At 41.2% G+C, this 894,503-nt stretch overlaps 2 protein-coding genes and 2 long non-coding RNA genes across 5 annotated transcripts; 2 read left to right on the top strand and 2 right to left on the bottom strand.

Moving 5' to 3' along the window:
* Positions 1-24,347: 24,347 nt before the first annotated feature.
* On the bottom strand, positions 24,348-744,071 carry card11 (caspase recruitment domain family member 11). Its single transcript, XM_031893621.1, has 24 exons — positions 743,922-744,071; positions 739,256-739,471; positions 735,677-735,814; positions 700,214-700,539; positions 661,743-661,922; positions 638,103-638,255; positions 627,014-627,139; positions 575,299-575,496; positions 574,981-575,199; positions 529,541-529,589; positions 485,556-485,671; positions 450,353-450,456; positions 450,211-450,248; positions 417,392-417,524; positions 379,531-379,732; positions 308,382-308,508; positions 296,905-297,145; positions 251,775-251,871; positions 240,380-240,475; positions 219,084-219,201; positions 188,700-188,879; positions 145,443-145,567; positions 76,142-76,257; positions 24,348-24,694 (listed from the first exon to the last, which is right to left on the bottom strand). Exons 2-24 carry the CDS (start codon positions 739,455-739,457, stop codon positions 24,484-24,486), a joined length of 3,495 nt encoding a protein of 1,164 aa, XP_031749481.1. The 5' UTR covers positions 739,458-739,471; positions 743,922-744,071; the 3' UTR covers positions 24,348-24,483.
* Positions 602,461-605,561, top strand: LOC101732361. Its single transcript, XR_209026.4, has 3 exons — positions 602,461-604,689; positions 604,877-604,938; positions 605,403-605,561. It is a non-coding gene; the product is annotated as an uncharacterized LOC101732361 (long non-coding RNA).
* Positions 623,489-624,402, bottom strand: LOC101732264. Its single transcript, XR_004220526.1, has 2 exons — positions 623,895-624,402; positions 623,489-623,801 (listed from the first exon to the last, which is right to left on the bottom strand). It is a non-coding gene; the product is annotated as an uncharacterized LOC101732264 (long non-coding RNA).
* Positions 744,072-874,839: 130,768 nt separating the features above from the next.
* LOC100491360 lies at positions 874,840-882,201 on the top strand. Of its 2 annotated transcripts, none has more exons than XR_004220475.1 (2): positions 874,840-881,854; positions 882,069-882,201. XR_004220475.1 is itself a non-coding variant. In XM_031893424.1 (2 exons), the coding sequence occupies exon 2, from the start codon at positions 875,687-875,689 to the stop codon at positions 881,534-881,536; it is 5,850 nt and encodes a 1,949-aa protein (XP_031749284.1). In that variant the 5' UTR covers positions 874,840-875,045; positions 875,260-875,686; the 3' UTR covers positions 881,537-882,201. The 2 variants fall into 2 exon arrangements, 1 of the variants encoding a protein (XP_031749284.1); XM_031893424.1 differs by having other exon boundaries at positions 874,840-875,045; positions 875,260-882,201.
* Positions 882,202-894,503: the final 12,302 nt, after the last annotated feature.

Raw genomic sequence — 894,503 nt, 5'->3', positions numbered from 1 at the left:
ACTTATATGTAAATCTAAAATATCCCCTCATGTTTGGTATCTTTAGAAACTACAGACCTTCAGGTTTCTAGGTGCAATGTAGTTTTCACTCAAAAGCCAAATACCTTTTGTCAGTGCATTGTGAAATTTGGAACTTTTTATGACATTTTTTTTTTTTTCTAAAACGTAAACTTGGACGCATGATCAAATGTGGATTTGACAAAAAAAAATCTCATAAAAATTTTCTAACAAAGGCATATTTGAAAGACAAACTCCTCCTGAATAAAATGATGCCCCATATGTATGGGAGCACATAAAGACATGGGCACCAAACACTCCAAAGCAGGGGCAATGCACAAGGGCAATTACAGCTAAAAATGTGGGGGCTGCGCTCTATGTGCACTTCCTGCAGTTTTTCAGTGTTAACCCCCCCTACCTGTGAAATAACCCCCACAAACTATATATTTCTGAAAAGTGCACACCTTCAGCTATTCAGAGACACCACTCTTCTCTTTCTACATGGAAAATTGTGGCCGCAGTCCCTTGCAGAAGTAAGCGCTTTGGTCAGAAATCAAGGAAAAACCAGATAAAAAACCTAGATTTCTCCCCAAAATCTCCATGGCAACTACCAAAAACTTACTAAACATCGATCTGCAAGTTCCCCTGAATAAAACGATACCCCATATGTATGGGTGCACATAAAGACGTGGCCACCAAATGCCCCAAAACAGGGGCAATGCATAAGGGCAATTTCAGTTGAAATTTTGGGGGCTGCGCTCTATGTGCACTACCTGCAGTTTTTCATTGATAACCCCCCCTACCTGTGAGAAAACCCCCACAATCTATATATTTCCTAAAAGTGCACACCTTCAGCTATTCAGAGACACCACTCTTCTCTTTCTACATGGAAAATTGTGGCCGCAGTCCCTTGCAGAAGTTAGCGCTTTGGTCAGAAATCAAGGAAAAACTAGATACAAACCTAGATTTCTCCCCAAAATCTCCATGGCAACTACCAAAAACTTACTAACCATCAATCTGCAAGTTCCCCTGAATAAAACGATACCCTATATGTATGGGTGCACATAAAGACGTGGCCACCAAATGCCCCAAAACAGGGGCAATGCATAAGGGCAATTTCAGTTGAAATTTTGGAGGCTGCGCTCTATGTGCACTACCTGCAGTTTTTCAGTGATAACCCCCCCTACCTGTGAGATAACCCCCACAATCTATATATTTACGAAAAGTGCACACCTTCAGCTATTCAGAGACACCATTCTTCTCTTTCTACATGGAAAATTGTGGCCGCAGTCCCTTGCAGAAGTCAGCGCTTTGGTCAGAAATCAAGGAAAAACCAGATACAACCCTAGATTTTGGTCAGAAATCAAGGAAAAACCAGATAAAAACCTAGGATTTCTCCCCAAAATCTCCATGGCAACTACCAAAAACTTACTAAACATCAATCTGCAAGTTCCCCTGAATAAAACGATACCCCATATGTATGGGTGCACATAAAGACGTAGCCACCAAATGCCCCAAAACAGGGGCAATGCATAAGGGCAATTTCAGTTGAAATTTTGGAGGCTGCGCTCTATGTGCACTACCTGCAGTTTTTCAGTGATAACCCCCCTACCTGTGAGATAACCCCCACAATCTATATATTTACGAAAAGTGCACACCTTCAGCTATTCAGAGACACCATTCTTCTCTTTCTACATGGAAAATTGTGGCCGCAGTCCCTTGCAGAAGTCAGCGCTTTGGTCAGAAATCAAGGAAAAACCAGATACAACCCTAGATTTTGGTCAGAAATCAAGGAAAAACCAGATAAAAACCTAGATTTCTCCCCAAAATCTCCATGGCAACTACCAAAAACTTACTAAACATCAATCTGCAAGTTCCCCTGAATAAAACGATACCCCATATGTATGGGTGCACATAAAGACGTGGCCACCAAATGCCCCAAAACAGGGGCAATGCATAAGGGCAATTTCAGTTGAAATTTTGGGGGCTGCGCTCTATGTGCACTACCTGCAGTTTTTCAGTGTTAACCCCCCCTACCTGTGAGATAACCCCCACAATCTATATATTTACGAAAAGTGCACACCTTCAGCTATTCAGAGACACCATTCTTCTCTTTCTACATGGAAAATTGTGGCCGCAGTCCCTTGCAGAAGTCAGCGCTTTGGTCAGAAATCAAGGAAAAACCAGATAAAAACCTAGATTTCTCCCCAAAATCTCCATGGCAACTACCAAAAACTTACTAAACCTCAATCTGCAAGTTCCCCTGAATAAAACGATACCCCATATGTATGGGTACACATAAAGACGTGGCCACCAAATGCCCCCAAACAGGGGCAATGCATAAGGGGGGGCTGTGCTCTATCTGCAGTTATTTAGTCTAAACACCCCCATACCTGTGAAATAACCCCCGCAAACTATATATTTCTGAAAAGTGCACACCTTCAGCTATTCAGAGACGCCACTCTCCTCTTTCTACATGGAAAATTGTGGCCGCAGTGCCTTGCAGAAGTCAGCACTTTGGTTAGAAATCAAGGAAAAACCAGATACAACCCTAGATTTTGGTCAGAAATCAAGGAAAAACCAGATAAAAACCTAGATTTCTCCCCAAAATCTCCATGGCAACTACCAAAAACTTACTAAACCTCAATCTGCAAGTTCCCCTGAATAAAACGATACCCCATATGTATGGGTACACATAAAGACGTGGCCACCAAATGCCCCCAAACAGGGGCAATGCATAAGGGGGGGCCTGTGCTCTACCTGCAGTTATTTAGTCTAAACACCCCCATACCTGTGAAATAACCCCCGCAAACTATATATTTCTGAAAAGTGCACACCTTCAGCTATTCAGAGACGCCACTCTCCTCTTTCTACATGGAAAATTGTGGCCGCAGTGCCTTGCAGAAGTCAGCGCTTTGGTCAGAAATCAAGGAAAAACCAGATACAACCCTAGATTTTGGTCAGAAATCAAGGAAAAACCAGATAAAAACCTAGATTTCTCCCCAAAATCTCCATGGCAACTACCAAAAACTTACTAAACCTCAATCTGCAAGTTCCCCTGAATAAAATGATACCCCATATGTATGGGTACACATAAAGACGTGGCCACCAAATGCCCCCAAACAGGGGCAATGCATAAGGGGGGGCCTGTGCTCTACCTGCAGTTATTTAGTCTAAACACCCCCATACCTGTGAAATAACCCCCGCAAACTATATATTTCTGAAAAGTGCACACCTTCAGCTATTCAGAGACGCCACTCTCCTCTTTCTACATGGAAAATTGTGGCCGCAGTGCCTTGCAGAAGTCAGCACTTTGGTCAGAAATCAAGGAAAAACCAGATAAAAAACCTAGATTTCTCCCCAAAATCTCCATGGCAACTACCAAAAACTTACTAAACCTCAATTTGCAAGTTCCCCTGAATAAAACGATACCCCATATGTATGGGTGCACGTAAAGACGTGGCCACCAAATGCCCCAAAACAGGGGCAATGCATAAGGGCAATTTCAGTTGAAATTTTGGGGGCTGCGCTCTATGTGCACTACCTGCAGTTTTTCAGTGTTAACCACCCCTACCTGTGAGATAACCCCCACAATCTATATATTTACGAAAAGTGCACACCTTCAGCTATTCAGAGACACCATTCTTCTCTTTCTACATGGAAAATTGTGGCCGCAGTCCCTTGCAGAAGTCAGCGCTTTGGTCAGAAATCAAGGAAAAACCAGATACAAACCTAGATTTCTCCCCAAAATCTCCATGGCAACTACCAAAAACTTACTAAACCTCAATCTGCAAGTTCCCCTGAATAAAACGATACCCCATATGTATGGGTACACATAAAGACGTGGCCACCAAATGCCCCCAAACCGGGGCAATGCATAAGGGGGGGCTGTGCTCTATCTGCAGTTATTTAGTCTAAACACCCCCATACCTGTGAAATAACCCCCGCAAACTATATATTTCTGAAAAGTGCACACCTTCAGCTATTCAGAGACACCACTCTCCTCTTTCTACATGAAAAATTGTGGCCCCAGTCCCTTGCAGAAGTCAGCGCTTTGGTCAGAAATCAAGGAAAAACCAGATAAAAAACCTAGATTTCTCCCCAAAATCTCCATGGCAACTACCAAAAACTTACTAAACCTCAATTTGCAAGTTCCCCTGAATAAAACGATACCCCATATGTATGGGTGCACGTAAAGACGTGGCCACCAAATGCCCCAAAACAGGGGCAATGCATAAGGGCAATTTCAGTTGAAATTTTGGGGGCTGCGCTCTATGTGCACTACCTGCAGTTTTTCAGTGTTAACCCCCCCTACCTGTGAGATAACCCCCACAATCTATATATTTACGAAAAGTGCACACCTTCAGCTATTCAGAGACACCATTCTTCTCTTTCTACATGGAAAATTGTGGCCGCAGTCCCTTGCAGAAGTCAGCGCTTTGGTCAGAAATCAAGGAAAAACCAGATACAACCCTAGATTTTGGTCAGAAATCAAGGAAAAACCAGATAAAAAAACCTAGATTTCTCCCCAAAATCTCCATGGCAACTACCAAAAACTTACTAACCATCAATCTGCAAGTTCCCCTGAATAAAACGATACCTATGTCTGGTTGCGCATAAGTACATGGCCACCAAACCTGAAAATGCATAATATTGGGGCTGCACTCTATGCACCCCTTTTTTTTGCCTGCACCCGAATGAATGGAATACGCTCGGGTGCAGGCACATGTAGCCGATATACGCATGAAAACGCGTGAGAATGCAAAGTCTCGCGTTTTCATGCGTATATCGGCTACATGTGCCTGCACCCGAGCGTATCCCATTCATTCGGGTGCAGGCACAAGTAGCAAGCGTAGGGCTGAATTTTCGGCAAGCGTTTTTCCACTTGCTGAAAAAATCAGCCCTACGCCATGTGTGGCATCAGCCTAACCCTTGGCAATAGAAACTACCAGAACAATCTTAGCACCTCTGGACCTTTCTAGAACAACTGAAATCAAATGAAGTTAAAATGGAATAAAACCACTAAAAGCAATCAAAGAACAATAGTTGCAATGAAATCGGTAAGAGCCCTGGATCCACCAATGTCACTGCAAAAGCAACCTTTTTGGGGGCACTAAACACACAAAGAACAATGCAAAGATAAAACACCATAAAATCAGTAAAATCCAATAAAACCACCTAAACCAACAGAAGAACAATAATTGCAATGAAATTGGTGGTCAGAGCCCTGGATCCACCAACGTCACTGCAAATTCAGCACCCAATAGCAATAAAAAAGTTACAGTGCAATAGAATAATTCAAAAACAGAAATCAATTATGAAAATGCCAAAAAAACACTAAAATGCAACCAAATAAATCACATAATTATAGAGCAAGATCAGAAATAAAGTTTTAGTAAAAAAAAAGACTGCCAGAGAAAGCAAAGAAAGAAAGAAAAGAAAAGAAAGAAAAAAAAAAAAAAAAAGTGTAAGTGTAAGTGTGTGTGTAAGTGTCTGTGTGTGCTTGGGAAAGTTGTAAATAAGTGTGTATGTGTACAAAAGTGTAATAATGACAAAGATAGAAGAAAAAATTGAAAAAAAAAAAAATTTTTAGACAGTTGAGATAGAAATAAGCAAAATAAACAGTGGTAGAGAGTTGTAGTTCAGCTTACCCAAGGCAGGCAGGCGATCAGAGGCGATCAGGGGCGATCAATCCAGCAGGAAGGCAGCAGGGGAGCTCCATCTTGTCCAACGTGCGCAGCAGGAGTGAGGGAGCCGACAGTAGGCGGCGCTATTTAAAGGGACAGCAGTGGACACGTCATCAACGCGTGCCCACTGCTGTCATTGGCTGGAGCGACCGATCGGTGCGGCTGGGGGACCGGATCGGTGAGTATGTCTTACTCTGCTCGTTGCCTAGGGGGATCTAAGGGGTTTACAAGCGCTGCGCTGCTTTAAAAGCGAGCGCAGCGCTTGTAAACCCGACAGTGCCATTGGACGTAGATTCTACGTCCCATGGCACTTTGGTCCCTTGGTACCTGGGACGTAGAATCTACGTCCCTTGGCACTTAAAGGGTTAATGGAAGAAACAAAGCAGATCAAAAGCAGAACAAAAATAAAAGTCAAGATACAGGCCTGTGATGAGGCAAAGATAAACAGTCCGTAAACAGGCAAGTTGGTCAGGGCTGGCAGAAGACTGGCAAGGTCAGAAAGGCAGGCTAAGGTCAGTGGCAGGCAGTAGGCAAACCCTGGAAATATGGCTAGCTCCATGTGAAATTTCAAAATTAAATATTAAAAAATCTGTTTGTGTTTTTGAAAAACAGATTCCAATGCAGGATACTGCTGGAGAAGTTCTATTAACTGATGTGTTTTGAAAAAGGTTGAGTAAACAGGCTGGAGGTCAAACCAGGGGATCCACAGAAGACGGGTACTAGGTGGGGACAGAAGTACGGGAGCAAGGAACTCCGGATAATAGGCTTAGGAACAACGATGATCGAACAACTGTCTGTTGTAAGGAGCCAGCTTATAAAGCCCCTTAATTGCTTGACCAACAACACTTGTGATTAACAAGATGGGTGGAGACAAAAGAGAAACAGGCAGAGATGCTGGATGCACATCAGGGCAACTGACCAAGCCCTGCTCAGTAGGTTAATGCACACACCGCTCCGCATAAAGTCCAGAGTTAGATTACCCACAGACCCTGACAGTTCCCACTGAGCTTTCATTTTTTATTTTCAACAGGTTGGTGAATAGGTAAAGCAGCTATAACAAAAACAAAAAAGGATAATTATCATTTATCAACTGTTGTTTAAAATAAGATGTGTTTATTTAAATTTAATGGTTTAACCCCCAAAGTGCCAGCACAATTTTCTGCTGTAATGGGTATTGGGGTTTCATGTTCAATTTAAAAAGGACTTTTATTATTCAGCTTTTGATGTCTGTGACAGGTCCCTTTAAATACAAAAAAAGAAAACTTTTTATTTCCCATGATATAGGGATCTGTATCAGAAAAATATGTTTGTTATGCACAAAAATCCAACTGATTTCGAAAGCTTAATTTGAATGCTCCAATACCAGATATGATATCTATAGATCAAAAACTTACAGCAGTGCATACTGAATTTTTAAAGCAATATATACACATTCTGCCAAATCTAAAATGGATAACTATGTCTCTCTATTCCTCATTACCAAACAAAACAGTGTTGCAGGAATCATGTCTTCTCAAGGTTTTTTAAAGGGGAAATGAAAATTTAATATAAGCATCATACCAAACTGAGAAATTTGGAACCCGCGTTGTAGGGGTATGCTATAGACCCCCTAATGTAAGCGAAGAGGAGGAGGCCCAGCTCCTGTTGCAAATAGAAAAGGCTGCTAGTTTGGGGCAAGTGATAATAATGGGGGATTTTAATTACCCTGATATTGACTGGGGCAATAGTACTGCCAGGACAGTAAATGGGAACAAGTTTATAAACTTGCTGCATGACAACTTTATGTCACAAGTTGTTGAGGAGCCAACCAGGAACCATGCTATACTAGATCTAGTGTTCTCTAATGACCCAGAACGTATAGCAAATGTGCAAGTGGTTGAACCCCTGGGCAATAGTGACCATAATGTTATTTCATTTGATGTTTGGTGCAGGAAACAAATTTACACGGGGGCAACAAAGACAATGAATTTTAGGAAGGCAAATTTTAGCTCCTTAAGGGCAGCGCTTCAGGGCATAGATTGGGGCATTATGTTTTCTGATAAAAACACAGAGCAGAAATGGTTGTCATTTAAAATGATATTAAATCATTACTGTTCTCAATTTATTCCATTAATAAGGAAAAATAGTAGTAGTGTTAAGAATCAACCTATGTGGCTTAACTCTGAGGTAAAGAAGTTAATAGGGAAAAAAAGGAAAGCTTTTAAGAAATATAAGTCAGAGGGGACAGTAGTGGCGTTTATTGATTATAAGCACTATAACAAGTGTTGTAAAACAGCAATCCGGAAGGCAAAGATAGAAAATGAGGAGCGCATCGCGGCCGAGGCCAAGACTAACCCCAAAAAGTTTTTTAAGTATATTAATAGTAAAAAGATGCAGGTTGAGGGTGTGGCCCCATTGAGTTATAATAACAATATGGTTACAGCAGATACAGAAAAGGCAGATGTGCTTAACCAGTTCTTTTCTTCTGTGTATACAGTAGAGGAGCCAGTGGGCCAAGTCCCACCCAATAGCTGCACTGTTGCCTCAGCTCCAACTACACAGTGGTTGGCACAGGATATGGTGCTTAAAGGGTTACACACGATAAATGTAAACAAGGCACCTGGGCCAGATGGAATACACCCTCGGGTACTGAGAGAGCTAGGGGCAGAATTGCAGTGGCCCTTGTTTCTGATATTCTCAGACTCTCTTTCATCAGGTATGGTACCTAGGGATTGGAAGAAGGCGAATGTCATTCCCATATTTAAAAAGGGAGTAAGATCTCAGCCTGGCAATTATAGGCCTGTAAGTTTGACATCCGTGGTGGGCAAGTTATTTGAAGGCTTGTTAAGGGATCACATTCAATGCCATTATGAGCAGTAATCAGCATGCCTATATGAAGGACAGGTCATGTCAGACCAATTTAATTGCTTTTTATGATGAGGTAAGTAAGAAGCTGGACAGTGGGGATGCAGTAGATATAATCTATTTGGATTTTGCCAAAGCATTTGATACCGTTCCCCACAAACGACTGCTTTCTAAGCTAAGGACTATTGGTCTTAGTGAAGTCGTTTGCACATGGATAGAAAACTGGCTACAGGATCGGGTACAGAGGGTGGTTGTTAATGGTACATTCTCTACTTGGAGTAAGGTTCTCAGTGGGGTCCCTCAGGGTTCTGTACTGGGTCCACTTTTGTTTAATTTGTTCATAAATGACTTAGGGGAGGGTATTATGAGTAATGTATCAGTGTTTGCAGATGACACAAAACTCTGCAGACCAGTCAATTCTATCCAGGATGTGACATCCCTGCAGCAGGATCTTGACCAACTGGCAATCTGGGCAGCTAAGTGGCAGATGAGATTTAATGTGGATAAATGTAAGGTCATGCACCTGGGATGTAAAAATATGCAAGCCCCGTATACCCTTAATGAGTCCTTGTAGATAATAAACTTGGCTGTAGCAAGCAATGCCAGGCAGCAGCTGCAAGGGCAAACAAGGTTTTGAGCTGTATTAAAAGGGGTATAGATTCACGGGAGGAGGGGGTTATTCTTCCCCTTTACAGAGCGCTGGTAAGGCCCCATCTAGAATATGCTGTTCAGTTTTGGTCTCCAGTGCTCAAACGGGACATTATTGAGTTAGAGAGGGTCCAGAGAAGGGCAACTAAGCTGGTAAAGTCTCAGTTATGAAGAAAGACTGGCCAAGTTGGGTCTGTTTACACTGGAGAAGAGGCGCTTAAGAGGTGACATGATAACTATGTATAAATATATAAAGGGATCATATAATAACCTTTCTAATGTTTTATTTACCATTAGGTCCTTCCAACGGACACGAGGGCACCCACTTCGTTTAGAAGAAGGGAGGTTCCATTTAAACATTCGGAAAGGATTTTTTACAGTGAGAGCTGTGAAGTTCTGGAATTCCCTCCCCGAATCAGTCGTGCTGGCTGATACATTACATAGTAACATAGTAAGATAGTAAGTTGGGTTGAATAAAGACATACGTCCATCACGTTCAACCATAATGCCTATATATAACCTGCCTAACTACAAGTTGATCCAGAGGAAGGCAAAAAACCCCATCTGAAGCCTCTCTAATTTGCCGCAGAGGGGAAAAAATTCCTTCCTGACATTATATAACTTTAAGAAGGGGCTGGATGGTTTCTTAGCAAGTGAGGGAATACAGGGTTATGGGAGATAGCTCTTAGTACTAGTTGATCCAGGGACTGGTCCGATTGCCATCTTGGAGTCAGGAAGGAATTTTTTCCCCTCTGCGGCAAATTAGAGAGGCTTCAGATGGGGTTTTTTGCCTTCCTCTGGATCAACTAGTAGTTAGGCAGGTTATATATAGGCATTATGGTTGAACTTGATGGACGTATGTCTTTTTTCAACCCAACTTACTATGTTACTATGTTACAGCTGCCTGATTTTCATTTTTTATTCTCCCTGTAGATTTAGTTGATAAAAAATGCTGTCTACTGAATGCATTTTACATTTAAATGGTTAAATATATCTCGCCCGTATGCTGTTTTAGCTGCCAATAATTAATTTAGTTTATTGCATGTTTCTGTTATTTGCGTAATTATCTACTAGAACAGAGACCAGGAGCTCCTCTCACACAGTGCTGTGCCTGCTGCAGCCTGATTGGACACTGCAGAACTTTGAAGTTTGAACCACTGCACTCCCTGTCCAAACGTCCTGCAGCACAGCCCTGTGAGAGAAGATCCTGGTCCCCATCTACTAGATAAGATAATATATATTTAACCCTTTTTAAAAAGCATTCTGTGGACAACGTTTTTTTAACTGGATCGGCTTGAAGACTGTATGTGTCGGATGAATGGGAGAGGAAAGCATGGGGGCAAAACAAAGGAGGTACGTGGAAAACACAAAAAAGGAGTAGAATAAATTATGAGGGAACATATGGGGCTGAATAAGGAATTGGATGTATGATTTAACAGAACGATTTAGAGGGGGGAAGGAGAGCAGGAGAAAAATTGCTAAGAGGAAAGTAACAAAAGAAAAGCACAGCATGCACAGAAAAGGATAGATTAAAGTGGATAGATTTTAGGTGTAAAATTGGTGTGGAGGCACCATCTCTGTGCTGAGTTCTGAGCTTTCAGAAGGAGCCAGCACTACACATTCAGGTAACCTATTATTTCTGCTACTCCCATGTAACTGGAGCAGTCCAAAGTCACACTTGGATTTCTTACTATTGAGTGCTATTCTGATATCTAATGGAAGCTGCTATCTTGCTACCTTCCCATTGTTCTGGTGAGCACCTGCCGGGTGGGAAAGAGAGGGGTGATATCACAACTTGCAGCACAGCAGTAAAGTGTGATGTTTAACAGAGCAGAGGTCATATGGTTGGCACCCTGGAAATAAAGAATATGGCTAGCCCCATGTGAAATTTCAAAATTAAAGGGGACCCGTCACCTTAAGAAATAATTCCAAATTGTTTTCTACTGTGTTTGTCAAGCAAAATAAACTTTACTTACACTATATAACAGGGCTGTGGAGTCGGTAGATAAATTCTCAGACTCCAACTTCTCAGTTTCTGATACTTCCGACTCCACGACTCCGACTCCTCTGTTTTTAATATGCTAATGTATTTTATACATCCAGGAAGGGGCAGGGGCACTTAAAACACAACTGAACTGTAAATAAACTGATAGACAATTGTATCTATACTCCTACTCCTAATGATTTCCCTAGAATCCCATAGTCATGTTTAAAGTTTAAGCTAACATTACAGCTGAATTACAGCAGTTTTTCAAATGTTTTAAAGCTTCACTCTTAAACTATTGACTATCCATTCCCTTCACGTATACAAGTATTTCTAGTCCTGCAATTTTTTTTTACTTAATTAGTTATCAGTGAGAGTTAGGCTAGGTTCACAGTGGGCATTGTGTTCCCTGTAACAGAGGAACACGACGCAGTGGAGCTGCCGCACCTTAACTGTGCGTTATGTCCCATTTAGTGAAGCATACAGTCAATGAAAAGCATGCTTCATGGTCACTCAACGTGTTCGTTTATGCACTGCGTGCATTGGGCTTTATTCTTATAGCAGAGAAGTAATTAATTATGACTGTTTGTGAATTGGGACATTTAAACTTGCTTTTTTTTTTTTATTCCCATTTAAATTTAGTAGGAGTCTGAGTCGGTTCATTTTTTGCCGACTCCGACTCCAGGTACCCAAAATTGCCTCCGACTCCTCAACTCCAACTCCACAGCCCTGCTATATAATTTATTTGAATCTTATTTTCTTCAGCCTTGGAATTCACAATTGCAGCAAGCAGGCAGGTGCCATTTTGTGGACACTGTTATCAAAGCAGGCATTGCATCCTGCCAAAATCTTGTTTCTGTGCCAGTATGGGGGGACCTGATACAAATGCCAATGCACTGGTTACAAAATGACATGGTGAGGAGGGAGGGGGAATTTGAGGAGTGCAGCAACATCTAAGAAGTTCTAAATTGAAAGTGAAAGTAACTGTCTGCCCCACCTTTATGCCTAAGGCATAGAGGCGGGGCAGGCAATATATTATTGACATTATTAAATGCTTTTATAATAGGTATGGATGTGGTAATGAAAAAATGATTTTGAGTTTGATGTTTAATTTGAATTTTATTATACAGCTTTTTATGTCTGGGTGACATGTCCACTTTAAATATTAAAAAATCTGTGTTTTTAAAAAAAAAAAATTTCAGTGCTGGAGAAGCTCTATTAACTGATGTGTTTTGAAAAAAAACATGTTTTCCCATTACAGTATTTCTTTAAGGCTTATGCAAGATGGGCTAATCCACAAGACAGGTTGAGAATCAGCTCCTTGTGGCTGGCACAGGGAAAGGCTCCGGAGCCATTGTGTCAGGCCAGGTGCACGAAGCAGATTTTGGCACCAAAACACACGACTTCATTTTAGCAGAGAAATTGGCTGAAGTTTGACGCAATGGCTCCTGGTGAAGGCACAGAACAAGGCCGATTCCAGCGTAGGAGCCGATTCCCTGCCTGTTTTTATCCACAGGCTAACAATCAGCCATATGTGATATTAATGGGGAGGGAACATATAGAAACAGAAACATGAGTTACAAAGGAAATTGTAGCAGAAAAACAGAACAGAGCGCAGAAGAGAAATAAAAAGAAAAGAGCATTGAGAAACAGAAAATAAAGAAAGGAAAGAATGGAACATACATAGAAAGAAAAGAAAATCAGAACCAAGCGATAGCACTTGTGCAATTTAGCATATACATAGTTACATAGGGTTGAAAAAAGACAAGAGTCCATCAAGTTCAACCCAGCATACAAACTTTTACTGACCTATCTATAAACTCACATACTTAAACTATATATACCAACATCAATACTAACTGTAGATTTTAGTATCACAATAGCCTTGGATATTATGTTTGTTCAAAAACTCATCCTAACCCCCTCTCATAGGCAGTAACAGAATCTGCCATTACAATATCTCTAGGAAGGGCATTCCACAAGCTCACTGCCCTCACCATGAAAAACCACTTACACTGCTTTAAATGAAAGTTCCATTCTTCTAATCTAACGGAGTGGCGTCTGGTGTGCTGGTTGTTTTTATGGGAAAAAAGAACATCACCTATCTGCCAATAAACCTCTCTAATGTACTTGTACAGAGTAATCATGTCCCCTCACAAGTACCTTTTCCAGAGAAAACAACCCCAACCTTGGCAAGTCTAACCTCATAATTTAAATTCTCCATCCCCTTTACAGGTTTAGTTGCACATTTCTGCACTCTCATTACATAGTAACATAGTAAGTTAGGTTGAAAAAAGACGTACGTCCATCACGTTCAACCATAATGCCTATATATAACTAGCCTAACTGCTAGTTAATCCAGAGGAAGGCAAAGGACCCAATCTGAAACCTCTCTAATTTGCTGCAGAGGTGAAAAAAATCCTTCCTGACTCCAAGATGGCAATCGGACCAGTCCCTAGATCAACTAAGAGCTATCTCCCATATCCCTGTAGGTTCCTTATTTGCTAAAAAGCCATCCAGCCCCTTCTTATAGCTATATATTATTATATTAATAGCCTTCTTAAGGACTGGGGCCCAAAACTGCACTGCACACTCAAGGTGAGGCCTTACCAGAGACCTATAAAGAGGCAAAATTATGTTTTCATCTCTTGAGTCAAAGCCCTTTTTTTATATAAGACAGCACTTTATTTGCTTTAGTAGCCACAGATTGACACTACCTGGAATTAGAACTTGTTATCTACAAAAATTCCCAGATCCTTCTCAATTAAGGATACCCCCAACACACTACCATTTAGTGTATAACTTGCATTTATATTATTTCTACCAAATTGCATAACTTTGCACTTGTCAACATTGAACCTCATTTTCTATTTTGCTGCCCAGTTTTCCAATTTTATCAAATCACTCTGCAGCATCCTGCATGGAACTTATAGTTTTGCACAATTTAGTTTTGTCAGCAAAAATAGAAACAATACTTTCTATGCCCACCTCCAGGTAATTAATAAACAAGTTAAAGGAGACATATCCTATAAAAATTATGAATGTACCAGTGAATTATACTCCTCTAGATATAGAAGGATTGTGCTTTAAAAAGGTGTGTTTCTGACTGATTTATTGAGAAATTCCACAAAAACCCCACTAGTCCCACCCATCTGTCCCACTTCCTGCTGGCTGAATTCTCTGGATGAGCTGGGGAGCCGGCGGCCCGCCGTATACTGCACTGTAGGATAGGAACCAATCGGCAGCTAGGCTGACCTGATAGGGAACTGAAGCCTGTCTGTGCTTGTGTGACTGCAGGGCTGTGATTGGCTCTCCCCCTCCTACTGTGCTTCTGGCAGGGACCGTTAGGACACGCCCACTCTTCATTTCACACTGGACGGAGAAGTGATAGGATCTATAGGGATCTCCAATAAAGGGGCCATTTTTACAGAGAGGATTCATTTTTAGCACAAAGTGAAACCAGCACTATTATTCATAATTGCCTACAAAATAAGTGTTTTTCCCCATTTATCCAATATGTCTCCTTTAAAAAGCAAAGGACCAAGGTCTGACCCCTGCATTAACTTTCTGTGATGTACAGTATCAAAAGCTTTAGCAAAATCTAAGTAGATGACCAGGGTCAGACTGGGGGGTGCAGGGCCCACCGGGGCTTCTATCTCAGAGGGGCCCCTGTACCCCCCCACAGAGGCCCCCAACACCCTCCGATCGTGGCTGGGGCCTACCAGGTTTTTTCCCGGTACCCCGGGGGCCCAGTCCAACGATGTAGATGACATCTACTCCCATTCCAGCATTGAGGTTCCTGCTCACCTCCTCATAAAAGCAGCTCTTTAATAAATTACCCCTGATGAAAAAAGAAAAAGAGCATTAGAGGATAAGTAGGCTGCAGCCATTTTATCTGTAATATGGGCCTGTGACATGGTTGTGGTGCATCAGTGGTGGGCTGGTTAAACAATACACTATTGAATAATCTGACAAAGCTGTGTAGTCTAACTAGCAGGAGGAAGTTTGACCGCAGTTTAAATCTCCCACCATGTGCAGTCCTCCCTCCTGCCAGTTAGAAAGCAGCAGTACTTTAGCTCCAGATACCTTGTTTCTTGGGAAGGGGGCAGGGATTTCACAGGGTATGAATGCTCACTGTCTTTCTTAGCCAATAATGATTTGAGATGCAAGTACCCATAGTTATCAGTATATATAATCTGCTTGGTGTTTCAGTACCCACCAAACATCACTGTATATAATTTGCTAGTGTGCCAGTAAACACACCTACCTTCCAGTTTATTAAAGGAGACATATTGGATAAATGGGAAAAACCCTAATTTTGTAGGCAATTATGAATAATATACGGTTCTGGTTTCCCTTTGGGCTAAACATTAATCCTATCTGTAACAATGGCCCCTTTATTGGAGCTCCCTATAGATCATTTCACTTCTCTCTCCAAGTTGAAATGAAGAGTGGGTGTGTCCTAACGGTCCCTGCCAGAAGCACAGTAGGAGGGGGTGAGCCAATCACAGCCCTGCAGTCACACAAGCACAGACAGGCTTCAGTTCCCTATCAGGTCAGGCTAGCTGCTGGTTCCTATCCTACAGTGCAGTGTATTGAGGCCCTCCAGCTCCCCAGCTCATCCAGAGAATTCAACCAGCAGGAAATGAAACAGATGGGCGGGGCTAGTGGGGTTTTGGGGCGAATATCTCAATAAATTAGTCCAAAACACAACTTTTTTAGCACAATCCTTCTATATCTAGAGGAGTATAATTCCCTGGGACATTGTTAATTTTTATAGAATATGTCTCCTTTAAATGTGATGGGGGCTCACTGGGGCTTATTTATTAAAACTGAGCAAATTAACACCTGTGCATTATCTCAAGATTATCTCAAGACAACCACATTGTTGCTGTTATTTTCTGCAGGTCTCTGAACAAATGCTAATCACTAACTGGTTGCTATGGAATACTGCACAGGTGCAACTTTGCTCAGTTTTGATAAATAAGCCCCAGTGAGCCTCAATCACATTTTTTAACCCTTTGAACGCCAAGACCGTAGCTCCTACGTGCTGGCAAAAAAAAGTCGCTAAGTGCCCAGCACGTAGGAGCTACGTTTTACATTAAGCCAGCGCGTTCTCTGCACTCGCCGATCAATGCGAGTGCAGAGACGTGCTGCCAGCCCCACAACCCCCTAGGCAACGAGCTCACCGGCCCTGGACGTCCTCTGCCGCCTCCGATCGCCCCCAGACTGACCCCAAGTCGCAGCGACATCATCAAGACGTGCCTGCTGCGTGGGGTATTTAAATCCCCCCTGGCGCCGCCCCCTTCACTCTTGGAGCCTCGTGGACCTGCCTGCAGCCCCCTGCGACCCTCCAGCACAGAGATCTGCCTGCCTGCCTTTGAGATCTGCCCCCAGGTACAATTTTTGCACCATTTACACACATTATACCATTTACACTAATTGTAATTTTTTTTGCTGATTTAAATTTTTTTGCAGTTTCCACTTTTTTTTTTTTTTTACTTTTTTTTTACACTTACATACACTTACACACACATTTACACACCTATACACACACTTCTTTTGCACGTGTGCACACATACATATTTTTTACTTTGCCTTTATTTTATTTTCCATTTTTAGCCTTTACACACTATCACTGTTTCATCAGTTGCGTTGTACTTTTGATTAGTTATATTACTTGTGTTACCTTGATTTTGCAGTGTGACAAGTGATCAGGTACCCTGAATGCAAGTCACACGGCATAATCTCATTTTTCTTGGATTTTCTAGTGATTTTCTGAGTTTCCAGTTCTGCATTGTACTTTTGATTAGTTATATTACTTGTGTTACCTTGATTTTGCATTTCTTTTATTGCATTTGTCAGTGGTTTCATTGCAATTTTAGATTTGTGTTGCTGTTCATTTACTGTTCTTGCTTATTGATTGTTCTTGGTTGTATTTACAGAACTTTGCTTGTGTTACTTTTATTTCAATAGTAATTAGGTCATAATCACTTTTTTGTATATTCAGTGATTTTAATTGCATTTTTATTTGTGTTGCTGTTGGTCTACTTGGCTTTTGCTTTTTTTTTGCTTGTTCCTGATTGTTCTTGCTCTTCATTGTCCTTGGTTGTATTTTTTTTAGGGAGGTCTAGAGTTCAAGGGAGGGGTGGGGGTTTCTTTGCCAGATTTGTTTTTTTTTTTTCTACTCTCTGCCTTGCCTGTGTTGCTGTAGTTTGTCTTTGCATAGCTGTTAGATTTTTCTGGCTTTCTGATCATATTGGGATTTACTTTTTGTGTGACTGATTGGGGGCTTTTGGACTAGGGTGTTATTAGTTTTGAAAATATTTTGTTGGCAACATGACCAGAAAGTTGTTCTCAATTGAAGAGGCTGCTGCACTGTGCATGGCCTCTAGCTCGGCGGAGTTCAGTGACTCTGATTCTGAGTATGTGCCCCCTGGTTCAGACAGTGACTCCTCTACTGAGGAGTCATGGTGTAGTAGTAGCATGGTTAGTGCTCTTGAGGAGCCCATGGAGGTGGAGGTAGAGGAGAGTGTTCCAAATGAGGGAGAGGGTAATAGGTACTGATGCTGCAGCTGGAGGAGAGCCTGCATGGAGGCCTCCTTGTAATTTTCCCCCTGAGATTCCCCCATTTACTGCAGTCGCTGGTGTTAAGGTGGACACCAGGAATTTGAACCAGTTGATTTTTTTCAATTATATATTACTGAGGCCATCCTACAGGATATGGTCCTCTACAGAAATTTATACGCCGAGCAATACCTTGCCCATAATCCCCTACCTAGGTATGCTCGAGCGCAGGCATGGCATCCCACTGACATTGCCGAAATGAAAAAGTTCTTGGGACTCACTTTAGCTATGGGTCTCATAAAAGCAAATTCTTTGGAGTCCTACTGGGATACCACTACTGTGTTGTCTATCCCTGTTTTTTCTGCCACCATGCCGAGAAACCGGTATCAGCTACTGCTCCGGTTTCTGCATTTCAATAACAATGCAAGCGTGCCCGCTATGGGATCAGATTTTATAAACTGTGCGAAATCATTTTGGGGTACACCAGCTATTTCATGATTTATGAAGGCAAGGACTCCCAATTAGACCCCCCTGGTTGTCCCGATGATTTGACTGTCAGTGGCAAAATTGTATGGGAGCTCATCTCTCCACTTTTGGGCCAAGGTTACCACTTATATGTGGATAACTTTTACTCTAGTATCCCCTTGTTCACTGCCCTATATTGTTTAGATACCCCAGCCTGTGGCACTATAAATCGTACCCGAAACAAAACCTCTCTGTAGCAGGGAATACAGCAGGTACATAGGTGGCGTTGACAGAACTGATCAACTCCAACATTACTACAACGCCACTCGAAAAACTAAGGCCTGGTACAAAAAAGTTGGTATATACTTAATTCAAATGGCCCTTCGAAATTCATACGTTGTATATAAGGCAGCAGTACCAGGCCCCAAATTATCCTATTATAAATACCAGCTGCAGATAATCCCTGCCCTGTTGTTTAGTGGTGTAGAGGAGACAGTGCCTGAGATGCCCCCTAGTGACAATGTGGCCCGATTGATTGGGAAGCACTTTATAGGAGAAGGAAATCTCAAAATGCAGGCTTACCTTCAGTTGTCTCAATAGTGCCCTTAAGTCTCCCCATATTTCTCCAGTTCAGATGATCAGAAGCCAAACAGGAAAAAAAAACGCTGAGCTGGGTAGAAAAGATTCCCATAATGCATCGCTCCTTATCAGACTTGGTGACTTGGACTTTGTAGGCGGCGTATGCGCACAAGCAGTCGCGCTCCCCCTAGCGTCTGGTTATTAGAAGCTATTAGCTATTAGAAGCGGATGCAGCAGCAGCTGGGGCCATTACAAGAGGACGCAACCGGCAGGTGCTGGGGCGGAGAGGCAAGCAAGGAGAGGAGCGGGGACGAGAGGACGCAGGTGCCGGGAGGGGGAGAGGAGCGCTGAGGAACGGTGTGGAACGGTGATGGCTGACAGGTGCTGGGGCGGAGAGGCAATCGAGGAGAGGAGCGGGGATGAGAGGACGCAGGTGCTGGGAGGGGGAGAGGTGAGCAGGGAGGGGAGTGGTGAGGAACGGTGTGGAACGGTGACGGCTGACAGGTGCTGGGGCGGAGAGGCAAGCGAGGAGAGGAGCGGGGACGAGAGGACGCAGGTGCTGGGAGGGGGAGAGGTGAGCAGGGAGGGGAGCGTTCAGGAACGGTGTGGAACGTGACGGCTGACAGGTGCTGGGGCGGAGAGGCAAGCGAGGAGAGGAGCGGGGACGAGAGGACGCAGGTGCTGGGAGGGGGAGAGGTGAGCAGGGAGGGGAGCGGTGTGGAACGGTGACGGCTGACAAGTGCTGGGGCGGAGAGGCAAGCGAGGAGAGGAGCGGGGATGAGAGGACGCAGGTGCTGGGAGAGGGAGAGGTGAGCAGGGAGGGGAGCGGTGAGGAACGGTGTGGAACGGTGATGGCTGACAGGTGCTGGGGCGGAAAGGCAAGCGAGGAGAGGAGCGGGGATGAGAGGACGCAGGTGCTGGGAGGGGGAGAGGTGAGCAGGGAGGGGAGAGGAGCGGTGTGGAACGGGGACGGCTGAGAGGTGCTGGGGGGGAGAGGCAAGCGGGGAGGCGAGTGGAGCGTATCGGAAGGAATAAATTAAGCGCCTGCGCTTTTAGTTTAGTTAGGGTCTTTGTTTGCAGTAGTGAAAAGAAAGTTATAGTTTGTTGTTAGATGGGAGTTAACATTTCAACACTTATGCTAATTGTAGTCTTTCTCCTTATTATGAGTAATAGTATTGTTCTGATGGCATAGCTCTTTTGGTTGGAGAGAAACTGGTGAATTCACAACTCATTAGCTCAGCTTTAAATGCAGATATTGAGGCCTTTATTTTGGGCAATATATATTTTGTTCTTGGTGCAGGCATTCAGCTTTTTTCAGAATTGTGGTGCTATGCAACTTATGCAATAATTCATTATTTCACGTCACCTCTTTAGCCATACCCACCAACTGCCCGCTTTTTATAGCGCATCCTGCTGTCCCAAGTTCAATGAATGTCCCGCATTTCCGTAATAGATTACGGCATTGAGTATGGGGGGCACTGTGTATGGGGGCAATTGGGGGCACTGTGTATTGGGGCAATTGGGGGCACTGTGTATGGGGGGCACTGTGTATGGGGGCAATTGAGGCCACTGTGTATGGGGGCAATTGGGGGCACTGTGTATGGGGGGTACTGTCTTTGGGGGCAATTGGGGACACTGTGTATGGGGGTATTGTCTATGGGGGCAATGTGTATGGGGGGGTACTGTCTATGGGTGCACTTTCTATGGGTGCATTGTGTATGGGGGGGGGGCAAAACTGGTACATAGTTATAACTGACTGCCTTCTCTCTATATTTTTATTAGGTAGTACAGTATGAGGGTATAGCACATTTGCGTCTGATCCCGCCATTTCACCTATATATAAGGAGTATTTTTATTTTTTTTTTAATGGGGTGTGGTAATTGGGGCCACAAAAGTGGGCATGTACAAAAAAATTGCCGCGCTACGCGCACCAAATCTTTTTGTCCCTCTTTTCATTTTTCAAATGTTGAGAGGTATGCTTTAGCTAATGCCAGGGCCCGGAACTAGGGGTAGGCAGAAGAGGCACCTGCCTAGGGTGCAACAATTAGGGGGTGCCAGGCAGAAACCTCTCCTGCCTAACCCTAGCCCGCGCTGCCTTCTCTTGCCCCCGCCGGTTGTCATTACTCGGTGGGGGCAATGACTCCCTTTCACCACCTCCCCGCATCACCCGAAGATTTGCAGGAATACAGATGAAGCTATACAGTCAAAATATGTTCAACTAAACAGATAAAGGTAAATAGAATATATTTTGGGGCTAAATTGGGCAGGTTTGCGAGTTCGGGAAGAATTTTTTGTTGTTATGGCAATTTCAGGGAGAAATCTAACTTTGGATCTTTTTTTTTCTTTATTTCAGGCCAAACCGCAAACTTCTACAGAGAACTGCGTCCACAATTCTGCATGCAGGAAAGCAAGAATGGCGCTGCTGAATAGCTACAGGTGTGCGCTTTCAGAAAACATATAGTTTGTGGGGGTATTTCATAGATAAAGGGGTGTTTAGATGGAAAAACTGTGTGGTGTGCACTTAGAGCGCAGCTCCAAACTTTTGGCTGAAATTGCCCCTGTTTTGGGCTGTTTGGAGGCCGTGTTTTTAGGTGCACCCATGCATGTGGGGTATCATTTTGTTCAGGACAAGTTGCAGATTGATATTTTAGTGGGGGTTTTTTGTTGTTATGGCAATTTCAGGGAGAAATCTAACTTTGGATCTTTTTTTTTCATTATTTCAGGCCAAACCGCAAACTTCTACGGAGAACTGGGTCCACAATTCTGCATGCAGGAAAGCAAGAATGGCGCTGCTGAATAGCTACAGGTGTGCACTTTCAGAAAACATAGTTTGTGTGGGGTATTTCATAGATAAAGGGGTGTTTAGACTGAAAAACCGCATGTTGTGCACTTAGAGCGCAGCTCCAAACTTTCGGCTGAAATTGCTCTTATGTATTGCCCCTGTTTTGGGCTGTTTGGAGGCCGTGTCTTTAAGTGCACCCATGCATGTGGGGTATCGTTTTGTTCAGGACAAGTTGCAGATTGATATTTTAGTGGTTTTATTTCGTTGTTATGGCAATTTCAGGGAGAAATCTAACTTTGGATCTTTTTTTTTCTTTATTTCAGGCCAAACTGCAAATTCTACGGAGAACTGCGACCACAACTCTGCATATAGGAGAGCAAGAATGGCGCTGCTGAATAGCTATAGATGTACACTTTCAGAAAACATATAGTTTGTGGGGGTATTTCACAAGTAAGGGGGTGTTTAGACTGAAAAACTGCAAGGTGAGTGAAATTGCTCTTATGCATTGCCCCTGTTTTGGGCTGTTTGGAGGCCGTGTCTTTAGGTGCACCCATGCATGTGGGGTATCGTTTTACTAGGGATAACTTGTGCTTTTATAACCTGCCTTCATTTGAAAATTTTCATTGGTGTTTTATTCTCAAATTTACTTTGGACTTCGTGACTGTGATAGTGTTTCAGAAAAAAAAAAAAAAATTAAAAATATGGTATATGTTTTTAAGCTATCTGTATGACAGGAGCTACATTTAGAGCAAAAACTACACCACAACTAAAAATATAGAGGTGTGCAGTTTCTAAAAATGTGTGACTTATGGGGGTATTCCATTTCTGTCATAAGATATGCCATGTTAAAATAGAGATGGCCTTTTCACTTTTTTTCAATGTAAAATTGCACAAAATGCTGTTTTATTATTGTGGTGTCTTCTGGACAAGAAAAGTGGGTTACCAATACATATTTGGTAAACAGTAAAATTTTTGTAAGTTAATGTAATCGTTCTTGGAAAAAAAACACAAAATAAAAATACTTTTTTTCTTTATTTCACTTTTTTTTAACATATTTCATTCAAAAAATGTGTTAAATCTCCAGAAAAAGTACAAAATTTTATTACAATGTTCAAGCCCAATTCCTTCCGGAAAAAACAATATATAACATGCTTTATTTCATGTAGGTTTTCTTGTCAAGAAACCGAAGCAAATGTAATGAGTGCAAAATGTCTAAAAACGGCTTGGCAGTAGATGTTCACTTTTGGGACAAATCGGCTGGCAGTGAAAGGGTTAAAGTGAAATATAGTTGTGTTTACTAGCACACTAGCAAATTATATTCAGTGATGTTTGGTGGGTACCAGTTGGTAAATGAGCCCTGGTTGAATGTTACTGTGTAATGTGTTTGAGTATTACTGCCCACTTCCTCTTAACTGTATATAATTTGCTTAGGTTGTAAGTACCCACTCACTATCACTGTATTTAAAATGCTTGAGGAGTCAGTATTCACTAGGTTTCTCTGTTTAATGTGCTTCGGGTGCTAGAATATCACTGTATAATGTAATATTTTCCTTTTGATTTCATTGTATAATATGATGCTGATGCCTTTACCAGTTTTGGCAGAATGTGCTGGAGATGATACTGTACATACTGTACTACCTGTCTGCTTGACAGTAAATGCTACCAGAACAAACTACATAAAAAAGTTGGTCCTAACACACATGGATTTAGTATGTGCTTATGCAGCACTTCCTACTTGCCATGTGTCCACTCCACCATACAGCATAGAAAAGTTATACTAAAGTCACAGAATTCAAAGACCAGACTATGATATGAAAAAAGTAACAAAAACTTTTTTTTACCAAGGACTTGGCGGTGGTTGATTTACAGCAGTCGTCCCCAACCAGTGGCTCGGGAGCATGTTGCTCACCAACAACCCTTGGATGTTGCTCTCAGTGGCCTTAAAGCAGGTACAGGAGCTTTCTGGATAATGGGTTTCCGGATAAGGGATCCCATACCTGTACTTACAGTATTTTTTAATTCCTGGCTTGGGGGCAAGTTTCAGTTGCATAAAAACCATGTGAACTGCCAAATAAAATCTCCTGCAATCTGCCAGTCCATGTAGGGGCTACCAAATAGCCAATCACAGTCCTTTTTCATGGGGAGCAACACAAGTATTTTTCATGCTTGTGTTGCTCCCCAACTCTTTTTTACATTTGAATGTGGCTCACAGGTAAAAAAAAGGTTGTGGATCCCTGATCTACAGCTTAAGACAGTATATCTGGGGATGTCGTAGTTGATGCAGTATTTTTTTCTGGTCTGATAAACCATACCATCCATTTATCTATTGCACTTTGAATAATCTTAATATCTTGTTTCTTACTAAATTTGGAGCAAAATTTGGTCTGCTAGAATATTTATCTTAAAACTTGTGAAGACATGCTTCAATATTGGTGGGTTTTTAATAGAAGTGTACATAAATATTGGTGTGTCACTTAAAAGTGGGCATGGCTTAATCTTGCAGCGGCTGCATAACTCCCTACCATTGCCCCCCTCAAGGAAAAGCATCTCCTGCTGCCTATGACCCAACACCTGCATTAAGAAAGAATGAATAGAAACATGCTGAGAGAGGGATAGTGAAGATAAACTTGATTACTTCAAAAATTGTACCACATTTTTAACTGATTATGTTATAGGAATAGTTCCCTTAAAGTAAACAATGATTTTAAGATATACATGTTTTCATATTCATTACAAGGTTTTTTTTATTTGTACTCTTTATAATTGTATGTTTTCATAAACAAGACATTCAGTCTTTTTTTAAAAAGTTAGTTTATTCGTGTTAGTGAAAAACACAAAACTTACAAAAATATGAAGTTTAATAAATCTGACCCATAGTTTTTGGGTGGAAGATCTTTTTAAGCCACCAAGTAAAAAATTTTTTTCCCAAATTATATTTGTAAATAAGCTTCTTCTATCCATATTGTTTTTCTCTGTTCCTCTGAGATTTTCTCTTTTATTATTCTTATTAGATCATCATTGCTGCTCCAAGTATCTGCCTCTATTGTTGTGTATAGACAAGGCAGACTTTCAATTTCCTTCTCATTTTGGCGAATTCTACGCAGAATTTCTTCTTCATTTTCCTGCCTTGGCAGCATTCTCCTGGAAATTAAAACAATGCAACATTTATCTCGGCAAACAACAATTTAATAGTAAGGGCAAGTAATTTAGATGTAGCCAGAATAGAAAACTACAAAACTCTAACAAATGAGAATGCTAAGGGGCCAATTTTTTTTTTTTTTTTAACATCAACATTGTTGCATATTTCTTGGACAAAGGCAATTAAAAGTTGGGATAAGGGGCATCAACATTGTTGCATATTTGCAAAGTTGGGATAAGGGGCATCAACATTGTTGCATATTTCTTGGACAAATGCAATTAAAAGTTGGGATAAGGGGCAGCATTGTCGAGTACCTTCACCCTAGCCTTAAAGCCCACCAATAGCTTGTTGTTAACACTGACCTGTGTGATTGTAGTTTTATACAATAATTTAACCCAACAATTAAGTACTTTAAACGATGATATAACCCAAGCAATGAAATTAGGCCCAAAGCCAAAAGTATAGCCCACAGAACCATTCTATAATATCAAATGCTTTGGCTGAATCCAATGAAACAATAAAACTTTGGCTTACGTTATTATGCTGAGTGTGCAGCTGTACTCCACTAACAATACTGGCCCAAATACAAAACGTTCCATTTACCACCACTCTTTGCAATCTATCCTTCAGCCAGTTTTCTATCCAAGTACAAATATTATGTTCTAGGCCAATATTCCTCAATTTTATCATGAACTTTCTGTAAGGTATTGTATCCAACGCTTTAGCAAAATCTAAGCAGATGAAATCCACTGCCATTCCAGCATCAAGGTTCCTGCTCACCTCCTCATAAAAGGCAATTAAATTGGTCTGCCAAGATCTGTTAAGGATAAAACCATGCTGGCACAAACCTATAGTATTGTGATTTGCAATGTATTCAAGTACCCTAACCATTAATACCCCTTCGAAAAGCTTTCCTACCACTAATGTCAGACTAACAGGCCTATAGTTTTTAGGCTGAGAACAGGATCCCTTTTTAAATAACGACACCACATTAGCAATTTGTCTGTCTCTTGGCACCATGTCAGACCTCAATGAATCCTGAAAAATTAAGTAGAGAGGTTTGGCAATCACAGATGGTTGTTTAATACCCTGGGATGAATACCATCTGGTCCTGGGCCTTTGTTTACCTTTTGAATTCAATTTGAGTAATCCATGCACCAGTAGTTATATTACTAGAATTGAGTCTATTAAAAGGGAAGCCTTGATTAGCTGGCTCCTCAGTTGTATAGGCAGATGAAAAATACGAATGACGCCCCCCCCCCCCCCGTGAGAATAAGGTTCCCACCCCTTCTTCTTACTTCATTTTTTTAATATTTACATATTTAAAAAATCATTTTGGATTCCTTTTACTCCTAGCTGCAATACCATTTCCAGCTGCAATTCCATCTCTATTTAAGCTTGCCAAATAGCTTTTTTTGCATGCTTTATTTGCTTCCTTGTACCTGCTGAAAGTTTCTACTGTCTAACTTGCTAACTTGAATGCTTTAACCCTTTAAGTGCCACAGGACGTAGCATCATGTATAAAAGTACCTAAGTGCCACAGGACGCAGATTCTATGTCCTGCTGCACTTCCGGGTTTGGGAGCGGAAAAGTCACTCCTTCGCTCCTCACTCGTTCCACACCCAGCCCCTAGGCAACGAGCACAAGATGGGAACAAGTGGCCCCTGGGGCGCGATCGCCCAAGGGCCCCATATGAAAAGCCAGGCAATGCAGGTGGCTTTCACTGCACTGCCTCTCCTTTCCTCCGTTCCCCCCTCTACTTACCCCCCCTTCCTGCACCGCCCAATCACGGATTGACTGCAGCTGCCTCTCCTGCAGATCTCCAGCTTCTTCTGCCCAGGTATGTAATTTTGTATTTTTTTCTATCACATTGTTTTTATTCTTGCCTGAAAAAAATGTTTTATTGCCATTGCAGATAGCATATTCCCTAACCGCACTGTGCAATACCTTTTCTGTATTATTTTGGTGTTTTTACTACATTTTCTGTGATTTTGGTGCATTTTTAGGTATTTTATTGCATTTTTAGCCATTTTATTGCATTTTCAGTTATGCATAGTTGTTGTTCGCTTGACTTTGTCTGTAAAACTTATTTGTCCAAACCAAAATACTCAAACTGTTATTCTGACCGCAGATATTACTATCTTTAAAACCATTGATTTTAGCGATTTATTTTTATTTTTAGCAATTTTATTGCATTTCACATTGTTCTTTGTTACTTGTCTTTGCACATGGACATTTTTTCTGCTGTATTTCAATTTGGCTTCCTCTGTACCCCACACACAGTTTGGTAAATCTATGCATATTGGGCATCAAACTGTTTAGTAGACCCCTGGTGTTCATATTTAGAAAGTTTTATGTTGGTATGTTACTATATGTGGGGTACATAATGGGGCAACATGCAAGCTTTGTGACGATTTTCACAAAAACCATTCTGTTTAGCATAGCTTTGTAGTTTGGTAGTTTGCAGTAGAAAGATGTATTTACCCATTTTTGTTTTGTCAGAATGTGTACTTTCGGAAAACATATGGTTTTCTAGGGTCTTACTGTCAGGGGGTCTTATGCCACATAATACACATACCGGGTGCCAAATTTGCATGAGCTGGAGCATCTTATGTGAAAATTCATATGCACTATTTTTATTTGGGTGCCCCTGTACGGCACGTAGTTTAGCCAATATATGCATATTGCATCAAACTGTTCAGTAGAGCCCTGGCGTTCATATTTAGAAAGTTTTATGTTGATACGTTACAAAATGTGGGGGTATATAATGAGGTAAAATGCAAGCTTTGTGAAGATTTTCAGAAATGTCATAAAAACCGTTCTGTTTAGCATAACTTTGTAGTTTGGTAGTTTGCAGTAGAAAGTTGTATTTACCCATTTTGTAAGAAGGTGTACTTTCCGAAAATATATGGTTTTCTAGGGTCTCCGTACTGTTAGGGGGTCTTAAGGCACATAATGCACATGTCGGTAGTTTATATTGCAGCGTATACACTTTGTATGCACTAACTTCCTTTTGGGGTGCACAGTGGGCATCAAACTGTTCAGTGGACCCTTGGCTTTCATATTTAGGATGTGTTTTCTTTGTACCTACTTGAAAATGGAAGATTTGATGTGATTTTCAGGTATTTCATCAAAACCAGCAATTTTGGGAAAGCATTGCGACTCTGTCATTGCGACTGTCTGTAACAGTGGAATCTTCTTAGCTGGTAAACTGTATGCCGCCTTCACTCCTCCCCTAGGACCCCTTGCTAATTCCACTGCACCCTCTACACTAGCTTTCCCATAAAACTCTCTCCCGCAATCCATCACGGCTATTATAGATTGTGCCCCAAAGAAAAGTCAGCCCAGTGCTCTAGGAACTCAAAATTTTCCTTCCTGCACCAAGACTTTAGCCACGCATTTAGCTCACTAAGCTCCCTCTGTCTCCCTAAACTTGCACATGGTAACGGCAAAACTTCCAAACAATGACATTTCCTTAATCTTAAAGCCTAGATCCTGAACTCACTCTTTAAGGTCCTCAACCTACTATTAATTTTTGTCATTAGTACCAATATGTATCAAGTTGGATCATGCTCAGCCCCACCCAATAATTTGTCAACCCGATTAACCACATGCTGACCCTGGCACCAGGAAGACAGCAAACTATTTGGTTGTAGCAATCAGGATGACAGATTACACTGTCCATTTTCCTAATACTTGAATCCCCTATAACCAATCTGTTTAGGCCTACCTCTGCTCTCCTTCCCACCAATACTAAAGAAACTGGTCTCCCGGCTGTTAGAGAGATCAGCCTCATCTAGAACCGCCAGTCCAGAGTTCATGCTCCCATCTTCTTCACACAATTTGTGGAGCAGCCTCCCTTTTCCCCCACACTAGATTTTCTAACTGTCGCCCAGCTTACTTGCCTCATCATCCTTCGGCTGTTCTCTTCCCCCAAACTATCTGACCCAGCTAGCTCCTGCTTAGTGAGCAATAGACTTCTGTCAAGATTGTCAGTCGTGTGTAGTGTTACAACTTGTTCCTCTAGGGCTCCAACGCGAGCCTCTAAAGTGGCAATTTGCTCACATCCACAACAGAGGTAAGTACTTTGGAACTGTTCCAAAAGTGTATACAAGTCTCCCAGTTACACATACAAGCAAAACTAGGGGGAAAGAAGACTTGGAATAAATAACAACTTTGCACCTTGTTTTAAACTCCTTTAGTTTGTAACTCCTGTGGTTTATTACTTTACTTACCGGGCCCCCACTTCAAAAGCAATAACTTAAAGGAGACATTTTATATAAAGAGTAGAGCAGGAATGGACTGCCTGTGACATCGCAAATCCCTGCCCACCCTATGCATATTCACTGCACTTTAAATAGCTCTGCTGTGTCAGTGAAGTCTATCAGGGCCAGCGGCTCACAGCCACATACTGAAGAGTCTAAACCGGAAGCTTGCAAAAGGTCTGGGTAGAGCACAGTTTTCAAGCAGTTATGGACATTTTTGAACCCAAAAGTATTAGAATAAAAGCACTTACTTCTATTTTACATGGTTTAGTGCATTGTAAAAATGTATGGTATATATCCCCTTTAAAGAGCCGCACCCACCAGAGCAAGTTCCACTGATGTCCCAGTCGTTCTATTAATGCAGTATGTTCAGGTGCAACTAATCAAACCCCACCAACCTCAAATTGAGGCTAACTACAAAATAATGCAACTTGTGGCAAACCTGCTCTAAGCCTTGTAGTTCACCAAACTTTGTAATTAAGCACCAAAAACTTAAAAAAATGTAAACACCAACAGTTACATAAACACTAGTTACTTTAAAAGGGTTACTGTAATAAATGATACTTATCCTTTTTTTTGTTGAGTTAGAAAATGAGTTGCCAGTATTTTGGCCACAGCAGTTGATATCTATTACATTTCTCCCACCTGCTACCTTTATGTCTGTTAATTAATGCTTAATTAGATTTATCTTGCTCATCAAATCTAGTGCTATTGAAGACCCTAGACAGAGAAAGTAAAGGTATGTTTATTAAAAAAAAACAAGGCCTGAATACATTTTTATGTAATTTGTATATTTAAATTATATAATGCTACTTGGTATATGCAGTGCAGCATAGAGAGGGGGGAAATAACAGTGCTTATAAATGAATAAATAAGTCTGTGTGCAAATTATATCCACAAATAGGAGAGTAATAAGATTACTTTTCTATATGCAGACCAGGGCCAGTAAAAAAAAAAAAGAAATGTTTGGATTTTAATAAGAGTATAACTGGAAACTAGCAGTAATGATCTTGATAGTATTTGCTGAGCTCTACTAAAAGTAGTGTGGGGGGGTATCTGTCATGAAAAGATGGTACTACACTGTGCGAAAATAAAGCATGGTCAACATCTGTAAGGATTGAAGACAAAGGAAAAAGACACATATATAAATCTGGCACACCTATAGGACCATAAAATCAAATCTTTATTATGTTTTAATTAAAAAGAGTTTAAAATAAAAGAAAAAGCAAGAAAAAGAGTATTAAAATCGATACCCTATGCCTAAAGGTAAGGTTGCACTGACAAATCTTTGAATCGTATCACGTTTATTACTTTTCAAGGTTTAACAATACCCTGACTCAATGTAACAAGTAAGTAACAAATGTGCTGGGAATCAGCAGTTTCTCTAATTGTGATGAGTAAAAATTCTACCCTGTTGCAATAAATGTATCACATTCGAGAAGACCCAGTGGGAAGGTAAGTATATTAACCTATTTGTTTCTTTTACAGAATTCTGTTACTCAAATCTGCGCCACTCCTTGTTCTTTATACAATGAACTCAGCAACTTTTATTTGTTTCGCTTCACTTTTACTGTATAATAAAGATAAAATATCTTGTGTGTGATTTATTGTTTGGTGGTTATTATTTGTAGAAACTGGAGATCGACAACATGGCACAGAGAGATAAGTGCTCTTTAAACATGAATCCTTGTCTGCCGGCTGATTTATCAATATTCAGCGAACAATGTGTAGAATAATAAGAGGAGCAGTTCTGTGCCTTAGATCGTTATATGAAGAGCATATGTATCTATGTCCCAACCTCGGCTCCACCGTTACCACTTATCTCTAGACAGCGATTATGCCAGAATCATTTAGTGAGCTTACAATCAAAACGAAATGGCGTATTTACGGACCTTATAACTGTGAGAGTCAGTGAGCAGTTTCAAAAGGTTTACTTAGATGTGGACACACAGTTATAAAAGACATACAACCCTTGGGGGACGCTTATCATATCCAATATTGGGCAGTTATCGGCACTAACAATGGCTATTTACCGCTGTTCATAAAACACAAATGTGTGAATCTTACAGAATCCGAAAAAAACGATCGGTGCTGACAGCGACTATTTCACGCTGTTCAGCTCCTTTGGCTTAGTAAAATACACTTGATATGCACAATACTAGGCAGACAGTTTGCTGCCCTGATCATACAGGGGTAGACAATCAGTATGGTACTTTTAGATCGAAAAACCCCAAATCTCCCCTTGGCTTATCGTCTTTAGGTCAAACAAGGCAATTTGGCGATTTGGATATAGACCACTCAATCGGCGCTGATAACGGCTAGTTACCGCTTGTTCAGCTTACTACAGACAACACATTCATCTTGTAGAGTCCCGGGTAAGCGGTCAGTATTAACGGTGATTATTTCACGCTGTTCGACTCCTTACACTTAGTTAAATACATTTATGTATACAAGACTTGGCTAACTTGTACCACTGGAAGCGGGTTACTTTTACCGCTATTCGTCTCACTTCGCTACCCTCAAACACGCAGGGGTGACCGGTCAGTATGGCGCTATTGGTTTACAACCCCGAATCTCCCCTGAATTGCCTGTCTCTAGGTTAAACAGTTTTTTCGGTAGTTGAATCAAGCGCATATTCCTGTCAATTTCCCCTCATCACTGTATGATCACGCGGAGCTCAAACAGCTCTCAATCAATATTCAATGCGCCCATGAGTTGCATTTCCGTGCCTACAACCCACTATTCAACCTCAGCATCGGGATCGCATCCAAACAACCAAATTGTGTTCTACAGCAACACAAGTGTGAACAACTAATTTAAGTGATTAATCAGGGTAATACGATCCCTGTGCCTACAACTCATGCAGTTTACCTCGGTACAGGGACAATTTAACACAAACGGAGATTACAACAATCCATCCCCGTTATTAAAGTCAGTACGAACCTTGTGCCTACCACTCTGTATTTTTTACCTCGGCACAAGGAACATTGGCATAGAGTATACACGCTGACGCGCGTTTTGCTTAAAAGCTTTATCAAGGCAAATCTTGCTCCTTTCTCTGATGGGTTCTTTTTAAACCCTCACTAGCCAATCATGAGATTTTCTCCTTAAGGCCAATAAAATTTTCTCCATACAGCCAATTAAAGCAAAAACCAGTAATGGATGTCTGTTTTGATTTGTAGGCCTCCTTATATGATAACTGTGTGTCCACATCTAAGTAAACCTTTTGAAACTGCTCACCGACTCTCAGTTATAAGGTCCGTAAATACGCCATTTCGTTTTGATTGTAAGCTCACTAAATGATTCCGACATAGTTGCTGTCTAGAGATATGTGGTAACGGTGGAGCCGAGGTTGGGACATAGATACATACGCTCTTCATATAACGATCTAAGGCACAGAACTGCTCCTCTTATTATTCTACACATTGTTCGCTGAATATTGATAAATCAGCCGGCAGACAAGGATTCATGTTTAAAGAGCACTTATCTCTCTGTGCCATGTTGTCGATCTCCAGTTTCTACAAATAATAACCACCAAACAATAAATCACACACAAGATATTTTATCTTTATTATACAGTAAAAGTGAAGCGAAACAAATAAAAGTTGCTGAGTTCATTGTATAAAGAACAAGGAGTGGCGCAGATTCGAGTAACAGAATTCTGTAAAAGAAACAAATAGGTTAATATACTTACCTTCTTACGGGGTCTTCTCGAATGTGATACCATTTATTGCAACAGGGTAGAATTTTTACTCATCACAATTAGAGAAACTGCTGATTCCCAGCACATTTGTTACTTACTTGTTACATTGAGTCAGGGTATTGTTAAACCTTGAAAAGTAATAAACGTGATACGATTCACAGATTTGTCAGTGCAACCTTACCTTTAGGCATAGGGTATCGATTTTAATACTCTTTTTCTTGCTTTTTCTTTTATTTTAAACTCTTTTTAATTAAAACATAATAAAGATTTGATTTTATGGTCCTATAGGTGTGCCAGATTTATATATGTGTCTTTTTCCTTTGTCTTCAATTTCCATTAAACATTGAGCACCCTATACCTGAGTCGTAGTGCGGGGTTCCCCCCCAGTATATACAAACATCTGTAAGGATGTCAAAGCGGCATTGTATGTAGGTGACAAGCGGTGTCTCAGACCCCCTCCTCTGTTCAGGGATGGTTTTTTCCAGGCTGGCATAAATGGCCTCTTTCACACCTCTTTCAAACCATCTGTCCTCTCGGTCCAAGATATGCACGTTACTGTCCTCAAAAGAATGACTTTTTTCTTTGAGGTGTAGATAGACTGCTGAGTCTTGTCCTGAGGAGTTCGCCCACCTATGTTGGGCCATTCTCCTACAGAGAACAGAGGAGGGGGTCTGAGACACCACTTGTCACCTACATACAATGCCGCTTTGACATCCTTACCCCGGCGGTTTCACAACAGTTCACACTTCCAGTCATGTACTTTGAAGGATTAACACCTTCATCAATAATCATCATGGTACCATTGTGATTGTATCATACCTTCTAACACCTGTCAGTTTCAGCTAACACGTAACAATGGGACCATTGTGATTGGATGTCTGTGACTGTACTACCATTAAGAGTTTAAATACCGGGGAATTCCCTACCAGTCATTTGAACTGAAGAAGCCACTCGGATGAGTGGTGAAACTTTTTCAAGAAAAACTCAGAAAAGTCCAGTTGTTTTAGACTTAATTCTTCTAGATACTGTTTATTGTTGATCTTCCACCTTCTCAAGGTTTTAACACTATTTTTGTTGTAGTAGATCGGCTTTCCAAGGTGGCTCATTTTATTCCACTACCTGGAACTCTGTCCGCTTCTTCAACTGCCAAAGTATTTATCAGAGAAGTAATTTGTCTCCACGGAGTTCCTGATAAGATTATTTCCGATCAGGAAGTGCAGTTTACTTCCAGATTTTGGAGAGCTCTTTGTAAGTCATTGAAAATCAAATTGGCCTTCTCTACCGCTTTTCACCCTGAGTCGAATGGACAGACAGAAAGAACAAATCAAACATTGGAACAATATCTCCGTTGTTTTTCGTCTTTTTTACAAGACAATTGGAGTAAGCCGTTACCTTTAGCTGAATTTTCTTATAATAATGCTTATCATTCTTCCACCAAACAAACTCCATTTTTTGCCAATTATGGATTTCATCCTCATATTCTCCCCAATCTTCCTAAAAAAATTCAAGAACCAGCTGCACAGGATCGTCTTTTATTTATCTCTAAGAATACTCAAGCTATTCAGCAAGCTATAGCTCAAGCTCAGAAAAATTGTAAGATGTTCACTGATCTGAGGTGAAGGAAAGATCCGGAATTTCATGTTGGGGACTTTTAACCCATCATATTAAACTTCTGTGTCCTTCAAAGAAATTAGGACAGAAGTTTTTGGGTCCATTTCCTGTTATTCAACAGATAAATGAGGTCGCCTTTAAACTCAAGTTACCAACCTCCTCCTTCTGAACACCTCAGAATTCATTCAGCTGCTTCTGTCCTGTGTCACATCATCAATAAACACTAGTGTCCCAGTGCCACTGGCAGCCATGCACGCCCAAGCCATCACACAGCCTCCATCGTGTTTTATACATGATGTGGTATGCTTTGGATAATGAGCTGTTCCACGCCTTGTCCATACTTTTTTGTTGCCATCATTCTGGTATAGGTTGATCTTGGTTTCATCTGTTCAAAGAATGTTTTTTCAGAACTGTGCTGGCTTTTTTAGATGTTCTTTAGCAAAGTCCAATCTAGCCTTTTTATTATTAATGCTTATGAGAGCCTTGCACCTTGCAGTCTTCTCTTTATGGTAGACTTGGATATCGATATACCTACCCCCTGGAGAGTGTTGTTCACTTGGTTGGCTGTTGTGAAGTGGTTTCTCTTCACCATGGAAATTATTCTACGATCATCCACCACTGTTGTTTTCTGTGGACGTCCAGGTCTTTTTGCGTTGCTGAGTTCACCAGTGCTAACTTTTTTTCTCAGGATGTACAAAACTGTAGATTTTGCCACTCCTAATATTGTAGCAATTTCTCGGATGGGTTTTTTCTGTTTTCACAGCTTAAAGGACAATAAAAGGTTAATGTAAATTAAAAGTAAGTCTAAAGGCATTCTTTTTAAGTACTTACTGCATATCTAAATTCCCAAATCCCTGTTTGCTTTTCTGAGATATGTTGCTGGCAGCCTACAGCAGTGTGAAGACTCCAGTGACATCACTGAAATCTCTCTGTCCTTCCTGTAGGCTGCCAGCGGCAGCCTTCCTATTCTCTGAGCATGTGTGTAACTTGATCCTGTCTTCTGTTCTGAGCTACACATGCCCACCAGCCAATCAGAAGCGGATCTGTCAGAGGGGAGGAGGATGAGGGAATGAAACACAAGTGCAGTATGAAGCAAGGAGGGAAAGGAAGGGAGAATACCTTTTTAGAGATAGCTGCCTGTTCTAGAAAATATGACGTAAGTGTGACTGAGTAAATATTTGATTAGGTGAGCCAAAAGTGTGGCGTTTTTACTAAACAATAGGAGGACTATTGGGCAGTATGCTTTTTAAATTTTTACTTGCATTCTCCTTTAAGGATGGCTTCTTTCACCTGCATGGAGAGCTCCTTTGACCGCATGTTGTCTGTTGACATAATGATGGATTTGCCAACACCTGCCTATGAAATAGCCTTTAAATCAATTGTCCAATTACTTTTGAGCCTGATTGTGTTAAAAGAAAATGCTTTAGTGGCCTCACATTTTGATGCAATCGTTTTGTTAATCCCACTGAATTAAACATGAAAGTTTTCACTTCAACTGCATCTGAATTGTTTCATTTAAAATTCATTGTGGTAATGTACAGAACCAAAATTAGAAAAAAGTTGTCTCTGTTCAAATATTTATGGACCGAACTGTATATCCCTGGGGACCAAGGGCACACCAAACACTATGGACCCTCAAACTAATTTCTTCTTGGTGAGAAAAAAATAGTATACCCATGTTAAAATATGCATTGTACAAAGGTCATTTCTTAATATAATCAAGGAGACATGGCTAGTCCATTTCACTAAAATCAATAGGAAAATAGGAAATATTTTATACATAACATAGTGATAAAGAATAAATTCTGTGTGTGCAGATTCACCCACAGTCCCCCTGACTCGGATGGATTCTGTTCTCAAGCTAGCCAACTATACGACAACTATAGCCTTGAAGACAGAATCACCTATTTGGCAAAGAAGTTTTCTGTGCTGTTAACGGATATTTTTCTGTGTGTACACTGGTAAACTGGTAACGCCTATGCTCATACATTTCTTATGACATATGTTACTGTCATGTAAAGAGGCAGAAAGCAGCCATGCATGGTAAATCTTGACTCTTATTTCCTCCCCTGGTTCTTCACAGTATGGCTTGTCCCTGTTAGCAGCCTAATTCCACGGCAAGTTGTTTCAGGTATCTATGTTTTGTTCAAACCACATGAGCCTCCTGTCAGGAGTAAGACTTAAGTTGGACTAGAGGCTTCTGCCCCTCAGTGGAGCCAGGTTAGATTCCTTTCGACACTGGGAAAATGGGAAATCGTTAAAAAGCAGACCAAAGTACTTATAAGGAAAATAAATAGATGTGCTGGATTTCAGACATTGTGAATTATGGTTTATAGTTTTGATAATGACCACAGAGTGATACTGTATGTGAATAGTACAATAGAAAATGTTTTGTTATTTGTACTAGAAACTGTGGCAGATTTAGAGACAGGCATTGTAAGTGAATGCAATGCAGACTGGGTCACGAATTGCTAGAACAGTGCTGTCCAACTTCTGTGGTGTCGACGGCCAGAATTTCTCTAGCATACGTAGTGGAGGGCCGCTAATGGAAGCCAGTTTTGACCACTCCCCTTTTTAAAACCACACCACTTCAAACCATACCCATGTTATCACAAGACCATGCCCACATTAATAGTGGTAGCACAGCAAAAACCCAAAAGCTTGGTGCTCACTGTGGGGATATCAACCAGCATTCATATTATTCACATTAATATGCCCAGTTCTAGTAATTTAGCTACTGATGCATGGATCATCCAGGAGGAAATTCAAGAGAGACTTGAACATGTAAACAAAGGTCCAGGACCGGATGGGATTCATCCCAGGGTATTAAATGAGCTGAATGCTGTGATTGCCAAGCCTCTTAACATAATTTTTCAGGATTCGTTGAGGTCTGGCATGGTGCCGAGAGACTGGCGAATTGCTAATGTGTATGTATGTATAACTTTATTTATAAAGCCCTACTTATGTACGCAGCGCTGTACAGTAGAATACATTAATATAAACAGGGGTATTAAAATAGATAAATACAATGTATTACAATAAGCACAAATAAATACAATATACAGTTGCAATAAGTTAAGGGTCAAATACACAAGAGGATGGAGGTCCCTGGCCTGTAGAGCTTACAATCTATATGTGGTGCAGTTATTTAAAAAGGGATCCCGTTCTCGGCCTGTTAGTCTGACATCAGTAGTGGGAAAGCTTTTGGAAGGGGTAGGGTACTTGAATACATTGCAGTTCACAATACTATAAGTTTGTGCCAGCATGGTTTTATGCGTAACAGATCTTGTCAGACTAATTTAGTCGCCTTTTATGAGGAGGTGAGCAGGAACCTTGATGCTGGAATGGCAGTTGATGTCATCTACTTGGACTTTGTTAAAGCATTTGAAACTGTACCTCACAGAAGGTTAATGAACAAATTGAGGAATATTGGTCTAGAACATAATATTTGTAATTGGATAGAGAACTGGCTGAAGGATAGATTACAAAGAGTGGTGATAAATGGAACATTTTCTAATTGGACCAGTGGGGTTAGTGGAGTACCGCAGGGGTCAGTCCTTGGTCCTTTGCTTTTTAACTTGTTAATTAATGATATGGAGGTGGGCATAGAGAGTACTGTTTCTATTTTTGCTAATGATACTAAATTGTGCAAAACTATAAGTTCCATGCAGGATGCAGCCACTTTGCAGAGCGATTTGACAAAATTGGAAAACTGGGCAGCAAACTGGAAAATGAGGTTCAATGTTGACACGTGCAAAGTTATGCCAGGCAGTGTCATTCTGTGGCTACTAAAGCAAATAAAGTGCTTGTATAAACAAGGGCATTGTATAAACAAGGGCATTGACTCAAGGGATGAAAACATAATTTTGCCTCTTTATGGATCCCTGGTAAGGCCTCACCTTGAGTATGCAGTGCAGTTTTGGGCTCCAGTCCTTAAGGATATTAATGAGCTGGAGAGAGTGCAGAGACATGCAACTAAACTGGTAAAGGGGATGGAAGATTTAAGCTATGAGGTTAGACTGTTGAGGTTGGGGTTGTTTTCTCTGGAAAAGAGGCGCTTGTGAGGGGACATGATTACTCTGTACAAGTACATTAGAGGGGATTATCGGCAGATAGGGGGTGTTTATTTTTCCCATAAAAAAGATCAAAGCACCAGAGGCCACCCCTTTAGATTAGAGGAACGGAGCTTCCATTTGAAGCAGCGTAGGTGGTTTTTCACGGTGAGGGCAGTGAGGCTGTGGAATGCCCTTCCTAGAGATGTGGTAATGGCAGATTATGTTAATGCCTTTAAGAGGGGCCTGGATAAGTTTTTGAACAAGCAGAATATCAAAGGCTATTGTGATACTAATATCTACAGTTAGTATTAGTGGTTGAATATATAGTTTATATATGTGAATGTATAGATTGGTAAGTATAGGTGTGTGTGCTGGGTTTACTTGGATGGGTTGAACTTGATGGACTATGGTCTTTTTTCAACCCTATGTAACTATATGTGCAAGAGTTATGTCATATTAAGGCACACCCTTAAATTTATATGCCTCCTCCTCCTCTCATGCCGATAGCACAGCAACCCCCAGTACATAATTACACACCTTAGGGACCATTTAATGGCTATTTCCAACTGCTAACTAACTCCCAAAACAAACCCTTCCAGGTTCACCTACCACAGGCAGCATAGGACACTCAGAGTATGGCACACACAGGCAGTACTCTGCCTGCCCTATGCTGCCTGTGTGTGTGCCATACTCTACCTGCCCTATGCTGCCCCTGTGTGCCATAATCTACCTGCCCTACCCTGCTGTGTGTGCCATACTCTGCCTGCCCTATGCTGCTTGCGTGTGCCATACTCTGCCTGCCCTATGCTGCCTGTGTGTGTCATATGCTGCCTGCCCTATGCTGCCTGTGTGTGCCATACTCTGCCTGCCTGTGTGTGCCATACACAGTGCATACAATGACACAATGCTGGCACCGCTCCTACAGTCTGAGGTGTGAACAGGGGAACAATGTTGGTGATTGCAGTCTGAGCCTGAGGTGTGAACACTGCAGGGGGTGCAGAGATTAAAAGGTGTGAACAGTTATGCCAAACCAGGTAGCTAGTTAGGTTATATCTACGTAAACCCCATGTATATACAAGTGTTTTAAAGTGTGCTACAACGATATAACTTACAGTGGCTTTCAAAAGTATCCAGCCCCCTTGAACTTTTCCACATTTTGTCACATTACAGCCACAAACATGAATCAATTTTATTGGAATTCCACGTCAAAGACCAATACAAAGTGGTGTACACATGAGAAGTGGAACGAAAATCATACATGATTCCAAACATTTTTTACAAATAAATAACTGCAAAGTGGGGTGTGCGTAATTATTCAGCCCCCTGAGTCAATACTTTGTAGAACCACCTTTTGCTGCAATTCTAGCTGCCAGTCTTTTAGGGTATGTCTCTACCAGCTTTGCACATCTAGAGACTGAAATCCTTGCCCATTCTTCTTTGCAAAACAGCTCTAGCTCAGTCAGATTAGATGGACAGCGTTTGTGAACAGCAGTTTTCAGATCTTGCCACAGATTCTCGATTGGATTTAGATCTGGACTTTGACTGGGCCATTCTAACACATGGATATGTGTTTAATTAATGTCGAAGGTGCTATTCTGTAACATGGAGTCAAGATAGCACTTGTGCCACTGCCCGCACCCAACTATGTTATTCAAGCTGCCCTGCCTCCGCACCCTCCAGTGGTGTGCCCCACCTATTTACAAGCCCTACCCCTTGTGGATATTGAGGTGGTAACTAAGGGCGTGGTAGACAGATTGTTGTTTGCCCTTTGTAACAAAAGTTGTATCCATCCGTAAAAAAGGCTGCCAGTTCATTCATAGTCTCCAACAGGAACGGGTCTCCACATCCCTATGGTACCCATGTATGGTATCAAGGCAATCAGTCTGGCTACATCAGGCTACTGCAGGAGTTTGTAGCGCTGTTCTACAGCAATACCTTTGACAGACAATGCTTTGTCTACATTCCAGTTCTATTAGTCATTTAACAGTAAATGTTATAAAGTTTGCTACTGTCTCTATATTTGCCTCAGATGTGCACTGTAATAGAGATATTGCCATTGTGTCACAGCGACTGCCATTTACTGCTGCAGCCCTAAAACAACCTTGGCAGACTCGCTTACTTATGGCAAATAAAAAACTATTTTTTTAGCCTTGTTCCATAAAGTTCAAGGCTTTGTTTCAAGACCTTTCTGTTAATTAATGAAGCTACATTATTAAATGCAAACTTTACTTATTGTTTAGCCAAGAATACTCTATGTGCCTGTTTATTTGCCATCAGTCAGACTGTTGATGTATGCACTGATTTTTTTGGTTTGATAGATTGTATGATTTAATAACTATCTATCTTCTGACCTCATTACACTAAGGGAATGCACCATGGTAATGGCTATAACGTTCGTTGTGAAAGGAGCTGCTATACCTGTTCATCTAGAGCTGTTTTATCAGCCCTTTGGGACCAGGTTGTGCCTGAAGTGAAGGAACCATAACTTAAAGGAAAAGTAACACTAAAACTTTTTAACTAAAAAATCTATTCTACCCTCCCCCAATAATTGCCCTATCCTGAAAACCATTTGTTATTTTGAATGCTTTAGAAGAAAACTCGGCTTCCTGTCATTTGAACAAAGGTGATACGGCGATGCCGGGGAAAGTATCAGGAGATGCATCAACTATGCGGCGATCGATTGATCGAGCCTGACTCCTTCCTATACAGAAGGAAGGCTAGGCTCGATCAATCGATCGCCACATAGTTGATGCATCTCCTGATACGGCGATGCCGGGGAAAGTATCAGGAGATGCATCAACTATGTGGCGATCGATTGATCGAGCCTAGCCTTCCTTCTGTATAGGAAGGAGTCAGGCTAGGCTCGATCAATCGATCGCCGCATAGTTGATGCATCTCCTGATACTTTCCCCGGCATCGCCGTATCGCCTTTGTTCAAATAACAGGAATGTTTTCTGTTTCATTGTTTGCAGGAACCTCTTGCAACCTCTGCCTTTATTTTTTAGAATTGCAAGCAAGAGAGGTGTAGCTGCACCCTCACCTTCCATTACCCATTCTGGGTAAGAGAGTTCAGTTTATCCCATATTCTACTGGTACTAGTCTGATAAGCCAGTTATTAAGCCGAAAAGAGAGGATTTATACTTAAGGTAAATCCCTTTTCCCTTTAGTCCCAAAGGCAGCACTTACTTTGAGAGACTTCCCTTTAGTCCCAAAGGCAGCACTTACTTTGAGAGACTCCTCCCACTCGGTAGGAAAACACCACCCTTAAACTTTAACCACAAAAAGATGAAGTCATCAGTGATTTTCCAAACAATAATAACCAAATAATATATAGGAAGGGAGAATTGTGCTGCCTTTGGGACTAAAGGGAAAAGAGATTTACGGTAAGTATAAATCCTTTCTTTCCCTTACGTCCCAAAGCGTACTTTTACTTTAGTAAAAGTAAATATGGGTGAGCAAGTAGAACAGCAATGTAACCATCCTATGTTTACCATAATAGTGTCATGCTGCAGTGAAAGCCAAGTTAGAACAGTAGGTCGTAATCACACTGCTGCAAAAGAAGTGAGAATTAAATCATATACTCAAGATTGACCACAATAACAATATAGATATGCTGTAATCACACTAGTCAGTGACAGAGGTTATATTGCCATAAAACTACAGTGATAAATAATCAAACCTAATGGTCAATAGCTTCAAGCAGAAACAAGTACAACATATTTGAACCCCGCTATAGTGTAACACTAAATATGTACTGACAATGGCAATGACAACTAAGGTCACCCTGCCCTATGAAGCCTTTTAAGATACTCTGCTGCCACAGTAACAGCTACATGCACCAGATCACAGAATACTACACTGCAATATTACCCCCCCCCTTTTCTTTTTAAAAGGTTATGACATTAACACTCTTAGGATCTAGCATTTAAACACTAGAAAACTACACTGTCACATACAACTAATCTATGGGCAGGAACACTTTTAACCCAAGATAGCGACAGTAAGAAGAGTGGAGTAACAAATATCCTTGCTTAAAGGACAATGAAAGGTTAATATAAATTAAAAGTAAGTCTAAAGGCATTCTTATTAAGTACCTACTGCATATCTAAATTCCCAGATCCCTGCTTGCTTCTCTGAGATATGGTGCTGGCACCCTACAACAGTGTGAAGACTACAGTGACATCACTGAAATCTCTCTTCCCTTCCTGTAGGCTGCCAGCGGCAGCCTTCCTATTCTCTGAGCATGTGTGTAACTTGATCCTGTCTCCTGTTCTGAGCTACACATGCCCACCAGCCAATCAGAAGCGGATCTGGCAGAGGGGAGGGGGGGAGGGAATGAAACACATGTGCAGTATGAAGCAAGGAGGGAAAGGAAGGGAGAATACCTTTTTAGAGATGGCTGCCTGTTCTAGAAAATGTGAAGTAAGTGTGACTGAGTAAATATTTCATTAAGTGAGCCAAAAGTGTGGTGTTTTTACTAAACAATAGGAGGACTATTGGGCAGTATGCTTTTTAAATTTTGACTTGCATTCTCCTTTAAAGGAGAAGGAAAGGCAAAATCTATTAAGCACACTATTAAAAAGTACTACTATTGCTGTGTAAAAACGCTATATTCCTGGCTTGCCTAATGAAACATTTACAGAGATACACATACTAGAACTTACATGCTTGTTTCAGTGAACGGTGCCGCCATCTTATCCAGCGTGTCTCTATGGGCTGAAAAGCACAAGCCGGCTCCCTGCTCCTGTTACAAAGTTTCTGCAGCTCCACAAACCCCCCTGCTCCTCCCCGCTCCTGCCACAAACCCCCACAAGCTCCACAAAACCCCGCTCCTGCCACAAACAATTGCCGCTCACAGCACCAGCTCGCCATCCCCCTTCCCCCTCCTGCTTGTCAGAGAACTCGGCGACGCTGGGTCGCCATGGCAACCAGACGCTTCTGCCCTCTGCGCATGCGCCGCCTGCAGTAACGAGTCTATAAGTCTTGGGGGAGCGATGTATTATGGGAAATCTTCTCTACCCAGCTCAGCGTTTTTTTTCTTTGTTTGGCTTCTGATCTTCTGAACGGCTGAAGTATGGGGAGACTTAGGGGCACTATTGAGAGAACTGAAGGTATGCCTGCAGCTTGGGATTAACTCTTTATTAGCCTTTCCTTCTCCTTTAAACAGTTGCAATTACAATTCTTGCATTATCGTCTTAAGTAGCAAGATTCTTTAATAATCACAGTTTAAATGATAAGGTATGCCTGCAGCTTGGGATTAACTCTTTATTAGCCTTTCCTTCTCCTTTAAACAGTTGCAATTACAATTCTTGCATTATCGTCTTAAGTAGCAAGATTCTTTAATAATCACAGTTTAAATGATAAGGACACAACTGTAACACTACATATACTAGAAAATGTAACATAATTAGTGTGTAAAGTAAGGTAGACAACTGAAGAAAAAAAAAAAAAGATCTGCTGCAATACTTTTTAATGGTAACAACAACCAAAAGAGCAGAATACACAGGATAATCTGCTGAATGTACTATAATGGGAAAAGAAGCAATACATAGAGCCCTGCTCGGTTCCTGGGGGTTTCAATAAGAGCTAGAATTGGCTACTTAATAGCCCCCCCTGTGGACTGGCAGCCCATAGAAGGCCCCCGTTTGGCATTCCACTTGACTTTTATGCAACCAAAAGTTGCCTCCTTACCAAAAACTCAAAAATAAGCACCTGCTTTGAGGTCACTGGAGCAACATCCAAGGGGTTGGTGAGCAACATGTTGTTCTTGAGTCACTGGTTGGGGAACAACTCTGTGTTTAACAGAGTATTAAACACATTAAATCTAGCTTACTATGCTAAACAGTATAAAGACATTATAGTGGTGATCTACAGTGTTATACCCAATATATAAAGTAGAAAAGTAGCACATGATGATGATAAAGTAACTAGTGCCATTGTCATTATGGACTTAGGGAAAACATCCATAAATAATATATATATATAAACCATCCTAAATAGAATGATATGATGCCTGAATAACCTATGCCATTTTGATCTGTTAAATGACAGCAAGATAACACCGTACATTAATGTATATCATAAGGCTAATGTCAGACGAGGCGTATATTTTCAGCAAGATAAAAATCGCTTGCCAAAAGTAGCGCCATCCACCTCCTACCTATGCCTGCACCCAAATGAATGAGATACACTCGGGTGCAGGCACATGTAGCCGATATCCGCATAAAAACGTGGGACTTTGCATTCTCAAATGCCAAACGGGGCCTTCTAAGGGCTGCCAGTCCACACCCAAGTGTATCTCGTCTGACATTATCCTAAACATCTGTAAATAAATAATACAAGGTAACTAACAGACCCACTTAGTACCATACACTAGAGCAGAGGTCCCCAAGCTCTCATCACAAACGTTTATGGAGGTGCCAAGTAAGGGCTAAGACTGGCTATTAGGTAGCCTCTTTGAACACTATCAGCTTACAGGAGGCTTTATTTGGTAGAAAATCTTTTTTTTTTTTTATTCAACCAAAACTCAGAAATTCAAAAAAACAACTACCTGTCTTGGGCACTGACAGCAACCTCCAAGGCCAACGTAGTTGGCCAGCTTGAAGTATATTGCAATGTACGGACAAACAATCCCTCTTTTTGGGGTGGGGAGGGAAGGCATTTCTTAGTAGCTGAATGCACAGAAATGTCCTAATGTCCTATTTCTACATATTGATAATGGGTGAGTGCAGAGGATTTTTTGCGGTTGTTTATATGTATTTTGTGGTCACAGCCTCATTGCACCCCCGCCTAATGGTTTACAATTTAGTGGTTGAGCACAACTTTCCCTTTTTCTTGTGTAGCAACCTCCAAGGGTTTTGGTGATAAACATGTCGGCCCTGAGCCACTGGTTGAGGATCACTGTACTAGACAGTGCTAAACCCCACATACTGCAGAATAAACTGAAGAAGCGACCTTTAGCTTCAATGCATTAGTATAATGTGCTACAGGAATACTTAGTATTAGCATGCTGATGGCCAGCAAAAAGAAAAGTCGTCATAGTATAGTTAAAGAAATGCACCCAATACAGTACATATTAAATAGTAGCCAAACACATTATTAGTGAAAACAAAAAACTGTAGTACCGTGTGAGCCAGTGACGAAGAGGCCTTAGAGCTCCGAAAGCTTGCAATGTATTTTTTATTGTTAGCCAATATAGGTATCATTTCTACAATACTCTTGTATTTGTGTTTTTTTTTTATTAGTGAAGACAAAAATTGAAGAATATGTACCATAATAGTTAAATGATTTTTAGCTGCAGTAACATACAAACCGGATTCCAAAAAAGTTGGGACACTAAACAAATTGTGAATAAAAACTGAACGCAATGATGTGGAGGTGCCAACTTCTAATATTTTATTCAGAATAGAACATAAATCACGGAACAAAAGTTTAAACTGAGAAAATGTACCATTTTAAGGGAAAAATATGTTGATTCAGAATTTCATGGTGTAAACAAATCCCAAAAAAGTTGGGACAAGTAGCAATAAGAGGCTGGAAAAAGTAAATTTGAGCATAACGAAGAGCTGGAAGACCAAATAACACTAATTAGGTCAATTGGCAACATGATTGGGTATAAAAAGAGCTTCTCAGAGTGGCAGTGTCTCTCAGAAGCCAAGATGGGTAGAGGATCACCAATTCCCACAATGTTGCGCAGAAAGATAGTGGAGCAATATCAGAAAGGTGTTACCCAGCGAAAAATTGCAAAGATTTTGCATCTATCATCATCAACTGTGCATAACATCATCCGAAGATTCAGAGAATCTGGAACAATCTCTGTGCGTAAGGGTCAAGGCCATAAAACCATACTGGATGCCCATGATCTCCGGGCCCTTAAACGACACTGCACCACAAACAGGAATGCTACTGTAAAGGAAATCACAGAATGGGCTCAGGAATACTTCCAGAAACCATTGTCAGTGAACACAATCCACCGTGCCATCCGCCGTTGCCAGCTGAAATTACAGTGCAAAGAAGCAGCCATTTCTAAGCAAGATCCACAAGCTCAGGGGTTTTCACTGGGCCAGGGATCATTTAAAATGGAGTGTGGCAAAATGGAAGACTGTTCTGTGGTCAGACGAGTCACGATTCAAAGTTCTTTTTGGAAATCTGGGACGCCATGTCATCCGGACCAAAGAGGACTAGGACAACCCAAGTTGTTATCAACGCTCAGTTCAGAAGCCTGCATCTCTGATGGTATGGGGTTGCATGAGTGCGTGTGGCATGGGCAGCTTGCATGTCTGGAAAGGCAGCATCAATGCAGAAAAATATATTCAGGTTCTAGAACAACATATGCTCCCATCCAGACGTCATCTCTTTCAGGGAAGACCCTGTATTTTTCAACAAGATAATGCCAGACCACATTCTGCATCAATCACAACATCATGGCTGCGTAGGAGAAGGATCCGGGTACTGAAATGGCCAGTCTGCAGTCCAGATCTTTCACCTATAGAGAACATTTGGCGCATCATAAAGAGGAAGGTGCGACAAAGAAGGCCCAAGACGATTGAACAGTTAGAAGCCTGTATTAGACAAGAATGGGAGAGCATTCCTATTCCTAAACTTGAGAAACTGGTCTCCTCGGTCCCCAGACGTCTGTTGAGTGTTGTAAGAAGAAGGGGAGATGCCACACAGTGGTGAAAATGGCCTTGTCCCAACTTTTTTGGGATTTGTTGACACCATGAAATTCTGAATCAACATATTTTTCCCTTAAAATGGTACATTTTCTCAGTTTAAACTTTTGTTCCGTGATTTATGTTCTATTCTGAATAAAATATTAGAAGTTGGCACCTCCACATCATTGCATTCAGTTTTTATTCACAATTTGTTTAGTGTCCCAACTTTTTTGGAATCCGGTTTGTACAAATGTAGTACAATGATGTTTTAAGAATCACAATATTGCTGTACTAAATGTAATACGTTAAAAGGCAATACCCTAGAATAAATGTTCTCTCTAAGTTATATACTCCTGTGATATAGCAATTTACTCATATAGTGTGATCACGCATCTTGCATGAGAGCAGCTGATTTCCCATTCTGAACTATTCGTGTGTTATGTGTAGTGTTTCAGCACTCCCATGAATCAAATGACCCAGGTGCTACCCACTCGGCATACTCACACAAAATCCCACATAGGCAAGTGCACACCGGGAACGTTTACCTTTCAAGGTCTTGAAAAAGGTCTTAGAAGGAGACCGAAACTTCGACCTAGTTTTATGGAACAATAAAAGTAATTTTTTTTTAAACGTTCCCGGCATGCACCTGCCTATGTGGGATTTTATATATATATATATATATATATATATATATATATATATATATATATATATATATATATATATATATATATATATGTATATATATACAGGTATAGGACCCGTTATCCAGAATGCAGAAGGGGTCTTTCCGTAAGACCTACTAAAAAATCAATTAAATATTAAACTCAATAGGATTGTTTTGCATCCAATAAGGATTGTTTATATCTTAGTTGGGATCAATTACAAGGTACTGTTTTATAATTACAGAGAAAAAGATAATCAGTTTTAAAATTTAGAATTATTTGATTAAAATGGAGTCTATGGGAAACGGGCTTTCTGTAATTCGGAGCTTTCTGAATAACGGGTTCCCTGATAAAGGATTCCATACCTGTATATGTATGTATATATATATATATATAATAAACAAAAAATGAATCGCATCAGGACTTATCTGGTTTCCCACCACACAGGGTATTTAAGTTTAGATGTATTGTTCATTGGCAACTTTGAGATGAGAAAGGCTGCTGTGGTGGCCGAAACGTCAGTTCTTTTGTTCTACACCCAATAAATTACAAATTTTGCTATAAGTCCTGAATGATTCGATCCATTTTTTGGTTATTATCTACACTGAAGAGGACTGCACCCAGGTGCTCATTATTTGCCCGTATCGTGAGTGCTGATCATCTTGAACTTAACTTGAATATAAATGAAGAACAGAGTGCCGCACACACAGGGACTTTAAAAAGAACAAAAATTCTTTATTAATCCAACGTTTCGAACACTTAGGGGCACATTTACTAACCCACGAACGGGCTGAATGCGTCCGATTGCGTTTTTTTCGTAATGATCGGTATTTTGCGATTTTTCGGAAAATTGTCGCGACTTTTTCGTAGCCATTCCGAAAGTTGCGCAAAATCTGGCGATTTTTTCGTAGCGTTAAAACTTGCGCGAAAAGTCGCGCCTTTTTCGTAGCCATTCCGAAAGTTGCGCAAAATGTTGCGATTTTTTCGTAGCGTTAAAAAGTCGCAACTTTTTCGCAGCTTTTGCGCCAAGTACGAAATATTCGGATTCATTCAAGCTTCAGTATGGTGACTTTTCTTGGGCCAGGTTGGAGCTGCAGGGTGCCATTGAGTCCTATGGGAGGCTTCCAAAATCATGCTAAGTCTGAAAGTTTCGCCCGCCGCTTACGAGCGCTCAATACAAACAAGTCGCGACAAGATACGAGCAAATCGTAATGGCTACGAAAAACTTGTGTTTTTTTGCGCAAATCGTATTGGTAACGAAAAAGTCGCGACAATTTCCGAGAAGTTGTAAAGGCGCCGAAAAAATCGCCAAAAATATGAAAAAGTCGCAAAATGTTCGTTTTCCAAACGGAATTTTTCCAATTCGGATTCATGGGTTAGTAAATGTGCCCCTAAATGTGTTCTTCAGGGACAAACCCTGAAGAAGAACACATTTAGTGTTTGAAACGTTGGATTAATAAAGATTTTTTGTTCTTTTTTAAAGTCCTCACAACAGCACCTCACTCCAAAATGCTAATAAATAGCCACCCATGTGCATGGAATACAAAATAAAACACAGCCAACACCAAGGGGCTGATTTACTAATCCACGAATCCGAATCCCGAATGGGAAAAAAATCGGATTGGAAACGAACATTTTGCGGCTTTTTCGTATTTTTTGCGACTTTTTCGTCACTGTCGCGACGAAAGTAGCCGTTACGACTTGCGCGAATTGTCGCGACTTTTTCATAGCCATTATGACTTTTGTGAATTGTCGCGACTTTTTCGTATTGAGCTCGAAAAATTCACAACAATTCTCGAAAAAGTCGCAAAATACTGATCATTATGAAAAAAACACTTTCGGACGTTCGTGGATTAGTAAATGTGCCCCCAAAGGGTCTTATAGTTCAAAACAATCTCAATTGTATTGCATGTATATATATTTTATATATATACTGCTCAAAAAAATAAAGGGAACACTTAAATAACACAACTCCAAGTCAATCACACTACTGTGAAATCAAACTGTCCACTTAGGTAGCAACACGGATTGGCAATCAATTTCACATGCTGTTGTGCAAATGGAATAGACAACAGGTGGAAATTATAGGTAATTAGCAAGACGTCCCCAATAAAGGAGTGGTTCTGCAGGTGGTGACCACAGACCACTTCTCTGTTCCTATGCTTTCTGGCTGATGTTTTGGTCACTTTTGAATGCTGGCGGTGCTTTCACTCTAGTGGTAGACGGAGTCTACAACCCACACAAATGGCTCAGGTAGTGCAGCTCATCCAGGATTGCACATCAATGCGAGCTGTGGCAAGAAGGTTTGGTGTGTCTGTCAGAGTAGTGTCCTAAGCATGGAGGCGCTACCAGAAGACCAGGCCAGTACATCAGGAGACGTGGAGGAGGCTATAGGAGGGCAACAACCCAGCAGCAGGACTGCTACCTCTGCCTTTGTGCAAGGAGGAACAGGAGGAGCACTGCCAGAGCCCTGCAAAATGACCTCCAGCGGGCCACAAATGTGCATGTGTCTGCTCAAATGGTCAGAAACAGACTACATGAGGATGGTATGAGGGCCTGACGTCCACAGGTGGGGGTTGTGCTTACAGCCCAACACCGTGCAGGATGTTTGGCATTTGCCAGAGAACACCAGAGGCTTGCCAGAGGTAGCCTGACTGCTATTAGGTAACGAGATGAGATCCTCAGACCTCTTGTGAGACCATATGCTAGTGCGGTTGGCCCTGGGTTCCTCCTAATGCAAGACAATGCTAGACCTCATGTGGCTGGAGTGTGTCAGCAGTTCCTGCAAGATGAAGGCATTGATGCTATGGACTGGCCCGCCCGTTCCCCAGAGCTAAATCCAATTGAGCACATCTGGGACATCATGTCTCGCTCCATCCACCAACACCACATTGCACCACAGACTGTCCAGGAGTTGGTGGATGCTTTAGTCCAGGTCCTGAGGAGATCCCTCAGGAGACCATCCGCCACCTCATCAGGAGCATGCCCAGGCGTTGTAGGGAGGTCATACAGGCACGTGGAGGCCACACACACTACTGAGCCTCATTTTGACTTATTTTAAGGACATTCATTATTTTAAGGACATCAACGTTGGATCAGCCTGCAGTGTTTTTTTACACTTTAATTTTGAGTGTGACTACAAATCCAGACCTCCATGGGTTGATAAATTTGATTTCCATTGATAATTTTTGTGTAATTGTGTTGTCAGCACATTCAACTAAGTAAAGAACAAAGTATTTCATAACAATATTTAATTCATTCAGATCTAGGATGTCTTATTTTTGTGTTCCCTTTATTTTTTTGAGCAGTGTAATTAATTATCACTTGCTATTAATATACTGTGCCCTGCTGCTGTGTTTCTGTGTCGCAATGACTTTGTATTTTAATCATATATATAGCTGTCATTATATATATATATATATATATATATATATATATATATATATATACAGGAACAAACAGAGCACACCCAACAAATGTTCAAACGCCCAGGGTGCTGGCAAAAAAAAAAACAATTATAAAGACAGTGAGCCGCACACACAGGGACTTTGTAAAAAATAGGAATAAGAAGTTTATTAGGAGAAAAGGACCTTTTTTCCTTATAAACATATTACTATTTTTTACAAAGTCCCTGTGTGTGCCGCTCACTGTCTTTATAATTGTTTTTTTTTGCCAGCACCCTGGGCGTTTGAACATTTGTTGGGTGTGCTCTGTTTGTTCCTGTATATATATATATATATATATATAAATAGAGTAGCTGTAGAGAGAGTCCGCACTCACAGGTCTTAAGAAAATATAGAAGTTTTATTCAAATCAACATCTACATTAGATGTTGATTTGAATAAAACTTCTATATTTTCTTAAGACCTGTGAGTGCGGACTCTCTCTACAGCTACTCCATCTATTATTTTGGGACTGCACCCAGGCTCCCTTGGACATACTATAAATATATATATATATATATATATATATATATATATATATATATATATATATATATATATATATATATATATATATATATAGAATGACAGCTATATTTATGATTAAAAAAAAAAAAAACAAATATATATATATATATACCGTATATACTCGAGTATAAGCCGATCCGAATATAAGCCGAGGTACCTAATTTTACCTAAGAAAACTGGAAAAACTTATTGACTCGAGTATAAGCCGAGGGTGGGAAATGCAGCAGCTACTGCTAAGTTTCAATAATCAAATAAATAACAGATAAATAAATAGATAACTTTAGGGAAAGAAAAATGCTACAGCAACAGACATAAGCAAGTTTGGGAACGCTAAGGAAGCTACCATACTAATTATTAAGTACTTGGACCCCAGTGTACAAGTCCCACCACAGTAACACGCGCCCCCCCCCCCCCTTGGACGGTGGTCCATTCTGGGGTGCTACCCCAACTGTAGCATATAGCAGTCTTATTGAGCACCCCCATATCAAACACAGCTGAACACTGCCCCCTTAAAGAGACACTCAGTGAAGCACAAAGAAGTTAAATCCAGGGCATTCTCTCTCCCTTGTTCCATAGATCAGGCCTGAGCATCACAACTGCTGCCTTACCAACCCTATAAAACGTTACTGTCAGGTAATGCCTACTCTGCAGCCCTCCAGCTGTTTTACTGCAATCCCCACTATCAGGGGCTTCTGGGAGCTGTAGTCCAACTCCAACTGGGCAAACCCTGTTGCTGTATCACACTGCTCGGCTACCTCCCTACTCACTTCTCTATCTCCAGGGCCGCCACCTTGTGCTTCTCATACATCTGGTCATGAAGGGCACGCACGATGTTGGGGGTGAGGGGGGGACAGGTCCCGTTCCGCGTTCATCTTTACTGCTCTCCGCTCTCCCTGTCACTATCTGCACCGGGTTTGTGTCAATGAGCGGCATCCACAGTGAGGCCAAGTCAAATGTCTGTGTAATCCGCCCGCTGTCACATGACTCGCAGTCTCGCAGACCCTGCTCTGGGACGAGCTTTCCCGGCATTTTCTATTTATGCACCTGTTCTCCCCATGTGTTATTGGGCGCTTTTGTACTGGGGAGTTCCAGCGGGAGAGTGCATAGGAGCGCGCACGAACGAGCACATAGGAGCACGAACCCACGTCCGTCCATGGGGGGAGGGGGTGCGAGCGACCTACATCGCCAGATCGCGACCCGGCACAAGTGGAAGGAGGTAGGTTGGAGGAAGTGTACTCGAGTATAAGCCGAGGGTTACTTTTTGAGCACATTTTTTGTGCTCAAAAACTCGGCTTATACTCGAGTATATACGGTATATACATATATATATATATATATATATATGATAGAATGATAGCTACAGTTTAAAACTTGTAGGAGTGTACATCATTTGTATAATGAGAAGCTGCAGCATAACAATCCAGGAAGAAAGAAAAATTTAGAGATGAACAGAACATGATCCTACTGAGAAGCACTAAAGTACACACAGTATTAAAATAAGTCGCTGCAACACAGAAACACAGCAGCAGGGCACAGTATATTAATAGCAAGTGCAATACAGTAGCAATGATTAAAAACAATGCACATGATATTAATATACTACATCTGTCTTTACCCTAATAACCTTGATAGACTTCCGAGGTGCATCAAGTACTACACTTTTTTTTAGAGTGCAACATAATTACTGCAGAGGTGTACCTATAATGGTTAGTGTAGCTTCAACCTGGCAGCACCCAGGATAATACTAAGAAACAATAATGACTGCAGAAATGAACACAGTATCACTATACTGAGCAGATGCAATGCAATGAACTATGGACCTGCACAGAATATTGCTGGGTGGCTCTGACATGGCAGTAAGTATAAACCGCATTTCCTGGCCTGGAAACAGTTTTCAAGTATCTACTAATGATGAACTGCAACTATGTTCAGTTTTACTACTGATTACAACACAGTTAAAATGCTTATAGGATAAAATGCATGTAATAAAGATCAACTGCAAAGGTGTGCAGGATCTTACCAAGTAGCTGTAATAAAGAAATTATAGCAGCCCAGCCAGTATTAATATGCTGAGTCACTGCATGCTTTTGGACTGCATAGACATTTACTGAAAACAGTAAATTCAGTTCCTTTGTAGTGGGTATGAAGTTCCAAAAACAGTAAAGCAGAAACAGAAAGCATAACATGCCATAACCTTCCTTCTCTGCATAATACTGCACAAGGCACAAACAGCTAAAGTGTCAGCCAGAAAAAAACCTGCAAGCTGCAGGTGAATTCAATAAGTTTTCAGCAAGCTGTTAATTAGGCTGCACAAGCTGCTTGTTCATTACATGAGTGATCCAACCAAATGGTTTGTTAAGTTTAAACTCTCTGTAAAGCATGTATACACAGCTGACAACCACATTTTGCACAATGTGTGTTTGCATATAGTATATCCCAACTTCATCCTGAAGGGCATCCGGAAGGAGCAAATGCCTACAGCAGTTAAAAGGCTTAATCTGAAGGTGGATTGTGAAATAACCACTACTTTTTGTATTCAGGGGCCACACTCATCTGAATGGCGCCCTGTTGTAGCCACAGCAGTTCATAAGACACTGCATTTACATTTCATATTCAGGGGGCACAATCATCTGAATGGCGCCCTCTTGTGACAACGACAATTAATAAGCATGAAGATGGATTATAAAATAAGCCACTGCATTAAACATTTCATATGCAGGGCCACAGTCATCTGGGGTCTTTGGGAACTTCTCATCACCTGATGTTGGGGTTCTATTCCCTGCATGCCTTCTTCCATTTGCATTTCCTTGAGTTGTGAATCAAGCTCAGGAGCTTGTGCTCTGTGGGCAGTTGCCCTTATCACTGTTTCATTTGCTACACATGCTGATGCACAAGTGATCACAATTATGCATTTCATGCACATGGCTGTTTTCAACATACCAAACAACGCACATCAGGACTTACTGGCGATTTGATTAATCCACACAAGTAAGAGGCTTTCCTTAAAGGAGAAGGAAAGGCAAAGTCACTTGGGGTGCCAAAATGTTAGGCACCCCCAAGTGACTGAAATCACCTACCTTGTACCCCGGGCTGGTGCCCCTGTTCGGAGAGAACTGCACCAGCCCGGGGTAGCTGCAGCACCTTCCTGATTCACTTTCAGGCGCATGTGCAGTAGAGTGAAAAGCCGAAATTTAACAGAGAAGTCGGCTTTTCACTCTACTAGGCATGTGCCGACCGCTGGCATTTTCCGAAAAAGGAAGCAGGAAGCGCTCACTACTCACTAGCTCACCCCGGGCTGGTGCTGTTTTCTCCTAACAGGGGCATCAGCATATTTGGCACCCCCAAGTGACTTTGCCTTTCCTTCTCCTTTAAAGATGCATAGACCACCTAGTCAACCAAACAAGTACCACAGATTGGTTTCCGCAACTATATTTAGCCCTGGCCAAGGATCCAGATACCAACTATTAACTTCTCAATAATCCTGTATTGATAAGGGCTTCTGGAAACATGCGGCAAGTGGAAGGGAACCACCATACTGAGCGTGCGAACATGGCAGTCAGTTTCTTATAGCACAGGAGGCACAATCATGCGATTGGCGACCCGGCTTCCTTCATATGCGTATTTTAAAAATGCAGGTTCCACCAATACAAGGGGCATGGACATCTGTCAGGCACCCTGGTCTAAGCATATCTGGGGCCACAGTCATCTGAGAGGCGCCCAGGTAATCCATAAATGCTACCCTAATCAGGCAGCCTAATAACAAGCGATGTGATCCTAACCTGTTAGGTAGGAAAAAAACACTGGTGAATTCCTTGTGGAGGAGGGCTTTATAGGGTGTGGTTGAAGTTTAAGGGCAGTGTATTCCTACCGAGTGGGAGGAGTATCTCAAAGTAAGTGCTGCCTTGGGACATAAGGGAAAAGAAGTTACACAAGGTAGCCATTTATATCCAGCTGCCTAAATGTCATGCTTATGAATATGTACTTGCTTGTGTTGGTTAATTTTCTGGTTGGCCAGAAACATGTCGAGTGGTTAAGGTTTCAGTAGCAACAACAGCTAAAAGATCTATTTTAAAGCAGGTATGGACTGCCTGACCTTTTGTTCTCAGATTAAGGTAATGTAATTCATCTGCAAAGACACTGTATATGTGAAATCTTTATATGCCATACCACCCACCCCCCCCAAGTTAAATGGACAATAAAGTGAGTGCAGAGACAATACTTGTTTGGCCTAATGCTGTTGTCATGAGACACTCTGCAAAGGAAAACTATGCTCTAACCATCAGATACCACTTTAGAGATCCACACTTACAGTATAACCAAGTATTTCCACCTGCTGATCTGCTGTGCATAAACTATGGACTGTGGAAGTCTGCCTCAACATTTAATTTGGTCACACAAAGAACTAATCAAACTGCATTCTTGAGTTTATTCTTCATTGCCAAATTCAGCAGATATTCCAGGAACTCATGCTTTTGCTACAGATGACTGAGCCCTCATCACATGGCACAATGCCAAGGCCCTCTAACTGTGTTAGGAAGGACTGCATCAAGTCTTGTGATTCACGTAGACTTGCAGTGAAAAGTCAAGGGAGGCCTGATGGGATTCCACCACACTGCACCGCACTGCAAAAAAACTCATTTCATACGTATTTTATAAGTGTGGGGTAAGTGTGGACTTAATAGAGCCCCTTTCCATGCACTACCTAAGTCCTAGGGACCTCAGATTCCAGTGCTAAAGCAGTAGGTCCCTGAAGACTACCAGTATCATCATGTCTACTTGGGCTATGTTAATAGACCCTATATCAAATAAATGATTATAGACTTGTCACATCTTCATCAACATACTTGATGTGTCTCTCTCTGATTTATTTTAGTAACCAAGTAAAACGGCACCATCTATAGCATCCACAATTCATGGCACTATTACTCCAGCTATAGCTGAGAAAATACATTTATATGCTAACTTAGCCAAGCCAACTGATAATGCTTGTTACTATGCATATTTTGGCAGTCCTAGATTACTTTTCTAATTGTTGGAACAACAATGTAATTTCCTTTAATTACCTGCATGCTGCATTACATTGCAGAATCTCTCACTCTAGAGCAGGGATCCCCACCCTTTTTTACCCGTGAGCCACACTGAAATGTAAAAAGAGTTGGGGAGCAACACAAACATGAAAAATCTGGGGATGCCAAATAAAGGCTGTGATTGGCTATTTGGTAGCCCCTATGTGGACTGGCAGCCTAAATGAGGCTCTGTTTGGCAGTACAACTGGTTTTTATGAAACCAAAACTTCCCTACAAGCCAGAAATTCAAAAATAAACACCTGCTTTGAGGCCATTGGTTCAACATCCAAGGGGTTGGGGACCACTGCTCTAGAGGAAATAGTGAACAATTAAGCCAGAATAACACAACTCTAGTTTCTTTTGGATATAGCAGGCACCAGTAAACTTGAATTGCCACCCCTAATTAGTCTAGTAAAGAGTGGCATCTCTGTCCATATAGCATTTGTTTAATATTTCACATTTTGCTGAGAAAAAAAAAAGAGTGGGGAAATTGAATTGTTCTGCTGCCCCTTTTATTTTTATAGGCTCCAATACCCAAGAGAGATAACAAGGTAGGTGAATGATTCTGAGATCACTCCCTGCTACCTAGCAGATGAAAGCAACATAACTCCAACTCTCTCATGTCCCTACCCATCTCCTAATTAGATGGGATGCCTTGCACTTAGTCTCTGCTTGACATCTTATGAGTTAACAGATGTTGTATTAAGAAGGCCTTTAGCCTTGTGCCTGATCTTTCACCGTTGCTTGACATCACTTGTAAGTATAATGATATATTTAAGTCAGCCATGAACTTCAGCAGTTACAGAAAGAAGTTATGCACATGGATAGAAAACTGGCTACAGGATCGGGTACAGAGGATGGTTGTTAATGGTGCATTCTCTACTTGGAGTAAGGTTCTCAGTGGGGTCCCTCAGGGTTTTGTACTGGGTACACTTTTGTTTAACATGGTATAAGTAATGTATCAGTGTTTGCAGATGACACAAAACTCTGCAGCCCCGTCAGTTCTATCCAGGATGTGGCATCCTTGCAGCAAGATATTGACAAACTGGCAATCTGGCAGCTAAGTGGCAGATGAGATTTAATGTGGATAAATGTAAGGTCATGCATCTGGGATGTAAAAATATGTAAGCCACTTATACCCTTAATGGGACTGCACTAGGCAAATCCATTATGGAGAATGACATTGGAGTCCTTGTAGATAATGAACTTGGCTGTAGCAAGCAATGCCAGGTTTTGAGCTGTATTAAAAGGGCATAGATTCACGGGAGGAGGGTGTTATTCTTCCCTTTTACAGAGCGCAAGAATACGCTGTTCATCTTCAGAGCTTAAACGGGACATTATTGAATTAGAGAGGATCCCGAGAAGGGCAACTAAGCTGGTAAAGGGTATGGAATGTCTCAGTTATGAAGAAAGACTGTCCAAGTTGGGTTTGTTTACACTGGAGAAGAAGCGCTTAAGAGTTGACATGATAACTATATATATATATATATATATATATATATATATCATATAATAACCTCTCTAATGCTCCGTTTAAAAGAGGGGAGGTTCCGTTTAAATATTCGGAAAGGATTTTTTATTGTGCGAACTGTGAAGTTGTGGAATTCCCTCCTCGAATCAGTCGTACTGGCTGATACATTATATAGCTTTAGGAAGGGGCTGGATGGGGTGTGGCCTGCATGAGGACCGAGTAGGGTACACGCACTAGCTGAGCTCCGTTTGGGGGCACATAATACTTCGGGAATACATCAAAATACCTGCCTCTGTTTGGCCATCTGGCGACCCACACATCACCTGCACAGCCCCGCAACCTTAAATGGTGAAAAATAGCCAACGCAGGCACGGCAAAGGGGAATCAGTCCGACCACGCGACATGCATTCCCAAAATGGCACCGAAGCCAACTCGGAGTGCGCGGACTCCCCAGAAACAAGAGAAGCGGCTGTAAAAAAATGAACGCAATACACAAGGGAACCCCTGCCACAACGACCTAGCAGAGGTATGTCTCCCACATCTCACCTAGCTCATAAACAACTAGCTACAGAAGGGTCTGGGGCCTCACCACCAGTAGTAGCATCAACAGCATCTTCTAATGAACCAACACTAACTGAGGTCCTCAATGCTATCACAACAAATCATACTACCCTAGTGGGGAAAATAGATGAAATGAAAACAGACTTTGCAATATTAAAACATGATGTAGAAAAACTCAGAGAAAGAACTGGGGAAACTGAAAGGACAATTAGTGACCTGGAAGACTCCACGGCGCCTCTCACTGGCAAACTCACTACAACAGAGAAACAAATAGCCATATTAGAATCTAAAGCTGATGACCTAGAAAATAGGTTACGCCGAAATATCATCTGCATACTGGGACTACCAGAAAGAGCCGATGGCAATGCAGAAGAGAAATGTATAGAGCAATGGCTAATAAGGATGTTTGGGCAGGCAACCTTCTTACCTACCTTTATAGTAGAGAGAGCGCACAGAGTTCCGGGCAGACCACCTCCACCAGGTGCCCCTCCAAGACCTCTGATAGCAGAGAGACGGAGATGTCGCATTAGCGGAAGCAAGGAAAGCTGGAGAACTCATGTATGAAAACCAAAGGATATCAATACATCCCGACTTCTCATCTGAAGTACGAAAACAAAGAGCCAAATATACAGAAGCAAAGAAACAACTGAAGCTGAAACAAATCCCATATGCCATGCTATTCCCTGCACACCTAAGAGTTACAGACAACGGCAAAGTGCACTTTTTTACCTCTCCAGAAGAAATAATAAGACAATAAGATGGCTAGAGGAAAGACCACATAACTCACCACGACGGAAGTAACCAATCTTCAACTCACCTGTACCTTTAAAGGATTACAAAAGACTTGTACAGCACAATGGACCCGAGAACACAACCAAGATGCCTGGACTTAAAGACCACATAACTCACCACGATGGGAATAACCAATTCTCAACTCATCTGTTTCCTTAAATTACTACAAAAGACTTGCACAGCACTATGGATCCAAAAACAAAACCAAGACGCCTGGACTCAAAAACCACATAACTCATCATGACGGGAATAATCAATCTTCAACTCACCTGTTCCTTTAAAGGATTACAAAAGACTTGCACAGCATTATGGACCCAAAAACACAACCAAGATGCCTGGCACTTAAAGACCACATAACCCATCATGATGGGAATAACCAATCTTCAACTCACCTGTTTGAAAGGACTACAAAAAGACTTGCACAACACTATGGACCCAAAAACACAACCATGATGCCTGGACTCAAAAACTCATGATGGGAACAACCAATCTTTAACTCAGGAAAAGATAAGACCTCCCGGTAAATTACCAGATCACTCACAGCAGAGTGCAGTAAGGTAACTACATATCCCACCCCCCCCCCCGGATATCGGAGGAACCAGGCGGAGCACGCAGCGGGTAGTCCACAACCGAACTCAATTTCATCACTAACCCAACAACAAGTTTATTGAGTTCTTAAGTTATGGGAGTAAACTCACTCTATTGTTGTTTACAGGGTGGGTGGGGAGGGTAAGGGAAGGGACTGTGTTATGTTTATATATTTTAAGTTTTGATGGTGAATATCCTATTACTACTACACACAAGGTAAAAAGAGAGGACAGCAGAACCCCCCCATAAAGAACATAACCAAAAAAAATCGATATGGCTACAATTAAAGTAATGTTGTGGAATGTAAGGGGTTTAGGGAATGCAATCAAAAGAAGACTGGTTCTAGACTTTATTCGTAGAAACAAGCCACAAATTATAATGCTACAGGAAACACATCTCGTGGGCAGTAAAATGTTAGCGTTAAAAAGGCCCTGGATAGCATCAATGTGCCACTCTCTGTACTCAAGCTACTTTAGAGGGGTATCTATCCTAATCTGTAAAACTTGCCCTTTGGTAGTAGGTCAATTATCTGTGATAGAAATGGTAAATATGTTTTAATACATAGTACACTACAAGGGAAAAAACTTACCCTAGTAAATATATATATTCCACCCCCATTTGCAGAGGAACCCTTGAGAGAAGTCATGAATAAAATTCTGACCCTTCCAATGGCACCCCTACTGTTAATGGGCGACTTTAACCCTGTCATTGATGCAACACTAGATAAACGGAATCCTCCCAGAGTCAATACCCCAGCATTCAATAGATGGATCTCTGGGTTTCAATTAACAGACCTCTGGAGAGTATGTAATCCAGGAGTCAAGCAATACACCTGCTACTCATCTGGCTCCAATAACATGTCCAGAATAGATCTAGCCTTAGGTTGTGAGGAAATGAACAAAAGAAATAAAAAGAATACATTCCCCCAATATAACCACTATATTCACTTCCCCAACTAGCAGACAGGATCTGGAGACTCAGCTTCTACTGGGCAACCACACACAATTAAATGAGAATATTCACAATAGCATAGAAACATTCATAGAAACAAATAAAGAAGAGGTACCCCCAGATATTACTTGGGAGGCATTTAACCCTTCTACTGCCAGCCGTTTTGGTCAAAGCGGAACTTGTATTGCCAGACAGTTTTTGAACATTTTGCACTGTTTCACTTTAGGGGCCTTTCCTCGGGGGGACTTTTAGTTTACCCAGGAAAACAATATATCATTTTTTTCAGAACAACCTAAGCTTTCAAATATGGTAGAATTTTTGTGTAATTCCAATTCTGTAACAAGATATAGGCTTCTAAAGGTCTAAAAATGCAAAAAAAAAATCTAATTTTCCATAATATAAACACACATACTAGAAACAAAAAATATTTTATGCACGAATATACAACTGATTTGAAAAGTCCCATGTCTCCTGAACGTGCCAATACCAAATATATATAGTTTTATGGAGATTTCTCACTTGTATAGGTCAAAAACTCCCAGCAGTACACTACCAAATCTCCAAAGCACTGCTTCAGAAAGCTGCATACTTTAGATTTCAAGGACAAAAATTCCACTAACAGAAGATTTATCCCAGAAAATTGTACATTTTTGGAAAGAACCGATTCTGGGGAATACAGAATAGGCACAACTGTCTGTCTACTCCAAACTATCAAGTTGCAATGCTTTCCTAAAGTTATTGGTTTTTATCAAAATTTGTGATTTTTTTAAAAAATCGCTTCAAAGCTTCCAGTCTATAGTATCTTATCTCCTACAGGGCATAAAGTAACCAAATAAAACACCCTAAATATGAACGCCAGGGGTCCACTGAATAGTTTGATGCCCAATATGTATAGGTTTACCTAAGTATGTGGCATGTAGGGGCCCCAATGTGAACATACCCCCATATGATTAATCATTTCTGTTATTTCAGCTCAAGCAAAATCAACACATTTACATCATTTATGTGGGATAAAGCTAGTAAAAAGTATGCTCACCCCAGAAAGTCATATATTTTTGGAAAGTACACATTCCCCCGAATCTAAAATGGGTACCCATATCTTTCTACTCCAAAGTACCAAGCCACACAGCTTTTCTAAAGTTAGCAATTTTGATGACATTTCCAAAAATCCCCTCAAAGCTTCCACTTTGCAGCATCTTATCTCCCACATAGTGCTAGGTACCAAGATAAAACACCCTAAATTTGAACACCAGGGGTCCACTGAACAATTTGATGCCCAATATGTATAGGTTTACCTAAGTATGTGGCATGTAGGGGCCCCAATGGGAACATACCCCCATATGATCTATCATTTCAGCTCCTGCAAAATCAACACATTTACATCCTTTATGTGGGATAATGCTACAAAAAAAGTACACTCACCCCAGAAAGCCATATATTTTTGGAAAGTACACATCCCCCCGAATCTATAATGGGTAAACATTTCTTTTTGCTCCAAAGTACCAAGCTGTAAAGCCTTCCTAAGTTTGCAGATTTATATGACATTTAGAAAATCGCATAAAAATGTTGCAATTTGCCGCATTTCTTGATAAAGATCAGATAAAGGCAAATCACCCCAAATAGGAACACCTAAGGTCTACTGAACAGTTTGATGCCCAATATGCATAGATATACCAAAGTCTGCGGTATGTACTGAACCCAAAATGAAAATAGCGCATAAGGATTTCTCGCCTGCCAGCTCAGCTTTTGCACACAGAGCCCCCTGTCAGTGTATTATGTGCCAAAACTTCCCCTAACTATACAGAGACCCCCACAAAACCATATATCTTTGGAAAGTACACATTCTGACAAATCCAACATGGGTAAAAAGTCCTTTCTACACCAAAGTACCAATCTGCAGAGCTTTCCTAAATTTATTGGTTTTTATGACATTTCAGAAAATCGCCTAAAAATGTTGCAATTTGCCGTATTTATCTCTCACAATTTCTTGATAAAGATCAGATAAAGGCAAATCACCCCAAATAGGAACACCTAAGGTCTACTGAACAGTTTGATGCCCAATATGCATAGATATACCAAAGTCTGCGGTATGTACTGACCCCAAAATGAAAATAGCGCATATGGATTTCTTGCCTGCCAACTCAGCTTTTGCACAGAGCCCCCTGACAGCGTATTATGTGCAGTAACCCCCCCCCTAACTATACAGAGACCCCCAGAAAACCATATATTTTTGGAAAGTACACATTCTGATGAATTCAAAATAGGTAAAGTTATTTTTGTACACCAAAGTTACACCTGGCAAAGCTACGCTAAGAACAGATTAGGAACACTTATACAGGGATAAAATGCGATAAAACCACAAAAATTGTGCAAATCAGTGAAAAACAAAATAAGTCACATGACAGTGTAATTAGTGGTCAGAATATCTGATCCAATAGTCACGCTGTCAAAATAAACAGTTTTTAGGTAAAAGAAACTAAAAACAAAGTGGTAAAATGAAAAACAAAGTGTTTGTGTATACATGTGTGTACATGTGTAAACGTTGTGTGACAGTGTGTAAGTGTGTATATGAGTGTAAATAAGTGTATAAAAGTGTGAAAAATGAAAAAAAAAAACCCCAGAAAAAAACTGCTAAATTGTGTGCTGTAAGTGTTTGTAAATGTATGTAACTGTGTATAAATTTATGTAAGTGTGTCTGTAAGTGTGTAAGTGCAAAAAAAAAAGCGATGCGATCGCGTCTGCTGCTTCCAGGAGGGTCCTGCGACGATCGCGTCGCAGGACCCTCGTGACAGCCCCCCTGGTCTTTGCCCACATGCCGCCGCTGCAGAGAGAAGACTTTAAATGCCAACGACATATGGGACATGTCGTTGGCATTTAAACCCTTTTACTGCCACGACGTATCCTATACGTCGTTGGCAGTAAAAAGGTTAAAGCCTATATCAGAGGTATCTTTATCAGTAACATTAAGGCACTAGAAACTAACCTTTGAGCTGAAATCTTATTGAAATCCCAAAGGGTGCAGGAATCCGAAGCAGCCTACATTGCACACCCAAACATGCAGACCCAGCAGGAATGCCAAGAAAATCAGAGAGCTCTTACCCTAGCCCAAACTGAAGTCACAAAAAACAGGTTATATGAAAAAGCAGGGGTCTTTGAGCAAGGAGACAAAAATGGGAAACTATTAGCACTCCTCTCCAGGGACAACTCTACTACCTTTCTTATCCCAGCAGTAAAACTACCCAATGAGGCAATAATCTCCTCCCCAGAAGAAATAAACAATAGATTTGCTGAATTTTACACAGACTTATACACCTCCAAATTGCAAGTATCACCCACTGTGAGATACAGGACTACCTAAGAAACATTAATAATCCTAAGCTAGACACACAGACCTCTCACTACTTAGCTACTGACTGAAGTAGAAACAGCCATTGGAGCTTCCCGAAGTGGAAAAACTCCAGGTACAGACAGTATACCAATGGAATGGTACAAACAGCACACTAAACTAATTGCACCGCTACTAGTGAAATTATTACAGTGGAGTAAAGGAGGGAAAATTTCTACCCAATTCAATGAAAAAGACCCTCATTGTCCTGATCCTAAAACCAGACAAGGACCCCCTTGACTGCTCATCCTATTGGCCAATTTCACTTATCAATGCAGACGCAAAAATCTTAGCAAAGATACTAGCAACTAGAATAGCACTACACTATCTAAAATAATTTCCCCTGACCAAACAGGCTTTATGCCTGGGCGCACAACCGACTCAGTATAAGGAAGCTCTTTACAAAAATATCAATCACATGATAACCCAGGCACTTGGCTGGTAGCCTCACTAGATAACATGAAGGCCTTTGATTCATTGAAGTGGGAATAATTGTGGGCTACCATGAAATGGGTGGGAATACACCCCACATACATCAACTGGGTTAAAGCGTTATACCACCTCCCAATAGCCAAAGTAAGGATTAACACTAAACTGTCTACACCCCTTACCATAAGCAGGGGCACTAGACCGGGGTGCCCCCTTTCCCCACTCCTATTCACACTAGCCATGGAGACCGTGGCCTGTCGTATAAAAGCCCAAAATGGCATAGAGGGGTCCCAACAAAGAAATTATTTCAATGGATGCAGACAACACCCTAATTTATCTGCCCAACCCAGACCAAGCACTGGCATTAGTATTACAAGTAATTAACACTCACACAAATTATTCTGGCCATAAAATTAATTGGGACAAGTTGGTACTTTTTCCAATTGACCCTCATCCACCAAAATGCCCCTAACCAGACTAAAGGTCTACAATGGGTGGAGTCCTTTAAATACTTGGAAATCTGGGTGCATGCCAATTTAAATAAATTTGGGGAGCTTAACATACACCCAATCCTTAAGCTGGTGGAGGACAAAACAGAACTATGGACAAATCTCCCCTTATCACTCATAGGACGCATAAACCTATTTAAAATGAAACTCCGATTCATAAATATATCTTTGCTAAACTTAAATCTCTAGTGACTACTCTGTACTGGAATCGCTCCCCCTGAGAATAGCCCTAACTACTTTACAACTTCCAACAAAACAAGGAGGGCTGGCGGCTCCCAACCTAGTTTTATACTATCTGGCTGCACAACTCACAGTAGCAAGAAACTTGACTGTTCACACACTAACTAACGCAGCAACCATCCTGGAAGCGCAGGTGGTGGGCTCACTAGAGGAGCTAAAAAATTTATTGTACAGAGGCACTAAATACAGAAAAAAGGGCTCCCTACTAATGAAGGTGACACTAAGAGCTTGGCAAACAGTTGTTAGATTCTACCCCAAACCCCAAGTAGTGTTCCATTTGTCATGATATCCGCCAGGTACTTAATGTTTTATTTTGCCTTTACCCAGTACTTAAACAAAAATATATACTCTCTAATAGGATGTTCTTTAGGTACTTACAACTAAGGCATGCTGCAGAAACCCAATTTGGGCACTTACCAATCAAAACAACCTTACCAATCAAAACAACCAAAAGCACATAGAAACGGTCATACACAATGAAACCCTAAAAAAACCTCTTTCAAATTTCTATGCACAACTAATAGAAATTATCCTGAGCAAATTGTATACAAAATGGCAGATGGATATCCCCCAGCTCACTACAGAGCATTGGGAAGATATCTCAGCCTCTGAAGGGATCATTAGCAGTAAGGATAAGATGACTCAACTGAATTATCTACATAGAACCTACCTTACCCCACAGCGATTACATGAATCCCAATATCTCAAAACTGCCCAAGATGTCGCCATTCCCTTGTAAACTTTATGCGTATGGTATGTGAATGCCCCACAATTAAACCCTTTTGGGGAGAAGTCATACAGCAAATAAAAGACAAAACTGATATAGTACTCTCCCAATGAACCCTAAAATTATACTACTTAATCAAGTTGGGGAAATAACACCAAGAAGTACAAAGTACATTATTTTCCACTCTTTCTATGTATTGAAAAAAAAGCAATCGCAATTCACTGGAAACCCAGAGGTGGCCTGTCAATACACTCATAGGAACAATTGATAGAGAAGGCTATTCCACTCTACAAACTCACTTACATGTGAAGAGGTTGCCCGGATAAATTCTATAAAGTTTGGGAACTCTGGATAGATCTAGACCCAACTGTTGACTAGACTTTTACACGACTTTTATAGACTCGGTTGATATATCTACTGTATTTCTGAAATTCCTCCCAATCAGAATAAACATAAATCAATGGAGCGACAAAACTCAGAAATAGAACGAAATATGACACCATCACTGTTAACTTGGTTTGTATAATTTTTTATTATTTCTTTTTTTTTCTTTATTTCAATGTAAAAAACATTGCAATCATTTTGCTATATATGTAAATAATATCCGGTAATGCTCAATAAAAAAAGAAGGGGCTGGATGGCTTTTTAGCAATTGAGGGAATATGGGGTTATGGGAGATAGCTCAAGTTGATCCAGGGACTGATCCGATTGCCATCTTGAAACCACTGATGGTGCTGTCGTACGCTATGAGGAACCACTTATGTTAGGGTTCATTGAGCAGTACCAAGCACACTATTACACCATGTGTGCTGTTAACGTGCAATATCAGGCATCGATAATAAAGACCTTATAAGAAAGTGTCTAGTGTAATTCTTATCACGTTCTGGTCACGGATGGTGCAATCGTACGCTTAGAGGAACCTCACATATTGTGGGTCCTATTTGCAGTACTTAGCACACTATTACACTGTATTTGTATATAGGATTTTGGCCATTCCATAGATCGAGCAAGGTATAATGGTCTGTCACTGTCACCATAGGGGACATGACTCACAATATTGAAAAGGATGGGAAACATGGTGCAGGTGATGCATGCCATGTGGGGATAAGGAGAAAGACAAGGGAGGAAAGAGTGAGAACATAGTACGGGCAGAAGGTAGGTAAAGGAGTTAGACGCCTAGAGAAGCGTGTATGGTATAAAGTGATCTAGGGAAGCGTGCTTCTTATGACAGACTTACACATAAGAGTTGCCTACAATATAAGACACCGGGCAAAAGGTGGTACATGAGGACAAGAAATAGGGAATGTCAAACATTAAACAATAGGGAATGTCAAACATTAAAAAAAGGGGGGAAAAGGGCAATGCCCAATGTAGCGGTATGTGTTGCAATGTATGTTGCAAAACAGCCGTCAGTTGCAATACAGACGTAAGTTGATCTATCTGAGGACCGTAGTGACAAGGAATATATACTACAGTGGCTTGCAAAAGTATTCGGCCCCCTTGAACTTTTCCACATTTTGTCACATTACAGCCACAAACATGAATCAATTTTATTGGAATTCCACGTGAAAGACCAATACAAATTGGTGTACACGTGAGAAGTGAAACAAAAATCATACATGATTCCAAACATTTTTTACAAATAAATAACTGCAAAGTGGGGTGTGCGTAATTATTCAGCCCCCTTTGGTCTGAGTGCAGTCAGTTGCCCATAGACATTGCCCGATGAGTGCTAATGACTAAATAGAGTGCACCTGTGTGTAATCTAATGTCAGTACAAATACAGCTGCTCTGTGATGGCCTCAGAGGCCATCAATTTTGAATCAATTTTATTGGAATTCCACGTGAAAGACCAATACAAAGTGGTGTACACGTGAGAAGTGAAACGAAAATCATACATGATTCCAAACATTTTTTACAAATAATTAACTGCAAAGTGGGGTGTGCGTAATTATTCAGCCCCATGAGTCAATACTTTGTAGAACCACCTTTTGCTGCAATTACAGCTGCCAGTCTTTTAGGGTATGTCTCTACCAGCTTTTCACATCTACAGACTGAAATCCTTGCCCATTCTTCTTTGCAAAACAGCTCCAGCTCAGTCAGATTAGATGGACAGCGTTTGTGAACAGCAGTTTTCAGATCTTGCCACAGATTCTCCATTGGATTTAGATCTGGACTTTGACTGGACCATTCTAACACATGGATATGTTTTGTTTTAAACCATTCCATTGTTGCCCTGGCTTTATGTTTAGGGTCATTGTCCTGCTGGAAGGTGAACCTCCGCCCCAGTCTCAAGTCTTTTGCATACTCCAAGAGTCTGGAATCATGTATGATTTTCGTTTCACTTCTCACGTGTACACCAATTTGTATTGGTCTTTCACGTGGAATTCCAATAAAATTGATTCATGTTTGTGGCTGTAATGTGACAAAATGTGGAAAAGTTCAAGGGGGCCGAATACTTTTGCAAGCCACTGTAAATCAGCTACCAACAACAATACGTTTTACAGCCCATCTAGACGAAGGTCCGACTGCGTTCCTTGATCTCAACCTCACAGTATAGGATGCACGCATAACCACCTCCACTTACAGAAAACCCACAGACCGTAACACTTTATTGCATCACGCATCCTGTCATCCTCCACATGTGTTGAAGAGCATCCCTTACTCACAGATGATGAGAATGGTGAGCAATAACTCCGATCCAAATACATTACTTCAACAGACTGATGACCTGAAATCTCGCTTCCTCCAACGGGGATATCCACATGGTGAATTGGAACGCAGTAGGGAGAGAGCCCTCTCCCACACACAATCACAAGTCCTTCACACCAATCAATCACGCACCCCCTCTAAACAGGATGATCGTCTTACATTCATTACTACTTTTACCCCAGATAAGAAACCTCTGATCAATGCCTTGCTGTATCATTGGTCAGTCCTCGAGAAAGACCGGACACTTCCTCCCATCTTCAGGTCCCCACCCCGTATTGCATACAGACGCGGCCGCAGTCTCAGGGATTTACTGGTAAAAACTGACCCTACACACTGTTACCAGACATCTAACCTAGTTTCCTGGCTGCCATCCACCAAACTGGGCTGCTATAGATGCCCTAATTGCATCACCTGTAACTCCATGATGACAGGCCCTACCTTCAACCACCCACACTCCGGGCGGATCATCCCTATCCAACATAAGGTCACCTGCACCTCAGAGTTTATGATCTACTTTATCAAATGCCCCTGTGGGCTTTTTTATGTGGGCAAAACCATAACTACATTTCGTGATCGCATGGCTAATCACCGGTCTGCAATTCGTGCTGCACTTACTACTGACAAGGCTGACACCCCAGTTGCAGCACATTCTCTTGCCAGCATGAGATGCATGATCATTGATTTCATTCCCCCTCCAGTCCGCGGTGGCAACCGTGAAAAACTGTTACTACAAAAAGAACTAAAATGGATGCACAGACTGAACACTGTGAATCCCTATGACCTCAATGAACTTGTTTCATATGCTTCCTATTACCTGAAATGATTTTGTGCTATTGCTACATTCTCACTATTCTTTGACTATTGTTACATAGAATTCCTTGTCACTACGGTCCTCAGATAGATCAACTTACGTCTGTATTGCAACTGACGGCTGTTTTGCAACATACATTGCAACACATACCGCTACATTGGGCATTGCCCTTTTTCCCCCTTTTTTTAATGTTTGACATTCCCTATTGTTTAATGTTTGACATTCCCTATTTCTTGTCCTCATGTACCACCTTTTGCCCGGTGTCTTATATTGTAGGCAACTCTTATGTGTAAGTCTGTCATAAGAAGCACGCTTCCCTAGATCACTTTATACCATGCACTCTTCTCTAGGCGTCTAACTCCTTTACCTACCTTCTGCCCGTACTATGCACCATGTTTCCCATCCTTTTCAATACTGTGAGTCATGTCCCCTATGGTGAAAGTGACAGACCATTATACCTTGCTCGATCTATGGAACGGCCAAAATCCTATATACAAATACAGTGTAATAGTGTGCTAAGTACTGCAAATAGGACCCACAATATGTGAGGTTCCTCTAAGTGTACGATTGCACCATCCGTGACCAGAACGTGATAAGAATTACACTAGACACTTTCTTATAAGGTCTTTATTATCGATGCCTGATATTGCACGTTAACAACACACACGGTGTAATAGTGTGGTTGTACTGCTCAATGGACCCTAACATAAGTGGTTCCTCATAGCGTACAACAGCACCATCTGTGGTTTCATCGTTGGCTACTTTAGCTGCCATTTAACATCCGTATTCTACCTTTATGTTGTAGATACCCACCCCTGATTTCAGGCTATCTGTCTGTACCCACCACATCACTATATATCCACCAGCTGTTATTCCTTATGGGGTTAATGCCCTGAGCTGAACTGCCAGACAGTGAGCGGTCTGATGCCCGGCTGACAGCCGCTTCCATTTGACGAGCTTTCTACACTTCTACTGGTACTGTTATCTATATATTATGCAGCGCAGTCCACAACCCTCCAGTCACATCAGCATATTTCTTCCTTTTGTTTCCTCCTTCCCCTTTGCCCTGCTTCTCTGTTTATGGCTCGGTTACCCCCCCCCCCCCATACGCAGGGCCAAGTGGCGGTCATAACTCACTCTTTACTCTAAGGCTTTCACGTCCACAGCTTATACCTTGTTTATATTTTCCTTTGATACTTTGACACATCTCCAGTGTCTCACTTCCGAGCGTTAGTTCAAGCGCGTGTGAGTTGTATTTCAGCACTAGACACCTATACGGGTATTGTTCTATATGTTTTTTGCATATTCACCACCATCCAGTCAGTGTCTTTATGTTTATGTTTTAGATTATTTACTTATTCTTTTGCTGTTTGTTTTACGTCTACCCGTTTGTTATTTATTTCATATGCTAATGTCCTGTATTTACACCTAATGACATCACTATTTTGGCGCCAAATTCAGTTTATCAGTGCACCAGTGTTTGTTTCACATTGTCTTTGAGAAAGGCTGCGGATGCAGCCGAAACGTTAGATGTTGATTTGAATAAACACCTCTACACTTTTGATAAAACCTGCGAGTGCGGACTCTCTCTATAGCTATCCTTTTCAACCTTATAAATATATATATATATATAAAACAAAAATACAAGGTTCCGCACTCACAGGTCTTAAGAGAAATAAAGGAAAAATTTATTAGCAAAAATGCATCTGACGTTTCGGCTGCCACAGCAGCCTTTTTCAAAGACAATGTGAAACAAACACTGGTGCACTGATAAACTCGTCTTTGAAAAAGGCTGCTGTGGCAGCCGAAACGTCAGATGCATTTTTGCTAATAAATTTTTCCTTTATTTCTCTTAAGACCTGTGAGTGCGGAACCTTGTAATTTTGTTACATTACTTTAAACCATTGTACTGCACCCAGGCATTTTTTTCAGATCTCTTAAGTGAGTGCCTGTTGAGACTTTGACTACAGGTATATATATATGTTTTTATGGTTATGGTTATGAACAAGAGGAAGAAGTGATAAAAAATAAATTCCGTGTGTGCAGATTCACACACAGCCCCCCTCCTTGGAAAGATTCTGTTCTCATGCTAGCCTTAGCTATGTCAACTATAGCCTTGAAGACAGAATCACCTATTTGGCAAAGATCTTATTTTCTGTGCTGTGTACACTGGTAAACTGGTAACGCCTATGCTCATATGTTTCTTATCGAGTAATCATATTACCTTGCAAGCATCTTTTTCCAGGGAAAACAGCCCCAACCTGAACAGTTTAACCTCATTAGTTTAAATCATCCATCCCTTTTACCGGTTTAATATCATGACTCTGCACTACTACAAATATTCAAGATAACTGGTGGTATTCTCTTTTGCCATTGGCTGAATTTGCCTATAATAACTCTTTGCATTCCACTACTAAGCAGACTCCTTTTTTCTCTAATTTCGGGATTCATCCTAACCTACTCCCAGATATTCCTAAGGAAATTTCTGTCCCTGCTGTTCTGGATCATGTAAACTTCCTGGCTAGTTCTAAGACTCTTCATCACACCATCTTTTAGGCTCAAAGTAAAGAAGATTATGAAGATTATGAGGATTGTAGAAGAGGTAAAGATCCTGAGTTCTAAATTAGTAACTTAGTTTAGTTATCTACTAAATACCAATACCAAAGCTTGGTCCAGGATTTCTGGGTCCCTTCTCAATTACTGAACAGATGAATCCTGTTACTTACAAACTCAAATTGCCGGCCTCTATAAAGGTGCACTCCGTATTCCACACTGCCCTCCTTAAACCTGTGGTACCAACAGGTTTCCAGGTTGGTATCCTCCTCCCTTACCAAAAAAAAACACTCAAGGTACTGAAGAATTTGAGGCTCTGATACTCTGCATTTTGCAAAGTGATCGTTTGTTCACCACTGTGACACTGAGCCTGCATTTCCTGTTGCTTACCTGTTTTTCTGGATACTTCTGATTGTCTTTTCTGGCTTTGACTTAGGCTTGTGACCTGACTCTGCTTTGAGCTGCCTGCCCCTGATTCGGCCTGTAATCTGACACTGTCTTGTCCTGATCTGCATAGATGTTTCAAAAAGTAGCTTTGAGATGATATTCACAAATTTTATTAAAACGGCTTACTTCAGAAAAGCTCTATGGTTTAGTAGTTTGGAGTAGAAAGACATAATTTACCATTTTTGGATTCAGGAGAATGTGTACTTTCCAAAAATATGTGGCCTTCTGGGGTAAATTTACATTTTTTTTTGCAGCTTTGCTCCACATACAATGCAGTAAATGTGTTGATTTTGCAGTAGCTGAAAAGACAATAATGATAGAGCATATGGGGTTTTTTCATTTTGGGACCCCTACATGCCACATACTTAGGTAAAACTATTGCCATCAAACTGTAGAACTCTGGATTTCCCATTTAGGATGATTTATCTTGGTTCCTAATTTTTTTCATAAAACCAATAATTTTAGTAAATAATTACAGTTTGGTAGTTTGGTAAACCTACTGTTAGTGGAAGTTTTGACTTTGAAATCTAAAGTATACTGATTTCTGAAGTGATGCTTTGGAAATTTGGTAGTGTACTGTTGTTTCTGACCTATTCAGAAATCTTTAGAAACCTATACATATTTGGTACTGGCACATTTGGGAGGCATGGTACTTTACAAATCAGTTGAATTTTCAAGCATTAAATAAATAGTGTTTCTGATATATTTCTGTTTATTATTATTATTAATTTTTTTTAATTTTTTAGACATTTAGAAGCCAATATCTTGTTACAAAAGTGGAATTACACAAAAAATCTAGCATACTTTGAAAGCTTAGATTGTCCTGAAAAAAATATAGTATATATAGATGATAGATAGCGTAATGCATGTTTGGCTATGAAATAGTCAATACCCAGGCTAGTAGCAGAGCAAGGGATACATGCGACTCTGATGCAACAGGATGGGCCCCCACTATGTGGGAGAAACTACTGGAAGATGTTGTGGTACTACACATCTCACTGCTACTGTATAATGCAAATGTTAGAATTGACACCAGGAGCTCTTGCAAAACAAAGTAACTGTTTATTTGTCCAAGACAAGGGTGGTAATGCAGGGCAAATCAATACTCACTCTAGATGAGGTAGACAGGCATGCAGCGATACAATTGATGTTATAGCAGAATAAGCAGTTGAACTATGGTGTCTTCCGGTTTATCCCTTCTCATAAAGAGGTTGGGCAGGGTAAGACAACCAACAGAGTGACAGGAGGCAAGCTCACCGGTTTATCCCTTCTCTTGGTAGAGGTAGGGCAGGGTTAATTGCTGGCCCACTGTATGTCCCTGGCACTTCTGTGTCCCTAATCTAAGGCAAGTAAGCCTGTAGGAGACTCCTCTCCTGGATGTAGCAAATGAGCTGCTCTTTTTAGATAAGTTCTGCTTTCCTCACTTTCCTATACAGTGCTATGATGTTATTTAACCTGTTCTAGCTTTATCTCATTTACGGGACCTGTCCCCAACTTCACTTAGGGTACTTGTCCCCTTAGGACCTAACACTTCTGGGCCGGTGTGGATCCCAGGCTTCAAGGAGCATCCACACAGAACAGTTGCTGTAACCCAAGAAGGAAGATCCACCCCTTTCCTATCACTATATTAAAGTGTGGTAGGGTGTGGTCTAGCTTTTAACCAATACCGTATATGTAAATACCAACTAGATACATTCATCCTGCCTAGTGACAAGGAAGAAAAAGGAAAAGTAGGGTTTAACACCATAGGGCTCAATAACCCTATGGGTCCCTACAATAGATAGATAGAAAAATAGATAGATAGATAGTGTAGTGGCGCCGCCCCCCCCACAACAAAGAATCTTTAGAGGGGCCTGGCGCACACTGCAAACCACGCACCAGGATACACTGGTGCATTTGGAGAGGCAAGCTATCTGGGGCTAAAAAAAACCCCTAACAGTACAGGTATGGGATCCCTTAACCCGGAGACCCGTTATCCAGAAAGCTCCAAATTACGGAAAGTCTGTCTCCCATAGACTCCATTTTAATCAAATAAGTCAGAATTTTAAAACTAATTTCCTTTTTCTCCGTAGTAATAAAACCGTACCTTGTAATTGATCCCAACTAAGATAAAAATAATCCTAATTGGATGCAAAACAATCCTATTGGGTTTAATTAATGTTTTATTGATTTTTTACTAGACTTAAGGTATGGAGATCCAAATTACTGAAAGACCCCTCCCTTATCCGGAATACCCTTGGTCCCGAGCATTCTGGATAACGGGTCCTATACCTGTAAAAGCAACAACACTTTTTAAGATACATGAAGAAAATTCAAATCTGTTGAAATTATGCAAAAATATCGAAAGAGGAATGGGAAAAAAGCAGGAAACCCCTGGTGACTCACTGCCATGCCCTGACCATTAACCACTTCCAGTTAGGACCCCCAAGCAGAAAGAAAATCTCAAGATAAAATTAATGTGTTGACCATAACCCACACAAATCCACCCACAAATACAAACCTGATCAATGCACAATCTTTCCCTTGACACTAAGATATTTAGGTCTGCTTGACCTCAATAATTTCCTGTTTATGCCATAGTACTGTGTGTACAGTTCTTGCAACAAGTCTACATTAAGGAAGTTTGAGAACAAACTTCATGTTGGGTTGAAAGTTACTAAATGAAATATGATCTGTTGTTGGCTCTGCCCCCTTTTTTTAACCTTGGACCACAGTTATATAGTAATAACCACTGTGCAAAGTTTGGGGACCCTAGTTTTAATAGTGTCTGAACGACAGCAATTTAAATTTCCCCACTGAAAGTCAATTGGTAAAATCTGATTGGCTGTTGGTGGCTCTGCCCACTTTTTCTAACCTTGAACCGCAGTTACCTGGTACCTAACTCTGCAAAGTTTGGGGACCCTGGTGTTATTACTGTGAGAATGGCAGCAGTCTGGGCATCCACGTATGGGTATCCAACAATCATATTTTCATTCCGGCTGACCCCATGACTATGTGATTCAAGTTTGGGGGGTGTTGTTTCAAAGCTGTAAGAGTGGCAGCAGTTTGAAAATCTTTCCTGTCAAAGTCAATGAAAAAATTGGTGTTCGGAGTGGTGCCACAAATAGACGGGGGCGAGATTGCTTAGAAAAGCACAAGAAACCTGCTCCACTATAGGGCGAAGAAGTGTGGAAAGTTTAGGTGTTGTACCCCTAAAACTGTAGGAGAAGTAGCATTTAGAAAATGGGGGGGCACTAAGAATAATAATAATAATAAGAAGAAAAAGGAACTAAAATAACATTACCTGATCTTTTTGATGTTCTTCTCAGAAATTTTAATAAAAATGATGATGGGGAAGAGCCTTGTTTTGATTAGGTCCTTTGAGGAACACAGCTCAACATCCAGTAAACAATGTTTATTCTGAAACAAGAAAATATAGAGAGATTGTCTCAAGCTGTGCAGCCATTTTATTTTACATCATATTTACATTCATTACATATTAAAGCAAAGTAGCAGGTTCTCTTGCATAAACAAATGTTCCTGAGGTGCCAGGGTGAAGGTAACTATGCCTTAACCCGTGCCAGCAGAATTTCACATTTTGGTTCCCCTCAGTGCTGGACATTTTGTAAACATTCTGTGCTCTCTCATTTAAGGGACATTTACTGGGGGGCGTGGGGGGGTTAGTTTAGGTAGGAAAACTACCTGTGGTGTATATCATTTTTTATTCAGGAGATCCTGAGCTTTCCAAATGTGTTTTTGTGCATTTCCACCTCTGGAACAAGATTCAGAGCTCTAAATTAAAAAAAAAACAAAAATTTATATTTTTCATGATATAGGGATTTATATCCAGTGTCGGACTGGCCCACCAGGATACCAGGAAAACTCCTGGTGGGCACAAGTGTCCCCTTTTTTTCTAACTATTTGGCCACTTGCATGGCCATTCCCTATTTCTGTATGGGAAAAAGAGATGAAAGGATAGAGAAAAGAAACTTGGATAATAAAGAGGTTGAGGGAGGAGAGAAGGAATAATAGTTTAGAAGGTGGGCCTATGGTCCAAGGTTTCTGGTGGGTCCCTGGCATCTCAGTCCGACACTGTTTATACCAAAAACATATTTTATTTTATGGACACCAATTCAACTGATTCGGAAAGCCTCATGTCTCCTGAACTTGCCAATACTTGATATGTATAGTTTTAAGAAGATTCCGGCTTCTATTGATCAAAAACTCCCAGCAGTAAATTACCAAATTTTGAAAGCATTACAGCAGAATACAGCATACATTAGATTCCAAAGACAAAAATCCTGGAACATTAGTTTTACCCCAAACCATATATTTTTGAAAAGTACACATTCTACCGAATGAGAAATGGGTAACCATGTCTTTGAATCCTAAGTACCAAACAGCAATTCTTTTCTGAAGTTAGCAGTTTCTATAAAAAAAATATGAAAATTCTAAAAAATCGCCTCAAAGCTTCCAATTTCAAGCATCATATCTCTCACATTACATCAGGTACCAAGACAAAACATCCTAAATATGAAAGCCAAGGGTCCACTAAACAGGATAACCAAAGTATCTGGCATTTAGAGACCCCAAAATAAAGTAAGTACATGCAAATTGCCCTGGAGGTCTTTATAGCTACTGAAATTTCAACACATTTACTGCATTTTTTCTGGAAATGCAGTAAAAAAAGTACACATTCTAGTGAATTCAAAATGGGCACCCAAGTCTTTCTACTTCAAACTACAAAGTAGCAATGATTTCCAGAAATTGTCAGTTTTGATGAAATAACTGAAAATCTCATTAAAGCTTCCAATTTCAAGCACCTTATCTCCCACCTAACATTAGGTACCAAGAAACAAAATCCTAAATATGAAAGTCAAGGGTCCACTGAACAGTGTGATGCCCATTGTGCGTAGGATCACCAAAGTATCTGGCATTTAGACACCCCAAAATGAAATTACTGCATACATATTTCATTGCATACAAATCGGGCAGTGTATTTTTTTTGGTAGTAGTAATGAGTGTGACCCCTGAAAACCACATATTTTCAGAAAATACATATTCTGCTGAATGTATAATGGGTAAATATGTCTTTGTACATAAAACATTTTAAATATGAATAACACGGGCCTAGTGAACAGTTTGATGCCCAATATGCATAGATTTACCAAACTATGTGGCATACAGAGGCACCCAAATGAAAAGTGCATTTGAATTTTCAGGTCTAACGTTCTGGCTGGTGTAATTTTACCACCTGGTATGTGTATTATGTGTCATAAGACCCCCTAACAGTATGGAGACCCTAGAAAACCATATATTTTCCAAAAGTACACATTCTGGCAAAAAAAAAAAAATGGGTAAATATATCTTTCTACTGTAAACTACCAAACTACAATGCTATGCTAAACATAACAGATTTTTTTTAAAATTTCTTAAAATTGTCACAAAGCTTGCTTTTTACCTGATTATATACACCACATTTTGTAACGTATCAACATAAAACATTCTAAATATGAACATCAGGGGTATACTGAACCGTTTGATGCCCAATATGCATAGATTTACTAAACTATGTGGTGTATAGAGGCACCCAAATCGATATATAGCAGATAAAATTTCCATGGGCAAAGACAAGTAACAAAGAACAATGCATAGTAACATAGTAACATACTGTAGTATCATTGTAAGATGGGTTGAAAAAAGACATACGTCCATCACGTTCAACCATAATGCCTATATATAACCTGCCTAACTACTAGTTGATCCAGAGGAAGGCATAAAACCCCATCTGAAGCCTCTCTAATTTGCCGCAGAGGGGAGATAATTCCTTCCTGACTCCAAGATGGCAATCGGAACAGTCCCTGGATCAACTTGTACTAAGAGCTATCTCCCATAACCCTGTATTCCCTCACTTGCTAACAATCCATCCAGCCCCTTCTTAAAGTTATATAATGTATCAGCCAGCACAACTGATTCGGGGAGGGAATTTCACAGCTCTCACAGTAAAAAATCCTTTCCGAATATTTAAATGGAACCTCCCTTCTTCTAAACGGAGTGGGTGCCCTTGTGTCCGTTGGAAGGACCTACTGGTAAATAAAACATTAGAAAGGTTATATGATCCCCTTATATATTTATACATAGTTATCATGTCACCTCTTAAGTGCCTCTTCTCCAGTTTAAACAGACCCAACTTGGCCAGTCTTTCTTCATAACTGAGACTTTCCATACCTTTACCGACTTAGTTGCCCTTCTCTGGACCCTCTCTAACTCAATCATGTCCCGTTTGAGCACTGGAGACCAGAACTGGACAGCATATTCTAGATGGGGCCTTACCAGTGCTCTGTAAAGGGGAAGAATAACCCCCTCCTCTCGTGAAGCTATACCCCTTTTAATACAGCTCAAAACCTTGTTTGCCCTTGCAGCTGCTGCCTGGCATTGCTTGCTACAGCCAAGTTTATTATCTACAAGGACTCCAAGGTCCTTCTCCATTAGGGATTTGCCTAGTGCAGTCCCATTAAGGGTATAACTGGCTTGCATATTTTTACATCCCAGGTGCATGACCTTACATTTATCCACATTAAATCTCATCTGCCACTTAGCCGCCCAGATTGCCAGTTGGTCAAGATCCTGTTGCAAGGATGCCACATCCTGGATAGAATTGACTGGTCTGCAGAGTTTTGTGTCACCTGCAAACACTGATACATTGCTTATAATACCCATCCCTAAGTCATTTATGAACAAATTAAACAAAAGTGGACCCAGTACCAAGTACCCAGGGACCCCACTGAGAACCTTATTCCAAGTAGAGAATGTACCATTAACAACCACCCTCTGTACCCGATCCAGTAGCCAGTTTTCTATCCATGTGCAAACAACTTCACTAAGACCAATAGACCTTAGTTTAGAGGAAGCAGTAATTTGTGGGGAACGGTATCAAATGCTTTGGCAAAATCCAAATAGATTATATCTACTGCATCCCCACTGTCCAGCTTCTTACTTACCTCATCATAAAAAGCAATTAAAAATTGGTCTGACATGACCTGTCCTTCATAAAGCCATGCTGATTACTGCTCAATGGCATTCTCCAGTACATAATTTTGTATGTGATCCCTTAACAAGCTTTCAAATAACTTGCCCACCACGGATGTCAAACTTACAGGCCTATAATTGCCAGGCTGAGATCTTACTCCCTTTTTAAATATAGGAATGACATTCGCTTTCTTCCAATCCCTAGGTACCATACCTGATGAAAGCGAGTCTGAGAATAAAACAGCAATCCGGAAGGCAAAGATAGAAAATGAGGAGCGCATCGTGGCCGAGGCCAAGACTAACCCCAAAAAGTTTTTTAAGTATATTAATAGTAAAAAGATGCAGGTTGAGGGTGTGGCCCCATTGAGTTATAATAACAATATGGTTACAGCGGATACAGAAAAGGCAGATGTGCTTAACCAGTTCTTTTCTTCTGTGTATACAGTAGAGGAGCCAGTGGGCCAAGTCCCACCCAATAGCTGCACTGTTGCCTCAGCTCCAACTACACAGTGGTTGGCACAGGATATGGTGCTTAAAGGGTTACACACGATAAATGTAAACAAGGCACCTGGGCCAGATGGAATACACCCTCGGGTACTGAGAGAGCTAGGGGCAGAATTACAGTGGCCCTTGTTTCTGATATTCTCAGACTCTCTTTCATCAGGTATGGTACCTAGGGATTGGAAGAAGGCGAATGTCATTCCCATATTTAAAAAGGGAGTAAGATCTCAGCCTGGCAATTATAGGCCTGCAAGTTTGACATCCGTGGTGGGCAAGTTATTTGAAGGCTTGTTAAGGGATCACATTCAAAATTATGTAGTGGAGAATGCCATTATGAGCAGTAATCAGCATGGCTTTATGAAGGACAGGTCATGTCAGACCAATTTAATTGCTTTTTATGATGAGGCAAGTAAGAAGCTGGACAGTGGGGATGCAGTAGATTTAATCTATTTGGATTTTGCCAAAGCATTTGATACCGTTCCCCACAAACGACTGCTTTCTAAGCTAAGGTCTATTGGTCTTAGTGAAGTCGTTTGCACATGGATAGAAAACTGGCTACAGGATCGGGTACAGAGGGTGGTTGTTAATGGTACATTCTCTACTTGGAGTAAGGTTCTCAGTGGGGTCCCTCAGGGTTCTGTACTGGGTCCACTTTTGTTTAATTTGTTCATAAATGACTTAGGGGTGGGTATTATGAGTAATGTATCAGTGTTTGCAGATGACACAAAACTCTGCAGACCAGTCAATTCTATCCAGGATGTGACATCCCTGCAGCAGGATCGTGACCAACTGGCAATCTGGGCAGCTAAGTGGCAGATGAGATTTAATGTGGATAAATGTAAGGTCATGCACCTGGGATGTAAAAATATGCAAGCCCCGTATACCCTTAATGGGACTGCACTAGGCAAATCCCTAATGGAGAAGGACCTTGGAGTCCTTGTAGATAATAAACTTGGCTGTAGCAAGCAATGCCAGGCAGCAGCTGCAAGGGCAAACAAGGTTTTGAGCTGTATTAAAAGGGGTATAGATTCACGGGAGGAGGGGGTTATTCTTCCCCTTTACAGAGCGCTGGTAAGGCCCCATCTAGAATATGCTGTTCAGTTTTGGTCTCCAGTGCTCAAACGGGACATTATTGAGTTAGAGAGGGTCCAGAGAAGGGCAACTAAGCTGGTAAAGGGTATGGAAAGTCTCAGTTATGAAGAAAGACTGGCCAAGTTGGGTCTGTTTACACTGGAGAAGAGGCACTTAAGAGGTGACATGATAACTATGTATAAATATATAAAGGGATCATATAATAACCTTTCTAATGTTTTATTTACCAGTAGGTCCTTCCAACGGACACGAGGGCACCCACTTCGTTTAGAAGAAGGGAGGTTCCATTTAAACATTCGGAAAGGATTTTTTACAGTGAGAGCTGTGAAGTTCTGGAATTCCCTCCCCGAATCAGTCGTGCTGGCTGATACATTATATAACTTTAAGAAGGGGCTGGATGGATTCTTAGCAAGTGAGGGAATACAGGGTTATGGGAGATAGCTCTTAGTACTAGTTGATCCAGGGACTGGTCCGATTGCCATCTTGGAGTCAGGAAGGAAGGCAGGTTATATATAGGCATTATGGTTGAACTTGATGGACGTATGTCTTTTTTCAACCCAACTTACTATGTTACTATGTTACTAATATCAGAAACATGGGCCACTGTAATTCTGACCCTATCTCTCTCAGTACCCAAGGGTGTATTCCATCTGGCCCAGGTGCCTTGTTTACATTTATCTTGTGTAACCCTTTAAGCACCATATCCTGTGTCAACCACTGTGTAGTTTGAGCTGAGGCAACAGTGCAGCTATTGGGTGGGACTTGGCACTCTGGCTCCTCTACTGTATACACAGAAGAAAAGAACTGGTTAAGCACATCTGCCTTTTCTATATCCGCTATAACCATTTTGTTACTATAACTCAATGGGGCCACACCCTCAACCTGCATCTTTTTACTATTAATATACTTAAAAAAACTTTTTGGGGTTAGTCTTGGCCTCTGCTGCGATGCGCTCCTCATTTTCTATCTTTGCCTTCCGGATTGCTGTTTTACAACACTTGTTATAGTGTTTATATTCATTAAACACAGCTCCTGTCCCCTCTGACTTATATTTCTTAAAAGCTTTCCTTTTTTTACCTGTTAACTTCTTTACCTCAGTGTTAAGCCACATAGGGTGATTCTTAACACTTCTACTTTTTCTTATTAATGGAATAAATTGAGAACAGTAATGATTTAATATCATTTTAAATGACAACCATTTCTGTTCTCTGTTTTTTCCAGGAAACATAATGCCCCAATCTATGCACTGAAGCGCTGCCCTTAAGGAGCTAAAAATTTGCCTTCCTAAAATTCATTGTCTTTGTTGCCCCCGTGTAAATTTGTTTCCTGCACCAAACATCAAATGAAATAACATTATGATCACTATTACCCAGGGGTTCAACCACTTGCACATTTGCTATATGTTCTGGGTCATTAGAGAACACTAGATCCAATATAGCATGGTTCCTGGTTGGCTCCTCAACAACCTGTGACATAAAGTTGTCATGCAGCAAGTTTATAAACTTGTTCCCATTTACTGTCCTGGCAGTACTATGGCTCCAGTCAATATCTGGATAATTAAAATCCCCCATTATTATCACTTACCCCAAACTAGCAGCCTTTTCTATTTGCAACAGGAGCTGAGCCTCCTCCTCCTCACCCCTACAATTATTTTGGTAGATTCTTTACTATCTGTGAGAAGCTCAACCCATAAGGATTCAGCTCCCTCTGTTTTCCCCATCACTTTCTCTTTAATATTTGCTTTTAATTCTTGCTTAACAAACAGACACACTCCTCCTCCTTTTCTATTGCCCCTGTCCCTCCGAAACAATGTATAACCCCCAATATTAACTGCCCAGTCATGAGACTCATTCAACCAAGTTTCAGCAACACCAATCACATCATATTTCCGCTCCAATGCCAGTACCTCCAGCTCTCCCATTTTACCAGTCAGACTCCTTGCATTGGTAAACATACATTTAATACTGGTACCGGCGTGAGAATGACGTGTAAACAACTTATGGGCCTCCCTGCCATTATCAGTATCCCGAAGCAAGTCTCCTCCCCCATTTTTCCTTACTATGCCCACTACCTCATCAATCCTGTCTACCACAGAATTTCCTGCTGCACCCCCCCCCCACTCCTAGTTTAAAATCTCCTCCAACCCTCTAGCCATCTTTTCCCCCAAAGCAGCTGCCCCATCATCATTGAGGTGCAGCCCATCCCTGGCAAAGAGCCTGTAGCCAATTGAGAAATCAGCCCAGTTCTCGAGAAACCCAAAGCCCTCCTCCCTGCACCAATCTCTCAGCCACGCATTTATCTCCCTAATTTATCTCTCTTAACGTTGCTCTTGGCACAGGTAATATCTCTGAGAAAATTACCTTGGAAGTCCTGGCCCTCAACTTCTCGCCTAGCTTTTTAAAATCGTTCTTGAGGACTCCCCCCCCCCTAACTTTGTCATTGGTACCTATGTGTCTTCCCCAGCCCCTCCCAACAATTTGTCCACTCGTTCCACCACATGCCTAACCCTAGCACCAGGCAAGCAACACACAGTTCGGCATGTAGGGTCTTCGCAACAAATTACCCTATCCACCTTTCTAATAATTGAATCCCCTACAACTATAGCCTGCCTTCCCTTCCTAGCACTACTCCCCCCACCTGTATTAGAGGTGCCGGCTCCCAGGGTGCTCTGAGAGTCAGCCTGCTCCATACATGCTAGCTCAGAGCTGTCTTCCCCAGCATCTTCACCTAAAACAGCAAATCTGCTGGTTTGTACAAGCTGTGAACCAGCCCCCCTACCCTTGTGTCCCCTACTTCCCCTCTTAACTGCTACAAACCTGTCTCCCTCATTAACCTCCACTGTCCCTTCTCCACCCCCCACTACACCGGCCCCTGCCAGTGGTTGCTCAGTAAGCCTCCTGTTCTCCCCCATGTTTGCAGCTGCCCTCAGTGCTGCCAGTTCCCCCTTTAGATTCTGTACCTCAGATTCCAAGAGGAAAACCCACCTGCATCTCTCACAAGTAAATGCTGCATGGAACTGCTGCTCCAGGACCACATACATGCGACAAGATGCACACTGAGTAACACCAGCAATCATACTGCAGCTCATTCTGCCACTGGGTACTTACAGTCTCCAGAGTGCAATCCCTTTATAGTGCCTTTTTAGTTTCAAACGCCTTTTTGTTTTGAACACCTGCTAAACACCTAATTCACATGCAACACTTAGATAATGCGAAATGCAATAAAAAAACTAAAATCCAAAAAAAACACTAAAATCAATAGGGTTTTTTTTGCCTAGTGTAATCTGCAGTCAGAATCATTTTGAGTATTTTGGCTTGGGCAAATTGGTTTTACAGACAAAATCAAGCGAACAACACCTATGCAGAACTGGTCTCCTGCCTCCCCCACAGCACAACGTAGAATCTACATTCTGTTGCACTTCAATACTTTTATCTACAGAACATAGATTTGATGTTGGTTGGCACTTAAAGGGTTAAAGGAATACTGTCACAGGAAAACAAGTTTTTTTTTTCAAAAACATCAGTTACTAGCACTTTTCCAGCAGAATCTGTTTTTAAAAGAGCAAACAGATTTTTTAATACTCCGTTTTGGAATCTGATATGGGGCCAGCCATTTCCTTACTTTTCCAGGTGTGCACAGCCATATGACTTGTTCTCTGATAAACTCAGTACTGCTGTACTGAAATTGGTGCACAAGCACACCGCTGCAAATTAAACTCCAAAACCTCTCTGAGCATCACATCTGTTTTAGATAGATAGATAGATAGATAGATAGATAATGTGGTTTATACCTGTAAAAGAGCACAGTTAGTGCTTGAAACGTTGGATCAATAAACACTTTTTGCCTTTTTTTGAAGTCCCTGTGTGTGCGGCATTCTGTTCTTTTTTTACAATTCTAGCCAGCACGAAAGGCAGTTGTTTGTAGGGTGTGCTCCTTTTTCTCTTTTACATATAGATAAGTATATATGTAAAGTGGGGCCCGATAATTTAGAGAAGTCTATAATAGGAGAATTAATTACAGAGCTAATGTAGTCAACCCAGTTTTGAGATTAATCTGATTTTAACAATCCACATGATTTAGCTGAGGCAGGCTCACTTCAACTGTTCAATCTCCCTATGGGCCATCAGCTTAAAACTAAGAGTAAATTCATGCCACATGCCCACATGCTCCCCTATGTGGGAGATGAGATGCTTGAAATTTGAAGCAAATTTTAGGTATTTCATCAAAACTGCCTATTTTGGAAACACATTGTAACTCCATAAGTTTGGAATAGAAAGACAAGGGTGCCAATTTTTGATTCGCCTGAATCTGTACTTCTGTTACAGTTATATCTTACATTTCTTACATTTCAACTATCATAGGATTAACTTGAGTGCACATTAAAAAAAGCACACAGCTCATCAATGTTTATTGTGCCTACATCTCTACTGCAGCATACAAGGCTGAATGAGGTTACAGATCCTCTGCCGGAAGGGAGCTCCTGTGCCGTTATGTTCTGTACTCTGTACAGCTGTGTCCTGGGTAGGAGAAAGTCCCAGTAGAGCTGCACAAGGATTGGATGGGTGAAGTTTGAACTTCCCCTCAAGCTCATCCAATCCCTGTGCGGCTCTATCGGGACTTTTCCCTACACAGTACAGAAAGCTGTGTAGATTACAGAACATGCCTACACCTGATCTCCCCCTCTCTCATCAGATCTGCAGCCCACTGACAGCAAGGGAAACCTGGCCCCCCTAACCAGGTCTGAGACTGCCCCCTCTCCATGGCAGCCCAACATTGGGATAACAACTCAACATTTAAGAGAAAACATGCGAGTACCATTAAAAATGCAAATAAATATCTGAAATCTAACAAAATACTAACCACAATGGCAAATAATTTTTTAAAGTTCCATTATGGAAATTCAAAGGAACTTAAATTTAAGAGGGGTTAAAATAGCCATATTAGGTATACGAGGGGGGTAAGATAAATGAGGGCTTTTGAAGAGATAAAGCAGATGAATCTTCCTCCTAAATTCGTTATCCCCTAGTGGTATGAATGAGAACATCGACTATTGAATGTTCTTGAGATCCTGAAGGCAAGCTTAGTAAGGAATTAGTTTACCTGGGAAGATGTTTAATTTTCCAATTTACATCTCCAGGAAACTGTTTTCCTTCCTTGTCTGGCCACTCATCCTAATGAGCACAAGATAAGATTTGTTTTTTTATTATAAAGGTGCATAATACCAAACAAAACAAACCCCCCCCCCAAAAATACTTTTTATGACTTATTAGTTATAGTGACTGTCACATTTTGCTTCGCCGAAAAATTTGCAACCTGTGAGACAATCCACGAAATGCTAAAAAAATTAGTGAAACGCAACTTTTTTGATGCGTGAAACATTTTTTCGATGCACGCAACATTTTTTTTAATGCGGCCTATGTAAATAGTAAGTTAGGTTGAAAAAAGGCGTACGTCTTCTAAACAGAATGGTGTCAGTTGGAAGGACCTACTGGTAAATAAAGCATTAGAGAGGTTATTATATGATCCCCTTATATATTTATACATACAACTGTAGTTATCATGTCACCTCTTAAGTGCCTCTTCTCCAGGGTAAACAAACCTAACTTGGACAGTCTTTCTTCATAACTGAAACATTTTATACCCTTTTCCAGCTTAGTTGCCCTTCTCTGGACCCTCTCTAATTCAATAATGTCCTGTTTGAGCACTGGAGACCAAAACTGAACAGCATATTCTAGATGGGGCCTTACCAGCACTCTGCAAATGGAAAGAATAACACCCTCCTCCCGTGAATCTATGCCCCTTTTAATACAGCTCAAAACCTTGTTTGCCCTTGCAGCTGCTGCCTGGCATTGCTTGCAACAGCCAAGTTTATTATCTACAAGGACTGCATCTGTCATTCTCCATAATGGATTTGCCTAGTGCAGTCCCATTAAGTGACTTGCATATTTTTACATCCCAGATGCATGACCTTACATTTATAAACATTAAATCTCATCTGCCACTTAGCTGCACAGATTGCCAATTTGTCAAGATCTTGCTGCAAGGATGCCACATCCTGGATAGAACTGACTGGGCTGCAGAGTTTTGTGTCATCTGCAAACACTGATCCATTACTTATAATACCCTCCCTTAAGTCATTTATAAACAAGTTAAACAAAAGTGGACCCAGTACAGAACCCAGAGGGACCCCAAGTAGAGAATGCACCATTAACAACCACCCTCTGTACCCGATCCTGTAGCCATTTTTCTATCCATGTGCAAATGACTTCACTAAGACTAACAGACTTTAGTTTAGAAAGCAGTCATTTGTGGGGAACGGTATCACATTCTTTGGCAAAATCCAAATACATCACATCTACTGAACCCCACTATCCATCTACTTACTAACCTCATCATAAAAAGCAATTAAATTGGTCTGACATGACCTGTCCTTTATGAAGCCATGCTGATTACTGCTCACAATGTCATTCTCCAGTACTTAATGTATGTGATCCCTTAACAAGCCTTCAAATAATTTGCCCACCAAGGATGTCAAACTTACTGGACTATAATTGTCAGGTTGAGATCTTACTCCCTTAAAAAATATAGGAATGACATTAGCCTTCTTCCAATCCATAGCAGATGAAAGTGATTCTGAGAATATCAGAAACAGAGGCCACTGTAAAACTGACCCTAGCTCTCTCAGTACCTGATGGTGTATTCCATCTGACCCTGGTGCCTTGTTCACATTAATTTTATGTAAACCTTTAAAGCACCATATCCTGGGTCAATCACTGACTAGTTCAAGCTGAGGCAACAGTGCAGCTATTGGGTGGGACTTGGCACTCTGACTCCTCATCTCTATACAAGAAAAGAACTGGTTAAGCACACCTGCCTTTTCTGTATCCGCTGTAACCATATTATAACAGGTATGGGACCCATTATCCAGAATGCTCGGGACCTGGGGTTTTCCGAATAAGGGCTCTTTCTGTAATTCTGATCTCCTACCTTAAGTCTACTAAGTAGGAAACAGCAGGAACTAGGAGGCGAAACCGAAGTTGGGCACTGAAAATAACCACAGGCACCTTTAAATATTTGAATTTTGTGCCAGCGCGATGACGTATGCTAAAAAACCTCCTCCAGCATCTCAGGGAGCAAGAGACTAAACAAGATCAAATTGTCCAATGTCTCCAGGGCTTGGCTGTTAGGTTGGATGCTCTCCAACAGCAACCTGCTGCTGATGACCCAGCTCCTGCTCCGCTCTCTGTGGGAATTCCCCTTGTAGAGCCTAAGATACCTTTCCCCCGAGAAGTTCTCTGGGGATCGGAGTAAATTTTTTGCTTTCAAGGAAGCATGCAAACTTTATCTTAGTTTTTTGCCTCGCTCTTTTCCCACTTTTCCGTGCCCTCAAACAAGGCAGGCAAGTCGCCTGCCTTGTTTGAGGGCACGGATGGCCGAATCGGCAGAGGCCGCCCAATCGGGGTGATCATAAATAATAGCCATGGCTTTAAAAAAGGCCTCAAGAGAGTATTGAGCTGGGTCAGTACTCGTTGAGGAGTATTGTACAGAGTTTCATCGCTGGGCAGTAGAAACGGGTTGGAATGATTCGGCTCTTCGTAGTCAGTTCCAAGCTGGTCTGTCTGATGCTATTAAAGACAGTCTCATTAATTACCCTGCTCCTTCATCCCTTAATGCGTTAATGTCCCTCTCCATTCAAATAGATAGGAGACTTAGAGAGAGGCGTCAGGAAAGATCAGCCTCCTCTACAACCCACTCTCTATCTCTGGTATCTGAACCCATACAAAACATTGCTACTCCTTTGTCTGTGGAGGAACTTATGCAGTTGGGTTCTACTCGTTTGTCTTTGGAAGAAAGACTCCGTAGATACTAATGGGTTATGCATGTACTGTGGCGAGGGAGGGCATTTCCGTAAAGATTGTCCAAAGAGGCCGGGAAACTGCAAAGCCTAAGCAAGTCTGGGGAGTCTTGTTTGGGTAATGCAGTTTCTACTCCCCAATGTGTTTCCTCTAAAATCTTCATTTCTGTGCTCCTCGGTACGGTATGGTAATGTTAAGATTCCGGCCTTTTTGGATTCTGGAGCGGCTGAGAATTTTTTAGCTGTTAATTTTGTCCAAAAGCTGGGTATTCCTTGTACCACTGTAATCCCTCCAGTCAGGTTACTGGCTATTGATGAGAGTCCGCTTGGGTGTGGGTTTGTATCTTCCAGATCTCAGGATTTAGTCATGTCCATTGAGGGTTCTCACAGAGAACAGCTATTTTTCTTTTTGATCAATTGTCCTGATACTCCTGTGACCCTAGGTCTTCCATGGTTACAAAAACACAACCCGCAGATTGATTGGGTCTCTAGTAAGATTCTTCGTTGGGGAGTACACTGTGAGGGGTCATGTTCTAAAGGGTCTGTTTTCATTGCTACAACCTCTCTAAAGGGTCTTCCAACCCAATATACAGCTTTTGCTGATGTTTTTTCAAAAAAAGAGGCTGAATCATTACCTGCACATAGACCCTATGACTGTACAATTGAATTGGTTTGTGGGGCTGTTTCTCCCAAGGGTAGAACCTATCCACTTTCTCTTCCTGAGACTCAAGCAATGGAAGAGTACATTAAGGAAAATTTGGAAAGGGGGTTATATAGTTATATAGTTATATAGTTACATAGGGTTGAAAAAAGACCAGTGTCCATCAAGTTCAACCCATCCAAGTAAACCCAGCACACCTAACCCACACCTACCAATCTATACACTCACATACATAAACTATAAATACAACCACTAGTACTAACTGTAGATATTAGTATCACAATAGCCTTGGATATTCTGATTGATCAAGAACTCATCCAGGCCCCTCTTAAAGGCATTAACAGAGTCTGCCATTACCACATCACTAGGAAGGGCATTCCACAACCTCACTGCCCTCACTGTGAAAAACCACCTACGCTGCTTCAAATGGAAGCTCCGTTCCTCTAATCTAAAGGGGTGACCTCTGGTGCGTTGATTGTTTTTATGGGAAAAAAACATCCCCCAACTGCCTATAATCCCCTCGACAGTCTCACCTCATAGTAGCGCTTTATAAATAAAGATATACATACATAGTTTAAATCTTCCATCCCCTTAACCAGTTTAGTTGCACGTCTCTGCACATTCTCCAGCTCATTAATATCCTTCTTAAGGACTGGAGCCCAAAACTGCACTGCATACTCAAGGTGAGGCCTTACCAGGGACCTATAAAGGGGCAAAATTATGTTCTCATCCCTTGAGTCAATGCCCTTTTTTATACAAGACAGCACTTTATTTGCTTTAGTAGCCACAGAATGACACTGCCTGGAATTAGACAACTTGTGATCTACAAAAACCCCTAGATCCTTCTCCATTAAGGAAACCCCCAACACACTACCATTCAGTAGATAGTTTGCGTTTATATTATTTCTACCAAAGTGCATAACTTTGCACTTATCAACATTGAACCTCATTTTCCAGTTTGCTGCCCAGTTATCTAATTTTGTCAAATCGCTCTGCAAAGTGGCAGCATCCTGCATGGAACTTATAGTTTTGCACAATTTTGTGTCATCAGCAAAAATAGAAACAGAACTGTCTATGCCCACCTCCAGGTCATTAATAAACAAGTTAAAAAGCAAAGGCCCAAGGACTGACCCCTGCGGTACTCCACTAACCACACTGGTCCAATTAGAAAATGTTCCATTTACAACCACTCTTTGTAATCTATCCTTCAGGCAGTTCTCTATCCAATTACAAATATTATGTTCTAGGCCAATATTCCTTAATTTGATCATTAACCTTCTGTGAGGTACTGTATCAAACGCTTTAGCAAAGTCCAAGTAGATGACATCAACTGCCATTCCAGCATCAAGGTTCCTGCTCACCTCCTCATAAAAGGCGACTAAATTAGTCTGGCAAGATCTGTTACGCATAAAACCATGCTGGCACAAACTAATAGTATTGTGAACTGCAATGTATTCAAGTACCCTATCCCTTATTACCCCTTCCAAAAGTTTTCCTACTACTGATGTCAGACTAACAGGCCTATAGTTTTCAGGCTGAGAACGGGATCCCTTTTTAAATAACGGCACCACATTAGCAATCCGCCAGTCTCTCGGCACCATTCCAGACCTCAATGAATCCTGAAAAATTAAGTGAAGAGGTTTGGCAATCACAGCGCTCAGCTCATTTAATACCCTGGGATGAATCCCATCCGGCCCTGGACCTTTGTTTACCTTTACATGTTCAAGTCTCTTTTGAATTTCCTCCTGAGTGACCCATGCGTCAGTAGCTAAATTACTAGAACTGGGCATATTACAAGGGAAGCCTTCATTATCTGGCTCCTCAGATGTATAGACGGGTTCATTAGACCATCCTCTTCCCCTGCAGGGGCAGGTTTTTTCTTTGTAAGTAAAAAGGATGGTGGTCTTAGGCCCTGTATCGATTATAGAAGTCTGAATTTTACTGTTAAAAATCGCTACCCCCTTCCCTTGATCTCAGAACTCTTTGACAGAGTCAAACTCAGACTCGATCTGAGGGGTGCTTATAATCTAATCCGGATTAAGGAAGGGGATGAGTGGAAAACAGCCTTTAATACTCGTGATGGGCATTATGAATATTTGGTAATGCCTTTTGGGTTATGTAACGCCCCTGCAGTTTTCCAAGAATTTGTAAATGATATTTTTCGTGATCTTCTTGGACGCTATGTGGTAGTATACCTAGATGACATTCTGATCTACTCCTCTAGTTTAGAAGATCATCACTGCCATGTTCAGGAAGTACTGCAGAGACTTAGGGGCTGATTTACTAAGACATGAATTCGAATTGGAAAAATTCCAATTGGAAAATGAACATTTTGCGACTTTTTCGTATTTTTTGCGATTTTTTTCGGCGCCTTTACGACTTTTCGGAAATTGTTGCGACTTTTTCGTTACCAATACGATTTTCACGAAAAAACGCAAGTTTTTCGTAGCCATTACGATTCGCTCGTATCTTGTCGCGACTTTTTCGTATTGAGCGCTCATAAGCGGCGGGCAAAACTTTCAGACTTAGCATGATTTTGGAAGCCTCCCATAGGACTCAATGGCACCCTGCAGCTCCAACCTGGCCCAAGAAAAGTCACCATACTGAAGCTTGAATGAATCCGAACGCTACGAAAAAATCGCAACATTTTGCGCAACTTTCGGAATGGCTACGAAAAAGGCACGACTTTTCGCGCAAGTTTTAATGCTACGAAAAAAATCGCCAGATTTTGCGCAACATTCGGAAGGGCAACTAAAAAGTCGCGAAATTTTCCGAAAAATCGCCAAATACCGATCATTACGAAAAAAACGCAATCGGACGCATTCGGCCCGTTCGTGGGTAAGTAAATGTGCCCCTTAGACAGCATCAATTATATGCTAAACTTGAAAAATGTATTTTTGAAGTTCCTTCTGTTCATTTTTGGGGCACATCATTTCTCAACATGGTTTAGAAATGGAACCAACCAAGGTAGAGGGAATTTTGAATTGGGCTCAACCCCATTCGTTACGTGCCATTCAAAGATTTCTGGGTTTTGCCAATTATTATAGACAATTTATTAAGGGGTTTTCTTCCCTGGTGGCCCCAATCACGGCCCTTACTAAAAAGGGGGTTGACCCTAGTATTTGGTCCCCTGAAGCAATAAAAGCTTTTCAGCTCCTTAAAGAAGCTTTTATCTCCCCTCCAGTTCTGCGTCACCCAGACTCTACCTTACCGTTTCTTGTTGAACTTGACGCTTCTGAGGTTGGAGCTGGGGCGGTATTGTCACAACATCACCCTGTTACCTGTAAGGTACATCCTTTTGCCTTCTTTTCAAGGAAATTCTCCCCTATAGAGGCAAACTATGATATTGGGAACAGGGAACTGCTGGCAGTTAAATGGGCCTTTGAGGAATGAAGACATTTGTTGGAAGGTGCTAAACATCCTGTTACTGTCTTCACTGATCATAAGAATTTACTGTATATTGAATCTGCTAAATGTTTGAACCCTAGGCAGGCAAGATGGGCTTTGTTTTTTAGTCGTTTCAATTTTATTTTAACCTATAGACCAGGGTCCAAGAATTTAAAAGCCGATACCCTCTCAAGAAGTTTCGTCTCTTGTCCTAAAGAGACCCTTGAACCTGACACTATCCTCCCTAAGGAAGTAATTGTGGTTGCCCTGAGTCCTGACCTTTTGGCCTCTCTCTCTGAGGCTCAAATTAACTTGCCTGGTAATGTACCATCTGGGAGGCTTTTTGTTCTGGAAAATTTATGCGAGGCTGTTTTATCTGAAACTCATGACTCTAGAGTAGCAGGGCATCCTGGTCAGAGTAAGACCTGTTCACTGTTATCTCGTTCCCTTTGGTGGTCTACTATGAGACAAGATGTTGGCAATTATATTAATTCTTGTGCAGTTTGCCAACGATCCAAACCATCTAGGTCTCTACCTCAGGGCTTATTACTATCACTCCCTATTCCTGAGAGGCCGTGGACTCATATTGTTATGGACTTTATTGTTGATCTGCCATCCTCTAATGGTAATACTGTTATTTGGGTGGTAGTAGATCGCTTTAGTAAGATGTGTCATTTCATTCCCCTTCCGCCCTCCCCTCTGCCAAAACTTTGGCTGAGCTTTTGGGGCCCCATTGAATATTGTTTCTGATAGGGAGGTTCAGTTTGTCTCTAGATTCTGGAGGGCATTTTGCTCTCTTTTAGGTACTGTTCTGTCCTTTTCCTCAGCCTATCATCCCCAGACTAATGGTCAAACCGAAAGGACAAACCAATCATTGGAACAGTATCTTAGGTGTTATGTATCCAATAATCAGTCTCAATGGGCAGAGTTCCTTCAATGGGCTGAGTTTGCCTTTAATAATGCCACTCATACCTCTACCGGAGAATCTCCCTTTTTTATTGTTTATGGTCTTCATCCTAGGGGTTTTTTTTTCTGAACACTTTTCTGCTGCCAATTCTATGGTGGAACATTTTTCACAGATTTGGCAGAGAATTCAAAATTCTCTGTCTTCAGCCGTGAGTACTCAAAAGAGAGCTGCCGATAAACATCGGAAGGAGTCACCTGAATATCAGGCTGGTGATAGGGTGTGGGTTAGACAGCTAACCCCAAACTGCCACAGGAGCACAACCTGCTTATCAAACAAGCTTATAAACCTCCACCCTGCCAAACACTATCTGGCTACAAGGGAACATATACTCTACCCAACAGAGACTTTAAATAAACCACAGCAAACCTAACGGCATACTTTTCCCCGCAAGCACAAACTGACCCACAACTACAAGCGGACGCTATCTTAAAACTGCATGGCGAAACACAAGAGAAACTTACAGCATCAGCTCATGAGCTATCACCAACAGAGGACATCAAACGGATAATGCTAGACCTAAAACACACGCTACAAGCGGACATTAAACAGCTTTCTCAAGACATAAGGAAAGAGGTACAAGAGCTGGGAAAACGAACTGCACATATAGAAATGAAAATGGGCGAATACGCTCAAGCACACAATGAGCTGGCGGACACCCAGGCCCACATGGAATCTGAACTAGAATGCCTAAGTAACAAAGTTGCTGACCTAGAGGACCGATCTCGAAGGAACAACCTAAAACTAAGAGGGGTCCCAGAGTCGGTTCAACCCCAGGTCTTAGAGGCCTATCTAAGAGACCTAATGCAAGCTATATTCCCAGATGCAACAGAAACTGAACTTACCATAGACTGAATCCACCAGGTCCCAAAACCTAGAACAGCACCAGAAATGGCCCCAAGAGTTGTATTAGCAAAAATCCACTTTTTCAGAATCAAGGAGAAGATGCTACAAACAGCTCGCAAGAAGGAAAACTGGCCGCAAAAATACTCGGACCTACAAATCTATAAAGATCTTTCCCAAGCCACACTTGCCAAAAGGAGAACATTTGCAGAAATAACAACCAAACTAAGGGAAAAGAAAATCCCATACAGATGGGGATTCCCGGTCAAACTAATTGTGATAAAAAATGGAGCACCAATAGTCCTCAACACACCAGAGGAAGCCGAAAAATCCCTGCACAAATGGAGCCTAGAACTCAACAGAATGTCACCAAGACGTACCTCCCCTAACGCCTCATCCCCACTAAAAATCACCAGAGAATGGCAAACAACATGAACCATAAACCATCCACGGTAACTCCTTCTCAACATCCACCCAAAAACAAATGAAATAATCAAAAACTAGCTTAAAGCTAGTAATTTTCCTTGCTAACGTAACAAAAATCCTAACCCCCCCCCCCCGAGTCCTACTGCAATTTCGCAATTGGACACCCCCAAAGGCACAGAAAGCCCAAACCTGACCCTGCGCCACAAGACGGTAGCTATATAACCTCTTGATATACTGTCTTGCTGATCTATAATTGATCTACTGTTATTATGGTTAATTTTCTTACTCAATTAACAAATAATGTTTTCAGTTTATATGTTATACATATATGGTTTATCTCTACACACCAGGTTAATGTCTATAACAAATCAAATCTAATGAATAAGCCACCATCCAAGGAGAAGCAAACAACTAAATGCTAGGGGTCTAAACACCCCACAAAAAAAAGACCTAGCGCTACATGAGGCCTTCAAAGCTAAAGCTGATATCCTATTCTATCAAGAGACACATTGTAAAAGATCTAATCACCCAAACTTCATGAATAAAAGATAACCCACACAACTTTCATGCCTATTCCAAAACTAAATCTAAAGGTGTCTCAATACTAATAAATGCCAAAACAATATTCCAAAAGCATCAGTTGTTTGCAGATCCCTTGGGTAGATACTGATGTTAATATGCTCACTAGAAAATCAGTACTACACTGTAATAAATGTATATGCTCCGAACGATAACCAACTGCAATTTCTAACTAAAACTTTGACAAACCTGCTGGAGCATAAAAAAGGGAGATGTATCGTGGCAGGAGATTTCAATAGCATTATGGACCCACAACTTGATGTACATAGAGCAATCAAAATAAACACTAATAAACAGCAAATGAAAAATGCAAAAAGAATAAGAGACCTGTTCCACAACTTAGACCTAATAGACACATTGGAGAGCTAGACACCCACAGACAAGAGAATACACTTTTTACTCGCCTAGACTGCCAAACTATGACATTACTACAAAAATCATGGATCGGAATACAGACCTGGTCAGACCATAGAACTAGCCCCAACGAGATCTACACAACACTCAACACCCTGGAGACTAACAAAGACCAGACATTCAAGCTCAACTCAAAACAGCTATAACAGAATATTTTCAACAAAACAAAAACACAACACCAGACCCCCAGATGATATGGCTAGCACACAAAGCAACTCTACGAGGACAAATAATAGCCATAGCAAAACGAATCCAAAATCAAAGAGATAAGAGGCAAAACAGCCTAGAACAAAACATACAACAAGCAGAACACAATTATCAGAATAAACCCAGAAAACAACTTGAGCAGCAGATAAAAAAAGACAAAAAAGAACTAACACAAATAATGTTAGCCAAAACTGAATATAGACTATAATTACTAAAACAATTCTACTACATCCAAAATAATAAAGCAAACAAGATCCTAGCATCTAAACTAAGGGCTGAAACTAGAATACCACACTTAAAACACAACAATACCAAAATCCCAGACCCAGTTCAAATAACGAACGAATTTGCAACCTCACTTTATAATCTAAAAAACCAAGATAAAGAACCCAACCCCACTAAAGTACAAATAGAATAATACCTCAATACACTACAACTACCCCACCCTAGTAACTCACAAAGAGAACTTCTTAACACACCAATAACCCAAGAAGAAGTAGAACAAGCAATAAAGCTACTTAAAATAGGAAAAGCACCAGGCCCAGATGGTTTCACAAACATGTACTATAAAACACTACTCATACCACAACTTCAAGAAATATTTCAAAACATAATGGAAAATGAAAATCAACTCAGAATTCCTCCAAGCCCATACTACAACCATACCCAAACCAGGCAAAACTCCAGACAGTTGCCAAAACTTCAGACCGATAGTCCTCTTAAATACAGACCTCAAATTATATTCCAAAATATTAGCACAAAGACTAAACAGAGTCTTGCCTTCACTAATCAACAATGACCAAGTTGGCTTCATCACACAACGCCAAGCACCCGACAACACAAGAAAACTTCACAATCTCTTACATATTATCAAAAATACCCATCCCTTCTCCTATCATTGGACGCAGAGAAGGCATTCGACAGGGTCCACTGGGAATATATGGAACAAACACTAATGAAATTCCAGTTAGGAAAGACTTATATCAAAGCAATACTAGCATTATACTCATCTCCTACTGCAAGGGTAAACGCTTCAGGGATCCTGTCGAGTGCCTTTAACATCATAAATGGAACAAGACAGGGCTGCCCACTCTCTCCACTCATATTTGCACTAATGGTAGAACCATTAGCTAGTAAAATTAGACAGAACAAACATAAAAGGCATCCCAACTATTCACTGACAATATAGTACTCTACCTCAATAAACCTCAAACCTCACTAACTTAACTAAAGAACTAACAGATTTCTACCAAGTCTCATGGTATAAAATTAGTTCCAGCAAAACCCAAGCTTAACCGATTAACATACCACAAAGGGACCTACAAACATTACAACAAGAATACACATACGACTGGAGAGAAACCCACTGGAGGTGTCCTTAGGAATCAAACTGACAAAAAACTCGGAAAACCTATACAAAGTGAACTATCTCCCACAAAAGAAACTCCAATCAGACTATCAAAAATGGAAATCACAAAACATATCCTGGATAGGCAGAATAGTGGCAGCTAAAATGAATGCACTACCGAGAATATTATACTTATTCCGAACAGGGCAGATACAGCTCCCGCCACGATACATCAAACTATTACAAATGCAAATGAACAACTTTATATGGAAAGATATGAAACCTCGGATAGCTTTCAAGGTCTTACAACAACCTAAACTAAAAGGGGGCTTGGGAATTCCCAACATACAGCTCTACTATAAAGCCTCCCTACTAGAAACGACCATCAGGATGCATTACCCTCCAAACCACAAAAAAGGGCTCCTAACAGAAACAAGCCTTATACAAAACATGACTTTACCTCAACTCCTTTGGCTACCACCTAAAAATAGACCCAAGTACTTACCATTGCTGCCCACAATTAAACTGATCCTCACAACCTGGTACAAATTAAACACAAAAGGGGACTTGAGCAAATTCCGCTTACCACTAACCCCTATCACCAATTTACATTATCTTATCAAAGACCTCTCATTACAAAGCTGGATAGAAAGAGGTATCAACACCATTTCAGACCTGTACTTTATCACAACCTACCGCAGCTTCCACCAACTTCAAGAAAAATTCCAACTCCACAGTAAGGAACAATATGCATACCTAAGAGTTACCCATTTTCTAAACAAAAATACACCAAACCACAAAACTAAAAGACAACCAACAAGAATAGAACACCTCTGCAGTAAAATCGGAAAAGGAATAAGGGGCATTCTTTCGGACTGTTAACAATTTTAATTAGAACTTCCACCAGACTACAAAAACCCATTTATGCAAAAATGGGAACTGGACCTACAATGGGTAGGATCTTTTCTATAACAATTGGAGCAACCAGATGCACAAACCACCTAGAGTCAGCCAAAAAACTCTTATGGCATTTAACCCCAGAACGACTACACCATATCTCAGCAACATACCCCACCACGTGCTGGATAGGCTGTGACCATCAAGGGACTTTGATACACATGTGGTGGCATTGGCCAAGAGTAAGCAACATATGGCAGCAAGTCTTTACAATAATAACAACGGACTTACAAATTAACTTACCAAAAACACCAGAAGCAGCATTGATAATGCATTTCCCTGAAACCATCCCTAACCCCAAAGAAAACTCCTATTGCACATTTTAAATGTGACCACCACACTCATAGCAAAAGGGTGGAAAACAGGAGGCCCCTTTGAAATTAAACAAATACTACAAAACATGGATGTAAGAGCCTCAATGAAACAAATGGCAGCCTGGAATGACATTAACAAAAAAGAGCAATACAATAAAATATGGGCACAATGGAACACATACCGCGAAACCACACTACCTACCTCACAAGATAGCCAACAACAATAACCAACAAAAAAAGGCAAAATGGCTTATACACAATGGACGTACCTGGTGTTTTCTCTCTACCCCAATTTATTCCCTCAGTTACTAATCCCTTCTTCCCTACCTAATTAAAACCTACCTATCAATAAAGACAAACCATACCCATACCTCTAACCCATCCCTATATATCCCTCTTTACCAATAACAAATGAATCAAAGACAGCAATATTACATGTTTTTCTTCTCACTGAAACTATGTAAACCGACATTACTTGATATGTTCAATAAAAAGAAGTTACAAAAAAAAAATGGAGTCTATGGGAGAGGGGCTTTCCATAATTTGGAGCATTCTGGATAACGAGTTTCTTGATAAGGGGTCTGATACCTGTACTTGAAAAACCTTTGGGGGTTAGTTTGGCCTCTGCCGCAATGTGCTCCGCATTTTCTATCTTTGCCTTCCGGATTGAAGTTTTACAATACTTGATATAGTGTTTATATTCATTAAACACAGCTTCTTTTCCTTCTGACTTATATTTCTTAAAAGCTTTCCTTTTTTTCCCCTATTAACTTCTTTACCTCAAAATTAAGCCACATAGGGTGATTCTTAACACTTCTACATTTTCTTATTAATTGAATAAATTGAGAACAGTAATGATTTAATATCATTTTAAATGACAACCATTTCTGCTTTGTGTTTTTAGCAGAAAACATAATGCCTCAATCTATGCTCTGAAGCACTGCCCTTAAGGAGCTAAAATTTGCTTTTCTAAAAATTCAGGGTCTTTGTTGTCCCAGCGTATATTTGTTTCCTGCACCAGACATCGAATGAAATAATATTATGGTCACTATTACCCAGGGGTTCAACCACTTGCACATTTTTCTATACGTTCTGGGTCATTAGAGATCACTACATCCAATATAGCATGGCTCCTGGTTGGCTCTTCAACAACATGTGACATTAAGTTGTCATGCAACAAGTTTATAAACTTGTTCCCATTTACTGTCCTGGCAGTGCTGTTGCTCCAGTCATTATCAGGATACTTAAAATCCCCCATTATTATCACTTGCCCTAAACTAGCAGTCTTTTCTGTTTGCAAAAGGAGCTGATCCTGTTCCTCTTCGCTTACATTAGGAGGTCTATAGCATACCCCTACCATTAATTTGGTGGATTCTTTACTATCTGTTAGAAGCTCAACCCATAAGGCTTCAGCTCCCTCTGTTACCACCATCACTTCCTCCTTAATACTTGCTTTTTATGTCTGCTTAACGAACAGAAACCCCCTCCTCCTTTTCTATTGCCCCTGTCCCTCCGAAACAATGTATAACCTCCAGTCATGCGACTCATTCAACCAAGTTTCTGCAATGCCAATCATATCATATTTCCACTCCAACACTAGTACCTCCAGCTCTCCCATTTTTTCCAGTCAGACTCTTTGCATTAGTAAACATACAGTACGTTTAATACTGGTACCAGCGTGAGAATGTTGCATAAACAACTTATGTTCCTCCCTGCCATTATCAGTATCCCGAAGCAAGTCTCCTCCTTACTATGCCCACTACCTCATCTATCCTGTCTACCACAGAATTACTCGCTGCACCAGGTCCGGACGGACTACCATCCAACTGGTATAAGGCACTATCTGAATATATTCCCACTAAATTATTAGAAACTTTACAATATGCTTATGATAACCAAGCACTACCTGCCTCCTTTGCTGAGTCGCTAATAGTGGTCATTCCGAAGCCAGGTAAGGATCCTTCCTCATACCGCCCCATTTCTCTAATTAACACAGATGCCAAAATTTGGCCAAAATTCTGGTGGTGAGGCTTCAACGGGTGGTCCCTGACCTTGTACACCCTGATCAATCAGGCTTTATGCCCAGGAGATCCACTGACATTAATTTAAGAAGACTCTTTACCAATTTATAAATCCCTCACTTAGAGATGGGCACCAGGGTTGTGGCCTCCCTAGACTCCGCCAAAGCCTTTGATTCAATTGAATGGGGATATCTATGGGAGGTCTTGTCCGGCTTCGGCCAATCATTTTTAAAGTGGATCAAGCTGCTATACCAACATCCCACAGCAAGAGTCCGAGTAAATGGAATTACATCTCCCCCATTTTCTCTGGAAAGAGGGACTCACCAAGGCTGTCCACTCTCACCAATATTATTTGCCCTAGCAATAGAGCCCCTAGCCATACTGATCAGGAACTCCCCGGGTCTTAAGGGCCTTACATATGGTAATATCAAAGAAAAAGTATCATTATATGCAGATGACCTACTAATATATCTCGCAGTTCCCAGGGATTCGCTGACCTCTGTTGGAACAAGTTTACAACTTTGGACATTATTCCGGTCTGCGAATCAACTGGGATAAATAAATCCTTTGTCCTATAGATCCTCTCCAACCACAACCCGTAGTACCCAATATACCTCTAAAGTGGGCCAACCAATTTAAATACTTAGGAGTCTGGATAACTGTAGATCCTACTAAATACATGTCACTTAAGCTAGACCCCTTACTTTCAGATCTTAAAACCCAACTGGCCCAATGGTCCAGGTTACCACTCTCACTTTGGGGCCGCATAAATATAATAAAAATGATATATCTTCCCAAATTTCTATATATACTGCATAATGCCCCAATCTTTATGCCCAAAACCTTCTTTAAGAAGCTTAATCAGATTATCCTACCATTTGTCTGGAATAATCGGCCCCCTAGAATGGCCTGGACGAAGCTTTGCGCTCCCCTAACCGAAGGAGGCCTAGCCCCCCCTCACTTTTACCACTACTTCTTAGCCTCGCAGATACACTACTTACACTGGTGCTTTGTTCACGACCCTTATAACCCGAATATGCAGCTCCAGGCAACAATACTCGGCTCACTGGAAGGGCTAAGCAATTTTCCATATCGACACCTTAAACACTAAACACACAGGCCCACTGCCAACAACTCTTAACTAACCCGCATAAAGCTTGGACCATAGCACTCACACTACTCAAACACCCGCCACCCCTACTCACGTCTAGGCTTCCTCTCTGGGGTAACCAATACTTACCACAATTTAGGTCACTATACAACTTCATATATTGGCCTCGCCACACTATTAAATATCTGGGAGATCTTACGGAACACTCCGCCTTCCCAACATATGCACAGATCAGAGAGAAAGCTCAACAACCTACTCTTCCCTTTTACAAATATTTGCAGCTGCGATCAGTGTTCAGGGACCAATTTAACACTCTCACCCCTCAGCTCATTTCCTTAACATGTTCAAGGATTTCCAAAGCCTTGAACATCCCACGGAGCACTGTTCAAGCGATCATTCAGAAATGGAAGGAGTATGGCACAAATGTAAACCTACCAAGACAAGGCCGTCCACCTAAACTCACAGGCCGAACAAGGAGAGCGCTGATCAGAAATGCAGCCAAGAGGCCCATGGTGACTCTGGACGAGCTGCAGAGATCTACAGCTCAGGTGGGGGAATCTGTCCATAGGACAACTATTAGTCGTGCACTGCACAAAGTTGGCCTTTATGGAAGAGTGGCAAGAAGAAAGCCATTGTTAACAGAAAACCATAAGAAGTCCCATTTGCAGTTTGCCACAAGCCATGTGGGGCACACAAACATGTGGAAGAAGGTGCTCTGGTCAGATAAGACCAAAATGGAACTTTTTGGCCAAAATGTAAAACGCTATGTGTGGCGGAAAACTAACACTGCACATCACTCTGAACACACCATCCCCACTGTCAAATATGGTGGTGGCAGCATCATGCTCTGGGGGTGCTTCTCTTCAGCAGGGACAGTGAAGCTGGTCAGAGTTGATGGGAAGATGGATGGAGCCAAATACAGGGCAATCTTGGAAGAAAACCTCTTGGAGTTTGCAAAAGACTTGAGACTGGGGCGGAGGTTCACCTTCCAGCAGGACAACGACCCTAAACATAAAGCCAGGGCAACAATGGAATGGTTTAAAACAAAACATATCCATGTGTTAGAATGGCCCAGTGAAAGTCCAGATCTAAATCCAATCGAGAATCTGTGGCAAGATCTGAAAACTGCTGTTCACAAACGCTGTCCATCTAATCTGACTGAGCTGGAGCTGTTTTGCAAAGAAGAATGGGCAAGGATTTCAGTCTCTAGATGTGCACAGCTGGTAGAGACATACCCTAAAAAACTGGCAGCTCTAATTGCAGCAAAAGGTGGTTTTACAAAGTATTGACTCTGGGGGCTGAATAATTATGCACACCCCACTTTGCAGTTATTTATTTGTAAAAAAATGTTTGGAATCATGTATGATTTTCGTTCCACTTCTCACGTGTACACCACTTTGTATTGTTCTTTCACATGGAATTCCAATAAAATTGATTTTTGATGTTTGTGGCTGTAATGTGACAAAATGTGGAAAAGTTCAAGGGGGCCGAATACTTTTGCAAGCCACTTTAGGAATCCAACAAAGCTTACCTCAAATGTATACCAAAACTTACTCTCAGCAGGACCCAAACCCTTTAACTCCACACAAAGGGTGGACCTCCCAAATACCAGAACTCACCCAAGATGACTGGGAAGAGGCAACAGACTCCATGTATAACTATCTCATATCAACTAGAGACAGATTAATACAGTACAAAACCTTTCATCACCTGTATATTACACCATTAAGATTGCACCAGATGGGCCGTACCGCAACAGATCAGTGTCCGAGATGTGCAGCAAGCCCTGCTAACTTTTTTCATATGATCTGGTCATGCCCCCATATCGCTATGTTCTGGTCAGCAGTCACTTAATACTTATCGAATAACTTAGCCTTCCCTACTGTGACTGCTCCTGAAACCTGCTTGCTAGGAGTCCTAGACAGCATAATTGCTGAAATAGCTCCCGGATACGCTACAGAATACTGTTGTTCTATGCAAAAAAAACAGTTGCAATGCATTGGATGGGCCCTACCCTGCCCACCATTACAGCCTGGAAGAATCTAGTGAATGCGGTTGCTCCTCTGTATAAACTCACATACGAGACTAGGGGCGCACCTGACAAATTTGACAAAGTTTGGGGCCCTTGGTGTGACCTAGAAGGGAAACTGAACGATCCCGCTCCCAGTTACATAGTAAGCCCCCCGGCATCTTCCCACCGTTTTCTGCCACACCCTGAACGTTCAGTAGGGTGACGGACCCAATATGCTGGAACTGCTGCCAGACACACATACACACTCTGTAATGTCACACCTATCCCTTTAATGTTTGTAACAAATTTCAGAGACAGACCTGGAAAAGAAAGACCAATGCGTTTTCCTCATTGCATTGTTAAATGTGTTATTTTATGTTTTTGTTTGTATGAAAAAAAAAAAAAAATATCAGAAACCCAAAATCCTCCTTCCTGCACTAATCTCTCAGCCACTCATTAATCTCCCTAAGCTCCCGCTGCCTTCTTAACAATGCTCGTGGCACAGGTAATATCTCTGAGAAAATTACCTTGGAAGTCCTCGCCCTCAACTTATCACCTAGTTTTTTTAAAATCGTTCTTGAGGACCTCCCCCCCCATCCTCTAACTTTATCATTGTGTACCAAGACCGCCGGGTCTTCCCCAGACCCTCCCAATAATTTTTCAACTCGTTCACATGCCGAACCCTAGCACAAGGCAAGCAACACACAGTTCTGCAGGTCTATGTAGGTTCCTTGTGACAAATTACCCTATCCCCCTTTCTAATAAACTGAATCCCCTACAACTATAGCCTGCCTTCCCTTCCTAGCACTGCTCCCCCCACAGCTCAGAGCTGTATTCCCCATCATCTTCACCTAAAACAGCAAATCTGTTGGTTTGTATAAGCTGTGGACCAGCCCCCCTACCCTGCCATCCCCCACTTCCCCTCTTGACTGTCACAAACTTTTCTCCCTCATTAACCTCCACTGTCCCTTTTCCACCCCCCACTACACCAGTCCCTGCCAGTGGTTGCTCAGTGAGCCTCCTTTTCTCCCCCATGTTTGCAGCTGCACTCAGTGCTGCCAGTTCTCCCCTTAGAGTCTGCACTTCAGATCCCAAGAGGAAAACCCACCTGCATCTCTCACAAGCAAATGCTGCATGGAACTGCTGCTCCAGGATTACACACATGTGACAAGATTTACTCAGAGTGACACCGGCAATCACACTGGAACTCACATTGCCACTGGATACTTACAGTCTCCCACGTGCAATCCCTCGTATAGTGCCTTTTTAGTTGTAAATGCCTTTTTTTTTTTTTTTTAACTCCTGCCAAACACAATTCACATGCAACATTCGCTGTGCAGTCTGTAACTTATTGAGGTTCAAACCAAACAGCCCAACACCTGGTGAGAATTTACTAGATTTACTCCTCTCCCTTAATTAGTAGGCTCCAGGTAGCTCTTAGAAATCACACAGCATTCAATTAATTGCACTTATTTCCTCCTTTCACCCAGCACTCCCAGCATGCACAGTAAACCCCAACCTTTTTGTTTTTAATGCCTGCCAAACACTTAACTTACATGCAACACTTGGATCACATGCAACACTCGCTTAGCAGCTCCCACACTCGCTGTGCAGTTTGTAACTTATTGAGGTTCAAAACTTTGACTTGTTTTATGAAAAAAAGACAATTGCAAAACCCAGAAATTTGCCACGAATCCACGAAGAGGCATTTGTTTTTAAACATGTTGGAATAAAGTTCGAGTTTTAACAGATCCCTCTGAGTCCGGAATGCTTGTCGTCCTTTTTCAAAATGCCACGAATCCATGTCTGGCAAAAAATTGGCTCATCACTATTACTTACACCAGTGCTGTCCAACTTCTGCAAGGCCGAGGGCCAGAATTTCTCTAGCATACATGGCGGAGGGCCAGCTAATGGAAGCCAGTTTTGACCACTCCCCCTTTTAACCACACCCACTTCAAACCACACCCATTTTATCACAATGGTGGTAGTACAGCAAAAACCCAAATGCTTGGTCCTCACTGCGGGGATATCAACCATTTGGTATTTCAGCAGCTATCTGGTTGCTAGGGTCTTATTTACCAGGTAGCGGTTTAAACAAGAGATGGGAATATGAATAGTTAAGGGGCCTGCATGGAAAAATAAAACTGTAGCCTCACAGAGCAATACTTTTTGGTCAGTGACCCTCATTTGAAAGCTGGAAAGAGGCAGAAGCAAAAGGCAAATTATTCAAAAACTATAAAAAATTAACTAGGAAGACCAATTGCAAAGTTGCTAGGAATAGGCCATTCTATAACATACTACAAGTTAACTTAAAAGTGAACCTCCCCTTTAGATGTGTTTAAGTTAGCTTTATAGAGAGAGAGGCAGCAGGTACTGACATCCCAGGCACGTTATATACAGTGAGACGCAGTCTTTATATACAAAACCAGCACATTATATGCCATGAGGAGCAGTGGGTACTGATGGCAGATATTCAGGCCCTGGCACTATAACACTGGCACTGATACACAACTAGAAATGAACAAAACAATGACAAAAGTTAAAAAGAAAAATAGAAAGTGCAAAACACCATAACAAATATATAAAAGCACAATGAGCTTTGTCAGAGGGAAAAGTTAACTTACCCTCCATCTGTTAGGGTAGGGCATAGGGATATTATAGATGTCAGGTGACAAAAAACAATTTAACTTCAGCTAGTGGGTCAATCTTTAGAACATATACAGTATAGTACCCGTGGGGTGAAAACTGCAGCAAAAGTTCAAAGTTGGTTCTTGGGTAAAGTTTACCGCCTGCAGATTCTTCATTTTTTAGTCTTCAATTCTGCACTGCCTCCAGTTTGCAAAATCTGCGCCTTGATTGGTCAATTTTACTGCCTGTCAAGAAAGCTGTGCTCTGATTGAATCCACAAGAAGAAAGATCCAATCAGAGCACAGCTGATTTCTGCAGAACCTGGAGAAGATTTGCAGGACAGTGCAGAAACGGAGCCAGGTTTTTTTTTTTGTTTTTTAAGGTGCCAAAGCAGGTTTGGGGAGGTTTAGCCTCCCCTAGCCTTATTGAAAATCTGCCTATGTTAGGGACCATTTAATGGCTATTTCCAACTGCTAACAAACTCCCAGAACAAACCCCTGCCAGGTTTGCCTCCCGCAGGCAGCATAGGGCAGGCAGAGTATGGCACACACAGGCAGCACTCTGCCTGCCCTATGCTGCCTGTGTGTGCCATACTCTGCCTGCCCTATGCTGCCTGTGTGTGCCATACTCTGCCTGCCCTATGCTGCCTGTATGTGCCATACTCTGCCTGCCCTTAGCTGCCTGTGTGTGCCATACCCTCCCTGCCCTTAGCTGCCTAATTAGTACATACAATGTCTGCGGTGTGAACAGGTGAACAATGTGAGTGATTACAGCCTGAGCCTGAGGTGTGAACACTACAGGGGGTGAACAATGCAGAAACTAAAAGGTGTGAACAGTACAGGGGATTACATTTTTAAACAATACAGGGGGATTACAGCCTGAATCTGAGGTGAGAACCATGCAGGGAGCCAGTTAATCTCAGTACTGATACCATTTAAAGCTTACTTTATCATCAAAGCAGCCAGACATGTGTGGGGCCACACAGAGGGGGGCCGCCAGTTGGACAGCGCCGGTTGATTTACACCATTTCTAAACACTAGATAACATAATTTCTCCTTACTGACACAGTGGTTCACAAGGGCCGCACGCCATAGACAACTTGGTTGGCCACCACTGCCCCAGCAACCTCCCTCCCGCCCCGTGTGTGCAATGACAATGGAGGGGAGAGGTACCTGCCTGCCGCCCCCTAATTGGTGCGCCCTAGGTACCTCTTCTGCCTACCCCTAGTTCTGGCCCTGTTTGTTCATATCAACAGAATAACTCTTTATTATGGAATTTTTAAGAGTAAACAGGATTGGCTAAAAAAATGTTAAATAACCCTCTGTTGAAACAGTATCTTGATCGCCTTGATAAAGCAAATACAAAACAGCTGTCAGTGTTTTCAACTCTAGTATGCCAAGTAATTATATTGTGCCAAGGTAAGGGTTTTTCAGAAGTAGGTTTTTCAAAAGTAGGCACAATATGAGTAGGCAGAAATATGAGTTGTGATAGGTGCTGCTAAACAGTGAACGTATAGTAATGTGCCGAAGTAAAAGTCTCAGAGGTAGTGATGAGTGAATTTTTTTTGCCAGGCATGGATTCACTGTGAAATTCCTCTTTTCGCCATTGGATAATTTTATCATGAAACTGTTGAGTGAGGAAAAAGCCGATATCACGTCAAATACATTGCGATTGTGTCAAATACATTGCGGTAGTGTCAAAGATGTTGCAGTTGCGTCAAAAAAGTTGAGCGCATCAAAACAGTAATGCAGAAGCCGCATTGCAAAAAATTTTCAGCACAGCGAAATGGAAAAGATTCGCTCATCACTACTAAGAGGTTAGTAGGCCTAATAGGGAGAAAGTCTTACAGGTTATGAGCTCCAAACTGCTGAGCATTAATTAAGTACAATACAGTTTTCTGTTGTGCTAAGGTAATAAATATTGTAAAGGGTATTTACAATACAGGCAGGAAAGATATACCGCAAGGTGATAATATAGATCCCTTTGAGTAAATAATCATAGAACAAGTGCTGCTTAGCAGCTTGGCCCATATGCGCCTAACAGGTTACCTTAAGGAATAGTGTAGCGGTGCCTCCGGTAGTAAGTGTCACACCGTTCAGTGGAGTCATGTAAAAGTGGCGGGTCTCACAGGCACATGTTAGTTTTAATAGGGGTGTAGTAATTATATTAAGGAATCCAGGGAAATTATGCATCATGTGCATCTTTTCAAGACTCATACACACATGTATATATTGACATTTAACGCGAAAATACTCAATTTTCTGTTACCTTTTTTTAATTATAATATAAAATCTATGGTAGGTCAAAAAAATGCACATAGGCACCCTATATTTATTTCCACTGTTTTGGACACCTAATATGGACCTTTATAATTGTGAACTTTTGTTTATATATCTAGCAACATGCTTGTATATTTATATATATATATATATATATATATATTTATATATATATATATATATATATATATAGGCAGGTAAGAATGTCGGCACTCTTAGGATTTCTGCGATACAACAATAAAGATTTTTCAAGCTTTTCAGGATGCACAACGGTGAGATTTATTAACAATAAATCTCACTGTTGTGCATCCTGAAAAGCTTGAAAAATCTTTATTGTTGTATCGCAGAAATCCTAAGAGTGCCGACATTCTTACCTGCCTGTAAAATTCTTTAGCTCTGGCACCAAGGTTCAAGACTGTTGTATGGTGTGCTCCCTACTCTGGACTCTTTATATATATATATATATATATATATATATATATATATATATATATATATATGTTTTTGTTGCACATAACATACAGAAGTCATAATGTCCAGCTATTATGTCCATTTTTCATTGGTAAGGGTTTCCCCTATGCGTCCTTCCCATTTGTTTTGATAAGATTCAGCGGTTTTGTTGTGCCACACTAAAAAGTACATTTCTGAAACTAGTGCTTTCTGCAAAGATAAATTGTTATAGATTGATTTAAATCTTGTACATTTAGCTTTCATCATGGATGGGAATGTAGATTTGATAATAATGGGTTACTATGGGGGGCCATTTGTCCAAAGTACATTTTGTCTACAAAAATACATTCTGTATACAAAGGACAATACCTAGTACACAGAATGAATGTGTGGCCATATACACTGATAACAAATATACAAAAGACATATTTCTGTGAAAATATTAACCTTTTTAGTGCCACAGGACGTAGAATCTACGTCCACAGGACGTAGAATCTACGTCCTGGGTACTAAAGGACCTAAGTGCCACAGAACGTAGATTCTACGTCCTGGGGCACTTCCGGGTTTGGGAGCGGAGAAGCGGCTTTTCAAGCCGCTCCTTCGCTCCCTGCTCGTTCCCCAGCCTCCAGACAACAGTCAGAGGTGGGGAACGAGTGGCCCCTGGGGCGCGATCGCCCAGGGGCCACATAAGAAAAGGCAGGCACGTGAAATCCATTCCTGGATTTCACGATCGCCTTCTGCCTTTCTCTGCTCCCCCCCCTGCTGGCCCCCCTCCTTCCTGCTGCTGATACTCACTCCGGAACGGCTGCGTGTGTGTCTCCCTGCAGATCCACGATCTCCTACACAGGTAAGTGGCAAAAACACACAAAAACACACATACACACACATAATACACTAATAATACACTAATACACACTTATACTCACATTTACACACAAACACATACATTTTAGGGGAGTTGGGAGATTTCAAACATTCACAACACTTACACTTACACACACTTACTTGCATACATGCACACAAAACACATTTTACCTAATGTACACACACACTTACACACTTATGTAATTTTGTAATTTTTTTTTTTTTTCTAATCGCATCGTTTTTATTCCTGCCTGAAAAAAATGTTTTATTGCCATTGCGGATAGTGTATTCGCTAACCGCACTGCGCAATATCTTTTGTGTATTATTTTGGTGTTTCTACTACATTTTCTGTGATTTTGGTGGATTTTGGGGTATTTTACTGCATGTTTAGCCATTTTATAGCATTTTCAGTTATGCATAGTTCTTGTTCGCTTGATTTTCAGAAATGTCACAAAAACCGTTCTGTTTAGCATAGCTTTGTAGTTTGTAGTAGAAAGTTTTATTTACCCATTTTTGTTTTGTCAGGATGTGTACTTTCGGAAAATATATGGTTTTCTAGGGTCTCCTTACTGTTAGGTGGTCGTATGGCACATAATACACATACCGGGTGCAAAAACTGCATGAGCCGAAGCATCTTATGTGAAAATTCATATGCACTATTTTTACTTGGGTGCCCCTGTACCCCACATAGTTTGGCAAATCTATGCATATAGGGCATCAAACTGTTCAGTAGACCCCTGGCGTTCATATTTAGAATGTTTTATGTTGATACGGTACAAAATGTGGAGGTACATAATGGGGTAAAATGCAAGCTTTGTGACAATTTTCAGAAATGTCATAAAAACCGTTCTGTTTAGCATAGCTTTGTAGTTTGGTAGTTTGTAGTAGAAAGATGTATTTACCCATTTTTGTTTTGTCAGAATGTGTGCTTTCGGAAAATATATGGTTTTCTAGGGTCTCCTTACTGTTAGGTGGTCGTATGGCACATAATACACATACCGGGTGCAAAAACTGCATGAGCCGAAGCATCTTATGTGAAAATTCATATGCACTATTTTTACTTGGGTGCCCCTGTACCCCATATAGTTTGGTAAATCTATGCATATAGGGCATCAAACTGTTCAGTAGACCCCTGGCGTTCATATTTAGAATGTTTTATGTTGATACGGTACAAAATGTGGGGGTACATAATGGGGTAAAATGCAAGCTTTGTGACAATTTTCAGAAATGTCATAAAAACCGTTCTGTTTAGCATAGCTTTGTAGTTTGGTAGTTTGTAGTAGAAAGATGTATGTACCCATTTTTGTTTTGTCAGAATGTGTACTTTCGGAAAATATATGGTTTTCTAGGGTCTCCTTACTGTTAGGTGGTCGTATGGCACATAATACACATACCGGGTGCAAAAACTGCATGAGCCGAAGCATCTTATGTGAAAATTCATATGCACTATTTTTACTTGGGTGCCCCTGTACCCCACATAGTTTGGCAAATCTATGCATATAGGGCATCAAACTGTTCAGTAGACCCCTAGCGTTCATATTTAGAATGTTTTATGTTGATACGGTACATAATGTGGGGGTACATAATGGGGTAAAATGCAAGCTTTGTGACAATTTTCAGAAATGTCATAAAAACCGTTCTGTTTAGCATAGCTTTGTAGTTTGTTAGTTTGTAGTAGAAAGATGTATTTACCCATTTTTGTTTTGTCAGAATGTGTACTTTCGGAAAATATATGGTTTTCTAGGGTCTCCTTACTGTTAGGTGGTCGTATGGCACATAATACACATACCGGGTGCAAAAACTGCATGAGCCGAAGCATCTTATGTGAAAATTTATATGCACTATTTTTACTTGGGTGCCCCTGTACCCCACATAGTTTGGCAAATCTATGCATATAGGGCATCAAACTGTTCAGTAGACCCCTGGCGTTCATATTTAGAATGTTTTATGTTGATACGGTACATAATGTGGGGGTACATAATGGGGTAAAATGCAAGCTTTGTGACAATTTTCAGAAATGTCATAAAAACCGTTCTGTTTAGCATAGCTTTGTAGTTTGGTAGTTTGTAGTAGAAAGATGTATGTACCCATTTTTGTTTTGTCAGATTGTGTACTTTTGGAAAATATATGGTTTTCTAGGGTCTCCTTACTGTTAGGTGGTCGTATAGCACATAATACACATACCGGGTGCAAAAACTGCATGAGCCGAAGCATCTTATGTGAAAATTCATATGCACTATTTTTACTTGGGTGCCCCTGTACCCCACATAGTTTGGCAAATCTATGCATATAGGGCATCAAACTGTTCAGTAGACCCCTGGCGTTTATATTTAGAATGTTTTATGTTGATACGGTACAAAATGCGGGGGTACATAATGGGGTAAAATGCAAGCTTTGTGACAATTTTCAGAAATGTCATAAAAACCGTTCTGTTTAGCATAGCTTTGTAGTTTGGTAGTTTGTAGTAGAAAGATGTATGTACCCATTTTTGTTTTGTCAGAATGTGTACTTTCGGAAAATATATGGTTTTCTAGGGTCTCCTTACTGTTAGGGGGTCTTATGCCGCATAATGCACATGCCGGTAGCTTATATTGCAGTGTATACACTTTGTATGCATTAACTTCCTTTTGGGGTCTCTAAATGCCAGATACATTGGTGATCCTATGCACAATGGGCATCAAACTGTTCAGCGGACCCTTGGCTTTCATATTTAGGGTCTGTTCTTTTGGTACCTAATGTTATGTGGGAGATAAGGTGCTTGAAAGTGGAAGATTTGATGTGTTTTTCAGGTATTTCACCAAAACTAGCAATTTTGGGAAAGCACTGCGACTCTGTAGTTTGGAGTAGAAAGACATGGGTACCAATTTTGAATTCGCCCGAATGTGTACTTTCCAAAAATATATGGTTTTGGGGGGTCAATGTATTTTTTTGTGTTTTTACCCCACAGAAAATGCAGTAAACGTGTTGAATTTTCAGTAGCTAAAGAGACCTCTGGGGCAATCTCTATGCACTGACGTCCTTATGGGGTCTCTAAATGCCAGATACAGTGCTGATCCTATGCACAATGGGCATCAAACTGTTCAGCGGACCCTTGGCTTTCATATTTCGGGTGTGTTTTCTTGGTACCTAATGTTATGTGGGAGATAAGGTGCTTGAAAGTGGAAGATTTGATGTGTTTTTCAGGTATTTCACCAAAACTAGCAATTTTGGGAAAGCACTGCGACTCTGTAGTTTGGAGTAGAAAGACATGGGTACCAATTTTGAATTCGCCCGAATGTGTATTTTCCAAAAATATATGGTTTTGGGGGGTCAATGTATTTTTTTGTGTTTTTACCCCACAGAAAATGCAGTAAATGTGTTGAATTTTCAGTAGCTAAAGAGATCTCCTGGGTAATTTGTATGCACTAACTTCCTTATGGGGTCTCTAAATGCCAGATACATTGGTGATCCTATGCACAATGGGCATGAAACTGTTCAGCGGACCCTTGGCTTTCATATTTAGGGTGTGTTCTTTTGGTACCTAATGTTATGTGGGAGATAAGGTGCTTGAAAGTCGAAGATTTGATGTGTTTTTCAGGTATTTCACCAAAACTTGCAATTTTGGGAAAGCACTGCGACTCTGTAGTTTGGAGTAGAAAGACATGGGTACCAATTTTGAATTCGCCCGAATGTGTACTTTCCAAAAATATATGGTTTTGGGGGGTCAATGTATTTTTTTGGGTTTTTACCCCACAGAAAATGCAGTAAACGTGTTGAATTTTCAGTAGCTAAAGAGACCTCTGGGGCAATCTCTATGCACTGACGTCCTTATGGGGTCTCTAAATGCCAGATACAGTGCTGATCCTATGCACAATGGGCATCAAACTGTTCAGCGGACCCTTGGCTTTCATATTTTGGGTGTGTTTTCTTGGTACCTAATGTTATGTGGGAGATATGGTGCTTGAAAGTGGAAGATTTGATGTGATTTTCAGGTATTTCACCAAAACTAGCAATTTTGGGAAAGCACTGCGACACTGTAGTTTGGAGTAGAAACACATGGGTACCAATTTTGAATTCGCCCGAATGTGTACTTTCCAAAAATATATGGTTTTGGGGGGTCAATGTATTTTTTGGGTTTTTACCCCACAGAAAATGCAGTAAACGTGTTGAATTTTCAGTAGCTATAGAGACCTCTGGGGCAATCTCTATGCACTAACTTCCTTATGGGGTCTCTAAATGCCAGATACAGTGCTGATCCTATGCACAATGGGCATCAAACTGTTCAGCGGACCCTTGGCTTTCATATTGAGGGTGTGTTTTCTTGGTACCTAATGTTATGTGGGAGATAAGGTGCTTGAAAGTGAAAGATTTGAGGTGATTTTCAGGTATTTCACCAAAACTAGCAATTTTGGGAAAGCACTGCGACTCTGTAGTTTGGAGTAGAAAGACATGGGTACCAATTTTGAATTCGCCCGAATGTGTACTTTGCAAAAATATATGGTTTTGGGGGGTCAATGTATTTTTTTGTGTTTTTACCCCACAGAAAATGCAGTAAATGTGTTGAATTTTCAGTAGCTAAAGAGATCTCCTGGGTAATTTGTATGCACTAACTTCCTTATGGGGTCTCTAAATGCCAGATACATTGGTGATCCTATGCACAATGGGCATGAAACTGTTCAGCGGACCCTTGGCTTTCATATTTAGGGTGTGTTCTTTTGGTACCTAATGTTATGTGGGAGATAAGGTGCTTGAAAGTCGAAGATTTGATGTGTTTTTCAGGTATTTCACCAAAACTTGCAATTTTGGGAAAGCACTGCGACTCTGTAGTTTGGAGTAGAAAGACATGGGTACCAATTTTGAATTCGCCCGAATGTGTACTTTCCAAAAATATATGGTTTTGGGGGGTCAATGTATTTTTTTGGGTTTTTACCCCACAGAAAATGCAGTAAACGTGTTGAATTTTCAGTAGCTAAAGAGACCTCTGGGGCAATCTCTATGCACTGACGTCCTTATGGGGTCTCTAAATGCCAGATATAGTGCTGATCCTATGCACAATGGGCATCAAACTGTTCAGCGGACCCTTGGCTTTCATATTTCTGGTGTGTTTTCTTTGTACCTAATGTTATGTGGGAGATAAGGTGCTTGAAAGTGTAAGATTTGATGTGTTTTTCAGGTATTTCACCAAAACTAGCAATTTTGGGAAAGCACTGCGACTCTGTAGTTTGGAGTAGAAAGACATGGGTACCAATTTTGAATTCGCCCGAATGTGTACTTTCCAAGAATATATGGTTTTGGGGGGTCAATGTATTTTTTTGTGTTTTTACCCCACAGAAAATGCAGTAAATGTGTTGAATTTTCAGTAGCTAAAGAGATCTCCTGGGCAATTTGTATGCACTAACTTCCTTATGGGGTCTCTAAATGCCAGATACATTGGTGATCCTATGCACAATGGGCATCAAACTGTTCAGCGGACCCTTGGCTTTCATATTTCGGGTGTGTTTTCTTGGTACCTAATGTTATGTGGGAGATAAGGTGCTTGAAAGTGGAAGATTTGATGTGATTTTTAGGTATTTCATCAAAACTGGCAATTTTGGGAAAGAATTGCGGCTCAGTAGTTTGGAGTAGAAAGACATGGGTACCAATTTTGAATTCGTCCGAATGTGTACTTTCCAAAAATATATGATTTTGGGGGGGTCAATGTATTTTTTTGTGTTTTTACCCCACAGAAAATGCAGTAAATGTGTTGAATTTTCAGTAGCTAAAGAGATCTCCTGGGCAATTTGTATGTACTAACTTCCTTTTGGGGTCTCTAAATTCCAGATACATTGGTGATCCTATGCACAATGGGCATCAAACTGTTCAGTGGACCCCTGGCTTTCATATTTAGGGTGTGTTTTCTTCGTACCTAATGTTATGTGGGAGATAAGGTGCTTGAAAATGGAAGATTTGAGGTGATTTTTTAGAATTTTCATAATTTTTTATAGAAAATGCTAAATTCAGTAAAGCATTGCCGTTTGGTACTTAGGAGTTTGAAGACATAGTTACCCATTTCGGATTCGTCAGAATGTGTAGTTTTCAAAAATGTATGGTTTCCTGGGGTAAACCTAATATTCCAGGATTTTTGGCTTTGGAATGTAAAGTATGCCGTATTCTGCTGTAATGCTTTGAAAATTTAGTAATTTACTGCTGGGAGTTTTTGATCTATAGAAGTCAGAAATCTCAATAAAACTATACATATCAGGTATTGGCACGTTCGGGAGACATGAGGCTTTCCAAATCAGTTGAATTTTTGTCCATAAAATAAAATGTGTTTCTGGTATAAATCCTTATATCATGAAAAATAGCATTTTTTCTTTTTTTTTTTGTATTTCAAGCTCTAAATCTTGTTCCAGAAGTGGAAATACACAAAAACTCAGGTAGATTTGGAAAGCTCAGGTTCTCCTGAAAAAAACAATATATAGTTTGCCTACCTAAACTTAACCCTGCCCCCAGTAAAAGCCCCTACATTGAGAGAGCACAGAATGTTTACAAAACGTCTGGCACTGGGGGGAACTGAAATGACGAATTCGGCTGGCACTTAAAGGGTTAAATTTTATGCACAAAAGGGTATTATTATATTACAAACTCCATTCTGTAAATTTTAACAAGCATTCTGTCTCACAAATGTATAACATTCATACAGCGGAACAATTTTTTTACAGAATGAATTATGTAAAACAAAACTTTGCACAAAATAAATAAAGGTGTAACTGACTAGCATATTCCAAGCTAGATTTTCATGACAACATAGATGTTTGTGGCAAAAAGGAAGATTCTATAGCACAGAATTCATTCTACAGGTATAGGACCTGTTATCCAGAATACTCGGGACCAAGGGTATTCCGGATAAGGGGTCTTTCCGTAATTTGGATCTTCATACCTTAAGTCTACAAAGAAATCAATAAAACATTGATTAAACCCAATAGGATTATTTTACATCCGGTAAGGATTAATTATATCTTAGTTTGGATTAAATACAAAGCACTGTTTTATTTTTACAGAGAAAAAGGAAATCAATTTTCAAAATCTGAATTATTTGATTAAAATGGAGTATATGGGAGACAGGCTTTCTGTAATTCGGGGCTTTCTCGATATCAGGTTTCCGGATAAGGGATCCCATACCTGTATCAACAAAATGAATACTCAGTTCCACAAAACTGATCAAATATCCATTCTGTGAAACAACACTGTCAGTCAAATTACTGAACCAATAAGAAGCAAATATATTCATTATCCTATAACATGCAAGTTTTAACCGAAGTCCATTTACTGGTCTTTCTTCGCGTGTCGCGGGTGACTAATCTTCCCGAAATGTCATCCCGCCGGTGGGATGGCATACATGAAGATTAGTCGCCTGCGACAAGAGAGATTTGTCGACTAGTCTCCCCGTGTGCCAGAGCCCTAAAGTGTTGACCCTGCCCCCCCCCCCCCACACACACACAAAGGAGGATTTGTTTGTAGGATTTATTTAACAAGGTAAAATAACTGCCAGCTCTGCCCCACATGGCTGAACCATCCCCAGAGCATAAATGATGTGTTGCTTGATATAGAGGGTGCCCTCTAATGTCTGCTGTGCTGCATAGCAATAACCATTAACAAAGAACAAACACTCTTAAAAGGGCAGCTGTTAAAAACTACAGGTTCTTAAATGAAATGTCTTACAGATGGATGAGAACTATAATGCTGTACTGATTCTGTTGTACAAAAGATCTAATTATGTTTCTCTGGATTGTGCAGCTAAAATGAATTTTAAATTACGTTTAAAATATAAACATGATACCTTGAGGTAAGTCATCTATCCCCATCATTATAATAGACTTGATATCCCCTCTTTATGATTGCCCCCCCCCTTTTTTTAAAGAAAGATTATTGCTCAAGCTAAGGGAGTGAGAGTAGGACCCTGAGGGGCAAATTGGTGACATGAAGGTGGAGACAACAATGTAGGGGCAGGAGGGGTGATGCAGAAGGAGTTGGACCAGTAATATAGGAAGGCAGGCTGGAGGCCGAGCAACAGAAACCCTGTGTGTATGGGCAATAACAACCTGGCTTGATTAGGAATTTTGGGCAGGTTGAGGGTAGGCCAGAGATAGAATGACAGGTAGACTGGTAAATTCCCAGTACTGGCCCCGGCCTTGCCTGGTATTTTAATAACTAGACTGGCAAAATACTGGCCAGGTAGCAACCCTACCCCTGACAAGTCAATAAAACACAAGATATTAATAGCATTATTTTAAAAGAACTCTAACATTAGCAGAATAAGCACTCCTGTGGGGGCCCTTCGGTAATGTACAATATACAAACAGATATTTATAATAGCAATGTAACTCAGTATATGTGAGACACTTATAAATACACTACTATAAATATCTGGTGTATTATACCGTATATATTCGAGTATAAGCCGACCCGAATATAAGCCGAGGTACCTAATTTTACCTAAGAAAACTGGAAAAACTTATTGACTCGAGTATAAGCCTAGGGTGGGAAATGCAACAGCTACTGCTAAGTTTCAATAATCAAATAATTAATAAAATATGTGAACTCAATAACATATATATATATATATATATATATATATATATATATATATATATATAATGTTGGCAGCTGCAGATTAAGAGCAATAATATGTATTATAGTCAATTAATATACAGTGGTGTGAAAAACTATTTGCCCCCTTCCTGACCCTTATTCTTTTGCATGTTTGTCACACAAAATGTTTCTGATCATCAAACACATTTAACTATTAGTCAAAGATAACATAAGTAAACACAAAATGCAGTTTTTAAATGAGGGTTGTTATTATTTAGGGAGAAAAAAAATCCAAACCCTGTGTGAAAAAGTAATTGCCCCCTGAACCTAATAACTGGTTGGGCCACCCTTAGCAGCAATAACTGCAATCAAGCGCTTGCGATAACTTGCAACAAGTCTTTTACAGCGCTCTGGAGGAATTTTGTTGTAATTCAGCTTTATTTGAGGGTTTTCTAGCATGAACCGCCTTTTTAAGGTCATGCCACAACATCTCAATAGGATTCAGGTCAGGACTTTGACTAGGCCACTCCAAAGTCTTCATTTTGTTTTTCTTCAGCCATTCAGAGGTGGATTTGCTGGTGTGTTTTGGGTCATTGTCCTGCTGCAGCACCCAAGATCACTTCAGCTTGAGTTGACGAACAGATGGCCGGACATTCTCCTTTAGGATTTTTTGGTAGACAGTAGAATTCATGGTTCCATCTATCACAGCAAGCCTTCCAGGTCCTGAAGCAGCAAAACAACCCCAGACCATCACACTACCGCCACCATATTTTACTGTTGGTATGATGTTCTTTTTCTGAAATGCTGTGTTACTTTTACGCCAGATGTAACGGGACACGCACCTTCCAAAAAGTTCAACTTTTGTCTCGTCGGTCCACAAGGTATTTTCCCAAAAGTCTTGGCAATCATTGAGATGTTTTTAAGCAAAATTGAGACGAGCCTTAATGTTCTTTTTGCTTAAAAGTGGTTTGCGCCTTGGAAATCTGCCATGCAGGCCGTTTTTGCCCAGTCTCTTTCTTATGGTGGAGTCGTGAACACTGACCTTAATTGAGGCAAGTGAGGCCTGCAGTTCTTTAGATGTTGTCCTGGGGTCTTTTGTGGCCTCTCGGATGAGTTGTCTCTGCGCTCTTGGGGTAATTTTGGTCGGCCGGCCACTTCTGGGAAGGTTCACCATTTGTGGATAATGGCTCTCACTGTGGTTCGCTGGAGTCCCAAAGCTTTAGAAATGGCTTTATAACCTTTACCAGACTGATAGATCTCAATTACTTTTGTTCTCATTTGTTCCTGAATTTCTTTGGATCTTGGCATGATGTCTAGCTTTTGAGGTGCTTTTGGTCTACTTCTCTGTGTCAGGTAGCTCCTATTTAAGTGATTTCTTGATTGAAACAGGTGTGGCAATAATCAGGCCTGGGGGTGACTAGAGAAATTGAACTCAGGTGTGATAAACCACAGTTAAGTTATTTTTTAACAAGGGGGGCAATCACTTTTTCACACAGGGCCATGTAGATTTGGTGCTTTTTTGCTCCCTTAATAACGTAAACCTTCATTTAAAAACTGCATTTTGTGTTCAATTATGTTATCTTTGACTAATAGTTAACGGTTTTTGATGAGCAGAAACATTTAAGTGTGACAAACATGCAAAAGAATAAGAAATCAGGAAGGGGGCAAATAGTTTTTCACACCACTGTATCTCCAGAACACGTTTTTTTTCCGACAGCAGATGTAGTCAAAACAATCATATACCATTAGCCTTAAAACAGCACTTCATTCACTCTTCTCAAGTAAAAAGAGTAAACTGTAAAAATGGAAAGCAGTAACTGTACATTAATCTCTATATGTTAGCTAGCAATGCGATTATTGGCAGTTTATAATTAAACGTGGAGTGCCTACTTTTGAGAGGTAACGGGTGCACAACGGTCAGTTTTTGTAAAGGCATATAATTAAAAAAAATTAAAAATGACCAACAGAAAAGTTTTAACAATAGGCCACTAGGCCAGTGATGACTGGTGAATTGTGACTCTTTATAATAATCCTTATTTAATGCATTTAAATATTTAGTCGCCATAATATGCAGTACTGTAGCGGTAAATATTTAGTCGCACAAATACATTACTAGGTATATTTTGGTGACTTATATGTCGCAACTTTGCAATCTCGCGACTTGCGGACATTTTGTAGCGACTTTGTAATCTCGTGACATGTGCGACTTGCGGCCATTTTGTGTCATTGAGCCTGCAGTCACACTACAGAGAGCATCATGCCTGGGGTTTCTGATCTGCTACCAGGGGAGAGGCGCTATATTGCAACCTTTTTCCTGCGCTCAGGATATGACAGCCTGTCGCTGGGGCCCTTAGGGGTCCACGAGAGGAAGAGGGCAATCCTGCGTGACCTCCAAGATGGGTTGCACGACAGGTTTGCCCTTGATGTGGACCTCCGCCTGTTCCAGCACATATGGTCGGACCTGAAGCGCAGGAATTCAGATCTGGTCGCTGAAATTGCGGAAGGTAATTATGGCTCCAGCAGCCCCAGAGGCCCCAGCACCCGGTGAGGCCCCAGCGCCACAAGAGGCCCCAGAGGCCCCGGAAACACCCCAGGCCCCGGACACTCCCCCCTTCATTTCTCCCCCAGTTTCCCCCCAGGCCCTTGAGTTCTCCCCCCAGGCCCCGGACTCACCCCAGGCCAAGCGCTGGGCACCAGGTTCTCCTGCAGACAAGGGACCATCACGCCGGACCGGAGATGTGGGGACCCAAACAACACCTGGGTGGACTGACCCCACTCTTCGGTCAATACAATAGGACCTGGACACTATCAAGGCTGAGTTGGCCCAGCTCCGGGGGGACATGGCCGAGCTGCGGAGGGACATGCGGGAACTCAAAGGCAGCAAGCCCTAAGTTTTATTTTTTCAATTTTTTTCTATTTAAAAAGTTTTTATTGTTAAAATAAAAGTTTTTATTTTTCTACTTTTTAACTGGTTAATGTCTAATTATTTTGCCTTCCTTGATATGGTATTCTATACTTTCATGTAGTTTCTCCTACACTCTTACATTTATCAGTAACAGCATCAATATGCTATATGGGTTAAATTTTTGCAAATATTCTGCCAACAATTTTGTCTTTAGCCAATTTTGCTGAATAGTAAAACTTGCGTTAATTAGTACGTAGCGTATTTTCTGGCAAGTGTGATAACTGCCAATCAAATGTTTTGTTGCCAGAATAATTGCAATATTATATTTGTTCCCGTTTAATAAAGTGCCCATAACATAGCAAGTGAGGGAATACAGGGTTATGGGAGATAGCTCTTAGTACTAGTTGATCCAGGGACTGGTCCGATTGCCATCTTGGAGTCAGGAAGGAATTTTTTCCCCTCTGCGGCAAATTAGAGAGGCTTCAGATGGGGTTTTTTGCCTTCCTCTGGATCAACTAGTAGTTAGGCAGGTTATATATAGGCATTATGGTTGAACTTGATGGACGTATGTCTTTTTTCAACCCAACTTACTATGTACTACTATGTTATTTGCCATTTATTCTGTGTCTAAAATCTCCCACTTAATTTAAGCCACTTTAGCAAACGGACCCCTAAGTATTTGGCTAAATATTCTTAAATGCCCCCCCCCCCTATTTTATTATCTCTAGCACTTCTTTTTTTTCTTACTTATATTTTTATTGTTTTTTTGTTTTTTTTTTACAAATAAACATTTATACAGCACCTCTCTAGCACTTCTGTGCTCTCCCAGGGCAAAATGTCGCCAGTTTTATGCTGCCGATTGCTGCGAGCGATAATCCGCATATCGCATGCGTTATATAGTGCATTATTGAATGAAAAGAATACTAACGATTCACAAAGGCACATGAAGAGTTAAACATGCTAATTAGCGAGCTAATCTGTGCGTATATTAACACCTAATTGGGGGAGGCGTTAGTCAGAGCACATTGCGATTTTGGAGTGTTTGTGAAGGCAAGATGGAGTTTGCAATGGGATTTTTGTTGGATTTGGAGGAGGATCAGCAAGTCCGTGAATGTTCTAGAGCAATGCATCCTCGGCTTTTCAGGAAAAGGTCCACTCTAGAGGGCTTAACTGAGGATGAAGTAGTCAGGCGCTACAGGCTAAATAGAGCTGCAATCTACAGCCTGTATGAGGTACTGGAGCTTTATCTGCAGCCACTTACCGCAGAAGCCACGCTGTTCCTGGCATGGTTAAACTTCTGTGCTCCCTGCATTTTTTGACCACTGGAAACTTCCAGAGGGTTGGAGGGGTCTACAGGGGGTGTCACAGCCTACTTTTTCACAGTGTCTTGGTGTCTCTGAATTTCTTCTAATTTCCCCAAAATCGAAACAACTGGAACACTGTGAACAGGCAGTTTTATTGCGTGATTGGCATCCCTAATGTGTTAGGTGCAATTGATTGCACCCATGTGGTGTTAAACCCCCCCAAGACAGGGAGCATATTTTCCGCAACAGGAAGAGCTACCACTCCCTGAATGTACAAAGTGGTGTGTGATGCACACATGAACATTCTCAGCATCGTCTGGCTTCACTGGCTCTTCTCACGATGCTTTATAGCGAAAAGAGAAATGTCTATTTACAAAACACATAGGACTAATGTTTATTAATATTATTTTTTAATACAACATTTGCCACTTAAACCAAAAAAACAAACATGACTTACAAATTTCAAACATGCACATTTTTTTTTTTTTATGTAGCTGTCTACTGGGAGCTGCAGATGTGATTGCTGAAGTATCAGCACTCTCTCTAGTAGTAGAGTGTGTTGGGCATTGCTCTACTTGTTTGGACAACACTTAGTAAATTTGTGTTCATTTCCTTTTGGCCATGTGTCATGCTCTCTATCAAGGAATTTTGTTTTTCTACCAGGGAATTTTGAGTTTCCAACAATGCCACTTTTTGTTGCTGGACTTTCAAGTGCTCCTGATGCAGGGTTAACATAGATGCCTCGTACGAGATTGTCAGTATAGGCTTTTGTGGCAACACACAAGTCCAGATGTACAGTGTACATTTTTTTCATTAAGGACTTGTTGTGCCGTATGAGTGATCTGTGGAACCGATCTTTCTCTGTTTGGGGGGGCGGCACATGAGATGTGGTGGGTTTGGCCTTGTGTGTGACTTGGTGTTGTGGATTTATCCTCTGAAAATAATGCAACGTCACTGCCACATTCCCCAGACTATCTGTCACTAGCATCCCCACTGAATGTTGCTTCTTCCATTTCAGGATTGTGTTGTTGTGGCGAGTGGAGCTGACTATCCAGCGTGTCTTTGGCCACCTTTTGGGAAAAAAAAAATGTTTTGAATTATGTTCATGATGCCCTGGAAAACTTCATGGACAATAATGTTTATCAATGAAAAACAACATGACAAAGTTTATTTTTCAAAAACTATTTGTGGACATTGATTCATTCCAAATGAGCAAAAAAGGTCAAATGTTTTGCCATACAGAGTGCAATGGCAAAATCAAGTTGAAAAGATTGACTGTCCAAAAGTACAAGATGAACTGACTGCACCTAACCCAGCAAGACACACTTGTCCAATAACACACCTATCTTATTAGCAATACACTGCACTTCTGTAATTGAAACACCTGCAATTTACACGGACACAATTCACTCTCATGCCATTGCACAAGCCTAACACAAAATACATGTCCTACAAAATTAGGTAACAAAAATACCTGGGATAGGAGCAAATGATGATTGTCGGCCTTTGCTTCTGCCAGGTGGTGGTAAGGATGAATCTGTTTTACAAAACATTGTATTACATTAATATTAAGCTTCTCTGCAAGAGCAAATACATTTGTATTAATGTCATTACACCGACCTTTGCCGACATTCCTGTCTGAATCAAAGATGCCGGCGACACCAGTCACGCTCTCTCCATGTTTATAAGGCATGAGCTGCTTCTCATATCTTGTATAAAAAACTTTTTTGGAAGGGCCACCTCCAGTTCAATTCCTAAATAAAATATATGAATGCTTTTATTGTGTTGCCTACAATAAGCAAGCCATAACAACACACTCACTTTTTGTTCCTCTTAGTTGCCCCAATCAATTCCCTTTTTTTTCAAGTGTAACAATATTAAGACATGCTCTGACACAAATCCTACTTAAATGCTGCAAGTTGCTGCTAAGTGGCCTCGCTAACTCCCACGGCTCTCCCTTATATTCTGTATTAAATAATGATTCCACAATAATCCTCCTTCATAAAGGACAGTACAGGGCATTAAGAATTTTTGGAAATATTTTTTCAATTACACCCCCTATTTACTGTCCTAATTTGTTGTTCTACTCCACAGCTTTTAAGACATAAGTTGCGCACATAATAATAGGTGTGCGATACATACATTGCATACAAGTAAAGAAAGCAGGAAAGAAGCCAAAAAGGAAGGAAAGACAGTAAGCCAAAAGGAAAAGCAGATTGAGGAGAAAAGCAGATGAGCAAGTGTTAAATAGAAAGATGAATGTAAGATATTTACCTGTATCTGGAGTCTTTCACCAGTTTTTTCTTCAGGATCCTCTTTTTGTCTTGATTGTACACTCCTCAGACACACCCCAATACTATTCACATGGTCCGCGATGTCCTTCCATGCCCTGGTTTTTACAGCTGTCGGGGTTTTGCCAGCATATTTCCTGATGATTTGGTCAAACACAAGCACGATTTTTTCAATCAGAACCTCATTCTCAAATTCCAAAAATTTGCGATTTTGGAGCCTGCTCTCCTGCTTTTTTTTCTTGCTCCTTTTTGGTGAAGAGGGGTGGGGGAAGTTCCTCACATTCCTCTCCACTGGCTTCCTCTGGCTGATATTCTTTATCTGTGCCATGTGACAGGGCAGAAGTCGAAATACTTGCAGGTGTTGGATTGGCAAGTGTCCCTTCCTCTGCAGCTTTGGTGGTGTGGGTTCTCATGTAGAATCTGCTTGGTTCATGTAGGCTTTTCCTTTTTGGCCTCTGCGTAAATTATCACGCGCTGTGTAAAATACCGAACGAAAATGCTCATTGCGAGTTAAATAACGCAAATAGCATCGCTTCTTAACCCTTTTACTGCCAGCCATTTTGGTCAAAGCGGAACTTGTATTGCCAGACAGTTTTTGAACATTTTGCACGGTTTCACTTTAGGGGCCGTTCCTCGGGGGGAATTTTAGTTTACCCAGGAAAACAATATATATCGTTTTTTTCAGAACAACCTAAGCTTTCAAAATATGGTAGAATTTTTGTGTAATTCCAATTCTGTAACAAGATATAGGCTTCTAAATGTCTAAAAATGCAAAAAATATAACATTTTCCATAACATAATCACACATACTAGAAACAAAAATTATTTTATGCACGAATATACAACTGATTTGGAAAGTCCCATGTCTCCTAAACGTGCCAATACCAAATATATATCGTTTTATGGAGATTTCTCACTTGTATAGGTAAAAAACTCCCAGCAGTACACTACCAAATTTCCAAAGCACTGCTCCAGAAAGCTGCATACTTTAGATTTCAAGGCCAAAAATTCCACTAACAGAAGGTTTATCCCAGAAAATTGTACATTTTTGGAAAGAACAGATTCTGGGGAATACAGAATAGGCACAACTGTCTGTCTACTCCAAACTATCAAGTCGCAATGCTTTCCTAAAGTTATTGGTTTTTATGAAAATTTGTGATTTTTTTTTTAAATTTTTTTTAAAAAGTCTATAGTATCTTATGTCCTACAGGTCATAAAGTAACCAAATAAAACACCCTGAATTTGAACACCAGGGGTCCACTGAACAGTTTGATGCCCAATATGTATAGGTTTACCTAAGTATGTGGCATGTAGGGGCCCCAATGTGAACATACCCCCATATGTCATTTCTGTCATTTCAGCTCCTGCAAAATCAACACATTTACATCATTATATGTGGGATAAAGCTAGTAAAAAGTACGCTCACCCCAGAAAGTCATATATTTTTGGAATGTACACATTCCCCCAAATCTAAAATGGGTACCCATGTCTTTCTAATCCAAAGTACCAAGCCGCACAGCTTTTCTAAAGTTAGCAATTTTGATGACATTTCCAAAAATACCCTCAAAGCTTCCACTTTGCAGCATCTTATCTCCCACATAACATTAGGTACCAAGATAAAACACCCTGAATTTGAACACCAGGGGTCCACTGAACAGTTTGATGCCCAATATGTATAGGTTTACCTAAGTATGTGGCATGTAGGGGCCCCAATGTGAACATACCCCCATATGTACTGTCATTTCTGTCATTTCAGCTCCTGCTAAATCAACACATTTACATCATTATATGTGGGATAAAGCTAGTAAAAAGTACGCTCACCCCAGAAAGTCATATATTTTTGGAAAGTACACATTCCCCCAAATCTAAAATGGGTACCCATGTCTTTCTACTCCAAAGTACCAAGCCGCACAGCTTTTCTAAAGTTAGCAATTTTGATGACATTTCCAAAAATCCCCTCAAAGCTTCCACTTTGCAGCATCTTATCTCCCACATAGCATTAGGTACCAAGATAAAACACCCTAAATATGAACGCCAGGGGTCCACTGAACAGTTTGATGCCCAATATGTATAGGTTTACCTAAGTATGTGGCATGTAGGGGCCCCAATCGGAACATACCCTCATATGATCTATCATTTCAGCTCCTGCAAAATCAACACATTTACATCTTTTATGTGGGATAATGCTACAAAAAAGTATGCTCACCCCAGAAAGCAATATATTTTTGGGAAGTACACATCCCCCCGAATCTATAATGGGTAAACATTTCTTTTTGCTCCAAAGTACCAAGCTGTAAAGCTTTCCTAAGTTTGCAGATTTATATGACATTTAGAAAATCGCATAAAAATGTTGCAATTTGCCGCATTTATCTCTCACAATTTCTTGATAAAGATCAGATAAAGGCAAATCACTCCAAATAGGAACACCTATGGTCTACTGAACAGTTTGATGCCCAATATGCATAGATATACCAAAGTCTGCGGTATGTACTGAACCCAAAATGAAAATAGCGCATAAGGATTTCTCGCCTGCCAGCTCAGCTTTTGCACACAGAGCCCCCTGACAGCGTATTATGTGCTAAAACTTCCCCTAACTATACAGTGACCCCCACAAAACCATATATTTTTGGAAAGTACACATTCTGACAAATCCAACAAGGGTAAAGAGTCCTTTCTACACCAAAGTACCAATCTGCAGAGCTTTCCTAAAGTTCTTGGTTTGTATGACATTTCAGAAAATCTCCTAAAAATGTTGCAATTTGCCACATTTATCTCACACAATTTCTTGCGTACAAAGGCAAGTCACCCCAATTAGGAACACCAGAGGTCTACTGAACAGTTTGATGCCCAATATGCATAGATATACCAAAGTCTGTGGTATGTACTGACCCCAAAATGAAAATAGAGCATAAGGATTTCTCGCCTGCCAGCTCAGCTTTTGCACACAGAGCCCCCTGTCAGTGTATTATGTGCCAAAACTTCCCCTAACTATACAGTGACCCCCACAAAACCATATATTTTTGGAAAGTACACATTCTGACAAATACAACAATGGTAAAGAGTCCTTTCTACACCAAAGTACCAATCTGCAAAGCTTTCCTAAAGTTATTGGTTTTTATGACATTTCAGAAAACCGCCTAAAAATGTTGCAATTTGCCGCATTTATCTCACACAATTTCTTGCGTACAAAGGCAAGTCACCCCAAATAGGAACACCAGAGGTCTACTGAACAGTTTGATGCCCAATATGCATAGATATACCAAAGTCTGTGGTATGTACTGACCCCAAAATGAAAATAGCGCATAAGGATTTCTCGCCTGCCAGCGCAGCTTTTGCACACAGAGCCCCCTGTCAGTGTATTATGTGCAGTAACCCTCCCTAACTATACAGAGACCCCCACAAAATCATATATTTTTGGAAAGTACACATTCTGACAAATCCAACAAGGGTAAAGAGTCCTTTCTACACCAAAATACCAATCTGCAGAGCTTTCCTTAATTATTGGTTTTTATGACATTTTAGAAAATCGCCTAAAAATGTTGCAATTTGCCGCATTTATCTCACACAATTTCTTGCGTACAAAGGCAAGTCACCCCAATTAGGAACACCAGAGGTCTACTGAACAGTTTGATGCCCAATATGCATAGATATACCAAAGTCTGCGGTATGTACTGACCCCAAAACGAAAATAGCGCATATGGATTTCTCGCCTGCCAACTCAGCTTTTGCACACAGAGCCCCCTGTCAGCGTATTATGTGCAGTAACCCCCCCTAACTATACACAGACCCCCAGAAAACCATATATTTTTGGAAAGTACACATTCTGATGAATTCAAAATAGGTAAAGTTATTTTTGTGCACCAAAGTTACACCTGGCAAAGCTACGCTAAAAACAGATTAGGAACACATATACAGGGATAAAAATGCAATAAAACCACAAAAATTGTGCAAATCAGTGAAACAACAAAATAAGTCACATGACAGTGTAATTAGTGGTCAGAATATCTGATCCAATAGTCACGCTGTCAAAATAAACAGTTTTTAGGTAAAAGAAACTAAAAACAAAGTGGTAAAATGAAAAAAAAAAAGTGTTTGTGTATACATGTGTGTACATGTGTAAAAGTTGTGTGACAGTGTGTAAGTGTGTATATGAGTGTAAATAAGTGTAAAAGTGTGTAAAAGTGTGAAAAATGAAAAAAAAAACCCCAAAAAAACCAAACAAACAAAAAAAACAAATGCTAAAATGTGTGCTGTAAGTGTGTGTAAATGTATGTAAGTGTGTATAAATGTATGTAAGTGTGTGTGTAAGTGTAAAAAAAAAAAAAAAAACTCCTTACCTGTCCTGAAGACCCGATCGCCTCCTCTTCAGTGGGCCGGCGCTCCTCGGCGAGATATGAAGCAGGAAGCAGCAGACGCAATGTGATCACGTCTGCTGCTTCCTGGAGGGTCCTGCGACACATCGGTTCGCAGGACCCTGATGACAGCCTCCCTGGCATGTTGCCCAGGGGGGCTGTCATCGATAGAAACTCTCCGCCGCTGCAGAGAGAAGACCTTAAATGCCAACGACGTATGGGACACGTCGTTGGCGTTTAAGGCCTTTTACTGCCAGCACGTATGCCATACGTGCTTGGCAGTAAAAGAGTTAATTATGACGCGTGTCCTTTTAGTGAATAAAGTGTTAAATCGCAAAAAATAAGAAGCAATGAAATTTTTAATGCATGCTATAAATATCGCTCGTTTTATCAACCTTTAGTGAATCAGCCCCTATATTTCTCAATCATTTGGAAGACTGGTTAAAAACCTACAACACAGCAGCCATTAGAGGGCGCGCTCTATAGCAGGCCAGACAGTATCCTCAGCACTAAGGATAATGTAGCCTTGTGGGGCAGAGCTGGCAGCTTTTCATATTGTTAACAAATCCAACAAACAAATCCTTGTGTGTATGAACAACACTTTATAAACAAATTAAACAGTGGGAAGACCAGTAAACTGACTCCAGTTAAAACCTGCATATTATGGGATAATGAATATGCTTGTGTCTTATTGGTTCAGGAATTTGATTGACAGTGTTGTTTCACAGAATGGATAATTTATCAGTTTTGTGGAACCGTGTATTCATTTTGTTGATAGAATGAATTCTGTGCTATAGAATCTTGCTTTCTGTCACATGCATTTATTTTGTCATGAAAATGTAGCTTGAACTATGCTAGTCAGTTACACCATTATACAGTATATGATTTTTATTAATTTGGGTAACAGTAGAAAGGGGGTGTGAGGCATGGGGAATTTTTTCACAAAGAAAATTCTTGTATTGATATAAAAAAATCAGAGGTTTATTTTATTTTACAAGACCTCTATCAAAAAAACAAATAAGCAAGGCTCTTATTTACACATATAGTAGAGACTTGCAAAGCAAAGCAGATTTTGTTACACCATTAGCAGCTTTTCTGAGAAACAGCATTTAGCATTTACAATGACTCCCAGCTTGCAGAGTCCTCCAGCCTTTTATAGGAGTCAGAGCTCCCACAATGCACTGCAATATTCCCTTTAAATTCCAGGAAGTGCTGCTGGCCTGCCTCTTAGAGGTGCAAGCCACCACACCCAGTTGGATCAGAGGTATGGTAATACTTTTAAGTTTAAAGCTGCACTTGTAATTACTGTAAGTATTTTACATGCTTTGATAGCAATACATCTAACAAATGCATTACTTTTCCATACATACATATCTTGCACATTTAAATATAACACAAAATACATTTCAGGTTTTTAACACAAACTAGCTAGTTAAATGCATGGTTCACAGGTACTAACAGATTCAGAGTAGAGACAGAAAAGTGCATTAGGTGGCCAGCCTAATGGAGAGAAGGAAAAATAGTAGATAGGAAATTTACATTCACTCGAGATCTCTCAGTCCATGTGAACACTTGCATTAAAACCAATGTAGCAGACTTTAGCGGCGCTCCCCCTGCCCGACCGCTCCTGCCCCAACGTGTTAAATTTACACACTCGGGGAAGGACGTCGGGTGGGGGGCCCTGCGAGGAGGGTTAAGGGGGCCCCTCTGGGGGGGGAGGCTATGGGCGAGGCCATATGGGCGCGGGCCCCCGGTGGGCCCCCCAGTCCGACCCTGGGTTGCGCTGTAGGTGCTGTAGTTTTCCGGAGATGAAAGAGAGAGTTCTTTGAATTTATGTATTTCTTTGATTTTCTTGTACCAGTCTTGCAGTGTTAGAGTAGTAGTTTGTTTCCATCTTTGCTGTATTAATATTTTAGCTACATTTAGTAAGTGCAGTTCAAGTGTGTTTTTGAAAGTAGACAATGGTTTTTCCATGTGGAATAGTAGGACATATTCAGGAGCATTAGGTACTTCAGTGTTCATGATATGGTATATTGCTTTTCTGATGCTTTCCCAAAAAGGTTGAATAAGTGGACATGTCCAAAATATGTGTAGCAGGTGAGTCTTTTTCTTTGTTACATCTCCAGCAGATGTCACTAGTATGCTTAGAAATTAGTTTCAATTTGGAGGGGGTATAGTACCATCTTGTAGCAATTTTATAATTTGTTTCTGCGATTCAACTGCATCCAGAGCTTTTAAGTAATTTGTTAAGTTGCTAAACTGTGCCTCTTGGAACTGTATGCCCGTGTCTCTGGACCAGGATTCCAGGAACGCAGGGTTTGTGAATGTATGTGATTGAGGTTTTTTTTATAGTTGGGAAATGGTATGTGTGGGTGGTAGTGACATAGTAATTAGGGCTTCAAAGGAGGACAAAGGTCTACCCAGTGAGGATGTACCTCCCAGGCTTTGGTAATAGTGTTTTATCTGGGCATATTTCAGGTGGCCTATGTTTAAGAATGGTTTAATTGCTTGGAATTTCTGTTTGTCTACAAATTCTCCTTTGTCGATAAAGTGGATTAGTTGTAGGTTGTCTTCTATTAGCCAATGTGAGAAATAGTTTGGTTGTTGTCTTTCAGGGAAGGCTGGGTTATTGATAAGTGGCAGGACGGGAGATGGGAATTGTGTAAGTTTATATTTTAGGCGACATTTGTCCCAGATCGCAAGGGTATTTATTAGTAGCGGCTGGTCTGTACAGTATATCTGATTCTTCTGTATTTTTTATCCAGCCATGGAAGGTGTACTAAATAGCTATAGGTTGATTGTTGTTCTATTGTAATCCATAGCTTGGTGTCAGCATGGTGGGACCAATCAATGATACACCCAAGTACGGAGGCTAAGTAGTATAATCTGCAATCAGGTAGCGTTACACCTTCTTGTGTTTTATCTTTTATTAATGTTTTGTAGCGGAGTCTAAGTTTTTTACCCTGCAATATGACTGTAGTAATAGTGTCTTGGATTGAGTCTAGTATGGATTCTGGGATGTGTAGGGGAAGGGTTTGGAATATGTACAGAATCCTGGGTATTATGTTCATTTTAATGACGTTTATTCATCTGAACCATGAAAGGGGTTTGTTTAGCCAGTTATCTAAATCTTTTTAAATAGATGATAGAAGATTTTTTAGGTTAAGTGTCCAGTTTTCGTAATCTTTATAGCACTTGTATCCATCTTATTAATTTGGGGCCTAGTCCAATGTGTTGTAGATATGCAAACATGTAAGACCAATTTAGCCCGTCAAAGGCCTTTTCTGCATCTGTTGATAGCAACATTTATAATATGGGGTGATGTATCCATCTGGTCCTGGTGCTTTGCCTGTGGGGGTTGTTTTCAAGGCTGTTTCTCCTAGGGTTATGTTAGAATCTAGTGTTTATTGTCTAGAGTCTATTGTTTGTATGTGTTTCATATGGGATGATAAGAGGAATTCAGAGACGTTTCTTGTAGTCAGACTGGGTGTTTATGGATTCATCTGGTAACTGGTATAAGTCACTATAGAATGTTTCAAAGGTTTTAGTGATTTGTTCTGTAATATGGGCAGTTGTTCCCTTTCTGTGTATATATGCATTTGTTGGCCTCCCAGCAGGTTAGTGGGGTTGGTGTCTGGGTTGGAGTTTTCTTTAATGGGGACCTGTCACCCTAAGAAATAATTCCGAATTTCTTTTCTCAAGCAAAATAAACTTCACTTACACTATATAAATAATATAAATCTTGTTTCCTTCAGTCCTGGAATTACACAATTACTGCAAGTAGGCCGGTGCCATTTTGTGGACACTGTTATATAGGCAAGCTTTGTAGCACCCCAAAATCTTGTGTATGTGCCAGAATGGGGGACCTGATACCCATGCCCATACACTGGCTACACAATTAGATGGTTAGGAGGGAGGGGGAAAGTGAGAGCTGAATTGAAAGTTAAAGTCCTTGTCTGGCATAGAGGCGGGGCAGGCAATATATGATTTACAGCTGGGATTTTTAAATGCCTTTATAAAGGGTTTGGATGTGTTAATATAGAAATGAATTTGGGTTTCTTGTTAAATTTGAAAAGTACTTTTATTATACAGCTTTTTATGTCTGGGTGACAGGTCCACTTTAAAGTAGTTTATTTGGTTTGTTATATCTGCCTGATGTCTTCCTCTTTGAGGAGGGTCTCCTTGAGGCACCAAGTGCTGTGTTTTGTATTGGGGAGAGGGGTTTGTAACACAAGGGCAATCATTAAGTGGTCCGACCATGTTCTGGTTAATATTTCACTGTTTATCACTTCATGTAAAAAATTGAGATATAAGGATGTAATCAATCCTCGAGTATAAATTGTGTCTATGTAAGTAAAATGAATAGTCTTTCTCTCTGGGACAGAGTATGCGCCAAGGATCTATTAATTGGATGGAGTGGAGAAGTTGTTTACAACGGGCTAGTTGTTTGGATGGGATGCTAGAGTGGCCAGTACAGCAGTCTAGCCTTGGATCTAGAGGTAGATTAAAGTCCCCTCCTGCCACTAATGTGCCTTCTGCAAATGTCTGTAAGGTGTCGATTATGTTGGTGAGTTCCAGATTTTTTTCAGTGTTAGGTAGGTAAATGTTAGCAAAAGTGTATGTGTGCCCCATGTAAGTGCCTTTTATAAAAATGTAGCGCCCGAGTGTCACTCTTTTTGTCTAATAGTGTGAATCCAAAGTTCTGGGAGAGAGCAATAGCTACTCCGTGTACTTTGGTAGGTTGTGGTTTACTTGTGTGAATTTCTGGGAAGTGTCTGTTGTTCCATCTGGGGGTTGATCCTTCCTTGAAATGTGTTTCATGGTTTTGCTTAAGTTAAGGCCATTTACGTTAATGCACACACTCGAACGCGTCCACTTTATTCTTGGGCTTTGCAGGCTGCGGCATTGTGATTATTCCAGTGGGTAGGTATGGGTGGCCGGACTAGAGGGAGCTAAACGAGGTAGGAGGGGGTATTTTAGGGGAGAGCTAGGTGGATGGGTAGGGGTGAGTTAGAGGAGGAGTGGGGGGTACAGTTACATCACTACTTAGGGGCTGATTTACTAATCCACGAATCTGAATGGGAAAAAATCGAATTGGAAACGTATTTTGCGAATTTTTCGTATTTTTTGCGATTTTTTCATCACCGTCGCGACTTTTTCATAGCCGTTACGACTTGCGCGAATTGTCACGACTTTTTCATATAGAGCGCTAGTAAACAGCGGGTAAACCTTTCCGATTTTTTCGCGATGGCTACGAAAAAGTCACAACAATTTGCGCAAGTCGTAACGGTTCCGAAAAAGTTGCGGCAATTTACGAAAAAGTCGCAACGGCGACGAAAAAATTGCAAAATACCGATCATTACGAAAAAAACGCATTCGGACGCTTTCGATCCGTTCGTGGATTAGTTAATCGGCCCCTTAGTGTAGGCCACTGGCACTATACTTGTAGAACCTGCTGACGTTCTTGTATGGTGTTCGGTCCAAGGTTTCAGGTGCTCCAGGGGGCTCCCGCTCCTGGGAGCTTTGGGTGTTTAGTCAGAAGTATTCTTTGGGTGGTGGGTCGTGGTATATGCATGGCCAACAGTTATAATGCTGGCAGGAGAGGTCATATTGTTAGGGTTTGGGTTGTGTCATAATTTTAAGGGTGGATGAAACCTTGTACCGCTGACCAGTGCCAAACATAATACAGTCAAAAACAGTTTAACATATTTACATATAGTCATATTATTTTGAAAGGTTATTAGACTAGCTGTCCAACCATCGTTTCCTCATGGACAGTGGTGATAGTAATGAAAAAAGAAAGAGAAAAAAAAGGGGGGGAGGGGGAGATACATAGGGGGGATAAGTGAAATTGTATCAATATTGAGTATTCAGGTTTATAGAAAATAATTGAAATCAATTATACCATTATATTTGTAAGCCTTTTGGTTACATAGGGTGTCTCATCCCCATTTATGCTTATAAGGTTTATGGAGGTGTGCTTTCCCTCCCTCCTCCTTGTTCCTTTGACCAGTAGCATACATTAAAGCAATGCAGGTAACATTCAATGAACTTACTTAAAATATTAGTATCAGGTCTGGCTATATTTGTACCTTTATACCTTTTGGTTACATAGAATGTCTCATCCCCATTAATGCTTGTGGGGTTTATGGAGGTATGCTTTCCTACCCTCTCCTTGTTCCCTTGACCAGTAGCATATATTGAAGCAATGCAGGTGACATTCAATGGACTGGTGATGTTTGTACCTTTGGGCAAGGTTGGTATAGCGTTCCTCTAGGTTGACCTTTTTTTGCGCTTAGCATTTGCATTTCTTTTTTGATTACCTGGGTTTCCTGCTGCTGGCTCTGTTAGTAGTTTTGCCAGATCTGCCTTCTGTGGCAAAGCGGTGTAGGGGACCAGAGAACCCTGTCCCCTGTTTCTCAGTCTGTGACATCATTCAGCCTAGCTACAGACTGGGGAAGAACCCGATAGGCTGGATGCCCCAGTGCATGTCTGGGAGAGGTGTGCTTAAGGTTTGGAGGCAAAAATCTAGGGGCGGGCCCAGCAGTTTATAAAGGGAGCCCCTGTTGTTTTTGCCCATGTTGAAAGAGAGATCCAGAGTGAGCAGCCAGTACAAACTGTTGTGAGTTCAGACTGCGAAGAGAGAAGTCTGCTGGGCTGTCAGTGCTTACAAAGGCCTCTGTGGAATCTCTGTGTGTGTCCCCTGGGGAGAACAGGTAATGTTCATTTGCCTGCTACGTGGGAGCAGCCACCTTTCCACAGGGGAAGGTACTCTGGGGCAGGTAGCGCTACCTGGGGGACTTAAGAGCTCTTGGGGAAGGGACTGAACTGAATAAAAGGGTTGTGGTCTATCCGGATCCAAGTTGGGACTGGGCAGCTTTGGAGACTCTGTGCCAGCAGTGGATAGACTGCACTGGTTCCTCAGAGCAGGATAATCAGTTATCAATAAAGTTGTTTATTTCCATTTTCAACCGTTATATAAAGTGATATTTCTGTAAAACTGTGTGATTATTCCTAGTGGAAGTCCCTTGAGGTGTGTTCCTCAGTGTCCACTAGGTGGAGGCACTGCGCTGTTTCCCAGTTCCCAGTATCTAAAATTCAAGAGAACAAAGAAATCTCCTGTTTCTAAGTCTATATACAGCCCAAATTAAGTGAGTGTGCCAAGAAAGGGTTACAGCGGTAATCAAGTTCAGGTCGGCGTTGCATATGGAAATCATGGTGGGAGCTGGAACATCCAGCCGAGGGAGTGTTTGTCATAGTTTTGTTTTACATTATTCATTCTGTAAGTAACTTTACACATAACTGTTTTTTTTGTATTGATGTTATACATTTGTGAGACAGAATGCTTGTTAAAATTTACAGAATGAAGGTTATAATATAATATCCTTTTGCACATAAAATTGATTTTGTTCTCATTCTTCATTAGAAATGTAGATTTTTTTATTAGTGTTTATATCCACACTTTAATTCTGTCTACTGGAGATTGCTTTTTTGTATATAGAATGTATTTTTATAGACAAAATGTACTTTGGACAAACGGCACCCCATAGGTTACCTGTCGGCATTGAAACTGGTCTTGTTCTGACATATCCTATTTATTTTTAAAGGTTTCCCATGTGATTAGCTTGTCCTGATAAATAAATTGATGCAATTACTATATACCTTTGGTTGCCCAATGCATATATCCTAGGGTCAACAAGCCAGGCTGAAATTCTGGATTAAAAATTGTGAGTGAAAAGCGGAGCACTGATATGCTTCTTATTAAAAACATATGTTTATTTCCATATTTAAAAGCATAACAAAACGTCCTCACCACACAGCTTAACGCGTTTCATGGCTATATGCCACTTCTTCAGAAACTGAATCTGTGATCCATACCTCAAAAGTTTAAATAGGCACAATAGTCCACACCCACTTAATCACTTGATGATCAAAAAAAAAATCTTTTAACCCCATAAGTGAAAAAGTAATAGGTAAAAGCAAGAAAATCATATAACACAAACCCCATATCAATATATACCCCCACTATTATAGCCAGAATAGTAGTTAAGTCACAAATATGTCCATTGTAAAAACTCAAAATTGAACAATAAAACGTATCATGTAACATACAAATCTAAACAATTCTAGGGTTATAGTATAGAGATGCCTGGAATGTGAATATCCACCCACATATCAGACAGAAAATGATTGACATGTCACTGGTGTTATGATTATTTACAACACAAATCAAAAGTGCATTCATTAAACCATTCATTAATTGTTATTAGCAGTAACATGATAGCTCCCACTCTCTATTAAGGCCCCCATAATGCTCAGTGGTTTGGCATCTTGGGTGTCCAAAAGTTTGTACTCCATGGATACTAAGGAGCAAACAGCGGTTTGGTTGCGCCACAAGGGCACCTATAGGTGTGGCAGGAAAAGGTGCAAGGCTTGTGGTGCAATCAATGAGTCCAAAGTCTTTGTTGGGACTCACACGGGACATACTTTCAATATTCCTCAGTATTTAAATTGTTTATCGAAGGGTGTCATATACCTTGCCACCTGTGAGTGTGGGGCCCAATATGTGGGCAAAACAATCCGGAAAGCTGGGACCAGATTTCTTGAGCATTTGTCAGCTGTGGAAAGGATCACAGATTCAGCTTCTGAGGAAGTGGCATATAGCCATGAAACGCGTTAAGCTGTGTGGTGAGGACGTTTTGTTATGCTTTTAAATATGGAAATAAACATATGTTTTTAATAAGAAGCATACCAGTGCTCCGCTTTTCACTCACGATTTTTGGTTGACATATTGGCCCTATCGGGGGCGGCTGGAAGCGTGGTAGCACGGTTGAGCTTCACAGTTTGCTATCCTGGTGAGTGCTCCCCTTTTGTACTACTTTTCGTGAAATTCTGGATTACTATGTATGTGTCCCTCTAAGATTACATTTTAGCTGGCAGTAATCCCAGATCTGTATGTATGCATTGGATAACTTGTTGGTCATGCTCTGTGTTTTTTAGACAACCAGGGAGGTGTCGCACTACTAAGGGTTGTGCTAAAGTATGCTCAATGTCTACCCACCTATGAGTTTGTACTTTTGAGTGCCATTGTATCATTTGTGCTAATTGTGCTCCAAAGAAGCTTTTAATATTGGATAGACTCCAGCCCCCTTTTTATTTGAATATTGCCAATATGTTTTTAGATATTCTGAGGTTTTTGTTATGCCAAACAAAAGAGGAGAACTGAAAGTGTTTGCTTCAGAAAGACTACTATAGTATATATAAAAAAAGAGCTGTTGTGTAGCCTTGGGTGCATCCATTTAAACTGAAAAAAGGAGAAAGGGCACAGGTTACATAGCAGATAACAGGTAAAACACCACTGTGTTCTACAGAATTTATCTGTTATCTGCTATGTAACCTGTGCCTTTTCTCATTTTGAATGGCTGCCCCCATGGCTACACAGCAGCTTTATTTATGTAAACTAATAGTAGTCTTTTTAAAGCAAACGCGCAACTTTTACCAGTGCAGGGCCTAGGGCGGCAGAAATTTAGGGGCAGCATGCTGCCCTACCGCACATGAAAATTCTCCCCGTTGGCGTATACCGAGCAACAGGGAGAGGACGTGCAGAAACTTTAGCGCGTCCTCTCCCCAATGCTCCATCTAAAGTTAAGTGACACGCATGCACGCGGGGGGGTGGGAGGTTTAGTGGTGGTGTGCGCATGCGTGGTCAAGGTGGACGGGTGGCCTTTGTGGCGCCCCAATCAGAAATCCGGCCCTGACCATGCCCATTTTTGTGACCACACCCCCTAAATAACCACTCCCATTTTACTATATTTGGCAGTTTATTAAAAATTTGAACACATTTCTGGAGGTTTGGGGTCTGGTTTTGGGTGTTATTACAATTTTACTAATGAACTGCAAGTCTCAGTTCCCCCAACAGACATGTTTGTCTTATTAGTTACAATTGAATCTAAGTGTAGCTTGTTTAGTTTTCTGGGCTCTCTGCCAAAAGCTACTTTTTAAATTAAGTTTGAGAAACATTGTATCTTTTTTAGCGGTCAGTACAGAAGATTAAAGGATGAGGACTTTTCAGTAAGAATCCCAGACTGGGCTGAGCTGTTAAAATTGGGACCACAGTTGGGAGGTATGATAGTGTATCTGCTATGTTTGTCGTAGAATTTCTGTATTGGAAATCTAAGGGCCCTTTCCGTTTGTTCGTATAGTAGTATATTAAAGGAATACTGTCATGGGAAAACATGTGTTTTTTTTTTTTTTTTAAAACACATCAGTTAATAGAGCTTCTCCAGAAGAATCCTGCATTGAAATCTGTTTTTCAAAAACATAAACTGTTTTTGATATTTAATTTTGAAATTTCACATAGGGCTAGCCATATTCTTCATTTCCCAGGGTGCCACAGCCATGTGACCTGTACTCTAATAAACTTCAGTCACCCCTCCACCCAGCAGCCGATCATCAGAACAATGGGAAGGGAGCAAGATAGCAGTTTCCTGTAGATATCAGAATAGCACTCAATAGTAAGAAATCAAAGTCTGGCTTGTGACTTCTCCAGTTACATGCGAGTAAGAGAAACAATAGGTTACCTGAAAACAGTTCTAATGTGTAGCGCTGGCTCATTCTGAAAGCTCAGAATCAGGCACAATGCACTGAGATGGCTGCCTATAGACCAATATTACAACACCGATTGTACTAACTTTAAAAGATATGAAACATCTGGACTTTTAGGATTCGCTCTCAAAGGAGCAGGTATAGTTGTTTTCCCGTTACCTGGGCGTGCAGTGTAGTTTGGGTGTAGACCTACAGCAGGTGGTGATATTCTTTTTTTTTTTTTGTTTGCTGGTCCTTCTTCTAAAGCTTGTATGCTGAGCGCTGATAGAAGCCTGGCTTGATCTGCCATGGATGTATTAGAGAGTGTTCTTCTTTTGAGGTTTACAAGCAGTTTAATGGGGAACCCCCATCTGTAGTATATATTTTGTTGGTGAAGCATTTCGGTTATTGGTTTAAAGTCTCTCTTTTGCTTTAAATTAATGAATGATAAATCTGCATAGAAATGTATGACCATGTCATCTTCTAGTTTGGTAGTCACATTATAAGTTTTAGGGAGTATGAGTTCCTTAGTTTTATAATAATGGCTTGACCACAACTCTTGGGGGTTCACCCTTTTTAGGTTTGTTTCTGAGAGTTCTGTATATGTCAGAAGCTGGGCTGGTGCAATATCAGGTAACAAAATCAAGTTCTAGATCTATGTAGCTTTCAGGCAGGCTTTTAAATCTTCCTTCTGCTCATGGAGTGCACTTAGCTGCCTTTTTATATCAGAGATGTTCACCCCTGCTTGGGCACAATGACCCTGAATGATCTCAATGGCTTCTTCATTCTCTCGCCACGTGCTCTCCTCACGCTGCTAGCTCTGTGCCAATTTCTTTGTTGTTGTGAGGCAGTAATTATTTTCTCTATGTTTTGAAATTTAGTTTTAAAGTCTTGTTTGCTGACCTGCTCTGTGGAGTTGGTTGCTTGTTCTGACCCTGGCTGATTGCGCTGTTTGAAAAAGTCCACATATTGGAGCTTGGTTTCCCTTTGGGTCCCATATTCTTTGTTTCAGGTTGTTTAGGTCCCTGTTGAGTTAGGGAGGATTAGCTCACCTGCAGAGTCTTATATGTGGTTAGGGTTGCCACCTGTCTGGTTTTGACCTGGACAGCCTGGTTCTCAGTAGGGTTGTCCAGGTCATTGGGATTCTTGAAGATCAGGGTCGGACTGGGGGTGCAGGGCCCACCAGAGCTACCATCCCGTCAGGGGAAGCAGCAATAGGGTCGGGTCCCTAGGGCCTGGGCCCACTGGGTATTTTCTAGTCTGACCATGTCAAAGATTGCCCTGCCCCTGTGACTGGCTGACCCACCCCTGTGATGTCATGACCCGCCTCCCTGCCTGGAGTTACAAGGCAGGAAAGGTGGCAACCCTATTTGCGGTAGTTTAGGTGGTGGTGGAATGGAACTTACGCATCATGCTGCCATTCTGGTGCTTGGCTTGGCCACACCCCCCAAAAGGTTTATTTTATTAATGTAAATAGTTAAGCTATATGCAGGTTTAGTCAGCAGGTGGTACTAGTTCCACCTGTGAGCCTATCTTTTGGCCTGAGAACATCAGAGGCAGCAGCTAGACCGTGTGGCCAGACCTACTGGGGAGGTTGGTACTTAGACTAGCTAATGATAGCAGAGGTCAGCCTATTGTCCCGACAAGAGAGGAGTAGAGTCCCTGAGGCGAAGTGTGCACGAGATAGGGAACTGAGTGTATAGGTGTAGGTTAATAGGAGAGCCGATGGGTGAAGCTGTACATGTGGTCACTGCAGACGAAGTGGGTATGGATTTGCGGCAAATTTCCATGTTTCTGTGTTTCGCCATTGCCGGATTTTTTTGTGAAACGGGGCAACAAAATTAGCCACAGAAAAAAAATTGTTGCACAATTTTGCACATGTTGTTTTTATACAGGTATTGTGATGTAATATCTTGAAAACCAACCTTTACAAGGATTCAAAGTATAGGTACATGTTTTTTAAACAGATCATTTATATTGAAAGATTTACTTGTTTTCTGGTATAATCAGTTGATGGTAATGGGACAGAATATAAAAAACCTTTACTCAGAATGAGCAAAATTAATGATGCGTGCAACAATTTGTTTTTGACAAGTAACATTTTCACCGTCTCGGGAATTTTTCACCATTTCAAAAATATTTTTTTTTGGTGAAGCAAAACAGGACAGATTCACTCATCACTAGTTAGATTAAAATATTAGGCAGAATACATTTTACCACAAGTCCTATTTATTTTGCTCATTCTGAGTAAAGGTTTTTTATATGCTGTCCCATTACCATCAACTGATTATACCAGAAAACAAGGAAATCTTTGAATACAAATGTGGAATTTTGCTGTGAAGCCCTGCCTGCAGAAAAAATTCGCTCATTACTATTCAAAATAAAGTTTACACAATTAATACATTTTAGGGAAAAAAAATTTCCCCCTAACATTTAACCCTTCCGAATGATAATTCGCATATGCTAATTTATGCTATTTAGATTCACATTTGGTTCGACCAGGACCATGGATTCGTCCGAAACCGAACCCTGCCAAAAAAGGCAGAATCCTGGCCAAATACCGAATCCAGTGCATCCCTAATACATAGTAAAGGTATGAAGCTCTCTACCTTAAATATGCAGTGCAGTTTTGGGCTCCAGTCTTTAACAAGGAGAGAGTGCAGAGATGTGCAACTAAACTAGTAAAAGGGATAGAGGATTTAAACTATGATGACTGGGTTTGATTTCTCTGGAAAAAAGATGCTTGTGAGGGGACATGCTTACATTATAGGGTATTTTAGACAGATACCGGGGAATATTTTTTCTTATAAAAACAATTAACACACCAGAGGCCACCCCTTTATATTAGAGCAGTGATCCCCAACCAGTGGCTCATGAGCAACATGTTGCTGACCAACCCCTTCTATGTGGCTCCCAGTGGCCTCAAAGCAGGTGCTTATTTTTAGATTGCTGGCTTGGAGGCAAATTTTGGTTGCATAAAACCCAGGTGTACTGCCAGGCCACATAGAGGCTACCAAATAGCCAACTGTAGCCCTTATTTGGCACCACCAGGATTATTTTTCATGTATGTGTTTCTCCCCAACTCTCTTTACATTTGAATATGGCTCATGGGTCAAAAAGGTTGGGGATTAGAGGAACAGAACTTTCATTTGAAGCAGTGTAGGTGGTTATTCACAGTATGGGCGAAAAGTTGAATGTCCTGTTGGGTGATGTTGAGATGGCAAATTCTATTAATGCCTTAAAGAGTGACTTGGATGATTCAGACAAAATACACCACATAATATTACAAAGTTTTCACCCATTGTTGAACAATATTTTGAATATCCTGGTGAAAAACAATAATTTGAAATTAAGTTATATTGTGATATTTTGAATTTAGAGGGATGTCAATTTTTACAAAACATTGTTTTTTGGTGGCATATTTTGGAATTTGTATTATGTTCTGGCCTTGCAGACTAAAGCTTATTTTTGGTGGAGTGCTTTAAATATACTATTTTGTACTCACATGGGTTATGAATTATGACACTAAAATGTATTTATTTGGCATTGTGGTACAGGAAAGTGTGGAAACACAACTGATTTTGAAAATAAGTGAAGGGGCCTTGACATGGTATGTGAGCTTACAAGGTGTGGTACTAACACCTCATATATATAGTTTATATTACTAAGAGTTTGCTGTGTATCAGGCTGAATTATTACCAAAGTAAAGGCTTAAATGAGTTTTGATAGTGTCTTGGACTCAGGGGTGTCTACCTATGCTACATGTTCTGAAGCAAACACCACCCAATATTGTTCTAAGGCTTTGATCTCTGGCTTTGCAGTGTTAGGATATGACTACTGTCTATTGTCGGTATGAATGTCCACTTTGTGGCCCAAGAGGTACGTGGAGAACTTTACCGAGACACCCCAACCATGGTCAGCAGTTCTCATTTGACAGAGCAAAGTTCTTTTCTGAGGGCAGCAAACTAAGACTTGTATAAGCTGAGCCAGCACCGTCCTGACCCCTGAAAATCTGTTTCTATACAGTTCAGTTGGGATTGAGTAGTCCTCATGAGGACTGAAGCTGTGGACATTGTTTGCTTTTTGTGGCAAGTCCCATGGCAAGATTAGTACAGCTTAAGCTGGCCATACACGTGGCGATCTGACGATGTTTCGTGCGACCATCGGTCGATTCAGCCCTGACGGCAGATTTTGGTCAGGCGCCTTCTATGGCGCCCGATCAAAATTTTCTAACCTGGCGATCGGCGAGTCGTCCGATATCAGCAGCTTCCTGCGATATCGGTCGACTCGCCGACATGCCATACACGCACTGAATATCGTACGAAACGAGGTTTCGTACAATAGTATCGGTGCGTGTATGGCCAGCTTAAGCCATAGCCCTGATTTGATCTGACAATGACTGATAACACTTGGACAAGCACCAGCCCTCCATAGCCTTTGCTCACTTTTAGGTTCAGGAATCTAGACAATGCACTCTAAACAGGGGCAACTGTGTGCCATGACATCAAATTCTGCAAGAAACCTATGCCTAGAAACCTAGAAGTAAAAAATAAATATATTAGCATAAAATATAGCTAATTTGCTGGGGGAAATAGTGCTTTTAAGCAGGATCATGTCTGCTTTCATTATTATTGACTGAAAAAGTGGTATGTAATTAGCATAAATGTTTCTACAATACCTTTGAAGCAACTGACTCAATAACAGTTGGTGTAATACATTCAAATGTATTTTGATTCCTTTCTCTGAAATGAATAATAGCTTCTGATCTCTTCTTCTTCTGAAGTACTTCTTTTGTTACTACATCTATAAAAATAAAAGCAGTTGGTGCTTGTAAATTACAAACTATATATGCATTCCACCTCGAAGGGAACATCCGTTAGACAATCATTTTATTGTCATTTATTTATCATTTATATTTAAGTATAACCTCAAAGACACGTCTTCCCCACTGTACATACTCTTGCTCTATCTTTTGCATTTACCCCTTGACATTACAAATTAATTCTTACTTTGTAAACATCCATTCATTCACTGAACTTGTATCTGGTACCTGAAATTTCTTATTTTCAATCCCATACCCAGCAATAAAACTAATTTAGAAAGACCAGAGACTGACACCTACCTAGTGCTAGGATTGATCTGAGGCTCTGTGCATCCTTCACAAGTAAATTATTGGGTAAATGATCGCATAAAGTAAATTTCTTATTTTCTATTCCATACCCAGCTATAAAATCTAATCTAGAAACACCTAATATTGACACCCATAAAGGGCTTAGTCTGATGATAGTCTCCGTGCAACTTTCACATAAAGTAAATTACTGGAATTGACTAACAGTGTAGCATATAAAAGGGAACTAGGTCACTTCAAATCAATGAATCGGTATAAACATTCTTAAAGAATATAACATTCATTGCGTTGCATTAAAAAATACCTATAAGGAGGAGCAAATGGCAGTAAAAAAACATCCTGCAGAAAGCAGTAGTTTACCTTTGAATTAATTTGTAGCATGATGCAGACAGATATTCTGATACAAATTGCAATTGATCTTTATTTTTTATGCATTTTTAATGATTTAGCTTTTGCTCAGCAACATTCCGGTTTGGCATCTGGCTGCTAGGATCTTATTTTCCATAGCAATCTGCCAAAGGTATGAATGAGAGACTGAAATATAAATAAGAGAGTGACTAGGTAGATAAGCACGAAGAGGTATCAGTAACAATAAAATTGTAGCATCACAGAGTGTTTGGCTGCGTGGCTCAGTGGCTCCCACTTGAAAGCTGGAAGGAGGCAGAAGAGCAAGGCAAATATATAGTTACATAGGGTTGAAAAAAGACCAGAGTCCATCAAGTTCAACCCATCCACGTAAACCCAGCACACACAACCTATACTTACCAATCTATACACTCACATACATAAACTATATATACAACCACTAATACTAACTGTAGATATTAGTATCACAATAACCTTGGATATTCTGCTTGTTCAAAAACTTATCCAGGCCCTTCTTAAAAGCATTAACAGAATCTGCCATTACCACATCTCTAGGAAGGGCATTCCACAACCTCACTGCCCTCACCGTGAAAAACCACCTACGCTGCTTCAAATGGAAGCTCCGTTCCTCTAATCTAAAGGGGTGACCTCTGGTGCGTTGATTGTTTTTATGGGAAAAAAGAACATTCCCTATCTGCCTATTTTCCCCTCTAATGTACTTGTACAGAGTAATCATGTCCCCTCACAAGCGCCTCTTTTCCAGAGAAAACAACCCCAACCTCAACAGTCTAACCTCATAGCTTGAATCTTCAACCCCCTTTACCAGTTTATTTGCATGTTTCTGCCCTCTCTCCACTGATTAATACCCTTCTTAAGAACTGGAGCCCAAAACTGCACCGCATACTTAAGGTGAGGCCTTACCAGGGACCTATAAAGAGGCAAAATTATGTTTTCATCCCTTGAGTCAATGCCCTTTTTTATACAAGACAGCACATTATTTGCTTTAGTAGCCACAGAATGACAGTGCCTGGAATTAGACAACTTGTTATATATAAAAACCCCTACATTATTCTCCATTAAGGATACCCCCAACAAACTACCATAACTTTGCACTTCTCAACACTGAACCTAATTTTTCAGTTTGCTGCCCAGTTTTCCAATTTTGTCAAATCGCTCTGCAAAGTGGCAGCATCCTGAATGGAACTTATGATTTTGCACAATTTAGTGTCATCAGCAAAAATAGAAATAGTACTCTCTATGCCCACCTCCAGGTCATTAATAAACAAATTAAAAAGCAAAGGACCAAGGACCTGCGGTACTCCACTAACCACACTGTCAGGACCTGCCTGTACTGGAACTCTGGACTCTATTTTAGGCAGGTTCTGCATTACCTCACTGAGCCACTGGAGACCTTGGGCATCCAGCCCTAAACATTCTGTTAACCCCTCTTCGCTTCTGTGTTTATGTTGACCTTCTCCTCCCTTAATTAGCCCAGGTGGTTGCAATCAGACAATAAACAGGCTTTATAAGCCTGTTACAAGCAACCCCTGGTTGCTTAATCATTAAGCCCTTTTGCGATCCAGTGTCCTTACCTGCTTGTTTCCAGCGTGTTCCTGCTCTGTTCCTGCCTGACTCCTGCCCGCGTACCTGCCTGATTCCGTTCTCCTTACCCTGTTCTACAACTCCTGTTCCTGACCTGTTGGATCTCCCGGTATTGACCTCGGCCTGATTATTGGACTTTCCCTGTCTTCAGCCTGCCCCTGACCACTGCCTGTTATTCCGGACCCTCCTTGTTTGCTGCCAGTCCAAACCCTGCTTTACGGATTTGTTTCGTCTTCTGCCTGCCTCTGACCACTGGCCTGTTGTAAGGACATCCATATTTATTATTGCTCATTCTCATTGCTTACTTAATAAATCAGGTTTCAGCAACTTGTTTCCTGCCTATCAACAAGTGCAGTACCCCCTTTATCCATATTACACGGCATATAAGCTCCTACCTGCCAGCCACCCACCTATGGCTGCTCCTGACACACACTGGTCCAATTAGAAAATGTTCCATTTACCACCACTCTTTGTAATCTATCCTTCAGCCAGTTCTCTATCCAATTACAAATATTATGTTCTAGGCCAATATTCCTCAATTTGATCATTAACCTTTTGTGAGGTACTGTATCAAACGCTTTAGCAAAGTCCAAGTAGATGACATCAACTGCCATTCCAGCATCGAGGTTCCTGCTCACCTCCTCATAAAAGGCGACTAAATTAGTCTGGCAAGATCTGTTACGCATAAAACCATGCTGGCACAAACTTATAGTATTGTGAACTGCAATGTATTCAAGTACCCTATGCCTTATTACCCCTTCCAAAAGCTTTCCTAATACTGATGTCAGACTAACAGGCCTATAGTTTTCAGGCTGAGAACTGGATCCCTTTTTTAAATAACAGCACCACATTAGCAATTCGCCAGTCTCTCGGCACCATGCCAGACCTCAACGAATCCTGAAAAATTAAGTGAAGAGGCTTGGCAATCACAGTGCTCAGCTCATTTAATACCCTGGGGTGAATCCCATCCGGTCCTGAACCTTTGTTTACCTTTACATGTTCAAGTCTCTTTTGAATTCCCTCCCGAGTGACGAATGTGTCCGTAGCTAAATTACTAGAACTGGGCATATTAAAAGGGAAGCCTTCATTAGGTGGCTCCTCAGATGTATAGACAGATGAAAAATAAGAGTTAAAAATTCCTGCTTTTTCCCCATTCTCATCAACCAACTTACCCCCCCCCCCCTTCTTGCTTCATTTTTTACTATTCACATAATTAAAAAATAATTTTGGATTCTTTTTACTCCTAGCTGCAATATCCCTTTCCCCTTACTCTATTTTAGCTTGCCTGATACCTTTTGTGCATGCTTTACTTGCTTCCTTGTACCTGATGAAAGTTTCTGCTGTCCCAGCTAACTTGAATGCTTTAAAAGCATGTTTTTCTTACCAACCTCGACACTAACTTTTATTCAGCCATAAAGGTTTTGCTTTACGATGCCTCTCCTTGCTTACAAGGGGAATATACTGTTGTGTATACCTGCAAAGCAAATGTTCCATTTTCCATCTGTGTCTAACCCTATGAAAACCTTTTCCCAGTTGACACATTGCAGAGATGCCCTTATACTGCACGTCTAAAATCAAGCGTTTCAGTTAATCCCTTATAGAGCTGTCTCATGTATGTATATCTTTATTTTTAAAGCGCTACTTATGTACGCAGCACTGTACAGTAGAATACATTAAACGGGGATTATTAAGATTATAATATATAAATACAAAGTATAACAATAAATACAGATAGATACAAGATAAATACAGTTGCAATAAGTTAAGAGTTAAAGGCACAAGAGGATGGAGGTCCCTGCCCCATAAAGCTTACAATCTATATGGGAAGGGTAACTTACAGACACAAATAGGCAAATGCAGTATAAGTGCTGTAGGTCACAGTGGGTGACACTACAATATAAGTGCTGATTCCCAGTCTCTGCAGCATTATCTCAAAGGAGACCATGTTGTGATCACTGTTCCCCAAATGCTCACCCACACAAATGTTAGAGATTAGTTCAGTATTATAAGATATTACCAGGTACAAAATAGTCATTCCTAGTAGGTTCTTGAACCGCCTGAAATAAGTTGTCATTTAGCATATTTACAAACCTACTAGCTTTTTCTGACTTAGCCACCCCATTACTCCAGTCAATGTCCGGATAATTAAAGTCCCCCATAATAACAACTTGACCCAGTTTTGAAGCCTCCTCCATTTGCAACAGTAGCTGGGTCTCACCCCCCTTATCTATACGGGGTGGTTTATAGCATACATCAATGATCATTTTCTTTGTGACCTTCAGCCCTACTGAAATTTCTACCCAAATAGATTTAACGTTTTCATTGGTAATGTCTATTACATGGCTTTAAATCTGACTTTACATAAAGACAAACCCCTCCACCCTTTTTGACATCCTTCCTACTCTCTCATACCACATGGCACTTACTCCCTGTGTATTTATACTTATTGTTTTTATTATAACACTTGTCCTCCCTGTGTGTAATTTTGTATATTGTAAGATTGTACAGCACTGCGTACCCTTGTGGGGCTTTATAAATAGTTATACATACATATATACAACTCAAGCCACCCCAAGTATCCTTTCAACAGAGGAAGTTATGGCTGTTATCAAGGAGAAGCTTAAACCATCAAAATATTACAAGACATTTCAGAAAGACCTAGCCCCACAAATGACAAAAATGTACAACGCATTTCCAACAGATTACACCTATCCCCTCGGAAATGTTAACATTCCAGATAATACTAATCCATAAGGAAGGTAAAGACCCTAAACTCTGCTGAAGCTACTGCCCCATTTCACTAATAAATACTGACATCGAAATGTTTGCCAAAATACTGGCAGAGCTTCTCAACTTACTACCTCCGAAACTGATACACCCTGACGAGGTCGGGTTTATAAGAGGAAGAGATGCATCAGATAACATAAGAAGGACTGTTAATATAATAGACCTAGTAAATACAAAAAAATGGAAGACTATTCTACTTTCATTAGATGCTGAAAAACTGGTTGATCACGTAGATTGGCGGAACTTAAACACAACCCTAGAAGCATTCGGAATCAAGAGCCCATTTCTAATCATGATCAAAAGTCTTTCAACTAACTCAAAGGCTGAAGTTAAAAGAGAGCCCCAAAGATCAACCCCCTTTGAAATCAGAAGCGGAACAGACAAGGGTGCTCACTGTCACCCCTCCTATTTGCACTATGCATTGAACCACTGGCACAGACAATACGACTAAACACAGACATTACAGTTATCGCAGCAGGAGGGGAAACCTATAAACTGAGTCTATTTGCAGACAATATTCTGTTAATGCTAGTCAACCCTCAAATATCTCTCCCCAACCTATATAAAGAATTAGATAACTCTGGCAGAATCTCGGTCTACAAGAAAACTTAACTAAATGTGAAGCATTGAACCTACATATACCCCAGACACAGCAGCGATATTAGCCCAATCTTTCCACTTTAAGTGGAGACCAACTGAAAAGATCACTGCAAAGAGTTATGGATCAATTTATCTAAGAAGGGAAAAAGGCTACAATCAATAAGAAAACATTACAGAAAAGCAAATATAAGGGAGGTCTTGGGGTTCCAGCATTATTTTCATACTATAAAGCAGCCCAATTTGCAGAAATCCAAGCTTGGCATATAATGGTAGAACGACCACGATGAGTCACACTAGAGCAAGCTCTACACCTGGCTACGAAATTATAAGCTCATAAATATAAAGACAAAAATGTAAGCCACAACCCAAGCTTCAGAGGATGTAGAGATATAAGTACATATATGCACATGTGGTGGGAATGCCCACAAGTAAAGAGAGTGTGGGAGATGACTTTCCAGGAAATGTAACAATCTGATTGACCCCAGAACCACAAATCGCCCTACTCGACCTATTTCCCCTCAGATGTAGCCTACAGCAAATGGACTAAATTAATGATAATCAAAATATGTTCAGCAGCTAGAATGATTATAGCCAGACACTGGAAAGGTACAATTTCACAATCTTGGACTGCTGTGGAGGCTAAACTGGGAGAAATAATAGTATGGAAAAAATCAGTGTCTGTGAACAATAAGGTTAACAAATTCAGAGAAATCTGGCAACCCTACATAGACAGACACCCAATTAGGAGAGGTAGAGACAAAGACTGTTGGTGGTAATTGCCAAAATGCCATTGTCATAGCAATTCCACTAGGTACTTTTGACTATGACATTATGTAAAAAAAATTCTTAACAGCAGATATAAAAAGGAGATATTGGTACCAATTATAAAAGAAGTAAGAGAACTAAACAGGAAGAGCCTTTTACACATTAAATTAAGTAATAAGTCATTAAATAATAATGCCCATTCTAGAGCAAGAGCCACAATACGAGCATCTTTAAATATCCCCTTTTTTTCTGCTATACCAGAGGTATTTCCAGAGGAAATATACTGTGCCCCTCATTTATTCTAAATGTCCATGCAGCCTAGCACATAATGGACAAGCTAATAGAGCAGTAAAAGAACATATTAAAGGGCATAGGAACAACAAGAAACTTCAAAGCAGACACTTTCACTAACACATCTGTTTCCAGACACTTCCATAACCAGGGGCATAATTCAAATCAACTATGAGGGCAAGGGCATATGGGACATATATCCAATTTTTTCAGCCCTGCCAAGCTGAATGAAGGGGATTCACTTGCCTTCATTGCACTATGTTCCTACACTAAAAACTACAGTAACTGGCTGAGTGCGGGCACAGAGTGGAGTGGATCGGAGGTCAGCTTGAAAAACATGACAGCAGATGTGTTTTTAGGCTGACTTCCAATCCAATCCGCTCCACTGTGTGTGCCTGCACTCAGGTGGTCACTGTAGCTTTTAGTGTAGGCAAGCAGATACGCTGAGAGAAGTGGATACTATTGAAAAAGGGGGGTTCTGGCCATAGGTGGTCATATAAAAAGATTTTAGCACAAAGGGAAACGTATTTGATCAAAATAATGAATATGTTGAACTCTGAGTATGACTCCCTTTCTATGATACATAATTCACCTATATAATTTCCTCCACAGATATTGTGATATAGTTTACTAGTTTACTACCCTAAAATAGAACATACCATGAATATATCTAGTATAAATAAATCTAAAGCAACTGGATTTGTTAAGTTATCATTGAAGACTTTTCACTACTGACTGGTATGGGAAGTTCTCAGTATATGTACTCTTCCACTTATCCAGTCACAATGGCACTTAACACCACATACTTCAAATACAAGGACCAATTTTACAGGCAAAAACATGGCTGTGCAATGGGTTCACCAGTTTCTCCCATTGTAGCAAACTTGTATATAGAGGAAGTGGAAAGGAAGGCCCTACTTGCATTCAATGGAACTACACAAAGTCATTGGTTCAGGTATGGTAATTCTCGCGCAGAAATAATACTAACGCATGATTCACAAACACTTAGACGCGCTAATTATTGCATTAGTCTATGCGAAAATTAACACCTACTTGAGGCAGGCGGTAATTATAGAAAAGTACAGTTCATGAGCTTTTGGCAACACAATATGGACTTTGCAGTGTGATTTATTCAAGTATGTGTTGGCCCTAGAGTGATGTATCCTCCAGTTTGCAGGGAAATGGTAATTTTCAAAAAAAGTAGTTTTACGAACGTAACGCTGCATCAATTAGCGCGCGTTGTGTTGGATACCACACAAAAATAGTCTTCGCGACTTAACGCAAACAGCATCGCGTCTAAATTAACGCAAATATCCTTTTAGTGAATCGTGCGTTTAGACGCGATAAAATTAACACATGCTATAAATAGCGCTCGTTTTAACACACTTTATCAACCCTATTAACTCAGTGGACAATAACAACAAGTTCACAAGGGAGGATGTCCATGAGAACAAACTTGCTTTTTTGGACTGTTTGATATCCATCCAAGAGGGGGGTAACTTGAAAACAGAAGTATACAGGAAACCCACTCATACGGATCAATATCTGTTGTTCGATTCCCACAATCAGCTGGAACACAAACTGGGTGTCATTAGAACTCTACACCACAGGGCGGAAAATGTTCCAACCGATACAGAGTCTAAGAACAAGGAACGCAAACATCTCAGAGGAGCACTGAAAGCTTGTGGCTACCCTGACTGGGCCTTTGTCAAAACAGCAACTAAGCCCAACAGGAACACCAAAATTAATAACCGTCCTGAGACAGAGTAGGCCCAATATAGTCATCCCATATGTAGCAGGAGCGTCGGAGAAACTCAGGAAAATTTTCAACAAACACCACATCCCTGTGTTTTTCAAACCTAGCACCACACTGAGACAAAAACTTGTACACCCAAATGATCCAACACCAAAGGAAAAACAAAGCAATGTTGTATACGCAGTCTAGTGTAGTGAGGGGTGCACAGACCTTTACATTGGTGAGACAAAGCAACTGCTCTCCAAGCGAATGGCTCAACATAGGAGAGCGAACTCTGCTGTATTTCTACACCTAAAAGACAAGGGACACTCCTTTGAAAATAGCAACGTCCAAATTTTGGACAAAGAAGACCACTAGTTTGAAAGAGGTGTAAAAGAGGCCATTCATGTTGAAGTGGAGAAACCATCCCTAAACAGAGGACTTCAACACCATCTGTCTGCTACATACAATGCTGTTCTAACATCTGTACTCCGGCAGTTTCTGAACTCTTCACACATCCATTCATGCAACTCTAACAAGTAACACCTGTTTTGAAGAGTTGAATGCTACTTTGGTAATCCTTTCAAAGTAACTCCACAGCATTCACACCTCTGTGAGTTTCAGATGTCACCTTTCTGAAGAGTTACAAAGTGCCATTGTGATTGGATTAGTGGAAAAGTACATATGCTGAGGACTTCCCATAGTTCATAAATGACTTGGGGGAGGGTATTATAAGTAATGTATCAGTGTTTGCAGATGACACAACTCTGCAGACCAGTCAATTCTATCCAGGATCTGGCATCCTTGCAGCAGGATCTTGACCAACTGGCAATCTGGGCGGCTAAGTGGCCGATGAGATTTAATGTGGATAAATGTAAGGTCATGCACCTGGGATGTAAAAATATGCAAGCCAGTTATACCCTTAATGGGACTGCACTAGGCAAATCCATAATGGAGAAGGACCTTGGAGTCCTTATAGATAATAAACTTGGCTGTAGCAAGCAATGCCAGGCAGCAGCTGCAAGGGCAAACAAGGTTTTGAGCTGTATTAAAAGGGGTATAGATTCACGGGAGGAGGGGGTTATTCTTCCCCTTTACAGAGCACTGGTAAGGCCTCATCTAGAATATGATGTCCAGTTCTGGTCTCCAGTGCTCAAACGGGACATGATTGAGTTAGAGAGGGTCCAGAGAAGGGCAACTAAGTTGGTAAAGGGTATGGAAAGTCTCAGTTATGAAGAATGACTGGCCAAGTCATTTTTTCGGAAATTTTGCCGGTGCCACGTGCAAGTTTAGGGAGACAGCGGGAGCTTAGGGAGCTAAATGCGTGGCTAAAGTCTTGGTGTAGGAAGGAAGGGTTTGGGTTCCTAGAGCACTGGGCTGACTTTTCTTTGGGGTACAATCTATACAGCCATGACGGATTGCACCTCAATGGAAGGGGGTCTGCTGTGCTAGGGGAGAGAATGGTTAAGAGGTTGGAGGGGTGTTTAAACTAGGGGGGGGGGGTGAGCTAGAGTTCTATGGGAAAATTAGTGTAGACAGGGCAGGGGGACTAGCAAAGGGTTGTGGGGGAGGAGTGAGGGGGGCATATAGTTTATCAGATAAGGAGCTTCCGTTACAAGGAAAACAGTCTCATATTTGCCTTAGCTCTAACTCTGTTAGCTAATGTAAACAGAGGGAGAAGTAGTAATCTCCGCTGCATGCTGGCTAATGCACGTAGCTTGTCGGGTAAATTAGGGGAGCTGCAAGCTATTGCATGTATTGAAAATTATGATTTAATAGGTATCACTGAGACCTGGTGGGATGATAAATGCGACTGGGCTGTGAATTTAAATGGTTATACACTTTTTAGGAGGGACAGAGAGATTAAAAAGGGTGGAGGGGTTTGTCTTTACGTAAAGTCAGATTTAAAGCCATGTAATAAAGACATTACCAATGAAAACGTCGAATCTCTTTGGGTAGAAATTTCAATAGGGCTGAAGGTCACAAAGAAAATGGTCATTGGTGTATGCTATAAACCACCCCGTATAGATGAGGGGGATGAGGCCCAGCTATTATTGCAAATGGAGGAGGCTTCAAAACTGGGTCAAGTTGTTATTATGGGGGACTTTAATTATCTGGACATTGACTGGAGTAATGGGGTGGCTAAGTCAGAAAAAGCGAGTAGGTTTGTAAATATGCTAAATGACAACTTTTTATTTCAGGCAGTTCTAGGTTTTCTACTAGGAATGACTCTATTTTGGACCTGGTGATTTCTAATAATAATAATGAACTCATCTCTAACATTTGTGTGGGTGAGCATTTGGGCAACAGTGATCACAACATGGTCTCCTTTGAGATAATGCTGCAGAGACAGCTCTATAAGGGAGTAACTAAAACGCTCAATTTTAGAGGTGCAGACTTTGCCAGTATAAGGGCATCTCTGCAATGTGTCAGCTGGGGAAGGCTTCTCATGGGGTTAGACACAGAAGGAAAATGGAACATCTTTAAAACATTGCTTTGCAGGTATACACAACAGTATATCCCCCTTGTAAGCAAGGAGAGGCATCGCAAAGCAAAACCTTTATGGCTGAATAAAGGTGTTAGTGTCGAGGTTGGTAAGAAAAGACGTGCTTTTAGGGCATTCAAGTTAGCTGGGACAGCAGAAACTTTCATCAGGTACAAGGAAGCAAATAAAGCATGCAAAAAAGCTATCAAGCAAGCTAAAATAGAAATGGAAAGGGATATTGCAGCTAGGAGTAAAAAGATCCAAAATTATTTTTTAATTATGTGAATAGTAAAAAAATGAAGCAAGAAGGGGGGGGGGGGGGGGGTAAGTTGGTTGATGAGAACGGGGAAAAAGCTGAAATTTTGAACTTATTTTTCATCTGTCTATACATCTGAGGAGCCAGATAATGAAGGCTTCCCTTTTAATATGCCCAGTTCTAGTAATTTAGCTACTGACGCATGGGTCACTCGGGAGGAAATTCAAAAGAGACTTGAACATGTAAAGGTAAACAAAGGTCTAGGGCCGGATGGGATTCATCCCAGGGTATTAAATGAGCTGAGTGCTGTGATTGCCAAACCTCTTCACTTAATTTTTCAGGATTCATTGAGGTCTGGCATGGTGCCGAGAGACTGGCGGATTGCTAATGTGGTACCGTTATTTAAAAAGGGATCCCGTTCTCAGCCTGAAAACTATAGGCCTGTTAGTCTGACATCAGTAGTAGGAAACATTTTGGAAGGGGTAATAAGGGATAGGGTACTTGAATACATTGCAGTTCACAATACTATTAGTTTGTGCCAGCATGGTTTTATGCGTAACAGATCTTGCCAGACTAATTTAGTCGCCTTTTATGAGGAGGTGAGTAGGAACCTTGATGCTGGAATGGCAGTTGATGTCATCTACTTGGACTTTGCTAAAGTGTTTGATACAGTACCTCACAGAAGATTAATGATCAAATTAAGGAATATTGGCCTAGAACATATTTGTAATTGGATAGAGAACTGGCTGAAGGATAGAGTACAAAGAGTGGTGGTAAATGGAACATTTTCTAATTGGACCAGTGTGGTTAGTGGAGTACCGCAGGGCTCAGTCCTTGGTCCTTTGCTTTTTAACTTGTTTATTAATGACTTGGAGAAGGGCATAGAGAGTACTGTTTCTATTTTTGCTGATGACACAAAATTGTGCAAAACTATAAGTTCCATGCAGGATGCTGCCGCTTTGCAGAGCGATTTGACAAAATTAGAAAACTGGGCAGCAGACTGGAAAATGAGGTTCAATGTTGATAAGTGCAAAGTTATGCATTTTGGTAGGAATAATATAAATGCGAACTATCTACTGAATGGTAGTGTGTTGGGGGTATACTTAATGGAGAAGGATCTAGGGGTTTTTGTTGATAACCAGTTGTCTAATTCCAGGCAGTGTCATTCTGTGGCTACTAAAGCAAATAAAGTGCTGTCTTGTATAAAAAAGGGCATTGACTCAAGGGATGAGAACATAATTTTGCCCCTTTATAGGTCCCTGGTAAGGCCTCTCCTTGAGTATGCGGTGCAGTTTTAGGCTCCAGTCCTTAAGATATTAATGAGCTGGAGAGAGTGCAGAGATGTGCAACTAAACTGGTTAAGGGGATGGAAGATTAAACTATGAGGTGAGACTGTCGAGGTTAAGGTTGTTTTCTCTGGAAAAGAGGCGCTTGCGAGGGGACATGATTACTCTGTACAAGTACATTAGAGGGGATTATAGGCAGATGGGGGATGTTCTCTTTTCCCATAAAAACAATCAACGCACCAGAGGTCACCCCTTTAGATTAGAGGAACGGAGCTTCCATTTGAAGCAGCGTAGGTGGTTTTTCACGGTGAGGGCAGTGAGGTTGTGGAATGCCCTTCCTAGAGATGTGGTAATGGCAGATTCTGTTAATGCCTTTAAGAGGGGCCTAGATGAGTTCTTGAACAATCAAAATATCCAAGGCTATTGTGATACTAATATCTACAGTTAGTACTAGTGGTTGTATTTATAGTTTATGTAGGTGAGTGTATAGATTGGTAGGTGTGGGTTAGGTGTGCTGGGTTTACTTGGATGGGTTGAACTTGATGGACACTGGTCTTTTTTCAACCCTATGTAACTATCTAACTATGAAACTATGTAAGTTGGGTCTGTTTACAATGGAGAAGAGGCGCTTAAGAGGTGACATGATAACTATGTATAAATATATAAGGGGATCATATAATAACCTTTCTAATGTTTTACCTTCCAATGGACAAGAGGGCACCCACTCCATTTAGAAGAAGGGAGGTTCCGTTTAAATAATCGGAAAGGATTTTTTACTGTGAGCTGTGAAGTTGTGGAATTCCCTCCCCGAGATAGCTCTTAGTACAAGTTGATCCAGGGACTGGTCCGATTGCCATCTTGGAGTCAGGAAGGAATTTTTTCCCCCTCTGCGGCAAATTAGAGAGGCTTCAGATGGGGTTTTTTGCCTTCCTCTGGATCAACTAGTAGTTAGGCAGGTTATATATAGGCATTATGGTTGAACGTGATGGACGTATGTCTTTTTTTCAACCCAACTTACTATGTTACTATGTTACCAGTCAGTTGAACTGAAGAAGCTGCTCGGATGAGTAGTGGAACGTCTTCAATGATTACTTAAAAAGTCCAGTTGCTTTAGATTTATTTATACTAGTGTAGCCCACTTTTGCGGATTCTGTGGCACTACCTATTGGAGCACTATACTTTGGCGCTACAGGAGTCCTGAGCCCCCGCTTACTATGGGGGTTTACAGGGATTTCTCCCTTTAATGGCGTGCCTCCACCCGGAGATGGTCTTGTGAAACTGTAATCCACCCCCTGGGAACTATTCAGATTGTTATGCCCCTCTGGGGATCCACGTACTCCTGGTGTAATATACTCCCTCTTGGAGTTATTCCTTACCAGCGTAGTAGTGGTCCTCTGGGCTGATAGATCTCACAACACGGCAGTATGAATAAAGCAGATGAAATGGTTTATTGGACGGCACCTCTCCAGGAGCAGCATATCATTTATAAACAGTGCAGGATATATCTCCATACTTCTCATTGAGAACCTTCTCCTGTTGGCCTACCCAGCAGTACTCACGCTCATGTGCTCCCCTCTAGGTGCTCTCCCCGGTACTCTCGGCAGAGACACTCTCTCATAGAGTTCTCCCCGGTACTCGCGCTAGGACGTTACACAAAAGGGACCCACACCGGTACTCTCACTGGGCACCCTCAGATCCGGCCTCCTGGACTAGCGGTGACCTGTTCCACCTACCTAGCCACTTAGTTCCCTGCACTCCAGCCGATGTAATGCTGGGAGGTCTTAACCTCGCTACCACTCCTGGAGGGGCCATATCCGCCCATTCTAAACTATGGTGTCCTACATATCACTCCTAGAGCGATCTATTATATAACTTCTATCTGTGAACTATGCCCGGGGCACTCACTCCACTACTGGAGCAGTCCCTGGACTGACTAACTTAACAGCACATGGCTGCTTCCCTTATAAGGGCCTATGCACCACCCTGTGGCCATAACCCGAACTACAGGTATACTCCCTGTTAACTATTTAGAACCCAGTCATCCCTGTGGTCTGTCCTAGGGGTTTCTATCCTAAGGGCCCATTTTTGGTAAACCCCTACACTAGATATACCATGACCTAGATGAATGAAAATCTTCATAGTCATACCATGAATATAGCTGCGGGCGACGAAACAATAGCCGCGTGACAAAATAATAGCCGCGAGCGACAATTTTTTTGTCGCACAACATTTTCACCGTTTCGCGGATCTTTTGAAAGATTTGCGAATTTTTCGGCGAAACGGAACAGATTCGCTCATCACTAATATGGATATACTTGCATTAGGGTGTCCTCTAAGTAGATACTTAGAATGAGCAGTTCCTATGCGCAGGTGAATAAATGGATTTATAAACATGTTGGTTTAGAATTTTTGTGATGCTTTATTGCTAGTTATGGACTATGCACACACACACACATAAGCACATCTGATGGACTTTGAATGGACCACACACAGTGTATGCTGCACAAATTCATACAGCAACAGGCACTTTTGGACTCATTTAATCCTTAATGCTGTAAGGCTTTTTTTCAATGTATTTCACTTGCACTAATTGATGGGACCTCCTTTGTTCTTTAAGGCTGATGCCACAGGTGGCGTAGGGCTGATTTTTTCGGCAAGCGGAAAACTGCCTGTGGAAACTACAGCATTATAACAGCATCAGCTGTTTTGTGTTACTCTGAGATTTAATACAATGGCAACAAGATGACCAGAAACTACTTCAAGTAAGTTGGCATGTTCTGTAGGGAGAAAGAGGATAAATGTTTGTGTGCATCAGGTTTTAAAAGTATCAGACCTGAGTAGCTTAATCCAGGGCAATCCATTTAGACCAGATTTTTTTCAAACTTGTCTGGAAAGTTTCTGGAAATGAAAATGGCTTAGATCCATTATTATTGACAAGTTGTTGCCAGTTTTTAAAAGGGTGGTTTTAGCATGTTATAGAATAGCCAAATGCAATCAGCTTTTCAATTGATCTTTATTCGTTATTATTAGGTTTTTTTTTATACAGTTTTTGAAGTATTTGCCCTCCTCTTCTGACTCTTTCCAGCTTAAAAATGGGGGTCACTGACCCCAGCAGCCAAAAAACTATTGCACGGCGAGGCTACAATTTACTGTTATTGTTACTTTTTATTACTTATTTTTCTATTCAGGTCCTCTGCTATAAATATATCAGTCTTTCTTTTAAACCACTCTATAGTTGCTAAGGTAATTTGAAGCCTAGCAACCAGATAATTGCAGAAATTCCAAATTGGAGAGTTGCTGAACAAAACGTGAAATAATTAGCCACTAACAATAAAAAATGTGTTTTGGCCAGAAATAGCAGTTGGAGAAGCCTGTCATGGGTTTTGAGCAAGAGGCCCTCTGCAATGCCTAGGAGACTTAACATTGGAGTATCTAGGTGTAGAAAGGTGTTGTGCATGCAAACAGTTCTATAAGTCAGTCCAATATTTTTTAATGGCTGTATGTTGCCAGAACATGTGGCTTTTATCAGTGCAACCTCTGCAACAAGTATCTGTGAGATTAGGATAGATGTTTGCTAATCTCTCTGGTATGTAGTAAATGCAACTGATGAGTTTTATCTGTATGAGTCTGTTTTTAGCTGGGATGGAGGTTTCCTTTATTTGGCTGAGTATATCTCTCCATTTATACTGGTCCAGGTTTGTGATAGCTTGGTCCCATTGGGAATTAGCATCAGCAAGTCAGAAGTCATAGGCCATGTATTTTAGAAACTTTTTTAACAGGGGCTCCTTAACACTGGGTTGGGAATTGAGATGAGAAGGCATGCCTCAGTTGAAGATAGCAAAACAAAAAATAGTTAGGGAGATTAAATTCTATCTTAGAATAGTCAAATGATTTGAGCTTGATGTCACATAGGATATATATGAGTTCTGTTATGCCCTTATTGTTCCAGATTGAGGTGTCTGGAATTTGGGCATTGTCGGTGACCACTGGTTAGGGTCTATTTAGGCCCGCATTTGTAGGTGGAGTGGATAAGGGGAGGAAGGTGATTGTCAGGCTGGGGGCAAGCGTATGGCATTTTCTGTAGCAGGACATGAGACATTATCCAACAATAAACCATTTATATTAATATATAATGAAGCACTAACAAGAACATACAACAATTTTAGCAAACACTACATTTTGATTAAGTTTACTCAATAGAAATAGTTAGAGAAGACCAGGTTGGGGGGCATGGCCTGACTGCTCATGGAGTAAGACGTGCCTTGGGAGAGCTCCGTGTACCCTTCAATAATCCTGGCTAAGTACTGTGCTGGATGAAACCGTGACTGGTTGTTGAAGGGGTAATAAACCCCCTAATAACTATGAAAGGTAAAAATCAACACAATAAGTGAAAATCAGAGGCACCTACTCGCATGGAACAGTTTGTACGACAGGCCGCACAAGCCACTGAACCTTCCAATATGGTGCCCGAGCTTGTGCCACCTGATCCAAGTGTGCAGACTGAGGCACCCCAGCCACAACCAATGCTGCATGACCTGCTAAAGGCTGTACAACAATGCCAACAAACTTGCCAAGCCACCATTATGACCAAAATGGACGAACTAAAAGCCGAGCTGTCGCTGATCAAACATGATATGCAATTCATAAGGGAACACACTACTGCGGCGGCCCAAATGTCAGCTCTAGAAGACACGAGTCATCCTCTACAACAAACCACCCATGACCTCCAACAACAGGTGGAAATGTGGCGGAAAAAAGTGGATGACCTCGAAAACAGAGAGAAGGAACAATATTCGACTTACAGGCCTTTCCGAACGCAATCAAGGAGACCACCCTGAGACCTTCATGGAAAGACTCCTCAAGACATGGGCTGGCCCCGACAACCTAATGACTGCATTTTCAGTGGAACAGGCTCATAGAATACAATCAAGGCCCCCAATCCCGGGTGCTCCACCGGGGCCGCTGATTGCGCACATCCACAACTGCAAGGACAGAGATAAGCTTCTTACGATAGCACGCAAGAACGGGCAAATAAAGCACAGCAATGCAAACCTCTCCCTCTACCTCGACTACTCAGCGGAGCTCCAGAGACAACGAGCACACTTTCTTGAAATAAAAAAAACGCCTACGGCAGAAAGAGATCCCCCTACTCCATGATCTACCCGCCGAAACTCCAGGTGCAAACTACGACGGGCATCTCCGATGGACGCCTGCAACTGGCTGGTCTCACTGGGACGGTAATGTATAAACGCACCTACACCACAACAGCCATAGAAGCCCACCAGGAAAGCGAGTATTACCCTACCACTCTTAATTTAACAGCAAGCAATACTGGACACATAGACTTACTACAAACACCTGCACCTCCACTCAGACCTGAGACAAGGGAGAAACCTACATGGCGGACTGTAACACTACTGGACTGGTTATCGGCATCAAGATGGGCGCCAGCTACCTACACATGTGAAGGCCATAGACTGCTCACACCACCTCCAATGCCAAATCGGAAGGGTAACACGGACCAGGAGCTAACACCCACTACCCCCAAGTATCTTGGATGGACACTCTGGTTAAGGGTTAGTTCTACCCTGATACAAGTTATGGTTTCGGGAAAAGTAGCCTCTAAAGTTTTGAAATGGGGGCACGGGGAGTGAAGGGAAGCTGGGTTTATTATAAGTTCTGACAAGTTTTACCTACATTTATGCATACGGTTATATGGTTAAAGTACACAAGAGAAAATGACAAGGGCAACAGACACAACAAAACTAAGGGAAAGAGGGATTATGCTCGGATCTCTCTCCTCTTTAACAATGGCAGGTAACCTAAAACTTATATCCTGGAATGCAAGGGGACTCAACGACCCCATCAAGAGACACACTGCCTTAACCTATGCCAAAAGGCAAAACCCGACATCCTGCTTATCCAGGAAACACACCTCACTGGCTCTGCAATACTGGCTCTTAAAAAGCCTTGGGTGGGCTGGAGCTACCACTCCACATATTCAGTTTATGCAGGAGGTGTCCCTACACTGATAAATAAGAGGGTAATATTTACGCTACTAAACCTAAAAACAGACCATAAGGGCAGATATGTCTTTATTCATTGTAAAATTTTCTCTAGAGAATGTATATTGGCTAATGTATACATCGCCCCACCATTTTCGGAAGAGGTGCTGATCGAAATAGCTAAATTTACTCTCCAATACCCTAATGCTACCATCCTAACAGCAGGAGACTTTATTATCACACCTAACCCCATCAAAAATAGATGGAAACGTAATGGTACAAGTGGAACGGGGGATAACCCTAAATTCAACACTTGGCTCCAATCCTTAGACCTCATAGATACATGGAGAATATTTCACCCCTCCGCTCAACAATACTCCTGCTATTCCAAAAACCATTTGAGTCTATCCCGAATAGACCTGATCCTTACCTCCAAAACACTACTGCCAACAATCCAGAGCATAGAATACCTGCCCAGAGGCATCTGGTGTGGGGATGGGGGAGTGCACCAAGCACGAGTGGCTGGTGCCTTAATCCAACTTGGATAACTATAGTGGGGAAAAAGGATGACATAGAACCCACACTACAGGAATACTTTGTAACTAATGCCTCACCTCAAGAGGCACCTCTTAGCTGGGACGCCTTTAAAGCGTATTTGAGGGGTGTGTATATATATATATATATATATATATATATATATATATATATATATATATATATATAGAAAATGGATAGATAGAAAGCACTCACGGCATATAGAGATAAAACAAAAGTTTTTGTTTTATTAGCTCATCGCATCTCATCGCATATATATATATACAAAAAAATTATACACGGAGGTTGGTGATGTCATCACATTTGAATTTGTTACGTGTGTTCACTTACTGATTGCAGTTTTCCCGCCATACACAATTTATAAGGTGTGTGTATACGTCTCAATGTAACTTTGACAAAGGCTGGTGATTCAGCCGAAACGTCAGTTGTCGTGACTACCTCAATAAAGTTCTTTATGGATGATTAAGACCTGTGAGAGCGGTGCCTTTCTGCATTTTTTTGTATATTCCATATTCCGGTACTGCACCCAGGCATGAGTTTTTTGACTTAAACGTGAGTGCCAGCTCCTTAGATGTATTTTATATATATATATATATATATATATATATATATAAATAAAATACATCTAAGGAGCTGGCACTCACGTTTAAGTCAAAAAACTCATGCCTGGGTGCAGTACCGGAATATGGAATATACAAAAAAATGCAGAAAGGCACCGCTCTCACAGGTCTTAATCATCCATAAAGAACTTTATTGAGGTATATATATATATATATATATATACATATATATATATATACACCATTGAAACCGGCACTCTCGTGTAAAACCAATTTATATGCCTGGGTGCAGTCCAAAAAAGCTATACGAATTCCTGAAAAAAGGTACCACTCACTCAGGACTTAAGAATCCATTTTAGAAATTTTATTATAAAGGCACGACAACTGACATTTCGGCTGCAACACCAGCCTTTGTCAAAGTTACATACAGAATTGTGCATAGACCTTATATACAGTGTTTGGCGGGAAACCAACGGACAGTAACGTATATGTGAGAAACACCCCCACACCAAAACATGACATCAAACCACTCTGTGTAAATGTACCCACCCATTACCCTCACTTGAAAATTCCAAATGAAAATTGCAAATAAAAATAAAAATAAAATTAAACATAAAAAATAATGAAACAGAATAAAGATAAACAATACAATATTGCACGTTACGGAGGAACATGGGCAAATTTAGTGAGTAAATTGTGTAAACGAACTTATAGCATGATACAACAGAAAAAAAAAAGAAAAATGAGAAAATAAAGGAAAAAAAGGGAAAAAAACTAAGTGCAAAGATAAAACTCCGAAGGGATAATTTATTTCTTAATACAACATGGTATTGCCTCATATTCAATCATAGGGTTATTGAATTGTATTAAGAACTAACACAAAATAAAATCAACAAAGACCATCAAAAAACTATCCGGAAACAGAAAACAGAAGACAGGCGAAGTTTAAGTACGAACGGTCTTATGGGGATCATTGTTAAAGCTAAATTTGTGCAATTATATCATAAAGCTGTTTGTACCAGTAACGGTAACTGTTACCAAGTAATATCAAGCCGCACTTCACCCAAGCAAAGGAGAGATCAATCAGTCTCTAGGGAATTGTATTTGATACAAAAATAGCAACTGCGCTAACCAGCAAGTTTTAAAGACCCAGTGCTACAAGGCTGCAACATAATGTCAAGAACAGTGACTACTCACGCTGAGTATATTAAGTTGTTTCTTGTAGTTGTGGGGTAAGCATATCGAGAAACATAAATAGCGTGTGAATTGGGATTACGGGTGCAGTACATTGGTGGACCTTAGGACCGTCACAAAGTAAGAGAATTAAGCGAAGAACTACAGTCACCAACATATTAGTATAAAATAATGTGTGGTAATAAAATCAGCAGTGTGGACAAGTAGCGCAAAAGTACGTGCCTGAAATCAGAGTGTCATCTCAGTGTTAATAATCATATGGTCCGAAATTTAATGCGTGGTACTTGCAAAAATGGATTATAAATGTACTAGTGGGTCTCACCTGAACCTGAAGGGGAAACATGTACCATAATTTAATCGAACTGTCAGATGGCGGAATCAAGAACAGAGCTTCCCGTAGATTGTTCTGTCCTTGGCAGGTGTCACCGCACAGAGGACAGGTGTCAATATATGAACTCACAGTCTAATAAGTTAATGGACAGCCAATAATGGCACGGTAAGCAAGGTACGGTAGGTACGGTAGGAAAAATGTAAGTACGATACGGTAAGTAAGGAAATAGAAGTGCTGACAGCAGAACAAAAAGAAGAAAGAAGTGGTAAAACGATTTTCAAGAATAAGTGTGTGATCTGTCCAGTGAGAGCCGGAAGAGAGCCAACGAGCAGTAAGTGGTAAGTAAAGGTAAGTGTGAGAACGACAAGTACCACGTACAGGAAGAGTGCCAAAAATTCCTACAAGCTAAAACCAAAAAACAGCACCTATTTCTCAAATACAACATATCTGAACAGGGCGCCAGGATGGGGAAAATGCTTGCACACCTTGCCAAAACCTCCCCTCCAATAATCACATCTATTAGGAACACCTCGGGCCAAACTATAGAGGAATAGTGATGGGCGAAATGTTTCGCCAGGCATGGATTCGCGGCAAATTTCCACGTTTCGCCATTGGCGGATTCTTTCACGAAACGGATGAAAAAATTTGCAGCGGAAAAAAACACCCCACGTTCAAAAATTGTTGCTGGCGTCAAAAAAGAATAGTCACGGGCGTCAAAAGAATAGCTGTGCGACAAAATAGCCGCAGGCGACAAAAGATTAGCTGTGCGACAAAGTAATAGCCGTGGGCGACAAAAGAATAGCCGTGCGACAAAATAATAGCCGCGGGCGACAAAATAATAGCCGCGCAACAAAATAATAGCCGCGGGCGACAATTTTTTTGCTGCACAACATTTTCGCCGTTTCGCGGATCTTCTGAAAGAAAAGCCATCAGCAAGGTATTTGGGACCTTCTACAAACAGCTATATCAAACACAACTAAACACTCAAGAACACCAGCTAAATCACTACCTAGACCAAATCCAACTACCTACATTAAAAATGGAACAGAAAGGTATGCTAGAGGCAGATATCACAGTATGCCATTACAACACTCTCCAGAGGAAAGTCACCAGGGAAAGATGGCCTACCCATAGAGATATACAAAACATTCGCAGACACACTTGCCCCACAGCTGCTACAAGGTCTACACAACGGCCTTAACCAGAGGGGAATTACCCCCCTCAGTGAGGGAAGCCTCAATAATAGTCCTACCGGCAAAAGACCTGCTGGAGTGCGGATCTTATAGACCAATATCGCTCCTAAACTGTGATGTCAAAATACTGGCGAAGATGCTAGCTAGACGCCTCCAGCAAGTCATAGACCACCGCATAGCCCCAGATCAAACAGGCTTCATGCCCCACAAGAGTACAGCAATAAACCTGAGGAGACTGTACACCAACCTTGCCATAGACCATAGACAAAGAGCCTTGATAGTGTAGAATGGCTCTTTTTATGGCGAGTAATAGAGATGTAGCGAACTGTTCGCCGGCTAACTAATTCGCGCGAACTTTGGGTTCGCCGCGTTTTTTTTTGGCGTCGCGTTTTTTCGCATTGGTTTTGGGGCTCCCTTTATAAGCTGCTGGGCCTCCCCTGATTTTTGGCTCCAAACCTAGGCACAACTTCTCCCAACAGTGCACTGGGGCATACAGCCAATCAGGTTCCTCTCCAGTCTCTGTAGCCGGGCTGGATGATGTCACAGACTGAGAAACAGGGGAAAGAGTTCTCTAATCCCCTACACTTTTATGGCAAAATTATAAATACTGTAAATACTTGAGTATAAGCCTAGTTTTTCAGCACCCAAAATGTGCTGAAAAAGTCACCCTCCGCTTATACTCGAGTCGGGTGCCATGGGTCCCTCCAGACTAGCACCCTCTGTTTTTTGTGTGCAAATTAGGCCACACGCAACCAGACCCTCCAGTACCCCGGCCTGCTCCCAGTCACAATACTTATTTCCCCTTACGTGTCCTCCGGGACTGGGTCTGCTGCCTTTGCGCTAGACACAGAGGTGCTGGCGCGTAAGGGAGGGAGGGAGTGGCTGCCTGCCTTCCTTACTTCTAGTATTCCCTTCTACATCATTGCTTGCTGCAGGCAGTGCAGGGCCTTCTAAACTGAAGTCTGCTGGTGGATCTTCTAGACCAGTCCAGAGAAGTGGATCTTCTTGCTGCTGCTTTAGCTAACCTAATGTGCTGCAGCAAACTTTGGGGGTGGGGGTTCAGTATTCCATAATGCCCATGGCCCACGACCACCTTCTTTACCAGGGAGCTTCTTTAATTTTATTTTCAACCCCAAAAGTCTGTTTGCCCCTTTAGTTTGCTGTCCTACATTTCTTTTAATCTTTATGACCGAACTTTCACTTTCTCTCTATGCTCTACCCACAGGCATCCTTCTATACCTCCAGTTGCTTCATCTACCATCCTCACCTCCAGTTGCTTCATCTACCATCCTCACCCTATCCCATTCTGCACTAGACATTGCCCTTTATAGTTTTGAAGGATTTCAACTCCTTGTGTTTTAGCTTGGTTGCTGATTGAGCTAAGGGGTAGAGTACTCTTAACCCTTTTAGTGCCATAGGACGTAGATTCTACGTCCTGGGTAGCAAAGTACCTAAGTGCCACAGGACGTAGAATCTACGTCCTACAGCACTATAGGGTTTACAAGCTTTTAAAGCAGCGCAGCGCTTGTAAACCCTTCACAACCCCCTAGGCAACGAGCACAAGCGGTCATACTCACCGATCCGGTGCACCGATTGCGACGCCAGCCAATGACAGCAGTGGGCACGTGGTGATGACGTGTCCACTGCTGTCCCTTGAAATGTCGCACCTACTGTTGGCTCCTCACTCCTGCTGCGCACTTTGGACCTGCTGGAGCTCCCCTGCTGCCTTCCTGCCAGATTGGTCGCCCCTGATCGCCTGCCTGCCTTGTGTAAGCTGAACTACAACTCTCTACCACTGTTTATTTTGCTTATTTCTATCTCAACTGTCTAAAAAAAATTTTTTTCCATTTTTTCTTATCTTTGTCATTATTACACTTTTGCACACATACACTTATTTACAACTTTCCCAAGCACACACATACACTTACACACACTTACACTTTTTTTTTTTTCTAAATTTTATTGTATTGTAACTTTTTTTATTGCTATTGGGTGCTGAATCTGCAGTGACGTTGGTGGATCCAGGGCTCTGGCCACTGATTTCATTGCAATAATTGTTCTTCTGTTGGTTTGAGTGGTTTTATTGGATTTTACTGAATTTATTGTGTTTTATCTTTGCATTGTTCTTTATTGTGTGTTTAGTGCCCCAAAAAAGGTTGCTTTTGCAGTGACATTGGTGGATCCAGGGCTCTGACCACCGATTTCATTGCAATTATTGTTCTTTGATTGCTTTTAGTGGTTTTATTCCATTTTAACTTCATTTGATTTCAGTTGTTCTAGAAAGGTCCAGAGGTGCTAAGTTCAGATTGTTCTGGTAGTTTCTATTGCGAGTTATCGTGGTCATCTCTTGCTGGCTTGAGTTTATCAAAAGGTTACAGTGATTTTTTTTAAAAGTGTTCCAAGTGTTGTCTTGCTTGCTTTTTTTTTTTTTTGGCTTGCTTGTTTTGACTTTACCTGCTGATTGCTAGATTTGCAGTTGTCAGTATATTTCTGGCACAATGGCCAAACGGTTTTACAGATACATGACAGATACATAACGGTTTTTTGTGCTTGTAGTACAAATTGAATATCTACTGTATGTTCTGGTTAGGTTACACAAGTTGCAGTGGCTCTCTAAATATAAAAACTTTGTGTAATACTGGTGTGCCACTGGTGACTGCTGCACGGCACGTAATGGTGCACATAATTTTATCTCTGATGCTAATGCCCCAAGCTTTATTGTTGGCACATTAATTCCTAACCTTTAGTGCAACTTCTAAGGGCTCTGACACACGGGGAGATTAGTCGCCCGCGACAAATCTCCCTGTTCGCGGGCGACTAATCTCCCCGAGTTGCCTTCACCTGCCATCCCACCGGCGACAATGTAAGTCGCTGGTGGGATGGCACACGCAGCGGCGCGATTTCGGGAAATCGCCGAAAAAGACTCGCGAGGCGTTTTTGCCGATTTGCACAAAATCGCGAAAAAAAAAGGGGTGCATAGAGTGCAGCCCCAATATTATATTTTCAGGTTTGGCGGCCATGTACTTATGTGCAACCAGACATATGGGGTGTAACTTTATTCAGGGTAACTTGCTAATTGATATTGAGCAAGTTTTTGATAGTTGCCATTGAGATTTTGTGGAGAAATCTAACTTTATATTTTTTTTCAGACTAAAGTCCAGCTTGTATAGGGAACTGCATCCACAATTTTGCCTGTAGAAAACCAAGAATGGTGTCTCTAAATAGCTGAAGTTGTCTATTTTTAATCAATGTATAGGTTATATGGGTTTTTTCAGAGGTAAGGGGCAATTTTGTCTGAAAAACTTTGAGATGTGCACATAAATTGCAGCCCCATTATTATGCATTGCCCCTGTTTTGGGGCATTTGGTGGCTGCATCTTTATGTGCACCCATACATATGGCATATCGTTTTATTCAGGGGAACTTGCAGATTGATGTTTAGTAAGTTTTTGGTAGTTGCCATGGAGATTTTGGGGAGAAATCTAGGTTTGTATCTGTTTTTTCCTTGATTTCTGACCAAAGTGCTGACTTCTGCAAGGGACTGCGGCCACAATTTTCCATGTAGAAAGAGAAGAGTGGTGTCTCTGAATAGCTGAAGGTGTGCACTCTTCAGAAATATATAGTTTGTGGGGGTTATTTCACAGATAGGGGGGTTAACACTGAAAAACTGCAGGTAGTGCACATAGAGCGCAGCACCCACATTTTTAGCTGTAATTGCCCTTATGCATTGCCCCTGCTTTGGAGTGTTTGGTGCCCATGTCTTTATGTGCACCCATACATATGGGGTATCATTTTATTCAGGAGAATTTTTTTTGTCAAATCCACATTTGATCATGCGTCCAAGTTTAAGTTTTAGAAAAAAAAAATGTCAAAAAAAGCTCCAAATTTCACAATGCACTGACAAAAGGTATTTGGCTTTTGAGTGAAAACTACATTGCACCTAGAAACCTGAAGGTCTGTAGTTTCTAAAGATACCAAACATGAGGGGATATTTTAGATTTACATATAAGTTATGCTGCATCAACTGTTACAAGCGCTTTTCCGCTTTCTTCTGGTGTGATATTGTACAAAGTATTGCTTTAGTTTGGGGGTTACTTCTGGACAGGAACTGTGGGGTACCACCACATATTTGGTATCGTTGGACTTGGGAGTATCAGGGCTTTTACAAACAACAAAAAAAGTGTAAAATTAACTTTTCTAAGGAAAAAAAACTCAAAATATACAGAAATTTTTCATAATTTTTTTTTTTTACATATTTCACCCAAAATACACATCATACCTCCAGAAAAGTTATAAAATTTGGTATATATGTCGAAGCCCAATTAGTGACGAAAAAAACGATATATAATTTCCCTAGTTTCATTGAGGTTTTCCTACCAAAAAACCTTGTTAAAGTGAATGAGTACAAAATGCTTAAAAAAATGTCTGGCACTGGGGGGAACTGAAATGACGAATTCGGCTGGCACTTAAAGGGTTAAGGTATCATTGTTGATACCATATTGTTGTTGTTGATCCTCTTCTCCATGTACAAAGCTAGTTTACTATTTTTCTTTGAAATAAATATTTAAAATCATATACCCCACTGATGCCTCAATTAATATAATTTTATTGGTATTTATTTTGATTATTCAACCTTAGCAGAAGCTGCTGCATTTATCACCCTAGGCTTATACTCAAGTCAATAAGTTTTTGCAGTTTTCTTAGGTACCTTCGGCTTATATTTGTGTATATATGGTAGTTTGCAAAGAAAATGTTATGATCGATGTAAAAAAAGTGCCAAGTGTCGGATAATTTCTTGAACAAGCAATAATAATATGCTACTGTGATATTAAATGTACAATTAATATCGATTTTGGTATATATATTTTATGCATGTGTATGCACTAATGCATAAGTGTATAGATAGGTTGGTACGGGTCTATATGTGTGCTGGGCTCACTTGGAAGTGTTGGACTTGATGGATTTTGGTCTTTTTTCAACCCAACTTACTATGTAACTATGTAAAGTGTTAGAAAGGTTAAGTATAAAATACGGCAACCAGGTAGAAGGAAGCCTGAATACCATGTAAACCTACTAAAACTATGGAAAGACAGGAAGGTGTTAATGGAATTCACATTTTTCAAATTCTCAAAATAAAATGAAGGAAACACCAGAGGTTAATACAGCAGGCACGCTGTCGAGGTCAAAGAATTTGTTAACCATAACAAGGATGTGTTCTCAGCTAGGCCAGGGCGAACTAAAATAATTTATCATGACATTATTACACAAACGGGTAAAAGGGTACATCTCAAACCATACAGTCACTGAGATATTCGGCCTGATTCACTAAAGTGCGATAAAAATTATCGCACGCTTTTTTGCGTTAAATAAGTGGCGATAATTAGCGCGCGATTAACCATAGTAGTATCGCGTGCGATAAGTCGCCATGTTTTCATGCGGTATTTTTCGCGCTAGTTTTAGCGCATGCGTTAATTTCCGCGCTGAAAAGAATACGATCGCATGATTCACTATAACTTTGGCGCGCTAAATATCGCATTCGGCTATGTGAAAATTAACACCTACTACAGCAGGGGTGGGCAAACTACGGCCCGCGGGCCACATCCGGCCCGTTTACCTTTTTAATCCGGCCCGCCGACTCCTGATTGGTTGCGCCCCGTGCGTGCGCGTGACGTCAGAACGCACGGGGCGCAACCTTCTAAAACTTCAGATGCAGCGGGAGCCGGGGGACTGACACAGCCGGAGGAGGCAGCATGGAGCTTGGAGCATGGAGCCAAAGGAAGCTGTAGGTCGCTGGGGGGGGAGCTGGTGGGAGGATGTTCAGGAGGATGATGGGAAGAACGCTGGGGGGAGCTGCAGGATGCTGAGTAGGATGCTGAGGGGGGAGCTGAAGGATGCTGGGGGGAACTGCAGGATGCTGGGGAGTGGAGCTGGAGGATGCTGGGTGGGATGCTGAGGGAGGAGCTGGAGGATGCTGGGGGTGAGCTGAAGGATGCTGGGGTGGGGAGCTGCAGGATGCTGGGTGGGAGCTGAAAGGCCCTGGCTGAAATGGCGGCCCTGGGCATAACGCTGGTCCGGCCCGGCCCGGCCCGGGCCGTCTAAGTCAATGTGGCCCCTGAGCCAAAAAGTTTGCCCACCCCTGTACTACAGGCAGGCGAAAAATTATAGAAAAGTACAGTAAATGAGTTTTTGGCAATAAAATATGGACTTACAGTGTTCAAGTATGTGTCTTTTTACTCAATTTTACTAAAGTTTTGGCATGTATGGAATTTCGCTACTAATATACAGTACTATAGCGGTGAATATGTTGTCGCCAAAATATACAGTACTATAGCGGTGAATATTTTGTCGCGATAATGTACTGTACTGTAGCGGTGAATATTTTGTCGCGCAAAATACATTACTGTGTATATTTTGGCAATTTTTTTTATCGCGATTTTGTAATCTCGCGACTTGCGGACATTTTGTGGCGATTTTGTAATCTCGTGACATGTGCCATTTTGTGTCATTGAGCCTGCAGCCACCAAACTGAGGACCATGCCTGGGGTTTCTGATCTGCTACCAGGGGAGAGGCGCTACATTATCAGCGTGCTCCTGCGTTCAGGATATGATGACCCGCCGCTGGGGGACTTAGGTGTCCACGAGAGGAAGAGGGCAATCCTGGGCGAGCTAAGAGAGGGTTTGCTTGCCGGGTTTGCCCTTGATGTGGACCAGCGTCTGTGGTCCGACCTGAAGCGCAGGAGTCCAGAACTGGTCGCTGAAATTGCAGAAGGTAATTATTGTACTTTATAATGCTGTTACAGTATACATTCAGTAAAAGATTTAGCAAGTAATTTGAACTAACAAATGTAAGAAATGTCAGGGATGATGAAAGTAACATAGTAACATAGTAAGTTGGGTTGAAAAAAGACATACGTCCATCACGTTCAACCATAATGCCAGTGAGGAACTGAAACGTTGGTCACAATAAACCTCTGAATATTATTTCACATCTTTGTGACTCCTTGTGAAAATCCTGTGTGTGCTGTCACCCCATGCCTGTCTAGATTTTGTTTTACCACAGCCACCCAGGTATTATTGTTCCTTATGGTGTGCAGCTTCCCAGCACTTTGTATTGTGTGTGTGTGTGTGTGTGTGTGTGTATATATATATATATATATATATATATATATATATATATATATATATATATATATATATATATATCTAGCACTACAAAGTGCTGGGAAGATGTTATTTTGTGTAATATATATATATATATATATATATATATTACACAAAATAACATCTTGCAATACTATTTCACAGAACTTCAGCTAGCGCCTCCTCCCCAGGCCCTCCAAGCTCCTGTGGCCCAGCAGGCTCCACCGGCCCCCAAGGCCGACCTCAAGTGGCCCCACCACCGGCCCCAGGACCCAGCCAGGCCCCTTACCAGGGACCTATAAAGGGGCAAAATTATGTTCTCATCCCTTGAGTCAATGCCCTTTTTTATACAAGACAGCACTTTATTTGCTTTAGTAGCCACAGAATGACACTGCCTGGCATTAGACAACTTGTTATCAACAAAAACCCCTAGATCCTTCTCCATTAAGGATACCCCCAACACACTACCATTCAGTAGATAGTTTGCGTTTATATTATTTCTACCAAAGTGCATAACTTTGCACTTATCAACATTGGACCTCATTTTCCAGTTTGCTGCCCAGTTATCTAATTTTGTCAAATCGCTCTGCAAAGCGGCAGCATCCTGCATGGAACTTATAGTTTTGCACAATTTAGTGTCATCAGCAAAAATAGAAACAGTACTGTCTATGCCCACCTCCAGGTCATTAATAAACAAGTTAAACAGCAAAGGCCCAAGGACTGACCCCTGCGGTACTCCACTAACCACACTGGTCCAATTAGAAAATGTTCCATTTACAACCACTCTTTGTACTCTATCCTTCAGCCAGTTCTCTATCCAATTACAAATATTATGTTCTAGGCCAATATTCCTTAATTTGATCATTAACCTGTGAGGTACTGTATCAAACGCTTTAGCAAAGTCCAAGTAGATGACATCAACTGCCATTCCAGCATCAAGGTTCCTACTCACCTCCTCATAAAAGGCAACTAAATTAGTCTGGCAAGATCTGTTACGCATAAAACCATGCTGGCACAAACTAATAGTATTGTGAACTGCAATGTATTCAAGTACCCTATCCCTTATTACCCCTTCCAAAAGTTTTCCTACTACTGATGTCAGACTAACAGGCCTATAGTTTTCAGGCTGAGAACGGGATCCCTTTTTAAATAACGGCACCACATTAGCAATTAACATCCACTCCACATCTTTTTCCGATTTACATGCTTAAAAAACTATTTGGAGTTAGTCTTAGTGGCAGAATCAAACCTTAGGCTGCTTATTAAACATTACCTGCACTAATCTCATGAGCCACTGGGGGCTCATGGGGTTGGTGCCAGTCAGTTCTTCTAATGTCCAACCTTTGCCTCCCTGCTGTTCTCTAATCTTTGCCTACCTTGTTATTCTCATGTTGCTTCAATCTACAATTAAGCCCCTATATAAACCTACTTCCTGCAACCCATGTTTGCTTGATCATTAAAGCCTTACAGCCTGATCTAGTGTGCATTATCCGTAGTTTCTGTGATTCCGTTGCCTGGTCTCTGCCTGTGTTCTCTGTTCTCTATTCCAGGGGACGTTGTGAGAATTGTCTGTGTAAGGATACTACAACTGATCCTCAGCCTGAACCTTCTATGGTATGGTTTAAGGATTTATCACAGCAGACTTTTATGGAATTCAAGCAATCCATCTTGAAGGAAACTCCTAGACCGGTTGCTGAGGATACCCCCTCCTCTGTTGAAGAAGGTGAGTTTTTTGTAATTGATGAAGTGGTTTCTTCTTCTTCTGATGAGATAGTAGATACCTCCCTTTTCCAGCCGGATAATATTTCTAAACTTATTAAAGCTGTGAGAGGAGCTATTTAGGCTCAGGAGTGGAAGGGGGCTGATACTGAGAGATCTCAGAATGCCGCTAAAAGAATTAAAACTTTTCCTTTTCACCCTGTGATAAAATATTTAATGGAATTTGATTGAAAAAATACCAATAAAGCACCAGTTATTAAGAGATTTAAGTAATTGTTTCCTATAGATGAGGAAGCCAAAACCTGGGAATCCCCTCCAGTGGTAGACATAGCAGTGGCTCGTCTCCCTAAGTGCACTACCACCCCAGTGGAGGATGGGGGTCTTAAAGACCCAATGGACCACAGAGTGGAGTGTTCCCAGGGATGCATTTATATTCTGCCTCAGCCTAGTGTAAGCTGCTGGTTGCAGCCTCTGCGTTCTCTAGAGGATATTGAAGCTAAAGTCCCTAGAGACCAGCTGTTGAAATCCCTTAAAGGGGTAAGACTGGCATCTGAGTTTTTATGTGATGCGTCTATTGAATCACTGAACTTGGCCCTTTCCACCACAGCCAGGAGAGCTATCTGGCTCAGACCGTGGTCTGCTGATACCACATCTATAAATAATCTTTGTAATATGCCCTTTGAGCCAGGTCATTTTTTTGGCTGTAAATTAGATACTCTTATGGATAAGGTGTTTAATGATAAGGGTAAAACCCTGCCTCAAGATAGACAGAGGATGAATCGGAGGAGTAACTTTTTTCGTCGGCAAAAGAGGTCACCAGGCAGATTCAGACAACAGAGGTACGGCGAAAAGGATAAGGATAGGTCCCAGCCTTCCAGATCACAAGGATCATCCAGGGTACAAAGAGGCAGGGGCAAGTCCTTGTCACCAGGCTGTAAGTGGGAGTTTTGAGGACAGAAGTCTTACGGTGGGAGGAAGACTAGCTTTTTTCTTAGACCATTGGATGGTTTCAGACCTGTGGGTTCTACAATTAGTAGAAGAGGGGTACAGAATCGAGTTTTTTGTTTTTCCCCCTCCACGGGTTCTTCCCACCATGAGAAACTCTTCTCCACAAAAGCCTTGGAAGAGGCTATGTTTATCTTCTGCAAAAAGAGTGTATTGGAAAGAGTTCCAATTCTGGAAGAAGGCTGCAGCACTTATTCTACAGTCTTCCTAATCCTAAAGCTGCATGGTTCTTTTCGTACCATCATAGACCTCAGATTTGTAAATCGTTTCATTTGAAGAAACGTTTCAGGATGGAGACAATAAAATTAACCTTGCAGATGATAGAACAGGGGTGTCAAACTCAATCACATAAGGGGGCCGAAATCTAAAACAAAGACTAAGTTGCGGGGCGAATTTTTTATTAATATACTTAGTAAGATACTAGGGGTATATTTATCACAATGTGTAAAAAGTGGAGTAAGACATTACTGGTGATGTTGCTCATAGCAGCCAATAGATGCTTTGCTACTGTTAAAATCTGATTACTGATTGGATGCCTTGGGCAACATTACTGGTAATGCTTCACTCCACTTTTTACACAGCATGATAAATATACACCTTAGTCTTAGTTACTATGTGAGGAAAATGGAAATTGATCAGGCTGGATGGTCAGACACACTCACCAAGGGCCACATAAAATAGCCAGGTGGGCCGGATTTGGCCCCCGGGCCTTGTGTTTGACATATATGTGATAGAACAAGGGAACTACCTCGCAACCTTAGATCTAAAGATCTAAAGTTTGTTCCCACCCTAATAAACTTTTTGTGTGCTATGGAAGTACTTTTTTTATAACACAAGTTATGTGAGGGGGCGGGGGTATTATAATGTGTTTAATTGTTCACTCGTCCTAACAGGAGGGAGACTTAACCCCATATGTGCTGCTGGATGGACTTGAAGGAAAAAGAAATTACGGTAAGTAAAATTTCCTCTATACTATTCTTTGACTTTAGCTTATTCTTTCGCTCCTTTTTTTTCCTTATTTTTAGTGCCCCCCATTTTCTAAACACACCTTCTCCTACAGCTCCTATAGTGGTGCAGGTTACTAGTGCTTTTCTAAGCCATTCCGTCTTTTTTGTGTGCTGGTCCGAACACCTCAATTTTTCCATTGATTTTGACAGGGAAGATTTTCAAACTGCTGCCACTCTTACAGCTCTGAAGCTACACTCCCCAAACCTGATTAACTTAATCATGGGGTCACCCCAAATGAAACAGCAACATTTGTTAAATGACCCAAAGTGGAACGAGCCAACAATTTCACCTATTGACTTTAATGGGGAAATTTAAACTGCTGCCACTCTTACAGCTTTGAGGCTCCTCTCACCATACTTGAATCACATAGTCATGGGATCACCCTGAATGAAAATATGATATTTGTTGGATGCCCAAAAGTGGGCAGAGCCACCAACAGCCATTCAAATTTTACCTATTGACTTTCAATGGGGAAATTCAACCTGCTGCCATTCTCACCAGGGTCCCCAAACTCTTCACAGTTAGTCACTAGGGGTCTGCAGTTTTAGGTTTGAAAAAGGGAGTGGCGCCACCTACAGCCAATCAGATTTCATCTATTTAATTTTATTGGTTTGATGCCAGGGTTCCAAAACTTTGCACACTGGGTGACTACATATTGAAGGTTAAAAAATGTGGGTGGGGCTGCCAAAAACCAATCACATTTATTTAATTGTTTTCAGTGGGGAAAAATTAACTGCTGCCATTCTCACATGTTTAATGTCAGCCCCAAACTTTGCACTGGGTGACTACGTTCCAAGTTAAGAAAAGTGGGTGGGGCCAAAAACAGCCTATCAGATTTTTACCTATAGACTTTCATTGGTTTAAATTTAAACTGCTGCCATTTCTTTAAGTTAATACTAAGGTCCCAAAACTTTGCAGCGTTAGTCACCAGGTAACTGTGGTTCAGAGTTAGAAAAAGTGGGTGGAGCCACCAACAGCCAATTAGATTTTACCTATTGACTTTTAATGGGGATATTCAACTTGCTGCCATTCTCACAGTATTGACACTGGGTTCCCAAAACACTTCACAATTGGTGACTAGGGAACTGCATTTTCAGGTTTAAAAAAGTGGGTTGAGACACCAACAGCCAATCAGATTTCAGGGAAAGGCTTTATGTGCCAATGACGTATGGCGTACGTCTTTTGGCACATAAAGATTCTCTCTGCAGAAGCGGCATGCGCCGCTTCGGCAGAGAGTTTTTACTGATGGCAGCCCCCTGGGCAACAAGCCAGGGGGGCTGTCATGTCAGCCCTGCGACTCGATTGGCGCAGGCCCCCCCCCAAGCAGCAGATGCGATCGCATACTTTTTTGTAGCATTATCCCACATAAAGGATGTAAATGTGTTGATTTTTTTAAATGACATATCATATGGGGTTATGTTCCCATTGGGGCCCCTACATGCCACATATTTAGGTAAACCTATACATATTGGGCATCAAACTGTTTAGTGGACCCCTGGAGTTCAAATTTAGGGTGTTTTATCTTGGTACCTAATGCTATGTGGGAGATAAGGTGCTGGAAACTGGAAGCTTTGAAGGGATTTTTGGAAATTTCATCAAAATTGCCAGCTTTAGGAAAGCTTTGCAGCTTGATACTTTGGAGTAGATAGACATGGGTACCCATTTTGAATTCAGGGGAATGTGTACTTTCCAAAGTGAACATACTTTTTACTAGCTTTATCCCACATATAATGATGTAAATGTGTTGATTTTGCAGGAACTGAAATGACAGAAATGATTGATCATATGGGGGTATGTTCACATTGGGGCCCCTACATGCCACATACTTAGGTAAACCTATACATATTGGACATCAAACTGTTCAGTGGACCCCTGGCGTTCATATTTAGGGAGTTTTATCTTGGTACCTAATGCTCTGTAGGAGATAAGATGCTGCAAAGTGGAAGTTTTGAGGGGATTTTTGGAAATTTCATCAAAATTGCCAGTTTTAGGAAAGCTTTGTGGCTTGGTACTTTGGAGCAGAAAAACATAAGTACCCATTTTAGATGCGGGGGGATGTGTACTTTCCAAAAATATGAGGTGAACATACTTTTTACTAGCTTTATCCCACATGTAAATGTGTTGATTTTGCAGGAACTGAAATGACAGAAATGATTGATCATATGGGGTTATGTTCCCATTGGGGCCCCTACATGCCACATACTTAGGTAAACCTATACATATTGGACATCAAACTGTTCAGTGGACCCCTGGAGTTCAAATTTAGGGTGTTTTATTTGGTTACTTTATGACCTGTAGGAGATAAGATACTATAGACTGGAAGCTTTGAAGCGATTTTTTAAAAACTTCACAAACTTTGATAAAAACCTATAATTTTAGGAAAGCATTGCGACTTGATAGTGTGGAGTAGACAGACAGTTCTACCCCCGAATCTGTTCTTTCCAGAAACATGTAATTTTCTGGGATAAACCTTCTGTTAGTGGAAGTTTTGGCCTTGAAATCTAAAGTATGCAGCTTTCTGGAGCAGTGCTTTGGAAATTTGGTAGTGTACTGCTGACCTATACAAGTGAGAAATCTCCATAAAACTATATATATTTGGTATTGGCACGTTCAGGAGACATGGGACTTTCCAAATCAGTTGTATTTTTGTGCATAAAATAATTTTTGTTTCTGGTATGTGTGTTTATATTATGAAAAATATGATTTTTTAAAAACTTTTTACACATTTAGAGGCCTATATCTTGTTACAGAATTGGAATTACACCAAAATTCTACCATATTTTGAAAGCTTAGTTTGTCCTGAAAAAAACAATATATTGTTTTCCTGGGTAAACTAAAAGTCCCCCCCGAGGAAAGGCCCCTAAAGTGAAACAGTGCAAAATGTTCAAAAACTGTCTGGCAGTAGTTACATAGTTACATAGGGTTGAAAAAAGACCATTGTCTATCAAGTTCAACCCATCCGAGTAAACCCAGCACACAACCTATACTAACCAATCTATACACTCGCATACATAAACTATATATATACAACCAGTAATACTAACTGTAGATATTAGTATCACAATAGCCTTGGATATTCTGCTTGTTCAAAAACTCATCCAGGCCCCTCTTAAAGGCATTAACAGAGTCTGCCATTACCACATCACTAGGAAGGGCATTCCACAGCCTCACTGCCCTCACCGTAAAAAACCACCTACGCTGCTTCAAATGGAAGCTCCGTTCCTCTAATCTATAGGGGTGACCTCTGGTGCGCTGATTGTTTTTATGGGAAAAAAGAACATCCCCCATCTGCCTATAATCCCCTCTAATGTACTTGTAAAGAGTAATCATGTCCCCTCGCAAGCGCCTCTTTTCCAGAGAAAACAACCCCAACCTCGACAGTCTAACCTCATAGCTTAAATCTTCCATCCCCTTTACCAGTTTAGTTGCACGTCTCTGTACTCTCTCCAGCTCATTGATATCCTTCTTAAGGACTGGAGCCCAAAACTGCACTGCATACTCAAGGTGAGGCCTTACCAGGGACCTATAAAGAGGCAAAAATATGTTCTCATCCCTTGAGTCAAAGTTCCACTTTGGTCCAAAACAGCTGGCAGTGAAAGGGTTAAAATGTTGCTATTCTTTTACTATTTAAGCCAGGGTCCCCAAACTTTGCAGAGTTAGTCACTGGGTGACAATAATTCAAAGTCTGAAAAAAGTGGGTGGATTCACAGACAACCAATCAGATATATTTAATTGATTTTAATGGGGAAATTTAAAGTGCTGCCATTCTCACATGTTTAGCCCAGTGTCCCCAAACTTTTTACAGTTGGCCACTGGAGGACTAAAGGTTAGAAGGTTAAAGGTTAGAAAAAGTAGGCAGAGCCACGAACAGCCAGATTTCACCAATTGAATTTCATTGGCCTTTCTCACACTAATTATGCCAGGGTTTCCCAAATTTGCACATTGAGTCACCGGGTGACTGCATATTCAAGGTTAAAAAAAAAAGTGGAGCCGCCAACAGCCAATCAAATTTCTTTAACTGATTTCAGTGGGGAAATTTTAACTGCTGCCATTCTCGCACATTTAATACCTGTGTCCCCAAACTTTCCACAGTTGGTCACTGGGGGAACTAAGGTCAAAGGTTAGGAAAAGTGGGCCAACAGCCAATCCATTTCCACCCGTTAAATTTCATTGGTTTATATTTAAACTGATGTCATTGCTTAACCTTTCTGAGATAAAGTACTATAGACTGGAAGCTTTAAAGCGATTTAAAAAAAAAAATCACAAATTTTGATTTTTAGGAAAGCATTGCAACTTGGTAGTTTGGAGTAGACAGCAGACAGTAGTTCTACCTATTCTAGCTCTATCTATTCTCGATTCCCTAGAATCTGTTCTTTCCAAAAATGTCTAATTTTCTGGGATAAACTTTTCTGTTACTTGCTGGGAGTTTTTGACCTATATAAGTGAGAATTCTCCATAAAACGATATTTTTTAGGAATTGGCACGTTCATAAGACATGGTACTTTTCAAATCAGTTGTATTTTTGTGCACATATTGTGTTTATCATGGAAAATTATTTTTTAGACATTTAGAAGCCTATATCTTGATACAAAATTGGATTTACATAAAAATTCTACCATATTTTGAAAGCTTAGGTTGTCCTAAAAAAAACAATATATTGTTTTCCTGGGTAAACTAAAAAGTCCCCCCAAGGAAAGGCCCCTAAATTGAAACATGTTCAAAAACTGGCAATACAAAATCGGCTTTGACCAGAACAGCTGGCAGTAAAAGGGTTAAGTATTAATTCTAGTTTTGTTAAACTTTCCCAAGTTAGTCACCGGGTATTGAGGTTCAAAGTTAGAAAAAGTGGGCAGAGCCACCAACAGCCAATCACATTTCACCTATTTACTTTCAATGGTGAAATGTAAAATGCTGTCAGTCCCACAATTTTTACGCCTGAGTCCCCAAATTTTGCAGAGTTAGTCACTGGGGGACTGCAGGTCAAAAATAGGAAAAGTAGGTTGGGCCACTAACAACCAATCAGATTTCATCCATTGAATTTTATTGACTTAAATATAAAATTCTGTAATTCTCACACTATTTATGCCAGGGTGCACAAATTTGCACAGTTTGTCACTGGGTGACTGGACTCAAGGTTAAAAAAAAGGGCACAACCACTAACAATTCACCTATTGACTTTTATTTGTTTAAATTTAACCTGCTGCCATTCTTTAACTATTAATCCTATGGCCCCTAAACATTGCAGTTAGTCACTGGGTAACTGCACTTCCATGTTAGAGCCACAATCAGATGTTACTTGTTGACTTGCAGTGGGATATTTGCTGCCATTCAGACACTATTAAAACCAGGGTCCAACAACAGCCAATCAGATTTCATTCAGTGACTTCACATTTTTCAAACCAACATGAAGTTTGCTCTCAAACTTCCCTTTCTAGTGTCATTATTAATTTTTATTACCGTATATACTCGAGTATAAGCCGATCCGAATATAAGCCGAGGTACCTAAGAAAGCTGGAAAAACTTATTGACTCGAGTATAAGCCTAGGGTGGGAAATGCAGCAGCAGTTAATATCCTTCAAAACTATAAATAGTTTATATAGAATATAAAGTGCAATGTCTAGTACAGAATGGGACAGGTGAGGATGGTAGATGAAGATGAATTTTGGAGTGGGCCAGGGCACTGGAGGGTCTAGTTGCGGGTGGCCTAATTTGCACACAAAGGACAGAGGGTGCTAGTCTGGAGGGACCCATGGCACCCGACTCGAGTATAAGCCGAGGGTGACTTCTTCAGCACATTTTGGGTGCTGAAAAACTAGGCTTATACTAGAGTATATACAGTACTTATTTTTCTGATCAGATCCTCTCCTATTCATATACCAGTCTCTCATTTGAACCACTCCCTGGTTGCTAAGGTAATTTGAACCCTAGCCACCAGATAACTGCTGAAATTCCGAAATGGAGAGTTGTTTAATAAAAAGTGAAATAATTAAAAAAAAAAAATACAAAAAATAGACCAATTGCAGATTGTCATAGAATATTACTCCTACATTAGGGGTCCCCAAACTTTTTAACCCGTGAGCAATATTTAAATATTGTTCACGGGTTAAAAAGGTTAAAAAGTTTACAAAAGGTATACAAAACGTTGGGGAGCAACAGAAGCATGAAAAAAAGTTCATGGGGGTGACCAAAAAAGGTTATAATTGGTTATTTTGTAGCCCCTATGTGGAATGACAGACTACAGGAGGCTCTGTTTTGTAATACCCATGGTCTTTATGCCTCCAAAACTTGCCTCCAAGTTAGAAATTTAAGAATGAAGACCCGCTTTGAGGCAGGTTGCTCATGTAACATGTTGCTCATGAGCCACTGGTTGGGGATCACTGCTCTACATCATACTAAAGACTAATGCCATGCATTTTTTGGCTTGGCGAGAATACGCCCCCACGTTTCAAAAAACTTTCAAATGTTTTTTTTGTGCATTTTGTTTCACTTAAGAAAAAAAAAAAGCTGTAAAAACTGCAGACGCTATCATTATGTTCTGGCACTCATTTAGCATAATCTCATCCAATTATGGTGTAGGTAGAGCTCTCAGCTTACAATTTTCAGTGCTAAAGTCAAGGGTTCATTTCACACTAAGGCTGCTTTTTACTTTTGCATGTATGTTAATAAAAACAGTTTGATTTTTATATACTTTATTTTGTGGTACTTTTGTATCTTTGGTCTAGATCAGCTTTATTTTGTATATTCAGTTAATATGGGCCATTTGGTTAAAGGGGATGTAAAGGCAAAAAATAAAATCCCTTTTTCTGATTAAAAAATCTGTACCGGTTTTATAAATAAATTATAAAAATTGTTTGCAGTTCTAGTCCCCCTAGCTTAACCTGTTATGACTACTGCGGACTTAAATCTTTAGACGGTCTTGTCTGCTCGGCAGGGAAACAATCGAGCTTTCAAATAGCAGGTGTCACGCTCGGTATCCCAAACCCAGAACAAAAGCCAAGATCCCGGTCAGAGCTCACTCTTCTGCCTATAACAGCCACCTTTCGCTTCGGGTGGAGCCCTCCGCTACTCGGGTGCCGCCAGGACTTGTGAGAGGATCAGGGCAAATGTTCTGGGCAGGCAAGGGAACCTTGCGTTTAACGTAAAGTTTAGGGAGCTGAGATGAAGTGGAACAGTCCGAGGTCAAAACCGAACAGGCAGCGAGGTACAAAATCAAATTCTGGAAAACGTAGTCAGAAACAGGCAAAGGGTCAGTACAGGCGGCAAACAGGCAAGGTCAAGGTCAGGCAAAGGGTCAAAACACGAATCAGAATAGCAAAAACAGTAATCAGGAGGCAAACCGAAGTTGGGCGATGAAAATATGCGCAGGCGCCTTTAAATATTTGAAATTCGCGCCTTGCGCGATGACGTCACACGTCGCGCCAGCTCAAGAGGGAGCATCACCGCTTGCCAGAAGAGCCGGACGCGCTTCGGCGCGCATGGAGAGGCGGGCGTCCCCGCCACCCAGGTATCCTTACATTACCCCCCCTCTAGAGGGGGCCACTGGACCCCTTGGTTTCTCAGGAAATTTAGCATAAAATTTTCTGATAAGGCGGTCAGCCTTAACATCAGTGGCAGAAACCCATGATCTTTCTTCAGGACCATATCCCTTCCAGTGAATAAGAAACTGTAACCCTCCCCTGGATAAGTGTGAATCGATAATCCTTTGTATTTCATATTCAGATTGACCATCTACCAAAACTGGAGGAGGAGGAGAACGCTGGCGAACCACCCTGACAGGCTTTAAAAGAGAGACATGAAAAGTATTCGAAATTTTAAGTTCGGGGGGAAGTACTAGGCGAACAGAGGAAGGATTAATGATCTCAGAAATGACAAAAGGACCAATAAATTTGGGACCCAATTTGGCAGAGGGAACCTTAAGTGAAATATTTTTTGAAGATAACCACACCTTATCACCAACCTGATATTCTGGTGACTCCTTCCGATGCCTATCAGCAGCTCTTTTTTGGGTGCTCACGGCCGAGGACAGAGAATCTTGAATTCTCTGCCAAACTTTTGAAAAATGCTCCACTATAGAATTAGCTGCAGGAACAGCAGAAAAATGTTCTGAAAAAGAAAAACCTCTTGGATGGAAACCATAAACAATATAAAAAGGAGACTCCCTGGTGGAAGCATTATTAAAGGCAAACTCAGCCCACGGAAGAAACTCTGTCCACTGAGACTGATTATTGGACACATAACACCTCAAATATTGTTCCAGAGACTAGTTAGTTCTTTCAGTTTGACCATTAGTTTGAGGATGATAGGCCGAAGAAAAGGACAAATCAGTACCCAAAAGAGAGCAGAATGCCCTCTAGAACCTAGAGACAAACTGAACCCCCCTATCAGAAACAATATTCAATGGAGCTCCATGGTATTTAAATATATTAGCAATAAAAAGACCAGCCAAAGTTTTGGCAGAGGGGAGGGCGGGAAGGGGAATGAAATGACACATCTTGCTAAAGCGATCTACTACCACCCAAATAACAGTATTACCATTAGAGGACGGCAGATCAACAATAAAGTCCATGGAAATATGACTCCACGGCCTCTCAGGAATAGGGAGTGGTTGTAATAAGCCCTGAGGCAGAGACCTAGATGGTTTGGAGCGTTGGCAAACTGCACAAGAGTTAATATACTTGCCAACATCTTGTCTCATAGTAGGCCACCAAAGGGAATGAGATAACAGCGAACAAGTCTTACTTTGGCCAGGATGCCCTGCTACCCTAGAGTCATGAGTCTCAGACAAAACAGCCTCGCGTAAATTTTCTGGAACAAAAAACCTACCAGATGGTACGTTTCTAGGCAAGTTAATTTGAGCTTCAGAGAGAGAGGCCAAAAGGTCAGGACTCAGGGCAGCCACAATCACTTCCTTAGGAAGAATAGGGTCAGGTTCAAGGTGTTCTTTATGACAAGAGACAAAACTCCTGGAAAGGGCATCGGCTTTTAAATTCTTGGTCAGTGGAACAGGCCGAGGTCAAAACCGAACAGGCAGCGAGGTACAAAATCAAATTCCGGAAAACGTAGTCAGAAACAGGCAAAGGGTCAGTACAGGCGGCAAACAGGCAAGGTCAGGTAGAGGGTCAAAACACGAATCAGAATAGCAAAAACAGTAATCAGGAAGCAAAACCGAAGTTGGGCGACGAAAATATGCGCAGGCGCCTTTAAATATTTGAAATTTGCGCCTTGCGCGATGACGGCTCAAGAGGGAGCGCGAGCATCACCACTCGCCAGAAGAGCTGGACGCGCACATCGGCGCGCATGGAGAGGCGGGCGTCCGCCTCTGGATCCTTACAGCAGGGTTGTTTTATGTTTTATTTGTCAAACCTGGCTAACCTTATTGTAAAGCAACCCTCGCACCCTCCTTCCCAGCCGTGAACAGCACTGGACATTTCCTTGCAGAGCAGTCAGCGACCATGTAGAGATTTGTTTCTATAGCAGTAATAGCAGGTAAAGTGAAGGGGGAGTAGAACTGCATACAAATTTTATAAATTTATTAAAAATTTTCTTATAAAAAGAGTAAAACTTTTTTAAATGGAACTGTCTTAAAGGTAGGTTTCTTTATAAGTAGGGAACTAGAAAAAGGGATTTTAATTTTTGCTTTTACATCCCCTTTAAGTAAGGTCCAGCCAAGATCATCAGCCTTTGATGACTGCCTTTACTACTAGTATACTGTGTTTACTTCCCAAATTCTTAATTAATAAAGGCAGTTCAATAAAATAATGTCCTAAAATGAACTACATAAAACACAAACTTTTCCATAACATAGAAATTTGTCCATAATGGAATTAAGTATGATGTGGGAGAGAAACAATAGAAAAAAAACATAAGTTTTTTACATTTTGACAATGATAAAGAATTATTTTATTATAACCAAGTATGTTCTTACCTGGCTTGCAAGTTAGAAACTCCAAAGCACCTCCAGAATTCAGCAATTTTTGCACTATAACTTTTGCTAGCACAGAAGGAGCAAAGAGAACAGGACGTTTTTTCTCTGTGTGAAAAGGATGCACCAAGCTGTAAGGTATAAGACTGATGTTCTTTTTGATGTCACTGTCAGAATCCATGTCTAAAAAACAAAGTGCTTCAAATTATTAAACAATTAACAATAATAACATAGCATAATAACTGAACAATCCTTTATATCTTTTATGTGATGTGTGCCATTACCCTTACACACTAAAAAGTAAACTTAAATTCCATCTATCTAGTCCTTTTGGCCTAAGGTCATTATTGTTTTATATCTTTTGGAGTCGGTATATATCACCTAAACACCTGTTTTAAAACTTGTAGAATGGCTGGGGGTGGTTTCATTTCCACCAAATATGGAGTAGAGTTCCCAATTTCTGATTATATTTACACTACAAGGATAAGCAGTTAGGGGACATACAATTAATTTCCCAGGTTACACCTATGCTGTCTAGAAACTTTTGTTTCATGATTTAACATGCCCTCTGCTATAATTTGACATGCCCCCCTACACAAAGTTTAGGAAATGTTCTTTTCTTTCTTTTTCAAATATTTTTATTTTTCAAAATGAACACGCAAAATTCAATGCAGACAAATAAAATGCAGCATATCAAAATAGAAAATACAAGTTGACAATGAGAAATATTTGTCAATGCCAAACAGTACAAAATTTCAATTTCTACAATTAACAATAATAAACTCCTAAAAGACTGAAATACACTAGCCATTCATTTTGGCATATCATGGAATGCAAATGAGGGTAAAATAAGTGATCAGATTCACAGGGAAGAATTCTTTCAATATGTATAATTTCCCATAAACGTATATATTAGCTAGATATTTTTAGGAGATGTCAACCCTAATTTTAATTTCACTTCTAATGGATAGGGCGCCTTACCCCCACTTAAACCGCATAAGTGCCGCTCCCTCAATCTCCTCCTACAGCCTGTAGCAATATGTGTTAGATTTAGCCACTAGAGGTCTCACTCCTTTTAGACCTGGGTACAAGTTAGCTAACAGAGACTTGTTGGTAGCTGCAGAGAGTGTGTTCAGCAGTAATGGCTTCTGTTACAATCATCTAAAAAAGTTTGATCCTGAGACTCTCACCTTGATTTGGCAACCTATCATAACATGGTGGCAGCAGGGAACAGAACCTTGGAGTGAAAAACTGACTGGAATCACTTGAAGTGAAAGTAAAAAATAAAGCAGCACCAGCTGTGACTGGAGGTACAACTATAACTGTGAGTAACAATCACTGCTAATATTCACATAATATGGAGAGCGGACTAAAACCCCCTGAGACTAAATGTAACGTCTCCCAACCTGTCACAAGCTTGGAAACACTGGAAAGAGGAGTTTGGCCTGTATGTGGAACTCACAGTAGCACCCAGTGATGAGAACCGCAAAATAAAGCTCTTTCATTATTTGATTGGGGAAAAGGGCAGAGAAATCTCAGACTTTAAGCATAACAAGTGGCAGAGATGATAATCCCACTTTAAGAGACATAATCCAGGCATTTGATAAATACTGTGATCCAAAAAAGAATGAAACTGTGGAAAGATATACATTCTTTTCAAGGAATCAGGAACCTGGGGAAAATATTAAGACATATGTCGCAGAACTAAAAATACTAGCATCCACTTGTGAATTTGGGGATATACGAGATTCCCTCATAAGAGACAGAATAGTATGTGGAATCAGAGACACACACCTGAGAGAGACTGCTTAGGGAAGAGAATTTGGCCCTGGAAAAATGTCTCCAGATCTGCAGAGCCTTTGAGCTGACAAAAGATAGTCTGAAAATGATTGAGGGCCCATCTGAGAGTATGGTACATGCAGTAACTGGCAAAGGCAAAATAAGATACAAAATCCAGGGAGTATCAATACTGTGTAAATACTGTGGTAAAAGGCATGAAAGAGACAAAGCGAAATGCCCTGCTTATGGTCAGACATGCAGGCTCTGTGGCAAAAGAAATCATTTCTCAGCCCAGTGCAGGCAGAGCAGCAAGTCACAGCACAGAGCTGTAAACACAGTCACACAGACTGACAGCACAGAGGACATAATGTGGCTGCAACTACAATCAGCAGCAGAGAGTGTAAATGTGGTAAAACCACCAATGCTTAATGACTCAAATCAACTTTTTGCCATTTTTCTTCTAGATAAAAAGCCCATTAGGTTTCAGCTGGACTGTGGGGCAAGCTGCAATGTTATTCCTTGTGATATGCTTAAAAAAGAAGTTAAACTAGAGCACACTGACCAAGTACTTATGATGTACAACAAAAGTATTCTGAAACCTATGGGTAAATGCAGACTAAAACTTCATAACCCGTGTAATAAAAAGAGTTACAGGCTGGAGTTTACTGTTGTAAAAAATAGAGATCATATGCCACTGCTGGGAGTAAAAGCTGTGCAGGCTATGGACTTAATAAAAGTGCAGTTTCACAACATAATGGCTCTACAGGGCTCTGCAAGTCTCCAAAGTTCTCCAGAAAAGCTGGACTATGATTTAGATTTACAGATAATACAAGCAAACTATGCTGACATATTTAAAGGGGATGGATGCCTAGAAGGCAAATATAAACTGGAGGTCAATACTGCCATAGAACCATCCAGGCTACCCACAAGGAGAGTACCTGTAGCTTTGATGCAACCACTAAAAGAAGAACTTCAGAGTTTACACAGCAGGCACATTATAGAACCAGTACAGAAGAGCACTGACTGGATAAGTAGCTTGGTAATAGTAAAGAAACCATCAGGGAAACTAAGGATATGTATAGATCCTAAACCACTTAACAAAGCCCTAAAAAGGAATCATTACCCAATGCCTACAATAGAAGATATTCTGCCAGATTTATCAGAAGCCCGGATATTTTCAGTATGTGATGTTAAAAACTGATTCTGGCATGTGGAACTAGATGAGAAATCAAGTTACTTGACAACTTTTTCCATCCCATTTGGGAGATATAGATGGCTCAGAATGCCAATGGGAATAAGTCCAGCTCCAGAAGTATTTCAGCAAAGGCTAAATCAAGCTCTAGAGGGACTTGCAGGTGTTAAAACAATAGCTGATGACATACTTATTGTTGGTGAAGGTGACAGCCTAGAATCTGCCACCCGGGATCATGATCTGAAAATGATCAAGCTTCTAGAAAGATGTAGACAAAAAGGCATTAAACTCAACCTGGAAAAATTTAAGCTTAAAATGACTGACGTGCCATATATAGGGCATCTTTTGACATCAAGTGGCTTAAAAGTGGATCCAGAAAAAGTCAGGGCAATTCAGGAAATGCCTGCCCCAACAGATGTACGGGGAGTTCAGCGCTTCCTAGGCATGGTTAATTATCTCTCCAAATTCTGTGGCCATTTGTCAGATGTGTGAACCACTGAGACACATAAAGATTCACTCTGGGAGTGGACAGAAGTACAGCAGACAGCTTTTGACTCTGTAAAACAGGGTATTGCAGATGCAGCCACTCTCAAATACTATAACCCTTTGCAAGCAGTGGTAATACAATGTGATGCCTCAGAAAATGGCCTGGGAGCCACACTGATGCAGGAAAAAGAACCTGTAGCATTTGCAAGCAGAGCTCTAACAACTACAGAACGTGGTTATGCTCAGATTGAGAAAGAACTCTTAGCTGTTGATTTTGGTATGGAGAAGTTCCATCAGTAGACATATGGAAGACACATAACAGTGCATTCAGATCATAAGCCTCTGGAGACCATTACAAAGAAGCCTCTAATAAATGCTCCAAAAAGACTGCAGCGCATGCTTCTTAGATTGCAAAAGTATGATTGTGACATTTCCTACTGTCCAGGAAAAGATTTACTAATTGCAGATGCATTGAGCAGGGCCTACCTTCCTAACTCACATGGAGGTGACGATTATATTGAAACCATCAATATGTGTGAATATTTGCCAATGAGTAAAGATAGGCTTAAAGAGATACAAACATGCACAGAACATGATTCCACAATGCAAATTCTAAAGACTAAATTTTACAAGGTTGGCCAAAATATAAACAATATACACCTGTTGAAATTTCTCCCTTTTTTCACATCAGAGATGAACTGTCAATACATCAGGGTATCATATTCAAGGGAGAAAGAGTTGTCATACCAGGGAGTCTCAGAAGAGACATTATGGAAAGATTATACTCCTCACATATAGGTATAGAAGGGTGTCTACGCCGTGCACGGGAATGTGTGTATTGGCCTGGTATGAATGATCAAATTAAAAAGTTCATAACGCAATGTGAAATATGTGCATCTTGTGGAGACGAGCAGCCGAAGGAAACACTGCAACCCCACGAAATCCCTGACAGACCATGGTCAAAAGTTGGTACTGATTTGTTCACTTGGAATGAAAAAGACTTTCTGATAACAGTTGATTACTATTCCAATTTCTGGGAAGTAGACTACCTCCAAGACACCAGATCAAAAACAGTAATAAAAAAGCTAAAAGCCCACTTTTCAAGACATGGCATTCCAGATATACTGTTTTCTGATAATGCTGCCCAGTTTACGTCAGAGGAGTTCAAACAATTTACTAAGAAGTGGGAATTTGAGCACAATACCTCCTCTCCAGGATACCCTCAGAGCAACGGCAAAGCTGAATCTGCAGTGAAAATGGCCAAGAAACTGATGCAAAAAGCAAAACAAGCAGGTACAGATATCTATCTTATGTTATTGGAGTTAAGAAATACACCCACACAAGGCTTGGGCAGTAGTCCAGTTCAGAGACTAATGAGCAGACGCACAAAGACTCTCTTACCAATAACTAAACAACTTCTGAACCCAGAACTTGCGGTTAACCTAAAATCCAAACTGAAACTCACTCAAAATCACCAGGCACAGTACTACAACAAATCAGCAAGAGATCTACCAACTCTTCAGATAAACGATAATGTTTGGGTTCAACCACTTGATAAATATAGCAAGCACTGGCAGAAAGCAAAAGTCATAAAAACCCTAGGACATCGGTCGTACCTAGTCAGAACAGAGGAAGGAAAGGTATTGAGAAGAAATCGTAGACATTTAAAGAAGACCGGAGAACCTGATGACTGGAAGCCACACAGACCATTTGATGATGATCAAAATTGGCCTTCATCAAAAACTCCAACAGCAGATCTTCAAGGCCAGACAAGGCAGGAAGCAACTGAAATATGTGGGGAGCAAGAAAATGGACAGCCCACAACAAACAATGATTTGCATGTCTCCGAAGTGCCACATTCGTCTAAAGAAATACCGTATGTGTCAAGAGCTAGGAGAATGTGCAGAAAGCCAGCCCACCTCAAGGATTATATATAACTGGCCACAACATAATGTTATATGTTAAGCACTGTTGTTATGAACAATGTTTGCAGTTATAAATGTTTGTCTTCTTTAAAAGAGAAAGGATGTAGCAATATGTGTTAGATTTAGCCACTAGAGGTCTCACTCCTTTTAGACCTGGGTACAAGTTAGCTAACAGAGACTTGTTGGTAGCTGCAGAGAGTGTGTTCAGCAGTAATGGCTTCTGTTACAATCATCTAAAAAAGTTTGATCCTGAGACTGTCTCACCTTGATTTGGCAACCTATCATAACACAGCCTGCACCACCGCATTCTTTTCTGCTCCGTTTTGCGTGTCACCCTTCACCTGGTGAAAAGGTTAAACTTTCCTGCCGGCAGTCGGAAGAACGTGTTCCAAGAGAAGGAGCAGAGAGCTCTTGTTTACAAAGGCAGAGTTAGTATAGCAACTGCCTATGCGATCGGCTCATTGGAGGATTGACTGTGGGTGTGGTTAAGGAGTTCATTCGTCTGCTATGTAGAGAAGAGATTCATCTCAAGTTAGCATGCTCATTAAAACTGCTTGGAACTGGGCATGTGCACCATGCCAGGCAGACAAGGAGATTCTGAAGGGAGGGGGGAGAGGGAGTTACCCAGCTCTGTAGTGAGAGAAACTCCAAGGGATCGTTGCAGCTTCAGTGTTTGCTTCTGAGGGACAGGAGTGGCAGGTATTTAAACAGTGCTGTGAGGCTTTTCTCTGCTAAAAATTTTGGTTGGGGGGTTGACATGTCCTTTAAGCATAAAATTGCATCTGATTTTATAAGATCCAGATCTGTATCTATTAGCTTCCTGTAAGCAAAGATTAAATAAGTGAAGCAAAATATCTTATGATGGAACCTTGTCCTGAATTCAAAATTGGAAAAGTGATTTTTGAGCAGATGCCATAACCAAAATATGTAGATATTTGTGAATAAGACTTAAAAAAGATTTGGGAAATCATTCTAATAGTAAACATAGCTGGGACATCAATTGTATGATGGACTTATATATAAAATGGTTATTAAAGGCTAAATAGTGTTTATAGTGTATATTTATCTAGCCAATAAGTAAGATGATAAAAGTTCATTTTGTCTGCATCATTAAGGTTAAAACTTGGTTTGATATGATCCCAATTAAGCTGTTCTCAATCATCTGGATCAACAATTAGTCTTATCTGTGCAATGCCCATCCTTTTCTGAGAGAGTAAAATTGAAGATCTTTTAGATTTGTGCTAAGTTGAATGGGTAGAGGAATGGAAAGATCTTGTGATTTAGTTTATTGACAAATGATTTTTCAAGTAGTGATAGTATCCCTATAAATTGGATTTTGCTTTATATCTATATGTTGGTTATGGAGAAAGAAGAGAACAGATTCTTAGAAACCCAGAGTAAGCTCTATGTCTAGATTTGTACATTTTTCTCTTCGGTTAACCATTCAACCAGGTATCTTGCAATAAGAGGGTTAAATTGAGACTTGAGTAAGATAGTTCTGGGCATATCAACACCTTAAAAAAGACAACTTGACCCATTAAGTTGCGATGACAATTCAACCATGTATTGCAGGTTGTTTCGATAGAATTTAAAATGTAAAGTTGTGATAAGCCTGAGAGGATGAATGTACCCAAATATTTTAGTTTCCCTGAAGAGGGCTTAATTTTTGAAGTAATAAACACTGTAAATACCCAATAAGCACTATCAAATGTAAGGATACTTACCGATTGGCTCCTTCGGCACACTCCCGCCATGCTGCTGCAACGTCAGTTCCCGTCCAGCACTCCCCAGTGCGCAGGCATGTGCATTGACGCAGCGATGTCCACCTGTGTACTGAAGGCGATGTAATTATGCCATGGCGCAGTGCATGTTTAGGCGGTGCGTCACGACGTCGTGCGTCACATCGCAGGTGAATTGGTGCCAAAAGAAGGACTATTTAAAGCTGTTTGCGGGTTTGATCAGTGCCTGGTTATTGCGGTTATCCTGAGTCTAGCTGTGTATTGTAGTGTTCCCTGTTGCTGATTTCTGCCTGTTAACTATGAATCCCTGCTGACCATCCCAACCGCTGCCTGACTCCAAATCCGAATCTACGCCGCCTGCCCTTGTTTGACTACACTCGTCTTCTTCTTTGGTACTTCGCTCGGTTTGCCGCAAAGGCTTCCACTCCACTCACTTCCTCCTGTTCTAACCATGTCTTCGTGCTGCCTTGGTCTTTTGCTGGAGTGTCCCAGTAAGCCTGACGGTCAAATGCTTTTTCAGTGTCGAGTGGGGATATTGGGGTTCATTCACTAAAGGGCGATAAAACGAGCACTGCATAGCCTGCATTAAAAATTTTATCGCTTCTTATTTTTTGCAACTTAACCCTTGATTCACTAAAAGGACACTCATCATAATTAAGAAGCGATGCTGTGTGCGTTATTTAACTCGCGATGAGCGTTTTCGTGAGGTATTTTACGCAGTGCGCGGTAATTTATGCATGCATCATATACCACATGACTAATGCCATTTTGTGCAGTTGCGCTGTGAGTGTACAGATGGAGAGTGCGGAAGGTGCAGGTGCGCAATTGCCCAAGCAACACAAGGCGACCCAAGAGATGGAGAGTGGTGTGGAAGCCAGCAGTGGCAATGGGGAAAAAGGTGGCAACACACAGGGAACACCAAGGTAGGCTGGGGCCACAGGAGTCTGAGAGGAAGCAAAGACCACACTGAGCAACACCAACAGAGGCCAAAAAGGAAAAGCTTACATGAACCAAGCAGGTTCTATGTGTGAACCCACATCACCAAAGCTGCAGAGGAAGGGACACTTGCCAAAACTGCAAGTATTCCGTTATGGCTTGCTTATTGTAGGCAACACAAGTATTCATATATTTTATTTAGGTCTGGAACTGGAGGTGGCCCCTCCAAAAAAAATGTTTACACTAGGTATGAGGAGCAGCTCTTAATTTTGTAGGACACGTGTTTTGTGTAAGGCTTTTGTGCAATGGCATGAGAGTGAATTGTGTCCGTGTGTATTAGAGGTGTTTCAATTACAGAAGTGCAGTGTATTTCTAATAAGATAGGTGTGTTATTGGACAAGTGTGTCTTGCTGGGTTAGGTGCAGTCAGTTCATCTTGTACGTTTGGATAGTCAATCTTTTCAACTTGATTTTGCCCTTGCACTCTGTATGGCAGAACATTTTACCTTTTTTGCTCATTTGGAATGAATCAATGTCCGCAAATAGTTTTTGCAAAATAAACTTTTACATGTTGTAAAATAAATGATAAACTTTATTTGCCATGAAGTTTGCCTGGCATCATAACCGTAATTCAAAACCTTTAAATTTTTTTTTCTTTTTTCAAAAAGGTGGCCAAAGACGCGCTGGACACTCCTCAAGTCAACTCCACTCACCGCAACACCAAGTGGATCCTGAAATGGAAGAAGCCACATTTAGTGGAGAGGAGAGTTTAAGACAGTCTGGGGAAAGTTGCAGTGATGTGCCACTTTTTTCAGAGGATGAGCCCTCTGAAAGTCACCAACAACACCAAGCCAAACCCACCACATTTCATGTGCTCCCCCAAACAGTGGAACCTGAGAAAGATTGGTTCCACAAATCACTCATACGGCACCACAAGTCCTTAATGAAAAAAATGCACACTGTGTGTATCTTGCCACAAAAGCCTATACTGACAGTCAGGCACGCCAAGCCTCGTACAAGGCAGCTATGTTAACCCTGCATCAGGAGCACTTGAAGGTCTAGCAACAAAAAGGGGCATTGTTGGAAACTCAAAATTCACTTTTACTAAAAACAAAATTCCCTGGTAGAAAAACAAAATTCCCTGATAGAGAGCATGACACATGGCCAAAAGGAAATGAACACAAATTTACTAAGTGTTGTCCAAACAAGTAGAGCAATGCTAACACGCTCTACTACTAGAGTGAGTGCTGATACTTCAGCAAGCACTTCTGCAGCTCCCAGTAGACAGCTACGTAAAAAAAAAAAAAATGTGCATGTTTGAAATTTGTAAGTCATCTTTGTTTTTTTGGTAAAATTAGCAAATGTTGTATTAAGAAATAATATTAATACACACTAGTCCCATGTGCTTTGTAAATAGATTTTCTCTTTTTGCTATTTGTGTTGGGGGTGGGGGAATCACCTGCTCAAATCCACATCAGCCTTAGTTACCACTCACTACTGCTGTGAGAAATAAAAGAAAGGAGCATTTCTTTTGTAAGTGGGCAACTAATTTCACTGTAATGAGAATTTTTTTTTGGAGAAGTTGTTTGGTGTTTCTTGTTTATGGGATTAAAGATTGTATGGCACTTACAGGAAAAGTAATTGTTAACGATTTCTGCCCGGACTTGATTCCCCCTGGCATCCGCACCTTGGACAGGATCCTGGGGATGTATGGGGTCATCCAGGTCCTCAGCCACATTGCCAGTTCCAGACGGTTTGAAAAGCATCATAAAGCTCGGACTGCCTTAAGATATAAGCATCGTGAGAGAAGCCAGGGAAGCCAGACATGATGCTCAGAATATTCATGTGTGCATCACACACCTGTACATTCAGGGTGTGGTAGCTCTTCCTGTTGCGGAAAATATGCTCCCTGTCTTGGGGGGCTTTAACGCCACATGGGTGCAATCAATTGCACCTAACACATTGGGCATGCCACTTATGCCATAAAACTGCCTTTTCACAGTGTTCCTGTCATTTCGACTTTGGGGAAATGAGATGAAATTCCCAGACACTGAGCGGATAGCATCCAGGACCTGGCCAAGGCACCGTGAAAAAGTAGGCTGTGACACCCCCCGTAGACACCTCCAACCCTCTGGAAACTTCTTGTGGCCAAAAAATGCAGGGAGCGCAGGAGTTTAACCATGCCAGGAACAGCGTGGCTTCTGCGTTTCAGTGGCTGCAGGTAAGGCTCCAGTACCTCATACAGGCTGTAGATTGCAGCTCTATTTGAGCCTGTAGCGCCTGACTACTTCATCCTCAGTTAAGCCCTCTAGAGGACGCATCACTCTAGGATGTTCACGGACTTGCTGATTCTCCTCCAAATCCAACAAAAATCCCATTGCAAACTCCATCTTGCCTTCACAAACACTCCAAAATTGCAATGTGCTCTGACTAATGCCTCCCCCAATTAGGTGTTAATATTTGCACAGATTATCGCGTTATTTAGCGCGTTTAACGCTTCATGTGCTTTTGTGAATCATGCATTAGTATTCTTTCCAATCGCTAAATAATGCAATGCGTTAAAAATAACCTATCCTGACCTATCTCTACACTCACATACTGTGCATAAACTATATATACCAACATCAATATTAATTGTACATTTTAGTATCCCAGTAGCCTTGAATATTATGCTTGTTTAAGAAATCATCCAAATCACTCTAACAAAATCTGCCATCACAACATCCACAACCTCACTGCCTCCACTGCGAAAAAACACCCCTATCTATCTATAATTCCCTCTAATGTGAGTGAGCACGTCCCCTCACAAGCACCTTTTTTTCACAGAGAGAACAACCCCAACATTGATAGTCTAACATCAGTTTAAATCTTCCATCCCCTTTACCAGTTTAGTTGCACATCTCTGCAGCTCATTAATATCCTTCTTAAGCACTGGAGCTCAACACAGCACTGCATACTCAAGGTGAGGGACCAGGGACCCATAAAGAGGCAAAATTATTTTTTCATCCCTTGAGTTAATGCCCTTTTTATGCAAAACAGCACTTTATTTGCTTTAGTAGCCACTGAATTACATTGCCTGGAATTAAACAATGTGTTATCTACAAAAAACCCCAGATCCTTTCAATTAAGGATACCTCCAACACATCACCATTTAGTGTGTAATTTGCATTTAAATTTATTCTACCAAAGTGCATGCACTTAACATTGAGCCCTATGCCAACCATAGTGGTCATGCCAGACAAATTTGATCAGCATTGATCAAATTAGTCTGGCATGATCTGTTACACATAAAACCATGCTGGCCCATGGGGTATTTACCCCTTCCAAAAGTTTTCCTCCCACTGATGTCAGATTGACAGGCCTATAGTTTTCAGGCTGAGACCGGGATCCCTTTTTCAATAATGGCATCACATTAGCAATTCGCCAGTCTCTCAGCACCATGCCAGAGCTCAATAAATCCTGAAAAATTAAGTGAAGAGGTTTGGCAATAACAGAGCTAAGCTTGTTTAATATCCTGTGATGAATACTATCTGGTCCTGGACCTTTGTTTACCATTACATGTTCAAGTCTCTTTTCAATTTCCTCCTGAGTGACCCATTCATCAGTATATTACTAGAAAAGTGTGTTTTTAAAATGAAGCTTTTATTAACTGGTTCCTCAGCTGTGTAGCAGTGCTGCAATAACCCTTTCCATCTCTATTTTAGCTTGCCTGATAGCATATTTGCATGCTTTATTGGCTTCTGTGTAGCTGAAGAAAGTTCAATCTGTCCCAGAATGCTTTAAAATCATGGTTTTTCTTAACAACCTCAACACTAACACTTGTACCAAACCATAAAGGTTTTGCTTGCTTGCTTACAAGGAGAATATACTGACATAAATACATGTTAAGCAACATTTTAAAGATATTAAATTTCCCTTCTGTGTTTAATCCTATGAAAAGCCTTTCACAGTTGATAGATTGTAGAAATGCCCTTATTCTGACAAAGTCTGCACATCTAAAATGTAGTATTTTAGTTACTCCCTTATAGAGCTGTCTCTGCAACATTTTCTCAAAGGAGACCATGTTATGATCACTATTGCCTAAATGCTCACCCACACAAATGTTAGAAACGAACTGCCTGAAATAAAAAGTTGTCATTTAGCATTTTTACAAACCTACTAGCTTTTTCTGACTTGGCCACCCCATTACTCCAGTCAGTGTCTGGATAATTAAAGCCCCCCATGATACTTGACCTAGTTGTGAAGCATCTTCCATTTGTAATCGTTGCTGGGTTTTATTCTCCACACTTATATGGGGTACTTTGTAGCATACACCAATGATAATTTTCTTAATAGCCTGTAGCCCTGCTGAAATATCTACCCAAAGGGATTCCAGACCTTCCCCATTGTGGTCTTTATTTAGCACATGGCTTTACATCTGGCTTTACATAAAGACACACTTTTCCACCCTATAAAAGTCCTCTGTCCTTCCTAAAAAGGGTGAAACCATTTAAATTAACTTCAGAAAAAAATGACATTGTTGGACCTTTCCTTAATCTTAGAGCATAGATCCCTTAACTCACTCTTTAAGCCCAGTCCCAATGACCACAATCTGTTTCAACATAGCTCTGCTTTCCACCCCACCACTACTAGAGAAACTGGTCTCAATAATGGCAGGGAGGACAACAAGTTGTATATGCAAAATGTACAAGCTGGTGCTAGTATTAAATGTATGTTTACAAATGTGAGACTGGTAAAATGGGAGAGCTGGAGGTACTGGTGCTGAAGGAGAAATATGATAAAACTGACATAAACATGGCTGAATGAGTCACACAACTGTGCAGTAAATATAGGAGGCTATTGTTTCGGAGGGACAGGGGAATTATATAAGGAAGAAGTGATGATGGAAAATGAGGGAGCTGAATCCTTATGGGTGGAGCTTTTCACAGATAGCAAAGAGTCCACCAAATTAATGGTAGGGGTATGCTATAGACCCCCTAATATAAGTGAAGCGGAAGGTCAGCTTCTGTTGCAAATAGCAAAGACTGCTATTTTGGGGCAAGTGATGATAATAGGGATTTTAATTATCCAGATATAGACTGAAGCAACTGTACTGCCAGGATAGTTAATGAAAACAGCCTTTAATACTCGTGATGGGCATTATGAATATTTGGTAATGCCTTTTGGGTTATGTAACGCTCCTGCAGTCTTCCAAGAATTTGTTAATGATATTTTTCGTGACCTGCTTGGACGCTATGTTGTAGTATACCTAGATGATATTCTGATCTATTCTTCTAATTTAGAAGATCGTTGTCATGTTCAGGAATTACTATTGAGACTTAGACAGCATCATTTATATGCTAAGCTTGAAAAATGTATTTTTGAGGTTCCTTCTGATCATTTTCTGGGGTACATCATTTCTCAACATGGTTTAGAAATGGAACCAACCAAGGTAGAGGGTATTTTAAATTGGGCTCAACCGCTTTCCTTACGTGCCATTCAAATATTTCTAGGTTTTGCCAATTATTATAGACAATTCATTAAGGGGTTTTCTTCCCTGGTGGCCCCAATCACGGCCCTTACAAAAAAGGGGGTTGACCCTAGTATTTGGTCCATTAAAGCGATTAAAGCTTTTAAGCTTCTTAAAGAAGCTTTTATTTCTGCTCCAGTGCTGCGTCACCCAGATTCCACCTGACCATTCCTCGTGGAAGTTGACGCTTCTGAGGTGGGAGCCGGGGCGGTATTGTTCCAGCGTCATCCTGTTACCTGTAAGGTACATCCTTGTGCCTTCTTTTCAAGAAAATTCTCCCCTACTGAGGCTAACTATGATATCGGTAACAGAGAATTGTTGGCAGTTAAATGGGCCTTTGAGGAATGGCGACATCTGCTAGAGGGCGCTAAACATCCTGTTACCGTCTTCACTGATCATAAGAATTTACTGTATATTGAATCTGCTAAACGTTTGAACCCTAGGCAGGCAAGATGGGCTTTGTTCTTTACCCGTTTCAATTTTATCCTAACATATAGACCTGGGTCCAAGAATGTAAAAGCCGATGCCCTTCCCAGGAGTTTTGTCTCTTGTCCTAAAGAACACCTTGAACCTGACACTATTCTTCCTAAGGAAGTGATTGTGGCTGCCCTGAGTCCTGACCTTTTGGCTTCTCTCTCTGAAGCTCAAATTAACTTGCCTAGAAATGTACCATCTGGTAGGCTTTTTGTCCCAGAAAATTTACACGAGGCCGTTTTGTCTGAGACTCATGATTCTAGGGTAGCAGGGCATCCTGGCCAAAGTAAGACTTGTTCACTGTTATCTCGTTCCCTTTGGTGGCCTACTAAGAGACAAGATGTTGGAAAGTATATTAATTCTTGTGCTGTTTGCCAACGTTCCAAACCATCTAGGTCTCTACCTCAGGGCTTATTACAACCACTCCCTATTCCTGAGAGGCTGTGGACTCATATTTCCATGGACTTTATTGTAATACTGTTATTTGGGTGGTAGTAGATTGCTTTAGTAAGATGTGTCATTTCATTCCCCTTCCCGCCCTCCCCTCTGCCAAAACTTTGGCTGGTCTTTTCATTGCTAATATATTTATTATATATTGTTTCTGATAGGGGAGTTCAGTTTGTCTCTAGGTTCTGGAGGGCATTTTGCTCTCTTTTGGGTACTGATTTGTCCTTTTCTTCGGCCTATCATCCTCAAACTAATGGTCAAACTGAAAGAACTAACCAGTCTCTGGAACAGTATTTGAGGTGTTGTGTCCAATAATCAGTCTCAGTGGACAGAGTTTCTTCCGTGGGCTGAGTTTGCCTTTAATAATGCCACTCCTACTTCCACCAGGGAGTCTCCTTTTTTTATTGTTTATGGTCTCCACCCAAGAGGTTTTTCTTTTTCTGAACAAGTTTCTGCCGTTCCTGCTGCCAATTCTATGGTGGAACATTTTTTACAAGTTTGGCAGAAAATTCAAGATTCTCTTTCTTCGGCCGTGAGTACCCAAAAAAAAGTGTCTGATCGGAAGGAGTCACCAGAATATCAAGTTGGTGATAAGGTGTGGTTATCTTCAAAGAATATTTCACTTAAGGTTCGTCATATCTGAGATCATTAACCCTTCCTCTGTTCGCCTAGCACTTCCTCCTGAACTTAAAATTTCGAATACTTTTCATGTGTCTCTTTTAAAGCCTGCCAGGGTGGTTCGCCAGCATTCTCCTCCTCCTCCAGTTGTGGTAGATGGTCAACCCGAATATGAGATACAAAGAATTATTGATTCACGTTTTTCCAGGGGAGGGTTACAGTTTCTTATTCACTGGAGCCTGCTCAGAACATTTGCCCTGGTCCTCTCACAATAAGTCCTGGCGGCACCCGAGTATATGGAGGGCTCCTCCCGAAGTCAAATGTGGTTGTTATAGGCAGAAGAGTGAGCTCAGACTGGGACCTTGGCTGTTGTTCTGAGTTTTGGGATACCATGCGTGACACCTTTTCCACAAATGTAAACATCATTTTCTCCGCCTTAATGTCATAAAGTGCATCACTCCAGGTTATACGGCGAACCCTTGAAAATTGATTTTAGCCAGTCAATAACCCAGGGGGATGAAAACTTTTTGATTGTACAAAATTATTTTGTTCTGTAGGTTTTTTATATACAGTAGTTACAAATTAATTGTTCTTATAAGTTATGTCAACATCGAGAAAATGCAATGTAGCGGGATGAAACTCCAGAGTAAACTTTATAGTAGTATGTACACTATTGAGGTGCTCAAGAAATTAATGTAATTTACTGACTGTACCTGTCCAGATCAAAAATGTATCGTCCACATATCTTACATAGGTATGAATATACTGGGAGTATTGACCCACCAAGATATGTGCATTTGCAATGAAATCCATGAAGATATTGGCATAGATGGGTGCCATGTTAGCACCCATAGCGCAACCTTGCCGCTGTAAATAAAATTCATAACCAAACTGAAAATAGTTTTTAACCAATACCATCTCCAATAATTCACAAATTAAATTAATTTTATGATTAGGTAAGTTAGTTCTGGACAGGTACATACGTGAGCACTCAATACCCTCATTATGTGGAATAGATGTAAAAAGGTCCTTGACGTCAAGAGAACAGAGCAAAAATTTGTCACTAGGGGGCACAATCTTCCCAATTAAATTTAAAAATTGTGTAGTATGCCAGTAGGTTAGGAATGGTATTACTTCCTGTAGGGCCATATCTACATAACATGCCAGTGGTTGAAAGTGGTTATCCTCAGATAAAATAAATAACCCTTTGCATTATGAACAGTTACATGCTGACCCCACAGTTAAGTTTAAAACAGAGATAAATATTTTTTTGGATGCTGCGGTGATGGAGGGAATAATCTCTGAGGATTTGTATAACTTGTTATTGGTGGATTATCCTAATATTCCTTACATATACTTCCTTCCAAAAATTTACCAAAGTGTTTCAAATGCCCCAGGGAAACCCATAGTGTCTAATATAGGGTCACTCTTTCAACCACTGGCATGTTATGCGGATATGGCCCTACAGGAAGTAATACCATTCCTAACATACTGTTTATGGCAGCGCTGTCCAACTGGCAGCCCGCAACCCCCCTCTGTGTGGCCCCCCCACCTGTCTGGCTGCTGATGGCTTACCTTTGTGTAAGCTTTCAATAGTATCAGTACTGAGATTAACTGCCCCCCTGCATTGTTCACACCTCAGATTCAGGCTGTAATTCCCCTGTATTGTTTAAACATCTAAATCCCTGTGTTTTTCACACCTTTTAATCTTTGCATTGTTCACCCCCTGCAGTGTTCACGCCTCTTCAGACCTCATTGTGTCACTGTATGTACTGTGTATGGCACACACAGGCAGCATAGATCAAGCAGAGTATAGCATACACAGGTGGGGTAGGACAGGCAGAGTATGGCACACACAGGCAGCATAGGGCAGGCAGAATATGGCCCACACAGCAAGGAAGGACAGGTATATTATGGCACAGTGGGGCAGCATAGGACAGGCAGAGTATGGCACACATACCTTACACATATCTTGGTGCGTGAATCCTCCCAGTATATTCATACCTATGTAAGATATGTGGACGATACATTTTTGATCTGGATACAGGTAAATTACATGAATTTCTTGAGCACCTCAATAGTGTACACACTACTATACAGTTTACTGTGGAGTTTCATCCCACTACATTGCATTTTCTCGATGTTGACATACAGTAACTTATAAGAATAATGAATTTGTAACTACTGTTTATAAAAAACCTACAGACCGAAATAATTTTGTACAATCAAAACGTTTTCATCCCCCTGGGTTATTGACTGGCTTACCTGAAAGTCAATTTTCAAGGGTTCGCCATATAACCTCGAGTGATGCACTTTATGACATTGAGGCGGAAAAAATTGTTTAAATTCGTGGAAAAGGGTTATGATTTAACATCCCTTAAGGTAATTAAAGAGCAAGTGAAATCTTTATCTAGGGAGGAGTTAGCAAAAAGAGAAAAAAGTAATGGGAAAAAGTAATAAAAAATGTCAACAACCTGTGTTTGTAACTACTTATGATAATAATGCTGGATTAATTAAAAATCAGTGTTAAAATACTGGGGTGTCTTAAAGGCAGACCCCAAGTTGGGTAAATTGTTTAACATTCCCCTGATGTTCTCATACAGTAAAGGAAAAACAGTGGGTGAATTGGTAAAATCAAGAGTAAGTAATAGGAAGACTGATAGAGAAGAAAGGGAAAAGGGAGGTACATATCTGTGTGTTAACTGCAGCCACTGTAATGGTATTATACATGGGGAGAATGTAATACATCTGCATAATGGCTCTAAAATGCCTATCAAAGGGACCTTTGATTGTAATAGCAAAATTGTGGTGTATTACATTAAATGCCCCTGTGGATTAGGCTATATAGGCCAGACTAGCCGTACAGTACGTGTGCGACTGAATGAACATAAATCTATGATTCAGAATTATAAATTCTATTCTATTCTAACAAATTAGAAGAAGGAAGGGAGGGTCAAGACACTAAGAAAATTTTATTACAAAAAGAATGTTATTGGATTTGGGCTTTAAAAACTAAACACGCTAGGGGTCTAAATGAAGAGTGTATTATATCATGCTTTTTATGATCGCATGGTGGGATCATGATAATGGTTAATTATGTATATATTTTTTTTCTACAGATATACAATATGACTGATGACTTATGCAGTGCTTCAGGGACAGGTAACTTTCCTGTGTCAGGGTTAATTATCTTCAGTTTTAGGGTTAGTTTATTTGGTAACATGTGTTGCCTTGAAACTTTAGTGACTACTACAAACCGGATTCCAAAAAAGTTGGGACACTAAACAAATTGTGAATAAAAACTGAACGCAATGATGTGGAGGTGACAACTTCTAATATTTTATTCAGAATAGAACATAAATCACGGAACAAAAGTTTAAACTGGAAAAATGTACCATTTTAAGGGAAAAATATGTTGATTCAGAATTTCATGGTGTCAACAAATCCCAAAAAAGTTGGGACAAGTAGCAATAAGAGGCTGGAAAAAGTAAATTTGAGCATAACGAAGAGCTGGAAGACCAAATAACACTAATTAGCAACATGATTGGGTATAAAAAGAGCTTCTCAGAGTGGCAGTGTCTCTCAGAAGCCAAGATGGGTAGAGGATCACCAATTCCCACAATGTTGCGCAGAAAGATAGTGGAGCAATATCAGAAAGGTGTTACCCAGAGAAAAATTGCAAAGATTTTGCATCTATCATCATCAACTGTGCATAACATCATCCGAAGATTCAGAGAATCTGGAACAATCTCCGTGCGTAAGGGTCAAGGCCGTAAAACCATACTGGATGCCCGTGATCTCCGGGCCCTTAAACGACACTGCACCACAAACAGGAATGCTACTGTAAAGGAAATCACAGAATGGGCTCAGGAATACTTCCAGAAACCATTGTCCGTGAACACAATCCACCGTGCCATCCGCCGTTGCCAGCTGAAACTCTACAGTGCAAAGAAGAAGCCATTTCTAAGCAAGATCCACAAGCTCAGGCGTTTTCACTGGGCCAGGGATCATTTAAAATGGAGTGTGGCAAAATGGAAGACTGTTCTGTGGTCAGACGAGTCATGATTCGAAGTTCTTTTTGGAAATCTGGGACGCCATGTCATCCGGACCAAAGAGGACAAGGACAACCCAAGTTGTTATCAACGCTCAGTTCAGAAGCCTGCATCTCTGATGGTATGGGGTTGCATGAGTGCGTGTGGCATGGGCAGCTTGCATGTCTGGAAAGGCAGCATCAATGCAGAAAAATATACAGTATTCAGGTTCTAGAACAACATATGCTCCCAGACAGACGTCATCTCTTTCAGGGAAGACCCTGCATTTTTCAACAAGATAATGCCAGACCACATTCTGCATCAATCACAACATCATGGCTGCGTAGGAGAAGGATCCGGGTACTGAAATGGCCAGTCTGCAGTCCAGATCTTTCACCTATAGAGAACATTTGGCGCATCATAAAGAGGAAGGTGCGACAAAGAAGGCCCAAGACGATTGAACAGTTAGAGGCCTGTATTAGACAAGAATGGGAGAGCATTCCTATTCCTAAACTTGAGAAACTGGTCTCCTCGGTCCCCAGACGTCTGTTGAGTGTTGTAAGAAGAAGGGGAGATGCCACACAGTGGTGAAAATGGCCTTGTCCCAACTTTTTTGGGATTTGTTGACACCATGAAATTCTGAATCAACATATTTTTCCCTTAAAATGGTACATTTTCTCAGTTTAAACTTTTGTTCCGTGATTTATGTTCTATTCTGAATAAAATATTAGAAGTTGTCACCTCCACATCATTGCGTTCAGTTTTTATTCACAATTTGTTTAGTGTCCCAACTTTTTTGGAATCCGGGTTGTATTATTGCCAATATTGAATAGTAACTAAGTGACAATAATAGGTGTCAAATGCACAGATAATTTTTGGGTGGGATAATGTTTGTGTAACTGATGTACATAAGGACTTATTTTTTAAATTTTTTTACAGATTAATATTATTGGAATTATGTCTTTTTTCATGAAAGTTTCACTTATGGACATTGCTCTGATTTATTGTGAAGTGTTATTATGAATTATGCATTTGTACACATTGAAATGGCTTTTACAGATTGTTTAAAGGTTAAATATGCTAATTGCACAAATTGTATGCAAATGAAGCGTGAGACTATTTAATCATGTTCACTGCACTGGTTTGTATGCCTGACGAAGGGGTACGCCCCCAAAACGTTGCTGCTATTTTTTTAATAAACACGCAGGGATTAGTTCTGAGGTCCACTGAAGACCAATAACCCTCATATAGGACAACCGTGGGTCTAGGACCCAGGGATTTAGTTCTGAGGTCCACTGAAGACCATTAACCCTCACATAGGACAACCGTGGTTCTAGGACCCACGGATTGACACGTTCAATTTCTATTAGAATTAACTATCCTTTTTCCCTTGTTTTTTCCTCTGACTATCTATGCAAACCCTAGACCCATACCCATGGTATAAAAAGCTTCCTGGTCCACACATAGATCATGGCTGAAATACGCGTTACTTCTCTAAATTGCAGGCACTGAACATGCCTGAAAAGTGATTCCAAATTCTATACGAAACGCATTAGGCAAAGACAGGTATTCTTCTACACATTTCAGAGAAGGGCACAGACCAAACATCACAAATAAGTACTAGCCAACCTGGTTCTACTGATAACCCAGAGGTCAAATCGAAAGGTAAGGCCATTCACAAACGGTGTCATTTCACTTTTAATAATGTCCAAAAAGATGATAAAGGTCATATCCATGATAGAGGCTCAAAAAACGAAACTTACTATTGTTTCATGCTATGCCTCAAACCTAGCACAAACCCAGGTCCTTGAGCAGCTTTTTAACTTCCTAGAGGATTTCACTGAAGGATTTGTAATGCTAGAAGGAGACCTTAACCTCCACCCCCACAGGACATACCACTCATCTCACTAACAAAATTGAAGACATTTTTAAACAATATTATACTAACCTCTATAATCGTAAATCAGACCCCATATTCAACACCCAAGAGACCCTACAAGACTATATTAAAGACACTTCTCTCCCTAAAATCACAGATTCATCAGTTAAAAAGGCTCTTAACCAACCCTTCTCACAAAAAGGTTACTAGCACTACCCAAAAAGGGAACTTACCCTTTATACAGATATGTACTTCTAGAGGGCTACTTCCACTAGACAACATTTTACAGGCACCAGTATATAGTTTCTCACACAAATTTGCATACCACCAGCTGACACACTGGCTCCAAACCCACCCAAAGAAAGAACAGCTCCTCAAGGATACGACCCCCTTTGATGACTTGTGCCCAGCCAAGGCCACTCCATCTCATACCGTCTCCCAAATCTACTTTATTTTACTAGACCTAAAGGGCAAACACCCTGCCCACTTTACTAGTTATAAGATCATCTTAAGATGGTACAAGTGCCCAACTACCCTACATATCATGTTCCCCATGGTATCAGACAACTGCTGGGGCTGTAACACCCAGAAAGGTTATATGAAACATATATGGTGGGAGTGCTCCAACTTACAACCCTTTTGGTCTCTAGTATTTCAAACCATTTCCAAAGTGGTATGTCTCGATCTCCAATTGGAAACATTTTTTTACACCAGCACACCCTTACCTCCTCCAGAGAATTACTACTTGGTGCACAGCCTAGAGAGTCGGCACTCTCCATACAGTCCAGTCAAAATATTTCAGCCAGCACAAGTAAAGTGCAAGCAGGGCTTAGCCCCTGCGTGTTTATTCAAAAAGCAACGTTTCGGGGGTGTACCCCTTCGTCAGGCATACAGACACACCAGTGCACATGATTAAATAGTCACAACATTAACATATGTGATTGTTTGGTTGATATATTAACCATTAAAACACTCTAAAAAACTTTATCCAAATTGTGCAATACATGATTCACAAAAACTTTGATGAATTATATTATACAAAATTAACCATCCTTCCCAGTATTCAGTGTCCATAAGTGAAACCTCCATAAGCAAGGCATAATTCAAACAATGGGTATAGATCTGCAAAAATTAATACATAAAAATCCATAAAAACATACTCCATCAGCCTTATTTAAAAACATTATCCCCTTAAACAGTTTCCTATGTCCTTAACATTCATTATTGTTATAGTCTCAATTTAACCTTATAACCTTTTAACAATGTAACCAATCCTATAAAACCTAAATTTTGTTTCCAAAACTAACGAAAGGTTACAAGATCAAAATTCAGACTCACCCTGAAGCAAGAAAGGATTCCCTGTCATTGTAGTTCTGCATGCTTCCTCAAATGTATAATAAATTATCTGCAGGGAGAAATATTTATATATATATAATTCACTAAACATACTACCAACAGAGTCTATAAGAAGCAGGACATAATGCACTCCTCATTTAACCCTCTAGGGTATTTCATTTTTAAAGCCCAGATCCAGTAACACTCCCTTTGTAATAAACATCTTTTTATATCATGATCTTCCCTTCCTTTCACCTGTTCCAGTATTTGCCACCTCAGTTGCGAAACTTGGCCACATTCAAAAAAATGTTTAGCTAATGTAGTTTCTCTTTTTTCTTTTCCCAATTTTTTAACCGGTTCATTTTCTTTTCCTTTTTCCAACACCATGGAGACAGGGGGTTTATAGTTACGTATAGTGGATTTATGTTCATTCAATTGTACCCGTACTGCACGACTGGTCTGGCCTACATAGCCTAGTCCACAGGGGCATTTTATATAATAAACCACATTTTTACTGGTATAATCAAAGGTTCCTTTGATAGGCATTTTTGAGCCGTTATGTGGGTGTATTACATTGGCCCCACGTATAATGCCATTACAATGGCTACAATTAACACATGGGTAAGTACCTCCCTTCTCTATTCACTATTCATCTTCCTGCAAGTTACTCTTGATTTTACCAAAATTAATAGAGAAGGGAGGTACTTACCCATGTGTTAATTGTAGCCATTGTAATGGCATTATACGTGGGGCCAATGTAATACACCCACATAACGGCTCAAAAATGCCTATCAAAGGAACCTTTGATTGTACCAGTAACATGTGGTTTATTATATAAAATGCCCCTGTGGACTAGGCTATGTAGGCCAGACCAGTCGTGCAGTACGGGTACGATTGAATTAACATAAATCCACTATATGTAACTATAAACCCCCTGTCTCCATGGTGTTGGAAAAAGGAAAAGAAAATGAACCGGTTAAAAAATTGGGAAAAGAAAAAAGAGAAACTACATTAGCTAAACATTTTTTTGAATGTGGCCACCAAGTTTCGCAACTGAGGTGGCAAATACTGGAACAGGTGAAAGGAAGGGAAGATCATGATATAAAAAGACGTTTATTACAAAGGGAGTGTTACTGGATCTGGGCTTTAAAAACAAAATACCCTAGAGGGTTAAATGAGGAGTGCATTATGTCCTGCTTCTTATAGACTCTGTTGGTAGTATGTTTAGTGAATTATATATATAAATTTTTCTCCCTGCAGATAATTTATTATACATTTGAGGAAGCATGCAGAACTACAATGACAGGGAATCCTTTCTTGCTTCAAGGTGAGTCTGAGTTTTGATCTTGTAACCTTTCGTTAGTTTTGGAAACAAAATTTAGGTTTTATAGGATTGGTTACATTGTTAAAAGATTATAAGGTTAAATTGAGACTATGTAACAATAATGAATGTTAAGGACATAGGAAACTGTTTAAGGGGATAATGTTTTTAAATAAGGCTGATGGAGTATGTTTTTATGGATTTTTATGTATTAATTTTTGCAGATCTATACCCATTGTTTGAATTATGCCTTGTTTATGGAGGTTTCACTTATGGACACTGAATACTGGGAAGGATGGTTAATTTTTGTATAATATAATTCATCAAAGTTTTTGTGAATCATGTATTGCACAATTTGGATAAAGTTTTTTAGAGTGTTTTAATGGTTAATATAACAACCAAACAATCACATATGTTAATGTTATGTGCACTGGTGTGTCTGTATGCCTGACGAAGGGGTACGCCCCCAAAACATTGCTTTTTGAATAAACACGCAGGGGCTAAGCCCTGCTTGCACTTTACTTGTTGTGTTGGCTAAAATATTTTGACCGGAATGTCTCGATCTCCACCCAGACCCGGCTTTGGCACTACTATCTATACCCCCAGCAAACATGCAAATAATTATTAAACAGAAGGGTTTCCTTACTTTTGCAGCTACTAGAACAGTAATACCTAGACACTGGAATATTACCAGGGCTCCAACAATTGGAGACTGGGCAATTGAGCTAAACCATATAATGCAAATGGAGGAAATGCTTGCGCATTCCACCAAACTATGTGAAAAAAGTCTGGACAAACCGGATCCTTTATAAAGATACCCCAGATTATAACAACATCCTGTCAACTAGCAACCCCATTCAGTCCCAGCCATAATCCACAAATGCTCCTGGGTCCTTTGCTTAACCACACAGGTTGTTAGTCCTATATAAAACTTCCCACAAGGACATTTAATAATTGTGATGTTTTGGGGGACACAGTGGGGTTTCAGCACAAATGCAGGCCACTCCAAACTTCCATAAACCAGTTCATTTATTGTTAACACAGAGAGGCAGCAAAAAGGGCAATGAAAAATAGCTTTTGTTCAGCATCAAAAATACAACAGAGCAGGTATCATTTAGCAACAAAAAGTGTCCCAAAACAATAAAGAAGGCTTTAGCTGCCAAGGGAACAGCTCAAACTGCAGTTTTTCTCAGGAAGGTCAGATGCATTTCAAAACAGCTTCCACGTGTGTCTCTACTTTCACACACACTCCTCCTAACTGCATTTCCTTTCCTTAAAACCCCCTTGGCTGTCCAGTCCATGCCCTCTTCCAGGTTGACCCTATCTTGGGTCTCTTAAAGGGGTGGTTGTTAAAGGGCTCAGAACCTAAAAAAATGGGGAGTTAGAGCAACAGTTGGAAGTCAGCAGTCCCAGACTGGGGTACCTGGGCCCACCAGAGAACCTCACCCCAGAGGCCCTCTCAAGGCAACTTCGGCAAATCGAGGCGCCGCATATGCCATCCAACCGGCGACTTACATTCCAGCAGGTGGGATGGCATTGCGGGGAGATTAGTCGCCGTAACAACTGAGATTTGTTGCGGTGTGGCTAATCTCTCCGTGTACCCCTGCCCTAAAGGAGAGGATCAAATGAAGATTGACTGTGCAGCTGATAAGATTTAAAGTCTTTGTTGTGAATTTCTAATCCAGATTCTAACTCCAAGTCTAATTTAAAGCCTCATACATTAACAAATTAACATATTCATTTGGGTTGTAAGAAGGCACAGGCCCATTAAGTTCAACCTTTAAAGGGGACCTGTCACCCTAAGAAATAATTCAAAATTCTTTTCTATTGTGTTTGTTAAGCAAAATAACCTTCACTTACACTATGGGGCACATTTACTAAGACACGAATCTGAACCGAATTGGAAAAATTCCGATTTGAAAACGAACATTTTGCGACTTTTTCGTATTTTTTGCGATTTTTTCGGCGTCTTTACGACTTTGGGTTAGTAAATGTGCCCCTATATATGTAACATAAATCTTGTTTCTTTCATGCCTGGAATTACACAACCACAGCAAATAGGCAGGTGCCATTTTGTGGACACGATTATTAAGGCAAGCTTTGTATCACCCCAAAATCTTGTGTATGTGCAAGAATGGGGGCCTGATGCCCAGGCCCATGCACTGGCTACACAATTAGATGGTCAGGAGGGAGGGGGAAAGTAAGAGCTGAATTAGAAGTGAAAGTACTTGTCTGCCCCACCTCTATGCCTAAGGCATAGAGGCGGGGCAGGCAATTTATGATTGACAGGTGGGATTTTGCAAATTCCTTTATAATGGGTTTGGATGTGTTGATATAGAAGTGAATTTGGGTTTCTTTTTTAACTTGAAAAGTACTTTTATTATACAGCTTTTTATGTCTGGGTGACAGGTCCACTTTAATGTCCATGTAAACCCTGCCTAACTGCTAGCTGATATAAGGGAAGGCAAATAATTCCTTCTAAAGCCTCTCCAATTTGCCTAAGAGAGGGAAAAAAGCCTTCCTGACTCCAAGAAGCAATCGGACCGGTCCTTGGATCAACTTGTACAAAGAGCTATTTATGAATAACCCTATATTTAATCTTTCCATTATACTGCTAAAAAACACCTACTGAATACCTGACACTGGACTCTTGAATATTAAGTAGAAAATGTTTATCTCATCCTTCGGGGCCCTGCATTCTTCTGCTCCTCCTTATATCTGCTCTTATATCTCCCTCTCCCAAAGCTCAGCTCAGGGCCATCTACTGACCTTACAATCTGGCAAAGTGAACTGAGTTGCATATGAAACCTTTGTAAAGATTAGTATATGCACCTTAAGGCAGTTAAACCTTTTGTTTAAGACATTGTTTAAATACCTAGGCATAATTATCCACATGAACCTTGATAGCTACAAACAGTTTAATCTAAACCGTGTAGTGCAGGCACTAAGTAACACAGTCTCTGTAATGACTAGTTAACAAGGATCCCTGGGAGACAGCTGCTATAGCCTACTCTTTGGTGAAACAGAAAACCCCTGTTAACCCCAGTCTTAACCGACACCCTTTTGGGGCCCCAGAACTGGAAACAGGGAACCTGAACAGATACATGCAGTAAAGACAAGGAGGAGGCAAAATCATAGTCAGGGCCAGGTAGATGTCAGGACGGGCAGTTAGTATCAAGGTCAGGAAACAGGCAAGAGTCAAAAATCAGATCAGAAAATAAAACACTGGCTTAAGCAGGGACTGATTACACAGAAGCCAGCTTGGGCAAGGAACAGTGGTAAAGATCAATATTAAAGGACAAAGAACCAAACAGAAAAGGGCTAGCAATGTTTGCCAAGAAGGGGAACCAGTGATTCACAAAACACCCCCATTGTTTATAAACAAAGTGTGCTGGACGTCCTCATGTTCGTTGTGACATCGTGACGCATGCCGCAACTTCACAACATGAACGATGGAGCTTGCAAGTGCACTGGAGACCCCTTCCCTGTGCCCTCCAGTCAGCACGGCCAGAGGTATGGAGATGCAACTGACTGGCGGGAGGGTTACAGTATCACATAAGTAAAATCTACCACTTTCCCTCCCTGGCAGGATTATTGGATTATATTGTTTCTGTGGTGAGTGCAAAAGTACTATACAACAAGAGATTCACCCACCTCCAGAGATGCTATTTTGGTATCTACAGCTGTGACAGTTCTTCTCTGTACAATTTCCCACAAGGCCCATAAGCTAAGCTGAAACAACACTAGAAAGCTACATACACAGACAAGACCTGACTAAACCACTGTTTTGGCTATACATTATATTGTCTACATCAGTCCCCTCTCCCCTAGACAAAATCAGGATTAAATGGCAAAGAGTTATTCCCGAGCTAAGAGCTGTGGAACAACGCTCTCAAGCTTGTCCCAGAGCTGTCCGTCGTTATAAAGGATAGATGTATACAAATAGTTTTTAAGCAATTTATGACAATGTCCTAAAAGCAGGGTCTAAATAGGTTTTCTGTTGAAAAGCTCACTCTTCCAAATATCCGTTTCCCAGAGCTCGGTTTGTTACGTTTAACAGGGGCCCTACAGCTTTTGTCCTACTTCAGGAACTGCTATTTGAAGTTGCTATGCTATTCCAAAAATGCAATTTTAATGCATAGGAAATTATTTGACCCCTGCCCCCCCCACCCATACAATTTTGGCAAAAACTAGTGAATGCCTCCCTCCCAAGCTAAAAACTAGCAAGAGGTTGCCAGAATAATTTACAGAATGACTGACTGTATTTGAATTGTATGCAGGCAAAGTAGAGGTATGGGATCCATTATCCAGAAAGCAGAATTGCCATAGATTTTTTTTTTATTTTAATCAAATAATTACAATTTTAAAAAATAATTTCCTTTTTCTCTGTAACAAAAAAACAGTACCATGTATTTGATCCAACCCAAGATATATTATTTAAAAACATTTTGTTTCACTGTTAAACTATTTGTTTAACTTTTTTTTTAAAACTATGTCTTATGCTCTCCTACCCTTTCAAACAAAAGCTCATTTAGCTTATTGGGGGGAATGGTACATAAAATCTTACATGGACCATTTCCCTACCTCCCTTAGGCTAACAGAAGCATGGAACAAGATAAAGTATAGGTTGAATGACTGCCAGCCTAAGGGGAATTGTGAAATGGTGTGTGTGCTAACTTGATTCATGAAATGTGTGCAAGTTCCAGAAGACATGATAAGAATGGAGATGGCATCGCTTGCAGATTGCCAGTGTGGGCTGTGTTAATAATACAATAAAATTAGTTATTAAAAATGCAATACAATTAGAGTATGATATGACTGGTTCAACTCAGTGCCAGTTATTGATGCAACCAGATAGCCTTGAATCCACCAGAAAATGCCTTTAGCGATAAGCGAAGATCTTTCAGTCTCTGAAAGATTTGTGAAACAGCAAACAATTCACGAAACAGGGAATGTTGCGCATCAAAAAAACCCCGAATATGTTTGATGTGCAACAATTCTTTTGATAAGAGAGACAAATCTTTTTGGTGCGAGACAATTCTTTTTGACGCGAGAGACAATTCTTTTTGACGTAAGAGACAATTCTTTTGATCAGAGACAATTCTTTTTGATGCGCAACAATGCGTTTGACATGCTACAATTCTTTTGACGAGCACAATTCTTTTTTTGATGCGTGACAATTCATTTGACGCTCGCAAAAATTTTTTGGACGAGCAGCAAATTTTGCAGAGAATCCATGCCTGCCAAATTTTTTTGTCCATCACTAGGTTGCCTTTTGAAAGTTTTATTTTTACAGGTCATTCTTAAGGACCCTGTCCCCCCACCAGGCATATCCCATTGTTGCTGGGACTGGCTCTGTTTTTGACCTTTAGTAATTTTAATGGACCATCTTAACCTTGTGGTGTAATGTTCTAGATCATATTTTACACTCACTAATATTTGTTTTTAGCAAATTAAAAATTAATAGGATAACTAGTTGTTTTGGCTAGTCTAAATGTAGTTAACCCATTCACCTCGATCCCTCATATTAAGGGTTAAAAACTGATTAACAGATTACATTTTTGATGGGCCTTTCAATATGTATTCTCTAAAATAACTATTTCAGATTTAATGAAAATATTTCCTGTTAAAGGGACGGCCAGGAGATCCAATTTCACCTGATCATATGCAAATGCCTTTATGTGTTTATTTGAGGAGGAGTCTATTCTGATGTTGCATTTACTGACCTCTGTTTAGCCTGGTGGTGCTACATGTGTTTGTTCTCCAGCAGAACAATATGGAGTCTTTACAGAATTTTTTGGATTATACATATACATATGTATCAATCAGGTCTTGTTCCCTGATGTCGCAGTCACATGAATGGGAGATCACTTAGGCACATATCTTTTTTAAAGCAGACTGAATGTAATAACCTTCTGCTTTATCACGGTTTCCAACCCAGTTTTCAAATTCAAAAGCATTAAACGCATTGTTCAGAATCAACATAAGTGTAATTTGCGAGTTTTAGGACAGGGACTTAATTCTACTAGATCCTATAATTCAGGACATGGGTTATCCTTCCGCTCTCCTAAAATGTAAAAAATGGGTACACCGTTTTCCAGAGACTAATGGACACTCAATCCTAGATATTGAGTGTCTGCAATGCTATGTAATTAATAAGTCTGAATAGGTAATGCTACTTCCTGGGTTCAAATTCCTTAACTGAGATGTTTCTATTTGTTTTTGATAGACATCCTAAAGTTTTCTCCCATTATTGTTATCTCTAAACTCCCTGACCCTGAACATTCTGACCAGGGTATGGTGAATAAATATGTTTGCAATTCACTAAGATCATGAGAAGGCCCCGATGCACAGCCCCTGATTCACAGCCCCATGTCCCCGAATCAACAATGTATGTATGAGCAGGCACTCAATGAGCAGGCCATCAAGGCAGGAAAGTAACATCGATGTTTCATATTATCCTAACACTCAGTATCCTGTGTCAAAAACACATACCTGCCTTGCTGGTCGGTACTAATATTTCTACATCGATTTTACTTTCCTGCCTGCTCATTAAGGGCCTGCTTATACATACACAGTTAACATGGCTAGTACATAGCAAAGACTACACTACATAGCAAAGACTACATTTGTCTATTACATTTGCTGGTGCCACAGCAAAGACTTGGAACCACTTTACAGTAAAAAAAGTTATCAGTTAAGTGATCATTTTCATACCTTCCTGCTTATCTAATAAAAGCTTCATTGATTCAAGGGAAGTGGAAGTAGATGAGGTCATCCGCACTCTTTCATTGCTGTTCATCCTTTTGTATTTGTTCTCAGATCGGTTAACAAACTAAAAATACATAGAAAAAAAAGGAAATGTTAACCTTGTAAATTATATAAGTTGACAATATTATATTAAGATTCTGTTGGAAAGTAATTTTAAAACTGTTTTTACAAGAGATAACATTGAGAGAGAAAATAAGTTATCTGAGAGATATCTGAAGATATCCCCTTATTACATCTCCTGTTACTAAATAGAGATCACCTTGAAATAACATGTTAAAGGACAAGGAAAGTCTGATTTACAGAGTTTAGGTAACTCTTCTGTGAATCCAATATCAAAGTTTTATTTCCAGGCAATAAAAATAATACAAAAATGCACCAGGTCATGTAAAAATTACAATAAAATAATACATGAGGTTAAAAACAGTCCATCAAATTCAACCTTTTGCCTATCTACTAGATGTTTTAGAGTAATGCAAAAAATAAAAACCTCTGCAGCCACTCCACTTTGTGTACAATTTTACACAATGTTTAGGCTTTTATTTTGTTGTATCCATGAAACGCATTACAGACCTTAGTTGATAAAGCAAATGTAAGCATTCCATATCTACAACCCCAAACCCCATTCACATCATGATAAAAAGTTATTAAATTTGTCTAACATGATTTACCATTCATAAAACCATGATGACTATTCATCATCATCATTCTCCACGGGCCTGTAAATACCAGGCTGAGATAATAATCCTTTTTCAAATATTAGAATATCAGATGTTCTTCAATCCATAGGCACCATACATGGAGAAAATGAGTCTAAGAAAATGAGACCTGGCTAAAGTAAGTTCTCTAAGTATCTTAGGGTGTATTCCATCAGGCCCAGGGCCCTTTTGTTCATATTAACTTTACTTTAACATTTTAGTATCATAACCAAGTGGCTCAAAAGGATAGTACAACAGCTTATGACCACACAGATCAGGGTTCAAACCTGGACAAGTACTAACACACTGGACCTCACATTATGTCCCCTTTTAACTGTTACAAATCAGTCTCTCATTTTTTTGTTCATATCCACCTCCCAAATCAGTGTCCCCTGCCAGTGCCTGCCCAATGGGTAGTCTATCCTCATGATTGCATGCCCTCAAGTGGCCTTGCTTAAGCTAGACGGTGGTACGCAGGAAAAAATGCTCATCATTACAAGCCCTAACAGACAAGTAAGATAAAACTTAAATACAGGCTTACAATCAGTGTTAGACAAGATATAGAAATTATAGCCCAAACTGAACAAGTTATAGTCAATTATCCAGAAGTTGTGTGTAGCCCACCCTCTGTGAATTCATCAAAGGACAAAGAAGACATTAGACATGGAACTCAAAGAAACATTGCAATGAATCTGTTGATTTCACTTACTCTCACCTAGCACTGTTAACTTTAATCCTTTATTTAAATGCCTGCTTAACAGTGAACTTAGATCACATGCAGAACTTGCTTAACAGCTTTCACACACCATTTACAGCCTTTGACTTATTTTTAGAGTGCTACACTGCTGGAGTTGCGACCACTCAAGTTTGCAGCAATCATTGCTTACTGACAGGCTGGTGGCTGTTTGAAAAAACGTTTTCAAATCAAATCAACAAAAAAGGATAAGTATCTTTATTTAACTCTTTTTAAAGTAGTGGTTTTATTTATATATGTGAAGTTTTGCCTGTGCCACATGCAAGTTTAGGAAGACAGTGGGAGCTTGGGAAGCAAAATGCATAGCTAAAGTCTTTCTGTAGAACATAGTAACAAGTTGGGTTGAAAAAAGACATATGTCCATCAAGTTCAACCATAATGCCTATATATAACCTGCCTAACTACTAGTTGATCCAGAGGAAGGCAAAAAAAACCCCATCTGAAGCCTCTCTAATTTGCCGCAGAGGGGAAAAAATTCCTTCCTGACTCCAAGATGGCAATCGGACCAGTCCCTGGATCAACTAGTACTAAGAGCTATCTCCCATAACCCTGTATTCCCTCACTTGTACTGAGAGCTATCTCCCATACCCCTGTATTCCCTCACTTGCTAAGAATCCATCCAGCCCCTTCTTAAAGTTATATAATGTATCAGCCAGCACGACTGATTCGGGGAGGGAATTCCACAACTTCACAGCTCTCACAGTAAAAAAACCTTTCCGAATATTTAAATGGAACCTCCCTTCTTCTAAACGAAGTGGGTGCCCTCGTGTCCGTTGGAAGGACCTACTGGTAAATAAAACATTAGAGAGGTTATTATATGATCCCTTTATATATTTATACATAGTTATCATGTCACCTCTTAAGCGTCTCTTCTCCAGTGTAAACAGACCCAACTTGGCCAGCCTTTCTTCATAACTGAGACTTTCCATACCCTTTACCAGCTTAGTTGCCCTTCTCTGGACCCTCTCTAATTCAATAATGTCCCGTTTGAGCACTGGAGACCAAAACTGAACAGCATATTCTAGATGGGGCCTTACCAGCGCTCTGTAAAGGGGAAGAATAACCCCCTCCTCCCGTGAATCTATACCCCTTTTAATACAGCTCAAAACCTTGTTTGCCCTTGCAGCTGCTGCCTGGCATTGCTTGCTACAGCCAAGTTTATTATCTACAAGGACTCCAAGGTCCTTCTCCATTATGGATTTGCCTAGTGCAGTCCCATTAAGGTTATACGGGGCTTGCATATTTTTACATCCCAGGTGCATGACCTTACATTTATCCACATTAAATCTCATCTGCCACTTAGCTGCCCAGATTGCCAGTTGGTCAAGATCCTGCTGCAGGGATGTCACATCCTGGATAGAATTGACTGGTCTGCAGAGTTTTGTGTCATCTGCAAACACTGATACATTACTCATAATACCCTCCCCTAAGTCATTTATGAACAAATTAAACAAAAGTGGACCCAGTACAGAACCCTGAGGGACCCCACTGAGGACCTTACTCCAAGTAGAGAATGTACCATTAACAACCACCCTCTGTACCCGATCCTGTAGCCAGTTTTCTATCCATGTGCAAATGACTTCACTAAGACCAATAGACCTTAGCTTAAAAAAGCAGTCATTTGTGGGGAACGGTATCAAATGCTTTGGCAAAATCCAAATAGATTATATCTACTGCATCCCCACTATCCAGTTTCTTACTTACCTCATCATAAAAAGCAATTAAATTGGTCTGACATGACCTGTCCTTCATAAAGCCATGCTGATTACTGCTCATAATGGCATTCTCCACTACATAATTTTGAATGTGATCCCTTAACAAGCCTTCAAATAACTTGCCCACCACGGATGTCAAACTTACAGGCCTATAATTGCCAGGCTGAGATCTTACTCCCTTTTTAAATATGGGAATGACATTCGCCTTCTTCCAATCCCTAGGTACCATACCTGATGAAAGAGAGTCTGAGAATATCAGAAACAAGGGCCACTGCAATTCTGCCCCTAGCTCTCTCAGTACCCCGAGGGTGTATTCCATCTGGCCCAGGTGCCTCGTTTACATTTATCGTGTGTAACCCTTTAAGCATCATATCCTGTGCCAACCACTGTGTAGTTGGAGCTGAGGCAACAGTGCAGCTATTGGGTGGGACTTGGCCCACTGGCTCCTCTACTGTATACACAGAAGAAAAGAACTGGTTAAGCACATCTGCCTTTTCTGTATCCGCTGTAACCATATTGTTATTATAACTCAATGGGGCCACACCCTCAACCTGCATCTTTTTACTATTAATATACTTAAAAAACTTTTTGGGGTTAGTCTTGGCCTCGGCCGCGATGCGCTCCTCATTTTCTATCTTTGCGTTCCGGATTGCTGTTTTACAACACTTGTTATAGTGTTTATATTCATTGAATGCAGCTACTGTCCCCTCTGACTTATATTTCGTAAAAGTTTTCCTTTTTTTCCCTATTATCTTCTTTACCTCAGAGTTAAGCCACATAGGGTGATTCTTAACACTTCTACTTTTTCTTATTAATGGAATGAATTGAGAACAGTAATGATTTAATATCATTTTAAATGACAACCATGGAGGAGTGTTTAAACTAGGCAAGGGGGGGGTGGTGAGCTATAATATTATAGGAAAGCTAGTGTAGACCTGGCAGTGGTGTTAATAAGGGGTCATGGGGAAGGGGTGAGAGGAACATACAGTTAACCTGGCAGTGGTGTTAATAAGGGATCATGGGGAAGGGGTGAAAGGAACATACAGTTAACCAGCTAAGGAAATCCTTCTGTTACAAAGAAAACAACCTAATAGTAAATAAATTATTTTTGGCAGATCAATAACCTACTAGGAATGATTCTCTTTTGGACATGGTAATAACTAATAATGCTGATCTCATCTGTAGCATTTGCGTGAGTGAGCATTTAAGGAATAGTGATAATCCTTTGAGATTATGTTGCAAAGAAAACTCTGTAAGGGAGTAACTAAAATACAAAATTATAAGTATTATAAGGGCATCTCTGCAATATATTAACTGGGAAAGGCTTTTTATAGGGTTAACCACAGAAGGAATGGAATATCTTTAAAATGTTGCTTAACATGTATACAGTACAAGTCAGTATATTCTTCTTGTAAGTAAGGAAAGACATTGAAAAACAAATTTTTTTTCTTTATGGTTTGATAGAAGTGTTAGTGTTGAGGTTGGAAAAACATGCTTTTAAAACATTCAAGTTAGCTGGGACAGCTGAAACTTTCTTCAGTTACAAAGAAGTCAATAAAGCATGCAAAAAGCTATCAGACAAGCTAAAATTTGACAAGGGTATTCCAGCAAAGCGTAAAAGGAATACAAAAATATTTTTAAATATGTATATGTATGTATGTATATATGTATAACTTAATTTATAAAGCGCCACAAGGGTACGCAGCGTTGTACAATCTTACAATATACAAAATAACACACAGGGAGGACAAGTGTTATAATAAATACAATAAATAAGTATAAATACACAGGTAATAAGTGCCATGTGGTATGAGACACAGTAGGAAGGAGGTCCCTGCCCCATAGAGTTTACAATCTAAGTAAATAGTAAAAAAATGAAGCAAGAAGGGATGGGACCCTTATTATCTGAGGGGGGTCGGTTGGTTGATGAGAACAGGGAAAAAGCAGAAATTCTGAACTCTTGTTTTTTCATCTGTCTACAAAACTGCAGAGCCAGCTAATAAAGGTTTTCTTTTTAATAGCTCCAGTTCTAGTAATATAACTACTGATGCATGGGTAGAAGAAATTCAAAAGAGACTTGAACATGTAACGGTAAACAAAGGTCCAGGACTGGGTGGTATTCATCCCAGGGTACTAAACGAGCTTAGTTCTGTGATTGCCAAACCTATACACGTAATTTTTCAGGATTCACTGAGGTCTGGCATGGTGCCAAGAGACTGCCGAATTGCTAATGTGGTTCTGTTATTCAAAAAGGGATCCTGTTTTCAGCCTGAAAACTATAGGCTTGTTAGTCTGACATCAATGGTAGGAAAGTTTTTAAAAGGGGCAATAAGGCATAGGATACTTGATTACATTACAAATCTGTTATGTACCAGTAGAGGGAGCTCATGCCTAATTGTTAGCTCAGCTACAATGTATTATCAAGCTTGACTTTCTGCATGTTCTCTATGGTTAGATATACTTCCTACTTGCAAATGCCTGTATATAGTTTGCCATGTTGGAGCTCTAATAAATAAGTTGTTAAGCATTACCATTGAGTCCTGCACAACTCCACTGTCAACCCAACAAAATCACAATACTGTGCCAGCATGGTTTTATGCGCAACAGATCTTGCCAGACTAGGTTAATTGCCTTTCATAAGGAGGTGAGCAGGAACATTGACTCTGGGATGGCAGTTAATTTCATCTACTTGGACTTTGCTAAAGTATTTGATACAGTAACGCACTAAAAGTTAATGATAAAATTGAGAGATATTGGCCTGGAACATAATATTTCTACTTGGGTATAGAATTGCTAGAAGGATAGATTACAGAGAGTGTTAATAAATGGAACATTTTCTAATTGGACCAGTGTTTTTAGTGGAGTACCACATGGGTTAGTCCTTGGCTCTTTTTTGTATTAAATGAGCTGGTGGTGGGCATTGAAAGTACTGTTTTAAAATGGAAAATGAGGTTTAATGTTGAAGAGTGTCTTATGCACTGGTAGACATAATATAAATGTGAGTTGCACACTTAATGGTAGTGTGTTGGGGGTATCCTTAATTGAGAAGGATTTTTGTAGATAACAAACTCCTGTCAGTGTCATTCTGTGGCTACTAAAGCAAAAAAAGTGCTGTCTTATATAAAAAAGGCATTAACTCAAGGGATGAAAGCATAATTTTGCCTCTTTATAGGTCTTTGGCAAGGCCTTATCTAGAGTATGCAGTGCAGTTTTGGGCTCTAGTCCAATACAAAGATGTTCAACTAAATTAGTAAAGGGGATTGTGAGGGACATAGGGCACTTGTGAGGGGACATAATTACTCTGTACAAGTACATAAGAGGGGATTATAGACAGATGTTCTTTTTTTCCCATTAAAATGATCAGTGCGCCCTTTTAGATTAGAGGAATGGAAATTTCATTTGAAGCAGTGTAGGTGTTTTTTTTTTTTACAGTGAGGGCAGTGAGCTTGTGGAATTCCCTTCCAAGTTATGTTGTGATGGCAGATTTTGTTAATGCCTTTAAGAATGCTTTGGATGATTTCTTGAACAAGCATTATAACCAAGGCTATTTTGATACAGGTATAGGACCTGTTATCCAGAATGCTCTGGACCAGGGGTATTCCGGATAAGGGGTCTTTCCGTAATTTAGATCTTCATACCTTAAGTCTACTAAGAAATCAATAAAGCATTAATTAAACCCAATAGGATTATTTTACATCCAGTAAGGATTAATTAGATCTTAGTTGGGATCAAATACAAAGTTTTATTTTTACAGAGAAAAAGGAAATCAATTTTAAAAATCTGAATTATTTGATTAAAATGTGGTCTATGTGAGACAGGCTTTCTGTAATTCGGAGCTTTCTGGATATCGGGTTTCCGGATAAGGGATCCCATACCTGTACTAAAATCTAGTATTAGTATTGATGTTGGTATATATATTTTATGTATGCAAGTGTATAGATAGGTCGGTATGGGTCTGTGTGTGTGTGCTGGGGTTTGCTTGGAAGGGTTGAACATAATGGTTTTTTTTTTCAACCCACTTCATTATGTAATTATGTAAATATATACCATTCATTAACCCTTTACCTGGCAAGCGCGTATGGCACACGTTGTTAGGCAGATAACTGTTTTTCTCAACAGAGTCCAGACATGCAGGAGCAGAGTCAGGAGGAATGACATCCCCCTGGGCAATGAGCCAGGGGGGCTGTCATTATTGGTCCTGTGATGCGTTTTTTGCAGGACCGACCTTCAAGCAGCAGAAAAGATTGCATCGTGTCTGCTGCTTGTCCTGCTCCTTTCTCCCCCCAGCACCGCCCACTCTCTTCCTGTTTAGACACTCATACACACACACAACTTTTAGATGTGTACACACATTTATACTCAAACACTCAGAAACACTTTTTTTTACTTATTCATTTTACCCCTTTGTCTTTTGTTTTTTCCCTAAAAACTGTATTTTGACTACTAATTAAGCTGTTTTATGACTTATTTTGTTATTTCATTGATGTGCATAATTTTTGTGGTTTTATTGCATTTTTATCACTGTATTAGTGTTCCTGATCTGTTTTTTAGCATAGCTTTGCCATGTGGTACTTTGGTGTAGAAAGATATCTTTACCTATTTTGAATTTACCAGAATGTGTACTTTCCAAAAATATATTGATTCTTGCGGGGCTCTGTACAGTTATGGCACATAATACTCTGTCAGGGGGCTTTGTATGCAAAAGAGTTGGCAGGTGAGAAATCCATATGCACTATTTTCATAAACCTACTATTTGATAAACCTATGTACAGTGGACATCAAACTGTTCAACATATCTCTTGGGTTAATATTTAGGGTGTTTTATATAATTACCTAATGACCTGTAGAAAATAAGATGCTGCATATGGAAGTTTTGAGGTGATTTTTGGAAATGTTATAAAAAATTGGCATATTTAGGGAAGCTTGGTTCTTTGGAGTAGTGTACCCATTTTTAAATCAAGGGAATGTGTACTTTCCAAAAATATATGGCTTTCTGAGGGGAGCGTACTTTTTTTTGTAGCTTTATGTATCCGACATAAAATGATGTAAATGTGTTAATTTTGCAGGAGCTAAAATGACAGAAATGATAGATCATATGGGGTATGTTCACCTTGGGGCTCCTACATGCTACATACTTTGGTAAACATATACATATTGGATATCAAACTGTTTAGTGAACCCTGGCATTCAAATGTGGGAGATAAGATGCTGCAAAGTGGAGGCTTTGAAGTAATTTTTGGAATTGTCATAAAAATCACCAACTTTAGGAAAGCTTGTGCGGCTTGGTACTTTGGAGTAAAAAGACCCATTTTAGAGTTGGGGGTAATTTGTACTTTGCAAAAATATATGGCTTTCTGAGGTGAGCTTATTTTTTTGTATCTTTAATCTACATAAAATGATGTAAATGTTTTGAATTTGCAGCAGCTGAAATGACAGAAATAGGGGTAATTTAATTAATTTTACATTCCACATACTTAGGTAAACCTATGCATATTGGGCATCACACTGTTTAGTCAACCCCTGGCATTCATATTCATATGGTAACTTTCCATAGCACTGCTCCAAAAAGCTGCATACTATAGATTTCAAGGCCAAATATTCCACTTAGAGCAGGTTTACCCTATAAAGCTATTTATAAAGCATTTTTAGAAAGGCACAACTGTCTTTCTACTCCAAATTATCAAGTTGCAATGCTTTCCTTAATGTACCAGTTTTTATGAATATTTGTGAAATTTTTTAAAAATCATTTCAAAGCTTCCAATCTACAGCTTCTTATCTCCCACATATCATTAGGTACCAAAATAAAACACCCTAAAATATAAATGCCAGGGGTCCATAGGTAACAGTTTGATAACAAATATGCACTGGGTCTACCTAAGTATGTGGCATGTAGGGGCCCCAAAATGAAAATACGCCCATATGCTTTATCATTTCTGTTGTTTCAGTTACTGCAAAATCAACACATTTACTGCATTTTATTATAGTGGGTAAAGCCACAAAAATGAAGTGAAACCATATATTTTTGGAAAGTACACATTCCTCTGAAACTAAAATGTGTACCTGTGTCTTTCTTCTCCAAAGTAGCAAGCCGCAAAGCTTTTCTAAATTTGGGACAAAATTTCCAAAAATCTCCTCAAATCTTTCACTTTCCAGCATCTTTTCTCCTAAATACTATTAGGTACCAAGATAAAACATCCTAATTATGTACCCCAGGAGTCCAATGAACAGTTTGATGCCAAGCGTGCATAGTATGTGGCATGTAGAGGCCCCAAAGTGAAGATATACCATATGCTTTATCACTTCTGTTGTTTCACTTACTGCAAAACCAACACATTTACTGCATTTTATGGGGGGTAAAGCTAGAAAAAAGTACATTCACCCAAGAAAACCATAGATTTTTGGAAAGTACACATTCCCCCAAATCTTAAATGGGTACCCCATGTCTTTCTACTCCAAAGTACCCGATCGTAATGCTTTCCTAAAATTGGCAATTTTGATGAGATTTCTGAAAATCACCTCACAGCTTTTACTTTGCAACATCCTACCTCCCACATACTATTATGTACCAAGATAAAACATCATAATTATGTACCCCAGGGGTATACTGAACAGTTTGATTCCCAATGTGCATAGGTTTACCGAAGTATGTGGCATGTAGGTAAAGATAAAAGTAAAGATACCCCATACAATCTATCATTTCTGTCATCTTGGCTATTGCAACACAAACACATTTACTGCATTTTATGGGGGGTAAAGCTAGAAAAAAAGTACATTCACCCCAAAAAAACATGTATTTTTGAAAAGTACACAATCTAAAGTATAAAGCTGTAAAGCTTTTCTAAAACTGGCTGTGAGGTTTGATATAACATCTTATATTCTCATATTGATATAATCATATATTCAAATATGCGTCTACTTTGGTAACTTTGATATACTTCGTTGCTTAGTATATCAGGTTCCATTTTAGAAATGTATCTCCATTTTGTAACTGCAAACAGCAAGGCTTGAACGTCTCATAATAGTTGATTTTCTCAAATACCCGTACAATTACATGGCTTGCACCTTGCGAAATATACGGTTTGATAAACAACTTAATCTTATCTCTGCACTGACGCATCTTTTTGTCCTCCTTAAATTCCTGTCCTGCACCTGCCATCCTTGAAGCTAATGAGATCCTATTCTATTTTTTATAATAAATTCCTTTGTGTCTGCACATACACCAAAGTTATAAAAGCTATGAGCACGTAAGAATAAACTGAACAAGTTTGAACTTCCATTGTGGTTGCGTCCTTCTTGTTCCCGTAATTACGTCTTTGTCCTGGCAGGAGAGCTCCCTTATGTCCCTACAATTACAGTCAGCGGTCAGGAATCCTAACAGTTTTATGGTACCAGGAGTGGGGTGTTGTCAGCTAGACGGGTAAGTATAACTCTACTGATTTTGAGTCTTACTCTGTCCTGCTATGACACCGCCGTGTGTCTGTGCTCAGGCATCATTTCATTGAAGTTTGCATACAGAGGTTAATTTATAGTGTGCTTTGGTAGCATGAGGTTGGCCGCTTAAGTTTGTTATACATTCCACAGGGAGCCTCCTTAAGGGATCTTCTTACATTCTCTATCTGCCAATATTGTTGCTAATTTTGTACAGTGTGTTAACTGAGTTTTATGCAATATGGGGAATTCTCTAGGTAAGGAGAAATCACCCAGGAATGACAGTTAAGCTGTAAATATTCGCTTTAGAGAAACCAAAGATGTTCCCGCATCTGCAGCCAATAAGACTGCCTTACAACAGCAATCTGATCCCAGACCGAAACCTGGTGAAACTCCCAGTCTGTTGAGCATGTTGCAGGGATGTATTATACTGATAATATAGAAGAAACCTCGCACTACAGTAAATTTTTGGGTGCACAGTATTTCAGAATTCTCAAATGTGAAGTGTAGTGTTATAGACACAATAACAAGTCGGAAACTGGCACACCTAATTAAGTTTAAAATATAACTTTTACTTTTAAATAGCTAAGATCCTGCTAAAATAAATAGAAAAGACAAGAAAAGAGAAAATTAAAAATTCTAACTCACACCCTGATCGAGTACAAAATATAATAGGAGTGTAACTATTATATTTTGTACTCGATCAGGGTGTGAGTTAGAATTTTTAATTTTCTCTTTTCTTGTCTTTTCTATTTATTTTAGCAGGATCTTAGCTATTTAAAAGTAAAAGTTATATTTTAAACTTAATTAGGTGTGCCAGTTTCCGACTTGTTATTGTGTCTATAACACTACACTTCACATTTGGGATGTATTATACTGACCCTTTCATTGACAATTTAGCAGGGTGGACGGAGGGAATGATAAGCACTGATTCGTTATTCAGAGAGGGTTCTCTCTCTGATCTTTGGGTACGTACTCCGCAAATCTCGAAAGGGCTGGAGATCGCAGTCAGGGTCAACTCTCCTGCAATATGTTGATGATTTATTGTTGTGTAGTCCAGACCGAGAAAGTTGTGAAAAAAACACTATTTCATTGTTAAATTACCTGTGTGAGGAGGGGCACAAGGTATCGGTCAAAAAGGTGCAGTATTGTAAGTCATCTGTGCAGTATTTGGGTTTCTTGTTATCACAGGAGCAGATACTAATTAACCCACAGAGAGTCCAGGCAATCTCAGGCATGGTTGGTTTTTGCAGGCAATGGATACCAGACTGAAACTGGCACACATGCATGTAAGGCTTTACAGGAGGCATTGGTATCTGTACCTGCACTCAGTCTGCCTAACTACAATTTGCCTTTTGTGTTGTACTGCAGGAAAAATTGTAAGGCCATGGCTGCAGTCCATCCCAGATTCACTGAAACAGTTATAAACACATAGCATACTTCTTTAAGGTGCTACCGTCCACCGTGCAAGGTATGCCTGCCTGCAGGCGCTAGCAGCTTGCATGGTAGCTGTTGAGTCTTATATTGCTATTACCTTATTCTATCCTACAACTCTCTATACTACTCATCATGTTCTGCATGTACTAAAAAACCTTACCACTCAACACATAACTGCCCAAAGACTGTCTGGGTAAGAGGTCATATTAACATCTACAGCTAACCTCAGCGTTAAATGTGCTTCAGCCACTTCCATTCCCATACCCATTTTACATGCCCTACTGTGTCTCCCCATGAGCAAGAGCCCCGGCCCCATTGATAAACACTCATGTCTCGACATAATACACCAAGAGACCACCCCTCACTGGGACCTCCAAAGTACCCCTTTAGAAGAAGGTCTCGAGATTTTTGTAGACGGTTCTTGTTCATGGCCCAATGATCACACATATCTAGCGGGTTATACAATTGTTTAATTACCTGATATTGTGCATGAAGCAGCTGCTATTGCAGTCTCCTCCGCTCAAGTAGCAGAACTGGTAGATCTTACTAGAGCCTGCCAGCTGTTCCAAGGACAAGATTTAACCATTTATACAGACAGCAGGTATTCTTTTGGGGTTGTGCATGATTTTGTCCTTATTTGGATATGCAGGGGTTTCACAAGGGCGGATGGTAAACCTATCACACATGCTACGCATATAGAAGATTTGCTGCAAGCCTTTATGCTTCCTCGCACCTTAGCGGTAGTTACCGCTGGCGACCATGTAGCTAATGTCAATGCTTTAGCTGACGCTGTGGCGTGATGGGTGGCTGCAGTTAATGAGCTGCAGTTAAATGCCACCTCTGCAGATTTAACATACTGGCAGGATAATATGTTGACCATCGACGACAATGGTCAAAAGGAGGGATTATAGGTCTTCTGAAACATGCAGCGCCACTGTTCATTATGCAGTTTCATAGTGTAGGTCATGTAAACAGGAAAGTCATAGCAAGTGAAATACTGAAACGTTTTTGTGTTTTAGACCTAAAACAGATGGTCAACGAGCAACAAGTTTACTCACATGCCCAAGACAACTGGAGGATATCAATACCTCCTTGTCATAGTGGACAGGTTCAGTAGGTAAATGGGAGCAGTACTTACCTGCATGACTCCGCATGCTAGCACCAAAAAAAATCCATTTGAAATTTTAATGGGTAGGCCTTTTCCCACTCCGTGGACAAGGACTCCCTTGGTCATTTTACCGGGTGATTTGGATCAGATACGGGAACAATATGTAACTGAATTGATAAAGGTTTTGAATGGTCATTACGGTGATGTTTCGCTTTTTTTCTATTCCTCCACAGAAACCTAGACACCCGTATCAACCACAAGACATCATGCTCATGCGGAGACTCCATTCAAAGAAAGGTGAAACAACCCCATACGGAGACCCCACCACTGTGATCACCAGAACAGCCGTCTTGACGTCTGACAGTAACCAATGGATACATGCAGTGCGCCTCAAGAGGGCCCCTGTGCGGATTACTCCACAGGATATTCCATCCTCGGACGATGGCCCTACCCTGTCCTCGCCCCCGGAAATGGCTGTCAAGTCTGTCAAACTCTTGTTTTAGCAGGAATGTCTACCTCATCATTTTCTTCAGCACCATGTGCATATATCACCTGGGGGAAGTGCCCTGGTTGTGTGGACAGTTTTCAGACCACCCTAAAGGGAACATGACGGTAGATAAGAGCATTAGACATACGAGATGATAATTTGTGGGAATATATGGCAAGAGTTATTCTGAACACTAGTTACATGTGCCTAAAGGATGTCACTGCAACTGAACGGACTGGGACTTGTTTCGTAGCTGTTGCCACCGCCACAAAAGTACTAACTGATATTTTTCACATTAAAAACAATGACTCTGAAGTACAAGATTTTGATACAGAAACACGTGACCCCGTATATGCTTATTTTGCTGAGTGACGGCCCACACCCAGTGTGCAATGGGCTGCCCTCGCAATGTGCTAACATCACTACAAACATGTCATGTAATTATACTATTCTATCACCTAGTCTAGATAAACATGTGTCGATGCCTAGAGGCTGGTTCTCCTCTTGTGGCAACACCTAATTTAATTATATGCCAGCTAATATTTCCAGTGGACCATGTGCCCTAACTAGACCCAGTTTAGCTATTCCTACCACCCACCCTGCGCGGTCCACTCAGGCCCAGCGCCCTAAAAGGGGTACGGATTATGAACACTTTCCCGAAGACTGCGAATCAGACTTACACCTAATGTCTAAGTCTGAGATCATAGAGCTAAGGCTCTCACTGGTAGGAGTACCAGGATTGACTATATACCAGGGTAAACAAATAAATAAGATTGCTTGCATCATAGTTAATGCTATTAACGCATTAACGCTACCGTGCTGGTATAGCAAACTTACTGCCTAACTTAGGAGACGTTAGAAAGGCTGTACTACAAAATCGTGCAGCGATCGATTATTTGCTTTTCAAGCATTATCATGGTTGTGAATATTTTGAAGGCTTATTCTGCTTTAATCCTTCTGATCATACACACGCAATTAACCAACAGTTTGACATACTTCATGGTTTAGCTGACAACATTACCCAACACAAGGATCAAGGTTGGTGGGACTGGCTTACTAGCTGGCTTCCAGACATTAGCGGTTGGGTCAAGACTGTTGTCTTTATTATTATGAAGTTGTCTTTATTATTATCATTTGCCTAATTATCATTCAGTGTGTGCATTCATTAATCTGCATGTGTTGTTCATGTAATTATGATTAAACTTTAGGTGTTATCACTTTGTGATAAAAGGGAGGATACCTAAAATTTCCCCCTCCGTTGATTTCATCTTGAATATGTTATCACTTCGTGATAAAAGGAGGGATTGTGAGGTTTGATATATATAATATATATTGATATAATCATATATTCATATATGCGTCTACTTTGGTAACTTTGATATACTTCGACGCTTAGTATATCAGGTTCCATTTTAGAAAAGTATCTCCATTTTGTAACTGTAAACAGCAAGGCTTGAATGTCCCATAATAGTTATTTTCCCCAAATAGTACCCTTGCACGGCTTGCACCATGCGAAATATACGGTTTGAAAAACAACTTAATCTTATCTGTGCACTGACACATCTTTTTGTCCTCCTTAAATTCCTGTCCTGCACCTGCCATCCTTGAAGCTAATGAGATCCTATTCTATTTTTTATAACAAATTCCTTTGTGTCTGCACGTACACCAAAGGTATAAAAGCTATAAGCACGTAAGAAAAACTGAACAAGTTTGAACTTCCATTGTGGTTGCGTCCTTCTTGTTCCCGTAATTACGTCTTTGTCCTGGCAGGAGAGCTCCCATATGTCCCTACACTTACAGTCTGCGGTCAGGAACCCGAACACTGGCGATTTTGACAAAACTTCCAAAAATCACCTCAAAACTGCACCATCTTTTCTTTTACAGGTCATTAGGTAACCATATAAAAACCCTATATATGAACACCAGGGGTCTACCGAACAGTTTAATGTCCAATATACATAGGTTTATCAAAGTACATGGCACTTACAGACCCTGAAAATCTCCTAAAAAACATTGCAATTTGCAGCATTTATCTCACAAATTTTTTTACATACAATGTCAAATCACCCTAAATGTAAACACCAGAGGTCTCCTGAACAGTTTGATGCCAAGTATGCATAGATGTACCAACGTATGGGGTATATACAGATCCCAAAGAAAAGTGTGAATTTTTTCACCTGCCAACTCAGCTTCTGCAAACAAAGCCACCAACTGCATATTATGAGTCGTAAGTTCCCCTAACTGTACAGAGCCCCCAAGAAAACCATATATTTTTGGAAAGTATGGTACACATTCTGACAAATCAAACATGGCTAGGACATATCTCCCTACACCAAACTACCAAAGAACAAAGCTTTCCTAAACTTAGCGGTTTTTATTACATTTCTGAAAATCAGCTAAAAATATTACAATTTGCCAATTTTATCTCACACAGTTTTTTAGATACAATAACAAATCATCCTAAATATGATCGCCAGAGGTCTACTGAACAGTTTGATGGCCAATATGCATAGTATGTGGTTATGTACGAACCCCAAAATAAAAGCAGTGCATATGAATTTTTTCACCTGCCAACTCAGCTTCTGCAAACAGAGCCCCCGACTGCATATTATGTGTTGTAAGACCCCTTAACTGTACAGAGACCCCCAGAAAACCATATCTTTTTGTAAAGTACATATTCGGACAAATCAAACATGGGTAAGGACATCTTTCTACACCAAACTACCAAACAGCAAAGCTACACTAAAAGAAATGCAACAAACAACAATACAATTGTAAAACTGCAATAAAACCACAAAAATGAAATACACTTAAGCAAATCAATGAAATAACAATAACAACGTGGTCATAATACCTGATCCAATGGTCACACTGTGAAATAAATAGGTTTTAGGGTAAAACAAAATGATAAAATAAGGTGTTAAAAAAGGTGTGTTTGTGTGTAAAATAGTTTTTAGGGTAAAACAAAATACAAAATGATAAAATAAGGTGTTAAAAAAGGTGTGTTTGTGTGTAAAATAGTTTTTAGGGTAAAACAAAATACAAAATGATAAAATTAGGTGTTAAAAAAGGTGTGTTTGTGTGTAAAATAGTTTTTAGGGTAAAACAAAATACAAAATGATAAAATAAGGTGTTAAAAAAGGCGTGTTTGTGTGAATGTATGTGTTTGTGTAAATGTGTGTATATAGGTAAAAAAAAAAAGGCCACTTACCTTTTTTTGTGAGAAGGAAGGTCCCTTGGCTGCAGAGAGGGTCCTGGATCGTCACAGTCACTGAAGCAGGAAGTGAGTGGGTGGGCTCAGAGGGGCTGCACCAGGAAGCTCTTAACAGCAGACAAATGTGATCCATGTCTGCTGTTAAGAAGTCGGTCCTGCCACAATTGCATTGCAGGACCGACTTACCAGCCCCCTTGGCTCATGGCCGAGGGGGTTGGGGGCTCATCTAACTCTCTGCACCGGCAGCAAAAGCCACTGGTGCTGAGAGAATCCCTTTTCTACCAAGAACGTAAGTACTACATTGTTGACAGATAAAAGCTTTTTTTTTTAAAACAATGTAATACCTACGTTGTTGGCATGGAAAGGGTTAATGTGTAAACATATTTGTGTATTATTTATTCACAGTGTGATTGTCCTTAAATTGCGAATATTTATGAGCACACTCCAAATTACACCTTAACTTTGGTATAAAAAAAGAAATATTCATTAAACGGATTTTGCAAATTAAAAATTTATATTTGCAAAGTGAAAATTGGCTATATTTGTGCACAACACTCATGCACAGTGACCATGCTCATGCAAACCTCAACCTCATTTGTGAGCCATTTGCAAATTTTTATGTGAAATACGCATTTCACAGCAATTCACACAAAAAAAGGGCACAGCAGTGCAAAATGTAGTTGTTTATGGGAAAACATGCACAAAACAACCATATGCAAATAAAATATGCGCTGCACAGACTTTATAAATGACCCCCAGGGAGTAACAAGAAAAAAAACAACATGGAAGCTGTGGAATTAAAGAAGTTACAGGGAGATACATAAAAAAAATGGCAACTGTTGTTGTGCGATTGAAGAATTTGATACTCATGTGCAGAGACACTATGCTGGTAGTGGGGAGAGGCAAGGGGGACACAAGCGGCGGTGCTGGTAGGGGGGAGAGGCAAAGGGGACACAAGCGGCTGTGCTGGTAGGGGGGAGAGGCAAGGGGGATGCAGCTCCAGACAGTTGCTGAGGAGAGAGAGGCACAGTGAACGTAGAAGCCGGCGGCCATGTTAAAGATTCATGAAACAGTGAAACAAGTATGTAGAATGTAGCAGTGTATCTCTGTAAATCTTTCATTAGGCAAGCTAGAAATATAGCGTTTTTACTCAGCAATAGTAGTACTATTTAATAGTGTGGTTAATAGATTTTGACTTTCCTTCTCCTTTAAGTTTAGGTGGGTTGGGGCTGTTTGGGGTTTGATTGCATGAGTTAGCAAGAAACTGTGTAGTTGATGTGTTAACCCTTACAGCCGCCCGCCTGGTCACGTACATCTGTGGTGGTGTTCATGACTGGGATGAAAGATTTAAACCATGAGGTTAGACTGTCAAGGTTGGGACTGTTTTGCCTGAAAAAAAAGTGCTTGCGAGGGTACCAGAGGCTACCCCTTTAGGTTAGATGAAGCGAACTATTATATGAAACAGCGTAGGTGGTTTTTCACAGTAAGGGCAGTGAGGCTGTTGAATGCTCTTCTGAGTGAAGTTATGAGGGCAGTACTATTAATGCCTTTAAGAAGGCCTGATTTCCTGAGCAAGCATAGTATCCAAGGCTATTGTGATACTAAAATCTACAGTTAGTATAGATGTGTATATATGGTTTATGTATGTGAGTGTAAACATAGGTCAGAATAAAGGGCACGAAAGGGGTCCAAAACATGTTGTGTATGGCATAAAAATAAAAGCACTTTTTTGCAGAAATTTTGCATTTTGTCTCGTGCTCCCCCCTAAATATATTTTTTCAACTGGACATTGGCTGAGAGTGCGGCTCTATTGCTGGGGGTTTTGATGCATGAGGTCAGGAAGGCTGGGCGCAGAGGACCTATCTAGTCGAGTATAGGTCAGAATGGGTTTGTGTGTGCTGGATTCACTTGGAAGGGCTGAACTTGAGGGACTCTTTTTTCAACCCCATGTAACTATGTAATCTTAATCAGCGGGAACCAACTGGGTACACCTTGGAGTGTCTTACAGCAATATGATGGCTTTTAAAATGTGAGTGCCATGGTTAAATGGTAATGATCTATATCAGTGCTGTCCAACTTCTGTGGCACCGAGGGCCTCCGTGGTGGAGGGCCGATAATGGAAGCTAGTGTTGACCACTCCCCTTTTTAAAAGCACACCCACGTTATCGCATGCCCATAGCCATATTAATGGTGGTAGTACAGCAAAAACCTGCCATACTCTGCCTTCCCTACCCTGCCTGTGTTTGCCATACTCTGCCTTCCCTACCCTGCTTGTGTTTGCCATACTCTGCCTTCCCTACCCTGCCTGTGTGCGCCATAGTTTGCCTGCCCCACCCTGCCTGTGTGTGCCATACTCTGCCTTCCCTACCCTGCCTGTGTTTGCCATACTCTGCCTTCCCTACCCTGCCTGTGTTTGCCATACTCTGCCTTCCCTACCCTGCCTGTGTGCGCCATAGTCTGCCTGCCCCACCCTGCCTGTGTGTGCCATACTCTGCCTTCCCTACCCTGCCTGTGTTTGCCATACTCTGCCTTCCCTACCCTGCCTGTGTTTGCCATACTCTGCCTTCCCTACCCTGCCTGTGTGCGCCATAGTCTGCCTGCCCCACCCTGCCTGTGTGTGCCATACTTTGCCTTCCCTACCCTGCCTGTGTGTGCCATACTCTGCCTTCCCTACCCTGCCTGTGTGTGCTATACTCTGTCTGTCCTATGCTGCCTGTGTGTGCCATACTCTGTCTGCCCTATGCTGCCTGTGTGTGCCATACTTTGCCTTCCCTACCCTGCCTGTGTGCGCCATACTCTGCCTGCCCCACCCTGCCTGTGTGTGCCATACTCTGTCTGTCCTATGCTGCCTGTGTGTGCCATATTTTGACTGTGTGTGCCATACTTTGACTGTGTGTCCCATACTCTGCCTTCCCTACCCTGCCTGTGTGTATGGCACACACAGGCAGCATAGGGCAGGCAGAGTATGGCGCACACACACATGCAGCCTACAGTGACACAATGCTGCCACTGCTCCTACAGTCTGCACAATAACTATATATTAAAAAATGTTTTAATTGCAGTACCACCATGAACAATGTAGGGATTAAAAGGTGTGAACAACACAGGGAATTAAATTTTTAAACAATACAGAGGGTTTACAGCCTGAATCTGAGGTGTAAACCATGCAGGGGGGCAGTACTGATACCATTTAAAGCTTACACAAAGGTAAGTTATCAAAGCATCCAGACAGGTGGGGGGCCACACAGAGGGGGGTCGCCAGTTGCACAGCACTGATGTATATATTAAAAGAAGTGTTACATTATTTGAGCACTCATTTTATAGTGGTTTAATACTGCTGTCTGAGAATATAGATTAAAGAATTGACTTAAGGCATAAAACGTTCTCTACAGTCTGTGAGAACCCACCTTGACCATGAAGTCTGCAATGAATTAGGAAGCTAATTTTTTTTATCACATTTTCTATCTGAGAAATTAAAGGCAGTGAGAAACCTTTTCATTGCTTGAGAAAGGGTGTTACATTCTAAAAAAAAAGTGTTACATCATATTTATTTCCCCCCTGTGCTGTAAGCACTGGCTTTGTTTGAATATATTGGTTTTCTGAGCATTATATCTTAAAGAGAACAGAGATAAGAAGCTGGCAGTGATATACCAGAGACCTAGGACATCTGATATTTTTTAAATCTTTTCTTATAACCTGCCATATAGATAATATATAATATATATATAATAGAGTGACCATGCAGATCGCTGATATAGTTATACAATACATGTATAAAATATATATTTTATACAAGTATAAGGAAGAAGTTGCCTAAAGTCACAGACAAGTTGCTGAATATACTATTAGTATAGCTAATATATGGAATCATAATATATTGAACAATGGTGCCAGCATGTGCATACATACACTATGCTCCTGGGACAGACAGTATTTGACAGTCAGTGGGCCCCAAGGTGCTGTTTCCTTTCACATGCATCAACGATTCGTGTAAATGTGTCTGGGAATGGGAAACTTCAGAAGTGGGTGGGAGCGTGTTCTTACTGAGATCCCTTGATTTGCGTACCTCTCATCTCCCACCTAATTATGTTATTAATGCTTGCTTTGCATTTTCCTGGTCAATTATTCAGAAACGTTTTCTGTACATTTTAGTGTAAAAAGATGTTTGTGTTGTAAAATGTCTAAATGTTGTTGTATAACAATTTGAAAAACTCTAATTAAAATTATAATGCTGGACAGAATTTAAAAAATATAAATGGCATGACCACATAAAATTCAGAAAACATAAACTGGGGTTTGAAATAAAGAAATTAGGCAATTATAAATATCAGAAGAAACAGTCATACTATAGCTCAAAAATAAATTGGAAAAGTTAAATGTTAAAACTGTTTCATGTTGAGTCACCTGCAAAACTTGTCCAAAAAGAAAACTTGCTCTTGAAAGTCTTGAAGTACTCTTGGTGTCGAATTGGGCAACTATGTCATCTGGCTTTTGAGTGTTCTAGAAGATGCAGATAAAACAATGTCACCACTAAAAACTCTATGCAGAATTTCTCCTGTTTTTAAGAACCTGAAAAATCTATGTATTTGCAAGATCCCTCCATGATACAGTTGAAACCGACCACCATAACAAAATTGCAAAACATTGTATAATCAAAGTAAGCAATATTAAAAAGTTTATATTATGTGTAAACAAATAAATGTATCAGTTAACATACAGACATTAGTAAATAGTGATGTTTAGGGTTGGACTGTTGTACCAGAGTACCAGAGAATTTACTGGTGGTTTTCAGCCCTAGTGGCCTGCAGCCAAGGACAATTACTATAAGTACAATATGGTTAATATGAGACCAACTGTACATATAGTACTATAAGGGATAATGAACCCTTCACTGTGGAGTTATGTAACCGTAGGACCTGGGACCTAAGGTGCCCAGGAATGGGTTGATAAAAATTGCTTATTGGGCCTTGTATGTGTTTTCTCTTCCTTCTTTCTTCTGAACTCCGGTGGATATTCTGATTGTTCAAGATTGTTAATGCCCTCTTAAAGGCATTAACAGAATCTGCCATTACCACAGCTCTAGGAAGGGCATTCCACAACCTCACTGCCCTCACCTACGCTGCTTCAAATGGAAGCTCCTTCTATTGACAAAGATTTTTTTTAAAAAGGTGAACAGTCTTTTAATTACCATATCAGGATTGTATAAAAAATGTTATAAAGAAATGTCAGTTGCCAAATCAAAAAAGCAATCTATTTCACTGGAGTATATGACCATATGTTAATCTGTTTAAGTTCATTTAACCAGTGCAGTCTTAGTCTCCTAGCAGAGGAATAAATATTTCAGTGTTGTGGTAAAGCTATAAAACCCATCACAAGTGACTACAGGTTGGAAGTCTTTTACTGCAGGAGCACATTAACCCATAACCCATACAACAGACAAGTGATACACAGAATTCACCAACTCACATATAGACAGCTGCATATCACTTGTCTGTTGTATGGGTTATGGGTTAATGTGCTCCTGCAGTAAAAGACTTCCAACCTGTAGTCACTTGTGATGGGTTTTATAGCTTTACCACAACACTGAAATATTTATTCCTCTGCTAGGAGACTAAGACTGCACTGGTTAAATGAACTTAAACAGATTAACATATGGTCATATACTCCAGTGAAATAGATTGCTTTTTTGATTTGGCAACTGACATTTCTTTATAACATTTTTTATACAATCCTGATATGGTAATTAAAAGACTGTTCACCTTTTTAAAAAAAATCTTTGTCAATAGAAGGAGCTTCCATTTGAAGCAGCGTAGGTGAGGGCAGTGAGGTTGTGGAATGCCCTTCCTAGAGCTGTGGTAATGGCAGATTCTGTTAATGCCTTTAAGAGGGCATTAACAATCTTGAACAATCAGAATATCCACCGGAGTTCAGAAGAAAGAAGGAAGAGAAAACACTTGCTGCAGCTACCCCAGGCTGGTGCAGTTTTCTCCTAACAGGAGCACCAGCCTGGGGTAAAAGGTAAGTGATTGAAATCACTAGGGGCTGCCTAACATTTGGCACCTCCCTGTGATTTTTACCTTTCCTTCTCCATTAAGAATAGTTGTAGCCTTAAATATCCAATGGACAGAAAAGCAGAAGCAGCCCTAATGAGATCAGTATGGGCAGGAACAGTCAAGAACTCCGTAGACAGATAATCAGTATGTAGAAACCACTCAGGATCTTTGAAACCAATACCTACAATCTAGAATCCGGGTCACCTGTATTCCTATATTTACATTTGGTGTCATGGTGACGGCATCGCGGACAATGGTGTAACTATGTGGGAGGGATACATGAAAAAAATTTGGTATTTAACATCTCAGGAAGAAGACTGGCAGCAGCAGGATTCATTATTTTACAGATACAGAAAGGACCCAGTTCATTTGGATAATAATTTGATAAGGGTGAATGTCTCTTTGTCATTACTATTGTGGAGATGGTTTAAGTCTTCATAGTTACATAGTTACATAGGATTGAAAAAAGACCAGAGGCCATCAAGTTCAACCCATCTAAGTATACCCAGCACACACAACTCACACCTACCAATCTATACACTCACATACATAAACTATATATACAACCACTAATACTAACTGTAGATATTAGTATCACAATTGACCCTCAGCATCTCTAATACCCATTTATAAACCATTCAAAACTCAAAAAATCACCAGAGCTGTATGAAGTCACAATGTTTTCTGTCTTAAAAAAATGACTCCTTTATACTCCATTCAGTTCTGTAAACTGCTGAAATCTATTGCACTCATTTACTTACATTTGTTTACTCAGCTTCAGCACCTCTCCGCTGCCCATCCTGCTTTTCCCTATGCACTCTCCCCCTCAGCTTTTTGACAACCCCCCTGAGCTCAATGCTCCGTCTGGGTCCTGCCATTCATTTTTAGTGTTTATGCCCCCTCCCTCCACTTTCAACGGTGTAAATCTTTCTTCAAGCACCCTCATACACCCTTTTCTCGGCCTTATTAACCCCTACATCCTCCTCCCTTAGTTCTCCCAAATGCTCCATTCAAGATAAGAAATCTGCAGTGCTTGATGAAAGATTTTAGGCATAAATACTTAAAAGCAATAGCTGTAGCAGGAAAACTGAGCCCAGGGCTGCCATCAGAAATCATGGGGCCCCTCACAACAAAATTTTCTGGGCCCCCCTCCTATGCCCTGTCCCCAATGGCCCCTCCCCCAGTGGCCCCTCCTATCAGTACAAAGGTCACACAGACATTGGTAGCCAGGGCCCCCCTAAAACATTGGTAACCAGGTGTTACGTTTTGCATTGGTGCCAGGGCAGGGACCCCCTAAAACACTGCTAGCCAGCCCAGGGCCCCCTAAAACATTGCTGGTCCCCCAGTGTCCCCATACTGTGGGCCGCTCCCCACTGCAGCATTCTCCAGCTCCCCCCAGCATCCTCCCCAACGTCCTCCAGCTCCCTCCCAGTGTCCTCCAGCTCCCCCTTAGCATCCTCCAGCTCCAACAGCATCCTCCCCAGCATCCTCAAGCTCCCTCCAGCATCCTCCCCAACATCTTCCAACTCCCTCCCATTGTCCTCCCCAGCATCCCCCAGCTCCCCCTTAGCATCCTCCAGCTCAATCCCAGCATCCTCCCCAGCATCCTTTAGCTCCCCCCTAGCATCCTCCAGCTGCCTCCCAGTGTCCTCTAGCTCGATGCTGCAGTTTTGCAAAGCATAATTTAAGTTTGGTGGCAGCATGAATGCATACTGCCAGGGCCTAGTATAAATTAAGCATATTTAGTTTGGCTGCAGTTTTAATACAGACATATATGAAAGTTTAGAATCTCTACAGAACAGTAAATCATTCAGTTTGGCTGCCTTTTTAAGGCATGCTACATGGCCCCACATGCAAAAGTAAGACATATTGCTGCATTTAAAATGTGTACGCTATTATATGACTGCAATAAAGGTGAAGGGGACCTTGGAAATTAATTCTTTAAAGTAAAATAGCTCCACACCCTGTATCAGAACTTTTAAGGTAAATAAACGAGATGTATCTGGGTGAATCAAAACTGGAGTTGAAGCAAAAGCTGACTTTAGAGATTCAAAAGCCTTTTGGGCCTCAAGGGACCAGAGAGACTAGAGTCTTTATGAGTCAGACCGAAGGATTTGAGGAATGTGTTCAGATAAGGAGGAAGAAAAACCAGGATATCATCCAGGTATACTACAATACACGACTGCAACATATGAAAAATAGGCCATGACTCTTAGGGGCTGATTTACTAAGACACAAATTCGAATCCGAATTGGAAAAAATTCCGATTGGAAAACGAAAATTTTGCGACTTTTTCGTATTTTTTGCGATTTTTCGTCGCCGTTACGACTTTTTGTAAATTGTCGCGACTTTTTCGTAACCATTACGACTTGCGCGACTTTTTCATATTGAGCGCTCGTAAACTGCGGGCAAAACTTTCAGACTTAGCATGATTTTGGAAGCCTCCCATAGGACTCAATGGCACTCTGCAGCTCCAACCTGGCCCAAGAAAAGTCACCATACTGAAGCTTGAATGAATCCGAATCTTTCGTACTCGGTGCGAAGCTGCGAAAAAGTCGCGACTTTTCGCGCAAGTCGTAACGCTACGAAAAAGTCGCAACATTTTGCGAAACAGTCGTAACGGCTACGAAAAAGTCGCAAAATTTTCCGAAAAATCTCAAAATACCAATTATTATGAAAAAAACGCATTCGGACACATTCGGACAGTTCGTGCATTAGTAAATGTGCCCCTTAGTGTGTATTAAACACAGTTTTCCACTCATTCCCTTGACGGATGCGGATCAGGTTATAAGCACTTCAGAGATCTAGTTAGGAGAAAACCTTGGCTCCTTTTAACCTTTTTAACTTCTGGAATTAGGGGGAGTGGATAGTGATTCTTTACTGTGATTCTATTGAACATAGAAGAACCCAGCACCAACAGGAGAGCGGGATTTTTTAATGAATCCTCTGAAAATATTCTCTTAAATGTACTCTTTCATAGCTTGGGTCTCTGGAACTGACAACGGATAAGTTCCCCTTCTCCCATGTACCCCATGGGAGAACAGGCCCGGATTGGTGGCGAGGCCACAAAGGCCCGGGCCTAGGGTGGCAGAAATTTAGGGGCGGCATGCCGCCCCGCCACAACAAAATTGTGACATTTTGCTCCCATATGGAGCAATGGGGACTTATCCCCACTGCTCCGTATGGGAGTTTAAATGCCCGCGCATGCGCGATTGCGTTGGCGCGGCACGGGGGAGGTGGGTTTGTTTGGGCATGCGCGGGGGGGCGGGGGTGCGAATGGGGGGCGGCCTAGGGGCGCCCATGTTTGAAATCCGGCCCTGTGGGAGAATAGTGCCAGGGATAAATTTAATAGGACAGTCATAAGGACTATGTGGAGGACAAGTCTTCAACAAGTCTATGTGGAGGACAAATCTTCAACATTAGAGACTTCAACATAGCATTTTGGTAACAAAGGGGGCATGTGCACCCAGGCCCCACATATATATTGGTGAGCTCATCTACTTTGTAACGTTGAATATACACCACAAAAAATGTTTTTCCCCATTTTTGTTAAATAATATATGCAACCTTGGACTGATTCAGGAACCCATGACATACCTCAGGATCTCCTGCATAACAAACAGGAGCTGGAATCTTGGGCTCCTTCAATTTTACCACAACGCAAGGAGCAACCAGGACAGGGAACTGAGGGCGTGGAGCAGAAGCCCCTTGAACACCTTGGAAGGTATCCAGTCGAGAGGCAAAAGCTGAAGGGACTGTGAGAGGTAAGCCTGTTGAGTCTCCTGGATCTATAGATGCTTGAGGAGCACTTTCCAGGAGAATTCCAAGGAGCCAGCAGCAGCAGTGTGAGAGGGCTCCATGTTGGCCCAAACTAATCTTTTATTGACTGTAGTGAAGGGAAGCCTGAAAACTACCAGAACTAACTTCTTAGGTGTAGCAAGAGAGTCTTGCCAACCCTGGTCTTCACCAACGCCTTTGTGGGGCCCCAGAACTTTCTTTGGCAGAGTTGACAGAGATCCTACATAAACACAGCCAAGGTTAATCCAAGAATGCCGTACAAAAAAATCAGGCAAGACAAAGTCAGGCAGAAGGTCAAAAGGCAGGCAGCAAGAATTCAGTCATCATCAGGAGGCACGCAAAAAGTGAAAACCAGGTAGAGCAATCAGAACTAGAAAGGGAAGTTTGAGAACAAACTTCATGTTGGGTTGAAAAGCGTGAAGTCACTGAATGAAATCTGATCTGTTGTTGTCTCCGCCCACTTTTTCTAACCTTGGACCACAGTTATATAGTAAAACCACTGAGAAAAGTTTGGGGACCCTGGTTTTAATAGTGCCTGAATGGCAGCAATTTAAATTTCCCCACTGAAAGTCAATGAGTGACATCTAACTGGTGGCTCCACCCCCTTTTTCTAACTTGGAACTGCAGTTACCCAGTGACTAACTCTGCAAAGTTTAGGGACTCTAGGATTAATAGTTACAGAATTGCAGCAGTTTAAATTTAAACAAATAAAAGTCAATAGGTAAATTGTGATTGGTGGTTGGTGAGTGTGCCCACTTTTTCTAACCTTGAGTGGAAGTCACCCAGTGACAAACAGTGGGCACCCTGGCATAAATAGTGTGAGAATCGCAGCATTTTAAATTTAAATGAATAAAATTCAATGGATGGAACTGATTGGCTGTTAGTGGCCCAACCCATTTTTCCTATTTTTGAACTGCAGTCCCCCAGTGACCAACTGTTCAAAGTTTGGGGGCATTAAAATTGTGAGACTGACAGCATTTTACACTTCACCATTGAAGTAAATAGGTGAAATGTGACTGGCTGTTGGTGTCTCCGCCCACTTTTTTCTAACTTTGAACGGCAAATAACCAGTGAGTAACTCTGGAAAGTTTAACTCTGGAATTAATACTTAAATAATGGCATCAGTTAAATATAAACCAATTAAATTTAATGGGTGGAAATGGGTTGGCTGTTGGTGGCTCTGCCCACTTTTTCCAACTCTGAACAGCAGTTACCTGGTGACTAGCTCTGCAAAGTTTGGGGACCTTAGTATTAATATTTAAAGAATGGCAGCAGTTTAAATTTAAACATATGAAGTCTATAGATCAAATCTAATTGGCTGTTGTTGGCCCTGCCCACTTTTCCAAACTTGGAACATAGTCACCCAGTGACTGACTGTGCAAAGTTTGGGGACCCTGAAATTAAACATGTGAGAATGGCAACAGTTAAAATTTCCCAACTGAAAACAATGAAAGAAATGTGATTGGCTTTTGGCGGCCCCACCCACTTTTTCTAACTTTGAGTATGTAGTCACCCAGTGTCTGAATGTGCAAAGTTTGGGAACCCTGACATCAAACCAATAAAATTCTGATTGGCTGTTGGTGGCTCTGCCCACATTTTCAAAACTAAAACTGCAGTCCTTTAGTGACCAACTGTGAAAAGTTTGGGGACCCGGGTGTTAATTCTGTGAGAATGGCAGCAGGTTGAATTTTCCCATTAAAAGTCAATAGGTAAAATCTGATTGGCTGTTGGTGGCTCCACCCACTTAAAAAATACAAAAAAACCTTAAATGCGTAGTCACCCAGTGACTGACTATGCAAAGTTTGGGAACCCTGGCAACAAACCAATAAAAATCAATAGGTGAAATCTGATTGGCTGTTGGTGGCTCTGCCCACTTTTCAAAAGTAAAACTGCAGTCCCCTAGTGACCAACTGTGAAAAGTTTGGGGACCCTGGTGTTAATACTGTGAGAATGGCAGCAGGTTGAATTTCCCCATTGAAAGTCAATAGGTAAACTCTAATTGGCTGTTGGTGGCTCCACCCATCTTTTCTTACCTTGAACCACAGTTACCTGGTGCCTAACCCTGCAAAGTTTGGGGACCCTGGGGTTATTACTGTGAGAATGGCAGCAGGTTGGATTTCCACCAAATCATAGGTAAAATCTGATAGGCTGTTCACAGCTCCGCCCACTTTTGGGCATCCAACAATCATCATAATTTTATTTAGGCTGAGCCCATGACTATGTGATTCAAGTTTGGGGAGTGTAGCCTCAAAGCTTTAAGATTGGCAGCAGTTTCAATTTCCCCATAAAAGTCAATGGGTGAAATTTGATTGGCTGTTGTCGGCCCCTCCCACTTTGCTTTTTTTTTTTTTAAAAAACTTGAATGCGTAGTCACCCAGTGACTGACTGTGCAAAGTTTTGGAACTCTGGCATCAAACCAATAAAAACCAATGAGTGAAATTTGATTGGCTGTTGGTGGCTCCGCCCACTTTTCAAAAGTAAAACTGCAGTCCCCTAGTGACCAAGTGTAAAAAGTTTGGGGACCCTGTTGTTATTACTGTGAGAATGGCAGCAGGTTGAATTTCCGCTAAATCAATAGGTAAAATCTGATTGGCTGTTCACAGCTCCGCCCACTTTTGGGCATCCAGCAATCATCATATTTTCATTCAGGCTGACCCCATGACTATGTGATTCAAGTTTGGGGAGTGTTGCCTCAAAGCTGTAAGATTGGCAGCAGTTTCAATTTCCCCATTAAAGTCAATGGGTGAAATTTGATTGGCTGTTGTTGTCCCCTCCCACTTTGGGGTTATCCAACAAATGCCGCTGTTTCATTCAGGGTGACCCCATTATTATGTTATCCAAGTTTGGGGGGTGTAGCTTCAAAGCTGTAAGTGTGGCAGCAGTTTGAAAATCTTCCCTGTCAAAGTCAATGGAAAAATTGGGGGGTTCGGAGCGGCGCCACAAAAAGACAGGGGGCCGAATCGCTTAGAAAAGCACAAGCAACATGCTCCGCTATAGGGCGAAGAAGTGTGGAGAGTTTGGGTGTTGTACCTCTAAAACTGTAGGAGGAGTAGCGTTTAGAAAATAGGAGGCGCTAAGAATAAGAAGAAGAAGAAGAAGCGGAAGAATAAGCCAAAGTCGAAGAACAGTATGTTGGGGTTTTCAACCCAACATAATTAAGGCTTTAGCAAGATCAGGGAACTACTGAACCAGCTTGGGCACTAAAACAAAGAAGTAGGCGCTATTTCTTTTGAATCTTGCATCAAAACGACAGACCACGATGTGTCACGTGGCACGCCGGAACACGCCATAGCAGAAGAGTTCAGGGACCGGCATGCCTAGAGGTAGGAAAATGCACTGGTCTCCCGGTGCCCCTTACATTCTTATTGAAAAGCATTTAGATTAGCCCCTGTGTTTAGCCATGGACATAGCCTGCCTGACCTCAGAAACAGCACAATGTTTAAAGAACATTGGCTTGGTAGCTGATATCCAAAATGATGCTGGAGTACAGCGCCTATTAAGCATGCACAGTGCTTGGTTCTCAGACATTGCTGTACCATAAAAACTCTATTATATCCTGAAACACTATCCTGAGTTATACATTAAATGGACGTGTGTGGGGGGTATCCTTAACTGAGAAAAATTTGGGGGTTTTGTGTATAACAAGCTGTGCAAATTTAGGCAGTGTCATACAATGACTACTAAAGCAAATAATGTGATGTCTTGCATGAAAAGGGCATTAACTCAAGGGATGAAAAAATAATTTTGCCTCTTTATAGGTCCATGGTGAGACCTTACCTGGTTTGGGCTCCACTACTTAACAAGAATAAGAACTGGACTGAAATGGAAGAAGTGAAATATGAGGAAAGACTGTCAAGGTTGGGGTTGTTTTTGAGAAAGAAAAGGTGCTTGCAGGGGAACTCTTTACAAGTACCTCTAGTACCTCAATAGAGGACATTATAGACATATAGAGGGGGATCTTTTCAGGAAGGACAAAAAACCCTTTTAGACTTTAGGTTCATCACAGTGAGGGAATGAGGTTGTGGAATGCCCTCCTGAGTGATGTTGTGATGGTAGATTCTATTAATGTGTTTAAGACTGGCTTGGATGACTTCTTGAACAAGCATAATAATATTGACGGCTATAGTTATCTTTGGTTCTACAGATAGTTCAGTATAAGTATTGGTATATACAGTTTATATAGGTGACTGTAGAGATAAGTCTGTTTATGTGTGTGATACAAGTGCACTGGGGTTAATTTGGAGGAGTTGAACTTGATGGAGCTTTGTCATTTTTAAACTCAAATTAACTTTGTAACTATCCAAAACTATATAACTATGTAGCAAATTCAACCAGTCACTGTTTCAATCCAAACCTAAGTTTAGAACCATTCCAATGTCCAGTGAACTATATTCAATTCAGCTACAAAGTAACCCATATGCTAAAATTACTATGTGAGCAAACTACAGACATTGAAATTTTGGAGCCTACACAGAAAAACTCCAAACAGTCTTCATAAAAATGACTTTTGCGTAAACAGAAAAAAAGTTCTTTGAGCTTCATACTGCATAACTCATATAGAAAGTGGATGAAGAATACCACCCTTCTTGTATCTTATTCTGAATGACTATAGCTGTGTGCAGATGCATTTAGGCAGCGAAACATAATAAGTTTGTATATGCACTTAAAGGCATTTTATTAGTCTCTGTATAACAAACTTAGGAACCCTTTGTGAGGCAGGCTCTGAACCCCCAATGGCTGCTTTCACCTCACCTGCCCATCCATAAAAATATAAAGGATAAAGCATTGTTACTAGATATTCACATACTGGGATGGTACATGTATAGGGAGGACAGCAATTGCTACTGGAGGCTTCAGTGCAGGTCAGAAAAAAATATGAATAGAGTACAAGCATAGGATACAAGAACACTATTGTCTCACCTTATCTAGCTTGATATCAAAGAAAAACTCAATATTAGGTAATATGCAGTATAAGAGGGTCCATTCATTATAAGAAACAGTCCCAAATTGCCTTCAGGTACTTCCCCAGGGTTAAAAAAAAATTGGTTCCAATGGAAAAACAAAAAGACATCAGAGTGGGGCGGGTATGACTTACATAGTTACATAGGGTTGCAAAAAGACCAGAGTCTATCAAGTTCAACCCATCCAAGTAAACCCAGCACACACAACCCACACCTACCAATCTATACACTCACATACATAATCTACAGTATATATACAACCACTAATACTAACTATATCTGCCATCAAACACTCCCACTGAGACAACCATTTTTGTCACAAGGCATACAGGGGAGTTAAAAACTTAAACTCAAGGATCACCATCTTTATCTTTTCCAAGACTTTTCTGCCAGGGTTACATCAAACCCCAATTTCCAGACACTTATGTGAAACAGGACCTTAATTCACTGTCCTATACCCAGCCAAACCCAGACTGTTAGACAATGGATAGACACTCCTTTTCGAAGATCCCCTAAAAGCGATTAATAATTTATGATATCTACAAATGGAGATGTTGAACATTGTACTCCAGCCTCCTCTCCATAACAACCTAACAAGGCCACCAGTGGACCTCTACTACAGGCCCTTCTATCATCACCTTTCAAGCCCTTCCAACCAAACTAGGTTACGCAAAGCATCTAACCCTGTAGCCATTCCCTCATTCCCCTCCGTTACCCTTGCCAAAAGCTCTTTAAGGATGCATGACATTCTATGCTCACCTACAATAAGCCTGTAAAGTGTAATGAACCGTGAATATGATAGAAGACAACATTTAGCACAAGTATGGTCCTTTCTCTGCTCTTCAAAAATTTCCAACCTTAATGCTTCTGGTCAATGGGGGAGGGGTAGCTATGGCAGTAGATGGCAATGTAGTTTGGGTCTTTAAATGATCAGGTTACTTTTTTTTATGCAATTTCACTTCATGTAATTACACAACAAATACTTGCCTTTATAGCTGACAATGTACTACTTGAATTTTCTGCTTCATCCCTGTTGCCCCTGTACAAATTTTTTTTAAGCTTGACCAAAAATATTTGCTGAGCCCTGTGAAAAGAAAAAGAACAACAAAAAAGAATGACATGAATATAGAGATATAAATGTGTATTCAAGGCACATGTAGGACTATTATCTAAGCAAATATCCAGTAATTTGGTATGATCTAATTCAGTATCCATTGTAACATAATGAGATAGTTTAAACTGTAATTTGTTAATACATCCAGGATGAAAAATATATTCGCTGCACAACTTATAACTTAATTTAAAAATTAACTGGACAAGGCCAGACAATGATGCTTTGGCTGCTAAAGCTTGTTGGGTTCTGAAAAAAAGGAAGAGAAACATGTAAAAGATAAAATAGCATACTTTAAAAGGGTGCAAAAAGACCCAAATTATACAGTAGAGATAACATAATATGAATTGTAACAGGAAATACTGTCAAGAGAAAACATTTTTAAAAAATGCATCAGTTAATAAAGCTCCTCTAGCAGAATGCTGTACTGAAAATCATTTTTCAAAAAAGCAAACAGATTTTTTTAATTTTGACATTTGTCATGGGGCTGGACATATTCGTTGTTTCTCAGGTGCCCCTTAACCATGTAACTAAAGTCCAGTCCCTTTTTACTGCTGAGCTGCAAACTAGAGTGATATCGCCCCCTCTCTTTCCACCCAGCAGCCTATCAGCAAAACAATGGGGTTACAAGATAAAAGCTCTCCCTGACACATAGTAAAATAATAATTTAAAGGACATGTAAACCCCACACACAAAAATTCAATCAGTGAACAACCTCTTTGAAATCTTCCAATACCTGCCACTCTTGTTGTCCAGAGGTTAATAGTAAGGCTGCAGCATCCCCTTAATCACTTAAGATTTCCTTGTTCCCTCTTAAGCGCCTCTTCTCCAGCATAGACAGCCCCAACTTGGCAAGTTTTTCTTTATAACGGAGACATTCTATACCTTTTCTCTGGACACTCTCTAACTCAATAATATTCAGTTTGAGCACTGGAGACCAAAACTACATGGCATATTCTAAATGGGCCTTACCAGCACTCGGTGAAGTGGAAGAATAACCCCCTCCTTCCGCAAATCAATGCCCCTTTAAATACAGCTCAAAACCTTGTTAACCCTTGCAGCTACTGCCTGGCATTGCTTGCTACAGCAAAATTTATTATCAACAAGAACTCTAAGGTCCTTTTACACAATGGAATTGCCTCGTGCAGTCCCATTAAGGGTATAAGTGGCTTGCATATTTTTGACATTTAAATGAACAAAGATAAAGAAAAAAATATGACCTAAAATGTAGCACCTCCCCTCTTATGCCACATAGGAATGAATGCAATAACACAATTAAGACTTAACATTTTTTGGAATCTACACATAATATAAAATAAAAGTGTTGCTCCCCACCTTTTGTAATATTGTCTGTATTCTTACATTTGTAACCCTTTCTTGGCGCATTCACTTAATTTTGGGCTGTTTATAGGCTTAGAACAGAAGTTTTTGGGTTCCCTTTGCAGATGAAAGGTAGTGGGACTGGGATTTTAGTGTAGTGCCTCCACCTAGTGGACACTGAGGAGCACACCTCAAGGGGATTTCCACTAGGAAATAATCACACAGTTTGCAGCAAATATCAACTTTATATAATTAAGTGAAAATGAAGTAGCATTAACATGCAAACAGTAGTAGCCATGCTTTGGAAACCTGTGGGTTTTCGTCAGTACTGGTTCAGTCTCTTCTAGAACACAGTCACACACTCCAGTCCTGGAGGAAATACCCTTTCCCAGTTCAATCCTGGCAAAGTCCCTTCCCCAGAGCTCTTTCAGTTTCCCCAGGTAGCGCTACCTTTCCCAAAGTACCTCTCCCTTTGTATTGGCAGTTGCTCCCACGTAGCAGGCACACGAAAAACACCTGTCCTCACCATGGGACACACACAGGAGACTGTCAATACCTTTCCTCAGGTGGATCAATCAATCACTTTGAGATACCAGGGTTTAGGCATCTAACCGCAGTGCAGCAGATCTCTCCTTAAAGCTGGAACAGCCGTTACAGCCACTGCTCACTCAATTTCAGTCTCAACTGCTTGCAAACAGGGGATTCCTTTTCCCCAACTTCAATGGGCCTGGGCCCCTGCCCTGGGCTCCCCGCACACATCCACCCTGTTCATAAGATGGAAGCAAACAGGAAGGTGCCACTCCTTTCCCAGCACTATACCAAAGTCAGGCAGGAAGTGGTCACCATACCTTATAACCAATAGCACACAGAGACAAACTTTAAACTGATACATGGGTCTTTGCCCAGTAACAGCACAAACCAATGAAACTTGCAGGGTTTGAAGCCATAGGGACATGTTAACCCTATGGGTCCCTACACATTTATCAACATTAAATCTTATCTGACACTTAGCTGCCAAGATTGCCAGTTTGTCACTATCCTGCTGCAAGGATACCTCATCCTGGATGGAATTAATTGGGCTACAGAGTTTTGTATCTTCTACAAACACTGATACATTACTAATAATACTGTCCCCAAAGTCGTTAATGAACAAATTAAAAAAGTGTACCCAATACAGAACCCTGAGGGACCCTACTAAGAACCTTAATCCAAGTAGAGAATGTACCATTAACTTCCACCCTCTTTACCTGATCCTGTAGCCAGTTTCTTATCCATGTCCAAATGACTTCACTAAGACCAAAATACTAAACTAAGGTTTAGAAACTAAACTAAACTAAACTAAGGTTTAGAAGCAGTTGTTTGTGGGGCATTGTATTAAATTCTTTGGCAAAATTCAAAAAGATCACATCTACTGCAATCCCACTATCCAGCTTCATACTATCTTCATCATAAAATTCAATAAAAAGCTTTTTAAAAATCATAAAAAGCAATACAATTTTTCTTACATGACCTAGCCCTCATAAAGCCATGCTGATTACTGCTCACAATGCCATTCTCCAGAACATAATTTTGAATAAGATCCCTAAATAAGACTTCATAGTTTACCACTAGAGATGTAGCGAACTGTTCGCCAGTGAACTAATTTGCGCGAACATCGGGTGTTAGCAAGTTCGTGAACTTTTAGCGATGTTCGCAATTTGGGTTCGCCTTAGCTGGCACCAAATTTTGACCTCTCACCCCAGAGCCAGCAGATACATGGCAGCCAATCAGGCAGCTCTCCCCCCTGGACCACTCCCTTCCATATATAAACCGAAGCCCAGCAGCCATTTTACATTCTGCCTGTGTGTGCTTCAAGAGTTAGCATAGGGAGAGAGCTGTGCAGGGATTTGAGGGACAGTTTAGGTAGCTTTGCTGACTAGTAATCTACTTTCTACTGCTCTGTATTAGCATAGGGAGACAGCTGTGCAGGGATTTGAGGGACAGTTTAGGTAGCTTTGCTGACTAGTAATCTACTTTCTACTGCTCTGTATGTAGCTGCTGTGGGCAGCTGTCCTGCTGATCTCGTCATCTGCTGTAACCCAATAGTCCTTGTAAGGACTGCTTTTATTTTCTGATTACTGTTACTCTAGTCTTCTTTTCATTGTGTACTGCAGCTCCGTCTGTGTGTGCTGGAGACAGGTGTGCTGCTCATAGTAGTTCACTAAGCACCAACCACACATTCATATCATTTTTTTTTATTTGTGGTTTTTTACTTTGCTACTGTAATTTATAGTGCCCTGTGCTATTAGTCTAGCTGTGTTGGGGACTGGTGTGCTGCTCCTAGTAGTTCACCACCAGCACCAACCAGAGATCACTTTTGTTTAATTATTATTATTTTTTTATTTATCTTATTATTTAGATATTTAGATATTAGATACGTTTTCCACCAGCAATAATATATCCACTACTGTATACGTTGCCATTGCAGGCCTTGTTGCCAGTGTCTTCTTCAACCAAGTGCCACCTAGCTGTGTGAGCTTTTTCACATTCTGTCTAAATAACAAAAATAATTCCGTGTCCAGAAACATCACCCAAGTTGTTGTTTTGTAAAAATAAAAAAAATGCCAGGCAAAGGCAGGCCGCCATGCAGAGGCACTAGGGGCCGTGCTGCTATGATATCCTGTGGCCCTAGGAAATCGACCAGTGTTTTCCGAAGGCACTTACCCTGAACTCCAAAAATGAGGTAGTTGACTGGCTTACACAGCACACCCCATCCTCTACCATTTCTTACTTTGCCACAACATCCTCATCCTCCTCTGCTATGGGCACCCCACGTACCACTTCCTCCACCACCACCGCCCCTCCTTCACTGGATGAGTCAGAGGAGTTATTTTCACATGAGTTTGTTGAACTGAGTGATGCGCAACCATTATTGCCTGAAGGAGATGAGGGCGTTACACCAGATATCATAATTCAGGCAGGCAACACAACAGAGATGGACATAAGGTGTGATGAGGTCCCCGCTGCTGCTGCCTTCTGTGAGCTGTCAGAAGAAATTGATGCATCTGAGGAGAATGATGATGAGGAGATTGATGTTTTGTGGGTGCCCAGAAGAAGAGAGCAAGAGGAGGATAGTTCAGATGGAGAGACGGAGAGTCAGAGAGGCAGGAGGAGAATAAGACTTAGAAGAAGCAGGGACAGCTCGCAGGGAACAGTAGGGCAACAACATGTATCGGCACCTGTGGTCAGCCAGCCAACGCACCCGCCAACTTCTACTGTTACTGCCAGAATGCCAGCATCAAAAGGCTCAGCAGTGTGGCATTTTTTTAATGTGTGTGCCTCTGACAAAAGCGCTGTAATTTGCAATGAGTGCAGTCAGAAACTGAGTCTTGGGAAGCCCAACACCCACATAGGTACAACTGCTATGCGAAGGCACATGAACGCCAAACACAAAGCACTATGGGAGCAACACCTAAAAGGCAGCAGCCAAACTCAAAGCCACCCTCCTTCTGGTCCACCATCTTACTGCTCTACCTCTGCTGTCCTTGACCCGTCTCAACCACCCTCCACTCCGCCTTCCACCTTGACCACCAGTTCCTGCTCATCTGCCCCCAGCCAAGTTTCTGTGAGGGCCATGTTTGAGCGTAAGAAACCAATATCTCTGAGTCACCCCCTTGCCCGGCGTCTGACAGCTGGCTTGTCTGCACTCTTAGCCCGCCAGCTTTTACAATACCAGCTGGTGGACTCTGAGGCTTTCCACCAATTTGTAGCAATTGGGACACCGCAGTGGAAGGTACCCAGCCGCAATTTTTTTCCCCAGAAGGGAATACCACACCTGTACCAGCATGTGCAGAGCCAAGTCAACGCATCTCTGTCATTTAGTGTTGGGGCAAAGGTCCATATGACTACTGACACATGGTCCTCCAAGAATGGTCAGGGCAGGTATGTCACCTACACTGCCCACTGGGTGAACCTGGTGATGGCTGGGAAGCAGGGAATGCGTGGCTCAACAACAGTGGAGTTGGTGTCACCGCCACGGGTTGCATGCGGGTCTGCCACCACCTCTACTCCTCCTTCGCTCTCTACCTCGGCTTCTTCCTCCTCTGCTGCTGTGTCCTCCTCCACACCTGTGCACCCCCAGCTCCCCATAGGCTATTCGACGTGCCAGGTATGCCGTTGACATGCTGTCTTGGGGATGACGTGCCTGGAAAGCAGAAACCATACTGGATCTGCACTCCTGTCATCTCTGCACTCACAGGCCGATCGGTGGCTGACCCCACACCAACTGAAGATCGGAAAAGTGGTGTGTGACAATGGAAGCAATCTGTTGGCAGCACTGAGACTGGGCAATTTAACAAATGTGCCCTGCATGGCACATGTTCTAAATTTGATAGTCCAATGGTTTGTCTCGAAGTACCCAGGATTGCAGGACATTCTCAGGCAGTCCAGGAAGGTGTCTGGCCATTTCAGACGTTCCTACACAGCCATGGCACGCCTTGCTGATATTCAGCGGCGGCACAACTTGCCAGTCAGGCATTTAATTTGCGACAGCCAGACTCGCTGGAATTCAACGCTAATGATATTTGAACGTCTGCTGCAACAACAAAGAGCCGTCAGTGAATACCTGTTTGAACTGGGTGGTAGGACTGGATCTGCAGAGCTGGGGATTTTTTTCCTCCGTTACTGGGTGCTTATGCGCGATGCCTGCAGGCTCATGCACCCTTTTGACGAGGTCACAAACATGGTTAGTCGCACCGAAGGCACCATCAGCGACCTAATACCCTTTGTTTTCTTCCTGGAGCGTGCGGTGCGACGAGTGACAGATGATGCCGTAGACCAGCGTGACCAGGAGCAGGAAGAGCACAATTTCTGGGCGGAATCACCAGAATGAGCCCAGGCACCTGCTGCAACGCAGGGAGAGGTGTCAGAAGTGGAGTCAGAGGAAGAAGGTGGCTTTGGGGAGGAGGAAGACCAACAGGAGCAGGCTTCCCAGGGGGCTTGTGGTCACCTTTTGGGGACGCCTGGTCTTGGAGGAGACCGTGGTGGATGACGTAGTCCTTGATAACGAGGAAGGGGAGATGGATACCTCTGCATCCAACCTTGGGAGAATGGGGTCTTTCATGCTGTCATGCCCGTTGAAGGACCCCCGTATCAAGAGGCTTAAGGAGAAGGACCTGGGTCGCAACGCTACTAGACCCTCGCTACAAGCTTAAAGTGGCAGAAATGTTACCAACGTACCACAAGTCCGAAAGGATGCTGCATTTCCAAACCAGCCTGCAAAACATGTTGTACAATGCTTTTAAGGGTGATGTCACTTTAGGAACTCAACATTCCAGGGGCAGAGGTGCCAGTAATCCTCCCACGAGCACACCTGCAAGGACAATGCACTTTGGCCACTCTGTAACATCAGACATGCAAAGTTTTTTCAGGCAGCACCAGAACCCTTCTGGATCCACCCTCAGAGAACGCCTCGACCGGCAGATAGCGGACTACCTGGCATTAACTGCAGATATCGACACTCTGAGGAGCGATGAACCCCTGGACTACTGGGTGCGCAGGCTTGATCTGTGGCCAGAGCTGTCACAATTTGCCATCAACCTCTTGTCTTGCCCTGCCTCAAGTGTCCTCAGAAAGGACCTTCAGTGCAGCAGGAGGGATTGTAACTGAGAAGAGAACTCGCCTAGGTCACAAAAGTGTGTATTACCTGACCTTTATTAAAATGAATGAGGCATGGATCTTGGAGGGTTACTGCATGCCGGAAGACTTGTTCTGACTCCCCATGCAGCTGTCCTTCTCTGCACGCCGCATGACTCCACACACAGCTGTCCTTTAGCGTCCTCCTCCGCCACCGTACAAACTAGGGTGTAAATCCTACTGGTTTAATTTTAAGCCAAACTTTTTGGACAGGTAAATCCTAAGTTTTTCTGACCTCTGTGCTTCACTGGCTGCGACAACAAAAAAACGAATATTTTCAACATTTATATAACATATTTTTTCTGTCCTCTGTGCTTCAGTGGCTGCGACAACAAAAAAAACGAATATTTTCAACATTTATATAACATATTTTTTCTGGCCTCTGTGCTTCAGTGGCTGCGACAACAAAAAAAGAATATTTTCAGCATTTATATGCCATATTTTTTCTGGCCTCTGTGCTTCAGTGGCTGTGACAACAAAAAAACGAATATTTTCATCATTTATATGCCATATTTTTTCTGGCCTCTGTGCTTCAGTGGCTGCGACAAAAAAAACATAATTTTTCAGGAATGTACACATTCCTGATTTTTCAGGGTTCTACAACAGTGGCAAAATCGTATCTTTTATGGTCACCGCAGGTGATCAATAAAGTAGGCCAAAACTGGGCCCACACTGGGCTGTAACCTTTACACAACTTGATTGGCATGTAGACTCCGGACGTTTTAAAGCAGTTTATTACACAAGTTTAGAAATGTAGTGTGATTTGTGCCCTTTACAGCACAAAACGCAACGCTGTGTCAACAACGTATTTTTCAGATAAATTTTTGCCCTTGATCTCCCTCCAGCATGCCACTGTCCAGGTTGTGGCACCCTTTAAACAACTTTAAAATCAGTTTTCTGGCTTTTCTAGGTTTTAAAGTTCGCCTTCCCATTGAAGTCTATGGGGTTTGCAAAGTTCGCGAACGTTCGCACTTTTTGGCGGAAGTTCGCGACCGGGTTTGCGAACTTTTTTGTGAGGTTCGTTACATCACTATTTACCACAGATGTTCTTTATGGCCTATAATTGCCTCCATGTTTCTCTACTGTTGCCCTGCTCTGCTTCAACCTAAAAACATTGCAATATGGGCAAAATTGCCCATAATGTCTCCCATTACCGGTGCATGTCCTAACCTTCAGGCTCACTGGTCCCTGGTCTCCTCTGGTACAGCACACTCCTGTGCACACCCCTCTTCGTCGCGCTCCAGCTTGCACTGGCAAGCACATGCATGTGCATGCGCAATAGGGTTGGCACCTCTTGGCACTGCACAATGATGTTAGCGGACACGCTGATGTCACGTTTGGCGCAAAATTCAAACCTTAAAAGTGCTACCTTGCTTGTTTTCCATGCCCAAGCTGGTCAAGACTTTCTGGTTCATAGCTAAGCTCCTGTTGTGTCTGATTTACTGGTTTTGGCTTTTTGCCTGACTTCTGGTTTACGATCCTTTGCTGTCTGCCATTGATCTTTGCCTGACCTCGACTTTGATTCCGCCTGATCCCTTCTGTACCACGTTTTTGGCAGATAACCTTGGCCATGAGTAGGATCCCTGCCTATCCCGCCACAGAAAGCCCAGGGCCCGAAAAAGGGCATTGGTGAACACCGGGTTGGCAGGGCTCTCCTGCTTTACCTAAGGGGTTATTCTGGGCTCCTAAGCATACAGTCCGTAAACAGTTAGCTTGGGCCAAAATGGAGCCCTCTCACACTGCCCGCTAATGATTCCTGGAAGCGCTCCTCAAGCACCTGGAGTTTCAAGACGCTTAACAGGCTCATCTCTCCCAGTCCCATCAGCTCTTCGCCACCTGTCTGGATTCCCTCCAAGGGGCGCAAGGTGCTGCTCCTCAGGTTTTTGTCCCGGTTGCTCCTCCTGCTGTTCTACAGTATTTTGAGCCTAAGATTCCTGCTCTTATGTGCTACGCAGGGGATCCTGAGGTTTGCCGTGGTTTTCTAAACCAGTGCCTCATCCAATTCAAACTGTCTCCTCTCAAGTTCCCTTCTGAGAAGTCTAAGGTGGCATACATTATCGCATTGCTCCATGGTAACACTTTGGCCTGGGCGTCAACCACTCTGGGAGTGAGATGATCCCTTAGTTCACAACGCTGCGACTTTTATTTTCATAGTAACATAGTAAGTTGGGTTGAAAAAAGACATACGTCCATCAAGTTCAACCATAATGCCTATATATAACCTGCCTAACTATTAGTTGATCCAGAGGAAGGCAAAAAACCCCATCTGAAGCCTCTCTAATTTGCCACAGAGGGGAAAAAATTTCTTCTTGACTCCAAGATGGCAATCGGACCAGTCCCTGGATCAACTTGTACTAAGAGCTATCTCCCATAACCCTGTATTCCCTCACTTGCTAAGAATCCATCCAACCCCTTCTTAAAGCTATATAATGTATCAGCCAGTACGATTTGGGGAGGGAATTCCACAACTTCACAGCTCTCACAGTAAAAAATCCTTTCCGAATATTTAAACGGAACCTCCCTTCTTCTAAATGGAGTGGGTGCCCTCGTGTCTGTTGGAAGGACCTACTCGTAAATAAAACATTAGAAAGGTTATTATATGATCCCCTTATATATTTATACATAGTTATCATGTCACCTCTTAAGCGCCTCTTCTCCAGTGTAAACAGACCTAACTTGGCCAGTCTTTCTTCATAACTGAGACTTTCCATACCCTTTAACAGCTTAGTTGCCCTTCTCTGGACCCTCTCTAACTCAATCATGTCCCGTTTGAGCACTGGAGACCAGAACTGGACAGCATATTCTAGATATTCACCTTCCATGGGATCTTTGATGTCCCTTGCCGAAAGATCAATGCCTCTGCTCACCTTTTAAAGATAACTCAGGGCACCATGTCTGCTGCAGAATATGCCATTGATTTCTGTACCTTGGCAACTGAAGTTTCCTGGAACAATGAAGCCCTGGTCACAGCCTTCTGGCAAGGTCTGAATGAGGGTATCAAGGATGAACTGGTCGCAAGGGATTTGCCTACTCAGTTTGAGCAGTTAGTGTCCCTGGTTATCCATATTGACACCAGAATTAAGGAGAGACTGGCCCAAAAATCGTGAAACCCATAGGCCGCCTGCTCCCTTGGTGTTGCTTCCTGAATCCTGTTCAGTCCCTGGTGTCCAAGCTGATGAGCCCATGCAGCTAGGGGTCACTTGTCTGTCTCCAGAGGAGAGGACCTGAACAAGGTCTGCAGGTCTCTGTTTTTATTGTGGTCAGAGTGGTCATCTACTTAAGGCCTCCCCATAAAGTCTCAATGTCAGGGAAACGCTCCCGCCTAGGTTCTAGTGGGGAGTCTCTCCTAGGCAGAATTGTTTCACTCCCAGACTCTCAAGCTTCTAGAGTTTTAATCCCTGCTTCTCTGTCCTATGGCAATAAGTCGTTTCCCTGTCAAGTGTTCCTGGACTCTGGGGAAGCAGAAACTTCATCGATTCTTCCTTCGTCAAGAAGTGTGGCTTCCCCACTAAGTTGTCCGGTATCTCCAGGGTTATTAACATTCTCCACTGAGCTGCTGCAACTACGGGTAGGGTGGTTACACTCGGAAGAGATTTTATTCCTAGTTATTGAGTGTCTGGCTATCCCACTTATCTCCCGTGGCTCAGACTACACAATCCAATCATCGATTGGACCACTGGTGACCTCACTGCTTGGGTTGTACCATGTTAGTCAACCAAAAAGTTACACTGTCATTCCTTACTTTTAATATTTTGCATGTTTTTAATGTTTATTTATTGGATTTTGAAATTTAACAAAACATTGGTAGGTAAAAAAAAAATTTAAAGAGAAAAACAGGAGAAGAAAAGGAAGAAAAGTGGAAAGTACGAAAGAAGAGAAGGAGGTAGGGGATTATAAGTTCAGCAAATCAATTGCCTGTCCATTTGACGTTACAGCAGTGAGTTAAACATTTTTATACAACGTGTGCAATTTAGAACCCATATTAGCTTTGTAGTTTGGCTGTGCTAAGTGATGCAACTCTGTTCCTCCTAAGAATAATTTGTTTCTTAGCATAATACATAAGGCATGCAGCAAAGTCCTACTCTCTTTGGAGGATACTAGGTCACCTGTAAGGCCCAGAAGAGCCACGGCCGGGTACCATCACTTTAGCTATAAATGCAAATACTTGAGTTCAGTACCTACTGAGTTTGGGGCATGTCCATAAAAGTAAAACCATGTACCTGGGTGTCCACAGCCTCAAGTGCATTTAATGTCATTTATTTGGTTAATACAATGTAGTCGCTGGGGAGTCATGTAACAGCATATTCCCCTTTGTGGTTTAAGGTTTAATTTGAGATTCTGCAGTTGGGGGAACCTATATAGAGGCGCTCTGACTCCCTAAAGCGATCCTGGAATTTCTCAATATCAACGTGGCAGAGTGTGATCTCAGTTTTTATCTCCATCTTAAGATCATCCATTTTAGAGGACAGTTATGTCTGGGACTTGCGTATGGCCTCTAGGAGCATATTCGATTCATTTTGAAGTAGTGTCAGGGTCCAGAGTATCACATCAGCAAGAGCCACTTCCTTTGGCAAGATGGCATCACTTCCTGGCTCATGTTGGTGCTTAAAGGACATGTAAAGTTTATTTCACTGAAGGGTGCCAAAATGTTAGACACCCCCCAGTGAAATGGATTGCCAAGTTTTTGGCTGGTACTCCTGTTAGGAGAGAACTGCACCAATCTGTGGAAAAACTGTGCCGCGCAGTCATTACCTTTCTACCGTAGTCCCAGGCATCCCCTGTGCAAATTAGTGATCGCACATGAGCAGTAGAGTATACCTGTCGAGATTTCTCTATTGTACATGCACAGAATGCCAAGCATAAAGAAATAAAAAAGTAATGTAAGGAGAGGTCAGCCCAATGCTCAGACACAGGGCCAGAACTAGGCAGAAGAGGCACCTACCTAGGGTGCAACAATTGGGGGGCATCAGGTAGGAACCTCCCCTGCCTACCACTAGCCCATGCTCCCTTCTCATTGCCCCCACCGGTTGTCGTTACATGGTAGGGGCAATGACTCCCACACCCCCTGCTTTACCAAAATGTGTGCACATGTGAGGGGTCGGGGGAAGGTTCAGGGGCGAGGTGGCTGACCGGGTTGTCTAGGGTGCCCAGTGGGCTTGGCCCGCACCTGCTCAGACAGGATAGTGATGTTCTCTCCTAAAAGGAGCACCAGCCTGGGGAAAACGTAGCAATCTTTTTCACTGGGTGTGGCAGTGGTGAGTAGGACATGTTTGGTTGAAGAGGTGACCTCTTCATTTGATGGCAATCCATAAAAAGGATAATACAATATTCTAGCAGATTTGAGCAGGAAACATGTAATTCCTGCGGAATGAGCTCTAGATCAAGGGTTTTCTGGAAGATTAGAAAATGGTGGGGCATCCATCTATAGATCTGATGGCAACCGGGAGAAATGGCAAGGTACAGAGGTTTTGTTCCCTCAATACATATGACCAGCAGGATACTATAGCTCCCATGTCATTCAGCTACATTTTCCCCCTATACATATAATCTAAGGTTCCAAGGTTCTCCTGAAAATCAGGGCAAAAGAAGTACAGAAACTCATAGTGACTTCCTTCTGGCCCAAGAGGAGTTGTTTTTTCTTCTTATAAGAATTCCAAGAAGCAATACTGGATCCAGCCACAGATTCCAACTCTTTTAACCCAGGGGCCCATACTATATCAACACATCTCAAAATTCTTATCCAGTCTAGAAAAAAGTTCATTATATCTCATGGTGCTGCTGAAGGGACTAAGGGAAAAGCAAATAATAGTAGGTATACATTTGCTTTATTTACCCCATATGTTTTTGGAATATGCACAGGTGAATTAAAAATGGGTAACAATGTGTTTCTATTCAAAATTGCAGAGTCACAAAGCTTAACAAAAATTAGTGGTTTTGATTAAACACCTTAAAATTGCCTCAAAACTTCCACTTTCTAGAATCTTATCTCCCACATATCATTAGGTTTCAAAGATTAAACATCCTAAATATAGTTACATAGCTACATACATAGTTACAAAGAGTTGAAAAAAGACCAGAGTCCATCAGGTTCAACCCTTCCAAGTAAACCCAGAACACACAAACCTATACTGACCTGTTCATACACTCATAAATAAACTATATATACAAACATCAATACTAACTGTAGATTTTAGTATCACAATATGCTTGTTCAGGAATTCATCCAAGCTCCTCTTAAAGACATTAACAGAATCTGCCATTACAACATCACTAGGAAGGGTATTCCACAACCTCACCGTGAAAAACCACCTATGCTGCTGCAAATAAAAGTTGCGTTCCTCTAATCTAAAGGGGTGGCCTCTGGTGCGCTGATCATTTTTATGGGAAAAAAGAACATCCCCTATCTGCCTATAATCCCCACTAACTTTTTTGTACAGAGTAATCATGTCCCCATGCATGCACCTTTTTTTGAGAGAAAACAACCCCAACCTTGACAGTCTAACCTCATAGTTGAAATCTTCCTTCCCCTTTAACATTTTAGTTGCACATCTCTGCATTCTCTCCAGCTCATTAATATCCTTCTTAAGGACTGGAGCCCAAAACTGCACTGCATACCAGAGACCTATAAAGAGGCAAAAATATGTTTACATCCTTTGAGTCAATGCCTTGCTAAGTGTATGCAAGGATCTCCAGATCCATTGGCTAAGGCGCAGGCATTACTGTATGTGACCAGGGAAATTCAGGAAAAGTGCATGTCTAAATCAAAAGGGAAAAGTGCATTGGTGTTTGCTGCCTGCTGGATAGCAGAACAGTATAAAACTTTAACTGTGCAAAAAGAGAATCTGGAGGAAAAGATTGTTAATTGGAATGATGTTGTGGATTCTCTAACGTTTTCTATTGAAAATGCTGCTGCTATGGCCATTAGCAACCAGAAAATATGGCAGAAAACAAGAAGATATGCAAGGAGAATGAGCAGCTCAAACAGAGGCTGAGGGATACAGGACCATTAAAAGTGTGGTTGCAACCTCCTGCAAAGTAGGGGCTGATTCAAAATGTATAATAGAAGTTAAAGAGTTAAGGGCTCAGTTAGGAGCAAGAAGTCCTGTTGTATCAGCACTTAATGAGCAGAATAATACTTGTAAGAGTAGACATCTGTCTGCTAATGGTATGTAGCCCACTTTTGCGGATTCAGTGCTGCTACCTGCTAATCAGCAAGTAATCACTTGTTACCTGCTTACTATGGGGGACAGGTGTCAATGCTGTTTGGCGTGCCTCCACCCAGGGATGATCTTGTGGAGTTCCACACCCTGGGAACGTAATAGTAATAGTATACGGTAACCCCACAAAGGGATCCACTTACTCCTGGCTGATTTGCCCCTCCCTGGGGTAATTCCTTACCAACTTGTAGGTGATCCTGGGTTAGGAAAGATCCAGACATAGTTGATATATGTGGTGAAACAAATGAATTGGTTTATTGTGAGTAGAACCTCTCCAGGAGTGGCATACATTCATTCAACAGCAGGGCATATACTCCTTAACTTCTCATTAAAAACCTTTTCCTGTTGGGTAACCTACGGTACTCTCGCCAAGTGCCCCCTTCTAAGTGATCCCCCCGGTACTCTAGCCAGGAGACACTCTCTCTTAGAGTTCTCCCCGGTACGCACGCTAGGCAGACTCACGCCTCTGGTGCGTTGATTGTTTTTATGGGAAAAAAGAACATCCCCTATCGGCCTATAATCCCCTCTAATGTACCTCGCAAGTGCCTCTTGCGAGGTACAACCTCGAAAACAACCCCAACCTCGACAGTCTAACCTCATAGTTTAAATCTTTCATCCCCTTAACCAGTTTAGATGCACGTCTCTGCACTTTCTCCAGCTCATAAATATCCTTCTTAAGGACTGGAGCCCAGAACTGCACTGCATACTCAAGGTGAGGCCTTACCAGGGACCTATAAAGAGGCAAAATTATGTTCTCATCACTTGAGTCAATGCCCTTTTTTATACAAGACAGCACTTAATTTGCTTTAGTAGCCACAGAATGACACTGCCTGGAATTAGACAACTTGTTATCTACAAAAAACCCTAGATCCTTCTCCATTAAGGAAACCCCCAACACACTACCATTCAGTAGATAGTTCGCGTTTATATTATTTCTACCAAAGTGCATAACTTTGCACTTGTCAACATTGAACCTCATTTTCCAGTTTGCTGCCCAGTTTTCCAATTTTGTCAAATCGCTCTGCAAAGCGGCAGCATCCTGCATGGAACTTATAGTTTTGCACAATTTTGTGTCATCAGCAAAAATAGAAACAGTACTGTCTATGCCCACCTCCAGGTCATTAATAAACAAGTTAAAAAGCAAAGAACCAAGGACTGAGCCCTGCGGTACTCCACTAACCACACTGGTCCAATTAGAAAATGTTCCATTTACCACCACTCTTTGTAATCTATCTTTCAGCCAGTTCTCTATCCAATTACAAATATTATGTTCTAGGCCAATATTCCTTAATTTGATTATTAACCTTCTGTGAGGTACTGTATCAAACGCTTTAGCAAAGTCCAAGTAGATGACATCAACTGCCATTCCAGGTTCCTACTCACCTCCTCATAAAAGGCGACTAAATTAGTCTGGCAAGATCTGTTACGCATAAAACCATGCTGGCACAAACTTATAGTATTGTGAACTGCAATGTATTCAAGTACCCTATCCCTTATTACCCCTTCCAAAAGTTTTCCTACTACTGATGTCAGACTAACAGGCCTATAGTTTTCAGGCGGAGAACGGGATCCCTTTTTAAATAACGGCACCACATTAGCAATCCGCCAGTCTCTCGGCACCATGCCAGACCTCAACGAATCCTGAAAAATTAAGTGAAGAGGCTTTGCAATCACAGCGCTCAGCTCATTTAATACCCTTGGATGAATCCCATCCGGTCCTGGACCTTTGTTTACCTTTACATGTTCAAGTCTCTTTTGTATTTCATCCCGAGTGACCCATGCGTCAGTAGCTAAATTACTAGAACTGGGCATATTAAAAGGGAAGCCTTCATTAGCTGGCTCCTCAGATGTATAGACAGATGAAAAATAAGAGTTCAAAATTTCTGCTTTTTCCCTGTTCTCATCAACCAACTTACCCCCCCCCCTCCCGTGATAATAAGGTTCCCACCCCTTCTTGCTTCATTTTTTTACTATTCACATAATTAAAAAATAATTTTGGATTCTTTTTACTGCTAGCTGCAATATCCATTTCCATCTCTATTTTAGCTTGCCTGATAGCTTTTTTGCATGCTTTATTTGCTTCCTTGTACCTGATGAAAGTTTCTGCTGTCCCAGCTAACTTGAATTCTTTAAAAGCAGCGAAGATTACTACTTCTCCCTCTGATGTTTACATTAGCTAACGGAGAGTTAGAACTAAGGCAAATATTAGACTGTTTTCCTTGTAACGGAAGCTCCTTATCTGATAAACTATATGCCCCCCTCACTCCTCCCCCACAACCCTTTGCTAGTCCCCCTGCCCTGTCTACACTAGCTTTCCTATAGAACTCTAGCTCACCCACCCCCCCCTTGTCTAGTTTAAACACTCCTCCAACCTCTTAACCATTCTCTCCCCTAGCACAGCAGACCCCCTTCCATTGAGGTGCAATCCATCATGGCTGTATAGATTGTACCCCAAAGAAAAGTCAGCCAAGTGCTCTAGGAACCCAAACCTTTCCTTCTTACACCAAGACTTTAGCCACGCATTTAGCTCCCTAAGATCCCACTGTCTCCCTAAACTTGCACGTGGCACCGGAAAAATTTCAGAAAAAATTACATTTAAGGACCTTTGCTTAATCTTAGAGCCTAGATCCCTGAACTCACTCTTTAAGGTCCCCCACCTACCATTCATTTTGTCGTTAGTACCGATTTGTACCAAGACAGCCGGGTCATGCCCAGCCCCTCCCAATAATGTATCAACCCGATCAACCACATGCCAATCCCTTTTCCTTTTCCCCACACTAGATTTTCTTACTGTCACCCAGCTTACTGCCCTATCATCCTTTCGTTGCTCCCCTCCCCCCATACTATCTGACCCCGCTAGCTCTTATTCAGTAAGCAAGAGACTTCTCTCAAGATTGTCGATTGAACGCGGTGTTGCAACTTGTTCCTCTAGTGCTCTAACGCGAGCCTCTAAAGTGGCAATTCGCTCACATCCACAACAGAGGTATGCACTTTGGAACTGTTGTTCTACAACTGCATACATGTGGCAGGCTGTGCACTGTGTCAGACCTTCAATGTTGCTGCCACTCATTCTCCCAGTTACAAGAACAGTTAAACAAAAATAGGTGAAAGGACTTGAAGTAAATACAAACTTAATACCTTGTTTTTAACTCCCTTAGTGTTTAACTCCTGAGTTTATAACTCCACGTACAAAGCACCCACTTAAAGAGCAATCACTTACAGAGCACCTACCACCAGAGCAAGCTCCACTGGAGTGCCAGTGGTTCTATTTATACAGTCTGTTAAGGTCAACTAATCAAACCCCACCCACCTCAAACTGAGGGTAATTACAAAGGAATGTAACTTCTGGCAAACCTGCTGTAAGCCTTATAGTTCACCCAAACTTTGTAAATTAGCACCAAAAACAACAATTACTTTTGAAAAAAAAATTAAACCCAACAACAAAAACACAATGATTTTGATAAAAGTTAATAAAGAATACTTATCCCTTTTTTGTTGAATTGACATAAAAAGTTGTTAGGCGCCAAGCACATAGGAGCTCCGTTTTCTTTATCTTGCACTCGTTCTCTGCACTTGATGCTTAATCTGAGTGCAGAGAACAAGCGCAGGATAAAGAACCCCCTAGAGACACACTTATACTTACACGTACACACATACACTTACATTTTGGAGGGGGGGATTCACACATTCACAGCACTTACACTTACTTGCACAGGCGCACAACACACATTTTGCCTAGTGTACACACACACTTACACACATGCAATTTTGTGGATTTTTTTTTATCGCATCTTTTTTTCTTGCCTGAAAAAAAAAATGTTTTATTGCCATTGTGGATAGTGTATTCGCTAACCGCACTGCACAATACCCTTTGTATATTATTTTTGGTGTTTTTACTACATTTTCTGTGATTTTGGTGCATTTTAAGTCATTTTATTGCATTTTTAGCCATTTTATTGCATTTTCAGTTATGCATAGTTGTTGTTCACTTGACTTTTTCTGTAAAGCTAATTTGCCCAAGCCAAACTACTCAAACTGTGATTCTGACTGCAGATATCACTAGGAAAAAAAACCACATTGATTTTAGTGATTTTTTTTTGGATTTTAGCAGTTTTATTGCATTTCACATTGTTCTTTGTTACTTGTCTTTGCACATGGACATATTGTCTGCTGTATTTCAATTTGGCTTCCTCTGTACACCATATAGCTTGGTAAATCTATGCATAGTGGGCATCAAACGGTTCAGTAGACCCCTGGCGTTCATATTTAGATTGTTTTATGTTGGTACGTTAAGAAATGTGGGGTACATAATTGGAGCAAAATTCAAGCTTTGTGACGATTTCAGAAATGTTATAAAAAACGTTCTGTTTAGCATAGCTTTGTAGTTTGCAATAGAAAGATGTATTTACCCATTTTTGTTTTGTCAGAATGTGTATTTTCGGAAAATATCTGGTTTTCTAGGGTCTCCGTACAGTTCCAAACTGTTTAGTAGACCCCTGGCCTTCATTTTTAGAGTGTTTTATGTTGATACGTTACGTATTGTGGGGGTACATAATGAGGTAAAATGCAAGCTTTGTGACGATTTTCCGAAGTGTCATAAAAATCGTTATAGTTAGCACTATTTTTATTTGGTTGCCCCTGTACGCCACATAGTTTGGTACATCTATGCATATAGGGCATCAAACTGTTCAGTAGACCTCTGGTGTTCCTATTTAGGGTGATTTGCATTTGTATGCAAGAAATTGCAAAATTTTTAGGCAATTTTCTGAAATGTCATAAAAACCACTAATTTTAGGAAAGCTTTGCTGATTGGTACTTTGATGTTGAAAGGACACATTACCCATGTCGGATTTGTCAGAATGTGTACTTTCCAAAAATATATGGTTTTCTAGGGGTCTCTGTATAGTTAGGGGGTCTTACAGCACATAATACGCTGTCAGGGGGCTCTGTATGCAAATGCTGAGTTGGCAGGCAAGGAATCCATATGCGCTATTTTCATTTTGAGGTCAGTACACACCACAGACTTTGGTATATCTTCGCATATTGGGCATCAAACTGTTCAGTAGACCTCTGGTGTTCCTATTTGGGGTGATTTGTCTTTGCATGTAAGAAATTGTGTGAGATAAATGCAGTAAATTGCAACATTTTAGGCACCACTAGAAACCACTAACTTTAGAAAAGCTTCGCAGATTGGTACCTTGGTGTAGAAAGGACTCTTTACCCATGTTGGATTTATCAGAATTTGTACTTTCCAAAAATATATGGTTTTCAGGGGTCGCCCTACATTTCTGCAGCTTCTATGCCACATAAAACTGCCATTGTGTTTATGAATTAGGTAAAGATAAGCCATGAAATTAGTGTGCACAAGGTATATTTTGGGGTCTCTAAGTGCCATGTGCTTTGATAAACCTATGTACAGTGGGCATCAAACTGTTCAGTAGACCTCTGGGGTTCATATTTAGGGTGTTTATATAGCTACCTAATGACCTGTAGAAAATAAGATGCTGCATATTGGAAGTTTTGAGGTGATTTTTGGAAATGTCATAAAAATAGGCAAACTTAGGAAACCTTTGCGGCTTGGTACTTTGGAGAAGTAAGACATGGGTACCCATTTTAGATTTTGAGGAATGTGTACTTTCCAAAAATATATGACTTTCTGGGTGAGTGTACTTTTTAATAGCTTTATCCCACATAAAATGATGTAAATGTGTTGATTTTGCAGAAGTTGAAGTGATATGATATGATAATGATAGATCATATAGGGGTATGTTCACATTGGGGCCCCTACATGCCACATACTTAGGTAAACCTATATTGGGCATCAAACTGTTCAGTGGGCCCCTGTCTTTCAAATTCAGGGTGTTTTATCTTGGTAGATAATCATATGTGGGAGATAGGATGCTGCAAACTGGAAGCTTTGAGAGGATTTTTGGAAATGTTATCAAAATTGTCAACTTTAGGAAAGCTTTGCAGCTTGGTACTTTGGAGTAGTAAGACATGGGTCAGGGGAATGTGTTCTTTCCAAAAATATATGGCTTCCTGGGGTGAGCATAATTTTTGTAGCTTTATACTACATAAAATGATGTAAATGTTTTGATTTTGCAGAAGCTGGAATGACAGAAATGATAGGTTATATGGGGGTGTGTTCACATACTTAGGTAAACCTATGCATATTGGGCATCAAACTGTTCAGTGGACCCTTGGCATTCATATTTAGGGTGTTTTATCTGGTTACTTTATGACCTTTAGGGTATAAGATACTATAGACTGGAAGCTTTGAAGTGATTTTTAAAAAAAAAATCACAAATTTTGATAAAAACCAATAACTTTAGGAAAGCATTGCAACTTGGTAGTTTGGAGTAGACAGGCAGTTCTACCTATATTCTGGATTCCCCAGAATCTGTTCTTTCTAAAAATGTATAATTTTCTGGGATAAACCTTCTGTTAGTGGAATTTTTGGCCTTGAAATCTAAAGTATTGTTCTGGAGCAGTGCTTTGGAAATTTAGTAGTGTACTGCTGGGGGTTTTTGACCTATACAAGTGAGAAATCTCCATAAAACTATATTTAGTATTGGAACGTTCAGGAGACATGGGACTTGAAATCAGTTGTATTTTCATGCATAAGATAATTTTTGTTTCTGGTGTATGTGTTTATATTATGGAAAATATTTGTTTTCATTTTTTAGACATTTAGAAGCATACCCCTGTATATCTTGTTACAGAATTGGAATTACACAAAAATTCTACCATGTTTTGAAAGCTTAGGTTGTCCTGAAAAAAACCATATATTGTTTTCCTGGGTAAACTAAAAGTACCCCCGAGGAAAGGCCACTAAAGTGAAACAGTGCAAAATGTTCAAAAACTGTCTGGCAGAAGTTCCGCTTTGACCAAAACAGCTGGCAGTGAAAGGGTTAATAGAAGAGTAAAAATCAGGCAGTGTTTTGAGTTTTAACTTTTTTTTGCATATTTTGCTTATTGTTATATTTTTTTTTTTTTTTACTCTTTGCAATAGCTGCAACGTCTGTGACATTTTTACACAGACAGCATCCTGCTTGATTACCGCAATAAATGTTGTGTTTTTGTATCATTCAGTCTATAGTTTTTTTCAAAGTTTGTTTGTATGTGGAGTTTGATGTGTGTAAAGTTCTCAGGGTGGGAGTGTTAAAACACTTAACACTACTAGTCTGCTTCATAGAGTTACCAATCCAGTATGCATTTCTAGGTATAGCAAATGCACCAATGTTGTTTTACTTTTCGTCATTCTTGTGATGAAACATTTTGTTTATGTTTATGGTCTGTCACCTGTCCAAAACAACAAACCAGCTAGGCCTAACAATGATACTCCTTACATCTATGCTGCTCTATTTTAGATGATCAGGCTTGAAACTGAGGTGGAAATACTGAGACAATGATGACAAACAACTTACTAATGATTTGGCTAAGATAGTGCTGCACAGTTTAGTATATCTTTTAAATTCCCTGAAGCCAGTGTTGGTTTTGTTCACACCTATCCCTTAACTGAGATGCTAATCCCAACTATGCTAATTAAAACAATGTGCCACTAAGGGGCTGATTTACTAAGACACGATTTCGAATCCAAATTGGAAAAATCCGATTGGAAAACGAACATTTTCCGACTTTTTCGTATTTTTTGCAATTTTTTCGGCGCCTTTACGACTTTTCGGAAATTGTCGCGACTTTTTCGTTACCAATACGATTTGCGTGAAAAAACGCGAGTTTTTCGTAGCCGTTACGATGCGCTCGTATCTTGTCGCGCCTTTTTCGTATTGAGCGCTCGTAAGTGGCAGGCGAAACTTTCAGACTTAGCATGATTTTGGAAGCCTCCCATAGGATTCAATGGCACTCTGCAGCTCCAACCTGGCGCCTGATTCACTAAAGTGCGTTAAAAATTATCGCACGCTTTTGCGCGGTAAATTTGCGCGCGATTCACCATAGTATTATCGCGTGCGAAAAATCGCCATTTTCGCATGGGTTATTTCTCGCGCTAGTTTTACCGTTATGTGTTAATTTCCGTGCTGAAAAGAATACGGATTCACTATAACTTTTGCGCGCTAAATATCGCACTCGGCTATGCGAAAATTAACACCTACTACAGGCAGGCGAAAAATTATAGAAAAGTGCAGTAAATTAGTTTTTTGCAATAAAATATGGACTTACAGTGTTATTTATTCAAGTATGTGTTTCCCCCAGAGTAACGCAGCCGCCAGTTTGCAGGGAAATGGTCATTTTTAATACAGTAATTTTCTGCAAGTATTGGCGTGTATGGCTAACATGGCGTGCGTTCATTTGCGCGACTATTTATATTTGGCTACAAGTGATGAAATGTTTCGCCAGGCATGGATTTGCAGCGAATTTTTGCACGTGCGTTGAATTTTTTCGCGGCGGATTTTTTCATGAGTTTTGCAAAATGGCAAAAGCCAATGGCAAAACGCATGAAAAAATTCGCAACGCAAAAATTCACCGCACGTCAAAAAATAATAGGCACAATAAGAATAGCGCACGTTTTATCGCACTTTAGTGAATCAGGCCCAGGGCCTGATTCACTAAAGTGCGATAAAACGTGCGCTATTTATAACGTGCGGTAAAATTTTTACCGCGTCTTAATTTTGGCGATTTTTCGCACGATTCACTATAAGCATACTCTCGCTTTTTTACGCGCGGTATTTCATGCAATAATTGTCGCAACAAACCTATTACATGAAAAACGCGACAATCGGCAGCATAAAAATGGCGACATTTTGCCCTGGGAGAGCACAGAGTGCTAAAGAGGTGCTGTATAAAAGTTTATTTGCAAAAAAACCCCCAAAAATTATAAAAATCTAAGTAAGAAAAAAAAAGAAGTGCTAGAGATAATAAAATGGGCGGGGGGGGGGCATTTAAGAATATTTAGCCAAATACTTAGGGGTCCGTTTGCTAAAGTGGCTTAAATTAAGTTAGAGATTTTAGACACAGAATAAATGGCAAATATGTTATGGGCACTTTATTAAACGGGGACAAATATAATATTGCAATTATTCTGGCAACAAAACATTGGATTGGCAGTTATCACACTCGCCAGAAAATACGCTACTTATTAACGCAAGTTTTACTATTCAGCAAAATGGGCTCAAGACAAAATTGTTGCCAGAATATTTGCAAACATTTAACCCATATAGCATATTGATGTGTTACTGATAAATGTAAGGGTGTAGGAGAAACTACATGAAAGTATAGAATACCATATCAATGAAGGATAAATAATGAGACATTACTCAGTTCAAAAGTATAAAACTAAAAACTTTTACTTATAAAATAAAAAAAGGGGGGGGGGGGGAAACTTAGGGCTTGCTGCCTTTGAGTTCGGTGACTTCCCTCCTCAGTTCAGCAACTTCCCCCCGGAGCTGGGCCACCTCAGCCCTCATATTGTCCAGGTCCTCCTGCATGGACATCTTCCCTAGTCAGCAGGAGAACCTGGTGGCTGGCATCCGGGGGGCTGGGAGGGGAACTCAAGGGCCGGGGAAACTGGGGACAAACTGGGAGAGGAGTAAAGGGGGGGGGGGTGTCCGGGGCCTCCATGGCCTCCTCGGCCTCGGCGGCCTCCTCCGCCTCATCTGAGTCTGGGGCCTGGCTGTGTCCTGGGGCCTCTGGGGCCTGGCTGTGTCCTGGGGCCTCTGGGGCCTGGCTGGGTCCTGGGGCCTCTGGGGCCTGGCTGGGTCCTGGGGCCTCTGGGGCCTGGCTGGGTCCTGGGGCCTCTGGGGCCTGGCTGGGTCCTGGGGCCTCTGGGGCCTGGCTGGGTCCTGGGGCCTCTGGGGCCTGGCTGGGTCCTGGGGCCTCTGGGGCCTGGCTGGGTCCTGGGGCCTCTGGGGCCTGGCTGGGTCCTGGGGCCTCTGGGGCCTGGCTGGGTCCTGGGGCCTCTGGGGCCTGGCTGGGTCCTGGGGCCTGGCTGGGTCCTGGCTGGGTCCTGGGGCCTGGCTGGGGCCTCTGGGGCCTGGCTGGGTCCTGGGGCCTCTGGTCGGGCCTCTGGGGCCAATAGTTGGGCCTTGGGGGCCGGTGGATGGGCCTCGGGGGCCGCAGGTCGGGCCGCTGGGGCCGGTAGAGGCTGGAGGGCCTGGGGTTGGGCCTGGGGAGGAGGCGCCAGCTGAAGTTCTGTGAAATAGTATTGCAAGATGTTATTTTGTGTCATATATTATATATATATATACATTCATACACCATCATAAATAACGGGGCCCCTCACAACAACATTTTTTGGGCCCCCCTCCTCCCACGCCCCCAATGGCCCCTCCCCCTGTGAACCCTCACATCAATACAAAGGACACACAAACATTGTTAGCCAGGGCCCCCAAAAACATTCGTGGCCCTTCCCCCAAATGACTCACACTATGGGCCGCTCCCTGCTGCTTCCCCCCTGCTTTAAACTCATTTATACATATGTATTTGACAATAGATGTGTATATATATATATATATATATATAAATATACAATAGGAAGTGCTGGGAAACTGCACACCTTAAGGAACAATAATACCTGGGTGCCTGTGGCAAAACAAAATCTAGACAGGCATGGGGTGACAGCACACACAGGATTTTGACAAGGAGTCACAAATATGTGAAATAATATTCAGAGGTTTATTGTGACCAACGTTTCAGTTCCTCACTGGCATTATGGTTGAACGTGATGGACGTATGTCTTTTTTCAACCCAACTCACTATGTTACTATGTTACTTTCATCATCCCTGACATTTCTTACATTTGTACCTTTAGTTCAAATTACTTGCTAAATCTTTTACTGAACGTATACTGTAACAGCATAATAAAGTACAATAATTACCTTCTCTAATTTCAGCGACCAGTTCTGGGCTCCTGCGCTTAAGGTCGGACCACAGCCGCCGGAGCTTGTGGGGGCCCACATCAAGGGCAAACCTGGCGAGCCCTATGTCCTCCGGCGGTGGCTGGTCATATCCTGCACGCAGGAGCACGCTGATAATATAGTGCCTCTCCCCTGGTAGCAAGTCTGAAACCCCAGGCATCCTCTCAGTTTGCTGCCTCCAGGCTGAATGACACAAAATGGCCCCAAGTCGCACATGTCACGAGATTACAAAATCACCACAAAATGTCCGCAATTCGCGAGATTACAAAATCGCGGAAAAAAAAAATCCCCAAAATATACATAGTAATGTATTTTGCGCGAAAAAAATATTCGCCGCTACAGTACTGTATATTTTGGCGACAACATATTCACCGCTATAGTACTGTATATTAGTAGCGAAATTCCATACATGCCAAGACTTTAGTAAAATTGAGTAAAAAGACACATACTTGAATAAATAACACTGTAAGTCCATATTTTATTGCCAAAAACTCATTTACTGTACTTTTCTATAATTTTTCGCCTGCCTGTAGTAGGAGTTAATTTTCGCATAGCCGAATGCGATATTTAGTGCGCAAAAGTTAGAGTGAATCATGCGATCGTATTCTTTTCAGTGCGGAAATTAACGCATGCGCTAAAACTTGCGCGAGAAATAACCCATGCGAAAATTGCGATTTTTCGCACGCGATAATACTATGGTGAATCGCGCGCAAATTATTTTGCGTTTTTTAATTTTTATCGCACTTTAGTGAATCAGGTCCTTAGCATGATTTTGGAAGCCTCCCATAGGACTCAATGGCACCCTGCAGCTCCAACCTGGCCCAAGAAAAGTCACCATACTGAAGCTTGAATGAATCTGAATCTTTCGTACTCGACTTTTCGCGCAAGTATTAACGCTACGAAAAAATCGGTAGATTTTGCGCAACTTTCGGAATGGCTACGAAAAACTCGCGTTTTTACGTGCAAATCGTATTGGTAACGAAAAAGTCGCAATAATTTTCTGAAAAAATCGCAAAATACGTATCATTACGAAAAAAACGCAATCGGACGCATTCGGCCAGTTCGTGGCTTAGTAAATGTGCCCCTAAGTTTCTCACCCTACCCCACAACAATAAAGTGTTTTCCCTGTGTGGTCTCTTTCATATGGTAACGGTGGTAAAATGTAGTGATGTAGCGAACATCGCCGAAAATGTTCGCGAACCCGTTCACGGACTTTCGCCAAAACTCGCGAATATTCGCGAACTTTGCAAACCCCATAGACTTCAATGGGAAGGCGAACTTTAAAACCTAGAAAAGCCATTTCTGCCCAGAAAACTGATTTTAAAGTTGTTTAAAGGGTGCCACCACCTGGACAGGGGCATGCAGGAGGGGGATCAAGGGTAAACATTTCTCTGAAAAATACTTTGTAAAAAAAAGCCAAAAAAAAAACGCCAAAAAAAAAAACGCAAGCTATTCCTATGTATACACAATGGCGAAAAACCGAAGCGAAAAAACGCGGCGGAAAAAACCGAGGCAAAAAAATGCGGCGCAAAAAAAACCGCGTCGAACCCAAATTGGCGAACATCGGCAAAAGTCAGCGAATTTACACGAACACCCGATGTTCGCGCGAATTAGTTCGCCGGCGAACAGTTCGCTACATCTCTAGTAAAATGTCTTGGGTGTTGCAAACACCAAAGTGGGTTACTGCAGAAGCGGGTTACTGCAGAAGCCTGAGATGGGTGAGCTGGATGGATGAGATCCAGCCCAGACATGGGTGGAGCAGAAAAAGGTGGGTAAGTGGTGTGTAGTGATGGGCGAAAATTTTCGCCAGGCATGGATTCGCGGATGAAAAATTTCGCCGCGGAAAAATTCGCCGCACGTCCAAAAATTGTCGCCGGCGTCAAAAAAGAATAGTCGCGGGCGACAAAATAATATCCGCGGGCGACGAAACAATAGCGCGCGACAAAATAATAGCCGCGGGCGACGAAACAAGAGCCGCGCGACGAAACAAGAGCCGCGCAACGAAACAAGAGCCGCGGGCGATGAAACAAGAGCCGCGCACGACGAAACAATAGCCGTGCGACAAAATAATAGCTGCGGGCGACGAAATAATAGCCGCGCGACAAAACAATAGCCGCGGGCGACGAAACAAGAGCCGCGCGACGAAACAAGAGCCGCGCGCGACAAAACAATAGCCGCGCGACAAAACAATAGCCGCGGGCGACGAAACAGGAGCCGCGCGACGAAACAAGAGCCGCGCGACGAAACAAGAGCCGCGGGCGACGAAATAATAGCCGCGCGACGAAACAATAGCCGCGGGAGACGAAACAATAGCCGCGGGAGACGAAACAATAGCCGCGGGCGACAATTTTTTTTGTCGCACAACATTTTCGCCTTTTCGCGAATTTTTCGCCGTTTCGCGGATCTTTTCAAAGATTCGCGAATTTTTCGGCGAAGCGAAACGGAACAGATTCGCTCATCACTAGTGGTGTGTACAGTGCACAGACAATGCAGAAAAGTAAGCTGGATACTAAACCTCTAATAGTGGTGTGTGTGATTTTTTTTATAATTGGCAGAAGGAGTAAGCTGGATACTAAACCTCTAATAGTGGTGTGTGTGATTTTTTTTATAATTGGCAGGAGCTTAGGGAGCTAAATGCGTGGCTAAAGTCTTGGTGTAGGAAGGAAGGGTTTGGGTTCCTGGAGCACTGGGCTGACTTTTCTTTGGGGTACAATCTATACAGCCCTGACGGATTGCACCTCAATGGAAGGGGGTCTACTGTGCTAGGGGAGAGAATGGTTAAGAGGCTGGAGGAGTGTTTAAACTAGACAAGGGGGGGGTTGGTAAGCTAGATTCTTATGGGAGAGCTAGTGTAGATGGGGCAGTGGGACCAGTAAAGGGTTGTGGGGGAGAAGTGAGGGGGGCATATAGTTTATCAGATAAGGAGCTTCCATTGTTACAAGGGAAACAGACTAATTTTCACCTTAGCTCTAACTGTCCTTTAGCTAATGTAAGCATCAGAGGAAGAAGTAGTAATCTCCGCTGCATGCTGGCTAATGCGCGTAGCTTGTCGGGTAAATTAGGGGAGCTGCAGGCTATTGCATGTATTGAAAATTATGATTTAATTGGTATCACTGAGACCTGGTGGGATGAAAAATGCGACTGGGCTGTGAATTTAAATGGGTATACGCTTTTTAGGAGGGACAGAGGGATTAAAAAGGGTGGAGGGGTTTGTTCTTATGTAAAGTCAGATTTAAAGCCATGTAATAAAGACATTACCAATGAAAACGTTGAATCTCTTTGGGTAGAAATTTCAGTAGGGCTGAAGGTCACAAAGAAAATGATCATTGGTGTATGCTATAAACCCCGCATAGATGAGGGAGATGAGTCCCAGCTACTTTTGCAAATGGAGGAGGCTTCAAAATTGGGTCAAGTTGTTATTATGGGGGACTTTAATTATCCTGACATTGACTGGAGTAATGGGGTGGCTAAGTCAGAAAAAGCTAGTAGGTTTGTAAATATGCTAAATGACAACTTTTTATTTCAGGTGGTTCAAGAACCTACTCGGAATGATTCTATTTTGGACCTGGTAATATCTAATAATACTGAACTTATCTCTAACATTTGTGTGGGTGAGCATTTGGGGAACAGTGATCACAACGTGGTCTCCTTTGAGATAATGCTACAGAGACAGCTCTATAAGGGAGTAACTAAAACGCTCAATTTTAGACGTGCAGACTTTGCCAGTTTAAGGGCATCTCTGCAATGTGTCAACTGGGAAAGGCTTTTCATGGGGTTAGACACAGAAGGAAAATGGAACATCTTTAAAACATTGCTTTGCAGGTATACACAACAGGAGCAAGGAGAGGCATCGCAAAGCAAAACCTTTATGGCTGAATAAAAGAGTTAGGGTCGAGAGGCATCGCAAAGCAAAACCTTTATGGCTGAATAAAAGAGTTAGGGTCGAGGTTGGTAATAAAAAACGTGCTTTTAAAGCATTCAAGTTAGCTGGGACAGCGGAAACTTTCATCAGGTACAAGGAAGCAAATAAAGCATGCAAAAAAGCTATCAGGCAAGCTAAAATAGAGATGGAAAGGGATATTGCAGCTAGGAGTAAAAAGAATCCAAAATTATTTTTTAATTATGTGAATAGTAAAAAAATGAAGCAAGAAGGGGTGGGAACTTTATTATCACGGGGGGGTACGTTGGTTGGTGAGAACGGGGAAAAAGCAGAAATTTTGAACTCTTATTTTTCATTTGTCTATACATCTGAGGAGCCAGATAATGAAGGCTTCCCTTTTAATATACCCAGTGCTAGTAATTTAGCTACTGACGCGTGGGTCACTCAGGAGGAAATTCAAAAGAGACTTGAACATGTAAAGGTAAACAAAGGTCCAGGACCGGATGGGATTCATCCCAGGGTATTAAATGAGCTGAGCGCTGTGATTGCCAAGCCTCTTCACATAATTTTTCAGGATTCGTTGAGGTTTGGCATGGTGCCGAGAGACTGGCGGATTGTTAATGTGGTGCCATTATTTAAAAAGGGATCTCGTTCTCAGCCTGAAAACTATAGGCCTGTTAGTCTGACATCAGTAGTAGGAAAGCTTCTGGAAGGGGTAATAAGGGATAGGATAGTTGAATACATTGCAGTTCACAATACTATTAGTTTGTGCCAGCATGGTTTTATGCGTAACAGATCTTGCCAGACTAATTTAGTTGCCTTTTATGAGGAGGTGAGCAGGAACCTTGATGCTGGAATGGCAGTTGATGTCATCTACTTAGATTTTTTGATACAGTACCTCACAGAAGGTTAATGATCAAATTGAGGAATATTGGCCTAGAACATAATATTTGTAATTGGATAGAGAACTGGCTGAAGGATAGAGTACAAAGAGTGGTGGTAAATGGAACATTTTCTAATTGGGCCAGTGTGGTTAGTGGAGTACCACAGGGGTCAGTCCTTGGTCCTTTGCTTTTTAACTTGTTTATTAATGACCTGGAGGTGGGCATAGAGAGTACTGTTTCTATTTTTGCTGATGACACTAAATTGTGCAAAACTATAAGTTCCATGCAGGATGCTGCCACTTTGCAGAGCGATTTGACAAAATTGGAAAACTGGGCAGCAAACTGGAAAATGAGGTTCATTTTCATGTTGATAAGTGCAAAGTTATGCACTTTGGTAGAAATAATATAAACGCAAACTATCTACTGAATGGTAGTGTGTTGGGGGCATCCTTAATGGAGAAGGATCTAGGGGTTTTTGTAGATCACAAGTTGTCCAATTCCAGGCAGTGTCATTCTGTGGCTACTACAGCAAATAAAGTGCTGTCTTGTATAAAAAAGGGCATTGACTCAAGGGATGAGAACATATTTTTGCCTCTTTATAGGTCCCTGGTAAGGCCTCACCTTGAGTATGCAGTGCAGTTTTGGGCTCCAGTCCTTAAGAAGGATATTAATGAGCTGGAGAGAGTGCAGAGACGTGCAACTAAACTGGTAAAGGGGATGGAAGATTTAAGCTATGAGGTTAGACTGTCGAGGTTGGGGTTGTTTTCCCTTGAAAAGAGGTGCTTGCGAGGGGACATGATTACTCTGTACAAGTACAGGCAGTTGGCAGTTGGGGGATGTTCTTTTTTTCCCATAAAAACAATCAGCGCACCAGAGGTCACCCCTATAGATTAGAGGAACAGAGCTTCCATTTGAAGCAGCGTAGGTGGTTTTTCACGGTGAGGGCAGTGAGGCTGTGGAATGCCCTTCCTAGTGATGTGGTTATGGCAGACTCTGTTAATGCCTTTAAGAGGGGCCTGGATGAGTTTTTGAACAAGCAGAATATCCAAGGCTATTGTGATACTAATATCTACAGTTAGTATTACTGGTTGTATATACTGTATATAGTTTATGTATGTGAGTGTATAGATTGGTTAGTATAGGTTGTGTGCTGGGTTTACTCGGATGGGTTGAACTTGATGGACAATGGTCTTTTTTCAACCCTATGTAACTATGTAACTATGTAAGAAGGGTTACAAAGTATGAACAACTGTGAGGTGATCTAATTTAAATCTAATTATAAAAACACTCACAGTACCCCAAAACTTATGCATGTGTGAGTGTTAGATAATTTGGGTTTCAGTAATCCTCTCATATACATATTATACATCAATGGATGTCCCTGAATGTTTTTTTTGTGTACTTCGGTGATCTTTCATTGTAAAGTCTTTCACCCTCTAGGTGGGGATTTGTAAGAAATTGCTGATCTTGGGTTCCATTATTTTTGTTTTTTTCTGGCAGTTGGGCAGTATGTTCGCCACAGGAGCCATAAAAACTCATTACTGTATGTGAGAAACCTTCTCAACAGTGGAATGGGTTTTTTTCAGCCCCATCTGATCAGTTGGTATGTGGGGCTAGTGGCTGAAAAGGTGTATAAAATGTGGACTGGACAATAGTCAAGGAGGAGCATCTGGAGAGCATCTGGGAACAGCATCTGGAGTGACCAGGGGCAGCATGTGAGGGCTGCAGACCCTTTGGTAGCCATGATTAACTGGCTAGAGAAAAGGCTGGCTAGAGAAAAGGAACCAGACCACCATTTTCTGTGTTTATTGGTAGCTATAATAATATAGACTTTATTATTAATCTGTAAACTGTAAATATTGTAAATATATTATAATCACTTAATTGTAACAACCAATTGATTTGTTATTCAATATATTCCCTTTTATATACTTATTGGTGTGATTTTTTTCTCAAAAGAACCATGACCCTAGTAAGAGGGGTGAATAATATAATACATAATATTATTATTAATAATTATAATATCAAATCTTACACCATGTTATAATCACTGTTACTCAAATGCTCATCCACACAAATGTTAGAGATGAGTTCAGTATTATTAGATATCACCAGGTCCAAAAGAGAATCATTCCTAGTAGGTTTTTAAACTGCCTGAAATAAAAAGTTTTCATTTAGCATATTTACAAACCTTTTAGCTTTTTCTGACTTAGCCATCCCACTACTCCAGTCAATGTCTGAATAATTAAAGTCTCCCATAAAACTTGACCTAGCTCCATTTGCAATAGTAGCTGGGCCTCATCCTCCTCACTTATATGAGGTGGTTTATAGCATACACCAGTGCTGTCCAACTGCCGGCCTGTGGGCCAACGCCCCACTGTGTGGACCCCCATCTGTCTGGCTGCTTTGATGGCTTACCTTTGTGTAAACTGATGGTATCAGTACTGAGATTAACTGGCCCCCTGCATGGTTCACACCTCAGATTCAGGATGTAATCCCCCTGTATAGTTTTAACATGTAATCCCTGTACTGTTCACACCTTTTAATCTCTGCATTGTTCATCCACTGCATTGTTCACACCTCACACCTCAGACTGTAAGTACCGACATTGTTCACCTCTTCACACCTCAGCACTGGGTCACTGCCAGCCCTATAGTGTCTGTGTGTATGGCACACAGGCAACTAAGGGCAGGCAGAGTATGGCACACACAGGTGGGGTAGGACAGGCAGAGTATGGCACACACAGGCAGTACTCTGCCTGACCTATGCTGCTTGTGTGTGCCATACTCAGCCTGCTCTATGCTGCCTTTGTGCCATACTCTTCCTGCCCCATGCTGCCTGTGGGACGTGAACCTGGCAGGTGTTTGTTCTGGGAGTTTTTTGTAGTTGGAAATCGCCATTAATGGTCCCTAAGGTGTGTAATTATGTGCTTGGGGTTGCTGTGCTATCCACAGGGGAGGAGGCGGCATATGTATTTAAGGGTGTGTCTTAACAGGTCAAAACTATTGAAACTAGACTGCCCCTCAATGTTGTGCATTCAATTATCCATACTGTCCATACACTCCTCACTAGTGCCTTTAGAATAGATATTCTTGTGTGTACTGTAAGTCCAGAGAAGTGTCCAGAAATTTAGTAACAGGGAGTACAACCTATATACTTAAGTAAGTAAATCTGCATGGCAGTGAAGGATCCATTCTAGGTTGCTCATGCCGCTTCTGCAGAGAGTTTTTAGTGATGACAGCCCCCTGGGCAACGAGCACTGTCACACAACTTTACACATACACTTTTTTTTTTTACCATTTTTTGTTTTTAGTTTCTTTTCCCTAAAAACTGTATATTTTGACAGTGTAACTATTGGATCACTATTGGATCAGATATTCTGATATTTCTGGGGTGAGTCTATTTTGTTGTACCAATATCCCACATGAAGGATGTAAATATGTTGATTTTGCAGGAGCTGAAATGTCAGATCATATGGGGGTATGTTCCCATTGGGGCCCTACATGCCACATATTTGGGTAAACTGATACATATTGGGTATCAAACTGTTCAGTGGACCCCTGGCGTTCAAATTTAGGGTGTTTTATCTTGGTACCTAATGCTATGTGGGAGATAAGATGCTGCAAAGTGGATGCTTTGAGGGGATATTTTGAATTGTCATCAAAATTGCTACATTTAGAAAAGCTTTGCGGCTTGGTACTTTGGAGTAGAAAGACATGAGTACCCATTTTTGATTTGGGGGGAATGTGTACTTTTCAAAAATATATGACTTTCTGGGGTGAGCGTACTTTTTACTAGCTTTATCCCACATATAATGATGTAAATGTGTTGATTTTGCTGGAGCTGAAATGACAGAAATGATAGATCATATGGGGATATGTTCACTTTGGGGCCCCTACATGCCACATACTTGGGTAAACCTATACATATTGGGCATTAAACTATTTAGTGGACCCCTGGCGTTCAAATTTAGGGTGTTTTATCTTGGTACCTAATGCTATGTGGGAGATAAGATGCTGCAAAATGGAAGCTTTGAGGGGATTTTTGGAAATGTCATAAAAATTGCTACATTTAGAAAAGCTTTTGCGGCTTGGTACTTTGGAGTAGAAAGACATGGGTACGCATTTTAGATTCGGGAGAATGTGTACTTTCTAAAAATATATATGGATTTCTGGGGTGAGCATACTTTATACTAGCTTTATTCCACATATAATGATGAAAATGTGTTGATTTTGCAGGAGCTGAAATGACAGAAATTACAGATCATATGGGGGTATGTTCACATTGGGGCCACTACATGCTACATCTAAGTATGTAGCATGTAGTGGCCCCAATGTGAACATACCCCCATATGATCTGTAATTTCTGTCATTTCAGCTCCTGCAAAATCAACTGTATTGTGTTATTTCTGCTTGCTCATACCCCTGGATCTGCGGAAGTAAGTGGACTGTTTGGGCAAAGGGCTTGAAGACCAGGGCAAAAAACAGAAGGGGGAAGGAGGGCAGCCCTGCCTTGTGCATCATGAGATCCACAATGGATTTGTTTGCATTAATATCATATGACATTGTCAAGTTGAGGTAGAGCCTTTTGGTGTTTAGGATGGTTGTTTTGGTAGGTATAAAGCCTATTTGATTGGGACTAATTAGTTATAAATTAGCCAATCTCCATGCCAGCATCTTGGCATATTTTGACATAGTAACATAGTAAGTTAGTTTGAAAAGACGTACGTCCATCACGTTCACCCATGCCTATATATAACCTGCCTAACTGCTAGTTGATCCAGAGGAAGGCAAATAAAGACGTAGGGGCCAATTCACTAAAGTGCGATAAAACGTGTGCTATTTATAGCGTGTGGTAAAAATTTTATTGTGTCTAAAATTTTGCGACTTATCACACGATTCACTATTAGCACACTTGCGCTATTTTACGTGCGATACTGCATGTTTTTGTCGCGGTAAATAATGTGCGCGGTATTTTTCGCATGCACGCTAATTATGGCGACATTACGCACGCAGCAATCGACAGCATAAAACTGGCGACATTTTGCCCTGGGAGAGCACAGAAGTGCTAGAGAGGTGCTGTATAAATGTTTATTTGCAAAAAAAAACCCCAAAAAACAATAAAAAAAAGTGCTAGAGATAATAAAATAGGGGGGGGGGGCATTTAAGAATATTTAGCCAAATACTTAAGGGTCCGTTTGCTAAAGTGGCTTAAATTAAGTGGGAGATTTTAGACACAGAATAAATGGCAAATATGTTATGGGCACTTTAATAAATGGGAACAAATATAATATTGCAATTATTCTGGCAACAAAACATTTGATTGGCAGTTATCACACTTGCCAGAAAATACGCTACGTACTAATTAACGCAAGTTTTACTATTCAGCAAAATCGGCTAAAGACAAAATTGTTGGCAGAATATTTGCAAAAATGTAACCGATATAGCATATTGATGCTGTTACTGATAAATGTAAGAGTGTAGGAGAAACTACATGAAAGTATAGAATACCATATCAAGGAAGGAAAAATAATTAGACATTAAAATTAAAATTTTAAAAGATAAAAAACTGGGAAAGATAAAACTTAGGGCTTGCTGCCCTTGAGTTCTCTAATGTCCCTCCTCATCTCGGCCATTTCCCCCCGGAGCTGGGCCAGCTCGGCCTTGATGTTAGCCAGGTCCTCCTGCATTGACCGGCATGATGGTCCCTCGTCGGCAGGAGAACCTGGTGCCTCGGGGCCTCTTCCGCCTCTGGGGCCTCTGGTGGTGCTGGGGCCTAGGCGGGTGCTGGTGCCTGGGTGGGTGCTGGGGTCTCGGGGGCCTCTGGAGCCTGGTGGGCCTCGGGGGCCACAGGAGCCTGGTGTGCCTGGGGTTGGGCCTGGGGATGAGGCGCCAGCTGAAGTTCTGTGAGATAGTATTGCAAGATGTTTTGTGTAATATATTATACATATATATATATATACATTCATACACCATCATAAATAACGGGGCCCCTCACAACAACATTTTTTGGGCCCCCCTCCTCCCACGCCCCCAATGGCCCCTCCCCCTGTGAACCCTCACATCAATACAAAGGACACACAGACATTGCTAGCCAGGGCCCCCTAAAACATTCGTGGCCCTTCCCCAAATGACTCACACTATGGGCCGCTCCCTGCTGCTTCCCCCCTGCTTTAAACTTATTTATGCATATGTATTTGAAAATAGATGTATATATATATATATATATATACAATACGAAGTGCTGGGAAGCTGCACACCATAAGGAACAATAATACCTTGGTGCCTGTGGCAAAACAAAATCTAGACAGGCATGGGGTGATGGCACACACAGGATTTTCACAAGGAGTCACGAAGATGTGAAATAATATTCAGAGGTTTATTGTGACCAACGTTTCAGTTCCTCACTGGCATTATGGTTGAACGTGATGGACGTATGTCTTTTTTTAACCCAACTTACTATGTTACTATGTTACTTTCGTCATCCCTGACATTTCTTATATTTGTACTTTTAGTTCAAATTACTTGCTAAATCTTTTACTGAACGTATACTGTAAAGGCATAATAAAGTACAATAATTACCTTCCACAATTTCAGCCACCAGATCTGAATTCCTGCGCTTCAGGTCCGAGCATATGCGCTGGAGCAGGCGGAGGTCCACATCAAGGGCAAACCCGGCGAGCAAACCATCTCTGAGCTCGCGCAGGATCGCCCTCTTCCTCTCGTGGACCCCTAAGGGCCCCAGCGGCAGGTTGTCATATCCTGAGCGCAGGAAAAAGGTGACAATATAGCGCCTCTCCCCTGGCAGCAGATCAGAAACCCCAGGCATGATGCTCCTCTCAGTGTGACTGCAGGCTTAATGACACAAAATGGCCGCAAGTCGCACATGTCTCGATATTACAAAATCGCAACAAAATGTCTGCAAATCGCGAGATTACAAAGTCGCGACAAAGAAATCGCCAAAATATACCTAGTAATGTATTTTATGCGACTAAATATTTACCGCTACAGTACTGCATATTATGACGACTAAATATTTACAGCTATAGTACTGCATATTATGGCGAATAAATATTTACCGCTATAGTACTGCATATTATGGCGACTAAATATTTACCACTATAGTAGCGAAATTCCATACATGCCAAGACTTTAGTAAAATTTCGTAAAAAAACACATTTACTGTACTTTTCTATAATTTATCGCCTGCCTGAAGTAGGTGTTAATTTTCGCATAGACCAATGCAATATTTAGTGCGCCCAAGTGTTTGTGAATGATGCGATCGTATTCTTTTCAGCGCAAAAATTAACACATGCGTTAAAACTAGCGCATGCTAGCAGTGTTATTTATTCAAGTATGTGTTTTTTTTCGAAATGCATTTCCCATCTTTTAGTGTGGGAATGGGGGGGGGAGGTAATGCGCCTTAGCCAGTCCCAGAAGGGGAGGATATGGTTTGAGCTCCGGTAAAGGGATAAAAATTCACTTATATGGGTTTCTACTGTTTTTAAAATTATCAAGAATATTCAAACAAACTGGGTTTATAGAGGGTCAGGAGCTTTTTATTTTGTAGGGGAGTTGCAATTGCAATTGGGGCATAATCCGATATCGCTCTTGGTAGATAGGTGACCTTCCTTATGTATGGAATCGTGGTCATCGTTCAAGATCAATTGTGGTGCATGTTGGGGTTAGCTGTTCTCCAGGGGTCGATAAGTACCAGAGAAGACACCAGTCTGGCGAGGTGGGTGGTTTTAGGAGGTGTCTTAGATGGTTGCTTCCATACTCTATGTTTGAGGAGATGGCCTCATTAAAATCACCAGCAACAAATACCAATACATGGGATAATTAGACATTCTATCGGACAGTATGTGTAACACCTCAGCATTAAAGGGGGCTGGTATGCTAAGAGGGTTTCATATGAATAAAAGTAGCAGTGCAAAAATAAATACATGTATCTGCCTTTTGGGTCTTCCCAATCAAATAGACCGATTTCCTAATTAGGGAAGTGGGAGGAATATGAAGTTTGGAAGGACCAACCAACCCAGGACCAAGGGCTTATATTTTACAGCCAGTGAGATGAGTTTCCTGCAAAAAAACTATAGAAGTGTTGTGGAAGTCGAGGACCAATCTGTGCTTAATTGGGCAGTTGAGTCTTCTGACATTTGAGTTGGTCAGATAGATCATGATTTGCCACTGGGTTAGGTAGTTCCCCACGCTTAGTTCAGTACAAGGCCCTTGCAAATTTTCCATTGAGCATTAAACAATAACAGTATTAAAGAAAGGTGACTGTATCTTAACCACAGTTTTGTAAACACTTTCAACTTTTGCCCCGTTGCAAGCCAGGTAGAGTCACAATGGAGTGTGTGTTCATCAACAGAGTCATTATGGTGTATTATCAGGCAGGCGCCCAGGTGTATGCCGAGCTAAGTTGAAATTTTATGGGCCTTTGAGTGCTGGGCCCACAGCTCCTGTTGTGTGGTGAAGACATATGACTTCCATCCGCCTGTACTCTTAGGTGAGCTGGGTACAGCACTGCATAAACCAGCCCTGCTGTGCAATTATTACCACTCTGGAAGCCAGCCTGTTGCCTTTGTACTTCTGTTGAGTAAGTCAGCATAGATGGATATATTTACAGCCTGCTACTGCAGCTGCCCTTGTGTTCCGGCAAGTTATAAAATTTTTTTTTGGTCTCAGGAATTTAGCTATTAATGGTCTGGGTGGAGCACCTGGAGAAGCTTGACTAGTAAGGACTTTCAATGGCAAATGATAGATGAGGTGAGCCGCACCAAAGTTTCTTTCAGTCATGTTTTAATAAAAGGTTCATGGGCATTGCCCTCTGACAGTTCAGGGAACCCGGAAAACGTCAGATTTTGATTTCCTGTTTTATTGTTGATTAGTGATATGCAGAGGTTGTTGGCTGATCATATCTCTGCTAACACATCAGGAAGAGTTGGTTCGACAGTGGCAGAAGGCTCTTCCGGCAGCTTGGTTGCCATTGCGGATGTGGTCTTTTGCGCTTGTAGTTTTGCCATTTTGGTTTGTCTCGCAGGCAAATTTCTCTAGGTGAGCTGAAGCCTCCAAGGCTCTTTTCTGTGCTCTGTGTTGCCCCATCAGTTCCCTCTGTGGAAGGGGTGCCCAATTAAGTTCTGTTGGGTGTAGGCAGGTATGTCCTTGGTGGAGCTCTAGAAAGTATGCGTGCTCACATCGCCCCAGTGTCCATTGCTTTTATTAGCATTACCTTCTTGTTAATTTTTTTTTTTTAACTGACAATTTTTATTGGTTTTGTTTGTCATGTTACATTACAACTTTGGCAGACTGCTTAATGCAGTGATCTGCGTCATCAAGACTGATATTGAGTGAAATAAAGAGTGGTGATACAAATATGAAAAGAAAAAAGAGAAAAAAGAAAAAGGGAAATAAGGGAAATAAAATATAGTAACCAATAACAACGAGAAACAGTATTGTAGTGGCAGGGACCTATTATTTTGGTAGAGTGGAGGCATATATTTCTTTTGCTTTTTGCCAGTTTCTGTGGTTGGGGGTATGTTACAGTGTTTAGGCCCGTATAGCCATGAATAATTGGGGGTCGTTTTCGTAGAGTAGCCAGATTTTATCATAGGCTTCCATATCATTCCGTAGCGTATATGAGCTATGCTGATTATTTTTGCTTTTATAGTGTTTAATGGAAGTCCTATTTTTTTCCAGTTGTTAGCGACAATCAATCTGGCAGCCATTAATATGTGTTGGCTCAACCTGTGAGCCCAGTTTGTATACCTGGGGAGTTTCTTCCCTACTAGCAGTGTTAGGGGGTCTTTGGGGAATTTTGTAAAAAATCCACAACTGAGTAACTGAGTCCCAAAATTCCAAAAAGACACTACAGTTCCACCATATGTGTAACATGGTTCCCATTTCCGGGCATCCTCTATAGCAGTGCTGTCCAACTTCTGTTGTACCGAGCGCCGGAATTTTTCCGACCTACGTGGTGGAGGGCCGATAATGGAAGCCAGTTTTGACCACTCCCCTTTTTGAAACCGCACCCACTTGAAACCACACCCATGTTATCACATGACCATACCCATATTAATGGTTGTAGTACAGCAAAAACCTGCCATACTCTGCCTGCCCTACCCTGCCTTTGTGTGTGCCATACTCTGCCTGCCCTACCCTGCCTGTGTGTGCCATACTCTGCCTGCCCTACCCTGCCTGCGTGCCATACTTTCACTGTGTGTGCCATTCTTGGCTGGTTTGTGCCATACTTGGCCTGTGTGTGCCATACTCTGCCTGCCCTACCCTGCCTGTGTGTGCCATACTCTGCCTTCCTTACCCTGCCTGCGTGTGCCATACTTTCACTGTGTGTGCCATTCTTGGCTGGTTTGTGCCAAACTTGGCCTGTGTGCGCCATACTCTGCCTGCCCTACTCTGCCTGTGTGTGCCATACTCTGCCTTCCCTACCCTGCCATACTCTGCTTGCCCTATGCTGCCTGTGTGTATGGCACACACAGGCAGCCTACAGTGACACAATGCTGGCACTGCTCCTACAGACTGCACAATAACTATATATTAAAAAACGTTTTAATTGCAGTACCACCTCAGTATATGTTCTTTTTGTAGTATGCAGGGATTATTTGTGGGTTTCTACTGCTCCTGAGGTGTGAACAGGGGAACAATGGGGGTGATTACAGCCTGAGCCTGAGGTGTGAACTCTGCAGGGGGTGAACAATGCAGAGAGTAAAAGGTGTGAACAGTACAAGGGATTACATATTTAAACAATACAGCCTGATTACAGCCTGAATCTGAGGTGTGAACCATGCAGGGGGCAGTTAATCACAGTACTGATACAATTTAAAGCTTTCACAAGAGTAAGCCATCAAAGCAGCCAGACAGGTGGGGGGCCACACAGAGGGGGGTCACGGGCTGCATGCGGCCCGCGGGCCGCCAGTTGGACAGCACTGCTCTATAGCATTGTGGGTTACATGCTGGATAAAATATATTCAGTCTATATGGTACCAGATAGGTTCTGTGGAGAATTTTGATAGCGGTTTCTCTCACTGCTACACAGGTGCTTTCTTTATTGGCCATTTCACTACAGTGAAGTTATTAATCCTGTTTTGAAGTTTATGCAGGTCTTGGGTAGGTATTCTTATTTGTAAAGTTCTGAATAAATAGAGAAGCACGGTGCATTCTCCCAATCCAGGAAATGTTATGCTTATCCCACTCTAGCAGATTTTGTGCTAAAAGTTTGATCGGGGGGGGGGAGAAATTAGCCTTATATAATGTTGTTAGATTTGGAGTAATTTTGACTCCTAGATATTGCAGGGAATCTGTTTGCATTGTAAAGCCAAAATTTAGTTCTATGAGTTTCACCATATATTTAGGTACATTACAGGGCAGCATTTCATATTTTTCTGGATTAATTGTCAGACCAGAGACTTTTGCAAAATTTGCTAATGTGTTCATCAGGTTGGGTAATGAGGTTAGGGGTTTCGTTACATGTAGCAAAAGATCATCAGCAAATAGGGATACTTTGTATTCTTTGTTTTTGTATATCCATATTTTCCCTAATAGCTCTAGCAAGTGGTTCCATTGCTAGTGCAAACAAAGCAGGGGATAAGGGGCATCCCTGTCTAGTTCCTCTGTGGATATCCATATATCCCAGGGGGCTAGTGGTTGGTAAGTTGAGCTAAGTTCTAAGGGGCACAATAGTACGTTTGTAATGTTTTAATAGAGATGGAGCCAAGACCTATAGTTTCTAGAAGGCAAAAAAAAATACTTCCAGTTCAGTGTATCGAAAGCTTTTTCGATATCTAGGGTGAGCAGGCACATTGGGGTATATGTCTTGTTTGCATGTGTGATTAGGTTTAAGATTTTGCGTATATTGTCAGGGGCTTGTCTAGATGGGATGAATCCTATTTGATCCTTGTGGATTGTAGCTGTTAGGATTCTATTCATTCGGAAGGCTAGTATGGTTGCTAATATTTTTTTATCTACATTGAGGAGTGAGATTGGCCTCTAGTTTTTGGGAGGCAGAATCCTTGTTTGGTTTTGGGATTATTGTTATTCTAGCTTCATTCATTTCTGGTGGGAGTGAGTGGCCTGTGGTGATGTGCTGGAAGAGTTTGTGTAAATGTTGGATTAGTTGGCCTTGGAATTTTTTATAGCATAGGGATGAGAAGTCATCTGGGTCTGTGGCTTTGTTTAGCTTTAATTTTTTAATTGTCTGCTGTATCTCTTCGTGTGTAAGGTCTCCTTCTATTGTTTGTTTAATTTCTAGTGTTAATGGGGTTGGGGCAAATTTTTTGAGAAATTAGTTTATATCTGGAGTATGTGCCTCGTTGGTGGTTTTATAGAGTCGCCGGTAATAGGTCATGAATGTTGAAGCTATGGTATTAGGATTAGTAGCAATATGACCATCTGGTTGTCTGATTTTGTATATAGTGTTGCCTTTGTTATGGGCTTTTAGTTGATTGGCCAGCATCCTATCTGGTTTAAATTTCTGCTTAATTTCTTCTATAGGTTTTCTTTGCGGTACAATCTATATAGCCATGACGGATTGCACCTCAATGGAAGGGAGTCCACTTAGCTAGGGGAAAGAATGGTTAAGAGGCTGAAGGAGTGTTTAAACTAAGTCGGGGGGAGTGAGTTAGAGTTTTATGTGAAAGTTTTATGTGCTAAAGGTTACTAAGAAAATAATCATTGGTGTATGCTATAATCCTCCTATATAAGTCAGGAGGATGAGGCCCAGCTACTATTGCAAATGGAGAAGGCTTCACAGTAAGGTCAAGTTGTTATTATGGGGGACGTTTAATTATCAAGACATTGAATGGAGTAATGGGGTGACCAAGTCAGAAAAAGCTAGTAGGTTTGTAAACATACTAAATAACTTTTTATTTCAGGCAGTTCAAGAAACTACTAGTGATAATTCTCTTTTGAGCCAGGTGATATCTAATAATACTGAAACTCATCTCTAATATTTGTGTGGGTGAGCATTTAGGGAACAGTGATTATAACATGGTCTCCTTTGAGACAATGCTACAGAGATAGCTCTATAAGGAAGTAATTAAAACCCTACATTTTAGACATGCAGACATTGCCAGTATAAGGGCATCTCTGCAATGTATCCACTGGAAAAGGCTTTTCACAGGGTTAAACACAGAAGGCAAATGGAATATCTTTAAAATATTGATTAGCAAGCATACAGGTCAGTGTATTTCCCTTGTAAGCAAGGAAAGACATTGCAAAAAATAACCTTTATATTTGAATAAAAGTGTTAGTGTCGAGGTTGGTAAGAAAAAATGTACTTTTAAAGGGGAAGGAAAGGCTAAGTCACTTGGGGGGTGCTAAAATGTTAAGCACCCCCAAGTGACTTGAATCACTTACCTCGTACCCCGGGCTGGTGCCCCTATTAGGAGAAAACCGCACCAGCCCGGGGCACCTGGGGCGGTGCGCTTCCTCCTTCCGCCTTCCTTTCGCTGCGACTCCAAGTCCGGCGCATGCACAGTAGAGTGAAAAAGCCGACTTCTCTGTTAAAGTTCGGCTTTTCACTCTACTGCGCATGCGCCCGCAGCAAAGGAGGAAGCGATCGCTGCTACCCCAGGCTGGTGCTGTTTTCTCCATACAGGGGCACCAGCCCGAGGTAGAAGGTAAGCGATTCAAGTCACTTGGGGTTGCCTAACATTTTGGCACCCCCAAGTGACTTAGCTTTTCCTTCTCCTTTAAAGCATACAAGTTAGCTGGAACAGCAGTAACTTTCATCAGGTACAAATATGCAAATAAAGCATGCAACTGAGAGCCCAGCTAATCAAGGGTTCCCTTTTAATAGACTCAATTCTAGTATTATAACTACTGATGAAGGGGTCACTCAGGAGGAAATTCAAAAGAGATTTGAACATATAAAGGAAAACAAAAGATCCAAGACCAGATGGTATTCATCCTAGGGTATTAAACAAACTTAGCACTGTGATTGCCAAACCTCTTCACTTAATTTTCCAGGATTCACTGAGGTCTGGCATGGGGCAGAGAGACTGGCAAATTGCTAATGCGGTGCTGTTATTTAAAAAGAGTTCCCGTTCTTAGCCTGAAAACTATAGGCCTGTTAGTCTGATATCAGTGGTAGGAAAGCTTTTGGAAGGGGTAATAAGGGATACTTGAATACATTGCAAATCACAATGCAGAATATGTTGGTGCTTTATAAATAAATGTATACTATAGGATTGTGCCAGGATTGTGCATAACAGATCTTTTCAGACTAATTTAGTCGCCTTTTATAAGGAGGTAAGCTGGAGCCTTGATGCTGGAATTGCAGTGGATGTCATTTACTTGGACTTTGTTAAAGCATTTGATACAGTACCGAACAGAAAGTTAATGATAAAATTGAGTGACATTGGCCTAGAACATAATATTTGTAATTGGATAGAGAACTGGCTGAAGGATAGATTACAAAGAGTGGTGGTAAATGGAACATTTTCTAATTGGGCCAGTGTTGATAGTGGAGTACTGCAGGGGTCAGTCCTTGGTCTTTTGCTTTTTAACTTGTCTATTAATGACCTGGAGGTGGGCATACAAAGTACTGTTTCTATTTTTGCTGGCGATACTAAATTGTGCAAAACTATAAGTTCGATGCAGAGTGATTTGACAAAACTGGGCATCAAAATGGAAAATGAAGTTCAATGTTGAAAAGTGCAAAGTAACGGTAGAAATAATATAAACACAAGGTATACACTAAATCGTAGTGTGTTGGGGGTATCCTTAATTGAGAAGGATCTGGGGATTTTTGTAGATAACAAGTTGTCTAATTGAAGGCAATGTCATTCAGTGACTACTAAAGACTACTAGAGACCATGTTATGATCTGGTAAGGCCTCAATTTGAGTATACAGCGCAGTTTTGGAAACTGCCACAGGGACATCAGAAAATGATTTACTCGTATCAATTCTTTATGCTCATGTATGCCTTCTTGGTAATATCTTTTATATATACTGTTAGTATACACTGTTAGTTTTTGTAATTTAAAATTTCATATGTTTTTTCCTTGTTGCTCTACAGAGAATCCTTAGCCCAAAAAATTGATCAGATTCCCAGTTAAAGTATAACAGCTCATCACATTGTTTTCTGCTATTTTCAAGAATAAGATTGTATCATATAAAAACATACGCTAATGAACACATACCTGCTATAGCTAGGAATAGTGCCTGCTTCCAAATTCCGGTCAGTAAATGGATCAACTTTTGCACATAGCCATTCACACTTTCCTTGGTACATAGTGTCAAGGACATGAACAACCTCATCACAGTAAACAGACAGTGTGCAACTGTCCCACTGATTTGAGATGTTTAGATTTAAACGTATGTAGAATGAGTCTCCAGAAATAATTTTTCCTTCTTCTAAATCTGTGATTAATTTTCTGTATCCTATAATTAAAAAATGGCAGCAAATGTAAATGAATGTTAAATTATACACTGAAACAAAATTTATGTTGCTGAACAAGTCTAGAATATAACAGGGTAAAGATCTATACATATCACATAGGTCAGATTCAATTATTTCATTAACACAAGAAAACTTATATAAAAATATATTCCTATGGCAGATTGAATTAGGGAACACAATTAGGAGATGAGACTTTTTCACTGAACCATTTTAAAAAGTCACATTTTAAGAAAACCAGGTTCTGCAGGTAAAATAATTGTTAACCCCATTACACAATTAAAATCCAGTCCTCTATTTGTGGTGTTTCAAACTGTGCAGTAGGGTCTACTTGACCTTGCTTTTTTCCTATGTGAAAAAGAATCCCCCCCACAGACAGCTTAACTCCACTGGACTGACACAATTATGCAGATCTTGACAAGTTTATTCATAAAACTGTGAAAAATCTTCCATAAATAGACCAATTCAGTCAGTCAGAGAATATTAATCAACCAGGGTCAAGAGAGGCATACAAATGGCTGCTAACTGAAAACAGGAAAAACTGTTGAAGAAGGCAGGGGGTTAAAGGTCACAGCAGCTTCTGGAAACTACAGGGAGAGGTGAAGGACAAAATATATAGATATAATACACAATAAAAACTAAGTATAGAAACTGAGTTTGTGTGTAACATAACTCACTATTTCAAGTTTCAAGTTTCAAGTTTTATTGTCATATACAAATAACAATAAAGCATCATTACTGTAATGATATTTTTTGACCCGTGTTCCTCCCAACTTTACATAGACAAAAAAAAAATACAAATAATAAATATAATAAAAATGAGCAATAAAGGTACAAGTATTTACAATTAAAAAAAAATGCAATTAAATATTTGAAATTGTGCAGTGAGGATTTAAAGTGGCTTGCTTAAAGTGACACTGTGAAGAGTCCAGTAGTTTTGGGGAGTGTGTGTTAGGCAGAATGTCAGCAGTTCAGAAACCTGATGGCTTGTGGGTATTAACTGTCTCTCTATCTGCTGGTGCGGGTCTGGATGCTCCAGTACCGCCTGCCTGATGGTAGGAGTGTGAAAAGTCTGGGGCTGGGGTCAGAGAGGATCCGCTGCATCTTCCTCCTACAGCGCTGTCTGTACAGGTCCTGCATGGCTGGCAGTTCAGTTCTGGTGATGCGCTGTGCTGATCTCACCACCCTCTGCAGAGCTTTGCGCTCCAAAGCATTACAGCTGCCATACCAGGTGGTGATACAGCCGGACAGAATACTCTCAATGGTGCATTGATAGAAGTTTGTGAGTATTCTGGAGTCCATGCCGAACCTCCTCAGGAGCCGCTGAAAGATGAGCCACTGTCTTGCAGCTTTTGTGATCACACCACTGTGGTAAGACCAACTCAGATCCTCACTGATATTGATGCCCAGGAATCTGAAGCAGCTGACTCTCTCCACCTCTGCTCCCTCAATGTGAATGGGGGTATGGCCTCCTCCCTGCAGTCTCCTGTAATCCACAATGAGCTCCTTAGTTTTGCTGACGTTGAGCAGCAGATTGTTGTCCCGGCACCATGATGTCAGAGCTCTCACCTCTGCCTTGTAGGCCAACTCATCTCCATTAGATATGCAGCCGATGATGGTGGTGTCGTCTGCAAATTTGATGATAGTATTGGAGCTGTGTGTTGCTGTACAGTCGTGGGTGAACAGGGTGTACAGCAGGGGGCTGAGTACACATCCCTGGGGGGCACCCATGCTAAGTGTCAGTGTGGATGAGGTGATGTTGCCGATCCGAACCACCTGAGGTCTGTTTGTCAGGAAGTCCAGGATCCAGCTGCACAGGGAGGAACCAATGTTCAGGTCACAGAGTTTCATGACAAGTCTGGATGGTACGATGGTGTTGAAAGCGGAGCTGTAGTCAATGAACAGCATCCGCACGTACAGTATGTGTTTCTCTGGTCCAGGTGGGAGAGGGCAGTGTGAAGTGCAATTGCTATTGCATCATCTGTAGATCTATTTGACCTGTAGGCAAACTGGAGTGGATCAAGTGAAGCAGGGAGTAAAGATGTGATGTGAGCCTTCACTATACGCTCAAAGCACTTCATGGCAATGGAGGTGAATGCTACTGGGCGATAGTCATTTAGGCAGCTCACATTCATTTTCTTAGGGACAGGGATGATGGTGGTCCTCTCAAAACATGTTGGGACAGCAGACTGGAGCAGGGAAAGGTTAAAAATGTCTGTGAAGACATCTGCTAGCTCATGGGCGCAGGCTTTGAAAACACGACCTGGGATGTTATCTGGTCCAGGAGCTTTCCGTGTGTTTAACTTTCTGAAGTGTATCTGCCTGAGATATCTGAAGAGGGCGACCGTCCCCTTCCAACAAAAGCTCCTGAGATAGGTGTTTATCAAAGCGTGCATAGAAGGTGTTCAGCTCATTAGGTAGAGAAGCAGTTACCTCCCCCACTCTGCAGCTCTTTCCTTTGTAGTCTGTGATGGTCTTCAGTCCACTCCACATGTTCCTGATGTTAGAGTTGCTATAGCAGGACTCCACCTTTTTTCTGTACTGTCCCTTAGCTGTTTTTATTGCTTTCCTGAGTGCATACCGGAATGATTTGTACTCACTTGGGTCTCCGGATTTAATGGCTGCAGTCCGCACTCTGAGCGCTGCGCAGACCTCTCTATTAACCCATGGCTTCTGGTTGGGGTAAGTCCGTACATTAATCCACGGTACAATGTCATTGATGCATTTAAAGTCCGTTACGTACTCAGCGTTGTTGTTGATGTTGTTGTCAGCGGCAGTCCGGAAGACTTCCCAGTCCGTGATTTTGAAGCAGTGAGGCTTGTCTGACTGGTCAGTCCAGCGCTGAACCGAACACATCATAGGCTGCTCTCGTTTCAGCTTCTGCCTATAGGCTGGCAGCAGCAGGACCAAGGAGTGATCTGATTTGCCGAAGGCTGGTCGAGGGCGGGCTTTATAGGCATGTGCATACGGAGTGTAAACATGGTCCAGGCTGTTCTCACCACACGTTGGAAAGTTTACATGCTGGTAAAACTTTGGCAGAACTTTCTTCATGTTGGCTTTATTAAAATCGCCAGCCACGATAAAAGCAGCCTCCAGGTGTAATGTTTCCGATAGCATCAAACAGTTCATCCAGTGCCCAAGTGGTGTCGGCGTGGGGGGGAATATAAACAGTGGTACAAAATATTGCTGTAAACTCCCTGGGCAGATAAAAAGGTCTGCATCTGATCATAAGATGTTCAAGATCAGGAGAGCACCCAGACGAAACTGTCTGTACATCAGTACACCACCATTTGTTGGTCAGTACACACACACCACCCCCCTGGCATTTACCTGAGTCTATTGTTCTGTCCCTGCGGTGAATGGAGAGTCCCTCAGGAACATTGGCCGAGTGAGGGATGGAAGGGTCCAGCCATGTCTCTGTAAAAACAAAGACGTTGCAGTTCTTAATGTCCCTATGAAAAGTTATCCTGGCTCTTAGTTCATCCAGCTTGTTTTCCAAAGACTGAACGTTCGTTAGAAGAATGCTGGGAAGTGGGGCACGGTGTTGTCTGTTCCTCCCAGCTCTTTTCCCCCTTTTCCTCTGGTGTTTCTTCTGCCCAGGTAGCCAAGGTAAGTCACCTCTGTTCACAAAAAAGTCAGTCTGTGAAGGTCCGGATTGTGAATTTTGTTGAATGTCCAGGAGAGTCCAGGAAGCATCAACTTTTGTCAACTATCTGGAAAAAAAGGAAGTCACCAAAACTTCTCTTGATGGAAAAATAGACAATACAACTAAAATCCACTCTACGCAAATATGATAAACCACGCCATTCTAATATTTCCGAAGAGCTGAAGCCTACTACACTACAAACTCACTCCAATTCCAGATCAAGATCAAGGTCACCTCATCCTCCCAGGGGAATTAACCCCTCACATATCAGTGAAGATGAAATGTTATTTGAAACAAGATCAGCCATGCTTAATTGTGCCTGACCCACAAGGGGATGCTTTTCTCCCTGATAACTCTTCTCTTAGAGAGAGTATTCAGACATTTATCCTTTAGGAAAAAAGGAAGTTAAATATGATTAGATTGTATTGTTTAAAATTGTTATGCCTTTGTAGCTTATTATTTTATCTACCTAATATTGTTATGCTATTCGCATTAATTGTTAATATTGTTGAATATTTTTGCCCAGTGGATGTTATTACAAGTATGTTAGAGTATCAAATTCTGCTCTTGCTCATCTTTTCTGATATAATTCCAACATAAGTCTTTACCATTGAACATAGTTTCCTGGAATGCCAATGGATTAAATCATCATATAAAAAGGAAAAGTATTCCACAAAAATTAAAACGTTTTAAATGTGATGTAGCTATTTTTTACAAGAAACCCACCTGAATGAATCAGATAATGAAAAGTCAAAAAAGGGTCGGGTAGGAGAAGTTGTTTTTTCTCCAGCAGGTAATAAAAAATGTGGTGTAGCTATCCTGTTTCACCACAAACTTAATGTAGCTATACTACAATCAGTCAAAGATGAGCAAGGCCGATATATTTACGTAGAGGTACTTATTAATGATACTCCATGGCACTTAAGTTCTGCTTATGCTCCAAATAATGGCAAAAATGAATACTTTTCTTCACTTCCCCATACTAATCTAATTTTAGCAGGTGACTTAAATGAATCTTATTTATGGTCCCTTGACATAACTGACTGGAAATTTAAAGATCATTTAAAAAAATCTAAACTTTTACATGAATTCTTTAAAGACACTGGCCTAAATGATACTTGGAGAATTTTCCATCCAACAGAGAAAGACTTTACTTTTTCTCCTCTCCCCACAATATAGGAACTAGAATAGATTATATTTTGACGTCAAATAATTTACTAAGTAAAATTATAAGAGCTGATATAGGTAACATTGATATATCTGACCATGCACCAGTTTCTATCCAGTTCTCCAATTCAACAACATCTTAAAGTTTTGTTTCTTGGTCCTTCCCTAGTTCTTTGAAAGATAACCCTGACCCTGTTTCAAGATAGATGGGATATGTTTTTAATTGATAATAAAGACCATTTAGATAATGTCCCATTGTTTTGGGAAACTTTGAAAGCTGTGATTAGGGGAGAGATTTTATCTTTTAGGTCTCATTATTATCGTAAGGTACCAAAAAACTTTCTAAACTTAAGTAAACGGCAAAAAGATTTATATCTTCGCCTTAAACAATTTCCCTCTTTGGAGAATGCTTTAAAATACAAAAAAGTTACTGAAGACCTCAAGGCCTGGATTGACTTTAGAAACACCTTTTTTGCTTCATATTTACATGCTTAATATAGTAATTTAAATAACAAAGCTAATTATATGCTTTTCAATCTAACAAAATTACATGATAGACATACTAAACTAATTAGAATTAAAGATAAAAACTATGTATTAAACTAATGATCCCAATAAAATAGTTGATATATTCAAAAATTACTATGAAAAGCTATACTCACATAACAACTCTGAGACAAAGACATTGTTTCTTTCTAACTGCAAGATCCCCCAAATTTCTTTGGAACAATTAAAAGATCTTAATGGACCAATTTTAATTGAAGAAGTTACTTATGCCATTGACAATTTAAAATCTAGAAAAGTGGGTGGTCCTGATGGCCTCCCCCCACTTTTTATAAACTTCTGAAGGACTAAATGTCTCCTTTCCTAACTAATCTTTTTAATGATATTCTTCTATCCGGTAAAAAACTTCCTTCTAGTGAACTTTCTAGCCTTAAAGTTATACCGAAAAAAGATAAAGATCTTTCTCTTCCCTCATCTTATAGGCCAATATCTCTATTAAATCAAGATATAAAGTTATTATCAAAAATTTTGGCTGATAGATTGTCCCTGATCCTTCCTTCTGTTATCTCCGGAGCTCAAAACGGTTTTATTAAAAATAGATCAGGGGTTAAGAACATAAGAGCTTTACTTAATATAATATTTTATACCAAGAAACATAAGACTCCTTGCTGCATAATTAATATTGATGCTGAGAAAGCTTTCGATAATTTGATTTGGGACCATCTTTTCAGTTGTTTGGATTTATTTGGTATTAATGGTCCATTTTATCATTACATTCAATATCTTTACTCTAATCCCAATATTCAAGTCATTTTAGGAGGTGCCCAATCCAAACCTTTAAAATTTTTTAAGGGGACTAGACAAGGCTGCCCCTTATCTCCCTTGCTATTTAATATAGCTTTAGAACCATTGATTAGAGCTTTCAATTATTCTAAGGCTTTCCAAGGTATTACTATTAACAAGCAGCAACTTAAGGTACTAGCATTTGCAGATGACTTGCTGCTAATCATAAAAAATCTCAATAACTCTCTTAAAGCCATTTTTGATATGCTTGTGAATTTTCAGTCCTTTTCAGGATATAAATAAATGTTGACAAGACTTAGATAATGAATCCATTTGGCTCTATATCTAAATCCCTTTTAAAGAAGCTGCAATTAAGACCCCCAAAAACACAACTCAAATATTTGGGCTTAACTATTCCCATAGATTTAAATAAATTGTATTCCTTGAACATCACTCCTGCCATTAATAATATCATCTCAATGTGTAAAAAATGGATGCATTCCCCATTAAATTTAAAAGGCAGGGTGATCTTTAACTAAAACTTGAATCTTTCCTAAACTGATTTATTCTTTAATCAACTTACCTTTATTTATTAGACATTCAGATATTAGAAAGCTAGATTCTGCACTTGTGAAATTTATTTGGAATGAAAAAAAATCGAAAATAGCTTTGTCCAAATTAAGGGGACCTGCTAAACTTGGTGGACTAAAAATACAAAATTTTAGAACATTTAACCTGTCTGCTCTAACAAGATACCTTACTGAATGGATCTTTCAAAGAAACAAATACACCAACCCAGAAATAGAATTACTCCATGAACCTTATTCTGATATATTTTCTGGAGTAATTTACCAAGAGATATTAAAAGGAATCCTCTATATCGGGACACTATTTTTGTATGGAAATATCTATTCTCCAGACATGGCTTCAGTTACTCTCAAACTCCCTTCATGCCAGTTAAACTTCTATTGAAAACCTCTGACCCATTAAGGTCTTCTTCCTTTTTACTAACATCTGAGAAAAAAAAACATCATATTTATAAAAGACCTACTAGATCCAAACAATTATTCTTTAATTCCCTGGCCATTGTTTAAAGAAAAATTCAAGTTACTTGAAATTGATAAATACTTTTACTTAGCCTGCTAATGTGGTTTATCAGTGACTCACAATAAAGACAATTTCCTGGTCACTCCATATCAGCATTAAAATTGGGAGGCTCCTCCCACCCCCGCCTACAGCCCAGACTGTCCCTCCCTCTCAAAACCTTTAAGTACACCCATAGGTACCCATCTACCTCGTCTTTTTTCTTTCTGTCCTTGTCTACAGTTCCTTTAGGGTCTCTATCAGTTTGGATATATTCCTTAAGGTGCAATTGATGTTCCTTGGGTGAATTGGCAGAGAACTTCCGTTTTCCCTCCCCTTCTGGTAAAGTTTGGGAGACAGCGTGGTACGTTCCTGTAACTTGTCCTTGGATAAACCTTGTGGCTGTGCAGGTCATCAGATTTCAGAGGTAGTGGCATGGGGGTGACTTGGAAGTTGCTCGTGTCACAGGGGAATCCCTTTCTCTTTTGGCGCCAGTCTTTTTGCTGTAGCTGGTGTCCTTCTGCAGCTTCTATTCGGTTTGCATTCCAAAGACCAGAAATGAGGCACAATATGCGTTCCAAAGACCGGAAGTGCGTTCCAATTTGCGTTCCAAAGGGCGGAAGTGAGTTTGTGATGCCTTTTTCCTGCCGGGGGGTTTAAATTCTTGATGTTTTTAGTGCAAGTGTGTTCCCTGCTTTCCTGCCTGGTGGATTTTCCAGCTCCTGTTGCTTTTTCTGCCTCAACTCTCCTGCTCGGTAGGTGTTTTGCCAAAGAGTGTGTTTTTGTCTTATTACATTCTTTGGCTCATTTTTTCTTTGGTTTCTCTTAGTTTTTGGGGTACTTTCTGTCTTCCTTCATGGATTCCTCAGCCTCAAATGCCTCTGCCCTCCAAGCTCGGTAGGTCCCTCCTTCTTTTTTCATCTCCTTCTATTTCCCTTTTTTCCCTTCCTCATTACTGTTTTTCTCTTTCTTTCTTCAGCTTGCCACAAGATGGTCTTTCTAAAAAGCGCAAAGTCCAAGCTAAGACTCCATCTTCACCTGAGTGTGTGGGCTGTTTCAACACTCCGCTTATGGGGAGGAAGTTTTGTAGCTCCTGTTGGAAGGATTTTTGTAAGGCTTCTATTTCTCCTTCTGTGGAACCTGAGGCTTCCTATACATCTCGGGCTCAGGGAGATGCCTGGGCTTCGGAGGATTCTTCAAATGATGAATGTCTGTCAGCCTCTATGCCTTCAGAGGACTTTCTAGAGTCGGAAGAGGAATCTGAGGGAGCTCAGGATTCGTTTGATCTTTCTCTAATCTCTCCATTGATCAAAGCAGTCAAATTGACCTTAGGAGTGGAGCAGGAGTCGGATAGTTCAAAGACTCTCGAGGTTCTGCCTACTCCATCCAGGAGCCGCCAGACCTTTCCTCTCTTCCAGGAAGTATCGGATCTCATCAAAGCCGAGTGGCAGAAAGCCTCTAAAAAGGGTTCTTTTGTCTCTCAAGGGACAAGGTTTCCTAAATGTTATCCTTTTAAGGAATCCTAAGTGCAGGAGTGGATCATGGTCCCTTCTGTTGACCCAGCTGTCATCCATTTAGCTAAAAAGACTACCCTTCCCATAGATGACTGTTCCGCTCTTAAAGAGCCCATGGACAGACGTGTGGAGTCTGATTTGAGAAATAATTTTTTGGTTGCGGGGGCAGCTTGTAAGCCTGCTGTAGCCTTGATCTCAGTGGCCAAAGTTATGTCTTTCTGGATTGATGGTATTGACAGAGCCTTAGCGGAGGGTGCTGATGTCAAAGAGATCTCTTCAAGCCTGGCAGAACTTAAGCTGGTGGCAGGTTTTGTCTCAGAGGGTGCAGTGGATCTCACTAGGCTGGCAGCACATTTTATGGCCATCTCAGTCTCGGCTCGTCGGGCTCTCTGGCTAAGATTCTGGGCAGCCGACATGTCTTCCAAAATGAGCCTCTGCACTCTTCCCTTCGAGGGCCTTCGGTTATTTGGTCCAAAGCTGGATGATGTTATCTCTAAAGCATCAGGGGGTAAAATCCTCTTCTTACCCCAAGAAAAGAAGAAACAAAAAACCTTTCCTTTCAGGTCCTCCAGTTCCCGCGGTCCAGGGAAGGGCAGGCCATCTTATTCTTCTAGTTCAGCAGGAGAAAGTTTCAAGCCTTTTACCTGGAAAAGGGGTCTTGCCACCTTTCCTAAAGGAGACAAGTCAAGGCCTTCTCAGTCATCCAAAAAGTCTTCCTGACTAGCTGTCCGTAATCTGTGAGTTAGGGGCCAAGACCTAAGACGTCCAGAGGCCGTCCTCGGGAGGGGGGTAATGTTAGGATTGCAGGGTGAGTTGTTGGCTGACTGGTGAGGAATGAGTTAACATGCACTGGCCACGAAGCCTATCAGAGTCAGGCATAGGTTTCTTAAACCCCCTGCGTGCCCTTTGCCAGTTCAATCAAATCTCTCACACAGCTAGTACCTTTGCAAACTTTCAGCATTACCTGGGAGCTGAGCTGTGAGTAGTCACAATAGTTTCAAAACGTTTGCCTAGCAGCTTTTGTGCTGCCAACGAGTTACAGACTTGTTACTCTGTAAGCCAGCAGCTCTGCACCCAGGAGCTGAGCTATGAGTGTTGTTACAATTGTTTCCAAATCAGTCTAGCAGCTATCCTGCTGACAAGGAGTCAGACTTGCTACTTTGTTTCGGGTCTCAAGCAAGGGGATCCAGTAATAGTGTAACTTTTGCCTTATAACATAGTTTCTTGTAAGTCTGAAAACTTATTTTTGTATTTAGCTTTGTAAGGGATTGGGGCACAAGGCCCTTGTCCTGGGTTAGTAAGGGAAAAAGATCTGTGTTAGAGCCAGACAGGCTTAGGATTTGTTGTTTTCTTTATTTTTTATTTTGTTTTCCCTCTCCTTGGAAAAGCCTCAAATAAACTGGCCAAAGACCAGTTACTGTATATACTCAAGTATAAGCCGAGTTTTTCAGCATCCAAATTGTGCTGAAAAATTAACCCTCAGCTTATACTCGAGTCTCTCCAGCTAGCTACCTGATTCCCTGTACACTCTTCTCCGAGCCGCTCTTTCCTGACTCCTTGCTCCGCACACAGCGTGACGTCACACGCTCCCTGCTTTCAGCTCCGTTGTCTATGTGTCCAACCCACAACAGCACACTTTCAAATCCCCCGCAACTCCCCCCCGCTCCACACAGTGCTCGCCTGGCTCGATCTGTGTCCTCTGAGTAGGGGAGGGAAGCGCGCCTACTTCTCTCACTGAGATGAAATGAAATGCAATGCGCATGCGCCGCCTACAGTGTCCCGGTCCCATAGTCAGTGCAGGAGCGATGCATTATGGGAATCCTCTTTACCCAGCTCAGCGGTTTTTCTCCCTGTTTGGCTTCAGATCTTCTGAACAGGTGAAATATGGGGAGACTTAAGGGCACTATTGAGACAACCGAAGGTATGCCTGCATTTTGAGATTAACTCTTTACTAGCCTTTCCTACTCCTTTAAGCAAACAGAGGAAGTTTCTAGGGCTGTTTACTTTGGTATAGTAAAGCTTTCTGCAGAATAAATATAGTTCTAGATGGCACTAATGTGGCTAATCTATTGTCAGTAAAATGCCAAAATGCTTTCCTTCTCCTTTAATACAAAATTTAGCATCCAGGCTACTTACCCACAAAAACCGCCAAAACCACATAACACCAAATCTATGCTTCCTACACTGGCTTTCTGTCAAGTGGAGGATTAAGTTCAAAATTGACCTTCTTGACTTTAAATCTCCAAATAATCAAGGCCCTGTTTATCTGGAAGAGCTTCTGATTTCCCTCCTATTCCTTTGTTCTTCAGACTCAAGGTTCCCAGAGTAGCACTAAAATCCTTTGGATATTTTGCTTTCACATATTTTCTGGTTGTTTTTAAAAGGAGATTTAAGACATACCTGTTCACCCAGGCTTTTTGAATACAATAAGAAGCATCTCTTTAATCTGTAATGTATTAAGCCTTTTGAGTCCCACGGGAGAAAAGCGCTATAAAAATGTTATTATATCTGTTAAAGAATTACCTTCTTTGTTTAATCTGTAATGTATAGTAATCAGTCCATTACATCTTTGTATTGTCCAGTGAGCTTCTTCTTTAGTACAGGAATCAAATGGAATACACTGTTTTTTGCCTTTGATGTATCCATCTAACTGCAGGGCAAAAAGAAAAACAAGAATGATCAGTTTAGGTTATTTATTACATTGGTATATATTCTATAGTAAATGTTTATAATCATATTTTATATATACAGGTATGGGATCCGTTATCCGAAAACCCATTATCCAGAACTATCCAAATTACAGAAAGCCTTTTTCCCATATACTCCATTTTAATGAAATAATTCAGAATTTTAATATTGATTTCCCTTTTCTCTGTAATAAAACACAAGCTTGTATTTGATCCCAACTAATATATAATTAATCCTTATTGGATGCAAAATAACCCTATTGTGTTTAATGTTTTATTGATTTTTTTAGTAGATATGGAGATCCAAATTACGGAAAGACCCCTTATCCAGAAAACCCTTGGTCCAGAGCATTCTGGATAAAGTGTCCTATACCTGTAAATATATTTACTTTGAAACTGTGGTTTGGTGAACATATTTCTACTGTTATCAGAATAATCAGAAATAAATGTCATAGGGAGGCCAATTTATCAATTTCATGTTAAACAGTAAAAAAGCATTTACAAAAAAAGAAACTTTCATTTGCCCACTTTTTCATGCAGCAGCAGTTTTTTTTTCATTAATAAACAGCAACTATTGAAGGTTTTGGAATTATATTCTTGCATATAATCATGCTTTTCACAAATAAAGAAAAAATGCAAGCTGAAATTTTTGCCCATTGTGTAACACAGATTTTTGGAAAAGTTAGAAGAGTGGAAGAGTTAGGTTCTGTTTTTACACTTTTCTGATTCTTCACCCTTTTCCTCATTCATCGGCTTTCTTTTAACACACCATTTTATTTTTCTTCACTTACCCCTTAAATGCTCTGTACTTTTCTTGCCAACTTTTGTTCCTGTTGTATTTTCTAATTTAACAATTCTTTCTCAATTCCTCTTCTATAGGATAAACTCAGCTAAGCCAATTTATCAAAAATCACATTTTAAGTTTTCTAATTCAAAAAACCTAAAAATCTCAAATCTGCTCTTAATGTGAAAAAACTCAAGCGCAGTAAAATCACATTCAGTCACCATTTAGTGAAAACTGGCTACGAGTCTGACAAATTTTGATGTAAAAAACTCCCATTGACATGAACTCTCTTGCTTTAAGATGACACATTTTTAATCATAAAATGTTTTTATTTACTTTGCACAACAAGAAAACCATAAGAATGTTTCATATCATGGGGTGGGGAGGAAAGGAGGGTAGTGATAACAGAAGGAACTTCAGTGTTTTCTTCTGTACAGTAGAACTTATGACACATACCAAGCTAGACACTGTTGTGGTACTTGTCTTTGTTTATGGAGGAATGCAGTAGTTTACAGCACAATTATGTAAGTTGTATTTGTCCCCATGCCCTCTAGAGTGTTGTGTTACTATTATTTATGTAGAATATCTAAATGATTCTCTGATGTCATGTTAAATTCAGTTTCCTTGAAAACAGGGAAAGTAGGAGGTGTAGATAAGTTTCACATTCTGACAACTAGTGTTTTAACTGCAAAGAATATGTGATGTAATATATGTTTTCCATTACACTGTAACATAGGAAGGTAAGTTGAAAAAAGACATCATAAAATTCAACCTTAATGCCTATATATAACCTGCCTAACTGCTAGTTGATGCAGAGTAGGGCAAAAAAAAAAACCCCATCTAAAGCCTCTCTAATTTGCTGCAGAGGGGGGAAAAATCCTGCCTGTCTCCAAGATGGCAATAAGACCAGACCCTGGCTCAACTTGTACTAAGAGCTATCTCCCTAAACATAGAGTGGCTGAGGTAATATTAGAATTTAAAGACAAACCACATAATATAAAAATCAACATACTTTCTGGTACATTCTGGGATGTTTTTACCCAAGATAATCATCCCTTAGAGAATGTGTCTGCTAAGTGGTCTGTTTATCTACAACACTCTATATCCCCTTCGCAATTGGTTAAGTCTATGCATGAATTCAACAATCTGATTTTTGCTGAAAGCTGGAGGATTCAGCAATTCAATCTTGTCCATTTAGGATATGGAAAACTTTTTGTTCGTAATAAGTGCTTTAAAACAAACTCTTATTGCCCCAAATGTAACGAAACTGGTGTTAATTTATTCCACTACCTATGGTCTTGTCCGAAGATTGGTAACTTCTGGAACATGGTGGAAAGATTCTTGAACCACAGGTTGAATTTAAATATAAAGTTATCTCCTAGTTTCGCTCTATTACACATTAAAAAAGAGGAGGTGTTATCAAGCATTTTATCAGTCTCCTTAGCACAAAAAATTGATCAATTATTATTTTTGTTTATGGCTGCCTCTAAAAAAGCATTATTTTATTATTGGTTAAAAGAGGAAACCCCTCCTATAACATAAATTATTTCTTATCTTAATCAGCTTAGCTGGCAAGAGGCCATCAAAGCAAAAACAAGTGAACCTAAATCCAGGATTCCTTTTAAAAATACATGGCCATTTTTCTTTAATGCTATAGATATAAGTAATAAGGATCAGATAAGGATGAAGATTTATTTCAATAATTCACGAACATATAAGCAAAATTATCCTTGATTTTGCTCTCTAGGAAACTTTTCTTTCCTTTTCTTTTTATAATTTATCCACTGAGCAAAGTTAGTTAATTTATTTTTGTTTTGTTTTTCTCTATTTAAATTACTTATTTTGTTTCTCTGTAAGTATTCTATTTTCTTAATTTCTTATCTTTTTGAAGGAAAAACTGTCGAATATGACTATTGATGTACAGCCTGTGTTTAAATAATTTCGTCATTATTCATCTTACATGTTTATTTCAAAACTTCAATAAAATGTTTTAAAAGCAAAAAAAAAAAAAAAAAAAAGAGCTATCTCCCATAACCCTATATTCCCTCACTTGCTAAAAAGCCATCCAACCCCTTCTTGAAGCTAACTATCTTGAAGCTAACTAATCAGCCAGTAGGACTGATTCAGGGAAAAAATTCCACAGCTTCACAGCTCTTTCCGAATATTTAGACAGACCCTCCCTTCTTCTAATTGGAATGGGTGCCCTTGTGTCAGTAAATAATGCATTAGAGAGATTATCATATGATCCCCCTATATATTTATACAGTTTTCCCCCCTTAAGCACCTCCACTCCAGTGTAAACAACCCCAACTTGGCCAGTCTTTCTTCATAACTAAGACTTTCCATACCCTTTTCCAGCTTATCTGACCTTCTCTGTACCCTCTCTAACTCAATAATATCCTGTTTGAGCACTGGAGACCAAAACTACACAGCATAATCTGATACCATTGTAATGTTTGTACCTACAGTTCTACCTTCTTTTGATCATCATCATTAAACAAGTTCAAACCTTATACAGTGTGGTGATTGAAGGGTGAGTAAACTGCCTGTTGATTCACTACTCAAAACCTTGTTTGGCCTTTCAGCTGCTGACTGGCATTGCTTGCCAAACCAAGTTTATTATCTACAAGGACTCTAATATCCTTCTCCATTATGAATTTGCCAAGTACAGTCCCATCAAGTGTATAAGTAGCTTGCCTGTTGATTCACTTCTCACAGTGATGGGAACAGGACAGTACAACAACGCTGGACATAGGCTGCGCTTGGTCTGGGCACCACACCACCATCGAGCAACGCGGTGCAGCCACAGATTTCACCACAACGTGACTGAAGCTACTAACACACTTAGTTACTCACCTAGCAATACAAAGATGTCTGAATGTTCATTTAAGACCAGATCTAGGGTGTCATGTTCATCCAGACACTCATATTGACCCCACACTTCTGAGACAGCAGCACTTGCAAGAGCTGAAGCAGAGGCCATCAGAGCACAAATAGCCTTTGCTGAACAAGAAGCGATAAAGAAAGAAAGAAAAGGCATTTGAAAAGGAGTTTGAAAAAGTCAGTAGCAGCAGCAGCTGCAAAAGCAAAAGTGTTAGAGGCTGCAATACAGGCTGACTATGACATCAGTGATGAACCTGACATCCAGTTTGACGTAAAGCCTGAAACTGTTATACAGAATACTCAATACTATGTACATGAATATTCCCAGATGCTCAGCTGACCTGATCCAGTCCCAGAGGCAGAAGAAATGCGTTCGCACAGTGATGCAGGCCTGCCACTTCAGAGAAGTCCCCAGCAGCAGAACACCGCTTACCAACACTCTCCTTTCACTGCAGATACACCCCCGGATGCCTCTCTGATTAGAAATCACAGTGACTATAAACTGGCACAGTTGCCTACCAGCTTGGGAAATCCTGCGACCATCAACAAGCGACATGACACTCCACACTACCAAGTGGATTCTACAGACTACCACAGTTATTCCCTGTCTCCACAAAAACAAGGGACACCTGCCCACCAGACACCAGAATGATACCACCAGCTAGTCACTACCCAGATTTACCAGCTCACAACCAAGACATGTCAGATCTGGTAAGATTCATGGCCTGGCGAGTTTCATTCAGAAACGCTTTAACAGATCTAAATCTTTCATATAAAGGAGAAATAGATCTTCTGGTGAGATGGCTGGGCTCCAAGTCCGGTAAACAAGTAAAACGCATACACGCTGTGTACGTGAATGACTCTAGGAAGGGTCTGCAGATGGTGTGGCAGAGACTTGACGAGTGCTACGGGCCTCCCGAGATCATAGAGGAGTCACTGTAGCTTTGGGAAAATCACTGTGGCTTTGGGAAAATCTCCAACAAAGATCATCAGAGGCTCAGAGAGTTAGGAGACCTGCTGATGGAACTCCAAGCTGCAAAGGAGGAAGGTGACTTTCCAGGCTTAGCTGTTCTTGATACAGCTCGAGGTATAAACAGCATTGTGCAAAATCTACCATTTTTTCTGCAAGAGAGATGGATGCATCATGTGCATTTCCCACTATTCTCTTTCTTTGTGAACTTTGTCACCCAACAAGCAAAGAGGCGCAATGACCAAGGGTTTATTCTGGCTCCTCAAAGCTGCGATGGCTTCACAAGACCTTCACAAGAATGCCACTCACAGGACTCCTGTTTTAGTGTGCAAGACTGTCATCCCTTCAGCTACACAATCACAGAAGGAGTCCACCAATCCCAAGACGACAGATCTTACCCAAGGTTGTCCCATACATCACAAGCCCCACTCTCTGCTTAAATGACGTGGTCATTGTTGTGCATCTACTTCACATGTGGCAAAGGACTGTGGTAAGATTCAGCTGTGCAGAATGCAACAGCGATAAACATGTATCCGCCCTGCATCCTGGTCCCACCCCATGGTCTGTGAAAGCTCCAACTGAGGGAGAGCATGGCAGGGAGGTACAGGAGCAGCAGCAACAGTAATGGCTGTGTGTACTGAGGTTTGTGGAGGAAACCATAAGGGTCAGTCATGCTCAAAAATCTGCTTAGTCAATGTCTTTCCTACAGGACATAGGGAAAGAGCGATTAAACTGTATGCAAACTTAGATGATCAAAGTAACAGATTGTTAGCCAGATCAGAGTTTTTTTTAGCTTTTTGGGTCAAAGGGCCACCAATTTTCCCTATTTTCTCAGAACCTGTGCAGGAGTGATTAACACAACTGGGAGGAGGGCGCATGGCTTTCACTACACCATTTGAGACCGTTAGCAAGTCAGATACCCAAGCTTGATCCTAATGCTCCCATTCTGATTTTGTTAGGCAGGGACATCATTAGGATCCACAAAGTAAGAGACCAGATCAATGGGCCACATGACTCTCCTTACGCCCAAAGACTACTGTAGACTTGGGGTGGGTAATAGTAGGCAATGTATGTCTTGGTGGTGTCCACAAGCCAGACCTGGTGCATAACCACTACACCAACAACTTAGATGATGGCAGGAAATCCCTTTTTGCACCATGCACAAACTACTTCACTGTGAAGGAAAGCTTGAATGTGAATACACCCTCGACCCTACAGGCCTCATCTGTCAGGAACTCCTCTTGCATGGAAGACTCACTAGGACACAGAGCCTTTGAAAGAACTAAAGAGGATGGCAAGATGGCTCCATCCTTCAGCGAGCTCGCCTTCATGGAAATAATGAGGGGAGGCTTCTACAGGGATAATGACAACAGCTGGGTTGCCCCACTGTCTTTTAAACCACAAAGACAGCGCCTGCCAAATAACAAGACCCAGGTTTTACATTGTTTTAGGTCTTTACAAAGGTCCTTTAGGCTGAAGCCTGATATGAAAGAACATTTCTTTGCATTCATGGAGAAAGTGATCCAGAATGGCCATGCAGAAGTAGCGCCACCCCTGAGTACAGAGGAAAAGCGCTGGTATCTGCCCCTCTTCGGAGTATATCACCCAAAAAAACCTCTGAAGATTATGGTGGTCTTCGATTCAAGTGCTCAGTACTGCAGGACATCTCTTAAGGATGTCTTCCTAAAAGACCCAGACCAGGCCCTAAACAACAATCTCATTGGGGTGTTGCTCCGCTTTCGGAAAGACACTATTGCCTTTGTGGCCGACATTGCTCAAATGTTTCACTGTTTTGTAGTCAGACCTGAAAACAGAAACTTTATTTTCTGGTAAAAGGATAATTACCAGGCACAGGATATCATTGATTGGCAGATGAAAGTGCATATTTTTGGCAACAGCCCTTCACCAGCAATAGCTATATTTGGCCTCAAATGTGCTGCATGTGAAGAAGAAAAAGAGTTTGATGCAGAGGATTTGCTGAAGAAGACTTTTACGTTGACGATGGACTAAAGTCCGTACCCACTACAACACAGGCCATTGACCTCTTGAAAAGGACAAGAGAGATGCTTGCATGCTCCAACCTTCATCTACATAGGATAGCATGTAGTAGTGAAGTCATGATGGCCTTCCCATCTGAAGAATTCAACAGCAAAGACCTCTACAAATGCAAATGAAGGCAAGTTCAGAGCCTGGCCAAGGTCTTTTGGGACAGATGGTATAAACAATATCTGTCTACTCTGCAGGTATGACAGAAGTGGCAGTCAGACAGGCCTAATACCCAGCCAGGTACCATTGTACTTCTGAAAAATCACCAATCCAGGCAGACTGAGTGGCCCATGGGTTGAGGGACTAAGACTTTCCCTGATGAAGACAGTAGGGTCCATAAGGTAGAGGTAAAACACAGTCTTACTTTTACCTCCTTACGAGTGACCTTTAAGGTTAAGGTTAAATTGTGGTATCTCTTAAAGATACCAGGCGGGGAGGGTGCTGCCACTTCAGTAGTTCTGCTCATATTTTAGGTATAAAAATTCTTTAAGTGTTGCAAGTTTCTTCGTATTTTTACATCCCAGGTGCATGACCTTACATTTATCCACATTAAATCTCATCCGCCACTTAGTGACCTATTAAAGAATCTCACCAAACTGGAATATATATATATATATATCAGTATATATAGTGATGGGCTGTGTGGTCCCTCAGAGATCACATGACCAGATATAATTCAGTTCTAACTGTAACAGGAAGAAGTGTGGAAGCAAATAGCAGAACTCTGTCCATTAATCATACCTACCCGATATTTATGGCACTTCCCGCTGTCCCGGATTCACTGTTAGATGTCCCGCTTTTCAGCTTTGCCATTTAACTGATTGCTGTGCCTGCTCTGCTCTGGGGAATAAAGCCCCGCCCCCTTAACTCTTCAATCTCCCCTGCTACACTCAAGCTCACAGCCTTACCTTGATGTTTAATTGTCCTGGGAGGAGCATTTGTGACAGGCAAGGGTTAACTATTGGCATTGGCTGCATTCCTCTCCTGCTCAGTGGGTCAGGGGCTGAGGGTGCCTCTGTCTTTTATCAGGCAGAAGAGGCTGCTGCTTTTATTTGTGTGCTGGGCAGTTTCACCTTTCCACCCCTAACATATATCTCTCACTCCTGGGAATCTCTGGCAGAGCACAGCATGCAGGGGAAGAGGTATCGCTCATTCATAAAATAAAGCAGACACATACACCACTTTTCGGGGGACAGTCCCGCTTTTCATGGCGCATCTCGCTGTCCCGGATAGTTCCATGAATGTCCCGCATTGCGGGATGCGCTGGCTGGAGCCGGACGTTCAGACTTCCCCAGCGGCTTTAATCGTTATGTGGCTCCTTTTACAGCGCGACAGGCCCTTTTATAAGGTTGCGCCTGTGGGTACGTGTGATGTCATTACGCACGGGCGCAACCATATAAAAGGGCCTGTCGCCGCCGCACAAGGAGCCGCATTAGGAGAGGAGCTGCAGACGAAGGAGGAGCTACTGTGGGGGGTAATGTGAATGGGGGGTAATGTGTACGGGGGGCTACTGTGTATAGGGGGCACTGTGTATGGGGGGCTACTGTGTATAGGGGACACTGTGTGTGGCGGGCACTGTGTATGGGGGGCTACTGTGTATAGGGGACACTGTGTGTGGCGGGCACCTGTGTATGGGGGGCAAAACTGGTACATAGTTATAATTCACTTATAACTGACTGCCTTCTCTCTATATTTGTATTTTAATGTAGGAGTTGCTATATTGTTTGCCTTAGGTAGTACAGTATGAGGGTATAGCACATTTGCGTCTGATCCCGCCATTTCATCTATATAAAAGGAGTATTTTTTTTTTAAATGGGGTGTGGTAATTGGGGCGTGGCCAAAAAGTGGGCGTGGTCAAAAAATTATGCGCTGCGCGCGCCAAAACGTTTTGTCCCTCTTTTCATTTTTCAAATGTTGGGAGGTATGCATTTATTGGCTGATGTGACCTAGCATGTATGTGTGCCTTGCCTTGTTTCTGTGTACTGTTAATCCTTTGATCCCAGGAGGCAGCCCTTAATTCTTAAAATTATGATTTTTATAAAGCAGGGTTTTACATATGAGATTGTTTATGCAATATATTTTTTATAGAGACCCACATTGTTTGGGGGTATAGTTTTCCTTTAACCCTTTAAGTGCCAGACGAATTCGTCATTTCAGTTCCCCCCAGTGCCAGACATTTTGTAAACATTCTGTGCTCTCTCAATGTAGGGGCTTTTACTGGGGGCAGGGTTAAGTTTAGGTAGGCAAACTATATATTGTTTTTTTCAGGAGAACCTGAGCTTTCCAAAAATGCTATTTTTCATGATATAAGGATTTCTACCAGAAACATATTTTATTTTATGGACAAAAATTCAACTGATTTGGAAAGCCTCATGTCTCCCGAACGTGCCAATACCTGATATGTATAGTTTTATTGAGATTTCTGACTTCTATAGATCAAAAACTCCCAGCAGTAAATTACTAAATTTTCAAAGCATTACAGCAGAATACGGCATACTTTACATTCCAAAGCCAAAAATCCTGGAACATTAGGTTTACCCCAGGAAACCATACATTTTTGAAAACTACACATTCTGACGAATCCGAAATGGGTAACTATGTCTTCCAACTCCTAAGTACCAAACAGCAATGCTTTACTGAATTTAGCATTTTCTATAAAAAATTATGAAAATTCTAAAAAATCACCTCAAATCTTTCACTTTCAAGCACCTTATCTCCCACATAACATTAGGTACCAGGAAGACACACCCTAAATATGAAAGCCATGGGTCCGCTGAACAGTTTGATGCCCATTGTGCATAGGATCACCAATGTATCTGGCATTTAGAGACCCCATAAGGAAGTTAGTGCATACAAATTGCCCAGGAGATCTCTTCAGCTACTGAAAATTCAACACATTTACTGCATTTTCTGTGGGGTAAAAACACAAAAAAATACATTGACCTTCCAAAACCATATATTTTTGGAAAGTACTCATTCGGACGAATTCAAAATTAGTACCCATGTCTTTCTACTCCAAACTACAGAGTTGCAATGCTTTCCCAAAATTGCCAGTTTTGATGAAATACCTAAAAATCACATCAAATCTTCCACTTTCAAGCACCTTATCTCCCAGATAACATTAGGTACCAAAAGAACACACCCTAAATATGAAAGCCAAGGGTCCGCTGAACAGTTTGATGCCCATTGTGCATAGGATCACCAATGTATCTGGCATTTAGAGACCCCATAAGGAAGTTAGTGCATACAAATTGCCCAGGAGATCTCTTTAGCTACTGAAAATTCAACACATTTACTGCATTTTCTGTGGGGTAAAAACACAAAAAAATACATTGACCCCCCAAAACCATATATTTTTGGAAAGTACACATTCAGGCAAATTCAAAATTGGTACCCATGTCTTTCTACTCCAAACTACAGAGTCGCAGTGCTTTCCAAAAATTGCTAGTTTTGGTGAAATACCTGAAAATCACATCAAATCTTCCACTTTCAAGCACCTTATCTCCCACATAACATTAGGTACCAGGAAAACACACCCTAAATATGAAAGCCAAGGGTCCGCTGAACAGTTTGATGCCCATTGTGCATAGGATCACTGATGTATCTGGCATTTAGAGACCCCAAAAGTAAGTTAGTGCATATAAAGTGTATATACTGCAATATAAGCTACCGGCATGTGCATTATGCGGCATAAGACCCCCTAACAGTAAGGAGACCCTAGAAAACTATACATTTTCCGAAGTACACAATCTGACAAAACAAAAATGGGTAAATACATCTTTCTACTGCAAACTACCAAACTACAAAGCTATGCTAAACAGAAAGTTTTTTTTGACATTTCTGAAAATCCTCACAAAGCTTGCATTTTACCCCATTATGTACCCCCACATTTTGTACCGTATCAACATAAAACATTCTAAATATGAACACCAGGGGTCTACTGAACAGTTTGATGCCCTATATACATAGATTTACCAAACTATGTGGTGTACAGGGGCACCCAAGTAAAAATAGTGCATATGAATTTTCACATAAGACGCTCCGGCTCATGCAGTTTTTGCACCCGGTATGTGTATTATGCAGCATAAGACCCCCTAACAGTACAGAGACCCTAGAAAACCATATATTTTCCGAAAGAACACATTCTGACAAAACAAAAATGGGCAAATACAACTTTCTACTGCAAACTACCAAACTACAAAGCTATGCTAAACAGAACGGTTTTTATGACATTTCTGAAAATTGTCACAAAGCTTGCATTTTACCCCATTATGTATCCCCACATTTTGTACCGTATCAACATAAAACATTCTAAATATGAACGCCAGGGGTCTACTGAACAGTTTGATGCCCTATATGCATAGATTTACCAAACTATGTGGGGTACAGGGGCACCCAAGTAAAAATAGTGCATATGAATTTTCACATAAGATACTTCGGCTCATGCAGTTTTTGCACCCGGTATGTGTATATGTGCCATACAACCCCCTAAAAGTAAGGAGACTCTAGAAAACCATATATTTTCCGAAAGTACACATTCTGACAAAACAAAAATGGGTAAATACATCTTTCTACTGCAAACTACCAAACTACAAAGCTATGCTAAACAGAACGGTTTTTATGACATTTCTGAAAATTGTCACAAAGCTTGCATTTTACCCCATTATGTACCCCCACATTTTGTACCGTATCAACATAAAACATTCTAAATATGAACGCCAGGGGCCTACTGAACAGTTTGATGCCCTATATGCATAGATTTACCAAACTATGTGGGGTACAGGGGCACCCAAGTAAAAATAGTGCATATGAATTTTCACATAAGATGCTTCGGTTCATGCAGTTTTTGCACCAGGTATGTGTATTATGTGCCATACGACCCCCTAACAGTAAAGAGACCTTAGAAAACCATATAATTTCCGAAAGTACACATTCTGACAAAACAAAAATGGGTAAATAAAACTTTCTACTGCAAACTACCAAATTACAAAGCTATACTAAACAGAACTGTTTTTGTGACATTTCTGAAAATCATCACAAAGCTTGCATGTTGCCCCATTATGTACCCCACATTTAGTAACGTACCAACATAAAACATTCTAACTATGAACGCCAGGGGTCTACTGAACAGTTTGATGCCCAATATGAATAGATTTACCAAACTATGTGGGGTACACAGGATGCCAAATTGAAATACAGCAGACAAAATGTCCATGTGCAAAGACAAGTAACAAAGAACAATGAAAAAGCAATAAAATTGATAAAAATAAAAAAAAATCACTAAAATCATTTTTTTTTGCCTAATAATATCTGCAGGCAGAATAACAGTTTGAGTATTTTGGCTTGGGCAAATAAGTTTTACAGACAAAGTCAAGCGAACAACAACTATGCATAACTGAAAATGCTATAAAATGGCTAAACATGCAGTAAAATACCCAAAAATGCACCAAAATCACAGAAAATGTAGTAGAAACACCAACATAATACACAAAAGGTATTGCGCAGTGCGGTTAGCGAATACGCTATCCGCAAAGACAATAAAACATTTTTTTCAGGCAAGAATAAAAACGATGCGATAGAAAAAAAAAATACAAAATTACATAAGTGTGTAAGTGAGTGTGTACACATGGTAAAATGTGTTTTTTGTGCATGTGTGTGAGTGTGCAAGTAAGTATGTGTAAGTGTTCTGAATGTGTGAAACCCACCAACTACCCAAAATGTATGTGTTTGTGTGTAAGTGTGAGTATAAGTGTGTATTAGTGTATTATGTGTGTGTGTATGTGTGTTTTTTTACACTTACCTGGGACAAGCAGGCACAGACATCGTGTGAAGGTGGGAGGAAGGACCCTGGAGCCGCTGCAGCTTCTTCCTGCAACACCGATCCGGTGAGTATGAGAAGGGGGGCCAGGGGGGAGGGAAGGGAGAGCAGGAAATGTCAGGCACGCATAGACAGCACAGACATCCTGACATTTCCTATGGGGCCCCTGGGCGATCGCGACCCAGGGGCCACTCATTCCCCACCTCTGACTTGTGTCTGGAGGCTGGGGAACGAGCGGGGAGCGATGAAGCGGCTTGAAAAGCCGCTTCTCCGCTCCCAAACCCGGAAGTGCACCAGGACGTAGAATCTACGTTCTGTGGCACTTAGGTCCTTTAGTACCCAGGACGTAGATTCTACGTCCTGTGGCACTAAAAGGGTTAATTAACAAGTTAAATAAAAGTGGACCCAGTACAGAACCCTGAGGGACCCCACTAAGAACCTTAAGCCAAGTATAGAATGTACTATTAACAACCCCACTCTCTGTAAATTCCATCACTGGTTTCAAAGCTGCCATGTAATATGAATCTGAATATATATATATATCACATTATATTGTGATATTTATATATATATATATATATAGAAATGAGCAGTGTCGGCACTCACAGGGTTTCACGATAATATTCACGAAGAGACTCATAGATAGATGCAAACGGTGAGGTTTATTAATCCTACGTTTCGGTACCGTACTGGAACCTTCGTCAGTCCCTTCTCCATACACAGGAGGTATTACAAAAAACCAAGAAGGACATGACTCAGTCGACCCCACTAATCCTTACGACCACACACAACTTCACATTGCCACATTTGTCTAAAAGCATTCAGAGCAACTGGCCAATGATCAGTCAAGACGAGACTCTGTCCCTATACCAAACCAAGAAACAAATGTTGGGATATAAGAGAAATAGCAGCTTACGGAACCTTTTGGTCAAAACCGACTTCAAGGGTTATTCCACTCCCCCCACTAATTGGTTATCCTCACAAAGAAAACTGGGGTGCTTTAAATGCCCAGATTGCGTTACATGCAGATGCCTCCTTACGGGACCTACCTTTCCTCATCCGCACACGGGCAAACGTTTTAAGATCAACCACATGACTAACATGTACTTCGATCTATGTAATTTACATTATCTCCTGCCCCTGTGGCCTATATTATGTGGGCAAAACCATCAGGGACTGGTCCGATTGCCATCTTGGAGTCAGGAAGGAATTTTTTCCCCTCTGCTGCAAATTAGAGAGGCTTCAGATGGGGTTTTTTGCCTTCCTCTGGATCAACTAGTAGTTAGGCAGGTTATATATAGGCATTATGGTTGAACTTGATGGACGTATGTCTTTTTTCAACCCAACTTACTATGTTACTATGTTACTATGTATCACTACACTGCGTGAACGAATAGGAAATCATCGTTCCGCGGTAAGTAAGGCACTTAAGGAGGGAAAGGCTGATCAGCCGGTCGCTAGACACTTCCTCAGAATGAAGCACTCACTCCCTACATTTAGATGTATGGCAATTGACTTTCAACCCCCCTTGTCACGGGGGGGTAACAGAGACCAGGCCCTCCTACAAAGGGAATCTAGGTGGATCCACAAACTTGACTGTGTGGCCCCCAGGGGTCTTAATGAGACTCTTCCAATTGGCTGTTTTATTTAACACTACCAGCCGCAGTATTTGCAACCTCTCTTATCTGCTATATGATACCGTCTGATGTGTTTGGCGTTCACTGTTTTTGGCAACATGTATCCATATGCCTGCTAGTAATTTGATACTGTGCGACTCTGCACATTTATATATAGCTTTGATAACATGTATCCATATCCTTTTTTATCAACGTGCTATTGGGTACATTTGTAATTTTGTATATACTCCTTCTCTTTTTCAAACTCTCCTTGTCTTCTTGCCTTAAACCTCTCTGCTCTGTGTGTTCATTAGCCAAGAATACCCCCCCGAGTTGAACTCACCCCCTATGCGAATTGTAATATGGGTAGCAGGTGTACCCCAATTCGCCTTGTAGCATACGGGTAGCAGGTGTACCCCAAATCACCCCATGGTGCCGCTCGTGTGACAGTGAAAACTTATGCCTTTGTGACAGCCCCGCGGGGGGCGGATACGTACCCACTGTAACTATGCTCCAAGTGCGCCCCCAATGTGCAATCAAATACCCTTGTACAAACCCCTTTGTGGTAGCTTGGCGATCGGTTGACACCTCTGGCTAATGCCAGCAGTGTCTTACCGTCGCCAGCACCGACTCTCTTATGCTGCGCCAGCAACCCTTCGGGACTGTACCTGTATGCGCACTAACAAGGGCCCCCTTGCTCAGGGTTATATGCACTGGGATATACGCGCCGTTGCCAGGGAGCGTCCCTAGGGGGTTACGTGGGCGGCGCTTCGGTCTGACTGACAGGTCGGCTCCTACACTATACTTGCGCGCACGGGACTCGCTACGAACGGGGATCGCTACTTCTATTATGGGGAAAGTGGCTCAATAATGACACCAGGCACAGGTTTACTAATTCACTCTCTTTATTCTCTATTTCTGTCCCCTTTTTCACATTTGAATACGTTATTTATTTTTGTGGTTGCCTAGCAATGCGCTATTTGGCGCCAAGTACTGCATTTAAACACTGTTCTGTATACACATTTTCATCCCTGACGAAGGTTCCAGTAAAGAACCGAAACGTAGGACCAATAAACCTCACTTTATTTGCATTCAACCATGATGTACTGCCTGTGAATATTTTCGTGAGAATCCTGTGAGTGCCGACACTTTTTTTGTCTATATATATATATATATATATATATAAATTTTGACCTCTCACCCCAGAGCCAGCAGATACATGGCAGCCAATCAGGCAGTTCTCCCTCCTGGACCCCCCCCCCGGACCACTCCCTTCCACATATAAACCGAAGCCCAGCAGCCATTTTACATTCTGCCTGTGTGTGCTTGAAAAGTTAGCGTAGGGAGAGAGCTGTGCAGGGATTTGAGGGACAGTTTAGGTAGCTTTGCTGACTAGTAATCTACTTTCTACTGCTCTGTATTAGCATAGGGAGAGAGCTGAGCAGGGATTTGAGGGACAGTTTAGGTAGCTTTGCTGACTAGTAATCTACTTTCTACTGCTCTGTATGTAGCTGCTGTGGGCAGCTGTTCTGCTGATCTCTCGTCATCTGCTGTAACCCAATAGTCCTTGTAAGGACTGCTTTTATTTTCTGATTACTGTTACTCTAGTCTTCTTTTCATTGTGTACTGCAGCTCCGTCTGTGTGTGTTGGAGACACGTGTGCTGCTCATAGTAGTGCACTAAGCACCAACCACACACTCACATCATTTTTTTTTATTTGTGTTTTTTTACTTTGCTACTGTAATTTATAGTGCCCAGTGCTATTAGTCTAGCTGTGTTGGGGACTGGTGTGCTGCTCCTAGTAGTTCACCACCAGCACCAACCAGAGATCACTTTTGTTTTATTATTATTTTTTTTTATTTATCTTATTATTTAGATATTAGATATTAGATATATATATATATATACATTGACAGCATGCTAAAATTTCACCAGGATCTGAACTCCCTGGACAATCCTGTTAAATTAACTTTGAATTACCATGAAGATAATGTTGATTTCTTAGACTTAAATATCTACAAGTCGGGACCAGGATTGGGCACCAGACTCTTTCGTAAATCCACGGATCGCAACTCCATATTACACGCTACCAGCCACCATCCTCCAGCCACGATCAGGGGCATCCCCTATTCACAATTTCTACGGGTAATCAGGAACAACAGCTCACCAGATACGGCAAAGGTCCAGCTTGAGGATATGTACAACAGGTTCCTTGAACGGGGTTACACCAATGTCCAGTTGGACCAACAGATGCAAAGAGCACTCCTGCACACCCAGAATGACTTGATCCATATAAGAAAACCTGATGCGACCCAGACAACCCCCCTGATCTTCACCACTACCTATAGCTCCGCGTCATCATTTTTGTCTAAAAGTATTCAGAAAAACTGGCCAATGATTAACCAGGATGAGACCCTATCGCTGCATCTTTCCAATAAACCAATGCTTGGCTACAAGAGGAGCAATAGTTTAAGAGACTTACTAGTTAAAACTGACTTCAAAGGGCCACAAAAGACCCAGACAGACTGGCTTTCCACACAAAAGAAACTAGGCTGCTACAAATGTCCTGACTGTATCACATGCAGATGTTTACTTACAGGCCCAGACTTCCCCCATCCCTCCACTGGCAAGAGACTTAGGATCAACTACAGACTAGCATGCACTTCAACCTATGTCATCTATATTATCACCTGCCCGTGTGGCCTCTATTATGTAGGTAAAACTATTACTACCCTACGCGAGCGCATAGGGAACCACCGGTCCGCAGTGAGCAGGGCTCTGAAGGAAGGCAAGGCTGATCAGCCGGTAGCCAAACATTTCCTGAAAATGAGGCATTCTTTACCCACGTTTAAATGTATGGCCATAGACTTCCAACCCCCCCTGTCAAGAGGGGGCAATAGGGACCAGGCCTTACTACAAAGAGAATCCAGATGGATCCATAAGTTGGACTGCGTATCCCCAAAGGGCCTTAACGAAACACTACCACTGGGATGCTTTATTTGACTTTGCCACCCTCCCGTGCATTCGGACTATTGCCTGTATTATCCTATGCTAATCGCTCTGTTGTCCAGATTCTTTAGTAGCATCTATTACTAAGAGTCTGTGCCGTCTATTGTTCAGTTTACTTAAATTACATAACTTTATGTAAATGTGTTGCAACTCTGCTGCCTAAGGGAACATTGGTTACACTGTAACCCTGTCTTGCTGACTTTGTATCCTTTTGTTTCTTCCGTTCTGTCCTGGAACTGCAGCACCTATTGACTTCCTATTTTCCTTTTATTTGTTTCCGTGCTTTTTAATCTTTTTTCTCTCTCTTACTGTGTGTCACTGTCATTACTTCCGCCCTGATGAACGACCCCAGGGGGTAGCAGGTGTACCCCGTGATACCCGTACTTGGTACCTCATACGTATGAGGTTTATCATTGTGATATGGATCCTACTATGGACCTACCCCGCGGGGGGTAAACCTACTGAATGAGACTTGCATTACACGGACTTTGCCCCGCAGCGGGCAGTGCCAGACTAGGCACGCAATTGTAAAGATGTGATTGGCTCCGCAATGGGCAGCGCCAGGCTAGACAAAAATTCCTAAATAGGAGTCTGTCTCCACGGAACCTCCGCAGAAAAGGACAAGGGAACTGGCACAGTCACTCGGTTACCTCCGAGTGTGTGCACTCCCCTGGGTCCTCATTTGGAGCGGTGCAGACGCGCTGGCCCGAGTTGGAAAAACTCTACCTGTGCACGATACGGCGTTTCTAATAGCCGCTACTACCTAGCAACGCCCAGCCCCCGATTGCTGCCTATGACGTAGGCGCACGCAATGACCTCCTGCAAAGTAGGAATGGATCTCTACCTGATTAACACGCAACTACAGGCTGTAAGTCTCCCTTTTGCCATGAATCAGTTGGGGTAAGGGGCGGGTAAAATGATACCTGACACACACTTGACACACTCTTATTCTTTATACTTTATCTATGCGCACGGTTCTATTCTTTCTCCTTTCTTTGATCTCGTTTCTGTTTATGCTCTGTTGCTTAGCAACACTCTCTTGGCGCCAAATTGCTCCCTTTAAAAAGTGGGTTATTTGCTTTCTTGTATTCCCTGATGAAAGTCCTAGGTAAGGACTGAAACGTCGGAAATAAACTTCACCGCTTGCATTTGAAATAAGCCTTTATTGTTTTTGTGCTTTGATGATCAAATCCTATGAGTGCCGACACTTTTGCTTGGCTAGAAGATTTCCCTGCTCTGGCACCGAGGTTTAGTACTATCATGTGGTGTGCTCCCCATTTTGGATTCTATATATATATATATATATATATATATATATATATATATATATATATATATATATATATATATATATATATATATATATATATATATATTAGATATAGATATTTAGATATTTATTTAGACATTCTGTCTAAAAATAACAATAATAATTCCGTGTCCAGAAACATCACCTGAGTGACGTTTTTCCACCAGCAATAATATATCCACTACTGTATACGTTGCCATTGCAGGCCTTGTTGCCAGTGTCTTCTTCAGCCAAGTGCCACCTAGCTGTGTGAGCTTTTTCACATTCTGTCTAAATAACAATAATAATTCTGTGTCCAGAAACATCACCCAAGTTGTTGTTGTTGTTTTGTAAAAATAAAAAAAAGCCAGGCAAAGGCAGGCCGCCACGCCGAGGCACAAGGGGCCGTGCTGCTATGATATCCTGTGACCCTAGGAAATCGACCAGTGTTCCAAACGCACTTACCCAGAACACCAAAAATGCTGAATAGGTAGTTGACTGGCTTACACAGCACACCCCATCCTCTACCGTTTCTAACTTTGCCACAACATCCTCTTCCTCCTCTGCTATGGGCATCTTACTTACTGCTCTACCTCTGCTGTCCTTGACCCGTCTCAACCACCCTCCACTCCGCCTTCCACCTTGACCACCAGTTCCTGCTCATCTGCCCCCAGCCAAGTTTCTGTGAGGGCCATGTTTGAGCGTAAGAAACCAATGCCTCTGAGTCACCCCCTTGCCCGGCGTCTGACAGCTGGCTTGTCTGCACTCTTAGCCCGCCAGCTTTTACCATACCAGCTGGTGGACTCTGAGGCCTTCCACAAATTTGTAGCAATTGGGACACCGCAGTGGAAGGTACCCAGCCGCAATTTTTTTTCCCAGAAGGGAATACCACACCTGTACCAGCATGTGCAGATCCAAGTCACTGCATCTCTGTCATTTAGTGTTGGGGCAAAGGTCCATATGACTACTGACACATGGTCCTCCAAGCATGGTCAGGGCAGGTATGTCACCTACACTGCCCACTGGGTGAACCTGGTGATGGCTGGGAAGCAGGGAATGTGTGGCTCAACAACAGTGGAGTTGGTGTCACCACCACGGGTTGCATGCGGGTCTGCCGCCACCACCTCTACTCCTCCTTCGCTCTCTACCTCGGCTTCTTCCTCCTCTGCTGCTGTGTCCTCCTCCACACCTGTGCACCCCCAGCTCCCCATAGGCTATTCGACGTGCCAGGTACACCGGTGTCATGCTGTCTTGGGGATGACGTGCCTTGAAAGCATAAACCATGCACTCCTGTCATCTCTGCACTCACAGGCCGATCGGTGGCTGACCCCACACCAATTGAATATCGGAAAAGTGGTGTGTGACAACGGAAGCAATCTGTTGGCAGCACTGAGACTGGGCAATTTAACACATGTGCCTTGCATGGCACATGTTCTAAATTTGATAGTCCAATGGTTTGTCTCAAAGTACCCAGGATTGCAGGACATTCTCAGGCAGTCCAGGAAGGTGTCTGGCTATTTCAGACGTTCCTACATAGCCATGGCGCGCCTTGCTGACATTCAGCGGCGGCACAACTTGCCAGTCAGGCGTTTAATTTGTGACAGCCAGACTCGCTGGAAGTCAACGCTAATGATGTTTGAACGTCTGCTGCAACAACAACGAATACCTGTTTGAACTGGGTGGTAGGACTGGATCTGCAGAGCTGGGGATTTTTTTCCCCCGTTACTGGGTGCTTATGCGCGATGCCTGCAGGCTCATGCGCCCTTTTGACGAGGTCACAAACATGGTCAGTCGCACCGAAGGTACCATCAGCGACCTAATACCCTTTGTTTTCTTCCTGGAGAGTGCGGTGCGACGAGTGACAGATGAGGCCGTAGACCAGCATGACCAGGAGCAGGAAGAGCATTATTTCTGGGCGGAATCACTAGAACGAGCCCAGGCACCTGCTGCAACGCAGGGAGAGGTGTCAGAAGTGGAGTCAGAAGAGGAAGGTGGCTTTGTGGAGGAGGAAGACCAACAGGAGCAGGCTTCCCAGGGGGCTTGTGGTCACCTTTTGGGGACCCCTGGTCTTGTACGTGGCTGGGCGGAGGAGACCATGGTGGATGACGTAGTCATTGATAACGAGGAAGGGGAGATGGATACCTCTGCATCCAACCTTGGGAGAATGGGGTCTTTCATGCTGTCATGCCTGTTGAAGGACCCCTGTATCAAGAGGCTTAAGGAGAAGGACCTGTACTGGGTCGCAACGCTACTAGACCCTCACTACAAGCATAAAGTGGCAGAAATGTTACCAACGTACCACAAGTCCGAAAGGATGCTGCATTTCCAAACCAGCCTGCAAAACAATGCTTTTAAGGGTGATGTCACTCAACATTCCAGGGGCAGAGGTGCCAGTAATCCTCCCATGAGCACACCTGCAAGGACAATGCACTTTGGCCACTCTGTAACGTCAGACATGCAAAGTTTTTTCAGTCCAAGGCAGCGCCAGAACCCTTCTGGATCCACCCTCAGAGAACGCCTCGACCGGCAGGTAGCGGACTACCTGGCATTAGCTGCAGATATCGACACTCTGAGGAGCGATGAACCCCTGGACTACTGGGTGCGCAGGCTTGATCTGTGGCCAGAGCTGTCACAATTTGCCATCAATCTCTTGTCTTTCCCCGCCTCAAGTGTCCTCTCAGAAAGGACCTTCATTGCAGCAGTAACTGAGAAGAGAACTCGCCTAGGTCACAAAAGTGTGTATTACCTGACCTTTATTAAAATGAATGAGGCATGGATCTCGGAGGGTTACTGCATGCCGGAAGACTTGTTCTGACTCCCCATGCAGCTGTCCTTCTCTGCACGCCGCATGACTCCACACACAGCTGTCCTTTAGCGTCCTCCTCCGCCACCGTACAAACTAGGGTGCAAATCCTACTGGTTTAATTTTAAGCCAAACTTTTTGGACAGGTAAATCCTGAGTTTTTCTGGCTTCTGTGCTTCAGTGGCTGCGACAACAAAAAAACGAATATTTTCAACATTTATATAACATATTTTTCTGGCCTCTGTGCTTCAGTGGCTGCGACAACAAAAAAACGAATATTTTCAACATTTATATGACCATATTTTTCTGGCCTCTGTGCTTCAGTGGCTGCGACAACAAAAAAACAAATATTTTCAACATTTATATAACATATTTTTTCTGGCCTCTGTGCTTCAGTGGCTGCGACAACAAAAAAACGAATATTTTCAACATTTATATAACATATTTTTTCTGGCCTCTGTGCTTTAGTGGCTGCGACAACAAAAAACGAATATTTTCAACATTTATATGCCATATTTTTTCTGGCCTCTGTGCTACAGTGGCTGCGATAACAAAAAAAACGAATATTTTCAACATTTATATAACATATTTTTTCTGGCCTCTGTGCTTCAGTGGTTGCGACAACAAAAAAACAAATATTTTCAACATTTATATAACATATTTTTTCTGGCCTCTGTGCTTCAGTGGCTGCGACAAAAAAAACATAATTTTTCAGGAATGTACACATTCCTGATTTTTCAGGGTTCTGCAACAGCGGCAAAATCGTATCTTTTATGGTCACCGCAGGTGATCAATAAAGTAAGCCAAAACTGGGCCCACACTGCAGAATCAGTGTTTTTTGGTTCACTTCGCTGAACATTGAATTACCTCTGCCTGACCATGCACGTGCGCACAAGCACGGTGACTGCTAAACACACCACTACAGAAATATTCCCACCGACAGGACGAATGTCCTGGAGGTGACAAGCAACTAGTAAAAACTATTATTTGCTCACTTGACGGTATCATTAAAGCTTTTTGCGTTTTTTTTCGTTGCAGTAAACGTGGCGTTTTGTCTTTGCGTGTGAACTGGCTGTAACCTTTACACAACTTGATTGGCATGTAGACACCGGACGTTTTAAAGCAGTTTATTACACAAGTTTAGAAATGTAGTGTGATTTGTGCCCTTTACAGCACAAAACGCAACGCTGTGTCAACAACGTATTTTTCAGAGAAATTTTTGCCCTTGATCCCCCTCCTGCATGCCACTGTCCAGGTCGTGGCACCCTTTAAACAACTTTAAAATCAGTTTTCTGGCCAGAAATGGCTTTTCTAGGTTTTAAAGTTCGCCTTCCCATTGAAGTCTATGGGGTTCGCAAAGTTCGCGAACGTTCGCACTTTTTGGCGGAAGTTCGCGAACGGGTTAGCAAACTTTTTTGTGAGGTTCACTACATCCCTACACAGAGAATGTGAATCAGCAGAAAAGATAATTAGAAGCTACAAATCTTCACTGTTCAAGTGCTGTGGGCTGGTACAAAAACCCAAAACATGATGTATAACATTTCTAGCCCTTATTTAAGCTTTAGTTCTCCCTTAAGCATAATTTGTTTACCATAATGTTTACATAACATATCACTTTAACTCTATAAGTGCCACAGATCATAGATTCCAGATTCTGCAGCACTTCCGGGTTTGGGAGCGGAAGAGGGGCTTTTAAAGCCACGCCGTCGCTCATCACTTGTTCCCCAGCCCCTAGGCAACAAGCAGAGGTGGGGATCAGCTTGGACCTTGGAAAACTATGTATAGGCACTTTCTGCCCCACCTCCGGATTTCCAGCCTGCTTGTCCCCATTTCACACACATACATTTTGTTGGGGGGGGTTGGGGGGTTTCACAAATTCACAGCACTCATAAAACATAAAACGAGAAAGGAAGATCTATGAATTCAAATGTATGGAGTTATTCAACACATTAAGACAGGGCCTTAATTTGACATTAATTAAGACATTAAGACAGGGCCTTAATTTGGGGTCAGGTTTCATGTCACACTATCTGATCTGACTGAATCCAGACCCCTGGACTATTTACAACCCACCCCTAATAAACCTTAATTACTTTTACTATCTTCACAAGTTATCTCTATCTATCTGTAACTTCCTAATTTATTGCTTGTGAACACTTCTCTCTGATCTATCAGTATAAATGTTGTGCCATTTCAGTTCTCATTTGTATTTTGCCTGATGAAGGGGCCTTAGAGCTCCGAAAGCTTGCAATGTATTTTTATTGTTAGCCAATATAGGTATCATTTCTACAATACTCTTGTATTTGTGTTTTGTTGTTTTTTTTATTATTATTTACAGCACTCATACAAACTTGCTCACACATGCATTTTTCCAAGTGTATTGCATCAGTTTTCTTTTTTACTGAAAAATGTTTTATTTCCATTGTGTAAAGTATATTCACTAACAGCACTGCGCAATACCTTTTGTATGTTATTTCGGTGCTTATATTACAATTTCCGTGATTTTGGTGCATTTTTAGTAATTTTATTGCATTTTAGCCATTTTCAGTTCTGCATAGGCGTTGCATAGTGTTTTTTGGGGATTTTAGCAATTTTTTCACTTTTCGCATTTTTCTTTGTTACTTGTCTTTGCCCGTGGAAATTTTGTCTGCTATATATCGATTTAGGTGCCTCTGTACACCACATAGTTTGGTAAATCTATGCATGTTAGGCATTAAAGGGGACCTGTCACCCTAAGAAATAACTCCAAATTATTTTCTATATTCTTAGTTGAGTAAGTAAAATAAACTTTACTTACTCTATATAAATAATACTGTATAAATCTTGTTTCCTTCCGTCTTGGAATTACTCAATCACAGCACGCAGGCAGCTGCCATTTTGTGGACACTGTTATGAAGGCAAGCTTTGTATCATGACAAAATCTTGTTTCTATGCCATAATGGGGTATCAGATGTCCAGGCCCATGCTCTGGCTACACAATTAGATGATGAGGAGGGAGGAGAAAAGTGAGATGTGCAGTGACATCTACGTAGTGCTGAATGGAAAGCTAAAGAACTTGTCTGCCCCGCCTCTATGCCTAAGGCATAGAGGCAGAGCAAGCAATATATGATTGACAGCTGGGATTTTTAAATGCCTTTATAATGGGTTTGGATGTGTTAATATAAAAATGAATTTGGGTTTCACGTTTAATTTGAAAAGGACTTTTGTTATACAGCTTTTTATGTCTGGGTGACAGGTCCACTTTAAACTGTTCAGCAGACCCCTGACATTCATATTTAGAATATTTTATGTTGATACATTACGAAATGCTTACGAATGCTTTTAACCCTTTCCCTGCCAAGACCGAAGCTCATACGTGCTGTCATAAAAAGTCGCTATATGCCAAGCACGTAGGAGCTACGTTTCCCATTTAGAAAGCGCGTTCTCTGCACTCGCCGATCAATGCAAGTGCAGAGACACGCTGCCAGCCCCACAACCCCCTAGGCAACAAGCTTACCGGCGCTGCTGCTCCTCTGCCCCCTCCAATCGTTCCCAGACTGACCCCAAGTCGCAACGACATCATCAAGACGTGCCTGCTGCGTGGGTTATTTAAATCCTGCCCAACTTCCTGTTTGGCGCCGGTTAGGATGGAGGCTCAGGGATAAAAGCTTCTGTTTCCCATGGGTCAAAAATCTGCATTAAAAAGCTGCTGTATATAAAGTTTCTACACATACCTTACCGCTGAGGTGGAAGAGAAGCCGAGGTAAGTGACAGGCAGACTTTTAACAGTATCTGCGTCAAGTTTGCAACATTTGTTATAGGCTGTATCAAATGGCCTCTGCCTGACCCTTGTCCATCGAGTTTGTAACAGTCTGCTTACATAGTTTGAAAAGGCCCCTGCTTAAACCTTGTGTCTTGAGGTGGAATTGAAGCCTGACACAGTATCTAGAGATGTAGCGAACCTCACAAAAAAAGTTCGCGAACCCGTTTGCGAACTTCCGCCAAAAAGTGCGAACTTTTGCGAACTTTGCGAACCCCATAGACTTCAATGGGAAGGAGAACTTTAAAACCTAGAAAAGCCATTTCTGGCCAGAAACCTGATTTTAAAGTTGTTTAAAGGGTGCCACGACCTGGACAGGGGCATGCAGGAGGGGGATCAAGCAAAAATTTATCTGCAAAATACGTTGTTGACACAGCGTTGCGTTTGGTGCTGTAAAGGGCAGAAATCACACTACATTTCTAAACTTGTGTAATAAACTGCTTTAAAACGTCCGGCGTCTACATGCCAATCAAGTCGTGTAAAGGTTACAGCCGGTTCAATGTGTGGTTGGTGCTTAGTGCACTACTATGAGCAGCACACCTGTCTCCAACACACACAGACGGAGCTGCAGTACACAATGAAAAGAAGAGTAACAGTAATCAGAAAATAAAAGCAGTCCTTACAAGGACTATTGGGTTACAGCAGATGAGATCAGCAGGACAGCTGTCCCCAGCAGCTACATACAGAGCAGTAGAAAGTAGATTACTAGTCAGCAAAGCTACCTAAACTGTCCCTCAAACCCCTGCACAGCTCTCTCCCTATGCTAACTCATCAAGCACACACAGGCAGAATGTAAAATGGCTGCTGGGCTTCGGTTTATATATGGAAGGGAGTGGTCTGGGGGTGGTCCAGGAGGGAGAGCTGCCTGATTGGCTGCCATGTATCTGCTGGCTCTGGGGTGAGAGGTCAGAATTTGGCTCCAGCTAAGGCGAACCCAAAATTGCGAACTTCGCTAAAAGTTCGCGAACTTGCGAACTTGCGAACACCCGATTTTCGTGCGAATTAGTTCTCCGGCGAACAGTTCGCTACATCTCTAACAGTATCACGTGGATTTTTTTTTTTTACCATTCTCCTCATCGAGTAGCAACATTTATAACAGTCTGCTGACATCATCTCCAATGGCTGCTGCATAATGCACTTCTGAGGTACTGTTTTAGCTGCTTAGTCCTGTTCTGAACTTTGGAACCACAGTGCTTTTTGCTCATTATTCATGAAGCTACTCTTTCATATAATACTTGAATGTGATCCAAATATTACTCTATTGGTTTCTAAGTTAGTGAACTGTATATATATATATATATTTTTTTTTTATGGAAACACATTCTCATACATCATCTATGGCTTCTAAAACAAATGTTAAAACATATGAAAAAGGATACAGAAAAAATGGAAAGCAACAAGATTCAGATGCTTCCAACATTTCTTTACCTCACAAACCCACTTCTCTTAAAGGAGAAGGAAAGGCTAAGTCACTTGGGGGTGCCAAAATGTTAGGCACCCCCAAGTGACTTAGAACGCCTACCTTGTACCCCGGGCTGGTGCCCCTGTACGGAGGGAACAGCACCAGCCCGGGGTAGCTGCCGGCGCTTCCTCCTTCCTCCTCTCTTGCGCGCGCATGCACAGTAGAGTGAAAAGCCGAACTTAAACATTAAAGTCGGCTTTTCACTCTACTGCGCATGCGCCGGCCGGCGGATTTCGCCGGCAGCGCGCAAAGGAAGGAGGAAGCGGTGTCTACAGGTGCCCCGGGCTGGTGCTGTTCCCTCCGTACAGGGGCACCAGCCCGGGGTACAAGGTAGGCGCTCTAAGTCACTTGGGGGTGCCTAACATTTTGGCACCCCCAAGTGACTTAGCCTTTCCTTCTCCTTTAAAACCCCTCGGACTGAGGACTATTCTCTCATTGCAGTGGAAGTTGCCAGGCTCATCAATCCTGTCATTGAGGTTACTATTGAAAAGGCTATTGATAAATTACAAATAAACATTACCAACATCTTTGAACAACTCATCAACCACGAGAAACGTCTTGATGAATTTGATTTAACAGTTTATCAAATTCAGAATGATACACTGAACTTGCAGTCTAGGTTGGATCCTTTGGAAAAACAGGCACAAGAATTAAAACTGAAACTAGATGATCTGGAAAACAGATCAAGAAGAAACAATCTTAGATTTATCGGCATACTAGAGTCTTTCCAGAATGATTCTCTGTATAATCTTGTCTCCAAAACAATTCCTCATAAACTTCCTCCAGAATGTGGCAATTTCAAGATTGAAAGATTACACAGGATTGGTCCATTAAAACACATTCAAAACCCAAGACCAAGAGTTGTAATTGTCAAATACTCTATTCTGAGAAAAATCGATTGTTTCAAGCATACAAAAAAGTGAAAATGCTAGATTTAGAAGGAAAAAGAATCCTTATTTTTAAAGATTATTCACTCTTCCCTTCTCAAAAACGTAAAGAATTCTCAAAGGTCTGCCAAGCGCTGATAAACCTGCAACATCAACTTTTCTCTAATGTACCCTGCAAAACTCAAAATCTTCTTGCCTTCTGGTACAAGAATCTTTAATGATCCTTTTGAAGCATCCACTTTTGTCAACTATCTGGAAAGAAAGGAAGTAACCAAAACCTCTCTTGATGGAAAAATAGACAATACAACTAAAATCCACTCTAATAGCCAGAGAGCCCACAAATATGATAAACCATGCCATTCTAAGATTTCCGAAGAGCTGAAGTCTACTACACTACAAAATTACTCCAATTCCAGATCAAGATCAAGGTCACCTCATCCTCCCAGGGGAATTAACCCCTCACATATCAGCAAAGATGAAATGTTATTTGAAACATGAGCAGCCATGCTTAATTGTGCCTGACCCACAAGGGGATGCTTTTCTCCCTGATAACTCTTCTCAGACCTTTATCCTTTAGTAAAAAAGGAAGTTACATATGATTAGATTGTATTGTTTAAAATTGTTATGCCTTTGTAGCTTATTATTTTATCTACCTAATATTGTTATGCTATTCGCATTAATTGTTAATATTGTTGAATATTTTTGCCCAGTGGATGTTATTACAAGTATGTTAAAGTATCAAATTCTGCTCTTGCTCATCTTTTCTGATATAATTACAACATAAGTCTTTACCACTGAACATAGTTTCCTGGAATGTCAATGGATTAAATCATCATATAAAAAGGAAAAGTATTTCACAAAAATTAAAAAGCTTTAAATGTGATGTAGCTTTTTTACAAGAGACCCACCTGAATGAATCAGATAACGAAAAGTTAAAAAAGGGTTGGGTAGGAGAAGTTATTTTTTCTCCAGCAGTTAATAAAAAATGTGGTGTAGCTATCCTGTTTCACCACAAACTTAATGTAGCTATACTACAATCAGGCAAAGATGAGCAAGGCCAATATATTTACGTAGAGGTACTTATTAATGATACTCCATGGCACTTATGTTCTGCTTATGCTCCAAATAATGGCAAAAATGAATACTTCTCCTGGCTTAAACAACAAATTTCTTCGCTTCCCCATACTAATCTAATTTTAGCAGGTGACTTAAATGAATCTTATTTATGGTCCCTTGACAGAACTGACTGGAAATATAAAGATCATTTAAAAAAATCTAAACTTTTACATTAATTCTTTAAAGACACTGGCCTAAATGATACTTGGAGAATTTTCCATCCAACAGAGAAAGACTTTACCTTTTTCTCCTCTCCCCACCATAACTAGTATAGATTATATTTTGACGTCAAATAATTTACTAAGTAAAATTATAAGAGCTGATATAGGTAACACTGATATATCTGACCATGCACCAGTTTCTATCCAGTTCTGGCATCACACCTGGCCGCACATCAACAGCACACCCCCCCGTGACCGTTCCCGTTCGCGTGCGTGTGTACGTTAGTGCGTGTCCGCATGGCTCCCCTGTGCATCTTGAACTGGCGCTCTGTGGCCCGCTCAGCTGTACATTGGGGGGATGCAGACCAAAGCACGTCTCTACCTGGCGCTCTCTGTGTGGCCCGCTCTGCCGTACATTTGGGGGATGTCTGGCTGCAGGCATGGACCGGAGCATGTCTCTACCTGCACACGCACACTGTCCTTGCTGCATGTAAGAAAGCATTTTTTCACAATTAAGCCAGATTGCCTCAGTGTTTTACATATTTCTCTTTCATCGCCCTAAAGGCAATCGTGCTTCTTACATACTCCTACCTTAATTAGAAATAGTAATAATAATGATATAGTTTATTTATAGTTAATTAGTTATTAGAGTTATGTTTGATCAGCTCTGTGTTTGGCTCAATGGAAAATCATACATGCACAGAAAAAAATCCAGTTGCAAAAATTCATGCAGTGTAAGAGAGTAAATATATATATATACATTTGTTTTGATTTTGCATTTTGTTAATTTTTTTTACATGTAGAAACCTATATATTTTACATGGGAAATTTAAAATATGCAACAAAACCATACACAGGTACTGTCCATCCTATTGTAGAGCAGTCGGGTTTAAGCGCTGTTGAACTGGATATTCCCTAGTGTAACCCAGCCAGTCACCTTTTCCATTATCCACCATAAGTCTATATGACAACTGTAACATTTAGCACTGTCTACAGTACATCTTATTTTTATGAAAGTGGGCCCTCTGTGTCAGTTTCTCTGGTGGCCCATAAGAATCTACACGTAGTGTTGGCATTCAGGCATCAGTTCAGGCTGCAGATTTCTAAATAGGATTTCTAATAACAAAGTGCTATTCACTAGAGGAGTCCAAGCAGTGCATGCAGGCAGTACGTGGGAAATCTTTGAAGATGGCAGTGTGGTGTTTTGAGGGAAAACACCCTTGCTGTTCTGCAGATGATTCTACACCCATTGTCCAAGTTAAACATTATATTTCCTGGAGGGGTACCTAACTAATTGGTGCCCTTAAGGGAATAGCACTTTCCTTTATACATTTAATTATTTGATTATTGAAACTTAGCAGTAGCTGTTGCTTTTCCCACCCTAGGCTTATACTATATATAAGTCAATACGTTTTTCCAGTTTTCCTAGGTAAAATTAGGTACCTCGGCTTATATTCGGATCGGCTTATACTCGAGTATATAAGGTAATCTCCCATTGTTTTGGAAAACTTGGAAAGCTCTGATTAGGGGAGAGATTTTATCTTTTAGGTCTCATTATTATCGTAAGGGACAAAAAAACTTTCTAAACTTAAGTAAAAGGCAAAAAGATTTATATCTTCGCCTTAAACAATTTCCCTCTTTGGAAAATGCTTTAAAATACAAAAAAGTTACTGAAGACCTCAAGGCCTGGATTGACTTTAGAAACACCTTTTTTGCTTCATATTTACATGCTAAATATAGTAATTTAAATAACAAAGCTAATTATATGCTTTTCAATCTAACAAAATTACATGATAGACATACTAAACTAATTAGAATTAAAGATAAAAACAATGTATTAACTAATGATCCCAATAAAATAGCTGATATATTCAAAAATTACTATGAAAAGCTATACTCACATAACACTCATAACAACTCTGAGACAAAGACATTGGGCCCGATTCACGAAAGTGCGATAAAAATTATCGCATGCTTTTTTGCGTTAAATAAGTCACGACAATTAGCACGCGATTCACTACAGCATTACCACATGCGATAAGTCTCCATATCGCATGCGTAAATTTTCGTGCTACCGCATGCACTAGTTTACCGCTTGTGTTAATTTCCGCGCTGAAAAGAATACGATCGCATGATTCACTATAACTTAGGCGCGCTAAATATCGCATTCGGCTATGCGAAAATTAACACCTACTACAGGCAGGCGAAAAATTATAGAAAAGTACAGTAAATGAGTTTTTTCCAATAAAATATGGACTTACAGTGTTATTTATTCAAGTATGTGTCCTTTTACTCAATTTTACTAAAGTCTTGGCATGTATGGAATTTCGCCACTAATATACAGTAATATATAGCGGTAAATATTTAGTCGCGATAATATAGTACTGTATACTATCGCGACTAAATATTTACCTCTATATATAGAGGTAAATATTTAGTCGCGATAGTATACAGTACTATAACGAATATGTGCATATTTAAGCACCTGATTGGGGGGAGGTGTTTGGCAGAGCACATTTTTGTGTGTAAAAAATGGAGCACGCAGGGGACTATGTGGTTGGGTTTTTGGGGGATTTGGAGGAGGAGGAGGAGGCGGCGGCGCACCAACAACCCCAGCCACGTATTATGCGGCCACGTCACTTCAGAGACAGGGCCACCTTGGAGGGCTTGGGCGAGGATGAAGTGGTCAGGAGGTACAGGCTCAATAAGACAGCTATAAACACCCTATACGAGCTGCTTGAGCCTGCCCTTGAACCACGGACTCGCCGAAGCAGGGCTGTCCCGGGGATGGTCAAACTACTGTGCTACCTGCACTTCTTTGCCTCTGGCAGCTTTCAGAGGGTGGGGGGGGGTTTATGGGGGGCTGTCACAGCCCACCTTTTCACGGTGCCTTGGCCAGGTCCTGGACGCCATCCGCTCGTTGGCCAGGAATTTTATCTCATTCCCACAACATCGGAACGAGTGGGGCACCGTGAAGAGGGATTTCTATCGGGTAAGTGGCATCCCCAATGTGTTGGGTGCAATAGATTGCACCCATGTTGTGCTTAACCCCCCCCAAGACAGGGAGCACATATACAGGAACCGCAAGGGTTACCACTCCCTTAACGTACAAGTGGTATGTGATGCCAACATGAACATCTTGAGCATCGTGTCTGGATTCCCCGGCTCCTCTCGCGATGCATACATCCTAAGACAGTCCAGGCTTTACCAAGCATTTGAGACAGGACAAATGCCTCACGGGTGGCTGTTAGGTAAGTATTTGTATCACTTACACTTGCACAACTTGTCAACATTTGCTTTGTGTGTCCCATTGTAAAACCAGTCCCTGCCTGCCATAAGCTTGTAATGCAATGTGCTGGCTACCCATGCGGTCGGTGGCTAATAACACCAATTCACAGGCCGCACTCACAGCGGAGTGTGCCTTCAATCAAGCACACGTGAGAACGCGGTCTGTGATAGAGCGGACGTTTGGTGCCCTCAAGAGCTGGTTCCGCTGCCTCGACAGATCAGGAGGCAGCCTGCTGTACAGCCCCACCAAAGTGGCAAACATCATCGGTGCGTGTGCTGTACTGCACAATTTGGCGAACCGGCACGGCCTACCAGGTTTTCAATTTTTCAAGTTTTGTTGTCATATACAAATAACAATGAAGCACAGGGCCGCCGCTCCCTATAAGCAGAGTACTCAGTCTGCATAGGGCAACAACTCCCAGGGGGACACCATCCCAGCTGCTCCAAAAAAATAATTTGTATATATTCTAACATACCCCCCAACACTAGTTTTTATAGCGCATCCTGCTGTCCCGGATAGTTAAATCAATCTATGAGGGCTATTTTGGGCACTTACTATGGGGGCATTGTCTATGGGGGCAATTGGGGGCACTGTGTGTGGGGCCTCTATAGTAGGTGTTTTTTTTTTATTATTTTACTTCCGTAATATTTGGGGGAGGGGGCACAAAAGTAAATTTCAGCTTAGGGCACCCATTTGGCCAGCAGCGGCCCTGATGAAGCATCATTACTGTAATAATTTGTTTTTGACCCGTGTTCCTCACAACTTTACAGCTGAGGTGGCCGATGACCTTGAGGACCCCGTCCATCCACCGGATCCTGTCCAACGTGCGGATGCCCGAGGGAGTCCGGGGACAAATTGTTAATAATTACTTTGCCTGTAAGTACCTAAAATTTTTCATCCCACACACAACACATACCAAACAACTTGTCCCAAAAAAAAGATATTTATTTTTAGGGAACGTTTCACAAATATATATTTTTGAAGCAGGTTTAAGAAAAGTAAGAAAGCAAGAGAAAAAAAAACACAACAAAACAAACCAAACAAAAAAAAAAAAAGGCCAAATAAAAGCTACATTCCACAAGTCTGTAATCTCGAAATTTACTTTCGCTTGCAAAGCTGCCTGGTTGAACCTGCAGGAGGGGGAGCTGCGCTGGTAGAGCTGGTGGGCTCTGTTGGCTTTGGTGCAGCAATTTGTTGTTTCTCTTTAGCCAACAGAGCCAGTTTTTGTCTTTTCAGCTCTACCACCTCCTCCTGCAGGCTCAACATGGCAGCCTCATGTTGGGATTGGGCAAGATGTCTGGCCTGCATGAGGCTCTCCATCCTAGCCTCATGCTGCGATTGTGCTTCATGTCTGGCCTGATGGATTGTCACCAACTCTTGTTGAAGAGCAAGCATTGCCGACTCGTGTGCGGCTTTGCCTTGCCTGACCTGCATTGTAGGCATTAGTGGCCACACACGAGTCGACATGTTGTTGGTCCATTTTTCTCATATGGGCTTTATGGTGGCGATTTAGAGCCTTGTGGAATCGAGATTGAGTCTGTTCCCTAGGGGCCACATTCTCTCTGGTGGGCTGGGTTGGGGCCTGGGTTGGGAGCTGCTGCTGTTGTGGAATATTAGCCGGCTCCTCATCTGAGGAGAAGGCCACGCCGCTGCCACCGACGTGGGACCCTCTCTCACTTGCCTCCCCACTAAATCCTTCTCCTTCAATTTCAGGATCGCTGCATGGGGAGGGCAGCCCAGACAAGGAGCGACTACCTTTGAAAAGAAAGAAGAAAAAAACTTAGTTCATTTTGGATTATGTTCATGGACAATAATGAGTTTTGTGAAACGTTAATTTTGCCAAAAATATTTGTGGACATTGATTCATTCCAAATGAGGCAAAAAGGTAAAATCAAGTTGAAAAGATTGACTGTCCAAAAGTACAAGATGCACCTAACCCAGCAAGACACACTTGGCAAATAACACCCCTATCTTATTAGCAATAGACTGCACTTCTGGAATTGAAACAGCTGCAATATACACTGACACAATTCATTATTATGCCACTGCACAAGCCTAACACAAAACACACGTCAAACCAAATTTGTTAAGAATAATACCTGGAACGGGAGCAGATGCTGTTTGTCTGCGCCTGCTCGGCCCAGGTGGAGATGAATCTGATGATTGTTTAACCTTAAAGAGATCCAGACACCAGAAAGGAAATTATTTTTACATCTGTCATAACATTGTCTTTGCATGCTATTTATAATTTGCCCATAAAAGTATTTGGCCAAGCTTTTTACATTCCCTATCTGATCCCCCATGTTCCTCTATGAGGGGGCGGCCATATTTGTCCAGCAGGAGGCCGTTGGCATTAGAAGCTGTAACTGATAGGCTGAGAAGGGACAGTCAAGCTGGGAAAACAGTCAGGTTTTGGGATTTCAAGTAACAATTACTTACACAAAAGCAGCCCTATCAGTAAAAAATGATCAACACGACCTATAGGCAACTTTTTCATTCTATTTATATTTGAAAAAGTTATTTTTTTGTGTCAGTATAACTTTAATCTTAAGCTTCTCTGCAAGAGCAAATACACTTGGATTACTGTCATTACGCCTACCTTGGCCAACATTCCGGTCTGTATCAAAAGTGCCAGAGACACCTCGCACACTCTCCCGGTGTATAAGTGGCAGCAGCAGCTCCTCATAACGGGTGTAATGCACCCTTTTAGCGGGCCCTCCTCCAGTTCCTGATCTAAAGAAAATATACAAATGGTTTTATTGTGTTGTCTCCAATAAGCAAGCCATAACAACGCAGTCACTTTTTGTTACTCATTGTTGCCCCAATCAGTTGCCTTTACTTTCAAGTGTAACAATACTAAGGCTCTGACACCAAAACCATACTAAAATGCTGCAAGTTGCTGCTAAGTGGCCTTGCTAACTCCCAGGGCTCTCCCTTATACTCTCTCTGTGTTAACCAATGCTTAAAAAATAATCCTCCTTGTTAAAGGACAGTACAGGGCATTAAGGGGTCTGTTTACTAAAGTACGTTTAAATTGGCTAAGAGTATAGTCTATGAACAGTCGCTAACTTTAAAGTAGAATATTTGTTAGCAAGAATATTGGCAAAGTTTCTTTGGTCGCCATAATATTTGCCAATATAGAGGTGAATATTTAATCGCCATAATAATCACCACTATAGCGGTGAGTATTACAAAGTCGCGACAAATCGCGATACAATACTGATAATGATATTTTGGCGACAAATCGCGCGATTTCTCGCGACTTTGCAATCTCGTGTCACGCGCGACTTGCGGCCATTTTGTGGCGATTTGGTAATCTCGTGACATGTGCGACTTGCGGCCATTTTGTGTCATTGAGCCTGCTGTCACCATACTGAGAGCCACCATGCCTGGGGTTTCAGAGCTGCTAATGGAGGAGAGGCGCTATATTATCGAGTTCCTCCTGTGCTCAGGGTATGACAGGCTGCCGCTGGGGCCAATAGGGGTCCATGAGAGGAAGAGGGCAGGGGCTTTCGCCTCGAAATGGACCTCCGCCTGCTCCAGCGGATTTGGTCAGACCTGAAGCGCAGGAGCTTTCAGGAGATTGCTGAAATAGCTGAAGGTAATTATTATTATTTACACAATACGTTTTATTAAAAGATTTAGCAAGTAATTTGAACATTCTCTTTCTCTCTCTCTCTCTATATATATGTGTGTATATATGCATGTTTTTTATAAAATACACAATAAAGTTGACAATAAAGAGGGAATTTTAAATATGTTTGTGGCATTTTGAAAAACAAATACATATACACACACATATATGTATATATATATATATATATATATATATATATATATATATATATATATATATATACAGCCAGAATGCTCGGGACCAAGGGTATTCCGGATAAGGGGTCTTTCCGTTATTTGGATCTCCATCCCTTAAGTCTAATAAAAAATCAATAAAACATGAATTAAACCCAATACGATGGTTTTGCCTCCAATAATGGTTATTTACATCTTAGTTGGGATCAATTGCAAGGTGCTGTTTAATTACTGCAGAGAAAAAGGAAATGAGTTTTTAAATTATGAATTACTTGATTTAAATGGAGTCTATGGGAGACAGGCTTTCCGTAGTTTGGGGTTTTATGGATAACGGGTTTCCGGATAAGGGATCCCATACCTGTGCATATATATATATATACACACACACACACACACACATTTTCAAATACATATGCATAAATGAGTTTAAAGCAGGGAGAAGCAGCAGGGAGCGGCCTATTTGGGGGAAGGGCCACAAATGTTTTAGGGGGCCCTGGCTAACAATGTCTGTGTGTCCTTTGGCTTGATGTGAGGGTTCACAGGGGGAGGGGCCAGTGGGGGCGTGGGAGGAGTGGGGCCCAAAAAATGTTGTTGTGAGGGGCCCCGTTATTTAGGATGGTGGCCCTCTGTGAATAAATATATATATATGTATAATAGATTGAAATAACATCTTGCAATACTGTCTCACAGAACTCAACATCGACATTGCGCCTCTCCTCCCTCCGGAGGCACAACCCCAGGCAGACCAGGCTCCAGGACCTGCCCAGGCCCTCGAGGCCCCAGGAGCTGAACAGGCCCCAGGAGATGACCAGGCCCCAGGACCAAGCCAGGCCCCAGGACCCAGTAAGGCCCCAGGACCAAGCCAGGCCCCAGCAAGGCCCCAGGACCAAGCCAGGCCCCAGGACCCAGCAAGGCCCCTGAGGCCCCAGGACTGACCCAGGCCCCCGAGGCCCCAGAGGCTGAGGAGGCGGAGGAGGCCCCCGAGGCCGAGGAGGCCCCGGACACCCCCCCTTTACTCTTCCCCCAGTTTGCCCCCAGTTTCCCCGGCCCTTGATTTCCCCCCCCCAGCCCCCCGGATCACAGCCACCAGGTTCTCCTGCCGATGAAGGCCCAGCACATCGGTCCATGCAGGAGGACCTGGACAATATGAAGGCCGAGCTGGCCCAACTCCGGGGGGAATGGCACAATTGAGGAGGGACATCGAGGAACTCAAGGGCAGCAAGCCCTAAGTTTTTTTTTTCCTTCCCCCTTTTTTATTTTTATTTTAATATTTTATCAGTAAAGTAAAATTTAAGATTTTTCTACATTTGAACTGAGTAATGTCTCATTATTTTTCCTTCCTTGATATGGTATTCTATACTTTCATGTAGTTTCTCCTACACATTTATCAGTAACAGCATCAATATGCTATATGGGTTCAATTTTTGCAAATATTCTGCCAACAATTTTGTCTTTAGCCCATTTTGTTGCCAGAATAATTGCAATATTATATTTGTTCCCGTTTAATAAAGTGCCCACAACATATTTGCCATTTATTCTGTGTCTAAAATCTCCCACTTAATTTAAGTAACAGTAATAGTAAATGGACCCCTAAGTATTTGGCTAAAGATTTCTTAAATGCGCCCCCCCCCCCCCCCCCTATTTACTGGCCAAATTTGATGTTGTACTACACAGCTTTGAGGACATAAGTTACACACATAATAATAGGCATGCCATACATACAAGTAAAGTAAGCAGGAAAGAAGGCAAAAAGGAAGGAAAGACAGTAAGCCAAAAGGAAAAGCCAGTTGAGTAGAGAAGCAGATGAGCAAGTGTTTCAATAGAAAGATGAATGTAAGATATTTACCTGTATATGGACTCCTCTGCCAGCTTTTTCTTCAGGCACCTTTTAATGTCCTGGTACCTCTTTTTGCATTGGTGGACATTCCGGTCACATACACCCACACTATTGACATGCTCGGTTATGTCCTTCCAAGCTTTGTTTTTTTTTGATGTTGGTGTTTTAGTGGCATATTTGCCAATAAGACTGTGATATACTGGCGCTTCATTCTCGAATTCCGAAAATTTGAGGTGCCAAAGCCTCCCCTCCTGCTGTCTCTTCCCAGAGGTGGGGGGAAGCTCCTCACTCTCAGCACTCTCACTGGCCTCCTGGGGCTGGTACTTTGTACCCTCAGATGGTTCAGAGCTGCCTTGGTAAAGGGGCACCTCTTCTTCATCTGTGCCAGAGCTGGGTGACACCGCAGGTATATTCTCCCTCCTCTTGCCCAAGGTTTTTTTGGTAGCCATAGCAAATTGTAATTTATTTGAAAGATTTTTCTACCTTGCACTTCTGTGCTCTCCCAGGGCAAATGTGAAAAATGGCGCCAGTTTTATGCTGTCGCGTGTCAAGTCGCGTGCGCTAATTAGTGCGCTTGCATCACTAAATAGCGCGCATTAAAACGCACTTTAGTGAATCGGCCCCATTGTTTCTTACTAACTGCAAGATCCCCCAAATTTATTTGGAACAATTAAAAGATCTTAATGGACCAATTTCAATTGGAGAAGTTACTTATGCCATTGACAATTTAAAATCTAGAAAAGTGGGTGGTCCTGATGGCCTCCCCCCCACTTTTTATAAACTTCTGGAGGACAAAATGTCTCCTTTCCTAACTAATCTTTTTAATGATATTCTTCTATCCGGTAAAAAACTTCCTTCTAGTGAACTTTCTAGCCTTAAAGTTATACCGAAAAATGATAAAGATCTTTGTATCCCCTCACTCTATCTCTACTAAATCAAGATATTAAGTTATTATCAAAAAATTTGGCTGATAGATTGTCCCTGATCCTTCCTTCTGTTATCTCCGGAGCTCAAAACGGTTTTATTAAAAATAGATCAGGGGTTAAGAACATAAGAGCTTTACTTCATATAATATTTTATACCAAGAAAAGATTCCTTGCTGCATAATTAATATTGAAGCTGAGAAAGCTTTCGATAATTTGATTTGGGACCATCTTTTCAGTTGTTTGGATTTATTTGGTATTAATGGTCCATTTTATCATTACATTCAATATCTTTACTCTAATCCCAAAACTCAAGTCATTTTAGGAGGTGCCCAATCCAAACCTTTAAAAATTTTTAAGGGGACTAGACAAGGCTGTCCCTTATCTCCCTTGCTATTTAATATAGCTTTAGAACCATTGATTAGAGCTTTCAATTCTTCTAAGGCTTTCCAAGGTATTACTATTAACAAGCAGCAACTTAAGGTACTAGCATTTGCAGATGACTTGCTGCTAATTATAAAAAATCCCAATAACTCTCTTAAAGCCATTTTCGATATGCTTGTGAATTTTCAGTCCTTTTCAGGATATAAATAAATGTTGACAAGACTTAAATAATGAATCCATTTGGCTCTATATCTAAATCTCTTTTAAAGAAGCTGCAATTAAGACCCCCAAAAACACAACTCAAATATTTGGGCTTAACTATTCCCATAGATTTAAATAAGTTGTATTCCTTGAACATCACTCCTGCCATTATTAATATCATCTCAATGTGTAAAAAGTGGATGCATTCCCCATTAAATTTAAAAGGCAGGGTGATCTTTTTCAAAACTTGATCTTTATCTTTCCTAAACTGATTTATTCTTTAATCAACTAACTTTTACTTATTAGACATTCAGATATTAGAAAGCTAGATTCTGCACTTGTGAAATTTATTTGGAATGAAAAAAAATCAAAAACAGCTTTGTCCAAATTAAGGGGACCTGCTAAACTTGGTGGACTAAAAATACCGAATTTTAGAACATTAAACCTGTCTGCTCTAACAAGATACCTTATTGAATGGATCTTTCAAAGAAACAAATACACCAACCCAGAAATAGAATTACTCCATGAACCCTATTCTGATATATTTTCTGTATTACATAGTAAATGGAGTAATTTACCAAGATATATTAAAAGGAATCCTCTATATCGGGACACTATTTTTGTATGGAAATATCTATTCTCCAGACATGGCTTCAGTTACTCTCAAACTCCCTTCATGCCAGTTAAACTTCTATTGAAAAACTCTTACCCATTAAGGTCTTCTTCCTTTTTACTAACATCTGAGAAAAAAAAACATCATATTGATAAAAGACCTACTAGATCCAAACAATTATTCTTTAATTCCCTGGCCATTGTTTAAAGAAAAATTCAAGTTACTTGAAATTGATAAATACTTTTACTTAGCCTGCCAATGTGGTTTATCAGTGACTCACAATAAAGACAATTTTGTGGTCACTAAACATAGACTGGCTGAGGCAATATTAGAATTTAAAGACAAACCACATAATATAAAAATCAACATACTTTCTGGTACATTCTGGGATGTTTTTTTACCCAAGATAATCATCCCTCAGAGAATGTGTCTGCTAAGTGGTCTGTTTATCTACAACACTCTATATCCCCTTCGCAATTGGTTAAGTCTATGCATGAATTCAACAATCTGATTTTTGCTGAAAGCTGGAGGATTCAGCAATTCAATCTTGTCCATTTAGGATATGGAAAACTTTTTGTTCGTAATAAGTGCTTTAAAACAAACTCTTATTGCCCCAAATGTAACGAAACTGGTGTTAATTTATTCCACTACCTATGGTCTTGTCCGAAGATTGGTAACTTCTGGAACATGGTGGAAAGATTCTTGAACCACAGGTTGAATTTAAATAGATCTCCTAGTTTCGCTCTATTACACATTAAAAAAGAGGAGGTGTTATCAAGCATTTTACCAGTCTCCTTAGCACAAAAAATTGATCAATTATTATTTTTGTTTATGGCTGCCTCTAAAAAAGCATTATTTTATTATTGGTTAAAAGAGGAAACCCCTCCTATAACATAAATTATTTCTTATCTTAATCAGCTTAGCTGGCAAGAGGCCATCAAAGCAAAAACAAGTGAACCTAAATCCAGGATTCCTTTTAAAAATACATGGTCATTTTTCTTTAATGCTATAGATATAAGTAATAAGGATCAGATTTATAAAATGCTGCATATATAGATTTATTTCAATAATTCACGAACATATAAGCAAAATTATCCTTGATTTTGCTCTCTAGGAAACTTTTCTTTCCTTTTCTTTTTATAGTTTATCCACTGGGCAAAGTTAGTTAATTTGTTTTTGTTTTGTTTTTCTCTATTTAAATCACTTATTTTGTTTCTCTGTAAGTATTAAATTTTCTTAATTTCTTATCTTTTTGAAAGACAAACTGTCGAATGTGACTATTGTTGTACAACCTATGTTTAAATAATTTGTAATTATTCATCTTACATGTTTATTGCAAAACTTCAGTGAAATGTTTTAAAAGGTAAAAAAAAATAAATCCTGCCCCTGGCGCCGCCCCCTCACTCTTGGAACCTTGTGGAGCCTGCCTGCAGCCCCCTGCGACCCTCCAGCACCGAGATCTGCCTGCCTGCCTTGAGATCTGCCTTGCCTGCCCCCAGGTACCATTTTTGCACCATTTACACACATTACACCATTTATACTAATTGTAATTTTTTTTTGCTGATTTTAATTTTTTTGCAGTTTCCACTTTTTTTTTTTTACTTTTTTTTTGCACAGATATACACTTACACACACATATACACACCTATATACACACTCACACACATACACACACTTCTTTTGCAAGTGTGCACACATACATATTTTTTACTTTGCCTTTATTTTATTTTCCATTTTTAGCCTTTACACACTAATCACTGTTTGATCAGTTTTATTTTATATCATTGATTTCATTTGTTTGTTGCTTTTGTGTTTCATTGCTTTTTCAGTTCTGCATTGTGCTTTATTTTCTGTTCTGCTTGTTTTACTCTATTACTCTGATTTCTAAGTTCTGCGTTATACTTTTATTACTGTTATATTGCTTGTTACCTTGATTTTGCAGTGTGATTTTTCAGTGATTTTCTGAGTTTCCAGTTCTGCGTTGTACTTTTGATATTACTTGTGTTACCTTGATTCTTCAGTGTGACAAGTGATCAGGTAGCCTGAACACAAGTCACATGGCATAATCACATTTTTCTTGGATTTTTCAGTGATTTTCTGAGTTTCCAGTTCTGTGTTGTACTTTTGATTAGTTATATTACTTGTGTTACCTTGATTTTGCATTTCTTTTCTTGCATTTTATTGCATTTGTCAGTGGCTTCATTGCATTTTTAGATTTGTGTTGCTATTCATTTACTATTCTTGCTTATTGATTGTTCTTGGTTGTAGTTACAGAACTTTGCTTGTGTTACTTTTATTTCAATAGTAATTAGGTCATAATCACTTTTTTATTTATTCAGTGATTTTATTGCATTTTTATTTGTGTTGCTGTTCGTCTACTGGCTTTTGCTTTTTTTTTGCTTGTTCCGGATTGTTCCTGATTGTTGTTGCTCTTCATTGTTCTTGGTTGTATTTTTTTTAGGGAGGTCTAGAGTTCAAGGGAGGGGTGGGGTTTCTTTGCCAGATTTGTTTATCTTATCTGTTTATTTTCCAGTCTCTGCCTTGCCTGTGTTGCTGTAGTTTGTCTTTGCATAGCTGTTAGATTTTTCTGGCTTCTGATCATATTGTGATTTACTCGATTTTTTGTGTGACTCATTGGGAGCATTTGGACTAGGGTGTTATATTAGTTTTGAAAATATTTTGTCGGCAACATGGCCAGAAAGTTGTTCTCGGTTGAAGAGGCTGCTGCACTGTGCATGGCCTCTAGTTCGGAGGAGTTCAGTGACTCCGAGTATGTGCCCCCTGGTTCAGAGAGTGACTCCTCTACTGAAGAGTCATGGTGTAGTAGTAGCATGGTTAGTGCTCTTGAGGAGCCCATGGGGGTGGAGGTAGAGGAGAGTGTCCAAAATGAGGGAGAGGGTGATAGGGCTGATGCTGCAGCTGGAGGAGAGCCTGCATGGAGGCCTCCTTGTAATTTTCCCCCTGATATCCCCATATTTACTGCAGTCGCTGGTGTTAAGGTGGACACCAGGAATTTTGAGCCTATTGATTTTTCAATTATATATCACTGAGGCCATCCTACAGGATATGGTCCTCTATACAAATTTATACGCCGAGCAATACCTTGCCCATAATCCCCTACCTAGGTATGCTCGAGTGCAGGCATGGCATCCCACTGACATTGCTGAAATGAAAAAGTTCTTGGGACTCACTTTAGCTATGGGTCTCATAAAAGCAAATTCTTTGGAGTCCTACTGGGATACCACTACTGTGTTGTCTATCCCTGTTTTTTCTGCCACCATGCCGAGAAACCGGTATCAGCTACTTCTCCGGTTTCTGCATTTCAATAACAATGCAACGACTGAACCCCCTGATGAGCCCGGCCATGACAGGCTGCCTAATTTGAGCGGTGTGGAGAAATGTATACCCCTTCCCAAAACATTTGTATAGATGAGTCACTTCTCCTCTTCAAAGGGCGCATCGCATTTCGGCAGTACATCCCAAGCAAGCATGCCTTGCTATGGGATCAAATTTTAAAAACTGTGCGAAAGCATTTCGGGGTACACCAGATATTTCATGATTTATGAAGGCAAGGACTCCCAATTAGACCCCCCTGGTTGTCCCCTTGATTTGACTGTCAGTGGCAAAATTGTATGGAAGCTCATCTCTCCACTTTTGGGCCGAGGTTACCACTTATATGTGGATAACTTTTACTCTAGTATCCCCCTGTATAGAGCCCTATATTCTTTAGATACTCCAGCCTGTGGCACTATAAATCGTACCTGAAAAGTATTGCCTAGGGATCTGGTCTGCAAAAAACTGAATCGTGGAGAAGTTTATGCCCTAAGAAATGATGAGCTCCATGCCATAAATTATTATGACACAAAAAATGTATTCATGCTGACGACAATCCACAATGAGTCAGTAACTGTGGTACAGAGAGTTGGTAGGCCTCCTAAAACAAAACCTCTCTGTAGCAGGGAATACAGCAGGTACATGGGTGGCGTTGACAGAACTGATCAACTCCAAAAACTAAGGCCTGGTACAAAAAAGTTGGTATATACTTGATTCAAATGGCCCTTCGAAATTCATATGTTGTATATAAGGCAGCAGTACCAGGCCCCAAATTATCCTATTATAAATACCAGCTTCAGATAATCCCTGCCCTGTTGTTTAGTGGCGTAGAGGAGACAGTGCCTGAGATGCCCCCTAGTGACAATGTGGCCCGATTGATTGGGAAGCACTTTATTGATACACTTCCACCCACACCTGGAAAAGTGTTTGCCCAGAAAGCTTGCAGAGTGTGCCGCAAAAGGGGTATAAGACGAGATACACTGTACTACTGCCCTAAGTGCCCTCGCAACCCTGGGTTATGTTTCAAATCATGTTTTGAAATATACCATACTCGGCTGCACTGCATTGAAAGGGTAATAAATTGTTGTGCACTGATTGAATTTATAAGAATTATTGGCATCCCGCTTTGTGCAAAATTAATATAATAGCCTTATGGTTTATGTATTCAGGTCAGAATTTTATGTCATGCTTAGTTTGGGTGATTCCTTACCTAAAATGTTATGTTAGGTTATGTATAGCCAACTGAGGTGTTGAGGTACGGACTGGGCCCCTTAAAATTTGTGGTGCGTGATGATCTTGCCTGCAGATAATTTCATCTCCCCTGCTGATGCCACAAGGTTTTTTTTTTACTAACACCTCATAAGCTACCCTTTCAGGGCAGTTGCTATGGCTATATGTATTTCTGGGTGACATTTTAGGATTTACTAGTGTACAGGGCAGTACTAGTGTTTCAGGGAAGTTCCTAAAGCTATACTGTATATATTTCTGGGTGACATTTTAGGTTTTACTAGTGTACTGTATTAGGTCTCCCTGGAATATTTGTTTTTATTATTTTTGCACAGTTAGGGTCTTTGTTTGCAGTAGTGAAAAGAAAGTTATAGTTTGTTTGTAGATGGGAGTTTATATTTCAACACTTATGCTAATTGTAGTCTTTCTCCTTATTATGAGCAATAGTATTGTTCTGATGGCATAGCTCTTTTGGTTGGAGAGAAACTGGTGAATTCACAACTCATTAGCTCAGCTTTCAATGCAGATATTGAGGCCTTTATTTTGGGCAATATATATTTTGTTTTTGGTGCAGGCATTCAGCTTTTTTCAGAATTGTGGTGCTATGAACTTATGTAATAATTCATTATTTCACGTCACCTCTTTAGCCATACCCCCCAACTGTCCCGCTTTTTATAGTGCATCCCGCTGTCCCAGATAGTTCAATGAATGTCCCGCAGTTCTGTAATAGATTACGGCATTGTGTATGGGGGTACTGTGTATAGGGGGTACTGTGTATGGGGGCAATTGGGGGCACTGTGTATGAGGGCAAATGGGGGCACTGTGTATGGGGGGGTACTGTCTTTGGGGGCAATTGGGGGCACTGTGTATAGGGGTACTATTAGGGCAATGTGTATGGGGGGTACTGTCTATGGGTGCACTTTCTATGGGTGCACGTGTATGGGGGGGCAAAACTGGTACATAGTTATAACTCACTTATAACTGACTGCCTTCTCTCTATATTTGTATTTTATATGTAGGAGTTGCTATATTGTTTTCCTGAGGGTAACTTTGGATCTAACTTTGGATCTTTTTTTTCTTTATTTCAGGCCAAATTGCAAACTTCTACGGAGAACTGCATCCACAATTCTGCATGCAGGAAAGCAAGAATGGTGCTGCTGAATAGCTACAGGTGTACACTTTCAGAAAACATATAGTTTGTGGGGGTATTTCACAGGTAAGGGGGTGTTTAGACTGAAAAACTGTGTGGTGTGCACTTAGAGCGCAGCTCCAAATTTTCCAGCTGAAAGTGCCCTTATGCATTGCCCTTTTTTGGGCTGTTTGAAGGCTGTGTCTTTATGTGCACCCATTCATGTGGGGTATTGTTTTACTCGGGATAACTTGTTCTTTTATAACCTGCCTTCATTTGAAAATTTTCATTGGTGTTTTATTCTCAAATTTACTTTGGACTTTGTGACTGTGATAGTGTTTCAGAAAAAAAAAAAATATGGTATATGTTTTTACGGTATCTGTATGACAGGAGCTGCATTTAGAGAAAACACTACTCCACAACTAAAAATATAGAGGTGTGCAGTTTCTAAAAACGTGTGACTTATAGGGCTATTCCATTTCTGTCAGAAGATATGCCATGTTAAAATAGAGATGGCCTTTTCACTTTTGTTTCAATGTAAAATTGCACAAAATGCTTTTTTATTATTGGGGTGTCTTCTGGACAAGAAAAGTGGGTTACCAATACATAATTGGTATTTTTGGATTCAGCAGAATCGGGGCTTTTACAAACAGTACAATTTTTATAAGTTAATGTAATTGTTCTTGGGAAAAAAACGTGTTAAATGTGTTAAATCTCCAGAAAAAGTACAAAATTTTATTACATTGTTCAAGCCCAATTCGTTCCGGAAAAAACGATATATAACATGCTTTATTTCATGTAGGTTTTCTTATCAAGAAACCGAAGCTAATGTAATGAGTGCAAAATGTCTAAAAATGGCTTGGCAGTAGATGTTCACTTTTGGGAGAAATCGGCTGGCAGTGAAAAAAAAACAGGCAATGCAAAAAATCAGGCAAGCTAAAATAGAGATGGAAAGGGGTATTGCAGCTAGGAGTAAAAATAATCCAAAATTATTTTTTAATTATGTGAATAGTAAAAAAATGAAGCAAGAAGGGGTGGGAACCTTATTATCACGGGAGCGGGGTAAGTTGGTAGATGAGAATGAGATGCCCAGTTCTAGTAATATAGCTACTGACGCATGGGTCACTCAGGAGGGAATTTAAAAGAAACTTGAACGTGTAAAGGTAAACAAAGGTCTGGGACCGGATGGTATTCAGCCAAGGGTATTAAACGAGCTTAGCGCTGTGATTGCCAAGCCTCTTCACTTAATTTTTCAGGATTTGTTGAGGTCGGGCATGGTGCCGAGAGACTGGGGAATTGCTAATGTGGTGCCGTTATTTAAAAAGGGATCCCTTTCTCAGCCTGAAAACTATAGGCCTGTTAGTCTGACATCAGTTCACAATACTATAAGTTTGTGCCAGCATGGTTTTGTATGTATGTATGTATATCTTTATTTATAAAGTGCTACTTATGTACGCAGCGCTGTACAGTAGAATACATTAATACAAACAGGGGATTATTAAGATAATAATAGATAAATACAAAGTACAACAATAAATACAGATAGATACAAGATAAATACAGTTGCAATAAGTTAAGAGTCAAGAGGATGGAGGTCCCTGCCCCGTAGAGCTTAAAATCTATATATGCGTAACCTCAATCCTGGAATGGCAGTTGATGTCATCTACTTGGACTTTGCAAAAGCGTTTGATACAGTACCTCACAGAAAGTTAATGATCAAATTGAGGAATATTGGCCTAGAACATAATATTTGTAATTGGATAGAGAAATGGCTGAAGAATAGATTACAAAGAGTGGTGGTAAATGGAACATTTTCTAATTGGACCAGTGTTGTTAGTGGAATACAGCAGGGGTCAGTCCTTGGTCCTTTACTTTTTAACTTGTTTAATAATGACCTGGAGGTGGGCATAGAAAGTACTGTTTCTATTTTTGCTGACAACACTAAATTGTGCAAAACTATAAGTTCCATGCAGGATGCTGCCGCTTTACAGAGTGATTTGGCAAAACTGGAAAATTGGGCAGCAAACTGGAAAGTGAGTTTCAATATGGACAAGTGCAAAGTTATGCACTTTGGTAGAAATAATATAAATGCAAGCTATCTACTAAATGGTAGTTTGTTGGGATATCCTTAATGGAGAAGGATCTGGGGGTTTTTGTAGATAATATGTTGTCTATTTCCTGGCAATGTTATTCGGTGGCTACTAATGCAAATACAGTGCTGTGTTGTATAAAAAAGGGCATTGACTCAAGGGATGAAAACATAATTCTACCTCTTTATAGGTCTCTGGTAAGGCCTCACCTTGAGTATGCAGTGCAGTTTGGGGATATTAATGAGCGGGAGAGAGTGCAAAGACGTGCAACTAAACTGGTAAAGGGGATGGAAGATTTAAGCTATGAGGTTAGACTGTCAAGGTTGGAGTTGTTTTCTCTGGAAAAGAGGCGCTTGCGAGGGGACATGATTACTCTGTACAGATACATTAGAGGGGATTATAGGCAGATAAGGGGTGTTCTTTTTTCCCATAAAAACAATCAACGCACCACCTTTTAAGATTAGAGGAATGGAGCTTCCATTTGAAGCAGCGTAGGTGCTTTTTCATGGTGAGGGCAGTGAGGTTGTGGAATGCCCTTCCTAGTGATGTTGTAATGGCAGATTCTGTTAATGCCTTTAAGAGGGGCCTGGATGAGTTCTTGAACAAGCATATTATGTATGTGTTGGTATAGATTGTTAAGTATACTGTAGGTTGTGTGTGCTGGGTTTACATGGAAGGGTTGAACTTGATGGACTCTGGTCTTTTTTCAAACCTATGTAACTATGAAATGTGGAGTACATAATAGGGCAAAATGCAAGCGTTGTGATGATTTTTAGAAATTTCATAACAACCGTTATGTTTAGCATAGCTTTGTAGTTTGGTAGGTTGCAGTAGAAAGATTTATTTATCCATTTTTGTTTTCAATTAATAAAGAAAAAATCTGGATGGACTAATTTAATGGTATATTTAATCCTTAGTATAAGGGGTCAAGGTGCCAAGCCCCCAAACTCCTTCAGCTCCCAGGAAAACTCCAAACAAAACAAAAACACCTCTAAATTAACAAAAGAGGTTGACACTAGAAAAACTGGACTGAACTGAATCAGTCAGCAAGTGGTGCAGTTAAAACAAATTCATTTTTATTTAAAGAAAATGCATCTCTAAACAGCCTGACGTATTTCATGTTATTAGAGAATTGATTAACCAATATACAGTTAGTAAACTTTTACAAAAAAGTAGAAAAAGTAATAAAGCACAAAAAAGGAAGGGCTCAATCCCAATTTACATATAAAGGTAAATACTTCTTTGAAAACATTAAACGAGTGTAAAACAGTATACAGTAAAGTCAGGTTAAAGGAACAGAATACATATATTAGAGAAAACATGCCACATTATATTCAAAATTCATGCCCAAAGGTACTCTTGTACCTAGCAAAAAATCCAAAAAGTCTAATTTTTAAGTAGTTTATATAATGTATTCCCACCTCTAATACCTGTACTGACTCTTTCTATACCCGTCACTATGTATGTATATCTTTATTTATAAAGCGCTACTTATGTACGCAGCGCTGTACAGTAGAATACATTAATACAAACAGGGTGTTAATAAGATAATAATAGATACATACAAAGTATAACAATACAAGATAAATACAGCTGCAATAAATTAAGAGTCGAGGACACAAGAGGAAGGAGGTCCCTGCCCCGTAGAGCTTACAGTCTATATGGGAGGGTAACTAACAGACACAAATAGGCAAATATAAGTGCTGCATGTCACAGTGGGTGACACTACAATATAGTGCTAGTTCCCAGATCAGGTGCTGGGTAAGTGCTCCAAAAGGTAGCCTTTAACTTTAGTTTTAAAAAGACTGAGGGAGGATTCTCTCTGGAGGAAATCAGGGAGGGCATTCCAAATGTATGGGGCAGCAAGGCAGAAAGGTTTAAGGCGGGAAACCGCAGTAGTAGTGGGGGGCGCAACCAAACGATTGCTCTGCGAGGAACGAAGGAGTCGGCCAGGAACGTACGGAGACACAAGGGAAAAGATGTAGTGAGGAGCAGAGGAATGGAGGGCTTTGAAGGTTAGAAGAAGAAGTTTATAAGATATTCTTTGTTTAATAGGAAGCCACGATAAGGACTTTAGCAGGGGAAGGGCCTGAACTCTCCTGGATGGGAGGAGGAGGCAGCAGTATTTAATATAGACTGTAGGGGGCAAAGATGGGATTTAGGGTGACCGGTTAATAGCAGGTTGCAGTAGTCCAGTCGTGACAGGATGAGAGCATGCATGAGCAGCTTAGCTGTTGCAGAAGAAAGAAAGGGACGAATTTTGGCAATAAAGAAAAAGTGACAGGTTTTGACAGTGGTGTTAATGTGGTCAGAAAAGGAGAGACTGGAGTCAAAGATCACCCCCAAACAATGCGCCGAATCGACGGGGTTGATGAGGGTGCCAGGGTGCCATCAATAGAGATAGAAAAGGGGGGGGGGGTAGGACCAGGCTTAGGCGGAAAGATCATTAGTTCAGTTTTTGTTAGGTTCAGTTTGAGGTGGCGTTGGTTCATCCAGTTAGAGATAGCCAGGAGGCAGTTAGAGATTTGAGTCTCAGTTTCAACTGTTAACGAAGGGGTCGACAGATAAATTTGGATATCATCAGCATACAGATGGTATTTGAAGCCAAATGAACGGATAAGATCTCCCCAAGAGAGCGTGTAGAGGCAGAACAACAACGGCCCAAGTACAGAGCCTTGGGGTACCCCCACATTAAGAGGAACTGGAGATGAGGTTTTGTTAGCATAGGAGACAGTGAAAGAACGGTTAGAGATATAAGACGAGATCCAGGATGCAGCCTGACTACGGAGACCAATCGAATGCAGAATTTGCATCAGGAGGGAGTGGTCAACCGTATCAAACGCAGCCGATAGATCTAGGAAGATTAGTATGGAAAAGTGACCTTTGGCTTTGGCAACCTGAAGATCATTTGTAACTCTGCACAAGGCTTTTTCAGTAGAGTGCGCAGGCCGAAAACCAGATTGCAGAGGGTCTAATAAATTATGGGCGTTAAGAAAGTTAGTGATACGGGAGAAGACAATACGCTCTAAGATTTTGGAGGCAAGCGGTAGAAGTGAGACAGGGCGGTAGTTAGAGAGACAGGACTGGTCCAGCGTGGCCTTTTTTAGGATAGGTTTGACACAGGCCTGTTTGAAGGAAGAGGGGAAGCTTCCAGAGGTCAGAGAAGAGTTAAAGATGTAAGTAAGAGCCGGAGTAAGTTCAGGAATGCAGTGTTTAAGCAGAGAGGAAGGCATAGGGTCAGGAGAGCAAGTGGTGAGCGGAGCCGACAAAAGAAGGTGGGAGACTTCGGAGACAGTTACGGGACCAAAAGAGTTAAGACATGCAGAGGGGGGCTGAGGAAGGAGGAGCTGGTTTGTTTTAGTCGAGGGGGGAATCTGATTGTGGATGGACTCCACTTTGTTCATGAAGAAATCAGCAAAGTCCTGGGAAGAGTGCATAGAGTGAGGTAATGGAGTCTGTGAGGGACGCAGAAGGGTATTGAAAATAGAAAACAGGCGTCGCAGGTTGGATTTATTGTTGTTTATAAGGGTATTATAGTAATCCTGTTTAGCCTTCGACAGGGTAGAATTGAGGCAGGCTAATAGGAATTTATAATGGATAAAGTCTGCTTGCGTACGGGATTTCCTCCACATACGTTCCGCAGACCTCATACAGGATGTAAGAATTTGGTGCGCACATTCAGCCACGGGCGTGGGTTTTGAACCCGAGTATGCTTAGGCTGAAGGGGTGCAAATAAGTCAATGGTGGAGGCTAGTATACTGTTGTACTTGCTAACCAGGGTATCAGGGTCAGACATCTCATCAAAGGAGGAGAGACTGGACCTGAAAAAGCAAGCTAAGGCTGGGAGATCAACGTCACGTGTATTTCTAATTAATACAGTGGGGGAAGGAGCAGTGTGCTGCCACGCAGCTTTTACTGCCTAGCAGTTCTTATTAAATGTTATTGTTATAATGTTATTTGGTATCATCCATTCACCCCTGCTGTTTCTTGCTAGATAGTTGCTCCCACCCTCCATTTTGTTGTTGTAACTGCCCTTTTTGTTAAGTGTGTTATGAAGAGACTGCAGTGTATGTAAGCTGTGTATCTTCATTAGAAATTTACCTATGGAAAAGTCTCTATGTTTATACCCTTGCTACCTTGAAGCATAAAGAAGCATTGGAAACACCTCTGGAGTCTTTATTCATTGAGTAAGCTATCTGTTAAGGTGATCATTCAACCTGCTGCACTCATCCTCACAGACCGGGTCTACACAGGGCTTGTGGCAGGTACAACCGATGCTGAGACAGAACAGTAAATTTCTAGAAGAATCCATCGCATGGCTATACTCTGCAGCTTCACAACCGTGAGTAATCATTTGCCTGTGTGAAGAATAAACACCCTAAGACAGGAATCCATCTTCATACTGTGCACTGAGGCCTATCACTGCCTGTGTGTAACTGCTACACTTACCAGAAGCATTGCACTGCACTAGGAGCCAGCTACCTGCTGAATATTCCCCACAGTATAACCTACTGCTGGTCTGTGCTGTTGCTCAGCCATAAGCACATTCTGAACTGTGCAAGATTACTACCATAATGTCACAAAGATTCATTATTGTCAAGCTGTTTGGACTGTGAATTCAATATCTGCATTTATTATAAGAACTATATTCTTACCTTACACAAGGTGATTTTGAACTGTGTTTTTCTTTGCCAAGAATCCGGTTTGAGCTAGCTTGCAGCCCCAGCTCTAAGGCCCAGCCTGCTTACAAACAAAGTATCAATACTTACAGAGCTGAGCTTTGGCAGATTTTCAAGACACTAAACTGCAGCACTTGTCATGTCTGACAGAGATTCTACTGAGCCTGCATTTGCTCATGATAAAACAGACACCTTGCTTCATTCTGCACGTCCAGTTAGGGCCCCTCATCCATCCTTGAAAGCAAGGGAGGCTTATGAAGCAAATAAGAAAGAGATAGCTGATAACCTGATTGCATTATGGGAGAAAACCTTAAGTTGTATAACAGCCACTAATGAAACTAGCAACAACACTGAGCAACTGAACGCCGCCCTCTCAAGGGTTAAGAAGGCATTTGAGAATTATAAAAGACTTTCTGAAAGGTACTCTTCCCTTTTGTCACGTTCCAACATGGAGGAAGCTTCACTAGAATTAAAAGACTTTACTTCTACTGAGCAGCAGAGGCATAGCACATATCTTGAAGCAAAGGTACAGATAGAGGGTAGATTAGCAGAGCTTCATGAAACTACATCCTGTATATCTACTTCTTCCAGACACTCAGGAAAATCCTCTAGATCTGCCTGCTCACATCATAAATCCTCTTCTAAGTCATTGCGGTCCTGCTCTGTAAGGTCATCACTGAGCGACCAAATACTGAAAGCTCGCCAAAAGGCTGCAGTAGCCCAGGTTCAAGCCACCTGTTCTGAAAGAGAAGCAGCTTTCAAGGCAGAAGCTAAGCTCAAGGAAGCCGAAGCACAGGCAGAAGCTAAGCTTAAGGAGGCCGAAGCACAGGTAGAAGCTAAACGCATTCGAGCAAGAATACAAGCAGAAACAGAGGCCCATCTAGAAATCTTTCAAAAGAAAAGAGAAAAGGAAGTAGCCTTAGCGGAATTATTTGTCTTGGAACAAGCCCTATTGGAAGAAGAAGGAGCGTCTTGTCCTAGCTTGGTCGCCTGTCAAGACCCTGTTGAAAGGACACTACAATTTCTCTTGACCCAGAACCATAATAATATAGTGCCGCCTACGGTAGTAGATCCATCTCATAATCCTCTAGCAAGTCAGCATGCACCTCCAAACACAGACACTCCACTACTACCGCAAGCCACAAAATCAAGTGTACCAACCTATCCAGCTCATGTGCCACCACAACCCCTTGTGAGTAGAGATTACAAGGGCACATCAGAAGACTTCAGAGTGAACTCTATGCCTCCTGCAATACAGCTCTCTTCAATTTCAAATACACAAGGACCTTCAGACGCCAGACCCTTGCCTGGACTGAACCCACCTGCAATACCTTTCCCTCCACCTATTGGCCAGCATCGGATACCAACCTTGATCCAAGATGGTGCACCATCAGTACTTCCTGTGGGTGTAAAAACCGAAAGCACTGACATTGCAGAGTTCAGCAAGTATATGATTCGGTGAGAGTTGATTGCTACCGGACTGTCTAGATTTGATGACCACCCAGAGAACTATAGGAGTTGGAGATCTACGTTTAAGACAGTAATCAAGAACTTGGATTTTGAACCCCAAGCAGAACTTGACTTACTAATAAAGTGGTTGGGGCGACAATCTTCAGAACAAGTAAAGAGACTCAAATCTGTCTACATTCATAACTTTGAAGCAGGCCTCGATGCTGCCTGGGAACGTTTGGAACAAGACTATGGGAGCCCAGAAGTCATTGAATCTGCCTTATTCCAGAGACTAAAAGACTTTCCTAAGATCTCTATTAAGGACGATCATAAGCTTAGAGACTTAGGTGACCTTCTTCTTGAACTTGAAATTGCTAAGTCAGATCCTAGTTTGCCAGGTCTTAGCTATTTAGACACTGCTCAGGGCGTAAATCCTATTGTAGCAAAGCTGCCTAATTATCTCCAGGGGAAGTGGACTAGCGTAGGATCAAAGTATAAATATGAACACCATTTCTCTTTCCCACCCTTTTCTTACTTTGCAGAGTTTGTGAGGAAGATCGCAAGATCCATGAATGACCCAAGCTTCTTGTATCCAGATACAACCATCCTTCCTTCAACTACTTCAAAGGGTATTGCCACCAACAGTAAATTCAAGGACTTAAGACATCCTATTGCTGTGAGAAAGACTGCAATCACATCCAATGTTTTGGCTACAGACACTAAATTACAAGATACCAAGGGGAGCAATCTTGATCAACAGTGTCCCATTCATGATGCACCACATTCTCTCTCCATATGTCGTGCATTCAGGGGCAAGCCTATCGAAGAACGCATGACATACCTCAAGGAGCATAATATCTGTTTCAAGTGTTGCACATCCTCCGATCATTTAGCCAGAGACTGTAAGAACGCCGTCAGATGTTCCCTGTGTAACAGTGCCAGGCATGTGGACGCTCTTCATTCAGACTCATTCAAAGGGAAACCTTTGCCTGGTAGCAACCCCAAGACTACATCAGATGATGGCGGGGAGAGAACTGAGCAAAATGCCAATGTTGTAACCACAAGATGTACAGAGGTGTGTGGAGAAGGGCTTCATAGCAAGTCTTGCAGCAAAATATGTCTCGTTAGGGTTTTCCCTGAAGGATGCCCACAAAATGCCATAAAAATGTATGCTATACTCGACGATCAGAGCAATCGCTCATTAGCCAGTACAGAATTCTTTGACTTATTCAAGATTCATGGAGAGACCTGGTCCTACACCTTGCAGACATGTGCAGGACAAGTCAGCACTTCTGGAAGAAGAGCCCATGGCTTCATAGTGGCATCAGAATATGAGAACATAGAGTTTCCTCTACCAACGCTAATCGAATGTGATCAGCTACCGAATAACAGAGAAGAGATCCCCACACCTGAGGTTGCACGTCATCACCCTCATTTGAATTACATTGCTGATTACATTCCATCACTTAACAAGGACGCGAAGATCATGATTCTTCTAGGGAGAGACATTCCCAGAGTTCATAAAATAAGACAGTTATGTAATGGTCCAGATGATGCTCCTCATGCCCAGAAACTCGATCTTGGATGGGTGATAATAGGAGAAGCCTGTCTAGATCGATCGTACAAGCACTTGGATGTAGCTTCCTACAAAACCAATGTGGAAGGATCAGAACGTACCTATCGGTTGATGAAATGTCCATTGTTCATGTGAAGGAAAGACTTGATTTCAAATCTGAAGCTCCATGTCAAGCACTCCAAGGTATTACCTGCAAGTTCACTTCTCACATGGACCTTGGTGAGTCAGTGTACCAGACTACTTGTGACGACAACAAGATTGCCCCTTCAGTCGAAGACAGGGAATTCATCAAGATTATGAATGAAGAGTTTGTCAAGGACAACTCCAACAGTTGGGTAGCTCCATTACCCTTCCGGTTACCAAGGCTTACTCTCCCTAACAATCGAGAACAAGCTTTAGCCAGATTTGCTGCACTTAAGAGAACCCTCCGCAGCAAGCCTGAGATGCAAGGAGTCACCTAATACATTAGACTTGAGAAAGCTAGTTAGCATTTTACTACATGCAATGTAATAGTATGTAGGAAAAATATTGTGTAGTGGTATCTCACGATACCAGGCGGGGAGTGTGCTGCCACGCAGCTTTTACTGCCTAGCAGTTCTTATTAAATGTTATTGTTATAATGTTATTTGGTATCATCCATTCACCCCTGCTGTTTCTTGCTAGATAGTTGCTCCCACCCTCCATTTTGTTGTTGTAACTGCCCTTTTTGTTAAGTGTGTTATGAAGAGACTGCAGTGTATGTAAGCTGTGTATCTTCATTAGAAATTTACCTATGGAAAAGTCTCTATGTTTATACCCTTGCTACCTTGAAGCATAAAGAAGCATTGGAAACACCTCTGGAGTCTTTATTCATTGAGTAAGCTATTTGTTAAGGTGATCATTCAACCTGCTGCACTCATCCTCACAGACCGGGTCTACACAGGGCTTGTGGCAGGTACAACCGATGCTGAGACAGAACAAGCAGGTTGGGAAGGATAGTGAGAGACAAAAAATGTAACCAGGTGATGGTCAGAGAAGGGGAAGGGGACACTGTTAAAATCAGAAAGGGACAGATTTTTAGTAAAGACTAAATCCAGAAAGTGGCCATCCTTATGAGTCGGAGCGTTTGTCCACTGCTGGAGTTTAAAGGAGGAGGTTAGGCGGAGAAAACGTGAGGGCCAGGGTTGCGAGGGATCATCAATGTGGGAGTTGAAATCCCCAAGGATGATTGCAGGGCCGTCAGTAGAGAGGAAAAAGGAGAGCCAGGTTTCAAAATCAGAGAGGAAGGTAGCAGGGGAGGAGGCTGATGGGGGCCTGTAAATGACAGCCACCCGTACAGAGAGAGGATGGAAGATTTGAAGTGCATGCACCTCAAATGAGTTAAAAGAAAAAGCTGGTGGAATAGGAATAGGTGCAAACTGACAATGGGAGGATAGGAGAATTCCAACTCCCCCACCACGCCCAGTGGTCCGGGGGGTGTGGGAGAAGGACAGACCGCCATGAGAGAGCGCAAGGAGATGAAATAATTTAGAGCAGAACAGATCGTGGATTAGTGTAGTTTTGTTAGTTAAGGAACGGACATTAAGAAGGGCACAGGAAAATGGAAGGCAGGAGGAGGGAAGAGTGGGAACCTGAATAAGGTTAGAAACAGCAGAGCGACAGGTTTTAGGCATGGGGACAGAAGGACGAGGACGGATATAAGTAGGTATGGAGCAGGGCCCGGGGTTTGGAGAGACATCCCCTGCAGCCAGCAGTAGTAGGAAGAGGAGTGAGAAGATGTGAGCAGAGGATTTGAAATTATTGCGCCTCCACATACGGACAGTAACCAGGGGACAGAGGTGATGTAAGTAGTTATAGAGGGTAAAAGAGCTGGAGTATGTAGATGGGAGCAGGGAGGAGGATATGTGTATGGAGTATGGACAGACAACAGGGGGGTTAAAGGAAGAGACAACCTTAGGGAGCACCAAGCATACAATCAACAGGAATGAAGTGAGTTTTGTCATTTTCAGGCGAAGTCCCAGATGGAGTATGTTCACTGCTGTCCAACTCTGTCTAACTCATTATAGTTTAAGTATACTTAAATTTGCTATACTTTAAGTTGCTATACTGCCGAGCTGCAACCCCCAGCCGAGCTGCTCCCAGAGTGATCCCAAGGAAATAGTTCAAGAGAATCACATGGTTCTACAAATACACCAAATACAAATTCACACCTATTGCCTGTTATCAGATAACGATTTACCTTTACACAGAGCCAGGAAATGTGATTACACTAGGGGTATGATAATGGAAGTCACTGATCAAAGCCAAGCAGTAAAAACAGATATAGGAAACATACATTTAAAATGAAACAGCAGTGGATAGGGGATTCAAAATCACTGAGAAGAAATCTAAAGATCTAGTGTCAAGCTACAGTAGTTTCAGACCTAATATTCTTTATATTGAGTACAAGCTCTCTTATTCTTTCTTTCAGAGAACGGCTAGTTTGACCAACATATTGTTTAAGACATTTTTTACACATAAGTAAATAAATCACATTTCTCCAATTGCAATTAATATATTGTTTAATAGTATATATTTTACCTGAAACTGAAGAAGCAAATGTTTTTGTAACCGATGCATCTAGTTGAACCACAATTAAACATGCCTTTTACTGTCAACCATGTAGAAGATAAAGATTCCCAGTATGTTCCTAGTATTCCCATAGCTAGGTGAAAGAGTATCCCTAAGGGTCTGTTGAGACACTCACTTATGACGGGTAAGTTCTGCATAAAGGGACACATAAAATCCCCCAGTGTCCCCTATAAAGACAACCCAAGGCAGGTGAGGTAGGAGATAAAGGTATATAAATATACTATATATATATGCAAGGTATAAAGTAGAATATAAAAGTCAAATATACCATCTTATAAAATCACAAGGATTAGACATGATAGTGCTGACTAGCTAAGACCCTACATGCACTTTGCTATTTGCACAGCTGGAACCACAGAGCACACAGACAGTTGTAAAAGGGGTATCATATACTTTTGTCATCCTCTATAAAAGGCTAAGATTTTCAGGATTTTGAGGGATCTTCTTGACACATTTCAGTTGCTGTTCTGTGTTGCTGAAAGCTTCCACAAGACTCTGTCTTTGATTAATGAATAAAGCATCAGTTATCCTGAGAACCTTGTCTCAGGGTCTTGTTGTATAGTAAGGTTCTGGTCGGTTAAAATTACCAACAGGTCTTAGAAAGCCTACTTACAAAGGTACATTTGCTACCCAAAATTTTATTTAGAATAGGATCAGTACAAAGAATAGCTGTATTTTTTTTCCAATTTGCTTAATTTTATTAAACTGTGAACTAAAAGTCCTAATACAGGATACAATCCTAAGGTCTATCTGTCCTCTATTAGAGGACAAGGGGCTTTTAACAGAATTATCAAATTTATCACTGACACTATACAGTGGAGGAAATAATTATTTGACCCCTCACTGATTTTGTAAGTTTGTCCAATGACAAAGAAATGAAAAGTCTCAGAACAGTATCATTTCAATGGTAGGTTTATTTTAACAGTGGCAGATAGCACATCAAAAGGAAAATCGAAAAAATAACTTTAAATAAAAGATAGCAACTGATTTGCATTTCATTGAGTGAAATAAGTTTTTGAACCCCTACCAACCATTAAGAGTTCTGGCTCCCACAGAGTGGTTAGACACTTCTACTCAATTAGTCAACCTCATTAAGGACACCTGTCTTAACTAGTCACCTGTATAAAAGACACCTGTCCACAGAATCAATCAATCAAGCAGACTCCAAACTCTCCAACATGGGAAAGACCAAAGAGCTGTCCAAGGATGTCAGAGACAAAATTGTAGACCTGCACAAGGCTGGAATGGGCTACAAAACCATTAGCAAGAAGCTGGGAGAGAAGGTGACAACTGTTGGTGCGATTGTTCGAAAATGGAAGGAGCACAAAATGACCATCAATCGACCTCGCTCTGGGGCTCCACGCAAGATCTCACCTCGTGGGGTGTCAATGATTCTGAGAAAGGTGAAAAAGCATCCTAGAACTACACGGGAGGAGTTAGTTAATGACCTCAAATTAGCAGGGACCACAGTCACCAAGAAAACCATTGGAAACACATTACACCGCAATGGATTAAAATCCTGCAGGGCTCGCAAGGTCCCCCTGCTCAAGAAGGCACATGTGCAGGTCCGTCTGAAGTTTGCCAATGAACACCTGAATGATTCTGTGAGTGACTGGGAGAAGGTGCTGTGGTCTGATGAGACCAAAATAGAGCTCTTTGGCATTAACTCAACTCGCTGTGTTTGGAGGAAGAAAAATGCTGCCTATGACCCCCAAAACACCGTCCCCACCGTCAAGCATGGGGGTGGAAACATTTTGCTTTGGGGGTGTTTTTCTGCTAAGGGCACAGGACAACTTATTCGCATTAACGGGAAAATGGACGGAGCCATGTATCGTGAAATCCTGAACGACAACCTCCTTCCCTCTGCCAGGAAACTGAAAATGGGTCGTGGATGGGTGTTCCAGCACGACAATGACCCAAAACATACAGCAAAGGCAACAAAGGAGTGGCTCAAGAAGAAGCACATTAAGGTCATGGAGTGGCCTAGTCAGTCTCCGGACCTTAATCCAATAGAAAACCTATGGAGGGAGCTCAAGCTCAGAGTTGAACAAAGACAGCCTCGAAACCTTAGGGATTTAGAGATGATCTGCAAAGAGGAGTGCACCAACATTCCTCCTAAAATGTGCGCAAACTTGGTCATCAATTACAAGAAACGTTTGACCTCTGTGCTTGCAAACAAGGGTTTTTCCACTAAGTATTAAGTCTTTTTTTGTTAGAGGGTTCAAAAACGTATTTCACTCAATGAAATGCAAATCAGTTGCTATCTTTTATTGAAAGTTATTTTTTCGATTTTCCTTTTGATGTGCTATCTGCCACTGTTAAAATAAACCTACCATTGAAATGATACTGTTCTGAGACTTTTCATTTCTTTGTCATTGGACAAACTTACAAAATCAGTGAGGGGTCAAATAATTATTTCCTCCACTGTATTTCCTTAATAAACACTCTCTTCATGGGGGGCGCTAGTGCGCAACATCCAAAATGGCCGCTCCGTGAACGAGCTCCGCACCAGCCAGGCACCATAACAGCGGGAAGCCCCGGCTATCACTGGATTTAACTCACTAGAGGCAGCGCAATCGATCCCCCTGGACGGCCTGCATCGATCGGTGCCAAAAGATTGCGACTCTTGAGCAGTTTGCCCAGCGCGCGGTCTCCAAGCATCCAAGTACGCAGTTTGGTTTGATACACACCAGACGCGCGGGAACCCTGCAGAGACATCATTCTACCCTACAGTACAGGACACCTTGGGCACGTTATCAAAGGGGATATATCATAAATATAACTCATCTGATAAACAGGATCATATATAAAACAAAATATTAAGACAGGTGGGAGAATTTAATAACCAGAGACTTTTCTTTACAAGTTTACTTAAGCACAGCAGATAAACAGTAGAACTTGGCTGTACATAACAGTTACTGTTAAAATTTACATTACTAACGGTCCAATACACAGGACCATCCACTATCAACAGACCCTATAGGATTCTACTGCACTGCAAGCTTAATAAACCAAGGGCATTTCAGACCCTTATACTATAAGCTATTAAGCCTATATAACAGCATATTGGCAACAAACTAAATTGGCTCTGATTAACCAAAGACTTTATTTTACTATACTGGGGAATCATAACCTTATATACAACCTTGGCACTTGACCTACATCTCTACAGCACCACTTGAGAACCAAGTCCCTTTCCAGGACCTAACATTAACAACTCCCCAGCATAACACATGAACGACAAACTATCCTAAAGAAGTATCTCTACAAAGAAGTACTTTGACTTAATACACACCTATACTACAATATCAATCGAAAATCAAGATCCTACCTGAGATCTACCATCAACGATCCTCCATAATAACACACAAGCGGTAAATTACCTTACCCAGGACTAATAAATACTCTCATGCTCCCATTTTAAGGAACTCTAACTTTGGAATCTGACTTTACCTTTATAATACCGGGCCGAAAACCAGGCCTACATCTTGGACCCACCATCAGCAACTATATACTAATTAAATGGGTAAACTACCTAAAACTCAACGTGGACCATGCCAGAAAACTTTGAATCCAGGAAGCCAATTGGACTACTTCCTATCCAGGCCTAACCGACAACCACCAGAGGAAGTAGAGATGCCTTTAGACTCTGAACTTACACAACATCAGGAGGTGGGACTATCACAAGACCCCCCAACTCCATCAACACACAAAGACCCAGACCTGATACACTGATTCCATACTTTACTTCGCTCTGAACTGGAAAAAACCTCAGAGGAAATCATGAGACCATACCTAGAGAAATACAAGAATTGGGCCAGAGAACAGACACATTGGAAAATAAAATGGATGGTGCAATCACTGTCCTGGACTGACACAAAGCGGAGATCCATAAACTTACCACACAAGTGTCTGACCTTAAAGAAAAACTGGAAGACCTGGAAAATAGATCTCGGAGATCTAATCTGAGAATACGAGGCCTCCCAGAAACATATAAAAACCTGGATCAAGTTATTACGGAATTATTTCAATTTATCGCTCCTGATATTCCTCCCTCATGTCTGGAAATGGATAGAGTTCATAGATCATTAGGCAAACCACCCCAATCTGGACTCCCACGGGACATAATTGCAAAACTTTTTTCAAACAAAGGAACTATTACTATGATCTGCCAGGGAAGCAGGCCAGATCACATATCAAGATCATCCAATACAGATCTTCACTGACCTAGCCCCCCAAACCATACAAAAAAGATGAACCTTTAAGCCAGCTTTAACAATTTTACAACAAGCAAACATCCGTTACCATTGGGAGATCCCTTTCTGACTGTTATTTACCTATAAAGGCTGACAATACTCCCCAGCCTCCTACGAAGACACCTGGCACACCCTACAGAGGATACAACTTGTTCCACGGGACCAACCATCTCCAATTCCTAAACAAAGCTCGTCCGGATCACCTGCCCTTACTCCAATATGGTCACGCAAGAAGACCAAAAATAAATAACCTTCACCAGCTCAATTCCCGAAACCAGATGGATAGCTAAATGCTGTTACCATAATTGTTTTCTTATCCTGGATGGCCAAAAGCCTCCCCACACCGTTTCACATACCACTATTCAAGCAAACATAAGTTCCTGGCTGCATTTGAGCCACCCCCAACCTTGGTCTTTAAGTCAAGCGTTTTACACGATTGATTGACTAACTAAAATAAGACCAAACTTAAAAGCATTTACTTTATATAGGATGCTATGTTTTCTTGCACTAATTTTTTTTTTCTATATTTCAGATGTTAAAAGTTTAACAATTTTCTCTATGTCATTGACGGTTGACCCAAACAAGTGCCTACGAGAGGATTTTCCCATTCTGATTCTGCGTCTCTGGGAGTCTATAATGGTTCTACTGACAAATATGGTAGTGAGTATAATATGTAATCGAATTATATTTTTCTCTGCATGGCCACACATCTAAAGGTTGTCTCACAGGGTACAGGGTACAGGGTCCTAACTCGCCCCATAAGCTCACTAAGACATACTTTGCCTACAAGAGACACATTTCTCCCAATCATCAAGCCCCAAATACCTCTCCCGCCATTTTCCTACCTTTTATTCCTCTTCTGGTCCAGATAAAACTAAAGGAGTCCTTATAGCCTTACGAAAAAATCTACCCTTGACGATCTCTCCACAGATTTGAGACGATCAAGGCCGATATCTCATTCTAATAGGGGAAATATTTGATTCCCCAATCACCATAGCTACATATTATGCACCCAACACTCAGCAAAACAATTTTTTTGAGCATCTCCTTCAAAAAATAGCTAACTGCCATTCTGGCCCCATTATATTGGCTGGAGATATACAAACTGGGACAAATCACATCCTAACATCCCACACCCAAAATTGACAACAGATTCCCTAACCCGATTAAAGAAAATGTTGCTCCGTCTCAATCTAATCGACTCTTGGAGGGAACTCCACCCACATTCAAAGGAATATACATTCTATTCAAACCCACATAGCACTTATTAACGAATAGACCACATATTAGTATCCCAAATATTAATTCCCAACAATTATGCAATCAATGCCCATATTCTGACCACCCCGTGGTCGGACCATTCCCCTACTACTCTTACGCTTACTAGCCTATGGCAGAGACCAACCGATTTTGACTGGCGTTTGAATGACTCTTTACTGAAAATCAAATCTAACTTCACCTCAATAAAACAAGCAGTAGAAAATTATTTCATAGAAAACCAAGGATCAGTTTCTTCCCCTATCACACTTTGGGAAGCCCACAAAACTGTAATAAGAGGAGAAATTATAAAAATAGCTTCTATAAAGAAAAAACAAACTAAACAGAAAATTAAAGAATTAGAACATCAACTACAGGACATAACAAGACAAGATCAAACTACACCTTCCCCATCCCTAAAAGCTACCATACACCATCTACGCACAGACCTAGATCTCCTCCTAACCCAAGCAACCGAGAAACAATTACAATGGACCAATCGGAGATTTTATACCCAAGGTAATAAGATAGGAACAATGCTAGCACGAAAATTAAATCAACCAACCTATCAAATTCCACCACCAACCACAATCCGTATGAGAACAGGACACCTAACAAGCAATCTCCAAAAAATATTACAAGAATTCTCTGTTTATTATTCTACTATATATTCCAAAACCAAACTATTTCCCTCAACAACTGCCAACAAACTCCCTTCTACACTACAGCTTCCCACATTGACTACTATGCAATCAGAATCATTAGATGCCTACATCTCACATGAAGAAGTAGCAAAAGCAATTAAAGACCTAAAAGTAGCTAAATCCCCAGGACCTGAGGGATTCTCAGGCCTCTACTACAAAAAACTGATTACCCTTTTAACTCCACATCTAAGAAATATGTTTAATGCAATCAGACTAGGAGAGACATGCAATGAGGAATCATTAAAAGCGCAACTGTCCTTTATACCAAAACCTCGGAAGGACCACTGCATGTGCAAACTACAGACCAATATCGGTAATGAATATTGATATTAAACTATTAACCAAAATTCACCTCTGATAATATAAGAAGAACCCTACAACTTATACACAACTTCCACACTACAAAACAACAGGGAATGTTATTATCTATTGACATCCTCTATCTCATGGGATTACTTATAATTTATACTGGAAAAATGGGGTATTGGACCTCACTTTATCACAATCCTAAAATCCCTGTACCGCTTCCCCAAAGCCATTCTGAAATGGGGCCCTTACCGAGGGAACCCGATCACAATAGAAAGGGGAACTAGACAGGGATGCCCCTTATCTCCTATTCTGTTCATCCTAGCAATTGAACATTTAGCCGAACTTATTAGACAAGATAAGAATATTACAGGACCCAAAATTGGACAACTGATGCACAAACAATGCCTCTATGCAGATGACATACTAATGACCATAACAAAACCATTAACCTCACTACCTAACTTAATTCAATTACTAGACACATTTGGGAACATATCAGGACAAACTATAAACCATAGCAAATCAGAAGCCTTAAATATAACCTTACCACAACATACCATCCAATTATTGAAACTAAACTTTGACTTTAAATGGCAAGATTCAACTATACACTATTTAGGAGTTAACATCCCATCTCACATACCAACCCTATATCAACACAACTACCCACAACTTTGGAAAAAGGTGGGAGAAGACCTACAATCAAACCTACAACCGGACAGTTTGCTGTCTTCCTGGTGCCAGGGTTCGGCATGTGGTTGATCGGGTTGACACATTATTGGGAGGGGCTGGGCATGACCCGGCTGTCTTTGTACATATCGGTACTAACGACAAAATGAACGGTAGGTGGGGGACCTTAAAGAGTGAGTTCAGGGATCTAGGCTCTAAGATTAAGAAAAGGTCCTCCAATGTCATTTTTTCGGAAATTTTGCCGGTGCCACGTGCAAGTTTAGGGAGACAGCGGGAGCTTAGGGAGCTAAATGCGTGGCTAAAGTCTTGGTGTAGGAAGGAAGGGTTTGGGTTCCTAGAGCACTGGGCTGACTTTTCCTTGGGGTACAATCTATACAGCCGTGACGGATTGCACCTCAATGGAAGGGGGTCTGCTGTGCTAGGGGAGAGAATGGTTAAGAGGTTGGAGGAGTGTTTAAACTAGACAAGGGGGGGTGGGTGAGCTAGAGTTCTATTGGAAATTTAGTGTAGACGGGGCAGGGGGATTAGCAAAGGGTTGTAGGGGAGGAGTGAGGGGGGCATATAGTTTATCAGATAAGGAGCTTCCGTTACAAGGAAAGCAGTCTCATAATTGCCTTAGCTCTAACTCTCTGTTAGCTAATGTAAACATCAGAGGGAGAAATAGTAATCTCCGCTGCATGCTGGCTAATGCGCGTAGTTTGTCGGATAAATTAGGGGAGCTGCAAGCTATTGCATGTATTGAAAATTATGATTTAACAGGTATCACTGAGACCTGGTGGGATGATAAATGCACTGGGCTGTGAATTTAAATGGTTATACACTTTTTAGGAGGGGCAGAGAGATTAAAAAGGGTGGAGGGGTTTGTCTTTACGTAAAGTCAGATTTAAAGCCATGTATTAAAGACATTACCAATGAAAACGTCGAATCTCTTTGGGTAGAAATTTCAGTAGGGCTGAAGGTCACAAAGAAAATGATCATTGGTGTATGCTATAAACCACCCCGTATAGATAAGGGGGATGAGGCCCAGCTATTGTTGCAAATGGAGGAGGCTTCAAAACTGGGTCAAGTTGTTATTATGGGGGACTTTAATTATCCGGACATTGACTGGAGTAATGGGGTGGCTAAGTCAGAAAAAGCTAGTAGGTTTGTAAATATGCTAAATGACAACTTTTTATTTCAGGCGGTTCAAGAACCCACTAGGAATGACTCTATTTTGGACCTGGTGATTTCTAATAATAATGAACTCATCTGTAACATTTGCGTGGGTGAGCATTTGGGGAACAGTGATCACAACATGGTCTCCTTTGAGATAATGCTGCAGAGACAGCTCTATAAGGGAGTAACTAAAACGCTCAATTTTAGACGTGCAGACTTTGCCAGTATAAGGGCATCTCTGCAATGTGTCAACTGGGAAAGGCTTTTCATGGGATTATACACAGAAGGAAAATGGAACATCTTTAAAACATTGCTTTGCAGGTATACACAACAGTATATCCCCCTTGTAAGCAAGGAGAGGCATCGCAAAGCAAAACCTTTATGGCTGAATAAAGGTGTTAGTGTCGAGGTTGGTAAGAAAAGACGTGCTTTTAGGGCATTCAAGTTAGCTGGGACAGCAGAAACTTTCATCAGGTACAAGGAAGCAAATAAAGCATGCAAAAAAGCTATCAAGCAAGCTAAAATAGAAATGGAAAGGGATATTGCAGCTAGGAGTAAAAAGAATCCAAAATTATTTTTTAATTATGTGAATAGTAAAAAAATGAAGCAAGAAGGGGTGGGAACCTTATTATCAAGGGGGGGGGAAAGTTGGTTGATGAGAACGGGGAAAAAGCAGAAATTTTGAACTCTTATTTTTCATCTGTCTATACATCTGAGGAGCCAGATAATGAAGGCTTCCCTTTTAATATGCCCAGTTCTAGTAATTTAGCTACTGACGCATGGGTCACTCGGGAGGAAATTCAAAAGAGACTTGAACATGTAAAGGTAAACAAAGGTCGAGGGCCGGATGGGATTCATCCCAGGGTATTAAATGAGCTGAGAGCTGTGATTGCCAAACCTCTTCACTTAATTTTTCAGGATTCATTGAGGTCTGGCATGGTGCTGAGAGACTGGCGGATTGCTAATGTGGTGCCGTTATTTAAAAAGGGATCCCGTTCTCAGCCTGAAAACTATAGGCCTGTTAGTCTGACATCAGTAGTAGGAAAACTTTTGGAAGGGGTAATAACGGATAGGGTACTTGAATACATTGCAGTTCACAATACTATTAGTTTGTGCCAGCATGGTTTTATGCGTAACAGATCTTGCCAGACTAATTTAGTCGCCTTTTATGAGGAGGTGAGTAGGAACCTCGATGCTGGAATGGCAGTTGATGTCATCTACTTGGACTTTGCTAAAGTGTGGTTATAAAGAAAGACTGGCCAAGTTGGGTCTGTTTACACTGGAGAAGAGGCGCTTAAGAGGTGACATGATAACTATGTATAAATATATAAGGGGATCATATAATAACCTTTCTAATGCTTAATTTACCAGTAGGTCCTTCCAACGGACACGAGGGCACCCACTCCGTTTAGAAGAAGGGAGGTTCCATTTAAATATTCGGAAAGGATTTTTTACAGTGAGAGCTGTGAAGTTCTGGAATTCCCTCCCCGGATCAGTCGTGCTGGCTGATACATTATATAACTTTAAGAAGGGGCTGGATGGATTCTTAGCAAGTGAGGGAATACAGGGTTATGGGAGATAGCTCTTAGTACTAGTTGATCCAGGGACTGGTTCGATTGCCATCTTGGAGTCAGGAAGGAATTTTTTCCCCTCTGCGGCAAATTAGAGAGGCTTCAGATGGGGTTTTTTGCCTTCCTCTGGATCAACTAGTAGTTAGGCAGGTTATATATAGGCATTATGGTTGAACTTGATGGACGTATGTCTTTTTTCAACCCAACTTACTATGTATGTTTGATACAGTACCTCACAGAAGGTTAATGATCAAATTAAGGAATATTGGCCTAGAACGTAATATTTGTAATTGGATAGAGAACTGGCTGAAGGATAGAGTACAAAGAGTGGTGGTAAATGGAACATTTTCTAATTGGACCAGTGTGGTTAGTGGAGTACCGCAGGGGTCAGTCCTTGGTCCTTTGCTTTTTAACTTGTTTATTAATGACCTGGAGGAGGGCATAGAGAGTACTGTTTCTATTTTTGCTGATGACACAAAATTGTGCAAAACTATAAGTTCCATGCAGGATGCTGCCGCTTTGCAGAGCGATTTGACAAAATTAGAAAACTGGGCAGCAAACTGGAAAATGAGGTTCAATGTTGATAAGTGCAAAGTTATGCACTTTGGTAGAAATAATATAAATGCGAACTATCTACTGAATGGTAGTGTGTTGGGGGTATCCTTAATGGAGAAGGATCTAGGGGTTTTTGTTGATAACAAGTTGTCTAATTCCAGGCAGTATCATTCTGTGGCTACTAAAGCAAATAAAGTGCTGTCTTGTATAAAAAAGGGCATTGACTCAAGGGATGAGAACATAATTTTGCCTCTTTATAGGTCCCTGGTAAGGCCTCACCTTGAGTATGCAGTGCAGTTTTGGGCTCCAGTCCTTAAGAAGGATATTAATGAGCTGGAGAGAGTACAGAGACATGCAACTAAACTGGTTAAGGGGATGGAAGATTTAAACTATGAGGTGAGACTGTCGAGGTTGAGGTTGCTTTCTCTGGAAAAGAGGCGCTTGCGAGGGGACATGATTACTCTGTACAAGTACATTAGAGGGGATTATAGGCAGATGGGGGATGTTCTTTTTTCCCATAAAAACAATCAACGCACCAGAGGTCACCCCTTTAAATTAGAGGAACGGAGCTTCCATTTGAAGCAGCGTAGGTGGTTTTTCACGGTGAGGGCAGTGAGGTTGTGGAATGCCCTTCCTAGAGATGTGATAATGGCAGATTCTGTTAATGCCTTTAAGAGGGGCTTGGATGAGTTCTTGAACAATCAGAATATCCAAGGCTATTGTGATACTAATATCTACAGTTAGTATTAGTGGTTGTATTTATAGTTTATGTATGTGAGTGTATAGATTGGTAGGTGTGGGTTAGGTGTGCTGGGTTTACTTGGATGGGTTGAACTTGATGGACATTGGTCTTTTTTCAACCCTATGTAACTATGTAACTATAGTTTTGAAGGATTTTAACTCTTTGTGTTTTAGCTTGGTTGCTGGAGCTAATGGGGTAGTACTCTTAAGGTATCATTATGGATACCATATTGTTTTTGTTGACTCTCTTCTTCACTTACAGAGCTAGTTTACTGTTTTCCTTTTAAATATTTAAAAACATATATCCCACTGATGCTTTAATTAATGTAATTTTATTGGTATTTTTTATGATTATTGAAATTTAGCAGTAGCTGCTGCATTTCCCACGCTAGGCTTATACTCGAGTCCAGTTTTCTTAGGTAAAATTATGTAACTCAGCTTATATTCGGATCGGCTTATCCTTAAGCATATACTGTAGTTTTGCACAATTTAGTAACATCAGAAAAAATAGAAAGAGTACTTTCTATGCCCACCTCCAGGTCATTGATAAACAAGTTAAAAAGCAAAGGACCCATTCGTACTCAATTAGAAAATATTACATAGTTATATAGGGCTGAAAAAAGACCAGAGTCCATCAAGTTCAACCCATCCAAGTAAACCCAAGCATGCACAACCTATACTTACCAATCTATACACTCACATACATAAACTATATATACAACCACCAATACTAACTGTAGATATTAGTATAACAATAGCCTTGGATGTTCAAAAACTTATCCAGGCATTAACAGAATCTGCCATTACCACATCTCTAGGAATGGCATTCCACAATCTCACTGCCCTCACCGTGAAAAACCACCTACGCTGCTTTAAATGGAAGCTCTGTTCCTCTAATCTAAAAGGGTGACCTCTAGATCGTTTTTATGGGAAAAAAGAACATCCCCTATCTGCCTATAATCCCCTCTAATGTACTTGTACAGAGTAATCATGTCCCCTCGCAAGTGCCTCTTTTCCAGAGAAAACAACCCCAACCTCGACAGTCTAACCTCATAGCTTAAATCTTCCATCCCATTTACCAGTTTAGTGGGTCATCTCTGCACTCTTTCCAGCTCATTAATATCCTTCTTAAGAACTGGAGCCCGAAACTGCACCGCATACTCAAGGCGAGGCCTTACCAGGGACCTATAAAGAGGCAAAATTATGTTCTCATCCCTTGAGTCAATGCCCTTTTTTATACAAGACAGCACTTTATTTGCTTTAGTAGCCACAGAATGATACTGCCTGGAAGTAGACAACTCCTAGATCCTTCTCCATTAAGGATACCCCCAACACACTACCATTCAGTAGATAGTTCTCGTTTATATTATTTGCATAACTTTGCACTTGTCAACATTGAACCTCATTTTCCAGTTTGCTGCCCAGTTTTCCAATTTTGTCAAATCGCTCTGCAAAGCGGCAGTATCCTGCATGGAACTTATAGTTTTGCACAATTTAGTGTCATCAGCAAAAATAGATACAGTACTCTCTATGCCTACCTCCAGGTCATTAATAAATAAGTTAAAAAGCAAAGGACCAAGGACTAATCCCTGCGGTACTCCACTAACCACACTGGTCCAATTATAAAATGTTCCATTTACCACCACTCTTTGTAATCTATCCTTCAGCCAGTTCTCTATCCAATTACAAATATTATGTTCTAGGCCAATATTCCTCAATTTGATCATTAACCTTCTGTGAGGTACAGTATCAAATGCTTTAGCAAAGTCCAAGTAGATGACATCAACTGCCATTCCAGCATCAAGGTTCATTTATCACCACTCTTTGTAATCTATCCTTTAGCCAGTTTTCTATTCAAGTACAAATATTATTTTCTAGGCCAATATTTCTCAATTTTTTAGTGTGAATGTTTCAGTGCTTCAGATAAGTTCTTATAAAATTATTAGTGCACTTACCAACAATAGCTGGAAACCCTCTTTTAGGGAAGCTTTTTCTGCACAAGAACCGGGTTTAACTCTGCTGATAAAAATGCCTCTTTCATTTCCTCCGACAATTGAAATTTCAGACATAAGATTATCTCCATTTAATGTAACATTTTGTAGAGTAGTATTACTGTTTCTGACATGTCCTGTTGATGTAATGGATGGGCGGAATGGTCTGAAAAAAGATAAAGCAATTTCATTTGAGATGTAATTTCTTTTGAATGTAAAATTGGACACATAAATCATTGTAACATGGTTTTACAAGTCTATATGAATAGACGTTCATTAATAAATATGTAAATATAGCATATACACCAAAGAGGAATCAATTGCTGTAAACTTCCACACCAATAATAGCACACCCCTGTTTATAAACAATTGGTGTGAAGGCTATAAATTATATCTATATCTAGTCCAAGGCAAATTGAGAATTTTACTGACAATTATTGAGATTTCATAACTGGTACACAATGAAGTTATTTTTTAAAGGAGAAGGAAAGTCATTTTGGCAATTTACTGCCAATAGATTTGCCACAACAGTGCCACCTAGAATGCTATATTTATTCTCCAGAAAGCATTACCATACCTGAGTAAAGAGCCCTAGAAGCTTTCTCCATTTAATTAAGAGAGTAGCTTCCTGTTTGCAGTCTAGCTGTTACAGCTCAGCTTACACATTCCTAAGGCAGGGGGAGGGAGTTCTTACCATTCTTTTTTTACCGTTTTTTTTTTTTTTTTGCTTTTAAAACATTTTATTGAAGTTTTGCAATAAACATGTAAGATGAATAATGCCAAATTATTTAAATATAGGTTGTACAACAATAGTCACATTCGACAGTTTGTCCTTCAAAAAGATAAGAAATGAAGAAAATTGAATACTTACAGAGAAACAAAATAAGTGATTTATATAGAGAAAAACAAAACAAAAACAAATTAACTAACTTTGCCCAGTGGATAAACTATAAAAAGAAAAGGAAAGAAAAGTTTCCTAGAGAGCAAAATCAAGTATAATTTTGCTTATATGTTTGTGAATGATTGAAATAAATCTATATATGCAGCATTTTATAAATCTGATCCTTATTACTTATATCTATAGCATTAAAGAAAAATGACCATGTCTTTTTAAAAGGAACCCTGGATTTAGGTTCACTTGTTTTTGCTTTGATGGCCTCTTGCCAGCTAAGCTGATTAAGATAAGAAATAATTTTTGTTATTGGAGGGGTTTCCTCTTTTAACCAATAATAAAATAATGCTTATTTAGAGGCAGCCATAAACAAAAATAATAATTGATCAATTTTTTGTGCTAAGGAGACTGATAAAATGCTTGATAACACCTCCTCTTTTTTAATGTGTAATAGAGCAAAACTAGGAGATAACTTTATATTTAAATTCAACCTGTGGTTCAAGAATCTTTCCACCATGTTCCAGAAGTTACCAATCTTCGGACAAGACCATAGGTAGTGGAATAAATTAACACCAGTTTTGTTACATTTGGGGCAATAAGAGTTTGTTTTAAAGCACTTATTACGAACAAAAAGTTTTCCATATCCTAAATGGACAAGTTTGAATTGCTGAATCCTCCAGCTTTCAGCAAAAATCAGATTGTTGAATTCATGCATAGACTTAACCAATTGTGAAGGGGATATAGAGTGTTGTAGATAAACAGACCATTTACCAGACACATTCTCTGAGGGATGATTATCTTGGGTAAAAAACATCCCAGAATGTACCAGAAAGTATGTTGATTTTTATATTATGTAGTTTGTCTTTAAATTCTAATATTGCCTCAGCCAGTCTATGTTTAGCGACCACAAAATTGTCTTTATTGTGAGTCACTAATAAACCACATTGGCAGGCTAAGTAAAAGTATTTATCAATTTCAAGTAACTCGAATTTTTCTTTAAACAATGGCCAGGGAATTAAAGAATAATTGTTTGGATCTAGTAGGTTGTTTATCAATATGATGTTTTTTTTTCTCAGATGTTAGTAAAAAGGAAGAAGACCTTAATGGGTCAGAGGTTTTCAATAGAAGTTTAACTGGCATGAAGGGAGTTTGAGAGTAACTGAAGCCATGTCTGGAGAATAGATATTTCCATACAAAAATAGTGTCCCGATATAGAGGATTTTAGTCCACCAAGTTTAGCAGGTCCCATTAATTTGGACAAAGCTATTTTTGATTTTTTTTCATTCCAAATAAATTTCACAAGTGCAGAATCTAGCTTTCTAATATCTGAATGTCTAATAAGTAAAGGTAAGTTGATTAAAGAATAAATCAGTTTAGGAAAGATAAAGATAACGTTTTGAAAAAGATCACCCTGCCTTTTAAATTTAATGGGGAATGCGTCCATTTTTTACACATTGAGATGATATTATTAATGGCAGGAATGATGTTCAAGGAATACAACTTATTTAAATCTATGGGAATAGTTAAGCCCAAATATTTGAGCTGTGTTTTTGGGGGTCTGCTTCTTTAAAAGAGAGTTAGATATAGAGCAAAATGGATTCATTATCTCAGTCTTGTCAACATTTACTTTATATCCTGAAAAGGACTGAAAATTCACAAGCATATCAAAAATGGCTTTAAGAGAGTTATTGAGATTTTTTTTTTAGCAGCAAGTCATCTGCAAATGCTAGTACCTTAAGTTGCTGCTTGTTAATAGTAATACCTTGGAAAGCCTTAGAAGAATTGAAAGCTCTAATTAATCGTTCTAAAGCTATATTAAATAGCAAGGGAGATAAGGGGCAGCCTTGTCTAGTCCCCTTAAAAAATTTTAAAGGTTTAGATTGGGCACCTCCTAAAATGACTTGAGTTTTGGGATTAGAGTAAAGATATTGAATGTAATGATAAAATGGGCCATTAATACCAAATAAATCCAAACAACTGAAAAGATGGTCCCAAATCAAATTATCGAAAGGTTTCTCAGCATCAGTATTAATTATGGAGCAAGGAATCTTATGTTTCTTGGTATAAAATTTTATATTAAGTAAAGCTCTTATGTTCTTAACCCCTGATCTATTTTTAATAAAACCGTTTTGATCTCTCGAGATAACAGAAGGAAGGATCAGGGACAATCTATCAGCCAAAATTTTTGATAATAACTTAATATCTTGATTTAATAGAGATATTGGCCTATAAGATGAGGGGAGAGAAAGATCTTTATCTTTTTTCAGTATAACTTTAAGGCTAGAAAGTTCACTAGAAGGAAGTTTTTTACCAGATAGAAGATTATCATTAAAAAGATTAGTTAGGAAAGGAGACATTTTGTCCTTCAGAAGTTTATAAAAAGTGGGGGGGAGGCCATCAGGACCACCCACTTTACTAGATTTTAAATTGTCAATGGCATAAGTAACTTCTTCAATTAAAATTGGTCCATTAAGATCTTTTAATTGTTCCAAAGAAATTTGGGGGATCTTGCAGTTAGTAAGAAACAATAGGGCTCATTCACTAAAGTGCGAAATAACGTGCGCTAAAAAATTTTATCGCGTCTAAATTTTCGCAACTTTTCGAACGATTCACTATAAGCATACTTGCGCTATTTTACGCACGATATTGCATGCGTTATTTAACTCGCGAAGATTATTTTCGTGCGGTATTTGCCGGTACATGCGCTAAATAACGTTCGCGTATAGTCGCCGCATATAAATAGCATAGAAATAGTGCATAGAAATTGTCACCGCATATAAATAGTGCATATAAATAGTAGCCACATATGAATAGTAGCATATAAATAGTAGATGCTTATAAATAGTAGCAGCTAGTGATGAGCAAATGTGTTCTGGTTATCTTTGGTGAAAAATTCACAAATCTTTCGAAAGATCCACGAAACGGCAAAAATGTTGTGCGGCCAAAAAATTTGTTGACCGCGACTATTATTCTTTGACGCCTGTGTAAATTTTTGGAAGTGCGGTGAATTTTTGCGTGGCGAATTTTTTTCATACGTTTTGCCATTGGCAGATTGTTTTGCGAAACGCATGAAAAAATTTGCCGCGGAAAAATTTGCCACAGGTCCAAAAATTCGCTGCAAATCCATGCCTGGCGAGACATTTCATCACTTGTAGCCGCATATAAATAGTCATGTGAAAAAACACACGCCATGTTAGCCATACACGCCAATACTTGCGGAAAATTACTGTATTAGAAATGACCATTTTGCTGCAAACTGGAGGCTACATCACTCAAGGGGAAACACATACTTGAATAAATAACACTGCAAAGTCCATATTTTATTGCCAAAAGCTCATTTACTTTTTTTTTCTATAATTATCGCCTGCCTGAAGTAGGTGTTAATTTTCACATAGACCAATGCGATATTTAGCACGCCTAAGTGTTTGTGAATCATGCGATCGTATTCTTTTCAGCACGAAAATTAACGCATGCGTTAAAACTACTGCATGCGGTCGCGCGAAAAATAACGCATGCGATATGGCGACTTAACACATGCGATAATACTATAGTGAATCGCGCGCTAATTATCACGTCTACTTTAACACAAAAAAGCGTGCGATAAAATTTATCTCACTTTAGTGAATCAGCCCTAATGTCTTTGTCTCAGAGTTGTTATGAGTGTTATGTGACTATAGCTTTTCATTGTCATTTTTGAATATATCAGCTATTTATTTTATTGGGATCATTAGTTAATACATTGTTTTTATCTTTAATTCTAATTAGTTTAGTATGTCTATCATGTAATTTTGTTAGATTTAAAAGCATATAATTAGCTTTGTTATTTAAATTACTATATTTAGCATGTAAATATGAAGCAAAAAAGGTGTTTCTAAAGTCAATCCAGGCCTTGAGGTCTTCAGTAACTTTTTTGTATTTTAAAGCATTTTCCAAAGAGGGAAATTGTTTAAGGCAAATATATAAATCTTTTTGCCTTTTACTTAAGTTTAGAAAGTTTTTTTCTACCTTACGATAATAATGAGACCTAAAAGATAAATTCTCTCCCCTAATCACAAATTTCCAAGTTTCCCAAAACAATGGGAGATTATCTAAATGGTCTTTATTATTGAAGCATTTTGATGAAGTCAGGGTTATCTTTCAAAGGACTAGGGAAGGACCAAGAAACAAAACTTTTAGATGTTGTTGAATTGGAGAACTGGATAGAAACTGGTGCATGGTCAGATATATCAATGTTACCTATATCAGCTCTTATAATTTTACAAAATATAATCTATTCTAGTTCCTATATTGTGGGGAGAGGAGAAAAAGTAAAGTCTTTCTCTGTTGGATGGAAAATTCTCCAAGTATCATTTAGGCCAGTGTCTTTAAAGAATTCATGTAAAAGTTTAGATTTTTTTAAATGATCTTTAAATTTCCAGTCAGTTCTGTCAAGGGACCATAAATAAGATTCATTTAAGTCACCTGCTAAAATTAGATTAGTATGGGGAAGCGAAGAAATTTGTTGTTTAAGCCAGGAGAAGTATTCATTTTTGCCATTATTTGGAGCATAAGCAGAACATAAGTGCCATGGAGTATCATTAATAAGTACCTCTACGTAAATATATCGGCCTTGCTCATCTTTGACTGATTGTAGTATAGCTACATTAAGTTTGTGGTGAAACAGGATAGCTACACCACATTTTTTATTAACTGCTGGAGAAAAAACAACTTCTCTTACCCATCCCTTTTTTAACTTTTCGTTATCTGATTCATTCTGGTGGGTCTCTTGTAAAAAAGCTACATCACATTTAAAGCTTTTTAATTTTTGTGAAATACTTTTCCTTTTTATATGATGATTTAATCCATTGACATTCCAGGAAACTATGTTCAGTGGTAAAGACTTATGTTGTAATTATATCAGAAAAGATGAGCAAGAGCAGAATTTGATACTTTAACATACTTGTAATAACATCCACTAGGCAAAAATATTCAACAATATTAACAATTAATGCGAATAGCATAAAAATATTAGGTAGATAAAATAATAAGCTACAAAGGCATAACAATTTTAAACAATACAATCTAATCATACGTAACTTCCTTTTTTCCTAAAGGATAAAGGTCTGAATACTCTCTCTAAGAGAAGAGTTATCAGGGAGAAAAGCATCCCCTTGTGGGTCAGACACAATTAAGCATGGCTGCTCATGTTTCAAATAACATTTCATCTTTGCTGATATGTGAGGGGTTAATTCCCCTGGTAGGATGAGGTGACTTTGATCTTGATCTGGAATTGGAGTGAGTTTGTAGTGTAGTAGGCTTCAGCTCTTCGAAAATCTTAGAATGGCGTGGTTTATCATATTTGCGGGTTTTCTGGCTATTAGAGTGGATTTTAGTTGTATTGTCCAAGTTTTGGTTACTTCCTTTCTTTCCAGATAATTGACAAAAGTGGATGCTTCTAAAGGATCATTAAAGATCCTTGTACCAGAAGGCAAGAAGATTTTGAGTTTTGCAGGGTACATTAGAGAAAAGTTGATGTTGCGGTTTATCAGTGCTTGGCAGACCTTTGAGAATTCTTTACGTTTTTGAGAAAGGAAGAGAATAATCCTGAAAAATAAGGATTCTTTTTCCTTCTAAATCTAGCATTTTCACTTTTTTGTATGCTTGAAACAATCGATTCTTTGACAATTCTTTGACAATTACAACTCTTGGTCTTGAATGTCTTTTAATGGACCAATCCTGTGTAATCTTTCAATCTTGAAATTGCCACATTCTGGAGGAAGTTCAAGTTTATGAGGAATTGTTTTGGAGACAAGATTATACAGAGAATCATTCTGGAAAGACTCTGGTATGCCGATAAATCTAAGATTGTTTCTTCTTGATCTGTTTTCCAGATCGTCTAGTTTCAGTTTTAATTCTTGTGCCTGTTTTTCCAAGGGATCCAACCTAGACTGCAAGTTCAGTGTATCATTCTGAATTTGAGAAACTGTTAAATCAAATTCATCAAGACGTTTTTCATGGTTGATGAGTTGTTCAAAGATGTTGATCACAAAACAAAAACTGTAGTACTGTGTTAGCCAGTGTCAAAAATAATAATAAAAAATCAAGAAAACACAAATACAAGAGTATTGTAGAAATGATACCTATATTGGCTAACAATAAAAATACATTGCAAGCTTTCCAAGCTCTAAGGCCTGTTCATCAGGCAAAATGCAAATGAGAACTGAAATGGCACAACATTTATACTGTTAGATCAGAGAGAAGTGTTTACAAGCAATAAATTAGGAAGTTACAGATAGATAGAGATAACTTGTGAAGATAGTGAAAGTAATTAAGGTTTATTAGGGTGGGTTGTAAATAGTCCAGGGGTCTGGATTCAGTCAGATCAGATAGTGTGACATGAAACCTGACCCCAAATTAAGGCCCTGTCTTAATGTGTTGAATAACTCCATACATTTGAATTCGTAGATCTCCCTTTCTCGTTCAGATCCAAAGTTCCCTTTCAGAATTAACTCCTTCATGTCCTGAAGCCTGTGGTCCTGATTGCAGAAGTGTTGTCCCACTGGTGTATCACATGCTTTGGTCTTGATTTTATGTCTGTGATGGTTCATCCTTGTGCGCAGTTTTTGCCCTGTTTCTCCAATGTACATTCCTCCTGTAGGGCACTTAGTACATATGATCAAGTACACCACATTGGAGGAAGCACATGAATAGCAGTCCTGAATGGTGTAGACTTCAGAACTGTATGCTTCAGAACTGCAGAAAGGCTTCGAAATCACCTTATCAAAACATCCTACATTATGCTTCAGAACTGCAGAAAGGATTCGAAATTACCTTATCAAAACATCCTACAATAACAAGAAGAACATTCAAGATGAAATCATTCTATTGAATGGTAATCCATATGGACCGATTGCAGACAACATCAAACAGGCACTGCAACAATTTTACAAAAGTCTACAATATCATCTGATCCAAAACAAAAGAATGAAACTGGACAGACTGAGACTAAAGGCAGGCTTGACTCTGGACCCACCAAGGAAACAAAATACGCTGTCCAACACTGACTGCTCCGTGATTAACCTCTCCAAATATAAACCTAGTGCAGTGGAATTCAAAGTACTCTCAAAAGGACTGACATTCTGCCCTACAAAAAGCCTTGAGAAAACAGAGCTCTGCAGTGACATGGAGGAATTTTTCCGGAGATTACGACTCAAAGAATTCTTCCATGATAGACCAAATATAACACCAGAGGACAACCCAGAGAATCATTTAATCAAAACAAAAAAGAAGAGCAACTGGACCCCACAACCAGGACAAAACCCGAAACTGGACCAATACATTGATTGCTTCAGAAACAGAGTTAGATCTAATATTCTGGCCAAACAAAGGAATTTGACTTACAATATCAGTATCCAGGAGAAACGGGCTATACGGGCTTTGAAAACCAACAAAGACTTGATAATAAAACCAGCTGATAAAGGGGGTGCCGTGGTAATAATGGACACTACCAATTACATAAAAGAAGCCAATAGACAATTGTCTAACACCACATATTATGAAAGGCTGGAAGAGGATCCAACTCATAAATATACAAAGAAACTTCTTCTTTCTCCCCCCCACAGACACACTTAATGGATTTGATGCCAGTTAACCCCAGAATTGGTACTTTTTACATGTTACCCAAAATACATAAGGAAGGCAACCCAGGACGACCCATCATCTCTGGTATTGGAACATTAACCGAGGGCATATCTGGCTGGGTAGAAAACATTCTGAAGCCAATTGTCAAGAGAACACCCAGTTTATAAAGGACACTACTGACCTTTTAAACAAACTGGCTACCATAGGTCCACTTCCAGAGGGCACCATCCTAGCTACCATGGATGTGGAGTCTCTTTATACCAACATCCCACATGAAGATGGTATTGCAGCCTGCCAGTATTTCCTTGAAAAATCTCATATGTCCACAATGCCAACTCTACAACTAATCAGATTTATACTAACACACAACTACTTCTCATTGGGAGATGCCATATACCTCCAACTGATGGGAAGTGCTAATACATCCTGTGCAAAGATCAAATTGCAATACCGAATACACAAAAAGTCTACACCATTTAGGACTGCTATTCATGTGCATCCTCCAATGTGGTGTACTTGACTTGGACTACAGGAGGAATGTACATTGGAGAAACAGGGCAAAAACTGCGCACAAGGATGAACCATCACAGACATAAGATCAAGACCAAAGCGTGTGATACACCAGTGGGACAAAACTTCTGCAATCAGGACCACAGGCTTCAGGACATGAAGGTGTTAATTCTAAAAGGGAACTTTGGATCTGAACGAGAAAGGAAGATCTATGAATTTAAATGTATGGAGTTATTCAACACATTAAGACAGGGCCTTAATTTGGGGGTCAGGTTTCATGTCACACTATCTGATCTGACTGAATCCAGACCCCTGGACTATTTACAACCCACCCTAATAAACCTTAGTTACTTTCACTATCTTCACAAGTTATCTCTATCTATCTGTAACTTCCTAATTTATTGTATGTATGTATGTATGTATATTTTTATTTATAAAGCGCTGCTTATGTACGCAGCGCTGTACAGTAGAATACATTAATACAAACAGGGGGTTAATAAGATAATAGATAAATACAAAGTATAACAATAAATACAAATAAATACAAGATACAGTTACAGTTGCAATAAATTAAGAGTCAAAGACACAAGAGGATGGAGGTCCCTGCCCCGTAGAGCTTACAATCTATATTATTGCTTGTAAACACTTCTCTCTGATCTAACAGTATAAATGTTGTGCCATTTCAGTTCTCATTTGAATTTTGCCTGATGAAGGGGCCTTAGAACTCCGAAAGCTTGCGATGTATTTTTATTGTTAGCCAATATAGGTATCATTTCTACAATACTCTTGTATTTGTGTTTTGTTGTTCTTTTATTATTATCAAAGATGTTGGTAATGTTTATTTGTAATTTATCAATAGCTTTTTCAATAGTAACATTCTTACCATTCTAATGGGAGAGGGGAGAGAGGAGAGAACTACGCAGACTCTGTCCACATGAATTAAGAATTTTCTGAGAGAGGAAGTCAGATACCCACCCAGATAACAACATTATTTGGGGATGTTGACTCTCCACCACATATATAATTTTCCCAGTAGGGTAATAGCTTGGAGCCCCTCTGCATCTTTAGGTTATGCACTAGCACTCAGGCATCTGAAGGGGTAGGGGGAAACAAGTGAGTTTTTTACCTGTGTAAGATACTCCAACTAATACTCCTAAAACTCTTCCCCCCGGGGTTCTCAACACATTTAGCAGCATGACTGAATTCCTCACATACACCACTGACTAGCTATACAATTCAGTCCCTAGCTACACAACATTTAAGCCTTGATCATAAGAATCATTGAGAACAGTCATAGAAAAGTAGTTGATGAAAACCAGGGCAATAGTAGTAACCATCAATGGCCCCCGTGGCCACAAACTCTGGTGAAAAAAGAAGAAGTAGAGGAAGCCTAATTTTAGCGTAGCCATCTAGTTCTTTATGCAGGTTAAAGAAAAATGGTCTTGGTGGGGTAAGCATTTTGTCACCCAAAGTCAACCCATCCTTCTGAAAACCAGTTCTATAGAGGCAGCCCAGGGGTTTTAGATGTCTCACATCATGCCCCATCCAAATTTTATGCAGCAAACCTTTTACCTCCTGATACAGTGCCAGAGAAATATTTCTAGAATTGCTCTTCAACTAGGAGTGCAGTACTAGTAATCAATGGCATGACTGAAATCATAGTCATTATTATTTTAGTAATAATTCATCCCCAGAACAACTCCAAAATATTGTATCTCTTTTAAATGTATTTAGGACAGGCCTAATTGTTGTAAAATTCTGCTGCTTCTACTTGGATTCTAGTATAATGCATCTGAATTATTCCCTGCGAGGTGCACCACATCACCAGTGAAAAGAACATAAACTTCCACAATAATCACATTGGCAGGCAGGGGCTGGGGTTCATAATGCAGACCAGCATCCCAACATTCCCACCCCACAAACCGGGCCATCAACTAATCCCCATGCAATTTCACTGGTGTGCTGGAATCCACTAGTAGGGTGACACCATGACATGGTAACTGGGTACCTATTTTTATGATTATCACAAGTTTATGCCCACTAGGATAGCAGGATGCCTCCTGGGCCACTATTCTATAAACAATGAAGATATATATTGTGGGGCCTATCCAGTCAAACTCAGAGTCAGTTGTAAGGAGATGCCCATATCATCATGGACCCTCTACAAAGAAATGAATTATTGTCTGAATGGTACATTGATACAAATGTGCAAAAATCTATAACTGATATAAACAAACAGATCAATACAGGGCTAAATACTCCACTGAAACAGCAACTGGCTTCAAATGAGGCTGGCTTTAAAAATGCTACAAGCAGATACCATCTGCCTACACGAAACAAAAGACAAAGCTAAACAGCTAAAACAAAAATATATACCCATCCCCTATACTGAACAAATTCACATCAATTCCAAATGCAGAAGCTTTTTTTCCACCTTAGCTAAAGGGGGAAAATAAATAATTTTTCATATAGCAGAAAGCCATTATACGTATTACTGAAGCATACATAATAGCTATTTGAGAACAGATTTCCCCGTGGTTGATAAGCACACTCGCCAATGATTTTTAACCATTTCACTGCCAGCCATTTTGGTCAAAGCGGAAGTTGTATTGCCAGACAGTTTTTGAACATTTTGCACTGTTTCACTTTAGGGGCCTTTCCTCTGGAGGACTATTAGTTTACCCAGAAAAACAATATTTTGTTTTTTTCAGGACAACCTAAGCTTTCAAAATATGGTAGAATTTTTGTGTAATTCCAATTTTGTAACAAGATATAGGCTTCTAAATGTCTAAAAATGAATAAAAATAACAAATTTTCCGTAATATAAACACACATACTAGAAACAGAAATTATTTTATGCATGGATATACAACTGATTTGGAAAGTCCCATGTCTCCTGAACGTGCCAATACCAAATATATATGGGTTTTATGGAGATTTCTCACTTGTATAGGTCAAAAACTCCCAGCAGTACATTACTAAATTTCCAAAGTACTGCTTCAGAAAGCTGCATACTTTAGATTTCAAGGCCAAAAATTCCACTAACAGAAGGTTTATCCCAGAAAATTGTACATTTTTGGAAAGAATAGATTCTGGGGAATCCAGAATAGGCACAACTGTCTGTCTACTCCAAACTATCAAGTCGCAATGCTTTCTAAAATTATTGGTTTTTATCAAAATTTGTGACATTTTTAAAAAAATCACTTCAAAGCTTCCAGTCTATAGTATCTTATTTCGTACAGGTCATGAAGTAACCAAATAAAACACCCTAAATATGAATGCCAGGGGTCCACTCAACAGTTTGATGCCCAATATGTATAGGTTTACCTAAGTATGTGGCATGTAGGGGCCCCAATGTGAACATACCCCCATATGATCTATCATTTCTGTCATTTCAGCTCCTGCAAAATTAACACATTTACATCATTATATGTGGGATAAAGCTAGTAAAAAGTATGCTCACCCCAGAAAGTCATATATTTTTGGAAAGTAGACATTCCCCCAAATCTAAAATGGGTACCCGTGTCTTTCTACTCCAAAGTACCAAGCCGCAAGCTTTTCTAAAGTTGGCAATTTTGATGACATTTCCAAAAATCCCCTCAAAGCTTCCAATTTGCAGCATCTTATCTCCCACATAGCATTAGGTACCAAAATAAAACAACCTGAATTTGAATGCCAGGGGTCCACTGAACAGTTTGATGCCTAATATGTATAGGTTTAACTAAGTATGTGGCATGTAGGGATCCCAATGTGAACATACCCCCATATGATCTATCATTTCAGCTCCTGCAAAATCAACACATTTACATCCTTTATGTGGGATAATGCTACAAAAAAGTACACTCACCCCAGAAAGCCATATATTTTTGGAAAGTACACATTCCCCCGAATCTATAATGGGTACATATTTCTTTTTGCTCCAAAGTACCAAGCCGTAGAGCTTTCCTAAGTTTGCAGATTTGTATGACATTTCAGAAAATCGAATAAAAATGTTGCAATTTGCCGCATCTCTCACAATTTCTTGATAAAGATCAGATAAAGGCAAATCACCCCAAATCGGAACACCTAAGGTCTACTGAACAGTTTGATGCCCAATATGCATATACCAAAATCTGTGGTATGTACTGAACCCAAACTGAAAATAGCGCATATGGATTTCTCACCAAAAACTTAGCTTTTGCACACAGAGCCCCCTGTCAGCGTATTATGTGCCATAACACCCCCTAACTATACAGAGACCCCCAAAAAACCATATATTTTTGGAAAGTACACATTCTGATGTATTCAAAATAGGTAAAGTTATTTTTGTACACCAAAGTTACACACGACAAAGCTATGCTAAAAACAAATCAGGAACACTTATACAGGGATAAAAATGCAATAAAACCACAAAAATTGTGAAAATCAGTGAAACAACAAAATAAGTCACACAACAGTGTAATTAGCAGTCCAATAGTCACGCTGTCAAAATAAACAGTTTTCAGGGAAAAGAAACTAAAAACAAAGTGGTAAAATGAAAAAAAAAAGTGTTTGTGTATACATGTGTGTGAACATATGTAAAAGTTGTGTGACAGTGTGTATATGAGTGTATATGAGTGTATATAAGTGTGCAAAATGAAAAAAAAAATAAAAACTGCTAAACTATGTGTAGGTGTGTATAATTGTATGTAAGTGTGTGTGTAAGTGTGTAAGTGTGTAAGTGCAAAAATAAAAACACCTTACCTGTCCTGAAGCACCGATCGTAGTCTTGGTCCTTCTGCTGTGTCCTGGAGTCAGGGGGCCGGCACATGTATGGGAAGCAGGAAGTGGGGCAAAGCAGCAGATGCAATGTGATCGCATCTGCTGCTTATAGGTCAGTCCTGCGACCCACATGACAGCCCCCCTGGCTCGTTGCCCAGGGGGCTCTCATCGCTAGAAACTCTCACATGCTGCCGCTGCAGAGAGTAGCCATTATTTGCCAACGACGTATGAGACATGTCGTTGCCAGTTAAAGCCTTTTTCTGCCCCGACGTATCTCATATGTCGTTGGCAATAAAAAGGTTACAGGTCTGCTGGCTATCCTTGAAATCCAAAAGTTGATCAAACAATGAAAAATCTAACACTTACATAGGGATCCTTTGATGTGCTTATAAGGCTATAAGGAATACGCCATTCTGTAACATGCTAAAAGATAACTTGAAGCTAAGCCACCGCTTTAACCCTTTAACTGCCAGCCGATTTGGTCAAAGCGGAACTTGTATTCCCAGACTGTTTTTGAACATTTCACGCTCTTTCATTTAGGGGCATTTCCTAGAGGGTACTTTTCGTTTACCTGGGAAAACAATATATACTTTTCAAAACCTAAGCCTTTAAAATATGCTAGAATTTTTGTGTAATTCCACTTCTGTAACAAGATGTAGGCTTTTAAATGTCTAAAAATGAAGAAAAATAATATTTTCCATAATATAAACACATATATATAAAAACATGAATTATTTTGTGCATGAAAATACAACTGATTTGGAAAGTTCGATGTGTCATTTACCAACACATCGCAGCGCTGTAATAGTCGTAGAGGCAAAACTTTTGCCCTGCGCATAAGCATATTTAACAGTATAGCGCAAACACGGTCGCTTAAAGTTTCATGTGTAGTTTTGACGCAAACTGCTGTGCCATACAAACATGCACATATGATGTCGCAAAACTGCACATATGATGACGCAAAACTTGTCATAAATTATGTGCATAGATGGCGCAAGCTAATGCTCTAATAAGCCCGTACTAACTACATGCGTCCTAACTTAACAAGCTAGTCAGTTGGTGTTTAAATGGAAAAAAGATATGAAAGACTCCATCACATTAACAAGGGAAACTGCATTTATAGATTAGAACAAAGTTAAGAAAGGGTAAATGTTATTAAAACATTGTAAACAAATTAACAATTATATTTTTATAATAATGCTAATTAACATATCATAAATCTGAGAAACATTAACACGGTTTTATTAATGACATACCTAAATTAGTCTATTGTAGCGCAAATCTGCGAATATACTAACGCAAATGGTGAAGAACGCGCAGTCAGAACTATGCCACAAATGAACAGGTGTAAAGATTTCAATGCAGCCGTGCCTGAGCAAATCTGCCCCTATATACGCGCAAATAGAACATATATAGGTGCAAAAGGCGCACTCACGCAAAAATCGGGCACTTAAAACATGCCCCTAGCCACACCCCCAAAAAACACGTTGTTGCTTGCGACATTATTGCCCAGTATTTGCGACATGCGCATTAAAAGAACTGACGGAAAAATAAATGAACCAACGCAATGTAACGCATATGCATTGCGTGTGCGCACAAAATGGTGCATAATCATAATTGCGACGGTTTGTGTGCTGCGATGCATTGATAAATGAGCCCCAATGTCTCTTGAATGATCCAATACCAAATATGTACAGTTTTATAAAGATTTCTCATTTGTATAGGTCAAAAAGTCCCACCAGTACACTACTAACTTTCCAAAGCACTGCTCCGGATATCTGCGTACTTTAGATTTCAAGGCTAAATATTCCACTTAGAGTAGGTTTATCCTACTATACTATACATTTTTGGAAAGAATAGATTCTGATAAATCCATAATAGGCACAACTGCCTTTCTACTCCAAATTACCAAGTTGCAATGCTTTCTTAAATGTACCAGTTTATATAAATAATTTGTGATATTTTTGAAAAATCATTTCAAAGCTTCCACTCTACAACTCTCATATCTCCCACATACCATTAGGTACCAAGATGAAACACACTAAATATGAATACCAGGGGTCCATTAAACAGTTTGCTAGTGAATGTGCATAGGTTTACCCAAGTATGTGGCATGTAGGGGCCCTAAAATTAAAATGCCCCCTGTCACAGGAGGCACCGTGATCTAATCAATGACTGCTCACCAGCAACCATAATTGCAACAGAAATAACTTCTTTATTTAATCTAGAAAAAACTCCTGACTGAAATCTTCAACTGGCAAGTCCCCAGTCACCAGCTTCTTCTCTTGAGCTCCTCTGACTGGCCAGTGAATACAGTTGGCCTCCATTGGCTGTTGGAATTCACAGACCCCTTCACTCTGAGGATAGGCCCCATGACACAATGTCGGATCTATTTATAAATACCTTGTACTGACTGCAACCAAAGTAAAACTATATACATAAACAGTCAGTCCCCGCTACTGGCACAGGGGCACCTGTCGAATTGTTCCCCCTCCCTCAAAATTAGTGTTACCAAGCTTCCCCATTATTGGGTGAAGCCCTGGGACACCAGAATTGGGTAGACCTCATTCTTCCTGTCTAGACAAGCCATCGGCATTACCATGTTTTTTGCCACTGCGGTGCTGGATGGAGTATAAATACTGCTGCAGACTCGATGCAGCCAGCTGAGGTAGTTATGGTAAAGTCTCTGCCATACAAATACGGTTGTAGCTTTTTCAGGGCCCAGACTATAGCAAGGCATTCCTTCTGCACTATAGCATAGGCTAGCAACCACGGCAATAACTTTCGGCTCAAGTAGATAATCGGGTGTTCCTCCCCTTTATTGTCCACTTGAGATAAAACAGCTCCAGTCCCATAAGTTAGCAGGATCTGGATATAGTCGCCCTCCCCCCCCACATAATGTCCTAGATAAGGCACCTCCTCCATGGCAAACTGGCACATGTCTGGGTGTAGTGTAAGGCCAGCCTTCTGGATCCTCTCTAAAACTTGCTGTAAGTGGTGAAGATGTTCCTACAAAGTGTTACTGTAGACAGCGATGTCATCCAGGTAAGCCTGGGCAAAGTTATGATACTCACTAAAAAGGTAGTTCACCAGACGCTGAAAAGTTGCAGGTCCATTCGTCATGACAAATGGCATGACCTTGAAAAATAGGTACAACCCAAATGGGGTTATAAAGGCAGATTTAACTTGTGCCTCAGGGGCCAAAGGTATTTGCCAGTAACCCCGACTGAAATCTAATGTGGTTAGGTAGTGGGCCCCCCCAAGGCGATCCAGAAGCTCATCTGTCCTGGGCATTGGGTAGGTATCAGTAGTTGTGAAAGAATTGATTTTCCTGTAATCAAATACTCCCATCTTTTTTAGGCACCCACACTACAGGGGCAGCCCAGGGGCTGTGTGAGGGTACAATAACACCCATTTCCAGCATTGTATCTAGCTCTTTGCGTATGGTGACCCATACTGATTCAGGTATGCGATAGGCCTGGCAGCGGATTGTAAGGTGATCCCCAGTGAGGACTTGGTGTTCTGTTAACTTAGTGTAACCTGGGATAGACAAGACTAGGTATTTGTTCTGTTAACTTAGTGTAACCTGGGATAGATGAGACTAGGTATTTGTATCTTTGCAAGAGTTCTTGCAGTTGCGCCTGTTGGGAGGTGGATAGTTGTTTTCCCACTGTAACTTGCTGAAGAGATGGATTTTGTGGATCAGGAAGTAAATCAGGAATACTGGATCCTCAGAATGCTCTCAGGGTAGGCTGCATATGGCTGAAACCATTCCACCTCTATCATAATATGGTTTCATCATATTAATATGTACAGTTCTACATTGTTGGGGGGCATTGTGTGGGGCTACAACATAAGTGGTGTTGTGGAGCCGATGTATTACTACATAAGGACCATCTCAAGCAGCTTGCAGTTTGTCCTTACGGAATGGCAGTAGAAGGAGAACTTGATCACCTTCTAGAAATATTCTTTCACAGGCATTACGGTCATACCAAGTCTTCTGCCGTTGCTGAGCTGTGGAGAGATTTTGATGGGCCAGACGGGTCATCTGGTCTAGCTTTTCTCAGAATTTAAGTACATTTGTTATAACTGGCTCCCCATTTGCTTGGTTTTCCCCTTCCCAGTACTCTTTTAGCAGGTCTAGAGGACCACGGACTCATCGCCCATACAGCAGTTCAAAGGGTGGGAACCCAGTGGACCCAGTGGACCCAGTGGACTCTTTCCTATATGCAAACAAGAGGTGAGGCAAGTAACGTTCACAGTCTTTCTCGCCAGATTCCACAAAAGTCTTTAGTACAGTTTTCAAAGTCCCATTAAACCTTTCACACAGTCCGTTGGTTTGGGGATAATATGGAGTTAAATGGATTGCTTTTACCCCACACCTCTGCCATAGAAAAAATCTGGATGAGGGCTCACTAACAGGCTGGTGGCTGGTTAAATCAACTTGCTTTCATTTCAACAAAAAAGGGATAAGTATTCTTTAGTAACTTTATCAAAACCATTGTGTTTTATTTTTTTTTCAAAAGTAATTGTTGTTTTTGGTGCTAATTTACAAAGTTTGTGGGATCCATAGGCATACAGCAGGTTACATTCCTTTGTAATTACCCTCAGTTTGAGGGGGTGGGGTTTGATTAGTTGACCTTTACAGACTGTTTAAATAGAATCACTGGCACTCCAGTGGAGCTTGCTCTGGTGGTAGGTGCTCTGTAAGTGTTTGCTCTTTAAGTGGGGCTCTGTAAGTGGAGTTATAAAACAAGGTAAAACAAGGTATTTACTACAAGCCCTTTCACCTATTTTTGTTTAACTGTTCTTGTAACTGGGAGAGTGAGTGGTAGCAACATTGAAGGTCTGACACAGTGCACAGCCTGCCACATGTATGCAGTTGTGGAACAACAGTTCCAAAGTGCATACCTCTGTTGTGGATGTGAGCGAATTGCCACTTTAGAGGCTCGCGTTAGAGCACTAGAGGAACACGTTGCAACACTGCGTTCAATTAACAATCTTGAAAGAAGTCTCTTGCTAACTGAACAAGAGCTAGCGGGGTCAGGGGAGGGAGGTAGGGGAGGGGAGCAGCAAAAGGATGATAGGGCAGTAAGCTGGGTGACAGTTAGAAAATCTAGTGTGGGTAAAAGGAAAAGGGAGGCTGCTCCAGGGTTTGCGCATCCCAACAGATTTGCCAGATTGTGTGAAGAAGATGGGAGTGTGAACTCTGGACTGGCGGTTATTGATGAGGCTGATCTCTCTAACAGCCGGGAGACCAGTTTCTCTAGTAGTGGTGGGGAGGAGAGCAGAGCTAGGCCTAAACAGATGGTGGTTATAGGGGATTCAATCATTAGGAAAGTGGACAGGGTAATCTGTCAAGTGGATCGCTTCAACCGGACAGTTTGCTGTCTTCCTGGTGCCAGGGTTCGGCATGTGGTTGATCGGGTTGACACATTATTGGGAGGGGCTGGGCATGACCCGGCTGTCTTGGTACATATCGGTACTAACGACAAAATGAACGGTAGGAACGGAAGGTGGGGGACCTTAAAGAGTGAGTTCAGGGATCTAGGCTCTAAGATTAAGCAAAGGTCCTCCAATGTAATTTTTTCGGAAATTTTGCCGGTGCCACGTGCAAGTTTAGGGAGACAGCGTGAGCTTAGGGAGCTAAATGCGTGGCTAAAGTCTTGGTGTAGGAAGGAAGGGTTTGGGTTCCTAGAGCACTGGGCTGACTTTTCCTTGGGGTACAATCTATACAGCCGTGACGGATTGCACCTCAATGGAAGGGGGTCTGCTGTGCTAGGGGAGAGAATGGTTAAGAGGTTGGAGGAGTGTTTAAACTAGACAAGGGGGGGGGTGGGTGAGCTAGAGTTCTATGGGAAAATTAGTGTAGATGGGGCAGGGGGACTAGCAAAGGGTTGTGGGGGAGGAGTGAGGGGGCATATAGTTTATCAGATAAGGAGCTTCCGTTACAAGGAAAACAGTCTCATATTTGCCTTAGCTCTAACTCTCCGTTAGCTAATGTAAACATCAGAGGGAGAAGTAGTAATCTCCGCTGCATGCTGGCTAATGTGCGTAGCTTGTCGGGTAAATTAGGGGAGCTGCAGGCTATTGCATGTATTGAAAATTATGATTTAATAGGTATCACTGAGACCTGGTGGGATGATAAATGTGACTGGGCTGTGAATTTAAATGGTTATACACTTTTTAGGAGGGACAGAGAGATTAAAAAGGGTGGAGGGGTTTGTCTTTACGTAAAGTCAGATTTAAAGCCATGTAATAAAGACATTACCAATGAAAACGTCAAATCTCTTTGGGTAGAAATTTCAGTAGGGCTGAAGGTCACAAAGAAAATGGTCATTGGTGTATGCTATAAACCACCCCGTATAGATGAGGGGGATGAGGCCCAGCTATTGTTGCAAATGGAGGAGGCTTCAAAACTGGGTCAAGTTGTTATTATGGGGGACTTTAATTATCTGGACATTGACTGGAGTAATGGGATGGCTAAGTCAGAAAAAGCTAGTAGGTTTGTAAATATGCTAAATGACAACTTTTTATTTCAGGCGGTTCAAGAACCTACTAGGAATGACTCTATTTTGGACCTGGTGATTTCTAATAATAATGAACTCATCTCTAACATTTGTGTGGGTGAGCATCTGGGGAACAGTGATCACAACATGGTCTCCTTTGAGATAATGCTGCAGAGACAGCTCTATAAGGGAGTAACTAAAGCGCTCAATTTTAGACGTGCAGACTTTGGCAGTATAAGGGCATCTCTGCAATGTGTCAACTGGGAAAGGCTTTTCATGGGGTTAGACACAGAAGGAAAATGGAACATCTTTAAAACATTGCTTTGCAGGTATACACAACAGTATATCCCCCTTGTAAGCAAGGAGAGGCATCGCAAAGCAAAACCTTTAGTGTCGAGGTTGGTAAGAAAAAATGTGCTTTTAAAGCATTCAAGTTAGCTGGGACAGCAGAAACTTTCATCAGGTACAAGGAAGCAAATAAAGCATGCAAAAAAGCTATCAAGCAAGCTAAAATAGAAATGGAAAGGGATATTGCAGCTAGGAGTAAAAAGAATCCAAAATTATTTTTTAATTATGTGAATAGTAAAAAAATGAAGCAAGAAGGGGTGGGAACCTTATTATCACGGGGGGGTAAGTTGGTTGATGAGGAGCCAGATAATGAAGGCTTCCCTTTTAATATGCCCAATTCTAGTAATTTAGCTACTGACGCATGGGTCACTCGGGAGGAAATTCAAAAGAGACTTGAACATGTAAAGGTAAACAAAGGTCCAGGGCCGGATGGGATTTCATCCCAGGGTATTAAATGAGCTGAGCACTGTGATTGTCAAACCTCTTCACTTAATTTTTCAGTATTCATTGAGGTCTGGCATGGTGCCGAGAGACTGGCGGATTGCTAATGTGGTGCCGTTATTTAAAAAGGGATCCCGTTCTCAGCCTGAAAACTATAGGCCTGTTAGTCTGACATCAGTAGTAGGAAAAATTTTGGAAGGGGTAATAAGGGATAGGGTACTTGAATACATTGCAGTTCACAATACTATTAGTTTGTGCCAGTATGTTTTTATGCATAACAGATCTTGCCAGACTAATTTAGTCGCCTTTTATGAGGAGGTGAGTAGGAACCTCGATGCTGGAATGGCAGTTGATGTCATCTACTTGGACTTTGCTAAAGCGTTTGATACAGTACCTCACAGAAGGTTAATGATCAAATTAAGGAATATTGGCCTAGAACATAATATTTGTAATTTGATAGAGAACTGGCTGGAGGATAGAGTACAAAGTGTGGTGGTAAATGGAACATTTTCTAATTGGACCAGTGTGGTTAGTGGAGTACCGCAGGGGTCAGTCCTTGGTCCTTTGCTTTTTAACCTGTTTATTAATGACCTGGAGGTGGGCATAGAGAGTACTGTTTCTATTTTTGCTGATGACACAAAATTGTGCAAAACTATAAGTTACATGCAGGATGCTGCCGCTTTGCAGAGCGATTTGACAAAATTAGAAAACTGGGCAGCAAACTGTAAAATGAGGTTCAATGTTGATAAGTGCAAAGTTATGCATTTTGGTAGGAATAATATAAACGCAAACTATCTACTGAATGGTAGTGTGTTGGGGGTATCCTTAATGGAGAAGGATCTAGGGGTTTTTGTTGATAACAAGTTGTCTAATTCCAGGCAGTGTCATTCTGTGGCTACTAAAGCAAATAAAGTGCTGTCTTGTATAAAAAAGGGCATTGACTCAAGGGATGAAAACATCATTTTGCCTCTTTATAGGTCCCTGGTAAGGCCTCACCTTGAGTATGCAGTGCAGTTTTGGGCTCCAGTCCTTAAGAGGGATATTAATGAGCTGGAGAGAGTGCAGAGACGTGCAACTAAACTGGTTAAGGGGATGGAAGATTTAAACTATGAGGTGAGACTGTCGAGGTTGTTTTCTCTGGAAAAGAGGCGCTTGCGAGGGGACATGATTACTCTGTACAAGTACATTAGAGGGGATTATAGGCAGATGGGGGATGTTCTTTTTTCCCATAAAAACAATCAACGCACCAGAGGTCACCCCTTTAGATTAGAGGAACGGAGCTTCCATTTGAAGCAGCGTAGGTGGTTTTTACGGTGAGGGCAGTGAGGTTGTGGAATGCCCTTCCTACAGAGGTGGTAATGGCAGATTCTGTTAATGCCTTTAAGAGGGGCCTAGATGAGTTCTTGAACAATCAGAATATCCAAGGCTATTGTGATACTAATATCTACAGTTAGTATTAGTGGTTGTATTTATAGTTTATGTATGTGAGTGTATAGATTGGTAGGTGTGGGTTAGGTGTGCTGGGTTTACTTGGATGGGTTGAACTTGATGGACACTGGTCTTTTTTCAACCCTATGTAACTATGTAACTATGTAACTAACTATCAGCCACTGACAAAGCATCAGTTCGCTACAGTTAATATGTACTGTTTCCCCTGTTCGGGCTTTGCTAATGGTCCAATCAAATCTATAGCCACCCTCCAAAATGGCTCCTCTATGATAGGGAGGGGCTGCAAGGGTTGACGCTGCATTTCTCCAGCTCTCCCAAATCTTTGGCAACTATCACAGGAATGGCAAAGTATGCTACATCCTGAGAAATGCCAGGCCAATAGAAGTTTATTGTTAACCTGTGTCAGGTTCATTTCACTCCTTGGTGTCCAGATACAATAACTGCAGGTGATATGACTGGGGAATTACTAATTGTGAAGTGCCAGCCCATGGTCACCCCAGAGGTGCCTTGGTGACCCTATAATAATGGTCTTGCTCAAACACAGCAGTTACTGGGCGCACTACTGGGTTAATGGAGGTTCTGGGTGGTTTTGGACACTGTGCTATAAGCTGTGTATTAGAACCACAGCGGGAACAGTTCCTGTTTATTGCAGAAGGTTGTTGTGGTGTTGGTCAGACAGGGCATGGAGTTGAAGAATCTGCCTGTGGTTTTGTTCCAGGAGGGGCCCCAACAGATGGCAGAACTGTGGAAGGTATATTACCTCTGCAACGGCGAGTTTGAGCTTGTCCTTCTAAGCACTTGTCAGTCAGCCAAACTGCTTCCTCTAAAGTTTTTGAGGAACGATCCCATATCCATCCCCTGATTTCTGGCGAGCATTCCTCCATAAACTAGTAAGCACAATTGACGCATATCCTGTATTGTCTGAACTTGGCTTGTGTTAACCCATTGGTCGAAGGCTCTCCGCAATCGATTCCCAAAATCCCAGTATGTATCAGAGGCGAGTTTATTTAGTGTGGAGTGTGGAATGACTGCCAATATGTTTCTGGAGAGATATGGGATCTCTCTATAGATGTCACTTGCTTTCCTCCCCAGTTTACTAGCAAGTATCTTGGTCTATTCTGCCTTAGGGACAGCGTAATCCTCACACATAATCTCAAAGATGTGCAGGTATGTGTTGATTCCTTCCCGGTAGTTATCAAAAGAGGGAAAGGCTGCATAGGTAAGCTTGACAACAGGTTTGAAATGCTCTGTATTGGGATGCTGCAGTTCTGTGCTCATAGTGGGAAGTGGGACTCTCCTCATCTGCTCCTCCTGAATGGTCAATTCCAGCAGTTTAAGATGTTCTGAACCAGTGAGGTCCAATCCCAGAGCCATAAGCCTTGACTGATACTTCACCATACGACGTCATCCTCTCCCTGACACACTGCTGCTTCATGTATTGGCAGTTCAGTCTGAGCATCCATTTCATTTGCATATGTCATCTGGGTTGAGGACGGAACTGCCTGCTCCTCTTCCTGATCCACTAATAAACTTGCCATATCTGTCAGCCCTGGCTGAGTAGCCTTTGTGTGTTGGGTAATAAGAGCTGCCATCTGGGCTTTAGTTAGACCAGTAGTTTTGATTCCCCTATTCTTACACAGGCCCTTGAGAATGGGGACACGAAGTTCAGCCAATTCATGCTCCATTGTATGTGGTTCTGGGAACAGTCTCTGCATAAAAATGATCCCTTCACTTTCTGTCAAGTGGTTGAACCCCTGGGTAACAGTGACCATAATGCTATTTCATTTGATGTTTGGTGCAGGAAACAAAATTACACTGGGGCAACAAAGACACTTAATTTTAGAAAAGCAAATTTTAGATCTTTAAGGGCAGTGCTTCAGGGCATATAGATTTGGGGCATTATGTTTTCTGATAAAAACACAGAGCAGAAATGGTTGTCATTTAAAATGATATTAAATCATTACTGTTTTGAATTTATTCCATTAATAAGAAAAAGTAGAAGTATTAAGAATCACCCTATGTGACTTAACTCTGAGGTAAAGATGTTAATAGGGAAGAAAAGGAAAGCTTTTAAGAAATATAAGTCAGAGGGGACAGTAGCTGCGTTTAATGAATATAGACACTATAACAAGTGTTGTAAAACAGCATTACGCAAAGCTAAGATAGAAAATGAGGAGCGCATTGCGGCAGAGGCCAAAACTAACCCCAAAAAGTTTTTTATGTATATTAAAGGAACAGTAACACCAAAAAATGAAAGTGTTTTAAAGTAATTGAAATATAACTTATTGTGGCCCTGCACTGGTAAAACTGGGGTGTTTGCTTCAGGAACACTACTATAGTTTATATAATAACCTGCTGTGTAGCCATGGGGGCAGCCATTGAAGCTGGAAAAAAGGAGAAAAGGCACAGGTTACATAGTAGATAACAGATAAGACACCATTGTATTCTACAGGGTTTATCTGTTAGCTGCTGTATAACCTGTGCCTTTTCTTCTTTTGAATGGCTGCCCCCATGGCTACACACCAGGGTTTATATAAACTCTAGTAATGTTTCTGAAGCAAACACAAAACTTTTACCAGTGCAGGGCAGCAGTACATTATAGTTTAATTTCTTTAAAATATATACATTTTTTGGTGTTACTGTTCCTTTAATAGTAAAAAGATGCAGGTTCAGGGTGTGGCCCCAATGAGTTATAGTAACAATATGATTATAGCGGATACAGAAAAACATGTGAATTTTCTAGCCTGCCAACTCAGTTTCACAAACAGAACCCCCAGACTGTGTATAATGTGTCATAAGACCCCCTAACTGTACAGAGTAAAGTTACCATATAGCCCCATATAAACATATAGTGTCCCCATGAAGAGTCCCCGTTTGCCAGCATAAGTTCCATAATTTCCCCGCAGTAAACAAATCTACAAACACGGCCTCAGGTCTAGTGAACTACACTACCTAGCATTCTATAGGGCTGCTAGCATAGTGCCTGACCAATAGAGGCGCGTAATTTAAGGACCTGCCCTGTTCTTTCTGGAGGAAGCAGTCATGCTTAGCTGAGGTTGCAGACCTGTACTGACTACCCAGGTATTTGATCGCTCTATCCCCCTCCTGATGAATAATTTTATAGCTGGCCACTCGCTTGAGTTCTGTTAATACTGACAGGCAAAGCCGAACACTGGAATGCGTCTAAAGGTTTTCTGACACTCTCCGGTTGTTCCATCGTTGCAGACTATGTAGGCTTTCACATCAATCTTGTAGCCCCCCCAAGACTTCAGCAATGTATAACAAACATCAAAAGTATCTTATCAGTAGCCTAATGAGCCTGCTGAGTCTGCCCCGAACCAACAACAGCAGTTACATACCTCCCAACATTTTGAAAACAGAAAGCGGGACAAAAACAAATGGCGTGTGCAACGTGGCAATTTTTGTGACCACGCCCATTTTTGTGACCACACCCTCTAAAAACCACTTCCATTTGACTAAATTTGGCAGGTTATTTAAAGTTTGAACACATTTCTGTGGCTTTTGGGGTCCTGTTTTATGTGTTATTAGTTTTGCTGAAAAAGGTGAAATTACCCTTTAAGCTGCAAGTCTCAGTTCCCCCAAGAGACCTGTTTAGCTTATTAGTTACAATTGTATCACAGTGCAGGTTTTTTTTTACCTTAATTAAATGCGTACCTTTTTTAGCTTCAGTGCATAAGATCAAAGGGAAATGAGGGACTTTTCAGTAAGAATCTGGGACTGCGGGATGAGCGGTTAAAAGAGGGACTGTCCCACGAAAATCGTCACAGTTTGTAGAAAGGGGACACAAATGTAGAACACAGGATCTTGTAAGGAGCACATGAGTTTGCACAGACTCTGGTGGTACTATGCTCCCTTCACACACGGTTACTGCATAATTACATTATGTAACAGACGCAGATATGGCACAATCTTAACGGCATTTCCTTGCCAATATTAGACTTTCCTGTAGATCTTATACAGGGTCACACTCAACTTCTTGTAGAGAAATGGACAAAGCTCTGTATGGGGCACATGTGATTTATATGTAACAGCAACATTTTTTTGCTGCGTTTTCGTGAAAAAAATTGACAATGCCGAAGTCCACACTTTCGCTGCGAGTCCATGTGTGCTGAAAAATTCACGCATCCCTACACTATAAAAATAATTACAAAAAAGATTTTAACTGTAAAAACTCAAACTCTAGGCCACAAAAAGAATGGGTAAGCATGCAAAGACCCCAGTGATCTTCCCACATATTTAATATTTGGTTGATATAAAAGATGACACAGTGGGTCCTGCCACTCTTTACTGTTGGTACAAAGCACGGTAGGTTGGTGCAATGGTAAAGTAAATTTGAACCAATGCCAACATACATTACAAATTGCCTAGGGAGCCCGGATGGCTTGGCCCGCCCCTGAAGCTGGAAGAAGCAGTGTCCGAAGAAGACGAGAAAACCCGAAGAAAGCCGAGCACTGCGGGACAATTCTGTAAGTATCCGGGACAGTGGGACAGGGTGAAAAAAGCAGGACTGTCCCACGAAAAGCCGGACAGTTGGGAGGTATGCAGTTAGAGTGTGACTGTTCCTTCTGTATATACAGCACTGAAGCAGCACTGCCCGTTTAGGAAAATGGGTGCACCAGGAGAGCAAAAAAGAGGAAAAAGGCAAAGCACAATTCAAGTGAGAAAAGAAACAGAACAAATGGAAAGGAGAGGAGAAAAAAAGAGAATAGATTGGGTTGTGGGCCTGGGCCTGTTTTAGCTACTCTCAATTTTTCTACTGCACCTTAGCATTGGATCTTGTTTTCTATGGGAATAGTACATACAAGTTATATATTTATTAATTACTGAGGGTATAAGTTCTGGGGTATTATACATGGAATTGGCACTGTGTCACCCTGCTATTAGTTCTGGGGTATTAAACATGGAATTGCCTCTGTGTCATCTTGCTATGAGTTCTGGGGGGTATTATACATGGGATTGCGACCGTATTCATCCTTTTATGAGTTTTGTGGGCATTATAAATGAAATTTGCATGCATCATAACCCTTATGTTTCATTGGCTTTCACTGTTTTTGTAAAATATATTTTAAAATATCTGTAAAATGGGGTGTGGTTTATTGGGGGGTGTCTCCTAAAGTGGGCGTGGCTTTAAAATTTTGCCACATTGCCATTCTTTCCCCTGTCCCCGGATTTCACTATGAAAATCTGTTCACCTTAGTACAGAGGCCCCCAGGTTTGATGATATTTCTAAAAATCAACTAAAATGTTGCAATTTGCAGCATTTATCTCACACAATTTTTTACATACAATGGCAAATCCCCCCAAATATGAAACACCAGAGGTCTAACAAACAGTTTTATGGCCAATATGCATAGATATACCAAAGTATGTGGTTATGTACAGACCCCAAATAAAAGTAGTGCATATGAATTTTTTCACCTGCCAACTCTTCTTCTGCAAACAAAGCCTCTGACTGCATAATATGTGCCATAACCACCCCCTAACTGTACAGAGACCCCCAAAAACCATATATTTTTGGAAGGTACACATTCTGACAAATCAAACATGGGTATGGACATCTTTCTACACCAAACAACAAAGCTTTCCTAAACTTAGCGCTTGCAATTTAGACACATCCCCACTACCAACAACTCTAACTATCCCACATAAAGCTTGGACCATAGCACTCACACTACTTAAATACCCGCCACCATTACTCACGTCTAGGCGACGTGACATCGAGACATCTATCACAATTTAGGTCACTACACAACTCCATATATTGGCCTTGCAACAATATCAAATATCTGGGAGATCTTATGGAACACTCAGCCAATATATGCACAGATCCAAGAGAAAGCTCAACAACCTACTCTTCCTTTTTATAAATATTTGCAACTATGATCAGTGTTCAAGGACCAATTTACCACTCTCACCCCTCAGCTCATTTCTTTAACAGTGGAGGCAACTCTTCATTCTAGTAATCCAGCAAAGCTCACCTCAAATCTATATCAAAATTTACTCTCAACAGGCCACAAAGCCTTTTGCTCCGCGCAAATATGGTGGTCTTCTCAAATACCAGCACTCACCCAAGATGATTGGGAAGAGGCAACAGACACCATGTATAACTGGCTTATATCTACCAAAGACAGATTAATACAGTATAAAATCTTTCATCACCTGTATATCACACCATTAAGGTTGCATCAGATGGGCTGTACCTCAACAGATCATTGCCCGAGATATGCAGCAAGCCCTGCTAACTTTAGTTCTGGTCAGCAGTGACTAACTATCTATCGAATAACTTAGCCTTCCCTATTGTGACTGCTCCGGAAACCTGCTTGCTAGGAGTCCTAGACAGTATAATTGCTCAAAATAGTTCCCGGCTACGCTACAGAATACTGTTGTTCTATGCAAAAAAAAAAACAGTTGCAATGCGCTGGATGGGCCCTACCCTGCCCACCATTACAGCCTGGAAAAATCTAGTGAATACTATTGCTCCTCTGTATAAACTTACATATGAGACTAGGGGCGCACTTGACAGAGGGAAACTGAGGGATTCCACTCCAATATTACATTTTAAGACTTTTTTCTGCCACATCCTGAATACCTAGTTCAGTTGGCTGCCAGATTCACGTTTATACTCTGTAATGTTACACTTACCCCTTTAACATTTGTAACAAACTTTAGAGATGGACCTGGAAAAGAAAGACCAGCTTGTTTTCCTTATTGGATTGTAAAATGTGTTATTTTATGTTGTTGTTTTTATGATAATTAATAAAATGCACCTTTAAAAAGAAAAAAAAAGTTGCAATTTACCGCATTTATCTCACACAATTATCTACACACAATGGCAAATCATCCAAATATGAATGCCAGAAGTCTACTGAACAGTTTGATGCCCAATATGCATAGGTATACCAAAGTATGTGGCTATGTACAGATTCCAAATAAAAGTAATACATTTTTTCACCTGCCAACTCAACTTCTGCAAACAAAGCCCCCGACTACATATTATGTGCCGTAATACCCCCTAACTGTACAGAGACCCCCAGAACACCATATATTTTTGAAAAGTACACATTCTGACAAATGGGGTATAGACGTCTTTCTACACCAAACTATCAAAAGGTAAAGCTAAAAGAAATGTAACAAACAACAATGCAATAAAATCACAAAAATTAAACACAATTAGGCAAATCAATGAAATAACAAAATGAATTATTTTATAGCGTGGTTAGTGGCCAGAATAACTGATCCAATGGCCACACTGTGAAATAAGTAGTTTTTAGGGAGAAAACAAAAAACAAAATGATAGGGGAAAAATGATAAGGAACTAAAAAAAAAAAACCAAAAAAGTATGTGTGCGTCTGTGTATACTTGTGTGTAAACCTCTAAAAAGTGTGTGAATGTGTATGTAAGTGTATAAATATGTACAAAAGCAACAAAAAAGTCAGAAAAGCAAAAAACGGCAGAAAAGCAGAACAAAAGCAACATTTAGTAAAAGGTGAGTTGTGTGTGTAAATGCATGTATGTGTGTGTGAATGCTTGGCACTCAGAGCTTTTTCTGCAAAACACATATCACATACGTGCTTGGCAGTAAAAGCATTAAAGAGATGTTAGCAGCAACTATTGCAATTATACACAAACCTGGGAATCACTCAAATCTCTGTGCAAGTTATTGCCCTATTTCTCTTTTGAACAATAACCTAAAATATTTGCAAAAATCCTAGCCAAAAGACTACTGCCTATATTAGAAATCATCCACCTGGACTAAAACAGTATTTGCTAAAGAAGATATATATAGGCTAATTTATAATTTTTTTACAACCTGGAAGGGCATTCTACAACCTCACTGCCTCAAAAACCCCTAGGCTGCTTCAAATGAAAGTTCTGTTCTTCTAATCTAATGGGGTGGCCTCTGGTGCACTGATTGCTTTTTGGGGAAAAAAGAATATCTCCTATCTGTCTATAATCCCCTCTAATATACTTGTACAGTAAACATGTCACCTTGCAATGGCCTTTTTTCTCAGAGAGAATAACCCCAGCCTTGACATTCATTATTTAAATCTTTCATCGTCTTTACCAGTTTAGTTGCACATCTTTGCTCTCTCTCAAGCTAAATAATATCCTTCTAAAGGACTGGATCCCCAAACTGTGCTGCCTGCTCATCGTGACACCTTACCAGAGACCTATAAAGAGGCAAAATTATGTTTTCAACCATTGAGTTACTGCCCTTTTTTATGCAAGTCAGCACTTTACTTTAGTATCCACAGAATGACACTGTCTGAAATTAGACAGCTTGTTATCAACAAATATCCTGGATGCTTTCCAATTATGGATACCCCCAGCTTAAATTGCCTCATTTCCTACTATTATATTTCTTCAACCTAAATGTAATACGGTGTACGGCGTTGCAGGAAAAGGCATTTATCTGCCAACGACATGCGCCGTACGTCTTTTGGCAGATAAAGATTCTCTCTGGCCAAGTCCCACTCACCGGGACTTGGCCAGCCATGCGATCTGGATCTTCTGGACAGGTAAGTGTGTTTTTATTTATTGTATTTACACACTCATTTACACACATTTATACCTACATACAGCACATAATTTAGCACACTAATATAAACTTATATACACTCATATACACACTTACATACTGGTGCACTACTTTTACATATGTACACACGTGTATACACAAACTTTTTTTTTGTATTTTTTTTTGTATTTTACTGCTTGTTTTTAGTTTACTTTCCTTAAAAACTGTTTATTTTGACAGCGTGACTATTGGATCAGATATTCTGACCACTAATACAAAAATATATGGTTTTCTGGGGGTCTCTGTATAGTTAGGGGGTGTTACTGCACATAATACGCTGTCAGGGGGCTCTGTGTGCAAAAGCTGAGTTGGCAGGCGAGAAATCCTTATGTGCTATTTTCATTTTGGGGTCAGTACATACCACAGACTTTGGAGTGATTTGCCTTTGTACACAAGAAATTGTGTGAGATAAATGCGGCAAACTTCAACATTTTTAGGCGATTTTCTGAAATATCATAAAAATCAGCAAACTTAGGAAAGCTTTGCGGCTTTGTACTTTTGAGTAGAAAGACATGGGTACCCATTTTAGATTCGGAGGAAAGTGTACTTTCCAAAAATATATGGCTTTCTGGTGTGAGCATACTTTTTTGTAGCATTATCCCACATAAAGGATGTAAATGTGTTGATTTTTTGAAATGTCATCAAAATTGCTAACTTTTGAAATGCTTTGCGGCTTGGTACTTTGGAGTAGAAAGACATGGGTACCCATTTTAGATTCAGGGGAATGTGTACTTTCCAAAAATATATGACTTTCTGGGGTGAGCATACTTTTTACTAGCTTTATCCCACATATAATGATGTAAATGTGTTGATTTTGCAGGAGCTGAAATGACAGAAATGATAGATCATATGGGGGTATGTTCACATTGGGGCCCCTACATGCCACATACTTAGGTAAACCTATACATATTGGGCATCAAACTGTTCAGTGGACCCCTGGAGTTCAAATTTAGGGTGTTTTATCTTGGTACCTAATGCTATTTGGGAGATAAGGTGCTGGAAACTGAAAGCTTTGAAGGGATTTTTGGAAATTTCATCAAAATTGACAGCTTTAGGAAAGCTTTGGGGCTTGGTACTTTGGAGTAGATAGACATGGGTACCCATTTTGAATTCCAGGGAATGTGTACTTTCCAAAAATATATGACTTTCTGGGGTGAGTGTACTTTTTACTAGCTTTTTCCTACATATAATGATGTAAATGTGTTGATTTTGCAGGAGCTGAAATGACAGAAATGATTGATCATATCGGGGTATGTTCACATTGGGGCCCCTACATGCCACATACTTAGGTAAACCTATACATATTGGGCATCAAACTGTTCAGTGGACCCCTGGCTTTCAAATTTAGGGTGTTTTATCTTGGTACCTAATGCTATGTGGGAGATAAGATGCTGCAAAGTGGAAGTTTTGAGGGGATTTTTGGAAATGTCATCAAAATTGCCAGTCTATGAAGATTTTCATTCATCCAGGTCATGGTATATCTAGTATAAATAAATTTGAAGCAACTGGACTTGTTTAGTAATCATTGAAGACGTTTCACTACTCATCCGAGCAGCTATCGGAACCATCTACGCTTTAATCTCAGATGCAGACATCAGGGACTCACTCCTTGTAGCCTACGCCTGGGTTCCACTGTAAAAGGTCACAGAGCCAGCAATATCTTACAGAAGGCCCAAAAACATCTACTAAATGAACGGGTTAGACAGATCAACTTCACCATTGAGGCCCTTAAACAGAAAATTGAACAACTGAAACAGAGTCTGACAAAACAGCTACCTGATGTAACTCTGGAAAGGGTGGTTCAGTTCATTGAACATGCACAGATGGCCCAACACATTAAGAGTAAGGAGAGGCAAATAAGCAAGTTCACCAGCTTACTGTCACGTAGCAGCGGTTTGAGGACAGAAGAACTAACCTGGAGGCAGAAAGATGAGACATCCAAGAACACCAAAGATACATGGGTTAAGAACCTATCAGACAGGGTACTTACTCAGCCAGAAAAGGACGTGCTAGCCAAGGGGCTAAACTATGCAGTGACACCACAACACATCCCAGTGGTTGAGCTCATCACAGCCACAGAATCTGCCATCAATAACAACCATATAAAGGTGGAGGAAGCAGAACAACTCAGACTAAAAGTGTCAGCTGCATTGTCAAGTGCCAGAGCACCCCCCTCTAACCTTACTACACAAGAGAGGAGAGCTCTCACATCTCTCAGTAAGGACCCGAACATCACCATCTTGCCAGCAGATAAAGGGCGATGCACAGTTGTGCTAAACACAACTGACTATCACTGCAAAATGACCTCGCTACTCAGTGATAGCAATACATATGAACCTTTAAGGAGAGACCCAAGCAGCAGTTACAAGAAAAAGGTGATAGATTGCCTACAACAACTTGAAAAGGAGGAAGCCATTGATCGAGCTTTATACCACCGCCTGTACCCCAGAGAAGCTACACCATGCTTATATGGACTCCCCAAGATACATAAAGATGGAGCACCACTCAGGCCTATTGTCAGCAGCATCAATTCAGTGACTTACAGCATTGCAAAATACTTGGCCAACATCTTAGCCCCATTGGTAGGTAAAACAGTGCATCATATCCAAAATTTCAAAGAGTTTGTCACCAAGATTCAAGGAGTTAAACTAGAGGCAGAAGAAACTATGGTATCATATGATGTCACTTCACTGTTCACATGTATACCTACCGCAGAGGCTACTGAGACTGTAAGAAATCGACTGCAGAAAGATAACACCCTCAGCAGCAGAACGAAACTCAGTCCCAACCAAGTATGTTTATTGTTAGATTTGTGCCTGAACACCACATACTTCAAATACAAGGACCAATTTTACAGGCAAAAACATGGCTGTGCAATGGGTTCACCAGTTTCTCCCATTGTAGCAAACTTGTATATGGAAGAAGTGGAAAGGAAGGCCCTACTCACATTCAATGGAACTACACCAAGTCACTGGTTCAGGTATGTAGATGACACGTGGGTTAAAATCAGATCCAACGAAGTGGCGGCCTTTTCAGAACACATTAACTCAGTGGACAACAACATCAAGTTCACAAGGGAGGATGTCCATGAGAACAAACTTGCTTTTTTGGACTGTTTGATATCCATTCAAGAGGGGGGTATCTTGAAAACAGAAGTATACAGGAAACCCACTCACACGGATCAATATCTGTTGTTCGATTCCCACCATCCGCTGGAACACAAACTGGGTGTCATTAGAACTCTACACCACAGGGCGGAAAGTGTAACAACTGATACAGAGTCCAAGGACAAGGAATGTAAACATCTCAGAGGAGCACTGAAAGCTTGTGGCTACCCAGACTGGGCCTTTGTCAAAACAAGAGCAACTAAGCCCAACAGGAACACCAAAAGGAATAACCGTCCTGAGGCAGAGAGAAGGCGCAATATAGTCATCCCCTATGTAGCAGGAGTGTCGGAGAAACTCAGGAGAATTTTCAACAAACACCACATCCCTGTGTTTTTCAAACCTAGCAACACACTGAGACAAAAACTTGTACACCCAAAGGATCCAACACCAAAGGAAAAACAAAGCAATGTTGTATACGCAGTCCAGTGTAGCGAGGAGTGCACAGACCTTTACATTGGTGAGACAAAGCAACTGCTCTCTAAGCGAATGGCTCAGCATAGGAGGGCGAACACTACAGGCCAGGACTCTGCTGTCTTTCTACACCTAAAAGACAAGGGACACTCCTTTGAAAATAGCAATGTCCAAATTTTGGACAAAGAAGACCGCTGGTTTGAAAGAGGTGTAAAAGAGGCCATTCATGTCAAAGTGGAGAAACCATCCCTTAACAGAGGCGGGGGACTGCGACACCATCTGTCTGCTACATACAATGCTGTTCTAACATCTGTACCCCGGCAGTTTCAGAACTCTTCACACATCCATTCATGCAACTCTAACAAGTAACACCTGTTTGAAGAGTTGCATGATACTTTGGTAATCCTTTCAAAGTAACTCCACAGCATTCACACCTCTGTGAGTTTCAGATGTCACCTTTCTGAAGAGTTACATAGTGCCATTGTGATTGGATTAGTGGAGGAGTATATATGCTGAGGACTTCCCATACCAGTCAGTTGAACTGAAGAAGCTGCTCGGATGAGTAGTGAAACATCTTCAATGATTACTAAACAAGTCCAGTTGCTTCAAATTTATTTATACTAGATATCAAAATTGCCAGTTTTAGAAAGGCTTTGTGGCTTGGTACTTTGGAGTAGAAAAACATGGGTACCTATTTTAGATTTGGGGGGATGTGTACTTTCCAAAAATATATGACTTTCTGGGGTGAGCATACTTTTTACTAGCTTTATCCCACATATAAGGATGTAAATGTGTTGATTTTGCAGCAGCTGAAATGACAGAAATGATAGATCATATGGGGGTATGTTCCCATTGGGGACCCTACATGCCACATACGTTGTATTTTTGTGCATTAAAATAATTTTTGTTTCTGGTATATGTGTTTATATTATGAAAAATATGATATTTTTAGACATTTAGAAGCCTATATCTTGTTATAGAATTGGAATTACACCAAAGTTCTACTTTATTTTGAAAGCTTGGTTTGAAAAAAACAATATATTGTTTTCTTGGGTAAACTAAAAGTCCCCCCGAGGAAAGGCCCCTAAAGTGCAAAATGTTCAAAAACTGTCTGGCAGTAGAAGTTCCACTTTGGTCCAAAATGGCTGGCAGTGAAAGGGTTAAAGGCACACAAGGCTCTGACAATACTAGACACACTAATAGCCAGTACACAACAGACGTAGTGGCAAAAAGGGAGAATGAAACCCTCCTAAAAGAAAGAATGTTGAATTGCACCTTCCTGCTTGTAATGTGCTGTACAGCAATATCTCAAGTTATATCTAACTAAACTAAAAATTAAATTGTAATAATATTCTATATTAAAAGTTTGTTAAATCACACCCTGGTTAAAGGAGAAGGAAAGGCTAATAAAGCTGCAGGCATACCTTTAGTTGTCTCAATAGTGCCCTTAAAGGAGAAGGAAAGGCTAAGAAAGAGTTAATCCCAAGCTGCAGGCATAACTTCAGTTGTCTCAATAGTGCCCTTAAGTCTCCCCATACTTCACCCGTTAAGAAGATCAGAAACCAAACAGAAAAAAAAAACGCTGAACTGGGTAGAGAAGATTCCCATAATGCATCGCTCCTTCAAGACTTGGCGACTTGTTACTGCAGGCGGCGCATGCGCACAGGGCAGGAGCGTCCGGTTGCCATGGCGATGAGGCGTCGCCGAACTCTGTGACAAGCAGGTGGGGGAAGCGGGGGGGCAGGTGCTGCAAGCGGCGGAGGGTTTGTGGCAGGAGCGGGGGGGTTTGTGGAGCTTGGGGGGATTAGTGGCAGGAGCGGGGAGCTGCAGAATCTTTGTGACAGGAGCGGGGAGCTGGCTTGTGCTTTTCAGCCCATACAGACACGTTGGACAAGATGGCGGCGCCGTTCACTGAAACAAGCATGTAAGTTCTAGTATGTGTATCTCTGTAAATCTTTCATTAGGCAAGCCAGGAATATAGCGTTTTTACACAGCAATAGTAGTACTATTTAATAGTGTGCTTAATAGAGTTTGCCTTTCCTTCTCCTTTAATTCTTCTGTTCAGATGATCAGAAGCCAAACAGGAAGAAAAAACGCTGAGCTGTGTAAAGAAAGTTGCCTCACTCCTGCACCGAGACCAAGGGGCCCATTTACTTACTCACGAACGGGCCGAATGCGTCCGATTGCGTTTTTTTCATAATGATCGGTATTTTGCGATTTTTTCGGAAAATTATCGCGACTTTTTCGTTACCAATACGATTTTTGCGGAAAAAGTTGCGATTTTTTCGTAGTGTTAAAACTTGCGCAAAACGTTGCGCCTTTTAAGTTTTAACGCTACGAAAAAAGCGCAACTTTTCGCGCAAGTTTTAACTCTACGAAAAAAACGCAACTTTCGGAATGGCTACGAAAAACTCGCGTTTTTTTGCGCAAATCGTATTGGTAATGAAAAAGTCGCGATAATTTCCGAAAAGTCGTAAAGGCGCCGAAAAAATCGCAAAAAATACGAAAAAGTCACAAAATGTTCGTTTTCCAATCGGAATTTTTCCAATTCGGTCGGAATTCGTGTCTTAGTAAATCAGCCCCCAAGTGTACATGCTAAGTGTGTAAGACTATGGGGCAGATTCATGAAATCACGAGTTCAAATCCCGAATGGGATAAATTCGGATTGGATACGAAAATTTCTGAAGATCGCAAATATCACGAAAATATGAAAAAATAGTATTAGGCACCATAATATCGTATTGGCGATCCTGAAAGTCACAAAATTTTCATACCGATCGATTGTAAACAGCGGGAAAACCTTTCGTGTGGGCGTCGAAAAAAGTTGTGCAAGCGATGAAAAATTCGACGAAAATACGCTCAGAGCGTGTCTTAGTAAATCTGCCCCAATGAGTCAGCTTCCTGCTGATTGGCTCAGATCCACATTCCTAAGGGGGGGGAGTGAGTTATTAACATTCTTGAGGGAGGGGGGAGCAGGAGAGGGGAGAGAGCAGAAAGCTGCGTGTAATGGCTACTACGAACATAATATGTAGGATTACTTAATGCCCTGTTTTATTCTTTCATTTTTTTTTTTAAAATTCTTGCAAGTTCTGTTACAAACTGAGCTTCCTTTAGTATGTTTTGTTTTTATAGTACGTACCTTTCCAGAGAAAGTTTTCTGAAAATCGAACTAATTTGCTCAAGGTCAAAACTGTCCAAACTTTCTGACTGATGTGAAGAAGAAGAAGAATGAATTGATGGTGGACCGTATGAACATCTTTCTTGAATATCATCTTAAAAGGAGAAATAAAACACAAGTCAAAAAACAGTAGCTATAGCAGATGATATATGTATTTATAAAAAAATCATTACATTTTATTGAAAATATTACCATAGTTATAGTTACATAGTTACATAGGGTTGAAAAAAGACCAGAGTCCATCAAGTTCAACCCATCCAAGTAAACCCAGCACACACAACCCACACCTACCAATCTATACACTCACATACATAAACTATACATACAACCACTAGTACTAACTGTAGATATTAGTATCACAATAGCCTTGGATATTCTGATTGTTCAAGAACTTATCCAGGCCCCTCTTAAAGGCATTAACAGAATCTGCCATTACCACATCTCTAGGAAAGGCATTCTACAACCTCACTGCCCTCACTGTGAAAAACCACCTACGCTGCTTCAAATGGAAGCTCCGTTACTCTAATCTAAAGGGGTGACCTCTGGTGCGTTGATTGTTTTTATGGGAAAAAAGAACATCCCCCATCTGCCTATAATCCCCTCTAATGTACGTGTACAGAGTAATCATGTCACCTCGCAAGCGCCTCTTTTCCAGAGAAAACAACCCCAACCTCGACAGTCTAACCTCATAGTTTAAATCTTCCATCCCCTTAACCAGTTTAGTTGCACGTCTCTGCGCTCATTAATATCCTTCTTAAGGACTGGAGCCCAAAACTGAGGCAAAATTATGTTTTCATCCCTTGAGTCAATGCCCTTTTTTATACAAGACAGCACTTTATTTGCTTTAGTAGCTACAGAATGACACTGCCTGGAATTAGACAACTTGTTATCTACAAAAACCCCTAGATCCTTCTCCATTAAGGAAACCCCCAACAAACTACCATTCAGTAGATAGTTTGCGTTTATATTATTTCTACCAAAATGCGTAACTTTGCACTTATCAACATTGAACCTCATTTTCCAGTTTGCTGCCCAGTTTCCCAATTTTGTCAAATCGCTCTGCAAAGCGGCAGCATCCTACATGGAACTTATAGTTTTGCAAAATTTTGTGTCATCAGCAAAAATAAAAACAGTACTGTCTATGCCCACTTCCAGGTCATTAATAAACAAGTTAAAAAGCAAAGGACCAAGGACTGACCCCTGCGGTACCCACTAACCACACTGGTCCAATTAGAAAATGTTCCATTTACCACCACTCTTTGTAATCTATCCTTCAGCTGTGAAGGGCTGTGGAGTCGGTAGATAAATTCTCCGACTCCGACTCCTCAGTTTCTGATACTTCCGACTCCACGACTCCGACTCCTCTGTTTTGAATATGCTAATGTATTTTATACATCCAGGAAGGGGCAAGGGGGAAGGGATACTTAAAACACAATATGTATAGCTTTATAGCTTTATTTATAGCTTTTTTATATGTGGCATGTAGGGGCCCCAATGGGAACATACCCCCAAATGATCTATAATTTCAGCTCCTGCAAAATCAACATATTTACATCCTTTATGTGGGATAATGCTACAAAAATCACCCCAAATAGGAACACCTAAGGTCTACTGAACAGTTTGATGCCCAATATGCATAGATATACCTGTCTGTCCATGGTATGTACTGACTCCTAAATGAAAATAGCACATATGGATTTCTCGCCTGCCAGCTCAGCTTTTGCATACAGAGCCCCGTCAGCGTATTATGTGCAGTAACACCCCCTAAATATATAGTGACGCCCAGAAAACCATATAGTTTTGGACAGTACACATTCTGACAAATCCAACATGGGTAAAGAGTCCTTTCTACACCAAAGTACCAATCTGCAAAGCTTTCCTAAAGTTATTGGTTTTTATGACATTGCAGAAAATCGCCTAAAAATGTTGCCATTTGCCCTAAGAATATGTTTATACAAAGGAAGACAAGAAATCCTGTGTTTCTTTTGATGGAGGACTCAGTGCAGCTTTCTGTGAGTGATTATGGCTTTATTTACATAGACCTTTCTGATAAAGCTTACTTAATTTTTACCTTTCCTTCTCCTTTAAATTTCTAGATACATTGAAGCATCAGAAACAACATACCATATATACTTGAGTATAAGCCGATCTGAATATAAGCCGAGTTACCTAATTTAACCTAAGAAAACTGGAAAAACGTATTGACTCGAGTATAAGCCTAGGGTGGGAAATGTAGCCGCTACTGCTAAGTTTCAATAATCAAATTATTTAATAAAAGGACACTCACAAGTGCTTACATGACTAACATATTAATAAACACAAGGTGTGGGCTGGAAAATGAGGTGCCTTTTGTGCTGACTTTTAAGGTATTCTGTTTGACATTTCATACCAAATTCAAAATGTAGGTTTATTTGGTATTGATCAGGAGTGGCCTTTGGACTGTCACATTTGTGCAGCCATAAGACACCCATGTTGAAACAGGTCCCAAACTGACCATTTACCTTTTCTATACAGACTCAAAACACACATAATTTATTTCAGCTCACACGTTGGGACTGTGTGTACTGTTATAGTGTGTGATCTGAAAGAGAAGATGCAATCTGTGTACACAAGCACAATCAAATGTAATGCTTAACCTTGGCAATAATTCTAACTCTGGAGAGTTACTTTTAAAAGGTCTATTGAGGAGGAATTATGACTGGAAAAGGGTTCTGAGCCAATTACAATTTGAACAAAAGCAGTATCTTAATTAATGTGCCTGTCCTGAAACAAACATCATTACATATTATTACTAAAAACACATATTCAGGTAGATGCTTAAAAGTATGAGGAAGACAGTTATATAAAGTGGTTACAATGCAGGGTTGTAGAAAATGGACAAAGTAGAGTGGGCAGCTCTTCAACAATTCAAGGAAATGTAGAATGAAAAGCATATAAAAGCATGAGAACGTTGGTTCAATCAGGGGAGGCACTTTCCTGTTATTGTACATAAAAGGGAATCATTCTTGGAACTCACTTCATTTTTGTGTGACTCCCACCACCTGGTACACAAATCAGTTTTAACGGTTCCAGTTTAGACAAATCTTTATCTATAGGGGCTTGATGTACTAGTTTGAAATGTGTCTGAAGAAACACCAGTCGCGCCGCGCGCACCCCCCCCCCCCAACGTGCGCACAGTGCGACTGGAGTGCACAAGTATATACGCTATTATATTATATGTTATAATAATATAACATGTATTTTTGCTGAACTCAAATTTTAACATGCTTACTGTCCTATTTTTGCTTTATCTATTTAAAACATATAAATTTATATATATATATAGAGAGAGAGAGAGAGAGAGAGATCATAATGGTGCACACCACTAACAAAAAATACAACCTGGGTGCAAGAGCCATATACAAATGTATATAAAATTATATTTATTGCGAAAAAAGGAGCAAAATAAACATAGAAAGCCTCAACGTTTCAGTCCCCACTGGGACTTTCGTCAGGAGGCAAAAACTGAAGGCAGGTCCAACATGTGGTGCACTCAGTCCATGAAAAAAGCGTTATGGGTGCATAACAAAACTGTAACAATACCTGGTGGTCTAGTGGGGCGACGGGGACGCCCGCCGCCTCCTCCGGTGCGGGGACGCCCGCCGATGCCTTCTAGGCGCGCGCGCGCGCCTCGCTCTGCTTTTTATGCGCATGCGCGCTCCTGATGCACGCGCATGAGCACTAGCGTCTGTTGCCGGCGCGCGCATGACGTCATTTTGGCGCCAAAATTCAAATATTTAAGCGCTCACTGAATGGAAACTATTGCCCAACGTAGGTTTTACCTCTGGTTACTTCCTGGGTGCGATTATCCTGCTGTTCTGCTGTGTTCTTGACCTTGCCTGTTCCTGACCTCTCTTGCCTGCTGCCTGTATTGACCTTTTGCCTGTTTTTGACCCTCCTTGTCTGCTGCCTGAACCGACCTCTGCCTGTCTGACTATTCTCTTGGATTCTGATTCTGTACTGCGCTGCTTGATCGTTGCTGACTCCGGCCTCCCCTGACCACTCTGAAGTGTTCCCCATCTACCTGTCATACGATTGGTTCCCGTGCTTGCTCAGAACTCTCTCCTTGGGTCTCTCACAATAAGACCTGGCGGCATCCGAGTAGCGAAGGGCTCCTCCCGACGTGAAAGGCGGCGGTTAAAGGCAGAAGCGTGAGCCGAGACCGGACCCTTGGAGCCTGTTCTGAGTTTTGGGATACTGACCGTGACATTACGTTGGGCCCTTAAATGACATGGATGCTGAAGGGGCTGCTGCGTCACCTCCCTCCGCTGAGGCTATCCGGGCGAATCTCCTCCAGCGTCTAGGGGAACAAGAAGCCCAGCAAGATCAGATCATCCAATGGCTCCAGAGACTATCGGTAAGATTGGATGCGCTCCAACAGCCTGCCGCTCCTACTCCTGTTTCTCCTCCAGGAGGCAGTCACACTGCTCCGGGAATGTATGTAGTGGAACCCAAGGTTCCGTTCCCTGAAAAGTTTTCGGGAGAGCGCAGTAAATTTTTTGCTTTTCAGGAAGCTTGTAAATTGTATTTTAGTTTCCTCCCTCGTTCTTTTCCTACTGAGGACCTAAAGGTTAATTTTGTTATGACCCTTCTTCTAGGGGATCCTCAGTTGTGGGCATTTTCTTTACTTCCCTCTGACCCAGCCCGCTCATCCCTTGATTCCTTTTTTAGGGCTATGGCAATAATCTATGATGACCCTGATCGTTCTGCCTCTGCTGACTCTGCGATTCGTAACCTCAGACAAGGTAAACGACGGGTCGAGGATTATTGTACTGAATTCCGCCGTTGGGCGGTAGAAACAGGGTGGAATGATACTGCCCTACAAAGTCAGTTTAGAGTCGGGCTATCTGACGCTGTAAAAGACAGCCTGGTCAATTTTCCCACATCTCCCTCACTAGACTCCCTGATGCACCTTGCCATACAGATTGATAGAAGGCACAGAGAGAGACGCCAGGAGAGACTTCCTGCAGCGGCCCCACAAACCTTTTCTCCTGAGTATGTATTCAAACCTGAGCAGACTTCTGCTAGGCCCTCAGAGGAACCCATGCAGCTGGGTTCTACCCGCTTATCTGCTGAGGAAAAGGGTCGTAGACGGGCTAATGGCTTGTGTTTGTACTGTGGGGAAAGAGGTCATTTTCATAGCACTTGTCCCAAAAGGCCGGAAAACGACAGAGCCTAAGCAGATCTGGGGAGTTCTGCTTGGGTAATGTTATTCCTACTCCCCAACAAAGTTCTTCTAAAGTTATGATTCCGGTCCTTTTGGGGTGGGATACGAATACTGTGGAGAGCTTGGCTTTCATTGATTCTGGGGCGGAAGGGAACTTCTTAGATGTTAACTTTGCCCATAAGCATGCTATACCCACACTTCCTCTAGTCCCTTCTGTCAAGTTAATCGCTATAGATGGTACTTCCCTAGGTCGCGGGGTTATTTCTTTCAAGTCTGTAAGTTGCGCCCTGTCTATAAGTTCTCTCCATGTGGAACACATTTCTTTTTTTATCATTGATTGCCCGCATACTCCGGTGATCTTAGGTCTCCCTTGGCTGCGGAAGCACAGTCCCCAAATTGATTGGGTAAATAACAGGATACTTCACTGGGGAACTGACTGTCAGAGCTTATGCAAGAAACCTGTCCAAGTTGTGGCCGCCACCTCTTTACAGGGGCTACCATCTCCTTATTCCCCGTTTGCAGACGTCTTTTCTAAAAAGGCAGCTGAAGCACTTCCCCCACACAGACCTTACGACTGTGCCATAGAGTTAATCCCCGGTTCTTCTCCTCCTAGAGGTAGGACTTATCCCTTATCTCTCCCAGAGACCCAGGCTATGGAAGAATATATTAAGGAAAATCTGGAAAGAGGTTTTATTAGGCCCTCTACCTCTCCAGCGGGAGCTGGTTTCTTCTTTGTGGAGAAGAAAGATGGGGGTCTCCGGCCGTGTATTGACTACAGGGGTTTAAACAAAATCACGGTCAAAAACCGTTACCCCCTTCCCCTGATCTCCGAGCTCTTTGATAGAGTTAAGGGAGCTACTATTTTCTCCAAGCTAGACCTAAGAGGCGCGTATAATTTAATACGAATCCGGGAAGGGGATGAGTGGAAAACAGCCTTTAATACCCGCGATGGGCATTATGAATATCTGGTGATGCCCTTCGGGCTATGTAATGCTCCTGCTGTTTTCCAAGAGTTGGTAAATGATATATTTCGCGATCTTTTAGGTCGGTCTGTAGTAGTTTACCTTGACGATATTTTGATTTATTCTAATAGTCTGTCTGATCACCGTGTTCATGTTCAGGAGGTCTTACTTAGATTAAGGCAAAATCATTTGTATGCTAAACTGGAGAAGTGCATCTTTGAAGTCTCCTCGGTTCACTTCCTTGGGTTTATTATTTCCCATAAGGGTCTAGAAATGGACCCGGCCAAGGTTCAGGCTATCCTAAAGTGGGTACAACCCTTGTCTCTGCGGGCTATACAAAGGTTTTTGGGTTTCGCCAATTATTACAGACAATTTATTAATGGCTATTCTACGTTAGTGGCTCCAATTACTGCTCTCACTAAAAAGGGAGTTGACCCAAGTATTTGGTCAGTAGAGGCCCTTACTGCCTTCAAAAAGCTAAAAGAAGCTTTTATTTCTGCTTCTGTACTCTTGCACCCTGATTCGGCTCTCCCTTTTCTAGTGGAAGTAGATGCTTCTGAGGTTGGGGCTGGGGCGATCCTGTCCCAACGTCACCCTGTAACCAATAAGGTTCACCTGTGTGGTTTCTTTTCCAAAAAGTTTTCTCCCACCGAGATGAATTATGATATTGGTAACAGGGAATTACTGGCCATAAAACTAGCATTCACAGAGTGGAGACACCTTTTGGAAGGAGCAAAACATGTAGTTACAGTAATCACAGACCACAAGAACCTCTTATATATTGAATCCGCTAAGCGGTTAAATCCTAGACAAGCTAGGTGGGCATTATTCTTTTCTCGTTTTAATTTTATTATAACCTATAGACCTGGCGAAAAGAATGTTAAAGCTGATGCCTTGTCTAGAAGTTTTGATTCCAATCCACAGGAGAAGTGTCAACCTGATTCTATTGTTCCTAAAGAGTTAATTGTAGCAGCCCTAAGTCCAAATTTACTTTCTTCTTTGTCTAAGGTCCAGGACAACTCTCCTCCCAACCTACCCCCGGGGAAGTTGTTTGTTCCAGAAAACCTCCGTGAGGCGTTTTTTTTAGAAGCCCACGATTCTAAGTTGGCTGGGCATCCTGGGCGCTATAAAACTTGTTCTCTTTTGTCCCGCACCCTTTGGTGGCCAACTTTGAGAAAAGATGTTAATAATTATGTTGACACCTGTCCAATTTGTCAACGCTCTAAACCCTCCAGGTCTTTGCCCCAGGGTTTGCTACAATCTCTGCCAATTCCCGAAAGGCCAGGGACTCACATTTCCATGGATTTCATTGCCTCCTTCCAAAGGGAATTCTGTCATATGGGTGGTTGTGGACCGCTTTAGTAAAATGTCTCATTTTATTCCCCTCCCCGCCCTCCCATCTGCAAAATCTCTTGCAGAACGTTTTCTGACTGATATTTTTAGGCTCCATGGTGCCCCACAGAACATTGTCTCTGATAGAGGAGTTCAATTTGTTTCAAAATTTTGGCGGGCCTTCTGTTCTCTGATGGGTACAGATTTGTCCTTCTCTTCTGCTTATCATCCACAGACCAATGGACAGACGGAAAGGACAAATCAGTCTCTGGAGCAGTACCTCAGGTGTTATATCTCCAGTAACCAATCCCTTTGGGCTGAGTTTCTTCCTTGGGCGGTGTTCGCATTCAATAATTCTACTCACTCATCCACTGGAGAGTCTCCATTTTTTGTGGTCTTTGGGTATCATCCCAGAGTGTTCTCTTTCTCAACCACATCTTCTGATGTGCCTGCGGTGGATTCCTTGGTCAATCAGTTCTCCAGCATTTGGCAAAGAGTCCAAGAGTCATTATCCACCGCAGTAGCTATTCAAAAGAAAGCCTTCGATAAACATCATAAAGCATCGCCAGAATATCAGGTTGGTGATAAAGTTTGGCTTTCTTCCAGAAATGTCCCTCTGAAGGTTTCTTCTTCTAAATTTGCACCCAAATATATTGGTCCCTTTTCTGTATCTGAAGTTATTAACCCCAATACGGTCCGATTAGAGCTCCCTCCTGAACTCAAAATTTCTAATTCCTTCCATGGCTCTTTATTAAAACCTGCTAGAGTGGTTCGGCAGAGATCTCCTCCTCCTCCCGTTTCTGTTGAAGGACAGGCCGAGTATGCGATACAAAGGTTAGTGGACTCCCGCCTCTCTAGGGGTAAGCTACAATACCTGGTACATTCGAATGGTTATGGCCCCGAAGAGAGGTTGTGGGTTCCAGCCTCTGATGTTCGGGCAGATCGTCTTGTTCGACAATTCCACGTCAGGTTCCCTGATAAGCCTAGGGGTCCGGTGGCCCCCTCTGGAGGGGGGGGTAATGTAACAATACCTGGTGGTCTAGTGGGGCGACGGGGACGCCCGCCGCCTCCTCCGGTGCGGGGACGCCCGCCGATGCCTTCTAGGCGCGCGCGCGCCTCGCTCTGCTGTTTATGCGCATGCGCGCTCCTGATGCGCGCGCATGCGCACTAGCGTCTGTCGCCGGTGCGCGCATGACGTCATTTCGGCGCCAAAATTCAAATATTTAAGCGCTCACTGAATGGAAACTATTGCCCAACGTAGGTTTTACCTATGGTTACTTCCTGGGTGCGATTATCCTGCTGTTCTGCTGTGTTCTTGACCTTGCCTGTTCCTGACCTCTCTTGCCTGCTGCCTGTATTGACCTTTTGCCTGTTTTTGACCCTCCTTGTCTGCTGCCTGAACCGACCTCTGCCTGTCTGACTATTCTCTTGGATTCTGATTCTGTACTGCGCTGCTTGATCGTTGCTGACTCCGGCCTCCCCTGACCACTCTGAAGTGTTCCCCATCTACCTGTCATACGATTGGTTCCCGTGCTTGCTCAGAACTCTCTCCTTGGGTCTCTCACAATAAGACCTGGCGGCATCCGAGTAGCGAAGGGCTCCTCCCGACGTGAAAGGCGGCGGTTATAGGCAGAAGCGTGGGCCGAGACCGGACCCTTGGAGCCTGTTCTGAGTTTTGGGATACTGACCGTGACAAAAACTCAACTCACAGAGTGTCCATCTGTGCTGTAATACATCATCCGTTAGTTTTTATTAAAGCATCATTATAAATATGTACAAAAAGAGTTCAAAGCAATATAAAAAAGGAATACTTATTTAGTTTGCCACATTCATGCGATGTTTCGGGGATACAACACCCCTTTCTCAAGCATAAAACTGTGGCTATCTCACATCATGTAAATCACATACGTCTATAACTCCTTGTATAACCGAGAAACTGAAGTGACGTGACAGGTCACCATGGAGACGGGATACATTTACAGCATATCCCATGTACACAGAAGCCGGCACACCATCTTCGTGGTTAATGCATAGCATTAATGTTAGTCACTGTTGATAGCTATTGGGACCCAAAGTAACATTCTTTCACATATTGGAAATATCAGACTTAGCAAGCGTGTTTGTGAACAACTCAATACAGAGATCAATATTCAGTGCAATGGGATATTATATACAATATGTACACGTATTACAAAAAAAGCTGCAAATCAAAAATCACTGTTTAACCCTTTTGGGGCCAATGCATCTAAGCAATGAATCAAACACCGCTTGTTGTCCCACATTCCGTTTAGAGTGTTTATTAGTATCCTTATGTGTACATACTTTGGACAGACTTTCTTGGAGTACTTGTCTTGGGTAACCCCTGTTAATTAACTTATTTTCCATTCTGGCCAAATCCTCTGTAATAATATCAGGATCATAGGCTAGTAAGAATGGATTTTCTAACAGATGCAGGATGAAAGCTGTCAAATTTAAGCAACTGATTGGGTTTTGTATATATACGTGTGTTGAATTTATGTTCATTTCTAGTAACATCAACATCCAAAAATACTAATTGGATCTTTATGTATCTTAGGTAATACATATATCAAAGGTACAATTGGAAAGTCTGTCTGTATATACTGGGAGATAGATGTAGCAATGCGGCAACATTTTAAAGCCACCCCATTTTAGGAGACACACCCCCGATAAACCACACCCCATTTTACCAATATATTAAAAGATATTTTACAGCGGGGCGGAGCCAGCGCTCGTGGAAGATGGCCGCATGAGTAGCTAGCTCGTAAACGAGAAACTCTCCAAAGCTATCAGCAAGCTTCTAAAAGCCCTGAATGCCCTCCAAAAAGGGAGCTCAATCAAAGAAAACCCCCTGGGTATGGCCAAAATAAACAAGAAATCAGCAATCGCAACAGCACCCTTGCCATTTACGAAGATTACTCAGACCCCTATCAGCAAGCGCAGGCCCAAGACAAAATGGCCTCGCAGGCTGACCAGCCATGCACGAAACAAGATATCACAGAATTACGGGACTATCTAGCTTCTATGAAAAAAGACTTACAAGACAACTTACAACAAGGCCTAGCAGAGTTAGCGGCAGACATTACAGCAATAGGCAACCGCACGGAACGTCTAGAGCCACGACAGGAGGAACTGACGGACATCACAGCCAAAATGGAGACAACCATACAAGACCTGCAAAAAGAGGTTCGCACCCTACAAGACGCACATGAGGATCTGGAAAATAGAAGGCGGAGATCCAACATACGAGTGAAAGCAGTTTCAGAGGACATCGGGGACATCGAGGAGTACATGCAAAGATACTTTGCAACGCTGACCCCAGACCTACCTGCACAGGAGCTGCGTATGGAGCGCATACACCGAGCGCTGAGACAAAAACTAGGAACGGGAGAACGACCTAGAGGCATAGTGATAAAGATGAGATTCTACTCAGCCAAGGAAAAGATACTTCAGGCGGCCCAAAACAACTCTATCAACCTGGATGGATCGACACCGGAACTTTTCGTGGACCTGTCCCCCACTACCCTCGCCAAACGGAGGGACATGCGACATATCACAGATGTCCTAAGACAACACGGCATCCGATACAGATGGGGCTTCCCCTTTAAATTACTAATCACCCATAACGGAGTGACTACCTTCATTCTCTCACTGTCTCACAGAGGGCCCCCCGATGGTTACAGCGACTAGGCCTCGCAGCCCCACCCGCTATACAACGCCAGGCGGTCAACTAAAACTGTAAGTCAAAAACAACTTTACCCAATCATACTGTTCCCAGGGACAGCAATTGCCAATTACTCAGGACAATATGTACCCGGCCAACTCTCCCCCGACCTGACCCAAATACCCCCCACTATATACACCAAGGGTGCCATTACCTTGGTACCAGCTAAAAAGCACCCCCCAACCCCTATTACCGTTTTACCCGAACGTTTATTGGTTTTGTGTTTAAATAATGGTTGTTATAAGTTACTACGAAGTTATAGAATGTATATTAAGACGATGTGTGGAAAGTATAGGTCAATTCCATGGGTATAGCAACTTCAGCTTAGCAATATTGTGCAAATAACAATCATATACAATGGAAGTTAACATAATTACACACAATGCTAAGGGCCTAAATATACCCCAAAAGCGAAGACAAGCCCTTAGATACTACAAAGCATGCAAAGGGGACATAGTTATGGTACAAGAGACTCACTTAAAAACGGGTCAAACCCCCAAATGGTGGGACCCCGCATTCCCAAACTGGAAGGGCGATACCTCTTCCTAAAAGGCACCCTAAACACAAAAGAATGCCTACTAGGTAATATATACGCTCCAAGCCAAGCAGACGCTCAATTCTATAAAGGTATATCAACGATCCTCGATACAAACTGGAAACCCTTGGTAATAATTACAGGGGACTTTAATACCATATCTGACAAACATGGATAGATACCCCCCAGCCCAGGAAGGAGAATCCCACCCAAATAGAATCAGACTGCAGAGCCTTATGAAGGAGCATAACCTAGCCGACACCTGGAGACTAGCAAATCCCACAGGGAGAGATTATACATTTTACTCCCATCCCCATAAGACTTATACGAGGATAGACTATATACTACTGAATCAACCCCATACAGGCAAAATAGCGAAGTCCACCATAGGTGAAATATCCTGGTCAGACCACGCTATAGTCACTACCACATTAGTACATCTTTTAACAGAACGCCCTAACTATGCCTGGAGACTCAACGAAATGCTACTTCTCATCCCTGAGGTGATCACAAGTGTATCAGCAGACCTAGAAAATTACTTCTCAGAAAACGATACAGGGGATACCCCCACCCCTATGATGTGGCAAGCTCACAAAGCAGTAACAAGGGGTACCCTGATAAAAATAGCTGCACACCGTAAAAGAAAAAGACAAGAAAGGATAAATAAGCTAAAAGCTGAACTAAAAAACCTAGAAACGCAACACAAAACACATAGAGATAACAAAATATACCTAGAATTAGTAAAGATAAAAACAGAACTTAACCTAGCACTATCCGAAGATACATATAAAGCAATGCTGTGGACAAAACAAAAATTCTTTGAAAAAGCTAACAAACCATATACTTTATTAGCTAGGAGACTGAGAGGCCTCCGGAAAGCTCAAACAATACCTCTAATCAAATAAAAAACAGGCACAATAACTAGCAACCCAAAGCAGATAAATAGCGCCTTTGTAGAATTTTACTCTGAACTATACAATGGGGGAAAAAACGAGCAAACAGCAAATGTAACACAGAGTACTAACAAGTACCTGCAGTCATGTAATCTTCCAAAACTCAACCCAGCCCAGCTAACATTTTTAAACACCCCCATCACAATGGAGGAGATCATAGATATTATTAAAAAGAAACTCAAACCATCAAAAACCCTGGGCCTAGATGGCTTTCACAGGGAAATATTATAAGACATTCAAAGAAAACCTAGCCCCGCAGATGGTAAAACTGTATAATGCGTTCCTGACAGACACCCCAATCCCCCCAGAAATGCTAAGATCTCAAATAATAGTAATACATAAAGAAGGTAAGGACCCCAAACTCTGCTCAAGCTACTTGAGATACTGGCAGAACGCCTTAATCTATTACTACCAAATCTGATAGATTCAAATCAGGTTGGCTTTATAAGAGGGTGTGATGCAACAGATAACATAAGAAGAACGTTAAACATAATAGACCAAGTGCATATCAGCAAACAACAAACCATCCTATTATCATTAGATGCTGAAAAGATCACGTAGATTGGCGGTACCTAAACACTACTTTAGAAGCATTTGGTATAAAAGGCCCATTCCTTAATGCGATGAAACGCCTCTATACCAACCCGAAAGCTGAAGTTAAAAAGGGATCACTAAGGTCACCCCCCTTTGAAATCAGGAGCGGCACAACAAGACAAGGTTGCCCCCTGTCACCCCTCCTCTTTGCGCTATGCATTGAGCCACTAGCCCATACGGCTAAACCCGGATATCACAGGGGTAACAATTGAGGACACCTACAAATTAAGCCTATTTGCGGATGATATTTTAGTAACACTAGTTAACCCGCAGATAGCCCTCCCCAACCTATACAGAGAACTGGACAACTTTGGTAAAATATCGGGTTACAAAATAAACCTAACAAAATGTGAAGCTTTGAATCTACACATACCCCGACAAAGCAATGGCAATGGCCCAATCTTTCCATTTTAAATGGAAGCCAACCGCAATCAAATATCTAGGAGTAATGCTTACTAAGAACCCACACAACCTATCAAAGCATAACTACACTCCCCTGATAGAAAGGTTAAAAAAGGATATACAGCTATGGCAAGGGTATAGCATATCATGGCTGGGCTGCATATACTGCCTAAAAATGAACATACTAGCCAGAATCTTATACCTTTTCCGTACCCTTCCAATCAAATACCCAAGATCAGAGGGAAAATCATTATGGACAAATTCATTTGGGAAGGGAAAAAAGCTAGAATAAACAGAAAACTACTACAGAAAAGCAAATATAAAGGAGGCCTAGGGGTCCCAGAACTGTTTGGATACTATAAAGCAGCCCAATTCGCCCAAGTACAAGCATGGCACATGCTAGAAGGGCAACCACGATGGGTTACACCATCTAACAAGCACTGCTCCAAGACACAAAACTGTCTGAGATAATGTGGAAACCCACCCCCCAGCAATCTTAAAACACGCGCCACCATGTATAGCCCACTCATTACAACTATGGGCAATTTATAAATACAGAGACAAACTATGCAAACCACAATCCTTAATAACACCACTATTCCAAAACCCAGCCTTCCCACCAGGTACTATAACACCTGACTTCAGATGGTGGTCATAGAACGGAATCACAAAAATAGGCGATCTACTTACAGGGAGCAGAGTCAAACCATTCAACACCCTGAAAGAAAAATATGACATCCCCCCACGTGAACACTTTCAATACCTACAACTAACACACTGGATGAAAACCCTACTGAGGGGAGGATGCGACGGAAGCTACACTAAGTACGAATCTGAGTGCAAGAAAGGAATGAAAACTAGGTGTACTATATTCCAAATAAATATATTTGGTATATAGTACACCTAGTTTTCATTCCTTTTTTGCACTCAGACTCAGGTGTGGGTCGAGATTTTGGTAATATTTTCATATACCTCTTCCCATGCTTCTTCCTCCATGAGGTGGTTTAGATCTGTAGACCATTGCTCTTGAAATTTAGGGGGGTTGCTATCAGTTTCATGTATCATATGATAACCATATGATACATGAAACTGATAGCAACCCCCCTAAATTTCAAGAGCAATGTTGTAAATACATGGGGGTGGAGTGGGTGGGAGGGGGGCGCGGGTGGAGTGGGTGGGAGGGGGGCGCGGGTGGAGTGGGTGGGAGGGTGGCGCGGGTGGATTGGGTGGGAGGGTGGCGCGGGTGGATTGGGTGGGAGGGTGGCGCGGGTGGATTGGGTGGGAGGGTGGCGCGGGTGGATTGGGTGGGAGGGTGGCGCGGGTGGATTGGGTGGGAGGGTGGCGCGGGTGGATTGGGCAGCTTAGGTGAGAGAGAAAACAAGGTGGACCGGGCAGCTCAGGCGGGCAGGGAGAAGGGGCAGGCGGATCGGGCAGCTCGGGCGGAAGAGAGCCATGTGGATCAGGCAGATCTGGCAGGCGGGGAGAAGGGGCTGGTGGATGGGGCAGCTCGAGCGGAAGTGGGACATGTGGATCAGGCAGCTCTGGCGGCGGGAGGAAGGGACAAGTGGATCGGGCAGCTTGGGCGGGAGAAGGGCAGGCAGCAAGGGGGCTTCAGGGGCTCTCAGACGTGCGGTGGGCAAGCAACTTGGGTCCATTATGGGAAATGAAGGAGAACTGAAAAGAAGAAAGTAATAAAGAGAAGATAAAAGTGGAAAATGTCTAAAAGAAAGGAAATGTAGGGACAGAGGGGACTACAAGGAGAGAACAAATAAAAAAGAGCATAAGGGGAAAATGGGAAAGAAGAGTTTAAGTGTAGAGGAGAGGGACAGAGAAAAATCACTGTGTGATGGGAAAAAGAACAAAAATGGCTAAATAATGTAGCTAGGTTCAGAGGGAAATGTGGCAGAAACAGAACAAAAGGAAACGTAACCTTGAAAGAAGTGAAATAAAAAAAGTTTCACGTAGACCAAAAGGTTGGATGTGTATCTTTTTTCAACCTAAATTACAATGTTTATATATAATTACGGAACTTTAATGCTGATGCATTGGGATTGGAGGGAATGTACAACTGCCCCATTATTCCTGTCTAACCAAGCAGAAAAAGGACCAATGCAGTGAGAGATATTTGAATTTTCAACATTACCAATGCAGTCATTGCATGGCTTTCCCTCCACCAGGTTATACAGTGCTCCTGGCCTACAGCCCCACATACCTTTGGGCTATCAAGTTCAACCCTTCCAAGTAAACCCAGCACATACAACCTATACTTATCAATCTATACTATCACATACATAAACTATATATATACAACCACTAATACTAACTGTAAATATTAGTATCACAATAGCCTTTGATACTGTGCTTGTTCAAGAACTCATTCAGGCCCCTCTTAAAGGCATTAACAGAATCTGCCATCACAACATCACTAGGAAGGGCATTCCACAACCTCATTGCCCTCACTGTGAAAAACCACCTACGCTGCTTCAAATGGAAGCTCCGTTGCTCTTATCTAAAGGGGTGGCCTCTGGTGCGTTTATCGTTTTTATGGGAAAACACAACACCCCCTATCTGCCTATAATCCTCTCTAATGTACTTGTAAAGAGTAATCATGACCCCTACCAAGCGCATCTTTTCCAGAGAAAACAACCCCAGCCTCGACAGTCTAACCTCATAACTTAAATCTTCCATCCCCTTTACCAGTTTAGTTACACATCTCTGCACTCTATTTGCTTTAGTAGCCACAGAATGACACTACCTGGAATTAGAAAACTTGTTATCTACAAAAACCCCTAGATCCTTCTCCATTAAGGATACCCCCAACAAACTACCATTCAGTAGATAGTTCGCGTTTATATTATTTCTACCAAAGTGCATAACTTTGCACTTGTCCACACTGAATCTCAGTTTGCTGCCCTGTTTTCCAATTTTGTCAATTTCCTCTGCAAAGTGGCAGCATCCTGCACGGAACTTATAGTTTTGCACAATTTAGTGTCATCAGCAAAAATAGAAACAGTACTCTCTATGCCCACCTCCAGGTCATTAATAAACAAGTTAAAAAGCAAAGGACCTATTGAGAATGGGTAAAAGGCAGGATGATCTCTGCCCCCGATGCAACACCTCTGGGGCCAACTTCATACATATGATCTGGTCGTGGCCCCCCCATAAACAGATTTTGGAGGGAGGTAATGGGCACCCTGGCCCAGGAACTAGGCACCCCCCAAATAGTGAACCTAGTGGTCTGTCTACTAGGGGTCATTGACGATATCCTCTTCACTAACCAAAATATGGGGTGTCTGGTGCCAACGGGAGCCCATTGCCAACCTATTAGCTCACCCTTTAGACAAACAATCTGCCCTTAACCCTTAAACCATAATGCACAACCACTGTCTCATTGTAACCTAATGTATAGCAACATTCATGTGTTTACTTTTTCTTTTTCTTTTTTTTTTTATTTTACTTTTCTCTTCTGTTGATGGAAAATCAATAAAAATGTTACCTTTAAAAAGCAAAGAACCAAGGACTGCGGTACTCCACTAACAACACTGGTCCAATTAGAAAATGTTCCATTTACCACCACTCTTATTATGTCTGCACTCTTTTTGTCATTAGTACCGATATGTACCAAGACAGCTGGGTCATGCTCAACCCCTCCCAATAATTTGTCAACCCGATCAATCACATGCCAAAACTCTGGCACCAGGAAGACAGCAAACTGTTTGTTTGAGGCGATCCGCTCTACAGATTACCCTGTCCACTTTCCTAATAATCGAATCCCCTATAACCACCATCTGTTTAGGCCTAGCTCTGCTCTCCGTCCCACATCTACTAGAGAAACTGGTCTCCCGGCTGTTATCTCTAACATCTTATCATTCTTATTATTATTATTATTATTATTATTAACATGTTATCAGCCTCATCTAGAACTGCCAGTCCAGAGTTCACACGCCAATGTTCTTCACACAATCTGGCAAATCTGTTGGGATGTGCAAGCCCTGGCGCAGCCTCCCTCTTCCTTTTCCCCAAACTAGATTGTCTAACTGTCACCCAGCTTACTGCCTTATCATCCTTTCGCTGCTCTCCTCCCCCCAAACTATCTGACCCTGCTAGCTCCTGCTCAGTGAGCAAGAGACTCCTCTCAAGATTGTCAATAGAACGCAGTGTTGCAACTTGTTCCTCTAGGCCAGTGTTTTTCAACCTTTTTTGGGCAAAGGCACACTTGTTTCATGAAAAAAATCACGAGGCACACCACCATTAGAAAATGTTAAAAAATGTAACTCTGTGCCCAGCAGCAGTGCCCCCCTAGTACACTGGTGCCCAGCAGCAGTGCCCCCCTAGTACATTGGTGCCAAGAGCAGTGCCCCCCTAGTACATTGGTGCCCAGCAGCAGTGCCCCCCTAGTACATTGGTGCCAAGAGCAGTGCCCCCCTAGTACACTGGTGCCCAGCAGCAGTGCCCCCCTAGTACATTGGTGCCAAGAGCAGTGCCCCCCTAGTACATTGGTGCCCAGCAGCAGTGCCCCCCTAGTACATTGGTGCCAAGAGCAGTGCCCCCCTAGTACATTGGTGCCCAGCAGCAGTGCCCCCCAGTACATTGGTGCCAAGAGCCAGCCCCCCTAGTACATTGGTGCCCAGCAGCAGTGCCCCCATAAGTCAGTGTGCCCCGTGGCCCCCCCTAATACATTGGTGCCCAGCAGCATTTTACTCTTCGGCGGCTTCAGCAGCATTTTCCCCTCACGCGCGCCACCTCTGCACTTCTGCCTACACGCGACCGCACACAGGCCCTTTTATAACGTTGCGCCCCGTGCGTACTGACGTCACCCGTACACACAGGGCGCAACCAATGACAGGGCCCGGATTTTTTTTTGAAAGTAAAAATTGCGGCCCTGCCTATGGCACACCAGGCAACATCTCGCGGCACACTAGTGTGCCGCGGAACAGCGGTTGAAAAACGCTGCTCTAGGCATCTAACGCAAGCATCTAAAGTGGCAATTCGCTCACATCCACAACAGAGGTATGCACTTTGGAACTGTTGTTCCACAACTGCATACATGTGGCAGGCTGTGCACTGTGTCAGACCTTCAAAACAGTTAAACAAAAATAGGTGAAAAATTTGAAATAAATACAAATATGCTAGAATCTCAAATGTTATAATATGCTTGGAATGCCAGTGCTCACTGCTTCTTACTATATCATGTATTTTTTATGCCAATGCCCACTTTGTTTTATTGTATATTGTGCATGGTGTGCCAGTATTTACTGCCTGTTACTGCTTGTGGTGCCATTATCCATGTGTATGCACTTGGTATGCCAGTTCCCTTTGCTTATTACTCTACTCTCTGTATATTATGTCCTTGGGGTACATAGTTACATAATTACATAGGGTTGAAAGAGACCAGTCCATCAAGTTCAACCCATCCAAGTAAACCCAGCACACACAACCTATACTTACCAATCTATACATAAACTATACTATATATACAAACATTAATACTAACTGTAGATATTAGTATCACAATAGCCTTGGATACTATGCTTGCTCAAGAACTTATCCAGGCCCCTCTTAAAGGCATTAACAGAATCTGCAATCACATCATCACTAGGAAGGGCATTCCACAACCTTACTTTGAAAAACTACACTGCTTCAAATGGAAACTCCATTCCTCTAAATTAAAGGGGTGGCCTCTAGTGCGTTGATCATTTTTATGGGAAAAATAATCCCCTCTAATGTATTTGTACAGAGTAATCATGTCCCCTCGCAAGCGCCTCTTTTCCAGAGAAAACAACCCTAACCTTGACAGTCTAACCTCATAGCTTAAATCTTCCATCCCCTTTACCAGTTTAGTTGCACGTCTCTGCACTCTCTCCAGCTCATTAATATCCTTCTTAAGGACTGGAGCCCAAAACTGCACTGCATACTCAAGGTGAGGCCTTACCAGGGACCTATAAAGAGGCAAAATTATGTTTTCATCCCTTGAGTCAATGCTTTTTTTTTTATACAAGACAGTATTTATTTGCTTTAGTAGCCACCGCATGGCATTGCTAGGAATTATCTACAAACCCCCCCAGATCCTTCTCTATTAAGGATACCCCCCAACAAACTACAACTACAATTAGAAGATGTTTCATTTACCTCCACTCTTTGTAATCTATCCTTCAGCCAGTTCTCTATCCAATTACAAATATTATGTTCTAGGTCAATATTCCTCAATTTGATCATTAACCTTTTGTGAAGTTCTGTATCAAACATAGTTACATAGGGTTGAAAAAAGACCAGTGTCCATCAAGTTCAACCCATCCAAGTAAACCCAGCACACCTAACCCACACCTACCAATCTATACACTCACATACATAAACTATAAATACAACCACTAGTACTAACTGTAGATATTAGTATCACAATAGCCTTGGATATTCTGATTGTTCAAGAACTCATCCAGGCCCCTCTTAAAGGCATTAACAGAATCTGCCATTACCACATCTCTAGGAAGGGCATTCCACAACCTCACTGCCCTCACCGTAAAAAACCACCTACACTGCTTCAAATGGAAGCTCCGTTCCTCTAATCTAAAGGGGTGACCTCTGGTGCGTTGATTGTTTTTATGGGAAAAAAGAACATCCCCCATCTGCCTATAATCCCCTCTAATGTACTTGTACAGAGTAATCATGTCCCCTCGCAAGCGCCTCTTTTCCAGAGAAAACAACCTCAACCTCGACAGTCTCACCTCATAGTTTAAATCTTCCATCCCCTTAACCAGTTTAGTTGCACGTCTCTGCACTCTCTCCAGCTCATTAATATCCCTCTTAAGGACTGGAGCCCAAAACTGCACTGCATACTCAAGGTGAGGCCTTACCAGGGACCTATAAAGGGGCAAAATTATGTTCTCATCCCTTGATTCAATGCCCTTTTTTATACAAGACAGCACTTTATTTGCTTTAGTAGCCACAGAATGACACTGCCTGGAATTAGACAACTTGTTATCAACAAAAACCCCTAGATCCTTCTCCATTAAGGATACCCCCAACACACTACCATTCAGTAGATAGTTCGCGTTTATATTATTTCTACCAAAGTGCATAACTTTGCACTTATCAACATTGAACCTCATTTTCCAGTTTGCTGCCCAGTTTTCTAATTTTGTCAAATTGCTCTGCAAAGCGGCAGCATCCTGCATGGAACTTATAGTTTTGCACAATTTTGGTTTAGCAAAGTCCAAGTAGACGACATCAACTGCCATACCAGCATCGAGGTTACTGCTCACCTCCTCATAAAAGCGACTAAATTAGTCTGGCAAGAGGGGGCGTGGCCTGGACGTGGTGATGAGCACTGCCCCGAGCTACATCCAAATTAACACCTCCGCTACAAAAAAAACAATCTCACAGAGAACAAACCCCACGGAGTGGCCAGAGCACACCAACAAAGAAAAGACTTACCTTTATGTGAAATGAACCGGCTACCTATTGTCCACCACAGGATAAAAGGACCATCGCTAGTGAGAGAGGCCCTTTTCATATCCTTGAACAGCCCACAAAGGACTCAATAGTGCGGCTCTGTTGCAAATGCTAAATCTGTTAAACGTTTAACGAATTTGTTCTTATATCTTCGCATTTTACTTTACCACTTCTCAAAGGCAAGACCTGCTAGCTATTTCCAAGCCTATGCCCCCACATAGGCCATCCGAGACAAGGCAGGAATGCCTGACCAACACCTTAATGACATTAATTAAGGTCACAGTATGCTCCATAATTCACACCGCTAAATGGTTGAATAATTTTGTGATAACATTGTTCTTAATGTTAATGTTTCTTTTCTCTCCCTATCAGTCGCTCCTGCCCAAGTACACAACCAAACCGATACAACCATGATTGACCTAATGATCTGCTCTTACAATTTCCAGGGATTTAATTCTCCAATGAAAAGATCTTAAATTCTTACGGTCGGCATAAACAAAACTCTATGATTGTATTTTTGCAGGAAACTCACTTCAAGGTGGGTCACAGGCCACAGTTTAAAAATAGATACTATAAAGACTAGAACTTCAGTGACAACCCAGACAGTAAAAGTAAAGGGGTTGCTATTGCTCTACATAAACAGCTAAACTTTTCTTTTATAAGTGCCGTAATAGACCCCAACGGGAGATTTATTTTTATAAAAATTAATATATCAGGATGTGTATTAATGATAGTAAATTGCTATGTACCAACTCAATATCAAAATAAATTCCTAGAAATGGTAGTGACCCAGCTTGAAGGTTTCCAAGAAGGCCTAATAATTTTTGGGGGGGACCTAAACATCTCCTTAGAACCCAAACTAGATACCTCCTCTGGCAAATCTTATACACCTTATAACAAGCTATGCCATATCAAAACCCAATATCACAATAGCCAGTTAATGGACAGTTGGAGAACATTCCACCCTGGAGAGAGGGACTACTCTTACTTCTCCTCTGTACATTAAACATACAGTAGGATTGATTATTTATTCCTGAACTCACTCTTTAATGTCCTCCACCTACCATTCATTTTGTCATTAGTACCAATATGTACAAAGACAGCTGGGTCATGCCCAACCCCTCCCAATAATTTGTCAACCCGATTGACCACATGCCGAACCCTGGCACCAGGAAGGAAGCAAACTGTTCGGGTGTAGTGTTCCGATTGACAGATTACCCTGTCCACTTTCCTAATGATTGAATCCCCTATAATCACCATCTGTTTATGCCTAGCTCTTCTCTCCTCCCCACCACTACTAGATTAACTGTTCTGCCAACTGTTAGAGAGATCAGCCTAATCTAGAACTGCCAGTCCAGAGTTCATGCTCCCGTCTTCTTCAAACAATCTGGCAAATCTGTTGGGATGCACAAACCCTGGCGCAGCCTCCCTCTTCCTTTTACCCACTCTAGATTTTCTGTCACCCAGCTTACTGCCTTATCATCCTTTCGCTGCTCCCCTCCCCCCAAACTGACCCGGCTAGCTGCTGCTCAGTGAGCAAGAGACTCCTCTCAAGATTGTTAATCGAATTCAGTGTTGCAACTTCCTCTAGGGCTCTAACGTGAGCCTCTAAAGTGGAAATTCGCTCACATCCACCACAGAGGTAAGCACTTAGCAGTTGTGGAACAACAGTTCCATACATATAGCATAATGTGCACTGTGTCACCTTCAATGTTGCTGTCACTCATTCTCCCAGTTACAGACAAATAAAACTAGGAAAAGATTTGGAATAAATACAAACTTTGTACCTTGTCTGAAACTCCTTTTGTTTGTAACTCCTGTGGTTTATAACTCTACTTACAGAATCCCACTTCAAGAGCAATCAGTTAAAGAGCACCAACCACCAGAGCAAGCTCCACTCTCAGTATTAATTGTACTTGTGGTTTCAATAACCCCTGACAGCGCCTCTCACTAAATAATGTGCTTACAGTGCCAGTTTCTGCTGCTAACCATATATATGATGATATGCTGATGCTATTAACCATTTCTGTGTTGGTATAATGTGCTGGGGATAACAATTGTAATCTCTCCATGGCAGTGAGTGCTGCTAAAACATGCTACAAATCAACAGTGTCCTGATACACATGAATGTATTATGTCTTATGCAGCACCTGCCATATACTCCAAAATGCAACCCTTAAAGACTATTCTTACCCTCTTTGAACAAACACTAAACTCACAAAACTTTCTCTGTAACTTTATCAAAAGTTAAGAAACTTATTTACCTGGTGTATATAGCTTCCGTGTTCCACACTCAGCAAATGTTTGGTTTTCCTGAAAATTTGTTGTAAACACACATTAAAGTGGGTGAAGTCAAAGGGTGTAGTCACAAAACCGCAAACCCTTTATCTCCTGGCACCCCCAACCAAAAACATCTTCTACTGCCCCTGGAGAGGGGTGATATGACTCCAACTTGCAGCTCAGCATTAAAGTGTGACTGAAGTTTATCAGAGGACAGGTCACATGGCTGTGGCACCATGGGAAATTAAGAATATGGCTATCCCCTATCTCCATGTGAAATATCAAAATTCAATAGAAAAAAATCTGTTTGTGTTTTTGAAAAACAGATTTCAATGCAGGATTCTGCTGGGGAAGCTCTATTGAGTGATGCGTTTTAAGAAAAACATGTTTTCCCATGACAGCATTCTTTTAATGCCGCTTTTTGATTGACGCTCTGCACATGCACTCTGCAAATAAATACTTAGGCCTCTTTTCATTGCAAAGTGATTATCGTTACTTGTGACACTGATCCTGTTCCTGCTTGTTTACTTCTGTTCTCCAGAACTCAGTCTGACTTCTTGTCATTGAACCCATGCTGCCTGCATTAAACTACTGCCCATGTGACTTTGTCCCTTGCCTGTAGATTCTACTTTAACTGGATTTTACCTGGCACTTCTGCTACTCCTCCAATAGCTGCAGTCCTGTGCAGCTGGATCCTGGACTTCCTGACAAACAGACCTCAGGTGGTTCGGATCGGCAACATCACCTCATCCACACTGACACTTAGCACCGGTGCCCCCCAGGGATGTGTGCTCAGCCCCCTGCTATACACCTTGTTCACCCACGACTGTACAGCAACACACAGCTCCAATACTATCATCAAATTTGCAGACGACACCACCATCATCGGCTGCATTTCTAATGGAGATGAGTCAGCATATACAGGGCAGAGGTGAGAGCCCTGACATCATGGTGCTGTGACAACAACCTGCTGCTCAACGTCAGCAAAACTAAGGAGCTCATTGTGGATTACAGGAGACTGCAGGGAGGAGGCCATACCCCCATTCACATTGAGGGAGCAGAGGTGGAGAGAGTCAGCTGCTTCAGATTCCTGGGCATCAGTATCAGTGAGGATCTTAGTTGGTGAACGTTGATGTGATCACAAAAGTTGCAAGACAACGGCTCTTCTGCGGCGCCTCAGGAGGTTCGGCATGGACTCCACTCACAAACTTCTATCTTTGCACCATTGAGAGTATTCAGTCCGGCTGTATCACCACCTGGTATGGAAGCCGTAATGCTTTGGACCGCAAAGCTCTGCAGAGGGTGGTGAGATCAGCACAGCGCATCAAAAGGGCTGAACTGCCGGCCATGCAGGACCTCTACAGTCAGAGCTGCAGGAGGAAAATGCAGCGGATCCTCTCTGACGCCAGCCACAGTTTTTTCATGCTCCTACCATCAGAGACCATCAGAGACCATCTACCCACAAGCCATCAGGCTTCTGCTGACATTCTGCACACACCAACACACACTCCCCATAACTGCTGGACTTTTCCCATTGTCACTTTAGGCAAAGCCACTTTAAATCCTCACTGCACAATTCCAAATATTTCATTGCATTTTTTTATTGTAAATACTTTATTGCACTTTTATTATATTTAATATTTGTAATTTTTTTTTTTTTGTCTATGTAAAATTGGGAGGAACACGAGTCAAAAAAGTTTCATTACGGTAATGATGCTTCATTGTTATTTGTAAATGACAATAAAACTTAAAAATTTAAACTCCTGTTGTAACCCCCAGTTACTGTATACTCTGTGGTAGATTCTTATAAGGCAAAATTGTCCAGATCTTGTATCTATGAGATTCTGCTGTGTTATACATGACATAGCTTTCCGTTCATCTTTACAGGATGCTACATTTTCAAAAGAAAAACTAAGTTGGTCTCATGTATGGTACAAGTATGGAATCAAGTGTCATTCACCATGTTTGTACCAACAATTTAGAATTCAGTATTTTTACTCAGCAATCCAGTTTAATTGTGCTTCTGCAAAAATTGCGTGAGACACAACTAGTTCTTGACTTGGCATTTGTGCAGGATTAACTCATGCAAGTAGAAGTATTTCAACAAGTAGTAGTGCAAATGTACTACATGCAAGCAGTAGTGGTTTAACACACGACTGGTAGCCTGGAATTGCTAAGATTTCAAGGAAAGTCTAAAATACAGTGCCTCAGCTAGAGTGCACTGTGCCTTGCACCTTGTGTCATGTCCTGCAAGCAGGCACAAATGGCACATTGAATAGAATAATATCCATTATAGACTATATCCATTATAGAAGGAGACCTTCAGCCATAATTTGGGCCGCAATATGCTTCCAGGGATGTTGCTGATTGACTTGGCAAGGCTAACCCAATGATAACGTACCAGCAATTGTGGCAGGTGCATTGAACACTTCTAGGCTGCAATAATACTAGAAGTATAGGGGGAACTATGTATTGTGAGTAATGCGTGGCAGTTTGCGCTCTTTGCACACTGTACTTGCACTTAAGTAAGCCCTGTACTGTAGCTAAACCCACAGGAATTAAAAAGAAGTATGTACTCTATGGTAAACAGTCTATAGTGTTTAAAAGATACAGTCAAGTTTCTTAACATAAATAAATAATACAGTATCTGCCTGGAGCAGTGGCAGTGTAGACTTAGCCTGTATATTTTGGTCCCTCAGTAATATCTGTTACCAACAGGTATACAAACTCTTTGTCATTTAAGCAAGCACCTGGAAAGGCCTCCCCTTCTTATTTTATTCTTATTTACAAGGCTTATTGCAACTATTGGGCATCTGGATATTCTAGTTGATATGTGTCAAACTGGCAGGCCGCGGGCCACATCCGGCCCGGCTTGTAATTATATCCAGCCCACGGGGTTGGCACACGCATTCGCCGTCATTCAAGAGAGACAGAGAGAGCTGGCGGGAGAAACCAGAGAGCTGGCGGAGAAACCAGAGTTCCAGCGCTTACTTGATTTTTTGGCTGGCACAGGTACACGGGCAATATGGCTGCTGGCAAAGGTACATGGGGCAATTTGGCTGCTGGCACAGGTACATGGGGCAAAATGGCTGCTGGCACAGGTACACAAGGCAATATGGCTGCTGGCACAGGTACACGGGGCAATATGGCTGCTGGCACAGGTACACGGGGCAATATGGCTGCTGGCACAGGTACACGGGGCAATATGGCTGCTGGCACAGGTACATGGGGCAATATGGCTGCTGGCACAGGTACACGGGGCAATAATATGGCTGCTGGCACAGGTACACGGGGCAATAATATGACTGCTGGCACAGGTACATGGGGCAATAATATGGCTGCTGGCACTCCAGCTCTGATAAAATGATATAAAAGCAAAGACAACTGAATTTTAGTGTGTTCAATAAATGTTTATCCTGTTCGGCCCGCGACTTAAGTGTGTTTTGAATTTTGGCCCCCTGTGCAATTGAGTTTGACACCCCTGTTCTAGTTCAAGCTATATGTCAGAAGATGTGGTTCATAGAACAGTACATAGAACAGTACATAGAACAGAAGCTCTACCCTGAGATCTCCAGCGGTGAGTTGGCCATGCGGACCCCCAAGTTCGGTCATTTTGCTGCTAATTGCCCCCTAACAACAGATCCTATGGCGTGTAGCTGGGGAAGACAGAAGTCCCTGTATGCTCACCCTGCATGTCTTGCTTCTCCACAGGAAAAGACTGGTAAACCGTTTTGCCTGGTAGGCATAAAAGGACAGCAGTTATCAGCTCTCCTGGACTCAAGGAGTTTGGTAACATTAGTTCATGCCAGTTTGGTTGACACAACTGACTCTCTGAATTTGTTGGGGTTATGTGCATACATGGGGACACAAAGGACTACCCAACTGCTATGGTTATGATTGAAACCTAATGTGGAACTGTTAAGATATTTCCTCACCCCTAGAAGTGTTTGCTGGCCTGGAAGAGAAAGTACAGGAGGGTGATGTGGTACCTGACTTAGAGGTGTTCCAAGACAATTTTGGTACTGCCAAAATGAGGGACCCAGCTCTTTGCAAAGCCCGAGAGGGTGTAAAAGTAATAAATGGGGAACCCCAATTCCCTGGGGTAGAAACAGTGTTCCCACGCATGGTCCTGAACCAGGATCTGTTATATCAAGTGAGCAAGATAAGGGGTGAAATTATAGAGCAACTGGTGGTGCCTCAGCAATATAGGAGGGTGGTGTTAGATATTGCACACCAACATGTGCTTTGGGGACCCCTGGGAGTTGATAAAACTGCAGACAGAGTCCTCCAGAGGTTCTTTTGGCATAGCGGGGGGTGTTAACCGATACTGTAACTTCCCTAACTGTCAGGTAACTGCACCCAAGCCGCATACAGAGGTCCATTGGTTCCCCTTCCCATCATTGAGGTCCCATTTGAGAGGGTTGCCATGGATTTGGTAGGTCCTTTGCCAAAATCCACTAGAGCAGTGCTGTCCAACTGGTGGCCCGCGACCCCCCTCTATGTGGCCCCCCACCTGTCTGGCTGTTTTGATGGTTTTTACAAATATAAATAAGTGCAATATTCAGTGTATGCTCCTCACTTCAGATACCTTGTGTCCCAGGTCATATATAGTTTAATAAAATACTCCAAAGTGCCCTCTTCTGCTTTAGACTTAGCAATGAGGTCTTATGAGGAAAAGAAAAATAGAAAAAAAAAAAATATATATATATATATATAGTGTAATACTGTTATTGCTTCACAATGTGCACTGTGCAAAGGGAACATCTAAAAGGCTGGGAGGCAAACCTCTCCCTATGGCGGCACTACATAGATGATATCATTATTATTTGGAGAGGGACTGAAACGGATTTAAAAGAATTCCTTAATGAATTGAATTCCAACAATATGAATTTGGACTTTGATCTGAGTTACAGTAGAGGAGAAATAAACTTTTTAGATCTAGAACTATACGTGAAACAGTCAAAAATACAATCCAGAACATATTTCAAATCAGTAAATGTAAATAACTATGTATTGGCCTCAAGTAACCATAATTCAGCTTGGCTCCTTACGGTCAGTTTAGGAGTGTGAGGAAAAACTGCAGTGAAATAGGAGAGTTTGAAAAGCAAACAGAGGTGATAACAGAGAGGTTTCAAAAGAGAGGGTATAAACCTAAGGAAATAAAGAAAAAAACTAGGAAACTAGAGAGACAACAACTGCTGGTATATAAGGACCCTGAACAAATAGAGGGAAATGAGAGGATTGATTTTATAACACAACACAATCCTCAAAGTAAAGAAATAAAAAAAATAATCAAAAAACATTGGTAAGTCTTGAATTTAGATGCAGATTTATATCAACAATTACCAAGCGAACCGGGAATAATATTTAAAAGGGCAACCAACTTGAAACAAAGGGTGACAAGAAGCTGTATACCACCGGCAACAAAATCAAAGGATAAAAGCATAGTGGGGTATTATCCATGTGTCACCTGCAAAGCGTGTAAACAGGGCAAGAAAACAAAAAAAATTACATCAAAAGTAACAAATGAGGAGTTTCTAATTGATACAATAATAAGATGTACAACTAAGAATGTTATCTATATCATAGAATGCCCCTGGGGCCTACAGTACGTAGGAAAGACAAATCGAAGCATAAGAAAGAGATTAGGAGAACACTTTGGTAACATTAAGAAAGGTCTGGAGACACACAGTGTCTACTAACATTTCAAATTGTTACATAACCAAAATCCAAAGGGGCTAGTATGCTAAGGTATAGAGATAATTGAACCAAATTGGAGAGGTGGAGATATAGTGAAAAATACATTGCGTAGAGAAAGTTGCTGGATATATAAATTAAAAACACTAAGGGCCAGATTTACTAATCCCCGAATCCGAATCCCGAAAGGGAAAAAATCGTATTGGAAACGAAAATGTTGCGACTTTTATCGTATTTTGCGCGACTTTTCCGTATTTTGCACAACTTTTTCATTGCCTCCGCAGTAAACGGCGGAAAAACCAATCCGATTTTTTCGCAACAGCGACGAAAAAGTAGCGGAAAATATACAGAAAAGTCGCGACAGCAACGGAAAAATTGCGGGACATACGAAAAAAGTCGAACGGCGACGAAAAAGTCGCGAAAATACAGATCATTACGAAAAAACGCATTCGGACGCCTTTGGACCGTTCGTGGATTAGCAAATCTCCCCCTAAATTTTGGTAGGCATAAATATTGATTACAATCTGAGGGCATTTTTGTGATTCCTAATAAGTGTTTTTAAAAAAAAATTAAAAAAAAAAATTTTTAATGAATGGGTTAAAAAATGTTTTTACATGAATGGGTTAAAAAATAAATTTTGGGCTATTCTATGCTATTTTATGCTGATATAAAAATCTATTGTTTTTTTATGCTGTTTTAATACATATAAAGTTAGAATGGATTTAATTTTCTAAGCCCAAAGTGAACACATAGGGGCACATTTACTAAGCCACGAACGGGCCGAATGCGTCCGATTGCGTTTTCTTCGTAATGATCGGTATTTTGCGATTTTTTTGGAAAATTAACGCGACTTTTTCGTTACCAATACGATTTTTGCGAAAAACGCGAGTTTTTCGGAGCCATTCCGAAAGTTGCGATTTTTTCGTAGCGTTAAAACTTGCGCAAAAAGTTTCGATTTTTTCGTAGTGTTAAAACTTGCGCAAAACGCCACGCCTTTTAAGTTTTAACGCTACGAAAAAAGCTCAACTTTTCGCGCACGTTTTAAAGCTACGAAAAAATCGCAACTTTCGGAATGGCTACGAAAAACTCGAGTTTTTTCGCAAAAATCGTATTGGTAACGAAAAAGTCGCGATAATTTCCGAAAAGTCGTAAAGGTGCCGAAAAAAATCGCAAAAAGTCGCAAAATGTTCGTTTTCAAATCGGATTTTTCCAATTCGGACTCGGATTCGACCCATAGTATATGTGCCCCATAGACTTAGAGACATTGTGCAAACAAATGGTACAATAAAGTTTGGACATTTTGAACTGTGGGATATTTAAGCATAGCCAGGATGTAGTGAGGTCATCGCTCAGGAGGAAGCTGAAAGTGGCCAAACGCGTCAGCGGTGAGAGAGGATGCGGAAAGGAGCACTATACAGGGCAGGACTGCTGAACCCAGGAATGACACTGCAGGTCGTGAACAGGGAAAGAAAAGGAGCAGCCACCTGATCCATTTCAGTGACTCTTGATACGCGCATCCTATACTCTGTTTGTGAGTGTATTGGGAAGTTTTATTTATATTAAAGTATTTAAGTTTTTACACATATGGCGTATGCATTTATCCCACAGCAAGTGCTAAAGTTGGAAATTTACCTATGTGAAGTGGTTCCTAACACTGCTTGAAATTAAGAGGTGGGAAAGCAGAGAGTTGTGAGCTACAAGCGAACCAATTGGATGCCATATAAACCCAAGGGGGTCTGTAAGTAGATTGGCAATCAGAAAGGGATATCACAACTGGGCACAAAAGGGTGATATAAGTAAAAGTTATCACTGGTGTTAAAAAGCACGAGAGTGTACATTGTGAAGCAATAACAGTATTACACTATATTTTATTTTTTTTTATTTTTCTTTTCCTCATCGCTAAGTCTAAAGCAGAAGAGGGCACTTTGGAGTATTTTATTGAACTGTTTTGATGGTTAAACTTTAAATGGTATCAGTACTGAGATTAACTGGCCCCCTGCATGGTTGACACCTCACATTCATGTTGTAAACCCCCTGTATTGTTTAAACATGTAATCCCCTGTGTTGTTCACACCTTTTAATCCCTACATTGTTCACCCCCCTGCAGTGTTCACACCTCAGGCTCAGACTGTAATCATCCACATTGTTCACCTCCTCACACCTGTAGGAGCAGTAGTAACCCACAAATAAACCCTGCCCACTATAAAAAGAACATATTCTGAGGTGGTACTGCAATTAAAAAGTTTTTTAATATATAGTTATTGTGCAGACTGTAGGAGCAGTGCCAGCATTCTGTCACTGTATGCTGCCTCTGTGTGCCATACTCTGGCTGCCCTATGCTTCCTGTGTGTGCCATACTCTGGCTGCCCTATGCTGCCTGTGTGTGCCATACTCTGCCTGTCCTATGCTGCCTGTGTTTGCCATACTCTGCCTGCCCTACCCTGCCTGTATGTGCCATACTCTACCTGCCCTATCCTGCCTGTCTGTGCCATACCCTATCTGCCCTACCCTGCTTGTGTGTGCCATACTCTGTCTGCCCTACCCTGCCTTTGTGTGCCATACTCTGCCTGTCCTATGCTGCCCGTGTGTGTCATACTCTGCCTGCCCTATGTCGCCTGTGTGTGCCATACTCTGCCTGCCCTGTGTGGTGTGGTTTAAAAATGGGGAGTTGTCAAAAGTAGCTTCCATTATCGGCCCTCCACCATGTAGGCAGGAAAAATTCCGGCCCTCGGTACCACAGAAGTTGGACAGCACTGCTCTAGAGGGCACCAACCAGGCCCGAATTTGTGGCGAGCCCACAAAGGCCCGGGCTTAGGGCGGCGCAAACTAGGGACGGCATGCCACCATGCCACAGCGCGATTTTTAAATTTTACTCTCCCCACTGCTTTGTAAGGGACTTTTACTGTTCGTGAATGTGCATGCGCGCTCGGCTTGGTTTACATGGGGCCCCTGCAACGTTCCAAAGGTTAATGTCCTTAAGCCACACAGACCCTACACCTCAGCTTATTTAGATGATGTAGTCATCTTTAGCACCAATTGGGAGTCTCGCTTAGCAAAAGTGCAGGTGGTGCTAGACTCAATACAAGAAGCTGGACTTACTGCCAACCCTAAAAAGTGTGCAATAGGGATGAAAGAGGCCAAGTACTTAGGCTATGTGATTGGAAGAGGGGTAGTACAGCCTCAAATAAATAAGGAAGAGGCAAAACAAAAGTGACTAAGAAGCAAGTTTGTGCCTTCCTGGGGAGGCTAGTGCGTACTGACGTCATCCGTACACACGGGGCGCAACCAATGACAGGGCCCGGATTTTTTTTTTTAAAGTAAAAATTGCGGCCCTGCCTACGGCACACCAGGCAACATCTCAGCGGTTGAAAAACGCTGGTTTAATTAATGTTTTAGTTATCGTTTTAGTAGACTTAAGGTATAAAAATCCAAATAATGGAAAGACCCCTTATCCAGAAAACCGTAGGAGCATTCTGTAAAATGGGTCCAATACCTCTTATACCACAGGGAAAAGTGAACACTATTATTGCAGGAATTAGGGCAGTTCCAATGAAAATCTAACTGGATTGCCTAAGGTTGAGGTATTTATGGATGTGATTTATTACCGCTTATTAAGTTCAAAACTTACCATCTAGATCAAAACTTTCACTGTCTTCATCAGCAACACTGTTAAAACAGAAAAGTTATGAAAATCAATTTTAGTTTTCCTTTATCTATAAATACCTAAATACTATACTTTATGCTTCTAAAGTAAATGTAAAATGTATAACCTGGGTGTTAGACCATCTTCTTTATTGCGTCTTAATATGGAGTCACTTCCCGGAGGTTCTGGTGTTGTTGATATAACGCTGTGACGACTATTTTTATAGTGACTCTAAAACATAAACATGCAATAAAAAAATTCAAAAACATCAAATGAAAGTTCAGGTCCTTAATTCTAAAGAGGTTACCTTGTGTTCTTGTTCTAGTTTATGTTTACCCCGCTATGTGCCTATAATATTACTAATGTATGTGAAAAGAGCAAACATGTCCCCTGGTAAGTGCTGTTTTTCCAGAGACAACTCCAACCCTGATAGCCTTTTATTGTTAATTTTAATTCTATGCTACACTTGGTGCATTGCAAATAATTTATTATTCAGTTTAGAATTTTATTCTTGAATCACTAATTTTTAGTTTTAATAATGGTATGTAGGTAGCCATCTCACATCAATATGCATGATCCTGTGTTTTCAGAAACAGCCAACACAGCACAAGCAAGTTCTTTTTAGGCACCCATTCAATACCTATTGCCCAGCTGTAAGCGACTGATTTTACTCATATTTCTTTTGCTTGTGTGCCATTCTTATATCCACCACAAGGTGGAGAATAGAAGCAATGGCACACAGGGTAGTTTTGCCTATTTCCTTAATCACTCAAAAACAGGCCATTGCTATTAACCCAAAGTGGAAGCAGCATAGAAACATGGAGTTCCTATCAGTTTGGGCAGCTAACTGAAGCTTATTTGTGCACAAAGGCTGAATGGATTTGGGAAAGTAAGAAAATAGCTTGTCTCATGTTAGATTTCAGAAGTAAATGAAAAACAGTTTGCGCTTTTGAAAAATAGATTTCAGCACAGGATTCTGATGGAAGAGTGCTATTAAAAGAGAAGGAAAGGTACTTGTACAATAAAGATCCTATATGTTTAGTCTTCTATCTCACTATTACCTCTAAATATCTCTATTACTTTTTACAGTTGTGCTTTCTACACTGGAAGTGATGAATTTCCAGTTACATAGAGGCCTCCTCTGATGAAGCACCCCATGGTGCGAAACGCGTTAGGAGAGTGGGTACCATGAGGCACTGGGATGTACCTATCCATTTTTTGATATAGTATGTTTAATATGTTTTCTGAAGATCGCAAAAAATTGTATTAGTCACAATAATATTGTATTGGCGATCCAAAATTTTCATACCAAACCATTGTAAACATCGGGAAAACCTTTAATCCTTCTGTGCATGATTTTGGAAGCCTCCCATAGGAATCAATGGCACTCTGCAGCTCCAACCTGGCCCAAGGAAAGTCATGATAACGAAGCTTAAATGAATCCAAAACCTTTGTACTCTTGCCGACAATACGATTTTGTTGCACAAATTTTGGCGCAAGGTACGAAATTGCCGCACAAAATACACTTGGAGCGTTGGTGCATTAATAAATGTCCCCCTAAGTGTTGTAGACAGACAAAAAACTGGCTGCCTGTGCTAAGGGCACAACCCCTTCTTGATTCGTTTTTTACTATTTATATATTTAAAAAAACAAAATTACTCCTTGTTGCAATACCCTTTTTCCATCTCTATTGTGGCTTACTTTAGCCTTTTTGCATGCTTTACTGGCTTCTTTATACCTGATAACAGTTTCAGCTGTTCCACCTAACTTAATGCTTTAAGGCTGATGCCACACCAGGCGTAGGGCTGATTTTTTCGGCAAGCGGAAAAACGCTTGCCGAAAATTCAGCCCTACGCCTGCTACTTGTGCCTGCACCGGAATGAATGGGATACGCTCGGGTGCAGGCACATGTAGCCGATATACGCACGAAAACGCGTGAGAATGCAAAGTCTCGCGTTTTCATGCGTATATCGGCTACATGTGCCTGCACCCGAGCGTATCCCATTCATTCGGGTGCAGGCACAAGTAGCAGGCGTAGGGCTGAATTTTCGGCAAGCGTTTTTCCGCTTGCCGAAAAAATCAGCCCTACGCCTGGTGTGGCATCAGCCTAAAGGAAGCTTTTTCTTGCTGCAGTTGGCTCTGACATCAGTGTATACAGGTGTGGCAGCTGACTATGTTGACTTGGACAGTAGCTGGTTTGTCTGCCAGTGGTTTGTATGCATGGTAACTGGCTTGTTCCCTAATTAATTAAAGCATGGGGGCTAGCTAGTGCAAGCCAGGTAAAATATGCATTAGCTGGTTGGTGAGCTAGATGTTGCTTGCACGGTGGCTGGCCTGTGCATCAGTGGTTATATGCATGATAGCTGGTTGTCACCAGAGATTTGCAGGCTGGCTACCTGCATCAGCATTTTACATCGACGGTTTCTTATCTTGGCTGGTGCAGTAGTTTCTTGACAGCAGTAGATGTGTAGATGTAGCAGCAGTAGATGGTAGCCATGCATGCAATGTAGCAGGCTTGGTTTTCTAGGAGTGCTTGTGCTATAGTGGTCTTTGATTGTTGACTGTATTAGCAGCAGTTGGCTTATTTGCCTAGTACATGGCCTTAAGCCATTTTTTGCTAGTGCAGTAGCTGATCCTTGTGTGATGCTGTTAACGGTTTTCTGGTTTTCCAGTTGTTGGAGCTTCTGGGCTGTTCCAGCATGGGCTATACTGGTTCCAGTGTGATTCTAGTTCCTCATGTGCCAATTTCAGTAGTCAAGAGGTTGGATTTTGTAGCTTTAGTTGTTAGTCACTTACCTTGTCTTGGGGCATATCATTCCTCTACTTCATCTTTCTTTTTCAGGGGCTATAGATTATATCAGCTTCTCCGTTTCATGGCTGTGATGAAGACTTTGTTTGTAGCACATTTCCCTGCAACATAATCCCTTTAAGGTCCAGGACCGAAAACTGCACTTCACACTCAAGGTAAGGCCTTACCAGGGCAGGAGGCAAATTATGTTTTCATCCCTTGAGTGTTTTTTTTTATGCAAAATAGTACTGTTTTTGACTATAATAGCCACTGGGCAACTCTCACACTTTGCCTCTCAACACTATAATGAGGCATATGAATGAGTATTTACCAAGAGAAATTTCTTCAGGCTGGCGAACTGGCAGTAAAAATATAGAGCAGCTACTTTTGCATATTATTATCTACTTTATCTCCTCTATGCTAATTTCCCAGATATGTCTCTTCTTCATAGCAAAAATTCTCTAGAACAGTGCTGTCACAGTAACATAGTAGGTTAGGTTGAAAAAAGATGTATGTCCATCACGTTCAACCATAATGCCTATATATTACCTGCCTAACTTCTAGTTTATCCAGAGGAAGGCAAAAAAACCCATCTGAAGCCTCTCTAATTTGCCGCAGAGGGGAAAAATTCCTTCCTGATTCCAAAATGGCAATCGGACCAGCCCCTGGATCAACTTGTACTTAGAGCTATCTCCCATAACCCTGTGTTCCCTCACTTGCTAAGAAGCCATCCAGCCCCTTCCTAAAGCTATTTAATGTATCAGCCAGCACAACTGATTCGGCAAGGGAATTCCACAACTTCACAGCTCTCACAGTAAAAAATCCTTTCTGAATATTTAAACGGAACCTCCCTTGTTCTAAATGGAGTGGGTGTCCTTGTGTCTGTTGGAAGGACCTACTGGTAAATAAAGCATTAGAGAGGTTATAATATGTCCAACTTCTCTGGTATCAAGGACCGTAATTTTCCTGGCCTACGTTACATAGTTAGTTACATAGTTACATAGGGTTGAAAAAAGACCAGTGTCCATCAAGTTCAACCCATCCAAGTAAACCCAGCACACCTAACCCACACCTACCAATCTATACACTCACATACATAAACTATAAATACAACCACTAGTACTAACTGTAGATATTAGTATCACAATAGCCTTGGATATTCTGATTGATCAAGAACTCATCCAGGCCCCTCTTAAAGGCATTAACAGAATCTGCCATTACCACATCACTAGGAAGGGCATTCCATAACCTCACTGCCCTCACCGTGAAAAACCACCTACGCTGCTTCAAATGGAAGCTCCTTTCCTCTAATCTAAAGGGGTGACCTCTGGTGCGTTGATTGTTTTTATGGGAAAAAAGAACATCCCCCAACTGCCTATAATCCCCTCTAATGTACTTGTACATCAGAAGGGTTGATAATGGAAGTCAGTTCCCCTTTTCTTAAATCACACCCATGTTATTAAAAGAGCTTTTAAGACCATAATGGTGGTAGCACACCAAAAACAACAAATAATTGGTGCTCACTGCAGGGATATCACCCTTCTTTCATATGTGAAAGACGTTTATGTCATATCAAGTCAAACCCTTAAAACCATATGCCTCCGCCCCCCCCCCCTTCCCTGTGGGTAGAGCAACAACCCCCAGCACATAATAATTACCCCTAACAACTATATTTCCAAATGCTAACAAACTTTAATAACAAGCCCCCCCCTCCCCCCAGGCAGGAGTTTGGCCCACACAGCATAGAGCAGGGCAGGCAGAGTAGAAAAGGAGACAAGGAAACTTATTATGATTATGCAAAGTAACTGACCATTAACACTCCAAAATGAACAGTTTGTACTGTACTATCTAGTATAAATAAATTTGAAGCAACTGGACTTGTTTAGTAATCATTGAAGACGTTTCACTACTCATCCGAGCAGCTTCTTCAGTTCAACTGACTGGTATGGGAAGTCCTCAGCATATATACTCTTCCACTAATCCAATCACAATGGCACTATGTAACTCTTCAGAAAGGTGACATCTGAAACTCACAGAGGTGTGAATGCTGTGGAGTTACTTTGAAAGGATTACCAAAGTATCATGCAACTCTTCAAACGGGTGTTACTTGTTAGAGTTGCATGAATCGATGTGTGAAGAGCAAAAAAAACAAAGCAATGTTGTATACGCAGTCCAGTGTAGCGAGGAGTGCACCGACCTTTACATTGGTGAGACAAAGCAACTGCTCTCCAAGCGAATGGCTCAGCATAGGAGGGCAAACACTACAGGCCAGGACTCTGCTGTCTTTCTACACCTAAAAGACAAGGGACACACCTTTGAAAATAGCAATGTCCAAATTTTGGACAAAGAAGACCGCTGGTTTGAAAGAGGTGTAAAAGAGGCCATTCATGTCAAAGTGGAGAAACCATCCCTTAACAGAGGCGGGGGACTTCGACACCATCTGTCTGCTACATACAATGCTGTTCTAACATCTGTACCCCGGCAGTTTCAGAACTCTTCACACATCCATTCATGCAACTCTAACAAGTAACACCCGTTTGAAGAGTTGCATGATACTTTGGTAATCCTTTCAAAGTAACTCCACAGCATTCACACCTCTGTGAGTTTCAGATGTCACCTTTCTGAAGAGTTACATAGTGCCATTGTGATTGGATTAGTGGAAGAGTATATATGCTGAGGACTTCCCATACCAGTCAGTTGAACTGAAGAAGCTGCTCGGATGATTACTAAACAAGTCCAGTTGCTTCAAATTTATTTATACTAGATATACCATGACCTGGATGAATGAAAATCTTCATAGACATTTTGTACTGTACTACGTACAGTACACAATGCCGACACAGGTAGCAAAGTGGCACCTACAGTCTGAGGTATTACAGGTGTAAACAATGCTCCTACATAGGGCAAGCAAACTATGGCACACACAGGCAGCATAGGGCAGGCAGAGTATGACATACACAAGCAGCATAGAACAGGTAGAGTATGTCACACATAGACAGCATAGGGCAGGTAGAATATGGCACACACAGGCTGCATAGGACAGGCACAGTATGGCACATATACACAGCATAAGGCATGCTGAGTATGACACACACAGGCAGCTTAAGAAAGGCAGAATATGGCACACATAGGGAGCATAGGTCAGCCAAAGTATGGCACACACAAAGAACATACAGCAGGCAGAGTATGGTACACACAGGCAGCATAGAGCAGGGCAGGCAGAATGGGGAAGTAGACAGAGAACCTATCATGACTATGCAAGTAACTGACTATTACCGCTCCAAAATGAACAGTTTGTACTGTACTACATACAATGACACAATGCCAGCACTGCTCCTACAGCCTGTCTGAAGTGTGAAGAGGTAACAAAGTGGCACCTACAGTTTGAAGTCTTACAAGTGTGAACAATGCATGGAATTTACAGCCTTAATCTAAGGTGTGAACAATGCAGGGGCTACTACATAGTTACATAGGGTTGAAAAAAGACCATCAAGTTCAACCCTTCCAAGTAAACCCAGCACACACAACTGATACTTACCAATCTATACACTCACATACATAAACAACTACTAATACTAACTGTAAATATTGGTATCACAATAGCCTTGGATACTATGCTTGTTCAAGAACTCATCCAGGCCCCTCTTAAAGGCATTAACAGAATGTGCCATTACCACATGACTAGAAAAGGCATTCCATAACCTCAATGCCCTCACCGTGAAAAACCACCAACGTTACTTCAAATGTAAGCTCCGTTCCTCTAATCTAAAGGGGTGGCCTCTGGTGCGTTGATCGTTTTTGTGGGGAAAAAATAACACCCCCTATCTGCCTATAATCCCCTCTACAATTGAACTACACTGACAAATTTTCACAGAGAATTTATGCCAGGAGAAAATTAGGTACATTTCTCTCTCTTATTTTTAGTAAATGTAAGATGTATTGTGAAAACACACCTGACAAACTTAGTGAACTAAGTTAATTTGTGAGATGAAATTAGATAAGGAGAAAATTAACACATCAGTCATACCCCCCCCCCCCGCGCTTTCTGCGGGACTGTCCCCGTGCGTATTGACGTCACACGTACACACAGGGCGCAACCTTATAAAAGGGCCTGTCGATGCCGTTCAAGAAGCCGCATAAGGAGCATCTATGGGGCGCTGTGTATGGGGGCAATTGGGGGAGCTGTGTATGGGGGTACTGTCTATGGGGGCAATTGGGGGCTTTGTGTATGGGGCACTGTGTATGGGGGTACTGTGTATGGGGGCAATTGGGGGCACTGCGTAAAATGTAATTTCTTTAAAATGCTGCTTAACAAATATACCTGCCATTATATTCCCCTTGTAAGGAAGAAAAGACATCAATGCAAAACTATTATGATTTGATAGGTTAGAGTTGAGGTTACCCCCCGTACTGTCTATAGGGGCAATTGGGGGCATTGTGTATGGGGGGTACTTTCTATGGGGGCACTGTGTATGGGGCAATTGGGGGCACTTTCTATGGGGGGTACTGTCTATGGGGGGCATCTGATCCCACCATTTCAACTACATAAAAGGAGTCCAGTTTTCCAAAACTTTTTTTTTTTTTTTAGCTAACCTCAACTCTAACCTATCAAATCATAATAGTTTTGCATTTATGTCTTTTCTTCCTTACAAGGGGAATATAATGGCAGGTATATTTGTTAAGCAGCATTTTAAAGAAATTACATTTTCCTTCTGTGTTTAACTTTGTAAAATGTATTTTCTAGTTAATATATTGCAGAGATGCCCTTAAATTGCCAAAATTTGCACGTCTAAAATTTAGTGTCTTAGTTACTCCCTAACAGTTGGCTTTGCAACATAAACTTACAGGAGACCATGCTATAATCGCTTGTTCACTAAATGCTCACCCATGCATGCTGGAGATTAATTTGATATTGTTGGGCCACAAAAGAGCATCTTTCCTAACAGGTACCTGAACTATCTAAAACAAAAGTTGTTTACAAACCATTTTTTTCTGCTTTTTCTGACTTGTCTACCTCATTAGTCCAGTCCAGTTATGTGACAGACTGAACCATTTGACCCTGCCCCTGTACCACTGTTTTCAGATAATATTGGATGTAAAAAATATTATACCATAATTTGTATTGGTGAAATTTTGTGGGATGAAATATGCGACGGTGCACTGAATTTAGGTATTAAGACAGCTATTCTCTTTTTAAGGGGGACAGTAAGATCAAAATAATGATCTACAACATTAGTGAGGGAAAGCATTAATTTGCTGAGAACAAGTGTCTTAATCTTTGCATCAATGTAGAGCTGGAGGTACTGGCGTTGAAGCGGAAATATGATGTGATTGCCATTGCTGAAACTTGTTTGAATGAGTAGCATGACTGGGCAGTTAATATTGGGGGTTACACATTGTTTCGGAGGGGCAATAGAAAAGGAGGAGGAGTGTGTCTGTTCGTTAAGCAGGAATTAAAAGCAAATATTAATGAGGAAGTGATAGAAGTAATAGAGGGAGCTGAATCCTTATGGACCGAGCTTCTCACAGATAGTAAAGAATCTACCAAATTAATGGTAGGGGTATGCTATAGACCCACTAATGTAAGCAAAGAGATGGAGGCTCAGCTTCTGTTGCAAATAGAAAACCATTTTGTCTAACTGCTAATGTGTCACTATTCCTCTATATACACCGATATCAATAATTTTCCTAGCAATTTTTATCCCCCTGTGTCCTCCCAGCTTTTCTCAAGAGCCTGTTTTCATATAAAGGCAGGAATAGCAGTTTAAATTAGGTGGCTTGCCAGGCACCAGGAGGAGTATTTGGGTGAGATCGTAACAGGTTAAAATAACAGGTTAAAACAGAGGCTCCAATGAAGGATAGGAAGGGACCAGTGTCCTGGCAGCAACTCATTTAGATAGGGACCAAGTTGGAAGAGGGACTAGGCTAAGTAGGGCCTCAAATGCAATGCTGACCCCTGTGCTAAAAGTTTGTAAGAAGGTAACAGCTTCCCTAAAGAAAGGTACAGGGAAGCAGACATCAGGCTGGGGCCCAGTGGCCTGGGATACCTTAACCTGGTGATATTGTTTGCTGAGGGAATTTTTGTGACAACAGTTAATTGAGAAGCTGTATCAGTGACTGAAATAAAGTGTGCTTGAGTTTATTTGCAACATAGTGTGAACCTTCTGTTTATTCAATACTAAGGTGTGTTATAAGTTCCCTGGTGTAACAGTGGTGCAAATACTGATAAGCCAAGAAGTTATAAATCATCACGTTACAAGCAAGATAACTGTGTCAGTGTGCTTTTAAAAGTGTTTAGTGATAAGCATTACATGTTTGTTCTTCTCAGTAAAAATGGTAAAGTATAAAAATGCTGTTTGGGCACTTAGCGAACCATGTATTCTTTGTGTTTTTTGGACTTTTTTTTATGAATTGTAATTAGTGATTCCACGACTGCAACTTTTTTGACACAACTGCAACTTTTTTCCATGACCGCAACTTACTCAATTTTTTGTCTCAACAAATTTTCTCAGCAGTTTCACAAAAATAATTTGCCAATGGCGAAATGTGGAATTTTGCAGAGAATCCATGCCTGGCTAAATAATTTGCCCATCGCTAATTGTAATACTGCATTTTGCAATTACTGTGCACCTATTTTTCCTGGTTATAGTAAGTAACTCATGTGAACTGCCAATAGTTGGTATAAGGATACTTGGTTTACTAAAGCATGGCCAGTCAGGGATCCACACCAATTTTTTTATGTTCGTTATGGCATATTTGCCAAGATTAATATGATTTCTCATTTTTGGGACTGAACTAACTACTTTACTACTGAATTTTTCAATAAACTTGGTGTTTAGAAAGGCACCCCCCTCTCCTGCTCCGTGCTTATAAACTTTAGCATCAGAGCGGGTCCAGATGGTATTGTGCTCTCTGCACTAGCAGAGCTGAATTTTCATCTAAAATGAAAATTCGGCTCTTAAAGTTACCAGAGCTGGCTTTTTGCCTCCCCTGGTAACTGGCTGATCCCTGTCGCCTGAGGCAAGATTCTCACCTTGCCTCATGGCAGGAGTGGCCCTGCATTTCAAGATTGGTGTTGCATGAAGTTATCAATAAATATTTTTTTAAAGGAGAAAGAAAGGTAAAAACTAAGTAAGCTTTATCAGAAAGGTAAATGTAAATACAGCCATAAGCACTCACAGAAACGCTGCACTGACTTCTCTGTAAAAAGATTAGTTGTGTCTGTTTTCCTGTGCCATGCAGAAACATGCAGCTCTTTGCGTTCTGCTCTTTCCTGCTCCCCCCTCCCTCAAGAATGCTAAGAACTCACTCCCCCCCTTAGGAATGTGGATCTGAGCCAATCAGCAGGAAGCTGACTCATAGTCTTAATAACTGAGCATGTTTAGTTGGTCTGTATGTCTGTGCAGGAGTGCGGCATTATGCATACCTCCCAAACATTTGACCACACCCACTTTTGTGGCCATGCCCCAATTACCACACCCCATTTTTTGAAATGCCGGGATCAGACGCAAAATGTGCTATACCCTCATACTGTACTACCTAAGGAAAACAATATAGCAACTCCTACATATAAAATACAAATATAGAGAGGAGGCAGTCAGTTATAAGTGAGTTATAACTATGTACCAGTTTTGCCCCCCCATACACAGTACATACACAGTGCCCCCAATGGCCCAATAGACAGTACCCCCCATACACAGTGCCCCCATACACAGTACCCCCATATACAGTGCCTCCATAGACAGTACCCCTATTCACCGTGCCTCCATAGACAGTACCCCCATACACAGTGCCCCCATAGAAAGTGCCCAAAAGACAGTACCCCCCATAGAAAGTGCCCTCATAGACAGTACCCCCCATTGAAAGCACCCCAATTGACCCCATAGACAGTGCCCCAATTGACCCCATATACAGTGCCTCCATAGACAGTACCCCCATACACAGTGCCCCCACAGAAAGTGCCCCAAAGACAGTACCCCCCATAGACAGTACCCCCCCCATACACAATGCCCCCATAGACAGTACCCCCCATACACAGTGCCCTCATAGACAGTAGCCCCCTACAAAGTTCCCCCAGAGGCACTCCGGCTTCTTCTGCGGCTCTGCTCCTTATGCAGCGGCGACAGGCCCTTTTATAAGCCTGTGCCCCATGTGCACTGACGTCACACGTACACAGGGGGCACAACCTTATAAAAAGGCCTGTCGGCACCGTACAAGGAGCGGCATAAGAAGCAGAGCAGCAGAAGAAGCCGGAGCGCCCGGCTACAGCCAGAGCATCCTGGTGTGCTGGATAATTCAATGAATGTCCTGCATTTCCATAATCTATTACAATCTATGACAGTTAGGGGGTATGCATTATGGCCTTTTTTCTTCCTGTTTGGCTTCAGATCTTCTGAACAGGTGAAATATGGGGAGACTTAAGGGCACTATTGAGACAACTGAAGGTATGAGATTAACTCTTAACTAGCCTTATCTTCTCCTTAAATCCAACACAGATACTTATATCTACAGTTAGTATTTAAAAAAAAAAAGCAGTTTTCTGGCTCCAACCAGGGGAGATAGCTGGGAGTAAACTCCTTTATAGGCTCTGTTGCTTTATTGTAGGGACTGTAGTACTGGAAACAGTATCAGGCATAGTCTTCTCCCTGAACCAGGACACCTAAGGACCTTGTTACTACCCAGACCCATTTTGACTGCAGCAGTCAGTTTAGGAAAGAGATTGGGCAGTATGAGTTAAGATTTTCTGGGTTTTTAGTGGTGTAGGGAGAGGGATTGTAAATGCATTGCTAAAATGAGAAGGAATTTCTGTATTTTGGAGAATTGTGCTGAATAAGTTGTGCTCGATATGTGGGCTTAGAATTTTATAGTATTCGTTGCTATAACAATCAGGTCCCAGGGATTTGGCATTGGGGAAATTTTTAATTACATTGTTTACCTCCTATAGGGATACAGTATATGTGCATTTAACATGCCTGTTTGAGTTGTGGTCAGATTTGGTAGCTTGGCTTTATTAAAAATAGTTGTGGGATTCTTGGTTATATTGGGGGTGTTGGTGCAAAGTTTGGTGAAATATTTATGGAAAAGGTTCTGAATCTCAATAGGTTCTGTGGTTCATTGATGAGTATCTGGATTGATGATTGCCAAGATATGTTTTTGTGGACCTTTTTGATTAGCTAAGTGTGCCAAGAGTCTGCCTGCCTTGTTGGCCCATCAAAAGGATCAGTCTTTGTTATAGTCTCGTTTTCGGGCTACATGGGCTGTTATAAAAGTAGTAAAGGCCTCTTGCATTTCTTTATTTTTAGATTCCAATTCACTCATTGGGTAGAGTAGAAACTCAGAGTAGGTCATTTTGACTTGGTTGTCTAAGTAAGATCTAAAAAATTACATGTGTTTTGGCACATGTTAGAAATTATTTGCCCCGTATGACTGCTTTGGAAGCCCCCCAAAACAATCCAGGGTTGTTGTAGTGTTCCATGTTGTCATCCTTGTAATTCTCCCAGGAAGTGAAAAGAAATTGTAGATATATATGATGAATTCCCAAAGATGACAACTGGTAATTGGTTTGGCCAATTTATATTTTAGGTGGATGGGGCGTAATCTGAAATGGTAATTATCCCTATGTCAGCCAACAGCGAACGGAGAGCCATACCTTTTGATATCAAGATATAATCGATAAATGAATGTGTTTCATTAACAGGAGAGATATAAGTACAATCCTTTGTGGTGGAGTGAAGTAAACGGTATGGATCGACTAAAGGCCAGTGAGACATTAGGTGATTTATGCTTTCAATATAGAGTGCGGGAGGTTTGTCATGGGTGTGATCAGTCCAATGCTGGGTCTATAAACTCATTAAAATCTCGACCTAAAATTATATTGACCTTTGCATGGTCCAAAAGTATTTCTTCCATCTGGGCATAAAATAGCATACAATAGTAATAGTAGTACAATAGCAATAGTTTTTCCCATTTTTGGGGTGAATTTAGGCCTCCAGTGTTCCATGAGATTATATGGAGGTAGGATTTATTTATCAAGGTTATGAGTATTCTGCCTGGTTTGAGAAGTCATACCTACAGATACTATGTAGTAATTTAAGAATATTTCCTTTCTTAGGGAAGACCCCTGTCTCAATGAAATTTATGCCAATGAAAATTATCGCAAGACCTCTATTGCATATCATATTGAATTACTGTATTCTTTAATTCTTTAATAGGTTTAAAACTCTTTTCCTGGTCACTCCATGTCAACGCTTACTGGGATAGTCCCTCCCCTCTCTGCTCCCATCAAAAGGACCATCCAAAAAGCTTTAAAAGACCAACCCTACCCCCACTCCAAGTATTTTTTGTCCTTCTGTCTCACTTTTTGTTTTGTTGCCATTGGAAGTAAATTTTTCTTTTTAGCCTTGGGAAAGCATTAGGGCTTGCCTGAAAGCATCCTAATGAACTGGGGGGTTTTGGTCCCAGAGATCTTTTATCCCCCCCTCAGCATATTACCTCATTTGTTTGGACTCCTTGATTTCTGGGCTCTGGGATCAGGTAGGACATTGTAGTGCTTTGGCACTCCCAGGCTGGTGGCAGGTGCTTGTCTCCCCATCTGTGTGCCTTACTGGACTTGCTTACAAAGCATCCGGCGGCAGTGGTGTGTGTGGCCCCTACACTTCTCTTCATTTTTAAAGATGGGAGAGGGAGGTGGCAGTTAGCTAATCATCAGGATACGCAGACTGAGCCCTATGGCCTCCTTTTCTCATTTCCCCTATACTGGGGCATCATTTTTTTCTTTAAATGGAGGATTCTAGGTTTCAGAGCCAGCTGCCTTTCTCACAAGTCTTTTCCACTGTTTCCAAAAAAAAGAAAAAAGGGGCCTTTCAAGCCAGCCCATAGAGGTAATGTTCAGGATGCAAGCTTGATTTCCATAGTCTGTTAACGCTAAAGTAAATTGGTAAGTTTGTCTATTCTGTGAGCTGAACAAATGCAATACTTGTTGGAGCAGACGGCTGCGGGGGGGGGGTTGTCGCGCGTTCGTGCATGCGCACTGGGGGGGTCGCACGTTCGCACATGCGCACGGGTGGAGGGGGGGCAACTAACAAGGGCGGCCTCGGGGCGCCCAGAAGAGAAATCCGGCCCTGTGCCTCCCAATCGTCCTGCTTTTCTTGGAACAGTCCCAATTAGTGCAGCAAGTCCCGCTGTCCCAGATTACTGTACACATTTGCCACATTTCCCCTTGCTTGTTTTAAATTCTCCCTGCGCTTGGCCGCATGACATCACACTCTCATGCAGTACCTGCCACACAGCATTGCTCGGTAACTTTATACTTTCAATTTTGAGTCTTCCTTGCACTTTCCTCCACGCCCCCCTGTGGTGCTGCCGTCCCCAGTGTTTCTGCCTACTCCCATTACCTTCAATGTAAATGTTTCTCTTCAAGTGCAGCACGCTCATTCCTTATTGTAGATACTCTGATCGGGGAAAGCTACAGGAGCAGTATGCGGGTCGGGGGAGGGGGAAGAGCCAGGAGAGAAAGAAAGGAAATGTGCTTGAAGGTATATTCACAACGTTGAAGATAGAGGCATGAACACTGAAAAGGGATGGCAGCATCAGAATTGAGCATGGAGGTGGGGGTGCTGGAATGCATAGGGAATACATAATGCTGAAAGTTATTAGTGAATTAAGCAGAGCTGAAAATCTGTGACACAGATGGACAAAAATCGGTATTTTTTTACATGTAAAACTTCATAACTCCCTGAGGTGCTGGTGATGCTCTAAAATTTAAAAAGCCACCCTGGTGTACTGGTATGTGCTATGACCTTATCCCATCTCAGACCAGAAGATTAGGGCTAAAATGTAGCATGCGATGCTTGCGAAATACTGTGGCTGTCATAAAATGCTGTGGTTCTGTCACTTTTATGACATGTAGGTGCTATAGATGGAAGCCAGTGTGTTTGTTTTAAACCATTAGTCTACTTGCAACTAATGTCAACATTCCAACCATTTTTGGGGGGGTGACTACAAAGTAGGCGTGGTTAGAACTTTTGTCCCTCTTTTTATTTTCTCAATGTTGGGAGGTATGGTATGAGGTAAGGTTCTCTGTGTTACACTTATGTTCTGTTAGCCTCAAGCTGCTGTTACTTCCTTTCATACTGCTTTTTCTCATACAGAGTTGGGCTAGTCTTTTTAGGCAAGGGACCTTGTGTCTGCAATATATTTATGTAACCTAGTTCAGCCAGTGTGTACATTGGGATATGTGCTAGCCTGGAATGGGCAGGCATTATCTCTGTAGCAGAGTGTTCATGGGCCGGCTTATTGGAACAACTAAACTGAATGTACAGGTCATAACACTTCAGTGGTTCTCATGCTGGGTAATATACCATTTATACTGAATGTATTTGTTAAAACATTTCAGCGATTCTCATGCCGGTTATATACCATCTATACTGAATGTATATGTTAATACATCTCAGTGGTTCTCATGGGTAATACACCATCTATACTGAATGTATATGTTAATACATTTGAGTGGTTCTCATGCTGGGTAATATACCATTTAAACTGATTTGTATGTTAAAACACTTCAGTGGTTGTCTTGTGGGCTACGATAACTAACTATTTGAATGTATACGCTGGAGCACTTTAGCAGTTCTGTGTGTTGGAGGTTAAGGCAATGACCAAACTGTATTATGATTATTCAGTTTTGGGTCATATTTGCTTATGCAGCCTCCAGGTAAGTAATATATCACTCATAGTGACCCTGTATCATGTTTATATGCAACATTCAAATCTGTTAAAAGCATGGTTTTCTATTGAAACAGGCTGTTTGGGTATTGCTCACCTAGCAACTATGGCTTATGTAGAAGCAGCAGCCAGGCTGGATAATGTAGTATGCATGTAATGCAGTCTCTATGCTGTATTTTATTTGTATTAAGGGTACAACCAAGTAGAATTGAGGTTGTATATTTATTATATGTAACAGGTGTGTTGCATGCAGGTATTATATATTTGTATAAAGGTAAATCCTGAAGGTGGCAACAACAAAGTATTTTTCTCTTCTTTCAATACAGAGACCAATACAAACAGCCAGGCAGTGTATAGGTAGGATACATTGGTCTGAAAAAGCATCCATTTTGGCCTCATATGCACTGCTATACTGTGTAGATGCTAAGGGCAACACTCAAGGTGCAGACAGGTATTACACACTACATATGCACTGGCGTGCAACAGCTGTTATATGTGTATGTGTTTAATTTAAACTCAGAGCTGTAGCCTTACTGTTGACACAGCATTCAGTGATCTATTATCTTCCAGTTATGTTTATGGTTTTCAGACCTTATTTGTGCCGATGGTTCTCAAGACTGCTGTGCTTCTGGGGTAAGTGCTATGAATGTGTATTTATTACTTTTTTGCCAGGGCATATGATCTGGCAGATACCTTTCTCTAAGAACAAGGAGCAGCTCAGAGGAACGTGGCTCACAATGCCTGGTAGGTTGCCATGGTTATCCATATGGCACGGCATTATATTAGAAGCCTGAACAATAGGGTTCTGTATAGTCAATAATGATTAACATTCTCTGACTCAGGACACTGAGGCTCAGTTCACGATTTTCTTAGTCCAGTTTTTAAGTGGGTGCATTGGTTTAAAGAACTTGTTGTATGTGTGTCTACAAATATAGTATTCTGTATAGGCAACTATGGCCATTACTGCTGCATCATTTTCAGGCCTTGCTATTGGGACAGGCCTGTCTAGTATTCAAGGTCAGTTCCAATAGAGAGGCCAGTTAGGATGAGGCCACATATTAACGAATGTCACATTTAGAATTCTAGAAGGGTGCTTGGACCATCAGCAGGCAAGGCTATTATTATCTGTGTTTTCACTTCCTGTTGGTACCCTTATTTTAGAGCATGTAGATGCTAGTAATAAGGTTGGATGTCTATTCTCTGGCATGCAGATCCCATAGTACCAACCAAATTATATCTGGGCAGGATATCAGGAATGTAGGATAAGTTTCAGCCTTGTCTGAAGCTTGGTCTATGCTGCTTCTTCACTGAGGCAAGTACTGTTCACTTTCAGTGGTGGCATGAAGTCTCTGGGGGTTAATATCTGCAAACCATTTGTTAGTAAAGTTTGGTAGGTATCAAACCGACCACCTGGTAGACTTTTGTGTAGAGCACCATCTTAGAGCCTACAGGGCCGGCAAGGCTCTTGGCTGGTTGGACTTCCAGGTTATTCTCCCTGCGTCTATCTAGTTTTCTATATCTTTCTATAGCCATGCCCTGGTAGGTTCTTCATTTTGATCTCAGGCTAGGTTGCTTGGTTGTCCAATAGGGCTTTATATGGCTGCTCTTGAGCTTCCCTGTGGCATGCTTGTTCAAGACTCTGTACAGGGTTGTTGGGAGATTTTTGTACCAGAGGTATCATCCTTGCATGGTGCATGGGTTTGGGGTCTAGGATATGTACAGGCTCTTATGCACTCTGTAGACATTGGGGGGGAGTGACCTATTATCTACAAAATGCATATGTTTTGCAGTGGGAAACAAGATGGCTATCTGCAATAGCTTGTCCAGGTCTGGTACATGCAGAATATCATTGACTGTGTTTATGTCCCCTGCTAAGTCTTTTGCTCAGGTGTCCACTACTTTAGTTGTTTGCAGTAGTGATCACAGGGAGGGCACGTTATTACAGGCGTGCTAGTAAGTAGTGGGAGTGAGAAGACCTTATGGTTTGTTACTATCCTCTTCCCTATCGGTAAAGTAATTAGTCCTTTTTCCCCAGATGTGGGTTGCACACTCTGTATCATTACTTGGGTGTGGCCTTTATAGAGTTTTAGTCTTTACTCTGGCTATTCCCATGGCTCATTCCTCTTTTATTTCAGTCCAGATTCCTGAGCAGTTTTATACCAGGTATTACTTTCTAAACCCCACTGTGGGGTTTTCACTTGGTGTGGGATGTATCTGGAATAGATTTATATTTTGAGATCCAGACTTCCTTCCTTTGTGGAATTTTTACCCTCCCAGTTGGGAATATTAGCTTTGCTATGTCTTGGTAAGTGTTGACATGGAGTGGCCAGGAAAGTGGAAACTTGTATCATACTTAATGTGATTTTCCTTTCCTGGCCACTCCATGTCAAGGTTCCCACCCTTTTCTGTAGTTTCTAGAAGATTATTACTAGACACCGGAGCGGGGGTAGGGTTGGTCTATTAAAGCTTTGTGGAGAGGGCCCTTCTGATGGGAGCAGAGGGGGAGGGGTTTTCCGCTAAGTGTTGTCATGGAGTGCCCAGGAAAGGAAAATTCAAGTTACCTTTTAGTATGTTATGGAATGACCAATTCTACTATCAACTTTTCAATTGGTCTTCATTATTTATTTCTTATAGATTTTAAATTATTTGCTTTCTTCTGACTCTTTCCAACTTTTAAATGGGGGTCAATGACCCCAGCAGCCAAAAAACTTTTACTCTGTGAGTCTGCAATTTTATTGTTATTGTCACTATTTATAACTTGTTTTTCTATTCAAGTCCTCTCCTATTCATACACCAGCCTCCCATTCAAACCACTCCCTGGTTGCTAAAGTAATATGGACCTTAGCAACCAGATAGCTGCCAAAACTCCAAACTGAAAATCTGCTGAATAAAAAGTGCAATAACTAAAAAAACTAAAAATAAAAAAATGAAGGCCAATTGCAAATTGCAATTTTCTCTACGTCAAATTAAAAGTTAACTCAAAGGTGAGAAACCTCCTTTAACAAAAAAAGAAGACCTATTCATATGCCTTCCTTAACCTTTTTCTTTTTCCAACTGTAACTGTACCGAATGTTGTGTTCAACCGTATGTTTGCAAAGGGGTATGGGGTGGGTGGGGTGGTTACACTCAAGATTTTATTCCTGATCGTTGAATGTCTTACCACTCCAGTTATCATTTGTCTACAGTGGCTAAGGCAATCACTAGGTCACCGGTGACCTCACTGCCTGGAGTTCCTCCTGTCATTCCAATTGTATGCCAAATCCAATCATGCTGCTGCATTCAATTATATGAGATCCCCCTCTTTGGCCTAGATGCCATGTTGAATTCTCTGATGTCTTCAAGAAAAAGAATGCCGAGACACTTCCTCCACATAGGCCTTATGACTGCCCTAACTTATCCCTTGCCCTATTCCTCCAAGGGGTTGAACTCCCATGTCAGTTTCAGACAGGGCCGGTGTTACCAAGTGTGGGCCCCCTAGGTGGAGTTTTGCTATCCGGGTTTCAGGGCTGTTTAGGTGAAAACGCCTGTTTTTGCCTGGGAAAAACCTCTGTACGTGTGCTGCAAGTTTACCCATGCCCACTAGTGTAGGCCATGCCCTTAAACCCTTAACCAACCTAAAGTTTACTTTCACAAGGTTTTAAGGAGAACCACAGCAATAGTAGCAACATTTGCTGCAAGTCTTATAACGCAGAGCAACAGTATATTACGATTACTCTGCAGTAGACCAATAGTTGGCTGGTTTCTATATAAGGTTTATGCAGTGAGGAGAGGACAATGGAACCTCAAGCACATTTTATAGTGACAAGGCAGTATTGACACACTATGTACAGTATATACTGAGCTCAGTAAGAGGCAGTAGGTACTGGTACCCCAATCAGATTGGGGTGTCACCCCAAGTGCATTATATAGTGAAAAGCAGGGGACACCAGCATCTAAAGCACAATATACACAGAGAGAGGCAATTAGATACTGCCAATCAGTGCACATTTATACACAGCAAGAGGCAGTGAGGGCTGACATCTCAAGCACATTATATACAGTAGGCACAGTGGGTACTGGCACCCTTAAATAATATATACGGTTAATGAGAGTGGGTACCAGAACCCAAAGCACATTGCTTACAGTGAGTGGCAGTGGCCTCCGGCATCAACAGCCCATTATATAGGCAGTAGGTACTGGCCCCCAAACACTACCTAACTCTAGCTGAAGGCCTGAAGCACTGTCTAACCTGTAGGAGGTTAAGGGTAGAAGTGATTGCATTCATAAGATGGGAAATATATTTCTTCTGCAGGTTAGACAATATTGTTGGATTACAATTGTGTATAACAGCTATATAACAGTTATATCAGCTCTCCTGAGCTACACCAGTAACTGGAACACTGCTAGGCACACAATTAAATCAGTTATTATAAATACTGTATATATGTATGTAGCTCACCTTCTGTTATTTAATGGCCTCTGCTGCATTTTATTAATTTAACTTCTGGTCCTTTCTTCTAGTTTTGCTCTTTCCTTCTGTTTTTAACTTCACTTGAAAGAACTGTTCTTTTTAATTTCTTTTTTTTTACTTTTCATCTTATGCACCTGTTTTAACAGTTTCCCATTCATTTGCATTTTAGTTCTTTCTGCTATTATTTTTTGTCTCCCTCTTAAAAGAGGAGGAAAGGCAAAATTTATAAATGATACCATTCAATAGTGATACTATTGTTAAATAAAAACGCTATACTTTTGTCTCTATTATAGCAACAATAACTTAGTAAAACTTACTTTAAAGTTTCTGCTCGCTGTATTGAATGGTGCTGCCATCTTCAAAGTGGTATGCCCACTTCCTTTTCTTCAGCGCCTACACTGGGCATGCACAACAATCCTCCCCCCCCCCAGCTTTGGCACGCGTCCATTTGTGCGCATGCGCAACATTCCCTCCCCCCCGGAGCCAGCTCAGAGGGACTGATGCAAGGGAAGCACGCCTGCTTGTGCGCGTTCACTAAAGACAGACATGCGCATGTGCTGCCTGGTGTCTTTGCAGGAGTGATGCATTATGGGAATCCTCTATCCAGCTCAGCGTTTTTTTCTTCCTGTCTGGCTTTTGATCATCTGAACGAGCACAATATGGGGAGACTTAAAGTGATACTGACACTAAAAAAATGACCCTTGAAAATATGACTGTACATAAATCTTACCTATAGGTCATGTTTGATTGTTTCACTGATAGGGCTGCTTTTGTAAGTAATTGTCACTTGCAGTTCCTAAACCTGACTGTTTTGTCATCCTGCCTGTCCCTTCCCAACTTGTCAGTTTTAGCTTCTAATGCTATCGGACTCCTGCAGCACAAATATGGCAGCCCCCTCATAGAGGAACATAGGGGATCAGATAGGAAATGTAAAAGCATTGGACAAATACTTTTATGGCAAAATTATAAATCGCATGCAAAGCCAATGTTATGATGTAAAAAAGGTTTAATTTCTGGTGTCAGTATCTCTTTAAGGGCACTATCGACACAACTGAAGGTAAGCCTGCAGCTTAACTCTTTGGTAACCTTTCCTTCTCCTTTAACACCTTTCCTTTGATGCTAGTCTATCTTCTTTTACTTCCTTGATTTTTTTTATTTTAAAGCGGACCTGTCACCCTAAGAAATAAGTCTAAATTATTTTCTATATTGTTAGTTGAGCAAAATAAACTTCACTTAAGCTATATAAATAATAAAAAACTTGTTTCCTTCCGTCTTGGAATTACTCAGTCAAAGCAAGCAGGCAGGCACCATTTTGTGAGCACTGTTATTAAGGCAAGCTTTGCATCATCAAAATCTTGTTTATGTGCCAGAATGGGGGACCTGATGCCCATGCCCTTGAACTGGCTACACAGTTGTAGCCAGTAGTTGATGAGGAGGGAGGGGAAAAGTGAGATGTGCAGTGACATCTAGGAAGTGCTGAATGGAAAGCTAAAGTTATTGTCTGCCCCGCCTCTATGCCTAAGGCATAGAGGCGGGGCAAGCAATATATGATTGACAGCTGTGATTTTTAAATGCCTTTATAATGGGTTTGGATGTGTTCAAATTAAACATGAAACCCAAATTCATTTTTATATTAACAGGACTTTTATTATACAGATTTTCATGTCTGGGTGACAGGTCCACTTTAATTTATACCTCCTTCCTTTTTTTCTCCTATTTACACAACCTTTTCGATTTTTTTCCTGCTTCCTTCTCAAGAATCATTGTTTTTTGTTACTCTTATTTATTTCACCTTCCTACATTTCCTTTCTTCTGTTCACTACTTTTCACCCTCCCTGTTATTTCTTTGGTAATGGTACCCCACTTTCCTCTCCCATTTCTTACACTATTTATTATGTGCTTTTTCTACTTCCACCATCCCCTGTTTCCCCATGTTTTTCTTCCTTTCAATTTTCTTTCTGAACTGCCCACCCATGTTTTGCTCCCTTTTTCCTTTATGTAAACATACACCAATATGGAGGAAGCCCATTAAAAAGCATTTGTACGCCTTCTTCCCACCTATGCTCATAACTAAAAAATGTATTAGATAAAAATAAAACCCTATATGCCTGGATCCTAACCCCTCGCCAGCTTGACATTACAATTATCCCTCAGTCAGTGTTGCTGAGCACTTCTTTCAGTTATGCTGTGAGATTAAGCAGGTACTGTTTAGAATTTCCGAGGCAACTGAGAAGCACAGCACAGCCAATAAGCCAGCAATCTTATAGCATAACTAAGTGAAGCAAAGCTACGGTTCAGCAATACGAAAAAATGTAAATTCTCACTTACCCAAATACCTTTAATCTCTGCATTTGTAATTTTTCTTGTTTGCCCTTTTTCTTTATGCGCCTCCCTCTCTTCTCCTGCTCCCCCCTACTTTTTGTCCTGACACATTCCCTTCTCTCTTCTTTGCCCCACTTTGATTTGTGCCTCATTTACAGCCCAGCTTCAGTGCAGCATAGGTAGTTTCAGGGCAGACGGCAGTTTCTTCTGTCACCACAAAACAAAAACTGTAGTACCGTGTTAGCCAGTGTCAAAAATAATAATAAAAAAACAACAAAACACAAATACAAGAGTATTGTAGAAATGATACCTATATTGGCTAACAATAAAAATACATCGCAAGCTTTCGGAGCTCTAAGCTCTAAGGCATTTTGCCTGATGAAGGGGCCTTAGCGCTCCGAAAGCTTGCAATGTATTTTTATTGTAAGCCAATATAGGTATCATTTCTACAATACTCTTGTATTTGTGTTTCGTTGTTTTTTTATTATTATTTCTGTCACCACAGGCTGCTTCCTTCTCCTAGGTCACATGATCAGACTTGTGCTGTGTGACTGCCTGTGTGCCTCTTTCACAGCATAGCAGACATTGTGCAGCACAAGCCAAACTTAATACCCCATGATGGCCACTACGAGTACCTAGTCATTCCCTTTGGGCTGTCCAATGCCCCTGCAGTCTTCCAAGATTACATAAATAATATTTTTCGTGATATGTTATAATCATGTGTTGTAGTATACCTTGACAATATCCTGGTGTTTTGCTCCTCCTTATCTGAACACATTCCTCAAGTCAAGTCATTTCTACAATTTAGCATATTTATGCTAAATTGGAGAAATATGAGTTCCATAAGTCAAAGATTTCCTTCCTAGAGCACATTGTTTCTTCTTCTGGCTTTGAGATGGATCCTGCCAAAGTTTCCACAGTTACTGAGTGGCCTACACCTGTAGCTCTGAAGGCCATACAAAGTTTTCTTTGCTTTGCTAACTTTGCTAAACAGAAGATTCATTAAAGGATTTTCTCAAATCGTGGCTCCCACCACGGCTCTCATTCATAAGGACTCTTATGAATCTCTCAAGGCTTTTGAATATTTAAAATCAGCTTTTGTTTCCTCTCCAGTTCTGATCCACCCAGATATGTCTCATACATTTACTTTAGAAAATGACACATACGATACAGGGGTAAGCACTATTTTACCCCAATGAAAATATTTCCAAGGTCCCCTTCACCCCTGTGCCTTTTTCTCCAAAAAAAACTATCACCTGCAGAGAGAAATTATCATATTGGCAATTGGGAGTTATTGGCCATAAAATTGGTTTTCAAGGAATGGTGTCATCTACTAAAGGGAGCTCAGTGCAACCTGTCTGAAGTTCCTCCAGAGTATCCGTAAGGCTGGTAAGGCTTTGGTCCCTCAGGCTAAGGTGTCTCAGATCCTCTCGTGGGGTCATTCCAATAAAAATTGCAGGCCATCCAGATGTTAAGAAGTCACTCGATATCATTTCCAGATATTTCTAGTGTTGTTTACTTGTCCAAAATGTTACCAATTATGTTGCTGTTCCGTCTGTGCCCAACAAGATCCCTTGCTGTCTCCCCTGTGGTCTCCTCCATCCTCTGCCTTCTCCAAGTCAACCCTGGTCTGATATATCCATGGATTTTATTGTAAATCTACCAAAGTCTGCAGATTTTACTAGCTCCTGTGTGCGGCTCTTCTGGCAATTATCTTTATTAAATAGATTTTTCATCTCCACGGTTTTCCCTCTTCCATTGTATCTGACCAAGGGGTCCAATTTGTCTCCCGCTTTTAGCGTGCTTTTTGTAAATTGTTGTGAATTGGCCTAAAAACTTCAGCATATCATCCTCAAAGTAATAGCCAAACAGAGAGAACCAATCAAGTCCATTTAATTTGAACATTTAATTTGCTGTTTTCTCTCAGAACCATGGCAACTGGTCAGAACTTCTCCCCTCAGCTGAATTTGCTCATAATCACCTCTGGCACAAAGCTTTGAATTTTTCCCCACTTGTTTGGTCCGTCAAAAGAAAGCAGTGGACAGACGTTGTAGACTAGCTCCTTGCTTTGCAGTTGGAGGTTCCATATGGTCATCTGCAAAGAATTTCAAGTTTCGCATTCCACTGACCCTTTGCTCAACTCTGACCTTGCCCTTACCTGATCCCTTTGGTACCACGTTTTCCGGATTAACCTTAGTCGTGTGTAGGATCCTTCTCAACTAATGCTAATGCTGTTGAGTTATTCAAAAAGGGATCCCATTTTCAGCCTTAACTATAGGCCTGTTAGTCTGATATCAGTGGTAAGAAACTTTTGGAAGGGGTAATAAAGGATAGGATACTTTGCATTACATTGCAAATCATAATACTATAAGTTTATGCCAGCATGGTTTAATGCATAACAGATCTTGCCAATCTAATTGAATTGCTTTTTATGAGAAGGTGTGCCAGAACTTTAAAGCTGGAATGGCAGTGGATGTGATCTACTTGGACTTAAGAAGGATATTAATGAGCTGGAGAGAGTGCTGAGATGTGAAAATAGACTGGTAAAGGGGATGGAAGATTCAAACTATGAGATTAGACTGTCACGGTTGGGTTTATTTTCAAGGCCCTTGTGAGGGAGCATGATTACTCTGTACAAGTACTTAAAAGGGGATTACAGATGGATAGGGGCCACCTTTTTAGATTAGAGAAACTGAACTTTCATTTGAAGCAGCATAGGTTTTTCACAGTGAGGGTAGTGTGCTGTCAGGACAGATTTATGTCTTTTCATTTGATTATAGGTATGAGCAGTCCTCCAGCTCCATCTACTGGACACCTGTAGATATTTCCTGGTGTTAGTTATTTGTTTAATAAAGTTAGCTATTGACCCCTGATGTCATAACTCCAGGTCACAGGAAGTAGGTGTTTCCAGCCTGTGCAGTTTATCTCACGTGCTTTCAGCTTTCTCCATGCTAAACAGGCCCTATGCAGCATTGTTGGTGAGTGTATACAGCTTTACTTGCTTAATATACTCAGCTCCTGCATCTTAGAGAGGGAGGTTTGTTTCTGTTTGATAGCAGATTTATTACATCTGTGTAATGTATATGTATGCATATTGTTTCACCAGCAGAGACACTTATACCCTTTCATTTGTATGTATTTCAGTTTTACCCTTTCATCTTCAAATACTCATTAAACAAGTTAACAACTTACACAGTGTGGTGTTTTGAAGAAGGGTTATCTGCCTGCCAATCTTACTTCAGACAGTGAGCAGGACAGAACAGTAGACAACACCACGCATAGCTGATGCAATACAGCACAGTAAAACAACAGCTGGTATCAAGAGGCCCACACGCAGAGTGGATTAGCAAGTACCACAGAGATACAGTACAGCTTCAGTTAACATAGTACCACGTGCTAACTCTTATCAAGATTAGACGGCAAGATGTCTGAACGATCAATCAAAACCAGATCTAGGGTGTCACATTCATCCAGACTCTCAAACCGCCCCCAGGTGTCTGACGCTGCGCTTTTCTGCGCAGAAGCTGCCGCTGCACTAGCTCAACTCACATTTACTGGGAAGGAAACAGAGCTAAAATTAGAGAAGACACGCTTAGAAGCTTCAATAGAGATTCTTAACTTACATAAGACGGTGGCAATCGCAAATGCCAAAGCAGATGCATTAGATGCAGCTCTTGACACTACAGAACAAGCAAGTCAGAAATTCACTATGCAGCCTGATGTAAAACCAGAAACTGCTATGCAACGTACCAAAGAATACGTGCTGAAACATTCACAGGAGTACAGTCCATCAATGCCAAGCCTAGAAAAGCTTAGTGAGTACAGAGACAGTGATGTTATCCCATCATTTGAGCAAAATCATAGTATACCTCTCCAGAACATTCCCTTACAATGAGACTACATCTCACCACCAGATGGTGCTCTGTTACAAGAACAAAAGGATTTCAAACAATTGTATCCTGTTAATGTGAAAACTCCTGCAGCCCGAGACTATAATGACATTCAGTGGACTTCACCTGGTACTAATAAATACAGCTATCCTCCTGTTACACGACCAGGGGTTCCTGATAGAGACAGTCATTCTCCAGAGGGATCATACCAGCACACACCAGATGTGAAGCCAGCGCTTCCTATTAAGCCTGATTCAAACCAACTTACTGGCAATCAACAGATGTCAGACTTAGTGAGATTTATGGCACGCAGAGAAATGATAACATCAGGTCTTGTTCAGTTCGACGAGAAACCAGAAAACTACAGGGCTTGGAAGGCATCATTTAAAAATGCTATAGAAGACCTTCACCTTTCATACAAAGAAGAAACAGATCTCCTAGTGAAGTGGCTAGGTCCAGAGTCCAGCAGACAAGTGAAAGGCATTCGGGCAGTATATGTCAATGATTCTTGTAAAGGACTACAGATGTCATGGCAAAGGTTAAACGAAGATTATGGAGCTCCAGAGAAGATAGAAAAATCCCTGTGGGACAGGATTGACAACTTTGGGAATATCTTTGAAAGAGATTGCAGCAAGAAACTTAGAGAATTCAGTGATCTGGTAATAGAACTGTTGGCAGCAAAAAATGAAGGATGCTTTCTAGGACTAGATAATCTTGATTCTGCTAGAGGAATAGAAGACCTTGTAAAAAAGCTGCCAGATTCTCTAAAAAGGAAATGGGCATCACATGGGACCAAGTACAAGGAAATACATAATGTACTATTCCCGCCATTCTCTTATTTCGTGCAATTTATCTCTCAACAAGCAAAGATGTACAATGACCCAGGTTTTGCTCAGACGTTCCAGACCTTTGGTGACAACAAGCCAGAGAAATACCGCTACAAGAACACCCCTCAGAGAAGTTCCATCAGGGTGCACAAGACTGAAGTATCTCAAGCTACAGGAAACTCTTCTGTTTCCACTGATGCTAAGACCATAGACTTAACAAAAGGATGTCCGATTCATCACAAACCTCATCCTCTGTACAAATGCCAAGGCTTCAGAGGTAAGTCCCTTGATGAGAGAAAGACTTTCTTAAAACAAAACAATATTTGTTACCATTGCTGTGCCTCAAATGCACACCTTGCGAAAGACTGTGACAAACCAGTTAGCTGCACGGAGTGCAACAGTGACAGACACGTGTCTGCTCTTCATCCTGGTCCTGCACCATGGTCAGTCAGGCCACCAGAAGGGAGTGATCATGGCGGGGAGGGAAAAGACAACAGTGCAGAGGCTACAGTAACTACAACATGTACCGAAGTGTGTGGAGGAGATCTTCGAGACAGATCGTGCTCTAAAATCTGTTTGGTCAGTGTCTATCCTACAGGACAAAAGAACAGAGCGATCAAACTTTATGCTATTCTAGATGACCAAAGTAATAGGTCCCTGGTCAGGTCAGAGTTCTTTGAAATCTTCGGGTCAAAAGGCCAGCAGTTTCCATATTCTCTCAGAACCTGTGCAGGGGTGATTAACACTTCAGGAAGAAGAGCGCAAGGGTTTGAACTACAGTCTCTTGATGGCAAAACCACAATCTCATTACCCACACTCATTGAATGTAATGAGATACCGAACGACCGGACTGAGATCCCAACCCCTGAGGTGGCTCTTCATCACAAACATCTAAAGTCACTTGCTAGTGAGATACCCAAACTTGATCCATCAGCATCTATCCTTATGCTGTTAGGAAGAGACATAATTAGGGTCCATAAAGTGAGGCAACAGATCAACGGACCACATAACACTCCTTATGCAGACAGATTAGACACAGGATGGGTCATAGTGGGCAATGTATGCCTGAAAGGAGTCCATAGACCAGACTTAGTACACTGTCTTTACACCACAACCTCAGAAGAGAGCTGCAGATCCCTCTTTCCACCTTGTCCATACTTCTACAATGTGAGGAAAAACTATGACATGAATGTATGTGTAGCCATGCAATCCTCAGTGTCTGCGTACAAATCCTCTTGCAAAGAGTTTGAGGATCATGTAAGCCACAGTATCTTTCAGAGAACAACAGAAGATGAGACGGTTGCTCCTTCTCTGGAAGATCTTGCCTTTATGAAAACAATGAAGGAGGGTTTCTACAGAGCAGAAGACAGTAGTTGGGTAGCTCCTTTACCCTTCAAACCACAAAGAAAGTAGCTACCAAATAACAAAGAACAAGTCTTGCAATGTTTCAGGTCCTTACAGAGGTCTTTTAAAGTAAAACCTGAGATGAGACAGCATTTCTTTGCATTTATGGGAAAGGTAATCCAAAATGGCCACGCAGAGATAGCGCCACCTCTCAATCCAAGAGAAGAGTGTTGGTATCTGCCTCTCTTTGGAGTCTACCACCCCAAGAAACCCCAACAGATTAGAGTTGTCTTTGATTCAAGTGCACAGTGTTGTGGGGTATCCCTGAATGACATTCTGTTGAAAGGCCCAGACCTAAATAATAACCTCCTTGGTGTGTTGTTACGCTTTCGCAAGGACACCATTGCATTCATGGCTGATATCCAACAGATGTTCTACTGTTTTCTAGTTAGACCTGAAGACAGAAATTACTTAAGGTTCTTTTGGCACAAAGACAACGACCCTGCACAAGACATCATAGAATGGAGAATGAAAGTACATATCTTTGGTAACAGACCTTCTCCAGCAGTGGCCATATATGGTCTTAGACAAGCAGCTTGTCAGGAAGAAAAGGAGTTTGGTACAGACGCTAAAAGATTCGTGAAAAGAGACTTTTACGTGGATGATGGTCTGAAGTCAGTACCCACTGCAGCTGAAGCCATTGACCTCTTGAACAGAACCAGAAAAATGCTAGCATGTTCAAATCTCCGCTTACATAAGATAGCATCAAATAGCAGTGATGTAATGGCTGCTTTTTCTTCTGAAGATCATGCAACAGACTTAAAAGATCTCAATTTCAATGATGATGATTTACCCATGCAAAGAAGCTTAGGCATCTGCTGGGATCTTAAAAGCGATTCCCTGACCTTCCAGGTGTCATCAGAGAAAAGACCCTTCACACGAAGAGGAGTCCTCTCTACAATAAACAGTTTGTATGACCCTTTGGGGATAGCTGCACCAGTAACCATTCAAGGGAAAGCTCTTCTTCGTGATCTCACCTCGGAGACTCAAGATTGGGATGCACCCCTACCTGAAGGTAAGAGACTGTCATGGGAAGATTGGAAAGAGTCCCTTCACCAGTTGAAGCACATACAGGTAACTAGACCCTATGTATCCGTTTCTTGTTCAAATGCCAAATACAAAGAACTTTGTGTGTTTTCAGATGCCTCCATGCAAGCAATTGCAGCAGTGGCCTACTTAAAGGCGATAGATTCTGAAAGTCAGGTCCACATAGGTTTTGTGCTAGGAAAAGCTAAATTAGCTCCATGTCCGGAACTTACAGTCCCACGACTTGAACTCTGTGCAGCAGTCCTCGCAGTAGATATAGCTGAATTCATAACAAAATAAATCGACACAAATATAGACTCTGTCAGCTACTTCACAGACAGCAGAATAGTTTTAGGCTACATTTGCAACGAGAAAAGAAGATTTTATGTCTTTGTTAGCAACAGAGTTCAGCAAATAAGAAGATCCTCTCTCCCTGAACAATGGCACTATGTGTCAACAGAGAGCAATCCAGCTGATCTGGCCACAAGATCTGTATCAGCAGCACACCTGAAAGATACTATGTGGTGCACAGGTCCACCCTTCTTGAGTCATTCTCACCACTTGAAACTAGAGACTGAAACCTTTACATTAGTGGATCCAGCTCAAGATACAGAGATTCGTCCACAAGTTACAACTTTGAGTACAACATCCAAAGATAAAGAACTAGGGTCTGAACGTTTTTGCAGGTTCTCTAGCTGGAATACTTTGACTAGAGCATTAGCACGCCTCATTCATGTAGCTCATCTGTTCAAACAAAAAAGAGACAGCCAACTTGATCATTGTAAGGGCTGGCACCTTTGCAGAGAACTAAACTTGGTGCATGACTTTAAGAAAGCTAGATCAGTCATCATACAGAATGTTCAAAAAGAGACTTTTGCAAAAGAAATACAGAGCATTGTAGAAAAGGAAGGCATGCCAAATGATAGTCCTCTCAGAGCATTGGACCCTTTCATAGATGAAAATGGACTACTGAGAGTAGGTGGTCGCTTGAGAAATGCAGACCTAGGACCAGAAGAGAGAAATCCAATTATTGTGCCTGGTCATCACTACATAGCTACCCTCATTGCTCGTCACTATCACATCCAGTCACAACACCAAGGGCGCACATTACAGAAGGAGCCATCCATTCAGCAGGATATTGGATAACAGGAGGAAGGAGATGTGTGAGTAGTCTCATCTTTAAATGTGTCATATGCAAGAAGCTCAGAAGTACTTGTGAAACACAAAAAATGGCAGATTTGCCACCTGATAGACTGAGAACAGATCCACCCACATTGGTCTTGATGTGTTTGGGCCATGGACAGTCTGCTCAAGACGTACACGAGGCAGTTCTTTTTACTTGTCTAAATATCAGAGCCATTCATATTGAAGTGATAGAATCCATGGACACTTCAAGCTTTATAAATTCTTTCAGAAGGTTTTTTGCTATACGTGGTCAAGTCAAAACTATCAGATCTGATCGGGGTACCAATTTTGTTGGAGCATGCAGTGAACTTGGAATCTCTTCCAACCTTAACTATGAAGAGTTAGAAAGTTTCCTTTCCAAACAAGAGGTGTGTTGGATCTTTAATCCCCCTCATGCCTCCTACATGGGAGGTGTGTGGGAAAGAATGATAGGAGTTGCAAGAAGAATATTAGACTCCATGCTTCTACAGTTACCTTCAAAACTCTTGCATGAGGTTCTCATTACTTTAATGGCAGAAGTGACTGCAATAGTGAACTCAAGGCCTCTGACCCCAGTCTCAACAGATCCCGAGGACCCACAAATACTTACTCCAGCTACACTGTTGACTCAGAAGTTTGCATCTTATCCCGTACCTTCTGGGAACTTTGATGGTAAAGATCTCTATAAAAGACAATGGAGACAGGTTCAAAGCCTAGCCAAGGTCTTCTGGGACCGGTGGCGCAAACAGTATCTATCTACCCTGCAGGTAAGAAGGAAATGGCAATCAGATAGACCTAACATCAACACAGGAGATCTCGTCCTTCTGAAAGATCAACAAACCAAGAGGAATGAATGGCCTATGGGTCGTGTAACAAAGACTTTCCCTGATAAAGATGGCAAAGTTCGCAAAGTGGAAATAAAGATTGCCAGAGATGGGAGTTCTACATTATTCTTCAGACCAGTGACAGAGCTCATCCTTCTTCTTCAGTCTGAAGACCCTGCTCCCTGATTGGACTAGAATCATTGTGGTGATCTTACAGACACCAGGCGGGGAGTGTTACATAGTAGTTACATAGTTACATAGGGTTGAAAAAAGACCTGTGTCCATCAAGTTCAACCCATCCAAGTAAACCCAGCACACCTAACCCACACCTACCAATCTATACTCACATACATAAACTATAAATACAACCACTAGTACTAACTGTAGATATTAGTATCACAATAGCCTTGGATATTCTGATTGATCAAGAACTCATCCAGGCCCCTCTTAAAGGCATTAACAGAATCTGCCATTACCACATCACTAGGAAGGGCATTCCATAACCTCACTGCCCTCACCGTGAAAAACCACCTACGCTGCTTCAAATGGAAGCTCCGTTCCTCTAATCTAAAGGGGTGACCTCTGGTGCGTTGATTGTTTTTATGGGAAAAAAGAACATCCCCCAACTGCCTATAATCCCCTCTAATGTACTTGTACAGAGTAATCATGTCCCCTCGCAAGCGCCTCTTTTCCAGAGAAAACAACCCCAACCTCGACAGTCTAACCTCATAGTTTAAATCTTCCATCCCCTTAACCAGTTTAGTTGCACGTCTCTGCACTCTCTCCAGCTCATTAATATCCTTCTTAAGGACTGGAGCCCAAAACTGCACTGCATACTCAAGGTGAGGCCTTACCAGGGACCTATAAAGGGGCAAAATTATGTTCTCATCCCTTGAGTCAATGCCCTTTTTTATACAAGACAGCACTTTATTTGCTTTAGTAGCCACAGAATGACACTGCCTGGAATTAGACAACTTGTTATCAACAAAAACCCCTAGATCCTTCTCCATTAAGGAAACCCCCAACACACTACCATTCAGTAGATAGTTTGCGTTTATATTATTTCTACCAAAGTGCATAACTTTGCACTTATCAACATTGAACCTCATTTTCCAGTTTGCTGCCCAGTTATCTAATTTTGTCAAATCGCTCTGCAAAGCGGCAGCATCCTGCATGGAACTTATAGTTTTGCACAATTTAGTGTCATCAGCAAAAATAGAAACAATACTGTCTATGCCCACCTCCAGGTCATTAATAAACAAGTTAAACAGCAAAGGCCCAAGGACTGACCCCTGCGGTACTCCACTAACCACACTGGTCCAATTAGAAAATGTTCCATTTACAACCACTCTTTGTACTCTATCCTTCAGCCAGTTCTCTATCCAATTACAAATATTATGTTCTAGGCCAATATTCCTTAATTTGATCATTAACCTTCTGTGAGGTACTGTATCAAACGCTTTAGCAAAGTCCAAGTAGATGACATCAACTGCCATTCCAGCATCAAGGTTCCTACTCACCTCCTCATAAAAGGCAACTAAATTAGTCTGGCAAGAGTGTGCTGTCAGGACAGATATATGTCTTTTCATTTGATTATAGGTATGAGCAGTCCTCCAGCTCCATCTACTGGACACCTGTAGATATTTCCTGGTGTTAGTTATTTGTTTAATAAAGTTAGCTATTGACCCCTGATGTCATAACTCCAGGTCACAGGAAGTAGGTGTTTCCAGCCTGTGCAGTTTATCTCACGTGCTTTCAGTTTTCTCCATGCTAAACAGGCCCTATGCAGCATTGTTGGTGAGTGTATACAGCTTTACTTGCTTAATATACTCAGCTCCTGCATCTTAGAGAGGGAGGTTTGTTTCTGTTTGATAGCAGATTTATTACATCTGTGTAATGTATATGTATGCATATTGTTTCACCAGCAGAGACACTTATACCCTTTCATTTGTATGTATTTCAGTTTTACCCTTTCATCTTCAAATACTCATTAAACAAGTTAACAACTTACACAGTGTGGTGTTTTGAAGAAGGGTTATCTGCCTGTCAATCTTACTTTAGACAGTGAGCAGGACAGAGCAGGACCACGCATAGCTGATGCAATACAGCACAGGTAGTGAGGTTGTGGCATGCCCTTGCAAGTGATGTTGTGATGGCAGATTCTGTCAATGCTTTTAAGAGGGACTTGGATGATTTCTTGCTGTAGCAAGCAAAGCCAGACAGCAGTTGCAAAGGCAACAAGGTTTTGAGCTGTATTAAAAGGGGCATAGATTTGCTGGAGGAGAGGGTTACTCTTCCACTTTATAGAGCACTGGTAAGGCCCCATCTAGAATTTGCCATGCAGTTTTGGTCTCCAGTGCTCAAACGGGCCATTATTGAGTTAGAGAGGGTTCAGAGAAGGGCAACTAAGTTGGTAAAGGGCATGAAAAGTCAACTGGCCAAGTTGGGGTTGTATACACTGGAGAAGAGGTGCTTAAGGGGTGATATCATAACTATATATAAATATGTAAGGGTTTCATATTATAATCTCTCTAATGCTTTATTTACCAGTAGGTCCTTTCAACTAACACAAGGGCACCCATTCCAATTATAAGAAAGGAGGTTCTGTCTAAATATTTGGAAATAATTTTTTACTGTGAGAGCTGTGAGGTTGTGGGATTCTCTCCCTGAATCAGTCGTACTGGCCGATACATTAGATAGCTTTAAGAAGGGGTTGGATGGCTTTTTAAGCAAGTGTAGAAATACAGGGTTATGGGCGATAGCTCTTAGCAGGGTCAGACTGGGGGTGCAGGGCCCACTGGGGCTTCTGCTGTCAGCCAACATGGTATGGTCTGTTGCAGCAAGGGCAGTAGATCTAGGCTCTAAATCCATAGAATCTCTGGATTCTTGAGGTAATGGTGAGTCTAGTAAATGGTCTAACTTGGCTGACCTGTTTTTAGATTTCCCCATTTTTGAACTCACAGGTATAGATAAGTAATTTTCCATAGAAATCGTTTAAGACCCAGAGTTAGGCATATAGTAAATCTGTGTATATTGATTCCTGAACTAATCCAAGAGGTGTTTTTAGTCCAGAGCTCTAGGTTGTAGTGTCAGATGAGCCCTGCCTTGCTGGTTGATGTTTGCCCAGGGGGACTATGCTCGGCCAGCTGGGGTATCCTACCTTTTTACCTTGTGGGGCAGGTTTGGGCTGTGGCGTGATCTGTATATTTGAATACTGAGCAGTCACAAAGGCACAGTTGGAGTTGCTTTACCACGTTACCAAGGTAAGGGAATGCTTAAGTTGTTGCGCCTAAGTAGGAGTAATTGGCAGATTTTTCTGCAGTAGCAGTTATGTTCAATAATATATAAGAAGGTATGTATTCTGCAGCTTGGGGGTGTCTAATTCTCCCTCCTTAAGATGTGCCTTAAGTGTAAGTTTTCTGTGTGCACCATTTGAGTTGGTGACACCAGCCTAACAGTTCCCACACAGTAGAAATCGTGTGGCGATTTAACAGTACTGTTCCTCTTAGGTGTTCCACTTTGTTTGTTTGACTCACCATGGGTGACTGAGATAAGGCTGAGGTCTGGTGTGCACTTCTTGTGTGCTGGACTCTGGGTTTTCAGTGTAGGGAGCCATGTTGAAGTGTGCTGCTTGCCTGCAATCTTATCCCTGATAGATTTTGCCAATGCCAAACTTAAGTTTTTCAGCCAAAAGTCAGAGAGCTCTCTAAAATGGCTTTCATTCCAAGGGCCCGCCCACCAGAAGTCCCTTCTGACTTATTTATAATAATTTTTGCACTTTGTGTGCATGTGTAGATGCTTTTAAAGAACTAATGGTCTAGTGTAAATAACATTTATTGACTTACTGTGGTTTTTTGCAACATCCCATGTTTAGAGTCAAAATATGTATTTTTACACAATAATTATACATACTGTATTGGCACTGTCAGTGGCACTAATAGTGCCATTCAGCTGCTCCGTCAAACAGAAGATGGTGTCTGTACTAAAAAATTTTAAATCCATTCTGCCGTCATTGTATTCTCTGAAATCTAGAAAAATAAATGGAAATAATTATTTATATGAGTTTCCGATAACATAATATGGGCTAATCATAGCTATCTTTACATTTAACATGAAGATATTAAATAAAGTTAATTTGCTACTTGTGGCTCAGTAACACTGATTTCACATTCAGCATTTTAATATAAAGGCCATATAAACTCAAATAGAAAAGTTGCTACATTGCTCAGTTCTCTTATGAGAACTCCTTAAAGGGAAACTTAACCCATCAACATACATTTTAAACTGCTACTTTCATGGTACATCACCCCCACTGCCCACAGATAGACTGTGCCCTGTACAAGTCAGGTTCGGCCATGTAACTTTCGCTCCCAGGTTCTATGGCAGTGATTGGCTACTGTCAGCATACACACTGGAATGTGAACTGTGGCTTTGCCCAGTGGGCATGCTCCTGCATATTAACACTATCCTACAAAATTTTTAGATTACACTAATAAGTTTAAGTGCATATCATACATATTAATAATAATAATATCACTGACGTTCCACATGGTCTGTCAGACTTGCCAGCACCACCTTACCTTAACATAATAGGCGAGAACCTGTAAATCAGGTGAGCTAAACAGGCAGCTTAAGTTACATAGGGCTGCAAAAAGACCAGAATCCATCAAGTTTAACCCTTCCAAGTAACACATAACAGTAGTAGTACTAGGTGGTAGATTTGTATGTATGTATATCTTTACAGTGGCTTGCAAAAGTATTCGGCCCCCTTGAACTTTTCCACATTTTGTCACATTACAGCCACAAACATGAATCAATTTTATTGGAATTCCACGTGAAAGACCAATACAAAGTGGTGTACACCTGAGAAGTGGAACAAAAATCATACATGATTCCAAACATTTTTTTACAAATAAATAACTGCAAAATGGGGTGTGCGTAATTATTCAGCCCCCTTTGGTCTGAGTGCAGTCAGTTGCCCATAGACATTGCCTGATGAGTGCTAATGACTAAATAGAGTGCACCTGTGTGTAATCCAATGTCAGTACAAATACAGCTGCCCTGTTACGGCCTCAGAGGTTGTCTAAGAGAATATTGGGAGCAACAACACCATGAAGTCCAAAGAACACACCAGACAGGTCAGGGATAAAGTTATTGAGAAATTTAAAGCAGGCTTAGGCTACAAAAAGATTTCCAAAGCCTTGAACATCCCACGGAGCACTGTTCATCGATCATTCAGAAATGGAAGGAGTATGGCACAACTGTAAACCTACCAAGACAAGGCCGTCCACCTAAACTCACAGGCCGAACAAGGAGAGCGCTGATAAGAAATGCAGCTGAGATCTACAATTCAGGTGGGGGAATCTGTCGTGCACAGCACAAAGTTGGCCTTTATGGAAGAGTGGCAAGAAGAAAGCCATTGTTAACGGTAAACCATAAGAAGTCCCGTTTGCAGTTTGCCACAAGCCATGTGGGGGACACAGCAAACATGTGGAAGAAGGTGCTCTGGTCAGATGAGACCAAAATGGAACTTTTTGGCCAAAATGCTATGTGTGGCGGAAAACTAACACTGCACATCACTCTGAACACACCATCCCCACTGTCAAATATGGTGGTGGCAGCATCATGCTCTGGGGGTGCTTCTCTTCAGCAGGGACAGGGAAGCTGGTCAAAGTTGATGGGAAGAGGATGGAGCCAAATACAGGGCAATCTTGAAAGAAAGCCTCTTGGAGTCTGCAAAAGACTTGAGACTGGGGCAGAGGTTCACCTTCCAGCAGGAAAACGACCCTAAACATAAAGCCAGGGTAACAATGGAATGGTTTAAAACAAAACATATCCATGTGTTAGAATGGCCCAGTCAAAGTCCAGATCTAAATCCAATCGAGAATCTGTGGCAAGATCTGAAAACTGCTGTTCACAAACGCTGTCCCTCTAATCTGACTGAACTGGAGCTGTTTTGCAAAGAAGAATGGGCAAGGATTTCAGTCTGTAGATGTGGAAAGCTGGTAGAGACATACCCTAAAAGACTGGCAGCTGTAATTGCAGCAAAAGGTGGTTCTACAAAGTATTGACTCAGGGGGCTGAATAATTACGCACACCCCACTTTGCAGTTATTTATTTGTAAAAAATGTTTGGAATCATGTATGATTTTCGTTCCATTTCGCACATGTACACCACTTTGTATTGGTCTTTCTCGTGGAATTCCAATAAAATTGATTCATGCTTGTGACTGTAATGTGACAAAATGTGGAAAAGTTCAAGGGGGCCAAATACTTTTGCAAGCCACTGTATTTATAAAGTGCTATTTATGTATGCAGCGCTGTACAGTAGAATACATTAATACAAACGGGGTTATTAAGATAATAAAAGATAAATACAAAGTATAACAATAAATACAAATAAATACAAGGTAAATACAGTTGCAACAAGTTAAGAATCAAAGACATAAGAGGATGGAGGTCCCTGCCCTGTAGAGCTTACAATCTATATTGGAGGGTAACTTACAGACACAAATAGGCAAGTATAAGTGCTGTAGGTCACAGTGGGCGACACTACAATATAAGTGCTAGTTCCCAGATTTAAGTAGACTGCTCCATAGCATGAGCTGTTAAAGTGATTATTATCTTATTAACACCCTGTTTGTATTAATGTACTCTACTGTACAGCGCTTCGTACATAAGTAGCGCTTTATAAATAAAGATATACATACATACATAAAAGTGATGACAGAAGGAGCCACTTGAGGATGAGGGACATTTGGTGGAGAAGTATGGTCACCCTTTTGAGAAACTTGTAGGGCATCTTGTCAAGCCATTAAATGGGAGAGATGCAACTGTTGTGCCTCCTGATTCTCATGTTGTTTTACAAGAGCTGCCAGGAAGGTTTCCAGGTCAAGTCAACAGCCATTTCTTTTTCTTTTTTTTAGGGCTATATTGCACTTGGCTCTTTTAGAGTGTCCCTGCGCTGGTTTATTGGAACAACTAAACTGAATGTGGAGGTCATAATGCTTCAGTAGTTCCCATGCTGGCTAATATACCAACTAAACTGAATGTGTATGTTAAAACCTTTCAGTGGTTCTCATACTGGGTAATATACCTTCTATAATACATTTTAGCAGCTCTTTGTGTTGGAGGCTAAGGTAATATCCAATATATATTATTATTCAGGTATGGGTTATGCTAATACAGCCTCCAGGTAAGTATGGGTAACATATCACTGATAGAGCAACCCTGTTCCTTCCTTGACGGATCAGTGTAGTAATATGTTTGGGGACTATGCATACATACCGGCAAGTGATTAGTATCATTTAATTGTATGAATGTACATATGCACAAGATATATGTATAGATTTAAACAGTAAGGGCTCTGGCACATGGGGAGATTAGTCGCCCGCGACAAATCTCCCTGTTCGCGGGCGACTAATCTCCCCGAGTTGCCATCAGTTGCCATCCCACCGCCGACAATGTAAGTCGCCGGTGGGATGGCATACGCGGCGGCGCGATTTCGGCAAATCGGCGAAAATGCCTCGCGAGGCAACTTCAGCGATTTGCCAAAATCGCCTGCGCAGCGTGTGCCATCCCACCGACGACTTACATTGTCGCCGGTGGGATGCCAATTCGGGGAGATTAGTCGCCCGCAAACAGGGAGATTTGTCGCGGGCGACTAATCTCCCCGTGTGCCAGAGCCCTAAGGCAGTCAGATGTTAATTAAGTTGCTTAAGTTGGGAATGCTTTCTGGTAGTTACCTTGGAATTTATTATAGGGGGGTGATCAACACCAAGATATCACAGGAAGCCGTCTGGAGGGTCTTTTGCATTTCAAAGTGGAATTGTTTATACAGTTGTTATTGGTAAAGAAACATCTATAGTTGGTTCAACTAAAACAATGAGATCAAGATACACGCTTAAACTTGTTGTGAGCCAATCAGAACCATTCCCCATTTTGGTCAATGGGATAGAAACAGTATAACCAGGAAGCTGGATTGCTGATTTTGTATGAGTTAGGTTAGGGAGAAGTCCTGAAGGCTAATCCCTATAGAACAGATCCTGTGGGCATATTTAAAGGAACTCTGTATCATTTGCTGTCTCTGGGCTGGATAATCGAAATAAATTAGCTTCATCTCTGGAAAAGAACCGTGGTTGTTTCCTTTTACCTGGTTGTGGTAAATATTGGAATCTCCAGTATATTTGTAATAATATACTACATCTACACGTTCACAACATTTTGGTGCCGTGACCCGGATTGATTTAAAATCGCAACATTTTGGTGCCGTGACAAGTGACCAGAAGAAGCGTGGAAGATTTGTGACCCAAGAGTCTGCAGTGAAGCCCTGGAAGGAAGTATGGAACCCTAGGACTGTGGTCTGGAAATCTGTGACTGTGAACCTAAAAGGGTTGGTAAGAATATTGTTTTTTTTTTATATTTAATAAATATAATAATAGCACTAAGGGAGAAATGGTCAGCACCTGGTTGGTTAATTATATTAAAAATCATGGAGGACCATATGAAATCCCTCAAGAATGTAAAAATTCATGGGATTTAATGAAACATTTTATAGCTGACCGTGTTTTTGATAAGAAAACTAAGGAAGCAAAACATAAAGGACTTATCATACAGGGATTGGTCTCCTGCTGTTTAAAAATGGAAAAAATGATTAAACAAAAGGAGACTGATATCTCTTTGCTGAGAGTGTCAAATGAAAAGATCTCTGAGTTAAGGTTACATGCCATAACAACTGGGGAGGCATTGCTTGAGAAGGCCAATCTATGTGACCACTTAACCGGTGTAAATGACGAATTGTCAGTAAAAATACAGGATGTAGAAAAGGAGCTGGAGGATAATAAATATTGCTTTTGATAAGGTTGGGAATACTTCTGACCAATCTTGTGAGAACAATATTTCCAAATTTAACACAGAAATTAAAGGACATAAACAACTGTATCCTTGGAATGAATTAGATGTAGTTTCCCAGCAGCTCCTATTGTCACTACAACTGTATTAAACACTGACAATACTGGGGAGGTGCAGCTCATCTCAAAACAATTAAAGCCTCAAGAGATGGATGCAATAGTTAGAGAGATTGGGCAGGTACCAAGATATGATATCAACAGATTCATGAAGTGGTTCTGTGAGTTGCAAAGGGTCAGAGAGACGTATAACTTGAATCCTGAGGATGTAGATAGAGTGTTGCAGAGAGTTGTTGGAAATGGTTTATGAGTTAGGATTGTACAGAACTGTGGACAGCAGCGCAGGACAAGGGATGTGTTAAAGGAAATACTTAGAGCATTGTATGGTATCAAATCAAATGTGTCTTTGTCCGGTAAGCTAAAGCAAATGAAGCAGGAATGTCCGTATGAATTATGTGATAGGATAGCCACAGTAATGGAGCAAGTAGTAAATGGTAATCCAGGATTTGAACATGGTGGTTTAATTCATAGGGTTATGTTACTAGAAGCTTTGGACGAGGATGTCAGGAAAGGAATATTATCTATCACTCCTGACCCTGCTGATCTAAAAGACATTCCGTTGAGGGCAGATAATTTGTGGAAAAAAAGGAATAGAGAGGAAAATCTTGTAGTCGATACAGCTAGAATCTTTATGGTAGAGGGACAGCAGAGAAAGGAGCGTGTTGATTTTAAAGGGCCTCAGCGAGGGAAAATATTCTACAATTCAGACAGCCAGAAAGGAAAATATGAATCTAGATGGCAGAATAGACAAAACAATCAAAATGATTGCAAATCTAGAACTTGGATACCCTTCTCCCAACTAAAAAGTGAACATGAAAAACTTAAATTTGAATATGATAAGATCAGGGCTGAGAGGGATCTTTTAAAACAACAAGTTTGTGTACTGGAGGCAGAACTTTCCAAATTAAGGCGTGTCCCTCTTACACATTCTGGTGTTAAAGACCATGGGGGAGGAACTTTAATAGAATTCGAAACCCATACACGCCATTAAATGTTCAAATGCACTTTCCTTTCATTTATCTCGAGACAATGTAATTTATGTAGAATATATGAATTAATATTTTTCTCTAAGTTATATCTTCCAGGAAAAGATCTTCAAGCAGAAGGATTAATGTATCTGAATTTTTTTTTTTTTTTGGTCATGTTTTTTTCATCTCACACTTAAGCAGGAAATGAACTTGACCTTTTCAAACTTTTTTAATGATAGTAGAACATTGATGGATGAGACCTAAAGTTTCCAATTGGGGGTGTGAAGGAATTTGCATGACATAGAAAGAGAGGTGTTGGATGTTGACACCACAGAAGTTTTTTGACTGGAAGCAGTCAGTGCAAATGGGCTGGATACTGTTTGATGTCAAAATATATTCTTCAGGCTTCTTCTATAACTAATTTTCTCCCACAAATGTAATAGGTCAATGGGATTTTTAAAGAAAAAAAAAATGAATGAACTGTTCTGATGTTTGTCAGTGTCTAAATCAGTGCAAGAGTATTAAGTGGGAAGATGGAAATGCAATGAAAAGAACTCATTAACATACAAACAGGACATCATTTACAAAGTTTCAGGACTTGAACGTCTACTTTTAACTAAGTAACATCCACCTTATTATTATTCAGTGTTTTGTTTTATTCAGTGTCTTTCTGTATACATGTTTTTGCTTTTTAATGTAAAAAAAAAAAAATCCAGAGAATGGCCCAGAGAAAGTGCAAATATATTAATGTTGCTATACATATCTGTCTAGAGATGCTAAACAAAGGCTCATATTTAGCATATAGTCCATAGAGGGTGTTGGAAGCTAAATGTACAGACATGGGTGGTTTTATAAAGAACACATATACTCAGAATATTGATCTTTGGGCTGCATATTTGCAGGGTTATATAAATTCATTAATATTCTGACTAAATTAGGTTTGGGTGATATTATGTCCAAGGCTAGAGTTTGTGGCTAAATGTGGGTTTTCTGAAAAAAAAAAAAAAAAAAAGATCAGACTGTAAGAAGACCAAGAGCTGTGCTGTTGTCGGATTGAATTGTTACATGTTTGTTTGTGAATTTTTTTTTGCCCGTGAATTAGTGCATAATACACTGCCCTGAGTTCCAGGGCGTTGATGTGCAATTTCAGCTCTTTTTGGAACCATCTGCCCTGGCAGACTTCTGGTGGCCATGTGGCTCCCCAGCTGAGCCTGCTGGCATTGGTGGTGATTACTTTTTGCACGGGAAGATCCCAATTTCTGCCTTGCATCAGATTTAGTAGATGTGTCCACCAGAAAAGGCTTTGCCTTGTGTGTTGTTTCAGTTTATCTTTTTTTGTTCCAGCTGTGGAGGATTTTTTCCTGTAGGGGCCAAAAGTAGAATCTTGCGCAGGGTGAGGCTTCTATGCATGTCGCCATGAGTCCTAGGAGGCTGAGGAGTTTGAGTGCCGAAGCGTGAGGTGTTGTTATAATATGGCTGGTCACCTCTTGTATTGAAAGTGCTTTTTTGTGGGGCAACAGTAACTTCTTTTCCTTGGACATTTATTTGCATGCTTAAACTGAGTTTAAGTAGACTTTTTTTGTGGTTTATAAGCCAGCCGTGTTGTTTTAGTGTTAAGAGGTATTCTTGAGTGCTGTGTATGGCCTCTTCATCAGTCTCTGCTGTGACTAACAGATTGCCCAGATATGCCATCACATGACTCTCGGTGCTGAGGTCAGGCCAAAGGGAAGTGCTCTGAATTAAAAATGTTGGTGGCTAAAGGCAAATCTTAGGAAATGGTGGCGCGGTAGACGGATGGGAATGTGCAACCAGACATCCTGTATGTCTATATTGGACATGAAAACTCCTGGCCTTAAGCTCTTTATGACTCTCCATTTTGAATTTTTTGTATTTTCCTAATTTGTTTAGTGGGTGAAGGTTTAGAACTAGGCGAAATACTCTGTCTATTTTGAGGACAAGGAATAGATCTGAGTAAAAGCCACGATACTGGAAGTCCAGAGGAACTGGTGTGATAACTTCCTTGTCCAGGGGATCTTATGTAATGGTGATGAGTGCCTGTTTGGATGTGTCGGTGGGTATGGAGGGTGGAACAAATCTGTGTTCCAGTGGTTTTTTGGGAAAGGGAATGCTGTAGCTGTGTTGAATGATGTTTGGTACCCATGGGTCTGATGTGGAATTCTGCCAGTCCACAATAAAGTTGTTTAACTTTCCCCCTACTGGTTTTATAGTTTGTATGGGATAGGTCAAGAGTCCTGAATCTTGTTTGTAGGAGGACCAAGACTGAAGGTGGTAATTCCTTCTGTTCGTGTCTTTCCTGGGTTGTTTTCCTTGAGGTAAGAAGGCTCCTTTTTCTCCTGTCATGTCTGAGATTATTTGTTTTAGTTCTGAACCAGAAAATTGAGATTCACTGAATTGTTCTTCGACACTGTGTCACCTGACCTATGGAGTAGCCATAGTGCTCTACTATCTTAAAGTTTTAAGATATCTAAGGCTGCCTTGCCTAGAAATGGTAAAGCTGATTTGATTTTCTCTCTCTCTGATGTGAACTGTTCTGGTGAATCCGGTGGGTGTTTTAACAACTCCTAGCACCAGTATCTGGATGTTTTGGCATTCTGTGACAGAAGCTGTAGCTGGTCTCAGTATGGCTGCTGAATTCTGGAAGTCTATCTTTTTTTCCATAGGGTCGCTGAGACATCCTGTGTCCTCTGCTGGTAGTTTAGTGTTCTTTGAGAGTCTACTTTGGGGATATTATCCCAGTGTTTGTAGTTGTCGTGAATAGGATACATTTTTGTGGAATAATGGTCTTTTTCTGGTTGCTGCCATTCAGCATCTAAAATTTTGGCAATGTTTTTACAAACTGGGAAATAGCGGGATTTTTTTATTAGTATTGCCCAACACCTTATTAGCCTTAGATAAGGTTACTTGTTCCTCTTTAATCTCAAGGGTCGAGACATTGCTTAATTAAATCTTTACCTTGTCTGGATGCTTAGAAAAATCATCTGATTTTGTCTGAATGAGTATCTGAAGATGTGTTATATTCTGAATCAGAAGAGTGATATGCTTCTGTGGAGTGCAATAAGTGTGTATCTGAGTCTTCTAGTACTTGTGGAGATGGAGAACGCTTGCATTTCTATATTGTTTCTAAAGCTGTTTGAGCAGAGACTGCTTGCTGAACTGAAGACTGAATGGTGGATTGAATCCACAACCTAAGTTGTGTCAAATCAGTAGATCCTTGCAGTGGACCTTGAGTAGGCATGGGAAGTGTACTATGTGTAGCCATAGGGGGCTTTGTGACTTGTGGGTCTTGAGTAGCATGAACTATTGCTGTAGTGGTCATTACATTAGTGCTGGTGGAAGCTGCAGAGGTAACTTCCTGTAGTGAAAGTGGGCTTAGAAGCAAATGATTTAATCAGTTTTTTACTTTTACTTTTTACCTTGCGCGATTTGTCAGGCATATCATTCTCCTCTATCAGGGAGATTAGCTCATCATCTTGTGAGGTCATTATGAAAAGGCAAAGAAAACAGGTGAAGTTACCTGGTTAGATGAGTACTGAGTTCGTTAAGACTGCTTTGTATGAATGCTGTATGAGGGTTTGGCCGATTCAGCACTGCAACCTTTAGAGTAGCCTCTGTGAATAAGATGTGGTGCTGAGTAGGCACCTGTGTCTAGTGCTGTGGAGCACTTCTTGTTGCTGCAGTGCCACTGTCCGGAGCATGTGCGTATGAAGATGTGTCAGCGTGTAAGTGATGTCAATCAGGTGTGACATCCCCATGTGTGCTGATCAGGAATGTGCGGGTCTATTTAAACCGCATGGATCCGAGAAAATGGATCGCAAATGGGGCTCAACTTAGTTGATGACTGGAGCTCACCTTATCCCTCTATATAAGTAAATGGGCTCAACAAAGAGAGGAGCATGCAGTGGGGAATAGGTAATGGCTCTTCTGCAAGTCAGAGGCTCAACATACTGGAGCACACAGAAACTATTTACTTGAAAGTCATGGGCTCAACATGGTGGAGCACACAGGGGGGAGCAGACTCAAGGGCTCACTTGAATCAACAGCAAGGCTACTAGCCTGCTCTGCTGAAATGGGTCTTGAACCTAGGAGCTCACACGGGGGGGGGGGGCTCAACTAGGGAGCGCACCACTTTGTAGTTATCTATACTGTATATCCATGACACTTCCTTTAAAACTTCATCAGACTGTGTCCATTATATTATCTTTGTGGGGAGAGAAGTTGCTGCCTTCAAGGCAGGACAAACTGAAAAAACTAAGGAAGAGGTGGAGTTTTCACAAGGAAGGAGATTGTAGAAAGTTTCTTTTAGTTTGTCCAAAGATGAATAACTTATCCCTAGTCATCCTGCACTAACAGTTAAGGAAATAAACAATGCCAAACTAAGCCTGTGACTAAACATCATCCTGATAATATCTACTCCTTTTTCTATCTTGCCAATTTGCTCCCCAAACCTAGACCTCTCTGCTCCACCAAAAAACATCTGCACCTAAAAAGAAAAAAAAAAATACATGAAATAACCTTACCTGATAAGTGAAAGTTGTGAAAGTTGCCACAGAACTTACAGACAAGGATGACCATCCATGTCTACTACTAGGGACAAATAATGTATCGTGTTATAGACACAAGAGAGCGAAACTGGCACACCTATGTATTGGTTAAAAGTTAAATTTTATTAAACTTATTTAAAAAACTGGTTTAAAAAATCACATACAGGGAAAAAGGGAAGGAATTAAGATAAAAAATGACCCTATGCTTGTTAGATTAATAGTAACACTGCCGAGCCTATTTAGGCTTGAAACAGTTACAAATTCCACTGCCTGCAACAGGTTTACATTATTATCGGGACCGAGACAAAGTTTGAGAGACACGGCTTTGCTACTATACAGGCTACTCTAAACCCGGACTTACATATGTTTCGCCACTAGGGGTCAGGATCTATGCACTGAATCCCCTGTTGACAGCTGCAACTGATACGTACTGCCGGGAAGAGTCTTTCTAGTGGGAGCGCATGAAAATTGATCTCTCAAATTATTAATCAGGTACAGCTAATATCAATTAGTACAAATTTCTCCTACTAAATGTGCTGGAAGTGAGTCTTGCTGAGAGTGATAAACAGGTCTTCCAAATCGGATTAAATAAAGAATTGTATTAGCCACCGATCGTGTTGATTGCATTAGGGGCAGATCTTTAACCCTTCCTCCCATCAAAGAGGTTTGCTATAATGGAAACAGAACGTCCCTCCTGGTTACCTAGCTATCTATAATCAGCCAGTTACACTCACATCTATAACCCGCCGATTTATATGTGTAAACTTTCATACATGTGTATCGGTGCCAGGAGTCTCCGCTCCTAGAGAAACTATCTGCACATACCCTAACTGGGGTTGATTTGTGTCTCTACTTATAAAGAGTATTATACACATTCACCCTCGCTGGGGTTAATTCTTGACTAATACTGACAACCCCAGAAACGGCATGTTTGACTATTAGTCCACTGTGTACCGGAGATAAAATTCTCCCCTCAAAAAAACCTCTTTACAAGACAACTGTTTACAAAGGACGGCACCCGTGTCTCCTCACCTCACAACATATCCCCCCAAAGCAGAGACACTCGCATAAAGGGAAGGGAATCAGTTCAACTTTGTATCAACAATTACGAGGAAACCCTGTTCATTTAGCGGAGGCGGATTAAACTATCGATCTCCCCACAACTTTACAATCTCTAGGGTTAAATACAAATTCGCATTACAACTTAGCAGTGCCGATTGCTGTTACGCCACCTTCAAACCACCCGGGTGATGTAAGGCAGAGATCCAACGCGTGCCTGTTTGCGAGCTGACGTTCAACACTAGAGGGTTAGCCAAACGTTTGGTGCTCTATCTCGCCCTAGCAACCATAGGTTGGTGCTTTCAATATTGCGTGTCCCTGGCTATTCTCGTGCTTACAACCTCAACGATTTTACCTCAGCACGAAATTCTAACAGGTAAGCTGATAGCATTCGAAAGTTGGCCACGTAATGATGCCTTATCTGTCCCTAGCAACCAAAAATTGGTGCTTTCAACATTAAGTGTCCCTAACTTCTCTCGTGCCTACAACCTCATCAGTTATACCTCGGCACGAGATTCTAACAAGCACAAGGTCAAAACGCTGACGCGCGTTTCGCATGAAGCTTTCTCAAGGCGGATTTTTGGTCATTTCCGTGGAGGTAGTTTTAAACCCCTTCCAGCCAATCAAATTCCTAGTGTCGTTTTTACCCAATCAGTTTCTATTCGTACCTCCTCTTTTGATTCTTTCTATATTTTACCGATATTGCCTCTTCTTTATGCAAAAAAATTCTTTGTATTTCTTGTTATTGATGTTGCCGAAACCTATGACATCCAATAAACATTATTGGTTTTGTTATTAATCATTTTATTCATTTTTGTTCATTCTTATTCGTTTGTTGATTGATATTTATTTAGTATGTAAACACAGAATTTACTGTTGTTCTCCATAAAGCCAGAGTTATGGCAGCGTTATATTTATATATATATAATGCAGCCCAATAGAGGAGAGAGATCTAAAAGCAATTTTTTAGAAAAAAGCAATCGGCAAAACAGATCTCAAATAAGAAGAAACAGAGGAGGGCAAATGTTTTCGCCCACTCGAAATATAAAATCAGGAGGGGACAGAGAAAGATACGCACTGAGACCTCAAGAGAGACGGAACTATGGTTCCAGTCACAGGAGGTACCAGTGGAGGACATAGAAAATAAGGCATTACAAGTCATAAACCTTTCCAAACACTCTTTAAATGACAACCATCTATCTGTTTTAACTAAGGGCCTCTCTTTTTGTCCCACTCCTCGCCACGACCACTTTGAATTAGAGAAAGATTTGAATCTGTTTTGCCGAAAAATTCTACTTAAAAAACATTTTAATAAACGGGATGATGATTTACAATCAGATAAGGAAAATAAGACACTGTTAATCCTGAACAGTCTGCTTCAGGAAAATGAAACATCACAAGGTACCCACCCAGAGGAAGTAACAAAATTGAAGAAAAAATCAGATTTTACTCCCAATTATGGCATCAGTCAGCACGTCTTGGTGTTCAAGGATATGGTCTCTGAGGCCTTGGCAAGCTTGAAGCTAAAATACCACCCAGATAATCTCACTAAATTAGAGAGAGAAGCCCTAAGAGATATTAGATCCTGGGAGGATGTACAGATTAAGCCTTCAGACAAGGGAGGGAATATAGTTATCTGGGCAAATGAACTATATATCTTGGAAGCGAAAAGACAATTACACTCACAAACATATAGGAGATTATACTCTAACCCTAGTGATATCTATATGAATAAATATAATCGGATAATAGAAGAGGCCTATAAAGATCTGTTAATCTCAAATCAAGATAAAAACTTTTTAATGGTGAATTCGCCTAGAACCGCCACTTTTTACCTATTGCCTAAGATACATAAAAATAGCAAAAACCTCCCGGCCGACCCATAGTGTCAGGGAACGGTAATTTGACGGAGAACGCTAGCAAATTTATAGACCAACAGCTAAGGAAATTTGTAACTACTCTGCCGTCATATGTTAAAGACACCACAGAAGCTTTGGCCAAATTGGAAGGAATTAATGTAGTTAAAGATACATGGCTGGTAACCCTGGATGTGGAATCATTATACACCTCAATTAGACACCAGTACGGGATAGAGGCGGTAAAGTACTTTCTGGACACAGACAGTACAATAGATCAAGACAAGGTGCATTTCTTAATAAAATTGCTGAATTTCATCTTACAGCATAATTATTTCATTTTCAATAATAGTTTCTACCTACAGATACAGGGAACAGCGATAGGCACAGCCTGCGCCCCGACATGCGCCAACCTGTTCCTAGGTAAATGGGAACATGATCATGTTTTTTCTGATGATTTGAATTTCTTCACAAGTTATATTCCATTGTGGATTCGTTATATCGACGATATCTTCCTTTTGTGGGAAGGACCTTTAAATTTACTGGATGACTTCTTTGAGATTATTAATAAGAACTCTCTCAATATAAAATTAACAAAAACAGTGTCACAAAAGTCAGTTGCGTTTTTAGATCTCACCATAGCAATAGACGAACATTTGAATATTACTACAGATCTGTATAAAAAAGAGACGGCTACCAACACAATTTTGCACTATAAAAGTTTTCATAAGGAAACAGTTAAAAAGTCCTTGCCAATTGGGGAATTTTTACGTCTTAGACGAAATTGTATGACATCCGAAACTTTCTCTCTACGAGCAAAACAACTGAAAGAAAGACTAAAGAGGAGGGGGTATCCAAATAAAATACTCAAACAAGCATACCACAGGGCAGCTACTACAGATCGATACCAATTACTAAAAACCAAGTGTACAGAAACAAATGATGACCGTCAAATAAGATTTGTGACTACATTCGGACCCCACACTCAGGACTTACAAAGAATTGTTCAATCTTTTTGGCCTATTGCACGCCAAGATCCAACGTTGAAACAAATTCTACCTGAAAAAGTATCTTTCTGTTTTAGAAGGTGTCAGAATTTGAGAGACCAATTAACTAGAAGTCACTTCCAGAATAAGAAAAGACAAACTCCTATTAAAAGATTAAGCCTTCAGACAAGGGAGGGAATATAGTTATCTGGGCAAATGAACTATATATCTTGGAAGCGAAAAGACAATTACACTCACAAACATATAGGAGATTATACTCTAACCCTAGTGATATCTATATGAATAAATATAATCGGATAATAGAAGAGGCCTATAAAGATCTGTTAATCTCAAATCAAGATAAAAACTTTTTAATGGTGAATTCGCCTAGAACCGCCACTTTTTACCTATTGCCTAAGATACATAAAAATAGCAAAAACCTCCCGGCCGACCCATAGTGTCAGGGAACGGTAATTTGACGGAGAACGCTAGCAAATTTATAGACCAACAGCTAAGGAAATTTGTAACTACTCTGCCGTCATATGTTAAAGACACCACAGAAGCTTTGGCCAAATTGGAAGGAATTAATGTAGTTAAAGATACATGGCTGGTAACCCTGGATGTGGAATCATTATACACCTCAATTAGACACCAGTACGGGATAGAGGCGGTAAAGTACTTTCTGGACACAGACAGTACAATAGATCAAGACAAGGTGCATTTCTTAATAAAATTGCTGAATTTCATCTTACAGCATAATTATTTCATTTTCAATAATAGTTTCTACCTACAGATACAGGGAACAGCGATAGGCACAGCCTGCGCCCCGACATGCGCCAACCTGTTCCTAGGTAAATGGGAACATGATCATGTTTTTTCTGATGATTTGAATTTCTTCACAAGTTATATTCCATTGTGGATTCGTTATATCGACGATATCTTCCTTTTGTGGGAAGGACCTTTAAATTTACTGGATGACTTCTTTGAGATTATTAATAAGAACTCTCTCAATATAAAATTAACAAAAACAGTGTCACAAAAGTCAGTTGCGTTTTTAGATCTCACCATAGCAATAGACGAACATTTGAATATTACTACAGATCTGTATAAAAAAGAGACGGCTACCAACACAATTTTGCACTATAAAAGTTTTCATAAGGAAACAGTTAAAAAGTCCTTGCCAATTGGGGAATTTTTACGTCTTAGACGAAATTGTATGACATCCGAAACTTTCTCTCTACGAGCAAAACAACTGAAAGAAAGACTAAAGAGGAGGGGGTATCCAAATAAAATACTCAAACAAGCATACCACAGGGCAGCTACTACAGATCGATACCAATTACTAAAAACCAAGTGTACAGAAACAAATGATGACCGTCAAATAAGATTTGTGACTACATTCGGACCCCACACTCAGGACTTACAAAGAATTGTTCAATCTTTTTGGCCTATTGCACGCCAAGATCCAACGTTGAAACAAATTCTACCTGAAAAAGTATCTTTCTGTTTTAGAAGGTGTCAGAATTTGAGAGACCAATTAACTAGAAGTCACTTCCAGAATAAGAAAAGACAACCTCCTATTAAAGGTACATACAAATGCGGGAATTGCATTTCCTGCAATTTATTAAAAACTCAAAACAAATTTAAAGATCGTTTTGAATATGTGCATTATATAAATGATTACATAAATTGTAAGACCACGAACGTAATTTATTGCCTAGAATGCCCCTGCAACAAAAAATATGTGGGGATGACAACCCAGCCCCTAAACAAGAGAATACAGAAACATATCAGTACCATCAATAATGCAGAAACGGATTGGATAAACAATAAAACTCTAAGTACAGTAGCCAGTCATTTTTTAAAGTTCCACAAAGCTAATCCCAATCAACTCAAATTTTGGGCCATTGAACATGCATCATTAGGCATACGAGGGGGAAATATTACGGAACATCTTCTCAAAAAAGAAAGTAAATGGATTTACCTTTTAAATACCCTATCTCCGGAAGGCCTAAATGAGAATACTGATTTCGGTACATTCATACGAACACAATAATTTGGTTAACTTTTGAGTATTACTTATTTATGTACAATTATCTCTACTCATTACATCTATCCATGTTGTATGTTTTCCTCTGGTGAATTCACACTGAACACGATATTTCACATTTTAATTTTGCACTTGCAGCACTGCACGCATTATATATGTTATTTACTATTTTTATTATTCTTATCACTGTTTCAATTTCATCTGTGACATATCTGGGATTATTATTCCCTCTTATAATTAACTATTCACTGGTCACTTTTTACACTTAGAAACTCAAATTTGATTTTTAGTGCATTTCACCTTAAATCATTTGCATTTATTTTCACTTAATTTCATTATAGATATATTTAAATCAATTATTATGTTTAGGTAAACTCACCAATTTCCGTAGAAATAAATAACCAAACTTGAGGAAAGTTATTAATTTAATCTCCAAGAAGAGTAGAGAAATGAATAATACTCAACCTTATTTTTATTATCAAATTGTCAGTATTCAAGAACGGTCACACATATAAATATAACGCTGCCATAACTCTGGCTTTATGGAGAACAACAGTAAATTCTGTGTTTACATACTAAATAAATATCAATCAACAAACGAATAAGAATGAACAAAAATGAATAAAATGATTAATAACAAAACCAATAATGTTTATTGGATGTCATAGGTTTCGGCAACATCAATAACAAGAAATACAAAGAATTTTTTTGCATAGAAAAGAGGCAATATCGGTAAAATATAGAAAGAATCAAAAGAGGTGGTACGAATAGAAACTGATTGGGTAAAAACGACACTAGGAATTTGATTGGCTGGAAGGGGTTTAAAACTACCTCCACGGAAATGACCAAAAATCCGCCTTGAGAAAGCTTCATGCGAAACGCGCGTCGGCGTTTTGACCTTGTGCTTGTTAGAATCTCGTGCCGAGGTATAACTGATGAGGTTGTAGGCACGCGAGAAGTTAGGGACACTTAATGTTGAAAGCACCAATTTTTGGTTGCTAGGGACAGATAAGGCATCATTACGTGGCCAACTTTCGAATGCGGAGTATCAGCTTACCTGTTAGAATCTCGTGCTGAGGTAAAACTGTTGAGGTTGTAAGCACGAGAATAGCCAGGGACACGCAATATTGAAAGCACCAACCTATGGTTGCTAGGGCGAGATAGAGCACCAAACGTTTGGCTAACCCTCTAGTGTTGAACGTCAGCTCGCAAACAGGCACGCGTTGGATCTCTGCCTTACATCACCCGGGTGGTTTGAAGGTGGCGTAACAGCAATCGGCACTGCTAAGTTGTAATGCGGATTTGTATTTAACCCTAGAGATTGTAAAGTTGTGGGGAGATCGATAGTTTAATCCGCCTCCGCTAAATGAACAGGGTTTCCTCGTAATTGTTGATACGAAGTTGAACTGATTCCCTTCCCTTTATGCGAGTGTCTCTGCTTTGGGGGGATATGTTGTGAGATGAGGAGACACGGGTGCCGTCCTTTGTAAACAGTTGTCTTGTAAAGAGGTTTTTTTGAGGGGAGAATTTTATCTTCGGTACACAGTGGACTAATAGTCAAACATGCCGTTTCTGGGGTTGTCAGTATTAGTCAAGAATTAACCCCAGCGAGGGTGAATGTGTATAATACTCTTTATAAGTAGAGACACCTAGCACCGCTTAACAAATCAACCCCAGTTAGGGTATGTGCAGATAGTATCTCTAGGAGCGGAGACTCCTGGCACCGATACACATGTATGAAAGTTTACACATATAAATCGGCGGGTTATAGATGTGAGTGTAACTGGCTGATTATAGATAGCTAGGTAACCAGGAGGGACGTTCTGTTTCCATTATAGCAAACCTCTTTGATGGGAGGAAGGGTTAAAGATCTGCCCCTAATGCAATCAACACGATCGGTGGCTAATACAATTCTTTATTTAATCCGATTTGGAAGACCTGTTTATCACTCTCAGCAAGACTCACTTCCAGCACATTTAGTAGGAGAAATTTGTACTAATTGATATTAGCTGTACCTGATTAATAATTTGAGAGATCAATTTTCATGCGCTCCCACTAGAAAGACTCTTCCCGGCAGTACGTATCAGTTGCAGCTGTCAACAGGGGATTCAGTGCATAGATCCTGACCCCTAGTGGCGAAACATATGTAAGTCCGGGTTTAGAGTAGCCTGTATAGTAGCAAAGCCGTGTCCCTCAAAAATTGTTACTTTGTCTCGGTCCCGATAATAATGAAAACCTGTTGCAGGCAGTGGAATTTGTAACTGTTTCAAGCCTAAATAGGCTCGGCAGTGTTACTATTAATCTAACAAGCATAGGGTCATTTTTGATCTTAATTCCTTCCCTTTTTCCCTGTATGTGATTTTTTAAACCAGTTTTTTAAATAAGTTTAATAAAATTTAACTTTTAACCAATACATAGGTGTGCCAGTTTCGCTCTCTTGTGTCTATAACACGATACATTATTCGTACATTTTTATACTGTGCACCCAAACAAAAGCACTGTAGTGCGAGGTTTCCTACACTCAGTATATACTACTAGGGACAGACATTAAGCATTACCCCCGAAGCAAAATAGAGTTCTGTAATTTTGCTTACACCCCTGGCAGATGTATTTACATAAACACTAAGTTAAACATCTGAGCACTAACTTTCTTAATAAATGCACCACTTCTGCTGAAGAGGCCTGTTGATCACCTACACTGCCCCCCAAGTTTTCCAGCTCAAAAACTGCCCTCTTGTTGCACACAAGACATAGCTGCCACAGCCATTGCTTGTGCGTGAAGTTCCTCACTTGGTACCTCGGCAACCAGTCCATTAAGGAATATATATATATATATATATATATATATATATATATATATATATATAATATAAAATCATATCCTGATGATGGGTCCTTGAGGTTCAAAATGTGTTGATGTCTGCACAATCTTTTTCTTGATGAAGTAATGGCTTTGCCTTCTACTACAATGTGAGCACTTCCATTTTTCTCTTATATACGTGCACAGATCTTGCTATAGACACACAAACTACATATACCGAAATCTATACTAACTGTAGGTCTTAAAATCATAATAGTCTTGAATATTATGCTTTTTTAAGAAATCATCCAACAACTCTTAAAGTTGTTCTCCCTACTATTTGTGCATTGATGTTTTCTATGGGGAAAAATATCCCTCTTGTACCTGATAAAAGTTTCTGCTGTTCCAGGTAACTTGAATGTCGTCTTCAAAGCATCAACACTTCTATTAAACCATAAAGGTTTTGCTTTGCAATGATGTTCATTGCTTACAAGGGGAATATACTGACATATATTTATTAAGTATCATTTTAAAGGACATGTAAATCCTACATTTTCTAGCATCTATATATGTTGAGCACATCCTCTACACCCCATTACTCCAGTCAATGTCTGCATAATTGAAGTCACCTATGATAACAAATTGACCTAGTAGTGAAGCTTCTTCCATTTGTAATAGTAGCTTGGCTTCATTCTCCTCACATATACTGCGTGTTTTTTTTTAACACAAACCAATGCTAATTTTCTTTTTTCCCAGCTAAACTGTCTACCCATAGGAATTCCACTCCATCCCCAGCACTAACTCTGGTAATTTTGTTAGCAAATGGCTTTTATTCTGGCTTTAAATAAAGGCAAATTTATCCACCCTTTTTAATCCCTCTGTCTCTCCTAAAAAGGGTGTAACCATGTAAATTCACAGCCCAGTCACATATTTTATCCCACCAAGTCTCAGCATGTACTGAAATGAGAATGAGAATGAAATGATATAATTGGTATAACTATCATATCCAGCTATCCCATTTACACATTTGCCAGCAGACTTTTTTTCTCTGATATTTACATTACACAATAGAGACTTTAAAGGGAAACTATTCCCCCAAACAATGTAGGTCTCTCTTGCATAAACAAGCTCATATGTAAAACTCAGCTTCATCTAAATAAACCATTTGCACAAAAATTTACTTCTGTAGTAGCATGTGCTACTGGGTAATCCTAAATAGAAAATTGCCATTTTAATAATTAAGGGCCGCCTCCTGGGATCATAGGATTCACAGTGCACAAAAACATGCTAGGTCACATCAGCCAATAAATGAACAAAGTTCTGTCTTTTGCTTCCACACTACTTCCTGTTACAGTTAGAGCTGTATTATTTCTGGTCATGTGATCTGAGGGACCCCATAGCCCATCACTAAATGGTGGATTAAGGGAAAGGGTGTAAAAGGGCAATATTTACTTAACATAATAGACCGCCCTCACCTCTCCTTTATCGCGTTGTTTTAAATTCTGGCCCTATCGCTAACTGCTAGCTAAAAATGCAGTGAAGTACAGCTGCGTACCTTGCCAACATCTTCTTACCGACTGAAGACTGATATGATACAAACCTGCTTGCGCATATGCAGTTGCAGGTAGCAGGAAATCTGCTTCAACTGTGCATGCGCAAGCAAATAATTGGCATGTCCAGGACATCCAGGAAGACAGCAAAATGTTTGGTTGCATTGATCTGGATGACAGATTACTCTATCCACTTTCCTAATCCACATAATCCTATAACCACAATCTGTCTAGGACTAGCATTGCTGTTCTCCACACCACTATTAGAGAGGCTTCTCTCCTGGCTGTTAGAAGCACAGGACCTAAGACAGCAAAATCTTAAAAAAAAAACAAAAAAACAGTTAAATATACAACCCTAGGGTTGATTCACTAAAGTGCGATAACGCATATCGCATGCTTTTTTGTGTTAAAATTGACGAGAAAAAAACGCGTGATTCGCTAAAGTATTATCACATTCGTTAAGTCGCATATCGCGTGCGTTAATTAGCACGCAACCGCATGCGTCAATTTTACCGCACATGCGCTTGTGCCCATGTGCACGGTCAGGCAGAGGTAATTCAATGTACAGTGACGTGAACCAAAAAACACTGATTCTGCAGTGTGGGCCCAGTTTTGTCCTACTTTATTGATCACCTGTGGTGACCATAAAAGATACGATTTTGCCGCTGTTGCAGAACCCTGAAAAATCAGGAATGTGTACATTCCTGAAAAATTATGTTTTTTTTGTCGCAGCCACTGAAGCACAGAGGAGAGGACAGAAAAAATATGTTAGATAAATGTTGAAAAAGTTTGTTTTTTTGTTGTCGCAGCCACTGAAGCCCAGAGGACAGAAAAAATATGTTAGATAAACGGTATCACAACAATTCCCATGGCAGAACCTTTAAAAAAACTAAGATAGCGTAGCAAGCACAGAAGACAGAAAAAATATGTTAGATAAATGGTATCACAACCATGCCCCAGGCGGAACCTTTAAAAAAACTAAGATAGCATACCAAGCACAGAAGACAGAAAAAATATGTTAGATAAATGGTATCACAACCATGCCCCAGGCGGAACCTTTAAAAAAACTAAGATAGCATACCAAGCACAGAAGACAGAAAAAATATGTTAGATAAATGGTATCACAACCATGCCCCAGGCAGAACCTTTAAAAAACTAAGATAGCGTACCAAGCACAGAAGACAGAAAAAATATGTTAGATAAATGGTATCACAACAATTCTCATGGCAGAACCTTTAAAAAAACTAAGATAGCGTACCAAGCACAGAAGACAGAAAAACTCAGGATTTACCTGTCCAAAAAGTTTGGCTTAAAATGAAACCAGTAGGATTTGCACCCTAGTTTGTACGGTGGCGGAGGAGGACGCTATTGGACAGCTGTGAGTGGTGTCAAGCGGCGTGCAGAGAAGGACTGCATGGGCAGTCAGAACAAGTCTTCCGGCGTGCAGTAACCCTCCAAGATCCATGCCTCATTCATTTTAATAAAGGTCAGGTAATCCACACTTTTGTGACCTAGGCGAGTTCTCTTCTCAGTTACAATCCCTCTTGCTGCACTGAAGGTCCTTTCTGAGAGGACACTTGAGGCGGGGCAAGACAACAGGTTTATGGCAAATTGTGACAGCTCTGGCCACAGATCAAGCCTGCTCACCCAGTAGTCCAGGGGTTCATCGCTCCTCAGAGTGTCAATATCTGCAGTTAATGCCAGGTAGTCTGCTACCTGCCGGTCGAGGCGTTCTCTGAGGGTGGATCCAGAAGGGTCCTGGCGCTGCCTTGGACTGAAAAAACTTTGCATGTCTGACGTTACAGAGTGGCCAAAGTGCATTGTCCTTGCAGGTGTGCTCGTGGGAGGATTACCGGCACCTCTGCCCCTGGAATGTGAAGTGACATCACCCTTAAAAGCATTGTACAACATGTTTTGCAGGCTGGTTTGGAAATGCAGCATCCTTTCGGACTTGTGGTACGTTGGTAACATTTCTGCCACTTTATGCTTGTAACGAGGGTCTAGTAGCGTTGCCACCCAGTACAGGTCCTTCTCCTTAAGCCTCTTGATACGGGGGTCCTTCAACAGGCATGACAGCATGAAAGACCCCATTCTCACAAGGTTGGATGCAGAGGTATCCATCTCCCCTTCTTCGTTATCAAGGACTACGTCCTCATCCACCACAGTCTCCTCCCCCCAGCCACGTACAAGACCAAGGGTCCCCAAAAGGTGACCACAAGCCCCCCGGGAAGCCTGCTCCTGTTGGTCTTCCGCCTCCACAAAGCCACCTTCCTCCTCTGACTCCACTTCTGACACCTCTCCCTGCGTTGCAGCAGGTGCCTGGGATCGTTCTGGTGATTCCGCCCAGAAATCATGCTCTTCATGCTCCTGGTCACGCTGTTCTACAGCGTCATCTGTCACTCGTCCCATGGCACACTCCAGAAAAAAAAGCAAAGGGTATTAGGTCGCTGATGGTGCCTTCGGTGCGACTAACCATATTTGTGACCTCATCAAAAGGGCGCATCAGCCTGCAGGCGTCGCGCATAAGCACCCAGTAACGGGGGAAAAAAATCCCCAGCTCTGCAGATCCAGTCCTACCACCCAGTTCAAATAGGTATTCATTGACGGCTCTTTGTTGTTGCAGCAGACGTTCAAACATCGTTAGCGTGGAATTCCAGCGACTCTGCCTGTCGCAAATTAAACGCCTGACTGGCAAGTTGTGCCACCGCTGAATGTCAGCAAGGCTGTGTAGGAACGTCTGAAATGGCCAGACACCTTCCTGGACTGCCTGAGAATGTCCTGCAATCCTGGGTACTTCGAGACAAACTGTTGGACTATCAAATTTAGAACATGTGCCATGCAGGGCACATGTGTTAAATTGCCCAGTCTCAGTGCTGCCAACAGATTGCTTCCGTTGTCACACACCACTTTTCCGATTTTCAGTTGGTGTGGGGTCAGCCACCGATCGGCCTGTGAGTGCAGAGATGACAGGAGTGCAGATCCGGTATGGTTTCTGCTTTCCAGGCACGTCATGCCCAAGAAAGCATGACAACGGCGTACCTGGCATGTCGAATAGCCTATGGGGAGCTGGGGGTGCACAGGTGTGGAGGAGGACACAGCAGCAGAGGAGGAAGAAGCCGAGGAAGAAGCCAAGTTAGAAGACGACTTAGAAGACGAGTTAGAGAGCAAAGGAGGAGTAGAGGTGGTGGCAGACCCGCATGCAACACGTGGCGGTGACACCAACTCCACTGTTGTTGAACCACGCTTTCCCTGCTTCCCAGCCATCACCAAGTTCACCCAGTGGGCAGTGTAGGTGACATACCTGCCCTGACCATGCTTGGAGGACCATGTGTCAGTAGTCATATGGACCTTTGCCCCAACACTAAATGACAGAGATGCGGTGACTTGGCTCTGTACATGCTGGTACAGGTGTGGTATTCCCTTCTGTGAAAAAAAATTGCGGCTGGGTACCTTCCACTGCGGTGTCCCAATTGCTACAAATTTGTGGAAGGCCTCAGAGTCCACCAGCTGGTATGGTAAAAGCTGGCGGGCTAAGAGTGCAGACAAGCCAGCTGTCAGACGCCGGGCAAGGGGATGACTCGGAGGCATTGGTTTCTTACGTTCAAACATGGCCCTCACAGAAACTTGGCTGGGGGCAGATGAGCAGGAACTGGTGGTCAAGGTGGAAGGCGGAGTGGAGGGTGGTTGAGACGGGTCAAGGACAGCAGAGGTAGAGCAGTAAGATGCTAGAGCAGAAGGAGGGTGGCTTAGAGTTTGGCTGCTGCCTTTGAGGTGTTGCTCCCATAGTGCTTTGTGTTTGGCGTTCATGTGCCTTCGCACAGCAGTTGTACCTAAGTGGGTGTTGGGCTTCCCAAGACTCAGTTTCTGACTGCACTCATTGCAAATTACAGCGCTTTTGTCAGAGGCACACACATTAAAAAAATGCCACACTGCTGAGCCTTTTGATGTGGGCTTTCTAGCAGTAACAGTAACAAGTGCCAATTCATGTTGTTGCCCTACTGTTCCCTGCGAGCTGTCCCTGCTTCTTCTAAGTCTTATTCTCCTCCTGCCTCTCTGACTCTCCGTCTCTCCATCTGAACTATCCTCCTCTTGCTCTCTTCTTCTGGGCACCCACAAAACATCAATCTCCTCATCATCATTCTCCTCAGATGCATCAATTTCTTCTGACAGCTCACAGAAGACAGCAGCAGCGGGGACCTCATCACACCTTATGTCCATCTCTGTTGTGTTGCCTGCCTGAATTATGATATCTGGTGTAACGTCCTCATCTCCTTCATCTTCTTCTGGCAATAATGGTTGAGCATCACTCAGTTCAACAAACTCATGTGAAAACAACTCCTCTGACAGTGAAGAAGGGGCGGCGGTGGTGGAGGAAGTGGTACGAGGGGTGCCCATAGCAGAGGAGGATGAGGATGTTGTGGCAAAGTTAGAAACGGTAGAGGATGGGGTGTGCTGTGTAAGCCAGTCAACTACCTCTTCAGCATTTTTGGAGTTCAGGGTAAGTGCCTTCGGAACACTGGTCGATTTCCTAGGGCCACAGGATATCATAGCAGCACGGCCCCTAGTGCCTCTGCATGGCGGCCTGCCTTTGCCTGGCATTTTTTTTATTTTTACAAAACAACAACAACTTGGGTGATGTTTCTGGACACGGAACTATTATTGTTATTTAGACAGAATGTGAAAAAGCTCACACAGCTAGGTGGCACTTGGTTGAAAAAGACAGTGGCAACAACAAGGCCTGCAATGGCAAAGTATACAGTAGTGGATATAGTATTGCTGGTGGAAAAACGTCACTCAGGTGATGTTTCTGGACACGGAATTACTATTGTTATTTTTAGACAGAATGTGAAAAAGCTCACACAGCTAGGTGGCACTTGGTTGAAAAAGACAGTGGCAACAACAAGGCCTGCAATGGCAAAGTATACAGTAGTGGATATAGTATTGCCGATGGAAAAACGTCACTCAGGTGATGTTTCTGGACACGGAATTACTATTGTTATTTTTAGACAGAATGTGAAAAAGCTCACACAGCTAGGTGGCACTTGGTTGAAAAAGACAGTGGCAACAACAAGGCCTGCAATGGCAAAGTATACAGTAGTGGATATAGTATTGCCGGTGGAAAAACGTCACTCAGGTGATGTTTCTGGACACGGAATTATTATTGTTATTTTTAGACAGAATGTGAAAAAGCTCACACAGCTAGGTGGCACTTGGTTGAAAAAGACAGTGGCAACAACAAGGCCTGAAATGGCAAAGTATACAGTAGTGGATATAGTATTGCCGGTGGAAAAACGTCACTCAGGTGATGTTTCTGGACACGGAATTACTATTGTTATTTTTAGACAGAATGTCTAAATAAATATCTAAATATCTATATCTAATATATATATATATCTAATATATATATCTAATATCTAATAAGATAAATAAAAAAAATAATAATAATAAAACAAAAGTGATCTCTGGTTGGTGCTGGTGGTGAACTACTAGGAGCAGCACACCAGTCCCCAACACAGCTAGACTAATAGCACTGGGCTCTATAAATTACAGTAGCAAAGTAAAAAAACACAAATAAAAAAAAATTATGTGTTAAACGGTGGTTAGTGCTTAGTGCACTACTCGGAGCAGCACACCTGTCTCCAACACACACAGACGGAGCTGCAGTACACAATGAAAAGAACAGAAAATAAAAGCAGTCCTTACAAGGACTATTGGGTTACAGCAGATGATCAGCACAGGACAGCTGCCCACAGCAGCTACATACAGAGCAGTAGAAAGTAGATCACTAGTCAGACTTAGCAAAGCTACCTAAACTCTCCCTCAAATCCCTGCACAAATCTCTCCCTATGTGCTACTACAGAGCAGTAGAAAGTAGATCACTAGTCAGACTCAGCAAAGCTACCTAAACTCTCCCTCAAATCCCTGCACAACTCTCCCCTATGCTATCTCTTCAAACACACACAGGCAGAATGTAAAATGGCTGCTGGGCTTCGGTTTATATATGGAAGGGAGTGGTCCAGGGTTGGGGGGGGTGGTCCAGGAGGGAGAGCTGCCTGATTGGCTGCCATGTATCTGCTGACTCTGGGGTGAGAGGTCAAAATTTGGCGCCAGCTAAGGCGAACCCAAATTGCGAACATACACCGAAAGTTCGCGAACTTCCCGATGTTCGCGCGAATTAGTTCGCTACATCCCTAGTGGGGGGGTGGAGAAGGGACAGTGGAGGTTAATGAGGGAGACAAGTTTGTAACAGTTAAGAGGGGCAGTAGGGGACACAAGGGTAGGGGGGGCTGGTTCACAGCTTGTACAAACCAACAGATTTGCCGCTTTAGGTGAAGATGCTGGGGAAGGCAGCTCTGAGCTGGCATGTATGGAGCAGGCTGACTCTCGGAGCACCCTGGGAGCCGGCACCTCTAATACAGGTGGGGGGAATAGTACTAGGAAGGGAAGGCAGGCTATAGTTGTAGGGGATTCAATTATTAGAAAGGTGGATAGGGAAATTTGTCGCAAAGACCCTACATGCCGAACTGTGTGTTGCTTGCCTGGTGCTAGGGTTCGGCATGTGGTGGGAACGAGTGGACAAATTGTTGGGAGAGGCTGGGGAAGACCCGGTGGTCTTGGTACACATAGGTACCAATGACAAAGTTAGAGGAGGGGGGGAAGTCCTCAAGAACGATTTTAAAAAGCTAGGTGCGAAGTTGAGGGCGAGGACTTCCAAGGTAATTTTCTCAGAGATATTACCTGTGCCACGAGCAACATTAAAAAGGCAGCGGGAGCTTAGGGAGATTAATGCGTGGCTGAGAGATTGGTGCAGGGAGGAGGGCTTTGGGTTTCTCCAGAACTGGGCTGATTTCTCAATCGGCTACAAGCTCTTTGCCAGGGATGGGCTGCACCTCAATGATGATGGGGCAGCTGCTTTGGGAGAAAAGATGGCTAGCGGGTTGGAGGAGATTTTAAACTAGGAGTGGGGGGGGGGAGGGTGCAGCGGGAAATTCTGTGGTAGACAGGATAGATGAGGTAGTGGGCATAGTAAGGGAAGATGGGGGAGGAGACTTGCTTCGGGATACTGATAATGGCAGGGAGGCCCATAAGTTGTTTACACGTCATTCTCACGCCGGAACCAGTATTAAATGTATGTTTACCAATGCAAGGAGTCTGACTGGTAAAATGGGAGAGCTGGAGGTGCTGGCGTTGGAGCGGAAATATGATGTGATTGGTGTTGCTGAAACTTGGTTGAGTCTCATGACTGGGCTGTTAATATTGGGGGGTATACATTGTTTCGGAGGGACAGGGGCAATAGAAAAGGAGGAGGAGTGTGTCTGTTCATTAAGCAGGAATAAAAGCAAATATTAAGGAGGAAGTGATGGGGGTAACAGAGGGAGCTGAATCCTTATGAGTTGAGCTTCTCACAGATAGTAAAGAATCTACCAAACTAATTGTAGGGGTTTGCTATAGACCCCCTAATGTAAGCGAAGAGGAGGAGGCCCAGTTCCTGTTGCAAATAGAAAAGGCTGCTAGTTTGGGGCAAGTGATAATAATGGGGGATTTTAATTACCCTGATATTGACTGGGGCAAATAGTACTGCCAGGACAGTAAATGGGAACAAGTTTATAAACTTGCTGCATGACAACTTTATGTCACAAGTTGTTGAGGAGCCAACCAGGAACCATGCTATACTAGATCTAGTGATCTCTAATGACCCAGAACGTATAGCAAATGTGCAAGTGGTTGAACCCCTGGGTAATAGTGACCATAATGTTATTTCATTTGATGTTTGGTGCAGGAAACAAATTTACACGGGGGCAACAAAGACACTGAATTTTAGGAAGGCAAATTTTAGCTCCTTAAGGGCAGCACTTCAGGGCATAGATTGGGGCATTATGTTTTCTGATAAAAACACAGAGCATAAATGGTTGTCATTTAAAATGATATTAAATCATTACTGTTCTCAATTCATTCCATTAATAAGAAAAAGTAGAAGTGATTACCCTATGTGCCTTAACTCTGAAGTAAAGAAGTTAATAGGGAGAAAAAGGAAAGCTTTTAAGAAATATAAGTCAGAGGGGACAGTAGCTGCGTTTAATGATTATAAACACTATAACAAGTGTTGTAAAACAGCAATCCGGAAGGCAAAGATAGAAAATGAGGAGCGCATCGTGGCCGAGGCCAAGACTAACTCCAAAAAGTTTTTTAAGTATATTAATAGTAAAAAGATGCAGGTTGAGGGTGTGGCCCCATTGAGTTATAGTAACAATATGGTTACAGCGGATACAGAAAAGGCAGATGTGCTTAACCAGTTCTTTTCTTCTGTGTATACAGTAGAGGAGCCAGAGGGCCAAGTCCCACCTAATAGCTTCACTGTTGCCTCAGCTCCAACTACACAGTGGTTGGCACAGGATATGGTGCTTAAAGGGTTACACACAATAAATGTAAACAAGGCACCTGGGCCAGATGGAATACACCCTCGGGTACTGAGAGAGCTAGGGGCAGAATTGCAGTGGCCCTTGTTTCTGATATTCTCAGACTCGCTTTCATCAGGTATGGTACCTAGGGATTGGAAGAAGGCGAATGTCATTCCTATATTTAAAAAGGGAGTAATATCTCAGCCTGGCAATTATAGGCCTGTAAGTTTGACATCCGTGGTGGGCAAGTTATTTGAAGGCTTGTTAAGGGATCACATTCAAAATTATGTACTGGAGAATGCCATTATGAGCAGTAATCAGCATGGCTTTATGAAGGACAGGTCATGTCAGACCAATTTAATTGCTTTTTATGATTAGGTAAGTAAGAAGCTGGACAGTGGGGATGCAGTAGATATAATCTATTTGGATTTTGCCAAAGCATTTGATACCGTTCCCCACAAACGACTGCTTTCTAAGCTAAGGTATATTGGTCTTAGTGAAGTCATTTGCACATGGATAGAAAACTGGCTACAGGATCGGGTACAGAGGGTGGTTGTTAATGGCACATTCTCTACTTGGAATAAGGTTCTCAGTGGGGTCCCTCAGGGTTCTGTACTGGGTCCACTTTTGTTTAATTTGTTCATAAATGACTTGGGGGAGGGTATTATGAGTAATGTATCAGTGTTTGCAGATGATACAAAACTCTGCAGACCAGTCAATTCTATCCAGGATGTGACATCCCTGCAGCAGGATCTTGACCAACTGGCAATCTGGGCAGCTAAGTGGCAGATGAGATTTAATGTGGATAAATGTAAGGTCATGCACCTGGGATGTAAAAATATGCAAGCCCCGTATACCCTTAATGGGACTGCACTAGGCAAATCCATAATGGAGAAGGACCTTGGAGTCCTTGTAGATAATAAACTTGGCTGTAGCAAGCAATGCCAGGCAGCAGCTGCAAGGGCAAACAAGGTTTTGAGCTGTATTAAAAGGGGTATAGATTCACGGGAGGAGGGGGTTATTCTTCCCCTTTACAGAGCACTGGTAAGGCCCCATCTAGAATATGCTGTTCAGATTTGGTCTCCAGTGCTCAAACGGGACATTATTGAGTTAGAGAGGGTCCAGAGAAGGGCAACTAAGCTGGTAAAGGGTATGGAAAGTCTCAGTTATGAAGAAAGACTGGCCAAGTTGGGTCTGTTTACACTGGAGAAGAGGCGCTTAAGAGGTGACATGATAACTATGTATAAATATATAAAGGGATCATATAATAACCTTTCTAATGTTTTATGTACCAGTAGGTCCTTCCAACGGACACGAGGGCACCCACTCCGTTTAGAAGAATGGAGGTTCCATTTAAATATTCGGAAAGGATTTTTCACTGTGAGAGCTGTGAAGTTCTGGGATTCCCTCCCCGAATCAGTCATACTGGCTGATACATTATATAACTTTAAGAAGGGGCTGGATGGATTCTTAGCAAGTGAGGGAATACAAGGTTACGGAAGATAGCTCTTAGTACAAGTTGATCCAGGGACTGGTTCGATTGCCATCTTGGAGTCAGGAAGGAATTTTTTCCCCTCTGCGGCAAATTAGAGAGGCTTCAGATGGGGTTTTTTGCCTTCCTCTGGATCAACTAGTAGTTAGGCAGGTTATACTGTATATAGGCATTATGGTTGAACTTGATGGACGTATGTCTTTTTTCAACCCAACTTACTATGTTACTATGTTACTATGTTACTTAGATGCGCTAAATATCGCATTAGTCTATGCGAAAATTAACACCTACTTGGAGCAGGTGGTAATTATAGAAAAGTACAGTTCATGAGCTTTTGGCAACACAATATGGACTTTGCAGTGGGATTTATTCAAGTATGTGTTGGCCCTAGAGTGATGCAGCCTCCAGTTTGCAGGGAAATGCAAGTAGTAAAAAAGTAGTTTTACGAACGAAATGGTGTGTATGGCTAATATGGCGTGCACGCGAAAAGTAGCACACGTGTGTTAATTAAAGTAGCGCACTGCGTTAATTAGCGCGTGTTGCGTCAATAACGCACAAAGACAGTCTTCGCGACTTAAATAACGCAAACAGCATCTCATCTAAATTAAAGCAAATATCCTTTTAGTGAATCGTGCGTTAAGACACGAAAAATTAGACGCGATACAATGTTTAACGCATGCTATAAAGCGCTCGTTTTAACGCACATTAGTTAAACAGTCCTCCTTACTTAAAGGGTAGTTCATCTTTAACCCTTTTAGTGCCACAGGACGTAGAATCTACGTCCTGGGTACCAAAGTACCAAAGTGCCACAGAATGTAGATTCTACGTCCTGCTGCACTTCCGGATTTGGGAGCGGAGGAGTGGCTTTTCAAGCCGCTCCTTCACTCCCCGCTCGTTCCCCAGCCTCCAGACAACAGTCAGAGGGGGGGAACTAGTGGCCCCCTCTCCCTCCCTCCACTCCCCCTCTGCTCTGGTCCCCCCTCTCTGCACCGCCCCCTCTCACCATCGGCTGCAGCTGCTGTCTGATGTCTCTCCAGGTCTGGCTTCGATCTTGTGAGGCGCTCTGCCGGACCGGCGCGTTCTCCTACCTTAGGTCGCGCCGGCTGGCAGACGCGCTCTAGTAGGGGCCCGCACTTCCGGGTTCGGCAGGGATGGCGCGGCGTTACTGCGCATGCGCGATGACGCGCGGACATGCGCAGTCACGCGCCTTGAAGCATTAGGCGCCATCTTTGTGCAGGTTTTCCAGGTTTCCGGTTCCTTTGGTTTTGGCGCCAAATTCGGCTATTTAAACCCCTTCCTTCAGTGTTTTCATTGCCCAAGCTGGCTTCTGTTATCTTCAGTACCTGCTCTTGCAATTTGTTTGTTATTTCTGGATTTGACCTTTGCCTGTACCCTGACCACGATACTTGCTACCTGCCTCGACCTTTTGCCTGTACCCCGATTACGAATATTGCTGCCAGCCCCGACTTGTGCCTGTACCCCGACTACGTTCTGCCTTTGCCTTGCCTGTACCTCGTATCTCGTCTGAACTCCGAAAGTTTGCAGGACCCCAGCTTGGACCGCAGCAGAAAGTCTGGGGCCCCAAAAGGGCGTCGGTGAAGACCGGAAAGAGTTGGGAGTTCCTGTTATACTGTAGGAGTCCCACGTAGGTGCCAAATACACACACAAACACACAATCACACACTTATTACACTAATACACACTTATACTCACACTTACACACACACATGCATTTTTGGGGGTTTTCACACATTCAGAGCACTTACAGCACTCACACTTACTTGCACACACACACACATGCACACAAAACACATTTTACCTAATGTACACACACACTTATGTAATTTTGTAATTTTTTTTTCTTTTTATCGCATCGTTTTTATTCTTGCCTGAAAAAAATGTTTTATTGCCATTGCGGATAGTGTATTCGCTAACCGCACTGCGCAATACCTTTTGTGTATTATTTTGGTGTTTCTACTACATTTTCTGTGATTTTGGTGCATTTTTGGGTATTTTATTGCATTTTTAGCCATTTTATTGCATTTTCAGTTATGCATAGTTGTTGTTCGCTTGACTTTGTCTGTAAAACTTATTTGCCCAAGCCAAAATACTCAAACTGTTATTCTGACCGCAGATATTATTAGGCAAAAAAAAACGATTTTAGTGATTTTTCTTTATTTTTATCAATTTTATTGCATTTCACATTGTTCTTTATTACTTGTCTTTGCACATGGATATTTTGTCTGCTGTATTTCAATTTGGCATCCTGTGTACCCCACATAGTTTGGTTATGCATATTGGGCATCAAACTGTTCAGTAGACCCCTGGCGTTCATACTTTAATGTATGGTTTTCTAGGGTCTCGGTACTGTTAGGGGGTCTTATGCCACATAATACACATACCGGGTGCAAATATTGCATGAGCTGGAGCATCTTATGTGAAAATTCATATGCACTATTTTTATTTGGATGCCCCTGTACGGCACATAGGTTGGCCAATATATGTATATAGGGCATCAAACTGTTCAGTAGGCCCCTGGTGTTCATATTTAGAAAGTTTTATGTTGATACGTTACAAAATGTGGGGGTACATAATGAGGTAAAATGCAAGCTTTGTGACGATTTTCAGAAATGTCATAAAAACCGTTCTGTTTAGCATAGCTTTGTAGTTTGGTAGTTTGCAGTAGAAAGTTGTATTTACCCATTTTTGTTTTGTCAGAATGTGTACTTTCGGAAAATGTATAGTTTTCTAGGGTCTCCTTACTGTTAGGGAGTCTTATAGCACATAATGCACATGCCAGTAGCTTATATTGCAGCGTATACACTTTGTATGCACTAACTTCCTTTTGGGGTCTCTAAATGCCAGATACATCGGTGATCCTATGCACAATAGGCATCAAACTGTTCAATGGACTCTTGGCTTTCATATTTAGGGTGTGTTTTCTTGGTACCTAATGTTATGTGGGAGATAAGGTGCTTGAAAGTGGAAGATTTGATGTGATTTTCAGGTATTTCACCAAAACTGCCAATTTTGGGAAAGGACTGCGACTCTGTAGTTTGGAGTAGAAAGACATGGATACCAATTATTCAAATCTTTATTAATGCACAAAGAGAAAAAAGACTCGTTTTATACAGATTATTCCTTGTGGTCTTAAACACATTAATATTGTACATTTCTTCATTTAGATCTATTCTGCAAGATTTGTATACAGTAGAACATACAAGTTTCAACAAGGTAAGTAACTTAGTGCTATGAAGTAATTCTATATTAGTACTATCTTCTATTATTTTTCTCTGTCTTGTTTGGTAAATGCATATTTCACAATTTGTTATGAAGGTTTAAGTATGAGACCCATGGTTGCCAGGTTTCAATAAATTTTTGTGGTGTGGGTGATAAGGAAGATGTGATTTCCTCCATAAGATAAATTTCATTTACATTCGATAACCATTCCTCTAGTTCCTGGGAATTAGGATTTTAGCAGCTAGTATCAATTGCATCAATAGACTTCTTTTAAATATTTTTTCGGCTTTATCTGTACGTAATAGCAATATCAGTTGGGGAGAAAACCTTACCTGGCAACCAAGAATCTCACTACTTATTTGTTCAATCTGTTCCCAGAAGGTTTTCACCTTTGGGCATGTGTACCAGATGTGGGAAATTGTCCCACTCTCACCATTACACCTCCAACACTTATCATTCTGTATCAAACGCATTTTGTAGAGTTGTGTTGGAGTTCTGTACCAGTATGATAAGATCTTGTATGAATTTTCTTGGAATTTATTACTTATGGAGCATTTCACTACAGTTCTGAAGATTTTTTCCCATTCTTCTTCCACTAGGTCGATCTGGAGTTCCTGTGTCCATGTGCGGGTGAAGTGGGGTAAGTTGGCATATTTACTTTGGATAATAATTTTATAAACAGTTGAGATTAGGTGTTTAGGACTTGTGTTCCTATTGCACATTCGTTCAAGATCTGTTAGGGGTCTGAGAGGTTGCTGTAGATTATGTAATTCTTTGAGAAAGTTCTTTATTTGTAAATGTCTCCATGAGTCCTTCTTAGTCCAGGTCTCTTTGTTGGTCATTATTGCTAGTGGTTCTGTAGCTGTTGCTAAGACATGTTGTAGCTGTAAATTTTGTATTCCAAACGCATTGTTCATGCCTTTGTCGATGATTCCTGGTGGAAAGTCTAGATTATCTACCAGTGGTATAAGTGGAGACGGGAATGGGATAAGATTGTATTCCTTATTAAGATTTTTCCATGTGTCTGTTAGCGCTTGAATTTGTGAGTTTTGGCCTATGTGTAGATCCTTCTTCTTCTCTTTGTTCCAGACTACATTTGCTAGTGGGTGGCCTGCCCATTGGTTTTCTATTTTTATCCATTGTTTATTGTTGGCTGTATAAGTATCTTCCACTAATTTAGACACAATACTTGCTTGGTAGTAGGAAAAGAAGTCTGGTAAACCCAGGCCTCCTTTCTCTTTTGGTTTATATAAAAGTAGGTCATCAGCAAATGCTGCTATTTTGAGCAGTTCCCCTTTTATAATAAGTCCTATTATATCTGGGTTTTGCCTTAGTGCAATCAGTAAATGTTCCATACAAAGGACATAAAGGAGTGGTGAGAGTGGGCACCCTTGTCTGGTACCATTTCGTATTGTAAATGGTTCTGAGAGTATACCATTAATTTTAATTTGAGCCCGTGGTATTGTATAGAGTGCCATAATTTTATTTATGAACATTGTACCCATTCCTGAGTTTTCCAGTACTTTTTTTAGGAAAGTCCAATGGACTCTATCGAAAGCCTTCTCTGCATCCGTTGAAAGAAGCAGAGAAGGCGTTCGATGTTCTTTCACCCAGCACATCATGTTTATTATTTTCATTGTGTTTTCTTTACCCTCCCTGCCTCGGACAAAGCCTGTTTGATCCCTATGTATCCATTCTGGTAAGATGGGGTTGAGTCTAGATGCTAAGATCTTTGTGTATATTTTAAGGTCCAGGTTCAGTAAAGAGATGGGTCTGTAACTGCTACAATTGGTAAGATCCTTCCCGGGTTTGGGTATGACTGAAATGTATGCTAACAAGAATTCCTCATTCAGAGGTTTTTCGGGCCCAATCTCATTAAAACAGTTTGTCAACATAGGGCTAAGTAACATAGTAACATAGTAAGTTGGGTTGAAAAAAGACATACCTCCATCAAGTTCAACCATAATGCCTATACCTAACCTACCTAACTACAAGTTGATCCAGAGGAAGGCAAAAAACCCCATCTGATACCTCTCTAATTTGCCTCAGAGGGGAAAAAATTCCTTCCTGACTCCAAGATGGCAATCGGACCAGTCCCTGGATCAACTTGTACTAAGAGCTATCTCCCATAACCGTGTATTCCCTCACTTGCTAAGAATCCATCCAGCCCCTTCTTAAAGCTATATAATGTATCAGCCAACACGACTGATTCGGGGAGGGAATTCCACAACTTCACAGCTCTCACTGTAAAAAATCCTTTCCGAATATTTAAATGGAACCTCCCATCTTCTAAACGGAGTGGGTGCCCTCGTGTCCGTTGGAAGGACCTACTGGTAAATAAAACATTAGAGAGGTTATTATATGATCCCCTTATATATTTATACATAGTTATCATGTCACCTCTTAAGTGCCTCTTCTCCAGTGTAAACAGACCCAACTTGGCCAGTCTTTCTTCATAACTGAGACTTTCCATACCCTTTACCAGCTTAGTTGCCCTTCTCTGGACCCTCTCTAACTCAATAATGTCCCGTTTGAGCACTGGAGACCAAAACTGAACAGCATATTCTAGATGGGGCCTTACCAGCGCTCTGTAAAGAGGAAGAATAACCCCCTCCTCCCGTGAATCTATACCCCTTTTAATACAGCTCAAAACCTTGTTTGCCCTTGCAGCTGCTGCCTTGCATTGTTTGCTACAGCCAAGTTTATTATCTACAAGGACTCCAAGGTCCTTCTCCATTATGGATTTGCCTAGTGCAGTCCCATTAAGGGTATACGGGGCTTGCATATTTTTACATCCCAGGTGCATGACCTTACATTTATCCACATTAAATCTCATCTGCCACTTAGCTGCCCAGATTGCCAGTTGGTCAAGATCCTGCTGCAGGGATGTCACATCCTGGATAGAATTGACTGGTCTGCAGAGTTTTGTGTCATCTGCAAACACTGATACATTACTCATAATACCCTCCCCCAAGTCATTTATGAACAAATTAAACAAAAGTGGACCCAGTACAGAACCCTGAGGGACCCCACTGAGAACCTTACTCCAAGTAGAGAATGTGCCATTAACAACCACCCTCTGTACCCGATCCTGTAGCCAGTTTTCTATCCATGTGCAAACGACTTCACTAAGACCAATAGACCTTAGCTTAGAAAGCAGTCGTTTGTGGGGAACGGTATCAAATGCTTTGGCAAAATCCAAATAGATTATATCTACTGCATCCCCACTGTCCAGCTTCTTACTTACCTCATCATAAAAAGCAATTAAATTGGTCTGACATGACCTGTCCTTCATAAAGCCATGCTGATTACTGCTCATAATGCCATTCTCCAGTACATAATTTTGAATGTGATCCCTTAACAAGCCTTCAAATAACTTGCCCACCACGGATGTCAAACTTACAGGCCTATAATTGCCAGGCTGAGATCTTACTCCCTTTTTAAATATGGGAGTGACATTCGCCTTCTTCCAATCCCTAGGTACCATACCTGATGAGAGCGAGTCTGAGAATATCAGAAACAAGGGCCACTGCAATTCTGCCCCTAGCTCTCTCAGTACCCGAGGGTGTATTCCATCTGGCCCCGGTGCCTTGTTTACATTTATCGTGTGTAACCCTTTAAGCACCATATCCTGTGCCAACCACTGTATAGTTGGAGCTGAGGCAACAGTGAAGCTATTGGGTGGGACTTGGCCCACTGGCTCCTCTACTGTATACACAGAAGAAAAGAACTGGTTAAGCACATCTGCCTTTTCTGTATCCGCTGTAACCATATTGTTATTATAACTCAATGGGGCCACACCCTCAACCTGCATCTTTTTACTATTAATATACTTAAAAAACTTTTTGGGGTTAGTCTTGGCCTCGGCCGCGATGCGCTCCTCATTTTCTATCTTTGCCTTCCGGATTGCTGTTTTACAACACTTGTTATAGTGTTTATAATCATTAAACGCAGCTACTGTCCCCTCTGACTTATATTTCTTAAAAGCTTTCCTTTTTTTCCCTATTAACTTCTTTACCTCAGAGTTAAGCCACATAGGGTGATTCTTAACACTTCTACTTTTTCTTATTAATGGAATGAACTGAGAACAGTAATGATTTAATATCATTTTAAATGACAACCATTTCTGCTCTGTATTTTTATCAGAAAACATAATGCCCCAATCTATGCCCTGAAGCGCTGCCCTTAAGGAGCTAAAATTTGCCTTCCTAAAATTCAGTGTCTTTGTTGCCCCCGTGTAAATTTGTTTCCTGCACCAAACATCAAATGAAATAACATTATGGTCACTATTACCCAGGGGTTCAACCACTTGCACATTTGCTATACGTTCTGGGTCATTAGAGATCACTAGATCTAGTATAGCATTGTTCCTGGTTGGCTCCTCAACAACCTGTGACATAAAGTTGTCGTGCAGCAAGTTTATAAACTTGGTCCCATTTACTGTCCTGGCAGTACTATTGCCCCAGTCAATATCAGGGTAATTAAAATCCCCCATTATTATCACTTGCCCCAAACTAGCAGCCTTTTCTATTTGCAACAGGAGCTGGGCCTCCTCCTCTTTGCTTACATTAGGGGGTCTATAGCCTACCCCTACAATTAGTTTGGTAGATTCTTTACTATCTGTGAGAAGCTCAACCCATAAGGATTCAGCTCCCTCTGTTCCCCTCATAACTTCCTCCTTAATATTTGCTTTTAAGTCGTGCTTAATGAACAGACACACTCCTCCTCCTTTTCTATTGCCCCTGTCCCTCCGAAACAATGTATACCCCCCAATATTAACTGCCCAGTCATGAGACTCATTCAACCAAGTTTCAGCAACACCAATCACATCATATTTCCGCTCCAACGCCAGTACTCCGAAATTTTTTTATAAAATTTACCAGAGTATCCATCTGGGCCTGGTGCCTTCTGGAGTTTTAAGTTTTTAATTACTTCTATGACTTCGTGAAGTTGAATGGGAGAATCAAGTTCTTGTAGTATTTGCTTCTCTATTCTTGGTAATGCATTTTCAGTGGGATAAGTTTGTATCTTATGTTCTAGTTTCATTTGGTTAGAATGTTGGGGAATATTGTAAAGGTTTTTGTAAAAGTGTCTGAAGGCATCTGCAATTCTGTTTGGTAGTAATTGCATAATGCCATTTTTCACTTTGTGTATATATGTATCTTGTTGTTTCTGTCTTAGTGCTCTAGCTAACAGTTTGCCCATTTTGTTCCTGTATTCATAGTATTTTTGCCTAAGTCTAGTCATTGCATATTTGGTAGCACTATTGGATAGTTGTTTTAATTCTCTCCTTTTTTCCGTCAGCATTCTATAAGTGTCTAGTGATAGGTTTTGTTGATGTTGAATTTCCAGCTTCCCTATTTCTTTAATTAGCTGAGTTGTCCTTTTTTGTCTATCTTTCTTTATTTGTGTGCCGTGTTTGATCAAAATACCCCTTAAGACGCATTTTAATGCTTGCCATTTTGTAAGATGGGAAGATCCATCTGTTTGTGTTTTGTTTGTATTCTTTAATTGTGTCTATAATTTCTTTGCGGCATTCTGAGTCTTCTAATAAGCTTTCATTAAGTCTCCATTGCCAGGTGGAGGGGGTTTTGTTGGGAATATTTAGCTTTATTTGTACGGCTGCATGGTCGGACCATAGTATATTGTCTATACTGGCTTCTTTTAGCCAGTGTAGATGGTGTTGTGAGATAAATACATAGTCTATTCGGGCATAACTGTTTTGTGCACCTGAATAGTGTGTATATTGTTTTGTGGTTGGGTTATGGAATCTCCATGTGTCAATCAGTCTTAAGGACTGCAAGGATTTGGAAGCGGTTTTTAATTTAGAAAGTGGAAGTATGGAGCTTCCTTTGGAGGTGTCATTTTGTGGGTCTAAAGGAAAGTTTAGGTCGCCCCCTATGATGCATAGCCCATTTGCAAAATCTGTAATTTTTTCCTTGAGTTTGTTCAAAAAGGGAATCTGATTTTTATTTGGGAAGTAGACACAACCTATAGTACAGGGTGTGTGATATAGCTGACCTTTAATGAGTAAGTATCTACCATTGTGATCACTTAGGGTGTTTTCTAGTTAGAAGTTTAGGTTCTTGTGTATTGCTATTGCTACCCCCTTAGTTTTTTGATCTGGGTTATTACTATAGTACCACTGTGAGAAGGTGCCTAGCTTGTGCATTGGTTGTGGAGTATTTTTAAAATGTGTTTCTTGTAATAAAATAATATCACCCTTTCCTTTCCTCATTATATTTACTATTTGTCTTCTTTTCTCAGGAATATTGAGACCGTTTACATTTAAAGAAATTACCTTAACAGTGTTATCCATTACTAAGTTGTGGTAAGTATATTTGTTCACATTTATAACATTTACCATTGTACTTATTGCATTTCAGACAGTATAATTTTACCTTGATAAGACAGTATTCATAGCAAAATTCAACTTGTATAAAACAAATAACAATAAACTGATTCATTAGTTTAAACCATAGCATTGTTAATAAAAACATATTTTGTAACCTTTCAGAAGTTGGGCTTTGTGCTCTAAGGCAATTTCTCCTTGACAAATCCTTTGTCTTGCCCATATATCGGGGGGGTGGGTGTGCCATACCAGATTAGGCTTCAGCTCAGCAGGTACTTATTAAACTTAAGTTTTTAAGTTCGTGAGGATGTGTTTCCCTTGTTATATAGCGCGTCAATTTTCATCCTGTATCCTTTGTTTTATCCTGGGGAGGTAGTTTTTCTGGTGTTACTTTCATCTTTCTCCTTTTGGATTTGGGCGTAGTTACTTCCATCCATGGTTCTTTGTGTTGTAGTGAAGTGGGTTTGGGAAGCTGCACAAATTTGACCCATTCAATCAAATCCAGATTTTCTGCCTTGCATGCTTGCAGGAATGGGTGTATGTCTTCTGGGGTTGTTAGGGTATGTGTTTTCCCTTCTATTGTCGCTTGGATGGAAAATGGGTAGCCCCAGCGGAATAGGTTTTGTCTCTCTTTAAGCACATCTGTCAGTGGTTTCAGTAGTTTCCTTTGTTGGAGGGTAAACCAGGACAGGTCTTGTAAGATAGCGATTTCTGTGTTTCCATATTTAACTACTTTCAGTTGGCGTGCTTTAGTTAGTATCTCTTCCTTCTTTATATAGCTTAGCAAGCAGCATATAATGTCTCTTGGTTTTTCAGTGGTGAGACCTCGTGGCCTTAATACCCTATGTATTCTCTCAATTTGCAGATCATTAGCAGGCTGTTGGCCTAGTATGTCATTGAATATTGCTTGTACTGTTTGTTTCAGAATCGGCTGGTCTATCGACTCAGGAAGGCCTCTCACTCTTAAATTGCATCGTCGCCCTCTATTATCAAGGTCTTCGACTCTGCGGGTGAGTAGTTGTATTGCTCTGCTTTGTGATTCTGTAACCGTTAATAAAGATTCTAAAAAGTGTCCACTGACTCGGCTCTGTGTTCTATGTCTGCTGTCCTGGAATGCAGGGCCGTGATCTCGGCCTTTAGGTCTCCCACTTCCTCCTTTAGCGTCGTTTTAATTTGCGTCGCTAAGTCAAGAAAATCTTGTTTTGTAGGCAGAGTTTTAAGATATGAAAGAGTACCTTGGTCTGTATTGATGGACTCACATTCAGAGTCTGCGTCTGTGCCATCCGGTTTGCCTGTCTCTGAGCTACCCTCGTGTGCGTCGCTGTCCTGCTCCGCTGGTGTTAGAAACTTTTTCAGAAACTTTTGTGATTCGGTAAGTCTGTTCCCCTTTGGTTCTTCCCTCTGGGGATCTCTGTTTTTACTATATTTCCCCATGTTTGGTATGTTATTTCCTCACGATTGGATTGAGCTGTGTCGCAGCTCCTGAGCTAAGCGTCCATCTTAGTTGGCGTTCGGCCACGCCCCCTCAATGTATTTTTTTGTGTTTTTACCCCACATGAATTTTCAGTAGCTAGAGATCTCCGGGGCAATTTGTATGTACTAACTTCCTTTTGGGGTTTCTAAATTCCAGATACATCAGTGATCCTATGCACAATGGGCATCAAACCGTTCAGTGGACCCTTGGCTTTCATATTTAGGATGAGTTTTCTTGGTACCTAATATTATGTGGGAGATATGATGCTTGAAAGTGGAAGATTTGAGGAGATTTTTTAGAATTTTCATAATTTTTTATAGAAAATGCTAAATTCAGTAAAGCATTGCTGTTTGGTACTTAGGAGTTGGAAGACATAGTTACCCATTTCGGATTCATCAGAATGTGTATTTTTCAAAAATGTATGGTTTCCTGGGGTAAACCTAATGTTTCAGGATTTTTGGCTTTGGAATCTAAAGTGTGCCGTATTCTGCTGTAATGCTTTGAAAATTTAGTAATTTTTTGTATTTCAAGCTCTAAATCTTGTTCCAGAAGTGGAAATACACAAAAACTCAGGCATATTTGGAAAGCTCAGGTTCTCCTGAAAAAAACAATATATAGTTTGCCTACCTAAACTTAACCCTGCCCCCAGTAAAAGCCCCTAAATTGAGAGAGCACAGAATGTTTACAAAACGTCTGGCACTGAGGGGAACCGAAATGTCAAATTCTGCTGGCACTTAAAGGGTTAACTTAGCTTTTAATATGTTATAGAATGGCCAATTCTTAGCAACTTTTCAATTGGTATTCATTATTTTTTATAGCTTTTGAATTATTTGCCTTCTTCTTCTGACTCTTTCCAGATTTCCAATTGGGGTCACTGACCCCAGCGGCCAAAAAACTATTGTTGTTTGAGGCTACAATTTTGTTATTGTTACTTTTTACTAATTACTTATCTTTCTATTCAGCCCCTCTAATATTCATATATCAGTCAATTTCTCAAACATCTCCCTGGTACTAAGGTAAATTGCTGATAACTGCTGAAATTCCAAACTGGAGAGCTGCGGAACAAAAAAGTATAATAATGAAAAACTACCAATAATAAAAAAAGGAGATCAATTGCAAATTGGCACTCTCTACATCACACTAAAAGTTAACTCAAATGTGAACAACCCCTTTAACAAAAAAAAAAGTTAATTAAAATATCATTTTTGTTTGTTTGTTGTAGTTTCTTTAACCAGTCACCAGCCTGATAGTAAGTTTGCATCTCCTGTACTGTCTCCTCCTGTACCGTCTGCATCGGTAGCATTCACTCACACCAGTAAATTGAGGGAGTATCCTCAGATTATCTATGTGCAATCTACACTCCCATCTGACAGAATCAGATTCCGAGCCAAGGCAAATTTATTTTTACCAGTTTTGACATGTTCATACTATTAATCACCTTTAGCGTCTGTGTATTTATCTCATATTTCATGGGAACAATCCTGGCAATATACAGGTCAACCACCCCTTCAATAAGAATGAAGCGCTGTGCTAATTTATCTTTCTCAAAAATACAAACAACTTTACATCTTCAGTCTTCCCTAAGAAAAACAACTGTATGTATGTATGTATGTATGTATGTATGTATAACTTTATTTATAAAGCACCACAAGGGTACACAGCACTTTAAGGTCTTACAATATACAGAATTACACACAGGGAGGACAAGTGTTATAATAAATACAATAAATAAGTATAAATACACATGGAATAAGTGCCATGTGGTAAGAGACACAGTAGGAAGAAGGCCCCTGCCCCGTAGAGCTTACAGACTAAGTGGTTGGGTAACATACAGGCACAAATTGGAAGGTAAGAGTGCACCAGGTATGGGCATTTGCCCTTAAGCGCAGGACTGGGCAAAATAATGTTTTAGTGCTCGAGAAGGTAGCATCTGAGTTTAATCTTAAAGAGAGTGGTTTAGTATTCCCTACAGAGAGATTCAGGGATAGTGTTCCAGAGGTAAGGAGCAGCGAGATACAAAGGTTTAAGACGAGAAAGCGCAGTGGGTGTGGATGGTGTAAAAAGATGGAGGCTGTACATGTTTTGGGGCAATAAATGACTTATGCTTTGTGTTCTGGAAAATATACACAGGGAATAGCAATTACCTTGAAAATCAGTCAGTCTTTCTGTACCAGGAGATTTTACTCTTGAGACCTATAAAGAAATGCACAAAATGAAAAATGAAAAAAAAATCACAAGTAATATTTTTACAATATATAATAAATGTGTTTTAAGCAAACACTATCACAAGTAATATTTTTACAATATTTAATAAATGTGTTTTAAGCAAACACTATAACATTTTTGTAGTTTATTAATTTGATATAATGCAGAGGCATTTTTGCCTTCTGGGCAAGCTGTCTTAAAGGACCAGCAGCAGACAAGTGTGCCATTGCTTACTGCATACAATTAACAGGTATCCAAAAAAAGCATGACACATGAAAAGAGGTATTAACTCCCTTTAGAAAAGAGGAACCCAGTATGGAGAAGATCTTCTTGCACACTACAGAGAAGAGTGCTTCCTCTGCTAAGGATGTCGATTCTACTTCAAACAATAGCAGAAAAAGTAACAACTCCACTGAATAAGGGTTGAGGTGTTATTGTTTTAAATCATAATGACTGTAGATGCTGGCATTATTGGTCTGATTTATCTGTCTTTGCATCCTATATTTAAATATAAGGTGTTAGATTCCACTGCTGTTAGACTTCTGTGGATGGATCAATTTTGAAAAGTCAAATCGAGAAAGAAAAAAAATCCAACTTGAGCGTTGATAAATCTCCCTCACAGTGTTTTGTAAAAAAAGCCTACAGGAATACATTTTAAAGAACATGTAAAGCCTACATTTCCTAAGATTTAGAAAGGTTGGGCACACCCCCTCCCATCCAGAAAGCATCATTTGTACTGCATATATCCCCCCACCAGCACCATCACATTTTCCAAAAGCAATTAGCAGCTTTCATCCTGTGGCGATTTTCCCTATGACACATCATCAGTGACATTTAAATCTGCAAACAAGCAAATTTCTAAAGAAAGTGGTCAGGTGGGGTGAAAGAGAAGGAATCCTATTGAGTTCAGTGGATGCAGCAGCCTTACAGCCTTTAAATAGAGCTTATTCTAAGAAGTCTTTGGCCCACAGATATAATATATTGTGTTATAGACACAAGAAAGGGATACTGGCACACCTATAATATGAATAAAATTAATTATTTTTATTAAACTTACTTTAAAAATTAGATTAAAATCACATACAAGGAAAGATGGGGAGAGTTAAGATCAAAATGACCCTGTGCTTGTTAGACTTAAGTTACAATATCATTAATCTATTTAGATTTAATACAGTTACAGATTCCAGTAACAATGATGACGGGTTCACATATTACAGGGACCGAAAACAGAGTGGCGATTTGTTGTATCTAAACTTAGCCACTGTGTGAGCTACTCTAAAGCCAATTTACAAGGACCGAGACAAAGTAACGATTTGTTATATCTGGATTTAGCTACTATGCAAGCTACTCAAAGAGCCCGCGCTTACATATGTTTCTCCACAAGGGGTCAGGCTTAATACACTAAATCCCCTATTGATAGCTGTGTCTAATACGTACTGCCGAAGAGAAATCTTTTTGGTTGAAGCGTCTAAACATCAATCGCCCGAATTATAAATCGGGTGCGGTTAGTATCAATTAGCGTAGGTTTTCCCACTAGGTTAAACTGCAGGTGAGTATTACAGACACAAAATATTATACCAATCAGTCCTATCAACTGAAATTCGTATAGTCTTAGCCACTAATCGGGCTAGTTGTGTTGGCCCACAGATAGTCTGGTCAAAGATATCTCATAAATCAGTAGAGGTTTTAACGTTCGTACAAGCATTTACCCCTGTTTCATCTGCTAATGGGAAATCAGGCTATCCTCAGGTGAATGGCTGATGGGTAGGAGGCTATGTGCTGTATAACCCGGGTACAGGTAGTATGCGAAACTGGCATGATAGAAGGCAGAAAACGTGTTGAATGAAGAATAGTATTTTATCTAGAAAGGGAAGTTTGAGAACAAACTTCATGCTGGGTTGAAAAACGTGAAGTCACTGAATGAATGTTGGCTCCGCCCACTTTTTCTAACCTTGGACCACAGTTATATAGTAAAAACCACTGTGCAAAGTTTGGGGACCCTGGTTTTAATAGTGTCTAAATGGCAGCAATTCAAATTTCCCCACTGAATGTCAATGAGTGACATCTGATGGGAGGTTGGTGGCTCCATCCCCTTTTTCTAACCTGGAACTGGAGTTACTCAGTGACTAACGCTGCAAAGTTTAGGGACCCAAGGATTAATAGTTAAAGAACGGCAGCAGTTTAAATTTAAACCAATAAAAGTCAATACGTAAATTGTGATTGGTGGTTGGTGAGTGTGCCCACTTTTTCTAACCTTGAGTCGAAGTCATCCAGTGACAAAGAGTGGGAACACTGGCATAAATAGTGTGAGAATGACAGCATTTTAAATTTACACCAATAAAATTCAATGGATGAAATCTGATTGGCTGTTACTGGCCCAACCCATTTTTCCTATTTTTGAACTGCAGACCCCCTGTGCAAAGTTTGGGGCATAAACATTGTGAGACTGGGAGCATTTTACACTTCACTATTGAAAGTAAATAAGTGAAATGTGATTGGCTGTTGGTGGCCCCACCCACTTTTTTCTATCTTTAAACAGAAAATACCCAGTGACTGACTCTGGAAATTTTAACAACCCTGGAAATAATACTTAAATAATGGCATCAGTTTAAATATATACCAATGAAATTTAATGGGTGAAAATGATTGGCTGTTGGTGGCTCAACCCACTTGTTCTAACCCTGAATATGTAGTAAGCCAGTGACTGACTGTGCAAAGTTTGGGAACCCTGACATAAATAGTAAGCAATAGAAAGGCAGCATTTTAAATTTAAACAAAAAAAATTCAATAGGTAAAGTTTGATTGGCTGTTGGTGGCTCCACCCACTTTTTAAAACCTAGAAATCTAGTCTCCTAGTGGCCCTGGTGTTAATACTGTAAGAATGGCAGCAGGTTGAATTTCCCCACTGAAAATCATTAGGTGGCTCCGCCCACTTTTTTCTAACCTTGAACCGCAGTTACCTGGCACCTAAACATAAATGCTAAGCCTTATGCGTTTCGTGCCAATCTAGGCACTTAATCATAGGCTATCATAGGCTATTTCAGCCTATGATTAAGTGCCCAGATTGGCACGAAATGCGTAAGGCTTAGCATTTATGTGTAATCGTTAATAAAATACTTTTGATCTTATTTTAATATTTGAGCTTCTATTCTGCCTTATTGGATTTCCGGAGTGCCTGCCTATCTCATCTATGTGCTTCCTATATCGCTCCCCTATGCTGAGGGTCTGGGGCATGAGCACCCGGACCAAATCTATACATGGGTAAGCTTCTTTTCTACTTCTAACGGATTAGATCTATTTTTTTTAGTGGATTTGTACCTGGCACCTAACCCTGCAAAGTTTGGGGACCCTGGTGTTATTACTGTGAGAATGGCAGCAAGTCAATAGGTAAAATCTGATTGGCTGTTCACAGCTCCACCCCCTTTTGGGCATCCAACAATCATCATATTTTCATTCAGGCTGAACCCATGATTATGTAATTCAAGTTTGGGGAGTGTAGCCTCAAAGCTATAAGATTGGCAGCAGTTTAAATTTCCCCATAAAAGTCAATGGGTGAAATTTTGCTTTTTTTTTTTAACTTGAATGCATAGTCACCAAGTTAGCCAAAGTGAGTTAGCACTCTTAATAAGTCAATGACCCCATAATTTATGAAAAAAGTACATCAAGCATTTTTATTTTCAAAAATAGAATAAAAATATAAATACCATATATACTAGAGTATAAGCTGATCCGAATATAAGCTACCTAATTTTACCTAAGAAAACCGGAAAACCATATTGACTCGAGTATAAGCCTAGGGTGGGAAATGCAGCCGATACTGCTAAGTTTCAATTATCAAATTATTTAATAAAAGGACACTCACAGGTGCTTACATGACTACCATATTAATAAACACAAGGTATGGGCTGTAAAATAAGGAGCATCCAACATAAGATAACCACATGAAAGGTTGTAAAGGTTAATAGCTCATTTAATTTTACATACATATTGAAATTGTGATGAGTAAATTTATGTTATTTAATTCTTATATAGTTCTGTATACTTTTTGGGGTGAGTGATGTAGAATCACAAGTTTAAGAAAGATAAGATCATGTGTACTAAGAAACAGTAAATATTTCTGACTCTTATCTCATCCATTTACCATGTACATTGTTTTATGTGGAAAAAAAGTGTGTAAGTAACAGGAATGATACTGAGAGTTATCCAGTGTATTAAAGCTCTCAAAGATAGAAACAAAGATATTTACATGTTACAGAACCATACGCAAAGAAACAGGCACTTGTTATTTTTGTACACATCGAAAAGCAAAACTGATACCATAAGAAATTACAATTATCAAAACTTCTGCTTACCTCATATCTTACCACATGCCCTCTCAATTCTATTATTTTCGAATCTCTATGTATTACCGCACGCACGGGGAGTCTAATCCAGTGTGTAAGGAACTCAGTGTGCTGGAAAACTCGGCTTATACTTGAGTAAATACGGTAATACATGACTGAATAATGACCGATATATAATCACTCAATAAAAACTGACTCAGAGTATCTGTATTAAAAAATAAGGACAGTGATCCACAAACAACTTCATCAAAGGTATATCAAACAATTAGGTGTTATTAATCTGTATAATTAAGAAACTCTGAGTATATATACTAGTAAATATATAAAAGCAGAAATCCAGAATCACTTCATGGGAGGTATAACAAATAGGAACGCATATTAGGATTGGCTCACCTAGCAGCGTCTCTACCAATGCGCTTCCTCTCACTACGGATCACCACTGTGGTCACTGTCCGTATCAACACGTTTCACGTGCATGTGCTTCTTCAAGATCTATTCCCCTAAGGCCTCTCTCCTCCCTTTATATCCCTCTCAGGTCTCCTTTTGATAACTATTAACCCTACAATCTAGAATCTACAAATCCATTAACACTAAGGGGCAGATTTACCAAAACACGAATTCGAATCCCGAATGGGAAAAATTCGGATTGGAAACGAAAATATTGCGCCTTTTTCATCACAGGCGCAACGTTTCATATTTTTTTGCCGACTTTTTCGTCGCCGGCGCGACTTTTTCGTATTGACTGATCGTAAACGGTGTGAAAACCTTTCCGACTTTGCATGATTTTGGAAGCCTCCAATAGGAATAAATGGCACTCTGCAGCTTTATTTTTATTTATTTATTTTTTTAAACATTTTTTTGAAGTTTTGCAATAAACATGTAGGATATAGGTTGTACAACAATAGTCACATTCGACAGTTTGTCCTTCAAAAAGATAAGAAATGAAGAAAATAGAATGCTTACAGAGAAACAAGTAATTAAAAATCAAGTATAATTTTGCTTATATGTTTGTGAGTTATTGAAAAAAAAAAATATATATGCAGCATTTTATAAATCTGATCCTTATTACTTATATCTATAGTATTAAAGAAAAATGACCATGTATTTTTATAATGAATCCTGGATTTAGGTTCACTTGTTTTTTGTTTGATGGCCTCTTGCCAGCTAAGCTGATTAAGATAAGAATTAATTTCTGTTATAGGAGGGGTTTCCTCTTTGAACCAATAATAAAATAATTCTTTTTTAGAGGCAGCCATAAACAAAAATAATAATTTATAAATTTTTTGTGCTAATGAGATTGGTAAAATGCTTGATAACACCTCCTCTTTTTTAATGTATAATAGAGCAAAACTAGGAGATAACTTTATATTTAAACTCAACCTGTGGTTTAAGAATCTTCGGATCAAGACCATAGGTAGTGGAATAAATTAACACCAGTTTCGCTACATTTGGGGCAAAAAGAGTTTGTTTTAAAGCACTTATTGCGAACAAAAAGTTTTCCATATCCTAGATGGACAAGTTTGAATTGCTGAATCCTCCAGCTTTCAGCAAAAATCAGATTGTTGAATTCATGTATAGACTTAACCAATTGCGAAGGGGATATAAAGTGTTGTAGATAATGAGAATTTCACTTACATGTCACCCAACATGTCAGTACGCATGGGCAGTATTGCCCCCACAGCTAGGAGGTAGGACCTATATACCAAAGCCAATCAAAATTAATCCTTACCTATAAGACCATGTGACTTCCTCCTCACCACTGTTATACATTTGCCAAGCAATACAAGAACCAAATAATTGGGATGGGAACCCCGTACTGACATGTCGGGACTTGAAGAAATGGAATTCACGATAAGAGGTAAGTGATGGGGTTTTTTGCCTTCCTCTGGATCAACTAGTAGTTAGGCAGGTTATATATAAGGCATTATGGTTGAACTTGATGGACGTATGTCTTTTTTCAACCCAACTTACTATGTTACTATGTTACTAAATTCTCATTTTCTTCTTCGTCCCTTCCATGTCAGTACGCATTGGATCTACCAAGCCATGCCCCTAAACAATAAGGGGTGGGAATAATAATATCAACGGATACTAAAAACAAAAATCAAGCATCACAAGAAAAAACGGACCATTCCCTGCTACAAGAATCCTCTCAGGGACCAGAGGGATTTCCACACTATGGTTGCCATAAACATCCAAGCCCGGCTCGGGAGGATCCTTTGCCAACAAGAAGAAAACAGTCACAATCATAACTCTGGCACTGGGCAGCTCGCAGGTGTTACCAGCCCAGCAACAACAGGCCAGTTAACCACTACTCTGATGCATTATCCACTAGAGCTGCCTCTATGCCCCCCAATCCTTAGCACTAACCTGGGGCCCTAGAAAAAAAAATTGCAATCCACAAGCATCTAGCTACAAAGCACACCGGTATCAGCTTAAATTGGTGTTGACAGCCGTCAAACTCAAAAACCAGCAAAAGATAATCCAAGCACAGATCTGAAGCAACGTACAAGTGAAAATGACCAACAGTGAAAGGGCACACTAGCCATCAAGCCCCCTATGGCACAAACAAGCTAGGGACTCCAGCCTGTAACAGAGCATGACAGGCTGAAACCCAACTTCCTACCACTCACTGTAGCTACCAACTTTGAAAGGCTACCTAACCAGCAATGTTAGGGCCAGGATTAGGTACTGTACACAACCTGCAGATGGAAGATCAGCTAACCAGCTTAACATGACTGGAATCAACTGGAAATCATGCATGGAACGACTGGTGCACAGCCAGCCCATACTCAATGCACCAGCTAACCAACCTGCATGAAAATCAGAGAAGAGCCATATACTATGCATGCTAAACAACCAGGGGACAAACCAAACACCCTGCCAACAAAGGACCGGTGAACATGCCAAGCAAAGCACTGGTGGACATGCCAGAGTGAAAGACAACTAGCACACAAGCAATAGCAATAAGCTAGCGCTGTGCTTGCAATACATGACTCTCAAGAGAACTTAAAACCTGCAACCACTGATGCACTGTTCAGATAACTGTAACTGCAAAGAAACCTGTCCCCATACTAGCCACTGCTAGTAAGGAGGGGAATACAAGGTGAAAAACAAGCACCCACACATGCCAAGAAAGCAGCTAAGGTAGACAGCCACAAGCTCCAAGGCCCACCATTACATGAACCAAAGACCATATCAAAGGCAGACAACCACATGCCTGCACCAAGGACCACAGCATGACTGGCATCCATATACGCCAAGGACTAAAGCCAAGGCCAGCAGCCACCTGCGCCAAGAACTACAACAAAACTGGCAGCCTCATGTACAATTGCCAGCATCCTATGAGCCTAAGTTCATAACTAGGGCCAGTCTCCCTGAGAGCCAAAGGACAGAAAACAGGGCTAGTTGCAAAGCAAACCAAGGCTAAAACCGGGGTCAAATGAGCCACAAACCAGGACCAAAGGCCAAAACTGAAGTCAATCTCCAAGCAAGCCAAAGGCCAGAACCAGAGCCAACGGCCAAGCAAGCCAAAGGCCAGAACCAGAGCCAACGGCCAAGCAAGCCAAAGGCCAAAGCCAACGGCCAAGCAAGCCAAAAGGCCAGAACCAGAGCCAACGGCCAAGCAAGCCAAAAGGCCAGAACCAGAGCCAACGGCCAAGCAAGCCAAAAGGCCAGCACCAGAGCCAACGGCCAAGCAAGCCAAAAGGCCGGCACCAGAGCCAACGGCCAAGCAAGCCAAAAGGCCAGCACCAGAGCCAACGGCCAAGCAAGCCAAAAGGCCAGCACAAGAGCCAACGGACAAGCAAGCCAAAAGGCCAGCACCAGAGCCAATGGCCAAGCAAGCCAAAGGCCAGAACCAGGTCAACGGTCACATGAGCCAAAGGCCAAAACCAAAGGGCAAGCGAGCCAAAAGGTCAAAACTGGAGCCAATGGCCAAGCAAGCTAAGGGTCAAACTGGAGACCAAGGCCAAAAACAGAGCCAAAAGGCCAAAACCAATGAACAAGCAAGTTAAGGTCCAAAACTAATGGCCAAGCGAGCCAAAGGTCAAAACTGGAACCAATGGGCAAGCAAGCCAAAGGCCAAAATCAGATCCCACTGCCGAGTAAGCCAAAGGAAAGAACTGGGAAAAATGGCCAAGCAAACAAGAAGGCAGAACCAGCGGCCAAGTGAGCTAAAAGCCAGAGCGGAGGTAGCAGCCAAGTGAGTCAAGGCCAGAACCAGGGCCAGCGACCAAGCAAAGAAAACGGCCAAACCAAGGACCAGTGGCCGCTCAAGCCAACAAGGACCAGCAGACAAGCAAGCCAGAGTCCAAAACAAAGAACCAGCAGGCAAGCCTATAGCAAAAATTCTGCTGCCAGGGGTGAGAGGCAGTAGCAAAGCAAGCCAAAGGCTATAACCAGGAACTGCAGCCAAGGGAGGCAAAAGCCATAAACAGAACCAACAGCCAAGCAAGCCAAAGACCATAACCAGGGCCAACAGGCACACAAGGCAAAGTCCATGACAAGGACCAGCAGCCAAGCAAGCCAAGGCTTTAGCAAAAAGACTGATGCCAGGGGTCAGAGGCAGTAGACAGATGAGCCAGAGGCCATAAGCAGGAACTGCAGCCAAGTGAGGCAAAGGCCATAGACAGAACCAATGGCCAAGCAAGCCAAAAACCATAATGGGCCAGGGTCAACAGGCACAACAGGCAAAGCCCAAAACAAGGAACATCAGCCATGCAAGCCAAGAGACATAGCAAAAAACTGGCTAACAGGGACCAAGACCAGCGGCCACGCTGACCAAAGGCCATATAGCAATCAAACATTTACCAATGTTGGCTCCTATCATGCTAGCAAACACAGAAATAAATACCTGTAAACACACCAGAAAGAAAAAGGAGTTGTTGAACTACAACTCTGTTCATACCTGGTAGGAAAAAACTGCCTTTTAAGCCAAAGACCAAACCAGGGCCTGCCAGAAATAATATAAGCAGGAAAAAGGTACAACACTGCCACAACAGAAACCCCAGTTAAACTAGGAAGCCCCTGATGAAATAAGAGCTGCTATACCTGCTGTGTCTGCACAGTAGATTTGACTCACAAGGAATTCGACATATATGAAATAGCAATAGCAAGGAGCCCAAGAAGCATACAAGCACCTAACAAGATAACACTGGCTTGTAGGTAAAAGGCAAACTCCAGTCAGAACCCTGGAGAAAGACTGGTTATAAGGTGCAGACTCCCTGTGAGAAAAGGAGACACTTTACTGCTACAGCAGTGTAACTCCCAGCCAGTCTGGGCACACCTGGTGTAATAATGAGCTCCCATACCTGCAGAGTCTGCATGGTAGACTCACATAGAAAGGCTAACGATACGAAACAGCAATAGCAAGGAGGCCTAGAAGCATACAAACACCTTACAGGATAAAATTGGCTTGTAGGCAAAATGCAAACTCCAGTCAGAACCGTGGAGAAAGGTTGGTTTATAAGGTGCAGACTCCCTGTAAGAAAAGGAGATACCATACTGCTACAGCAGTGAAACTCCTAGAATAGTCTTGGGAAGCACCTGGTGTAAATGAGCACACATACCTGCTGTGTCTGCACAGAGGACTCAGGCTTACAGTAAAAAAACTAAAGATATCAATAGCAAAGTGCCCTAAAGAAGCACTTAGGCTAATGCCACACGAGGCGTAGGGCTGAAATTTTCGGCAAGCGGAAAAACGCTTGCCGAAAATTCAGCCCTACGCCTGCTACTTGTGCCTGCACCCGAATGAATGGAATACGCTCGGGTGCAGGAACATGTAGCCGATATACGCATGAAAACGCGCGAGAATGCAAAGTCTCGCGTTTTCATGCGTATATCGGCTACATGTGCCTGCACCCGAGCGTATTCCATTCATTCGGGTGCAGGCACAAGTAGCAGGCGTAGGGCTGAATTTTCGGCAAGCGTTTTTTCCGCTTGCCGAAAATTTCAGCCCTACGCCTCGTGTGGCATTAGCCTTACACCTTACCAGAGCAGTGAGTAGTCAGCAGCATGGAAACTCCCACAAGAACCCAGATAGCCTTCAGCTGAGGGACATAATTAGCTCATTAGTATGCAGGCTTCTCAGTGCACTGAGCATTTCAAACACACAGTGGAGACTGAAGATTCATACTCACCAGATTCAGGCTTAGTTATCACTAGCCCATAGCCATACCCATGGCCCTTTAGTCTGATATCAGTCTTCAAAGGCTCAAAACACCATAGGAAAAAGGAGACTCAATTGATCACAGGCAGGAATGTGGAAATACCCACGCCTGTATACTTTCCCACTAAGCAGCGGTTTGCATACTGTGCATACATGGGAATAGAGCAGGGGGGCTATTTTAGCACAAGGCTAGTACCATGGGTATGCCCACACCTGCATTTCTTCCCAATAGGTGAAAGTTTGCTTACTTTACTTATTGGGGCATCAGGTAAATTCTTCTCCATTACCTGGGAATCATCCCTCTATGTATACACAGAGGTAAAAAATAAATAAAATGACAAAAACAAAAGAAAAATTAAAATTGTGAAATCACAAAATGGTGAGGAGGGAGATCCTACCTCCTGTTCAGTAGGACAAAAAATAACAGTGGTGAGGAGGAAGTCACATGGTCTTATAGGTAAGGATTAATTTTGATTGGCTTTGGTATATAGGTCCTACCTCCTAGCTGTGGGGGCAATACTGCCCATGCGTACTGACATGGAAGGGACGAAGAAGAAAAACAGACCACTTAGCAGACACATTCTCTAAGGGATGATTATCTTGGGTAAAAACATCCCAGAATGTACCAGAAAGTATGTTGATTTTTATATTATGTGGTTTGTCTTTAAATTCTAATATTGCCTCTGCCAGTCTATGTTTAGCGACAACAAAATTGTCTTTATTGTGAGTCACTGATAAACCACATTGGCAGGCTAAGTAAAAGTATTAATCAATTTGAAGTAGCTCGAATTTTTCTTTAAACAATGGCCAGGGAATTAAAGAATAATTGTTTGGATCTAGTAGGTCTTTCATCAATATGATGGTTTTTTTCACAGATGTTAGTAAAAAGGAAGAAGACCTTAATGGGTCAGAGGTTTTCAATAGAAGTTTAATTGGCATGAAGGGAGTTTGAGAGTAACTGAACCATGGCTGGAGAATAGATATTTCCATACAAAAATAGTGTCCCAATATAGAGGATTCCTTTTAATATCTCTTGGTAAATTACTCCATTTACTATGTAATGCAGAAAATATAAATACAGCTTTAACCTGGCCCAAGGAAAGTCACGATACCGAAGCTTGAATGAATCTGAAACTTTCGTACTTGGCGCAACAATACGATTTTTTCGCAAAAATACCGATCATTATGGACAAAAACGCATTCGGGCACATTCGGAGCGTTCGTGGATTAGTAAATGTGCCCCTAAAAAATCAGCGTATCACCCGAACACATAGGCACCTATCCACATCTGCCACACATACCATATATGTCTAATGGGTAGATACCATTCCCCAATTCACATATACAGACTATATTTTCACAAAAACAATCCCCAAAAGAATGGAATTTATAGGGACTTGTACAATAGGATAACAAATCATGGTGTGTATATATTGATCAAAATCATATAATATAAAAAAAAATATTATTTATTTTATTAGGCTAATTGATAAAATACAATTAAATAAAACCAAAAAAGGAATGGCTATAGCCTTATTAATAGTCCAGGGGTCCTATTCATCATATATACTGCGAGCTTCTATCTTTAGATTCCAGAGGGGTTATGGTACTACCTAACCTTAGATAAAACAACATTAATTACCAAATTCGGGAGAACTTCTACACATCAGTATAGAAATGGTTGAATTATTATTCTACGGGAGTTTTCATTTATGCACTGACAAATGGACAAAAACAGGCCCGAGTACACCACGTCTTCATTCCCTGCGCCCCCCAAAGTTGCCCACCTCAGATCTACAGCAAAATTGTTTTCCATCTCTGGATCCTGTGTCCTTTCAGCCTCTTCTGATTTTTCAGCATGCCTTCCCTATGTTGGTGTGACACAAATTATTTGGGGGGAGGGGATTTTGCATAATCACAGCACTTGCACACAAAATACATTATTTTAGCTTTTTGTGTATGGGGGTGTTTTGCCCCAAAAAAATTTTTTTCAATACCTTTTATATTTCATTTTGGTGGTTTTATGGCATTTTTAGCCATTTTATTTTATCTCCTAGAAAAGCAAAACTTTTTAAACTGCAATTCTGACTGAAGATATCACTAGTTTATTACTTAATTTTAGTACTATAATTTTAGTGCCTCTACATGCCACATAGTTTGTTCATTCTATGTATATTTATCATGAAACTGTTCAGTAGACCACCGGCATATTTAGGATGTTTTATGTTGGTTTATGTAGGCTATATGGGGCAAATGATGCTGAAAAGAGCAAGTGTTTTTCAAAACACCACAAAGTTAGAAAAGCACTGCAGTTTGGTATTTTGCAGTAGAAACACATATTTACCAATGCTGGATTCAATATTACAATATAAATAAAAATTCCTGTAGTGATGAGGAAGACTAGGGGGCTGATTTACTAAGACACGATTTCGAATCCGAATTGGAAAAATTCCGATTGGAAACGAACATTTTGCAACTTTTTCGTATTTTTTGCGATTTTTTCGGCGCCTTTACGACTTTTCGGAAATTATCGCGAATTTTTCGTTACCAATACGATTTGCGCGAAAAAACGCTAATTTTTCGTAGCCATTCCGAAAGTAGCGCAAAATCTGGCGATTTTTTCGTATCGTTAAAACTTGCGCGAAAAGTTGCGCCTTTTTCATAGCGTTAAAACTTAAAGGGCCTGATTCACTAAAGTAAAGTGCGATAAAAATTATCGCACTTTACTTTAGTAAAAATGCAAAATAATTTGCGCGCGATTCACCATAGAATTATCGCGTGCGAAAAATCGCCATTTTCGCATGGTTATTTCTCGCACAAGTTTTAGCGCATGCGTTAATTTCCGCGCTGAAAATACGATCGCATGATTCACTATATCTTTTGCGCGCTAAATATCGCATTCGGCTATGCGAAAATTAACACCTACTACAGGCAGGCGAAAAATTATAGAAAAGTACAGTAAATGATTTTTTTGCAATAAAATATGGACTTACAGTGTTATTTATTCAAGTATGTGTCTTTTTACTCAATTTTACTAAAGTCTTGGCATGTATGGAATTTCGCTACTAATATACAGTACTATAGCGGTGAATATTTTTTTTGCGCAAAATACATTACTATGTATATTTTGGCGATATTTTTTTTCCGTGATTTTGTAATCTCGCGAATTGCGGACATTTTGTGGCGATTTTGTAATCTCGTGACATGTGCGACTTGGGGCCATTTTGTGTCATTCAGCCAAACTGAGAGGATCATGCCTGGGGTTTCTGACTTGCTACCAGGGGAGAGGCGCTATATAATCAGCGTGCTCCTGCGTGCAGGATATGACCACCCACCTCCGGGGGACTTAGGGGTCCACGAGAGGAAGAGGGCAATCCTGGCCAAGCTAAGAGAGGGTTTGCTCGGCAGGTTTGCCCTTGATGTGGGCCCCCACCATCTCCGGCGGCTGTGGTCCGACCTTAAGCGCAGGAGCCCAGAACTGGTCACTGAAATTGCGGAAGGTAATTATTGTACTTTATTATGCTTTTACAGTATACGTTCAGTAAAAGATTTAGCAAGTAATTTGAACTAAAGGTACAAATGTAAGAAATGTCAGGGATGATGAAAGTAACATAGTAACATAGTAAGTTGGGTTGAAAAAAGACATACGTCCATCACGTCCAACCATAATGCCAGTGAGGAACTGAAACGTTGCTCACAATAAACCTCTGAATATTATTTCACATCTTTGTGACTCCTTGTCAAAATCCTGTGTGTGCTGTCACCCCATGCCTGTCTAGATTTTGTTTTGCCACAGGCACCCAGGTGTTATTGTTCCTTATGGTGTGCAGCTTCCCAGCACTTCCTATTGTATATATATATATACACATCTATTTTCAAATACATATGCATAAATAAGTTTAAAGCAGGGGGGAAGCAGCAGGGAGCGGCCCATAGTGTGAGTCATTTGGGGGAAGGGCCACAAATGTTTTAGGGGGCCCTGGCTAACAATGTCTGTGTGTCCTTTGTATTGATGTGAGGGTTCACAGGGGGAGGGGCCATTGGGGGCGTGGGAGGAGGGGGGCCCAAAAAATGTTGTTGTGAGGGGCCCCGTTATTTATGATGGTGTATGAATGTATATATATATAATATATTACACAAAATAAGATCTTGCAATATTATTTTACAGAACTTCAGCTGGCGCCTCCTCCCCAGGCCCAACCCCAGGCCCTCCAGCCTCTACCGGCCCCCGAGGCCCGACCTGCGGCCCCCGAGGCCCGACCTGCGGCCCCCGAGGCCCGACCTGAGACCCCCGAGGCCCGACCTGAGGCCCCCGAGGCCCGACCTGAGGCCCCCGAGGCCCGACCTGCGGCCCCCGAGGCCCGACAAATGGCCCCCGAGGCCCCAGGGTCCCCCGAGGACCCAGCAGACTGGCAGGCCCCAGGGTCCCCCGAGGCCCCAGACACTCCCCCCCTTGATTTCTCCCCCACTTTCCCCCCCCGCCCTTGAGTTCTCCCCCCAGGCCCAACACTCTCCCCAGGCCAAGCGCTGGGCACCAGGTTCTCCTGCTGATGAGGGTACATCACGCCAGACCGAAGATGTGGGGACCCAAACAACACCTGGGAGGACTGACCCCACACTTCGGTCAATGCAGGAGGGCCTGGAAACTCTGAAGCCCAGGTGGCCGAGCTGCAGAAGGACATGAGGGAACTCAAGGGCAGCAAGCCCTAAGTTCCCCCCCCCCCTTTTTTTTTATTTTAAATAAAAGTTTTTAGTTTTATACATTTGAACTGAGTAATGTGTCATTATTTATCCTTCCTTGATATGGTATTCTATACTTTCATGTAGTTTCCCCTACACTCTTACATTTATCAGTAACAGCATCAATATGCTATATGGGTTAAATGTTTGCAAATATTCTGGCATCAATTTTGCCTTTAGCCCATTTTGCTGAATAGTAAAACTTGCGCTAATTAGTACGTAGCGTATTTTCTGGCGAGTGGGATAACTGCCAATCCAATTTTTTGTTGCCAGAATAATTGCAATTTAATAAAGTGCCCATAACATATTTGCCATTTATTCTGTGTGTAAAATCTCCCACTTAATTTAAGCCACTTTAGCAAACAGACCCCTAAGTATTTGGCTAAATATTCTTAAATGCCCCCCCCCCCCCCCCATTTTATTATCTCTAGCACTTTTTTTTTTTTCTTAGATTTTTATAATTTTTGGGGGGGTTTTTTGCAAATAAACTTTTATACAGCACCTCTCTAGCACTCTGTGCTCTCCCAGGGCAAAATATCGCAACTTTCTTGCGCAAGTTTTAACGCTACGAAAAATCGCAACTTTTTGCGCAAGTTTTAACGCTACGAAAAATCGCAACTTTCTGCGCAAGTTTTAACGCTACGAAAAAATCGCAACTTTTTGCGCAAGTTTTAACGCTACGAAAAAATCGCCAGATTTTGCGCAACTTTCGGAGTGGCTACGAAAAACTCGCGTTTTTTCGCAAAAATCGTATTAGTAACGAAAAAGTTGCGTCAATTTTCCGAAAAAATCGCAAAATACCGATCATTACGAAAAAAACGCAATCGGACACATTCGGCCCGTTCGTGAGTAAGTAAATGGGCCCCTAAGTGATGACCTTGAATTAGTCCAAATGGCTAGAAGCAGGAGGGACCACTGACACCTGGGCCCACCGGGAATTTTCCTGGTATCCCTGTGGGCCAGTCCGACACTGGGAGCAACACAAGCATGAAAAAAGATCCTGGGGGTGCTCAATAAGGGCTATGATTGGTAATTTGGTAACTCTTTGTGGACTGGCAGCCTACAGGTCTACAGCCTATGGTCTTTATGCCTCCAAAACTTGCCTTCAAGTCAGAAATTCAAAAATAAACACCTGCTGTGAGGCCACTGGGAGCAACATTAAAGGGATTGGTGAGCAACATGTAGCTCGCGAGCCACTGGTTGGGGGATCACTTAATCGTAAGCTAGGCAGGTTTAGTGCCTAGCCTATGATTAACTGCAAAATGTATAAGGTTTATATTGTGGGATGTTTATTCTTTTGAATAACTGCTTTAATTGTGTTATGGTCCAGTTTGTGCTAGCTTCCTGTTCAAAAAAGAACCATTTTGGATGTAGCATACTGAAAACAACCGTGTTAGGATCTGCCTATACTATGGGCTACCTGTTAAACTGGTCCTGCATTACTTTTTTGAGCCACTGTAGATCTAGTTGTACATATATTGTTAAGTATTCTTTTGTTGCCCAATGATTACCCTCACCTCTTCCTCCCTCATTAAATCTAAGTGATTGCAATCTGGTAATCTGGCTTTATAAGCCTCTCTCAAACCACAGTTAGTGCATGATCATTGAGCTCCCTAGCTTGATCCTGCCTGCTACTCTGTTGTATTACTGTCGGATCTCTGCAAGGTTCCCTGTTTGTTCCTGTGTTCCTCGCCTTGTTCCTGTGCCCTCATAGGCACTGCAGGCTGTAAACTTTACTTAAGAACCTCACCAACTCATCCCAATCCCACAGGTATTATACTGTATTGTTCTAAAGGCTGAATCACTAGCTGAAATGAAATAGTTGTTCCAGTCCTAAATTAATTCTTTCACCCTGAAAAAGCTAATTGTGCTTTTATATATTTGTAGTTGTTTAACTTTTGTCATTGTTTTGTTCATTTCTAGTTAGGTACAGTGGAGCCCTCATGAGACTGCATATCTTGTTAGAAACAAACAAAGGTTGTGTTTCAGTGCCAATGTTATAATGTGAGAGCATGTTTGAATGTAAGGTTTTGTAAATATAGACAGCATTTCATTGTATACTGTATAGTGTGCCTAGGATGTCTGTACCCACTACCTTCTGATCTATAAAACTAACTAAAACACATTTAAGCTAACTGATCAGGACACATACAGCGCACTGATGACTTCACATACTGCCTCCACAAGCAGTGGATGAAAAAAGAGAGCAGATTTGTCAGTACAAGAATGCTCACTATTGGGGGATTAACTTGTCTATCAAATCTCCAAGTCGGCGATGTTGATTTTGGCAGCCTGCTAGTAGTGAGGAAGGAAAGCTGCAGATACATGGAATTTCATCTCTAACTTTACAATGGCACAGAATGAAAAAAAGAATATTTAAGAAAATGTTCATTTTTACATAAACTATTTATACTCTGCATTTAAATTTCATGATAGTTCCCCTTTTAATACTCACATTAGTAAAACTTGCCAATACACCATTTTTAAGGCAAAATACACTTTTAAGGAGAAATAAACCAGTGCCGTTAGAAAGTGAGGTGTTTATGTGTTTTTATTGCACACTTGTTATATTCTTTTTTGTGTGTGCTGAATCTGCAAAAAAAAGTGTTAGTGTAAAAGGTTTTTATTACCTACTGGGATAGGCAGAAGAAACTTGAAGACCGTGTGACCCAAGATGGTGGGAGGTGACACCCCCAAAAATGCAAAAGCACCATATTTTGCATATCATTCCAACCAGGAGAGGCAGCTATGATTATCACATGCAAGTTTGTGCATGACAGCATGACCTGGGACACATGGGTGGGTGGTTTTCTGTATGTTCAGTGCTATACCACTGACAAAGGGAAAGCCCATGAAATATTTGGTTTGCTGCGCTTTGCCTTTTGGGTATTTGTTTACACAACAACAGTTGTGAGTGTGCATCTTTCCATTGTATCTTCTGGATTACCTGCACACGTAAGGGTATATTTAGCATTGCCTGTGATGTTTTACACAGCATAATAAATATACCTCATAGTCTCTTGAGTTTGTAAGAACTGCACTAACTGAAACCTTTTTAAAGAACGTTATGCAATAACAAAGGGGCATATTTATTATAATGTGTAAGCCACAATCACCAGTGATGTTGCCCATAGCAAGCAATCAGCAATTAGATTTGACCAGTCACCTACAAATTAGAAAACAAAACCAAAATTCTGAGTGGCTTCTATTGGTAACATCACTGGTAATGTTACATAGTAACATAGTAAGTTAGGTTGAAAAAATACATCCATCCATCATGTTCAACTCTAATATCTATATATAACCTGCCTAACTGCTAGTTGATCCAGAGGAAGGCAAAAAAAACCCATATTAAATCTCTTTTATTTGCTGCAGAGGGGGAAAACAATCCTTCCTGACTCCAAGATGGAAATCTGACAAGTCCCTGGATCAACCTGTACGAAGAGCTATCTCTCATAACCCTGTATTCCCTCACTTGCTAAAAAGCCATCCAGACCCTTCTTAAAGCTATATAATGTATCAGCCAGTACGACTGGTTCAGAGAAAGAATTCCACAACTTCACAGTTCTCACAGTAAAAAATCCTTTCCGAATATTTAAATGGAACCTCCCTTCTTTTAAACGGAGTGGGTGCCCTTGTGTCAGTTGGAAGGACCTACTGGTAAACAAAGCATTAGAGAGGTTATTTTATGATCCCCTAATATATTTATATATGTTGGCTTACACACTATAATAAATATGCCCCAGTTCATTTTATCCTATACTTAACTAGGTCTAGGTGGTTTGCATATTTCTGCTGCTGTACAGGAGCCACTTATTCATTCTTATGCTCACTGCTTAGAGGTAGGGTTGCCACCTAGCTTGTATTTTACTAGTTAGGTTTTACAATCAAATGTACCGTATATACTCGAGTATAAGCCGAGTTTTTGAGCACTAAAAATGTGCTTAAAAAGTGAACCTCGGCTTATACTCGCGCTTATACTCGCATATATATGGTAGCGCCGACCTAACGTGCGTGCTGACGCGCGCGTGCGCGTCATTGTACGTGCGGCATCGTTGACGAGCATCGGCTTCTCCTCACAGGTATGTGCATCAGGGCACCGGTCTGTAGCGCCTCTTTGTATCATTTAATTATTAGTTTTTGGGTATTCGCTGAACTTTCAGGGCACCGATCTGTAGCGCCGCTTTGTGCCATTTCATTATGGGTATTCGCTGAGCTCTCCCCTTGCGCCTCAGCAGCACAATCTCTCATTGCACCTCAGACACCAGACCTTTAGCCCTGAGAGACTACAAATATCTGCATAGTTATTTTTTTAAATGTTCATTGGGAATGTCAGATCCCTCAGACATAAGGCAGATATTATAGGAGGGGTGCAGGCACTTTCACATAAGGATTTCCTTGAATGCCCCCCTCCCATATTGCCAATAAAGGGGCCATAAAGTGGGGTGTAATCCAATGCAAACACCATGGTTCCCACTTTCAATGGAGCCCCACAGAACAGTAGCTGCACACAGAGGCAATTGTGCCCTACATACCCATCCATAGGCGAAATGGAACAATATATATAATTACCCCTTATTGGGGGCAGAACAATCCTATTGGGTTTATTTCATGGTTAAATGATTCCCTATCTTGCTCCCTTCCCATTGTTCTGCTGATCGGCTGCTGGGGGTGAGGGGGGATATCACTCCAACTTGCAGCGCAGCAGTAAAGTGTGCCTGAGTCTGAGCTTTCAGAAGGAGCCAGCGCTACACATTAGAATTGCTTTCAGCTAACCTATTGTTTCTCCTACTCCCATGTAACTGGAGGAGTCCCAAGCCGGACTTGGATTTTTTACTATTGAGTGCTATTCTGATGTATACTGGGAGCTGCTATCTTGATGCTTTCACATTGTTCTGCTAATTGGCTGCTGGGAGGGGGGTGATATCACTTCAACTTGCAGTAGCGGCTGCATTTCCCTCGGCTTATACTCGAGTCAATAAGTTTTTCCAGTTTTCTTAGGTAAAATTAGGTACCTCGGCTTATATTCGGATCGGCTTATACTCGAGTATATACGGTAGTCAGGATGGAGATACTAGGAATGCACTGAATCCATCTTGTTTGGATTCAGCCAAGATTCTGAGTCTTTTTCAGCAGGATTCAGCTGAATCCATGGTCCTGGTCAAACTGAATCCTTGATCTCATGTGACTTTTCGGCACATAAACATAGCAGTTGAAAATTTTTTGCCACATGCTGTGTGTGCGGTTCTTTTTCCCCTTTATTCACTTAATTTACATATGCAAATTAGGATTCATTTCTTTATTCGTCCGAATCTTTCACCATGTTGTAAACAGTCTAATTAGAAACTGAGACTCCTAGCTTAACCCTTTAAGTGCCACAGAGCATATGATCTACGTTCTGTGGATAAAAGTACCCAAGTGTCACAGATCATAGATTCATAGATAGATGTTTTGCAGTGCTTCCAGATTTGGGAGCGGAGGAACAGTTTTTTCGCTCCCCACTTGTTCCCCTAGGCAACAAGTAGAAGCTGGGAACATGTGACCCCGGGAAGTGATCGCTCAGGGGATTGAATTTAAAGGAGAAAGAAAGGTAAAAACTAAGTAAGCTTTATCAGAAAGGTCTATGTAAATACAGCCATATGCACTTACAGAAACGCTGCAATGAGTACTCTGTCAGAGACATGCAGCTCTCTGCTCTCTCTCCTCCCCTGCTCCCCCTCCCTCAAGAATGCTAAAAACTCACTCTCCCTCCTTAGGAATGTGGATCTGAGCCAATCAGCAGGAAGCTTCCTCATAGTCTTACAAACTGAGCATGTACACTGGTCTTGCTCTTGGTGCAGGAGTGAGGCATCATGGGAACTTTCTTTACACAGCTCAGCTTTTTTTCTTCCTGTTAAGCATCTGATCATCTGAACGGGAGAAATATGGGGAGACTTAAGGGCACTACTGAGACAACTACTGAGAATATGAATGTAGATTGCGAGAATTGTCATACAGAAAATGTACTCTATCTTGCCACTTGTGTGTGTGGATGTCAGTACATTGGAGAGACTACTCCGAGAATGAAAGAGAATATTGGAGCCTATAGCCTGTATAGGGAGAGCAATAGCAGATTATATTTTGAATGTGCACAATAGTAACGAGAAGTGTATATCCTTCCAAGTTATAGAACATGTTAAATTGTGAAAAGCCAGGAAAGATATAGAGAATCTACTAAATAAAAGAGAAGTGTGGTGAATGTTCACTTTAGAAACAGAAACCAGTGGGTCTCTGTAGCACGGTGGATTTTCTCCTGAACGAGTGCTGGGACATTTGGATCATCGCTTGGTTATCGGGAACCTGACGGTCTTGCACCAAAGGTTGTGGGGCTCCCCGATTGTGCTGAATTGTGCAGAACTGGCTATGTTTGTAACCATAATCATACTAAGATAAGTAAATCTATTTAATTCTATTATTACTTGTGTGTGTGTAAGTTATTGCTCACTAACAGTCTATCAGAAGGTTTAATCATTGATCCTGCATATGTATTAATAGTTGTTATTAAAGGAGAAGGAAAGGCTAAGTCACTTGGGGGTGCCAAAATGTTAGGCACCCCCAAGTGACTTAGATCTCTTACCTTTTACCCTGGGCTGGTGCCCCTGTACGGAGAGAACAGCACCAGCCCGGGGTAGCAGCGATCGCTTCCTTCTTCCTTGTTCGCTGCGCGCGCATGCGCAGTAGAATGAAAACCCGAACTTTGAACAGAGAAGTCGGCTTTTCACTCTACTGCTCATGCGCCGGCCCAAGGAAGTAGGAAGCGCTTCCTACAGGTACCCTGGGCTGGTGCTGTTTTCTCCTAACAGGGGCACCAGCCCAGGGTACAAGGTAAGCGATTTAAGTCACTTGGGGGTGCCTAACATTTGGCACCCCCAAGTGACTTAGCCTTTCCTTCTTTAATGTCAATTAATACAAATTATTAATATTAATAAAGGTTCACCCCCTTTATTACAGTCTCAGTACTGGGAAATAAATTATTATATAGATTAAATAATAATAATATTACTCTGGAACTCCTAGGATTTAAAGAATTGTGAACAAAATGTAAATGCATAAATATTTCTATTAATGATTTATGGTTTATTATTCGACGTTTCGGTCACACACAGAAACCTTCATCTGGAGTGAAAAACAATAATAATAATATTATACAGAGGTGAAAATGCATAAGATGGAAATTAATGTATGGAAAACCAAATAAAAAAGTATACCTATTACAGCACTCCTCTTTGCCCTCTCCATTTAAAGTTAATCTTTATTGGAATAAAAAAACTTGAACAGGTTTAAAACAACCTTCAACTCACGGCGCCTTGAGAAAACAGAAGCAAAACCTACATCGACACTTTGCCTCATTACTATTTAGTTTAAATTGAACTGTGCCAGGATAATAGCTCAGGGTAGAGCCGTAGGAACAGTATAGGTGGTGTTTTAATTTTGCATTTGTGCCAAGGTAATCGCTATGGTAAAGGAGTAAGCACAAAGTAGGTAGGACCGGTAGGTAGGAACAGTTCTGAGAACTTGGTTAGAAACTGTACTCACCCCTATGTCCCTCTAGTAGAAAGAGCCAAAGAACAATACCAACAATAGGTTTGTAGGCACGTGATAGACAAGAATCCCTGTGTGATATGCGTTGACCCTGTAAACGTGATCTGTCTAAAGAAATGAAAATATCTAATTTTTTTGCACAGTTTTTTACTCGATGTATACTAATAATGTAAAATAGAGTGTGTATGTAGGTCACACTGTTTAAATACTGTGCTGAGGTAATAAGCTACAGTATGATAATAGGTACAGTGAACTTTCCCTTTTACTCGAAGTGTGAGCAGATCGTAAGAGATTCTTTTTTTATGCAGCAATTAATATAACTGACATGAGGAACCAACCAGAACCTATTTAATTATAACTCACTACAAAGGGAAAGTGGGCAAAGTGTTAACAATTGTATGTTGTGACAAAGTTTTATTTTAATTGGTTTTAGGTTGTTTTAATCCTATTCAGGTTTTATTATACCAATAAATGTTAAGTTTTAATAGTTCTACCATGGTAAGAATGTTTTTCTATTAATAGAATTCTATTCATTCTATTAGTTTGCACTGAGCACCCATGGAAATGCAGTGCAAAATATTTTTTAATTTGAATTAAGGAAATTAGTGTATGTACATGGTTTCCATGATTGTATATATTTTGTGCAATGTGCATTAAATGTGCTGCATATGAGAAGTATGTGGTCACGATAAACTCTAGTCACCTTCTATATTATTGATATTAATGAGAAGAAAAGGAGATATCTATATTGCAATATAGTAATATTGTCACGGTCAATATCCCAAAACTCAGGACAGACTCCAAGGGTCCGGTCTCGGCTCATGCTTCTGCCTATAAGCGCCGCCTTTCAGGTCGGGAGGAGCCCTTCGCTACTCGGATGCCGCCAGGACTTATTGTGAGAGACCCAAGGAGAGAGTTCTGAGCAGGCACGGGAACCAATCGTATGACAGGAAGGTGGGGAACACTTTAGCGTAGTCAGGACGGGCCGGGGTCAGCAACGATCGGGCAATGCAGTACAGAGTCAGGATCCAATAGAATAGTCGGTCAGGCAATGGTCGGTCCAGACAGCAGGCAAGAATAGTCAGGAACAGGCAAGGTCAATACAGGCAGCAAACAAGAGAAGGTCAGGTACAGGCTAAGGTCAAACATGGCAGGAACAACAAGAGAAACACACCCAGGAACTCACAGGAAGCAGAACCTATGTTAGGCTCTGATTACAAGCAACAAGCGCCTTAAATATTTGAATTAGGCGCCACAATGACGTCATACACGCGCCGAAGAAAGACACGAGTGCGCATACGCAGAGCGCCGGACGACGTGCGCACAAGCAAAGGGGGCAAGAGAGTTGAAAAGGCAGCGTGCTGTGCGCGCGCGTGCCTAGGCAGAACCGGCGGGCGTCCCCGTGACGAAGGAGGCGGCGGGCGTCCCAGCGCCCCACTAGACCACCATGTACCCTTACATTACCCCCCTCCAGAGGGGGCCACCGGACCCCGAAGTTTATTAGGAAACCTGTGCAGACCCAATGTGTTGGAAGCGCAGCTCCTCTATATGGTGGGCGGATCACAACCACATGGATTGTCACTACTCCCTCCTCCTTTCCCCATTGGTTTATACTTAATGTGCACCTATGCTCTTTGGGTCAGCTGTTTTTCATCTTAATTACCATTTTATGCATGTGATTTGCTAGTATAAGATGATGTTTTTAGATCACATTTTTATTGCTCCTGATGAAGCGTGGCGGACACATGAAACGCATAGAGCTGTTTGTGATACATTTTATTCTTATCCAGATACTGTAAGTAGCCTGTACTGCAGCAGGACTATTTTTAATAAAGGGTATTACACTATATTTTGTTTTTATCTTTTGCTTTCCCAAATTGAATGGAGATCTTGAACCTACCTCTATCAACAGTGGATTTCATTTACCTCTGCTTATCTTAACTACCATCTGGTGAGTGTGCACTACACCACACTGCGATTTGTATATTTTATGTGCACTTTGTTATTATTTGGAGTTATAGGCATAACTCTTTCATTTCAGTTTCATTAACTTTTGAAACATATTGCACTATTTTGTATTTTTATTTTTTATTTTTCATGCGCTTCCAACACATTGGGTCTGCACATGTTATAATACCCATCCAAGAGGGGTATTTTCTTTGGAGGAAGCAGCAGGAGATTTGAGCACTACGTTTATTGTCTACATTGAAGACTGAAAGTAATTAAGCACAAGACAACTATAGCGCTGAGTATCACTCATGAAACTGCCGTACCAGATGATCCGCCCGAATATCCGAAGCTGTAACCCAAGACCTCTCTCTTTGGGGCCATAACCCTTCCAATGCACCAAGTATTGTAGCTTACCCCTAGAGAGATGAGAGTCCACTAACCTTTGTACCACATACTCAGGCTGTCCTTCAACAGAAATGGGAGGAGGAGGAGATCTCTGCCGAACCATTCTAGCAGGCTTCAACAAAGAGACATGAAAGGAATTAGAAATTTTGAGTTCGGGAGGGAGTTCTAATCAGACCATGCTGGGGTTTATAATTTCAGAAATAGAGAAAGGACCAATAAACTTGGGTGCAAATTTGGTAGAAGAAAGACAGACTCTCTCACCAACCTGATACTCAGGTGAAGCCTTATGACGCTTATCAAAAGCCTTCTTTTGAGCGGCTACAGCAGCAGATAAGGAACTTTGAACTTTTTGCCAAATGCTAGAAAAATGATCAACTAAAGAATTAACAGCAGGAACATCGGAAGACAAAGTAGAAAAGGAAAAAACTCTGGGATGGAAACCAAAAACAACAAAAATTGGAGATTCCCCAGTGGAAGAGTGGGTGGAATTATTGAATGCAAACTCAGCCCACGGAAGGAAATCAGCCCAAAGGGATTGATTACTGGAAACATAGCATCTAAGGTACTGTTCCAGAGACTGGTTTGTCCTCTCCGTCTGCCCATTGGTCTGAGGATGATAAGCTGAGGAGAAGGACAACTCAGTACCCATCAGTAAACGGAAAGCCCGCCAAAACCTAGAAACGAACTGGACCCCCCTATCGGAGACTATATTCAGCGGAGCCCCATGGAGCCTAAAGATATTCAACATAAAATGTTCTGCTAGGGATTTCGCAGAAGGGAGGGCGGGAAGGGGAATAAATGGGACATCTTGCTAATGCGGTCCACAACCACCCATATGACAGTATACCCTTTGGAAGGAGGTAAATCTACAATGAAATCCATGGAAATGTCCATGGCCTTTCAGGAATCGGAAGCGACTGTAGTAGACCTTGAGGCAAGGACCTGGACAGTTTGGAACGTTGACAAGTTGGACAAGAATCAACATAATTATTAACATCTTGTCTTAAAGTTGGCCACCAAAGGGTACGAGACATAAGAGAACAGGTTTTATTGTGACCAGGGTGCCCACCCACTTTAGCATCATGAGCCTCTAAGAAAACCGCCTCACGGAGGTTTTCTGGGACAAACAATTTACCTGGGGGTACATTGGGGGGAGAGTCAACCTGAACTTCCGTCAAGGAAGTAAGCAAAAAGGTCAGGTGGAGATCTCTCAAGCGGATTGGGATCAAAACTCCTAGACAGAGCATCTGCTTTGACGTTCTTTTCGCCAGGTCTATAAGTTATAATGAAATTAAAATGGGAAAAGAATAATGCCCACCTGGCCTGTCTTGGATTCAAGCGCTTAGCAGATTCAATGTACAAGAGATTTTTATGATCTGTGATTACTGTTACTACATGTTTGGCACCTTCCAAGAGGTGTCTCCATTCAGTAAACGCCAATTTTATGGCCAGTAACTCCCTATTACCAATATCATAATTCATTTCTGTAGGAGAAAACTTCTTAGAAAAAAACCCACACGGGTGAATCTTATTCATTACAGGATGCCGTTGAGATAGGACTGCTCCCGCACCAATTTCAGAAGCATCTACTTCCACTAGGAAAGGGAGAGCCGAGTCAGGGTGCAGGAGTACATGAGCAGAAACAAAAGCTTCCTTTAACAATTTAAAGGCTGTTAAGGCCTCTACTGGCCAAATGCTTGGGTCAGCACCTTTTTTAGTGAGAGCAGTAATTGGAGCCACTAGTGTAGAATAGTTCTTAATAAATTGTCTGTAATAGTTGGCGAAACCCAGAAATCTCTGTATGGCCCGTAGAGACAAAGGTTGTACCCAATTTAAGATAGCCTGAACCTTGACTGGATCCATTTCTATACCTTTATGGGAAATAATATACCCAAGGAAGTGAACCAAAGAAACTTCGAAGATGCACTTCTCAATTTTTGCATACAAATGATTCTGCCTTAATCTAAGTAAGACCTCCTGAATGTGGGCATGATGATCAGAGAGACTATTAGAATAAATCAAAATATCATCTAGGTACACCACTACAGACCGACCTAGAAGATCATGGAATATGTAATTTACCAATTCTTGAAAGACCACAGGAGCGTTACATTACCAGATATTCATAATGCCCATCGCGGGTATTAATGGCTGTTTTCTATTCATCCCCCTCCCGAATTCGTATTAGATTGTAAGCGCCTCTTAGATCGAGCTTAGAGAAAATAGTGGCTCCTTTGACTCTATCAAAGAGTTCGGAAATCAAGGGAAAGGGTAACGGTTTTTAACCGTGATTTTGTTTAAACCCCTGTAGTCAATACACGGTCTGAGACCCCCATCTTTCTTCTCTACAAAGAAGAACCCTGCTCCTGCTGGAGAGGAAGAGGGCCTTATAAACCCTCTCTCCAGATTCTCTTTTATATACTCTTCCATAGCCTGGGTCTCGGGTAGAGATAAGGGGTAAATTATACCCTTAGGAGGAGAGGAACCAGGGATTAAATCTATGGCACAGTCATAAGGCCTGTGTGGGGGAAGAGTTTCGGCAGCCTTTTTAGAAAAGACGTCCGCAAATGGGGAGTAAGGAGCAGGTAGCCCCTGTAAAGAGGTTGCGGCCAGAACCTGGACGGGTTTCATGCATAAGGTCTGACAATCTGTTCCCCATTGAAGTATACTGCTAGTTAACCAATCAATTTGGGGACTGTGCTTACGCAGCCAAGGGAGACCTAAGATCACCGGGGTATGCAGGCAATCTATGATGAGAAAGGAGATTTGTTCCACATGGTGTGACCTTATGGACATGGAACAACTTATGGACTTGAAGGAAATAAGCCCACGACCCAGAGACGTACCATCAATGGCAACTAGTTTGATAGAAGGGAATAAAGGAAGTGTGGGTATTCCATGCCTGCGGGCAAAGTTAGAATCTAGAAAATTCCCTTCCGCCCCAGAATCAATGAAAGCCAAGCTTTCCACATTACTCGTATCCCATCCCAAAAGGACCGGAACCATGACTTTGGATAAACTTTGTTGGGGAGTAGAAATTACATTGCCCAAGCAGAACTCCCCAGATCTGCTTAGGCTTTGTCGTTTCCCGGCCTTTTACATAGTTACATAGTTACATAGGGTTGAAAAAAGACCAGAGTCCATCAAGTTCAACCCTTCCAAGTAAACCCAGCACACACAACCCACACCTACCAATCTATACACTCACATACATAAACTATATATACAACCACTAATACTAACTGTAGATATTAGTATCACAATAGCCTTGGATATTCTGATTGTTCAAGAACTCATCCAGGCCCCTCTTACTTTTGGGACAAGTACTACGAAAATACCCTCTATCCCCACAGTACAAACACAACCCGTTAGCCCGTCTGCGATCCTTTTCCTCAGAGGATAAACGGGTAGAACCCAGCTGCATAGTTTCTTCTGAGGGCCTAGAGAAAGCAACCTCAGGTCTAGGTAGATACTCTGTAGGAGAGATTTGTGGAGAGGCTGCAGGTTTCTCTCTCCTGGTGTCTCTCCCTATGCCTCCTATCAATCTGAATGGCAAGATGCATTAAGGAGTCTAGGGAGGATGAGGAGGGAAAATTAATCAGGCTGTCTTTCACAGCGTCAGATAGCCCCACTCTAAACTGACTTCGTAAGGCAGTGTCATTCCAACCCGTTTCTACCACCCAACGGCGGAATTCAGTACAATAATCCTCGACCCGTCGTTTACCTTGCCTGAGGTTACGAATAGCGGAGTCAGCAGAGGCAGAACGATAAGGATCATCATAGATTATCGCCATGGCCTTAAAAAAGGAATCGAGGGATGTACGGGCTGGATCAGAGGGTGGTAAGGTAAACGCCCATAACTGAGGATGCCCAAGCAGTAGGGTCATAACAAAATTAACCTTCAGTTCCTCCGTGGGAAAAGAATGAGGGAGGAAGCTAAAGTACAATTTACACGCTTCCTGGAAAGCAAAAAATTTACTACGCTCCCCAGAAAACTTTTCGGGGAACGGGACCTTAGGCTCCCTTAGGCTGTGTCGTGAACCGACTCCTGGGAGAGAAGCAGGAGTAGGAGCGGCAGGCTGTTGTTGGAGCGCATCCAACCTTACAGATAGTCTCTGAGCCACTGGATAATCTGGTCCTGCTGGGCTTCTTGTTCCCCAAGACGCTGGAGGAGATTTGCTCGAATCACTTCAGGGGATGGAGGTGACGCAGCAGCCCCTTCAGGGTCCATGTTTTTTTTCGGGCCCAACATAATGTCACGGTCAGTATCCCAAAACTCAGAACAGACTCCAAGGGTCCGGTCTCGGCTCACGCTTCTGCCTATATCCGCCGCCTTTCACGTCGGGAGGAGCCCTTCGCTACTCGGATGCCGCCAGGACTTATTGTGAGAGACCCAAGGAGAGAGTTCTGAGCAGGCACGGGAAGCAATCGTATGACAGGAAGGTGGGGAACACTTTAGCGTAGTCAGGACGAGCCGGGGTCAGCAACGATCGAGCAATGCAGTACAGAGTCAGGATCCAATAGAATAGTCGGTCAGGCAATGGTCGGTCCAGGCAGCTGGCAAGAATAGTCAGGAACAGGCAAGGTCAATACAGGCAGCAAACAAGATAAGGTCAGGTAGAGGCTAAGGTCAAACACAGCAGGAACAACAAGAGAAACACACCCAGGAACTCACAGGAAGCAGAACCTACGTTGGGCTCTGATTACAAGCAACAAGTGCCTTAAATATTTGAATTTGGCGCCACAATGACGTCATACGCGCGTGCCGAAGAAAGACGCACATGCGCAGAGCGCCGGACGCGAACGCGCATGCCAGACCGCCGGATGCGAACGCGTATTCGCGCGAGACGCGTGTCCCCGCCGCCCCACTAGACCACCAGGTACCCTTACAAATATATTCTGAGGAAGTGCTAAGAAATGGGGCACAAAACACATCAGCAGATGTTTATTCCTTGTTGCACTGTGATAATGCTGACAGTTTTAATATATTATATGAAATAAAGATAAATAAAAACTATAATTGATCATAGAGAAGTGCATGGTGAGTCCGAAAAAGTAAAAAAGTAGGCATACTATTAAGACCACTCACCTCAGACCCCCGCCATTTTATCATGTGCTTTCACAGATTTTCAGGAAAACCAAACCTTAGCAGTTGGGACAAAATTTGCTTAAAGTCTGATAACCCAGAACAACATGATATTTAAATTATAAGTAGGTAGCTAACAAATGCTTGGCTTCCATGTATGGGTTATGAGACCTGCAGCAAACCTGGCAACAGTTATTACATATTCAACCTATAGTGCTAAAAAGCAGAAACTGGTGTAACATTAAATCTATATATATACAGTATATATATATATATTTATATATAGAGAGAGAGAGCAATAAATATTCTGTGGCCAGCACACCCTTAAAATTTGTCAAAAGTTTATTCAAGACATATTGTTAAAAAATCCGATTTTTCGGTCCTCAAAGTGTGTTGAGACACCCACAGTTAAAAGTGAGCGTAGCAGGGTGCTATAGAAGCTGCAAGACTGGCAACAGCAGTTTAATTACAAGTTTCTGCAACAGCGGTGTGTGGACTTGCAACAGATGGCAAAGGAAGTGATGGTGGTCACTTCGTCTGGATGTAAGCCAGGAAAAGTGTTCCAAGGCCAAGGAGGTGGTGCCCAAAGGTTGGAGCCCATGGAGTTGGCGCAAGTGCAGCATGCCAAGGAGAGGTCTGGAGAGGTTGGCCAGAGTTTACCCACAGCAATCCCAGAGAAAATGCCCTACAGGAGTGGTAAGACTGTTCTGACAGGGGTGGTGGAAAGTGAACAGTATGCTGGTGGGGTGAAAGACGGAGACTCTTTAATTAAAGGCAGGGTCCTGGGAGCTGAAGTACAGCAAGAGTTAAGTGCATGGTCAGAGAGCACTGTGTCTCTTAAAGGGACAGTTGAAAAGTTAGTAAAAGTGAAGGTGAATGGGATTCCATTGTGGGTTACACTGGATGCCAAGTTTACTGTGTCTAAGGTGCTGCATGAACTGCTGATGTTTGTTCTGCCTCAGCAAGAGGTAACCGATATCCAAGAGGTCTCTACTAAACCAACTGTATGTGTGACTGAAACATCAAAAGGGACAGTTGGCCACTCACTTGTGGTTGTTAAGGACGTTGATATGGAAATTATCCTGGGAACAGACTTTCCCCTATTCTGGGAGTTGTGGGGAAACGACATATCTTTGCTTGAGGAGCAATCAAACCAATGGGTTAATACTGTTTCTGTGCAAAATGTTAATGGTAATTTTGCTGAAAATTGTCCAAATGAGAAAAGTGTGACTGTGGGGTGTGCGGTAACACCCATGGTACAAAGTTTAGGGGTAACCCCTTGTGTAAAGGTTTCCCTAGAGTGTGTGAATGAGGTACTTCACAGTGGGAAACACCTGAAAGCAGAGGAGTATCTGCAAAATTGATATTTTGTGCTTACAAGAAACACATATTCATTATGTTCTGTAGAGGGGACAGTCTTTGGAGGGGAAGGCCAATTAACAGACAGTTACAGTAGTTCAGGCAAGATATTATAAGAGAGTGAATAAGAATTTTGGCAGCATCTTGGGTCATAGATGATCGTATTTTGGAAATATTTCTTAGGTGAAAGTGATATGATTTGATAAGTGACTGGATATGAGGAGTGATGGACATGGTAGAATCGAGAATAACCCCAAGGCACCGGGCCTGGGGAGATGGGGTGATGGTAGAATTGTTTATAGATACTTCGGGACCAATGTGGGTGTTGGATGGGGGAAAGAGAACCAATTCAGTCTTAAGGTGGCCATACACGCACCGATATTATCGTACGAAACCTCGTTTCGTACGATAATCGGTGCGTGTATGGCATGTCGGCGAGTCGACTGATATCGCAGGAAGCTGCTGATATCGGCCGACTCGCCGATCGGACCAGTTTGAAAATTTTGATCGGGCGCCATAGAAGGCGCCTGACCAAAATTCTCCCTTCAGAGCTGAATCGGCAGAAGGAGGTAGAAATCCTATTGTTTCTACCTCCTTACCTGCCGATTCAGCCCTGAATGGTGTGTGGCGGATCTTACCATGTTTCGTGCGACTGATGGTCGTACGAAACATCATCAGATCGCCACGTGTGCACCCGAAAGACCCAACACCCAAGCACATGAAAAGTAATGTGGTCTATGCTGTCCAGTGTAGTGAAGAGTGCTCAGACTTATACATTGGGGAGACAAAACAACCTCTCTGTAAGAGAATGGCCCAACATAGGCGGGCAAACTCCTCAGGACAAGACTCAGCAGTCTATCTACACCTCAAAGAAAAAGGTCACTCTTTTGAGGACAGTAACGTGCATATTTTGGACCGAGAGGACAGATGGTTTTGAAAGAGGTGTGAAAGAGGCCATTTATGCCAACCTGGAAAAACCATCCCTGAACAGAGGAGGGGGCCTGAGACACCGCTTGTCACCAACATACAATGGCGCGTTGACATCCTTACCCCGGCAGTTTCACAACAGTTCACACTTCCATGTACTTTGAAGGATTAACACCTTCATCAATGAGAATCTTGGTACCATTGTGATTGGATCATACCTTCTTACACCTGTCAGTTTCAGCTAACACCTAACTGAACAAGTTCAATGGAACCATTGTGATTGGATGTCTGTGACTCTACTACCATCAAGAGTTTAAATACCGGGGAATTCCCTACCAGTCATTTGAACTGAAGAAGCCACTCGGATGAGTGGTGAAACGTTTTCAAGAAAAACTCAGAAAAGTCCAGTTGTTTTAGACTTAATTCTACTAGATACTGTACACGTGTATGGCCACCTTTAAAGAGGTTTAATTTAAGGTAATGTTGGGACATCCAAGTGGAGATAGCGGACAGGCAGGAAGAGACACAAGTTAGAAGTGGGCAGTGGAAAGATAGATCTGAGTATCATCAGCATAAAGGTGGTATTGAAAGCCAAAAGAATTAATTAATTTGCCAAGTAAGGAGGTATAGAGAGAAAATAGTAAGGGGCCCAGGACAGCACCTTGAGGAACCCTGACAGAAAGAGGCAAGGGAAAAGATGATGCATCATTGTAAGAGACACTGAAGGATCGATCTGAGAGATAAGATGAAAACGAGGATAAGGCAGTGTCACAAAGGCCAAGAGAGCGGAGAGACTGGAGGAGAAGAGGGTGATTCACAGTGTCAAAAGCAGCTGAGAGATCAAGAAGTAGGGAGTAGTGTTTTTTTGGCTTATTAGCCACACTTAAAATTCTCATTACTGCACATAAAATTTTACAGGCAATAAGTACCATATATACTCAAGTATAAGCCGATCCGAATATAAGCCGAGGTACCTAATTTTACCTAAGAAAACTGGAAAAACGTATTGACTCGAGTATAAGCCTAGGGCGGGAAATGCAGCAGCTACTGCTAAGTTTCAATAATCAAATAAATAATAAAAGGACACTCAGCGTGTCCCCCTGTGAACTCTTCATAAATATATCATGCTGGCAGCTGCTGATTAGGGAAAGGTGATTAGGGAAAGGTGGATGGAGGACCCTTTGACCCTCCTGCCTTGAAGAGTTACAGCAGTTAATTCATATATATGTAGGGACCCATAGGGTTAAATGGCCCCTATGGCTTTAAATCCCTACAGGTTCAGTTCCCTTAGTTGCTGGGCAGAAGGGAATGTATCTAAGTGAGTTCATTAACATGTGTGCTATTGGTTAGAAGGTATAGTGACCACATCCTGCCTGACTTTGGTATAGTGTGGGGAGAGGAGTGGCACCTTCCTGTTGTTTGCTTCCACCTTAGGGACAAGGTGGATGTGTGCTGAGAGCCCAGGGCATGGGCCCAGGCCCAGTGAAGTCGGGGAACAGGGCCCCGTGAATGAGGCATTAGATAGTGGCAGGTGTAGCTCCCTTTATAGTACACTCTAGGAGTGTAAGGCAGTTAGGGCTGAGATAGAAAGAGCAGCATGAGCTCCTGCATAGGATTTGCAGTTTTTCTGGAGATAGTTCTCCCAGGCCACATTGCCTGTAGTGTAGGGATCCAAGTGAATAGGGAATCAGGATAGAGAATTCCCTGAGGGATCCACTACAGGGTGTGTCGCAGAGGTGAAGGGAGATTCCTGCCAGTCTGCCCGCAGGAGAGTGTGAGTCTGAATATACACTCGGTATGTGTTGCATGTACCAATGGCCTCTGAAGCTGTATTGTAAGTAAACCCTGTGGATGTTCAATAAACACTTATCATTTTGTTATTTGCAAGAACCTCTGGCGCCCTCTGGTTTCATTTTTCTGCATAGCAGCAAGAGAGGTGTAGTTGCACAACACCCTCACCTTCCTCTTCCACTTAGCGAAGGCCCATTCTGGGTAAGAGAGTACAGTGTAACCCATGTTCTACTGGTACTAGTCCGGGAAAACAGCTATTGAGCTGAAATAGGTGTTACATATATATACACTGGAAATTATTTAATTTATTTACATATCATAATAGCCAAATTTGTCTATTTACCCTGAATAGTAGTGTCCACAGTTCAGTGGGGAATGCAGTTGCAGGGGTTGGGTGTACACACTCCCAGTTTAGTGATACAGAATTAATTGTAGTGGGGTTTATACAGTTTAGTTAGCTATTGCAGGGGGAGACATAGTTAGAGTCAAAGTGCAGCCATTGTACTCTTATCTGAGAAAGGTGGGGAGATGCATATGCACAAAGTGAAAATTAGTTAATTAAATGGTAGGTCTATTTACCCCATATAGCACCCTCCCAACACCAAAACCACCATCCCCCACCACTGCCGTCTCACTTGATTGAGTAGCGCGATCTCTAATGTTCCACACGGCCCGATTATCTCTTAAGTAAATACCAGCTCTCAGAGCTGTGAGAGGACATCTGCCCGATTCAGCCCCCCTCCTCCTTCCACCCAGCCGCAGTTAACCCTTGAATGAATGACAGCTCTGAGATCTGTGACGAAGCGTCTGCCCAAATCAACCCCCCTTCTCCCTCCAGTGTCACAGCGTGTGTGTGCTCTCCGTTCCTACCTGCAGCTATCAGCAGCCGCCTATTCACCCGATTCTAACTGCCTCACTAGCTGGCGTGCCCCCACCCCCGTGCACATACAGATGTATCTCCTCAATGGCATGTCCTGCAGAAAGTGTCGCACTCCACCGGCATACTCATGTGCGTGCGCGCACAACAAGCAATGGGAAGTTATATGGGAAGTTCTGCTTGCGCGCCGAATGGCATCAACACCCTCGCACTCAATGGAAGTATGCGCGCAAGCAACAAGCATGGGAGGCTGTGCTTGCACGCAGAATGTCATCGCAGCGTATCGCTTATACTTGAGTATAAGCCGAGCCTGACTTTTTTAGCACATTTTTGGTGCTGAAAAACTCGGCTTATACTCAAGTATATACGGTACTTTTAAACTTGACAAATCTCCTGGTCCTGATGGTTGCACAAAACTTTTATAAAAGCATGACCCAGCCTATCCCCCCAATGCTAGTCCGCTTTATTTATTGATTTGAAAAACCCTACAACACAGAGAGAAATTATTTCAAGCTACTATCATAACAATTCCTAAGGCAGGGAAGGACCCTAGCTCTGTAGCAATCTATCAATATCATTGCTAAACTCGGATATAAAACTTTATGCATCCTGGCCACCAAGCTGAACCCCATCCTTAGAATACTGATTCGAAATGATCAAGTTGGATTCTAGTCAACTAATCAAACTGATTAACAAAACCAATAGACTGGAATACTACTGTGCTATAAATAACAATTTACTACACAAATACAGCTCCAAATGGTCATTATGAAACAACAGCTCCTACCCAGACTGGTTCTTATCCAACCAGTCCCACCATCCGCAGGTATCATAGGCCCACAGAGGACACCACCTGGGCCCAAATAATCTTTTAGTTTGTACATTTCTGTAAACCTAAATGACTCCTGATGCTTTCTTCTTCTTTCTTTTTTGAGAAAAAAAACTAATCTTTCTTCTATCTTGTCTTTACTTTCTCTTCTCTTCTTCTCAGTTAATTTTTTTATTTCCCATTTCCTACTTTTTATAATTTCTATACTCTTATAATTTTTTGTTTACTTATTAGATAAGTAAAATTTCTTGAGTATCCATCTCATTAGGTCTAAACAATATTGTATCAAAACGTACCCATCATCACCTTTTCCTGACTCTAACTAAACATGAAAAACCTGCTGTTACAATATATGTACTGTATATCTAATTCCCCTAGCGCATGTATCTTATTTTCTCTCTTTTTCATTGTGCCTATTTTTTTCTCTTCTCTCATACTATGCTATTATTGCACTGCTGGAACTTCAAAATAAAAAAAAAAAAAAAGTTTATATATTTACTGACGCCTTTACAGAAGTAATAGCAGAAGTTCTTGACAACAATGGAAAAATACATTTAGGTTTTTTGCTTGGAAAAGCTAAATTAGCACCTAAAATTAACAAACTATGTAGAGCAATTTTAGCTATGGAAGTAGCAGACATCATTCAGAGTGAACTAGACCTCATAGTTGATGCACTTGAGCTTCGCACAGGCAGCAATGTAAAGCTGGAATACATTTATAACAAAATCAGTTGGTTCTACATGTATATTAGCAACAGAGTAGAACGTATAAGTAAATCTACTAAAGCAGGAAAATATCATTAAGCTCCTTCTGTTCTCAACCCTGCAGACCAGGCCACAAAGTCAATTCTCACTTTACCTACAGAAAGGCCATAGTTGAAGGGACCTGAATTTTTGTTACATCAAAAAGAAGCACCCTCCAAAAGAATGTACAACATTGTTAATCCAGACACAAATTCAGAAATACATATAGTTAGTGTTCTTATAACCAAAACTACTAAAGGTAAAGACCAACAGTTTAAAGGATTTTCAAAATAGTTTTTCAAAATGGATTTTCAAAATTCTTTTGCATGCTATAGCCTGCTTAATCCTCATAGTAGTCATTTTTATAGCAAACCTAAAGAATAACAAGCATGTCATTGGTTGGCATCTATGCAAAAAGTAATTTACAGAGAAAGAATTCTCTGAATCAGAAGTCATTATTTGGTGCATAGAACAATAACCATGTTCTCAAAGACAGCTCAGTAAAAATTTGAAATGCAATAATTGATGAACACAAAGCCAAAGCAGATGAAATAAATAAACTCTATTGATAATCCCTAGACATCAGTTTGCTATTTTGCTCCTTCTACATCATCATAATGAAGTTGAACATAAAGGCAGACACTTTGCTGAAAAAGCAATGAAAGCTTCTGGAATTCTATACAAAAATGAATAAAATGTCACACTAAAAGGAAAACATCACTATCCCACCTCCGTTCGCTATAGAGGTTTTGCAACTAATCTCCCAAAAAATCACAGCCCTCCCACCCGACCCAATATGCCTACTAGGGGATTTTAATGCTACTCTCCATCCTATGTTGGATAGAACATCTGGAGTAGATCCAGCAACCCCACAACTAACAAGATGGATGGAGGCCATGGGTCTGAGCGACCTTTGGAGAGACCGTCATCCTAGTGATAGACAATTCTCCTGCTACTCTGCAGGTCATGCCACACTGTCAAGAATAGACCTAGCACTTGGCTCAGTAGACTTTGCCCAAATAGTCCACAAGGTTGCCTACCTGCCCAGAGCACTTTCAGATCACTCCCCGCTATGGCTAGAAATCCAACTAGGACCACCCCAAGGCCAACGACTGTGGCGATTATCCCCGCTATGGCTCACAAACCAAACGGTAGCAGACACTTGTACAAAAGAGTTTGGGGAGTACTGGGAGGTTAATAATAACACAGCATCCCCTCTGGTTGTGTGGGACACAGCAAAGGTGGTGGCTAGAGGTACCCTGATTGCCACAATACACGCAACAAGGGAATCAAAAAAGACAGAGATTAAAGCTGCAGAAAAGGAACTATTTAAGGCAGAACAGGCCCATTGTCAAGCGAAATCCAAAGACACCCAGGACTCATTATCTAAGGCCCAAAGAGATCTAGATATTCTGCTAGCAGATAGTACTAGGAAAAAACTACTATACTCTAAACAACGGGGATTTGACTTAGGCGATAAGAATAGCAAAATCTTGGCATACATGGCAAAGTTGACTGACCCAATTACTGTAATTCCGGGCATTAGAACCCCAACCCAAGAAATAGTCACTGATCCCACAACTATGGCCAACATGTTTGCAGAATACTTTAAGGAGATTTACTCCCCGCAAACCTGTACCTCCGGGATTAATTTAGAGCAATTTCTGGGATCCTCTGAACTCCCCCAACTGTCACCTGCAGAAGTAAAACTCCTGGACAACCCACTCACAAAAGCAGAAATTGACGCAGTTATTGCAGACCTCCCAGCAAACAAAACTCCTGGTCCGGATGGACTACCGGCTGCCTGGTATAGATTACTGGCTGACCAAATTACCCCTAAGCTCCTTGAAACATACACATATGCATCACAGACAGAGGAACTCCCTTCCTCATGCTACAATGCAATAATCACACTAATACTTAAGGATGGGAAAGACCCATACTCATGTGAGTCTTACAGACCTATTTCTTTGATCAACACTGACACTAAAATACTCGCAAAAGTACTAGCAAACAGACTCATAAAAGTAATTACATCTTTCATCCATCCTGACCAGACAGGCTTTATGCCGCATAAGACCACCTCTATTAATCTCAGGCGACTATACACGCATATTCAGCTAGCACACCAATGTCAAACTGCGGGGGCAGTAGCCTCACTAGACATAACCAAGGCGTTCGACTCTGTCAATTGGCAATATCTGTGGCAGGTGTTGGAGAAAATAGGGTGTGGCCCTATGTTTATCTCATGGGTCAAACTACTGTATAAGAAGCCTGTAGCGCAAGTCAGGGTGAACAACACACTATCTGAAGTATTTGAGTTAAAAAGAGGTACCAGGCAGGGATGCCCCTTGTCACCCCTTATATTTGCGCTGGCCATTGAACCTCTGGCAGCAAAAATAAGGCAAACTCCCATGGTCAAAGGAATTAAGATTGGCAACCTAGAGGAGAAAGTGGCACTATACGCAGATGACGTACTACTCTTCCTAGCAGACACTAATCTCTCACTACAAACAGCACTAGAAATACTGGAGAACTTTGGGAGGCTAAGTGGCCTATGGATAAATAAAACTAAATCTGTACTTTTTCCACTGGGGAGTTCAGTCACAGGAGATAACCCTCCCGCGCTTTCACTAGTATCTAGATTCCACTAGCTTGGCATTATAGTCACAACAGACCCATCACTGTACACCAACGAGAATCTAGAGCCCATCCTAGCAAAATTCAAATCTGTAACTCCCCACTGGAACAAATTACCGTTGACGCTATGGGGAAGAGTAAACCTCTTTAAAATGCTATACCTGCCCAAATTTTTATACCCACTGTGGAACTCGCCGATATATATAACTAACCAGTTCTTCAAAAAACTAAACAGTGAACTAATTTCTTTCATCTGGGCCACGCTGCATGCTGGCTAATGCGCGTAGCTTGTCGGGTAAATTAGGGGAGCTGCAAGCTATTGCATGTATTGAAAATTACTTGAATACATTGCAGTTCACAATACTATTAGTTTGTGCCAGCATGGTTTTATGCGTAACAGATCTTGCCAGACTAATTTAGTCGCCTTTTATGAGGAGGTGAGCAGGAACCTTGATGCTGGAATGGCAGTTGATGTCATCTACTTGGACTTTGCTAAAGCATTTGATACAGTACCTCACAGAAGGTTAATGATCAAATTAAGGAATATTGGCCTAGAACATAATATTTGTAATTGGATAGAGAACTGGCTGAAGGATAGAGTACAAAGAGTGGTTGTAAATGGAACATTTTCTAATTGGACCAGTGTGGTTAGTGGAGTACCGCAGGGGTCAGTCCTTGGGCCTTTGCTTTTTAACTTGTTTATTAATGACCTGGAGGTGGGCATAGACAGTACTGTTTCTATTTTTGCTGATGACACTAAATTGTGCAAAACTATAAGTTCTATGCAGGATGCTGCCACTTTGCAGAGCGATTTGACAAAATTAGATAACTGGGCAGCAAACTGGAAAATGAGGTTCAATGTTGATAAGTGCAAAGTTATGCACTTTGGTAGAAATAATATAAACGCAAACTATCTACTGAATGGTAGTGTGTTGGGGGTATCCTTAATGGAGAAGGATCTAGGGGTTTTTGTTGATAACAAGTTGTCTAATGCCAGGCAGTGTCATTCTGTGGCTACTAAAGCAAATAAAGTGCTGTCTTGTATAAAAAAGGGCATTGACTCAAGGGATGAGAACATAATTTTGCCCCTTTATAGGTCCCTGGTAAGGCCTCACCTTGAGTATGCAGTGCAGTTTTGGGCTCCAGTCCTTAAGAAGGATATTAATGAGCTGGAGAAAGTGCAGAGACGTGCAACTAAACTGGTTAAGGGGATGGAAGATTTAAACTATGAGGTGAGACTGTCGAGGTTGGGGTTGTTTTCTCTGGAAAAGAGGCGCTTGCGAGGGGACATGATTACTCTGTACAAGTACATTAGAGGGGATTATAGGCAGTTGGGGGATGTTCTTTTTTCCCATAAAAACAATCAGCGCACCAGAGGTCACCCCTTTAGATTAGAGGAAAGGAGCTTCCATTTGAAGCAGCGTAGGTGGTTTTTCACGGTGAGGGCAGTGAGGTTATGGAATGCCCTTCCTAGTGATGTGGTAATGGCAGATTCTGTTAATGCCTTTAAGAGGGGCCTGGATGAGTTCTTGATCAATCAGAATATCCAAGGCTATTGTGATACTAATATCTACAGTTAGTACTAGTGGTTGTATATATAGTGTATGTATGTGAGTGTATAGATTGGTAGGTGTGGGTTAAGTGTGCTGGGTTTACTTGGATGGGTTGAACTTGATGGACACTGGTCTTTTTTCAACCCTATGTAACTATGTAACTATGTAACAAAGCCCCAAGAATAGCATGGCTTACACTCACGGCCCCAAAAGAAAAAGGGGGGCTGGCTCTACCCCACTTACAAAATTACTACTTTGCAGCCCAACTATCCTATATACATAACTGGTTTAACCGTGACCGCAGCAACTCATTGACTTCATTGACTGCACTGCATGCGGCAATTATGGGCTCTTTAGAGGCCATACGCAACTTGCCATATAGACGACAGGCTGACCTTCCCCCTTTGCCCGAGGTACTTACCACTCCTAGGAAAGCCTGGGTTAAGCTGCAAACTAAGGTCCGTACCCCTCTTTCTCAATTATCAGGCAAAGCGCCCTTATGGAGAAACTCCAACCTACCACATATGAGACGCTTAGTCGACTTCCAATACTGGCCACAACTAGGAATCAGACACCTAGATGATCTACTGGTGGAAAACTGTTTTGCATCATTAGAACAACTGAAAGTCAAACTCAATGGGCCAAATATTCAGTTTTTTCGGTATCTTCAACTTAGACATGCCTTTCATTCCCAGTTTGGGTCCTACCAACTCTCACCCACACTACTGTCGTGGGAAGCTAGACTTTGGGCCTTAGACCCCACCAAACTAGTCTCTCAACTATATAGCATAATCCAGGCCTCACACCCGGCTCCATTTAATAAGGCCAAACGTAAATGGCTGGCAACTGTTCCATCCCTAGACAAGAATCAGTGGGACGAAACAACTGATAACTTATATGACTTCCTAATATCACTCAGAGATAGAATGATCCAATTTAAGATGATTCACCAAATATACGTTACCCCCCTGAAACTCAAGGCCATGGGGAAATTAGAAAGATCTAAATGCGTGAAATGTAATATGGCAGAAGCAGGGTTCCTCCACTTGATTTGGGACTGCCCCAAGGTACTAACATACTGGACAGAAGTCACTCACTATATAGAGGAACACCTGTCCCTCCCTGGCATCAGGTCCCCCGAAGTATGCTTGTTAGTAATAATTGACGAATTAATACCTCTTCAAAAATCAAGAACATTACTACGCTCCCTTGTGTTCTACGCAAAGAAGGTAGTAATAATGAAGTGGATGAGCCCCATTCCTCCCACAATTCAACAATGGATAGAACTAATAAATGGGACACTTCCACTGATCAGACTGACATACAATGCCCAGGGTGTACCTGAGAAATTTGAGAAAATATGGGAACCCTGGCTAGATGCCAACCCCAGTATATCGCTACCGGATGATTAATACGCACATAACCCCTGGTGTACCTTGACAAGTTGATACCACATGGAGTTCTAACTGTCACCAAGTATATAATGTAAATTATATATTAGTGACAAAGATGATGTAAGTGCCAAGTATTTTACTTTATCTGTTTTTCCTTTGTTTATTTTTGTTTGTTTAAAAATGCAAAATAAAAACCTTTTAAAAAAAAAAAAAAGGAAAACATCACACACAAAACTGCAAATTTACCAGCTGTCAGATTAAGCACTGACCCTCCTTTTACTAATGTTGGTCTTAATGTCATTGGTCCATGGTTAGTAACTACTTGTAGAACATAAGGTGGCCAATCAAAAGATGGGCTGTAATATTTACTTGCATTAACATAAGAGCTATACATACAGTATTGAAGTAAGTGACTCAATGAATGCATCAATTTCCTTTTAATGTCTTTTCAAGATTTGTCTCAATAATAGGGCCAGTAAAACAACTGCTCTCTGAATGTGGAACCAACTTTATTGTAGCATATAAAGAGCTACAAAATGCCTAACTGATAATGGCTGTACATGGATATTTAATCAGCCTTATTTGGATGGATCACAGGAAAGAATTGTTGGTATTGTTCAATGTATTTTAGATTCAGTGTTGCTGGATGTTAATACTACTCGATTTACTCATAATTGCTAACTACCTTCTTAGCAAAATCAGTGGCTATAATAAATTTAAGAACTTTAACTTCCAACTCTTTGGACCCAGAATCTCCACAAATTCTAACACCAGCAATTGGTCTTACATAGAAGATTTAAATAATCCCAACACTAACCAGTACCAGTATCCGTTTTCACCAATGCCCTTTTGTGGAACAGGACCATTCTATAGTGGGACTGACAGAAAGCCTGCTTACTATGGATATGTAAGGAATTTCTATGGATGGTGAGTCCTTCAGGTGAGGACTGGTTATTGTGACCAAGCAGAAACAATGTACTGAAAAGGAAAGGCAAAATGACAGGAGCAAGAACAGGATGGAGCAGGTGAAGAGTTAGGGACAAGAAGGACAGAGAGGGCAAAATGTAGACACAGGAGTGGGACAGAATGGAACAGGATAGGAACAGGAACAGAACCATGCAGGAACAGAGCAGAACTGGAGCAGAAACAGAACAAAACAGGACAGACTGACAGACCTGCATAGGTTGAGTTTACTTTCATGGATTTGTATCACTTTGCTTTATTTCTACCATACATAGCAAATGTCACACAATGACATCTTATAGGCAGCTGTCCCATATACAACATATTCATCATAATGATCAGTCATGATCAGGACAGTTGTAAAGAGAAAGCATATGTTGAAGTGTATGTTGAAGGTTTCCAGATAGCTTTCTACAAGCAATCTTTTTTAGCCATGCTGCTCTTGGTCTACATGTTATGTATTTTTGTATATTGGCCTTGGTTACAGAGACTTCCATTGCAGTTCACCATTTACTCAGATTTGTTACTGTGTCACAGAAGAGAAGTTACAGTTCTATAATTTTCATGCTTCCCCTAAACATTAGACAATCCCAGGGAGACCAAATAGACTGACAACAGCATGAGGAAAACAACATTTGCAATATAGGATTAAATGATGTATGTTATTTTCAGGGACTCCTAACTTGTTCTTCTGGATCTTAACTCTTAAACATGTCGGAGTCATTTAATTGTGAATTGTTGTTAATTATGGTTAATCTATGGTTCGAGATTTCAAAGTGATTTGGACTGCATCCATTAAACCTTGGTCAACTCTTACTATCATACACTGTTACTTTTAAATACTTTTGATAAACAAAAATACAGTGATACAACATATCACTTCACCATGATATGTGCCCATTACTCTATGCTGATGATCCTTCTAATCTCTCCAAACCTCACAATATTCGTTGTCGCAAAAGTTGATTTAAATTATATGTTAATCCAAAACACAATTAGACATGCACTCCTTGGACACCAGGGCAGCGTTGATAAAGCTGTTTGACTCTTCACCGCTGTCCTGGTGTCTGAGGAGTGTGTGTCTAATTGGGTTTCGGATTGGTGATTTCTCCCCCATGCTGCGGGTCTGGGGGCGCTGCACCTGGACCACCATAAGGAAGGTGTGAAATTCAATTTCAACTTGTTGGCTGTCTAAAGGTCCAAGCGATAGGTTCAGGACATGGGCACCCAGACCTGTTAGTAAACCTGGTGAGCATGGTTTTTAATTTTGAACGTTTTAAACTGGCGGACCGACTGCCAGCAAGTGATTGAATTAAGTGAACAGCCCACATTTTCTGTTGGGGATTTTGTTTGTTTGAGGAGATTTGGAAGGAAAACTCCTGAGGAAAACCATTTGATGGACTAATTGCACTACGTGGGGCTAGGACTTTGCTGAAGACTGCCAGTGACTGTCAGTATACCAGGTTGTTCTGGTAAAATTAACAAAAGCTGTAAGTTGCACTTACCTTTGTTTACCACGTACCTTTGTCTGTGCACTCTATTGGAAACCAACATTGTGAATAAAATAAAAAGGATTTATGTTTTTTATTTTATTCAAAGCTATTTCGTGAGTCACTGTCTATTCTTTCATTATTAGTACTGCTAAATGAAAGTATGTTATCTTTGTGATTAATTCATCAAATGAATTTATGTTAATTCTTTGCTTATATAAAAAATGGTTTTATAAGAAATTGAAGAAAGGTAAATTGCAACAGGTAAATGTTTTTAGTTTTTCTATAAATGATTTGAATTTAATTTTTTAAAAGCTTTAATTGTTTTTTTAGGGGGTTATCTAGGACAAGAATAGGTTTGTTTCAGGGGAGGTCTATAGGACAAGAGTGGGATCTTTTAAAAATTGTGATGGTGGTAGGTAAGTGTTTTACACAAACAGACAGATGTGAATACACTCTGTTATTTTGCTCACTTAATCAATTGCTACAATTTTTTATGCTGTAGAAAAAATGTATCCCAAAATCAATTTATCACATACCGCTCCTTTGTCCTCTATTGTATTACAAGGAATATCTCTGAAATATGAACACACTTGTGGAATGCCTTTCAGGTTCATTCTTCTCTTTTTCTGTGATGAATCCAGAAGGAAAAAATCATTATCATCTGGTGATTCATCTGAATCTGAAATATCTTCAGCTTCTTGACCACTGATTTTTGAATTAGGCAATACTGTTTTAGGCAGAATTCTTGGTAAACTCTGTTTCAAAGGCAAAAAGAGACTAATTAATTAATTATAAATGATTATCATTTATCCGTACAAACAGATGATCAATACAAGCATAACAGTGAAATTTACCTGATCTGGAAAAATACCATCCTTAGATAATCTTCTTAGTTTGCATTCAAGATTCACAATTCGGGCTTCCTTCCTCACCATTTCAATTCTAAGTTCATCATTTTTCTCTTCCAGTTCTCGTATCTGTTTTCTATACTTATCCTTGTCTATTAGACATTGTGAATACTGTGTCTGTGCTTCATCACGTAATCTGTATGCCTATGAAAAAAAATAAGAATAAATTATCTTGAATGTAACAAAACAAGACACATTGCAAATTGTGTCTGCTTAATTCAAGGTACTCCTTGCATACAGCTATTTTTATTGATTTTTACCACTCACTGCACAGTCCTGCCTCACAGTTTGTGAACTTTTGCTCAATGGCTGTGTACAGATGGGTGTTCAGATTCACTCTATATTTCTGGTGTTTTACAGTATAATGTGCTATCGCATAGAAGGGGGTGAACAATGGGGTATACGTATAATGGGGACTGACCAGCACAGCTACCAATAAACCCATGCTTATATTTCTGCTCTGAATCTACCTCTTCCGTAGTCCTTTCTTTTATCAGGAGTACAATTAAGGTTCTTCTGTAGGACCCTATTTATCAGATGTAACAATACCTGGTGGTATTCCTTTTTTCCTTTACAATTAAGGTTCTTCTGTAGGACCCTATTCATCTCACTTTATACTATCTACCTTCAATCTAGCCTACTGTAAAAAAAATTAACATAGTAAACATCCCCGCCTTCCAACAGATGGAGAAAAAAGTAATCTGCACATGGGTGAAGCTTAGGAATTTTGTGTGATTTAATTACTCTTTTTAAGGCATGGCTAGGTCACCAAATAAGTGTATCTCTGCCTAATTTAGGCACTTATGTGCTGAGTTTACAGGACCCAGGTGTCCTAGTCACTTCTAAACCCTCCCGATAAGATATCCGAGTGATATTTAGCCAGATATTGGCCAGAAAGGCAGTCGAGTGCCCCATAAACTTTCTAAGAATCTGGGTTGGCCCCATTTATCAACCAGCTAAGACAGAGTGAAAATCTGATGCTAGGGGAATACCAGGGAAATTATTAAGATACATTGCCCCATTCAATCAAGACTCATAATAAGATAACATATTTTATTAGACCTAATTGCATAAATTAAGCCTTTGCCTGTCAATCACTGAAATGTGCTGGCAGGCAGATGCACAAACTGCCAAGAATGTATCTCATATTATTTTTTTGGCAAGTTTGTGTAACACGCTTCAGCAGAGGCTAGAGCCAAAGGCCCCTGGTGAATACATGATTTCCTGCTGTTTGGACTCTGCAAGCCTTCTACAGTTGTGTCCCTCCATCTGCCACACATACCCATGTATGGTACTTATTGGGCACAGGGCTGCTCCTGCCATGAGGCTAGGTGAGAACGGCAAAGAGAGCGGCTGGTTACCAGGGGCGACAAAAATCTGCCTCTGCTAATTTTAAGTGTACAGATGTAACAATACCTGGAGGTATTCCTTTTTTTAGTTCAGCACGACGCATTACATCATTGCACGTGGCGAAATTCAAACATTTTTTCAGAGTATGGCACACACAGAAAGTGTACGGTAACATAATGCTGGCACTGCTCCTGCAGTCTGAAGTGTGAACAGGTGAACAATGTGGGTGATTACAGAATGATGCAGGGATTAAAAGGTGCAAACAGTACAAATGTTTAAACAATATAGGGGTTTACAGCCTGAATCTGAGGTGTGAACAATGCAGGGGGCCAGTTAATCTCAGTACTGATACCATTTAAATCTTAAACAATGGTAAGCAGTCACAGCAGCCAGACAGGTGAGGGACCACACAGAGGGGGGGGCCGAGGGCCACCAGTTGGACAGCCCTGCCTTAGATGAACCCCATTGGGACACATCTGGCATTATCCCCTCTAGCTGTCTATGTCGAACAACCACTGAGTCTTTTGAATTATCTAAAGTGGTAAATATAGCATTTAGCGCTCTGTCGGCAGAATCATTTTGCCCCATGCCAAAATACCGGAGGTATGATTTCTGACCACTTTACAGTTATCAAAAACCTGGGTTTTTTCCTTTCCAGCTGCTCAATAAATGTATGAGTAACCAACAAGGAGAATGGATCTTGGGTTAGGACCTGGAAAGAAACAAATTAGTGTTTGGGCAATTCAGGGCATATGTATTACATATAAACTTGCTTCAGTAGCCCCCAGTTAAGGCCTTCTGAACACTGCTTTGAACTGGAGTTAGGTGCTTAGCCAGTAACATGATGCAAAAAAGATCACATGAGACCCTAAAAACTTTTAAATAGTCATGAACAAATCTTCTGTGAAACTCCAAAAAAGTTTTCAAAATAATGACAAATAGTATTTTAAATCACATATGCATATTTGTTACTTTCAACTATGTTACAACTACTCATTATAAGGAAAAAAGGCTCCCATATTGCCAATTCCTTACAAACATGGGTATACATTTACCATTTGTTGGTGTGATGGATTGAATTTATCTTAAAAACTTTTGTTTGTTAATCTTTGTTAATCAGTAATTTTACTGGCCAGTAATTTGTGTAAATAGCTATGTGTATAATCTATATATATATATATATACAAAGTATATATATATATATACAGGGCCACCATCAGAAATCACAGGGCCCCTCACAACCAAATTTTCTGGGCCCCCCTCCTCCCACGCCCCGCTCCCCAAAGGCCCCTCCCATCAGTACAGCGGACACACAGACATTGGTAGCCAGAGCCCCCTAAAACATTGATAGCCAGGGTTACGTTTTGCATTGGTGTCAGGGCAGAAACCCCCTAAAACAGGGGTGTCAAACTCAATTGCTCAGGGTGACAAAATTCAAAACACACTTTAGGTCGCGGGCCGAACAGGATAAACATTTATTGAACACACTAAAATTCAGTTGTCTTTGCTCTTATATCATTTTATCAGAGCTGGACACCTGGCATCTTTTTTTGGTAACAAGTTTGTTTATGTACCTAAGCCAGCAGCTATATTATTGCCCCATGTATCTGTGCCAGCAGCCATATTGCCCCATGTACCCGTGCCAGCAGCCATCATATTGTCCCATGTACCTGTGTCAGCAGCTACCTTTTTCATACCACCAGGCTGCACTGTAGAGCTCATTTTGAGAGGCTCTCTGTATGTGGAGAAGGTCCACATTTTGCTGATTACTTTCTGACGGGACGTTTGAGAACAACTGCTCAGCCTATGACAAAGTCTGTGCTGCTGCAGTCAAATGTTTGTCCCCAACACACCTGCACCATCTCCAGGAGTAAGGCCAACTGCAGATGCCCAATGGGCAAATATGCAAGAATCATTACCATGGGGCCTGAGGCGGTCCCACTGGGGTTCAATGACCATGTAAAAATCTCCACACCATATTGCACGACACTGGCCCATATCCGCTACCTTTTGAGTTATGGTATTTAAAAGTTGCATATTGACGGGGCGGGAGATAGACATTAACAAAAATGAAGGTTTGACTGTTTACCTGGGCTTTAATATCTACCTCCCCAGTCTGAAGTGAGCTGAAAATGTGAAAATTACATGATTTGACTCCTTCCTATACAGAGGCCTACTTTTGAGGTCAGAAGTGATGGCAATCATTTTCTCAATTGTTGCTCTGAAGTTGATTTGCTGAATTAAATGTTGAAAGAACGGGGTTGTGGGCTGTTTCCAAAATGTTTTTATAAGAGAAAGTGCTGTATTAAAAATGTGGAATAGGAGCTTTTTATTTGCAGATGATGTACCAGGCGGATACAATTGTAATAATGCTATCTGAGGGCGTAGTGGCAATTTTAAACCAAGTTTATGGCTGATTAAGTTAAAAACCTCTGGGTTTTACTGAAGGGCACTGCCAACACATATGTAAAACCGTTCCATGTTGTCCGCATTGTCTCCAGCAGTGCGGTGGGTATTGTGGATTGATTTGGGTTATGAATTTGGGTGTTAAGTACCATCTATGCGTAATCTTGGTATGCACTTCTATATGATTGGTACAGTTAGTTTCTTCTTCATGGGGAGTTAATATTTCCTGCCACTGTTGTATTGTAATTTGGAGTTGCAGGCCTTTCTCCCATTTTTGCATATATGAAAATTTATATCCGTCTGCCAGTTTTAGTTGCTACTTATAGCATTCTGACAGGATTGCCTTGCTATTCCATGCATCATCTGCATCATAGTATTCCATTTGCGGGTTTTGTAGTCTGGGAGGAATGTCTTAAGAAAATGAAGTAGTTGTAGGTGCATATATCTTTGTGTTTGTGGCAAGTTGCGCTTTTCCATCAATTCCTCAAATCTTTGCAGAGCAGTAATAGAATATAGATGACTTGTGGTTATTCCTGTTGTAACCCATTTTTGGAGATTTATATTCAGGATCATATAACTCAGGGCTATGAGCGGCATTGTTAAAAATGAGAAAGTGCTGAATTTATGTCTGATTGTTAATTTGTCCCATAAGGCTATTGATAGCTTTGTTGCAGTTAATAGGTTTTGTGTTGCGGGTCTGAACTGCTTGGGAAGCCAGGTTTCCATCTGGAGCTAAGCTTGTTTCATAGTCCACCCACTTTATGTTTCCTGTAGGAGAATGTAGTCTTATTACAGTCTCTAGTATTGAGGCCAAGTAATATGCCTTAATATTTGGGATCCCTAGGCCCCCCATAATTCTGGGAAATTGGGAACAAGCAAAGGCTATTCTCAGTGGTTTGCTTTGCCATATAAATTTGTTAATGATGCGTTGTTGTAGAGCAGCTAGATATTGGGGAGGTAATGTTATATGCAATGTTCTGAAAAGGCATAACAATCATTTTGATTGATATGATTCTGCCTAACCAAGATATTGATTCAGATTTCCATCTTTTACACTCTGTTGCAACCATTTTCAATAGTGGCTGTAAATTTAACCAAAAAACCTGAGGGGCCTTTAGGAAGTTTTATGCCCAAGTAATTGATATAGGATTCTTTCCGTTCAAATTTGAAATTATATTTGAGGTGTTGGAGAGTGTGTTGAGGAATATTTATGAGGAGTACTTGTGTTTTGGTGGTGTTAGTTTTGTACCATTTTTTATTAAATTCCTCTAACGTTTTGAGGAGATTGGGAAGATATTGCTGGGTTGGTGGGAGATGTATTTTACTGGGCTACAGTTGGCTTAGGGGTTTTGTATGTATGTAGGTATATCTTTATTTATAAAGCACTACTTATGTATGCAGCGCTCTACAGTAGAATACATTAATACAAACAGGGGGTTATTAGGATAATATAGATAAATACAAAGTATAACAATAAATACAAATAAATACAAGATACAGTTGCAATAAGTTAAGAGTCAAAGACACAAGAGGATGGAGGTCCCTGCCACGTAGAGCTTACAATCTATATGAGAGGGTAACTTACAGACACAAATAGTCAAATATAAGTGCTGTAGGTCACAGTGGGTGACACTACAATATAAGTGCCCAGTTCAGGTGCGAGTGCTCCAAAAGGTAGTCTTAAGGGCTGTCTCAAGGGTCTAATGTAAGTTGCCTTTCTTGTGAGGGGGGTTAGCACAGTCCCCCATATACAGCAGTCAAAGCAGTGGGCCCCCACTGGTGCCTCGTGACTGTGAATACGCGTGGAGGCACGTCCAAAATTTAGCCCGTGGCTTCACATGCCCCTGTAGGCTGCAGCCAGTTACCCGCGCTGAGTGGTTGTGGAGGCACGGCAAAGGGTTTGGGGTGCCACTACAGTCAGTTGGGACATTGACATTGAAAAAGGCTCAGAGGAAAAACCAGCAGTTTGTTGCCATTATTTAAAAAGGTTGTAAGTTATTCTGAAATATTTGATGATCAGCCTTGCCGATTTGCAAAATCAAACCCTTATGTAATTCAAGAACAAGTGATGGTTCCAAAATGTTTAGAGAGGAAATAATTTGTAACCATACCATTTGCTCTCCATTGGATGTCTCCATTTCAGCATCTTATGGATGGCATCCTGAGAGGGCATGATTCCTACTGTGCAACCTACTTTGATGATGTGGTGATATTTAGCCCAGATCTTCAGCATCTATTCACCCAAATATCTTGTTTCTGTAAAAGCTAGAGCACATTTTTTTGGTTGATTGTAAGACCAGTAGCCTTTGAGAGTACAGTAGTACTCTCAAAGGCTACTGGTCTTACAATCAACCAAAAAAATGTGCTCTAGCTTTTACAGAAACAAGATATTTGGGTGAATAGATGCATTGCAGATAAAGGTGGTTGTATATATCTTGACATTTTGTTATCTGTTGTGTGGAAAAGTACATTCAGCTGGGCTACAGTTGGCATTTCATCTTTGTACTCATTTATTCCCCATGAACATAGACTGCAAGCGATCTCTTTTCATCTCAATGACTTCAGTACAACACTTTTTCTTTTTACTAAACTCTTTTGAGTTCCTTCTTACTCACAACTTCTTTTAATTTGATAATAAATATTATGCACAAAAGTGTGGCAATACTATAGGCACTAAGCTTGTCTCTTCAAATGCCAACCTATATAATAAAACTAATATACATAAAGGATCTAATTTTTATTATGCCTGTTATATCAAAGATATTTTGTTCATTTGGAGTAACATATCACAATCACAGTGGTTTGATGATTTTTTTTTCTTTATAATACTCTATACCTCAGTTTTGCTAAGCATTTTCAAAAGATTACTATTCACTATTTAAATATCTCTTTCCACTGGTTGTGGGTATAAAGTTTTTTCTACTTTATGTCAGTGGTGAAGCCAGACAGGTTCCTTCATCAATGTCCTTTTTGTAAGAGACTGTGGCTTCCAGATCTGGGTCTAAGGGTGCCTCTGTGTATCTTTACATATAGTCGTTAATTTTTTCACATAAGATAATAAACGAAAATCTTTCTATTCTCTATACTGATGCCATACTTGATAATATTCTAAAGAATGACGGTAAATTTGGGACAAGAAGAAATAAAACACTCGCTAAAATCTTAGCTCCCCGTATAATTTCTTTAGTACCGCTAATACCTCCCATGTGGCTAACATGTAATCTATTTATTAACATGTACAAACTGTAAAAAGCAGTACATCGGTCAAACTGCTAGAACACTTATGGGCTTATTTATCAATTTTCAAGTTCTTGAATTAGTGAGTTTGTTTTTCTTAATCGAATAAGCTCACATATTCAATGCTTGCTTATTTATAAAAAAGGAAAACTTGTTACATAGGGTTGAAAAAAGACCATCAAGTTCAACCATTCCAAGCAAACTCATCACACGCAAACCTACACTGATCTATCTATACACTCACATACATAAACTGTATATACTAACATCAGCATTAACAGAATCTGCCATTACCACATCACTAGAAAGGGCATTCCACAACTTCTCTGCCCTCACTGTGAAAAACCACCTACGCTGCTTCAAATGGAAGCCCCATTCCTCAAATCTAAAGAGGTGGCCTCTGGGAAAAAAGAACATCCCCTATCTGCCTATAATTCCCTCTAATGTACTTGTACAGAGTAATCATGTCCCCTTGCAAGCGTCTCTTTTCCAGAGAAAACAACCCCAACCTTAACAGTCTAACCTCATAGTTTAAATCTTCCATCCCCTTTACCAGTTTAGTTGCACGTCTCTGCACTCTCTCTAGCTCATTAATATCCTTTTTCAGAACTGGAGCCCAAAACTGCACTGCATACTCAAGGTGAGGCTTTACCAGAGACATAGGCGGAGGGTGACTTTGTGGAGGCTAAAAATGACCTAAAGCTAATGACCTAAAGCTAATGTAAAACTTAGTGGATTCGTTGCTGGTGTGAAAAATTAACCTCTCAAAAACCTCCCACTGACTTCCAGGGATACTGCGCAAAAGTGCGGGTGGGTGGGCTTTTTTTACCCTAAAATGCTTAGGATGTAAAAGTATTTCTACGTGCACTTTGGTGAACTATAAGGCTTATAGCAGGTTTGTTTTTTTTTTTTAAAGATTTTCTTTATTGCATTTTTCAAGTTTTACAAAGCAAACAGGTAGAAAAGAGAAAGGAAATGTGGGGAAGAGGGAGTAGTATAGATAAGGGGAGGGGAAGGAAAAGGGAGGGGGTGCTTGGGCTTCCTTGCTTTCTGGGTGCATTCCTACATTTTGCTCATGTTTGTTCTGTGGCCCTATTTTGTATCCGTAATAAAGAGATTTGTTTAAACTTGCTGGTCCATTGCTCCCTCCCTTCTCTTTTTTTTTTTTTTTCTTTTATGTTCGTTTGTTACATGTCTCTGTCTTATGTCGTACTACTGGACCCGTTTTATTATGTCCATAGTATGTCTTCATACTATGTGTCTTTCATTCAGTTGCCCCAAATCTTGTTAAATTTATCTGGGCATGCTTATAGCAGATTTGCCAGAAGTTGCATTCCTGTGTAATTACCCTCAGTTTGAGGTGGGTGGGGTTTGATTAGTTCACCTGAACAGACAGTATAAATATAACCACTGGGACTCCAGTGGAGCTTGCTCTGGTGGTTGGTGCTCTGTAAGTGATTGCTATTTAAGTAGGTGCTCTGTAAGTGGAGTTATAAACCACAGGAGTTAGTGGGTGCTCTGTAAGTGTAGTTATAAACCACAGGAGTTACAAACTAAGGGAGTTAAAAACACGGTACAAAGTTTGTATTTATTTCAAGTCTTTTCATCTACTTTTGTTTAACTGTTTCTGTAACTGGGAGAATGAGTGGCAGCAACATTGAAGGTCTGACAGTGCACAGCCTGCCACATGCATGCAGTTGTGGAATAACAGTTCCAAAGTGCATACCTCTGTTGTGGATGTGAGCGAATTGCCACTTTAGAGGCTTGCGTTAGAGCCCTAGAGAAACAAGTTGCAACACTGCGTTGGATTGACAATCTTGAGAGGAGTCTCTTGCTCACTGAGCAGGAGCTAGCGGGGTCAGATAGAGTAGGGGGGGAAAGGATGATAAGGCAGTAAGCTGGGTGACAGACAATCTACTGTGGGGAAAAGGAAGAGGGAGGCTGCACCAGGGTTTGCACATACCAACAGGTTTGCCAGATTGTGTGAAGAAGATGGGAGTGTGAACTCTGGACTGGTGGTTCTAGATGTGGCTGATCTCTCTAACAGCCGGGAGACAAGTTTCTCTAGTAGTGGTGGGAAAGAGAGCAGAGCTAGGCCTAAACAGATGGTGGTTATAGGGGATTCGATCATTAGAAAAGTGGACAGGGTAATCTGTCGAGCGGATAGCCTCAACCGAACAGTTTGCTGTCTTCCTGGTGCCAGGGTTCGGCATGTGGTTGATCGGGTTGACAAATTATTGGGAGGGGCTGGGCATGACCCAGCTGTCTTGGTACATATCGGTACTAATGACAAAATGAACGGTAGGTGGGGGACCTTAAGTGAGTTCAGGGATCTAGGGCTCTAAGATTAAGGAAAGGTCCTCCAATGTCCTCCAAATATTGTCGGTGCCATGTGCAAGATTAGGGAGACAGCGGCAGCTTACGGAGCTAAATGTGTGGCTAAAGTCTTGGGGGCACATTTACTAACCCACGAACGGGCCGAATGCGTCCGATTGCGTTTTTTTCGTAATGATCGGTATTTTGCGATTTTTTCGGAAAATTATCACAACTTTTTCGTTACCAATACGATTTTTGCGAAAAAACGCGAGTTTTTCGTAGCCATTCCGAAAGTTGCGATTTTTTCGTAGCGTTAAAACTTGCGCAAAAAGTTGCGCTTTTTTCGTAGCGTTAAAACTTAAAAGGCGCGACGTTTCGCGCAAGTTTTAACACTACGAAAAAATCGCAACTTTTTGCGCAAGTTTTAACGCTACGAAAAAATCGCAACTTTCGGAATGGCTACGAAAAACTCGCGTTTTTTCGCGCAAATCGTATTGGTAACGAAAAAGTTGCGATAATTTCCGAAAAGTCGTAAAGGCGCCGAAAAAATCGCAAAAAAATACAAAAAAGTCGCAAAATGTTCGTTTTCCAATCGGAATTTTTCGAATTCGGTCGGAATTCGTGTCTTAGTAAATCAGCCCCTTGGTGTAGGAAGGAAGGGTTAGGGTTCCTAGAGAACTGGGCTGACTTTTCTTTGGGGTACAATCTATGTGCTGGGGGAGAAAATGGTTAAGAGGCTGGAGGAGTGTTTAAATTAGACAGGGGGGGGTGGATGAGCTAGAGTTTTATAGAAAAGTTAATATAGATGGGGCAGTGGAATTAGCAAAGGGTTGTGGGGGAGGAGTGAGGGGGCAAATAGTTTATCAGATAAGGAGTTTCCATTGTTACAAGGGAAACAGTCTAATATTCGCCTTAGCTCTAACTCTCCATTAGCTAATGTAAAAATCAGAGGGAGAAGTAGTAATCTCTGCTGCATGCTGGCGAATGTGCACAGCTTGTCGGGTAAATTAGGGGAGCTGCAGGCTATTGCATGTATTGAAAATTATGATTTAATTGGTATCACTGAGACCTGGTGTGATGAAAAATGCAACTGGGCCATGAATTTAAATGGTTACACACTTTTTAGAAGGGACAGAGGGATTAAAAAGGGTGGCGGGGTTTGTATGTAAAGTCAGGTTTAAAGCCATGTAATAAAGACATTACCAATGAAAACGTTGAATCTCTTTGGGTAGAAATTTCAGTAGGGCTGAAGGTTACAAAGAAAATGATCATTGGTGTATGCTATAAACCACCCCCCATAGATGAGGATGAGACCCAGCTATTGTTGCAAATGGAGTCAAGTTGTTATTATGGGGGACTTTAATTATCCAGACATTGACTGGAGTAATGGGGTGGCTAAGTCAGAAAAAGCTAGTAGGTTTGTAAATATGCTAAATGACAACTTTTTATTTCAGGCGGTTCAAGAACCTACTAGGAATGACTATTTTGTACCTGGTAATATCTAATAACACTGAACTCATCTCTAACATTTGTGTGGGTGAGCATTTGGAGAACAGTGATCACAACATGGTCTCCTTTGAGATAATGCTGCAGAGACAGCTCTATAAGGGATTAACTAAAACGCTTGATTTTAGACATGCAGACTTTGCCAGTATAAGGGCATCTCTGCAATGTGTCAACTGGGAAAGGCTTTTCATAGGGTTAGACACAGAAGGAAAATGGAACATCTTTAAATCATTTCTTTGCAGGTATATACAATAGTATAATCCCCTTGTTAGTGTCGAGGTTGGTAAGAAGAAACGTGCTTTTAAAGCATTCAAGTTAAAATTTAATCAGGTACAAGGAAGCAAATAAAGCATGCAAAAAAACTACCAGGCAAGCTAAAATAGAGAAGGAAAGGGATATTGCAGCTAGGAGTAAAAAGATTCCAAAATTATTTTTTAATTATGTGAATAGTAAAAAAATGAAGCAAGAAGGGGTGGGAACCTTATTATCACAGGGGGGTAAGTTATTTTTCATCTGTCTATACATTTGAGGAGCCAGCTAATGAAGGCTTCCCTTTTAATATGCCCAGTTCTAGTAATTTACCTACTGAGGCATGATCACTCAGGAGGAAATTCAAAACTTGAACATGTAAAGGTAAACAAAGGATTCACCCAAAGGATTCACCCAGGGTATTAAATGAGCTTAGAGCTGTGATTGCCAAGCCTCTTCACTTAATTTTTCAGGATTCGTTGAGGTCTGGCATGGTGCCGAGAGACTGGCGAATTGCTAATGTGGTGTCGTTATTTAAAAAGGCATCCCGTTCTCACCCTGAAAACTATAGGCCTGTTAGTCTGACATCAGTAGTAGGAAAGCTTTTGGAAGGGGTAATAAGGGATAGGGTACTTGAATACATTGCAGTTCACAATACTATAAGTTTGTGCCAGCATGGTTTTAAGCGTAACAGATCTTACTAGACTAATTTAGTTGCCTTGAGCAGGAACCTCGATGCTGGAATGGCAGTTGATGTCATCTACTTGGACTTTTCTAAAGCATTTGATACAGTACCTCACAGAATGTTAATAATCAAATTGAGGAATATTCGCCTAGAACATAATATTTGTAATTGGATAGAGAACTGGCTGAAGGATAGATTACAAAGAGTGGTGGTAAATGGAACATTTTCTAATTGGACCAGTGTTGTTAGTGGAGTACCGCAGGGGTCAGTCCTTAGTCCTTTGCTTTTTTTTTTTTTTATTCAACTTTTATTTTGTGGTATCAAGTACATGCATTTCCATTTTTATACACATATATAAATGCTTTATCCATTTTGCTTCACACTCTTGAACGTTCATTACATGAGTGATGAACACTGTGTTTAACATTTATTTTGGATCCTTTATGTGAAATTATATGTTTAGTTTACTTTGCATAGTTATTACCATCGAAATAAAGAAATTAAATGAAAAAATGATATGAAAAAAGGGCAAAGGAAAAAATGATTGAAAAGGAAAAGAAAAAAATAAAGGAAACTTATCAACCTATAGCGTAAGTAATATAATATTCGCCCTTTCTTGGTTAAGATTTTACAGTTTGTATGGTTAACTATCTTTCTCTGTTTTCCCTTCTTTAGGTATCTGCTGCCTGTTTTTGTGAGTCCCAGTAAGTACTTTTGTTTTTACTCTTTATTTCCCTCTCTTTTTTGTTTTTGCACCGTGTAGGTTTATGTTTTGGTCCCCTGCCTTAGATTGGGGTCCTGGGATCCTCTATCTGCTTCCTTTCCCTATGAATTCCTTCCAAGGAAGCCACACAGCTGTAAATTCTAGGTACTTATTATGGATGGAAGATGTTAGGTCTTCCATAAGGCATATTTCATAAACTATTTGGTACCATCTTTCTATTGTTGGAGGGCTTTCTTTCCTCCAGTTCATTAGAATTAGTGCTTTCGCTGCTAGTAACAGTTAAAGTAATAAGTGTTTTTTAGAGTTTTCTTTTACAATCTCGCAATAATTTGTAAAATAGTGATAGAGTATGCCTGAGGCTGACCTCTATTGAGCATATTTTTTCAAAGTTTGTTAGTTCTTTGTGCCTAATTATCGGATAGGGGATCCCAAAGGCCTTCTCGTAACCTCCATCTATACAGCCAGGTGCAAATTCCGTATTTTTTACCAAGGGTATTAAAGATGATGGGTATAGTGCTAAGTTGTATTTGTCGTTGAGCTTATTCCACACTACTGTGCAGTTGTGTATCACAATGTGTGATTTCATTCCCTGTGGGAGGTTGTGTTTTTGAATCCATATTGTTGAGGCTAGATTTCCCTTTACCCATAGGTCTTCTATTGGTTTCCATTGAACCTTGGAGGTACATTTAGTAACATAGTAAAACATAGTAAGTTGGGTTGAAAAAAGACATACGTCCATCATGTTCAACCATAATGCCTATATATAACCTGCCTAACTACTAGTTGATCCAGAGGAAGGCAAAAAACCCCATCTGAAGCCTCTCTAATTTGCCGCAGAGGGGAAAAAATTCCTTCCTGACTCCAAGATGGCAATCGGACCAGTCCCTGGATCAACTTGTACTAAGAGCTATCTCCCATAACCCTGTATTCCCTCACTTGCTAAGAATCCATCCAACCCCTTCTTAAAGCTGTATAATGTATCAGCCAGTATGACTGATTCATTTAGTATATTCCAAGATTTTTGCCAAGATACTAGATTGATAATATGTTTCTACGTCTGGCATTCCCAAGCCTCCTACTAATTTGGGCCTATAAAGTGTGTCTCTTTTAATTCTATTTCTCCCTTTGTTCCATATATAAGATACTATCGTTGAATTTAGATCTCTAAAATAAGCTTTACTTATAGGTATTGGTAGAGTAATAAACAAGTATACGAACTTTGGTAGAATAGACATTTTGACTGTATTAATTCTCCCTGTCCAGGTTATCCTTTTCGTTGCCCAGGAGTTAAGTAGATTTTTTACTTCTCTTAGAAGGGGTGGATAAATATTATCAAATAGTTGTATTGGATCTGGAGTGATTTTTATCCCAAGGTATGTGATGGCTACACTTTGCCATTTAAATTTGAAGTTACCGTATATACTCGAGTATAAGCTGAGTTTTTCAGCACTAATAATGTGCTCAAACGGCGTATACTAGAGTATATACGGTAGTGATGTTATCCCGCTCGCACGCACCCCCCCCCCCCCGTATGTTCGCGCTTGCTTGCTTTAATACTGCGGAGGACGCGCACAACCAAAACCAACCCCATCACCGTGCGCCGCCCCCAGCGCGCCAAAGTGATGCTACACGTACCAGTCTCTGGCGCCGATAAGCAGACAAGGAACCATTTCAGTACCATGGAGGGCCACATCATCTCCTTCAGTTGCACAGGCCTGACCTACATATATACTGTATATATAGACATCGCTACACATAGCAGTACACGGCGCGCACGTGCAAGGCGCGACGTCTGTGTGTGCACAGGAGGGGGTTTTAGTTGCCTGCGTCCTCTTCAGTGTTAAACGCTTGTCCATGGGGGGGTGCCCAGTCGGGCAATATTTGAGGCTAGGAGAAACTGTACGGATATTGATGAATTCAAGATAAAAGCAGTGGAGTTATGGGAAATAGGAGAGACTTATTAAGTAATGATGCCCGAACTGAAGAATCCCCAGTGAAGGAAGTAAGGTATATTGGGCCTTTAGTAACCAGTGGTCAGAGATCAATTTAATATTGACAAAACATTGGGATATACTAAGAGGAGACCCAGACCTCAGAGATGTGTTACCGAGCAAACCTAAAATGGTAGCTAGGAGGGCTTTGAGCCTATCAGATATTTTGGTGCATAGCCACTATACAGAGAAAGGGTCAGATAGACCAGCACATTTCCTGACTCCAACTATTGGTTCCTACAGGTGTCATCATTGTGAAGCCTGTCAATATATGAAACCAATAAAAATTTTTAAACATTTGCTTCTTGAGAAACACTATGAGATCAGGCAATTTATAAATTGTAGAATGTCAGGCGTAATATACGCAGCAGTATGTAATTGCCCGAAGATGTATATTGGCAAAACCTTTAGAGAGCTGCGTAGAAGAATATTGGAACATGTTGGCACAATTGTTCACAAAAAAGACACTCCGTTAGCTAGACATATGAGAGATTATCACAATGCTGACCCTATGGAATTGTACTTCTTTGGAATAGAGAAGGTAAAATTAACAGAAAGGAAAGGCAACATTGATAATATTTTATTAAAAAAAGAGTGTCAGTGGATATTTAGACTTAAAACAAGGTCTCCAGGAGGACTCAATGAAGGATTTACCTTCACACCTTTTATATCTAGGAAGTAATAAGTACAGATATTGAGTGTAAAGGAGGAAAGTGAACCTCATTATAATTTGAGAGTACAATCAGATTTGATGAAAGATCTACTGATATACCTTTTATCCCTTGAGGTAATAGGTGTGCCCTATATTGTGTAATAGGGAATTGGTATTTAATTGTAAGGAATGAAGGGTTAACCTCTAAATAATTTTTATTTTTACATTTAGTGACTAATAAATCTGACCCATATGGTATACGAAAAATAAAAAAATAAAAGCGTTCATGATTATAATCAAATAATAAATATGGCGATTCGATTTAATGTGTAAATAGAAAAACTGTTCCAGAATGAGTTTGGTTACCATGGTGACGCTACACGAAACGTTTGAAATGGGCGGCGATTTCTTGACTAAATACAATATAAATATCCCACAGTAGGAAAGAACCCAATGATAGCCCCTGATGAAGTCACATGCTTGTGACGAAACGCGTTGGGCGGGTTGTAGTAATGAGAGCGTGTATTGAAGCTTAGATGGGCGCTGCTTAGTGACGTCAAACTAAGCACGCCGGCAGTTTGCTCGAGGGGAAACTGGCACAGAGACACTGGGTTGGGAAGCAGGGAGGAAAAGTGTGTTTAATACGGTCGTGTTAACATTGCTTAAGAAAGTGGATTGTGTGCACAATAGGGAAGACTGTTGCTGGCACGGTTGGTACATAACATAGACACGGCTGTCGCTCCTAATTGAAGTAGCGCGATTGCAATGTAAGAGTAAAGAGGTGTACCTCCAGTATCACTAATATCATTAATTTAACTTGGGTACACAGCTTGGGGGTGGGAGAAAGCTGTAGGGCAGCAAATTGGGGATAGGAACCAGGCTGTGTAAATAATATTGTTACTTAAAGTTCTGGATATTTATTGGCTTTATCTTCACTGCTGACTGACTCTCACCTAGTGCGTTACTTTTCACTGTGCTTTTGACTATTAAGTAACCTAATTGATTTGGTTCTCCCCACTATTGTGAGCAACTAGTAAATTAAGAATCAAGCAGAGACAATCTTGAGTAGTGGATTTAATTTACATGGAATTATTGAAATAATTGGTAATTTTGCCCTATTCTGAGATGAATTAAGAATACTGGGGCAATTTGTAGTAGGAATCATGTGAATATTAAATTAAATTATTCCGCACTCATAACTAATTGTTTTTAATAAATCATTGATTTTTTCTTGGTAATGGTGGATCCTAATTTTAACTATTGAGTGACTATCTTTTTTAAAGTAATGAAATTAAAGGTTATATTTTAATTGCTAAAGGCACCAAATGAATTTTTGTGGATGTGTTAAAATTGGGGTAGTAAATACCAGTTGTACAGCAGAAATGAACTCAAAGCCAAACTCTATTTTCTGTCATAGAACACATTATATAAATAATATGTAGCTGGTTAGGGTGCAGTGTGTGGGGGCGAGGGGGCACAATAAGATAAGTTAGGGCATTGCCTAACTCTGCAGTGCAGTTCCAATTGGGAATAGGTATTACCGTTCATGTTGTGGTGCTAACAACCACATGTATTATCATAACATATCTCTTGAATGTAAACTTAAAATTGCATAAGTTAGTAATAGGGGGGGTTCGCGCTGCGCTACATGGGATATGCCACAGTTTGAAGAAAATGGGTCTTTTGTGCTCCATTGCAGAAAACATGGCAGATTGCATCCTGCCCTGCACATGGTAAGGGAATGCTTTTATGTTTTATTTATATATTGTTATTTATATGACATCAGTCCCTGCCCTGGAGAAGCTTGCAATCTAAGGTCCATATCTGGTTGCTAGGGCCTTGTTTACCTTAGCAACCAGAGAGTGGTTTGCAGAAGAGACTGGATGAGATAAGAGTCAGAAATATTTACTGTTTCCTAGTACTCATGATCTTATCTTTCTTAAACTTGTGATTCTACATCACTCACCCCAAAAAGTATACAGAACTATATAAGAATTAAATAACAAATTTACACATCACAATTTCAATATGTATGTGAAATTAAATGAGATATTAACCTGTACAACCTTGCATGTGGTTATCTTATGTTGGATGCGCCTCATTTTCCAGCCCATACCTTGTGTTTATTAATATGGTAGTCATGTAAGCACATGTTAGTGTCCTTTTATTAAATAATTAGATTATTGAAACTTAGCAGTAGCGGCTGCATTTCCCACCCTAGGCTTATACTTGAGTCAATAAGTTTTTCCAGTTTTCTTAGGTAAAATTAGGTACCTCGGCTTATACTCGGATCGGCTTATACTTGAGTATATACGGTATGTTGCAGATTTAATAGTAATGTGTTGGGCATTACAACAGGTAGAGCTTCGGACTTTTCCATATTTATTTTATAGTTTGAGCAAACACCATATTGGGTTAGTTCCTTCAGCACATTGGGTAGGGATATTATTTGGTTTGTTAGTACCAGAAGAAGGTCATCTGCAAATGCTGCAGCCTTATATTCTTTTCTCCATATTGTGATACCTTGAATATCTGGGTTGTTGCGGATTCCTATGAGAAGAAATTCCATACAGATCACATAGAAGAGCGGGGACAAGGGGCATCACTGTCTGGTTCCGTTTCTTATATCGAACGGGTCAGACAGGAGTCCATTTGTTCGTACTTGTGCCGAAGGAACTGTGTACAGTGACATTATTTCAGATTGAAAGCCTTTAGGAATACCTACTGCTGTTAATGCTCTCAAGGAATGTCCAGTCTATTCAGTCAAAAGCCTTCTCAGTAGATAACAGCAGAGAGGGCCTTTTAAGTTTGTGACTCCAGATTATCCAATTAATTACTTTGTTTGTATTTTCCTTTGCTTCTCTCCCCAGTACGAATCCCACTTGATCTTTATGTACGACCTGTGGTATCAAAAGTTTCAGCCTCTGTGCTAAAACTTTTGCAAGTAGTTTCAGATCTAAATTGAGAAGTGATATCGGTTTATAATTATTGCATATGGCATGGTCTTTTCCCTGTTTTGGAATAATTGTGATATGGGCCAGTAGGAATTCTTTATTAGGAGGGGAGTCCAAGGATAATGTATTAAATAATGGACCCAGAAAGGAAATCACTTGGGTTTTGCATTGCTTGTAGAATTTGGCCGTATAGCCATCTGGGCCTGGGGCTTTACTTATTTTTAATGACTTTATGGCTTCCTCTATTTCCTGTAGGTCTATTGGGTTGTCTAAAAGTTTGCTTTTTCTATAGGGATAGTTGGGGGGACGTTCTTTTCTAAATAGTTTTGTGTTGCCCTGAGTTTTGTTGAACTGTTTTGATTCTCTGATTTGTGTAGGTCATATGTGTCAAACTCGTGGCCCATGGGCCACATCAGGCCCGGCATGTAATTATATCCGGCCCACAAGATCATTTTATTATTATTGTTTTTAATGGCCCGGCGATATGAAGCGCCACACAATAAACTACATATCCCATAATGCAGCTCTCTTCTAATCACACTGGCTCTGTGACACATGCGCAGTAGGGGATGGCGCGCGCATACGCCGTCATTCAAACTGCAGAGACAGAGAGAGCCGGCACGTCACAAAATGTGGAGAGAAAATATAAGCAGGAGAAACCTGGGAGTTCTGGCGCTTGCTGCTGGCACAGGCAGAGATGATTTGGGGCCAATATATGATTCTTTGGCTGCTGCTTACTGGCATAGGTACAAACTGGGCCAAATTGGGTAATATATAGTGTTGGCTGCTGCTGCCACAGGCACAGATGGGGGGCAATATGATGGCTGCTTGCACAGGTACATGGGGCAATATGGCTGCTGGCACAGGTACACGGGGCAATATGGCTGCTGGCACAGGTACATGGGGCAATAATATGGCTGCTGGCACAGGTACATGGGCAATATGGCTGCTGGCACAGGTACATGGGGCAATAATATGGCTGCTGGCACAGGTACATGGGGCAATAATATGGCTGCTGGCACAGGTACATGGGGCAATAATATGGCTGCTGGCACAGGTACATGGGGAAATATGATGGCTGCTGCCACATGTACACGGGGCAATATGGCTGCTGGCACAGGTACACGGGACAATATGGCTGCTGGCACAGGTACATGGGGCAATAATATGGCTGCTGGCACAGGTACATGGGGCAATTAAATGGCTGCTGGCACAGGTACATGGGGCAATAATATGGTTGCTGGCAGAGGTAGATGGGGCAATAATATAGCTGCTGACACAGGTACATGGGGCAATAATATGCCTGATGGCACAGGTACATGGGGCAATAATATAGCTGCTGTCTCAGGTACATGGGGCAATAATATAGCTGCTGGCTCAGGTACATAAACAACCTTGTTACCAAAAAAAAGACGCCAGGTGTCCAGCTCTGATAAAATGATATAAGAGCAAAGACAACTGAATTTTAGTGTGTTCATTAAATGTTTATCCTGTTCGGCCCGTGACCTAAAGTGTGTTTTGAATTTTGGCACCCTGAGCAATTGAGTTTGACACCCCTGGTGTAGGTTATATAGTTGTTCATAGTATTTTTTAAAGGTGTCAGCTATTTTTTGTGGGGACATTTGCATGTGGCCTTGCGAGTCTCTTATTTGGTGTATAAAGGTTTGTGCTTGTTTAGCTTTTAGGGCTTTTGTAAGCATTTTCCCTGATTTATTCCCATGTTCATAATATTGTTGCCTCACCCTGGATAGTAAGTATTTGGTCTGGATGTTTATATGAGTGTGTAGTTCTAGGTGTGCCTCGGTTAGTAATCTGAGGTTCTCTTCATTCTTGTTCTGTTTGTGTTTAAGTTCTAACTTGTGTATTTTTTCTATCAGACCATTTATTTGTTTGGATCTTTCTCTTTTGACTCTTGTTCCACGTTTTATAAAAATCCCTCTTATTACACATTTGAGAGCCAACCATCTTGTCAGGGGGGACGTATTATCATACGTACTTTGTAGTCTTTGTAGTCTACAATGGCTTGTTCTATATCTTCCATACAATCCTGATCATCTAGGAGGGTATTGTTCAGTCTCCATCTCCAAGCTGTTACAGGTTTTTTAGATTTAAATTTCTAAATTTTCGCGACTTAACGCACGATTCACTAATTAACGCACACCCAGAGCAGTAATTACCGCATGCGCGCTAATTAATGTACGCACAGCATGGTACTTTTCACGTGCACGCTAATTAGTGCACGTGCAATAACTTTTGCGTGCACGCTAATTGTCGCGACATTACGCACGCAGCAATTGCCATGCAACTTGACGCACGCAGCAGCATGAAACTGGCGCCATTTTGCGCATTTGCCCTGGGAGAGCACAGAAGTGCTAGAGAGAGAGAGAGAGAGATAGAGAGAGAGAGAAATATATATATATATATATATATATATATATAGATCTATATTTTTTGTCTGTTAAAAAACATGCAGACCACCTTCCTACTACCGTGTCCTCTAGCAGTGACTCGAAGAGGCCAGTTTACTTGGGGAGCCCTGATCTGTCCGAGCCTGAGGGCACAGACAGGGACTACCGTGCCTGGAGGAAGCCACCAGTGAGAGCGATGAGCTTCCTCCCCCTCATCTGGCCCGTCATCTGGAAAAAGGAAGAGGCAGGAGAGGCTGCAATGTTATGGGCACTTTATTAAGTGGGAACAAATATAATATTGCAATTATTCTGTCAACAAAACATTTGATTGGCAGTTATCACACTTGACAGAAAATGCGCTACGTACTAATTAACGCAAGCTTTACTATTCAGCAAAATGGGCTAAAGACAAAATTGTTGGCAGAATATTTGCAAAAATTTAAACCATATAGCATATTGATGCTGTTACTGATAAATGTAAGAGTGTAGGAGAAACTACATGAAAGTATAGAATACCATCAAGGAAGGCAAAATAATTAGACATTACCCAGTTCAAAAGTACAAAACTAAAAACTTTTATTTTTACACTAATATTTGTTAAAAATTTTTTAAAAAACTAGAAAAAATAAAACTTAGGGCTTTCTGCCCTTGATTAGGTCCATGCCCCCTGGAGCTGGGCCAACTGGGCCTTGATGGTGTCCAGATCCTCCTGCATTGACCGAAGTGTGGGGTCAGTCCACCCAGGTGTTGTTTTGGTCCCCACATCTTCAGTCCATCGTGAGGGTCCCTCGTCCGCAGGAGGACCTGGTGCCCAGTGTTTGGCCTGGGGAGAGTCCAGGGCCTGGGGAGAGAACTCCAGGGCCTGGGGAGAGTCCTCTCCAGTGGAGAACTCCAGAGGGGGCCTGTGGGGTATCCGGGGCTGATGGAGCCTCTGGGGACTCTGGGGCCTCTTCAGCCTCTGGTGGTTCTGGGGCCTCGGGTGGCTCTGGGGCCTCGGATGGTGCTGGGGCCTTGGGTGGCTCTGGGGCCTCGGGTGGTGCTGGAGCCTTGGGGGCCTCGGCGGCTGCTGGAGGCTGTGGGGCCTCGGGAGCCTGGGGGGCCTGGGGTTGGGCCTCTGGAAGGAGAAGAGGCGCTATATCCAGCTGAAGTTCTGTGAGATAGTATTGCAAGATGTTATTTAAATCTATTATACATATATATATATATACATTCATACACAGAGGGCCACCATCATAAATAACGGGGCCCCTCACAACAACATTTTTGGGTCCCCCTCCTCCCACACCCCCACTGGCCCCTCTCACTGTGAACCCTCACATCAAAACAAAGGACACACAGACATTGTTAGCCAGGGCCCCCTAAAACATTTGTGGTCCTTCCCCAAATGACTCATACTATGGGCCGCTCCCTGCTGCTTCCCCCCTGCTTTAAACGTATTTATGTATATGTATTTTTTTTTTCAAAATGCCACAACATATTTAAAATTCCCACTTTATTGTGTGTTTTTGAAAAAACATGCATATATAATACATACATACATATATATATATATATATATATATATATATATATATATATATATATATATATATATAGTATACAGGGAGGAGCACACCCTATACAAGTCCAAATGCCCTTGGTGCAGGTCAAAAAACAAAAATATAGTAGAAAGAGTGCCGCACACACAGGGACTTGATACAAAAGAAAAAGTGGTTTTATTAAAAACCACTTTTTCTTTTGTATCAAGTCCCTGTGTGTGCGGCACTCTTTCTACTATATATATATATAGAATATACATTTCTTACATTTGTTAGTTCAAATTACTTGCTAAATCTTTTAATAAACGTATTGTGTAAAACCATATTAAAGTATTTCCGCTATTAGGTCGAAATTCCTGCACTTCAGGTCCGACCATATCCGCTGGAGCAGGCGGAGGTCCATTTCAAGGGCAAACCTTTCGCGCAACCTGTCTATTAGGTTGCGCAGGATTGTCCTCTTCCTCTCATGGACCCCTATGGGCCCCAGCGGCAGGCTGTCATATCCTGAACACAGGAAAAAGCGAACTATGTAGCACCTCTCCCCCGGTAGCAGCTCTGAAACCCCAGGCATGCTTGCTCCAGATGTACAAGTAGGCTCACAGTGTGGCAGCAGGCTCGATGACACAAAATGGCCGCAAGTCGCGCGTGTCACGAGATTACAAAGTCGCGTCAAAAAAGTCGCCAAAATATACCTAGTAATATATTTGTGCGATTTGACGCGATTATTGAAAGGGTTCATATTAGTCGCATATTTGCATTATAGGAGTTGAAACTGCAACACCCTAATAACTCTCATTTCCCTATATGATAACTTTATTCTCTCTGATGTAACTTCCAACTTTGCTTTCTTTTAGAGGAATATGAGAAAGTTGAAAGTAAACCATTATGAAGATTTGATTTCACAGAGAAGCTATTGGAATAGGGATTAGCAGAAAGCATAGCACTAGGGACTTTAACGCTACAAAAGTCGCGAATATTATGCCGACTAAATATTCACCTCTATAGTAGCGAATATTATGCCGACTAAATATTCACCTCTATAGTAGCGAATATTATGGCGACTAAATATTCACCTCTATAGTAGCGAATATTATGGCAACTAAATATTCACCTCTATAGTATCGAATATTATGGCGACTAAATATTAACCTCTATAGTAGCGAATATTATGGCGACTAAATATTCACCTCTATAGTAGCGAATATTATGGCGACTAAATATTCACCTCTATAGTAGCGAGTATTATGGCAACTAAATATTCACCTCTATAGTAGCGAATATTATGGCGACAAAAGAAAGTTTGCCACTATTCTTGCTAACAAATATTCTACTTTGATGGCGTTAAAGTTAGCAACTGTTCATAGACTATACACTTAGGGGCTGATTTATTAAGACACGAATTCGAATCCAAATTGGAAAAATTCAGATTGGAAAACGAACATTTTGCGTCTTTTTTCGTATTTTTGAGATTTTTTCGGCGCCTTTACGACTTTTCGGAAATTGTCGCGACTTTTTCGTTACCAATACAATTTTCGCGAAAAAACGCGAGTTTTTCGTAGCCATTACGATTCGCTCGTATCTTGTCGCGACTTTTTCGTATTGAGCGCTCGTAAGCGGCGGCCGAAACTTTCAGACTTAGCATGATTTTGGAAGCCTTCCATAGGACTCAATGGCACCCTGCAGCTCCAACCTGGCCCAAGAAAAGTCACCATACTGAAGCTTGAATGAATCCGAACGCTACGTAAAAATCGCAACATTTTGAGCAACGTTCGGAATAGCCACGAAAAAGGCGCAACTTTTTGCGCAAGTTTTAACGCTACGAAAAAATCGCCAGATTTTACGCAACATTCGGATGGCAACAAAAAAGTCGCAATAATTTTCCGAAAAAATCGCCAAATACCGATCATTACGAAAAAAACGCAATCGGACGCATTCGGCCGGTTCGTGAGTAAGTAAATGGGCCCCTTGGACAATATAAACGCACTTTAGTAAACAGACCCCTTAATGCCCTGTACTGTCCTTTATCAAGGAGGATTATGGTTTAAGTATTGGTTAATACAGAGAGAGTATAAGGGAGAGCCCTGGGAGTTAGCGAGGCCACTTAGCAGCAACTTGCAGCATTTTAGTATGGTTTTTGTGTCAGAGCATGCCTTAGTATTGTTACACTTGAAAGTAAAGGGAATTGATTGAGGCAACAATGAGTAACAAAAAGTGACTGCGTTGTTATGGCTTGCTTATTGGAGACAACACAATAAAACCATTTGTATATTTTCTTTAGATCAGGAACTGGAGGTGGCCCTGCAAAGCGGGTACATTTCACCCGGTATGAGGAGCTGCTGCTGCCTTTCCTCCAAAGGGAGAGCGTGCAAGGTGTCTCCATCACCTTTGATACAGACAGGAATGTTGGCCAAGGTAGGTGTAATGACAGTAATCCAAGTGTATTTACTCTTGCAGAGAATCTTAAGATTAAAGTGATACTGACACGAAAAAACAACTTTTTAAAATATAAATCTACATAAAAAGTTGCCTATAGGTTGTGTTGATCATTTTTTACTAATAGGGCTGCATTTGTAAGTAATTGTTACTTGAAATCCCAAAACCTGACTGTTTTGCCAGCCTGACTGTCCCTTCTCAGCCTGTCAGTTATAGCTTCTAATGCTAACGGCCTCCTGCTGGACAAATATGGCAGCCCCCTCATAGAGGAACATGGGGGATCAGATAGGGAATGTAAAATCTTGGACAAATACTTTTATGGCAAAATTATAAATAGCATGCAAAGACAATGTTATGACAGATGTAAAAATGGTTTCATTTCTGGTGTCAGTATCTCTTTAAGGTTAAACAATCTTTTTCTCCAACAGATTCATCTTTATCTCCACCTGGCCCAAGTAGACGCAGACAAACAGCATCTGCTCCCATTCCAGGTATTATTCTTAACAAATCTGGTTCGACCTGTGTTTTGTGTTAGGCTTGTGCAGTGGCATAATAATGAATTGTGTATGTGTATATTGCAGCTGTTTCAATTCCAGAAGTGCAGTGTATTGCTAATAAGATAGGTGTGTTATTTGCCAAGTGTGTCTTGCTGGGTTAGGTGCAGTCAGTTCATCTTTGACTTTTGAACAGTCAATCTTTTCAACTTGATTTAACCTTTTTGCCTCATTTGGAATGAATCAATGTCCACAAATTTTTGGGTACAAATAAACTTGGTCATGTTTGAACAAAACTGACAATCTGTGTCCATGAAGTAGGTTTTGCATCATGAAGATAACAAAAAATTAAATAAACTTTTTTCTTCTTTTTTTCCCAAAGGTGGACGCTCCTCGTCTGGGCTCCACTCCCCACAGCGTCATCCTGCAATACAAGGCGAAACCTTTAGTGGGGAGGAAAGTGAGATAGGGTCCCATGTCGGTGGCAGCGACGTGGCCTTCTTCTCGGATGAGGAGCCGTCCAATGTTCCCCAGGAGCAAGCAGCCAGCTCCAACCTCAGGCTGGACGAGAACAGCTAAAAGATAGGTTCCACCAAACCCTAATAAAGAACCACAAAGTGATGATGTGCAAACTCTATCAATCTATTGCATACCGACTTGTGTGTGGCCACTCTGGCCTACAATGAAGATCAGGCACGCTAGGCCGCACACGAGTCGGCAATGCTAAGCCTCCATGAGGCAGACAGCGCCCGTAAGGCCCAACATGAGGCCGACATGTTGAGGCTTCACGAGGCAGACAGGGCCCATACGGCCCAACACGAGGCTGCCATGTTGAGCCTGCAGGAGGAGAAGGTAGAGCTCAAAAGGCAACAAGTGGCTCTTTTGGTGGAACAAAATTCACTACTAAAAAAACAACTTGCTGCCCTCCAGCAACAGGGCCAAAAGCCAACAGAGCCAACAAGCTCTAACAGTGGAGCTGCTGGTGAGCGCGCAGCTCCCCCTCCTGCAGGCTCAACGAGGCAGCTTCATAAGCGCAAATAAATTGGGCACATATTAGGGTTTGGTGGAACCTATCTTTTCTTTGGCCTATTTTTTGTTTTTTTGTTTTGTTTTTGGGTTTTTTTGTTTTGTTTTTGGTTTATTTTGTTTTATAGACAGGTTTTAAACCTGTAAAAAAAAAAAAAAAAATTGGGGAAGTGTTTCCTCAGAATAAATATTTTTTTTTTGGACAAGTTGTTTGGTATTTCTTGTGTATGGTATTAAAGATTGTAGGTACTTACAGGCAAAGTAATTGGTGACAATTTGTCCCCGGACTTGACTCCCTCGGGCATCCGCACGTTGGACAGGATCTGGTAGATGTATGGGGTCCTCCAGGTCATCGGCCACATCGCCTGGTAAGCCGTGCCGGTTTGCAAGATTGTGAAGTACAGCACACGCACCAACAATGTTGGCAACTTTGGTGGGGCTGTACATGAGGCTGCCTCCTGATTTATCCAGGCAGCGGAACTGGCTTTTTAGGAACCCAAACGTCCGCTCAATCATAGACCTTGCTCTCACATGTGCTTGGTTAAAAGCACGCTCGGCCCGTGAACACAGCCTGTGAATGGGTATTAGGAGCCACTGACAGCACGGGTAGCCAGCATCTCCTGAAATAAAATAAGATGGAATAAGATGCTGCAAACAAATAAGCTGTTTCCAGTCTCCCTGTGTCAAAACACGCCCCTTTTGCAACAGATGTGACAATGTGAGACTGATAGGTGACACTACAAGTAGCTGCTTTGACTCTCCCAGTGGCAAAAGAGGGCACTTTACAAATTGCAAAACAAGCTTATGGCAGGCAGGGACTGGTTTTACAGTGGGACACACAAAGCAAATGTGGGAAAGTTGTGCTAGATACTGACACTACAAGTAGCTGCTTTGACTCTCCCAGTGGCAAAAGAGGGTACTTTACAAATTGCATAACAAGCTTATGGCAGGCAGGGACTGGTTTTACAGTGGGACACACAAAGCAAATGTGGGCAAGTTGTGCTAGATACTGACACTACAAGTAGCTGCTTTGACTCTCCCAGTGGCAAAAGAGGGCACTTTATAAATTGCATAACAAGCTTATGGCAGGCAGGGACTGGTTTTACAGTGGGACACACAAAGCAAATGTGGGCAAGTTGTGCTAGATAAGTGGCACAAATACTTACCTAACAGCCACCCATGAGGCATCCTGTCTCAAAAGATTGGTAAAGTGCGGACTGCCTTAGGATGTAAGCATCGTGAGAGGAGCCGGGGAACCCAGACACGATGCTCAGGATGTTCATATGGCCATCACACACCACTTGTATGTTGAGGGAGTGGTAACTCTTCCTGTTTCTAAAAATGTGCTCCCTGTGGGGGGGAGGGGGTTAAACACCACATGGATGCAGTCAATTGCACCCAACACATTGGGGATGCCACTTACCCCTTAAAAATCCCTCTTCACGACATTCCACTCGTTTTGATGTTGTGGGAATGAGATGAAATTCCTGGACAGCGAGCGGATGGCATCCAGGACCTGGCCAAGGCACCGTGAAAAGGTGGGCTGTGACACCCCCCCATAAACCCCCCCGACCCTCTGGAAACTGCCAGTCGCCAAAAAGTGCAGGGAGCACAGCAGGTTGACCATCCCGGGCACAGCACGGCTTCGGCGAGTCAGTGGTTTCAGGGAAGGCTCAAGCAACTCATACAGGCTGGATATTGCTGCCCTGTTGAGCCTGTACCGCCTGACCTCTTCATCCTCGCTTAAGCCCTCTAACGTGGCCTTTTGCGAAAAAGCCAAGGTCACATCACTCGGGAAGGCTGGGGGTGTTGCTGCTCCTCCTCCTCCAAGTCAAGTAACAGCCCATAAGCATACTCCATACTCCAAACACTCAAAAATTAAAAATGTGCTCTGCCCAACGCCTCCCCCAATCAGGTGCTAAAATACACACACATTTGCGCGCTAATTAACGCACTTAACGCTTTATGTGCTTTTGTGAATCATTTGTTCGCATTCTTTTCATTTGCTAATTACCGCATTGCGATAAAATTAACGCATGCGATTGCACACGAATTAGCGCATGCGATATGCAACTAAACGCATGCGGTAATACTGTTGTGAATCACACGCTAATTGTCGCTTCTTTTTTAAGGCAAAAAAAGTGCGATAAAACTTATCGCACTTTAGTGAATCAACCCTAATGTCTTTCTCCGAGTTATGTAAGTATCTCCAGGTGTCTACTAATTGACATTGGTGAATTTTTATTTTTATTTTATTAAACGCTGAATATGGTATGTATGTTTGGCCTTTAGAGTTATCTATGGTCGGATTCAAGGCATGTTTAGGTCTCCTCCCAGGGTTAATACCCCTTCTGCAAAAGTTTCTATTTTATTCAAGAGTTTGGTTAGGTAACCCGCCTGGTTAGTATTTGGTGAGTATAAAAATCCAATTGTACATTTGGTGTGGCCTAGTAGACCTTTAACTATTACGTATCTCCCTTCTGCATCTTTTAGTTCTTCCATTAATTGGAAGTCTATTGATTTATGCAGTCCCAGTGCTACTCATTTAACCTTATTGTCTTGGTCATTACTATAAAACCAAGTGGGGTATTCCCTGAAATTCTGAAGGTAAAAGTCTGAGCCTTTAAAATGTGTTTCCTGTAACATGACTATATGTCCCTTGTTCCTTGATATTTCCCTTATAATTTTGCTTCTTTTCTCTGGCAGGTTTAACCCATTAACATTGAGAGAGTGAACATTGATCACATTTGACATATTTTACATGAGTATATTCTTATATTGACTAGCAGACTAATGCAGTTACCGTTTGTACTTGGTAAATTACTCTTTGGTCGGTCAGAAAGATAGATGAGATTATTAAGGGCTAGAACTATATACATCTAAACATACAAAAAACAGTTGTAGTATGGAAGTTTCTTTATAGTGTTGTTCATACATATGGGGTTATATAGATTGGGACCAATACAGAACCAATTTTCGCCAGGATAAACCTGTCGGTACCCCTGGGGGGGGGAGCAGTACCGAATGGTAGAAAGACATAGGTGTTATAGCTCTGAACTTTAGTTACATCAGTTATAAGTTACATGACATTTACCAGAAACCTTATTTTTCATACTTATTAATGCTTATATCACCTGTTGTGCTGTATGAGGTTTAAAGTTCAAGAGTTAATGGCATTGTTTTTTTCAATAGTTTGTTTGAGTTTTTTCCTTTTGTTTTAGGTGTGGTGACCAGGGACCACGAGTCCTTCTTTGGAAGATCCAGGATTTGTGGTGCTTGGTTGTATCTTCTCCATTCCTCTACATCGGGTTCCTCTATGCCGCAGGCTTTGCAGAACTTCGAGATGTCATCTGGGCTTGTTAATTAAGGTATATTGTTTACCGTCTTTATTGATTTGTATTCCAAATGTCCAGCAAAACATGAACTTTTTCTCTTTAACTGTTTGCAGGATCGGTTTGACCATTCTCCGTTGCTGTAATGTATGCCATGATAAGTCCTGTAAAATAATAATGTCTGCTTCGGCAAATCTAATTGTTTGTTGTTTCCTTGCTTTAGCCAGGATCTCCTCTTTTACTTCAAAGCGTGTCAGACAGCATATAACGTCCCTTGGGTTGTCTGTGAGTAAACGTTTTGGCTTAAGAGCTCTGTGTACTCGTTCCATCTCTATTGTGTGAGTGGAGGGTAGGTTTAGGATTTGTTGAAAAAGTTCCATAACAGTGTCATGCAAGTTACTTCCATCTGGCAGCTCGGGCAGGCCTCTAATATGGAGGTTATTCCTTCTCCCTCTATTATCAATGTCATCTAGTCTGCGTTTGCAGGGTATTTATAGTTTTGGCCTGGTGGGCATTTGACTGTGTCAATGCTTCTATCACAGTGTCAGTCGAGTCGCCTCTGTTTTCAATGTCCGTGACTCGTGTATTCAGTGAAGCAATTTCTGCCTTAATGCCCGCCACCTCCTCCTTTAATGTGCTTTGTATTTGTGTCATCATATCAAACATGTCAGTTTTAGTTGGGAGAGTTTTTAAGTACGTGAGGGTAGATAAGTCTGAACTCACTGACTTGTTGTCTGATTCCGTTACAGAGCCCTTGGCGGGGTGCAACCCCATCTTGGCCCCTTGCGATGCCTGCTCCAATTCTGCCAAAGTGAAGAACTGCTTCAATAATTGCTGTGATTCCGAAGATTTGTGCTTCCTACCCTCCTCTCCACTTTGTTCTTTTGTTTTATTGTGTTTTTCCATTAGTTTTAATGGTTCTGGGTCTCGTTCAGAGTTTTTAGCTCAGGAGCTCCTTCACCTTGCTTCCATCTCGATCGGCAGTTAGCTCCACCCCCGGTCCATTGCTTTTTAACTTGTTTATTAATGACCTGGAGGTGGGCATAGAGAGTACTGTTTCTATTTTTGCTGCCGACACTAAATTGTGCAAAAGTTCTGTAGGGACCCATAGGGTTAAGATCCCTATGACTTCATATCCCTACCTTTCATATCTTTACTGTTATTGGGCAGAGCCCTCTGTACTCAGGTTACAGTTCTAAAACTATCCCTTATAGGTTTAGTCAGGTTGTACACTCCCCCTGCAGACTGATATAGTGTCTGGCAGGAGGGAGTGTCTTCCTCTTTTGGCTGCATGCTGTCTCCCAAGCAGAGCTCCATCTGAGCCTGGGTGCAGCAAGGCCCCAGTAACACTACTGGCGCAACTAAAGTCGGGGACAGGGCCCCGTGAACAAGAACAAGTAAGCACAGCAGAACATTTTATAGCACTCTCTAGGAGAAGTGAGCATAGTCAGCTTTAGTTAGAAAGGGCAGCCATTAGCCCCAACAAAGGAGTTATTAAGGGTTTAGCCTACCCCAGGCTCTGTATGCCTTGCTGTAGGGACCACAGTTAAAGGAACAGTAACTCTAAAAAATAAAAATGTTTTAAAATAATTAAAATATAATGTACTGTTGCCCTACACTGGTAAAAGTTGCGTGTTTGCTTCAGAAAGACTACTATAGTTAATAGAAATAGCTGCTGTGTAGCCATGGGGGCAGCCATTTAAATTGAAAGAAGGAGAAAAGGCACAGGTTACATAAGAAGATACCAGATAGATAAACTGTGTAGAATACAATGGGAATCTATGCTACTTATCTGTTATCTGCTTAGTAACCTGTGCAGGATGCTGCCGCTTTGCAGAGTGATTTGACAAAATTGGAAAACTGGGCAGCAAACTGGAAAATGAGGTTCAAAGTTCAATGAGGACAAGTGCAAAAGTATGCACTTTGGTAGAAATAACATAAACGCTAACTATCTACTGAATGGTAGTTTATTGGGGTATCCTTAATGGAGAAGGATCTAGGGGTTTTTGTTGATAACAAGTTGTCTAATCCAGTCATTCTGTGTCTACTAAAGCAAATAAAGTGCTGTCTTGTATAAAAAAAAGGGCATTGATTCAAGGGATGAAAACATAATTTTGCCTCTTTATAGGTCCCTGGTAAGGCCTCACCTTGAGTATGCAGTGCAGTTTTGGGCTCCAGTCATTAAGAAGGATATTAATAAGCTGGAGAGAGTGCAGAGACGTGCAACTAAACTGGTAAAGGAGATGGAAGATTTAACCTATGAGGTTAGACTGTCAAGGTTGGCTTGTGTTCTTTTTTCCTATAAAAACAATCAACGCACCAGAGGTCACCCCTTTAGATTAGAGGAACAGAGCTTCCATTTGAAGCAGCGTAGCTGGTTTTTCACAGTGAGGGCAGTGAGGTTGTGGAATGCCCTTCCTAGAGATGTGGTAATGGCAGATTCTGTTAATGCCTTTAAGAGGGGCCTGGATGAGTTCTTGAACAATCAGAATATCCAAGGCTATTGTGATACTAATATCTACAGTTAGTATTAGTGGTTGTATATATAGTTTATGTATGTGAGTGTATAGATTGGTAGGTGTGGGTTGTGTGTGCTAGGTTTGCTTGGATGGGTTGAACTTGATGGACTCTGCTCTTTTTTCAACCCTATGTAACTATGTACTATGAATAAGCATAGTATCCAAGGCTATTGTGATACTAATATCTACAGTCAGTATTAATGTTTGTATATATAGTTTATGTATGTGAGTATATAGATTGGTAAGTATAGGTTGTGTGTGCTGGGTTTAGTTGGAAGGGTTGAACTTGATGGACTCTGGTCTTTTTTCAACCCTATGTAACTATGTAACGTAACTGTAACTATGTAACTTTTAATATGATGTAGACATTTATATTATGAGACAATTTGCAATTGGTCATCTTATTTTTAATGGTTTTTCAGTTATTTAGATTTTTCTGCAGCAGCTCTCCATTTGGTATTTCAGCAGCTATCTGGTTGCTAGTGTCTTATTTACCCTCACAACCAGGTAGCAGTTTAAACAAGAGATGGGAATATGAATAGTTAAGGGGCCTGCATAGAAAAACAAAATTGTAGCCTTGCAGAGCAATACTTTTTGGCTGCCGGGGTCAACGACCCCCATTTGAAGACCAATTGCAAAGTTGCTAGGAATAGGCCATTCTATAACATACTAAAAGTTAACATAAAACTGAACCACCCCTTGAACTACAACAACAACAAATATATAAAAGCACAATGAGCTTTAGAGTTAACTTACCATCCATCTGTTAGGATAGGTGATAGGGATATTATAGATGTCAGGTGACAAAAAACAATTTAATTTCAGCTAGTGGGTCAGCCTTTAGAACTGTATAGTACCCGTGGGAGTGGAATGAAATCTGCAGTAAAAGTTGGTCTGCAGATTCTTCTTAACAGTCTTCATTTCTGCACTGCCTTCAGTTTGTAATATCTCCTGAGCCCTGTCTGCATCTGTGCCTTGATTGGTCAGTTTTAGTGTCTGTCAAGAAAGCTGTGCTCCGATTGGAGAATCCACAAGAAGAAAGATCCAATCAGAGCACAGGTGATTACAGCCGAACGCAGCTTGCAGGAACAGAAGAAGATTTACAGGACAGTGCAGAAACAGAGTGAGGGTTTTTTTTTGTTTGTTTTTTTAAAGGTGCCAAGCAGGTTTGTGGAGCCTTAGCCTCCCCTAGCCTTATTGAAAATCTGCCTATGACCAGAGACCTATAAAGAAGCAAAATTATGTTTTTATCCCTTGAGTCAATGTCTTTTTTTTATTGAAGACAGCACTTTATTTGCTTTAGTAGCCACAGAATGACATTGCCTGGAATTAGACAACAAAAACCCCCAGATCCTACTCCCTACCAACACGCTACCATTTAGTAGATAACTTGCGTTTATATTATTTCTACCAAAGTGCATAACTTGTCACTGCACTTGTCCACATTGAACCTCATTTTCCAATTTTCGGTGCAGTTTTCCAGCAAAAATAAAAACAGCAATTTCTATGCCCACCTCCAGGTCATTAATAAACAAGTTAAAAAGTAAAGGACCAAGGACTGACCCCTGCGGTACCCCACTAACAAGTCTGGCCCAATTAGAAAATGTTTACCACCACTTTTTGTAATCTATCCTTCAGCCAGTTCTCTATCCAATTACAAATATTGTGTTCTAGGCCAATATTCCTCCTGAGTTACTGCAAATGCTTTAGCAAAGTCTAAGTAGACCACTGGCATTCCAGCATTGAGGTTCTTGCTCACCTCCTCATAAAAGGCGACTAAATTACATAGTAAGTTGGGTTGAAAAAAGACATACGTCCATCACGTTCAACCATAATGACTATATATAGACTATAAATTAGTCTGGCAAGATCTGTTACACATAAAACCATGCTGGCACAAACTTATAGTATTGTGATTTGCAATGTATTTAAGTACCCTATCTCTTATTACCCCTTCCAAAAGCTTTCCTACCACTGATGTTAGACTAACAGGCCTATAGTTTTCAGGCTGAGAACGGGATCACTTTTTAAATAACGGCACCATATTAGCAATACGCCAGTCTCTCTGCACCATGCCAGACCTCAATGAATCCTGAAAAATTAAGTGAAGAGGTTTGGCAATGACAGCACTAAGCTTGTTTAATACCCTAGGATAAATACCATCCGGTCCTGGACCTTTGTTTACCTTTACATGTTCAAGTCTCTTTTGAATTTCCTCCCGAGTGACCCATGTGTCAGTTAGTTATATTACTAGAATTGGGTCTATTAAAAGGGAAGCTTTGATTAGCTGGCTCCTCAGTTGTATAAACAGATGAAAAATAAGAGTTCAGAATTTCTTATTTTTTCCTGTTCTCTTTGATAATAAGGTTTCCATCCCTTCTTGCTTCATTTTTTTTACTATTTACATAATTAAAAAATAATTTTGGATTCCTCTTACTCCTGGCTGCAATACCCCTTTCCATCTCTATTTTTTTAGCTTTTTTGTATGCTTTATTTCAGGAGTCCTCAAACTTTTTAAACAGGGAGCCAGTTCATGGCCCCTCAGACTGTTGGGGGGCCAGAAACTAGTTTGGAAAAAAAAAACATCAACAAATTCCTGTGCACATATCTTATTTGTAGTCCAAAAAAACATGAAAGAGCAATATACAATATTTCAAATGAAAAACTTCAATGGGAATATAAAAAAACTTGCAAAAGTATTACCTCAAAGACATGTGTAAAGCACACGGTCCAACCATACTGCAGAGCAGATGTTAAGGGCCACCGATTTAGGTTTTAATTCCCAATTTTCTTAACCAATATTTATTTTCTTATTTAATTTATGAATTGCTGGAAGTTAAATAGTACATTTTACAAATGCAAATCCATACCATTTATGTTTTTTGATGTTAAAGACATCAACAACAGCAACATTCTTTATCTCAGTGTTTTTCAACCTTTTTTGGGCAAAGGCACACTTGTTTCATGAAAAAAATCACGAGGCACACCACCATTAGAAAATGTTAAAAAATTTAACTCTCTGCCCAGCAGCAGTGCCCCCCTAGTACACTGGTGCCCAGCAGCAGTGCCCCCCTAGTACATTGGTGCCAAGAGCAGTGCCCCCCTAGTACATTGGTGCCCAGCAGCAGTGCCCCCCTAGTACATTGGTGCCAAGAGCAGTGCCCCCCTAGTACACTGGTGCCCAGCAGCAGTGCCCCCCTAGTACATTGGTGCCAAGAGCAGTGCCCCCCTAGTACATTGGTGCCAAGAGCAGTGCCCCCCTAGTACATTGGTGCCCAGCAGCAGTGCCCCCCAGTACATTGGTGCCCAGCAGCAGTGCCCCCCTAGTACATTGGTGCCAAGAGCCAGCCCCCCTAGTACATTGGTGCCCAGCAGCAGTGCCCCCATAAGTCAGTGTGCCCCGTGGCCCCCCCTAATACATTGGTGCCCAGCAGCATTTTACTCTTCGGCGGCTTCAGCAGCATCTTCCCCTCACGCGCGCCGCCTCTGCACTTCTGCCTACACGCGACCGCACACAGGCCCTTTTTGAACCTCAATAAGTTTCTGACTGCACAGCGAGTTTGGGAGCTGCTAGCGAGTGTTGCATTTAATCTAAAGTGTTGCATGTAGATTAAGTGTATAGTAGGCGTTAAAAACAAAAAAGGCGTTTGAAACTTAAAAGGCACTATACAAGGGATTGCACTCGGGAGACTGTAAGTACCCAGTTGCAATATGAGTTGCAGTATGATTGCTGGTGTTACTCAGTGTGCATCTTGCCGCATGTATGTGGTCCTGGAGCAGCAGTTCCATGCAGCATTTACTTGTGAGAGATGCAGGTGGGTTTTCCTCTTGGAATCTGAGGTGCAGAATCTAAGGGGGGAACTGGCAGCACTGAGGGCAGCTGCAAGCATGGGGGAGAACAGGAGGCTCAATGAGCAACCACTGGCAGGGGCCGGTGTAGTGGGGGGTGGAGAAGGGACAGTGGAGGTTAATGAGGGAGACAAATTTGTAACAGTTAAGAGGGGAAGTAGGGGACACAAGGGTAGGGGGGCTGGTTCACAGCTTGTACAATCCAACAGATTTGCCGCTTTAGGTGAAGATGCTGGGGAAGACAGCTCTGAGCTGGCATGTATGGAGCGGGCTGACTCTCAGAGCACCCTGGGAGCCGGCACCTCTAATACAGGTGAGGGGAATAGTGCTAGGAAGGGAAGGCAGGCTATAGTTGTAGGGGATTCAATTATTAGAAAGGTGGATAGGGTAATTTGTCGCAAAGACCCTACATGCCGAACTGTGTGTTGCTTGCCTGGTGCTAGGGTTCGGCATGTGGTGGAACGAGTGGACAGATTGTTGGGAGGGGCTGGGGAAGACCCGGCGGTCTTGGTACACATAGGTACCAATGACAAAGTTAGAGGAGGGTGGGAAGTCCTCAAGAACGATTTTAAAAAGCTAGGTGCGAAGTTGAGGGCGAGGACTTCCAAGGTAATTTTCTCAGAGATATTACCTGTGCCACGAGCAACATTAAGAAGGCAGCGGGAGCTTAGGGAGATTAATGCGTGGCTGAGAGATTGGTGTAGGGAGGAGGGCTTTGGGTTTCTCCAGAACTGGGCTGATTTCTCAGTCGGCTACAGGCTCTTTGCCAGGGATGGGCTGCACCTCAATGATGATGGGGCAGCTGCTTTGGGGGAAAAGATGGCTAGAGGGTTGGAGGAGATTTTAAACTAGGAGTGGGGGGGGAGGGTGCAGAGGGAAATTCTGTGGTAGACAGGATAGATGAGGTAGTGGGCATAGTAAGGGAAAATGGGGGAGGAGACTTGCTTCGGGATACTGATAATGGCAGGGAGGCCCATAAGTTGTTTACACATCATTCTCACGCCGGAACCAGTATTAAATGTATGTTTACCAATGCAAGGAGTCTGACTGGTAAAATGGGAGAGCTGGAGGTACTGGCGTTGGAGCGGAAATATGATGTGATTGGAGTTGCTGAAACTTGGTTGAATGAGTCTCATGACTGGGCAGTTAATATTGGGGGGTATACATTGTTTCGGAGGGACAGGGGCAATAGAAAAGGAGGAGGAGTGTGTCTGTTCATTAAGCAGGAATTAAAAGCAAATATTAGGGAGGAAGTGATGGGGTTAACAGAGGGAGCTGAATCCTTATGGGTTGAGCTTCTCACAGATAGTAAGGAATCTACCAAACTAATTGTAGGGGTATGCTATAGACCCCCTAATGTAAGCGAAGAGGAGGAGGCCCAGCTCCTGTTGCAAATAGAAAAGGCTGCTAGTTTGGGGCAAGTGATAATAATGGGGGATTTTAATTACCCTGATATTGACTGGGGCAATAGTACTGCCAGGACAGTAAATGGGAACAAGTTTATAAACTTGCTGCATGACAACTTTATGTCACAGGTTGTTGAGGAGCCAACCAGGAACCATGCTATACTAGATCTAGTGATCTCTAATGACCCAGAACGTATAGCAAATGTGCAAGTGGTTGAACCCCTGGGTAATAGTGACCATAATGTTATTTCATTTAATGTTTGGTGCAGGAAACAAATTTACACGGGGGCAACAAAGACAATGAATTTTAGGAAGGCAAATTTTAGCTCCTTAAGGGCAGCGCTTCAGGGCATAGATTGGGGCATTATGTTTTCTGATAAAAACACAGAGCAGAAATGGTTGTCATTTAAAATGATATTAAATCATTACTGTTCTCAATTTATTCCATTAATAAGAAAAAGTAGAAGTGTTAAGAATCACCCTATGTGGCTTAACTCTGAGGTAAAGAAGTTAATAGGGAGAAAAAGGAAAGCTTTTAAGAAATATAAGTCAGAGGGGACAGTAGCTGCGTTTAATGATTATAAACACTATAACAAGTGTTGTAAAACAGCAATCCGGAAGGCAAAGATAGAAAATGAGGAGCGCATCGCGGCCGAGGCCAAGACTAACCCCAAAAAGTTTTTTAAGTATATTAATAGTAAAAAGATGCAGGTTGAGGGTGTGGCCCCATTGAGTTATAATAACAATATGGTTACAGCGGATACAGAAAAGGCAGATGTGCTTAACCAGTTCTTTTCTTCTGTGTATACAGTAGAGGAGCCAGTGGGACAAGTCCCACCCAATAGCTGCACTGTTGCCTCAGCTCCAACTACACAGTGGTTGGCACAGGATATGGTGCTTAAAGGGTTACACACGATAAATGTAAACAAGGCACCTGGGCCAGATGGAATACACCCTCGGGTACTGAGAGAGCTAGGGGCAGAATTGCAGTGGCCCCTGTTTCTGATATTCTCAGACTCTCTTTCATCAGGTATGGTACCTAGGGATTGGAAGAAGGCGAATGTCATTCCCATATTTAAAAAGGGAGTAAGATCTCAGCCTGGCAATTATAGGCCTGTAAGTTTGACATCCGTGGTGGGCAAGTTATTTGAAGGCTTGTTAAGGGATCACATTCAAAATTATGTAGTGGAGAATGCCATTATGAGCAGTAATCAGCATGGCTTTATGAAGGACAGGTCATGTCAGACCAATTTAATTGCTTTTTATGATGAGGTAAGTAAGAAGCTGGACAGTGGGGATGCAGTAGATATCATCTATTTGGATTTTGCCAAAGCATTTGATACCGTTCCCCACAAACGACTGCTTTCTAAGCTAAGGTCTATTGGTCTTAGTGAAGCCGTTTGCACATGGATAGAAAACTGGCTACAGGATCGGGTACAGAGGGTGGTTGTTAATGGTACATTCTCTACATGGAATAAGGTCCTCAGTGGGGTCCCTCAGGGTTCTGTACTGGGTCCACTTTTGTTTAATTTGTTCATAAATGACTTAGGGGAGGGTATTATGAGTAATGTATCAGTGTTTGCAGATGACACAAAACTCTGCAGACCAGTCAATTCTATCCAGGATGTGACATCCCTGCAGCAGGATCTTGACCAACTGGCAATCTGGGCAGCTAAGTGGCAGATGAGATTTAATGTGGATAAATGTAAGGTCATGCACCTGGGATGTAAAAATATGCAAGCCCCATATACCCTTAATGGGACTGCACTAGGCAAATCCATAATGGAGAAGGACCTTGGAGTCCTTGTAGATAAAAAACTTGGCTGTAGCAAGCAATGCCAGGCAGCAGCTGCAAGGGCAAACAAGGTTTTGAGCTGTATTAAAAGGGGTATAGATTCACGGGAGGAGGGGGTTATTCTTCCCCTTTACAGAGCGCTGGTAAGGCCCCATCTAGAATATGCTGTTCAGTTTTGGTCTCCAGTGCTCAAACGGGACATTACTGAGTTAGAGAGGGTCCAGAGAAGGGCAACTAAGCTGGTAAAGGGTATGGAAAGTTTCAGTTATGAAGAAAGACTGGCCAAGTTGGGTCTGTTTACACTGGAGAAGAGGCGCTTAAGAGGTGACATGATAACTATGTATAAATATATAAAGGGATCATATAATAACCTTTCTAATGTTTTATTTACCAATAGGTCCTTCCAACGGACACGAGGGCACCCACTCCGTTTAGAAGAAGGGAGGTTCCATTTAAACATTCGGAAAGGATTTTTTACAGTGAGAGCTGTGAGGTTCTGGAATTCCCTCCCCGAATCAGTCGTGCTGGCTGATACATTATATAACTTTAAGAAGGGGCTGGATGGATTCTTAGCAAGTGAGGGAATACAGGGTTATGGGAGATAGCTCTTAGTACTAGTTGATCCAGGGACTGGTCCGATTGCCATCTTGGAGTCAGGAAGGAATTTTTTCCCCTCTGTGGCAAATTAGAGAGGCTTCAGATGGGGTTTTTTGCCTTCCTCTGGATCAACTAGTAGTTAGGCAGGTTATATATAGGCATTATGGTTGAACTTGATGGACGTATGTCTTTTTTCAACCCAACTTACTATGTTACTATGTTACTATGTTATAACGTTGCGCCCCGTGCGTACTGACGTCACCCGTACACACGGGGCGCAACCAATGACAGGGCCCGGATTTTTTTTTTAAAGTAAAAATTGCGGCCCTGCCTACGGCACACCAGGCAACATCTCGCGGCACACTACAGTGGTTGAAAAACGCTGCTTTATCTGCTGCTAAAAACATCTAATCATCTTTAAAGCACTAACATTCCCAGGTCCATATGTCCTTTGCAAGCAATTCTTAAACCTTATTATGGCGTTTCACTTGCTTTAAAGGTTGTATAGGTTAATGACTAAATTTAGTAATATATGGGCCTAGAACATAATATTTGTAATTGGATAGAGAACTGGCTGAAGGATAGATTACAAAGAGTGGTGATAAATGGAACATTTTCTAATTGTACCAGTGTTGCTAGTGGGGTACCGCAGGGGTCAGTACTTGGTCCTTTGCTTTCTAACTTGTTTATTAATGACCTGGAGGTGGGCATAGAGAGTACTGTTTCTATTTTTGCTGACAACACTAAATTGTGCAAAACTATAAGTTCCATGCAGGATGCTGCCAAATTTGACAAATTTGGAAAACTGGGCAGCAAACTGGAAAATGATGTTCATTGTGGACAAGTGCAAAGTTATGCACTTTGGTAGAAATAATATAAACGTGAACTATCTACTGAATGGTAGTTTGTTGGGGGTATCATTAATGGAGAAGGATCTAGGAGTTTTTGTAGATAACAAGTTGTCTAATTCTAGGCAGTGTCATTCTGTGACTACTTAAGCAAATAAAGTGCTCTCTTGTATAAAAAGGGCATTGACTCAAGGGATGAAAACATAATTTTGCCTCTTTATAGGTCCCTGGTAAGGCATCACCTTGAGTATGGGGAGCAGTTTTGGGCTACAGTCCTTAAGAAGGATTTTAATGAGCTGGAGAGAATGCAGAGAGGTGCAACTAAACTGGTGGGATGGAAGATTTAAGCTATGAGGTTTTCTCTGGAAAAGAGGCTCTTGCGAGGGGACATGATTACTCTGTACAAGTACATTAGAGGGGATTATAGGCAAATAGGGGGTTTGTGTTTTCCCATAAAAGTGATCAACGCACCAGAGGCCACCCCTTTAGATTAGAGGAACAGAGCTTCCATTTGAAGCAGTATAGGTGGTTTTTCACGGTGAGGACAGTGAGGTTGTGGAATGCCCTTTCTAGAGACCTGGTAATGGCAGATTATATTAATGCCTTTAAGAGGGGCCTGGATGAGTTCTTGAACAAGCATATTATCCAAGGCTATTGTGATACTAATATCTACAGTTAGTATTATTGGTTGTATATATATATATAGTTTATGTATGTGAGTGTGCTGGGTTTACTTGGAAGGGTTGAACTTGATGGACTCTGGTCTTTTTTCAACCCTATGTAACTATGTAACTAAATAACTATGTATCATTCTTTCTAAAAGCATGCACTTCAGCACCTTCAGGTGTTCTTAATATGTTTACAATGTGATCAGAAAAGCCAATGTATTTTAGATTGGTAAACCTCTTCAAACTGGTGATGCTTCTTAACAACAGTGTAATTTAAATAATGAATCATGTTGTTATAAGATATTAAAACCTTATCATATTTTTTGCATACCTATTCATTTGAAGAAATAACTGGCAGATTAAAGAGTCCATTAGCCCACACAGTCTTACAAATATAATATGGCTGTACCTGTGTCGGCGTTCTGCTCTGCCCCAGCGCGTCAGCAGGTAATGTGGTGACATCACTGCGTAACGCCGCACAACGTGATGACATCACCGCATCATGCAACCTTACATGGTAACACGCTGGGGCAGAGCAGAACGCCAACACGGATACTAGCTAGGGTGGGGGCAGCGGGCCAGATAAGTGGGTGCATCCGGCCCGCAGGCCGTAGTTTGAGGACCCCTGTTTTATTTGCTTCCTTGTACCTGATGAAAGTTTTTGCTGTCCCAGCTAACTTGAATGCTTTAAAAGCACATTTTTTCTTACCAACCTCAACACTAACACTTTTATTCAGCCATAAAGAAACAAACACTCAAAAATTTGAATATCTCTAAATGAAAATATGGCTTAACTTTGCCTAGGACAACTCCCATTGGTTTCTATAGAAACTCACAAACTCTTAGATGGCAGTTCTACATTTTAGTTTTCTTGCACATAATAGATACTAGATAATACTAGATACTAGATAATACTAGATAATAGATCTTGAGTTTTCTTGCACATAATAAATACCAGACATTTGAGTTTTTGAACCTTACCTCGAATTCACCTTTTAGTGCTAAAAAAAACCTCGAATTGTGAAAAAAAAAAAAAAAACTTGATCCCCTTAAAGCACACATACGGGACCTTATATCTGACATTAGGTGGAACAAATGGGATTAATGTATCTTTGTTCAGACAGTAACATCAAGTTTTTATCTGTAATAGGTATAGAAAGAGTAATATTGGGACCTACAGGAGGGAGCTTATCTCTCTGACTACAGGGCAGTCGATGAAGAGAACCTTCTGTGCATGTCTGACAGAGAAGAAGCTTTCTGGAATGCACAGTGAGTCAGGTAGTTAAACCCAAAAAAAGTGTGAGTGTGCTCTGCTTTGTTTCAAGCTCGAGACTATAAAGAGAGAGGTCTGCAACCCGGGAGTTGGCTAATCCAGCGTTTTTCAACCGCTGTTCCGCGGCACACGAGATGTTGCCTGGTGTGCCGTAGGCAGGGCCGCAATTTTTACTTTAAAAAAAAAATCCGGGCCCTGTCATTGGTTGCGCCCCGTGTGTACGGGTGATGTCAGTACGCACGGGGCGCAACGTTATAAAAGGGCCTGTGTGCGGTCGCGTGTAGGCAGAAGTGCAGAGGCGGCGCGCGTGAGGGGAAGATGCTGCTGAAGCCGCCGAAGAGTAAAATGCTGCTGGGCACCAATGTATTAGGGGGGGGCACGGGGCACACTGACTTATGGGGGCACTGCTGCTGGGCACCAATGTACTAGGGGGGCTGGCTCTTGGCACCAATGTACTAGGGGGGCACTGCTGCTGGGCACCAATGTACTGGGGGCACTGCTGCTGGGCACCAATGTACTAGGGGGGCACTGCTCTTGGCACCAATGTACTAGGGGGGCACTGCTCTTGGCACCAATGTACTAGGGGGGCACTGCTGCTGGGCACCAATGTACTAGGGGGGCACAGCTCTTGGCACCAATGTACTAGGGGGGCACTGCTGCTGGGCACCAGTGTACTAGGGGGGCACTGCTCTTGGCACCAATGAAATAGGGGGGCACTGATGCTGGGCACCAATGTACTAGGGGGGCACTGCTGCTGGGCACCAGTGTACTAGGGGGGCACTGCTGCTGGGCACAGAGTTAAATTTTTTAACATTTTCTAATGGTGGTGTGCCTCGTGATTTTTTTCATGAAACAAAAAAGGTTGAAAAACACTGGGCTAATCCACATGGGCAAGCATATAGCATTCTAACTAGTATAGGGAACTGTTAAATTGTGCCCTCTCACTGGTAGTCCCCTAGTTATTTGGACAGCTATAAAGGGTCGTTAATGTAGTGGAAAGTAAGTCCCTTTTCCTGGGTCATAGCATGACCTTTTGCAGTTCCATAGTTTGGCCATAAGGCACTGTGGCACTGTGGTGTAGTATAAAAGGCTGAGCAGCCATGACGCTGGAGGCCATTTTGAGAAAGCTCTCTGCCTGAACAAACAGGTGGGGAGATATTGTGGAACCAGGTTATAGGTAGGCCCAGACAGATTAGGCAGTTCCTGTAATAGGTCACACTAGGGGGCACATTTACTAACCCACGAACGGGTCGAAATGAGTCCGATTGCGTTTTTTTCGTAAAGATCGGTATTTTGCGATTTTTTTGTATTTTTTGCGATTTTTTCGGCGTCTTTACGAATTTTTCGTTACCAATACGATTTTTGCGTAAAAACGCGAGTTTTTCGTAGCCATTACGAAAGTTGCGTAAAATCTTGCGATTTTTCGTAGCGTTAAAACTTGCGCAAAAAGTTGCGCTTTTTTCGTAGCGTTAAAACTTACACGAAACTTTGCACCTTTTAAGTTTTAACGCTACGAAAAAGGCGCAACTTTTCGCGTAAGTTTTAACGCTACGGAAAAAGCGCAAGATTTTACGCAACTTTCGTAAAGGCTACGAAAATAACGGATTTATACTTACGTAAATTCCTTTTCCCTCAGTCCCGAAGGCAGCACTTACTAGAGAGATGACTTCCACCTGGTAGGAAAACACCACACCCCCCAATTAATTACTCCACCCCCTCATCTCCTATAAGTCCCTCTGCTTCCCTCTAGCCCTCAGTGATTTTCTCAAGCAATAAGACACATACACAATGCTGATAGAATATTTACTGTAAGGGAGGGATATTGTGCTGCCTTCGGGACTGAGGGAAAAGGAATTTACGTAAGTATAAATCCGTTATTTCCCTCACGTCCCTTGGCAGCACTTACTAGAGAGAGTTGAGTAGCAGTACGTCAAGGGGGGGTTTTTTTACAATTTGAATAAAGTACCGTATTTGCGAACGCCACTTCCCCAGGGGTACCTACGTTCAGTCGGTAATGCTCTGCAAATGTTCTGAAACTTGCCCACGAAGCTGTTCTACATATCTGGTTCACTGACACGCCTCCAACTTCTGCCTGTGAGGCTGACACTGCTCTGGTAGAATGTGCCTTGAGGTTTGGAGGTATTGATTTCCCTGAAGCAGAATAGGCTAAGGAAATTGCCTGTTTTATCCATCTGGAAATGGAAGTTTTTGAGGCACGCTTCCCCTTGTTCTTTCCCCAAAAGGAAACGAAAAGGTTATGAGATATACGAAAAGGTTTTACCTTGTTTAAATAGAACAAAACACATCTTTTGGCATCCAGTAAGTGTAGCTTTTCCTCCACTTTATTTCTTGGTTCTGCAAAAAAAGCTGGAAGAATGACTTCAAAGTTTCTATGAAAATTAGATGAGACTTTAGGTCTGAACAAAGGATCTGCTTTGAGAATGATCCTGTCTGGAAAAACTTGTAGACACGAATTTTTACATGATAAAGCTTGCAGTTCTCCTACGCGTCTGGCTGAACAAACTGCCACTAAAAACACTGTTTTAATGGACAGATGATACAGGGAAACTTCTTCCAAGGGTTCAAAAGGAACATTTTGTAAGGCTCTTAACACAATGTCTAAGTCCCAATTTGGAGTTAGGTTATTTGTCTTAGGTCTAATATTTTGAACAGCCCTGACAAATCTTTTGATCAATGGATGCTCCGCCAAGGATATGTTCTTGAAAGCTGATAAGGCCGCAATGTGCACCTTAAGTGTATTTGGAGCTAATTTCTTCTTAAATCCATCATGTAGAAAATCTAATATGATTGACACTGGAACATCTTCTGGAGTTAGTTTCTTATTTGAGCACCACTTCCTGAAACAAGACCAAATTCTTTGATAAATTTTATTTGTAATTTCTTTCCTGCTCTGTAACAGAACTTCAATGACTGGTGAAGATATCCCTTGTGCTCTCATAACATCCCTTTCAGTCTCCATGCTGTGAGCTGAAGAGCTGCAGGGTTTGGATGCAAAATTGGTCCCTGGTGTAGGAGATTTTCCTTCACTGGAAGGAGCCAAGGAGGACTGACAGAAAGTTGGAGGAGACTGGAGTACCAACTCCTTCTGGGCCAGGCAGGAGCTATTAGAATCACTTCTGTTGAGCAAAGTGCAATTTTCTTGATCACTCTTGCTAACATAGGGATAGGCGGAAAGACATATGCTAGGCTGAAATCCCATGATTGGGCTAGAGCATCCACTGCTTCCTCGCCTTGGCCTGCTGTAAGGGAAAATATCTTTGATGCTTTGCATTGTACTTTGAGGCCATGAGGTCTATTTCTGGAGAACCCCAGACCTTGCAAATCTGAAGAAATGTTTCTGGATCTAGACTCCACTCCTCGGGGAGTATCAACCTGCGACTTAAAAAGTCTGCTCTGATATTGCTGTGCCCAGAGATATGGCGGGCTAGAATACTTTTTAGATTTTTTTCTCCCCAGCCCATGATCTTTTTTACTCTCATTCCCAGATCTTTGCTTCTGGAACCTCCTTGGTGATTTATATAGTAGGCTGTTGCCACATTGTCTGTATGTATTAGAACATTTTGGTCTTTTACAATAGTTTTGAAGGCAAGCAGAGCTCTCCATACTGCTTCCAACTCTAAGGAGTTTGCTGCCTGATGACCAATACCTTTTTCCCAGATACCTTGCTCTACCAGGTTTCCTAAATGTGCTCCCCAACCTTTGCCACTTGCGTCTGTTGTGATGACTAAGGGAAGAATTGGAAATAGGGATGAACCTTTTGAAAGATTCCCTGGGTGTAACCACCAAGTAAGAGATTTCTTTATTTCCGGTGGAACATAGAGTTTCTTTCTGAGTGATGCCTTCTGATGATCCCAAACTATTTTTGCAGGTCCTTCATATGGGCACGACCCCATGGAACTGCTTCTAATACTGCTGAAAAAAGACCCAAAATTTCTAAACCCTGCTTTATTGAAGAAAATTTTTTGTTTTGAAACTTGCGCACTCTGTCTATGATTTTTTTCCCTTTTTCCTGGAGGAAGGAAAATTCTTCCTTCTTCTGTGTTCCAGATCATTCCCAAAAACTTTATCTCTTTTGTAGGATTTAGATTGGATTTTTCCCAATTTATTAACCAGCCCAATGACTGGAAAACCTCTATTGCTTTGAATAGGTTCCTTTGTAACCCTAAATCGGTTTCTGCTTTTAGTAGACAATCGTCCAGATAAGGAATGATAGCAATACCTTGAGTTCTTAAGTACGCTGCGACTACTATTATTACCTTTGTAAAGACTCTTGGTGCACTCGATATTCCAAACGGCAGGGCTGCGAATTGAAGGTGTTCTGTTCCTGCAGGTCCCCTTATGGCTACTCTTAAGAATTTTTGGTGACATTCCCTTATGGGAATATGAAGGTAGGCGTCTTTTAGATCTATAGTACACATCACATCCCCTTCGCGAAGCGCTAACAGGGTGGATCTTATTGATTCCATTTTGAACTTCTTCTTGAATATAAATTGATTTAAATATCTTAGATCTATGATGGTTCTGTATTTCCCGTTTGGTTTTGGTACAAGGAAGATTGGGGAGTAGACCTGAATTTTTCTTTTTGGGGTACCTGAATCAATACTTTCATTTCTTTGAATTCTTGGATTGCTAATTCCATGGCTTGTTTTGCAACCCTTTGTTTTGGTAAGCGTGTTTCTATAAATCTTGTTGGAGGAAGACCATAGAATTCTATTGAATATCCTAGGCTTATTGTTTGTAACACCCATTTGTCTGAGGTGATTTTTTCCCATTCCTGAACGAACCCCTTCAATCTTCCTCCAACTGGCAAGGCGTCATGCTGAGAAAGGTTTTTGATTGAAATTTGGACGGCCCCTTCCTCTTGAAGATCTTCCTCTAGATTGGGTATAATTTCTATCCCCTGATGTTTTACCACTCCTCCAGTCTTGTCTATACTTGTAAGAGGTTCTGAAACCCCGAAAGGAAGGTCGCTTGTATAATTTCTTGTCTTGAGGTAAGCTTCTCACTTTATCATCAGACTTCTTTTCCACTAGAAGTTCCAGCTGGGATCCAAAAAGTTTTTCTCCCTCAAATGGAAGATTAAGCAGACGGTTTTTGGAGGCTATATCTGTCACCCAGGGTTTGAGCCATAGAGCTCTTCTGGCTGAGGTAGCAAATGCTGTAGTTTTAGCCAATATATCCACTGAAGATAAAGCAGCTTCAGTTAAAAAATCAGAGGCCGAGATCACCATAGGCAAATCTGCTAAAAGATTTTCTCTTGGTACTCCCTTCTTTAAGGCTTTCTCTAGTTGCAGGATCCAGACCTTAAGAGATCTTGCCACTGAAGCCGCCGCTATTGCTGGCTTGAAACCTGCTGCTGCTGCCAGATAGGTTTTTCTTAGGGCCCCTTCTGCTTTCCTATCCATGGGGTCCCTGAGACCAGTACTGTCTTCTAACGGTAAAGTTGTTCTTTTGATAGTTTGGGCTACTGGAGGATCCAATTTTGGAGGTACATCCCAAAATTTTGTGTCCTCAACCTCAAAAGGAAAAAGAGAATAAAACTTCTTTTGCGGAGCCCATTTCTTATCTAAGACAGACCACTGACTTTTAATTTTGTTCTTAATAGCTTCATCCACTGGAAAAGATGGTTTACGCTTACTTATGTTTGCAAACAATTTACTTGATTTTTTAGGGGGCTCAGAAGACTCTTCTAACCCCATTGTATCTCTGACAGCCGGAATTAGGGCCCCTATATCATCAACAGGAAAAAAATCTTCAGATTCTGAAATTTCTCCTTCCTCTGACTCAGATTCATATTTAAACTTAGAGGTACCTTCCCCAATTGATGTATCAGATGAAAAATCCTCATAAAATGGACTGTCAGCTTGCAATACCTCTTTATTTGGCTTCTGCTTAAAAGATTCAAAAGCCTGCATCATAGCTCCTTTCATCCAGGACACTAGTCCCTCAGTCCCTTCTGGGGAATTGACAGGATTTTTTAGTTTCCCTTTACATGTATTGCATAACTTTTCACCTTCCACAGGGTTAAATTTTATATCACACCCAAAACAAGATATGGAGGCTGGTTTCTTTATCTCTTTCTTCCCTTTAGGAGATTCAGATAAATTTTCTTTAGTTTTAGCCTTCTCTTTAGACTTTCCCTTCTCCTTTTCTAAAGCAGTGTCAGCCATTGCTGAAACAACATAAGCACAAAACGGCCCTGTGTCATAAGCAGAACAAAAAACAGCTTTAAGGAGAAAAAAAGCATCTATGGATGCTTACTTACTGGCAGAGTTGGAACGCTATGCACAGGACCAGCACGGGCCAACAGCAGTACCCCTGGGAGCGGCAATGATCCGCCATGCTTGCTGGTTTAAAACGGCATTCCTTTCCCGGATATGACGTTTGCGTTCCAACGCCTGCATGCGTTCCACCGGCGCCACTAATGACGTCATCACATCGCGCTCTCACCTGCCGAACACAGAGGAGTGCAGCGGCCGCCGGTTACAATACACAGGAGGCACAATCATTTGATAGGCGACCTGGTAACAGCCCTGATTTCCACAGGGAATGCGTAAGGGTAAGTCCACCACCACGCAGGGGGCACAAACATCTGTAAGGCGCCCTGGTCATACGCATTTCTGGAGGCCAGTCATCTGAAAGGCGCCCAGGTATATAAAAAAATACATGGTGTAATCCCTTGGGTAGGAAAAAAACACTGAGGGCTAGAGGGAAGCAGAGGGACTTATAGGAGATGAGGGGGTGGAGTAATTAATTGGGGGGTGTGGTGTTTTCCTACCAGGTGGAAGTCATCTCTCTAGTAAGTGCTGCCAAGGGACGTGAGGGAAAACTCGCGTTTTTACGCAAAAATCGTATTGGTAACGAAAAATTCGTAAAGACGCCGAAAAAATCGCAAAACATACGAAAAAGTCGCAAAATGTTCGTTTTCAAGTCGGAACTTTTTCAGTTCGGGTCGGATTCGTGGGTTAGTAAATCAGCCCCTAGGTGTGATAGACAGGCAGGGCTAGCTAGTGAGCAGTTTTTGGCTCTGACAAGGATTTGCAGAGGGATTATTATCCCGGGTATAATACTGCCCAGAGTAGGGTTACCAGTGTACAGACCTAGGGGTTGATCGCCCAGGTTCCACTGGAAGCATACAATCTGAAAGCTGGGGTTAACCATTGTGCCCTGCGGGAGAGAGTCATTGTGACCATTTGTCGTGAGTACTGCCTGTTCTGTGAGAAGCTACTATCTACCTATACTTTGCTGTACCATTTGTATAGTGATTATAGAGAGGAGTTCACTAAAATTTTATTGAAGGCAGGAACAAAGTTCCTGTTGGAAGACAATTATTAATTTTTATTCAGTTTTTTTTATCTGTAGAAAAGAGGGACAGAAATGGGGGTAAAATTTGCTCCCTTCTTCACCAACCTATACATGGGTCTGAATTATACATTTGACATTACTTGTTATATAAAAAAGAAAAGTTAATTTTATAAATTTAAGTAGTCTATTTCAACTGTTAACCATCAACAATATAGGATTATTTATTTGATTGTCATTATGGGATATATTTGAACACATTTTTACTTATATTTATACTAAATTAATTATTTATTGGTTTATTAAAGCTATTGTGAGGCCTTGTAATAGAGAATTGATTACCCTGCAGTATATATAAGGATAATCAGTTGAGCCCTACATTGATTTTTATAGGTGTTAGATGGGGCATTGGTGATATAATGCAAACTAGGGAGGGGCTTTGTGTTTTTAAACTGTGTGTATGTCTGGAGTTTTTTTACTGCTTATAATTAAGTGCCATTTAGGCACAAAACACATAAGTGTTACATTTTAATTATGTTATAATAAATATTTTTTACTTTTATAAATTTTGCAGAATGCATTTGTATAATTCTCTGCTAAATGCACAGATGTGCAGCAGTCTCTAATTAAAGGGTACCTGTCACCCTACGAAATAATTACAAATCCTATTTTATTGTGTTAATCAAAATAAACTTTACTTATATAATATATAAATTATTTCAGTCATGTTTCCTTCATTCTTTTTAATGCACACAGACAGGCACCATTTTGTGGCAACTGTTATCAAGGCAAGCTTTGCATCATCCTAAAATCTTATGTATACACCAGAAAGAAGGTCCTAATGCCCATGTACAGGTTACACAGTTATAGACAGTGGGAAGAGAAGAGGAATATGAGGAGATAAGTGACATTGTGAAAGTGCAGAAATAAAAGTGAAAGTAATTGCTATGCCTGGGTCATAGAGGTGAGGAAGGCAATATACAATTGACAGCAGAGATTATTAAATACAATTATGACAGAAATGGATGTTTAAATAAACAGCTTTTTACGTCTGGGTGACAAGTCTCCTTTAATGTCATTTATAACACTATAAACAGCTATACTCGTACCCCAGGACCATCCACCTGAGTCAGTTAAAATCCAATTTTATTTGCTCATTTAAAAGAACAAAGCCGAACGTGTTTCATGCGCAGGCGCACATTATCATAGCCATGGGTTATATACAAAACATTACAAATTTATATAACGAATGCATTTAGTGGGATTACAATTTTTTTTTTTTTTAGTGTGACTGATTTAAAGTGAACATAAACTTTACCATATGAAAATAAAATTTTGCCTAATGTATGTAATTTTAGCATTTATTTTTTTTTAATATAAATACTACTAAATGCAATGTCTGTTTGTCTTTTGCTCTTCTGTGCACTGGTTTTTATGCCTACTTGTTTGATAAAAGACCTATAAAGAAGCATACTAGGGATTAAGAGAAAGAGAGTCTTGGCTGGGGCAACAGATTTTGCCTTTCAGTTGCAGTTATACAATGAGGTTTGGGCTAAACTCCATGGGAGATTTGGATCAGATTTTGTGGGTCAGATATTATCTGATATTGTCATGCAACACCATGTAACACCACACAAACAGCAAACAACATCTTGCAACAGTATGACATTTAGTAGGATCCTATAAAACCTGATCCCCAAAGCTGTAATGTAAAGTGAGATGGTGTGATTTGTTTCTGCATCTACCTCTGACAGTCAATATATTTAGATTTTTTTTTAAATTCTGGCAGACACCAGATTGTATCTCATCGGATGTTGATGTTGAATGACATATCTTTCATGCAGTTTACACATCAGATTTTTCTATCAAGTCCCATTATATTTTGATCCATGTGACTACATTCATCTTGTAGGATGCATTTTGTTGATCCAACACCATCTGACAATAACTCCTGTGAAATTTAGCCCTAAAAATCATCACAATTACTGTAGTATGGAAAGTGGCTTAGAATTACATTTTTTTCTTTACATCCTCTGTTATAAATACATGACATAAGCATAATTAGCAAAATTAATCAGGTACCAGATCTCTCTCCTTTTCAACTTCTTCTAACTGTATCATGACCGTGTTCATACGATGCTTGTACATTTCACAATCTTTTAATAAGGTAGAGCATTTTAATTCAAGGTCTTCTTTTTCTTCCAAGTACTGTTATAATAATAAATAAAAACAATTAATTTAGTACATATAAAGCTTAAATTATTTTACATTTTTCAGTTAGCCATTTTAAGAATTGAGTGTTTGTCACTTGTTGCTTTACAAATACATAGAAGTTTATATAACAGGAGAAACAATCAAGATAGTACGTTAATTGGAGATTTCTTAGGGCTCTGGCACACGGGGACAAATCTCCTGTGTCTCGGGAGACTAATCTCCCCGAAATGCCATCCCACCGGCAACAATGTAAATCGATGGTGGGATGGCATACACAGCGGCGCAATTTCAGTAAAATAGCGCAAGTTTCCTCTCGAGGCAACTTGCATGATTTCACTGAAATCGTGCCGCCGCGTATGCCATCCCACCAGCGATTTACATTTTCGCCGGTGGGATGGCAATCCGGGGAGATTAGTCGCCCGCGAACAGGGAGTTTTGTTGCGGGTGACTAATCTACCCGTGTGCCAGACCCCAGAGATCTACTGAACAGTTTGATGCTAAATATGCATAGATTTACCAAAGTATGTGGTTATGTATTGACCTCAAATAAAAGTTAGTGAATCTAAATTTGCTTCCTCTAGTTCCTGTACTGCCCTCGTGGCACTGTACTGTGTGTGTGCAGCTAGACAGTCAGCTAAACAATAGCCAGAATTTTCAATAAACAGAAGAAGTTCCTTTCTTGTAATATTTATTGGTGGATTCTAACGTTTCTATTCTATTTTATTTTTACGGGCTTTTTGTGAAACTGAAATGCAATACAAACAACAACAAATCAGTATGCTATATATATAGAGAACAGGTATAAACACACTTCTACATAGGTATATAGGTGTCTTGGTGCAATAACACTTACAGACAATTGATGTCCCAAGACTGAGGAAGAAACACCACACAAGGAGATAACATCCAAAATGAGGCTGGAACACTGAAACTTCCTGTGATATAGGTCACTTCCTGCTGACATACTAAATGCATGTTTTTTTTATAACTGCTTTCATAAAGGTGGCCACTAGGTGGCAATACATCCATCAATCATTGTATTCTGCCAGAATGGTTATGATGGCAGCACAGTTCCTCTAGTTAATCTGAATTTGCTTCCTCTAGTTCAGTGCTGTCCAACTGGCGGCCCACATGCGGCCCCCTCTGTGTGGCCCCCCACCTGTCTGGCTGCTTTGATGTACTTTTGAGTACTGCATGGTTCTCACCTCAGATTCAGGCTGTAATCCCTCTGTATTGTTTAAAAATGTAATCCCCTGTGTTGTTCACACCTTTTAATCTCTGCATTGTTCACCCCCTGCAGTGTTCACACCTCAGGCTCAGGCTATAATCACCCACATTGTTCACCTCTTCACACCTCAGGCATTGTATGTACTGCCTGGACTATGCTGCCTGTGTATAGGCAGCATAGGGTAGGTAGAGTATGGCACATAAGCAGCATAGGGCTGGGAGGGTATGGCACCCACAGGCAGCATAGGACAGGCAGAGTATGGCACACACAGGTAGCATAGGGCAGGCAGAGTGCTGCCTGTGTGTGCCATACTCTGCCTACCCTAAGCTGCCTGTGTGTGCCATACTCTGCTTGCCCTATGCTGCTTGTGGGAGGTGAACCTGGCAGTGGTTTGTTCTGGGAGTTTGTTAGCAGTTGGATATAGCCATTAAATGGTCCCTAAGGTGTGTAATTATATGCTGGAGGTTGCTGTGCTATCCTCAGGGGAGGAGGAGGCATATAGATTTAAGGGTGTGTCTTAATATGACATAATATAATTCTTTAACATATGAATGATGGTTGATATCCCTGCAGTGACCATTGTGATAAAATGGGTGTGGTTTGAAGTGGGTGTGGTTTAAAATTAGGGAGTGGCCAAAACTGGCTTCCATTAGCAGCCCTCCACCATGTATGCGAGAGAAATTCCGGCCCTTGGCACCACAGAAGTTGGACAGCACTGCTCTAGTTAGTTAGGTCACCAAATTATAGTACAAAGGTTTCCCTTGTTTTGTCTATACTTATTATTTGTCACAATTCAGCCTCTCCCTGTTGCATATGTTCAGGAGTGGCCCAGCTTGCTCTCCCTATATCTTAAGAACCTCATTTGGGAAAGCAGCTCTAGAGTAGCAGCACACAAGTGAATCCTTCCAAAGTGAATCATTCACAAGTGAACTGAAAAAGGAGTTTAACAAGGAGTTCAACAAGAGGAGCAACAGGAGAAGCAACAGCAGAAGACCGGCCAGCCTCTGTCCATTTGAATCGGGACCCAGTTTACTTGATATACCTGCATAATGTCATTGCTCTTATTAGTTTTATCTTTCATGTTTGTGCTTCCAAAGGTAATGTCTTCCTTTAGCCCTCCAGCTGACTGTCCCTACTCCACAACAATATCTTCCTCTCTGCTCCATTCTACACACTGCTGCTCTTATAATCTTTATACATTTCTGAAAAATCTAGCACCTCCACCAATCCCTCTCCGTACTGCTACTACTTGCCGCAGGCGATATCTCTCCTAATCCTGGTCCCTGCCCTATACCCATTTCCTATCGCCCACGCAATGCTTCTCTTCTGGTAAAACCCACACAAACCGCTAACCTGTCATTCATTATTCAAATTCCCACTCTCTCCTCTTCTTATCTCCCCTTCTCTTGTGCTCTTCTTAATACCCTCTCTGCAACTAACAAAGCTGCTTTTATTCATGATCTGTTTTGCTCCAAGTCTTTTCACCTTTTTGCCAAAACAGAGACCTGGCTCTCTCAGAATGATAATGCTATTGAGGCAGCTCTCTCTTAAGGCGGTCTTTCCTTCTCTCACACTCCCCGCATTACTGGCCGTGGGGGAGGGGTAGGGGTTCTGCTCTCCCCTCATTGCCGATTTAAACTAATCCCTATACCTCCTACTTTGAATCCTGGCTCTCTTTCTTTCTATGCTCTGACACCCCTGCAATCATTTTAGACTATTTCAATTGCCACATAGATGACCCCTCTCAGCCCTGGCCCTCCCGATTTCTCCATCTAACCTCCTCCTTTGATCTCCAGCAGTGGACTAATACAGCTACCCATAAGGATGGTCATTTCCTAGATCTGGTCTTTTCCAAAAATCTAGATCTATCTACATTTAACAGTGAGCCTTTTCCTCTTTCAGATCATCATCTTATCTCTTTTTCTGTCTCGCATGCGTCTCCTTCTACTAAAGCTCAGCCTAAAACCCTGATTCGCAACACTCAAAGGGTGGATATAACTGCTCTCTCTAACTCTCTTAGTTCTAGCCTCTCCTCCTTCTGTGCTTCCTCTGATCCTGAGGTACTGGTAAATACCTACAACTCTATTTTATCATCCGCAATTAACACCCATGCCCCCTGCAGCCGCAACGCAGTTGTCCCCGCAATCCCCGTCCCTTGCTTAACCCTCAGACGCGATTTCTGCGCTCCTGTGCACGATCTGCTGAGCGGATTTGGAGGAAATCACGCATGAAAGCTGACTTCCTCCACTATAACTTTCTTATGGTGTGTCTCAATACTGCCCTATCCCAGGCCACGCAAGTATACTATAACACACTTGTAAATAATAACAAATCAAACCCGCAGCGCTTATTCTCCATATTTAACTCCATATTTCTCCATATTTAACTTCATCCTTCACCTAATGAATCAGTCATATCTGAACACACCCCCAGGACTTTGCTGACTTTTTTAAAAGCAAAGTTGATTCTATCCGCAATCAATTTTACCAACCTTCAGATACCGGTAATCTCAACCTTCCTAAATCTCCTCTCTCCGTATTCAGCTCCTTCAATCTCGTAACAGAGCCTGAAGTTTCTCAGTTTCTCCGATCCTCTCTCCGCCTACTACCTGCTCACTGGATCCTATGCCCTCATCCATACTAAAACAGTGTGCCCCTGCCCTTACTCCAGCTCTTACCCACATATTCAATTCCTCTCTGGCTTCTGGTACTTTTCCCTCTCCCTTCAAGAAAGCATGTGTCAAACCCATTCTTAAAAAGGCTACGCTGGACCCACCCTGCCTTTCTAACTACCGTCCCGTCTCTCTCCTGCCCCTAAACTCCTGGAATGTCTTGTCTTTCTCGTGTCACTAACTTCCTCTGCACCCATAATCTGCTGGACCCTATGCAGTCTGGTTTTCGGCCTGTGCACTCCACTGAGACGGCCTTATGTAGAGTGGCAAATGATCTCCAGACTGCCAAGGCCAAAGGACGCTACTCAGTTCTCATTCTCCTAGACCTTTCCTCTGCTTTTGATACTGTCGACCATTCTGTCCTTATGCAGATTCTCTAGTCTCTGGGTATCCGGGATCAAGTGGCATCCTGGTTCTCTTCCTATCTCTCTAACCGCTCCTTCTCTGTTGCTCTTGCTAACAAATTCTCTACCTCGGTTCCGCTTAGTGTGGGGGTGCCTCAGGGCTCTGTGCTTGGCCCTTTGCTGTTCTCCCTGTACACTCTCTCTTTAGGAGACCTTATTTCTTCTTTTGGTCTTAAATATCACTTATATGCAGATACACTGCTGATGTTCAAACCCAGATTGGTAACTGCCTCCTGGCTATCTCCTCCTGGATGAACCGACGCCACCTCAAACTTAACCTAGCTAAAACAGAGCTCATGGTCTTCCCGCCCAAACCTGGCCCTCCTCCTCCTTTCACCATTATTATTGATGGCATGACCATCAACCCTGTAAATTCTGCACGCTGCCTTGGGGTTATCTTTGACCAGTCACTCTCCTTCTCTAACCGTATTAATAACATTGCCAAAACCTGCCGTTTTTTCCTCCGCAATATTGCCAAGATACGCCCCTTTCTTTCACAAGTAACAGCTAAAACACTAATCCATGCCCTTATCCTTTCCCACTTAGATTACTGCAATCTCCTACTAACCTCCCAGACCTCCCACCTCTCTCCCCTGCAATCAATTTTAAACTCTGCTGCCAGGATCCTCCTGCTCTCTCCGAAGAGGGAACCTGGTCAGCCTCACTTCAGCTCTCTTGCATGGCTGCTTGTTAAGCAAAGGATAGCTTACAAAATCCTTCTGCTAACATTCAAAGCCATCCACTCCTCACTACATTTCTTCTCCCTGCACGTTCCTGGTCATCTCCTCCATTCCTCTCAGAGCCTCCGTCTTTTTACACCATCCACACCCACTGTGCTCTCTCGTCTTAAACCTTTTTATCTTGCTGCTACTTACCTCTGGAACTCTATCCCTGAATCCCTCCGTAGGGAACACTCACCCACTCTCTTTAAGAAAAAGCTCAGCTGTTACCTTCTGGAGCACTAAAACATTATTTTGCCCAGTCCTGCGCTTAAGGGCAAATGCCCATACCTGGTGCACTCTTACCTTCCAGTTTGTGCCTGTATGTTACCCAACCACTTAAGATTGTAAGCTCTACGGGGCAGGGCCCTCCTTCCTACTGTGTCTCATACCACATGGCACTTATATATACAAACCGGATTCCAAAAAAGTTGGGACACTAAACAAATTGTGAATAAAAACTGAACGCAATGATGTGGAGGTGCCAACTTCTAATATTTTATTCAGAATAGAACATAAATCACGGAACAAAAGTTTAAACTGAGAAAATGTACCATTTTAAGGGAAAAATATGTTGATTCAGAATTTCATGGTGTCAACAAATCCCAAAAAAGTTGGGACAAGTAGCAATAAGAGGCTGGAAAAAGTAAATTTGAGCATAACGAAGAGCTGGAAGACCAAATAACACTAAGTAGGTCAATTGGCAACATGATTGGGTATAAAAATCTTCTCAGAGTGGCAGTGTCTCTCAGAAGCCAAGATGGGTAGAGGATCACCAATTCCCACAATGTTGCGCAGAAAGATAGTGGAGCAATATCAGAAAGGTGTTACCCAGCGAAAAATTGCAAAGATTTTGCATCTATCATCATCAACTGTGCATAACATCATCCGAAGATTCAGATAATCTGGAACAATCTCTGTGCGTAAGGGTCAAGGCCGTAAAACCATACTGGATGCCCGTGATCTCCGGGCCCTTAAACGACACTGCACCACAAACAGGAATGCTACTGTAAAGGAAATCACAGAATGGGCTCAGGAATACTTCCAGAAACCATCGTCAGTGAACACAATCCACCGTGCCATCCACCGTTGCCAGCTGAAACTCTACAGTGCAAAGAAGAAGCCATTTCTAAGCAAGATCCACAAGCTCAGGCGTTTTCACTTGGCCAGGGATCATTTAAAATGGAGTGTGGCAAAATGGAAGACTGTTCTGTGGTCAGACGAGTCACGATTCGAAGTTCTTTTAGGAAATCTGGGATGCCATGTCATCCGGACCAAAGAGGACAAGGACAACCCAAGTTGTTATCAACGCTCAGTTCAGAAGCCTGCATCTCTGATGGTATGGGGTTGCATGAGTGCGTGTGGCATGGGCAGCTTGCATGTCTGGAAAGGCAGCATCAATGCAGAAAAATATATTCAGGTTCTAGAACAACATATGCTCCCATCCAGACATCATCTCTTTCAGGGAAGACCCTGCATTTTTCAATAAGATAATTCCAGACCACATTCTGCATCAATCACAACATAATGGCTGCGTAGGAGAAGGATCCGGGTACTGAAATGGCCAGTCTGCAGTCCAGATCTTTCACCTATAGAGAACATTTGGTGCATCATAAAGAGGAAGGTGCGACAAAGAAGGCCCAAGACGATTGAACAGTTAGAGGCCTGTATTAGACAAGAATGGGAGAGCATTCCTAAACTTGAGAAACTGGTCTCCTCGGTCCCCAGATGTCTGTTGAGTGTTGTAAGAAGAAGGGGAGATGCCACACAGTGGTGAAAATGGCCATGTCCCAACTTTTTTGGGATTTGTTGACACCATGAAATTCTGAATCAACATATTTTTCCCTTAAAATGGTACATTTTCTCAGTTTAAACTTTTGTTCCGGGATTTATGTTCTATTCTGAATAAAATATTAGAAGTTGGCACCTCCACATCATTGCATTCAGTTTTTATTCACAATTTGTTTAGTGTCCCAACTTTTTTGGAATCCGGTTTGTTTATATATTTATAGTATTTATTTATTATGTCACTTGTCCTCCCTGTGTGTAATTTTGTATTCTGTAAGATTGTACAGCGCTGCATACCCTTGTGGCGCTTTATAAATAAAGTTATACATACATACATACATAATACCTGTAGCAGAGTAAATGCTACTGACTGGCTGGCTGAAAGCCTGGCCAAGTCAGTCTATAGGAGAGCTATGACTTAGAGACACAGAGGTGTCTGTGGATTCAACATACATAAACCTATGTTTCTGTATACACACAGCTGTCTGTGCATAGGTCTAGATTAGAATATTGCTAAAATTGATGTGTCACGGTCACTGGTATGTAGGAAGTCTATTTTAAGATTTGTATCTCCATGTGTAAATTGCAGGAGGGTGACTGGCAGCTTATCTAAGCCTGCTGGTGAGCATCGCAAAACTCAAATGAAGTGCTGTGTATACAGTATGTGGATACATAGTGGATAATGTACCCCCTATTGTAATTTATACAGATATGATGTTACCGAGGAGGTATGTGCGGCCTTGTGCTTTTATACAGGTCACATAACTCCAAGGTGACTACTAAAAACTTTATCAATTATAGTAGGGGATACATTATGCATTATAATCTACATTTTCTTGGTGCAGTGTTTAACTCCATGAAGATCTATGGATTTGTTCTATGTTCTTCACATTTAAGGTTACAGTATGTAGTAAAGACATTGGAAAAGTTAAATGCTGTGTAATGGCCTCAGCGTTTGGCTTTTAAAGTAAAACAGGGGACAGTAGGGGGACTCCTAAACATCAGTATTTTGTATATTAAGTGGCGTATTTATTATGCTGTGTAAAATGAAATTCTTGGTTTATCTTATTAAAGAAAAATTAAACCAGAAGAAAATAAACCACTTTGTCACTTCTTGGTTTTGACAAGCAGAGGAGAAGCGGATAAAACAATTTACCAGTCCATTGAGAACCCCTTATAATGAGCTGCTTAAATGCTGTAGCTTAGGGAAGGGAAGTGCTGGGTATAAAAGTCTACTAGACCCAGCAGACAGGTAATTGGGTTTTGTCTGAAAGGAATTGCATAACCTGTCTCCAGAACCTCTGAACATCTGGGCAATACAATATCAAATGTATAAAGTCCACATCAGTCACATTGCAGCGATGGCATAGAGCGTTCAAGGTGACCCATAAGATGCAGTTTTTTGGGGGGTTTTTGGTGTCAGGTAAGTTTGATGTATGATTTTAAATTGAATTAACTATCTATTCTGCTTATCAGTGGGGAGTAGAGATTTTCTTCTATCTCCTCCCAGTTGTCTGGATCTAGGCAAATGCCACTTCCCTCCCATTTGAGTTGAACCCTGGGTCTAGGGTCATAATTTTTGAGTTGCCAGGGATGCACACATTTTGGATACTAGTTTAAGGGAATTATAGATTCTGCAGTAGAATATTGTATAGGCATTATAAACTGCCTATAACAGTTGGAAAAGCCAACAAATCTCTATTCTCAATTGAGAGAGCACTTCTCGCATCTGAGCTCTGAGGCTGATTATGTCCTTGGAAAAAACATGAATATCATCAGATGACCATGGATTGTCCCAGAAGATCTTTGAAGATGTCGGTGATGGACTCTTGGAAGACTGGCGGAGCATTACAGAGCCCAATGGGAATTACCTTTTCTGGTCATCTCCACTCATTCCCCTTTACTATCTGAATCAAGTTGTAGGTCTCATGGAGATCTAGTTTAGTGTAAACCCTAGCCCCTTTTCAATTGGTCTAACAGCTCAGAGGTGAGGGTTAGGGGATAACCCTGTAATCAATACAAGGACAAAGACCTCCATCTTTCTTTTCTACAAAGAAGTAGCCAGCCCAGCAGTAAAGGTAGATGGCCATATGAACCCATGTTGAAGATTGTCTTGAATGTACTCCTCATTGCTTCAGCTGGAAATGGGAAAAGTACTGCCACTAGGGGTCATGGTTTCAGGATAAAGATCGATGGGGCAGTCGTTTGGGTAAGGAGGAGAAAGAGTTTCAGCAGATTTCTTGCAAAATACATTCTACATAAAAGGCAGACAATTCTAGAGACATTTAGGACTTCAATGGTGGACTAATCGATAAAAGGGTTATGCAAGTAGAGCCTAAGGTAAATCCAATACCACTGGAGCAGAAGGACAATTGATAATGAGGAAATACAATTTCTCTTTATGCAGAGACCCCAGTCAAAGGTTATTTGCTCGTTGTTTCACCCACAAGGGGGTAGACATGGGAAAAAAGGGACTATAAGGGTGCTTGCCAAAGGCAGAGTTAGAATCAAGAAAGGCTAGTGAGTTGACTGATCTGGAAACCAGCTGGGGCTGCACTGGAAGCAGGAATCTCTGAGAATTCTTTTGGGGAAAAGGTTTAATTCTGGCCAGATAAGACTTACCAAGGCATTTGTGTTTCCCTGCTTCAGAGGGCAGTTGTTGGCAAAATGAACCTTTCCACCACAGTACAAGCACTGGCCAGCAGAATGCCTCCTAAGTTTAGAGAGGTGTTCCCTTCTAATCTGCATAGGATCCTCAGAGGAAGTGGAAGGGAACTAAGGATCATTACTCTGAAGTAAAGGTCTTTAAAATCATGAAGCCAGCATGGGTTGGAACCTCATGCCTTCCCACTTGACGTTCCCTAAGGCGGTTGTCAATATCGATCCTGAGAGCAATTACATCCTGTAGCTGTTCAGGAAGCTCTCTGGAGAGTAGCTCGTTGTTTAACGTGTTAGACAACACCTGCCAATAAGCAGCCACATACACCTCATTGTTCCAGGCAGTCTCCTGGAACCAGGGTCCAGAATTGAATTGCATACTGACTTGCGATTTCCTTGGTAAATCTGCATAAGACATGAAGAGGCAGTAGCTACATGTCCAGGAGCATTAAAGACAGTGGAAGGTCTGAAGGAAGGTTTTGACATCATTAATGAGAGGAGAATTTCTTTCCCAGAGAGGAGATGCCCATTCCAGCACTTTGCCCTTCAGCATGGAGATGACATTTCCCACATTAGCTCGTTCAGAAGCATAATGAGAAGGCTGCAGAACGAATTATATGAGGCACTGGTTAAGCACCTACAGGCCTGAGGATCCCCATTGTAGCGTAGAAGTAGCAAAATGCATGATTCCTTGGCTGTTGCTGTGGTAGGTGGAGAAACTGCTGTGGCTGGGGGACTTCCAGACACTGAAGGCGCAGTAGGCATCTGAGACAGTAGGGCCTCCAGAACTTGCCCTATGCAAGCCTGCTGAGCTTCATAACCCTCCATGCAAATCACCATGTTACGTAAGTTTTTTTTTACAGATCAGAGGGTGCTTCCTCAGTAGGGTCCATGGCCTGAATATACTGCCAGGGCCTGCTCAGCCTTTTCTGGGTTGAAGTCAGGATCAAGGAGAAAGTGTAGTACTGGCTGGCAACACTTAGCACAAACAAGGTATCCAAAGGGTTTAGAGGGTCTCTGTCAATTTCAGGCACAGGTCGGGCTGGCATCAATCATAATTGTCAGAAAAAGAAAGCTGAATCAGGAACTGGTAGATCATATCAGAAAAGCAATTTAGGATGCACTTATAAGAATAAGTCCTATATTTGGGCATTGAACTCTGATCTTTGGCATCTATTTTTAATTTTGGCACCGAGTGCCATCCTGGATGTGCCACTGAATAGGTAAGTGCGCCATCGGGCGCTCCTAACACTTATACAGTGGAGTGCCAAAGTTTGCATTTCCAAAATTTAGTGTCTTAGTTACTACTTATCTACAGACATCCCTGCAAACTGATTTGTTTTTTTTACTTGTAGAGAGAAAAAAAAAGTATACATGTTTATATTTTACACATATATATATATATATATATATATATATATATATATATATATATTTATATATATATAAAAACTCCAATATTACCAGTGTTATGCTGTTTGTTTCTTACCTTATCTCGCAAATATTCTACTTGTCGTATCTCTTCTTGAAGATTAAATATTCTATTTACTAACTCGCTACGATCTTCCAACGCTTCCTTGCGATCATGTTCAAGTATATCCACTATTGCTTTATCTGAATCTGGCACACTTTGACTCCCACCCTAAAAAAATGAAATAATTGTATCTTAAGGTTTTTTTTGTTATATAGAGAAACACATACATATGGTTGCAAATGTTTTTTTACCTTTTATACTATACTACTTTATACTATTACCATGTAATCTTTATAGGGTAGGTGAGCTCCAAGTGTGAGATGGCACCTGCCCCAAAATTTCCTTCATTAATTCAAGTATCCATGCCAAAGTAGTTTAAAATGCATGTATTGCATGCAAACCAAGTTCCAGGTGGAAATAGAGAAGGGATGCCAGACTGTCTGGGGCCACTTTTTCAGGAAGCTTATTTTATACATACTTGTGCTACATTTATAATTGCTTTCTGTAAAACCAGGAGGCTTTATAATAGCACCACTAGAGTTTGGGTTATCTACAAATCCATAGCTGAATATACCATACTTTTTTTGTAGTGATCAAACACTGCGAAATGGCATCCAGATCCAGGTTCCAGAGAATGAAACAAAGCTTCACTCCTGTAATTTCCATTAAAGGAGACATATTGGGGGGGGGGCGTGGCCATGACCTCGAGCAGGATAGTCGCATAGAGAGGAGCTCCGCTTCGGCAACCCCGACTACCTACCTGTAAACCTGCAGCTTTGTATTAAGTGCCCTCTACAGCGAACCAGCTACCTCCGAGATGTCCCCTAAACCTCTCAAGAAAAGGCCCAAATAGAACTCCAAACTTTTTTGACAAAAACCTGAAGATGCGGTCAAAGCCTTGCAAGAGTGTAATTGTTCAATTGAGGATATGGACACCACCGCTCCTAAACCTTCCAAAAAAGGTCCCTTGACTGGTCTACTGTCTCACCCAGGAAGGATAAACTAGCCTTACGCTCTGCACCTACTTGATAAAGCACAATTACTATTAGCAGGTCTTCTCTTTGCACCAGTTGGAATATAATTCCTCCACATAATTGCACTGTAACAATGTTTCCTTATCGACTGTTATTTCAAAGTTATTATCTGTATTTCCTAAGGGGAACTAAATATCACTGTTTATATTGTTTATAGAGAAAAGTTACCCGAATCACGGGCAGGTTAACTGACCTCTACATTTTGGGGGTTCCCGAAAAAGGGATAGTCCTTTGTTAACATACATTATTTTTCTTCTTTTGTTTTCTAATTTAAATTCAAGTGCGTATGTTCTTTTTATTTTATATCTGTAATTCAGGTTTCACTCCCCAAGAGCTGGCAGAAGAGTGCTGCCAGTAGGTTCAGTTGGGCGGATCGCCAATTAACTGACCTTAGAGACCGGACAAGCCCTTAGTGCTGTCTAGAGGTCCCCCACTTCCTTACTCCCTTACTTCTCTCTCTCTCTACCCACTTTTCTATTTCTCTCCCCTCTTATATTTTTTTTTTCTCTTTCCCCTTTTCCCCTTACCCTTTACAAATACTGATACTTTCCAATCAGAGCGAAACCTATATACCATGCAACTACATATTGCCTCACTTAACGTCAAAGGACTTAATAGTCCACAAAAAAGGAAACTACTACTAAATTGGGCTCAAGACTCCAAAATAGACATATTATATATACAGGAAACTCATTTGACTGGTAAGGATCACCCAAAATTGGTTTCAAAAAATTTCAATGAGACCATTTACGCTAACGCTCCCATTAAAAAAAATGGTGTGGCCAGTCTATTCAGAAACTACCTTCCTTTTAAAATTACTAAGGTAAATAAAAAAAGGTAGATTCCTAATTGTTAACTTAGAAGTGTTATCCCAACCATTTTTATTAATGAATCTTTACGCTCCAAATTTCCCCCAAATGACTCTATACAGTAAATAAACTTTTTAGTAAAGTGAAACATGAAACCGGAGTTAAACTCCTAATCACCAGGGACTTTAACCTGTCTCCTGACCCACTTATAGACAAAGCCCCCACCCCAAAATGGAACACCCTAAGAACTGCCACTCGCCTTTCAAAGGCCTTTTTTAAAACTATAAAACAAATGGAACTATATGATGTATGGAGAGCAGGTCAACATTCTGAGCGTGATTATACCTTTTCTTCACATGTACATTCCTCATATTCAAGGATTGATTTAATTCTAGCCGACAAGATCTCTTTATTGCAAATGGTCAAATCATATATAGGGGTTGCCACCTGGTCGGACCATGCCCCAGTTGTATGTTTCATTGATTTCCACCAAATTCCCAGCCCATCGTTCAATTGGAAATTAAACAATACCTTATTACAGAACAAAAAACATGCAGAAAAAATAACAAAACTAACTGAGGGATATTTTAACCTGAATTCCTCCCCAGACACCCCTAATGATTTACTTTGGTGTTCATATAAGGCCTTTATTAGAGGCTATCTAATAGCCATAGCTGCTAAAGAAAAGAAAAAAAGAAACACTAAATCAGCAGAGTTACTTGCTAAACTAGCTGAAGTTACAAGGCAACACAAGCTTCATCCAACTGTCGAGCTGGCCCAAAAGGTGGCAGCCCTTAATAAAGAAATTAATGTTTTAAACATGGAAAAAGTTACTTACCAAATATTGCTGACAAAACAAAGATACTACATAGAAGACAATGAAAATGGCAGATTGCTGGCCGGTAAACTGAAGGACGATAGGGCAGATAATAGAATTCTATGTATTAAATCAACAGATGGAAGCAATATTTCTAACCCAGAACAAATAGCACAGGAATTTTCTAAATACTACAGTAAACTATATAACTTAAAAGATGACCCTCTTACCCCGCAGCCGAAGTTAAATTCCATTACAAGCTTCCTTTCCAAATTAACTTTGCCAACATTATCAGATGACCAATCTGAACTCCTAAATGCTCCCATAACACAAGAAGAAGTGACCACCACAATAAAAGCACTCAAAAACAATAAAGCACCTGGCCAGGAGTGTGAACTCTGGACTGGCGGTTCTAGATGAGGCTGATCTCTCTAACAGCCGGGAGACCAGTTTCTCTAGTAGTGGTGGGGAGGAGAGCAGAGCTAGGCCTAAACAGATGGTGGTTATAGGGGATTCAATCATTGGGAAAGTGGACAGGGTAATCTGTCAAGCGGATCGCTTCAACCGGACAGTTTGCTGTCTTCCTGGTGCCAGGGTTCGGCATGTGGTTGATCGGGTTGACACATTATTGGGAGGGGCTGGGCATGACCCGGCTGTCTTGGTACATATCGGTACTAACGACAAAATGAACGGTAGGTGGGGGACCTTAAAGAGTGAGTTCAGGGATCTAGGCTCTAAGATTAAGCAAAGGTCCTCCAATGTAATTTTTTCGGAAATTTTGCCGGTGCCACGTGCAAGTTTAAGGAGACAGCGGGAGCTTAGGGAGCTAAATGCGTGGCTAAAGTCTTGGGGGCTGATTTACTAACCCACGAATCCGAAAAATTCTGATTGGAAAACGAACATTTTGCGACTTTTTCGTATTTTTTGCGATTTTTTCGTCACCGTTACGACTTTTCGTAGCCTTAAGACTTGCGCGAATTGTCGCGACTTTTTCGTAGCCGTTACGATTTGCTCGTATCTTGTCGCAACTTTTTTGTATTGAACGCTCGTAAACTGCGGGCAAAACTTTCAGACTTAGCATGATTTTGGAAGCCTCCCATAGGACTAAATAGCAATCTGCAGCTCCAACCTGGCCCAAGAAAAGTCACGATACGGAAGCTTGAATGAATCCAAAACTTTTGACTCGGCACGAAGGCTACGAAAAAGTCGCGACAATTTGCGCAAGTCGTAACGCTACGAAAAAGTCGCGACATTTTGCAAAACAGTCGTAGCGGCTACGAAAAAGTCGTGACAATTTACGAAAAAATCGCAAAATACCGATCATTACGAAAAAAACGCATTCGGACGCCTTCGGACCATTTGTGGATTAGTAAATCAGCCCCTTGGTGTAGGAAGGAAGGGTTTGGGTTCCTAGAGCACTGGGCTGACTTTTCCTTGGGGTACAATCTATACAGCCGTGACGGATTGCACCTCAATGGAAGGGGGTCTGCTGTGCTAGGGGAGAGAATGGTTAAGAGGTTGGAGGAGTGTTTAAACTAGACAAGGGGGGGTGGGTGAGCTAGAGTTCTATAGGAAAATTAGTGTAGACGGGGCAGTGGGACTAGCAAAGGGTTGTGGGGGAGGAGTGAGGGGGGCATATAGTTTATCAGATAAGGAGCTTCCGTTACAAGGAAAACAGTCTCATATTTGCCTTAGCTCTAACTCTCCGTTAGCTAATGTAAACATCAGAGGGAGAAGTAGTAATCTCCGCTGCATGCTGGCTAATGCGCGTAGCTTGTTGGGTAAATTAGGGGAGCTGCAAGCTATTACATGTATTGAAAATTATGATTTAATAGGTATCACTGAGACCTGGTGGGATGATAAATGCGACTGGGCTGTGAATTTAAATGGTTATATACTTTTTAGGAGGGACAGAAAGATTAAAAAGGGTGGAGGGGTTTGTCTTTATGTAAAGTCAGATTTAAAGCCATGTAATAAAGATGAAAACGTTGAATCTCTTTGGGTAGAAATTTCAGTAGGGCTGAAGGTCACAAAGAAAATGATCATTGGTGTATGCTATAAACCACCCCGTATAGATGAGGGGGATGAGGCCCAGCTATTGTTGCAAATGGAGGAGGTTTCACAACTGGGTCAAGTTGTTATTATGGGGGACTTTAATTATCCGGACATTGACTGGAGTAATGGGATGGCTAAGTCAGAAAAAGCTAGTAGGTTTGTAAATATGCTAAATGACAACTTTTTATTTCAGGCGGTTCAAGAACCTACTAGGAATGACTCTATTTTGGACCTGGTGATATCTAATAATAATGAACTCATCTCTAATATTTGTGTGGGTGAGCATTTGGGGAACAGTGATCACAACATGGTCTCCTTTGAGATAATGCTGCAGAGACAGTTCTATAAGGGAGTAACTAAAACGCTCAATTTTAGACGTGCAGACTTTGCCAGTATAAGGGCATTTCTGCAATGTGTCAACTGGGAAAGGCTTTTCATGGGGTTAGACACAGAAGGAAAATGGAACATCTTTAAAACATTGCTTTGCAGGTATACACAACAGTATATTCCCCTTGTAAGCAAGGAGAGGCATCGCAAAGCAAAACCTTTATGGCTGAATAAAAGTGTTAGTGTCGAGGTTGGTAAGAAAAAACGTGCTTTTAAAGCATTCAAGTTAGCTGGGACAGCAGAAACTTTCATCAGGTACAAGGAAGCAAATAAAGCATGCAAAAAAGCTATCAGGCAAGGTAAAATAGAAATGGAAAGGGATATTGCAGCTAGGAGTAAAAAAAATCCAAAATTATTTTTTAATTATGTGAATAGTAAAAAAAATGAAGCAAGAAGGGGTGGGAACCTTATTATCAAGGGGGGGTAAGTTGGTTGATGAGAACGGGGAAAAAGCTGAAATTCTGAACTCTTATTTTTCATCTGTCTATACATCTGAGGAGCCAGATAATGAAGGCTTCCCTTTTAATATGCCCAGTTCTAGTAATTTAGCTACTGAAGTATGGGTCACTCGGGAGGAAATTCAAAAGAGACTTGAACATGTAAAGGTAAACAAAGGTCCAGGACCGGATGGGATTCATGCCAGGGTATTAAATGAGCTCAGCGCTGTGATTGCCAAGCCTCTTCACTTAATTTTTCAGGATTCGTTGAGGTCTGGCATGGTGCCGAGAGACTGGCGGATTGCTAATGTGGTGCCGTTATTTAAAAAGGGATCCCGTTCTCAGCCTGAAAACTATAGGCCTGTTAGTCTGACATCAGTAGTAGGAAAACTTTTGGAAGGGGTAATAAGGGATAGGGTACTTGAATACATTTCAGTTCACAATACTATTAGTTTGTGCCAGCATGGTTTTATGCGTAACAGATCTTGCCAGACTAATTTAGTCACCTTTTATGAGGAGGTGAGTAGGAACCTTGATGCTGGAATGGCAGTTGATGTCATCTACTTGGACTTTGCTAAAGCGTTTGATACAGTACCTCACAGAAGGTTAATGATCAAATTAAGGAATATTGGCCTAGAACATAATATTTGTAATTGGATAGAGAACTGGCTGAAGGATAGAGTACAAAGAGTGGTGGTAAATGGAACATTTTCTAATTGGACCAGTGTGGTTAGTGGAGTACCGCAGGGGTCAGTCCTTGGGCCTTTGCTTTTTAACTTGTTTATTAATGACCTGGAGGTGGGCATAGAGAGTACTGTTTCTATTTTTGCTGATGACAAAATTGTGCAAAACTATAAGTTCCATGCAGGATGCTGCCGCTTTGCAGAGTGATTTGACAAAATTGGAAAACTGGGCAGCAAACTGGAAAATGAGGTTCAATGTTGATAAGTGCAAAGTTATGCATTTTGGTAGAAATAATATAAACGGGAACTATCTACTGAATGGTAGTGCGTTGGGGGTTTCCTTAATGGAGAAGGATCTAGGGGTTTTTGTAGATAACAAGTTGTCTAATTCCAGGCAGTGTCATTCTGTGGCTACTAAAGCAAATAAAGTGCTGTTTTGTATAAAAAAACGGCATTGACTCAAGGAATGAGAACATAATTTTGCTCTTTATAGGTCCCTGGTAAGGCCTCACCTTGAGTATGCGGTGCAGTTTTGGGCTCCAGTCCTTAAGAAGGATATTAATGAGCTGGAGAGAGTGCAGAGACGTGCAACTAAACTGGTAAAGGGGATGGAAGATTTAAACTATGAGGTGAGACTGTCGAGGTTGAGGTTGTTTTCTCTGGAAAAGAGGCGCTTGCGAGGGGACATGATTACTCTGTACAAGTACATTAGAGGGGATTATAGGCAGTTGGGGGATGTTCTTTTTTCCCATAAAAACAATCAACGCACCAGAGGTCACCCCTATAGATTAGAGGAACGGAGCTTCCATTTGAAGCAGCGTAGGTGGTTTTTCACAGTGAGGTTGTGGAATGTCCTTCCTAGTGATGTGGTAATGGCAGATTCTGTTAATGCCTTTAAGAGGGGCCTGGATGAGTTCTTGATCAATCAGAATATCCAAGGCTATTGTGATACGAATATCTACAGTTAGTACTAGTGGTTGTATTTATAGTTTATGTATGTGAGTGTATAGATTAGTAGGTGTGGGTTGTGGGTGCTGGGTTTACTTGGATGGGTTGAACTTGTTACTATGTAACTATGTAACTTCTAAACAAGTGGTCTATTCCTTTCAGGACATTTTATATATACCTCCAACTCTCTAGTTTCTACAGAGCTAATCCTTAATGCATTCCTAAACATCTGTCGGTCATTCAACAAAAAATTACCTCTGCTACTTTAACAGGAGCGCGGATCTCTCAGTTCTATGCCAGCATTAATGATCAAACCGCTAAACTATCAGATTCATATCTGACTGCCCTGCATTTGCCCTGATCACAGCCACAACAAAATCAGCCAGACTATTAGAACCCAGCATTAAACTGATGTACCATTGGTATCTGGTCCCATCGAGACTAAATAAAATCTACCCACAAACATCAACCAATAAATTTTGGAGAGGATGTGGACAAGAAGGATCCCATATCCACATATGGTGGGACTGTCACAAATTTGTCCCCTTCTGGTTTTTGACTTTGACTTACTAAACAAAGTTTTGACTTACTAAACAAAGTGGTAGATACACCAATTCCTAAAACATCCCCTACTGCACTCCTAAATCTGGATCTGGATCTTTTAAAATTTTCTCAAAAACTACTGGTTGTGCACTTCTGGAAGTGGCAAGACTTTTATTTGCACAAAGATGGAAATCAGACGCTACTCCTGACATGTCAGAAATGGTAAACTTATTAGACCTAAGTGAAAAATTTGAATTCTTCGATGATAGAAACAAGAATTCTATGAACATGTACGGCAAAAAATGGTCCTTATGAAAAAACTATAAAGAAAAATTATGAGGAAATATAATAAGGTTAATTAAGATGTTTATGTAAGTTTTCACTGATACTGAATGTGTCTCTCCCCCTGTACATACCCTGTCCCTTTTTTTTTTTTCTCTCTCTCTCTCTCTGTAACAAAATGTGCCTTACCGGCACGGCGGGGACGCCCGCCGCGCCGCCGTCAGCGGGGACACCCCGGCCTGCTCCTGACTATTCTGGTATCCGTAATCTGACCCCGGCTAGTACTTTGACTCTGATTTTGCCTCATCCTGCTGTTTGATTATCCGGTTTTGACCCTTGCCTGTCTGACTATCCTTGATTACTGCCTGCCTCGACTACGAACTTGCTTAACCCTATTTGTACCGTGATCTTCGGCCTAACTGACTTTATCTACAGTCGTGCCCCTTTGCTTGCCAGAACTCCTCGCCTTGTTCCCCTCGTTAAATCAAGGTGGCATCCGAGTAGCTGAGGGCTCCTCCCGAAGCCAAATACTGGTGAAGCCGAGCCGAGACCAGGGAACTTGGCATCAGTTCTGGTTTAGGGTGCCGACCGTGACATTATCACGGGCTCAGAATGGAGGACCAAGATCACGTTAAGTCCGCTGTTGCTTCGTCCGCTCCATCTGTTACAGAAGCGCTTCTTACTACCCTACTACAGCGCTTGGAGGATCAGGAGCAAAAGCAAAATTGTCTCCTGCAGGGTTTCCACAGTCTAACCCGCCAGCTGGAGACTCCGCAAGTTCCTCAGCAGCCTATGCCTAGTCCTTCCCCTCCTGTAGGCTCTTTTTCTATGTGGGGAAACACATCTAGACCCCAAGAGCCCAAAATTGCCTTTCCTGAAAAATTTGCTGGGGATAGGACTAAGTTTTTTGTCTTCAAAGAGGCGTGTAAACTATATCTTAGCTTTTTTCCACTTTCATTTCCTACTGGTGAGGAAAAAGTAAGATTTGTCATGACCCTTCTTGTGGGGGATACCCAGGTTTGGGCCCTTAGACTGCCTCCCTCTGATCCTGCCCGTTTCTCCCTAGATTTGTTCTTTCATTCCATGGCAAATCTTTACAATGACCCGGATCGCACATCATCTGCCGATTCGGCGATTCGTAAACTGCGCCAAGGGAGACGGGATGCGGAGGTGTATTGCACTGAATTCCGCCGGTGGGCAGTAGAAACTGGGTGGAACAATGCGGCCCTGTGCAGTCAGTTCCGTATTGGGTTATCTGACTCTATTAAGGATAGCCTGGTAAATTACCCCTTCCGTCTAGTCTGGATGACATCATGTCCCTAGCCATCCAGATTGATAGGCGACTGAGGGAAAGAAGGAATGAAAGGGGTCATACTAATTTCGCTGGGGTTACTCCTGTGAAACCAGATTTTGGGTCCAATGTTAAGTCGTCTGTCTCCTCTGTGTCTCCTTCTCAGGAAGAGCCTATGCAACTTGGCTTATTCCATCTTTCTCCTGAGGAGAAGAGTCGCAGACGGACCCTTGGGCTATGTATATTGCCCATATTCATTTTCTCAAACACTGCGCTAAGAGGCCGGGAAACGCCCCAGCCTAAATGAAGAGGGGGAGCTTCATTTGGGTGCAGGCGTATCCTCTCCTCAATTTGCCTCTAAAGTTCTGTTACCAGTCAAACTGACCTGGCCTTCGGACTCTATAAACTTGTCCGCTTTTGTGGATTCTGGGGCTGAGGATAACTTTTTAGATGCCACATTCGCAGCCAGTCATGGCATTCCTGTGGTCCCTCTGGATATCCCCATGAGAATTTTAGCGGTGGACAAGAGGCCTCTAGGTTCTGGGGTGGTAAATAAGAAAACCATCTTCTTATCTTTATGCGCAAATGATTTTCATAGTGAAGAGATAACCCTTTTTCTCATTGAAGGTGCCTCTTCTCCTCTCTGATCTGGGACAGATCAATGGGACAGTCATACTGTCTGTGCGGAGGTAAGGTCTCGGCAGCTTTTTTAGAAAAAACATCAGCAAAAGCCGAATAGGCTGCAGGTAAACCCTCTAGTGAGGTGGTCGCTATAACAGGAGGAATACAAACACCCCTACAATTATCACCCCATTGAGTGACCTCCAATGTAACCCAGTTAATTAGGGGGCTGTGAGCCTGGAGCCAGGGCTGTTTTCCACCAGCAATAATATATTCCGTATCCACTACTGTATACGTTGCCCTTGCAGGCCTTGTTGCCCGGTGTCTGCAACCAAGTGCCACCTAGCTGTGTGAGCTTTTTCACAATCTGTCTAAATTACAATAATAATTCCGTGTCCAGCAACACAACCTGAGTGACGGTTTTCCACCAGCAATAATATATTCCGTATCCACTACTGTATACGTTGCCCTTGCAGGCCTTGTTGCCCGGTGTCTGCAACCAAGTGCCACCTAGCTGTGTGAGCTTTTTCACAATCTGTCTAAATTACAATAATAATTCCGTGTCCAGAAACACAACCTGAGTGACGGTTTTCCACCAGCAATAATATATTCCGTATCCACTACTGTATACGTTGCCCTTGCAGGCCTTGTTGCCCGGTGTCTGCAACCAAGTGCCACCTAGCTGTGTGAGCTTTTTCACAATCTGTCTAAATAACAATAATAATTCCGTGTCCAGAAACACAACCTGAGTGACGGTTTTCCACCAGCAATAATATATTCCGTATCCACTACTGTATACGTTGCCCTTGCAGGCCTTGTTGCCCGGTGTCTGCAACCAAGTGCCACCTAGCTGTGTGAGCTTTTTCACAATCTGTCTAAATTACAATAATAATTCCGTGTCCAGAAACACAACCTGAGTGACGGTTTTCCACCAGCAATAATATATTCCGTATCCACTACTGTATACGTTGCCCTTGCAGGCCTTGTTGCCCGGTGTCTGCAACCAAGTGCCACCTAGCTGTGTGAGCTTTTTCACAATCTGTCTAAATAACAATAATAATTCCGTGTCCAGAAACACAACCTGAGTGACGGTTTTCCACCAGCAATAATATATTCCGTATCCACTACTGTATACGTTGCCCTTGCAGGCCTTGTTGCCCGGTGTCTGCAACCAAGTGCCACCTAGCTGTGTGAGCTTTTTCACAATCTGTCTAAATTACAATAATAATTCCGTGTCCAGAAACACAACCTGAGTGACGGTTTTCCACCAGCAATAATATATTCCGTATCCACTACTGTATACGTTGCCCTTGCAGGCCTTGTTGCCCGGTGTCTGCAACCAAGTGCCACCTAGCTGTGTGAGCTTTTTCACAATCTGTCTAAATAACAATAATAATTCCGTGTCCAGAAACATCACCCAAGTTGTTGTTGTTTTGTAAAAATAAAAAAAATGCCAGGCAAAGGCAGGCCGCCACGCAGAGGCACTAGGGGCCGTGCTGCTATGATATCCTGTGGCCCTAGGAAATTGCCCAGTTTTCCGAAGGCACTTACCCTGAACTCCCAAAATGCTGAAGAGGTAGTTGACTGGCTTACACAGCACACCCCATCCTCTACTGTTTCTAACTTTGCCACAACATCCTCATCCTCCTCTGCTATGGGCACCCCACGTACCACTTCCTCCGCCACCGCCGCCCCTTCTTCACTGGAGTCAGAGGAGTTATTTACTCATGAGTTTGTTGAACTGAGTGATGCGCAACCATTATTGCCAGAAGAAGATGAAGGAAATGCAGACGTTACACCAGATATCATAATTCAGGCAGGCAACACAACAGAGATGGACATAAGGTGTGATGAGGTCCCCGCTGCTGCTGTCTTCTGTGAGCTGTCAGAAGAAATTGATGCATCTGAGGAGAATGATGATGAGGAGAGTGATATTTTGTGGGTGCCCACAAGAAGAGAGCAAGAGGAGGATAGTTCAGATGGAGAGACGGAGAGTCAGAGAGGCAGGAGGAGAATAAGACTTAGAAGAAGCAGGGACAGCTCCCAGGGAACAGTAGGGCAACAACATGAATCGGCACCTGTGGTCAGCCAGCCAACGCACCCGCCAACTTCTACTGTTACTGCTAGAAAGCCCACATCAAAAGGCTCAGCAGTGTGGCATTTTTTTAATGTGTGTGCCTCTGACAAAAGCGCTGTAATTTGCAATGAGTGCAGTCAGAAACTGAGTCTTGGGAAGCCCAACACCCACTTAGGTACAACTGCTATGCGAAGGCACATGAACGCCAAACACAAAGCACTATGGGAGCAACACCTCAAAGGCAGCAGCCAAACGCTAAGCCACCCTCCTTCTGCTCCAGCATCTTACTGCTCTACCTCTGCTGTCCTTGACCCGTCTCAACCACCCTCCACTCCGCCTTCCAGTTCCTGCTCATCTGCCCCCAGCCAAGTTTCTGTGAGGGCCAAGTTTGAGCGTAAGAAACCAATGCCTCCGAGTCATCCCCTTGCCCGGCGTCTGACAGCTGGATTGTCTGCACTCTTAGCCCGCCAGCTTTTACCATACCAGCTGGTGGACTCTGAGGCTTTCCACCAATTTGTAGCAATTGGGACACCGCAGTGGAAGGTACCCAGCCGCAATTTTTTTCACAGAAGGGAATACCACACCTGTACCAGCATGTGCAGAGCCAAATCACCGCATCTCTGTCATTTAGTGTTGGGGCAAAGGTTCATATGACTACTGACACATGGTCCTCCAAGCATGGTCAGGGCAGGTATGTCACCTACACTGCCCACTGGGTGAACCTGGTGATGGCTGGGAAGCAGGGAATGCGTGGTTCAACAACAGTGGAGTTGGTGTCACCGCCACGGGTTGCATGCGGGTCTGCCACCACCTCTACTCCTCCTTTGCTCTCTAACTCGTCTTCTAAGTCGTCTTCTAACTTGGCTTCTTCCTCGGCTTCTTCCTCCTCTGCTGCTGTGTCCTCCTCCACACCTGTGCACCCCCAGCTCCACATAGGCTATTCGACGTGCCAGGTACGCCGTTGTCATGCTGTCTTGGGCATGACGTGCCTGGAAAGTAGAAACCATACCGGATCTGTACTCCTGTCATCTCTGCACTCACAGGCCGATCGGTGGCTGACCCCACACCAACTGAAAATTGGAAAAGTGGTGTGTGACAACGGAAGCAATCTGTTGGCAGCACTGAGACTGGGCAATTTAACACATGTGCCCTGCATGGCACATGTTTTAAATTTGATAGTCCAACGGTTTGTCTCGAAGTACCCAGGATTGCAGGACATTCTCAGGCAGTCCAGGAAGGTGTCTGGCCATTTCAGACGTTCCTACACAGCCATGGCACGCCTTGCTGACATTCAGCGGCGGCACAACTTGCCAGTCAGGCGTTTAATTTGCGACAGCCAGACTCGCTGGAATTCCACGCTAATGATGTTTGAACGTCTGCTGCAACAACAAAGAGCCATCTATGAATACCTATTTGAACTGGGTGGTAGGACTGGATCTGCAGAGCTGGGGATTTTTTCCCCCGTTACTGGGTGCTTATGCGCGACGCCTGCAGGCTGATGCGCCCTTTTGACTAGGTCACAAATATGGTTAGTCGCACTGAAGGCACCATCAGCGACCTAATACCCTTTGCTTTTTTTCTTGAGCGTGCCGTGCGACGAGTGACAGATGACGCTGTAGACCAGCGTGACCAAGAGCCTGATTTCTGGGTGGAATCACCAGAACGTTCCCAGGCACCTGCTGCAACGCAGGGAGAGGTGTCAGAAGCGGAGTCAGAGGAGGAAGGTGGCTTTGTGGAGGCAGAAGACCAACAGGAGCAGGCTTCCCAGGGGGCTTGTGGTCACCTTTTGTGGAGCCCTGGTCTTGTACGTGGCTGGGGGGAGGAGACGGTGGTGGATGAGGACGTAGTCCTTGATAACGAGGAAGGGGAGATGGATACCTCTGCATCCAACCTTGTGAGAATGGGGTCTTTCATGCTGTCATGCCTGTTAAAGGACCCCCGTATCAAGAGGCTTAAGGAGAAGGACCTGTACTGGGTGGCAACGCTACTAGACCCTCGTTACAAGCATAAAGTGGCAGAAATGTTACCAACGTACCACAAGTCCGAAAGGATGCTGCATTTCCAAACCAGCCTGCAAAACATGTTGTACAATTCTTTTAAGGGTGATGTCACTCCACATTCCAGGGGCAGAGGTGCCGGTAATCCTCCCACGAGCACACCTGCAAGGACAATGCACTTTGGCCACTCTGTAACGTCAGACATGCAAAGTTTTTTCAGTCCAAGGCAGCGCCAGGACCCTTCTGGATCCACCCTCAGAGAACGCCTCGACCGGCAGGTAGCGGACTACCTGGCATTAACTGCAGATATTGACACTCTGAGGAGCGATGAACCCCTGGACTACTGGGTGCGCAGGCTTGATCTGTGGCCAGAGCTGTCACAATTTGCCATAAATCTGTTGTCTTGCCCTGCCTCAAGTGTCCTCTCAGAAAGGACCTTTAGTGCAGCAGGAGGGATTGTAACTGAGAAGAGAACTCGCCTAGGTCACAAAAGTGTTGATTACCTGACCTTTATTAAAATGAATGAGGCATGGATCTCGGAGGGTTACTGCACGCCGGAAGACTTGTTCTGACTGCCCACGCAGCTGTCCTTCTCTGCACGCCGCTTGACACCACACACAGCTGTCCTTTAGCGTCCTCCTCCATCACCGTACAAACTAGGGTGCAAATCCTACTGGCTTAATTGTAAGCCAAACTTTTTGGACAGGTAAATCCTGAATTTTTCTCTCTTCTACTCTTTTGTGCTTGTCACCCTATCTGAGTTCTTTGAAAGGGTTTGGCTGGGGCATGGTTATGATACCATCTAGCTTTGATGTTTTTAATGTCTTCTGTGCTTGTCACCCTATCTGAGTTCTTTGAAAGGGTTTGGCTGGGGCATGGTTATGATACCATCTGGCTTTGATGTTTTTAATGTCTTCTGTGCTTGTCACCCTATCTGAGTTCTTTGAAAGGGTTTGGCTGGGGCATGGTTATGATACCATCTAGCTTTGATGTTTTTAATGTCTTCTGTGCTTGTTGTCACCCTATCTGAGTTCTTTGAAAGGGTTTGGCTGGGGCATGGTTATTATACCATCTAGCTTTGATGTTTTTAATGTCTTCTGTGCTTGTCACCCTATCTGAGTTCTTTGAAAGGGTTTGGCTGGGGCATGGTTATTATACCATCTAGCTTTGATGTTTTTAATGTCTTCTGTGCTTGTCACCCTATCTGAGTTCTTTGAAAGGGTTTGGCTGGGGCATGGTTATGATACCATCTAGCTTTGATGTTTTTAATGTCTTCTGTGCTTGTCACCCTATCTGAGTTCTTTGAAAGGGTTTGGCTGGGGCATGGTTATTATACCATCTAGCTTTGATGTTTTTAAGGTCTTCTGTGCTTGTTGTCACCCTATCTTAGTTCTTTGAAAGGGTTTGCCTGGGGCATGGTTATGATACCATCTATCTAAGATATTTTTTCTGTCTTCTGTGCTTGGTACGCTATCTTCGATTTTTTAAAGGTTCTGCCTCAGGATTGGTTATGATACCATCTATCTAACATATTTTTTCTGTCCTCTGTGCTTCAGTGGCTGCAACAAAAAAAACATAATTTTTTAGGAATGTACACATTCCTGATTTTTCAGGGTTCTGCAACGGCGGCAAAATCGTATCTTTTATGGTCACCACAGGTGATCGAAAAGGTAGGACAAACCTGGGCCCACACTGCAGAATCAGTGTTTTTTGGTTCACGTTACTGTACATTGAATTACCTCTGCCTGACCATGCACGTGCGCACAAGCACGGTGACTGCTAAACACACCACTACAGAAATATTCCCACCGACGGGACGAACGTCCTGGAGGTGACAAGCAACTAGTAAAAACTAATATTCGCACACTTGACAGTATCATTAAAGCTTTTTGCGTTTTTTTTCGTTGCAGTAAACGCGGCGTTTTGTCTTTGCGTGTGAACCGGCCGTAACCTTTACACGACTTGATTGGAATGTAGATGCCGGACTTTTTAAAGCAGTTTATTACATAAGTTTAGGAATGTAGTGTGTTTTCTCCCCTTAACAGCACAAAACGCAACGCTGTGTCAACAACGTATTTTTCAGAGAAATTTTTGCCCTTGATGCCCCTCCTGCATGCCACTGTCCAGGTCCTTTAAACAACTTTAAAATCAGTTTTCTGGCCAGAGATTGCTTTTCTAGGTTTTAAAGTTCGCCTTCCCATTGAAGTCTATGGGGTTCGCAAAGTTCGCGAACGTTCGCACTTTTCGGCGAAAGTTCGCGAACATTTTTTTTTAGGTTCGCTACATCCCTAGTTCCAGGCGCCTCTCTTCCTCGGGGACGCACATATCCTCTTTCCCTACCTGAATCTCAGTCTATGAGGGAATATATCCAGGAAAACCTCGAAAGGGGTTTTATCCGGCCCTCTAGTTCTCCTGCAGGTGCAGGCTTTTTCTTTGTGGGTAAGAAGGATGGTAGTCTTCGCCCTTGTATAGACTACAGAGGTTTAAATAAGGTTTAAATAAGGTTCCTCTAATTTCCGAGTTGTTCGACCAGGTCAAGGGGGCCAAAGTCTATACCAAGCTCGATCTTAGAGGGGCATACAATCTCATTCGTATTAGAGAAGGGGATGAGTGGAAAACTGCTTTTAACACCAGAGACGGTCACTACGAATATTTAGTAATGCCCTTCGGGCTCTGTAACGCCCCCGCAGTTTTTCAGGAATTTGTCAACGACATTTTCCGTGATTTACTGGGGGTATTCGTAGTGGTCTACCTGGACGATATTCTTATTTTCTCGTCTAATCTCAATGAACATCGTAACCATGTCTGTGAAGTCTTAAAAAGGCTAAGGGAGAATAACCTGTATGCAAAACTAGAAAAATGTATCTTTGAGGTCTCTTCGGTCCAGTTTTTGGGGTTTATTATTACCAGCAAAGGTCTAGAAATGGACCCTGGTAAGGTAAAAGCGGTACTGGAGTGGGCACAACCTCTTTCATTACGTGCAGTACAAAGGTTTCTTGGTTTTGCCAATTATTATCGTCAATTTATTAAGAATTTTTCCCTTATTGTAGCCCCCATCACGAATCTAATTAAGAAGGGCGCTGATCCCAGCATGTGGTCTCCTGAGGCTGTACAAGCTTTTGAAACCCTCAAAAAAGAGTTCAGTTCTGCCTCTTTTCTTAAATACCCCGATTCTGCACTCCCCTTCATTGTAGAAGTAGATGCCTCTGAGGTGGGAGCTGGGGCAGTCCTTTCTCAAAGACACCCGATGACCAACAAATTGCATCCCTGTGCTTTTTTTTCTAAAGTTTTTACCCGCAGAGGTAAATTACGATATAGGGAACAGGGAGTTGTTGGCTGTCAAATTGGCCTTTGAGGAATGGCGTCATCTCCTAGAAGGTGCTAAGCATCCGGTGACGGTCTATACCGACCATAAAAATTTACTTTATATTGAGTCCGCAAAGTGCTTGAACCCAAGACAAGCCAGGTGGGCTTTATTCTTTTCACGGTTCAATTTTGTTCTAACTTTTAGGCCTGGTTCAAAAAATATCAAGGCAGATGCACTCTCTAGGAGTTTCAATTCTGTTTCCCCCGACCTTAGTGAATGTACTCCCATCATTCCCAGGGAAATTATTCTTGGAACCTTGGAGTCTGATCTCTCTTCCTTATTGTCCCCTTTACAATCTTCTGCCCCTGTTGAGACTCCATCTGGTAGATGGTTTGTTCCTGAGGAACTTAGGGAACAAGTATTAAGAGAGGTTCATGATTCTAAAGTAGCAGGCCATCCAGGTATTGCAAAAACCGTTTCTTTATTGTCCCGTCATGTTTGGTGGCCTTCCTTTAAACAGGACGCTAAAACTTTTGTCAACTCCTGTGCAGTCTGCCAACGGTCTAAGTCATCTCATCATCCGTCCCAGGGTCTCTTACCCATTCCAGTGAAACCATGGTCTCACATTTCTATGGATTTTATTGTGGAATTGCCCCCTTCTCAGGGTAAGTGATTAGGGTGGTGGTCGATAGGTTCAGTAAGATGGCTCATTTTATTCCTCTTCCACATCTCCCTTCTGCTAAGGTCCTGGCTGATTTATTCATTACGCATATTTTCAAGTTTCATGGGTTTCCTGAAAATATTGTTTCTGACAGAGGGGTTCAATTTGTTTCAAAATTTTGGCGTGCTTCTGTTCTTTGGTTGGTACAGAATTGTCTTTTTCCTCTGCCTATCACCCCCAAACTAACGGTCAAACCGAAAGGGTGAACCAGTCCCTTGAGCAGTATCTCAGGTGCTATGTATCCGATAACCAGTCCACATGGTCTGAACTGCTTCCCTGGGCGGAATTTGCGTACAATAATGCTGTTTATGGGTTGCACCCCAAAGCATTTTCTTTTTCTGGCTCTAATTCCCCTGTACCCTCTGCCAATTCCTCTGTCTTAAAATTTTCTGAAATCTGGTCGTTAGTTCATGATTCATTGTCTGCAGCTTCCCTAGCCCAGAAAAAAGCTGCTGACAAATCCCGTAGGGAGGCTCCCCAATACAAGGTAGGGGATTTGGTGTGGTTATCAACCAAGAATATTAAGTTGAAGGTTCCCTCTCCCAAACTGGGTCCCAGGTTCATTGGTCCATATCCCATCATTGCTATAGTTAACCCATCTTCTGTCCATCTTCAGTTACCTCCTAATTTCAAAATTGCTAATACTTTTCACGTTTCTCTTCTAAAACCTGCTTCTAATTCTCGTTGTCTGTCCGTTCCTCCCCCGGTGTTGGTTGAAGGTCAGCCTGAGTACGAGATCCAGGAGTTCCTAGACTCCCGCCTGGTGAGAGGTAAGTTACAATATCTTACCAGGTGGAAAGGCTTTGGTCCTGAGGAGAACTCTTGGGTCTCAGTTGATGACATCAAAACTGACCGCCTCAGGAAGCAATTTCATTCTAGGTTTCCTGAGAAACCTGGGGGTCCAGTGGCCCCCCCTAGAGAGGGGGGTAATGTAACAAAATGTGCCTTACCGGCATGGCGGGGACGCCCGCCGCGCCGCCGTCAGCGGGGACGCCCACCGCGCCGTCCTCTTCCTGTGCCGGCTTCCTCCTAGTGCGCGCCGCTGTAACTTATAGGCGTTTTCGCGCTGACGTGATGACGTCAGCGCACAATGGCGCGAAGTTTAAATATTTAAAGGGACTTTGTTTACTTTTTGATTGCCCGTGATAGGATTTGTTCCTGGTGCCTTCTGAGCCTTGTTCCTGTATTTCCTGATTGTGTTTTCCTGTTTTTGACCCGGCCTGCTCCTGACTATTCTGGTATCCGTAATCTGACCCGGCTAGTACTTTGACTCTCATTTTGCCTCATCCTGCTGTTTGATTATCTGGTTTTGACCCTTGCCTGTCTGACTATCCTTGATTACTGCCTGCCTTGACCCAGCCTGCCTGACTACGAACTTGCTTAACCCTATTTGTACCGTGATCTTCGGCCTATCTGACTTTATCTACAGTCGTGCCCCTTTGCTTGCCAGAACTCCTCGCCTTGTTCCCCTCGTTAAGTCCAGGTGGCATCCGAGTAGCTGAGGGCTCCTCCCGAAGCCAAAGGCGGTCACAATACTGGTGAAGCCGAGCCGAGACCAGGGAACTTGGCATCAGTTCTGGTTTAGGGTGCCGACCGTGACACTCTCTCTCTCTCTCTCCCTCTCTTTTTTCCATGCTCTTCTGATGCTCCTTCTTTCCCCCTCTCTCTATTCCCCAATCATGCTCTTTAAAGAGTATAAGTTACAGTTAATATATAGTTGTATGGCCTTAGGATACCACTCATAATGACAAGCTTGTCATAGGCTATTCTGGTATTACTTTGTTGTTTGTGTATGGTTCTGAAAAACAATAAAAATTGTCAAATATAAAAAAAAAAGGGGACATATTAGATAAATGGAAAAACCCCTAACCCTGTAGGCAGTTGTGAATAATATACGTTGCTGGTTTCACTTTGTGCTAAAAATTAAGTCCATCACTGATGACCAGGCATTGTCTTGCAGCGTATGAAGTGTCTTTAGATAAATGGGGAAAACCATAATTTTGTAGGCAATTATGAATAATATAAGGTGCTGGTTTCACTTTGTGCTAAACATTAATCCTATCTGTAAAAATGGCCCCTTTATTGGAGCTCCCTATAGATCCTATCACTTCTCTGTTCATGTTTGAAATGAAGAGTGGGCATGTCCTAACGGTCCCTGCCAGAAGCACAGTAGGAGGGGGAGAGCCAATCACAGTCCTACACTCACACAAGCACAGACAGGCTTTGGTTCCCTATCTGATCAGTCTAGCTGCTGATTGGTTCCTATGCTACAGTGCAGTATACTGAGGACTGCCGGCCCCCCTGAACATCCAGAGAATTCAGCCAGCAGGAAGTGGAACCAGGGGCAGAACTAGGGGTAGGCAGAAGAGGCAGCTGCCTAGGGCGCAACAGGCAGAAGCCTCTCTTGCCTACCCCTAGTCTGTGCGCTCCATTTTCATTGCCCCCATCGCTTGCAATTACTCAGTGGGGGCGACGAACTATCGCTTCGCAACCCCCCCCGCGAACTGTGCATGCGTGCCCAAAACCGGGGGGGGGGGGGGTATTTGTGTTAGCACAGGTGCAGGGGCAAGGTGGCCAACCAGGTTGCCTAGAGCGCCCTGTCGGCTCGGCCTGCCCCTGAGTGGAACAGATGGGTGGGGCTAGTGGGGTTTTGGTGGAATTTCTCAATAAATCAGTCTGAAACAACTTTTTAAGCACAATTCTTCTATATCTAGAGGGGTGTACTTCACTGGTACATTCATCATTTTTATAGGATATGTCTCCTTTAAATACCCAATAGAAAGAAACTCACCCAAATTAGATTGGTTTTGCTCTAATTAGGACTCATCAGTGTAACAAAGGGTTTTCTACTCAGTATATGTGACATCAGGAAAATGGTTCCAATAGCGAGGAGGCCTTTTTAAAGAATAATTGGTAGGAAACCAAAATTAACTACTAAAACCGAAAACTTTTCTAGAATACACTATATGCTCATTAGAAAACCCTTCCAGGAGTTATTCTGGTCCAAATGCTGCTTGAGATGGCTGTTCATCCTTAATAGCATCCTGTGCCTACCACTGTTGCTGTGGTTCCAGAAAAGCTAAATTTCCAGTAAAAAATACTAATTGGAATTTGTCTCCTAAAATTACCCGGGGCAGCTTCCTTTTGCAACCTGAGGCATTCTCAGCCTGCCTCATATAGCAGTGGAACTAGACCCTGCACTACACTGATAAGCTACAACTAGAGTCTGGGCCTGATCTTGGAACTTCCTACGATTTTCCAAGTTGTGCAAACAAATGAGAAGGGAAACCTTTCACAAATGTGTTGGCTATCATGGTGAACTATTTACCTGCATCCAATATGTTAAATCCATTAGTGTAAATGATGCCCCTCCATACGCCACACCATGGGGTGGGGGGATCCAGGTCTTAAGGCCCACCTGCCATGAGGCTGAGGCCTAAAGAAACCTTACAGCATTGCCCAAAGACTGCCAAACCAGACTGTCCCAAACACCCTGCCATAGGCACACTCATCAGTGTACTATCAGTGTAACCTGACCTTTAACTTATTGATTTATTTTAATCTGAAACTGAAAGGACATGACCATTTGAGGCACTGTGGTCATTACCTATTACTAGGTTTGCTAAGTTTAGGCTTTTGATCCTGTGACTGGGCATAGGTACAGCAATTTTACACATTATTGTGGTGGAACACAGTGTACTCTGTTGATCTCTTGTGTTGTTCCTAAATGGACATCAAATCAACAATTTTTGAAGTTCCATATATGACTCTGCACATTGTAAGCGTAAAGGCTTAAAGGAGAAAGAAAGGTAAAAACTAATTAAGCTTTACCAGAAAGGTCTATGTAAATACAGCCATAAGCATTCACAGAAATGCTGCACTGAGTTCTCTGTCAAAAGATTTGTTGTGTCTGTTTTCCTGTGCCAGAGACACGCAGCTCTCTCCTCTCTCCCTTCTCCTTCAAAAATGCTAGGAACTCACTCCACCACCTTAGGAATGTGGATCTGAGCTAATCAGCAGGAAGCTTCCTTATAGTCTTACAAACTGAGCATGTACACTGGTCTGGGTCTTGGTGCAGGAGCAAGGTATTATGGGAACTTTCTTTACACAGCTCTTCCTGTTTGGCTTCTGATCAGGTGAAATATGAGGAGACTCAAGGGCACTATTGAGAGAACTGAAGGTATGCCTGCAGCTTGAGATTAACTCTTTATTAGCCTTTCCTTCTCCTTTAAGTAATGCGACCTTTAAGAGTGTCACTTGTCAACTTGTTAAAGTTTTAATTAAAATATTTTTATTGTACACCTAATAGCATCACTAATTCTGTTTAGTTTAAATTCTTCATCCCTTGTTCATTTTATTTTTCCTAATCTCTAGTGATGAGCGAATCTGTTGAATCTTTCAATAAATTTGTCATTTTTTTTTACGTGGGCAAACATTCTTGTCACAGGGCAAATTTTTCCACAGCAAATTTTATAGCCCGTTCCCCAAAAACATTTGCCAATGGCGAAACACTCAAATTCACTGCAAATCCGTGCCTGGCAAATTATTTCACGCATCACTACTAATCTCCTTTTCTGTAAATTCCATACAAGGTCACATCTCATATAAAAGATAAAAAAAATAAACATTCATTATAGTCATTGCCTAATATAATTGGTGGGGTGGGCAGTAAAAGTTCTTCTTCAGAAGGGGGCCTCAAGACTCTAGTTATACCACTGGTAATTACTACCCTGATAAACCCCAACATAGGGAAAATCTATCATGAGTTTTTTGATTTACTGAAAATAGACATCTGAGGACTGAAAACTGGATTCCTATTCATGCAAATTAGAAGATAGTCTTCTCACTCCAAATATGCTGTACTTTGCATGCTTCAAGACACAGCCATGGTGAATTCTTTCAGGGGAGGCATTCCAACATTTCTTAGATTTGATGTTATACTTGAATACCATGTTAGAGCTAATATTGTAAAAATGTGTTGACAATTTCCTTACATGAAAGAGTAAGAATATATCTATAATTTCTTAAAGATAACCACAGTATAATAATAGTATTTAAAAACACTTCAAAACACTAAAGTAATGTCTGATGGTTTATATTCTAATATTACATAACTTAGAGATCATTCTTTTTGTTCTTGTACAGGTATGGGATCCCTTATCCAGTATCCAGAAAGCCCCGAATTACGGAAAGGCCGTCTCCCATAGACTCCATTTTTATCAAATAATATAGAATTTTAAAACCATTTTCCTTTTTTTCTGTAGTAATAAAACAGTATCTTGTAATTGATCCCAACTATATAAATAATCCTAATTGGATGCAAAGCAATATTTTATTCATTTTTTAGTAGACTTAAGGTATGGAGATCCAAATTACGGAAAGATCCCTTTATCCCGAGCATTCTGGATAACAGGTCCTATACCTGTGTACTAGGTTAATATCTACAACCATCTATCAGCATGCAGACATTCTAAGCAGGACTTATGAGCTCCAACTATACTTTCTAACAGAGGTGTAATTTTAGGTAGATATTATCACATCCCTGCAACAGCCATGTCTGTATCTTTGAATTATGCTATATATTTGCACGTCAGACTATTTTTTTAATGCACTGCCATAAACATAAAGTATAATAGATTATATTACCTGCAAGATTGACTGGAACTCCTGCACCTTGGTTTTCAGCATTTCATTTTCCCGCTCAAGTTCAATCATCTGTTCTTTTTTTGGACGATTTTCAATATCATTTTTCAGTTTTAGAGACTGATTTCTTTCCAACGTGCATTCTTCTTCTACTTTATTCAAATGATGTTTGAGACGATCAATCTTACGTAATATAACAAAATATTATAGTATAACATAAAATAATGCTACATTTCAATGCAATATATAGAGTTTATTTTTATGTCTTCGTGAAATGTTTGCCATTATTGCATTATGAGGGCATTATAAGGGTTATATAATAGCACAAGCAAAGCTTACCAAGTAAATCATAGCAACCAATGTTTGCTTTTATAAATTTAATTGACTAGTAACAGCTACCTTTTTTACTTTAAAAATGCAGCTACTAGAAAGATATTTTTTTTCTCTTTTTTTTACCAACAACATATTTGATTCTTCTCTGCTTATAAACCTAGGACCAAAGCTTTTTCTTTCAACAGAGTGTTGCCTCAATATCAATACTAAGGGGCACATTTACTAACCCACGAACGGGCCGAATGCGTCCGATTGCGTTTTTTTCGTAATGATCGGTATTTTGCGATTTTTTTCGGAAAATTATCGCGACTTTTTTGTTACCAATACGATTTTTGCGAAAAAACGCGAGTTTTTCGTAGCCATTCCGAAAGTTGCGATTTTTTCGTAGCTTTAAAACTTGCGCAAAAAGTTGCGATTTTTTCGTAGTGTTAAAACTTGCGCGAAACGTCGCGCCTTTTAAGTTTTAACGCTACGAAAAAAGCGCAACTTTCGGAATGGCTACGAAAAATCGTACAAATCGTATTGGTAACGAAAAAGTCGCGATAATTTCCGAAAAGTCGTAAAGGCGCCGAAAAAATTGCAAAAAATACGAAAAAGTCACAAAATGTTCGTTTTCCAATCTGAATTTTTCCAATTCGGTCGGAATTCGTGTCTTAGTAAATCAGCCCCTAAGAGGTGGGGACCCCTCCCTCCTCTACCACTTTCTATAGAAAGAGGCAAAATTAAATTATATAGAATTTATTTAGTATTGATATATCACATTAAAATCAAATTAAAAACTTGGCTGGCCAGCCTACCTTACTCACAACCACATATAGCTACATCCATTTAAAACCATAAATGCACTGTATTAAATTGTTTAGAAACACAAAAAACCTTATTTCAAAAACCTTAAATAGCAAGAAAAAAGAGAAAAAAACAGTCACTAAAATTGGATATTCCTCTTAAGGAGAGCGGTATTGTGTTCTCTATGCAGGTTCCACTTCAATTATCCTGGTGGGGGTTGGTGAGAGGAAAAAGTTCTTAATTTGCAGAGTTCATTCCCTTTATATATTCAAGCAAGATTTTTATAAAGACCAATGTCTCTTATAAGTGTCTGTGCTGCTGTATATAGCAAAAAATTATTACCACAGTCTTAGTGGCCAATATAGTTGCACAAGTTAGTGAATTAATTGATGTTACTTATATGATTGTTTTCCACCACCGCAGGGTGATTTTACTTCCAGCCTACACCAACGACTACTATGGGGCGTCCCCCAGTCATTATATCTGTGTAGCATAAATTTTATAAAGGATGAAAAAACAGAACAATCTCACCCAGCTTTAGCACATTCTTTGCAGCACTCGCTTAAACTTCACCGCTTGCTTTCACTCGCATTAATGACCGTCTCCACCTGTTCACTTTCTCCCACCACTAATGATGTTACTCGTTCCCACCTGCGACACTTCACCTCCTCTCTCCTTCATCCAAGATAGCGCACCTTGTTAGTATCATGTGTGTTCCACAGTGGAACACAATAGCATTTTCTCCTTCTCAAGCAATAGATAACTACAATGTGGTTAAATCAATTAGAATTTTGCTACGTGTTTCACTCAGTTATGAGCTTCCTCAGGCTTTTTCCAATTAATTTACTTTCTCCTTTTTTTTGTTATTTAAGGTTTTTGAAATAAGGTTTTTTGTGTTTTTAAACAATTTAATACAGTGCATTTAAGGTTTTAAATGGATGTAACTATATGTGGTTGTGAATAATGTAGGCTGGCCAGCCAAGTTTTTAATTTGATTTTAATGTGATATATCAATACTAAATAAATTCTATATAAACCTAGGACAACCTAAGCATCTAAATCTACCTAAGTTCTTGTTGTAATTCCACTTCTGAAACAGAATATAGGGCTCTAAATGAAAAAACTGCTATTTTTCATAATGGGATAAATATGCATGAAAAAACACCATACTTTTGATTTCAAAGCCAAAAATTTCCCCTGGATCCCACTAAAATGAATGTGCATATGGAAATGCATGTGTGTGTAAAAAGTATATGTTCGTAGGTGTGTGGCACTACTTTTGGAACAATTAGAGGCAGACACCCAGTAGAGGGGAGGGAAAAGAGACACAGGACAACAGCACAGTGAATCACAGCAGGGGTAGCATGCTGGAAGTGACAGGAAGTTCTTGCACGACTGCTGTTGCCTAGGGGCTCCTGGGCGATCGAGCCCTGGAGCCCATTCGCAGAACTGTGAACTTACATGACAGGCAAACTGGGGGAGCAGCAAATTTTTAAATACCAGAAGTGACTGCATACTATATACAGTATACTCAAGTATAAGCCTAGTTTTTTAGCACCAAAATGTGCTGAAAAAGTCACCCTTGGCTTATACTCGAGTCTGGTGCCATGGATCACTCCAGACTAGCTCCCTCTTTCCTTTGTGTGCAAATTAGGCCACCCGCAACCCGCTATCAAAAGAAACACATGATTTCTTTTCTTCTTTTGTGTACTCATGCCTTTGAGCCTGTGAGTTTGTCTTTTTTCTGGTTTATCCTATGTCCCATGTCCGTCTCTATCGGTGATGCTGTCCCGCTGCTTTGACATGCGCCCATTCATTTTTAAAAGAAAGGAGCTCTGGGTTAGAGGAAGCACTGCAATTTTATGTCAATCTAGCAAGGAAAGATGCCTCCCAAGCCTTCATATTTGGCATCTACATGGAAAACATATGGTTTTTGTGGGTCAACATAGACGGTACAGGTTCTTCTGTGAACCTTTTCTTGAGCAGTAGGAAAGCTTCCTTACAAGCAGATGTCCTTAAAAAGTGGCTAAGCAGTTTTATGCCCTCTGGTATTGTTTTCTTTCAACAGTTTATTCAAGGGAAGAACTCTCTTAGAATAGCCTTCAACAAACACAGGTATTAGCCACAGAATACTAAGAAAGGCATCAGTTTATTAAAATTGATTAGACATGGCCTGTTTTATGACAGTTTCTAATTTTCAGTAGCAATTCCTTCAGCAGAAAACTTCACACATTGGCAGTGCACTCCAGGTCAGCTTAAAAAAAAAAGCCGCAACAGGTGATATTAAAATTGATCAACCTTTATTTGCACATCTAAAAAACACAGGTTGAGTCTTACAGGTTTCGTGACAGCGCACTTCCTCAGAGACCTCTCTCCATTTCTTACACCTAGGAAATATATTCCCATAATCCCACCCATAAAATTACCATATCCAATGGCATCCGTTACAGACATATACATATTCCATGAACTAATTAGATGTGCCTGTTAAGTAGTTAATTGTTCACACAGCTTTATATCCTGAATTTTTCAGATAGTCAGTTAAAAAAGAAACTACATAACATTATAATCACAGTTACAATCCTTTAGATAAACACATTGTTGCAGCAAATTAATCAAACTATGAACTGCTTTTAAAAGTAACAGCTTATATCAAATGTTAAATTCAGCCCTTGAGGTTGCCTTATAAATCCACTTCACTTCTGCCCGTAACAGTTTTGATTGTATATCGCCCCCCTCTAGGTCCTGCGGTCACTTTTTCAATTCCCTGCAGTATCACATACCCTACATTACCATTACTGCACTCACTTAAGTGCCTAGAGACTGTTGTAGTTTCACTTCTTGATTTTATTAAGTTTAAATGTTCTCTAGCCCTCTCCTTTAGTGGCCTGGTGGTACAGCCAACGTATTGCTTTAAACATTTCGTGCAGGTAAGCAGGTATACAACTGATTTTGTTTCTAGTGCAAACTTAAATGCATCAAATAGCGACTTCATAGCACAGCCCCTGTCCAGAAACCTATCACGGAACTTGCAGGCCTCCTTAACAAATTCCTCATCAGAACTACAGTTCCTGCGCAAGCGCAGAAATTGACCCTATTGAGATGCCAAGTATGGCATGAATCGTCTCTCAATAGGGAATTTCCAGAGCAAGGCTTTGTATATACCGTAGTCTCTATCTTCCCTTCTTTAATAGTCAGTGATAGATCCAGATACACTATTTGGTTTGCACTAAAGACACTGGTAAACTTAAGGTTTAGAGCCATATTATTAAGACTTTTAACAAAGTCATTAAAATGCTCCTCAGTTCCATCCCATACAAATACCAGGTCATCAATGTAGCGACGATAAACCACCACATGTTCGATACCAGGTGCATCACCCCCAAGGACATGGGTCTCCTCCCACCACCCCATGTAGAGGTTGGCATAAGTGGGCGCAAATCGTGCCCCCATGGCGGTCCCACGTTCCTGGAGGTAATACACCCCCCCAAACATGAAGTAGTTATGTGTGAGAAGATACCAAATCGTTCCACAATGAACTCTTTCACTTTCTCAGTATACCAACTGTACTTATCTAAATGGTATTTCACCACCTCAACCCCAATTGTATGTGGTATACTGGAATTCAGTGAAACCACATCTGCTGTTCCCCACTTATAGGTTTAATACCACTCATATTCTTGGAACAACCTTAATACTTCAGTAGTATCACAAATATAGGAGGCCAATCTCTTCACTAAAGGCTGAAGCAATAGATCAGTCATCTCTGAGAGACCCTCATTCAATGATGAGACCCCAGATATGATCGGTCTACCTTTAGGTGGTATATCCCCTTTATGAACCTTGGGGAGGTGGTAAAACACTGGTATCTGGGGGTGCTTGGGCACTAACACCTCCCACATACTCCTTGTTACAAGACCTACTTTTTCACCATGTAATACCACCTGCCTCAGCACTTCCCTGGATTCACTTGTGGGGTTGGTTCGAAGCACTCTATAAGTCTCAATATCACTTAGCTGTCTCACAAGCACAACAATCATTCCACCTTTATCTGCTTTCTTGAAAACCAGTGCCTTATCCGCTTTCAGTTCATTCAATGCTTTCCTCTGACTCATAGTGAGATTACCAGCCTTCCTTCCACTGCATTGTTCATTCCATAATCTAGTCAATTCACCCTCCACCAATTCTTGAAACTCATCAACTACATTCCCCCTACTATTTACGGGATACAAATCTGAATACCCTTTTATTGTGGAGTTTAACACCCGTGAATCTATCCCTATCTGATTACACCCAGAAACACCATTTAATAAAGACTCTAATAGAAATTCTGCTCTTTGATTAACAAACATACCCACATTGTCTCCTTTCTGTGCCCCGTGTAAACATTCACCTTTTACGCTTCTGCTGCCCTAAGGGCAATTCCCCTTCACATAAAATTGTATCACCAATATTAACCACTGCTCCCTCATTGTGATTACTTTCTTCCAATTCAGAAATTTGTGCAATCACAATGAGGGAGCAGTGGTTAATATTGGTGATACAATTTTATGTGAAGGGGAATTGCCCTTAGGGCAGCAGAAGCGTAAAAGGTGAATGTTTACACGGGGCACAGAAAGGAGACAATGTGGGTATGTTTGTTAATCAAAGAGCAGAATTTCTATTAGAGTCTTTATTAAATGGTGTTTCTGGGTGTAATCAGATAGGGATAGATTCACGGGTGTTAAACTCCACAATAAAAGGGTATTCAGATTTGTATCCCGTAAATAGTAGGGGGAATGTAGTTGATGAGTTTCAAGAATTGGTGGAGGGTGAATTGACTAGATTATGGAATGAACAATGCAGTGGAAGGAAGGCTGGTAATCTCACTATGAGTCAGAGGAAAGCATTGAATGAACTGAAAGCGGATAAGGCACTGGTTTTCAAGAAAGCAGATAAAGGTGGAATGATTGTTGTGCTTGTGAGACAGCTAAGTGATATTGAGACTTATAGAGTGCTTCGAACCAACCCCACAAGTGAATCCAGGGAAGTGCTGAGGCAGGTGGTATTACATGGTGAAAAAGTAGGTCTTGTAACAAGGAGTATGTGGGAGGTGTTAGTGCCCAAGCACCCCCAGATACCAGTGTTTTACCACCTACCCAAGGTTCATAAAGGGGATATACCACCTAAAGGTAGACCGATCATATCTGGGGTCTCATCATTGAATGAGGGTCTCTCAGAGATGATTGATCTATTGCTTCAGCCTTTAGTGAAGAGATTGGCCTCCTATATTTGTGATACTACTTAAGTATTAAGTATTAAGGTTGTTCCAAGAATATGAGTGGTATGAAACCTATAAGTGGGGAACAGCAGATGTGGTTTCACTGTATTCCAGTATACCACATACAAATGGGGTTGAGGCGGTGAAATACCATTTAGATAAGTACAGTTGGTATACTGAGGAAGTGAAAGAGTTCATTGTGGAAGCGATTTGGTATCTTCTCACACATAACTACTTCATGTTTGGGGGGGTGTATTACCTCCAGGAACGTGGGACCGCCACGGGGGCACTATTTGCGCCCACTTATGCCAACCTCTACATGGGTAGGTGGGAGGAGACCCATGTCCTTGGGGGTGATGCACCTGGTATCGAACATGTGGTGGTTTATCGTCGCTATATTGATGACCTGGTATTTGTATGGGATGAAACTGAGGAGCATTTTAATGACTTTGTTAAAAGTCTTAATAATATGGCTCTAAACCTTAAAGGAACAGTAACTCCAAAAAATGAAATAGCTTTAAAGTAATAAAAATATAATGCACTGTTGCCCTGCACTGGTAAAACTGGTGTGTTTGCTACAGTAACTCTACTATAATTTATATAATAAGCTGCTGTGTAGCCACGGGGGCAGCCATTCAAGCTGGAAAAAAGGAGAAAAGGCATAGGTTACATAGCAGATAACAGATAAGCTCTGTAGAATACAATAGTGTTTTATCTGTTATCTGCTATGTGCCTGTGCCTTTTCTCTTTGAATGGCTGCCTCCATGGCTACATAGCAGCTTATTTATATAAATTATAGTAGACTTTCTGAAGTAAACACACAACTTTTACCAGCGCAGGGCAGCAGCACATTACATTTTAGTTACTTTTATACACTTTCATTTTTTGGTGTTACTGTTCCTTTAAGTTTACCAGTGTCTGTAGTGCAAACCAAATAGTTTATCTGGATCTATCACTGACTATTAAAGAAGATAGAGACTACGGTATATACAAAACCTTGCTCTGGAAATTCCCTATTGAGAGCCGATTCATTCAGGGGCTATGCTATGAAGTCGCTATTTGATGCATTTAAGTTTGCACTAGAAACTGATAGACAGGAATTGCTTAAGAGAGATAGGAAAAGTGATATGAATTTCAGAGAAAGAAAAGAGGCTAGCCCAGTGATGCTTATAACTAAGTATAGTAGACAGTTTGACCAGATTAAACAGATTATAGGAAGATATCTACCGGTGTTGTATGATGACCAAGCCCTTAAAAAAGAGTTCTTAATTCAGGTTTCCGGTATGGTAGCGAGAAAGGCTCCCACCTGGGGTTCTATTTTAGCTCCTAGTCTGTATGTGCGGGGTGATCAAAGAGCCACTTGGTTAAAAAGTAAAGGGATGTATGGGTGCGGTGCAAGGAAATGTGTGACGTGCACAGCAGTACATGTCTCGGATTTTTTTGTATGCAGTGTGACTAATAAGCGTTATGATATAAGGAGCTATATAAACTGCAATACGAAGTCAGTTGTATACCTGCTTACCTGCACGAGATGTTTAAAGCAATACGTTGGCTGTACCACCAGGCCACTAAAGGAGAGGGCTAGAGAACATTTAAACTTAATAAAATCAAGAAGTGAAACTACAACAGTCTCTAGGCACTTAAGTGAGTGCAGTAATGGTAATGTAGGGTATGTGAGACTGCAGGGAATTGAAAAAGTGACCGAAGGACCTAGAGGGGGCGATATACAATCAAAACTGTTACGGGCAGAAGTGAAGTGGATTTATAAGGCAACCTCAAGGGCTGAATTTAACATTTGATATAAGCTGTTACTTTTAAAAGCATTTCATAGTTTGATTAATTTGCTGCAACAATGTGTTTATCTAAAGGATTGTAACTGTGATTATAATGTTATGTAGTTTCTTTTTTAACTGACTATCTGAAAAATTCAGGATATAAAGCTGTGTGAACAATTAACTACTTAACAGGCACATCTAATTAGTTCATGGAATATGTATATGTTTGTAACGGATGCCATTGGATATGGTAATTTTATGGGTGGGATTATGGGTATACTGTATATTTCCTATGTGTAAGAAATGGAGAGAGGTCTCTGAGGAAGTGCGCTGTCACGAAACGCGTAAGACCTCAAGCTGTGTTTTTTAGATGTGCAAATAAAGGTTGATTGATTTTAATATCACCTGTTGCGGCTTTTTTTTTTTAAGCTGACCTGGAGTGCACTGCCAATGTGTGAAGTTTTGTGACGAGATTTGTCCCCTGGCTACGGACTCGGGGCAGAAGCACCCGGTCAACAGGACTGTCTGGTAAGCATAATGCTTTCTTATTTGGAAGTGAGTTATCCCTGGCCGTGAGTTTTTTCACCTGAGCGCAGGGTCCGGGGCAGGTTGCACCTGGACCAGAGGATTTGAGCGGTGAGCAGTTTGTGTGGGGGAAGTTGTATTGCTTTTTCCAGACAGGCACCTGTATTTTTAAACTAATTTCTATGTTTACATTATCCCTCAAATTGTGTGCTGTGGATATATAATTCCTTCAGCAGACACAAGGGGGGTGATTCACTAAGGGGGCTAATTAACACAAAGATTTGTGCGTTAAATTAGTCGCGATAATTAGCGCGCGATTCACCATAGTATTATCACGTGCGTTAAGTCGCCATATTGCATGCGTTAATTTTCGCGTGACCGCATGCGCTAGTTTTAACGCATGCGTTAATTTTTGCGCTGAAAAGAATACGATGGCATGATTCACAAACACTTAGGCGCGCTAAATATCGCATTGGTCTATGCGAAAATGAACACCTACTTCAGGCAGGCGATAAATTATAGAAAAGTACAGTAAATGAGTTTTTGGCAATAAGATATGGACTTAGCAGTGTTATTCAAGTATGTGTCTTTTTACCAAATTTTACTAAAGTCTTGGCATGTATGGAATTTCGCTACTATAGCGGTAAATATTTAGTCGCCATAATATACAGTACTATAGCGGTAAATATTTAGTCGCCATAATATACAGTACTGTAGCAGTAAAAATTTAGTCGCCATAATATACAGTACTGTAGCGGTAAATATTTAGTCGCCACAATATTAGCTACTATAGCGCGTTTTGTCGCGACAAATACACTACACGTTATATTTTGGCGACTATTCGCCATTTGTAATCTCGGGACTTGCGGCCATTTTGTGTCAGAGCCTGCAGTTATTCAGAGAGTGAACATGCCTGGGGTATTGGAGCTACGACTGGTGGAGAGGCACTACATCTGCCGCTATCTCCTGTGCTCATAATATGATAGGCAGCCGCTGGGGATGGTAGGGGTCCACGAAAGGAAGAGGGCAATCCTTCTGATGCGGAGGTTACAACACCGCTTTGCCCTCCAAATGGACCTCAGGACTCTCCAGCGGGTATGGTCGGATATGAAGCGCAGGAGTCCAGAATTAATAGCTGAAATAGTGGAAGGTAATTATTGTACTTTTAAAAATTGAAGAAATGTATATTATATATATATATATATATACACATATATATATATATATATAGAGAGAGAGGAATGGAAACCGCACTCGCAGGGCTTAGGAAAACGAAAAATTTATTACATTGCCAAAAAATGAACTAACGTTTCGGCTGCAACACCAGCCTTTGTCAAAGTTGCAAGCACAAATGTGAAGAAACCATATATACTGTGAATGGCGGGAAATACCGACAAGAAGTGAAAAAACACAGAGTGACGTAAAAAGCATAATACAAACATAACCCAGCCCCCACGTGTAATATACTAATTGTTAAAATACTGGGAAAAGGTAATCATTATCGGAGGGAGATGTTATCAAAGGGCCAAAAGGTATAGCCCAGGGAATAATAAGGGGAATTTATTAAACTCGGAGTTATGCCCAGAAATAAACGGGACGGGGTTAATCCAATGTGTAAACATGTGTGGCAAATACATACAAACGGAAAAACAACTTAAAAATACAAAATAACCATAAAGAATAAAGAATAACAAAAGACTCGGCTAACCACCGAGAAACTATAAACAAAAAATAAAGAAATATAAGAAATAAAGTTAAACCACGGGAAACCAATCACCATACAGAAGAAGGCGTGACCCTACGTGTCCAGGTAAGTACCTGAATCGAGAAAAAGTAGAGGTGCCACGACCGGACCAAAGAAAAGGTAAGAGAAAGAATGTAATAAAAAATATGCAATTAACCAGAATAGAAAGGTAAGTATCAGTACAACAATATCCACGTAGAGTATCGCGAACATCCTACTCAAGTGTCATGTGTGCTAACTGAGCATCGTACCACTTCATGGGGAAATAGCAACAGCCGGATGGCTTAAGAGTTAAGCTGCAACTAGCGAGCAAGGGGTAGGTAGTACATACCGGGCAAAGTCTGGATCTCAAAAAATGTGGTCCTATACTGCTCGCGAGCAGAAGCGCTAGTGCGCTGGGGTACTGGACAACACACGGGCAAAGATGAAGCTGTACTTGTAGAATCCAGACCCATCGGTAGTCTCAGCCAGGACATATAGTGGGGAGACTGGTCCACACGTGTGGCACAGGAACCCCTCAGAGGAGGCAGGACACGGACCAACACGGTTTTCCTATTCTATCTCCCGCCGGTTGGGCTGCCGAAATTAGAGTCTGAAGGCGATAGTAGCTAGCTGGGGTTAATTGATACATCACTGGAACCATTCAGGTCCCGCAGATTATTGTCCCAAGAGACTTAAGAGAGGGTGCTCCATAGGTGCATGGAGTGCTGCTGGATTGGTAAGTGTTTCAAAATGTGTCCAGACCCACTGGTAACTCCTGCCGAGGCATAAAGTGGGGAGACTGGTCCACACGTGTGGCACAGGAACCCGTCTGTAAGAATGGGACACAGGCCAACACGGTTTTCCTATTGTATCTCCACCAACAATTGGCAGCAAAAAAAGTGGGCCAGGAATCATACTGGAACCCACAGTTTTAAACGGTAAGAAATAAAAACTACGATTAGTCTAAGGGGTATCGGCCATGAGCGCAAATCTGCAAACACGTAAAAGAGGTAGCTGTTCGTACCTCTTGTTAAATTGAAATGCTCGCGCCACAAATACTAAATGGTAAACGGTAGAGAGGAAATCTATAAATCTACCGTGGTGGCAAGTCAGGTAGCATGAAGTAACATAAGGTTGGTTGTAGCAAAGAATTTAAGGTACAAATGTAACAAAACGTGGACCGTTGTACTGAGAGTGCATTAGGGTAGGTGCTAAAAGAATACAATGTGGCCAGAGAGAAACATTACACGGATATAAAAATCAAGGCATTGAACAGACTCAACTGCCAGAAACAGTGTAATTAATGTGAGTTTACACTACACCAGAGAAACAATCAAGAAACAAAGGAACATAAAAATTAGGCAAACACATCAGACTAAAAAGTCATACTGTATGTCCAGATGCAGGGGGTCAGGGCAAATAAAAAGAAGAATACGAAACCAATTCATTAAGGCCATAGGGGTTTAGAGTGTTCAATCTATGTATCCATCGAAGTTCCATCTGTAACAAAAGTTTATCTCGGTCACCCCCCCGGATCGGAACTGGAACATGATCAATAATCATGCTGCGCATGGTAGCCAGTGAATGTTGCTGTGATGCAAAATGAAGAGCTAGTGGGGTATCCGCCTTGCCTGTGTCCAATGCAGCCCGGATGGCTGAACGGTGATTTGCCATTCTGTCTCTAAAAGTCGTGATCGTTTTTCCCACATAATATAAATCACAGGGGCATTTGATAAAGTAAATAACATACTTTGACGTACAAGACAACCGATGTTTAATGCTTATTGGTCTACCGGTCTGGGGATGATTAAAAGTCGGTCCTGTCATCAAATAACCACAGGTGGTACAAGAAGGACATTTGTAGCAGCCCAATTTGATGTTTCCGAGCCAAGAGGTGGATTTCTCGGGATTATAACAATGTGTTGGGTCGGTCTTAACTAGCAGGTCCCTGAGGCTGCTGCCCTTTCTGTAAGCGATCCTAGGTGGAGTCCTGAACACTGGAGGCAAAGTTTTATCTTTTGCTAGAACCGACCAGTGGTTAAGGATGGCTTCCGTAATTGGTTTCTTGTCAGGTGAGAATGTGGTGAGGAACGTGAGTCTTTCTGTGGTCGGACAGTCCGTAGATTTGTTTCTCTTGTCAGTCCGTAGTAGGTCCTTCTGTGTGTGAGTCAGTGCACGGTCCCTGCATTCTAGGAGAGTAGGTAAATCATATCCCCTGTCACAAAAGCGATCAATGAGGTCATCCAATTGGAGCTCAAGTTGTGGTAAATGTGTGTTATTTCTGACCATGCGGATCATTTGGGAATATGGTATACTCCTAAGTAAATGGGGAGGATGGCAAGATCTGCGATGTAACAGTGTGTTTCAATCTGTCTCCTTTCTATGAGTAGTAGTATGTATCCCCGATGTGGTAATCATGATGGTTAGATCCAAAAACGAAATTTGTGTAGAGTCGAAGGCTGCTGTAAAGCGTATAGGTGTAGGAAGAGAGTTCATTCACCATTAATTCAAACTGTTCTTGTGGCTCCTCCCATTAAATAAGGAAGAGGTCATCGATGTACCGATAAAGACTGTAAATATGTGTGCCATATTTGGGCAAAATATAGGTCCGTTCGTAATAGGCCATAAATAAATTGGCAAAGGACGGTGCTACATTGGAGCCCATACTGGTGCCACTCACTTGTAGGAAAAAGGACTTCTCGAATTTGAAATAGTCCGCCCGGTCCGCCAGAGGACAAAAACCTCCGAGGAAGTAATTTTCAATTTAAGTTCCCTTACATTATCAGAAGCTGAGATGAATTTATTATCCAAGGGATTGTCATTTGTTCCGGTACAACACACACGACCTCTTGATATCCTTATAGATATACATAGCTTTCAACGTACATTGAAACTGAAAGAACATTTCAGGGTATCTAATTCCCAAGGGTCTACTTTCAAAGCCCCCAGTTCTTTTGAACCGACTAATACGCCTAAATCGATCGAAGCATTTACACGATTAATGATAGATGAAACTAGAAAGATCCCACTTCACCACACGGGCATTCCTAATCTCTCTAAGAGTGAAAAACAGGCCATTCATAATCTTGCTACAAATTCCAGCATCATAATAAGACCGGCGGACAAGGGTGGCGCCATAGTAATACAAGATTATACAAAATATCGGGCAGAAATTCTACATCAACTAAGCGATCAAAATACTTATCTCCAATTGCCCAGGGACCCCACTGTTCAATACAAACAACAAATTGATACATTCTTGCAGCTCGGGTTAATGAAGGGCTGTCTGACACAAGGCACATTGAGCTACCTGACACGGGAGTATCCAATCTGCCCTATTCTTTATACACTTCCCAAGATTCATAAGAATATGTCTTCTCCCCCGGGCCGTCCGATAGTCAGCTCACGGGGTTCACTCCTCCAACCTCTGGCCATTTTTGTAGACTACTTTCTACAACCTTTAGTACAGGTGATGCCCACCTACATCAGGGATTCAGGCGATTTTCTCAACAAACTCCTCTCTTCACAACCCTTGCCTCCAACAGCATCCCTGGCCACAATGGATGTCTCTTCCTTATATACCGTCATCCCAACCAATGCAGGGCTTGAGGTAGTAAGTGACTGTCTCCTTGCAACACCCAGCGCCGGTAGACCTCCCATTGAATTTCTCATTCAACTGCTATGATTTTGCCTAACTTTGAACTATTTCAAATTCGAGAAGTCCTTTTTCCTACAAGTGAGTGGCACCAGTATGGGCTCCAATGTAGCACCGTCCTTTGCCAATTTATTTATGGCCTATTACGAACGGACCTATATTTTGCCCAAATATGGCACACATATTTACAGTCTTTATTGGTACATCGATGACCTCTTCCTTATATGGACAGGATCACAAGAACAGTTTGAATTAATGGTGAATGAACTGAACTCTCTTCCTACACCTATACGCTTTACAGCAGCCTTCGACTCTACACAAATTTCGTTTTTGGATCTAACCATCATGATTACCACATCGGGGATACATACTACTACTCATAGAAAGGAGACAGATCGAAACACACTGTTACATCGCAGATCTTGCCATCCTCCCCATTTACTTAGGAGTATACCATATTCCCAAATGATCCGCATGGTCAGAAATAACACACATTTACCACAACTTGAGCTCCAATTGGATGACCTCATTGATCGCTTTTGTGACAGGGGATATGATTTACCTACTCTCCTAGAATGCAGGGACCGTGCACTGACTCACACACAGAAGGACCTACTACGGACTGACAAGAGAAACAAATCTACGGACTGTCCGACCACAGAAAGACTCACGTTCCTCACCACATTCTCACCTGACAAGAAACCAATTACGGAAGCCATCCTTAACCACTGGTCGGTTCTAGCAAAAGATAAAACTTTGCCTCCAGTGTTCAGGACTCCACCTAGGATCGCTTACAGAAAGGGCAGCTGTCAGGACAAGCCGGGCGCGTCACTGGAAGAACTCGTAGAGGAAGGACCTCTCCTACACCTCCCACTAAGGATCACAGCCACTGAGGATGGAACAGGACTTGAACCAAGTGGAGGAGTGGCAGGAGTGCCGAACCGGAACGTCAGAGCAAAATCGGCAGGCAAAAGCGAGGTCGGACAGGCGGGAAGTCGGTACAGGCAGCAAGTTTTCAAGATCGAGAGTCAGGCCGGGTCAGAGAATCAAATAGGCAATCACAGGAAACAAGCTTGGCGTCTTTCACAAGGAAACGATCACTTCGCAATGCTGGTAGGCCTTTGGCGTCCTTTTGAGCGCAATGCGCCTGCGCCGGCGTCAAGACGCACGCCGGCGTCATGACGCGCGCCGGCGTCATGACGCGCGCCAGCGTCAAGACGCGCGCCGGCGTTAACGTGCGCGCGGGCGTCACGACGCACGCTGGCGTCAATACGTGCGCGAGCGACGGAGCGCGCGCGGCCGTCGGAACGTGCGCCGGCGATCGGACGCGCGCCTACCTTAGGCGAACGACCAGGTACCTGACATTGCCCCCTCCCAAGGCGCGGCCTCCGGATGCGCCCAGACGCAGGTTTCCCTGGAAATTTCTTATGGAAGGCCCGGATCAGTTGAGGAGCATGAACATTGGTTGAAGATTCCCAGGAATTGTCCTCAGGCGTATAGCCCTTCCACTGGACCAAATACTGCAAGCGACCTCTTCGATACCTGGAATCGAGAATAGCTTGGACTTCGAATTCTTCAACACCCTGTACTGTCACTGGCTCTGGAGGTGCCCCAATACGACCCGGAAACGGATTCTCCACCACTTTCTTTAGAAGAGAGACGTGGAACACAGGATGGATTCGAAGGTTAGCAGGCAGCTTCAATTTAAAGGTAACAGAGTTAATTTGCTCCAAGATTGGGAAGGGACCCATAAACCTTTGGCCCAACTTCTTGGAGGGACACGATAACCTGAGGTTGCGAGTGGATAACCAAACGAGATCCCCCAGCTTGAATTCAGGACTCTTTCTCCGTCTCTTATCGGCATATCCTTTGTAATTCCTTTGAGCCTCCCGTAAAGTCTGCTGGAGCAACTCGAAATTATGCTTTAAGAACGAAAGTCTATCCTGAGCTGCAGGAACCGTAACCTCTGCTAGGCCTGGCAGAGTGGTAATATGAAATCCATAGTTAGAGAAAAAAGGAGTCTGTTTGGAGGAGCTATGTACCGCATTATTGTAAGAGAACTCTGCTAAGGGTAAGAGCGCCGACCAATCTTCCTGAGAATAAGAGGAAAAACATCTAATATATTGCTCCAACGTCTGATTAGTACGTTCTGTTTGCCCATTCGTCTGAGGATGAAAAGCAGAGGACAGGGCGAGCTCAATATGGAGTCCCTGACATAACGCCCTCCAGAAGCGAGACGTAAACTGCGACCCTCGATCAGACACTATCTCCCTGGGTAAGCCGTGAAGCCGAAAGACCTCTTTAATAAATACTTCCGCCGTTGTGGCTGCAGATGGTAACCCCACCAAGGGTATAAAGTGAGCCATCTTGGTAAACCCGTCAACCACTACCATGATCGTGTTAAAACCCCCCGACTTGGGCAGTTCCACAATAAAGTCCATGGAAATTCTCTCCCAGGGTTTCTCAGGAACCGGGAGAGGTTGAAGTAACCCCATTGGTCGGGAATGTGTATCCTTGAATCTGGCACATGTTTGACAGGAAGTAACATATTTCATACAATCCCTTGACATGCCGGGCCAAAAAAAATTCCTATTAGCAAGTTCTAGTGTCTTGCGAACCCCCAGGTGGCCGGAAACAGGATGATCATGGACAAATCTGAGTACCTCGAGGCGCAGGTCTTCAGGGACAAAAATTTTATTATTAGACATGAGGTAATTACCACGACGATCCATATGTGTAGGTAAATTGTCCACAGACTTGGAGGCGTTCTGGATCTTGTCAAGCAGATCGGCTTGGAGAAGGAGAAAATTGGAGGCATGAAGGACAGTGCTGGCGGCAGAATCATTCTCGGGTGCAGAAAACAGACGGGACAACGCATCCGCTTTGCCATTCTTGGAACCCGGTCTAAAAGTAACGTGGAAGTTGAATCTGGAAAAGAAGAGTGCCCATCTGGCCTGACGAGGTCGGAGTCTTTTTGCTGAGCGTAAATATTCCAAGTTCTTGTGATCAGAAAAAACTAAAATAGGGTGAGACGCCCCCTCCAACAGGTGTCGCCATTCTTGGAATGCAGATTTAATCGCAAGTAGCTCTCTGTCTCCCACATCGTAATTTTGCTCAGAAGAAGATAACTTTTTAGAGAAAAATGCGATAGGATGAAGTAGGCTCTGTACATCGTTTCTTTGCGATAGCACAGCTCCGATGGCATACTCTGAGGCATCCACCTCTAGAACAAACGGCCGTGTAGGATCTGGATGTTTCAGAATGGGAGCGGAGGTAAAACGATTCTTGAGATCCAAAAAAGCCCGCTGAGCCTCAGAAGTCCAGCAGAATCTTTTTACCGAGCTGGTAAGAGCAGTGATAGGGGCGATTATCTTAGAGAAATTCTTGATGAACTTTCGGTAAAAGTTGGCGAAGCCCACAAATCTTTGTACAGCCTTACGACTGTTGGGAACGGGCCAGTCTAATACCGCAGAGACCTTGCGAGAGTCCATAGACATTCCGTCTGAAGAAATGATAAAGCCTAGGAACTCTATAGAAGATTTTTCGAACTCACACTTCTCCAGTTTGGCAAAAAGTTTATATGCTCGTAACCGAGAGAAGACTTGTCTGACGTGGTGTCGGTGTTCCTCCAAGGAAGATGAAAATATTAAGATATCATCGAGATAAATAATAACGAAAAGATCCAAAAAGTCTCTGAAAATATCATTTGCAAAGTGTTGAAACGTCGCTGGGGCGTTGCATAGCCCGAAGGGCATCACTAGGTATTCATAGTGCCCATATCGGGTGCGAAAGGCTGTTTTCCACTCATTTCCTTGTCGAATGCGGACCAAATTGTATGCCCCCCGAAGATCTAGTTTTGTGAATACATGTGCTGAACGTAATCTTATAAACAGTTCCGAGATGAGGGGTAGCGGATATCGGTTCTTAATGGTTACCTTGTTCAAATCTCGGTAGTCTATGCAGGGGCGTAAGGAATGGTCTTTTTTCTCAACGAAGAAAATACCTGCCCCAGCAGGAGAGGTAGACGGACGGATAAATCCTTTCCTAAGGTTTTCCTCAATGTAGGTCTTGAGAACTTTAAGTTCAGGTTCGGATAGAGGGTAGATCCGTCCGAATGGAATCGCTGCTCCGGGAAGAAGATCCACCGGGCAATCATATATCCGATGTGGAGGAAGTACATCCGCTCCTTTCTCATCAAAGACATCTAAGAATTCGTGGTAAGGTTCTGGAACCAGTTTGAGTCGAGGATCAGGGGTCACAACCAGCAATCTCCCAGGAGCCAACAAGGACAATGCTCAGAGGGAAATGTTATTTGATTCGAGTCCCAATTGATGAGAGGGTTATGAGTCTTTAACCATGGAAACCCCAAAATGATAGGATACAGAGGGGAAGAAACCACGTTAAACGATAGGGTTTCGGTATGCTGTTGAATTTTTATTAACAAAGGAATAGTCTCAAACAGGACTGGACCAGAAGAAATATTAGATCCGTCAGCCAACTTCACCGTCAGTGGGCAGGATCTGGGTCTTAAAGGAATATCATGAAAACGGGCGAAGTCTCGATCGATAAAGCAACCGCACGCCCCGGAGTCAATCAACGCAGGGGTCTGGAGCGTCTTTCTTGACCACTGCAAAATAGTAATAACTGACATAAGAGACAGTCCATCAACAGCTTCTGCACTAAGAAGACCCGGTATAGATCTCTTACTTGTGGGTCGCACCGGGCATGTGCGGAGCAGATGACCAGAGGCACCACAGTAAAGGCACAAGTTCAGGCGACGTCTGCGTAGCCTCTCTTCGGGAGTCAGAGGGGAACGGATGAGCCCGATTTGCATGGGTTCAGCAGCCCCAGCCGATGACGAGGCCGTGGTGGATGGAGCCAAAATGGGTTTAGGGAATAGAGGAGCTTTAGGGAGCAGCCAACTGGGTTGAAATGTCCCGGACTTTTCTAGTCTCCTCTCCCTCAAACGTCGGTCTAACTGGACGACGACATCGATGAGAGAATCGAAGTCTTCGGGAATCTCCACTCGGGCTAACTCGTCCTTTAGGCCTTCAGACAACCCTATTCTGAATTGATGCTTCAGTGCAGCTTGATTCCATCGGGTATCTGCAGCGTGGCTACGGAAGTCAGTAACATATTCCTCAACTGGCCGTTTACCCTGGGACAAAGATCTGAGTGCGGCTTCAGCTGAGGCTTCTCTTTGGGGGTCATCGTATAATACCGCCATCGCCTGGAAAAAAGCAGCAGAGTCACTAAACAACGGACTTTGTTGTTCCAGAAGACGATGAGCCCAAGTCTGTGGCTCCCCGGACAGGAGTGAGATAGCAAACCCCACCTTGGACTGCTCAGTTGTATAAACTTGGGGGTTAAGTGTGAATTCCAGCTTGCAGCTATTCATAAAAGCCCGGAACTTTTTGCGATCCCCCAGAAAACGCTCCGGCAGAGAGAGCTTAAGCTTGGCAATTGGCGGCTGGGCCACAACAGGTGGGGGTGCAACTGGAGCATCAGTAGGATCCCTGGGCAGGGGTTGTAGCTGGGCTTGAACTTCTTGGAAACCTGCCTGTAGTTCTTGCACCGCTCGAGTGAGGGTCGCCATCTGCTGGGTAAGGAGCTGCATAGCAGAAATTTCCTCAGATTCTTCCATACTGTCGAAGTGATACTGTCAGGACAAGCCGGGCGCGTCACTGGAAGAACTCGTAGAGGAAGGACCTCTCCTACACCTCCCACTAAGGATCACAGCCACTGAGGATGGAACAGGACTTGAACCAAGTGGAGGAGTGGCAGGAGTGCCGAACCGGAACGTCAGAGCAAAATCGGCAGGCAAAAGCGAGGTCGGACAGGCGGGAAGTCGGTACAGGCAGCAAGTTTTCAAGATCGAGAGTCAGGCCGGGTCAGAGAATCAAATAGGCAATCACAGGAAACAAGCTTGGCGTCTTTCACAAGGAAACGATCACTTCGCAATGCTGGTAGGCCTTTGGCGTCCTTTTGAGCGCAATGCGCCTGCGCCGGCGTCAAGACGCGCGCCGGCGTCATGACGCGCGCCAGCGTCAAGACGCGCGCCGGCGTTAACGCGCGTGCGGGCGTCACGACGCACGCTGGCGTCAATACGTGCGCGAGCGACGGAGCGCGCGCGGCCGTCGGAACGTGCGCCGGCGATCGGACGCGCGCCTACCTTAGGCGAACGACCAGGTACCTGACAGCAGCAGCCTCAGGGACCTGCTAGTTAAGACCGACCCAACACATTGTTATAATCCCGAGAAATCCACCTCTTGGCTCGGAAACATCAAATTGGGCTGCTACAAATGTCCTTCTTGTACCACCTGTGGTTATTTGATGACAGGACCGACTTTTAATCATCCCCAGACCGGTAGACCAATAAGCATTAAACATCGGTTGTCTTGTACGTCAAAGTATGTTATTTACTTTATCAAATGCCCCTGTGATTTATATTATGTGGGAAAAACGATCACGACTTTTAGAGACAGAATGGCAAATCACCGTTCAGCCATCCGGGCTGCATTGGACACAGGCAAGGCGGATACCCCACTAGCTCTTCATTTTGCATCACAGCAACATTCACTGGCTACCATGCGCAGCATGATTATTGATCATGTTCCAGTTCCGATCCGGGGGGGTGACCGAGATAAACTTTTGTTACAGATGGAACTTCGATGGATACATAGATTGAACACTCTAAACCCCTATGGCCTTAATGAATTGGTTTCGTATTCTTCTTTTTATTTGCCCTGACCCCCTGCATCTGGACATACAGTATGACTTTTTAGTCTGATGTGTTTGCCTAATTTTTATGTTCCTTTGTTTCTTGATTGTTTCTCTGGTGTAGTGTAAACTCACATTAATTACACTGTTTCTGGCAGTTGAGTCTGTTCAATGCCTTGATTTTTATATCCGTGTAATGTTTCCCTCTGGCCACATTGTATTCTTTTAGCACCTACCCTAATGCACTCTCAGTACAACGGTCCACGTTTTGTTACATTTGTACCTTAAATTCTTTGCTACAACCAACCTTATGTTACTTCATGCTACCTGACTTGCCACCACGGTAGATTTATAGATTTCCTCTCTACCGTTTACCGTTTAGTATTTGTGGCGCGAGCATTTCAATTTAACAAGAGGTACGGACAGCTACCTCTTTTACGTGTTTGCAGATTTGCGCTCATGGCCGATACCCCTTAGACTAATCGTAGTTTTTATTTCTTACCGTTTAAAACTGTGGGTTCCAGTATGATTCCTGGCCCACTTTTTTTGCTGCCAATTGTTGGTGGAGATACAATAGGAAAACCGTGTTGGCCTGTGTCCCATTCTTACAGACGGGTTCCTGTGCCACACGTGTGGACCAGTCTCCCCACTTTATGCCTCGGCAGGAGTTACCAGTGGGTCTGGACACATTTTGAAACACTTACCAATCCAGCAGCACTCCACGCACCTATGGAGCACCCTCTCTTAAGTCTCTTGGGACAATAATCTGCGGGACCTGAATGGTTCCAGTGATGTATCAATTAACCCCAGCTAGCTACTATCGCCTTCAGACTCTAATTTCGGCAGCCCAACCGGCGGGAGATAGAATAGGAAAACCGTGTTGGTCCGTGTCCTGCCTCCTCTGAGGGGTTCCTGTGCCACACGTGTGGACCAGTCTCCCCACTATATGTCCTGGCTGAGACTACTGATGGGTCTGGATTCTACAAGTACAGCTTCATCTTTGCCCGTGTGTTGTCCAGTACCCCAGCGCACTAGCGCTTCTGCTCGCGAGCCGTATAGGACCACATTTTTTGAGATCCAGACTTTGCCCGGTATGTACTACCTACCCCTTGCTCGCTAGTTGCAGCTTAACTCTTAAGCCATCCGGCTGTTGCTATTTCCCCATGAAGTGGTACGATGCTCAGTTAGCACACATGACACTTGAGTAGGATGTTCGCGATACTCTACGTGGATATTGTTGTACTGATACTTACCTTTCTATTCTGGTTAATTGCATATTTATTACATTCTTTCTCTTACCTTTTCTTTGGTCCGGTCGTGGCACCTCTACTTTTTCTCGATTCAGGTACTTACCTGGACATGTAGGGTCACGCCTTCTTCTGTATGGTGATTGGTTTCCCGTGGTTTAACTTTATTTCTTATATTTCTTTATTTTTTGTTTATAGTTTCTCGGTGGTTAGCCGAGTCTTTTGTTATTCTTTATTCTTTATGGTTATTTTGTATTTTTAAGTTGTTTTTCCGTTTGTATGTATTTGCCACACATGTTTACACATTGGATTAACCCCGTCCCGTTTATTTCTGGGCATAACTCCGAGTTTAATAAATTCCCCTTATTATTCCCTGGGCTATACCTTTTGGCCCTTTGATAACATCTCCCTCCGATAATGATTACTTTTTCCCAGTATTTTAACAATTAGTATATTACACGTGGGGGCTGGGTTATGTTTGTATTATGCTTTTTACGTCACTCTGTGTTTTTTCACTTCTTGTCGGTATTTCCCGCCATTCACAGTATATATGGTTTCTTCACATTTGTGCTTGCAACTTTGACAAAGGCTGGTGTTGCAGCCGAAACGTTAGTTCATTTTTTGGCAATGTAATAAATTTTTCGTTTTCCTAAGCCCTGCGAGTGCGGTTTCCATTCCTCTCTGTGCACACTTGTTTGAACTCTGCACCCAGGCAACTTCAACATTTTTTTCGTGAGTGCCGGCGGTTTCTCTATCTGTTTTATTTTGTTTTTTGCATCTAAGACCTGAGTGTGCAACATATTCTTTCTAGTTTTAAACACACACACATATATATATATATATATATATGTGTATATATATATATATATATATATATATATATATATATATATATATATAATATACATTTCTTCAATTTTTAAAAGTACAATAATTACCTTCCACTATTTCAGCTATTAATTCTGGACTTTTGCGGATTCTGTGGCACTACCCGTTGGAGCACGATACTTTGGCGCTACAGGAGTCCTGAGCCCCCGCTTACTATGGGGGTTTACAGGGATTTCTCCCCTTAATGGCGTGCCTCCACCCAGGGATGGTGTTGTGGAACTATAATCCACCCCCTGGGAAACGATCAGGATGCTATGCCCCTCTGGGACCCACGTACTCCTGGTCTGGAGGTACTCACTCTTTGAGTTACTCCTTACCAGCGTGGTAGTGGTCCTCCGGGCGAGATAGATATTCACAGCAGACACAGTTGTATATGAAATGAATGCTATGGTTTATTCAGGCAGAGACCTCTCCAGGAGCGACATATCATTTATACACACGGCAGGGCATATCTCCTTACTTCTCATTGAGAACCTTTTCCTGTTGGTACTACCTCACGGGTTTCCCAGATGTGCTCCCATCTAGGTGCTATCCCCAGTACTATTGGCAAGACCCTCCCTATGGAGTTCTCCCAGTACCCATGCTAGGACGTTGCACCACAAGGACCCACACCGGTACTATCGCATGGCACCCTCAGATCCGGACTCCTGGACTAGCGGGGAATTGTCCACCTACCTAGCCACTTAATGCCCTGCACTCCAGCAGATGTAATGCTGGGGGGGTCTTAACCCCACTACCACTCCTGGAGGGGCAATATCTGCCCATTCTAGCTTGGTGTCCTACATGACACTCCTAGAATGTCCTATCACAAGAAACTCCTATCTAGAACGGTGTCTGGGAAGCTTCTAGTCCCAGAAGCTATCCCAGCCTAAGATGGCTCAAGATGGCTCACAGCACATGGCTGCAACCCTTTATATGGGCCTATGCCCCACCCGGTGGCCATAACCCAAACTACAGGTATACTCCCTGTTAACTATGTAGCACCCAGTCATCCCAATGTCCCTGTTTAACTAGCACCAACCAGTGGCCTAGTCTAGGGGTGTCTGTCCTAAGGGCCCATTTTTGGTAAACCCCTACATATATATACACATCTATTTGGCAAAACATATGCATAAATAAGTTTAAAGCAGGGGGGAAGCAGCAGGGAGCGGCCCATAGTCATTTGGGGAAGGACCACGAATGTTTTAGGGGGCCCTGGCTAACAATGTCTGTGTGTCCTTTGTATTGATGTGAGGGTTCACAGGGGAGGGGCCATTGGGGGCGTGGGAGGAGGGGGGCCACAAATATGTTGTTGTGAGGGGCCCCGTTATTTATGATGGTGGCCCTTTGTGTATGAATGTATATATATATGTATCATATATTTAAATAACATCTTGCAATACTATCTCACAGAACTTCAGCTGGATGTAGCGCCTCATCCAGAGGCCCAACCCCAGGCACAACAGGCTGCAGAGGCTCTCCAGGCCCCACAGGCGCCCGAGGCCCCCGAGCCACCCGAGGCACCCGAGCCACCTGAGGCCCCCAAGGCAAGTTACCTTAAATTAAACATCTCCAAGACTGAACTGGTTCTCTTTCCCCCATCCAACGCCCACATTGTTCCCGAGGTATCTATACAGGTTAACAATTCTACCATCACCCCATCTCCCCAGGCCCAGTGCCTTGGGGTTATCCTTGATTCTGCCCTGTCCTTCACTCCTCATATCCAGTCGCTTATCAAATCATGTCACTTTCACCTAAGAAATATCTCAAAAATATGATCATTTATCACCCAAGATGCTGCCAAAATTCTTATTCACTCTCTTATAATATCTCGCCTAGACAACTGTAACTCCCTACTAATTGGCCTTCCCCTCCAAATACTGTCCCCTCTCCAGTCCATAATGAATACTGCTGCCAGGCTCATACACCTCTCCAACCGCTCCTCCTCTGCCGTGCCACTCTGCCAATCCCTGCACTGGCTTCCCCTACCATCCAGGATAAAATTCAAACTAATGACTCTCACATTCAAAGCAGTTCATAACTCTGCCCCACCCTACATCTCTGAACTCATCTCTAGCGCTTGTTACGCTCCTCTACTGCCCTGCTCCTCAACTCCTCTCTCATTCCCTCCTCACACACTCGCATTCAAGACTTTGCAAGGGCTGCCCCCCTTCTCTGGAATTCACTCCCACAAACTGTCAGACTTTCTCCCAATCTCTCTGCCTTCAAGAGATCTCTAAAAACGCATTTATTTAGAGAAGCCTACCCTAATCTAGTTTAGCAATAACCTGTGCCACACCTCTCACAACTCTGGTCATGCCCATTCCCACACCTTGTGTCTCAACCCTTTCTCCTTGTAGATTGTAAGCTCTTTTGGGCAGGGCCCTCTTCACCTCTTGTATTGGTTATTGATTGCTTTATATGTTACTCTGTATGTCCAATGTATGAAACCCACTTATTGTACAGCGCTGCGGAATATGTTGGCGCTTTATAAATAAATGTTATTAAAAATAAAAATAATAATAAACATTAATCTGTAAAAATGGCCCATTTATTGGAGCTCCCTATAGATCCTCTCACTTCTCTGTCCAAATGTGAAATGAAGAGTGGGCGTGTCCTAACGGTGCCTGCCAGAAGCACAGTAGGAGGGGGAGAGCCAATCACAGCCCTGCAGTCAACACAGGCTTCAGTTCCCTATCAGGTCAGATTAGCTGCTGATTGGTTCCTATCCTACAGTGCAGTGTACTGAGGGCTGCCAGCTCCCCTGCACATCCAGAGAATTCAGCCAGCAGGAAATGGAACAGATGGACGGGGCTAGTAAGGTTTTGGTGGAATTTCTCAAAAAATCAGTTCGAAACAACTTTAAGCACAATCCTTCTATATCTAGAGGAGTATAATTCACTGGCACATTCATAATTTTTATAGGAAATGTCTCCTTTAAATGATGTACTGTCTTTTTAATAATGAGCACACCTAACATCCATATTGTCAACAGAAAATACATGACTGTAAGATAGTTGTTCCCCAATGTGTGTCTGTGCATGGAAGAGTATGAAAAATCCTCAAGGTTAAAAGTTAAAGGAGAACTATACCCCTGGTCGCTAAAAGCCCCCTTAACTATCACTGCCTAGACCCTCCTCACCTCTTCCTTATTTCATAGTTCCTAAGTTTAAACACTATTCCTATCTATTTCCTGCTACCTCCAACTGCACATGCGCAAGCAGGTTTGTATCGGCGTAGAGACCCGAAAGACTTCAGTTGGTAAGATGATGTCGGCCAGGCACGCTGCTGCTGCTGCTGAACCAAGGTTTCTGCAGTTTGGATTTGCCCACCTGGCAGGGCTTATGTATGGAGTGTCTTTTGTCCAAAGTACATTTAAATATAAAAACTATTACAAGAAATGATCTACAAGATATTATAAGATTATATATACAAAAGATTTCTTGTGGAGAATAAGAACAAAATCAATTTTGTGTGCAAAGGGATATCATTTACACATTTTGGATTTGAGAAAATGTGTACTTTACAAAAATACATGGCTGTTTGGGTTGAACTTACTTTTTGTGTCTTTACCACACATACAATGCAGTAAATTTGTTCATTTTGAGTAGCCGAAATGTTACAGAAATTATATATATTGGTATATCTTGGTACCTAACAATAGGTTATAGATAAGAGGTAAGAATGGAAGCTTTGAGGTGTGTTTTTTTTTTGGAAATATCAAAATTAAGAAACTATATGGCTTTTTTGGAGCAAACTTACTTTTTTGTGGCTTTAGACCACAAACCATGCAGTAAATGTGTTGATTTTGCAGTGACTGAAATGGCAAGGGGGGGCAGAAGCTTAATTCAATAAATATAAACACTATAACAAATGCATAAAAACAGCAATCAGGAAAGCAAAGATATAAAATGAGGAGCACATTGAGGCAGAGGCTAAGACCAACCCCAACCCCCAAAATATTATTAAAAAGATGCCAGCTGACAGTCAGACTCTATTAAATAATGATAATAATGTGGTTATAATGGACACAAAAAAAGACAAATGTGCCAAATGGTTTATTTTCTTTTCAGTCTTTTTTTTCTATAAAATAGAGGAGTCCGTTTCGAGATACTAATGGCTCAGCTCATAATGGTTGACACGGTGGTGATAAAGGTTAAATCAAAATTAATTTATGATTTTCTCAGACTCGCTTTTATCTGAAATGTTACCTATGGATTGGAGGAAAGCAGATGGTTTGAACCTCTATAATGGGTTTGAACCTCTATAAGTTTCTGACTGCACAGCAAGTGTGGGAGCTGCTAAGCGAGTGTTGCATGTAATCTAAGTGTTGCATGTGAATTAAGTGTTTTAGCAGGCGTTAAAAACAAAAAGGCGTTTGAAACTAAAAAGGCACTATACAAGGGATTGCACTCGGGAGACTGTAAGTACCCAGTGGCAATATGAGTTGCAGTATGATTGCTGGTGTTACTCAGTGTGCATCTTGTCGCATGTATGTGGTCCTGGAGCAGCAGTTCCATGCAGCATTTACTTGTGAGAGATGCAGGTGGGTTTTCCTCTTGGAATCTGAGGTGCAGAATCTAAGGGGGGAACTGGCAGCACTAAGGGGAGCTGCAAACATGGGGGAGAACAGGAGGCTCACTGAGCAACCACTGGCAGGGGCCGGTGTAGTGGAGGGTGGAGAAGGGACAGTGGAGGTTAATGAGGGAGACAGGTTTGTGACAGTTAAGAGGGGCAATAGGGGACGCAGGGGTAGGGGGGCTGGTTCACAGCTTGTACAAACCAACAGATTTGCCGCTTTAGGTGAAGATGCTGGGGAAGACAGCTCTGAGCTAGCATGTATGGAGCAGGCTGACTCTCAGAGCACCCTGGGAGCCGGCACCTCTAATAGAGGTGGGGGGAATAGTGCTAGGAAGGGAAGGCAGGCTATAGTTGTAGGGGATTCAATTATTAGAAAGGTGGATAGGGTAATTTGTCACAAAGACCCTACATGCCGAACTGTGTGTTGCTTGCCTGGTGCTAGGGTTTGGCATGTGGTGGAACGAGTGGACAAATTGTTGGGAGGGGCTGGGGAAGACCCAGCGGTCTTGGTACACATAGGTACCAATGACAAAGTTAGAGGAGGGGGGGAAGTCCTCAAGAACGATTTTGAAAAGCTAGGTGCGAAGTAGAGGGTGAGGACTTCCAAGGTAATTTTCTCCGAGATATTACCTGTGCCACGAGCAATGTTAAGAAGGCAGCGGGAGCTTAGGGAGATTAATGCGTGGCTGAGAGATTGGTGCAGGGAGGAGGGCTTTAGGTTTCTCGAGAACTGGGCTGATTTCTCAATTGGCTACAGGCTCTTTGCCAGGGATGGGCTGCACTTCAATGATGATGGGGCAGCTGCTTTGGGGGAAAAGATGGCTAGAGGGTTGGAGGAGATTTTAAACTAGGAGTGGGGGGGGGAGGGTGAAGCGGGAAATTCTGTGGTAGACAGGATAGATGAGGTAGTGGGCATAGTAAGGGAAGATGGGGGAGGAGACTTGCTTCGGGATACTGATAATGGCAGGGAGGCCCATAAGTTGCTTACGCGTCATTCTCACGCTGGTACCAGTATTAAATGTATGTTTACCAATGCAAGGAGTCTGACTGGTAAAATGGGAGAGCTGGAGGTGCTGGCGTTGGAGCAGAAATATGATGTGATTGGTGTTGCTGAAACTTGATTGAATGAGTCTCATAACTGGGCAGTTAATATTGGGAGTTATACATTGTTTCGGAGGGACAGGGGCAATAGAAAAGGAGGAGGGGTCTGTCTGTTCGTTAAGCAGGAATTAAAAGCAAATATTAAAGAGGAAGTGATGGGGGTAACAGAGGGAGCTGAATCCTTATGGGTTGAGCTTCTCACAGATAATAAAGAATCTACCAAACTAATTGTAGGGGTATGCTATAGACCCCCTAATGTAAGCGAAGAGGATGAGGCCCAGCTCCTGTTGCAAATAGAAAAGGCTGCTAGTTTGGGGCAAGTGATTATAATGGGGGATTTTAATTATGCTGATATTGACTGGAGCAATAGTACTGCCAGGACAGTAAATGGGAACAAGTTTATAAACTTGCTGCATGACAACTTTATGTCACAGGTTGTTGGGGAGCCAACCAGGAACCATGCTATACTGGATCTAGTGATCTCTAATGACCCAGAACGTATAGCAAATGTGCAAGTGGTTGAACCCCTGGGTAATAGTGACCATAATGTTATTTCATTTGATGTTTGGTGCAGGAAACAAATTTACACGGGGGCAACAAAGACAATGAATTTTAGGAAGGCAAATTTTAGCTCCTTAAGGGCAGCGCTTCAGGGCATAGATTGGGGCATTATGTTTTCTGATAAAAACACAGAGCAGAAATGGTTGTCATTTAAAATGATATTAAATCATTACTGTTCTCAATTCATTCCATTAATAAGAAAAAGTAGAAGTGTTAAGAATCACCCTATGGGCCTGATTCACTAAAGGGCGATAAAAATTATCGCACGCTTTTTCGCGTTAAAAAACGCAAAATAATTTGCGCGCGATTTTCGCATGCGGTATTTCTCGCACTAGTTTTACCGTTTTGCGTTAATTTCCGCGCTGAAAAGAATACGATCGCATGATTCACTATAACTTTTGCGCGCTGAATATCGCATTCGGCTATGCGAAAATTAACACCTACTACAGGCAGGCGAAAAATTAAACAAAAGTACAGTAAATTAATTTTTGCAATAAAATATGGACTTACAGTGTTATTTATTCAAGTATGTGTTTCCCCTAGAGTGACGCAGCCGCCAGTTTGCGTGTATGGGTAACATGGCGTGCGTTCATTTGCGCAACTATTTCTATTTGGCTACAAGTGATGAAATGTTTCGCCAGGCATGGATTCGCAGCGAAGTTTTGGTTACGACCCTTATTATAAGGCTTGTGTAAACTGCTTTACAATGTTAAAAGCCTGAAGTATGTCTCCTTATACAGCCAAAATGCCTTGCTAAACCCTAGTAATCAATTTTAACAACCATATATCCCGCCTAAAAATGCAAGACATTTCTTATTATTACTATAACTATGCTCCACCCCTTTCCTGTTCTTCCTGCCCGCCCCTATCTCCATCCTCCTCCTCACTTTCTTTACTGCCAGGACAGTAAATGGGAACACGTTTATAAACTTGCTGCATGACAACTTTATGTCACAGGTTGTTGAGGAGCCAACCAGGAAACATGCTATATTGGATCTAGTGATCTCTAATGACCCAGAACGTATAGCAAAGGTGCAAGTGGTTGAACCCCTGAGTAATAGTGACCATAATGTTATTTCATTTGATGTTTGGTGCAGGAAACAAATTTACACTGGGGAAACAAAGACACTGAATTTTAGGAAGGCAAATTTACAGTGACCCTTGTTTCTGATATTCTCAGACTCGCTTTCATCAGGTATGGTACCTAGGGATTGGAGGAAGGCGAATGTCATTCCTATATTTAAAAAGGGAGTAAGATCTCAGCCTGGCAATTATAGGCCTGTAAGTTTGACATCCGTGGTGGGCAAGTTATTTGAAAGCTTGTTAAGGGATCACATACAAAATTATGTAGGAGAATGGCATTATGAGCAGTAATCAGCATGGTTTTATGAAGGACAGGTCATGTCAGACCAATTTAATTGCTTTTTATGATTAGGTAAGTAAGAAGCTGGACAGTGGGGATGCAGTAGTTATAATCTATTTGGATTTTACCAAAGCATTTGATACCGTTCCCCACAAACGACTGCCTTCTAAACTAAGGTCTATTGGTCTTAGTGAAGTCATTTGCACATGGATAGAAAACTGGCTACAGTATCGGGTACAGAGGGTGGTTGTTAATGGTACATTCTCTACTTGGAGTAAGGTTCTCAGTGGGGTCCCTCAGGGTTCTGTACTGGGTCCACTTTTGTTTAATTTGTTCATAAATGACTTGGGGGAGGGTATTATATCAATAATAATGTATCCGTGTTTGCAGATGACACAAAACTCTGCAGACCAATTAATCAATTCTATCCAGGATGTGGCATCCTTGCAGCAGGATCTTGACCAACTGGCAATCTGGGGGGCTAAGTGGCAGATGAGATTTAATGTGGATAAATGTAAGGTCATGCACCTGGGATGTAAAAATATGCAAGCCACTTATACCCTTAATGGGACTGCACTAGGCAAATCCATAATGGAGAAGGACCTTGGAGTCCTTGTAGATAATAAACTTGGCTGTAGCAAGCAATGCCAGGCAGCAGCTGCAAGGGCAAACAAGGTTTTGAGCTGTATTTAAAGGGGTATAGATTCACGGGAGGAGGGGGTTATTCGGAAGAACCAGAACTGAACAGCATATTCTAGATGGGGCCTTACCAGTGCTCTGTAAAGGGGAACCTTTACAGAGCACTGGTAAGGCCCCATCTAGAATATGCTGTTCAGTTCTGGTCTCCAGTGCTCAAACGGGACATGATTGAGTTAGACAGGGTCCAGAGAAAGGCAACTAAGTTGGTAAAGGGTATGGAAAGTCTCAGTTATGAAGAAAGACTGGCCAAGTTGGGTCTGTTTATACTGGAAAAGAGGCGCTTAAGAGGTGACATGATAACTATGTATAAATATATAAGGGGATCATATAATAACCTTTCTAATGTTTTATTTACCAGTGGGTCCTTCCAACGGACACGAGGGCACCCACTCCGTTTAGAAGAAGGGAGGTTCCGTTTAAGTATTCGGAAAGGATTTTTTACTGTGAGAGCTGTGAAGTTCTGGAATTCCCTCCCCGAATCAGTCGTGTTGGCTGATACATTATATAACTTTAAGAAGGGGCTGGATGGATTCTTAGCAAGTGAGGGAATACAGGGTTATGGGAGATAGCTCTTAGTACAAGTTGATCCAGGGACTGGTCCGATTGCCATCTTGGAGTCAGAAAGGAATTTTTTCCCCTCTGCGGCAAATTAGAGAGGCTTCAGATGGGGTTTTTTGCCTTCCTCTGGATCAACTAGTAGTTAGGCAGGTTATATATAGGCATTATGGTTGAACGTGATGGACGTATGTCTTTTTTCAACCCAACTTAATATGTTACTATGTTACTATGTAATTTCTATATTTATAAAGTGATTATGATCTTGGCCTGGCAATTACAGTATAGGCCATTTTGACAAAAGTGGTTGGCAAGTTATTGGCAAGATCTTGTTGGTAACTTCTTTCCTGCTGTGAAGTAAAATTTTGATAACAGAAGCTGATAAGCATGAAATCCCTCTCAATCTCCACGCTGCCAGTTGTAGAGCGTCGGGGTTCGGATGAAATACAGGTCCCTGAGATAGGAGATCGTTTTTCACTGGAGGACCCATGGAGGACTGATGGAGAGGTATAGTAGATCTGTATACCAGCTCCTCCTGGCACAGGCTGGAGCAAACAGAATTACTTCTGCATTGCATGTTGAAATCATTTCCCATTTCAACATTCCCATTTTATCATGGGAATTGGGGAAAAATGTATGCCTGAGTAAATGTCCAATCCTGGACCAAGGCATCTACTGCCTCTTCCCATAACCCTGTATTCCCTCACTTGCTAGGAATCCATCCAGCCCCTTCTTAAAGTTATATAATGTATCAGCCAGTACGACTGATTCGGGGAGGGAATTCCAGAACTTCACAGCTCTCACAGTAAAAAATCCTTTCCGAATATTTAAATGGAACCTCCCTTCTTCTAAACGGAGTGGGTGCCCTCGTGTCCGTTGGAAGGACCTACTGGTAAATAAAACATTAGAAAGGTTATTATATGATCCCTTTATATATTTATACATAGTTATCATGTCACCTCTTAAGCGCCTCTTTTCCAGTGTAAACAGACCCAACTTGGCCAGTCTTTCTTCATAACTGAGACTTTCCATACCCTTTACCAGCTTAGTTGTCCTTCTCTGGACCCTCTCTAACTCAATAATGTCCCGTTTGAGCACTGGAGACCAAAACTGAACAGCATAGTCTAGATGGGGCCTTACCAGTGCTCTGTAAAGGGGAAGAATAACCCCCTCCTACCGTGAATCTATACCCCTTAAATATGGTCTGTGTGAATCAAAACATTGCGACTTCTTGAAGGAAAGCAGAGCACTCCATACTGCTTCTAATTGTAGGGAATTTGATGGAAGATGAACCATTTCTTTTTCCCAGAAACCTTGTTTTATCTGGTTTCTCCAGTGAGCACCCCAACCTCTCTTGCTTGCATCTGTTGTAATAATTTGAGGTGACGTTGGAAAAAGAGGGCAGCCATTTAAGAGGTTCTCGGTTAGAAGCCACCAATCCAGAGTTTGCCTGTGAGGCATGAAAACTGTGGATCTGTGATGATTCCAAATTGAATTTACAAATCCTTGAAGATCCTTCATATGAGCCCAGGCCCACGGAACTGCCTCTATTACTGATGGAAAAAAAAGGCCTAGGATCTGTAGACTCTTATTCTTGATTTTTGAAACCTTCCTTTGTGGAAGAGAGATTCATCCTTCTACAGTATCCGAAGACGTGCCTAAAAATTCCTAAAAAAAATTCCCAGTTTATTAGCCAACCCAGGGATTGAAATACCTCTAAGGCAATGGAAAGGTGATGATGAAGCACCATAGTTGATCTAGGTACTGCATTATTGCAACACCTAAAGTCCTTAGGTGAGCAGCGACTATGACCATAACCTTGGTAAAACCCTTGGGGAACTTGAAATTTCAAAGGGTAGGGCTGTAAACTGTAGATGTTCCACTTCTGTACCCCTTCTTATGGCCAGCCTTAAAAATGTCAAGGTCTTACAGGAATATGTAGATAAGCATTTTATAAATCCAAGGTAACCATTACCTCCTCTTTCCAAAGTGCTGCAATTGTGGATCTTAAGGACTCCATTTTGAATCTTTTCTTTAGGATGAATTGATTTAGAAATCTTAAGTCTATTATTGTTCTGAATTTCCCATTCGGTTTTGGTAAAAAAAAAATTGTGAATAAACACCCAGGAACTTCTCACTGTGCAGTACAGCACCTAAACATTGAAATCTTTGAATTCTTGTATCGCATCTTCCAAAGCCTGGCTTCTTCCAAACATTTGACCTCCACAGGGTCAAATGTTAAAAAGCATATTAAATTTCTTTAGCAGTATCCATTTCCTGTCAAGGACAGACCACTGCTTCCTAATTTTTTCTTTGATTGCTACATTGCTACATTTAAAGCAGTTCATAACTCTGACCTGCTCCTCAACTGCTCTCTCATTTCCTTCTCACACACTCGCATTCAAGCCTTTGCAAGGGCTGCCCCCCTTCTCTGGAATTCGCTCCTACAAATTGTCACACTTTCTCCCAATCTCTCTGCCTTCAAGAGATCTCTAAAAACGCAGTTATTTAGAGAAGCTTACCCTAATCTAGTTAAACATAACCTCAGTGTGCTGCTGGGGCACATTTACAAATCCACGAACGTCTGAAAAGCGTTCGAATGCGTATTTTCTGTAATGATCGGTATTTTTGCGATTTTTTTTTTTCGTCGCCGCCACAACTTTTTCACGAATTGTTGCAAATTTTTTGTCGCCGCCGTGAAAAAATCGTACTGTCGCGCAGAGTACGAAAGTTTCAGATTCATTCAAGCTTCCGTATCGTGACTTTCCTTGGGCCAGGTTGGAGCTGCAGAGTGCCATTGAGTCCTATGGGAGGCTTCCAAAATCATGCAAAGTCGGAAAGGTTTGCCCACGGTTTACGAGTGCTCAATACGAAAAAGTCGTGACAATTCACGAAAAAGTCGTAATGGCGACAAAAAATTTGCGTCAATTCGCAAAAAAGTCGCAACAGCGACGAAAAAATATGAAAAAGTCACAAAATGTTCGTTTCCAATCCAATTTTTTCATATTCGGGATTCGGATTCGTGGATTAGTAAATGTGCCACCTTGTGTCTCAACCCTTTCTCCCTGTAGATTGGTAAGCTCTTTTGGGCAGGGCTCTCTTCACCTCATCGGTTATTGATTGCTTTATATGTTACTCAGTAGTATTGTAAAAGCCTTTTTTGTTTCCTTTAACACCTCTTTCTTTTCAATTGGGGATGCAGATGGAGAATCTTTGCTTTTATTCTTCTCCTTTAACTTTGACTTGATTTCCCCTTTATCAGCAGCAGCAGCAGCAGTAGCAGTGTCAGCCATAGCTGTGAACACATAAGAGAGACGCAACCCCCATGTCAGCCTAACTGTGCAGCCAAGAGAAAAACTGCATTCAAGAAAAAAGTTTTTTCCGTTTACTTACTGCTTAGCAAGAGTAGCGCAAGCAAGCGGACCCAGCCTGTGGTGCACCCCGGAGTGGTGTCTCACCGCCATTTTGCACAACTTATACTCAACCCAGGAAACGTGTGCACGCTGCGTTCCCCCATGCACTCCAACGGTGTGCGCTTGACATCATCAACACGCGTTTTACACGCCAGTAGCTATAGACAATGCGGGTTTATGGACGGCGTATAATCGCATGCCCTATGCGCTTATTCGTGCAATGCAATCTTTAAGATTTCTTTAAATATAACAGGGGGCACAATCATCTAATTGACACCCTGCTTACAGGTTGGACATCATCCTTTAACGTGAGGGTAAGGCCGCACTACCACTACCATGGGGGCACAAGCATTTGAATGGCACCCTGGTCTCACGTACCATCTGGGGGTACAGTCATCTGACGGCCGCCCAGGAACAACAAACCGTTGTCTTCCTGCCGGCAGGAAAAAAACATTCCGGTAGGAATGCTTTATGAGGTAAGAGGGGGCCTGTCAAAATTTATTGGTGATTTTTCCTACCCACAGATGAACATCTCTTTAAGTAAGTACTGCTAAGGGATGCGAGGGAAAAAGGAAGAACCAATCCCTGTCCTCGATAGCTTCCATATCCTCATGGGGGTTCCATCCTCTGCAAAAAGGCATTTGATTTGTTTCTGGTTCCCTTTTTTCTCATAAGTATAAAAGAAGGCACAATCCATATTGCAAAGGTACTGCATGGGGCTTCACACATAGGCTCCACAAGCTGTTCCATGTTATGCAGAGTCTCTTTCCTTTCTACGTATTCACATTGCAGGGCTTGGTTTTCAGAGCCCAACAGCCTTTGTTCAAGATCAAGCACCTCCATGAAGCTAACCCTATGGCACTGGACAGAGGTCATGACATGAGATGGTTTAATATATAGATCCTTTCAATCGGCTCTACCTAAGCTGATCAGAAAACCATGCACTACACTGATGAGCCCCAAGAAGGGCGAAACCGGTCTGTAGTTGGGAATCTGATCAGCTATTATCCTGGCTTTTGCATTGAAAACCCAGTGGGTCCGCATTAGTCTATAGGATAAACCCATGTAAATGGGACTTTTCTAAGAGCCTAAAGGAATTTCTTCCCAGAATCCTGTTATGACTTAATCTAGGACTGAGAAACACAACCATCCCTCACCCCAACATTGGCGAAGGTATCTGTCTCTGGGTGCTGCTCTCCCCCAGATGTCAACCAAGGAGGCGTGCTGACCATTCTCTGGGGTACACTGCACCTGTGTCAACCTCCTCATCAATTTTCCCCTCATCCCTGCGCTTTTCTTGGCTAAGGGATTTAAAATTCCCCCCTCTCCACTGGAGCAGTGAGAATTTGCAGTTGCATTTTAAGGATATATCCCTAGCTGTTCCAGGATTGGGATCAGAAGTACATTCTATAGTTAAGGTGTTCACTTGGAACACCTTCGGAGGTGTTTTACTCAACAGGGGCAGCTTTAGAGGTTTAATAATCAGCTTCTGCCCTTTCTACTGCCTCCTGAGCAACCTGGCAATAACATTGGGGTCAGTGGAATACAAGGGAGGAGAGATCTCCACATCGACAGCAGACCTAACAGGGCTACCCTTCTCCAGCCCCATGATCCTCCCTTGCAGTCTTATCTTCAGGGTCCTGTATGGTATGCTAATCCTAGCAGGGCAAGGTGTTCCACATGAGGTGCTTAGGGGAGTATTAGTTGTTGTCTTAATTTTTAGGGCAATTCTAATGTGTTCCACAGCACCTTGCAAAAGAAGTACCTCACCTCCTCTGTGCTGTAAAAAAAATTTATACAGCACCCTCTCAAACAGAAACCTGAAGGACCCTTCAAAACTATCTTGACCCCAAGGAAGAAGCAGATGCACATGTACAGTATTTTAAAGGAAATGACATCTCTGTCTGCTTTCTTTGTTTCCTAAAGGGAATTTTAGTAATATCTGATTTTATTACCCCAAGGGCTTCCAGGTGGAAGGGGTCCAGTAGGAACGGGACCCCTTCTAGGGGTTCAACAGGGACATAACACCCCCACCCACTGTAATTCCTCTTTGCACCAAAGTATGCACTGCAACTAGTGTACAGCTGAAGATTATGGCTTTCCCATACATTTTGTGGCAGCCACTAATCAGAGCCCATGTAAAAAAAAACCACTGCTTCTACTTCCTCCAACCAATTTCTCTGCTGATTTTGAAACAGAGAGCTTCCATAAAATGCAGTGAATGTGTTAATTTTGCAGAAGCAGAAATTATAGTTCATTTAGTCTATTTTGGGTCCCCTAAATGCCACATAGGTAAACCTATGAACAGTAGGCATCAGCAGATGTTTTAGGTACCTAATGATATGTGAAAGATCAAATGCTGCAAGGTGAAAGCTTTGAGGTGATTTTTGGAAAGTTCATCAAAATTGCCATATTTAAGAGAGCTTTGTGGCTTAGTTACCCATTTTGGATTTCTCAAAATGTGTCATTTCCAAAAATGATGTGTGTTTTCATTTTGTAACCCCAACATGTCACATATTAAGGTAAAGCAATGCACATTGGTCATTAAACTGTTCAGTAGACTCCTGGCATTCATATTTAGGATGTTTTATCAGGAGATAGATGAAGAAATGTGACTTTCCAAATCAGCTTTCCAAATGGTTTTTTTTTTTTTTTTTTAATAAAAATAATTACCGTATATACTTGAGTATAAGCTGATCCGAATATGAGCCAAGGTACCTAATTTTACCTAAGAAAACTGGAAAAAGCGAGCAAAAAGCACATTCCATCTTCAAATCTTATCCAAGTATAAGCTGAGGGTTACTTTTTCAGCACATTTTTGGTGCTGAAAAACTCGGCTTATACTCTTATGCTTCTGATATATGTGTTTATATTTTACCCATTTTTTAGTCATTTAGAAGCTTATATCTTGTTACAGAAGTGGAATTACATGGATTCTAGATTATTTTGAATGATTAGGCCATCCTGAAAACTAGGTCCTAGGTAAACTAAAGGTCCCCCCCAAGGAAATGCCCCTGAAGCGAAAGCACAATGTTCAAAAACTGGCAAAAATAAGTACCAGACATCCCAAATGACTGTGAATCCCAAATGTGGTGTGAATTTACATATTGATTATAATGGTGCACATTCTTAAGATGATCATCCACCTGTTCTTGATAAATTGCCTTTTCATTTCTGTTACTATATGTTAAAAATCATAAATAATTTTTAAAATATTGTTAATTATGGAGGTTCTATTATTAGCTTCTAGACTGTTCTAAATATAAATGTAATGATGGAAATAAAGTAAAGCTTTTGTTTTCCTTACCTCAAGTTGCAAATCTCGACTTCTCATGACAGCCATGTTCTTCTCTTCACTAAGTTGGGCATACCTCAAAGCTAAATTGTAATTGTCATCCTTTACTTTAATTAATTCATCATTGCAGTTATTTCGTTCTTCTTTCATTTTATTGTATCGTTCCTGAAATGTTAACAGTTCCAAACTGACAAGTTTCAGTTGCTTTTTCTCATCATCCAGTTGTCTTGATTTAGCCACAAGTTCACATTTTTGTATTTCTTTGGTCTTTAACTGTTGCTGCAGTTTGATCACCTCATTCATTAAAAACTGGGTAAGTCCTTCGTGTCCTTCTTCAACTATAACCAAAAATAACATAAAATAACATCAGTTGTTAATATATTCTAAATAGATAATATATTCTAATCTCAGTCAAAATGATATGGTTGATGACCAAAGAGGTAATTGACAAGACTCAGTGCAGATGTGCATGACAGCACTTTTGCCCAGGGTCTGTCTGTATTTGACCGTCTGTTCATCATATCTCTCTAAATTGCGTGTCTGCATAAGGCAAGATTTAGGGGACAAGTAAGTGCTTCCCATTATAATACACAACTGTAACACCTTGTAGCATCAGAGGACTGCACCAATTTTTGCACTTTGCATCCTGCCTTCTATTTTGTAAATGACCCCTTTAAAGGAAAACTATACCCCCAGAATGATTTCATGATTTTTATGGTGTACTTTTTATTTCTAAATTACACTGGTTACACAGCAAATAATTCACAGGCGTGTCAAACTCAATCACATATGGGCGCTAAAATGTAAAACACAGGGTAAGTAGCAGGCCAAATTTTTTATTAAGTCTTAAGGATAGATGCTGCCTCACCCTGAAACACCATATCACACGCCATCCTTATGCATTAATCATGTTTTGAAAATAATAACAAGCCCAAAGCAAACTGTAAGCAAAACAGTCCAGTGAAAATCCGCATATTTCTTGGCCTGCACTTCTAAGTATTAGCACTGTGTGTAAATGAGAGAAGCTTTGTACACATTAACATATGTGCTGTAGGTGTAAAGGTGTTTCAAATAAAATAATATTTCTGTACTTATAACATTAATTTACCTTATAGTGAGTGTAGAGCGTGATCAATTACCCTGTGGCACTGTGATGCCTCACCCTGACCAATCAGCATGACCAATTCATGATTGTGCCACTTCAGTTTGGGAATTTGTCAAAATGATAGGTCAGGCCATTCACAGCGTCACTTGGTAATTGATCACACTCACATGGGCCACATAAAATAGCCAGGTGGGCCGGATTTGGTCCGCGGGCCTTGTGTTTGACATATGTGCACTATACATTTAAAATTTTATTCTTGAACTATAAAATGTATTTCTTTTTAGTTGTAATATTGATGGGAATCCCATAGATAGCCGCCTTCCTCCAAACTAATCCCCACAGTGAATATGTAAATATTATGACACTGAGTTAGCGCTAAAAAATGCCACCAAGTGTAAAAATTCTATAATAGTTTAATCAATCATTAAATCAATACAATAAGATACAAGTCATAAGTTAGGAACTTACTCAGGGTGGAGGCACGGAGAGGAACGAGCCCCTTCACACGGCGTACCGCCGGTTACCTTCTGGCGGTGACGTCACCGCTTTAGGCCAAATGCCGGGCTACGGGTCCTCACAGGTCTCAATAGTCCGACGCGTTTCCCGCACCTGCGCTTAGTCACGGATTGCCTCTAAACAGGGACCTGATCGCACTTATATATCCCCCCCAATGATTAACAGCGCCTCCCTGGTGTATTGTTTAGTTTAACCCTTGGGTGTATATGTCAAACTGTACACATATAGCTTCTATGGGACTAAGTTAGCAAACATAAGCCAGAACATAAAAACATTAAAACGATACTGGCTGAATATACACCACTCCACAGCCTTAAAGTAAAAATTAAATATAAAAATAAAAATACGATAACAATGAAACAATAATCCCTACACAATAGTGCCATCTGATGGTTAACTTAAAAATGACTTAATGTTCCAGTGCTCATTGAAACCCTCTGGTTCGAATGTATTTAATGTAAACATCCAGAAAGATTCTCTTTTGTCTAAAGACATGAGTCTATCTCCCCCTCTAAAGTCAGTTTCCACATGTTCAATCGCCCAAGCCTTAAGATGTCTGGCGTCCGATGCATGTACATCCTTAAAGTGTCTATACAGTGGTATTTCAGTTGACCCTAGCCTAATTTTCCGAATGTGTTCGTACAACCTCGTACGAAAAGATCGTATTGTGCGTCCCACATATTTTCTATTACAACTACATTCCACTATATAAATTACATATTGGGACCAACAGGAAATATGGCCCTTAATTAGATATTTTTTCTCTGAGTTGTAATAATTAATACTAGAAATTTTCTTCGGACAAAAACTGCACTGGGAACAATTACCACATACATGCCAACCCCTAGAAGTTGAATACTTTTTTCCATCCTTTTCTAGTGTACTAGGAAAATAATTCAAAATAGACTCTCTATCAATATGTGAATTTTTTCTATGTTGTTTCAACACAGTGGGCGCTAGAATGTCTTTAAGGGTCTTATTTTTCTTATATATCACTGGTAGTTCTTTGGTTAGACAATTTTTTAGAAAGGGATCATGTAGTAGAATGGGCCAGTATTTCTCCAGTACAGACAACATATCAGACAGTTTATAGTGATACTGAACCACTAAGGCCAACTCGCCAAACTTCACAGACGGCTCATTGACAGCGGATTGTATCACATCTACACTATCTAATTTGTTGACATAATATTTCTTACATTTACGTTTCCCTAATGTTTTAAGTTCCTTCCCCTGGGATACAGCTGGTCCCTTCCCCCTCCATACCTTATTCCTGTTAGATTTAAGATGTTTTAACTTTCGATCTCTGGGGGTTGACTGACGTCTATAGTACACCTCCATAACATCCCCATTCTCTAAATAACAATCTAGGATATTTTCCATCTGAATATCTACCTTTTTGAGTGAGGAAATGGATCCTATCTGGTCAGCTCTATACACTTCACCCAATCTGGGAAGAAAAACGGAGAAATTAATACCAGCTACCTTAACGAACTCTTTAATGAGATGTTCTTTATCATACTTCTTTTCTAAGAATCTCCTAAATAGAAAAATACTCTGTTCCAAAAAATCATGATCATTAGTACAGTTTCTGCGTATTCTGGTAAATTGACTTCTAGGTATATTCCTAAGCCAAGTATCTTTGTGATGGCTACTATTAAGTATATACGTGTTCCTATCAACCTCCTTAAAAAAGGTTTTTGTGCAAAGTTTTCCATCCTGAACAAAAATCTCCAAATCCAAAAATTCTATACTAACCTCACTGGACTTATGGGAAAATTGTAGGCCGTCATCATTATCATTAAGAGTCAGAAAGAAGTCATCTAAAGAGGCAATTTTCGTATCCCAGATAAGTAATAGATCATCAATATAGCGCCGATATACCTTCAGGGCAGGTGGTCGATTCTGACCCCAAATATATCTATCTTCCCAATCCCCAAGGTATAAATTCGCATAGCTCGGCGCAAATCGAGTTCCCATAGCCGTACCCCTAATTTGGAGAAAAAACTCCTTTCCAAACCTGAAATAATTATGTCGTAGTATAAAAAGCATTTATTCCCTCAAAAATTCTCTCTGTTTACGTTCAGGAAAATTGAATTTCTCCAAAACACGCAATACGCCCTCCACATCTCTACTATGTTCAATCGAGGTGTAGAGGGCCGAGATATCTGTGACCTGTGACCTGAGTAAGTTCCCGGCCGGGACGTGGGGTATTTTTGTTTCTATCTGCAGGGAGTGGGGGATCCAGCCATTAGCAGGCTAAGGCTTAGGAGGTGCGCGCATCCTTGCTGTAGCCCCTGGGTGTTGCCTTTACTATTAGCGTTACTTGGTAGGGGACACACACGAGGGCCTACGGTTTTCTTCCTACTATATCTATTTGGTGTATGTTTAGGTGTGCACTGGTGTACGTTTAGGAGCGCATTTACTTGTAATATTGGTGTATCTCCTTATTTATTATTAGTGAAGTCACTACTAACCTATTACCTATCTACATTTTCAATCTCTATGTGGTAATCCCCATCTGGGCTTATTATAACAGTCTGTTATGAATTGATTTATTTATTCTGATTTATTGGGTAGTATCTATCTCCATCATATATCTGTAACTCCAGCCAAATGTCTTTTTGTATATGCTTTTTTGGTATTAATTATGTTTAGCTTTTTAATATGACTCTGTATGAATGTATATATTGTACCATCTCCATTTTTTTCAGTTCACTTTTTAATGAACTGATAGGGCCAACATTATAGGTTTTAATGAACTGTTTATGATTATCACTATATCTATTGTAATTTTTTAACTTATGACTTGTATCTTATTGTATTGATTTAATGATTGATTAAACTATTATAGAATTTTTACACTTGGTGGCATTTTTTAGCGCTAACTCCGTGTCATAATATTGATGGGAATCAGCATTGTGCCTGATTCTGAGCTTTCAGGAGCCAACGCTACACATTAGAACTGCTTTTCTGGTATTTACTGGAAGCTGCAGTCTTGCTGCCTTCCCATTGTTCTGCTGATCGGCTGCTGGGAGGGGGGTGATATCACTCCAACTTGCAGCTCAGCAGTAAAATGTGACCTAAGTTTATCAGAACATAGGTCCCCTGCTTGTGGCACCCTGGGAAATGAAGAATATGGCTAATCCCATGTGAAATTTCAAAGTTAAATATAAAAAAAATCTGTACCTGTAAAACGGATTTCAATGCAGGATTCTGCTGGAGAAGCTCTATTAACTGATGCAGTTTGAAAAAAACATGTTTTCACATGACAGTATTCCTTTACCCAACAGATAGTTTATATTATGTTAAGTGACCTATTAAAGAATCTCGCCAAACTGAATTATATTTATACACAGTATACAGTATATATCAGTGAAAATTGCCCTTTTACATCCTTATACCAAAGTTAGAAAACAGCATGAGAGTTAGGGCAAACTCTGTATAAAAAATGAAATGTTTAGTCATAAACTTGCAAATGTAATTAACCCTTTAAGTGCCACAGAACAAAAAATCGATGTTCTGTGGCAGGGCTGCTTCTGGCATGAGGCAAGGTAAGAACTTTTCTTCAGGCAGTAGTGAGCGGCCAGTTACCAGGGGTGGCAAAAAACTTTTTTTAAATGGAAACTCTGCTCTTTTAGTGCAGAGCGTTCAATAACACTCTCTGATGTGATGTGCCCTCCCTTGACCCGGTCTTTACCAAAGAGGTAAGCACGGAGCAGGTCAAAGGGGCGTGGCATCGTTTTGTGGATAAAAGTTTCTAAGTGCCAAGGATTTTTCATTCTGCAGCACTTCTAGGTAGGGAGCAGTTTTTTAAAGCCTCTTCATTACCCACTTGTTCACTGGACCCTAGGCAACAAGTAGGAGAACAAGGTTGCCCTTGGGTGCAATTGTCTGTCCCCCTCAGAATCTTCCACCTGCATCAGAGAAAATTATGGCGGCCCTCCTAGTCTTCCTGTGTCCCTTCTGCCTCCTCCAGATTTCAAGTGAGCTTGACCCAGGTTAGTCACACACAAACACAAACTTTTTACAGTAATATACACTTTGCACATACACACATACATTTCTGGGGGATTGGGGGGCTTTGCATATTATACACATCGCTCTCACATACAGATACAACATGCAGGCTGCCAATTGTACACACGCATACACACACAATTTTGTGGCATTTTTACTGCATCATGTGCATTTTTGCCTGACAAAAAAATGATATTGCCATTGTGAATAGCATTCTAATATCAGTGATGCAGTACAGTAATGCAGGCAGGTTGTTAACTGTTGACCATCTTTATTTCTTACGCACATCAACTAGCTTTCTAGTCTCCTCCCACTATTTCCCAAGGTTGCAACATTCTAACATCTTTCAAAAGCATATAACTTTATAAAACATAACACAGCTTATCCATATACATAACATTTCTCCCCCTTCTATTACGTTTCAAACCTGGAAACATTATAAAGCACATAATCAGCCAGATGCTTAGGTAAATTATTTGGGGGCGAGTTGAACTGCTGATTCCAATGACTGTGCAACCAGATTGGGTGGATCATCCAAGAAATGCCAGTTAGAGGTAGCGTCCTGCACCTGTGAGGGCTCAGGAATGGGGACTAAACTGCTCACATGCCAAGTAGACCCATCATGCAATCTGTAGGTTACTGGTCCCAACTGACTATGAATCTGAATTGGATGAGATAAAATAGGATCAAATTTTGATCTGATTGAGGGATTTCTTTTTCTTACCCATTGCCCAGCATTGAGGGTAATTGTCTTGGCTTTTTGTTTTGAATTATTGTAAGCTTTTGTTTTTAACCCTTGCTCAAAACCTTTGGGTGGGGTTCAGTGACTTCTGTTTGTGGCCGTAAACGTGTTAGGGGCACCTGTAGATAACAGCCTAATACGTTTTGCTGGTGATTCCCCAGTTGCACTATGGGATGCTCACCGGTAGTGCTACAGGACTGTAATTAAAGCTTTTCTAAACAAAAGGCATTCATGCAAATGTACCTTAAGGCCATTCTTTAAAGTATGATTAAAACGTTCCATACCTCCTGCGGATGGTATTGAGGTGTTAACTTAAGGTGCCCTTTAGTTGAAGGAAATCTTCAAATTCTTTTCACACTGGTTGTGGGTCATTGTCTGTAATAATTTCTAGTGAAGTCCCCACCGTGAAAACCATCCTTCTAAGGTTTACTTTAAATCAGTCAAAAGATGTTATTGATTTTCTTGATGTTAGGATTTACCGTACACCTGTGGGGGTGGGGACCACACTGTTCCGTAAGAACACGGATCGGAACACTGTTTTGCATGCCCATAGCTTCCATCCACCTATGGTGATTAAATCTATTCCTTACACTCAATTCTTGAGAGTATTCAGGATTAATACAGATCCCATAACTGCACTTCAACAAGCTAATGAGATGCAGGACAGATTTCTTGAGAGGGGATACTCTATTAACTTTTTGAATGCTGAATTGAATAAGGCAAAAGAAAATCTACTTAAAGATTATCCTAGGGGCACACGGCCAGGAGACAAATCGGATCGGATGGTATTTGTGAGTGACTTCACACCGGGAAGCCATGATGTTGAAATTGCTATTAAAAAACATTGGCCAATTTTACAATTGGATTCGGGTTTGCCCTTTACTAACATGCCACCTCCAGTGTGTGCATATCGGCGTGGACGTTCACTTCGTGACATACTTATGGTGACAGATTTAAAACCGGAGATACCAGACACATGGCTAAGGAAGAGCAAACCTGGTTGTTATCGATGTGGTAATTGCAAAACTTGTGGTTGTCTGATCACCGGAGTGACATTTGCTCATCCACACTCCGGGAAAAAGTATCTGATTAGACATAGACTGACATGTATTTCGGAATATGTGATATACTGCATCATGTGCCCTTGTGGCCTTTACTATATCGGTAAATGCATCACAGCTTTTCGTACAAGAATGAACAATCACAGGTCGGTGATTCGTCTGGCCCTGGCATCTGGGAAATCAGATATTCCACTGGCCCGACACTTTGTACAGTGCAAACATTCACTGCCTATGTTGAGAGCAATATTGATTGATCATATTCCCCCCCTTGCACGGGGTGGAGACAGATCCAAGCTACTGCTGCAGAGGGAGGCCCAATGGATCCGGAGACTTGACACAATTGCCCCTAGGGGATTAAATGAGATGTTATCACTATCTTGTTTTATATAAACTGACTGTTGTGTCCCTGGGTATTTCCTATATGATGGCCTTATGTCCAATTTTTTTAGATAGGATTGGTTTATGTAATTTGAAGTCAGTTAATTAACGTGATCCTAATTTAAGATATTTGATGCTATTTTGATCATCCACTATCCTAAGTGATGTTTCTTGGTCTTTATGTAGTGACTTCCTTAAATGTTTTTAAGTGTGACTGCTTTTAACTTTATAAAGATTGTAAGAAATGTTTTTTATTAGTATTGGACAATTTTTGTCCGTTTATCTGTTCACATTTCCTAAATCTCACTATGAAAATGAAATAACTTTTTACAACACGCTAGTTTTTATCACGTTATAACTTTGGGTGGGTAACTTATTTTCCCTATTAATATGTAATAGCTAATGTGTATGAGCATTAAAGTTAATGGTGATATTTATCATCTTAATTTCTAGACATGACATGTGACTTTGTCATGTGTCTTGATAGATTGACTCATATGTGTTTTAAAATTATATTTCACTATGAGTTGTGCCATGTGTCTTATCGCATTGATATATATGGGATATGTCCTATTTTATGCACTATTATGAGTTTAGATGAGTATTGAAGTTAATGGTGATATTTATAAATTCAATCTTTAGTCATGACATGTGACTTTGTCATGTGTCTTGATAGATTGACTCATATGTGTTTTAAAATTATATTTCACTATGAGTTGTGCCATGTGGCTTATCGCATTGATATATATGGGATATGTCCTATTTTATGCACTATTATGAGTTTAGATGAGTATTGAAGTTAATGGTGATATTTATAAATTCAATTTTTAGTCATGACATGTGACTTTGTCATGTGTCTTGATTGACTTATATGTGTTTTAAAATTATATTTCACTATGAGCTTTGCCATGTGGCTTACTACATTGATATATATGGGATATGTCCTAGTTTATGTACTAATATGTCTAGATATTTGATAATAATTTTATTTTTGATCATATGGGGATTTTTTAAGTGCCTGGTATTTGATTACACTTTGCACATGTTATTGAATGGGTTAATGTTGTATAAACACTGATTGGATACTGCGGGTTTTTAACCTGACACTTCACTTCCTGTCTATCATCCTGATGACGATCCTGTGGTGATCGAAACGCGTAGATGGTATGCTGAAATAAATCACTGACCTGATTGATGCTGTAGCTGTGAGTGCTTTCTACTGTTGAGTTTGATGTATTATTTTTGTCAGCACCCAGCCTGTGCCCGATACTGGTGAGTGCCGATTCTTTGCAAGTCTATATATATAAATAAATAAATGCATATATAGCATATATATATGCCAGTTTGTTAAGGTTATTTGATAGGACACTTACACATGTTACAGTTAACCATTAGTTAAGCATTCAATCTTTAAGATAAGAATATGCATTTTAATATTTTTCAGATGACTGTATACACCCTTAACATATTGGAGGAGCAAGAAACATATCCTCTAGAAACTGCTTTCTGGCAGGGTACACTGGCAAACCTCAGTGCCCAAGCTATGAATAGTAAACTACACTGTACCATTAGATTAGAATAAAAAGCCAATGCTTGGTCATATATACTTTCAAAAGAATGACTTATAGTCATGAGGCTGCTGAGCTTGGGTAGTCTTGAAGGCAAGGCCCCCCCAACACTGTATATATTAAATACCTGCAATTTCATTTCTAATTAAGCAATCATTGTAAAAGGCAGGATTCAGAAATTCCTGCTGTTTGTACCAGACCAGTGCATTTACTGGATTTGTTTGGGTTGGAACCCTGAATGTTTTCATCCCTATAGAAATAGAAATACACTGTCACTGTCAGCCCAGTGACCAACATACTTCAGGCAAGCAAATAACCAGAACTCGGCACACTGCAAAACAGAATAGGAACATATTGCGTATTAGCCTAGTGACAAGTAACCTTATGGCTACTGGTTAAAATGATCAAATAAATTAGCTAGAGCTCAGCACCAATGTAGAATCAGGCTTGTGAAAGGTTACCATGTTACAGAACACCAGGTTCATATCCCAGAAATACAGGCCTCAAATGATTACTGAGAACAGCACTACTTGCCAGGGGCTCCTGGAACAGCATTCTGGGCAGCAAAGTTAGAGAGTGATGGAACCACTACCAGCACAACCAGAGGGCTCACCTGGTTTTCTGATCACACTCAGCTGGTGTCTTGTCTTTACAGGCAGGTAACCAAAAGCAACTGCTAAGTTTACACAGAGAATAATTGGTGTTAGTGTCTCCTGCAAGGGCCCAAGTTTGCATCCAATTCTAAATGAAAGACTGATAGGGTGTTATGTATTTGCATAAGCTGTGTTATGTATTATAAAGGTATATGCTTTTGAAGGGTGTTAGAATTTTGCAGCTTTGGGAAATAGTGGGAGGAAACTGGGAAGCTAAACTGTGTGTAAGAAATAATGATGGTCAACTGTTAACAACCTTACTGTTAACAACAATCACTGATATTACCTAGGGATTTTTTTTTTTTTTTTTTAAAGAATACCTAATCTTTACGAAAGTCTGTTGAGGGAGGCAGCTGGCCATGAACTTTTCATTCATTTAAAAGAAAAACATATCACTTGCACTGGAAACAAAGAAAAGGTAACAGGAGGCAGTAAGGCTCAGGCCCCTAACAAATTATGCCTCTTTACTGTCTGACCATAAGGTAACTGCCACCTCCCTGGCCCATCCGTAAAAATTAAAGGGGGGTATAGGGGCCACATACACCACTGCCACCAGACACCTTTTGGGCAGGCTGGAAGGGCATAAGGATGGGGGGACAGCCACTTGCCACCAAACGCTCTAACAGCAATACAGAAAGCCAAAAGGAACAACAAATATTGCACGCCAGTGTCCTACCTGATCCAGGAGCCAAATACACAGAAGACTCCAAGATATGAAGTATTGTGCTTGGGGAATGAAAACGTCCTGTGGACCAAAACCCCCGGGTCCTAGGACACCTTATGGGCAGACCTAATGCTTTCCTAAGGTTAAAAAGAAAATTTTGCTTTCAGTGGAAGCAGAAGGCCCAAAAAGACACTGGTAGGGGGTGGGGTTGGTCTTTAAAATATTTGGTAAGGGCCCTTCTTATGGGAGCAGTTGGGAGGGGTAATCCCAGTGAGTACTGATATGGATTTCATCAAAGGAAACTTACCTTTCAAAAAACCAAGTAGAATGTACAGGTGTACAAATTATGTTAAAAGATATATTAAATCATTTTTTAAATTGTCAGCTCTGTTGGGGCACTTTTTCTTTGTCGGGTAAGTGAGTGGGGTAGAGATTGTAGAGTAATGTTTGAGAGTCCCTGCTTTGTTTGCTACAGGTCTTACCAGCCCATTACCAACTACATATCCCAGATATTTTGTCTCAATTTTACCCAATGCACATTTCTTGGGAATAGGCCGGCTTCACTTAAGGAGCACAAGACAGCAATTAGCCACTCTAGACGAGCTTGCCAAGTTTAACTGTAAACTACCCATAGGCAGTAGCATAATCTGCATGAGGGCTCAACACCCTTGTGCTACACATTTATCAAAATTAGTCAAAGAAAAAATGTGAATATGTTGATTTACTGTATTGTCTCTCTTGCCATCAGCAAAGGAGTTTCAAAAAAAGGTAAAAAGAGGAGGACAAGGACAGGCGCAGACCTGTAGCCAGAACTTTTACAAACTGGCTACAGACCTTTTGCATATAAGCTAACATTTTATGAGAAAAATACCCACAATTCAGTCCGGGATAGTTTTCTGTATAGTTAGTTAAGCAAAAATGCAGTCTGTAAAGGCTGGAGTGAGCAGATAATAATAGCCAGAAGTCCACTTCCTACTTCCTTGGGGGGGGGGGGGGGGCATATGGGACGTAACTGTTCAGTTAGTTTGCATTTGAATCTGACCTGCATGCTCACAAACTAAACAGTTACATCCCATGTGGCCCCCCAAAAGTCACTGACTAACTTAGAGGTTAGAAGTAGGGTCTGGCTATTATGTTAGGCATCTGTCCACTCCAGTCTTTATAGATTACATTTTTGTAACTATATTAGAAATATTTTTTACTTTGCGCAGTCAACCCAGTTTCATTTTTACACTGAACTGGTCCTTTAAAAATGCTGCAGGGAAATACATTGGCTTTTTGTGTCCTGCTACACATGGAATGTTCCATATGTAACAGGGTGCATCCTGCTTTTCGCTGCACCAAAAAGTTCCTCAATAATGCTGGAAAGACAAATGCAAAGTAATCCAGAGCTAGAGTCGATAACTCCGGTCAGCGCAATGCTTCTTTACCTAAAGATATACCCAGACAGCACAGAACTAGTCAGTCATTTCTTTTGGTTTTCAAATCCCAGCTAATGATTTAAAATGGTCACATCAATGTAATTCAAGGTAAACTGGAAAAATTGCAGAACATGCGCATTTCCCCGTTAGGGGTAGTACCCAAGAGATAGTAGGTGCCTATTGACTAATTTATCATTTATTATACCCCAAAGGCCTTTCTGTGAATGATGGCATTTCCCTAGAAATATGCTGTGTCATAAGCAGCAGAAGATGGTTTTTCTATGGAGACCTGGCATGGAAGTAATGCGGTGCGTGCGGCAAAATTAAGCCATGCCTACTTTTAGTGGCACACCCACATTTATGTACACACCTATTAAAAACCCATCAATACTGAAGCATGTCTACACAAGTTTTTAAGATAAATATTCTAGCAGGACCAAATTTTGCTCCAAGTTTAATATGAAACTGCAACAAGATATTGTGATTTGTGACTTAAGTATTTGCTAAAAAGGCTTTCCTATGCTGTATGGTGGAGTGGACAAATGTCAAGTAGGAAGTGCTGCATAAGCTCACAATATATATATATATATACTGTAGAAAATGAAAATGAAATACTGTAGAAATGACCAGCAACAGCGAGTTCTCTTGGGAAAAAAAATGTGTATTTTTAAAACGGCATAAACAGCCGACGTTCCGGTTCGGTCCACATCGGGACCTTTCTCAAGGCAACTATGCTTATACCACACACCCTTAAATATCCAAAATCATCATATCAATAGGAAGTGGACCTCAAGGTGAAGTGCCAAAAATGGCAGAAGCCAGAAAGCAAGTGAAAGTGCTGTAAAGTGTCCAGTGCTAGAAAAAAATCTGCATTTTAGAGTGATAAAAATCACCAATCATACAACCACAGGTTATAATACATGTAAAATACATGGTTTAAATATACATTACCGTGAAGAATTGTTATAGATATACAGTGTCATAATTACACACAATAAAAATAGCATTTACAAAGTTATGCAGAAAGTGCTGGTGCAAATCATATTTTCACAGTAAAATCCCATAAAAACAAAAAGTTATTTATTTTGCTGCGCAGGCTGATTAGTCTAGAAACTTAACTTTACTACCTGATTAGTCTGGAAACTTCACTACCCTGGCTATTGGGGGGGGCCCCCAATCATGTATAGTTCATCAAGGTTACCTATACCTGCCAGGTCCTAAATCACTTAAAAAGCAAAATGAGTTAATACTACAATTATACAACATAAAAATAGAGACACATCAATACATGCAAAACCACATCAAATAGAAGATTTAAGCATTCATTGGACAAATCAATTCACAAAAAACAGCTCAGAGATAGCGAGCTATTTAGACCTTTAAGGTGGCCACACACGTGGCAATTGTAGATCATCGTACAATCTGCCACTAACCGTTCAGGACTGAAACGGCAGATAAGGATGTAGAAACAATAGGATTTCTACCTCCTTCTGCCGATTCAGCCCTGACGGCAGATTTTGCTCAGACGCCTTCTATGGCGCCCGATTAAAATCTTTTAATCGGCCCGATCGGTGAGTCGACCAATATCAGCAGCCTCCTGCGATATCGATCGACTCACCGACTTGCCATACATGCGCCGAATATCGTACGAAACGAGGCTTTAGACCTTTCCACCACTCGGCAGATCTGAAACACAATCAATGGGCAGACATTTAAAGGACCCTATATTCAATCACTGCGTGATAATATTTCATTGTTATCTCTGGAAATGTAGGGTTCTATAGGCTTAAGTGTAGTGGCAGCTGAAGCATATAAGGAGGTATAGATTCTCAATCATAGAAAAGGGAAAAAAGAAAAGGGGAAGAGATAGGTAAAGATAAAAACATTTCTGATGAGATGATATAGCTAGGTGTTGTGGGTGGGGGGCATTATTATCATCTCCCATCATTGGTGGGTGTTGCGGGTTGTTTGGTATAGGATACTTAGAGAGGGAAGCAGTCTTTTCCCTAAAGGTTGTCCAAGAGGTCCAAATCTGTTCATATCTTGCCATTTTGTTTGCGTTTTTGGCTGCCATTTGTTCCATTGTGGCTCTGTTGTCTAGGGCTTGCAAGATTTCTTTTAGATTGTAAGGTTCTCCTGGTTTCCAATGTCTTGCTATCATCGTGGTGGTGGCATTTAAAATATGAAATAGGAGTTTTTTTTTTTGTCTCTGGTAATGGTGTCCGGAAAATGCATGAGGAGTGCCACTTTGGCTTCTTGGGTAGATTTATTTGTAATCCAGAGTTTATTAATTGGTAGACTTGTGTCCAGATCTGTTGAACTGGTGTTGTGTTCTTTAGTTCCTCTGTTTCTAGATCTACCCATTTTTGGTAGTGTTGCGAGGTGTCCATTTTGATTGCTGAATCTAGCAGAGATGCTTTGTAGTAGTTTTGTATACATGGTAGTCCAAGTCCACCATTTAGGGTCGGTTGCTGTAGAATTTTAGCTGCTCTTCGGGGATGTTTCCCTGCCCAAACTTATCTGGTATTGTAGTAGTTTTATGTATCGTGGTGGGAGAACAATTTGGATTGTTCTAAATAAATACAAGATTTTTGGAAGAATATTTATTTTTATGGTAATGATCCTACCCAGCCAGGAAATATGTAGGGGTTTCTATCTCGTGTATTCAGCTTGTAGTTGGTTTTGGAGTGTAGTGTAGTTGTGTTTAAATAGTAACTCTGGATCTTTTGTGAGTTTGATGCCTAGGTAGGTTAAGTATGTTTCCCTCCAGTCAAATGGATATGTTTGTTTGTATCTGGTTATGTCTGAGGCAGGTATATTGATTGGTAGGGCTTGAGTTTTGTTTTTTGTACCAGGATATTTGGTAAAATTTGTTGAATTCGAGCATTATCTTAGGGAGGGTTGTTTGTGGATTTGTTATTGAAGAATAATGTAATCTGCAAACAACCCTAGAGTATGGTTTCCTGACCTTGTAGGTATACCTGTGATGTTTGGTTTTGACATATGTTGATTGCTAGGGGTTCAACCATTAAGGCAAAGATTAATGGGGATAGTGGACATCCCTGCCTTGTGCCATTTGGGATTTGGAAGGCGTTCTACAGTGCTCCTCCGGTACCCACTTTGGCCGTTGGTTTTGGGGTAGAATTGCTTTTATAACATTTGCACCTAATCCAAATTTTTGCAGTGTGGAGGTCATGTAGCCCCAGCGTATCCTGTCGAATGCCTTCTCAGCATCTAGTGAGAGGCAGTTTTTGGCGTTTGATAATATGTAGGAGGCTATGTAGTTTTCTCGTGTTGTCTGGGGCCTGCCTCCCTGGTACAAATCCTACTTGATCGTAGTTAATTAGGGAGGGTAGGACTTTGTTAAGTCTTAGTGCTAGGATTTTGGCATAAATTTTTAGATCTGTGTTTAGTAGTGCTATTGGTCTATAGTTTTGGCATTGAGTCTGTGGTTTTCCTGGTTTAGGGAACACAGATTTTTTAATCAATGGGGTACGTGCACAATATGTAGTCATATAAAATAAAAAAGGATCCTTATTGTCATCCATCTGTGCCACCCCTGTGTTTCTCAATAGCACTCCCACTCCAAAGAGTTAGCCCATGTCACGGTATCCATGATAAGTTGAATCAGATACCCCCTCTCTAGGAACCATGCTGTCATATTATCAAGAGCTCTTTCCCTCTCCTCTTTTTCACTTGTTATCTGAATCACTCGTAACATCTGTAATTTAGGTAAAGAATCCAACAGATGTCGGGGGTGGCTACTTGTATGATGCAGCAATGTGTTCCTGTCAATTTTAGTTTACCAAGGAAAACAATATATTGTTTTTTTCAGGACAACCTAAGCCTTTTTTAGAATTTGTGTGTAATTCTAATTCTGTAACAAGATAAAGGCTTCTAAATGTCTAAAAAATTAAAAAAAAAAAATCATATTTTCCATAAAATAAACACATATACCAGAAACAAAAATTATTTTATGCACGAAAATAAAAAAGTCCCATGTCTTCTGAATGAGCCAATCAATAATGTATAATATATATAGTTTTCTCACTTGTATAGATCAAAAACTCCCAGTAGTACACTACCAAATTTCCAAAGCACTGTTCCAAAAAGCTGCATACTTTAGATTTCAAGGCCCAAAATTCCACTAACAGAAGGTTTATGCCAGAAAATTATACATTTTTGGAAAGAATAGGTTTTGGGGAATACCTTGTGCACACTAAATTCATGGCTTACATTTACCCTTCATAAACACATGGCAGCTTTGTGTGGGGTAGAAGCTGCAGAAATGTAGGGTGACCCCTGAAGTACACATTCTGACAGATCCAACATGGGTAAAGAGTCCTTTCTACACCAAAGTACCAATCTGCAAAGCTTTCCTAAAATTAGTTATTTTGACATTTCAGAAAATTGCCTAAAAATGTTGAAATTTGCAACATTTATCTCATTCAATTTCTTGCATACAGAGTAAAATCACCTCAAATAGGAATACCTGAGGTCTACTGAACAGTTTGGTAAAGCTATGCATATTGGGCTTCAAAGTTTGTAGCACATAAGGATTTCTCACCTGCCAACTCAGCTTTTGCATACAGAGCCCTTAAAAAGCTCCTTAGTGCCCGCATCCGAACACCATATGGAACATGCTGTCTGCCTGTTCATGTAATTTTTGGGGGAATTAGTTGTGGTAGGCAGGTATGCACAAGAGACAGGAACGTGTGACATCATGTTTTTCTCTCAAAAACACAAGTTTATTTGGTGCACACTCCTCTCAAAATAAACATGGCTGTTCATCAAACCTGTTTTATGATTTGTCCCTTCTTCAGGGCTTCTCACCATCCCCAATGACTTTCACAAATCCACGGTGACTCTCACACTTGTGAACACTCGGACTATTCACTCAGCCCTGCTGTGTCTCCCCTCCTGGGATACCAGCTCACCACTTTCTGGCACACTTTGGCTTCTCACTAAGCCTTGTTGTTTCAGCACTCATACATGTGGTCACAGCTCCCTCTGTTTTTTGCAGTGGCAGGTAGCACCTCCTGGTCTGAGAGACCTTTAAAGTGATCTCTTAGTTTCAGCTTACGTTGAAACCTAAAGAGATCAACCTCCAAATTAAAGGGATTATTCTTAGTTACCGGTACAAACGACAGACCACGTATGAGGAGAGAGAATTCCCCCGGTGTTAGCACATGTTGACTCAAATTAAAAATTACGGTGTCGGTTTCTTGGGGGGTCTGCCTCTTCGATTTACCACCACACCGCCGGGTATGTTTTCTTTTCCTTTGTTTACTCCTAAAAAATGACCCTGACTGCGAGTAAGAAATCCGGTCCCCTCCTGTACAGCACATGTTATAGCCGGGTGGGTATTCTCAGAATCAGATGAGGGGGAATCCCCCGAACTGTCTACTGTAGAGAAATCCCTTCCCCTCTTGGTATAATGTCTAGTTTTCCTTAGCCCTTCCCCCCGGCCAATTAGCCAACCATATACCCTGCGATCTTTGTAATCTTGGTCTACTTTAGCAATTTTTTTACATTGCGCACTCGGAACCCCCTAGGGATCTTACGTGATCTAAAATAGTCAGACAAGTATAATCCATGCAGCATGTTAGTAAAGGGCAAACCCGAATCCAATTGTAAAATTGGCCAATGTTTTTTAATAGCAATTTCAACATCATGGCTTCCCGGTGTGAAGTCACTCACAAATACCATCCGATCCGATTTGTCTCCTGGCCGTGTGCCCCTAGGATAATCTTTAAGTAGATTTTCTTTTGCCTTATTCAATTCAGCATTCAAAAAGTTAATAGAGTATCCCCTCTCAAGAAATCTGTCCCGCATCTCATTAGCTTGTTGAAGTGCAGTTATGGGATCTGTATTAATCCTGAATACTCTCAAGAATTGAGTGTAAGGAATAGATTTAATCACCATAGGTGGATGGAAGCTATGGGCATGCAAAACAGTGTTCCGATCCGTGTTCTTACGGAACAGTGTGGTCCCCACCCCCACAGGTGTACGGTAAATCCTAACATCAAGAAAATCAATAACATCTTTTGACTGATTTAAAGTAAACCTTAAAGTGATCTCTTAGTTTCAGCTTACGTTGAAAGAGAGAGAATTCCCCCGGTGTTAGCACATGTTGACTCAGAAAATGAAATAACTTTTTACAACACGCTAGTTTTTATCATGTTATAACTTTGGGTGGGTAACTTATTTTCCCTATTAATATGTAATAGCTAATGTGTATGAGCATTAAAGTTAATGGTGATATTTATCATCTTAATTTCTAGACATGACATGTGACTTTGTCATGTGTCTTGATAGATTGACTCATATGTGTTTTAAAATTATATTTCACTATGAGTTGTGCCATGTGGCTTATCGCATTGATATATATGTGATATGTCCTATTTTATGCACTATTATGAGTTTAGATGAGTATTGAAGTTAATGGTGATATTTATAAATTCAATTTTTAGTCATGACATGTGACTTTGTCATGTGTCTTGATAGATTGACTTATATGTGTTTTAAAATTATATTTCACTATGAGCTTTGCCATGTGGCTTACTACATTGATATATATGGGATATGTCCTCGTTTATGTATTAATATGTCTAGATGTTTGATAATAATTTTATTTTTGATCATATGGGGATTTTTTAAGTGCCTGGTATTTGATTACACTTTGCACATGTTATTGAATGGGTTAATGTTGTATAAACACTGATTGGATACTGCGGGTTTTTAACCTGACACTTCACTTCCTGTATATATATATATATATCTATATATCTATATATATATATATATATATATAGTCGAAAAAAATGGATCGCATCACTCAGGACTTATGATGAAAGTATTCAGTGATTTATTAGGTGTAAAATACAAGAACTGATGTTTCGGCCACAACAGCAGCCTTTCTCAAAGTTACACGTAAACACAACAACAGAACTTAAATACCCAGTGTGGCGAGAAACCAGCAAGTGATGTGCAAATATGACGTATACATTACGGTGCAGACAATAAATTGAATAAAAATCCCTTTAACATAATTACAAGGCAATTAAATGTTGTACACAATATTTATAATAAAGAACTTCAGGACAACGTTATCACTGTGTCACTATTCTTTCATCGCATATCACATTATGACCCGCTCTCTTTCTTAGGACGCGGGGAACTGTTAGTAGTATACATATAATTTACGCTAATTTCGTTGACCAATTTTTACATAGTTAGTCTACGTAGGGTCATAAAGGCGCTGTATCTCCATGTATTTGTATTTGTAGTGCGTTATATAGTTTCAAAAAAATTTAAACTGTATGTTAATTATTAGTAATTTTATTGTGTTTAGCGTATCAGTTTGCATTCAGGTTATAGAGTAAGAAAATCAAACAGTGAAATAGAAGTGATAGAAGTACAAACCACTCACCCTACAGTGCAGACTACCTCCGGTGCTTCACAGAAAGGATTACAATAGAAATGTATCCGGGGGACGGCAAGGCGTTTACTTATTAATATTTAATATGATAATTGCATTACGGGGTGATGATACTAACCTCTCGATACCCCAGTCCTAGGCAACTTCAGGATTCGGGTATGTGTGCCAGTTGCTATGGTAACGAACGGGCTTCAAGATCCCACAAGTGCTCCATGAATGTCAGGATATACCTAATTTAGCATCGGGGTCATAGAAAATTGGAGGTCTTACAGCATTAGTCAAACTGTGTTTTGGCAGTATGGAAGCAGATCTCCCTTACCTCCCGCGCGGAAGCTGCTGGCAAGAGTCTTGCATGTGGTAGCTATCAAAGTTAGAGTAGGTCCCATACATTTACCAGCGCTGCATGTGGTGGCTATCAAAGTTAGAGAAGGTCCCATACAGTTACCAGCACTGCGGCTGGTCAAGTTGCACAAAGTCTCCCTCCTTTTGCAGCGCTGCGGCTGATAGAGTTAGGAGTAGAGATCAGACACCGTCCCTTTACAGCTGCTGCGGCTGCTAGAGTCAGAAGCGAAGTGTCTTACAATGAGTTTCTGGATTATTACCCGGACCATATTTGTGGTGTTTATACAAATGGCCTGTAGGTGTCACTGTGAACAAACACAGTGCACATTAATACTGTGCATGCATAGTACTTTCTAGGCTACTGAAAGTGTTAGAGTTGAAGTTCCTGTGTTGTGTAATGGCTGCATGAACCTGCTAATAAAGTACTGTTATACCCTACTCTTCCTTGGCTCTCAAACATAACAAATTGGCGACGAGGATGTCTCTTCTATCCCTGCAGCAGCCTGCACCTTTTCTTCCAAACCCTGGTGAGCCTACCATGAATTTTACTGCTTGGATTCGTATGTTTGAAAATTACATTATTGCTGCTGACCAAGGGGAGATTTCTGATGCTAGAAAGGGTGCCTTACTTATTCACTGCCTGGGAGCAGAGGGACAGCGGATATTCTATACATTACCATTAGCTGATGATACTTATGAAACAGCTCTTACTGCTATAAAGAACTTTTTTTGTGCCAAAAGTAAATGTGGTTGCTGAAAGATATAAATTTCGCCAACGTGGACAGCGTAATGGCGAATCCACAGAACAATTTGTAGCAGCTTTGAGAGAGCTGGTTGTTACATGTGAGTTTGGGAATCTCACAGATGAAATGCTAAGAGACCAAATAGTGGAAAAAACAAATTCACCTCGCATTAGAGAGAGACTGCTCGTGGAACATGATTTAACCCTTGCAAAGGCTATTACAATTGCTAGCCAAATTGAAACAGCAGTGGCAGAGGCTAAAACTCTCAGTCAGGGAACTACTGGGAATGTACAGGCTGTGAATTCAGCAACAGGGCCTAATAAGGCACATTCACATGCAAAATACAGTGCTAAGGAAAGGGATTCACCTACGCTGCAAAACCATACATCAGATACAAATAAAAAATACTGCTTCCGCTGTGGTTCAACACAAAAAAATGCAAATTACGCTGCATGTCCTGCAAAAGCTGTACAGTGTGTCAAATGCAAAAAGGTAGGACATTTTGCTAAAATCTGCCATAGATCTGCTAAAGATGTTCATGAAGTTACTGCTCCAAATGTTACTGTGTTAAGTGTGGCTAAAGATGGTACATCTATTCCAGACAAGTTTCTATGCACTGTTAATGTCAGTACTGCTTCTCCTGACAAAGGAGAAACCATTAACCTGATGCTTGATACAGGTTCAGCTGTTTCTATACTACCAAAGGATATTTACTTGAAATACTTTGCAAAAGATCTGCTTGTTGCACCTGCTCTGAGACTGGTCAGTTACTTAAAGGATCCAATTCCTATCCTTGGTTGCTTGCAAGTGACTGTACAATTTGAATCAAATACAGCAAAATGTGACTTTTACATTGTGAATAATGGTACTGCTATACTTGGAAGGGATCTATTTGCTGCATTAAACCTACAATTAGTTGATGGCTGCATTACTACAGCACCAGTACCTTCCTCACAGCCAGTGTCTAAAATTTCACCACAAAACAACACTCCACTGGGCTGTGCAAAGAACTTTGTACACAAAGTAAAATTGCGACCAGATGTAAAGCCAGTACGTCAGAAATTGAGGCGATTACCCTACTCTATAAGAGAGTCTGTCTCCCAGGAACTAAAGAAACTGGTAGAGCAAGATGTGATTGAAAAATCAGAATCCTCTGAATGGGTTTCACCCATTGTTGTAACAATAAAGAAAACAGGAGGTATTCGATTATGTGTTGATCTGCGTGAACCTAATAAAGCAGGTGTTATTGAAATCACCCCTTGCCACACATAGAGGAAATATTTTCAGAACTCAGAGGAGCAAAATTCTTTTCTACCCTGGATCTTCAGAGTGCTTATCATCAAGTATTACTGCATGAGGAAAGCAGAGACCTCACTGCATTTATCACCCATGATGGTTTGTTTCGTTTCAAGCTTGTACCTTATGGACTTGCTTCAGCACCAAGTTGTTTTCAAAGACTGATGTCTTCTATCCTCCATGACATACCTGGTGTACAATGCTACTTGGATGATATAATTGTCTATGCTCCAACTTTGGATAGTCATGACAAGTACCTTAAAAAGGTTCTGAAACGTATTGATTCTGCAGGACTGAAACTGAACCATTCCAAATGTCACTCCAGACAAACTCAGCTGTCATTTCTGGGTCATATAATTTCACAAAATGGACTACTGCCTGACCCTGACCATGTCAACGCTGTTACACAAGCACCTACTCCATCTGATTTCCAGACCTTACGAGCTTTCCTAGGTCTTACTTCATGGTATTCTAAGTTTATTCCAAACTATGCTTCAGTTGTGGAGCCACTTAGAGCACTATTACGTGGAAATTCAAGTCTGGTTTGGTCAGAGACTGCTCAGCATAGCTTTGAAACAGTGAAACAGTTAATTGTGAACAGTCCAGCGCTGGCTTTATTTGATCCTGCACTACCAACTATGGTTACTACAGATGCTTCAGACTATGGCGTTGGTGCAGTCCTCACACAGATCCATGCCGATCAGTTAGAGAAAACTGTTGCATTTGCATCCAGAACACTTACAGAGGCAGAGCGCAAGTATTCAACGGTTGAAAAAGAAGCTCTAGCATGTGTTTGGGCAACAGAAAAATGGAGAACCTACCTATGGGGTAGAGAATTTACATTGTGCACTGATCATAGCCCTTTAACTACACTGCTTACAACAAAGGGACTAGGAAGAGCTGGAATGCGTATAGCTAGATGGTCAGCAAGGCTACTGAATTTCAACTACAAAATACAGTACAAACCAGGTTTGAAAAATGTTACTGCTGATTGTTTGTCACGTTTACCTTTACCTGCAGCTACTGATACACTGGAGGAGGACATAGAAGTCGTGGCATTGACTGATGATATACTATCATCTACAGTTACAGCTGCTGATTTTAAGCAAGCTTGTCTCAAATGTCCAGTTCAAGAAAAACTACGGGACATCTTACAAAGCAAATGGCCAAATTCCGAGAAGAAAGTCCGCCCTGATCTTCAACCTTACTACAGGATTAGACATGAACTGTCCTTAGTAGATGACTATGTTGTCCGAGGATCTCATCGCTTACTGGTACCAGAGACTTTGCGGGAAAAGTTCATACAACTTGCACATGAGAGTCATCAAGGAATTGTACGTACAAAACAAAGACTACGAGAACTATACTGGTGGCCAGCAATGGATGCCGATGTGGTAACTGCCATTCACTCTTGTGTTACTTGTCAGAATCATGACAAAACAGCTATCACACATACACCACCACTTCAGCCAGTACCATTTCCTGATTCAGCCTGGGAAAAACTTGCTATTGATATTGTGGGTCCTTTTACAGATGCTACTATAGACTGCAGATTTGCTATAACTTTGATAGACTATTACAGTAAATGGCCAGAAATTGCATTTGTTTCTCATATAACGTCAGCTACAGTAATAACATTTCTGTCTACAGTCTTCAGCAGAGAAGGTAACCCAAAGGAGCTAATATCAGACAATGAGCCACAATTTGTCTCATCTGAGTTTGAATTCTTCCTGAGAGAGAGGAATATTGTGCATAGGAAATCTTCTGTGTATTACCCACAAGCAAATGGAGAAATTGAGCGATTCAACAGAAGTCTAAAAGAAGCGCTACAAACAGCAAATCTTACTGGGAAGTCTTGGAAAGCATTTACAACAGAGTTCTTACATAACTACAGAGCAACCTGCCATGCAACAACCCAAGCATCTCCAACTGAATTACTACATGGCAGACAGATGCGCACTAAGTTACATGTTGCAGACATCAAATTCCCACAACATGCTCTGGCTACAAAATCATCTACTGCTGACATTGTTAAACGTCAACAAGCCAAATGCAAGGCTTATACTGACAGAAAACGTAGTGCAAGAGAAGTACATTTTCAGCCTGGATCTCTAGTCCGAGTTAAAAAGCCAGGACTACTGAAACAAGGACAGTCCAAATTTACTACACCACTTGAAGTGAGACACCAGCGAGGTCCATACACATACGAACTGTCTGATGGACGCATATGGAATGCCAGTCGTCTCGCTCCTGTTAGACATGACCTTGCAGAAGTCCCATTTGATGAAGGACATATTCCTACTCCTGATATTACCTGTGATAGGCCTGAGCAAAGTGAACCTATAAGGCGGGCTGAAAGAAACAGAAAACAACCTGCATGGACCAAGGACCATGTGATGTGAAATATGCATAATATGGCTTTAAGATGCATACTATGTCATAGTTGTTGTTTATTACATTTACTGTACTGAAAAAAAATGCTTTCCTACTATAGGGCGAATATGTGGTGTTTATACAAATGGCCTGTAGGTGTCACTGTGAACAAACACAGTGCACATTAATACTGTGCATGCATAGTACTTTCTAGGCTACTGAAAGTGTTAGCGTTGAAGTTCCTGTGTTGTGTAATGGCTGCATGAACCTGCTAATAAAGCACTGTTATACCCTACTCTTCCTTGGCTATCAAACATAACAATATTCATTCGCTCATATGTATTATAGCCACCACTCACTATATGCCTGGAGTTAATTTGGGGTTCGGGAGTAATGCACGATCCACCCAGTCAAGCTTAAATTAAATAAAGGTGAAGTCTACCGAAGGGGTCTGGTCCGTGGGATGACTAGAGCCAGAAGCACATTCCATTAGAACCAGAGGGGAAATGTCACGGAGAGAAGTGTCCAAAGAGAAAAGGGGAAGAAAAAAGGAAAAAATCAGAGGAAAGAATAGTCTATGATGATATATGCAATTAACCGTGAAGGGAGAGTAAAAGGGAAGTGAAATGTGTTATGTGACCAAAGGTGAAACAAAATAAATCAAAAATAAAAACCAGACTTAAAAATATCATAAACTCCTTACAGGAGTGCTATAATATTCAATTAGAGAAAGACATATTAGCAATGTATTTTATGAGTAATAATGTAACAGTACATAACCACTAGCAATTTTGTTCAGCGGGAACTTTTGTTCCTACACAAATAAGTTACATATAAATAGTTATTTAAATGTTACTTAGTGGAAAATCAAGTCCACTTTGCAGAGAGCAAGAGATACAGTCATGGTGACTGAATAGTTGAATTAGAGATCAGTTCCTATGGGTCCCCCAGGTTTGTCACTTACAACACACGTTTCATGTGTCACTTGATTGAATGTATTTATCAAAACAGGACTGAAGCAATGTAGTCAGATACAGTCAGCTGTTTATATGAAGCAATTAGGGTAGATAGAAAGATTAATATGAGATCAGCTCATTCAAGCCCATAGGGCTCAAAGTATTTAGTCTGTGGATCCAGCGGAGTTCCAGTTGTAGTAGGAGTTTCTCCCGATTTCCACCTCGAACTGGGGGGGGGCGTGGTCGATTATCATGCTCCGCAGGTTGGCCAATGAGTGGTGGTGTGTCATGAAATGGTGGGCCAGTGGAGTGTCAGCCTTCCCACTGTCTAGGGCCAGTCTGACTGCCGATCTATGGTTGGCCATCCGGTCACGGAAGGTCGTGATGGTCTTTCCAATATAAAACAACCCACAAGGGCACTTTATAAAGTAAATAATAAACTTAGAGGTACAGGAAAGTCTGTGTTTAATATAACCTATACCTATAACATCCTAGTTTTGTAGTGTTCAACCAGGTAGTAGGTTTCTCGGATTGGTAGCAGTGTAACGGGTCCGTTTTCACTAGCAGGTCCCTTAGGCTTCTTCCATGTCTGTATGCAACCCTTGGTGGAGTTCTAAAGATGGGAGGCAATGTTTTATCCTTAGCCAGTACTGACCAGTGATTGAAGATGGAACGTATAAATATTTCTTTGGGGTGTAGGTAGTTAAGAAGGTCAGTCGATCTGCTTTGGAAATCCGTTGATTTGTAGTCCCTTGGAGAAGATCCTTCTGGTTTAAGCTTAGGGCTCTTTCCTTGCAGTCCATTAAATCGTGTTGATCTAGCCTCTTTCGCAGAATCGATTAATGAGTTCATCGAGTTGGTAAGTCAGTTGGACCGGATGTGAATTATTTCTAACCATCCGCACCATTTGTGAATAAGGTATGCTCCCTAATAAGTGTGGGGGGTGACAGGATGTGTGATGTAAAAGTGTATTTCTGTCAGTTTCCTTTCTGTAGGTGGTTGTAAGTATAGTCAAATCCCTAAGTGTCAGTAAGAGATCCAAAAAAGCAATATTTTGTGAACTTGTTTCAGCTGTAAATCTGATTGTTGTGGGCAATGAATTTAAGTCCCCAATCATTTGTGTAAATTGTTCAGCTGTGCCCGTCCATATTAGAAACAGATCATCTATAAAGCGATAGAGTGTGTAAATATGTTTTCCATATGTAGGGATTATATGGGTTTTTTCATAGTGAGTCATATATAGGTTGGCAAATGAGGGGGCTACATTTGAACCCATACTGGTGCCACTGGTTTGAAGGAAAAAAGATTTCTCGAAGTTGAAATAATTAAATGTCAGACAAAAAGTGAGAAGTTGCATCAGAAATTCTGTGGGTGGTCTCTGAGGGTCAGGATATTGGCTTAATGCATCCCTCACTATGTAAAGACCTTCTGGAGTAGGGATGACAGTGTAGAGGGAGGACACATCCATAGTGGCTAAGATGGCGTTAGGGGGTAGTGGGGTGACATTGAAGATTTTTTTCGACTTTCTACGCTGATGAGGACTGCACCCAGGCATTCGTTAATTACTTGTTTCGTGAGTGCTGATCATTTCGAACTTTTATATATATATATACAGTGGTGTGAAAAACTATTTGCCCCCTTCCTGATTTCTTATTCTTTTGCATGTTTGTCACACTTAAATGTTTCTGCTCATCAAAAACTGTTAATTATTAGTCAAAGATAACATAATTGAACACAAAATGCAGTTTTTAAATGAAGGTTTACGTTATTAAGGGAGAAAAAAAACTCCAAATCTACATGGCCCTGTGTGAAAAAGTGATTGCCCCCCTTGTTAAAAAATAACTTAACTGTGGTTTATCACACCTGAGTTCAATTTCTGTAGTCACCCCCAGGCCTGATTACTGCCACACCTGTTTCAATCAAGAAATCACTTAAATAGGAGCTACCTGACACAGAGAAGTAGACCAAAAGCACCTCAAAAGCTAGACATCATGCCAAGATCCAAAGAAATTCAGGAACAAATGAGAACAAACGTAATTGAGATCTATCAGTCTGGTAAAGGTTATAAAGCCATTTCTAAAGCTTTGGGACTCCAGCGAACCACAGTGAGAGCCATTATCCACAAATGGCAAAAACATGGAACAGTGGTGAACCTTCCCAGGAGTGGCCGGCCGACCAAAATTACCCCAAGAGCGCAGAGACAACTCATCCGAGAGGCCACAAAAGACCCCAGGACAACATCTAAAGAACTGCAGGCTTCACTTGCCTCAATTAGGGTCAGTGTTCACGACTCCACCATAAGAAAGAGACTGGGCAAAAACAGCCTGCATGGCAGATTTCCAAGGCGCAAACCACTTTTAATCAAAAAGAACATTATGGCTTGTCTCAATTTTGCTAAAAAACATCTAAATGATTGCCAAGACTTTTGGGAAAATACCTTGTGGACCGACGAGACAAAAGTTGAACTTTTTGGAAGGTGCGTGTCCCGTTACATCTGGCGTTAAAGTAACACAGCATTTCAGAAAAAGAACATCATACCAACAGTAAAATATGGTGGTGGTAGTGTGATGGTCTGGGCTTGTTTTGCTGCTTCAGGACCTGGAAGGCTTGCTGTGATAGATGGAACCATGAATTCTACTGTCTACCAAAAAATCCTGAAGGAGAATGTCCGGCCATCTGTTCGCCAACTCAAGCTGAAGCGATCTTGGGTATTTTAGTAGATATTGTCCTTTCATGTCATCCTTGAGGCAACATACTGTTAAGTTTGTTTTCGCTTACTGTTAACTTGACTGAACTTCATTGAAAAAGTTCAAACTGTGACTTGGCTAAAGTAACTCAATATTTGTGTGTGCCGTTAATTGGTGTGATGATCGGTAATTTTGCGATTTTTTTTTTTTGTCGCCATCGCGACTTTTTCGTAAATTGTTGCAACTTTTTCGTAGCCATTGCAGCTTTTTCGTAGCCGTTACGACTTGCGCAAATTGATGCAACTTTTTCGTAGCCATCGTGAAAAAATCGGAAAGGTTTGCGCTCATTATTTGCGCTCAATACGAAAAAGTCGTGACAATTCACGCAAGTCTTAACGGCTATGAAAAAGTTGCGACAATTCACGAAAAAGTCACGACGACGAAAAAAATCGCAAATAATACGAAAAAGTCGCAATATGTTTGTTTCCAATCCGATTTTTTCCCATTCGGGATTTGGATTCGTGGATTAGTAAATCAGCCCCTTAGTGTTATAATACAATGTTACAATACAGAGATCATTTAATCTGGATTGTTTTATGGAAACCTTCTGTTTTTAGGGGTACAGTACAGCTATAGGTTTGCCGAGTCTTTTCTTTACTTGAATAGTTAATCCTTGGCAGCACGGGTAACCCTTTTGAAATAAAAAATAACAAAAGTGGTATAAAGGTTATACCTTTATTGGCTAACTAAGATAATCATAGCAAGCTTTCAGAACATTTTAGTTCCTTTTTCAAGCTGATTACAATGAAGCTTGTTGTGCTCTCTGATATATATACAACATTCAGCTCATAGATCAGAAACCAGAAAAAAGGAACATCTCTGTGGGAGGTGTTAACAAAGTCATATAAAGTGGGCCTGCAAGGGACAAACAGATAAGGTACATGATAATGTGGATCAAAGTGGCTTGATATAAAGGTAAGGGTAAGTTACTAAAGTGTGAGGTAAAAGGAATTCCATGTGATTAACTGGCCCAGTGTCTCTACAGATGTTTGTATTTCTGGCTTGGTGCAGGCAGTTCTTAATCTATATAATTTGCCATAAATCCAAGACCCAGGTTCAGTCCCTTCTCCAGAGAGTTGAAAGTTTTCATTAATTTGTACTCCCATACCTTCCTTTCCTTCTCTGTTTTAAAGTTTCCCCTAAGGACCAAGATTCTTAAATTGTTTATGGAGTGGTAAGGGCTGTTAAAATGGTTCCCTACTGGTGTGTCCATTTTTATTTGTTATGGTAAAGCGGTGGTGTGTATTTCACTTTCTCAGGCTTTGACCAGTCTCTCCTATGTACAGTCCTCTTGTCCCCCCTTGTCTCCCAAAACAGAGAAAGGAACTAAAATGTTCTGAAAGCTTGCTATGATTATCTTAGTTAGCCAATAAAGGTATCACCTTTATACCACTTTTGTTATTTTTTATTTCAAAACGGTTACCCTGTAAACATTTTGAGTGGCTAGCACAGTACATCACCTTTTCCTGCTTCACTGATTGAGAAACACCAGAACCAAGTTTTGGTACTGTAAAAATCTCTCTTAAGATGGCCATACACGTGGTGATCTGCCGATGTTTCGTGCGACCATCAGTCGCACTAAACATCGTCAGATCCGCCACACACCATTCAGGGCTGAATCGGCAGGTAAGGAGGTAGAAACAATAGGATTTCTACCTCCTTCTGCCGATTCAGCGCTGAAGGGAGATTTCGGTCAGGCGCCTTCTATGGCGCCCGATCAAAATTTTCAAACTGGTCCGATCGGTGAGTCCGCCGATATCAGCAGCTTCCTGCGATATCGGTCGATTCGCCGACATACCATACACGCACCGAATATCATACGAAACGAGGTTTCGTACGATATTATCGGTGCGTGTATGGCCACCTTTACTCACTAAGAAGTGGACACAGATGTGAGTTTGAGACAGCTATCAGAAGTGCTAAATCAAGGTAGGCCAAACAGAAAAGTTATTGGCATAGCAGATACAAGCTAAATTTTGAACCTCAATAAGTTTCTGACTGCACAGCGAGTTTGGGAGCTGCTAGCGAGTGTTGCATGTAATCTAAAGTGTTGCATGTAAATTAAGTGTATAGCAGGCGTTAAAAACAAAAAGGCGTTTGAAACTTAAAAGGCACTATACAAGGGATTGCACTCGGGAGACTGTAAGTACCCAGTTGCAATATGAGTTCCAGTATGATTGCTGGTGTGACTCAGTGTGCATCTTGTCGCATGTATGTGGTCCTGGAGCAGCAGTTCCATGCAGCATTTACTTGTGAGAGATGCAGGTGAGTTTTCCTCTTGGAATCTGAGGTGCAGAATCTAAGGGGGGAACTGGCAGGACTGAGGGCAGCTGCAAACATGGGGGAGAACAGGAGGCTCACTGAGCAACCACTGGCAGGGGCCGGTGTAGTGGGGGGTGGAGAAGGGACAGTGGAGGTTAATGAGGGAGACAAATTTGTAACGGTTAAGAGGGGCAGTTGGGGACACAAGGGTAGGGGGGCTGGTTCACAGCTTGTACAAACCAACAGATTTGCCGCTTTGGGTGAAGATGCTGGGGAAGGCAGCTCTGAGCTGGCATGTATGGAGCAGGCTGACTCTCGGAGCACCCTGGGGGAATAGTGCTAGGAAGGGAAGGCAGGCTATAGTTGTAGGGGATTCAATTATTAGAAAGGTGGATAGGGTAATTTGTCGCAAAGACCCTACATGCCGAACTGTGTGTTGCTTGCCTGGTGCTAGGGTTCGGCATGTGGTGGAACGAGTGGACAGATTGTTGGGAGGGGCTGGGGAAGACCCGGCGGTCTTGGTACACATAGGTACTAATGACAAAGTTAGAGGAGGGGGGGAAGTCCTCAAGAACGATTTTAAAAAGCTAGGTGCGAAGTTGAGGGCGAGGACTTCCAAGGTAATTTTTTCAGAGATATTACCTGTGCCACGAGCAACATTAAGAAGGCAGCGGGAGCTTAGGGAGATTAATGCGTTTCTGAGAGATTGGTGCAGGGAGGAGGGCTTTGGGTTTCTCGAGAACTGGGCTGATTTCTCAATCGGCTACAAGCTCTTTGCCAGGGATGGGCTGCACCTCAATGATGATGGGACAGCTGCTTTGGGGGAAAAGATGGCTAGCGGGTTGGAGGAGATTTTAAACTAGGAGTGGGGGGGGAGGGTGCAGCGGGAAATTCTGTGGTAGACAGGATAGATGAGGTAGTGGGCATAGTAAGGGAAAATGGGGGAGGAGACTTGCTTCGGGATACTGATAATGGCAGGGAGGCCCATTGTTTACACGTCATTCTCACGCCGGAACCAGTATTAAATGTATGTTTACCAATGCAAGGAGTCTGACTGGTGAAATGGGAGAGCTGGAGGTACTAGCGTTGGAGCGATGTTGGCGTTGTGATTGGTGTTGCTGAAACTTGGTTGAATGAGTCTCATGACTGGGCTGTTAATATTGGGGGTATACATTGTTTCGGAGGGACAGAGGCAATAGAAAAGGAGGAGGAGGAGTGTGTCTGTTCATTAAGCAGGAATTAAAAGCAAATATTAAGGAGGAAGTGATGGGGGTAACAGAGGGAGCTGAATCCTTATGGGTTGAGCTTCTCACAGATAGTAAAGAATCTACCAAACTAATTGTAGGGGTATGCTATAGACCCCCTAATGTAAGCGAAGAGGAGGAGGCCCAGCTCCTGTTGCAAATAGAAAAGGCTGCTAGTCTGGGGCAAGTGATTATAATGGGGGATTTTAATTATGCTGATATTGACTGGAGCAATAGTACTGCCAGGACAGTAAATGGGAACAAGTTTATAAACTTGCTGCATGACAACTTTATGTCACAAGTTGTTGAGGAGCCAACCAGGAACCATGCTATACTAGATCTAGTGATCTCTAATGACCCAGAACGTATAGCAAATGTGCAAGTGGTTGAACCCCTGGGTAATAGTGACCATAATGTTATTTCATTTGATGTTTGGTGCAGGAAACAAATTTACACGGGGGCACCAAAGACACTGAATTTTAGGAAGGCAAATTTTAGCTCCTTAAGGGCAGCGCTTCAGGGCATCACTTCAGGGTATAGATTGGGGCATTATGTTTTCTGATAAAAACACAGAGCAGAAATGGTTGTAATTTAAAATGATATTAAATCATTACTGTTCTCAATTCATTCCATTAATAAGAAAAAGTAGAAGTGTTAAGAATCACCCTATGTGGTAAAGAAGTTAATAGGGAAAAAAAGGAAAGCTTTTAAGAAATATAAGTCAGAGGGGACAGTAGCTGCGTTTAATGATTATAAACACTATAACAAGTGTTGTAAAACAGCAATCCGGAAGGCAAAGATAGAAAATGAGGAGTGCATCGCGGCAGAGGCCAAGACTAACCCCATAAAGTTTTTTAAGTATATTAATAGTAAAACGATGCAGGTTGAGGGTGTGGCCCCATTGAGTTATAGTAACAATATGATTACAGCGGATACAGAAAAGGCAGATGTGCTTAACCAGTTCTTTTCTTCTGTGTATACAGTAGAGGAGCCAGAGGGCCAAGTCCCACCCAATAGCTTCACTGTTGCTTCAGCTCCAACTACACAGTGGTTGGCACAGGATATGGTGCTTAAAGGGTTACACACGATAAATGTAAACAAGGCACCTGCGCCAGATGGAATACACCCTCGGGTACTGAGAGAGCTAGGGGCAGAATTGCAGTGGCCCTTGTTTCTGATATTCTCAGACTCGCTTTCTTCAGGTATGGTACCTAGGGATTGGAAGAAGGCCCATATTTAAAAAGGGAGTAAGATCTCAGCCTGGCAATTATAAGCCTGTAAGTTTGACATCCGTCGTGGGCAAGTTATTTGAAGGCTTGTTAAGGGATCACATTCAAAATTATGTATTGGAGAATGCCATTATGAGCAGTATTCAGCATGGCTTTATGAAGGACAGGTCATGTCAGACCAATTTAATTGCTTTTTATGATGAGGTGAGAACGAAGCTGGACAGTGGGGATGCAGTACCGTTCCCCACAAACGACTGCTTTCTAAGCTAAGGTATATTGGTCTTAGTGAATTCGTTTGCACATGGATAGAAAACTGGCTACAGGATTGGGTACAGAGGGTGGTTGTTAATGGCACATTCTCTACTTGGAATAAGGTTCTCCGTGGGGTCCCTCAGGGTTCTGTACTGGGTCCACTTTTGTTTAATTTGTTCATAAATGACTTAGGGGAGGGTATTATGAGTAATGTATCAGTGTTTGCAGATGACACAAAACTCTGCAGACCAGTCAATTCTATCCAGGATGTGACATCCCTGCAGCAGGATCTTGACCAACTGGCAATCTGGGCAGCTAAGTGGCAGATGAGATTTAATGTGGATAAATGTAAGGTCATGCACCTGGGATGTAAAAATATGCAAGCCCCGTATACCCTTAATGGGACTGCACTAGGCAAATCCATAATGGAGAAGGACCTTGGAGTCCTTGTAGATAATAAACTTGGCTGTAGCAAGCAATGCCAGGCAGCAGCTGTAAGGGCAAACAAGGTCTTGAGCTGTATTAAAAGGGGTATACCCTTTTACGGGAGGAGGGGGTTATTCTTCCCCTTTACAGAGCACTGGTAAGGCCCCATCTAGAATATGCTGTTCAGTTTTGGTCTCCAGTGCTCAAACGGGACATTATTGAGTTAGAGAGGGTCCAGAGAAGGACAACTAAGCTGGTAAAGGGTATGGAAAGTCTAGAAAGTTATGAAGAAAGACTGGCCAAGTTGGGTCTGTTTACACTGGAGAAGAGGCGCTTAAGGTGACATGATAACTATGTATAAATATATAAAGGGATCATATAATAACCTTTCTAATGTTTTATTTACCAGTAGGTCCTTCCAACGGACACGAGGGCACCCACTCCGTTTAGAAGAAGGGAGGTTCCATTTAAATATTCGGAAAGGATTTTTTACAGTGAGAGCTGTGAAGTTCTGGAATTCCTTCCTCGAATCAGTCGTACTGGCTGATACATTATATAACTTTAAGTAGTTAGTAGTTAGGCAGGTTATATGTAGGCATTATGGTTGAACTTGATGGACGTATGTCTTTTTTCAACCCAACTTACTATGTTACTATGTTACTATGTACAGTTACCATTAATAGGGAAGCTGCAATATAATGGCTTATATAGCATTATACAGCAGAGGGTTACACAGATGAGCAGAACTACCATTAATAGGGAGGCTGCAATATAATGGCAGAGAGTGCTATAGTGCAGAGGGACAAGGGGGGCAGCTTCTCCAAGACCACCTCAGGGCAGTACTAGGGTCCGAAATGCCCTTGATTATTAGTAATTTATTCAGATTCTCATTACATGGCAGATCTTAAACCAGTTCAATTAGCAGCAAAATGTATGTGGAAAAGACATTGTATTATTATATTATTACTATTATTAAGTATTGGGATGTTCTGGCAAGATATAGAAGAATTTGTATTCTTGTCCCTCTCTTGTCTTTTAGATAACCCCACAATTTGCAAGATTGCCTAGTGAGGGAAGATTTAGGACTTGCAACAGCTAACTTTGACCCCCCCCCCCCTCCATTCGAAAAGGAATGCAATGCAAGCAGTGTTTCCATGTCATGAGTAGAAAATATAATATTAATGGTTATTATATATCCCTTACAGAGTATGTAGTCTACCTCATAAAGTGCCCTTGTGGGCTAAACAAGCTATCAAGGATAGGATAAGCAACAATAAATCCACAATTCAAACAAATAATATAAAGTTACCAGTTCCAGCTCACTTTCATGAACATAAGCATTTCATTGCATCTCAACGGTTTTTGGTTATAGAGGCCATACTCACACTGAGAACATGGAGGAATAGGATTTTATATTTACAAAAATGAGAAAAAAACTCTGGATACATGCTTTACAAACTCTTGAACCTAAGGGTATGAATCGAGAATACAATTTGAGTTTGTATAATTATGTTTAGGATGGGAGCAGGAGAGAGAAAATTACACTTATGATACATGATTACCCTTAGGATGTATATGTATTTACATTTAATGGATTTCAGTTTTGTACGAGACATAAGCTGTTTAAATCATGTATATTTAAACTGTCATGGGGCAAAAGCAGTTTAAATTCTCTATGTCAAAACTGATATGGCAAGGTAATGGTTAATTAATTGTGTCTGATTAAGGGGTGAGTCTAGGGTGAAACTGGGATATAAAAGTCTGCCTATGTTGTTTAAGAATTGTTGCTTGAATAAAAGAATTTATAATTGTATATACTATTTGCCAAGAAAAAAAATCTGTGAATGCTTAACAAGTGATCAAGAATGGCTGACTATGAAATGGGGGTTACTTGTCCAACTAAATATAGACAGCACAACAAGTCAGGTCAAAAGGACAAAAAACGAAGGCCAATTAGAATGGTCTACATTTCCACATTCCCACCCACATATGATTACGTATATAAACATAACAAATGAAGTTTTGGAAGAACTTACCTACAATGGTAGAAAATCTTCTTGTTGGTTCATTTCCTGTAACCAGCTTATAGAGTTCAGGGTAGTAAAATTCTAAACTTTCCAAGAAAACTATATAACCCCTTTGACCTTTTGTATGAAGTATATCAAGGAGGCGACCTGAAAAGTAAGAACCACAATCTGAAAATCTGTTTATTGTATCTGCTTAATACTAACTGAAGAAACATTAGACAAATCATCTGACTTTTATTATCTATGCAAAGCAACATCACAATACCTTTATTTTTTCTGAGTTAATGTTACTTCCCAACTCTAGATAATCAGACAAAAATTTTGTTACAAAACTCATTATATTAGCTTAAAGCTTCAGGAGAGGATATGGCCTGGACATTTCAAAAGATTGCTCCTACATTTGTTTTAATTTCTGATGCAAAATATCTTACTGAGAGAGCAGCATTACAATAAACCTACTTTTACTTAAATTATTTAAATCTTTTTGTTCCTCTTTCTAAAGGGCTAGGATATGGCCCTCAAACAGAGCCAGTGGCCCCACTCATTAGCTACCCTACTGGACAGCTGAAAGCTCTCTTACCTCACTTGTAGGCCTGGCTGGCTGCTCATTCCCCAATAACACTGTCACTTCTTAAGATGAAAAAATGTAAAGATGTCTGTATGTTGCACTGTAAAATGCATGGCTACCTTTAATCATTAAGGAAGTTTCAGCTATGCAGGGGTGGTGAAGGCAGTTGCAGCAGCAGGTGCACTTATATGTTTGGATTCTGTGTGAGAAACTCTGTGACACTGTTATGGTATAGCTCTGCTTCAGTGTGGGGGACAGGCAAAATCTGCTTGTGTGTGTATCTGAGACAGAGGGGCACATTCATCAAAGTACAAGTTTGAATCCCAAAATTGGTAAAATTCGGATTAGATATAATCATTTCTGATGATGTCACGAAAATGCTTATGAAAAAATCGCAATAGTCACGATAATTTCGTATTAATTTTCGTCATAAAATGTTCCTATCCAAACTATCGTAAACGACGGGGAAATCTTTCTGACTTTGAACCTTCAGTGCATGTTTTTGGAAGCCTCCCATAGGACTCAATGACACTCTGCAGTTCCAACCTGGCCCAAGAAAATTCACAATAAAGAAGCTTTAATGAACCCGAAACTTTCGTACTCGTTGTGACAAATACGTTTTGTTGCACAAATTGTCGCAAAGTACGAAAAAGTCATGCAAACGAAAAAGTCGCAAAAAGTATGCACAGTATGAAAACGTAGAAAAAATAAAAAAAATTTGCATTCGGAAACAATCGTACTTTGATAAATGTGCCACTGAGTGTGAGTTGGCTTGCATGTGTGAGTGTGCAAAATTGTGCAGTAAGTTGGGTAGGGTCAAGGCTATTTCTGGCTGCTGCACCAAAAGAACCTGCAAAATGCCAGTCTAAGCCCCTCTGTATTTATTCTGTGTATTATGTCCTGTAAATTCCTTAATGTTTTGGCTCATCCCACAGCTCATCCTCATTGACAGCTCTGTTTCAGTCTTGCTTCTAATACATAGTTACATAGGGTTGAAAAAAGACCAGAGGCCATCAAGTTCAACCCATCCAAGTAAACCCAGCACACACAACCCACACCTACCAATCTATACATTCACATACATAAACTATATTTACAACCACTAATACTAACTGTAGATATTAGTATCACAATAGCCTTGGATATTCTGCTTGTTAAAGAACTCATCCAGGCCCCTCTTAAAGGCATTAACAGAATCTGCCATTACCACATCTCTAGGAAGGGCATTCCACAACCTCACTGCCCTCACCGTGAAAAACCACCTACTCTGCTTCAAATGAAAGCTCCTTTCCTCTAATCTAAAGGGGTGACCTCTGGTGATTTGATTGTTTTTATAGGAAAAAAAGAACACCCCCATCTGCCTATAATCCCCTCTAACGTACTTGTACAGAGTAATCATGTCCCCTCGCAAGCGCCTCTTTTCCAGAGAAAACAACCCCAACCTCGACAGTCTAACCTCATAGTTTAAATCTTCCATCCCCTTAACTAGTTTAGTTGCACGTCTCTGCACTCTCTCCAGCTCATTAATATCCTTATTATGATGTCTCACAAGATTGATGTCATATTGAAGTCATTCATGACTCTTTTTCAACCCATAAGTATTTTTATGTATGTGTTTAAATTTCACTTTGAGAAGGCTGCGGAACATGTATACTTTTTAACTGCATTTTTGTTCTAATTAACTTGAGTGCTGGCTTTCAGTGATTGGGGATCATTGTGGAGGGGTCCAGTGGGTCACAGTATCTCTGCTGAGGAAACACCTTTTCCAGCATTCATTGTTGCCCTGATGTCTCACACACTGCTCACACTCTTGTGAACTATTCCATTTGCATGTAAAATGTGATAAAACCTTTCACTGACTGTCTGTCAATACTACTACTTTTTGTTCACAAAACATCAGAAAAATCTCTGACCAATGAGATAAATACATTTTGTCATTAATGACTGAACATTTATTTAGTGGCTTTAAAAAGCATAGAGCTTTAGTCTGCCATCACCTGAAAAATGGCATTGTGTATTGGTGCAAAGGACATGTGCCAAGTGGATTTCATGTGCCTTTCTACAGCTACATTTATATATTGTTACTAAGAAATACACCAATGATCATTTATAAAGAGTCTGGTCTTTCCCTCCATGCTGACTGCTTACCTAGACAGAGGGACTTTTGCATAGGCTGATAGTGACTTTTTTGTTTGGGGAGTCTAAATATGGGCCATACATAGACTGACCTACAGCTAATGTGAGACTTGCCTCTTGCGGTTCCCACTGACTCTCAGGGATACTGTGCAAAAGTGCGGTTGGGAGAGCTTTTTTTCAACCCTAAAATACTTAGGATGTAAAAGTATTCATATGTGCACTTCTGAATCATTTGCCTTTCTCTTCTGCCTCTTTCCAGCTTTCCAGCCAAAAAGTATTGCTCTGTGAGGCTACAGTTTTATTTTTCCATGCAGGCCCCTTAATTATTTATATTCCTATCTCTTGTTAAACTACTACCTGGTTGCTAGGGTAAATAAGACCCTAGCAACCAGATAGTTGCTGAAATACAAATGGAGAGCTGCTGAACAAAAAGCTAAATAACTTAAAAACCATTAAAAATAAAAGTGGACCAATTGCAAATTGTCTCAGAATATCAATGTCTACATCATATTAAAAGTTAATTTAAAGGTGAACTACCCCTGACTGATCACAAACACAAATGTATGGAGATCCCCTAACAGAAGTGCACGTATGAATACTTTTACATCCTAAGCATTTTAGGGCTAAAAAAAGCTCTCCCACCCACACTTTTGCACAGTATCCCTGGGAGTCAGTGGGAACTGCCAGCAGTGAATCCACTGCGTCCCATATTTAGCCTCCCCAAACAAAAAAGTCACCTATTGTGATGCCTAACTGATATGAGGGGTGCTTTGTGAAAATGGCTTTGTTAGCATGTGGCTTTGCCAAACACACCTATTGAAGCCCACACAAACTTTCATTCGGTCCACCAAAAAAGTTCATCATAGTCATTTCACTACTGATACCTGATCGGGTTGTTCTAGAGAGAAACAGAAGAGAGCTGAGTACTTCCTCTTCATCCTGTTCATCAATTACTTTACATTGTCTTAAGTACGGTGTTAACTTTGCTGGGTTAATATAACGACTGAGCATATGCCGGTTGCACTCAATATTCTCCCATGCAGCTTTAGTTTCTTCTTCTTTTGAAGTTTCTTCATCATTATCCATAATTTGCTCTGATGCTAGAAAAGTAAGATAAGTGGTTTTATGTCAAGACACAATAGGGTTGATTCATTAAAATGTGATAAATTTTATCGCACTTTTTTTGCGTTAAAATAGACGCAACAATTAGCGTGCGATTCACTACAGTATTACCGCATGCGTTAAATTGCGCGCAGAAATGAATATGAACGCATGATTCACAAACACTTAGGAGCGCTAAATATCACATTAGTCTATGCGAAAAATAACACCTAAAAAAACACAATAAAGAGGGAATTTTAAATATGTTGTGGCATTTTAAAAAAAAAATACATATACACATATATATATATATATATATATATACACATCTATTTTCAAATACATATGCATAAATAAGTTTAAAGTAGGGGGTAAGCAGCAGGGAGCGGCCCATAGTATGAGTCATTTGGGGAAGGACCACGAATGTTGTAGGAGGCCCTGGCTAACAATGTCTGTGTGTCCTTTGTATTGATGTGAGGGTTCACAGGGGGAGGGGCCAGTGGGGGTGTGGGAGGAGGGGGGCCCAAAAAATTTTCTTGTGAGGGGCCCCATTATTTATGATGGTGGCCCTCTGTGTATGAATGTATATATATATATATATATATATATATATATATATATATATATGTATAATAGATTTAAATAACATCTTGCAATACTATCTCACAGAACTCCAGCTCGATATAGCGCCTCTTCTCCCTCCAGAGGCCTAACCCCAGGCACACCAGGCTCCTGAGGCCCACCAGGCTCCCGAGGCCCCGAGGCACACCAGGCTCCAGAAGTCCCCGAGGCCCCAGCGCCACCAGAGGCCACTTTAGTAAACGGACCCCTAAGTATTTGGCTAAATATTCTTAAATGCCCCCCCCCCCCTATTTTATTATCTCTAGCACTTCTTTTTTTTTTGTTACTTATATTTTTATTGGTTTTTTTTTTTTGCAAATAAACATTTATACAGCACCTCTTTAGCACTTCTGTGCTCTCCCAGGGCGCAAAATGTCGCCAGTTTTATGCTGCCGCGTGCGTCAATGCCGCGACAATTAGCGCGCATGCGAAAGCTACTGCACTTGCGATAATTAGCGTGCATGCGAAAAATACCGTGCTGCGCGTGCGTTATTTAACGCGTGTAGACTTTTCACGACTAAAATATCGCATGCAGTATCGCACGGAAATTAGCGCAAGTGTGCTTATAGTGAATCGTGTGCGAATAAAAAAAAAGTCGCGAAAATTTAGACGCGATAACATTTTTAAGGCACGCTATAAATAGCACACGTTAAAACACATCCATACCCATTGTAAAAGTGCACCTGAAAGTAACTATACTGTATGTGCTCTCTGGGGAATGGGTTGGGCAGGCAGTGGGGGGGGCTTCTGGAGGGGGGTGCGAGGTGACCATGAGGGCCCTGCACCCCCTCAAATTGACCTTATCCGCCTTTATGACTTAGGCATAGAGGTGGGGCAGACAGTTACTTTCACTTTCAATTCCGGACGTGTACTGTCAACAAAATCATGCAAAAATTATCAATGGAAATTAAATTTATCAACCCATGGAGGATTTGGAGTCACACTCAAAATTAAAGTGGAAAAAAATACTACAGGCTGATCCAACTCTGATGTAATGTCCTTAAAACAAGTCAAAATGAGGCTCAGTAGTGTGTGTGTGGCCTCCATGTGCCTATATGACCTCCCTACAATGCCTGGGCATGCTCCTGTTGAGGTGGTGGATGGTCTCCTGAGGGATCTCATTTGATTTCATTCATTCAGATCTAGGATGTCTTCATTTTGTGTTCCCTTTTTTTGAGCAGTGTATATACTGTATATGTATATACATACATACATGCATACATACATGACAGAGGGTTAACAACAGATAGCTCCAGGCAAGACACACTGTGTATTACAATTGACAGTTGACTTTTGATTTATTTTGTAAGAATGATTATAGCAGGCAGAAGGTTACAACAGACCACTCCATAGAAAACAGAATGTAATGTTTCCAGTGTAATTCAAAGACTGTCACGCCCCACCCTACCCCTACGCATGAGCAGTAGCTCACCTACTCCCCACCGCTCCCTCACTGCTAGTTGCTAGTGCTTCTCATCTGGTCCAGGAGCACTAAGGAATTGGCGCGCAGGAGAGGTAAACAAATCTTCTGCTTGCCTATTTCCCCAGTGCACCATGGAAAAAACAAATGTGGCTGGGCGGCATGCCACCCCTACGATCTCGCTGCCCTAGATCCGGCCTTTGTGCCCTTCCCATAAATCCAGGCCTGGTCAGGCATGGACTTCACATACTTTCTGTAATATGTTTCTGTAGTGACTGACATCTGCCCTCTGTGACTGACATCTGCCCTCTGTGACTGACATCTGCCCTCTGTGTTGCATCAGAATGCTTGTTCAGCGATTGCCCAATTTATCGCATCTGGTCTGCACTGGAGGAGTTTCTTAATCATCTGCCTGCCACTGTTATTATTCTATCAAAGGGAAAAGGTTAGTGTAGTAACAGCGCAGTCCTTCTGAGTTTGTTACTAGCAGCGTTGTATGTCTCGCACACTGAAAGAAAATTTGTTCTTTACCCCTTTCTTCCTGGCACATGCTGAAGCAGGAGGGTGGTGAAGAAAAGAGGATATGTGGGACAGGCATATGAAAGGCATTGTGAGGCAGTCAAAAAGATAAGTGTCTACAAAGTTATAATTGGCTTGTTCTGATGTAGGAATGTTTATAAGGATAACATTTACAGTTTGGTCCCCTAGGTAAATGACCAAACTGTAGATTATAAATGTGTATACAGACAGTATTTGGGATAGTTTAAAAGCAGGACTGGCAAACAGGAACAGAGCTGCCAATCAGTGGGAAGAGTCAGGACATAATAAATTGATGGAAAGTGATATATACACAAAATAAATACAGAGGGGTTCAGACTGGAATTTTGCCTGCACACCACACTAAAGCAGAGCCATATTTTAACCGTGTCACAATCTGTCATGCAGAGAGCCTATGGGCCCACCAAACACATAAGTCTACCTGCTGCTGCAACCACTACCAACTCTCACAGTTATCGCTCCCCTTCACACCCCCCACTATGTACATGAATGAGTAAGGCTGTCTCAACAAAATATGGGGTCATGGTGAAAACAAAGCCTGGGAAACAGTAAAAAAAACAGAAAGAAAGATCAAAAGATCTGCCGCAGTCAGTGCGGCAAAGGTTTTTTTGGCCACATAAATACCACATCCATTTTACCAAAGCATACCCAGATGTGCCAGTATAATTACTACAGAATAATGGATAATAATTAACCTCAGAGATGCCATTATAATTACTGTAGAAATGGCTAAGGTGCACTCCATTACCCCTCGACAAGACATTTACTGATGTAATTGCCCTATATGCATCTATGGTTGCTTTAGGCTAATCAGTCTTGCAAAATTGTTAAGAGAGATGAAAAGACATATCGATGAGGTTTTGTCATAACATTTCTATCACTGTTATCTGCCATATTATGATTGTATGTATTTTTTTTGTATTTTTCTGTTCAATATACTCTGTCTTTCACATGCAATAGTGTCACATTGTCCTGAAAAGGAAAGCACAAAATGCACAAAATGCTTTGCCATGCCATGCTTTGCCGTCTGTTTAATGTATACAGTTTTAATGTGTATAATGTTTTATGTGCAGTCAGTTATGTACAGAAGCCAGGCTGCATAACACATGTGCAGTGTGCTCGAAATAACCAATATTAATAAAATTTGCACTTTACAACATCTTCATTGAGGTTTTTTGCAGAATATTGGAAAAATTCAGTTGCTAGTCTTGAGGCGGTAAAAGTTCTTCTTGACCCAGAAATGGCAATTATGTTTTATTCAACATAAAGAAAATTCAATAAAACTGAACAATATGCTACCTCTGGTGCTAGGGCATTCCATCTTTACTTACCTTATTATTATTATTAAAACTATTTTAATACAATATGTTTCTAAATACTTATGGTTAGAAAGCTTAGCAAACTTAGTTTTCATTAGTAAATAATGTAATGACTGCTGTAATTTATTTCTGCTTTTACTTTGTTGCTATTTAGCAAAAATGGTTACAGAAGGTTAAATTTCCAGCTGAAAATTTATAAATTAACCAGTTTAGCCAGAGGCTGCCTGTAAAAGTTTGATATGGAACCCTTGGCTTGAATCTCCAGCAACAACTATCAACTAAAAAGTCTCCTTATGTTCTCTCCAGCTTCTACCTCTTCTACCTCATCTTTCCCTCCTACTTCTTTTTATCCCTATCCTTATCATTTCCTATTACATGTTATTACCAATTACAAAGTTACCTATTAAAAAAGAATGGTTAAACATATTACAAATGCAGTAAACAATTCTATTGAACAGGTTACACATTTAAATGCCAATCTATTTTCAATTTTGCAGGTTTTACCATACAGAACCACAATGATAACCTTACTTTTGGGACGTGTTCAAATGTAGGAGGTATCCCAGGTGTAATCAGAATTCCAGGATTCCCACAGTTGCAACAAAATTATTTCTACAGAAAAGCTTTGTATAAAACAAGAATCTGAAAAGACAAAGACAAGGACACTAGTGTGAAAGATACAAAACACAGTGAACAGTTAATGTGTCAAACTAGGAGGAGCAATAAAAAGGGAAATGAAAGTAGCTTACAGGAAACCAGCAGTATTTTCATAAAGCTATGTACTGATAACATCAGTTAGAGGAAATCTATTGAACTACACATTTCTGTATGTTTAAATGTATTCAAAATGTAAAAAATTATGTTGTTTAGAGCTATCAGCAAACTAGGAAGTTGTATTTTTAATACCATATTAATTACAAGAGTTTACAAAGGTATTTTACAATGTGATGCATAAGCAACTGTATATAGTTATGATTTGAGAATGGTCATCCCTACAAAATAATAGTCTATATATACAGTACAATACAACATTTAGTTGAACAGTCTTTCTGAGATGCTTACTAAGGCAAGCCCTGCTGCTTATTTAAATTCTACTTATTTATGTTTCATAAAAACACTCTCAACTCAGATTCAGCGATTGTGCTAAAAATTAAACATCTATTTTCAAGAGATCCTGGGACTTGCGTAAATACTTGTTGCATCTTTAGCAGTGAGAAACCAAGTGGTACTGGTGCCCAAGGGTCAACACCCTAAAATCATGCCCACCAGTTGCTCATTCCAACCCCCCTTTGCTGTTATTGTCAGTCACTTGTTTACCTACTCTCCCTGCTAGTCACTAATATGTTGACCCCTGCAGAGTGTGCTACAACACTGTCAGTCAACGCTGTTGTCTACTTTAAATTCTGGCCCTGATTTTTTGCATAAGTAGGAAAATTATACTTCCTGTATGCGTGCCGTTTCATAGTTTGTTGCACTTTTGGGCTAAGCCAAGCACATATACATTGTTAAAATATGAAGTACATTCCACCATACCCCTGTGGTAGGATTGACCTCTCTAGTTTAATTACCCTATGCTGTGTGAGTACCCCAGCTGAATCTATAAGTCTCCAGCAAAAAAAATTACCCAATCTCTCTAAACACATTTATTGGCCTGCCTAGAAATCACTTTGTTGATTAGTGTACATCCTGAAATCTGCACTTCCTTTAAAAACACAGAATACTGCACTGATACTCTTTACTAATACACATTGACACTGACTGGCAAAGACTGTGTCTGTGAGTGTTAATCTGTGTTTGTGTGTATTTATATGTCTATATAGCAAAAAATAATTACATCATTTTATTATAGGCCAGTATATTTTCCACAAAAGAAGTCCACAACCCTGTTTTTTTCAAGTTGGCTGTTCTTTTTAAAGGCTAGTTAAAACATCAGTGCCAAAACACTAATATGAATTAATTGTATCTTAAAAAACATATGTACAACTAATATAAGTAGATAAAAGATTTTAAATAATCACACACAAACACACTCACTCACTCTCTCTCACTCTGAGGCATTGCTGCTTCTGAAAAAGCACAGGGATTCTACAAAGTAGTATATAGAGTATATCTTGCATTTACTTATATTGGTTTAATCTGCCCAAGTGCTACTGTGTGTGTCCTCTAAGCAGGACAGGTTTTTTTTTTTACAAGACTACTACTTTTTTGTTATATTGGGATATCGGCTGTATGAAATTTCAGTTTCTTCCAAAGTTTCTGTGTTAAATTTACATGCCAGATTTCAGTTTTAATTGGTGCTTCGATGTGGGTAGATCCTTGAAGAAACAGAAGTTTTAAAGAGATAGTGTTCTTAAAAGGATATTCTATAATGCAGTCTGGTGTGGTTCCCCGAGCATTGCCAAGATGGAAGAGATTCTAAAACAGCTGATACAAGCCAATGGTCAGCAGCAGCAAAACAACACTAGCCTGCAGCAAGCCAATGCTCATCAACAGCAGAGGGCCAAACATCCTTAAAGGACAATGAAAGGTTAATATAAATTAAAAGTAAGTCTAAAGGCATTCTTTTTAAGTACTTACTGCATATCTAAATTCCCAGATCCCTGCTTGCTTCTCTGAGATATGGTGCTGGCAGCCTACAGCAGTGTGAAGACTACAGTGACATCACTGAAATCTCTCTGTCCTTCCTGTAGGCTGCCAGCGGCAGCCTTCCTATTCTCTGAGCATGTGTGTAACTTGATCCTGTCTCCTGTTCTGAGCTACACATGCCCACCAGCCAATCAGAAGCGGATCTGGCAGAGGGGAGGGGGGAGGGAACACATGTGCAGTATGAAGCAAGGAGGGAAAGGAAGGGAGAATACTTTTAGAGATGGCTGCCTGTTCTAGAAAATGTGAAGTAAGTGTGACTGAGTAAATATTTGAATAGGTGAGCCAAAAGTGTGGTGTTTTTACTAAACAATAGGAGGACTATTGGGCAGTATGCTTTTTAAATTTTCACTTGCATTCTCCTTTAAACAAGCAGCAGGAGATTAACTGTCAGCTTTTAAAATTGATTGAGGCTATGGGAACTGTAATGTTGTTCCATCCATCCCTGCATGAATGTTCACTGTTCATTTTAATATGCATTAGCAGCTTAGCACTGGGTGGAGTAAGGAGAAAGGTTGAGATACAGTAAGTGGAAGTGAAGGGGAGGAGACACACTGTGTAGAGAGAACAGCCATGAAAGCTGAGTTTCACCCTGCTATTTGAGATCTCCATGGGGGTTTTTCTAGTTCTGCTACACCCGTGTACCTGGTCATCACAGGAACAACCCTTACAAACAGAGACTCTCTCTGTACATAAAAGAGTGCAAGCGTCATTACAAAAGATGGCATGAGTGGCAGAGCTGTAAAAACTTCCAACGGATCACTGAGCAGGGGTGATTGCTCCTTTTCCAACCAGTGAGTCTCAATAGGCTTATTTGATTTGAATAGCATGGATGTGAAGCAGTATGCAAAGCTGAAAGCAGAATTATTGGCCCGTTTGGGAGCAACCATGTCAATGAGGACACAGCAGGTACATTCTTGGGCATTTGATGTTGACAAACCTGTATGGTCTCAGATGCATGATCTAATACAGGAGTCAACTGCTGCACTGATTGTGGAAAGAGTGGTCCTTGATTATTGTGTGTGCCTTACCAGTGCATATAAAATGCTAGGTTAATTGACTGCATTCTTAAGCCCCATCTTAAATACGTTTCTGCTTATCTTGCTGACATGGTCAACTTTAGCAACTAGCAATGTCACTTACCCAAAGTACAGGCTGTTCTTGATTCTATCAGGGCTATTGGCTTAACAGCCAACCCTAAGAAATGTTCTATTGGGCTAGAAGAGGCCCGTTATTGGGGTGTGTTCTTGGTAGGGGGGGTAATTAAGCCCCAGATTATTTTGTGTGCCTTACCAGTGCATATAAAATGCTTTGCAGGCCAAGCTGATCCAACTTATTCTGATCAAAGGGTGGCTTTAGTTGAGCACTTTCTTTCTGCAGAGGACTTTCTGCAAGGCTCTTTGGCTAAAAGTGCTGGCCCTAAGAGTCAAAGAGCACTGATCACAGAAAGTAGCGCCTGCCATGAAAGGGTGGAAACATACTCCAAAAGGCAGAACTGATGTGGTGGCAAAGCCAGTGAGATGGCAAAACCCTAAACCAGACTTGGAAGTTAGGGACAAGGGACAAGCAATTTGTTGCTGCTGCCATAAGCCAGGGAATATGGCTGCCAGTTGCCCACTTACTAGGAACCAATGAACTGCAGCACAGCAATTAAAGTGCAAGGCAATTAAGTGTCTGCCCTACTGGAAGTTTAGTGACTCTTATTCATGCCAACCTGGTAGACACCCAGAAGTAGCAGTCATACCAGTTGGAAGTTATTTGTATTCATGGGGATGTTAAAAACTATCCTACATCTATACCCTCATTTGAAACTGCTTTGTGGAGTCTGCATTCATAAAGTGGAAAATGTAAAGAATTGCATGCATAATGTTATATTGGGACATGATTTTCTGTCTTTTGGGACTTGTGGAAAAAAGTAAAAAGGCTAGAGGAGGAAGGTGTGCCTTCCTTGTCCACTCCTCCAATATGTTCCAAACAAGGGCCAGAGTATGAAGAGGTGCCTCCATTGTCCATACCCCCAGAGGGCTCTAAGCCAGAGTCTTTTTTGGCAGTTGAGGATGAAGGGTGACCCCAGATGAAAAGGGAAAACTTTCCCTAGAGGTGTTAGCGGGAGAGGATGTGGATCCTTAACTGCATTCACCATATCTTGCGTGATAATTTTGGCACAATTAAGGGACCACACCTTTAAATAAAGCTCATGAGCAGTTAAAGGATAATTGACTGCATTCTTAAGCCCCATTTTAAATACGTTTCTGCTTATCTTGCTGACATGGTCAACTTTAGCAACTGGCAACGTCACTTGGTAGGGGGGTAATTAAGCCCCAGATACACAAAATTGAGGCAACACAAAACTGGCCCCAACCACTGTAAAAAAAAAAAAAAAGTAAGAGCTTTTCTAAGAATGGTGGGCTACTAACAGATGCCTCAGATTTTGGTCTAGGTGCCGTTTTGTCACAGGTGATCAGGAGAGAAGAACATGGCCTCCAGCCTTGTGTTTTTATATGGTTATATGGAAGTTTCCTTGGTGACTTATAATATACTTATTTTACAAAAGGGGATACTTTATTTACTATATTATTTATAGATGTGACATCAACACACTTGTGTCCTTGCATCTATACACTTCATTTGATCTATATATATTTGGATTATTTGTATTGTTGCACAACTGATTTTCTGATAAGCTTAGTGAAATTGTGAAAAGAAGAACCAAAACTGGTGGAGGTGAAAACAAGACAGCATCGCTTAATCAGTTTGAATCCCAAGTATTTTTTATTTATTAAAACAATGTTTTATGCAAATACCAACTCTAATTAACAGATCATTCATTTAAGATTCATCTATGTTAAAGGAGAATGAAAGGTAAAAACTAAGTAAACTTTATTATGTTAGTACAGCCATAAGCACTCACAGAAAAGCTGCACTGAGTCCTCTATTAAAAAAAATACCACAGGTTGTATTTTCATTTGTGTACACATGTTTTTGGGTATCAGGCTTCCTTCTCTCAGAAAAATCCTTCAGGGCATGGCACAAGTCTGCGCAGCTCTCTCCTCTATTCCCTTCCCATCTGAACTCGCATGCCCTCCCAACTCAACTTGCTCCCACTCCCAACTGTGCTGTGTAATCTTAGCTGCCAGCAGCTAGAGCTGCAGAACAGAAGCTACTGAGACCAAGCTAAAATGGCAGCTGCTATTTTAAACAAACAGAGGAAGCTTCTAGGGCTGTTTTCATCATTAGGAAGGGCATTCTACAACTTCACTGCCCTCATTATAAAAAACCAGCTACGCTGCTTCAAACGAAAGTTCTGTTCCCCTAATCTAAAGGGGTGGCATCTGGTGCGCTGGTCATTTTTATGGGAAAAAAGGACATCCCAATATGCCTATAATCCCCACTAATGTACCTGTACAAAGTAATCATGTACCCTCGCAAGTGCCTTTTTTTCCAGAGAAAACAACCCCAACCGTCACAGTCTAACCTCATAGTTTAAATCTTCCATCCCCTATACCATTTTAGTTGTACATCTCTGCACTCTCTTCAGTTCATTAATATCCTTCTTAAGGACTGGAGCCCAAAACTGCACTGCATACTGAAGGTGAAGCCTTACCAGAGACCTATAAAGAGGCAAAATTATGTTTTCATCCCTTGAGTCAATGCCCTTTTTTATACAAGACAGCACTTTATTTGCTTTAGTAGCCACAGAATGGCACTGCCTAGAATTAGACAACATGTTATGTACAAAAATTCCCAGATCCTTCTCACTTAAGGATACCCTCAACACATTAATAAACAAGTTAAAAAGCAAAGGACCAATGACTGACCTCTGCAGTACTCCACTAACAACACTGGGCCAATTAGAAAATTTTCCATTTACCACCACTCTTTGTAATCTATCCTTCACTCAGTTTTCTATTCAATGACAAATATTATGTTCTAGGCCAGGGATAGGGAACCTATGGCTCGGGAGCCAGATGTGGCTCTTTTGATGGCTGCATCTGGCTCACTGCCAAATCTTTAATAAAAAAAATCGCCAGTCTCTCTGCACTATGCCAGATCTCAATGAATCCTGAAAAGTTAAGTGAAGAGGTTTGGCAATCAGAGCTAAGTTAATTTAATACCCTGGGATGAATTCCACCCGGTCCTGGACCTTTGTTTACCTGTTCAAGTCTCTTTTGAATTTCCTCATACATCATTAGTTATATTAGTAGAATTGGGTCTATTTAAAGGGAAACCTTGATTATCTGGCTCCTCAGTTGTATAGACGGATGAAAAAGTGATGTTAGCATGTCCACGTCGAAGGACAGTGCGTGCTGGAGCAAGCTGAGGACGGAGGCACCTAACCAGAGGTTAGGTATGTGTAGGAAAACGTACCGGTCTCCCGGTGTTCCTTACAGTACACCCCACTCTCGGGACCACCCACCGGGGGCTCCCAAGATTTCCAGGGAAACTTTATGTGAAAAAGCTTTACCAGATACAATGGAAGAAGGAATACTATGGCAACAGAAAATTAAGACACTTGACTGAAGAGTCGCAGATGGGAGCTTCTTTAGAGGAATGAAGTGAGTCATCTTGGAAAATTGGTCTATGACCACCACAATAGTGGTAAAATATGCCAACTTTGGTAGATCTACAATAAATTCCATGGATATATCAAACCAGGGTTGACTTGGAGGAGACCACAGGAGAGAGAGGGAGAAATCTTCTGCTGGGCAAAAACTGAAGATGCAGCAACATAATGGGTAACATATTGGATGAGAGAAGGCCTCCAATAATATCTGAAAATGAGATTGAGTGACTTCTTAACCCCATGATGTCCTGCAATTTTGGAGGAATGACCCCACGAGAGGATCTTAGCCTGAGGGACAGAAGTTTTACCAGACAGACACTCCAGAGGAACTTCAGACACAGGCCGCACTAAGGACACGGGAGCTACTACCCACTTGAGGGAAGAATTGGGCAGGGAGGGTCTGTGGGAGTTTCTTCTGAAGACAAGAATCTGGATAGGGCATCAGCTCTTGGACCCAGGTCTGTAGGAGATGATGAAATTGAACCTGGAAAAGAATAATGCCCATCTAGCTTGTTGAGGGTTCAAACCTTTAGCATAAGAAATGTATTCCAAGTTCTTATGGTCAATAAGAATTGTAACAGACTCCAAAGCTCCGTCTACCAGATAATTCCATTCCTCCAAAGGTAGAAGGTACAGGGGTGAAGGAGACCTTGGAAAACAATTCGCTGGGATAGAATAGCTCTTACCCCTGTACTGAAGGCGTCAAATTCTAAGGTAAATTGACAAGAAATGTCTGGGTGAATCAGAACTGGAGTTGAAGCAAAAGCTGACTCTTTAGAGAGTCAAAAGCCTTAGAGTCTTTGAGTGAGAGCTGTGATGGGAGCCACAATTTGAGAAACTCCTTTAATGAATCTTCTGTAAAAATTAGCCAAGAGGAAAACTCCAAAATAAAATCGAGGTTTTACATTACATGATTGCAATGTATTCAAAAAATATAATTTATGAAATCTTGGAAAACTTCTGTGGCATTGCACAGCCCAAAGGGCATGACTAGATACTCGTAGTGTCCATCACAAGTATTGGACACAGTTTTCCACTCATCCTCCTGACAGATGCGGATCAGGTTGTAAGCACCCCAAAGATCAAGTTTGGAGAAAATCTTGGCTTTTCTTAATCTGTCTAAGATTAGGGGGAGTGGAGATTCTTGACAGTGATTTTATTAAGACCATGGTAGTCAATACACGGTCTGAAACTCCCATCTTTCTTTTTAACGAAGAACCCAGCACCAGCAGGAGAACTAGATTTTCTGATGAAGCCTCTAGAAAGATTCTCTTGATGTACTCCTTCATGATTAAAGGAGGAATATGGAGGAATATTCCCAGGGAAATCGTAAGGCCTATGTGTAGGAAGAGTCTCTTCAGCTTGAGAACTCTGGACAAAAGAGGGTTCTGAAATTGGCATCAAAGGAACAAGTGGTCTACAGGATCATGATTTCTGGGATTCTCTCTTTAATCCTGGTGTCAATGCGGATAACAAGGGACATTAATTCCTCAAACTGTGTAGGCAAATCCCTTGCGGCCAATTCATCCTTGATGTTTTCATTCAGACCTTGCCAGAATCATTCATTCAAACCTTACCAGGTGACTTTGCCCACCAGAGTACAGAAATGAATGCTGTATTCCGCAGCAGACATAGTGCCCTGGGTTATCTTTAAAAGGCAGACAGAGACATTGATCTTGAGACCAGGGGCATTAAAAATCTTGCGGAATGTAGAGAGAAAAGCTGAGGAGTTGTGAATTAGGGGATCATCTTGTTCCCAAATTCACGCCCAGGCCAGCACCTTTACCATTGAGCAATGCGATAATGAACGCAACCTTGGACTTCTCAGTGGAAGTGATGAGCGAATCTGTTCGAAAAATTCGCGAAAAATTCGCGAAAAATTCGCGAAAATGTCGTGCGACAAAAAAATTTTGCCGCCCACGGCTATTATTTTGTCGCACGGCTATTGTTTCGTCGCCTGCAGCTATTATTTTGTCGCGCGGCTATTGTTTCGTCGCCCGCGGATATTATTTTGTCGCGCGGCTATTGTTTCGTCGCCCGCGGATATTATTTTGTCGCGCGGCTATTGTTTTGTCGCCCGCGGCTATTATTTTGTCGCCCGCGGCTATTATTTTGTCACGCGGCTATTGTTTCGTTGCACGCGGCTATTATTTCGTCGCACGCGGCTATTGTTTTGTCGCCCGTGGCTATTATTTTGTCGCGCGGCTATTGTTTTGTCGCCAGCGACAATTTTTGGACGTGCGGCAAATTTTTCCACTGCAAATTTTTTCATCCGTTTCGCGAAACAAGCCGCCAATAGTGAAATGCGGAAATTCGCCGCAAATCCATGCCTGGCGAAAAATTTCGCCCTTCACTGCTCAGAAAAGCTCATTTAACACATCAATTTGACTATCTATAGGACAAAGTAAATAGTTTGAATGCTACATGGCATTTGAAAGACAGTGCAGAAAATAAGCTCCTGCTAACGTTTCATGCTTGCAAACCAATCAGAGCACTTTAACATACAAAATTGACTGTCCATAAGACAAAGTAAATAGTTAGAATGCTACATGGCATTTGAAAGACAGTGCAGAAAATAATCTCCTGCTAACGTTTCATGCTTGCCAACCATTCACAGCACTTGCAGTAACATGGGCTAAAAGGCCTTAGAGAGCAAGCCGGCAAACTGAAGCAAATCACGCGAATGCCTTAGAAAAGCTAATTTAACATACAAAATTGACTGTCCATAAGACAAAGTAAATAGTTAGAATGCTACATGGCATTTGAAAGACAGTGCAAAAAATAATCTCCTGCTAACGTTTCATGCTTGCTAACCAATCAGAGCACTTGCAGTAACATGGGCTAAAACGCTTTACAGCGCAAACCGACAAACTGAAGCAAATCACCTGAATGCCTCAGAAAAGCTCATTTAACACACCAATTTGACTATCTATAAGACAAAGTAAATAGTTTGAATGCTACATGGCATTTGAAAGACAATGCAGAAAATAAGCTCCTGCTAACGTTTCATGCTTGCAAACCAATCAGAGCACTTGCAGTAACATGGGTTAAAACGCTTTACAGAGCAAACCGACAAACTGAAGCAAATAACGCGAATGCTTTAGAAAAGCTCATTTAACACACAAAATTGACTCTCTAAAAGGCAAAGTAAATAGTTTGAATGCTACATGGCATTTGAAAGACAGTGCAGAAAATAAGCTCCTGCTAACATTTCATGCTTGCAAAACAATCAGAGCACTTGCAGTAACATGGACTAAAACGCTTTACAGAGCAAACCGGCAAATTGAAGCAAATCACGCGAATGCCTCAGAAAAGCTCATTTAACACACAAAATTGACTGTTCATAAGACAAAGTAAATAGTTTGAATGCTACATGGCATTTGAAAGACAGTGCAGAAAATAAGCTCCTGCTAACGTTTCATGCTTGCAAACCAATCAGAGCACTTGCAGTAACATGGGCTAAAACGCTTTACAGAGCAAACCGGCAAACTGAAGCAAATCACCTGAATGCCTCAGAAAAACTCATTTAAAAAACTAATTTGACTATATCTATAAGACAAAGTAAATAGTTTGAATGCTACATGGCATTTGAAAGACAATGCAGAAAATAAGCTCCTGCTAACGTTTCATGCTTGCAAACCAATCAGAGCACTTGCAGTAACATGGGCTAAAACGCTTTACAGAGCAAACCGGCAAATTGAAGCAAATCACGCGAATGCCTCAGAAAAGCTCATTTAACATACAAAATTGACTTTTCATAAGACAAAGTAAATAGTTTGAATGCTACATGGCATTTGAAAGACAGTGCAGAAAATAAGCTCCTGCTAACGTTTCATGCTTGCAAACCAATCAGAGCACTTGCAGTAACATGGGCTAAAACGCTTTACAGAGCAAACCGGCAAAGTGAAGCAAATCACCTGAAAGCCTCAGAAAAGCTCATTTAACACACCAATTTGACCATCTATAGGACAAAGTAAATAGTTTGAATGCTACATGGCATTTGAAAGACAATGCAGAAAATAAGCTCCTGCTAACGTTTCATGCTTGCAAACCAATCAGAGCACTTGCAGTAACATGGGCTAAAACGCTTTACAGAGCAAACCGGCAAACTAAAGCAAATCACGCGAATGCTTCAGAAAAGCTCATTTAACACACAAAATTGACTCTCTATAAGACAAAGTAAATAGTTTGAATGCTACATGGCATTTGAAAGACAGTGCAGAAAATAAGCTCCTGCTAACGTTTCATGCTTGCAAACCAATCAGAGCACTTGCAGTAACATGGGCTAAAACGCTTTACAGAGCAAACCGGCAAACTGAAGCAAATCACCTGAATGCCTCAGAAAAGCTCATTTAACACACCAATTTGACTATCTATAAGACAAAGTAAATAGTTTGAATGCTACATGGCATTTGAAAGACAGTGCAGAAAATAAGCTCCTGCTAACGTTTCATGCTTGGAAACCAATCAGAGCACTTGCAGTAACATGGGCTAAAACGCTTTACAGAGCAAACCGGCAAACTGAAGCAAATCACGCGAATGCCTCAGAAAAGCTCATTTAACATACAAAATTGACTGTTCATAAGACAAAGTAAATAGTTTGAATGCTACATGGCATTTGAAAGACAGTGCAGAAAATAAGCTCCTGCTAACGTTTCATGCTTGCAAACCAATCAGAGCACTTGCAGTAACATGGGCTAAAACGCTTTACAGAGCAAACCGGCAAACTGAAGCAAATCACCTGAATGCCTCAGAAAAGCTCATTTAACACACCAATTTGACTATCTATAAGACAAAGTAAATAGTTTGAATGCTACATGGCATTTGAAAGACAGTGCAGAAAATAAGCTCCTGCTAACGTTTCATGCTTGCAAACCAATCAGAGCACTTGCAGTAACATGGGCTAAAACGCTTTACAGAGCAAACCGGCAAACTGAAGCAAATCACGCGAATGCCTCAGAAAAGCTCATTTAACACACAAAATTGACTATCTATAGACAAAGTAAATAGTTTGAATGCTACATGGCATTTGAAAGACAGTGCAGAAAATAAGCTCCTGCTAACGTTTCATGCTTGCAAACCAATCAGAGCACTTGCAGTAACATGGGCTAAAACGCTTTACAGAGCAAACCGGCAAACTGAAGCAAATCACGCGAATGCCTCAGAAAAGCTCATTTAACACACAAAATTGACTGTCTATAAGACAAAGTAAATAGTTTGAATGCTACATGGCATTTGAAAGACAGTGCAGAAAATAAGCTCCTGCTAACGTTTCATGCTTGCAAACCAATCAGAGCACTTGCAGTAACATGGGCTAAAACGCTTTACAGAGCAAACCGGCAAACTGAAGCAAATCACCTGAATGCCTCAGAAAAGCTCATTTAACACACCAATTTGACTATCTATAAGACAAAGTAAATAGTTTGAATGCTACATGGCATTTGAAAGACAGTGCAGAAAATAAGCTCCTGCTAACGTTTCATGCTTGCAAACCAATCAGAGCACTTGCAGTAACATGGGCTAAAACGCTTTACAGAGCAAACCGGCAAACTGAAGCAAATCACGCGAATGCCTCAGAAAAGCTCATTTAACACACCAAATTGACTCTCTATAAGACAAAGTAAATAGTTTGAATGCTACATGGCATTTGAAAGACAGTGCAGAAAATAAGCTCCTGCTAACGTTTCATGCTTGCAAACCAATCAGAGCACTTGCAGTAACATGGGCTAAAACGCTTTACAGAGCAAACCGGCAAACTGAAGCAAATCACGCGAATGCCTCAGAAAAGCTCATTTAACACACCAAATTGACTATCTATAAGACAAAGTAAATAGTTTGAATGCTACATGGCATTTGAAAGACAGTGCAGAAAATAAGCTCCTGCTAACGTTTCATGCTTGCAAACCAATCAGAGCACTTGCAGTAACATGGGCTAAAACGCTTTACAGAGCAAACCGGCAAACTGAAGCAAATCACGCGAATGCCTCAGAAAAGCTCATTTAACACACCAAATTGACTGTCTATAAGACAAAGTAAATAGTTTGAATGCTACATGGCATTTGAAAGACAGTGCAGAAAATAAGCTCCTGCTAACGTTTCATGCTTGCAAACCAATCAGAGCACTTGCAGTAACATGGGCTAAAACGCTTTACAGAGCAAACCGGCAAACTGAAGCAAATCACGCGAATGCCTCAGAAAAGCTCATTTAACACACAAAATTGACTATCTATAAGACAAAGTAAATAGTTTGAATGCTACATGGCATTTGAAAGACAGTGCAGAAAATAAGCTCCTGCTAACGTTTCATGCTTGCAAACCAATCAGAGCACTTGCAGTAACATGGGCTAAAACGCTTTACAGAGCAAACCGGCAAACTGAAGCAAATCACCTGAATGCCTCAGAAAAGCTCATTTAACACACCAATTGACTATCTATAAGACAAAGTAAATAGTTTGAATGCTACATGGCATTTGAAAGACAGTGCAGAAAATAAGCTCCTGCTAACGTTTCATGCTTGCAAACCAATCAGAGCACTTGCAGTAACATGGGCTAAAACGCTTTACAGAGCAAACCGGCAAACTGAAGCAAATCACGCGAATGCCTCAGAAAAGCTCATTTAACACACAAATTGACTATCTATAAGACAAAGTAAATAGTTTGAATGCTACATGGCATTTGAAAGACAGTGCAGAAAATAAGCTCCTGCTAACGTTTCATGCTTGCAAACCAATCAGAGCACTTGCAGTAACATGGGCTAAAACGCTTTACAGAGCAAACCGGCAAACTGAAGCAAATCACGCGAATGCCTCAGAAAAGCTCATTTAACACACCAAATTGACTGTCTATAAGACAAAGTAAATAGTTTGAATGCTACATGGCATTTGAAAGACAGTGCAGAAAATAAGCTCCTGCTAACGTTTCATGCTTGCAAACCAATCAGAGCACTTGCAGTAACATGGGCTAAAACGCTTTACAGAGCAAACCGGCAAACTGAAGCAAATCACCTGAATGCCTCAGAAAAGCTCATTTAACACACCAAATTGACTATCTATAAGACAAAGTAAATAGTTTGAATGCTACATGGCATTTGAAAGACAGTGCAGAAAATAAGCTCCTGCTAACGTTTCATGCTTGCAAACCAATCAGAGCACTTGCAGTAACATGGGCTAAAACGCTTTACAGAGCAAACCGGCAAACTGAAGCAAATCACGCGAATGCCTCAGAAAAGCTCATTTAACACACCAAATTGACTGTCTATAAGACAAAGTAAATAGTTTGAATGCTACATGGCATTTGAAAGACAGTGCAGAAAATAAGCTCCTGCTAACGTTTCATGCTTGCAAACCAATCAGAGCACTTGCAGTAACATGGGCTAAAACGCTTTACAGAGCAAACCGGCAAACTGAAGCAAATCACGCGAATGCCTCAGAAAAGCTCATTTAACACACAAATTGACTATCTATAAGACAAAGTAAATAGTTTGAATGCTACATGGCATTTGAAAGACAGTGCAGAAAATAAGCTCCTGCTAACGTTTCATGCTTGCAAACCAATCAGAGCACTTGCAGTAACATGGGCTAAAACGCTTTACAGAGCAAACCGGCAAACTGAAGCAAATCACGCGAATGCCTCAGAAAAGCTCATTTAACACACCAAATTGACTATCTATAAGACAAAGTAAATAGTTTGAATGCTACATGGCATTTGAAAGACAGTGCAGAAAATAAGCTCCTGCTAACGTTTCATGCTTGCAAACCAATCAGAGCACTTGCAGTAACATGGGCTAAAACGCTTTACAGAGCAAACCGGCAAACTGAAGCAAATCACGCGAATGCCTCAGAAAAGCTCATTTAACACACAAAATTGACTGTCTATAAGACAAAGTAAATAGTTTGAATGCTACATGGCATTTGAAAGACAGTGCAGAAAATAAGCTCCTGCTAACGTTTCATGCTTGCAAACCAATCAGAGCACTTGCAGTAACATGGGCTAAAACGCTTTACAGAGCAAACCGGCAAACTGAAGCAAATCACCGAATGCCTCAGAAAAGCTCATTTAACACACCAAATTGACTATCTATAAGACAAAGTAAATAGTTTGAATGCTACATGGCATTTGAAAGACAGTGCAGAAAATAAGCTCCTGCTAACGTTTCATGCTTGCAAACCAATCAGAGCACTTGCAGTAACATGGGCTAAAACGCTTTACAGAGCAAACCGGCAAACTGAAGCAAATCACGCGAATGCCTCAGAAAAGCTCATTTAACACACCAATTTGACTATCTATAAGACAAAGTAAATAGTTTGAATGCTACATGGCATTTGAAAGACAGTGCAGAAAATAAGCTCCTGCTAACGTTTCATGCTTGTAAACCAATCAGAGCACTTGCAGTAACATGGGCTAAAACGCTTTACAGAGCAAACCGGCAAACTGAAGCAAATCACGCGAATGCCTCAGAAAAGCTCATTTAACATACAAAATTGACTGTTCATAAGACAAAGTAAATAGTTTGAATGCTACATGGCATTTGAAAGACAGTGCAGAAAATAAGCTCCTGCTAACGTTTCATGCTTGCAAACCAATCAGAGCACTTGCAGTAACATGGGCTAAAACGCTTTACAGAGCAAACCGGCAAACTGAAGCAAATCACGCGAATGCCTCAGAAAAGCTCATTTAACACACAAATTGACTATCTATAAGACAAAGTAAATAGTTTGAATGCTACATGGCATTTGAAAGACAGTGCAGAAAATAAGCTCCTGCTAACGTTTCATGCTTGCAAACCAATCAGAGCACTTGCAGTAACATGGGCTAAAACGCTTTACAGAGCAAACCGGCAAACTGAAGCAAATCACGCGAATGCCTCAGAAAAGCTCATTTAACACACAAAATTGACTGTCTATAAGACAAAGTAAATAGTTTGAATGCTACATGGCATTTGAAAGACAGTGCAGAAAATAAGCTCCTGCTAACGTTTCATGCTTGCAAACCAATCAGAGCACTTGCAGTAACATGGGCTAAAACGCTTTACAGAGCAAACCGGCAAACTGAAGCAAATCACGCGAATGCCTCAGAAAAGCTCATTTAACACACCAAATTGACTATCTATAAGACAAAGTAAATAGTTTGAATGCTACATGGCATTTGAAAGACAGTGCAGAAAATAAGCTCCTGCTAACGTTTCATGCTTGCAAACCAATCAGAGCACTTGCAGTAACATGGGCTAAAACGCTTTACAGAGCAAACCGGCAAACTGAAGCAAATCACGCGAATGCCTCAGAAAAGCTCATTTAACACACAAATTGACTATCTATAAGACAAAGTAAATAGTTTGAATGCTACATGGCATTTGAAAGACAGTGCAGAAAATAAGCTCCTGCTAACGTTTCATGCTTGCAAACCAATCAGAGCACTTGCAGTAACATGGGCTAAAACGCTTTACAGAGCAAACCGGCAAACTGAAGCAAATCACCTGAATGCCTCAGAAAAGCTCATTTAACACACCAAATTTGACTATCTATAAGACAAAGTAAATAGTTTGAATGCTACATGGCATTTGAAAGACAGTGCAGAAAATAAGCTCCTGCTAACGTTTCATGCTTGCAAACCAATCAGAGCACTTGCAGTAACATGGGCTAAAACGCTTTACAGAGCAAACCGGCAAACTGAAGCAAATCACGCGAATGCCTCAGAAAAGCTCATTTAACACACAAAATTGACTGTCTATAAGACAAAGTAAATAGTTTGAATGCTACATGGCATTTGAAAGACAGTGCAGAAAATAAGCTCCTGCTAACGTTTCATGCTTGCAAACCAATCAGAGCACTTGCAGTAACATGGGCTAAAACGCTTTACAGAGCAAACCGGCAAACTGAAGCAAATCACGCGAATGCCTCAGAAAAGCTCATTTAACACACAAATTGACTGTCTATAAGACAAAGTAAATAGTTTGAATGCTACATGGCATTTGAAAGACAGTGCAGAAAATAAGCTCCTGCTAACGTTTCATGCTTGCAAACCAATCAGAGCACTTGCAGTAACATGGGCTAAAACGCTTTACAGAGCAAACCGGCAAACTGAAGCAAATCACCTGAATGCCTCAGAAAAGCTCATTTAACACACCAAATTGACTATCTATAAGACAAAGTAAATAGTTTGAATGCTACATGGCATTTGAAAGACAGTGCAGAAAATAAGCTCCTGCTAACGTTTCATGCTTGCAAACCAATCAGAGCACTTGCAGTAACATGGGCTAAAACGCTTTACAGAGCAAACCGGCAAACTGAAGCAAATCACGCGAATGCCTCAGAAAAGCTCATTTAACACACAAATTGACTGTCTATAAGACAAAGTAAATAGTTTGAATGCTACATGGCATTTGAAAGACAGTGCAGAAAATAAGCTCCTGCTAACGTTTCATGCTTGCAAACCAATCAGAGCACTTGCAGTAACATGGGCTAAAACGCTTTACAGAGCAAACCGGCAAACTGAAGCAAATCACGCGAATGCCTCAGAAAAGCTCATTTAACACACAAATTGACTATCTATAAGACAAAGTAAATAGTTTGAATGCTACATGGCATTTGAAAGACAGTGCAGAAAATAAGCTCCTGCTAACGTTTCATGCTTGCAAACCAATCAGAGCACTTGCAGTAACATGGGCTAAAACGCTTTACAGAGCAAACCGGCAAACTGAAGCAAATCACGCGAATGCCTCAGAAAAGCTCATTTAACACACAAATTGACTATCTATAAGACAAAGTAAATAGTTTGAATGCTACATGGCATTTGAAAGACAGTGCAGAAAATAAGCTCCTGCTAACGTTTCATGCTTGCAAACCAATCAGAGCACTTGCAGTAACATGGGCTAAAACGCTTTACAGAGCAAACCGGCAAACTGAAGCAAATCACGCGAATGCCTCAGAAAAGCTCATTTAACACACAAATTGACTATCTATAAGACAAAGTAAATAGTTTGAATGCTACATGGCATTTGAAAGACAGTGCAGAAAATAAGCTCCTGCTAACGTTTCATGCTTGCAAACCAATCAGAGCACTTGCAGTAACATGGGCTAAAACGCTTTACAGAGCAAACCGGCAAACTGAAGCAAATCACGCGAATGCCTCAGAAAAGCTCATTTAACACACCAAATTGACTATCTATAAGACAAAGTAAATAGTTTGAATGCTACATGGCATTTGAAAGACAGTGCAGAAAATAAGCTCCTGCTAACGTTTCATGCTTGCAAACCAATCAGAGCACTTGCAGTAACATGGGCTAAAACGCTTTACAGAGCAAACCGGCAAACTGAAGCAAATCACGCGAATGCCTCAGAAAAGCTCATTTAACACACCAAATTGACTATCTATAAGACAAAGTAAATAGTTTGAATGCTACATGGCATTTGAAAGACAGTGCAGAAAATAAGCTCCTGCTAACGTTTCATGCTTGCAAACCAATCAGAGCACTTGCAGTAACATGGGCTAAAACGCTTTACAGAGCAAACCGGCAAACTGAAGCAAATCACGCGAATGCCTCAGAAAAGCTCATTTAACACACCAAATTGACTGTCTATAAGACAAAGTAAATAGTTTGAATGCTACATGGCATTTGAAAGACAGTGCAGAAAATAAGCTCCTGCTAACGTTTCATGCTTGCAAACCAATCAGAGCACTTGCAGTAACATGGGCTAAAACGCTTTACAGAGCAAACCGGCAAACTGAAGCAAATCACGCGAATGCCTCAGAAAAGCTCATTTAACACACAAATTGACTGTCTATAAGACAAAGTAAATAGTTTGAATGCTACATGGCATTTGAAAGACAGTGCAGAAAATAAGCTCCTGCTAACGTTTCATGCTTGCAAACCAATCAGAGCACTTGCAGTAACATGGGCTAAAACGCTTTACAGAGCAAACCGGCAAACTGAAGCAAATCACGCGAATGCCTCAGAAAAGCTCATTTAACACACAAATTGACTATCTATAAGACAAAGTAAATAGTTTGAATGCTACATGGCATTTGAAAGACAGTGCAGAAAATAAGCTCCTGCTAACGTTTCATGCTTGCAAACCAATCAGAGCACTTGCAGTAACATGGGCTAAAACGCTTTACAGAGCAAACCGGCAAACTGAAGCAAATCACGCGAATGCCTCAGAAAAGCTCATTTAACACACAAATTGACTATCTATAAGACAAAGTAAATAGTTTGAATGCTACATGGCATTTGAAAGACAGTGCAGAAAATAAGCTCCTGCTAACGTTTCATGCTTGCAAACCAATCAGAGCACTTGCAGTAACATGGGCTAAAACGCTTTACAGAGCAAACCGGCAAACTGAAGCAAATCACGCGAATGCCTCAGAAAAGCTCATTTAACACACAAATTGACTGTCTATAAGACAAAGTAAATAGTTTGAATGCTACATGGCATTTGAAAGACAGTGCAGAAAATAAGCTCCTGCTAACGTTTCATGCTTGCAAACCAATCAGAGCACTTGCAGTAACATGGGCTAAAACGCTTTACAGAGCAAACCGGCAAACTGAAGCAAATCACGCGAATGCCTCAGAAAAGCTCATTTAACACACAAATTGACTGTCTATAAGACAAAGTAAATAGTTTGAATGCTACATGGCATTTGAAAGACAGTGCAGAAAATAAGCTCCTGCTAACGTTTCATGCTTGCAAACCAATCAGAGCACTTGCAGTAACATGGGCTAAAACGCTTTACAGAGCAAACCGGCAAACTGAAGCAAATCACGCGAATGCCTCAGAAAAGCTCATTTAACACACAAATTGACTGTCTATAAGACAAAGTAAATAGTTTGAATGCTACATGGCATTTGAAAGACAGTGCAGAAAATAAGCTCCTGCTAACGTTTCATGCTTGCAAACCAATCAGAGCACTTGCAGTAACATGGGCTAAAACGCTTTACAGAGCAAACCGGCAAACTGAAGCAAATCACGCGAATGCCTCAGAAAAGCTCATTTAACACACCAAATTGACTATCTATAAGACAAAGTAAATAGTTTGAATGCTACATGGCATTTGAAAGACAGTGCAGAAAATAAGCTCCTGCTAACGTTTCATGCTTGCAAACCAATCAGAGCACTTGCAGTAACATGGGCTAAAACGCTTTACAGAGCAAACCGGCAAACTGAAGCAAATCACGCGAATGCCTCAGAAAAGCTCATTTAACACACCAAATTGACTGTCTATAAGACAAAGTAAATAGTTTGAATGCTACATGGCATTTGAAAGACAGTGCAGAAAATAAGCTCCTGCTAACGTTTCATGCTTGCAAACCAATCAGAGCACTTGCAGTAACATGGGCTAAAACGCTTTACAGAGCAAACCGGCAAACTGAAGCAAATCACGCGAATGCCTCAGAAAAGCTCATTTAACACACAAATTGACTGTCTATAAGACAAAGTAAATAGTTTGAATGCTACATGGCATTTGAAAGACAGTGCAGAAAATAAGCTCCTGCTAACGTTTCATGCTTGCAAACCAATCAGAGCACTTGCAGTAACATGGGCTAAAACGCTTTACAGAGCAAACCGGCAAACTGAAGCAAATCACGCGAATGCCTCAGAAAAGCTCATTTAACACACAAATTGACTTCTATAAGACAAAGTAAATAGTTTGAATGCTACATGGCATTTGAAAGACAGTGCAGAAAATAAGCTCCTGCTAACGTTTCATGCTTGCAAACCAATCAGAGCACTTGCAGTAACATGGGCTAAAACGCTTTACAGAGCAAACCGGCAAACTGAAGCAAATCACGCGAATGCCTCAGAAAAGCTCATTTAACACACAAATTGACTGTCTATAAGACAAAGTAAATAGTTTGAATGCTACATGGCATTTGAAAGACAGTGCAGAAAATAAGCTCCTGCTAACGTTTCATGCTTGCAAACCAATCAGAGCACTTGCAGTAACATGGGCTAAAACGCTTTACAGAGCAAACCGGCAAACTGAAGCAAATCACGCGAATGCCTCAGAAAAGCTCATTTAACACACCAAATTGACTATCTATAAGACAAAGTAAATAGTTTGAATGCTACATGGCATTTGAAAGACAGTGCAGAAAATAAGCTCCTGCTAACGTTTCATGCTTGCAAACCAATCAGAGCACTTGCAGTAACATGGGCTAAAACGCTTTACAGAGCAAACCGGCAAACTGAAGCAAATCACGCGAATGCCTCAGAAAAGCTCATTTAACACACAAATTGACTATCTATAAGACAAAGTAAATAGTTTGAATGCTACATGGCATTTGAAAGACAGTGCAGAAAATAAGCTCCTGCTAACGTTTCATGCTTGCAAACCAATCAGAGCACTTGCAGTAACATGGGCTAAAACGCTTTACAGAGCAAACCGGCAAACTGAAGCAAATCACGCGAATGCCTCAGAAAAGCTCATTTAACACACCAAATTGACTATCTATAAGACAAAGTAAATAGTTTGAATGCTACATGGCATTTGAAAGACAGTGCAGAAAATAAGCTCCTGCTAACGTTTCATGCTTGCAAACCAATCAGAGCACTTGCAGTAACATGGGCTAAAACGCTTTACAGAGCAAACCGGCAAACTGAAGCAAATCACGCGAATGCCTCAGAAAAGCTCATTTAACACACAAATTGACTATCTATAAGACAAAGTAAATAGTTTGAATGCTACATGGCATTTGAAAGACAGTGCAGAAAATAAGCTCCTGCTAACGTTTCATGCTTGCAAACCAATCAGAGCACTTGCAGTAACATGGGCTAAAACGCTTTACAGAGCAAACCGGCAAACTGAAGCAAATCACGCGAATGCCTCAGAAAAGCTCATTTAACACACAAAATTGACTATCTATAAGACAAAGTAAATAGTTTGAATGCTACATGGCATTTGAAAGACAGTGCAGAAAATAAGCTCCTGCTAACGTTTCATGCTTGCAAACCAATCAGAGCACTTGCAGTAACATGGGCTAAAACGCTTTACAGAGCAAACCGGCAAACTGAAGCAAATCACGCGAATGCCTCAGAAAAGCTCATTTAACACACCAAATTGACTGTCTATAAGACAAAGTAAATAGTTTGAATGCTACATGGCATTTGAAAGACAGTGCAGAAAATAAGCTCCTGCTAACGTTTCATGCTTGCAAACCAATCAGAGCACTTGCAGTAACATGGGCTAAAACGCTTTACAGAGCAAACCGGCAAACTGAAGCAAATCACGCGAATGCCTCAGAAAAGCTCATTTAACACACAAAATTGACTGTCTATAAGACAAAGTAAATAGTTTGAATGCTACATGGCATTTGAAAGACAGTGCAGAAAATAAGCTCCTGCTAACGTTTCATGCTTGCAAACCAATCAGAGCACTTGCAGTAACATGGGCTAAAACGCTTTACAGAGCAAACCGGCAAACTGAAGCAAATCACGCGAATGCCTCAGAAAAGCTCATTTAACACACAAATTGACTATCTATAAGACAAAGTAAATAGTTTGAATGCTACATGGCATTTGAAAGACAGTGCAGAAAATAAGCTCCTGCTAACGTTTCATGCTTGCAAACCAATCAGAGCACTTGCAGTAACATGGGCTAAAACGCTTTACAGAGCAAACCGGCAAACTGAAGCAAATCACGCGAATGCCTCAGAAAAGCTCATTTAACACACCAAATTGACTATCTATAAGACAAAGTAAATAGTTTGAATGCTACATGGCATTTGAAAGACAGTGCAGAAAATAAGCTCCTGCTAACGTTTCATGCTTGCAAACCAATCAGAGCACTTGCAGTAACATGGGCTAAAACGCTTTACAGAGCAAACCGGCAAACTGAAGCAAATCACGCGAATGCCTCAGAAAAGCTCATTTAACACACCAAATTGACTATCTATAAGACAAAGTAAATAGTTTGAATGCTACATGGCATTTGAAAGACAGTGCAGAAAATAAGCTCCTGCTAACGTTTCATGCTTGCAAACCAATCAGAGCACTTGCAGTAACATGGGCTAAAACGCTTTACAGAGCAAACCGGCAAACTGAAGCAAATCACGCGAATGCCTCAGAAAAGCTCATTTAACACACAAATTGACTATCTATAAGACAAAGTAAATAGTTTGAATGCTACATGGCATTTGAAAGACAGTGCAGAAAATAAGCTCCTGCTAACGTTTCATGCTTGCAAACCAATCAGAGCACTTGCAGTAACATGGGCTAAAACGCTTTACAGAGCAAACCGGCAAACTGAAGCAAATCACGCGAATGCCTCAGAAAAGCTCATTTAACACACCAAATTGACTGTCTATAAGACAAAGTAAATAGTTTGAATGCTACATGGCATTTGAAAGACAGTGCAGAAAATAAGCTCCTGCTAACGTTTCATGCTTGCAAACCAATCAGAGCACTTGCAGTAACATGGGCTAAAACGCTTTACAGAGCAAACCGGCAAACTGAAGCAAATCACGCGAATGCCTCAGAAAAGCTCATTTAACACACCAAATTGACTGTCTATAAGACAAAGTAAATAGTTTGAATGCTACATGGCATTTGAAAGACAGTGCAGAAAATAAGCTCCTGCTAACGTTTCATGCTTGCAAACCAATCAGAGCACTTGCAGTAACATGGGCTAAAACGCTTTACAGAGCAAACCGGCAAACTGAAGCAAATCACGCGAATGCCTCAGAAAAGCTCATTTAACACACAAATTGACTGTCTATAAGACAAAGTAAATAGTTTGAATGCTACATGGCATTTGAAAGACAGTGCAGAAAATAAGCTCCTGCTAACGTTTCATGCTTGCAAACCAATCAGAGCACTTGCAGTAACATGGGCTAAAACGCTTTACAGAGCAAACCGGCAAACTGAAGCAAATCACGCGAATGCCTCAGAAAAGCTCATTTAACACACAAATTGACTGTCTATAAGACAAAGTAAATAGTTTGAATGCTACATGGCATTTGAAAGACAGTGCAGAAAATAAGCTCCTGCTAACGTTTCATGCTTGCAAACCAATCAGAGCACTTGCAGTAACATGGGCTAAAACGCTTTACAGAGCAAACCGGCAAACTGAAGCAAATCACGCGAATGCCTCAGAAAAGCTCATTTAACACACCAAATTGACTGTCTATAAGACAAAGTAAATAGTTTGAATGCTACATGGCATTTGAAAGACAGTGCAGAAAATAAGCTCCTGCTAACGTTTCATGCTTGCAAACCAATCAGAGCACTTGCAGTAACATGGGCTAAAACGCTTTACAGAGCAAACCGGCAAACTGAAGCAAATCACGCGAATGCCTCAGAAAAGCTCATTTAACACACAAATTGACTGTCTATAAGACAAAGTAAATAGTTTGAATGCTACATGGCATTTGAAAGACAGTGCAGAAAATAAGCTCCTGCTAACGTTTCATGCTTGCAAACCAATCAGAGCACTTGCAGTAACATGGGCTAAAACGCTTTACAGAGCAAACCGGCAAACTGAAGCAAATCACGCGAATGCCTCAGAAAAGCTCATTTAACACACAAATTGACTGTCTATAAGACAAAGTAAATAGTTTGAATGCTACATGGCATTTGAAAGACAGTGCAGAAAATAAGCTCCTGCTAACGTTTCATGCTTGCAAACCAATCAGAGCACTTGCAGTAACATGGGCTAAAACGCTTTACAGAGCAAACCGGCAAACTGAAGCAAATCACGCGAATGCCTCAGAAAAGCTCATTTAACACACAAATTGACTATCTATAAGACAAAGTAAATAGTTTGAATGCTACATGGCATTTGAAAGACAGTGCAGAAAATAAGCTCCTGCTAACGTTTCATGCTTGCAAACCAATCAGAGCACTTGCAGTAACATGGGCTAAAACGCTTTACAGAGCAAACCGGCAAACTGAAGCAAATCACGCGAATGCCTCAGAAAAGCTCATTTAACACACAAATTGACTGTCTATAAGACAAAGTAAATAGTTTGAATGCTACATGGCATTTGAAAGACAGTGCAGAAAATAAGCTCCTGCTAACGTTTCATGCTTGCAAACCAATCAGAGCACTTGCAGTAACATGGGCTAAAACGCTTTACAGAGCAAACCGGCAAACTGAAGCAAATCACGCGAATGCCTCAGAAAAGCTCATTTAACACACAAATTGACTATCTATAAGACAAAGTAAATAGTTTGAATGCTACATGGCATTTGAAAGACAGTGCAGAAAATAAGCTCCTGCTAACGTTTCATGCTTGCAAACCAATCAGAGCACTTGCAGTAACATGGGCTAAAACGCTTTACAGAGCAAACCGGCAAACTGAAGCAAATCACGCGAATGCCTCAGAAAAGCTCATTTAACACACAAATTGACTGTCTATAAGACAAAGTAAATAGTTTGAATGCTACATGGCATTTGAAAGACAGTGCAGAAAATAAGCTCCTGCTAACGTTTCATGCTTGCAAACCAATCAGAGCACTTGCAGTAACATGGGCTAAAACGCTTTACAGAGCAAACCGGCAAACTGAAGCAAATCACGCGAATGCCTCAGAAAAGCTCATTTAACACACAAATTGACTATCTATAAGACAAAGTAAATAGTTTGAATGCTACATGGCATTTGAAAGACAGTGCAGAAAATAAGCTCCTGCTAACGTTTCATGCTTGCAAACCAATCAGAGCACTTGCAGTAACATGGGCTAAAACGCTTTACAGAGCAAACCGGCAAACTGAAGCAAATCACGCGAATGCCTCAGAAAAGCTCATTTAACACACAAATTGACTGTCTATAAGACAAAGTAAATAGTTTGAATGCTACATGGCATTTGAAAGACAGTGCAGAAAATAAGCTCCTGCTAACGTTTCATGCTTGCAAACCAATCAGAGCACTTGCAGTAACATGGGCTAAAACGCTTTACAGAGCAAACCGGCAAACTGAAGCAAATCACGCTGAATGCCTCAGAAAAGCTCATTTAACACACCAAATTGACTATCTATAAGACAAAGTAAATAGTTTGAATGCTACATGGCATTTGAAAGACAGTGCAGAAAATAAGCTCCTGCTAACGTTTCATGCTTGCAAACCAATCAGAGCACTTGCAGTAACATGGGCTAAAACGCTTTACAGAGCAAACCGGCAAACTGAAGCAAATCACGCGAATGCCTCAGAAAAGCTCATTTAACACACAAATTGACTATCTATAAGACAAAGTAAATAGTTTGAATGCTACATGGCATTTGAAAGACAGTGCAGAAAATAAGCTCCTGCTAACGTTTCATGCTTGCAAACCAATCAGAGCACTTGCAGTAACATGGGCTAAAACGCTTTACAGAGCAAACCGGCAAACTGAAGCAAATCACGCGAATGCCTCAGAAAAGCTCATTTAACACACAAATTGACTATCTATAAGACAAAGTAAATAGTTTGAATGCTACATGGCATTTGAAAGACAGTGCAGAAAATAAGCTCCTGCTAACGTTTCATGCTTGCAAACCAATCAGAGCACTTGCAGTAACATGGGCTAAAACGCTTTACAGAGCAAACCGGCAAACTGAAGCAAATCACGCGAATGCCTCAGAAAAGCTCATTTAACACACAAATTGACTGTCTATAAGACAAAGTAAATAGTTTGAATGCTACATGGCATTTGAAAGACAGTGCAGAAAATAAGCTCCTGCTAACGTTTCATGCTTGCAAACCAATCAGAGCACTTGCAGTAACATGGGCTAAAACGCTTTACAGAGCAAACCGGCAAACTGAAGCAAATCACGCGAATGCCTCAGAAAAGCTCATTTAACACACAAATTGACTATCTATAAGACAAAGTAAATAGTTTGAATGCTACATGGCATTTGAAAGACAGTGCAGAAAATAAGCTCCTGCTAACGTTTCATGCTTGCAAACCAATCAGAGCACTTGCAGTAACATGGGCTAAAACGCTTTACAGAGCAAACCGGCAAACTGAAGCAAATCACGCGAATGCCTCAGAAAAGCTCATTTAACACACCAAATTGACTATCTATAAGACAAAGTAAATAGTTTGAATGCTACATGGCATTTGAAAGACAGTGCAGAAAATAAGCTCCTGCTAACGTTTCATGCTTGCAAACCAATCAGAGCACTTGCAGTAACATGGGCTAAAACGCTTTACAGAGCAAACCGGCAAACTGAAGCAAATCACGCGAATGCCTCAGAAAAGCTCATTTAACACACAAATTGACTGTCTATAAGACAAAGTAAATAGTTTGAATGCTACATGGCATTTGAAAGACAGTGCAGAAAATAAGCTCCTGCTAACGTTTCATGCTTGCAAACCAATCAGAGCACTTGCAGTAACATGGGCTAAAACGCTTTACAGAGCAAACCGGCAAACTGAAGCAAATCACGCGAATGCCTCAGAAAAGCTCATTTAACACACAAATTGACTGTCTATAAGACAAAGTAAATAGTTTGAATGCTACATGGCATTTGAAAGACAGTGCAGAAAATAAGCTCCTGCTAACGTTTCATGCTTGTAAACCAATCAGAGCACTTGCAGTAACATGGGCTAAAACGCTTTACAGAGCAAACCGGCAAACTGAAGCAAATCACGCGAATGCCTCAGAAAAGCTCATTTAACACACCAAATTGACTATCTATAAGACAAAGTAAATAGTTTGAATGCTACATGGCATTTGAAAGACAGTGCAGAAAATAAGCTCCTGCTAACGTTTCATGCTTGCAAACCAATCAGAGCACTTGCAGTAACATGGGCTAAAACGCTTTACAGAGCAAACCGGCAAACTGAAGCAAATCACGCGAATGCCTCAGAAAAGCTCATTTAACACACAAATTGACTGTCTATAAGACAAAGTAAATAGTTTGAATGCTACATGGCATTTGAAAGACAGTGCAGAAAATAAGCTCCTGCTAACGTTTCATGCTTGTAAACCAATCAGAGCACTTGCAGTAACATGGGCTAAAACGCTTTACAGAGCAAACCGGCAAACTGAAGCAAATCACGCGAATGCCTCAGAAAAGCTCATTTAACACACCAAATTGACTATCTATAAGACAAAGTAAATAGTTTGAATGCTACATGGCATTTGAAAGACAGTGCAGAAAATAAGCTCCTGCTAACGTTTCATGCTTGCAAACCAATCAGAGCACTTGCAGTAACATGGGCTAAAACGCTTTACAGAGCAAACCGGCAAACTGAAGCAAATCACGCGAATGCCTCAGAAAAGCTCATTTAACACACAAATTGACTGTCTATAAGACAAAGTAAATAGTTTGAATGCTACATGGCATTTGAAAGACAGTGCAGAAAATAAGCTCCTGCTAACGTTTCATGCTTGCAAACCAATCAGAGCACTTGCAGTAACATGGGCTAAAACGCTTTACAGAGCAAACCGGCAAACTGAAGCAAATCACGCGAATGCCTCAGAAAAGCTCATTTAACACACCAAATTGACTGTCTATAAGACAAAGTAAATAGTTTGAATGCTACATGGCATTTGAAAGACAGTGCAGAAAATAAGCTCCTGCTAACGTTTCATGCTTGTAAACCAATCAGAGCACTTGCAGTAACATGGGCTAAAACGCTTTACAGAGCAAACCGGCAAACTGAAGCAAATCACGCGAATGCCTCAGAAAAGCTCATTTAACACACAAATTGACTGTCTATAAGACAAAGTAAATAGTTTGAATGCTACATGGCATTTGAAAGACAGTGCAGAAAATAAGCTCCTGCTAACGTTTCATGCTTGCAAACCAATCAGAGCACTTGCAGTAACATGGGCTAAAACGCTTTACAGAGCAAACCGGCAAACTGAAGCAAATCACGCGAATGCCTCAGAAAAGCTCATTTAACACACCAAATTGACTATCTATAAGACAAAGTAAATAGTTTGAATGCTACATGGCATTTGAAAGACAGTGCAGAAAATAAGCTCCTGCTAACGTTTCATGCTTGCAAACCAATCAGAGCACTTGCAGTAACATGGGCTAAAACGCTTTACAGAGCAAACCGGCAAACTGAAGCAAATCACGCGAATGCCTCAGAAAAGCTCATTTAACACACAAATTGACTGTCTATAAGACAAAGTAAATAGTTTGAATGCTACATGGCATTTGAAAGACAGTGCAGAAAATAAGCTCCTGCTAACGTTTCATGCTTGCAAACCAATCAGAGCACTTGCAGTAACATGGGCTAAAACGCTTTACAGAGCAAACCGGCAAACTGAAGCAAATCACGCGAATGCCTCAGAAAAGCTCATTTAACACACCAAATTGACTATCTATAAGACAAAGTAAATAGTTTGAATGCTACATGGCATTTGAAAGACAGTGCAGAAAATAAGCTCCTGCTAACGTTTCATGCTTGCAAACCAATCAGAGCACTTGCAGTAACATGGGCTAAAACGCTTTACAGAGCAAACCGGCAAACTGAAGCAAATCACGCGAATGCCTCAGAAAAGCTCATTTAACACACCAAATTGACTGTCTATAAGACAAAGTAAATAGTTTGAATGCTACATGGCATTTGAAAGACAGTGCAGAAAATAAGCTCCTGCTAACGTTTCATGCTTGCAAACCAATCAGAGCACTTGCAGTAACATGGGCTAAAACGCTTTACAGAGCAAACCGGCAAACTGAAGCAAATCACCTGAATGCCTCAGAAAAGCTCATTTAACACACAAATTGACTATCTATAAGACAAAGTAAATAGTTTGAATGCTACATGGCATTTGAAAGACAGTGCAGAAAATAAGCTCCTGCTAACGTTTCATGCTTGCAAACCAATCAGAGCACTTGCAGTAACATGGGCTAAAACGCTTTACAGAGCAAACCGGCAAACTGAAGCAAATCACGCGAATGCCTCAGAAAAGCTCATTTAACACACAAAATTGACTGTCTATAAGACAAAGTAAATAGTTTGAATGCTACATGGCATTTGAAAGACAGTGCAGAAAATAAGCTCCTGCTAACGTTTCATGCTTGCAAACCAATCAGAGCACTTGCAGTAACATGGGCTAAAACGCTTTACAGAGCAAACCGGCAAACTGAAGCAAATCACGCGAATGCCTCAGAAAAGCTCATTTAACACACCAAATTGACTATCTATAAGACAAAGTAAATAGTTTGAATGCTACATGGCATTTGAAAGACAGTGCAGAAAATAAGCTCCTGCTAACGTTTCATGCTTGCAAACCAATCAGAGCACTTGCAGTAACATGGGCTAAAACGCTTTACAGAGCAAACCGGCAAACTGAAGCAAATCACGCGAATGCCTCAGAAAAGCTCATTTAACACACAAATTGACTATCTATAAGACAAAGTAAATAGTTTGAATGCTACATGGCATTTGAAAGACAGTGCAGAAAATAAGCTCCTGCTAACGTTTCATGCTTGCAAACCAATCAGAGCACTTGCAGTAACATGGGCTAAAACGCTTTACAGAGCAAACCGGCAAACTGAAGCAAATCACGCGAATGCCTCAGAAAAGCTCATTTAACACACAAATTGACTGTCTATAAGACAAAGTAAATAGTTTGAATGCTACATGGCATTTGAAAGACAGTGCAGAAAATAAGCTCCTGCTAACGTTTCATGCTTGCAAACCAATCAGAGCACTTGCAGTAACATGGGCTAAAACGCTTTACAGAGCAAACCGGCAAACTGAAGCAAATCACCTGAATGCCTCAGAAAAGCTCATTTAACACACAAATTGACTATCTATAAGACAAAGTAAATAGTTTGAATGCTACATGGCATTTGAAAGACAGTGCAGAAAATAAGCTCCTGCTAACGTTTCATGCTTGCAAACCAATCAGAGCACTTGCAGTAACATGGGCTAAAACGCTTTACAGAGCAAACCGGCAAACTGAAGCAAATCACGCGAATGCCTCAGAAAAGCTCATTTAACACACAAATTGACTTTCTATAAGACAAAGTAAATAGTTTGAATGCTACATGGCATTTGAAAGACAGTGCAGAAAATAAGCTCCTGCTAACGTTTCATGCTTGCAAACCAATCAGAGCACTTGCAGTAACATGGGCTAAAACGCTTTACAGAGCAAACCGGCAAACTGAAGCAAATCACGCGAATGCCTCAGAAAAGCTCATTTAACACACCAAATTGACTATCTATAAGACAAAGTAAATAGTTTGAATGCTACATGGCATTTGAAAGACAGTGCAGAAAATAAGCTCCTGCTAACGTTTCATGCTTGCAAACCAATCAGAGCACTTGCAGTAACATGGGCTAAAACGCTTTACAGAGCAAACCGGCAAACTGAAGCAAATCACGCGAATGCCTCAGAAAAGCTCATTTAACACACAAAATTGACTGTCTATAAGACAAAGTAAATAGTTTGAATGCTACATGGCATTTGAAAGACAGTGCAGAAAATAAGCTCCTGCTAACGTTTCATGCTTGCAAACCAATCAGAGCACTTGCAGTAACATGGGCTAAAACGCTTTACAGAGCAAACCGGCAAACTGAAGCAAATCACCTGAATGCCTCAGAAAAGCTCATTTAACACACCAATTTGACTATCTATAAGACAAAGTAAATAGTTTGAATGCTACATGGCATTTGAAAGACAGTGCAGAAAATAAGCTCCTGCTAACGTTTCATGCTTGCAAACCAATCAGAGCACTTGCAGTAACATGGGCTAAAACGCTTTACAGAGCAAACCGGCAAACTGAAGCAAATCACCTGAATGCCTCAGAAAAGCTCATTTAACACACAAATTGACTATCTATAAGACAAAGTAAATAGTTTGAATGCTACATGGCATTTGAAAGACAGTGCAGAAAATAAGCTCCTGCTAACGTTTCATGCTTGCAAACCAATCAGAGCACTTGCAGTAACATGGGCTAAAACGCTTTACAGAGCAAACCGGCAAACTGAAGCAAATCACGCGAATGCCTCAGAAAAGCTCATTTAACACACAAAATTGACTGTCTATAAGACAAAGTAAATAGTTTGAATGCTACATGGCATTTGAAAGACAGTGCAGAAAATAAGCTCCTGCTAACGTTTCATGCTTGTAAACCAATCAGAGCACTTGCAGTAACATGGGCTAAAACGCTTTACAGAGCAAACCGGCAAACTGAAGCAAATCACCTGAATGCCTCAGAAAAGCTCATTTAACACACAAATTGACTATCTATAAGACAAAGTAAATAGTTTGAATGCTACATGGCATTTGAAAGACAGTGCAGAAAATAAGCTCCTGCTAACGTTTCATGCTTGCAAACCAATCAGAGCACTTGCAGTAACATGGGCTAAAACGCTTTACAGAGCAAACCGGCAAACTGAAGCAAATCACGCGAATGCCTCAGAAAAGCTCATTTAACACACAAATTGACTGTCTATAAGACAAAGTAAATAGTTTGAATGCTACATGGCATTTGAAAGACAGTGCAGAAAATAAGCTCCTGCTAACGTTTCATGCTTGCAAACCAATCAGAGCACTTGCAGTAACATGGGCTAAAACGCTTTACAGAGCAAACCGGCAAACTGAAGCAAATCACGCGAATGCCTCAGAAAAGCTCATTTAACACACAAATTGACTGTCTATAAGACAAAGTAAATAGTTTGAATGCTACATGGCATTTGAAAGACAGTGCAGAAAATAAGCTCCTGCTAACGTTTCATGCTTGCAAACCAATCAGAGCACTTGCAGTAACATGGGCTAAAACGCTTTACAGAGCAAACCGGCAAACTGAAGCAAATCACGCGAATGCCTCAGAAAAGCTCATTTAACACACCAAATTGACTATCTATAAGACAAAGTAAATAGTTTGAATGCTACATGGCATTTGAAAGACAGTGCAGAAAATAAGCTCCTGCTAACGTTTCATGCTTGCAAACCAATCAGAGCACTTGCAGTAACATGGGCTAAAACGCTTTACAGAGCAAACCGGCAAACTGAAGCAAATCACGCGAATGCCTCAGAAAAGCTCATTTAACACACAAATTGACTGTCTATAAGACAAAGTAAATAGTTTGAATGCTACATGGCATTTGAAAGACAGTGCAGAAAATAAGCTCCTGCTAACGTTTCATGCTTGCAAACCAATCAGAGCACTTGCAGTAACATGGGCTAAAACGCTTTACAGAGCAAACCGGCAAACTGAAGCAAATCACGCGAATGCCTCAGAAAAGCTCATTTAACACACAAATTGACTATCTATAAGACAAAGTAAATAGTTTGAATGCTACATGGCATTTGAAAGACAGTGCAGAAAATAAGCTCCTGCTAACGTTTCATGCTTGCAAACCAATCAGAGCACTTGCAGTAACATGGGCTAAAACGCTTTACAGAGCAAACCGGCAAACTGAAGCAAATCACGCGAATGCCTCAGAAAAGCTCATTTAACACACAAATTGACTGTCTATAAGACAAAGTAAATAGTTTGAATGCTACATGGCATTTGAAAGACAGTGCAGAAAATAAGCTCCTGCTAACGTTTCATGCTTGCAAACCAATCAGAGCACTTGCAGTAACATGGGCTAAAACGCTTTACAGAGCAAACCGGCAAACTGAAGCAAATCACGCGAATGCCTCAGAAAAGCTCATTTAACACACCAAATTGACTATCTATAAGACAAAGTAAATAGTTTGAATGCTACATGGCATTTGAAAGACAGTGCAGAAAATAAGCTCCTGCTAACGTTTCATGCTTGCAAACCAATCAGAGCACTTGCAGTAACATGGGCTAAAACGCTTTACAGAGCAAACCGGCAAACTGAAGCAAATCACGCGAATGCCTCAGAAAAGCTCATTTAACACACAAATTGACTGTCTATAAGACAAAGTAAATAGTTTGAATGCTACATGGCATTTGAAAGACAGTGCAGAAAATAAGCTCCTGCTAACGTTTCATGCTTGCAAACCAATCAGAGCACTTGCAGTAACATGGGCTAAAACGCTTTACAGAGCAAACCGGCAAACTGAAGCAAATCACGCGAATGCCTCAGAAAAGCTCATTTAACACACCAAATTGACTATCTATAAGACAAAGTAAATAGTTTGAATGCTACATGGCATTTGAAAGACAGTGCAGAAAATAAGCTCCTGCTAACGTTTCATGCTTGCAAACCAATCAGAGCACTTGCAGTAACATGGGCTAAAACGCTTTACAGAGCAAACCGGCAAACTGAAGCAAATCACGCGAATGCCTCAGAAAAGCTCATTTAACACACAAATTGACTGTCTATAAGACAAAGTAAATAGTTTGAATGCTACATGGCATTTGAAAGACAGTGCAGAAAATAAGCTCCTGCTAACGTTTCATGCTTGCAAACCAATCAGAGCACTTGCAGTAACATGGGCTAAAACGCTTTACAGAGCAAACCGGCAAACTGAAGCAAATCACGCGAATGCCTCAGAAAAGCTCATTTAACACACCAAATTGACTATCTATAAGACAAAGTAAATAGTTTGAATGCTACATGGCATTTGAAAGACAGTGCAGAAAATAAGCTCCTGCTAACGTTTCATGCTTGTAAACCAATCAGAGCACTTGCAGTAACATGGGCTAAAACGCTTTACAGAGCAAACCGGCAAACTGAAGCAAATCACGCGAATGCCTCAGAAAAGCTCATTTAACACACAAATTGACTGTCTATAAGACAAAGTAAATAGTTTGAATGCTACATGGCATTTGAAAGACAGTGCAGAAAATAAGCTCCTGCTAACGTTTCATGCTTGCAAACCAATCAGAGCACTTGCAGTAACATGGGCTAAAACGCTTTACAGAGCAAACCGGCAAACTGAAGCAAATCACGCGAATGCCTCAGAAAAGCTCATTTAACACACAAATTGACTGTCTATAAGACAAAGTAAATAGTTTGAATGCTACATGGCATTTGAAAGACAGTGCAGAAAATAAGCTCCTGCTAACGTTTCATGCTTGCAAACCAATCAGAGCACTTGCAGTAACATGGGCTAAAACGCTTTACAGAGCAAACCGGCAAACTGAAGCAAATCACGCGAATGCCTCAGAAAAGCTCATTTAACACACAAAATTGACTGTCTATAAGACAAAGTAAATAGTTTGAATGCTACATGGCATTTGAAAGACAGTGCAGAAAATAAGCTCCTGCTAACGTTTCATGCTTGCAAACCAATCAGAGCACTTGCAGTAACATGGGCTAAAACGCTTTACAGAGCAAACCGGCAAACTGAAGCAAATCACCTGAATGCCTCAGAAAAGCTCATTTAACACACAAATTGACTATCTATAAGACAAAGTAAATAGTTTGAATGCTACATGGCATTTGAAAGACAGTGCAGAAAATAAGCTCCTGCTAACGTTTCATGCTTGCAAACCAATCAGAGCACTTGCAGTAACATGGGCTAAAACGCTTTACAGAGCAAACCGGCAAACTGAAGCAAATCACGCGAATGCCTCAGAAAAGCTCATTTAACACACAAATTGACTGTCTATAAGACAAAGTAAATAGTTTGAATGCTACATGGCATTTGAAAGACAGTGCAGAAAATAAGCTCCTGCTAACGTTTCATGCTTGCAAACCAATCAGAGCACTTGCAGTAACATGGGCTAAAACGCTTTACAGAGCAAACCGGCAAACTGAAGCAAATCACCTGAATGCCTCAGAAAAGCTCATTTAACACACCAAATTTGACTATCTATAAGACAAAGTAAATAGTTTGAATGCTACATGGCATTTGAAAGACAGTGCAGAAAATAAGCTCCTGCTAACGTTTCATGCTTGCAAACCAATCAGAGCACTTGCAGTAACATGGGCTAAAACGCTTTACAGAGCAAACCGGCAAACTGAAGCAAATCACGCTGAATGCCTCAGAAAAGCTCATTTAACACACAAATTGACTATCTATAAGACAAAGTAAATAGTTTGAATGCTACATGGCATTTGAAAGACAGTGCAGAAAATAAGCTCCTGCTAACGTTTCATGCTTGCAAACCAATCAGAGCACTTGCAGTAACATGGGCTAAAACGCTTTACAGAGCAAACCGGCAAACTGAAGCAAATCACGCGAATGCCTCAGAAAAGCTCATTTAACACACAAATTGACTATCTATAAGACAAAGTAAATAGTTTGAATGCTACATGGCATTTGAAAGACAGTGCAGAAAATAAGCTCCTGCTAACGTTTCATGCTTGCAAACCAATCAGAGCACTTGCAGTAACATGGGCTAAAACGCTTTACAGAGCAAACCGGCAAACTGAAGCAAATCACGCGAATGCCTCAGAAAAGCTCATTTAACACACCAAATTGACTGTCTATAAGACAAAGTAAATAGTTTGAATGCTACATGGCATTTGAAAGACAGTGCAGAAAATAAGCTCCTGCTAACGTTTCATGCTTGCAAACCAATCAGAGCACTTGCAGTAACATGGGCTAAAACGCTTTACAGAGCAAACCGGCAAACTGAAGCAAATCACGCGAATGCCTCAGAAAAGCTCATTTAACACACAAATTGACTGTCTATAAGACAAAGTAAATAGTTTGAATGCTACATGGCATTTGAAAGACAGTGCAGAAAATAAGCTCCTGCTAACGTTTCATGCTTGCAAACCAATCAGAGCACTTGCAGTAACATGGGCTAAAACGCTTTACAGAGCAAACCGGCAAACTGAAGCAAATCACCTGAATGCCTCAGAAAAGCTCATTTAACACACCAAATTGACTATCTATAAGACAAAGTAAATAGTTTGAATGCTACATGGCATTTGAAAGACAGTGCAGAAAATAAGCTCCTGCTAACGTTTCATGCTTGCAAACCAATCAGAGCACTTGCAGTAACATGGGCTAAAACGCTTTACAGAGCAAACCGGCAAACTGAAGCAAATCACGCGAATGCCTCAGAAAAGCTCATTTAACACACAAATTGACTATCTATAAGACAAAGTAAATAGTTTGAATGCTACATGGCATTTGAAAGACAGTGCAGAAAATAAGCTCCTGCTAACGTTTCATGCTTGCAAACCAATCAGAGCACTTGCAGTAACATGGGCTAAAACGCTTTACAGAGCAAACCGGCAAACTGAAGCAAATCACCTGAATGCCTCAGAAAAGCTCATTTAACACACCAATTTGACTATCTATAAGACAAAGTAAATAGTTTGAATGCTACATGGCATTTGAAAGACAGTGCAGAAAATAAGCTCCTGCTAACGTTTCATGCTTGCAAACCAATCAGAGCACTTGCAGTAACATGGGCTAAAACGCTTTACAGAGCAAACCGGCAAACTGAAGCAAATCACGCGAATGCCTCAGAAAAGCTCATTTAACACACAAAATTGACTATCTATAAGACAAAGTAAATAGTTTGAATGCTACATGGCATTTGAAAGACAGTGCAGAAAATAAGCTCCTGCTAACGTTTCATGCTTGTAAACCAATCAGAGCACTTGCAGTAACATGGGCTAAAACGCTTTACAGAGCAAACCGGCAAACTGAAGCAAATCACCTGAATGCCTCAGAAAAGCTCATTTAACACACCAAATTGACTATCTATAAGACAAAGTAAATAGTTTGAATGCTACATGGCATTTGAAAGACAGTGCAGAAAATAAGCTCCTGCTAACGTTTCATGCTTGCAAACCAATCAGAGCACTTGCAGTAACATGGGCTAAAACGCTTTACAGAGCAAACCGGCAAACTGAAGCAAATCACCTGAATGCCTCAGAAAAGCTCATTTAACACACAAATTGACTATCTATAAGACAAAGTAAATAGTTTGAATGCTACATGGCATTTGAAAGACAGTGCAGAAAATAAGCTCCTGCTAACGTTTCATGCTTGCAAACCAATCAGAGCACTTGCAGTAACATGGGCTAAAACGCTTTACAGAGCAAACCGGCAAACTGAAGCAAATCACGCGAATGCCTCAGAAAAGCTCATTTAACACACAAAATTGACTGTCTATAAGACAAAGTAAATAGTTTGAATGCTACATGGCATTTGAAAGACAGTGCAGAAAATAAGCTCCTGCTAACGTTTCATGCTTGCAAACCAATCAGAGCACTTGCAGTAACATGGGCTAAAACGCTTTACAGAGCAAACCGGCAAACTGAAGCAAATCACCTGAATGCCTCAGAAAAGCTCATTTAACACACCAATTTGACTATCTATAAGACAAAGTAAATAGTTTGAATGCTACATGGCATTTGAAAGACAGTGCAGAAAATAAGCTCCTGCTAACGTTTCATGCTTGCAAACCAATCAGAGCACTTGCAGTAACATGGGCTAAAACGCTTTACAGAGCAAACCGGCAAACTGAAGCAAATCACGCGAATGCCTCAGAAAAGCTCATTTAACACACAAATTGACTGTCTATAAGACAAAGTAAATAGTTTGAATGCTACATGGCATTTGAAAGACAGTGCAGAAAATAAGCTCCTGCTAACGTTTCATGCTTGCAAACCAATCAGAGCACTTGCAGTAACATGGGCTAAAACGCTTTACAGAGCAAACCGGCAAACTGAAGCAAATCACGCGAATGCCTCAGAAAAGCTCATTTAACACACAAAATTGACTGTCTATAAGACAAAGTAAATAGTTTGAATGCTACATGGCATTTGAAAGACAGTGCAGAAAATAAGCTCCTGCTAACGTTTCATGCTTGCAAACCAATCAGAGCACTTGCAGTAACATGGGCTAAAACGCTTTACAGAGCAAACCGGCAAACTGAAGCAAATCACGCGAATGCCTCAGAAAAGCTCATTTAACACACCAAATTGACTATCTATAAGACAAAGTAAATAGTTTGAATGCTACATGGCATTTGAAAGACAGTGCAGAAAATAAGCTCCTGCTAACGTTTCATGCTTGCAAACCAATCAGAGCACTTGCAGTAACATGGGCTAAAACGCTTTACAGAGCAAACCGGCAAACTGAAGCAAATCACGCGAATGCCTCAGAAAAGCTCATTTAACACACAAATTGACTGTCTATAAGACAAAGTAAATAGTTTGAATGCTACATGGCATTTGAAAGACAGTGCAGAAAATAAGCTCCTGCTAACGTTTCATGCTTGCAAACCAATCAGAGCACTTGCAGTAACATGGGCTAAAACGCTTTACAGAGCAAACCGGCAAACTGAAGCAAATCACGCGAATGCCTCAGAAAAGCTCATTTAACACACAAATTGACTTCTATAAGACAAAGTAAATAGTTTGAATGCTACATGGCATTTGAAAGACAGTGCAGAAAATAAGCTCCTGCTAACGTTTCATGCTTGCAAACCAATCAGAGCACTTGCAGTAACATGGGCTAAAACGCTTTACAGAGCAAACCGGCAAACTGAAGCAAATCACGCGAATGCCTCAGAAAAGCTCATTTAACACACAAATTGACTGTCTATAAGACAAAGTAAATAGTTTGAATGCTACATGGCATTTGAAAGACAGTGCAGAAAATAAGCTCCTGCTAACGTTTCATGCTTGCAAACCAATCAGAGCACTTGCAGTAACATGGGCTAAAACGCTTTACAGAGCAAACCGGCAAACTGAAGCAAATCACGCGAATGCCTCAGAAAAGCTCATTTAACACACCAAATTGACTATCTATAAGACAAAGTAAATAGTTTGAATGCTACATGGCATTTGAAAGACAGTGCAGAAAATAAGCTCCTGCTAACGTTTCATGCTTGCAAACCAATCAGAGCACTTGCAGTAACATGGGCTAAAACGCTTTACAGAGCAAACCGGCAAACTGAAGCAAATCACGCGAATGCCTCAGAAAAGCTCATTTAACATACAAAATTGACTGTCTATAAGACAAAGTAAATAGTTTGAATGCTACATGGCATTTGAAAGACAGTGCAGAAAATAAGCTCCTGCTAACGTTTCATGCTTGCAAACCAATCAGAGCACTTGCAGTAACATGGGCTAAAACGCTTTACAGAGCAAACCGGCAAACTGAAGCAAATCACCTGAATGCCTCAGAAAAGCTCATTTAACACACCAATTTGACTATCTATAAGACAAAGTAAATAGTTTGAATGCTACATGGCATTTGAAAGACAGTGCAGAAAATAAGCTCCTGCTAACGTTTCATGCTTGCAAACCAATCAGAGCACTTGCAGTAACATGGGCTAAAACGCTTTACAGAGCAAACCGGCAAACTGAAGCAAATCACGCGAATGCCTCAGAAAAGCTCATTTAACACACAAATTGACTGTCTATAAGACAAAGTAAATAGTTTGAATGCTACATGGCATTTGAAAGACAGTGCAGAAAATAAGCTCCTGCTAACGTTTCATGCTTGCAAACCAATCAGAGCACTTGCAGTAACATGGGCTAAAACGCTTTACAGAGCAAACCGGCAAACTGAAGCAAATCACGCGAATGCCTCAGAAAAGCTCATTTAACACACCAATTTGACTATCTATAAGACAAAGTAAATAGTTTGAATGCTACATGGCATTTGAAAGACAGTGCAGAAAATAAGCTCCTGCTAACGTTTCATGCTTGCAAACCAATCAGAGCACTTGCAGTAACATGGGCTAAAACGCTTTACAGAGCAAACCGGCAAACTGAAGCAAATCACGCGAATGCCTCAGAAAAGCTCATTTAACACACAAAATTGACTGTCTATAAGACAAAGTAAATAGTTTGAATGCTACATGGCATTTGAAAGACAGTGCAGAAAATAAGCTCCTGCTAACGTTTCATGCTTGCAAACCAATCAGAGCACTTGCAGTAACATGGGCTAAAACGCTTTACAGAGCAAACCGGCAAACTGAAGCAAATCACGCGAATGCCTCAGAAAAGCTCATTTAACACACAAAATTGACTGTCTATAAGACAAAGTAAATAGTTTGAATGCTACATGGCATTTGAAAGACAGTGCAGAAAATAAGCTCCTGCTAACGTTTCATGCTTGCAAACCAATCAGAGCACTTGCAGTAACATGGGCTAAAACGCTTTACAGAGCAAACCGGCAAACTGAAGCAAATCACGCGAATGCCTCAGAAAAGCTCATTTAACACACCAAAATTGACTCTCTATAAGACAAAGTAAATAGTTTGAATGCTACATGGCATTTGAAAGACAGTGCAGAAAATAAGCTCCTGCTAACGTTTCATGCTTGCAAACCAATCAGAGCACTTGCAGTAACATGGGCTAAAACGCTTTACAGAGCAAACCGGCAAACTGAAGCAAATCACCTGAATGCCTCAGAAAAGCTCATTTAACACACCAAATTGACTATCTATAAGACAAAGTAAATAGTTTGAATGCTACATGGCATTTGAAAGACAGTGCAGAAAATAAGCTCCTGCTAACGTTTCATGCTTGCAAACCAATCAGAGCACTTGCAGTAACATGGGCTAAAACGCTTTACAGAGCAAACCGGCAAACTGAAGCAAATCACGCGAATGCCTCAGAAAAGCTCATTTAACACACAAAATTGACTGTCTATAAGACAAAGTAAATAGTTTGAATGCTACATGGCATTTGAAAGACAGTGCAGAAAATAAGCTCCTGCTAACGTTTCATGCTTGCAAACCAATCAGAGCACTTGCAGTAACATGGGCTAAAACGCTTTACAGAGCAAACCGGCAAACTGAAGCAAATCACGCGAATGCCTCAGAAAAGCTCATTTAACACACAAATTGACTCTCTATAAGACAAAGTAAATAGTTTGAATGCTACATGGCATTTGAAAGACAGTGCAGAAAATAAGCTCCTGCTAACGTTTCATGCTTGCAAACCAATCAGAGCACTTGCAGTAACATGGGCTAAAACGCTTTACAGAGCAAACCGGCAAACTGAAGCAAATCACCTGAATGCCTCAGAAAAGCTCATTTAACACACCAAATTGACTATCTATAAGACAAAGTAAATAGTTTGAATGCTACATGGCATTTGAAAGACAGTGCAGAAAATAAGCTCCTGCTAACGTTTCATGCTTGCAAACCAATCAGAGCACTTGCAGTAACATGGGCTAAAACGCTTTACAGAGCAAACCGGCAAACTGAAGCAAATCACGCGAATGCCTCAGAAAAGCTCATTTAACACACAAAATTGACTTCTATAAGACAAAGTAAATAGTTTGAATGCTACATGGCATTTGAAAGACAGTGCAGAAAATAAGCTCCTGCTAACGTTTCATGCTTGCAAACCAATCAGAGCACTTGCAGTAACATGGGCTAAAACGCTTTACAGAGCAAACCGGCAAACTGAAGCAAATCACGCGAATGCCTCAGAAAAGCTCATTTAACACACAAAATTGACTCTCATAAGACAAAGTAAATAGTTTGAATGCTACATGGCATTTGAAAGACAGTGCAGAAAATAAGCTCCTGCTAACGTTTCATGCTTGCAAACCAATCAGAGCACTTGCAGTAACATGGGCTAAAACGCTTTACAGAGCAAACCGGCAAACTGAAGCAAATCACCTGAATGCCTCAGAAAAGCTCATTTAACACACAAAATTGACTGTCTATAAGACAAAGTAAATAGTTTGAATGCTACATGGCATTTGAAAGACAGTGCAGAAAATAAGCTCCTGCTAACGTTTCATGCTTGCAAACCAATCAGAGCACTTGCAGTAACATGGGCTAAAACGCTTTACAGAGCAAACCGGCAAACTGAAGCAAATCACCTGAATGCCTCAGAAAAGCTCATTTAACACACCAATTTGACTATCTATAAGACAAAGTAAATAGTTTGAATGCTACATGGCATTTGAAAGACAGTGCAGAAAATAAGCTCCTGCTAACGTTTCATGCTTGCAAACCAATCAGAGCACTTGCAGTAACATGGGCTAAAACGCTTTACAGAGCAAACCGGCAAACTGAAGCAAATCACGCGAATGCCTCAGAAAAGCTCATTTAACACACCAATTTGACTATCTATAAGACAAAGTAAATAGTTTGAATGCTACATGGCATTTGAAAGACAGTGCAGAAAATAAGCTCCTGCTAACGTTTCATGCTTGCAAACCAATCAGAGCACTTGCAGTAACATGGGCTAAAACGCTTTACAGAGCAAACCGGCAAACTGAAGCAAATCACGCTGAATGCCTCAGAAAAGCTCATTTAACACACAAAATTGACTGTCTATAAGACAAAGTAAATAGTTTGAATGCTACATGGCATTTGAAAGACAGTGCAGAAAATAAGCTCCTGCTAACGTTTCATGCTTGCAAACCAATCAGAGCACTTGCAGTAACATGGGCTAAAACGCTTTACAGAGCAAACCGGCAAACTGAAGCAAATCACGCGAATGCCTCAGAAAAGCTCATTTAACACACCAATTTGACTATCTATAAGACAAAGTAAATAGTTTGAATGCTACATGGCATTTGAAAGACAGTGCAGAAAATAAGCTCCTGCTAACGTTTCATGCTTGCAAACCAATCAGAGCACTTGCAGTAACATGGGCTAAAACGCTTTACAGAGCAAACCGGCAAACTGAAGCAAATCACGCGAATGCCTCAGAAAAGCTCATTTAACACACAAAATTGACTTTCTATAAGACAAAGTAAATAGTTTGAATGCTACATGGCATTTGAAAGACAGTGCAGAAAATAAGCTCCTGCTAACGTTTCATGCTTGCAAACCAATCAGAGCACTTGCAGTAACATGGGCTAAAACGCTTTACAGAGCAAACCGGCAAACTGAAGCAAATCACGCGAATGCCTCAGAAAAGCTCATTTAACACACAAAATTGACTGTCTATAAGACAAAGTAAATAGTTTGAATGCTACATGGCATTTGAAAGACAGTGCAGAAAATAAGCTCCTGCTAACGTTTCATGCTTGCAAACCAATCAGAGCACTTGCAGTAACATGGGCTAAAACGCTTTACAGAGCAAACCGGCAAACTGAAGCAAATCACGCGAATGCCTCAGAAAAGCTCATTTAACACACAAATTGACTCTCTATAAGACAAAGTAAATAGTTTGAATGCTACATGGCATTTGAAAGACAGTGCAGAAAATAAGCTCCTGCTAACGTTTCATGCTTGCAAACCAATCAGAGCACTTGCAGTAACATGGGCTAAAACGCTTTACAGAGCAAACCGGCAAACTGAAGCAAATCACGCGAATGCCTCAGAAAAGCTCATTTAACACACCAATTTGACTATCTATAAGACAAAGTAAATAGTTTGAATGCTACATGGCATTTGAAAGACAGTGCAGAAAATAAGCTCCTGCTAACGTTTCATGCTTGCAAACCAATCAGAGCACTTGCAGTAACATGGGCTAAAACGCTTTACAGAGCAAACCGGCAAACTGAAGCAAATCACCTGAATGCCTCAGAAAAGCTCATTTAACACACCAATTTGACTATCTATAAGACAAAGTAAATAGTTTGAATGCTACATGGCATTTGAAAGACAGTGCAGAAAATAAGCTCCTGCTAACGTTTCATGCTTGCAAACCAATCAGAGCACTTGCAGTAACATGGGCTAAAACGCTTTACAGAGCAAACCGGCAAACTGAAGCAAATCACGCGAATGCCTCAGAAAAGCTCATTTAACACACAAAATTGACTGATCTATAAGACAAAGTAAATAGTTTGAATGCTACATGGCATTTGAAAGACAGTGCAGAAAATAAGCTCCTGCTAACGTTTCATGCTTGCAAACCAATCAGAGCACTTGCAGTAACATGGGCTAAAACGCTTTACAGAGCAAACCGGCAAACTGAAGCAAATCACGCGAATGCCTCAGAAAAGCTCATTTAACACACAAATTGACTCTCTATAAGACAAAGTAAATAGTTTGAATGCTACATGGCATTTGAAAGACAGTGCAGAAAATAAGCTCCTGCTAACGTTTCATGCTTGCAAACCAATCAGAGCACTTGCAGTAACATGGGCTAAAACGCTTTACAGAGCAAACCGGCAAACTGAAGCAAATCACGCGAATGCCTCAGAAAAGCTCATTTAACACACCAAATTGACTATCTATAAGACAAAGTAAATAGTTTGAATGCTACATGGCATTTGAAAGACAGTGCAGAAAATAAGCTCCTGCTAACGTTTCATGCTTGCAAACCAATCAGAGCACTTGCAGTAACATGGGCTAAAACGCTTTACAGAGCAAACCGGCAAACTGAAGCAAATCACGCGAATGCCTCAGAAAAGCTCATTTAACACACAAAATTGACTATCTATAAGACAAAGTAAATAGTTTGAATGCTACATGGCATTTGAAAGACAGTGCAGAAAATAAGCTCCTGCTAACGTTTCATGCTTGCAAACCAATCAGAGCACTTGCAGTAACATGGGCTAAAACGCTTTACAGAGCAAACCGGCAAACTGAAGCAAATCACGCGAATGCCTCAGAAAAGCTCATTTAACACACCAATTTGACTATCTATAAGACAAAGTAAATAGTTTGAATGCTACATGGCATTTGAAAGACAGTGCAGAAAATAAGCTCCTGCTAACGTTTCATGCTTGCAAACCAATCAGAGCACTTGCAGTAACATGGGCTAAAACGCTTTACAGAGCAAACCGGCAAACTGAAGCAAATCACGCGAATGCCTCAGAAAAGCTCATTTAACACACCAATTTGACTATCTATAAGACAAAGTAAATAGTTTGAATGCTACATGGCATTTGAAAGACAGTGCAGAAAATAAGCTCCTGCTAACGTTTCATGCTTGCAAACCAATCAGAGCACTTGCAGTAACATGGGCTAAAACGCTTTACAGAGCAAACCGGCAAACTGAAGCAAATCACGCGAATGCCTCAGAAAAGCTCATTTAACATACAAAATTGACTGTCTATAAGACAAAGTAAATAGTTTGAATGCTACATGGCATTTGAAAGACAGTGCAGAAAATAAGCTCCTGCTAACGTTTCATGCTTGCAAACCAATCAGAGCACTTGCAGTAACATGGGCTAAAACGCTTTACAGAGCAAACCGGCAAACTGAAGCAAATCACGCGAATGCCTCAGAAAAGCTCATTTAACACACAAAATTGACTATCTATAAGACAAAGTAAATAGTTTGAATGCTACATGGCATTTGAAAGACAGTGCAGAAAATAAGCTCCTGCTAACGTTTCATGCTTGCAAACCAATCAGAGCACTTGCAGTAACATGGGCTAAAACGCTTTACAGAGCAAACCGGCAAACTGAAGCAAATCACCTGAATGCCTCAGAAAAGCTCATTTAACACACCAATTTGACTATCTATAAGACAAAGTAAATAGTTTGAATGCTACATGGCATTTGAAAGACAGTGCAGAAAATAAGCTCCTGCTAACGTTTCATGCTTGCAAACCAATCAGAGCACTTGCAGTAACATGGGCTAAAACGCTTTACAGAGCAAACCGGCAAATTGAAGCAAATCACGCGAATGCCTCAGAAAAGCTCATTTAACATACAAAATTGACTGTTCTATAAGACAAAGTAAATAGTTTGAATGCTACATGGCATTTGAAAGACAGTGCAGAAAATAAGCTCCTGCTAACGTTTCATGCTTGCAAACCAATCAGAGCACTTGCAGTAACATGGGCTAAAACGCTTTACAGAGCAAACCGGCAAACTGAAGCAAATCACGCAAATGCTTTAGAAAAGCTCATTTAACACACGAAATTGACTCTCTATAAGACAAAGTAAATAGTTTGAATGCTACATGGCATTTGAAAGACAGTGCAGAAAATAAGCTCCTGCTAACGTTTCATGCTTGCAAACCAATCAGAGCACTTGCAGTAACATGGGCTAAAACGCTTTACAGAGCAAACCGGCAAATTGAAGCAAATCACGCGAATGCCTCAGAAAAGCTCATTTAACACACCAATTTGACCATCTATAGGACAAAGTAAATAGTTTGAATGCTACATGGCATTTGAAAGACAATGCAGAAAATAAGCTCCTGCTAACGTTTCATGCTTGCAAACCAATCAGAGCACTTGCAGTAACATGGGTTAAAAAGCTTTACAGAGCAAACCGGCAAATTGAAGCAAATCACGCGAATGCCTCAGAAAAGCTCATTTAACATACAAAATTTACTGTTCTTAAGACAAAGTAAATAGTTTTAATGCTACATGGCATTTGAAAGACAGTGCAGAAAATAAGCTCCTGCTAACGTTTCATGCTTGCAAACCAATCAGAGCACTTGCAGTAACATGGGCTAAAACGCTTTACAGAGCAAACCGGCAAACTGAAGCAAATCTCGCAAATGCTTTAGAAAAGCTCATTTAACACACGAAATTGACTCTCTACAAGGCAAAGTAAATAGTTTGAATGCTACATGGCATTTGAAAGACAGTGCAGAAAATAAGCTCCTGCTAACGTTTCATACTTGCAAACCAATCAGAGCACTTGCAGTAACATGGGCTAAAACGCTTTACAGAGCAAACCGGCAAACTGAAGCAAATCACGCGAATGCTTTAGAAAATCTCATTTAACACACAAAATTGACTCTCTACAAGACAAAGTAATTAGTTTGAAAGCTAAATCACGCGAATGCTTTAGAAAATCTCATTTAACACACAAAATTGACTCTCTACAAGACAAAGTAAATAGTTTGAATGCTACATGGCATTTGAAAGACAATGCAGAAAATAAGTTCCTGCTAACGTTTCATGCTAGCAAACCAATCAGAGCCCTTGCAGTAATATGGGCTAAAACGCTTTACACAGCAAACCGGCAAAGTGAAGCAAATCACCTGAAAGCCTCAGAAAAGCTCATTTAGCTCACAAATTTGACCATCTATAGGACAAAGTAAATAGTTTGAATGCTACATGGCATTTGAACGACAGTGCAGAAAATAAGCTCCTGCTAACGTTTCATGCTTGCAAACCAATCAGAGCACTTGCAGTAACATGGGCTAAAACGCTTTACAGAGCAAACCGCAAACTGAAGCAAATCACCTGAAAGCCTCAGAAAAGCACATTTAACACACCAATTTGACCATCTATAGGATAAAGTAAATAGTTTGAATGCTACATGGCATTTTAAAGACAATGCAGAAAATAAGCTCCTGCTAACGTTTCATGCTTGCAAACCAATCAGAGCACTTGCAGTAACATGGGCTAAAACGCTTTACAGAGCAAACCGGCAAATTGAAGCAAATCACGCGAATAGTTACATAGTTACATAGTTACATAGGGTTGAAAAAAGACCATTGTCCATCAAGTTCAACCCATCCGAGTAAACCCAGCACACAACCTATACTAACCAATCTATACACTCACATACATAAACTATATATATACAACCAGTAATACTAACTGTAGATATTAGTATCACAATAGCCTTGGATATTCTGCTTGTTCAAAAACTCATCCAGGCCCCTCTTAAAGGCATTAACAGAGTCTGCCATTACCACATCACTAGGAAGGGCATTCCACAGCCTCACTGCCCTCACCGTGAAAAACCACCTACGCTGCTTCAAATGGAAGCTCTGTTCCTCTAATCTATAGGGGTGACCTCTGGTGCGCTGATTGTTTTTATGGGAAAAAAGAACATCCCCCAACTGCCTATAATCCCCTCTAATGTACTTGTACAGAGTAATCATGTCCCCTCGCAAGCGCCTCTTTTCCAGAGAAAACAACCCCAACCTCGACAGTCTAACCTCATAGCTTAAATCTTCCATCCCCTTTACCAGTTTAGTTGCACGTCTCTGCACTCTCTCCAGCTCATTAATATCCTTCTTAAGGACTGGAGCCCAAAACTGCACTGCATACTCAAGGTGAGGCCTTACCAGGGACCTATAAAGCGGCAAAAATATGTTCTCATCCCTTGAGTCAATGCCCTTTTTTATACAAGACAGCACTTTATTTGCTGTAGTAGCCACAGAATGACACTGCCTGGAATTAGACAACTTGTGATCTACAAAAACCCCTAGATCCTTCTCCATTAAGGATGCCCCCAACACACTACCATTCAGTAGATAGTTTGCGTTTATATTATTCCTACCAAAGTGCATAACTTTGCACTTGTCAACATTGAACCTCATTTTCCAGTTTGCTGCCCAGTTTTCCAATTTTGTCAAATCGCTCTGCAAAGCGGCAGCATCCTGCATGGAACTTATAGTTTTGCACAATTTAGTGTCATCAGCAAAAATAGAAACAGTACTCTCTATGTCCAGGTCATTAATAAACAAGTTAAAAAGCAAAGGACCAAGGACTGACCCCTGCGGTACTCCACTAACCACACTGGCCCAATTAGAAAATGTTCCATTTACCACCACTCTTTGTACTCTATCCTTCAGCCAGTTTTCTATCCAATTACAAATATTATGTTCTAGGCCAATATTCCTCAATTTGATCATTAACCTTCTGTGAGGTACTGTATCAAACGCTTTAGCAAAATCTAAGTAGATGACATCAACTGCCATTCCAGCATCAAGGTTCCTGCTCACCTCCTCATAAAAGGCAACTAAATTAGTCTGGCAAGATCTGTTACGCATAAAACCATGCTGGCACAAACTAATAGTATTGTGAACTGCAATGTATTCAACTATCCTATCCCTTATTACCCCTTCCAGAAGCTTTCCTACTACTGATGTCAGACTAACAGGCCTATAGTTTTCAGGCTGAGAACGAGATCCCTTTTTAAATAACGGCACCACATTAGCAATCCGCCAGTCTCTCGGCACCATGCCAAACCTCAACGAATCCTGAAAAATTATGTGAAGAGGCTTGGCAATCACAGCGCTCAGCTCATTTAATACCCTGGGATGAATCCCATCCGGTCCTGGACCTTTGTTTACCTTTACATGTTCAAGTCTCTTTTGAATTTCCTCCTGAGTGACCCATGCGCCAGTAGCTAAATTACTAGCACTGGGTATATTAAAAGGGAAGCCTTCATTATCTGGCTCCTCAGATGTATAGACAGATGAAAAATAAGAGTTCAAAATTTCAGCTTTTTCCCCGTTCTCATCAACCAACGTACCCCCCCGTGATAATAAAGTTCCCACCCCTTCTTGCTTCATTTTTTTACTATTAAAAAATTAAAAAATAATTTTGGATTCTTTTTACTCCTAGCTGCAATATCCCTTTCCATCTCTATTTTAGCTTGCCTGATAGCTTTTTTGCATGCTTTATTTGCTTCCTTGTACCTGATGAAAGTTTCCTCTGTCCCAGCTAACTTGAATGCTTTAAAAGCACGTTTTTTATTACCAACCTCGACCTTAACTCTTTTATTCAGCCATAAGGGTTTTGCTTTGCGATGCCTCTCCTTGCTTACAAGGGGAATATACTGTTGTGTATACCTGCAAAGCAATGTTTTAAAGATGTTCCATTTTCCTTCTGTGTCTAACCCCATGAAAAGCCTTTCCCAGTTGACACATTGCAGAGATGCCCTTAAACTGGCAAAGTCTGCACGTCTAAAATTGAGCGTTTTAGTTACTCCCTTATAGAGCTGTCTCTGTAGCATTATCTCAAAGGAGACCATGTTGTGATCACTGTTCCCCAAATGCTCACCCACACAAATGTTAGAGATAAGTTCAGTATTATTAGATATTACCAGGTCCAAAATAGACTCATTCCGAGTAGGTTCTTGAACCACCTGAAATAAAAAGTTGTCATTTAGCATATTTACAAACCTACTAGCTTTTTCTGACTTAGCCACCCCATTACTCCAGTCAATGTCCGGATAATTAAAGTCCCCCATAATAACAACTTGACCCAATTTTGAAGCCTCCTCCATTTGCAAAAGTAGCTGGGACTCATCCCCCTCATCTATACGGGGTGGTTTATAGCATACACCAATGATCATTTTCTTTGTGACCTTCAGCCCTACTGAAATTTCTACCCAAAGAGATTCAACGTTTTCATTGGTAATGTCTTTATTACATGGCTTTAAATCTGACTTTACATAAAGACAAACCCCTCCACCCTTTTTAATCCCTCTGTCCCTCCTAAAAAGCGTATACCCATTTAAATTCACTGCCCAGTCGCATTTTTCATCCCACCAGGTCTCAGTGATACCAATTAAGTCATAATTTTCAATACATGCAATAGCCTGCAGCTCCCCTATTTTTCCCGACAAGCTACGCGCATTAGCCAGCATGCAGCGGAGATTACTACTTCTGCCTCTACAGCTTACATTAGCTAAAGGACAGTTAGAGCTAAGGTGAAAATTAGTCTGTTTCCCTTGTAACAATGGAAGCTTCTTATCTGATAAACTATATGCCCCCCTCACTCCTCCCCCACAACCCTTTACTGGTCCCACTGCCCCATCTACACTAGCTCTCCCATAAGAATCTAGCTTACCAACCCCCCCCTTGTCTAGTTTAAACACTCCTCCAGCCTCTTAACCATTCTCTCCCCTAGCACAGTAGACCCCCTTCCATTGAGGTGCAATCCGTCAGGGCTGTATAGATTGTACCCCAAAGAAAAGTCAGCCCAGTGCTCTAGGAACCCAAACCCTTCCTTCCTACACCAAGACTTTAGCCACGCATTTAGCTCCCTAAGCTCCCGCTGTCTCCCTAAACTAGCACGCGGCACCGGCAAAATTTCCGAAAAAATGACATTGGAGGACCTTTGCTTAATTTTAGAGCCTAGATCCCTGAACTCACTCTTTAAGGTCCCCCACCTACCGTTCATTTTGTCGTTAGTACCGATATGTACCAAGACAGCCGGGTCATGCCCAGCCCCTCCCAATAATGTGTCGACCCGATCAACCACATGCCGAACCCTGGCACCAGGAAGACAGCAAACTGTCCGGTTGAAGCGATCCGCTCGACAGATTACCCTGTCCACTTTCCTAATGATTGAATCCCCTATAACCACCATCTGTTTAGGCCTAGCTCTGCTCTCCTCCCCACCACTACTAGAGAAACTGGTCTCCCGCCTGTTAGAGAGATCAGCCTCATCTAGAACCGCCAGTCCAGAGTTCACACTCCCATCTTCTTCACACAATCTGGCAAATCTGTTGGGATGCGCAAACCCTGGAGCAGCCTCCCTTTTTCTTTTCCCCACACTCGATTTTCTAACTGTCACCCAGCTTACTGCCCTATCATCCTTTCCTTGCTCCCCTCCCCCCATACTATCTGACCCCGCCTCTGAAAAGCTCATTTAACATACAAAATTGACCATCTATAGGACAAAGTAAATAGTTTGAATGCTACATGGCATTTGAAAGACAATGCAGAAAATAAGCTCCTGCTAACGTTTCATGCTTGCAAACCAATCAGAGCCCTTGCAGTAACATGGGTTAAAACCCTTTACAGAGCAAACCGGCAAATTGAAGCAAATCACGCGAATACCTCAGAAAAGCTCATTTAACATACAAAATTGACTGTTCTGAAGACAAAGTAATTAGTTTGAATGCTACACGGCGTTTGAAAGACAATGCAGAAAATAAGCTCCTGCTAACGTTTCATGCTTGCAAACCAATCAGAGCACTTGCAGTAACATGGGCTAAAACGCTTTACAGAGCAAACCGGCAAACTGAACCAAATCACCTGAATGCCTCAGAAAAGCTCATTTAACATACAAAATTGACTGTTCTTAAGACAAAGTAAATAGTTTGAATGCTACAGGGCGTTTGAAAGACAATGCAGAAAATAAGCTCCTGCTAACGTTTCATGCTTGCAAACCAATCAGAGCACTTGCAGTAACATGGGCTAAAACGCTTTACAGAGCAAACCGGCAAAGTGAAGCAAATCACCTGAAAGCCTCAGAAAAGCTCATTTAACACACCAATTTGACCATCTATAGGACAAAGTAAATAGTTTGAATGCTACATGGCATTTGAAAGACAATGCAGAAAATAAGCTCCTGCAAACGTTTCATGCAAACCAATCAGAGCACTTGCAGTAACATGGGCTAAAACGCTTTACAGAGCAAACCGGCAAACTGAAGCAAATCACACGAATGCTTTAGAAAAGCTCATTTAACACACAAAATTGACTCTCTATAAGGCAAAGTAAATAGTTTGAATGCTACATGGCATTTGAAAGACAGTGCAGAAAATAAGCTCCTGCTAACGTTTCATGCTTGCAAACCAATCAGAGCACTTGCAGTAACATGGGCTAAAACGCTTTACAGAGCAAACCGGCAAACTGAAGCAAATCACGCGAATGCTTTAGAAAAGCTCATTTAACATACAAAATTGACTGTTCTTAAGACAAAGTAAATAGTTTGAATGCTACATGGCATTTGAAAGACAGTGCAGAAAATAAGCTCCTGCTAACGTTTCATGCTTGCAAACCAATCAGAACACTTGCAGTAACATGGGCTAAAACGCTTTACAGAGCAAACCGGCAAACTGAAGCAAATCACCTGAAAGCCTCAGAAAAGCTCATTTAACACACCAATTTGACCATCTATAGGACAAAGTAAATAGTTTGAATGCTACATGGCATTTGAAAGACAATGCAGAAAATAAGCTCCTGCTAACGTTTCATGCTTGCAAACCAATCAGAGCACTTGCAGTAACATGGGCTAAAACGCTTTACAGAGCAAACCGGCAAACTGAAGCAAATCACGCGAATGCTTTAGAAAAGCTCATTTAACACACAAAATTGACTCTCTACAAGGCAATGTAAATAGTTTTAATGCTACATGGCATTTGAAAGACAGTGCAGAAAATAAGCTCCTGCTAACGTTTCATGCTTGCAAACCAATCAGAGCACTTGCAGTAACATGGGCTAAAACGCTTTACAGAGCAAACCGGCAAACTGAAGCAAATCACCTGAATGCCTCAGAAAAGCTCATTTAATAAACCAATTTGACTATCTAGAAGACAAAGTAAATAGTTTGAATGCTACATGGCGTTTGAAAGACAATGCAGAAAATAAGCTCCTGCTAACGTTTCATGCTTGCAAACCAATCAGAGCACTTGCAGTAACATGGGCTAAAACGCTTTACAGAGCAAACCGGCAAACTGAAGCAAATCACGCAAATGCTTTAGAAAAGCTCATTTAACACACAAAATTGACTCTCTACAAGGCAAAGTAAATAGTTTGAATGCTACATGGCATTTGAAAGACAGTGCAGAAAATAAGCTCCTGCTAACGTTTCATGCTTGCAAACCAATCAGAGCACTTGCAGTAACATGGGCTAAAACGCTTTACAGAGCAAACCGGCAAACTGAAGCAAATCACCTGAATGCCTCAGAAAAGCTCATTTAACACACAAATTGACTCTCTAAGACAAAGTAAATAGTTTGAATGCTACATGGCATTTGAAAGACAGTGCAGAAAATAAGCTCCTGCTAACGTTTCATGCTTGCAAACCAATCAGAGCACTTGCAGTAACATGGGCTAAAACGCTTTACAGAGCAAACCGGCAAACTGAAGCAAATCACCTGAATGCCTCAGAAAAGCTCATTTAACACACCAATTTGACATCTATAAGGACAAAGTAAATAGTTTGAATGCTACATGGCATTTGAAAGACAGTGCAGAAAATAAGCTCCTGCTAACGTTTCATGCTTGCAAACCAATCAGAGCACTTGCAGTAACATGGGCTAAAACGCTTTACAGAGCAAACCGGCAAACTGAAAGCAAATCACCTGAATGCCTCAGAAAAGCTCATTTAACAAACCAATTTGACTATCTATAAGACAAAGTAAATAGTTTGAATGCTACATGGCGTTTGAAAGACAATGCAGAAAATAAGCTCCTGCTAACGTTTCATGCTTGCAAACCAATCAGAGCACTTGCAGTAACATGGGCTAAAACGCTTTACAGAGCAAACCGGCAACGGAAGCAAATCACACGAATGCCTCAGAAAAGCTCATTTAACACACAAATTGACTATTCTATAAGACAAAGTAAATAGTTTGAATGCTACATGGCATTTGAAAGACAGTGCAGAAAATAAGCTCCTGCTAACGTTCATGCTTGCAAACCATCAGAGCACTTGCAGTAACATGGGCTAAAACGCTTTACAGAGCAAACCGGCAAACTGAAGCAAATCACGCGAATGCCTTCAGAAAAGCTCATTTAACACACAAATTGACTCTTCATAAGGCAAAGTAAATAGTTTGAATGCTACATGGCATTTGAAAGACAGTGCAGAAAATAGCTCCTGCTAACGTTTCATGCTTGCAAACCAATCAGAGCACTTGCAGTAACATGGGCTAAAACGCTTTACAGAGCAAACCGGCAAACTGAAGCAAATCACCTGAATGCCTCAGAAAAGCTCATTTAAACAACACAATTGACTGTTCTAAGACAAAGTAAATAGTTTGAATGCTACATGGCGTTTGAAAGACAATGCAGAAAATAAGCTCCTGCTAACGTTTCATGCTTGCAAACAATCAGAGCACTTGCAGTAACATGGGCTAAAACGCTTTACAGAGCAAACCGGCAAAAGTGAAGCAAATCACCTGAAAGCCTCAGAAAAGCTCATTTAACACACCAATTTGACCATCTATAGGACAAAGTAAATAGTTTGAATGCTACATGGCATTTGAAAGACAATGCAGAAAATAAGCTCCTGCTAACGTTTCATGCTTGCAAACCAATCAGAGCCTTGCAGTACATGGCTAAAACGCTTTACAGAGCAAACCGGCAAAGTGAAGCAAATCACCTGAAGCCTCAGAAAAGCTCATTTAACACACAATTTGACATCTATAAGACAAAGTAAATAGTTTGAATGCTACATGGCATTTGAAAGACAGTGCAGAAAATAAGCTCCTGCTAACGTTTCATGCTTGCAAACCAATCAGAGCACTTGCAGTAACATGGGCTAAAACGCTTTACAGAGCAAACTTTAGAAAAAACCTGCTAGCCTAGTTATAGGTGAATTGATGATCGTTGTCCTGCCACCCCCCCCCTCCCCCCCCCCCATTAAATAACAGTTCCCTCTCCCACAGCAGCAGTAGAGCTGTGTGCCCTACTGGCCAAGGCTATACCCAGCATCTGCAGCTCATTTGCATACCAGTTATGGTGGAAGAGTCTATTACGAAGAGGGAAATATGTTTGTTTCTGCTTTGATTAAGGAACCCGAGGAAGAGGCAGGGGTAATATTGATGACACGCACTGTGCACTGATAATGGCAGTGTTTTGTTGATTCTCCCCAAGGCCTAAAGGGTGGGCAATTGAAGGTGTCTACATTCAGACATGCTAGCATAATGGCTGCCACTGGGCAGCCAAAGTGGTAGGGCCCTGTTCTGCTCTGCCCTGGGACTGTAGTGTCTGGCTGAGGATAGTGACTGCCATGGTTGCCATGGTTTATATTACCATACAGCAGAATAATAGGGCCCCACTCTTTGGATTTTGGCCCAGGGCCCCCCACAGCCTTAAAAAGGCCCTGCAGCTTGCTTTCATTGTGGGACTCCTTGTCCCTTAACCTGCCCAGGAGCCAGTGTACCATAATATGCAGCCAACCCCAGACTCTCATTCAATCTACTGCCTGGTTTCTAGGGTAAATAAGACCCCAGAAACTGAATTGCGGTTAAAAACCAAACTGTAGGAATGCAAAGCAGGTTGTCTCAGGTGAAGAACAACTGCAGATTTCCTCAGATCAAGACCAATTTCAAGTATAGCCTGTACAATCTGCCAAACAGCTAAAGACAGTCTGTGCCAACAAAGCAATAAATGGAATAAAACCCCTGGTATTTAACACAAAGCAATAAAAAAGATGACAATTGGCTAAATGACAGGGACACTCAGTTGTGTGTAGCAAATGTTCCCTCTGCAGTTGTGTAAGCTGCTTTGAGGTTGTGTCATTAGGAGTCCCTGATGGTCAAAGATAGAGCAATGCCTTAAAACATTTTTAATTGACATTATTAATGATATTGGCATCTCTAAGTAAATTTGCAGAGTATCCATCTTCTGTAGTAACTAGGCTCATTCCACAACTGCTGCTCATACCACAACACCTCCTATGTACTGCTCACAAACTGCCATGCCCCTGCAAGTCACCTTGCCTATTTATCTGTCTTGCCCTCATACACAGATCCACAAACCCTTGCTTTCTTGGTCACTTAAGTAGTGCCTCAGAATTGTTTAGGTGCCCCAGACAGGGCACTACCCATTGGGGGAATTCACAAAAGTTCTGGTTTTGAGACAAAATAATATTGGAAATAGATTTGTCATATTTTCTGCTGTATTCAGACTTCTATCTTCACTTTTGTGAATTTTTCTTTTATACAGACAGTTTTTAAAACTTGTAATTTTTTTTTTTAATTCAGGCAAGTTTATTGAGAAGATTTTACAGCAGTTTCAGCATATATAAATCACATTATGAGGCAGCGTTACACAAAGGTTCTAGTATAAGACGTTTTGCAGTAACAAAAGTTGCAAGTTATGTTGCATTTGAAAATACATTGTAACCTTTTCTTGGGTTCCTAGAGCACTGGGCTGACTTTTCTTTTCCTTTCCCCTTCCATTTCCGACCATTTCCCTCAGGATGTTGACACATATTACAGTTTACAAACATATTATCTTAAAATGCTTTAAGAAAATACTAGCCATTTTCCCCCATATTTTTGTGTTTCTTGGGAGCTCCTCTATTTTTATATATTAGACTTTACAATGTACATAGGTGTTCGACTTCAGAGAGCCAATGTGAATATATGGGGGGTGTTGAGTCTTTCCATTTCCTTGTTATTGCTTTTTTGCTAAAAATAAACATTTTCTGGTGAATACACCAGATGTTGTGTGAGTAGTTCTTTGAGCAGACACACCTGGGGGGGTTCTTGGGAGTTTTGCCTCTAGGATCAAGTCTAGCTTATGCGAAACCTTGGTCCAATATTTACCCAGGACTAAGCATTCCCACACCATATGCATAAGTGTGGCAGGCATTTTCTACATGGCAGCTAGGGCATTCCGATGTTGTATTTGGGAATATTTGATGTAGTACTTCATCCCAACCATCATCTAGCGTGCCCAGGTCTGTTTCCCATTTTCCCCTTAGTTTCTCTAGGGGTTTGTTGAACACTTTTCTATGCAGATTAGCGTACAGTGAAGAGTTTAGCCCTTTTGCATTATTAGGTCTACTGTTGAGTTTTGCGATATTTCAATAGTTGCTTTATTGTTTTGTAGTAATCTTTTTTTGTATTTGCATGTATTGTAGCTACTGAGTGGAGGGGAGCTGAAAGGTTTCTTTAAGATGATTAAAAGTAACCATTGTCCCATTTTGCAATATGTCCCTTATCCTGAGAATTCTGCAATTCATCCATATCGGCATTTTCCCTAGTTTAGCAACATGCTAAACACCATAGTTACACCATAGTGGGTTTGCGGAAGGAAGCCTGCGAATTTGTGTTGCCTTAATCCATATTAATCGAGTGTGTTGCATTACTACATTCTGGTAATCAGACTCAGTCTGGGACGGGATTTTATAAAACTGTAATTTTTAATGAGATTTTACCAACTTATTTTTATGAATTTGTCTTTAGCTCTTTCAAAATCTGTTGGTGTGCCATCATACCCAGGCCAACATCTACATATGCCTTGTACTAATTCTTTTGCTGGCAGAATTTTGCATTTAATTTGCTAGACATTACAGTTTAGGGGCATTTCCTGAAGGGGAATTTTAGTTTGGCTAGGAAAACTATACATCATTTATTCTGGACAAACTGGGCTTTCTAATGTTTTATATAATTTGTGTAATTCTACTTCTGCACTAATCTGCCACCACACTATTTCTGTAGCCCCTACTGATGCTGGTCGACAGCTATCTGGCTCACCCACCAACATGCCCAGTAAATAGGGGCATTTATCCATGTTTTTATCCATTGCCATGTTGGGGCCAGTGCAACCTTGTACACTACTATCCCAGTTAGGGTGCCAGTGTGCATGGGCTGCTTCCTGATCACCAAGATAGCTGCTGGGAACTAATGGGACACAGCAAAAGGCTCTAAGATTAAGGAAAGGTCCTCCAATGTATTTTTTTCTGAGATTTTGCCCGTGCCACGTGCAAGTTTAGGGAGACAGTGGGAGCTTAGGGAGCTAAATCTTGGTGTAGGAAGGAAGGGTTTGGGTTCCTAGAGCACTGGGCTGACTTTTCTTTGGGGTACAATCTATACAGCCACAACGGATTGCACCTCAATGGAAGGGGGTCCACTGTGTTTAAACTAGACAAAGGGGGGGGGGTGAGCTAGAGTTTTATGGGAAAGCTAGTGTAGATGGGGCAGTGGGACTAGCACAGCATTGTGGGGGAGGAGTGAGGGGGGCATATAGTTTATCAGATAAGAAGCTTCCGTTGTTACAAGGGAAACAGACTAATATTTGCCTTAGCTCTAAATCTCTGTTAGCTAATGTAAACATCAGAGGGAGAAGTAGTACTCTCTGCTGCATGCTAGCTAATGCGTGAAGCTTGTCGGGTAAATTAGGGGAGCTTCAGGCTATTGCATGTATTGAAAATATGACTGGGCCATGAATTTAAATGGTTACACAATTTTTAGGAGGGACAGACAGATTAAAAAGGGTGGAGGGGTTTGTCTTTATGTAAAGTTAGATTTAAAGCCATGTAGTAAAGACATTACCAATGAAAATGTCTAATCTCTTTGGGTAGAAATTTTAGTAGCGCTAAAGGTTACAAAGAAAATGATCATTGGTGTATGCTATAAACCACCCCGTATAGGTGAGGGGGATGAGGCCCAGGATGAGTGGTGAAACGTTTTCAAGAAAAACTCAGAAAAGTCCAGTTGTTTTAGACTTAATTCTACTAGATACTGTATATCATGACCTGGATGAATGAGAATCTTCATAGATCTTTAAAACATTGCTTTGCAAGTATACACAACTGTATATTCCCCTTTCATCAGGTACAAGGAAGCAAATAAAGCATGCAAAAAAGCTATCAGGCAAGCTAAAATAGAGATGGAAAGGGATATTGCAGCTAGGAGTAAAAAGAATCCAAACTAATTTTTTTAATTATGTGAATAATAAAAAATTAAGCAAGAAGGGGTGGAAACCTTATCATCACGGGGGGGGGGGGGGGGGGGGATAAGTTGGTTAAGGAGAACAGGGAAAAAGCAGAAATTTTGAACTCTTATTTTTCATATCTCTATACATATGAGGAGCCAGCTAATGAAGGCTTTTAATATGCCCAGTTCTAGTAATTTAGCTACTGACCCATGGGTCACTCAGGAGGAAATTCAAAAGAGACTTGAACATGTAAAGGTAAAAAAAGGTCCAGGACCAGATGGGATTCATCCCAGGGTATTAAATGAGCTTAGTTCTGTGATTGCCAAGCCTCTTCACTTAATTTTTCAGAATTCGTTCAGGTCTGGCATGGTGCCGAGAGACTGGCCTGAAAACTATAGGCCTGTTAGTCTGACATCAGTAGTAGGAAAGCTTTTGTAAGGGGTAATAAGGGATAGGGCACTTATTCAAGTTCACAATACTTATTCAAGTTCACATTGCAGTTCACAATACTGTAAGTTTGTGCCAGCATGGTTTTATGTGTAAGAGATCTTGCCAGATTAATTTACTCTTTAGATTACAAAGAGTGGTGGTAAATGGAACATTTTCTAATTGGACCAATATTGTTAGTGGAGTACCACAGGGGTCAGTCCTTGGTCCTTTGCTTTATAACTTATTTATTAACGACCTGGAGGTGGGCATAGTGACTACTGTTTCTATTTTTGCTGACGACACTAAATTGTGCAAAACTATAAGTTGTATGCAGGATGCTGTCACTTTGCAGAGTGATTTGACAAAATTAGAAAACTATGCACTTTGGTAGAAATAATATAAACATGAACTATCTACTAAATGGTAGTTTGTTGGGGGTATCCTTAATGGAGAAGGATCTAGGGGTTTTTGTAGATAACAAGTTGTCTAATTTGAGGCAGTGTCATTCTTTGATTACTAAAGCAAATAAAGTGCTGTCTTGAAAAGGGCATTGACTCAAGGGATGAAAATAATAATAAGTAATAATTTTACCTCTTTATGGGACTTCGGTTAGGCCTCACCTTGAGTATGCGGTGCAGTTTTGGCCTCCAGTCCTTAAGAAGAATATTAATGAGCTGGAGAGAGTGCAGGGACGTGCAACTAAACTGGTAAAGGGGATGGAAGATTTAAGATATGAGGTTAGACTGTTGAGGTTGTGGTTGTTTTCTCTGGAAAAGAGAGGGGACGTGATTACTGGTGAGGACAGTGAGATTGTGGAATGCCCTTCCTAGTGATGTTGTAATGGCAGATTCTGTTAATGCCTTTAGGAGGGGCCTGGAGTTCTTGAGGAAGCATAGTATCCAAGGTTATTGTGATACTAATATCTACAGTTAGGGGCACATTTACTATGGCTCGAATGGTCGGATTGCGTCCGAATCCGTTTTTTTCGTAATCATTGGTAATTTTGCGACTTTTTCGGCACTTTCGTATTGTTTTGCGGAGCCGTTACGATTTTATCGTATTTTGCGACTTTATCGTATTTTTTACGAATTTTTCGGAAAAATTTCACGATAAATTCGCAAACATGCGAAAATACGGAATTCATAAACGCTTTTGGGTTACGATTTTTTCGGACTCCAGTCGGATTTGACATCCGACTGTAGCCCGAAAAAAAGTAACCAAAGCCTTCAATAGCCGAAATTTTCGTGTTGAAGGCGAAAATAATCCAAAAAGTGAATAACTATTGTCAGCCTGTCCTTTTACTACTTTAAAGGGGAAATTAAACCAAATAGGGATTTTCAATCATACATGGCTTTCAAATGGAAGTTGAGTAGTTTGTGTGTGATTTGTGTTTAGAGAAAAATATAATCATTTACAAGCTGCCCTAACCTTTTCAGATAAACAAACAGGAAAGAGTTAAAGACTGCACAGCTTGCTCGTTAAAGGCTGCCAAAGGTATAAAACCCCTCTAACTCACTTCAGTTTGCCTAAACATGGAACATGATGTTATTGCGCCAGCACTGCTGGCAGCTTTAGAGGTTTTAGAGGGGGCAGAGGCTGATCAGCAGGAGCCCCCAGTTCATTTGCCACTTGCTAGGATCAGACAGCCTCGTCGATTTTGGAGAGGTGTCCCTTCCCTTCAGGCGGATGTACCGCCTGAGCCGTGCCGCCATTTTGCAGGTATTTCATTTGGTAAGGCAGGACCTGGACCCTGTGACGGCACGGTCTCAGGCCCTGCCTGGGATAAGCAAACTGCTTGCAGTTTTGCAATTCCTGGGCAGTGGCAGTTTCTAGCAGGTCTCCGCACGCCTTGTCGGTATAAGCCAGCCCACCTTCAGCAGGATACTGAGGCAAGTGCTGAGGGCACTTCTACCGCACTCGCAAAGGCTCATTTCCTTTCCCTCAACTGAGGCAGAGTGGACAAGGGTAAAGCAAGACTTTTACCTCATTGGCCATTTTCCAAATTGCCTGGGAGCCATTGATTGTACAGCCGCAGGGCTGGCTGGTGAGTAAGTACTTTTTTACCATTTTTTTACCTCAACTTTCACAACTATTAATTAATTGGTCATGGCGACACACACCCAATTGGCCTAATATAATGTGCAGTAGAATTTCACCATGTAATCATGTCAGTTCTTGATAGTACCAAAATGTATCTCCAAATTAACACCACTTTACTTGCCCTTGTTTTACTAAGCATCTTGGGAATGGTAGTTTTAGAAAGCATTTCTTTGAACTTGTGTGTTTCTGATGGACTAATTAACTCCTCACACCTGAGCATGTGTAATAGCTGGGATTTGCTAAATGGGAGGCAGCCTTGGAATCTGTCACATGCATGTGTATGTAACTTTTCAATCAAGGGGTGGATGTGCTTCCACTCATATTTTTTCCTTTGTTCTAGGAGATGCAGGATATGGGGTTCTGCCTTGGCTGATGACCCCTGTTCGTTTTCCCCGCACACCTGCCCAACGTAGGTACAACTGTGCCCATCGGAAGACGCGCAATGTGATTGAGCGCCTGTTTGGGGTGCTCATGTCGCGCTTCCGATGCCTCTCAGTCACTGGTGGAGCTCTTCTTTATTCCCCCATTAAGGTTTCAGGGATCATTGTTGTCTGCGCCATGTTGCACAATGTTGCAATGGATCGTGGCCTACGCGCACACATCAATTATGCTCTGGAACCTGAGATTGAGGGGTATGTTGGCAGGCGCATGGATAACCAACCACAGGGGAGAAGAGTGCGTGATCAGCTGATTGCCTCACACTTTAGTTGTAAGCTGAGCATATCATTCACTTGATAATATACCTCATTAAATGTGTTTAACTTGCCCTTGCAACTGTGTTAACCAGAAGAAAATGAATAATGACAACAAAAATGTGTATGTTTAGTTACTGGTTTGTTTTTGTAGTACATTCTGGCACTGTATGAACATAAGTGACTTTGGCCAGTGCAGAAACAACTGTGATTGATTGGTGTTAGGCCTTGATATAGAGCAGGGGTCCCCAACCTTTTATACCTGTGAGCCACATTCAAATGGAAAAAGTATTGGGGAGCAACACAAGCATGGAAAAAGTTCCTTGGGGTGCAAATAAGAGCTATAATTGGCTATTTGGTAGCCTCTGTGTGGACTGCAGCCTACAGAAGGCTCTGTTTGGCTTTACACTGGGTTTTATTCAACCAAAACTTGCCTCCAAGCCAGAAATTCAAAAATGGGCACCTACTTTGAGGCCCCTGGGAGCAACATTCACGGGGTTGGGGAGCAACATGTTGTTCACGAACCACTGGTTGGGGATCACTGATATAGAGGGATCTCATTACAGTGTTGAGGTAGAGCACACAAAATGAATGGCCATTATCATGCTTATGATGAGTTTGTTCACATTATCAGTGCAATGTCTCTTTAAATGTAATCAAATCTTTTGCTTTCTTAATTATAAAGAGCCCGCTGATTGTGATGTGCTGGTGTGCCCCTAGCAGTATAGGCCTTCCCGGGACACCTTCTGGTGTAAGTAAACACGCTTACAAACAAAAATCAGTCATGTTAAAATAGTCAACCATTTAAAGGACAAGTCAACCCCAGTCAATTTAAGTGTGTTTTCCATTAGGGCTAAATGAAGTTTGGGGTTCACTTGTCCTTAAATTATTAGCATTACTAAGTAATTCTACTTTCAGGTTTGTGGGATCTACTGTGTTGTGTGGCTACCCCCACTGGAATCCTTTGGTGCTTTTGAATGTTGCTGGTGAAATGCTAAAACCTCATTTCTGTTGCTTGGACCTGTCACTGCTGTTACCAACCATCTGGGAGACGGACCTGCTATGGAGAAGTGCCAGGCATTGTGCCCTTTGCTGCTAAGTGCCACTTTCAGGTGACTACCACTTACTCTGCTTTAAGAAACAATAATATTACTGCTTGTTACAGAATAATATGTTCACTTTCAGGCCAAAAAAAAACCAAAACATAAAATGCATTCTGAATGATAAGACCAACTAGACATCCTGCCAGGATCCATGGGACTGCCCCAGATGCTGCCCTAATCCCTATCAAGTTGACCACCTCTTATGCTTGGATTAAGCGCTCTTGTAAAGGGACCCACAAATACTGAGTAAGGGACTGTTTAAACAGAAATTAAATGCTGTTCAAGGTTAAAAAAAAGCAATTTTTTTTGGCTTAATTCAATCATTGTTATTTTAGGAAATTTCCCTCACTTGCTCACAGTGGGAGAAGACTGCACGCTGCTGAGACTGCTGTTTGCTGCTGAGACTCAGAAGGATGTGACTCTTGGCTAGCTGTGTGAAATCCCATTGCCTGTGTTCCCTCCAATCAATGGCCCCTTACTGACTGGAGCAATAACTTCACCTTTACACCTTCCTGCCTTTTACAACTAAATTGATCTAGAAAATGATGATGCAAAATAAAGTAAAGAAAAGTCATTTTGAATGTCTCTTTAATGACAGTCATAATAAATATGAAATCAATACTTTAAACATCCAACAAAGTGTATAGATGTTTTTTAAAAAAAAAAACAAAACATGTGAACATTTCCACAAGAAATATAAATAGTTACTGTAGGCCTAGGGGGCATTAGAAACCCAGCAATGCTTGACCTGTAAAGGACAAAGGCTAAGAAAAAGTGCAAAGCACTTATTGCATTACACTTGTTGTGCCCCTACAGCCAGGCAATAAGAAACATTAACAAAAATACAAGACATGATAAACAATATTTAACATTTATCACTTGTAAACATATCTGTTTCTTTGGAAAAGCAGTCAGATACATGAGGTAAGTGCTGGCCTCTTGTCTTAGGCCCTTGCATAGTAGTACAACATTCAATTACCCTTGTAGGCATTATTGACTTGCATTTTGGAAAGCAAAGGGAGAGGAGGACTTGTAAAGCTGCCCTCTATAAACAATATATTACAAAAGAGGAGGAGGAGGAGAAGAACATTTACCAGGCTGGTCTCTTGACTTTGGCTTTTGACAGCCACGCAGCATTAGTGCATACTATGCACTAATGCTGCGTGGCTGTCAAAAGCCAAAGTCAACATTCAATTACCCTTGTAGGCATTAGTGACTTGCATTTTGGAAAGCAAAGGGAGAGGAGGACTTGTAAAGCTGCCCTCTATAAACAATATATTACAAAAAAGGAGGAGGAGGAGGAGGAGGAGGAGAACATTTACCAGGCTGGTCTCTTGACTTTGGCTTTTGAGAGCCACGCAGCATTAGTGCATAGTAGTACAACATTCAATTACCCTTGTAGGCATTAGTGACTTGCATTTTGGAAAGCAAAGGGAGAGGAGGACTTGTAAAGCTGCCCTCTATAAACAATATATTACAAAAAAGGAGGAGGAGAACATTTACCAGGCTGGTCTCTTGACTTTGGCTTTTGAACGCCACGCAGCATTAGTGCATAGTAGTACAACATTCAATTACCCTTGTAGGCATTAGTGACTTGCATTTTGGAAAGCAAAGGGAGAGGAGGACTTGTAAAGCTGCCCTCTATAAACAATATATTACAAAAAAGGAGGAGGAGGAGGAGAACATTTACCAGGCTGGTCTCTTGACTTTGGCTTTTGAACGCCACGCAGCATTAGTACATAGTAGTACAACATTCAATTACCCTTGTAGGCATTAGTGACTTGCATTTTGGAAAGCAAAGGGAGAGGAGGACTTGTAAAGCTGCCCTCTATAAACAATATATTACAAAAAAGGAGGAGGAGGAGGAGAACATTTACCAGGCTGGTCTCTTGACTTTGGCTTTTGAACGCCACGCAGCATTAGTGCATAGTAGTACAACATTCAATTACCCTTGTAGGCATTAGTGACTTGCATTTTGGAAAGCAAAGGGAAAGGAGGACTTGTAAAGCTGCCTTCCGTAAACAATATACCGGCAGGAGACCGCATATAAACCATACTTTCAATAAACTGCATAGTAACGACATACACAACCTGAAAAGCATATAGTTGTTTCTTTTGCACATTAGACTGCACAGCAGAGAATGAAGAGTTTAAAGAGATACCCCTTTTTAGTCAGTCATACAACATAGGAGAAGGAGGCACGTTTCTTTGGTATGTCGGTACAACACAAATGTCCTTTTTTTTTTTTTTTTAAGGATGTTAGAATTGCATTAGTGTGTGTTTAAGTAGGCCAATTCACAGGCATGGCCACATTGTATTTAGGGAAATGCCCAATATTCATGTTAGAGCAAATGCACTTTGATGTTCCAAGTGCTTCCCAGATGGTATTAAGGAGGGTGCCACAAGATGTTATCGTGGCACAAACTCTCAATGGGCAAACATAGATGTTAGAGAAAATGCACTTTGATGTTATAAGTGCTTCCCAGATGGTATTGGGGAGGGCACCACAAGATATTTTTATGGTGCCCCTCAGTGAGGAAAATTCGGCTTTGGTGGAGGAAGATTGAGAACAATGGGACTACTTGTTTGGTGCTTAGTCCTGTCAGCTCATGTAGCGGATTGTGTGAGTCCTGAAGAGATGCATAAAAAAGTTCATGGCCAGAGAGCAAGTTGGTGTAGAGGTCTGGCTCAAAAAGGCTGCAAGGCGAAAGTAGGGACTCAGATAGCAGACCTACTTGTGCCTTTTGCTAGGCCCACAGTCAGGGTCAGACCCTCTTCTGCGGCCTCTCCCACGCCCCCTTGCCCTAGGCTGAGGACTTGGAGGCGGTGGTTGAGGTGCAAAAGAGGGCCCAGGCAGTGACCCTTCAGCAGACCCGGCAGAGGCAGAGGCAGGCGAGCGGCTAGCCAGCGAAGAACGGTTCCGGAATGCTCTGCTGGCAGTTCTGGGGCAGGTACTGACCTGCCCCAGAACTGCCAGCAGAGCATTCCGGAACCGTTCTTCGCTGGCTAGCCGCTCCCGGTGCTGAGCTGCCTGCTCTTGGCGGAGGGCCTGTAGCTCGGCCCTCACCCCAGCCACTTCTACCCTCAAGGCGGCCTGCTCGCCAATCATACGAGCCAACAGCCGCCTTTGAGAGAGAAAGTGGCTGCGTTGGTTGCCAAGAGCAGGCCTGAGAGCGATTACCACGACCTGGGACGCCCGTGGATTCCTCACTGAACCTTCCGCAGATGGACGTTCCAGTCCTTGTCCTCGGTCCTGGCCACTCCCCCCGGCAGCAGCAACATTCGCAGCAGCATCTAGGATAAGAGTATAAACAAATAAGTAAATCATGTATTTGAATTTAAAAAAACGTTTATTCAGAGAAGAGCATTTTCAATAACATGGTGCAGATTGATAAAAATGTGACTTTTTTTTTACAGAAAAAAAAATATATGTGAATCCAAACCAACGGCTACTGCAATAGCCGCAATAATTAGAAAGCATTATCCTACATGTATTCCAAAAAAGCATGGTTATCAAATATTCTTTTCAAACTGCATTCAGGATTGAGAAGAGTGGGCGTGCCTTACTATCTACTATGTCATGTGAATACCCACAGCTGCCCCCCCAATGCTGAGTTAGAGAAGTCAGACTGGCATGTCTGTAAAAGGGGCGACTCACCTTTAACATACTTTTGCAGTTTTTAAATGGGGGTCACTGACCCCACCAGTAAAAATTACCTTTTATTAATAATGAAATTATTACCTTTTATTAATAATTACATTTAAAAGGGAATCATTTAAACAGTGCCGATTTTCTAGACATACTATAAACAGAAACATAAGAAGTTATTTCTCCAGCTGCAAGGCCACCCGCACCAGGAGGGTAGGCCAGTGTTGGCGGGGGGATTTTTGGGTTTAAATTTTTTTTTGGACACAACCACAGTGTGGGCTCTATTAGCTCTATTGACCCAAACCTTCAGTGGGGGAAACAATATAGGGGTTATAGACGCCTTTAAGAATCACAAACTGGGGGCAACACAAGCCAAGGCCCTGGCCTTGTCAGAACCATAACACCCCATTACCACCTCTGCTAATGCAACTCTTCACTTAATCAGCTATGTCTATGAAGCCCTCAAAGCTGCCACTGCTAGCCCTGGCACTAAGCACTCAGCTTTTTGTAATATTTTGCCAACACCAGAGGGTGCAAGTGCAAGAGAGGTTACTTACGCCTGGGGGGTGACACAGGTGGCGGGGACAAGGACTGGCGGGAAGGTCCAGCTTGGTGTTCTGAAAAATATAAATAGTGTATAGACATAAGAATACATTGCAGAAAATCCTAAATTGCCAGTTTGGTGAAACAACTAGCCAAATAATATTTACCTGGCGTCCCAGGGTCCCGTTCATCTGCTCCACTGACATCCTGGGGCTGGTCCTCTGCCTCTGGCGGCGTCTGCTGCCGGGTCTGTTGCCTCTCCTGGACTGTGGGCCTTTGGCGCTGCGCTTGAGCTACAAGTTCACAGAAAGCAAAAAAAAAAAAATGCTCAACAAGTTTTGACCCCAAACTACAAAGCCACACAAACATTCTGGATTTAGCAGAGATTCAAAAACAAGACAAAAACCATTCAAAAACTACAGATAAATCACTTGTCATCATTAAAATGAGGCCTAACAGCTGCAGTTCATGGAATCTATTTGAGGGGCATGTGGGGGAACTGGGGTACTATTAAGACTTTCATGTGGAACCCAAGCTGCAAATGAACAAATATTTGGTAAACATGAAATAAAGGGTTTCTTGAAAAAAAGCCTCACTCAGGTTATACTGGACTTTGGCAGTTTTTTTTTTGGCAAAACCAGTCAGTTCTAAAACCAGCCAAAGACTAGGCTAAAGCCACTTTGAAAGTAGCACAAAATAGGCCAATATAAACAATGAAAAAACAACAAAAAAAAAACATTATATACACACACACATATATATATCTATCTATAGATCTATAGATATATCTGTCGATATACGGGAAACATGTCTTTTTAAAGTGTACAATCACTAGCAATGTCCTGCGCCCCCCCCCCCCTTTTCCAGTTACTGGGAAGGCTGATAATTCCCTACCCTCTGTGCCCAGTCCAGCTGGGAACTCACTACAGAAATAGATTCACAATGTTGCATTAACCCCAGACATGATATACATATGGGTGTGTTGAACTACAACTCTCAGCAGCCCCAATATATCCAGAGTTATAGCCTAAGGATCAACTGCAGAACTGCCCCCACATCCCAATAGAAAGTAACAGTACAATCACATACCCTATAGAGCAGGGGGTAGAACTGCCCCACATCCCAGTAGAAAGTAACAGTACAATCACATACCCTATAGAGCAGGGAGCAGGGGGTAGAACTGCCCCACATCCCAGTAGAAAGTAACAGTACAATCACATACCCTATAGAGCAGGGGGTAGAACAGAAAGGTTCAGGCTGAAAGCTACAAACTACATTACCCAGCATGCAGCGTGCCAGGCACACTAGGGGAAAAAATGTGACTATTTTCCAAACTACAAACCCGGCAAAGCTCCAAAAAATACACCAAAACTGTACCTTAGCGGCTTTGTACTTTGGAAAACCTCAAGGGCTTTAAATTAGTAGCCCAGTTTGGAGGACAAACTGCCAACCCTGAACATAATTATATTACAGCTCTGTATTACTGTTGCGCTCAGACTCTAGCAATGTTAAAGGGTCAGTGACCCCCATTTAAAAGCTGCATAGTTAGAGGGCAGCAAATTATATTTTGTAGTTTTTAATTTTGTAGTTTAGAATTATTTGGTTTCTTCTAACTGTGCAGCTGTGGTTTACCTTGAAGTTAATTTTTATTATGTTATAGAATGGCTAATTCTAAGCAACTTTTCAATTGGTCTTCATTATTTATTTAATGTAGTTTTTGAATAATGACGACCAATTGCAAAGTTGCTTAGAATTAGCCATTCTATAACATAATCAAAGTTAGCTTCAAGGTGAACCACCCCTTTAAATAGGTGCCTTCAGCGTGAAATAAGTGCTTTAAAATTAAAAAAAACACTTACGTCTCCTATCTGTGTCCACGTATTCGCCAGGCAGCCCTCCGAATACCTCTACACCAGCTCGATCCAGAAGGCGGCGTTCGTAGGGCTTGCATTGGCTGGAAAGAACAGGCCCTACACCCGCCTTCTGGGCCCGTGCTCTCTGGGCCATGAACCTCTTCTTTATGCATCTCTTCAGGTCGCTGAAGCGTTTGTACACCGTGTTGTGGTCACGGTGCACTCCGCTTACAGCGCTCACGCGATCCGCTACCTGCTGCCACAGGTCCCTTCTTCTGGCAGCAGTGAGCTGACAGGACTGTGCACCAAAAATATAGTCCCATTGTCTCACGACTTCCTCCACCATCGCCGAATTTTCCTCACTGGAAAAACGGGGGCCTTTGGAGCTGGGCCCTGCCTACTCCTCTTCTTCCTCCTCCTCCTCCTCCTCCTCCTCCTCCACCACCACCACCGGCTGGTGGCTCCTCCTTCCCACAGGGGGTTGCTGGCCCTCCTCCATACCCACCCCCCTGCCCTGGCCAGCCCTAACTAAACTCCCCCCCCTGCCCTCTAGCTGCCCCCCCTCCCTACCTACCTCCCCCCTCCCTCTACCTGCCCCCCCCACACTAACTGCCCCCCTCTCCCTCTACCTGCCCCCCCACACTAACTGCCCCCCCTCTCCCTCTACCTACCCCCCCTCCCTACCTACCTCCCCCCTCCCTCTACCTGCCCCCCCACACTACCTGCCCCCCCTCTCCCTCTACCTGCCCCCCCCACACTAACTGCCCCCCCTCTCCCTCTACCTGCCCCCCCTCCCTCTACCTTGGGTGGGGGAGGGAGAGGAGGCCCAAGAGGCCTGGGCTAGTGCAGGGGGGGGGCAGTCAGAGGAAGGGGGGTGCAGGGGGGGCAGGTAGAGGGGTGGGGGGGGTAGGTAGACCCTTACCCCCCATCTACTTCCCTCCCCATGGGGCTCAGGACTTGCCTGAGTTTCAGCCACCTCCTCCACCTCCTCTTGGCCTAACTCAGGCAAGTCCTGGGCCCCCCCACCCAAACCCTCCTCCTCCTCCCACCTTTCCCCCTCACCTACCTCCCCAACTATCTCCTCACTCAGCCCAAGCACTTCCCCCCACTCCTCCTCCTCCCTACCCCTGCTGTGGGCCATGGCAGCAAAAAAAAAAGAGTTTTTGGAAATCTGGAGCAGCTCTGCAGTATACCTCCTCTCCCTTTGCTTTCCAATAACGCAGTGAAGAAAGAAAATGGCCACTGGAGTACTTCCTGTTAACCCACAAGAGAAATTGGCGCCAAATGCTTGTAAAATGGTCGCTGGAGAACTTCCTGTTTCATTTTAAACAACATACGATACGAATTTAGCGTGACTTTCGGAAGGCTGTTTCCGCCGTGTACGATCGTCCGATACGAATATTTTGTGACTTTCAGAACGTCAATACGAAATTATCGTTACTTTCGGAAGGCTGTTTCCGCCGTGTACGATCGTCCGATACGAATATTTCGTGACTTTCGGAACGTCAATACGAAATTATCGTGACTTTCGGAAGGCTGTTTCCGCTGTGTACGATCGTCCAAATATTTTGTGACTTTCGAAACGTCTATACGATAATTACGCAAAATTACCGATCATTACGAAAAAGTCGTAAAACGTTCGTGTCCAATCCGAATTTTTTCCATTCGGACTCGGATTCGACCCATAGTAAATGTGCCCCTTAGTGTAGATATTACACTATCTATTACACTATATATTACACTGGTTGTATACTATCACATTTATGTATGTGATAGTATAGATTGGTAAGTATAGGTTGTGTGTGCTTGATTTACTTGGAAGGGTTGAACTCGATGGACTCCTGGGCTACAAGTTCATTTATTTATTTCATAGATAGGTTAAATATTTTTCCAATCTCTAAACAAAACAACTCACATCCCATTTAATATTTAGCCCATTCGGTTGCCTAGTATCCAATAGATATATCCACTTAACTTAAATTTTTAATAACATTTAATAACAATAACTGATTACCCCCGCAAGCTTTTTTTTTTTTTTAAAGTATCATTTTTATTGTTTTAGTAAACATGGAAGGAGGGGGAGAGGGAAAAAAGGGGGGGGGAGGCGGGCAGCGGAAATACACAGCATTTAGACACAAATCCAAGATACATGTACTGATGTGTACCATACTGAGTACATTAGTGCAGGTTGACATATCCATCCATTCGAAGTGTGGGAGTTAATAACCTAGGAACCTCATATCCCTTCAGGTATGCCGGTTTAGCTCCAGCCATGGGGACCAAATTTTTTTGAATTTAGAGGGGCACCCACGAGCTTTATATGTAATTCTAATAGAGGGTAGAGCTTGATGAGGGTCTGCCATACTTTCACTGAGGGTGCATTGTTTCCCAGCCAATTTAATATTACTGCTTTTTTAGCATAGTATAGGATGGTTCGGAACAGAGATCTAGTTTTGTTGAGTGGGCGAGATCTTCGATCTGGGCCAACAGGCACATATCTGGTGTGCATAAGTTGGGAAGCCTCAGGTTATCTACCATATATTTTATTATCTTGGACCAGTATCTCTGGATTGGTGGGCATTCCCAGGCTAGATGTAGGAAGGAGGACCCTGTATAAGGCCCTGTATAGGGCCCATCTGGGGCACATAGCCTCAGGGTTACGTCCCATTTTTTGCAGTTTGAGGGGCGTCATATAGAGTTGGTGAATGAACTTGTATTGTATTAATCTCAAAGCGAGATCAAGTCAGTATATAACACTTCAGTGGTCTCGTCCCATTGTTCATTGGTCATATTTGGAATTATTTGTTGCCATTTATGGCAGGCTGTGTTGAAAGGAGGCAGGATACAGTTCAACAGAGATTTGTATAATCTAGAGGTTAGTTTGCCTGTTTGGGGGTTTGTTAATACTGTTATACACTCTATATTCGAGAGGGTAAGCTCCAGAGTTGTGAAATGGGCTTTGAAGGCATGTCGAAGCTGGAAGTAGTGGAATAACTGAAGGTCTCGTCTGTTTAGTTTATCTTGGAGCTGTTCCAGGGAGGGAAATTTCCCATTAACCAAGATGTCACCTAGGTACTTGATGCCCATTTCAGCCCAGTACTGGACATCTTGGAGGCCCTGCAGATGCAGTAAGTTGGAGTTGTTCCATAGAGGGAGGAAGGGGGAGATGGGGGGAGTAGGATGTTATAGTAGATTGGTTGCTACTTTCCATGCCTTGACTGGGACGGTAACTGTGGTGGGGCATCTGGGATAGTCTAAGGGCTTTTTATATAAGGTATTTTGGACTGCTTCTAGTGAGCCAGCCTGGTGTGACAGGATAAGGATACCCGGGTCCTTCCCATCTGCATGGATCCAGGTATGTGCATAGTATAACTGGCTAGCCAGAAAATATAAGTGTAGATGTGGAAGTGCCAGTCCCCCTTCTGATAATGGGACACCCCCACAAGCTTTTGCCACAACTTTATCAATTCCTTGGATCTGCAATTTAGAAATATTGCCTGTGCCGCAGATATTAAAGTGTCTTGACACTGTTGTAGCATCACTTTTATTCATTATTTGATTCAAGTGTTCGCATATTCGATGCTTTAGGGGTCGCATTGTACAGTTCACATATTGCACACCACACTGAATACAAGTTAAAAGATAAGCTACACCTTTTGTGTTACAGTTTATAAACATTTTCATTTTGCATTCATTTTCCATTCTACTAAAGTTTTGGACACTCGTATATGTGTACAGGTCATACAACGCTGTGATCCACATGTATCCACATGTACACCCACCGATTCTAACCATGTTTTTCTTTGTTTTCTAGATTTATATTCACTCGTTGCCAGAATATTGCTAAGAGATGGAGCCCTTCTACTCACAAAGTGACAACCATTATATATGCTCTTTTGTCTAACACTGTGCATTACATTCTTTATTCCCTGAATGGCTTTTCTCTGCCTCAGTTATCTGATGTATCATTACTATTATCTTATTTGTTCACCAAAAGATAATGTATATTAAAAATATATACATAGAGAGAGAGAGAAGAAAGTACCGCACACACACATGGACTTAGTAACATAGTAACATAGTAAGTTGGGTTGAAAAAAGGCATACGTCCATCAAGTTCAACCATAATGCCTATACTACTAGTTGATCCAGAGGAAGGCAAAAAACCCCATCTGAAGCCTCTCTAATTTGCCGCAGAGGGGAAAAAATTCCTTCCTGATTCCAAGATGGCAATCGGACCAGTCCCTGGATCAACTTGTACTAAGAGCTATCTCCCATAACCCTGTATTCCCTCACTTGCTAAGAATCCATCCAGCCCCTTCTTAAAGCTATATAATGTATCAGCCAGTACGACTGATTCGGGGAGGGAATTCCACAACTTCACAGCTCTCCGAATATTTAAATGGAACCTCCCTTCTTCTAAACGGAGTGGATGCCCTCGTGTCCGTTGGAAGGACCTACTGGTAAATAAAACATTAGAAAGGTTATTATATGATCCCTTTATATATTTATACATAGTTATCATGTCACCTCTTAAGCGCCTCTTCTCCAGTGTAAACAGACCCAACTTGGCCAGTCTTTCTTCATAACTGAGACTTTCCATACCCTTTACCAGCTTAGTTGCCCTTCTCTGGACCCTCTCTAACTCAATAATGTCCCGTTTGAGCACTGGAGACCAAAACTGAACAGCATATTCTAGATGGAGCCTTACCAGCGCTCTGTAAAGGGGAAGAATAACCCCCTCCTCCCGTGAATCTATACCCCTTTTAATACAGCTCAAAACCTTGTTTGCCCTTGCAGCTGCTGCCTGGCATTGCTTGCTACAGCCAAGTTTATTATCTACAAGGACCCCAAGGTCCTTCTCCATTATGGATTTGCCTAGTGCAGTCCCAAGGGTATACAGGGCTTGCATATTTTTACATCCCAGGTGCATGACCTTATTAAATCTCATCTGCCACTTAGCTGCCCAGATTGCCAGTTGGTCAAGATCCTGCTGCAGAGATGTCACATCCTGGATAGAATTGACTGGTCTGCAGAGTTTTGTGTCATCTGCAAACACTGATAATAATGATAATAATGATCTGCAAACACTAACTCATAATACCCTCCCCCAAGTCATTTATGAACAAGTTAAACAAAAGTGGACCCACTACAGAACCCTGAGGGACCCCACTGAGAACCTTATTCCAAGTAGAGAATGTGCCATTAACAACCACCCTCTGTACCCGATCCTGTAGCCAGTTTTCTATCCATGTGCAAACGACTTCACTAAGACCAATAGACCTTAGTTTAGAAAGCAGTCGTTTGTGGGGAACGGTATCAAATGCTTTGGCAAAATCCAAATAGATTATATCTACTGCATCCCCACTGCCCAGCTTCTTACTTACCTCATCATAAAAAGCAATTAAATTGGTCTGACATGACCTGTCCTTCATAAAGCCATGCTGATTACTGCTCATAATGACATTCTCCACTACATAATTTTGAATGTGATCCCTTAACAAGCTTTCACCACGGATGTCAAACTTACAGGCCTATAATTGCCAGGCTGAGATCTTACTCCCTTTTTAAATATAGGAATGACATTCGCCTTCTTCCAATCCGTAGGTACCATACCTGATGAAAGAGAGTCTGAGAATATCAGAAACAAGGGCCACTGTAATTCTGCCCCCAGCTCTCTCAGTACCCGAGGGTGTATTCCATCTGGCCCAGGTGCCTTGTTTACATTTATCGTGTGTAACCCTTTAAGCACCATATCCTGTGCCAACCACTGTGTAGTTGGAGCTGAGGCAACAGTGCAGCTATTGGGTGGGACTTGGCCCAGATGTGCTTAACCAGTTCTTTTCTTCTGTGTATACAGTAGAGGACTACTGTATACACAGAAGAAAAGAACTGGTTAAGCACATCTGCCTTTTCTGTATCCACTGCAACCATATTGTTAGTATAACTCAATGGGGCCACACCCTCAACCTGCATCTTTTTACTATTAATATACTTAAAAAACTTTTTGGGGTTAGTCTTGGCCTCGGCCGCGATGCGCTCCTCATTTTCTATCTTTGCCTTCCAGATTGCTGTTTTACAACACTTGTTATAGTGTTTATATTCATTAAACGCAGCTGCTGTCCCCTCTGACTTATATTTCTAAAAAGCTTTCCTTTTTTTCCCTATTAACTTCTTTACCTCAGAGTTAAGCCACATAGGGTGATTCTTAACACTTCTACTTTTTCTTATTAATGGAATAAATTGAGAACAGTAATGATTTAATATCATTTTAAATGACAACCATTTCTGCTCTGTGTTTTTATCAGAAAACATAATGCCCCAATCTATGCCCTGAAGCACTGCCCTTAAGGAGCTAAAATTTGCCTTCCTAAAATTCATTGTCTTTGTTGCCCCCATGTAAATTTGTTTCCTGCCCTAAACATCAAAGGAAATAACATTATGGTCACTATTACCCAGGGGTTCAACCACTTGCACATTTGCTATATGTTCTGGGTCATTAGAGATCACTAGATCACTAGATAGCATGGTTCCTGGTTGGCTCCTAAACAACCTGTGACATAAAGTTGTCATGCAGCAAGTTTATAAACTTGTTCCCATTTACTGTCCTGGCAGTACTATGGCTCCAGTCAATATCAGGATAATTAAAATCCCCCATTATTATCACTTGCCCCAAACTAGCAGCCTTTTCTATTTGCAACAGGAGCTGGGCCTCATCCTCCTCACTTACATTAGGGGGTCTATAGCATACACCTACAATTAGTTTGGTAGCTTCTTTACTATCTGTGAGAAGCTCAACCCATAAATATTCAGCTCCTTCTGTTACCCCCATCACTTCCTCCTTAATATTTGCTTTTAGTTCCTGCTTAACGAACAGACACACTCCTCCTCCTTTTCTATTGCCCCTGTCCCTCCGAAACAATGTATAACCCCCAATATTAACAGCCCAGTCATGAGACTCATTCAACCAAGTTTCAGCAACACCAATCACATCATATTTTCGCTCCAACGCCAGTACCTCCAGCTCTCCCATTTTACCAGTCAGACTCCTTGCATTGGTAAACATACAATTAATACTGGTTCCGGCGTGAGAATGACAACTTATGGGCCTCCCTGCCATTATCAGTATCCCGAAGCAAGTCTCCTCCCCCATTTTCCCTTACTATGCCCACTACCTCATCTATCCTGTCTACCACAGAATTTCCCGCTGCACCCTCCCCCCCCCCCACTCCTAGTTTAAAATCTCCTCCAACCCTCTAGCCATCTTTTCCCCCAAAGCAGCTGCCCCATCATCATTGAGGTGCAGCCCATCCCTGGCAAAGAGCCTGTAGCCGATTGAGAAATCAGCCCAGTTCTGGAGAAACCCAAAGCCCTCCTCCCTGCACCAATCTCTCAGCCACGCATTAATCTCCCTAAGCTCCCGCTGCCTTCTTAACATTGCTCGTGGCACAGGTAATATCTCTGAGAAAATTACCTTGGAAGTCCTCGCCCTCATTTTCTCGCCTAGCTTTTTAAAATCATTTTTGAGGAAAAAAAAATAAGTCCCTGTGTGTGCGGTACTCTTTCTATACATTTTTATTTTTGACCTACACCTAGGGGCTGATTTACTAACCCACGAATCCGACCCGAATTGGAAAAGTTCCGACTTGAAAACGAACATTTTGCGACTTTTTCGTATGTTTTGCGATTTTTTCGGATTCTTTACGAATTTTTCATTACCAATACGATTTTTGCGTAAAAACGCGAGTTTTTCGTATCCATTACGAAAGTTGCATAAAAAGTTGCGCATTTTTCGTAGCGTTAAAACTTACGCGAAAAGTTGCGCATTTTTCGTAGCGTTAAAACTTAACGCTACGAAAAATGCGCAACTTTTTACGCAACTTTCGGAATGGATACGAAAACTCGCGTTTTTACGCAAAAATCGTATTGGTAACGAAAAATTCGTAAAGAATCTGAAAAAATCGCAAAACATACGAAAAAATCGCAAAATACCAATCATTACGAAAAAAACGCAATCGGACTCCATTCGACCCGTTCGTGGGTAAGTAAATCAGCCCCCTAGAGTTGTTGCTTTTGTTAAGGGTGCACTCCTTTTTGTCTATCTGTATCTATATGTATCTATATATATATATATATATATAATCCAGTTATTGGCACTCACCACTCCATATAATCACAGGCCGGGTGCAAACCATTCATCATATTCTCTCCACAGAAGGCACTTACGGCATACAGGCTATAAGAAAAGTTCTTTATTGGATGCCCAAATCTACCCATTTCGATCCACTGAGCATCGACGTCAGGATAGTGAAGTTCTCCGTAGATTGGAACAGCTAAGACGTCGGAATATAGCATGGTCTTTACATTCATCTGCCCTAGCTGAATATGCGAAGGCTCAGAGGATACCACGTGGGTTAAGGATTATGTTACAACCTGCACTGTTTAAAGATGATCATGACTTTGTATCAAAGTGGCGCTGTATTTTAAATCGCTGCAGCTTGGATCTGATAGCGTTAACTATGCAGCAGTTACAACATAAAACGAAGGAAGAATATAGAATGGTATCTGGGACTGATACAGGTACTACGCTTCAAGAACTGGAACAGAGGCTTGATAAACTGCAACAGGAGATTCTTCAGATGAAACTGCGGAAGTTTAGAAGGGATACTTACGATTATGAGAGGGATGAAGTGTACACTTGGAAAGAGAGCAGACGGGCTTTCCGTAGACAGCGCTCCTCCTCTGCAACTGTGTCAGAGAAGTCTATGGCGTGCTCGGAGCCAGAACAAGTCTCACCCGCCTCTTCACAAAGCTCCGCGGGGTCTTTTTTAGGACCAGGACAACGCAGAAGAAACGTAAAACAAGGAGAGGTCGCGGGAGAAAATCCAAAGATAGTAACGGGCAAGCGCCGGGGGGTACATCGGTACCGCAGGTAACAACAATAGCAAACCTTTCCTCATATGAACTCTCGATAAATTAACTCTCGGTACTTGAGAAAGGCCTTAATTATGTTCCCACATGTATCGCTGAACCCTTTTCGTTTACTATTGATATGTTTAAATTTATCCGTTCATTGAAATTACGCGCTTACTTTTCTGTGAAAGATAGTGTGTCAAAGTCTGATAATTTTACAGTTGCTTTAAAGAACAAGTTAGGTAAAAAGAGTGCCAAACAAAAACAGAGCGGTGAAGTTAGTTTAGTGCACAAAAAATAAGATAAAGGTGTCTAAATCCTTCAAAATACTATCGAGAAAGTATTAATCATACCCAGTGGAAAGATAAGGTCCGGGTGTAAAAACCCCGGACCTAACACAAATGTTGATAGTCAAACAAGGTCTATACACTCAGGATAGCAGTCAAAGCACACTCACCCGGATCCCAGGGTGGCTCGGGTGCCAGAAGCCCCGAACCCGTAGCCAGGGGAGTTATTCCAACAATAAACGAAAAAAGGCTTCCAAGCACTCCAAACCTTCCAAATTAAAACAGCATCTTTATTAGTCCATTAAAATGTGAACGCCTAACGCATTTCGTGCGCACTTAATCATAGGCTAGACACACACGTTAAAGAGAGGGTTTAAATAGCTTACAAACAGTGATCAGTGATAATTGGTAAATGAATGACATCAGTGTAAAACATCAAAGAGATGAACGAACCAACAAGTCCATCCATCAAGTTAACAATACTCGGGAAACAATCTCAATGGAAACTTAATAAAGATGACAATTCCTATAGTCGGTATAATTAAATCAATCGTTCATAAAGCATATAAAGTCATAAATATAGTAAGATACATTGTGATTAGATTAAAATTTAAAAAGTCATATCAAAAGTTCATAAAACAATGTAATCTAACTACCCAAGTCAATAATAGTTAAGAGAAACTTTATAATAATTCATAGTGCAAAACAACATGAATCACAACAATATAGCGTTCAAAAATTCATTAATGTAAATGAATGAACTAAAACGGAATGATGGTTAGACCGGGCAATTACATTACCACGAAGGTGGCAACTCGCTCACTCAGTCATCCTAAAGTTACTGAATGCAACTCGCTCACTCAGTCATCCTAAAGTTACTGAATTAATGCAATTCATTGTCGCAATCGAAGTGTAGAAAAAGAAAGAGAAAGAGGGGGAAGGGGACAAGCTGTCACGGCATCAGGCCAATCATTGCGCCGGACATCGCAGTGAACCATCGCCACACAGGTCATTACCATATAACTAGAGCAGTCCGACTCGACAAACCATCAAAATCATAGCTCACCTAATCTATCACGGTGACACAGCATGAAGGCACCCGATCAAGCGGTCTCACATGCAAGCCGTCAAACAGTGTAAAGTATATCCTATCAATCTCCTTCTCCTCAAATCAAGGAAGGCAAATATCTCTATAACACAAGATGGTATAGAAAAAAGCTCCATCAAATAAAAAATAATTGTGAGTGAGCAAATAACTAATGGAATCTAAAATAAAGTGTTTGGTGACAGTGTCATAAGTACTGTAATTATCCAAGTGGTAAGAGATAGCCCGTAAGCCCTTATCGTGAGGGATACATGAATAAAGTGAAGCGACATCAATAGTGCCCCAAGAAAAGGAATCCTGCCAATGAAGATCCTTTACTAACTGTAATATTTGTTTGGTGTCCAGAACAAACAAAATTAAGCGCTTAACCAAGGGCTGTAAATAGACATCAATGAGCTCAGACAGTCTCTCACTGAGAGATGCTATACCAGAGACAATAGGACGTCCTAATGGTGGGCGTTCCACTTTATGGACCTTAGGCAAATGATGAAAAAGAGGTATCTTAGGAGAAATAGGTATTAAAAAATCTCTCATATGCTCTGTAAATAGACCACTTCTATACGCATCATTCACTAAAGTCTCCAAAATCCTAGTAAACTTAAGTGTAGGGTCACTCTTCAAAGGTTGATAAGTGGAATTATCCATAAGCTGCCGCATAGCCTCATCCTTGTAAACCTTACTATCAAGCACCACCACCATGCCACCCTTGTCCGCATTCTTTATCACTAAGGAGGTATCCCCCTGTAATTGTTTCAAGGCCAATTTCTCAGCACTTGTCAAGTTAGAGCTAGTAAAACGTGTCATGGTTTCCGATTTTAAAGCTAGCAGTCTTCCTTCAACCAATTCCTGGAATCTATCAATTGCAGCCCCCCTACAATGCATGGGATAGAATTCTGATTTCATACGTATTTTATCCCTCAAAGTGTTATGATCTATACCAACACGGTGAAGAGTGCCAGATTCACTCTGTAAGGAGTGCATATCCTGAATACAGCACTCCTCCTTAAAGAGAAAAGCATCAGTAGCATTAGGTATAACCTGGTCAATGCCAGTATCACTAATAATATCATTCCTTAAGGGCGATTGAGATGGTTGCTCAGAACCACCACACTCAGGGGCACTCAAAAAATATTTCTTTAAAGTCAATTTGCGGACAAACTTATTTATGTCTATCATTGGAGGGTGAAAATGACAAACCCTTTGCAAGTAACAATAATTGTATATGAGTCAGTTCTTTACATGAACGTAAGCCCTCACGATAAGGGCTTACGGGCTATCTCTTACCACTTGGATAATTACAGTACTTATGACACTGTCACCAAACACTTTATTTTAGATTCCATTAGTTATTTGCTCACTCACAATTATTTTTTATTTGATGGCGCTTTTTACCTCCAGAGATGTGGGACGTTGATGGGTGCCAAATTTGCACCCACCTACGCCAACCTGTACATGGGTTGGTGGGAGGAGTCCCACATCTATGGGGGTAGTTCTACTCACTTGCACAATATAATTTTTTACAAGCGCTATGTGGATGATCTCCTGTTTATATGGCAGGGGTCACAACCTGATTTTCTGAGCTTTGTGGAGGATTTGAATTCCAATGACCTTAATTTGAGATTTACCAGTGAATTCAATAGGACGACTATATCATTCTTGGACTTACGTCTTATGGCCAACGGTTCCTCTGTGGAAACTATAACCTTTAGGAAAGCCTGTGCAGGGAATTCCTGCCATCCAAGTCATATGTTTAGGGGCATTCCCTTGGGGCAATTCTATCGATTGCGTAGGAATTGCAGCTCGGATGGTGCTTTCATTGAGCAGTCTTTTGCCTTACGGGATAGGTTTTTGAATCGTGGTTATAATTTGAAACCACTATCCCAGGCCTTTAATAAGGCTCTACATACTGATAGATCTTCCTTGTTAACTAGTCATAAGAAATCTTCTGATAGTGGATCTAAGAATGTGCCTATTTTCACAACAGCCTTTAGCAACCAATTCCACAAGATCAGACAGATAATAAATGAATTGATTCCGGTTTTGTATAATGACCCTGATTTAGCCTCCATTTTACATGATGGTTATAAGGTGGTGGCTCGAAAGGCTCCCACCTTGGGCAATGCCCTATCTCCAACTTTATGGAGATCACATCCCCCAAATAAGCCCACATGGCTAACTGTAAAAGGCACTTATCGTTGTGGTGCCAATAGATGTGTGACCTGCACTTATATTAAACAATCAGTTAGTTTTTGCAGTACTGTGACTGGCAAATCATATGACATGTATTTTTATGTTAATTGTAATACTAAATATGTTGTTTACTTGTTAACCTGCTCTAAATGTGGAATTCAGTATGTGGGCTGCACGACACGCTCCTTAAAGAGTAGGATGCGAGAACATGTCAGAAACATAATTGCAAGAGATGGCAACAGTCCCATAGCTAGACACTTTACACATTGTAACAACTCTAATGTAACATTTTTACAGATACAAGCTATAGAGAGAATCACCCTTGATGAGAGGCGTGGTGATATCTATGCACGTCTCCTACGCTGTGAAGTTAAATGGATTTTTATTCTCGGCACACGGAGCCCTAAGGGTCTTAACTCGGTTTTTGATGTGAGTTGTTACACATGAGACATTTGAGTAAGATTCCCCTTTTGATTGATTGTGAGTTATAGCGATGGTGCTATACCATCTTGTGTTATAGAGATATTTGCCTTCCTTGCTTTGAGGAGAAGGAGATTGATAGGATATACTTTACACTGTTTGACGGCTTGCATGTGAGACCGCTTGATCGGGTGCCTTCATGCTGTGTCACCGTGATAGATTAGGTGAGCTATGATTTTGATGGTTTGTCGAGTCGGACTGCTCTAGTTATATGGTAATGACCTGTGTGGCGATGGTTCACTGCGATGTCCGGCGCAATGATTGGCCTGATGCCGTGACAGCTTGTCCCCTTCCCCCTCTTTCTCTTTCTTTTTCTACACTTCGATTGCGACAATGAATTGCATTAATTCAGTAACTTTAGGATGACTGAGTGAGCGAGTTGCATTCAGTAACTTTAGGATGACTGAGTGAGCGAGTTGCCACCTTCGTGGTAATGTAATTGCCCGGTCTAACCATCATTCCGTTTTAGTTCATTCATTTACATTAATGAATTTTTGAACGCTATATTGTTGTGATTCATGTTGTTTTGCACTATGAATTATTATAAAGTTTCTCTTAACTATTATTGACTTGGGTATTTAGATTACATTGTTTTATGAACTTTTGATATGACTTTTTAAATTTTAATCTAATCACAATGTATCTTACTATATTTATGACTTTATATGCTTTATGAACGATTGATTTAATTATACCGACTATAGGAATTGTCATCTTTATTAAGTTTCCATTGAGATTGTTTCCCGAGTATTGTTAACTTGATGGATGGACTTGTTGGTTCGTTCATCTCTTTGATGTTTTACACTGATGTCATTCATTTACCAATTATCACTGATCACTGTTTGTAAGCTATTTAAACCCTCTCTTTAACGTGTGTGTCTAGCCTATGATTAAGTGCGCACGCGCACGAAACGCGTTAGGCGTTCACATTTTAATGGACTAATAAAGATGCTGTTTTAATTTGGAAGGTTTGGAGTGCTTGGAAGCCTTTTTTCGTTTATTTTAGGTAAAAAGAGTACTTTTGTTCCCCCTGGCACCTTTACCGCTATTGACACTTTTGAGGCGGTAGTTATGTTAGAAGCTAATAAAATTGCTCAGAATAGGGATATGTATTCTTTTAGAAGTGGTTCTAATCTTTCTCATGTCGAAAGACAAGCTTTGAAATCTTTACGGCAAAATACGACTATTACTATTACAAAGGCTGATAAAGGGGGAGGCACCGTAGTTTTAAATAAATGTGACTATGAAGCAGAAGCTTTTCGCCAGTTGGAGAATGAGTCACTTTATTGTAAACTAGATAGTGATCCAACATTAAAATTTAAAAATGAACTAAACATTTTCCTTAACTCTGCAGTGATGGAAGGGGTAATTACTGATGAAATATACCAATTAACATTTTTACAATATCCTAAGGTACCTAACATTTATTTTTTACCGAAAATTCATAAGAGCCTGGTTAATCCACCAGGCAGGCCAATTGTCTCTAATGTAGGATCTTTATGGCAACCACTGGCCATTTTAATTGATATGTACCTACAGGAGATATTGCCTTCTTTAAAACCCTCCCTTAAAGACACCACAGATTTTTTGAATAGGCTGAACGATGTCACTATACCATCTGGTGAGTTTTTCCTCTGCTCATTGGATGTGAAAGATCTTTTCACATCCATTCCGCATGAGGAAGGGATTGAGTGCATATGCCAATATTTAACTGAGGCAAATCTACATTCCTATAAAGTGAATTTTATTTGCGATTTACTGGAAATGGTACTGTCCCATAACTATTTCAAGTTTAATGATAAATATTTTTTACAACTGCAGGGATGTGCCATGGGTGCCAACATGGCACCAGCATATGCTAATATTTTCATGGACAATTTTGAAAAGGTCCACATATTCTCCAATATGCTTTATCAACCGTTCATTCACGGTTATATGCGCTATGTGGATGACACTTTTTTTCTTTGGACTGGCACTTTTGATTTGCTGAATGAATTTTTGTTGTTTTTGAATAATACCCATCCTACTATAAAATTCACTTTGGAGGTAGATCCTATTGAGATGCACTTTTTGGATGTCATGGTAAAAGTCGCTGATTCTAACTTTGTTACCTCGGTTTATAGGAAACCAACGGACAAGAATAATTTGTTAAGGTCATCTAGTTTTCATCCACAAGGGTTGTTTAGGGGGCTCCCTAAAAGCCAATTAATGCGCATTAAGCGTATTGCATCGACTCCTGAATTGTTTGAGGAGGAAGCATTACAAACTGTTCAGAAATTTATGGAGAAAGGGTATTGCCAATCTGAACTAATGGAGGTTAAAAAGGAAGTAGAGGTAGTCCCAAGAAAAGATGCATTAAGAATAAAAAATAAAGTAACAGAAAAAGCCAAGCGAATTCCCTTTATTACCTCGTACGATATTAATGCTAAGGCACGTAGAAATATTGTTTTAAAACACTGGAGCATACTGGCAACTGATCCTAAATATGGAAATTTGTTTAAGATGCCACCAGTGTTTTCTTACAGGAGAGGGAGAAATATTGGTGAGTCAATTAAGCAAAAATTAGGCCCCAGTCAATCTTGTGAAGCGATTACAACAAAAGGCACCTATCCGTGTAGGAATTGTAGCCATTGTAATGGCATTATTCTGGGTACCTTTGTTACACACCCACAGAATGGCACTAGACACGAGGTAGGTGGCTTCTTTACTTGTGATAGTAGAGATGTCATATACTGTGTGAAGTGCCCGTGTGGGTTAGCGTATGTTGGGCAGACCACTAGACCTATTAAGGTAAGGCTTAATGAGCATAAATCTACTATACGGAATTACCGCCCACAATCCCCTTAGAAAATTAAGAAAAATGAAAAGAGTAAGGAGGTTGATAAAAAAAGAGAGACTTTACTTGCCAAACACTTTTTTACGTGTGGACATCAGGTGGCACAAGTCAGATGGCAGATTTTAGAAAAATAATTACTAAACAAGGACAAGAAAAAAAGAAGGTACTGTCACAAAGGGAGTGTTACTGGATATGGCTTTTGCAATCCCGCCATCCAAAAGGGTTAAATGATGAGTTTAACATGTCCTGTTTTTTATAAATCTAAAGTGTTAGTTTATATACATGTTTTTATTACAGATAAATAACTTCCTTGAATTTACATCAGGGGTAGATATACTCTTTCTACTTCATGTTAGGGTAAGAGAACTTGTTATTTGACCTATACCATTTGAATCATATATCTTGTAACTAATTTTTAATTGTAACTTAATCAGTTACTTTTTAACCCTTTAAGTGCCAGCCGAATTCGTCATTTCGGTTCCCCCCAGTGCCAGACGTTTTTTAAGCATTTTGTACTCATTCACTTTAACAATGTTTTTTGGTAGGAAAACCTCCACGAAACTAGGGAAATTATATATCGTTTTTTTCATCACTAATTGGGCTTCGACATACATACCAAATTTTATAACTTTTCTGGAGATATGATGTATATATATGATGTATATTCTCTTTCTACATGGAAAATTGTGGCCGCAGTCCCTTGCAGAAGTAAGCGCTTTGGTCAGAAATCAAGGAAAAACCAGATAAAAAACCTAGATTTCTCCCCAAAATCTCCATGGCAACTACCAAAAACTTACTAACCATCAATCTGCAAGTTCCCCTGAATAAAACGATACCCCATATGTATGGGTGCACATAAAGACGTGGCCACCAAATGCCCCAAAACAGGGGCAATGCATAAGGGCAATTTCAGTTGAAATTTTGGAGGCTGCGCTCTATGTGCACTATCTGCAGTTTTTCAGTGATAACCCCCCCTACCTGTGAGATGACCCCCACAATCTATATATTTACGAAAAGTGCACACCTTCAGCTATTCAGAGACACCATTCTTCTCTTTCTACATGGAAAATTGTGGCCGCAGTCCCTTGCAGAAGTCAGCGCTTTGGTCAGAAATCAAGGAAAAACCAGATACAACCCTAGATTTTGGTCAGAAATCAAGGAAAAACCAGATAAAAACCTAGATTTCTCCCCAAAATCTCCATGGCAACTACCAAAAACTTACTAAACCTCAATCTGCAAGTTCCCCTGAATAAAACGATACCCCATATGTATGGGTGCACATAAAGACTTGGCCACCAAATGCCCCAAAACAGGGGCAATGCATAAGGGCAATTTCAGTTGAAATTTTGGGGGCTGCGCTCTATGTGCACTACCTGCAGTTTTTCAGTGTTAACCCCCCCTACCTGTGAGATAACCCCCACAATCTATATATTTCCGAAAAGTGCACACCTTCAGCTATTCAGAGACACCCCTCTTCTCTTTCTACATGGACAATTGTGGCCGCAGTCCCTTGCAGAAGTCAGCGCTTTGGTCAGAAATCAAGGAAAAACCAGATAAAAACCTAGATTTCTCCCCAAAATCTCCATGGCAACTACCAAAAACTTACTAACCATCAATCTGCAAGTTCCCCTGAATAAAACAATACCCCATATGTATGGGTGCACATAAAGACGTGGCCACCAAATTCCCCAAAACAGGGGCAATGCATAAGGGCAATTTCAGTTGAAATTTTGGAGGCTGCGCTCTATGTGCACTACCTGCAGTTTTTCAGTGATAACCCCCCCTACCTGTGAGATAACCCCCACAATCTATATATTTACGAAAAGTGCTCACCTTCAGCTATTCAGAGACACCATTCTTCTCTTTCTACATGGAAAATTGTGGCCGCAGTCCCTTGCAGAAGTCAGCGCTTTGGTCAGAAATCAAGGAAAAACCAGATACAACCCTAGATTTTGGTCAGAAATCAAGGAAAAACCAGATAAAAACCTAGATTTCTCCCCAAAATCTCCATGGCAACTACCAAAAACTTACTAAACCTCAATCTGCAAGTTCCCCTGAATAAAACGATACCCCATATGTATGGGTACACATAAAGACGTGGCCACCAAATGCCCCCAAACAGGGGCAATGCATAAGGGGGGGCTGTGCTCTATGTGCTCTACCTGCAGTTATTTAGTCTAAACACCCCCATATCTGTGAAATAACCCCCGCAAACTATATATTTCTGAAAAGTGCACACCTTCAGCTATTCAGAGACGCCACTCTCCTCTTTCTACATGGAAAATTGTGGCCCCAGTCCCTTGCAGAAGTCAGCGCTTTGGTCAGAAATCAAGGAAAAACCAGATACAAACCTAGATTTCTCCCCAAAATCTCCATGGCAACTACCAAAAACTTACTAAACCTCAATCTGCAAGTTCCCCTGAATAAAACGATACCCCATATGTATGGGTACACATAAAGACGTGGCCACCAAATGCCCCAAAACAGGGGCAATGCATAAGGGCAATTTCAGTTGAAATTTTGGGGGCTGCGCTCTATGTGCACTACCTGCAGTTTTTCAGTGTTAACCCCCCTACCTGTGAGATAACCCCCACAATCTATATATTTACGAAAAGTGCACACCTTCAGCTATTCAGAGACACCATTCTTCTCTTTCTACATGGAAAATTGTGGCCGCAGTCCCTTGCAGAAGTCAGCGCTTTGGTCAGAAATCAAGGAAAAACCAGACACAACCCTAGATTTTGGTCAGAAATCAAGGAAAAACCAGATAAAAACCTAGATTTCTCCCCAAAATCTCCATGGCAACTACCAAAAACTTACTAAACCTCAATCTGCAAGTTCCCCTGAATAAAACGATACCCCATATGTATGGGTACACATAAAGACGTGGCCACCAAATGCCCCCAAACAGGGGCAATGCATAAGGGGGGGCTGTGCTCTATGTGCTCTACCTGCAGTTATTTAGTCTAAACACCCCCATATCTGTGAAATAACCCCCGCAAACTATATATTTCTGAAAAGTGCACACCTTCAGCTATTCAGAGACGCCACTCTCCTCTTTCTACATGGAAAATTGTGGCCCCAGTCCCTTGCAGAAGTCAGCGCTTTGGTCAGAAATCAAGGAAAAACCAGATACAAACCTAGATTTCTCCCCAAAATCTCCATGGCAACTACCAAAAACTTACTAAACCTCAATCTGCAAGTTCCCCTGAATAAAACGATACCCCATATGTATGGGTACACATAAAGACGTGGCCACCAAATGCCCCAAAACAGGGGCAATGCATAAGGGCAATTTCAGTTGAAATTTTGGGGGCTGCGCTCTATGTGCACTACCTGCAGTTTTTCAGTGTTAACCCCCCTACCTGTGAGATAACCCCCACAATCTATATATTTACGAAAAGTGCACACCTTCAGCTATTCAGAGACACCATTCTTCTCTTTCTACATGGAAAATTGTGGCCGCAGTCCCTTGCAGAAGTCAGCGCTTTGGTCAGAAATCAAGGAAAAACCAGACACAACCCTAGATTTTGGTCAGAAATCAAGGAAAAACCAGATAAAAACCTAGATTTCTCCCCAAAATCTCCATGGCAACTACCAAAAACTTACTAAACCTCAATCTGCAAGTTCCCCTGAATAAAACGATACCCCATATGTATGGGTACACATAAAGACGTGGCCACCAAATGCCCCCAAACAGGGGCAATGCATAAGGGGGGGCTGTGCTCTATGTGCTCTACCTGCAGTTATTTAGTCTAAACACCCCCATACCTGTGAAATAACCCCCGCAAACTATATATTTCTGAAAAGTGCACACCTTCAGCTATTCAGAGACGCCACTCTCCTCTTTCTACATGGAAAATTGTGGCCCCAGTCCCTTGCAGAAGTCAGCGCTTTGATCAGAAATCAAGGAAAAACCAGATACAAACCTAGATTTCTCCCCAAAATCTCCATGGCAACTACCAAAAACTTACTAAACCTCAATCTGCAAGTTCCCCTGAATAAAACGATACCCCATATGTATGGGTACACATAAAGACGTGGCCACCAAATGCCCCAAAACAGGGGCAATGCATAAGGGCAATTTCAGTTGAAATTTTGGGGGCTGCGCTCTATGTGCACTACCTGCAGTTTTTCAGTGTTAACCCCCCTACCTGTGAGATAACCCCCACAATCTATATATTTACGAAAAGTGCACACCTTCAGCTATTCAGAGACACCATTCTTCTCTTTCTACATGGAAAATTGTGGCCGCAGTCCCTTGCAGAAGTCAGCGCTTTGGTCAGAAATCAAGGAAAAACCAGACACAACCCTAGATTTTGGTCAGAAATCAAGGAAAAACCAGATAAAAACCTAGATTTCTCCCCAAAATCTCCATGGCAACTACCAAAAACTTACTAAACCTCAATCTGCAAGTTCCCCTGAATAAAACGATACCCCATATGTATGGGTACACATAAAGACGTGGCCACCAAATGCCCCCAAACAGGGGCAATGCATAAGGGGGGGCTGTGCTCTATGTGCTCTACCTGCAGTTATTTAGTCTAAACACCCCCATACCTGTGAAATAACCCCCACAAACTATATATTTCTGAAAAGTGCACACCTTCAGCTATTCAGAGACGCCACTCTCCTCTTTCTACATGGAAAATTGTGGCCGCAGTCCCTTGCAGAAGTCAGCGCTTTGGTCAGAAATCAAGGAAAAACCAGATACAAACCTAGATTTCTCCCCAAAATCTCCATGGCAACTACCAAAAACTTACTAAACCTCAATCTGCAAGTTCCCCTGAATAAAACGATACCCCATATGTATGGGTACACATAAAGACGTGGCCACCAAATGCCCCCAAACCGGGGCAATGCATAAGGGGGGGCTGTGCTCTATGTGCTCTACCTGCAGTTATTTAGTCTAAACACCCCCATACCTGTGAAATAACCCCCGCAAACTATATATTTCTGAAAAGTGCACACCTTCAGCTATTCAGAGACGCCACTCTCCTCTTTCTACATGAAAAATTGTGGCCCCAGTCCCTTGCAGAAGTCAGCGCTTTGGTCAGAAATCAAGGAAAAACCAGATAAAAAACCTAGATTTCTCCCCAAAATCTCCATGGCAACTACCAAAAACTTACTAAACCTCAATTTGCAAGTTCCCCTGAATAAAACGATACCCCATATGTATGGGTACACATAAAGACGTGGCCACCAAATGCCCCCAAACAGGGGCAATGCATAAGGGGGGGGCTGTGCTCTATGTGCTCTACCTGCAGTTTTTTAGTCTAAACACCCCCATACCTGTAAAATAACCCCCGCAAACTATATATTTCTGAAAAGTGCACACCTTCAGCTATTCAGAGACGCCACTCTCCTCTTTCTACATGGAAAATTGTGGCCGCAGTCCCTTGCAGAAGTCAGCGCTTTGGTCAGAAATCAAGGAAAAACCAGATACAACCCTAGATTTTGGTCAGAAATCAAGGAAAAACCAGATAAAAAAACCTAGATTTCTCCCCAAAATCTCCATGGCAACTACCAAAAACTTACTAACCATCAATCTGCAAGTTCCCCTGAATAAAACGATACCTATGTCTGGTTGCACATAAGTACATGGCCACCAAACCTGAAAATGCATAATATTGGGGCTGCACTCTATGCACCCCTTTTTTTTTTTGCCTGCACCCGAATGAATGGGATACGCTCGGGTGCAGGCACATGTAGCCGATATACGCATGAAAACGCGTGAGAATGCAAAGTCTCACGTTTTCATGCGTATATCGGCTACATGTGCCTGCACCCGAGCGTATCCCATTCATTCGGGTGCAGGCACAAGTAGCAGGCGTAGGGCTGAATTTTCGGCAAGCGTTTTTCTACTTGCTGAAAAAATCAGCCCTACGCCATGTGTGGCATCAGCCTAACCCTTGGCAATAGAAACTACCAGAACAATCTTAGCACCTCTGGACCTTTCTAGAACAACTGAAATCAAATGAAGTTAAAATGGAATAAAACCACTAAAAGCAATCAAAGAACAATAGTTGCAATGAAATCAGTAAGAGCCCTGGATCCACCAATGTCACTGCAAAAGCAACCTTTTTGGGGCACTAAACACACAAAGAACAATGCAAAGATAAAACACCATAAAATCAGTAAAATCCAATAAAACCACCTAAACCAACAGAAGAACAATAATTGCAATGAAATCGGTGGTCAGAGCCCTGGATCCACCAACGTCACTGCAAATTCAGCACCCAATAGCAATAAAAAAGTTACAGTGCAATAGAATAATTCAAAAACAGAAATCAATTATGAAAATGCCAAAAAAACACTAAAATGCAACCAAATAAATCAGATAATTATAGAGCAAGATCAGAAATAAAGTTTTAGTAAAAAAAAAGACTGCCAGAGAAAGCAAAGAAAGAAAGAAAAGAAAAGAAAGAAAAAAAAAAAAAAAAAGTGTAAGTGTGTGTGTAAGTGTCTGTGTGTGCTTGGGAAAGTTGTAAATAAGTGTGTATGTGTACAAAAGTGTAATAATGACAAAGATAGAAGAAAAAATGGAAAAAAAAAATTTTTTTTAGACAGTTGAGATAGAAATAAGCAAAATAAACAGTGGTAGAGAGTTGTAGTTCAGCTTACCCAAGGCAGGCAGGCGATCAGAGGCGATCAGGGGCGATAAATCCAGCAGGAAGGCAGCAGGGGAGCTCCATCCGGTCCAACGTGCGCAGCAGGAGTGAGGGAGCCGACAGTAGGCGGCGATATTTAAAGGGACAGCAGTGGACACGTCATCAACGCGTGCCCACTGCTGTCATTGGCTGGAGGACCCGATCGCCGGCGATGGGGGACCGGATCGGTGAGTATGTCTTCCTCTGCTCGTTGCCTAGGGGGATCTGAGGGGTTTACAAGCGCTGCTTTAAACCCGACAGTGCCATGGGACGTAGATTCTACGTCCCATGGCACTTTGGTCCTTTAGTGCCTTGGACGTAGAATCTACGTCCCATGGCACTTAAAGGGTTAATGTAACAATATTGTTACATTATTATTATTATTATTATGTTTTGTGTTTTAGTATCCTATGGGCTTCTCTTCTTGACACATTATTTCACTCAGCTAAGAATCTGGACTGTAAAATGGATTTATTATACACTTTTGATAATAGTTAACAACATGTACTTTTTATATTTTTATATATTTATTATGACACATTGCACTTTGTTGTATTTAATATTTATTGAGTCTGCTACTGCTGAAAAATTTCACTTAGTTTATTGTAAATTTTGTAAATTCAAACACACTGTAGTTTATATGCTGTAGTTAATTATTCAATTAAGTATGGTGATTATGCTAATGAATTGTAGATAAAATCACGGTAGCTTCACTGATCTGTATGCTTGAGAAAGGGGTCACTTTGCCCCGAAACGTTGCACTACCGCAATAAAGTTTGAACTTAAGGGCTTGTCCCTATTACAGCTCTGAGTGCCATTGCATTTTGTGGTTACTTTGGATTTTTGGAGGGTGCCGATCCCCCTAGCAGTGTGCACCAGGCGCATAATCTAAGTTGGAGAGCTAAGGGTGTGCGAGGAAGGTCTCTGGTTCCCCGTACAACATTAAATACACATACATATCACCCAATCGGTGTTCAGCATCAGTTATCAAATAAAATATAAATAGATATATTCAAAAATCACATATATCGTATAGTGCAAACAATTGTCATATATAAAAAGCATGGGGGGTCTCCCTTAATTACACCCAAATAAAAGCTAAAAAACTATTTCCATTCTCATTACCCAACAGATTAATGTAAATCACCTCTAACTGTGTATGTGTCCCAGGTCACACTTTTAGAGCAACTTGGTTATAGGTGTAATAAACAATTATTAGTAAAGCGATATATAGGAACCCCATGCCCCAGCATAAAATAATTCAATAGTGCTATAATATAAAAATCTTCAAACGTGTCAGGAATAAATCAGTGACTAATTCAAGTTATGTAATATATGCATGTAAATCAAAAGAGGTATCAAATGAGGATATCAGTTCATTAGGAACAATAAAAATCAAGGCTAGTAAGTCACAACTAATTTATGCCTAGGTATAATAAATTATTTCTCCATGTGAGTTTACAGGGGGGTATAATCGTAGAAAACATTTCAACCATGTAGGGCTATTAAATCAAGCCTCCAGACCTATTATTTCTCTGTATAAGTTCATAGGAAGCATGATAAGTCTCCAGATCCACTGTGGCTCCCTCTGCAGGAGCACCTTAGATCTGTCACCACCCCTCGATAGTGGGGGGACATGGTCAAAATATCTCTCATATCTCATTGCAAAATGTCTCGCCAATGGAGTATCAGATTTCCCAGTAACCAATGCCGTGCGTATCACAAATCTATGGTTATTTTTTTTTTGCAATAAACATGTAGGATGAATAATGACAAATTATTTAAATATAGGTTGTACAACAATAGTCACATTTGACAGTTTGTCCTTCAAAAAGATAAGAAATTAAGAAAATAGGATGCTTCCAGAGAAACAAAATAAGTAATTTAAATAGAGAAAAACAAAACAAATTAACTAATTATGCGCAGTGGATAAACTATAAAAAGAAAAGAAAAGTTTCCTAGAGAGCAAAATCAAGGATAATTTTGCTTATATGTTCGTGAATTATTGAAATAAATCTATATATGCAGCATTTTATAAATCTGATCCTTATTACTTATATCTATAGCATTAAAGAAAAATGACCATGTATTTTTAAAAGGAATCCTGGATTTAGGGCTCTGGTACACGGGGAGATTAGTCGCCCGCGGCAAAACTCCCTGCTCGCGGGCGACTAATCTCCCCGTGTACCAGAGCCCTTAGGTTCACTTGTTTTTGCTTTGATGCCCTCTTGCCAGCTAAGCTGATTAAGATAAGAAATAATTTCTGTTATAGGAGGGGTTTCCTCTTTTAACCAATAATAAAATAATGCTTTTTTAGAGGCAGCCATAAACAAAAATAATAATTTATCAATTTTTTGTGCTAAGGAGACTGGTAAAATGCTTGATAACACCTCCTCTTTTTTAATGTGTAATAGAGAGAAACTTTATATTTAAATTCAACCTGTGGTTCAAAAATCTTTCCACCATGTTCCAGAAGTTACCAATCTTCGGACAAGACCATAGGTAGTGGAATAAATTAACACCAGTTTCGTTACATTTGGGGCAATAAGAGTTTGTTTTAAAGCACTTATTACGAAACAAAAAGTTTTTCATATCCTAGATGGACAAGTTTGAATTGCTGAATCCTCCAGCTTTCAGCAAAAATCAGATTGTTGAATTCATGCATAGACTTAACCAATTGTGAAGGGGATATAAAGTGTTGTAGATAAACAGACCACTTAGCAAACACATTCTCTAAGGGATGATTATCTTGGGTAAAAACATCAAAAAATGTGCCAGAAAGTATGTTGATTTTTATATTAGGTGGTTTGTCTTTAAATTCTAATATTGCCTCAGCCAGTCTATGTTTAGTGACAACAAAATTGTCACTGATAAACCACATTGGCAGTCTAAGTAAAAGTATTTATCAATTTCAAGTAAAGTAAGGTAAATTTTTCTTTAACCCTTTCACTGCCAGCCGTTTTGGACAAAGTGGAACTTCTACTGCCAGACAGTTTTTGAACATTTCGCACTGTTTGACTTTAGGGGCCTTTCCTCGGGGGGACTTTTAGTTTACCCAGGAAAACAATATATTGTTTTTTTCAGGACAACCTAAGCTTTTAAAATATGGTAGAATTTTTGTGTAATTCCAATTTTGTAACAAGATATAGGCTTCTAAATGTCTAAAAAATGAAAAAAAATAATATTTTCTGTAACACATATACCAGAAACAAAAAATATTTTATGCATGAAAATACACCTGATTTGGAAAGTCCCATGTCTCCTGAACGTGCCAATACCAAATATATATAGTTTTATGGAGATTTCTCACTTGTATAGGTCAAAACCCTCCAGCAGTAAACTACCAAATTTCAAAAGCACTGCTCCAGAAAGCTGCATACTTTAGATTTTAACCTTTTTAGTGCCACAGGACGTAGAATCTATGTCCTGGGTACTAACGGGCCAAAGTGCCACAGAACGTAGATTCTACGTCCTGGGGCACTTCCGGGTTTGGGAGCGGAGAAGCGGCTTTTAAAGCCGCTCCTTCGCTCCCCGCTCGTTCCCCAGCCTCCAGACAATAGTCAGAGGTGGGGAACGAGTGGCCCCTGGGGCGCGATCGCCCAGGGGCCCCATTAGAAAAGGCAGGCACGTGAAATCCATGCCTGGATTTCACGATCGCCTTCTGCCTTTCTCTGCTCCCCCCCTGCTGGCCCCCCTGCTTCCTGCTGCTCATACTTACTCCGGGACTGCTGCGTGTGTGTCTCCCTGCAGATCCACGATCTCCTACACAGGTAAGTGGCAAAAACACACAAAAACACACATACACACACATAATACACTAATACACACTTATACTCACATTTACACACAAACACATACATTTTAGGGGAGTTGGGAGATTTCAAACATTCACAACACTTACACTTACACACACTTACTTGCATACATGCACACAAAACACATTTTACCTAATGTACACACACACTTATGTAATTTAGTAAAAAAAAATTTTTTCTAATCGCATCGTTTTTATTCCTGCCTGAAAAAAATGTTTTATTGCCATTGCGGATAGTGTATTCGCTAACTGCACTGCGCAATATCTTTTGTGTATTATTTTGGTGTTTCTACTACATTTTCTGTGATTTATGTGGATTTTGGGGTATTTTACTGCATGTTTAGCCATTTTATAGCATTTTCAGTTATGCATAGTTCTTGTTCGCTTGATTTTCAGAAATGTCACAAAAACCGTTCTGTTTAGCATAGCTTTGTAGTTTGGTGGTTTGTAGTAGAAAGTTTTATTTACCCATTTTTGTTTTGCCAGAATGTGTACTTTCGGAAAAGATATGGTTTTCTAGGGTCTCCTTACTGTTAGGTGGTCGTATGGCACATAATACACATACCGGGTGCAAAAACTGCATGAGCCGAAGCATCTTATGTGAAAATTCATATGCACTATTTTTACTTGGGTGCCCCTGTACCCCACATAGTTTGGTCAATCTATGCATATAGGGCATCAAACTGTTCAGTAGACCCCTGGCGTTCATATTTAGAATGTTTTATGTTGATACGGTACAAAATGTGGGGGTACATAATGGGGTAAAATGCAAGCTTTGTGACTTTTCAGAAATGTCATAAAAACCGTTCTGTTTAGCATAGCTTTGTAGTTTGGTAGTTTGTAGTAGAAAGATGTATTTACCCATTTTTGTTTTGTCAGAATGTGTACTTTCGGAAAATATATGGTTTTCTAGGGTCTCCTTACTGTTAGGTGGTCGTATGGCACATAATACACATACCGGGTGCAAAAACTGCATGAGCTGAAGCATCTTATGTGAAAATTCATATGCACTATTTTTACTTGGGTGCCCCTGTACCCCACATAGTTTGGTCAATCTATGCATATAGGGCATCAAACTGTTCAGTAGACCCCTGGCGTTCATATTTAGAATGTTTTATGTTGATACGGTACAAAATGTGGGGGTAAATAATGGGGTAAAATGCAAGCTTTGTGACAATTTTCAGAAATGTCATAAAAACCGTTCTGTTTAGCATAGCTTTGTAGTTTGGTAGTTTGTAGTAGAAAGATGTATTTACCCATTTTTGTTTTGTCAGAATGTGTACTTTCGGAAAATATATGGTTTTCTAGGGTCTCCTTACTGTTAGGTGGTCGTATGGCACATAATAAACATACCGGGTGCAAAAACTACATGAGCCGAAGCATCTTATGTGAAAATTCATATGCACTATTTTTACTTGGGTGCCCCTGTACCCCACATAGTTTGGTAAATCTATGCATATAGGGCATCAAACTGTTCAGTAGACCCCTGGCATTCATATTTAGAATGTTTTATGTTGATACGGTACAAAATGTGGGGGTACATAATGGGGTAAAATGCAAGCTTTGTGACAATTTTCAGAAATGTCATAAAAACCGTTCTGTTTAGCATAGCTTTGTAGTTTGGTAGTTTGTAGTAGAAAGATGTATTTACCCATTTTTGTTTTGTCAGAATGTGTACTTTCGGAAAATATATGGTTTTCTAGGGTCTCCTTACTGTTAGGTGGTCGTATGGCACATAATATACATACCGGGTGCAAAAATTGCATGAGCCGAAGCATCTTATGTGAAAATTCATATGCACTATTTTTACTTGGGTGCCCCTGTACCCCACATAGTTTGGTAAATCTATGCATATAGGGCATCAAACTGTTCAGTAGACCCCTGGCGTTTATATTTAGAATGTTTTATGTTGATACGGTACAAAATGTGGGGGTACATAATGGGGTAAAATGCAAGCTTTGTGACAATTTTCAGAAATATCATAAAAACCGTTCTGTTTAGCATAGCTTTGTAGTTTGGTAGTTTGTAGTAGAAAGATGTATTTACCCATTTTTGTTTTGTCAGAATGTGTACTTTCGGAAAATATATGGTTTTCTAGGGTCTCCTTACTGTTAGGTGGTCGTATGGCACATAATACACATACCGGGTGCAAAAACTGCATGAGCCGAAGCATCTTATGTGAAAATTCATATGCACTATTTTTACTTGGGTGCCCCTGTACCCCACATAGTTTGGTAAATCTATGCATATAGGGCATCAAACTGTTCAGTAGACCCCTGGCGTTCATATTTAGAATGTTTTATGTTGATACGGTACAAAATGTGGGGGTACATAATGGGGTAAAATGCAAGCTTTGTGACAATTTTCAGAAATGTCATAAAAACCGTTCTGTTTAGCATAGCTTTGTAGTTTGGTAGTTTGTAGTAGGAAGATGTATTTACCCATTTTTGTTTTGTCAGAATGTGTACTTTCGGAAAATATATGGTTTTCTAGGGTCTCCTTACTGTTAGGTGGTCGTATGGCACATAATACACATACCGGGTGCAAAAATTGCATGAGCCGAAGCATCTTATGTGAAAATTCATATGCACTTTTTTTACTTGGGTGCCCCTGTACCCCACATAGTTTGGTAAATCTATGCATATAGGGCATCAAACTGTTCAGTAGACCCCTGGCGTTTATATTTAGAATGTTTTATGTTGATACGGTACAAAATGTGGGGGTACATAATGGGGTAAAATGCAAGCTTTGTGACAATTTTCAGAAATGTCATAAAAACCGTTCTGTTTAGCATAGCTTTGTAGTTTGGTAGTTTGTAGTAGAAAGATGCATTTACCCATTTTTGTTTTGTCAGAATGTGTACTTTCGGAAAATATATGGTTTTCTAGGGTCTCCTTACTGTTAGGTGGTCGTATGGCACATAATACACATACCGGGTGCAAAAACTGCATGAGCCGAAGCATCTTATGTGAAAATTCATATGCACTTTTTTTACTTGGGTGCCCCTGTACCCCACATAGTTTGGTAAATCTATGCATATAGGGCATCAAACTGTTCAGTAGACCCCTGGCGTTCATATTTAGAATGTTTTATGTTGATACGGTACAAAATGTGGGGGTACATAATGGGGTAAAATGCAAGCTTTGTGACAATTGTCAGAAATATCATAAAAACCGTTCTGTTTAGCATAGCTTTGTAGTTTGGTAGTTTGTAGTAGAAAGATGTATTTGCCCATTTTTGTTTTGTCAGAATGTGTACTTTCGGAAAATATATGGTTTTCTAGGGTTTCCTTACTGTTAGGGGGTCGTATGGCATATAATACACATACCGGGTGCAAAAACTGCATGAGCCGAAGCATCTTATGTGAAAATTCATATGCACTATTTTTACTTGGGTGCCCCTGTACCCCACATAGTTTGGTAAATCTATGCATATAGGGCATCAAACTGTTCAGTAGACCCCTGGCGTTCATATTTAGAATGTTTTATGTTGATACGGTACAAAATGTGGGGGTACATAATGGGGTAAAATGCAAGCTTTGTGACAATTTTCAGAAATGTCAAAAAAATCTTTCTGTTTAGCATAGCTTTGTAGTTTGGTAGTTTGCAGTAGAAAGATGTATTTACCCATTTTTGTTTTGCCAGATTGTGTACTTTCGGAAAATGTATAGTTTTCTAGGGTCTCCTTACTGTTAGGGGGTCTTATGCCGCATAATGCACATGCCGGTAGCTTATATTGCAGTGTATACACTTTGTATGCACTAACTTCCTTTTGGGGTCTCTAAATGCCAGATACATCGGTGATCCTATGCACAATGGGCATCAAACTGTTCAGCGGACCCTTGGTTTTCATATTTAGGGTGTGTTTTCTTGGTACCTAATGTTATGTGGGAGATATGGTGCTTGAAAGTGGAAGATTTGATGTGATTTTCAGGTATTTCACCAAAACTAGCAATTTTGGGAAAGCACTGCGACTCTGTAGTTTGGAGTAGAAAGACATGGGTACCAATTTTGAATTCGCCCGAATGTGTACTTTCCAAAAATATATGGTTTTGGGGGGTCAATGTATTTTTTTGTGTTTTTACCCCACAGAAAATGCAGTAAATGTGTTGAATTTTCAGTAGCTAAAGAGATCTCCTGGGCAATTTGTATGCACTAACTTCCTTATGGGGTCTCTAAATGCCAGATACATTGGTGATCCTATGCACAATGGGCATCAAACTGTTCAGCAGACCCTTGGCTTTCATATTTAGGGTGTGTTCTTTTGGTACCTAATGTTATGTGGGAGATAAGGTGCTTGAAAGTGGAAGATTTGATGTGTTTTTCAGGTATTTCACCAAAACTAGCAATTTTGGGAAAGCACTACGACTCTGTAGTTTGGAGTAGAAAGACATGGGTACCAATTTTGAATTCGCCGAATGTGTACTTTCCAAAAATATATGGTTTTGGGGGGTCAATGTATTTTTTTGTGTTTTTACCCCACAGAAAATGCAGTAAATGTGTTGAATTTTCAGTAGCTAAAGAGACCTCTGGGGCAATCTCTATGCACTGACATCCTTATGGGGTCTCTAAATGCCAGATACAGTGCTGATCCTATGCACAATGGGCATCAAACTGTTCAGCGGACCCTTGGCTTTCATATTTTGGGTGTGTTTTCTTGGTACCTAATGTTATGTGGGAGATATGGTGCTTGAAAGTGGAAGATTTGATGTGATTTTCAGGTATTTCACCAAAACTAGCAATTTTGGGAAAGCACTGCGACTCTGTAGTTTGGAGTAGAAAGACATGGGTACCAATTTTGAATTCGCCCGAATGTGTACTTTCCAAAAATATATGGTTTTGGGGGGTCAATGTATTTTTTTGTGTTTTTACCCCACAGAAAATGCAGTAAATGTGTTGAATTTTCAGTAGCTAAAGAGATCTCCTGGGCAATTTGTATGCACTAACTTCCTTATGGGGTCTCTAAATGCCAGATACATTGGTGATCCTATGCACAATGGGCATCAAACTGTTCAGCGGACCCTTGGCTTTCATATTTAGGGTGTGTTCTTTTGGTACCTAATGTTATGTGGGAGATAAGGTGCTTGAAAGTGGAAGATTTGATGTGATTTTTAGGTATTTCATCAAAACTGGCAAATTTGGGAAAGAATTGCGACTCAGTAGTTTGGAGTAGAAAGACATGGGTACCAATTTTGAATTCGTCCGAATGTGTACTTTCCAAAAATATATGATTTTGGGGGGTCAATGTATTTTTTTGTGTTTTTACCCCACAGAAAATGCAGTAAATGTGTTGAATTTTCAGTAGCTAATATATTATTCAAATTGCAGGCGGGTAGTTGCTCGCCAAAGTCAATCACACATCCTTAAAAAAGGAGATGATTAATTGAATGTATTAAAACTGTCACTCAAATTAAAGTGCACTTAAATATGGAGTGTGAGGGTTGTGGGAACAGAAACCAAGTCTGGGGATACCGAGCAGAGTACTTCATTTATTGCCCACTGGTCGACAAACTCGGTTAGCCGACCAGCAGACACCGCCTGGGTGTACTCCACTCTGATGCGGGAATGCACCAGCACCCGAAACATTACCTCTGCTGACAGAGGGTTGCCACCTTCCAAATGCTGCTTCCTGGATTTATAGATGGCTAGTTTGGCCAAAGCCAGGAGCAAATTGGAGAGAAGGTCTTTTCCTCGATTGTCCCGGGACACTGGGTGTCCAAAAATAAAAACATGAGGGGAAAAGTGTAACTAGAACTGCAGGTGAAGTTTCCTCAAAAGAGCTAAAAGAGGTTGCAGTCTGGCACATGAAAAGTAAATATGAAACAGGGACTCCCCTTTGCCACAGAATGTACAAGCAGCCGGGGAGTCTGTAAAATGAGCCAAGTACTCTCCTGTGCTCAGTGCACCATGGAGCACTCTCCAACTCAGGTCTCCAGTGGGTCTGGGCACCAAGCTGGAATAAAGGGCTCGCCACTGGGGTCTCTCACCCTCTTTGAGCACCCGCCTCCAGATGGTATCATAGTGGGAGACGAGGGCAAGGAAGTGTACAGTGTGAAGCATGAGAGAGTACAGTAGTTTTCTTGGCATGTCACAAAAGCGTGTCAAGGTAAAATTCTCCAACTGGCTCAGGTTGGGAGAAGGAGCAGCCTGAGGGGATTGACGGATCTTAGGTGCTATTTTTATGGCTGGAGGTGGGGCATTCCAAGGGGAATCTGGCTCTCCAGCATGTAAAACCTCATTAATAAAGGTGTGAGAGCCAGAGGAGATGGTGTCCTTGATCTCCTTGATTAAACGGTTTGGAACTCTGGTGGTGCGCAATTCCATGCGCTGCATAACTTCCTGAGTTTGCACCCAATCTATTCTCTCAAAATCCAGGAGATCCCCAACTCTAGTTAACTGAGCCCGGCAAAGGCGGCGGCGGATGCTGGTGGATTCTAACATCCTAGTCTTTAAAGACGGATTGTAAAGTAAGGGCTCAGTTAGAATGTCCTCCCCTTGAATAACTCCTTCCCTTAACACGGAGACCATGCTCCAGGTTTTAAGAGTCTCTTGGTAGTATGCCGGTAATGGTGAGAGGTTTTTTAAGAACCCCTCAGGTTCGATGACAAATAATTTTCGGTCATACCCCATGTTGCGTACCTTGTGGTAAAAGCTGGATGCCAGAGTACACCACTGTGGAGCAGGGTCTGCATAAAGGTATCTCTGTATCTGTTGGAGACGGAAAGTGTGCACTTGGGAGCGTATGCACACAACTCCCTGCCCACCCTCTCTCAAGGGAAGGCTGGAAACACCTGCAGATACTCAGTGCTTTTCCAACCAGAGAAAGTCCAGTAACCTTCTCTGGATCTTAGCAATGAATTCTTGAGGTGGGCTAAGGCACACCAGCCGGTACCAGAGTTGAGAGGCCACAAGCTGGTTGATCACCAATGCCCTCCCCCTCAAAGAAAGCACTTTAGCAAGACCCTTCCACTTTCCAAGACGGATGATGACACGCTCCTCTAGTTCACTGAAATTCAGTGAGACAGGGCACTCCTCAGCTGACAGGTAGACTCCTAAATATTTGATGACCTTGGTCTCCCATGGGATGTCTTGAAAAATAGGAGGCAGATTGTCTACTTCTAAAGGACCTTCCAGAAGGCCTGAACTTTTGGACCAGTTGATCCGAGCAGATGAGGCAGCAGCGTAGATCTCTTGGCACTCTTGTGCCTGCTTAAGATCAGATAGGTCTTGGGCCACAAGGATTACATCATCTGCATAGGCTGAGAGAACCACTTTCATATCTGGTTCTTTGAGCACCAACCCCGTTAGTCTTATCCTTAGGAGACACAGGAAGGGTTCAATGGCCAGTGCATACAGTTGTCCTGACAAGGGGCATCCTTGCCGAACTCCTCGCCCAAAGGTCAGAGGTGCAGTTAGAGACCAATTGATTTTTACCAGACACTCTGCAGAGGTGTACAGCGTTTTCAGGTAGCCTACCAAATGTGGACCAAAGCCATAGGCTTGCAGAGTACCTAAGAGGTATTGATGATCCACCCTGTCAAATGCCTTCTCTTGATCTAGGGAGAGAAAGGCAAGGTTTAGACCAGCCCTCCGAGCAAAGTGCAGCAAATCTCGGACCAGAAAAACATTATCAAAAATTGTCCTGCCGGGGACTGTGTAGGACTGGTCTGGATGAATCACCTCTGCCAGAACAGACTTGAGTCTGAGTGAGATCACTTTGGCTACAATCTTATAGTCTGTGCTGAGCAAGGAGACTGGACGCCAGTTCTTAATAAAACGGAGATCCCCCTTCTTAGGTAGCAGTGACAACACTGCCCGACAGCATGAAAGGGGCATCTCACTTGTCTCAAGGGCTTCAGTTAGGACCCTGTGGAAATCAGGTCCCAGAATATCCCAGAAAAACTGAAAGAATTCTACAGTTAGTCCATCTAGCCCCGGAGATTTATTGTGGGGCATTAAACTGAGTGCTTGAGAGAGCTCATCTAGAGTGATAGGTTTCTCCAATCTCTCTCTTCTCCTCTCGCTGACTACTGGAAGTCCTTCCCATAGTTCCTTGCAGGCATCTGGAGAGATAGGATCCGGAGAAAAAAGGTTTTGATAGAAGGACCGAGCTTTGTCCCGGATAGCCTCTGGGTCCTCAAGGGGGGTGCCATCTTCATCAAGGAGGCATGTGATTTGTTTTCGGTTCCCCTTCTTCTTCTCCAGAGCATAGAAGAAGCGTGAGCCACGATCTAAGTCACAGAGTAACTGCATGCTGCTTCGTACATAGGCACCACGAGCCTGACGCTGTTCTATATTACGCAGAGTCTCCTTCTTTTCTAGGTATTCCCGCTGCAGGTTTTGGTCTTCACATCCCAACAGCTTTTGCTCAAGATCAAGCACCTCCTCATTCAATGCCTCAATCTCTGCATTGCGCTGCCTGCTCACACTCTTGGTATACTCTTGACACAAGAGTTTTAGGTGAACCTTGCCTATATCCCACCACTGACTCAAAGTGGCAAATTCATCCTGAAAACCCCTCCAGTCCATCCATATTTCTCGGACCGACTTTGCAAACCCCTCATCCTCCAATAAACTGTTATTAAAGTGCCAATAAGCGGCTTTGGCCAGTGATGGTGCATCTGCCACTATCGCAGAGGCACAGTTGTGGTCTGTAAATGGAGCCAACCTAATGGTACTGCATCTGGCTCGTGACATGAGATGGCCCGATATATATATCCTATCAATCAGGGACTGAGAAACATGACCATTTCTCACCCTGACATAAGTGAAGGTATTTGTGTCTGGGTGCTGCTCTCTCCAGATGTCAACCAAGGAGAAGCGGGCAATGAGTTCCCGCAGTGCTGACTCTGATGAGTCCCTTTTCTGGGGCACATTGCGGTCTTGAGCATCCAGGGTGTAATTGAAATCACCCCCCATAATCAAAGCTTCATCTGAGTCAATTGTCTCCACGTATGTTGACAAACTTTCAAAGAACCGTGTTCTCTCTGGTCCGGAAGTTGGGGCATATATGTTTATAAGGTTGTATGTGCTATTCGAGTCCTGGACCCGGAGATGTAACACACGGCCTGGGATGACAGATTTAGCACTCAGCACCTGAGGCTGGAATGATTCAGAGAATAGGGTCACCACACCACATGAAGTCCATGTGAGGTGGTTAAAAAAGACCCTACCCTTCCACTCCAGATGCCAGGTTGCTTCAAGCTCTGGGGTGGTATGGGTCTCTTGAAGAAAACTTACAGAGTATCTTCCTTGGTTAAGAAAGGAAAGTACCTGAAACATCCGGAAAGGCTCTCGACAGCCATTTGTATTTAGTGTGCTTATGCTCAAGGCCATTATTGTGTATTAGTAAGTGCTTTAGCCCTCACAGAGGCCAGGTGAGACAAACACTTTTTGTGGAACTTAATGATATGGAGATATTCTGCTGTGCCATAGCTCTTGACCTCTTTTATGACCCCAATATAATGTCTCACTGAACGTATTATTAAAGGCAAATCATGCCAATTCTCCAGGGCCATACGCAGTTTGTTATCCAATTTTACACCAAGGTTGCTCTCAAGAAACCTTTTGAGTTCCTCAGCAGGGATCAGAGGGGCAGAAGGATTTGCCACACCTGTTTCACCTTCTTCCACAATATTGTCCTCATCCCTTGGCTCTTCCTGGCTGAGGGATTGATAATGTCTCTCCTCCACTTGAGCTTTGAGGATATTTGCATGTGATGTTGCAGGAATGGGATCAGAAGCACCCATCATTTGGAGAACCTGCATTGGTTCAGGTGCCTTTTCGATTTCTCCTGCAACACCTTCAGAGGTGTCTGGGGCAGCAGATGGAATCAGCTCCTCCACAACAGGGGGAGCTTTAGAAGCTCGATAGTCAGCCTCTGCCCTCTCTACTGCCTCCTGATCACTTCGGATGGCAATAACATTAGGGTCAGTGGAAGGTAAGGGAGGAGAGACCTCCACATGGACAGCAGACTTCACAGGGTTGTTTTTTTCTGAGTCTGCCATGCTATCCTCCTTCATATCCACCACCCCAGCCCCATCATCCCCCCATGCAGTCCTATCTGCAGATTCCAGTATGGGGGTTATACCAATATTTTCCCCCTCTAGGAGTGGAATATCCTGAGGTACTGAAAACTGAGTATGTTTGCAGTCCCCAAAACTTAGCACCTCAGGGACATTGACTACCCACCCTGCAGGTGTTTCATTGGGTGTCCCTTTGCACTCCATGTGCAGAACCTTTAAATGTATTGGAGGCAGGTGCTGCACCCCTGACTCTGTGGAGAAACCCATGTTCCCCTGTTCTAGGCTCTCCAGACCATTAACCTCATTATTTCTTACTGAATCTGGAGTTGAGAGTGTATGGTCTGACACTGGTTGACTGAGTCTAAAAGATGGGTTAGACAATGTCATTACATGAGGGCCAGATGTTTCACTGCTCTTCTTGCCCTTAGATGGGGGTGCTCCATCATTGACTACTAATGCCCATTCCTCAGGTACCAGGTGGTTGGACTTAAATTTCCTCTTCTTTTCCTTGCCACCTAAAGAGGAAGGGTCACTGACTGCTCCTACCCCAGCAGATGTTACAATCTTGAGTGCCCCCACACCCACAGGGGAAGGTTGATGTGTGGTAGGAATAGCTGTGCCACTGGGGGATGTGGTGAGTTTATTTCCCCTCTTCTCCTTTGCTGCAGTTGCAAGACAGGCTGGAGACTTAGATAACTTCAGTGAAGTAGGAGGAGGTTTTGAAGTTGTGGAGGTGGGTTGTGTAACAACCTCCTTCGAGTTCTCCAGTGAAGGGGATGTCCCCTTTAAAGGGCCTGCTGAGATAGTCCCGGCAGGGCAAGCTGTTACACATGGAGTGCCAGGGGTGCAAGTATTGGCCATGGTCTTAATGTGCCTTTTGGGGCAACTCTGGCGAGTGTGCCCCATCTCCTTGCAAAAGAAACACCTCACTTCCTCTGTGTTGTAAAAAATTTTATACAACACCCCCTCAAACAGAACCCCAAAAGACCCCTCAATACTATCTTGACCCCGAGGAAGAAGCAGTTGAACCTGCCATTTAAAAGAGAGGACATGTTTCAGTCTGCTCTCTTTGCATCCTAAGGGGATTTTAGAAATATTTGATTTTAATTCCCCAAGGGCTTGCAGGTGGGGACGCAATATGGGGTCTTGTAGGAAAGGGGGCACATTGGATAGGACTACCCTAGTGCCCAACCCTTCTAGGGGTTCTACAGGGACATAACTCCTCCCCACTGTGATACCTCTCTGCACCAAAGTGTGTACTGCAGCTAGTGTACGGGCAAAGATTATGGCTTTCCCATACATTTTGCTGGCTGCCACTATTGCAGAGGGGCCCACTAATTCAGCTGCAGCTTTTATATAAGCCTCTATGCCATGAGCTCCTGACATTAGACATCGGACCCCATGTTTCCGTGTAAGTTGCTCTGCCCCAGTGGTGACTTGGCTTGGGCTGCTGCCAGCAGCTACTGCCTGCGCAAATGTTTTAGCCGGGGTCACATTGGCTGAAGCAGCAGATGTAGAAGCGCTGAGGTTTTTTGACACAGGCTCTGACTGCTGCTTTGCTGCAGAGCTGTAGCCGGGTCTTTCAGGTCTTTTGCCTTTAGTACCCAGAGGCATTCTTTTATCATTTTTGTTTTTATTCCCTCCCATTATTTACAAAATACCCCACAAAAAAGGAAGCTTAATTCTATTAATCAACAAAAAGTAGATATAAAGGAGAGAGGCTCTGGCAGGGAGAGGGTTAATGTGAGCAGGTGCCTGGGAGTTGCACTGCTGCTGAGAAAAGATTTTAAATCCCAAAATCCTTCTCCCTTTAGCTTTCTCACATTACAAAACTAAAAATGCAATATGAAAATAAAAATACCCACACAATGTGAGAAAAAAGTAATTGATTTAAGCTGAAACAGAATCAAAATGCAAATGAAACTGACACCCAGATGTGGGGGAGGGGTAGGGGATCTATCAGTGAGTTTGTAGCCCAAAGAAGTGAAGGGAAATGGGCTAGCAATCACTCACCTTCTGGGTGAAACTAAAATTCGATTTTAAATAAAGTAAATCAACTCAAAACTTCTCAAAATTCAACCAACAAATGACCAACACCTTCACACATCAAATGAAAACAAAAAATCTTCCCTTAGACAGGGATTTCTCTGCTTAATTTCAGCTTAAACAGAGAGCTTGCTTTTTTGTGGCTTTACTCCTTCAGTAGCTAAAGAGATCTCCTGGGCAATTTGTATGCACTAACTTCCTTATGGGGTCTCTAAATGCCAGATACATTGGTGATCCTATGCACAATGGGCATCAAACTGTTCAGCGGACCCTTGGCTTTCATATTTAGGGTGTGTTCTTTTGGTACCTAATGTTATGTGGGAGATAAGGTGCTTGAAAGTGGAAGATTTGATGTGATTTTTAGGTATTTCATCAAAACTGGCAATTTTGGGAAAGAATTGCGACTCAGTAGTTTGGAGTAGAAAGACATGGGTACCAATTTTGAATTCGTCCGAATGTGTACTTTCCAAAAATATATGATTTTGGGGGGTCAATGTATTTTTTTGTGTTTTTACCCCACAGAAAATGCAGTAAATGTGTTGAATTTTCAGTAGCTAATATATTATTCAAATTGCAGGCGGGTAGTTGCTCGCCAAAGTCAATCACACATCCTTAAAAAAGGAGATGATTAATTGAATGTATTAAAACTGTCACTCAAATTAAAGTGCACTTAAATATGGAGTGTGAGGGTTGTGGGAACAGAAACCAAGTCTGGGGATACCGAGCAGAGTACTTCATTTATTGCCCACTGGTCGACAAACTCGGTTAGCCGACCAGCAGACACCGCCTGGGTGTACTCCACTCTGATGCGGGAACGCACCAGCACCCGAAACATTACCTCTGCTGACAGAGGGTTGCCACCTTCCAAATGCTGCTTCCTGGATTTATAGATGGCTAGTTTGGCCAAAGCCAGGAGCAAAACTGGCAATTTTGGGAAAGAATTGCGACTCAGTAGTTTGGAGTAGAAAGACATGGGTACCAATTTTGAATTCGTCCGAATGTGTACTTTCCAAAAATATATGATTTTGGGGGGTCAATGTATTTTTTTGTGTTTTTACCCCATAGAAAATGCAGTAAATGTGTTGAATTTTCAGTAGCTAAAGAGATCTCCTGGGCAATTTGTATGTACTAACTTCCTTTTGGGGTCTCTAAATTCCAGATACATCGGTGATCCTATGCACAATGGGCATCAAACTGTTCAGTGGACCCCTGGCTTTCATATTTAGGGTGTGTTTTCTTCGTACCTAATGTTATGTGGGAGATAAGGTGCTTGAAAATGGAAGATTTGAGGTGATTTTTTAGAATTTTCATAATTTTTTATAGAAAATGCTAAATTCAGTAAAGCATTGCCGTTTGGTACTTAGGAGTTGGAAGACATAGTTACCCATTTCGGATTCGTCAGAATGTGTAGTTTTCAAAAATGCATGGTTTCCTGGGGTAAACCTAATATTCCAGGATTTTTGGCTTTGGAATGTAAAGTATGCCGTATTCTGCTGTAATGCTTTAAAAATTTAGTAATTTACTGCTGGGAGTTTTTGATCTATAGAAGTCAGAAATCTCAATAAAACTATACATATCAGGTATTGGCACGTTCGGGAGACATGAGGCTTTCCAAATCAGTTGAATTTTTGTCCATAAAATAAAATGTGTTTCTGGTATAAATCCTTATATCATGAAAAATAGCATTTTTTCTTTTTTTTTTGTATTTCAAGCTCTAAATCTTGTTCCAGAAGTGGAAATACACAAAAACTCAGGTAGATTTGGAAAGCTCAGGTTCTCCTGAAAAAAACAATATATAGTTTGCCTACCTAAACTTAACCCTGCCCCCAGTAAAAGCCCCTACATTGAGAGAGCACAGAATGTTTACAAAACGTCTGGCACTGGGGGGAACTGAAATGACGAATTCGGCTGGCACTTAAAGGGTTAAGGCCCAAAATTCCGCTAACAGAAAGTTTATCCCAGAAAATTTTACATTTTTAGAAAGAACAGATTCTGGGGAATCCAGAATAGGCACAACTGTCTGTCTACTCCAAACTATCAAGTCACAATGCTTTCCTAAAGTTATTGGTTTTTATCAAAATTTGTAAAAAATTTTTAAAAATCGCTTCAAAGCTTCCAGTCTATAGTATCTTAACTCCTAAAGGTCATAAAGTAACCAAATAAATCACCCTAAATATGAATGCCAGGGGTCCACTGAACAGTTTGATGCCCAATATGTATAGGTTTACCTAAGAATGTGGCATGTAGGGGCCCCAATGTGAACATACCCCCATATAATCTATCATTTCTGTCATTTCAGCTTCTGCAAAATCAACACATTTACATCATTATATGTGGGATAACGCTAGTAAAAAGTAAATTCACCCCAGAAAGTCATATATTTTTGGAAAGTACACATTCCCCCAAATCTAAAATGGGTACCCATGTCTTTCTTTCTCCAAAGTACCAAGCTGCAAAGCTTTGCTAAAGTTGGCAGTTTTGATAACATTTCCAAAAATCCACTCAAAGCTTCCAGTTTCCAGCACCTTATCTCCCACATAGCATTAGGTACCAAGATAAAACACCCTAAATATGAACGCCAGGGGCCCACTGAACAGTTTGATGCCCAATATGTATAGGTTTACCTAAGAATGTGGCATGTAGGGGCCCCAATGTGAACATACCCCCATATGATCTATCATTTCTGTCATTTCAGCTTCTGCAAAATCAACACATTTACATCATTATATGTGGGATAATGCTAGTAAAAAGTACATTCACCCCAGAAAGTCATATATTTTTGGAAAGTACACATTCCCCCAACTCTAAAATGGGTACCCATGTCTTTCTACTCCAAAGTACCAAGCTGCAAATCTTTCCTAAAGTTGGCACTTTTGATAACATTTCCAAAAATCCACTCAAAGCTTCCAGTTTCCAGCACCTTATCTCCCACATAGCATTAGGTACCAAGATAAAACACCCTAAATATGAACGCCAGGGGCCCACTGAACAGTTTGATGCCCAATATGTATAGGTTTACCTAAGAATGTGGCATGTAGGGGCCCCAACGTGAACATACCCCCATATGATCTATCATTTCTGTCATTTCAGCTTCTGCAAAATCAACACATTTACATCATTATATGTGGGATAATGCTAGTAAAAAGTTCATTCACCCCAGAAAGTCATATATTTTTGGAAAGTACACATTCCCCCGAATCTAAAATGGGTACCCATGTCTTTCTACTCCAAAGTACCAAGCTGCAAAGCTTTCCTAAATTTGGCAGTTTTGATAACATTTCCAAAAATCCACTCAAAGCTTCAAGTTTCCAGCATCTTATCTCCCACATAGCATTAGGTACCAAGATAAAACACCCTAAATATGAACGCCAGGGGCACACTGAACAGTTTCATGCCCAATATGTATAGGTTTACCTAAGTATGTGGCATGTAGGGGCCCCAATGTGAACATACCCCCATATGATCTATCATTTCTGTAATTTCAGCTTCTGCAAAATCAACACATTTACATCATTATATGTGGGATAATGCTAGTAAAAAGTTCATTCACCCCAGAAAGTCATATATTTTTGGAAAGTACACATTCCCCCGAATCTAAAATGGGTACCCATGTCTTTCTACTCCAAAGTACCAAGCTGCAAAGCTTTCCTAAAGTTGGCAATTTTGATAACATTTCCAAAAATCCACTCAAAGCTTCCAGTTTCCAGCATCTTATCTCCCACATAGCATTAGGTACCAAGATAAAACACCCTGAATATGAATGCCAGGGGCCCACTAAACATTTTGATGCCCAATATGTATAGGTTTACCTAAGAATGTGGCATGTAGGGGCCCCAATGTGAACATACCCCCATATGATCTATCATTTCTGTCATTTCAGCTTCTGCAAAATCAACACATTTACATCATTATATGTGGGATAATGCTAGTAAAAAGTACATTCACCCCAGAAAGTCATATATTTTTGGAAAGTACACATTCCCCCAACTCTAAAATGGGTACCCATGTCTTTCTACTCCAAAGTACCAAGCTGCAAATCTTTCCTAAAGTTGGCACTTTTGATAACATTTCCAAAAATCCACTCAAAGCTTCCAGTTTCCAGCACCTTATCTCCCACATAGCATTAGGTACCAAGATAAAACACCCTAAATATGAACGCCAGGGGCCCACTGAACAGTTTGATGCCCAATATGTATAGGTTTACCTAAGAATGTGGCATGTAGGGGCCCCAACGTGAACATACCCCCATATGATCTATCATTTCTGTCATTTCAGCTTCTGCAAAATCAACACATTTACATCATTATATGTGGGATAATGCTAGTAAAAAGTTCATTCACCCCAGAAAGTCATATATTTTTGGAAAGTACACATTCCCCCGAATCTAAAATGGGTACCCATGTCTTTCTACTCCAAAGTACCAAGCTGCAAAGCTTTCCTAAATTTGGCAGTTTTGATAACATTTCCAAAAATCCACTCAAAGCTTCAAGTTTCCAGCATCTTATCTCCCACATAGCATTAGGTACCAAGATAAAACACCCTAAATATGAACGCCAGGGGCACACTGAACAGTTTCATGCCCAATATGTATAGGTTTACCTAAGTATGTGGCATGTAGGGGCCCCAATGTGAACATACCCCCATATGATCTATCATTTCTGTAATTTCAGCTTCTGCAAAATCAACACATTTACATCATTATATGTGGGATAATGCTAGTAAAAAGTTCATTCACCCCAGAAAGTCATATATTTTTGGAAAGTACACATTCCCCCGAATCTAAAATGGGTACCCATGTCTTTCTACTCCAAAGTACCAAGCTGCAAAGCTTTCCTAAAGTTGGCAATTTTGATAACATTTCCAAAAATCCACTCAAAGCTTCCAGTTTCCAGCATCTTATCTCCCACATAGCATTAGGTACCAAGATAAAACACCCTGAATATGAATGCCAGGGGCCCACTAAACATTTTGATGCCCAATATGTATAGGTTTACCTAAGAATGTGGCATGTAGGGGCCCCAATGTGAACATACCCCCATATGATCTATCATTTCTGTCATTTCAGCTTCTGCAAAGTCAACACATTTACATCATTATATGTGAGATAATGCTAGTAAAAAGTACATTCACCCCAGAAAGTCATATATTTTTGGAAAGTACACATTCACCCGAATCTAAAATGGGTACCCATGTCTTTCTACTCCAAAGTACCAAGCTTCAAAGCTTTCCTAAAGTTGGCAATTTTGATAACATTTCCAAAAATCCACTCAAAGCTTCAAGTTTCCAGCATCTTATCTCCCACATAGCATTAGGTACCAAGATAAAACACCCTAAATATGAACGCCAGGGGCCCACTGAACAGTTTGATACACAATATGTATAGGTTTACCTAAGAATGGGGCATGTAGGGGCCCCAATGTGAACATACCCCCATATGATCTATCATTTCTGTCATTTCAGCTTCTGCAAAATCAACACATTTACATCATTATATGCGGGATAATGCTAGTAAAAAGTTCATTCATCCCAGAAAATCATATATTTTTGGAAAGTACACATTCCCCCGAATCTAAAATGGGTACCCATGTCTTTCTACTCCAAAGTACCAAGCCATAAAGCTTTCATAAGTTTGACGATTTTTATGGCATTTCCAAAAATCACCTCAAAACTTCAACTATGCAGCATACAGGTCATTAGGTACCAAGACAAACCTCCCTAAATATGAACCCCAGAGGTCTACTGAACAGTTTGATGCCCAGTGTACATAGGTTTATCAAAGCACATGGCACTTAGAGACCCCCAAATATACCTTGTGCACACTAATTTCATGGCTTATCTTTACCTAATTCATAAACACACGGCAGTTTTATGAGGGGTAGAAGCTGTAGAAATGTAGGGTGACCCCTAAAAACCATATATTTTTGGAAAGTACACATTCTGACAAATCCAACAAGGGTAAAGAGTCCTTTCTACACCAAAGTACCAATCTGCAAAGCTTTCCTAAAGTTAGTGGTTTTTATGACTTTTCAGAAAATCGCATAAAAATGTTGCAATTTGCCGCATTTATCTCACACAATTTCTTGCATACAAAGGCAAGTCACCCCAAATAGGAACACCAGAGGTCTACTGAACAGTTTGATGCCCGATATGCATAGATATACCAAAGTCTGCGGTATGTACTGACCCCAAAATGAAAATAGCGCATATGGATTTCTCGCCTGCCAACTCAGCTTTTACACACAGAGCCCCCTGACAGCGTATTATGTGCAATAAGACCCCCTAACTATACAGAGACCCCCAGAAAACCATATATTTTTGGAAAGTACACATTCTGACAAATCCAACAAGGGTAAAGAGTCTTTTCTACACCAAAGTACCAATCTGCAAAGCTTTCCTAAAATTAGTGGTTTTTATGACTTTTCAGAAAATCACATAAAAATGTTGCAATTTGCCACATTTATCTCACACAATTTCTTGCGTACAAAGGAAAGTCACCCCAAATAGGAACACCAGAGGCCTACTGAACAGTTTGATGCCCAATATGCATAGATATACCAAAGTCTGCGGTATGTACTGACCCTAATATGAAAATAGCGCATAAGGATTTCTCGCCTGCCAACTCAGCTTTTACACACAGAGCCCCCTGTCAGTGTATTATGTGCAGTAACCCCCCCCCTAACTATACAGAGACCCCCAGAAAACCATATATTTTTGGAAAGTACACATTCTGACAAATCCAACAAGGGTAAAGAGTCTTTTCTACACCAAAGTACCAAGCCGCAAAGCTTTCCTAAAGTTAGTGGTTTTTATGACTTTTCAGAAAATCACATAAAAATGTTGCAGTTTGCCGCATTTATCTCACACAATTTCTTGCGTACAAAGGCAAGTCACCCCAAATAGGAACACCAGAGGCCTACTGAACAGTATGATACTGATACTGATGCCCAATATGCATAGATATACCAAAGTCTGTGGTGTGTACTGACCCCAAAATGAAAATAGCGCATAAGGATTTCTCGCCTGCCAACTCAGCTTTTGCACACAGAGCCCCCTGTCAGCATATTATGTGCAGTAACACCCCCTAACTATACAGAGACCCCCAGAAAACCATATATTTTTGGAAAGTACACATTCTGACAAATCCAACAAGGGTAAAGAGTCTTTTCTACACCAAAGTACCAATCTGCAAAGCTTTCCTAAAGTTAGTGGTTTTTATGACTTTTCAGAAAATCACATAAAAATGTTGCAATTTGCCACATTTATCTCACACAATTTCTTGCGTACAAAGGAAAGTCACCCCAAATAGGAACACCAGAGGCCTACTGAACAGTTTGATGCCCAATATGCATAGATATACCAAAGTCTGCGGTGTGTACTGACCCTAAAATGAAAATAGCGCATAAGGATTTCTCGCCTGCCAACTCAGCTTTTACACACAGAGCCCCCTGTCAGTGTATTATGTGCAGTAACCCCCCCCCCCTAACTATACAGAGACCCCCAGAAAACCATATATTTTTGGAAAGTACACATTCTAATGAATTCAAAATAGGTAAAGTTATTGTTGTACACCAAAGTTACACATGGCAAAGCTACACTAAAAACAGATCAGGAATACTAATATAGGGATAAAAATGCAATAAAACCACAAAAATTGTGCAAATCAATGAAACAACAAAATAAGTCACATGACAGTGTAATTAGTGGTTAGAATATCTGATCCAATAGTCACGCTGTCAAAATAAACAGTTTTTGGGGGAAATAAAAAAAATTAATGAAAATTTTTTTTTTTTTAAGTTTTTGTGAGTTTGTGTATACATGTGCACATGTAAAAGTTGTGTGACAGTGTGTATATGAGTGTATATGAGTGTATATAAGTGTAAATAAGTGTGCAATCGCATCTGCTGCTTGTAGGATGGTCCTGCAACAATCGCATCGCAGGACCATCCCCCCCCAACCCCCTCGGCTCCTTGCCGAAGGGGTTGGGGGCACATCTGTCTCTCTGCACCGGCGGCTTTTGCCGCCGATGCAGAGAGAAGCGCTCAGCCAGAAAGAATGTAGGTACTACGGCGTTGGCAGGAAACTGCTTTTTTTAAAATGACGTAGTACCTACGGTCTTGGCAGGGAAAGGGTTAAACAATGGCCAGGGAATTAAAGAATAATTGTTTGGATCTAGTAGGTGTTTTATCAATATGATGTTTTTATTTTTAGATCTTAATGGGTCAGAGGTTTTCAATAGAAGTTTAACTGGCATGAAGGGAGTTTGATAGTAACTGAAGCCATGGCTGGAGAATAGATATTTCCATAAAAAAATAGTGTCCCGATATAGAGGAATTCTTTTAATATCTCTTGGTAAATTACTCTATTTACTATGTAATATAGAAAATATATCAGAATAAGGTTCATGGAGTAATTCTATTTTTGGGTTGGTGTATTTGTTACTTTGAAAGATCCATTTAATAAGGTATCTTGTTAGAGCAGACAGGTTAAATGTTCTAAAATTCGGTATTTTTAGTCCACCAAGTTTAGCAGGTCCCCTTAATTTGGACAAAGCTATTTACAATTTTTTTTCCTTCCAAATAAATTTCACAAGTGCAGAATCTAGCTTTCTAATATCTGAATGTCTAATAAGTAAAGGTAAGTTGATTAAAGAATAAATCAGTTTAGGAAAGATTAAAGTTTTGAAAAAGAAGACCCTGCCTTTTAAATTTAATGGGGAATGCATCTATTTTTTACACATTGAGGAATACAAATTATTTATATCTATGGGAATAGTTAAGCCCAAATATTTGAGTTGTGTTTTTGGGGGTCTTAATTGCAGCTTCTTTAAAAGAGAGTTAGATATAGAGCCAAATGGATTCATTATCTCAGTCTTGTCAACATTTACTTATCCTTATATCCTGAAAAGGACTGAAAATTCACAAGCATATCAAAAACGGCTTTAAGAGAGTTATTTGGATTTTTTATGATTAGCAGCAAGTCATCTGCAAATGCTAGTACCTTAAGTTGCTGCTTGTTAATAGTGATACCTTGGAAAGCCTTAGAAGAAATTAAAGCTCTAATCAATGGTTCTAAAGCTATATTAAATAACAAGGGAGATAAGGGGCAACCTTGTCTAGTCCCCTTAAAATTTTTTAAAGGTTTGGATTGGGCACCTCCTAAATGACTTGAGTTTTGGGATTAGAGTAAAGATATTGAATGTAATGATAAAATGGGCCATTAATACCAAATAAATCCAAACAACTGAAAAGATGGTCCCAAATCAAATTATCGAAAGCTTTCTCAGCATCAATATTAATTATAGAGCAAGGAATCTTGTGTTTCTTGGTATAAAATATTATATTAACTAAAGCTCTTATGTTCTTAACCCCTGATCTATTTTTAATAAAACCGTTTTGAGCTTCGGAGATAACAGAAGGAAGGATCAGGGACAATCTATCAGCCAAAATTTTTGATAATAACTCAATATCTTGATTTAAGAGAGATATTGGCCTATAAGATGAGGGGAGAGAAAGATCTTTATCTTTTTTCAGTATAACTTTAAGGCTAGAAAGTTCACTAGAAGGAAGTTTTTTACAATACAGTAGAATGGCCCTACCTGTGGCAAACGCTAGCAAGGTACGCTTTGGGAGACAAGTTTATCGAATGGATTAAAGCTCTATACGACTCACCTAGGGCCAGGATACGGGTAAACTCGGGTCTGTCACGGGAGTTCAGTCTGGCAAGGGGAACCAGGCAGGGTTGCCCACTGTCACCCTTGCTTTTTGCCCTCGCCATAGAGCCCTTGGCTATACAAATCAGGGCCAACCCCAACATAAAGGGACTCAAATTGCAAAAACTCCGCACTCCTAAATGAGACGGGCCGGTTTGGGGGATTTTCGGGACTGAGGGTGAACTGGGAAAAATCCCTGATCTTCCCAATAGACCCAGGTGGGAACAGAGACCCCGCACATGGTCCACAACTTTAATGGGTAGACAGTTTCAGGTACTTAGGAATCGAAATCCACAAAAATCTTTCAGAATTCATAAATCTCAACCTAACCCCAATCATACGCTCTCTAAGGCTTAAAACCTAAAACTGGGCCACGCTACCATTTTCCCTTCCTGGGCGCATAAACATAATAAAAATGATCTTCCTACCCAAACTGCTATATGCGTTCCATAACTCCCCGGTAATGCTTCCCAAAAAATGGTTTAGGAACCTAGATGCAATAGTAAGGGGGTTCATATGGGCAGGAGAACGCCCACGAATAAAATGGCAGATTCTACAAGCCCCACTTGGTAAGGGAGGCTTAGCCCTACCTAATTTCCAGCTGTACTACTATGCAAGCCAATTGGTGTTCACCTAGTGGTGGCTAAACCCCAACCCAAACAATCAAGCAGTGGTACTTGAGGCAGGGGTGATCTCCTCCTTTGAGGCACTAGCAAACCAACTGCATAGAGGTACCTCATCCATATACCCTCTCACACCGGCCATGAAAACAGTAATAACAATATTCCAAAAAACTGTGGTTAGTGGGTACAACAAACTTTCTAAATGGTCCAAATGGACAGTATTATGGGGCAATGAGACCCTCCCTCACCTACGTGCAATACCAGATGTTAGTACCTGGGCAGTGGCGGGGGTGAAATACCTTGGGGATGTAGTCTCAGCCGGGGGCTTTAAGCAGTTTGCTCAACTGCAGACCGAATTTGGGCTGCACAACCATATGTTGTTTAGGTTTCTCCAACTATGACACGCGCTCAACACCCAATTCCTGGGAAATGCCCCCGATATAACGACAACAACAGTAGAACGCTATCTGAGGCGCCCTGACCTTACCAAACAGGTTAGCTGGTTTTACACTATCCTTCTGCAGAATGACTTTGACCAACCCAAACATTTCGCACACAAGTGGCAACAGGACTTCCCTCAGTTGGATGAGGCCAACTGGAAGGAAATTCTAAGTCAAATACCAGACACCAATATCTCCTCCAGGGACAGGTACATACACACTAAGTTCCTAAACAGAGTATACCTAACACCTCACAGGCTGGCCCAAATCTACCCGGGATATCCGGATGTATGCCCCAAATGTAACACTGAGCAAGGCAACTACATGCATATTTTTTGGGACTGCACAGAGATCCAAAAGTTCTGGACAGAGCTACTGGACTATAGCACCACAGTACTAGACCTTCCAAACGTCCGCTCTCCATTACTATGGGGCTGATTTACTAACCCACGAACTCGAATCCGAAATGGAAAAATTCCGATTGGAAAACGAACATTTTACGACTTTTTCGTATTTTTTGCGATTTTTTTGGCGCCTTTACGACTTTTCGGAAATTATCGCGACTTTTTCGTTACCAATACGATTTGCGCGAAAAAACGCGAGTTTTTCGTAGCCATTCCGAAAGTTGCGATTTTTTCGTAGCGTTAAAACTTGCACAAAAAGTTGCGATTTTTTTGTAGTGTTAAAACTTGCGCAAAATGTCGCGCCTTTTAAGTTTTAACGCTACGAAAAAAGCGCAACTTTTCGCGCAAGTTTTAACGCTACGAAAAAATCGCAACTTTCGGAATGGCTACGAAAAACTCGCGTTTTTCCGCAAAAATCGTATTGGTAACGAAAAAGTCGCGATAATTTTCCGAAAAAATCGCAAAATACCGATCATTACGAAAAAAACGCAATCGGACGCATTCGGCCCGTTCGTGAGTAAGTAAATGGGCCCCTATGTCTACTTGGACACACGGAAGGACTATCACTCAATAAGTTTGATGAACTTTTCCTTCTCCAAATCCTACACTTCGCCAAAAAAGCAATCTTAATGACCTGGAAGGCAACGGCTCCCCCATCTCTGGGCTTCTGGAAAAAATTGATAAATGACACCCTGCCCAGTCAAAAACTAACATACCAGGCTAGAGGATGCCCAGAAAAATTCAACAAAATATGGGGCAACTGGATGAAAGACACAATAACCACGAAAACACACACTGGATACAACAAAAGGGCCCAGATATATGGACCATGGACAGAGTCAGGTAACAAACGAACACAAATTCACAAAAAAAAAAAAAAAGAGACCAATGGACCAGCAAGCTTAATTAAAGACTCTTTATTATGGATACAAAATAGGACCACAGAACAAACATGAGAAAATTCAGGAATGCACCAGGAAAACAAGGAAGCACAAGAACCCCTTCCCCCCCTCCCCCATCTACACCACCCCCTCTTTCCCACATTTCTTTTCTCTTTTCTTTTTTCTACCTGTTTACCTTTTTGTAGTTAAAAATTGAAAACACAATAAAGAGAATCTTTAAAAAAAAAAGATTAGTTAGGAAAGGAGACATTTTGTCCAACAGAAGTTTATAAAAAGTAGGGGCCATCAGGACCACCCACTTTTCTATATTTTAAATTGTCAATGGCATAAGTAACTTCTTCAATTAAAATTGGTCCATTAAGATCTTTTAATTGTTCCAAAGAAATTTGGGGGTTCTTGCAGTTAGTAAGAAACAATGTCTTTGTCTCGGAGTTGTTATTAGTGTTATGTGAGTATAGCTTTTCATAGTAATTTTTGAATATATCAACTATTTTATTGGGATCATTAGTTAATACATTGTTTTTATCTTTAATTCTAATTAGTTTAGTATGTCTATCATGTAATTTTGTTAGATTGAAAAGCATAATTAGCTTTGTTATTTAAATTACTATATTTAGCATGTAAATATGAAGCAAAAAAAGTGTTTCTAAAGTCAATCCAGGCCTTGAGGTCTTCAGTAACTTTTTTGTATTTTAAAACATTCTCCAAAGAGGGAAATTGTTTAAGGCGAAGATATAAATCTTTTTTCCTTTAACTTAAGTTTAGAAAGTTTTTTTGAACCTTACGATAATAATGACACCTAAAAGATAAAATCTCTCCCCTAATCACAGCTTTCCAAGTTTCCCAAAACAATGGGAGATTATCTAAATGGTCTTTATTAACAATTAAGAACATATCCCATCTATCTTGAAGCATTTTGATGAAGTCAGGGTTATCTTTCAAAGGACTAGGGAAGGACCAAGAAACAAAACTTTTAGATGTTGTTGAATTGGAGAAATGGATAGAAACTGGCGCATGGTCAGATATATCAATGTTACCTATATCAGCTGTTATAATTTTACTTAGTAAATTATTTGACGTTAAAATATAATCTATTCTAGTTCCTATATTGTGGGGAGAGGAGAAAAAGGTAAAGTCTTTCTCTGTTGGATGGAAAATTCTCCAAGTCTCATTTAGGCCAGTGTCTTTAAAGAATTTGTGTAAAAGTTTCTGTCAAGGGACCATAAATAAGATTCATTTAAGTGACCTGCTAAAATTATATTAGTATGGGGAAGTGAAGAAATTTGTTGTTTAAGCCAGGAGAAGTATTCATTTTTGGCATTATTTGGAGCATAAGAAGAACATAAGTGCCATGGAGTATCATTAATAAGTACCTCTATGTAAATATATCGGCCTTGCTCATCTTTGACTGATTGTAGTATAGCAACATTAAGTTTGTGGTGAAACAGGATAGCTACACCACATTTTTTATTAACTGCTGGAGAAAAAACAACTTCTCCTACCCAACCCTTTTTTAACTTTTCGTTATCTGATTCATTCAGGTGGGTCTCTTGTAAAAAAGCTACATCACATTTAAAGCTTTTTTTTTTTTTTAATTGTTTTTATTTATTTTTATGCATAACAATTGGGTTCCACATATGCAAAATATTATCTTTTACAAGAATCAAAACATATTATTAGGCATAGATATTTGGTACTCTTAGGATTTAAAATCTTTACATTGGTGAGCCTATTCAGGGTATGCATGTGGATGGATGGTAGGTAATTGGCTACTTCACGCTTAGGTGAGCCAATTTCCCAAAAATAGGGTATAGTGGAGGGTCCGATTGGTAAATAAATCAAACAAACAAAATATAATGTGAAGCTTCAGATAAAATCAACATGAACTATATACATTTCAGTTCACCGGTTCCGGGGAAGGTTATTTGGGGTACCTGGTTCCGTTGTATTGTGGATCCTGGGAGGCAGCGATGATTCATCTTGGAGCCGTTATAGCGTATAGTAGAGGATTAGTGCCTCTGAGGCTCTCTTGGTCATACCATGTGGTATTCTTGAATGTGTCAACTGTCAGTTGTCTAATGTCTGGGGGAAGGTTCAGGATGTAAGTTGTCCATGTGTCTAGTTGCTGCAGCCAGTTTTCCCGCTAATGCTCTGTCAGGTTTGGTGATTTGTTGCCCCCCTTTTATTTTGCTAAAGAAGGCCCATTCGGTGTCTGGTGTGAATTTTTTTTTTGTCAGTTGGTGCCAATAGTCATACGTCTGCGTCCATAGGGTTTGGATAATTGGGCATTGCCAAATGCAGTGGAGTAATGAACTTTCGTCATTTTTGCATCTGAGGCATTTGGGGTTGTCAAGTTGTCCCATTTTGAATCTCCGTGATGGAGTGAGGTAAGATTGGTGTAACAGCTGTAGGGTCATAATTTGATATTGGCTGGAGGGAATTAGTCTCATTGCGTGTAAATGGAGTTTTAGGATATGTTGTTCGTCTGCGTTCGGAATAATATCTGTCCATTTCCTTAGGGATATATTTTTGTGTGTGTCGTTTGGGTTTGGTCTAATGAGTCTATGGATGGATGCTGTGGAGTGATGAGTGTTGTCTCCTTTCCATATATGGTTCACAGGGCTAGAGAGATCTTGTTCTGTTAATTGTCTCAAAACCTCTCTCGCATAGTGTGCGCATTGGTGGTTGCTTCTGTAAATGCCATAATAGTGAGTTTTCTGTTGAGTATGTCTCTAATGCAGTGGAGTCCTTCTTGTTTCCATTGTGCAAAGATGTCGGCCATTAGGCCGCTGGGAAAGTTTGTGTTTACATTTAAAGCTTTTTAATTTTTGTGAAATACTTTACCTTTTTATATGATGATTTAATCCATTGACATTCCAGGAAACTATGTTCAATGGTAAAGACTTATGTTGGAATTGTATCAGAAAAGATGAGCAAGAGCAGAATTTGATACTTTAACATACTTGTAATAACATCCACTGGGCAAAAATATTCAACAATATTAACAATTAATGTGAATAGCATAACAATATTAGGTAGATAAAATAACAAGCTACAAAGGCAATTTTAAACAATACAATCTAATCATATGTAACTTCCTTTTTATTCAAAGGATAAAGGTCTGAATACTCTCTCAAAGAGAAAAGCATCCCCTTGTGGGTCAGGCACAATTAAGCATGGCTGAACATGTTTCAAATAACATTTCATCTTCGCTGATATATGAGGGGTTAATTCCCCTGGGAGGATGAGGTGACCTTGATCTTGATCTGGAATTGGAGTGAGTTTGTAGTGTAGTAGGCTTTAGCTCTTTGGAAATCTTAGAATGGCGTGGTTTATCATATTTGCGGGCTCTCTGGCTATTAGAGTGGATTTTAGTTGTATTGTCTATTTTTCCATCAAGAGAAGTTTTGGTGACTTCCTTTCTTTCCAGATAGTTAACAAAAGTGGATGCTTCTAAAGGATCATTAAAGATTCTTGTACCAGAAGGCAAGAAGATTTTGAGTTTTGCAGAGTACATTAGAGAAAAGTTGATGTTGCGGTTTATCTGCGCTTGGCAGACATTTGAGAATTCTTTACGTTTTTGAGAAAGGAAGAGTGAATAATCCTGAAAAATAAGGATTCTTTTTCCTTCTAAATCTAGCATTTTCACTTTTTTGTATGCTTGAAACAATCGATTTTTCTCAGAATAGTCTAAGGGGCTGATTTACTTACCCACGAACGGGTCGAATGGAGTCCGATTGCGTTTTTTTCGTAATGATCGGTATTTTGCGATTTTTTCGTATGTTTTGCGATTTTTTCGGATTCTTTACGAATTTTTCGTTACCAATACGATTTTTGCGTAAAAACGCGAGTTTTCGTATCCATTACGAAAGTTGCGTAAAAAGTTGCGCATTTTTCGTAGCGTTAAAACTTACGCGAAAAGTTGCGCATTTTTCGCGTAAGTTTTAACGCTACGAAAAATGCGCAACTTTTCGCGTAAGTTTTAACGCTACGAAAAATGCGCAACTTTTTACGCAACTTTCGTAATGGATACGAAAAACTCGCGTTTTTACGCAAAAATCGTATTGGTAACGAAAAATTCGTAAAGAATCCGAAAAAATCGCAAAACATACGAAAAAGTCGCAAAATGTTCGTTTTCAAGTCGGAACTTTTCCAATTCGGGTCGGATTCGTGGGTTAGTAAATCAGCCCCTAAATATTTGACAATTACAACTCTTGGTCTTGGGTTTTGAATGCCTTTTAATGGACCAATCCTATGTAATCTTTCAAACTTGCCACATTCTGGAGGAAGTCCAAGTTTATGAGGAATTGTTTTGGAGACAAGATTATACAGAGAATCATTCTGGAAAGACTCTGGTATGCCAATAAATCTAAGATTGTTACTGTTTTCCAGATCGTCTAGTTTCAGTATTAATTCTTGTGCCTGTTTTTCCAAAGGATCCAACTGAGACTGCAAGTTCAGTGTATCATTCTGAATTTGAGAAACTGTTAAATCAAATTCCTCAAGACGTTTCTCGTGGTTTATGAGTTGTTCAAAGATGTTGGTAATGTTTATTTTTAATTTATCAATAGCCTTTTCAATAGTAACCTCAATAACAGGATTGATGAGCCTGGCAACTTCCGCTGCAATGAGAGACTAGTCCTCAGTCTGAGGGGTTTTAAGAAGGTAAAGAAATGTTGGAAGCATCTGAATCTTGTTGCTTTCCATTTTTTATGTATCCTTTTTCATATGTTTTAACATTTGTATTAGAAGCCATAGATGATGTATGAGAATGTGTTTCCATAAAATAATATATATATAAATACATGCAATAGTCAAGAGTTGTTTTCACCCTTCTCTCGCGCCTTCCTTTCTTTTCCTATTATATATATATTTTTTTTTATATTCTTTATTTTCATTTTTCAAATAATTACAAAAAAAAGGGGATAACATACACAATAGGGGAAGAGGGGGTAGGGATACAGAAAGGAAAAGGGAGGAAGGGGTAGCAATAGTCTGTTGCAGTTATCACAGTTTGTATAGTTACGTCATTGCGTTTTTTTTTTGTAATGATTTACTGTACTTGAGACCATATCCCGTAGAGGGTAGTTGTTTGTTTTCTGTTATGTTTTCCCCTAAGAGGAAGGGGGGTAAAAGTTGGGCAGAGCAGAGCATTACAGTGGTAACTTATACCTGTGCTTTTGGTATAGTCTTATGTTCTGGCAGAGGTATGTGTATTTATTTTGTGTTGTGGCACACCAGGGTATTGGTTTTACCCATGTTTTTATCAGGTTTCTAAGGGCTTAGACCTGGGTCTGGATTGGGTTGCTGGTTGTTAGTAATTGACCATATTCTGGGGATTCTTTGTAGAGAATCCAAGTTGTCCAAGTTTTAGTAACGTTTTCACGTGATTTAATGGTGTGTGCTAACATTTCTTCCATTCTCATAATATGGTTGAGCTCAATCGCCCAGTCACCAATCGTTGGGGGTTTGGTATTTTTCCAGAGCCTGGATATGACTGTTCTAGCTGCCGTTAATGAGAAGGCTAGGAAACCCTTATGCTTAATAGAAATTTGTTTGTTGGCAGGAGGTTTAGAGAGTAGTGCTAGGGCTGGGTCGGGTTGGAGGTCTAGGCATAGCACTTTAGAGATGGTTTGGAATACATGGATCCAGAATGGTTGTAGGTTGGGGCAGTCCCACCATATATGTTTCATATCACCTCTCTGGATATTGCAACGCCAACACTTGTCTGAAACGTTTGGGAACATGGTGTGTAAAGTGGCCGGGCATTTGTACCATCTAGATATGATTTTATAGTTTGTTTCTTGTGCTTTACATGCTGTTGCCATTGTGTGTGTGCAAAGCAATCTTCCCAATCCTTTTCCGGAATGGTCTGATTAAGGTCTCCTTCCCAGTGTTTTATAAAGTGAGGTGGCTTATTGTACTTTAGTTCTATTAAGTTGGGGTATATTTGGGAGATGGTGTGGAATGGGGGGTCTTTAGCTAAGCATAAATCATCAAAGGGAGTTGATTCCCCGAGCAGCTTTCCTCTCTCCGGGTGGGTTTGTAGCCAGTGTGTTAACTGGTGATAAGCAAACTTTTGTAAAAAGCTCTGTGTTGAGTTTCCTACGATTTTGTCTAGTGGGAGCAGTCCCGTGGAGGTGCGTACTTGTGTAAAGGGTAGGTTCTCAGTTTTCCTTCGAGATAGAAAACCTCGGCTAAGAAGTCCCGGTGGGAATGCTGGGTTGCCTATCAGGGGTGTCATGGGTCCGTGTCTATGGGAGAGTGGGTATGGTCTGATAAGTTTGTCCCAAGTTATGAGTGTGTGTTTTAGTATGATTGGGAGGGTGTTGGTGTGTTGTCTGTCTTGTGATTTTATCCAGGGCATAGCTGAAATGGGTGTGTGGGTCAGGTGCTGTTCTATCTGGATCCAATCTTTTTGATACCTGTGGTGGAAAGTGTCTATAACTCGATTGCATACGGTAGCTTGCCAGTATGTTTGTAGGTCGGGTAGGCCTGTTCCCCCTTTGTTTTTTCGTTTGTATAATATTTGTTTCTTTAAGCGGGGGTGTTTGTGTCACCAGACAAATTGGGTAATTAATTGGTTGACTGTTTGGAAAAAGTTCGGTTTAGGTGGTATGGGGATGGTTTGGAAGAGATACAGAAATTTAGGTAAAATCACCATTTTGAACAGGTTTATTCTTCCAAACCATGAGAGTCTGGGCTGGTCTGCGTTTTTTAGGTCTCTCTTGATCTGAGGGAGTAGTTGTTGGTAGTTAATTTGGGGGGCTGAAGAGATGTCCTTTGGTATGATAATTCCTAAATATTTTAATATGCTGGGTTGCCATATAAATGGGAAATTGTCCTGTATTCTCTGGGCTTCTGTATCTGTTAGTGTGACGTTTAATGCTTCCGATTTAGTGGTATTGATTTTAAAGTTGCTGTGACGTCCAAATCTCTCAAGTTCCCTCATTAAGGGTGGAATGGAGAAAAAGGGAGATTTCACGTACAGCAACAAGTCATCTGCGAAGGCTGCTGCCTTTATCTCTCGGTCCCCTATTGTAATCCCTTGTATTAGATCGTTCTTTCTGCTGTCAATAGATGTTCCATGGTTAGTATGTACAGTAAGGGGGATAGCGGGCATCCTTGATGGGTTCCATTAGCCAGGGTAAATGGGTCTGATAAGGTTCCATTGACGCGGATCCTAGCAGTTGGGGAGCTATACAATGTCATTATTTTTGATATAATGGTCTCGCCTAGGTTCATTTGCGAGAGTGTTTCTCTCAAGAAGTTCCAGTTTACACGATCAAATGCTTTTTCCGCGTCAATGGAAAGTATCAGGAGCGGTATTTTTGTTCTCTTTGCATAATGTAAGATGGTAAATGTTTTCAGTGTGTTATCCCTAGCTTCCCTCCCGGGTACAAAGCCCACCTGGTCTGTATGAATAATTTTGGTTAGTAATGGTTTTAGCCTGTTGGCTAGTATCTTAGCGTATAATTTGGTGTCAATGTTTAGTAGAGATATTGGCCTGTAATTGGCGCAGTTTGTTGGGTCTTTTCCTGGTTTTGGGATTACTGTTATTATAGCCTCTAGGAAAGATCGGGATGGTGGATTTTCTGCTGAGAGAGAGTTAAATGCTATCAACATTTCTGTAGTGAGGGCTTCTCCGAGTGTTTTATAGAAACTGATGGGATAGCCGTCAGGGCCCGGGCATTTGCCTGTTGGGGTAGTTTTTATCGCGTGTGAAAGTTCTTCTAATGTGAAGGGTTGGTTTAGGTCATGTTTGATTTGAGGGTTTATAATTTTGGGTAGTGGGGTGTCTTTGATATAGTCTTGTAGGGATTCTTGTGTTTTGGATGTAGTGTTTGGTTTGAGATTGTAAAGGTTATGGTAGTATTGCTTGAAGGTGTCTGCGATTTTATGAGTTAGGTGGGTATTTTGTCCTGTTGCAGTTTGGATGTGATGTATATAGTTTGCGTTTTGTTTTTGTTTGATCAATCTAGCAAGCATTTTTCCACATTTGTTTCCCCATTCGTATAATTTTCCTTTGAACCTTTCTGTGTATTTTTGGAAGTGTGTCTGCATTTAGTCGCGTAGTTCCAATCTGGCCTTTTGTAAGTTTCCGTATATGTCATTGGCTAGTGTGGTTTTATGAGATATTTCTAGGTTGTGTATTGTTTGTATTAGCTGGCTGACTTTCTGGGTTTTAAGTTTTTTAAGCCTTGAACCATGCTTTATTAGGGTGCCTCTCAGTGTGCATTTCAGTGTCTCCTATTTCATCAGTGGAGAAGTGTCGTCTCCCACATGGTCTGTTTTATAGTTTATAATAGTTTGTTTAAGTTCTGCGAGACAGATTTCATCTCGTAGCAGTGATTCGTTGAGACGCCATGTCCATTGGCGGGTTGGGAGGTCTGGTATTTTTATATTTATGTGTATGGGGTTGTGGTCTGAGTTGATTTGGGGGCCTATTTCTGTATGGGAAACCCAGTTTAGTATGTGGTGTGTGACCATTATATAATCCAATCTGCTGTATTGGTTGAAAGGTGGGGAAAAATAGGTGTAGTCTTTTGTTGTGGGGTGTTGTATCCTCCAGGGGTCTGTTAATTGTTGTTTGTTGATTATGTTTTTGGCCTGTTTGAGTTTGTTAAGTGGAATGCTTGATTTGCCTGTTGATGTGTCTAGGGGTGGGTGGAGGGCCATATTGAGGTCTCCCCCTAGTATTACATATCCTTCAATGTAATCCTCCAGGAAATTGGAAAGCTGCTCGAGGAACTGAGTCTGTGTAGTGTTTGGCGCATAGCATGAAATAATGGTGAGTTTGGTTTTTTGAATCTCTATTTTAATAGCTAGGATTCGTCCCCTCTCATCTTTTCGTGTACCCTTAAGTAGGAAATTAAATTTTTTGTGGATTGCGATAGCTGTACCTTTTGATTTGGCTTCTGGGTTATCGCAATAAAACCAGGTAGGATAATATTTGTTTGTTACATTTGGTCTATGTCCTTCTTTGAAGTGCGTCTCCTGGAGTAGGAGAATATCAGTCTTTGCCTTATGCATTTCATACAGGATTTGGGATCGTTTCTCGGGTGTGTTCAGTCCCCTACAGTTTACCAAAGTTTACCACATACCAAAGTTAAACATCACAGTCACTTGTCTAAAACATAGAACATGTAATATATTTTTTCACTGGTGCAAGGTAAAAGTAATAATAATCCATTGAAACAAAGTTCAGCCATGGGACCAGTGAAATTTACACAAATTGTATACTAAGGGGCACATTCATCACGACAGGTCTGAATACAAAAAATTTGTATATTTTTTTTAAAAGTTACAACTTTTGCGTATTTTCTGCAACTTTTTCGTACATTTGCGCAACTTTTTCATGCTTTGCAACAAAAAGTGCGACAAAATCGTATTGTTGCACCAAGTACAAAAGTTTCAGATTCATTCAAGCTTCGGTATCGTGACTTTCCTTGGGCCAGGTTGGAGCTGCAGAGTGCCATCGAGTCCTATGGGAGGCTTCCAAAATCATGCACAGAAGGATCAAAGTCAGAAAGGTTTTCCTGCATTTTACGATCGTTCGAAATAATCGTACTTTTCGGACATTATACACTAAGATACGATTTTTTCGTATTTTCAAATACAAATTTTTCGTACTTTAAAAAGAACGATACAAAAAAAAAATCGTATGCAATACGTTTTTTTTTGTATTGTGCTTTTTAAACATAGTAACATAGTAAGTTGGGTGAAAAAAGACATACGTCCATCACGTTCAACCATAATGCCTATATCTAACCTGCCTGACTACTAGTTGATCCAGAGGAAGGCAAAAAACACCATCTGAAGCCTCTCTAATTTGCTGCAGAGGGGAAAAAATTCCTTCCTGACTCCAAGATGGCAACCGCCCAGTCCCTGGATCAACTTGTACTTAAGAGCTATCTCCCATAACCCTGTATTCCCTCACTTGCTAAGAATCCATCCAGCCCCTTCTTAAAGTTATATAATGTATCAGCCAAAGTATGTAAAGTATGAAAAAATGTTATTTAAAAAGGTATGAAAATCGTACTTTGATAAATCTGCCTCTTAGTATCAGAACTGACAGATGTGTTAATTTGTATAGACTGTTAGTAATAAAAACATTTTGTATCCTTATTGCGTACATACATTAACCTATTCTTTTCTGTCTAAACTGAGAATAGCATGAAAACGTTCAATGTAAAAAACAGCTTAGTACCAATTGGCCATTTAATCCCTTGGGTGTAACACAGTCCAATTCATGTATTAAGTAGGATTCTTTTCTAAGTAAGGCTTTGTCATAGTCTCCCCCAGGGGTTTAATCAGAACATGGTCAATGGTGTAAGAAATAAGCCATCATAAAAATGACTTTATATGAATTTAATAATCTAGGTTAAAGTGTAACATCACTAGGGGGCGTGGCTACCAGCTTGATGTGAACGGTCGCAATTCCTTCGGGCTTCGCTGGTCAGGCCTAAAATAAACTCCTGGGGCTACTTAAACACGACCATCACGGACCCTAACACCAACAGCCAGACTCCTCTTCCCCAGCATAATAAAATGGGGCCAAGCAAGGCACAAAAGAAAGCGGCGGAGACTGCTGCGCGATTAGAGCGATTTGCAAGGGAGGACAGAACTGTACAAAATGGCGCCGACGAACAACAACCAGTGTTCTGCCCCACATCAAGGGTTGAAGAATCATTCCTATTCAACAAGTTAGAATTTGTATAGTAGTTACGTAACAGCGCCATCTACTGGCAATAGAAATCCACCGTGATTTATGTTTCTCACATTTGTATAATTAAAGTTGTTCTTCAGTATGCAACTACAGTGCATTGTGGGTAGCTAGTGCATTCTGGGAAGGAGAAGGAAGCCACCATATTGTCTACAACATATATTGCACAGCTCTCTTTACATTCCTGCTTCTTAAACCTCCATTATCCTACAGCCAGCATATCTGGTAAGAGTTATACAAGTCTCAGAACAGTCTGTTCTTTAGTGATGTTTTAGATAGTTCTTATCTGCATGTAGTAGTTGTTATGTTAGTAGATAACCAGTCATGCTTAGAACTAATATAATCTGTGCAAACATGCTGATTTATAATGAATGCTGCTGTATATGTTATTCATATGCTTTATGCTGTATACTTATACAAATCATTTGTATCTTTACAGTTTTACCACACAACACACACAGACGCAAACACACATGCGCACATGCGCACATACATCTGTGTTCCTGTTTTCTAATTGCAACTGACCACTTACGATCAAACAACCTGTTATCAATAAACAAGTTAGATTACAAGACGGTCTGCTTATTTGGAAGACAGGGATGGTTAAGCTGAATGCTGGATTGCACACTGTGAGAACGTGTAGGAAGGCAGAACAGTAAAACAGATCCTGGTCAGCAACGATAGTGGATGCGACTAAACGCAGCTGCCATCACACACGCTGTCCTGCGTACAAGATTGCAGCGTCTGCCACACGGTCTGTGACAAGAAGTGAGAGTTGCAGCTCAACACGATCCAGATCGCTGAAGTGCGGTCCCATATAGACTGAGTCCACAGAGAGACATTAAGCAGCCAACAGAACAAGCACAATGTCTGTTAGCCGAGCATCATCATACAAAACCAGATCACGAGCAAGCTGCTCTAGCAAGTCCTCCATAAAAGAAATGGCTGCTCTCGCACGTGCAGAAGCTGAGGCTGCAAAAGTAAAGTCTTCCTTTGCTGCACAAGAGATGCAACTAAAAAAAGAGAGAGCATCACTAGAAAAAGAACGAGTAGATCTGCAGGCATCACTAGAAAAAGAACGAGTAGATCTGCAAGCATCACTAGAAAGACTCGCCGCAGAGAAAGAAGCGGCAGCCGCAATAGCCAAGGCCGAATACCTGGAAGCCCTGGAGTTTTCCGGATCCGAGAAACACAGCCAAGTACTTGTGCCAGACCTAGACGAACAAGATCCGGCCCAGCGTGTCTCAGAGTACGTCCACCAACATCCCAAGAAAGAGGACAACTATGAGCCAGCACATCAGCCAGCTGACACAGAGTGCCAAAGATCCTACCCTCAACCACAGTACCTTAGGCAGGACGATATGCGACCAAACGATGCTGACAACTACTGCCCTACGGAGCAGAGACTACGACCTTTGCCTCGAATGAAAGGAACACCTTTTGCATCAGAACGGTATTATACTGACTGCTCTAAACAAGAAGCTCTTAAAAGGTATGGTGATACACCACACATGCAGCATCATAGCACACCAGGTAGTACTGATGCTAACTGGGCCATCATGGACTTTGCGAAGTTCTTTGCTAAACGGGAGCTGGTTACCAGAGGACTTACAAAGTTCACCGACCAGGCCGAGAACTACAGGTCATGGCGAGCCTCCTTCCAAAACACCATAAGAGACTTAGACCTTTCCCATCAGGAAGAGTTAGACCTCCTGGTAAAGTGGCTTGGAAGCGAGTCTGTTGAACACGCCAAAAGAATCAGAGACATTAACATAAACTATCCTGGCAGAGGCCTAAAAATGGTGTGGGAAAGACTTAATGAGTGTTATGGGTCCATAGAAGCCATTGAAAATGCTTTGTTCAAAAGGATTGATAACTTTCCCAGAATAGTGGGTAAAGGTTACCAGAAGCTCAGGGAGTTATGTGACTTGTTAAGAGAGGTACAGGTTGCTCAAGCAGAAGGAGATCTACCAGGGTTAGCATTCCTAGACACTGCCAGAGGGGTTAATCCGATTGTTCAAAAACTCCCTTATAACTTACAAGAGAAGTGGGTCACACATGGTTCTACTTATAAACGGGTTCATAATGTACCATTTCCCCCCTTCAAGGTGTTTGTAGACTTTGTCAGTGAACAGGCAAGAATCAGAAATGATCCCAGTTTTGATCTCACAATGTCATGTCCCACTGCCCCTGGTGTCAGACCTCATAAAACACCAGTGGCAGTCCACAAAACTAACATTGCCTCCACAGGTTCTCCATACAAACCATCTAAGTCTTCTCAAGAAGAGAACAGACACAGAGATCTTAACCAAGAATGCCCCCTGCACAAGAAACCACATTCTTTACTAAAATGCAGAGCCTTCAGAGAAAAGACTTTAGAGGACCGCAAAGAGTTCCTTAAAGACAACCACATCTGCTTCAGGTGCTGCACTACAACATCGCACCTAGCAAGGAACTGTGAGGTCAGTGTGTCATGCGCAGAATGTGGTAGTAAAGAACACAATACGGCTTTACACCCTGGGCCACCTTCTCAGGCATTACACCAAACAGAGGACCATCAAAAGAAGCAGATAAACACTGACAAAACCAACACAGTAGTCACTTCTCAGTGTACCGAGATCTGTAAAAGAGTGGCAGGAGGAAAGTCCTGCTCAAAAATCTGCCTTGTCAGAGTTTACCCGGCCAGTCACCGAGATAAAGCGATTAAGGTATACGCAATCCTAGACGATCAAAGCAACCGGTCTTTAGCAAAATCCACCTTTTTTGACACCTTCAACATCATAGGACCCGGTTCTCCCTACTCCTTAAGGACATGTGCAGGTACCGTTGAGACGGCGGGGAGGAAGGCAACTGGATACAAGGTAGAGTCCATAGACGGGCAGACCTGCTTGTCACTGCCAACCATACTGGAGTGCAACCAAATTCCCGACAACCGTTCTGAGATACCTACACCAGAAGTAGCAGCATACCACCCCCACCTGAGGCGTATCGCTCACCAGATACCAGAACTGGATCCAGAAGCACCAATAGCCTTACTCCTAGGAAGAGACATACTACGTGTTCACAAAGCTAGAGGACAGATTAATGGTTCCCAAAACGCTCCATACGCCCAGAGACTTGACCTAGGGTGGGTCATCATAGGAGATGTCTGTCTAGGAGGAGTGCACAAGCCTGTCAACAGCATGCTCACCAGCACAGTTGAAAATGGACGTCCCTCCTTATTCCAACCATGTCAGAACAGTTTCCTGATAAAAGAATTGCCACACAGAGATCCTGTCCCTTGTCCCTTCATGGATCCTTCTAGCGAAGACCACGCCTGCGAGGGTGAACGAGATCACTTAGGGTGTACAGTTTTCCATAGGTCAAGAGAAGACAACAAGGTTGCAATGTCCATAGAAGACAGGCTGTTCTTAGAGATCATGGATCAAGGAATGACAAAGGTCAAGTCAAAAAGCTGGGTCGCACCTTTACCATTTAGACCCCGAAGACAACGCTTACCTGACAATAAAGAACTTGTCTACAAAAGATTCATCTCCCTTAAGCACAAACTTCAGAGGACACCAGAGATGAAAGAACATTTCTTTAACTTTATGCAAAGAATATTCCAGAACAACCATGCAGAAATAGCACCTGCGCTCCGAGACTCAGAGGAACGTTGGTACTTACCCACATTCGGCGTATATCATCCTAAAAAGCCAGGCCAGATACGAGTAGTGTTCGACTCAAGTGCCAGGTGCGAAGGTATATCATTAAACGATGTCTTACTGTCTGGTCCAGACCTCAACAACAGACTTCTAGAGGTACTTCTACGTTTCCGTAAAGATTCCATAGCATTCATGGCCGACATACAACAGATGTTCTACTGCTTCCTCGTCAAGGAGGAGCACAGAAATTACTTGAGGTTCTTCTGGTACCGCAACAATGACCCTAATGAAGACATCGTAGAGTACCGTTTGAGGGTGCACATCTTCGGAAACAGTCCTTCACCTGCAGTCGCTACCTATGGTCTCAGACTTTCAGCTCAAGAGGGTGAAGCAAAGTATGGGTCAGATGTCAGATCCTTTGTAGAGAAAGATTTCTATGTGGATGACTGCTTGAAATCCACACCTACGAATGAGTCGGCAATCAGTCTCTTAAAAAGGACTCAAGAGATGCTCGCTTTATCTAATCTGAGGTTACACAAAATTGCCTCCAACAGCCGTGAGTTAATGGAAGCCTTCTCAACCCAAGACCATTCAAGTGACCTTAAGGACTTGGATCTCGACTACGATTCCCTTCCCATGCAGCGGAGTCTTGGTTTGCTCTGGGACTTGAAGGCAGACACCTTTACCTTCCAGATCAGCAAAGAAGAAAAGCCCTTCACACGCAGAGGAGTTCTGTCCACGATAAACAGCTTGTACGATCCTCTGGGATTTGTAACACCTGTCACCATTCAAGGCAAAATTATGTTAAGGGACCTCACCACAGAGATGTCTGATTGGGATGATCCGCTCCCCACAGAGAAAAAAGACCTATGGACAGTTTGGAAAGGGTCTCTTGAAGCTTTGACCAGTCTTCATATGACACGACCCTATGCTTCCATACCATCTACAGAAGTCAAGAGACAAAAGCTACATATCTTCTGCGATGCTTCAATCAAGACAATCGCTGCTGTAGCATACCTAAAGACCATTGATGACAAAGAACAATGCCATGTAGGATTCGTCATGAGTCGGACCAAACTGGCACCTCTCCGCGAACACACAATACCCAGACTGGAGCTCTGTGCTGCTGTGCTTGCAGTGGAGTTGGCTGAACTTATAACTTCAGGAATAGGCCTAGAAATCAAAGAAGTCGAGTTCCACACGGACAGTAAGGTAGTCCTAGGATATATCTGCAACGAAACTAGACGCTTTTATGTCTACGTCTCCAATCGGGTGCTGAGGATCAGGAGATCCACTAGTCCTCAACAGTGGCACTACGTGCCTACACAACATAATCCTGCAGACCACGCGACCAGATCCGTCGCAGCCTGCCACCTGAAAGCCACAACATGGTTCACAGGTCCTGCGTTCCTGTACCGTTCAACTGCTTGCGATATCGGATACGACACATTTGAATTGATAGACCCAGACGCGGATGAAGAGATCCGACCTGAAGTGTCTGTCCTTAACACAGCGACTTCTGATCATCAACTTGAATCTCACCGTTTCAGCAGGTTCTCCACCTGGATGTCTCTGGTCCGTGCGATAGCCATCTTGATTCATATAGCTAAGTCCTACACATCTACAGTAACTGTGAGTCAGAAACCTTGTAAAGGTTGGCATCACTGCAAGAACGCCTTTACTGCTTCCAATCTGGAGAAGTCCAAGGACATAATAATCCACACAATTCAATCTGAATGTTACACTAAGGAGATAGAATACCTCAGAAAAGGCCAAACAGTCTCCAAAGACAGTGCTTTGAGAAAGCTTGATCCCGTCATTGACCGGAATGGGTTGATGAGAATAGGAGGCCGTCTTCAGGAGGCCAAAGTAGAATTCAGAGAAAAACATCCTATAGTACTTCCAGGACATCACCATGTTACGACCCTACTCATACGACATCACCATGTTCAAGCAAAACACCAAGGACGATTGTTTACTGAAGGGAATCTACGAACTGCTGGAATATGGATTGTGGGAGCAAAGAGACGTGTAAGCCAGGTCATTTTCAACTGCATCACCTGTCGCAAACTTCGTGGTGTGTCTCGGAACCCAAAAATGGCCAGTCTCCCAGCTGAAAGGCTCAACACAGATCCTCCCTTCACGAACGTTGGCTTAGACGTATTTGGTCCCTGGTCAGTGGCTACCAGACACACAAGAGGCGTTTACACCGGTGCAAAGCGTTGGGCAGTCCTGTTTACGTGCATGTCCAGCAGGGCAGTCCATATAGAAGTGATCGAATCTATGGATGCTTCCAGCTTCATAAATGCATTCCGACGGTTTATCGCCATTAGAGGACCTGTGAAATGTATTCGTTCAGATAGAGGCACGAATTTCGTTGGAGCAGTAAAAGAACTCCAAATTCCTTCCAACTTGGATACTGCCAAGGTGGACAGATACCTAAATGAGCAAGGATGCACATGGACCTTTAATCCACCTCATTCCTCCCACATGGGCGGTGTCTGGGAAAGGATGATAGGGATAGCAAGGAAAATCTTGGATTCCATCTTCTTGCAAGTAGGGAGTACAAGACTCACACATGAAAGCCTGGTCACATTCTTGGCAGAAGTCTCAGCCATCATGAACGCAAGACCGTTGACTACCCTTTCCAGTGACCCTGAAGATTTGATGATCCTTACCCCTGCCATGTTACTCACACAGAAGACCAGCACCATGAGTGCTCCACCTGGAGAATTTACTGAAAAAGACCTGTATAGACGTCAATGGAGGCAGGTGCAAAATCTTTCTAATGTCTTCAGGGACAAGTGGAGAAAAGAGTATGTCTCTACCTTGCAGTTAAGAAGGAAGTGGCAAACTAACGAGCCGAACATCAGACCTGGAGATGTCGTGCTCATGAAAGACCACCAATCACATCGGAATGAGTGGCCACTGGGCCTCATCACCAACACGTTTCCGAGCAAGGATGGGAGTGTACGTAAAGCCGAGGTCAAAATCTGGAAGCTTGGCGAGTGCAAACTATTCCTCAGACCAACCACAGAGCTTGTGTTGTTGTTTTCACCTGAGAAGACATAGTGACGTCCGTTGACGTCAGGCGGGGAGTGTTCTGCCCCACATCAAGGGTTGAAGAATCATTCCTATTCAACAAGTTAGAATCTGTATAGTAGTTACGTAACAGCGCCATCTACTGGCAATAGAAATCCACCGTGATTTATGTTTCTCACATTTGTATAATTAAAGTTGTTCTTCAGTATGCAACTACAGTGCATTGTGGGTAGCTAGTGCATTCTGGGAAGGAGAAGGAAGCCACCATATTGTCTACAACATATATTGCACAGCTCTCTTTACATTCCTGCTTCTTAAACCTCCATTATCCTACAGCCAGCATATCTGGTAAGAGTTATACAAGTCTCAGAACAGTCTGTTCTTTAGTGATGTTTTAGATAGTTCTTATCTGCATGTAGTAGTTGTTATGTTAGTAGATAACCAGTCATGCTTAGAACTAATATAATCTGTGCAAACATGCTGATTTATAATGAATGCTGCTGTATATGTTATTCATATGCTTTATGCTGTATACTTATACAAATCATTTGTATCTTTACAGTTTTACCACACAACACACACAGACGCAAACACACATGCGCACATGCGCACATACATCTGTGTTCCTGTTTTCTAATTGCAACTGACCACTTACGATCAAACAACCTGTTATCAATAAACAAGTTAGATTACAAGACGGTCTGCTTATTTGGAAGACAGGGATGGTTAAGCTGAATGCTGGATTGCACACTGTGAGAACGTGTAGGAAGGCAGAACAACCAGTGTCGCCAGGCCCTTCAATCCCTGGCAGCCCAGCCAGGGCCAAGGAACCCTCTCTCACCGACCTGCTGGTAGAAATAAACTAGAGACGTATGCACCACCCTCATAACTGCCAAAACGGAGAAGCTGAAAGTGGAATTCTCCATCTTGAAACACGATATCCATAAATTGCGGGAGCGCACGGTGGAGGCAGAACAATGGATAAGTTTATTGGAAAACCGCTATAGCCCTCTACCACAACAACTACAAAATCTCCAGCAGGCAGTAACGCAATGGCAAACCAAAGCTGATGATTTGGAGAATCGCCTACGTCGCAACAATATCCGCCTAAACGGCTTTCCGGAACGGGCAGAGGGCTCCAACCCAGTGATAAGCGACATGTTACAGGTAACGAATCTCTCAAATACCTTCACTATAGAAAGAGCCCACCGTGTCCCGATGAGGGCCCCAATCCCAGGCGCCCCCCCCCCCCCCAGAGCTCTAATTGCACGTCTCCTTAACGCTAAAGATAGAGATTCTCTACTAGCAATGGCATGAGCCAAAGGCCACCTGACGTATGAAAATACCAAAATATCACTATACCCTGACTTTTCCCTGGAAATCCAAAAACAAAGATCCAGGCTTCAGGAAATTAAAAAAAGACTCAGGGACCAGAAGCTCGAGTACTCAATGCTATATCCTGCCCATCTGAGAGTCCACTCCAATGGCACTACACACTTTTTTGCTACACCGCAGGAAGCCTCGGCCTGGTTAGATACTGCTAATCCGCAATGATTAAACCAAATAAGGCCTATCGCTTCGTGATGTGCAAATGATACCAAGGCCCAGCTACAATTCCCTAAGGGAACCACTATTTTAACTAAGAAACAGGCAAACAGTTCCTGGCTAAGTGTACCAAACTCTACCTCTTTACAACAGGGATGAACAATGGGGAAGCGCAAAGACATATTTACTTATACCTACCATACTTCCCATCCATCTAGTCTACAAAGGCACCTGAAGAGCACCGCATCCATCCATTCACCGGAAAACAACTAACAGGAGGGGTCTCTACAAGATTGGCACTGAACAGGGCACAATATCGACTGATATGACTGATATGCGTTGAGCCTTACTATTTCAATGGGAACCCTGAACATTTGACAAGGCCACGGATGGTGAAGGAACTCTGACTACACAAGACTATATGTGCAAATCTAATGATCTAAAGACCATATCCTTTTAAAGCGATGCGAACTCTAAGGTAGCCTTAAAAACTGTACTTACCACATATCCCTATTGCTATCCCTGTTTCTACTAAATATGTGCCTCAGGTAATATGTTACTCCTTTTTCCTTCTCATCCCAAGCCCTGGAGCAGCGGGGCCCATACCTTTTACTTTTAAACCCCCTTATCCACTCTACCACACCAAGGTGTGCAAGCTACGGTTTGCCCACCCCACTGCTTAATTGCATACAGTTGAGTTAAAATTTTATTTCTATTTGATATGTATTTTACTTGGTTTGGGGAGGAATTCTGCTTAAGTTGGGGCAAAGCAGAAAGGGTGGGTATGCCATCCAGATACAAGGTGGAAGGCAGGGAATGGGTTGCTTTTGTTTGTAAAGTTCTCAGGTTCACTTCAGGTAGCCCTAAAATGAGGTATACACTACTATATGCCCGCAGTATAAATTATATGCCCACAATTCAATGCACAAATAATGGCTAGACCCCTTTCAGTTCTATCATGGAAAGTTCGAGGACTCAATGACCAGATTAAGAGAAAACTAGTTTTAGACTACATTAAAAAGCAAATACCAGAGGTAATTATGCTTCAAGAAATGCACCTTCAGGGTAGCAAAATACTAGCACTTAAGAGGCCTTGGGTAGGCTGGGCATTTCATGCCACCTTTTCCTCATATACAGGAGGTGTAACCACTTTAATAAAAAAACCAGCAAACTTTAAACTATTAACCCTCCAATCAGATCCACAAGGGCGTTTCCTCTTTATCCACTGCTACCTCAATATGACGGAAACAATACTGGCCAATATCTATATACCACCGCCATACATAGACAACTGTATAACACATCTAGCCACATTTATTGCAACCCACCCACATGCAAAGGTAATAGCAGCTGGTGATTTCAATACCGTCTTAGACGAACAACTAGACAGATTACGCAAACAAAATGTTCCTGGTCAAACTAAACCCTCTAACCTCAGTACACATATGGAAAATCTAGGACTAACTGAACTTTGGAGGCATATCCACCCTTATGAGACTGGTTTCTCATGTTTCTCAACTTCCCACATGGTTCTCTCTAGAATAGACATGGCATTCATATCTAAGGAACTATTGCTTAATATACAATCAGCTGCATACCTTGTGAGAGGCATTTCAGACCACGCCCCTTTACAATTACTATGGAAATCTAGCCATTTTCCACAAAGACAAATTAAACCCTGGTCATTTAACCCAACTTGGTTGAACATTATAAACAACGATCAAGGCCTGGGCAGCCAGCATCAGAGAATTTTTCCAAATTAACCTGACAGAAACCAACATAGAAACAGCTTGGGAAGCCTTTAAGGCATACCTAAGGGGCCTACTCCATTCAGAAATTACTGCCATCAAAAGAACTTCCACAAAGGAAGAAACGGAGATAGAACAGCAAATACAGAATCTCTCCGCACAAATCCAAGTAAACCCCTCTCACCAGAAATTACAATCTTTACGGCAGCTAGAAGCAGCTTATAATAACCTTCTACATCAGAAAGCTAGACGTAGTCTTCTATTTAATAAGGCAAACTTCTTTGAACACAGTGAGAGAGCAGGCAAACTATTAGCATACCTAGCCAAAACATCCAAATCCCCTCCCATAATAACAGAACTCTACAACGCACAGGGTCACCTTACCACACAAACAGAACAAATTAAAGATATCCTTCACAACTTTTATAAGAACTTGTACACTTCAAAACAACAAAATACCAGGGAGGACATTAACCAATTTCTTAGCGAAATTACTCTCCCATCTCTCCCCCAAGAATACAATAACACACTGATACAGGACATAACAGAAACTGAAATATATGAAGCCATCAAGACATTTCCCCCCCATAAGGCAGCTGGCTCAGATGGCCTAACCATAGAAATCTATCAAAGATTCCATAAGGAACTCACTCCTCATTTAACCAAACTAAACAATCATGCACTTACAACGGGCACCTTACCCCCATCCCTTTACAATGCTACAATAGTTCTGCTTCCCAAGCCTGGTAAAGATCCCAAACACAGTGATGCCTACAGGCCTATTTCCTTGCTTACTACCGATATTAAAATCTTAGCAAAAGTCCTTGCCATTAGGTTAGGAAAAGTCATACTCCAACTGGTGCATGAAGACCAAACAGGCTTCATGCCGGGCAAATCTATTGCACTAAACATAAGACGCCTGTACACCAACCTAACATACCCTCACGGCAATACAGGGCAACGAACAATAGTGGCACTCGATATTGCTAAGGCGTTCGATACTGTAGAATGGTCCTACCTTTGGTTGGTAATGGGGAAATTTGGTATTGGGCAAAAGTATATCAATATGGTTAAACTATTGTATAAATCTCCAAATGCCTCCATTCGCATAAACGGGGAACTGACTCTACCACTAGCACTGGGAAGAGGAACCAGACAAGGTTGCCCCCTCTCCCCCTTATTATTTGCCTTAGCCATGCAACCATTTGCTCAGCACATCAGATCTCACCCAACAATAAATGGCTTAAAAATTGGACCATTAGAAGAACGCATCCAACTGTACGCCGATGATACACTGCTATATGTATAGCAGTGTATCATCGGCGTACAGTTGGATGTGTTCTTCTAATGGTCCAATTTTTAAGCCATTTATTGTTGGGTGAGATCTGATGTGCTGAGCAAATGGTTGCATGGCTAAGGCAAATAATAAGGGGGAGGTGACAGAGGGAGATCAATCCAAAGCACAATGGCAATTATACATAGATTCGGGTGTAACTCAGGGCTAATCACAAATAGCTCTAAATCCATGGCCATGCTTATAGACCCTCCAGATGCCGGGGAGGATTTGTCCACCTTTCCCTTTAAAATCGTCCCACAATTGACATATCTAGGGGTGAAGATAGCACTGCCCATAACCAACTACGTCCCACTCAACCTAGACCCAGTAATAAGCTGGCTACAAACGAAAATCAGAACATGGTCCTCACTACCACTGGGCCCCATGGGCAGAATACATCTAATAAAGATGTTGGTATTACCTAAGCTTCTCTATATTTTGCAGCAATCTCCAATATGGATACCGAAACCAAATTTTTTGAAACTCAACTCCATATTTTGTCAACTAGTATGGGCCAACTCTAGATGTAGGCTAAAACTAGACACTCTTATGCGCTCCAAATCAAATGCAGGTGCCTCCTTCCCAGATATGCACTTATACTATATCGCGGCACAGCTTTCCCACCTGGTAACCTGGCTAGAACACTCCAACCACCTCACCCTAAAAAACATCTGGGTCCAAATTACTGGACTCCCAACACATCCAATAGGATGGCTTCTAAGTAAACCCGCTAAGCGGTCCCGTAACACCCCAATAAGCCCAGTACTAGTAAATATTTGCCAGGTATGGAAAGCTGCAACCCTAATAGTCCAGGACAAGGGAGTCGACCCACGTACCCCCATTTGGTTTAACCCAAAGTACCCAACCCTGACAGGTATGGGACATATGAAACTATGGCTTGATAAGGGAATAGAAACTATTGGTGATGTGTGGGAAGACAATGCCATGGTATCCTTTAGAACACTCAGACAAAACTGGGATATATCAAATAACCACTGGCTACAATACAACAGAATTAAAAAAGCTCTGCAGTTGGCCCATAAAAAAGAGCCAATAGCAATAAGCAAGAACCGGCTGCTATCCCACATCAACAGACCCTCTACTAAAGGGTTAATATCTATTCTATATGCACTACTTCTCCAAGAAAGCAGAGCAAAACCACTAGAAAACCTACGTAATAGGTGGGAAATGGAGACTGGAATAATACTAGATGATGAATGGCAAGAAGCCCAGGAGTCGCACCAAACAGTTTCTGTATGCTACAGGCTCCGCATGATCCAACTATACACTATACAAAGAGCATACTACACCCCAACCAGTTTACATTCCATCTATCCAGCCATACCAGATACCTGCACAAGGTGCAATATAGAGAAGGGTACGTTGATACATATGCTCTGGGAATGTGCCTACATCAAACCATACTGGTCCGCCATCCTAGAAGAGCTTGATATAACAATACAGGCTACACTCCCTAGGACCCCGAAGGTCTGCCTGCTAAATATTCTTAGCAAAGCTGTCACTAACCAGTACCATCGCATACTTACCAGTGAAGCACTCTTTCTAGCTAAAAAGCTTATAACACAACACTGGAAAAGCACAGTCCCTCCAGATATCCATAAATGGGAAAACTCCATGGTGGAGACTTGCAAGCTGCAACAACTGGTATACTTCAAAAGAGGCAGCCCAAACAAATTCCATAAGGTCTGGGATCAATGGCTGGATAGACACCCCCTCCCCAACACAGTTGAGAATTAATAAATATGTACAGGTACAGGGTTCTACCCATAAATGAGAAACAACAGTTGGAATGTGTGTTAATGTGTAATAAAATACTGCTATTCACTGGGTGAAAAACTTTTATTGACAACGTTAACAAGTTGCATATCCTATGGCTGACAAATGTATATCTCAAATACTGTAATGCATAATGTATACTCAATAAAAACTACCTGAATTAAAAAAAAAAAAAAGAGTGTAGCATCACTGACCAAGAGACAGATGAATAAGGCATGTTTAAGCCAAAGACACTGATAACAACTGGAGTCTCTTAGATCAAAAGGGTTGTTTAGTATAAACAACGGATTCTGGGGAAATAGCCAGAAGCATCAGGGTAGCCAGGCTAAACAGTTGACCCTGAGGCGGTGTAGATGTGACGTAACCATGATATCATCATAATGTGTAAACAAAGGCTGACTATATATTATGCAAAGAGCCGGTCATAAAATATGGTATGAGATCGAGTGATTATATATTATTATAGGCTAATATTAATATTTCATATTAATGTTAATATTGTCACTAATAATTATAATCCTACAATGTGCATGCATCTAAAGGACGAAGGCTGTGTTTAGCCTTTGCCCAATGTTTGGCTACCAGCTGCTGGCTATGCTCTGTTTTTTCTTCTCTTTTTCATTTATATCAAGTGCTGCCCTTATACTTGCTCTATGCATTCCAATGCGCTTTTTAAGTTGTTGGGCCATTTTGCCACAGTATATCAGACCGATGGGGCACTTTATAATATATATACCACTATGGTTGTGGTACAAGTCATCCTTTATTTGATGTCATATTTGTTTCCTGTACGTGGATGGGTAAACTGTCTCGCACAACTAGGCTACTGCACATTACACATCCACTACATTTATACACACCAGGACATTGACTTAAGAAGTGCTGTTTTTTCTATTTTCGCGTATTTATTTATTGGATAAGAAGGCCTTAAATTTTCCCTTAAATTTCTACCCCTACTGTAGCTGAACTTGGGCTTGTTTGGTAACTGTTTAGTTAAATTGTCTTCCCTGGATACAATTGTTTTAGTACACATTGGTGTATATAAGCTGTCTTGACACCATATTGGCAAACATAATAAATATCATGGGTGGCATTTTTATTTCTACTGTTTGAATTATCATTTCATTCAAACAGTATGGCCCTGCAATTGAGGTTTACGGTCCAGTTTTTAGTGTCATTAATCAAATTCTAGGGGTACCCACGTGCTAAAAATATTTTACTCATAATTTCAAGATCCAAGACTTTTTTGTCAGTGTCAATGAGTACCACCCTCAATATCTGTCACTTGGGTAAAGAATTTAACAGATGTCTCGGGTGGTTACTCTGGTAATGTACAATGGTGTTCCTGTCAGTTGGTTTCACATAAATGCAAGTGTGCAGTTTGTCATCCTTGTACATATTGACATCCAAAAATTCTATGCTGTCACTCATTCAAGTTGTTTGCAAGTTTTCAAGTTCATTAAAGGAACAGTAACACCAAAAAATGAAAGAGCTTTAGAGTAATAAAAATATAATGCACTGTTGCCCTGCACTGGTAAAACTGGTGTGTTTGCTACAGTAACACTACTATAATTTATATAATAAGCTGCTGTGTAGCCACGGGGGCAGCCATTCAAGCTGGAAAAAAGGAGAAAAGGCACAGGTTACATAGCAGATAACAGATAAGTTCTGTAGAATACAATAGTTTCAGGTGGTTCAAGAACCTACTCGGAATGAGTCTATTTTGGACCTGGTAATATCTAATAATAATGAACTCATCTCTAACATTTGTGTGGGTGAGCATTTGGGTGATCACAACATGGTCTCCTTTGAGATAATGCTACAGAGACAGCTCTATAAGGGAGTAACTAAAACGCTCAATTTTAGACGTGCAGACTTTGCCAGTTTAAGGGCATCTCTGCTATGTGTCAACTGGGAAAGGCTTTTCATGGGGTTAGACACAGAAGGAAAATGGAACATCTTTAAAACATTGCTTTGCAAGTATACACAACAGTTTATTCCCCTTGTAAGCAAGGAGAGGCATCGCAAAGCAAAACCTTTATGGCTGAATAAAAGAGTTAGGGTCGAGGTTGGTAATAAAAAACATGCTTTTAAAGCATTCAAGTTAGCTGGGACAGCGGAAACTTTCATCAGGTACAAGGAAGCAAATAAAGCATGCAAAAAAGCTATCAGGCAAGCTAAAATAGAGATGGAAAGGGATATTGCAGCTAGGAGTAAAAAGAATCCAAAATTATTTTTTAATTATGTGAATAGTAAAAAAATTAAGCAAGAAGGGGTGGGACCTTTATTATCACGGGGGGGGTACGTTGGTTGATGAGAACGGGAAAAAAGCAGAAATTTTGAACTCTTATTTTTCATCTGTCTATACATCTGAGGAGCCAGATAATGAAGGCTTCCCTTTTAATATACCCAGTGCTAGTAATTTAGCTACTGACGCGTGGGTCACTCAGGAGGAAATTCAAAAGAGACTTGAACATGTAAAGGTAAACAAAGGTCCAGGACCGGATGGGATTCATCCCAGGGTATTAAATGAGCTGAGCGCTGTGATTGCCAAGCCTCTTCACATAATTTTTCAGGATTCGTTGAGGTTTGGCATGGTGCTGAGAGACTGGCGAATTGCTAATGTGGTGCCATTATTTAAAAAGGGATCTCATTTTCAGCCTGAAAACTATAGGCCTGTTAGTCTGACATCAGTAGTAGGAAAGCTTCTGGAAGGGGTAATAAGGGATAGGATAGTTGAATACATTGCAGTTCACAATACTATTAGTTTGTGCCAGCATGGTTTTATGCGTAACAGATCTTGCCAGACTAATTTAGTTGCCTTTTATGAGGAGGTGAGCAGGAACCTTGATGCTGGAATGGCAGTTGATGTCATCTACTTAGATTTTGCTAAAGCGTTTGGATACAGTACCTCACAGAAGGTTAATGATCAAATTGAGGAATATTGGCCTAGAACATAATATTTGTAATTGGATAGAGAACTGGCTGAAGGATAGAGTACAAAGAGTGGTGGTAAATGGAACATTTTCTAATTGGGCCAGTGTGGTTAGTGGAGTACCGCAGGGGTCAGTCCTTGGTCCTTTGCTATTTAACTTGTTTATTAATGACCTGGAGGTGGGCATAGAGAGTACTGTTTCTATTTTTGCTGATGACACTAAATTGTGCAAAACTATAAGTTCCATGCAGGATGCTGCCGCTTTGCAGAGCGATTTGACAAAATTGGAAAACTGGGCAGCAAACTGGAAAATGAGGTTCAATGTTGACAAGTGCAAAGTTATGCACTTTGGTAGAAATAATATAAACGCAAACTATCTACTGAATGGTAGTGTGTTGGGGGCATCCTTAATGGAGAAGGATCTAGGGGTTTTTGTAGATCACAAGTTGTCTAATTCCAGGCAGTGTCATTCTGTGGCTACTACAGCAAATAAAGAGCTGTCTTGTATAAAAAAGGGCATTGACTCAAGGGATGAGAACGTATTTTTGCCTCTTTATAGGTCCATGGTAAGGCCTCACCTTGAGTATGCAGTGCAGTTTTGGGCTCCAGTCCTTAAGAAGGATATTAATGAGCTGGAGAGAGTGCAGAGACGTGCAACTAAACTGGTAAAGGGGATGGAAGATTTAAGCTATGAGGTTAGACTGTTGAGGTTGGGGTTGTTTTCTCTGGAAAAGAGGCGCTTGCGAGGGGACATGATTACTCTGTACAAGTACATTAGAGGGGATTATAGGCAGTTGGGGGATGTTCTTTTTTCCCATAAAAACAATCTGCGCACCAGAGGTCACCCCTATAGATTAGAGGAACAAAGCTTCCATTTGAAGCAGCGTAGGTGGTTTTTCACGGTGAGGGCAGTGAGGCTGTGGAATGCCCTTCCTAGAGATGTGGTAATGGCAGACTCTGTTAATGCCTTTAAGAGGGGCCTGGATGAGCAGAATATCCAAGGCTATTGTGATACTAATATCTACAGTTAGTATTACTGGTTGTATATATATAGTTTATGTATGTGAGTGTATAGATTGGTTAGTATAGGTTGTGTGCTGGGTTTACTCGGATGGGTTGAACTTGATGGACAATGGTCTTTTTTAAACCCTATGTAACTATGTAACTATGTGTGTTATCTGTTATCTGCTATGTGCCTGTGCCTTTTTTCCTTTGAATGGCTGCCTCCATGGCTACATAGCAGCTTATTTATATAAATTATAGTAGACTTTCTGAAGTAAACACACAACTTTTACCAGTGCAGGGCAGCAGCACATTATATTTTAGTTACTTTTATACACTTTCATTTTTTGGTGTTACTGTTCCTTTAACTGGACCCAGCCAAATAAAAAAGACGTCATCGATGAAGCGCCTATAAAAGGCCCTATACCTTCTAAACAATGGATGACTTAAAATGTGATCACTGTCATATATATGCATTAGCATAAGCAGGAACCACCTTAGATCCCATTGCTGTTCCAGTCTGATGTATATCAAACTGTTTTTCAAATTTAAAGTAATTTTTGTATAGAATGAAGTTTAGAAGGGACAGTGTGAACTCTACCGGTGGCCCTATATATGTATGTATATGTGTATATATATATATATATATATATATATATAGATAGATAGATAGATACAAGTTGCTGGAAAGCTGCACACCATAAGAACAAGACAATACCTGGGTGCTCGTGCAGAAGACGTAAATACTCAGGGTAGGATTGACAGCACACACAGGACTTTTTTCTTGAAGAATCACAAAGTTTTAGATGAATAAATCTGAGGCTTTATTCAGTCCGACGTTTCAGTTCCTGTCTGGAACTTTCATCAGGGACAGTAACATCTCAGTGCAGTACAAACGTTTTTAAGCACAAAAGGGCGCCAAGGTTGTTGCTAGGCAACCACTAACAAACATATAGTGTGAAAAAATAGTGTGTAAGAAACAAAAAAATAACAAAAGACTACTACAAAAAGTCCATATAGGTATGAACATGTAAGGACAGTGCGTCCAGAGCCAAAGGGTACATAAATGAGGAGATCTCAGAGTGTGGCAATCATCTGGTCATATTGTTTCAATAAAAAGGTGCAAAACATAAAAAGCCCGAACCCCTCTATTATCCCTTATCGCTAGGAAGGAGCCACCAGTACAGAGGAACAACCCCAGGGTATGGAAACAGAGGCACATTGTGAAACTGGTTGCGTCGCCATTGCTAGGCAACCAACCCCATAGTGGTGAGTGGGCATAGTAGCCACATATTCTTTAGCAGTGCGCACAAAGAGAGCGGAGCTATATAGTGTTAGGAGCCAAAATGTCAGCAGCAGACACTAGGATCACCGTATATATAAATACTATTAGTTTGTGCCAGCATGGTTTTATGCGTAACAGATCTTGCCAGACTAATTTAGTCGCCTTTTATGAGGAGGTGAGCAGGAACCTCGATGCTGGAATGGCAGTTGATGTCATCTACTTGGACTTTGCTAAAGCGTTTGATACAGTACCTCACAGAAGGTTAATGATCAAATTAAGGAATATTGGCCTAGAACATAATATTTGTAATTGGATAGAGAACTGGCTGAAGGATAGATTACAAAGAGTGGTTGTAAATGGAACATTTTCTAATTGGACCAGTGTGGTTAGTGGAGTACCGCAGGGGTCAGTCCTTGGGCCTTTGCTTTTTAACTTGTTTATTAATGACCTGGAGGTGGGCATAGACAGTACTGTTTCTATTTTTGCTGATGACACTAAATTGTGCAAAACTATAAGTTCCATGCAGGATGCTGCTGCTTTGCAGAGCGATTTGACAAAATTAGATAACTGGGCAGCAAACTGGAAAATGAGGTTCAATGTTGATAAGTGCAAAGTTATGCACTTTGGTAGAAATAATATAAACGCAAACTATCTACTGAATGGTAGTGTGTTGGGGGTTTCCTTAATGGAGAAGGATCTAGGGGTTTTTGTTGATAACAAGTTGTCTAATGCCAGGCAGTGTCATTCTGTGGCTACTAAAGCAAATAAAGTGCTGTCTTGTATAAAAAAGGGCATTGACTCAAGGGATGAGAACATAATTTTGCCCCTTTATAGGTCCCTGGTAAGGCCTCACCTTGAGTATGCAGTGCAGTTTTGGGCTCCAGTCCTTAAGAAGGATATTAATGAGCTGGAGAGAGTGCAGAGACGTGCAACTAAACTGGTTAAGGGGATGGAAGATTTTAACTATGAGGTGAGACTGTCAAGGTTGGGGTTGTTTTCTCTGGAAAAGAGGCGCTTGCGAGGGGACATGATTACTCTGTACAAGTACATTAGAGGGGATTATAGGCAGTTGGGGGATGTTCTTTTTCCCATAAAAACAATCAGCGCACCAGAGGTCACCCCTTTAGATTAGAGGAAAGGAGCTTCCATTTGAAGCAGCGTAGGTGGTTTTTCACGGTGAGGGCAGTGAGGTTATGGAATGCCCTTCCTAGTGATGTGGTAATGGCAGATTCTGTTAATGCCTTTAAGAGGGGCCTGGATGAGTTCTTGATCAATCAGAATATCCAAGGCTATTGTGATACTAATATCTACAGTTAGTACTAGTGGTTGTATATATAGTGTATGTATGT

Source organism: Xenopus tropicalis, chromosome 9, assembly GCF_000004195.4.
Source record: "Xenopus tropicalis strain Nigerian chromosome 9, UCB_Xtro_10.0, whole genome shotgun sequence".
In the NCBI taxonomy this organism is placed as follows: Eukaryota; Metazoa; Chordata; class Amphibia; order Anura; family Pipidae; genus Xenopus; species Xenopus tropicalis.
The sequence above is the reverse complement of the archived record's forward strand: the minus strand, read 5'-3'. Positions and strand labels throughout refer to the sequence as shown.

Coding starts and splice junctions, on each gene's coding strand:
- card11 (XM_031893621.1), bottom strand. CDS start 739,457: ATGGATAATGATGAAGAAACTTCAAAAGAAGAAGAAACTAAAGCTGCA. Junction 417,525..450,210: donor TGAAAGTTTTGATCTAGATG/GTAAGTTTTGAA, acceptor TCTCCTTTTAAG/ATGATATTCAAGAAAGATGT. Junction 188,880..219,083: donor TTTATTAGATAAGCAGGAAG/GTATGAAAATGA, acceptor TTTGTTTTTTAG/ACATGGATTCTGACAGTGAC.
- LOC100491360 (XM_031893424.1), top strand. CDS start 875,687: ATGTCTGTTAGCCGAGCATCATCATACAAAACCAGATCACGAGCAAGC.